Source organism: Balaenoptera borealis (genome assembly GCF_965194805.1).
Source record: "Balaenoptera borealis genome assembly, chromosome: 5".
Classification (NCBI taxonomy): domain Eukaryota; kingdom Metazoa; phylum Chordata; class Mammalia; order Artiodactyla; family Balaenopteridae; genus Balaenoptera; species Balaenoptera borealis.
In genome coordinates this window covers 68847836-69999531 of record NC_138862.1, presented here as the reverse complement: position 1 = coordinate 69999531, position 1151696 = coordinate 68847836, and the positions used below count along the sequence as shown (strand labels likewise).

At 44.4% G+C, this 1151696-nt stretch overlaps 7 protein-coding genes, 5 long non-coding RNA genes and 1 pseudogene across 46 annotated transcripts; 7 read left to right on the top strand and 6 right to left on the bottom strand.

Annotated features, from left to right (window-relative positions):
• Nucleotides 1–7641: 7641 nt before the first annotated feature.
• On the bottom strand, nt 7642–266368 carry LOC309628861 (kalirin-like). Its single transcript, XM_082392348.1, has 8 exons — nt 265892–266368; nt 265388–265860; nt 80254–80328; nt 72137–72251; nt 46531–46723; nt 42590–43102; nt 17172–17294; nt 7642–11777 (listed from the first exon to the last, which is right to left on the bottom strand). The coding sequence occupies exons 2-8, from the start codon at nt 265458–265460 to the stop codon at nt 11700–11702; spliced, it is 1170 nt and encodes a 389-aa protein (XP_082248474.1). The 5' UTR covers nt 265461–265860; nt 265892–266368; the 3' UTR covers nt 7642–11699.
• Nucleotides 266369–308635: 42267 nt separating this feature from the next.
• ROPN1 (rhophilin associated tail protein 1) lies at nt 308636–342659 on the top strand. Of its 3 annotated transcripts, XM_082393028.1 has the most exons (7): nt 308636–308965; nt 316446–316571; nt 324689–324816; nt 328576–328693; nt 329968–330129; nt 334763–334938; nt 335468–342659. In XM_082393028.1, the coding sequence occupies exons 3-7, from the start codon at nt 324701–324703 to the stop codon at nt 335532–335534; spliced, it is 639 nt and encodes a 212-aa protein (XP_082249154.1). In that variant the 5' UTR covers nt 308636–308965; nt 316446–316571; nt 324689–324700; the 3' UTR covers nt 335535–342659. The 3 variants fall into 3 exon arrangements, with proteins under 3 accessions (XP_082249154.1, XP_082249153.1, XP_082249155.1); XM_082393027.1 differs by lacking the exon at nt 316446–316571 and having other exon boundaries at nt 308639–308965; XM_082393029.1 differs by lacking the exons at nt 308636–308965; nt 316446–316571; nt 328576–328693 and having other exon boundaries at nt 324703–324816.
• A 1878-nt stretch (nt 342660–344537) lies between these two features.
• CCDC14 (coiled-coil domain containing 14) lies at nt 344538–401743 on the top strand (the record flags this gene model as incomplete). Of its 5 annotated transcripts, none has more annotated exons than XR_014245418.1 (14): nt 344538–344711; nt 351637–351692; nt 352016–352088; nt 352339–352408; nt 352498–352623; nt 360551–360787; nt 360902–360996; nt 362239–362740; nt 366252–366393; nt 380455–380537; nt 382754–382972; nt 383047–383179; nt 389284–390674; nt 397751–401743. XR_014245418.1 is itself a non-coding variant. In XM_082394879.1 (13 exons), 13 exons carry the CDS (start codon nt 344538–344540, stop codon nt 390212–390214), a joined length of 2838 nt encoding a protein of 945 aa, XP_082251005.1. In that variant the 3' UTR covers nt 390215–390930. The 5 variants fall into 5 exon arrangements, 3 of the variants coding, with proteins under 3 accessions (XP_082251005.1, XP_082251004.1, XP_082251006.1); XR_014245419.1 differs by lacking the exon at nt 397751–401743 and having other exon boundaries at nt 389284–390430; nt 390604–390930; XM_082394879.1 differs by lacking the exon at nt 397751–401743 and having other exon boundaries at nt 352501–352623; nt 389284–390930.
• A 14729-nt stretch (nt 401744–416472) lies between these two features.
• MYLK (myosin light chain kinase) lies at nt 416473–693378 on the top strand. Of its 9 annotated transcripts, XM_082394845.1 has the most exons (35): nt 416473–416718; nt 419279–419386; nt 474984–475142; nt 484226–484315; nt 512417–512584; nt 557953–558160; nt 571725–571773; nt 572692–572857; nt 573822–573987; nt 576365–576383; nt 577549–578084; nt 578653–578859; nt 583162–583296; nt 586369–586521; nt 601709–601846; nt 603440–603637; nt 604340–604589; nt 610862–610933; nt 611373–612646; nt 619638–619754; nt 628854–628940; nt 642606–642656; nt 643419–643546; nt 645503–645656; nt 653024–653326; nt 660991–661023; nt 661121–661214; nt 662530–662733; nt 668460–668677; nt 670016–670139; nt 678399–678551; nt 681088–681211; nt 687351–687480; nt 688941–689072; nt 691348–693378. In XM_082394845.1, exons 5-35 carry the CDS (start codon nt 512420–512422, stop codon nt 691602–691604), a joined length of 6045 nt encoding a protein of 2014 aa, XP_082250971.1. In that variant the 5' UTR covers nt 416473–416718; nt 419279–419386; nt 474984–475142; nt 484226–484315; nt 512417–512419; the 3' UTR covers nt 691605–693378. The 9 variants fall into 9 exon arrangements, with proteins under 9 accessions (XP_082250971.1, XP_082250970.1, XP_082250972.1 ...); XM_082394844.1 differs by lacking the exon at nt 484226–484315; XM_082394850.1 differs by lacking the exons at nt 416473–416718; nt 419279–419386; nt 474984–475142; nt 484226–484315 and adding exons at nt 506770–506849; nt 620106–620195.
• LOC309630134 (small ribosomal subunit protein eS27 pseudogene) lies at nt 465896–470619 on the bottom strand (annotated as a pseudogene). Its single transcript has one exon. The product of its transcript is annotated as a small ribosomal subunit protein eS27 pseudogene (transcript).
• LOC309630152 lies at nt 672260–675260 on the top strand. The gene is made up of 2 exons (XR_014245458.1): nt 672260–672506; nt 672855–675260. It is a non-coding gene; the product is annotated as an uncharacterized lncRNA (long non-coding RNA).
• Nucleotides 687936–714123, bottom strand: LOC309630139. 6 transcript variants are annotated; one of them, XR_014245430.1, is made up of 5 exons: nt 714039–714123; nt 696416–696507; nt 696213–696342; nt 693825–694014; nt 687936–688634 (listed from the first exon to the last, which is right to left on the bottom strand). It is a non-coding gene; the product is annotated as an uncharacterized lncRNA (long non-coding RNA). The 6 variants fall into 6 exon arrangements; XR_014245431.1 differs by having other exon boundaries at nt 714012–714105; XR_014245432.1 differs by lacking the exon at nt 714039–714123 and adding an exon at nt 713434–714005.
• A 64-nt stretch (nt 714124–714187) lies between these two features.
• HACD2 (3-hydroxyacyl-CoA dehydratase 2) lies at nt 714188–803739 on the top strand. Of its 3 annotated transcripts, none has more exons than XR_014245426.1 (8): nt 714188–714413; nt 716959–717076; nt 734486–734504; nt 774017–774105; nt 793519–793640; nt 795588–795766; nt 800712–800867; nt 802215–803739. XR_014245426.1 is itself a non-coding variant. In XM_082394996.1 (7 exons), the coding sequence occupies exons 1-7, from the start codon at nt 714259–714261 to the stop codon at nt 800792–800794; spliced, it is 765 nt and encodes a 254-aa protein (XP_082251122.1). In that variant the 5' UTR covers nt 714188–714258; the 3' UTR covers nt 800795–803739. The 3 variants fall into 3 exon arrangements, 1 of the variants encoding a protein (XP_082251122.1); XR_014245427.1 differs by having other exon boundaries at nt 800712–800887; XM_082394996.1 differs by having other exon boundaries at nt 800712–803739.
• Nucleotides 803740–807744: 4005 nt separating this feature from the next.
• LOC309630143 lies at nt 807745–832295 on the top strand. 4 transcript variants are annotated; one of them, XR_014245441.1, is made up of 5 exons: nt 807745–811915; nt 814344–815665; nt 816225–816278; nt 816954–817249; nt 818020–832295. It is a non-coding gene; the product is annotated as an uncharacterized lncRNA (long non-coding RNA). The 4 variants fall into 4 exon arrangements; XR_014245442.1 differs by having other exon boundaries at nt 807745–813196; XR_014245443.1 differs by having other exon boundaries at nt 807747–814436; nt 814533–815665.
• Nucleotides 832296–832377: 82 nt separating this feature from the next.
• On the bottom strand, nt 832378–840858 carry LOC309630140. Of its 3 annotated transcripts, XR_014245436.1 has the most exons (4): nt 834610–840858; nt 833838–833934; nt 833315–833444; nt 832378–832690 (listed from the first exon to the last, which is right to left on the bottom strand). It is a non-coding gene; the product is annotated as an uncharacterized lncRNA (long non-coding RNA). The 3 variants fall into 3 exon arrangements; XR_014245437.1 differs by having other exon boundaries at nt 833315–833452; nt 833838–840857; XR_014245438.1 differs by having other exon boundaries at nt 833838–840855.
• Nucleotides 840859–842106: 1248 nt separating this feature from the next.
• On the top strand, nt 842107–998467 carry ADCY5 (adenylate cyclase 5). 2 transcript variants are annotated; one of them, XM_082394853.1, is made up of 22 exons: nt 842107–843343; nt 929031–929180; nt 932622–932743; nt 947115–947226; nt 948726–948853; nt 950875–951033; nt 951910–952051; nt 954002–954142; nt 958976–958998; nt 959937–960081; nt 961368–961465; nt 965565–965652; nt 975627–975683; nt 976507–976623; nt 977047–977211; nt 979981–980156; nt 982260–982289; nt 983356–983488; nt 989828–990091; nt 991155–991359; nt 994227–994351; nt 996076–998467. In XM_082394853.1, exons 1-22 carry the CDS (start codon nt 842213–842215, stop codon nt 996202–996204), a joined length of 3840 nt encoding a protein of 1279 aa, XP_082250979.1. In that variant the 5' UTR covers nt 842107–842212; the 3' UTR covers nt 996205–998467. The 2 variants fall into 2 exon arrangements, with proteins under 2 accessions (XP_082250979.1, XP_082250980.1); XM_082394854.1 differs by lacking the exon at nt 975627–975683.
• Nucleotides 998468–1006118: 7651 nt separating this feature from the next.
• LOC309630154 lies at nt 1006119–1010706 on the bottom strand. Its single transcript, XR_014245460.1, has 2 exons — nt 1010164–1010706; nt 1006119–1009116 (listed from the first exon to the last, which is right to left on the bottom strand). It is a non-coding gene; the product is annotated as an uncharacterized lncRNA (long non-coding RNA).
• Nucleotides 1010707–1046063: 35357 nt separating this feature from the next.
• On the bottom strand, nt 1046064–1114087 carry SEC22A (SEC22 homolog A, vesicle trafficking protein). Of its 7 annotated transcripts, none has more exons than XM_082394967.1 (7): nt 1114014–1114087; nt 1107546–1107746; nt 1094030–1094193; nt 1092634–1092828; nt 1075430–1075545; nt 1062060–1062125; nt 1046064–1048592 (listed from the first exon to the last, which is right to left on the bottom strand). In XM_082394967.1, the coding sequence occupies exons 2-7, from the start codon at nt 1107725–1107727 to the stop codon at nt 1048392–1048394; spliced, it is 924 nt and encodes a 307-aa protein (XP_082251093.1). In that variant the 5' UTR covers nt 1107728–1107746; nt 1114014–1114087; the 3' UTR covers nt 1046064–1048391. The 7 variants fall into 7 exon arrangements, with proteins under 7 accessions (XP_082251093.1, XP_082251088.1, XP_082251087.1 ...); XM_082394962.1 differs by lacking the exon at nt 1114014–1114087 and adding an exon at nt 1113547–1113992; XM_082394961.1 differs by lacking the exon at nt 1114014–1114087 and adding an exon at nt 1111163–1111222.
• Nucleotides 1114088–1151696: the final 37609 nt, after the last annotated feature.

Sequence of the window (1151696 nt, the reverse complement as noted above, 5' to 3'; positions counted from 1 at the left end):
TACCACATTTTGTTTATCCATTCATCAGTCGATGGACAATGGGTTTTTTCCACCTTCTGGCTATTATTAATGTTTCCTTAAACATTTGTGTATAATGTATGGACTTTTGTATGGACATATGTTGTCATTTCTCTTGAGTATATACATAGCAGTTGAATCTCTGGGTCATAGGGTAGCTCAATGTTTAACTGAGGAATTGCCAGACTGTATTCCAAATGGCCACACCATGTTACACTCCCTCAAGCATTGTATGAGGATTCTGATTTCTCAAGGTCCTCACCAACATTTGTTATTATCTGACTTTTTGATTATAGCTATCCTAAAGGATGTGAAAAGGTATCTCATTGTGGTTTTGATTTGCATTTCCCTCATGACTAACAGCTTTTCATGCACTTTCAAGCATCTTTTAATACACTTATTGACAATTTGTTTATCTTCTTGGGAGAAATGACTATTCAGATTCTTTGTCCATTTTTCCATTGGGTTACTTGTCTTTTTGTTATTGAGTTGGAAGAATTCTTTATTCTCTTATTCTGTATTATAGATTCTAGATACAAGTCCATTATCAGATAAATGAATTGCAAATATTTTCTCCCATTCTGTGGGCTGCCTTTTCACTTTCTTGATTGTAACTTTTGATGAAGTCTAATTTATCTATTTTTTATTTAGTATGAGGTAAGGATCCAACTTCATTTTTTGCACGTGTCTATCCAGTTGTCCCAGCACCATTTGTTGAAAAGACTATTCTTTCCACATTGAATGGTCATGGAACACTTGTCAAAAATCAGTTGACCACAGACATATGACTTTATTTATGGACTCTCAATTCTACTCCATTGATCTTTATGTCTATACTTATGCCAGTACCATACTGTCTTGATTACTGTGGTTTTGTGGTAAATTTTGAGATCAGGAAATATGAGTCCTCCAACTTTGTTCTTTTTAAAGATTATTTTGGCTACTCTGGGTCCCTTGCAATTCCATACAAATTTTAGAATCCACTAGTTAGCTTCTACAAAGAAGCCAGCTAGGATTCTAAGAGAGATGTGCTGAATCTGTATATTAATTTGGGGAGCATGGCCATCTTAACAATATTTAAGTCTTTCACTCCATGAGTATGAGATGTTTTTCCTTTTATTTAGATCTTAAATTTCTTTCAACGTTTTATAGTTTTCAGAGTACAAGTTTTGCAGTTTTGTTAAATTTTTCCCAAGTATTTTATGCTTTTTGATGCTACTATAAATGGAATAGTTTTCTTAATTTCACTTCCAGATTGTTCACTGTGTGTAGAAATATCCTGAAATCTGAACTCATTTATTAATTCTAATAATTTACTACTTCTAATAATTTTATAGTAAATGCCTTAGGATTTTCCATATACAAAGTCATGACATCTGAGAATAGAGATAGTTTTACTTCTTCCTTTCTAATCTAGATGTCTTTTCTTTTTCCTGAATAACTGTCCTGGCTAGAACTTCCAGTGTTAATTAGAAGTGGCAGACTTATCCTGTTCCTGATCCTAGGGAGAGGGTATCCAGTCTTTCACCATGAAGCGTGATGTTAGCTGTGGGTTTTTCATAGGTGCCCTTTATCAGGCTGAGGAAGTTCTCTTCTAGTCTTAGTTTGTTGAGTGTTTTTATTATGAAAGGGTATTGAATTCTGTCAAATAGTTTTTCTGGGTCTATTGAGATAATCATGTGATTTTTGTTTTTTATTTTACTGATGTTAAACCAACCTCACAATCCTGGGGTAATTCCCAATTCATCAGAGTATATAATTCTTTCTGTTGCTAGATTTGGTTTGTTGTTAGCATTTTGTTGGACATTTTTACATCCATATTCATAGGCAATATTGGTCAGTAGCTTTCTTTTCTTTTGTAATGTTCTTGTTTGGTTTCGGTATCAAAGTAATTCTAGCCTCATAGAAAGAGTTGGGAGTATTTTCTCCTTTTCTATTTTTTTTTTGAAAAGCTTCTGAAGCATTAGTATTAACTCTTTAAGTTTGATAGAATTCAGTGGTAAAGCCCTCTGGGCCTGGGTTTTTGTCCATTTCATCTAAGTTATCTAATTTATTGGTGTACAATTGTTTGTAGTATTCCTTTATAATCCTTTTTGTTTCTGTAAGGTTGGTAGTAATATCCCCTCTTTCATTTCTGATGCCAGTAATTTTTTTTCTTGGTTATTCTAGCTAAAGGTTTGTCAATTTTGTTGATCTTTTCAAAGAACCAGCTTTTGGTTTCACTGATTTTTTTCTACTGTTTTTTTCTTCTCTATTTCATTAATTTTCACTCTAATCTTTATTACTTCCTTCCTTCTGTTTGTTTTAGGCTTAGTTTGCTCTTCTTTTTCTAGTGCCTTAAGGTGGAAGTTTAGGATATTAATTTAGATTTTTTTTTCTTTTTTTTACTACAGGTAGTTACAGCCATAAATTTCTCTCCAAGCATGGCTTTAGCTGCAGCCTATAAGTTTTGATATGCTGTGTCTTCATTTTCATTCATTTTAAGGTATTTTCTAATTTCCCTTTTTATTACTTCTTTGATCCACTGTATATTTAAGAGAGTGTTATTTAATTTCCACGTATTTGTGAATTCCCCAAATTTCTTTCTGTTGCTGATTTCTAATTTCATTCCATTGTGGTCAGAGAACGTATTTTATATTATTTTTATCCCTTTTATTTATTAAGATTTCTTTTATTGCCAATATATGGTCTATTCTGGGCAATGTTTCATGTGCCCTTGAGAAGAACGTATAGTCTGCTGTTGCTGGGTGGAGTGTTCTATAGGTTGATTTGGTTTATAGTCTATTTCTTCATTCAAGTCTTCTACATTCTTATTGATCTTCTGCTTAGCTGTTCTAACTATTATTAAAAGTGGGGTATGAAAGTCTCTATTATTTTTGAATTGTATTTCTCTCATCATTTTTGTCAGTTTTTGCTTCATTTATTTTGGTGTTACATTGTTAGGTACATATGCTTATAATTTCTATATCTTCCTGATGGAGTAACTCTTCCATCATTACAAAATGCTCCCCATTTCCTCCAGTAACATTTTTGTTTTGGTTTGTTTTGTTTTGAAGTCTATTTAAAAGCCTGTTATTAGTGTAGTCACTCTAGGTTTTCTTATGATTGCTGTTTTCACAATACATCTGTTTCCATCCTTTTACTTTCAATCTATCATAATCTTGAATCTAAAGTGTTTCTCCTATAGACAATAAATTGTTGGATTTTTTTTTTTTAAATCCATTTGACAATTTCTACCTTTGATTAGATTGTTTAACCTTTTCACATTTAATGTCATTATTGATATAGTTGGATTTATGCCGGCCATTTTACTTTTTCTATATGTCACATGTCTGTCTTTATACCTCTGTTCTTTCTATAGTGCTTTCTTTTGTATTAAGTGAATATTTTATAATGTAGTATTTTAATATCTTTGCTAACTTTTTTCTCTATTTTTTTTTGTTATTTTCTTAGCTGTTGTTCTAGGGTTTAACATGAATATCTTAACTTATGAGAATCAGCTTCAGAGGCATACTAACTTAATTCCACTGAGATATTAAAATGTCACTCCTGTATAGCTTTATTCCCTTTCCCCTCTTTTTTTTTTTTGAATTTTATTTTACTTATTTTTTTAAACAGCAGGTTCTTAATAGTTATCCATTTTATACATATTAGTGTATATATGTCAATCCCAACCTCCCAATTCATCACACCACCACCACCACCTTTGCGACTTTCCTCCCTTGGTGTCCATATGTTTGTCCTCTGCAGCTGTGTCTCTATTTCTGCCTTGCAAACTGGTTCATCTGTACCATTTTTCTAGGTTCCACATATATGTGTTAATATATGATATTTGTTTTTCTCTTTCTGACTTACTTCACTCTGTATGACAGTCTCTAGATCCATCCACGTCTATACAAATGACTCAATTTCGTTGCTTTTTATGGCTGAGTAATATTCCATTGTATATATGTACCACATCTTCTTTATCCATTCGTCTGTCGATGGGCATTTAGGTTGTTTCCATGTCCTGGCTATTGTAAATAGTGCTGCAATGAACATTGGGGTGCATGTGTCTTTTTGAATTACGGTTTTCTCTGGGTATATGCCCAGTAGTGGGATTGCTGGGTCATATGGTAATTCTTTTTTAGTTTTTTAAGGAACCTCCATACTGTTCTCCATAGTGGCTGTATCAATTTACATTCCCACCAGCAGTGCAAGAGGGTTCCCTTTTCTCCACACTCTCTCCAGCATTTGTTGTTTGTAGTTTTCTGATGATGCCCATTCTAACTGGTGTGAGGTGATACCTCATTGTAGTTTTGATTTGCATTTCTCTGATAATTAGTGATGTTGAGCAGCTTTTCATGTGCTTCTTGGCCATCTGTATGTCTTCTTTGGAGTAATGTCTATTTAGGTCTTCTGCCCATTTTTGGATTGGGGTGTTTGTTTCTTTAATATTGAGCTGCATGAGCTGTTTATATATTTTGGAGATTAATCCTTTGTCCATTGATTTGTTTGCAAATATTTTCTCCCATTCTGAGGGTTGCCTTTTCGTCTTGTTTATGGTTTCCTTTGCTGTGCAAAAGCTTTGAAGTTTCATTAGGTCCCATTTATTTATTTTTGTTTTTATTTCCATTACTCTAGGAGATGGAACAAAAAAGATCTTGCTGTGATTTATGTCAAAGAGTGTTCTTCCTATGTTTTCCTCTGAGAATTGCATAGTGTCCGGTCTTACATTTAGGTCTCTAATCCATTTTGAGTTTATTTTTGTGTATGGTGTTAGGGAGTGTTCTAATTTCATTCTTTTACATGTAGCTGTCCAGTTTTCCCAGCACCACTTATTGAAGAGACTGTCTTTTCTCCATTGTATATCTTTGCCTCCTTTGTCATAGATTAGTTGACCATAGGTGCGTGGGTTTATCTCTGGGCTTTCTACCTTGTTCCATTGATCTATGTTTCTGTTTTTGTGCTAGTACCATATTGTCTTCATTACTGTAGCTTTGTAGTATAGTCTGAAGTCAGGGAGTCTGATTCCTCTAGCTCCATTTTTTTCCTTCAAGGCTGCTTTGGCTATTCGGGGTCTTTTGTGTTTCCATACAAATTTTAAGATGATTTGTTCTAGTTCCGTAAAAAAAGCCATTGGTAATTTGATAGGGATTGCATTGAATCTGTAGATTGCTTTGGGTAGTATAGTCATTTTCACAATGTTGATTCTTCCAATCCAAGAACATGGTATATCTCTCCATCTGTTGGTATTATCTTTCATTACTTTCATCAGTGTCTTATAGTTTTCTGCATACAGGTCTTTTGTCTCCCTAGGTAGGTTTATTCCTAGGTGTTTTATTCTTTTTGTTGCAGTGGTAAATGGGAGTGTTTCCATAATTTCTCTTTCAGATTTTTCATCATTACTGTATAGGAATGCAAGAGATTTCTGTGCATTAATTTTGTATCCTGCTACTTTACCAAATTCATTGAATAGCTCTAGTAGTTTTCTGGTGGCATCTTTAGGATTTTCTATGTATAGTATCATGTCATCTGCAAACAGTGACAGTTTGACTTCTTTGTTTCCAATTTGGATTCCTTTTATTTCTTTTTCTTCTCTGATTCCCGTGGCTAGGACTTCCAAAACTATGTTGAATAATAGTGGTGAGAGTGGACATCCTTGTCTTGTTCCTGATCTTAGAGGAAATGCTTTCAGTTTTTCACCATTGAGAATGATGTTTGCTGTGGGTTTGTCGTATATGGCCTTTATTATGTTGAGGTAGGTTCCCTCTGTGCCCACTTTCTGGAGAGTGTTTATCATAAATGGGTGTTGAATTTTGTCAAAAGCTTTTTCTGCATCTATTGAGATGATCATATGGTTTTTATTCTTCAATTTGTTAATATGGTGTATCACATTGATTGATTTGTGTATATTGAAGAATCCTTGCATCCCTGGGATAAATCCCACTTGATCATGGTGTATGATCCTTTTAATGTGTTGTTGGATTCTGTTTGCTAGTATTTTGTTGAGGATTTTTGCATCTATATTCATCAGTGATATTGGTCTGTAAGTTTCTTTTTTTGTAGTTATCTTTGTCTGGTTTTGGTAACAGGGTGATGGTGGCCTCATAGAACGAGTTTGGGAGTGTTCCTTCCCCTGCAATTTTTTGGGAAGAGTTTGAGAAGGATGGGTGTTAGCTCTTCTCTAAATGTTTGATAGAATTCACCTGTGAAGCCATCTGGTCCTGGACTTTTGTTTGTTGGAAGATTTTTAAGCACAGTTGCAATTTCATTACTTGTGATTGGTCTGTTCATATTTTCTATTTCTTCCTGGTTCAGTCTTGGAAGGTTATACCTTTCTAAGAATTTGTCCATTTCTTCCAGGTTGTCCATTTTATTGGTATAGAGTTGCTTGTAGTAGTCTCTTAGGACGCTTTGTATTTCTGCGGTGTCCGTTGTAACGTCTCCTTTTTCATTTCTGATTTTATTGATTTGAGTCCTCTCCCTCTTTTTCTTGATGAGTCTGGCTAATGGTTTATCAATTTTGTTTATCTTCTCAAAGAACCAGCTTTTAGCTTTATTGATCTTGGCTATTGTTTTCTTTGTTTCTATTTCATTTACTTCTGCTCTGATCTTTATGATTTCTTTCCTTCTGCTAACTTTGGGTTTTGTTTGTTCTTCTTTCTCTAGTTCCTTTAGGTGTAAGGTTAGATTGTTTACTTGAGATTTTTCTTGTTTCTTGAGGTAGGCTTGTATAGCTATAAACTTCCCTCTTAGAATTGCTTTTGCTGCATCCCATAGGTTTTGGATCGTCGTGTTTTCATTGTCCTTTGTCTCTAGGTATTTTTTGATTTCCTCTTTGATTTCTTCAGTGATCGCTTGGTTATTTAGTAACGTATTGTTTAGCCTCCATGTGTTTTTGTTTTTTATGTTTTTTCCCTGTAATTCATTTCTAATCTCATAGCGTTGTGGTCAGAAAAGATGCTTGATATGATTTCAGTTTTCTTAAATTTACTGAGGCTTGATTTGTGACCCAAGATGTGATCTATCCTGGAGAATGTTCCGTGCGCACTTGAGAAGAAAGTGTAATCTGCTCTTTTTGGATGGAATGTCCTATAAATATCAATTAAATCTATCTGGTCTATTGTATCATTTAAAGCTTCTGTTTCCTTATTTATTTTCATTTTGGATGATCTGTCCATTGGTGTAAGTGAGGCGTTAAAGTCCCCCATTATTATTGTGTTACTGTCAATTTCCTCTTTTATAGCTGTTAGCAGTTGCCTTATGTATTGAGGTGCTCCTATGTTGAGTGCATATATATTTATAATTGTTATATCTTCTTCTTGGATTGATCCCTTGATCATTATCTAGTGTCCTTCCTTGTCTCTTGTAACATTCTTTAATTTAAAGTCTATTTTATCTGATATGAGTATAGCTACTCCAGCTTTCTTTTGATTTCCATTTGCATGGAATATCTTTTTCCATCCCCTCACTTTCAGTCAGTATGTGTCCCTAGGTCTAAAGTGGGTCTCTTGTAGACAGCATATATATGGGTCTTGTTTTTGTATCCATTCAGCAAGCCTGTGTCTTTTGGTTGGAGCATTTAATCCATTCACGTTTAAGGTAATTATCGATATGTATGTTTCTGTGAACATTTTCTTAATTGATTTGGGTTCGTTTTTGTAGGTCTTTTTCTTCTCTTGTGTTTCCCACTTAGAGAAGTTCCTTTAGCATTTGTTGTAGAGCTGGTTTGGTGGTGCTGAATTCTCTTAGCTTTTGCTTGTCTGTAAAGCTTTTGATTTCTCCATCGAATCTGAATGAGATCGTTGCCAGGTAGAGTAATCTTGGTTGTAGGTTCTTCCCTTTCATCACTTTAAGTATATCATGCCACTCCCTTCTAGCTTGTAGAGTTTCTGCTGAGAAATCAGCTGTTAACCTTATGGGAGTTCCCCTGTATGTTATTTTTCATTTTTCCCTTGCTGCTTTCAATAATTTTTCTTTGTCTTTAATTTTTGCCAATTTGATTACTATGTGTCTCGGCGTGTTTCTCCTTGGGTTTATCCTGTATGGGACTTGCTGCGCTTCCTGGACTTGGGTGGCTATTTCCTTTCCCATGTTAGGGAAGTTTTCGACTATAATCTCTTCAGATATTTTCTCTGGTCCTTTCTCTCTCTCTTCTCCTTCAGGGACCCCTATAATGCGAATGTCGTTGTGTTTAATGTTGTCCCAGAGGTCTCTTAGGCTGTCCTCATTTCTTTTCATTCCTTTTTCTTTATTCTGTTCTGTGGCAGTGAATTCCACCATTCTGTCTTCCAGGTCACTTATCCATCCTTCTGCCTCAGTTATTCTGCTATTGATTCCTTCTAGTGTATTTTTCATTTCAGTTATTGTATTGTTCATCTCTGTTTGTTTGTTCCTTAATTCTTCTAGGTCTTCGTTAAACATTTCTTGCATCTTCTTGATCTTTGCCTCCATTCTTTTTCCGAGGTCCTGGATCATCTTCACTATCATTATTCTGAATTCTTTTTCTGGAAGGTTGCCTATCTCCACTTCATTTAGTTGTTTTTCTGGGGTTTTCTCTTGTTCCTTCATCTGGTACATAGACCTCTGCCTTTTCATCTTGTCTATCTTTCTGTGAATGTGGGGTTTTTTTCCACAGCCTGCAGGATTGTAGTTCTTCTTGCTTCTGCTGTCTGCCCTCTGGTGGATGAGGCTATCTAAGAGGTTTCTGCAAGTTTCCTGATGGGAGGGACTGGTGGTGGGTAGAGCTGGCTGCTGCTCTGGTGGACAGAGCTCAGTAAAACTTTAATCCTCTTGTCTGCTGATGGGTGGGGCTGGGTTCCCTCCCTGTTGGTTGTTTGGCCTGAGGCGACCCAACACTGGAGCCTACTCGGGCTCTTTGGTGGGGCTAATGGTGGACTCTGGGAGGGCTCACGCCAAGGAGTACTTCCCAGAACTTCTGCTGCCAGTGTCCTTGTCCTCACAGTGAAACATAGCCACTCCCTGCCTCTGCAGGCGACCCTTCAACACTAGCAGGTAGGTCTGGTTCGGTCTCCTATAGGGTCACTGCTCCTTCCCCTGGGTCCTGATGCACACACTACTTTGTGTGTGCCCTCCAAGACTGGAGTCTCTGTTTCCCCCAGTCCTGTCAAAGTCCTGCAATCAAATCCCGCTAGCCTTCAAAGTCTGATTCTCTAGGAATTCCTCCTGGACCCCCAGGTTGGGAAGTCTGACGTGGGACTCAGAACCTTCACTCCAGTGGGTGGACTTCTGTGGTAACATTGTTCTCCAGTTTGTGAGTCACTTACCCAGCAGTTATGGGATTTGATTTTATTGTGATTTCACCCCTCCTACTGTCTCACTGTGGCTTCTCCTTTGTCTTTGGATGTGGGGTATCTTTTTTGGTGAGTTCCAGTGTCTTCCTGTTGATGATTGTTCAGCAGTTAGTTGTGATTCCGGTGCTCTCGCAAGAGGGAGTGAGCCCTTTCCCCTCTTTTTGTGATGTTATTATACATATTACATTTATAAATGTTATAAACCCAGCATTAGATTGTATCACTTTTTATAATTTTATGTGTTTTGAAGAAGCTGAGAGAAGAAAGCAGAGTAAATATAAGTTTATAGCTCTTGTTATATTCACCTCCTTATTTATCATTTCTGGGTGTTTTCTTCTGTCCCTGTGCATTCAAGTTACCATCTGGAGTAACTTCCTTAGCCCTATACAGCTTTACACTTACCTCCTTTGTGCTGTCACTGGAAAATATGTTACATTTCTATATGTTATAAGCTCAGTAGTATAATGTATACATATTATTTTATACAATGGATTTTTAAGTCAGTGATGAGAAGAAAGAAGAAGAAATTTGCACCTATGTTGTCTTTTATAGTTATGTAATTACCTTTCCCCGTGCTCTCTGTCTTTTTCGTACAGATTCAAAAGAGCGAGTCTGGGGTCACTCGCCTTCATCATAAAGAAATTCCTTTATTGCTTCTCATAAGGTGTGTCTGCTAGCAACAAATTTCCTCAGTATTTGATTATGTGGAAATATCTTTATTTCACTTTCATTTTTGAAAGATAGCTTTGCTGAATATGGGATTCTTGGTTGACAGTTTTTTTCCGTTAAGCACTTTGAATATGTTATTCTACTTCCTTCTGGGCTCCATTGTTTCTGATGAGAAATCAGTTATTATTCTTATTGGGATTCCCCTGTGACAACTCCTTTCTCTCTTGCTGCTTTCAGGATTTTCTCCCTGTCTTTAGGTTTCAGTATTTTCACTATGATGAATCTGTTTGTGGATCTCTTTCCTTTATCCTACTTGGAGTTCCTTGAGTTTCCTGGCTATGTAGATTATTTTTCAATATTTGGGAAGATTTCAGCTATAATTTTAAAAAAATATTCCTTTCTCTCTTCTCTCGTTCTAGTACTCCCATTATGCATATGATGGTACATTTGATGATGTCCTGCATTTTTCTGAGGCTCTGTTCACATTTCCTCATTCTTTTTTCTTTCTGTTCTTCAGATTGCATAATTTCTATTGCTCTATCTTCAAGGTTCTTCTTCCAATTCACTTATTGTTGACCTCCTCTAGTGAATTTTTCATTTCAGTGATTGTATTTTCCAACTCCAGAACTTCCTTTTGCTACTTTTCAAAATAAATTCTATCTCTTTATTGATATTCTCTGTTTGGTGAGATGATATCATCATACCTACTTTTACTTCTTCAATTATAGTTTCCTTCAGTTTTTGGTTTTTTAAATAAAACATATTTATAATGGTTACTTTGAAATCTTTGTTAAATCTGATATCTGGTCACTCTCACAGGCATTTTCTGTTTCTTGCTTTTTCCAGTGTGTGCTTTTTATCCATTTGTTCCCCCCACCCCACCCCCCCATCATACATTTCTGTTTCTTTTCATAGCTCATAATTTTTTGCTGGAACCTGGACATTTAGATAATACATTGTAGCATCTCTGGGTACTGATTCCCACACTTCTGGGGCTTGTTATTGTTATTTACTTGCTTATTTGTTTAGTGACTGGCTGGATTATTTTAGTGGGAAACTTCTGATGTTGCTCCTCAGGGGATGCAGCCTTGGGTATGCCCACAGTCACCCTGGGATGACACTGGTCTTCGCAGTCCTCTCTTTAACATTCTCTTTCCCTGACCACACCCAGCTGTTCCACTAATTTCCAGCTCATTACTCTATTGCTTTCAACAATGTCCTGGGGTATAAATATAGATCTGCTTCACAGATCTATCCAATCAAATCCAAGCTCCTTTGAAGGGACAGTTCCTGAGGTCACTACTTAAGATTTGTTCTGGCCCCAGGAAGTCTCTTTCTCTCTGGCAAACCAGCCTGCCTACTATTTATCCTATATCTCCAGTGACTCTAGAAATCTTCTCCCAGTTGCCTCTCACCATAACTTCCCTAAGGGCATTTTTGAGAGTGCTATTGGCTTGACCTTCTCTACTCTCTATTGCAAATAAATGCAGTTGCTTTGGGACAAGATTTGGGGCTCTCTGTTTTATAGTTTGTTTCTACTCCCAGGCAACACTATTTCTCAGCAGTGTTGTGCCCATGGTATAGCCTCTGCTCCATGAGTGGGGGCTAGGCAGAAGAAGGAGTCCCCACCTCTTGGCCATACTCACCTAGAACTTAATTTCAGCAACAGGTAGCTTGGACCAGGATATGAAATGTCCTATCTGGGAAGACAGTCCTTCAATTGGGATCTGGGGGCAAAGGAGACCCTGTGTTCTTGGTTGCACTAGTCTGGAATAGCGTTTCCATTTCGTTGAGCTGGGAGGTGGGAGGAAAGAGGGTCCTGGTTCAAATACCACAGATTCACTGTTCTTACCAAGTTTTAGTAAATTTTCTTGAATGTTTCTTCATTTGCTGTGTGCACTTAGGACCATTTCTAGAGACTTTAAATGGTTCTTTTAAAATAATGTCTACCAGTTTCACTGGAGAGTAGGTTTGCAAAGCGCCTCATGCTGTCATACTAGAAGTGGACTCTCTTTCAGAACCTGTAATGCTTTATTTTAGGGTGTGACTATTTTATAAATACATATACATCTCCACAGAACAACAGTTCTCTAACTTTAATATGTACATAAATCACCCATGAAACTTGTTTAAAAAATGGAGGTTTGGGGGCCTCATCCCCCAGAGATTATGATTTTCTAGGACTGGGGTGGAAGCCAAAAAGAAATCTACATTTTTAGCAAGTCTACTACAAGATTCTTTGAAAAAAAAAATTGTACTAAAAAGACTAATGCATACAAGCTAAAACTCATCTCTTCTCTTTTTCAACAGATTTTATGTGTACTAAGAGACTTTGTGGCTATGACAGGGTCAAATCCTGGCTATTAAACATCACAATAGTGTGTGTGCCTGTGTGTGTGTGTGTGTGTGTGTGTGTGTGCATGCACGTGTGTGTTCTCCAAAACCTGAGCTCTCTGGGGCCCTCCTTTTTCTTAATTCTGCCTTCTGTTGTGAAAGACTTTCTCACAAATTCTCCTTCCCCTGAGTGTGGCCTCCTGCTCTGATGGGAGTGTGGGCGATGGAAGTGGGGTCACTTCATCACAGGAAGTGCTGTCTGTTTGGGGGTAGGGAATTACTTGCGGAATCATGGTTTGGGGCTGCTGAGAATCAAAGATGACAGAGGACCCCAGAACAAGGCTTCTCAAATTGGGGTCAGGAAACCTGCTCAGAATCTTTACCTCTCTTGCACCAGATCTGATTTTTCCTTGGTGCTACCATTTGTAACTTTCCCTCAAAACAAAGAGAGCACCACAGGCTTTGCTGCAATTGGTCTGATTTGCACACCATCAAGTGGCAGTATGTGCCTCTGGTGAGCAAATTAATAGGATTAAAGCAGCTATCAACATGCCGCAGCAGAAAGGCTTCCTACTGTCCAGCTGCACATGGTTATCACTAATGTGAGTCTTCACAGTCGTAACAATAGAAAATGAATATCACTTCATATTTTAAAACTCTAGACAGAAACCATTAGCAATTTATTTTTCCCAAAGAACCAGCTAATTAAAATTGTAAATAAGACTGTGTTATGTTTGTATGTACTCCTGTGAGTGTCTTTTTCATGAGGAACTAGAGCACAGATGGCTACCTGATTGTTCTGTTGCGTATTACAGTACAACCCGACCCTACTTCCATCTGCCCACACTCCCATCAGAGGTGGAGGCCACATTCAGGGGAAGGAGAATTTGTGAGAAAGCCTTTCACAACAGAAGGCGAAATTAAGAAAAAGGAGGGCCCCAGAGAGCTCAGGAAACCTGGCTTTATGAGGCACTATAAGAAGCCAGAGAGTATCTTCCCACTGGGTTTAGTAGGTGGGTTATTATTATTATTATTAAAGATCAAAAGAATAGGATTCTCCAGTGGAAACTGCAAAAAAACATGTTGTAACAGAAAGCCAAAGACCAACCAATTTTAACCTTTTTCTTTCAGAGTTGCTCACGTACCATACTCAGTGGGGCATTATACTCCCACACTCTCCACATGTTAATAATTGATAGCCTTTATTGGTACCAATTCACAGACAAAATTTAGGAAATTTCTGATTTTGCTTCCATGATTTAATGATATGCAATTATTTCTCAGTAATGGTCACCTCAGCTGGGGTCGGGTCTTTAACTGGTATATAAAACTAGACATATCAAAATAAAACTTAAAAAACAGATAAATTATAACTAGATCATCTTCATTTACCAAACAGTATACCTAGGTGTTCTTTAAATTATAAAGAAAAATTGGTACTTTATAGAGTTAACTCACAGACCATTAATTACTATCAATGAATGAACAATAAGCATTAAGTCAATACTGATTATTAATTGAAAAATATACCTGACCTCCCCTCATTTAAATGGAGCCCCTTTTGTCATCCTCCATCGTAGCAGCGCTTACTCTTCCAACACGAGACTTACTGATTTGTATTTATATATTTACTTATGAGATTATATAATATCACCTGTCTCTCCACTGGAACCTCCACGGACAGACCATTTTGTTCACCACTATATGCCCAACATCCAGCACAATGTCTAATCCTTAATTATTTGTGGAATGAATGAAGAAAGAAGTCATGAGGTTCTTGAGATCTTATATTGGGGAGGGTGATCGATAGGCTTTAGGATTCCCTTGAATCCCCTGAAAATGCCTAAAAAAAGTTGTCCACATACATTTCTCTGGAGAGAAGACCCACAACTTTCATTAGATTTCAAAGGGGTCTGTGACCTCCCCGAAAGGTAAGGGATCACTGGCCTATTTCACTGATAAAACAGGATTCAGTAGCAAAGAACTCACCTGTAGCCTGAAACAAAGTACGCTGCATGTACCTTTACATGGACAGATGTGTGGGCATATGTATAGGTTCTTTTCCAAGAACCGCGAAGGAAATGCCTCAGTGAACTTACAAAACAATCCACATTCCCACTTCCCCTGAGTAACTGATCATTCCTACAGTCACTGGGCTCCAGCAGTAGCTGCTTAAATTCATCTGTTTCTTGGCAGCAACATCCATCACTCAGGCCAGAGAAAAGGAGTCTGTAATTCCCTCTATTCACCTCCTTGGGTTGCTGACATCCGTCTTAGGGGAAGTCCCTTTTAATAAGAAACCTGTAAACCTCCCAGTTAACAAAAGCACCTGCGGTGTTTATAACGCACCAGTTCAGCCAATTTGATCAAACAACCCTGGGATTTCCCTTCCCCTGCCCTGCAGCCAGAGAGGAGAGCCAGCCTAATCAGGCTAAACAGGCCTCCGAGTGCTGCAGGCAATGGGAGACTAGAGATGGGCTGGCACATGCTAATTGGCTGTTGTATATTAAACCTCCTCTTCCTCCCTCCCAGCTCCAGAAGATGCTTCCCTTCAGTAAATTTCCTCCCTCGTTTTCATTTTTTTTGTCCTGAAAATGGAGACTTCAGAAGTAAATTTGTCAGAGGAAAGGTTTTTGATGTGTTATTAACTCTCAGTTATCCATATTAACAGAGAAGAGCAGTGGTGCAGATAATTCAAAGCCAAAGGCTCTTTCTATTTAACTTTGTAGTTCATTGTTTTGAGGGGCTTGATGGTAGACTTACTTCCCTAATTATGTTTGTCTTTGCTTCTTATTAAAATGAGTTTGTCTGCCTTAGGGCCAGGCAGTTGGGTGACATGAAGATTCCGGCACAGAATTTGTAAAATTCACCAGGGGAAATCCACAAGGCACACAGATAATCAAACCTGACTAGATTTGAGTTCATGTTCTTAATCACCTGTGATCAGTTGGTTTGCTCCTCTGTGACTAAAGCGAGCCTGGGATGAGACATAATTATAGAAGACTAGTTGGACTAGTCTTTGCATTTAGATGAAGACAAGGCTGCTGTGGCCCAAATTGGTAACACAGTCAATATTGATCTTTTCCCTGCCTGGTCCCACAACCTTCTGTTCTGCAGCCAGAGGTCCCTTCCCATGCAAATCTCACGCTGTTCACCTCTACCTTACATCCTGCAATGGCTCCCTGTGCTAATCATTAGGGCTATTCACAAATACCCACTCCCCAACATGTGGAGGTAGGACCATATACCTCCACCCACGATGTGAGATGTGGCCGTGTGACTGGTGTTGGGTAGTGAAATGCGTCACTTCTAGGCGGAAGGTTTCAGAGCTAGCGTGCGCTTGGCTACTTGCTTTGTCTGCTGAGGCACTGGCTGCATCTGAGACAGTGGCTGCTCCCTCAGTCTGGGTCCCCGAGTGAGTGCGATGAGAACAGCCCCCATCAGCCAGTGATGGGCATGTGGTAGGAACAAGAAATGAACCTCTATTACTTTAAACCACTGAGACTGTACTTTTCTTAGGTCACTCAACATCTCTATCACCGCACATATCAAGCTGTACCATGACTGTCTGAGTTATCTCCCTAACTAGACACTGAAAACTTGAGGCCAGAATTATTTCTGTGTATAACACAGTCCAGTGTATAACACTGTTAAAACAACTCCATAGAAAATGAAATTATCTTCCTTCCTGGCCTCTGTGATCCTCTGTGTTTATGTTTTTCTAACACCCGCCCCACTCCCAGCATCACCAGATGAAATGATATGGTGTCTTTGGAGTTCAGATACACGGGGAACGGTGGAGCTATTCTTTTGTACCAGTAGTACAAGCACGAAGAGCTGGCAGAGGGGAGAGAGAGAGATGTCGAGGCATACTTAGGCTGCAGACATTTCAGATACAGCGGGTTCAAGGGGCAGACAAGATTTCAAAGTCTTGGGGAGACCACATGGAAAAATTACTATCCCAAAGTGTTAGTTTTATGAGGAATCACAGGTGTTATCTGGACTAGATTCCTGTATCACCAGCATCATCATTATCATAATACCAGTATTTACTGATAACGGACTATGCACCAGGCACATCTCCAGTCACCTTACAATTAACTCATTGAATCCTCACAACAACCCTATAAGGTGGCTATTATTATTTCCATTTTACAGATGAAGAAATGGAAGCACAGACAGGTAAATTTCCTATGGCCACACAGCTAGCAAACATCCCTCTCTGAATTCAGCGTCTGCTTGAAGTCTCCCCATCCCGGGGGGCTCACTAACTTTCAGTACATCCCACCTCCTGAGCCATGTGCTGCCTCCCCCTCCAACTGCCGTCCCCTGGACCGTTCTGCCTCCTAGACCAACACAAGATAATTCCACCCTCTTCTCTCCAAGGCAGCCCTCCACATAACTGAAGCCAGCAACCGTGTGTCCCGCAAGGCTCCTCTTCTCTAGTCTCAGCAGCCCAGTTCACTCAACCGTTTCCAACGCGCCACAGCCCGAGGTGCCTCTCGTCCCAGCTTAGTGACTCACACATGCCAGTGGGTTAAGTCAGCGGAGTGGAACTGGGCACTCTCCTTTCTAGTCTTGCACTGGGCTGATGGCTTCTACAACCCCAGCACAATCCTTTCACCATGTAAAGCAGGGTCCGGAGGCAGAAATGAGGCCATAATCTGCTGCGGGAACAGCCGGCTCACCACGTGTCCTGCACTCGTCCCTATCTTGGCAAATGGAATGCTAAAAGAGGCCGCATGTTCAGAGTTTCTCATTCCTCCTCGGCTTGGAAGTCTGTTTCTGCCCTCTCCACCGCGGCCCCGTACCCCTCGTTATTCTCCTGCCCCCGAGAAGACACCCTGCACTCACCATGGAGTTCATGGCGAAGTGATTGTGCTGCGTCTGGAGGTCGAGGGCGTGCTGGTAGCTGACTCCAATCTCTGTATGGCTCTGGAGGAATAACTCCTTGTTGTGGCTTATCCAGTCGAACATCTAGAGGGGGAAAGAAGGCACACAGTCATCAGGGGGGTATGGGTCCAACAGCAAGGAACTTTCAGAGCTCCTGGGAGAAAAGCAGCCTTCCTGCTGGGGTCCAGTGAGGACCAGTCATCGTGCTCAGGGTGGGGGGTGGCCCACAGCCTGGCTTCCCAGGAGATCCCTCCCCCTTAGCAGAGGCCCTGCCACCAGCCTCCATGTTTCCCTGCAGAGCCTAGGGGAAGAGAGAAAACGAGTAAGAGGACCAAGGAGAAGGGGGAGGAAGCTGCTCACTTTCCCTAGTTACTTCCCCTTTTATACTCCAATAAAGATGTTTAAAAAAAAAAAAGCTTTTAGAAATCGTCAAAAGCCACGCCCCCCTCAATGCGTGCTTTAGGGACAGGTGAAGTGGAGACAAGTGGGAGGTTTAATCCACTCCCTACTGCACCAGCAGGAGAGAGAGAGACACTTGTTGGAAGCCACAGGGCATCCTCACATGCCCCATCCCACTTACACTGCCCGACCACACATTGCTGAACTGACTCTGAACGCAGTCAACTTTTCTTGTGACTCCACACCCTCACAGTTCCAGGGTTTCTGCTGTGACCCATGAGGAACCAGAAGAGGAGGACTTTAAGGGTAGAGTAAATACTGCCTAGCACAGTGGGCACTGAGCCATTTTCCTCCCCATGGCTCTGTACCTGGTTTTCATTTAGGTTTCCAGCTCTCCCACAGGTGGTCCATTCACTTTTAGGGGAGCTACCCAGAACCTCAATTCCAAGGGAAAGCCTGGTCACCCTAAGGGTTATCCCTTCTCAGGACACCAGATCTAAGCCAATCAGTGTATGACATTTCCTGACCCATGGGATTGTCTTAGAAACAGGAATGTTATCCAATTCAGTACAATAAAACACAAAGGGAAGTTTGCTGCAAGCTTCTGGGAAAACAGAACTGTAGTTGTTTAGATACGACTTCTCTTCCTCTGATACTGTCATTGGGACCCTGCACCTCAAATTGCTGTAGCCGTTCTGCTGGCAGCTTGAGGGTGAAGCCAATGGGCAGAAAAAGAGTGTAGCCAAAACAATGGCAGGAAACAAGCAGAGCCCTGATTAAGCCTTGCCTGATCTCCACACTGTGTCTGGACTTCCTTAGTACCTGAGCCAAGAAATCCTCTTTATTATTCAAGCTGGTTTAATTTGGATTTTCTGTAATTCTCTGCCCAGAGTAGTCAAGTGATATAGCCAGGAAACGTGCTAAACCTTTGGAGAAGAGGATTGCTATACTTGGAACTCATGGTCCATAGTTTGGGATGAGCTAAAGGCTGCAGCTCAGTTGCAGAGTAAAGCAGGGAAGAATGGAGCACAGGTGTAGGCTGAGAAGCTGCAAAGATCACGCCAGCTTTCCTGGAGGCAGAACCACAGCCTCATTCCATTTTTCCCCTTTAAACGGAAAAGCGAATTTACTTTTTCAGTTACGTTTAACCAGCATTTATCGGACATTCATTATACGTCAGGCACTGTACAAGGCAAAAATGATTAATATGTGGTTCTTGAGTTTAAGTGGCTTAAAAGCCAGTGTGGAAAGCAAACATGGACTCAGATACAGTGTTAGCACAACTTGGCATATGACTTGATTAAAATCACAACTCAACAAAGAAATCTATCAAGATAAAGGTCAGTGTGGTGTATCAAGGTAGTAGCCTCTCTTGATGGTGTGAAGAGAGGGAAGAGCAGAGAAGGCTTCCCAGAGGAGGTGACACCTGACTTGACCCTGACTCACGTAGGAATTAGCCAGGTGAAAGAGTGAGATGTGGGCTCCAGGCAAAGGGAAGATCAAAGGGGCAGAACTGTGGGGCAGCCCAGTGTGTAGAGGGCTCTGAAAGCACCACTTCTGTGCTTCTGGACCTGACGTGAGGAGAAGATGTGGCTGGGGAGGTTGAAGGGACCATGGGGAGCCCTGGACACAGGCTTTAGGAAACCTGGACCATATACTGCGGGCAGCAAGATGTCAGTGGAGGGTTGTAAGCTGAGCAGTGAAATGTGATGTGAGCTTTGAGAGCAGCATGGGATGTGGACGGGTGGGGAGAGACGGAGCAGTAAGAATGGTTAGGAGGTTATAATCCCGGGGAGCAAGAGTGAGAACCTGGAAACCCGGATGTGGGGAGTGACAGTGGCGTCTGTGAAGTGGGCAGAGTGAGAGTTACTAGGAAGGGACTGAGGACTCCCAACTGTTTGGGGAGGGAGGGTGAGAAAGAGAGAGGGAGGACAGCCAGGTATCTGGCATGGCACCCTGGATCCTTGTAAGAGAAGGTTCCACCATGGCACCACCTCAAGAGGAGGGCAAGAAGCTGGGGTGGGGGAGGAGAGACAGCAGGTTCCGTTTCAGATGCTGAGTTTGAGAGGTTTAGGAGACCTTCAGGTGGAGGTGTCCTGTGGGCAGCTAGGGTTCTGTCTGGAGGTCAGGAGAGGGACATCAAGGCTATGACAACCCATGGTTAAGTATAAGCACATAACCTTCCCAAGGCAAATGGGCATGATTTAATTTGGAGATGATTCTCCCTTTTGAATTACCCAGATCACTTCCGGCTACCTACACAGATAAAGGGCAAAAGTATCATCCTTCACTTTCAAGTGTCAGCAGATGTTCCAGGCCGGGGGTGCCCGCGGAGGCTGGGCAGGATCGGTGGCGTGCGCCACCCTGGGTCCGCCAGCCACAGCCAACCCCACACCACAGGCACGCGGTCAGCGCTTTTTAAAATTACTATTAAGGACAAGAGGGGAAGAAGACAAGTGCCCCAGGAGTCTAAAGGAACTTTATTGTGTAATTTTTGTTCTTTGAAATTCTGCCTCTCAACCCCATTTAAAAATAATCTCTCATCTCTTTTCCTTGTTGACCAAAGAATCAATAAAATTAATGAAAATCTGAAATGCCTGAGGTCCTTGGAACTTAGGATGAAAAGTGCTCACTCATACTTTCTTGTCTATCCCAGTGGCCTAGAAGTGACCTTCCCTGTATTTTCTGTTAAATGAGTATTTAGATATGCCAATAAACAGAGAATTATGTGCTAGCACCAGAATGATTAGATTGCCTGGCGCCAGGTCCCTACTGGACTACAGAGCAAGGAGAGCCGAACACGGGCCAGTTAGGGAGAAAAGCAATAACAACAGTGAGTTAAAAGGCAGAGAGTGGAGAGTGCTGGAGGAACCGCACGCCTCATTGAATGGGCTTCTCACACAATGAGGTCTGCACCCAGGCCACTGCGCCCCATCTGCCTTCCATACTGGAGCACACGAGCTGTCTCTGGGGGCTGCGCATTCTGGGAAATTCAGCTATGCCGGAGGCTAGAGGAAGTGCTCCAAGGAGGTGACACTCATCTCAGGCATCTAGGGACCAGACAGTCAATGTGACACCAGGAACCACGGTCTCTCCAACATGGCGGTTTCCTAGGGACAGTCTCAAGTCTTCTCTGGGCCTGAATCTGCTGCCTAATTGTATATAATACTCACTTCTGTGAGCCTGGTTGCCTGCAAGGGTCACCAGCATTTCTGCTGCGTTCACTGCAACCGGCTGCAGAGAGAGAATGTGTGTGCGCACACGCATGTAAGCACCCATGTGCGTGTGCAGTTAAGTGGGATGAGGACTAGGCTGGTTCTGGGCCTGGCTCTGTCACTAATTACCCATGAGACTGTGGGCAAGTCTCTTCATTTCTGGGCTCCTCTTCATTTCCAAGGGATAAGCAGTACCCAGAATGGAGGTAAGCATCCTGGTGTACAATCGGCTCAATCTGGAAACTTACGGAGTGTATTTTTTTCCATTCAAAATAAAAATTAGTTTTATTGAGTCTCCTGGATCAGAATGCATATTCATTGCTACAGCTTACATTTCTAACTTTTGAATACAAAGAATGACTGTAAGAAAACTGGCATTGTTCTTAATAGCCAGAGAAATGCAGCTTCTTAGTCTCAGCCTTGACATCTGTCCAGTGCTTTAGGGTTCAAAATGTCCATTCACAAGCATCATCTCGCTGCCTCCAGCAGGCCCACTTTACGGATGGAAAACAGGTTCAAAGAAGTGAAGCCCCCGCAATGGGCTTCATTCATGCCACTGAAAGCACATTCACTGAGTGTCTGTTGATCCAGGCTCTTGGGACACTGCCCTGCCTCCTGCATGTGACTGTAGGACCTCCTCTGCCGAGGCTCCACAGAGCAGCTGCCCCCCAAAAGGCAGCCACCAGGGCGCTGTGGGGCTCCAGCGGTGGTAGGATGCTGTCCCTCACATGGGGCCATTCAGTGGCCAGTACCCGGCCCCCTCCTCTCTGCCTCCCACCTGCCCCCTCAGTGCCTGGGGATGGCTGATTCAAACAGCTCCACTTCTCTCAGTAAATACTTAGTGAATGAAAGAAATGCATGAGGGAGTTGGTCACAGGCTCTGAGGTTGCTAATCTCCAGACAAGCTGACCCTTTCTAAACTAGGACATTTTATGATTTGATCTCTTTGAATTGGGCTCTCTGGAAGACACCTGAACTAGACACTGGAACAAAAATCTAAAGAAAAAAAAAAACCCCAAAAAACTAAAGAAAATATCTCCACAGTGGTTTCAAACATTTTGAACTATCTTTTTTTTTTTTTTGAGAAGATACAAATGGTAGGTTCAACAAAATGTAATAAAACAACAAAATTCCTCCAGGAGGAAAGTTCATGTCTAAATAATGAAATTTTATCTCTTTGTTTGGAAACCAACATAGTTTTGTCTCATTAAGAAGATAGATGTTACATGTAAGCTACTTGGGGTTTTTTTTTCCATGTTTTGCAAAGTAATGTTTTTATGCTGGCTTAAACTCAGTGAAAATATAAAAATCTAGTTCTTAATATATAATAAATGATAAATGAATCTATTTAAATGCAAATTAGGAAAATAAACAGAAACCTTTTTCTCCTTTTCTTTTAAATATGGGGATAGCTAAAAGGTTATTGTTCTGTTTTTAATAAAGCATAAACTATTTCACAGAGCAAGGATATTAAATAAGGATCTTGGGCTTATTTTCCTTCATTTGCCAAATTTAGCAACAGCATCTGATTTAGAGTTTTAACTTTCAAACTACCTTACCACCTAGTGTTAGTATTTTATACTGTCTAATTTAGATTACATTGGTTTTAATTTGCTCGTATTCAGGTTTGGTGACTTGATTGAGAGGACAGAAGACAACCAATGGATCTTCTTTCCTAAATATGCACATTCCAGTATCACCTGTTGTCCCCTGTTACCCTGCTTGGACACTGCAGCGACCCATCCATAAAAGCCTGTGCCCTCAAGAATACTAACAACCTCCTTGCCAGAGAACCTTGCTACATCTGAAAACTTGCTGTGCAGTCAATTCCAAAATAAAATGTTATGTGTGCTATAGTGCAGAGAACAGAGGCTTCAAATCAGGAGACTTGGGTTCTAGTGCAGATCTGCTTTATAAACTTTGACAAGTTAGGTTAACGGTCTAAATATCAGGTTCCTTACCTTGAAATGGGGATAACAATTTACACTATTTCAACCTTAGCATAATAGTGAGATTCACATAAGACAATGGTTTCATGCTTCGGTAAGTGCTATATACCAGATAGATTTTAAAATCTATATAGTGAACATAGTCTATTGCAAATATTTCCCTAATGTTTTGTTTTAGAGCACAAAACAGACGAAAGGTGTGGATTTAAAACTGCACTGTGTTCACTTTGCAAAATCACCATTGGCTCATGGAAATCACATCTGCAGCTCGTACACAGATATCCACAGCCCATCCCTCCCGGAGACACACTCCCGGTGCCACCGCAGGGCACTGCACGGACCAGGGACACCCATGCATCCTCCCACTGCCCCCACCCTGACACACACTCAGGGCCCTGTGGTGCCTTTGCCCACACAGGACTCAGAGCCCCGTACACTCTCTCAGAGTCATGCCTGAGGGCACTGTCCCCTCCTGCCCTCCCTGTGTAGCCTAACCAGGGATCTCGCCCCCTCCTGCCTTGCTTCCAAACTCCCCCTTCCCCATCCTCTCTGCCACTCCCCAACCCTTTCACTATTAGAGATTCAATCCCTTTGGCTCTTAACAGTTTTTTTACTTAGGAGAGACTCCTACTAAAATGTATTATTCCTGCAACCCCTCCTGGAATTAGTTTATCCTGGATACAGAAACAGCTTATTAAGAAAGCAAGGCACTTTGTGAGCACGACCCAGGGATGAGATCCTAAAATGGGGTGGCAGAGGAGCCCTACACCAAGAGAGAGAAGGCCTAAAGTGAGAAGTGGGTGGGAATTAAGGGCAAATTTCCCCACCTGACAACTCTGGCTGACCCCGGGCACATGTCCTCAGGCAAACAGGGCAACACACAGACCCCATGTGTGTGTTCTGGCCTAGGACCCTTAAGCCCCTTCAACTTTGTTTTCAATTATCCACTCACCTAGGATTGAGCTTTCCTGCTTTTCCAAAGCGGGGTAGAGAAAGAAAAAATAAAGGAACCCAAAATTTGGATCTACTTTCTAGGGTCCTAGAATTCCTTACAGAAGGGAGTTTGACATCTCTCCTCTTCTGTATCCTGCAAGGCCTGCAGGCCACAGGGAGGCCAAGGTTCTGGGAGGCCGTCTTTACACTGGTGTCCATAGACAGGGGAGGTGGTTGGGACTCGTGCCTGATAGACAGTTAATAAATATCTACTGAGGGAGAGAAGGTGTTCTGGGCCCTGCCTGTTTTCCTTTAGGCTTTTGGAATGTCAGCTGGCATTCTCGTATATATGGTATAAGAGAGAAGCCATTTCTATCTTTCACCATAAATCCAGCTGCTCTCAGAGGATGGCTCAGCCTGGTTACCTGGAGACCCCGGCGCCGTAGCCTCAGGAATCAGCCAGGGCACCAAACAATTTCACCGGCCAGGCTGTGTCTCTGACCTGTAGACATTCTATCGATCCCCTAGCATATTTCTTACCCACTCCATCCCCAAACTCCCTAATTCCCAGATCTCAGATCTAACATCCTAACAGGCTGCTCACATCCAGAACTGCCCCAGTTTCTCTATAAAACAGGCAAATGTCCCTATTTGCTCCCACTGTGAGCAAGGAAATAACAAAACCTTTTTCCCTTCTGCATGCTAATCTGAACTTCAGTTAACACCCCAGTTCTGTTTCCCTGGAAACAGAGAAAGACGGTATGTGCCAACATGTTACTAAGTCATGTTGCCTGTGGTAAAAACACCCCCGATTGGTAAACTGTATCTGGATTAGAAGGACTATCAATAAACTATAAATAACTGATGGGGACAGCGTTCCTTGATCTTCCCTGAAGGGGGTGACTCTTGTGACTGGCATGTCCATTGCAGGAACCCTGGAAGCTGTGCCAACAGAGGATACTGGCTTCTGTGGGGCATGGGTTGTTGAGCCATGGGAGCTCCTGCAGCTGCCCACCATGGATCTTGTCTCCTTGCCCCTGAGCTGGATTGTTGCAAGGACTGTCCTGCTGGGAAACCACAGCTTCCATCTTACATTGTCCTGACTGGATCAGCGCCAAGGGTGGCCCATAGCAGTCTTTAAGGCTGAATGCTTAGTAGAATCTAAGACTCCTTGGTAGGTGTGGCATCCATACTGCAGAGTCAAACTCTGTGTATATCGTCTCTCCTTGTCTTCCATTTCTCCATTCTCCTTTCTCATTTTCACCTTCTCTCAATAACAGCAGCAACGGTCATGGTAACAACAACAATAATAGCAACTAACATTTGCTGAATGCTCACTCTGTGCCAGGCACTATTCTAAGCATTTAACATATTGAACTCACTTAATCCTCTCAGTAACCTCCTAACTATCTCCCCAATATTAACCCCCAATATTATCATCTCCATTTTACAGACTGAGAAACTGAGGCACAGAGAGGCCCAAAGCCACAAAGCTAATAAGTGGCAGAGCTGAGATTCAAACCTAGGGGGCCTAGTTCCGGTGTCGGTGCTCTGCACCTTGCTGCTCCACCTTCCAAAATGCTCAGAGCTTCATTCCGTCTACCCTTCCCATCATCAGCAAACTTTCAGAAGTGCATTCTGCCCCCCCTGCTGTTTTTGTTTTCCCTCCATCCACTTCCTCTTTAACTCCTTGTAACACCTTCTACCTTTACTGCTTTCCTAAGTCTGCACCCACAGTGAAAAATAATTGCCTCCTTTCTGACGTCTTGATCCTTCCCTTGATCTCTCATCAGAATCTGATGCATTCCCTTCTGAAACTCAACCGCCTCTGGCCTTCTACACCAGGTCATTTTCAGGGGCAGGCCATCCGGCTGCAGACATGATCAGCACGCCCCTCCTGCGTTCACAAGTCGCTACTGAACACTAAATTCTCCCAGGAGAACCAGCGCTTTCACCCACTCACACGCTCTTCCTTGACATACCATGTCTAGTCTCAGCACGACAAAAACAATAGGAACGCTCTAATTTCAAAAGCTCACCAATCCTTCAGTTCTACACTGATTTATTAAACTTGCCTCCCACTTCTCTGACTGCCCCTTCATGGCTTTCTTTCCTGTCCCTCACACCCTTACTGGGACAGTCTCAACCCTTAGCCCTCAGCCCTCTGCCTTTTATTCGTCAGCTCTGTCCATTTGAAAATCCATCCAGGCTCACAATTTCAACCACACAAATAGTATTTCCTGTTTCATGCGCCAGGCCCTGTGCTAAGTACCTCCACAGACTATCTCATTAGCCTTTATAATAATGCAGAAAAAGGGTATTGTTAATTCTGCTTTCGACATAGTGAAAACTCAGTACAAAGAGCTGAAGTAAATTGCCCAAGATCATACAGCTTGTAAGTGATAGAGATAAATTTAGAATCTAGTGTCCATCTGAACCTCATTTCCTCTGCTCCAGGGCGCTCTCTAACCTTAACTTCCCCAATAACTGACAAGAATAAATATGTGCCTGGCTCTGCACAGTGAGATTTATACATGTTATCTTAAGCCCCATAGCAGCCCTACGAGATAGTAGATAACATCATCACCACCTTTGTCTAGTTGAAGAAACAGATTCAGAGAGATCAAATAACTTGGCCAAGGTCACACAGTCAGGGTACATATTAAAGACTCAAATATCTAAGTCTATTATGACTCCAAAGTCCATGCTTTTAAACCACTATTGAATTGTCTCCCAAATGCACACCTAAATTGCAGATTATTCCTAGTCACATGGTGCCCATGGATTCAATGTGAATATTCGTTTGTTGTTCCAGTAGCATCTAAAACTATTCTGCCTGTTCTATGAAAACTCTTTACCTTCTCTTGACACCCCACATCTTTACCCCGCCTCTCCAGCCCATTTGTTCTCTTTCCTCAAATCACTCTGAAATATACCCTTCACTTTCCACTGCTACTGATACTCACCACTCAGCCCCTCCTGCCAAGATTACTGCAATTACTCCCTTACTGATCTCCCTGAGTCTGTTTTCTTCCTTATACCCAACAATCTGCCCCCACCAGGTTCACTGCTCTAATACACTGCTTTCACCCTGTCATTCCCTCAGTCCAAAAAAAAACAAACAAAAAAACCCCCACAAAATTATTGTTGCCTTCTATTACCTATATTGCAAAATCCAATCTCCTTACTCTGGCATTCAAGGTACCTCCCCCCTCCACCTTCAATTGGTCCACATCTGCCTTTCCCCCTATTCTTTTACACCCCTGTCCTACACCAAGCATCCTTTCCTGTCATATTCTATTCACTTCCATGCAAATACACCACACCATGCTCATTGCCACCCCCGTGTTTGTGTTGACATCTTTCCTTCCACGAAATACTCCATATCCAAATATCCAAATTATTTCTAACCTTCAAAATACAACTGATGTCTCACTTCCTCCAGATGTCTTCTTTGAGCAACTGAGCCCATACTGATTTCTCTTTCCTCCAAACTCACTGCTCAAGTATCTACCACAATAGTTCACAAACGTAGCCTTCATTCAGAACTACCTAAAGCGTTTTCTTAAAAAAATATAGCTTCCTAGGCCCTACCCTTGAGATTCTGATTCAGTAGGAGTTCTGCAGGTAATTCTAATGGACTTTCATTTTTATTTAAACAGTTCATGTGGACTTACAGCCTGTTCTTAATGGGGTAGCTGGCATCGAACTTAACTCTACCACATGTAAACTAGTTAAAAGCATTGGTCAACAACCAACATAGACCAATGATCCTTGAAGGAAGGGAAACATACAATGTAAGCCCCATATCCACCTTGGCTTTCTCCCTGAGGGTATTTTCCAAACTGTGGAGCCCAGAAACAGGAGCTGAGCAGAGAGCAGCAGTCTTAATGGGTATAAAACACCAGGGATTAGACTTCAGGGCTGGTAAGGTGGTTGCAATTACAGTGATAGGAAGTAAGAGAGAGGGAGCTAAGAAAAGGAGCCCTAAAAATCTTCACCAAAATTTCCTTCAGGTCCTTGGCCAAATCCTAAACTGTGCATAGGCAAGGTGAGACTCCAGAAGGTCTAACAGAGAACAGCTGTGGGAGATGGAGAGCTGAACAGAAACGTCAGAGGCTACACAGTGCTGAGGAAATGTTAGGAGTTCTAAATCAAACAGTGTAAAGAGACTTTGGTGAACACTCTGGACACTCAGTCGGGACCCCAGAAAGACCAGACTGTAAGAGTAAGACCCATATCCTAAGAATAAGGGCTATACCCTAGGATTAAAGAAAAGATGGAAGTAGATGTGTCATAGCAAAGCCTAAACCAAGGCTCAATAGGATCACGATCTGTAGTTTAACTGCAGCCCAGAACAAAACTTAACAATATTTAGAGAAGGATAACCTAATCAAGAGTCTGTACAGTACATCATCTATAATAACCAGTAAATTATTCAACATATGAAGCAGAGAAAAGTGACTAAGAATAAAAAAAAATTAAACAGTCAATAGAAACAGATCCAGAGATGATCAGGCTATAATTTAGCAGACAAAACTTTCAAAAGAATCATGATTAACATCTTAAAGAGAATAGGAGGGAAAGGGACAAAATGGATTAAAAGATGGAACACGGCAACAGAGTCCAGTGTTCTGTTTCTTGTAGCCAAAAGAATTCTGATATAGATAGTCACATGCCCATGATGCTCAGTACAATATTTTATTCACTTACTGAATGCCCACTGTATTCCAGACATTGGCTTAGAGACTGATGATAAAAGATCAAGGTCAGAGTCTAGTGAGGGAGACAAATGTATTCAACAGCCTGTCAACTTTAAGTGTGACAAGTACTATGAAACACTGTAAAGCAACTATACTCCAATAAAGATGTTAAAACAAAAAAAGTGTATATGATGGGCTGATAGCAGAGAAGGACTTGCTCCAACTTGTTAGAGGTAGAGACGGGGAGAAGCACGATGACTCCCAGAAGGTCACAACAGCTGAACAATACTTGAAAGACAACAGGATTTAGTCAGGTGAAGAAGGTGTAGACGGGAAGGGCATCTGAATGAGAGGAAACAGCTTGAAAAACAGCATGGGATGTGAGCAGGTACCAAGAGCTCTAGAGCAGGACGTGAGAGGGATGATGAAAGGCAGGGAGGGGCCCAGGTTGAAAGGCAAAGGTCGAAAGGCAGAACTGGGCCTTTATTCAGTGGTAGTGAGGAAACACTGAAGGAAAGCAATAAGGTCAAATTAGCCTTTAACCCTGAACTGGGTGTCTACACTGAAGCCCCCAGATACAGTCATTTATCTCATTGCAAAGAGGAGTCCAAGTCAGCCCTGATCTCACAAAACAAAATCAACTAGCACATTATAGACGTCTTATCAACTGAGGGTTCTTGCCTTCCCACCCCACTCCCTCCACCCTTCTTTTCCCCCCTCTCCTCCTTTTTCTTAAAAACCCTTCAATGTCTGGGTCAAAGAAGATAAATACAAAGGAGGAGATAAAGATAACATAGGAAGGTGCCCAGCACAATGCACGACACACGGTAGACGCTGAATACACGCTGGCTCCTTCCCACTTCCCCTGGATTCAGACAGGATAAGCCGGCAGTCACAAAGAGAGTTGCTTTTGGATTAGAGAAACCCAGATTGCAACTCTTCACGTTCAAATCACACACTGTCCTTGAAAATGAGCACACTCCTGTGAGGCCTCAAAAGGCCACTCTCGGGCTTCCCTGGTGGCGCAGTGGTTGGGAGTCTGCCTGCCAACGCAGGGGACGCGGGTTCGAGCCCTGGTCTGGGAAGATCCCACATGCCGCGGAGCAACTGGCCCCGTGAGCCACAATTACTGAGCCTGCGCGTCTGGAGCCTGTGCTCCGCAACAAGAGAGGCCGCGATAGTGAGAGGCCCGCGCACCGCGATGAAGAGTGGCCCCCACTTGCCGCAACTAGGGAAAGCCCTAGCACAGAAACGAAGACCCAACACAGCCATACATACATACGTACATGCATACATACATAAAAAGAATGTAAGCAGACAAGAATAGCATTAAAAAAATTAAAAACAATTAAAAAAAAAAAAAAAAGGCCACTCTCCTCGGGCTTGCCCTCCTCATGCTAAGTGTTGTAATGAAAAGTCTCACCAAGCCTATTCAGACTTTGAATAATGTTTTTTTTTTTTTTTCTTTGCATTTGATTTCCAGTCTGCTTGCTTGGATGGACTAAATTTCCTGCAGCCCTGGCAACACACACGCTACCCCACTGTGGGGAAGGAATGGTCATCCAGGAGCCAGCGAGTCAAGCAGACGAGAAACAGAACCAACCAAGCCAGAAGTCAGCCCAGGCAGCCTGGGGATATTGACTCTGAGTGGCCAAATTCCTTCCATCTGAACCACAGATGATGATAAAATATTTTCAGGAACAGCATGAGGGAATGTTCACTCACTTCCCAAAATATAAAATTGAAGAGGTCAAACCCGATTTAATTCAAGCTAAGAAAATAGTGCCCAACTTTATCCCAGAGCTACATTTAGGGATAAACTGAGCTCTGGCCCTTGGCAAGTTAATTTAGAGGAGCTAATGCTTGTTCCTGGCCTACAAGATACACTCAATAAATAGTAACTATTACTGTTACTGCAAAAATGGAGTGTCTGTCGCACGTTCTCACCCCATCCTCCCACGCATACTAAAATCAGCTGTGGCAATTACTTGCACATCTGGGGAAAAAAATTCCACATGGGCTAAGGAGGAGGTGGCCCTCCCTTCAGGAGTCCCTCTCTGAGAGAAGGGGCAGGTGCTATGCTGGAAGGGGTCTGTGCTAGGTGGGCTTGACCTTGAGCTGAGGAAGAGAGCCAGCACTCCCCTTTTCCCTTCTCCCCTTTTCCCGCAGCAGCTTCAACAATGGGGCTCAGACAGGTGGGGGACCACGAGGGAGCCAGGCTCAGGCACATCCAGGAGGAGTTGCTCAGTCATGCTTCCAGCTTCCAGACCACACCTGGTAGAGCATACCCCACAGGAGCTCAGGAAAGACTTAGGAATGAAGAGCCCAATCTTCAAAACCCTCAGTTTCTCTAACAATCTTCTTCAGAGGACTAAGGTAAACGCCTGTGCTTAGATAGAGCCACCGTCCCTAAGAGTAGGGCAGAAACGCAATGAACAGATAACTCTTGGTAATGTTTATGGTAACCTTCATCACCACTTCTCTGACTTTTCTGTGCCCTAAGGGAAATTAACATTTGAATTTAGTCTTTCATCCTTCTTCCAAAGTGTTTTGGGCTTTCTTTCCACCTCTGTCCTGAGGTCATCATCCTCACATGAAGGCCTTGTGGTTCCCTTAGCTCTCCGCCTTGACCTCCAGTTGGTCACCTGGTCCCATTTTCTTTCGTTCGGACTATCTCCAGGGTTTGCCCCTCTCCTTTCCATTCCCACTGTCACCTCATCTGCCCACACTTGGCTTAGTATAAAAGGACCAGAACTGGTTTCCCTGCCTCCAAATCTCTCTCTCCATTGCAAGATGAAACTTGCTAACACCTCAGTTTTGAAGCAAGAGCATTGGAGGGACGTCTCTTGAAACGACCCAACAGTAGGTGGCGCTCTTGTGCCAGCTCAGAGCACTCACAAAACTTCTGTTCCACCAGGCAGCCTAGTGAGTACAGACTGTGCCACGGCCCACTCTTTATTTGGCACTGACTATGTGCCTCTGGGGAACACAGTTATCTAAGACGCTGGCCCTGACCTCCAGGACTATGCAATATAATTGGGTTGGAACAGGGCCAGTTTGAGGGGGATGGATAAAGACCATGCATGGACAGATGCCTGGAGGACAGAAAGACCACCTCCAGCAGGGAAGAACGGGGAGAGTAGCTGGACCTTCAGCTAGGGTAGGGTTTCTTTCTTTCTTTCTATTTATTTATTTATTTATACTGTAGGTTCTCATTAGTTATCTATTTTATACATAGTATCTATAGTGTATATATGTCAATCCCAATCTCCCAATTCATCCCGCGCCCCCCCTTGGTATCCATACATATGTTCTCTATGTCTGTGTCTCTATTTCTGCTTTGTAAATAAGATAGTCTACACCAATTTTTTCAGATTTCACATATATGTGTTAACATACGATATTTGTTTTTCCCTTTCCTTCTTTCTTTCCTTCTTTCCTTCCTTCCTTATTTTTGGCTGCGTTGGGTCTTCGTCGCTGCGCACAGGCTTTCTCTAGCTGCGGCGAGCAGGGTCTACTCTTCCTTGTGGTGCGCAGGCTTCTCATTGTGGTGGTTTCTGTTGTTGCAGAGCGTGGGCTCTAGGCACGCGGGCTTCAGTAGTTGCAGCACGCAGGCTCAGTAGTTGTGGCGCACGGGCTTAGTTGCTCCGCGGCATGTGGGATCTTCCCGGACCAGGGATCGAACTTGTGTCCCCTGCATTGGCAGGTGGATTCTTAACCACTGCACCACCAGGGAAGTCCCTGTTTTTCTCTTTCTAACTTACTTCACTCTGTATGACAGTCTCTAGGTCCACCTAGGGTAGGGTTTCAGTAGGCAGATGGGAGGGAGGTCGGTGTAAACATAGGTGTGAGAAGGTGGGCCTGTGCAAAGCACACAAGAGGATGTCCTGGGGTGGGGGCTGAATGCCCAAGTCCAGTCTCACTCTCCATTCTAGGTCCTTCTGGTTTGCACCTCCTTGGACACCTCGTGACAAGGGGTGTCCCAGGGAAATATTTAGGATAAGACAAGTGCCACTCTGAGGTGGGACCAGTCAGTCCACCTGTTCTGCGTGGAGGAAACCAACATCCTTTTTTTCTTTATACGAAGAAAGGGCAAGAATCCAGCTTTCCTCTGGTCCCTGGTTACTCAGGGAGAGGTGTGACTAGATTTCTGACCCCTTCCTGTGACTCCAGGTAATCAACATGGCATGGACATCACCCTCCTACACGCCTCCCCATGCAGCCTGAGCTCCAGCCACACTGGCCAGTACATGTTTCCAGAACCCACCCTGTACCCCTGAGGCTGCCATGCCTTTGTTCATCTTCTTCCCTGCACCCCAACCTGGCCTGAAGTTTTCCCCTTCTGTGGTTCCCACGGCAGTGATAGGTTCTTTGGCCAACTTTCCCCATGTAGCAGCTGTCTGTCAGTGCCCGCCCCCCCACTGCTCCAGTGTGGTAAGGCCCGACTCCAGCTCATCTTCCAACTGCCCGTTCCCAGCACAGTACCCGGCACTTATTTAATTGGCTTGTCTTCAGCAACAGTGTTCTAAGATCTTGCCAACCTGGGCACACGCTTCTAATTTCCTTTTCCTTCTACTGGTTTCTCCAGGCACCAGGGCCCTATCTCACCTCCCTGCTCTGCTGTCACATACTGCCCACTGTCTGCTCCAGTACCCTTGTTGTGGATGACCCTGTACTCTCCGCCCTTCCTCCCAGGCTCTGCAACAAAAGCCTCCCTACGCCTCTCTTCCACTCCTGATCCCATCTATCTACATGGCCCAGCTCAAGCTGGTCTCCACAAACCTACCATCTGCTGAGCACCTACTGGGCTCCCGGCATACTAGATGCTTTGTATACATTTTCTATAATCCATACGACAATCCTAAGGCATGTATTAAAATCTACATTTTACAGATAAAGAAACTGCTCAGAGAGGGTGAACTGGCCACAGATAATCAGCTAGCGAGTGCCTAAGCTGGGATTCAAACCCAAGTCTCTGTGATTGTAAAGGCAGTGATCTTTCTAGAAGCCTTGGCTAGGTCTTCTGGCCTGTGCTCTCTGTCCTCAGTGGAAAGCCTGAGCCACACAGGGAACCAGCCAAGGAAGGAAGCAGGACCAGAAAAGGGAAGCAAAGCAAGCAGTTCCGACAGAATGGATGCACCCTAGAAGTCTGGGGTAACACAGGCTGGAGGAGCTCGAGGGCGCAGAGAAGAGGGTCACAAACGGGAGAGGAAGCAGAAGAGGTGCAGCAGGGAGGACAGAAGGTGAAGAGAAGGAGGGAAAGGGGGTTCTCCAAAGTAAAATGCCTGGGAAGAAATCTTGAAAAATTTCCCTACCCAAAACAGAGATGCAGTTTGTTTTTCACTTTATAAATTGTACCTGAATGTCTTTCATTCTTCAAAAAGGGTGCTTAAGACATTTCTTCCAGGCTTCCCTGGTGGCGCAGTGGTTGAGAGTCTGCCTGCTGATGCAGGGGACACGGGTTTGAGCCCTGGTCTGGGAAGATCCCACGTGCCGCGGAGCAACTAGGCCCGTGAGCCACAATTACTGAGCCTGCGCGTCTGGAGCCTGTGCTCCGCAACAAGAGAGGCCGCGACAGTGAGAGGCCCGCGCACCGCGATGAAGAGTGGCCCCTGCTTGCCGCAGCTGGAGAAAGCCCTCGCACAGAAACGAAGACCCAACACAGCCAAAAATAAATAAATAAATAAATAAATAAAGTAGCTATTAATTAAAAAAAAAAAGACATTTCTTCCACTTCCCCTACTGGGGCAGAGCTGACATGTTTTGTTTTTTCTTGGACCACCTCCCCACTCTCTCCCCCCAACACACTAGACTCCCAACCCTAATCCCTGCCCAGTAAGCAATAAAGACCTTGATATCCAACCAGGTTCTAACCACTGGAGTGGTTACTATTTCTTAGACATCTTTTTCTTACAAGGATCGGGAATCAAATCAATGCTGAACCTGATTTTCCTCACACTTGCCCACATTATTCCCCCACCCAGTGCTTGGGCTGGGTACAGGTCAGCACCTAGCAGAAGACCTGACATAGAGCAGACGCTCAATGTCTGTGGACAAAGGAATGAATCAATGAATGTTTCTCTGCCACTTCTCCCTGTGCCTCATACAACTTCTCTGATCAGGATCCTTCTTTCCTAGCTCACTTAAATTGCTGTGGACAGAATCAGGGTGACAACCTGGATTATGGAAAGCACTGTAAACATAGTGTCCGTGTTCTCGGTTCCAAAGGGTCACTATGGGGTCCATAGTGCTATGGGGTCCACGCATAAGTAGAAGCCACCTATGACAATTCAGGCCCCTTCCGGCCCTCGTAAGAGACCTGGGAGGGAGCCAAGGCTGCCGTGCCCACCATTCCTGCCACTCCTCGCTCCGCTCTGCTCTCCACACCCACTTCTCACGCAGGCCTGGCGACCGCAGCAGACACTGGGGCTCAACACGCAGCAGAGGGAAGGAAGGAGAGGGAGAAAGGATGTAAGGAGGAGAAAAACAGCTTCGGGAAAAAACACGCACACATGCAGCCTGCAGAACATTGTGACTTGGATTATTTTTGGAATCTAATGTTTCTAATGTTCAAGGGGAGGAAATGAGAAAAAGCAAGTAGAGATTCCCAGGACCGGCAGGCTGGAAATAATACAGGACACTGTGTCCTCTGTTGGGCGGGACACGGACACACTTCCTTGCCCTGAGCCCAGTCAGCAGGGGGGTGGCGGGCGGTGGTTTAGGCCTCAGTAGGAGGAGGGACGCAGGAGCAAGGGGTACCGGGAGCCCTTCTCCAAAAAAAGCAGGAAATTACAAACCACTCAGTAAAGACCTTGCCCCAAAGAAGGTCGTAGTTCTTGGCAGCCTCCCTCCCTACACCGAGGGCTCAGGCAAATGAATCACAGAGACTTGTCAGCACGCCCCCGAGAGGCCCAAACAGTGTTTGCCCTCTTACCACAGCATCAGTAAGGACACAGGTCAGGTGACCACTAGCCTCCACTCCACCCCAGCCCCTCTGGCCACCTCCTAGGTCGCTGGCATACGTACCCTTTCTCCTGCAGGGCCGGGGAAAGGTAAGGCTGTGTGTGTGTGTGTGTGTGTGTGTGTGTGTGTGTGTGTGTGTGTGTGTGTGTGTGTGTGTGTGTGTGTGTGTGTTTTGGGGGAGGGGAAGGAGCCCCAGGCTCAGAGCAGAGGGCCCACCTTCCCACTGCCTACCTGGCTCTATCCCAGGCACACCTCCCAACCTCACCAAGTCTCAGCTTTCCCACGTAAAATGATGCTCACGTTCACGCCCTGCACAAAGCAGACGGGAGACCAAATGAGGAACCACTGACTGGGTGACTCTGGGTGGGTCTCTGCTCTGGGTCAAAGTTTTCTATGTAAAAGGAAGGGCTAGACCAGAAAATCTCTAAGGTCAGGGGTGTGAGAACACTTTAAAAACTGACATTCAAAAAATATTTCGTATTATAATGACGACAATGGCACTTCAGTTTGACAAATGACACTGCTGGCTCGAGGGGCGTGCGGGTTGGAGAGGTGACGAAGAGAAGAGGCAGTGAGCCAAGTGTGGGGCAGGGAGGAGGGCAGTGCACTCCCTCCACACGGCCCCACTGGTTCTTGTCACCCCAGGCAGAAGGAGGCTTAGGGTCCTGCTTTGGGCCCTGGGGAGTGATCAGAGCTGTTTATACCTCAGAGGGAAAGGGCAGGGAACAGCAGTGGATACTCTGCCCAGTGACAGGGCATCCTGGGGATGTCTTAAATTGCTCATACGGTTAACAGGACACACACAGCAAACACAGTAAGCACGTAACAGTGCAGTGCCCTGCTGCCTACCATGATGCTCTTCACCCAGTGGGCCCCATATTCATATTTTCTCAGGGTGACTAACATGAAAGTAACATTATTTTGTTTGCACAGACCTCCAAGAATATCAAAATGCACAGACATATTTCTTGGATGGACTGTAGGAGTGCTTCTGGCCACAAGCTTGCAAGAGAATAAGACAAATATGCTCTTTGCTATAATGCACAGCAGGAGGTGACAAGTGTCTCAGATGTAGCAGGTGATCACATCCCCCTGGGGAGAATCGCTTTCCTCTGTGGCTGCTTCAAGGACAGACACCGTTTTTCCAGAGAACTTTCCATGTGGCGGCTCCCCCAACCCTGACCCATCAGATATGATCCCAATTTGACCTGCGTGCTCCTCTCTTTTGCCTCACCCAGGGGCACCACACAATCTAGTGATCTTGAGAGACCCCATGAACCTACATCATAATTGCCAACTTCTGTCAAAACTCGATTCTTAACTTTATTCCATTAGGGATCACTGAAAATTATTTGGAGCAAGTTCACGTGTAAGGTAGCATGGATCACGCTCTGTGAGGTCTCAGCGGGGGGCGCCAGATGACTGAGGAGTAAATCAGGACTGAAACAGCACAGGGAGAAGGAAGGGAAGCCAAGGTCTAGGGAGCAGTGATGCTGGGCCAGGCAGGGGGCCAGCACCTCCACCCACATCATCCCATCTAATTCTCCTAACAACCCTGGGCAGCAGCTTGGGCTTTTTTTTTTTTAAGCAGGAAAAGAACTCAACAGATTATGGTTCTATTTGCTGAGAAAAGTTTCTTATTTTCCATCATCCCCCAAGGCGACAACCCTGAAGAGAGAAGAGCCAACTGTAGATATACAGGGGAGAATGAATAGCAAAAAAGGTGAAAATTCCTCTAGAATTGTTGAGCTGTAAAGGGGCTGAGACATCATGTAGTGTGGCAAGTCTCCAAGGAGGGGGAGAGGCAGGCACATTTGGCTTGGGGGGTTGGGGGGTCTTTACCAAACTCCTCTGGGGATTCTGATACACCCCCTTACAAGCCTATTGTCGACCACCACCAACCCCCCACCACCATGACCACACACACACGCTGCCACCCCACCTCCCCCACTGAGACACATTTTCACAGACAGAGAGGATCGACATGAGAACAGTGCCCTGTGCAATCAGGAAAAAGTCGAAAGACACTGAGCTATCCCAAACTCTTCCTCTTTGTTTTGTTGGGAACATAATTGGGGGTCAGAGGTTGAAGATGTGCCTGTAGTCTCCCAAGTGGTAAGTGGCACCCCAGGACACATCCGAACCCCCATTCACACAGCTCCATTTCAGCATGGACACGGCACCCGTGGGTGTGAACAGACTTTCACCATGCAAGGGTGAATATGCAGGAAGACATTTAAAATTAGGTTCTCCACAAACGTATGGACACTAAGGGGTGAAAGCGGGGGATGGGGGGTGGGGGGGGTGGGGGGGGTGGGGGTGGGATGAACTGGGAGATTGGGATTGACAGATATACACTAATATGTATAAAACGGATAACTAATAAGAACCTGCGGTATAAAAAAATAATAAAATAAGATTTAAGAAGTAAAATTAGGTTCTCCAAAGGGAGGTTTCCCACAGGTGGCGTGGTAAGGGCAGCTATCAAGGCCAGGGTCCTCTAAGCAAATGAGAGGTTCTCATCTGGGCAGGTACCTTGGTCACGGAGGAGGTGGGCACCTAAATATCCTCCCAAGTGTGGTGATAAAGATCTTGTCTTGGATGTGTTCCACCTGAAACAAGCACAACATGCTGTATAAACTGATAATAAGCATAATTCCAATACTGGAAACCCACTGGATAGCTGTGTTCATTCTTTCACAGGGGCTTCTCTTACAGGAAGTGGGACTATACTCTCTCTTTCCAGAAGGGCTTTGGGCAAGATTAGAGGGACTCCCAGGTAAACAACAGTATAGGCTCCTTTATTCAGAAGCGAAGTAGACAAATGTTCCTCCATCAGTTAAGTCTAGTTATGCCCCAGAGCCCTTCTAAGCACTTCTCCTTCCCTACAAAGACTGGAAGATTGTGGGCCTTCCCCAGATTAGAAGGCGGATGGTGCAGCAGCTTTGGTATTTTCTGATACTTATGATTGGCATAAGCACGTAGATGGGCAGCAGGAGGTCACAAAGGCCGGCATCAGGATGACAAGGCTGGTTTCCTACAGTTCATGGGAGGTAAACTTTTCCATCTCAAGGTCTCTTCCAGTTCTACCATCCTAAGATGTGCCCCAGGCACCCAGGAAGGGGGAGGGAGCTAGGGAAGACCCTCCACTGAGCAGCACCCATCCTTCCCTTTTCCAAGGGGACATCTACAACGAGTCTACTTAATGATGCTTAACACCACAAACTGGCCCCTAATGGGAAAGAGGCCTCCCGTCTCTCCTGTAATGGGATGTTGAGTGCAGGGCGGACACCTTCATCACACAGGGTCCACTGCAGCAGTGGGGGCAACTGGCTGTGAAATGGAGCTGCAAAGAGAGCCGTAATCTGCGCCTGACTAATGAGGAGTGACTGGCCTGTGCTCTGTGAACACAGTGGAGGACAGGCCCATTAGTTACAGACCAGAGGGCCCAGGGCCCAGGCAGCGGTGCTCATCTTCCAACAAGATGCATGGTGCGTTACTTGAATCACCTCTGCATTACCCAGCCCGCCCACAAATTGCTCATTAAGGCTTTCCTGTCATTCCTGAGCTGCAATATTCCCCTTCTCTGAAAACTCCCTAAGCACAGAGGCTGTGCCTAGGACAGTGAGGTGCACACAGCAGACGTAAGTAATAATAAATTGATGACTTGAATAGGACTTGATGACAACTTGCTGCTCCAAGACAGAAACTCTGGCTCACTCATCTTTATCCAAGTGCCTTGTTTTGGGCTCATGACAGCTGCTTGGCAGAAGTTTATTAAATGAATGGGTGGCCTGCTTTATGAATTATCTGCAAAACAGCGTCCCTCCTCCCTCAATGCTTAATTGGGAGAGAGAATGGCTCCTTCCCCACCACCCCCAAGATGAGGGATGCATGCATAGGGTCATTGCAGAGGCCGGGGGAAGGTGGGGAGGGGTTGTTTCACTTCCCAAGGCCAGCTGGTAAACGGGGAGCACTGGCCATTATTCAAGGCCGGGGAAAGACGCTGTCACCCACAGGGCCAGAGGGGAGGCTCTGTGCCCACCCCTTTACAAAAATAGAAGCTGGGTGATCATCAGACTCCTCCAATTGCCAAGAGCTTCCCAGATCTGGAATTAAAGGCCTCCGACAAGCCTCCCACCAGAGGGGAGGCTAAGACGTGGCTCATGCAGGAACTATTTCCTCAGGCCCTTGTTTAGATGAGGATCTGCACACACAACTCCTACCCAAGCCACCACCCTCCTCACCCCCTTTCCAAAACACCAAATAAGTCAAGGGCTGAGGCACTTAGTTCTGCACAGATATTTTAAATTAATCTTGAAGCAATTTAAAAGGACTGTTTTCCTCCCCTGCCCCTCACCCAGCACATTTCTGTGGCAGCTGGGTCAAGCCTGAGCAGCATTTTCACCACTGACTCAATATCGAAATATTCCTGGGCTGCCCTCTTCCCATCGGCCTTTTACTCCCTCTGTTTTGTTTTAGATATTCTCTCCCCCACCCCTCCCCCTCTACACACAAGCACGCGTGCACACACACACACACAAACACGTGCACAAACATGCATGCACATACACGTCTTTTTAAGGTATGAGCACAGATCCTAACTTACAGTCCACGCACAGAATTCAGGGATCATGGATTCGAATAGGGAAAAAATACGCCTTTATTTTTACTCACCTCTAACTAAAGTAGAGCATCCTCTTCAATTATGAACAGAGGCAACAAACTTCATTAATGTTACCAATACTTGGGCCTCTGACATCAATAGAAACACACACATTCTCATATCATATCAGGGTTGTTTGTCCTGAAATGTCAGTTTTGGTCATCACTACTTCAAAATTATGGTAGTTATAAGACTTCAAGTCCATCTTGTTGTTTAACATGTTCCTAAAGAAGCACATATGTTGCTATACTTAAAAATTTTAATAACTGTATTTCAATAATTATTTTCCAAGCCCATATGTTATTTTGTACATTTATAAATATTATTCTGAGAAGGGGTCCATAGGCTTCACCAGACCAAAGGGGTCCAGAGCACAGAAAGGTTAAGAGCCCCTGCTGTCGTATGAGCATTAGAAGATGGGATCTGAGATTTTCCCTAGAGTCATCATGGGCCAGGGGACTCAGGGGCTAACCAGCAGCATTCAGTGGTAGCGTGAGGCAGACCCTGGGAGCGGTGGGAGAGTAGGGTTATTGGATAAGAGCTTGGGTGGGCTTTGGAGGCAGACAAAATACTGGCTCTGTCCAACTGGCAGTGTGATCTTGGGCAAGCCGTTTCATCTCTCTGAGCTTCCATTTCCTCCACTATGAATTAGGAATAATAATATACCATACAATTCTCACGAGCATGAATTGAGAGGATATATGTGTGGCAGCAACTACTGCTTGGCTGGCTGGCACCTGGCTGACTCTAGGTCAGCCTTCCCTACCTGGGGGCTTCTGGGGCTAAGGTATGTTATGTTGTTTTGTTTTGTTTCGGAGATGGGCACTGTCTGTGCCCTATGTTGGCTTCCCATTTCCTGAACTTGAAGAATGCAGTGAAGCGCCTCAAACTCAGACACATCTAGGCAGACCTAAGTCCCCTACCTCCTCTTCTGTCCCGGCTCACTGAAACAGGCACTCAGGCCAGGATGCTTTAAAGCAGATCTCCTGCCCCAGAGCAGCAGAGACCTCAAGTGAAAAAGAAATGTTCCAAACCTTTCCAACACTGGTCACAGGAGCCAAAGTACCTGCCTCTGGGTTTGCAGAGCAGCCGGCTCCTGACCTGGTTGTCTCTCCTCACTTGGATATGAGATGGGGATTCTGTAGTCCAAGTGCCTGCAACCCCAAATCCAGGCCAGGCCAGGGTCAGACCCAGGCTGCCCGGCCACTGGGCAAAGAGCCCTCAGAAAGGCCAGAGGAAACCTTGCAACTCCTAAAGTTGTGCAAAAACTCCTTTACATACATGTCTCTCCCAAACTCTGGCTTAAATGATGTTCAAAAATTCTGTTGTAGAAAGGGGCCATGCACTCTTAAAATTATACCTATTGATTTTCATGTGATTATAAATTATAAAAGATTGGAAAGCACAGAAAATTTATACAGAGAGATTAAAATCAAGCATAAGCCTTGCCCCTAGAAATCAAAACTATTAATATTGTGGTGAATTTTCTTCCAGCTATACTTATGTTAGCACGCTTACATAAACTGGGATCATAATTATATCGTTTTATATCCCGATTTCGTCACTTAAACTACCTAGAGACATTTTCAACATGGGCTCTTAAAAGACACAAAACCATTATATCAGACGTTGTCTGTAAAACTCACAGGTTACTGAGAGTCATGGTATTCCTACGAGTGGTATTGTGCATTTAAATGTATTATTCTCAGAAAACTGGTAGGAGAGCCCCTTTCACTCTTCTTAAAGTGCACGTAACAGTAAACTCTCTTCTTTAGCTTGGAGAGCATCTAGAGGAGATACTTTTGCATTCTCAGCAAAGAGGCACTGCATGGTATTTTCCTTTTTCACTTTCTCATATCTCCCTGATAAGGGGAAAGCTTTGAAAATTCACTGCTGGAAAAATATCTTGCTTGACAAAGTGTGCAGCAGCTGAGGGAAAACCTCCAGAAAGAAGTGGTAGGGCAGGAAGAGAGCCCTGGACTTCAAATGGAAGACAGCTGGATTCCTGTGTCAAGTCTGCCACTGCGGCCCCAAGATCAAAGAACACCCACCACCAGCCACCTCGAAGGACCAAAGGGGCTGCGTAGACTAAATGAGACTCTGTATGCGAAAGTGCTTTGTCAATAGTCAAATACACTGCAGGGCAATAACCGCTAAGTCATGTTGTGGTGGCTGGTAACAGCACTGTTACTTCTGTTGCTCAGCCGGCTTGAACTATGCACGGCACGCCCTGAGAGGGGCAGCGTCCGATGGTGCAAAAGCGTGGGCTCTGCAGCCATGCTGCACCTCCTAGTTTGGCCGAGTTATTTAGCCTCTCAGTTTCTTCATCTGTAAAATGGGATGATGATAATACACCTAGTTCACAGGACTCTTGACAGATTAAAATAAGTTAGTTTACACAAGGTGCACAGAACAATACCTGGCACATAACGAACACTCCACAAGAGGAGCTTTAAAAAGTTGGACTAGCAGTCTCCGTCATTCTCCCTAGAAAGCTATGCGTGCCCCCCCCCACCCCAGCCCTGCTCAGGTTTGGCTGGCACCCTCCTACCTTTTCAGCATCCTGCTCGAAGAGCCGCAGCTGGAAGCACTGGTCCAGTTTGAGCTTGCGCACGTGCCACATCTGGTGCAGGTGCTGCCGGGTGGAGTGCAGCTTGTCCAGGAGGCTGGTGATCTTGGGCACCAGGCTCTGGAAGTCGGCGCTGCCCGGGATGCAGTTGCGCCCTGAGAAGCCGTCGCCGCAGCGGATGCACTGCAGCAGCCGCTGCCCCTCCCGGTCCAGCTCCTCCACGGGGGCCTTGAGCACCTTCTTCTTGAGCTGCGTGTGCTCGTCGATGAGCCGCCGCGAGCCCTCCACGTCCACGGGGAACTCCTTCCGGGCCAGCATCTCCTGCAGGTCCTCGAGGCGCGAGAGCAGGTGCACGGCGCTGTTGAAGAACTCCTCCAGGGAGAGCCGCAGCTCGATCCACTCCTCGTGGTTATACTCCAGCGAGCCGTCGAACTCCTCTGTCAGCTGGGAGGGGTCCACCAGCTTCGTGAGGCCCTCCACGGACACCATGCTCGTCTGGGAGGGGCAGACACAGAGAGGGAGACTCAGGGATGCTGGGGCAAGTCAGGGGAAGACCCCGGGGCAGCCGTAGGCAGAAGAGAGAAAGTCAAGGGGAAAGGCCAAGATAAGTCCGTATAATAATGACCACAGCCTGCCTGGAAAAGGGCAAATGGGAGAGCATGCAGCCCCCTGGTCAGCTAAGATCAGCAGTTTCAAAAGACCGGCTTACTGGTTCAAAGAGCCTCTCCACCTGCTCACCATTTGCCATTGAAGGGAAGACTGCCTTTATGTTCCTACTGCCCTCATCTTCCTCCTTCCCATCCCCAAGTCTGCCACAACACGGCTTAGGACGCTAGAATCAGAAGCTGGAAGAATAGACTGAATCTAATTTTAGGGGGTCTACTTCTCAATAGCTTTAAAACCTAGGATATCCTCATGGTTGGATTAAGCAGTGTGGGTCAGTCTTGGGCTGCAAGGGTCTCAGAGGCGATCTTCCTGCCTCTTTCCACAAGCAGATGCCCTTCTCTGATGCAGTGAACAAACAGGGCTCAGGGGACAGGGAGCCTGGGCCCTCGGCTTTCTCTGAGCCCCACAGGCTCTTGGAGAGCAGAGTGGAGAATGTTTGTCTCCAGGACACAGAGCAGCAAACGACGGCACAAGCAACCACCCCAACGTACCAGGAAAGATTGTTTCTTTCCTACAGGATTTCTTGATTCTCTCTCCTGGAGAAGGAAAGGCTACTAGAGAAATATCTGGATTCAGGGTCCAGCCCTACACTTACTAATTGTGTGAACTGGGCAAAACTAAGTTCGCAGAGCTGTTGTTTCGTCCTCTGTATAATGGAGATAGTAATGCTTTTCTCCTAGGGCTGTGCTGGAATTAAACTTGACAGTGTGTAAAGCACCGAGGGCACCAGCATGGAGCACGTGCTCAGTCCCTGTGAGGGCTTATCAGGATGATCTGAAGGCTGCATCCTTACTGGAACCCTTAAAAGCAGTTCGTCTCCCTCTGTCTTGCTGCTCTCTGAGCATCGCCTCCTGTTCTCCCTTTTCCTTCTATCTCCTTCCAAAGGCACAGGAAGGAGCTGCCTATGTCTCATCAGAGTCCCTTGGGGAGTTTAAAAAAACACTGATGCTCAAAAAAAAAAAAAAAACAAAAAACAAAAAACACTGATGCTCAAGCCCCACCCCTAGAAACTCTGATTTAGTTAGCCTGGACTGGAGCTTGGGCATGGGTAGTTTTAAAAGCTCCTAACGTGCAACCAGTGACACAAACCTCTGCCGATCTAGATCCCTGCAACTCAAAATGCAGCCCTCAAACCAGCAACATTGGCACCACCTGGGAGCTTATTAGAAATGCAGGATCTCAGGCCCCACCTAGACCTCCTGGGTCAGAATGTGCATTTAACAAGATCCCCAGGAGACTCTGTGCATTAAACCCTGACAAGCCCTGTGTTAGAGCCCTTTCCCCTTTGAATTTGGCTCAAAGTTTACCACTTCCAGGAAGTCTCCCGTGATTATTCACTAATTATTCATTAAGTATCTGCCACTGAACAAGCCTGGACTCTCATCTCTGTAGCACCTACCATCTCGGTCTGCACTAAGTACTGCATCTGCTCTTTATAAAACACTGCTTCATAAATATTCTTCCGAGTTGGAAGCCCCCACCTCTGTCTCCTGCTCTTCTTGTTTAGGAGGCAAAGACAAGCTTGCTAAGTTTGGGGTGAAGGAGGTGCAGGGAGATGGGAAAAGCTGGGCAGCTACGCTGAACCAAAAGTTTCAAGACTTGGAAAGATTGTTTCCAGTCGCTTCAGCTAATAAATTTATAGGCCTGTTGTCACCACTTCTGTATAAACAAACCAAAAATACACAAAGCATTTATTTCCCTACAGGACTCCTAGCATTGGGAAGGGGTTCTGGGGGAGCATGAGAGTTAACTGTTTTTACACCAAGTCAAATTTCTCGTGTTGTTTACACAGAGAACTGCCTCTCAGGTGGTCAGGTTGCTGTGTTCAAATCACAACCTGTTGGGGCCACCACCCCACACAAAGGCGCTCCCGGCCCCTGGGGACAAACGTCTGGAACGAGAAGTTGCTGCTAGATTAAGAGCAGCTCTGCCTTTCCAACACACACGTACACAGGGTTCGTCCTCTTGCAGATGGGGGCCAGAGTTCCGAGAAAGGAGAACAGCTCGGATTTGGCTGGAACAAAGGTTCCTAAATCATCGATTTAATGTGTTGTCATTAAAAATTCTCAGCGGACACATATGGCCTCTAGAAAAATCAAGTTAAAGAACATGTTTTCTCTGAGTATAAAAGTAATACAAAATTGTCAAAAGAAAGTAGAAAAACATAATCCAGCCACCTCAAATAAAGCACTGTTAACCATTTTCATGTATCTCTCAGTCTTCCTCTCCATATACTATACTCTTAAAAACCAATTTCAGATTATATTGCCCATACTGTTTTATAACATCTTTTTTTTCCCTAAATTTTAAAAAAATTTATTTATTTAATTTATTTATTTTTGGCTGTGTCAGGTCTTCATTGCTGAGCGTGGGCTTTCTCTAGTTGCGGCGAGCGGGGGCTACTCTTCGTTGAGGTGCGCAGCCTTCTCACCGCGGTGGCTTCTCTTGTTGCGGAGCACGGGCTCTAGGTGCACGGGCTTCAGTAGCTGTGGCACGTGGGTTCAGTAGTTGTGGCGCACGGGCTTAGTTGCTCCGCGGCATGTGGGATCTTCCCGGACCAGGGTTCGAACCTGTGTCCCCCACATTGGCAGGTGGATTCTTAACCACTGCGCCACCAGGGAAGCCCTATAACTTGTCTTTTGAAAAACAATATATCATGTGCATTTTTCAATGACACTGTTGTTCTAAATATGATTTTTAATGGCTTCATAGTATTTGTGTATTAATGTTGCCAAAATTAATGGATATTTAGGATATGAACTATACATATGTGCATGTATAGATATGCATACATGTAAATATTTGTGTATACATATGTGTATATTATTGCAAAAAACACTGTGATGAATATCCTTGTAGACATTTTTTGTTTATAGTTATCATTAGTTCTTCACCTTTCTGTTTTAATTTTTATATTAAAAATATTTTCCTAGAAGGAGAATTGAGAGATCAGTGGATATAAACTCTTTTTAAGGCGTTTGACCCAAATTACAAAGTTACCCCCCAGAAACAATTGCTCTGATTTACACTCACCAGTAGTAACAGGACTGCCTAATGACTCTGTGCCCTTGGGACAATCTCATGAGCCTCTTATTCCTTCTGAGACTCTCACCGGCAAGGCCACAGCGGCCAAGGAATCCTGAATTACCAGCCCCTGATATGTTGGGGATGGTAGGAAGGCGGAGAAGTACAGGTGAGAAATGGGTGGGTGGCAGAAGGGGAAGGAAAACGGGAGCTAAGAGAGAGGTCGGCCTCACCTCGAAGATGAATTTGGAGCTGCCAAAGTTGGTCTTCTGTTTCTGCCAGAAGTTGTCGGGTTTGATGATGAGGGCCACATGGATCTCGGCTGGAAAGGCTTCCTGCAGCGTCTTGAGGAGCGGCTTGATGAGGTCCCACTTGGAGCCCCGCATGTCGATGATGACGGTGAAGCCACGTTTGCACACGTCCTCACTGTGGGGAGGTCAGAGGTCAGGCACGGTCACTCAGGGCCGCTGAGACTTTGGAGTACACAGTCAAAAAGCATCTGGAAACCTGCATTCCTCTTTATCTGGACCAACCTTCCAATTTCACGCCAGGTCTCCTGGCTGCCTTCCAATCCAACTCAAAATGTACTGCCTCAGAAAACCTTTCGAGATTAACCCCATCTGACCAAGAGCATCTGCCTTCTCCCAGCGCTTAGCAAGTAACTCAGCTGTCCCTGTAGTCAGTTGCACTTGTTGGGACGTTTACAGTTTCGGTATTCACTATTATGTTTGATTTTCTTTTAATTCTTGTCTCTCTCTCTTGCTCCTTGGATGAATCATATGTTCTCCATTTGAATGCAAGCTCTCTAGAGTCAGGGATGCTGCTCCCTTAGATCTGCGATGGACAGTCCTTGGCATGAATGCTGTCCTTCCCCGGGCCCACGTCAATGGCAGCCACTGCTATGCTTTACCACTGAACCCAACCTGGGCCAAAGAATCTTTTTCAATAAAGGGGTCTAGGCCGATTCTACCGATTGATTAGAGATGGTACACAAGGTATTGATAACATCACTGTATTTAAGATGTATTACTTGTAGTTCAAATTGTATGTCAACTTTGAAAAACTCAGATTGCCGAGCCATGCTGATTACTCTCAGATGGCCAAGGGTGGGACTGCTTAGAACGGTGGATGTGGTCCCGTTGTCTCGTGTACTTCCATTATAAGAGTCAGGATATAAAAAGGCACATTTCAGGAAGTTAAGACAGGGGAAACTACTCTTGAAATCAAGGCCAAATGAAGTGACAGTGACCAACTTGAAAACCAGAAACTGATAGGGCTAAGTGAATCAAGATGTTGCTACATAACTTATTAAGTAGCAAAGTTTATTTAAACACTTGGACTTTATAACTCCTAAGAATTGAAAGAAAAAAAAAAACAAAGATCAAAACAGTTATAACATCTCAATTTGGAAGAAAGTCTATGTTTTGGTAGTTAGAGGGCTTTCCTTCTATCCTTCATTTATTTAACCTGTGTATTTATTTTCTAACTCAAAATAGACTTTGGTTAATTCACATGTTTATATAAATACTGGTGTAGCATTTCCTTAGGTTGTTTGGCTTAATTTCCTATTACCCAGACTGCAGTAGGTTAAAGCCCTGTGCATGTTGCATGCCCCATAGTCATGCACCACCGCCTACCAATCGCTTATAGCTACTGCAGGCAAGGCCACAATGGGAGGATTTAGGCTGCAAAAGGAAACAAAACCCTGTTTCAGGCTTCATTCTCAAATCTCAGCCAGTGATGAAAGTGTCACAGACTTTTGAAGAGACCACAGCTCCTGTGACTGTGTGAATGTCTCAAGCATAAGGCAGCTTACTGGGCCTCCCAGTTACACAGGAAACTCCCCAGGTGAGGAGAGACAGTCTTTCCATTTCTTCTTGTTGACACAAAGGATTAGACTCAGCAAAGGGGAAAGCTGACCCTTTTGTTTCTCCACAAATCCTATATCCCAAAGGAAAGGAGTTACCTCTTCTCCTTCTCTGACACTTATTGAGTCAGTAAGTGGCCAGCGTCTTCCATAAATAATTCTCTCTACCTTATTGTCTGAAAGCAATGTGCCTTTTTCTTAAATTACAGAATTTCTTTCCCATTATGAGAAAATACCCGGTAATTATATTAAAGTTAGAATATTCAAAAATCTGTATAAGAGATACTAATGGTAGGGATTTATAATACTCGGGCCTATTTCCTTCCAGTCTTTTTTGTATATGCAATTTGCATACCATATAGTGTTCTACCTTTCATTATAACACAGAATTGTTTCTCATGTCTAACATTTCTTTGAAACAGTTACATTTAATGACACATAGTCCATCTAATACCTACACCACAGCTTTTTTAATCATCCTCATTATTGCTTTACAGAAGGGCACATCAGCTTATATATCTACCAGCAATGCTGAGAGTACCCCCCGCCACCCCTTTACTGTATCCTCATCAGCACTAGTCACTGAATTTTTTAAATCTTTGCCAATTTTCCAAGAAAAATATGGCATTACATTTAAATTTGCATTTCTTTGATTACTGGCTATAGCTTATTGGCCTATAAGAATTTCTTCTGTGACTTACCTGATCATTTCTTTTATCTATTTTTCTATCGCGATTTAATGGCTTTTCTCATTGAGCTTAGTTTCGTTTAGCCTGACTCACATTTGTTGCATACCCACTTATGCCAGGCACTGCACGGTGACTGTGGGCCTTCCCTTCCCTTAGAGATGACCGACTTCCTTGTTTACCTGCTCCTCAGGCTCCATCGCTGTTACCAGAATTGTGCTGACATGACAGAAGCCTGTCCCTAACAACATAGAGTCACTGTTGCTACCAAGAGCTGGAGCTTGACTATCCTAGCATCTAAATGTGGTCATCAGGAATAGCTTACACTCTATTAACGAATGAATTCTGACAACTAAAAGAGAAATAAGGTACTAATACTCTCTAGGAAGTTCGCACTAGCTCAGGAGATGGGGAAAGAGGCCCGGGGGCTGAATGCTGAGAGATAACCTAATTGGCATCTTTCTGTGAAAACAGCTAATCTACCAAGGTGCTTTCTGTGTTTGGTTTGAAACAAGGAACATAGCTGGAGGAGGGAAAAGAACTTTTTTATCACATACTTATTGCGCCAGGGATGGTGGTTGGGCACTTGACATATGTTATTTCATTTTATCCTCATGATGGATAAACTTGGCATGGTTATCCCCATGTAAGAGACGATGACACTGAGGCACGGAATTTGCCTAAGGTCACATGACTGGTAAGTACCTAGCACAGAGTCAAAACCAGGACCACTGACTCCAAAAGCCCAAGCTCAGGTCACTATATAATGTGACCCACCATGTTGCCACTACGTGTGGTGTTTTTGTGACTGGGTGTGGGGTGAAGGGTCATGATGAGGGGACGAGATTAGGGAGCTCATAGGAGATGGGGGAAATTAGGGCAAGGAAGCCAAGTGGATGACCTCCACTCTGCAGTCTGCACAATCACAAAATCATAGAAGCAAAAGAGCATGGCATATTCAGAAAGTTCAAGTAATTCACTTTGGTTCAGGCACAGGGGCGAGAGGCAGAGAGTGATGAGGAACTGCTGTCTGAATGCTTCAGAGAGCCCTATTCTGGGCTCCGACCCTCCTCTTGCACACCCTCCCCCCAGGGAACGAGGACACTTGACAGAAAGAGACCATTGCTGCCCCCATCCTTTTCTAGACCAAGTTCCTTGTACCTGAAACCCTAAAATTCTCAGCTCAAAGGCCTTTACCTACTTCCTTGGCCCACGTGTGCCTCTCTCCCAAGTCCAATTCCTCAAGGGTAAGGAACACCACCAGTATGAGCACCTCGGCCTGAGGGGCAGCAAAGAGCTGCTATTTGCAAGGATGTGACTAAAACATGGATGTGTGAGCTGGGTGTCCGCGTGCACGCGTGAGGACCCCCGCAGTGGGAGACAGAGCTGGGCTGTGAGAAGGTAGGCAGAGCACGAGCCGAAGGCAGAGCTCCCTGTACTGCCAAGTTCTAGCATGGAACTCAGGAGTCCAACAAATCTGAATCTGAAGCTGGCCTCCTAGGTCGCTGTGAAGACATGTTTGTCAAGGTGGTAGGGTAGAACACATTTTATCTAACAGTTCGTTAGCTTGCTGTATTAATTTTCAATACTTAGACATAGGGTATGTGAGTTTCCATTTGTACTCTTGCCCTGTCCGGGCATTGCAACGGTAGAAGCAGGGCTTCCAGAGAAGAGGCAGGAGTGGAAGCAGGCCTCAAGTCAGGACGCTTCTTGTACGATGGCAGAAGCGGTGCATTTATCCTAAGGGCAATCAGGAACCACTGAAGGGTGTCATTCAGGGATGGAACATGAGCAGGTGATTTGGGGAGATTACCCTGCAGCTGTGCAGAGGGAGAGTAAACCAGGGTCAAGCAGACTGAGCAGGAGAACAGAAGCAGAGAAACCTCCTCCTTCGGACTAAAATGCCTCTTAAGTGAAGTCTTCCTTGGGCCACCCGATTTATAGCTGCAGCTGTCACCTAGCACTCCCTACCTCCCTTCCCTGATTTATTGGTCTCCTTAGCACTCATTACCATCTGGGTCATGTATTTTACTTATTCATTTATTGTCCATTTTCCCTCACTGGAAAGCAACCTCAATGAGGGCAGGGCTGTTTGTACTGATTTCGCTACCCAGTGTCCACAGTGCCTGGGCCAGGCTAAGATTCAATACACTGAGGAAGGAGGAGTGGTAGTTAAGGGTATGGAATCTAGAGCCAACCCTTCTCGGTCTGAATCCCGGCTCCATCATTTACCCATCAAGAAACCTTAGGCAAGTTACTTTTAACCTCTGTGCTGTAAAATGTGAATAATAGTAACTACATTACAGGGTTACTTTAGAGGTTAAGTTTGTTAATACACATAAAGCACTTACAATGGTGCCGGGCACGGAACTGTACTACGTGAGTCTTAGCTGCTGGAGGAGACATAGTTGGTGTCCCCCCAGGGCCCCTTTATTGACCACTGTGCCCAGCTCCCCACTCCATAAGTGTTGCAGCAATCAGCTTATGCCTGAGACCATGTCAGGAGACTTACCTTTGGCTGATGGGTGCACTTTTCCAAAAGATGCCTGGGCAGTTATACCCCCGCCCCAGAGGGGCCCATGCTTCTCTTATACAGGGGTGCCTTTCCCTCAAGGCGGGGTAACTCTGAAGTGTGACTTATGCTCCAGGGCCTTCTCACTCCCCCAGTCAGTCTCCAGCTAGACTTCATCTGAGACCACACCCTTGCTCAGTCCTGCCCCTTCCTACTCTGCTCCTCCAACTCCCTTACGAGTCTTTCCTAAAGATCATGCCCTTAATAAATCATCTGTACCTGAATCCCTGTCTCAAGAAACACAGCCACAGTCATACATACATAAATTTCATACATATATGAAATTCTGAAGGCAATTTGAAATATAGTCTGGAGATTAAAAGAGGAATCTGGGTGGTAAATTTTGACTTGGGAGTCATACTGTGCCTGGCATATAGTAGGTGTTCAATAACATTTTCTGAATGAATAAATCCATGAACTGTGGCAGTAGATATGCACAGAAGTGGGTGAGATCACCCAAGGAAGACAAGTAAGATGAAAAGAACCTTCTTCTGAGTCCAGAATAGAACTGATGGGCATATCACTTTTAAGAGATGGGAGAAGACAGGAGATGAGCCTGAGGAACAAATGCAGAGAAGTTAGATAAAACCGGGAGAGGAGTGGAAAAGAAATGAGGGAGGAGAGGATTTCAGGGAGGAACTACAGCGTCAAATGATGCAGAGAGGTAGGTCATTAGCTGAGATGAGAACTATTGCACTTAGGAGCTAAGAGGCCTTGGTCCGGTTGGTCAGGGCAGTATCAGTGGCTGCTGGGGCAGGAACTGGTGGAGCAGGGAAGCAGTCTTCCTGGTTGGTCTCTGAGATGATGGGAGGAAGTGTCAAGATCATCAGAGGTGGCATTTGGTGCACACCCTCCCCTGGCCCTGTCTCCCTGACTCCAGAAACAACCAGGGTCCACACCCTGCTCTTTGGCTACCCCCAGCCCCCCTCTTCCCCAAGCCTCCATGCCCCCAGACCTCCCTTCCTCTCACTCAGTGTGCTCACATGGGGAGCAGTTGCAGCAAACCAATTTACACTGGAACATAACTAACAGGCAGCCTTCCTTTTCCCTTTGGGTTATTTACCTTTCCAGTGATATCTCTTAACCCAAATTAAGTTTTCAGGTGCAGAATTTGCATTGTGTATGGTGAGGATGGGAGCACAGAAAGGTGAGGATTGGAGCAGCAGGCCTTCGAATCCACCTAAGGAGGGGAAAGGAGGGTGAGCGACCCTCTCCATCTCCCACGCCCCCTGATCTAGAGAGAGGAAGTCACTGCACCTTCCCCCCTGCCCCACTAGTTTCCCAACTGGGGCTTGAGACCTGGGCCCCCTTGGCCAGCTTCTCACCCTTTGTGATAAATTACGGTCCCTTCCAACTGTGAACTGTTTCATAGACTCTCAGGGGCTCCCGGGCCCAGGACATGATGTATACTGAGTGACTGGAGGATTGACCAGATAGTTCTTGTACTCAGTTCTATACCATTTACTCTTTTGTTCATTACATGTCACCAGGGCTGTTTTCACTCAGCAAGCCCGTGTTACCTCAAAACAGCATTGGTGCCACTTTATGCCGATGCTTCTCAAACTTTACTGACTTCATCATCACCTAGGACCCTTGTTTAAAATGATGATTTCAGCAACCCCTTTCAGATATTCTGATGAAAATCAGTCTGGGATGAGGCCCAGGAGTCTCCCTAGGTGATCCAAGGACAACACCTAGACTCTCATAGGTGTGGTTTGTGAGAGTTTAATGATACACACTTTGTCTACATCAGATGAGGACCGGCATTAATAAACAGGAGGTAGCACACAACTGTGCAGTCAGAACAATGCTTGCAAGGTGGGCCAACAGCCTTGTTATACAGAAGTCTGTCAAAAATGTTAGTGGGTTTCTCTCTCCATAGCCTCATGCTGTCTTGAAGGGAGTCACTTATTGCAAGCCCAGGCTTGTGGGAGTTCTGGCCTTGCAGTGCATTTCTCTGGTTCTTTTTGCAAAGACCGAGCTCCTCCTCTGCGAGCCTCGAGAGACTTACCCTGAAGGGCCAGGTGGCTGCCCTTCCCAACATAGCTATCTGTGCTCAACCAGATGCCCGCTGGAGACCTGCCTTCCCGAGCTTCCCTCTCTACTTCTAAATCGCCATGAAATTACTATGGACTTCCCGCTTCTTATCATACTCCTGACCTGGCAGCCTCATTTAAACTTCTGGGCAAGTTCTAGGTGCCTTTCTGGGTCCCTGTGGGTCCTGCCCACATCTGATGCCCCAGAGTCATCTCCTGACCCACTGGGCTGAGAACTCTGTGAGGACGGTCCCAGGTCTGGAGGCCCTCCATGGTGGACAATGAGGAACCAATGAATAGGCATGTCATCCCTGACCCTTTGTACTCCTAGCGGTGCCCCCCCATGCTAGCAGAGATCACAATTTAGCAGCCCACCGTTAAACCCAGTCCCCCAAAGTGGTTTTATTAGATACAGTTGTTACTGTGGTTTATAACACTTTCAAGTGCCTTTGGAGGAAGCCTTCAAGTGCCTTCATTCACATACTCACATGACCTGTCTGCTTGTTGGCCTGTGGATTTGCCTCCTCTGTCTTGGCCGTTGTTATTTCCCAGTCCTGTTTGGCACATTAGAAGACTCAATGGCCTTAGCTCAGGGAGCAGGGATTAAGGTACCAGTGTCTCGAGCTAAAGGTTGCTCTGGGACCTAGACAGCAGGGCAGAGTACCGGTTGGTGACAACCTCAGGCCAGGGCTTCACCCTGGGTTACAGGTCTGGCCTCAGGGACCCAAGTACCACTTCCCTGCTCCCTCAGCTCCTCCCCAGGTTCCCGGCTCAGTGAAGCTCAGATCATCTCTCTGGGATCCATCCAGGCCACATCAGTGAACCACACTGGATACTTCCCATTATCATCTGGCTAAGGGGTCAGATTCAAATGCCACCTTCTCCCTGGGGTCTTCCCTGATCTTCCCCTTGCCAAAACAAACAGCATATTATCCACGCCTCTATTAACATCGTTATTAGTCCTGATGTTGTGTTATGGCCTCTCATCCCTCTATGCCTGTGGGTTTGCCCACCTCAACCCCATCTTTGCCTAGACAACTTCTACTTACATGACTCTTCCTCCAAGGAGTCTCTCACTGATAGACCCCTGCCCCATCCCACTCCACCCACACTGGGATAAGGGCTCTTCCCATGCACTGCCATAACCTTGTGCTTACTCTGCATGGCAGCTATCATGTGTGGGGGAACTACAGCCAGGCTCTGGCTGATCAATTTCTGTATCCCTTACAGGGATTTATATGCTTTCATGATGAGAGCCTAGTTATGAAGGGGCTTCATAAATAATATGGTGTCATATAATAATATGACATAAATAATACGGTGTCCTATAAATATATTATCCATTAATTCATTAATTTATTCATCTAACAAATATTTATTGAGCACTTACTTTGTGGCTGGCCCAGTGCTAGGCACTAGCGGGAGAGATGGACACAAGACATTAGCTAGATAAAAAGAATAAATGCAAATTGTGATAAGTCTTAACAACTTATCAGGTGGTCAGGCCACTATGAGGAGATGAAATATAAACAAAGACCAAAACTATGAGAAGGACCTAGTTAAGGGAACGCTGTAGAAAGACTAACGCAGCAGAGGGAACAGCCTATGCAAAGGTCCTAAGGTGGAAAAGAGCCTGTATGGGGGCTGATTCTCCATTACAGTACGGAAGTGGGGCAGTGAAGTCATAAGCGAGCAGGAGACCAGCAGCCAGACCTGGCTCTAAATCTTGAGGAGCTCAAAACCTTAAGCTGGAGAGAAATATAAAACGAGAGCCAAACTTGGAGTGGCCATTTTTTTAAGTTAAAATTGGACATAAACATACATTAATGATAAAGCTCATCTTATTGAGCACATGAGAATCTATGCCTGCTAAGCGTTTTATATGCATTATCTTATTTATTCCTCACATGAAACTCACAAGTAGCTGCTCTTATTATCCCACCCTACAGTTAAGGAAACTGAGCCCAAGAGCGGTTGAATAACTTGTTAAAGTCACCAGAAAAAGGTAAAATCATATTTGAATCTAGTCTGATTCCAGTATCTGTCATGCTACCTTGCCTCAGAGAGAAACAGAATGCTTGAGCCTGAAGAAACTTTAAAGCTTACTCCTGCTAATCCTTCATTTCAGAGCCGAGGGCAGCAAATTCCAGAGGAAGGAATTTGCTCAGAGTCACACAGTTGGGTGGATGTTTTGGGCCATTTGTGTCAGACATCCAGTTGTCAATCTGCCCATTTCAGGTCTTCTATTAAGCCACAAGAACTCTGGAACTGAGACATCAAATAATCTGGTTTGGAGGCTCAGGGTATACTGTTTTGAGTGCTAAAGCTCCTTCCCCAGGAATGAGGAAATCCTGTTCACTCCAGCAGCACAGAGATGGCCTGACCCCATTTACCCCAAATCCTGTGATGCCATCTGAGATTTACCCCATACCTATGAATGTCTGGCAGATTCTCACTTGAAACAGCTGTTGAAATAAATGTAACATCGATCCATCCCGGTGGCAGGTGTGGGAGCAGCGATCGGCAATGAGCACCACGCCGGCAGACCAGGGGAGGGGGCAACGAGGGTTTCTGCTTAGTGTGTGCTGCTGGGGGCTGCTCAGTTGGTACTAGTTGCGGGGTACAGGGTGTCAGAATCCTCGTGTTGGGGGCCCGGGAAGGCCCAGCACTTGGGCAGCGATGGAGCAGAAGTAGCTTTCAAATCAGACCTATTCGCTAAGTAGTCCAGGGAAGGAGATAAACTGAACACTGAGGTAGAGGGCTGGACTTGTCGCTGAGGAGTGAGCGAGGGACAGCAAGGACAAGACAGATGGAGGACTTCCGGCTGCACGAGGGCAGCAGGGCCCTGACACACACAGCTCCGGTCCCCCAGGAGCAAAGAGGCCCAGCAATGCAGGATGACCTGGAGGGGTGATGAAGAAGTCTTACCACGGTGTGCGGACAGTTTACCACAAGCAAACAGAAACCAGAAAATGGCAGAAGGAAGAGTAGCCCCAAGAAGTCGCCCACTTCGCACTTTCCCTAGAACTGCGCTGTACCCATGTCTCCCTGAAAACATTTTATGAGCTGAATTCTCCATTCAGAATTTGAGGAACAAAAAATGTCCTTGGAGTTCTGAGGAGAAAATGATGCCCTGACCCATTTGTGCCCGAGTTCTCATGCCATTCTCAGGCCATGGGGAGTCCATGGCTGTAGGGTCCAGATTTTGTTTCAATACTTTGTCCATCACACTGATCTGTGTTAACCTGTTTTCTGCTCCTTCGTGCTATTCTTTTTTTTTTAACATCTTTATTGGAGTATAATTGCTTTACAATGGTGTGTTAGTTTCTGCTGTATAACAAAGTGAATCAGCTATACATATACATATATCCCCATATCCCCTCCCTCTTGCGTCTCCCTCCTACCCTCCCTATCCCACCCCTCTAGGTGGTCACAAAGCACCGAGCTGATCTCCCTGTGCCATGCGGCTGCTTCCCACTAGCTATCTATTTTACATTGGGAGTGTATATATGTTCGTGCCACTCTCTTACTTCGTCCCAGCTTACCCTTCCCCCTCCCCGTGTCCTCAAGTCCATTCTCTATGTCTGCGTCTTAGCAGCTCTCTGCTGATTGCCCCAAACTGTACCACACCCACTTTCTTAAACAACCAGAAATCAGCAGGAGGTAAAGTGTTAAGCCACATTAGCACCTGCTTTAAGCTTTCTACTTGTATAATCAGAAGCAGCAAAAACAAGCTGGAGGAGGCAGTGCCTTATAGAGAAATGAGCCACTCAAGGGAATGTTGTGTGGTGAGTGAGTGAGAGTTCAGTCACGCAGACAGTCCTCAAACTCATCCTGCACAACGTGGAGGCTCCTGTTTGGCTGGATATGGAACGGAGAAGCGGGGGGTTCAGATGGGTGGGAGGGCTCCCGTGCCTGTCCCGTACCTCTTGGCAGGCTCACACATGACTGTCCACCATCAGCTGGCTTTCGGTCATGAGGCCATTCAGCTACCATAAAACCCTCTTCAGAAGCCATGTTAATCCATCCAGAGGCTTTCGTATGTTTCGTTTCTTGTTTTTTGTTTTGTTTTGTTTTACTGGAAGACACTCTCTGTCTACTTTTCCAGGTCATGATTATTCCAAACAATTTGTGTCTTTTCTACTCATTTAACAACACATCTTTTGCCTCTGTACCTCTGACCTGTGATACCGGGGCTGGGGGGCAAAGGTCAAAGCTGATCCTTTATCCTAGATTGAAGCCTCAATCCCTTCTCTGTAAAGTGGGGAGACTCTGACTAATTGGTCTGGGGTTTGGGCTCAGCATTGTTTAAAATTTCCCTGGTGATGTGAACATACAGCCATGGTTAGATGCCACTACAGTAAAGGTTCTGGAGATTTCCTTGCCCATTTCCAGGTCTAGGATCTCCCCCTTGCCTGTTCCCCACCCTCGACTTTACCAGAAGCAAACCCAACTCTTGCCCAGTCAGCGTGCCAGGGAGACCGCACAATGGAGTCCAAGTTAGGAAGGTTTACATTTCCCACCGCTTTAAAGTCTGCTGCCTAATTCCACCCAAATGAAGCTGTTTAAACAAACAAATTAAAAAACTTTGATTGCAATTGTGCCAGGGGCAAGGATGTGGCTGATTCTCTTTTGTATCACTGGACAGAGTGTGGTAAAGACTCAGGCCTCAAGATTATTCCTGAATCCCAAGTGTGGCCGTAAAGCGACAGGTCCGTGGCCTAAAAAACACAGCAGGACTTCTGCACCCAATACTGACTTGGGCTCAATGTCATCTTTAAACAAAACACTTTCTAAAAATCAAGAACCAAAAAAGCTCTGAAGGAACAAAGATTTGCCATCCTGCAGATAGTCAAAGGAGCATGCCACAGCCTGAAGGGAGCTCCCAAAGAGAGCTCCAGAAATGGGCTGGCTGATGCAGCACCAAGGTAAAAGGATGCAGCCTTCCAAAGGAAGGTTCCCATCAGGGCCAGCCTGGTCAGCTGCATATAAACCCTGGCGTGTGTTAATCCACCAGGTTATTACCTTACAGTCTCACAGATTCTGAAATACAACTCCCGTTCACCAAAGGAAGAGACCTGCTTTCTAAGCCAGACTGGCCTGGGGCAGGGCACTTGGAAGGAGCTACTCTCAGCTAGGAGAAAAGGAGCTTGGAAACTCGGGAGAAGGACCAGAACCATTGCTCCTAGAAGTCTGGGGTTGGCTGGCCAGAGAGGGCAGGTGGCAGAGGGTTCAGGGGGCTGAGATGGAAACTGACATATCCATTTCCCAACCTCAGCCTCCTGTCCTATTTCCCACCCTCCTTCACAGAGCTGTCCGTCCCTTCCTTCTAGGGCATTCAGAACATGAAACAGAAATGAAACGGAAACCAAAGCAGCGAGGGAAAGAAAGAATGAACGGAAACCAAAAACCACAACCTCTCCACACAGCCTTTCCCCTGCCCTCCCCACGCCAACCCCAGGGCCATGCTCCTCTGGCCTTCACCATCTGCCCCTTCTTTACCATAGTCAGGCCAGGTGAAAAACCAGTCATCTTTTTAACTGTAAAAAAATGTCATTATAATCACTGCTCATACATCTGTGAGTAGTAGACCAAAGACTGAATCCACATTCCAAAGACTGTAACCTGTCTAACCACAGTGTCTCAGTTACCCCAGCTATAGAACACAGGGAGTTTTTCCAAAGCCGGGAGGCAGAGAAGAGAGAAGAGAGCTGACCCAGGAGAGGCTGCCACAGTGTGCCGTGTACCAGGGACACCTTGCTCGCTGCAATCCCTGTTGCCATCACCACTCTTTCTCCTCCTCTCGCTGCATCCCCACCTCTCGTCACCCTCTCACAGGGATTCCCCCTTCTCAGCTGGGCTCCGGTTTCCTAGCAGGGCAGGTGGAATCCTCATTAATAAACCGCACACTTCCTCCAGGAAACAATCTTTGGTCAAAACTGCCTGCGCACACCGCCTCTCCTCCTCCTCCCTAAGTAACAGTCACGTTCTTGAGAGCCTGCTGCTATTTGCCTACACACACAGACACATGCCCTAATAAACCACCAACGCAGACACCGTCAGCTGCCCTCACAGGCACCCTCGGGGCCAGGCCCGCTGGGCTTTGCCAATACAGGAGCTCCGCTTTGCGCAGAGCAGGTGATCTCACCCAGGAGCCAGCCTTCCTGCCTTCTGACACCAGTGAGGGTCCCTGTGATTTCCATGGTGGAAAACCCTGTGAAGGCTCAGGCACGGATGCAAACCTGAGAGCAGCAAGGGAGGTCGAGGAGAGCCAACGGAGAAACCCAAGGGAGGGGGACATGTTTGGAATTTAAACGAAACGTGAAGGGCTCCAACGGGCCTTTGCCCACACCCACAGCTAGCTCAGAGGCCCTGAGAGCTTGTGGGTGAGTGGACAATCCCTCCACGTAAGACCCCAGGGAGGCCCTGACCCCACTGCATGCTGTTCTGGGGACCACCTGCTGGCCCACGGGTCCTGTCCATGTTAGGGGGAAGAGTGGGGTTACAGCAACCGGCCCCAGCAACAGCACTGGCCAGCTGGGTGGCCCTGGGCATCTCAACACACTCTCTGGACAGCATTCCACCCTTTTAAAGTGAAGGGGTTGGCTTCACTGACCTCTACAATCCCTTCCTGCCTCAAGCTCCAGGATTCTAATCCATCTACTTCTTTTAAAATTCAGTTCAGATTATACATCCAATAAACTATCTCTGATGACATCCACTGAACTGCTATGCTTCTTGAACAACTGCCTGGAAAACGTTTAGTTCGTTTTCTCCAGTGGGTCCTAGAACCTCCACTAGACTGCAAGCTTTCCCAAGGGCAAGAACTGGGACCCCTCATTAGTCTGCAAGTTCAGCCTGACAAAACCAGAGGATTATTTGACCATTATCTCTAAGTTGATGTGTATGTAACAACTAAACAATTGTCCCATCTATGCACAGAATTAAATCTGGACCGATTTGCAGGCTCCCTAACGGAGCACTCCATCCCGCTCTGCGCTAGGTCAGGGGGAGGAGTGGTTCTTGCCTTCCTCCGGGTCCAAAACAAGGAATTTCTCTTCAGCAAATAAGTTCTGAAGCCTGAGTTTCCTGCAAAGGAAAATAGCCTCCAGTCTGGAGATGAGAGGACAGTCTCTTCCGGGACAGGGAATCAGGGTGGAGAGTGTCACAGCACGAGGTTCAGACCTTGCCTTGGGTACCAGGCCAAGACGAGTTCCTGCGCAAAACCTGGCACACAAATTGCTAGCAATGGAAACAGATGAAATTCCAGCTCAGGACTGCACGGAACAGTCTGAGACAAGAGGGAGAAAAATGTCTTGGTTTTAGGGTTTTTGAATAGTTCTCAAAACCAAGGCTGGTCCTTGCTTGACCTAGAATGAGGCAGGGGGTGGGGGGAGAGGAGGGAGGCTCTGAGAGAAAGGGAAAGAGGGAGTAGGACCATCAGGATGCACACTTGGATGATGTCAGTAAATGACTCAGAAAAACATTTGTCCTAGCTGAGTCACGGTGGCTCTGACCAAGTGCTCCTGTCTGGGTTCCGGAAGAAATAGGACTGGCTGTCACACTTGCTCAGTTTAGAAACAGGAATACTTCTCCTCGGTGAGACAATTATTACATACTCAAGTATTAAACGTTATTTAATATTTACTACAGTTGTCTAGGAAAGATTATATTAAACCCATTTTGTAGTTGAGGAAAAATAATTGTCACTTAGTGGTTACTTAAGTTTAAATGTTTCAATAAAAATTCGAAAAGTAAAGCCTAGAAAATCTAAGGTCTAGTGAGGAGAGAGCAGAATATTACCATTTGGAGCCTCTCACAAAACCCATCTCTATCTTCCAGGCAGCTGAGCTAATGTACTCCACCACTTGGTGGCAGCATACCTAAATTGCCAGAAGTATACGTACTTGATAAAGGCAGTCTCAACAAAACTAAAGCATCATAACATGAAGTGTCAGCATCCAATATATGCCAAAAAACATACACAACCCCAAACACCAGTGAGGGGCACATGATAGAACCTAACCAATGACAGGTGAAGAGAAATACAAAACATGCTGAAAATAATTACCTAATGGGGGAGGGAGAAACAACCCCACATCTGGAACCCACCAAGTGAAAAACATACCCTCTTCCCCAGTGCCAGGCTGTCTCTCCAGTATCCATATTCAGGGAGCTCCCTCATTTCTAATATTCCAGCCAAATGAATCTGAACTAAATTTAAATCATCCTGATTCTCCAGCAAGAATTCCTGAAAGACCTGAATATACTGGGACTTATATCACCAGTAATGCTGAAGTTTACCTAATCTAAGTGGAACCAAAAACATCAGCTTCCTAATCAGCCTGTTGTTGGTGAGCCATAGACTTCAGAAGCCTAAACAAGAAAGTAAATGACCCCACCTAAGCTTTAGAGGCTCGTTCAACATTGCTGCCCAGAGACAAACTCCAAGGAGACCCAACTTTCTCAGTGGAAGGCAGATAAGGACCTCAGTTCAGATAAGAGCAGAGGAGATTAACAACTACTTTGTGCCAAGCCAGGAACTAATTACACAACCAGCCAAGGAGCTGAAATACACTCAGAAGCAAAACTAAAGATTCACCAAGGGCAAAAAACAATTAAGTCTTTATAGATTTCTTATCAGATCTGAACTTTAATGTATGGTTCCCTTTAACATCTCTATTAATTTAGGCAAGAGAAAGGAATCCTACCCTGGAGGACCCCAAAGGGCAGGCCCTGTGGCCAATTCCTCTACTCTTTCAAATCCAGGGTCAGATTTAGGCGCATAACATATGGCCCTAAAGTAGGGTTCTTGATGATGGTAATGACAATGTTTGCACAGTGGGTTCTGGGCAGTAAGGAGCATATAAACTTAAATTTGAAGAAATATAAAGACTTGGAACTCTATGGCAAGACATACTGGAAGTATAAATTGGGAAATTTGGAAAGAAATGTGGCGATGTGTATCACTAGCCTTAAAAAAAATCCATGATTGCCACAAATCTATCCCAAATAAGCCATTTAAAATGTAGATAAAGGGGTTTCCCTGGTGGCGCAGTGGTTGAGAATCTGCCTGCCAATGCAGGAGACACGGGTTCGAGCCCTGGTCTGGGAAGATTCCACATGCCACGGAGCAACTAGGCCCGTGAGCCACAATTTACTGAGCCTGCACGTCTGGAGCCTGTGCTCCGCAACAAGAGAGGCTGCGACAGTGAAAAGGCCCGCGCACCGCGATGAAGAGTGGCCCCCGCTTCCTGCAACTAGAGAAAGCCCTCGCACGGAAACGAAGGCCCAACACAGCCATAAATAAATAAATTTTTTTAAAAATTAAAAAAAAAAAAAGAAATATGTGCCATGCTAGTTTTTTTTTTTTTTTTTAACTTTTGGGTTTATTTATTTATTTATTTATTTATGGCTGTGTTGGGTGTTCATTTCTGCGCGAGGGCTTTCTCTAGTTGCGTCAAGCGGGGGCCACTCTTCATCGCGGTGCGCGGGCCTCTCACTATCGCGGCCTCTCTTGTTGCGGAGCACAGGCTCCAGACGCGCAGGCTCAGCAACTGTGGCTCACGGGCCTAGTCACTCCGCGGCATGTGGGATCTTCCCAGATCAGGGCTCGAACCCGTGTCCCCTGCATTGGCAGGCAGATTCTCAACCACTGCACCACCAGGGAAACCCCACGGCACATATTTCTAAAAAAAAAAAAAAAAAAAAATGTAGACAAAGGTTCACAAAAAAAGTTTACTGAGAGTTATTTACAGCACTGAAGTTTTGGAAATGACTTAGCTGTCTAATGATAGGGTTAATTAGAATATGGTGTATCCCAAGATATATTATTATGCATAAAAAGTTTTTAATGTTATGAAAATATTCTTAGGGTATAATATTAAGTGGAATAAAATAAGAAGCAAAATTAAATAACCAATATGATTCAATTCTGCTTTTAAAAATCTCCAAAGGAAAAATATAGGAAGGTAAAATGTCAATATATTAATTATTCCTATTTCTAGAGGTTAGAGTTACAAGTGGCTTTTTAAAATTCTTTCTATTTTCTGCATTTATTTTCTATAATAAAGAAATATTTTTCTATTTTGAAAAAGAGGCCAAGACTTTATCACACTATTAGGCATATATATTCATTCATTCAGTATTTATTACAAGCCTGCTAGGCGATACTGATCTTACTACTATTACTACTATTCTACTAGCTCTTATCCTAACCTTAACCATCACCCTAACCTTGACTTTGACAAAGCTGTGCTAGAGACAATAAAGGACAAGTGACAAAACAAGGTCCCCACTGCCAAGCAAGGAAAGGGAAAGAAACCACTGTTTGCCACCAGCCCGTGCTGTGTGCCGAGTCCTAGGCTAGGTACCTTACCTGTGTTCTCTAGTAATCCTCACTACCGTTGTGTCTGGTGATATCTCTATGCCTATTTTACAGGCGAGGCAATTTGTCAGCTGCATGCACATTTCTCCTCCTACAGGCGAGGGTTCAGGGGTTCATTCTTCCTGGACTGGAATCCCCTGAATAATTTCCAGGATCAATATTTGTCCTCAAGGCCACTCTTTCTTCCTCTATTAGTCCACAGTTCCACTCCCACCAAGTCAGTGGCAATGTCCAAAGTCCCTTCTAAGGGTCACATTGAAGATGCATGTGAAGAAAAAACAACACACCCTCTCCAACAGGAATCCTTTTGTCCAGTGCTGGATCCTTGATTTATCACCTAAAGGCGTTTACTGGAAGCATTTCTGGAATAATGAGTGCTGCTTCTCATAGTTACTTCATGACCACATGGTTTCCGCCTCTGATTGTCCAGGTTATTGTTCTCCAGGGAATCACAAATGCTTGCCTCTGCAAGTGAAGCATCACAGCTGGCTCTCCCCACTCTATACATACATACATACACACACACACATGCACGCACGCACACACACACAGTTGCTTTTCACAGGGTTTCCATGAGTCCCTCTGGCTGGCCCCTCTGCCTCAGAACTGCACCAGCATAGACACAGACCCGCCAAGTCCAGCAGTGGCATGGTCAAGGAAGTGAACTAACTTCAGAATGCCTATCAGCTGACTGCTGAGTAATGCCAGAATTGTGCTTCTGACGCCAGAGCAAGGCAAGATCGAACTAGGCAGGTGGCTGAGTGAAAGAAACATCTAAGACCCGAGGAAACAGAACAGGATGAGCCCCCTAGAATACAAAAGAGACCACCCCCACCATTCCAGGCTTTATGTTCAGCATCCCTACTACAGACAGCCTTTTTACTTATCTCTTTAAATAGTTTCCATGGTCTTAAGTGCTTTTTTTCCCCCCACTACATCCCTTAGTGTAATTAATTACTGAAAAATAGTTGACTATCATCCACAGATGAGCATTAATGAGTAGCATTTGTGTGTCTAAAACTGAACACAAAGACCTGGGGGAGGAAGTCTGAGGCACCCCCCACCACCTCCATTATCCTGCACATCCACAGTCACCACTGCTGTCTTGGCCAGCAGAAACCCAGGTTTCAGGCAACTGCCACCTGCATTTCCCACCTGCAGCAAGCTTCACACTTAAAATCCAAAGAGAACCTTGGAGGAAGCAGGCTTGATAGACAGGATGCCACTGCCCACCAAGATTACATCATCTGCCCCTCATCTCCTTACTACCCTCTTCTACTGTCCTGCTCCAATCCAGTCCTATCCTTCAGGGTCTACCTTCCTTCTCTCTCCAAATCTGTCCCCTGCACTCCATCAACCACTGCCTCCTTCACTCTGGCCTCCTCATCTATTCAGTGGATAAAAGCGCAGGCTCTGGTGCTCCAAATTACACTGGCTGTGTGTCCATTGGCAAGTTATCTAACCTCTTTGAGACTCAGTTTGCTCATATGCAAAATGGGAATAAATAATACCCATCTCAAAATGCTGTGAAAACTCAGTTAATGTATACAGAATACTCACAACAGTGCAATCATGTAGGTTTGAAGATAATAATAATGGCTAGCATTTATGTATTACTTAATAGATCAGTTCCAGAGGTTGGAAGCATTAAGTGCTTTTTTTCAACTCAAAATTATGTTTGAAGATTTATCCATGTTGCATAGCACAGTAGTCACAGAAAACTATACATGGTATAATACCATTTTTATAAAGCTCAAAATCATGCAAAACTAAACAATATATCATTTATGCAAACATGTGGTAAGCTATACCAAAAGAAGCCAGACAAGGATAAACACAAAACTGAGGATAATAGTTACTTCTGGGAGAAGTAGGTGAGATTAGGGTGGGGAAGAGCCACAGGTAGCTTTAAGAGCAGAGGTGAGGTTCTGCTTCTGATTTTAGGGGTGGGCTCTCAGGTGTTCCATTTATTATTATGCTTTATAACTGACACATACATTACATCTCTTCCTTCATATGTAGCAAATATTGCCATATATGTATTTATACTTATAGTTATTATTATTATTAGGTTCCTTTAGGAGACAGACTATAAAGTACTGAATGTCCGGGTGCTAGGCACCTTAGACATCCGTCATTGCTGCTGCTACCAGCGCCAAATGTTCATCCTCATTGCCTCCTGTTCTGTCCACATTCCCCTCCTCCAAGATGCTCTTAGGGGAAGGGGCCTGGGGCAAAGCAGGCTGGGTTACCGGCTACCCCAGTCCCAGGGAAGGTGGGGCCCTGCCCCTAGGATGCTGCAGCAGAGTAAGGAGGGGGGCTGGTGGTGACCGTCGGGTGTAGGGGCCACCTTCTCCCCCTGTTCTGTCAGGGAGGAGGTAGCCATTATTTGTCCCAGCCTGGGCCCCCTGCTCTGGTTTCCTATTTGCAGTTACTTGAATAAAAAAATATCCTTTTCTGGAAAAAAAAAAAAAAAGGAATGAATGAAACATTGAACAAAAAACAACACAACTGTCCAGAGGTAGTTTGTGAACAGAGGAAAGATGGAACCAGAACCTTGGGGGGTGGGGAGGAGCAGAAGGATGGGAGTGGGCAAGGCTAGCTCCTTGTTATTAGTGCCCCGAGTGAGGGAAGGAAGGGGAAACCGAGGTCTAGAGTGGAAGCAGACGGGGACAGGGAGTGGCTCTAGCCCGCCTTAAGTGGCTGCCACCGGGAGCCCAGGCCTCCTGGGCCGCACCTGGATAAAGGTGACTCTCCATTTTCATCACTGCACTGGATTCCAGGGTGAGGGCAAGGTAGGCTGGAGCCTGCTTAGAGGGGCGAGAGGGCTTAAAGCCCTCCTGCCTGCCTTCCTGTGCCCCCAAGGGGGCGGCCCAACCTACTGCAGGGACTAGGCAAGGTGGGAAGGAAGCAAAGGGGGTGTGAGCCACACCTGGTGAGACACAGCTTGGTCGGGGGCATCTGGGGCCAATCACCCCTCTCCAGTGGCCACACCTGCTGCCGTTAGTACCTGCCTGGGTGCTAGGCATGAGAGATTGCTACATAGTTTCCTCACAACACCCTTGTGAGATAGTCGTTCTTTTTCCAAATTAAAAATTAGAATACTGGACTCAGAAAAGTTGAGTCATATGCCCAAGGTCTCACCCTATGTCAAGCATCTTCCTTTTGCCCCTCTGAATCCATTCTCCATCTTCTCCCCTCTACCCGATGCCCTGGGAGGCTGACCCACACGGACTGCCTCAATGAGCCCCCTGTCACCTGGCTTTGGTTGCATTCAATCAATGACAAACAATGACAGGAGGTCAGAGAATGGGAGGGGTGAAGCAAGGGTATCAACTTCCCTTGCCCCACATTGTGGAATCACCGTGAGTTGGTGGCAACTCTCTACTGAAGGTCACAGCTCTTGTCAAGCAGCCCTCTCATACAGCTACCTCTCCAGGTTCTATGCACCTCTCCTCACCTTGCCCCTTCAGGGCCAGAAGTCGTAATGTCTTCCCTCCCTGCTATTGCCAGCTCTGGGATAACTTGGAAATCCAAACCTTGCTGCTTTCCCTGTTGCCTACCCGCATCATTGTCAAGTGTGCCTTTGTTAAACTCTTCTCAGATAACCCGGGTGGAGTGGTCATATGTTCCCTGACTCAGAAGTGGTAGAGCTGGGATCTGAACCCCAGTGCCTTCTGTCTATGCGAAGATGCCTCTCTTCGCTTTGCTGTGAGGGTCTGTATGGCTCCAAGGAAAGTGATCACCGACAATGGTTGTTACTATTGTGATGTTATGTTCCTTAGCAGCAGAGTAGAATACTATTTGCTCTTCAGGGCTTGGACTATGTACACCTAACAACAGGAACACTTTACTGATATTGCTAAGAAATTTGTGTAGAATATGGGAAGTGTAATAGAAATTATAAACCCTTTATATATAAGCAACAAAAAATTAGAAAGGGATCTGGAAAGGGATAAACTTTAGGCAAATGTCCTCATTGGCTCTATTTTCTGAACCTTCCATCACTACTCCCTGCATCCTCCTTTAATTGATGATCTCAGAGCAAAGGGCAGGATGCCAGTGACACAACTCAACAGGCCATTACAACAGACGGATTCAGTGATGACAGTTTCCATAGCTTGGTTTCTCTCATGCTGAATATAATGGGAGGAAATCCTTGCAGTTTTTACCTACTCATCTTTTAACTGTCTTCCTGGCTCTCTCTGCTTATTTCTATTTTCTGGTGATGCTGCACAAAGATAGTGCTGGCTATAAGCCCAATTTATCTCTTGCTGAAATCAGCAGAACAAGAGCAAATGTTATCAAATAATAAGCTGTGAATATTGACACCTTGGTTTGATTGGCATTGCAGAATATCCCATCTTAATTTCTTGTCATCTTTCCCCACCAGTATGACACCTGCATTCCTTGCTGGAACACTCAGCCAGCATCTCAGCAGCACTGCTAAGAACAGAGTTAAGTGGCTGATACATCAAGGGGCTAACAATCGGTACCCTTGGGAGCTGCAGAAAGATGATCATGGCAAAGCAGGATAACAATGATGAAGAAGAGAAGGAACTCAATGCAATAAAACCACCTGGGATTTCTTTACTAGATACTTAGAAATTTCTATTCCAAGCATATGGTCAACTCCCAATTATCACAGTGGGTAGATTATCCATACTGTGAGTTATGCTGGGGTAACTGTTTACTCTCAGCCTAGATTATCTATCTGTCTCTCAATTTCTAGGGACATTCATCAACTGATTGTTTCTGAGTATTTCCTTTCCACTCCTTTCAGGTACAAGTAACTGCAAGCAGATAGTAGAGCAGAAGGACAAAAAAGCTAGATAAGTGTAGGATGGATGGCAGAAAAGATAACACGGGAGTTCACCCAGATACCTATCCATGCCCTGGCTCATGGTAGGCACTCAATAAATATTTGTTAAATTGAGTGAATGGAGTTGTCAGAAAGTTGAATTAGAAGACTCTTAAGGCCTCTCTTCCTACCCTAATATCCCATGATTCCTCAGAAGAAGATAACAGAAAGCTTGGAGAAGCCCAAGGAGATAGATGCTCATACTCAGCAGGAGCAAGAAAGGGAAGCTGGAAAGGACTCATCCCAGGCCGAGATGGATCCCGAAAGCGTAACTGGTACTGTCACAAACACATCGCTCCAGGATGATGCTTAGCCCCGGCTGATACCTCAAAATTCCCACCCAGAGTACAAGGGGACAGGAAAGCAGTTCTCTTAGGATTTAAGATGTAGACCAGATCTGAAGTGAAATCCTAGGCCTTAAATTATTTAGGGAACCTGAGAAAGAGAGTGTATGTTGGTGGGGTGGTAATACTGTTTTGAGGTTCTAGGTTTTATGATGTATTTTTTCCCAGTATCATAGAAACAAAGAATTCAGGGCAGGAAAGCTTCTTAGAAATGATCTAATCCAGCCTCCAATCCACTGGAGGAATCCTTCCTACAGCATCGCTAACAGAAGGTCATCTAGTAGCCAGCGACAGGAAGCTCACTTTCTCCAGAGGCAGCAGCGTTACTGCTGGACAGCTCCTGGGCAGATTTCTTCTCCACTTCAGAGTCCTGATCTCTCTAACTTCTACCCTTTGATTCGACAGAGACCATGCCTGTTCCCTCCTCTTTGGGGCAGCTCTCCTGATACCTGAAGTCAGGAATCACTTTTCTTCCATTTTCACTCCTGCAAGAAAACATCCTTCAGTCCTTCAACTGAAGAGACACAGTTTGTGGCTCCCTCGGTGTGCTGCTCTCCTGACAACACGCTAACTCAGTGGTGCCCAACCTTTTTGGCACCAGGGACCGGTTTCATGGAAGACAATTTTTCCATGGAAGGGGGTGGGGGATGGTTTTGGGATGATTCAAGCACATTACATTCATTATGCACTTTATTTCTATTATTATTACACTGTAATATATAATGAAACAATTATACAACTCACCATAATGCTAACAGGAGGTGGCGCTCAGGCGGTAATGCGAGCAATGGGGAGTGGCTGTAAATACAGATGGAGCTTCGCTCGCTCACCCGCTACTCACCTCCTGCTGTGTGGCCCAGTTCCTAACAGGCCACAGACCAGTGGTGGTTGGGGACCCCTGCTCTAACTGGTCCACGTAGCTCCTAAAAGGGGGTTGGTAGAGTTCAATGTTGCAGAATTGAATGCAGTAGTACAGACATGACCTGGCCTTCACACAGGATAGTGGGACTATTTCTTCCCATTCATTTCACACAACCATCCTTCCTCCCAGCCCCTCTTGGGTTTTGCTCCCCTTCACTCAGCAGAAACCTCTGCCTTTTTAATTGCTTCCCATCTGTTTTGTCCCATCTTTGCTTAACAAGTCAGAATTAAGAAAATGGTCTTCCAATTCTTTCACCTTCTATTCTAAAGAAAAGATGAGTGTGCATTAGCTGCAGGGATGTGATAAACCTACCAGAAAGAAAAACATAGCCTTCAGGATCCCAAATTTCTTCTGTCTCTAAAAGAACTAAGAGTCTGTCATGGGTCCCCAAGAAAACTTTTCCTATATATCGCTTCAGAAAACGCCTAGTTTTATTCCTGTTAGTAGTACACTCGGGAAAGATGCTTTTAAAAATGCTTAGCCCCTAGATGGCTAAATTGCTAAATTACCCTCATCAATCATGGGTTATTTAATCCACCTCCTTGTCTCCAAGACAGATGGGAATATTTCTTCTGTATAAAGACCTCGGGGGAAAAACTCTTCTATTCTATTCTTCATCCGAGTCTCATGCACTCAAAGTTTAGAAGTTCTTCTTCGGATATAACCTAAGTCCCTTTCATTGGAGCTTAGGACCTTTCATCTTTTGTCAGGTTCCCTGTGGATAGCATGAAGAAAAGAACGGCACCATCTGACATCTACTTGTCCACAGCCTTCTGCTAGAGCTCTTCAGGGCTCCCCATTCTGTTCCACATCCTTCCAAGCATTCGATGACGGCTCCTGAATCCCCTTTACCACCTGCCCGTCACCATCCACCAACCTCTGTACATGTGCCCCCCCGCAGTGCCACAGCTCTTTCAAATGAAGTGCTCGCCTCGTTTGACACCTGCTTCAAGAACTTAATCAGCATGTTCAACAATTAGCCAAGGTCTCCCCGCAAAGGCAGACGTCCTCTCTGTGATTGACTAATTCCCCTATAAAATGCACAGAGACCAGAGGAAGGTTCTAAAGGCCCCAGGCATCACTTCTTATTCACCACAACGAACACCTGACAGGCTCCAAGCCCACTAAGAGGCAGAGAATGGAGTTCTTGCTGGCCACGAGCAAGGATGAGGAGAGCACTGGGGCAGGAGTCAGGAGGGTTCTGACCAAGCTCTGCCGCTGCCCAACCCCCGGAAGCAACTCTAATCCCATATGGACCTTGTTTCCTAAGCACAACATGACACGTATTTGCCTGGATTACTTCTCAGGGCTCTTCCGGCTCTCACATTCTATGATTCTCTGACTATGCAAAGGCCTCTCCTACCCCTTCTTTAAAAATATACACCATGTCCCTGGCATGTCTCCCTCACCACCCTCTGAGGTCAGCACCACCTAGCAACACTCAGAAATCCGTGTTTCTCAACCCTTTTTAAAAATCATCCCCTGCCCCAAAAGAGACATTTTATACTTTTTTCCTTAATCACCCACCCAATGAGATTTTAATACCATGAATATATTGTATATATCTGTTTATGTACTATGTGTATAGCTGCGCTTAATACATAAAAGAATAAGTTTTTTTTTGCCATCCCCAAGAACGAATTCTCATCCCCCTTGGAGGCAATATTACCCCCCATTGAAAATGCATGACTTAGACTGAGTTTAAGGCTGCCTCTTGAATGATATAAGTGGAGTTATTTGCCCCAAACTCTAAAAGCCACAAACATATTCATAAGCCAGAGGTTTTAGAAAAAAAATCCATTACACAAGCCAGAGTGGAATCAGCCAGAATTCCCATTTCCCCAAGGTAAAGAACAGTTTCCCATCCCTGCTCCCGAGGCCACACTGTCATCTCTTCCAGGGCCTGTCCCGGTCCTCTTAGCCTAGGACCTTCACCTCTGCCCATGGTTCCCACATCCAGCTCCCACTCCATCCATATGAATCCCAGCAGTAACAATGGGAATGATGGGAATGAGGTGAACAATGGGTGATGATGTTCCAGAAATAATTAGAATCCATTCCAAGGGCAGAAACAGCCAGGCCCCTGGCAGGGATGGAGGCTCATTCCAACTCCCTTGCATCAGTCCAGCTTCCCCCTCCCTCCCCTGCAGGACATTCACCTTACCTTGGCACGCTGGCCAGATAGGTCACGAGTTTCCGCAGGTCTTCCTGTCTTATTCTGTCATGATTGCTGCGAGCAGGGAAGGTCAGGATTGGTCCACCTCGCTTATCACGGCCCCCTGCAGGGAGGAAGAGAAGGGAGTTTAAGAAAACCAGCTAGAAACTGTGCTGGAAACAGGCAGAAGGATGGTGCCCAGAGAAATCCAGTCACTGCTTAGAGCAAGGGCAAGGGCATGGGGTTTGGGTGCGGGGAACATGCGTGACCCTGGGCAAGTCTTTTGACTTTTCTGATGTCTCATCTGTAAAATGCAGATGAAAATAATGATGACTACATTACAGGGTTGCTGCAAGACCTGATAAGATGGCACATGGGGAAGCACTTTGACAAGTACTCTTCACGAATGTGAGACGATAATGAAGGAAGTGATAACTGCTCGTACTGAGAAAACAAGCCATTAAAAGTGCTATGGTCTTTGGAAATTCAACTTCCAGTTCACTTCTCTTTGCAGACCTCTATGAGCAGGGAGTGCTCAAGATTAACTGAATACCACGGTGAGAAGCCCTTAAAGCATCCAGCAGGGACATCATTGCTGGGAGGTTTTTAGATTCATAGAGAAGACCTAAGTGTGTTCTACACAACCAAGGATCCACCCCTGCCTGCCTGCCTGAGGTGCCACCCGTCACTCCTGCTGGAGGAGCACATGAATCTTTATTGGGAATAGGATGCTCAAGGTCTTAATCGCTGCAAATGCATAGGTACACACTAGGATTACAAATGTTTTCTAAATATCAGGCTTTAAAAAAAGCTGGAGGGAGTAACTGAGATGATAATCATTGTTTGCTATCAGAAGGCTGGGATTTTACATGGTTGCTTTTTCTTTCCTCTATTTTCCAAACTTTCTACTCACTATTTATTCTACGATTTAAAATTTTCTTTGTTAATGGATGCTATGATTGGGAAGCAGGACCAAGTTTCTCAGGAAGGTTAGATGAGGACGAAGCTAAGGTGTAGTAACTATGTCCTTACAGGCACTGCCTATTTCACAAAGAAAACTCTGTGTCATGATCACAGACGCCCCATCCTGCACGCATCTCAGGCTGCCACCCAACATCCCCCAGAGCAGGGGCCACAAAGGGATCTAGAGCAAGAGGGAGTAAGGGCTGGCATGGCCACCACCAATACTGGAAAAGAAGCTTAAAGCTCAGCCCCCTGAAGAAGGATCTTTTCCAAGGAAAAGCAGAGCCTCCCAGGGCCCCACCCAGTATGAGTTCATGAATAATGTTTCCCTCTGACTGTGGGGTCCAGAAAGCACAAGACAGAGGGAAGTCTTGACAAACAAAATCCAGTCCATTCCAGGGCACTCCTGAGGAGGAAATAAGGAGGGTCAAACAAGAGCAGGGCCACTGCGAGATCTGACCCTGAAGAAAAAAATATGTCAGCACCACCGTCCCTTCCCTGCAGCCCCCTACCAGGGCAGATTTGTGTAGATATACCACAGAGTTTGACCCTGGCCCCCAACTCCAAACCTTCCAAACCACAGGCTCTGGTTCCATGTATGGATAACCAACCTCATCTCATCTACCTTGTACGTGATCCCCATCTCCCAACTGCCTTCCACAGGAGAGAAAGGAAGTGAAGGAATCAAGTGGGAAGTTCCCTCAAAGCTGGGAGGTTCTCCCTCACTCTCCACCTTCCCCTCCAGCCTCGACCTCACCCGAAGGATTTTCACTCTTGGGTGTTCTTTGTTTTTTTAAAATTTGGAGTATAATTGCTTTACAATGTTGTGAATCAGCTATGTGTATACATACATCCCCTCCCTCTTGGACCTCCCTCCCCCCCCCACCACCCCATCCATCTAGGTCATCACAGAGAACGAGCTGAGCTCCCTGTGCTATACAGCAGGTTCCCACTAGCTAGCTATTTTACACATGGTAGTGTATACATGTCAATCCTAATCTCCCAGTTCATCCCCCCTTTCCCTTCCCCCACTGTGTCCACAAGTCCGTTCTCTACGTCTGCGTCTGTATTCCTGCTCTGCAAATAGGTTCATCTGTACCTCTTGGGTGGTTTTAACTGCAGCTGTTGTCCTTCTCACTGACCTTCTGTGGATGGTTTAAGAGTAGAGCTAAGGGAACACGGGGAGCCAAGGCTGGTCTGATGGCAAAGGCTACCTAAGAGGCTTGGAGGGCTGCTGGCACTGTCCCTCCTGAGCGGAGCAAGTTATGCCTTGGGAGACAGGAGTTTCATAATGTTGGCTGCAGAAGGTTCCAGATGGCAGGGGAGGGGGGTGGTGGGGGGAGAAGACCTGGGGAAGTGGAATTCCTTCCCTCCAGGAAGAATGGATAAGGAATCCAGAGAGGGCTGCATGATCAAGGCAGGTATTTTTCAGAAAGGAGATGAACTTGCAAGACTGTAGGAAGAAGAGGAGGAACAGGCATAAAGGAAGAGAATCATTACACTGGAAAGAGTGGGGACAACGGATGGACCAAGGATTCAGAGTAGGTACAAGGGGAGGGGTTCTGCCCCCTTCTCTTCAGCAGACTGATAGAACTCAAAGAGGGAGGAGGAAACAAAGATAAGTTACAGAGAGGGAGAGCTCAGCGGTGCCTGGGGGACACTGTTTCTCTAGGTGAAATAGAGTGTTGAGGGTAAGGGTGGGCTTGAGGTGCTGGGAGAAAGGAGGATGGACCACCGCTGGAGAGTGTCCCTAGAGAATGGACAGCAGGACTGGGTACCATGTGGGTTTAAGAGTAGGTGGCAGGGTACCAGGGCACAGTGAGAGCTCTGTTGAAAGGTCTGGCCGTGGTGTCCATGCTAGGCTCTAACTTGAGCGAAGGCAGAATAGAACTAACGCATGGGCTAAGTGGGGAGGGCTCAGTGAGGGTAGGAAATGGCCTACTGGTTCATGAGTTCCCAGGGGAGAGGGAACAGCAGATGTTTTATCTGATATCCATACTCCCCCAACTGATAGGGGAACACCAGCAATGGTCCAAGGTGAGAGGCTAAGGTCACAGACAGACATATCAAGGCTCAAGGTCTTGGATGTGTGTGGCCACGGTAGGGAGGTGGAAGACTTTGGTGCCACGGAGACTGAGGAGCCATGAAGCTGGAGGATTTGACTGATAACTGACATGAGTGCTGAAGTTCCAGAGGGCAATGAGCAGAGATAAAGAATGAGAACCCTTTGCTAAAGCCAGTGTGCACTGTGGAAGTGGACCCCAGATGGCGGGAGACAAAAGAGCCAAGTTTTGAAAAGGCAGTAGAGATGGTGGCAGGATCTTCAGCAGCGCCATCCCCCTGCTCATCCAACACCTGCTGTTTGCCTACTCAGTGGAGGCTTTGGTGCTGGGAGCTATAAGATGGGAATATAGAGAATAAAGAGGGAGGGGGTGGTTAGATGGGCAAGAAACGACACTGGTCCCCTCCCACAAAGGCCGGGCAGGACGGGGCTGGGGAGGAGGCAAGGCTGAAAGAGGGGAGGTTAAGGCGAACCTGACTGAGGTGGGGGAGGATGGCACTCACATTTTTCAGGGGGAGGCAGGCTCCAGCTAGGGTAAGTAGGTTAGGGTACTTTGGGGGGAGGACAAGAACATACATCTAGGAAATCGTACCAAAAGTTTGGCCCATGTAACTACAGTTCTGCAAGATGCTAATGGACACACATGATGTTTTTTTAAGGGAATGCATTATTTGTAGCTTGGGAAACGCTTTCATGTGCTTGAAGGACATGTGCTTTAATGAACATGGCAAATCTCCAAGAGGGGGACTGTAATAGGCAGCATTTCCCAAACTTATTTGAGGGTAGACCCCGTTTTCTTTTTTTGAGGATCATCTCATGCGACTGTTGTTCTATGGAACATGCTTTGAGACACGGGTCCAGAGTATAAAATTGCACCACAGCAGTGTGGAGTTCCTCTGGGAACACGGGCTTGATGTTGATGGGAGAAAAGGCGGCAGAGAGGGACATCAGGAGGGGGCCAAAAGGAGGGTGTGGCCGCACACAGAGAGCAGGGGTGAAATGGGCCTGCACGAGAAGGCTGGATAAAAGGGACAGTGGGTGTTGCAAGTGGGAGGCGGAAGCACGTGAAGGAAGCCAGAGAGAGAGCAAAGGGAGAGCCCACGGCTGAGAATACGGAGCAGGATGGGGCAGGGCTGAAACGACAGAGGCCCCGGAGCACAGCCACAGATCCTGTCTCACACACGTGCACACACCCACACAGTGGTGGGCTGCCCTGGATTATTCCAAATGCACGTTCCCATGGCAGCGCAACTTCCCCTTCCCCTGGCCGTGCTGGGCACCAGCAGGGGAGGGAGCTCAACCAGCACTTCGTTTCTCTGCTCAGCACTTCCTGTAGTGCTTCTGCTCAGAAAGACATGTAACGACTACACTGCATTACTTAATTCTGGGTTTCTTTATTTTGTTTTATTTTTGTGTTCTGTCTTCTAAAAGCTTAGGATACAAGGGCCTTTTTTGGTTTGTTTTTTGTTTTGCGGCTTTTTTTTAGATGCAGCCAGTCATCCCCCTGGCACCCTCAGCGTCCTTCCCAGGCACAAAAGGACAACGTTCCCTAAGCCCCGAAGCTCCCAGCACCACGTGCAGATGAATAAGACTTACCCCACATAGAGAACAGACTTGTGGTTGCCAAGGGGGAGGGAGGGTAAGGGAGGGATGGACTGGGAGTTTGGGATTAGCAGATGTAAACTATTATATATAGGATGGATAAACAACAAGGTCCTACTGTATAGCACAGGGAACTATATTCAATATCCTGTGATAAACCATAACGGAAAAGAATATGAAAAAGAATATATATATATAACTGAGTCACTTTGCTGTACAGCAGAAATTAACAAGACATTGTAAATCAACTATACTTCAATTAAAAAAAAAAAAAAAAAAGACTTACCCCGGGCTGCCTGGCCCACATCGACACATGGGCATGAGCTGCAACCCCCGGCCCCCTTGGTCCTACTCTGGGAAGCAGCTACTGGCCTCATGCCTAACTAACTGCCTTCCTGGCACATTGCTGCTCTGTACTCCATTAGGACAACTCCCTACACTTGGGAAGCTCTTTTCTAGGGCTGGCTGGGCCCTGCCCCAGGGCTCTGACGGAATTCACATGGGAAAAAATAAACCACGAACAATCAAGCAAGGGTTCCCATGTCAGAATGTACCCTGTCTGCACTCATATGCCCTGAACTGATGTGGAACAGAATGGTGCTCAGAGGGTATGCATTAAAGCCAGGAAGGCTGAAATTGAGTTATTTGTAGTGAGGTGGATGGACCTAGAGTCTGTCATACAGAGTGAAGTAAGTCAGAAAGAGAAAAACAAATACCGTATGCTAACACATATATATGGAATCTTAAAAAAAAAAAAAAAAAGGTTCTGAAGAACATAGGGGCAGGACAGGAATAAAGATGCAGATGTAGAGAATGGACCTGAGGACACGGGGAGGGGGAACGGTAAGCTGGGATGAAGTGATAGAGTGGCACGAACATATATACACTCCCAAATGTAAAACAGATAGCTAGTGGGAAGCAGCCACATGGCACAGGGAGATCAGCTCGGTGCTTTGTGACCACCTAGAGGGGTGGGATAGGGAGGGTGGGAGGGAGACGCAAGAGGGAGGAGATATGGGGATATAAGTATATGTATAGCTGATTCACTTTGTTATAAAGCAGAAACTAACACACCATTGTAAAGCAATTATACTCCAATAAAGATGTGTTTTTAAAAAAAAAAGCCAGGAAGGCTTCCTGGAGGAGGCAAAGTGGGAACTGACTTGGGACGGAGAGGAAAGGCTCAAACTGGCAGAAGGTGCAGGGAATGCACTGAAGATAGAGGAAGCATCAGGCATAGAGAATGGAAGAATTAGCAGGACACCCAGGGGGAGGGAGGACGCGGGGTTAAATAGGTTAAATAGGCTCGAGGCATTAAAGAATAAAAGGAAAAGATCTGCTCTGGCTCCCTACAGAGCTGTGGGCCATGTCCTGGGAACCCAGATGATGGGCAACAGCAGAAGTCAGAGGCCTGGTGCTGCCCAGCAGCCCCAGCACCTCTACACAAGGTCTTCCCACACGCTCAGCAAGCACCCAGATCCAAGACTACAAAGGCTTTGGAGGTTGTCTTCCACCTCTACCCATACTGAAGTCGCTGCCACGTGATCCTGCCAAGGGATCAGCCTGAGCTTCACCGTCTTCAGTGACAGGGGCTTACCACCTAATAAGATATGCCAGCAACTAACACTAAATGGGGAAAGGAAAGGCAGCTTCCCAGCCACTCTCTCTAACAGCAAAAACAATAGCAAAACACTATATTATTATTGCCACTACTACTACTACTACTAATAATAATAATAATATGGAATGCACTTTGTACCTTTCAAAGGCTTACATACTACCATCACATACTCTGCCCTCTCACCTCTTCCCTCTGGTCAGGTGGGAGACACCTGCTACTTGGTTTCTCCTTCCTCAAACCCCCTTCCTCTCTCTCCCTTCTCTCCATTTTGGCTATCACCCACCCAGCAGGGGTGAACCCCTGCACTGTGGGACTGTGCTGGCTCTTTCACTGTGATTGAATCGCCACTCCTTGTAGATGACCAGAATCATCCAGAAACAAAGGCTCAATCCACGAAGGTGTATTAAGCACCTGTGTGTATTTCTTAAAATATGATCCTTCGCTATTCTCACACTGCCATTCCCCCAGCCCCTGCCAGAGATTCTGATCCAGGAGGCCTATATTAATGCCCTAGAACTGGCACCCAGAGTGATGTTGGTGCACCTTATAGTTTGGCTTCAATTACATTAGGGGTCACCAAACTTTTTCTTAAAGGGCCACATGGTAAACATTTTAGGCTTGTGGCCATCTGGTCTCTGCTAGAACTACTACTACTCAACTCTGCTGTTACAGTAACAAAGCAGCCATTGACAATACTTGTAAAAAGCTGAATAATGACCCCCAAACATATCAAATCCTAACCCCTGGAACCTGTAAATGTCACCTTATTTGGAAAAAGAGCTTTTGCAGATAGGGCTCCTATGATGGGAAGATTATCCTGGAATATCTGAGTAGGCCCTAAGTGCAGTCACAAGTATCCTTACCGTGAGGCATTGGGAGATTTGACACAGACAGAAGAGCAGAAGGCAATACCACCATGGAGGCAGAGGTGGAAGTGATGTGGCCACCAGCCAAGGGATGCTGGCAGCCCCCAGAAGCTGGAAGGGGGGAAGAAACAAATTCTCCCCTAGAGCCTCCTGAAGCATTACAGCCTGCTGAAACTTTGACTTCAGCCCAATAAACTGATTTTGGACTTCTGGCCTCCGTAACTGTGAGAGAATACATTTCTGTTGCTGTAAGCCGCCAAGCTTTGTGGCAACTTGTTATAGCAGCAATAGGAAGCTAATTAATACACTACTAAGTGAATGCACATGGCTATGTTCCAGTAAAACTTTACTTACAAAAACAGGTGGCTGGCCGGCAGCAAAACACAGGCTACAGTTTGATAACCCCTGAATTAGACATTAAAGGGACCCAGTGCATAAGATGGGTTGGAGAGAGAAGTAGGAAATGAGTACTATTCAGAAAAATAAATAAATAAATAGATACAACTACTCACTTGAGTTCCCTTTGCTGGAAGAAGAGATAAGAAGGAGCAAGAAAAAATTTAAATCCCCTGTCCACCTGTTCATCCAGAGATGAACCCAAATAAAACCTGTGGGAATGTGTGAAAGGGACAGACCCCTCCAGCTGGAGCATCTCTCAGAGGGGCCTCAGCAGCTCCTGTGGCCCTGACAAGCCTGGGAGGGTGGGGTGGGATGAGGTGGATGTGTGTGGGTGCATGGTGGGGGGAGGGTACTCACCCTTTGTTGTGAACATCCTCCAGGACACCCAGCGGGGACCAGAGAGCTCCCTTCCCTTTCTGCCTGCCTCTGGAGAGAGGAAGCAGCTTCTCTGAGCATCGCTTCCACCACCACTCCTCTCTCACTAGCACACAGAGAAGTGAGTGCCTGCGCACACGCGCGCACGCGCGCGCACACACACACACACACACACACACACACACACACACACCCCTTCTCTAGGTCCACTATAAAGGAAGCTTCCATAGACACTCACCAGACACGAAGGCCACTTTTTCCTTTAGGATGGGAAGGACATCAGAAGCTTTCAAACCATCATTCCGAAAAGACCCTGTCAGAGAACAAAACAGAAAGAATAAGGGTGAAAGAGGCCAAATGGCTGAATCCCTCAGTTCCACCCTTAGTTTCCCAACCCCATCATGAGCCAGAAAGTAATGCCTTGCTCAGGCCCCACAGCCCGGCCCAAGAGCAGGAGAGGCTCCACAACAGAAAGGACACTTCCACATGATGCCGGGCCATAGGGGTGACCAAGGGTATGGCCCTCCAGGTCCTTTTCAAGGAGAGACCCGTCCAAGTCACCCCCCAAAACACACACAAAGCTCCAAGCCCTGGAGGCAACAACTACAGCCCTGTTGCTGTGAACTTGAAGATGGGGGCTTTTTAGAAATCATTTTTGTACTTCTAGTGCTAGCACAGTGGCTGATACACAGTAGACACTCAGTAAATATCTGCTGAACAGGTTAATTAACATCAAGATGGACCACAATGCCCTAAAAAATTCTTTTTGCCTTTCCTCTATGTGGCACAGCAACTGTTAGTCTTCATTTTACAGATGGGAAAAGTGAAAATCCCCAAGTGACAAGCAAAGTTGAGTGCAAAACCCCTCCCCACCTCTTCTCCCGCCCTTTCAGTAACACCGTCCTCAGTCCACAATGGACAGCTGGTGAGCAATGTCAATCCCGTGGGAAGGAAACACCTTCCCTTCTTCAGCAACTCTTTCTCTGCCTAAATCTCGCTTCTCAGTTGGAAAGTCCTTTCAGGAGTCCAGTTGAGCTCCTGTTAGAGGGTTGGGGGCAGAGGCCTGGGACTCACACAGAATGGAAAATAACAATGTGCCTCGAGAAACAGCAGCCTCTGGAGGCAAAGGACAACCCAGCCCCGTGTGCGATGCGTGGGAAGGGAGGACTCAGCTTACACACGCTCACAAAAACTCCAGGCCAGCCCACTGCACCCCTATCATTTACCCTGAGTACCCCACAAAGACTCTCAGGGAGAGCCAGCCCACACTCAGAGCCCTGCAGGCTGTGATGGAATCTCTGCTGTGTACCGCCTCTAGGGACATGGCACAGAGGGACCCCAGAAGAGTGGCGGCCCTGTGTCAGCTCAGTGAGAGAGAACCAGAGACCACAGACACCCCTTCTAGTGCCTTTCTCCACTTGGCTTACTCTCTTGTGGTCCCAACCTGACAATTTACAGAGGGGAGAAATGTGCTGGACAGGATGGTCCCACTCAGGGTGTCTCAATCCCTAAACATTGACTATTTCAAGGATCCAAAATTGTTAGGAATTCTGGCAACAACCTGGGACTAAGATCACTGGCCTAGGGAAGGGAAATGAGACAGTTGCACACTCAACCAAAGAGGAGAAGAGAAGTATCCCCAGAACGCCAGTTTCCACGGTCAGAGGTCATACCCTAACCCCAAACAAATTTCCAAAGGGCCTCTGACCCTTTCACCTATTTCTTCTTTTTCATTTTTCACTAAATGAAGACAGTGAGGCTTTTTTTCATTAGTTGCTTCTCTTTACAAGCTGGCCCAGAGTAGCTGATGCTGAATTAACCAGCTGCAAGGCTCACTTTGAGAAGACCGTGGGCAATAGAGGAAAAAAAATAACACCATAAAAAAGGAAGTTCTAACTATAAGCATGGTTTTGTACTTTCTTGTTTCTACAGATCTTTATGCTCTGACTTTATCTTCCAACACAGGAAAGCAATTAAACCTCACTAGTAGAAACTAATTAGGATCCATATAAATTATTGTAGAAATTACAAACAGATACATAGGTAAATTTTCACCATGATGCAATAAGAAGTTTCAGCTTCCTGGGCAAGGAAGAGTCCTATCAAGCTTTACCAACTAGATAAGGATCAACTTTAATATATGAATTGCTTGAGTAGAATGATGCTTCTGCATGAAAATAGTTTATTTTCATATGTGGACTGTGTCTTTCTATACATCAGTTTTAAAACACTCTCCTTTACATCACTACATACACTATTAATTTCTAGAGAAAAAATTTTAATAAGAAAAGTTAAACTTCAGTCCTGTCTTCGTCTAGATTATTTACAAGTTCGAAAATAGCAAGACCGAAAGTAATGAGATTTTACTGTATAATAAGAATCCACACAATCCTCTTCTCTCCTAAACTCCTGTCCTGTTTTTTTCCACTGTTCTTCCTTGCTTCCCCTACCATGTTAAAGTATATAAGACGGCTCTATTTCCACACAGTCCCCAGATATTAAGGAAGAGTTTGAAATTTGCTCTAAAAGAAGCAAAAGGTTCCTCATCCTGCCCTCTCCCCACTCCCACCTGTGGAGAGAGAGAGAGGGAATTTGGAATTTCATCCTGCATACCCCACTCATCATGCCCCACCTCTCCGTTCTCCCCTCCAGACTCCAAGACCTGAGAGAAGGGGAGCAGCTTGTCCAGGCAGCTTGCAATTGTTGGCCCGAGTATATGTCACTATCTTGGGTTGGGCTGGTCTAAGATTCCCAGCGGGGCTTCCTCTTCTCAGGCCAGAGTCTTCCCTCATCCCGTTCAGAACACAACTGAGCTATCTCCCAGGTTGTGTGCCCACCATAAGAAAACCTAAAGTGTCCAGATTTACAAAATCCTTAAATAGGGGATAATCACTTCCAACAGCAACAACAAAATTTTTCACATTATAAAAGGATTTGCTCCAGGGTTTCTTCAAATAAAAGTTGCCTTAGTGGTTTGAATTAGTTTCTCATTTGCCAAAAAATTGAATTACAAATAACTTTTCAATAATGTATGTATTATGTAAAGCCAAGTAGAGCTAAACTAATTAGCCCAGCAGCTCAGAAGTTGGTGACCTTGCATAGAAAACCTATTTGCACTGGCTAAAGATTCTATGTGTCAATTCCCCCACCATCCTTGTGAAACCAGCTGTCAGAATCTATAAGAAAGGGGAACTTCACTGAACGCTAACTCAAACAGGACCAATGAAATAGCAACGTGTTTTCACTCCCAGGTACATGTCTGGGCAGACTCATAGTAAATATTCAATAAATATTTGATGAAAGAATAAATACGTGAATGTAATGTTAACCCTTCCTAAAGTGACTTGCACAAGGTCAGTGGCCTCATCTGTCACACCAAGTGCTGGTGATCTGAGTAGATGATCTCCAGAGTACCACTCAGCTCTAGTATTCTGAGACTTTTTAAACCTTCTCTTCATATTTATTAGCCTTTAAGATCTTCAGGTTATCAGATCAATATGCTTTGAAAGAAAGTATTGGGAACCAATTCCCTGGCAAGATTCAGTGCAATTTGGGAAGATAAAACAACTCTTCCTCTTCAATATACGCAAATCAATCAACGTTGTACATCATATTAACAAATTGAAGAAGAAAAACCATATGATCATCTCAATAGATGCAGAGAAAGCTTTCGACAAAATTCAACACCCATTTATGATAAAAGCCCTGCAGAAAGTAGGCATAGAGGGAACTTTCCTCAACATAATAAAGGCCATATATGACAAACCCACAGCCAACATTGTCCTCAATGGTGAAAAACTGAAACCATTTCCACTAAGATCAGGAACAAGACAAGGTTGCCCACTCTCTCCACTATTATTCAACATAGTTTTGGAAGTGTTAGCCACAGCAACCAGAGAAGAAAAAGAAATAAAAGGAATCCAAATCGGAAAGGAAGAAGTAAAGCTGTCACTGTTTGCAGATGACATGATACTATACATAGAGAATCCTAAAGATGCTACCAGAAAACTACTAGAACTAATCAATGAATTTGGTAAAGTAGCAGGATACAAAATTAATGCACAGAAATCTCTGGCATTCCTATACACTAATGATGAAAAATCTGAAAGTGAAATTAAGAAAACACTCCTGTTTACCATTGCAACAAAAAGAATAAAATATCTAGGAATAAACCTACCTAAGGAGACAAAAGACCTGTATGCAGAAAATTATAAGACACTGATGAAAGAAATTAAAGATGATACAAATAGATGGAGAGATATACCATGTTCTTGGATTGGAAGAATCAACATTGTGAAAATGACTATACTACCCAAAGCAATCTACAGATTCAATGCAATCCCTATCAAACTACCACTGGCATTTTTCACAGAACTAGAACAAAAAATTTCACAATTTGTATGGAAACACAAAAGACCCCGAATAGCTAAAGCAATCTTGAGAACGAAAAATGGAGCTGGAGGAATCAGGCTCCCTGACTTCAGACTATACTACAAAGCTACAGTAATCAAGACAGTTTGGTACTGGCACAAAAACAGAAACATAGATCAATGGAACAGGATAGAAAGCCCAGAAATAAAACCACGTACATATGGTCACCTTATCTTTGATAAAGGAGGCAAGCATATACAGTGGAGAAAAGACAGCCTCTTCAATAAGTGGTGCTGGGAAAACTGGACAGCTACAGGTAAAAGAATGAAATTAGAAGACTCCCTAACACCATACACAAAAATAAACTCAAAATGGATTAAAGACCTAAATGTAAGGCCAGACACTATCAAACTCTTAGAGGAAAACATAGGCAGAACACTCTATGACATAAATCACAGCAAGATCCTTTTAGACCCACCTCCTAGAGAAATGGAAATAAAAACACAAATAAACAAATGGGACCTAATGAAACTTAAAAGCTTTTGCACAGCAAAGGAAACCATAAACAAGACCAAAAGACAACCCTCAGAATGGGAGAAAATATTTGCAAATGAAGCAACTGACAAAGGATTAATCTCCAAGATTTACAAGCAGCTCATGCAGCTCAATAACAAAAAAACAAACAACCCAATCCAAAAATGGGCAGAAGACCTAAATAGACATTTCTCCAAAGAAGATATACAGATTGCCAACAAACACATGAAAGAATGCTCAACATCATTAATCATTAGAGAAATGCAAATCAAAACTACAATGAGATATCATCTCACACCAGTCAGAATTGCCATCATCAAAAAATGTAGAAATAATAAATGCTGGAGAGGGTGTGGAGAAAAGGGAACCCTCTTGCACTGTTGGTGGGAATGTAAATTGATACAGCCACTATGGAGAACAGTATGGAGGTTCCTTAAAAAACTAAAAATAGAACTACCATACGACCCAGCAATCCCACTACTGGGCATATACCCTGAGAAAACCATAATTCAAAAAGAGTCATGTACCAAAATGTTCATTGCAGCTCTATTTACAATAGCCAGGACATGGAAGCAACCTAAATGTCCATCATTGGATGAATGGATAAAGAAGATGTGGCACATATATACAATGGAATATTACTCAGCCATAAAAAGAAATGAAATGGAGGTATTTGTAGTGAGGTGGATGGAGTTAGAGTCTGTCATACAGAGTGAAGTAAGTCAGAAAGAGAAAAGCAAATACAGTACGCGAACACATATATATGGAATCTAAGGAAAAAAAAAAAAAAGGTCATGAAGAACCTAGGGGCAAGACGGGAATAAAGACAGACCTACTAGAGAATGGACTTGAGGATATGGGGAGGGGGAGGGGTAAGATGTGACAAGGTGAGAGAGTGGCATGGACATATATACACTACCAAATGTAAAATAGATAACTAGTGGGAAGCAGCCGCATAGCACAGGGAGATCAGCTGGGTGCTTTGTGACCACCTAGAGGGGTGGGATAGGGAGGGTGGGAGGGAGGGAGACACAAGAGGGAAGAGATATGGGAACATATGTATATGTATAACTGATTCACTTTGTTATAAAGCAGAAACTAACACACCATTGTAAAGCAATTATACTCCAATAAAGATGTTTAAAAAAAAAAAAAAACTCTTCCCTGGCCTCCCAACCCATTCTTTCCCAGGAATCAGTTTAGGGATTGGAATGTTCAGGGCACGTCACCCCATTTTGCGGACAGCCCAAGTTACCAAAATGCGAGACTAGTGATGGGAGAACTTCCGGGGGCATACACACCTTGAAGGAGGAAGACATGAACTGCAATTACTCTCTCTGATACAAGGTACATTTGATAGCACTATTAGACTATAAACTCTAGGCCCCTTGCTACCTCTAAAGAAAGCCTGAGAAGAAATAAAGGTCCCTGTGCCCTTGGGGTTACTGCAGGAAAAGAAAGAACCAGAGGGTTCCCTCATGGGCCTGGCCCAACATGAATGCTGTGCTTTATCTTAAGGACAAAGGCACACTTCCCCCGTTCAGTGTTAATCCCACCCCATTCGTGTCCTGCTGCTGTCAGATTTACAAGCCTGCTGTTCTGTTAATTAGCAAAGTTGAAATGCTCTGCGTCTATTAGGGAAGTAAAAATTACCACCGACATCTCCCCAGGATCTCCAGCATGGGTCTTCTCCAAGCCCCACTCTTACCTCCTCCTCACTCCAAATGGGTTATGCTCACATTGCTGCTGCCTGTTCCTCTTCACATTTTCCTAGTCACTGCTCTGTTGCTGGAAGATGCCGATGATCCTCCCTCTGGCTCCCAGCCTCTGTGTGGCCCCACGTGGCAAGAGCAGGACCAGCCCTTGGGTCACAGGCCCTGTCTGTGGTTTTGTGGCTCTGGGATGACAGTGAGTCTCCCAGGGCAGCTGGGTGCCTTGTCTATGCTAACCTCCTTTAGGATGCAATCATGATTTCAACAAGTGAAGAAACAAGTAAGTGTTGAGCATTTGGAGGTGCAAGCTGCCAAGGTACCCATGGATTGCTCTTTGTTTCCTTTTGGTTCTCAGTCACACCCCCTTAATTTGCACTTAGTTAGAAGTTATTGTGTAAGTATGCTAATGTTGCATCAAATGGGCCCTAACCCTGTTTTGCCACTGAGACAGCAAATTTCCCAATGCTCAGGTCTCTGCCTCCTCTTTCCACGCCATCCCTGTGGTGTCCAGCATGGGAGCCTTGATCACGGTGGCACTGAAACACTGACTGATCTGCTGTACAAAAGAGATCTGGCTTATAGCTGAGAATTCCAAGAGCTCATTATGCAGAACCTTGGTTTTGGCATTATTTGGACAGTTTCCTATTCCCAGGGTCATTCTTTTATCAATTCTCTATTGAACACCTATTATGTGCTAGGCCTTATGTTAGGCTGTGGTGATACTTTGACAAATAAATGGACGCTGCTCTCCAGGGGTCTTCCAGGCAGAGGTAGATAGGTATGCAGACAGGACAATGAAGTATTATTAGAGGTAAGACATCAAGTGTACAGAATGCCAGGGAGCCCAAAGGAAAGGCTTCCTAATGGTGAGTCCTAAATCCTTCCTACTTAAAGCAACAAGCATCATCTACCATCTTGCTAGAAATGCAGAATCCCAGGCCCCACCCCAGACCTACAAGATCAGAGCTTGTATTTTAACAAGAAACCCAGGTGATGAATATGCATTATGTTTAGGGAAGTGATATACTCTAAACTATGTCTTTCTATTCCAGAGTTGCTTCAGAGGCAGAGATAGACAGAAGCATCCTTTAGCCCAGTCTAAGCAGAACCTCTAGAATCTGACCTACTGCTGCTGCTCATGACCCCTCCCCCCTGCCCAGGATTCCAGAGATTCACCCATTACTCTGTGGCCCAGAACTCAAATCCAGCTCTGGAATAAAAAGGCTATCCAGGAGGGCTATCCCCCTCCAGGGCATTGAGACTGGACCATGTCTTGTTTTTTGGCAGTAGGAATATTTATCAATAACACTTGTCCAAACTGCTCAGAATTCTGGTAGCTTAAAACCACTCTCTCATGAATTAAATATTTTAATTTCACAACAAATCTTCCTCGTTACCCCAACCCTCAGAGCCCTCCGCCTTCTCTAACTGCTCTCAGTACCATAAACACTGTCACTGATCATATTTACAGGCCAAGATGCCATCTCTGAGATGGCCCTGGAGGACAGAGCAGCCGGGCGCCTTATGCCTGTTCACCGCACCTGCACTCCCACCCACAGGTGCAAAGCCTTGAACACTGGGCAACACTGGATGAGAAACAGAGGAAGGAAAGGTGCCACCACCCTAGGGAGCTCCACATCTAAGGAGAACACAGTGCTTATCTCAGGCAATTTGCTCCTTTGGAGGGGAGACCCAATTTTTGCCCTCTGAGAGTTTCCTGCCTAATAAAATACCTAATGCCCATTTCCCCTGACACCAGGAAGCTACCAGACACTCTATAAAAAAACAACTTAGGGGCTTCCCTGGTGGCACAGTGGTTAAGAATCCGCCTGCCAATGCAGGGACACGGGTTCGAGCCCTGGTCCGGGAAGATCCCACATGCCGTGGAGCAACTAAGCCCGTGCGCCACAACTACTGAGCCTGCACTCTAGAGCCCACGTGCCACAACTACTGAGCCTGTGCTCTAGAGCCTGCGAGCCACAACTACTGAAGCCCACGCGCCTAGAGCCCGTGCTCCGCAGCAAGAGAAGCCACCGCAATGAGAAGCCCGCGCACCGCAACGAAGAGTAGCCCTCGCTCTCCGCAACTAGAGAAAGCCCGCGCAGCAGTGAAGACCCAACGCAGCCAAAAATAAATAAATAAAAATAATAAAGTTCCCTTAAAAAGAAAAAACAACAACAAAGCTTAAGAGTCTGAGATTCTGGTAAAGACCCTCCCATCCTGCCTCCAACACGGCTGTCCTGCACCCCCTCTACCCTGATTCCTGGTGCCCTCAACCACTGAGTTACCCAAACAGAAACCTGGGAGGCATATCCTAGACTCCACCCCGCCTCCACTCCTATATTGCAAATACCGATCCAGTCACTTGGCTCTGTTGATTCTACCTCTTAAATCTTTCTCTAATCCATCACTTCCTCTGGGCAGTTTCCCTGACCTCCCCATCAAGTTGAGCTGTCCCTGACTGTACCTTGTACTCTGTCACTCCTGAAAGGCATTTCTACGTTTTCATTCTGTTCCCCATTAACCGATCCTGACACCCCAAGGGTGGGGACCCTGTCTTCCTCGGTGTTCTACCCCAGCACCTAGCACAGTGCCTGTCAAGCAAAAGAGGATAAAGAAACACTGCACTGAAACTGAGCACGCACAGGTCCTAAGAAGACAGAGAGTAAGAGTGGTGAGCTGGAGGCAGTTCATCAGGGTGGCTCCCCCAAGAGGTGATCTTTGAACTAGGTTTGGAATAAGGGAAGGGCCATGGAACAGTGCTCTGGTGGGAAGCAGTATGTGCCAAGGCAGAGAGGAAGGGGCAAGCAAGCTGTGTGCTAGAGACAGAGAACAGGCTGAACAGAAAAGCAGGGTTATGCAGCCACGGAGAGGAGGGCATGGGGGAGGTGGGTGGGCTCCGTGATCTCATTCTGAACTTGAACAATCTCAGTAGGGTGGGCTCCCGAGAAGGCCCTGGCAAAGATGTGTCCGCAAGCGCCTGCAGGAGCTCAGAGAGCTGGACTGTGCCGCAGCAAGGGCCAGAGCTGGTGGAATCTGGCTGGTCCCAAAGGAAGGCTGTGGTTCCAGAACAGAGCTGGACCCAGCAGGCGCCGACTCCAACCTCCACGACACATTCTGTTCTATCTTGAAGGAGACAGGGAGAATGGGACACACAGCCCCTGCTGAGGTGAGTGGTGGGCTGGGGGGCAGGGGGCACTGGAATTTGGCCTCTTTATATCTTCTCCCTAGGTTCTAAGAGAAGCAGGAGGAATGCTTGTCTGCTAGGTACCTCCTGGGAGCCTGCCAGGCCAGTAAGCAGGCTGAGAGTTTGTGGAAGACCCTGAAGATGCAATGTGGAACTATTCATAAAGGGAAGAGACTTGAGGACATGGCCCCTTCTCTGTAGGGACTAGACGGGCAAAGCCCCTGGGAGAAGATGCTGTCAGTGCAGCTGGGCTGAGAGGGAACCTATCGGTGCAAAGTGGCAATGATCTTTATTCCCCTCACTGTCCCTTCTCTCCTTCCCCCTTTCCTATATTAACCCAAGAGGAGAGAGAGGTGGCAAGAATGAGAGGGGAAAGGGTAAGAGTGAGAGACAAAGAGCTGGAGAGAAAGAAAGACACACACACACACACACACACACACACACGCACACAGATGGAGGTGATTGGCTTGTCTCCTCTTTACAGACACGCTAACGAGCTATTGAGGCAACATCCTGTGGGAAACTCCTCCGGGAACTATAAATATGTGCCTTGGAGCTCTCCTTAAAACACCTGCCACTGAGGCAGGAAGCGTGTGCAGAGCTCAGCGGAAGGAATACATCTGGCCGAGAAAGAGACTGGGCAGCTTAGTGTCAGCAATAGACGCACCACACAGTGTAGGGATCCACTGCCTCTCCCCAGCTGGGGATCTATCACCCCACTGACACCTGCAAATGTCAGACCAGCTGGCAGCACCCTCCTTCCCCTTGAGCAGCAGCCACAGAGCAGCGATGGTGTGGTAGGCTCTCCCCGACCCCGGCACCAGGCCATGGGACTTCTGAGAGAAGGACATTCACGAACCTCAGCTCACCTGATTTCAGCGCAAAAGGGGAGAAGGAAAACAAACACAAAGGCTCCTCTTTCAGCAACTGCTAAGTCCTAAGCTTTTCCAAACAAACTGACGAGGCCTTATGCAGTGTGAGGCAGTAGCCAGGGACTTGTGCTGATGGCCAGATTGAGCCGTCTTTACACAATGCGGACACAACGTCTACCTTCTCTGAACTCTGACATGCATTTGAACGTCACCCCTCACAATGAGCACTTTCTGCCCTGCTCCATAGTGAGCTGTGTTGCTTCTCCAGGGTGCCTTCCCTAACTCCTTCCCGACCCCAGGCGGGCCTGGCTTCCCTTCTCTGTGCATCACATGGCAGGCACCTCACTGCCATGCCATCTCCACTCCTGCATCTGGATCCCTCTCTAGACTCTAAGCTCTTGAGGGCAGGGACTGGCACACAGGTGGTGCTGAATGAGCAGCCCAGGAACCGAATCTTATTCATCCACAGTGCCTTCCACACAAAAGGTGATTAATAGCAGCTGTGTCTCTTCCTCTCCTGGTCCCTCTCTGTGCCTTTTTTTACCCCACCTCCATCTTTCTCTCTCTCAGGCTTCACCTGAACTCTTAATTGTGGCCTGTTTCAATATTAACTTCCTAAAGTCAATATTAGATATAAAGGCCTGGCTAATGGGCTACTTCTGAAGAGCAGAAATGTGTAACACTTACCACTGCTAAATTAGCTCCATTAAAGATCACTAATAATTAGCACTTTAAACATGTGGGTAACACCTCTCTAAGCCCAGCTAATGAGCAAACCATTTGTTTATTCTTCACAAGCTTTAATATTAGCTTGAGCTGAGACCTCAGCTGCAATACACAGATTCACTCACTCTCCCTCCCTTCCCAGAAAAGTTGCCATCACTCAGTGTCCTCTGGACACAAGAAAATGGCCACTTCAGAAGTGACTATACCTGCTCATCTTTTTTTTTTTTTTTAACAGAGTCTTTGCTAACTGATAGGTTATTTAAAGTGCTCATGCCTCACAGATGGTGGTGAGGGTGGTAGATTTATTGTCTTTTTTCTTACACTGAGCATTACTCTTGGATGGGTCCTCAAAGTAATACAGAACATTTGCCAGTGATGAATCAGTCAGTGCTGAATATAAATCAGCTGTTGAACATTAGCAGTATATTTGCTTTTGTAATATGTTTAGAGAGAGTTACAGAGGTACTCAGAGGCAGGAAGTGTGTCCTGTGGAAGTTCAGACATTTAAAAGTTTCACTCCTTGGGACCCTCACTCTCAGTCTCTTTCCCTCTTCCCCAGTGTGCACATCAATAGCGTTTTAATTTTAATTTTGATTTAATCAGGACATTACGACTTCAGTTAAAAATGAAATTGTTGATATGAAAAGCCAGCTTTGGCCTCTGTCATTATGGAAGGCACTCAGGCAGGCATCCAAACATGAAATGGCCCAGCACATCCCCAAGGCCTCTTTCCTCTCCCCCCACCCACCCCCATGGCCTGAAATTCAGGTGTGGGTCACAGTAAAGCAGCAATGGCTGACTGCAGAGCTCAGAGCAGGAGACCCTCATGGGCAGCTCCTGGAGCAGTCTCTCTCATCCCAGCCCAGAGTTTCTCCTTGTTCCCACCTCCAGGCTTTCTGATTCCACAGCTGTGCCATTCCTGCCCTGGTCTCACTACCATGCCCGTCAGTGGAAGCAATGCCAGAGGGACAGATTGGACACAGGTCCACCGCAGACATAGAACAACTAGGGCCAAAGTAATAACCAGGTTTGCAGAATTGCAAGTGCAGCCTGACAGGTGAGAAGGGCCACACACAAAGGTCATATTATTGAACAAACGTTAGCAAACTAAAGCCCCTTCTCCCACTTCAAGGACGTGCGTGCTGCTGTCCTTGGTCCTGAGCTAGTTGTGTAGTTGCTACTCGGAGTCACTGCTGTCCAGCCTGTCTTAGGATATGTGAACCAAACGCGAAAGAGAGATAAAAGAGACGTTAAGACATATCAGAGAGATAAATACAAAAAAGTATTGAGGGACACAGATATGGAGAGATTACTGGAGAGAATTAAAAGACTTGTTCTGGGGCTTCCCTGGTGGTGCAGTGGTTGAGAATCTGCCTGCCAATGCAGGGGACACGGGTTCGGGCCCTGGTCTGGGAAGATCCCACATGCCGCGGAGCAATTAGGCCCGTGAGTCACAATTACTGAGCCTGCGCGTCTGGAGCCTGTGCTCCAAAACAAAAGAGGCCGCGATAATGAGAGGCCCGCGCACCGCGATGAAGAGTGGCCCCCACTTGCCGCAACTAGAGAAAGCCCTCGCACAGAAACGAAGACCCAACACAGACGTAAATAAATAAATAAAAACACAAAGTTAAAAAAAAAAAGAGACTTGTTCTGGTATTGTTTTCAAATAATTGCTGTAACCAAGAAAGAAAGGTCTGTGCACACCACATCACATCACACACACACACACACCTTCCATGGAAATGAGACAGCATGAACTCCTTATGTCCTCCAATACTATGTTTAGGTTTCTGAATAAACTGACATAGATGGGTTGGCCATGGAAAGATTCCTAGAGTTTTAGGGAATTTTTAAATCTCTCCTTAAGTTATTACCTTGGGTATCTAAACACTACCCAATTCAGTTCAATAAATATTAATTGAGCATCTATATGTACCAAGTAAAGTCCCAGTCACTATGGGTATAATGATTAAAAATGTAGAGTTCCTGACCTTAAGGGACTTTTAATTTAGAGGGAGAATCAGACACATCAACATGTAATTTTAATATCAGGTAAGAAACACAATGATAGAAGTATTGGGTTGGCCAAAAAGTTCATTCAGTTTTTAAGTAAAAATGAAAGACACATTTTTCATTTTCACGAAGAACTTTATTGAACAACATATTCACTAACCGAACGAACTTTCTGGCCAACCCAACCCAACACATACAAGGGACAAATATTCAGAAAATCCCAAAGGGCTAATAAAACTCAAGGTCTAAGAAAGTGTCTGAAAAGTGAAGGAGCAGTAGCTAGAGAAGAGGCATTGGGTTATGGGAATCTCAGCAAGGTCCTGGACTGGACAGGACAGTAGTGAGTCCTGAGGTTTCTCTGGTAGGTTTCGGGAACAGAGAAGAGTAGCTAAGACATGATGGCTTCCCCCTACAACCCAGACCCTCTCCACAGTAACAGAGAGATGAGTTAGTGTTTGCCAGAGATAAGCAACAAAGCTTCCCTTACAGACCTAGCAGAATGAGGAGCCAGCTTAAGCTAGGAAATGACCAGGATCAGGAAGAGTCTGACTCATGATGCCTGATACTTCTTTAGAAAGAGGCAAACCATGTCAAGTGTTAAATAGGAAATCAAGGTAATCCAAATATCTCATGAAGCTAGAATTCTCCAGAATATGGAAAACAAGGAGCTGGGGCAGGGGGAGGGGTTGTCTGCAAAGGGTTGCCTAGGTAACCTTCAACTCTGCTCACCAGAGGACATACTAAGCCACACATTCCAGGAGCACTTGGTAAACCGAAACAGGCTTTCTAGCCTTCCCTCAAAAATGTGTGCGGTGGGGAAGGCCTTGAACATTCCAGGAGCACTTGGTAAACCGAAACAGGCTTTCTAGCCTTCCCTCAAAAATGTGTGCGGTGGGGAAGGCCTTGAACCTCATGAAACTGCATTCAAGTTATTGCATATAAACCCATATGTGCCCATTTTTCTGAGAAGAAAATTGTGTAATTCCAGTTTTCATGAGATTTTCAAAAGGGTCAATAGCTCCCTAAATGGTAGAGAACCACTGGTCTAAAGCAAAGTCAAAATGAGACCCTACAGTCTGCTTTGAGTTCTAACCACTAAATCCTATCACCCATCATCTGCCTCACTCATGGTCCACTAACACTCATGGTTTAGCTGAGACCCAGTAGGGTGGTTGGGCTGGAAGAGAAAGCAACTAGAGAAGAGAAATGACTTAGATTCCTTAGCTTGGATAAGAGGAATCTGAGGCAGATGGTGGGAGGTAAAGGCTATGCACCAGATCCTATGCTCTAAGGATAAGCTTCAGAGGTGGTTTTCTCTCGTTACAGAGGGCCAGAAGGAGTGAGGTTAAACACAAAATGAGTTTTTTGCGTTTTTGTTCATTTGTTTTTGGCCACGCTGTGCAGCACGCGGGATCTTAGTTCCCCAACCAGGGATCACACCCGTGCCCCCTGCAATGGAAGCACAGAGTCTTAACCACTGGACTGCCAGGGAAGTCCCTGAAATGAGTTTTATAAATACCTAGGCAGTGCCTTTCCTGGGAGCCTTCCTAACTGAAGATTTCTCTGGCCTCTAACCCCAGCTAGCAGAGTGATGACAACTTGACCCAAGATCCCTCCTAGACCATGAGGGGTTATGGTCAAGATTAGAGCCAGCAGAGGGGGTCTGCAAACTTATTTAACAAGATCCCTTGGAGCTGGATCATGGCAGAATGAGAAGCAGGCTCTCAGGTGTTCCTAGTCAGGCAGCCACAGCAGAGCAAGCCTGGCCACTATTCTCTCATCAAGCCATCTTGCACCAAATGGTGAGCTTTCCCAGGGCAGGAACATCCCAAGAGGCAGCTCACAGCCCTGAGCAAAACACAGGCTCTGGATTCAGACAGAACTAAGTCTGACTCCCAGCTGCAGCACTTATTAACTGTGTGCCCTTGGACAGTTTACTTAACCTCTCTGAGTCTGTTTCCTCATCAGAGGTAAAAATACCTACTTCACAGGCTGTAGTGATGATTAAAGGAGAAAATCTATTTGAAGGTACCAGACACATAGCTGATGCTATGTCAACATAACACTCCTTCCCTCCTTCCTGTTTATCTTGGCAGCCCCAGCATGGGGCCTAGTACATAGTAGATGCTCAATAAAAGTGTTGACTATGTGAATAAATAAATGAATGAGTGAACGAGTAAGTGAATGGGAGTAAATTCAGAAAATGGCAGCTAATAACTGCCTTTCCACCTTCCCACTACATACCTGTAAGCCATGTTCCTCACACTCCTCTTGCAGTTACTCTGAATTTTCATTGTTTCTTTCTCTCCCCTACCCAATCTGGGCTGTTTGACGAGTACTCTAACCACTCCTGCTCCCATAGCCAGGTTCTCCAGATGCAAAAGAAAGCCTCTGTCTCCAGCAGGAGAGCAGCTGCTGGTTGAGTGCTTGCCCCTCCTCCTGTGTCCAGAGCGCTATGGTCCCCGGCACCCCTCCCATACTAATCTCTATGTGCTGAAGATTGTAGCTGGCCAGCCTCATCCCATCTTCCCCAGCTCCTCTCCCCACTGCTCTGGGTTCCAGGCAAAGGTGTACTGGTCCAGATGGCATTTCTGAGAAGGACCCCTACTGAAAATGCATCCCAACAGCAAGGCCATCATCTGAGATGAGGTCGCCCTAACATCTACCTGTGGGCAGAATCTTCAGAGCCCCATGAGGAGCCCCAGCAGCTTGCAGGGAGAAACAAGAGGCCTGAGGGGAGTCCATGCCCTGTGGGTCTTTTCCTTGGTTGTCCTTGAGCTGTCAGGCCATTGAGAGTGGAGAAAGGGCTAGAGAGGTCACAGAGCTAGGTGTGGAGGCCGGAGGTGTGGCGAATACAAACCCCGGTGAATCGGACCCTTAATCCACTTGCTACATAGAATAAATGGCTCCAGGCTCTCTGAAAGTCTTTTCTCATTAATTCTCCAATACTTACAATTTTCTCCAGTAATGAGCAGAATACCTCTAGGAGGCTGGGAAACCTGGTCCTCTTTGCTCTTTTCCAGCTCCTTGAAGAAGAGGAGACCTTGCCACAACCAGGGAGCCGTGAGGCTGCCTTTTCCATGGAAGAATATGCACATGTACTCAGAACACAGCTTAGATGCTAAGGACTAGCATAATGTTAAAGTAGGGAGTAATGACATTCATTATGGCTTCATACTATTGAAAACTCACAGGAAACCTAAATGTTCAACCACAGGGGATTGGTAAAATTAACCATGGTCTATCCGCTCTATGCAGCCATTGAACATGACACTGTACAAGAATAATTAATGCCATGGGAAATGTCATGGTATATTGTTAAGTGAGAAAGCCAGATTATAAAATAGCATGTACAACTTTATCCCCATTGTACATACACTGGTGTGTGTGTGTACAAAAACCATATACATACAGTAGACAGCGATTATCTTTGGAAAATGGGATTATGACTAATGTTGTTAACGTTTATCTAATGTTTTTCACTGTCCAATTTTTCTTACTTGTTCTTGAAATAATTGAGATAGAGCAAAGTCCCTTCTTTGTATATTAATCTTTCATATAGAGGATCCTTATATAATATTCATGCACTTAAAACATTTAATAATTAGGTTGTGGTTATGACACTATCTGCAAACTTAGTTAAAGTTTAGGATAACTGTGTTATGCAGCTGTTCACTCTATGATGTAATTCAATGGCAAATAAAAGTGGCTACCATTCATCACAGATAAAGTTGTCTTATGACTAAAAGAAATGAAGTCCAAATAAGCTATAAAAAGAAATTTAATTTTTCATTAAATGCCATTTAAAGATTTTCCATATATGTAAATAGGGTTTATCTCAGGAAGGCAAGACATTAAAGAAGATTCAAGTAAAATAAAATTCAAATAAAATCAACATGGTTTTGGATTAAAAAGCTAAATATTATATCAGTTGAATGAATCTCTAAGTACCTATTATGTGCCAAAGGGATTTTCAACTAGACTTTCATTTGGAGGGATACATGGATAAAAATAATTAAACATGTTTTGGAAAAAAGATGAATAATGGGTTGGGTTTGCCCTACTAGATATTAAAAAATATATATTTTAAAGTCCAATTATTAAAGGTGGCACAGACACAAGAATTAACACATAAATGAATGGAGCCTGATTAACAGACCTAATATAGATCTGACATATTTAAGAACCTAATATATGATAAGGGAAGAATCTAAATAAATGGGGAAAAGATGAATTATTCAATAAACGGCACTGGAAAAATAGACTAGTTGGAAAAGAAAAATCAAGTTAATCTTCATAGCTTCACACTATACACCAAAATAAATTTTAGAGTAGAAAACCAAATCTTAAAAATGGCATACAAAAAAAAACACTGTAAGAAAAAATATGGGTGAGTATTTAACTGATCCCTGAATGAGAAAGAGCTAGACATGAAAACACTGAAGAAATAAGAAAGGAAAATATTTATTATTTTGTCTACAGAAATTTTTAAACTATACATTAGAGTATAAGCAAAATTTAGAATGTAAATGACAATCTGGAAACATATTTACAACAAATCTGACAAAGGATTAATACTACTCCCTATCTGAAAAACAGGCAAAGAATATAAAAATACATTTCAAAAAAAAGAAGAAATGGCAATAAACAAGAAAAAGTAGTCAACCTAATTAGTAATCAAGGAAGTTCAAACTAAATAATGAGATGTTTTAAAATCCTTTACATTTGCAAAGATTTTGAAAAGGCAACAATCCTCAATGCTGGCAAGAGTTCAGGGCTAGCCCTCTCTGCCCACATCCCTGCCAGTGCACTTAAAATGACAGCAACCTTTCCAGAGGGCAATTTGGTAATATGAATCATGAATAATAATATACATAATCAATGACCTAGTAATTCAGTTCCCCTTCTGGATGTCCATCTAAGGAACTAAGGAAAAATGACGGCAAATATTTGAGGAGAAGGGGTTTCAAGCAGCACTTTTTATTGTGGTCCCAAACTGCAAACAGCCTAAATGTCCAACAGAAGGGGATTAGTTAGATAAACTTGCAATAGCTCTAAATGAAACACCAATCGGCCATTAAAATTTTTATTTTTGAGTAATTTATAATTTCATGGAAGAATGCTCACAATATATAAAGTAAAAAATAGGATACTAATGATACATGTACTATACAAACATTAGGCTGAATCTTATGAAATTGCTGAGGCTCAACTGGTTTTTTTTTTTGAACCTTCAGAAATATCAATTTGGTATGATCCCAAATATGGATATAATATATTTCTGGGTTGTGGGGATTATTAAGATATTTTATTTTCTTCTTTATACTGTTCTATAGTTTTTAAAATTTCTTCAATGAATATGTATTAAAATTTTAAAGCTGTATAATTATGTGAAGACCATATGAAGAACCATCCAAAATTCAAATTTGTAATAAACCACCTCTACTTCCTCTTGTCTGGATTTTACAATCCTCTGCCTCGTTGATCTCTTAATCTCCATGCTCTTCATCTAGGTCTCTCTTTTAATTTATTTGCATGTTCTGTAACTAGCTCTTTGGGCTTAATCCCCCTAAAAAGAAGCAGGGCCCTAGAAAGGGTCTGACCTGTGCTGTCAGTCCCCCTTCCTCCAGGAAGCCTTCCCAGAATAGGCATGAGAGTTATGAGATCTCTAATGCCCAGAAGTGGCCCCATGCTTTTCAGTCAGCAGAAATACCACAGAAGAGGAAAGCAGGCAGCCTCCTCACTGGGAGTTCTCCCAACTCGTGTCACACTGCCACTCCCCTAGAGTTGGACTAAGGTTCCTGCCCCGTCCCATGGTAGGATCACAGATAAAAGGTAAGGACCCACAGGCTTGGGGGAAGGCAGCCAGCAGCTTCCCTCCAACAGCTCGCTGGTGAGAATGAATCCATCACCCGCAGCCTGACGTCTTATTGTGCTTTCTATTCTTGCTAGATGTCTGTTGGCATCTTCATCTGCTACATGATGAGGACCTCTTTATGACATGTCCTCTCCCAGCACTTCTTGACTGTGCCACTCACAGAGCTCCGAGGCCCCAAGGGGTGGCAGAAAGAACAACAGACTTGGAGTTAGATAATCAGGGTTCAACTCATATCAACTTAGCAACTTTGGGGACTTCCCTGGCAGTCCAGTGGTTAAGACCCCGTACTCCCAATGCAGGGAGCACAGGTTTGATCCCCGGTCGGGGAACTAAGATCCCACATGCCGCATGGTGTGCCCCACTTCCTCAAAAAAAAACAAAAAACAAAAAAAAACCCCAAAACCAAACCAAAAAAACTTCGCAACTTTGAGGAGGTTCCTCACCCTCTCTGCCTTCAATTTCCTCAAGTGGATATTTCAATACTACCTCAGTAAGAATTAAATAAATTTAAGGTAAAGCAGTTGCCAAACTGGAAAGCCCTATACAAAAGCAAACTATTAGTTATCATGCTTGCATTGTAAACTTTTGTGGAAGCAATTATAGATTTTATGCCTTTCTGGTCTTGAAGCATGCCTGTGCTTTTAGGTTCTAGCTACAGCCCTCCCACCACTGCCACCATTACCACCAACCTCAGGAAAGAGGTAGCCCCCTGTTTGGCAACCATGATCAGAGAAAGCCTGGCTCTTCCCATCTACCTGCTGTGCTCTAGTGTCTCAGGGGTGAGGACATAACTGTGCTGACTGTAAACCTGAACTCGAGGCAGGCACTAGTCTTCAGGGACTAGATGCTGGGTAATTGTGTGGCTATGTGCCCATTCCCATTTGGGGAACACAGGGAACATGGTTCCCCATGTGGGGTGGGGACTGTGTAAAAGTAACCAAAGGCACATCCTTGAATTCCTACATGTGCAATTGTCTCAGCATACCCACTAGGACAAGCAGATGAGTGAAACCTGGGAGACAGTCTCAGTTCTCCATGAAATGCCAGCCCCAGTAGAGTCCTGCCACCTCTTCCAACCCCTTTCTCTTCTGACAACTGAATGTATCCTCGCAACCTCTAGAATGCATAAAGAGACGGGTCACCATCCCAGGAACAGGGCCAGGGCCTCCACCCTCCACATCTTCACCAGCCTCCCAGAGTAAAGCATCACTTACTCTCAGCTCCCTCTCCCACGACCCTCATCCAGAAAAGAACTCCTAAACATGCCCAGTGGCTCTGCAAACAGCCCCTGCCAGTGGGTTTAACAGAGACAACAACCTTCCTTCTCAGAGCACTGGGCTGTGACAAAACATGCCCCTTCCTAGAGCACCCATCAGGGGCCAGAACCAAGCAGAACAAGTGGAATGTCAGAGCTAGAAAGCCCTTACAAGCTGCTAGTCCTTCATTTATAGGAAGGGAAACTGAGATCCAGTGAGGGGAAGGCGCTCAAGGTCACACGATGAGTCTAGAAAGCCAATCTTAGTCCGGCATTCTCTGCTCCATACCACATGGCCTGAAGTGTGCCCCCCCTAAAGATGCGTTCACATTAAAATGCAAGGATGGGTAGATGATAATTTAGAGCTTTACTATGCAACACAGTAGCTACCAGCTACATGAGGCTATTTAAATTTCAATTAATTAAACAAAATTAAAAATTCATTTCCCCAGTCACATTTGAAGCAGCTAATGGCTGTCATATTGAAGAACACAGACGGAGAACATTTCCATCATTGCAGAAAAGTTCTAGTGACAGTGCAGCTCATTTAGACGGATGGATATCCTACAACAAATTTTCCTGAGGGTAGGGTCTGTGTCAAGTGCTCCCTTGGAATGTACTGGGAATGTTCTCCATATCCCACAACCAATGACTGAATGACTGAAAGAATAGCCTATGATACAACCAACAAGAGGCTCAGTCAGCAAGGACCCCGAGTCCATGAAACACAGATTGGCCATGCAAGGGAGCTACAGAGACGGCCTTCCTTGGTCTAAGCACAGGAGCCTAGGGAAAAAACAAGTAGCTTCTGTCTCCTCACCTCTTTTTTCAAAAAGTATGATTATTAATTTTTGAAACTTTATCAAATTTTCCCATGGGTACCAAAGCTTTCAGTTACTAATTGCCAAGCCTCACACAGATGCCTTTGAGCCTCAGCCACTTTGGGCGGGAGCTGTGCAGGAGGCCAAGAAGCCTAAAGGAGAAGGGAAATCCTCAAGTTCCCTAGTGGAAAAAAGTCTTCACTAACCTCCAGTTTTCAAGAGGCAATTTGAAACCCTGTGTGTCTGCTTACTTTGTAGTGTCCAATCAAGCCCTTCATCAAGCCAATGAAAAGCTAATTGGTCATACTGGAAATCAGGCTGCTATGCTACAGTGAGAAGCCAGCCTGTCCGATGGCTTTGTAAGCCCACAGTCCAACACATCACATGGTGAGAAGTCCCTCAAAAGACTGGCGAACATTCTGTCAAGGAGAAAGCCCCTGTGCAAACAGGCTTGACTGGTTCTGCTCTATTAAAAATCTTGAGTAAAAACCTGATTAAGAACATTTTTGCCAATTAAAAAAAGTGTTTTAGAAATTTCTGGATGTACAGCCTCCAATAAAGAAATCCTTTTTAATATAAAGGTTCATTTGTTAAAATGAGACCGAAAGAAAGAGAGATTAGCTGCCTACAGAGGTTGGGAAAAGACCAGGCCCCCTGGATATTTATTTTCTTTTATTTTAAATTGAAGTAGAGTTGATTTACCCTTGCATATTTTCAACACCTGAAGTTCCAACTATACATGAGAAAAGAAAAAGAATTGCTCTGAGTTCTACCAGCTCAGTTAAGGTGACTGATAAAATTAATGTTTAGAGCTCATAAGATACTCAATGAACTTTGACTTTTCTATAGGCTATGAGTATATTTTTTTTAGTTCACACAATATTGTATAATAATTTGCTTTGCTATTTCAATTTTCTTTTAACATCTTTATTGGAGTATAATTGCTTTACAATGGTGTGTTAGTTTCTGCTTTATAACAAAGTGAATCAGCTATACATATACTTATATCCCCATATCTCCTCCCTCTTGCGTCTCCCTCCCACCCTCCCTATCCCACCCCTCTAGGTGGTCACAAAGCACCGAGCTGATCTCCCTGTGCTATGCGGCTACTTCCCACTAGCTATCTATTTTACATTTGGTAGTGTATATATGTCCCTGCCACTCTCTCACTTCATCCCAGCTTACTCTTCCCCCTCCCCGTGTCCTCAAGTCCATTCTCTACATCTGCATCTTTATTCCTGTCCTGCCCCTAGGTTCGTCAGAACCTTTTTTTTTTTTCTTAGATTCCACATATATGTGTTAGCATACGGTATTTGTTTTTCTCTTTCTGACTTACTTCACTCTGTATGACAGACTCTAGGTCCATCCACCTCACTACAAATAACTCAACTTCGTTTCTTTTTATGGCTGAGTAATATTCCATTGTATATATATGCCACATCTTCTTTATCCATTCATCTGTCACATCCTGATTTCAGAGATGGCAAAATGTGAGGGGAAAAGGGAATCTCAGAATCAATGAAATATGGGAACTAGTATTTACTGGGTACTTGTTATATTCTAGGCAATGAGCTAAGTGTTTTAGATATTACTTCATTTAACCTTAAAATAACCCTATGAGATAGAAAGGTATGAAAGATCAGCATTTTACAGAGGAGAGAACTAAGGTACAGAGGGCTTACATGATTTGCTTAAGGTCACCTAACTAGCCCATAAGAAGAGGTGAGATTTGAACCGATAACTATTTCACTCCAAACTCCATCTTCTTAACCCTTTACCCTTTGAACAAGGCTGGAGCATTTGATGCAAAGTGAAAATGAGGTGTCTGATGGAGATAGGGCTGAAACACTGAAACTGTCAGAATACATAAAAGGAACTTATTATGGTGAAATACTTACAACTAGAAGGGACCTTAAAGATAATGTGTCACAAGCACATACTTTATAGACAAAGAAACTAAAGCCCAGAGGGGTTATGTCATTTGTGCAAGGTTACACAGCCAGTTAGTGCAAAAGCTAGGATTCTAGAATTTTGCCAGGTAATAAGATCAAGCTTACCAGTCTACAGTTGCTTGAATCTGCCAATTCCCATATTTTCACATCCTAGGCATTTCCCATTTTTATACACTGATTTCTTAGTGATTTTCCCTGTGATCACATAGGCAAGCTCCTTCCACTGAATTCCTTTAGGACTGAGATACAGAGCATTCTCAAAGCAGTGTGGGGAGGTAGACAGAGCAAAAGAGCCTGGGTTCTAATCCTTCTAGCTCTAGAAACCCAGCAGGCTTAATTTCTCTGTGCTTTGTGGATTCATATGTCAAATGAGGCTAGTAACACCAACCTCATATAGAGACAATGTCTACAAAGTCATGATGGCACATAGTAGACGGACAATCGATGGCAGTTATTTTGGCTATGACTGTTGCAATAGCTTGGTGCTTTTACTATGCCCTCACCTTTCTTGCCATCAGTTCTTATATGGATAATCTATTTTGCATTTTCCAATCTGAATTACATCCTCTTGGCCGGAAACAGCAGAAGCAGGATGACAGGCTTGACCTTTGCCTTCCCCATCTCCCTTTAAGATAAACCAACTTTTCCAAGAAGAAAACCAAAACCCTCCTCTCTCTTTACTGATCCCAAGCTTGTCTCCTGCTGGCTTTAATCCAGTTACCTGCCCTCCCTTTCAATTTTTATATAAGGCCTTTCTTTAAACATCAAGCTCCTTGAAGAAGTCCCTTTCCTTTCATAATTCATGCTGCTCATCTTAAATTGAAGGCTAGTGGGCAGGCCCTCAAGACTTCACAGCCACTTGAAGCTCAAGTTCAAAGCAATTTATGTTCAACTTTCCAACCATTGGGAGTTGAGTGCCAGTACAGGAAAAGTCCCTTCCTACCTTTTCAGGGATCTTTGTGCTTCTAGTTACATACATGTGAGAAGACAATGTGTGATAATTATGTCGCAGTCTGCCAGGAAGCTAGGGCGGACCCTCAAGCTGGGAAGTGGAAAGTGCCAAAGAATCTGAGTAGCCAGGATGTGGGCTGACTTAACAGTCCTACTTTCCATTTTAAAGGCACCTAACTGGGGGGAAGGCACAGGCCCAGCCCCACAGTTAGCCACTCAGTGGAAATCCCAGCTGGTGAAACCAGCAGGCATAACCAAGGCACCTCCACCCCCCTGGGTGATAGCATACCTCACAAAACACAGGCTTTGTAAATCAAGCATCACAAGAGCCCAAATTTCAGCTCCTGCCTTTGCAAGCCCTGCCTGGCTGCTATTTTGTTCTTGCTGCTTTTGTGGGACTTTGCAGTAAATGTTTGCTACCACTGATTAAAGGCTACTACCTAGGGGTGGATGCCCTAAGTGCCTTTCATACCTGATGTTGTTTAAGTCTCACAACTACCCTATGGAATATATATATATTATTTCCACATTTTATGGATGAAAACTAAAGATTAGAGAGATCAAATAATTTACCCAAAGTTACAGGGCTAGGAAAGGATGAAATCAGGATTTGAACTCAGGTCTATCCCATTCCAAAGCCTGTGTACAAACCCTCATGCCATATGGATCTATCTCATCTAGTTCCCAAGTACCCTGGTCAAGGCACATCTGGAGCGCCAATCCCTTTAGGGTTGCGATGTAGCCATGTTTGGGGCGGCCCCAGACACACAGTTTGATGTGTCTGGGATGGGCCTCCAGTGCCTGAGTTTCTATGGAGTGAGAGGACAGCCAGACTGCTGAGCTTCTGCCTCAGTTTCCTGCTGAGCACTGTAGCTTAGTCCCCTGCAGCTAGCACTGTGCTCTGAAACCCCACCTGACCGGTTAGGACCTTGCTCATCCTTTGCCATGCCCCTCTCCTGGAGCAGGCTGGAGGGAAGTGTCTCAGTCCCTGTGCCCCCAAGTCAGTGTCTGCGGGCCTGCCAGGAATGGACGGATGGCCCCGCAGTGTAGGATCACAGACTACCCTGACCCTGAGGGTAGTCTCTGGTGACACTGCTCTTAGGACTGCCCTAATCTCCCTCCCCCACCGTGGATGGTGGATGGTGATGCTGGCCCGAAGGAAACTTTCTTTTGCGATGCTCCACTGGTTCCCATGTATTTCACTGCTGACTGTTTGCCTCTTCCAGGCGAGCCCAGCAGTCCCTGAGCACTCAGCCAGACATTCTGCCAACCCTTTCAAAAGGGCCAATGCCAATCTTGATCTGAAGTGGGAAGGCAGTTTTCTTCATGTAAGCAAGTGACTAAAACAACCCATAAAAGACTGTCTGAAGCATTTCAGTCAACAACAATTGGCTAAATTAAAATGAGAATTCCCATGAACCTCCCCACCCCACTGACTGTTAATGACATGGTAACTATAAACACAACAGCAAATATTATTACCAACTTCAAGTGTTAACTTGAAACCAGATGGTACAGTCAGCAAAACTCTCCAGTCCTGAGAAGTTCAGGAACTCGCAAAATACAGTAAATCCAGCAACTGTAAATCCAACTTAGAGGAAATCTGTGTCTGACTGTGGGAATGTGCTATGCTACCCAGAAAACCCTAGAGACTAAGCATAAGAAGTCTCCTGTGGTGACTTGGGTTGTCTGATATCCATGGTGGCAACTGTTTCCACCAAGCCACGTATGGATGGGCCAGAGACTGGCTGGTTGCTCACCAAGCCCACTTCCTCTTCTTCTGAAGGATGCAACTCTTTTATTTCCCAGCTGCTCTTGCAGTTCAGAGCAGTCACATGACTGAGCTCTAGCGAATGAAATGTGGGCAGAAGTGTTATATGCCACTTCCAGGACTGGCCCCTGAAATCGTCCCACACATGTGTCCTTCACACTCTCTCTGCCCTCTTCTGAAGGCTGGATGCAGAGGTTCCATTAGAGGACTCCAAGGTATGGCAGAGTCACTGAATAGAAGTGGAACATCTGGAGTAGACTATGACATGAGCAAGAAATAAGCTTCGGGCTTCCCTGGTGGCGCAGTGGTTGAGAATCTGCCTGCCAATGCAGGGGACACGGGTTCGAGCCCTGGTCTGGGAAGATCCCACATGCTGCAGAGCAGCTGGGCCCGTGAGCCACGGCTACTGAGCCTGCGCGTCTGGAGCCTGTGCTCCGCAACAAGAGAGGCCGCGATGGTGAGAGGCCCGCGCACCACAATGAAGAGTGGCCCCCACTTACCGCAACTGGACAAAGCCCTCGCACAGAAACGAAGACCCAACACAGCCAAAAATAAATAAATTAATTAATTAATTTAAAAAAAAAAAGAAATAAGCTTCTATTATGTTACCCCTGATATTTGCAGATTATTACAGTAGTCAACCTATGCTGACCCATTAGCAGAGAACACTGTTGACATTGTTGACATAATTTTGGGTGAAATATCATGACGGTAAACTGTGCAGACTGAAGAAATTACTTTCTCTCTGCATTCCAAAATCTTCTGTCTAGTGTTAATGTGTAAAGGGTGGACAGGTCTCTTTCAAAAGCAAGAAGGATATGGCAGTGATGTGGGTTCCAAAACTGTGGGAGAACTTCAAAGAGAAGGAGAACAATTAACATAGAAAAGGGGGAAATTTGGGAGGACCTAGAACTACTTAGGACTTAGTAGTTAGCTGGGCTCTCCATCCTCCTCCCTGAAAGAGCTGATCCATACCCACGCCTCTGACAAACACATGTGAAAGTACCAGGTACATTTCAGAGATCAATATTAACACAAAGCACTATTATCATTCTGATTCCCAAATCTAAATCCTTGGTCTTGTCTCTCACCCAGCCTAGCTCCAGCTGCATGGCCAACCACCAGCACGTGTTTCCATTTAGATGCAAAGTTCAAATCTTCCTCTGTTCTCAACTTTGTGTCTCCATCCTGCCACAGACAGGAATAATCATTTGCTTCACACCTAACATATGCCATATCCATATATAATAATTGTAATATATAATATTATATATGTATATTATGATTATAGTAATTACCTCATTAAATCCTCTCATATTCTTTCCCAAGATAGATGTCATTACTTTATTTCACAGGTGTGGAAACTGAGACTCACAGAAGTCAAACGATTTGGCCAAGTTCACACAACTGGTAACTAGAACTGTAAGAATGATTTTCATTTACGTAAAACCTATAACTGACGAGAGTGCTTCCTTAAACAGCTAAATACACCTGGTGGTGTGCTGGACCCTGCTGCTCTGGCTCTCAAGAGCCAACAGTAATTGTCAGGATTTTCCTCAGCTAGTCATGAAACAGGTTGGTAGCTTGAAATCTGCCACAGATAGGAGTATTTACACAATGGAAATCAGCAAATGCTACAAATGCTATCCTCAGGGCTTTCATTCCTCCTTGGAAACATTTACCATCACTAACTACACCTTTCTATTTGGACCAATATGGCAAGGCAACACTGTTGTTCTGCTGAGATTTCAGGAGTAAGGAGTAGAAGGAAAAAGTGCCTTACAGCAGACTTTGCAAACAAAAACTTAACAAAAGTGAAGGCAAATATTACAAAGACACAAAGGAATGAGGAAGAAGTATGGGTCCCTCAACCTGGCTCAAGCTTCTGACAGTCCCCTAAGAGCTCTCCTAACAAACTGGTAAGAAACAATTAGGAAGAACAACACCAGTTTAGGAGGGGAGGCAGTTAAATTATGGGGCAATGTGGAGAAATGCTATGGAAAGAAAGATCTCAGAGATTTAGTTTTGAACTAAGGGGTGAGGGAGGCATTACAAGCCTCTTGAGGTCACTTCTGAAACAGGGATTATTTTTAAAAATATTTTTAACCCCAAAACCTGTAATTAGCACATTAATGCACAGATAATCCAAAGCAAAAGATAAAAATCACATGATGCTTTCCAAAGCCAAAGATAAATGACTGGAATGTTTCCTTTGATCAGCTGCACATGGTTTACCTTCTGTAATCACAGTGCATCTTAATTAGACGAGCATGTGTATGCACAATATTTGGGGAAAGGAGGATAGAAGCTTATAGAGTGGTTTAGCGGCAGTCAGCCTGCATTCACTTTTTTCTTCTTAAGTAAGCACTCCCCCTGTGGAAAATAATCCCCATGTGAAAAATAAAGAAATTGGTGCTTTTATTTGTGGCCTACAGCAGTTGTTTCCAAACCTGGCTTATCATCAAATTTGGTTGAAAAAAATTTTTAAATATAGATGCTGGTGTCTAGATTTAGATTCAGTGAGTGTAAGAAACTGTGTGTTTGCCAGAACTGAACTGAAAGACTCATAAAAGCATAACATCAAAACAATAATTATTATTAAAGGATCCTAAGAAGAAACCTAAGTAAGGTTGACCAACCAACCCACGTACAGCCAGGGAGGGAAAAAACACTTAGGGCAGAGGGTCTGAAGGGGATTACAGTTTTTGAAGAGGTTACACCCAGATCTAGCAGGACTCTGAATATAAGGGAGGAAGACTAACTGCCACTTATTAGCTATGTTTGGAGGGTGATTGACAATCACTCTCAGAATCCTCATCTGTGAAATGGGGAGAGTCACGCCAAAAGTGCTAGGCAGTTGGAGAATGGAAAGCACGTACCACAGTTCCCGGCACAGAGGACGTCATTGTTAGTTACTGCTCTATTATTATTTTCTCTTTCTGACCCTGCTTTGGGAACATTATCCCATGCCAAAGCACAGAAAGCTACAGAAGCTGCTGCCTGATTGGCTCCAACCTCCTTCTCCTGCAGCAGCCTACAGCAGGCTCACAGTATCTTCTGAGGATGACAGAGAAGGCTCATCACTGCACCCGGTCAAAAATCAAGAGAGTGGCTTTCACTTGGCTCTGCCCTCAACTCGCTACGTGACCTTGAACAAGCCTTCTGCTTCTTTTGGTCTTAATTTTGAATCCTGATGAATGGGCACAATCAAAAAGAACCTGTCCTGGCCAGAAAGCTCTAATGAAGAGCCCAGGAGAATGGGTTAATGTGAAGCTTCAGACAGCTCAGGGATAACGAGCCAGGCTGTTGCCGTCCCCGGGAGCTTTCCCTCCCTCCTGGGTCAGGGAGATGGTTGGCACTCCCAAACTGCTGCACTGAGCTTCCGCTAATTGGAGACCTGATGACAGATGACACCAAGTTTCTGGGAAACAAAATGATCCCTCCAGCCCCAGAGCTCTGCAGTGAGGAGGAGGGAGGATGGGAAACTTCCCCTGAGCTGCAACCAAGGCTCCTGGGGGCAGCACATAAAACATTAATGGGACTCGAGCCGCCACCAGGACATGTCAGGGAGTACAGGAAACAAGCTAAGCTGAGAGTGGAGCCTGCCAGCTGGCACAACACACTGGGAACAAGCCAGGGCCAGCCAGGGGCAGCAGGACACCCATGGAGGACCACAGCAGCGTGAGAGCGCCAGAGACTCCGGAAGAGTCTCAGGAATTAAGGGAAGGGCACTTTGTTCCCCACCAGAGAGGAAAAGAGGCGTGTCTTGAAGAAAAGGTGAGGAAGTAAAATTAGGAGGGAAGGACCCCAGTTGTATCTGTTGTGAGAGATCATCACAGGAGAGACAAACAATGGCCATGCATTGGAGAAGGCAGGCTTGGGAAGAGGGGAAGGGTGGAGGAGTCTGTGAAAGTGCAGCCTGAAAAAAAGTGAAGGAAAGAGACCAGGAGAAGGAGGGAGGGTTCAAAAAAATTAGGTTACCCAAACCCTCCTTAAAGGAGTAGGGTGGAATGACTGCCACCTATCAACCCAGAGAGATTTTCTAAATCACTTCCATGTAAATGAAGTACACCAAACATATGGGGTTTCACACTTCCAGTGTGAGCTAGCTCTGAACACATCATGTTTTCTCCACTCCTCCAATCCCCCTTCTCTGCAAGTGAAGGGAGGTAGGAGATGGGAAGGGGGCGAGAGTGATAATGTGACAGGAAGTGCCCACGTGGCCCTAGCTTGCTGATTGGATGATCCTCATTTCCGTCAGCTCCTGGTCACAGCTCCAGGGCCCAAGTCTAACTGCAGACAAGGAGACAGCCCAGGTAAAAACCACTTCTTCCCAAGATGGGAGCCACATCATTGGAGTAACTCCCTTGGCTGCATTTATGGATTTAATTCATACCAAATTAATTTACATGTCCTTAAAAGTTAAACATTCTCCAAAAGTAAATATTCCCAAGTCTATCACTTGTTTATGTTCGATGTCCTCCATCAGATCTGGAGTTCCCAAGGGCAGCTCTACACTTCTCCCTTCCCAGCAGGAGCTTTGGAAGAACAGAAATCACACCCACCAACCTATACAGACCTTAACAGAGCCTACACCAGGACTTTGTAAATACTTTTTTGATGTGGATAGCATTTTTAATCCTTGTTATTCCCTAAGGATTCTTCTCCAGGAAGAGAAAAGTTCTGAAAACTAGTAATGTCTGTTAAAAAAGAAAGCACACAAGACTCCAGTCTTCCATGGGGAGTGCCAAGACCTGGAGTGACCAGGAGCTCAGCCAGCGGGAGTCAAGGAAAGCCATTGTTCTTCCTGCTATGAAGGATGGCCTGTACCACACAATGTCTCCACCACCCTCTGAGCCCCAGTTCAGCTGGGACTTCCCAGACCTCACAATCCTGCATTGGTTAGGATTGTGTTTGGCTGAGAGTAACAGAAAGCCCTACTATAATGGCTTATAAAAGTAAAGTGCTTATATATCTCAAGCAACAAGAAGTCTGGGGCTGGCAATCTGGAGCTGCTTCAATGGTGGCTATCTTCTTGATCCACCACCTCTGCACACAGCTTTTTGTCTCTTGGTCACAAGATGGCTGCAAGACCTCCTGGCATCTTGGCCCCATTCCAGGAAGGAAGAAGGGTAAAAAGCAAACAGCTTTCTCTTTGGGTGTTTTTATCTTTACTTGAGAAGAGAAGGCCTTCCCATTGACTTGTACCTACATATCAATAGAATCGTGTCACATGGTCTTCCTTAATGGCAAGGGAAACTGGAAATGTAAGTATTTCACTCTCCACCCTTTATAATAAAGGAAGAAAAGGGAGAAGATCTTTGGAATGGATGTTAAGTACACCAGCCTGCAGTATCTATGCCATACATACAGATTCGTAAATCAAAAGGACACTCACACCCTCCCAAGAGGGATGATGTAGGGTGCCTCTTGATTGTCTACTCTCTCAAATGTGAAGGGCTGTGAAAAAATTTACCCCAGTCTCAGAAAAGCCTCTCAGGCTCCCAAATGTGCCCCCTCCCGTTGAACATACTGAGTCACGTTTACATGCATTCTCTCATGTATTCCTCACTACAGTTCCCTAAGGCACAGGTAACATATCCCACTTTTATAGATAAAGAAGGAGAGGCTAATGCCAAAGGTCCCATGGCTTATAAGTGGCAGGATCAGATTCTGAACCCAGATTTCTAGTCTCAAATCAGCGCTTTTGTCTTTATACCATTGGTCACTCTTACACTGCATGCCTGACTGTTTCTGCTACTGCTGCAATCCACCACCTTTCCTGTTTATGATGATCCTTTCCCCATTTAAAACTGAGATTAATGCAAAAGGAGAAGACAGGTCATGGGGAATCTGGCAAATACCATAAAAGGTTGAAAAAGATGAGGAACCTCTCACTCTTGCCAATAGAACGTGCATCTCGCTCTCCCGAAGCTCACCCAAAAGAGGTTCTAAAAAACCAAATCCAAGAATAGAAGATGCCTTCCAGGGGTCACCTGCTCCATAGCACTCACTCCACCCCCCCTCAAACTGCAGGGACAGACCTTGGAGTCCCCTGGCACGCCTGCGACTACCCCCTGCTGCAGGTTGCTGCACAGGCTCAGGCTGACCACGTACTGCTCCAGCAGAACACTTTTATCCCTGCATGGTAATTGCCTGGCCACTGTTCTGACTCCCACACAAGACCCTTCTCTCCTTAAGAAAAAAGGACTGTGTCTAATTCGATATTGCATCCCCAGCATCTAGCATGATGCCTGGCACATGGTAAGTTCTTAATAAAAGATATTCAAATAAATAATGCAAAACGTCAATTCTTCCTACTATAGTGTCTGTACATTTCTTTTTGCCCTCTCCAGAGTGGAAACAGAAGACAGCTGGTCACTCTGGTGGGTGCCCAATTAGGACTCCACAGATCCCAGGGAGGGTAGAATTTGAGGCATTTAGCACAAATCTCTTAGGATGCAAGACCCAAGGAGGCTGAAATCTACAGCATTGGGGGTGATGTCTCTGCATTTCTGAGGTGGGTGAGGGGGTGTAAGAAGGAGAGGTAAATGAGCTCTGAACTTCTAACAGGCAGGACTCTTGGTGCAAGGAAAGCAGAGGCGAAGGGAAATGGGAAGCAGCAAGAGGGAATGCCAGACCCTATCTGGGCCCCCCCATTCAGGGAATCAGTGCCGCAGCCACACAGGCAGCCTGGACTCGACTTCAAAGTCCCCCTGCCTCTGGCCTCTCAGGCATTTTCCTAGCTTCCTTAAGTCCATTCATTCTACTGCCTTGCCCTGACCCCTGGCACCTTGCCCCTGACTCTCCTACCTGACCCATCACACTTCCACGGACTCCCTGAGTCTACCTGAGGCCCCGAGGTCCATTCCCAGGCCCTGCACACTGCAGCCCACAGCCACTGTTGATGGAGGAAGAGGATGCAGAAGCCAAAGGTGCCTGTAAAGCAGTGGTTCCTAGCCTCTCTGGAGTCAAGGACCCCTTTGAGAATCTGATGAAAGCCACAGACTTTCGTCCCAGCCACAAATGCACATATGCATACAACCACAAAATTTCCATGCAATTTTAGGAGCTGGATAGACTTCTGAAAAAGCCCACTCATGGACCCAGAATAAGCACTCCTGGTCCAAGGTCAGTCACAACTTTTGTTTTAGAGCTGTTGCGCTCCCTGAGAGAAGCCCCAAGTGGCCCAGCCAGGCCACTCTCAGCTTGTCCTTCCCACAGGGAAGCTTTTAGAACAGTGAGAACACAAATTGTCTCTTTGATCCCTCCCACTCAGAAGCTTTTAATGAAAAAAAAACACTGAGCGCTTACTGCGTGACAAGCTATGGGAAGCCAAAGGACTTGACATACATTTTCTGGAAATCTAATCTTCACAATAAACTTGTGAAGCAGGTATTCTCCCCTTTCAGATGAGGAAATCAGGCTTAAAGAAGTTAAGGAATCGACTGTGGTCGCACACATGCATAGTGGGTTATGGAGTGTGGAATCAAACCCAGGCTTGTCCGGGACCCATGCCTGCTCTTGTGTGCTTCACACTCTAGACAGTTCCCAAGCCTAGGTTAGCTTTAGGAGTAAGCCAAGGAAAGCTCCCCTGGCCACCCAAAATCTACCCCTGTCTACATGCTGCACAAAAGCCTTTAATTCCACAATCAGAAATCTAGCTAAAAAGAGAAGTAATACTTCATGGTTATGCGTCTATTTCTCTGGCTCTATAAAAATGTGGCATTGTTGTTTGGACAGTGCATGGAACTGTCACCTGAGTCACTGAGTGTGAGCCAGAAGAGAGGGGTAGGGAGCACTCCAGTAGGAAACAGTGGAAAACAGCTGAAGGCGGGTCGGGGGACATGCTGGGGAGCATCTTTGAAGATGCAATGAAGAAAACTAGCTGGCAGAGGGGAAGGAACATTCCCAGATAAACTGTATAGCAAGAAAAAAAGATAAATTCCTTCCTATGAACAACAAACACTGCAGGGGCTCGGGGTCAGAGCAGAGGATGAGCCCCACCCTGTCAGGTACCTGCTGGAGGGCTGGAGGCTGGAAATGGCCTTTAGAATGGACTATCTTCACATGCTGGCCAAGCAAGATGCTGAGGCTAGGCTGGAGAGTAAACCCAGCAAAGAACACCCAGGAAAGACGTCACCCGTAGCTGGAAGAGTGCCACAGCTTGGGAGGGACAGGGGTCAGGACTAAGTCAAGGTATGGTTTGACAGAGTCTGGAATCCAGGAGACAAGATCAAGTGAAAGTGGTTTGGGAGCAAACGAGGGGACAGGAGAAGACCGCACTCTGGGTGTCTGTTTATAACCGGCACCCAGGGCTGCTTTTAGCGGCCAGAGGCAAGGGCTTGGTAAGCAAGAGGGCTGGTCTTGATTAAAGCACCTGAGGAAGGTGGGCCCCTTCCCCCCAGCATCATGGATGTTCAGGAAACCAAATAAAAAATTATAACACAGAATGCAAATAAAAAGCTTAACCTGTTATAAGTCTGCAGGATACCATGTTCTTCGGATATACTAGAATGATATAAATCAAATCTAGTCAACATCATTATGGATGGATGCAAAGACTAAACAAGGGTTTATAATTTTTAAGTTAAAGTAATCCTAAATGTTTAATAAGAATGCAGTTAAATAAATCATGGTATCAGTATAATTATTAGGTGTGTGGGGTCTGAAATCAGAATGCTCTACTCAAGAACTGTGTGTGACCTTTTGAAAATTACTTAAATTCCTTAAGCCTCTATTTCCTCACCTGTAAATGGGCATAATTATAGTAACTGCCTCCTGGTATTATTATTTAGCAGAGTGCTTGATATATTCCTAGATCACTATATAGCAAGAAATCATTCCATAAATGTTAGCTAGCAGTTGTGTTGTCATTATCAAGATGTATTCATAATATAGAATACTATTGAGCCATTAAAAATAATTTGTAGAAATATGATATTGAAAGATGTTTACAAACAATTTGGGGTTTTAAGAAACAGATTATAAAGCATGCATGCTTTATTTATACATTTATATAGTTATGTTTATATATGTTTTATATGCGCATGTATTTTTAAAAATTGAAGTATAGTTGATTTACAATGTTGTGTTAGTTTCAATATGTATGTATTTAAATGATTAAAAGAATGAGATAAAGATTCAGAAATGAATAGCCAAGGAGAACAGGAAAGCACTTTTGCCCTCAGAAATGAAGAAAAGAAAGGCCAGCTTCAATACAGCCAGAAAAAGCTCTAAGGGAGTGTGTTGCTGAGGACTTTCTTTGATGTGAGCTTACAGAAGATTCCTGGCTGTCAGTGCTGCCCCCGTCCCCCGCACTGCCCTTCTTCTCTCCTGTCCTCGGTCCGTGAACTGAGATTTAGATCTCTCCAATCTCAGAAACAGGCCACAGCAGCCTCATTATTATCAGCATGACCAACGATAACCACAGCAACACCTCTCGTGGGAGGAGCACCTCACCTTTCCTCAGAGCACTTCACACACCCAACTGGCCTCTAAAAAAACCTTCACCTGAGCACTGACCCTGAGCAGGACCCCACCTGCAGCTTGTCCCAGTCTGAGATGCACAACCTCCTCTGGGCCAGGAATTAAATGAGTAAATCAGGGATGCTCGCTCAGGCCACACAGATTGGGAGAGAACTACGTACGTTGTGCAGACATCACTGAGGGTTCTTGGCTAAGACCAGTGGAGTCATGGAAAACACTCCACCCCCTTTCCCATTTATTCCCAGTATTCAGAGTGGACAGTCGGAGAAAGAGTTTCATGCCCTGAGGACAAAGCTGGCAAATGAAAGAAAGGTCCCCAGTTCCCTCCCTCTGGGCTCTGGGGAGCTCTGCCTCTTCCCAAGGCAAAAGAGCAATTTTGTCAAGAACCAAAACAATTATAGGAGTGCACTGAGTGCAGGTGAGTTTGATGCGACTGTCTGAAATTAGGTTTCTGGCAGGTAGGCAGGCCTTTTCAGGTTTCAGCAGCTGTCCTTTTGTGCAGAAGTGTGGACAAAGCATCCCACGTTGGCTGCTAAACTCGGCTCCTCATTGTTATCCAAACAATGGAGTCAAGAGGTAGCTGAGAGTGAAGGCAAAGAGAGGGGCTCTTGTGGAGCCAATTCTGTGCCCAGGAATAAGCATCCAAGGGCAGTGATTCACTGAGGTTCTGTATTTTAAGACCTCCTTTCAGGGTAGGTTGGATAAGACAGGTGGCTCTATAAGGCCCTTGGGGAGGAGAAGAAAAAGACTTCTTCCATCCTCCCACCCTGCCCACACAGGGAGCCTCAGGAAGAGGTTCTGGAAATGGCAACATACTCTGTTAGGACTCTTAGGTCAGGGCCCACTCCAGGAGCCTCCTCTCCATCATGATAAAGCACTTCAACATGCACCATCAGTTTGATCCTTACAACCGGGGAATGGACAGCCTATCAGTTTATAGCAGGCAGCATACCAAGGACCACGTCACACAGGAGGTCTTGAGGAAGGTGAGGGACTCTGGGGGTGAGAACGAGGCCCTGTGAGGTCTGATAAGCAAGCCCTCAGCAGCTTGGCTAAGCTCCAGGAGAAAAGGTAATTAATGTGGGGCTACAGGAAAAGTTCTTTCACAACTTCTGAATGTGTGGATGTGGTTTCTCCCTAAGTTTTAACCTTCTCACTACTTCTTCCCACATCCCTTCTAGTAGTAATAACAAGTCAACTTTGCAAACAGAATCTAAAGGTATTTGGGGTCCACAGACAGTTACCCCAGTCTGCAATATTTGCAACAACTACATGCACATACATGTTCTCATGCTTGTCACTCCCCCAACCTTCCACCTACCCTCTTACCATCACTCCCTTCTCTTCCTGACATTCAGGTCTGCCAGCTCAGGGTCCTCAAACACATGTCCTTAGAAAACACACTTTCCCCAATATACAACCCTCTTCCCGTGAAGCTATAGATAAGGGCCCACCCAGAAAGAGAACAGGGCCAGGCTGAAATCTGAAAAGCCGCACTGACCCAGAGGCCCTGGCCTTACAGAGCCACCTAGTGTACAAGGAGCACTGGGGGAAGGCTCAGTGTCCCTTGGGTTCAGCTGCACCAGGAGATACATCTCACAACTCAACTCAGATAGTAACTTCTCCTGCTCTTGTAGGGCAGACCATTTATGCTTCTAGTAACACGGAGATACATTTTGAACGACAGGTGACAACCAGCGGCAAGTGCTTACATGAAGATTATTTGCTTCCATGATCACCTGGAGGCAAGTGTTCACCCTAGTGGGAAGAAATAAGGATGTAACTCTTTTGAATACTGCATTTCATTCCAAGAAGCAGATAGTAGCATCAAGACCACCAAGAAACTAGAGCCTAAGAGGTGCCTAATTTGCCTATCATCACACAGCTAGTAGAGATGACGGAGCCAGGACTAGAGCCAGGTCTGCCTGACTCCAAAGCTCTTAATCTGTACCCTCCTTGCCCTGGAGCTCCTTCCCTCTCCTCCAGACCTACCTGAACCATGCCCATGTGACTCAGTCTTCCAATGGCATCACTGGAAGGGACTTCGGGGGACCAGTCCAGCTCATATTGATCCCTCCTTCCTCTGCTCTTTTATTACACTCATAGTCTGAAGTACTCTACCTAGCATCGGATTTTTTTTTTACTCTCCTATTTCTAATTGCTTCATATGTGACCTCTTGGCTTCCAAACCAGTCCCTGCTCCTGGATCATTTTCTCTTTTCCCACTATGCCATGGGCACTGCAGGCACTAGTGAACAATGAGCTTGAGAGATGCAGATGCAAACTCTGGTTGGCACCCTCCTTCTGGAGTACAGAATTTCAAAAGTCAGAATTCTCCCTAGTTCTACCTTTTTGGCTCTTTTCACAAGTTAAAAGTGGTGCTTATGAAGAATTCTAAAGAAATGGGAAAATGCTTATGATAAAATGTCAAGCTAAAAGAGATAGGATGCAAAAATAGATATACTGTGTGAGCTCAACTATGTATAAAGTGCATAAAAATACTGGAGAAACTATATTAAAGAAAAAAGGAAAATAAAGACTGGAAGGAAATATACCAAAGGTTAAAGAGGGGTTATCTCTGGCTGGTAGGACTATTAAAGATTGCTATTTTTCCATTTAGTTTTCTGTCTCTCTTTTGGAAATGCTAGAAATTGCACGTTAAAGAAATTGCAGAATGAAAGTCAAATTGGATTCTATTTGTAGAGGAGTTAGTAGGAGTGAGCTTGGTGGTGAAGAAGGGTTACATTAGGAAAAAATATTTTAAAAATATTTCATTCAGAGTTTCGTTGTTTTGTTTTTAGGGTATCATTCTCTAGGGATGTATAGACAAATTAGAGTTTAAAGCCATTTGAAATCATTCTCCTCAGTGTGGTTATGCCATCAGTTTGATACCTGGTTGGGTTCACTCATTCATTTTGGTTTTCTTTTTTCTTTTTAGGAATTGCTTATTAAATTTAATTTTGTTTTATAATTTGATAAAACACTCAGTTGGTTTCTAAATTGCAGCTACAAAGCAAAGTACATTCAGAGAAGTCTACCTTCTCTATCTTCTCCTTTCTCTTTCTTCTTTCCCACTTGAGTGATTTTTGTTAGGTTTGGGATTATTATATATAAATATGTATCTTTATTATATGTAAATATATATGTATGGATGTATATACATGTATATATATATATATATATATATGCATTCTTATCCCTCCTTTTTCAATTAAAGGTAGTATATTATATACAGGGTTTTTTTTAATCTTACTTTTTTCACTTAATAAAATATCTTAAAGATTAATTTATAACAGCATATAAAAAACAAAATTTCATTCAGAGCCCAAACAGATAAACAAAAATCACTCTAGGAATTAAAAATGGAGGGAATTCAATGCAGGAAACTGGTTATCCAAATGACAGAAGAGCTAAGAAACCAAATAGGATGGAGGGGAAACCCAGAGATTACCAGGAGCCAGGGTCACCCATGGAAACGGGAACCAGGAAAGGTGAGCCTAATTTCCTTCACCCAGAAAATGTAGTCATCAGAGAGGGAGGGGAGGGATACTCCTATCTCCTCTTTTTTTCTCCACACTTCAGTCTCCTGCCAGTGCCTTCCATTGACCAAACTCAGCTAGGAGCCAGATGTCACGGAGCCTGGGAAATGCAGTCTGCAGGGGTTGGCGCCCTGCAAAACAGGACAGGGCAGGAGAAGTTGGGGGAGGGGGAATCTGAAGGCAAACTGTCTCAGGACCACTATGAAGGGGGTAAAATTAGATCAAATATCAAATAACTTCTAGGTCAGGTCAATAAAGAATAAAAGTACATATGTTGACAATTTTCAGGAGAACCTAAGTTTTATACACATACAATTAGTTCAAGGCAAACACAAATTCTATTTTAACAGCCAGCTCTCAATAGCAGTATTTCCGAAACTTTCCTGATAGCAAGAGTTCCCTGGGGTCATTTTTTAAACACACAGGTTCCCAGGCCCCTGCCTGAAGATATGGATTTGATCTGCCCAGACCTAGTGTGGTAGATTAAAGATGGCAACAAATTGCTAGTCCTCCCATTAAAAGGCAGAGTCCATTCCCACCAACAGTGCAAGAGGGTTCCCTTTTCTCCACACCTTCTCCAGCATTTACTGTTTGTAGATTTTTTGATGATGGCCATTGTACTGAGGTGGATGGACCTAGAGTCTCTCATACAGAGTGAAGTAAGACAAAGAGAAAAACAAATACCATATGCTAACACATACATACGGAATCTTTAAAAAAAAATGGTTCTGATGACCTAGGGGTAGGACAGGAATAAAGACACAGACGTAGAGAATGGACTTGAGGACACGGGGAGGGGGAAGGGAAAGCTGGGACAAAGTGAGAGAGTGGCACGGACATATATACACTACCAAATGTAAAATCGATAGCTAGTGGGAAACAGCCGCATAGCACAGGGAGATCAGCTTGGTGCTTCGCGACCACCTAGAGGGGTGGGATAGGGAGGGTGGGAGGGAGAGGCAAGAGGGAAGAGATATGGGGATATATGTATACATATAGCTGATTCACTTTGTTATACAGCAGAAACTAACACAACGTTGTAAAGCAGTTATACTCCGATAAAGATGTTTAAAAAAAAAAAAAAAAAGGCAGAGTCCAATCCCCCATCCTTTGAATCTGGGATGGGCTTAGTGACTTGTTTGACCGACAGAATGCAATCGAAGGGACATCCTAGGACTTCTGAGGCCTTGAAGCATCTGCCCAGGGCACCTGAAACACTCCCACTGAGAAAGCCAACCATGACGTAGGAAACCTGACTACTCTGAGACCCCCATGCTGTGAGGAAGACCCAGCTAGCCATGTGGAGAGACCACATGAAGAGAGAAAAACGGCTGGCCAGCCCGGCTGTTCCCCTTGGCATCAGACATGGTATGAAGAGCCATCCTAGACATCCCAGCCTCAGCAGACACAATGTGTGTGTGTGTTGTTGGGGAAGCAAAAGATGGTGAGGGGAAAATCTCACTACAGGCAAAATGGAAGGCCCAAACATATAGCCCTAGCGCACGGGTCCCAGCCACCTCTAACTATCAGAACCACCCCTGAGGCCCCAAGCATTGCGGAGTAGAGATAAGCCACCCCCACTGTGCTCTGCCTGAATTCTTGACCCACAAAATCATGAGCATAATAAAATAGTTTTTGTTTCAGGCCATTATGTCTTGGGGTCATCAATAAATAAAAGGAACAGATTGCTGGCGATTTGAGAGTCTTCAGAAGTGATCTGGTCCACCTCCAGCCTCTCAAGTGGGACTGTGCTCCAAGTAACCTGCCCACAGATGAATGTCAGTGTTGGTGATGGTGGGAAGGGGGACACATAGGGTCTTGAAGAGAAATGACAGCACTCAGACATATAAACGCTGGGGACAAAGCCAGAGGCCCTGGAAAGGCTCAGAGGAAAATTGGGCAAGGCCAACCACCCCAAGCTCCCTGGTTTTTTTCAGCTTCTGGGCTTGCACACAAAAGCTTTGTCTCTCCAAATGCCCTCTGCTCCTCCCATCCCTTCTCTTCTCCATCCCATCCCTTCATCACCTTCCAACTCTGTTCAAAAGTTGCTTCCTAGAGTAAGTAGGACCTGACCTGGTTCTAGTCTCATTTCCTACATTTTCTCATTGCCCATGCACAGAAATTGGGGAAAATAATTGTGGACTAAAGGTAGTTTGGAAAAGTACTTATGAACGATAAAGCACTGTTTTTCCCTTGTATGTTTCTTTTTATACACTCTTGTTTGTAAAACTTTTCCAGAGCCAAGAACTGGGTGGTCACAGGGAGAAGCATTTCTACTCCCTGCTTCCTGTGCCTCTTCCAAAACTCCTGGAATCCCTTGCCTGCTCCGAGGATATGAGCTGACATCACGTACAACATCAACACTTTCAGACTTGAACCCTTATGGGTACTTAGAGTACTGTCTCAGGACACTCTCCACTCCATCCTCCATCCCAAGGTGAACCTGTGTGCTCAGTCTTGCCGGGAGCATGTGACACAGAGTGAGAAAGACCAGGATAGTCTCAGTGCAACACCTGCTCGCTGGAAGACCTGAGTGTCAGGTGTTAGACGATTCTCCACGGTGTCCTGCATTTCTTCCCGTCTTATGAGCAAAGGCCCTGATAACTTTTGTTCCAGACCACCTTTTCCCTCTGAGGCAGAGAGCAGATTTGTTTGCTGACCAGTGTAATAAAGATAATGTCTCCCTCTGGGACAAAGGCTGGGCAGATTTGCTTGCAGCCCCTTTAAAAGACTGGGGTTTCCTAGGGTGGTGGTTCCTCAGCTGTGCATACACAGCCTCCGCTGGGGCCCCTCTGCATGGCCGCTGTGGGACGTGGAGGTGAGGGGTACCAACACAAATGTGCTAAAGCTCATGCTACTGGTTTTGCCGTGAGTAATTAAGTCCTTTGTCTCTGACCCAGGCTAACTTGTTAGCTTGCAAATAGGTGACATCTCACGCCCTTCGGGTTGGAGTTTTTGGCCACTAGGTACTAGAGTGAACGCTCACCCCACCTCTGAAACACCTGCTCCGGCCTCCTGCTCCTCCTGTCCAAAGTACTTCCTTATGCCAAACCCTTGATGGCAAACCCACCGCCTGTGCCGGCACAAGACAAAATAAGCTGAAGGTAAATACAATTAAGGGACTAATTCGAGCACTAGACACCAATTTCTGTCAGAAACAGCCATGCTGAAGGGATAATGATACTAACTAAGGCAGCTTTTGTTCTGAAGGAAAATCTTTTCAGAAATGTTTTCCCTACAGTTTTTCTCCTCCAACACCCTGACCCCTCAGGACTGTTTTCTTACTGTCCTGAAGGTCCACATCCTTCAATCCCTTGTCTATACTGTAGAATCAATTTATCTAGAGACCTTGTAAAACCTGCAAATTCCTGCTCCACCACAGACCTACTGAGTCAGAGTCTCTGGAGGTGGGGTCCTAGAATCTGCATTTGAAGCAAGCGCCCAGGTGATTCTTAGGTATGCTAAAAGTTGTTTTAAACACTGTGGGCTCAATCCTGGCTGCACCTGAAAATATGATGCCAGGGCTCCAGGCCAGAGATCCTCATTAATTTCTCTGAAATGGGGCCTGGGCGTGGGTTTTTTCTTAATGCTTTCTTAGGAGATTCCATTTGCAGTCAGGGTTCAAAACCCCCAGTTTATCTACCCTATTGGGAACAGGAACCAGGTGAAAATGCATATACTGGCGAGTTTTCTCCAATATTCCTCTGCTCCAACATCCCAATTGCCCTTCAACAAACTCATTTAGTTCTTCTCCCTTCAAATATAAATGTGAAGAACTGCCCCCACTCGTAACTCGCTAATAAATCACTAACCATACAGATCTACCCCCACAATATAGAGTTAATTGGCCCCTTCCCTTTCTTTCACTCCACCTTGGGGCTCCAATTAATCCATTTACAGTTCATCTATCCATCTATCCTCCATTAAGCCTTGCTAAAGACGTCTTCAGCAACCACTGGGTTCCTCCTGGCTTATTACTCCGCCATTCATGGTCAGTTCTCCATGCCTCCCTCCCTCGGCCCCCATCCCTCAACACCCAAATCTTCAGGGGAACAGAAGCCGGGGGAAGACACCCCTTCATACTGGAGGCCTGGGAACATTTGCTAATGAAGTGGAGTCTGAACAGCTGCTAAAGATCCTCGCCTCTCCTGCCCCACACATTCCCTGTGTCTGGATGGGTGACCAGGGTGCCACCGAAGCCTCTATTTAGATACTAAATTCAGCAGATCTGACGTGGAAGGCCTGCCTCTCTCTCACTATGCTCTTGAGGGCACCACTTAACAGGAGGGTTACTTGGGTATCTACAAACATAAGACATTTACTTCTTTATGGGGAGGAGAGAGGAGAGTAATACAGAACTTCCATTCCACATGCATTAAAGACAGCGTACTCCACGTGCTCCATGCCTGTCCCACTTGCTGTGCCTTTTAGGAAGCCATCCCCCACCCCACCAAGGTGAGCTCCGGAGAGCACGGCCAAGTCATCAAGATCCATTGATATAGTACACCTCTAGCATGCCTGCCGGCATCATTCCCCTCTTCTGCCATGGCCCCTCCCAGAAGAAAAACTACTCCCACACTCACCACAGTCACCTCCGTCAAAACTCCCATTGAGGAGGAATCTGATACCCTCAGGCATGGAGCACGGATAAGGCATGGCCAGGGAAACATCTTAGGTCAAAGGAATGTGTCACTTTAATGGTTGAAACGTGGACTAGGTTGAGCTGGAGAAAGAGATTCTCTAAGGGGACAGTGAGAGGGTTTTTATTCCTCAGAAAAAGGAGCAAGTTTATTAGTCTCAGCCCCTGCCTAATGGAGATATAAGCTGGGAGAAGTTATCGGAAATCTCAGCATTTCATTCAGTAAACAACTGGGCGCCTACTTGCAACAGGCTCTGGTTGGGCACTGTGTGGATTCAGTGATGGATGAGACACGTCCTCTCCCTCCAGAGCCTACCATAAAAGGCAATCACACACGAAGAAGACACTTAGAGGATATACGAATGGCCAATAATCCACGAAAAGATGTTCAACATCACCATCATTACGGAAACGCAAATCAAAACTACAAAGAGATTCCACCTCACGCTCATTAGGATGGCTACTATAAAACAAAACAAAAACAGAAAATAACAAATGTTGGCAAGGATGTGGAGAGGTTGGAACCCTTGTGCACTGTTGGTGAGAAGGTAAAATGGTGCAGCTGCTGTGGTAAATAGTATGGCAATTCCTCAAAAAATTAAAAATAGAATTACCATATGGTGGAGCAATTCCACTCCTTGGTATATACCCAAAAGAATTGAAAGCAGGGTCTCGAAGAGATATTGGTACCCCCATGCTCATAGCAGCCTTACTCACAGTAGCTAAAATGCGGAAGCAACCCAAGTGTCCATTGACAGACGAATGAATAAATAAAATGTGGTACATACATACTAGCCTATTATTTGGCCCTAAAAAGAAATTCTGACACATGCTACAACACAGATGAAACTTGAGGACATTATGCTAAGTGAAATAAGTTAGTCACAAAAAAACAAATACTCTATGATTCCACTTTTTTTAGGTACCTAGACTAAGCAAAATCATAGAGAAAGAAAGTGGAAAGGTGGTTGCCAGGGGCTGGGGAGGAAACAATAGGGAGTTACTGTTTAACGGGTACCTTGATGACACCTTGATCGCAGCCTCATGAGAGGCCATGAGGCAGAGGACCTAGTAAGTCGTGTCTGGGCCCCTGACCCACAGAAACTGTGAGATGATAAATGTGTGTTATTTTAAGCCATTAAGTTTTAATTTGTTACACAGATAACTAATACACTACTTAAGTCCTCTCTCTAGCCCCCAGATATTTGCCACTCTATTGTTTTGACTTCTGACCAATTAATATATCTTCCAATAACCACATTTGTGTTTAATTCCCTTAGGATAATTTTATCTTGTATATAATTTTCACCAGATTGATATTTCCTACTGCAAAAGGATGCAATCACTATAAAGGCGCTCCTGGGCTCCTAACAGCCAATGTGGAAACATCCAAACTTAGGTTGGTAACGAGATTCTCATCCCTGATCGGCCACAAGGCCACTGTACCCTGCTCCTAAAATACTTGAGGGCACTCACTCTCCCACCTGACTTGGTTTCCCTTTTCTACTGCCTCCTTTCTTCCCCAACAGAGAAAAGATGTTGTTCTCCTATATCCCTAAGAGGAGTCACTTTCCACTACAAACTGTATTTTCACAGCACATACTTATCATCCTAGGCCTGTCTCTCTTCTTTACTTCTGATTCTTTCCAAACTACCTCAGGAAAAGATTTCCTTCTCTTTTCCTTCCTCTACTTTCTCCTCCCTGCTTTGCTTGATTTTGAGCCAAAAATAATCCTAATGATGGCTAATAAGTGCAAGATCAGTGCCAGGGATTTACACCTATATCAGGAAAAAGGCAGAACCATGCATTTTGAAGTAAATTAGAGCTAATAACCAAAGCCAGCGACTCTAAAGCCCTTGAAAGCACCTCCCAAATCAACATCAGAGCCTCTACAAAAGCTGCAACCGCCCATCTCATCATCATCTGACTTAACTTAACCTACTTTTGATCATAAGCAACTTTCCAGAAAAAATAAAATAGGACTCCCCTTTGCTGAGGCTTTTCTATGCGTACTATTAAAACAATGTTGTTCTCTACTTTTTTTTTAAATTGCAAATGTATGATATGTGGTGAGTTATTTTGCATTTAGCCTGAGAATGTTTAACCATTATGCATAAATGTGTTTTTTTAGAAAAGTACAAGACTAGTTCTGACACCTGACCCATCAATGATTTTTGAGACATAGCCCACTTGTAAGTTGGGGTCACAGACACTTGTATGTAGAGTGTGAATGGTGTTGTTCATTTAGGAAGTGAGGTGAGAGACAGGGGAATGTGTAAATTCGGGAAAGGGGGCCGAGCAGAGCTGAGAGGAAGGAGACCAGGGAGTGGAGTGAGCTCTGTGGGAAGGAGGACCAGGGGAGGGGAGTGGAAGGCCGATGATATTTTCTGAGTAACTCATATGTGAGGGGCACTGAGCCGGAGCTTTCTCCTGTTACTGTACTGAATTCTCACCTCTGCCCCGTGAGTTAGGGCATGTTCTCCGGCCATTTTTCAGATGAGGAGATTGGTTCTTAGAGAGTTTATATGACCTGCTGAAGGTCACACAGCTCATAAGTGTTGGGGCCAAGATTCCAATTTGGGTCTTTTTGAAGAGCCGGCAAGGACCTTCTGGTCACTTCCTGGTGCACCTACCCACTCCCTTCTTTATCTAGGCGCTCCTGGGCTCCTAACAGCCAATGTGGAAACATCTAAACTTTATCTAGGTGAAGAAAAAGGAGGGGGTGGATTGCCCTACTTTTCTTGATGAAAGTTGGGGCAAGGAAATGCTAAAGTACAAGAGGAAAGTGGCAGAGAAAGTCTCAGAACCAGAGAGTTTATGTTTCCCAAATCATGGAAAACTCTGTGGTCTTTAAAGCAGCAGCTGGAGGGCTGGGTCTGGACTGCTCGGGAGCACTGGAAGGAGGAAACTAGGGCAGCCCTTCCCAAAGCCACCACAGCCTCCCTGGGCAGGTGAGAAACAGCAGCCCCAGCAGAGCAGGGCCAAGGCAAGGTGAGCAGCTGAGAAGAGCCACAGCTATGAAACCAAGAACGGCTAAGCACCAGTTACCCCAGGCGTAAACTCAGCATCGTCCTGATCAAAGTGTGTGGATATGATTACAATTAGGGGAAAATTGAGGGAGGGGAAGCTATGGCTTAATGAGGAAGATATAGCTATGTATCCCAGGCATTCGTTTCTTTAAAAATATTTGCTCTGAAAGAATTATCTTCCTTTTATCAATACTTGCTTGCTTAGTGTTGTTTAAACATCACCCTTTTAATAAAGAGGTATGCTGTGGACCCGACAAAAGGGATATAGAAATTGTGCTCAGCTTTTATCTCAAGCAAACTCTTGGACGCCACTGCTTGGATCTGCATGTCTGTGGGGAGCCCAGGTCCTGCCTTTGCAAAGAGTCCCCCAGGTGGTGCAGATGCAAGTGGTCCAAATCCACTTTAGGAATGAATGGCTTGGAATGAGTGGCTATGGAAAAGTCCACCTATGACACAGACACACTGATTAGATTGGGGCTGCTCTCCAAGATACGGGCCTTAGAAAACTGAGAGGAAACTGTTGGAGGATAAGAAGAAAATTCTGGGCTACTGGCCACTAAAATACAATGACCTCCAGCATACTTCACCCCTACTGCTCATCAGCATTTCACAAGCACCTTCTCACTGACTCCTTATGACCCTCCCCTCCCTAATACTGCTCCTAGTTAACTGCCATGCCTGATATTTTTACTAGACCACAGGTTGTGGTCAAGGTTGCCAGGATATTCATTGTGTTTAAAATGCTGCAAGAGAAAACAGAGGGCTTTGCCTGAGTCCATGCTTGCCAAGCAATGGCCTTGTCCTGAGTGCACAGGAAGTGGCTGGCCTTCCCCTAGGAAGGGCACCCACAAAGGTCTCCATCTGCACAGAGCAGAGCCCCCAGACTCCCAGGTCCCGTGGAAAGGCAGGGGAGAACGGAGGAAGCCATTAGCACACCTGCCCCACAGTGGTGCCCACCCAGGCATCTGTCCACCTCTAACAGTAGACAGACAGCTTCCACCTCTTCCCAGGGAAGGTTAGGTGATCTTTACTAAGTGCTCTGAGCCCTTCGGACCCAATGGGCCTCTCTGCCCTGGGAATCTGACAGGAAATCAATCTGCCGTCTCCTTTGCTTTCTGAATATTATGGATGCCCATCAGGTAGAAGTTTGAATCAGGTGGTCTCCAAGGTCCCTCCTAACACCAACGCTCCATAATTCCTTTTAGCCAAGGTCCAAGGATCCCTTTTTGGCTTGAGGCAAGGAGAAAACTGACATAAAGTTAGCAAACACAGTCACCTCCCAAATTCCCTTGAAAAGAGGAGAGAGCAGTGGTATGAATAATCCAGAATTGGACCTTTTTTTACATCTGAAGAAACTGAGGCCAGATTGGAGAAGCAACTTAAAGACAAGGTGATAGGGTTGATGGCTGAACTTGGGCTGGAGCCAGGACTCCATAGAGTTCATACAGAGCAGAGAGTTAGAGAAGAGAGCCTGAAATCTAAAAGATGTGAGCAAGGTGGCCACATCCATGGTGGTCCAGAGAGCAGGCCTGGGTGCTCAGCAGGGCACACACCGTGCTGGGCACTCAGTGCTTCCAGGTGTGTGTGTCTTACGTGCCTAATATTCTGTAAGCATCTTGAGGACAGAGAACTTGGTATGTTGTTATTCCACATGAATCACCATACCCAACACAGGGCACGTGGAAGCACAGAACCGAAGCCCTCTCTGGCTGCACATGCAGGGCCCCACCGATTGTCTCACCCGCCACATGAGCTTTCATGACAACAGAAGTCAGGCTGGCCCAGGGTCATGAGGTCCTGCCAGCTGCCTCCCTTCTCTTGGGAGGACAACACAAGGTCCCCACACAGACTGATCAGGCAGAAAAGGAAACCCCTCTGCGGATTAAACCCTGCCATTGTTTTCTCAGTTCTGAAGATGGTGACCAGCTCGCAAGACCCAAGCCATCCTCCAAACATCTTCCATACCAAGGATTATAAGTGCTGAAATCAAGAAAGGAAGAAGAGCTCTGACCAACAAGGGAAGCCAAGACTCTCCAGGCTCCAGGCCACAAACCCCTCTACTTGCAGCTGAGGTCACATACACAGGACCCTCCTGGGCCAATGTCCACCTCTAGCTCCTGACCCCGTAGCCTTCCTATCCCTCCCTAGACCGTGGTGCAAAGTCCCACTCTCTGCCATTCCACACCTACCCCTGTAATGAGAATAGCAGGGTTTGTACCTTTCTTTAAAGGCACCTGGTGAGGGCTAAGCAGACAAGCTGACAGCTAGATGCTGATATATTCCTCAAACAAGCAGGTGCATCCAACCTCTAGAGAGTTACTGTCACTTAGTAACATATAAAAGGTAAGGTCTAGGGCTTCCCTGGTGGCGCAGTGGTTGAGAGTCTGCCTGCTGATGCAGGGGACACGGGTTCGAGCCCTGGTCTGGGAGGATCCCACATGCCGCGGAGCAACTAGGCCCGTGAGCCACAACTACTGAGCCTGCGCGTCTGGAGCCTGTGCTCCGCAGCAAGAGAGGCCGCGATAGTGAGAGGCCCGCGCACCGCGATGAAGAGTGGCACCCGCTTGCCACAACTAGAGAAAGCCCTCCCTTAGAAATGAAGACCCAACACAGCCAAAAATAAATAAATTAATTAATTAATTAATTTTTTAAAAATGCTGTTAAAAAAAAAAAAAAGGTAAGGTCTATCTCTTTCCCTTTTGTCTGAGGCAGAAGCCAGCAAACATGAGTAGGGGTGGAGAACGCCTAGGAAACATACAGGCCTGCATTTGCTAGAGGTACCATAAAGCTCCAAGTCATCAGGTGAGATGGGGGTCCTGGTGTGGTTCACCCCACCACCTCTTCATGCGACCAGGGAGCAGAAGCCAAGAGCCTAAGCTTTGTAACAGACCTCAGCAACAAAGTCCTGCATTCACACTCGCAACTCTGTCCCCAGAGCACACCTCTGGAAACTTCTAGCACACCTGAAGCCTGCCCCTCCCTCCCTCTTACGGGAAAGCTCTCCTCTGGCTATGCTCTGTTGACCGGGACCTGGTCAGGTCAGGCCTGCTCTGCAGGGAGAGGGGAACTGGCAGAGACCCAGCACCAAGCCACATGCGTGGGGACCCAATGGGAACCCTGCACTTATGCCCTTCTCCAGGGACACAGCTGCGATTTCAGACTTCTGGGCACTTTGCCCAACGGCCTGACATCCTAGGAGGGCAGGAGGGGCCAAGCTGGCTCCAAGAAAGGAGTCTGACATGGGAGTTACTGGTAGAGGGGCCCAGGAGAGACAACCCAAACCTGAGGGGGAGATTGGCAGTGACAGATAAGCAAGTAAGCTTTGTGCCGAAAAGGGACAAATGCTGTAAAGTTCCCACCTCGCTGCTGCAGAAAGTCTGCTGGAACATCAGGAACTCCTTGGCAATGATGAATGGTGGGGCATTTTGCACTTCACAGTATGAACGACAAGCTTTATATATTTTTTCCGAAAGTTCCTGGAGAACCTTCATCTCTGCCTAGCTGGGCACTTCTAAGGCCTTGCCCTGGCCTCCGCCGTTGGCCCTGAGACATGGCCACGGAAAATAACAGGAAACCTTGATCCTTTCCCTCCTACTCCCCTTCTCCCAGTTATCACTGGCCTGGAGGCCAAGGCAAAGACAAAGGAGGCGGAGGAAGCTTCCGTGCCTGCATGTTTGTTGACCCTACATTCCCCTCATCTCCCCCGCCAACCCCCCAATCTTCAAATCAACCTAAGCACCACTTCCACAAGCTATTCCATCCTCAAAGGCTAACAGAGGGTTAGTGTCTACTCCCAACTGTGTCTGCCCTTTGCCCACTACATGCCCTTTCATCCAGTCTGGGACACGCATGTCCATGATCTAAACATAGGCCACCACTTCGGCTCTGCCCTCCCAACTTTTCCCTTTTCAAATTTACTTTTTCTCTTTATCAAATTTATTTTAGCTATTATAAAAGCAATACATGTTCATTATAGAAAATTTGAAAAATGAAACAGACATAGGAAATAAAATGACCTAATGTCTCAACCCCTCTCCCCCGATATATTAACTCTATTTTTTAAATTACATTTCCTTCTGGTCTACTTGCTGTGCATTTTTCCTTTATTTTCTTCCATCTGGATCAGACAGCCTGATTCCCCAGCTCTGTCACTTACTAATTGTGTGAACTCGGGCAAGTTATTTCCTTAATCTCACGAAGCCCAATTTCCTGGCTAGAATGGTAATGAGGGTGGAAGCCAATGGCGGCAGCTCTGTTCATTCCTATTATATCTGCTTTCCAATAAAAGCTTTTACTGACTTTATGATCAGATCAGTCAATAAAGAAATAGAATTCAATTATTATAAAAATTCACGTGACACAACTTTTTTGAAATGCAGCTATCATATTCCAGGAGGTAGGTCATTTAAAGTGTGGAATCATCACTTCCTGTGGATGGCACAGCCCCAGCATGCAGGCAACAGTGATGCGCAGTGTTGAGAGAGTCGAGAATAATCACAAAGCTATGACTTACTGTGTGCCTACTACGTTCTAGGAATTCTGCTAGGCTCTTGGCAAATTTTTTTCTCCTAGTCTCAAAAAACTTGCAAAACAAATTCAGATCCCATTCTCCAGATAAGGAGAGCTAGGCTAAAAGGCTTAACCAAAACCTCAGATCTAGAAAGCCCAGAGTCCAGGTCTTCTGCATCCAAATCCCACTCTACTGTCCTAAGCAGTGACCTGATTCTCTATGCATCATTTCTGGTCGTTCCATTCGGTACTCAAGCAGAATTTCTTGTCTGGAGCAGACTTTCTGGCTGTTTTTCTTAAACTTCCTCCTCTGGCCTTTCTGCAGGGGACCAGGATTAGCTAAGTGGACACATTCTGACCTTCCCTGCTCACAGCAATCAAGACAGAATAAAACAGAAAGATCTGTGGAAACTCATGACCTATTGGCCGGTATGCTGAGGTAACGTGAAGGGGCACGGGGTGGGGGTGGGACCAACCTGATTCAGGAGCTCTGAATGAGGCACTCGAGCTCGTTCTGCCCTTAGAATGGAATCTAATGATTCCTGGAATATCATCATCTACTGAATGAATGACACCTCACATCAATCACACAAAATAGATACAGCCATATTATGCATGAGGAAAATAAGATTCAGAAAAGTCAAATAATCTACTCAGAGCCACACAGCCAGTCAGTGCTAAATCTGAGCTGGCTGAACCCAAATCTGTTCAACTCCCCAACCCATGCTTTTCCACTCCACCAAGCTGCTCTCCTTACTAAGTGTCCAAAAACATAGGCGGGTAGTGCAAGATTTGGGGAGAGGATGCTTAGGACACCCATCAGAACCTTTCCCAGAACCCCCAGAAAGATGATTTTATTCAGGGACCCTGATGGCAACTGCTCACAGCTATTAAACCATCTGGCTGAGAATCCAAATTCTAATTTCCTCCACAGGCAGGAATTCCTCAGGGAACATGTAGTTCAAACTTCAGGGAGAGTCAGAAATACAGAAGTCCTTCTGTGGTAGATTGTTTACAAGGCTGGCCATATCAAGTCCTCCCATCCATGTGTGCATGCTCCTTTGCAATGTGACTGTCTCTCTATCAAGAGGTGGCATCTATCTGCTTACCGCCCAAATCTAGGCTAGTCTGAGACTTGGTTTAACCAGAATATAGTAGAAGAGATACTGTGTGCCTTCTAGGCCTCGACTTCAAGAGGTCTTGCAGCTTCTGCTTTCAACTTCTTGGAACACTTCTGCCATCATGTAAGGAAACTCAGAACTGTCTTCTGGTGGATGAGAAGCCACAAGATGAACAGAGACACCTGCTGATAACCAGCACCAACCGCCAGATGTGAGAGTGAAGCCATCTTAGACCATCTAGCCCCAGTCAAACTGTCAAATGACTCCAGCTACATGAGTGACCCCAGCTGAGACCAGCAGAAGAACTTCCCAGCTGATCCCGACCCAAATGGCTGACCCATAGAACTATAAGCAAATCAACAATTGTTTTAAGCCACTAAGGTTTGGGTATTTTGTTACACAGCAATAGGTAACTGATACACCTTCCCTTTGCCTCTGAAAACACTTCCCTCACTTCTCAGTAATACCCACCTACCTATCCAGTGAGGAATCTCCTTTGATTCTAAGCAACCCCTGCACTGGACTTCTCTCAGAAGGTTCTTGCTGATAAACCCTTTCATTCTGTGTATATTTATGCAGTGTATCCTACAGGCCCAGTGCTGTACTGGCACATATAGGATGTTAAAAAATGTGTGAGTTGAGGACTGTGCCCCTCAATCAACTCACGGTATTACAGATGTCAGAAACCCAAGCCCCCAAACAGTAGCAACACAAAGGGAAATGTGAGGTGCACAGCTGAGCTACGCACCAGACCATGTGCCTGTGGTGGGCAGAAGTCTGAACAAATGGGCAACATGGAGAAAAGTGACTTGGAGTCCAATTTCCCAAATCACCTCACAGTAGATTACTCCAGTGCACACATCCATCACTTCTGAGAGCATAAAGCATGTGGGAACTGAGGAAGACTGTAAAGTATATTTCAGGCAAGGCAGCTGACATGGCTCATGGCCTGAGACTCTGCAGGCTCCAAGAAACCCCAAGACTGGAGCCAGACAGCACATACAGTTTTGACTGCATAAAGAAGAGCCGAACCCAAGGGTTTCACAAGGGCTCATAAAAATGGGAGAGGTTTAGAGACTGCTTTTATTGAGGTACAACTCCTCCATGTATACTCAAGAGGAAAATGTCTTTGCTCACTTATCAAGCTGTTGGTCACAGACAACAACTCTCTGTTGCCTTCTGAAGAATTCCAAACTTTTAACCTGACATTAGGGGCTCTCCATGATCTGATGCTAAAGTGAGATCTGGAAATCTAATCCCAGCACTAACACTTATTCAGCAGCTGTGTGGCCCTGGGCAGGACACTTCACACCTCTGAATCTCCGTTTCTTAATCTGTAAAACTGGGAGTTTATGTGCATAGATCATGGGGCTGTTATGAAAAGTAAAATGACATAACAAAGTGCCCAGTATTGTGTCTGGCACACAATGGATGTTGGCTAAATGTACAGTTCCTTCCCAAAAGTTCAACATCTTCCATCACAGAGATGCCAGGGAGGAGGTAAGGGTTCCTTGGGATAAAGGCATGTCTTGAAGCTTGACGTGGTTGGAAAGGACCAGAGTGATGGACTACATCTCTGTGTCATTGTTTGTTATTGCTTTTTCCTGCACATCCCAACTACATCTACACAGCGATCATGCAGCTACCCAAGGCTTTGCCAAGGTATTTTCTGAGAAGGGAACTCTGAAATGTTCTGGGTTGCATTTTATCCAAGCCAGCCTCCTCTCTCCTTACACCGCATACTCAACAATGGGCATTCGCCTCTTGTACTCAGAACACTGGTCCCACGTTAGGACTGTTCTCACCTCCATATCTAGTTTCATGAGTGGACAAAACTCTAACCCTAATTTCCTTGGACCCATCCCAGCAAGGCACCACTCCCACATCCAGGCCAACTGAGAGTTCCAGAGAGACTCACCCCCAACTCTTCCCCTACCTGCTCCCCTATGGACAGGAAAGTCAGTCCACTGTTGGTCATAACTCCTTCCTGTCTTTCTCACACAAATATACGCTGATATTTTACAGTAAAATGGGAAACTGAACTAAGAGAACTACATCTCCATCAGAGACTAATCAATACCATTGACTGGAGCAGCTTTTCACTGAAAGTGAGGCGCCAGGGAACTATGGAGATCCTCCTCTCATCCCACTAAAAGTAAACATACTGCCCCTCCACCAATCCCTGGGATTCTACTGCAGGGTAGTTGTAGATTGTCCACAAGTATCAACCCCTGCCCAACTAGAGCCTACGGCTGGGCAGAAGCTACAGCTGCTAAAATGTCAACCACTGGCTCAGGATTGAAGAGAAATAGGCTCCTTCATACCTGTGAGCCCTTATCCTGTGGAAAGGCCTCCCTGACAGTAACCCACACACACCCCTACCCCTGCCCTGTCATTTAGACAGCCCAGAGAGCCCACATGCTTAGTGAAATGGAGTGGTACCCAGTCTCCAAGCATGGACTCCCTATGGCTGCTCCATCGCTCCCATCCAAATCGCAGCACTGACTCCTCATAAGAGAATGGAAATAATTTGTTAAATGACTCACTGTGCCAAGCCTTCTGTTTGGTCATTTACACATGTGTTCATCTTTCATTCCTACAACACCCCTCTGAGTAAGACATTATTATTTCCATTTTACATATGAGTAAACTGAGGCTAATGCAGCCTAAGATAACACAGTCCATAGATAGGATTTGAATCAAGGTCCATGACTTTCCACCCAAGAGTCAACATTTAGAGTTGCACTCTCTTAGTATGTATTCTGAATATAACTGCCTATGTTTGGGTGTTTGCCTACCTAGGACAGAGTTTGTGTCTCAGTCACTTGTTTCCTATAGCTTCCAGCACAGTGCCACGTTTGGTGGTAGGGTTGACAATGGTGACAGATGGGGTTGTCTTCCAAATCACTCCCAGAGTCCTCCTCCAACAGAGGCCCACTGAGACCTAACCCAAACTAGAGGGCATGTGAATGTAGTTACCACAGTCATCAAAAATGATGCATTTTTTTATATAATATTTAATATATTGTATTGTCATGACAGGAGTTTAGACCATGATGAAAAGACATGAGAAGAAGCAGAGGGACATGCAGAGAGGGTAGACAAAGTCACCTTTTCTATGAGCTCACTCTTCACCTAGGAAAGAGGGTGGCACCACTAAGCCTCTCCCCAGGGAGCGTCCTCTGGTTTTCAAACCTGGCTGAGTCCCTGATCCAGGTGCACCTTAGGATTCTCACCACCACTCTGGGAGCTCCCTTAAAGCCAAGGCAAACAACTCTCCCAAGCAGAAGCCAGCTGTCCATGCTCTTCCCTGAACTGTCACACATTCTCTCTAACCCAGGTTCCCAGGGCTTAGACAAGGTAGAGAGTCAGTTGCCAGTAGCAACCAAATCCCACTGCTTCAACTCCAACTTCACTTTGATTGGTTTGGAGGGATGGAAGTCAAGGAGGGGCCGGGACCAAGTTGCCCTGTGTCTAATGCGCTCACTTAACAATCATCATGCCTTATACTCGGGCGACTCTTCAACTTTTCTAAGGGCTTTCCAGTATCATCTCATCATCTCTTAATCTTGCTGCAGTCCTTGAGGTGAATGACAATGTCCTCAGGCAGACAAGAACTCCCTGCAGTTGTTTTGTCCCTCTCCAACAGCCTCAACACCTTTGGAGACCAAAAGACTTTCAGCAGAGGAAGAGCAGGAATCGGATCCTCCCAATACAAAGCTACAGAATCACTCAGTCTTAGAGGTGGACGGGGTCTCAGGTGCTCTCCAACGAGGCATCTCTCATCCTTAGCAGGGGTGCCCTCTAAACCAGCACCGTCCAATAGAACTTTCTGTGATGACGGACACACACACATGTCTGTTCTGTGCAATACTGTCCTCACCAGGCACATATGGCTATTGATCACTTGAAATGTAGCTAATTACTCAACTGAGGAGCTGAAATTTTTTATTTTATTTTAATTGTAAAAAAAATTTTAATTTTAATAGCCACATGTGCTAGTGGCTACTGTGTAAGACAATAGCATCCCAACCAGACCTCACTGCAATGGTAATTTACTGTCTCAGTTTGCTATCATCCCACAGACCAAAGGGTGTCATGGAATTTGACACAGAGGATACCTGGCGTATGTGCTGAAAGAATCATGTGATGAAAAGGCTAACTGGATTACCATTTGCCTACAATTTTGATGTTGATCACTTCAATAACAAAATGCTTACAAATGTTTACAGACTGAGCACGTTGGACACAGGAGCCACGAAAGACCGTCGAGCCCAGCCCCGTCATTTTATAGATGGGAAAACAGACTGGTTACCCTTTTCTCCTCAGATTATACCTGACAGATCTGTGTTCTTTTGGGAGTCCACTGTTGTCCCATACTTGCTCCCAAAGTTTCTGACAACGTTCCCAGTTATTCTCCACCTGTAGGTATCCCAGGGTGAGAGCCAAGCTGGGTAGAAGAAGTTACATCTGTCACCTTGAATGTCCTCCTCAGGGATTCCACAGAGGCCCACAGGTTGCGGGTAAACCATGGGGAAAGAGCTACGGGAGCGCTGGTCCCAGACTCTCAATGCAGAGCCCTGCGGTCCTCTCCTGTTCCTGCCCACCTCCATCTTCACTCGTCGGTCACCTATTTGGAAACCTCCAAATTTACATGTGCAAAAAACCACCTTTTCCTCTTATATTAGTTCAGTGGTCCCAGTTTAAATTGGGAGCTTCTAGCCAAACTGGTTCCCAGAAGAACATCTTTCCCTTTGTTGTTTGCTGGGTGGATCCCTGGTGAGAGGGAGTGCCCACTGGTGTAGGTCCTAGAAATGAAGATTTTGAAGTTATGGAGAGACAGAATCTAATTTTCTTGTAATAAGAAAAATATCTGGGGGGAGCCAGATCAAGATGGCAGAATAGAAGGATATGGAGCTCGCCTCCTCCAGCAAATACATCAAAAATACAACTACGTATGGAACAATTCTCACTGAACACCTGCTGAATGTGGACAGAAGACCTCATACAACCAAAGTTGCAAGAAAAATATTTGTTTTCCCTGTTTTTTAAACTAGAAATTAAGAAGAATGAATATGTATGACAGTCTAATGTTTATTAGTATTATTTAGAGCTCTCCAGTCATACCATTGTAAGCCATACCGTTCACTCATCAACCATGTATTGAATACCTTCTTTCCAGTCACTACGCTGGCCATCGCGTTATCGTATAACATCCAACCGTTCAATATTTATTGAGCCTCTACTAGACAGAGAAGTTCTTATCTTCACAGAACTTACATTTAATGGAAGGCTTTCAATAATCTGCATACAAAATAAAACTACCATTTCAGATAGTGTAAGTCCTAAAAGAACATAAAAGCAGTAGGACTAGAGCATGACAGGTGGAGTAGGGGATGTGCTATTTTAGCTCTGGTGGCCAGGAAAGGCCGCTTTAAGGAAGTGACATTTGAGCTAAGGCCTGATTGTTGGGAAAGAGGTAAATGATGCCCCAGGAGAGGGAAGATGCCCCAGAGAGTGGGAAGAGCACGTGCAAAGGCCCTGAGATGAGAACAAGCTTGGCAGGTTTTGGGAACAGAAGACTGGCTGCAGCATGGTAGGAGAAGGGGTCTGAGAAAGAGGCAGGTTCAGATTATGTAGCGCCTGACAGGCCACACTAAGAGGTATGGATGGTATTCCTAGCACACGGGAAGGCACTGGGGGGGGGAGGTTTAAGCATGAGAGAGATATGATCAGATTTATGAATAGAAATACTTACATTACGGATACAATCTTTACAATACAGGAAGATGACTGCAAAGCAGGCCATTACAAAGTATTATAGGAACTATGCTAATGAAGGAACCTTCACTGCAAGGAGGGAGTCAAAAAAAAGACTAGGTTTCTTAGGGTAATGGCATTCCAGGCAATAATGACAGCTGCAAAGGTGTGGAAATGTGAACATGATGGCACGTTGGAGGGGAGACAGGTAGTCAGCGTGGAGGGCAAGTAGGTACACCCATGGGAGGCCTTATACACCAGCCTCAGGAACTGAATTGATTTTGCAGGATCCTAGTCCTTAACTTAGCTCTTAAAAATACTGGTACCTGGCCCCGCACCAGACCAATTCCATCAGAACTTCTGAGGTGGAAGGCAGGCACCAGTACATTTAAAAGCTCTCTGGGTGATGCTAATGCATGGCCAGGGTTGAAAAACCACCACTGCAGGTGATGACTGAGGGGTCCTGAAGGGTTTGAGATAAGCAGTAACAATTATTTATTTTCCATAACAGGTTTGTTTTTCTAAAGATTATATTTTAGAATACAGTACTTTTAAAGTATAATATATTCAGGCAATGATGACAAATTAGTTACCTACATTTGGATTTGAAAGTTTTGAACATTGTTGCAAATGGAGTCACGAGTTTCCATCCCTCCTGAACTCCGGCTCTTAGGACAGTTTATGAGAAATCTAGAAACATCTAAACAGGAGAAACCATCAGCAATACAGAGTTGAAGGACTTTAGAGCCAGAAGGATACCCCTCAGAGCCTCTTTATTTTACAGATATAAAAAGAGAGGATCAAAGAGGTGCCATGACAAGGCCCAGGTTGGCCAGGGTTAGCAGCAAAGACAGAACTGGAACCCAAGCTCTCCGCACCACACCACACTGCTGCTTATTACTAAATAAGAAAAGCCATCCTAATTTCTGGACTTGGCATTTTTTACAATATTAAGTAGATCATGAAAGAGCACTTAATTTTAGAAGAGAAATATAAAAGAGGAAAAGGATAGAAAATAAAAATCCAAACTAATCAAAAGCAGTTTTGGGCACATAGAACTTTATTTTTCAGGTTCTCTCTTTAGTTTATGACCTTCTGATGCTTTATTTTGATATTTCGATAGGCTTCTGTAAACAGAATGTGTTCAAAGTAAGACAGGTTTTCTACAGGTTAGTAATTCTTGTTCAAAGCACATATTTCAAGATGTAGACCCACATCTTTCCCCAGCCTCCAGAAGATGGAAGAATTTGAAGCAAGAGACACAGAAGACTGGGTCCTTTCCCTGTGCTGCAGGATGCATTTGCAGGACAGAATCCCTGGCTCTATGTTAGAATCAAACACCTGAGGATTTTTTGAGCCTATATTTGGAAATACCAATCCAACACTGAAGGCTAAAATATGCTGCATGTTTTATGTGCCAGGCAAATGTAGCAGCAGTGCCACCTGCATTTTTACTGTCATCTTTGGGCTCAAGATCCAAGATTCAAGCAGTAGTGGCCAGCCATGTGGTTCTTCTCCATTTCTTGATGAAGTCTTTCACTTTACTCTCATCTGGACAAGTTGGAGGAAGTTCACCGAGATTTTAATTGCCAGATGAGTTTATCTGAAACAGAAGTAAGGGGTGGCTCAGCCAAGGTCACTGTCCAATCTGGATGTAGCAATAGCTATAGAAACTGACTCTGTTTATTTTGGTGTGTGAGTTCTGCAGTGAATCCAAAAGACAGTGCTTCTTGCTGCTCAGAATGACCACAGAAGAGCCTGGGTTCAAGCTAGACCATGTGTAAGCTATGAAAGCTGTGACCATCCCCAGTAGGAGCAGATGTTGCAACTGAATCAACAGAAATTGTGGCTTGGCCAAGGCTTGGTCATGCAGAGATGGGAGCAAATCCTCAGGTATTAAAAAATCAGCCAAGTGGCCCAGAAGAAGACTGCATGCAGGGAAGCTTGGAAGGAGGGGCACAGGCTTAGAAGTTGTCCCAGAGCAAACCTGTAGGTGAAAAATATGAGGACCATGGTCAAGGACCATGGTCAAGGGCCACCCAGCCTAGGGGTGGCCACTTCTGATGTTAAAGGGACCAAGCTCATCGGGACAGTCATCAGTTTGTGTTCTTCAAGCCGGAAATCCTCTGAAATTGTCTCAGGATCTTCCAAGATTAGACCCAGAACATTACCACTGTCCAGAATAGAGATAAGAGTTCCCAGAACCAAGTTATCTTTCTAAGCTGTGAAATTACATTTTATAGTCCTTTAAGATCCTCAGATATTACTTTCTTGAATAACTTATTTGTTTTTTTTCTTAAACTCCCAAAAGGACATCAATACTCTACGTTATCCAGTTTTTTTCTACAGCTTCTCAGTGTCTTTTATAAACTTATCCAATTTTTTTCAATCCCTGAGTAAAGATCCTAAAATTCAGTGTCCTCTTGTAATATTTATACATTGCTTCTTTTACCTTTGTATCATTTCCTTTTACCTATTATGAAGCCTCAATTCTTGAACCTATTTTTTCTACGTGTCTTAGAATCTATTTTTCTCTCCTACCTATCTTCTGGAGTACATCCAGCTTATAAAGATCTATAAAGAACACCAATAAAAAAATTTTTTTAGTGTCATCAACAGATTTAGGCTACGGGATGCACACTCTGATGCAGCATGAGATGAGGACATTTTCTCCAAACCGCTTTCACATCACTTGCAAGGTGATTTGTCAAAACAAATACTTTACCACTCTTCTCTGGAAGACTTCAACTACTTCATACATGGAGGTTCCCATCTATCTTTAATGATTCTGGAAACACAAAAGATGGTTCAAGTGTCATATGATGGAATCCATGGTTCCTCCCCTCTGTGCAAGCGACCAATCTTCCACTGCAGGAGCTGCTTGCTCTCCATGGATGCTTCCCTTGCCCATGTGTTCACATCCTCACTCTAAAGAGGTTTGCTAAGAATGTCTTCCGAACCTGGGGCTCTAGCCAAGGTCCACTTTCAGGCACTCAAACCAACAGGCCAGGAGAACTCAGCGCTCCTTTTTTTTTTCTTTAAATCCTTCTCATCTTCAAACATCGCCTTATTTATGATCTGTTTTGAATACAGCAAAGGGACTACGGGTGGTTTGCATTTGTTCCCTGTATGGCCCCGGTGAGGACTCTGTGGCTTCACACACGGCAGCAGCAGGAATGGGGATCTGAGTGCTAGGAGGAGCGGCCGGCGTTCTCGCTTTCGTGCACCTTCTTTCACTCACGAAGAACTGTCTAAGCAGCAGACACGTCCCACACATGAAGGTGCACTCATCTCCTTTAAACACGCTTATTTCCTTGGATGGTATGTGGAGGTCATGTTTCTTCCTCTCCTTTGGAATAACCTGCAGTGAGGAAGGGCTTCACGTGCAGGAAGGAGGTTCCATTTTGCTAAGGAGAAAAAGGACAAAACTGTAGTTAGTGCCTCTCTTGTTTCTAGACAATTTTCTCCAGCATATAAATTCTGATAACAGCCTCTTCAGAGGGCACTAAGCAGTATTCCAGCTCTGAAGGCCCCACCTCAGTAGTAAGATTGGGTGTTTGACTTCGCCTCCGAGCATAGCTTCACAAGAATTCAAATATAATTTACATACATTATGGAAATATGCCACTGCAGCTAAAACAGACTGTGATATTCGGTTTAGATAAATTTAAACTCTTACCTTGCAGTGAGGAGACATGTCTTTTTCCTTTGTGATTCTCAGAGTGAAGGGCCTCAAGGAGCTGATTTCCAACTTCCTTCCAACTCCTGCACCTTCACACCGGCTTTACTCCTGCCTCTCCTGACCACATGAGGCAGGGAGGTCCTTGCTTTCTAGCCTCCAAGCCTGCAGCGAGCATTCACACCACCCAGACTCTAAAGGCCTAGTTAGGAGGACTGGGACTTGTCCTCCAACCTGTGGAGCAAAATCCAACAACAAGAAGCCCACACAAAAGGCACTGATTTTTCCTGCCCCAACCGGCTCTTAGTAGACTGGCTGCCTGCCCTGAAGGTAGGAACTCATGCAGCCATCACCCCTGAGAGCCATATCTGGCTCTGTGCATGACTCAGATCATCAGGCACCACAGGCAGCTCTGCATTAAACAGGGCTCTGCATCATTATCAGAGATGATGTGGAGTAGGCACGAGACAGGTCCTAATATATGAACACAAAACTTGAAACATTTGATTTCATGCTAAAATGAAACAATTTCTCAATCCAAAAGACATCCATCTTTCAGCCCCTTTCTGGGTTATTTTCTGGGCCTTCAGCCTGTGGGGGACTCCTCAGAAACAGAGGCCACCAGGCAGTGCCTGCGTTTCTGATCTTCAGAAGCAGCCAGAGAAAGGAGAAAACTGGGAGGTGATGCTGTGAGGTTTTGATGCAGATGCCCACAGTCCTGGAGAATGAAATGCTCTGGGATATGTGCAAACAGCTCTCACTTCTAGGAGCAAACTCTGGGCCAGAGGACCAGGGTCCGTGACAGTACAGGACATCTTTGATGAAGTGCATGAGGCCACATGACACTCACATACTTGTGTTCTGTCGATGCAAACCCATGTCCCCCTTGACCTCCTGGGATAAAGAGTAAACTGTGAACCAAAAGGAAGGAAGAAAGAGGAAAGAGCAGAGTTGAGGAGGGAGCATAACCTTGAGGGCAGAGGTAGAACCAGCAAGGTGATCTCAGATCATCTGTTATTAAGCACGGTTTACAGTTCATTTCAATTTCAATTACTGAGGTCTGATTTACCCCCTCCCAAGGGAGCTTCTAGGGCCTTCCAAAAGAAATAATAATATATTGTATAAATTGAGTCCCAGTAAACAGGGTTAATTCCTCGCAATGATTGTAAATAGTGAGCATTCACCACAAAGTGCAATAGTCACCCTGTTAACACCCAGAGTGTCAAATTTACTTGACTATCAGCTTTGTCCAGTATCTGTACTCTTTTGTTTTTTGGGGGAAAGTGCTTGTGATTTTTGTTCATGGTAAAAGATACATAACATAAAATTTAGCATTTTAACCATTTTTAAGTGTACACTTCAGTGGCATTAAGAACATTCACACTGTTGTGCAGCCGTCACCCCCTTCCACCTCCAGAACTTCTTCATCTTCCCCAACTGAAACCTGCACTACTTTTCACACAGTCTATGAGCCACCCCAGAACCCCAAAGGATGAGGCCTCCACCTACCATCCTGTTCAGTCCTGGGGAGGACTCTAAGATACAATATTATCTAGTATTTTAAGGTTCACAAAGTTCTTCCTCAATGCCCACACCAACCTCACTTGCCTCCTGTAAAAGGAAGAAAACCAAGGCTCTGAGAGGGGGACAGACTCACCCCAACAGAACCGTGACAATGGGTGGAACCGGGCTAGGCTTCCAGTGCACATCTCATGACACCTCACCACCTCTAACACTGAGAAGGGGGATGTGAGAAGGCTCTGCACTGGTGCCTAAGGACACCCTCCAAGGGCAGACCTGTCCCTTGTCCCACCCTCTGCTTTGTGGGATTCTCACTGCTTTGGACAGAAAGCCAGAGCTGCCTGGTGACCCAGAAAAAAAGGCAGCTCTCTTACACAACACTCACTGCAAACGCCAACTTGGTCGTTGAGCACTTTTTTTTTCTTCCTTTCCTTTTTCACTTGCATCAAGATAAACCCACACCACATTCAATTCTTCACAAAATCACCATAACACACTCCCCATCACCCTTCTCTCTGTCCTCTTCCCAGTGCGCAGGAATAGAGAAGGTCTCTATTCCTGATGATCATTTTAGCCAGATTTCTTCTTCATAAAAATAGGAGTGCCCAAGAGATCCTGCCTGGTGTGATTTCTCCTTCCTGTGCCTTGTAGGGGTGGCTCTGCCCATGACTTCCCATCAAGCTCAAGATGCCCCAAGTGCTTCACAGGCCACCTCCATTCAGGTGACCAGGAGCTTCCAAGTGTGAATTTACCCCTATGTAGTTCTGGGCAAGATTGCATCACGAATGATAAGTGCAGACTTCTTACCACAGACAGAATCACAACATTGGTCACGGTACTGCACACACACTGGCACCCAAGCATTTGATCCCCTGAATTTGTGATACATACACCCCAAGTGCACGTTGGACCCCACTGTATTCCTTTCCTAGGGCTGCCACAACTAATTACCACAAACTGGATGGCTTAAAACAACAGAAATTTGTTCTCTCACAGTTTAGCCCAAAAGTCCAAAACCAAGGTGGCAACACCTGAAGGCTCTAGGGAAGGCGCCATCCTTGGCTCTTCCAGGCTTATAATAGACCCCGGGAATCCTTGTCATTTCTGGGCATACAGCTCCATCACTCAACTCTGCCTCCCCCTTCACATGGCCTTCTTCTCCATGAATCCTCTGCTCTTCTTACAAGGACACCAATCATAGGATTTAGGGCTCACCCTAATCCAGTACAACTCCTTCTTACCTTAACTAATTATATCTGCAAAGGTCCTATTTCCAAATAAGGTCACATTCTGAGGTTTGTGGGTAGACCTGAATTCTCAGAGAACACTTATTCAACCCAGTATACCCACCGTCCAGCTCCAAGGTATGTTAAATCCAGTTTCTTGTTTTCTTTGTTTGTTTGTTTTTGCCTCCAGCACCTTCTCTATTTCAATCCTACTCTTGACCATTGCCTTGTTGGAACCGTTCCTGAGGCATCTGCCTCCATTCTCCCTACCCCATTCAACATCTCCAGACCTCACTTTAAATGGGTGCATGAATACCAGGTCAAGAAGGAAATAATACTAAGTTGCCCACAGAGGGTTCATCATTTCGAGTCTCCATCTCTCCTCATTCACCCAAGAAATAGCGTGCGTTCAACTCGCATTCAGCATTGCACTGGAGCTTACAGGGTTCCTGCCCTCAGGGGACTTAGTGTACAATAGAGAAATGGACAATTGCATGGCGAGATGAGCAAAGCAAGGCAAAAACCGAGGTACTGAAGGAGGAAGTGGGCATGAGCAGTGGAGGAGCAGAAGACATGGGGACAATCTGGGAAAAGGCAAGAAGATACAAACAAGCCTAGAATTTTCAGGGGGCTGTGAGCAGACCCCCATCTGACTAGATGATGGCTCCACTGCAAAGGGTAGCCTTCATTAGTGATAAGGTTGTAAAGGCAACTGTTTGTGGATGTGCACCTGATCCTGTAGGGCTTTGAGTCCAGGCCAAGAGGACTCATTAAGGTTTTCTAAGCAACTGGGGGGTTTGACTAAGTGGTGTTCAGGGAAGCCAGATCTAGTTGGGTGTGCATGACGGACTGGGGGGAGTAGGGAGCTGGCAAGGAAACACTGGCTGGGAGCCCAGTTAAGAAGACGGGCTCTAGGGCCAGAGCTTTATTCCTCTGCTCTCCGTGAATCCCCACCCGTGGCCGCCACCTTCCGTCAGACTCTGCAGTCGATACAGCCATCCCGACGTGGCTGGGGGTGGGGCATCCTGGCTGCCCTCCAGCCCTCCCTTCCCGTTAACGTGATGAGTTGCAGAGGGCACATCATGGAGAGCTTTCAATGAATTCCAGGAACGGAGACACCCTTCGGACAAAAATCCCCAAAGAGGAGCTCAGCAGTACTTTGCAAATCAACACGAATGCCTCTTATGGACAACAGCCTGTCCAGAGAGGACAGAATCATGGTCTCAGTTCAGATTCAGCTTCTTCCCACCACTGCATTTCCCCAGTACTGGCGCTGGCATCCAGGAGGTAACGAAGCGACCCCCAGCTCAGGGCACTGCTTTGCACGGGAGGCCACCAGACAGGTGATTATCATCTCCCCATGAGACTGAGAGCTCCCCAGGAAGGGTGGGCTGTCTCTCCCATAAGGCTCCAGCAGGGTCCCTCCAGTCACCAGATGCAAAGCCCAGGGGAGGCTGTAATACACCTCCACCTTCTCTATCCTCCTCACTGGCCCCCAGATTCCCCTGCTTGGGACCGTAAGGAGCAGAGGGCAGGGTGGATGTAACATGGATGGAGCAGGAGCAAGCCCAGAGAGTGGGAGGCAGAATAATCTCTGAAGTCCTCAAGGCACATCCCTGAGCCTCTTTTCTTGCCTTAGGCCTTCCTGGAGAAAAGTGAGCAGAAAGGGGCTCAAAGGAGCAGGAGGATGGCTTTCTCCTTAAGAAGAGTTTGGGGCACCACCTCAGGAAGCTCCTACAGGCCTCACAGCCACAGCGCCCTCGCCTGGCTGTAAGCCAGCCAGGAGCAGTAGGTCTCAGGAAAGAGCCTGGGGCAGGAGCACAGGGGAAAGGGGGAGATGTGGAATTTCCTGAGTGCAGCTAAGGCAAAGGAGAGAAAAGGCACACTCTCCACGTCCACCTCCACTGGCCTGGAAGTTCAAGCTCCGCTAGGTGGTACATAGGATAGCAGTCCACAGGGAAAGGACCCTCCTCCAGATTGTTTTCCCTTTTTCATCAATCAATCTAACTTGAAAGACATAACTTCCACCCCCTTTATTTCTGAAGGGAGATGCAAATGGGTGATCTGTTTGGACTAAAATTAAACTCCCTCTGTGTGTAACTTCTCGATGGTATTCATATATTGAATCTGACTCACACTTTTGATGGGAAAGGTTTTATTAATATAACTACTTATCCCGGCCCACTCGCATTGGGATTCATGGCTCTTGCCCAAGGTACATTTTGGCTTAGTTCTATGTTAACTTAAATCCTGGCATGGACTAATGTTTCACGACAAGCACATTGACAAATGCTATGAGAGATTCCTAGCTGTCTTTGGGTAACGATTATGAAGCAAAATTGGAAGTGGGAAGCGGCCTTGTTTACACAAGCAAAGACTCCCAGATTGGAGGGTCTGGAGACTCGGGATCTCATCACACCACTATCCGTGTGAGCCAGCCATTGCCTCTTCAGAGTCTCAGGTTCCTCATCTGTAGAATGAGATTGCTGGCCTCACACAATTCTCAGTTCTCTTCCAGCTCTGACTTCCTGTGATTGTAAAAGACATTTAAAAATATCTCCAGGGAGAGAAATCTCACAATATTATTTAGTCATGAGAAGATTGGAGTAATGATATCTAATATCTCTGGGTTCTGAAAGTCTATTATTCAGTTATACACAATGGTTTTTAAATGTGCAAAGATTAGTAAAAAAGTTTAACAAACAAAACAGAAGAGTCTTTCTTAAATGCCCATTTTAAAAGAACAGAAGTTAAAGAGCCTAAAATAAAACCTCTAGCCATTCTGTGTACACACAGAGAAAACAAGTAGATGAGATTAAAGCTATGCAACATCTGGGGTGGCAAAGACTTGTGGTGACCAGGACACTTTGTTGATTGAAATAAGACATGACAATTATGGGGACACTATACCACAGTCCTAACTCCATGTCACTGTTATACCCTTTGCCATTAGGCACAGGGGAACCCAGAATCCCAACATGTGTATGGCATTATGCGAAAAAGATTAATTCTCTCTCAGCAAGGGCACTGCTCTCTCCCCAGCTCCATGGCAGACCCTGGGGCAGTAGAGTAGCATCTCAAGATACTTAAGAACTTGGGTAGGACAACTAGGGCTTTAGCAGGTGCCCAGTTTGGATGTTACAATGCAAAACCTGACATCAGGTTGGAGTTGGAGTCATCCTGGTTAACAGGCCATAGATGAGCTCGTCACAATGAAGGTACAAAGGGGGGTACAATACAGGGACAGACAAGTGACACTTATCACCAAATACTCAGCCAAGTCCAGCCATGGCAGGGAACAGCAATGGGCAAGAGTTGTGGTCAAACGGTCAAGCATTAGCAAGGTTTTTGTCAGGCCCCAAGTTTAAACAGAATCTATCATTTAACACAGTCAGAAGTCATCCAAGCCCTCAGGGCTGGGAACAGATTTTGAGTGATGGTATATAGAAGATTCTCAACTGCATTCCTTGACCAAATGGAAACTTACAAAGAAGCTATTGCTCCATTGTTTGCTGAACAATGTTTCCCATTCATGGCAGCTCAGACTTCTAAGTCGCCCAGGACAGGGGAACAGGAGTGAGGGATAACTCTCTAAGCTTAAATGTGCTTGGACAAGGTCCAAGTCCCCTAGGAAGGAGAACTGCACTTCCTCGACCACGCTGGCTGTCACTGATGGAAAGGAGCTGTATTATCTGGATGTGCTGGGGATCTGACAGCGACCCATATCCTGCATAGTTTGAGTTGGGTTGGGCCCTTAAAAAAGGGATGTTCACCCACCTGAGGAGAAACACCCCTCAGCAGCACCTCAGACCCAGCTGCCTCAGGATCTTAGAAAACTTGAAAGATTTCAGGCTGCTGGAGGTAGCTGGACACAAACAAAAGGCCCTCCACAGAGTCATTAAAATAAGCAAGCAATTAGAGGCTCTGGGTATCTAATGCCTGAGCACGACAATCAGGCAGATGTGATAAACCCCAAGAATAAGCACCAGCTAAGCCTATTTTGAGAGAAAGCATTCCCTTATTATGAGGAGACGTGGCATTAGATAAAGTAGCAATCATTGTCAGTTGAATCTTGTGAGAAATTGTATTTAACTTGAAACTAAGTATTGTGTTCCTATCAATTCCATTTCTTATGGTATATCTATCTTCTAATGGAGAGGACAGTTAAGTAATACACACTATGATTCTATTAGAGTTATTTTATTTGGAGAAGTATACCTAAATACAGTCTGGGAGTCAATGGGTTTTATATCTGGGAACTTCCTGGACCTCTGATCTTGCCCTGGCCTCTCTTAGCCATCATACCTGTGCCAAGGATCTCACTAGCCACTTAACCAATAAAATCAAACTCAAAGTAGTACCAATTACTTGGTGGCACTTCCAAATTGTAATGCATGGAAACAGATCAACAGACATATATGTGTCACTTGATTCATGGCAAAAGTGACACTACAGTGCTGAAGGGAAAGAATACTCTTTTTAACAAAAGACTGAGTCAATTGGATGGCAAAACAGGAAGAAGAAAAAAAAGACTCTTTCCCTCACTATACACAAAAAGCACTTCCAAATAGATCTAAATGTGAAAAGTAAAACAATACAGCTTTCAGTAAAAAAAAAATTTAGGGTAGACAAAGATTTCTTAAATAGGACACAAAAAGCGCTAACTGTAAAAGAAAAAAACTTGGTAGATTAAAACTTGTACTACACCAAGGGGGGAAAACTGCGGTGGGGTGGGGATGGTGGTGTGCTGAAGGGCGATTGGGATTGACATGTATACAGTGATGTGTATAAAGTTGATGACTGATTAAAAAAACAAAAAACAAAAAACAACTTGTACTACATTAAAATGAAAAATGTATTTCATCCAAATACATCATAAAGAGCATGAACAGCCGAGCTATAGACTGGAAGAAGATATTCACAATGCATATATTCCACAAAGGACTCATATCCAGAATATATGAAGAACTCCTACAACTCAATAAGAAAAAAGCAGATCCATTCAATAGCAAAGACTAAGCAAAACAACTGAAGATTCACTTTACAAAAAAGGGCATCCAAATGGCCAATAAACATATGCAAAGGTTCTTGACCTCATTCATCATCAGGGAAATACAAAAGCAAAAAACAAAAAGCAAACCCACAATGTGGCACTACTATATACCTACCAGAAGGGCTAAAATGGAAAAGACAAATAACACCAAGTATTAGCAAAGATGTGGAGTGACCGGAAGTCTCCTACCTCCTGGTGGAGATGTGAATTGTTATAACTACTTTAGGAAACTATTGATGTTTGGCAGTACTTACTACAGCTAAACATACGCATCCTCTAGAGCTCAGTAATTACTCTCCCAGGTATGTACTCCACAGTACTGGGAACATACATTCATCAACAAACTTATACAAAAGTGCTCACAGCAGCTTTATTCATAATAGCTCCAAACTGGAAACAACCCATATTCCTTATACAGTAAAATAAACAAATTGTAGCATTTGTAGAATATAACGTCACAATGAAAATGACATACGGTTGCTACACACAGTGAGGATTAATCTCTCACATATAATGCTGAACAAAAGAGGACACATACAAAATAGAACATACTTTAAGATACCATTTATGTAGTGTCAAAACAGGCAAACTAATCTATGGTGCTGGAAGTCACCCTAGATATTGTCCTTGAGAGGAGAGACTAGTGAAGGGAAGGGGACCCTTGGGGGCCAGTGTTCTGGGGTGCTGGTAACGTTCTGGTTCTTAATCTGTATGCTGGTTTCTCAGGTATGCTCACTGGGTAAAAACTCACTGAGCTGTACACTTAGGATTTGTGTACTTTGCCAGATGTATGTTATATTTTGGTAAAAAAAAAAAGTTTACAATGAGGATATATAAACACAAAATAAATTGAAGGCGTAAAGTCCATGTGTGGGTGGGGGGCGGGCATAAATTCCGCCTTGCCAATCCAGACCTATTCTACTAAATGACAGCAAAATTGACAGCTTCTAATTGCTCAGATTATTCTGTTCTCAAATGAAAATTTGATTTTTTATTTATTTAAGATATAGTCCCCACTTTCAGAAAAAATTGGAAGCCACCATCTTATTTATTGAGCAAACACACGTTAGAGGCTTTTTAGTCTTCACTGGAAGCTTTTAGGACATCAAAATTGTTAAATTTTGCTTGGTTTACTTTTAGTTTTTTTCCCATGTTAGTATATGAGTTTTTAAAGATACAATCTTTCTTGGCTAACACCCCCTAATGAAGAGTAACCGCCCTAGTATTTACATAGCCAGCAAGCAAATTAAGCGGAGTAGAACACAATCTACCCAATCAGAATCTTTGGAAGGCTTCAGCCAGCGACCATTGTTCAGGTCTAACAGCCTCATGCTCATTGGAAAGGGAAGATTGGGAGCAATTACCTCAATAACCCAAGCCAAGAAAAACAGCCACGGTGTTCAGGAAAAAGAGGGGGCCACAGAGACCAAAGCTGCTCTAGTGAAACAGAGCCTGGCTGGCCAGAAAGAGCTCATGTTTTCCATGTGCTGGCTTCTGCCCCTTTTGGAGACAAGCTTTTCCAGGGGACGGGATCATTCTCTTCCATCCACCAGACCTACATTTATACAATGCCTATGGTTTACAAAGTTGCCCAGATACTACTATCACCTGAGTCTTATGCTCACACTAAGAAAAAGTTATTACTACCCCCTTTTTGCTGATGAAAGAACTGAGGCTCAGCCAGCTAAGGTACTTCTTAAAGCCACAGGACTGGAAAGTCGCACAGCAAGGACAAAGCACATTCAGGCACAGTGCTCTGTCTCCTCTACCATGAGGTCTCCTGGCTTCTCTCCAAGCCTGCTTGTGAGAATAAGAACATAATCCCAAGACCTAAAAAAAATTAGGCTAGGACTGTTAGACATGGGGCAGCAGGCAAGCTGGAAACCGTGTCCCAGCCCATGAACAGTGTTCACATCTTCAGGATCATGCATCCTGGAGGCATTCAGAGGAGCGGGGAGAGGCACAGGAAGGAGTCAAGGCTGGGGCAATTAGCTGTTGAGTGTTAGCAATGGTCTGAAGGCCTCAGTGCAACTCCACTGCACAAAGGTCATCAGCAACAATGGAAACACGTTCCATCCAGGCAGGCCTTCCTGCAGATGGAACTGACACTTGTGGCTTTGAAATATACACCATATAGCTCTGAAATCCATTCACAAACATGGTAAGGTTGGTTCTGCTAGAGATGACATGTCCCCAGTACTAAAGCATAAAGAGCACTGGCTTTGGAGTCCAACAGACCTGGCTTTGAATCCCAACTCTACTTTGTGAAGACACATCTAGTGAACAAGTTACTTTGCTCTGAGCTTCAGTTTCCTTGGCCATAAAATAGCAATAATACCTACCCATCAGAATCATTGTGAAAGTTGATGAAATAATATATGTAAAGTTCCTTTCCCTGCTCCCTACTTTAAAAAATAAATAGATGAAAATAAGATTAGTTTTCATTTTGTGAGCTTTTAAAACATATGATATGACAAGTTTGTGTCTTTCTTGGCAGCTAAAATGAAATAAAAACATGAATCGTTTAAATTCATACCTTACAGGATACTCATATATGAGTATGTAATAACCTTCTCAGATGGCCTAATTTAAGCACCTTGACCTATTTTTTTTTTTCCTTTTTCACCTGGAAGTAATCTGATTAACTCAGTGCCTGCTTCATTGCCTGGAAGAGAAACTGCAATAATCTTCTCCTTAATTTCAATAAATGATTAACATGACAAAAACATGTCAGCCATAGTCAGAATCCAGCTCCCACAATTTTCTCTGGAACTGATGTTGCCAAATGCTGCCTGAAAGAAAGATGAGTATCTGATTTCCCAGTTAACTCCAGATGTTGTCCTGGGCAAATTCCACAGGTTACCCAAAGAAGCTGAAAGAAAGGGTCTTATATTTGGCTGCCTAAGACTTTCCTTTAAAAAAAAAAAAGTCAAAATCTACAGGTGTTCTTCCATTAGAATGTTTTGCTGTCACCTCAAACCCCATGAATACCCTCTACCCATAAACTGGTCTGCCTATCCAACTGTCCTATTTCTGTCCATGACTGCACGCTCTTAGAATCTTAGAAACAAGGAACTGGAAAGGCTTCCATTAAAGCCATTTGGTCCAATATCAAAAAAATGCAGGAATCATTTCCAGTCATCCCTGATGATCTGCTACTGGCTAAATACCTCCAGTGTAGGCGAATCAACTAAAAATACAAACTTCTCTGCTGCATTGCTCCCCTTCTTGGTCAAGTTCTTCCATAAATCTAGTTGGCATGTTTCCCCTTATGTTCTTCTCCCATTCACTAATCCTAGCTCTGCCTTCAACAGCAATGGGGGGCATAGATAAATCTCACCTGTCCTCCACATTGGAGGCCCAGCAATATGGAAGGCAGCCATTAGGTTTATACACACATTTTCTGCTCTGAATCAAAGACAATTCAAGTAACATTTGTTGAGGGTCAACTACATGCCTCATATTGCTTTAGGTGCTAAGACAGGAGAGCTAAATAACGCATGGTATCTACACACAAGATTCTTACACGAGTCCCTACGAACAATCTGGATATGACCTGGCTTCCAGACCACCCACCCTCTCCCTCCTCCAGGTACACTGTGGCTTGTTGATGCTTCTCTTAAAGCATCAACTTTAAGATGCTTTAAGAGAAGCATCTTAAAGTTGGGTACTTACCCAAAGGAGTTGAAAACTTATGTCCACACAAAAACCTGCATAAAGATGTTTATAGAAGCTTTATTCTTAATTACCAAAACTTGGAAGCAACCAAGTTGTCCTTTAATAGATGAATGGATAAACTGTGGTGCATCCAGACAATGGAATATTATTCAGAGCTAAAAGGAAATGAGCTATCAAGCCATGAAAAGACATGGAGGAACTTTAAATGCCTATTACTAAGTGAAAGAAGTCAATCTGAAAAGGTTGTATACTGTATGATTCCAACTATATGACATTCTGGCAAAACTATGGAGACAGTAAAAAGATCAGTGGATGCCAGGGGTTAGGGGGAGGGAGGCAGAGCACATGGGATTAAGGCAGTGAAACTACTTTGTATGCTACTATAATGGTAGACACATAACATTATACTTTTGTCTTAACCCACAGAATATACAACACCAAGAGTGAACCTTAATGTCAACTATGGACTTTGGATGATTATGACATGTTGATGTGGGTTCATCAATTGTCACAAATATACCACTCTGGTGGGGGATGCAGACAATGGGGGAGGGTAGGCATGTGGGGATGACAGGGTGTAAGTGGGAAATCTCTGTATCTTCGTCTCCATTTTTCTGTGAACCTAAGACTCTTAAAACATAAGTCTTTTTTAAAAAATTAATAGACAAAAAGTAGATGGGTGGTCTGTGGATTATACCAATGTCGATTACCAATGTGGTTTTGATATTGTACTATAGCTGTGTTAGATGTTAACAATGGGGGATGCTGGGTGAAGGGTGCAAGGACCTCCCTGTATGTTTCTTTGCAACTTCCTATGAATCTATAATTATTTCCAAATTAAAAGTTTAAAAATAAATGGATAGATGAGATGACACTGGCAAAAGCTGCTGACAGGACAGTTCAGATTCTAAAAATAGGCCTGAACCAGGGTGGGTCCGTCTACTGAAATACTTCTGGAAATGAGCACCGAGGAGAAGAGAGCAGAACTGTCCAATCAATATCCACACCCTGCCCCTCCCTAGGAGGTAGGGCACCCTTCTGGAAGGGCAATGCTGAGCTCTGTGTTCTGAATCTATAGGGCCTTCTCCTCATTCCTATTCTGGAACAACTGGATGGCCAGAGTCTGTGACCTGTGCTCCTTGTCACCTGGAGGGACTATGTGGACTCGGGGTGGGGGGTCATGAGCCATCAGGCTTCAGAGTCCAACACACCTGGCTTTAAAATGCAGGCCCATCACTCACCAGCTGTGGTGGCCTGAGCACATGATTTGCCCTCTTCTAGACTCCGCAAAACAGAGATGGAGAAAAGCATTGTTATCACATAGGGTTATGAGAGGAGTCAATGAAATAATTCATACAAAGCACATACACAGCTCCAGTATCTACTAAAAACTCAGTAAATGCTCATGGTCTTAGAGCCTCCTGTATGAGTAAGGACACACTCATGCTCCCCTTTCAACTTCAAACAGAGCATCTGTCTTTCCCCCACTTGCTGGTACCTCTCAGCATGCCATGGCGCCTCAGATTTCCAGCTACTCTAACCAGAGCTTCTCAAACCATCTGCGGTAAAGGACCAGTTTAGTTTGTTTTTTTCATTGTTTAATCCAATCTGTTACAGACTGGTACTTTGGTAAAATACAATGAAAATGAATTACTTGAGAAAGGCAATTTTAAAACAAATATAAGGCCCAGTTTTGTTTTTTTTTTAATTTTTAGATTCAACAGACAAAAACGCTCTGGCAAATTGCTATAAAAGTATCTAAATGCTTCCTTTCAATTTCTGTACTTCTCATTACTGACTAATAACAAACAATTGGCAGAGCTGGACCACGGACTACACTTTGAGTACTGCCTCTTTTGTACCTTTTCCTCCAAGTTCCTAATAATATTACAGTCATAAAACACAAATGAGTAATTAAAAATCTCTATTTTTTATATTAATTTTAATTCCCAAGATTGCATGTTCTTTGAGTGCCAGGGTCACGTCTACTGTGCCTAGCATACGACAGGTGCCTCATAGGGGCTCAAATCCTTGCTGATAATCCAAATATTAAACAGGTATATTATTTCCTTCTACTTTTTCACAATTTAGACCACTTGATAGTGCATTTGTGAAAACCTGCCTAATGAACACATTTTGTCCCTGTAGCATCCCTCCCTATTTACCTGCCTTCCATCTATTTGTGTTTGTCTTTTTCACCACGTGCTTCATCTCCATTTAACTGAAATGCACTAGATATAGTCACTGTTTCTCTTCTACTGAGGGACAAGACAGGACAAATCACAGAAAATCCCATTCATCAGAAAAGCTGGCTCTGGCTCACCAGATAAACATTCAAGGAAATGGAGTGCGCATATTAATACATTTCCAGGGTATACTGTTATTCTCTCCACGGCTGGGCCCATGATGGCTGCTCAATAAATGTTTATGTGAACTGGCCATGGAGCACCGGTTACATCTGTGACTGCAAGTCACATCTTCATCATGTCCCTCAGAAGACAGAAAGGGGCAATGAGCTCTGTTACAGGAATGAGCCTCGGGACATTTAGACCAGTGCTTTTCTACCCTGGCTGCACAGCGTAATCACCTGGGGAACTTTCAAAAAAAAATACTCATGCCTGCCTCCCAGACCCAGAGACTTTTTTTTAATGTAATTGTTATGCGATGAAACGTGAGCGTCATTATTTTTCAGGTTCCATCGGTAATTCCAATGTGCAGCTAAGATGAAAAATCACTGATCTGGAATACCCTCCCACCCACACTGGGACTTAGCAGATGTGCCTTACATGTTTCTTGAGTGGATGAATGACTCACTCAATGGGTGGGAATGACTCTGTGGCAAATATGGAGACAGTCTTGACTCCTGTCTCCTCAGACCCCTCACCTCTAGCATGCATCTTCTCCCGAGGTCCAGCCTTAAACTCCAGCCAGAAACATCCCCCATCCATCCTCTTCCTGGTAGGAGGAGGGCTTGTTTCTCCCAGGGATTACTGGCCCTAAAAAAGCACTAACTTGGCTCATCCTCACCTTTGTCAAGCAGGAGACTCCAGGACTTTCTAGAATACATATACACAAGGCCCCCACAAAGAGCACTGGCCTCACCCACACAGGATGGGAACATGTCATCTCATCTATTTTGTGTTTATCTAATGGTTGTTCCCCGATTGTTTTTCTGGTGGTCCATGGGACCACGATGCTATCTCAGACTCCAGACCCCAGAGGACAGAGGTCTGAGAATGCTTAGTACCAAGTGGCTGGTTTTTAAAAGTCAAGTAAACAGACGCTGCTGTGCTGCTGAAGGCAGGCAGCGGGCAGTGTGAGAGGTGAACAGGGGAAGGAGGAGGAGGAAGTGACGCAATGTGTGGGCCTAGAGGGGGTGATGAGATGCTGGCAGCCCACTGCGGGCAGGCACAGGCGATACACGGACCAGGCAGTGTCTGCAACCCCATCCAAGGGGCAGGGAAGAGCTTCACTGAGCTCCAGGTTCTCTCCTGACAGCGCGTGCCTGCAGTGGCCCCGGCTTCTGACCTCTGGCTGCCCCCTTAGCTGCTGGGGCCGCTGCTCTTTTCACCTGAACAGCAGCCCCTCTCCAGCCTCCTCTTCAAACCTCTTTCCGTGACCCCAGAGGAGCCACTGAACTTTCACTCTCCCTCTGGACCCCGAACTTCCCAGTCCTCCTTGACGCCTACATACATACACAGAGGCAGTTCGGGTTGCTACGTGGGGATGTTTGGAAGGAGATGAACACAGGGTGGCTGTGTTTTAAACCAGGAAGAAAAAAAAAGGAAATACATTAGGTCCAAGGAGAGACCTTCCGCTGGCCCCCCAGAGCAGACATCCCCTGGGTCTCCCCTTCCCTGCCCACTTGCATATTGATGGCATTCCATCACTAGTAACGGGCGTTTTCTGGTATGCTTCTGTCTCCCCACTAAAAGGGGAAAAGGAAACTTGCACTATTTGGGCACCCCTGTTTCCTGGCACTCTGCTAGACTCTATTTGCGGGTTTTCTCATACAATTCTTCTAATCCATGAGCTACGTTAAGAGACCCACCGAGGGTCACACAGCTTGCAATTGGCAGAGCTGGGATTCAAACCTAGTACTTCGTGACTTCAAAGCTCACAGAGGATCATCCTCCCGTGAAAGTAAGTCTCACACTCCTGTCACCGAAAAGAATAATCTGCCCTCAGCCCTAAAGGGGCTTCCCAAGGCAAGAATCATGAAGCCCCATTAGACTGGTTCCTCCCACTGGGCTCCATAAACCATGTGGGTTGACTGAACCATCAGCTTCCAGAAAAGAGAGGAAAACATATTTGCCATCTACATGCCAGTAACATATGAAGAGATATGTGCCTTCTCTTGTTACACCAGCTTCTTGTTACACCAGCTTCTTAGGTGGCTGGAGAAAGGAAGGAGGGAGGCGCCCAGACAAGACAGGTGAATCATTGACCACCCCAGAGTCCATAATAACATTTCTGAGTCCCAGAAGCACCTCGCAACTGTAGGGATTCTGAGAAAATGATCTGTTCACGTACCATCCCGTAGATAATTCCTGAGCACCTACTATGTGCCAAGAACTGTACTAGATGCAGGGCTGAACAAAGCAGTCAGCTCTGTCCTCGTAAAGCTAGCAGCTATCGGAGGAACAGGCTGGGGTTCAGAGGCATTTGTGGGGTAACAGCATCTCCTGACACACTACCATAAATTTAGAGCTGAGGCACTTTTGAGGGAGGAGGAGGAGAAGGAGGAGTTAAGGAAACCAAACTCGTTGCTATGCAACCATGATGATTTATTCTTACCCAGAGCAGGCAGAGCAGCAGCACCACACCGGGCGTGGGTGGGGGAGGAGCCGGGAGCCAGGGCGGGTGGGGGGGAAGCCGGAGGAGTGGGAGGGGGCCCCTCTCCCCTCCCCTGGGAGCCGCTCACAAATGGACACTGCACAGACTCATACTCACCAGAGGCAGTCAGAATACTGTGGGGACAGCCCTGGGAACCACAGAGAGGACCTCCTGCCCGGCTGCAAAAAAACACTCTTGCTCTTGGGCCTGAAATTAACCTTCAGTTATTACAACCAGGTCTGTACTGAACACCAAAAGGGACAAAGAATAGCATAAAGGCTGGCATGTTTCATGCCTGGGGGAACATACAGTCCACTGGGGCACTGAGATACACACGCATAGAAACAGTCCATCAACAGGTATTTATTAAGCACCTCCCGCGTGTGCGTTCTGCACAGCGCAGGATGCTGCGGGGGTGGAGGCGGCCCCAGGGCTGAGGGAGGGCACAGACTGCGTTGGATGGGCAGAGGCCAGCACCGTGCTGACAGACACTGCTGGGTCCTGGCTCTGAGTGCTGGACCCGGCTCTGCCGCCATGGGCTCCGCGCACCCTGCGGCTAGTTGCTCGAGGTCTCTGAGCCTCAGTCTCCTGATCTTTAAAATGAGACTTGGACTAAGCAATCCTTCCAGTTCTGACATGCCTGAGTCTTTGCCATTATAAACACGACAGGATTCCAGTGGGAGCGCAGCTGAGTATGAAACAGAACACTCGGGAGGGGGCTACATGGAAGAGGGAAGATTTTAAGATGGAGTGGGGGAGGGAGGCTGATGTTTATTGAGGGCCTATTATTTACTTTTACCTAGGGATGAAGGGTTTTCAGAGTTGAAAAAGCCAAGCCTCAGGGAGGCTGAGTAACTTGCTCAAAGCCACACAGCTAGTAAGTATCAGATCCAGGATTCAAACCCAGATCCACCTGCCTCCACAGCCTGTGTACTTGCCACTGGCTCCCACTGCTTCTCTAAGATGGTAGGACATGGATAGGAACGGGGGTATGAGGAGGCCTGGGGAAGCAGCATGCACAAAGACACCGACAGCTTGAAAACCCCCAGGATTAACAAGGGAAGATTCCCGGGGTTGTGAGGGGAAGGAGGGTGCGATGAGCAGAAAGAATGAGAACCGGGCAGCCCCTCACCCACACCATGCACTGTGCTAAACGCTACAGAAAAGAAAACGGTGCGCAAAACCGTCCTTACCCTGAGTTAATGTGCAACCAAGGAGATAAAATGTGAAAACTGACAATTAGTGAAATGCTACAGAGAGTGCCAAAGAAGGTGTACAAAAGTAAATCATAGTACAGTGTAAGTGGGGGGACTGCTGCTTCCTATTTCGGCGACCACAGGAGATCTGCGGAGGAAGGGGGAGTGGATGTGAGCCTTAGAGGATTCCAGGGGGAATGGTGGGGAGGGGGGGAGAGAGGTAAGGACATCTGGAACAGGAAAAATCTCATCCAGGGCAGAAAAATGCAGAAAGTATGCTCTGTCTGCTTAGAAGAGAGAGCTGGTGGGAAACAGCTGTGTTGGGCGAGGCTAGAGGGCCTTGGCTGATAGAGAGAAGATCCTTAACCAGAAGGCTGTGAGAAATCACTGACCACGCTTGAGCAGGGGAAAGACAGGCTAAAGAGGAGTTTAGGTAAAGGCAACCAGCAGCACTCAGAGAGCCAGGGTGGGATGAGGGGGGTCTGAACGAAGGGGTGGCCCTGGGGATGGCAAGGAAGGACTAATTTCCTGGGTGTTTCAAGATGAACGGAAAAGTCCTGGTGAATGGGGAGGGGGAGAAGGCAGGAATCGAGGTAAACCCAAACTTCAAACCAAGAGAATGATAGGGCCACGCTGAGAACTAGAGAAGCCTAGCAAAAAATAAAACTTTGGGGGAGGATGGCGATGAGGTTGATTAGTTCCATTTTAGACATTCTAAGGTTCCTTTAGGATATCCAAAATGGTGACTCATAAACTCAGGAAAAGGAAACTTTAGGCTGGAGGAGGGGAGGTGGGTTCACCCATCGTCCAGGGTGAGATGAGTCCTCCCCTGTTCCTTAGGCCCACAGGGAAGGCAGGACAGCTGATCTGTGGGTTAGGAACTGTACGTCCTGATAAGAGAAATCACAGGAGAGTGGAAACAAATCCCTGAGCCAACTCGTAATTATTCCCATCAATAGAGCAAGTGAGGCTCTTAATCAGGGTCAAGCCCAGAAGAATGGAGTCCACTTCCCTCTCCAAGCAGTAATCCCTTCTGTGCTCTAGTGAGGGATCATCAGCCTCTGCCAGGAACAGGGAATCATAGGGGACCTCACCCAGCATCTTGGTGTGGAGGCAAGGGATAAGATTTTGGAGTCAGAAAGATCTGGGTAAGAATCACAATTGCTCCATCTGAGTGAGTGTGGGCAAGTTACCCAACCTCTTTGAAGAGTAAAAAAGACAAGCACCAAGTGCCAGGCATAGTGGAGGGCATATAGATGGTGTCAGTTAAATGTTAGTTCCCTCCAACCCCACCCCAGAGCAGGCCTTTCGTTACTGATCAGTTCTCGTTGAAACAGTTTTTTTCGTTAATAGCTACTCAGAAGGCCTAGTTATACTCTCTGGGATAGCACAAAAAATCAGTCAGTTTCCCCTGCCACCTGTCAAATGTTGATTATGTTTCCCCTGAAGCTGGATTTGGGGCACCTTGAACTGAATTCCATCCTCATGATAAGGTCTGACAGATACAGAGCAGAGAGGGGCTGTAACTGCTCTTCTATCAATATAAATGCAGCCCAAGGGCCCCAAAATATCACCTCCACCTGACTGTTAGGGGCATATGAAATTCTACAATTAGAGATTTATTTCTTTAGCCTTACATACTTCTTTTAAATAATAAATTCTCCCATGAGGAATAATCCATTGAGCTGTTACCAATCATAAATAACAAAACGTGCATTAATTTATCAGCTGCAGGAGGTGGGGTGTGTATCAAGGGTTTTGATGATTTGGAGAAAAGATGGGGGGCATTTTGGAGTTGAGATCACTGGTCCTATTTGGGGAGGCCGCTGAAGTGAGTTAGAGACCAGAGGGCAAAAGGACATAGCAGAGCAAGTTTCACAGCTTCACCAGGAAGCAGCGCTGATCGCTGAACAAGAAGGGTCACAGTAGAGATAACCCTGCCAACTGAAATCACCATGTGACAATGTGGGACCTTCAGGATACAATATGAGAGTCAGGGGGGCTGTAGCTCTCCAAAGGGCATCGCCAAAGCACCATAGAAAACCTATCTCCACCTCCCACAGAGGCAAAATCAAAGGGATCAAGGTGCACCAGGGGAGGCTGAGATTGGAGCCAGAAAGCACCTCCAGGTGATGCAGAAATTCTCCTTTGTTGCCCAGCTAGGTTTTCCTTGTGCCCCATCACTCTCCTGAAACTGATCCTTCAACAATGACCCGTGATGGCCTAACATCCGAACCCCAGGGTTCTACCTCACTCCTCAGCAGATTGAAGGCCAATGCCCACGCCTTCCTTGAAACCCCCACGTGAAGGCACCCCAGGCACCCTGGTGTGACCACTCTCACATTCCATTTCATCTGCCCCAAGGCTCTGCCTTTCTCCTCTGCACCACCCCATCTCTAACAAGGCAGAGGGACCCCTTCCCGCACTTCTCCGCAGAGCAGGAAAGAGTAGCTCTGAAGAGTCTCTCCTGCATGGGGCTGAGCACACAGCCGGCGCATAATAAATTGCAGACGCAACAAAGGAAGCCATTGCATTCAGATGCTGGCCAAAGTGTGGCTCGAGAGGACGATGCACTAGGAAGTGAGCCACAGAAGACACGGCACTTTGCTGTGTTTCTGAGGGAGCTTCCCTTACTCGACATACACGCCCCGACTCTGACCCACAAGCGCCCGTTCAGCGTGTTTTCTCCAGAGAACAACTTAAAGGGTGTGCTGTCAACCCCAGGGCCCTTTGCCGCCTCATTACTTTGGTCTCCGGTATCCAAGGAGACGTTCTCACAGAGGGCTGCATCTCCATAGAAAAAGGTTCCAGGGACGGAACCCTGAGAGGAGAGCTCTTCTTGGCCACAGGGGAGCTTTTCTCCTTCAGGCCAGCTTCCCCAGCGCACCACCCCCCAACCCCGCTGCTGGCCTCCAGCATCCTACCTGACCCCCGCCCTTGCCTGAGCTGCACCAATTTTCTTTGTGATGCAGTCTTTCTGTCGCCTGTCATCTATATTATATGTCCCATGATACACACATAGATGAACAATATCTGAGAACACCACACTCCCAACCTCTGGGCTCTCTCACACCAATGTGTTTCGTCTCCTCCCAGCAGAAGTGCCGTGGAGGGGAAGACCACGCTCTCCCTCAACAAGCGCGGAGCTCTCTGAGGACCACAGCCGTGACCGAGAGTCACACGTCATCCTTGACTCTTCCTCCCTCTGTACCTACCACTTCCCTTTAGCTTCCAGCAGAACTCTGCCCTTACGGGTGCCCCCAGTTCATGCTGGTAACTCAGAGGTACACAAGGAAAACCAAGAGGTCCTGGAACTTCATGGGAGGGGAAATATGAATACATAAGGAAAGGCGGAAGGAGAGAAGGCAGGAGAGGGAAGGACTGGAGTGAATCCTTTGTGAGCTCAGCCATTTCTTACATCCCGTCTTAGTCCCCCTGTCATCTTTGGCCCTGGCCCTGATTACTGAGAGTTACCCTTTGATCCACTCCTCCATCTCTGCTCATTGAGTGTGAAACACTGAAATTTGTCAGATATTCTGAGCACCAGAACCCATGCAAGAAGTTGCCAAGGCAACAGAACACTCCTCCTTGGTATAAATATTCATGGATGATACCACTGGTTGAGTAGAGCTCAGATGTCTTCCCCTTCCCCCTCCTTTAGGCAGGTCTGGCTGATTTCAGAGTTGAGGGAGCCATTAATGGTTTTGACAGGGGGAATGGAATGGAAAAGAGCGGGTCCCTCCAAAGACCAGCTAAGATGCTGCCTAATGAGCCATCCAGTAGGGAGACAGGATTTTGCAGTTCTGATTAAATGCTCAGCTCCCACTGAGCCCAGAGGTGGGATGGGGACAGAGAGGAGGCTGCCAGAAGATGGAGTGGCATGAATTGTGGGACAGGACTCCCGAAACCACAGTGCCAGGCCATAGCACCCAGGACAGGTGCTTGAGATACCAGCCTGCAGGGGCCACTGGGAGATGTCCGGGGCCTTATGCTCTGGCTAGGGCTGTTCTGATCTCCCTTGTTCTCCATACTTTCTCCCTAGACCTTCAAAGATACAGACTGCACAGAAGATACTTAGGATTAAGTATCCATGCCCCAGTGCTATTCAGGGAAGACTGTGCCTCAGCAGATACCATTCCATTCAGAGGGCGAGCTCAGCCATCTCCTGTATACAACCCACCCCAGAGCATCATTTTTTTAGCCCTTTCCCTTTCCTGGATCTCAATCTTACCATCTCTAAAAGGGGAGGGCTTTTCTCTCCTCCTTCCAACCTCTAATATTTCTGGAAAAGGTAAAAATAGTATGAAATTTTGCCTGTAAGGACTCCTTGGAGAAACTTTTTTAAGCAGCAGTCAGTACCAGCAGCCCCACTGCCGGGAGGCAGGGGTCCTCAGGCGGTCCCCAGAGACCACAGCTCTCATGCTTTGAGGGAGAGAGGGGACAACAATCCAGGACAAGGTGTCTTGCGTTCATCTCCCCTCTTCCTCCACATCCTCACCGTCGCTCCCCATATGCACCCACTGTGCCCAGACTGGGCTATTCACACATTGGGAGCTACACCCCCACCCCTGCTCACACCAGTATCACTGCATATCTCACACTCACTCATCCTGCCAGGACCAGCACACTCACCTCCCCAAAGCCCTCCCCAGCCACACAGTCCATAGGACTCTTCTCCCCACTCCTGAAGACCTGCCGCTTGCACCAAACATTTGACACATCACACTCTGTTTTATCAGTATTGTCTTGAAAGCCCCACACAGCATCTAGAACAGTGCTGTGCACATAATAGGCACTTAAGTGAATATTTGTTTTAGGGTAGATTTTTAAAAAATTATTCATTGTTGGACTTCCCTGGTGGCACAGTGATTAAGAATCCGCCTGCCAAGGCAGGGGACACAGGTTCGAGCCCTGGTCCGGGAAGATCCCACATGCCGTGGAGCAACTAAGCCCGTGCACCACAACTACTGAGCCTGCACTCTAGAGCCCGTGAGCCACAACTACTGAAGCCCGCGCGCCTAGAGCCCGTGCTCCGCAACAAGAGAAGCCACCGCAATCTGAAGCCCGCGCACCACAACGAAGAGTAGCCCCTGCTCGCCTCAACTAGAGAAAGCCCACGCACAGCAATGAAGACCCAACGCAGCCAAAAATAAATAAAATAAATATAAATTTATAATAAAAAAAAAATTCTTCATTGTTCAACAAAACCAGGCGACTCAAGTCTCCAGGTGTCCAAGTATGTCCTCCAAGAGAGTGGAAGCTCCTCACATCCTCTGCTATACTTCCCAGCACAGCTCTCTTCCTCCTCTCCTAAACACACCATTCCTGCCTGGCCTGAAACATCCTTTCCAGCTGCCCAAACTCTCACAGCTGCTCCACCCCACCAAGCCCGCCCCTACTCATCTAGGATGGCTCAGGACCTCACTTCCCCACCTCTGACCCCCACTGAGCCATGTTTCCCTCACTAGAGGCCCCTGAATTTCCTGTGGAGCACAAACTAGGTGTAACTTTAAAGCAGCATCCCCAGCTTTGTCACAAACACCCTGGGACATGCACATCCACGGCCATCTTTTCCAGGTCACACCCAGCACCAGGAGTCTGTGGCCTAGGTTGGAATCCCAGGATCTCTTAGCTGACTTGAACCTCTACCCAGAATTCTGGGCCTCCAACAGCCACTGGGTTTCCTGGCAGGAAACTGGTATTGTCTCTCCCTGTGAGTAGACTATAAAGACCAACGAACTCTACCCTCCTCCCGGAGGGTAAGCAGACGTCAGGCCCACCCCACACATCCCCCCAGGCTCCCCAAGAGTCAGCCTAGGGTCATGATAAGATGGTTGGCTTTGCTACCAGGCAGTCCAGGGTTCAAACCCTTGGGTAATTTGATGATGTGCCCAAGTCAATCGGCATCTACTGATGGGCTGCTCTTGCACTAAGGGATCAGGGGCTCTCTGAGTATGGTCCTCACACCAGCAGCATCAGTAGCATCTGGGAACTTGTTAGAAATGCAACTTCTTGGGCCCACCCCAGACCTGCTGGATCAGAAACTCCAGCAACCTGTGTTCTAACAAACTCTCCAAGTGATTCTGATGCACATTCAAATTTGAGGACCACTGATTTAGGCCCTAGGAATACACAAAAATGAAAAACCTACAGTCTAGACCAGCAGTTATCAGCCCTGGCTGTGCATTAAAATCAGCAGGGGAGCTTTTAAAATAACACCAAAGCCCGGCGCCAGCCCAGAGCAATTCCATTAGAATCTCTAGGAATGGGTAAATAATCATAATGCAATGTGCTGAGTGCAAAGATTGAATACGTGTGCAGGCAACTGAGAAGGGAGAAGGCAGTAAGGAGATGAGGGCAAGTGGCTTCACCGTCTGTGCCTCTGTTTTCTCATCTACAAAATGGGGATTGCAACGGCCACCCTACATGAGATGATGTACGTAAATACCCGGTATACAGTAGATGCTAAGTCGGCATCAATCCCTCCCTTACCCAGACCAGGCCCTTTGTTGACTCTGAGCTCAGCAGCTGGACTGATGTGTTTAGTATTCCCCACATCAGTTCATCATCAAGGACCCCGCCCCACCAAGGAGAGACCTCCTGGCTAGCCACAGCTTTGGACAAGAGCCCTCTTCAGCAGCCATATCGACATTCCCAGAGTCTTCAGTCACTGTCCTGAAAAACGGCCTGGGTTCTTGGGAACCAGACTGTCCCCAGAGGGCTGCTCACAGCCCAAATCCCAGTTCTGACACCCCCAACTCCTTCAAAGGACAGCTCTCTAAAACAACTCAACCAAGGCGTCTTGAGTTATACTAGGGACACGTACATGGTCCTACCCCTGCCCCCTCTCAAACTTTTGCCTGTGGCTCCAGGCAGGTCCTCTGGCTCCGGGGGAGCTCTCTCTGCATCAGGCAGACCCCCTAAAATAGAAGCTTTCATTACTCCATCTCCCTCCTCAGCAACATCTGAATGCAGGCCTACTGGGGATTTGACCAAAGCACCAAGCTCCTTCCCCCTCCCTCCCTACCAGGCACAGCAGTAGCCCTGCTGTCACAGAGGGTGCCCTGGGCCTCCCACAATGCTGCTGACCTGCAGGCCCACAGGCAACCGCATGCTCCCAAATTGAGCAGAGACATGGGGGCTGTCTTTGTAGCTGCCCCCTTGCTCTCTATGCTTATCCCAGCAGATGCTAAAAACATCTTTGGTCTCCTCTTGAGAACAGCCTTCACTGTAATTTAAAAAAAAAAAAAAAAAAAAAACAAGCAAATTGCGTCATTACTTCGTAGGCAAACCTTGCTTTTTTTTTTTTTTCTGTAACTAAAAACGTGATCACTCAGCTTGCCCAGATTTGGTTTCCTTTTCCCTAGACTTCCTCAAATGAAGCTGGGCTATTTCCAAAAATCAAATTAGCATTCAAAGAATAAAGTTTTGTCAACCTTAAAGAATAGTTTAAAACAAACAGCAACAAAAACCCTGTACCACCAGACTGGGAAACAGTCTCCAGAATGCAGACCTCACAGAGTCTGAACACAGGTGGTGCCCCTGGCCTCGGTTCACCTCAGGGGGGCTTGCTTTGAAGGGAGTACCCCCTCAGATGGTGGTGGTCAGTAAAGCATCAGTCATGCCATCATCTACAAGGGGCCTAGAAACCAAACCCCCCTGCCCAAGTAAGGAAGTAGGAGGGGGACCCGGAAACAAGGAGGGATCTGACTGCAGAGAAAAGGGGCCAGACACCCAGAAGCAGGAACCAGGCCTATCCTCCAAACAGCCAGGGGCTGCCAGGGAGAAACAGTGTCTTCAGAAGCCAAAGGCTGGCCCAGTTTCCTGTCCCTGACCCACAGAGCCCCCACAGAAGAATCTGGAACATGAGACAGGAACAAAATCACTGCAGAAACAGTCCTGGAGGAACAGGAAAAATACAGGAGCCGCACAGCTTTTCCCCAGTTCTCTGAGGCCGGATTCCTTCCCAGATACCACAAAGTCACCCTCTCCTGGCCCCATCACCCCTCCTCCTCCTTCCCCAAGTCCTGCCACGTGCAAAATAAGACCTCAGCCCAGGCTGGCCAGAGGAGAATGAGATATTTTCTCCTTGGCTCTGCATTTTCATTCAGCCTTAAAAAGCTCAGGTCGGGCAAGAAGCCCGCAAGTGTATCATGCTGTGCCTCGGTGCTCACATCCCCAGGGCTGGCTGGATTTCCCTGCGTTTCTCCTCCTCACCCTGGCGTTCTCGCTGGCTGGGGTGCCAGACCCTGGGCTCTGGAAGCACTAATTGAGTGGCCCTCACAATCCTTAGGAAAGTGTGGCCAAAAACAGAGCATTAGCAATGCACAGCTCTGTCCACCAAGGCATGCCAGGCTGGGGCTCCAACAGGTAGAGGGCAGCTGGAGGGTCAGGGAAAGGGTGTGTCATCGGGTGGTACACAGTCATCGGCACTGATTGTGGGAAAAGATACTGGGCAACCAAAATGATGGACAGTTGATAATCCAGAATCATGGGCATTGTTTGTTAGGAGACAACATGATTTTTCACAGCAAAGTTGCAAAGAATCTACTTGTTTAAAACTTAATTTGCATTTCCTGAATACAAAGACTAGGAAGGTTATAAAACAACCACATGAAAAGAGGAAGCCAGTTCGGGCTTTAAAATTGACCATATAATAGACATCCAGAAATAAGTAAGAACTGGCTATATGGGGAAGACATAGGAAGTTAGAGCTGAGAGGGACCTGAGACATCATCTAGCCCCCCACTTTACAGATGAGAAAACTAAGGCCCAGGGAAGTGAAGTGATTGCCTCATATTACAGCCACTGGGCAGAAGAGCCACAACAAGAGCTGGATGGTCTAAGCAGAGCCCTGTTCACTAGGTCACATTGGTCCAAGGGCTTCCCCTTGAAAAGTACCATCATCCTAAACCCCTGATACGGAACAGTGTGTCGCCAGGACACTGCAGGTCTCTTGGCAGTGGCTGTTTCTGTGATTACTGTGTTTCCTTACACGAGTCACCCTCATGTGTGCTGACGGCACTAGGTCAAGCACCAAAATGATTCATAAATCACTGCCCAATTATTTGAAATCAGGGCATGGTCTTTGATAGCAGCACCTTATCTGATTCAAATCAGTAGCTGTTATCAATTTAATCAAGTTCAAGTACAACAATATTCTTGGTATTTGGGTGGTCCTTTTGATTTTTTCCAAAATTCTTTGACATCTTCTACCTAACATTCTGTTCACCAAACCCCACGGGTTAAAGGTAGAGAAGGGGCCGAGACACCTATTTCATAGACTTTTCTGATGATTACCCATCAGTAGCAGCTGGCAAGTGGGGCTGAGAGACCAGCAAAGGACTCCTGACTCCCAGAGCCAAGCTCTTTCCACAGCAAGTTGGGAGGAGGAGTAAGAAGCTAAAATTTACAAGAAGTTTCAAAGGCAAGAGCCATAAGGACATTGTTGGTTAACCTGCAGGCAAAGAGAAGATACAGGGGCCTGGGGGCAAACTACTGAGAATCATACTTCAGTCTTACCTCCTTTTTATTTTTCTCTCTTTTTTAATTTTTTTGCTTTTTTATTAAAGTGTACCAATCTTAAGGGAAGAACTAGGTAAATTTTTGCATATTTATACACTGATGTAACCATCCAGACCAAGACTTAGAACATTTATAGCTACCCAGCAGGTTCTCTCATCCCCCTTCCAATCAAGAATAACCACTGTTCTGACCTCTACCCCATACAGTAGGTTTTGCTTGTCCTTGACCTTCATATATATAAGAGAATACAATATTTATTCTTTTATACCTGGCTTCTTTTACTCAACATTCTGTTTGTAAGATTCCTCTATGCTGTTCCTAAGCCAACAGTGTGATTCTTCTCATTGCTGTATAACATTCTGTTGCATCAATATATTATACAACAATGTATTTACCCATTCTACTGTTGATAGAAACACTTTGGTTGTTTCCAGTTTGGGGCTGTTATTAATAAAGCTGATATGAACATTCTTGTACATGTTTTGATGAAGATAAACCCTCATGTCAGTTGGGAATATCCAGGAGCAGAACTGGAGCATCATAGGGGTACACGTAATAGACACTACCAAAATTTTTTCAAAGTGTTTGCATCCCTCAGCAAAGAGAGTTCCAGTAGCTCCACATCCTCACCAACACTTCGTGTTATTGGTAAAGACTCCTTTTTAAAGTATCACTGGGAAACAAGGTACCCCAGTTAGGTTTCCACATAACTGATTTTAGTCTTTAAGCAGTTGTTCTTTTTAATTCTAACAATTTTACTTCTTGAACAGAGTTAACCACCTAACCCTTGCAGACCATACTGAGATGTGCAGAGAGATGTCTTCCCCCATGTTAAATATCTAGGAACTTCACTGTCTCCTCCTTATTGGGTAGACATCACTAAAGTATCAGCAGACCATACACCTTCTTCTAATAGCTCTTCTAGGAAATACTGAAGATGGGCCAATCAGGAACTTTAATTTATACATAGTCATAAGTCAGTAAGTTCTAGTCTCATTGTGCCTGGGCTTCTTTGCGGCTGTAAGGCTATTTCTATGTCCGGAATAGTGAAGGTTGCCCCATAAATAGATAAGTGAGTTATTACTCATTTCATTTGTTTTTATGTGGCTTGGCAAATGTTACTCAGTTATCAAACAATCAACACACATTTATAAAGCACATATTTTATGTTACTGACCTAGACACTCTAGAAGTGACAAAGAAAATCAACGTTTCCCTTGAGGGAGCACAGCCCTAAGGTAAATCATGTGGAATGCTGATCATCTGCCTTCCTCTTCTCACTTTACCCACCCAAACTCTTTCACAGATGAAATGAGGTTAAAACAAACATCAATGATGGCCTTGGCCTTGGAGAGGAAAGCAAGTCTTAAGAGAATGATAATGGAAGAGGGGAGAACAGGCCTGCCCAAAGGGCCATGGTGATGGGGCTAGCAGGCACTTGGTCCTATCCAAAATGTCCATAAGGCACTTGGTCCATAAGACATTTGGTCCATGCCAAAAGGTCCTTGGAATTTGGTCCTATCTAAAACATCCATGAGTGTATTTGGTCCATGCCAAATGGTTTTGGACAGGACCAAATATCAAGGATCTTTTGGCATGGACCAAATGTTCTACAATGGGTGATAGAGTAAATGGATGATAGAAGGTGATGACTGTAACCTACAGTCTTCACTTAGAACAAGGTCCAGTTCTACCTTATACCTTCCTCCCCTGACCTCTTCCCACCACCACCTTCCTTCTCCCCAGCTACTCTCTAGGTGTCATCGCCCATACCGCATCACCAGGGAATATATGCCCATGACAAGACATGTTCCCCGACCTTATAGAACATACCAACCTTAAAGAACACACCTGTGGTGAACACCAAATGCAGGGTTGAGTCTAGAGAGGAGTCACTGTGAAATGGCACATGCAGGCAAAGAATGGAAGGGCCTTGAGCTGGTCCTTAACACAGGTAAGAAAAGGCAGAGCAGTGGAGCAATGGTGGGAAGTGCTCTGCCCTCTAACAGAGCACAGGACAAGAGCAGGAAGAAACATGGGATCCTTAGAGTCTGTCAATAGACAGGGCAAGCTTTCCACACCATCACACCCTTAAGATGCTCAGATATGATTCGGCTACTGCTCCTGAGTATAGCCTGGCTTCTTCACTCAAACAAAAGCTGTCCAAAAACAGTGACTGAAAATTTTAGGGACTTTCTTAGAAACATCCTCAGATAAGCAAGTGGATGAGGCTGTGTACAATTTTGCTCATCAGCATTCTACAGCCTTCAATTTCTCAATTCATAGTTTCTGACTTGGCTCTCTAGACATCAAACGCAAATGACTGAGAACAACTCCATGGTTTTTCTGCACTGGAAAGCTGCTTCTGTCCCTGTGCAGAGATGTAACCAAGTCGACCTGGCAGCTAGCACTGGGGATGGGGGAGGGGACAGGGAACAGGCACAGGAGGGTCAGACGCATGAGGTGACTCTAAACCCCAGAACCCTTCAGGACCAGGTGAAGAGGGTGGAAATAGCATCTAGTAGGGGCAGAGGGAATACCTCACACACCACACCAGAGCCACCCACATGAAGACACAGTTCTCAGATCACTATGCTCCCCTCCATCAAGCTCACTTCTTCTCCAGATATCTTTTTGGGGCCTAATTCATGTTTTTTTGTTTTTGTTTTTTTTCAGGAATCTGTAGTCTTATTCAATCTTGAGGGACCATCTGCTCCTTGTCACTTGGTTTAAATTTTCATGTGGTTTTCCTGCTTCCCTGTACCCTCAACTCAGAGGGAACACCTCCCCTCTGGCTGAGGCAAAAGTAAAACTACCACTTTTGAAAAGCCAATCAGCAAAAGGGATGGGGCTGAGACTTCCATTCTCAGCCGCAAAGTTTATTTCCCCTCAGGCTTCTGTCCTCATCAGTGTTTGCTGTCTAAATAATCTCTGTAGGAAACACATCTTATTCAGGGACAAATGTCTTTTAATATACAAAAAGTAACAGCCATCCGTTAAACAAACATAACATTAGTTGGTAGCATCTATGTCTCAACATTCCAGGCTTCTGTTTTCTCTGATCATTGACTGATCTGATTCCACTGATAAGTTTGACTACAGGTACAATGAACAGCTTGAGAAAAGTCAGAGTGTGCACATCAGTAAGTGCTTCTTGAGAGTAGGGAGCTGGCCTTATTCATTGCTGTCTTCCTAGCACTTACCACAGACCTGCACAAACGGACTGAATAAACGTTAATTGCGGGAACACGTGAATGAAGGAAATAATTCAGTAATTTAAAACATATTGTACACATCAAAGGCATAAATTCTGAAGGGACACAAAATTACGGAGAGGTTTAGCCTGTAAGACTGTGGAATAAGAGTAATAAAGTAAATGCAGCATAAGAGAGAGAAAACCAAATGTAGGAGACACACGGATCAACCAAAAAGTCTAAAGCATTGCCAAACAGACTGTGTGGGAATAATAACTGCTGTCCTCAATTATCTCAAGGATTTCAAGCAGAAATGAAATTATATAGCTCCATATTACTCTAGAGGGCTGAACTCGGATCGTGCCTAAGTTAGACAAAGTCAGATTTCAATCACAGAAAATAGTTGACTACCAGTTAGCTCTGCCCAACACTGAAAGGAGTTGTCATGTGGAGCCATGAGAGCCTTGTCACCGCAGCTATGGAGCATCACTACTCAGACATCATTCAGAGGCAATTTCTGCCTCAAGTGGAAGTTAGACTCAATGGACTCTAAGGTCTCATTCATAACTAAGATTCTATGAATCTAGAACTCTGAGCTCAAAAGTGGATAGAGTCAAACAAAGCAGACTTCCTGGAAGAGGAGAGTTTGAAGTCAGACTGGGAAGGAGATAACATGGAATTAGCAAATTAGTCTAGTTGCTACAGTCCGCATTGGAGTATAGGACCCAGAAACCTTACTAAAGGGGGGAGGATTAGAAAAATCACCCTGTGTAATTGTGTCAGGGACACTTTAGGGTCCATTGTAATCTATTCTCAGAACAAACTATTCAAAGTAAATTGATGCCTTCCCAAATTGGTGGATAATCCTAACCTAGATCAAATTGAAATGGGAAAATCTTATCAGATATTTAAGTTGATGCAATGTGGAGAGCCCACAGAGTTGGAAATTAAAGGAAGCCAACAACAAGGCAAGTCTAGCCCACAAATCTGTAAGCAATTTGAAACCTGTGAATGGTGGTCTCTGAGTGCCGCCACGAAAGCGCCTATCCTAGCAGCCTTGGACTCTTGTCATTATCAAACCAGGGGTCATTATTTTATGAATCTTATATTGTAGCTGAGCCAGACAGACAACAGTACCTTCTTTCATTTTGCTTGGATAATGGCCAATTACAAGTCACTTTACTATGACCTAAAGAGTATTGTGCCCATCTGTTCACAATTGATGGGAAAAATTGAGGGGTAGAATATGCCAGGCACTCTTGGACAATCCTGTGGAAATGGGTCAGGAGCTTTCTTGGCCATTTGCCATGTGACAACACTTCCTTCAACTGTGAACATATGGACCTGATGAAACTATCACTTGGAGAGCATGGTACAACAGCGCTGGGGCCATTCCATTTCCACAAGAAAATTTACCTAAGTTACAGCAAGGGAATAGCCTTTACATTCTGTGTTATACCTTAAGAAATTCTTGCAAGCACGCATCCTTGTGTTGTGCCCTCGAATTAGAAAGGGAAAGTTGTGATTGGATGTCATTCCTGTCTACTATCTTGAGTTTAAAACAGGGAGATAAATCACCACAAAGGAGAGGAGTGGCCAGGTGGTGTCCTGAGACCAACTTCTGCTGTCCGCCTCTCCTAAGATGGAGCAGTGGTGGGGAGCAGGAAAGTGTTCTCAAATATTTGCTCAGACTTTTGAAAGAGTTCAATGGTTGAAGGAGAGAAACCTCACCATTAGTGGCTGAGGAAACAGTCTGGGTAACACTGGATTATTTGTAAACGTAATTTTGTCCAAAAAAAAAAAAAAAAGGAGAGAACTGGCTGCAAAATCTTTCTGACGTCTGTCTTTCCAAGTTCAGAAATTTTCGCTTGTGACTTATTTTAAAAAGAGAGAGACAGAGAGAGAACGCAATCATTCATTTGAGGCCTGGCAAAAGCAAGGAAGTCTCTCCTTATTCTTGGCCAGGAATTCCCAAAACCATGATCCTCTTTTATTCGACTTTTCTATAGTGAACATCAAGGTAAACCATGAAGGCAGAAGAGATGTCCCTAAAAGGCAGTCTAGTGGAGGAAGGGAGTGTTAGTAGGTGAGCTGCTGAGTTTTTGGCACGAGCTGGTAGTCAACTCCTTTTCCTCCAAACCAAGATGGAGCCTCTAACTCATGGAGCTGCCAGGGCTCAAGTGGAAACACCTGATTGGCACAGCCCAGGCCTAATCAACCAGAGGGGCTGATGGCCTAATTGTGGGTTATCCACATTCTTGACATCTCCTCTTCTGTCCTCTCAAGTATTTTCCTGTTCACAGGGGAATCAAGGACAAGGAGTGGAAGAAATTCATTCCAAGGCACTTTGCTGTTTGTGGGCAGTGTGTTGAAAGCATTTCTAGGAAAAGGGGATTATGCTGTAAGTTAAAAAGAGAGTTTGTGTTTCCTCTGATTTCAATTATTCAGGCCTTCGGTGTCCTTGACTCCCCCCCAGCCTCCCTGGCATGCCCAGAATAAAGAAGAGTGGGCCTGAATAATGATATCTTTCAGCAGTGCCAGGAACACCACACGCAACCCTCTGCCCACCATAACCATAGCTTCCTGTCCTTTGCCTGATAGCTCAAGGTCACATGCTCCTGGAACTCTTGCTTACTCACCACACCATCTCTAACCTTGTACCTCCCTCTTCACAGTAGTAGTAGCATTTTGAGTCACGCATATTTTTTGTTCTCATGATTTGGAACTGACAATGTGAAATAACAGAACAAAATAAGAAATATGCTATCTGAGGTGCTGGATTCAAGGCATGGCTTCTCCTTGCTAGCTGGGTGACCTTAGGCAAATCTCTTCACCTGTTGAGCTACAGTCTCATCTGGAAAAGGATGATATGGATTTCAAATGAAATAACCTATGTGAAAGCTTTTTGGAAATTGTAAAGCAGCCTGTTTCTGTTGGGGGTGATGCAGAGACCATGTCTCTTCCTTATACTTCAGAGTCTGAACTAGGGTCGTACCCACTCTGCAGGCTCAGCACAGATTTGGTTGAAATGTCACTGAATGCCCACCTTGTCCCTACAGTGCTAACATGGACCCTCTCCCTAGCTTTACCATGTATATTCAGAAGCCATGCACATCATTATAAAGATGCCTACCAAGAAGGATCCTGTAGCCTGGCCTTGTGCGTCCCCAGACAGGAGACAGGAGAGCAGATCCAGGCCTCAGAGCCTGCTGAAGGACATGATGGCAGCAGCAGGCTGGCACCGAGACTCCTCCAGCACTGCAGGCCACGCAGGTATATCTAGCCCCACCACCCAGGAGACAAATCATCCCCCTGATACCCAGGAATTTTATCTCCTCTTTAGCACCACCACCTGCAGAACTACCGTCACAACCACTGCAGCCAAACTCCCTGGCACCACTCAGCTCACCATTTGGCAAGTTAGGAGCCCAGAATTCTCTCACTGGGACTCTTTTATAGAGTCATAACTAAAATCTCTGATTGCCCAACAGAAAGTATCCAGGAGACCAAAGGGAGAAGCATGTTATGTGACACCTGAAGCCACTAATCGCCCATCTTCCCTGCAGCAGTGCACGGACAGTGTCCTGTCTTCTTCCCTGAGTGTCTGCTAACAGGTCCGCCTGTGATTAGAAGCACTTAGAGTGATACTAACTCGCTCAGCTGACACCAATAAGCAGATGCTTTGTTTTACAACAAAGCGAATTCAATAATTAATGGCCTTATGGAGAATTCCAATCCATGGCCTCTTTCAACAGGGCTCCAAAGTCATCCCCAAACTATAAAAATGCTTCAGGTAGAAATAAATCACTTTCTTGCACTTTATTGTACAACCAGGTACCATGGGCCCCAGAGTCAACCCTTTCCTAATGGTCTGATAAAGGAGGTAAGAAATGGCTGAGTGCTCATGAGTGACTTGGACAATATTTTATAAACAAGAAAGAAATCAGTATCAGAGTGCTGTAGAGGTGGCAGTGATATCCCCTGAAAAACTTGAGATGCCCTCCCCAGTGCTACCCAAGTTCTATCATGTTATAAATATCTAACTCAACCTGGACTTCTTCCGTGAGGCTTTCTGTGATCTCTCCAGCCTAGAAAAAAATCATTCATTCATTCATTCAACGTTTATTTATTGAGCATCTATGTGTACCAGGCACTGTGCTAGGTTGTTCTGGGGGTAGAACAATATAAACAGTTAAAATCTCAGTCTGATGGCTCCATCATCTGATCTATTAATAGAAGCAGTGTTTATACCCCCTGCATCAAATACAGTCTTTCACAAAGAGCATTTTCCCAAAACTTATATTACTCTCCACTTTACAATATAATTATGAACATGTCTTTTTAAGCAGTGTGAAGGTAAAAGCACTTCTGATTTCTTCTGTGGTGCGGTAAGAGAAGGTGCTACAGCAAACATAATCCTCAGTGGTGAAAAATTGAAAGCATTTCCTCTAAGATCAGGAACAAGACAAGGGTGTCCACTCTCACCACTATTATTCAACATAGTTTTGGACATCCTAGCCACAGCAATCAGAGAAGAAAAAGAAATAAAAGGAATCCAAATTGGAAAAGAAGAAGTAAAACCATCTGTCACTGTTTGCAGGTGACATGATACTATACATAATCCTAAAGATGCCACCAGAAAGCTACTAGAGCTAAGCAATGGATTTGGTAAAGTTGCAGGATACAAAAATACACAGAAATCTCTTGCATTCCTATACACTAACAACGAAAGGGCAGAAAGAGAAATTAAGGAAACAATCCCATTTACCATTGCAACAAAAAGAATAAAATACCTAGGAATAAACCTACCTAAGGAGGCAAAAGACCTGTACTCAGAAAACTATAAAACACTGATGAAAGAAATCAAAGATGACATAAACAGATGGAGAGATATACCATGTTCTTGGATTAGAAGAATCAATATTGTTAAAATGACTCTACTACCAAAAGCAATCTACAGATTCAATGCAATCCCTATCAAATTACCAATGGCATTTTTCACAGGACTAGAACAAAAAAATCTTACAATTTGTATGGAAACACAAAAGACCCCGAATAGCCAAAGCAATCTTGAGAAAGAAAAACGGAGCTGGAGGAATCAGACTCCCTGACTTCAGACTATACTACAAAGCTACAGTAATCTAGACAGTATGGTACTGGCACAGAAACAGAAATAAAGATCAATGGAACAGGATAGAAAGCCCAGAGATAAACTCACGCACATATGGTCACCTTATTTTTGATAAAGGAGGCAAGAATATACAATGGAGAAAAGACAGCCTCTTCAATAAGTGGTGCTGGGAAAACTGGACAGCTACATGTAAAAGAATGAAATTAGAACACTCCCTAACACCATACACAAAAATAAACTCAAAATGGATTAAAGACCTAAATGTAAGACCAGACACTATAAAACTCTTAGAGGAAAACATAGGAAGAACACTCTTTGACATAAATCACAGCAACATCTTTTTTGACCCACCTCCTAGAGTAATGAAAATTAAAACAAAAATAAACAAGTAGGGCATAATTAAATTTAAAAGCTTTTGCACAGCAAAGGAGACTATAAACAAGATGAAAAGACAACACTCTGAATGGGAGAAAATATTTGCAAATGAAGCAACTGACAAAGGATTAACCTCTAAAATATACAAGCAGCTCATACAGCTCAATATCAAAAAAACAAACAACCCAATCAAAAAGTGGGTGGAAGACCTATATAGACATTTCTCCAAAGAAGACATACAGATGGCCAACAAACATATGAAAAGATGCTCAACATCACTAATTATTAGAGAAATGTAGACCAAAACTACAATGAGATATCACCTCACACCAGTCAGAATGGCCATCATCAAAAAATCTACAAACAGTAAATGCTGGAGAGGGTGTGGAGAAAAGGGAACCCTCATACACTGCTGGTGGGAATGTAAATTGATACAGCCACTGTGCAAAACAGTATGGAGATTCCTTAAAAAACTAAAAATATAACTACTATATGACCCAACAATCCCATTACTGGGCATATACTCAGAGAAAACCACAATTCAAAAAAACACATGCACCCCAATGTTCATAGCAGCACTATTTACAATAGCCAGGACATGGAAGCAACCTAAATGTCCATCGAAAGAGGAATGGATAAAGAAGATGTGGTACATATATACAATGGAATATTACTCAGCCATAAAAAGGAATGAACTTGGGTCATTTGTAGAGATGTGGATGGACCTAGAGAGTGTCATACAGAGTGAAGTATGTCAGAAAGAGAAAAGCAAATATCATATAACACATATATGTGGAATCTAGAAAAATGGCATAGATGATCTTATTTGCAAAGCAGAAAATAGAGAAATAGACGTAGAGAACAAATGTATGGATACCAAGGGGGGAAGGGGTGGGGAGGGAGGAATTGGGAGACTGGGATTGACACATATACATTATTGATACTATGTATAAAATAGACAACTGATGGGAACATACTGTATAGCACAGGGAACTCTACCTAATGCACTATGGTAACCTAAATGGGAGGGAAGTCCAAAAGGGAGGGGATATCTGTACATGTATGGCTGATTCATTCCGTTGTGCAGTGGAGGCTAACACAACATTGTAAAGCAACCATACTCCAATAAGAATTAATAAAAAAAAAAATTTAAAGAACAGAAGGTGCTAAGTAAATATACATTGAATGAATAGTTAGCTAATTGTGTGAAATAAATAAATAAATATGTTTAATTTTCCTATCTAGCTTGTAAACTTCTCCAAGGACAAGAATTTCTCTGTTAACATTTCTGTATCTTCTAGAGCATCCAACCTAGGGCTGGGTACGTGGCTCATTCTGAATACATACTTAGTTGAATTCAGTAATTCTGCTTGCTATGGGTGTTCCTCTTCCATGCCAATCCTGTTAATCATACCCTAGATTTAGAAAATGGGAAGCCTAAGGCCAAGGAAAACAATATAATCAGTCCTAAGTGACCTACAATCCCCCAACATACTGGCTAAGCTGTCTCCCAAACCAGAGCACTGTGTTTGTGAGAGAGGAATAAAGTCATCATTCATCCATGAGGACTGACATAAGCCACCTGTGCATTGCAAGAAGAAAACCAGAATGAAATTGGAGCAGCAAGCCTGATTTTAGACAACAAGACCACCCATGGAAACATCCATCATGTGACCTACGCAGGATCTGCCTGCCAAAAGACCACGAACCCAGGAGTCAGAGCCACCTACCCTGTCAGGGGTACAGCTGCAGCCAAAACCAGTCCATGGAGGCCAGAGACCCTGGGTATGTACCTATGCTTGCTGTCTTTTACTTTTGTCTCTTGAAATCCATGTTCTGGAATATCTAGCCCTGCTCTGATAACCCTTAAGGGATGCCTCAGCTAAAGAAGTCAGTGGATAGAGCTGACCTCTGTGGGGAGATGGTCCAATATCCTTTGTTACACTAGAGGAGATCAGGTGAACTGATGGTGCTCTCCCAACCCCCATGGGCAACTGTGAGTCCTATCATCTAGACCACCAATGAGTACATCATTAGCATTGGCAGAGCACACCCAGCCTGGGAATGACATAGGATGCCTGTGTGTCACCTACAGGGGCATTAAAGTTCTAAGTTCTGGACATCCTCATAGGACATCTCAGGATTTACCGTCTGAAAATTCAACCCACTTACACAGAAGCCCATCCTCCCCATTCCCAAAATTAGAAAGTACCCCAGGACCTTCAAAATCAACATTAAATGACCAAAAATTACATTCCCCTTGCTATCACAGACAATGCCAGACTTTGCTTCAGCCTTCCCAGATCTGAACAGTCTGATCCCTCCTAATGGTGTGTCAAACCTGGAAGTATTCCTGCCTCCTTCCCCATCCTTGTGATCCGGCATGGATCCTGAAGCTGCTCTTGGAAACCAGCAACGGCATTTAGTCATGCAAAGCAGGGAGCTGACTTCATTTTCCTCAATAAATATTTCATTGAGATTCAGAGAAATAAGAGAAACCTTATTCATGAGATTTATGTTTGTCTTAATGATTCCAGCATAATTTGTTCCAATTAAATATTTATTTTAATATCTTCTTGGGTCTGGAAACTTCTGCCCATTCATCAGTGAGTCTTCGTATCATCAGTCCCCTCACAGATGTGAAGATGCTGGGAAGAGCCTCGTTCTCCTCCAAAGTGGGATTTTTCCTTTCCAGCTCCCTCCTAGGGGGGAGCCTGTGCCATGCTTTCACTGTCTCTGGCACACGCCCTAGAGCCCTGCCAGTCAATCTCCATTCCCTGCTCCCTCTTACCTTGCATCTCTCAACCCTACATATCTTCTTAAAGCTCCCCTGGCTCAGATACCTCTCCCAGACACAGAATCCCGAGAAACTCTCCATAAAATAGGGGTGAGGGGTATGCTGGGCATTATGATATAGTAAAAAGGAGACTGGAATTGCAATAAAGACCTCTGAGTTCAAGTTCCAATGTCTACTTCTGGTGGTATAATGGGGAAATATGTATTGTTGGAAGAATCAAGTGAGATGATAGAGGTGCCTCATAAACTGTAAAGAATTATAGCTCCCTCCCGGGGTTGTGACAATTAAATAAGAAGATATATTTCCAGTGTTTAGGACAAACCTGGTAGATAATAAATACTCAAATAAGACATAGTTATCATAAAAATATGAGAAATGAAATGTTTACTTTCATTACAGCTCAATGACTATTTAGGTCTCACTGTCTAACTTGTTTACATGTTGCCTAAGTGAATGTTTCCATTACTCCCATATACAGATGTATGGAACTCTTAGTAATATCCAGGATGTATGTCAGGGGCAGAGGGTTGCTGTGTATGTATGTGTGTGTTGCACTTTTCAACTGTTCACATTTACACATATCTTCACAATCTCCTCAAGATACTCTCTCTCCCACAGAAATAGCATAATCCTCGCTCAGTTGCTAAAGCTTCCTTAGATACCAAGAAAAGCATTCCCTGTTTCCATCATAGGGAACATAGTCTAAGCCACTCCCACGCCCTTGGCCCCAAGAGCAGTCCCCATCAAGTGGAAGCCAGAGCCGTCTGCCATCTGTGGTCCCTCTGTCCTGATCCCAGCTGAGAGTTCACCACTGAGCCTCCCGAAATCTGGCTCCTGGTACACATGGAAGTGTCTCCTCTTGGGCTCAGAAAGTGTGGCAGTCACCCTCAGGGAAGGCACAGTCCTCTGCCTCTGCCTCCCTCCTGGCCTGCCCTTGCCCTCAGGGAGGCTTCCTGGACAGTGCAGAGAGAAGGGTGAGCCCAGGGGGAGGAGGGAGAACGAGCAGATTTCCAAGGCAGCCTGAAACCTAAAGGGACTTTACCTGTTGCATTAATTAAATGTCATTTCTAAAAATTTTTAGGTCCTTGGCACTGTGAGAAAGATTTACTATGCCAAAGCAAAAAGGGCTTCTGAAAAGTAATTATAAAGGCTTATAAGTTAATAATGGCTTTGTACCTGTATTACTAGAGCTAATTCCATTACCTGAGATACTAAAAACCAATGTTCAGTAACCTGGTGAATGCCCCAGTCCACAGCTCCTGAAAGAACAATCCTCTTGGCTACCACATCATGTTAAGTACTTTTCTAAGAGGCCATCCCAGAATATCTCCCACCATGTCTGAGTCATTCCATCCCCTCTAGACACCACCCACCCCACTCCACCCACACATACACACAGGCTTCATGTTCCTCTACTTCTTCCGGAGCCAAGGAATCTTAAATTAACACCAGGGTGTATTATTTTCCCACTCATAAAACGACTAGCTGAGTGATATTAGCCCAAAAGAATGAATGAACCATTCTGGGCGCCAAGGCACTGCCAGGGTCAAAGAGGTTTTGAGCTGGGAGTACTTTCCTAGCACCTTTCAAATGATACCAATTCTGTCTTCCCCAGAGATAACTCTTAATGAATGTTTTAGTTATTTAAATATCAAATAATTTTCTGATTCTCTTTCCCCACATGCTCAAGGGAAAAACACCACTATTTTTCTTTTCCATAAAAGAAATTCCCAGTAGAGACCCCCAGCTCAGGGCAGCAGGTCAACAGCATACACTTGTCCACACACCAGCCAGAGCCCCCTCCTCTCCCTCAGAGCTGCTGCAGATCAGAATGAAGCCTGCAATGTATGAAATCTGATCTTCCATCTGCCACTTGATCTTCCATCTGCCACTTCCCTAATTCGGCTGGGGGCTGGAAGAGAGAGCAAGAGAGGTCTCCAGGGGTCCACTTGGCAAGAGCAGATGTTAACTAAATAGGAGAGATGTAATGCTCCTTCAAAGCAAGAAGAGGCCTAAGGTCATAGCCAAATATACCTTGGTGGCCAGAGGAGACCCCAAGATGTCACTGAATGATCCAACATCTAACTCTGCCCCCAGGCACCTAGGGTATAGGTATTCTCATCAGTTTCCAGATGGAGAAGTGGAAAGAACATGAGGTTTAGAATAAGAAAACCTAGGTTAGAATCCTGACTCATCATTATATAAGCTGAATGACTTGGGCAAGTCACATAACTTCTTTGAGCTTCTGTTTCCTCATCTGTAAAATAGGGACAATACTATTGTGAGGTTTGAGATAAGCACCTAGGACAGTTCCTGGCACATTAGGAAGTACTTAATCAATGTTCCAAAACACTAAATTACAACACAACCATTATCAACAGGCCATATTATCTGGGCTCTCTTCCAGTAGAAGGTCTAGATTTTTTTTATCTGTCTATACTATTTTTGCTGGCCCTTGCATGACTAAGAAAAAGCTACTGAGAGACTACCAGCTGGAATGGAAGATGTAGTCTCCAACCATGACTAGAGAGAAATTATCTAACAGATAACTAAGCCACAGCCTTCCCCTCACGAATATAGTGTTGGGGCCAACTATGCCAACAGCACCATAAGGATATTTTAAAACACCACTGTCACTGGAAAATAAATCTGCACCATCTCCTTCATTTGGATATAGAAGAGAAGTTTTAAGCCACCAAATTTGCTTCTTTGTAGACCATGTCCTGGTAAATAGATCTTATCTTTAAAAATGCATCCCCGTCTTTGTTGACAATCCTGTCTTCCATACCGAGAAATGTTCCTGGAACCAGGGTCTGTTTCTAGAAACCAATTTAAATTTATGAAGCTGCTTACATTTATGATAAAATGGAAGTAAATCTGGCTGAAGCAAAAATCTACATTCCCAAGATGACTGACTGTTCATTTATTAGTTGCTGCCCTTAGCTAACATCCAAGCCACAGGCTGCCCCTTGCTCAGCCTTCTTACAGGAACCTGGCTCATTCTTCAGGAACCTGGCTCATTCAGGAGCACCGGGAAGGAGCTGAAAAAGGAGGGGAAGCAAACAGCATTAAATCAAGGGACACACCCTCTACAGCCAAGGTCAACACCCAAGAGGGGGAGCAGGGCTCAGACAGTGGCGGAAGGACTCCACCCACATGGCACTTTGAACAGAAGCTCTCTTCCAACTGGAGGCAAAGAGCCGCTAATCTGACGCACGCCCAAAACAGAGATGTTGGTAAAAATAAAATGACCACTGCTCCCCTGTGAGAAAGCCAGGAAGAGAACATATTGAAGCAATCATGGCCTGAAGCCTGCCTATCACCAGTGCTACCACTGAGTGACCCCAGTGATCAAGTTACTTTTCTTGCTCAAAATCTCCCAATAGCTGCCCATAAACTACTGAATAAAATCCTAAATCTCCACAGTGTGGAACATAAAGCAGCCTTTCCAGCTTTCTCTCTCATTATCCCAAATCCCCTGCACACATACTCACAATGAGCATACACACTCAACTCCACATGAAGACTATCTCCCAAACTGTGAACCTTCCCGCTCTGCACCTTTCCTCTCTTGCCCTCCTCCACCTCCACAAGTCCAGCTTCTACACATCCTTCAAGGCCAAGCCCACAGCTGGAATTCTTCTCTCCCTCTTCTCTGCTCCCATGGCACTTTCTAAATAAATAATCCTTTCTCTTCACTGTAATTTCCATGAAGACAAAGACCGCCTGCCTTGTTCACTCTCATAATAGTACCTTTGCAGATGTTTAATAAATATTTGTCAATTTAAGGAGTCCCTCAGTGCCAAGATATTTGTTCTGTGACTTGAGTTTTCTAGTCCTCAGCAGACAAGAAGTCCCTGTTAACTTAGGCAATTCAAGGTCCACTGGCTTTGGCCTGATTTCCTTTCTCATGCGGTTCCTCAGCCCCTGAAGAGTCTCATCCCACTGTGTCCAGGAGCCCCGCTCACATCCCCCCTGGGCTCCCCAGGAGTCCTACCGGCCACAACTGCTGTGTCTTCCTCTCCTGCTCTCGCTGCCCACTGCTGCTGGAGGATGCCTGAGGCGACCTCTGTGAGGACTCCAGCATCTGACCCAGGGCGCCGGCTCCAGGGCTCTCCAATCCCCAACACTTAAGTGCCAAATGGCCTGAGTTCCCTGGAGTCCCCCCTGCCCCTGGATCTAACCCCGCTGGAAGCTTAGTCCCTTACCCACTCTGTCCATGAGATGAGCATCATCTGTCACCAAGCATCACAAAGAGCCCTCCTGAGAGCAGCTCCTCCCACTTCTGTGCAGCGCCCTTCCCCTCAGGGCTCATACGTCAGCCCACAGGGTAGCTAGAGACAGACATCTGGGAAAGAGAGCGCGGTCTTTCCAAAATCCCATCTTCCCCTTCCTCCCATTCAAACCTACCATGCCAACAGGGACCACTGGGCTGCTTGCCTCTCTGATGAAGTGGCCAGGACATGTCCAAGTGCTCACGGTGGCCACAGTGTATGCTAAGCTACACTCCTTTGCCTCTGATATAAGTTCTCCCCCAATCTGCTGCCTCAGGCCTCATCCCCCTGTGCACAGTGATGAAGGAGAAAAGCTGACTGCAACCACCCTTCCTATTTAAAGTCAGGAAACCCTTCCTCTGCCTTCCTCCTTCTTTCAATGCCTCTGCCCAGGGCCCACTCAACCCACCCCGCACCTCCGAGGACCCCGCTGCCTCAGCCCCTTCCTCTCTTCCTCCGACAGGCGTTCACCAGTGGGCACAGGTCCTTCTCTCCAGAAGTGGTGGATGAGATTGGATTTCAGCAGATACTGCCCAGGTCCTGAAGATTTATCAATGCTGAGGCTTTCTATGCCTGCCAATTAGTGTGTCCATTATTCTGGGCTGGGTCGTGCAAGCCCTTAATCTACTTAATGGAGAAGGAACTCCAGTGCGACAGAAAGTACCATGGGCTGAAGGCTGAGCCCGCATGAGACAACAAGGAAGCTGTCCCTCAGAGGCAGCCCAGCTTGGCCACCTGGCAGGTAGCCTCAAGGTAAGGAGGCTGGGTCTTCAAAGGAGCAACTGATGGAAGACTCCATGCCCACAGGAAACACATCCCAGTCACAACAAGGTGCACAGGGCAGCCGCACAGGGCAGCCTGAGGCAGAAGTTCTCCCCCAGGGCCTCAGGCCAAATTTCAAGGCAAGTGGAGGTTGGTCTTTGATTCCTTCCCCATACCCGACTCTCCATTGCCCTCCCTCAGAGCCCGGGTACTCAGCACTCACAGCACGTGGTCTCCCTCACCTCTTCAAAACCTGCCCACCTAAGTTGCTAGGCCCCAGATCCCATCCTGACCATTCCACCATCCTCTTCTCATCCAAAAGTTAAATTTTAGGCAATGCGGGTTAAGAATTAACAGCTAACATTTATCGAGCTTTTAACATGTGTAACATCACTTCATCCATACAATAACCCTATGAGGTAAATATTGATACTATCAGCATCTTATAAATAAGGAAACCAAGGCCTAAAGAGGCCAAGTGAAATACCCAATATTATGCGGTAGTGAGTGGTAGAGTTGAACCATTTATGGTTCACACTGAGCCATTCAGCATACTCCCTTAAAGGCAAGTCCATCAGCAAACTAAGCCTGGCCACTGGGCTTGATACTTCCAAACTTTATTAAGCTTTGGGTTTTTCTTTAGTTTTTAAAGGAGTCTGGTCATGCAAATCAATAGCTTTAACTGGTAGAGTTTAAGGATGAAATAGCATGGAGGTGATAAGAGGGGACAGAACCTACTTTTGATTCACCTTCCCCCCACTTGAAGCCACCAGCCCAAAACCCAGCTGTACTCATCTGCCCATGACCAAAAATATATACACGTTCAACCTGCTTGGCACACCTTCTTTGGGTATCTTCTTTGAGGGACTTCCAAGAGCTAGCAACCTGTGGCAAGTAATGTACTGATAAGGGGAACTTCTAAGATGAGGTCAAGCCATAGACATGGGATACGGAAAAGAGAGGGAGGGAGATGGATCCTGAACCTGCAGGAGGCATTGTCAGGAATTGGACCTCCTCTCCTCAAATGGAAACTATGGAGGGGACAGACAGGGCAGGGGGGTAAATGTCCCTCTTTATGGGTCCTCTTGTCCCAAAGAGAGGATATGGAGTCCATCTGGTTTCTCAAAGGCAGGGAGTAAGCAGCCTGCAGGAAAGGCTGTCTTTGGTGCCCTCAGACCTCACTCTGTGCCCTCCAACTCTGCTCCTAGGTAATGAGGGCAGGCGTATTAGAGCAAGGACAGCCTCCAGCCCTGCTGGGGAAGTGATCCCCATGTTCCCGAGGTCTGTGACGATTCTTAAACCTTAACATGAGCCTTCTTCTGCAAGCTGTCATCCCATTTCTGCCAGAAACACCTGGACAGACCCAGCTCATCCAGTGGGGCCATATGACATGCATTAGTTTTCATGCAATTTGCATTTATAAAGGTAATTTGTAGTGTGATTAAATTTTGTGAATAAATTTCCAATGAGGCCATTCTTTCTACTACAGAATTTTGTTTTTGAATATTTTGATTAAATAAAATTATTACATTTTGATAGCAGGCTATCTCAAATTTTTATAGTTTTTAGGTTACAAAGTGAGTTTTCAAGGAGCATGCCCTCGACACTTCTGAATCCTTTCCATTAGGGTTTGGCTTTACATTTTTCTGCATCATTCAGAGCACACAGGTCCCCAGGTAGGGCAAGAAACATGGCTACACTTCTTAATCCTTAACTCTAGCTGAGCACAGAGTATGACAGATATAGTTGGTTTCCTGCCCAGTAGCCACTTACCCCCTTCTTCCTGGCTTATGGGACCTAGATTTTGTTCAAGAATCAAGTATCTGTGTGCTTCAGGGAAGCAGAGACACTTTCAGTCCCACAGGGTAAATGTTAATTCTGTTACACCAATCGTGGAAATTGCATCCCCTTTCCAGTGGCTTGTTTAGGAATACATGCATGAAAAACAGGCTCTTTCAGGTGCTGTGAGTCCTCCATGAGACATATGAAGTTGTGACAGCCATCTTGGGACTATAAGGAATGGAAGGGTGCAGAGAAATAGGGTCCTGGGACCTTCATTTCCTGTAACGGCTGGTTGGGCAATTAGAACCAACCCTCCCAGTGAAGAAAGTTTGTGGGGGTTTTTCTTAATCTCCTTAAAAGCATTAAAGAGCTAAGCAGCTAGGCCAAAACCCTGAAGAAGGTGAGAATCCAAAGAAGTTGGCTCAAAACACAAAGCAACTTTTGCCTTGAGAGCATCTGGCAATCTGTAAGAAATAGTGGCAAAACTAAGCTGTGCTTTTCATAGCCAGGACGGGCAAGGGGAGAAGAAATCAAAGTTCAGGGCTAGCCCAATGAAGGAACTCTGATAAATAATACCCCACACTAAGCTGGGCTTTCTCCCAGAGGGAGGGCTTCACCTTCAAGGTAAAGGAAGTCCAGAAACAAGCCAGCTCTCATGAAAACTTGAAACACAGCTGCCTGTGGTCTGGGTCCAAGGAACCTCAAGCATTCAACTTGGGTTCAGGTGGAACTGGACTAGTAGTATCCCTAGGAGTCCGGCAAAAGAAAGTGATCATTGCAGGAGGAAGTTACCATTCTAGGCTTCAAATTACTCTCATGAAACCTTTTTCAAAAATAATGACCATGAAATAATCAAAGATAACACAAGGAAAAAGACACTATGAGCAAGACCTATCAGAAACAGCAGACTACAGAAACAGACCCATGAAGACTTCAGATATTGGAATTATAAAATAGAGACTATAAAGCAAATATACCTACTATGTTCAAAGAAATAAAAGACAAGCTTAAAAGATTTTTTATTAAACTGAAAACTTTTTTTAAAGTGATTTGAAAAAGAATTAAGTAGAGATTTTAGCACTGAAAAATATAATACCTGAAATTAAGAAGTCAATGAACGCAACATGGATGGACCTAGAGATTGTCATATTGAGTGAAGTAAGTCAGACACAGAAAGAGAGATATCATATGATATTGCTTATATGTGGAATCTAAAAAAATAAGGGGGGTACAAATGAACTTATTTATAAAACAGAAGTAGAGTCATGGATATAGAAAACAAACTATGGTTACCAGGGGATGAGTGGGGGAAGGGATAAATTGGGAGATTGGGACTGACATATACACACTACTATATATAAAATAGATAACTAATAATAACCTGCTGTATAGCACAGGGAACTCCACTCAATACTCTGTAATGGCCTACATGGGAAAAGAATCTTTAAAAAAAAGAGTGGATATATGTATATGTATAACTGATTTACTTTGCTGTACACCTGAAACTAACATAACATTGTAAATCAACTATACGCCAATAGAAATTTTTTAAAAAGTCAATGAACAAATTTAATTGCAGATTAGACACAGCTGAATAGAGAATTAATAAACTAGAAGATAGACAAATACCATATGACATTGATTATATGTGGAATCTAAAAAAAAATGATACAAATGAACTTATTTACAAAATAGACATAGATCACAGATGTAGGAAACAAACATATGGTTACCAAAGGGGAAGGGGGGGAGGGATAAATTAGGAGTTTGGGATTAAAATATACTCTACTCCACAGTATATATGGAGTAGATAACCAACAAGGATTTACTGTATAGCACAGGGAACTATACACAAATCTCGTAATACCTATAATGGAAAACAATCTAGGGACTTCCCTGGTGGTCTAGTGGTTAAGACTCCATGCTTCCACTGCAGGGGGCATGGGTTCAATTCCTGGTTGGGGAACTAAGATCCTGTATGTCGCATGGCACAGCCAAAAAAAAAAGAATCATATATATATGATTATATATATAATCACCTTGCTGTGCACCTGAAACTAACACAACATTGTAAATCAACTATATTTCAATAAAAAGAATTTTTTTTAAATAAAGAAAAAAATAAAGTGGAAGAGAAATCAGAGGAAACTAGGATGCATCATGGAGAGATAAAATTGTGAAAAATATAGAATGATAAGAAATATAGAACATACAGTGAGAAATTTCAACTTCAATCACTTTAAAAATGGATTCAAATTCAAGAAATTTTCATTTTAATCAATTGGTATCCCAAAAGGAGAGAAGGGAAAGAACAAAGATAATGGCTGAGAATTTTCCAAAACTGATGAATTGCAACAACCTGCAGATGTCATAAATCTAATGAACCCAAGCAGACTAAATAAGAGAGAATCTGGTTATACTGAGCCTCTGATTTAACGGCCCAACCTCTGAACTTCTTGTTAAGAAGCATGAAAAGAAGTAGGAAGAAAGGAGGAGAATTATTTATTCTTTAAGTCATTTTGAGTTTAGTTTCAGTTACCTGCAGCCAAATGCATCCAAATGATATTCATAGTGAGAATAAAGTATCCACCATTTACTGAATGCCTACTATGTGGCATGCACAACATATAGATTTCAATTTTGTGTAATTCCCCACAAAGTCTTAAAAGGTAGTACATATCAGTCAATACAGGCTTGGTAGACTATGGATACAAACCACCTCAAAATCTCAGCTTTACAGAAAAAAATAATTATTTCTTGCTCATACTACATCTTCAAAATGGTTCAGCAGAGGACTATGCTCATAGTCACTCACGGTCCCAGGCTGATGGAGCCTTTAAACCCCAACACAGCTCCTATAATTGATGAAACACTGGAAGAATAAAGTAAATAGTATTTTACTTTTAAAGCTTCCGTATGGAAATGAAACATCTGACTCTGCTCACATTTCATTGGCCAAAGCAAGTCACACGACCAAAGGTGTAGGGAAGTGCAATTTTATCGTATGCCTGGAAGGTGTAGAGCTGGAAATATTTAGTGAATGGCTCTTATGATGACCACAGATAGATATGACCCTAGTTCTTCCAATGAGGAAGCTGAGGCTCAGAGAGGTATTTAATACGTGTTAGATGAATGGAGAATGTGCTCACATTAATACATCTTCTGAAGGTAATATTATGAAAATGACTATTTGCCCTTTGGTGATGGGGGTAGTGAGAAGAGAAATGGAGTTGTGATATGACCTATAAAGAGACAAGCAAAGTACCTAGTTGGGTCTCATCATGCTCTATCCCAGAATCACCACTGTCAAGGGCAGAGTATGGGACCAAAGCAGCCAGAGGGCACACATCCTAGTCCTTCCTTTGTTCCTTGTGCTAACCAGAGCCTTTCCTACATGGATAAGGTGGGATTGAAATTGGCCAGAGAGAGAGTTCGTATACATGCGCTAAAGTTTCCCACTATCTTATGTATTCCAGGTGTTCAAGATGTGGTTAAGAGGGGGAAAAAAATAAGTCCACATAATCGAGTTGGCCATGCCAATTTTCTTAACTTTGATCTATGTAGATTCAGAAAGCTTGCCAAGGCAAAGGAGATGCAAACTGAGAGAGCTCTCAACTCATCATGTCCAAACACAGGAGAAGGGGCCACCTTGTTCTCTTGGGTCCTCAGGACCTTCCTATGAGGTGGATTTTCCAGCCTGTAATGTGCAGAATATTCCCCACCTCCTCCCATACCTACTGATGACACATGCACCACCCCCCTCCCAGTACCCTACACTATTGGCAGGCTCCCTTGGCTGCCACATGTGTCCTGTCTCTGCCAGCCCTGTCCAGCCTCCTGCAGATACAGCAGCATTTGCCTGAGATTCTCTCCTTGTGGCAGGGAAAGAGTCAACACTGGGGTTCTTATTTACTTACGTGTTGGTTTAGTCCTTCCCAGGGATGAGGCAGCGGTTAAGAGGAAGGGGAGGGAGGAGGGATGGGGGGAAGGCACAGAAAAGAAGCTGTGGTGAGCCAGAGATTGGCGGAAGAAGTGTCTCTATAATTTCAACTGCTTTCCAACCACATTCTCCCTAGCTGAGCCCCCTGGGGTGAAAGGTCTGTGTATTACTGGGGATAGGAGTCTGTAACCTTAATTAAGCCTTGAAGCATTTGGCGGTGTTCATCCTGAAACTTCCAGAAGGAAAAAAAAATGTGGTTTCCATTACAGTGTCACTGAGGGACTTGTACTGGGGTTGGGATCATTAAAATGAAAACACTGATGAGTAAGCCATGGCATTTTTTCCTCCAAGACTTACGTCCTTCCTCCACCCCTAGCCCTGTACTTTATTTTGAGACAAGCTTAAAATAGTCTATAAAATATGGAGCTCATTATCCCATCTAACAGATTTCATTTGGCATGAATGTAGATTAAAAGCCCCACACCAGTTCTTCCTCCTAGCCTGGGTTTATAAGGAAGACACTCCTCTGCTTTTGCTCAGGGCTGAGTTCTTTAGAGCGTGATTCTGCAATAGACAGGGAGAGCCAGGAGGTGCCACTTCCAACTCCACTCATCTTATTTTTCATGATAATAACAAGGGAGGATAGAGAAAGAAATACAATTCTGCTTTTGGGGCTTCTTAGAAATTTTCCCTACAGCCTTAAAAAGCCTAATCCAAACTAGACACCCCTCAAACCCATGAATTCTCCAGTCTGCCCATTCTTCCACATACAATGACTCTATCGGGGCTGCTAAGCATGTTAAAAGGGGCAGAATTGAGTTGAAATCACAGGGAATATAATGAAAAGAGGCCTCAACTAGGAGTTTTTGTGTCCTTGCTTCAAATGCAGGCTCAGCCAACAACTAACGGTATGACTTTAGAAAGCGAAATCATCTCTTTGGGCTCAGTTTCCTCATCTCTTAAATGAGAGGTCTCTTCCAACTCTGTCTCTTTTTTCTTTTGCTCAAAGTACAATTATGGAGGCAAAGAGAATGAGAAATAAAAACCTTTTCCTACTCACCACTGATCTTATTTGACCCAATACCATCGCTTGAACCAGTAAATTCACTTTTTATCTGATAAAGCCCCAGCCTTCTCTGATTACACCTTTTGTCTGAATCACTAGAGCGTTTGCATTGCATTTTCTCTTACCCCGAATGCCCTTTTCCCTTGATCTATCCAAATCCTTAAAAATCCAAATAGTCACAAGGACAGTGCACTTTATAGTAGTAAGTACATGCTGATGACTTGATTTATCAATTTTTAACACAGACCTTGCACAGGTGTCATCTCCTCTCCAACGATCTCCCCCAGGGCACAGTATAGGATTTTGTATAAGAGGAGGGAGCAGGGACTGATTTCTTGATGGCACTGACAGGCTCCAGTCATTAGCAGTCCCCTCTGAGCTATCCAGTGGCTGAGTAGCCAGGTGACAGACCTACTCCTTGCCCCTATATTTTCTAGTTGTAGGTCCCTCTGAGTCCCCTCAGCTACCTCACCTATGCAATGAGAATAACACCCCCTACACACAGCACTGTTGGAGGCTTGAATGAAGCAGGTAAGTACCTATCCAAAGTCTTGAACTACCCACCTCTCCAGTCTCAGCCCATGACATTGCCTCCTCTTTTGCTAAGAATATCAAGGCCATCTGAACTGCATTTCCTCATTTCCTTTTTCCTACTTAAAAATAGCTCTCTAAGCACCCCCTTCTTCCTCTCTCCCAGCAGAGGAAGCATTCTCCCTCCTCCAGTCTTCCACTTCCATCTGCACTCTTTAGTCAACCCACTCCTACCTCCTCCAGGTCATTGCCACACTTTACAGCATTTATCACAAGCTCTTCTTCTAAATTCAACTGTTGCTTGACTCATGTATTGTCTGCCTCACTCATTAGAATGTAAACTTCATGAAGATTTCATGCCTTATTCATGCTGTATCCCCAGCAAATAGCACGGCACCTGGAGCACCGTCGATGCTCAATGAGTATTTCTTGAATGGATTAATAGATCCATTTCTGTTCATCATTTTCAAACTTCTCTCTGTCACTGGCACCCTCTCCCAGCCTCAAACACATTCAAGCCTCCCTTCTTCAACAAAACTATCACTTGACCCTACTGTCCCATCAACAACCATTCTATTTTTACCTTGCATTTTCTGACATATTTCTCAAACAATATGTGCTTGCTGCTGCCTCATCGTCACCACCTCCTCCCACCACAGTCTGGTTTCTCTTCATAATGGCTGCCGAAGCAATGCTGTGAGTAGTCACCAAACTCCTCACATTGCCCATCTCCCTGCAGATGGGGACCCCTAACTGTCCCTTCTCCTCTACTCCCAGGAATTTCTTGTATACTGGCTTCCTCCTATCCTTAGGAATACTCTTCTCACCCCTTTGATGCTGTCTCCCCAAGTCCACACTTTCCAAAACCAATCTACACCAATCTACATTTTCCTGTATACTCTTTCCTGAGCTAATATCAATTTCACTATCATTCTGGGGGCAGATGGCTCAAAACCATGCATCTCCTACCCTAACTCTCTAGAAACATAGACATACTTCAGTTGCATGAAGGAGGTGGGCATTTTGTTATGCCATGTTATACTTCTTTGCATTCTCAGCACCTGGTCTACTGCCGGGTACACGGAAATTGTTCAATACATTTTTAAACAATTAAATGTTACTGCTCTGCCATTATTTGCGTTTAACCTGATATGCAAGCAAGAATCTTCACAAGGTGACCCCAACCTATCTTTCCAAATTTAACTCTTACCACACAGATGTTCCTGGCAGTCTGTACTCTCTGTCTTCCATCCTCATCATTAAGTACTACTAAAGCTTAAGTCAGTTCTCTCCTTTTTAATCTACCTGCCATTGTATTATTTACTGTGTTATTTCTTAGTGTCTATTTTCCCTGCTAAACCCTAAAGCTTCATGAAGACAAGAATGCCGTCATCTTCAGCATTGTATTCCTAGGCCCTTGACTACATCACAGCCTATAGTAGGTCCTCAGAAGATACTTGTTGAAGGAGTGAACATTTCCTCTTTCCTTCAGACAGACCCAACTATTTCTCCCCCTTGTGAATGCACAGCACTCATTTAGCAATTCAACATGAAACACCTTGTGAAATCACACAGATATATTATAGGTGTTGTAGGTGTATTATTTTGCAGGCATTACAGGTATTGCCTACATAGAACCATGGAACATTACAGCTAGAAGGGATCCTTCTTATAAGTAATCCAGAAGGGCCAACAGAGACTCAGAGAAGTTACCCCTGGTTCTTGATCTTTCAGGAGTTTGAACTGTAAGTTCCCTGAGGGCAGGAATCCTACTTCCTACCCCTAAACACTCCCTGCTATACCTGGAGCCCTTAGTAGACAGTATTAGTACTGCCACTAATAATAACACTACTATTTATTGTTTTGCCAATTACTTTGGTGACATAACACCTCCATCCACAAGGTGAAGAACAAACCCATCACCTACACTGGGAACCCACAGGTGGCTTTCTGACCATCCAGACACACAGCTACCCCCACTGCCCCTCAGCTCTGAGCCATCGCTGAAAATGTCACAACAGAAGAACAGGCGCTGGGAGGCCATGCCACACCCAGGAAGTGCTGTTTAACTGTTCTCACCTCACAGTCACCTCCTCCTCATTGGGTAGAAACACCACACCGGGACCTCACAGCACAGCTATCGGTGTCCTTCCCCCAGGACTTGGCCTAGATATATCTTGTCTAGTGATCTCACACCACAGACATCGCATCCCAGTGATACACTCTACACTCTGCTGACAGGGAAGGTGGGCAGACACCCCAGTTTAACACATGTGCCAGAGAGAGAGAAAGATGGGGGTCCACCCACCGGTACAAGAACAGGTAGAGGAGAGAACTCATCCCAGATGAGAGTCAGGGGTCCTGGATCTCGATTCTTCTCTTAGTAACTCTGTGACTATAGCAAATTCTTTAACCTCTACAAGCCGGTTTCCTACCTGTCAAATAAGAACTAAAGTAACTTCTCTCAAAGAGACAAAGTGAGGACCAAGGGGGGTAAGATATTGGAACTGTCAAATTATTACAGTTCTCTCCCCCCCACCCCTTTAACAATTCCAGGATAATCAGCACCATCTCTGAGTTCCCTGGGGAGTTCAGATACTCTGTTAGCCCTATTTATGCAGTTTCCTAATAGGATACAACCTTGAACTAGGTGTCTGGATGAGAATACAAAGGGATAGGGAGACAAGGACCTGCCCTCAGAGAAGCTCTACCCACAATGAAAGAGAAGGACCCTCCAGAAGCAACTAAGCTCCTAAAAGCAACCAAAATCTGGGAGGAGAGCATGCTTTTACTGAGGCACTTATTCATACCAGGCACCAGCCACACATATTAACTTCTTCAAGGCTCACAACCACCCCCATGAGGTGTGTCCTTTTACCACCCACAGGAGCACATCGTGAATCGCAGAACACTGGCCTGGTACCTAAGTGCCCACGTGTCTTTGAACAGAACCAGGTATGATTAATTGTGGGAGCTTTTTCTGGAGGACATAGGGGCTATGTGGTTTGGAAGGGGAAGGATGTGAATTAACTGTAAGAAGGGGAAGCTTCAGGCATTTCAAGTGGAAGCACAGGAAAATAGGAAGGTTGCTGGGGAGGTTCTGGTGTGGGGCAATGGGGAATTGTCCTGAGATGGTGTTTCAAGGGGTGCTGTATTCAAAGTGCTTATCGAACAAAAGGCCAGGTCCCTTTAGGGAAGTGGTTTTGTGCCAGAAGCCAACTGAATAAGAGATATCTATTTGTGACATAAAAGCTAAGTTAAAGTAACTTCTTTATGTATTGTATGAATATTCAGCTCAAGCGGGAAGGTGATTACAACCGAACCTCTTCTTATTAGAAAATTCCCAGCACAGGAGAACCAGTCTATGTGTTTTTCATACACACGCTGTGCTTTTCTTTTCCCCGCCAACCACAGAAAGGGAGCAACAAGTCATAAAGGTTGGCACAAAGAAGCTACATATCATGCTGGGCACATATATGCAACAGGTAACAAGAAGAGGACAAGCCAAACCAAGGTGGGTATCCAGAGTCCAAGGCAGCCTAGGAACAGACTAAGCAAAGACACCAACTCTGAGCCAGCCAGTGGCCAGTGCTGGGCAGATAAATGAGCAGCAAGCAAGCCAAAGACAGGGCATCCGTCAGTGATGGGAGACCAGGGGCCAGCAAGTGGGCTGCAGGCACAGGAAGGACATGACCACAGATCAGGGTGCTCTGAGAGCCACGGCCATGAGGGCCAGCTGCCTGGGCACTGCACCTGGGCAGAGCCAATGCTTGGATAGAGCGTTTGGTAGATTTGAAGACTGAGGCAACAGAGAATGGCCACGCAGGGAGAGGGAGCTTTAGTGAGAAAGACAAGTAAATTCCCAGCCGAAGAAGAGCCCAACACCATGGAGGCCTGAGGAAAGTTACGGTCCTCACTGCCCATCTACCCAGAAGGGAGAAAGGGATTTTTCTTTCTCTAATTATAGCTGAATATGGGCAGTGCCCACCTACTGAAGTTACTCTAAGCAAGTAATGAAAGGTTGTTGACATCTGCAGTGACAAACCACCATCCCAAAATCCAGAACCCTAGGCAGCCAGAACGGAGAGTGGCAAACCCAAGGCAGGCTGAGACCAGACAACATCCTGGGGCACAGGTAAATTTTTTTTCCCAGAAATAGGAAGGGAAGTCAAGATTTAGAAAGACAAATATCGTATGATATTGCTTATATGTGGAATCTAAAAAATAATGATACAAACGAACTTATTTACAAAACAGAAACAGACGCACAGACTTAGAGAACGAACTTATGGTTACCGGGGCGGGGGAAGGGTGGGTGGGAGGGATAGACTGGGAGTTTGGGACTGACATGTACACACTGATATATTTAAAACAGATAACCAACAAGGACCTACTGTATAGCACAGGGAACTCTGCTCAGTCCTCTGTAATAACCAAAATGGGAAAAGAATTTGAAAAAGAATAGATACATGTGTATGTATAACTGAATCACCCTGCTGTACACCTGAAACTAACACAACATTGTTAATCAACTATACTCCAATATAAAATAAAAAGTAAAAACAAAAAAAATTTAAAATTAAGAAAAAAGATTTAGTTATGTAGTGATAGAAAATGGTTAGAGCTGAAATTTCTGAAGAAACCTGCATGAATTATATCCAAAGGATTGCACTCTTTTAAATGTTGTTCCTTAGTACATTCCTATGTTTACGCCTACGTTTACTACTCTCATTTAGTGACTGCTTTTCTCATTTGTTTTGTTATTTTGCTGAAGAGTCATTTTTGCCTTTACTGTCTGGCCTCCATATGAAAGCATGACAATGAGCAGTTCTCAACTGTGGCTGTCATTAGAATCACCTGCAGAGCTCCTTAAAAATGCCAATGTCCAGCCCCCTTTCCAAGGATGCTAATTTAGTTGGCTGGGGGGTTGGGTTGGGGGGTGGGAAGGGAGAAGCTGGGTATCATGCTTTCTAAGAGCTCCCAGATGATTCTAGTGTATGTCCAGGGATGAGAACCAGTTGGTTTCTGGCCCAGAATCCGAAACACTTTGTGGTAGATACAGGAATGTAGACGAAGCACCAAGAAGAAATTAAAGCCAATAATGTAAATTCAACATATCACTTAAGTTTTCCACACACCAGTCATTTTTATACTTCTACCACCATCTCACCATATCCCCATAACTCCTACAGTTATTTCCTTGGTATCATTTTAAATCAATTCCATCTTTTACTTAAATTTGTTTTTAAAAGAAACTAGTAGACTGGGGGTAATGGCAAGGTAACATAAAAAGGCAGGAGCAAAAGAAGAAAAGACAGTGGCTCCCGAGAGGAAAAAGCACTGAGAGTTAGAAATCAGGGATGGGCGGGCCCAGGGAGAGACCCAGGATCCACGAGGCCAAGTTGGCCCAGGCATAGCGGTGAGAAGGAATGAAGTCTTGGCGATGGGTTAGGGAATAACAGAGAATGTCGTGGAATGGGGTTACAGGTGGCATGGGGCTGTGCCTTTAAAGGAACTCTAGGGACAGAGAGGACTGAGGGACCAGGGGTGATGGAGGAGGCAGACATCTGGGGCCAGAGATGAAGGCAGGGCAGAGTGTGAGGCCCAGGTAGGGCTGGTGAGAAGGGAAAAGGGAGACTACAGGTGGGAATGAGGGGAGATCTGAGGGATGGGTGGGGCTAAGGAGGGCCTGCACTGGATGAGGTGTGGGCAGGGGGTGGACAGCACAACAGAAGCAGATGCTGGACAAAACAGGGTGTCCTCCAGACAGTGCCAGGCAGTGACCAGCAAGAAAATGTCCAGCGATACCTGTAAACTGCCTGAAATCGTTTCATGCGCTACCGGTGGTGGTCGTTCCCACACACTAGGAAACACTGCCCAATGCTCTGTGAATAAAGAGCATCAGTCTTTTCACTCTTCTCCTTTCATGACCAAAAAAAAAAAAAAAAATTAGATGTAAACAAGGAAATGTAAACCCCCACCTCACTTGTCTGGTCCCCATGGATACACCAAAACTCAACAACAAAAGGCAATGTGATTTCTCTTCTCTTATACACACACTCATCTTTCAGATCTGTATGAGCACCTTTCTTTTGATGGACAGTCCCCACCATAGGAACCACCTCCTCAGTCACCATCTGAAAGCACAGAACACAATCAGCAGAGTTGACAAATGCCCAGTAACAAACACTGTAAAAACAGCATCTGCTATTAATGAAAGAAATCACCAAAATAATCATGTCCGAGCAACCTGGCAGTTCATTATCGTATAAATCCTCACATATAGTTAAGTAAAGTCCTAGAAAACAACCCTTTTATTTTCTTAAATCCTTATCCTTAATGAACAATGATGGGGGAGACAAAAGATTCATCTGCAATCACTAAGCATGCACTGCCATTTCTTCGTAAAGTTTATTTCCACTCCATGATGTGTTCCAATGTTTCCTCCCTTTTCCTAGGTGTGTCAAATCACAGATCATTTATCCCCCAGTCACAGCCAAGAGAATGACTCAGGCTGGCACACAGCTTGTTGATTATTTCAATTTCCTGGGCTACACTTATCATTTCCCACTTCTCATTGCTTATTCCCTCCTCACTTTCTTGAGGTCTGTTACTTTCAAAATGACACGAGGCATGACAATGATAAGGGTGAAATGACATAAAATCCTAAAAAAGACGAAGGGAATTAAATTCTGTTACACTAAAGACAAATCCAGGAGAATTTTGTTCACTGCGCAGAAGGACGGGTTCATCATTCATCCATTCATTCAACAAATATTTATTGAGCATTTCCCATGAGCTAGCCCAGTTTAGCACACCACATTAAAGCATGCTTCTGTCTACACAAACTTAGCTAACGTTAGTTTCTAGACGGAAGTTGCTGTATCGTAAAATTCTGCTTGATCGTGGCTGTGGGCATCACACGTGTACATGTGTAATACCCATTAACCAGAACTGGGCAACATAAATCAACACCCAATCCCCCAAAGCCTGGAAATAAGGGGCCCTACACAGTCAGAGGCTGCTAGTCTAAAGCCTCACATTAAAGAAAACCTTAGAAACACTGTTTATGAAAGACCATAAACTTTCCAAATACAGCCATACATGGTGGAGAAATATGCATGGAAGAATGCACCATTCTGGCAACCAACGTTTGCTATCCAAGGGGAGAGGTTAATCAATCAAGCCATAAATTCATTAACCTGACATTTCTAAGAATGCCTGACATTCTTACATGCGCTAACACAATAAATTTCCCCCAAATTCTGTAATATAGGTATTATTATTAACATTCCCATTTTTCAGATTAACAAACTGAGGGTCAGTTTGAGGGTAAATCATTTATTCAAGGGCACCGAGAAAGTAATGAAGCCAAAACTTGAACCTAAGTTTGCAACTCATGGATTCAAGCATTTTCTAAAAAATAAAACCAAATTATTATTAATGTAGCTTATACATTAACATCTAGTTTCTTTTTACAATTAGCATCATATGTTGGTTTGAATCTTGTTTTAATTTATGGAAGTATAAATTGTCTCTAAGCCTCTAACAAACTCTTAATTGGACTTTTCTCAGCTCCTGGTTATTAGATACCACATGTTCCTGTCTTTCCTAATATGTCTGTCAGACAGTGAGAATTAACTGTCTTGGTAAAGAAAATAACATTTAAGGGGCATTTTCTTCATTCCAGGCACTGGGATAAGTATTTCACTTACAGTTTTTCCCTACAGCAACCCTCTGAGTTGGTGCTACTGCTGTCATTATCATTACCTTTTACAATGAAGGAGGCACAGAAAGGTTAAGTAACTTGCCTCAGGTCACACAGATAAGGGGGATTCACACCTGGTCTCCTTCTCCTTCCCTTGGTCTATGATCTCCACCTGTAACAAGTTCTGGCTCTCTTCCTAACACTCTCATCTCAAGTCTGGGCTCCCACTGGCCTGTTCTCAGTGCTAGTGAGAGACTGCTTTTCAAATGTGCTGGCTTGGCTTCCTCCACCTTTGATTTCTCCCTGATAACAGCGCTGGTTCACCTGCTATGTGTAGCTCTCTGCTTCCACCTGGTATTGACCTCCTGGCACACCTATGACTATTCAAGGTGAAGATGAGTACACCTTGGGCTGTGCAGCAGAGCTTCCCCTGGGCCACCTTTTCCATCAGGGGTTTGATATCATTCCTGCGAAAACCTCTTAAAGGAGCCAAAGCTTTTAAAAATAACACTCAACATTGTAAAAAAAAAAAAAAAAAAAAGAAAGAAAGAAAAGCATCAATTACTCAACCAAGTTAACAGTGGGATTTCCTTACACCAGAATGTCTAGATTTGCATCACGTTACCAGGAGATTTAAATCACATGAATATTCGATGATAATATGTATTAAGGTCAGATGAACCTGAGGAATAAAATGGACTTTCCCTTCCCTTTCCACTAACTGCAAATTCTGTACTGGCTCTATCTACAAATAAACACAAAGGCAGCTGCCCTCCGGACAGGTGCTACAGCTCCATGATGCTGAGGGGCATTGTAAGGAGGAAATGAACACTTACAAAGCACCTACTATGCACCAGACATTATGTTACGCGTTTTACAGGTATGAATTAACTAATAATTCCACAACAACCCCAGCAGATAGGTCTCACCACACCCATTTTACAGGTGGGGAAACAAGCTTAGATAGGTCACACAAATCAGCCTAAGGTCACAGAGCTGGTGGTGGCAGAGCTGAGATGTGAGCCTGCATCTGTCTGCGCCCAGCTTCTTGCTCAGGGACCATTCTCCTTGCTGCACTGCTCAGGGTTCCATCTAGAACCCTAAAAGATGGGGCTTAACTTGTCTTTGACTACAGTACACAGCTTGATGATCAACCCAACAAGAAATGAGATCCGGATACACACATGCTCCCCCAAATGGCCCTGGGCTCCCAATTCCCGGCTGGGTAAAAAATGTCCCCAGAAAAACAGCCTTTTTTTTTACTTTCCATGGGTTGGCTACTCGGCTGTTTCATTCTCTCTTCTCTCTCCTTGCTTTCTGCTCCCTTCTCCACTGCATTTTTCTCTCTGTGTGTGTCTCTGTTTCTGTCTCTCTCTCTGTCAGAAATCTCTGTGTGTGTGCATATCTCCCTCTCTCTTACACACACACACACACACACACACACACACACACTCATATTCATTCTGTCTCCTTCCCCCCCAGGAATACCTCGATCCAGCAGCCGGAGCAAGCGGAGATACCAAAGATACCACTGGTCCCAGAAGCGGTCCGTCATCCCCCCCTGAACTCATCCTTCACGGCCAGGCCCCTCAGCACTGCCTCATCCCACCACCGCCGACTCGAGGAGGCCGGAATTACTTGACGCTGGGCTCGCGCGCAGCCTGCTCAAAGCAAATGCCTGCCTGCGAAGACAGCCACCAGTCCTCCCACACAGAGGCTGACTGTGCCGGGAGCCTGTTTCACAGCAACAAAGGAACAAGTGCGGAACACTGCCGCCTTGTGCAGACTGAGCCTGCATGGGTCCAAAGGGAGATCAGAGGTGCGGGGGAGGGCGGCCAGGGAGCACTTTCACAAAGAAGGGAGCAGAGAGGTGGTCTTGGGAATGAAAACCCACAGTCAAGGCCGTATCTTGAATGTCATTCCAGGATCTCCTGCCATCCTGGCTTCCCCTGACTCCCATGCCAGAGGCCAGTGGCTTCCCTAACAGGACAGGGGTGGGAAGCCAGGAGCTCAACCACCCTGGACTCCGAGGCCGGACCAGAAGAGCCAGAGCCTCGCTGCCTTGTTCCTCGGGAACCACAGGCACCTCCTGCCCAAGGGTGCAGGACCCATGTGACCAGAAAAAGGCCACAGACCCTATCTCCCTTCGTGGACCCTCTGCTGTCGTGGGGACAGCATGGGCTCTGGAGTCACGTGGTCATGGAGTCAAATCCTGCTACCACTGAATAGTTGCCTAGCCTTGATCAAGTTACTTCAACCCCAGCCGCCTGCTCTGAAAACTAGAGAGAACAGCATTTGCTTCATCAAGCTATTGTGAGGCTCCCAGGACAGGAAGGACCTAACATTTCTGGTCCAGCACTTGGTGAATGGCGGTGCTCAAGTGCTCGTTCCCCCTTCCCCTCCAACCCCTCTTCCTCTCACCAGAGTTTCAGCTCCCACACCTCCTTACATCCCATGCTTCCCTACCTCTGTGCATTTGCTCCTGTTCTTCATGCCCATAGCATGGCCACCCTACTCCCCCACTTCATTGTGGCCAAATCCTCCTATTTTTCCACAGAATCAGGTAGCCTTCCCTCGTCTTTCTCCCCCTCTACGCTGCATTTCACTCCCTCCTTTGTATAAGACCGCCTTTGTATAGGACTGCTCCCTTACTTGACCACAAACTCCATGAAGACAGGATCTGCTCTGTGATCTTCGTTACATCCCATGAAGCATCTTGAACTTTGCAAGTGCTTGAGTATTTACTAACTGAATGAGTGAAGAGGCAAATGGCACGTGCACCCCACACGGTTTCATTTTTAAGTCAGGAAGAGGAGTGGACTGCAAGGGCCTCAGTTCCTGGGCACCACATAAGGCCTGTAGAAGGATGACAGGGCACCCTGGCCTTGCCTTGCTGGGAACCCATTTTACAGGGTGCTGGCCACCCACACTGTGAGCCTGTGTCCCCAGGTGACCAGAAGTCCTGCTCAAACAAGTGAAATCCAAGGGAACCCCAGGTCTGGAACAGCTCTGGACTCCAAGCCTAAAAACTACCCAGCAGGGGCTTCCCTGGTGGCGCAGTGGTTTGGAGTCTGCCTGCCAATGCAGGGGACACGGGTTCGAGCCCTGGTCTGGGGGGATCCCGCATGCCGCGGAGCGGCTAGGCCCGTGAGCCACAATTGCTGAGCCTGCGCGTCTGGAGCCTGTGCTCCGAAACAAAAGAGGCCACGATAATGAGAGGCCCGTGCACTGCGATGAAGAGTGGCCCCCGCTTGCCGCAACTGGAGAGGGCCCTCGCACGGGGACAGGGACCCAACACAGCCATAAATAAATAAATAAATTAATTAATTAATTAATTAATTAAAAAAAAACTACCCGGCAACCACGTGCATATTCATCACTGCTTTTGTTTCAGCCCAGGCCATGCCAGCAATGCCTTCTCGCTGTCCTAATGGAAACGCTGGCACCCCAGGCTTCCTGGTCTCCAACAGGCAGCTGGCAGGAGCAGGCCTCCTCAGCGTCAGCTCTTCCTGGGAGCTTAGGCTTCCAGGATGACACAGGCTGCAGATTCTGAGAGAATTCAGACGGAGGAGGAGGCATGTCCTGGGGCAGGAGCTAGGCGGGGGAGGGAGAAAGCCAGCAGAGCCACAGTCTCCACCAGTCTGGCCCTGCCCCTGCTCCACCGCTGCACCGTGGCTCCTTCTGGAAGGGCGGCATTGGGACTGAGCACACACCACTTCCCAGAAGCTACCTCGCAGGCTCTGGTAGTATTATTTTACTATTACCTTAAATGGACAAGACTCCAGTGGGTAGTTAACACAAGAATGCACACCCCTCCTCCTCTCTCTCCAGAGAGAAGTGCACTGACCCTCAGCTTCCCCCTTCCTTCATGAATAACAAGCTCCATCATTCAGGTGTGGCCAGTACTTTTTAGCTCACACGGTACTTTCACATCCATCATCTCCCTTGGTCCCCTGAGCCACCCTGCAAGGTCTGTAGGATGGGACTCACGTTCCCCAGTCTACAGAAGGGAAAACCCATGTTCCAAGAGGTTCAATCACTTGCTTATGGTCAAATACCTAGAAGGTGGCTGGGCTGAGGAAGAAACGTGTGCCACCTGTCTCCTCCCGAAGAGAGTTTCTGGGGCTCTGGGTTGTTCCCTGGGGAACTGTGATGTCTTTCATAGAGAGGTGGAGGCCCTCACAGTAGGGCGGGACCCCCAGGGCAGTGCTGACATGCCACCAGCACAGGCTCAGTAGAGGGCCTGCGTGTGGCCTCTTACTGAGTGACAGCCTTTCATCTTTTTCTTTGGCTCCGGCTTGTGGCTGCCAAGGGAGAGCATCTCCAAATAAAAATGCCAAAAATGGTTCTGCCTAACCCAACCTGGGAAAAATCTGAGATGTGAGGGACGCACACATGGCTCCCACCACGAGGAGACCTGGACAGAGACGGGCTTTGGAAAGAGCATCCGTCTGTGAGGCAGAAAGTCCTAGTGACTGCGCAGATGCCGCGTGAACTCTGATGGGGCTAATTCTACTATTCCACATCCCATTCTTGGGCCTGGAGAAGGAAGCTGGCCCTGTTCCCCTCCTTCTAGTAATCAAGTGCCAAACATTCCACACAGCCTCATTTTCAAAGAAAGAGAATAAAGATGTTAAAGAACAACACGGATGCAAGAACTTCCCCCACAAACTGTGAACCTAAGAACATAAGCATCACCTGTGGGGTCGGGGCCAGGATGAACCCATTCACCCAGCAATTTTACTAAAGATTGGCTTCAACCCATCGAGCTGGGCTCCTGGGAACTCCCCAGCCCACCAATGCTCATTTCTCCAACTCCCACAGAGCCTCGTAAGCCATGCTTTCAATCCAGCCCCTCCAGAAGTTGAATAAAATGTTCCAAGAGACTGTCAGAGTTGCCATTTAGCTGGAGTGCAATTAGAATGGACGGGACATCGGCCAGGAGGGGGCTTTATTAGGTTTTTGTTGTTGTTGTCATTTTGTCTTAAACAATACTCCTGCAGCAGCTCCTTCTTTCATCATGGTCAAAGTAAGCACGGTCATTCCCGTTGGCATGGTTCCTCCAACCCACCTGGCTGGCTACAGGGACCTGTTCTCAGGAACAAGGAGCATCTCCAGGCCAGCAACAGCCCGTCCATTCCAGAGGGCTGATGCCCATCTGGATGATCACCGGTTACTCGGTGTCACAACATAGATGTGTTCCCTTCTCTTCGCTGTTCCTTCTTCTTACTTGGCACTGTTCTTTCTCCCTCTCTCCGCCCGCCCCAATGTGGAAACACTGTGTTCCCGATCACATAAAGCCAGCACAAGTGTATGGAGCAGAAGGCAAGCAGCACAGAGGGAGGAGAGAAGCATTCATGCCCCAAATCTCTCCCACTCATCTCCCGGGGCAATGGCCATTGTTCCCGCAGAGGCACTGGCCAGCTTCTCGGACACACAGGGCTACCTGACCAGGGAAGGCCACAAGGGAGGCGGTACAGTTGCTAGTCTGCGTAGCAGAGGGAAGACTATCCCTGCCCCTCGCTGCCCCGCCCATGGAAGTGGGCTCCACCAGGCTGCCATTTTGCCCTACAAGCTGTGCTTCAGTTGCAACACGTATCACACACTCCAGCAGACACCAGCCTCAGCCACCTCCCACACCACTTCTGCCCCTTGGCGATTAGCACCCAAGTGGTGAAGTGCAGCCCTGTGGCAACATAGTCTCTCAGTGACGCCACCCATGGATGGGATGGACACCGGCCAGTCTCTCCTGTGAAAGCCTGGTGTCCCCAGGTGAACAGGCTCCCTAGGTCCACACCTGAGGCCAGCACCTAAGACAGGTATCACCTGTCACACTGAAATCCAAGCCCACTTCTCCCAAGAGGCCTTTTCCAGCTAACCTCGTTCATCTTCTATCTCAGAGGTTCTCAAAGTTTAATGGGCAGCAGAATAACCTTAGAGGGTTGGTTATCCATGCAGATAACTAGGCCTCACTCTCCAAGGCCTGCATTTTTAACAAGTTCCCCAGATGAGTCTGAAACGGTGATCTATCTGCTTCTGTCCCTGCTCTCCTCTCTTACTTCACTGAACTATTTTGGTTGAATTCTAGAGTGCACCTCATTTCCCACACATCCTCAGAGTCCAGTAGGGAGGAGGATTCTGAGTCCAGAATTAGAAGAGTCTCCTGGAAGGGAAAGGGAGGTCCCGCCTGCCCTCAAGGCCCAAGAGAGGGCCCCAGACGGAGAGGATGAGGAGCTGCCAGCCAGGAGGCTGAGAATCAGGCTCAACTCTCCACAGGCTCCAGAAAGCATTCATCTGTACAGTGGCTTTAAATGTCACCTCAAATATCAGGCCGGGCGGCAGGAAGGGAAGGCGGAAGCTAATTAGCCTGCCTTGTCCTACTTTTGTGTTGCTTTCATCCTTGTTCACCTCTGACCTCCACTGGGATCTTTAACTCTCCCTTGGCGGGGGTAGCCTGGAGATGCCACACGACCCATCACCACACTGGGCTCTAAACCAAATTGCTAAGTAGGGGAAATGCAGTCCCTCTCCGACCCCTCCCCTGAGCATTTATTCCTCCCCAACCAATCACCAGAACCCCCATGTTGCCCTGAGTCTCCAACCACAGCACACCACCCAACACCCCCAGCCTGGGCCCCAAGAGCTAGAGCCTTCCCCTCTTGTTATGGCTTTTCAAAGCTCACCCATCCTGGGCCTGTGAAAAGTATTGTGATAATCTCATCCCCTGTAAGGTTTTCATGATGAGAGCTTAATATTCAGACCCTCAGGGAATATTTACATTTTGGCAAAAATATTGTCTTAGGTCAAAGGAAAGAAAACAAAGAACAAAAACAAAACCAGGCTCATAGATACAGAGAACAGATCAGTGGTTGCCACAGGTGGGCAGTGGAGGGTGGGTGAAGTGGGTCAAAAGTTACAAACTTCCAGTTATAAAATACATAAGTCCTGAGAATCTAATGTACAGCATGGTGACTACAGTTAATAACATTGTATTGTACATTTGAAAGTTGCTAAGAGAATAGATCTTAAAAGTTCTCATCTAAGGAAAAAAAATCTGTAACTATGTATGGTGACAGATGTTAACTAGACTTACTGTGGTGATCATTAAACAATATATACAAATCATTATGCTGTACACCTGAAACTAATATAGTATTGTATGTCAACTATAAATCAATTTTTTTTAAAAAGGGAAATGGAAAAAAAAAATAGTATGGCATATTTATACCATCACCAGGAATGCTAAGTTAACATTTTATTTTGAGGATTTTTGCATATACATATATATATTCTTAAGTCAAAGAGCTTAATTTGTGCAAATTATGATCTGGAATGACAAGTAAATTTATTCAACCATTAAAAAAAAAAGGAAGGGGAGCAGAAGTCCTGGCCTCAGATGAGCAGTGGGGGTGGGGTATGTTGGGGTCAAGAAGGAGGGTCCATGACTCTCTTCCTTAAGCTCCATGGGCATTTGCCTGTCAGGTGACCTGATGAAGGCAACTCAAGGGACCTGTTGCCTCTTCTGCCTTCCTCGCTCGCTCCCCTGATCTCCCACTTCCTACCCAGAACATGGTTGGCTGCCCTCTCCAAGTACCTAAATTTAAAGTAGTTCTTCTTGAAGAACAAAAAAAAAAACAATAAATAGTTAGAGCGGACAACTCAGAACCTGACCCAAGAGGCCCAGCAATCCAGAGAGCTCATTATTGCCTCCTCGGTTTCCCTCACAGCCAGTGAGGGGAGTTTCCCTCTTGCCTCTACTAACAGCAGCTTCTTCATCCATCAAAGGAGGCGGTGTGACTCAGTGACCTAAGGGCCCTCAAGTCTGGGGGCCGTTCACTCCCCTGAGGTTTGGCTTCTCTTAACTGTTCCTCCCGTCTCTCAATTCCCACAGTGCACCAACTTAGAATCAGGAAAACTTAAGTTGTCAGTCACCACAGTTGAAACCTCATGCCTCACTCAGCCTGTGGGGAGCCCTACTGTGGAGAATTCCTTCCCTTCTCCCTTCATCCCACGCCTTCTCCATCTCCTCCAACAGCTTTTCCAAACAGCCCATCTCAGCACATCTGCCCAGGAAAATCAGGCACCAGACTACAATGACTGCAGTTGATAATAAAGAATGTGAAGTTCAACAGGATCAAAAAGAGCCCACTGTACCATCAAAGAAATACTAAATTTTGACTAGCATATATCTAGAACGAAACTTTTTTTTCCATAACTTGCGTTTTTTTATTTTTTAGAAAATGTATAATTTGTGGGTGTTCCATAAGGCAAACAGAATATGTGACTCACCTGAATGCCCTGGCACCCCCTCTAACACACACACACCAGAGTAGCTGCACACTAGCCAATTTGAATTCTCTCTTCCTTGACTCTTACTTTTAAAAAGAAAAGAATCAATTGCCATGATCACTTTACTTTTTGGCAAATGAATTCTGCTTATGGTTCCTAAAAATAACTGATTCCCATAAATTCTATAACTAATCTCTTTATGATCTGTTTATCCAGTTAATCTGAAGCCTTCTAGGTGTTGGGAAAGAGCCTGAGCTGAATGAGACTAACTAGGTTCAAATCCCAAATCTTTTTCTAGCTAACTTGAGGCAAATGACTTAACTTCCCTAAATCTCAGTTTCTTCATCTTTTGGATGAAGATAAGGCTGACCTTACCAAATCAGAACAACCTGCATGAGGAAAAAACAAAATAACATATAAAATACTAAGCACTGTGCCTTACCTAACACAGCAGGCGCTTCATAAAGTTAGTGCATTCTCCTACAGTAGAATACAAGCTCATGCCAGGTTGAAATTCTCAATCCATGGGATCTAAGTGGACAGATAAGCCAGTAAAAAAAAAAAAAAATAGAGAGGGCAGACAGCAGAAGCAAGAAGAACTACAATCCTGCAGCCTGTGGAACAAAAACCACATGCACAGAAAGATAGACAAGATGAAAAGGCAGAGGGCTATGTACCAGATGAATGAACAAGATAAAACTCCAGAAAAATAACTAAATGAAGTGGAGATAGGCAACCTTCCAGAAAAAGAATTCAGAATAATGATAGTGAAGATGATCCAGGACCTCGGAAAAAGAATGGAGGCAAAGATGGAGAAGATGAAAGAAATGTTTAAAAAAGACCTAGAAGAATTAAAGAACAAACAAACAGAGATGAACATCCCTCAAAGGACTCAAATCAATAAAATTAGAAAGGAAAAAGGAGAAGTTACAACAGACACCGCAGAAATAAAAAGCATCCTAAGAGACTACTACAAGCAACTCTATGCCAATAAAATGGACCACCTGGAAGAAATGGACAAATTCTTAGAAAGGTATAACCTCCCAGGACTGAACCAGGAAGAAATAGAAAATATGAACAGACCAATCACAAGTAATGAAATTGAAACTGTGATTAAAAATCTTCCAACAAACAAAAGTCCAGGACCAGATGGCTTCCCAGGTGAATTCTAGCAAACATTTAGAGAAGAGCTAACACCCATCCTTCTCAAACTCTTCCAAAAAATTGCAGAGGAAGGAACACTTCCAAACTCATTCTATGAGGCCACCATCACCCTGATACCAAAACCAGACAAAGATACTACAAAAAAAGAAAATGACAGACCAATATCACTGATGAATATAGATGCAAAAATCCTCAACAAAATACTAGCAAACAGAATCCAACAACACATTAAAAGGATCATACACCATGATCAAGTGGGATTTATCCCAGGGATGCAAGGATTCTTCAATATATGTAAATCAATCAATGCAATAAACCATATTAACAAATTGAAGAATAAAAACCATATGATCATCTCAACAGATGCAGAAAAAGCTTCTGACAAAATTCAACACCCATTTATGATAAAAACTCTCCAGAAAGTGGGCATAGAGGGAACCTACCTCAACATAATAAAGGCCATATACGACAAACCCACAGCAAACATCATTCTCAATGGTGAAAAACTGAAAGCATTTCCTCTAAGATCAGGAACAAGACAAGGATGTCCACTCTCACCACTATTATTCAACACAGTTTTGGAAGTCCTAGCCACGGCAATCAGAGAAGAAAAAGAAATAAAAGGAATCCAAATTGGAAAAGAAGAAGTCAAACTGTCACTGTTTGCAGATGACATGATACTATACACAGAGAATCCTAAAGATGCCACCAGAAAACTACTAGGGCTAATCAATGAATTTGGTAAAGTTGCAGGATACAAAATTAATGCACAGAAATCTCTTGCATTCCTATACACTAATGATGAAAAATCTGAAAGAGAGATTAAGGAAACACTCCCATTTACCACTGCAACAAAAAGAATAAAAAAAAAAACAATGTCAGCTTTGCCACTGGGGACAACTGTAAGCCAAGTGGTCCTTGTGAAGTCCTGAGTTAGGGACAAGTCATGACTCCAAATCCCCCAGCTCTCTACCTGCCCTTCAGGTGGGGACAGATTCCTGTATCTTACTTGCCCAACTGCCCTAGCTCATCTGGCTTCCTCCCTCTGCCCTAACACAGGCTGCAAAGTTCCAACAGAGATTCAATTATGAGAAATCCTTTGACTGTGTCCACATGAACCATGTGGATGACCCTCAGTACTGAGGAAATGGAAAACTTTACGGAGTTCCCTGATGGAGTTCCAAGGTAGTAAACGCTAATGATCTGGCTTCCCTAAAAGTCCATCAATCCTGGGACTTCCCTTCCCTGGTGGTGCAGTGATTAAGAATCCACCTGCCAATGCAGGGGACACAAGTTCGATCCCTGGTCTGGGAAGATCCCACATGCCGCAGAGCAACTAAGGCCATGCGCCACAACTACTGAGTCTGCACTCTAGAGCTCACAAGCCACAACTACTGAGCCCGTGTGCCACAACTACTGAAGCCCGCGTGCCTAGAGCCCGTGCTCAGCAACAAGAGAAGCCACCACAATGAGAAATGAGAAGCTCGCACACCGCAATGAAGAGTAGCCCCCGCTTGCCACAACTAGAAAAAGCCCACACACAGCATTGAAGACCCAACGCAGCCAAAAAATAATTAATTAATTAATTAATTAAAAAAAAAAAAAAAGTCCATCAGTCCTGGCCTCGAAGCATGCACACAAGAAAGCCTAGTTAAAGACATCCATGTAAAAAAGCCAACTATAAAACTCTAAGAAGAAAAACTTTCACAGTCTTAGGGTGGGAAGGTTTTCCTAAGCGAGACACAAAGCTCAACATACTGGCTTGTATATGCATTTTTTTAAATCTCTGGAGGGATATACAAGTCACCTAAGGAGAACAGGGGATGGACAACAGCATTGAAAAGGAATACTTTTCACTGGATATTTTTTTTTTTACACCTTTTGAACTTTGACCCTTGCGCTGTACTTAACTTTTTAAAGGACGTTTTAAGATGATGCAGTCAAGAATAAATAAAACTGTTCTTTGAGTCTAGCTGCCATGATGTGAGAAGCCCAAGCCACATGGAAAGACCACATTAAGGAGAACCAAGGACCCATACTGAGAAGCCCAGCTAGTCCCAGCCCCACCCAAACCAACTGCCGTCCACGTAAATGAGGCCACTTTGTAGCTTCCAGCCATCCCAGCAGATACCACATGAAACAGAACTAACTGCTTGCTCAACCCTCACGATCATAAGAAATGGTAAATTGTTGCTGTAAGCCACTATGACCAGGGGTGGTTTGTCACAGTGTAAAGATAAATGAAACAGGGAGTCATTGGTAAATGGAGAGACGTTAAAGCCACAAGACTGAATGAGATCACAAGGAAGTATTGAAAAGGACTGTACTTCATTTCGTCTAGAAGACAGAAGCATGTCTAGTCTCAGGACCATATCTATCTGTCTATCTATCTATCTATCTATCTTGGAACTTGAATTCTGAAGACAGTGTTGTCACAGGGGTGTCTAATTAACATGCTTGCTTGAATTTTAAAAAGAAGTCAGATTTTCTCTGACAGGAAGTAAATATGTCTGATTTGGCTGCTTTCTTTGACAATGAGAGCTGCCTTTTCCAATTCATTAAATTTCCAGCTCCAAGATTTTTAAGAAAATACATTTAAAGCCTGTATACAATATACAACACGCTAGAAAATATTTTATTTGCAACCACTTAAACTTATGGTAAAAAAAAAAAATGTTTAATGTCAACTTAGATGTGTGAGGGGAGTATATGGTTCTCAATATGCTTTTAGGGCATACATAAACAAAAAAGTCTGAAACCTACTAAGCTGTGTACAGTATACCCACATAATGGAATATTATGCAGCTGTTAAAAATAATAAGGTTTTCTGCAAATAGATACGAAAAGATCTTCCAAGCATACTGTTGGGTTAAAAATGCAAGGCACAGAACAATAAAGTTAGTATTCACTCAGTTTTGATAAGAAAGTGGTAAAATAAGGATGGATTCAGATTTGCCAATATTTTAAAAAAGAAACACTGGAAGGATTCACAAGAAAATAACACTGATAGTTACCCATGAAAGGAGGGGACTGGGTAGATAGGCATAAGGTCGTATTTGATATTGTATTAATTTTTGAACAATGGTAATGTATTATATTATATTCATGGATTTTTTTAAGTCCTCAGAGGAAAAAAAAGGAATGTATAAAATTGCAAAAACATGAACAATGTTAAAAGATAATCTAGGAGACAAATATTTGCTACACTGCAACAAAACATCACAAAAAGGATTAATACTTCGAATTTACAAAGAGCTCCTAAAAACCAGTAAGAAAAAGCTAAACAACCCAGTATAAAAATGAGTTAATAAGAACAGGTAATTCACAGAAGAAGAAACACAAATGATTGATAAAAAGTAAAAAGATGCCAACCTCTACTAATGATCAGGGAAATGCAAATTAAAGCATAACAGCATGCATATTTTACGTATCATATTGGAAAATATATATACATAACCCGGCAGGAGAGTATATTGACGTAACATTTTTAGAAATCAATTTGGCAATACCTATCAACATTTCTAAAGTGCATAGCCTTCAATCCAGCAATTCTACTTACAAAATCTCACCTACTGCACTTACACAAACGTTTCAGTGTATTCTGTAAAAAACAGCAAAAAAACTGGAGATAACCTAAAAATCCAACAATAAGGAACTAGTAAAATAAATTATGATACAATCTACATTATACTTTGAAACCATTATAAAGGACAAGCAATTTTACACATAGTGACTTTTAAGGCTGTCCATGATATATTGTTGGGTAGGAGAATACAATTTGCAAGATAATTTGAAATAATTTGTATTATTCCATTTTTTGGTGAGAATAGATATGGAATATAAATATACACATACACACTATGAATACGTATTTCAACGTGCATAGAAAAGGAGTTCTGGTAGGACATAACACCAAACTGTTAACAGTGGTTATCCCTAGGAGATAGGGGTAGGTGGTTAGAGAATAGTATTTTATAAAATTTTATGTTGTTATAATTTTTTATCATAAGCATTTGTTACTTTGGTAATTTTCAAACCATTGCAGGCTGACTGAAGTAGGAGCTCAGACCTTTTCTGAAAGCTGAGAGGTCCCTGAGGGCCAGAACAGCAAGTTCCTTCTCCACTTCCCACTCACAGGGTCTGGAATGTGAGATGGTCCCCAGAGAACCCACAGGCCATCATAAGCAAGTCCCTGGACTCATGCACCCATCCACTGGCTGGCAGAGGCAGTTCCTCCCACACTTTGCTCCACTCCTTGCTTACCACAGGGATCGGATGGGTGCTTCGTGACCTCAACGAGCACTCAGTACAACCCAACTCTTCTCAGCCTATTCACTTGCCAGCTACTTAGACATCTTGTGGGACTTTGGTCAGAGACGGCGACTGTGTCTCATCTCAAGTTCCAGCTCTAACCAGGGGCAGTGATTGTCCAGAGCTTTGTGTTAAATCAAGTTACTATCTATCTTCCCCTTTGTATCAATAAATATCTTTGAGACTATGTGGGGCGGGGGGCAGTGGTGGGGAGGAACAACCCTGAGGCCACAGGCAGGAAGGATGTGGAAAGAGTGGCACGACCGTCAATTAGTGACAGCTGCCAAGAGGAGGCTGGAAGAGCCGTAGCACGTGGGCTGGCAAGTCTGCCATCCCTGCCCTGGAACAGTGGGCTCTGACTCACTAACACTGATACTCAAATCCACCGTCTCTACTGGGAGTGTTGTTACTTTGGCAGGTGGAGACTGAAGGGGGGCACTGAGGGTGAAGGAGGGTGACAGCTCACTATGGCTGTGTCATAAGTGCTGTGTCCATCAGAAGACAGTGTGAAGGCGAGGAGAGCCTGAGGAAGGGGAAGGATCCACTAACAGGTGGAGTTGTGCCCCAAAAAGCTTCAGATGGAAGGCTCTGAACATCTGGGTACAGTGCAGGCCCAGAGCCTGGGTTCCATCTGTCAGGTCTTACCAAGTTCCTTAACCCAAGGACACGCAGTTGTGCCCACGTAAGAACACAGCTTTCACAACTGTGAACCATCCAAGTGCCCTGTTCATTGGGAATTCACTCATCTTCCCTATCCCCGCCACCAAAACCAGAAAAAACACCCAAAGCCAAAAAATTCTCAGAACTTCACGTGTTGTAACTAAAAACACTCAATAAACAAAACCAGCCCTTGGGCTCCCTTGGGAAGTAATTGTCTAAGAATGTTTCTTTTCTTTCAGCTGGTGAGAGAGAGACAGACGTGCTAAGGCTGTGCGGAGCTCATCTTGAAAGCATTAATTTTTCCAAACACCAACATGCAGTTCCTGTGCTTTTCCGGAGCGAGTGGCAGCAGGCTGTGAGGAGGCTGCAAGGACGCCCCTCTGAGCAGGGTCTGCCTGAGGGGGTTCAGAGGAAGGGTCATTACCTGCCATGGGGAGGGGCTGCCCAAGGCCTGTGAGGGCACTGATGCCTTGTGGTGGATCACTCATTTCCAAAACGGGAAGAGAGAAGGCAGAACCAATACCTCTGCCCCTTTTCAGGCCCGTTCTCTAGGGGCCCAGGGGCAATCGGTTAAAACGTTCTTCTTCCTCCCCCATTCCTCACCACCTGTAGCCCTGACAATCACACACAAGTGGCCTAGCCACACCGGGAAAGGGTGCCCAGTTTGGGTGGTAGAGGTCTTTAAACCATTTCCCCTTCTTCTCTTCCCCATTTAGGGATGGCAGTCCAGAGTGGAGGCTGCAATCTGGTCACCCAAAGTGTAACTGTTCTTTGTTGTCCCAAGTCCATCCTCCCCAGGAGGCTGGGGACACTCTGCTCTGCAGTCCACTCACAGAGGACAAGACACAACGAACCATCTACAGCGGCAAGGGAGAGTCTCATCGCCTGCCTGGTGAAGGCAGACGTGACAATTAGGATACACCGGAAGCCCTGACAGTCTGTCCTAGACCTTCTCCAAGTGGACTGCTGCCACTCGGGCCCATGCACACCCAGCAGCATGCCAGGATTCCCACTGGGCATCAGTGCCCACCCCCGCCCAGGCTTAAATGCTGTATCACCACCAAGACTTCACACGCCAGTTCTACCACTGACTAGTTGCGTGAGACTGTTCAAGTTACTTCACCTCCTGTGCCTCTGTTTTCTTTTCTGTAGAATGAGAGTGATACTAATAGTATTTAAATAAGTTAACAAATACAAAGGGCTTAAAGTAGTACCTGGCACACAGTACTATATATGTGCTTATGATTATGATTATTATTAACTGTCCAGCCTTCACGCTCTATGCTCATCTAGCTCTTCCTTTTGGTCCACTGCATGTACTCTTCCCATGCTTTGGAACATTGTTTCCTACCTGTCATTATCTAAGCTATCTGTACTAATTCTCTAAGTCTCTAGAAGGCCTTCCCTGCCCCATCCAGCTGGGCTGGGTCTCCCTGCATATGCACCCATCATACCCTGTTCTTTCTCAGTATCATATTGAATCCATTATACATCAGATTATATTCCAATTGTCTATATGTCTCCTCAGCCAGGTCCCATTCATTGCTGTATCCCTAGTGCCTCGCACAGAGAAGGCAATCAATAAACGTGTGTTCAATGAATGAATGAATGAATGAGGAATAGATAAAGGGAAGCTTTCATTTATTCAACAAGCATTTAACAGGGGTCTACTCTATGTCATATCCTGGACTATACCTGGAAATATATGAAGGAGAACACCCAGGAGGCTGCCCAAGAATTCACAGTTTGAAAAGCAGAGCTTCTGCCTTCTAGCAGTAACTCAAAAGAGAAAATAGGGGATAGGTGTAGCCCTGCCCAAGGCAGGAGGTCACCAGGTCCCAGAGAGAAGGGGTGGCTCTTGGAGGGAAATACAGGTTTGCCCAGAGTGGGTCTGTTTAACTTGAAGCAAGCAACAGAAGCCCTGAACCTAAGATTCTGTTTATTTTCCCTGTATTTGAAGAATAAATGTAGCTTTGCAAGACCTGTAAAAAACAAAAGGTGAATTCTTCTTTATGAGGGTGGTTTATTTACCCAAGTACTAGCAATCGAGCTCTTCCTAGAGAAACACTGGTCAGTTCATTGCATCCATGCTGTCTGCAGACTTGTCTGCACCAGACTGTAAATGCCTACAGACAGAGACCATAGTTAGTGCATTTTTGTACCCCACCCCACTCCTGCCTGCCATTGGCACCTAGCGCCTAGCAGAGGGCCTTGTCCAGGGTAAAGGAACATTGCAGATGCAAACGGAGAACAGCTCACTCATTTGGTATCATTTCTTCCCTTCTGCATTCTCACTATGTTTTTATGTTTGTTTTGTTTATTAGCTTAAGGGAAAAGAAAAAAGAAACATCAGGAGTTAAAGGAGTATTTGTTGTTCCTTCCTATTTTTCTCTTCTGAAGCATAACTGACACCACCACCATTCCACCCTGCAAATAAGGCCAGCTGTGGGATTTTGGAGATCTACTTGCCTGTAACTTTACCAGAAGCCTTTGATAGCTCAGGCTCACTGAAGGAAAAAAAGGAAACAGAATTTCTACTTATAGTAAGAAAAAGCCGAAGCAACTTTTTCCTTGGAGATTACATCATAGATACTTGAGGTTATGTTTTCCATACTAGATGCCCTAAAAATGAGGCAACAGAGGTTCTTTTCCTTAATGAAAAGTCCAAGCCTGGCCACCTCCAGAAGGGCAATAGAGCTCCCAAATCCCAGGCTGGGGAACGGGGGACTCCAGGGACCACCACCCTATGCAGTTGAAGCCACGTGACTGCACATCTGTCCCGAGGATTTTCAGGGTTGCAATGCCTTCACCCTCCATCACCCACTCCAGGACTCTGGTCCCACCATCCTTATCGTTTTGAGGGTCATCTGTGGCACATCATAAATACAAATTTCAAAGCCAGATAAAAGTGAGTTGGAAATTATCTGTCTCATGATTTCCATTCTTCTTACGGATAAGGCAGAGTAAGCTAATAAGGCCTGTAACTCAGAAAATGTCTTTTTACCACGAGAACTAGATTGAGAAAACAGGTGCCCATGGCTGTGTGTCAATGCGCGTGTCCATGTACCTACACCTGTGGGTGTGTCCATGTGACTATATCTCTGTATGCCATAAATTAGCCTGAATAACACTGGAAATATAACCCTAGGTACTGAGCTTATCACTAAGGCTGCTGTGTCTCTGCCACCAGACACAGTCTCCCTGGGAGACCAACTGGTTTGGGAACATATAGGTAAGAAGGGTAATTTGAGAACAGATAGCTTATTTTTTCCTAATATCTTTGAGTTGGAATGAACACTTTCCATGGAGGTACATAAAAACATTGCTCATTAAAGTGTTACCCGCATATACTTTAAATGACACTCATCTTGGGCAATGTATATCATCCTCATTTCCCTCCGTGACAGGCACACGAGGGTGGGTGGGCAGGAGAACATCATATAGTGTGCGTCTGGATCTCTGCTAAACCTTTGGCAAATGTCCTCCACAATATTCTTGTAGATAAGATAGTGAAAAATGAACAGGATAAGAGTACAGTTGGATGGAATTGCTGTAGATAAACTGCAGGACCCAAAGAGTGTTTATTAGGACAATACAGTGAGCTTTAGGTGGGATGCAGGTCTCTGGTGGTAGCCACAAAGCTCTTCCCTTGACTGTTGTGTTTGACTGAAAAAAAAAAAAAAATAGTTCCTAAGATGACAAGATGAAAGATATGCTTATAGTATGGACAGATGATACAAAACTGGTATAGTGAGCTTAATATTGTAAGAGATGACCAAAATCAATATGTAAATTTATCTTAGCAGATTTGAACACCAGGTCAAAATTAACAAAGGCAAGCTTTATGCCTGAGATCTACATTTTAAAATAAAAAACGTACCTATCACTCACTCAGCAATTCCAGTCCTTTGTATCTACCCTAGAGAAATACTTGTGTATGTGCCTGCTTGTTCACGAACATTCACTGCAGCACTGTTTATAATGGTAAAAAAATAAAAAGTAAAAGTAAAAGAAACAGAAACAACAGAAGAATTGCTAAGACAACTAGGGAATATCCACAGTGAGAAATACTATCCAGAAGAGTTTCAAGACATGTCATTGCATGAAAAAAAAAAAGTTGCAAAATGATATGAAAAGCCTGATATGTTAACCTCAGACATACACACACACAGAGATATTTACAAATTTCTACAGATATATATATAGAGAGATAGATAGATAGATATACATATAAGCAAATGCATGGAAAGGTCTGGAAGGTCCCTAACATCTGCTACCACGATCTACCTCCAGGGACAAATTAATTGCTATGAAGTCAAAAAGGGCTTTCACTTTACCTGTAACATCTGAAATTCAGAATGTATTGTGTTAAACTGTGTGATTCAGCGTTCGTTTTAAAGTCTTGCTTTTCGCTTTTAAAAAAAAGTTCAGAAATAGGGGGAAGGACAAATTCTTGGGGTTTCCATTACCACAAACCTAAGAGGTGTCAGCATTGTGTAAAGACTACAAAAAGCTAATTCATACCACACAGAGTGCATCTGAAGTCTGGCGTCCAGGTAGCCTGCAAGTACCAGGGATCACTTTTAGCTGATCAAGTCTGTAGCACTGTGTTGGATCAAAGCCTGGCAGCACAATTAGGCAGGGACACTGGCAAAGTAGAAAGCAACTAGGGGAAAGAAATGCCTATGGGGAGTCTGAAAAGCATGACTTCAGAATAAAGATTGAAGGAACCACAATTTTTTAACCTCAAAACAGGATCATGGGGAGATAGGCTGCTTCAAATATTTGAAGGGTCATAATGCAGATGACACAGCAAAATTACATTGGGTTTTTCCAGGGGTAAAAACCAGGGTAAATAAAAACAAGTAATTCTTCCTATTAAAAATAAATAAAAAGAAGAAACATTCTGATAGAACGAATGACAACAGAATAGTCTGTCAGGCAAGATCATGAGCTCCCTGTTACTAGAGGCATTCAAGTAAGAGCTTCTATATGAAAAGATATTGGATTTAATTAGAAGCAAAACTATGTGATCTTTAAGATCTCTAACAACTTTAATATTTTATGATTCCATATTTTGGCTGCAGAATCAATTTTCAATCAATGTGTACCCCCATCAACTTCAAATCCCACAGGTGATGTACTCTGCCACCAGGTGGCAGTAGATGCTTTGGACTCTGGATCCTAAACGTTAGCTGTGGTGAAAAAGAAATGAGCACAATTTTATATTTTTTTAAATAAAATTTTTAAAAGAACAGATACAAACATCAAGTCCAAAAGTAGCCTATTTCAAAGGAACATGTAAGTATAATTCATAATTTTTCTGATTACTCCATCACAATGATTCTTAATCACTTGCTGTCCTCTTGTACATTTCCTTTGTACAGGGTCTACAAAGAGAACCTTATCTTCTTCTGTGGCCTCCTCTCTCTGGTGTCAAGTTTCCTGACTTGCACACAGTTCCAGATCCCTGCGTCTCCTCCTAATGCAAAAATCTCCTCTGCTTCCTCCGCAGCTGCAGAGCACGTCTGCTACTACAGTCTTTCTTCCAGACCCAAGCAGAAGACCTAACAGGAGGGTCAGAGAAACACCCCAGCCATTTCCTGCTTCTAGCTTTCCTGCCCCTGTATCCACACAGCTGGAGCCACAAAACAAGCAAGCAACAAAAACAGAATAGACTGAGTAGCTGAATCTCCATACCCTGACAGCATGGAAGTATATGATTATCTTCTCCAAATTAGAAGAGAATAATCTCCCACCCAGCTCTTAAAGAAAGGAGAAACTTTGCTTCTCTAGCCACAGCTGTCAGCTTGGGTGTTGCTTAAAATTTGAATACAATCAACAACCCTTGTCCCAGTCCCTAGCAACCTAAAACTATAACATTGCCTTGGTTACAGATCATTTCAGAAAACCTGGTTCTCAGAAAGCATTTCTGTAAGAGCTTGTGAGTGAATGAAAACAAAGCAAGGTTTTCTTAAAACTGAGATTTAAAGCAGTTTCTTCACAATAAACAATGTACCTGAGTCAAGGTCTTACTCATCCTTCTGGTCTCAGGTGAAACACCTCTTCTTCCAGGATGCTCTCAGTAAGCTAGGACTGTGTTGGTTGCCCCTGCTATGTGCACCAACAGTACCCTGTACCACCTGCCTTGGTCACAGCCCTGCCCCTGCCAGGCCACCGTCCTTACCACACTCACTTCAGTGGCCTCTGTACCGGCCCATTTCCTGGTTACACCGCAAGATTCATGAAGACCTAGACTGTATCTGTTTCTTCTACAACTGAATCCCCTGAACACAGTAGGACTATAAATATTCATGAAACTATCATAAATACACATATTATCAATTAACTACTTAATGTGGAGCCCAACTGAGGATAATATTCATCCATTCCACAAAATTCTCCTGAGCATCTTTTGTGCCAGTGTGGTACGAGATGTGTCAAACCCAGGCTCTGCCCTCAAAGAGCATGCAATGGGGGAAGGAAATCAAGACAAGTACACAAATACCTATGCTACAAAGTAGACACAGCAAAACCAAAAAAGGATGGATAACAGAGAATGAGAAAATGGCCAAGGCAGTGGGATCACCAAGTAGTTCAAAGTAGCTGGAGCTAAGGCTGTGGGACAGGTAATACTGGTACCAAAGTCTAGAGGCCCTTGAGTAATACCTTCAATTAAAGAAGCAGTGTGTGTCAAGCTAAGTGCTTTATATTCATGATTTCATTTATTTCTTGAAACAATTCTGTGTAAAATCCTCCTGTTACAGAGAAGGAAACAGGCTCAGAGGAGTCAAGAAAACTACCTAAGTTGGCACAGCCGGTAAGTGGCAGAGCTGGGATCTACACCTAGGCCAGACTGATGACTGTTGCTGCAATACCATAGGGCTTTGGAGCCTGAGATGCCAAGTTAAGGAACTGTTACTTTATCCAGTGGGCAATGCAGAGCCACTTTGAGTAGGAATACGCCACAGTCAAAGTCTGTGCTTGGGAAGATTTATCAGACAGTAATGGAGCTCGGGTTGGGAGCAGTCAGGTTTGAAGCCTATTGCAATGGTCGCAATGTTGTACCGTGAAACTCGTGAACTGGGAGAGCAGCAGCAAGACTGGAAAGGTGGTTCCAAGCTGAAGAATCCAGGGCAAGAGTGGGGACAGTCTAGGATGATCCCAAGGTGTACACCTGAGTGACAAAGGGCAGGGATTCGGAAGTGGCATATGCCTGCTTCTCTAGTGCCTCTGCATGTGTGCATGAGTTTGTGGTGCCTGTGGGAAAGGATAGGAATGAGCACAGGCATGGGTGGAGCTCCAGGATGGGGGCAGCCTAAATCCTCACCCCCACATCTCACTATGCATTGCTGCTACCTGCAAAAGCACCCTGAATTCCCCTAACCATCCCACCCACTCGGAGCACCTGAGCCCTAGCAACTCACGAAAGCAATAATGTAGCGCAAGGCATCAATCATGTCCACCCAGGTCTACCCTCCTCCACCTAGCCTGCCCCAGCACAGAGGATACCTGGTCCGAAATCAGCACCAAGAAGCAGAAGAGTGCTAGACAGACTTAGAAGCTCCAGGCAGTAACCCTGACTCCCTGTAACCTTGGGCCAAAGGCTTAACCTCTCTGGATCTGTTTCTTCATCTGTCAGACAAGCAGTTTGGACCAAAGTCAGAAGTTGCACACTGGAGGCCCACAGGCCAAACTCATCCTGCTAATGGACTTTGTTTGACCAACACAGTGTCTTTTAATTGAATTAGTTTCAACACTTAAAAATCAGGCTACTGCACAGAGAAAATACCTATCTGAATCCTCTCTGAAACAAGACGATATGGCAACAAGGGGCTCACATTCCCATGTGGCATCCATCAGCTGGGGCTGAGTAGCTGCAGCCCCCCGAGATGAGGCACCACTCTCCAGTCTGCCACTGTCCCCACCACTCTCTACTGCTCCCTGATACTCTCCACTCACCATCTACACTTGGCCCATTTTGATATTTCAGGTTAATGGTCTGGATCCTTTGGGCACCTGAGTTCATGACCCCTAAGAAGATGATGATCTAAAATATCATCATTGTGAGGCTCAGGAATTGGGGACAGTAAACAAAAGCACCGAGAAGCTGGCAGTGAACTCCCCACAGTGGCAGATGCAGGCCTCTCAGAGAGGCAGGGGCTTGCTGCTGCTGATGAGGGTTTATTAAAACCTATGCAGGCTTGCCCACCATCCCCACAGCCCCACCCCATCAAGGAGGAACTCACGGATGACATCAGCCTTGGACACAGTCAGAGAAAGCCCATCATGAAGCAATTTGTTTCCCCAGCCTCTCTAATTTAACAATTAGCTCAACAACCCTGGTCAAGCACTTGCTGCTGAAGCAGAGAAGTGATCCTGACCAGCAGCAGCTTCAGCCTAGAAGCTTCACGAGGTCCTTTCCCGCACTGCCCTCGCTTCAGCTGGGTCTGCCTCTCGGCTCACACAGACAGATATTCTCAATATCTCCAAAGGGCTTCCACCTTCTCCTTGAGCCTCCCACTTGAGCTCCTTGGAAATTCTCCCCCGTGTCCAAACTCAGTTTCTCCTACTACAACTTTAGCCCACCCTCTGTTAGTCTGTCCTGCAGGGATCCTGGCCTCATCACAGGAAGCAAGCCAGGCCAGAATGCTCCAGTCAGTCACTTCTCTGGCTCTTTGGGAGCCGGGGTGTGGAAGGGAAGCCTGCACAGAATCCCTGCTGCAGGGAGGAGGGTATATTCACAAGGCTGGCAGCCTTGGAACATCCTAGGCACAGATCCTGACTCAGAGAACAAGTCTCAGGAACTGGGGCTTGCCCTGACCTGGACCGCATGATCAGCTGCCCATGTGCATCACCAAAGGGCCTCTCGGTAGAATGCACAGTACCTCCCTTGCCCAGCTCGTCCTGCTCCTGCCTCCAAGTCCTTTCTCAAGCGGTACCTTAAACCCTAATGCCAAATGTCAGAGAGAGATGCACACACATTGGTAAGGGGAGAGTGAAGAGAAGAGTTTATAAAGTCACAAGTCCACAGAAACCTGAAGGCTATTTTAAAATGTAGTATTAGAATTCCCAGGATAGATGGGGTGAGGTCAGGGACCACAACAGCAGACGCTCAAAAAGGAAAGCATCCCTGCATGACTAGGGAGAAATTTCAAAGAGGCCACGGAAGAAGAAATGGCACATAAACACAAAACAACCCAGGAACTTAGGCCAAAAATAAAACTGAGGAATGCCAATGTCAAGGTCAATCACAGAGGTTATTTTGTTCCACCAAAGGGACACAATGAGATGGAGAATCAGGGGGAGCAGTCATGATGCTCCTGGTACAAGAAGTATCCTAGAGAAAGAAAGTCCTTCCCAACTTGCCCTCCTCCACTGACAGGAGGGAAGTCAGGGTTGAAACTGCAGTTAAGTGCTCAGGAACCTGACTGACAAACGAGATGTAAATAAATCACCAGGACCATATGGCATCCACCTGGCAGTCCTGAAGGAATTCAAGGGTGAAATTGTAGAGCTGCTAGCCAAAATGTGTAACCTCTTATTACAAAGTCACTTGTGCCCTAGAACTGCCAGAGTACTCACGTAGCCTCCATTCATAAGAAAAAGATCCAGGGAGAATTCTCATTTTCAAACCAGGAAAGTCAGCAAAACATATGTGAAGAAAAGGACTACTTAGTGTGTAAGCAAGCATGGCCTACCAGAGGAAAAGACAGGACAGTTCTTATAACAGCAAAGCATGCATACAAGAATCTTTGAAAGAATAAATATGAATGTGAATTAAAGAGAATATGTGGATGTAACTTACATAAATTTCTAAGAAATTATTAGCAAGGGATTATAGTAAAAAAGTCTTTTTAATTGAATAATGATGCAACAGGAAAAACACTTCTTCAGTAAGCTGACTTAGAGACGAGAAACAAGTAAAAAAAATTGACACGTCTTCAAATTAAGAAATAAAAAAGTGGCGTTCTTAAGGCATGAACAGTAGAACTGGTCTTATATAACATTCTTATAAATAATCTGTTGGAAGGAGTCAGTGGTGAGCTACTCCACAGGTCTACACTCTCCCAGGCAAGAAAAAGAACTGCTGATCCAGAGAAACGATAGGAAGGTCTTTTCAGATTCTAAGAGCTGATGTGAGGGAGGTGACTGAGTTTCAGTGTGATGGGCTCTATCTGCCCTGTGACAGTTCCTTCATCTCCTCTCTCTTGATAAGATGAATTCTGGGCTCCATTCCCTGGACCTTACGAACGTGGGCTCCAGAACCTACATATGCCTGGAAAATAGGAACAAATCCAGATTTAACTCACAGAAAATGCTTCTGGCTAGACTAACAGGGAGATTGTCCACCATATTTGGTTAAACCCTGACCAGTCAGGTTGACCATGGGCTGGCCCTTCTTCCCTTACCTGCAGTGCCCATTCAATACACAGAACTTCACGTTTATAAACCCAAGGCAGACATCCATAGAAGAGCCATGCTGATGCTATGAACTAAAAATTCTAAAACAAACAAGAGTGTAACTGGATTTACCTATTCCTTCGAATTAATTTTTGCTATTGCATCTTATGTCGGGCATATAGCAGAGAGCTAACCAGAGAAATGCAAACCTGAGTGAGTTGAGCATCTCCTACTGGCCCCACTGTTCCCTGTGACCATCTCATCTGCCTATCCTGCTTCTCCTACTGCTCCCTACATGAGTGACTGCCACATGCTAATAGGCTGTGCACCACTTTCTCAGCATCCATCTCTGCTTATCCAAGTCCATTCATTCCTTCAAAACTACGGGCAAAACAACTCCGCCCCACAGTTATCCCCTAGCATCATGGGAGCTTAAAAGTTACTCTAGCATTCTGGGCTTGAGGTCAGTCCTTTGTTGGAAAACTCAGAAACAAAAAAGTTCTATGTTGTGTCACCTGCTAAAACTTGTTCTAATGTAACATAGTGGCTATACGCACAGGTTCAAATCCTAGCTCTACTGATCACTAGCTGAGTAAAGTAAGCTCGGAGCTCAACATCCTCATTTGTCATGTGGATGGTATAATGTTTACCTACTTCAAAGGGCAGTTCTGGGGATCAACTGAGGTCACGCTTATAAAGGGCTTGGTACAGTAGCTGGTGCATAATAAACACTCAACAAAATTTAGCTGGTACTAACAATGTCTCCTTTCCTCTAGATCTAACAGATCAGCTCCTTTCTCGATTTTCTCCCCAATCTAACTGTAGCTTTTAAAAGGCTGCTTTCCAAGAGGCAACTGATTCTAGCTGCCTCTGTTCTACAGCCCCTCAGTGCTCAGCTGACCCTTTACTATCTTCTTGTGCAGTATTTACTGGGTGCCAAAAACAACAGCAAAATACAACTGTGACAGGACCTGGAGTGCTCAGGTCAGCATGGTCTGTGGAGGCTGATGGACTGGGGAAACCAAACCATCATCCAAAAATTGCTTAGTGAGCATGTATCAATAAAAGCAAGGCTAGAGGAGTCTGCAGAATAATTCATGGCCCAAGGACAGCATACCACAATGGGCTGGTGTATATCCCCCAGCATTAGAGCTAGACCTGCCAGAGAACCAAAGATCCCTTGTCTGTGGTCAGAGCCTGAACATGCACTACCAGCTTCTGTCTCTTTAATAACTTGCCTTTCAGAAGTGCCCCAGCTGACCAGCAACTTCTGTACAGTCTTTCCCCAGGCTGCCCTAGGTGCAATTAATTAGGCTTTGGATTACTAAATTACAGTCACATTTCAGCAGGGCATCCCTGAGATTATTCCCAGTTCATACTGATGAAGTCTTTTCTCTTCCTTCACACATTTGCAGAATAGCTCCTGGTCCACAGCTGCAGATGATGGATCACATCCATGTAGGATGGATGGATGGACCTAATTTAACCCTCAAAGGCAGCTTCATTTCTATTATTTCCAAGTTCCTGGGAGACTTTGTTGTTACCTCCATGAAACCTCTATGGGCCAAAACTCCCCCAGGCCAGGATCCTCATCTATTTTATTCTTTAGTGAGTAGAACAAGAATTCATTAGCAGTAGGCACCTCATCAATGGCATTGATTGACCTGTTAAGTGAAGCTGCAGACATTTGCTTTCATTAACAGGAAGAGACCACTTTTCAAGCACTGGTGAGAGAGAGCAGATTCAGGGAGCAGACCGGAACAGAACAAGACCAGGAAGAGGGTATACTGAGCTGCTGTCTCTGTTGTCTTTATAAGGACTTGCAGAAATAAGTATAACATGTCCTTGGGTTGTATTTAGAAAATTGATACCCACTACTTAGAAAGAAACAGCTCGCCTTCCACCACATTTATCCTGGCCAACATCCTCTTTTCCTTCCCTGGTGTCTTAATAGCCCGTGGAAGAACATCAGCTTTAGTTCTCAGAAGAAAGAAACTTGGAGCCTGGGACAGGAATATGTCTTATTCTACAAATCACTGACTTCGTAGGCTAAGGAAGATCTTCAAGAGGTCTTTCAGGGATCCGTCTGGCTCAAGGACTGATGTGTCTGAGGGACATTCTAACAGAGGAGACGCCTTGCCAGTTGGGGGCTGCTCGCTTTCCTGTGTGGTTGTGGCATGGACGTCGCCTGCTCTCTTCTTCTGGGTTTAACTGAGCTGCAAGGCAATGTTGATGAAAAGAGCCCATGTTTGAAGCGAGGCAGCCTTGGGCGAGATCCTGGTTTTGACAATTTCTGGCAAATCACTTAACCTCTCTGAGTTTGTTCTCTCAAAGTACAGGAGGAAATACTACATTTCAGAGTTTGGGGAGGTCTAGAGGGGACATCTGAAAAGTGCCTAATCAATGACTGTTCTTCTGATGGGGAACTTCTGGCTAACTTGGCACCTGCAAAGACACCACCATTAGAGAAGTCACCACCAAGTAACACCTGACTGGCTCAGAGCACCAAGCACCCCAGCACACCTAAACAGGTGGGAACACCATGCCCCCACAGCATCCAACCAGGCACAAGGATGCCTCCCTCCCCTTCCTGGTTATCCTTCACATGGAAATGTTACCTTCCTGAGTCCAGAGTATATGTAGAAGGGACCTTAGCAATCATTCAGTGCAACCCTCTCATTTTACAGGAGGGAAAACTGAGACCTTGAAAGGACAAGGGACAGATCCAAGTCAATGATAGATCAATATCCAAGTCAATGACAGATCAATCCTAGAACCAAGACCTCTTGACTGGGTCGAGGGCTTTATTCACTATCCTGCACTGCACTGCACAGACCCACTGAAGGTGACACACAAGGCAAGATACCAGAGGAACAGAATGTCAAGCTTGTATTTATTTAGCTTTTACTGTATAAACAACACTGGGATAGGCACTAAGACTTTCAAAAAGTTCCCAGCTGTCCTCCAGGAACTTAATATCTGTCAAGCTGGGGAGAAAACACCTGGCACGTGCAATAGCAATAGTGAAAGGAGGTTTGTGATGACAGGTCCTGGAATGTGTTCAAGGAGATCAGAGATGGGAACAGAGTGACATCACAGAAGACTTCTTCCCCACCTGGAGTGGAACAATGCTAGAGCCTCACAAAATTGACAGACTATGAATAGACCGACCATAGCTAGGATGGAAAGGACCTTCAAGCAAAGGTTCCAGCAGGAGCAGAGTCTTGGAGTCTAGCCCAAGTATGGTGTGTTCTCAAGCAAGTAAAGAGAGAGCCTACAGCAGGTTCTCCAAGAACCTGGAAACTATTACCTGGCTGCTTCCTGGATCTCTTACCATAGAGCATGGAGCTTGGTGCTCAGAGCAGAGACCCTGAGGATTCCAAGTTTTTCAGCAATCACCACGACACTGAGGTCTCCCACACACACGTATGTGCACACAGGCGTGCCGATAGAGTCGGCTGCTCAGATTTCTCTCTTCCTACACACTCCATGACCCACTCTCATCTGGGCTCCACCAGGCTCTGACCACCCCATCACTGAAGCAGCCTTCACCTCGGCTCTGCACAAAGGCTTGTCCAGCTATCCTTGGTGCTGCCCACAGGGCCGAAGTGTGTGTTGCCACTGCCTCTTCACAGTCTCCACCTTTGCTCCACACATGCTCCGTCTTTTAAAGTAGTCTGTGAGCTTTGGAGAGCATGTCCCCAGAAAATAGGGGACAGGTCCAGCTAACTGTGCTAAACTCAATGCGACCTTCCTTTCACTTTTCTTACCTTAATTTTCTCTCTGCCCTTATTTCATCACCTCCTTACTTTATCCTGTTGTAGTGCATATTTTTTATAAGCTGCTGTAACTCCTTTTTCAAGCAAGGTGGTATCTAAATGCATGGCTGCTGGTCTAGCTCATTTGCACAGCAGCCTGACAAGAGAAGCTCTCCAGCCTCTCCTCCAGGGATACCTTGGCACCCCCATCACAGACTCTCCAAATCCATCCTTCCAGGCCTAAGCCAAATGTCACCTTTCCTACAAACCATTCCCTAACTCCTCCTGGTAAAGCTCACCTCTCTCCCCTCTGAGCTCCAACTGCATGTGGTATCTACCCCTTTATAACACTTACCCTACTTCACACTGTAATCCACTCTAAACACTGGTAAAAATTATCATTATTACTGTTATTATTATTATTTTCTTAAAGAAAAGCAGCTCTATGATGTCATTCCCTCACTCAAAAACACTCAATGGCTCCCCATGCACAATGAAGGAATCCCTCACTTTACCACAAGTATACCTCTAGCTGGATTTCCTATTTTCATCCTACATACCTGCTGATCAAACTGCCTACCTTTCCTCAAGCATGCCCTGTTTCTTTTCTACAAGTAAAAGAGGAGCAGCAGATTCTGTGTACTTCTCTCCAGTGCTGTCCCTGGGCTGCACACTCAAACTAGGGACACACATGTAGACTCAGCTCTGGGAGATCCCCAGTCTCTTAGAGAGTCTTTTTAACTTTCTCCCTTCTATTTCTTTCTCCTCCTCCTCCTAGGTCTCCATGAATTTATTTTCCCCCAGCGTAGTGCAATAGAATGAACACAGACTATGGAAGTAGACATATAGACTATTTCTTGGTTCAAATCCTAGCTCTGCACTTAATAGCTACGTGATTTTAAGAAAGTTCCTAGCTTCTTTGAGTCTCCATTTCCTTATCTTTACAATGGGAACCACAAAGGTTATTTTATTTATTTACTTTTTTGTATTCTTTTCCATTATGGTTTATTACAAGATTTTGGATATCTATCAGTCTCCAGTCTCAACACAGGCACTGTTTGGGGCTGAGGCCCTTTCCACATCATAAATCACATTGTTTCCTCATACATCAAGTGGAAAATGCCACGTTGTCCCTTCCTCAGACCACAAGTCAGAGAAAGCTCCTCTTCACCCCTTACCAATTCCTCCAAGCGCCATGACATTTCCTACCTTTTGTAAAAATGACACGTCCCAAATGCTTCTGTCAATAAGCATTATTCAACTTCTGGGGGTGGGGGGAAGGTCTAAATCAATAAATACATAAAATCCACCAGCTTCTCTATCATCTCCAGACATGACAGGGCAGGGGGTGGGGTTCCTGATGTTCAAATGCAAAATGAACTGTTAGTTTGTAATGGAGGTAGCCAGGGAAGGGGGGTTTACTCTAGGCTGCCTCATATTTGTGTCTCTGGGCTAAACACAAATGTTGAGTTATGTTCGGTAGGAACAAGGGAGAAGTACTGGATGGGCTCTAAGGGTTAAATCTCACTCTGTAGCACACTCAGCAAAAGAGCCTCCCAGGAATTCAGAATGTAAGTGTAGTTTGGGGCTGTCATTGGTGTCACTGAGCCAACTAACCTTTCTGGTTTTCATCCTAATTTCACAAAGTGATCTCGATACTTCAGAGTTGCGACCTGGCATGATGTCATTAGGCTGCTACCTGTGGAAAGGCAGGTTACACTAGGTGGAGGCTGACAAAGGCCCATGCAAGTGCCCTTGAGTTCCACAGATGGAGATGGGTGGTTTCCTTCCTGAAGGAAGACCATGCCCCTTCCCTGACTTCTAGTCGATCCTAGAACTGGGATCAGGTTGAGCTATCCAAACTTTGTCATCCTGCCCCCTTGGTGAAGGGATTGTCAGAATAGAGGCCCAGGGTTAAAGGAGGCACCGCTTCTAAAGGGGAAGCCATGTTTTTCTCTGTGCAACATTAGCTGGGTCCTATCAGGATCAGACCCATGGGCTGGCCTCCTCAAGGCCACTGCCAACCAGTTGAGCTAACAGCACAGGTCCAGAGAAGATACATGCAGGACACGAGGAGACAGGTGGGTGATGAGGAGACCATGGGAGGAGCCTCTTGTCTGGGTCTTCATGTGTCATAATTAGTTGGAGATAACGATCCAATTCTGAGATCCATGAGGCTGGGCAAATAGGGGTAATTTCAGTGGAGACAAAGTCACTTAAGGGCCCTTTTGCTCTTTTTATCTTTGGAAATTAAAGACATGACCTCAGATGTTTTTTTTATCTCCAAAGCCTAGAAACTGAGGTACAAAATATAAACATTCACCCTAAATCTATGGAGGGTGTAATTTGTGTTTGCTCTGTTATTTAAGAATGTTCAATTCTTCTCTACAGAAAACAAGAGAAACAAACAAAATGAAGATAGATAAAACTAAGCACAGGCAATAAGGAAGCAAGTAGCTCATGAGGCATGTTAGACATAGATAAAATAAAAGCATGCACGTGTTGAAGAAAAGTTAGGAAGGAAGGAAAGGACCAAGTAGACACCTAACATTCATGCCAGACACCAACTGCTCTTTTGTGAACACCCATTCAGGCCCCATGAGTCCTCTGCCCACACGAGACCCAGAGCTGTTATCAGAACTGTTCTGGCCAGGCTTACTGCCCCAGTGTTTCTCCAAAAAAAAAGTATGTGTTGGTCACAGGCACCTTCTGCCTATTGTGCCCTCTCATTCACCTCTCAATTCTGGTTTCCATAACACATCATCAGCGGGCAAGGCTGACCTGGCAGAGACAGACAGGACCTCTGACTCTGTATAACACAGAAGCCAGGGATGTGGTCTTTCCACCCACTTGTACCCTATCCCAATGCATAAACCCAACCCATGTCTTTGGCTGCGAGTTTTCAGTTCTATGACCTCAGGACAGTGTGCCAACTATGTGTAAAATACACTTAGAGGCCCCCATTGCATCAAGGTAATTTCCTATCACAAGAGGGCCTGTTGGGGTGGTGACCTTGAAGAGTCAAGGTCAAGGAATGTAGAAAGAGAGGAAAGGTGCCAATTTCACATCTGAGGTCAGAGTAGAATTAGGTCCTGGAGGAAAGATCATTTCACTGAGAGCCAGGATATGAGTGTCCTCTTTTGGGCTCTGCCACTAAGAAGTTGTGGACCAATCACTTTGCCTCTCAGAAACTCAGTTTTCTTACTTGTCAGAATGAGGCAATTAGGCTAAATTATCTCTAATATCCCTTCTGGAGCTCCCATTTGGGGATTTAAAGTCTGCTTCCAGCCTGTACACCACAGCTAATAGTGCATCCTTAGAAACTGGTGTTTGCATAAAGTGCCTGGTGCTTATGTAGTAGAGGACAAGAGATCACCTGGCTCCTCTGCATACTAGCAAGGGGGAAGTAACTAAGAGTGTGGCTGGAAAAAAAAAGTTTTCTCCTAAAAGCCTCATATTCTCCTAGTGGGCCAGATGAAAATGTCCAGATCCACCCTCCCCCACTCTGCACCCTGTTCTAGGTCAGCCTCTGTCCTCCTCTAGCCGGCTCTGGGCCCTGGGAGGCTGACCTGCCTGTGCTGCATCAAGGCTCTCTTGCCCTCTGGCATCCTGCTGAGTTCAGCCATTGGAAAGCGCTAGCAGAAGATCAAGAGAAGCAAGGAGAGTGAGGCTGGGATATCCCCTACCTCTCCTCAACCTCCCCTGGGGTCCTGATGGGCTGGCTGTGTCCCTTGACCTAAAGTCCCAGCTCCCTTTCAGATAGCCCTCAATACAAACTCTCTGTCCCTAAGTTCTGGTACAATTCCTTCCTCATTCCGTTAGGTCTAGAGGAACTAACTCCTCATTACTAGTCTCTGCCCACACTTATGTAAAGAGCCCCTTCACTAAACCTTCCTCAGATGATCCAACATGGCTGGGCCATCTGTTTCCTGCTGGATCCCTGACTCACGTTCCTAATGAACCCATTTTCTCTCTAGTCCCATCTTTGAGTGACTGATTCACTCTGAAAATCTCTGCGCTATGCAATGCACATTCCAGACTTTCTCTGGTGCAGCTGAATTCCCATACAGAAGCTGAGTTGCCTCTTTTCTCTGTAGCCCTCTTCATGCCTACCTGCAAAATTTCCTGTTCCGCTTGAAAAACATATCACGATGACTAAAAGAACGTCAGTTCTGTGCAGGGATGAGTAGCACAACATTCCATTCACGTCACTGTCCAATGAGACCTTCCACCCAACCTGGTGACTCAACATCTCTCCCTGGAGACGGGCTTATTATTGCCCCTCACATCAATGTCTTCCTACTTATAAGCCTCTCCCTGACAACACCCAGTCCACCCTGCCAGAGAAAAGGGTGTCATCGAGGATGCCGGATCCCCATCAAACCCAGCTCTGCCTCTGCCCCCGGACTCACCACAAACTGGAAGGCGACCCAAATTGAAGGCTTTTGTCTGGCCTCTAGAGAATTTTTTTTTTTAATTTCAGCTATACTGAGGTATAATTAACATATAAAATTGTAAGATATTTAAAGTGTACATCATGGTGATTTGTTATATGTATACATTGTGAAAGGATTCCCCCATATAGTAAGTGCATCCATCACCTAACATATTTATCTCGTTTTTTATGAGAGCACGAAAGTTCTACTCTCTTAGCAAATTTCAATTACACAATACAGTGTTGTTAACTATAGTCGCCATGATGTTCATTAGATCCTCAGACCTTATTCATTGTATAGCTGAAAGTCTGTACACTTTTACCCACCTCTCCCTATTTCCTCCACCCCCCAACCCCTGGCAACCACTTTTCTACTCTCTGTTTCTATGAGTTTAACTTTTTTTTTTTTTTTAAAGATTCCACATATAAGTGATACCACGCAGTATTTGTCTATCTCTAGCTGACTTATTTCACTTAGCATAATGCCTTCAAGGTCCATTCATGTTGTCACAAATGGTGGGATTTCCTTTGGCCTCTGGAGAAATTATGTTCTCTCTCAGTCCCAGTCTAACATCTCTACTTCTTGAGACGGTTTCTTTTTAATAATAATAGTAATGATAATAAAGCAGTTATTGAGTACTTGTGTACCAGACACCGATCTAAGCATGTTGTGTGTTATACAATTCAGTCTTCACACAACCCTATACAGCAGGTACCTTTGTCATCCTACCTCATTTTAGGGAAGAGAAATGGCACAGAGTTGAAGCCACATGCCACGATTCAGGCCCATGAAATCTGGCTCCAGAGCCTTTACTCTTTTTTTCTTTTAATGTTTTGTTATGAAATGTTTTAATCATCTCGAAGAGTAGAAAGAATAGTATAACTAGTCCCCACACACTCACACCTAAACTTAACAATTACTAACTTGTTGCCATATTTGCCTCATAATCTTTACAGAACTATTTTGAAGTGATTTGCAGACATCATAACATTTCACCCATAAATGCAGCATGCATCTCTTAAATATGAAGGCATTTTCTTATCCACAACACTGCTAATCACACGTAACAAAATTAACAGTAATTCCTTAATATTATCTAATAACCAGTCTATATTCAAATCTCCCCAACTGTCCCCACAAAATATAGAACTCTTTATGAGTTTGCACGTTGTCCTCACATAGGGCCGGTCGGATCTCATCTGAATTATTCCAATTTTTGTTCATATGCTGCACCCAACCCCACCACCACTGTGCTATCTGCTCCTTGCTGTGCTTTTCCTCTTTAAATAGTCTTTTAAAATGAAAACTCTTCTCTCTTACTCTAATTCTCCTTCCACTCAGTTTGTGTATAAATCGAGTGCAAACCAGCCTTTCCTGGTGGGAAAGACGAACCTCCCCAATTTAGCTATGGCTTCACTGCAGCCGAGATCTGTAAGAGCCACAACAGAGAGCACGCACAAGACACAGCACTGCTTATGTCATTGTGAACAACTCAGAGAAAAGGGTTAAGGTGGGGAGGCTCCTGAAGAGATGGATGGGGGTCTCTCTGGGGTGAGTATTCTTGCCAAGAGGGAGGAAACTGGCAAATTTTGCTCCAGGTCTTTGCCTCTGTCACTCTTGTTCTGAAAACAATGTGTGTGCAGCTCAAGTGGTGGGAGGCAGAAAGGAAAGGCAAGGCTGGGTCACTCCAGGAACAGAGGGCCACTTCTGAGAGTCCAGACACCAACCAAAAGCAGTCCTCATACACACACCCGTTCTTTTCCTCAGGGCCCAGCTAATCAGCTCCTAATCAGATGTCATCTTTGGGCGCCCTCTCAAAAAGTCTCAGATCTTCTCCCACCCCGGGTGGGCAGCGTGTGTGGCGGGGGTTGACAGGAGAACAGGTCATCATCACTGTTGCCTTTTATCCTGCTTCTGACCCCTTTGATGACGGAAAGATGATGAGGAGAGAAGTGAAAGAGGAAGAGCTCAGAGAAGAGGGCATCAGCTAACTCTTCCCTCTCTACTATTCAGGAGCTGAAGTCCCTAACATACCTCTAAACACCAAAACCATAGGTCCTGCCTCTAAAGGGCCCCCAGAGGGACTTCCCTGATGGCGCAGTGGCTAAGAATCCACCTGCCAATGCAGGGGGCACGGGTTTGATCCCTGGTCTGGGAAGATCCCACGTGCCAGGGAGCCACTAAGCCCGTGCACCACAACTGCTGAGCCTGCGCTCTAGAGCCCGCGAGCCACAGCTACTGAGCCCGTGTGCCACAACTACTGAAGCCTGCATGCTTTAAGGCCCACATGCCGCAACTACTGAGGCCGCGTGCTGCAACAACTGAAGCCCGCACGTCTACAGCCTGTGCTCCGCAACAAGAGAAGCCACAGCAATGAGAAGCCCGCGCACCGCAACGAAGAGTAGCCCCCGCTCACCACAACTAGAGAAAGCCCATGAGCAGCAACGAAGACCCAACATGGCCAAAAATAAATAAAGGGGTGCCAGAGGAATCACAGCATTTTTCATTCACTGATTTTTTTTTAAAAGTCTCTTACCATCTCTCAGCAGTTTAAACTCCTTCTTGTTCTTTAAAGCTTAATCAAAATCACCTCCTGAGTTTGACATCCTCATCTATGCCTCCTTAGCATCCTGTGATGACCCAGCTGCAGGATGTATCATGATGAGCTATAATTATCTGTTTCCTTGGTTGTCTCCCCTGCTAGACTTCAAGCTCCTGAGGCTAAAACCATGTCTTATTTATCGCTGTACCCTCAGTCCTTAACACAAGGTCTGTCATATATCAGTCATTTAACAAGTGTTGCTCAAAATGTACTGAATTTTAGAACTTCTCCCAAAACCACCTTCTGTGTATTGCTAACAGTACTAGTGTTTTTATTTTTCTTTACTTAAAAGAAAAAAAAATCCCCCGTTGCTTCTCAGTAGCTCACCTGATAATCAGTGGCTGGAAAACACCACACATCCCGAAAACCTGAGTCTGTGTCTATAGAGAAGTAAGCCTGCCCCTTATTAGTGTTTTGTATATCGATCCTTTTATACCATGACTCCTGAAGGTTTGGCCTGTCCTTTTTTGATCCTTGCTACACCAAAGTCAGTGCTTTACATATGGCACACCCTCAAGAAACGCTTGTTGAATTGGCCTGATGGTGTCCATGATCCTATCTCCCTGGAGAAGTTGACCACCTGCCAAATATAGCTACAGTGTTTGAATTATGTTAAGTAGCTAACAAAGTTCAAGCAAGGAAGAAAATTACCAATCCCTCCTGGAAGTGAGCAGAGAGAAGGGCTTTCTTGCTTCCAAAATGTCCAAACATCTTGTTCTAAATACTGACATCTGTTTGCCTCCAGTTTGCTGCTCCCAATGTTTGCCAACTGGCCAAGAATATTTGTGTCTTTACCAACCATCTTTCCCCATTGCACCCACGTCACTTCCTTCCCGAGCTGGCAATTTCACAGGCACTACCGTGTAAGCACCAAGGGCAAATACCCACCCCCACTGAGGAGGTGATGCCACCGCCTCTGTACCCTGGACAAGCTCTCTATCAAAGTGTTCCAGTGGCTCAGCCCTCTACAAAAGTGCCATCATCCCAACACAGTCCCCATTGCCCTCCCCTCCTCTGCTTCTCTTCCCATTGCCCTCTTAAATCACATAGAATCTGGCTGCCATGACACCTTTAAAGACACTAAACCCTCATTCCAAATGCATGAGTCCTTCTGGAGACAGACTGACCGGCCTTCAGTGTTTGGTGACCACTTCCACACTCTTTATTCCTGAAGTCCTCCCATCAAACTGTCCTAGCTCTCCTTCTGCCTCTCCAACTCTCCTTGGACGTCTTATGGACTCCGCAATCCCTCCCACCCTCTAAATCTGAGCTGTCCTGAAGTCACCCGTGAGCTCTCTCCTTACACAACCCAGGGACTCCCACTCCTGGGAAGGCTCCACTGCCTTGTGCAGAAACACCTCCTCACACTTAAATGCATGGCAGTCTGTCTCCTTTACATCCTTCAGCATCCCAGTCATACCTCAGGCACTCCCAAATGCAAAGCTCAACCCTCCTCTCTCCCATACACTTTCAGCCCCACAGCCTCCAATGTGTTCTAGACAACTGCATTTTAATAACCTGCTGTCACCTCACATTAAATGTCATCTCTCTCCAAATTAGCTCCCTTTCCCAATGTCCTCCTTTCTTCCATTGTGCCTCCATTTTTCTAAGGCACCAAGGAAGTGTATGATGTCAAAAAAACAAGAGAAATAATTAGAGAACCGGTAGAGACTTTTATACTTGGAAAGTAGCAGGGAAGTGTTAACACCTACAATGGAACGCAGAAGTTAAAGATGTGGATTTCTAGGATCCACTCCCAGAGATTCCACTTCAGGAAGTCTGTGCTGGGGCCCAGGAATCTGACTTTTAACAACGCAGATTCTGATTCTAAGTGATTCTGATACTAACAGTCATAAGTCACATTCTGGGAAAAACTGGGTCTTAGCAGTTGGGTACAGGATAAAGATGACAGGACTAAAAATGTGTAAATGCCCAAAGGTGGCTTTAAATAGAAGCAATAAACTGTTACAAAGCTCTGTTGCTTAGGGATTTCTACTAAAACCATAGAACCGGGATACACTGCAGAAATTACCTGGTCTCACCTCTTCATTTAACAAGGGAAAACTGAAGCTCAGAGGATATTAATTACCTAACCAAGGCCACACAAGTCTAAGGTAGAGTGTTTAACGTAAGTGACAAAGAATGTCTTTTCTCCTAAGAAGTAAACAAAATAAGTACGCTGATACACACACACACACACACACACACACACACACACACACACACACACACACACACGCAAGCTTAAAATGGTACTTCCCAAAGTTTAATGTGCAAATGAATTACATGAGGCTCTTTTTAATATGCAGAATCTGATTCAGCAAGTCTGGGGCACCTGAGATCCTGCACTTCTAGCCCCAGGTGATGCAGATGCTGCTGGTTCACGATCCACCCTTTGAATAGCAGGTCTCAGAAAGTAAGGTAACTGCCCTCCTGTTGTTCTAAGTAAATGGTCTATTTCTTTACAGTGAGCACTTGTGCCACAGAAAGCCGAATACCTCCAATTTCCTCGGCCGGCCGTACTGTGTGAAGTGAACGGACTTACTACATCGCTGCCTCAGGATTCAGGCCACTAATCACCTGTTGACAGCCAGCAGGGGTGGAGCTCAGAACAAAGGAGGACTAACAAGCCTCCAAGTTCAGCCCTGTTACTGAAACTTCCACGTTGAAAAGTGTGATGAGATTACGAAATTTTTAAAAAGGATTTAAAAAGATGTAGCTATGTACTTTTCTTAAAAAACATATTTAGAAAATCAGGAGATTATTTCATTTTGAAGAAAACTTTCAAATTAAAAATAAATGTCCTTGGCTTCCCTGGTGGCGCAGTGGTTAAGAATCCGCCTGCCACTGCAGGGGGCACGGGTTTCAGCCCTGGTCCGGGAAGATCCCACATGCCACAGACCAACTAAGCCCGTGCGCCACAACTACTAAGCCTGCGCTCTAGAGCTCGCAAGCCCCAACTACTGAGCCTGCAAGCCACAACTACTGAGCCCATGTGCCACAACTACTGAAGCCTGCATGCCTAGAGCCTGTGTTCCGCAACAAGAGAAGCCACCACAATAAGAAGCCCGCGCACCACAACGAAGAGTAGCCCCCGCTTGCCGCCCGCACACAGCAAAGAAGACCCAATGCAGCCAAAAATAAATAAATAAAATACATTTATTTAAAAATAAATAAATAAATGTCCTTGTCTAGAAATACATGTAGAAGCAAACAAAAGGTTTTGTTTGGAACCAGGAAATAAAGATGTACTTGGGCACCATTACTATGAACAAAACTGGACGACACCCGGAAGGAGAACGCCCTCCTGACTCAGAGGTGGCCTCTAGCACCACACTGTCGGACCTCAAAACTTGGCTCCATCACTTACATACCACAGGATATTGAGCAAGTCATTTGAGTCCAGTTTCCTCATCTGTAAAATGGGGTCATTATGAACATTCAATGAGTTCCTAAGGAAAGTAGGAAAGAAAGGACAGTAAACCGCTTAGCATGATGCCTAACACATGGTGAGCATTCAATACAAACTGGCTATAAATATTTCTAGAACTGTGAGCATAGCCAATGAACCACAGTTTAGTGAATTCCTCAGCCACTGAGGAATTTAGCTTGATCAGTCACAAGGTAGAACTCTCTACTGTACCTGCCTCCCCAAGGCTTAAAGGCCTCCTCTGGAGAAAGAGACCCACACAAAAGTTCCTGGCTCAGTCTTTCCCATCCATCTTGGGGCCTCTCAAGTGCTGGCATGTGGCTTGTGACAGGGGCAAGCATCATCAGTGGCTATGTCTGGGTACTTGTTACCCACTTAGGAATCCTCCATCAGCAGGGCCAGCTTCGGGGGTACATAGTCACACAGGGTCTCACACTGAGAAGGCCCTGTGTTTGGGGTTTAATGCTCTGTGGTCAATGTCTCAAAATTCTTAATAATTTCATCTTTGAGTATGTGTTTTGTAAGGGAAGGCTGATGGGAAAAAGGAGCATGCGCCAGGGGATTGGGGCCCAGGCTTACACACCGTCTACCTCCAGCCACCTTCCAGGGGTGGGTTCTCAGGCCCCCATTCCCCTACCCTCTGGGGCTCCGGGTCTTGTCTGGCCTCCCCATCCCTGTCCCCTAGCAGAGGCCTGGACACAAATATGGCTGGGGGAGGGGTTCAAGGTCACGCACATACACCCCACAACGTCTCAATGCAGAGCATGGCAGCCATCCCTCCCCTGGGCTCTCTGCACCACAGCATGCTCAGAGGGCAACTCAGCAGGAGCAAGCAACTCTCCCACCTGCAATCCAGGTAGCTAGCATGCCCCGGTGCTTGCAGTATCCTCGGTAGTTGCCCATCTACTCTGGGTTGAAGCAGTGGGCCCATGGGATGGGGAGATGCCTGACTCAACTTCTCTGCCCCTGGCCAAGGGTCAGTCTTGCAGCTGGTAGAAGGGGGGATCCCAGGAGTCCAAAGGCCACATGCACCAAATCACAAGGAGGGAGGGGGCCAGGCACCTGTAAGAGTCTACACTGGTCCCCTGAGTATCCCGCACTAAGGGAGCACATCATTAAATAGCAAATTTGAAACACCATGACAGGTCAAGAGAGAGACTGTGGGAAAAAGGAAAGGCTTTATATTTTAACAACTGTAATAGCACTTTTGCCCTGTTTTTGAACAAGAAGCCTTGAATTTTCATTTTGCATTGGGTCCTGCAAATTATGTAGCTGGTCCTGACTATCAGCCTCCAGCCCCATCCCAACTCCCCTACTTGGTGCTATTTTCACCTCCCCCTCATCTCACGATGAGGGGGTAAGACCTAGCCCTTTCTCGTGACAGGAATCCCTGATAAGTACTGATTGGCCTCAAGAATGGTCAGCAAAGCTAATAAAGAGTGGAAAAGAAAAGTCCCTTGAGAATCAAGCCCACCTGGAAGCAAAGGAATTCTCAGGAGAAGATGTCTGACAACCTAGAGAATGGCAACTAGGCTAAGGAGATAAAAGGATTAAAATCACCCCCAGAAAAGATTTCCCAACATTTATGCCACTATTCCCACGGTTCCCAAATTGTATGTCCAATGTACCCTGGAGCACCACAGCAAATTCATAGGGGTTCCATGGGATATTTAAATTTTTGAGGGAAATACATCAATGCTTGACATCTGTCAGACACCACATGAGCTACCAGCACAAGATTTTAATAGTTCTTTAATGCTGATTACAGCATTAAATCACACTTCATTCCTTTCGATGACATCATATCTTTGCAAAACTAGATTTGGGGCAGTTGCTATGAAAAAAGCAAGCACAGCACAAAAATAAATATAGAACGGGAAATGAAAGTAATATTCAAACTGATTCCAAGTTCTGAGAAGTTGTGCAGTGCCCAACAAGGGCATCTATCTCAGTAGTAAGTAACCATAGTTATTTAAGAATGAAATAAAAATACTTTTCTTTCAATTTATGTGTATTACTTCTTCAAATGGCTACTACATTGTTAGGACATAAGTACTTATTAAGTTTTTTGGACCTAAATATTTAATGAACAGATCTACGAAGTCCTTGTTTGGCCTAAGAATACCACGGAAAAATTAGTGAGATGTTAAAGAAGCATGAACTGAGAAAGTTCAGGAACCTCTGCACTACACAACCACTTTCTTTTATATAATGAGAGTCTCTGGAAGGAGAGGATTATGAGGAGCACATACTCAGTGGAACCAGAGTTACACTCAACCAGGTATAAACCAACAACTGACACAGGGACACTTCTCACATTACATTTAAAGAAGCTATGCCCAAAGTTCAAACTTTAACCTGAATGTTAAAAAAACCAACATAATAAATCTAGATCCTTTCATCTTCAGCCTGGAGGATGGATGGTCCAATGTGGAAAAGGTTGAAGGAGATGTTAAATCCAAAGGTGAGGGATGAAAAGACAGAGACCAGAGGGAAGCTCATTGATTTAATTGGACTGGATCAATTCTAGTTAGAGACCACAGAAAAGCCCAATTGCAAGTCAAGGCTATGAAGCCTGCAGTTCTGAGCCAGGCCACAGATAAGGCTGAGGCTCTCTGGCCCCACAGGGAGAAGGGTAACCTCAAAATATTCAAGCTTGAGAGGGAAGAAAAAAGATAACTGAGAGAAGAGTTTGGATCAAAAAGCAATCAGGGCCTTCCATGTTGACAGAATAAAAGCTTGAAGATAAATGGGCCTCTTCACGTCACAACATGTTTTATTTGTGGCCGGAAAGAGCATCCGGCCCACCTATCAAAATGAGTTAACCCCACCCAAGGCCTCAGGAACACAAAGATGTGGCATCAGCCGAAGAGACAGAGGAAGACATACAGGTAGCTCTGTTACCATGAACTGAAGGAGGAATTTACATCTATGAAGACCCCCTAGGGCTAAAGGATAAGGTTCTGTGGGGAATTTGGATGCCCAGCATCTCACTTTCTTAATATTGTCAGATGGTTTGAACCACATAACACCAGGCTTAGGGAATAAGCCTGGATGTCAGCAGGCTCACTAAATGGAGAGGACATCCGTGAGCAGCACACACAGGAGAAACTCATGTGCTGACCTGATGCAGAAAGAGGTATGGGGACAGCAGCTGATGACACCAAGAACTACATCCCAGCCAGGTGCTCTCAGTGGGCTCCTCCTGCTTGAGAGCTGGTGCCTGCACATCCAGGGGTCAGGGCCAAAGCAAGAAGAGTCCTCAATCAATAAGGACTGCTGCAGCGAGAGCTCACATCCATTTGCCTCTCTCCTGCTGCCCCTTCAGCTTCTGCAGGTGCCCTGGATGCTGAGTGGATCTTTCACTACTCTCCTTGACTGACCTTATTCCATTTCACCTTCTTGGCCGTTATCTACCTTCCTTGTCCCAACCCCTTGATGTCCTGAATGTGGCTTGGGGGTGCACTCTGACCTGGCCACCCTCTCTTGGTCATTCTATAAGCTTTGAGAATTTCTTGACCTTTAAATCTTACTTGTGTTTCCTCAATCCCAGTTTCTCATCCTCAGCCCAGCTTCCAGAATAATACTCCTATCTGAAGACAGAGTGGCAGAAGAGGGAGTGCAATAGGGGCAGCTCCAAGAAAAAGAACAGGATATGGTCCTGGAGGCTTAATCTCCAGGGGAAGAAGCACTCTGAGGATGACCCTCCCCACCAGCTCTTCACCAAGCCAATTGTGATAAAGGATAAATCAGTGGAAGTTAAAACTCCCTCTACTAGGGAGGGAAAAGATTTGGCAGGGCCAGCCAAGACAGATCTCTCTGGGGAAGAATATTTGCCAAATATCCAATTTAAAGAAGTTGAAGGCTCTGAGAAAATTCAAACAAAACTTTTCTCCTTTCAAAAATCCTCTCTACAGACCAGGAGAGGAAACAAATCATATTTAAGAGTAGTTGTTATATATAGATTATGGCACCCCAAAATTGTTGACTGCACTTTCTTGGGAAGCCTATAAATATTTGGCAGGTCCTATAAAAGTATGAACTAAGGATACTATAACTGGCTCAGAATTTATCCTGTACAGCTCACCTAGAGACTGGCAAAACTGGGAGTTTGTCATTGCTGAATTTCTAATGGCTGGGTACAGATATCAGCCAATGACAATTTATTCTGAATTCTGTGTGTCACGTGTGAAAACAGGGATTTCCTCCCCACCCACCCCCCACCCCCCAAGGCAATCTTTACAGGACTGCCAGAGCTGAGATAGGCAGAGGACCACCCTTCCCTAAAGAACATTCTCAAAGAGACCTTGCAGACTTTCAAAATGATAATCATCCATTTCAGCACCTTCAGTCTCCAGTGGAGAAACTCAGGCCCAGGGAGGTGAGTGTCCTGCCCAAGATCACAGAGGAGGCCAGCACAGAGCTAAAAGCAGCACACAGCTCTCCCAACCCCAGACAGGGACATGCCCCTCTGTACCACACTGCAGCCATAACTGTGCCACATGCCAGCCAGAAGACTTGTGAAGGTCTCTACTGACATCCAAAGCTGGGCCGACTTCCACTGATCACACTTCTGGGGAAGTCCTCCGGCACCCCCCAAAAAAGATCATCATATATAAATTTCATTTCAAGGACTGAGCAGTGCCTGGAAAATGCAGCCTCAACCACAGAATACACATGACATGCAAGGCAAGGGGCTGCAGAAGATTAAACCACCCTGAAGTCGAGGATGAAAAACATAGGGTTAAAAGTCCTGACACTTGAAGAGATAAATTGCTTCCTTTATTCTTAACCTCTACAAAGGCTCTCCAGGAATTCACAGGCTCTCCCATTTAAGCTGATGTATGGGGAAATCAAACTGAATCCAACAGCCCAGAAATGGAAAAGTCCCACAGAACAAAGCCTCAGGAGTACATATATTGAGGGAACTGGAAGGAATGAATAAAGTGTGTACCTGGATGCAGAACCATTTAAACGCAGAAGAACTGAAAAGTCTTGGCATGCAAAAAAGCGACACCCACCAGAGTGCTTGCAGAGCCCTAAAAGGATTGGCCTTCTGCTCTACTTTAGAGGGATTTAGAGTTGGATTTGATGATGCCACCCATGCCGTCAGATCCTGCCAAATCTACAGTTCTATGGCCCTAGGGCCTGGGAAACCTAAGGTAGCACATGATTGCACGCTTGGCCATGGGTCTCTCACAGAGGACCTAGGGGATGTGCCTTGGTCTCTGTCATGTGGAAAACTAAAACCTAAGGGGAAATCACAAACATGCTTATTCAATACCTACTGTGGTGCTAGATGGAATAATTAGGGTGTTCTGAAAAAAGTCTCAGTCAGAGAATTACCTCTATGCATAACAAATCAAATAAATCTTCTAAAAAACTTGGTAGAACAACTGAATGGCTGTAAGAGCTTAGCAACTGGGCCAGACCAGAGGGAAGACATTAGGTGATCTCCTCTTGGATTCAAGACACACACTGGGTGGCATCAGGAGCACGGCAGAGGAAGCATTCTGGCTAACAGTCAGCAGACTTCTGTGATCCCTGCACTCCTCCAGCAGCCCAGTTGTCCCAGCTCAAAAATCAGACATTACAATCAGATTCTATGAGAATTACAGAGCACTAAATTGTATAACCAAGCCTGAAGTGTGCCTCTGCTAGAAGTGATGCACTATGGAGTCTGTTGGGAAATACTAAAAATCATTTCTGTTATCAATTTATGTAAAAGTTTTCGGCGAATAGAATTCAAATCCCACCTCCCTCCCCAGAAAGTAATTGTAACACCAGATAATATGGAAATCTAGCATTTTTACTCTTTGGCATGAGGAATTCACCAGGCTTCTTTTTAAAGTTCCAGAGGTCCTGAGGTTAATGGTTAACTAAATGAGCTAAGATATTTGCCATAATCCCGCTAATTAAAGAGCTACATTCAACAAGACTATAGACAATAAACTCCTAGAGAAACTTTGGCTAGACCTACGGATAATCATAACCCACAAAGTTTATCTTAAAGTTACTAAGTGCTAATCAGGACATCCAGAATTTCAGGTTATAGGAAAAGAATACACAACCATTCTTAGGGAGACTTTATCACACACTCACAAAGCTCCTACTGCCAAGATACTAATTAGTTCATCGGTGGACAGTACAGTCTAAACCACCCTGCTGTTCACAGGTCAGTAAATCAATGGTTCCAACTGTGGGAAAGATAGTCTGAAGGTCCCTGGTCTGGTGTCTGGACTCAGGCACAATGTGGTAAGGCTGGCTGTCTGGGGCTACCTGTTATGAAAGGCCTGAGAGGTACATTATGAGGATCCACCAAAGCCTGCAGGGAAGCATCAGGGCTGAGGTGGAAAAGAAAACTATCCCAGAGCTCCCTGATGCTTCAACACAGTTGGGTGGAGAATGATAGCATGTTCTCCATTTGTTTCCAGAGGCTTCTGCAACCTTTTAAATAAAGCAGTAATAGGAAGATGGGGCATAGAAGAGGAAATGGTACCACAGCTAATGCTGAAAAGACCCAAGCCTCTTGTATGCAGCCATCTCTACCCAGTCCCAAGTTTTCCTGTTGCCTAGGAACAGTCACAAAACATGCTGGGAAAGGTAGCTTAAGTATCCAGGTGCAGGCTCTGTGGGTTCCCTAGACCAATTCTTGACCCAAACCTGACTTTACTCGTCTATCTGAGCTTACATTTGGCTAGAGGCCTAGGGATTTCCCCATTTTGCACATGTCAGACACTCTCCCTGGGAAGGAAAAAGAATTAATTTGACACAAGCAATCAATCCCACTGGAATGTTTGTGCACACCAAGCCAAGCAGAAATGGATCCTAAAAGGAGCACTTCTGGGAGGTGACGGGAATTTTAATGCTGAAAAATGATACTGTGTCAAGAACCCAGTATGATGGAAGAAGCACACACATTTGTATCCAAAGCATGAGCAACACCACACACATGCACATTGCACATATATGCACACAGGCATGCACACTCACCATCCTCATGGGAAAAGACGTCTGGGTATATAATTGTCCAGGCTTCCATCACTTTGTTTATGTTTTGTATTCAAAATGTTTTAAGAGGTTGAAGAATAGAGCAGTGCTAAACCCCTTTAAAGTAGAAAGCTAGAGTAGCTTGTGAAATATTCCTATGATTCCAATGTGATCCCTGTGATGCCAGGCTTGGTGAAAGCACCCACAACCTCTAATCCCCCATAATCTCACACAACCTTCTGCCTTTGCCCACCCTTCTCCCTTCGCCAGGAATTTCCTCCCGACCCTGTCACTCTGGATAATGAGCGCATCTTCCAAATGCCATTCAAGCATCTCCTACTCTATGACCACCACCACACCTGCCAAAATAGGCTTCACCACTGCCCTGTTTATGTCCCTGGATTCTACTAGTGTAGTCATATTATACACTTGGAATGTTTCGATGTACTTTAAAAAAAACTAATTTGTTTCCCTCTGTCAAAATATGAGTTCTCTGAAGGTGTAAAGAATGTGAGGGAAAGGAGATGGAGTTCTGGGTAGAAGGAAATGTAGAAGAAAGCCAAGACAGCAGTTCAATTACCCAGTGCCTCCTCTTGAGATGGTGTGGTTGGGCTGGGTTTGCACATGTCCTAGGAAATGAAGATTTTGGATTGCTTTCACCATCTTCTCTAGGTGACTCAAAAGAAGAAAAGGTCAAGAACATGAGCTGGCAGGAAGATCATTAAATTAGTCCTCATGCCTTGAGAGAACTGGTAGAGCAGCTCTGATGGAGCCCTGGTGAGGGCATTCTCTAGGGTGTTTAGACACATCCCTAATGACAGACTTGGGGTCCAAAGGAACAGGCTGAGAAGTGTAGGCTTTTCAACACAGACCCAGAAGTCCCAGAAACCTGGCCCTTCTTTCAAAAGGTTCTAAGGGACAAAATAGTTTGACGCTACTGCTGACCATCAGGATGATTCTCCTCAAGGGAATTAAGAGCCCTTGATCACCAAGCAAGGATGTGGGGTCACCTATGAGCTCTGGCACCAGGGGTCTGACCAAGCTGACTACAGCTGCTCAGACCAAAGGCCTCAGAAGGATGGAAAGTCTTCAGAGAACCAACCACAGCATAAAGGTCCTGAGACCACTTACCACGGGGTTTCTATCCCTGCTGGCTTTACTGTTGTCCAGTTAGCTCAGAATGTTGAAGATGGATGATACATTTGAGACTACCTAGCTCACCTCCCTCATTGTCTAAGAGAGGGAAAGGGGTTTACCAACCTCATCAATCAGAAAACTGTGCTCCTGATGCCCAGCGCCCCGCTCTTTCCACTTGAACCCAACCAGCTGGCACCATCATTTGCCTGCTTTGGTTTTCTTCTGTACTTTCCTGGCCCACCTGGTTTGCCAGTCTCCCAGTTTCTGCCACCTTCACAGGGAGCAGGGTTCTCATTTTCCCTGGTCAAATGAGAAACACTGCTCATAGTTACTAGGGCTACTAGAGTCCCAGAGCCCTGGAGTGAGAACAGTATGTAAAACACAGAAGTCTTCCTGTGTAAAAGAAGTGGAAGAGGACTTCCCTGGTGGCGCAGTGGTTAAGAATCTGCCTGCCAATGCAGGGGACATGGGTTCGAGCCGTGGTCCAGGAAGATCCCACATGCCGTGGAGCAACTAAGCCCGTGCGCCACAACTACTGAGCCCACATGCCATAACTACTGAAGCCCGTGCGCCTAGAGCCCATGTTCCACAACAAGAGAAGCCACCACAATGAGAAGCCCGCACACCGCAATGAAGAGCAGCCCCCGTTCACCGCAACTAGAGAAAGCCTGCGTGCAGCAATGAAGACACAACGCAGCCAAAAATAAATAAATAAATTTATTTAAAAAAAAAAAAAGAAGAAGTGGAAGAATTTTGGTTAAAAATAACAGCAGGCAGTGGTTGGGAGTCTGCCTGCCAATGCAGGGGACGCGTGTTCGAGCCCTGGTCTGGGAGGATCCCACATGCCGCGGAGCGACTGGGCCCGTGAGCCACAACTGCTGAGCCTGCGCGTCTGGAGCCTGTGCTCCGCAACAAGAGAGGCCGCGATGGTGAGAGGCCTGCGCACCGCGATGAAGAGTGGCCCCCGCTTGCCGCAACTAGAGAAAGCCCTTGCACAGAAACGAAGACCCAACACAGCTAAAAATAAATAAATAAATAAATAAATAATAAAAATAAAGGAATTCCTTTAAAAAAACAAAAACAAAACAAAACAAACAGCAGGGCTTCCCTGGTGGCGCAGTGGTTGGGAGTCTGCCTGCCAATGCAGGGGACACGGGTTCGAGCCCTGGTCTGGGAAGATCCCACATGCCGCGGAGCAGCTCGGCCCGTGAGCCACAATTACTGAGCCTGCGCGTCTGGAGCCTGTGCTCGGCAGCGAGAGGCCGCGATAGTGAGAGGCCCGCGCACCGCGATGAAGAGTGGCCCCCGCTTGCCACAACTAGAGAAGGCCCTCGCACAGAAACGAAGACCCAACACAGCCATACATACATACATACATACATACATAAAAAGAATGTAAGCAGACAAGAATAGCATTAAAAAAAAAAAAAATTTAAAAAAAAATTAAAAAAAAAATAATAATAACAGCAAATAAACAGCTCCACCACAAAAGAAGCAGAGCAATAGCCCTAAGCTGGACTTCATTTTTCTATTTTTTTATTATCTATTTCAATTGATCTTATTTAACACATCCTTTCTATAGAATACATGTTCATGAAAACCTAGGCTGATGTTAAAGGAATTAGCTTTATTTGGAAAAAGCAAAACTGACTAGAACTGGTCATTTTAGGAGGCTGAAGAGACTTGGAAAGCAGATCCTAGCAAGGTAAGAGGGAACCCAGACCCATTAGAGGCCCCTAACTCAAACATTAGTCATATTCACCAGACAGAAACGCAGGCGTCAGCAGTGCAGCTCTGTAAGTAATCCATCACCACCCATCGCCCTCCTAAAGCTGGGAGCTCCTTGAAGACAGAGACTGCACCATGTTCCCCTCTGGACCACAGTGCATGGGATGTAAGAAGTGCTCACCAAATGCTTGCTGGAAGAATCAACAATGCCGCACCCTCACATGCTTACATGCACATAAATGCATACATGTATGTAGACAGAATCCCAATGAAGGCAGTCTTAGAAGCCCCATTTCTAAACCTTTTTTCCCCAAAATTATTGTTTTAATTAGGATAACACTGTTTAAAAATACAATGTATTTTTCTCTCTTGCGTGTCCTTACATACATTTAACCTCCCCCTTACTCTGTCAGAAGCATCTACTTGCCTCAGGGAAGATCAGGATAGTTTTAGTAGCAAGCAAAGAGAAAGCGTCCAAGTTCAGCTGTTGACATCCTGGATAGGAATTTTTTTAGTGTGCAGCTTGAATTCTCAACACATTCTTGAGGTGGGGGAATCAACACATCAAGCTCCAAAATGGGTGTACTTGACCACAGAGATCATTCTAAACCAAAGGTAAAGAGTACTCAAGATGCCACATTAGGGAGATCCTTGCTACAAGAGAAGGAGAAGAAGCCCTCTCCCTCAAGCATCAGGAGAATGTGGCAAAAATCCAGTCTAGGAGATGGGACACCAGGGTCCCAGCTTCCTCCTATCTACCACCTCAAGGCCCAACCAGGGTTTGGGGTGAAGGGGGCAGCTTTAGAATATAACATCTCAATAGGTGTGAAAGCACCTGAGAACCCTAAGGCCACTCCTGAGGAGGCCGCAGGCCTCTAGGTCAACAGCTGCCATTCAGTCCCATATCCTGATCCACATGGTGTGGAGGTGACGGGATGAAAACACAGCACTGGCCAAGTGGGTATCTAGTTAGGCAAGCCAGGCATAGAGGTTCTGTCTTTTCATAGTTGGCACTGAGTAAGCTGGGGATCTATATATTTCTTCATCCCCTGATGATGGTACTCAGAGATGCTTAGAGAGCCACTGACTAGGCAGAGGCCTGGGGTCAGGACTAGGAGGCTGCCATGCGCAGGTACTTTGACCCCACAGGCAAATAGTCAAGACATGAATGTTAGTGCTGGGTATCAGCACAATACCCCAGAAAGCAAGACACTAGTACAGGGATCAGATCAGACCAGACCAGCCCCCATGAAGCAAAGATCAGGGGAATCCAACCATCATGCCATGGCTCCAAGCACCCCTCTCCCCCTGCCCCCGCCACTATCACCACAAGTTCACAGGTGCACCTCTACACACCCAGACCCAGAGAAGTGGGAAAACAGAAGAAAATTGCAGTGAATGAGAAATTTACCTGAAACAGTCATCCAAAAAGACCAATCAGTGGGGAGAAAAAAAAACACACACATGACATACTATAAACTAGCCAAGTTGGGCTGGAGGGAGATTAGCTCCACATTAGAAAATTTTAAAAGCTACATTTTCTTTGCACGTCTGGGTGATAAAGAGTGTGCAACTGAGCTGCAGTGTCACCCATCAGAGAGAAACCCACAGCTATTCTGGGCAGTTAGATGAACCACTCTTCCACTCTCACACACGTCGCTTTTCCAAAAGCAAATGGAACATATCATGAAACGTTTCACTCCATCTCTAGTGCTACCAATTTCCTACCAGACATGAAAAAATGTACAGCCTCAAACGCGGTACGGCTGTCACTCCCATCCGAGTACCCTAGCTCAGCTTTCAACCACACTCAAAACTAAGGGAGACCCCAGAGAAAGGCAGCAAACAAAAACCCTTTTCATTGAGTCAGCAATTTTATTTGTCCAAAGCATTTTCCTTCTATTATCTCACTTTATCTCATACTACTCCTATGATGTATGGCAGGGCAAGTATGTTTACCTCTTTCTTCAGATGAGGAAAGACAGGTTCCATCTGTAAAAACAGACATTTTAACTGGCTTAGCCAAGTCACAGAGATAATTAGTGGTGGGCAGAATTGGAAACCGAGGTCTCCCAAATCACATCGTTGAATTCTTCTAGCCAAACACAGACTATGGCTTTTGCACACACAACCTAAAGCACTTCCATACCTGTGGTATTGGAATTAACTTTCACTCAAACCCACAAAACACATGTGGCTTTTTTTGTCTAATTGTGACTGCAAATCTGGCTCCTAAGTCACTTAAAGGCATACAGCAAAAAAAGCCAAGAATGGCCTCTACCATTTATTTAAATGTCATTAATAAAAGCGTCTGTAAACATTGCACAGAAAATTAGCCTCCAGAGAACAGGACTGGCTGTTCTCCCTCCCTCCTGAGGATAAAAGCAGAAGAAACACCTTGATCCTATGACTGTCTCACAGTCACCTTTGAAAACGATCAAATAATGGGTGACCATTCTTGCTACTCTTTGGACCAAATAATGTCCCAGAACAAACACTGGTCCTCAGAAAAGCTGGTTTATAAATGTCCATCATTAGGAGAATGGTTAAATAAAATGTGGCACATCCACACAACAGAATGTAACACAACTCTCCAAACAAAGGAGGTAGAACATATGCACTGACGTGGAAAAATGTCCATGATTATAAAGTGATAAAAACAAATTGCAGAATAACAGGTATAGCATAATTCTCTTTTTTGTTAAAATATTAAAGAAATCTATGCATTTGTATAAACACATATTTGTATATGTAACAAGTACATACGTCCATTGAATTTATCTTAACATCAGGGAAAAGGAGGGAGAAAGAGCATTCACTTTTAACCATAGATCCTGTACTTCCATTTTGTGTAACTATTTCTTACAACAGTAAGTGTCAATGCCTTTACCCCTCCAGAAAAGCAACAAATCCTCTGTCTTCTTAACGTTACCCCATGTAAAGGGTACTGGCTTATGAATGACTCAGTTGCTCAATAGATAACGTGTATACTGATATAACATACATTTAAATTAATTGGGGAAAATGGTTTCATTTAGGAAAAAGTCTAAATGTCTAAATAAATGTTCTATGATGTATAAGAAAATCAAATCTCTCTAAATGAAACCTTATTTACCAGTTACTTAAATTATCTTTTAGCTTATAGACAGTAAACACATATTAAATGAATCAATGAATGAGTGAAATTCCCTTTCTGATTGACTTCCAATTAGCCATTTTTTCCTATACCAGTCTCCCCCTAACCCAACAAGACCATAAACTCTTCAGGAACAAGGACCATTTGTTATCCACCTTTAGCAGCCCCCTTAGTATCTGGCATAACACTGGGCACATTGCAGACACTCGGTCAATATTGATTAGTTGGTCCATTTGAATGTTTGAACTTCCCTATGTGGATTTTTGCAAAAGAAGGGTGCTTCTTTAGTTTTCCAGTGCCTATGGTATATTTGTAAACAAGCAATAAAAGGGATCCCCTCTAATTAATCCAGAATAAACAAGAGTTTTTCGCTATATTTCACAGTAAATATTGATTTCATAGGTCTTTTTGTTTAAGGTAGAACTGCCTGTCCACAAAAAAAAAAAAAAGATTCATTTCCTTAGCATAATGTTTAATTATAAAACTCCCAATGACCTACACACCAATAAATAGCTCTCTAAAAAAAAAATGTCACGGCAACAAATACTAATCAAGCAAGTATCTGCAAGGCACTAAATTCAGTGTTGAGAAGAAGACAGACAATTCCAAAGCAAAAGGTACAGCCTACTTGGGGAAACCAGACATGACCACTTTCCAAGGTAGGGCTTCCAAAATGTCTTGGAGTCATCAATGTTGAGTAAAGTTCTGGTAAGAGACTAGTGTCCAAACAAGTCTGGTGCACAACTCACCTCCACCTTGGACCTCTCATCCAAGTCACCAAATAAGGACTCAAGAATCCTCTGTTTTCACCTCTACTCCAGAGGCTCCAGGGCTGAGCAAGATGCAGAAGTCTGAACACCTAGCCCACTCTGAACTCAACTAGACAGATCATTCTTTAATGCAATTCTCACTCATTCTCCAGAGGATGGATCCAATCCGTCTCCTCTCTTCGCAGGATCTCAGCACCCCTCAGTCCTTCAGATGACCTTGGTTCCCAATCCCAGAGAAGACTGAGGTCAGTTTTCTTAATGAGCTTAATAAGGGCTCTACCATCTGACCTATACACGTGACCTGAAAACCACCTGGTCTTTTCCCATAGCCACAGAGGAAGAAGTACCCCTCCATCCCAGAGATAACCTCTTCGCCTGGGAATTCTCATCCTTTGCTGACTTTTGAAGAAGCTGGTGCCCATTCTGGTACCCCACCCCCACACATACCACCTTCTATCACCTTCAGTGTCTACCACTACTTCCTCCCATGATTTTTGCAAACATTCAAAGATTTTTCTCTCTCTTTAAAAAACAAAACAAAACTTCACTGGACCTGATAACCTTTAAAAAATTTTTATTGAAGTATAATTTGCATGCATAAAATTGCACATAAGTCTACAACTCACTGAAAGTGCACAAACAGATCTCACCTATCATCAAGAAACAGAAGAGTACCAGTACTCCCAAAATACCCCTTCAACTACCATCGTATTAGTCTCCTTACTTTTATTACCAAACCTCTTCAACAGTGGTCTATTCTCGTTTTCATCACCTCCTCATCTATTTCAGCATAAGCATCCCCTCTTCAGTGAATCCTCGCCACACGCATGCAGGTGAGGTTGTTGATCTTTCATTATGTTCTCAATGTACAGCATGCAATCCTTTGTTTGTGTGTCAGGCAACCCCACCAGACTGTTACTCTCCATGTGGGAAAGATGATTTCTAACTTGCTGGTGTAGCCCCAGTGCCTGGCACTTATTAGGTTCACAGCTGGTGTCTGATACTTGAATGAATGAATGCAAGCATGAATGAAGAGATCCACTCACTTAAATCTAGTGTTCACTGAAATTGATCAGTCTTTGTCCAGTTCTCATCAAAAGTAATCATGATATTTAGCTGTCAAAACTCAATGGCTAGGACCATGAAGAATGACTAGAAAATTATACTGTTCCAATAGTTGGTTAAGCATTCTATTTATATCCAAGTATTTGAGCCTGTTATGTGCCAGTGGACTGGGATACAGAGAAGAGACAACATCTTGCACCCACCCTACAAATTAAAGCTGTGACATCACTCCCAATGGCATTCTGTCCTTCCATGGCCACAGACCCAACATGGAGTCCTGCCAATCTTTTCCCCTAACTGCTCCTAGAGATACTCCTCCCTCTCCCCACAATCTCCTTTCCAGGAGAATAAGAAGTCAGAGACAGGAATCCCCCAGGAGCCCCAGACCCCTCCCCCAGTCCCCTTTTGTCACATCCAATTAACCATCTGCCAGTCTCCTGGGTCTCCCTCTAGGCCCACTGTCCAGCTGCCAACTGAACACTGTGTTTCCCCACCCCCATTCCCCATAGATGTCCATTGTCCCCAGGCTGCAGGGTAAGAGTGTAAAAGGCAAGGGGTGGAAACACATTCCCAGACCCTGTCTGCCATACCCTGGAATAACTGTAACTGCAAGCTTAAAAATCACATCCCTACCTAACTATGCACAAGGAAGGGAGGAAAGAAGGAAGGAAGCAAGGGAAGGAGGAAGGGAGGGAGGAAAGATGGGGAGGGTATCGCAGGGGAGGGGAGTGGAGAGGAGGAAGCAAGCTACTGAAGCATAATTTTCATGATTTGGAAAATCTATCTAGTAATATGATCATATATATAATATATACAATATAGTTTTACTACTAATATTATATATAGTCATATTCTATTACTAGTAATATCATCCCATTTCTATTACTATTTACAATATGAATATAACTATCACAATCTATAACTACCAAATCAAGTGATCCTGATAGGTAAGATTTTTTTTTTACCCATTTTACTCATGAGGAAACTGAAGCTCAGAGAGGCTGTACCTTGCACAAGGTCACACAGCTAGTAAGTTCCTGTTCTAAGACTCTATGATTCTGAAACTGAGCCATACCTAAGGAAACTCCCACCTCCTCCTGCTCTAGGAAATATAAACCCAGTCCCCCACAGCCCACCTTTTGGTAACAGGAGCCCCCGGATTCCTACTTCCATCCCCTAGAGGGCCATATAAGATGCCTCACTTGATGACAGTTCTTGGGTTTGCCCCTAAAATGAGAGCTGAAGGGAGTACTTTGGAGCCAAAGGAATGGGTGTGCTCATTGGCATCTTTCCTCTGGTGTGAAGGGTTCCTCTTCATGGAGAAAAATGGGAAAAAGGCTCCTCCATGACCCCTGGTCTGCTTCCTCTTTCTTCTAGAACCTCTAGAGGCATTAAGGAAACCGAAAATTCAAGAACAGGTCCCTCCCTCACAGAGACAGTGCCCGATGGCCAGGCATGACCCCTCCTCAGAAGGCTGCCCTTACACATTCTTGTCTGAGCCCTCCTCCTTCTGTCCTGTCCTCACTCACCCTCCACCCCACCCCTCAACTTGCCTTTCTGACTCACACTCTGTAGGAAGTGATTCTGCAGACCCCTCTACAGCCTGAAGCAAATCCCACCCCAGCCTGCTAAAGGAAGCCACTAGCACTTCTAAAAGGATTGCTATTTTGGGACCTCCCAGCCTTGCTTCCTAGCTTCTCTGTCCAAGGGGCCTTCTGGAGCCACACCAACCCAGCTCACCCATTTCACAGCTGCCTTCAGCTTGAACTATCCGCCCCAAGCACAGGACCACAAGCCCCCGAGTCTCCAAGCCAGCTGATGCTCTCTGTGCTGGGGCTGTTGACCAAGCACATTGTGCCCTCAGCAGAACTGCTGGCCAGCCTGCTACTTTACTGAAGTCCGCCTTCCCCCAGTCTCCTCCTCTGGCCAAGGCTCACCCCCCAGCTACCTGGAGATCCACCCTTACAGGCTCATCCAGGATCTTCTTCCTTCAACTGCTCCTCTTTTCTAAATATTCATTCCCTTCCCCAAGCCTGCCTTCTCCCTCCTCCCCACCGGTAGGTATTCACAGATCTTCCCTACCTAAAAAAATCCTCCCCTCAACTCTGCTACCCATCTCCAACTACCTTATTATTTTTAACCTTCCCTTCACAGCCAAACCTTTCCAAAGAATCATCTATATGCACTCCCACCACTTCCTCCCCATCCACTCACTCCCCATTTCCCTTGAAATTTGAATTCCACCTCCCATACACAAGTGAAACTGTTATTTCAAAGGTTACCAGTGATCTTCCAGTTTCCAGAACCCACAGGGTTTGCTCCGTCCCCCTCTCCCTCAACCTCTCTGCAGCATTAGACCCTATTGATGACCAGACTGTTTCCAAGCCCTGCTCTCTCCTGGTGCTCCTCCAGCCCTTCACGTGAGTCTACAGCTCTGTCCTTGGCCCTCTGCCCTTAAGTCTCTATATGTTTTTCATTTATTATCTCATCTATTCTGATAGCTCCAGACACAACTTGTTACGGATATCTCCCAAATCTATATTTCAGTCTCTGGCCTCCCTCCAAAGCTCCAGACTCCCTCTGCTATCTGCCTACTGAATCAACACCTCCCTAAGCTATTTCACTGACACCTGAAAAGCAACATGTCCCAAAGTAAATTCCCAAATCCTGCCTCTCCTCCTGCCTCCCCACAGCTGCTCCTCTTCTTCCTTAACTCCTAATTTTCATTTAAGGTACTTCCATCCTCCCCAGTCACCCAGCTCTAAGAGTTGGAGTAATCTTTGAGTCCTGACTCTTCCTTAACACCTCTACATCCAAGTTACCAAGTCCTATAGACGCTACATCCACGAGCTCCCTCATATCCATCCCCGCCTCCCCATTTCCACTGTGCCATCTCAAGTTCAGGCCCTCCTAACCTATCACAGTGGTCTCCCAATCCAACCCTGGCTAGCAGTTCCTCCCCCATTCCAACTGACCCTCTGCAGGGCTGCCAGATTTATCTTCCTCATCATGTCACCACCCCATTCAGAAACTTTTAGTGGCTCCTGAAAGCTAACTGCAGAAAGACCAAACTCCTTGGCCTGCCATTCGAAGCCCTTGATTATCTAGGAGTCCAATAAATGTTTAATAAATGAAACAGTCAATCAACTTGGTCCCTACCCCCTTCTGATTTTTATCTCCCATTGATCCTCCACCTGAATCCTCTAAGTCACACAAACTGGACCACTTACTGCCCCCAAATATGCCATGGATGGTCGTGCCTTTTTCTAACACTGTTCCAATACCTTCTGTCTTCCCCATCCAAATCCTACCCATCCTTCAGGTCTCAGCTCGAGAAGTAGCTACTTCCTTGAGAACACAGTTCATTTGTCACTTTTCACTCTCCTTGTTTATCCCTCATATCTGTGTTTTCTAGCTTATAACCAGCTCCCTTCTAATAATGCCAAGGGACAGAAGGGGAAGAGACGAAGCTAATTCTCCAACAGTTTCTTCTTTACTTCCCTGTATTAATTCCTCTGTTCTCCCAGCTAATTCTTTCTGTTCCCTCACTCCTCAGCAGACACGATTTCAAGCAGCTCTATTGATCCAACAGCCCTGTGGCTGTCAATCATTTCCTAGTTATTTTGCTGCCAGTCATTCACACTCAAAGGCGTGGCAGGAGGAGTCTGAACTGCACGCAGACAGAGGAGGAGCGGGAAGGGACTGATTCATTGCACCCACCTGAGGCTCAGTGGAAGCAAGAACCCCATTCTCGCTGGGCTCCTCCAGATGGCATGGGGCCATGTGGGCCAGGGTCTGGGGAACTGGCATTTATATACTTTTGTGGAGGAGGAGAGAACAGGAGTGCCCTGATTTGTTGTAAGGAGGGTGCCCCATCCAGTCCCCTTGGGAAACCAAATTGAGAAGGATTGAAAAATGTCCCATGAAGGTCAGATTAAATAAGATAATACTTGTCAGAGGTGGTACTTAGAGTAATAGAATGTTTGATTTGGAAGGAACTATCTACACATATTTGGATAGAATTGTACAACTTATAAAGACCTTTCACACACGGTATCTTATTTGAGTCTCTCAACAGCCCTATAAGGAAACTGGGTGGCGGGGCGCATTACCCTCATCTTACACAGATGTTACTCACTTGCCCATGTCATGCAGATAAGTAGAGAGCAAAGGGGAGGGTTCACCTCCTGCTCTCTTGCCTGACCTTTTTGGCCTCTTTCACAGGCTTTTTCTCCCTTTCCCACCCCTTAAATTCAAGTGCTCCCTGAGGGGGTATTGTAATTATATTCATTTTCCTTCCTGCTCTATATTCTTTCTTGCAATGATTTTATACACTCCCAGAGCACAGTACATGGCTGCACTAGGAACTCGATAAATATTTGTCAAATGATTAAATTAATGAATGAAAAAGAGCTGAGGCCCAGACCCTAGCCTTCTGATTCCACCCAGGCTCCTGCACACCATCGTGACGCCTCTCCAGCACCCCTCCCACCCCGTGTCAAAAACCCTGCACAGTACCCCTTCTGGAGACTCCCTCAGCCTCTGTGCCATCACATTCACTTAATAATAAAAACAACAGGAACAGCTAGTATTTCTTGTGCTCCTAATGTGGGTCAGAAACCACTAGATGCTTTTTACACGTTTTTCCTATTTAATCCTCTCAACCTGTGAAACAAGCATCCTTGGTCCCATTTTGCAGAAGACTGAGGATGACATAGATTATATAATTTACCCAAGATTCTGCCCCTGGTTAGTGCTGAGCCTATCTGATCCAAAGCCCATGGTCTTCTGGCTATAACCAGGGTTTCTCAGCCTCAGCACCACTGACATTTGGAGGCTGAAGAATTCCTGTCCTGTGCATTATAACATGTTTAGCAGCACCCTAGACCTCTACCCACTAGATGCCAGTACAACCCCCTCCCTGAGTTGACAACCCCAAAAAATGTCTCCAGACATTGCCAAATGTTTCTTGGAGGACAAAACTGCCTCCCGTTGAGAACCACTAGACTATACCATACTGCCCAACTCCAGAAATAAACTACCAAGTTCCAGAACCAGAAAGAACTTGGAAAAGTAAAAGTGTTCATTCTCCAACGTCTAAAAAGGACCTCTAGTTCACCTGTTCTAGTGTTTTATTGACACCGACAGTCAGGAATATTTTTTGTCACTTCTCACCTAATTTCTTTCTGTAGCTTCAGTTTATTCCAACACCTCTTCCATCCCCAAGGGATTATCAAATACAATTGGACAGAATGTGCCAATAATTGAGTTATTGATGATTGGTGGCACAAGGATAAAGCAAAGCTCCCCAAATATTATGGAGGTGTACCTAAATGTTGTTGATATGTTCTAAAATATATTAATGTAGAAATAGCCTTCCCTCTTCAGAACAACAAAGTCCTCTCAATACTCCATCAAAAGTTCTTGGGAAATGGCGTGACCAAAAGCCCAAATCATGATGGGTGTAAGTGGAGGAGAATCAAGAAGGAATGGTAAATACTGAATTAAGTGTTATGTTTACATTCTGGAGCATCAAACGCAACATCAAAAAGAGATGTTTTCCTTTGCTGCAAGAGAGAGCTCAGGAGGTAAAAGACTCTACCCCTTTTAGGTGCCTGGCAATGCCCAGACAGGGTGGTGATATTTACTCAAAAAACTGCACATCAACATAGGTTGTTATTCCAAGTCAGATCTGGACCTGACAATGTCCAGTTCTCTGTCTAGGTGGGATGGGGTTTTTGTCTGAGAGAAAAGTCTAAAGAGTTGTACACTGAATACCAATATATCACCACCTAAATTCAGCAACTGCTTATATTTTGCAGTGTTTGCTTTATCTATACAGGGGGGAGACGGTTTGTTTTGGTTTGATTTTGGTGAATCACAAGCTTTTTAAAAGATCTTTTAAAGAACAAATCACTTCATTGTATGAAAAGGATAAAAACAATACAATACCTCTGATGAAGTGAGACAATGAGTATAGACAAGTGAGTGTTTAAGGAATTCAGAGGAGAGAGTTGGTCTTGTGAGCTATGAAAGCTTCCAGAAGAATGTGGTGTTAAAGTCTTGAAGAATAAGTTGCATTTGTAGAGTAGGGGTGAAGGGGTGGATGATTCAAAGGGAACATGAGTCAAAGTGCCCTTGGACGGTGAGAAGAGCAGGCTGGCTCTGAGGTGTGAAGGACAGACTTGACCCTGAAGGCACCAGAAAGTCACTGTAGGTTCATAAACCAGGTGTGACGAAAGTAGTTCAATCTCCTTTAGGAAATGCAATCTGCCTGCAGATGCCAATTGGAGTGGGGGTGAGAGAGCAGATTCCAAGGGCCAAGAATAAAGGCTAGTGAGTCTATGAGCACCATAATGGGTCTCCTGGCCTAGGGCAGAGGCCCTGAGGGTGAACAGCATGGGCTCACTGTGAAAGATAATAGAGTTTGTTAGAAGAGTGAGGTTCCTCAGAGACAATATCAAGGTGCTAAATATCATGACTAGGAAAGGGAAGGCGCCACTTATAGGATTAAGGAAGACAAGAGGAGAAGCTAGTTTAGGGACTTGGAAAGACAGAGTTGAGTTTGAGGCTGACCAAAGTCCAAGTAACAGCAAACAGTCCAGTTAAAAATGTCTGGACTCACAAACCAAAGCTCAACAGAAAAAAGATATTTCCACATCAATCTCATTAAATTTATCCTCTGAATTTTCTTCCTTTGAGTCTTATAGAAGGAGGTTTCTCCTCTGCTCACCAAAGTCAAGATTTTACTTTCGCTTGGGAACCTCCTCTTGTCTCACCTCTTCAGGTATCTAACTCAAAAATCAACCAAGCATCTTCAGTTCTTCCTGCCCACAATCTCTCTGCCTTCCACATCCAAACCTGTTCTGACTCTCCGATCAAAAAATGAAAACCCCTTTTCTTGGTACTAACATGCCATCTGACTAGCACCCAAACTCTTTTTCCTTTCACTGGTAAACTCTGCAAGTAATTGATTCCTACCCACCACCCCAAATCCCTACTCTGAATGCCTCTTCTAATACTGTGCTCCCAAGAGCTCATAGTGGCTTTCTTTTTATCACATCCAGTGACACTTACCCAGCACTCCTCTTATTCAACCTGTCTGCAGCCTGTCATCACATCAGAACCCACGCTGACTCCCTGGGGTCTCCAGGATCAAGTCTCCTTTGCTGCCACTTCCTAAACAAGGGTTTCTCCCCCAAATTCTAACTTTAGCCCTCTCCTCTTCCCTCCACCCCCTCCCTCTGAGGGCTGATGCATTCACAAAGCTTCAGCTGCAGCGAGCCTTGATTCAGGAGGCTTCCAAGGCCACAATGCCAGCCCTAACCTCCCACCTGTGCTCCTGTCTGGAGTCCCATATCTCCCACAAACCAACTCCACCTGCATGCTCCTCAGTCACCTCTAATTTTCCACATCCAAAGCTAACAGCATTCTCCGCCCTGCAAAACCAGCTCCTGTCCTCAACCAGAGTGCTTCAGTCAGGACACTGTTGGTCCTCTACGCTTTTAACCCAGCTACTACCATTTTCTCGAGGGCTTAATTTTCTTTCCCCCCTACAACTAGTTTGTCAACAAATACCCACATTTCTGCCTTTGACAATGTCTCTCAGAGTGGTCTCTGAGTCCCCATCCTTTCTGCCACCAACCCAGACCAAGCCCCTCTCCCTCAGTTCCAGATCACTTTTGCATTTGGATCCTTTCTCTCTCTTTCCACTTCATCTATCATATGACCCCCAGATTAACCTTTCCAAATACCACTTTCTTCAGGACATGCCCTTGCTCAGGAGCCTAAAGTGACTCCCTATCAGTCCTGAATCAAATCCAATCTCCTCTCTTGGGCTCCCAAGATTCTCCCTATCTGGCCTTGCCCTACTTACCCAACCCTGTTTCCCATTCCTCCCTACCCTACACCTTCTACTCAGTCTTCCCAGGATCCTCAATGTCAATGCCTCAACCTCCCTGAGATTTTGCCCATGATCCTCTTCCCACCCTCCATCTCCCCTTCAAGGGCTACCCTCAGTTCCACTCCTCTGTAGTTCTGCCAACTTTTTATCTTATAGCACCATAATGTTCAGCAAGTAATTAATCTCTAATTGAGCAGTAATTGTCAATCTTCTTTTAAAAACTCTTGGAGGGTAGAAACCAATATTTCTTTTGTATCCCGTAGCACCCTGGACAGCAGAAGGGTCCTAGTAGAAGCTGAAAAGCCCTTGTTGGTTTTCTATTCCAATTGATTTCTATTCCCAGTTCTGAGTTCCCATATTTCCCCTCCTCTGCCTCATAACCATGATCAATAAAATTATTGTGACACACTCTCCCAGGCTTGGATCAGAGAATTCCCAGAAAGACGACACAGAATACACCAGTCTATAAGAATAATGGTGGGGGCAGGGGGTGTGCATGTGTGTTTCTTTCTGTCCGTGTACATGTATGGATGTAGGATTTGGGGAATGTCAAAAGAACTGAAATACCAAAATAATCAGAAGAGGACAAGTAAAGAACCAAAATGACAGAGTTATTCGAAACATGCCTAATGAGAGGCACAGTATGCCAGAGTTTTGACAAAGCAATTGCCAGTCTGGTCTTTGTGTATGCAAAATTATCCACCAGAAAGTAGGGGGTAACCCTGGCACTAGGGACTTTGAAAATGTGTTTGAAGCTTTTTCAATTGTTCAACTAAATAAATTTATAATCTGTCCAGCCTACCAGGTGTAGTGCTATGTTCCATAAAGATGGGGACTCAGAAGGAGACGGTTAAGAAATATGGTCTTTTCCAGGTTTAAGAATCCCCAGCAAAAGCCCAGGCTAGAGACTGGAAGGGGATAAGATCAGGAAGCAGAGCACAGAGGACCACTCAGGGTGGGTGGTGGTCCTAGACCCTACCACAAACAGTCTGCACCCCCTCTTACAACTTGTTACAGGTCGTCAGTCATTTCCAGCCTTATGCATTGAAGATTTCACCCTTCTCTGATTCAAAGTGCACCTCAGACCTAGGCCCCCCTCAACAAGGCTGCCTGAGGAGGAAGAATATCCCCAACAGGATTCCACAGGAGACGGACCCAGTCTGCTATTTACTCTGTGATTTGAGCCAGGGCTAGACAATGTAAGCCCCATGTTGTGTTTTGAAAGGCCCTGGGAAAAGTAACACATTGGACCATTATAGGCCATTAACACCATTAACACTGTGTGAATTCATTTGTCAGAAATTAGCAAGCCTCCAGAAACTGAGATCTGCTCCAAGGGCCTGAGACAGAGAATAGACAGGATCTAGTGTTTGGATGGTAGAAAAGGGGAAGGAGGAGTGGATGCCAAAAGATAAAAGTGGGTCCAGAAAGGGAAGGTGGGAAAGCTCACACTTCAAGAGTTTTCCCCAGAGCTAAGAAAAGGCAGAGTTTTGTGCCAGATGGGAGGCAAAGGGTGGATGGTAGGGGTGTCAATGAAGACGTCCTGGTGAATGTTTCCAGGTATCATTTAGCCCCCAGAACCTCTCCCCTAGGTAATAAACTAAGGTTATCAGGTCAGGCACCTCTTTAGAATTCATGCTTTGGTTCCTGGGCTGTGTGAGTGAGTGAGTGAGTGAGTGAGTGAGTGAGTGAGTGAGTGAGTGAATGAGTGTGTGTGTGTGTGTGTGTGTGAGAGAGAGAGAGAGAGTATGTGAGAGAGAGAGAAAGGGGGGGATGGAGAAGGTGTATATTAGAATCCACATCTGGGGAAAAGGAAGGAGGGAGGCAAGGTTGAGCCCTGAGAAGCAGGATAGGATAACAGGGGCTCCCTCTGCTTTCTCCAGGTCCTGGCATCAGCTCCTATCCTCCAGCTCTTTCCTCTTCAGACCAACTAGAAAATGAACATATGGGCTGACCAAGTCTTGACTTCTAAAGCCACAAGTCTCCCCAAAAAAGCACCCCATGCCTTCCCTCAGATGACCTCCAGGGCAAGGCAATGAGGTTAGGAAACAGATGGGTGCACAGGGAATCTTCAAAGCCAACCTGCTCTTTGACCCCCATCAGTTCACGTCCTCCAATCCAATTTACAGAAAGAGGGGAGATGCCCAGGGTCCCCATAACTTACTGGACTCTTTGGGAAAAAGATTCCAGACCACATGGTTCCAGACATGGAAGATGGGGAGCTCTACCTAAAGAGTTGGTGGAAGCCACAGGTAAAGAGGAGATGGAGAAACCCTGGTCATCAGAGAAACAGGGCCACAGGTGGTGGCAGATGAGGGTGGTCGGTTCTGCTCTGGGAAAGGGGCTGTGTAGCCAAGGAACAGGAGGATCTATAGACCTGGGGGCTGGGAGGTGGCAGGGGCCGAAAACAGCTGTTAAGGCAGATCTGGGGGGGGCGGTGCTCTACATACCACAGGCAAGCAAAGATTCAGTGGGTGTGTGTGAGGGGGACGCTAACTCACACTTCCAGGAATGAGTGATTCTTATGAAAAGCTCCTCCGTTCCCAGAACTGGAGAAGAGGAGGACAAGGAGGAGGTCCCAGGCGCCCACCGCCCTCCCTGCCGGGTCTGCCTCTTAAGTCTGAGACGCTGGTTCCCCACACGCACCAGGCACTACAGTCCTCGGGCCGCCCCGCTCCCGACTGTCAGTCTGCAGCCTGCGCGACTCCCGGTCCCCACTGTCCCTCTTTGCACATCGGGGCCGGGGGCCGCCGGCCGGAGAAGGGGTGCCGGCCCAGGGCGGCGGGAGCCGGGCTGACAGGCGCTGGGGGGAGGGGGGGAGCCGAGGGAGGGGCGGGGGACGCCGGTAGCGGGAGCGGCGCACTGCAAAGTGATCCAACATCGCCCCATCCCCGCGCTCCGGGAGAAGGCGGCCCGAAGGGACCGCCTCTCGCCTCCCCAACACAGACTCCCGCAAGTGGGGTGAACGCCGAGGGGCGCCGAGCTCCCAGCCCCCACCCCTCCCCAAAATGCAACCCTCATTGCCATAACAACAAGAATCTCGGCCACTCCAGCCCCGGCAACGAGGGGGACTGCCCCCCAACACGCACACGCCAGCAACAGCCCTCCTTCCCCAAACTTGTCCAAGACGCCGCATCCAGCGCAGCAGCCCCCCTCCCCAACCCCCCGAGCCCTGCCCAGCTTACCTGTCCGGAAAAAGGCGTCCACGTCCGAGTCGGCGGCTCCTCCTTCCTCCGCTGCCCCCTCCGGGGGGTTCATGACTGGGGGAGGGCGTCCGCGGGCAGCCGGGGGCCGGCGAAGCCTGGGGCCGAGGGCTGCTCGGCGCCCTGTGGGCGGAGGGCGCGGGGCACAGCGGCCGCGGCCGCAGACCCGGAGGACACCGGGCTTCAAGGGCGGGCGGCCGGCCGGGGCGGCAGGGCTAGGGCAGAGGACGCCGAGGCTCCCTCAGGCAGAGGCGCGCGGAGGGCTGGGGGCGCCTGCCGCCGGCTCCCCCATGGTCCCCCTTCTCCGGGGGCGCTGGCCGCCTGCGGTCTGGCCGGGGCCGGGGTACGAGCTGCCTGGGCGCCTGCTCTCCCTCAGCAGCGGCAGCTGGCTCTCCTCCTCGCCCGTCTGCCTGTCTCTATTGTTCAGCCCTGCTAGGCTCTCCTCTTTATTTTTCCTCCTCCCTCCCACCCTCCCTGTCTCTCTACCTCCTCCCTCCCTCGCTCGACCGCCCGCTCGCTCTCAGCCTCCCTCCCTCGCTCGCTCTCTGGCTCCCCCTCTGGCTCCCTCCGCCGCCGCCGCCGCCGCCGCCTCGCAACTCCTCCCCCGGCTCCCGCTCCTCCGTCCCAGCCAACAATGACCCGGGCAGCGCCGAGCTCAACTAAAGCTCTGGCCCGGGCCGGGGGCTCACCGCGGCCCCCCGGCGGCGCGGACGCCTCCCTCCCCCGCCTCCCCACGCCGGCCTCTCCGGGAGCCAAGCCCGGGCCCCGAGCTATTGTTCGCTGCTGTGCTAGGCCGGCTTCCTGAGCCCCGCAGGAAAAGCGCCGGCGAAGGAGGCGGCCGGGGAGGGGGCGGGGCCGCCGGGCGAGTCCCGGGCCACCGGGCGCACGCCGGGCTCGCCGTGGGGGCTCTGGCGCCCCAGCCCTGCGCGCTCAGCCTCGCCCCTCGCGCGGTCCGGGCTCCGGGCCCGGCGGCCGCCTCCTCCACCCCACCCCTTTCCCAGGTGTGTGAGGGCCCGCCCCCCCAAGCTGCGTGTCCCCCAAGCTGGGCTGATCCGTCCCTAGAGGCTGGACTTTTCCCCTCTCCTTCCCGACAGGCTCTCTCCAGTCTCCTTCACCTCCCGAGCCTTTCGCATTTCCTCACCAACTCTCCTTAGTTCCTTTCTTTTTTAGCTTTTCTCTTCCTTTTTCCCCTTTTCAGTGCCCCTTTAAACATCTCTGCCTGTCGCTGTGACTCTTTGTCCAGTTCATTCCTATTGCGATGTGTCCCTATCTTTCCCTCTGTGACTCTCTTCTGTCTCTCATTTGTCTCTGTCCTGCCTCGGTACTTGGCCCGTATCTCAGCGCTCCTCTTGGACAGCTGTCAAAACTCCCTAATCCCCAGGGCCTTCTCTGTTTTGTTCTTCTCCCTCTTGTGAATGGAAAGATCCAGTTGGCCAGGAGAAAGGAGGTGTTACAGCAAGCTGAATTTCAATTAAAGTGGGGTGTGGGGCTGGGGAGGAATGGGGAAGACCTCAAAAAAGAAAGCAGATGCTGTATGGGGTAATTAATGCAGTGATTGCATTGTGCCAATTGGTTTTTTAAGCAATAATTAAACAATAATTAGCCAGTATTCTGTTTATAGTCCTAGTGACTGCGAAGCTTACAAAACAGAGGCTCTTTAAACCTGAGTACTTAATGTGGTGTGTTGGGGGCTGTTGCTGCTGCCTCATCCAGCCAGATGGAGAGGCTGTGGCCTGACCTAGTGTGTTAAAACACACCTCATAGGAAAACCAGGTCCTAGTGTAAAACTGATGGCCTGCTACCCACCAGCCAGATTCTCCTGGATCTATCTTCGCTGACCACCTACTTGGTTCCATCTCTCTCCAGGTCAAAGCACCTGGAACCTTTCCAGATCTATTAACCGGCTAACTCTAACAGGAAACAGCATTAATTAAATATGTTTTTAGTGAACGCTTTCTAGTTCCCTGTACTCCTTACTTTCTTTACTGAATGTCACAATTTTTTTTCACCCATTGAAAAAAACAAGTACAGTTGCCTGTCTCCAATCTTGGCTACATGTATCAGACCCTGTTTCTTAAAAATTCATAGAGACTGTGACATCACAAGTTCATTGCCATGAGATCTAATTCATCTGGTCCTAATAGCCTGAACTGCCTTAAAGTAGCCAGATGCTCCCTTTCTTACCACCTTCCCTGACAATGAAAGTACTTCTCATTTGTCTTTTCTAAATTTTGCCTTCCCCTTTACCCTGAGCTGAAACCCTGGCCTGCACTCCCACACATGCACATGATGGCAGAGCTGCTACTAACTGGCACCCTTATGCAGATAGAGAACCAGAGGGCTGGCAAGAGCATTAGCTTATCCCAAATTCAGAAGAAACATAACATGTTTAAAGAAAGGTTCATATTAAATTTTCAAAAGATGTGGACCAGAATGGGGGAAAAACCTTATATAATGACACAGATTTTTTTGAGAGGAAATTCCTATTAAGATTTTAAATGTTTCTATTAAGCAATTTCTATTAAGATTTTAAATGTTCATAGCTATATTAATATCAGAAAAAGATTTCAGAGCAAAAACTTTTACTAGAGATAAAGAGGGACATTTCAATTCATCAACTGCACATAACAATCCTAAAATTTTTTGCATCTGGGAGAGTTTCAAAATATATGAAGCAAAACTGATAGGACAAAACAAGGAGAAATAGACAAATTCAAAAGTATAGTCAGAGGTTTTAACATCTGTCTCACTCAATAATTGATAAGGAAACAGATCACCAGTAAGGATATGGGAGACTTGAACAATGCTATCAACCAACTTAACTGACATATACAGAACACGCCACTCAATAACAACAAATATATATTTTTTTCAAGTGCACGGCTATCAGCTGCATAAGATAAACTATATGCTAAGCCATAAAACAAGTGTTGATAAATGTAAGAGAATTAACATCATGCAAAGTGATACGAAAATTATACCTCAGTTGTTTTTTTAAAAAAATCATACAATGTTCTCTGAGCACAATGAATTAAATTAGAAATTAATAACAAATATATGAAAAAATCCCCCAAATATTTGAAAACTAAAAAAATAACCCATGATCAACTAAGAACTCAATGGAGATATCAGAAAGAATTTTTAACCAAATAAAGATGAAAAAAATCATATAAAAATCTATAAAATAGAGCTAAAACAGTACATAGAGGGAAATTTGTAGTACCAAAATACCTATTTTGTAAAGTCTCAAATCAATGATCTCCTGTTCTACCTTAAGAGCAAATGAAATCCAAAGCAGAAGAATAGAAAGTTTAAAAGATTTGAGCATAAAGAAATGAAATACATAACAGAAAAACAAAGGAGAAAAATCAGTGAAACTAAAAGTGAGTTCTTTGAGAAGATAGATAAAATTGACAAACCTCTAGCCAGACTGCAATAAGGAAACAGAGAGAAGACTCAAATTAGTATTATTAGCAGAAATAAGAGAAGTGACATCACTATAGATTATAGATAGGTAAAAAGAATAATAAGGAAATATTAATGAACAATTTTCTGCCAACAAATTTGACAACTTAAAATGGACAAATTCTTTGGAAGACACAAACTACTAAAGCTCACTCAAGAAGAAATAGATAACTTAAATAGCCATATATCAATTAAAGAAATTAAATTCGTAGCTTAAAAGCTTCCCACAAAGAAAACTCAAGACCCATATGGCTTCAGTGGTGAACTCTATGAAACATTTAAGGAAGAAACAATACCAATTCCATACACACTCTTCCAGAAAAAGTGAAGAAGAGAGAATATTTCCCAACTATTTCTATGAGGCCAGGATTACTGTGATGCCAAAACTAAACAAAGACCATGCAAGAGAAAAAAACAAAACAAAACTACAGACCGCTATCCTTCATGAACATAGATGCAAAATTCTTAATAAAATTTTAGCAAATCAAATCCAATAATATGTAAAAAGGATAATACAACATGACCAAGTGGGTGGGTTTATATCAAGGAGGCAAGATGGATTTAACATTTGAAAATCTATCAGTGTAATTTACCATATGTTATGGATTGAGTTGTGTCCCCCAAAAAGATATGTTGAAGTCCTAATCTGAGGTACCTGTGAATGTGACCTTATTTTGAAATAAATCTTTGTAAGTGTAATCAACTTTGGATGAGGTCATTAAGGTGGGCACTAATCCAACATGACTGGTGTCCTTATAAGAAGAGAAAAACTCCATGTGAAGACAGAGACACAGAGAAAACACCATGTTACAATGGAGGCAGAGATTGGAATGATGCAGCTGCAAGCCAAGGAACACCAAGAATTGATGGCCACCACCAGAAGCTAGGAAGAGGCAAGGAAGGATTCCACCCAGAGTCTCAGAGGGACCATAGCCCTGCTGACACCTTGATTTCAGACTTCTGGTCTCCAGAACTGGAACAGAATAAATTTCTGTTCTTTTAAACCACCCAATTTGTGGTACTTTGTTATGGTAGCCCTAGAAAATTCATATACCATATTTAAAAAGAAAAACCATATGATCATTTCAATAGATACAGGAAAAGCATTTGACAACATACAACATCTATTTCTGATCAAAACTCTCAGCAAACTAGGAATTGAAAGAACTTCCTCAACTTAATAAATGGCATCTACAAAAAACCTACAGTAACATTATACTGAATGGCAAAAAACTAAATGCTTCCTCCTAAGATCAGAACAAAGCAAAAATATCCACTCTCACTCCTATTCAACATTGTACTGGATATTCTAGCCAGTACAACAAGGTAAGAAAAAGAAATTAAAGGCATCCAAATTGAAGAGGAAGAGGTAAAACTATCTTTATTCATAGACATGATTGCCTATTTAGAAAATCCATGAAATCCATCAAAATGTCACTAGAACTAATAATGTGTTTAGCAAGATTTCAGGATGTAAGACCAATATTTAAAAATAAATTGTATTTTTATACACTAGCAATGAAGATTGTAAATGGAAGTTTAAAAGCATCACTATTTATATTAGCTTGGAAAAATGTGATATATGAAGGCTAAATCTGATAAAAGATATGCAAGACCCTTGCAGTGTAAACTATAATATATTCTGAAAGAAATTAAAGAAGACTCAAGTAAATGGAGAGTTACACTGTGTCATGATCAGAAGACTCAAAATGCTTAAGACATCAATTTTCTCCAAATTGATCAGCAGATTTGATGCAATCCCAATCAAGATTCCAGAAGGTTTTTGTGTAGATATTGACAAACTGATTCAATGCAAAGAAACTAGAAAGCCAAAACGACTAAGAAAAAGAGGAAAAAAGTTGAAGGACTTACACTACCCAATTTCAAGAATTATTATAAATTTACAGTAATCAAGACAATGTGGTGTTGGTGTAAAGATAGACAAATAGATCAACGGAACAGAATGGAGTACAGAAACAGACCCACACATGTATTGTCAATTGCTTTGCAACAAAGATCAGAGGGAATTCAGTGTAAAAAGGAGAGCCTTTACACATGGTGCTTGAAAAACTGAAAATCTATATTAGTTTTCTATGGCTGCTATAACAAATTGCCACAAACTCAGTGGCTTATAACATCCCAAATTTTATTATCTTACAGTTCTGGAAGTCAAAAGTCCAAAATGTGTCTCACTGTGCTAAAATCAAGGTATTAGTGGGACTGCGTTCTTTCTGGAGGCTCTGGGAGAGAATCTGTTTCCTTGTTTTTTCCAGCTTCCAGAAGCCACCTGTATTTTTTGGCTTTTGTCCTCCTTCCTCCATCTTCAAAACCACCTATGAGCCTCTCACACTGCCATCTCTCTGGTTCTCCACTTTTAAGGGCCCTTGTGATTATAGTGGGCCCACTCAGAATAATCTAGGATAATCTCCCTATTTTAAGGTCATCTGATTAGCAAACTTAATTCCATCTGAAACCTTAATTCCCTTGTAATTTGCTGTGTAACCTAACATAATCACAGGTTCTGAGGACTGGGAGGTAGACATCATTGGGGAAATGCATTATTCTATCACAATATCCACATTAAAAAAAAAGATAATTTGGATCAATATTTTACACTAGATACAAAATGGATCATAGACCTAAGTGTGTACCTAAAACTATAAAATTTCTAGCGGACATTGAAGAAAATCTTTGTGATTTTGGTAGGCAAAGATTTCTTAGCTATGACACCAAAAGCATAATCCTTAAAAGGAAAAAATGATAAACTTGACTTCATCAAAACTAAGAGGTTCTAGTCTTCAAAAGACATTGTTAAGAAAATGAAAAGACAAGCCATCGGGAGAAATATTTGAGAGTTACATATCTGATGAAGGGCTATACCCAGAATATATAAAGAATTCTCAAACTCAAAATAAGAAAACAAACAACCCAATTTTGAAAAATTGGGCAAAAGATTTGAATAGACACTCACCTTAGCAGATATATGGATGGCAAATAAGCACCTGAGAAGATGCTCAACATCATTAGTCATTAGGGAAATTAAAATCACAATGAGACACTACAATCTATATGAATATCTAAAATAAAAAGACATTCATACCAAGTGTTGGTGAGGATGTGGAATAACTGGAACTCATACACTTCTGGTGAAATTATTAAATGATACAACCAGTTTAGAAAAGAGTTTGGCAGTTTTTTTTTGGTTTGGTTTTTTTTGTGTGTTTTTTTCATTTTTTTGAAATTTATTTCATTTTTTTATAGAGCAGGTTCTTATTAGTTATCCATTTTATACATATTAGTGTATATATGTCAATCCCAATCTCCCAATTCATCCCACCACACCCCTGCCACCCTCACTTTCCCCCCTTGGTGTCCATACGTTTGTTCTCTACATCTGTGTCTCTATTTCTGCCTTGCAAACCAGTTCATCTGTACCATTTTTCTTGATTCCACATATATGCATTAATATATGATATTTGTTTTTCTCTTTCTGACTTACTTCACTCTGTATGACACTCTCTAGGTCCATCCACATCTCTACAAATGACCAAATTTCATTCCGTTTAATGGCTGAGTAATATTCCATTGTATATATGTATCACATCTTCTTTATCCATTTGTCTGTTGATGGGCATTTAGGTTGCTTCCATGACCTGGCTATTGTACATAGTGCTGCCATGAACATTGATGTACGTGTGTCTTTTTGATTTATGGTTTTCTCTGGGTATATGCCCAGTAGTGGGATTACTGGATCTGGCAGTTTCTTACATAAACATGCCCCTATGTTATGGCCCAGCCATTCTTGGTATTTACCCAAGAGAAATAAAAGCATACATCAATGCAAAGACTTGTACACACATGTTCATAGCAGCTTTATATTTATAATAGCCAAAAACAGGATGCAATCACAAAATTCATCAAGTGATGAGATAAACAAATTGCAATATATTCATAATATAGAATACTACTCAGTAATAAAAATGAATGAATTATTGATATACCAACAATACATGGATAAAATAATTATGCTGAATGAATAAAAGTCAGACCAGAAGAGTCCATAATAAATTATTCTATCTATATAAAATTATAGGAAATGCAAAGTAATCTATACTTATAGAAAAGTGCATCTGTGGGTGGAGATGACCAGAACAGGAGACTGGGAGGGCAGGAGCAAGAGGGTAGGATTATGAAGAGGAACAAAGAAACTTCTGGAGATGATGGATATGTCCTTGATTGTGGTGATGGTTTCATGGGTGTGTGCTTATGTCAAAACTGGTCAAAACTGGTCAATTATACCTCAATAAAGCTATTTTTTTAAAAAAAAATTTTTAAAAGAACAGGGTAAAGCTATAACTACTATATACAAGGATATAGTAGTTATCTTGAGGGGATTATATGGGATTTTTATGGATTATAAAATATATATATATTTAAATTTTCATAATATGTATTCTTTACAATGAGGAGAGAGAGAGAGAGAATCACGACCTGGGGAAATTTTTCCACACGGTGCATAAGAATTCAGGGTGGAGGAAGGAGGAGAGATGTTCAGGACCAAGTATTTAGAAAAAACTCTCAAATAATTTGACAGACATCCCCTTCTCTCCACCCCTCTTTGAAGATTTAAGGAGGAAGGGGACAGGATGATACAGAAGACTAGACGGAAGAATGATGAAGTGTATTGTGCCCAGAAGCCTTCAGAGTGTTACTGACCTGGGTTCTTGGACTACTGAATCAACAGAAATTGATAACAGGCCAGAAGAGGAGTTCAGGCAAGGCTTTTATTGGGACTCATGCTGCAGCACGGGGGAGCAAGAACAAGTAACAGGTGCCCTTGCTCGTTCCCTGAGGCAGAGGCGAGCTGGTTATGGGGTGAGGGTAGGGGCAGGTTGGTGGGTTTGGTCGGAGGGGTGGCTTAGGTGGTCTGCCTCGCCCCTTGGTGGTGCTGTGTGCAGAGAGCATGCCCGCTACCCTGCTTCTGTTCCTGGCACCTCAGAAGTGGCAGGTGGGTTTTGGCCTTTTTGTATCTTATTGTTCATAATTTGCCCCAACTGCACATGTAGGCAGTTAATTTTATTCCCTTATAGTTTCTTTGTATCTGTTGCTGGAGGAGACATGTGTCCAGGTGCAAGCACTACAGCAGTGCAGCAAAGGGTCCCAGGCCCCATGTCCCAGCCTGTCTCAAGAAGAGTTCAGAATTCATAGAAATAATCAAGGAGCAAGGCGGTAAGCACCTCAACGACGGTGTGGCTGTGGGAAGGAAACAGAAAGCTGTGAAAATCACCAAGAAGGAAAAGCAGTAGCATGTGTTGATGGCTTATATGTGGAGTGGAGCAGATCTGGGCAGAAAAGAGGAAGAGGTGGTGAACTGGAATTCAAGACATCGCTGGGCACTAGGTAACAGAGAATGGTGGCATGAGTAACAGAAGAAAAAAATCTAGAGGAGAAACCAATCTATAGAAAGATGGGAAAGTCATTTAGTAGGATACATGATTTAGTAGGAAAGTGATTTACTTAATCTAACCCCTCATTTCATCACTAAGAAAACTAGAGAATGAAATGACTTGTCCAAAGTCACATAGCAGACCCTAGAATTCGTGCCTCCTAGGCCAGTTTTCCATGCTGCTTCCCTGTAACACATTTCCTCCTACCTGACTATCTGAAGTGATGATGGGCATCGGGTGGTAATGTCCAATCAGCAGTTAGAACTGTAAGCACAGAACCTGGGAGGGTTAGGAGCTGGAAATATTGATTAAGGAGCTAGGAGCTGGCTGAAGCAGCAAGAGCAAATGGGATAAATGGTTTTCTATCCATTTCTATTAGCTTTCATCTTTAGACGTATTATCCACTTGTATGTCCTGCTTTCCACTCAAATAAAATTTGCCTTAGAACCAGCACCTCTTCCTGTCTCTCCTGACTTCATCATTCCGTTCCCACAGACTAGAACCGTGGGACACTTGCTAGGCTCCTCCACCTCTTCTACTTCCAGCATCCATGCCATCATTAAGCTAAAGTTTTCCTTTGAAATGTCACCCGTTGCCCCCTTTTCCCTCCAATGCCATCCTAGCCCAGCCTTCAGCTCTGTCATCTTTTTTTAAAAAATAAATTTATTTATTTTTGGCTGCGTTGGGTCTTTGTTGCTGCGCGCGGGCTTTCTCTAGTTGCGGCGAACAGGGGCTACTCTTCATTGCGGTGCACAGACTTCTCATTGCAGTGGCTTGTCTTGTTGCGGAGCACGGGCTCCAGGCACGCGGGCTCAGTAGCTGTGGTTCACGGGCTCTAGAAAGCGTTTGTGGCACTCGGGCTTAATTGCTCCACGGCGTGTGGGATCTTCCCGGACCAGGGCTCGAACCGGTGTCCCCTGAATTGGCAGGCGGATTCTTAACCACTGCGCCACCGGGGAAGTCCCTCAGCTCTGTAATCTTGAATTTCCACAATAGCTTGTCAACTGGCTTCCCCAGGTAAGGTTGGGGGGGAAGTAAAGCCAATGCCTGAAAAAAAAAAAAAGATAGACCAGCAAGACAGACAAGTCACAGGAACATGTTGGCCTTGGAGACGAAAGACAAGAGGGTGACAGGGGCCAGACTGGGGTCAAAAACGGCAGATGCCACAGATAAATGAGGGGCAACAAAGACTGGGATGTGGAGACAGGATTTGGGTAAGTGGTAGGTTTCAAGGCATTTTTGTGAGAGAAAGAGGAGGCTGGAACCAGACTGCAGGAGAGAGGATGTGGTGAGGGAGCAAAGCAGAGGGTGGAACCTGACTGTAGACAGAACCGGGGCCAGTGTGTGAAGAGAGAATGGGAGGAGCAAAGCTGAAACATCTGTTCATGATGTTTGGGCAGTGAAAAAAGAATATAAGACAGTAGCTAGACCGGATGGTCAAGTGTCCAAATATTTATTTCATTTTGTTTTTCAAAATGGAGTTAGCTGTGCAGAGTTGAAGGACACAGCTGAGAGAAGAAGAGAGGGATAAAAAGTTCTGAAGCTGGAAACCTATGAGCATCATTGCAGAAACCGGAAAGGCGGGTGGCCTTCCCTGTTGCAGGGATCAGCCGGCATCCTGAGGGTTGGTCTGCATAGAGGAAGCTGGTGGAAGGTATATGGGCCTCAAATCTTGATTCCCAGCCCTCCGTCCATACTACACAGGAAATTTCTAACACAAAGCTGTTTCCTTTGTCACACCATTTTCTGTTTAGAGTGAGCATGGGAAGTAATCTGTCCTGTTCTTTTAACACTTCCAAGGGAATGCCAAAACATCCCCCAGTCTTCACCTTGCTTGATATACAGTTGTGACAGAACCAAAGTTCTTCCTGACCTCTACTCTTAATCCTTCCTGCTGCAATTGGAGTCCATTCCCTCTCATCCTGTCTTTGGGGAAAGCATGTGGTGGCCAAAAAGCCTGCCTGCATGAGGAAATCTGCAACAGGTAAAGATCTGGATTTCCTCCAGACCCTGAGGAAGTTGCCCTCATAGACTCCACACCCATGTTCCTGTCAGCCTTGCCTATCCTGAAGAGAGGGCGTAACTCAAAAAGACAAAAGAGCATTCAAGTATACCTCAGTTTCCACTGACATTTTGAGAGAAAGACCCCCTTAGACAGTTCAGAGATTCAGGTCCAAAGGAAGCCAGAAGAAATTCCACAGCTAATAAACCAAAGCATATCTGAAGCTACCCAAGAAGAGTTACATGTGCTTAAGAAGTGAAGAGACACATAATCCAGTCAGCCCAGAAGCCTCTCTGTGTCACTAAGTGGACTCGAGGAAGAGTTAAGTCTCCTCTCTGATGCCATCTCAGAGGATAGGGCCTGCCAAGCACCCCTAGGAGATATGTCTCACAGCAAGTGACAAGAAAGGAATCAAGATGTGAAAAAGAAAGCAAGAAACAGAAAGGTCAGGATGGAAAAGGAGTAAAGACAAAGGTGGAAGAAAGATGATGATAAGAACACAACAAAATAGGAGACAGGGCACGAGAGAGGTGGCAAAAGATGTAGAGAAAGGGAGAGAATGTCTTCCTGCTGTTCACTTATAGCAGAGGTTTTGTAAATAAAGTTTTATTGGAATGCAGCCATGCCATTCTTTTTTTTTTTAACATCTTTATTGGAGTATAATTGCTTTACAATGGTGTGTTAGTTTCTGCTGTATAACAAAGCGAATCAGCTATACATACACATATATCCCCATATCTCCTCCCTCTTGTGTCTCCCTCCCACCCTCCCTACCCCATCCCTCTAGGTGGTCACAAAGCACCGAGCTGATCTCCCTGTGCTATGTGGCTGCTTCCCACTAGCTATCTATTTTGCATTTGATAGTGTATATATGTCCATCATGCCATTCTTTTACTTACTGTCTATGGCTGCTTTTGTGCTACAACAGCAGAGCTGAGTAGTTGTGACAGAGACCTGTGGCCTGCAAAGTCAAAAATATTTACTATCTGGCCTTTACAAAAAAAGGTTTGCTGGCTTTTTTTAAGTAATAATGTCATAACTTCCTCTAACGCTAGTAAGCTCTCCCTGGTTCGTCAACTATTCTTTATGCTTAAAGGTATCTTCAGAAACCATTATCCTGAAAGAAACCAAGGCGAGAGCCAAGCAATAGGAAAATTATTCAGAGCTGTAGCTTAGAGAGTGACCAAAGCAAGACTGCACCAAGATACAAGAGAAATCTCAAAGCTGAAGAACAAATCTGACTCTCAGAAAGATAGCTATAGATGGAAAATATATATGTGTATATATATATATATGTATGTGTGTGTGAAATATAATTTTAGCCGCATGTGCTAAATACTAATCAGAAACTTATATACATAAATATATATATATGCATATTTCTGAGGAGCATTATGTTTCTGTATATACATTTTTCCTGATTAGTATTTTAGCAATGCTAAAATCACATTTTGTACATTACTAAAATCACAGTTGTTTCATGGTGATAAGATTAATACGATTTGGGAATTCAAGCAATTGATCAATACATGAATAATAATAATATAAAACTGAAATATGGATAACGGGAAATTAGGGAAAGAAAATAGTTTAAATGTTTCCATTATCTTCTTCTGATATTAACATGAGAGTACATGTTTGAAAGTGTATTTTTTATATCTCTATCCAAGGTGCTTGATAACATGAGACTGAGGAGGAAAAAGGCTGGGAGTAAAGGGTGAATTCTACCCCATGAAATGTGAAACAGAGTCATCTAGGCTGTTCCAGAGATTCTGCAAAGAAGTTAAAGAGCCAGGTGAAAGCCACATGTCTCCTGCATTTTGGCTCATATTTTTCCAGTCTTATCTTCTTCAGATTACTCCTCCCCAAACTCCATGAAGCCATCCCACTCTATCTTGTCCTGCACTCTCACACACACACACATTCATGACTCCAGGCACAAGGTTCTACTCTTCATCCTCTCAATTATCCAGCAATCCTTGCGCTGTCCCCATTTCTAGGCTCCTGTTCAAAGGCAAAAACACTGCTGGTTACCTACCCAAAATCCATTCTCCTTACTAAGGCAACTGCAATGTTATCCAGGAGGGCAGTGTGTCCAGCTAAAATGTTCACCTTCCCCCAACTCCTTTGCATCTAGGGGTGGCCATGTAACTTATTTCTTGTCATGAGACATGACTCAGAGAAAGTCTACTAGGGAGTTGGGGAAAGTGTTTGCCCTCCTTATACAGGCCCTCCCTTTCCCTCCCACATGCCTCTCTCCTTTCTCCATTCTCCTTTCTTTCCTTCCTTTCTTTCTTCTTTTTCCTGCCTGGTCCACAAACAGGAGGCTTGAGATAGAACAGCCATCTTGAGAGCATGACACAGCAAAGCCACAGGTTAAGGATGGGAAGCCTAAGGAGAGAAGAAGCCTGAGACCCTGAGGACAACTTGGAGCTGCTGCATCAGCCTTGGACTTCTCATTAAGTGAGAATAACATGCTGTCATTTAGTTAAGGCTCTATAGGCAGGTTTAGGTAATGGGTAGCCTAACGTAACTAATACCCTTCCTTCTACCTGGAAAGTCACTCTCCCCATTTCATAGCCAGTTTTTGAAAACCTACGCTTCCTTCAAAACCCACCTTAAATCCCACCTCCTTAAGAAGGCATTCCATAACGTCTCAAGATTAATCTCCTTCTCTCCCATGGTCACATAGGGCACAATTAAGATCATTAAAGTAGCATGCATATATCAAGCATGCTTCATGTCATAAGTAATTACGAATGTTTATTCACACATACCACGCCGCTCCCAGATTGAGAGCTACTAAGGGCAAGGATCTTCTTCACTCATTTGGAATGCCCGGCAGCACCCAGCACCTTGCCCAGAGCAGTCACTCAATGAAGGATTGTTGAATTACTTTGATAGGAGACATGCTCCTCCCTTCCCCAGTATATATTACGGATCATATTAAAACACCCGGCCTCTATGTATATAGGGGGAAAAGTTACCAAATGGAAAATAGACTTTAGAAATCCTGGTCATGTTTTGACCACATTTTGACTGTTTTGAGACTGTACAGCCTATTGCTGACTAATGGACCAGATGTATAAACTAAAGTCAAAGAAGGGACAGAAATGAGATGGTATTTAAAGCCCAAGACTGGGCCTATATACTATCAAAACAGTATGCTGGTTTCACCAAACTCAACCTCAAAACAGTATCTGCTGAAGGTAGACCCCTATCTACAGCAGTTAATCCAACTTTTACACTTCTACTGCTTATTTATTTCCTTTGTTTGACAAATTTTTTTTGAGCACCTACTATGTGTCAAGCCTAAAGTGACCAATCATCCCATTTTGCCTGTGACTGAGGGGTTTTTGAGATGCAGGACGTTTAGTACTAAAACCAGAGAGTCCCAGGCAAACCAAGATGGTTGGTTACCCAAGAAGCTCTGTTCTCGATAATGGATATAGAGCAGTAAAAAAGACAAATGTGGTCGCTGCCCATATGGAGCTCTACAATCTAGTGGGCTTTTATTGGGGGGATCCTAGTAATTACAAATAGGTTTGCAGTCTTTAACTATATTTTCAAGTCATTCAAGTTAGATTTTATTACACAGGAATCAAGTCCATCCAACACTTCCAGGTGCTAACACCACAAATCTCTCAGCACAGCTGGCTGTCCATGTGGAGGAAAGATGAAGGATTTGGAATAGGAGAGTAAGCAGAAGTTCAGTTCATGAATGTGGTCATTGTTCTGCCGGCTGTGAATTCCAACCAACTTTAATCACAGCCTGGGCCAGTCATCTGTTGTTCTTGGATCAGCAGGCAGACTCTATCTTCAGGTTCTCAGCCCTCTTTGTGACACAGATTTTGACCTGTTGGGTGGAACAGTGCCTTCTTTGGAAAGGGCCAGGAGATGTCAACCTTCCCTGGGGGAGTATGGAGGTAATCTGACTGTTACCGTCAGTACATCAGCATCTGCTTCCGTCGGTACATCAGCATCTGCTGATGTAGCCATTGCAGCTTAGTGGGGCTATGGCTTTTTCTCCATCATTGATCCATATGCATTCCTCCTATAGCTGGATACTGGATTAAAGAGAAAAACTCTCTCACTCTTGGGTCAAGGGCATATGATGACTTATTTTCCCTCTCAGAATGTCAACCCTTCTCCCAGGTAGATAGAGTCAGCCCCCTGTATCTACAGGAAATTCAAGGACAAAGTCTATTAAAAATAAAATTTAAAGAAGTTAAAAAAAAAAAAAGAACCTACATGGCACAAAAGGAGGCATAGTGTAGTATCTCATAAACAACAGGGTCACCCCTATAATAAGGTGTGAATCAATATTCTAAGTAAAGTAAGTAAATGGCTTTTTAAAAAAGCTTCAGCCACATTGCAAGGAAATATCTCTTTATACAGCAGACCCTCTTTATCAGCGGGTTCTGCATCCGTGAATTCAACCAACGGCAGATCAAAAATAGAAAAAATTCCAAAAAGCAACTTGAGTTTGCCACATGCTGGCAACAACTTACATCACATTTACATTGTATTTACAACTATTTATATCGTATTTACACCGTATTAGAAAGAATCTAGAGATGGTTTAAAGTATAAAGGAGGATGTGCATAGGTTAAATGTAAATACTACGCCATTTTATATAAAGGACTTGAGCATCCCCACATTTTGGTGTCTGTGAGGGTCCTGGAACCAATCTCCCATAAATACTAAGGGACAACTGTAATATGCTCTTCTGAGTTTAATAATCTGAAGGTCCTATGCCCCACAGTAGCTATCAACGCAACAGAGGCTTAAGGTCTTGCTTCCTCCATTCCCAGAATCAGTGGATTACTTCTTACTCTGTGGTGGACTTTTTCTCTTCTATCTCCAGACTTCATTTCTGTTAGGCTTCAGTAACCACCAATTAGTTTTCTACAATTGGCTAGACACCATGCTAGGTATTTTTTATATCCATTATCTTATTTAAACTGCACAATAACTTAAAGTAGATATTGTTATTCCCACTTCCAGATGAAGAAACCGAGGCACAGAAAGATTAGGGAACTTTCCCTGGGTCACATATTATAAAGGGACAGAGCATAATTTGAATCCCACTCTCTCAGACCTTTCTGAGAGGTGGTTTGATGCTCTGAAAGGGAACAGATCTTGTACACTTAAAGATAAGTGTGAGAAGATCTTTGAAAAGAGAAGCAATTTTGGGTCTGTTTATTTCTCAATTTTGCTTGGGGAGAGGGCGGGTGGGACAGGCAACACTCCAAATCAGGGAGAGCGGCTGGACAAAAGTGTTGGTCTATTGCCCTGCACTAGATCAAATGTTAACTTAATTTATAACTATATGTGAGTTTGTGCTTTGAAGCAATAAGGAATTAATTTAAAAACCACCTTAGAGGGTTTTAAGAATATTTTTTTCAACAAACAAAACTAAAATGCTTAATTTTATTTCCATGGAAATTTTTACGGCAAAGATGCTTTAAGTGGCCTAAATTACCCTTTGGAAAGATACAGACCAGAGAAGTTAGGGAGTTCTCTCTTTGTTGTTCCTCCTGGGCAGCTTTATCACTGAGGCACAGCACTGTGGGTCTCCGAGCCTGACCACACCACTACCCACGCCTTCCGTCGGTACAGTGGTAGGATGTTGCAGGGACCCCAGAACAGCTTTTACAAATGAGGCAAGAAAAACCTAGAGCCATGTATCCCCAGGGTCTTGCCAATGGCCTGATTTGTAGCAGGTACTCAATAATTTTATTGAATAAATGAATAAGTGAACAAATAAATAAAGTGATTTTTTTAGAAGGTCACACAGCAGGGACAAAAATCCAGTGTCCTAAATCTTCACTCCATCCTTGATCTAGTTACATCATTCTCTGGGTAAGCCTGGCCAACTTTAAAATGGATATTTGGATATCAGAATGAATAGGGCACTGTGCCTGACTTAAGCAATACCCCAAATTTAATTACAGATGTGGAAAAGATCGAGTTGGTGAAGACCTTCTGTTATCTAGATGCCAAGACCATTCGGTGTGGTTGGTTTGATTTCTAATGAGCATCTGCTCCAACTCACCAACCCCTTTACACTTTCATACAATGCACAGCTCACGTTACAAAGTCAACAGTTCTTTATTATCTGCATGGTCATTCACTCTTTTGCTGTCTCTCCCTGGTAATCGTTTAATCTGGCTTCCCCTACCACATATTCTTGGCTGCCTGCTCCCCCCTGCCCCTGTCAGTCAGGTTGTACTCAGGGAACATAAAGGCACAGAGAGCATTCCAAAGTCAGTTGTAATTGATGAGGTGTTTGTCTACTGCTCTGGATTAACCCCAGGCCCTGTATGGACACACAGCTTTGGCTGGTTGAACAACCATCCACGGATGGGGGCGCATTCTAAGATTTAGTCTCAGCTTTGCATTGTCTGTGCTAAGAGAGGGGACAAGGAGTGTGGATACACAGCAGATACATTTTTAAAAATCAAGGTATAATTTACACCCATTTTAATTCCACATTTTAATGAGTTTTTACAATGTTCTACACCTGTGCTACCATCACCGTACTTGAGGCAAAGCACATTTCCAGCATCACAAAGGTGCTCTTGTGCCCCATCTCTGTCAGTCTGCCCCTACTTTGGCCTCAGGCAACCACCAATCTTCTTTCTATCACTATAGATTAGATTTTCTAGGGTTTCATGTAAGTGGAATCAGAGAGTATGTACTCAACAAAAGTTATTTTTACTTGACTTTGAAATAGCTTCTCTGATTTCCTTCCCAGTGATGTCTGGTTCAGGCTGATATTAAAATGAGTTCATGTTTCCAGCACCCACACTGATTTGACAGGGCGGGCAGAGCTAGGACTTGGAGGAAACCTGAGAGGTAAGAAGCAGAGGCTGATGAAAATAATTACTGGCAATGAGAAGAGTGCTGGCTCTTCCCAGCATTGGTAGAATATGATCAAGAGTGTGTGACCACTTTGTGCCCTGAACTTATTTTCAGTGTCGCTCAATACGGCTTCTCCAAAACCCAACTGCCTGGAAATTTTGCCTTCTTTGCCTTGAATGGGCATTTTATTTGGAAACTCCAGCCTCCAGCCAGCCTCTCCCAGCCATGGAGTCATTGCACCCTCTGGTGTAAACACAGGGATCTGTCACCCCCATGGCATGAGGCATTCCCACCCCACAGCCATCTATCACCCACCACAGCCCTGCCCTGGAATGTCAGCTCCCTCCAGCTGCTGTTAGGTTCATGGGTCAGAGCTGAGCTTGTGAATACATGAACATACAGGGATCCCAAGAGTTCAAGCACTTAAGAGAAGACAGGACCAGAGAGAAGGGAAACCCCAGAAAAGACAGAGCAAGCTAGACGTGAAAGATGAAGAGGTGAAGGGCAGAGGCCCAGCCCGAAAAACAAAGCAGGAAGGAATAGAGGGATGGACTTTCTTTTCACTCTAAGAGAAATCCTAAAAATTCACTCCTCTGCCCAAATAAATAGATTCAGACCCAGGCTATGAGAATCCTTGAAAAGTGGGTTTTAACAAGGAAATGCTGATAAATCTTTTCGACCACCTATACAGCTCCAGGTGCTGCTGGACCTGCTTAATCCCTTTAAACCTCCAATAACTTCAACTATGGTGTTTAAAGTCTCATAAATCTGCACTAGCTTAAAATAAGGGAAATATAAATCATGTTCAGGAGCTCAGGGGTAGGGAAAGAAGATGGGCATCCCAATGCCATTTAAAACCACACCACAGGCTTTTCATCAAATTATTCCAAGGAAAGCTGAAATGGGAAATGCTCAGGTTTCCGAGCTGTGGTTCCATGCGTTCTCAATTTGTTCTTTTTCCTTTTTTCAGGGGGTGAGGTGGAGTGTTAGGGAGTGTTGACAGGCTATTTAGTTGGAGAGAAAAAGATTGCAAAGACCTAGCACATTTAGTCCTATTTTTACACAAAATAAAACCAAAACCAAACAACAATAATTAAAAAAAAAACAAAACCTACTGCCAGAAGTTATTAGAAAACAGCACTGTTTCCAGTAAGGGAACAACATAAATGATGTCTAGTTTTGGTTAAAATATTAATTCATGCCAAAATATAAAAGTTATGGATACTATGCTACTAATAATAGTTAACTTTCTTTATCATTCCTGCTACATGCCAGGTACCTCCCAGGTGAAGAACTTTAAGCACATTAGTTAATTTCATCCTCACAGTAGCCCCATGAGAAATGTTATTTTCTCTGTTTCACAGATGAGGAAATGAGGTTCAGATTGTTTAAGTAACTCACCCCAAGTCACACAGCTGGTAAATGATAGAGCAAACGTTCAAACCCAGAGTTTGTTTTGAAAGCCCTTGTCTTAACCAGGATGCCGTCTATTGGACTGGCCAAGAAGTTTGTTCGTGTTTTTCCATAACATCTCACAGCCTACCCAATACCTTCTGGGCTGCAATGGAACCAGCCCACAGACCACCTGGAATAATCCCATATATCATGCTCTGAGAAGTGATGTGTTTTCCTCTTTCTCTTTCTTGGCCTGGTCCCATGAGCTTTTCAAACCCCAAAGTCTTAGAAAAGTCTGCTATATTAGTTGAATCTTGACTCAAAATTCAGACAATGTAGAGAAAATGAGAGTCCCTCACTTGTGTTGCTTGCTTCAAGTCTCAGTCTTCTTGCAATGATGTACTACCAAGTGATCCTGGAGAAACCTCTGAACTTTAGTTTCCTCACCTATTAAATAAGGATGTATATGACCCACGTTTGGGGTTGTTATGAGGATTAATGTGTGGGAAAGCAGTCTAGAGACTGCAAAGGCCAAGCAATTGCTGGGTCTTATAATGATTATGGTACCTTAAATATAATAAGGAGGAACAGCCCCTTTCCAATGCCAGCTTCACAGGCAAGAGAAAAGGGAAAAGACATTTCAGTCACTCGGATGGAGACCAGAACTCATTTCAAAACACTCATCATTGAAAGACCTGAGAGAGGGAAAATACATGTCTCTCTACCATCACTTCCCAAACTGTCTTCAGTGGGGTATTGACAGATGGTTCCTCCAAAAGTCTGTGGCCAGAGAGATTTGGAAAACACCATATATGTGATCCCTCCCTCAGGGAATCACCATGTACTTTGTCTTAAAGGCCCTGAGAAGTCCTACCATAAAATAGTCTCTGCTTGATCCAGCAATTCCCAAACATTTGACCATAGGAACTTTATTTTGGGGTTTCCATTTATTAAGCATCTCCCAGAACACCAGGGAACACAGTGTAGGGGGTGCCATTCTCAATATCCACAGTTCCTCTCGCTCACCATCAGCACAGAATCGGATCCACTCTCATTCATTCCACTGTTACCTGTGTTCCTTCATCAGACACTCACATCGCAATGAGGAGACCCCCAACGCCTGCGAACATGTTGTTACAATACCAGGCTCTTCACAGGGGAGAGTATATACAGCACACCCCACAGATCTCTGGGTTCAGTCCCCACTACCTCAGCCAAAAACAGAGGAACAAGAAGAGGAGGGGGTGCCTGTCTCATTTAGCGGCTCTTCTGCAGTGTGTGTTTAATGATGCTAACTTAACACTAGAGAATCGTCTTCATTTGCTGTCCTTCAGAAGCCGACCTTGAAACAAGGATTTGAGAGCAAGTAGTTTGTTTGGGAGTTAATCCAAGGAAATACCAGCAAGAGAGTGAGGAAGTGAGTCAGGAAGGGGAAGACAGCCAATAAAAAGTGAATTATTAAGCCAACTATAGCTTAAGTACACAGCTATAGCTTAAGCCTACAGGGAAACAGTGTAAAACACACACTTCAGAATTACCCCACCCACGGAATGAGGTTGCTGGGATATTCACACATCATCTCCCATCACTCGTTGGTTGAAGGATGCTTTGGTTGGGTGTGGGGGGGGGGGTTGCAGGGCAGTTAAATTTCCAGAACTTCTGAGCCGCCATGTATCTTGGGCATAGTAACCTTCCAGCGTTCCAGATAAAGTCTTCAAGCACCAACTTGTAGATACATGCAGTTGGAAGATGTCTGGAGCCCACTGAAAATGATAAAACCTGAGAGATATGGGTCTGCCTCACCGTGTCTCATACTTGCTTCATATTTTCAGATGGGAAAACCAAGTTTGAAGAAAGTTAAATGTACCCTTACTTCCTGAGCAGCTGTTCCAGGTATTTTTGAGGTGCAGCGTGGGCAGAACGTGACCTTGAGTCTATAGTCCCAGGCCAAGAAGATAACTGAGCCGAGGACACAGGCGACCACCTCTCCTCTTTCCCCTGAGACAGTGGCTATTGGACTTTTTTCTGGCTCCACATCACTAATATTGCTCATTACAAGCAGTGATTCTCAACAGCTGAAGGTGAGGAGAAGCTACGTTCCACCAGAGCTGTGCATGGGAATCCAGGGGGGCAGAAACTGTACATAAAATATCTGTTTATATGACTGCCTCACTCCCACACCTGATGCTAGGTCATTGCGATAGCAGTAATAGGAACATAGGATGGGCTAATGACTGATCAGGTGAGGCAAGTCAATGGGCCTCTGAAACCAGCAACTATTTCAGCTGAAGGCATCTCTTTTTTCTAAACATATAAGAAAAGTTACAGTGCGGCAGCAAAGGAAGAAGTTTTCACTCTAAGCCAAGGATGTTTGAGTGTTTCAAGAAGTTGGCAAAAGACCAGAGTTCAGGAGAAGCTGCAAGCAAAATTGTAATTGACTCAATTTATGGTTGTTCAACTTAAGACCATCATTCAACATCCAGTTAAGTTGAAAGTCAGAGGTTCCCTGTTCTGTTTCAAGGGATTATTACTTTCTGTTCCTTTTTCCCCAAATCTTACCTGCTACCCTTCCTCTTTCCTTGAGTTCATTCCTATTATATAACATTTACAGATGTGGCTAAATTTGGAGCCATGTCAGTAATTTATACCGAAGGGAACTCAGTTACTTTGTCTCCACAGTGTTCCAAATTATAAAACCTGATTATACCTATGGTTTGAACCTCTATTTTGTCAGGTTATGGAAAATCAGTTAAAGAGAAGGAAAGGCAGCATTTTAGGAAGGGCCAGGGTAGAGATTCCTCCACATAAGTTGTGCTTCTTTCACTAACATTACATCAAATGATTCTTTGGCCCTTAATAAAAGTAAGTCATCGGTGTTTATAATTTTCTCTCCAAGTTCCTAAGCATTTTAACTCAAAGTGCCTCCTCTCCTGGTTGACATCTTCATTCCTGGATACAGCTTTCAAGGGAGGCAGCAACAATACTGCTTTGCCTGATTCTGACCTCTCCAAGCTGGAACTTCTTTTCACAGCTCCTCTAAAGACAATGGCCTCTACACCATTCATGATGCTAGAGATACTTACAAGAGTGGAAGAGTGGCTTTCAGATATTGACTAAGAACCTCCATCCATCTACCCTTTACCCCTGGGAAGAGAAGGAACTCAAGCCATCTTTACTTCTCCCCATGCCCCTCACCTCTGTACCTCAAGAAGAGGTCATGCCAGTGTGATGGAGAGATCTTAGCACACTGAGTGGGAGTGGCTTAGAAAAGATGGTGGGCCCCTCTCTTCCACCCTCCTTTCTTCCTATTCCCTTTGCATTGCTGACGAGGGCATCTGGCTCACAGTTTTCTTCTCCCATACCTGCTGCAGTGCATTCATCTTTTTGGAGTCTTGGCCCATGATGGTCCCCAAACTTGGGTTTGTGCTTAGGAGAAGGAGCAGCACAGGTAAGCCTCTGGCCTCTGCCTTGTGCTCTAGGCCACCTAACAGAGCTTTCAAATGCAAGCTCCTTCGTCATTGCCCCCTGTGCATATATTATCCTTAGGAACTTTATGGAGAGGAGAGAGAAGACTATGTCCCTTGTTTGGGAAAAGGATTTGGGCATTTCCTAAGGTGTCCTGGCCTCCTAATTCACCAACAGTTAATGTTTTGCCACATTCGCTTTATCTATATGTATGGTATGTTTGCATGTGTATGTTTGGGGTGTTTTTATTTTTTCTTGTTTTGAACCATTTGGAAATAAGTCATAACATCACAGTTACCATTTTAACCATGTTTAAGTATACAATTCAGTGGCATTAAGTACCTTCACATTGTTGTGCATCCATCGCCAGAACTTTTTCATCTTCCCAAACTGAAACTCTTCCATTAGGCAACAACCCATTCCTCCTTCCACTAGCTCCTGTCAACCACCATTCTGTCCTCTGTCTCTATGCAATTTGACTACTCTAGGTAACGCAGATAAGTGGAATCATACAATATTTGTCCTTTTGTGTCTGGCTTATTTCACTTAGCATAAGGTCTTCAAGGTTCATCCATGCTGTAGCATATGTAAGAATTTCCTTCCTTTTTAAGGCTGAATAATATTCCATTTAACATATATACCACATTTTGTTTATCCATTCATCCATTGATGTCCACTTGAGTTGCTTCCACCTTTTGACTATATTAAGTAATGCTGCTATGAATATTGGGTGCACAAATATGTGTTCGAGTCCCTGCTTTCAATTCTTTTGGGTATATACCCAGAAGTGAGATTTCTGGATCATATGGTAATTCTATGTTTAATTTTTTGTGGAATTACTATACTGTTTTCTACAGAGGCTGCACCATTTTACATTCCCATCAGCAATGGTTCCAATTTCTCCACATCCTCACCAACACTTGTTATTTTCCATTTTTTTTAATAATAGCCATTCTAATCGGTGTGATCTCATTGTGGTTTCGATATGCATTTCCCTAATGGTCAGTGATGTTAAGCATATTTTCATGTGCTTATAGACCAGCTGTATATTTTCTTTGGAGAAATATTTTTTCAAGTCTTTTGCCCATTTTTTAATCTAGTTGTTATCTTTGTTGTTGTTGAGTGGAAGTTCTTCATATATTCTGGATATCAATCCCTTATCAGATATATGATTTGCAAATATTTTCTCCAATCCCATGGTTTCCTTTTCACTCTGCTAATTGTATCCTTTGATGCATACAAGTTTTTAATTTGGCTGTAGTCCAATTTATTTTTTCTTTTGTTGCCCATTGGTGGCTACTAGAAAATTTAAAATTACCTGTGGTTCACATTATACTTCTGTTGGACAGTGCTGGCCTGAAAGTTTGATTAGATTCACTTTGGGTGAGAATATGTTACAGATGATGCTGTGTACTTCATAGTGTATCCCAGCAGGAGGTATACAATTTCAGGTTGTTCCACTAGTAGTGATGCTAAGTTTGATTGTCTGGTTAAAGTGGTAACTTTCATATATTTGGATTACAAAGTATATTTTTGCCTTTGCAGCTTCCAAATAATTTGTGAGATGACACTTTTTACCAGAATATTTTTTTAATTATCATCAAACCTTCTTAGCCCTCTTAGAGAAACCAACATCTACAGATCAACACTAAGGTTAACCATCAATGCGTCAAATCCTGAATGCATGACCTTCCTAGGGAGGGCAGTTCAGATAACTCTTGGCCTTTTTAGCCCTTGACTTTTTCATGGCTGCAACAGGCAGAAAACACACCATGCCTGACCTTCCCCAACCTCCTTCCTAATGGCCATAAGTAATCCGTAGCACTCACTTGGGCCAGTCGTTTCCATTGTAACTGTCCCTAAAGCTTACCCAGCTCACCTTTCCAGTCTTGTTATTGGAAATAACCTACTACTCCTGAATTTTGGAGAGTTCCCCAGGGGAGTCTCTCATGCACTCAAGAACCTCTCTCTTGTTTTTCATCTCTGTCCCCACTTCTTTTTTTCTGTGACCACACTAACATCTGTGCCAAGGCTGGTGGCTCTCGGAGCTCCCAGATCTGCAAACTCCCATGGTGCCAAAGATGCCCTACACTTCCCAGAGTCTTCCCTGGTTAAAGCCATGCTGGGTCTATGTCAGGTGGAGAAGACCACCTCTGTAGGGCACTTTTCCCCTGGGTGCCAAGATAGCACCTCTGTTTGTATTCCTCTGCCTCACAGCATCAGTTGTGAAATCATGTTTTTCAGTTTCTGCTTGAGTCTCAAGAACTTGGTTCATCATAAATATCCAGGATAGACACCTTGCTTTCTTCTGATCTCCCTTGTCTTTCCAGAGGCCTGAGCAAAAACACCTTCCTTCTTCCTTTAGCCAAACCAGTTCTTGGCACTCCTGCCCACTTTTCTTCAGAGGGATATGAAATTCATTTAGGGTCCAGATGGGACAACTAGTCATAGTCTACATTACAGTCCTAAGTAGGAGACAACCACTCAGTGAAATTTCTAAATTTTCTTCTATATGTTTGTGTGGCCACGAACCCATATGGCTGATGATATAATCAAAGGACTCCAGCTAGGTCTTAAGATTTATTCCCATTACAGAAAAAAAGAGATGCTACTGACCTTTCCAGGAAAGACCCACGACCCAAGGATATCAGAGAATAGAGGAGGAAGTTAAGATTATGCACAAATGCTATAAAATCTTAAACCATTCTAAAAGAAAACATAGGAGAAAATCTTTGCAGTCTTGGGGTACGAAAAGATTTCTTAGTGTACACAAAAGATAAAACAAAAAGTTAATAAATTGGACCTAATCAAAATTTTAAAATGTTGCTCTTTGAAATACATTGTTTAAAAAATGAAAAAGTTATGCCACAAAATGGGAGGAAATATTTGCAATATACATATCTGGCAAAGGCTTTATATCCAGAACATATAAAGAACTCTTACAACTCAATAATAAAAATACCAAAAAATGCAGTTTTTAAATGGGCAAAAAATGTGAAGCAACACTTCGTGAAAGAAGATATGTGAATGGCCAATAAGCACATGAAAAATGCTCCACATCATTAGTTGTGTGCTAATTAAAATCATAATTGTATATCATTTCACACCCATTAGAATAGCAAAAAATTTAAAAGACTGACCATATCAACTGCTGACAAGGATGTGGACAAACTGGAATTCTCCTATAATACTGTTGGGAATGTAAAATGGTACAACCACTTTGAAAAAGAATGTGGCAATTTTTTAAAATGTTAAGCATACACCTGTCATTTAATCCAGTCATTGAACTCCTATTTATCCAAGAGAATTAAAGTAAACATGAAAGTTTGTACATGAATATTCATAGCAGCTTTAATCGTAACAGCCCCAAACAGAATGCAACTTAAATGTCTCTGAACAAGGAAATAGATAAAATGTCATGTACTCATACAATGGAATACTACTCAGCAATAAAAAAGTATAAATTATTGATATGCCAATAGGATGGATGAATCTCAAAATAATTATGCTGGATGAGGGACTTCCCTGGTGACACGGTGGTTAAGACTCCGAGCTCCTGATGCAGGGGGCCTGGGTTCGATCCCTGGTCAGGAAACTAGATCCCACATGCATGCAGCAACTAAGAGTTCACATGCCACAACTAAGGAGCTGGCGAGCCGCAACTAAGGAGACCGCCTGCCACAACTAAGACCCGGCGCAACCAAATAAATAAATAAATAAATAATTTAAAAAAATAAGCTAATGTATACTTAGCCATTGGCACAAAATAGACATTTAATAAATGCATTTTGAAAAATTATGCTGGATGAAAAAAGCCAGACACAAAAGAGTATACACTGTAAAATTCTATTAATGCAGAATTCTGGAAAATGCAAACTTCCCTATAGTGACAGAAAGGAGATCAGTGGTTCCATGGGGCTAGGGGCAGAGGGAAAGATGGGCTGCAAACATGTCTAAGGAAACTTTTGGGGGATGCTGGAAATCTCCTGTGGATTGATTGTGATGGTGGTTTCCCAGGGGTATGCATCTGTCAAAATGCATCAAATTGTATAAATTTTCAAAGTGGCAGAGAGAGTTAAGAAAGAGGGGGATTTGGAAGCTGAGAGCCCCTCATATCCCCAGGGAAATTCAGAGAAGATCTCTTTCTTTGGATGGGATGGTGATGGGAGGTTGGAAACAGGCTGGACTGAGTGCCAGATAACTATAGTCAGAGGAGGAGAGATCACCTCTGCCAATAAGGACCACTCAACAGTGATCAGCCCAAGCCCCCTGTGAGCCCTGCACACATCCTTCCTGTCTGGAAGGCTTTCCTCTTCCCAGCCACAGTCATCACTTCTTGTAAGACTCTCTTCCTCCAAGAATTATTTTCTAATTTATTCCCAACCATTCTGCATTCACAGAATGATTTCCACTAAGTCACCTATACTTCCTTTCACAGCTACTTTTTGCCCATAAATATATGTGCTTTTTGAGTCAGCTATTATTAAGCATTGGCAAGGAGGTAGGGAAATTGAACCCTCATCCATAGCTGGTGCAGCCATTCTGAAGGAGAACTGAGTACCTTAAAATCTACCAAGCCCACTACTAGGTATACCCCCAGAGAAATTCTTCCTGGGGAACAAAGGAGATGTGCCTAAGGAGGTTCATTACCTCAGTGTTGGGGGCCAACTAGATGTCCGTCTCTAAGGCACATGCAAGTAAAACTTGGTATATGCATACAGCAGAGTAATGAACTAGACATTCATACAGCAATCTGGATTGATCTCAAGAACAGAGGTGAGAGGAAAAAAAAAAAACAGAATGAGATTTATAGCCAATTCCGTTTATGTATTACACACCCACATAAAACAGCCTTGTGTATTTTTGTAAGGGTGCTCATATATCTAAATATATATCTGTCAGATGGATTGGAAGGACTGTATTAAATATATTAGAGTGGATGCCTATGGGAGGAGGGCAGGAAGACTGGGAATGGTGGGTGAAGGGAAAAAACATTAAAATTAAATATTTTTTCTTAAAAAGAAAGAGGGTCATTCCATGGATAGATGATGATATTCCATGAACTGAGAATGGGATTAACTCAAGCATGTGCACCTGAATCCCAAAGGATACAAAAAAGAAAAAGTTTAGAGATAGATGGATAGATGATAGGTAGATGATTGATAGATAGATGATTGATAGATAGGTAGATAGATAGATAGATAGATAGATAAACTTTGCCTTTCACATTCAAAATGAAAGAACTAACTGTTCCCTGGTGTGGTGTATTAGTTTCCTATTGCTGCCATAACAAAGTTCCACAATTTTAGTGGCTTAAAACAACATAACTTATTGTTGTACAGTTCTGCAGGTAACAAGTCCAACACAGGTCTCACTGGGCAAAAATCAAAATGTCATCAGGGCTGCGTTCCTTTCTGGAGGCTCTAAGGGAAATCCATTTCCTCGCCTTTTCCAGCATGTAGGAATCACCCACATTCCTTGACTCATGGCCCTCTTCCTCCACCTTCAAAGCCAGTAAAGGCAGGTCTAATTTTTCTTACATATCCTTCTCTGACTCTGACCTTCTCTTCTGCCTCCCTTTTCCACTTTTCAGGACCTTTGTGATTACATTGAGCCCACCTGGATAATCCAGAAATATCTCCATAACCTAAAATTGTCTAATTCCCCAATACCATGTAAGTTAACATATTCACAGGTTTCAGGGATTCACAAGTTCCATGTTGACATTTTTTTTTAAATTAATTAATTTATTTATTTTTGGTTGTGTTGGGTCTTCATTTCTGTGCGAGGGCTTTCTCTAGTTGTGGCAAGTGGGGGCCACTCTTCATCGCGGTGCGCGGGCCCCTCACTATCGCGGCCTCTCTTGTTGTGGAGCACAGGCTCCAGACGCGCAGGCTCAGCAGTTGTGGCTCACGGGCCCAGCTGCTCCGTGGCATATGGGATCTTCCCAGACCAGGGCTTGAACCCGTGTCCCCTGCATTGGCAGGCAGATTCTCAACCACTGCGCCACCAGGGAATCCCCCCATGTTGACATTTTGGGATCCACTATTCTGCCTACGACACCTGGGCATATGGAAAATCATGATAAGCACAAAACCACGTGTCCTTTGTTATTTTAAGTCAGTTATTCAGCTAAATAACAAAAACAAAACAAAAGTGTGTTGAGTCCTACTATATGCCAGATCCCTGTGATAAGAGCTGAGATTAGAGTAGGGGTCAGGGATTGGGAGTTTGATGATTTCTCCCTCCCTTTCAAACAAAATTCCCATTCTGGCTTATTTTAGCTAAGGGATAAATGAGAAGTAATCTGCTTAAACCATTCTCATTACACTGTAAATGACTGGCCTATGGTCACCTTCTAGAAGAGACGTTTACATTCTTTTTTAAAGGAGCTCCCTAACGCAGTGCTTCTTTTTTTTTTAACATCCTTATTGGAGTATAATTGCTTTACAATGGTGTGTTAGTTTCTGCTGTATAACAAAGTGAATCAGCTATACGTATACATATATCCCCATATCCCCTCCCTCTTGCGTCTCCCCCACTCCCTCCCTATCCCACCTCTCTAGGTGGTCACAAAGCACTGGCCCAGTGCTTCTTAACCTCTAATGAGCACACAAAACAGCTGGGAATCTTGGCAAATGCAGTTTTGATCCAGTAGGTGTGGCATGGGGCCTGAAACTCTGCTTTTTGACAAGCTCCCTCCCAGGTGGTGCTGATGCTGCCTGCCCAGGTCGCCAGGTGGAGGAGCACAGCCCTAACTCAAATAAAGCTCATACCCTAAGCAGTACTTAGTCTGACCTTGCCACCGACCTATCCTTATGAAGGGTTTGCCTCCATCTAAGAGTTTATAGTAGTCAGTCCGTTTGCCAAAACATCACACTTTGTCACTGACAAAACACCTGTAGTAGAGGGGACACTCTGCCTATTGGTAATGGCCTTGGTTTCCCACCAAGGTTTCTGACCAACAAAGGACATGTGGTTTTGTGCTTATCATGATTTTCCATATTGGTAATGGTCTTGGTTTCCCACCAAGGTTTCTGACCAAGACTCAAATTTATCCTTAGATATGGAGCATACTATTTACAATCCTTGATGTAATAGTGAGTCGCTTGTCTCCTAGACCAGGACTTCCAATATCCAAGGCTGACACCCCCCAGACAGTGACCCAGTGACCCAGTACCTGGATTCATACATATTGTCGGAAATTTATAAGGTTTGATCTATTTAAGGATTCCCTAGACAAGGGAATAAAGACTGATTTAAGATTCAAAGTTATCTGTTGAACAGGGTTGAGCTTTTGCATACTAGCTCCTTCGGGGCGGTGGGGAGAGATGAGCAGGAAGCAACAGAATCTCTACAGGTAGCTTAGAGATCATCTTGATAGGGACCTCTGGCCAATGAAACAACCTTAGTAAAGTTCAGGGACCAATGAGAGGACACATGATTGCATCAAGGTGAATTGATAATGTAATGTGTAAGGTGAACGAATGCAGCGTGTTCCTGTATATACCACATGGCTGCTCCTGATTCCTGAGCTTGGGCAATACTACTTCAGGGAACACTTCTCAGCGCTGATGCACTTTGATGTCCTCTGACCTACGACTTCCCCAAATCTTTGTTTTGGCCTCAGAAAGAGATCACATTGGGGAAAGGAAGCAGATCCATGCCTGCAGTTCCATACCTTCTGTCTGCAAGATAGCTAGGTCCATCTCACCTCCTTGGCCGAGCGCTGTTATGTTGTTTCCCACAAGGCCCCCTTGAGGAGCCCCCATTTTATGTTCTCTCTGGGTCTCCTTCCCACCTTATCCTGGGTGGGTAATTGCTAAAAACTCTCTTGTATGGGCTAACACTACTGGGGCCCCCTGATCTACCCTCAGCATTCATCCAAGTATTAAAATATAGAATTTTACCCCTGGCAGCAGCTTTTGAGACACAGTCTAATATGCACCACTGTATGGATAAAGAAAAGGAAGTCTACAGAGGGGAGTAAGTAGATCAAGATCAACTGCAGTTCATGGCAGAGTCTATATCCAAACCTAGCTCACAGAGGTCAGGTGACTTGTTTGAGGTCATATGTCCAGTTGATGGCAACACTGAGTCGAGAACCCAACTCCAACTCCAAGACTTTTTTCCACTACAGCCTCCTTCAACCACAGCTAGAACACCACTGCCCACCTCTGATGGGAGGACACCCCATTATTGATTCACTAATGCCTTTGAAGATATTCACCTTGAGGGCTGAGGGTCAAGGTCTGCTTTGGGCGAAAGGGTAAATGGCGCTACCTGGGAATGCTACTGACCAAGTCTGGTCTTTTATCTCACGACCGTGTCAGCCTTCCCACCTAATTCCGTTTTTATGGCTTAAGCTTTTTAATTCTTTTCCTACCCAATCCCTGTTTCTGGCCATGTGTGATTACTATCCTGCTATTTCAAGTTTCTCTCCAGTTGGGTAAGTCTCCACTCTTTGCCCCGGAACAAGGTTTTTCCTTTTGATTTCATCTCACCTGCCTGGAGGGTGTGGTGCGGGGAGAAGCTTACCTTCGCACCCTTCTGTTCACGTCTCACTCACTTCTTCCCACCTCTCCACTTTTCACCACTGTCTTACTTCCCATTTCCTCTCTCCCTTCCACTTCTCTTGGAATGATGACCCCTGAATTTCTTGCCCCCATCAAGATGGATGGCTTTCCTCCCTCTACTTAAGGGAGGGGGGGGGGAGCCGTGAAAGCCCCAAATGCCATCTTTCATCTTATTTCCTATTTCAGCACGTATCCTATTTATAACTCTGCCTCCTTCTTAGCAGATTGACACAGCACTCTGCTTGGTTCCCAGAATAAATGCAATTCAAGAATGAGTGGCAAGTCCAGGCTCCCAGGATTCTTCTGTAGGCAGGCATTTGTTAGGAGTGTTGCTGCCAGCACTGGAGAAGCGCCTCTGCTGCATCTGTGCTTCTCTGAGCCCATCTTCCGCTGTCCTGGAATCCTTCTATAGAGGATTTTCTTCCTGGCAGATTTCACTTCCTGATCATGTTAGCACCAGCTTACATTAAAGGTGTTTTTTACTCCCCTAGCATACATTGACAACACTATAGAAGATACTTAAGAAATACTGGTTGGGTGAATGAATATTGGCATATTAATAATAGGTCATAACTGAGTTTGTAGGAAGCCAATTTGGAATTATAGCTGATCGACAAAGTGAACAATACACATTAAAATTCACATTTTAAAAGTAAAAACCAATTTCATATTACACCCAATATTGCTGATGTTCCCAAATCATTATAAAACCTGAATGAAGGAGCAACATTTACAGAGCAACTTCCACTATTAGGAACTGTACTTTGCTTAAATGATTTCATTTATTCTACAACCTCTGAAATAGGTACTGAAATTATCCTCATTTGGGGGTAAAAAAACACAGACTCAGGTAGGTGAGCAGTTTGGCCTAGGTCACAGAAAGAGTAAGTGAATTCAACCCAAGCTATGTGCCTTCAAAGCTCACTTTAAAAACTGAGAGAGGATTTGGGGTCTCTGAACACAGCATCTAAAGTAGCACACGCTAATAACTTCTGGTTCAGTCTGTGTCCCCTTGTCTATTTCTCTCCTACTTGGCACATAGTAGATGCTCAAACAAATATTTGTTGAATTAAATTATTGAATGTACCATTTAGACTCAGTTTCTTAACCTGGCATTATTCTAATTTTCTGGGCTTGACATACACACGTCAGGAGAAACCCAGCATTGAGCTTTGGAGGGTTATCAGATGGGGATGCATGAGCCAATGTTTCTGTCTTCATAAAGGAAAACAGATATGGGATGAAACCTTAACAGGCAGGATTTAGGTCAGAACTAAAGGAAACACTGTAGATACTGGACCGGGCCACTGAAGAAAACCAAATGTTTTGTCTGCAGATCCCCATCTCTCTGAGATGAGCCAGATTCCTGCCTGCTGGGAAGGCTCTGCTTCTGCGGGTCTGCAGAGGCACCAGAAGCTTCTCTTCTGCAATTGTGGTAACAGTAGGAAGAGTGCTGCAGAAACTGCCCTAATTCAATGGCACCCTCTTCACAGTAATGTGGAGTTGTTAGTTCCCTTGATTGCTCTCTGATGCGTAGCTTTAATTGTATCCTTGCTTTTATGTAGAGAATAGAATCATGTTCCCAAGAGGATAGCTAGGAAAACCCACTGCCAGCCTCCAATACAAAGAGGAGACTGCAGAAACTGCTGCTTCATGGGTGGGCACAGGAGAAAGGAGATGAGGGAGGACAGCTGCCTCCAAAGGCGTGGGGTTTATGCATGGAAGGATCACTGTCCCCTTCGCCTCTTCTAAGAGTATAAACAGCAGAATCTTACTCATAGGAAACTGCCTGGAAATTGCAAAGGAAATTTCCTATGCATAGGAATTGCCTGTGGAGGAGGGTTTATGTGGTGCTGAAAAGCTACCATCCTCCCAAAAAGCTGTCCCTCACCCACACTGGAGCTTCCATGGACTAATACCACTATTGACATAATTGTCTATTGCCTTCCTCAATTTTCATGCATGTTTCTATGCAATTGAGATCATACTGTACATACATTTTGCAATCTGCCTTTTTCACGTAACACTGTAGTTTATAAGCCTTGGAGGGTGGGAGGATATGGTGAAATCCAGCCATTTTATAGTTGAGGGTGATATCAGGCGGAAACAGCAACAACAACCAGCACTGCTGGGGCGGCTCCTGGGAGCTGGACCAGTCCTGTCCCACCGGTGGTAGGGTTCACCCATTTATACAACGTCCTGAGGCAGTAGGCAGTGGTTGGCTCTAGGAGTTAGGATTAAAGGAGTTTTTTTAAAAAATCTGCTCTTAACTTTTTTTTTTTCCAAATTTCATAATAAACCAATATCACCTTTATAGTCAGAAAAAAATTATTGTAACTGTTTCTTCTCTGTGCTGCCAAGAAAGCAGCAAGGCATTAGAATCTGAACCAGCTGCAGAACAGCAAGCCACCCAGGCTCATCTCACCATGCTTCAGGCTCTCCATCTAATGGGAAAATCACCCTGGACCCTCTCAGAGTAGAGACTGTAACACCATCACTATCATACAGAGAAGGTATATGGGACAAGGTAAAGAGATTAGCAGCCTGGATCTGGGAGGTGGCTGAGCTTCATGGTCCACAGCTGCCCAAGCCTCCAGAGCCCGCCCCCCCAAGCCTCTCAGAGGAAGAGCATTCATTCACCTTATTTATGATCATAACCTCCCGACGTAGGCATCACTGAGAACAGGTTGGAACCCAGGTATCTTTAGACCCTGAAAAAAGGAGTCAAGCTACTTTCTTTTCCCATTGCTCACTTACAGAGCTGACTAATTCATTATGCACAGGAGACACAGTGCCTAGGGACCAAAATACTTTTAGGGGTCCAGAAAAATGTTTTAATATATTATATTAATGTATTTGCCATATGCCAACACAGTTGTAAAATATAAGTTTTGATATTTTTAATGGTGGAAGGGGCCCACAAAAGCAAATGTGCCCAAGATCCATGAAAGTCATGACGTGGTCCCACTCAGCCTACGTCAGCTTCATTTTTTCTGGGCCCCATTATGAAATCACCAAGGTGGATTATGGACCAGAATGCCTACCATTCCTCTTCTTTATCTTTCTGGTACAAAGGAAACAGAACTTGGGTGTGGATATTTGGCATGACAAATAACCAGAACCGTGAGGTGAGACTGAGACCTCCACAGTAGAATTAGGCAGATGGAGACATATTTCGCAGACAGCAGAAGAAATAGGTCTTTTAATTGCCCACACAAACAACCATTATAACACAGGAAGGACAAGAAGCCATAACTCTAGGAAATAACTTGGCATTTCCCCCTTTTCTTAAGAATGATTATCCCTTATTCCTTAGGATAAGGTTTCTGTAAAATGTGAACACGCCCTCTAATAACTCTGGTCCTTCTTTTCAAATTAGAGTTATAAATAAATAAGTACAATTTGCAAACCATTTGATTACATCCCTGTAGTTTCCCAAGATTCCCTAAGGAGGCACTTACACCAATTTTTGCATCATTAATATTTAAATAAAACCTTGAATTGAATTGTGGGACAAACAGGCATTTACCAAGCACATGTTTGGGCACAATGCAGCACGAGTTTTAGACTTAGGGAACCAGTGGAACATTTGGTCTTTGCAGACCAGTGATAGAATAATGCAGCAAAGACTTTTGAAGGGAGAGAATATTGGTTTCAAGAGAGGAAGCCAGGGCAAAAACCCCCAGTTTTACTTGGAGTCCCGTATTCAGCAACCACAAATACATGGACTGCCATCAGCTACCAGGAAGTAAGCAGAACAGAGCAGCTGAGCAGGCAACCTCAAGTCCCAAGCCCAAGCCTCAGTCATTTTTAAAACATCAAGGAAAAGTTACTAAGTTCAAATCACCAAAATATCTGTGGTACAAAAGAAAATAAGTAATTTAAATTCCAAATGCTTTGTTTATAAAATGAGGTGATTTTTCAATACATTTTATTGTAATTTTCATTGGTAAACATTTATAGAGCACGGCACTTTGCCAAGAGAGTATACACGATATGCTCAATAGCTCAAGCCACAGGGGTTTGCAATGTGTTTGGGAAACATGAGAAATACCAGATGTAAATGGATCACAGCAGTGTGGGGCGTACACGCCGAATGACACGGGAACAGTCCTGACTCTAAGTTTTGCATGGGAGCCAAGAGAAAGGCGAATCCTCAAGTGACTGATGTGTCATTGGGGATCCAGCAGGAAGCAGATGGCACTCAAAGGATTTAACTGAGAGTTTAAGAAAACACTGACTGGGGTGTGGGCAGAATTAGCCAACTGATCACAGTGGCAAACAGGTCTAGCAGCAGTGGGATGCTGGTACCACTCTTGGCCTGAAGGGGCAGAGCAAGGAACGAGGTCATGGAGCCCCACTGAGTGCTGCTGCCTGAAGAGGGGGTGCTCCACAGGAGCTGAGGCCAGAAGCTCAACATGGGGCTTGCGTAGTAAATCCCCAACCTCTGGTCACCTGCTGATGCCTCCCACAGGCCCAGCCAGAAACTGGAGGGCAAGGGAGCCGGGAGATGCAGCCGTGGGGCACAGATCAGGAGAGACAAGAGTGGAGAGTGGACACAGGGGGACAAATGGAGACTAGCCCAGCGCACAGTCTGGACACCTTACTATGGGCTTTCAGAGAAAGGGGAGATCTCTTGGCGTAATAATGGAAGGGGAGGGCACCTTGGGCAAAGGAAGACATGCGTATATAAGAAATGGGAAATAATTTATCTTTCAGCCAAAGAATGTGTGCCAAGTGCATTTTCTGAAGAAGAGGCGGGCTGCAACGTTCAGGAAGGTTGGAGGAACAGACGTCTGTGGTGGGTAATACTTAGTGCATTGTAAGATACTTAGCAGCATCCTTGGCCTCAATAGCACCCCACCCCCAGTTGGAATAACAAAAAGTGTCTTCAGACATGTCCTCTAAGGGGATGCAAAATTGTCCCCAACTGAGAACCACTGGGAAAAGAAAGGAAACCAGACTATAATCAGAAATCTGTTGAAACACAGGGCAGACAGGAGATTCTAAAGGCTTAGAACAATGTGGAACAGTAAGATGGACAAGAGAAGGACAAATGACACAGACCCTTAAAAAGAGGAGCAGGCAGGCTGTGTGAGGAGAGGGGGGAGTGGTCGAGGGTAACTTTCAGGTTTGCAGATTGGACAGCAGGGAGGATGATATCTCCACTGACAGAGCAAGGAAGGACTGAGGATGGTCTTAGGCAAAAATGATATGTCTGTTGTGAACTTATTTGAAGGAAGCCAAGGATGTTTAGACAAGGCACTGAGTTGAGAAGGGAGATTGGGACTAGAGGTGTAAATTTGAGTCATCCACACAGAGACAGACTTCTATCCTCCTATGGAGAGAAGGAAAAGTAGAGAAAGCCAAGGACTAAGGTTTTCTTTTCCCTTTTTTTTCAGGGGAGGAGGGGGGGCGTGGGGAGGAATGGTGTTCCTATTTAGAAGAAGCATGTGGGATGGAAACAAAAGGTTCCAGAGACAAGAAAACCAGGCAGTTTTCTGAGGGGGAAACGGGCTGAAGTCCAGCTCCTGCCCCACTCAGCAGTTCCCTTGTCCCAGGGACTATGCCTGCCTAAAAAGGAGAGACCACCTTTTTCTAATGTATATAAAGGTGCCACGTAGGCTGGGGGTGGTACTGAGGAGACTCAAAGCCCCCCACAGAAGCCACAGGAGGGAGGGAAGTCAAGGAGGGAGGAGCCTTGTTGGTCCCACCTCCCCAGTGGTTAATGATCCTCTTTTTTTTTAAATCACTCAAATCTGTAAAGAAGTAGACTTTGACTATGTAGACATTTTCACTTAAGTGGAATAAACAGTTTGTTCTCCATAAGTGAGTGGTAATAGGAGGTATTACCTCTCCAGAGTTCTGAAGAAAAAGTTACACACAGATATAAGCGGGAGGATCATGGGATCCAGAAACACAAGGGGTATCTGTGCTTCTCTGTCTCTGCGGTTCTCTCTGAAGAAAGATGATGGATCTTCTTGCTTTTTTCCCTCACGAAGATTCATTTTGTGGTAGGCAGAACTCTCAGATGTCCCCCAAGATTGTGGGCCCCTGGTGTATGTGCACTGTACAGTCTCATCCCTTTGAGTGTGGGTAGGACCTGTAAATACAATGGGATACCACTCCGTGAGTAACGTCATGTGGCAAAAGGGAATTTTCAGATGTAATCAGGTCCCCAATTAATTGACTTTGAGTTGATCAAAAGGGAGATTATCTTGGATGGGCCTGACCTGATCAGGTGAGTCTTTAATACAGACAAGCAGATGCTTTCTGCGGACTGGAGGAAAGCCAACAGCCATGCTGTGAAATGCTGTGAGGGCCACATAGCTGGGGCCTGAAGATGGCTTCTAGGGGTGGAGAGGGATTCCCGGCCAATAGCCAGGAAGAACACAGGGACTTCAGTCCTACAGCCACAAGAAACTGAATTCTGCTGACTGCTAGTGAGCATGGGCCCCAAGCCTCATACCAGCTGCACCTGACACCTGAATTGTAGCCTGATGAGACCCTTAGCAGAGGACTCAGCTAACCTTTTCCTGGGTTCCTGCCCCAAGGACACTGAGATCGTAAATTTACGTGGTTTGTGATAATTTGTCATACAACAAAATAAAACAAATGCCTTTATGGAGAGAAATCATGTCCACAGGGGGTACTGTCTCCACAAGGAGACTGACAACCGCACCACACAGCTGAGCCCCAGGAGTACATGGGGCCTGAGTGGAGACCAGACTGGGGTGCGACCGTCAGTACTCCTCGGTCCCAGCCTCACCGTGACCCAAGCAGCCTGTAGGATGGGGTCACATCTCATTTCCTGGAAACGGCAAACTTAAACTGAAGATCTAGGAATGTGAACCATGACATAAGCCACACAGGAGAGGCTGGACTTATTTTCTGAGCTAAGATGGTGGTGACACAAGGACGGTCAGGAGTCTTACCCTCATGCCACACTTTTCCTTACTTGACCAAATACAACTTTAGCCCCTAAGACACCGAGCTGAAAAGGCTGAATGGACACTGAAGTATCACTTTTCAGGAGGGCCTCTTGGAAGTAGGAAGGAGGAGGAAGAAAAGTGGAAGAAGAGGAAAAAAAGGAGAACATTATTCAGTAAACAAATATTTATGGTGCCCATTATGTGTGCAGTCCTGTTCAAGGCCCCAGAAACACACATGAATAAAACAAAAACCCATGTACTCCAGTGAGAGAATATAGGTAAACTGATAAAAACAAATCTTTAAAAATACATAGCATGTAGTGATAGTAAAGTAGGAGGCTGGTATTCAACTTTAAATAGAGGGGGGTTCACGAAGTCTCCCCCAAAAGGTGATGTTTGAAATAGACCCAAAGGAGTTGCGGAGTGAACCATGTGGTTATCTGAGCAAATCACATTCCAGGCAAAGGAAATACAAGTGCAAAGGTCCTGGGGCAGGGGAGGGCCTGGCCTTGCTAAGGAAGAGCAAGACACCCAGTGCCACTGGAGGGAAATGAGGAAGGAGAAAATGATGGGTCCAGAGAATTTAAGGACTTGCAGATCACTTTGTCTTTTGACAAAGTGAGGTGGGAGTCATTGAGGACTCTGAATGGAAGAGTGACGAGATCAGTCAGGTTTTCAAAGAATGGCTCTGGCAGCTGAGCTGAAAATAGACTATAGAGTGGCAAGGGCAGAAACAGAGAATTGAGTTAGGAAGGCACTACAGTGGTCCAGGTGTGAGATGAGGTTTACTCAAACCAGTGTGTTGGTGTTAGAGGAGGTGAGAAGCACTCAGATTCTGGATATCTTTTGAAGGTAGAGCCAACAGTATTTGCTCAGATTGGATGTAAGGTGTGAGAGAAAAAGCAGCCAGGGATAATGCCAAGGTTTTTAGCCTGAGCAACTGGAAGGATGGAGTTGCATTTGCTGATATGGGGAAGACTAGAGGAACTGGTTTGGAAAGGAGTATCAGGAGTGCAGTGCGGGGCGCGTTAAGTTCCAGAAGCCTCTTAGTGGCGCTATCAAGTAGACAGCTGGATATGCGGGTGTGGAGTGTAGGAAAGGATTAGAGTTGGAGCTATAAATTTGGAATCGAAAACATGAGATTGGATGAGATAAAAAAAGGGGGTGAGTGTTGATGGGCAAGTCCAAGGGTAAATCCTGGGACACTCCCACATTAAGGTATCAGGGAGGGGAGGAAGGACCAGTGTCTTAGTCAGTTTGGGTTGTGTGATATCGTGATTTATAATAAATACATATTTGGTCTTTGTTGTTTCTGGAACCCTCGGAAATTCCAAGGGTTCCAAAAAGCCTTGGAGTTTCCTAAGTGATGAGAACGACAAAGGTGACTTTTGTTATGTTAATAAAGTGACTTTTGGATGTCACTAAGGATGGGGGCTGATTGCCAGAAGAACTAGACATGTCATTAGAGGGTTGGAAATTTCAGTACCACTCCTCTGGGGAAGGGAAAGGGGCTGGAGGTTGAATTCAATCACCAATGGTGGGTAATAATTTTATCAAACATGCCTATGTAATAAAGCCTTCATAAAACCCCAAAAGGACAGAGTTCAGAGAGCTTCCAGGTTGATGAACCAGAATGCATCCACGTGCCACAGAGCAAGGCCCCAAGCTGCACAGGGACAGAAGCTCCTTTATTCTGGACCTCACCCTATGTATCTCTCATCTGACTGTTGATTTGTATCCTTTATAATAATCCTGATCTAGTGAGTAAACTGGTTTCATGAGTTCTATGAGCTGCTCTAGCAAATTAATTGAACCCAAGGAGGGGGTTGTGGGACCTGTGATTTATAGCCAGTCGGTCAGAAGCACAGGTGACAACCTGGATTTGAGACTAGCATCTGAAGTGGAGGGCAGTCTTGTGGGACTGAGACCTTACCTGTGGAATCTGATGCTCTCTCCGGGTAGACAGTGTCAGAATTGAGTGGAATTGTAGGACACCTAGCTGGTGCCAGAGAATTGCTTGTTGTGTGCGGGAAAAACTGCACACATTGGAACTGGATGCAGAATAGCAGGCTGCTATGACAATATACCATAGACTGGGTGGCCTAAAAAACAAGTTTATTTCTCACAGTCCTGGAGGCTGGGAAGTCCAAGACCAAAGTTCTGGCAGATTCGGTCCCTGTGAGAGCCCGATTCAAGGCTTACAGACTGCAACCTTCTTGCTGTGCTCTCACATGGCAGAGAGAAGGTCCCTCCTTCTTCTTAAAAGGACACTAATCCAGTCATGGGGCTCCACCCTCATGACCTCACCTAAACCTAATCACCTCCCGAAAGTCCTGCCTCCAAATACCATCATACTGGGGTTTAGGGCTTTAACATATGAATTTGGGGGGACACAACATTCATTCTACAGCAACCGGCAAAATAGACTGAGAAGGAAGAGCTAATGAGGAAGGAGAAAAACCAAGAGTGTGTCATGTCCTAAATCCAAGAAAAGAGTTTCAAGGATGAGAGAGTGATCAACAGGGTCAAATGCTGCTGATGAGGCTAAGAGACAACCTTTGATTTAACATCATGTTGTCTGAGATCTTGACAAGAGTAGCTTCAGTGGAGTAATGAGGATGAAAGCCTGATTCAAGTGGACTCGAGAGAGACTGAGAGGACAAAAATTAGAGGCAGCAAGTACAGACAACTCTTCTAAAGAACTTTGCTGGGCTTCCCTGGTGGCGCAGTGGTTAAGAATCCGCCTCCCAATGCAGGGGATGCAGGTTCGAGCCCTGGTCCGGGAAGATCCCACATGCCACGGAGCAACTAAGCCCGTGAGCCACAACTACTGAGCCTGCGAGCGACAACTACTGCGCCCGCATGCCACAACTACGGAAGCCCATGCACTTAGAGACCGTGCTGCGCAACAAGAGAAGCCACCACAACGAAAAGCCCGCACACCACAAGGAAGAGTAACCCCTACTCGCTGCAACCAGAGAAAGCCCACGCGCAGCAACGAAGACCCAACACAGCCAAAAGTAAATAAATAAATTTAAAGAACTTTGCAATGAGGGGAGCAGAGAAACGGGGCAAAGCTGGAGGAGAATATGATGGGAGAAACTGCCGAATATTTGTATGTTGATGAGAATAAGGGGAAAAATGAAATGATGAAAACATAGTCAATTCTCAATTACACAAGAAAACAGACAAAAAATAGTGTGACCTATTTGATGAGTTTACTTTAAAAGATCTTACGGACTAATATCTGAAACATATTTTTTTAAAGTGTATGTAAGTTGTGAAACATAATAAACACCCACAAACCCACCACCCACACCAAGAGCTAAACCACCACCAATCACATCTATCCATTTGCTCTTCTCTCTTCCATGCCCCCTGCCTCTCTCTTAGAAGAAAGCAACTTCCCTGAATTTTATGATTGTGAATTCTTTGTAAAGTTATATTCTCTTCACTACATTCTGTTGTATTCATTGACTGACAGAACTTCGACCTGGCCTCCTGCAGACTGTCACACCACTTCGGTCAGACAGTAACATGAAATTACTTTCTTACACCTAATCTCCCACACTAAAATTCCATTTTTCATCTTCCATCTCTAGCTTTGCCTAAAACTCCCCTTCTTCTGCATGAAGATCATTATTATTCTTTCTTCTCTGTATCATTTACCCTGCATGAAAGCAGGAAGGGCCCAGCACACCTTCTTCCCTTGTACACACACAGAACAGACCCTAGTGGCCACAGCATTCTTTTTCTCCTGGAAGATGCACCTGTAGCCCTCAAACCTCCAGCCTCCCCGTCCAATCCTAAGGCACACACTGCCCAGCAGATGCCTATACCAACAGCTGGTGGCCCCTCAACAGAGGGCTCAGGAAGGTGGGTGATGGCCAGTGATTCTGTTTCTTTTATCCCCTACTTGCCTGTGGACAAGTGGCCATCCTCAAGTCATCCAGAATTCTCCACGTGTGCAAGGACCCGCAAGACTCTGACAAATGCCAACAGACTGGACCCTTTACACATAGATGACAGCAAGCTCTGAAAGCCCTCTGCATACATAAACCAAAAACCCAGCTCCCCCACTTGCTCACAGACGCTTGAAATTGCTTTAAGGAGAGACAACAGCTTTCATCTCACAACTACAGAAACCTTTGAAGGCCCTGGATGAACTAACTCACTGATTTAGACCAGCGCACACTACTGTTGGACTGAAAGAGTGGATGACGCAATGGGCACCTTAAAAATGGGTATGAAATGACAAGGGTTATAGCAGAGAAAGAGGGGGCTTTTCTTGCCTCCTTGGGAGCTTAAGAAAGAAAAATCTTGAAATCAGAAGACTTTGGCAAAGGTCTTGTCAAACTTGGCCTCACTGCCAGCTGTCTGACCATAGGCAAGTTACTCAACCTTTTAAGCCTGTCTCTTATTTCTAAAATGAAGGTAAATATTGATGCCTACCTCCAGAGTTACTGTGAGATTTCGATGCCATTCTGCACGTGACTATTTTCCTTCTTTCCCTGTTGCCTCTGGCATCTTGAGCTCTGTTCCTATCCACACTAGCTCCATTCCCCTTTCTTAGCATTATAGATGTTAAAAGTGAGAAGTCTGGAACCACGAAATGTGGGTTCAAATCCTAACCCTATCACTTGCTGTGATCTTGGGCAAGTTACTTAGTGCTCTGTGCTGTTTTCTCACCTGTAAAAATGAAGATAATAAGGGTACTTGCTTCATGGGGTGATTGTAAGGACTGAGCGAGTTAGTATGTTAAAAAAAAGGGGGGGGGGCACTGCAAGAAGCGCTTGTGACAATTGTTCCCCAGGGCTTCCCCTCACGTGCTCACTTTCCGCAAGCCAAAAGATCAATGAAAACTCCTCCACTTCCGCTCTCTAATGTACAAAAGCTCACTGTAAATTGCTACACATTCCCCCAGGTTTCTCAACGCCCCCAGTCTCATCCCTAAACCGCTAGGCCGCCTGGTCCTTCTGCCACAAAAAAAACCCGAAGCAGTTGTTTCCCAGCCCCGCCCCGGGCGGAACTTCGGGAAGCCAGACTCAGCGGGAGGCTGTGGCAGAGGGGGCTGAGCGAGACGGGAGGGGCGGAGCCGCGGGGCGGGGAGCGGGGGCGGCTCGGTGAGGTCGCGCCCGCGCCCCCGCGGCAGCGGTTGCCAGGCAGCGCAGCCGGCGTCCGCGTTGCCAGGCGAAGGCGAAGAGCTAACAAAGCCGGGTCCTGCCCCACCGCTCCTGCGCCTTGAGGCTGAGGTCGGTGCCGCCCTTCCCCGCCCAGATTCTGCTGCTTTGCGCCCGACGAAGGTGCGAGGCGCTGGATCTCTCCCCACACCTTCCGCCTGAGGCCGGGCGCGAGGTGTCGCCCGGTGCCGGTGCCGGTGCCGGATAGCCAGTTTGGGAGCGAGCCTCAGGTAACCACCCCGAGGGGAAGTGGAGGGAGGGGAGCACCCTGAGCGCCCCGACGGCCGCCCGGGTCGGAGGGAAGAGTCCTGCCCGATGGGCCCACCTGGATTGTGAACCCCTCTTGTTCACAAAGCAAGAGGAGGGGAATGTGATCTTTAAGAGAACCTAACCATGGATGATTACTGCTCTCTACCCAAAGTACATGTATATTTTATACCCAGAGCTACCATTTTAGGATTTCTTACACGGGGGGCAGTGATTTGGAAACACAACAGAATCTGGGATCAGATCCTCCCATTGACTAGACAAACCTCTGCTTTTTCGTCTCTAACATGGATATAAGAATACCTACGGCGGGATTGCCATGAGGGCCAAAGGACATGACTAGTACTTTCTAAACCGCTGTCATTCATTCATTTCCCTCATATATATTGAGTACTGACTGTATTCTAGGCACCAGGCTAGGCACTGGGGATTCTATTGTGAGCAGAAAGTGACCGTCCCTGCCCTCAAGTTTACAGTCTATTGGGAGAGGCAGGTGTTCATCAAAAAATCACACAAATAATGTAAAATTAGAGCTGAGCTAAGTGCTGCCAAGGAGAGGTGACTAAGTGATGCTCTGAGAGGGTATAAGGGAATTGACAGTCAGAGAGGTCAGGGAAAGCTGATCTGAGACCCAGAGAACCTATGGAAAGGTGAGGAGTGCATCCAGGCAAGGGTAACCATGTGTCCAAAACACATCATCTCCTATTCCAAACCCAAGCAAGTACATACAGTTGCCTGGTCCTTGGTTCTAAGAGCCGTTCGTAGAAACTCCCTCCGAGATTCTGGTGTCTGGAGCCTTTCATTCAGGTAACTGCAGGCTTTCGTTTATATAGTTGAGCCCCTGTTTAGGGCACACCAATAAAACCAAATAAGAAATTGCAGAAACAAATCTATATTTCATATTGGATAAGACCTATATTCTTCAGCACTCTGCATGTACGTGTTGGCCTGCCTTTCCACACTGGGAGGCATAAGAGGAAGTCTGTTGAATTTTAAGATTTGGGGGGGCAGGGCTAGAATGGACGGACAATTGAGGAAGGCCTACCATAACGAGAGCTTTAAGAACAGAAAAGAACTTCACAGAGCACTGGAATCATGGAATGTTAAGATAGAATGGACCCTTCCCCACTTCTTTTATCAGATGTGAACAAATGGTCCATATTGCCAAAAAGAAAACATTGGGATTCATTGCCTTTCCAACCTAAGGAGTCTATGATCCTAAGTCTCTGTGGCTCAAAAGTGCATGGAAGTCCTGAGAGATCCATGGGGACATGGGAGGGGAATTTGACCTGTGTTTGCCATTTCTACTGTGGTGCCACCATCTACCCAGTCATCAAAGCTTGAAAAGTAGGGAGTCACCCTAAACTCTTTTCTCTTCTCATCCATCTGCCCCAGTGGTTACCAAGTCCTGTAGCTCCTGTCTCTCCTATCCCTCCCCATTGCAATTGCTTTTCAAGGCAATAATGCTCTCCAGAGTTGTCACCAAAAGTGCTGCCATATTCTCCTAACCAGGCTCCCTGCGTAAAGCTTCACTCTGCTCTCTTCAGCGCATCTCCACAGCTTTCAGTCATTGTGTGTTTCCGAGTCCAGCAAAGAGAAAGAACTCATACAACAATTTAACAAAGACAGTTCAATATAACTAATTTTTAACTATAATCGATTGAAGTAATGGAAGATTGGTTAGCAAGACATAAAGATCCAAAGTATACAGGAATCACAGATACACGAAGCAATCACTACCCATGAGATAGATCATTCAAGAAAGAGATGACCTCCCAAGAGTGTGTCACAGATGGTGTAACCACAACTCATTAGATGACAGAGAAGTTGCTGAGGTGCCAGGCAGCCAGAAATCCACTGTCTGGGATGCCAAAGAAGCCATTCATGAAAAGGTGAAAGTACACTGGCTGTACTCTGCTGCAAGGCTTCCCAAGAGAGGTGTCAGGGGAAGCAGCTAGCCACTGGGCACTGCTGACCGCTGTGCACTGCAGCCATTGGGCACTTAGGAGATTACATACGGCAGATGCTCCAGAAGCTGTGCACTGCAGCATCCCAGCACTGGGGAAACTGCACGGTCCTGGAGCCTAACAGGAAGAGCATGTGGAACCCACAAGAGAAGCCCCTTCCTCCTCCAGTATCCCTCCAGCGCCCTCTACTGACAAAGCTTAACATTATGCCAGCTGGCAAAGGAAAACTAAAAGACCTAGTTCTGTTTTTGCTGAGGAGGCAATGCAGGGTGAATGTGGGGCAGAGAGGAAATCAACTGATAACTGGAGCATCAAGTGAACACCAAAATCTGATCGAGTGACTCTAAGTGCTTAAATCCTCTAGTGGCTCCCTATTGCCTTTAAGATAAAGTTCAAAAGCCTTACCATGGCAATCCAGGCCTTTTATATTCTGGTGTTGGGCTGTATTTCCAGCCTTAGGCACAGCCACTCCCCCTTTATCCACTCTAGCTCTCCATAATTACTCACAAGTCCCTGAATTCTCCATGTTCTCTGACGCTTCCACCCCTTTGTCTAAGTAGTCCTAGCCACAAAGAATTCCCTCCTTGCTCTGATCAGATACCTACTCTGTACCTGGCACTGTTCTGGGGCTGGGAATAACAGCAATGAACAAACCAGGCTTCCCCAAGTCTCTGTTCAAATATCATCACTATTTTGGAAGTATTTTCTGACCACCTTCTCCAGTCTTCAGATGAGTTAGATGCCTCATCCAGGAGTTTCTGTTCTCCTATATCTAGTACTTACCATACCCTATTGTAATCACTGATTTTCCTGTTAGTCTCTTCCACTGGCCTATGGGCTCTCTGAGGTCAGGGTGTGTGACTAATTTATTTCTGTATCCCAGTATTTATTGAGTGCTATTGCTGACACATAAGGTTTTATTGGATTGTTTGCCCAGGATCACATAATTAAGTCAAAGATAGACCCAGGACCAGAGTCCTGGTCTCCTGTTTCATGGTCAAGAGTGCTTCTTCACTAGAGTTTGATCCGCCCTATGGAATCTGTGTTTTGCGTCAGACAAGCCAAGTGCAATGTTAAACATCATCAAGAATGGAAGTGGAGGGACTTCCTTGGTGGCGCAGTGGTTAAGAATCTGCTTGCCAATGCAGGTGACATGGGTTCAATCCCTGGTCTGGGAAGATCCCACATGCCGCGGAGCAACTAAGCCCGTGCGCCACAACTACGGAGCCTGTGCTCTAGAGCCCGTGTGCCACAACTACTGAAGCCTGCATGCCTAGAGCCCATGCTCCGCAACAAGAGAAGCCACTGCAAAGAGAAGCCTGTGCACCGCAACGAAGAGTAGCCCCTGCTCGCAGTAACTAGAGAAAGCCCGTGCACAGCAACAAAGACCTAACACAGCCAGAAAAAAAAAAAGAATGGAGAGAAACATAGCCCTGATCTTTTGTTGAAAACCATGGTGCATTCACCCCTCATAGCCCTTATGTACTTTGAGTCCCTTATCATAGGAATGCTATGATGAAATCAGAAATAGGGAAAACAAGTAAATGGATGAAATGATGCAGGGGAACATTCTGACTCTTCACTCTGAAGAAATGGAGACTTTCATTTACATGAAAGACAAGGTTAAGGTGGCTCCAGGTTTGTATGCCAGGTCCCAAAGTCAGGGGGTGTGTTCCCGGAGGAAGAAGGGGCTTCTCTTGTGGGTTCCATATGCTCCATGACTGTGATTAGGGAGCACAGTTAACGTAGCAGTCTGTAAACGGTATCCCTGGGCTTGTGGACCATGATATGAACATGGGGGAAATCTCTGAAATATGAACATGCCTAAGTTAAGACACTTCGAAAGAGGTAACAGTTCACTTGTTAAATAATAAACATGTGGAACTCATAACTTTCAAGAGGTGGTACTAGCATGGTATATAAGCAATTTGGAGAAATTTGCTAATAACACAGCCAAAAACCACTACTCAAAAAAAAAAAAAAAAAAAGGACAAGGTCAGGTAGGACTGCTCTTAGCAATATTGCTGTTGGCATCCAAATGCTGGATTGGCTTGATCCAGGGGTTGGCCCAGGGTAGAAAAAGATCCAGACTTCTGTGAAATAAAGTTGGAGAGGCAAGCTAATATGAATAAGACAAATCATGGAGAGCTTGAAAGTCAGACAGGGCATCATTTTGATGAGAAAAGAAATGACGATCCACTAAAGGTTTTAGAAAGTGATGTGATAACATGAGTGGTTAACACATTTTATCTGGGAAAACTAAACCTCTACTTCCTGGCATTGGAAAATGATTATAATATTATAACCTACCTATAGATGGATGTAAGGATTAAATGAGATAAGGAATGTGCATTGACTTTCAAGCCTCTCTTAATGTTGGGCACCCTTCCATTCTTTGGAACAGTATGGAATATGCCTAACGAGACAATAATCATATTTTCAGGACAAAAAACTACAACATATCTGACAAATAATTTTTGTTCCACTTCAGGGTGCTAAAAATGTACTTTTCATGATGCAAATGGGAATATCCAGGATATTTCAGTAATTTATGGAGAGAGTCAAACATAATGTTTGAAAGTAGGATCGCCCTAGAGAAAATCCATGATGTGTAATTGCCTTATTCTGAGAGAAGCAGTATGGTATAGTGTGGGAAGAGCAATGAAGGAGACCTACGTTCTTGATTCAGCTCCAACAGAAACTGTTAGCTTGTGCCAATCGCTTCACCTCTTTGTACATCAATTCTCTCACTTGTAAATTGAAGATATTGAACTATATTGTAAGTCAAATTAAGTCCCTTCCTTTTTTGGGAAAGATGTTCCTTTTTATTTTCCAGACAGATTTTTTTTTTTTTTAAGTCCACTGGGACTAAAGTGGGGAATGAAAGAGAAGGATGAATAAAAATGGCCATGATATATCAGACTAATGCAATTGAGAGAGTAAAAGAAGTTTGTTCTCGATGCTTTTATGGAAAAGGGGAATTCTACAGTAGGTACATGGTGGATATGACTGTAGCATGGTTGAGAGTTTACAAATGCAGATTTGGGAGTCATCAGCATAGAGCTCTGGTTAAAGGCACAAAAAAGGCCTCTACTTCCAGTTAGAATATAGTAGCTTGCAGCAGCTCAAGCCACGCACTGCAACAAATTTAAAAATCTAGAAAAATTATTTTTTTAAATATCGTAAATACATCAGAGAGCTTTAGAAGCAACGAGAATGGGATCAATTCAAATTCCAGGAGGGTGCTGAGCCCTTCCAAGGTGAACTGGCTTATTTTTAACAATGGAGACCAAAAGACAATGGGATTACATAAAGTGCTGAAAGGAAAAGTTGCTAACCTAGAAATTCTATACTCAGTGAATATGCCCTTTAAAAGAAAGGAGGCAATTAATAGACAAAATGTTCAGAGTGTATTTTTTTTAGCTGTTTACAAAATACACACTTTGAACAAAAGGATACCAAAACATTGAAGGGAAAAGTTTGGAAAAATTTTAATCTTGCAAAAATTAAAAGAAAACTGGCAGACAAAGTTGACTTTATGACAAATAAAGTGAGGCATTTCATAATGATAAATGTTAAATTCAAGAGGAAAAAAATTTTTAATCCTTAATATTTATGCAGCTAATAACAGAGATTGAAAATTTATCATGCAAAAATTGACAGAACTAAAAGAAGAAATAGACAAAACCACCTTATAGATGGAGATTTTAAAAACACTTCTCTCAGTTACTGATAGAATAAACAGACAAAAAATTAAATAAGGATACAGAAGATCTGAACTACATGATTAAACCTCTTAACATATATAGAACATTACACCCAACAACTGCAGAGTAAACATTCTTTTCTGGTACACATGGAGCATTTATCAAAATTCTTAAAAACAAACAATTTGAGAAAAAAAAACGTATAGCTTAGAAAACACAAACATCCAGGGACTGAGCCTTAGGCAATACTTCTAAAAAGTAGTGGTGGAGACAAAGGTGAGCAACAGAAATGAACAAGAAACAGCAGAGAGTTGGGGCAAACAAGACTCTGTACAACCATCATCCAACGGAGCAAGGTTTTTCATCAGAGAGGGATCGATTTCTCAAATGCAATACAGAAGACAAGAAGTGTTGCAGGGAAACTCACTAGATTTAGCAGTCAGGGAGATTGGTGATATTTACATTTACAAAAGCAGTTTCAGAATAAAATCAAGATGGAAGCTTTATAGGAGGTTAAAGGAGGAGGGATCATGTGGAGAGGAAAGAGAGTCAGTCCTTAGTGCACTTGGAAAGTCTGACAGTGAAAAAGAGGATTAGACCATTGGGAAAGATAGTAAAATTTTAAAAAATTTAAAAAGAAGTTTTTAAAGAGAAGGCCAGACAGTGCCCGGAGGGGAACGTAGAGGGTCAAATGCTGGTTCCTCAGGTCTTGGACAAGGCAAGAACTAAGAGTTCAAGCAGCAGAGGAAAGACTATGAGGTCAAAGAGATGGACTGGTGGCAGAGGATGGCAGTGTGACTTCATTCTGACATCCTTGATCTCACTCAGGTAGGGCTTGAGGGGAAAGTCATTCCCTGGAGATTAAATAAGAAGTAGAAATGTGTTTTGGGGGGATGGCAAAGATCAATGCAGAAGCAGGCCTGAAGGAGCTAGAGAGTAGAGTTGAAGCAAGGCTGGAGTGTGCTGCGCTGAGTGATATCGCAAAGATGACTTCTGTGATGTTATTGTTTTACAGAATAAAAATAGAGTGAGGCCTAAAGAACAGCCTGGGTCCAAATGTGATTGCCAATTAGATTAAACCTGACTTGATATAGGCCTGCTTTTCTGGTTCTTTTTTTTTTTAATATATATATATCTTTATTGGAGTATAATTGTTTTACAATGTTGTGTTAGTTTCTGCTGTACAACAAAGTGAATCAGCTATATGTATACATATACCCCCATATCCCCTCCCTCTTGCGTCTCCCTCCCACCCTCCCTATCTCACCCCTCTAGGTGGTCACAAAGCACCGAGCTGATCTCCCTGTGCTATGCAGCAGCTTCCCACTAGCTATCTATTTTACATTTGGTAGTGTATATATGTCAGTGCTACTCTCTCACTTTGTCCCAGCTCCCCCTTCCCCCTCTGTGTTCTCTTCCCCCAGCTATCCCTCCCCCCTCAAGTCCATTCTCTATGTCTGCATCTTTATTCCTGCCCTGCCACTAAGTTCATCAGTACCGTTTCTTTAGATTCCATGTATGTGCATTAGCATACGGTATTTGTTTTTCTCTTTCTGACTTACTTCACTCTGTATGACAGACTCTAGGTCCATCCACCTCATTACAAATAACTCAGTTTTGTTCCTTTTTATGGCTGAGTAATATTCCATTGTGTATATGTGCCACATCTTCTTTATTACTTTTCTGGTTCTTTCAAACTCACTCAGCTTATTTCAATCTTAGAATCACATGACCATCTTAAAATTTGTTCATGATTTGGTGTTTTATAGGTGTCAGAAATCTTAAAGACCCCCTCCCTCTACCAGCCTCAGAAAGCAACTTCAATTCTCCTGAGGGAATCCCAGCTTCTATTCATAAACTAATGCAAAGTTACACTGCCTTATCCTGCTGCCTCGGTAAGGGAATTACTGCCTGCGTTAGATGTTGCTCTTTCTTCCCCTTGGCTCCTACTTTCTTTAGAAAGTACCGGATGTCTTCGGCCTTTGTGACATTCTGGGAACTCTATTTCTCTGCAATTGAAAGAAGTTTGTCCACTTTGCTAATTTGTCTCAAACTTTCTTGCTGGCTTCTAATCAATACTTCAGTTGAGTAATTTAACTTAGAAGCTAATTGCTCCCTTAACAACCAGTGGTTTTACAGTTTACTTTCTAATTACATTGTTTTAAAATTATATAAATTAGATTTATAAGTTAGATATATATAAATTATATAAATCTCAGCTTTTACCGGAACTTGATTTCAATAATCAACAGAATCTCTTCTATAACACATAATCTTAAAACATTGAAACAACAAAACTTAAAAGTTTTTCAACTGGAGCGCTTGAAACTGGACTTTACACCAGAGCTTCCTAACCTTTTTCAACGTCAAGGCACACAGAAATCTTTATAAAGCACACTGGGGTACACTGTAGGGTTTTGGGAGGTCTATATGGAGCTTATGAAAAATTCAATGTAGTTTGAATATAATGGCGATAAAAAGTTAGAGTGAGAGTGAAGATACTAAATGTTTACTTTGAATAAAACTTCCAAATAAAAAAATTTTTAACCTTTTAGAGAGAAATAAAGCTCACATCATGATTTTGCTTTATATCAAGTTTTGTGTTGAAATAACTACATGCAGTTCCTGACCAAAAATTTTTAATGGTGTTTTCTTCAAATTCTGATAGTCACCATCAGTGAGAAAGCTTGCCTCACAGATGGGGCTTAGCAAATGTTAAAATGGTATTTACTGGTTTTTCTCCAATTAACAGGAACTCCTTTCTCACTATTAACCAGAATCTGAATAATTTGATTTCTTCTGTCTTTGAAATTCTTAGGTTAATGTGAATGGATTTCTAATGCACTTAAATTTTTTATATCATGCATTTCCAAGTAACGTGACACCTAACAGATGTTTTGCTACCAGTCTTCTTTAGAGTTGAAATTAGAAATATTAAACTCCTCCCGAACTACTTCTAACTTCATGTTTCCTTTGAATCTATGAGCATTGTTGGTACATTTTATTATATTTTCACACATTCATTGTGATTTTGATTAAATTCATTCTGGTGCTCGAAAATGTCAAGTAAGCCAATTTTCTGAAGACAAGAAACTCTCCTCAACAATTCTGCAATAAGGATCATTGACATTTTTCAATTCCTCTTTTAGCTCCTAACCTCCAGGGTGGGGGAGGGAAAGCTTTTCCTTTGATAGGTGACTTAGTAGGAGACAGCAGACTGTTTCTTCACATAAAGCTAAAAACAGACAGAACCATAGCAGCCTGGATTTTATTAGCAATATCCTTTAATATGGAATCCACATCTATAGGCAAATGTACAGACAAGAGCTCAATGTCTTGCATCTCAGGTGTTCAGAACATGAACAGATATGAAATAAAGCCTTCCCACCTCCCTGCCATCACAGCTTTCCCACCAGTACAGAAACCGTTTTGCTTGCATAATCCAGAAAATCTTATTTGTTTTAAAGTGTTTAGTTCCTACTCCAAATACCTGAGTAGTTTGTTTTGGTACTTTCTGGCAAATCAATATTCTTCCAAGCCTTCCTCTCCAGGGATTCTAACTAGTGCTATTAACTGAACATTGTTACTAACATCTGTAGATTCATCACCCTTCAGGGAAACACTTTGATTTGGTCTTGTAGAGACTGTCATCAATGCATCTTCTAATAGTAATATTCCATTTTTATATTTCCTTTGCTTCATTTGGTTCCAAACATGGTCATTTCCTAGGCAGGCTGTTAAAATGAGTGATTCTGTAATTGTGGGAGACATTTTGGCTTTAGTTCTTCCTGAACCCAATCTGATGTAAACAGATTGTTGTAGTTGTAAACACTGCTGTAAACAGGCCCACTGAACAGTGGTTTTCAAAGTGTGGTTTCAGGGACTTCTGAGGATCCTTGACACTTTAGGGGGTAGGAATCCATGAAGGTAAAAGTATTTTTGTAATAATACTGACATTGTATGTCCTCCTCACTCTCCTTCTTAAGATTGTACGTTGGAGTTTTCTAGAAGCTATATGATGTGTGATTGAATTCAATCAAACAGATTGAATGCAAAGCAGATATGAGAATCTAAGTGTCTTCTATTAAGCCAGACATTAAAAGATTTTCAGAAAATGTAAAACAATGCCATGCTTCTCACTAAGGATTTTTGTTTGTTTGTTTCTGGAAACTATAGTTATTTTTCATAAAAATGTTACTTATGTTAACATGTAAAGGAGTTATCTTTATTTTAAAATAAATATTTTTGAATTTCTAAAATGATAAATATTGCAAGATATAACCCACATTAACAAAAGATATTTAGGGTCCGCAATAACTTTTAGGAATGTAAGGGGTGCTGAGATCAAAAATTTTAAGAATTAACCTCTCAAAAGACTATCTGTATAATATAGATATTTTCTATTAAGGCTCTGGCATAATTTACCTGGCACCATTTTTTTCATTTGATAACTTTTCCATGAAAATGATATATTTAGGCAGATATTTGGGTAAAGAAAAAAATTATCAGAGCAAACAAATCCAAATTTGGAATAATCCTCACTATTTTGTCTAATAAGTGATTTAAATTTATATTTTGGACTACATGTATATGTCTGTGAAACTCTAAAAAGTATGAAACTATAATTAGACTTTAATATTTAATTTAAAATTATCCTTTATAGTAGGAAAGTAAATCGTATGTTTAAAATACTTAAGGAGACTACAGAACTTTTTACTACAACAAATAAGATCGTCCATTTTCTTAAGAATATTTTTAAATAAATCACAAAACTTTTGAAAAATTAAGCATTTGATAAGGGGAATTTTTAGAAATATTACCATTTAATTTAATAATTAAAATGCTAAAGTTTCCACAAAATATAAATATTACTTATACTCAAGTATAGTTAAAATATTTTGAAAAATATTTTTATAAGAATATTAAAGGCCTACAGTCCCTTTACTCAACCAATTAAATTATTTTCCACTATTATTTGCTTTTAGAAGCAAACTTTTTTTTATTTCTATAAACAAATAATGTCATTATAAAATTCCATTCAGAATCAGATTTTGGATATTTTACATCAAAAGCCAAGGATAAATAAACCTATAAATCAAGCCACAATTTAAAAAAATAAAATCAATTATGTTTCATCAGAGACAAATGATGATGATGATGAAAACATGCCTTATTTTTGGGAAGAAAATAATTTTAAAAATAAGAGCAAATTAAATCAAAGGAAGAAGTAAGTATTTGAAACACTTATGGACAAAAGATTTCACTGACAATAAATACATTGCAATTAAAACAATAATCAGACTTACAAAGATGGTTTTAACATGGTGGTTAAAGGGGGAAATTCTATATAAGCATCTCTGCTGGCAGGTGCTCTGCATAAAACCTTAAGGGCAAAAACAATAATTACTGAAATCTGGAAGTTTACTGACTGAGCAAAATATGTATCCAAATATAATTTCAACTGTTATAAATTTGTGAATGGTTATAAAATGGTTGTAAATTTTGTTATCACTATGAAAAGTTTACAGCCATGAGTCTCTCATGGCACACCTGTAACCCATTCTGCCATGACCACTTGTGGGAAGCTCAGCTTTAGAGATCTATAAAGGCAGAATAGGATGAAATGGTAAAATGTGTACTACAAATAATATTTGATGATACTCAAGTTTTGTAGGAAGGCTTATGGCATGGTATGGACTCAAGATGAACCTTGTCCAGGGTGTGCAGGTTTTTAACAGATGGAAAGGAAGAGGGAGGGCACCTCAAGTAAGCCAGCCAGAATTAGCAACATACTGAGGATAGGGTACTGCTAACAACGGACGAGAAAGTGTTAAGCTTTGAATATATAATTTCTTGGAAAGTGGCCAGAGTAGACTATGTGTTAGAAAGTTGTGTTCGTAAATACTAGTAAAAAATTATAGTATAAAATTACATGTATAAATCATGGAGAACCTTGAAAGTCAGGATATGATTATCATTTTGTGAGCCGGGCTGTCTCACCTATTAACAAGAGTAGAAGATAGATCTGGACACACCGGCCAGAATAGACCAGAGAATGACCCGAGACAGGGTTGCCCGTAAGGAGGCGAGGGGCCAAACCAGACTAAAAGAAGTGGAAAAAGAGAGGAAGGGATGAGTTTGGAGACACATTTCCAAGGAAACATCAATGGGATTCAGTGACAGAGTCAACAGATTAAAGAGAATAGAGGCCAAATGACTGAGGAAATGGTGGTATCGTGTTCTGAAACAAATCTGGAGAGAGGACTTAGTTGGGAGATGGAGAATGAGTTTTAGTGGAGATGTCCTGGAAGCAGTAAGGAGTGTGAAATGTAGCACAGGTCAGAGGTCCGGGACGGACCAACAAGTGTCATCAATACCATTTCGTAGTAGATGTGAGCTCTCCAAGAATGACAGAATGCTAGAGACTGAGCTTTGGGAAGATTACTAAGTCTTGCTTAGCAGGGGGAAGGGGGAAGAAGAGCTAGGGAGACAGAGGAGGGGTGTTGAGGAAAATATAAAAACAAGAATAGTGTATGCCATCAAAAACAGAGAAAGCCTCAAGAAAGGAATGACAGTCATGTTTAACTGGCCATCTCCAGCCTCAGACTGTGTATGTTCAAATCCTGCCTGTTACTTATAAGTTACGTGTCATTTCAAAGGTTTTATCGTCTTTCTTAGTTTCCTCGTCATCTGTAAAATGGTGATAATACACCTACCTCATATGGATATGTTGTGGATTAAGTGGAAAAAATGTATATGGAATACTTAGCACAGAATTATCTCATCTGGCACAGATAAGAAGTTAATAGATGTAACTGATGACTTTAAGGGACCAATGGAATGGTGAGAGCAGAAAAAGTTGCAAGAGGTTAAACAAGGATTGAGCATTGAGAAAAAAGACTAGGTATGAAAAACTTACTAGACAGTCTTTGCCCCAAAATGAAGAGAGATCACAGAACAGTTGTTAGAAGAGGCAGTAAGGTGAAGTAAAGGCTTTCTTATATTTGCTCTATACCAACAAAGGGTTATCATTACTATTGTTGTCATGGAGGCCTATTTAATTAGAGTTGGACCATCTTTCTATTGACATGAGGCCACTGAGCCTTCAGAATAGAAATCAAACAACTGCACAAAAACTTAAAAGGTCCTGTCAAAATATATGCAGACAGTAAAATGATGCAGGCACTGTGGAAGACAGTATGGTGGTTCCTCAAAAAATTAAAATTAGAATTACTATCTGATCCAGCAATCCCACTTCTGAGTATATACTCAAAAGAATTGAAAGCAGGGACTGGAGCAGGTACTGTTCATGGCAGCATTATTCACAATAGCCAAAAGGTGGAAACAACTCATCAACAATTCATCAAAAGATGAATGGATAAACAAAATGTGGTCTATACAAACAATAGAATATTATTCGGCCTTAAAAAGGAAAGAAATTCTGACACATGCTACAACATGGATGAACCTTAATACTAAGTGAAATAAGCCAGACACAAAAGGATAAATATTGTCTGATTCCACTTATATGAGGTCCCTAGAGGAGTCAGATTCACAGAGACAGGAGGTAGAATGGTGGTTGCCAGGCTGCGGGGAGGGGAATGGGAGTTATTGTTTAATGGGTACAGTTTCAGTTTGGGAAGATGAAAAAGTTGTGAAGATGGGTGGTGGTGACGGTTGCACAACAACGAATGTATCTAATGCCACTGAACTGTACACTTAGAAATGGTTAAAGTGGTCAATTTTATGTATGTATATTTTACCACATATATATATTAGACAATATGAGCAAAATAAGTCACTGTCCTTTGTTAGATAAAATGAAAACTTATCAGAAACAATCAACTTGTAGCAGTAACTCTTTAAATTATGAAATATTTCATACATACGAATAAAATGCATAACGTAAATTTAGGCAGAATAATAATGAAACAAACATGTAGGAAGCTACCATCCAGCTTGAAACAGAACATTACTAATAGTGTTGGAACTCCTGTTGTGTCTCCCTGATGATATCCCTCTCCCTCCCCTACCGAGGATAATGCCATTCTGAATTTGTGTTTATCATCCCTTGCTCTTTCTTATATTTCTTTATAATTAAATTTCTTGTAATACTATTCTTTTTATATTTGTGACCCTAAACAATATACGGCTTTTTCCACCCAGCATCGTGAGATTCACCAATGGTGATGTCTGTAGCACACTCACTGAGAACTGTGCTGTCTTCCAATGAATTGAAGCTTTTACATTATGTAGTGACCCTCTTTATTCCTAACAATGCATTTTGCCTTAAAGTCTCTTTTGTCTGGTATTAACACATCTACATCAACTTTCTTTTGGTTATTATTTGCCTATTTATCCATATATCCTTTTACCTTCAGTCTTTCTGGTCCTTGTGTCTTTTCAGATGTGCCTACAGCTGGATATTTTAAAAATCCAGTCTGATAATTTCTATATTTTAACTGGCACATTTAAGACCTTTCCTTTTTATTGTGATTAATGACATATATGGGTTCTCCTCTATCATGTTGTTTATCCACCTTTCCTATGTTTCCCCCAGCCCCTCCTTTCTTGCCTTCTTTTGGATCAGTCAATTTGTTTTGTGTTGTTAGTGCTTTTAATTCCTCTTCTCCTTTCTACTGATTTGGTGGTAATATTACTTTTATAGTAATTACCCTTGAAATTTTGCCATGCGCACTTGACTTTTTACAAAGTTTAAAATTAATATCTTTATACTCTTCTTCCTCTAAATAAAAGAACATAAAGTAAAAGATAATGGAGTACCACCAACCTGAGGCCACTTTGGTTTCTTGTCTTGGGATTTCCCAACCAGGCTGGTGGTATAAATTTAAAACTTAGACCTAGATTGTGGCTACAGATTCGTGGAAGACTATTTCTCCCCCAAAAAGTAGCAGCAAGAGAGAAAGATTTCTGTGCCTCTTCCCCCCTGCCATTAGGCAGATATTTTCAGTCCCACCCTTTCACACTTAGAGTGTGTGAGCCTTGGAGGGTTTCAGATTTGGGGGGATAAGAGAGTCTTCCTTTCAGCTATTTACTTCTTCAGTCCTTGCCTGGCCATTTATCTCAAAGCTTCAAGTTCCTGGTGTCTACATTTGCCCCCAAGTCAGCCCTAATTTCTTCATTTGCTTTCCACTCTGGTTTCTGCTTTACTCACTTATTTAGCACATGAGGATTTCCCTCACTTTCTTGCAAGCTCAGCAAGGCAATTTGAAAGGTATGTTTGCTCGGATTTGTCTCATATCCAGGTGTTTTGAAGAGACAGGGCTTTTCAGAACATCTAGTCTCTCTTTCTCTACTAAAAGCAAAGACTTTTCATCTGCCGTTTATTTGTGTATAGTGTTGCATACCATCTATGGATTTTCATGTTTTGTTTCAATTTATCCTAGAACTTTTTGAGTGAAATATACAAGTTTCTCTTTTACAATTAAAGTGGATAAGTACCTGCAAATGTGCAGAGAGATGTTCATCAAATGGCTGTTTAATGATTATTTTTATTTGGAAATACGTAACCCAATGTCAAGTAATAGAGGATTCACAGAGTAAATTTTGCTACGATGCTTATTGGGCCAATAAGAGTTGTGTGATATGGAAGATGGTCATGATAAGATGTTGAGTAAATAAGCTGTTTTGTATGTCCCCATTTTTATATATACAAATATATATTTACATTGAAAAAATTCTGGAAGGAGACAGCCAGTATTTTGGGATATCATCAGGGATACTTTTGCTTACCTCTTGTTAATCTCTACTTTTTAATGAACAAATAGTATTCTGTGTTTTTGATGTAAATGAAGGAATTACAACAACAAAAAGCAGGGATTAGTGAAACACTTTCTAACCTTGGAGATCTGTCTTGTGGGGTAGTGAACTCCCCAATACTGAGAGTGTCTAACAGAAGCTGGATGACCTCCTGTCCAAGATTCCTGTCATTTTATGATTCAAAGATTCTCATTTTGTTTATTCCTCCCCCCACCCCCAACCCCGACAATAGGTCAACCAATCAATGCCTCAGACACATAAGCAAATATGCATCCCCCCGGAGCTGCCGGAATTGCTGAAGCAATTTACCAAAGCCGCCATTCGGACACAGCCGCAAGATCTCATCCAGTGGGCCGCTGAGTACGTACTCCTTTCTCACCTCCAGCCCCTGGTTCCCATTGGAGGTGGAGGTAGGGGGTGGAGGAGGGAAGGTCTTGGAAAACTGAGGAGGTTGTCATGGCTGCAGCCTGGGAGTCGGGACTGATCGGAATAATCTTTGGGATGTTCAGTTCTTGCATTGCTTTGGTGCTTTAAAATCCACACGTAAACACAGCAAACCGGGCGAGGATGGAGGCCCTCCCCCAAGGGAACGAGACTGAGCAATAGGACGCCAGGGCTATAGGCAAAGTGTCCTAGGGCAATCAGCAAGAGTCAGATTACCACATCACATCACACACGCACACTCCACCCTGTGTCTGCCCTCCACCTCCACCCCTCCCCCACCCCCGTCCCAGTGGAAAGAAGGGTTCAGAATCCCGCGGAGCTTAGCCTGCCTTTCCCTGGTGTAAACCAGGGGCCTCATCCTCAGGTTTAACCACTAGATGGCAGCAGTGCACCTGTGGGGGAGCGATGTGATGAGCCCAGGTGGAGGATTGTGTGGGATCAGTCCAAGTGCCTTCGCTCCTGAGTTTACTCCTTGAATGGGACACCTTCCTCTGCTGCTGTTAAAACTCATTCTTGCGCCCCAGCCAGACACTTTGTATCTTGTCTTTGGGGAAATTGTTATTTTCTTGACTGTGTCTTTGAACTAACATGTTCCTTCAGCATAAGGATGTCCACACAGTACACGTCGCATTCTGGAGAAGCGAGGCAAGAGTGATGGGGGCAGGCGGAGCAGCGGCTTGGCTGCAAACAGCGTGCCTCAACCACAGGTGTCCTCCTTCAGGAGACACCTCCAGAGGCTGCTCGATGGAAGGAGCTTACAAGATAACTGCTGGCTGAGGCTGAAACAGCTTCACACACAAAGCCTCCCAGCTACGAAATTGCTTCTCAGACAGAACTGCCTGCTTGAACCTGGGGAACTGAGGCTTGGGGCAGGAGTTAGGAGCTGACCAGACCTCCCGGGGACCATTTTCAGGCGATTTTTACTGCTGGGTGATGACCTCCTTAGTAGGGCTTCAGTGGGAGAGGGGGGTGAGGAGTAAGAGGCTGCAGAGCGGAGCAGGTGGGGTGGGGGAGGGGAGAAGGTCCGCAGCATGAGGTTGAGGAGGTGCAGTGGGCAGGTGGGGAGAAGAAGGTGCGGACGCCTTTGAGAAGGCTCACGACGTAAGCTAAGAGGAGCCTCACAGAGCCTTGGCCAGTGCGCTCCTGCTCCTGGGCTGGGCTAGGATGAGGCTTTTACAAATGGAAGGAAAATAAGCCCGTGGTGCTCATAAAAACAGACACAAATGGGGTTGCTTTGCCTAGTAATGAACTCTGTTTAGTTTTCTATTCTAAATTTTATATATTACCTCTAAGATTGAACTTGAGCATCAGAAGACTAATTTCTTTTGGCACACTCAGACAGACTTTGTTTTATACTATACAATAGTTTAAAACCCCATTTTATTGTTCTTGCACTGCTTTTATAGCAAGAAAAATGACATTTCTTGGTATTGTCCCTGACATTTATGGGAGAAAACATTCCACTGTTGTAGCCTGCTTGCTCCCATATTGTATCGTGTGCTATAAATGTCTTAGATATCTGTGAAGAATCAGTTTGTAGTTTAACTACAATGAAAAAGGAGAACATGATCTAAGAACACTCTCCATGTATTCAGACACGGAAAGCACTTGTCAGACGGTTTTAGGTAACTTACAAACCTGCAGCATTTTAGAGGTAAAACTCCACAAAGTATTTCCAAGATGAAATGTCTACTTAATTCACCACAAGCAGAAGTTTCCCTGCATATGTGTTGTCCATGAAGAAACCATCTACCAGACATCAGCAGGACATAAACTAATTTGTCTTGTGGTGGGTAAGTGTGACCACACAAATATGAAGAACCACGGAACTGCTCACTGCAGATGAAGCTAAATAACCCATAGAGGATGAAATCCATGACTGCAGCCTCATTTCCACGTTCTCTAACCAACTCTGCTACAAGGTCCAAAGACATTGCTGCTGAGCCACACCCACCCGACCACTGACCTGTCTGCGGAGGCTGCTCATGCACATTGGTAGAGGTCGCCTGAAAGTTTCTTCTGCTCTCCCTGCTGGTGACCTCCAAGGGGTTCCTGGAAGATGTTTTGGTACTGGAAGCCGTTGCTCTGCATTGTGTGGTGGCTTAGAGACAGAGAGTGGTTTGCCCCATCATTGTATGGCTTTTATAAAATTCCCTCTGTATTCTTTTTTTTTTTTTTAATTATTATTATTTTTTTTGGCTGCATTGGGTCCTCACTGCTGTGTGCGGGCTTTCTTTAGTTGCGGTGAGTGGGGGCTACTCTTTGTTGCAGTGCACGGGCTTCTCATTGCAGTGGCTTCTCTTGTTGCGGAGCATGGGCTCTAGGCACACAGGCTTCAGTAGTTGTGGCACGCGGGCTCTAGAGCACAGGCTCAGTAGTTGTGGTGCATGGGCTTAGTTGCTCCGTGGCATGTGGGATCTTCCCGGACCAGGGCTCAAACCTGTGTCCCCTGCACTGGCAGGCGGATTCTTAACCACTGTGCCACTAGGGAAGCCCTGTATTCTTTTTATATTACCTGGATCTGGAGAAATTAATAAAATAAAATTAATAAGAGAGGGGGCAGAGGCTGTGATGCAGGGGTAGTCAATAACAAGGCTTCTGATGAAGACAGGCCCTCCCATATGGCATCGGTGCCCCAAGTATCAGCTGCTCATGTCCATTCTCTGCTGCAGGCAGCCTCTTCCCATCATAGATCAATCCCAAAACAGGGCTCAGTGTTTTTCCACACTGCACCAAAACAAAGTCCATTCCACAAAGCACTGATGGGCAGGCAGATGTTACTGAAATTTCTGAAGGAAGATAGAGGAGGATTTTACAGCACACACCCCATGTGAGTTCATCTCAAACCCTTTTTTCGCTTGTCTTCTCACCTGAGCCTCCATTAGTGCCCTGCCAAACTTCTCTCCCCTCCCCGATGGAGCCCCAAGCCTCATTTCCTCCAGCTGGAAACCCTTCCAGGCTCACCCCCCAGAGTACCCCATCTCCTCCCCTTTCTTATGCAAGTCATTTTAATTTTCTTCCAACTCCTCTTTCCAAGATTACATACCCCTACTACTACCTAATACCAACTTTAAGTATGTAGATAGCCATCGTACCAAGCATAAAGACTTTTATATTTGAAAGAAAAAGATCCTCCAGGTACTAGGATTCTTCCTTCATAAAAAAGAGTGGGGGATTTAAAATAACAATTTTCTCTCTCCTTTAATATATATACACATAAAATAGACATGCATATGTACATATACAATACATATATCAATATATTATCTATCACAATATATATGCCTGTATGTGTGTATGTATGTGTGTGTCTCTGTGTGTGCACGTGCACACATGTATATGAAACACTTAGGAGGGAATGACTGAAAAAAATACCCACACCTAATGTGCTTCAGGGAATTCCATACCAAACTTCTGGTACTCCTCATCCTTAGAGAAGAACAAATCTTTTTATTCCCTAAGGCATCTCTATACCTTAAGTGTAAAGTAACACATTCAGGCTTTTCCTGTACATAAATGAACTAAAAACAGTGTCTGGCATTTAGAAGCCACTTAATAAATGTTCTTTCCTCCATCCCTTCCCTCAAAGAAAAGGGAGAGGGGATTCCCAAAGCATCCAGAGGCCACTGAGGTAGAGGCTGGTCCCCGTAGCCCCCTAACTTCTTTTTCTTGTAGTTATTTTGGGGCTATGTCCCGTGGAGAGATTCCTCCAGTGAGAGAGCGGTCTGAGCGAGTGACTTTGTCTAACTGGGCTGAGCTTACACCGGACCTGTTAAAGATCCTGCATTCTAGGGTAAGGGCCAAACGGCAGCACGGAGGGGGAATGTAGGGACGATGTCGAGGTTGGGTGCGTACAGACAAAAGTCACCTGGCCACTCAGCATTGTCTTAAAATTCACTAAACCATGCACTGAGAGTAAATCTTCCTGTGGGGAAATAGGAATCATGGTGAAATAGGCTGTAAGCTGAGTTGTCAGTTGGGTCATCCCACGTCGTCCTGAAGCTGGCAGAATGTCCAGGGGCTCAATGCAATGTGAATTCCTTCTCTCCAGAAAGTGCAGGTCCACATGCCTTGCCAGTGTCTCCCTTACTGATCAAGCCCAGATATGATGCCAATCACAGTTGGGGAGGGGCATATTATAGTTCCCCAGTTACCCCAGGTGCAGACATAGCCTAGCTTTTAGGCTCTCTCCACAGCCATATCGTCCTGGGAGCTGTGCTGTGAATGGATGAGGAGGGTCTGTCTTGAGAAAGCTTGCAGTTTGGCCAACTCCCAAGAAAAATGGCTTAACACTACCATACCTCACTTTAGGATACAGGACCAAGAGGTTTGGGGTGATTCAGGACTGACTTAGCCAACTGCCTTGGTCCCGGAGGCTTAGCATTTCACTGGAATCAGAGGACCAGGGAAGGTGTAGTAGCACTTCACTGGGGCATCTGCACCATTATTGCATTGTTGGCCAACAACTGGCCATTTGTGCCCTTCCCTCTTGACCACCAAGCACCTTGTGCAGTAAACATGGCAGAGATCCGAGGTACCTGGGACCAAGCAACATTAGGCATCCAGACCACAGACCCCATGTTATTCCCAGGAAAGCGTGAGCGATGCATTCAGGGTCTAGTGCAAAGAACTCAGCGGAGTCTAGAAGCAAGAGATTTAACATCTAGTTCTAGTTTCACCACTAATTAGTGGTCTCAGACAAGTTCTCTGCCCCTTGGTTTCATTTTCAGGCTGCTTTATCTGCCTTACAGGGACAACCTAGGGATGAAACAGCAGATAATAAAAGCACTAGAAAAAAATTAAAGTGTAATATACATGTATGTTTTCCCCATAACTCTGATACCTGAAGTTTGAATGATTATATCTCAGAACATTCTTCACTAGGCTGAATATTTCTCTACCCTTACAAAAAGAACTGCCAAACAGAGTCTCTGTTGACCCCCAACACCTTCCCCCGCCCCTTGCTGTGTGCTAGGAGAACTGGGGCCTTGCCCCGAGTAGGTTTCTCAGGGCCTTCTGTTGTCCTGTCCCTCATTCCCTGTCTTGTGTCTGTCCCCGGCCCCGCAGGTTGCTGGCAGACTGATCGTCCATGCAGATGAGCTGGCCCAGATGTGGAAGGTGCTGAATCTCCCACCCAACCTGTTTAATAGTGTGATGAATGTGGGCCGCTTCACGGAGGAGATTGAGTGGCTGAAGTTTCTAGCCCTTTCTTGCAGCTCTCTTGGAGTTGTAAGTTAGCTTTAATGGTTTTTGTTCCTTAAGGGAAAATCTCTCAGGACCTGGCTGGGGGAGGGTTGGTAAGTACACACAGTCAACTCTCCAGGGTTCATGAGGAGTGTACCCCTTCTTGTCTACTCCTTCTCCTCTCTGAAGTAAGGTCATTTCTCTGCTCTTCAGCCAGAAGCAGGGATTAGGAGGAGAGAGGGGAAAGCTGTCATCAGGCTCTGGGGAGAGGTTGACTAACATGCAGGTTTTGGATTATTTATGAATTTCAGTCATTGCACTTAGGTTTATTTCCATTACCGCTCCACTCCCTCCATTCGTATTCCTAAAGATAACCAAGAGCCAGCTGTAGAAGATTGGCTTATACTTGGGTTTCAGACACCTAGAGGATATACCAATAGAGATTTTTAAAAAGAGGTGCAGCCTTATCGAAAACTACTATTTGATATGCATAATTGGATAGAAAAATCAGAGAGAAGAGAGCAGGAAAGGAGAGATGAGGCTATTTCCAGACTCATAGTCCTGACATCCCCATGGATGCAGGATGCTCATACAAATTCATGCCTTTTCCAAATTTGACTTGATTTACAATGGCAAAAGCCGTTTTCCTGTTTTAAAGAAACCAGTTCATATACATACTGAAAAGCTTTAGGTATCATCTTATATGTGGACTCACTCTTGTTAAACACTATTATAATAACTTAAATGAAAATGAGTCAGAAAAATGATTTTTTTTTAAAAATTTATTTATTTATTTATTTATGGCTATGTTGGGTCTTCATTTCTGTGCGAGGGCTTTCTCTAGTTGCGGCAAGTGGGGACCACTCTTCATTGTGGTGCGCGGGCCTCTCACTATCGCGGCCTCTCTTGTTGCGGAGCACAGGCTCCAGACGCGCAGGCTCAGTAGTTGTGGCTCACGGGCCCAGTTGCTCCGCGGCATGTGGGATCCTCCCAGACCAGCGCTCGAACCCGTGTCCCCTGCATTGGCAGGCAGACTCTCAACCACTGCACCACCAGGGAAGCCCCCAAAATGATTTTTTTTTAATCCCTGAAATACATACAAGTTTAAAACTGAATGAGGAAATTATTGCCTCTGCCCAAACTAAATGGTATGAAAAAGGTAGTTTGAATCATTCAGTGTATTTAAATACAATCTTGTTCTTTCTTCTCGAACATCCTGGGTATGCACGTTAGACACTTTTGTTTGTGAGAAAAGTTACTAGAAATACTGTAGTCCAACTTTTCCCGTGGATGCTGCTGAACTTTCAGCATAATTATTTCTTTAGAGAGGAGAGGCCATTCGTGGGGTTTTTTTTCCTTCTTCGCTGCACTTTCTAGCACCTTTATGCAACGAATAAACTACTCGCAGCAGGAGAGGCAGATAAGTTGCCAGTCAGCACTATCACACTTCTGTGGAAATAGCCCCAAGGATTGGGGAAAATCACAGAGGAGAAATAAAAAATGGGCACGTTTTATGAAATTCTCACGGGGTCACAAGTTTACTCACACCATATTCAGAGATGTCCAAGGAGGGGGGAAATGTACCAATACTTCCTCTGTCGTTAATCCTGCTCTTCCCCATCTACCCTACCCGTGAAGGGTGGAGGAAGAAAATAAGTAGACGCAACCCAACCCAGGAATTTTCATCTGCTGCAATAACTGAAAACAGCTTTAAGGTAAATTGCTCAGTCTCTCAGATTTTTCCCCACTGCTCCTCTCTTCAAGGTGGCAGTTGTTCAAGGCAAGTGGTGATGCTGGGATCACAGAGCAGCCAAGAGGAGGGTTCCCACGTCCCTTGGTCCTCTCTGGCATCTCTTGTCTCCATGGAAATACTCGTCTGTGTGGTCACTAGCTGTGCAGCTGAAGTCTTCGGTCTCTCTCACAGCACGACGGTCCCCCAGCCAGCTCACCTCCGTTCTCCCTGGTGCTCAGGGCCTCTTTAAGTCTCTTCTGGGGTGCCCTCAACTGCTCCCTGCCTTTGGTGCTCTATGTCACAGCCCCTCACCACCTTGGAGGTGTCTGAGTCCTCTCCTTGTCCACATAACCTCACAGTAACCAAGAGTGACTTCGGAAAATCAGATTCCAACCCTCCCTCTGCAGCTGTAAGGTTTACTTTGATATGGCTGCCACCCAAACTGGGCAGAGGAAACCATGAGGTGAATTCTTTCTACCTCCCTGCTAAAACGGGGAGGTTGGCCTAGATGTTCCGTGAGGTCCTTTGATCTCTAACATCTTGTGGTTCAATTCCACCTTCTCTGCTTCCACTGAGACACCATCAGGCCTGGCTCTGGATAACAGTGGACCGCGCCAATTCTGAGAGGCACTCAGGTGTCTGACTTTGCTCCCCATCCTCCCTATGTCAAAGAACACCTAGAGGTGAAGTCAGCATGAAAGTCTAGTCTGTAAATAAAGGGGGCCCTATGGATCCAGGGCCCATCCCATTTTGCCCACTTGGTTCATGTTGGACTATTGCTGGGAACTTAAATGTAAGGGTGGTCAGGGTGTCACCATCTGGAGGAGGGTGGCACTCTTGCTAATCCCTACATTCTTGGAGGCAAGCCCAGAAATTCCCTCCTTGCTTTGCCAGCTCACCAGCCAGCCATGATCTCTGGGCCATGTAGAAAATCCAGTCCCCTCCTTATAGAAGAATCTAATGGCAGGAATTTTAGGAAGCAGGTGCATTTACTTCCCGAATCTGCATGTGATTCAAAATGCTACAGTATGCAGACCTGTGTTCCTCTTCCCCTTCACCACTCCTTCCTCTAGAATACCTACCAATCATATACAAGAAGAGATCGTGTAATTGTGTTCACTGGAAGGAAGGGCATGTTTTGTTAGCAAATAATTCACTTTCTGAGCCTTTCACCTCTGAGTTTGAAAATGAGGCTTGTAAGATGCTTACAGGCTATCTCTATGGAGTGGATCCCCATCTGACCAAAAATTCTTGTGCAACAGAATGCAGATCTCTGTTTACTTTCGATTTATTTAAGTTTACCAAAAAGCTCCAGTCTAGAGAGTTCTTATCCATTCATCTGTTTATTAAATATTTGAAAATATTTGAAAATCGTATAAGGGCAATAGAATTTGAGTCATCTGAATAATCAATAAAAGATGTTCAGGGTAGAAAGCACCTTTATTAGTGTGCTAAGGCTGCCGTAACAAAGTACCATAGACTGGGTGGCTTAAACAACAGCAATTTGTTTTCTCACTGTTTTGGAGGCTGGAAGTCTGAGATCAAGATGTCTCATTGGCTTGTAAATGGCTATCGTCTCCCTCTTTCTTCACGTGGTTGTCCCTCTCTGCATGCATGTGTCTGGTCGTTCTCTCTCTCTCTCTCCCCCATTCTCTCTCTCTCTGCATCCTAATCTCTTCTTATAAGGACACCAGACCTATTGGATTAGAACCCACTCTGATGACTTCATTTTAACTTAATTAGCTCTTTAAGGGCCCTATCTCCAAATACAGTCACATTCTGAGGTTCTAGGGGTTAGGGCTTCAACATATGAATTTTGCGTGGACATAACTCAGCCCATAACAGCACCCCAATTTGGATGAGGCTGTAGGAAGAGGACTACAGAACAAAGGCAATAGGGCAGTAGGGTTTTTTTTAGAAGCAGAGAGGATGAGCTATAGATGGAAATTGGGAAGTTCAGTGCACACATGCTCACAAATCTACCCAAAATCACTGTCATGCTGACCGCAAGTCATGCACATGGCCTCCCATCCTCTCTGACAACCTCTTACCAGCCTCCTGTGTGCCCACCCTCCCACCCTCCTTTGTGGAAGTGCCTGGCACACTGCCTCACACAGTGCTTCACGATGGCCTCCAGGAGAGAACCCCCAAGGGCAGGAGAGAGGAAATGAAAGTGGTCTGCTCCCCTCCTGTGGCATTGCTCCAAGTGTCTCACTGGAGTACACAAGCTAGACTAATCACTTCAGCCCTTTAGAGAGCAGAGTGCAGGGCAGTAAGAAGAAATCATTCTAATTTTGTAGATTACAAAAGCAAATTCCCCTCCTTTAGTGAGATTATTCTAATTAAAGTAATAAATGTCTTAAAGCATTCAACCGCTTATAAACTTAATTCCTTGAAAGTATCCCTCCAACCAAGAAAGGAAAGGAAAAAGAAAGGCACCCAGGGCTTCCCTGGTGGCGCAGTGGTTGAGAATCCGCCTGCCAATGCAGGGGACACGGGTTCGAGCCCTGGTCTGGGAAGATCCCACATGCCGTGGAGCAACAAAGCCCGTGAGCCACAACTACTGAGCCTGCGCGTCTGGAGCCTGTGCTCCGCAACAAGAGAGGCCGCGATGGTGAGAGGCCCGCGCACCGCGATGAAGAGTGGCCCCCGCTTGCCACAACTAGAGAAAGCCCTCGGACAGAAACGAAGACCCAACACAGCCATAAATAAAATAAATTAAAAAAAAAAAAAAAAAAAGAAAGGCACCCAGTAGATACTCAATATTTTGGGATTGAGTTAAATGACATTTGGGTGTAAAAAATTCAAGCTTTCCAGAATATTACGTCATCCCCACTTTATTTTATGAGAGCAAGGTTTTTGTTTTCTTTGTTGTTATCTAAACTGATCTTAGGAATTTAGTTTGGAATAGTGACCTTCTCCTCATTTAACCTTATGGCTTTACAGACCATTGCCAGAACTCTCAAGATAGTGTGTGAAGTGCTATCATCTGACCACGATGGCGGCCCTCCCCGGATCCCTTTCAGCACCTTCCAGTTTCTCTACACGTATATCGCTGAAGTGGATGGGGAGATCTCTGCCTCACACGTCAGTCGAATGCTCAACTACATTGAACAGGAAGTGTAAGTAAACATTTACCAATTGGAGGGGAAAGAGTATGCGGGAAACAAATCTAGCTGGCCAAGATATAGTGAGGTTACTGTATTATACTGCTCTGGGAACAGAGGAATATTGTGAAGAATGATAAATAGGGATCAGAAAGAGAAGGAGAAACAGAAGAGAAGGAATGGTATAGAACAGTGATTCTTAGAGTGCTACCCAGACCAGCAGCAGCAGTACCTGGGAACGTGTTAGAAATGGGATTTCTCAGGCTGCTCCCTGAGTCCATCAAATCAGAAACTCTGGGGGCGGGGCCCAGTGGCTGTGTCTCAGCAAGCACAGTAGGTGACTCTGGCTCCCTTTCAGGTTTGACCAGTGGGGTAGGAGGGGAGGAGGAGGAACAGGCAGTCAAGAGGTCGGAGAAAAAGCGGGTGATGAGGGCAGGAGCCACAGCAGAATTAATTTGGAGTGAGAGAGTTGTTTATATATTGTCTTTCTTAAGATTAATTGTTAAATGAGCTAACCCCCAAATATATATTTTTTCCCAAACAGTATTGGTCCTGATGGTTTAATCAAGGTGAGTGACTTTACCCAAAACCCCAGGGTTCGGCTGGAGTAAAAGCACAGTTTTGGCAATTTTAAAGGAAGATACAGAGATGACTGTGCTTCAGAATGACTGAACCCCATACGCCATCCAATGTCAATTTTCCTGTGAAACTGGTACACACTAATAAACAATTAAGCAAACATATGAAATCAGAAATGTGTGGAATTATGATGTAAAACTGTTGGAACAAAACACATCCATTAACAGAAGATTAGTATTCTTCCCACAGGGACACTGAGTAAAGTGGCTGATGAAGCACTGATAGAAAATGCATCTCAGGTGAAAGCCAGGCTGTCAGATTTTCAAAGGTAGAATGTTATCCAGACACAGTTTTGATGTTTTATAATTGTTAGGCATGATTTACATGAGTAGCTTTTACATGGTCAATCCATGTTTTTACCCGTTTATTTCTTCATTTGTTGCTTTGATGGTCATTCATTCATTCATTCACTCACTCACCAATATTTATTGAGGTTAGCTGTATGCCAGGGATAGGATTGCCAGATAAAATACAGAACACCCAGTTAAATTTGAATTTTGGATAAACAATAATTTTTTAGGAATTTCTGTTTTATTCTTTTGCTACACCTAGCAACCCTAGCCAGGAACTATGCTGGCTTCTGGGCCTATACAAATAAATCATATGTGAATTCTGCCTTCTAGGAGCTCACAGTCTAACGTGAAGATAAGACACAAACTTAAATCACTTTAACGTAAGTGGCCCTCAGAGATACTAAAAAAGCATTTCAGAGATGATTATTGAAGTGTCCATATTAAGGTGTCTGACACCATATCCAGATGTAATGAGACCCTCTCAGGAAAATCCCCTGCATGAGCTTAAGACCTGCTGACAAGGTCATCAGAAGATTTTTCTTTCTCCCAGGAAGCAATGAGAACCACAGGCTGTGTGGTTATTGTTCTTAAGGCCAGGTGTTCCCAGGCTGCCCAGTCCCTCCTATCTGTAGTACTATCCCCTCTTCAGAGTTGTTTTTTGTATAAAAATCATGTTTAGGTTGCTTTTTTCATATATATGCATCTCTCTACTGAATTGGGGACATTTTTGTCTATTAGTGTCTAACTAAGTAAAAGAAGATTGTGATGGGATGTCACCACAGGCCCTTGATTTTGACCTAGAGTGAAACCGTAAAAAGGGCTGAAAAGAAGTCTACCCCCACAGTCATCTGCTGTACCTGCAGGGGGCGGGGAACAACTACTCCTCCCTGCTGTTTGCTGTCAGCCAAAGTGGCCCATCAGTTGCATCCACTCTGGGACCTTTGGCTGTTTGAAAGGCTGAAGCACTGCAAGTGAAACCCTGCGCTCTAATTAACCAGGTTTAGAGAATGAGTGAAATCCTTTAACCTGCCTCAGTCTCTCTGTTTCTCTTTCACTGTGGTCAAAGAATTTAAATATGATCTGGCCTGGGAGTGAGGAGTGAATGGGAGCAGAGGGAACTGCCCCAATGTGAAAGACTCTAAGACAACAAGTTCATAAAATAATAAAAGTTAAAAGATCCTTTGCACCTTTGAGAAAAACAGCTTGAAATTAGAAACTAAACCTGAATAGCCCTGAGCATAATCCCTGAAGAGTGAAGTTAATGAAACCCCAGCCATCAGAGTGAATCCTGAACACAGATATGAAGTCATTGATGATACTATAGCCACCGGTTGAGACTAAGCGCAATTGGCAATACCAGTGGGGCACTGCCCATTGCTTGTCTTCAAAGCCACCAGTTGGTGTCCGCCGTTTTCCTCCTCTCCTGCTCTGGCTCACTGTGGCAATGCTTCCCTAAGCCACTGATATTGCTAAACCACAGATGCTCATCAGGTCCCAGCACGTCTCCCAAATCAACCTGCTTCAGCAGTCACCCCAAGGATGTAAAACTTTTCCCTCTACCTGCGCTATGCTGTGTTAACAATACTAAGAATACTGTGGTAATGATAATAGCCAACATTTATTAAGCACTTACTATGTGCAAGTCACTGTGGACAACACTTTACATACATTCTCAAATTTTTCTTTATGACCTGACCTTACAAAGTCAGTACGATTATCCCCATTTTATAGATGAAAAAACAGTCTTAGAGAAATTAAGCTATTCATTGTCGCTGGTAAGAAGGAATTTGAATCCAGGTCTGTCTGATTCCAAACTTGTGTTGCCCTGTATGCACACTGCCTATGTTAGTATGGAGTTTCCCCCCAGAAACAGCCTCTGAGACAAGGATTTAAGTGCATGCAGTTTATTTGGGAGGCAATCCCAGGAACAGTGGAAAGGGAGCAGGGAAAGTAAGATGGTGAACGGAAGAAAGCAAATAGAGGTGTGTTATCAAGCCAGTTATCCCTGGAGCCCAATCCTGCTGGAGGACTCTGGGAGACAGTGCAGAACACACCTCAGAGTTACCCCAACCTGAGCGGTGAGAAAGTTCTCCATCACTGGCTAAGGGCTGCTTCCTCACCCTGTTCCCATCTGTCATTGACTGAGGGCTTCTTCCAGGGCCATTAACTTTCCGGCATTAACAGCTTGCCCAGCTCATGGCCTGAGCTTGCTCCTTTTGCTCCAGAAAAAAAGCTCTTAGGTAGGAAGTTACATTTGTACACAATAAGCAACCTTTGAAAGCATATGGACGGGTGCCAGCAACCTCTGCACAATGCCTTACAGAGATTTAAATAATTTTTAGCATTTTAATCACTACTGTTTCTCTCCTTCGGTAAGGGACAAGTCCATAGGGGCTGCAGGGCAATAAGTGACTGACACTGTGCTGTAGTAAAATCACGCTTGACCTTCAAACCTGACACATTGTCCCAAACCAGCTACTTTGTGTAACTTCCCTAGATGAGATCATTCCAAAGGGGCTCTCTTGATCCTTGCTGCGTGAGACCCATCCCACTGGCCTTCCTATCATGACCAGAAATATCTGAATCCTAGCATGACCTCAGTTAAGCTGTCAAACTGAGACCCCTGTAACATATGGTTTGTATTTCTCCTTTAAAAAGAACAACACTCAGGAAGCAATAAAACCAAGATTTTTTTTTAAGAAAAAGAAGTGGGCTCTTTCTTTCCTAAATTAAGCTATTTTGATTAAAGTGAAGACTGCAGATACTTTTAAAGCTTCTGTTGGAAGTGCAAAGATTATGGCTCAATTCCATTTTCTCTGTGCTCCATGCCCTCTCTCTCCTTGATGCTATTCAATCTGGCACCTCCTTCTCCCTTGTTAACCAACAGCTTCCAAGATCACGAGGGCCCTGCAACAGAAGGCGCTGGACACTCAAGTGTGGAAAGCTGGTTTTGAATTATGTAAGAATAGGATTCTTAACCTGAAATTCTTGGAGAGGCTCCTGAATGCCTCTGATAAAATTGTATACATCAATATGTTTCATAAATGTGCACATCAGCATTTTCCTGATGAAAAACTATAAAGCTTTTAGCAAATTCTCAAAATTGTATAGGATTTCAAAAGATTAAGAACCCTGTGTTAGAAATAATTCCGGATGTGACCATATGGCTTGAGGAAAAGCAGTAGGGCAGTCTCAGATCTTTCCAAGCAGAACTGAGCTCATGTTCCTAACATTTAATTTATTATTCAGCCCACAGCTTTTGTGAATCTTGTCTCCTAGCTACAGATCTTAACTGTGTTTTTAGTTTAGATTTTTATATACTTTGCAACTTTGGTGTTTTCCTATAAACTGGAACATGGTTAAACATGAACAAAGGCTTTCACACTTTAGAGGCGAGCCGACTGGATAAAGCCACAGGTCCAACGTACTAAATTACAAAATACTGCCTAGACCAAGCTGAGTTGTTAACCATGATACAAAACTTCGCTATCAGGCTCAAAGTGCTGAGTCCTGAATAATCCTGAGTCTTGGAGCATTCAAGTGGCTGGCAGCCCCAGTGCAACAAAGCAGTCCAAGCGCTGGTTGGTTCATTTATTTACTCAACAATTTAAAAATTCCAACTCTGTGCAAGGCATTATGCTAGGTATTAGGGATGCTACACTGAATAACTTTCCTGCTTTCATAGATATTAAATTCTACTTGGGAAGACGGACATTAAATAACTAATCACATAAGTGAAAAGTGATGCTGTAACAGCACAGTATAGGGGCACACGAACTAGGTTGCAGGAGTGGGGTGGAAGGAAAGGCTTTCTTGAGAAAGTAACCAGAGAGCAAACTCAGAAGCCTATGGCTTCAGTTACCACAGATGACTGAGAAATGTGTTTCTGTAGCCCAGATCTGTCCACCAAGCTCCAGACTCAAATAACCAGTAGCCTACTTGATATTATTACTTGTATGACTCCAAGGCACTTCTAATCTACATGCCCCAAAATGAGAGTTCCTAGTTTGTAATTTTTGTCATAATAAAATGTTGGGGGGAAAAGAGTTCATAAACTTCCCTCCTAAGTATCATCTCTCCCACTACCCATCCAGATGCAAAACCTAGAAACCAAGGCCAATGTAAACACCTCCCCTTTGCCTTACTTCCCAAATTTATCACTAAGTCCTGTTCATTTTACCTCCTATGCTTCTCTCACATCTGTTCTCTCACATCTTCCTACACACCACCCTCTATTCTAGCAACTAATGTATTTCCTCTGGACAATATGGTGGCTTTTTATGAGTCTGATCATGGTAGGAAACAGAAAACACTCTCAGCTAGACTTCTAATGACAGAGTTGTGGATGAGGAAACCAACAAGGAGTGTTCAGACACCCAGAGAGTAGCAAAACATTATCATCCTGAAGGGACAAGGGGAGCAAATGTTTTATTGGAGCCTGGAGAGAACTGGAGCCCAGTGGCTTCTCTGAGTTGCAGTCTCAGAGAGCCAAGGCATCAGCCAGAATGGTGCTAAGAGGGGAGGAATTCTCCAATCTCTCTCCTCTTTCCCTCTTATCTTCTGCCAGGTGACTCCTATTGACTAAACAAGACCTAAAGCTGAAACGCAATTCTGAGTGATGCCATCCTTGCACACAGTTTGTGGGAGCCAGGGTGGGCAAAAATCTCCCAGTCCTCCAAATACTGCATATCTGTGCTCCGATCACTGATTGATGTTTCTGATCACAGAGATGCAGACAAAGAGGTAGGTGGCCACTGTTGTTGCACATCCCTCCACTGTTGTAAGCCCCTCCCCCTCTGGTTGAAGTGACTCATGGGATTTAAAGGGCTGGCACCCTTTCTTCCTCCTTTCATTTTTCTCTTTTTCCTCTTTTGAGAGTCAGACATTAAAGACTGGGATATTCAAAAGCAACTATTGTTGCTATACAGGGAAAATTAGAACGTGACCATGCATGCCCAGGGAAAATCTTAAAGATTCAACACACACACAAAAACTGTTAGAACTAATAAATGAATTCAACAAAGTAGCAGGATACAAAGTCAACACACAAAAATTAGTAACATTCCTGTACAACTAACAATGAACAATCTGAAAAGAAAATTAAGAAATTTCCATGTATGTACAATAAGGAAATTTCCACTATGTATAATATTATACATATTATAATTCCATGTATAATAGCCTTAAAAAGAATAAAATAATTAGGAATTAACTTAACCAAGGAAGCAAAAGACTTGTACAATGAAAACTTCAAAACAATGATGAAAGAAATTGACATAAATAAATGCAGCACATCCCATGTTCATGGACTGAAAAATATTTTAAGATGTCACTATTACTCAAAGTAATTCACAATTCCAATCCCTATCACAACCCCAGTGCCAGAGATGGAAAAACTCATCCTGAAATTCATATGGAACCTCAAGATACCCTGAATAGCCAAAACAATCTTGAAAGAGAAGAGCAAAGTTGGAGGAGTTACATTTCCTGATTTCAAACTTACCACAAGGCTACCATAATAAAAACAGTTTGGTACTGGCATAAAGGCAGATAAATAAACCAACGGAATAGATAGAGAGCCCAGAAATAAACCCTTACATACATGGCCAAATAATTTTTGAAGGGTGCCAGGACCATTCAATGGGGAAAGGACAGTCTTTTCAACAAATGATGCTGGGAAAACTGGATATCCACATGCAAAAGAATGAAGTTGGACCCTTACCTAACATCATATATGAGAATTAACTAAAAATGGATCAAAGATCTAAATGTAAGACTTAGAAGTATAGAAATCTTAGAAGAAAACATAGGACAAATCTTCATGACATTAGATATGCCAATAATTTCTTCGATGTGACACCAAAGACATAGGTAACAAAAGAAAAAAAGGACAAATTGGAAACTTCATGAAAATTAAAAAACTTCATTTTTCAAAAGACAATATCAACAGAGTAAAAAGGCAACTCACAGAATGGGAGAAAATATTTGCAAATCATATATATGGCAACAGATTAATACCCAGATATGTAGAGAACTCCTAAAAATCAACAACAAAAATACAAACAACCCAATTTTTAAAAGGGCAAAGGATTTGAATAGACATTTCTCCAAAGAAGATATGGAAATGGCCAATAAGGACATGAAAAGATGCTCGACATCACTAATCATTAGGGAAATGCAAATCAAAATTACAACGAGATACCACCTCACACCAGTTAGGATGGCTACTATTAAAGAAACAAAAAAATAGGGCTTCCCTGGTGGTGCAGTGGTTAAGAATCCACCTGCCAATGCAGGGGACACAGGTTCGAGCCCTGGTCCAGGAAGATCCCACATGCCGCGGCACAACTAAGCCCGTGCGCCACAACTACTGAGCCTGTGCTCTAGAGCCCGCGTGCCACAACTACTGAGCCTGTGTGCCACAACTACTGAAGCCCACGTGCCTAGAGCCCGTGCTCCACAACAAGAGAAGCCACTGCAATGAGAAGCCCGCGCACTGCAACGAAGAGTAGCCCCCGCTTGCCGCAACTAGAGAAAGCCCGTGCACAGCAACAAAGACCCAATGCAGCCAAAAATAAATAAATAAAATAAGTAAATTTAAAAAACAAAAAAATAAAAGACAGAAAATAAGTGTTGGTGAGGATGTGGAGAAATTGGAACCCTTGTGCACTGTTGTGAAGTAAATCAGAAAGAGAAAAGCAAATACTGTATGCTAACGCATATATATGGAATCTAATAAAAATAAAATGGCACTGATGAACCTAGTGGCAGGGCAGGAATAAAGACGTAGACATAGAGAATGGACTTGAGGACACGGTGGGGGTGGGGGGGGGCGCGCCGGGGGGGAAGCTGGGGCGAAGTGAGAGTGGCATGGACATATATACACGACCAAATGTAAAATAGTTACAGCTAGTGGGAAGCAGCAGCATAGCACAGGGAGATCAGCTCGGTGCTTTGCGAGGACCTAGAGGGGAGGGATAGGGAGGGTGGGTGGGAGGCTCAAGAGGGAGGGGATATGGGGACACATGTATGCATATGGCTGATTCACTTTGTTGTACAACAGAAACTAACACAGTATTGTGAAGCAATTATACTCCAGTAAAGATCTATTTAAAAAAAGAAAATATCAAAAATCAAAGATGCATTTAATACACCTAACCTACTGAACATCATAGCTCAGCCTAGCCTACATTAAACATGCTCAGACACAGTACACTGTAGAGTATCCATCGTTTGCCCTCCTCACTGCGTGGCTGACCGGGAGCTGAGGCTCCTGCACTGCCCAGGATCATGAGAGGGTATTTTACCTCACATCGCTAGCCTGGGAAAAGATCAAAATCCAAAATTCAAAGTACAGTTTCTACTGAATGCATATTGCTTTCATATCATCATAAAGTCAAAAAATCCTTAGTCGGACCATCATAAGTGTGGACTGTCTGTACACAGTTGGAAAAAGTCTAGAAAGGAATGCACCAATGTTAAGAGTGGTGTTCCCTGGGTTGTGGGATCATGGGTGATTTTTATTTCTTATCTATAAGCATGTATTAATTAATACATGCTTTCTTAAAATAAGCATGTAGTAATTAAGAAAAATCAGAATAAGTTTTGACAAGTCAAGTCAACTAAGAAAAACATCTGAAATCTCAGGTGAATATGTTAAACACTTATAGGAGAGGGATGAAGAAGGGAGAGGTTTTCACAATTTAATCTAATTCAAAGCTTAATTTATTAAATACCTAGTTTCCCCAAATCACTCAGTATGAGTGTGCAATATATTGGTGGACAGATTTCAGTTTCTGAGTTATTTTAATTCTAATTAAGACTTTCAAAACGTAGATTTTTTTCCTTTAAAAGAAATGAAATCAATTGGGTTTTTAATTTCTCCCCAACTTGATTTAAAACATTAACCCCAAACTAAATGCCTTAAAAAAACAAAAAGACATTCACATTAAAATTCGTGCAGCATGTCAGTGGTAAGAATATTGTTATTCTTTATTAATAGCGATTACCTCCACTGAAGAGTAAACAACTATGCTTGGAAGTAAAACCAAAATCGCAACTAATGAGCGCCGTTCTGAGATCGAAGGCCACAAAATGAAAAATTTGAAACTGCCATCAGAATTACGCAGAGATAACAAGACCGAGGATTGATTTTTATTGATTATCAAGAACAAATACATTCAAAATGGTATACTAAACATCAACTAAAAATACAGTCAAAACCCAGAGCCAGAGGAATTCCTTCAGAAACCTGTTCGCCCTCTACCGCAGTCCCTTCCTCTAGTCCCGGCGGGTCCCCTTCTTCACTTCTCCCAGCTGATGCAGGCCAGCGCTCCTCCATGGAAACCTTCGCTGCAGGGACGCAGGACGGAGAACTCAGGTCTCCCAGGTGATCCGAAATCCTGCTCCGCCCAGCGCTCCTGCGCCTCGCCCGGCCCTTCCCGGCGCGGCCTTGCCCCGGCCCCGCCCTCTCCCGGCCCCTCCCGGCCCCTCCCGGCCCCTCCCCGCCACTCCCCGCCCCTCCTCGCGCCGCACCTGGCCACGCCGAGCTCGCCGGCGTTCTGTGGGCGTCTCTCACCCTCCGCTGGAGTGTGACGAGCAGGGGCCGGGAGGCACCTACTGCGCAAGCGCAGGGCGCCGGGCTGCGGGTAGGAGAGAAACTTTGGCTGCGCGCCGGAGACAATGAGGCGCGGCGTTCGGCGGGCTCTTTCCCGGAAGCGGAAGCTCGGGGGGCGGGCCAAGGGGGATGGGGAGTCTGCGGCGGTTAATTCCTTTTACAGTGCGGCTCTGCTTCACTCCATTTGGGCTTTTCTGAAGCTGCGAGAGATGGTCAGGTCCGGATCTCGACCGGGCCAGGTGAGGTCTGCGGACCTGATGAGTCCACTGTGAGGGTGGAGAGGGACGGAGGGAGTCCTCGGGCCGGGAGACGTGCAGAGCTCCCTGGGACAAAAAGTAAAAACCGAGACAGTGCTGCCGCACTAAAAATAAGTGCTGGGAGAGGAGACGAGGCGGGGGTGGGGTGGGGACCTAATCGTAACACCCTAACACAGCCGCTCTGCCCTTAGATGTATATTTTGTTGTAATCGTTGGGGTCCACCTGAGCGCTGGCTTTGGTGTGGGTCCCGGGTTCGTGTGCAGCCTCCGCCGCCGGGTGGGTGATTTGACCTCTCGGAGCCTCAGGACGTTGTTGCATCAACTACAGGTTCTCGGCTTTTCCAACAAGTGCCGCTACTAGTTGGATCTTCCGTCACAGTTGCTGGTATTTTACTCCTAGTTAAAAAAAAACGACACAACTCTCCCAGTTAGTGTCCCTGCATTTAGCCTTACCCCTCCTCAAATGCACGCCCCTCATCGATTCTCTTTTCTGCTTAGAATCCAGCTCTGGAACACTTCTTTCTGTTTTTTTTCCAAGATAAAATCTCAGTTCTTTGGCCCGTCCACACAGCCATTTTTCGATCGGGCCCGTGCATTCCTTACCAGCCTCCACCCCCATTCCAGTAATACCCAGAGCTCTTCACCTGTGTGTTCTCCAGTGCCCTGGGCGCCAGTGTTCTCTCAGGCCTCTGTGCCTTTGCTCTTTGTTCTGCCTAGAATGCCCTTGTCTGCCTGAAATCTCCACTTTCCGTCTCTTGTCCCTCAGCTCAAGGACCGCTTACAGAAGTCTTGTCTAACACTCACATTTCCATCGTTTGGGTGCCCCTCAGCGCCCCTTTTGTGCCCTTGCTAAGCCTTATCAAGCCATTTTTCAGCCTAGAGACAGTGCTCGTCTTCCTCCGCTACTAAACCGTTTATCTCTGTATTTTCAGGTAATCAGTCAACCAATAGGAATCAGTCAGTCCTCACTCAGACTCTCTACTTAGAGTGATCTTACTCCTCAAGTATATCCACACACGCACCCCTTTGTTTGGTCTTCCTTCATTTATCAACTCACTGTTAATGCTGTCTTCCCCATTAACGTGAATTTTACATTTTTTTCAAAACCTGGCTCCAGATTTTCTTCATGAGTACTTCCGGAGCAGCCCCACCCTTATAGATCTTTCTTTTATACTGAATGAGCGCAGAATACGTGCAGTCAGCGAGGGGGAAAAACATGGTTTTTGTAGTCACAGTCACCTTCAGATTCAAATTCCAATTCTGCCACTACTGTCATAGTGATAGTAAGCAAAGTACTTTTTATTTCTCGGAGCCTCCTTTTTCTTATCTATAACATAGGTGTAAAATTCTGCCTCAAAGAATTGGGGAGATTAAATGAGAGAACCTGGTAAAACATCTGTTTCACACTTGGCATAAATTGTGCAACACAATTTAGCCCCCTTAAAAACAGTTTATTACCATCTCAATAATAATAGCTAACATTTGGGTAGCACTACTACAGATATTACATATAATTTCTCATTTAATCTTCACAATAGTCTTAGGAAGTAGATAATACTTCTCATTTTATTGATAAGGAAATTGAGGGATGGAGACTTCAGATAACTTCCCTACAGTTACACAACTGGTTAGCAGTGGAGACAGGATTGAGACCCACATAGCTGGTGGCAGAGTCCATTCTTTTAAACATTACTCTTTTAAACATCTCTTAGTTAGATATATGACTTTGAACAAGCCACCTTTCTGAAATTTAGGTTCCCATCTCACAGAAGTAATAACAACTCACAGGGTGTGGATTAAGTGGAAATGTAAGGCTTTAGTACACTAAATTATTCCACAAATATAATTTTATCTTGCACTTGGTTGGTAGGAGATATGACTCCTAAGAAATATTTACGATTTTCTCAAATAGCAAAGTAGAAAGTTTAATGATAATACTTAGCGGGAGTAAATGTGAGATAAAGCAAACTGATTCTGTCATGCATTGCCATTTGGGGCACTTGTTTTGGAAAGTGCTTTTGCAGTTTGTATCTAGGTCCTTTAAACAACTAATAACCTGTTATCAAATAATTAAGCTTTTAATCTTGAATGTGAAAGGCTATTTTCAGTATATGAAAACATTTATTTCAGGTTTGTTTTTTGACTGTGAAAAATATGAAGCAAACCAAGGGCACATTATATTACTTCCACTCAAGGAAATACTATACAACCATTAAAAAATTTGAAGACTATGTTAATATGGAAAAAGACTTAAAAGTAAAAACACAAGACTCAAAATTGCAACTATCTAGTCATGATGACTAAATAAATAATCCATATGAAGCCCCAGTAGCAAATAGCACAGCTGTTGCCTAGATCTTGGTTTTTAAATACTGTTGTCCACTAAAAGGAACCATGACTTTTGGGAGAAATGGTCAACTCTAGGGCTGAGACTTAGATATATAAAAATAAAATGGAAACAACAGAGTGAAAAGGCAACTTATGGAATGGGAGAAGAATTTGTAAACCATATGTCTGATAAGGGGTTCATAAACAAAATATATAAGGAACTCCTACAACTCAACAGCAAAAAACCAAATAACCTGATTGAAAAATGGGCAAAGGACTTGAATAGGCATTTCTCCAAAGAAGACGTACAAATGGCCAACAGGTATATGAAAAGATGGTCAACATCACTAATCAAGGAAATGCAAATCAAAACCACAATGAGATATCACCTCACACCTGTTAGGATAACTATTATTAAAAAAAGCACAAAACAACAACAGCAAAAACAATCCAGAAAATAACAAGTGTTGGTGAGGATGTGGAGAAATTTGCATCTTTGTACACTTGTTGATGGGAACGTAAAAGGGTGCAGCTGCTATGAAAAACAATGTGAAGTTTCCTCAAAAATTAAAAATAGAACTATCATGTGATACAGTAGTCCCCCTTTGGATATTTATCCAAAAGAATTAAAAACAGGATGTTGAAGAGATATTTGCACTCCTGTGTTCATGGAACATTATTCACAATAGCCAAGATGTGGTAACAACCTAAATGTCCATTGATGGATTAGTAGATACACAATGGCATGTTATTCAGCCTTAAAAAAAGAAAGGAAATCCTGCTATATGCAACATGAATGAACCTTGAGGATACTATGCTAAGTGAAATAAGCCAGTCACAGGGCAGATATTGCATCGTTCCACTTATATAAGGTATCTAAAAATAGTCAAACTCATAGAAGCAGAGAGTAGCATGGTAGTTGCCAGGGGCTGGAGGGAGGAGGAAATGGAGGGTTGCTATTCAATGAGTATAAACTTTTAATTATGCACGATGAGTAAGTTCTAGAGATCTGCTATAATCATCATACTATAGTTAACAATACTATGTTGTGCACTTAAAAGTTTGGTAAGAGGGTAGATTTCATGTTACCACAATGAAAAAAAAAAAAACCTGGAGCAGGTTATTGTAAGCAATAGCTCAAAAAATAATGGGGACATGTTAAAAAGATACAGGAGCCGGTTTGAAAACACTCCTACTGACAGAATCTGGGACAATTTGAGCGTTAGTATAAATAATGATGATAATGCATCATAACCCGTTAAGTAAAATAGGAATCAGTAAGTCCATACTAACAAATGAAGAAGTACTTCACTAAGGTTGAATGCCAACTAATAAATGTAGAAGGAATGATGTAAGTTAGAAAAATCACCATTTGACAAATGATTAAGGCAAGAATCCTCAATGGATGCTACTGGATGAAAGTTTGATTAATAGGATGTCTGTGTAATTTCAAAGTATCTCCCCAGAAAATGCTTAATATTTACAAAGGTAAAAACAGTAACCTTGTAGTGAAAACTCTGATAGGCACCATCTTTAATCAAACTTAACATCACCAGTAATGGGACAAACTGACCTCATATGCTGCTCATATTGTATTGAGAAGGATACAACATCCCTTTTGTGGTATTCCTGCCAAAAAAGCACAACCTGAAACTAATCATGGGAAAGCAGACAAGTCTAAATGTCCAGAGGGACATTCTACCAAAGTAACTGCTCATACTCTTTAAATATGTCAAGGCTGTAAAAGACAATGAATGACAACCCGAGGATCTGTTCCAGATTAAAGGAGGCTAAAGAGGACAACTTAAAATACAACATATGATCCTCGATTGGATGGGGGCCAGAATTTTTTTTCTATAAAGTACAGTGTTGGGATAATTGGCAAGATGTGAATAAGATCTGTAGATTAGATTATAGTATGGTTTCAGTGTTGATTCCCTGATTTTGATAATTATACTTTGGTTATATGAGAGAGTGACCTTGTCCTTAGGAAATATTTAGGAATAAATATTTTTTTATAAATTTATTTATTTATGTTTGGCTGCGTTGGGTCTTTGTTGCTGCGCACGGGCTTTCTCTAGTTGCAGCGAGCAGGGGCTACTCTTCACTGCAGCACGCGGGCTTCTCATTGTGGTGACTTCTCTTGTTGTGGAGCACGGGCTCTAGGCACGTGGGCTTCAGTATTTGTGGCACAAGGGCTTAGTTGCTCCCCGGCATGTGGGATCTTTCCGGACCAGGGATCGAACCCGTGTCCCCTGCATTGGCAGGCGGCTTCCCAACCACTGCTCCACCAGGGAAGTTCCAGGAATAAATATTTAAATATAAAGTGGTATCGTGTCTGTAACTTAATCTGAAATGGTTCAGACAAAAAGTAATTATATACATTTTTTTTTTGAGAGAGAACATGGCAAATGTAGTAAAATGTCAACAGTTGGGGAATCTTGGTGACATGTATACAATTATTTGTACTATTATTTCAAAATAAAGAGTACAAAATAAATTTGAAGGAAATGTGCCAGTATGATACTGTTACAGGGTGCTTTATTTTGGTTAATTTTCTTTACCTGGTTTTCTGTAATATAACTTAATGTGTGTGCTTTTTGGAGAAATGCTGTATATAATCTTACAATTATGCCATTATGCCATTATTTATCTCAGTATACTAATTTTAATTTTGAAAGATAATTATTGTGGTAGTTGTTTTTAGACCTAGCAGCACAATGGTTTGGCTTTTTATTGTGGTCCTGGCCAGGACACCGACATAGATATTGTGAAAGGAAAGACCCTGAGGGGGTCATGCAGGGGCCAGTGGAGTTATGTTACATGGGATCTTACTTCCGCCAATGTTGGTTCTCACTGCTGGCTTTATGACTCCATCATATTCTAAGTTATCTTAAGGAGAAGTAAAACTTTTTATCAACCCAATTTAAAAAAATGTATTCTCAGTAGCATTCTTAGAAGGAGAGTGTACATATTCAAGCAAATAATAGAATATTGTATAACTCCAGAAAGTTTAATAGTTAGCGCTCAAAGCTGTCTTGGGATGAAATATGTAAACATGTCAAGAAAACTCCTAAGTGTAACTGCCAACAGTGACTACACCTGAAGGCTAAAATGAGGGAGTGAGTAGGGAATTTAATTGTGTCTTTTAAAAGTTATATTTTGAATAGAGATTATATTTATATGATATAAAGTTTTTAAGATATAAAAAGGTATACCATGGAAAGTTTCCCTTCTTGCTCTGTCTCCCAGATTGTTTCCCTCCCCGGAGGCAACTACAATTAACTGTTTCTTTTGTAACTCTCAAGGTATTGGATGCATGTAGAAGCAAATTTTTTTCTTTATTCTACACAAAAGGTAGCCCACCTAAGGTTTTTTGTTTTTTTGTTTTTAATAAATTTATTTATTTTTGGCTGTGTTGGGTCTTCGTTTCTGTGCGAGGGCTTTCTCTAGTTGCAGTGAGCGGGGGCCACTCTTCATCGCGGTGTGCGGGCCTCTCACTGTTGCGGCCTCTCTTGTTGCGGAGCACAGGCTCCAGACGCGCAGGCTCAGTAATTGTGGCTCACGGGCCTAGTTGCTCCGCGGCATGTGGGATCTTCTCAGACCAGGGCTCGAACCCGTGTCCCCTGCATTGGCAGGCAGATTCTCAACCACTGCGCCACCAGGGAAGCCCACCTAAGGTATTTTTTAAATCAAAAATTTAAAAAACAACTTATGAGTTTAAAAAGAAAGATTGAGAGAATGAGATATAGATAAAGAGGAATGGTAGAGTTTTCATGTGCTAGTCTTGTCAGGCATTCTAAAGAACGTGGATAAATAGAATCAGAGTTATGGACTCTGCCCTGTATCTTGAATTAACTTGTATGTTTTGAAGAACTGGAGAATGTAGAACATGTTCAGTGGTTGAGTATAGTCCAAACTTACTATAATAGATACTTCTGATTAAAATAATATCTCACCTTCTTTTTCAGCTTAAATAGACTTAAGACACAAATGTATGTGTTGCTTGCTTGACATTCTATATAGAACAAATAATTTATAAGAGTTCAATTGTAATTGTGGGTTTTATTAAAAATTAATAGCATGGTACATATATAAAATGGAGTATTATTCAGCCTTAATAAGGAAGGAAATTTTGTACATGTTACAACATGAAGATATTGTGCTAAGCAAAATAAGCCAGTCACAAAAGGACAAATAGTGTATGATTACATTTATATGAACTTCCCAGAATAGCCAATTAATAGCAACAGAAAATAGAAGGGTGGTTGCCAGGAGCTTAGGGGAGGAGGGGATGAGACGTTAATGATTAATGGGCACAGAATTTCAGTTTGGGAAGATGAAAAAGTTGAGATGGATGGTGGTGATGGTTGCTCAGCAATGTGAATGTACTTAATGCCACAGAACTGTATACTTTAAAATGGCTAAATGGTACATTTTACTTTATGTATGTTTTACCACAGTAAAAAAGGGAACGGAAACAATGAATAACATTTCAGGTTTTGTCCAAACAGCATACTGAGAATGTAATAGAAAAAATATTTGTATATATACTACAATATAATGCATTATGTCATAGGTATTATCTTCAGGAAAACACACTGGACCTGCTAAATTAACAAATGGAAAGAAAGGGTAAGTACGTAAAGAAGTTTACAACTTCAGGAAATCTCAAGAGATTTTCAAGTGTTTGGGCTAGACTAAATTTTTCCTACCCCATAGAACTAGATGGGTCTCTACCTTCACAAGAGTCTGGGGAGGAACCTTTCATATCTTACCCATGTTGATCATTTTAGTCTTTACGATCTTCATAAAGTCCTGCATAAATCCATCTTTTACATGGTTGGACAAACTTTCTTATCCAACCTTCGCTGGAAAGAGAATGTCTATTTATAATATATTTTGGGAAAAAAACTTTTTGTGTCATATGTAAAGATATTAACAAACTTGTTTTCTAGGACCCATTTGAGAAAGATATCCCGTTTTAATGCAGATTCTGGCTATCCCACTCATTCTGATTCAGAAAGTCAGGTAAGATTAAACTGAATAGATACAATATATGCTATTTTAATTAGTTTTCAGGTAAAAGCTAAGAAGTGGGAATAAAAATTCAAAGGTAAAGTATTAATTGCTCTAATGAAGAATAAAGACTTTTTGCTTTAAAACAAGTCTTCTACCAATAATAAATTGCTTCTAAATAAGGAAATTTTTAAATTACAGAATTTTTTTTTCCTGCATTAAAGTTTTGTGTACAAATTTCTAAATGACTTTCTCCTTGCAGACTGAAACTGTACAAGGGCTTGATGGTTGTGCTTCTTTGCTGCGGGACATTTTGAGAAATGAAGATTCAGGTTTTATTTTTTAAATGCTTCTTTGCTGATCACCTTTTCTCAATTAAGTAGTTCTCTTAATGCTAATGAATTTTTGTTTTAATTATTAGTAGGTTCAGAAATAGCATATTCAGAAAATAGATATAACCCCAGACCTGTAGAAAGCAAACGATATGGATCTAAAAAGAAAGGACATGAAAAACGTACTGTACCTCCGGTAGTCTGGAAGGAAATTTGTAAGTATTTTTTTCTCTTATTTATTTAAATATAATACTTAATTCCGGGGGTTTTGATAAATTATTGGGATTATGGAGTTGGATTCATTTTAATAACATTGGTTATTCAGGGGTGTGTGTGTGTGTGTGCTTGTGCTTTTTTTTTCCTCTATTGAGCTTCTAATCACTGAGTAGTTACTTTCCCAAGAAGAAAAGTAGAAAAAAAAGTGGCTAGGTTTGTAGGAGAAAAGGTTCAAACTCACTTTGACATTTGGGAAGTATATAGAGTTATCTTTGTTCTCCCTGCCCCTTGTTTTCATAGATATTCACAAATTGGTTGGGTTTCATGTGTATATTTATTGTTTTAAAAATACTTTATGTATATATATATATTTTAAGTAGGTTCAGTAGCTCAATTTTTGAGCTGCACAGTTAGAAGACATGGTAATAGGAAGGTAAAATTCCAAGTTGGATAAGATATGTAAGGAAAGAAGGCCTGCCACTGATTGATGGTGACTGTGGCCAAGGATGTTTTATACCCTCACAGTTAATCTTGCTGACTTAGTTAAGTGTAATAATTCAGCAAGCAGTTTAGAATAATCAAGTTTTGATTATGTTGTTCCATAGAGGCCTATAGAGCAAGATAGCCCAAAATGGAGATGAAAAAGTCCACAATGGGGCTTCCATGGTGGCGCAGTGGTTAAGGGTTCAATCCCTGGTCCAGGAAGATCCCACATGCCATGGAGCAACTAGGCCTGTGTGCCACAACTACTGAGCCTGTGCTTTAGAGCCTGCGAGCCACAACTACTGAAGCCCGTGTGCCTAGAGCCCGTGCTCCAAAACAAGAGAAGCCACCACAACGAGAAGCCCGTGCACCGCAACTAAGAGTAACCCTCACTCATCGCAACTAGAGAAAGCCCGCATGCAGCAACGAAGACCCAACACAGCCAAAAATAAATAAATAAAATAAATAAATTTATTTAAAAAGAAAAAATAAAAGTCCACAATGGGAATTCAGATGGTCAAGAATGGAACCAGCTAGTTCCACAGTTCAGGTGGGCCAAAAATGTTAACACAGCAGTGCACGCTTAGATTCAGCTTAGGCAACGAGTGAAGTCTAGAAAATTATCTACAGCGATAGCCCTGGGTATTAAGAGATCAGGATCCAGGCAAAGAGGCTGAGAAAATGAGGGCAGAACGTTCATAGGACTAGAGGTTGATGTTGCAGGTGGTCCTGAGTCAGAGAACTAAGGCAGAGAAAACAACTTACTAACCTATCTTGGAGGCCAGTCGCATTTAGCCTCGTATTGTCTTGACCTGCTCTGCTCAAGATGGCAGTCTGTAGCCAAATGTGGCCATTGAACATTCCAAGTATGGCTAGTACAACCAAGGAGCTGAATTGTAAATGTTATTTAATTTTAATTAAATTTAATTTTAATTTGAAAACTGGTACTTGATCCAGTTATTAGAAAACTTTTAAGTATGTTTGGAATAACTTGGGTACATGAATCTACTTTTTTCAACTGTAAATTTTATTAAATCTAATACAGATCAAGGATTTCTGATGAAAATTTACCATCCAGATTGAGATGTGCTTTATAGTAAAATACACAGTATGCTTAGAATATTTAATGCAAAAAATAAAATATCTTAATGTTTAATGTTAATTACATATTGAAATGTTAATATTTTGGCTATATTGATTTGAATAAAACATGAAAATTAATTTTACCCATTTTTAATTTTTTTAATATTGCTGCTGGAAAATTTAAAATTGCATATATGGTTTACATTATATTTCAATTGGACAACATTGGTCTAAACCAGGGTCAGCATACTACAGCCAGTTTTGCTTTATAAATAATGTTTAGTCATTTATTTTGTAAATAAAGTTTTATCAGAGCACAGCCATACTAATTCATTTATGTATTTTCTTCTTTTTTTTAAAGTATTTATTTATTATTATTATTATTTTTTGGCTGCATTGCGTCTTAGTTGCGGCACACTGGGTCTTCATTGAGACACGTGAGATCTTTTGTTGCGACCCACGGGTTCTTCATTGTGGTGCGCAGGCTTCTCTCTGGTTGTGGTGTGCGGGTTTTCTCTCTCTAGTTGTGGTGCGCGGGCTCTGTAGTTTGCAGCACGTGGGCTCTCTCCTTGAGGTGCTCAAGCTCAGCAGTTGTGGCGCGCAGGTTCAGTTGCCCGGCGGCATGTGGGATCTTAGTTCCCCGACCAGGGATCGAACCCGCATCACCTGCACTGGAAGGCGGATTCTTTACCATGGACCACCAGGGAAGTCCCTCATTTATGTATTTTCTATGGCTACTTTTGTGCTGCAGTGGCAGAGTTGAGTAGTTGTGACAGAGACAGTCGGCCCTGCTAAGTGTAATATGTTTATTCTCTAGCCTTTTAAGAAAAAGTGTGCTAACCCCTGGTCTAGCTCTTAAAGTAGAAGCCTATTTTTGGGGCCCAGTGGACAAAGAAAGGAGTGGTAGCGCCATCTACCTATTCCTCCAGTCTCCTACTTTTTTCTCAAGGCAGGTTATTTTTTGTCCAGGGCACCCTTCCTCAGGGAACTCTCATTCAGAATGTACATGGCTGGCAATGGTGCCGTGGTAGCAACTTGTTGGATCCCAGCTTAACTGTTACCAGAGTTCCAACAGAAAATAGATGGCTACACTCAAATTAAGATAATTCTAAGATGGTTTATTTACAAAGAAACTCATTACAAAGGTGTGACAGAGTATACGGAAACCACAAGGGATTGTGCTAGCCCAGTGCTAGCAGCAGGAACAGAGCTTTTATTATCCTTAGGCCTTAAGGAGTGAGGTGAGGAAGAGGGTACTGGGACTCAAGAGATACTGTTGGGTAGAGTAGGCTGCCTTGAGAAGAGCAGTGACAAAGCCAGCCCAAGGTGGCCTCATAGAGAGGGAGTTGGGAATAAATACTTTGAATTCATGCTTCTTCCTTTGCTTGATAATGCTGAGACTCCCATTGGATTGGACCCAACTGGAACCCTGTTGTATATCTGGTCTGGGATTTGATTTTCATTCTTACAACTAATAATTCAGCCTTACTGTGTCATGCATGTTGACAGGAGACACGAGACTGGGTCAGAGACAAAGGACTTTATTACTCATGCACATCAGCATATTTGTGTTGGTTCTCCCTCGCTGCCATTTCCCACTGGGATGATGGGATGGACCCAGGTGGATGCTGCACATGCTGTAGGTTTAAGCTTCAGCTGAAGACCGCTGAGCTTGGGGAATCCACTGATTTTGTAGTAAGCAGCAAGCAAGCCTGTACTTGTCTCAGGGGGAAACATTACCTTATCCCTCAAAGTTGCTCAGTACAAACACAACCCTGAGAAATGGTCCAGGTAAAGAGCTTGGGTCAAGGCCTTACTTTTTTGGTAGACCCAGCAAGACATGTAGGAGCAGAAGAGACCCATGAAGGAATGTCTCTTAACAATGTAATCCATACAGATTAGCATCCCAGAGAGAGCAGAGCAGGGTGGAGACGGGTAGAAGACGGGTTTGGGGAAGCAAATGAGAGAGATCTAGCATTCTGGGTCCCTGGCGTTAAATTCTTCTTTGGATTAGAGTCAGATCAGCAGTTCTGGCCTGTGATCAGGATATAATATTCTTATTGTCATTTCCCCTACACCTTCATCCTCAGAAGGAAGGACCTCTATCCCATAGGACAGTCTCCTTTAGGGTTGCAGTATTAGAAGTGGTTCTCATTGACTTACTCCTAAGGTTGACTCTTCAGAAGCAGAAGCCTCTTTCCCTTTGCTTAAATTACTCTTTTTTAGTTTACCAAACTGTAGCACTGTCTAGAAAGGATCATCTTTTTTTTCTTTTTTGTGGTTAGCAGCTGTTAACCAGTACAGGATTTTTGCTCTGTTGGCACAGTGCTCAAAATACACAAAAACCAAACTCAGCACTTGCTTTCTTTTCCATCTCTCCATAAGTGAGATAATCATAACTAGAACTTTAGGAATCTATTATAGCATGTTAACTGGTATCTATGTATCATTTTAACTTTGGCATACATTATCTTACTATTTCGTGTTAACTGTCTTCTGGGGCTTGGGCTCCTTATTTGCTTTCTGTCTGGTACCTGCCTGATCACAGAGTGTCTGTGGAGTCACGCTCACCCACCCCGTTGCATACTGGGAGGAAGGAGGCAGAAAGGCAGTTCCAGAAATGCGTTGAGAGCTTACTTGAGAGTGCTCCTGACACTCAAAGAAAAAAGGCATGTTTTTAATAAGCAACTTTTTACATTTTGATAACTGTGTTGAATGCTGTGGGCACGTGACCCTACTTTCAGCATCATGTATATATTTCTGCCCTCACCTTGGGGAAATAAACTGCTACAGGCAGAATATTTTGAGCTTTGATTGCCTGTATCAAGGCCAGGTGTTCTTTTACGTATTTCACATTATAATAGGCATCCAGCAGCTCTTATCCCCAGTAGATGTCTGTTCTGTATTTCGGTGGCAGGAATTATCTTACCTGTCACACAATGCTTGTACATCCAAGCAGCAGTGCTGTACAGCAGCTAAAATTCAAGGACAGAAAAAGTTTTGTGGACTGAATAAATAGTTATCAACTGACACCAATTAGGCATTGCTGTCCTAAGCTGTTTGGTAAAATGTTTACGTAGGGTGCTTTGTTATAGTGAACAAGAGCAAGAAAATATACTTCATTTGTATTTGTGTAGTAACAGGCTTATTTTGTTGGTGGTGGTGTTTTGTTTTTTTTTAATTTTAAAATTGTGTATCCATTTATGGTTTTTAACTTGTCTTAGATAATTTGCTTTAAGATTTTGTCTCTTAAATACAGATATACAACATTCTCAGTAGAGTTTCACATAGAGTGAGTTAATAAAGGAGCAAAGTAAGTCATGTTAATTCTAAAGCTTTGAATTTTAAGAAGTGTTTGAGGTTTATTAATTTATGTTGGATGATGCCATCTGCTGGCAAAGGCCTAATATTGTAGCTCAGCTTTATCAGAGATTGTGAAAACCATCCCTTGAAAAGTGAATGAGTGCCAATGCTTGGGAACTATGAGTGTAAAATCTGAGAATTCCTCAAACCAGACAATTCTTATCTTATGGGACCAAAAGAAACCAAGGAGAAGAGAGACCTAGGAATCAGGAGGAAAGGCCAGGAGCAGAAGAGAGACCTAGGAATCAGGAGGAAAGGAAGAGCAATGTGCTGGATGGCCGTGGGCTGCCTGTGATCGCACCCTTCATCATTTTAGATTTCAAAGTTAAACTATTTTAGGAGGATACTTTTCCATGTGATTTATTATAAAATTGTATTTTCACTAAGAAATAATTTTTTTTTACAGAAATGTTTATTAACCAATTTGTTGTAGCTCATATATTCAGAGAGTGAAGAATAATTGTTACTGCATGTCACCTCAGAGGGGACATAGTTAGAGTATTTTATTGTTAGCAGTTGGGAAGATTTGTGAATGTGAAATATTTATTTGTCTGTATTAAGACTTTGTAGCCATTTGGTAATAGATATAACATTTATTGAGTTCTCACTATGTGCTAGACATTGATACTTTACATGTGCTATTTATTTACTTTTCACAACAATCTTATGAAATAGGTGATGCTCTTATCATCATTTTTCTGATGAGGAAGAGGAGGCCAAGAGAGGTTGAATAATTTGCCAGAAGTTATTCAGCTAGTAACTGTTAGAGCTCATATTCAGGCCAAGGAAATATGTTCACAGCAATAGATTATCTCAAAAGGAAGAGTATAGCCCAAGTCAAAATGGAAGCATCCAATATCTCCAACCATTTTCATAGTCAAATATTAATTTAGTAGTATTTTTCTATCTTTATTGGTTATAATATTTCATCTGCCTTTAACTTTTTGTTTTTACTTGGAAGTTTTATACTTTTAGCAATGTTTTTATTTTCAATAAATTGTATATGTATTTGGGGAATTCCATACCATTTTTAAAAATTTAACTGTTTTCACTTTTTAAATAATTAAGGAGTAACTTTCATAAAGCAAGTGCATAAATCTCAATAAATTTTTGCATATGGGGTACACCCATATAGTCACCACCCAGATGAAAATATAGAACATTTTCAGTACCCTACCAGGCTCCTACCCCTCAGTATTCTCACTACCACCTATCTCCTCATCCTTGAGTAACCACTTTTCTGACTTCTGTCTCCATTGGATAGTTCTATTATCTTCGAACTTCATGTAAATAAGGTTGTACACTATGTAGTCTTGTGTCTGACTCTCACACAACATCATATCTGTTAATTTCATATAGGTAGTTTGAGTATATCAGTAATTTGTTCTTTTCCATTGCTGTATAGTTTCAGATGACTATACCACAATTCATCCATTTCTACTATTCATGGCTATTTGGGTGTTTTCAGTTTTTGGCTACTGCAAATGAAGCTGTTGTGAACAGTCTCATACACATCTTTTAGTACAGGGGTCCCCAACTCCCCCGCCCGCGGCCTGTTCGGAACCAGGCTGCACAGCAGGAGGTGAGCCGCAGGCGAGCCGGCGAAGCTTCATCTGCCGCTCCCCGTGGCTCCCCATTGCTTGCATTACAGCCTGAACCATCCCCCCCCCGCCCCCTGGTCCGTGGAAAAATTGTCTTCCATGAAACCGGTCCCTGGTGCCAAAAAGGGTGGGGACCTCTGTTTTAGTAGACATAAACACTCATTTCTGTTAGGTATATACCCAGAAGTGTAATTGCTATGTCATAGAATATATATTTAGCTTTGGTAAGCTTTTGCCAAAAGCTGTATATTTTTCTAAACTTACTTTGTACTCTGATAACCTATGATCTACCAAGAACACTCTCATTTCTATCAATAGTCTTTAAAAAAACATTTGGGAAGGGGATCTTATTAGACAAAGAAATAGATTTTGATAGTGATCTATAGAGTAGTGCTATGTAGAAAACTGTTGTTTTTCATGCATTAGTTTATTAATACCAGGTTTCTACTTTGTACTGCTTTGTACATAGATTAATACAAGACTCTGTGGGAGAAAGTAATGAAGTATAAGATACAGTCCTGCCTAAAGAAGCTTATAGTTTAGTCAGGTAGACAAGAGAATGAAAGATAAGCAATATAGTACAATATGCAAGTGATATATGATTTGTATAGACAATATGTGCTCTGGGATGGTGAAGAGCAGTCACTAGACTAGAATGACTGGAGAAGGCTTCGTGGGAGAGAGGAGCCTTCAGATGAGCTTTGGTGAGTAGGTAGAATTGAATTGGAAAGAATGGTTCATCATGAGTAATGTTTTGGGAAAGTGAGAAAAGCTTGTTTTAGGTGTCTAAAATGGCCTGACTGGAATGAAAAGTTTCTTAGTTGAGGGTGATGGGAAGATGGTTGGAAAAGTATGTCGTGGTTAAGCTTTGGAGACTTTAAATGTCAGGTTAAGGTCTTGTCTGAGAGCCCAATGTGTAGATTAAATCTACTTTTATTCTCACTCTAAAAGCTCTGATTTATTTATCATTATCATTATTATTATTATTATTGTCAAAGCATCAGATTTGTACAAGGTATCTGTCTTTTTCCTATTGCATTCCCCCTGTCAAGAGCATGAACTGGACAAGGAGCAAGGTGAAAGAGTTTTACTGGATTTTAGAGAGAAATAACCCCCCTAAGAGAGGTCTTTATAATTGGAGAGATTTTATTAGTAGTGTTTAATAAAGATTTTAAAGACATAGTGTAGATGATTTTTGACTGGAGAACCTAATTCATTACTTACTTTAAAAAAATCATTTGAGGTGATTTTCTTTAGGGGTGATAGCGGTAAAGCTGTTCTGTAAAGTATGTGATAAATTGAGCTACTTCTGAGAGTCCTTTTTTCCCTAATATCTTATGGTAAAGGTTTTTGAAGAATCGTATTTTAAGAACTTTTTTCCCTTCTTCCACATTAGTATCTTCAGACAATAAGAAACAGATTCCTAATGATGCTTCTGCTGGAAGTGAAAGAGACTCATCAGATATACCAGAAAATTGGTCACTACAAGATCATTATAGAATATATTCACCCATAATATACCAAGCCCTCTGTGAGCATGTGCAGACTCAAATGTCACTGATGAATAACTTGGCTTCAAAGAACAACCCTAAAGGAATTCCTACTGCACCTTGCCACACTGTGTCTGGTTCTGGTTAGTATGAATGACGTTTTTAAAAAGCATGATTATAAGCTCTAATTAAGTTGCCTGGTATTTGTATAAGCAGTCTGAGATGTGAATGACTTTTTTTTCCCTTTTCCCTGTTAGAATCTCAGCCATCTCCATATTCTAATTATAGCTTATCCACCTCTACCCCAGTCCAGTTACCTCAGCAACCACCCTGCCCTCCAATGGTTCATTCTGTGAGTACAGTTTATATACTATGTAAGTAGTAATTTGCTTTTAGAAATTGTCATCTTGAGAGAAAATTGAATTTGCTGATTGTATCTTAATGCCCTAGGATGTAAAGACCAATTATTTTTTCAAGTTATTTTTTATTAGAAAAGTTTTACCTGTTAATTAAGGACAATGGTGAAGGGGGAAAGGGAAAGAGATTACTAAAAAAAAGAAATCACCCATACCTACCGCCCAGGCATAATTGCTGTTAACACGTTGATAGAGCATGTTCCAGTTATTTAATTCTCTGTGTAGGTTTTGTTTTCTGGTTTTAATTTGTTAAGTTAGTTTTCTTTTCAAAATATCATCATAATTAAATTTTATACAGTTTTATATACTGCTTTTTTTCGCTTAACATTTTATTGTAATTTACCTTTTGTAAATTTTTAATAAGTTGTTAATACTCTATGTAGTGGATATACCATGGTCTGTGTAACTACTCACCTATGGTTAGACATTTAAGGAAGTGTTTTTTTTTTTTTTTTTAATTTTATTTATTTATTTAATTTATTTTTTTGGCTGTGTTGGGTCTTTGCTGCGCACAGGCTTTCTCTAGTTGTGGCGAGTGAGTGGGGGCTACTCTTCCTTGCGGTGCGTGGGCTTCTCATCGCGGTGGCTTCTCTTATTGCAGAGCACGGGCTCTAGGCGTGCGGGCTTCAGTAGTTGTGGCTCGTGGGCTCTAGAGCACAGGCTCAGTAGTTGTGGCCCACGGGCTTAGTTGCTCCACGGCATGTGGGATCTTCCCGGACCAGGGATCAAACCGTGACCCCTTCACTGGCAGGCAGATTCTTAACCACTGCGCCACCAGGGAAGCCCTAAGGAAGTTTTTACCGCTATAACATTTCTCTAAATATATTTGTGCAAAAGCTTTTTCACCTTATTTTCTTACATTGTAATTTCCCAAAGTGGAATTTTGTTTTAGTCCCAAAGTAGACTAATTTTTGATGCCTTTAAACCATGTGTGATATTTGTAAACGATCTATTTTAGTCATGGCTTTATAATGTTCTCATATTGCAGAGTGAACTAATTAAGCTTTAAAAAGCTAGAATATTGTGCTGAGGGGAAATTCAGTTTATTTACTGGTAATCTATAACTCCATCCTGCAAATGTCATCTTCTAACATTTTTCGTTTGAGTTTATTATAGTTAATGCCTACAAGTCAGTGCTCACATTTTTGAAGCCTTAACTTGTTTTTTTCTTTCTTTAGGAAGTTCAGACTGATGGTGACAATCAGTTTGCATCACAGGGTAGAACAAGTCCTGTGAACTGTACTGATGATGTTCTAAGGAATTCCTTCAGTACTAGTCTTGGAGTTCCCTGTAGCCTGCCCCAAACTGACAAACCAGCTACTCCAACATTGCAGCAACTGGGTCTTGCTAATGGAATTCTGCCACAACAAAGAGTTCCTAAGGAACCAGACCTACTAAAGGGTTTCCAAACATATACGAAACTGTTGCGTTCTCATCCAGACAGTCAGACTTGCTGCAGCCCCACCCTATTACAGCCAGATTTCTTGGCTACTAATGAAGAAAAATATATTAAAGAACAAATTGGAGAGGTCAGAAGTGAAAGAAAGGATTTAAACATACCTGTGCAAGATACAAGAATAAAGGATGTGCAGAATGCAAAAAATGTGAACCAGAGTGCTGAAAAAGTTAGAACTATCAAGTATTTGTTGGGAGAGCTCAAGGCCCTGGTAGCAGAACAAGGTAGATAAAGACTTTCTTTATAATTTTCTGTGGCACATCATTTATTTTATTTTTTTAATAATTTTAGCATTAATTAATTAATTTTTTTAAATTTATTATTATTTTTGGCTGCATTGGGTCTTTTGTTGCTGTGCACGGGCTTCCTCTAGTTGCTGCGAGCAGGGGCTACTCTTTGTTGCAGCGAGTGGGCTTCTCACTGCGGTGGCTTCTCGTTGTGGAGCACGAGCTCTAGGCACACGGGCTTCAGTAGTTGTGGTGCGCATTCTCAGTAGTTGTGGCGCACATTCTCAGTAGTTGTGGCATGGGCCCTAGAGCGCAGGCTCGGTAGTTGTGGCACATGGGCTTAGTTGCTCCGCGGCATGTGGGATCTTCCTGGACCAGGGATCAAACCATGTCCCCTGCATTGGCAGGCAGATTCTTTTTTTTTTTTTTTAAAGGATATTTATTTTACTTTTTTTTTTTTTAAAGGAATTCCTTTATTTTTATTATTTATTTATTTATTTATTTTTTTATTTTTGGCTGTGTTGGGTCTTCGTTTCTGCGCGAGGGCTTTCCCTAGTTGCGGCATGCGGGGGCCGCTCTTCATCGCGGTGCGTGGGCCTCTCACTATCGCGGCCTCTCCTGTTGCGGAGCACAGGCTCCAGATGCGCAGGCTCAGTTATTATGGCTCACGGGCCCAGTTGCTCCGCGGCATGTGGGATCTTCCCAGACCAGGGCTCGAACCCGTGTCGCCTGCATTGGCAGGCAGATTCTCAACCACTGCGCCACCAGGGAAGCCCACAGGCAGATTCTTAACCGCTGCGCCACCAGGGAAGTCCCTGTGGCATGTCATTTAAATTTAAATTTGTGATATTTTCCATAGAACTATGTCTTGTGCTAATGAGGAAATGAATTTTGTCTGTTTTATTCTTATATTTTAGGTTTTGCTCCCTCTTGTTTCCTGTGGATTTGAAATGTGCTAGGGAATATCAAACAGTCTGTTACTTGCAAGTGTGTATTTATTCTGCTTGATTCAAAGGACCTTGAAAAGAGCCAATTATAGAGATAAACTTTAAGGGGTTAGAGGACCCTAAACATGATTAACTCCCTAGAATAGAATGATAATTTTTTCCTATTTTAAAAAGGTGCAGAAAATTTCCTCTCATCATTTCTTTAATAACCAACTGTTATAATGTTTAACAAATCTCACTTTGAGAAGGAACCTAAAACTTTTTATGCCCTTTTAAATTCACTCTTGGGATTTTTTAATTAAATCAAGAAAAATGTCTTGGGTGGAGTTAAGAGACATTTGAGCCAGGTCATATTCATATGTTTTCATTATGGGTATATGTTCTAAATAATGGCTTTCATTTGGAGTGAGTTACAGATTTGTCATCTAGAAAACACAGTAATTAATTGTGGAAGCACTGATTGAATACCTAATATTTGCAGGCTGACAAAAAAAGTACCAAATCTTAAAATTTATCTAAAGGATTGTAGCACTGTTGATCCAGTGGTTTAATATATTAAAATCTCTTGTGTTTTTAGACTTTAAGTTTATCACTATTTTCTTTTTTTTTTTTTTAATTTATTTCATTTATTTATTTTTGACTGCGTTGGGTCTTTGTTGCTGCACACGGGCTTTCTCTAGTTGCAGCGAGCAGGGTCTACTCTTCGTGGTGGTGCGCGGGCTTCTCATTGCAGTGGCTTCTCTTGTTGCGGAGCACGGGCTCTAGGCACGCGGGCTTCAGTAGTTGTGGCGCCCGGGCTCAGTAGTTGTGGCTTGTGGGCTCTAGAGCGCAGGCTCAGTAGCTGTGGTGCATGGGCTTAGTTGCTCTGTGGCATGTGGGATCTTCCCGGACCAGGGCTTGAACCCGTGTCCCCTGCATTGGCAGGTGGATTCTTAACCACTGCGCCACCAGAGAAGCCCCTCTGCTGCTGGTTTTGAAGATGGAGGATGGAGCCCCAAACCAAGGAATTCAGGCAGCTTCTAAAAGCTCCTTAACTGTGAATGCTACGTCTCTCCAGTGCAAGCCAAGATCATGCTTAATATTGGCGCCTACATCACATCACACTGGCCACTCAGGTTGAGTTTATTAACTGCAACCCCAAGCTTTTCATATCATATTAAAACAAGAGGCCTTATGAATTGTTCTTGTATCTTGTAGAATGTCTGCCATCTTGAGTCATGTAGCTTTGGGCTTGCACACTTGGTAGAGGGAAGGCAGGGCAGGAACGTGTGTCCTAAAGGAAGTCCTTGCAGAACAACTAGGAGTTAGTGCCCTTCAATCTCCAGGTTATTACTATTTTCTTAACCAAACACTTAATCATTGGTAACAATAATAATAGTAACAATATCATTTACTGAGGGCTTACCATGTGCCCAGCACTGTGCTAAGTGTTTTAGATGCATTATCTCGTTTAATCCTCACAGCAACCCTATGAGGTACTGTTATTGTCCCCATTTTACAGATGAGGAAACTGAGGCTTGCAGAACAGTATTTCATTTAATCCTCTCAGCAACCCCATGAGGTACTGTTGTTATCTCCATTTAACTATGAAGAAACCTAGGCTTCAAGAGTTAAGTAATTTGACTACGGTACATTGCTAGAAAATGGTGGAGCCCAGGTCTCGGCCTCCAATGCTTACAAGTAAAACCCCTCTATGGAGGATTGGTAGAAGTCTGCTCTGTAATTGGGCACAGTTGTTTACCGTGTGCATGTGAACATTCCATCAGGGTGTTAAAATACTCATGGAATTGAGTAAATTTTTGTAACTAGAATATACTTTACCTCTTTTGGATATCAGACAGTTAATATTATATTTATCAAATGTTGTCAGTTCACAGAAAATTTGAATAGAAATGAGGGGACAAAAATAAAAGGACAAAAGATCTAAAATCTACCTTCTACCTGTGGCTGTTTGCACCTCCCAAACCATCCACTCCCACAATTAATAACAAAAATGATAACTGCTTCTGATGCTACATCAAATGAAGTGTAGCTGATTGTGTTAACCTACTTTATAAAATTAAATAATAAAACCTTATCTTAGTAGACCTTTCCTCAATGTGTTGCCAAATTGAATCACCTAAAGTGAATTATTTGTTTATGCCAGGATCAAAGGTTGTATTATAAATGTTAATACTGTAATTAATTATAGGAAACCCTTTAGCAATTATAGGAGTCTAATATAGTCTTTTGGTAAATGTGAACTAGGAGATATATATAAACCATCTTCCTACTAGACACTTTAACTGAAAAAATCACTGATATAATAATTCTGTGACTTAAGATTAATCTTTAGTTTACTGAACTTAATGTCTTTAGAATTCTTTTCAATAAGGAAATGCAGGCGGCAGGAAAGAGGAAAATAGGATTTGTGTAATAAATTCATATATAACTGAGTTGAGTTTGTTTATAGCATGTATGTATATTTCTGGAATATTTTCTTTTTTAGTAATACATATGAATAATCTTATCTAAAAATAATTTATAATATTGTCTTTACTCATTTCTTCTGCCTTTTATAGAAGATTCAGAAATTCAGAGGTTGATTACAGAACTGGAGTTGTATATATCTCTGCTTCCAACAGTAAGTGGAAACACAAATATTCAGGTTGAAATAGCACTGGCCATGCAACCACTAAGAAGTGAAAATGCTCATTTACGCAGGTAAGAATTGCTCTTTGAATTTTTTTGTCTCCATGCAAAGATGTCCCGTGGCCAGAACAAAAGTGCCTAACGAGATATCTAGGGCTTCATAAGGAAAATAGATATATACTGTCTTACTGTGTTTCTACTTTTTCTTCCCTATTTTCCAAATATTGCTGGCATTCTCTAACTCTTCCATTACTTCTGCCCACTAGTACATTTTTTTTTTTACATCCGTTATCACTTGGTTGGTAGTGAATGGAGAGGAAAATGAACTACCTCAGGGTATTTATCAGGCCAGTCTAGGCCATACAGTAACAAACTCCAAAATCTCAATGGCATAGCACAGCAGAAGTTTATTTCTCCCTCACACCAAGACCAGCATGGGTCATCTGAGGCTATCCTGTGACTCAGGATTTAGGTTCCCTCCGTCTTAGGATCTACCGTCTCAGTATATGTTTTTCAGGAAGAAGAGAACATGGATATGGCAAACCAACTCTTACATGCCCTGGCCCAGAAGTATGATAGTCTCACTTCTACTTATATTTTATAGGCTAAAATGAGAAATATGGCCCTGCCTAATATAAAGATCTGGGACATGAAATTTTCTCATACTTCCATATCCTCCAAAGGAAAGGAGAACCTAATATGGGTGAGCACCAGTCGCCCCACTACATTCAGACATAGGAAAAAACGCATTTAAATTCTTAGGTAATTTTTCTTTTGGCTGTCTTAACTTAATGTTGATATTATGGCCTTAATTTGTTTAGAAAAGATATAAACCAGGTATCGAATCTTGAAATACAGAAATCACTTACACGTTATCAATAATATCTTAACTTTGAACATTTCAGTGGTGATCACCAAGGCCACTGCTGCAGTGTCTATCAGTACACTTTGCAGAGGATCGGAGGACACTTTCAGGTGCTTCTGCAGCACTGCAGTGTGTGAGTGTGCCCTGAGAGGGCATTACAGTTGCGTGAGCTATAGACATTGTACCAGATGGGAACTGCAAGGACCTGCATAAACATTTTAAAAAACTGGAAAGCAACGAAATAGGATTCCTAGTTGGAGGATAGCTTAAATTCATGGATCTGGAGCCTGCAAAGGCACAACACCTAGTGAGATTTACTCGTTTAGGATTATTTCTCTAAAGATCATTAGTCTTTAGATACTGTGGTATATGGTGGGGGTTGCTGGTTTAAATTCTAATAATACTGTCTTTAGTCCTGACCTGAGGGATCCCTATAGTAGCATTAGTTTTTCAAAAGCAAGACCAAGTATAAATAATAATAATGGTAATAGCCAATACTACTACTAACATTTATTGAATGTTTCTTATGTGCCAGGCCATAAGACATAATATAATATGTGCCATATATTATCCTTTATGTGTCATCTCTTTAAATTCTTACAGCAGCTCTATGAGGTAGGTATTATGTTATTCTTATTCAGATGAGGAAACCAAGGCACAGAGAGGTTATGTAACTTAACCCAAGGTCACATACCTAAGATGTAACAGAGACGAGACTCAAACCTGGGCAGTTTGATTTTAGAGTACATTGATCTTAATTTCTATGCTTCTGCATTGCTTCTGCTAGGAAGTAGAGACTAACTTATTTATGCTTCAGTATTTATGTGTGTTTTGTGGAACAAAAGAACATACTGTAATCCATTTAAAATGAACACATATGTTTTTAAAGGTATGACTATCAAATAATTAGTTTCTTAAATAAGCATAATAAAACTTAGTCTCCAGATATTATCTATTTTAGCATTGTGACCATGGGAAATATCAGTAGTTGTTATTTATTTATATTCCTTAGAACATTTTAAAATTGCTTTAGGAGCTAATTTATAAGCCACTTAAGAAAATGAGACTTAATACTTTATTGGTCACTGCTTGTCATTAATTTTTTTTAAAGGTATTATTTTAATGTCTAACCTAATTCTTCAGACTTGGCATCAAAGCTTTTTGGCTGTGTCCTTAGAGGACAAAGATTAAATAGCATGCTACTGCCATTGTTTACCTGACCTTCTAAAATTGAAATTATTGAAAAATGAGGAATTTGTCAGATACTCTTTAGCAGAATGAGATTTCCAGCACAAGTATAGGAACTTTTTTGACTCTCTGGTAATCTTTATTTGGAAAGAAACATCCATAATCTCCATTACAAATGAAAGTTGGAATGCATAGGCTTATTCAAAAGTGTTTTTCAGCTTTTTCAATCAAAAAAATTTTTTTCATTCTTTTTTGGGCATTTTGAAACTTCCTGTTCCTTTATGGCCAGAAGATCTTTCAGGACTTTCTTGGTGTTTATTGCCATCTTGTGGCTTAAAAAAAAATAGCTAGGTGCATTATTTCTTTGGCATTTGGGTCTGGGCAGTTTTTATGTGAGACTCCTGACACAGTACTCAACATTTAGCCTTCCTGGTCCCTACCCATAAAATGTCTGTAGTGCCCTATTCACTGTGACCACCAAAAGGCCTGGCACGTTCCAAACTTTCCTGGATGAGGGTTGTGGGGGTTCCAGTTCAGCTAGAGAGGGACTTTAATATTCAAAGGGCAAGTTAGAATTCATGACCATTTCCTGATATTAGACTCAAATATGAGACCGTTGTGTACCCACGCAGAACAAAAGCTGAAGTGGACGTCAGTGGGAGGAGCTGGAGTGTGGCCCTCAGTCTTTTGGCCTGATAATTTGACATATGGTAACATAATTCTTCCAGATGGAAGTTACTAGCGGAAGAATAAGTTGTTTGTTTTTATTTCACTTTTTTTTTTTAGCTTTTTATTTAGTTTTTGAATTTTATTTTATTTATTTTTTTATACAGCAGGGTCTTATTAGTTATCTATTTTATACATATTAGTGTATATATGTCAATCCCAATCTCCCAATTCATCCCACCACCACCACCACCCCCTGCCACTTTCCCCGCTTGGTGTCCATATGTTTGTGCTCTACATCTGTGTCTCTATTTCTGCCCTGCAAACCGGTTCATCTGTACCATTTTTCTAGGTTCCACATGTATGCATTAATATGCGATATTTGTTTTTCTCTTTCTGACTTACTTCACTCTGTATGACAGTCTCTAGATTCATCCACGTCTCTACAAATGACCCAATTTCGTTCCTTTTTATGGCTGAGTAATATTCCATTGTATATATGTACCACATCTTCTTTATCCATTCGTCTGTCGATGGGCATTTAGGTTGCTTCCATGACCTGGCTATTGTAAATAGCGCTGCAGTGAACATTGGGGTGTATGTCTCTTTTTGATTTCTGGTTTTCTCTGGGTATATGCCCAGTAGTGGGATTGCTGGGTCATATGGTAATTCTATTTTTAGTTTTTTAAGGAACCTCCATACTGTTCTCCACAGTGACTGTATCAGTTTACATTCCCACCAACAGTGCAAGAGGGTTCCCGTTTCTCCACACCCTCTCCAGCATTTGTTTGTAGATTTTCTGATGATGCCCATTCTAACGGGTCTGAGGTGATATACCTCATTGTAGTTTTGATATGCATTTCTTTAATAATTAGTGATGTTGAGCAGCTTTTCATGTGCTTCTTGGCCATCTGTACATCTTCTTTGGAGAAATGTCTATTTAGGTCTTCTGGGCATTTTTGTGTTGGGTTGTTTTTTTAATATTGAGCTGCATGAGCTGTTTATATATTTTGGAGTTTAATCCTTTGTCCGTTGATTCATTTGCAAATATTTTCTCCCATTCTGAGGGTTGTCTTTTCATCTTGTTTGTACTTTCCTTTGCTTTTCAAAAGCTTTGAAGTTTCATTAGGTCCCATTTGTTTATTTTTGTTTTTATTTCCATTACTCTAGGAGGTGGATCAAAAAAGATCTTGCTGTGATTTATGTCAAAGAGTGTTCTTCCTATGTTTTCCTCTAAGAGTTTTATAGTGTCTAGTCTTACATTTAGGTCTCTAATCCATTTTGAGTTTATTTTTGTGTATGGTGTTAGGAAGTGTTCTAATTTCATTCTTTTTTTTTTATATAAATTTATTTATTTATTTGTGGCTTCCTTGGGTCTTCGTTGCTGTGCGCAGGCTTTCTTTAGTTGCCATGAGCGGGGGCTACTCTTTGTTGTGGTGCATGGACTTCTCATTGCGGTGGCTTTGCTTGTTGCAGAGCACAGGCTTTAGGCACGCGGGCTCAGTAGTTGTGGCTCGTGGGCTCTAGAGCACAGGCTCAGTACTTGTGGCGCACGGGCTTAATTGCTCCGTGGCATGTGGGATCCTCCCAGACCAGGGCTCAAACCCGTGTCCCCTGCATTGGCAGGCAGATTCTTAACCACTGCACCACCAGGGAAGCCCTAATTTCATTCTTTTACATGTAGCTGTCAAGTTTTCCCAGCACCACTTATTGAAGAGACTGTCTTTTCTCCATTGTATATCCTTGCCTCCTTTGTCATAGATTAGTTGACCATAGGTGCGTGGGTTTATCTCTGGGCTTTCTATCCTATTCCATTGATCTATATTTCTGTTTTTGTGCCAGTACCATATTTCGTTGATTATTGTAGCTTTGTAGTATAGTCTGAAGTCAGGGAGTCTGATTCCTCCAGCTCCCTTTTTTTCCCTCAAGACCGCTTTTGCAATTTGGGGTCTTTTGTGTCTCCATATAAATTTTAAGATATTTTGTTCTAGTTCTGTAAAAAATGCCACAGGTAATTTGATAGGGATTGCACTGAGTCTGTAGATTGCTTTTGGTAGTATAGTCATTTTCACAATATTGATTCTTCCAATCCAAGAACATGGTATATCTCTTCATCTGTGTCATCTTTGATTTCTTTCAGCAGTGTCTTATAGTTTTCTGAGTAGAGGTCTTTTATCTCCTTAGGTAGGTTTATTCCTAAGTATTTTATTCTTTTTGTTGCAATGGTGAATACAATTGTTTCCTTAATTTCTCTTTCTGATCTTTCATTGTTTGTGTATAAGAATGCACGAGATTTCTGTACATTAATATTGTATCCTGCAACTTTACCAAATTAATTGATCAGCTATAGTAGTTTTCTGGTGGCATCTTTAGGATTCTCTATGTATACTATCATGTCATCTGCAAACAGTGACAGTTTGACTTCTTCTTTTCCAATTTGTATTCCTTTATTTCTTTTTCTTCTCTAATGGCTGTGGCTAGGACTTCCAAATCTATGTTGAATAATAGTGACGAGAGTGGACATCCTTGTCTTGTTCCTGATCTTAGAGGAAATGGTTTCAGTATTTCACCATTGAGAATGATGTTTGCTGTGGGTTTGTCATGTATGGCCTTTATTATGTTGAGGTAGGTTCCCTCTATGCCCACTTTCTGGAGAGTTTTTATCATAAATGGGTGTTGAACTTTGTCAAAAGCTTTTTCTGCATCTATTGAGATGATCATATGGTTTTTCTTCTTCAATTTGTTAATACAGTGTATCACATTGATTGATTTACATATTTTGAAGAATCCTTGCATCCCTGGGATAAATCCCACTTGATCATGGTGTATGATCCTTTTAATGTGCTGTTGGATTCTGTTTGCTCGTGTTTTGTTGAGGATTTTTGCATCTATATTCATCAGAGATATTGGTATGTCCTTTTCTTTTTTTGTAGTATCTTTGTCTGGTTTTGGTATCAGGGTGATGGTGGCCTCATAGAATGAGTTTGGGAGTGTTCCTTCCTCTCCAGTTTTTTGGAAGAGTTTGAGAAGGATGGGTGTTAGCTCTTTTCTAAATGTTTGATAGAATTCACCTGTGAAGCCATCTGGTCCTGGACTCTTGTTTGTTGGAAGATTTTTAATCACAGTTTCAATTTCATTACTTGTGATTGGTGTATTCATATTTTCTATTTCTTCCTGGTTCAGTCTTGGAAGGTTATACCTTTGTAAGAATTTGTCCATTTCTTCCAGGATGTCCATTTTATTGGCATAGAGTTGCTTGTAGTAGTCTCTTAGGATGCTTTGTATTTCTGCGGTGTCTGTTGTAACTTCTCCTTTTTCATTTCTAATTTTATTGATTTGAGTCTTCTCCCTTGTTTTCTTGATGAATCTGGCTAATGGTTTATCAATTTTGTTTATCTTCTCAAAGAACCAGCTTTTAGTTTTATTGATCTTTGCTATTGTTTTCTTTGTTTGTATTTCATTTATTTTTGCTCTGATCTTTATGATTTCTTTCCTTCTACTAACTTTGGGTTTTGTTTGTTCTTCTTTCTCTAGTTGCTTTAGGTGTAAGGTTAGATTGTTTATTTGAGATATTTGTTGTTTCTTGAGGTAGTATTGTATTGCTATAAACTTCCCTCTTAGAACTGCTTTTGCTGCATCCCATAGGTTTTGGATTGTCGTGTTTTCATTGTCATTTGTCTCTGGTATTTTTTGATTTCCTCTTTGATTTCTTCAGTGATCTCTTGGTTATTTAGTAATGTATTGTATAGCCTCCATGTGTTTGTGTTTTTTACGTTTCTTTCCCTGTAATTGATTTCTAATCTCATAGCATTGTGGTCAGAAAAGAGACTGGATATGATTTCAATTTTCTTAAATTTATTGAGTCTTGATTTGTAACCCAAGATGTGATTTATCCTGGAGAATGTTCCGTGCACACTTGAGAAGAAAGTGTAATCTGCTGTTTTTGGATGGAATGTCCTATAAATATCAATTAAATCTATCTGGTCTATTGTGTCATTTAAAGCTTGTGTTTCCTTATTAAGTTTCTGTCTGGGTGATCTGTCCATTGTTGTAAGTGAGGTGTTAAAGTCCCCCACTATTATTGTGTCACTGTTGATTTCCTCTTTTAGAGCTGTTAGCAGTTGCCTTATGTATTGAGGTGCTCCTATGTTGGGTGCATATATATTTATAATTGTTATATCTTCTTCTTGGATTGATCCCTTGATCATTATGTAGTGTCCTTCCTTGTCTTTTGTAACTTTCTTTATTTTAAAGTCTATTTGATCTGATATGCATATTGCTACTCCAGTTTTCTTTTGATTTCCATTTGCATGGACTATCTTTTTCCATCCCGTGACTTTCAGTCTGTATGTGTCCCTAGGTCTGAAGTGGGTCTCTTGTAGACAGCATATATATGGGTCTTGTTTTTGTATCCATTCAGTGAGCCTGTGTCTTTTGGTTGGAGCATTTAATCCATTCACATTCAAGGTAATTATCGATATGTATGTTCCTGTTACCATTTTCTTAATTGTTTTGGGTTTGTTTTTGTAGGTCCTTTTCTTTTCTTGTGTTTCCCACTTAGAGAAGTTCCTTTAGCATTTGTTGTAGAGCTGGTTTTGTGGTGCTGAATTCTCTTAGCTTTTGCTTGTCTGTAAAGCTTTTGATTTCTCCATCTAATCTGAATGAGATCCTTGCTGGGTAGAGTAATCTTGGTTGTAGGTTCTTGTCTTTCATCATTTTAAATATGTCATGCCAATCCCTTCTGGCTTGTAGAGTTTCTGCTGAGAAATCAGCTGTTAACCTTATGGGAGTTCCCTTGTATATTATTTGTAGTTTTTCCCTTGTTACTTTCAGTAATTTTTCTTTGTCTTTAATTTTTGTCAGTTTGATTTCTATGTGTCTCAGTGTCTTTCTCCTTGGGTTTATCCTGCCTGGGACTCTCTGAGCTTCCTGGACTTGGGTGGCTATTTCCTTTCCGATGTTAGGGAAATTTTCGACTGTAATCTCTTCAAATACTTTCTCGGGTCCTTTCTCTCTCTCTTCTCCTTCTGGGACCCCTATAATGCGAATGTCGTTGCATTTAATGTTGTCCCAGAGGTCTCTTAGGCCGTCTTCATTTCCTTTCATTCTTTTTCTTTATTCTGTTCCGCAGCAGTGAATTCCACCATCCTGTCTTCCAGGTCCCTTATCCGTTCTTCTGCCTCAGTTATTCTGCTATTGATTCCTTCTAGTGTATTTTTCTTTTCAGTTACTGTATTGTTCATCTCTGTTTGTTTTTTCTTTAATTCTTCTAGGTGTTTGTTCTTTAATTCTTCTAGGTCTTTGTTAAACATTTCCTGCATCTTCTCGATCTTTGCCTCCATTCTTTTTCCGAGGTCCTGGATCATCTTTGCTATCATTATTCTGAATTCTTTTTCTGGAAGGTTGCCTATCTCCACTTCATTTAATTGTTTTTCTGGGGTTTTATCTTGTTTCTTCATCTGGTACATCGCCCTCTGCCTTTTCATCTTGTCTTATCTTTCTGTGAATGTGATTTTTGTTCCACAGGCTGCAGGATTGTAGTTCTTCTTGCTTCTGCTGTCTGCCCTCTGGTGGATGAGGCTATCTAAGAGGCTTGTGCAGGTTTCCTGATGGGAGGGACTGGTGGTGGGTAGAGCTGGGTGTTGCTCTGGTGGGCAGAGCTCAGTAAACCTTTAATCCGCTTGTCTGCTGATGGGTGGGGCTGGGGTCCCTCCATGTTGGTTGTTTGGCCTGAGGCGACCCGACACTGGAGCCTACCCAGGCTCTTTGGTGGGGTAATGGCGGACTCTGGGAGGGTTCACTCCAAGGAGTACTTCCCAGAACTTCTGCTGCCAGTGTCCTTGTCCTCACAGTGAGACACAGCCACCCACCACCTCTGCAGGAGACCTTCCAACACTAGCAGGTAGGTCTGGTTCAGTCTTCTCTGGGGTCACTGCTCCTTCCCCTGGGTCCTGATGCGCACACTACTTTGTGTGTGCCCTCCAAGAGTAGAGTCTCTGTTTCTCCCAGTCCTGTCAATGTCCTGCAGTCCAATCTCACTAGCCTTCAAAGTCTGATTCTCTAGGAATTCCTCCTCCCATTGCTGGACCCCGAGGTTGGGAAGCCTGACGTGGGGCTCAGAACCTTCACTCCGGTGGGTGGACTTCTGTGGTATAAGTGTTCTCCAGTTTGTGAGTCACTCACGCAACAGTTATGGGATTTGATTTTATTGTGATTGCACCCCTCCTACCGTCTCATTGTGGCTTCTCCTTTGTCTTTGGATGTGGGGTATCTTTTTTGGTGATTTCCAGTGTCTTCCTGTCGATGATAGTTCAGCAGTTAGTTGTGATGCTGGTGCTCTTGCAAGAGGGAGTGAGAGCACGTCCTTCTACTCCGCCATCTTGAACCAATCTGTCACTTTATTTTTGAGTTAGAAAATGTAATGGGAGAGCCAGTGAGTTAAGATTTAGATATGCTGGATGTATCATTTAGACTATCTGGAGACATGTATGGTATGATCCAGGATAGAAATGGACTTGGGAGTTATTCACTGACCACGTTTTTATTGAGCATTTACTACAGGTCCTGCACTGTGTAGACCCTGGAGACAATAATAATTAAAAGCAAGTGATTTGTTATCAGCGTGTAAGTGGTAAATTCCCCTAGAAGGTATAGAGTGTGAACAACGCCAAAGGGGAATTGCTGGGGAATAACAGCTTTTTAAGGAAAGAACACAGGAAGAGGAGCCTGTGAAAGAAACCCAGGAAGGAGCAAGTAGCGAAGTATCAGGAAAACTGGGAGAGAGTGATACCATGAAAGCTATGGGAAGAAAGAATTTATGGAAGGGGAGAGATGTTTGTATAACATTCAAAATAAACAAATTGACAAAAGCTACAAAGGTAGGTCAAGAATAAACATCACAAGACAGATCACCCAAAGAAAACCCAGGAAGACTTGAAACAGTATTCTGTAGTTTCAAGGAAATTAAATATAATAGAGTCTCTCTTAGGAGCAGGAAGACAGAGATTGAAAAGAGAGAGTGCTTAAAGAAGAAAAGACAGTAAGAGGAGAAAAGTGGATTAGGTGACCTTGGAAAAATAAAAAAGCTAAAAATTACAGAAATGAAAGCCCTGTTAGAAGCAAATAAATTAACACCAAACAAACATCAAGTCAGGGATATTGTATTCCATTAGAGCCTAAGCAGGGGACTTCCCTGGTGGTTCAGTGGTAAAGAATCCACCTTCCAATGCAGGGGACATGGGTTCGATCCGTTTGGGGAACTAAGATCCCACACACTGTGGGGCAACTAAGCCCCCGTGCCACAGCTACTGAGCTCGCACGTCTCAACAAGAGAGCCCGCATGCCGCAATCTACAGAGTCCACACTCCCTGGAGCCTGCGCGCCACAACTAAAGAGAAGACCTGCACACCCCAACTAGAGAGAAAACCTGCGCGCCACAACTAGAGAGAAGCCCACGCGCCACAACAAAGACCCCACATACCGCAGCGAAAGATCCCACACGTCTCATTGAAGACCCCATGTGTTGCAACTAAGACCTAATGCAGCCAGAAAAACAAAGAAAAAAAAAAAAAGAAGCTAAGCAATATGAAGGCTGAATTTTGTTGTTGTTTTGTTGGTTTTTGTGTTTTGCTTTTCCCCCCCAAATATTTCTGTTTCAGTTGCTACTAAATTCATAGTTCACTGTCTCCTGTAAACCTTATCTTATTTCTTTTTACAAACCCCTTAAATATTTTTTATTAATTTATTTTTATTGTGGTAAAATATATGACATAATATTTATTTTTTAACTACTTGTAAGTGTACGTTGCATTAAATACATTCACAGTACTGTGTACCCATTACCACTGTTTGTACCTAAAACTTTTTCATCCCCAACATAAACCCTGTGCCCACTAAAAGTAACTCCCCTTCTCCCTTCCCCCCAGCCCCTGATAACCTCAATGCTCTTTTTTGTCTCAACGAATTTGAGAGGCCTGAATTTTTGTCTTTTTTGTTTGCTGCTGTGTTTCTAGTGCTGAGAATTGTGCCTAGCACTCACTCTAATAAATACTTGTTAAATGACTGAATGCGTGGTGGATAAGCTTCAGGAATTCATACCAAAAAAACAGAAAAAGACTGATCTAAAAATTATTATTAAAAACATGATATACATGGAAGAGAAACAAAAGAGATGCAAAATTGGCATAGTGTTCCTGCAAAAGAGAAGAGAACGAATAGATTAAAGACAATATTAAAAGATAGATAAATAAAGGGAAACTTACTAATCTAAAGATCTGTGTCAGCAGATCAATAGGGTATACAAGTTCTCAGAAAAACTATGCAAAACGATCAATACCAAGACATGCTGGTGAAGTTACTACACCTTGAGGACAAAAAAATTTAGCTTTTACAGACACTAAAAAGAAAAAGCAAATCATAAGGAGAAAAATATCAAATTGGCCTCAGCCTTTTCACAGCAATATTAATTGTCAGAAGATTATAGAACATCATTTACAAAGTTCTAAGGGAAAAGAAAATATGTGGTCCAGTGATCCTTTTAGTGTAAAGGTAATAGTCGTATTCTAAAGTGTGGGAAAACTTAGGAAATACCAGCACCCTTGGCCTCCTTTAGAAACAAAGATTCTTGAATGGCAAAGTCTAGCCAACCAAGAGGTGAGTTCAGGTAAAGGAGTAGATTAGAGATGAACATTGAATCTATACATAGAACTAAAACAACTGGAATTATGGGCTCAGAATAGACTGTTAGTAATCTTGACAGTAAAAATTCCAAAATCAATGTTCTTCATATCCTATTTCCTTTATTTTAGGCTGTTTAGGAATAATTTTTAAAAATTTATTTTACTGAGGTATAGTTGATTTACAATGTTGTGTCAGTTTCTGCTGCACAGCAAAGTGACTCAGTTATGTATATACATTCTTTTTCACATTCTTTTCCATTATGGAAAGTAAACTTAAATATAATACATAATACTTTTAAATAGCATGTGTAACATTATCCATTTTTAAAAGACTCTTTTATTTATTATCATGTATCATTTTTATAGAACAATCATTTTTTAAAAGCCCGGCCCCAAAAACTGGGAATGAGAGGGAAGAGAGTAGCTAGTGGTACAGTTAGGTTGGAGGGAATGTTTTCCTAAATGTGGGAGCAGCTTTATTATGCTTCTCAGCTCAGGCCCATGAACTTGTAAAAGAGAAGAGGAGAGAAGAATCTGACCAGGGACATACAGACTTGTCAAGCAAAGCTTCTGTCACACACTTGGTGTGTACAAGGACCTGCTGTTTTTCTGGAAAATATCAGAAGAAGCATTCCAGTTGGAGTTATGGGTTACCAGTCTATGCTGCCTTTTCTAGATCTGCCCTCTTTGTTGTAAAGGAGAAACCTTTTCAGAAAAGCTGAATTTTATTAAAACAAAAATGAGATCATGTTATACTATTGTTCTGTAGCTTGTTTTTTTCACTGTATAATGTCTCTTGGAAATCTTTCCATGACAGTCTCTATTTATTTATTTTTAATATATTTATTTATTTTTATTTTTGGCTGCATTGGGTCTTTGTTGCTGCGTGCGGGCTTTCTCTAGTTGCGGCAAGCAGAGGCTACTCTTCGTTGCGGTGCGCAGGCTTCTCATTGCGGTGGCTTCTCTTGTTGCGGAGTACAGTCTCTAGGCATGCGGGCTTCCGTAGTTGTGGCTTGCGGGCTCAGTAGTTGTGGCTTGCGGGCTCTAGAGCGCAGGCTCAGTAGTTGTGGCGCACGGGCTTAGTTGCTCCACGCCATGTGGGACCTTCCCAGACCAGGGCTCGAACCCGTGTCCCCTGCATTGGCAGGTGGATTCTTAACCACTGTGCCACCAGGGAAGCCAGTCTCTTTTTTAAAATACCTGTATATTAGTATTTCATAGTGTGGATATATCATAATTTATGTAGCATTTTGTTTCCAACTTCTATTAAATATTGCTGTTGAGAACATCCTTATATATATCTACAAGATTATAGATAATTTTGCACATATACAACTATTTCTGAGGCTAGATAACTTAGAGCTGGAATTATTTTGTCACAGATTGTGAACATTTTACATTTGTTGGATAATGCCAAATTGACATCCAAAATGGTTATACCAGTAGACTCCCACCAATTGAGATAATCCCTTTCCCTATACCGTCACCAACGAAAAGTGTTATTTCCTTTCATTTTTGTCAATCCTGTGGCCATAAAGTATCTCCTGTTGTAAATTTGCATTTCTTCAGATTAGTGAGGCTGAGCATTTTTCATATGCTTATTGGCCATTTCTATTTCTTATGTGAATTGCCCATTCTTATCGTTTGTCACATTTTATTGCCCTTCTTACTGATTTGTAGGAGTTCTTAAATGTTACAGACCCTTTGTCTGTTATATGTGTAGCAGGTATTTTCTTCCAGACTGCTAATTCTAGAACAAGTTTCAAATTTTGATGTAGTTAAATCCTTCATTTTTTTTCCTTGGTGGTTGCTGGATTTTGAGTCTTGCTTAGGAATGCCCTTCCCACTTTTTAAGATTATGTAGATTTCCACCTAAACCTTGTATAGTTAAGTTTTGTTCGTTTTTATATTTTATGTTTAGCTCTTTAATCCATTCTGAATTAATACATACAAATGATGTGAGGTAGAATCTATAATTTTAGATTTCGTAACAATAATACTTTAGTGTTGATTATTTCCAAGTAAGTAATTCTGGAAAGATACCAGAGATACCTTTTTTTTAAGTATTAACTTCTTAGAAGTAAACACTTCCTTTTGTACGTTCCTATTTGTGAAGCAGCTACATATTGTGAAGTTCATTGTGGGAAAGAGTTGCTGCTTATTAGCATTCTCTTTACTTAAAGCCATTAACTTTTACATCTAATAAAGAAATTAGTAGAAGCATAAATTTGTCTTTTCCAATTTTTACAGTGCATGACAAGCCGAGCAGATAGATGTCTGATAGCAGTCGGTCCCTGTAGGTATTCTGGTTCATAGTTATGACAGATCTTTTAAAAAGTAGATAATTACTACAGTATTGAAAATACTTCCTGAGAAGGAAGACAGAAGAAGAAAATAGCAAGAGGAGATAGAAATGAAAGAAATAGAAACAAACAATGAAATCACTGAAAAGAGAACAAAAAAGGGAAGGGGAAAAATAAATTAACCTTTTTCTAGTGAAGGGTGGTTTTATGCTATCCCAGACAATCTTTTAAAAATTATCTCAGGCCTTCTAATAATAGCAGTAGTGTGGTTTTGTTGCTTTGTTTATTTGGTTTTTGTCTTATGTTTGGAGGATAAGATGGAGTTCTGCTGTTCTAGCCACTATTTGTGTTGTCTATTTTAATAGACTATCAAATGTATACTGTTAAATGAGCTTGGGATTCTTGCATTCATGTTTTTCATTATTTCATTTAGGCAATTGAGAATTTTGAACCAGCAACTTAGAGAACGAGAAAAAACTCAAAAGTCATCTGGTTCTCTGGAATGCAACCTTGAATGTAGGTAAAAGAACTTAAGAACTGATGGTAAATTCTTTGTGGCTCTGGAAATGTTGATAAAGAATTGAACTTTCTTAATTACTTTGTGTTAAGTGGACTTTTTGTTAACAATTAACATTAAGAAAGTAAGAATAATACTCATTAAAATTTAAAATAGTGCAGAAACACAAAAATAAGAGATTCGTGCTGTGACTTCCCAATAATACCCCTATTTTTTAAAAATTAACTAATTAATTTATTTATATTTGGCTGCATTCGGTCTTCGTTGCTGCACACAGGCTTTCTCTAGTTGCAGCAAGCAGAGGCTACTCTTCATTGTGGTGCGCGGGCTTCTCATTGCGGTGGCTTCTCTTGTTGCAGAGCACGGGCTCTAGGAGTGCAAGCTTCAGTAGTTGTGGCATGAGGGCTCAGTAGTTGTGGCTCGCGGGCTCTAGAGCACAGGCTCAGTAGTTGTAGCACACGGGCTTAGTTGCTCCACGCCATGTGGGACCTTCCCAGACCAGGGCTCGAACCCGTGTCCCCTGCATTGGCAGGCAGATTCTTAACCACTGTGCCACCAGGGAAGTCCCAATACCTCTATTTTTTTAAAAAAAGACTGTATTTCCTTTCACATATCTCCTGTTCATATATAATTGATTTATTTCATAAATACTGCGTATCTACTAACAGATGGGCACTAATAGAACTATATATGTACTTCTTTTGTGAAAATGAGATTACACTGTATATACTCCTGCAGCTTGTATTTATTCACGTAATATGTAGTAGACATTTTTCTCTGTCAAAATACATAAATATGTTTCTTTCTGTTTAAGAACTGTGTAGATATTCTCTTTATGCAGTTCTGTCATAATGTATTTAAAGTCCCCTGCCGATAGATATCTAGATACTTTCCTCATTTTCCCAGTAGAAATAATCCTGCAACGAAAATCCTTGTACCTATGTCTCTGTGCACATGTGTGACTGTTTTTGTAGATTATAGCTGTAGAATTTATGAGTCAAAGGGTATATACTGTTGCAGTTTTGACAGATATTGCCAAGTTGTCCTTATGGATCATAGAGCTTAAAGTAAAAGAAAAGAAAAGAAAAAAAAACTAATAGTACTAGAGGAAAAGATAAGAACTTTTTTTGTATTCTTAGGAACTTTTCCTAAGCCCAACAAAAACTCACATGCTACAAAGGAAAGATTGATAAAGCATGTCCCAGAAATCTTTTTCATTTTATGCACAACAAAATTATAAATACATTCAAAAAGCATCAACAAATGGGGAAATGTTTTTTGTGTGATATGACCAAGGCTTGATTTTCCTAATATATAAAAATATCTCTTACAAAGAAATTTTAAAAATATGAGCACCCAACAGAACACGCACTTCATAAACGCGTTCACCTTCACCAGAGTAATTTTGGAAAAGATCACCCTGGTTCCATTATGAATAAACCATGGGGATGGGTGGGAGAGAGGAGGCCAAGAAGGAAAGTGAGGAGATCAGTGGTTGCCATTCTAAGCAGCCTATCTCTTTTTATTCTCTACCATTTCCCTTCTTGTTGCCTTGAGAGCGTGTATTACTAGTCATAATTACTTGTTTGCTATCAGCTCCATGAGAGCAGGAACCATGTCTCTGTTGTTCACCACTGTATGCCCAGATTCTACTTCACTCAAGGCTGCAACTGTTAAATGAAAGGTGCCATTTTATAGCCATTAGAAAGAATGTGATAGATCTCTGTGCTGATACATAACAATCTTATGGAGGGGGGAAAGGGAAGGTTAGAAACTATGGGTATAGTATGATTCATTTATGCTTAAATATATGTTATATGCAAAAGTATTTTCCAGAAGGATATCAAAGTTAATATTGCTTGCTTCTTGGGGGAGAGTGGAGGTGGGGTGGGAAGGGAGACTTTTCATTGAGAATCATTTGGTATCATTGGTATTTCATGATGTTTGAATTTTTTTTACTTTGTATATATATTATTTTTTTGTTAAAAATGGTTAAAAAAGATTAATGCCTGAAATATCAATTGGAGAAGAAAGATGTGACTTCTGCCAACCAGTTTTTAAAAATACATTTAGTATTTACATAGAACTGCTCAAGCATATAATGGTTAAGCAAAATCAATAAATTCCAAGCCTTTTCTTTTTAAAAAACAGAGCTCTTCCAGGTTTGTAGTTTTTAAATTAGGGTAATAATTATTTGATCTATTTTGTCTTACAGTGTTTTCTCTTCAATCATTGAACAAGTCACTGCAAAATCAATTACAGGAGTCACTAAAGAGCCAAGAATTACTACAGAGTAAAAATGAAGAGCTTTTAAAAGTGATACAAAGTCAGAAAGATGAAAACAAAAAATTTGCTGGTATATTTAAAGAGAAAGATCAAACTTTACTTGAAAATAAACAGCAATTTGACATTGAGACAACAAGAATGAAAATTGGTATGTGTTTGAACTACAGTTATGGTCACTTTTTAAAAAGTAATAGGGAAACTAAAACTTTTTTGTTGTTTTAGAATTGGAGGAAGCTTTAGTCAATGTGAAAAGCTCCCGGTTTAAGTTAGAAGCTGCAGAAAAGGAAAATCAAATTTTGGGAATAACATTACGTCAGCGTGATGCTGAGGTGACTCGACTAAGAGAATTAACCAGGTAATATTGACATCATTTGAATAACTTATGCCTTTTGTTAGATGTATTTATAAACTTCAAAATAATTTCGGACCTGCTTTCTTACCCCTACCCTTTTCTCAATGTTTTTGCGAATTTCTAATGATGTTTTCTTCTGTTCTAATTAAGATAAATTCCAAACATGGTTAACTGCTTTTTTTTTTTCCTTTCTTCTTTTATTTTTAAATTTATTTATTTATTTATTTATTTATTATTTTTAGCTGTGTTGGGTCTTCGTTTCTGTGGGAGGACTTTCTCTAGTTGCGGCGAGCGGGGGCCACTCTTCATTGCGGTGCGTGGGCCTCTCACCATCGCGGCCTCTCTTGTTGCGGAGCACAGGCTCCAGACGCGCAGGCTCAGTAGCTGTGGCTCACGGGCCTAGTTGCTCCGCAGCATGTGGGATCTTCCCAGACCAGGGCTCGAACCCGTGTCCCCTGCATTGGCAGGCAGATTCTCAACCACTGCGCCACCAGGGAAGCCCTAACTGCTTTTTTAAACCATGTGAAAAGGCCTCTGATGAGGAGCTAAAGACTTATTTAGCAAAATGGTTAAGAGCTCTCTGAAGCCAGAGAAACCTGAGTGGAATCCTAGCTCTACCATGTATTAGCTGTATGACTCTGAGCAAGATAGTTAACCTTTCTAAACCTTACCTGTAAAGTGGGGACATGATTAGGGTTGATAGGAGGACTAAGAGATCATTCATGAAAAGCACTTAGCACAGTAAGCCCTCATTCATAAGATCTTGGGTAAGTCATTTAGCCTCTTTGAGCCTCATTCATTTCATCAGTAAAATGAGGGAGTTGGCAGCAACTTCTAAGATCCCTTTATTCCTTAACATGTCTTACAGAAATAAAACCACCTCACTCAATTTTTGAATGATATGCACTTATAAAGTTCAGTTTTCTCTTGGGATGGTTGACAAGAATTAGATTTTCTACTAATTTTTTAAATCCTAGAGAAGTCAGTTATTTTAGGCCTGAATATCATCAGATCTGACCATGCCTTTGAATGAAGCTGGAAATTCATAGTTCTAAACATAAAACAATCTTCTTCGTACTTCAAATGAGAAGACCCATTTTGAATTACAAACTTTTTTTCCCAACTTTGAACTATAAACTTTTAGGGAAATAGATGAAATATATATATAAATCATAATATATATAATATTAATTTTGTTTTGTAAACATATTTGAAGTGACTTTATAAAAGCTATTGTTAATATAGAAATATCACTTTTTTTCCTCATTCATCTTTCACAGAATAATTTCACTCAAACTTGTATTGAACAGTGAAAAAAACAAAATACACTTCTTGTATCCATGTAGTATTATAATTAATTAGGTTCTAGTCAGAGTTTCTAAAAATTGGTTTGTACCACTCTTGTTCAAAGTGAAGTAATTAGGAGAATGTCCCTTCTTATGAAAGTCTTTATAAGGTCTCCAAAGAAAAGCGTCTTCTTTTTCCTCAGGAGTAATTTGGGGTAAAAATTCTGTTATTTTTAAATATTTATGGTAAAAGAAGCCAATCACAATAAGCCACATATTATATGATTTTATTTCTAAGAAATGTCCAGAATAGGCAAACCCATGGAAACAAAAGGTAGATTAGTAGTTGCCAAGGGCTGGAAGAAGAGGGGAAGAATGAGCATTGACTGCTAATGGGCACAGTTTCTTGTGAGGGTTCTGAAACTAGGTAGAGGTTAGGATTGTACAACTCTATGAATAGACAAAAAACCCACTAAGTTGTACACTTTAAAAGGGCATATTTTATAGTTTATAAATTATATATCAATACACTTTTTAAGTTAAAAATAACTTTTTTAATACATATATTTTTTTAACATATGTATTAAAGTATATATGGTATATAGTCAATTTGGAAAAGAAAAACAGGACAGCAAGGTAACATGGTCAGGTTCCGTGAGTGGTTGCTTAGGTGTCACTGGCAGCATCTCCTCATTCTAAGGGGCATGGTTGTCGGCCCCAAGCAGAAGATCTAGCTCCCTGGGAGTTTTCTTCCCTCAATTTCTTTTTCATACTACTAAACCCAGCTCCTTTACGGGCATGACATTAGAAGCTGATGTTATCTTTTATTTATAAAGCACTTGGATTTTTTTCAAAGTCCTCTCTCTATTATTTCATTTGTCCTCATCTATGGAGGGAAGATTTAAATATCTGCATTTTCATGGTTGGGGAAACTGGGGCCATGTAAGTTAAATATTAATAGAGAGTTAATAACGGAGCTGGGACTAGAACTCACACCTCTTAATTCCTAGCCAGGTTTTCTTTCACCCTCATACATGGCATGGTCTTAACTAAAACAGTTTATTCCTGGTGACGACTCCGTGCCTAATCTAGTCTACGTAAACCTTAGCATTTTTTCCCCGGGGAGATGGATGGATAAATGGATGGGTTCATTTGTTTATTCATTTATTCAACAAACATTTATTGTATACTGTGGTCCAAATATATGAGTGTAAAACACACACAAAAATATTTAATCATTTTAGTTGCTAAATATCCACATCGTTAAGCAAAAAGCTATTCTAGTTCTTTGATGATGTATGAAGGGAAATAACATCTTTTTTTAAGGATAAACTGGACTAAATACTATTTAACATGTGTGGTACATTTGTGAAGAAAATTGATAGCAAAAATGTAAGAACAGTTTTCAGAGTAAGTAATAGTACAGTTATTCTAGAAATTAGCATAAATGGAAGTCCAAAGAAATGAAGGCACATACCTGACTCTCACACCTAGTTGGGACATGAGCTGGACTTCAGCCAAGACTTCAGATTCCCTCTTTAGCCTTACTTCCTGTTTTGAAAAGGACAGCTTCTCTCTGAGAGAAGATGACCCATTATTAAGAGATTCTTCTGCCTTTTTAAGAAGATACCTTAGTACCTGCTCATACTTCCCAAATAACACACAGTGTGCCTTTTCCAGTGTTTATTAGGAACGAAAATGGATTCGTTTGCCAATTGGAGCCTTTTCTTAACATTTACCCTAACATAGAAACTGAGAAAGGTCATTAATTCTTATATATTATCTGCTTTTAGAAAAGACTGTGTCTAAAATGTTAGATATAGACATTTTGTTCTCCTTTTCTTAAGACTCTCAAGAACTTTGCTGTCAGTTTTTTCCCATTGTTGTTAAGGACCTTTTCTTTTTATGCTGAGCATGAATCCTGCCTCATGACTACTAGTTCACCTATTAATCAGACTAACTAGACTCTAAATGATTATAGAAACATAGTAGGCAGGCTTAGCACAGTGTCTTATAGTTCTACCACTGCATTTTCTGAAGATTCAGTACTAGCTTCAAAATGCTAAGTATATATACTCACTGATGGCAATTTTTGTTTTGCCCTTTAAGTTAAAGAGCAAAACAACAAAAAAAATGCTATTGGAGCTCAATTGTCAAAATTCACCCACACTGGCAATTTATGATATGTTTGGTGGTACCCTGTGTAATCCAATTAATTAGGAACATCTCCAGTACTATAGCTGGGCTAACTGTGACCATTTAAATTTTACTTTTGACATTAGAGAGTAAAGCAATGACATCTGACAATACAGATAAATCTTCATGTTCATCTATCCCATATCTTTTCCCTATAGCTATACACCTCAGATAGGTATATATTTTTGTGTGTGTGTTAAATAGTCTCAGAGATTTCACAGAATTTTTTAATGCCTTTCTCAGACTACTGGGGAGGGATAATGGAACTAGAAGTTTCACATACAAGTTCTGAACAGATTTCCTAAACCATTTCTTTCTTCAACCTTCAATAGTTTTGAAATACATCTTTATCACTTTTTAAAGATTTTACTAGAATACATGTTATAAAACCAATAAAATGTGAGGAAAATTAATATATTTTTCAGTAAATAAGAAGTAAATATTCTTCTAATAGCTTCTGAGAGCATTCTTACAAGTGCTGATAGTTATTTAAATTAGTATATTTTTATGAATAGCCAAGAAAGATCTTTACATTTCTTATTATGAAAGTGTGCCAGTTTTCCAAGCATTAAAAATCAGTGTGTTTAGCTGAGTCTCATATAATAGAAACACACATATAACTACTTTATAGCTATCTAGGTGCTTGTATTGCTTCCTTTTAAATTTTGGCATATTTTTACTTTACTTACAGAGATTTAATTTCAAAGACAATGGTGAGTCACATTTTGTTTACACATGAGAAGCTTAGTGATTGCTATTAATTTCCAGAGATTAAACTCTTATTATATTGTCCCTTCCTTCCTTTCTGTATTGCAGATTTTGTGCACAGCAGAGATAACATTTTTAAGTCTGGAAAGGAACTTCAACATAAGGATTTCCTTACTAAAAATAAATAAAAATAAAAATGGCAGTGTGCAGTCTTGTTGAATTAACTAGTGGATCATTATTCATTACAGCATTTCTTTAAATATACATTTCTATAGCATATTTTTTAATCTTTTAATAGTAGCTCATTAGCTTCTTGAAAGAGGTATGAGGAAAAAGTGGCTGGAGCCATTGCCATTTGAATGGTAATCAGAACTCAAAACATAGCATATTTAAGATGACAGTGAAAGCCAGGTTGGAAAAAAACTATTTTATTCCTTTTATAGGAAAAGTATCATTCATTCTATATCCAAAGATATAATCACTGCTAACGGTTTCATATAAAGATTCCTTTTAGTATTTTATTTGGATGTGTGTAACTGTTTTTACAAAAATAATATTGTTATTGTGTTGCTTATGGTCTGATCTTTTAAATTTAACCTGGTATAATGGACATTTTCTTATCAATAAATATTCTTTACAACATGGCTATAGATGGCTCTGATGCAGTAAGACCATAGTTTACCTAAATCAGTACACAGTATTTGAGGATATTAACCCCATTTATTTTCTATTATAAATTACATCTTTGTAAATATATCTCTGGGTACAGCCTCTTGGTGAATATCAGTAGGATAAACTTCTAGAAGTGCAACTTGGTGGGTCAGAAGGTGTGGGATATACAAATCTTTAAGGCTTCTGATATATTGCTGGTCTGCTCGGAGAGTGTACACTCCCACTTAGTAATACCTGCTTCTCCAAGCTTCTCTAACAATGGATATTCTTATTTTCCTATGTTAGCTTGATAGGCCAAAAAAAAAAAAAAAAAATCACATTTAAAAAATTTGAATTTCTCTGATAAAAGTTGAACTTTTAAAACATGCTGATTGGCTAATTGTAGTCTTTTAAAATTACCTGTTGATGTTCTTTGTATCTTTTTTTAAAACTGGTGTGTTTCTTTTTCTTATCTGTATTTAAGAGTGTATTATGATTCAATTCAAATAGACTAAAGCCTTGGTATAAAATGGTTTTAATAGGACTACTAATAAAAGCTGCCACGAAATAAAAACCCACTTAGCCTGAAACTGTGCTAGGCACTTTACCCTTATGTTTTACTATTTTATGTTATTTAATGTTCACTCTAATTCTGAAGTAGTTACCTTCATTTTGCAATTGAAGAACTTGAGATTCAGCAAGGTTGAGTGACTTGCCCAAGATCACAGCTAGCAATAGTGTGAAGATACGATTCCATTTCTGTCTGACTTCAAACCCTGTGTGGTTTTCCTTATATCACACTTTTCCTGGAGCCTAGCTGTTGCTACCTAATTATACTAGATAATTATCTCTAACTATCATTTTTTTTTTACCCAGCATTATTCCAGCGTCCTTTGCATATATATTTTTAATGGAAAGTAATTTAATTACTAACAGAGTCCACTAACAAATGAGTAGTATATTTACCATTTTACAATGTTGCTCAAAAAGAAAGCATCTCTGTACCTTAAGAGAGAAATTTTTCTGAGCCTCTATTTTTAGATATAATAATAATCGATTTGAGGCAGACCAAGATCTTTTATCATTTCTTATTTTAATTTACTCTTTCCAGAGCATATTCTGTGATTTTGTGCTTTTAGTTGCTTTTTCCTGTATTGAGGACCAGGTGCTTGCCTCAAATACTTTCTTTTAAAGATGAGGTATATTTAAATAAATGAAAGAAATGGGTACAAAGAGATAATTAGTGTACTAAATTCTTCTTAACAGAACTTTACAGGCCAGTATGGCAAAGCTTCTCTCAGATCTTAGTATGGACGCTGCTCGCTGCAAGCCTGGGAATAATCTTACGAAATCACTTCTGAACTTTTATGAAAAACAACCTCAACATGACCCAATCCCTGCTCACACTTCCATAATGAGCTATCTAAATAAGTTAGAACCAGTTCACACTATTACTACACGTTCAGAGCCACTTTCTACAATTAACGATGAGGAAAACACAGTGCCAGATAGACCCTATGAAAATGTTCTGCCCTCTAAAGGCCCTCAGCATACTAATGCTAGGAACATGGTGGAAGCATCAGCCCCTGGAATCATTTCTGCCCTTTCAAAACAGGACTCTGATGAGGAGAGTGAAGTTACAACTTTAATAGAAGATGAGTGTAATTTGGATAAGACAGTTTACATTCCGTTTGCTAGAAGCACTTCTAAAAAGAAATCACCACCATCTAAGAGATTATCCCCCCAGCCACAGATCACTGTTGCTCCACCGCAGACGGTCAGTGGACGTGTTGCTGAAAAAGAAAATAAATCGTGTGCACCTGGAGTTTGTTCCGCTTCCAAAGAGGAAGGAGTTGCACCTGAGAAACTTTCCAGAACAGCTGATATGGAGGACAAGCAACTCCTCAAGAAAATAAAGGAAGCCATTTGCAAGATACCTCCTGCCGCTGAGGAGCCAGAGGAATTGGCTGCGTGTCATGGGCCCTCCACTTGTCAGAACAGCAGCATTCAAGTGAAGAGTAGTGCAGTCTCTGATGGTAGCTTTTTAAATTCTGATTTAACCTCTGACTGGAGCATGTCTTCTTTTTCAACGTTCACTTCCCATGATGAACAAGACTTCCGAAATGGCCTTGCAGCACTGGATGCCAACATTGCTAGACTCCAGAAGTCCTTGAGGACTGGTCTTCTGGAGAAGTAAACTCAGAAGAAAAGTTGTTTTTAAGAATAGAACTTGGCTACATTGAATATATATTTTAAATTTCTTTAAAGTTTTATATTAATTATGTGTGAAATAATAAATTGTATGAATAGTAAATTATTGGAATATATTGACACTGGAGCTTTTAAAAACAAGTCATCTTAAGAAATTGACATTTGCTAAGAGAAGAAAGATGTGTGTAACTAGGAAAATATTGTAAGTATTGTAAATAATATTTAATTTAGTATTTATCAATTAGAGTTTATTCTTACTCCGCTGGGCTCAGGGTGCAGGTTGGAAGGATTCTCTGGTTATTCTAAAGGGTAATGGGAAGGGAGTCTCTGGGTACAGTTTACTATATTAAAACTAGAGTTTCTTTTCTCTTTCAGGATTCCTGTTTGGTTTTTAATGGCATTGTGTTTTTATGTGGGATGCTCTGTGCTACAGGCTGGTGTTATTGGTGAGACATATAAACATTTATTTTAAGAGAAAAAGTGCCAATATCTCTATTTTAAAAAATCATTGATTGGTCCAAGAAAATATAGATAACATCCTAAGTTAGCATATGGTTTCTTAAAACTTTGGCACTTTATTTTTGTCACAAATGCATTTAAGACCAATAGAAAGTAAAAGACTGATAAAGAAATGCTAACAAAGAAGTTTTAGTTTTGGAAATTTGGTTTTTTAAATAAAGAAGTGTTTGTTTTTTGTCATTATATTTGAACCTGATGGACTTTTTAAAAAATATATTTATTTATTTATTTATTTTGGCTGCGCCGGGTCTTAGTCAAGGCACATGGGATCTTCATTGTGGCATGCGGGATCTTTTAGTTGCAGCACACGGACTCTTTAGTTGTGGCATGTGGACTCTTTTTAGTTGCAGCATGCAAACTCTTAGTTGCGGCATGCAGACTCTTAGTTGTGGCATGCATGCAGGACCTAGTTCCCCGACCAAGGATCAAACCTGGGCCCCCTGCATTGGGAGCGCGAAGTCTTACCCACTGGACCACCAGGGAAGTCCCTGAACATGATGGATTTTATAAATCTTGCACTGGTTGTAATTCTGCCTTTCTGGACCAATTTTTTCTTTTTTTCAACACTTTAGCTGAGAACATTCTCTATTCTATAAATAATATGAATTAGGTTGGTCTGTGCTTCTCTAAACTAGCACTCCCTAACTACTTGGTATCATTTCCTTCCATGTAAACAGCACATTTTAACTCTTAGAAAACTGCGTAGTGTGCTATCACTGATACGTCATACAAGTCACCTCCCTGGTGTCATTGTATTTAGTGCTTGGGCAGGCTTTAGCATTAAAGAGTGTTCTGCTGGTCCCAGAACCTCTTCCTGCTGGTTTTTAAGTGTTGGGGCTCAGAATCTAAAGGGCCCAGATATAGTCTCTTTGACATGTTCAGATTTTATAGAAAGAGATTTCTTAGGTCTAAATATTAAATGAATTCTAAGCTATTTTCACAGAATTGTCCATTAATATTTTTAATTTCTTGCTTCCAGTATTCATAAATTAATTCCTTGTTTTATGTGGAGGTAACAGTTCACAACCCTTGAACACAAGTTCAGAAGTACAGTTCAGAAATAGAAAATAATAAAGCAAGGGAGAAAATTGTGTCATCTGTGTATTCCTAAATATTCAGTTGTTATTCATATGCAGAAGTAAATTCTTAAGATTATTATATGATATCCAAGAAGATTGTCCTCTTTTACCCTTAATATAAGACAGGCATCCTTATGTGCAAAGAAACATTTTTAATATTTATGGGTTCAGTTAACTAAGGGTTAATAATTTGATTGAAGAACAAATGAGACTAGAAAAATCCTTGGGGGACCTTTACCAGGAGCTTACTGTTTATTTGATTAAAGACATACACATGGCATAGAAACATGAAAGAATTTGGTTAAATTTTAGGGTGGAATATGACCCTAGCAAAATGTATGGAATAGACAGTGAGTTTCATAGAAGTTTAGAGTAGAAAGAAGTCCCAAAATGATAGAGAAAGACCTAGAAGAGAAGAAACTTCATTTGGATCTTAAAGAATGTATAGGATTTGAATAATTCTGTAAATATCCTCAAAATGTTAACCCCCTATAAAGTCAGCATCATCAGAATGTGGAGGTTGAGTGGTATATTCAGAGAATTGTTAGGTACAGCAACCTGACTAAAATAGAGGGTTGATGTTCCTTTATGATAATGGTAGTAATAGATGATGGTAACACAATTTAGAAGAGCTGGGGTCAGACTGTAGAATGTCTTGAGCTCCAGGCTGAGGAATGACCATTATACATTATGAAATGATTGGGTGTAAGGGTATCCTGGGGTTGTTTTTTTTTAAATTGAGGATCACCAGATGAAACCGGATGTTCTTAAAATTGCATAGAGTAATGGTAAATAAGAAGGATTAGAGGAGAGAGAGGCTAGAGACTACTTAGAAAGCCGTTGCAGTAGTCCAGACATAAACTGATAGGCCTTTAGCAATAAGAGTGAAAAAGGAGAGACAAATGGAAAAGTTTTCAATAGGCTTGGTGACTTAATAGGAAATGAAAGAGAAGGAGAAATCAAAGATGACGCCCAGGTTTTTAATTTGATCAGTTCAAGTCACACTGAGCAAGCACTGTCTAAAATGAAAAATCAAGTTCTTGGTTAAGTTCAAAGTTAACAAATTCCAATGTAAGTCTTGATAACGGTAGTGATAATGGAGAGTGGGCTAAAAAGGAGAGGAAGAGTGCCCATTCTCAGTAGTTCTGATCTTCACACTAGGAGTCATTGTGACTGCCTCATCATCGTCTCAGTAGGGTCATTCTAGTCCCAAATCCCAGCGCTCTCACAAAACCTTTTCTGATGTCCCAGAATGTGAAAAACATGGACTGTCCCCTAACCTCTGAAAGGATGAATTCAGTGTCTCCTGATAGGTACTGGCTGTAGAATAGGAAGGAACTATTCTCCAGCATTTTGTCACTATTCTACGGTCCTTTCTTGGATCTGTGGAGGTAATGTATGGGTTGTTCATAATGGATTTAGTATTTGTGAATACCATTGAAGATGAAAATTAGAATCTGATTCTATTTGATCAAGCGTAGGGATCCTAGGATCAGGGCTAAAGAAGCCAAAGTAGTACTTGGTGCACATTTTTCTCTTATTCTTGCCACCCTTGGAGTTTAGTGAATTGTCCAGAAATCTTTACTTTTTACTAATGGTGGCATTCATGTCAAGTGCCTTAAAAATAAAGGCCTTCAACCACATAGAAAGTAGGGCAGAATTGCAAAGCCTGGTTAGGTAGAAAGGGCATGCAGCCAAATCACAACTTAAGTGTATGTAGTGCTCATATTGTGGGGCAATCCCTTCAGCTAAAGATTCATTCATTCATTCAATGAATAAAGGAAATGAAAGCTCTAATATGTGCCAGGTACTATTCTGGGTTCTGAGAAAACAACAGCGAGCAAGACAGGTATTCTCTACCCTCAAGGAGCTTATGTTACAGTGTGACACAAGCAAAGGATAAGTGCTGTGAAGAAAAAAATGGGGTAAGGTCACAAAGAATGACAGAATTGGTTAAAGTTTTAATTATTAGAGTAAGAGGCCCCTTCTCAAAAATTATTTTTAGGAGTCTAGAATTTAAGCATTACACTAAAGTTGAATTTGATATACGAGCTAACACTCCCTTAATCATTTTTCAAATCTGTTAATTCTTGCTTTCCTTCTGCCTAAAATTGCTTAAACAAATGTGTTCTATGACTATATAACTTATATATTGGTGTTTTAGTATATCATGTGTAGAGAACTGGGCATATTTTATTTAAAGCAGTTGGCCCTAGTATGACCTCCCAGAGAATTATTATCAGAGATGGTAAGATCTTAGGGACTTCTGAAGGGCTTAAAATTGGTTTACGAAAGCACTTCTATCTATAAAAGTCTTCTCTCTCACTCTCATACCCAAAGAGGGAATCTGTTTTACCGTGATACCTACTACTGGTAATATCCCAAATGTACCTTTTGCCTGGACCACCCTTTTCCTCAGGCTCCTGACAAATTCTTACTCATTCTTCAAACCCACAGTACCACTTCTGTACCTTGCATATACCTCTACTGATGCATCAGTTTACATTTCAGCCTCTCCTGCCCTGTGTACGTAAGAGCAGGGACCAGGATTTATTCATCTTTGACACCCCGTGACACTTGGTACCTATTATATAGTAGTCAGTTAATAACTACTGCTGGACTTAACTAAATCCCTGACAAATGGTCATCGAGGCTTCAGTTAACTTCCTCCTGGTGTGGGCAAGTTCATGCAATAGCTTGTTATAGCTTTATTACATACATCTAAGCTAGCGTTAGCCTCCTTGTAACTTTTATTCTTTATACCTATTATTAACTTCTGAAGCAAAATTCACTTGTTTAGAAAACAGTTGCACACTACTGCTTGTGCTGTGCAGAAGCCACAGATTCCTAGATCTTCAGGAGGGGAGATAGGGCAGAAACTTAAACTGTCACCAGTGCAAGGATAATTTAGAAATATGGAAATTGAAAACAAAAATATTAAAGACGTTTGCTCAAGGCCCCACAGCTAACACCTTGAACCAGATATTGTGATTCTCAGTCTACTTTCTTCACTATGCTGTCTCATTGATATCAGGTGAATCTCATGACCACTTGAACCCCTGGGGCCCCAAATCTGTCACCAGAATCTAGCTGTATGCCATTCTCTCTCTACTAGCATGGTCTAATAATAAAGGAATTCCTTCTGTAATTTATCATGAGGATTAGATAAGTAAAAATGCTTAGCAAACAGTCGGTGGTAAATAGTTGTTAATGATCACTAATTATATATAGTTGGTCTACATGTATATGTGCATGTACTGTGCTAGACACTTAAGGTTTCATTTTTGCTTTATGAAAGACACACAATGTTCTTAAATTCTCTGTTTAGCATGTGGCATAATGCTAGTAAAACAATTTTCCCACTTGGCCATTTCCATCAAAAGTCATTCTCTAAACTTGCTTTTAAAGTGGAGAGAGAAAGTTACATGAGCTTTCTCCCATCAACACTGGCATTCACAGTGAGTTCGGACATTTCGAGGACCCCAGCAATATCTCCTGTTCAGCTGGAGAGTAAGAGGGCTCATTTTCCTTGGAGATCTCAAGTAGACATGCAGAAGTATCACAGACTATCCAGCAGGAAAATGTGGTCCCCTTTGGAGCTGGAGACTGACACATTTGTTCAAACCTAAAACAAAGAATGAGGTCCGCTGCCCAGTAGGGAGCACACAGCCAAGGTACATATTTTCACCCCACCATCCTTTCCAGATTATTCTGCACTTGGCTGTGAGCTCTAGCCCCAGAATGGAGTTGGAGACCAGAATCAAGTATTTTAAAAGTCAGCAGCTCCAAAGCAAGCAGAACAGATCCTTTTGGAGGGTAGTAGTTTGTGGTTTGGCAAGAAGAAAGGAGTAAAGGAAAAATAAAATTTTAAATCCAGAGCCTCAACGGATGGAGAGAAAATTAATCTTTTTTCTTTTTCTTTTTTTTAGGTCAATACTGTCAGACTTGCTGTCTTAGGATAGGGAGATAGATTGGTGGAAGATGGTACACAAACTAGAACAAGCCAATAAATATTTGAGTAAGTAGGTCCTCACCATTTAGAGCAGTGACCCATATGCCACCACTCCACCCTTCCCCTGCCACAGAGCTAATGATCATTTTTTTCACCAGAGACTCAGACCACTTGTCATCACCTCTTCCCTCCCCACCATCCCAACTGGTCTAAAAATCCATCTGGTCAGATTTCGGTAATGATGGATGACTAACACATAAGACAGCTCCTCTTGTCCCCTAACTTACCCAGAAAGAGTATGAGAATTTAAATTGTCGTTTTGTATCTCTGGCCAAAGTTTGAGAAAAGGTCATGATAGATCACTGATGAATGTAAGACACTTGAAAAGGCAATGATATTTAAGTCTATGGGAAAGTTCATTTTAATAATGGTGCATTAGAAGAGAATGAGCCCTGGATTGGGAGTCAGGTGACCAAGTGAGTCTGTCTTCATAGTCTTTGTGACCTTCAACCATTTATAATTTATTAGCTCTCTGGTGTGTGCCACACTGAGTATTTAAACACAAGACAAAGTGTGCCTCTGAGGGACCTAGAGCCCGAGGACCTGAAAGAATGAGGAAATATGATCTCAAAGACTCTCTCCAGCTCAAAATGCTACAACTTCCAAGGAGATGGTTTGCAACACTGTAGGAACTAGACACATAGTGCTGATGGACACTCACACCATGTTGGTGTCATACAGAATTTTAGCTTTGGATTGCTGTTTTTTCTCTTTTCCTCTAATACTCATCTCTTAGGTGCCCTCCATATTTATTTTTCTTCTAGATGATACTTTTAAAGAGTATCTTTGTGTGGTGACTTTCTGAGGACTTGAATATTTTTATGTCACCCTCACATTTAAACTATAGTTTCCATTGGATTTCAATGTGAAGATGGAAGTGTAAAGTTGTCCTTTCCCCCCTTCTTTTGTAGAAATCAAAAACAAGAGAAGTACAAATGCCATTTGTGGGGAAAACTAGGAGGCAGCTCTAAAACCAAGCCACAGATGAGCTAGAAGAACTGCCAAAAGCAGTAGTTATCAAGCAGGGTACATATGATAGGAAACAGAGAGGGGATGCCATGGGTTTCACGTAGCAGAAAGAGCTAGCAGAGTACACTTCTTAGTGATGAACAGCTCACCCAGAGGGAAATGTTGTAAATCCTTAGTTTATGACAATGGAAAGAAGTTCCATAAGCTTTATGTTAGGGGAAAAATATAGATGCCTATTGCCATGTAGAGAAGTAACGCTAAACAAATCACTGCACAAAACTGAAGATTAAGGAAAATTCCAACCCTTCTTATACACAGGCATTCTGCAAATAGCTGATCCAGGAAAACCTTCCTTATCTGCTTCAAAAAAAAAAATCAGTCATCAAGAAGGACCAGCAGAGGATCTATACTAGAATATTTTTAGGAAAAAAAGAGAAAAGAAATAGAAAAATAAAACTGTAAATTAAAAACCTTATCAAGGACATCCCTGGTGGCACAGTGGTTAAGAATCTGTCTGCCAATGCAAGGAACATGGGTTCGATCCCCGGTCCAGGAAGATCCCACATGCCACAGAGCAACTAAACCCGCGCACCACAACTACTGAGCCTGTGCTCTAGAGCCCGTGAGCACAACTACTGAGCCCGCCTGCCACAACTGCTGAAACCCACCCGCCTAGAGCCCATGCTCCACAACAAGAGAAGCCACCACAATGAGAAGCCCGCGCACCGTGAGGAAGAGTAGTCCCTGCTCGCCGCGACTAGAGAAATCCCGCATGCAGCAACGAAGACCCAATGCAGCCAAAAATAAATTTAAAAATAAATAAATAAATAAATAAAAACACTTATAAAAAAAATGTTGCCATAAAGTTTTGACTAAATATTTGGCTATGAACCTTTTTTTTTTTTAATTTTTTAACTTAAAAAATTTTTTTTGTTTGTGCCAGGTCTTAGTTGCAGCACATGGGATCTTTAGTTGCAGCATGTGGGATCTAGTTCCCTGACCAGGGATCGAACCCGGGCCTCCTGCATTGGGAGCACAGAGTTGTAACTGCTGGACCACCAGTGAAGTCTCTGGCCATGAACTTTTAAAACTGATTTTAACGAATATTTATTCAAATCAAGAACATTGAACAGAGAAGCAAAAAATTAGGGACAAGGCAATGAGACAGCAAGAGGAAACGAAGCAGAAGCTGGCAGAGTTCAGGAAAGAAATGGAAGGAAAAAATTAAGCCACCTCAGAAATGAAGGCAAAATTGACAGTAGGATGAGGGAATATCAGCTTTAAAAACATAGTGGTTTTGATATGAAATCCTAGGTTCAAACTTGTTTTCCTTCAGCACTTTGCACATTACACTGTTGCCTTCTGGCTCCCAGTGGCTATGAGGAAGACTGTCATGGACCAGAGCCTTGTTGCTTTCAAGGTGACATAATTTTTCTCTCTGGAAGCCTTTAAAATTTTCTCTGGCTTTGATGATCTTAAATTTCACTCCAATGAATATGACAGTGTTTTGTTTCTGTTTTTAATGTCTCCTGTTAGTGCTCTATGAGCTCTTTAAATCAGTGATCGTACATCTTTTTCTAATTCTGGAAAATTCTCAGTCATTATTTCTTCAAATATTTCCTTGTAATTTGTTTTTCTCTCCACTTTGATTCCTATTAAGCTTCTACTTCAAACCTATGTGTCGCTTAACTTTTATTTTGACCAAATAATGTACATATGTAAGATCATACCATGCTTGCTTTTTTTCATCAACATTCATTCTACACCTCCTATTCCCATATTACCCCCTTTCGTATTCCCTAGCCACACACCTGTAACCTATATTCATAACCAATATTTTCTCCATGCTCATAAAATCCTACATGGATCCTTGTATTTATAGAAATTTCAGGGAGTTGATCATTGTTTTGCAAAAATGGGTCATAAGATACTCATTTTTCTGTATTTTTATTTTCTCACACTTAGAAGTACCTATGAAAATCCCTCTAGATGACTAGTATGTCATTTATATGGATCTAATTCATTCTTTTAATATTCTATGATATGGAGATGTAATACTACAATTTACTCAATAATTTGGATCAGTTGTATATAACAGAAACTAGTTATTTTAAGTAGAAAGTGATTTAATGTAGGAAATTTGGGACTTAGTAAATCGTTAGAGGGACCCAAATAGCAGGCTCTAGGCTGGGCCTCCAAGGATGACTCCCACAAGGGTCCCAAAGAACCTGCCCCCCCAAGGGAGCTACAACATCCATACAGTCAGGAAGTTGCTGTCCCACCTGCAGGTTCCAGAATCATGCCACCCTACCTGCAACTTGGGGGGTTAGGAAGCTACCACCAGAACTTTTGACTCCAGACCCATACTGCGTCTGTTAGAGCTGCACTAGTACATCTGACTGGCGAAATTAAATCACAACCTAGAACACTAGCTTCAAGGCAGTCTGGGAACCATGTCTTTAGTTTTTCAGCCTCTGCAAAATAGAAAGACACACAAGAAAATGGTTAACTAGAGGGAGAGTGGACTAGTCTACCAAATCTGCTGTAGACTGTAGATGGCTGTAGATTGGGTTCCCCTATGAACAGTTTCACAGTAAACATACCTGTATTGTGGCTTTGTGGATTTCTACTTCTATTCCTGAGGAATAGGGTCCCAGGAGTAGAATTTCTGGGACAAAGGATATATGTATTTTAAAAAATAGATCTTGCCAAATTGCCTTCTGAAAAGGTTGTAACACTTTACATTTCTGCCAGCCATGTGTGAGAATTGCCTTCATGCATACCACGCAGTCAGCAATAGGAACGATGGCTTGGTGTGTTTGTGTGTGTGTGTGTGTTTGCTTTTTATTGTGGAGAATTTCAAACATGCACAAAGTAAGCAGATAATATAATAAATTATCATGTTCCTATCTGGCAGCCTCAACCGCCATCTGCCATGGCTGATTCTGTCCCTACTTCCCCCTGTTTTATGTTATTTTAAAGCAAATTCCAGATGCCATATTATTTCATTTATAAATATAAGTATAAATGTATGTCTAAAAGATAAAATCACACAATATTATTATAACATCTAAAAAATTAACAATAATTATTCATTAAATATTCAGCCAGTGTTTACATTTTATTTGAGTAAGGATTCAAATAAGGCCCACAAATTGCAACGAATTAAAATGTTTTATGTGTCGTTTAATTTATAGTCTCTCCCTCCATCTTTTTGTTCCTTACAATTTATTTGTTAAAAGAACTCGGTTCTCAGTGCCGTGAAGTTTCTTGCAGTCTGAATTTTGTAGGTTGCATCCCTATGTTGTAGTGGAATGTTATCCTAGTTATTTCCTGTGAATTGGTAGTGGAATCTAGAGGCTTGGTCAAATTCAGGTTTGACCTTTATGACAAGAATAATTCATAGATGATGTCTGTTCCTCCACTGGGACACACATAATGTCTGGTTGTCTGTCCCTTTGTGATGTTAGCAACCACTGATTGTCAATATCCAGATCCATTAGGGTTGCAAAATGATGACCGTCCAACTCTATCCTTTTTCATTTGTGACACAAAATACATCTATAAAGAAAAACTTCCTCCCATCTGCTATTTGGTTACCCAACAGTTCATTTACATAAGATAAGAAAAATGCTTAATTCTTTCCAGTTACTTACCAGTTTTCAAAATAATGAATTGGTTCCCTAGTATCCTTAAGTGGTGAATTGTTTTTTAGTATCACTATGAATTCATGGATTAAATTTATTGATGTGTTTTAATCCACTGTTGTTATGACTCTTATTGATACTTAAACTGTCCCACATTTGATCAGTGGAAGCTTTGCTATGGCTGTTTTTGTGTTTGCCAGTGTGATGGGTGTCAAGCAATTTTATGTTACTTTCATTTTTATTTCCCTGATTTCTACCATATGAATGAATTTTACCATATTCATGTGTTTGTTGGGCCTTTTGGCTTTACTCACTAGTGAATTGTTTATTTGTATCCTTTGCACAATTTTCTATTCCCATTGTTGGTTTTGTCTTATCAGTTTTTAAGGGTGCTTTGTATAGAAAGTAATCCTTTGTGAGAATATAGTAGCACAAACATTTTTCCAGACATATTGATTGCAACTAACTGTCTTAGTTAGTTGCCAAACCAAAAAAAAAAAAAAAAAATTATTTGTATATGGTCAAATATGCTTGCCTTTTATTTTATAGTTTCTTAGTTCTTGGTAAGGAAAGTCTCCCCAAACCATAGATTGTACATATAATCTCGTAGACAGTTTTCTTCAAGTTTAAAAATATTTTTTCTTTTACATTAAACTCTTTAATCCATTTGTAGTTTACTTTTGAATTTAGTATAATATAGTAGTCCGTTTTTATTTTCTTTCAGATGGGTAGCCCGTTATGCGTGCACTTTAAAAAAAAAAAAAGAATTCATCTTTTTCCCATTGAACTACCAGTTTGGCACACAAACAATAGCCACTGTAATGTAATTATCAATTATTTATTCTGTTCCACAAATACATTTTTATAGACCCTTACTAATGCCATATTGATTTGAATACATAAACTTTATAGTACAACTGATATCTTAGTAAGCCCCTGTACATACCCACTCTGTCTTTTCTTACATTTTTATAGTTGTGTTAACTATTCTTTGGCATTCTTTTTCTATTGAATTTTAGAATCATTTTATCTAATTCCAAGAAAAACCTTGTTAGAATTCTAATTGGAACTACATTAAATTTATATATTAAAATTTGTAGAATTAACAGTTTTTTATTGTCTTTCCTTCTAGGAACATGATATGACTTCCAATTTATTAAAATCCTATTTTGTGTCTTTTAATAGTTTTCTCCCTCAGTTTGTTTCAATATAGATCTTGAGTCTATCTTGTTAAATTTATTTATAGTATTTAGAATTTTTGTCACTAACATGATTTGAATGGATTTTTATTAGCAGCATGAAGATTATAAAGGCAAAAGAAAGAACTTTTTAGACAGACTGTCCAGTCACTGAAACTTGTAATTGAATTAAAAGCTCCTTCTCATATTATCAGGAAGGAAAGGTGGATGTGCATCTCTCTAAGATCATTTACGTAAGGTCTTGCTAAGAGGTTGGGGGAGGGAACCAGATGAGTCCTGGAAGACCCACAAAGAAGAGGAATCTGGAATGTTGCTGTTTTAGCCAACATCCTAATGTCAGCCCTCATGTGAGGGCTCTTGACTTAATTAGCCAGTTTTTCTAGTGGGTACATAGACGTGTAGGAGACCATTATAAAACATGCTGGGATAATCCAGGGCAAAAATTTCCCAAGGAAGGTTTTCTTCTATTTGTTCTTTTCCTCTTAGAAATGCCATTTTGCTGTTATGATGTAGTCTGATTGTTTTGGTTTTGCAATGAATACCTTTTTGTCGTTGTTTATTTCCACAGATAAATAATTACAATAAATGTACTCCTTCATTCACTTTGTGTATTCACAAATAATGGAAAGAATTCTAGCCCACTGGAGGCCAGAGTTAATACGCTTTGCAGTGCATCTTCTCATTCAAGTTTCAAAACAACACCATGAAGTAGACAGGGTTTATTTCGTTTGTATCTCATTTTTTAACAATTAGTAAATTAAGGCCCAGAAGAATTTACTTGTCCAAGGTCACACAAGTAGTTAATGACAAGGCTTCCTTGCAAACCAAGTGGCTGACTCAGAAGATCTTACCACTAAACTATACTCCCTTCACACAACAAATTTGAGGTGGAAATGTATGACTTATTCTCTAACCTCCATTTCTACCTCTGAAAAACAAAGGATTTTTAATAGATGATATCATCTGGCCATAGATTCTCATTATGCAGAAAACTGAGTTTACGGAGTTTATAAATCAACAGTCTTACATACAAACACCCCCAAGTTTGCTTTGCAATACATAGATTTCTCAGCCATGATTTTCATGTGCTCATTTTGTCCTTAAATGTGGTCTTTGCTATACTGGGTTTTTATAGCACTTCCCTCTATGGTTTCTAAGATAAACCCCTACAGTGTGTCTGTGGGGGAGGAGGAGCAAATAGAGACCCTATAGGTTATTAGCAGTAGAATGTGAGGAAGAATGATAGAATGTGAAATGACAGAATGTGATCACTTGAGTTCTTATTTGTCCATTTAAACTGTCGTTGCTATTCTTTCAGACTATATAAAACAGTGGATTTAAGTGTTCTGCAAAGTTTTACACAAAAGCTCAATACATGAAATAGAGAAAAGCAGAGCTGCTCTGGACAAGGAACGGGTCGGGGTCTGGGGACCTGGCCCCAATTCCCACTCCATTCCCCCCGTCACCTCCTTGGAATCTGGGGATTCTGCAGCTTGAAATCATTGATTTAGAACTTAAATTTGTTTCTAACATTATAATAACCATAGGAACTTTACAATAACATTTTGAACTAAATTTTAGAATTATTATTATAATAAGTGATCTAATAAAATAGCCCTTTCCTAAAAGATGCCCAAGAAATTCTCAAGAGAGGAGACTTGTGGGATTGCAGGGTACAGCTATGGGGGAGATGACAGTTACTTTTTACTTTCTACCTTCTATAGTGTTCTTTTCTTCCTTCCCTTTTTTTTTGCAATTATGTGTGACTTTAATGGTTAAAAAATTAAACATTTTTTTCTGTAATTTGGAATTTTATTTTCTTTAATGGCTTTGTAGTCAAATATTTTCCCTCAAAAATAAGCTTTTCAACTATGTAATGATAATGCATGACAAAATAGGATTTAAAGTACAGAAAATCAATTTACAGTAAATACTTAGAGAAATAAATCCACAAACGCATTATGGAGTTCAGTGTATTTTTTCATATGTTAATACCTCTGGTTGAGGCACTAGTCTTTTTAGAAATCATTAGCCAAACAAAAGCACTGTTGGTTAATTTACAAATTGTTCTTTCTGCTGTGAATTCTACCTAAGCTATAATAATTCTCAGCTCTGATCTCACATCAGAATTACTGGGGAATTAAAAAAAAAAAATCATTCCCCAAGCCCCACTCCAGACCAACTGAATCAATTTCTGTGGGTGGCACCCCAGCATAAGTATTTTTAAAAAGCTCCACAGGTGGGTCCAACTTGCAGCCAGACTTCAGATCCAGCAAGTCTTTAACCTTAATCCACTAATGCTGATCTAGGTGGATTTAATGAATTCATAAACTAAGGTGAGCTATTTAATATTTGACACTTGTCAGAGATTAATAAATTATATTTTACCTTCTCTTTTTTCCCTTTCTTTCTCCTTTGGTTTCCTAATAAGGGCCCAGCAATGAAGAGGACCAGGCCAGAGAAGGGATCCAAAGACAGGAAGGAAGTGCAGAGGATGTGCACAGACAGATGGAGGCCAGGACTTGCAGATTAAACTTCCTAGGAAGGCAGTAAAAATAAATGGAAACCCCATCCCCATCAAGCAAAGGAATATTTTCTACAACTAGTGTCTTGCTGTGGGGCAATGGGGCTAACTTGCATTATTTCAGGACATCAAAGGGGACAAACAGAAAAATTTCTCTCTGAAGCTGATTTATTTAATCTTGACAAACCAGCCATCATGCACTAGGTTTGTGTGTTTGGACCATGGTATTTTTCAGGTTAAGTGATATATTTCCTGTAACTTTATGCAAACCCTCTTGATCTCTAGTCATTAGCCATAGTTTATAAGGACTGGTACAGTCCAGCCCCCATTAACTCTTAAAACTGACCAGCCAGGATTCCCTTTCAGGACAGAACTTCACATTAAGTATAAATTTTTGGAAGTGGAATAAAATTGTCATAATAGGGCAGGATATAAAATCAATAAGCAAAAATCAGTTACATTTCTATATACTAGGAATGAGCAATCAGAAAAGGAAATTAAGAAGACAATTCCATTTTCAGTAGCATCAAAAATGAATAAAGTAGTTAGAAATAAATTTAACCAAGGAGGTGAAAGACTTTTACACCAAAAACTACAAAATATTGCGAAAAGAAATGAAAGAAGAAAAGAAAGAAAATAAATGAGAAGACATCTTGTGTTTGTGGACTGGAAGGCTTAATATTATTAAGATGACAGTACTACCCAAAGCAATCTACAGATTCAATGCAATCTCTCTCAAAATCTCAATGGTTTTTTGCAAATATAGGAGGGGAAAAGGTCCTAAAATTCATATGACATCTCAAGGGACCCCCAAATAACCAAAACAATCTCAAAAAGATGAACAAAGTTGGTGGTCTCACACTTCATGATTTTAAAACGTAATACAAAGCTCCAATAATCAAAACAGTGTGGAATGGCATAAGGACAGACATATAGACCATTGGAATAGAATAGAAAGTCCAGAAATAAACCCTTGCATATATGGCCAATTGATTTTTGACAAGACTGCCAAGACCATTCTATGGGGAAAAAACAGTCTTTTCAACAAATGGCACTGGGAAAACTAGATACCCACATACAAAAGAATGAAGTTGGACCCTTACCTTACCCCATTTGCAAAAATTAATTCAAAATCGATTAAAAACCTAAATGCAATAGCTAAAACTATAAAATTCTTACATAGGAGAAAATCTTCATGGCCTTGGATTTGACAATAGTTTAAGTATGGCATCAATATCACAGGCAACAAAAGAAAAAATGGATAAATTGAATCCATCAAAATTTAAAACTTTTGGCATCAAAGGACACAATGATGTGAAAAGGCAACCCACAGAATGGGAGAAAATATTTGCAAATCATATATCCAACAAAGGATTAGTATCCAGAATATATAAAGAACCCCTAAAACTCAATGATGAAAAAAACCCAACAATCTAATTTAAAAAGGGGCAAAAGAATTCAAAGACATTTCTCGAAAGAAGATATACAAATGGCCAATAAGCACATGAAAATATGCTCAACATCATTAGTCATCAGGGAAATGCAAATCAAAACCACAATGGGATATACTTCACAACTGCTAAGATGGCTATTATAAAAAAGAAAAAGAAAAAAAATCACAGAAAACTTAAAATGTTGATGAGAGACTTCTAGTTTCTGGTCTGGAATGTAAGAAGTGTGGACATCTCCACCCTGACAACACATAAAAAGCTGAACAAACTGAAAAATTAACAACGCTTCTTAGATCTGTAAGAGAAGTGATCTCACAGGGCAAACCATTGCTTCCAATATTGGAGGGACAAACAGATGGAGACAAAGAATCACAACTTACTGGAGCAAAAACCCATGAACAGACACCTCTGCAGGAATGAGCACCAGGGAGGAAAAACCTGGATTGACAAATTGACAATTGTCAAATTGACATCAATTGACAAATTGACATGAATTTACAAATTGATGGAAGCTCAGTATAGATGTGTCTAAGAGTTAAAAACTTTAGGGGCACCCGGACATGGAGTGGGGAAGTGGCCTACACTTTTGTGCTTCACCTTCAATACCCCAAGTTGGTTCTCACAGTGAATATCAGAGGAAAGAACAAGGATAACAAATAGAACATAGTAAGAAATATGGTAACTTATTAACCCAGCTATACCAATAATCACTTTGAATGTCAATGGTCTAAATGCACCAACTTAAAAGACAGATATTGTCAGAGTGGATCAAAAAACAGGACCCAATTCTATGCTGTCTACAAGAAACCCACTTTAAATATGACACATACAAATTCAAAGTAAATGGTTGGATAAAGATATACTATTCTGACACTAATCAAGAAAAGCAGGAGTATTTATACTAATTTCACACAAAGCAGATTTCAGAGCAATGAAAATTAGGGATAAAGAAGGGCATTAAATAGTGCTGAAGGGGTCAATTCTCCAAGAAGACATAATAATCCTTAACATGTATGTGCGTAACAGCAGAGCAACAAAATACATGAGGCAAAAACTGATAGAACTACAAGGAGAAATAGATGAATCCACTATTACAGTAGGAGACTTTATCACCTCTCTATCAAAAATAGATATATCAGCAGGTAGAATCAGTAAGGACATAGTTGAATTCACACCACCATCAATCACCTGGAAAAAATTGACATCTATGGACTATCTAACAACAGAAGAATACACATTCTTCTCAAACTCACATGGAACATTCACCGAGATAGACCACATTCTGGACCTTAAAGCACACCTTAAATTCAAAAGAATAAAAACCACACAATGTCTGCTCTCAGACCACAATAGAATTAAACTAGAAACCAATAACAGAAAGATAGCTGGAAAATGCCCCCAAATACTTGGAGATTAAACAATATGCTTCTAGATAACACATAGGTCAAATAAGAAATCTCAAATCTCAAAAACATTGGTGAGGATGTGGAGAATTTGGAACGTCTGTGCATTGTTGGTGGGAATGTAAAATGGTACAGACACTATGGAAATAGTTTGGTGGTTCCTCAAAAAGTTATAAAGAGACTTATCGTATGACCCAGCAATTCCACTCTTAGATATATACCCAACAGAGTTGAAAACAGGGACTCAAACAGATACTTGTATGCCAATATTCATAATGGCATTGTTCACAATAGCCAAAAAGTGGAAACAAGCGGCCATCACTACATGAATGGATAAAGAAAATTTGGTTTATACATACAATGGAATATTATTATTCAGCTATAAAAAGAAATGAAGTTTTGATACATGGTACAATATAGATGACCCTTGTTTTATGCTAAATGAAATAACCACACGAAAAGGACAAATATTGTATGATTCCACTTATATGAGGTATCTATTAGACTAGGCACATTGATAGAGACAGGAAGTAGAATGGAGGTTACCACAGACTGGAGAGAAGGGGGTATGGGGAGTTATTGCTTAATGTACATAGAGTTTCTGTTTGGGATGATGAAAAAGGTCTGGAAATACATAATGGTGGTGGTTATACAACACTGTGAATGTACTTAATGTCACTAAATTGTACATTTAAAACTGGTTAAAATGGTATATCATATATATTTTGCCACAATTTTTAAAAAGTGAAAAAAAAATTGACATGATAGGGAAAACAGAGCTGAAGGAAAAGGAAGAGCCAGATAAAAGTGAGTGAGAGGAGCAAAGCCAGGAAATCTCAGAAATCCAGCCACCAAAATTTTTTTAACACTCCACAGAAACAACAAAATGGAGAGTTCTGTGAAGTTAAAAAAGCTATCTGGATTAAATCTCCTTCTAAAAGTTCAGGAAAATAAAATTCATGTTAAAATGAACAACAGAAAAGAGTCAAGGTCAACTCTCAGGCAAAACTAAGAAAAAAAAAAGGAATAAGGATCAGATCAGATTAACATCCCTACAATGAATACCTGCCAGAAAGATATGCTCAAAAAACAAATCAAAGCTCTAATATCCTAAGAGAGCTAAAAGTCATTGAAAAAGTGACATAAGAACAACATACATCAGAATTAGAGAAACTCAGAAATTGGATCAGAACTCAAAGAAGAATTAGAATAGTAAAAAAAAAAATTTGAGAAATGAAGATTAAACTATAAGTGACACAAGAGCAAAGAAACACAACAAGAAAAACCTTGAAAGAGAAGGTGAAAAGGAGAGAAAGTTTTAAAATCAAAAAGAAATGAAGGAGGTTTCCCTGGTGGCACAGTGGTTAAGACTCTGCCTGCCAATTCAGGGGACACAGGTTCAAGCCCTGTCCCGGGAAGATCCCACATGCCGCGGAGCAACTAAGCCCATGTGCCACAACTACTGAGCCTGCGTGCCACAACTACTGAAGCCCGTGCACCTAGAGCCTGTGTTCCGCAACAAGAGAAGCCACTGCAATGAGAAGCCCATGCAGCACATCGAAGAGTAGCCCCCACTCACCACAACTAGAGAAAGCCTGTGCGCAGCAATGAAGACCCAAGGCAGCCAAAAATAAAAATTAATTAATTAATTTTTTTAAAAAAATGAAGAAGGAAATTCAAAGTATTTGTGGGAAAGGAACAAATATCGAAGACAGGCAAAAGAGGTCCAACATACAGATAATGGAAGTTCCCAGGGAAGCAACTTAAAGCAAGGGAACAGAACAAATATTAAAAATTATAATTAAAGAAAAACTTTCCTGAAATTAAATATATAATGTAAATATAGAGAAACTTAATATATATGTTTAAAGCTACATTTTGAAAGAACACACTGTCTACCTGAGAAATAGCAAACCAGAATAATCAATATACATATTCTAGTAAAATTACTGGACTTTAATGAAAAAAGATAAAGTTCTTTAAGTATCTATGCAAAAAGAGCATGTAACTTAAAAGTGATAGAAAAGTAGACTATCAGACTTTTTAACAGCAATTCTTTATGCCATAAGTAAGTGGCAAAACATATTTAAGATTTTCAAGGAAAGAAAATGCAAGTCAAGTAAAATATCCAGTAAAATTGACCTTCAAGTATAAATGGCATAGACATATTGTAATCAACATAAAAGAACTCAGGTAATACTCTTTCCATAAGCCCATCCTAAGGAATCTACAGAGGACAAGCTTTCAGACAACCAAAATGGCTAGATTAGAGAGACATAAGGAATTAATGATGAGGATTAAATATATGTTTACCTATGGAACTAAGATTAAATGAGGGCTGGGAATTCCCTGGCAGTCCAGTGGTTAGGACTCCACGTTTCCATTGCAGGGGGCACAGGTTCAATCCCTGTTTGGGGAACTAAGATCCCATATGCTGTGCGGCATGGCCAAAAAAAAAAAAGATTAAATAAGGGCTAAATGAGGAAGATTATAGTACACACGGGCTAGCTATAGAAGCTGACAACTATTAGAGCCCAATTATAATAAAATGGATAATATATGCAAAAATTAACTGTTTTCAACAATTAGAATTGGTGGTGATAGTATTAATATTGTTATTTTGACATTGTTGTGTGTTTAATATGAAATAAAACAAAGTAGTAAATTGGGATATTCTAATTTCATCATCCCGTAAATTCTTTTTTTTCAATAGATTTTATCTCCAATTGTTTATTGTTAGTAACTAAAAATAAAATTAATCTTTTTATATTAACCTATTGTTCTCTAATGCTGGTAAATTTATTTATTAAATATAATAGTTTTGGTGTATATTTCTTAGCATTTTTAAAATAACAATTATGAAATCTACAAATAAAGACACCTTTGCTTCTTCCTGTCCAATCTGAATGTCTTTTAATTCTTTTTTACACGTTATTGCTGAAATGTTGAATAAGACTGATGAGAGCGGACAATCTTGCCGTGTGCCGAATTTTACAGCAAAAACATTCAGTGTGATAACTAAGCATGGCGTCAGTGCTATATTTTTCTGTAGAAGCTCTTTATCAGATTGATGAAGTTCTCTTCTGTTCCTAATTTGGTGATAGTTTTTCTCACAAATTTGTTGTTAAATTTTTGTTATATGTTTTTTCCTGCCTCTATTTAGATGATCATATGGATTTTCTCCTTTATTCTGTTAATATGGTGAAATGTATTTCCAAATGTAAAACCAAATTTGCATTCCTGATATAAACATTACTTGGTCAGTTACTTGATATATTAACCTTTTTTTTTTTTTTACTGGATTTTATTTGCTAATATATAAAAGGTTTTTTTTTTTTGATGATCATATGGTTTTTATTCTTCAATTTGTTAATATGGTGTATCACATTGATTGATTTGTGTATATTGAAGAATCCTTGCATCCCTGGGATAAATCCCACTTGATCATGGTGTATGATCCTTTTAATGTGTTGTTGGATTCTGTTTGCTAGTATTTTGTTGAGGATTTTTGCATCTATATTCATCAGTGATATTGGTCTGTAATTTTCTTTTTTTGTAGTATCTTTGTCTGGTTTTCATATCAGGGTGATGGTGGCCTCGTAGAACGAGTTTGAGAGTGTTCCTTCCTCTGCAATTCTTTGGAAGAGTTTGAGAAGGATGGGTGTTAGCTCTTGTCTAAATGTTTGATAGAATTCACCTGTGAAGCCATCTGGTCCTGGACTTTTGCTTGTTGGAAGATTTTTAGTCACAGTTTCAATTTCATTACTTGTGATTGATCTGTTCATATTTTATATTTCTTCCTGGTTCAGTCTTGGAAGGTTATACCTTTCTAAGAATTTGTCCATTTCTTCCAGGTTGTCCATTTTATTGGCATAGAGTTGCTTGTAGTAGTCTCTTAGGACGCTTTGTATTTCTGTGGTGTCTGTTGTAACTTCTCCTTTTTCATTTCTAATTTTATTGATTTGAGTCTTCTCCCTTGTTTTCTTGATGAATCTGGCTAATGGTTTATCAATTTTGTTTATCTTCTCAAAGAACCAGCTTTTACTTTTATTGATCTTTGCTATTGTTTTCTTTGTTTGTATTTCGTTTATTTCTGCTCTGATCTTTATGATTTCTTTCCTTCTGCTAACGTTGGGTTTTGTTTGTTCTTCTTTCTCTAGTTCCTTTAGGTGTAAGGTTAGATTGTTTATTTTAGATGTTTCTTGTTTCTTGAGGTAGGCTTGTATTGCTATAAACTTCCCTCTTAAAACTGCATCCCATAGGTTTTGGATCATTGTGTTTTCATTGTCATTTGTCTCTAGGTATTTTTTGATTTCCTCTTTGATTTCTTCAGTGATCTCTTGGTTATTTAGTAACATATTGTATAGCCTCCATGTGTTTGTGTTTTTTATGGATTTTCCGTGTAATTGATTTCTAAACTCATAGCGTTGTGGTCAGAAAAGAGGCTTGATATGATTTCAATTTTCTTAAATTTACTGAGGCTTGATCTGTGACCCAAGATATGATCTATCCTGGAGAATGTTCCATGCACACTTGAGAAGAAAGTGTAATCTGCTGTTTTTGATGGAATGTCCTATAAATGTCAATTAAATCTGCCTGGTCTATTGTGTCATTTAAAGCTTGTGTTTCCTCATTAATTTTCTGTTTGGATGATGTGTCCATTGGTATAAGTGAGGTGTTAAAATCCCCCACTATTATTGTGTTACTGTCGATTTCCTCTTTTATAGCTGTTAGCAGTTGCCTTATGTATTGAGGTGCTCCTATGTTGGGAGCATACATATTTATAATTGTTATATCTTCCTGGATTGATCCCTTGATCATTATGGAGTGTCCTTCCTTGTCTCTTGTAACATTCTTTATTTTAAAGTCTATTTTATCTGATATGAGTATTGCTACTCCAGCTTTCTTTTGATTTCCATTTGCATGGAATATCTTTTTCCATCCCCTCACTTTCAGTCTGTGTGTGTCCCTAGATCCTAAGTGGATCTCTTGTAGACAGCATATATACGGATCTTGTTTTTGTATCCATTCAGTGAGCCTGTGTCTTTTGGTTGGAGCATTTAATCCATTCACGTTTAAGGTAATTATCAATATGTATGTTCCTATTACCATTTTCTTAATTGATTTGTGTTTGTTTTTGTAGGTCTTTTTCTTCTCTTGTGTTTCCCACTTAGAGAAGTTCCTTTAACATTTGTTGTAGAGCTGGTTTTGTGGTGCTGAATTCTCTTAGCTTTTGCTTGTCTGTAAAGCTTTTGATTTCTCCATCGAATCTGAATGAGATCCTTGCTGGGTAGAGTAATCTTGGTTGTAGTTTCTTCCCTTTCATCACTTTAAATATGTCATGCCAATCCCTTCTGGCTTGTAGAGTTTCTGCTGAGAAATCAGCTGTTAACCTTATGGGAGTTCCCTTGTATGTTATTTGTCATTTTTCCCTTGCTGCTTTCAATAATTTTTCTTTGTCTTTAATTTTTGCAAATTTGATTACTATGTGTCTCAGCATGTTTCTCCTTGGGTTTATCCTGCCTGGGACTCTCTGTGCTTCCTGGACTTGGGTGGGTATTTCCTTTCCCATGTTAGGGAAGTTTTCAACTATAATCCCTTCAAATATTTTCTTGGGTCCTTTCTCTCTCTCTTCTCCTTCTGGGACCCCTATAATATGAATGTTGTTGCGTTTAATGTTGTCCCAGAGGTCCCTTAGGCTGTCTTCATTTCTTTTCATTCTTTTTTCTTTATTTTGTTCCACAGCAGTAAATTCCACCATTCTGTCTTCCAGGTCACTTATCCATTCTTCTGCCTCAGTTATTCTGCTATTGATTCCTTCTAGTGTAGTTTTCATTTCAGTTATTGTATTGTTCATCTCTGTTTGTTTGTTCTTTAATTCTTCTAGGTCTTTGTTAAACATTTCTTGCATCTTCTTGATCTTTGCCTCCATTCTTTTTCTGAGGTCCTGGATCATCTTTGCTATCATTATTCTGAATTCTTTTTCTGGAAGGTTGCCTATCTCCACTTCATTTAGTTGTTTTTCTGGGGTTTTATCTTGTTCCTTCATCTGGTACATAGCCTTCTGCCTTTTCTTCTTGTCTATCTTTCTGTGAATGTGGTTTTTGTTCCACAGGCTGCAGGACTGTAGTTCTTCTTGCTTCTGCTGTCTGCCCTCTGGTGGATTTGTAAATTCTTGAGAACCGGAATTCTCCATGTGGAATTTCTTCTGAGATCCTGATGTAATTTAGCAGGGGTTAATTTAAAACACTGTAGTCCTGAAATTGAATTAGAAATAGTAACATGAACTCGTGACATATTCTATCATAATTCTACCTATTGAAAAGACATAGAAACAGTTATCAACCTAGTAGCAATGAACACCCCCTAGTGTCCATATCAATAAAGGTATCAATAAATAAACGTAATTAGTGCTTCTTTTGGAGAAATGGCTGATTCCAGGTCTGGAGCAGCAAATGTACAAAATGAGCCTGGAACATCTTGTTATACTAGGTAGCAAGGAAGATACCTACTGGCCAAAGATTGGACAATTTGAGCTTTAATAAAGATTAGAATTACAGTAGATTGAAACACATCAACTATGTGTAAATCCATGAATTATAATGACACTAAGAAACCTAATTAAGTCACCTTTTGAGGATGACAGAGAACCAATTCATTATCTTGAAAACTGGTGTAAATTAAAAGAAAAAAGTAAGTATTTATCCAAATTTTCTCTTATGAACTTATGGTAACAAAATACTGGATGAGAGGAAACATCTCCTTATAAACTTATTCAGCTAATAAATAAAAACAAAATTATAGAATTAAAATATCATCGTTTTGCAGCCCTCAGTGACTTAATTCAGGGTTCTAGGAATATTCAGCATGAACACCTGCTAGCCTCAAAAGAAAAAGAGCAAAACCAGACATTACCAACCTCCTGATGAAAGAACACACCACCATCTACAGTTTTGCCAGACAGATGGAACCTCAGACTGGTGAAACCTCTGGGGCAGTTGCCAGTTTGCAAGAAATGCAGAGGACAGAGGAATATGCTGAAGTACCCTATTGAAATACAGCTCCCAGACTGTGGGAAACTCCACAGGTCAAAAGGCCTACTGTCCTTCCACAGATAAACTGTAACAAAAGGCTTAAAAGGCACATCAAGTTAAAAATAAATAAATAAATAAATAAATGGTTGGGCTTCCCTGGTGGTGCAGTGGTTGAGACTCTGCCTGCCAATGCAGGGGACACGGGTTCGAGCCCTGATCTGGGAGGATCCCACATGCCACGGAGCAACTAGGCCCGTGAGCCACAACTACGGAGCCTGCGCGACTGGAGCCTGTGCTCCGCAACAAGAGAGGCTGCGATAGTGAGAGGCCCGCGCACCGCGATGAAGAGTGGCCCCTAATTGCCGCAACTAGAGAAAGCCCTCGCACAGAAACGAAGACCCAACACTGCCATAAATAAATAAATTAATTAAATTAAAAAAAAAAAAGGGCAAGATGCAACTTGGGAGATAATTATGTAAAGAAACTAGCAAAAGTGATAGGGATAGGGATGGGGCACATGCAGAGGCTTCTGGGGTGGCTGGCAGAGGTCTATTTGTTGACCTGGGTGGTGACTGCAAGGATGTTTGCCTCATAAAAATTCACCAGTCTATATAATCTATATATTTGTTTTGTGTGGTTTTCTGTACTTGTGTTTTATATTACTATAAAATGCATAATAAGTACTCCTTTACCTGGAATAAACAGTTTGGGGGGGGGAAGGAAAGAGTCCAAATGAAGAGATCAGAAAGCTCTACAAAATATTTCATATCAGATGCAAACTAAATATTAGGCAAGAGGAAAAATATTAATTTTGAAAAGGCTGTGTAGTTATCCTCCAAACCAATGAGGGATTCTTAACACACAACAAAGGAAAATATCAGAGGAACCCTGGGGCTGAAATTTCAGAGCTGGAAGATGCCTGAAAAAAACAAAAAAACAAAAAACATCCCAAGGAGCTTCCTCATTTTCCAGATTAGAAAACTGAGGGCCAGAGATGGTGACTCCCGCAAGCTCCACGAAGCTAGTGCCAGAACCAGGTCTAACATTCAGGTCTCCCAATCTGGGACTCTCCACCACAGAACAGACTTTGCTTCCTTTAGATTCAATTTTTTTTTTTTTTTAAGAAGTAGCTGAGCTGAACATTTTTAATATTTCTCCAGAACATCCCATGATAACGTTTCAAAATGCATTCACAGCTGGATCTTCTGCGGGGAAAGAAGATATAGAAATGCTTTCTCAGAGCTGGGTCTGGTTAGCCTAACAGCAGAATTGGGTGGGGGAACCCTGGCCTGAACCTTTGAGAGACTGTCTCTAATCTTAGGCCGTTCTCTCTTTGCCTTCTATAGCCTCTTCCCCTACCTCTCCCTTCCTCTTTCTTGCCTCGCCTTGGTCTGATTGCCTCTCCATTAAGTAGATATAGATCATACTCGCACGTTTAAAAGTAAACTCTGGGGCTTCCCTGGTGGTGCAGTGGTTGAGAATCTGCCTGCCAATGGAGGGGACACGGGTTCGAGCCCTGGTCTGGGAAGATCCCACATGCCGTGGAGCAACTGGGCCCGTGAGCCACAATTACTGAGCCTGGGCATCTGGAGCCTGTGCTCCGCAACAAGAGAGGCCGCGATAGTGAGAGGCTCGCGCACCGCGATGAAGATGGCCCCCGCTTGCCACAACTAGAGAAAGTCCTAGCACAGAAACGAAGACCCAACACAGCCATAAATAAATAAATAAATAAATTAAAAAAAAAAAAAAGTAAACTCTGTTAGGCGCTATCCTAAGCGCTTTACCTGGCTTATCTCAACTGAAGCCTTACATTCCTATGAGGCAGACTGTCCCATTTTAGAGATAAGAAGACGGAGTAACAGAGATTAGTAATTTGCCCAAAATTTTGCAGCTGTAAAGTAAGGGGTAAGAGTTCTCAACTCCAGAACCCGCCTTTTTAAGGACTATGTTATCCAGGCAGAACAAAATTGCGCCTTGTGTCCAATTTTGAAAATGAGCAAGTTTTTCGCGATACTTTGTCCAAAAACCAAAAGTGCATTCATTTGGGGGAATCTACTCGATTCGTTGTTGTTTTTGATAGCCACATCAAAGAAAAAATTAATTTTAAAGTCTACAGACTTTTTCAAGTGTGTGTTCTTCTTTTGTGTATCGAGTGGTCTTCCACGGGAAAACATGAGAAAACACCCTGAAGGCCACCAGTCCGGTGTGCAAGGAGGAGTTGGGGCGGTGTCGGGGGAAGGGCGAGGTGGACTGACGTCCAGCGCTCGGTTCCGCTCCGGATTCTCCTCTCCCGACCCGGGGGAGGAGGGCGGGTAGGCGTGGCGGAAGGACCGCAGGTCCATTCCCAGAGCGCTATGCAAATGACATGCAAATCAGCGCGTGTGAGCCAGAGGCGGCCTTTTGGGTCTGGACTCGGAGCGTCGTGCTCTCAGTCGCTAGCACGCTCGCGTTTGCTCTCCCACTTGCTCGCTTTCTCAGCGGCCACTCACCCTCGCCCCGCCCCGTCCCGTGCGGGACTTGCCTCGCGGGCTCCCCGCGCCTCCCGTTCCGCAGCCGGCGGCGGATTGAGCGCTGAACCTGCGCTGCGCGCCGGTGGCCGGGACGCCCCCGCCGAGCGCCGTGCCTCGGCTCCCGGGCCGCCTTCGCCGCGCGGGTGAGTGAGCCCGCCCCACGCTTTTGTCCCGGCGCGGTCCCTGGGAGTCACTCCCCGAGGGCGGGGGTCCTGGGGTCGGGACCCCCTCCCTCGGGAGCCTGCCCTTGGCTCCACTGTTCGAGAGGGGTTCCTACGTGCGGCGAGGAGTTGGGGCGGGGTGTGGCGCGTAAGGCGGCGACCCCAGCGTTTTCAGGCAGCACGGTTTTCTTTTGAAAGGTGAGGTGCTTGGGGACAGTTACGCGGTTGTCTCTATAGGCGTCATCCGAAGGGGGCGCTTTTGATTTGAGGGCTGCAAATCGCCGCTAGCCTTCAAGGAAGAGAGGTGGGCTCTTCTCCCAGCTGCGGGGGCGGAGGTGCCACGTGAAAGTCCTCCTAGCCTAAATGCGAGTCTGGGAAGAGAGGGCAGTGGCGGCAGCCCCGGCGTCCCAGGCAAAACTGGGGCGTCGGGCGTCACAGTCTTGCTCTCACTCCCTGCTCCTCACTGAAGCCCCTCGCCTGCTCTGCCTCCTTGTCTTCAAGCGGAGTTTCATGGTTGAAGGACCCTTGTTCGCAGATCATTGCGGTTGGAAAGTTTAGGCTAAACTAATTCCCAGGTGTTAGCTGTCTATGGTTAAGGCAGAACTCCTCCCTGGAACCTGTGGCTACTTACACTCTTCAAGACCCAAAGGGCTGAATTTCTTGGAGTGGTGTTGCAGATGTGAAGACGGGCTGATGGGGAGAGCATTTTGTTGTTGGGAGAGCACATCCTCTATATAGTAACCTGAAGGAGAAAGACCCAGCTTCTTTGGGTCCTAGAAGGGGTAAAAATAGCCCTTGCAATTGAAGGAGCTGGGCCCTGGTGGGGGAACACCCGGGCAGTGGGAATAGTGCCAGGCCTCAGGCCGCTGGTTTTACCATCCCTCCTCTCCCCAAGTGCAAAGAGCAGAGTATGTGCAATCCGCCCCTGCGCCCCCCAAGCCCTCGGGAGACTGCCTAGCGTTGCATCCCCCTTCCAGCTGGGGCTGTAGGTTCTTCCCTGATTTAGTGCAATCTTTTGTCAAAATGCACAACTTGTCAATGAGTTATTTGCAAATGAGGGGCTTGAGAGGACCATTTAGGGAACCCCTCACACTTCAAAGCATTGGGGATCCACAGTGCAAGTCTCTGGGGGAAGTGTAGGTGCTTCTGGGTGCCTAAAAGGCATTTCAGGTTCTAGTAAAATAGTTTTTGTTTTTGTTTTTTATTTTTGTTTTTTTCACTTTATTTCCCTCTTCCCCTCCATCTCTGTACTTTTAAATTCTTGACCCCTGTCCCTTCTCTCTTCGGTGGATCCTCTGTCTTAGTCTCTTTCCCTGCCCTGCATACTGCAGGGATGTAGAAGGTGATGCTGCTGGCACCATAGTGCCCTAGGCTGGTATGGAATGTTCTTTCTTCATGCCCAGAGTGAGGTTGGCTCTTTGTCTCCCATCCTAAGTGGGCCAGTAGCCTTCATCCAGAGCAGGGAGGAGCCTGGGCACTTGGCCCTGGGTGGGGAGTGGCTGGACGCTGGCTACTGGATGGGGTAGTGGGTACTCTAGGGACTTGCACAAGAGCCTTTTCACCAAGATGGGCCTCTCTGTCCCCTCACTCATGATACAAAATAATGCTGGTCCTCATGCACTACTAGGCATGAGCTAGGAAAACTACCCCACAGTGGCAAAGGATTTGTGTGTTTGGTTTCTTTTGTGCAGTAACTAAATAACTGAGGAGAGGGTAGCTGGGGCCTTGGAGTATTTTCTTTATATGAGGTTTGCTGATCCTCTCATCAGGAGACTTTTTCCTCAGGGGTTAGATCTTGGGGGACATGTACAGAGCAGACTAGGCCCTGGAGAAGTTCCTGGTCTAACTGGTAAGCTTAGGTGGACTCACCTGCTGCCTGGACCTTAGACAGACAGGTGTAGTCACCATAGGGCAGGGGCCTCTGGCTGGCAGCTGCAGGGGAGTCTGTTGGGAAGGCTTGTCAGCAAAGGAGGCTGGCCCCAGATGGTGCTGGGGTTAGGAGAGAGGCCCTTGCAGTGCCACAAGTGGAGGAGGGGTTTTGATCGTATCTGGGGAGTTCTGCCCCAGCCTGAGGGGAATAGACTGTGAATGCTCTGGGGTCACCGTGTACTCAGTGTCTACAAGAATGACCCCTTGCTTTCTCCTCCAAAATATGAGTCTGAGTCTGTGAAACAGTTGATTTATTGGCTCTTTGCCTTTTAAGAGGTTCAAGAGGTGACAATTTGAGAATGCAGCCCAGCCTGGAGGTAGGGGTACAGAGATCCCATGAACACGTGGACTTTTATTTAGTATCTTTCTGAGAACAACACTTCTTGGTATTCTGGAAATATACACCAGGGCCGCTTGGAAGCCTAACTGCCCTTCCCCCAGTTCAAACCAACACACTCTGATTGGGAAATTGTTCATTCTTAAAAGCTTCCTGTCCTATCCTTTCTGTAAATGTAGGGAAATTTAGAGCATAACCCTTAGAAAGTAACCTTTCCCAACAGAAGACGTTGTCCTCTCCCAACTTGACTATTTGTCATTCTCCTCTGACCGCCAGAGAGTGCACCCAGAGGACGCGAGGTAGGACTGTCTGCATGTGGACACCATGTGACTTCTGCCCCCTTCCTTCTGCTCCCTTAGCCTCCTGCTCCACAAGCACTGAAAGGTGAGTGTGCTGGGCCGGGGTCTGCTGTGTGAGCCTCTCCCACCTGTGCCGTTCGCAGATGAATGCCCTTGTCTCTTTATTGAGTTCTGGCTTCATACTTTTCCATTTGTTTTAAGCCAACAGGTTGAGCAAATGCAATTCTTACAGTCTCAAGGTGGGTGGACCTCAGTATTTGTCACTACAGGTCAGCAGATGCATCCCTCCTGCCCTGTTGGATGCACCACCTGTTGTCAGGGCTGCAGCCCTTGTGAAATGGAGGAGAGGCAGTAAGAATTGCTCCCTGTTTGTAGCTTGTGGGGATAAGGCTGGGTTTCCAGATGCTCACATTGTCCTCCTGCTCACCGTCCCTTTTATCTGAGGGTGAATGCTCACAATGGACACCCCACAAGGGAGCTGTGGGAATTTATGTATAGATCTGGCTTCTTGAATATCCCACTGTTGTCCCCTCCCCCCATTGTTGGTACTTCTGTCCCCCTTTCTCCCCTCCCCTCTTCCCTTGGGCCCTCTGGAGACAAAAGAAACGGGATGAGGAGAGGATTTCCTTTTCTTTCAGATCTGCTGCTTGATTCCGCCCTCCTCCCCCCAACCCCGGACTCTGGGCCCCCAGATCGGGATGGATGCTGATTTGTTAATGCAGGACCTTATGAGATAGTTCTCAGAATCTTTCAGGAACCAAATAGCCACACTGTTGAGCTTTCATCGTTGAGGATGCTGCTTATGTTTTTTGTTTTCAGAGATTGCTATTTCTGGTACAGAGTAGCTCTCCGTCAGATTTCTGGCAGGACAGGCAGCAAGAGAGTAGAATGTGATCTTTGGAGTTAAACTTGGGTTTAGAGCCATGCTGTTCACTTACTGGCTGGATGCTCCTGGGTATGGTATTTAACCTCTGTGGGCTGACTGCAGTTGCTTCTTCTGACAATGAAGGTGGTTATAAAAATGAAATGAATATGTGAATATAAGGAGGCACAAAAGAAGGAATATCCATTATTCCACATATTGAGTAGTGTTTGCTAGGTCTGTGGAATGACCTGTACATCAGCCAACAAACATGAATTACAGACCTCCTCTCCAATCAAGCCCTGTGGAGGATTATAAAAGGAAGGTAGTATGCCCAAGAGACTTTGGGTTTTTGTGGGGAAACAGCTAACATGTATGACATATATAATTAGAAAACAGGGATAAGTTCTGTGGTACAGACTCATTTGGGGGAATTTCAGAGGCTGGAGTGATAAGGAAAGGCCTCGAAGATGAGGAGGAGGGAAGGTGGGTACAGGCCCGAAGAGAAGAAGGTGGGAACACTTGGTTCCAGTGTCCAGACGCTCTCAGCTCCTCCTTTGTTAGAACCTGGTGAAGAACCTTTGACCCTGTGGTGAGCTCTCAACCATGCAGGACAGCTTGTCCTGAGATTTATTTTAGGGGTGTTTTCCCTCTGCTGCCCAGAATATTCCTGGAACAATTTTGTTTTCACTTTATACTGGATCAAAAATTATGTGAGGCAAATCTATAGCCAGAGTGAAAGCCCATCCCATGAAGACTTTTGGGTTCCCGGGGCTCTGTGTTCTTTCCTCATGCCTCATTTCTGTCAGTCCACCTGACACCTGCGTTATAGTGAGGTGGACAACCTCGTCTAAGAGGCCAAGGTGTTGGGTGGCAGAACCAGAAACAGCCAGAGTTATTATCGCTCCACCCTGCTGGAGGATGGTGATGGGGTGGGAAGGCCTGACCTCGGCCAGAGAAATGGATGCATGTCGGTTCTATCATCTGTCCCACCAGGTTCTCCAAAGTCCCTGAAGGCTGTCCTCTTTAGTCTGAGGGTGCCCTGGGGAGCAGGGGTGAGTGTTCCTTATCTGGCCTGACTCTGTGATCACTGCCATCTGTCTGCTGCCAGGGCCCCTGTGTACCTTATATCTGCCCACACAGCTTCCACCCATCCCTGAAGTCATAGCCCCCATCCCACCTAATAGCTAGACTCGACACCTGTGGCTGACACTGTCTTCTGGGTCTGCCTTGACTCTGGAATGTACCATCTTTCGCAGGAATTTTCACCCTATGAACAGTTGGAGGCTCTGGCCATCTGCACTGACCCTGGCAGGAATGCTCTTCTCCTTTTTTAGGGCTGGACTAGGTAGAATGTCTCCTGAGGCTGTGTGACAAACCAGGAAGAGGCCGTGGTTTGGAGTCAGCTCCAGCGCTGTCCAGGTCTCTGCAAGGACATATATAAATGGAGGGGGGAACCCCTTCTCTGCTTGCCTGAGGAGGCCGTGGGCAGATGAACAAGTGCTTGGTAACTTTTATTGCGATGCAGTCATAGGTGTGGTGGCCCTAGGAACTAGGCTTCGAGTTCCTGAGGGCAAAGGCCATGGTTCGTCTCCGTGTTCTTACTCTTAGACCAGTAAGTAGTCTTAGTACCTGGCACGCCACAGGTGCCTGGACATCTGGGTTGAAGGCCTGGCTAGTGAGTGAGTGGGAGTGTTCAAGAAAGATCCTAAGGCATCTCCCATCTGCTGCTGCCAGAGAAGGTACTTTCTACTCATCTACCTCATGGTTAGGCACAATTGTTCTATTTTTCTCCTAAACATTATGCATTTTTCCTGCGGAGTACTAAGCCTATTCAGAGAATGTGCCTAAAACGGACCTGTTTCTACCCTTCCTCATTATCCAGGTTAAGTTCTCATTCCATATTTTTGTTTTAGTGTCAACAGAGCATAGTTGCTTGGTTGGTAACCTTATGGAAATGGATATGTTCAAGAAGAGGCAATAGGCTGTTTCAGTGTGCCTATGACTTTCCTCTTATTACTACCGAAGCTTCTGTCTTCATCGTAGGGCCTCATGCTGGCCATGAGACAGTTAATGCAGTTGCTACTGATTTTACCCCATGGCATTTCAACTGAAGTGTTTTAGGGGGTTCTCAGGCTTTTTGTTGTGATTGGACAGTCACCTAGGGCACCAGCTGGTTGCAGATGACCACGGCCACTCAGCCCCTCCTCCTGTGGTTACCCCCTCCTCTGGTTATCCCAGGCAGAGAGAATCCCTGGGTTTTACTTTCATATTGCTATTGCTCACGACCAGACCTTTGCTAGCTCACACTTGGACTATAAACTGGCTTCTCTGTGGCACAAATACATTTTATACTTGATTGCTTTGTTAATCTTAAAGCCCAGTCTGGCTGTGTCACTCCACCTTCAGAAACCTTCAGTGGCTCCCTGCTTCTCACCGAATCGCCTTAACCTGAAGCGCAAGGGCCTCTGTAATCTGACCTCCAAGGCAACGAGACTTATTAACTTATTGTCCCTGAATCCACTTTCCTATCTTTGCCTTTATGAGTTTATCCTCTCCAGGAATATCCTTCGCTTGCTTCTTTGTCTGACAAGTTCTTCTATCCTTAAATATTTGTTCAGGGAATGAATTAAGTTCCGAATACATGTCAGGCACTGCCCCAAAATGGAGACTACCTTTGACCTCCTGAGCTTCAAGTTCTCCTCCTCATTTGAACTTCCGTAGGAACCTTGAATTGGTTCCTGTAAAATTCTTTTGATGGTGACAAGTCATATATTATTATGGAAAGTTTACTTGTTTAGTTTTATTCATGCTAAAATTTTTATATCTACAACCACACTGAAAAAACTTCAAGGGAAAGACATGCCTAAAGCCTTTATCTCCTAATAGCAGTCTTCCAGAACCCATTAATAACAAAATTCCTTTGGGAGCCTTGTTGGCAAAATAATCCATGCCTCCTAGTCCCCAGCCTAGACCTGGGTGGGGTCAGGGAATCTCTGTTTTTACAAAGCTCCCCAGGTGTTTCCAATGTCACCCAGATTTGAGAATCAATCTTGGTTGCTTTTTCACTATGTAATTATTTCTTTGATTTGTGTATTAGGAAAGATTCTTCAAAATTAACAGAAACCAACTCAGGCTAGTTGAAGAGAAAAAAAAAGATAATAGTTGTATAGTGAAAGGAGATAACATTCCCATATTTTCTTGATTTCAAGTTACCATAGGCTGTAAGATTCATATCACTTTCTAGATTCTTAGGGGAAAAAAAACACTTCCTTTAATATACACAATTTTAGAAAAATTTCTAAATTTCAATATGCTTTTATTCATATTCACTTTCTTCATCATTATCACAAAGTATTCAGATCCTTCTGAATTGTGTTTGTCTATCAGAATTACACAAGACTTCAAGATAAAATGCTGTTTTTGATGATCTGTGCTCATGATTTTTGAATGTTGAGCCATCCTTGAATTCCTAAGATAAATTCTTGAGTAAATACTTGGTCATGTATAGTTTTTGTAAACACCTTGTTGGCTTTGATTTTCTAACGCTTTATTGGAATTTTTTTTTGCATTTACGGTCATAAGTGAGATAGAACTATTAACTGCCTTTGCTTTCCTTGGCTGATTTTGTGTGTGCCCACAATTTTGGCATCTTCAGCCCCTTTAGGATCGACAAAATAATTCTGAGGAATACTAAAGTATACCAGGGTTTTATCTACATTTCATTTAGGTTAAACTTTTAGCTCTGGTTTAGTTCTATAAGAAAATAATGTTGCTAAAAGTTAAATGTCTTCTTCTGAAAGTTAACTGGAAGCTTTGAAAAAACTATTGTTCAGTACCCAACTGATCATGTGTTGCACATGAATTAGTGACACCAACTTTTCCTATCTTTGAAAAGTCTATGCTTTATTCTGAAAAATGTGGCAGTTTCTATTGCCTTTGATTCCATTGCTTGACAAGTGGTAGGCATTGTTTTAGTTACACAATAACTTTTCCTTTCCATGCTGTATCATGACAGAATCTTTTCTTTTTTTTAATTTTAAAAATTTTTGGCTGCATTGGGTCTTCATTGCTGTGCATGGGCTTTTTCTAGTTGCGGCGAGTGGGGGCTACTCCTCATTGTGGTGCACAGGCTTCTCGTTGCGGTGGCTTCTCTTGTTGCGGAGCCCAGGCTCTAGGCGCGTGGGCTTCAGTAGTTGTGTCTCATGGGCTCTAGAGCACAGGCTCAGTAGTTGTGTCTCATGGGCTCTAGAGCGCAGGCTCAGTATTTGTGGCGCATCGGCTTTGTTGCTCCGTGGCATGTGGGATCTTCCCGGACCAGGGATCGGACCCGTGTCTCCTGCATTGGCAGGCGGATTCTTAACCACTGTGCCACCAGGGAAGTCCCCGGAATCATTTTTAAGACATTTTTTTCTCATTAAGAAAAATTGAGGTATAATTTACATATAATAAAATTAACTTATTTTAGTGTACAACTTTACATTTTGACAAACATAGATAGTCATATAAGCATTACCACAATCAAGATACAGAATATTTCCCTCACTTCCAAAAATTGCCTTGGACACTTTAAAAAAAATTTTTTTTTAATTAATTAATTAATTTTGGGGGGCTGCATTGGGTCTTCATTGCTGTGTGCAGGCTTTCTCTAGTTGCGGCGAGCAGGGGCTACTCTTCCTTGTGGTGTGCGAGCTTCTCATTGCATGGCTTCTCTTGTAACAGAGCATGGGCTCTAAGTGCACAGGCTTCAGTGGTTGTGGCTTGCGGGCTCTAGAGTGCAGGCTCAGTAGTTGTGGTGCATGGGCTTAGTCGCTCCGTGGCATGTGGGATCTTCCTGGACCAGAGTTTGAACCCATGTTCCCTGATTTGGCAGGCGGATTCTTAACCACTGCGCTACCAGGGAAGCCCGCCTTGGGCACTTTTATAGTCAACTCTTCTACCACCTGAAGACCCTAAGTGGGAATCACTGATGTGATTTCTGTACCTATGATTTTGCCTCTCTCAGAATGTCATATAGTACGTAGCCTTTTAAGTTTACCTTCTTTCATTTAGCACAATGTGTTGGAGAGTTATCTGTGTTGTTGGGTATACCAGTAGGTCATTCCTTTATGCTACTGAGTGTTATTTCATTGCATGTATTTCTCTATTAGCCAGTTGAAGGACATTAGGGCTGTTTCCGGTTTGGGGTGATAATGAATAATTCACTATGAGTATTTGTGTACAGGTTTTTATGTGAACATAGATTTTCATTTCACTTGGGTAAATAGGAATGGGATTGCTGGGTGATATGGTGTATTATAATAAAATGGCAAACTGTTTTCCAAAGTGGCTCTACCATTTTGCATTCCCACTAGCAATGTACAAGAGTTACAGTTTCCACATCCTTGTCAGCTCTTAGTATTGCCAGACTTTTAAAAATTTTTAGATATTCTAATAGGTATACTTTTATCATTGTGGTTTTAATTTGCATTTCCTTAATGACTAATAATGTTGAGCATCTTTGTTTCATTTTGAGTTTTGAGATATAATTTTTCATTTTCTGGACATGAGTCCAGACATGTTTAGCAAATATTTTCTCATTGTCTATAGCTTGTCTTTTTATTCTCTTAACAAAGTCTGTTTTTGCAGAGCAGAAGTTTTTAATTTTGCCGAGGTCCAATTTATCAATTGAAAAAATATATTCTTTTGGTGTTGTATCTAAGAATTACCTAATATGAAGTCATTAAGATTTTCTCCAGTACTTTCTTTAAGATGTCTTATAGTTTTAGGTTTTACATTTAGGTCTAATCCATTTTGAGTTATTTTTTGTACATGGAGCAAGGTATAGATAGACGTTCTTTTTGCATACAGATGTCCAGTTACTCTAGCACCATAGTGAAATGACTATCCTTCCCCTTGAAAGATTGAATTGCCTTTGTATCTTTGTTGGAAATCAGTTGAGACTATATGTGTGTGTCTGTTTCTGACTATTCTGTTCCATTGGTTTATGTGTATATCCTTTCAGCAATACCACACTGTCTTGATTATTGTAGGTTTGTTTTAAGTTTTGAAATCAGGTAGTGTGAATCCTTCAACTTAGTTCTTCCTTTTTCCAAATTGTTTTGACTATTCTATATCTTTGCCTTTCATATATATTTTAAAATCATTTTATTGGTTTCTGCATAAAATCCTGCTGGAAGTTTCATTAGTATTGTATTGAATCTGTAGATCAGTTTAGGGAGAATTGACATGTTAACAACTTTGGGTCTTCTAATACATAAATAAACTCCATCTCTGCACTTATTGAGGTCTTTGATTTCTTCATCAGTGTTTTGTAGTTTTAGCATAGTAAATATTGGACATATTTTGCTAGACTAATAGCTGTGTATTTCATATTTTTGGTGTAATTGTAAATGGCACTTTCAGTAAAATTCTGTTTTCCAGTTGTTCATTGCTCGTACAGTTGACCCTTGAACAACTTGGGGATTAGGAGTACTGACCTTCCTTGCAGTTGAAAATTCGTGTATAACTTAGAGTCAGTCCTCTGTATCTGTGGTTCCTCCTTATCTAAGGTTCTGCATCTGCAGATTCAACCAACTGAGGATCATGTAGTACTGTAGTATTTACTATTGATAAAATTCATGTATAAGTGGACCCACTTAGTTTAAACCCAGTTCAAGGGTCAACTGTAAACACAATTGACATGTTATTTCAGTGGATTTTAAAAAGATTTAAATCAGAGGATAAAGTGTACCAAAATATGTACCTATACAATTTGGAAATTAATATAATTGGTATATAATTGTTTGAAGTTAACCAACACCATAAAAATATGTAATTTAGGAGGCTGAGTTATAGAACCAATTTTCAACCCTCCTCTGCCTCTTAACTATTTCCCTGAGCTTTTCTCTTTCTAACAATTGATTTTTGTATATTGATCTTTGTATCTTGTGACCTTTCTTATAAATTTATTTATTTATTTATTATTTTTGGCTTCATTGGGTCTTCTTTGCTGTGCGCGGGCTTTCTCTAGTTGCAGCAAGCGGGGTCTGCTCTTGGTTGCGGTGAGTGAGCTTCTCATTGCGGTGGCTTCTCTTGTTGTGGAACACGGGCTCTAGGCATGTGAGCTCAGTAGTTGTGGCTCGTGGGCTCTAGAGCGCAGGCTCAGTAGTTGTGGTGCACGGGCTTAGTTGCTCCGTGGCATGTGGGATCTTCCCAGACCAGGGCTTGAACCCATGTACCCTGCATTGGCAGGCAGATTCTTAACCACTGCGCCACCACAGAAGTCCCTGTATCTTGTGACCTTTCTAAACTCACTAGTTCTAGTAGCTTTTTTTTAGATTCTTTGGGATTTTCTGTGCAAGTATTATGTGATCTGTGAATAAAGGCAGTTTTATTTTCAATCTAATTTATTTGACTTGTATTTATTTTTCTTGCCTTGTTGTGCTGGTTAGGATCTTCAGTATAATGTTAAAAAGGAGTGGTGAAAATAAACATCTTTGTCTTATTTCCAATCTTAGGTGGCAAGCATTCAGTCTCATACCATTATGTTTGATGCTAGCTGTGTGATTTTTGTAGATATTCCTTATTATTTTGAGGAAGTTCCCTTCTACTCCTAGCTTGTTGAGATTTTTTAATTTGAATGGATAATGATTTTTTTAAAGTGCTTTTTGTAGATCTGTTGAAATGATCATATATATCTTTTTTTTGTCCAAGAGTTGGCAGATTTTTTCTTAAAGGGCAAGTGTCTTAGTCTGTTTAGAATGCTATAACAAAATACCACAGAATGGGTAACTTATAAACAACAGAAATTTATTGCTCACAGTTCGGGGGGCTGGTAAGTTAAAGATCAGAGTTCCAGCATGGTCAAGTTTTAGAGAGTGTCCTCTTCCTTGTTCATAGCCAGCACTTTCTTCCTGTGTCCTCTACATGGTAGAAGGGGTTAGGGATCTCTTTGGAGTCTCTTTTATAAGGGCACTAATCCTATTCATGAGAGCTCCATCCTTATGACTTAAGCACCTCCCAAAGGTCCCACCTTTTAATATCATCATCTTTGGGGGTTAGGATTTCAACATATAAATTTTGGAAGGACACAAGCATTCAGATCATAGCAGCCAGAGAGTAAATATTATAGCCTTTGTGGGCCATAGGGTCTCTACTCGACTCTTACAAGGTCTCTAATCAGTGACTCAGCTCTGCCATTGCAGCATGAAACCAACCATAAATAATACATAAATGAATGGGCATGGCTGTGTTCCAGTAGTTATTATTTACAAAGACAGGCTGCATAGTTTGCTGATCTTCGTTTTAGTCCGTTGATATGCTGAATTACATTAATTAATTTCTGTATGATTAACCAGCCTTACATTCCAGGAATAAACTCCACTTGGTCATGATATATTATTAATCTTTTTGTATATTGCTGGGTTGAATTTACTAACATTTTATTGAGGTTTTTTGTGTGTGTGCATTTATACTTATGAAGGATATTGGGCTAGTTCTCTTCTTATAATGCCCTTGTCTGATTTTGGTGTCAGGGTATTGGTTACCTCATAAAAGGAGTTGGGAAGTGTTTCCTCCACTTCTATTTCCTGGGAGAGTTGGATAGGGTAGCTATTGTTTATTCCTTAAATTTTTGGTAGAATTTTCCTGTGGAGCCATTTGAACCTGGTGTGTTTTCTGGGATGGTTTTTAACTGCAAACTAAATTATTTAATAAGTGTAGGGCTATCTAGGTCATCTTTTTTTCCTTGAGTGATTTTTTTTAACATCTTTATTGGAGTATAATTGCTTTACAATTGTGTGTTAGTTTCTGCTTTATAACAAAGTGAATCAGCTATACATATACATATATCCCCATATCTCCTCCCTCTTGCGTCTCCCTCCCACCCTCCCTATCCCACCCCTCTAGGTGGTCACAAAGCACTGAACTGATCTCCCTGTGCTATGTGGCTGCTTCCCACTAGCTATCTATTTTACATTTGGTGGTATATATAAGTCCATGCCAACTTGAGTGATTTTTGATAGTTTGTGCTTTGGGGGTAACTTGTTTCATCCAAAATGTAGAATTTATGGGCAAATATTGTTGATAATATTTGCTTATTATCCTTTTAATGTCTTTAGGGATTATAGTGATGTCTCTTCTTTCATTACTAATATTTGTAGTTTGTATCTTTTTTGCTCTCTGCCATTCTGGCCAGAGGTTTGTCAACTTTATTGATATTTTCAGAGAACCAGCTTTTGGTTTCATTGATCATTCTCTGTTAATTTTCTGTTTTCAAGTTCATTGATTTCTTCTCTTTATTATTTGTTTTCTTCTGCTTGCTTTGGTTTAGTTGCTCTTCCTTTACTAGTTTGCTAAAGTGGAAGCTTAGATCACTGATTTGAGACCTCCAGAATTCTCCTTTTTGGGGGTAGTTGGGTTGGGAAGGTGAACATGGAGGTATAGAAGGAGTTTTTCTGCACCTACAAGCATTTATTATGAAAGCTTTAGTAAAAGCCTTGCCAGATTCTTCCAGAGAGCCCTGAGGTTTTTACCTGGGAGTGGGACCAGTGGGAGGGAGGATTGAAAGTCGTACCTTGGACTGTTTTCCTTGTGGAAGGCAATGGCCTGGTCTTCCAGCCCTGAGAGTCTGGGACCCTAATGCTCGCATCTGCTTCCCAACCTGGTCTGTAGGACAGAGAGTAGAGGGAGTTGGAGTTGCTGTAGTTTTATGGGTGAAAGGGCTCTCTCCCAATATTTAGATCAAGGGTCAACAAACTTTTTCTGAAAAGAGCCAGTAGTAAAAATTTTCAACTTAGCAGGCTATATAATGTCTGTCACAAGTATTCAACTCTGCATTTTTTTTGGTAGCATGGAAACAGCCATAGATAATATGTAAATGAATGGTCATGGCTGTGTTTCAATAAAACTTTATTTACAAAAACAGACAGTTTGGCCTATGGGGCATAGTTTGCCCACCCCTGCTGTAGTCTGTTAATATGGTGAATTACATTGATTGATTTTCAAATGTTGAACCAGCCTTGCATTCCCGAGATAAGCTTCACTTAGTTTAGAGCATCTGGTCTGCACCTGTCTGTGTCTTTGTTTCTTAGCTTGTCACCGAGCTGGGAGCTTCTCAGGAGCAGGGTCATAGTATAGTACCACCTCTTATCTCCCATCAAGCATATAGTGGATGGTTAGTAAATATTTGTGGCTGATGGAAAGAAGTGTGCGTGTCCATGGTGCCCCTGCTGACCTCCCTTTATGGTCCCCTCAGGGGCTCAGAGGAAATGGGGGCTGTGTGGAGGAGTTGGGCCCAAGTGCTGTCACTGCAGGCACAGGCTGATCTTTCATTTCGGAGTCTATTTTGGAAACATGACTTAAGTTTGGTCTGTGGGGCGCTGCTTTCTAATTACTCTCTCCTTTTCCTAAGAGTTGTGGTTGACACAGGAAGTCAGGCATCCAGATGCCAGCCTAGTGCTGGTGTTCTGAAAGGACTTGACTGACCCCTTTCCAGGGCCCTGGTCTCCTCTTACAGAGGGTGTGCCAGTGTGTGGGAGAGCCGGAGCAGGAGGGGGGGCCTGTCTGGCTCCTGAATGTGAGCTCGCCTGACCTTTGTGTCTCTGGCAGCTATGTGTTGACCACATAGTGCCATGGCAGCTTGGTGCACCAGACAGATTTTGTATAGGCAGGTTGCAGAGTCCATCTCAGCTACTTCTTCTCATTGACTGGGAGAGCAGATGTGTGGTTGATGGGGAGGTCCGGGCTTTGCAGCTCACACACCTGGTTTGAATCCCAGCTCAGCAACTTATTAGATGGGTGAGCCTGGGAAATTATTTAACTACTCTGAACTTCCCTTCACTCATTTCTAAAATGAAGATGCTCACAACCTCCCAGCATTGTTGCGAGGGTTACATTAAACACCCCACCCCCTCTCCTGAGAGATGAGGGGGGACTCTGAAGGATATTAAGCAGGGAGTGGTGGGCAAAAGAAATGCAAAACAAGTTACAAACATGATGGGAAAATCCACTAGACATCTAGGGTATGGAGAGGGGTGTTAGTCACTTTCTCCCTTCTCAGGTTTTTTTTTTTTTTTTTTTTTTTGGCTGTGTTGGGTCTTAGTTTCTGTGCGAGGGCTTTCTCTAGCTGCGGCAAGCGGGGGCCACTCTTCATCGCGGTGCGCAGGCCTCTCACTGTCGTGGCCTCTCTTGTTGTGGAGCACAGGCTCCAGACGGGCAGGCTCAGTAGTTGTGGCTCATGGGCCCAGTTGCCCCGTGGCATGTGGGGTATTCCCAGACCAGGGCTCGAACCCGTGTCCCCTGCATTGGCAGGCAGATTCTCTCTCAACCACTGCGCCACCAGGGAAGCCCCCTCAGGTATTTTTTGACTGAAGGCTGGGGAGGGGTGACTCAGGGGCTGAGTGTCTGATTTTGCTCTGGAGTAGGGAGGGGCCGACTGCCAGGTCTGGGTGGGGCCTTGGATTGTTTGGTGCTTTTGCCTTATTCAGCCTGGTTCACTGGGATGGGAACAGGGTCCTGGGACTGTGCCAGACCCTGGTGAGTGGAACCAATTGCATAATTGCCTGGTGTTTGTCACCTAGGACCTGGTGACAGTAATAACCCTCCTTTATACATGTGTAGGTCCTCACTGTGGACAGAACACATTTGTACCATCCTTACTGCCCAGTGACGTGCGGGAGGGGTGAGGAGAGTTCTCCCCAAATGCCATCAGGACGCCCCCACCTCTTTGTGTGCTCTGGGGCCTCTGCTTTCCTTTGCCGGCATTCTAGACCCCTGAGTACAGTTGTTAGGGGATGAGACCCCTGTGTCTCCTGCCGGAAATCAGTGAATCAAGGAAACTGCTGCTTCCAGGCCCACCCTGCCCACCCTCTGGAGGAATCAGACCAGGGCTTTTACTAGAGAGCTCATAAAACTTGTTGAGGATTGGAAATTAAATAAAATTCCAGTTTTGTCATCCTGAGATGATTTTATATAATCGTACCTCAAAACAACATTAACATGTAACATCCCTGGTTAAAAAACAGTGTTAATCTTCTACTACATGAAAGATAAAATTCTAACTGTTCAACTCGGCATGCAAAATAGGATACAATTGGACTCCCACCCCATGAGATATTCAGTTGTCATTGAGTCTGCAAGTACTTTTCATTTGGATAATGCTTTATAGTTAACTTAATGGTTCACACATTTTGCATTTAATTTTTTCAGTCTTATGATGTTATTCTTGTTCCTGTTTTATAGTTGAGGGCCTAAGGCTCAGGGAAGTTTAAAAGAACTTGTCCTATTTCACATGGCCATGGTAAAGTCACTACTCTAACTAAGCAGAGGGCATAACATAGTGGTCACTTGCCACTTCCTAGCTGTGTGACCTTGAACAGGTTTATCTCTAAAAAAGGGATAATACAGCTTTGTCATAAGATTTTTGTGAGGGTGAAATAAGATAATCCAAGCAAAACATTTGGTGTATTGTCTGCCATATAGTAAGGGCTCAGGAAATGTTAGGTATTATTATGACACTCTCTTTTTTAACTGTTCTGCAATTAATGTTTCCAGTTTTTATTCCACAGTTATGAGTAACACTGCTATAATTATCTTCGTCCAAATCGTTTGTTTTTTTTCTGTTGTGTCATTTCCTTGGTATTCCAAGAACAGCATTACCAGGTTGAAAGGTACATTACGATCCTCTTTTTTTTTTTTTTGCTTTTGTTCCATATTGCCAAAGAGCCTATTACTGGGATGATTTCCGTTTAACAGGTCGCTATCGGACCCATGAGAGTGATCGGTCTTCTGTGGATGGTACTTCCCTGTGACCTCTCAGCCTGTCACAGGGACCATCAGTTGTTCTTAAGTAGGGTAAAAAGGCCAACAGATCCTAGACTGGTTGGAGCCAAACCGTATAAAACAGGTTGTGCCCATAGCAAGACATAGACCAAGGTGGTCAGCAAATTGTACCCAAAACCCTAGGCATGACTGGCTTCTCACCTGCTTCCTGCAGGCTCCCTGGGTGGACTCGGTACATGCACTGCTGGTAGATATGAAGGATGAGGAGCGGTGAAGGGGGAGGTGGGAGCTGCTTCTGAGCGCCTGACCTGGAATTACAAGGAGAAAGCCTGTGTATGGGGACCACGGGTACCTCCAGATGTTTTATATATGCAAGGGTGCTAGTTTCTTAGGGCTGCTGTAACAAAACTACCACACACTGGGTGGCTTAGAACAACAGAAATTTATTCTTTCTCAGTCCTAGAGGGTAGAAGTCTGAAATTACGGTGTCAGCAGAACTACACTCCCTCTGAAGGCTCTAGGAAAGACTGCTTCCTTGTCTCTTTTAGCATCTGGCGGGTTGCTGACAAACCGCTGGCATTCCTTGGCTTGCACATGCATCACTCTAATCTCTGCCTCCATCTGCATGTGGCTGTCTCTCTTCTGTGTCTCTGTGTATTGTGTATGTGTCCAAATTTCCCGCTTCTTGTAAGGACACCAGTCATTTCATTAGGGAGCCTCCTGCTCCCGTGGGAACTCATCTTAACTTGCAAAGACTCTATTTCCAAATAAGGTTATATTCACAGGTTGGATGGGAGGGGGGGGCGGTTAGGATTTCAACATGACTTTTTTTTGTTTTGCTTTTATTTTTACTTATGATTTTTTGAATTTTTGAATTTTATTTTTTTATACAGCAGGTTCTTATTAGTTATTCATTTTATACATATTAGTGTATTCATGTCAATCCCAATCTCCCAATTCATCACACCACCACCACCACCCCTGCCGTTTTCCCCCCTTGGTGTCCATACATTTGTTCTCTACATCTGTGTCTCAATTTCTGCCTTGCAAACCGGTTCATCAGTACCATTTTTCTAGGTTCCACATGTATGCGTTAATATACGATATTTGTTTTTCTCTTTCTGACTTACTTCACTCTGTATGACAGTCTCTAGATTCATCCACGTCTCTACAAATGACCCAATTTCGTTCCTTTTTATGGCTGAGTAATATTCCATTGTATATATGTACCACATCTTCTTTATCCATTCATCTGTTGATGGGCATTTAGGTTGCTTCCATGACCTGGCTATAGTAAACAGTGCTGCAGTGAACATTGGGATGCATGTGTCTTTTTGAATTATGGTTTTCTCTGGGTATATGCCCAGTAGTGGGATTGCTGGGTCATGTGGTATTTCTATTTTTAGTTTTTTAAGGAACCTCCATCCTGTTCTCCATAGTGGCTGTATCAATTTACATTCCTACCAAGAGTGCAAGAGGGTTCCGTTTTCTCCACACCCTCTCCAGGATTTGTTGTTTGTAGATTTTCTGATGATGCCCATTCTAACTGGTGTGAGGTGATACCTCATTGTAGTTTTGATTTGCATTTCTCTAATATTTAGTGATGTTCAGCAGCTTTTCATTTGCTTCTTAGCCATCTGTATGTCTTCTTTGGAGAAATGTCTATTTAGGTCTTCTGCACATTTTTGCATTGGGTTGTTTATTTTTTTAATATTGAGCTGCATGAGCTGTTTATATATTTTGGAGATTAATCCTTTTTCCGTTGATTCATTTGCAAATATTTTCTCCCATTCTAAGGGTTGTCTTTTCATCTTGTTTGTACTTTCCTTTGCTTTTCAAAAGCTTTGAAGTTTCATTAGGTCCCATTTGTTTATTTTTGTTTTTATTTCCATTACTCTAGGAGGTGGATCAAAAAAGATCTTGCTGTGATTTATGTCAAAGAGTGTTCTTCCTATGTTTTCCTCTAAGAGTTTTATAGTGTCTAGTCTTACATTTAGGTCTCTAATCCATTTTGAGTTTATTTTTGTGTATGGTGTTAGGGAGTGTTCTAATTTTATTCTTTTACATGTAGCTGTCCAGTTTTCCCAGCACCACTTATTGAAGAGACTGTCTTTTCTCCATTGTATATCCTTGCCTCCTTTCTCATAGATCAGTTGACCATAGGTGCATGGCTTTATCTCTGGGCTTTCTATCCTGTTCCATTGATCTGTATTTCTGTTTTTGTGTCAGTACCATGTTGTCTTGATTACTGTAGCTTTGTAGTATAGTCTGAAGTCAGGGAGTGTGATCCTGCAGCTCCGTTTTTTTCCCTCAAGACTGCTTTGGCTATTCGGGGTCTTTTGTGTCTCCATACAAATTTTAAGATTTTTTGTTCTAGTTCTGTAAAAAATGCCCTTGGTAATTTGATAGGGATTGCATTGAATCTGTAGATTGCTTTGGGTAGTATAGTCATTTTCACAATATTGATTCTTCCAATCCAAGAACATGGTATATCTCTTCATCTGTGTCATCTTTGATTTTTTTCATCAGTGTCTTATAGTTTCCTGAATATAGGTCTTTTACCACCTTAGGTAGGTTTGTTCCTAGGTATTTTATTTTTTTTGTTGCAATGGTGAATGGGATTGTTTCCTTAATTTCTCTTTCTGATCTTTCATTGTTAGTGTATAGGAGTGCAAAAGATTTCTGTGCATTAATTTTGTATCCTGCAACTTTACCAAATTCACTGATTAGCTCTAGTAGTTTTCTGGTGGCATCTTTAGGATTCTCTATGTATAGTATCATGTCATCTGCAGACAGTGACAGTTTTACTTCTTCTTTTACAATTTATATTCCTTTTATTTCTTTTTCTTCTCTAATGGCCATGGCTACGACGTCCAAAGCTATGTTGAATAATAGTGATGAGAGTGGACATCCTTGTCTCGTTCCTGATCTTAGAGGAAATGGTTTCAGGTTTTCACCATTGAGAATGATGTTTGCTGTGGGTTTGTCATGTGTGGCCTTTATTATGTTGAGGTTAGTTCCCTCTATGCCCACACTCTGGAGAGTTTTTATCATAAATGGGTGCTGAATTTTGTCAAAAGCTTTTTCTGCATCTATTGAGATGATCATATGGTTTTTACTCTTCAGTTTGTTAATATGGTGTATCACATTGATTGATTTACATATATTGAAGAATCCTTGCATCCCTGGGATAAATCCCACTTGATCATGGTGTATTATCCTTTTAATGTGTTGTTGGATTCTGTTTGCTAGTATTCTGTTGAGGATTTTTGCATCTATATTCATCAGTGATATTGGTCTGTAATTTTCTTTTTTTGTTGTATCTTTGTCTGGTTTTCGTATCAGTTTGATGGTGACCTCGTAGAATGAGTTTGGGAGTGTTCCTTCCTCTGCAGTTCTTGGAAGAGTTTGAGAAGGATGGGTGTTAGCTCTTGTCTATATGTTTAATAGAATTCACCTGTGAAGCCATCTGGTCCTGGACTTTTGTTTGTTGGAAGATTTTTAGTCACAGTCTCAATTTCATTACTTGTGATTGGTCTGTTCATAGTTTCTGTTTATTCCTGGTTCAGTCTTGGAAGGTTATACTTTTCTAAGAATTTGTCCATTTCTTCCAGGTTGTCCATTTTATTGGCATAGAGTTGCTCTTAGTACTCTCTTATGATGCTTTGTATTTCTGCAGTGTCCGTTGTAACTTCTCCTTTTTCATTTTTAATTTTATTGATTTGAGTCCTCTCCCTTTTTTTCTTGTTGTGTCTGGATAAAGGTTTATCAATTTTGTTTATCTTCTCAAAGAACCAGCTTTTAGTTTTATTGATCTTTGCTATTGTTTTCTTTGTTTGTATTTCATTTATTTCTGCTCTGATCCTTATGATTTCTTTCCTTCTACTAACTTGGGGTTTTGCTTGTTCTTCTTTCTCTAGTTCCTTTAGGTGTAAGATTAGATTGTTTACTTGAGATTTTTCTTTTTTCTTTAGGTATGCTTGTATTGCTATAAACTTCCCTCTTAGAACTGCTTTTGCTGCATCCCATAGGTTTTGGATCATCGTGTTTTCATTGTCATTTGTCTCTAGGTATTTTTTGATTTTCTCTTTGATTTCTTCAGTGATCTCTTCGTTATTTAGTAATGTATTGTTTAGCCTCCATGTGTTTGTGTTTTTTACATTTTTTTCCCTGTAATTGATTTCTAATCTCATAGCATTGTGGTCAGAAAAGATGCTTGATGTGATTTCAATTTTCTTAAATTTACTGAGGCTTGACTTGTGACCCAGGATGTGATCTATCCTGGTGAATGTTCCGTGAGCACTTGAGAAGAAAGTGTAATCTGCTGTTTGGGGATGGAATGTCCTATAAATATCAATTAAATCTACCTGGTCTACTGTGTCATTTAAAGCTTGTGTTTCCTTATTAGTTTTCTGTTTGGATGATCTGTCCATTGGTGTAAGTGAGGTGTTAAAGTCCCCCACTATTATTGTGTTACTGTCGATTTCCTCTTTTATAGCTCTTAGCGGTTGCCTTATGTATTGAGGTGCTGCTATGTTGGGTGCAAATATATTTATAATTGTTATATCTTCTACTTGGATTGATCCCTTGATCATTATGTAGTGTCCTTCCTTGTCTCTTGTAACATTCTTTATTTTAAAGTCTATTTTATCTGATATGAGTATTGCTACTCCAGCTTTCTTTTGATTTCCATTTGCATGGAATGTCTTTTTCCATCCCCTCACTTTCAGTCTGTATGTGTCCCTAGGTCTAAAGTGGGTCTCTTGTAGACAGCATATATATGGTCTTGTTTTTGTATCCATTCAGCGAACCTGTGTCTTTTGGTTGGAGCATTTAATCCATTCACGTTTAAGGTAATTATCAATATGCATGCTCCTTTTACCATTTTCTTAATTGTTATGGGTTTGTTTTTGTAGGTCCTTTTCTTCTCTTATGTTTCCCACTTAGAGAAGTTCCTTTAACATTTGTTGTAGAGCTGGTTTTGTGGTGCTGAATTCTCTTAGCTTTTGCTTTTCTGTAAAGCTTTTGATTTCTCCATCGAATCTGAATGAGATCCTTGCCCGGTAGAGTAATCTTGGTTGTAGTTTCTTCCCTTTCATCACTTTAAATGTATCATGCCAGTCTCTTCTGGCTTGTAGAGTTTCTGCTGAGAAATCAGCTGTTAACCTTATGGGAGTTTCCTTGTATGTTATTTGTCATTTTTCCCTTGTTGCTTTCAATAATTTTTCTTTGTCTTTAATTTTTGTCAGTTTGATTACTATGTGTCTCGGCGTGTTTCTCCTTGGAGTTATCCTGCCTGGGACTCTCTGAGCTTCCTGGACTTGGGTGACTATTTCCTTTCCCATGTTAGGGAAGTTTTTGACTATAATCTCTTCAAATATTTTCTCGGGTCCTTTCTCTTTCTCTTCTTCTTCTGGGACCCCCATAATGCGAATGTTGTTGCCTTTAATGTTGTCCCAGAAGTCTCTTAGGCTGTCTTCATTTCTTTTCATTCTTTTTTCTTTATTCTGTTCCGCAGCAGTGAATTCCACCATTCTGTCTTCCAGGTCCCTTATCTGTTCTTCTGCCTCAGTTATTCTGCTATTGATTCCTTCTGGTGTATTTTTCATTTCAGTTATTGTATTGTTCATCTCTGTTTGTTTGTTCTTTAATTCTTCTAGGTGTTTGTTCTTTAATTCTTCTAGGTCTTTGTTAAACATTTCTTGCATCTTCTCGATCTTTGCCTCCATTCTTTTTCTGAGGTCCTGGATCATCTTCACTATCATTATTCTGAATTCTTTTTCTGGAAGGTTGCCTATCTGCACTTCATTTGGTTGTTTTTCTGGGGTTTTATCTTGTTCCTTCATCTGGTACAAATTCCTCTGTCTTTTCATTTTGTCTATCTTTCTGTGAATGTGGTTTTCCTTGCACAGGCTGCAGAATTATAGTTCTTCTTGCTTCTGCTGTCTGCCCTCTGGTGGATGAGGCTATCTAAGAGGCTTGTGCAAGCTTCCTGATGGGAGGGACTGGTGGTGGGTAGAGCTGGGTGTTGCTCTGGTGGGCACAGCTCAGTAAAAGTTTAGTCTGCTTGTCTGCTGATGGGTGGGGCTGGGTTCCTTCCATGTTGTTTGTTTGGCCTGAGGTGACCCAGCACTGGAGCCTACCGGGCTCTTTGGTGGGGCTAATGGCAGACTCTGGGAGAGCTCACACCAAGGAGTACTTCCCAGAACTTCTGCTGCCAGTGTCCTTGTCCCTATGGTGAGCCAGAGCCACCCCTTGCCTCTGCAAGAGACCCTCCAACACTAGCAGGTAAGTCTGGTTACATCTCCTATGGGGTCACTGCTCCTTCCCCTGGGTCCTGATTCACACACTACTTTGTGTGTGCCCTCCAAGTGTGGAGTTTCTCTTTCCCCCAGTGTTGTCAAAGTCCTGCAATCAAATCCCAGTAGCCTTCAAAGTCTGATTCTCTAGGAATTCCTCCTCCCATTACCGGACCCCCAGGTTCGGAAGCCTGATGTGGGGCTCAGAACCTTCACTCCAGTGGGTGGACTTCTGTGGTATAAGTGTTCTCCAGTTTGTGAGTCACCCACCCAGCAGTTATGGGATTTGATTTTATTGTGATTGCGCCCCTCCAACCATCTCATTGCGGCTTCTCCTTTGTGTTTGGATCTGGGGTATCTTTTTTGGCGAGTTCCAGTGTCTTCCTGTCGATGATTGTTCAGCAGTTAGTTGTGATTTCGGTGCTCTCGCAAGAGGGAATGAGCGCACATCCTTCTACTCCGCCATCTTGAACCGGTCTCTCAACATGACTTTTTGGAGGACCCAGTTCAACCCACAACAGAACGGCTAAGAAGAGAAAGTGGAAGATGTCCATTTTCTGTGTCACTGACTGCATTGTGGAGGGGCTGTTGCTGGAGGTGTTATAGACATTGGTAGCGCTATCAGTGGGAATGCTGGCAGTTGTCTAAGGCCAGTGCTGGTTCTAATCTTGGATTCCCTTACCCACCCCCCCTGGGGACTGGTCTCAGACTGTGTCAGTGACAGATGGGGAGGATCAGGTGCATCTGGCTGGGGTGATGCAACCAAGGGACAAAGAGCTTAGTTACCAAGGGAGAGTGGTTTTCCAGTAATCATTGGAGAGTAGGAGCAAGAGCACAGGACTGGGCAGACATGCACGTCTCAGGTTAAGTCTTAGGCCAGCTGGAACACCATGGCTTCAGTTTCTCCACTGAAAGGTGAGGGGGTGAGAATGGATGGCTTCTGAGGGCCCTTCCTGCTTTGGCATCACATAATTCTTATTTGAGAGTTGTTGTGTTGGAGAAGCTCCTTGACCCTATGGATTTTTGTGAGGTCTGTCTAGCTGATGGGGTATGAGCAAGTGACATGGGAAGGGTGCGTAGAAGGAGACAGCCATGGGGGCCTGGTATTCCCATCCCAGGACTTTCCAACAGGGCTTTGTTTGAGTCACCTTCTCCATGAGGCCTTTCCTGGCCACCCTCTCTAAAATATTGATCCCACACCTGATATTTCATAGCCCCTCTCCCGGCTTTATTTTCTCTCCTTATATTTAACCCCTGTCCAACATGGTTTATATTTTCCTTACTTGTCTCACTTACTGTCTGTTTCTCCACTAGGCAGTAAGCTTCTGGAGGGCAGGGATTTTTATCTAATACTAAACAGTAACTGTCACATCTAGGCAATTAATACATTATTTGTTGAATGTTGAATAATTGAAGGTATTATAAACTTGATAAATGGGGTAAAATATTTAAAGGGATGTTCCAGTTATAATCTTTGGGGGCGTCATTCTTTGTTGGCTTCAGGCCCCCGGCCTAGGCTGCCCAGGGCCCTGCCATGAGTAGCACTTGTTTTTGAAGGGATTGTTCCAGTTATCCATTGCTTGTAACAAAACACCCCCAGACATAGCAGCATAAAACAACATTATTATGCTCAGCATAATACTACTAATAAATATTATTCTTTACTATGCTCAGGAGGTCTGCAGGTCAGGAATTTGAACAGGACATGGTGGGGATGTTTTCTGAAGACCTGGATGGCTCAGGTGACTCAAATGGTTAAGAGCCGGAATCACTGGAGGCTTCTTTACTTACAGACTGGTGCCTAGGCTGAGATGACTTGAAGGCTGGGGTCAGCTGGGGCCCATGTAGCCAGAGTGCCTACATGTGGCCTCTGCGTGTGGCTTGGGCTTCTTCACAACATGATGGCTGGGTTCCAAGAGGGAGTGTCCCCAGGAGCCTTTGGAGAATGAGCGTTCCATGAGAGCCAGGTGGAAGCTGCCTGGTCTTCTATTACCTGACCTCAGAAGTCACACAGTATCACTTTTCCTGTACTCTATTGTTCAAGACAGTCACAAGCCTGCTCAGATTCAAGGGGGAGGGAACACAGATTCTCCCCTACCTCAGTGGGAGGAGTGTCAAAGATTTTGAGGCCATGCTTTGAAACTGCCACAGGGATCCCACTACACTTTCACCAGCCTCAATCTGGAGTGAACCTTGAGTGAGATTTCTGGTACTGCCACCTTCAAGATAGGACTTACTATGAATTATGACTATTCTTCAATCTTGCTCTCACTAATTGGGTTTCTTCAGGCTGGGGTCCTGTCACTTTACCTCCTTTGCAGCCTCTAGCAGATTATCTGGCACATAGTAAGTACTTAGCAAGTGAGTTAGAGAGTAAATGAATGAACGAACAAGTGAACAAAGGGAGTAGGTGTTTCTGTGCTGGCATAACACTGCTGAGTCTCTATAGGAGGCCTTGAAACTCATACCTGTCAAGGCCAAGGTTTTCTGACCAGCTTCTGTTCATATGCTGAACTGCTGAGACCTGTAGCTGGGCCCCTGGACACCCAGGAATAGATTCCTGGAGAGGAGGCAAGGGTGTTGGGATAGGAAGTGTGCGTTGTGTTAGGGGATAAGTAGTTATCTCGTTTGACTGTAGCCAAGAATTTCTGTATTTCCATAGGGCAATCATATTGATAGAACGAGGCCGGAATGCAAGGGCCTTGTTGCAGGCTGAGAGTTTTGAGATTGTTAATGGAGAGTCATCAAAAGTTGCTGAGCAGCAGCGTTCACATAATAAGAGCTGTGAGTGAGAAGATTGACATTCAGGATGGATTGGAGTGAGGGAACACCAGCAGTAGGGAGGACAGTAGGTCTGCAATCCAGGTATGAGTCCATGGCTTAGACCTGGCTGGAGATTGCAGAAGAGCCAGCAAAGGGAGGAATGTGAGTGATGTAAAGGTAGCAGGTGTTGGAGACCATGTGAACGGTGACAGGAAAGAGGGTAAAAGATGGTATAGCAATCTTATATTGTAGGTACTATTTTCTGTTATTTCGTTATGAAAAGTTTCAGATATGCAGCAAAGTTGAAACAAATGTACAGTGAATACCTATATACTCTCCACCTAGATTCTAAAATTAACATATTGCTGTGTTTGCTTTGTCACGAATCTATCCATCCCGCTGTTATCCATCCGACCATCTTGTTTTTGTGATGCATTTCAAATTAGGTCGCAGACATTAGTACATTTTTCCCTAAATACTTAAGCACACGTACCCTTAATTAGAGTTCAATAGTTGTTTACATTACTTTCCTTTTGAGAAAAATTTACATATGTGAAATGCACAAATCTTAAGTGTACCATTGTCTGACTTTTGACAAAAGCATGCAACTGTGCAACCCAAGCCCCTTTCAAGATTTGGACATTACCAGCATCCCAGAAAATTCCTTCATGTTCCTTCTCAATCAGTCCCTGTCCCCACTCTTCAGAGGCAACCACTGTTCTGATTTTTAAATCATAGATTCCTGTGCCTTTGCTAGAACTTCATATAAATGGAATTGTACAGTATGTACTCTCTGGTTTGAAGTTTCTGTCACGTGGTATAATGTTTCTGAGATCCATCCATGTTGCGTGTATCAGTAATTCCTTCCTCTTTATTTCTGAATAGTATTCCATTGTATGGCTGTACCACAGTTTTGTGTCTCCATTCTTCGGTTGATGGACACAGGGCTGTTTCCAGTTTTTGGCTTTTCTGTATAAAGCTGCCATGAACATCTTGTACAGGTCTTTTTTTTTTGGTGGACATATTTTTTCATTTCTCTTGGGTAAACATCTGGGAGTGGGTCATAGGATAGGTCTATGTTTAGCTTTATAAGAAACTGCCAAAGTGGTTGTACCGTTTTTATGCTTCCACAATGTATCAGAGTCTGGTTGGTTACTCTGCATCCTCATCAACATTTGGTATTGTTAGACTTTTAAATTTTAGCCATTCTGATGGATATGTAGCTATCCCCAAATGGTTGTAATTTACATTTCCCTAATGATTAATGATACTAAGAACTTTTTCATGTACTTACCATTTCTATATCTTTCTTTCTGAGTGTTGTTCAAATTATTCAAATATTTTGCCCATTTAAAAATTGTGGTTTTTGTCTTTTTCTTATTGAATTTTAGGGATTCTTTATTTATTCTGAATACTCCTTATTTGTCAGATATGTGATTTGCAAATCTTTTTCCTAATTGTGGCTTGCCTATTCATTTTCTTAAATGTCTTCTGATGAATAGAAGTTTTAAATTTTGACAAGGTCTAATTTATTATTTTCTTTTCTTTTTTTTTTTTTCCACACACACACACTGTATTTTATTTTTACAAGAGATAAATAGACTGACACCAAGCATTGTACATGGATGACCACAACAAAAGCAACAATGATTGCAATTACCAAACATGAAACACATTCATACTATACTATGTCATAATATTGACATTCAGTCCAGTAATCCTCCACTGTAACAGCTCCTTTACTTTGCAGTGAAAATTGATTTGTATATTCTTTGCCTCTGAGTCCTTGTGGGATTTTTTTTTTTTTTTTAATTCAAACAGAAAGTCACAAAAATTATACTCATCCTCATCAGTTCACTCAGTCCCATGTAATTAATTTTTTTTTTTCATCTTGATCTTTTGTTAGCACTTTTATGAGTTCATCAGTTTTTCATTAGAGTTCTGAAAATGCTTATTCATTCAGTTCAGCAGTACAGTCAGTTACCAGAAACCTGTACTTGTCAGAGTCTTTTCCATGAATTTTTTGAAGATGAAACCCTTTTATAGGAACATATTTGCAAAATCATCAGAGTACACCCAGAACTGTCTGTAAATGACAAAAGACTTAAAAATGACCACGGTTAAAGATTTGATGAAAGTTCATAATAATGCAGTTGACAAGAAAATTAGTTATTTCTGAGATATACATTTTAAAGTAATAACTAGGATTATTACTTATAACATTATACCAGAACATATAAGATTTTTAGAAATTTCATGTAATGTCTGAAACATTTATATTAACATATTTCCATACCAATACAAATATAAGATTTTTAGAAATTTCATGTAATGTCTGAAACGTTTATATTAACATATTTCCATACATATTTCCATACAAATACAAATATAAGATTTTTAGAAATTTCATGTAATGTCTGAAACATTTATATTAACATATTTCCATACAAATAACCCAATGAAAGTTTAGTATTAGTTGTTTTGTTTGTTTTTTTTATACTGCAGGTTCTTATTAGGCATCAATTTTATACACATCAGTGTATACATGTCAATCCCAATCGCCCAATTCAGCACACCACCATCCCCACCTTACCGCAGTTTTCCCCCCTTGGTGTCCATATGTCCATTCTCTACATCTGTGTCTCAACTTCTGCCCTGCAAACTGGCTTATCTGTACCATTTTTCTAGGTTCCACATACATGCATTAATATACGATATTTGTTTTTCTCTTTCTGACTTACTTCACTCTGTATGAATCTCTAGATCCATCCACGTCTCAACAAATGACTCAATTTCGTTCCTTTTTATGGCTGAGTAATATTCCATTGTATATATGTACCACAACTTCTTTATCCATTCGTCTGTTGATGGGCATTTAGGTTGCTTCCATGACCTGGCTATTGTAAATAGTGCTGCAATGAACATTCGGGTGCATGTGTCTTTTTGAATTATGGTTTTCTCAGGGTATATGCCCAGTAGTGGGATTGCTGGGTCATATGGTAATTCTATTTTTAGTTTTTTAAGGAACCTCCATATTGTTCTCCATAGTGGCTGTATCAATTTACATTCCCACCAACAGTGCAAGAGGTTTCCCTTTTCTCCACACCCTCTCCAGCATTTGTTGTTTGTAGATTTTCTGATGATGCCCATTCTAACAGGAGTGAGGTGATACCTCATTGTAGTTTTGATTTGCATTTCTCTAATAATTAGTGATGTTGAGCATCTTTTCATGTGCTTCGTGGCCGTCTGTATGTCTTCTTTGGAGAAATGTCTATTTAGGTCTTCTGCCCATTTTTGGATTGGGGTGTTTGTTTCTTTGATATTGAGCTGAATGAGCTGTTTATATATTTTGGAGATTAATCCTTTGTCCGTTGATTCATTTGCAAATATTTTCTCCCATTCTGAGGGTTGTCTTTTCGTCTTGTTTATGGTTTCCTTTGCTGTGCAAAAGCTTTGAAGTTTCATTAGGTCCCACTTGTTTATTTTTGTTTTTATTTCCATTACTCTAGAAGGTGGATCAAAAAAGATCTTGCTGTGATTTATGTCAAAGAGTGTTCTTCCTATGTTTTCCTCTAAGAGTTTTATAGTGTCCAGTCTTATATTTAGGTCTCTAATCCATTTTGAGTTTATTTTTGTGTATGGTGTTAGGGAGTATTCTAATTTCATTCTTTTACATGTAGCTGTCCAGTTTTCCCAGCACCACTTATTGAAGAGACTGTCTTTTCTCCATTGTATATCTTTGCCTCCTTTGTCATAGATTAGTTGACCATAGGTGCATGGGTTAATCTCTGGGCTTTCTATCTTGTTCCATTGATCTGTATTTCTGTTTTTGTGCCAGTACCATATTGTCTTGATTACTGTAGCTTTGTAGTATAGTCTGAAGTCAGGGAGTCTGATTCCTCCAGCTCCATTTTTTTGCCTCAAGACTGCTTTGGCTATTCAGGGTCTTTTGTGTCTCCATACAAATTTTAAGATGATTTGTTCTAGCTCCGTAAAAAATGTCATTGGTAATTTGATAGGGATTGCATTGAATCTGTAGATTGCTTTGGGTAGTATACTCATTTTCACAATGTTGATTCTTCCAATCCAAGAACATGGTATATCTCTCCATCTGTTGGTATCATCTTTAATTTCTTTCATCAGTGTCCTATAGTTTTCTGCATACAGGTCTTTTGTCTCCCTAGGTAGGTTTATTCCTAGGTATTTTATTCTTTTTGTTGCAATGGTAAATGGGAGTGTTTCCATAATTTCTCTTTCAGATTTTTCATCATTAGTGTATAGGAATGCAAGAGATTTCTGTGCATTAATTTTGTATCCTGCAACTTTACCATATTCATTAATTAGCTCTAGCAGTTTTCTGGTGGCAGTTTTAGGATTCTCTATGTATAGTATCATGTCATCCACAAACAGTGACAGTTTTACTTCTTCTTTTCCAATTTGTATTCCTTTTATTTCTTTTTCTTCTCTGATTGCCGTGGCTAGGACTTCCAGAACTATGTTGAATAATAGTGGTGAGAGTGGACATCCTTGTCTCGTTCCTGATCTTAGAGGAAATGCTTTCAGTTTTTCACCATTGAGAATGATGTTTGCTGTGGGTTTGTCATATATGGCCTTTATTATGTTGAGGTAGGTTCCCTCTATGCCCACTTTCTGGAGAGTTTTTATCAGAAATGGGTGTTGAATTTTGTCAAAAGCTTTTTCTACATCTATTGAGATGATCATATGGTTTTTATTCTTCAATTTGTTAATATGGTGTATCACATTGATTGATTTGCGTATATTGAAGAATCCTTGCATCCCTGGGATAAATCCCACTTGATCGTGGTGTATGATCCTTTTAATGTGTTGTTGGATTCTGTTTGCTAGTATTTTGTTGAGGATTTTTGCATCTATATTCATCAGTGATATTGGTCTGTAATTTTCTTTTTTTGTAGTGTCTTTGTCTGGTTTTGGTATCAGGGTGATGGTGGCCTCATAGAATGAGTTTGGGAGTGTTCCTTCCTCTGCAATTTTTTGGAAGAGTTTGAGAAGGATGGGTGTTAGCTCTTCTCTAAATGTTTGATAGAATTCACCTGTGAAGCCATCTGGTCCTGGACTTTTGTTTGTTGGAAGATTTTTAATCACAGTTTCAATTTCATTACTTGTGATTGGTCTGTTCATATTTTCTGTTTCTTCCTGGTTCAGTCTTGGAAGGTTATACCTTTCTAAGAATTTGTCCATTTCTTCCAGGTTGTCCATTTTATTGGCATAAAGTTGCTTGTAGTAGTCTCTTAGGATGCTTTGTATTTCTGTGGTGTCTGTTGTAACTTCTCCTTTTTCATTTCTGATTTTATTGATTTGAGTCCTCTCCCTCTTTTTCTTGATGAGTCTGGCTAATGGCTTATCAATTTTGTTTATCTTCTCAAAGAACCAACTTTTAGTTTTATTGATCTTTGCTATTGTTTTCTTTGTTTCTATTTCATTTATTTCTGCTCTGATCTTTATGATTTCTTTCCTTCTGCTAACTTTGGGTTTTGTTTGTTCTTCTTTCTCTAGTTTCTTTAGGTGTAAGGTTAGATTGTTTACTTGAGATTTTTCTTGTTTCTTGAGGTAGGCTTGTATAGCTATAAACTTCCCTCTTAGAACCGCTTTTGCTGCATCCCATAGGTTTTGGGTCGTCGTGTTTTCATTGTCATTTGTCTCTAGGTATTTTTTGATTTCCTCTTTGATTTCTTCAGTGATCTCTTGGTTATTTAGTAACGTATTGTTTAGCCTCCATGTGTTTGTCTTTTTTACGTTTTTTTCCCTGTAATTCATTTCTAATCTCATAGCGTTGTGGTCCGAAAAGATGCTTGATATGATTTCAATTTTCTTAAATTTACTGAGGCTTGATTTGTGACCCAAGATGTGATCTATCCTGGAGAATGTTCCATGCGCACTTGAGAAGAACGTGTAATCTGCTGTTTTTGGATGGAATGTCCTATATATATCAATTAAATCTATCTGGTCTGTTGTGTCATTTAAAGCTTGTGTTTCCTTATTAATTTTCTGTCTGGGTGATCTGTCCATTGGTGTAAGTGAGGTGTTAAAGTCCCCCACTATTATTGTGTCACTGTCGATTTCCTCTTTTATAGCTGTTAGCAGTTGCCTTATGTATTGAGGTGCTCCTATGTTGGGTGCATATATATTTATAATTGTTATATCTTCTTCTTGGATTGATCCCTTGATCATTATGTAGTGTCCTTCCTTGTCTCTTGTAACATTCTTTATTTTAAAGTCTATTTTATCTGATATGAGTATAGCTACTCCAGCTTTCTTTTGATTTCCATTTGCATGGAATATCTTTTTCCATCCCCTCACTTTCAGTCTGTATGTGTCCCTAGGTCTAAAGTGGGTCTCTTGTAGGCAGCATATATATGGATCTTGTTTTTGTATCTATTCAGCCAGTCTATGTCTTTTGGTTGGGGCATTTAATCCATTCACGTTTAAGGTAATTATCGATATGTATGTTCCTATGACCATTTTCTTAATTGTTTTGGGTTTGTTTTTGTAGGTCCTTTTCTTCTCTTGTGTTTCCCACTTAGAGAAGTTCCTTTAGCATTTGTTGTAGAGCTGGTTTGGTGGTGCTGAATTCTCGTAGCTTTTGCTTGTCTGTAAAGCTTTTGATTTCTCCATCGAATCTAAATGAGATCCTTGCCGGCTAGAGTAATCTTGGTTGTAGGTTCTTCCCTTTCATCACTTTAAGTATATCATGCCACTCCCTTCTGGCTTGCAGAGTTTCTGCTGAGAAATCAGCTGTTAACCTTATGGGAGTTCCCTTGTATGTTATTTGTCATTTTTCCCTTGCTGCTTTCAATAATTTTTCTTTGTCTTTAATTTTTGCCACTTTGATTACTATGTGTCTTGGCGTGTTTCTCCTTGGGTTTATTCTCTATGGGACTCTCTGCGCTTCCTGGACTTGGGTGGCTATTTCCTTTCCCATGTTAGGGAAGTTTTCGACTATAATCTCTTCAAATATTTTCTCTGGTCCTTTCTCTCTCTCTTCACCTTCTGGGACCCCTATAATGCGAATGTTGTTGCGTTTAATGTTGTCCCAGAGGTCTCTTAGGCTGTCTTCATTTCTTTTCATTCTTTTTTCTTTATTCTGTTCCGCAGCAGTGAATTCCACCATTCTGTCTTCCAGGTCACTTATCCGTTCTTCTGCCTCAGTTATTCTGCTATTGATTCCTTCTAGTGTAGTTTTCATTTCAGTTATTGTATAGTTCATCTCTGTTTGTTTGTTCTTTAATTCTTCTAGGTCTTTGTTAATCATTTCTTGCATCTTCTCAATCTTTGCCTCCATTCTTATTCCGAGGTCCTGGATCATCTTCACTATCATTATTCTGAATTCTTTTTCTGGAAGGTTGCCTATCTCCACTTCATTTAGTTGTTTTTCTGGGGTTTTTTCTTGTTCCTTCATCTGGTACATAGCCCTCTGCCTTTTCATCTTCTCTATCTTTCTGTAACTGTGGTTTTTGGTCCACAGGCTGCAGGATTGTAGTTTTTCTTGCTTCTGTTGTCTGCCCTCTGGTGGTTGAGGCTATCTATGAGGCTTGATGGGAGGCTCTGGTGGTGGGTAGAGCTGACTGTTGCTGTGGCGGTCAGAGCTCAGTAAAACCTTAATCCACTTGACTGTTGATGGGTGGGGCTGGGTTCCCTCCCTGTTGCTGTGGCGGTCAGAGCTCAGTAAAACCTTAATCCACTTGACTGTTGATGGGTGGGGTTGGGTTCCCTCCGTGTTGGTTGTTTTGCCTGAGGCAACCCAACACTGGAGCCTACCCGTGCTCTTTGGTGGGGTTAATGGCAGACTCTGGGAGGGCTCACGCCAAGGAGAACTTCCCAGAACCTCTGCTGCCAGTGTCCTTATCCCCACGGTGAAACAGAGCCACCACTCGCCTCTGCAGGAGACCCCCCAACACCAGCAGGTAGGTCTGGTTCAGTCTCCCCCAGGGTCACTGCTCCTTCCCCTGGGTCCCAATGCACACACTACTCTGTGTGTGCCCTCCAAGAGTGGGGCCTCTGCTTCCCCCAGTCCTGTCAAAGTCCTGTAATCCATTCCCACCAGGCTTCAAAGTCTGATTCTCCAGGAATTCCTCCTCCCGTTGCCAGACCCCCAGGTTGGGAAGCCCGACGTGGGGCCCAGAACCTTCACTCCAGTGGGTGGACTTCTGTGGTATAAGTGTTCGCCAGTCTGTGAGTCACCCACCCAGCAGTTATGGGACTTGATTTTACTCTGATTGCGCCCCTCCTACCGTCTCACTGTGGCTTCTCCTCTGTCCTTGGATGTGGGGTATCCTCCTTGGTGAAGTCCAGGGTCTTCCTGTCAATGATTGTCCAGCACCCAGTCGTGACTCTGGTGCTCTCGCAAGAGGGAGTGAGAGCACGTCCTTCTACTCTGCCATCTTGGTTAATCTCTATTATTTTCTTTGTAAGGCTGTTCTTTTCTCCATATCCTAAGAAACTTTTGCTGACTCCCATATTACAAAGATCATCTCTTATATTTCCTTCTAGAAGCTTTATAGCTTTAATTTCTATGTTTAGATCTATCATCCATCTCAAATTAATTTTTGTGTAGCATATGAAATGGGGGAGTCAAAATTCTTTTTTTCCCCTAATGGATATCCAGTTGTTCCTGCCGCATTTGTGGCAAAACACTTTCTTTTTTGGTAGGTGCTGTTTTTATCCTCATTTTGCAGATGAGGAAACTGAGACAGAGCTAGATTAAGTAACTTGTTCCTAGGTCCTGCAGCTGGTAGAGTCAGATCCAGAATTTGAACCCAGAGCCTGTATTTTTATTCACTATGCTCTATTTCCTTCTCATGCTGATGACTCTGAGGTTTCGACCTGAATGCCAGGCAGCTAAGTGTAAAGCGGTGGCAGAGAAGTCAGGAAGCAGGGTGAGTTTCATTTGGGGTTGAGTTGGGAAGCCCGTGGGATACCTGAGTGGGTGTATTGGGAAGCAGACAGAAAAAGGAGGGAAGGACAAGTAGGGAAGGGGGAGGTAAACAAGGGAGGAGGGATGCAAGAGGTGCTGAAAGGCAGTATTATTCGGCCCAACCTGAACTTCACCTTTTTTGTTTAGTGTCAGGGGTTTGGTAACCTGTCATATCAAACCTGGTCCAGAAGAGCCCGTGAAATAGGCAAGATCCAATTTGTTTAGATCTTTTGAATCTAGGTGGTAAGGGTGATGTGAGCAAGAGTCATAAAGCTCGAGAAGAGAAATAGATTAAGTGAGGCAGGGAGAGTCAGCAAGCATCGTGATCAGAGTGCCTACTCTCAAACTGACTTGGCTTCAGGCCTTAATCCAGCCCTGCAGCTCACTAACCATGGGAGTGCAAGCAAGTTACTTCATTTCTGTGTCTCATTTTCCTCATCTGTAAAATAATACCAACCTCCCTGAATTAAATTAGACAGTGGACCGAGGACACTTAACACAGTATCTGACACATACTCAATATTCAGTAAATGGCATGTTAGTCATTTTTATTACGATTCAGTATTTTAAGAACGTGGTTAGTACCTGGAATATAGAAGACCCTCTGGGAAGTTTGCTGAATGAACAAATGACCTCCAGAGACACAGGATTCTCCAACTTAAATTGCACAACTTGGCAGTTTGAGAACATGTGGCCAGGAGGTCAGAGTACGAAGCTAGGATTGTGAACTGGGGCTGGTCTCTAAATATTCCAGGTGACACAGGAGCCGGTCCAGATGGCCGGGGCTTAGCCAACAGGGCCTTAAAGCCTTCCTGGGGAAAGATGCAGACTGCTGCCTGGATTCTGCACGGGGTCTCTGCAGGCCTGGAGCTCTGCTGTGGGCAGGGAGGATTCTCCTGCTGAGAGCGACGAGAGCTCCCAGACAGCGAGTAAGAGAGCGCCCTGCCTGTGGCGGGGGTGGCACCTTCTAGTGCTGCTGTCCAGTGGACCACAGAGACCCATCTCTATCTCTGGTTTTGATGACTGTATCCTGCAAAGTTTAGCTGCACTTCTAGAAAAGCCCATTTAAATGGAGTTTGTGTGATTAATTTTGAGTCCAGTTCACTCTGCATATGAACAGCTAGCAGGGTCAATCAGATATTTGTTGAGCGCTTACTGGGGACTAGACTCTGTGCGAGGTGAAGACACCACTTCTGGAGCTCACCATCTAGTTAGGGAGGTGACACACACCCAAAGAGCTACGAGGTAAGTGTCAGAGGTAAATGGCTGAACACGTGAAATGGCCAGAGGACAGCTTGGGCAGAGCACATGAATAAATGCCTTCTACACGGGTTGTCAAACCAATGATAGACATTCAAGTCCTTCAGCATTCTCTCCAGCCCACCACTTCTCCCTTCCAGGGGTGATGACTAACATTTGAGTGCTTCCTTGGAGAGCAGCACTTTAAATGGATTAACTCATTGCCCTTTCTGATGACCCTATGTGGTGAGCTCTTTTAGCATCCCCATATTTCAGACGAGGAAATGGGGGGACAGAGACGCCAGGAGACTTAGGCAGGGTCACCGAGCTGGAAGTGATGGTGCTGTGAAGGAAACCCCGTAGTCTCACCCCAGAGCCCACCTTATTAGGCCCACAGGGCACACCTGACTGTTTTATGGCTTTCTTCTTTCAACTATACAGCAGGAAGGAGGATTCTTGACATTTCTTTCATGATCTTAACATGTAATCACAGTGTCCAACCAGTTTTTAACTAAATACAGCCTCCTGTACATTTTGCCCTGGCACTAATTCAGCTAAAATATTCTTAATTTCAGAAGAGAAGGCAGCAAGACTGAACCACTGTGTTTATTGACCAATTTAGACTGTCTCGGAGCATAGCTTTGAGGATTGGAGCACGCCATGAGTGAATATTTTAACTGTCTGTGGCAAGATGACAGCATCTTGGCCTCAGACACAAGAATTATTCTCAGACAGGGATTTTTTCAGTGCTGTAACTTTAACCAGCTGGAATTCTTTTCCATCCTATTCAACCTCCCGAAGTCAAGAATTTTGCCTTTTATTGGGAAATCTGCATTTCATTGTATAGATAGAACACTATGTCCTTGGCTCAGTGGGTCTCCAAGAGAAGCTGAGTCTTTATTTTATTGCAGGCGCTGGGTGTCCTAAGGGCTCAACTACCAGCAAGTCTGTTTCAAGCATGAGAGGTCGGAGACACAGCAATGTTCTGATCAAAGAATGTGAGAGGCAAACTGTCCACCCCAGTGCAACCTGAGCCTTGTACGTGAGAGAGTGGGGAAGAGAGACAGGGGTGTTGCTGAACAGCATGGCGTCCTGTGCTGGGCCTGCTGGAGATGGGCGCTGCCACACCCGCCGAGATAGGCCAGCAGAGTTGGGAGAAGGGTGTCAGGATCACCACACTAGGAAGTCCTCGTCTAAATCACAGTAGTCCTCTTTGGAGAGTGCGTATTATCACCTCTTTATTTGGTGATGCCACATTGCTATAAATGTTTTTCGAATTTCAGTTTTAGAATAGTGTTCAAGGTTTAGAACAGTTCCTTCTTCCTTCTGAGGGTGAGTTTTGCTTTTTATTTAGCTGCATCTGAAAACATTGAAAATCCCATTAAAAATGTATTTATGTATATGAATTTATTGTTTCTACTACCTACAAGAAATTACTGGTAATTGTTTGATTGCCCATACCTTACCAAAACCAGATGATATCAGTCATTTAAATTTTTGTTAGTCTAATGGATAATAAATGCTATCTCAGTGTTGATTTAATTTTTACTTACCTCTGGTAAGACTGGGCATGTTGCCATGTTTTCTGGCTATTTGTAAACCGTTCTTGTCCTTGGCTCATTTTTCTATTAAATTATTTGTCTTTTTCTTCTTGAGTTATAGAACCTCTTTATGTGATAGTGATATTTGGACAGTCTTTTTAACATCTTGTATTATGACACAAGATCTTGTATTATAACACTTCATCTTTTTTTTTTTTATAAGTTATATATTTTAATTTTTATTTATTTATTTATTTTTGGCTGTGTTGGGTCTTCGTTTCTGTGCGAGGGCTTTCTCTAGTTGCGGCAAGTGGGGGCCATTCTTCATCGCGGTGCGTGGGCCTCTCACCATCGTGGCCTCTCTTGCTGTGGAGCACAGGCTCCAGACGCGCAGGCTCAGCAATTGTGGCTCACGGGCCCAGTCGCTCCACGGCATGTGGGATCCCCCCAGACCAGGGCTCGAACCCGTGTCCCCTGCATTGGCAGGCAGACTCTCAACCACTGCGCCACCAGGGAAGCCCGACACTTCAACCTTTGAACATGGGTTAGATTTTTGGAAATGGCTGGCATTTGGTATGATTGAATCAGGCTGAATTATATGTGAGTTCACTTATATAATCTAAGTAGTAAATACAACTGGAGAAAGTGGTTTGGGGGACAAGCCAGCTGACTCTTGCAAACAGCTTACCTGGAAGGAGCAGAGGGTTCAAGTGTACTAGAGAATATCTAGTAGCCCTGAGCAGTCAGCATGGTGGCATCAGTCAGGATCCGGTACAGAGGGGATGGAGAATGTTGCCTAAAAGGGTATTCTGGTAAGTGGAGGTTATTTAAAAGGGCTTCTACTCTAGCTAACATTTATTGAGTGAATGCTGTGAGTCAAATGCGCTGTGGGCCAAGAACCCTTCTGTCCCCTCCAACTGAACGGGCATCCTTTAGAGGACAGTGTGTGGGAAGGTCACAGAGCCTAACCCTTTCACCAGTCAAAATATGGTGTTGACCAAGCATTACCCGATCCCCCCAAATCCCTGTAACTAATTATAGACACATATTTTACATCCATCTTTTCTGTTTTTTCTATGAGGCTATTTCTATAGTAGTTTAGCATACAGCCTCTGCATCAGACTGCTTGGTTTCAAATCCTAGCTCTGTCATCTACTAGCTGTGCGATTTTGTGTAAATGATAAAACTTCTCTCTCCCTTGGTTTTCTCATCTATAATATGGAGATAATAGCACCTGTACCTCATAGGATGTCATAGGATTAAATGAAGTAATGCACACAAAGCGCTTAGCATGTTAGGTGTCAGGATGGAGTGGGGAGAAGCATTTTGGTGAGCTGAGGCCCATGGCCCTCCCAGGCTATCCAGGGAATTACTAAAGAGGCCAAAGGAGTGAGTGGAAGGTTAGAGCCCATCCGCATTTCTGGGAAACCAGCTCCAGTTTTCCTTTCCTTGGTACTTTAAGGCCTCTCCCTTTCTGGAGACCTCTCAGTTCTTCCAAGTCCCACTGCATTTTTCTGCCTATTATATACCATCCTCAGGGCCAAGGCCAATACCACGGGATCTGGGCACCATTGCAAGTGATAAAAATAAGCTTGACAAGGAGACAAATCCCCAGAGCTTCGGCAGCAGGAAAACTACCAAACCTCGGGGCCCTGACTGAGAAGGGCCCAGAATCCAATACCAACAGCGACCCAAAAGTTCTTGTTGCCTCTGTCTGATTCTGCCTGTAGCTGAGAGTTGTCAGGTCATAGGCCCCAGAAGCACAAATGGCAGAATTGAGGTGGAAGGGGAAAATGAATATACACAGGCCAGGGGACAGCTCCGGAGTAGGCTGTTTTAGGCTGGCCTTGCCTCAGTGTAGAAAACTTAGGGCCATAGCCTGTAACACACAGTTTCTCTATAGGAAAGAACAGGTGTCCTCAGGTTGCAATAAGAAAAACATTTTTGGTTTTGGAGTCATATCCAAATTCAAGCTCCAGCCTGTGTGACTTTGAGAAACTACTGAACTTCTCTAAGCCTGTTTTCTCTATTGAAAAATGAAGATAACAGTGCCTACTTTGAATGACTAGCTGTTGTGAAGATTAAATGGGTGTGTAAAATGCACTGTCATGCAAACAGAGGTCCCCATTAAATAGGAGCTGTTATTATCAGTAAATGCTCAATAAATATTTGAATGAGTCGTGTAGCTAAATGGAAAACTGGCTGTGTTAGGGTAGACTTGGCAAAAAGCAAACCCCCAAATAAGCACACATACAAAGTAAACCCCTGGAAGTTAGTGCTGAAATTGATGTGCCTCATCTCATCCCACCTGGTACCCTGATGAGACCAATTTGGGGAAGTTCCCAGTGGATAAACAGATGAGAGTCGTGGTGGTATGTTATAGGGGAATGCCAAATTGAGTTGTTCCAACTGAAAGTGAAATTTCTCCCTATATGCTTATAGGCAAGGAAGAAGTCTCTTTCCAGGTCAAGGGGAAAGAAAGCTACTTGTGTTATGCGTTCTCCATTTATTGATTCCACACTAAGTTATATCCCTTTATTTGTCCAGTAACTGTAAGGACAACATCACAGACACTGAAGACTCAGGTGCCCATGCCCCAGTGTAGCAAGTTCTGTTCCAAAAAGAATGGACTTGTAGTTTTGAATATGCCACATCACAATATTTAGTGTCCTCTTTCCATCCCATTCTTTCTAACTGAAGTTTTTGAATGAATGGGAAAGATTATATTAGTCTTTCAAGTTCTTGCCAAAGTCCTCTGTTCTGGTTCGTTTGATCAATAAATAGCTTAGACCTAAAAGGAGAAGTTCCCAGATCTCCAGGGTAGATGGTAGCCAAGAGCAGTGGTTCTCTTTGCCTTCCTCACCATGCTTGCCTTTTGCACAGAGAGGCTTTAGTGAGGTGGAGATGCTTCTCTGGCTCAAGAGAGAAATGATTGGTATTCACATATGATCCCTTGTCCTTTTTTAAAGTTTCATTTTGGGGGCATGGGCAACTTTGGGAAGGAGGACCAGGTTCCTAATTTACATTTTGTTTACATTTTGCAAACTGATTCCCCAAACTCATATCTCTGAGGGACAAAAGGAAAGAGAAACAAAAAATGAACATCACCAGCCTCAGATGTGAAGTAACCATCTCTGTGGATCATAAAAGAAGAGAAATGCAAAAAGGTGATCAGAGACTGAAGTTTCTTGTGCTGTAGGTTGGTCGGAGGCAGTGGCTATGAAGAGTTTGGCTCCTATGAAATAAAGGGACCAAAAAAATAAGAGTGCTCTGCAGGCATTGAGAAACCAGAGTAAGGCTTGAAGCCAGGGCTGAAGAAGAGCTCACCAAGTCATGAAGGAAGTCTGGGTGTGTGAGAGGGAAGGAGGAGACTGGGACAGGAGTTGTGGGCTAAGGAAGGCAAGGACAAGCACATAGCCTTGCTACCAGGAACTGAGCCCAGCTGCCTGCTGGTTCTGTGACTGCGGCTGCCATGTTCTTGTGCGACTGTAACACCCAACCTGCTTCTGCACTGGGGGCCCGGAGGGTCAAGGAGAAATGGGGTCAGAGAGAGAGGAACAAAATAACAAAAGTGAGAAGAACAGACTCAAAAGGAACTTGCCACTCCAAAATTGCAAATAAATCAGGTAACAGAATCAACTGTAAGAATAAGAAATTATCCCAAATGAAATTAATTTTATAGACTAGTCTGAAAATAACTTTATAATAAGTAGGTAGAGGATGTGCCCTGCCCTAAAAAAAAAGGCATAAGTTTCATTAAAAAATAAGAAATTGGGCTTCCCTGGTGGTGCAGTGGTTGAGAATCCGCCTGCTAATGCAGGGGACACGGGTTCGAGCCCTGGTCTGGGAGGATCCCACATGCCGCGGAGCAACTACTGAGCCCGTGAGCCACAACCACTGAGTCTGCGCGTCTGGAGCTGTGCTCCTTAATGGGAGAGGCCGCGACAGTGAGAGGCCCGCGCACCGCAATGATGAGTGGCCCTCGCTTGCCGCAACTAGAGAAAGCCCTCACACAGAAACGAAGACCCAACACAGCCAAAAATAAATAAATAAATAAATTTATTTAAAAAAAAAACTAAATAAGGAATTATGAAAAAAAAGCATAAATAAAATAAGATCAGATATATATAAAAAATTAAAATGTGAAATGAAAACTGTAGTTATTGAAATAAAGATAAAATAGATAGGGTACACGGATTCCTAGATACCATTGAAGTAAGTTAACAGATTGGAAAACAGTACAGAGAAACTTACCCTGTAAGTTTAGAGATATGAAAGATAAATTGACAGGCTTCAACATTCTTTAATAAAAGTTACAGAGAGAACAGAGGGACTGAAAGAGAAGTAATATTTAAATAAATGCTAATAATTTTCCAGAGTTGACTAACTATGAGTTCTTGGATCAAAAGTATCTCCGAATACTACGGAGGTTAAATAAAAGTTAACCCACAATTACACATATTGCAGTGAAACTGCATACTATCAAGGGCAGGGGGGAGACCAGTATATGAAGCTGCTTGGGCTGCCATAACAAAATGCCATAGACTGGGTGGTTTAAACAACAGACATTTATTTCTCACAGTTTTGGAGGCTGGGAAGTCCAAGATCAAAATTGATTTAGTTTCTGGTGAGAACTCTCTTCCTGGCTTGTAGGTGGCCGCCCTCTCACTGTGTCCTGACGTAGCAGGGAGAGAGAGAATGCGAGCTCTCTCCTGTGTCTTCTTCTAAGGACACTGGTCCTATCTGATCAGGGCCCCACTGTTATCACTTCATTTAACCCTAATTACCTCCATAAAGGTCTGGTCTCCAAATACAGTCACACTGAGAGTTGAGGCTTCATCATATGAATTTAGGGGGGACACAAACATTCAGTCCATAGCAACCAATTAAAAATCAGAGTTAAAAATATGTCATGTATAAATAAATGGCTAATAGATGTTTCAGCAGCAGGAGAAGTAAGAAAACAGACTTATAACTTCTAAGTGTTGGACCTAGAATACTATGCCTAGATAAACTATCCTACAGCAGTGAGAGAAAAATAAAGACCAAAGGTATAAACTCAAGACTCTCATTAAAAGAACTATTAAAAGATATACTTTAGAAGGAAAAAAATCAATGAGAAAGGATGCACAATATAAGAAACAACAGTGAACACAGAAATTGATTAAATATATTTATATTCATTTAACTGTTAACCTATGTAAAAAATTCCTGAGTGTGTGTGTGTGTGTGTGATTTAAAAATATGATTAAAATGAAAATTAGGTGACAATAGCAATATGGGGCAGGCTATTCTGGGGGGAGGGATGTTAAAGCCATATTCAGAGTCAGGAAGATGATAATTATGGACTATGTAAAGAAAAATTATAATTGTATCAGTTGAGGTTTGCTGCATAACAAACCACTACAAAACTTAATGGCTTAAAAGAAACACTATCTTATTCAGCTCTAGAATCTTTGGGGTAGCTGTAGTTTTAAAAATCTGGGCCAGCTCAGCTGATCTTGGCTATTACACACATCTGTGATGCGCTGGTGGCTGGCTAGATGATCTAGGATAGCTTCAATGTCTGGAAGTTGACGGCCTGCATGCTGGGATGCCTTAGTTCTCTTCCAAATTGCCTCTCATCTTCCAGATTGTCTGCTGAGGCTGTTCACATGATGGTCCAGGCTTCCAAATGCAGCCAGGGAGCAAGCCTCCTTGTGCAAGCACTTTTTAAGTTTCCGTTTGTATTACATTTACTAATGTCCTGTTAGCAAAAAAAAGTCACGAGGCCAAGCCCAGATTCAAGGGGTGGAGAAACAGACTCCACCCCTTGGTAGGAGGAAAAGAATTTGTGGCTGCTTTTATTTTTTTTAATTAAAAAAAAATTTTTTTAACATTTTTATTGGAATATAATTGCTTTACAATGGTGTGTTAGTTTCTGCTTTATAACAAAGTGAATCAGCTATACATATACATATATCCCCATATCTGCTCCCTCTTGCGTCTCCCTCCCTCCCACCCTCCCTATCCCACTCCTCTAGGTGGTCACAAAGCACCGAGCTGATCTCCCTGTGCCATGCGGCTGCTTCCCACTAGCTATCGATTTTACATTTGGTAGTGTATATATGTCCATGCCACCCTCTCACTTCGTCCCAGCTTACCCTTCCCCCTCCCAGTATCCTCAAGTCCATTCTCTACGTCTGCTTCTTTATTCCTGTCCTGCCCCTAGGTTCTTCAGAACCTTTTTTTTTTTTTTTAGGTTCCATATATATGTGTTAGCATACGGTATTTGTTTTTCTCTTTCTGACTTACTTCACTCTGTATGACAGACTCTGGGTCCATCTACCTCACTACAAATAACTCAATTTTGTTTCTTTTTATGGCTGAGTAATATTCCATTGTATATACGTGTGTGGCTGCTTTTAGAATCTACCACAGTCTGCTCCTTGGCCACAAATTATTCACATTTCTCCCACATGTAAAGTTTGCTAATCCTCATTTCAGGCTTTCTGTCTCATCCTACATATAGCATCAGGCTGGAAGGATGTGATCTCATGATCTTATCACATCAGGATGAATGAGGATCCTTAGATGTGGCTCCTTGGGTAAGGCGCCTCTTGATTCAGAGATCTGTGAATTAAAATGACAAGTCATCTTCTCACTACACACCTGACGTACAGTGGTCAGACAGAGGCAGGTTAACTGAATAGACGCGTCCCTTCAAAAGGGGGAAGATCAGAGGATACATAACAATCACTGGTCTAAAATTCCCCCTAGGCCCTTGATTAGGGCTCAGTTCTGCTTCCTGGGAGTGCCTTCCCATTCCATTGTTCTCCAAGGCCCTGGACTCCATTCTCTAGTCCCTTGGTTCCCCATCTTGAGAAATCTTTCCTTTCCGTAAGAAATGGCCATGTTAACAGTTCAGCAGCTTTCTCATCTGGTTTCCTGCCCATAGGTAGTTGAGAGCCTAGAGACTTCTTCGCAGTTTAATCAATCTTAGTTCCCTCTAGTCCAAGCTGATGGTGCTTTTGCTGGTATAGTTTTGTTTTGTTTTTGTTTTTTTAACAGTTTGGGCTTTCTGTGTAACAGATTATAGTCTACTTTATTCAACAAAAGCTATACCCACAATTATTTTTTCTCTAGATTTATTCACTGTGATTTGGGATTAGGCTTCTGTTATGCCTTTTTGTCTAGCTGAGAAAGTATACTAGGCACTTTCTTAAATCTTTCAGAGGTCTTAACAAGTGGCCATACCCTTGCTTTTCTCTTTGTCCTAAGGTCTCCTTTTACTTTGAGAATCTTTTACTTGAAAACTATTCAGATATGGGGAGACTGGAGATGAGAGTTTTATTTTCCAACACAGCAGACCCTGGACCCTCTGTATTCCATCTAAATTCTGGTTGCAAACTGAACATTTCCTTCTTTTGCCCATTCTTCTGTCTTGCCATATTTTATTATATGCAGTTAAGCGTACCCAAGTGGCACTTTCCAAATTCTCTCTGGAGATCTACTTAGCTGTAACTGAAAGTTTATTAGGTTCATTTTTTTTTCCTCTCAAGGTACTGTCAACTTCAGTTTTACCAACTGTTCTGTCTCTACGTAGTATAAGTCATCATTTTCCAGACCTGCTACAGCAGGTGGGTTTTGGGGTTTGTTTTTTTTTTCATTTTTACAACCTTTGCAGTCTGTTTCCTTACTGATTTTCTGGTCACTGCCCTATTCCAAAGCCAACACCACATGTTTTAGGATTTTGTTATGGCAGCACCCCACTCTTGAAACCAATTTCTGTATTAGTTAGCTTTTACTGTATAACAGTCCACCCCCAAATTTAGGGACTTAAACCATGGCCATTTTCATTTATATCACTAGTTTTTGGGTTGGCTAGGTGGTCTTTCTGGTCTGGACCAGCACAGTTGATCTCTCAGTTTAGTCAAGAAAGCTTTTCTTTCAGGAAAATTTATGACCTTAAATACATTTATTAAAAATTTAAAAAATGAAAGATAGTTGAATATTGTATTATTTAAAATGGTATTTGTGTGTAAATGATCATGGGTTAAATGACCTAGAGGTTTAACCTTGTCATGTTACAAGAAGTTTGTTTTGTCAAACTCAAGTTCCTGTACCGATGCACAGTGAGGCCAAACAAACTGAAACATCAGAGTTCGGAGCAGTTTATTGATCGAGAGGGTGCCAACCAAGAAGATATGAGACATAGGTTTTTCTCAGATCCATCTTCCTGGCTGGCTGGACTATAAGGTTTTTAAAGGCAACATTTGGGCTGAAGGTTGTGGAGGGCATGATTTTCTTCTGATTGGTTGGTGGTGAGGAAACAGTGTTGTGTTTCAGGAATCTTAATCACCAACCTTCTGTTTCCAACCAGTCTGGGGTCTCTGTGCTTGTGGACAGCATGCAGTCACCATCCTCCACCTGGGTGGGAGTCCTAGTTCCTGCAGAACAACTCAAAGATATGCATCAGATGGTTACTTATATCCCTTGAAGAGGAACTAGGACTCTGTTTGATTGCTGAACTATTGTTTCTTGACTGCCTTTCCTTTGTTTCTGCATTCCCTCACTTCCCTAATTAGTAACTGGCTCTGCTCTTTGGAAATCAGGGAAGTCCTAGGACACTAAAGCCTTTTTCTACAAACAAGAAACAGGGGACACAGAAAGGCTTTTGTACCCGGGAGGGAGCTGCAGGGTCCTGCTCGGTTTCAGTCCCCCCTTTTCTTTGATATCCTCAATTCTGAGGGAAACTGGTGCAGGATAAAAAAGGAAATAAAGTTTTGGTTGGAGAGGTTAATCATAAACTTTGCAGAGGTGAAACCGCACACCTCAGATTGGGACTTGAACCCAATCACACCTCAGATGGGACTCAAACCCAGCCAAAATTCAGACTGGGACTTGAACCCGCTGTCTTTTCATTGAAATCGCACACCTGGTCTCAGGATTTAATGAAGCTAAGGTTCTTTATGTCTCATAGCAGAAAGAATTCAGTGAGAGACAAAGTGATAGGTAAGAAATGGATTTATTTAGAGAGATACACATACCATAGACAGAATACAGTCTTGTCTCAAAAGGCAAGAGCAGCCCCAAAATATGGGATGGTTAGTTTTTGTGGGCTGGGTTATTTCATAGGCTAATAAATTGGGGGAATTATTCCAACTATGTTGGGGAAGGGGTGGGGATTTCCAGGAATTGGGCCACTGCCCACTTTTTGGCCTTTTATGGTTGGCCTTGGAACTGTCATGGTGCCTGTGGGTTTGTCATTTAGCATGCTAATTATTACAGTGAGTGTATAATGAGGATCAAGGTCTACTGGAAGTCAAATCTTCCACCATCTTGGGCCTAATAGGTTCTAACCAGTTTATGTCATATTCTGTTCTTAATGGTTGTATCATTCTTTTAATGGTTGTGCCCTGCCCTCTTCCCTCCTGTCTCAGAGGAACACAGTTTTAAGGGGGACTTGATTTCATTTGGAGGTAGACCGTTCAAATCAGATATGGAGGTTCCATGATGCCATGATAGCCCAGGATCTTCTAACTTTTGACTCATCTAAACTTAGCTTTCATACTCATGCTAGCTGCCTCATGGTTGTAAGGTGGCTGCTCTACTTCCAGTTTTGTATGCACATTCCAAACATGATGAGGAAGAAAAGGACAGGTTATGAAAGAGGCATGTACCAGCTGAGTCTGCTATCTGTAATTAAAGAGTTTTCCTGGAAGCCCTACCCAGTGAGTTCCACTTATATGTCATTGGTAACAGATGTGTCATATGGCATTTCCTAGCTGCAGGGGAGTCTGAAAAACATAATTTGTTTGTTTTTTAGCTTGGCATATTGCTTTCCCAAACTAAATAGGGGTTATGCTAATAAAGAACAAAGGGAGAATACATATTGTGTAGATGACTATTACTGTCTATACATGTCCATCTCAAGAAGATAGACAAGGAAGAAAATAAGCCTTTAGAAAAGTAAAAGTAAGGAAACTAAGAGGACAAACAAAATGAAATAGAAAGCAATTTAGAGGATCAAAAAGAGTTATAAAATGATAAATCCCTAGTTAAGTTTTTTTTTTTTTTCAAGAAAGAGCTACAAATAATATTTTGAAAGAAAGGGAACTATAACTACAGATGTGTAATAGATAATAAAAATCATAAGATTATACTCTGAAGAATTTTATGACAAAATTTGGATTGGGAAAAGACATAGTTTTCTAGGTAAATATAATTTGCCAAAACTACTTGAAAAAATATAGAAAATACCAAAAAGCAAAAATCATTAAAGAACTTAAGCTGATAACCAAGACCTCATCTCTCCAAAATATCAGGCTTAGGTAGTTTACATCTGTACTTTATTCAACTTCTAAGAAGTAGGTAATCCTAATATTAACAAACTGTTTAAGAGAATAGAAAATTAGGAAAAGCTCTCTACTTTTACAATGATAATATAACCTAAATACCCAAACCAGACAAGAAGAATACAAGAAAGGAAAATTATAAAACAGTCCAATTTATAAACATAGATGCTTATGGAATATTTGCAAATCTATTTCAAATATTTACATTCTAAGTAGAGTTTATGCATGAAATTAAGAATGGTCCAACATCAGAAAATGTTAATGTAATAAATCATGTTAACAGATCAATAATACCTACAATCTGTAAGAAACAGAAAAAGTAGTTGTCAGAATTTAGTGCTTTTTCATGATTGAATAGACTTCTCAGGAAACTTAGAAGGGAATTTCCTTAACTTGATAAAGAGCATCTATCAAAATATTCCAGCAAAAACTATCCTTAACAATAAGACTCTAGGCTTCTTTTCAGTAAAGACATGAAAAAGATAAAGATGCCCTTTCTCACCATTTATATTCAGCATTGTACAGGAGATTCTAGCCAATGCAACAAGATAAGAAAAATGTTGTGAATGTTGGAAAGATATGTCCTTATTTGCATACAATATGATTTTCTTGAGTTTTTTTAAGTAGAAAATATATAGTAAGAGCTTGCCAGTTTCCCTAGACACAAAATCAACATATAGAAATCTTATTCACCAGTAATAACCAATTAGAAAAATTAATAAATAAAGGATCTCATTTTCAATAGTAATAAAAGCTTCAAGATACCTAGTGGTACGCCTAACCAAAATATGTACAAGAATATTTTTGGAGAAATTACAATTACTGAAAAGAAAAAAAGTCTTAATAAATGGGAAAAAAAGGCAGTGTTCATGAACTGGAAGACTCATTATAAAGATGCCAGTTGTCGCCAAATTAATTTATAAAATGAATGCCCTTCCAAGTATGGATGAGGACGTGGAGCAACAGACTCATTCACTTCTGAAAGGAGTGTAGATCAGTACAACAGCTTTAAGAAACAATTTAGTTACACCTTTTTTTTTTTTTTTTTAATGCTTCAAAGACACAAGTCTGAAGTTTTGAGGACAAGGTTATATACAAATCAGAATGTTCCCTAGAAATGACACCTGAATAAAAAAGGACAAGTGGCCCCTGGATATAAGAGGTCATTGGTGATCCAAGGAAATGTTTTAGGTTAGAGGGATTAAAAGTAGAAGTTGAATCACCGTACATTGTCACAAACTTGGTGAAGGGAAGCATGTCACCTGGAGTTAAAGTGCACAGGAAAGGTAACAGGCATTTTAAAGTGGCAGAGAATTGAAATATTCTTCTGTAAGCTGAAGAGAAATGAGAGGCTCAACAATTGTAGTTTATTACGTTAGAGAGATAAAAAGCCAAAAAGAGGTAGAGGAGCCAAGTACAGTTCACCCCTTTTTCTCTGGTAAGAAGCAAAAGAATTTCTTAGAAGGCTGGGTTTTGAGTGCTTCAGCTAGATACTCTTAGGACCACACAAGATTTTAAATGCAGCGTCTGTCCTGGACGTATTAAATAACTATTATCTTCTTTTATTCTGCCAATGCGTAGATCAGTGTGAAGATTCAGGTGTCCTCCAGAAGTTCATGGGTTCTTACCAGATTCTCCTCTTTACCCTCTTTGCGGTGTTGGCATCAACAGCTTTCCTCTTTCTAGGTAAGGAGTCCTTATATTCAGCCCTGTGGACTTTTGACTTGGAAACTGCCTTCATTTGATTTCACAGATTGCCCCAACTGACTCTAAAGTTGCCCCTGAATACGTGAGGTAGGAACTTCCTAGCAGTAAAACAAGACAATAAACAGGATGTATCCAATATGTGTTTATTGGGATGGTTTCCCATTCATCTTGATTCTAGGTGCTTTTAGTGCTGCTTCCATCTGAAGGAGCATCCTTCTGTAAGCCTTGCTTTTCCTCCTGTAGGCTGGCAGAGGACAATAGAGCAGCCAAGACACAAAACTACTGTTTGTGCATGGCTAAAGATGGTGGTGATTTTATAGCAACCTGGGCATTTCACATCCATGAAATAGGAATTGGGGCTCTGCACCAGGCACTTCTTCTTGTGTTTCTTCTTCTCCTCTTCTGGAGAGGGACGAATGAGATCCTTTGCGAGAGGCATGTTATCATGGGGAGGTCATCTCCGCCAGAAGGCTGGTTACAGCTTTTAACGCAGAAATTCTAGTCCTAGGTGGAGAATCTTTCTTCTGTTTCAGCAAATGCATTAAAATGTCTATTGCAGCAAAAAAACAAAAAGAAAAGAAAGAAACGGTTTAAATGTCCATCAGTAGGAGAATGATAATAGTGGTGTACTCAGAATGAAATGCTATACATCTTATGCACAGCAGCAAAAAGAACTATTGCTATATTTCTTAACAGATGGATCTCAAAAACATAGTTGAATGAAAGAAGCAGGGTATGGAAGGATATGAAAAGAATAATATTTATATAAGTTTTAAAGTCTGAAAAACAATAATAAATAGTGTTTATGCTTATATTGTCTTTTTAGGAATCCATGCAAACATGCCAGGGAATGATAAACAATGAGTTTGTGATGATGCTTCTCTAGGGAGAAAGGAAAGGGCTTGAAAATGGGAAGAGAGGGCTCAAAAAGAGCCTCAAGTGTATCTGATCTTCTTTTTATTGAAGATCTGTTTGTCTCTATGTTGGAAATCTTTCACCATTTAAAAGTTGTTTTATCCTAAATGCAATGAGGTATCCTGGATTGGACCCAGGAGCAGAAAAAAAAGACATTAGTGGAAAAATTGGTGAAATCCAAATAAAATCTGGAATTTAGTAAATAATGTACCAATGTTGGTTTTGTAGTTCTGACAAATGTACCATGGTAACGTAAGATGTTAAAATTAGGGGAAATTGGTTAAAGGAACTCTCTGCATCATCTTAGCAACTTTTCTAAAAATCTAAAATTATTCCCAAATGAAATGTTTATTTTAAGAAGTGGGGGTGGATTTTAGAACACTTTAGAACACTCCTAGAGGGCAAGACCAGTCTCTCTGGTAAGTCTGATTTATTCCCGTTTCATGTTTGGTACTCCCTTAAAGTTCGGAGATCTTAGAGCAGGAAGGGGCTCTAACAGAGCACCCTATCCAGCACCTTTCCTCTGGGAGGTAAGGCAGGTAAGGTATTTAAAAAGAAACTCCTGGAGACCAGAGAAGCTGAGGAACTCAGTGAGCAGGGAGGGCTGGAACCCAGAAGTTTTATCTCCTAGGATGATCTTTGTTCCTACTTCATTGCCTCTCATAATAAAGACAAATGAGGTTGAACAGCCTCCCTTATTTGTTTGTTTTGAAAACCGGAGGAAAAGAATTACATATCACCCAGAAATGGTTTAGGCGACCAAAGACACAAGGTAGAGAGGTCAATGCGAGGTTGGTACATCATACTGTCTCTTTGTTATGAACCTCCTTAGGATTTGAGACTGCCTACCCCCTGAGGGCAGAGTGGGCTGGGATGGGAGGGAACTAAGAATTGTAGAATGCATCTGTGTCTTCAGTCCTTATCAGAACCATCTGTATAGATGTAATTGCCCCCATCTTACAGAAGAGGTAACAGGCTTGAAAGGTTAAATGACTTCCCCAAGGTTGTAAAACTAATAAGAGGTAGGCTTATTGTGATACTCTGATGTAATAAATTTGTCATGTTTCCTGGAAATAGCTCTTAAAACCTTTGTAATTTCTTAAGTGATAAGAGTTATGTGGACATCTTTTGTTCCTAACTCCTTAAGTAGCACTAGAGCATAAAGATGAAATGGGTGTTTTTTGTTATTGATAACAAGCCTCTTTCAACCACTGAATTTATATTAATGAGGTGATTTCTGGAAAGCCCCTAGAAAACCATAGGAAGGGGACTAGTTGCCAGCAGAGCCAGCCAGGTGATTAGAGAGTTGGAACTTTCAGTTCCAGCCGCCTGACCTCTGGGGAGGGGAGAAGGGCTAGAGATTGACTTAATCACCAATGGCCAATGATGTATTCATTCGTGCCTATGACAGGAAGCCGCCATAAAACCCCAAAAAGATGGTGTTTGGAGAGCTTTTGGGTTGTTTCATCCATGTGCCAGGAGGGTGGTATACCCCAGACTCCATGAGACAGTAGCCCCTGTGCTTGGGACTCTTCTGGACCTCACCCTATGTATCTCTTCATCTGACTGTTCATTCATGTTCTTTAATATCCATTGTAATAAACCATTAATCTAATAAGTAGACTGTTTTCTTGAATTCTGTGAGCTGTCCTAGCAAGTGATCAAACTCGAGGAGGGGAGTCATGGGAGCCTCTGGTTTATAGCCAGTCAGTCAGAAGTCCAGGTAACAACCTGGACTTGCAGTTGGCATCTGAAGTGGGAGCAGTCTGTGGGATCTGATGCTCTCTCCAGGTAGATAGTGTCAGAAGTGAATTAAATTGTAGGACACTCAGCTGGTGTTGCAGAGAATTGCTTGGTGAGGGGCAAACCTCTACACATTTGGTGACCAGAAGTGAAGCAGAATGTCATCACAGAGTAGAGAAAAGTAAAGGAGAGTTTTCCTTTTACACCTATGTTATAGGAAGCCAGGGCTGACTCTAAGAACTCATATTTAAGGAAGACCCCTCTGAAGTCAGGGAGGATAAATTCCCCAGAGCCGACAGCCACCCTTGGAACAGCTGGGGCTGGGAATGATGTAGAACATGAGCCAAGGCAGAACAACAGCCCAGAACAGACTGAGAAGAGCTTCAGGGGAGTGGGCATCAGGCCTGCCAGGGTTAGAAGCCACTGCAGATTCTTCCCTCTGGAAAAGAAAAAGTCATGTGGGTAAGCTCCCTACGCTCCCACTCCTCCTTCCTCTGTCCTATCTCAGCTGCAGGGCCTGTGTCTGCTAGCCTTCCGGGGAAGGGCTCCTTAAAACCAAGGGCCTCATTTTGTTTAGTTGTTGTAGAAGAGGCTCATGTGACTGAAGAGGACTCCTCAGGGCTTGATTGAGGTGATATGGGTGAAAGTGAACTGTAAATCTCTATGTAAATGTGGTTGTTAGCTGAACAGTGTAAACCTGGGAGGTTTGTGAGGGCAAGGGGAGAAAAGTGCCTCTTGAGAGAGGTCTCCCAGGAGAATATGAGATTAGTTGAGGTTCAGTGAATTCCTTTGTTGTTAACTGAAGAAGCATATTTGAAGGATAAGCTTCCTCACTTAGAGTAGAGCATCCCAGACTTGTCGCCATAGTGACAGTGCTCAAACGGAGGCTTTAAAACCAGAAAACACCAGGTCAGAGGGATTCTTTTGGAGCCATGATTCTCCAGTAGAGGACTCATCTATTGTGTGCTATGGAGGAGAGGGACAAGGAGTTTGAATAGCTTCCCTTCCTTCCTGTCTCTTGCTGTGGGGCTTTTGTTTTGGTTTTTCTCTCTGAATTGATGTGGCCTTTGGAAAGGGCCTGCAGAAGGAACTCATCTTCATTAAAACCTGTGTCAGAAGCTGGAGGCACCAACAATAAACTATCCTAAAAAGAAACTAAGAAAACAATCCCATTTACAATAGCATTAAAAAGAAATATGAATAAATTTAACTAAGGAGGTGAAAGACCCATACACTGAACACTATAAGACATTGGTGAAAGAAATTGAATAAGACACAAGTAAATGGAAAGATAGCTCATGTTCATGGATCGGAAGAATTAATATTGTTAAATCATCTGTACTACCCCAAATGATCTACAGATGCAATGCAATCCCTATCAAAATTCCAATGACATTTTTCACAGAAATAGAACAAACAATCCTAAAATTAGTATGGAACCACAGAAGACTCTGAGTAGCCAAAGCACTCTTGAGAAAGAAGAACAAAGCTGGAGGTATTACAATTCCTGATTTCAAACTATATTACAAAGCTATACTAATCAAAAAAGTATGGTACTGGCATTAAAACAGACATGTATCAGTGGAACAGAATAGAGAGCCCAGAAATAAACCCACACATATACAGTCAACTAATCTTTGACAAGGGGTCCAAGAATACACAGTGGAGAAAGAAGAGTCTCTTCAACAAATGGTGTTGGGAAAATTTTGCATATCCATATGCAAAAGAATGAAATTAGACCCTTATCTTATACTATACACAAAAGTCAAATCAAAATGGATTAAAGACTTAAACAGAAGACCTGAAACTTTAAAACTCTTAGAAGAAAACATAAGAAGAAAGCTCCGTGACATTGGTCTTGGCAATGATTTTTTAGATATGACACCAAAAACTCAGGCAACAAGAGCAGAAATAAACAAGTGGGACTATATCAAACTAAAAAGCTTTTGCTCAGCAAAGGTAACCATCAACAAAGTGAAAAGGCAACATACAGAATGGGAGAAAATATCTGCAAACCATATATCTAAAAAGGGATTAATATCTAAAATATATAAAGAACTCATATAGCTCAATAGCAAAAACAAAACAAACAAAAACCCACCACAAAGATATCAGATAACCCAATTAAAAAATGAGCAAGGGCCCTGAATAGACATTTTTCCAAAAATGACATCCAGGTGGCCAATAGGTATATGAAAATATGAAATAAACCAGCACACCTGTGGTCACTTTATCTACAGCAAAGGAGGCAAGAATATACAGTGGAGAAAAGATAGTCTTTTCCGTAAGTGGTGCTGGGAAAACTGGACAGCTACATGTAAAAGAATGAGATTAGAACATTTCCTCACACCATATACAAAAATAAACTCAAAAAGGGTTAAAGACCTAAATATAAGACGTGAAACCATAAAACTCCTAGAGGAGAACATAGGCAGAACACTCTTTGACATAAATTGTGGCAATATTTTGGGGGATCTAGCTCCTCATACAAAAGAAATAAAAGCAAAAATAAACAAATGGGACTAATTAAACTTAAAACTTTTGCACAGCAAAGGAAACCATCAACAAAACAAAAAGACAATCTACTGAATGGGAGAAAATATTTGCAAATGATGCAACTAACAAGGGATTAACATCTAAAATATACAAACGGCTCATATAACTCAATATAAAAAAAAATAACAATCCAAAGAAGAAATGGGCAGAAGACTTGAATAGACTTTTTTTCCAAAGAAGACATAGTGATGGCTAACAGGCACATGAAAAGATGCTCAACATCGCTATTAGAGAAATACAAGTCAAAACAACGAGTTATCACCTCACACATGTCAGGATGGCTATCATCAAAAAGTCTACAAATAACAGATGTTGGTGAGGATGTGGAGAAAAGGTAATCCTTGTACACTGTTGGTGGAAATGTAAATTGGTGCAGCTGCTATGGAAAACAGTATGGAGTTTCCTCAAAAAACTAAAAATAAAACTACCATATGATCCAGCAATTCCATTCCTGGCTATATATCTGGAAAAAATGAAAACACTAATTTGAAAAGGTACATGCACCCCAGTGTTCATAGCAGCACTATTTACAATAGCTAAGATATGGAAGCAACCCAAATGTCCATCAACAGTTGAATGGATAAAGAAGATGCTGTAGATGTATACAATGGAATATTACTCTGCCATAAAAAAGAATGAAATTCTGCCATTTACAATGATGTGTATGGACCTAGAGTGTATTATGCTAGTGAAATAAGTCAGACAGAAAAAGACAAATACTGTGTTATCACTTATATGTGGAATATAAAAAATAAATAAATATATCTAGTAAAACAGACTCACCAATGTAGAAAACAACCTAGTGGATACCAATGTGGAGAGGGAAGAGGCGAGGGGCAAGATAGGGGTATGGGATTAAGAGATACAAACTACTATGTATAAAACAGATAAGCAACAAGGATATATTGTATAGCACAGGGAATTATAACCATTATTTTGTAATACCTTTAAATGGAATATATAAAAACACTAAATCACTATGCTGTAAATGCTGTAAATCACTATGTGTACCTGAAACTAATATAATATTGTAAATCAACTATGTTTCAATAAAAAAAAATCCTTCTAGCATGGTTAATCTGACTTGAGATTTAAATTGGCCCTTGATAATTCACTCTTTGCTCCCATTTCTCATCACTTAGGTCTTCCCTCTCAGACCCCCTGCCTCTGATCATTTGCCTGCAACAGACATGTTGCAGTATCCCCCTCCCTCTCAGAGTCTAATAGAGACTCTGCACAGGGGTGAGCCAGCATTTCTAAAATATCTCTGGTGACCAATTGCCATGTTCAGCCCTAAACCTTCTAGACTGGTGGTTCTCAAACTTGAGCCTGAATCAGACTCACCTGGAGGGCTTGTTAAAACACACCTGGCTGGACCCACCCTCAGTTTCTTCTATTCAGCCGGTGGGGGGTAGTTCCAACAAGTTCCCAGGTGATGCTAGTTGGGAACCACACTTTGAAAACCAGTGCTGTAGACTAGTTTCTCCTGTGATGTGTTGATGTGCAGGTTTGATGTCCCAGCTGTGTCCTCATTTAGACATATAAAGAAATAAGAAACGGGAGAGGTTTGTCCCTTTCCACAGGCGTGCTTATAGCTCACCATCATCCAGCTCTCTCTCTAGCCAACAGTACTCATCAGGCTCCAATCCCCTTATAAAATGATCTGCATGTCACCACCAGCAGGACTGACACATCAGAAGCCTGCATCCCCCTTCATCTGTACTCCCAGAGCAGACATTTTTGTAGTCTTTGCTGTCAACTCTCTGTGAAGATTTAATTGGTATTTAAGGCATTAGAAGAGTCATGCTAATTACTGATTCCCCTTCCACTGTTTCTCAGCAGGGGTACTATTAGCATTTTAGATGAGATAATTCTTTATAATGAGTATTCTGTTTAATGTAGGATATTAGCATTCTTGTCCTCCCACCCCCAAGTCATATGGGAATTAATAATCCCACCACATTTCCCAGTGCCCCTCCCCCTCGAACCTTCCTCTTCCCCTCTTCGCTGCAGAATGCGTGGTGAGGTGCCCTGAGAACCACTGTGTCTTGTATTTAAGCTTCCAGACCCCTGCCCAAATGACATTGCTTTAGTTCCCTGCAAAAATCTCAAGTCATGTTTTAATATTTTTCTTACTTTCATAAGTGTTGATGTTAAAAAGGGGCCAAATAGTGAGCATTTCTTTCTGAAAACCCTATGGGTAGACTCGTTCCTGTGATGTTCAGTTCCCTCTCTGTAGAGATTAGCACTGTTTCTTGATGAAGTGCCTTTGCATCTTCACAGCAAGGAGAATTATGTGACCCATTTTGTTTCCTTTTTTTTACTATGAGTGTCATGAAACTTAGGGGACAGATGTAATGCTTGATACGTTTGTAAAATTAGAAAACCATTTTGCATATATTATCAGCTTTTATACAGTTTTAGTTTTTAAATAATCAGTTTAATTTTGTATTTTCTTGTGAGTGACTTCGGGTCCTTTTGGAAACAATCCTTGATGCAGGTTGAGCTGTGAAAGGATTATAGCCGGAAGTGGCCTAATCCGCTGGACAAAAGAATGGGCGTGGCAGAGCATCCCTGGCTCCTGTGGGCACAGGGTGGGATGCGGGCCTGAGGCACCGGAGGAGCAGCAGACCAGGAGGTGCCTCCTGCTGGCAGCCCGCGGAAGAGTGGCTGGTGAGGATGAGGTGCCACGTGTGCTCCAGCTGGAGGTGGAGTCAGGGTCAAGCCACAGGTGCCTGAGCCCTTTACCAAGGGTGGAGAATCCTTGAGTAGAGGGGCAGCGGATGGACTGAGCTTGCTGGGTGGAGAGAAGTTCCGCTGGGACCGACTGGCTTAGGCCATGAGAGACGCAGAAACCATTACTTATAGGAACACCATCCTGCTTCAGCTCCCACCTGGTCCTGTGGCCACACGGGTTCCCAGCAGCAGCAAGTGGGTTCAGGTGGGGCTGGCACCCTCGGGATTAGCTCTCTGCTGGAGCTCCCTGTTCAGGTGGGAAAGGACGTCTAGCTGCGGCCCTGTAACAGGGTGAGGGTTCCACCCCATCCCACCCCTCTTCAGAGGGTCCAGTCACTCCCGTTTCTTCTTCGATGTACACCTCAAAGTGGGGGGGACCACCACCCTAGACTGAGCATCCACCCTCTAGATCTCCTGTGTGATGGAAGGGATGTGTAAGGACCTTTCCGCCTGGAAGTTCCTCTGCTGAAATTCCATCATGAGCATTTGATTTCCTTTGGGTTTACAAAGAATCTTTTACTAATACACCTTCTGGAAGGGCAACGCATAATGGGCTCAGAGACAAGTCATTTGTTCCTTTGAGAGAACGGATTTACCGCATACTCTTGATATAAGTATTTGTTTCCCTCTTAAGGAATATATGAGATTTGCTGCTGGAGGGAAACAGGTTTGTGAAGGGGGGAGAAGGGGTAAACTTCAGGGGCCTGGACCAGGCTGAGGGGTGGGCGCCGTGGGCTGCCTACATGTGGGTTCTGCGGGGCATGGGACGTGGGCTGGGTCCTGGGACAGTGGGGGGCGGGGGCTCACTCATTCCTGAGGACAGTCTTCTCCCAGGTGTGGGTACTTTCTCCCTGTCCTGTGGGCATCCCCTTCCCCTGGCTGTGTCACCAAAGCCGGGCCCCTGACTACCCAGGAGCCGGCCCCCTCCAGAGACCCCAATGGCCTCCTGACAGGCCTGCCGGGTGTCCTTCCTCCCTCATCCCTGCTAGGGCCTCTCCCCAGACCCTGCACCCTCACCCCAGCGCCATCCTCCCTGGCTCTCCTGCATCTGTCCTCTGCGGAGGAAGGAAGCACCTTTCTGGTTCTCCTCGTAATCATTGTTCCTGAACTCGAAACCCATAGCCCCCCACACGTGGTCATAAAAGCAACTGTTGCTGTCCTTGGGGCATTTCCACCAGCCTCTCCGGTGATAAGGTCCTCCGGCTGCCGCACCCACTCCCTGTTGCGTGTCTGTCCCTGACTCGGCTTTCCTGTCCTCCTTTCCGCCAGGCACCGGCCAGGTGGCTGCCAGATCGGCTGCCCCTGCTGCAGTCCAGAACACTTCAGGAGTGTCCCGGCTGAGGGCTCCCCACGGTGAGGCAGACCTCCAGGACTTCTTTCCTTGTCCTCTCAGCCCAGTTACCACAACAAACAGCAGAGGAGACATTGGTGAGTGGGCAGAGTTTAAATTGTGCTGTTGACCCCTCCCCCTCAGTCCACCCTGAGGAGCTGCCGGAGGGGAAGAACTGTGTGCCTTCCTGGCCATTCGGGGGGGACCACAGCCCCCAAGGTGAGATGACACCTGGCCAGGTGCCGAGGCAGGTGGGGGTGAAGTCAGCATGCTTTAGCATTATCTGTTGACCTTGGCTTAGCCGGTCGGAATTCTAGAACCGGTCAAGCCAGTGGGAGCCATCGGTGGAGCCAGCCAGGAATCAAGATTGATTAAGAGCCTGCTGGGTGCCCTGGCCTCTGCTAGAAGCTATTCGTACTGCCAAACTGTGGTGTTCCAGCTTCCCGACTGCCCCAAACTTCTTCCTCCACTGCTCCAGGAGGCTGCTGTGATGAACTCCATTTGTTTTTGTTTGTTTGTTTGTTTGAAATTAATTAATTAATATTTATTTTTGGCTGCATTGGGTCTTCATTGCTGTACATGGGCTTTCTCTAATTGCAGCGAGCCGGGGCTACACTTTGTTGCGGTGCACGGGCTTCTCATTGCGGTGGCTTCTCTTCTTGCAGAGCACGGGCTCTAGATGCACGGGCTCAGTAGTTGTGGCTCGCAGGCTCAGTAGTTGTGGTGCATGGGCTTAGTTGCTCCAAGGCATGTGGGATCTTCCCGGACCAGGGATCAAACCCGTGTCCCCTGCATTGGCAGGCGGATTCTTAGCCACTGTGCCACCAGGGAAGTCCCTCCATTTGGTTTTGATTTCCCCTTTGACCCTGTGGTTGCTTGGCAAGTAGACCTTGTTGGGGTTGACACACAGGTAGAATTCCATGTTAATGGGGGCCCAGCTATTCCGGGTGCTGACCAAGAGCTGCCCAGACGTGGTCATCTCCACTCTGCTCAGTGAGAAGTCCTGTGTTAGGGTAACATAGAGTGAGTGTTCAGATGGGGACTTCTTTGGGCAGCTATCCAATAGTGAATAATATTTCAAATAATATTCTGAAATATATTTCTCAATAGTATTTCAAACATGTCGGTGATCTTTTGGGATTTCCTATGTGTTATTTGAGGGGGGGCGGGATTCTTTGCTTTTTGCAGCTTTAGCCAGTGAGGGAGATGGGTTTTCTGTTGCCACCATGCTGACCCTCAGGCTTATAGCACGTCAGGGGTCCTCAGCCAGTGTCAGCCAGGGGGCCATCTGTTCACTCTCAGTGCAATGGAGGCTGATGGGGCCACAACCAATTCTAGTGAAGCAAAGAGTGTGAGAAGGAAGAGGAAGGGAAAGAGGAATTAGTGAAAGGAAGCGTGGCCTGTGATTTTATAGCACTGATTGTTTCCCCCATGGTTCTAAAGCTGCTTTGAACTATGGCCCCATCACTGAAGTGAGAGAGTAGCCTCTTAGACTACTTGGAAAGGCAAAAAAAGTATGTAGGGGCTGCTCTTTCATTAAGAAAATAAATCCTGTAACTTGAAAGGAATTTAAAAAAAAATGACAGTGAGGTTGGACTCTAAAGTGGCTAATAAAGAAAAAAAGTAGTGGTGTCCTACTGCTGCCTGAAAGAAAATACAGAACCTGCATCTGAGATGGGAGGCATTATTTTAGTATTCAGGGGAGGCTGGATCAAAGTGAACACTGTATGTCTGAGCATGGCTCCCTTGGAAGGCAAAGGCTTAAAGCCATGACTTTGTGAAGCAACAGAGGCAGAAGATCAAAGGATGGAGAAATTAACGCAAGTCGCTTTATTTTAAAGGCAGGTTTGCCTCGGCTAAAATAGGGCTGAAGGTAGAGCCTCTGGTGCTGAGAGGGCTGTGCATGAAGCCCTTTCTGTGTAGTTACCAGCTTTATGCTCAGGACAGGGAAGTTGTAAAACCTAGAGCAGATGGGGCTGCAGAAATCATCCAGTACTCTTTTTCCTCCTTAGTGAGGAAACGGGGCCTCATGAGCACAGCCGTTAACCTGGCCGGTGTAGAGGCTGTCCAGAACTCGGTGCCCTTCTCCAGGGTCCCTTAAAGTCTGAGACGGTGGGCCCCTCACAGATGATGCAGGGACCTTTAGCAAATGTTTCTTTCTTTTTAAAAAAATTTATTTATTTTTTGGCTGCGTTGGGTCTTAGTTGCGGCGAGCGGGGGCTACTCTTCATTGCAGTGCACAGGCTTCTCATTGCGGAACACGGGCTCTAGGCGCGCTGGCTTCAGTAGTTGTGGCACGCAGGCTCAGTAGTTGTGGCACATGGGCTCTAGAGCGCAGGCTCAGTAGTCGTGTCACCCGGGCTTCGTTGCTCTACGGCATGTGGGATCTTCCCAGACCAGGGCTCGAACCCGTGTCCCCTGCATTGGCAGGCGGATTCTTAACCACTGCGCCACCAGGGAGGTCCCGCATGTGTGTATTCTTTTTCAGATTCTTTTCCATTATAGATTATTGCAAGATATTGACTATTGTTCCCTGTGCTATACAGTAGGATCTTGTTGTTTATTTTATATATAGTGTGTATCTGTTAATCACAAGCTCCTAATTTGTCTCCCCTTCCCCTTTTCTAACTGTAAGTTTGTTTTCTGAGTCTGTTTCTGTTTTGTAAATAAGTCATTTGTATCATTTTTTAGATTCCACATATAAGTGATACCATATGAACTTTGTCTGACTTACTTCACTTAGTGTGATAATCTCTAGGTCCATCCATATTGCTGCAAATGGCATTATTTCATTCTTTCTTATGGCTGAGTAGTATTCCATTGACTGGGTTTTATTGATCTGTACCTGTGGGGGTAACCAGGTGTGAAGGTCTGGCCATCTCTGACTGGGGACAGTCTGTTGTGGAACAGCCTCAAAACCCCCTAAGGGTTGGATACATTAGGAGTTAATCTGCGTAGGTAGAGAGATGAGTTTTCTGACAATCCGGAGTCTGGGATGAGATTTGGATCCTGTCCTGTCTCTTACACAGACATAATGAAACCAGAGGACCGTTGGATCATAGGAAAGCATAGAAGCAGTTTCTGGATGGGACACTGTGAGAGCTTTGCAGAGATGGGAGGCCACCTTGAGGAGGCAGGACCAGAAGTTGAGAGCCCTCTATAACACAAGGGAGACTTGGGGCCTGGGATGAGAGTTTAAGCTGGTAATAGGCCTGCAAGCCAAGGATCCATCCCCTGGAGTTATCCTGGGAAACTAATTACTAAACGTTCCTGGGTAATCCTTGATCATGGGGCCTGATAAAGCCCAAGCTTACTGCTGAAACTATGTTAAGATAAAAGCTGTTTTTATTCGTTTGATATCCATTAAAGCCATCACAGATTAATTATTTTTCAAAAGAAAGAAAACTATGCCACAGTTCTGCAAGTAACTTATGACCAGATGTTGAGATCTTGGTAGACCCAGTCATGCTTAAAAATATTGTAAGAAATCTTCAGACAGTAAAATCTAAAAATAAAACCCCCTTAATTTAAAAAGATGAATAAGAGAAAAAGCATTGTAGTTCAAGAGATTTTTTGGCTCACTTATTTTTATTTATTTTTGAAAAGAATCATGTTATAGTTTAATGCCAGATGCTGAGACCTAGATATACCCAGTTTTGTGGTGGAGAGGGAGGGTACCTATAAAATGCAAGAAAGTACCCAAGGGACAAAACGATGAAAATCACTGGTTGCTTATCTGAATAGTCAACGGGTACCTGTGAGCTAGAGTTTATCACGTGCATGAATCCTTGATCTGAAAATGAGGGACAGTGGTAGTGGCAGTGGTAGAGGATGGGAGTAAAGATCTTGTCCCACTAATTTACGGTGTCTGAAGAAAATTTGGAACCACTGACAGCTTCATATCTACCGGCCTCCTACTAAGCTACCTGGGGTGAGTTGAAATTGCATTTCATAACATTGTCCCTAACCGTGCCCCTGTCTTTCTTAGTGCCAGAGATGAGTCTGAAGCACATACAGGGCAGTATTTGCACTTCCCTACCCCATTCACACAGCTGCCTTCTCAGATCTCGACTTGCTCTGGATTACAGCCTTAGTGGTTTTAGGCCAGATTTCCCAGCAGGACGTGGGTGTTCTTACCTCTTCTTCCTAACTACACCAGCTGGTGTCCTGCTGATCTTCAGCTGTGTCACATCCCATAGGTCACACATCTCTACCTTTTGGAAGTGGAGGTGTTAATATAGAGGCTCACCCAGTGCTCTCAGTAAAGGGTAAGGGGAGAACGAAGAGCATCCTGGGATGATTGTAGAACTCACCGTGCTCTTAGCCACAAATTGAATGAAGGTAGAAACTTGTCAAGAGTTTTATACAATTCAAACTGGTGTCTCATGCTACGGATGAGAACCTAGATTTAGAAGGAGGGTCTACCTGATCTGGTGGGAGAAGTGAGTGGAACAGGAGGAGAGACTATGGTCTGTGCACCTCTGACAAAGGCACTGGAAAGGGGGACCTTCAAGTTCAAAAGATGTCTCCCCTCAAAAAAGCTTTAGAAGACACCTCAAATGAATGCAACTTTCGATTAAAATCAAGAAGATGAAAATCGAAATGAATAAATAAGGAAATAAATAAAAATTCTTCACTTAGAATTTTTAGAAAATCAGCTAAGTGTAGATAGACTATGATAAGGTTGATGATAGTTTAAGATCTTTACTGTAGGGGTCAGGGGGTGGTTATTTTGTCACTGTCTCTTCTCTAAGTTGTCTTTACTAACTATGGAGGGTCTGAGATTTCACCAACTGGCAAGCTAGTGAGTTTGCTGCCAAGGTTTCATGAATGCTGGCAGAAGATGAGCTCCATGGGTTAGGGACAGGACTTTATGATTCACAACAATGACAGTGACCAGAGAACCAGCATTTTCTCTCACTGGTTCTTTGAGCTCCAATCTCCATAGGGTGACACCTGCCCACACAGTGGAGAGAAATCCTGAGATTAGGGAACTCAAACCTTTTATAATGGACAGTAAGCGTGCCTGATCTTTGCTCCAAAGGAAGACACTCTTTCTTCCAAGGTTGTTTATGATACAAATGTTCTTGAAAAGATAATCTGGAGCAAAGGCAGTCAGTGCCTGCGCTTGCCGGATATACAGCACATGAGAGACCCATAGAGAATGGCTCCTAGCTGCTGCATCCGTACAAAGGGGAAGGAAGCTAGTGTATATGGCCTGCTTCTTCTGCACCACGCACTGACCAGGAGACTTCTCACAACTTACCTCATCAAAGCTCAGAGGTGGTACTGTTGTTTTGTGAGTAAGAAAGCTGGTGAGTAACGGAGTATCAGCTGCAGGATTTGTGTATGCATTGCATACTTCTTATGCTAAGCATTGTGCTAAGAAATAGCTGAGACTTAATTAGCTGCTTATCAGCTGCCTCACCAGGCACAGTTCTAAGAGTTCTCTATGAACTGACTTATGCATTTCTCATAGCTAAGATTATCAGGTGCTGCAGAGGAAACTGCAGAGGAAATTGAGGCATGGGGGATGACGGCGCCAAGATTCAAACCTGTGGTTTATCCACTGTGCTCCTGTCTTCTTTCTTCAGTCCTCAGGGTCACACCAAGGGGGTCCTGGTGAAACTAGCATGAACCCAGAGGATGTGAAACGGTTTGGAAGCAATGGCAAGTAGGAACAGTTGAAAGGGTCGAGTGTGTTTCATCTGCAGAAGGATAAAGGATAAATGATGATTGTCTTCAGATATTTGTAACCATGTTTTGTAGAAAGGTAGAGTTGATGTGACTCCAGGGGACAGAATTGGGTCCAGTTAGGCAAAGCCATATCAGGGCTCAGCAGACCCTGCTGTACACAGTGACCGGAACTCCTTCCCCAGCCACCCCTTCCTGTCTCCTCTCTGAGCATTTTCCCCTGTCAGACATGCCCAGAGAGGGTTCCTGCATGAGTGGGGCGGGGGGAGTTCTAACTCTAGGGAACCCCAACCTGCCCTAAGGGGGCTGGAGAGGTTAGTCTCAGATACATCCCTAGTCCTGCAGTTCCCGGCATTCTTACGGAGGGACCCACCAGGATCTTGGCTAAGTCCTCCCTCCACCCCTGATGGGTTTGGTTCCATCCCTGTAATCACCAGCCTCATGGCTCAGCCAGGTCCTGGCAATTGTCCACAAACATATCAGTCCCACCCTTGCCCAGTTTGGGGCAGAACAGCATTCCTCTACTGGATGGGAGGTTGAGTTCGAAGATCTCCCTGCACTCTTAACTGTGTCTGTGGTTTTGTGATTTACTCTTTCCTTGTCGAGTAGCCCATGCTTTAAAAAGCAAGTGGGACCAGGCAGTTGGGTCCATTGCTGCTCTGTAAGGACCTGGCTGTGGACCCGTGGTCACTCCCCTGGTCTTGGGCAGCTCCAGTCCTGAGTGGAACAGGTCTGGTCCAGATGCAGGTCCAGGAAGGCATTTGGGAAGATGGTGAAAAATAGGAATGGTGGCAACTGGTTTGATGGCATGTGTTCCACTCAGCCAGAAACATCTTCTGTCAGAAGCTACAGACACCCTAAATGTGGTCTCAATTAGCCTGCGCGTATCTTTGCAATAAGTACATCCTCATCAAAGGATTTTAGAGAGTGATGTTTAGCCCCATGTAAAGGGCATGATCAGAATCTGATCTCTGATCCCGAAATAATGTCTCTGCTATTCCAGATGTCAGGAGTAACTAAAAATATACTTAAAACTCTGAGGAATTCTTGGTTTACTGGACCCATCTCCTTTTTCTATCGACCTCCCTCCGGAAAGCAAGAGAACAAAGAAATGAGCCAAAAAGCTTTAATTATCCAGTCTGCTGACATTCTTTTATCTGAGCCGCCGATATTAAGTTTGCACAGCATTGCATTTCAATCACAGAGCTAAGAGCAACCTCTGCAAACTTGGGCCTTTGTCCTGCTGCTCGTTGTGGCCAGTATTCTGTTTTCTACCCCATCCCACCCTCCCTCAGATTTCTTAAATTCCGAAGTTCTGTGTGGCACTGGAAATTATCTGTCTGTGGAATGTCCATACTTTAGGAAAGTCCCTGAACTCGTGTGTTTATTCCCTAGTTCCATTCCCCTCAACTCATCGTGGCCATTTGTGGTTGAATTCTGGCATGTGCCCATCATTGAACAAACCTGGATTTGGTAGGAGCATTTTGCCCTGTTTCTATCACTGACGTAAATGAAATCCTATCAGTTTCTATCATTGACATGTGGAGAGGGAAGAGAAAGTCTGGCCAGTTTGTTTTTTTCTTCCTTCATATACAAATTTAATTTTCCCTGTTATATCTTTAACATTTCTGGCCCGTCAAATGTATCTTCAATTTCAGTTTGGTTCTCTGGGCTGTGACCTTTCACCTGGTTTAATGTTGACACAGTCACCTATTAGCTGGTTTATTTAGCACCCAATTGATGCTATTGTTTTTTGTTTTTTTTTTAAGTTCTTTTTTTTAAATTTATTTTTAATTAATTAATTTATTTATGGCTGCGTTGGGTCTTTGTTGCTGCGCACAGGTTTTCTCTAGTTGCGGCGAGTGGAGGTTACTCTTCTTAGTGGTGCGCGGGCTTCTCGTTGCGGTGACTTCTCTTGTTGTGGAGCACGGGCTCTAGGCGCGCGGGCTTCAGTAGTTGTGGTTGATGCGGGCTCAGTAGTTGTGGCTTGTGGGCTCTAGAGCGCAGGCTCAGTAGTTGTGGCACACGGGCTGAGTTGCTCCACAGCATGTGGGATCTTCCCGGACCAGGGCTTGAACCAGCGTCCCCTGCATTGGCAGGTGGATTCTTTACCACTGCGCCACCAGGGAAGTCCCAGATGCTATTGTTATTGCTACAACTAGGTCACATTTATTGAGGGCTTCTGGTGTGCCAAGGACTGTGCGGAGGGCTTCCATCTTCAAGCCTCTTCAAGCAAGTACTGTTACAATCCTGCCCATTTTACAAGTGAGGACACAGGCTGAGAGGTGAAAGCATTTGCTGAAGGTCCTACAGCAGAGCTGGGATTGGAAGCCAGGCACCGTGGCCCCAGAGTTGGTTGATTTCATGCCTTTTTAAAAACTGCCCACAGGCCCTCTGCTGGGCACACAAGTGTCCCCACTAATGCTCCAGGGAGTGTCAGTGTCTTTATAAAACCCTGTCCCCAGCAAGTGTTTAATAAGAAGTGACTGTGCAGGACACCACCATGGAGATACAATGATGTCCAAACCTGAGCCCTTCCCCCCACCCTCCAGGGCGCTGCGGAGACAGAGCCTCCACAGTCAGAGCAAGGGCGCTGTTTCAGGGCCGTCTTGGCCTGGTGATAGTGATCCTGTAAGCTAGAGACGCCTGGGGGCACTCCCCTGGGCCGTGCTACTTGTGGTGGCCCCCCACAGACATTTTTCCACCTGGAGCCAATGTTGTGGCTGGACCGACCCTTGTGGTTCTTATTAAGACTGCAAGACGCAGCTCAGTAACAACCATCAGGGAACTTAGAAAAGACAAGGCTTATTGCTCGCAGGTCCCTGAGGGTGCAAGGCCTCCCCGGGGCCACACAGCGAGGGGTGGGGGAAGAGAGGGAGAGAGAGCACGAGATAGAGCAGACCTGGGGTTCTGTCTTTATTGGAGTCGAGGGTTGGAGGACCTAGGGTTTCAAGTGTTCACTCTTTATTGGTGAATTTAAAGCATAAAAGCAGGAATTAAAGCACAGGAAGGGAAAAACCGTTGAACGGTCAGTTATCTAGGTCACCAGAGCTCTCTGTAAAAAAGGGGAACCTCATGACTGGGGTGGCCTGGCTCTTTATCTAGTCCTGTAGCTGGCAGTGTGTTTATTCGAAATGGCTGTCTTTGAAGTGGAGGCCTCAGCAATCAAAAGCTACCTGTCAGGCACTTATATCACAATCAGAAAAGCTAGTTGTCAGGCACCTTTGTCTCTTGTGTTTGCTGCTCTGTCTCTAGGGTCTAGAATAGCACCTGGCAGGTAGTGAGCTGTCAAAACATATGCGATAAATAAACGAACTACTAATTAAACAAAGCCACGGACAATTTTACAAATAAATGAAAGAACACGTTAATTCCAAGAAAGTATGAAGGACATAAACTGAGATTAAAGGATGGCCTTTTAAACTATGTGCAATGAGCTTTATGAAAAATTCCACGTATTGTCCTCATTTCCTATATTTTATCACAGATTGGAAAGTTTGTCCGAGTCTGTGCTCAAGAACCTGTGTCATAAATCCTGCTGGGAAGGCCTTAGAGAAGAGGATACCTTGAGGTTAAGGTAGGACTCAGCTGGGTAGAAAAGGCTCAGAGGCATCCGGGGCTGCCCCCACTGGCAGGATTACAGAGGAGAGAGAGCAGAGGCCCCATGTTTTGCTTGATAACAATAGTTGTTTTGAACTTCATGACTCCTTGGGGTGGGATCCTTCCCTGTCTTGCTCAATACCTGCCTCATTTCCCAAGTCTTGCCTCACTTGGTCAGATATCAAAGTGCACATCCCTTCAAACTGTACAGGAATCCCTGGACCTGGCTCATACCTGGGCCCTGGCACCAGATCAAGGAGCTCAAGATCAAACTGGGGCTGAGGAAGGAGAGCAAAATATTTGGGGAGCCATGAGTCACCCCAGGTAGTACATTGACAGAAATTAAGAGGACCTAGATTTGAGAGCCATAAAAATTTCAAGCACTTTGACTTAGTAATCGAAATTCTTGAAATATATCTTGAGTAGGTATAATCTAGAGTGAAGGAGAAGTTATGTTCATGAAATTGTGACTTGTGATGTTGTCTGTTTTAGTGAAATTGGAAACAACCTAAATGGTAAATAACAGGGATGTGATTGAGTAAATGATGGTTCATCCACTTGACGAAATGTTACAAAGTTATTAAAAATGAGACTTAGGAAGAGTGTTCCGTAACCAGGAAAAATATTGTGGTTTAGCCTGAACAAAAGTATGAAGATGAAGGCAATGATAGTGTGTATGTATAATTTTGTTTTAAAAAGTACATATATAGAAAAATACTGGAAAAATATATTAAAAACGACAGTATTTATGTTAGGGAAAAAGTCATTTGCGATCATACTTACAACCAGACTTTCAGCAAATATTATTTATTTATGAACAATGACAAAAGTGGATGGAACAAAGGAACTAGAGTGAGTTTAAAGTTCATGCAAAAAGTCAGCAAACAGTGCAGAAAAGGGAACCCTCCTATACTGTTGGTGAGAATGTAAATTGGTGCAGTCACTATGGAGAACAGTATGGAGGTTCCTTCAAAACCTAAACATAGAGCTGCCATATGATCCAGCAATCCCACTCTTGGGCATATATCCAGAAAAGACAAAAACTCTAATTAGAAAAGATACATGCACCCCAGTGTTCATAGCAGCACAATTTACAATAGCCAAGACATGGAAACAACCCAAGTGGCCATCAACAGGTGATTGGTTAAAGAAAATGTGGTATATATATAATGGAACATTAGTCAACCATAAAAAAGAATGAAATATTGCCATTTGCAGCAACATGAACAGAGAATATCATACTAAATGAAGTAAGCCAGACAGAGAAAGACAAATATTATGCGATATCACTTATATGTGGAATCTAAATAATAATACAAATGAATCTATATACAAGACAGTATACAAGACAAAAACAGACTCACAGATATAGAAAACAAACTTATGGTTACCAAAGGGGAGGAGGGATAAATTAGGAGTATGGGGTTAACACATACAAACTACCGTACCTAAAATAGATAAGCAGCAAGGATTACTGTATAGCACAGGGAACTATATTCAATATCTTATAATAACCTATAATGGAAAATAATCTGAAAAATATATATATAACTGAATCACTTTGCTGTACACCTGAAACTAACACAGTATTGTAAATCAACTATAGTTCAAAAAAACAAGTCAGAAACTAAGACACTGATGGTCTAGAAAAGGAGCGAGGACAGATATGAGAACATGTCCAAATATAACCCAGTGCGTGAAATAACATAACAGTTTCCTGGACTGAGGGCATGTGAAGTACAAGCTTGGCCAGAACAGAGTGAACGTGGCCAGGGTAAACATCCTTGAAGTCATGTGTCACATCCAGACTTAGGGAGATGGTGGGAGTGATTAGGGTGGTCACACACATCCTATTTCCCCTGGACAGTCCCGGCATAAGTGTTAGCAGTCCCTCTCTTCACTCTCAGAAGAGTCCTGGTTTGGGTAATATGTCATGTGGTCACCCTAGTTATTGAAAAGGAAGGAGGAGGACAGTCTAGGTTGATGGTAATTGCTCTGCTGGTTGCCTCTAGTGCATAAGAGCTGGTGAGTTAAGATTCCCTGATGCTGAGGCAGGCCCAGGCCTGATGGAGAAGTGGCCCATTTGAATATAGCTCTGCTTCCTGATTAGTTGTAGGATAATCACAGTGGTTATTCCTAAGCTGCCGTAGCATGTAGCTAGAATTCATATTTCACTCTGACCCAGGAGCTCCTCTTCCACTTCCATCCTTCCTTACCTATCCCACAAATTGAGTGCATGACCGTTAACTTTTTCATTGAGCAGAAGAGTATCTACAGTGAGAAGAGATAATTTGCCAGCTGAGCCGTCCTCCTATTTGTGTACCTGGGAGCAGTTCTCCCTAGAAAAGTTCTTGACTTTTAATAGAAAAACCTATATATGGCTAGTGCAGAAATACATTGAAATGGTAGAAAATAACTTGAAGCAAACAAGAACTCGGCCTGGGTGGGCTCTGTTTCTTTCTTGGTGTCTACCCCGTGTTCCATTGGCTCTGTCAAGGCTGCCTTACTGGGAACCCCCTTTCAGAGCAGAGCACCAAGCTGACCATCTGTGATGCAGCCTGGGAGCCTAGCTTTAGGTTCAGCTTGCAAGAAAAGTGCAATTGTGGAGGAGGCCCCTCCCCTGTGCCCACAGGAGGATTGGTCTGACCCCGAGCGCCCAGAGATGCCCAGCTGGACATCACGGGACTCGGGGAGCGGACTCAAGTGACGTCCTTTAGGCAGCATCTCCTCACGGTCTCAGCTCAGAGGGGCTTCCGGTCAATGGGGAAGCCGTACAGATGCAGCTCACTGTGCACACGAACAGGCAGAGAAATGCTTCAGGGATTGCAGAAGTGAAGAGATAGCTCGATCTTTCGTAGATGGTTTGTCCTGTTGTTTGGTTGAGCATTGCAGGCGGCAAATGTGGGGATAAGCTAGCTCTCTTTGGCTTTTCCGGGGCTTAAGCAAGAAATTACCTTCTGGCACCTGGATATTATTTTATTTTTCTAGTTAAGAGGTGCGGGAAGAGGGTGGTGGGGGGAGCATTGTCTCAACTAAGAGAGAGACTTGCCAGGAACCTGCAAAGATCAGCTGAGAGAGGGGACACCCAAGCAAGTATGCACTTGTGCCAAATTGCAGCTTCCCAGAAGCTCACTTTGGCCTAGAGACCAAGAGGAACAAAGCCATCGGGGAGATAGAACCAAGCCCCAGCTAACAGGTGTGAGGGGAAGCAGAGTTCTTCAGTATAAATAATTTCCCCCCATCAAACACTGGACTCTAGGAAGTCCCAGGGGACTGCTTTCTCTCAGAAAAATCCCGAATTGAGTAATCATAAAAAACCAGAGTGAGAGTAAAACTGATTCTTACTTCAAGCATGAATCAGAAATTATTTCATTAGAATAATTAGAAGTGCCTTATTAATTTAATAGGTCTATTTGGTGTGGAGAAGCACATTTAGTAGTCCTTTTTTGGCCTAATCTACCACACCTGGAGAGGCCTAGTTGTTTGCCTGCTATGTACACGGGGTGGAAGCTTACCTAAATTGCCCTGGAGAAAATGTTCTAACTAGGATGGCCATTTCAAAGCTTTGCAGTGATGGTAAACAACGTACCGCCCTTCAGAGTCCTGTACCCATCTTATTACTGCGGGGGAGAGAGAACACTTAACACCCAATAAATGCTGGGCCCATGCTCCGCTCTAGGCAAATGCTAAGAAACGAACTGCTGATTTGTGTTGGCTGAGTGTCCTGAGCAGGGTGCCGAACTGTGGGGTTCAGGAGTGGGAAACATGAAGGGTTTACCAAGTCCCGTGAACAGGCCAGGGCCCGCCAGCTGTTTTATTTCCAATCCCACTTTCCTGGCCCCTGTGGTTATACTGTTCTCCTTTGTTGATCTGGCCTCCCCAATAGGATTCCAAGTCCCCTGTCTTCAAGGTCTGTGCTCTCCTGGCCAGGTGTGAGCCCAGCTGACACATGGGGTAGCCCTTGATCTTCCTGCTGGTCCCCTGTTTCCAAGAGAAGATTGGAGGGACAGGGGCCCTCTTCTCCCCTCTGGGGCCAGTTGAGCTGACACCTGTGAGCTCGGTCCTCTCTCTGGAGGGTCAGTCGCACTTGGCCGTGTTCCTGCTGATGCACCGTGCTCTCCGTTGCCCATCAGTTTTCTCCATGCCCTTTCCTCTGGGTTCCCAGGGGTCACCATTTTCTTTCTCAACAGCGCCCCTCCAGAGCAGGTTTGGGGTGGGAGAGGAGAAGAGACACATGTTAGCCTTGTCAGTATCTTCAGGGACGCCTGAGGAGGAAGGGAGGTAGACATGATTGGTGGGAAAAGTCCTTACAGGAGAAAATGCGTCACTCTCTGTTATCGTCCATTGTTGCAGATGGTAAGAACTGGATGTTCTCGGCAACATCCCTGATTGCCTGTCGAGACAGAGAAGCAGAGGGCGTCCTTTGGGAGGCAAGAAGGGAGGCAGGCAGGTGTGGTGTGGAAGGGCCTTGAGCCGCAGCCCAGCGTGAGGGGACAGCAGGACAGCCGAGGGCCTGCACACCTGGTGCTTGAGTGGCTTCTCCTGCCTATTCAAGGAGCATGAAAGGGAAGGTGAGAGGCGGGGGCCTGCCCACCCCCAGCCAACATCCTGGGTCCCGGAGGAGCCTGTCTAGAAGAGGTGTGAGGGGCTCCCCAGTCAGCAGCTGCGGGGGGAGCCGGGACAGGCTTAGAACATCAGGTAGGGCTTGTGTGAACCTCGAGTTGCTCAGCTTTAAAGAGCCACAGCTGGAGGCGAGACTCTAGAACGTGCAACATGCTCAGGAGCTGCAACAGTGTGGGTGGGAGCTGAGGGGCTGGGCTGGGCTGGGGAGGAAGCAAGCAGGCGGCCGCGAGCTGCCTTTGTCTACTCTCGGGTGGGGCTCTTCCCCAGCAGGCTGATGGCTCCTGATGTGCAGAGGCCTCCTCAAGGCCAAAGTGAGGAGTGCTGACCCTTCCAAAGCTGCTCCCTGAGTCTCGACTTTCTCTAACTCCTGTCTCTTCACCCCCTGATGTTCTGCTCCCTTCCTCCCAACACACAGAGCCCCATGGGGTCCGTGACAGAGCTGGTAAACACACAGTGATGGGTATGCGGACAGACTGTGTGTTCTGACCTTTCAGCCGGGGTTCTTCCTGCCCTGCTGGGAGCATGGTGTTGATAAACCTGGCTTGATTGGCTCAGGCGATCAACATGGATACCACAGATAATGTAAATATTCTAAGTAGTCACAACAGAGTCGCATCTTTTCAGCATGCTTTTGTCCAGATGTGGAGTAGGCTTTTTAGACAACACCAGGGACCTAAGAAGTTGGGATCTGGAAGAAGATTCTTATAGATGTGAACCACAGGAATGAATGAACTTCTGGAATTTCCTTGCTGAGAAGGGCGTGCGTGCTTGTGGCTGTGGCTTTTGGCTACTGTGTATACATTCTGATTTCTGGCATACAGGGCTTAGCTAATGACTAGCAGGCTGGTTGATCGGTTCAGAACCAGGAGTGACTGGCAATTGTCAAACGAGTTCCCTTAGCATGCCCCCGCCATCCAGCCCCCTGGAGGGAGGTTAAGGGTAGCTTGTCAGAGCTGCTGTCTGCAGACCAAAGTGAATGAGGCCCCTGCAGGTGCTCAGGCTCACAAAGGCTGACACAATGTGCAAGTCAGGTTATAACTGGTACATCCAGGAAGGATGTTAGAGGTCTTCTAACCCCAGAGACGTTAGGATACTCCCCCAGAGCCCACTGTTAGCAGATGCTGTCTCTAAAATTCGGTGGCTCTGGCCTTAAGTTGGGCTCTTCTCTCTGAGCCTCGGTTTTCTTATTGATAGGCCGAGGGTAAGCTAAGGCCCCCTTGTGTTCTGGGGCTGTGCATAATAATCTAGGACAAGACACCAGCACCCTGGACTCCGACCCACTCCCAGCTCCTCCCTCTTGCATCACTAACAGTGTGACATTTTCACCAAGGCTCTGAACCTTGGAGTCAAAGGCCTGGGTTCAAATCCAGCTGATAAGAAGCAGCTGTCATTGTTAGCTCTGCGATTTGGGATATATTGCTCAACTTCTGAGTCTTCTTTTCATCTTTAAACTGAAAATCATACCTCTTATAGAGTTGCTTTGAAAATGAAAGTTAACTTAAGTAAAACTCTCAGTAGAGTACCTGGCTCCTGGTAAGCATTCAGTAAATGGATTATTTTTATTAGTAATAGTAGATACTGTGGTTCACGGTCACTTCACTTGGCTGGACCTGAGGTTTCCTTTCTGTGATACAGGATTTGGGTGGGAGTAGTGCTTCTCCGACTCTGCCATCCCCAAGGAAGTGGAGAAAGAACTAGTATTCTGAGGGTAGGGGCTTGAGGTGTAGCCTGAAGCAGCTTGCAGAAAGCATCACATTTCTTTGAAGTCTTAGGGTAATTTGTAAAATCAACTTATAGTTGTCATTTGGTACGACAATGTGAACACATTGGTTCTCATATAGAAATGCTTCCCCCAGATCTTTGAGTATAGTTGATGTTCCAGGAATGAGTTGCTCCACTCCGGGGTTGGGGGTGTGATGGCATCATTTCTTTTTTTTTTTTTTTCTGTGGACTTTGCCTTTTTTTTTTTTTTTTTTAACATCTTTACTGGAGTATAATTGCTTTATAATGTTGTGTTAGTTTCTGCTGTATAACAAAGTGAATCAGCTATACGTATACATATATCCCCATATCCCCTCCCTCTTGCGTCTCCCTCCTACCCTCCCTATGCCACCCCTCTAGGTGGTCACAAAGCACTGAGCTGATCTCCCTGTGCTATGCGGCTGCTTCCCACTAGCTATCTATTTTACATTTGGTAGTGTATATATGTCAATGCTACTCTCTCATTTCATCCCAGCTTACCCTTCCCCCTCCCTGTGTCCTCAAGTCCATTCCCTACATCTGCGTCTTTATTCCTGTCCTGCCCCTAGGTTCATCAGAACCATTTTTTTTTTTTTTTAGATTCCATATATATGTGTTAACATACAGTATTTGTTTTTCTCTTTCTGACTTCACTCTGTATGACAGACTCTAGTCCATCCACCTCCCTACAAATAACTCAGTTACATTTCTTTTTAATGGCCGAATAATATTCCATTGTATATATGTGCCACATCTTCTTTATCCATTCATCTGTCGATAGACCCTTAGTTTGCTTCCATGTCCTGGCTATTGTAAATAGTGCTGCAGTGAACATTGTGGTACATGTCTCCTTTTGGATTATGGTATTCTCAGGGTATATGCCTGGTAGTGGGATTGCTGGGTCATATGGTAGTTCTACTTTTAGTTTTTTAAGGAACCTCCATACTGTTCTCCATAGTGGCTGTATCAATTTACATTCCCACCAACAGTGCAAGAGGGTTCCCTTTTCTCCACACCCTCTCCAGCATTTATTGTTTGTAGATTTTTTGATAATGGCCATTCTGACCCGTGTGAGGTGATACCTCATTGTAGTTTAGATTTGCATTTCTCTAATGATTCGTGATGTTGAGCATCCTTTCATGTGTTTGTTGGCAATCTGTATATCTTCTTTGGAGAAATGTCTATTTAGGTCTTCTGCCCATTTTTGGATTGGGTTGTTTGTTTTTTGATATTCAGCTGCATGAGCTGCTTGTATATTTTGGAGATTAATCCGTTGTCAGTTGCTTCATTTGCAAATATTTTCTCTCATTCTGAGGGTTGTCTTTTTGTCTTGTTTATGGTTTACTTTGCTGTACAAAAGCTTTTAAGTTTCATTAGGTCCCATTTGTTTTTATTTCCATTTCTCTAGGAGGTGGGTCAAAAAGGATCTTGCTGTGATTTATGTCATAGAGTGTGCTGCCTATGTTGTCCTCTAAGAGTTTTATAGTGTCTGGCCTTTCATTTAAGTCTTTAATCCGTATTGAGTTTATTTTTGTGTATGGTGTTAGGAAGTGTTCTAATTTCATTCTTTTTTTTTTTAATAGATCTTTATTGGAGTATAATTGCTTCACAATACTGCGTTAGTTTCTGTTGTACACCAAAGAGTCTGTCTTTTCTCCATTGTATATTCTTGCTTCCTTTATCAAAGATGAGGTGACCATGTGTGTGGGTTTATCTCTGGGCTTTCTATCCTGTTCCATTGATCTATATTTCTGTTTTTGTGCTAGTACCATACTGTCTTGATTACTGTAGCTTTGTAGTATAGTCTGGAGTCCGGGAGCCTGATTCCTCCAGCTCCATTTTTCTTTCTCAAGATTGCTTTGGCTATTTAGGGTTTTTTGTGTTTCCATACAAATTGTGAATTTTTTTGTTCTAGTTCTATGAAAAATGCCATTGGTAGTTTGATAGGGATTTCATTGAATCTGTAGATTGCTTTGGGTAGTAGAGTCATTTTCACAATGTTGATTCTTCCAGTCCAAGAACATGGTATATCTCTCCATCTGTTTGTATCGTCTTTAATTTCTTTCATCAGTGTCTTATAGTTTTCTGCATACAGGTCTTTTGTCTCCTTAGCTAGGTTTATTCCTAGGTACTTTATTCTTTTGTTGCAGTGGTAAATGGGAGTGTTTCCTTAATTTCTTTTTCAGACTTTTTTGTCGTTAGTGTATAGGAATGCAAGAGATTTCTGTGCATTAATTTTCTATCTTGCTACTTTACCAAATTCATTGATTAGCTCTAGTAGTTTTCTGGTAGCATCTTTAGGATTCTCTATGTATAGTATCATGTCATCTGCAAACAGTGACAGTTTTACTTCTTCTTTTCCGATTTGGATTCCTTTTATTTCTTTTTCTTCTCTGATTGCTGTGGCTAAAACTTCCAAAACTATGTTGAATAATAGTGGTGAGAGTGGGCAACCTTGTCTTCTTCCTGATTTTAGAGGAAATGGTTTCAGTTTTTCACCATTGAGAACGATGTTGGTTGTGGATTTATCATATATGGCCTTTATTATGTTGAGGTTGGTTCCCTCTATGCCTACTTTCTTGTGAGTTTTTATCATGAATGGGTGTTGAATTTTGTCGAAAGCTTTTTCTGCATCAATTGAGATCATCGAATGGTTTTTATCCTTCAGTTTGTTAATATGGTGTATCACATTGATTGATCTGCATATATTGAAGAATCCTTGCATTCCTGGGAAAAACCCCACTTGATCAAGGTGTATGATCCTTTTAATGTGCTGTTGGATTCTGTTTGCTAATATTTTGTTGAGGATTTTTGCAGTTATATTCATCAGTGATATTGGCCTGTAGTTTTCTTTCTTTGTGACATCTTTGTCTGGTTTTGGTATCATGGTGTTGGTGGCCTCATAGAATGAGTTTGGGAGTGTTCCTCCCTCTGCTATATTTTGCAAGAGTTTGAGAAGGATAGGTGTTAGTTCTTCTGTAAATGTTTGATAGAATTCGCCTGTGAAGCCATCTGGTCCTGGGCTTTTGTTTGTTGGAAGATTTTTAATCACAGTTTCAATTTCTGTGCTTGTGATTGGTCTGTTTATATTTTCTATTTCTTCCTGGTTCAGTCTCGGAAGGTTGTGCTTTTCTAAGAATTTGTCCATTTCTTCCAGGTTGCCCATTTTATTGGCATATAGTTGCTTGTAGTAATTTCTCATGATCCTTTGTATTTCTGCAGTGTCAGTTGTTACTTCTCCTTTTTCATTTCTAATTCTGTTGATTTGAATCTTCTCCCTTTTTTTCTTGATGAGTCTGGCTAATGGTTTATCAATTTTATCTTCTCAAAGAAGCAGCTTTTAGTTTTATGGATCTTTGCTATTGTTTCCTTCATTTCTTTTTCATTTATTTCTGATCTCATCTTTATGATTTCTTTCCTTCTGCTAACTTTTGGGGTTTTTTTGTTCTTCTTTCTCTAATTGCTTTAGGTGTAAAGTTAGGTTGTTTATTTGAGATTTTTCTTGTTTCTTTAGGTAGGATTGTATTGCTATATGCTTCCCTCTTAGAACTGCTTTTGCTGCATCCCATAGGTTTTGGGTTGTCATGTTTTCATTGTCATTTGTTTCTATGTATTTTTTGACTTCCTGTTTGATTTCTTCAGTGATCTCTTGGTTATTTAGTACTGTATCATTTAGCCTCCATGTGTTTGTATTTTTTACAGCTTTTTTCCTGTAATTGGCATCTAGTCTCATAGCATTGTTTTCGGAAAAGATACTTGATATGATTTCAATTTTCTTAAGTTTACTGAGGCTTGATTTGTGACCCAAGATATGATCTATCCTGGAGAATGTTCCATGAGCACTTGAGAAGAAAGTGTATTCTGTTGTTTTTGGATGGAATGTCCTATAAATATCAATTAAGTCCATCTGGTCTAATGTATCATTTAAAGCTTGTGTTTCCTTATTTTCACTTTGGATGGTCTGTCCATTGGTGAAAGTGGGGTGTTAAAGTCCCCTACTATTATTATGTTACTGTCAATTTCCCGTTTTATGGCTGTTAACATTTGCCTTATGTATTGAGGTGCTCCTATGTTGGGTGCATAAATATTTACGATGGTTATATCTTCTTCTTGGATCGATCCCTTGATCATTATGTAGTGTCCTTCTTTGTCTCTTGTAATAGTCTTTATTTTAAAGTCTATTTTGTCTGATATGAGAATTGCTACTCCAGCTTTCTTTTGATTTCCATTTGCCTGGAATATCTTTTCCCATCCCCTCACTTTCAGTCTGTATGTGTCCCTAGGTCTGAAGTGGGTCTCTTGTAGACAGCATATATACAGGTCTTGTTTTTGTATCCATTCAGCCAGCCTGTGTCTTTTGGTTGGAGCATTTAATGCATTTACTTTTAAGGTAATTATCGATAGTATGTTCCCATTACCATTTGCTTAATTGTTTTTGGTTTGTTATTGTAGGTCTTTTCCTTCTCTTGTGTTTCCTGCCTAGAGAAGTTCCTTTAGCATTTGTTGTAAAGCTGGTTTGGTGGTGCTCAATTCTCTTAACTTTTGCTTGTCTGTAAAGGTTTTAATTTCTCCATCTAATCTGAATGAGATCCTTGCCAGGTAGAGTAATCTTGTTTGTAGGTTTTTCCTTATCATCACTTTAAATATGTCCTGCCACTCACCTCTGGCTTGCAGAGTTTCTGCTGAAAAATCAGCTGTTAACCTTTTGGGGATTCCCTTGTATGTTATTTGTTGCTTTTCCCTTGCTGCTTTTAATATTTTTTCTTTATTTTTAATTTTTAATAGTTTGATTAATATGCGTCTTGGCATGTTTCTCCTTGGATTTATCCTGTATGGGGCTCTCTTTGCTTCCTGTACTTGATTGACTATTTCCTTTCCCATGTTAGGGAAGTTTTCAACTATAATCTCTTCAAATATGTTCTCAGACCCTTTCTTTTTCTCTTCTTCTGGGACCCCTATAATTTGAATGTTGGTGCATTTAATGTTGTCCCAGAGGTCTCTGGGACTGTCCTCAATTCTTTTCATTCTTTTTTCTTTATTCTGCTCTGCAGTAGTTATTTCCACTATTTTATCTTCCAGGTCATTTATCCGTTCTTCTGCCTCAGTTATTCTGCTATTGATTCCTTCTAGAGAATTTTTAATTTCATTTATTGTGTTGTTCATCATTGTTTGTTCGCTCTTTAGTTCTTCTAGGTCCTTGTGAAACGTTTCTTGTATTTTCTCCATTCTATTTCCAAGATTTTGGATCATCTTTACTACCATTACTCTGAATTCTTTTTCAGGTCGACTGCCTATTTCCTCTTCATTTATTTGGTCTAGTGGTTTTTTTACCTTGTTCCTTCATCTGCTGCATATTTCTCTGTCTTCTCATTTTGTTTAACTTACTGTGTTTGGGGTCTCCTTTTCACAGGCTGCAGGTTCTTAGTTCCCATTGATTTTGGTGTCTGACCCTAGTGGCTAAGGTTGGTTCAGTGGCTTGTGTAGGCTTCCTGGTGGAGGGGACTGGTGCCTGTTTTCTGGTGGGTGGAGCTGGATCTTGTCTTTCTGGTGGGCAGGGCCGCATCCAGTGGTGTCTTTTGGGGTGTCTGTGAACTTAGTATGATGTTAGGCAGCCTCTCTGCTAATGGGTGGGTTGTGTTCCTGTCTTGTTGTTTGGCATGGGGCGTCTAGCACTGGAGCTTGCTGGCCGTTGGGTGGAGCTTGTTCTTAGCATTGAGACACAGATCTCTGGGAGAGCTCTTGCCAATTGATATTACATGGGGCCGGGAGGTCTGTGGTGGTCCAGTGTGCTGAACTCGGCTCTCCCGCCTCGGAGCCTCAGGCCTGACACCAGGCTGGAGCACCAAGACCCTGTCTGTCGCTCAGCTCAGAAGAAAAGGGAGAAAAAAAGAAAGAAAGAAAATATATTAAAAACAAAAATTTTTTTAATTATTAAAATAATAATAATAAAAAAGAAGAGAGCAACCAAACCAATAAACAAATCCGCCAATGATAACAAGCACTAAAAACTAAACTAAGATAAACATAAAAATCAGAAACAAATCAGTCAGACAGCAAACCCCAAATTTACAGTTGCTCCCAAAGTCCACCGCCTCAATTTTGGGGCGATTCGTTCGTTGCCTATTCAGGCATTCCACAGATGTAGGGTACCTCAAGTTGATTGTGGGGATTTAATCCGATGCCCTTGAGGCTACACGGAGAGATTTCCCTTTCTCTTCTTTGTTCCCACAGCTCCTGGGTTTCAGCTTTGGTTTTGGCCCCACCTTTGCATGTAGGTTGCCCTCAGGCACCTGTTCCCCGCCCAGGCAGGAGGGGGTTAAAGCCACGGCTGATTAGGGCTCTCTTGTTCACTCAGACCGGGGGGTGAGGGGGGTGGGGGGGTACGGTAGTCATAATTGGAATGCGGGGCGAGCCTGCGGCGGCAGAGGCCAGTGTGATGTTGCAACAGCCTGAGGTGCCCCGTGTGTTCTCCCAGGGAAGTTGTCCCTGGATCACAGGACCCTGACAGTGCAGGGCTGCATAGGTTCCCAGTGGGGTGGGGTGGGGAGGGGGTGTGTGTGGATAGCGATCTGTGCTTGCACACAGGCTTCTTGGTGGCTGCAGCAGCAGCATTAGTGTTTTATGCCTGTCTTTGGGGTCTGAGCTGGTATTTGTGGCTTGTGCCCATCTCTGGAGCTGACTTAGGTGGTGCTCTGCCTTCTGTGGGCACAGGGGGAAGGAATCCCCTCTCCTCGCACACCCCAAAACAATGGTCTCTTGCCACTTAGGCAGGTCCAGACTTTTTCCTGGACTCCCTCCCGGCTAGCTATGGCGCACTAGCCCCCTCAGGCTGCGTTCACGCAGCCAACCCCAGTCCTCTCCCTGGGATCTGACCTCTGAAGCCCGAGCCTCAGCTCCCAGCCCCCACCTGTCCCAGCTGGCGGGTGAGCAGACAAGCCTCTCAGGCTGGTGAGTGCTGGTCAGTACTGATCCTCTGTGCAGGAATCTCTCCACACCCCTGTTGCTGTGCTCTCCTCTGTGGCTCCGAAGCTCCCCCCTCCACCGCCCTCAGTCTCCGCCAGTGAAGGGGCTTCCTAGTGTATGGAAACTTTTCCTCCTTCACAGCTCCCTCCCCGAGGTGCAGGTCCTGCCCCTACTTTTTGTCTCTGTTTTTTCTTTTTTCTTTTGCCAGGTACAATTTTTTGCCAGAAAATCCCCACCCAGGTACATGGGGATTTTCTTGCCTTTTGGGAAGTCTGAGGTCTTCTGCCAGCGTTCAGTAGGTGTTCTGTAGGGGTTGTTCCACATGTAGATGTATTTTTGATGTATTTGGGGGAAGGAAGGTGATCTCCACGTCTTACTCCTCCACCATCTTGAAGGTCCCCCCAATGGCATCATTTCTAAGGTCCCTTCCAGCCCTGAATTTCAGGTTCCCAGGGTGAGCAAGTCTCCTCCAGAAAGGGCCTGAGGTTGGTACCCAAGAATCCTAAAGGAACCTCGAGAGACAGGCTCCCCTGTGCCCCTCACCCTAGTGGGGCTGCACAGTGCTAGGTGGGTGCCACCAGCAGAGGAGGGAAGATGATGCAGCCCCTCAGAGTGAAGACTGAAGAAGCCTGAAGGAGGAGCGGGAATGTGTCTGAGCCTGACTTTCTTCCCTTGGGCTGATAAACCTGGTTGGGTTGGGTTGGCAGCTCTCCACCACCCCAGGTAAATTCCAGGAAACACTAAGCCATTGTTTCTCATCCAGAACTGGAGGCTGTACTGGGGACAGGTCCTCATGTCATGGGAGGGCAGGTAAGGGCAAGGGGTGAACTGCCTGTGGAAACACAGGGCTTGTCACACTGCCAAAGCATCCTCCTGGCCATTCTAATGCAGCACCCAAGGCCAGGGTCTGGGGTTGTGCCCAGACAGAGGGAGGAGAACCGAGGGGAGTCTGGAGAAGAGCAGCACGTTTTGGGGGAGAACACAGAGATGTCTGGCCTGTGAATGGGAAGAGAGAGCATCTCTGTGCGTGGGGTGAGGCATATCTACTGATGGTGGTGTGAGTCCTACATAGACTTGCTAGAGATTAGCCAGTAAGCATGGTCTCTCCCTCAGGCAAGAGGGATTGAAATGAAGGCATCCATTTGTTTGGGACAAATAAAAGGGGCTTTCTCTGGGCAGGGGATTGACTACATTAGTCAAATCTGTACCCATCAGGTATCATTCCAATAAAATCTGAGGGACTACCAACACAGTTGTTATACTGGAAATTTCCTTTTGGGCATGGTGTTTATTATGATAAGATTCAACATATCTTGCTAAATCCTTCCCGAGCATGTTACCAAATTGAGCCAGGATTTGGAGTAAGAAAGACTGGATTCTAGTTCTGCTTTATTAGCTATTGACTTTAGGCAAGTCACTTGGTCTTTGAGCCTCAGATTTCCTATCAATAAAATGGGGTTGTAACGTATCTCAATATGTTGTGAAGTTGAAATGAGATCTTGATTGGGAAAGTATTTCATAAATTGTCAGTAGCTCGAAGTTTATTATAAATCAAAAGCTTTTGGTAGCATTATCTAAGAACATGCTACCCTCTAGGCCCTCTGCAACCTAGTCTCAATCAATTTAATGACTATATCTCTCAAAACCTCCCTTCACCCACCCCTTTCCCAGGTGAGTTTCCTTGCACTGAGACATGTACCACCATCTTCCCCTGCCCAGCTCAGCTCTCTACTGCAGAGCTCACTTGCTTAGATGATCCTGATTCATTCTCATGAATTCTCGTGCCTTGGAAACTTCAGAGATCCCTGTCCTCCTCCAGTCTTTGAGGATACGTAAGTCCACTCTGGGCCCAATTCCTCATCTGTAAAGTGAGGGGGTTGGGCTAGATGATTTAGGTCCCCTACCAACCCTCACATTCTGCGATCCAGCCGTATTCCACTGTTCTAACCAGGAAGCTAGAATTTGGGATGAGAGCAATGCATATTGTCTAGCCAATGACAAGTAACTGAGTAAAAGAAGTGAATGTAAGAGTGTGAATTAGTAATCTACTCTCTGTGATAGATGAGGCTATGTTTGAGGCAGTTTTTCTTTTTTTTTTTAATTTCTTTTTTTTTGTCTGCATCAGGTCTTAGTTGCACACGGGGTCTTCATTGAGGCATGCAGGATCTTTCATTGAGGCATAGGCTTCTCTCTAGTTGTGGTGTGTGGGTGTTCTCTCTCTAGTTGTGGCGTGAGGGCTCCAGAGCATGTAGGCTCTATAGTTTGTGGCACGTGGGCTCTATAGTTTGTGGCACGTGGGCTCTCTCATTGAGGCACGTGAGCTCAGTAGTTGTGGCGTTCGGGCTCAGTTGTCCTGCGGCATGTGGGATCTTAGTTCCCTGACCAGGGATTGAACCCATGTCCCCTGCATTAGAAGGCGGATTCTTTACCACTGGACCACTAGGGAAGTCCCTGATGCAATATTTCAATGAATGAGAACATATAAGTGAAATGTGATACCTCTGATTGGTCCTCCTAGTTGACTGTTACCAGAGAGTCATCATTTGCTAAGTGCTTGCTATGTGCCAGGCATGCTTAGAAATTGCATTGCAGTTACAGTGTGTTGGGTATTCTGAGTATCTACTTTGTGTTAGATACTTGACCTTCCCTCTAATCTCCACAGAGCCCTACAGAACAGATTTACGGATGGGAAAATTGAGGTTTAGAGAGATTAAGTAAATCACCCATGGTCATCTGGCTACTAAGTGGCAGAAGCAGGTTCAAGTGCAGCATGTCTGACTACACAGCCTGTGATGGGATGGCTTGCCCAAGTCCGCTGGCTGGCATCACCACCCAGCTTACTCTTAGATTGTCAATTTCTTGTTCCTAGTGTCCCAGGACTGGCGGTTACCCCAACAGTGTTCTTGATTCAGCTCTGGGCTTGACCTTAAAGTAGGAATTGATCATTTCTCTCTGGTTGGGGCAGCCAACCTAAAAATTCCAGGGGAAAAACCCACCTGGATTTAGCACCCTCCCTCCTCTGGCATGTTGGAGACACCCGGTCTTGGCTCCCTCCTCATTCCTCTTCTCTGTGCACCTGCCGCCTTGTCTCAGTGCTAACCAAGAGTGCGAGAGAAACTAGAAATGCATACATTGTTGGCCAGGCCTTTGGCTTCAGCTGGAAGAGGCAGGTTTCCTCTGTGGGAGTAAGTAGAAAACAATTGCAAGTTCGCATTTCAAATCCCAGAGCCTGTAGGAGTTGGTGAAGCAGGCTGGCTTGCCTCATATTCTCATGCTGTGTCAGGGTTTGCCAAAGAAGGATCCCCACACCTCTCAGTAAGGGAAGCTCGGGGAAACAGGGACGTGGTGGAGCCAGCTTGGGCCCCAGGAGGTCCAGCAGGAGCTGTGGACGCCTATGGCTGGAGAGAGTCTTCAGACTCAGCCCTCGTTCTCATCAGCATCCACATCTCTGCAGACCCTCCTGTCGACTGTGCTTCCCGCTCCCCCTCTCCTTGGAAGACACTGTTCCAGCCGGTGCCTGAGCCTGTCACGGGGAAAGGCAGGCCTCCCATAGAAGGGTCTTTCTCATTCTCTCTCCTCGCATCAGCCAGGCATTAGTCCAGCCACAGGGCTAGTGTCTTCCCAGGAGAAACAGGCCATGGGGAGCTGGCAACTCCCCTAAACTGTGTGGAGAGAAGCTGGGTCCGTGTTCAGTAGCCGGGCCTGGGCGAGCTCCGCTCACGGTTCACTGGCAGCCGTGCTCAGCACCCAAGGGCCCTCCCGGCACAGGGTCCTCTGGGCCGGTCCCCTCAGAGCATCGCCACAAGGCCAGCTCCCGGCAGAAAGCCGAGGGGCAGCATGTGCTTCCAGTGGCTCAGAAAGACGGGATGGGACATGCCTGTCTGGAGCTGGAGAAGCTGCTCAGGGTCCCTCCAGGGAGGGTGTGATCAGCAGAATCATGGACTCCCTTCCTGGGCCTTCTTTTCCAGAGCTTTCCTAGGCTTCACTAAAGACCAGGAGGGGAATGGCCGGACAGACTCAGGGCACAGAGTGGGGACCCTTCCCTTTACTCCCTCCCCTCCACTCTCACCCCTCGGACACTACGTCCCTAATAGCGCACCCACCACCCCTGCCCACCTGCCACCCCTCCCATGTGCTCCCCCTGCCCAAGACTCCGGTTTCAAAATAAATTACTAAATGTTGGCTAAATTGGAGGAAGGAGAGGAAGAATGAAGTGGTAGAAAGAAAAGGAATATATTCCACTTGCTTTATGAGCAAATGACTCTCCCCAGCACCCTGCCCCATTAATTTTGCTGTTAATATTTGCCGCTCTGCTAAGGGAATCACCTTAAGTACTTAGTCCACTCCTGACACTTAATAAGTGCTCACTAAACTGGAGCCATTATTGGTTCCTTTTTCTCCTCTTTTTCCTGGGGTTTCCCCTCAGCTCTTTCAGCCCCAGCCCCTCTCTGGACAGACCTCACAGAATCAGAAGCTCGACCTGGGAGAGGCCAGAGGCTGCGAAGCTGGAATGACTGCATTCATGCCCATTCCTAGCGCCGGCCCAGGCTTCAGTCTTCCTGGCTTGTGCCTGTGTCTCACAAGTGCGCCCCGAGGACCAGACGCGCCTGTCAGCCTGTGAAGCCCTGTGTGGCGGGCCTGGAACAGAAGTCTCTTCTTTCTCCTCTCCTGGTGTCCCAAAGCATCTTGTCTCTGCTGTGGGCTTGGCTCCCCCTGCTGGAACCTTTCCTACCTGCCCAGGTGTCCTACGGAGAGCTGGCAACAGTCCTAGAGACACAGGTGAGCTGGGGCAGGAAGGTCCAGAGAGGCCCTTCAGGTCAGAGAGAGAACCAGAGCTGGGAAGTGGCTTTCTCAAGGTCACACAGTGGCTAGGGTGCAGCCTCAGTGAGCACTGGAGCCTCTGACTCTCTGAGCTACTTAACCGTCAGGTGCTGCCTGCCAGTTTTCCTGAGCTGGCCCCCTTGTTGGCCAAGGCTGCTTCTATCCTCTGAGCTTCTGACAGAAATCTTAAAACAACAATGACACCAACAACATTAACAGTAGCAGCCACCATGGATGGAGCACTTATTCTGTGCCAGAGACTGGGCCGGGCTGCTTTTTATACACATTGCTGACCCTCATAAGCGGCCCTGCAGGTAGGAGAGTATTAATAGTAGCTCCATTTTACAGATGAGTAAACTAAGACTTTCAGAGGTTGTCACTTGCCTCAGGCCACACAGTTTCGCAGTGGAGAATGCACATCTGACTGCACAGCGGTCTGTTCCCTGCTGAGGGGCACCCTGTCGATGGAAGCCACAAGCGCCGTTCCTGCTCCCCGAGTGGATTTCCTGGGCTCCCACGGACCGAGGTGGGGCTGCTCCTGCCTGCGGCCTCACAGCGCTCATGTCACGGGCACATCGGCGTGGCTTAGCAGGATGGAGGGGGAGGCAAGGTATTTGAGAAGGGGATGGTTGAATAAACACTCCTGTGACCCCAAACTTGCTTCTGCAGGGATGACACTGCTAACGAGCTGAGTGAACTTCAGGATGTTGCGAAGACTGTGATAGGAATGTGCATGTTGCTAATTTAATCATAATCAGGGTTTCTGGCTCTGATTTCTTTTTGCATGTGACTTTTACTGCAGAAAGCTTCTCTCAGCTGGTCTCCTTAAATCTCAAATTAAGCAAGAATCCCAACAGTAAGAGAGCAGCTCCAGGAGAGGAGGCCTCACTCGTTCACACTGTGTGTTCCTTTGGCTGTGTTTTTTTGGTTTGATCCCCTTTTAAGAAAATTTAAAAATAACTTTCTGGGCTTCCCGGGTGGCGCAGTGGTTGAGAATCTGCCTGCCAATGCAGGGGACACAGGTTCGAGCCCTGGTCTGGGAAGATCCCACATGCCGCGGAGCAACTGGGCCCGTGAGCCACAATTACTGAGCCTGCGCGTCTGGAGCCTGTGCTCCGCAACAAGAGAGGCCGCGGTAGTGAGAGGCCCGCGCACCACGATGAAGAGTGGCCCCCGCTTGCCGCAACTAGAGAAAGCCCTCGCACAGAAATGAAGACCCAACACAGCCATAAATAAATATATAAATAAATTTAAAAAAAAACAAAAAACTTTCTGCCAAAGATGTGGGCACTCAGGGTAGAGCTGCTGAGTGGGCACCCTCCTGCTGCCCGTGGTCTGCTCCTCTGATGACGTGACCAGGCTGAAGCGGGTAGGTCACCTGCCTGTAGAAGCCCAGCCTTCCTTTTTTTTTAAAATAAATTTATTTATTTATTTATTTATTTATTTATTTATTTATGGCTGTGTTGGGTCTTTGTTACTGCGCACGGGCTTTCTCTAGTTGCGGCGAGCGGGGGCTACTCTTCATTGTGGCGCACGGGCCTCTCATTGCAGTGGCTTCTCTTGTTGCAGAGCACGGGCTCTAGGCACATGGGCTTCAGTAGTTGTGGCATGCAGGCTGCTCGACCCCGTGTCCCCTGCATTGGCAGGTGGATTCTTAACCACTGCTCCACCAGGGAAGTCTGCCCGACCTTCCTTTAATATGTCTTTCAAGAGGAAAGGCCCAGGACGCCATGGGGAGGGAAGGACTGCCTGTGGGCTCAGGGAAGAACTCAGTTGGGGCGGGGGGAGGGAAGGAGTGGGCTGGCTTTACCTGATATCCCTTAAGAACCCGGAAACCTGGGCCCAAGTCTCTCAAGGATGCCAGCAGGAAACCCAGAGAGTGTACCCAGGGCCAGGTATGATTGTGCTCACTTCACACCCAGGCAGCCGGAGAAGCAAAGAGAGGAAAGGATTCACAAGTTACATGCCAGGTTTAGAGCCAGGACTGGTACCCATGTGTCTGGAACCAAATGCCTACAGGCCCCAGAGAGGTAGACTGTTTATTGTTGTGACCTGTTCGCCCACTCCTTTCCCTACATCCTCTCTCTAATGTTCACATGTTTGCTCCACAACAAAAGTAAGTGATACCATAGTTTGGAAGTGATTTTTTATGCTTTTTTAGCCCAACTTTCAATTTACTCATATATTCCACAAGTATTTGTTGAGAACTTACTGTGTGCTCATCCATATTCTAGGCATTAGGGATACAGTAGTGAGCGAACTACAGAGGCCCCATGACCTAGTGGAGGGGCTTATGTTCCAGTGGGGGAGACAGATGTTAATCACATAACCACATGACTGCATGGTGGCCAACTATGATGTGTGTGATAGACACACCTTCCATGATTTTGTCCGAATTACTGTCCTTAGTTCTGTCCAATTCACAATGACTTTCCAGTCTCTGGTTGCTCCCCAGAGACCTCTGTCTAGGAGACCTAGATCTGGAGTCATCTCTGTTCCTCAGGGTGAGGAGCATTGTTTTTCTGGATTCATTTCTTCCTTTATTATCCATAAAATATTCAACTATCTACCATGTGCAAGGTCTTCCAGAGTCTGTGGTGCATATTCAGTCTTGACCAAGAACTCAGTTGCCTTAAAGGTGTTCTCTTCATCAGTGTCTGTCTTCAAATCTCCCTGGTCCACATATGTTCAACCATTCCCCTTGGAAAAAAAGATGGAATCAAATTAGGTATTGATTCGCCCTCTCTCCCACCTGCCCCTCAAAGCCGCACACCACTACTCCTATAAAACCACTATTCCCTTTCCACTTGTGTGCTCTTACGGAGGACAGAAGAACAGATGGTGATGGAGAGAGCAGGAGATAGGGTAGAGCAATGGTTCTCAAAGTGGGCCCTGGGGACCCTGGGACTCTTTCATAGGCCCAGGAGGTCTAAATAATTTTTGTAATAAGATGTCATTTGCTTTTTATAATAAGATGTCATTGCTTTTTTCACTCTCCTTTTCTCTCAAACGGAGTTTTTCAGCAGGTACGAACACTGTGATGCCACAACCAACTGGATGCAGAAGCACATATGAAAACCTAGCTGTCTTCTATTAAGCCAGACATTAAAGAAATTTGCAAAAAACAAACAACTCTTCTTACTAAACTGTTTTTTTGGTTTTGTTTCAGAAAATGTATTTTTCTTTTAAAAGTGTTATTTATGTTAACCTAATGGGCTTATTATTGATGTTTTAAATGAACTACTATTTCTTAGTTTTAATACAGTAAAACTTTAATTTAATACAGTAAAATATTGATAGCAGCAATTCACACACAAAAGCTCTTTGGGATCTTCAATAATTTTAGGAGTATGAAGGGACCCTGAGACCAAAAAGTTTGAGAACTGCTGAGCTAGTGGCTAAGGGGTCAGCTAGGTGTTAGGAGAAGGCCAGTTACTCAAGAATCAGACATGAGCCAGTAGAAAAGCTTAAATCCACATCATTTCTGATTTGGACATCTGCAGTCTGTCCCAAGGTGTGAGTTGCATAGGATGAGAGATTCCTTTGGAACTACAGAAATACCTTCTGTCCCCTGGAGGAGAAGGACTGGATTGGGCATCCCCTCGCCACCATGTTTTAGAAGTATGCGCCAGGGACCACTCCTGAAGCTCTCCAGGGGTCAGGACCCGTGCTGCTAGGTCCTGTTCTCAACGTGAACACAGTCTGTGGAGCATGGTTCAAATCTCAGCCCAGATTCCTTAAGACAGGAACACAGGAGTCCCCCATCCACCTGCTCTCTGAGCTTGCTCCCACTCCAGGGATCATAAACAGGGCTTCTTCCGCTCAAGGAGGAGGGAGCTAGGTCTCAGGAGGCAAGGGTCCCATGAGCCCTGGGTGGTAATCCCAGGCCACATGTGCCTAGAGATGGGTGTGGAGTTGGGGGTGTGCCCAGCCCCTCCAAGCACTCAGCTCTCGGCTTGACAGTGTCCTCCCTTTGCTCCACACTCAGATTGGAACCTGCAGCTCTGAACAAGTAAAAACCTGTGAGCTTCCATCCCTGGTTTTCCCGGGACTCCACTCAGAGCCTCTGCAGCTGACAGCCAGGGGTTTCAAAGGTCACCCCAGCTGGGCGGATTGGAACCACACATCCCTGTGACCGGGTGAAGTTGGCTGCCCGGGGCAAGGCAAGTTGCAACATCTGTGAGCAGTCAGACGAACGCCCCTTAACTTTTCAGTCTGGCCCTGGGCTCTGCTACATCTCTGGCTCTCCTTCACTGTCTTCCTTCTCGGACAGATCTTGGACAGGTGTCTCTGCAGTACGGTGGTAAAGCGTGGCCGTCCACGCGTCCCAACTCATGGGAGAGCTGCCCGGGGAAGAGGTCACGGTAAGGCGTGTCTGTTCTCTGGTGTGTGACCCTGCCTCGCTGCCTGCTCCTGTGGATCACAGCAAGTCAGCAGGCACAGCCCACAGCCAAGGAGCAGCTCGTTCCAGGATTAGGAGAGATAAGGGAATTTGTCTGGATTTGAATGCTCTGAAGAGAGAGGATTAAGGTGGGGAGAGGGAGCTGTCTTTGCCTGGGGCATTTGCACCTCGGTGGTTTGCTGTGTTTGCTGTGTTTGCTGTGTGCCTGTGGCTCCGGGGGTTCGGCCAGGCTTCCAGTGCAGAGCCCGCTGGGAGCCCTTCCCTGTAGGGAAGGTATGGTATCTCCAGGATGCCTTGCTGCCGGATCAGGTGCTTAAGGACCACGATCATTTAAAATGTATGCACTCTGGGTAGGGAAGGGGGCAGCTGGTTTCTCTAAACTTGTTCTGCTGTGTAACTTGATTCTTGATTTTAAACTTTTCTCTGAGTCTTTTTGCCTCAGTCTTTTTGCCCTCTCTCTTGGCCACAGTTGAAAGTGTTCCTTTCTGGGTTCAAGAGACAATTGAAAGTGCTTTTGATCTAATTAAAGTCAAATTAATTTAGTGCTGCTTTGAAGGATTAATAAATTCTGCTACTTGTGAAAACCTTATTTGGAGGTGAGTTTTGGCCCAAGCATTGTGTGTATATGGCGGGGTGTGGCTTCCAGCCCTCAGACCACTGCTCTTCTGATCCCCTCCTCCTTTTTTTTTTCTCTTCTTACTTCTGTCTCTTCTTGATCTGCATTTAACTGGTGCTGAACGAAACCCCCTGGGTAGGTGTATTTGACTCCAGCCACTGAGTACTGCTCAGCCGATAGAGAAATTATTGCAGAAGCCACCTCTGGTGCTCTCGACTGGAGTGTGGTCAACAGGCTGGATGAGGGGTTAGAAGGGAACAAGGATGGTTTGGTTTGATTTATTATTATTATTATTATTATTATTATTGGTAGAGCATTCCAGATATGCCAGTAACCATTAATTGGCAGTGTGGACGGAGTCTGTTTATGCGGCTGATGGCAGTGGGCGGGGTGATGGGCCGAGCAGAGCTGTTTGGTGTGCCTGGCCAGCCTGGGATTGGGCTCTGGTTCTGCCTGTGTGGTGGTTAATAACTGCCCTACGCACCCTCCCCCACCCCTCGAAGGGCACTTGCTGTATTGACTTGCCTGTTCTGTTTCTGACCTGAAGCCAGACCTTCCCACCCGCCCAGGGATGGATGACTTCTGTCTTCTGTGTGTATGGGGCCAAGCATGTTCCTTTTGATGATAGCATCCAGGGCCTTCAGGAGACCTCAGAAGGTCAAGATCAAGAGGATTTATAGAGAGGATTCTGAGCCCGATGTCACCACTCTTAGTTTCTAGCTCCCCCGAAAGCAGAGTGGAAGAGTCTTGTGCCTTTGAAAGCCAGAACTGAGAGCAGAAGGGGGTGTTACATTCCCCCGCCCCCCTTCCTTTATGCAACTCCCAAGCCTCTGCCTATCGCATCTCCCATTACTGGGGAAGGCAGGAAATGCCTAGTCTGGGTCCGGGGGCCCTCCAGGAAGCCCACAGGATGTGGCTACGATCAGAATTCAGTTTGGTTTCCACTTCTTAGCTATGTGACCTTGGACAAGTGTAGTTGGTTTTCTGAGCCCGGGTGTCCTCGTTTGTGAAAGGAGAATAATCAGAACTGCCTTGCAGGACCAGGAGATTGAGTGAGATTAGGGCTGAGCACGATGTCGGGTGCATGCACCCTGCCCATTCCATGCTAGGACACACAGGACAGTGCTGCGGAGGCTGTCAGGGGGCCCCAGGCCCTCCTACCCACCTTCTCATGGTCTGCCATATGCTTCCCACTGCTGTTATACAATAATCCCACTCAGATACCCTTGCCCTGAGGATAATCAGGCTGGCCTGGGCTTGCTGTCCTTGGTGAAAAGGGTCTGTCCTGCAGGGTTGGGGAACTTGCTTTCCCTTTGGGAGCTGGATGATGACCATGTTGACAGCTACCAATTATTGAGTGCCTTTTATGCTGTACTAAGTGTTTTATATATACTGTCATTCAAATCCTCCTCTCAACTTTGTGAGATTGATATTATCATTCTCATTTTATAGAAAAGGAAACTGAGGCCAGGAGAATTGAAGTACCTTGACCAGTTAATAGCTGGAAAGTAGCAGTGCCCTTGACTTGCGGCTGGGGACGACCCTTGTGATACCTGCCCTCCCTCCACCCCACCCCTGGCTCTGGCAGCACAGAGTGTATTTGTCACCTCACTTCAGTGGCAGTGGAGGAGGGCAGAGGGAACAGTGTCTCCTCTGGGGTATGGTCCTGGGAGGCTCTGCAGGATATAAGAACCCCATGTTATCACACTCACCACACACGCACATGTAATTGTTCACTGCTGTATCCCTAGCACCTAGCTTGCAACATGGTGGATGTTCAATAAATATATTTTAATTGAGTGAATGACTCTCTCCTGATTCTTGCCATTAAAATTATATCCTGATTACCTTGAAATGGTTCTGCAAACACATACACAAACACAATGATATAAATATGGCAAAATGTTAACTGTTGAATCTAGGTGATAGGTATTTGAGGTGCTCATTTTATCATTCTTTCTACTTTTCTGTTTGAAACTTTCCATAATGAAACTTATTTTTAGTTTAAAATTTCTATATCATTAAGTTCCTATTATTATTTTCCTTGTAAATATACACTCATATAACTGCCTGATATTCTACTGTATTTAACCAATTCTCACTGTTGGATATTTAACTGTTTGGTTTTTTTTTCCTATTTCTATTTAACTGGATTATTTTTCTATTTATTTTCCTATAAGTAATGTGATTAGCATTCTCATATATAAATTTGGGGCTGCATCTCTGATTCTTTCCCAATAATACACTACTAAATGTAGGATTACTGGGGAAAGAGATGGACATTTTTTTCAGAATCTTGTTGACAAATTGCTTTCCAGAAAGATTGCTTCAGTTTATACTCCTCGGAAGGGTATGAGTACCCACAGTCTCACCGGTATTGTATGTTATCTTTCTTTTTAAATGTCAGTTTGGTTAGTTTTTTAAAATAATAACGTGTCCTTAATTTGCACTCTTGGGTTCTGATTGAGGCTAGGCAGCTTCCATTTGTGTTGCGGTCATTTGTCTATCTTCTGTGAACCGTCCAAGTGATAGCTCTACCCATTATCTGTCAGGCTGTTTTCTTATATATAAAATATCCTAGTCCTTCATTCTTGTTGCAAACATTTTATCCCAGATCATCAAATGCCTTTTAATGTTGTCGTTGGTATGCTGTGTCATACAGAAGATCTCAGCGTTATGTGTATGTGGTAGCAGCTGTCAGCTTTCTCGCTTATTACCCCAACCTCAGACCCCCTTCCCACCAGCCAACTCTGACTGCTAATAGGAAGCAAGAGGGTCCAGTGGGGGACTTCCCTGGTGGCGTAGTGATTAAGAATCCACCTGCCAATGCAGGGGACACGGGATCGAGCCCTGGTCTGGGAAGATCCCACATGCCGAGGAGCAACTAAGCCCGTGTGCCACAACTACTGAGCCCACGTTCCACGACTACTGAAGCCCATGTGCCTAGAGCCCGTGCTCTGCAACAAGAGCTGCAGTGAGAAGCCCACGCACTGCAACGAAGAGTAACCCCCGCTTGCTGCAACTAGAGAAAGCCCGCGCACAGCAACAAAGACCCAGCGCAGCCAAAAATAAATAAATTAATTAAAAAAAAAAAAGAGGGTCCAGTGGTTAAGAATAGGAGCTTTGGTGCCAGACACCTGGGATCAAATGCCAGTTCTGCCCCCTACTAAATACTCTGACCCTGGGCAAATGACTTAATCTCAGTGAGCCTCTGTTTCTAATCCATAAAAGGGGGATGATGAGATCATCTGTCTCACAGTGTTGTTGTAAGGAGCAATTGAGCTATTATTTATAAAGTGTTTAGAATAGTTCCTGGTATATAGTAAGTGCTACGTAAATTTGGTTTTTATTGTTACTTAACTACAGTGAACCTGTGAGTCTTATCATTTGGAAAGGATTTTGTTTGCAAAGCTAATACCTCATCAGTGAAAGAGAAAGCTGGCTTTGTCAAGCAGGGGATGTGCCCTGTTAAAAACAAACCTAGGTCTTTGTTACTTTAACTTGTAACCTCCATTTTAGTTTTGTTAGATGTTATTAAATTTAAACAAACTAATTACATGCCCAGATATCACTGTTCACTTCTGTTAGCTTACCCCACTTGGCATGGGACATAGGCTTGTGACTGACGATCCCAAGAAAATGAACAGAAAAATAAAAACTGGAAATACTCTTCCTCTTCAGTTTAGCAGACGTTTGTTGCAGGCCTGTGATAGGCCAGGTACCGTGGATTCCACGCTGAGTAAGATGTGGTCCCCAACCTGGAACCATCCCAGCCTGGTGAGGCTCCTACCTGGACTTGAAATCTGGAGCAGGGATACTTGGGACATATTCCAGGGGGTGGCAACGGGTGTCCAGTGACCTTGGCTAGGTTCTGACAACCTGGCTTCTCTCGATTGCTGCCTGTTTTCCCAGCCTGGTTCTCCAGCCTTTCCTGTGGACTTTGATAGCTTCCCTACTCCCCGTCTTTCCAACAGATCCCTTCTCCATTTATGAGAGCCAGAGTCCATTTCTGTAATTTGCAAGCAAGAACTGATTCATACCTGTTACTAATTCCACTTCTAGAATTAATCCTAAGGAAATCCCTTTGTTCCAATCAACCTGCCAGCCCCCATAGACATCTTGTTTAGTCCCAACGGGGCCCTGGACCAGGAGTCAGGAGCCTGAGGTTTTCTTGCCAGTGATGCCATCATTTTGCTTTGTCTCTTTGAGTGAGTGACTTACCTTCTCTGGGCCTTAGTTATAAATGGAGGAGTTAGCCTGGATAACCTTAAAATGCTCCCTTCTCTGACGTTCTATGACTTTTGAGGCTTTTTCACAATCCGGTCCCCTGAAGTGGCTAGGGTCCTCCCTAGCCTTGCTTCCTTCCCTGCTTTCAACCCCACACTCTCACCTCACCTCACCCAGGATCCTTGCCATATTAACCCTAAACTCTTTTCTTTCTTGGACTATGGATCCCATTTTTCTTTAGCCCAAGAGCCCTCACAGTTCAGGCAAAAGCAGCTTTTACTTTCACCTTGAGTGCCTAATGCAGATATAGATTCTGAAGGTTGAGTGACTATTAAGTATGACTTCAGATATCCATTGTAAAAACGCCGAGAAACATCTGGTTTCTCTGTTCCTGCTCTAGCTGCCCCCTTCCTGGAAGTTCTCCATGGGGTTTTGGGGAGACCAGGACGTGGCCCTGGGAGCTGGCGTCTGGGACAGACTGGGCTTCACCCCTGCAGCTTTGTGTGTAGGGGACACAGGGACTCTCATTCCCAGGGAGGAGCTCCAGGTGGCCCCTGACCTAGTGGGGCTCCCTGTAAAGCCCACGACACTGCGGCCTCAACCAGCACCCTGGGCACACTGGCCGCCTGCAGGGAGGACGGGCTGTACTTTGTCTCGTCTGACCTGATCTTCCTTCCTGTTTGCAGACCATGGGGGATGTGAAGCTGGCTGCCTCGACACACGTTTCCAAAACCTCCCTCACCGTGGATCACTCGAGAGTCGGCTCCGTGCCCCTGACCGAGGCCCCTGCTTTCATTTTGCCCCCTCGGAACCTCTGCATCAAGGAAGGGGCCACCGCCAAGTTTGAAGGGAGGGTAAGGAGTGAGGCTGGGTGGGCGGCTTGCAGGGGATGTGGGGCGGGGTGGTTGCTTCTGCTCCGGCCTTCTCCTCGGCAGGTTGACCTGCCAGAAAGCCTGCTTTCCTTTTGGACTCACAAGTAAAGTGGATATACGCCCATCGGCCCTATTTCTTTTGTTTATGGTTGACTTTGGGCCGTGCTGGAGAATTTGGGGGTGGGGAGGGGCACTGATGTTTTACTATGAATGCAAGTCGTGTTCTGGGTTCATGCACCTGATTCTAGGAGAAGAAGAGGGCGGCTGGTGGCAGGAAGTCTCAAATCTGACAATTGAGAGCTAACTCTCACTTTTCTCTCACTTTCTACCTGGAAGGAGTGTTTGGTTAACTAACCCTCTCGTGTATCCACATGGTACATCCAGAGCAGTGGGGTGGGAGATAAGACCCCTTATCTCAGTTCTGTCACCTTTTGCTAATGGGTACTGGTCTCTTGCCTTTACTGGGCCTCCATTTCTTCCTCTGCAAACAGGCAATGATAATTCCTTGTCCACCTTGTACTAGAAAGGAGAAGAGGAAGATGGGAAGAATAGCTGTGAGAATATCGAGGTTATGCCCCATTGGAGAGACTTTTAGTAAGCTGCTGGCTCAGGCCACCAGGAAGTCAGATCATCAGCTTGATGCAGAGATGCACGTGGAAGTCAGGGGTGTGCAAGTAATATTTGTCCTGGATTAGACACGGACGATCTCCCCCAGGAAATGCTGTAGCAGCTAGAAGGCTTTGATCCGAGCAGAAGACAGCTGAGGTGATGAGGAACTCATAGGTTGTGCTATGAGTCTACAAGTTAAGAGCAGGGACCTGAAAGCTTGTGGAATGAAGGAGTCAAGGGCATCACTCTTCCTGGATGACACTGGGCCTTGCCTCTGCTTAAGTGGCACGTTTGGCTGCATGGTCATCTGGAGAGTATTCAGGGGCTGTGTGCTCTGCACAGGCCTGTATAGTTAACTGTTTGCTGGTGGATCTGACGTTCCTCGTCATATGAAGGGGAATGTTGGTGAGGGGTCTGTTTCTTCTCTCTGGGCTCTACCAGGATGAGGGCTTTTTTCTGTTGCCCTGACTGTGGTCCCTCCATCCCCACATCCCCACAGCTGGCAGGAAAGAAGCAACAGGAGGAGTCCCTGGGGATTTAGAAATGGGAGTGAAGTACTGATGCACACGACAACGTGGATGAACACTGAGAACATGCTAAATGAAAGAAACCAGACACAGAAGGCCACATATTGAATGACTGCACGTATCTGAAATGTCCAGAACAGGCACAAGTATAGCGACTAACAGTAGATGAGTGGTTGCGGAGGGCTAGCGGGGAGGAGTGGGGAGTGACCGCCGAGTGGTGCAGGGTTTCTTTGGGGGATGATGAATGTTCAGAAATTAGGTAGTGGTGGTGGTTGCACAACTTTGTGAATATGTTATAAAACACTGGATTTACACTTAAAAAATTCAACGTGAACTTCTGGAAAATGGCTTAGCAAAACTGATCCATACCCACCTTCCTGCCCTATTGCTTGTCGGAGATGAACTCCTCCCTCAATTCAGAGAGTAAGAGATGACTTAGCTTCTACAGATGAAGAGGCCTTGCTTCCTTTGCTGACTTTGGAGGTCATGAAGGAGCGGAGCCTTTGGGCCGTTTGCCCTGGAACCTTTGTAGAATGAGCACTGGCCCAGGAGTCCACACACTGGAGTTCTCTGTTGCTCAGTTATCCTCTGGTTGGCAGGTCAGACCTTCTCTGGACCTCAGTTTCCTTATCTGAGAAGAAATAACTAGTTGTTTCTATATTTTCTGGCCTGCAGGGATGTGAAAAGAAAATGAGTTGAAGAAGAAAATGGTAAAAGCAGTTCATAAAGTCAAGAAGTGTAGTAATAACAGTATTTTTTTAAATGAGGTGACGTTCATATACATAAATTTAACTGTCTTAAACAATTCGATGGCATTTCATGCATTCACAATGCTGATTGCAGTATTCTTAAAGTAGAGCATTCTCTATGTGAACATTTTATTTTACTTGTACTGAGGAAATAGGTGACTTTGTGTATTACCTGTGGGCTATAGGTCAAAGGGAATGTGTTTCTTAGAGGTCAGCCTTCGGAGCTCCGTTACCACTTACCAACTTCCTGGAATTAACCCAGAAGAGCACCTTGAGAGCATGCTGGTGTATAGTGGACACAGAAGGAAGACAGTTCCAGAGAGACGTTAGGTGGAATGTCTGACTCCATCTGAGAACTTGCAGAGAGAAACGCAGAGGGAGGGGCTGTCTTAGAAAGCGCTCTGTAAACTAGCGTGCTGCCAGTGTGTATCCTCACTGAAGCAAAGGAACGCCTTGCATCAGGGAAGGGCCACGTCAAGTGACTCCAGGATGAGGAAGTGGTTGTTTGGATACAGAGATGCAGATGAGCAGCGGGTGTTCCTGACCTGGCCCCCTCAGGGAAGGGAAAGGTAGGGTGGTGGTGGCCTGCGTGACACGAGCTTAGAGCAGGAGTTTCTAGTTTTAAAAGACCGAGCGCCAAACGGTCATCCCCTGATCACAGCCAGGGCTTCTCTGCCCCTAGGGCATGTTAACCTGCTCTGCTGTGGCCACTTGACCTGTCCTGCAGCTGACCCCTCTCTCCGGGCCCTGGGACGCATCCTGTTCTAGAGGCTCATTCTGCACCAGCAAGTCCTGGTGTCAGTTTCACAGCGACCTCAGGACCTCAGCTCTCCAGTCACTGGGCTCTTGCAGAATCTCTTACAACGGAGCGACTTTTAAAATAAGCCTTCAAGCTACTTCTTAGGCCCAGGCTGGCACCCATGGCAGCCAGCAGGAACCCTTCTCTTCCTTGCAGCAGCCCTCAGGGCCTCTGTCTGCTTTCCTCTCCCCCCACACCCCTCTAAAAAGTTGCCACTACCAGCTCAAGCCCTAAAGCCTGGGTGTGGAGGGTACTAGGATGTCCCAGCTTCTTCTGCAGAGGGCACGGGATCCTCCCATAACTGTAGAAACACAATGGACCCCACAGATGTGAGGAAGTTATAAAGGTTTGTTTCCTACTGCCTTCTGAAGCTGGTAATCAGAAGTTGGTTCAACCTTGTGTTTTCTGGTTTTATTCCTGAAAGAGGTAAAAACTGTTGCCCGCCCCACCTCACTTCCTCTTTATCCTATTTTTAGGCCAAAGACTTAATGAATCCCTTCCTCCCCACTGTCCTGTTTCTATCGAAAAGACTTGATGACCCTAAGACAGGACCACCCTTGTGGTTCTTGTCTTTTTCTGAGAAGCTCCAAACTGTGAGATGTTCAGCTCTGTGGGTCTCAGTCTATCACATCCTTTAGGGTTTTTCCACTTTGTGGCAGATACTTTGGACCGACATGTAACCCACGACCAACCCCCTTTGCCCTTCCCTTTTCCATTCTAGAGGTCATTGCGAAGTTTTCCTTTGCAGCTAAGAGTTGCTCAGTGACACATTTGGCTGAAGTCAGCTAGGGTATTCCTAGGAAAGCATTTGCTTTTCTGATTAAAACAAAACAAGTCACTGGTTCTCTCATATTCCACCCCTCCCCTGCTTCCTGCCTTGAATGCAGATTTGATGGCTGGTGCTCAGGCAGCCATATTAAAACCATGAGGGAACAAGCCAGAATACAAAGGATTGGTTGGGGTGGGCATAGGGGGTGGGGGGGTACAGCTGTGGAGGGAGCATAAAGACCAGCTAAGAGACAGAAGTCCTAAGGCTTAGAGAGTTTCCTAGATAGGATCTTTGGCTGTGGTTTTCACACAGGAAATGTTATAGAAAGTGTTCCTAACTGATAAACAACACCTAATGTGATGCATGTGGAGATATCGTCTCTTTAAATGATGGGAATAAACAGGGGAGAAGACATAACACAGAGAAGAACTAAAAAACCCTTTCAGACCTTTACCAAATCTACCAACAGTGAGGGGAGTGCTTGAGTTGAATGTGGCCGTGCAGTTAAAGCATTCTAGAGGAATTTGTTCCTCCCTGGCTGTGGCCATCTGGCTTGAACCAACAGGGTCTAGGGTCTATGAGAGAAAGTCAACCATATGGCGTTAAGTGGTGATTTAATGTCATTACAGAAAACTACTATTTGATCAGGGTCTACTGATTAGGGCTAAGCTACCTACCCTGCCCCACCTTTTTTTTTTTTTTTTTTCCTCTGCCAGCTTAAGGAGATTATAGTTACCAGAACTCATACAACTTTGGATCTATATCTCATCAGTACCACCTTTAGACCCAGGCAACCTGAGCCCACATTCTAGAAATCCCTGTTCCTTCATCTGGCTGCACCCTTGCCCAAGAGCAGGGGATCTCTCTGCTCAAGGGATATACCCAGTGGAGCCACACCATCTGCCATGTTCTGAGCACCCAGGACCCTGGAATTCTCTACCAAAGAGCCCTGAGCCCACTTCTAAGGCCTGGGTGGGCCTATTCCTGTGAGAAGACTTACCTAGGCCTGAGTGGGATGGTCAAGGGGCAGCTGTTTGCTTGGGGGGATAAGAAGGTAGATGAAACTCAGATGTGGGGATATGTTGTCCGCCCACGGGTATAGCAGGACCCTGACAGCATAGGATGCACTGTGCCACTGCCTCGTGAGTATTGCTGGGCCCAGGGTGCTGGGGGCCTCCACGGACAGATAGCGGAGTCCCACGTGTCAAGGGCCGACTGAAATGCCTCCAGCTGCTCTGTTGCCCCCGAGGGCAGCTAAAGTGCTGATGGGCTGCTTCCCCCAACATGGAGTCAAGTGTGAAAGGAGCGAGATGGTAGGAAAAATACTAAAATTACTGGAGATTTCTTCCCTTCTGCCCTGGAATTCATTCTTATCAGAAAAAGCAAACATAGTGATAGGCCCTGGCTCTGCTGTGAATCAAACGAGCTGATACTTTAGTGCCTCTTGAAGTACAGCCCAAATGAGGTTTCAGTCCAGACTGAGGGGCTCGGCGTTCACTGAAGGGGGCTTCACAGTAACGGGCTAGCCTGGCCTCATTAAGACATGTTTAAGGCGTGGAGGGTGGAGGAAGGGAACAGGGAAGGCCTGACCCATGAAAGCGTGAATAACTCAATTTCCACTTTAACTCACATTGGTATCCTTCCCCCACTAACTTCTTCCCAGTTCGCTTCTATCTCAGAAGCGCTCAACCACTTAGAGAAGTTTGAAGGAAGCATCTGGTCTGCTTTCTGCCCTCAGAAGTCTTTTTTTTGGCCATGGCTTGCGGGATCTTAGTCCCCATCCCCCCCAACCAGGGATCGAACCCAGGCCCCGGCAGTGAAAGCGTGAAAGTGCCGAGTCCCAACCACTGGATCATCAGGGAATTCTCTGTCCTCAGAAGTCTTAATGATGTGGTTCTTGAGAAAAACATGTGCCTATAAAACAGTAGGATATGACAGTATAATTAGATGCTTGAAATAGTTCAATTAAATAGTTTGTACTATAGAAATTTAGAGGAGATTAAGATGAGGTTTGCAGTGGCTTGGAAACTGGTTTCTTGCTTCTTGACTTCTGTCCTTCCAGTTGGTCCTTCCGACAATGCAGGTCTGACTATGTCACCTCCCTGCTTCACTCCTCGAACCTTGGCTGAGGTTCCTCAGCGCTGCCCACAAGGCCCTTCCAATCAGCTCCAAGCTCTCCAGCCCTGACCCCTCTTCCTCCCTTCCTCCCTTCCTCCCTATAGCCCACCCCAGCCCTGCTCACCCACACAAACGCAACCGTACTTTGTTCTGGTATCACCTTTTCGGAGAAAGGGTAAACAAGGAAAGCATTTTATCTTCCCTATCGATTAGGAGTTGGGGCAGAGTGTGATAGGCCTATTGGCGCCAGGCATATGGTCTTCGTCATTTTGTCCTCATGGTAAAGTAGCTTTATCCCCATTTTTAAAAGTTAAAAAAAATTTTTAATACAATCTTTTTTTAATAAATTTATTTATTTGTTTATTTATTTTTGGCTGCGTTGGGTCTTTGTTGCTGCGCGCGGGTTTTCTCTGGCTGCGTCCAGTGGGGGCTACTCTTTGTTGTGGTGTGCGGGCTTCTCATTGCGGTGGCTTCTCTTGTTGCGGAACACAGGCTCTAGGCGCGCGGGCTTCAGTAGCTGCAGCACGCGGGCTCAGTAGTTGTGGCTCGCAGGCTCTAAAGCACAGGCTCAGTCGTTGTGGCGCATGGGCTTAGTTGCTCCTCGGCATGTGGGATCTTCCCGGACCAAGGCTTGAACCCGTGTCCCCTGCATTGGCAGGCGGATTCCTAACCACTTCACCACCAGGGAAGTCCCTTTAATACAATTTTTAAAGGTTATACTCCATTTACAGTTATTGCAAAATATTGGCTGTAGTCCCCGTGTTGTTCAATACATCCTTAAACCCATCTTACAGCCAGTAGTTTGTACCTCCCACGCCCCACCCCTACAGTGCCCCTCCCCGCCCTCCCCACTGGTAACCACTAGTTTGTTCCCTGTGTCTGTGAGCCTGCTTCTTTTTTTATATTCACTAGTTTGTTGTATTTTTTAGATTCTACATATAAGTGATATCATGCAGTATTTGTCTTTCTCTGTCTGACTTATTTCACTTAGCATAATGCCCTCATATCCCCATTTTTTATAGAGGAAGAACCCAGGGGCTCGGAGTAATTACAAACCTTGCCAAGGTTATGTCAGAAAGTGAAGGAGGCAGCACTTTAGGGTCCAAATCTTGTATTCCTCGCACCACTGATGTCATCCCTTTTACAGGTCTCATCTGGTTCCTTGAACTCAGTGACTGTTTCTTGTTCATTTCTCTGTCCCAGGAGTAGCACAATGCCTGCCACATGATGGGTGCTCAATAAGTGTTTGGTTCCCTTGAGAACCAGGTTGGTAGGGTCTGACTCGAGACCTCTTGCCAGTCAAGTCCATAGGGATTTGGTCCCATGCTTCTTAGGGTCTTGTCTCCCTTTCCCCCATCCTATTCCCTGCTCCCTTCTTTACCTGAGGCCATGCCTTTATCAAGAATGCCCTTCCTTCTCCCACTGCATCTTATCCAGCATCAAGGTCCTATTTAAACCCTACCTCCTTCAGGCTACTTTCCTTAAGTATGTCTTCTCTTTAAAGCATTTTAGTAGAGGACAGAGGAGCCATGGTAATAGGATGTGGAAGATTCCCAATAATCACATAAAATCATTCATGAGTAATAACCGCAGGAAAGAGTTGACTACTTTGGCCTTTTAAAAACGTATTATTCATTAATCATCTCTGTGCCTATAATTTTATTATAAAGAAAAAAAATGATTTAAATGTTAAACTCTTTTTAAAACAAAAATTCCAGCAAAGTAAAAGTGTTCCTTGCCCTGACCTGTACTTCTGCTCTCCAGAGGTAGTCACCATTAACAATTTGGGTATCTGTCCGGAAATATTCTATGCAAATATAAGCATAAATCTGTATATGCTTTTACATATACAAATGGACCCATGTACATATACTGATCTGCACCTTGCTCTTTTTGCTTAACATCTTTTGGCCTTTTTTTTTTTTTTTTTTTAACAGTAGCACATAGATCTACCTCATAGGTAGATCTGAGCTAATCCTGAACTTTCTGACCCTCAATTGCTCCCTCCTCTGAATTCCTAGAATACTTCCTTATCTGACTCACTTTCCTTTTATTAATGTGCAACTTTATCAGTTATTGTTTATTGTCTTTTGCTTCCTCAATGCGAACGAGTTGTTTGAGGTCTAGAGTTGTCCCGTAGGATAGCGATTAGCCACATGTGGCTACTTAAATTTAGGTTAAATGAATTAAAATTAAATAAAATTAAAAATTCAGTTCCTCAGCCATGCTAGCCATGTTTTCAGCGCTCAGTATCCACGTGTGGCTGATAGCTACCGTGTTGGGCAGCGCAGATTATTGAACATTTCTATCATCACAGAAAGTGCTATCGGAGAGGGCTGATCAAGGCCGCTCTTGCATTTAATTCAGTTCCCACGTACTAGAGATCCACAGCTAGAAGATATATTGACAATGGCTGTTCCATTCACAATAGAAATAGGACATTAAATTCTTGAGAATTTCCTTCAGGCATAAAATCATTCAAAGAAAAATGTAAACCCTTGATGCACGAATCTTTGTTTTCCATTTTTGTTGAAGAGTAGTAATCTTGGTATCCCAGAAAGCTTGAATGTGCTCCCCAAAATTTCAATAGCTGTCTGTTCCAGGTGGCTCAGAAATTCTCATGACAAGGAGGTTGGTTCCTGAAGTATTTAAAGGAAAAGCAGCAGAATGGGAAATGACAGGGCAAGTCATGCTGAAAGTACAGTTGTCAGAAGTTGGTGGCCACTCTGATTCAAAATGCCAGACTGAACAGATTTATTAACTTCTCCTCCCTCCAAATGTGCCATTGAAATGAACATAAAGGGTTAAAAAGAATTAATTCAGAGTTGCACTGAGAACAGGAGAGGGGAATTAGTGGATGAGGGATTTCCATGGGTTTGCATGGATGGATACATCAGTGCTACCCACCATAACATATAAGTGAGAGCCACATATTTGAGATGAAAGGATTTGGAGACTAGGAGTGGGCTGTAGGGCAGAAATCGGGGTGATTAAAGGATGTTTAGTTAATATCTCTATGGAGAAAACTGAAGCTCTTAGTGTGGATATTAATCAGTATCTCCAAAGAAAGTCTTTTTACTTTGCCACCAGGTGAAATGTGTTGAATGTCCAGTTGCTGTCCAGTTGCTCCATGCCCAGACACTCTAAGTGAAGCCCACCGGTAGACGTGCCCCACTCGGACACGAAGCTTGCAGTCAAGCCCCTCATTCAGGGTGATAGGACTACACAAAGGGATGGAAAACCTCCATTTAGAAGCTAGTTCTTCAATCATAGATTGTGAATAGTTAATTCATGGCCACCAGATGTTTGAAGAAAATATTTATACAATATAATATTGCTATCAAGAAAATTGTTCTTTTTTATACATTTTTTAAAAATTTTATTAATTTATTTATTTTTGGCTGCACTGTGTCTTCGTTGCTGTGCGCAGGCTTTCTCTAGTTGCGGTGAGAGGGGGCTACTCTTCATTGAGTTGTGCGGGGTTCTCATCGTGGTGGCTTCTCTTGTTGCAGAGCACGGGCTCTAGGCTTGCGGGCTTCAGTAGTTGTGGCACATGGGCTCAGTGGTTGTGTCTCACAGGCTCTAGAGCGCAGGCTCAGTAGTTGTGGCCCATGGGCTTAGTTGCTCCACGGCATGTGGGATCTTCCTGGACCAGGGATTGAACCCATGTCCCCTGCATTGGCAGGCGGATTCTTAAACACTGCACCACCAGGGAAGTCCCTGTTCTTTTTTTTAAAGTCAATCTATAGACAAAGCTCTAAAGTGTTAGTTAGAGTTACAGAACAGAAGGTAAACTCTGTAAGCTTTGGCAAGCCAAAAGTAAAGGAATGCTGAATGGTAAGGTAGAGGAGGGAAAGAGAGGAAAAGAAAACTACAAGGGCACTACTGTCCTCATCTTACATGGTGGGAAGTGAGGAGATACCATCTAAAACAGATAGATCAAATAACAGAGGCTTGAGTATATGACTTAAAACCATAATGACAGAGGTAAAACATGGTCAGCTCATCAGCCATATTTGGTACACAGACATTTTATGTTTGGTCAGCAGTGTTCTCAAAACATTGGGGCTAAGATTTACAAATGGAAAACTTACACATACAATTCATTTCTGAATGGCTTTTCTCAGAAAATAAGATCTGGCAACACTTGGTCAGTGGGTGCTACCCCTACATCTAAGTATGTCTTTCCCAGGTTGCTATAGTCCCCACCCACCCCAATTCCCAGTCATCTCCCAACACATGGGCAAGCGTCTGTTGCCTGTTTTTTTTTTGTTTGTTTGTTTTTATACAGCAGGTTCTTATTAGTTATCCATTTTATACATATTAGTGTATATATGTCAATCCCAATCTCCCAATTCATCACACCACCACCACCACCCCCGCCGCTTTCCCCCCTTGGTGTCCATACGTTTGTTCTCTACTTCTGTGTCTCTATTTCTGCCCTCCAAACCGGTTCATCTGTACCATTTTTCTAGGTTCCACATATATGTGTTAATATACAATATTTGTTTTTCTCTTTCTGACTTACTTCACTCTGTATGACAGTCTCTAGATTCATCCACGTCTCTACAAATGATCCAATTTCGTTCCTTTTTATGGCTGAGTAATATTCCATTGTATATATGTACCACATCTTCTTTACCCATTCGTCTGTCGATGGGCATTTAGGTTGCTTCCATGACCAGGCTATTGTAAATAGTGCTGCAATGAACATTGGGGTGCATGTGTCTTTTTGAATTATGGTTTTCTCTGGGTATATGCCCAGTAGTGGGATTGCTGGGTCATATGATAATTCTATTTTTAGTTTTTTAAGGAACCTCCATACTGTTCTCCATAGTGGCTGTATCAATTTACATTCCCACCAAGAGTGCAAGAGGGTTCCCTTTTCTCCACACCCTCTCCAGCATTTGTTGTTTGTAGATTTTCTGATGATGCCTATCTAACTGGTGTGAGGTGATACCTCACTGTAGTTTTGATTTGCATTTCTCTAATAATTGGTGATGTTGAGCAACTTTTCATGTGCTTCTTGGCCATCTGTATGTCTTCTTTGGAAAATGTCTATTTAGGTCTTCTGCACATTTTTGGATTGGGTTGTTTGTTTTTTTACTATTGAGCTGCATGAGCTGTTTATATATTTTGGAGTTTAATCCTTTGTCCATTGATTCCTTTGCAAATATTTTCTCCTATTCTGAGGTTTGTCTTTTCGTCTTGTTTGTGGTTTCCTTTGCTTTTCAAAAGCTTTGAAGTTTCATTAGGTCCCATTTGTTTATTTTTGTTTTTATTTCCATTACTCTAGGAGGGGGATCAAAAAAGATCTTGCTGTCATTTATGGCAAAGAGTGTTCTTCCTATGTTTTCCTCTAAGAGTTTTATAGTGTCTAGTCTTACATTTAGGTCTCTAATCCATTTTGAGTTTATTTTTGTGTATGGTGTTAAGGAGTGTTCTAATTTCATTCTTTTACATGTAGCTGTCCAGTTTTCCCAGCACCACTTATTGAAGAGACTGTCTTTTCTCCATTGTATGTCCTTGCCTCCTTTCTCATAGATTAGTTGCCCATAGGTGCATGGGTTTATCTCTGGGCTTTCTATCCTGTTCCATTGATCTGTATTTCTGTATTTGTGCCAGTACCATATTGTCTTGATTACTGTAGCTTTGTAGTATAGTCTGAAGTCAGGGAGTCTGATTCCTCCACCTCCATTTTTTTCCCTCAAGACTGCTTTGGCTATTTGGGGTCTTTTGTGTCTCCATATAAATTTTAAGATTTTTTGTTCTAGTTCTGTAAAAAATGCCATTGGTAGTTTAATAAGGATTGCACTGAATCTGTAGATTGCTTTGGGTAGTATAGTCATTTTCACAGTATTGATCCTTCCAATCCAAAAACATGGTGTATCGCTTCATCTGTGTCATCTTTGATTTCTTTCATCAGTGTTTTATAGTTTTCTGAGAATCGGTCTTTTACCTCCTTAGGTAGGTTTATTCCTAGTTATTTTATTCTTTTTGTTCCAATGGTGAATGGGATTGTTTCCTTAATTTCTCTTTCTGATCTTTCGTTGTTAGTGTATAGGAATGCAAAAGATTTCTGTGCATTAGTTTTGTATCCTGTAACTTTACTAAATTCATTGATCAGCTATAATAGTTTTCTGGTGGCACCTTTAGGAATCTCTATGTATAGTATCATATCATCTGCAAACAGTAACAGTTTTACTTCTTCTTTTCCAATTTGTATTCCTTTTATTTCTTTTTCTTCTCTAATTGCCATTGCTAGGACTTCCAAAGCTATATTGAATAATAGTGGTGAGAGTGGGCAACCTTGTCTTGTTCCTGATCTTAGAGGAAATGGTTTCAGTTTTTCACCATTGAGAATGATGTTTGCTGTGGGCTTGTTAATATGGCCTTTATTATTGTTGAGGTAGGTTCCCTCTATGCCCACTTTCTGGAGAGTTTTTATCATATATGGGTGTTGAATTTTGTCAAAAGCTTTTTCTGCATCTATTGAGATGATTATATGGTTTTTACTCTTCAGTTTGTTAATATGGTGTATCACATTGATTGATTTGCGTATATTAAAGAATCCTTGCATCCCTGGGATAAATCCCACTTGATCATGTTGTATGATCCTTTTAATGTGTTGTTGGATTCTGTTTGCTAGTATTTTATTGAGGATTTTTGTGTCTATATTCATCAGTGATATTGGTCTGTAGTTTTCTTTTTTTGTAGTATCTTTGTCTGGTTTTGGTATCAGGGTGGTGATGGCCTCATAGAATGAGTTGGGGAGTGTTCCTTCCTCCGCAATTTTTTGGAAGAGTTTGAGAAGGATGGGTGTTAGCTCTTCTCTAAATGTTTGATAGAATTCACCTCTGAAGCCATCTGGTCCTGGACTTTTGCTTGTTGGAAGATTTTTAATCACAGTTTCAATTTCATTACTTGTGATTTGTCTGTTCATATTTTCTATTTCTTCCTGGTTCAGTCTTGGAAGGTTGTACCTTTCTAAGAATTTTTCCATTTCTTCCAGGTTGTCCATTTTATTGGCATAGAGTTGCTTGTAGTAGTCTCTTAGGACGCTTTGTATTTCTGCGGTGTCTGTTGTAACTTCTCCTTTTTCATTTCTAATTTTATTGATTTGAGTCATCTCCCTCTTTTTCTTGATGAGTCTGGCTAAAGGTTTATCATTTTTGTTTATCTTCTCAAAGAACCAGCTTTTAGTTTTATTGATCTTTGCTATTGTTTTCTTTGTTTCTATTTCATTTATTTCTGCTCTGATCTTTATGATTTCTTTCCTTCTGCTAACTTTGGATTTTGCTTGTTCTTCTTTCTCTAGTTCCTTAGGTGTACTGTTAGATTGTTTATTTGAGATATTTCTTGTTTCTTGAGGTAGGCTTGTATAGCTATAAACTTCCCTCTTAGAACTGCTTTTGCTGCATCCCATAGGTTTTGGATCATCGTGTTTTCATTGTCATTTGTCTCTAGGTATTTTTTGATTTCCTCTTTGATTTCTTCAGTGATCTCTTCGTTATTTAGTAACATATTGTTTAGCCTCCATGTGTTTATGTTTTTTACATTTTTTTCCCTGTAATTGATTTCTAATCTCATAACGTTGTGGTCAGGAAAGATGCTTGATGTGATTTCAATTTTCTTAAATTTACTGAGGCTTGACTTGTGACCCAGGATGTGATCTATCCTGGTGAATGTTCCATGCGCACTTGAGAAGAAAGTGTAATCTGCTGTTTTGGGATGGAATGTCCTATATATATCAATTAAATCTACCTGGTCTACTGTGTCATTTAAAGCTTGTGTTTCCTTATTAATTTTCTGTCTGGATGATCTGTCCATTGGTGTAAGTGAGGTGTTAAAGTCCCCCACTATTATTGTGTTACTGTCGATTTCCTCATTTATAGCTGTTAGCAGTTGCCTTATGTATTGAGGTGCTGCTATGTTGGGTGCATATATATCTATAATTGTTATATCTTCTTCTTGGATTGATCCCTTGATCATTATGTAGTGTCCTTCCTTGTCTCTTGTAACATTCTTTATTTTAAAGTCTATTTGATCTGATATGAGTATTGCCACTTCAGTTTTCTTTTGATTTCCATTTGCATGGACTATCTTTTTCCATCCCGTGACTTTCAGTCTGTATGTGTCCCTAGGTCTGAAGTGGGTCTCTTGTAGACAGCATATATATGGGTCTTGTTTTTGTATACATTCAGCAAACCTGTGTCTTTTCGTTGGTGCAGTTAATCTATTCACCTTTAAGGTAATTATCATTATGTATGTTCCTATTACCATTTTCTTAATTGTTTTGGGTTTGTTTTCGTAGGTCCTTTTCTTCTCTTGTTTTTCCCACTTAGAGACTTTCCTTTAGCATTTGTTTTAGAGCTGGTTTGGTGGTGCTGAATTCTCTTAGCTTTTGCTTGTCTGTAAAGCTTTTGATTTCTCCATCTAATCTGAATGAGATCCTTGCTGGGTAGAGTAATCTTGGTTGTAGGTCCTTCCCTTTCATCACTTTAAATATGTCATGCCACTTCCTTCTGGCTTGTAGAGTTTCTACTGAGAAATTAGCTGTTAACCTTATGGGAGTTCCTTTGTATGTTATTTGTTGTTTTTCCCTTGCTGCTTTCAATAATTTTTCTTTGTCTTTAATTTTTGCCAATTTGATTACTATGTGTCTCATCGTGTTTCTCCTTGGGTTTATCCTGTATGGGACTCTCTGAGCTTCCTGGACTTGAGTGGGTATTTCCTTTCCCATGTTAGGGAAGTTTTCAACTATAATCTCTTCAAATATTTTCTTGGGTCCTTTCTCTCTCTGTTCTCCTTCTGGGATCCCTATAATGCAAATGTTGTTGCATTTAATGTTGTCCCAGAAGTCTGTTAGGCTGTCTTCATTTCTTTTCATTCTTTTTTCTTTATTCTGTTCTGTGGCATTGAATTCCACCATTCTGTCTTCCAGGTCACTTATCTGTTCTTCTGCCTCAGTTATGCTGCTATTGATTCCTTCTAGTGTATTTTTCATTTCAGTTATTGTATTGTTCATCTCTCTTTGTTTGTTCTTTAATTCTTCTAGGTCTTTGTTAAACATTTCTTGCGTCTTCTTGATCTTTGCCTCCATTCTTTTTCCGAGGTCCTGGATCATCTTCACTATCATTATTCTGAATTCTTTTTCTGGAAGGTTGCCTATCTCCACTTCATTTAGTTGTTTTTCTGGGGTTTTATCTTGTTCCTTCATCTGGTACATAGCCCTCTGCCTTTTCATCTTCTCTATCTTTCTGTGAATGTGGTTTTTGTTCCACAGGCTGCAGGATTATAGTTTTTCTTGCTTCTGCTCTGTTGCCAGTTATGACTTTGCTTTTTCCCTAGCCACGTTCATGTTAACAGTGGGAAAGCTATAGATGGGCAGGAAGAGCCTCGTGACATTTCTTGTCCCTGCCCACTTTCTATACTTGGGTATCCTGCCCAGGGTCTGTAGGTGTTTGAGTTTGTGATCTTGTCATTAATGTCCAATAGAAGATCTAAAAATGAAAAAAAGACTGGTGAGAGGGAGGCAGTGTAAGCCAGTGAAATTTCTCATCATTCATAGTGGGAATCCACTAAGTGCTCTCTAAGTTCTTAAATCAAGAAAGAGACCCAGAGTATATTACCTAGAATTACAGAGTTTAATGATAAGAAGACTAGAAAGATGATTTCAGTGGTTATATCTGGAAAGTGATACCATTCCAGGGAGGGGAAAGAGTGAGAGGGGAATGAACCTTTCGTCATTTTATACCTTCAACTTTCACCTTTTACCTTGTACACATTCTTACAGCTTGAAATTTTTTAACAGTAGAAAGGAATTACTTCTGTAATTTCTAAAGAGCACAATAAAATTGCCTATAAAAAGACTTGGTCTATCTAACTGAGTTCAATGTCCAGATTCTATTTGATAAATGGTCAAAGATGAATACACTGTTTACATTGAAAGGAACATAAAGTTTAAGTGTGGAGAAATATATAGCACTGCATCAAAATACATTATCCAACACTGCCAGCAACTAGACAAATGGAAATTAAAATACCTTTAAAGTATTTATGTACCTGAAAAACTAGCAACGCAAAAGATGCCAAAAGCCCACTGTTGGTGCTGTGAGGAAACAGGTGAAACAGGAAACCATGCCGGGAGCACCGATTGTTGCTTCAGCCTTTTTGGGGCCCAGACTGGCAGAATGTTACAGGCATGGTAAAACTGTTGATGTGCTTTGCCAAGAATTCTGCTTTTGACACTATAAGTTAACTCTTAAAGAAGAAGGAGAAAAGTAGATGGTACTAGGATGTTCAGAGCACTATTTAAAATGATGAAAAGGAATTAGTTTGTGCTCAGAAGGAGGTACTTAAAGAAACACATCATTTGGGGAGCTATACCCCTAAATGGAAACGTGTGTGCATAACACAAAGTGGAAAGAGAAGTAGAGTATGGACTCGATGCAGTGTGAGCACTGCCATCTAAAAGCATCTACGTGTTCACTACCTAAAATTAGAAGAGGAATCGGAACCATGTAAATAGAATTTTTTTTGTTGTAAGTTCTCTATGTGTCTGTGTTTTTAATTTTGCGGTGACAGTTTACCTCTCGGGGAAGAGAAGACTGTGCTTTGTGGATACATCTGTCTCTACTAATAAGGCCTTTGGGCCTGTATTATTTTAACATGTTTCCAATTACTTGACTGTCTGCTTTGAAATGGAAACAAAATTGTGTGGCAAAATGAGCACTGAGAGGTGGAGACACCGGATTCGGCTTTTCTTATTCTCTGTGTTTGCTCATGGTGGCCCAAAGGACAGGTGTGCAGCTCCAGTTTGGCGTTCATCAGTGGGAATCTACATGGGCATGGGAGAGCTTGTGCAGGCCTGGTTATTTTTTTACATAGATACAATTTCTGTGGAACCTGAGATGTTCACATTCCTTATAATATACAACTTCCTTCCAACTTTAAATGAAGTTAATTAAGATACAACTTTCTTTAAAGTTGGCCAACATGAGTTGAGTTTCCTCTGTGCTCTGGATCCTGGGACTACAAAGAAAAAGAAAACGTGATCACCATCATCAGTGATCTCACAACTAATGGATTATCAATTTTGGTAATGGAGAATTAAACTTTTCCTCCTCTCTGGAGCCTTTTCCAGATCCTCCAGTCCATTGTATTCTTTTCTATTACCACATTCTAGGAGGGTTATATTCTACAAGTTAGGATTTGATTGGATGGATAACATAATATATTGTGGAAAGAACACTGGACTGGGGTTCTGGTTCCTATGAAGCTGCCTTAAAACTTTCAACCAACCACCAAACCTCCCTGAGTCTCAGATTCCTCCTTATAATAAATTTAGATGACCCTTAAGGCCCTTTGCAATCTGAAGTTCTATGATTTATATATTGTACTGTTTGTTCCCTATTTCACATGTCTGATTTTTTAAAAATGTGTCCCAGTCCCAGCACCTGGTAAATGCCCAGTAATAAGAGATTATTTGTTCAGTCTGTGACTTTTCTAAATTTTTATCTCTTGCATCATTAATGTTCTGCTTTTATATAAGGTAGATTTTGAGTGTTTGGATTTGATTCATTTACCTTGTGTTTATTGAGCACTTTACCATGAGCCAGGTACTGTTTTAGCTGGTCAGAACCAGATGTGTTTAAGGAGGGCTGTGTCAGCTTCTGAGGACTGTAGCATTTGGGATCCACAAGTCCGGTTGGGAGTTGCACCAAATAATCTTGACAGTTGTTCCCATATTTAACATATTATTATTTTATTCAGTTCCAACATCTTGGGGTTGGAGATCTCTTTAAAGATTTTTTGATGTGGACCATTTTTAAAGTCTTTATTGAATTTGTTACAGTATTGCTTCTGTTTTATGTTTTGTTTCTTTGGCCACAAGGCATGTGGGATCTTAGCTCCCCGACCAGGAATCGAACCCTCACCCCCTGCTTTGGAAGGCGAAGTCTTAACCATTGGACCGCCAGGGAAGTCCCTGGAGTTCTCTTTATATTTTGTTCTGATCATGTCTTATTTTTAAATTGAGATATAATTGACATGTAGCATTATATTAGTCTCAGGAGTACAACATAATCATTCAATGTTTGTATAAATTGCAAAATGATCGCCACAATAAGTCTAGTTAACATCCATCACCACACATAGTTATAAATTTTTTTTCTTGTGATGAGAATTTTTAAGATCTACTCTCTTATCACTTTTCAAATGTGCAATACAGTACTATTAACTATAGTCACCATGTTGTACATTACATCTCCAGGGCTTTTTTTTTTTTTTTTTTTTTAATTTATTTATTTTTGGCTGTGTTGGGTCTTCGTTTCTGTACGAGGGCTTTCTCTAGTTGCGGCAAGCGGGGGCCACTCTTCATCGCAGTGCACGGGCCTCTCACTATCGCGGCTTCTCTTGTTGCGGAGCACAGGCTCCAGACGTGCAGGCTCAGTAGTTGTGGCTCACGGGCCCAGTTGCTTCGCGGCATGTGGGATCTTCCCAGACCAGGTCTCGAGCCCGTGTCCCCTGCATTGGCAGGCGGATTCTCAACCACTGCACCACCAGGGAAGCCCTCCAGGGCTTTTTAATTTTACAACTGGAAGTTTATACCTTTTGACTCCCTTCACCTATCTCAAATCACCCCCCCACCCACACCCCGGCAACCAGTTCTCTGTTACACATGTAAGTGAGATCATACAGTATTTGTCTTTCTCTGTCTGACTTATTTCACTTAGCTTAATACCCTCCAGGTCCATTCATGTCGCAAATGACAGGATTTCCTTTTTTTTTTTTTAATAGCTGAGTAATATTCCATTATATATATATATATATATACAACACATTTTCTTTATCCATTCATCCATCAATGGATGGATATTTAATAATACACCATTCATTTGGATAACATGTTATAATGTACAAAGCTCTTCTAGGTTTGTTAGAAGGTAGAAAGTGCTAATCACCCTGTGTCCCATTTCTAAGCTCTTGGGAAAGAATAGGCAGGATTAAATGGAATGAAATGTATGAATGGAGGCCCAGTGACTCCCAGAGCACCGTGCTCTCAGGGAGAACTAGACTGAAGAATGATGCCGGGTCTCTAATCACCTTCTGTGAGTCGAATCTGCCCATCCACTAGTGGACAGCAGAGCTGAAGAATGGCTGGCACCCCTAGAGGGGTGAGAGCCCACCCATCGGGCGGGGTTAACCTGCCAGGGCTCCCGGGTGCTCCTCCCTCAGCCCCATCCAGACTTCTTCTTCTGTAAGGTTCTTCTATGAGCTCTTCTTCTTGGCCCAGAGCCTTCCATGGTTTGGGGTCCTAGCTCCCTGCCTGGCATTCAGTGTTGTCCACAGTGTGGGTCAGTCCCCTGGGCCAGTGCTTTTCCTAACCACCCTACGACCTGAGCCCACCATCCCTGAGCAGGTCCTGGGCTTTGTCTCCCTGACTTCTGTCATATTTCTAACTGGAATCTAGACTCCAGATATATAAGTAATACCCAGGCTCTTTGAAAAGTCACCTCTACCAGGGAGCCCATCCTGCTTCTCCCTGCCAGTTATGTTCTCCTTCCTTCTGAATCACCTGGAGCTTTCTTATACTGTATATCTTTGGCTTTATGTTCTGGTTATTTATGTGCTTGCCACTAGAATGAGAGCTCTTTAAGGGCCATTTCTTACTCATTTGTGTGTTCTTCATAGCATCAAGGATGGTACCCTGCCATGGCAGGTATTCAATAAGGCGTAGTTAGATCATAGCTAACAAGGATTTAAATTTAAATACAACTGCAGTCAGCCTACTGATACTAAAATCCCATCCTTTGCAAACTTCTTTGCTTGGCAGTTTGCTGGTCATCATAGGGAGCTGGATTGTCTCAGGACCAATGGTGTGACACTAGCAGGAGGGTTGGGCTGGTGGTCATATACCTGGGTCTTTGTCTCTAATTTGCTCTGACCTCTGGACTTTAGTTTCCTCATTTATAAATAAAGAGGCTGGACCAGATGACTCTGATGCCTTTTCCTGCTCTAACATTTCCATGATTCCATAAACATAAAATTTAAATAAGATTTTGGAGTAGAGACCTAGTGGTTTTATTAGTGTGCCCACCAGCTGACCCCAGTGCTACATGAAGTTGCGACACTCAGGAAGGCTGGCCTGATTGGGTGGTTTACAGGTGAACTCAGTTCAGCAAACAGTAGCTCTCTGCAGGGTGTTAGGTGCACCTGGGGTAAAAAGATGACAGAGAGGACCAGGAGACCGTCCTGTCTCTCCATTCAAAGAGATTCACACTCTCAGTCAGCTGAGGCCATGAATCGGCCCCTCCACACTCATTCCACACACACGTCCCAGATGGCTGGGACGCCATCTGGGAAGGTGGGATGTCAGACCCGTTGGCTCCTTCAGGGTCGCTCCTGGTCCTCCGCCTCTGCTCGAGGACACTCTGAAATGAGAGAGGGGGGTGGGGTGGGTGGGGGTGGGCACCGTGACAGTGAATAGATGCTGTGTCCTGACAGGGCTGGCTGAGTGGTGTGAGAATGAGAAATAGGCCCAGTCGTTTTCTCTCACTGGCTGACACACTGGGTCCCTGAGCGGCTCCTCTAAGAGATGCAGGTCCGTCCCCCTCAGAACACTCCTGCGGGATTCAGGGCAGGCTGAGGCAGTGGGAGCAGGCTGGGAGCCTGCGTGGACGGCGGCGGGGGAGGCTTGTCTGTGGAGTGTGAAGGACTTGGCTCGCCCGGCCCCCCAGCCCTGGAAAGCCTGACAGGGGAGTGAAAAATGAGCCTGGAAGAGCTGGAGCCAGACAGGCAAGGAAAAGCAAATCAAATCTGGATCCTGATTTTAAAGGCATGAGGCCGAGGGAGCCAGACACCTGGACATACTTTCCACAGCCTGTCATGCTGGCCTACCCTCATCCGCGAGCAGTGCGGGGAAGCCGGGGCCGTGGAGGCCGCTTCCCCGGGCTGCGGCCCTCACAGCCAGGCCACTCGGGGGCAGGCGCCACCCCAGTCAATGCCATCCCCTGTGGGGCCGGAGGACGGGGAGACTTGCCACAGTTAAGTCCAGAGAGGAGAGGGGAGACACTGGTTTCTGGAAGTGACGAACATAATGACCTAGAACCGGTGGGTCCCACACACGTGTAAGGAACGCTGGTGCTTGATTAATGACTTACCTGGGGCAAAGCTCTTACAATAAAGTCAAATCAGTCACCTCCCCATCCCCACCCCTTCCTTTTTAACAGCCAGAGCATGACTTTTTTGGAGTTTGGGGTAAAAATCTGGATACCTAGGTGCCTAAGTCATTGGTAGAGACCGTGTGTAGAGAGTGTGTCTCAAAGTGGGGTTCATCAGAAGCTACTGGGGTGCTTGGAGGTTCCCATCCCAGCCCCACGGAGGTGAGACCACGGGGTCTGCATCTGAGCACACCGGCCCTGCACAGGCTCTTCTCCACACCACTGATGTGAAATCATTGGTCTCAGGAGGTAGAAGCAAAGGTCACGGCTACAGGTCTCAGCTGCACATGGGTGGGGCTGAGGCTGTGAGACAGGAGGGGACGAGCCTTGCGTGCGCCGTGTAATTTACTTCTGGGAATGATGTATCTGATGATCTCGGGTCAAGGGAAGGTGTTCTCTTTATGGCTCGAGCACAGGGTTGACTCACAGAGATCAGTGGTTCTCAAGGATGTATTCTCTCTTTATGAACTGTATGTATATAGTGCTTTATACATAAAAAAGAGTAAGGTTTTTTGCCCCCTTCTCCCCAAACCAATTTTCACCCCCTTAGGGGTGATATTGCCCTTGTATAAATTAAATTTTATAATGCTTTGAATCCTCTACTGGCATAGAGGTGAGAGATCAGAAAAGAGCAAAGGGAAAATATGGGGAGGGAATAATAGACCTGGGATAAGACGAGCACACAGAAATGAGTGTTGTACAGTCTTGTAGAGTTGACGGAGATGGGTTTCAGATGTGACGATAAGCTTCCTAAAAATCATGATCGGGTACAAGACCCATTTTGTCCTTCAAAAGTAAGCTCATTTGCTCAGGAGATGTAATCACAGGACATAACTAGTAGGAGCTCTCCTGTGGTATGTACCTGGGGATATGCGCACATTTCCTGTGTGTAAATAAGGGGAACTGTCTTGATTTTAAAGACAGTGAGAGATGCTATTGGGCAGGAGAGTGGAGCACCCTGGCTCTGTCGTTGTTCTCTGCTCTGCGACCCCCTCCTCTCCGGAACTCAGATCACCCAGCCATCTGCTCTTCTTTGTTCCTAGACCAGCTCAGGCCACCCCCCAGTTGCTCCACACCTCATCTGCCTGTGGCCCTGAGCTCTCTGTTCTACATTTGCTGATGCTCCCTGAACCTTTCAGTTCCCCCTAGTCAGGTGAGAGGCATGATCTCTCCAAGGTTTCGTGGGTTAGAGGGATGGGTAGGGAGACGGGACTCCAGCTGTGGCAGAATGTGGGTAAATGCCTCTGGGAGGCCTAGTTCATCTTGCCTTCTTCAGGGAGCAATGGTCAACCCTGTGCTTGTAAACATGGCCTTGCCAGGGCTTAAATGGTCATAAAATGTAGGGTAGGGAACCAAGGACCTCCGTGCTGTAGGGCAGTGGGAGGAGTAGAAAGAGCACAGGCTTTAAGATCTGTTCTCTAAGCTCTATAGAGAGCAGGGGATAATAACTGCTGCCTCACAGCATTACTGGTTGGAGAGTTGATGTCAACACACAGTACTTCCCTAGTAAAATGGTAGGCATTATACTAGTAACGTGATCAGGATCTCTAATCTGCCCATAGCACCACTCTAAAAATCATTTATACTGTCCTAAAACCACCTAAAAATTGTTTATACTGTTTTGTATCCTGCGTTTTTTCACCCAACATATCATTTTTCAAGTCACTCTGTCAATATAATTTTAATGGTTAATATTCCATTAAATTTGATATGCTACAATTTACTGAATCATTCCTCCATTGGTAGTTATCTAGATGGTCTCCAGTATTTCCTTTTACAAATTAAATTTTGGTGAACATCTTATACATGAAGCTTTCAATTCAATAATTAATATTATTTCCTTGGGGTTGATTAGTTTGCAGTAGAGGGACTACAGGGACAAAGGCTTTGGGCATCTTAAAGCTCTAGTGCTTTCCAAAAGGCTGGTCTTTGGCTTGACATCGCTCCTTCATCTGTGAGATACAAAATTAGTTTGTCAGTTTGTCTCCAGCTTCTTCCTGCCTCAGCTCACAGCCTGGTTCTTTTCTGTATCTGCCAAACTGCTCTCTGAGCCAGAATCCTTCTCTAGGCCCCAGTCTGCATCTGCCTCTGCCTTAACCTCCTAGTGCCAGCTTCCTTGACACTGACTGAGAAAGGGATGGGCTAGATCTCATAGTTTCAGGCTCAGAGATTCCACCACCCACATAGGGTCAAGTCTTGAACTACTCCTTGTTTTTCTTTTTCCCTTTTCTTCTCCACACATCAGGTCCTGGCCCAAATACTTACTAATTTTAATCTTCCCCTTTGAATCATATCCTTATTCAGAGTATACTTGTCACTTTGTCTTCATTGGATCCCAGAGGAGGGGCCCTTAGAGGTGGATACTGTCTCCCCCAATAGAAAGGGGCTTCCTAAGATAGGGGCCAGGCCAACGGTACTGACTCTAACATAGGTATGCAGCAGATACAGGGCTAGGTCCTATGAGCAGGAAAACACTGAAGACTCGGTTCTTGTTCACTAAGCATTGATGCAGCCTGATTAAGGAGGTAAAGTGTGTGTGCACTTGTCTTATAAGATTTCCTTTGTTGAATCTGTCTTCTCCATCTCCTCTCTGAGAGTAGGTACTCCCTGAGTCGAGACTAGTTCATAATCATCTGTGTATCTCTTACAAATGACTAGCGCAGTCCCGGGGAAGGGTGCTTTGCAAGCTTTTGTCAAGTGAGCGAATGAACAAACCCTCCTCAGTAAATAAGACCTAATGCCCTTTGGTCAGAGTATAAAATACTATAAAATATGTGATAAAAGCTATTGGCAAGAAGCACTCAGAAGACCTCATGGAGAAGGTGGGAATCCATCTTAGGTCATTCTAGGAGTCACTAATTTATTCAGTTACAAAATAAGGCTGTGGTGCTTAAATCTTGCCAAAAGACCAGATGGTCTTAGAATAGCTTTTTGATACCTGGAATTTTCTTGCCCACAATCCTATTTGACCTCCCTGGAAGGCTGTAGTGGAAAAAGCACGAACTGGGGATCTTGTACAAATGACTTATCTTCTTTGAACTTCATTTTCATTACCTGTAAAATTAGCATAGTAATGCTGACCTTCCAGGGCCATTGGGAGGATTAAATGAAATGATGTGTATAATGTGGCTTGTACATCGTGAGGCCAAATGTTCAACCCCTCCATCCTTGTGTAGCAGAAGGAGGCATAGTAATGGCCTCGGGAAGCCTGTGCTGTGGTCTCCGCTGACCCCGCAAAAGCACTGTAACCCCAGCCTGACCTGCTGGTAGGTTGCTTAGGAGAGGAGCTAAGAAGTGACAGGAAAAAGGTTTCATGCGCAGTTCATGAGTTAAGAGAATATTACTTAATTGTGGGTTTGATGGAAAACATTATGTGAGGTTGGTTCAGATCTTTCCAGAGGTCTGCCAGCAACCTCAGAAGTGGAGCCTTATTGAAAACAGCTGGGGAGGAGGCTGGCGCCCAGCCTCCCCTTGCTTTTCCATGCCCAGAACTGTCTCGCTCCATGGATGGAGCTCAGCCGCAGGACTCTGCCAAGGCCCTGGCAGCCTCAGCTGGGGACGGGCGGTGGCTCTGCTCGGGATCAGACTCCAGCTCAGAGGCTGAAACCAGTTAAACCTGAGAGAGGATTTGGCCAGGACCCCCAGTCGCTATTTCACTCAGGGCTTGGAGTTAACCACTGACTTGCATCCTTGCAGGACGAGTTAACCAATGCGAGGTTCTCTGGGCAGGGGTGTGGGGTGTGGGCTGTCTGCTGGGCGAGTGACGGATGGACTTCGTTGTCCTTTGAAGTCCTTTCAGTGGTCCTGCTGGACACCAGCTAGGGAGGACACTGTCCAAAGCTCCCATTCGGAAGCCTCCCGCCCTCTGCTGCAAAGGGCCTCCCACGGAGAACGCTGCCAGCTCTGCTATAGCCACAGCCCATTTGGTCTTATTCCAGCTGGTCACCAGCCGTGCCGATTTCAGCTGGATTTTCTTACAGACAAGTATGGCGTGCCATTCCCTCAGTCTTCCTTTCTGAGGGGACTTTTAGTCACAGCTGTTCTCTTTTTTATTTACTTTCCAAAAAATGGGCTCCTAGAAAATTGGCATAATTTGAACTTCAGTAAGTTAGGTTTTTAAATGTTTTTGGTGTTGTTCAAGAAGGTAAAATATATTCACTGTAAAAAAAAAAAAAGGAAATACAGAAAAGTATAGAAAAGAAAACAATCCCACCACCAGAGAAAGAAGCTGTTTATATTCTTGTATATTTCCTTTCAATTTTTCTTCTTATATAACAGGAGGAACATATATAGTTATTAAACACCATATTATACATATTAAATAACTGTAGTTTTATAAGTTGCCTTTTTATGTAAATTAATATTTAACTAATGTTTTCTTGTGTGCTGCAAGATTATAATTTTTAATAGCTGTATCGTATTTCATCCCATCTTTGTACCATAATTATTTAAATTTAATTTATATGCCTTAGAACAATTCTTGAAACAAATTTATTACACTCTCAGCCCATAATTGTTCAATTAAATTTTTCTTCTAAAAATAACTTAAAGCAAGAGAATCATTTATACATATTCAAAAACAGAACTCATCCATATTCTCCAGTGTTCCATGGAAGGAAAAGCTGGTCCAATGGAACAGATGTGACAAAAGGTATGCTTCCTATTTTGGCTTCTCTGTTTTAATGAGTAGAGTAAATAAATCCTTTTGCTGTTTTCGTCTTGGTTTCAACATCCTGTCAGTATCCTTTTATCCTCTAAATTGATCTGGCATCCAAAATTGATCTTTTGCATTCAAAAAATGAATATTTCAAAGCTTTGCAGTTTCCTTCCTTTAAACAGTGCTGACGGAATTTTCCTTCTGGGACATGATGGTGTTCCCGCCACTGTAGCCACAACCAGCTTCCATCCCCAGTGGCTACCATCTGGCTGGATAGTTATTTTAAATAGACTAAGTTTTGGACATTTGGATTTATAATATTTGCTCTTTTAAATAACTTAAACTTACATCCATCATCGTGGACAACTTCGATAATTCCTAAGGCAGATATTAGACTTATTGAATCTTTTAAAATCTTTTGATAGCTATTTCCAAGTTGTTAAGACAGCCTTGTAAGATCAGCATTACTATGTTAATTTCATAGGTAAGAAAAATGAAGTTCAAATTGTAACTCTCACATCAGCAGTGTTTAAGAACTTAATTTTCCCATACTCTTATAAGCACTGGTTATCACTTTAACTATTAAATTAACAAACTTTAATAATGAACAATATCACATTTTATTTCACATTTGCTTGATCACTTTTTTTTTTTTAACATCTTTATTGGAGTATAATTGCTTTACAATGGTGTGTTAGTTTCTGCTGTATAACAAAGTGAATCATCTATACATATACATATATCCCCATATCTCCTCCCTCTTGCATCTCCCTCCCACCCTCCCTATCCCACCCCTCTAGGTGGTCACAAAGCACCGAGCTGATCTCCCTGTGCTATGTGGCTGCTTCCCACTAGCTATCTATTTTACATTTGGTAGTATATGTAAGTCCATGCCACCCTCTCACTTCGTCCCAGCTTACCCTTCCCCCTCCCCGTGTCCTTAAGTCCATTCTCTACGTCTGCATTGCTTGATCACTTTTAAATTTTTTAAATATTTTTGGCTGTCTCATGAACTTCTTGTCCATACCCTTTACTTTTTTCTTTATGTATTCGTTTTCCTTAGTTATACAAACTTTTTATGTATTAAGAACTTCCACCTTTGTTTTCTATATGTAATTCAAATAATTTCCGTTCATTTACCTTTTAATTTTGGTCATAACTTTACTTTTGTACAAAAGTTTTAGATTTAAGTGGCTAAATATCTTTATAGTTTCTGCCATTGTTATCATACTTGGAATCTCTAAGTTATATATGCATTTTTTCTAGCTTCTATTTAAACTTTTAACATTTTAATCAAAATGGATGTTTCTCTGTGTAGTGTGAGGTAGGGATCTTAAATGTGATTTTTAAAAAAATGATCCATATTTACTTAATAATTCATTCTTTTCTCATTCATTTGAAGGCACTTTTATCATGTACTAAAGTCACATGTATAGTGATTGTTTTTGGATTTTCTGGACTGTTTTATTAATCAATGTATGTATTTTTGTATCTGAACCAAGACGGTTAACATTTTAATATTATAGCTTTTTAACATTTCCGTATTTAATAGTATAATCCCATTGATTACTTTTAACCCAAGGACAAAGTATTTTTCTTTATTTATTCAAGACTTCCCATACGTTGTTTAGAAAGTTTTGAAACTTTCATTACATAGATCCTTGCACATTTTAATTTTATTCCTAGATGAAGTGTGTGTGTGTGTATGTGTACCTTTTCTAACTGGTAATAGCTACTAGATATGAAAATAATCTTGCTTTTTGAGTAGCTGGTTTATAACTGGCTAAAGCCAGTATCAGAGGTATATTCATAGTCTTTAATGTTTTTATTATAGAACAAAAAATACTAAAAAATAATGAACCAATTACTCAACTCACAAAATCAAATAATAGAACAAACCAAAGGAGACCATTTCTTTTATTTATATAAAAGACATGAGTTCATTACAAAGTAGAAAAATGATATTAATGAATACGTTTAAGGACTAGTCTTGGAAATAGGAAATAGGCAAGGCCAACCAGACCAACCAGAGAAAAGCAGGAAATATAAATAAAATTTAGAAATGAGACTCTAACCACTGATCTGGAGTTGACAAAATGAGATTTCCGTGTTCAATTCTGATAATACATTGGGAAATCTTCAAAGAAATGTATTTTTTCTAAGAAAATGGGAACTACCAAAATTGACTAAAAAAAGAAATTGGAAACCTGAAAAGTTCAGTGGAAGAAATTAGAAGATTGAGGAAACATCTCCTGAAAACATGCTGGATCCACATAGTTTTGTGGGTGAGTTCATTAAACCCTTCAAGGAACAGATCGTTCCAAGCTCTGTATTCATAGCACAAAGGTTATTTATAGCATAAATGTAATGTTTCTTTCAAGTTCTCTCTCACCTTTATGCATTCAGCTCTGTTAATTTCTTAGAAGACTAGGATTTGGGGTGGGTGGAAGACATCTTAGAGGGGATGAAGTTTCCCTGGACAACATCCCAGCCAGATGGTTCTCCAGCCTCCTTGTGAAGACTTCTGGGGATGGAGATCTATCATGTTACACTTGGTCCCTTTCATTGTTCAGGCATTGTGACCCTTCCTTGTATCAGCTTAAATCTGCCTAGATTTTGGACCTGTTCATCCCTGTTCTGGAGCTATGCAGCACATAGATTGTTTTATACAATAGCTCTTTATATATTTGAAGACAGTTATGTACTCCTTGTGGTGTGTTTTATTCCAGGCTAAATATACCTATTTCCATCAACTAGCCTTTATGCTCCTTCAGTAAACATCTGTTGAGCACCAGCAAGGTGCCAGCGGGGCAGTAGGCATGGTCATCACCTCACAGATCATGAGCCCCTTCATCCATGCCCAGTTAACCTGCGGCACCTGGCAGTGGTGGTCAAGCAGCATGCGGCTGCCCTCTCCTTGTTCACACACCATGCTCTGTAATATAGTTTAAGACTGAATGAAGTTTCGGAGACTCCTGCCAGCTCCTTTTACACATGAGCTGCCCCTGCCACTCCGATTTTGTCTAGTTGATGATTTAGAACCTTCACAGTACTTGTTCTCTGCTAACTTTCTGTTTATTTGGACATTTGTTCTTTTAGCATGTTGATTCTGTTAGCCTATGTGCCCCCCAGTATTGATGGTAACTCTAGTTCTCATGAGCAGCTTTGCAGTCTTCATTCAAGTAATTAATAAAAATGTTGGTGCAAAGGAGAAATATGAAGTCCTGGGACTTACCAGAGAGACCAGGTCATTAATGTAAAAATACTGGTTGATCACCTACTACGTGCCAAGGAGTTGGTGATTCACTGATGAGCCAAACCTCTGTAGTTCTTTCCACAAGCAGTTATGGTCTAGTGCTATGAGACAGGCAAGAATAACTAAGTATAGATGAATTATGAACTCTGATGAAACCCACTGAAGAAAGAACATGGGGTGCCCTGAAAGCATAACAGCATGACCTAGTTTGGGACATCAAGAAAGGTGTTTCTGAAATGATAGTTGAGCTGGGACATAAAGATGGGAGAGGAGAGACATCAGTCAACCATCCACTCAGTAGTGGATTTAGTAGTCCTACTGGACATGGAGAGATCTTCAAAATAGGTAACATGTCTAGTTCCCCCTCTTAGGTAACTCACAGTCTTGTAGGGAGTTATGCTGAATGTGCCTGGAATAAACAAAAGCATAAGCTGTGTGATGGATAGTTGGTGGTTTCCAGCTTGGGCTATTATGAATAAAGCAGATGTAGGCATTCATGTACAGAAAAAAAAAAAAAGCATAACCTGTGTTACTGGCATAGGTGCTGTCATCTCAGATTGTTGTCAGCCATTCTGATTCAAAATATTCTCATTTTTTCCAGTAAAGTCATCCAAATATTCTTGGAGTTCCAGTGTTTTGATGTTGAGACTTTATAACACCAACTCCTCCTTGCACCTGGAGGTTGCCCATGAATCTCTTGTCAGATAATGTATCCTGATTTTATATGGAAAGTATGGTCACTGTGCTTGCTGTAGGGCAGAAAGAAATATGAAAGGTGATGTAATGGTGATTAGTTTGGCCCAGATTTTCTGGAACAGGCCTGATTTTAAACAGATAAATGTCTGCTTGTTTTTAAAATGTGGTCACTTTAGAGAATAGTGTAAGTGCTGAAAGCTGGGCGGTGGGAGAGATCAGAGGGCGCTGCATAATTGGGGAGACTCTCTAGAGGGGGAGTGAGTGGTTCTGGAGGAGGGGGCAGAGAGGGGGAGGGTGTGGTGTCCTGGAACTGCTCCGCTCTTGGTCCCGCTAGCCGCACGTCTCTAAGGTATCTATCATGTTCACCTAATGGTGTATGGTGAGCATTTTTTAAAAGGACAAAATTAGGAGGATAAATCTGATGTAGGACACATCCTGTAGACAAATAGAAATAGAGCTTTGCAGCAGGGAAATAACTGAGAATTGGTTGTATTGGCATTTAGCCCTGGCTGCAGGATATTTCTTTCCAGCTTTTAAAATAAGTACTGTCTCTTTAGAGAGGGAGCTCTGACCCCAGTACACAGACTGCAGGTATATTTAGAGAAGGAGGCCCGCTGTGGCCTAGGTGTGGGGCGAGGGCTGGAGCAGCAGTGGCCTGAGCCCTAAGTGGTGTCAGGGATCTTTGCCCGGGTGAGTCACGCGGGTCTGGTGACCCAGCCGGGGAGCAGAGCTGAGGACTGACGCTGCTGTGGCCTGCGTGTGTGGTTTGCATGTCTGCTCTGGGGGCAGACCCTGCCAGGGGCAGCAAGATCAGCTCCAGAGAAGCTGAGGGCCAAGGCAGTGCTGGTTTTTTCCACTTCTCCTTGTCCAGCAAAAGGAAGGGAAAAACACCAACCTTGGAAATGGGGCCCCAGCCCTGGACCCAGCTGAGCGGCTCTTGACAGAAAACGGCTTTGGAATAAACACTGCTCTCACGCTTCCCTCCTGCGCCTGAGAGCGATGGGCTCTGGACCCCAGGCGTGCCCCTTCCTTCTGGGCTGCGCACTGGCCTGCCTCCCCTTGGGATCTGGAGCAGGAACTCCCTGTCCTGCTCAGGCTCCAGTGGGCCCCGGTGTTGGTGAAGCAGCTACCATGGGAAGGTGTCGGGTGAGAGGCAGAAAGTGTTACCAGAATTCCCAGAGGCTAGGGTCTCCCTGAGAAGGTGCGAGTGGTGGCAGTAGAAAGAGTTAAGCTTTTCTAGGCTTAAGTGGATTCTTAGGGGCACAGGAAGTCTGCAGACCCTTTAGCACCCAACCTGAAGCTGACCCTTTGTGCTACACAAAGTATGAACCAGGCCATCTTTTCAGCAGCCCTCTTCCCTGAAGGCACCCCAGAGGCACCATTCTTCCCTGTAAATTGCTTCTCCCTGCCACTTCCTGACACTCCCCCAGGGACTGGCAAACCCATTCTTACCTCTTCCCTGTTCCTCGGGCCTGGAGTTGTGTGTAGCCGACTTGCTCTAAGTCAGTAAAGACCTAACTTATTAGGGTGACCCCGGTGCCTGCCAGCGCATCCACTCATGTTTAGCAGCTTCACGGACTGCACCTGGAGTCCTCTGAGCTGGGTGGTCTGAGCAGTTACCCACACTGAGGCCGAGGCCAGGCCCAGCCTACAGGCTCCTCGACGCTGATGCTCTAACAGTGGCACCTATCGAATTTCTTGCAGTACTCTGTGATTAGAAAGGGAAACGCATGCCCAGGCTTTTTGCAGACTGTTTACCCTCCTCCTTTCACTAGGGATATTCTAAGACGTGGGGAGAAGGGCTATTTGGGCTGCAAAGCTCCCAACACAGGAAACCCTCAAGCTTCTCTTGTAGCAGTCTGGGAAATGGGCTGGTTTTGATTCCTCTCGACCAGCCATGTGTTGGTCAGGTGGAAGCAGGCTCCACTGACCCTGAGCACACAGTTTTGGGGGATCCTAGCCTTCTAGCCAGTGATTATAGCTGGGCCGCAGCCCCCATGGATCCCTGAGGATCACATACTTTAAAGGGACATTGGCAGGAGGGGGGAAAGGAAAGTTTGGGTTTTGTTTTTACTAAATAGCTGGGCAACTTTTCCCTCCATTTTACCAGATGCTTCTTCAGAAAAGAAATATCAGTGGTTTGGACTGGGAAGTCTAAATCTGCTTTAAATGTGTGTTTCGAACTAGGACTCAAACCCATTTGGCGTTCCCTTCCCCCAACATGCCACCAGCAGACACCCATGCCACCACCACGCCACTAGCACGCACAGGCTTGTTCACAATGGGACCTTCTATGAGGGTCCTGGCATTTGTTTCTGCTCTCTTTCCTGTGTCCCCTGGGGCCCTGCCCTAAAATTCCTGAACAACAGCTTGTGCAAGAGCTGCACTGCATGCAACTGAGTTGGCGGGAGCAATGAATCAGGCATAAGTGGCTGTGGAGCACTGCCCGGATGACACTGGGATGTTTGTGGAGGGAGATTGGAGGAGGAGAAGGAGCCCCAGGGCTCCTCCCAGACTGTGCTCCCACTGCCCTGGCCTGGGATCCATCTCCGCGCACCTCTCCTTGAGCCCGTCCCAGGGTGGGGACCCCGAGGGGCTGCCGCAAGGCTGGCAGAGCTACTGCCTAGTCAAACTTGAGTGGCTGGTTCTCACCTACCCAGCTCTATCCGCCACCCCACCCCAGCTCCCTGTGGGCTGACGCTGTATTGGGAGGTGTCCCCCGGAGTCCTGCTCAGCTCACAGCAGCAGTACCACCATGGGGCTTCCCCCATCCTCCATGCGCTCCTTCAATCCTCCGTCCACGCCTCTTCTGCAGCACTGACTGTGCGTGCTCTGGTCGATTGCGTGCCCCTGTCATCCCGCAGGTGGGGACCCACTCCAGGGTAGAATACCAGTTGTCTTCATCTTATTTTCTGGCGTGGAGAGAAGACCTGTGTGGCAGGGGTACAGTGGACAAGGATGGAGCAGGGAGAGAAGTAGGCAGGGGCCAGGGCACACAGGGCCTTGTAAGCCATGGTAATTGGGTTTTATTCTTAGTACAATGAGAAACCACTGGAAATTTTTAAAATAGAGGAGTGACTTTGGTCTGATTTACATGTTTTCAAACTTTTATTTCTTGATTTTAATACCTAACATAAAGCTATTGTACCAAAGGCAGTGTAGTATTTGGCAAAGGGATAAACATACAGATAATTGAAACAGAGTTCAAAAATAGATCCATATATATATGACTCACTGATTTTTTTTATTGTGTAAAGTATACATAGCAGAAAATTGACCATTTTAACCATGTTTAAGTGTACGTACAGTTCAGTGGTATTAAATACATTCAAATGGTGTGCAACTAACAACACCACCACCCATTTCCCAAACTTTTTCCATCTTACAAAATGGAAATTCTGTACCTATTAAACACTAACTCCCCATTTCACGCCTCCTCCCAGCCCTGGCAACTACCATTCTATTTTCTGTCTCCATGAATTTCATCACACTAGGTCCTCATCTAAGTGGAGTCATCTAAGTGTTTGTCCTTTTGTGACTGGCTTATTTCACTCGGCTTAATGTCCTCCAGGTTCATCCATGTTGTAGCATGTGTCACGATTTCCTTCCTTTTTAAGGCTGAATAATATTTCATTTTATGTATATATCACATTTTGTTTATCCAGGCATCCATTGATGGACACTTGGATTGCTTCCGCCTCTTGGCTATGTGAATAGTGCTGCTGTGAACATGGGTGTACAAATATCTGTTCACGTCCCTCCTTTCAGTTCTTTTGGGTTTATACCCAGAAGTGGAATTGCTGGATTGTATGGTAATTCCATTTTTAATTTTGCGGGGAACCACCATACTGTTTTCCATAGCAGCTATACCATTCTATATTCTCACCAGCAGTACACAGGGATTCCAGTTTCTCCACATCTTTGCTTTTCTGTTTTGTTGTTGTTGTTGTTGTTTTTATGATAACCATCCTTAAAATGAGTTTTTATTAAAAGAAAATGAAAACTTGTTAATCTGTGGGGACAAATAGAATGAGAGAGAGACAACAGCTGATGAGCCATGTCAGTGAATTGATGGTTGATGGAAAATGAATAGATGATTGGCTGACAGGTTTTAGCTTTCTGTGTTGTGCTGTGCCTGTGGCTAGGGAGTGGGAAATAAGAAAAAGTAAGCCTGCCTGTGCCAAAACAATTCCTAAAGAGGCTGAGAAGTGGGAGGCACCATGTATTTTGAAAGCTTGGGTTGTGGAGTGAAGCTGAAAACTGGAGGATTGGTTAAAAATGTAATAAGGAGCAGTTAGGGTCCCCAGTCCCCTTCCATACTCCATGCGCCGGGCCACTGCTCCTCCCCTCCGCCTGAAAGATCAAAGGTTCTCTGAGGAGAGACTGAACTTGACCAACTCTCAACTCCTGGGCACAAGGCACAGCTGCAGGCAGGGTGAGGTGTTGTACTCGAAAGAGCAAGGGGCTTAGTGAAGGTCACCGTATGAGATGAGACCCCTCAAGGCCTTCCCTCAGTCAGAGTCCCAAATGCTGGTAGACAGACTTAATTACTGTGTCCAAACCACCACCACCTAAGCAGGGAATCAGAAGATTTTCTCTTTGTGAAAACTGATCATCTCAAGAAACAAGATCCACAGATATGGATAGTTGAGAGTTTTTACCCGTTCACACTACTGGGAGATCCAACAAATTGATAAGGCCCCACTTGTGTGCACAGAGCTTTTAATTTCTTCACTCACATGCGTGAAGAGTCAGTGAAGGACCCTCAGCTGTTCAAGGGTAGCCTCTGTTATGAAAGAAACAAAAAGACCCAGAAAAGGAACCAAGTAGGAACAGAAGACTACAGAAGACTTTGAAGACATTTCATCTCACTGCAGAGATAAGATGTTGCTTCCATTAAACAAGAAGAGGAGATTATTCAAAGCAGTTTTGAAAAACTGAGAAAGAAGATTTTTTAAAAAATTAATGATAGCTAAAATGATAACTTCAATAGACTGGCTGGAAGATAGAGTCAAGGAAATCTCCCAGAGAGAACAAAAAGAGGAGAGAAATAAATGAGAAAAGAAAAGAAATGTAAAGGGTCAGTCTAGTAGGGCTAATATCCAACTCGGGAATTCTGTAAAGAGAACATAGTAAAAAACAGTAGAGAGAGAATTGTCAAAACACAAAAATTCCTCAAAATTGAAAGATATGCATTGCCAATGATGAAAAGACCTATTACCAAGGGTCCAATACAGTGAATGAACTAAGACCCACACCAAAGCAAATCGTCATGGAATTCTAGACTGTCGGGGATAAAGAGAAGATTCTAAGTTTGGAAGGAAAACACACACACATGCACACGCACACCACACACCACACGCCACACACCAGGTCATAGAAGAAGGACCACCTTGGCATTATACCTCTCACAGCAACACTGGATGCCAGAATCATTGCCTGCAAATGCCATGAAGCAACACCTTCAAAATTCTGAAGAGAAAAAGATTTTCTGCTCTAATTCCTTTCCTAGATAAACTATAAGTTGAGTATAAAGTAGAATATTGACACTTTTGGAAATGCCAGGTTTAAAAATTTAACCTTAAGAAAGGTTAAATTGTTCTTAAGAAACCACTGGAAGGGGACATGTTTAACCAAAGTGGATGGTTAAAGAGGATGGGTGACTGAAAGTCCCTGGACCACTGTGTGTCAGGCCTAGACAGCATCGAGTTTAGATTGGAGGACAACGACAGAAGATTCCAGAAGGGCTCTCTCCAAAGAAGAAAAAAATAAAAGCCACTGATGAATTCATTATCTGATGCATTTGACCATTGCTGAGAAGAATTCTATAGTTCTCTTGAGAAGTTGGGTTCTTAAAAAACGAATCAAACCAAAAGTATGGCAGGTATTAACTGCGGGAAAAATGTAATTGTAATATACTATGTAGCTTGGCAATGAGCAAAGTTAGAATGAAGCAAACACTAACACACTGGCTTAATAAAAATTCGGATGTGGTTATTGGGGGGGTAGGGGGAAGGGTTTATGTGGGGGAAGATTTGAGAGCTAAAAGCTCATATTCCATATAGAGATGTTAAGAAATAAAGTCTAAAATTAAAAAGAATAAAATAAGTAGTTGTCTAAGGCTGTTATTTAGAAATACAGGGAAAAAAATACCAAAAGAAATGGCTAAAAAGACTTGAAGGTGATTTCCTGAAGGAAGTGGAAATTGGGGGTGGGAGGGGTAGAGCAGAGGCCTGCTTTTTTTTTTTTTAATGACTTAATGTACATTTTGACCACGTACCTGTCTTGGTGAGAGTGAAAACATTTTAAGACAGCATGTTTGATTGTGTTTTTCAGCCCAGTGGGCAGTCAGGCACTGACATTGCCCAGGGAGCAGCTTTCGATTCCATATCTGGCATGATTCTCTATGCAGATCAGGGTACCTTTGAGCAGCAGGGCCGGGGGAGGACATTCTGCCATAGAGTAGCAAACTCACACAGCTGCGTTCTACCCTTTGTGCCAGGTATTTTCTGGCAGCATCACAGAGACCCCCTCCTGGCCGTACTGATGCAGGCAGCCCGCAAGGTCCTGCTGCCAAAGCCCCACCTGCTCCCCCACCTCCCTCGCAGGCTGCCACCTGGGCGAGTCCAAGCAGAATGCAGGCTTTGTGCGATGACGTGCGTGCGGAGCGGGTGGTCAGCGGCTGCCAGGGGAGCCCATTTAAGCCAAGGGGGCCAAGCCGAGATGTTCTCAGGTTGTTGGGACCCTCTGGTCACTTTGGCCCACCTTTGCTTTTAAACAGAATCGCCTCATATTCTTAGAGAGTCCTCACAGGCCAGGACCTTCCCAGTACAACCTGTGGCCAGTTTTTGAGTCTTGTGGCATCTGGGCTGTGCTGTTTGAGGGGTCGTGAGCCATTGCCAAGTGAGCTGTGCGTTATTTGGGGGGGAGCCCTGTGCTCCATCTCTTCTGCCAGTGAAGTATGTCTCTCTCTCCCCAGATCCAACCGTGACTGGCCAGAAACTTCAGATTTATTACCCCAGATTTATTTCCTTCCCGAAACTTGCCCATGCCCTTGAAATTCCAGGGCTGCATAAGTCAGTGAGGCAGAAATCAAGGGGATGGTCTCTGTCTCAGAGTTGCACGTGGTATCACAGGAGTGGAATGATGGTGCAGACAAAACTATAGAGTGGATATTTGTTTTAAAATGTGCTTTGTGATGTTACATAAAATCAATGATCACTTTTCAAAAGGGGTTTGCTCTTTAAATAAAAATAATAAGCCAGTTCAGCTAAGGCAGAAGGTGTTTTCAGTTTAAAGGGCTAGGTTTTTATCTAATTAAGGGTGTGATGCCTTGAAGTTGTCTATGAGAATTCGAGTTTTGTAAGATAAGGCTCAGCAAGCTCAGAAGTTCACAAAGTAGTGGTATATCTTCAGGCAGAAATACAGCTTCATGCTGTTAAAGCTGGGAGCTGAATGGATTCTAAGGTAACTTATTATAAGGAATTACTGACTTTGAAGAAAAGAAGAGACAGAGGATCTAACCTTTCGAATTTGTTAATATACTATTGTACATATGCTATCTCATTTGATCAGAAACTTGTGCATGGAAGTGGATACTGATATCATCCTATCTTACAGTTGTATAAACTGAGGGTCAGATAAGTAACTTGCCCAAAGTCAGGCAACTGTTGCTTGGTGCAGCCAGCATCCAACACAGGTCTGTCTGATTCCAGATGCCATATACCTTCCTGAATTAGTCAGGACTCTTGTTTGCAAGTGACAAACCAACTCCATGGGTTAAGTGAAAGACATGTATTGTCTCATATGACTGAGTGGATCCCGGGTCTGCCATAGCTCTGCCAGGCTGTGCCTCCATCTCTTCTCTTCTTCGCTGTGTATGTGATGTCTTATTTTGCACAGGGCTTCCTTCCCTTAGGTGGAGGCAAGAAAACAAGGGGCAGGGATGGGAAAATATGGCTGTGGGCAGATAGCTTCAGGCTTACACCTTCCCAGCTTGGGGTCCCTGTGAAGAGACAGTTTGGTCTCCCTTTATTCTAATTGAAATTGCAGGGAAGAGCTCTGATTGGCTGACGTGGATCATGCTCATTTTGGAAGTCTGAGCGTTTTGGCCAGGAGGCGGCTGCCTAATGCATCTCCACCAGACTCACCTGTGGTGGGTAGAGGGGTGAGTCCGCTACCTCAAAGGAGTAGCTTACACTGGGAAAGGTAGGCGGGAGATCCCGAGCAAATCAAACAAAACCAAGCCACAGCACTAATTTGTTAAACTTCTATGATACCACATGCCTCTTTTTAATATTTTAATATATCTGAGAGTATATCTCAACTTGGCAGTAGAAACTGGAGAGTGAGCTCCCAGGCCAGCTTCACCAGCTGGAGATGCCGTGTCCTTGGACACCATCGTGATGGGGGTAAAGCCAGAACTCAGGGCTTTGAGTAGAGAGGTCTGCAGTAAGGCTGGAATCCCACAGCCATCCCACAAGGACTAGAGTTCAAACAGAAGAACACTTGTTTTTATAGGAAAACTCTGAATTTGGAAAAACTAGGAAAACATCAATGTGAGAGTTTCCCTATTACACTTAGAATTCTATTTCTTTGTTGGACTGCTTCAGAATTTTAGGTGCTTGTGTCATTGAAAGGGAATCAGGGGCTTGCCTGGTGGCACAGTGGCTAAGAATCTGCCTGCCAACGCAGGGGACACGGGTTCGAGCCCTGGTCCGGGAAGATCCCACATGCCGCGGAGTAACTAAGCCCGTGAGCCACAACTACTGAGCCTGTGCTCTAGAGCCCATGAGCCACCACTAATGAGACCACGAGCCACAACTACTGAAGCCTGCATGCCTAGAGCCCGTGTTCCGCAACAAGAGAAGCCACTGCAATGAGAAGCCCGCGCACCGCAACAAAGAGTAACCCCCGCTCACCGCAACTAGAGAAAGCCCACGCAGCAGCAAGGATACAACACAGCCAAAAATAAAATAAATTAAATAAATAAATTTTTTAAAAAAAGAAAGAGAATCAAAAAGTTGCATGCATTGATAAGGTGAGCTAGATAAAAGGAAATCAAGCTTTTTGTTTGAAACATTCAAAAGGGCCTGAGGTATAACCCAAGACTGCCAAGCTATAGCCTGTCTCGTACTCTCTGTGGGAGAAACAGGATGTTCTCAGTCTGGCAGATATAGGGATATGGGGTTGTCTGTGTCTTGGGCCAGAGGAAAAGAAAACTTGCCATAGAAAGTGAGAGTGCAAAAACTAAAAATCAAGTTGCCATATAATCAGCAATCCCACTCCTGGGCATACATCCAAGTGACAAGTGACATTTGTCACTTGTCACTTGGACAAAACACTAATTTGAAAAGATACATGCACCACAATGTTTATAGCAGCATTATTTAAAATACCCAAGACATGGAAACAACCTAAATGTCCATGGACAGATGAATGGATAAAGAAGATGTGGTATATATACACAATGGAATATTACTCAGCCATAAAAAGAATGAAATAATGCCATTTGCATCTACATGGGTGGACCTAGAAGTTATCATACTAAGAGAAGTAAGTCAGAAAGAGAAAGACAAATACCATATGCTATCGCTTATATGTGGAATCTAAAATATGACACAAACAAACTTATCTGTGAAACAGAAACAGACTCACAGACATAGAGAACAGACTTGTGGTTGCCAAGGGGGAGAGGGGGTGAGGGAGGGATGGACTGGGAGTTTGCGATTAACAGATGCAAACTGTTATATATAGAATGGATAAACAACAAGGTCCTACTGTATAGCACAGGGAACTATATTCAATATCTTATAATAAACCATAATGGAAAAGAATATGATAAAGAATGTTAAAAAAAAAAAAAGAAAATGAGAGTGGCTGATCACAGATAGAGACTTTCAGCATCTTTCCCTGATACCCCAGGTGGCATTCTCTGGGCCAGTGTGAGGAATGATTCTCTGCGTTCTGCTTTTGTTTTTCATGGAACTGCTTTGGTCCTCGCTGTTTCACAACTTGAACTTAAGGGCAGGGAGCATCCAGCAGTTTAAGCCTCTCACTAATTGCTGTTTTTAGCTGGTATGATCTCTTCCTGATGGGTTCTGTGGGTTCAGTTAAGGTTTTTGACTGTTGGTTAACGGGATTATTCAAAGCCTTAATTAAGTTCCGCCTGTCCAATGGGCTGTGTGCCAGTTGCTGACACAGACCCAGGCCGCTAAGCTCGGTCATGCCGTGCCCATGGCTCACCCTTCACTCTTCACTCTCATAATATACCCATGATGTAAGTTTCATAGGCATTTTCTATGCTCTGATTTGCTGGGGGTGTTAATGTTTTAATTCTCCTTTCTGTGCATCCATGTCCATTTATTATCTGGGTGAGCTTATGCTTGGAGATGGGACAGAGAATTCTTCTTCAACGCATTCCTCAGCATCACTGATTAACTTCCTATTATTTTTCACTTTTTAAATCACCAGCCCTGGTCTAGTCATTTATCGTAGGAGAATTTCTTTATTATAGAAGAAGCTGCCTTGAAACAGGGGAAGAAGTTCAGGGTGATGTGCTACAGACAGGCCGGCGATCATAGGAAGCATGGAGACAGTTGTGTTGCAGAATCAGCTTTGTCCAGCTTGCGGGGGGTGAGGTGGGGCATCTGTCCAGCAGGTTTCCTTAATTTCCCATTCTTCAGGCTCAGCCTTTCCCATCATCGATTCAGTTACTCAACAGGTTTCAAAGAAATACTTATTGACAACCCCTCCATCTATTGTTCCCAGCCCCAAGGACTTCTCAGCTCACTGCTCACGTCTTCTTTGTGTATCTCCCCGACTCCCCAGTGTCCTGCCGGGCCGTCTCCTTTCACCCTGGCCTTAGGGTAATCCTGGTTTCACTCGTTTTGGTCTCCCTCCGTCCCCGATGTGGGCAGAGTCTCAGGTTCATGTCCTGCCCAGCTCTGCACTGTAGCTGTGTGGGCTTGCATTGTGCAAACAGGGACAGGCCCGCCCAGGAACAAAAGACGTGCAGGAGATCATCAAAAACAGCAAAATCACCCCCTTTCTACCACTCACCAAGCTGAGAAGGCAGATGTGTTGCTCTGAGTCTTGTAGGGGTTGTGGAGGCCAGAGAACCTGGCCCTGTTCTGGGCTTATGCTCTGGTAGCCTGTCCTGGGCAAACTGGAATTAACTGCAAGCCCTTCACACACATCAGAGAAAAATGAAGAGACAGTGCCCTTAAGAATGTTTCACTTTCAATCATTAAGTATATCTTGAGACAGCACCAGGTTCTGAAAAACTCTCCAGCACGGCCGGCTGGTGTGACGTGGCAGCAAGCAGCTGCCCGCCTGCAGCCCAGCTTTCCCCTCACCACCCAACACACGCAGAATGAGCCCCCATTCCTTTTAAAGGCATTTTGAGGCTATAAAGGCTCTTGGGAACATTTTATGGCACTGGAGCACAGTTTTACTATTTTAAATTATTATAGGGGTTATGGTTACTATATCTTTATTTGTATGACAGATTGTCGGCTATGCCCTTGATTTATTTGATCCCAGGCTTTTGTTCAAGAACACAACCTCCAATTAAATGTGGTTAACTGTGGCAAAAATATGATTCTCCTTAGAATGACCCTCTTTGGGGCCATTTCCAAAAACTCATTATGGTGACAAGTCAGGGCTGCCCACTCATGTTCACAAGCCTTTTTCCTTGTGGTCACTTGATTTTCCCTTATGGAGGATTAGAGAGTATTAAGGCTGTGGGCTGGGGCCCAGGGTAGACTGGAGGGAGAGGAAAGAATCTTCCCCCAGAAGCTAAGTGGGTCACTATTTAGATCCAGACTATTTCAGGAATGGAAGGAGCCTGAGCTATCAAGAGCTGTTTTCTCTTCAGTGAAAGGAAGGAATTACAACCTGAAGAGGCTAGGAAGACAAGTCAGACCCAGGACTCAGGCCTGGCTCTTACACTGTCTTCTCTGTTCCACACTGACTTTCCTAGGCGTGTCTTGGGCGTGTGCATGGCGCCCATCCCTGTCTATCTTAGACCATTGGGGTATTTCTGCTATAACAGAAATACCACGGATGGGGTGGTTTCAACAACAGAAATTTATTTCTCACAGTTTTGGAGGCCGGGAAGTCCAAAATCAAGGCACCAGCAGATTCAGTGTCTGGAGAGGTCCGGTTCCTGGTTCATAGCTGGCCAGCTTCTCACTGTGTCCTCACACGGTAGAAGGGGTGAGGGAGCTCTCTGGGATCTCTTTTGTAAGGGCACTAATCCCATTTATGAGGGTTCCACCCTTCTGACCTAATCACCCCAAAGTCCCCATCTCCCGATATAATCACATAAAGGGTTAGGATTTCGACATGAACTTTGGAGAGACATATTCAGTCTATAGCATTGTCCTCCTGTTACTCCAAGGAAACAGCCCAAGACTTGCTTATGGGATGGCCATGACTTTTGTGAGTCCTTTGGCTTTTTCCCAAAGTGGGGAGCAGATATTGCTTTAACCTAGAGGAGGCTTAGGGTCTATTAGAGATAGACCCTTATTAATGCTTTGGATTCTATAATATTTATCTCACCAAAAAAATGAATTTATAGTGAGGCACAGAGAGACAACCACTCAACTTGGAGACCAAAATTGTGGTCCCATATCTGCCACTTTATCGCTGGCAAATCATCCACTTATCCAGGCCTCTTTCCTTTGCTCTCTGGGCTTAATAATATGATTGGCCTTGCATGCTGTCACAGACACTTTTGGTACCCCACCCAGATCCCCTGCACCAGGCTGCTACACCCATTCCCAGCTGCTCTGATTGTTGACTAAGGCCTGGGTTCCTGAATCCCTGTCTCAGGTTCTGCTTCCTGGGAACCCAACCCAAGACACCTCCCTTGTAGTGTTGCGAGAATCAAATAAGATTCTATATGTGGAAGGCCTCTGAAAACTGAAGTATCACTGGGTTTTTACTGTGGTCTTAGACTGGGCTGTAAAAAATCCCCCATCTGTGGCTTCTTGGTGGAAGGCCCATGATGAAGGCCGATAAGGCATCCAGGGAGGGCAGGGCTGCTGTCACACAACCAGGAGTGTGAGTCCAGGCTTCTCTTCTTTCCCCACCCAGGAGCCCAGGATAGTGGGCAGACAATAAAAATGAGTTTACTTGAAGTTGAGTAATTTTTAGGTAACGTTAGGTAGTGGTTGAACAAGTTTTTCCCTATTGGGAGGATAAGAATTGGAGCTGCAAATCATTCAGACCTTGGAACGGAAAAAGGTCATATAAATTCCTGCCTTTGCTTCAGATGCAGGGTGTACAAAAGTCCATTGCAAACCGCAGCTTTCTAAGTGGTACCAATTTCAGCATGTTTAAAAATCCCTGGATAGTTATTTTAATATATAAGGGTGTTGCAGAGGTGGATCTGTTGGTGTGGGGTGGAGGGGAATGTATATGTATGTAGAAAATGAGAGGGACTTCCCTGGTGGTGCAGTGGTTAAGAACCCACCCTCCAATACAGGGGACTTGGGTTCGATCCCTGGTCAGGGAACTAGATCCCACATGCATGCTGCAACTAAGGAGCACACATGCTGCAACTAAGACCTGGTGTAACCAGGATAAATTAAATAAATAAAAATTGAAAATGAGAGGAAAATGGAAAGGGAAAGAGGGATCTGTGTCCCTGAGGTCTGGAGCACTTGTAATGTCCCCAGTTAAACATTGACGCCTCAGGCCCTGGTGGCCACAGAGTTGGCACCGCTGCAGGAGGCCAGAGTACTTGCTCGTGGAATGCTAAGGACGCCTTTGGTGAAGTTAATGATTCATCTCCTCCCAGTCCCAGGGTTCTGCACTGCCTTTCTCTGATGCTGACAGAAGGCCACCTGATCATCTGGAGATGAGGCTGGCTTTGCCTGACAGGATGGAGGAGAAGATGATGATTCGCAGATTCACTATATGACCAGACTCCCAAGGGGCTTCCTTCTGTAGGAAAGAGTTTCTTTCCTTAGTTGTTTCCTGAAAATATGCTTTCACAGAGAAAAAAAATGCTTTAACAGAGTGATTGTCTGATATTCCTTGGCATGAACCTTTGTGCCAAGATAGTGCCACAAGGTGATGTGTTTTATACGGATATGTGGCATTTGCTACCTTCAAACATGCATAATGTTTATTTGTGTACCACTTTTATTTCCATTTCTAGATTTAAGTACCCTGAGGGGCTCCACAGATTAATGAATGGTTGTGCTGTACGTTCATTATACAGGCACACGAATATAAAAGGAACACATATTTTCATTTAAATTTTTTTCTGTTTTACAAAGGTCAGGGGTGTTATTTGCAGGAATATCAGAAAATGATAGTTAAGTAAAAGGAAAAGAGAGACCTAGAGGCAATCGCTGTTAACACTTTGTTTCATATTATAATAGGCATTATAATATGCACGTAATCCCCTTCAACAGCATCACCCTGAGATGGGATATGTGCTTGGTGAGGCTGCAATGGCCAGGCGTGACGGCACAGCCACCTCCCCTCCCCTTTCTCCCACGTGCTGATAAAGCATCCTCTCTGACCTTGCTGGGGCGTATAAGGAGGATTATTGCTGTAGGTCACTGAAGGCTTTCTTTGTAAATGTAATTTGAGGTCATCCAGGGAATTTTGGTTTGGCTTCATCCGTATCTATGCTCTCTTGTCTTGGAGTGGATACGTGGATAAAAGCTACTGTTACAACCTATTTGTAACGCCAACAATTTCTTTCTCAGGAGGTTTCTGTGATGTCTTCTGTGCATTTCCAGTGCTAAAATCCCCCAGTTCAGGTCCCAGGCTGTGCATTGACGGGCCAGTCTGAGCCCTGCTCCTCCGAAGATGAGTCCATTCCAAAGGGCCTGTTGAGTTTCAGGGGTTTCAGGGCCCTTGGGGAACTTTCTCTGAAACTCAAAGTGATTTCTTGGAATTTGTCTCTCTCTGCATTTTCCCCTCTTTGGGGAAATATCTTCTCTCTGAACAAGTTGCTGTGAGGCTCAGATATGCTAAGTATTTAGAAAAGTGCTTAACACTTAGCACTCAACAGATGTTAGCTGCTAACTATTTGTAGAGAAAGAGGGGTCTAGGGCAGCACTGCCTGATAGAAACATCAAGCAAGGCATGTATGTAGCTGTACCTTTCCTAGTAGCCACATTAAAAAAGTAAAGAGAAACAAGTGAGATTAGTTTTAACAATATATTTTATTTAACCCAGTATGTCAAAATGAGTATCTTTTCAATATGTAATCAGTATTTTTAAATTATCGAGGTAGTTTACATTCTCTTTTCATACTAACTCTTCAAAACCCCGTGTGTAATTTACATTTACGGTGCAGTTACAGTGCAACCCAGGATCAGCCACGTTTCAAGCGCTCAGTTGCCATGTGTGTCTAGTGGCTGCCATACTGGGCAGCTCAGATCTAGAACCTTGCTACCCAAGGTGAGTTCTAGGGACCGGCAGCCTCAGCAGCATCTGAGAGCTTGTTTGAACTGCAGAATCTCAGGCCCACCCCAAACCTATAGAAGCAGAATCTGCATTTTTACCAAGTGATTCACGTTAGAGTAGGAAGCACTGCTCTAGAATCCCCATGCTCAGTCCCCACCCCCTGGGGTTCTGATTTAATTGGTCCAAGGTTGGACCTGGGCACTAGTATTGCTTTAAATCTCCCCCTGGTGATTCTAATCATGCATCCAGGCTTGAGAGACACTTGTGTGGTGGGCTGTGGAGCCAGGATGCCTGACTCGGCTACTTGCTACCTTCAAGACCTCGAGAAATCTACCAAAACCCTGCGTCTCAATCTCCTTGTCTCCAAAATGGAGATGAAAATAGTATTTGTTGCAGGGGATGTTATGAGGATTAAAAGAGTTAATACATGTAAAGCACCCAGAAAAAATACCTGCCACATAGGAAGTACTCCTTATGTACAAGCTCTCACCCTGTCTTCTTTTCCTTGAAGGTCCGGGGTTACCCAGAGCCCCAAGTGACATGGCACAGAAACGGGCAACCCATTGCCGGTGGGGGCCGCTTCCTGCTGGATTGTGGTACCCGGGGGACTTTCAGCCTTGTGATTCATGCTGTCCGTGAGGAGGACAAGGGAAAGTATACCTGTGAAGCCACCAATGGTAGTGGTGCCCGCCAGGTGACAGTGGAGTTGACGGTAGAAGGTGAGTCCCAAGAGGTGAAAGCCCTGGGGAGAAATGAGCCATCAGTTTCCCCAAGGCCTGCAGCTCCTGCCTCAGCCCTCTCTCGGGAGAGGGACGCACAAGAGAAAGCATCCCCATCCCGGAACTCAGGACCTGTTAGTCTGATGGGGGCAATGTGGTCCCTGGAACAAGGGAGGCATCCCAGGAGACAATGTCAGACTACACATCACCTCCCTTTCTGCTCCAGCCTTCCCCTCGCTTCCCTTCACACTGAGGCTGAGACCAGACTCCTCATCATGGCCTTACAAAGTGCATCCCGCTCCTGCCTGGCTCTCCAGACCCTTCTCCTACCACTCCTCACCCTGCTCGCTCCACTGTGGTCACACTGGCCCTCTGCTTGTCCTTGAGCAAAGCCTCAGGGCCTTCACCCGGCTGTTCCCTGTGTAAAGAAGAGCTCTTTCCGCAGCCCGACCCCTGACTCGGCCCCTCACTTCCTTCAGGTCTCTGCTCAGACGTCCCCTCCTTAGAGAACCCTCTCTGACCACCCCATCCCCTGGACTCTCCATCCTCTCACTCCACCCGAACTTTTTCTTCTAGGACTGTCACTGCCTCCCACTTGATTATCTCCCTCAAGCCCCACCTCTAACTGGAAGCTCTAGGAGAAGAAGGACTTTATCTTGTTTACTGCTGTATCTCCAGCATCTAGGAAACTTCCTGGCACAGGCTAGATACTGAACTATTTAGAGAATGAGCAATGTTTATTATCATCATTATAAAGTAATACATGCCCATCATAAAAAACTTTGTAAAACTCAGAAAAATATATAGGAGATAAACATACCAGTGTGTTAACACTGATCAGTTATTTTGCCCTTTTTTTCCTTTGTACTTAAATAAAATTCTATTAAGTTTATTAACTTTAAAAATTCCAGGAAAACATTTGACCACAAGTAAAACTGTTCCTTTTGCTGCCGGTGTATCTCCCACATGCTGAAGGCACTCCACGGGTGAGAACATTTCCAGTTCAGGCCACTGGCTGCTGCTTAAAGGCCTGATGTCTAAAAGGACATGTGGGTTCGTCAGACCCTCAGAAATATGGCAAGGTTCCCTCCACCCTTCCAGGCCTTTCTAAGGGCTTATAAACCAGAGGGTCAGACTCATTTCTCCTCTCTCAGAAAACAGTCCTCCCAACCTGGTTTTCAGGGGACACTGTGTGCCAGAGAAGGTTCCAGAAGGGGGCGAGGTGTACCTCGGCCCGTGTTTTTCCTGTTTGCTTGCATCATGAAAGGACAGACGGGCTGTTTCACAGAATAGAATATGCATAGTTTGGATGCTTTCCCAAATTCTTTAACTGAGTGACTCATTCCTTTTAATGGCCTTCAAGTACCTGTGGGCTGGGGCATTCCACATGGAAGGTGGCCCCTGGTCACTCTCTGAATGCCCCTCATCTCGGCCAGTTCTGATGCTGTGCTTTCCCCTACAGTATACACTTTTCAATGCCCAAACTTTGAGTTGAGGCCCACAAATAAAAATTACTTTATCCCCTTGTTATTATTCAGCCCAGGCTGCCATAACAAAATACCACAGGCTGCATGGCTTAAATAACAGAAATGAATTTTCTCACAGTTCTGGAAGCTGGAAGTTCAAGATCAGTCCAGCAGGATTTGGTTTCTGGTGAAGGCTCTCTTCCTGGCTTGCAGAGAGCTGCCTTCTTGCTGTGTCCTTACATGGTGGAGAGAGGGAACTCTCGTGTCTCTTCTTCTTCTAAGGGCCCCAACCCTTAGGACCTCACTGAACCTTTGTCACCTCCTCACAGGCCCTGTCTTCAAATACAGTGACTGTGTGGGGTGAGGGCTTCAACATATGAATTTGGGTGGGGACACAAAAAATGTAGTCTATAACACCCCTTCTCTGATTTTCTATTTGGAGCTGGGGAAAGGGGGAATCAGAGGTTCAAGGTTCTGGTCCCAACTTTTGCCGGTCAATGTGCGACTTTAAATTCTGGATCTCTGTTTCTGAAGAATAAAGGGTTTGAATTCAGTGGTCTCTACAACCTGAGCTAGCCCTTGTTTTCTATGATCCATTTTAAAGGAATGGAGTGGGTTAGAAGTACAGGGGAGCTATATAAAACCCAGGTCGTATGAAACCTTTTTTTTTTTTTTTAGTTCCCATCAGTGAGGACATTAGATCTGATGTCTCAACTAAGCAGGAAAATTTTTATTAGGTCATGGTACTCAGGGCAGAGGAAAAGAAAGAAGGCAGGAGAACTATAGCAAATGAGAGAAGGCTAAGGCTCTCAACCCTGCGCCCTCCCCTTTGGTTTTAATTTGAGGAGATCATGGAAGATGTTTTATGCCTTCTAACCCTAGGAGGTAGAGAATGACCTAAAGGCTGCAGTCCCTTTAAATGTGAATGGCCCTGTATACTTTCTGCTTCTGCATCAAAGGCCAGTTTCAGCCCATGTGTGGTTTGGGACCACCCCATAGACCATAGCCCTGGAAGGATCCACTCTGGTCCCTTATGCCGTGGATAAGTTGTTGGCAGTGCCAGGCTAGCCCAAACCCTTGCAAAGGGAATCCAGCAGCCCTCCTGCTTCTCGCCAGCTCTCTGTGCTTTGCTTCTTAGTTATTCTTCTTATTCGGAAAGCGCAGAGCTTCAGGAATTAAGAGTATGACTCATACATGGAGCCTTTTGACCCCCTAATGGTCAAGTTTAGAAGGCAGTGTTACCCAATGGTCTTGGATTTTAGCTCCACTAATTTCTAACTATGGGGAAATTAACCTTTCCGAACCTTATTTCCTTTTCCGTAAACTGATGCTAATGGCTGACCCATGGGTTGTGTAAAGATCAGTGCAGCACTGACAAATAGTAGGCACTCAGTAAATGGTAACCTTGTGATGTTCAAACATGGCATTAATATCCTGAGAACTACTTGCAGAGGGAAATCCTTGTGTGGAGAATAGAGGAGAAAGCTTTCTCCTCTGATTTCCTTTGGTAACCAGGGCCAAGAAGCATGCACAATCCTCCTTGAGGGCAAGCATCTTCATGACAGGACCATTCATGACCTTGTGCAGCCCTAGTCTGAGCCCTGGAAAGGCTTTGTGTAGCCAGCCCTGACACTCACCTACCTCCAGAGGACTGGTCACAGAGGCTTGGTGCAGAGCAGGGAAGAGACGTGGTGCCTGCTTTCTGGGAGCTTTCTGTATGACGTAGGGGCCACAGCCTGCTCTCTAGCCCCACGCTGTCCAGAGAAATACAATTGACCCTTGAACTATATGAGTTTGAACCTCGCAGGTTCACTTATATGGGGATTTTTTTTAATAGTAAATACCACAGTATTGCACAGTCTGAGGTTGGTTGAATCTGCGATGTGGAACCGCAGACACAGAGGAACGACGAACATACAGAGGGCCGACTCTTAAGTTATACATGGATTTTCAACTGCGGGGAGGGTGGGCGCCCCTGACCCCCTCATTGTTAAAGGGTCAACTGTATAATGTGAGCCACATGTGTCATCTCAAGTTTTCTAGTGGCCACATTTTTTTAAAAAGTTGAAATCGATTTTAATAAAATACTTTAACTTAACCCAATATATCCAAGATACTATCATTTCAACATATAAACATTATTACTGAGATATTTTACATTCTTCAACATTTGCAGCATATTTTACATGGTAACACATCTCAATTCAGACCAGCCGTATTTCAAGAGCTCAATAACTATAGGTGACTAATGCCTATTGTACTGGACAGCACAGCTCTAGAAGCTTGAATTGGGATAAGCAAGGCTTACACGGAGAAAAAAGAGAAGCCCATGTGTAGGAACAAGGTGGCAGGTTGTCCTGGGCAATCACATCCACAGAGTGAACCTAGGGCGTGGGGTGGAGTGAGGGGCGGGGCTGAAATGAGAGATATACCCCAGACGTGGTGGTCTGACTTTGAGAAGGCCCTTTGTGTTTCAGGGACCAGAGAGTCACTTAAGTCATTTCAAGTAATAGAGGGTTAATTTTAAGGCCATGAGCTCAGGAACCCGGGGAAAGCCAGACTGGAGGCCCAGAGGTGATCCAGGCCTCAGGGCGGCTCATACTCACCTTATAGGCTTGTTTAATGCAAATGCAAGGGCACCCAAATCACCTGGGGGAATCTTGTTAAAATGCAGATTCTGGTTCTGTAGGTCTGGAGTAGGGCCCAAGTGTCTGCACTTCTAACCAGCCCCTGGGTGATGCCCGTGCTGCTGGTCCCCAGGTCACACTTTGAGTAGCAAGGAAGGATTCAGTTACAGATGTGATATATTTTTCCTAGTACAAATGATTCTCAAATGTGAGCATTTGGGCAAGTGGTTGCCCTTTTGCAGACCCATGGTCACAACAAGTGTCCTTAGGGTGACCATTTATCCCAGCATGCCTGCTCTACCAATGTAATTATAAATAGAGCCTCCTTTGACTTTCAAAAGAGTCCCGGTTTGGATAATAAATTGCATGGTTACCCTAGTCATGATCAACATGTCTGGTGCACTGGGCGGTGAGTAAAGCTTTAAAGATGATGTTGAGAAATAAAGGCTTATTCTAGGGGAAGAGGAGTAGCAAGAGAGCGGAGAGCGATAGTTTCAGAGGAAGTGGATAAAGTTTATTTTCATCTCTGAAAAATAAATTCCAAGCCATTAACGACTCCGCCTAAGAGTGCAATGAACAACTGAAAAAATAACTTTAAAAATAGTGAATATGTATTCTCTGGGGAATAGATTCGGCCAGGGGCTCCTTCCTCTTGGGAGTTTTGTTTGAAATGAATAAATGGAGGTGGGGGGTAAGCAAAGACCTGTTTCCTCCCTCCTTTCTGGATCCAGCCTTGACCATCACTCTTTCTTCTCTATTAAGTACACTATCCTTCATGCAAATTCCTCCTCCTCCACCTCCATTCCTGGGGGATTCTTCCCCCAGCTCCCTCCCCTGTAGGTGATAGGTTCTGAGGCTGCCACTTTTGTCTCTGTCAAAAAGCAAAGACATGTCCCCTCATCTTGGAATGTCTCACACAAGCAAAGAGTGCATCCCTCTACCCATTGCCTCGTTCACCACTCTGTTTCTCTCTGTGTCAGGCCCAATTCAGACAGGCTTCCTGCCCCCTTGGAGTTTACTTCCAATGGAGAAAGAAAGACTATAAATAGGTAACAAATATCACTTTTGCAGTAGAATTAAGTGCTCCCTGACCATGCGAGAGAAAAAGAACCAGGTGGCAGGCCACCTAGAATGTGGCAGCAGAAAGGAGAGTGACCCCATGTCATGGGATTTAAGGGAGAAGACTGGCCTTAGTGACCGCTAGCCAAGCTATTCTGGTGCCGCTGACACCAGCATTCTCTGGTGATTTTGAATTTGTAGGAAATGCTTGTGTGCCATGTCTTTTGCTACTACCCTTTTCCAGGGTCAGACTTCTCAGACCCCTTTTATTTTCACATTGGATTGGATTGATGACATTATATATTTGAACCCATGTCTATTTACAATGGCTGAGTTTTAAATTACTGTATTCCTCAAGAACGTCTTTTGTGATTCTCCTTTTGTTTTGTTGTTCTCTTCTTTTGTACTGTCTTCTTTTACCTAAATTTTCTACCTTCTTAAAGACCTGTAATTATATTTCCCATTTGTATTCTTTATAAACTCTTTTCAGTCTGTTATACTCCCTGATGACTCTTCTTTCTGTAGGGGCATATGCCCTATTTTTTTTCTTACCCAGTCAGAATATTAAAATGTTCTGAGTTCTTGTCCTTTTCTGTCTCATCAAAGGGAAAAATATAAATATGGTAGAAATAAAGATTATTCTTTTTGCCCCTCCAGTCTCTTTGCTGTGAAACAGTTGTGTGTCAAGACTGCCTCACTTATTTGCTACACGGAAGAGTTAGATGACAAATGACTTGGTCCCATTCTGTTCTTGAAGCATGCCTTCCAAATCTCCTTCTCCCTTCCCTCTGTTGTTTTCACCTTCCAGTTTCACTTTGCCTCTTTTTCCCTCCAAAATACACGCCAGTACCCCTGGCTGGCCCAGCTGCCATCTTTCCTTCCCATCTCTAACTCCTCTACCCATTTCTCCCATCTCCACCCCCAGACCTTTCCCAGTTGCTTGTAGTTCTAGCCTCTTCTTCATTCATCAGACTTCATTGCATGTGCTAACTTTGTGCTGGGATCTAAGAGCAGCAAGACTTGGTTATTGCTCTCAAGAGACTGACTTTCTTGACCTCATATTTCATTGTTATGTTGCAATTAAGCAACAACGTCAGGATGTATTTAGGAAGTGCTGGCTTTGTGCGGTGCCATGTGGGAGATGAAATGCTTTGTCAGATCCTTTCTGCAAGAACCTGGTTGGTCAGCTAAGACCTAGACACATTAAAAGCTAAGTAAAAACACAACCCCAAGGCAGCACAGGTTTATTTGCCAAATGATTGGCACTTCCGCTCTGTAAACTTAGAGGAGGATGAGACATCTGGAGGCTGAAATGGTCTGCGATATCTTCTTGGAGGAGGAGGGAGTTGGCTAGCCCGGACAGAGCGAGTGAGATTTGGATGGCAGATTATGATTCTGATGCTGGGGATGGGAGGAAAGTGGTTAAGAGTTAGGGCCTGGGGTGGAGGGTGGGGTGAGTAGACGGGCAGGAGCAGAGAGTAGTGGGAAATAAAGCTGAAGGACAGATTGGGAGGAGACTGTGGGAGGTCTGGAGCACAAGGCGAGTCAGTTTTTAGAGTCATATCCGTTCCAGAGTATGAGTGGACGATTCTGCCCTTAATTGTTGCTTTTCCATTTTCCTACGGCATGTAGCTCTCCAGATGAACTGCTGCCCTTAGCCACAGCTTGAGGGACAGACCTACTATGTGCTTGCTTTGCTTCATGAATCTTTTTAACTTCACTTGTATTTTTCTGAACACATGGGTTTATTACAAGCATTACGATCACAGATTTTTCATGTGTTCCATTAGTCTTTGATACACCATCACTTTGCATGATCCCCAACAAAAATGGGTTGCTTATTAGTACAATGAATTTCTCCAGAACCATGCTTAAAACAACCTTCCCATATGCTGCACTTGCTCACTGGGTGGCCTCTGGTCAGACACCTGTACGGTAGCCACAGCCAGATGGCTCCTACCACATCAGACCCGCAAGTGGGGAGCGGCTCAAACCAGAGGTAAATTTCTCTTTGTTTTCTTCCTGATAAATTGATACAAAATCAGTCTTTATGACTTAAGTACTGAAGGGAATACCTGCTACTTGGCTTGGTGTTTTGGGAGGGAATCACAGTGGAAAATGACTCTTGAGAATTGAGCTGGGATGCCTGTGATCCTTGGCCTCGGAAAGAAGACTCTGAAGAAAACAGCTATTTTGTCTCTGCAGAGGATCTAAGTTCCTCTTTAGAGTACTTATTTAAGACAGTTGAGAGATCACTGGCTGTAATTTATTGAACTATTCCCCCCTCCAAAACAAAACTTCGTGTCACTACTCCTTTGAACTCATTGGGTAGGATATATGACTACCTTATCCATCAATGACCAGGAAGTAATTTGTCTTCCAAGTGGTGGATATTTTATTTCAACTCCCTGAGGAAGAATTGGTTCTTTAGTGCATCAGTTTCCTGGGGACCCAAATAGAACTCCTGAAATGTCTACTAGGCGCCCTGGGATAACCTCCTTAGCCTCTGTGCAAGGATGTATGGTTGACCCTTGAACAACAGTTTTGAACTGCATGAGTCCACTTATATATGGATTTTTTTTCAATAAATAGAGTACCTGTATTTTCATTTTACAGATATTTAAGTTAACTAAGTGTGGGAGGAAGTTTGTGTTCAATTAGAGATCACAACATGCAGAATCAAAAGAACTAGGGTTTGAGTCCTGATTCTACAGAACAGCTTCAGCTTCCTGCCCTTGGGTGAGTCATGTATCAATTCCTTCATTTTTGAGGCAGAGATAGAGTACGTGGATTTTCCACTGCACGGCGTTGGCATCCCTAACCGCCGTGTTCTTCAAGGGTCAACTGTACTTGTTATTGAGTGTCATAGTGTAAGAATCATGTACATGTGTACATTCCAGTGAACGTGGACTGTGGCAGTGGCCTCCAAAGCTCCCTGCCTGAGTGGAGGCTGTAGAGTGAACTGTTTATATAGGGTGAGGCCCCCATTTATACAGTGACAGGCAGCCCCTGGCAGAGGTGCATTGACATTTCTGGTTAGGACTTTAGTGGCCTCTGGAAGATACAGCTGAAACCTTGACAGGTGATAACCCAAACCTCCTTTGGAAGCAGGGCAGCCCAGCCACCTCGTCATCCTCAAGTGCTCCCTCCCTCCCCTTCCCTGGTCAGTCACCAGATCCTGCTGCGCCAGTTCTCATTTGTCCCCACTACCACCATCGTGGTCCATCCACTCTGTCCTGTTGCACAGATTTCCAAATGGTCTCCCCAGTTCTACCCATACCCCACTCTAATCTCCACATTGCTGCTAAAAATATCTTTCAAAAAATTCAGATGGGATCTTATCATTCCCTCCCTTCGAATTCTCCAATGATCCACCTTTAAACTGAAACTCAAGATCTTCAATAGGCCCTGCTCTGGGGTGTCCCCTCCCCCATCTTTGAAGCACTTTGCCTTTCTCTTAAGGCTCACGTTTTATTCTAGCTTTTATTACACACATCAGTCCGCTTGCTGAAGCTCTAACTAGTGCCTTATGCATAATAGGGACTGAATCAGTGTTTTAGTACAGATGAGGTCTCAAGGATCCCATGTCATACAGCAGAAAATTGTTTTGACGCCACACTTACAGTCATTTTTTTCCCCATTTTCTCTACTTCAGTGGTCTGTAACTTGTCTTGCTGTGTTATCTTCTTTTAAGGTTTCATTCTTTCTTTGTTATATAATATGTCTTCTCTGTTATTTATCGTAACACTACTTTTTCTTTTTACTATACTAATTTTTTCTTTTTCCTCTTTATTGAGATATAATTGACATATAACATTGCTAACACTACTTCTTATGCTAGCATCCACCTGTATACCTGTGTTCCTTCATTTCCATGACTACTTGTACAGTGTGTTTTTTGATCATTCACCTTCAAATCCAAACATGCATATGAGTCAGTGCAGGAATCTATTTCGTTATGTCTTCTAAAGTGCCTGAGCATTTACATTGAAATAGACATGCTTGACCATCTATTGATGTACGGTATCGAAATATTGAAATTTCATATTGAAATAAACATTATTATACTTCCCTTTCCTTTTGTTTCTCCTTAACATTTTAGTCAGGGCTTTACATTTGTTTTCTTTTTGAAATTATATATGTGGATGGTTAGCGGCAAATTTTTTTTTTTTTAATTTTATTTATTTATATTTGACTGTGTTGGGTCTTCGTTTCTGTGCGAGGGTTTTCTCCAGTTGCGGAGAGCGGGGGCCACTCTTCATAGCGGTGCGTGGGCCTCTCACTGTCACGGCCTCTCCTGTTGCGGAGCACAGGCTCCAGACGCGCAGGCTCAGTAGTTGTGGCGCACGGGCTTAGTTGCTCCGCGGCATGTGGGATCTTCCCAGACCAGGGCTCGAACCCGTGTCCCCTGCATTGGCAGGCGGATTCTTAACCACTGCGCCACCAGGGAAGCCCCAGCGGCAAATATTGATTCAACATGGCACAGGGGACATTGCTAAATACATGTTATAAAAAGTGGGTATTTGTTCTGATTGAGTGAAGAACCACTATTTTAAGCAGTCCTTAAAATCTGCTTTGAAGTTGCCTGCAAGTGGGGTGACTGTTCCCTGGATTGCTTGGAACAGTCCTGATTTACTCCTGTTGTCCGGGAAGAATTATTAATTATGCCCCTTTCAGTGTCCAGAGTCTCTGTTTGGATGACAAATTATATCGTCGCACATTTTTAGAAGTATTTCTTCTTCTTACCATCATGATCACATTATTCCGCTTTTCGGCAGCATTCTCTGTGTCTACTCAGTCTTTGACAAAATGTGCTTTAGTATCTCCACTATTGAACTTTTCACTCCGAAAACCTGCTAGCATCCTCTTTTACTCAGCCTTGAAAAATCTGAGATGACTGTTTAAATACCTTTGGTGCCTTGGCCTTTTTTTTCCCTCTCACTAAATCGATCCTGTCTTCACCAATTCTCTTAACTTACTCTTCTATTTTTGGCATTTCTACCTTAATCCCCTTTCCACTTATTTTTCTACATAGCCTTGCTGTTCTGCCAGATTTTCATACTTTCACAAAATTAATTTTGCCTTATCTGACAATTTGCAACTTCAAATTTTTGCCTATAAATAGACTCTGTTAGCTATTTTAGCCCAAATTCTCTGTTTGCTTTGATGTATGTCTCTGGTGTTGACACACATTAAGATGAGCATTCCTCAATTCCATTTTTAGCTGACTGCTTTATATGTTACCTTTGGATTGTACCATAAACTGCTCTTACTCTGATACAGAAGTACCTCCAAACAGCACACTTTTGCTATTCTTTGAGGAAATGCCATATTTTTGCTCTATCTTTTAAGGAGTAAAGGAATTTTAGCCTTTGGATTAAGACATTTAGCTCCCAAGAGTTTTAAAGGTTCTTAGTATAATTTTTTTATTGTGATAAAATACATATTACATAAAATTTGCCATTTTAACCATTTTGAAGCATGCAACTCAGTGGCATTAAGTACATTCACAAGGGTGTGCAGCCATCACCACTGTCTAGCTCCAGAGCTTTTCGTCACCCCAAATAGAAACCCCACACCCATTGAGCAGTCACTCTACTCCCCCCTCCCCCAGCCCCTGGCAACCACTCAATCTGCCTTCTGTCTCTGTGGATTTGCCTCTTCAGAACATTTCATATAAATGGAATCATACATTTTTTGTGTGTCTGGCTTTTTTCACTTAGCAAAAATTTTCAAGGCTAATCTGTGTTGTAGCATGTATCATTACTTTATTCCTCTGCATGGCTGAATAATATTTCATTGTATAGATAGACCTTGTATTGTTTATCCATTCATCTGTTGATCAGTCTAATTTTTTAAATTAATTTATTTTTATTAAAATATAGTTGATTTACAATATCGTGTTGGTTTCAGGTGTACAGCACAGTGATTCAGTTATATGTACACATATTCCTTTTCAGATTCTTTTCCCTTATATGTTATTATAGAATACTGAGTGTAGTTCCTTGTGATATACAGTAGGTCCTTGTTGGTTATCTATTGATCAGTCTAATTTTTATCAAATCTTTACCCCAATGTGAAATGAGTGGTACAGTAGCATGATAAGTGCAGTGAAGGGTACCTGGATATTTTAGATGAGAGTCTTAGTGATTGGTGTGTGCCTAATGCTGTAGAATAGAGCATGTATAAGAGGCAATTACGTTTTGATATATTTTCTTCTGGTTGTTTCACTATGTTTGGGTATTTTATCTTATTTTTACCTGATTATGATCACGTTGAATAGAAAATTTTGCATGCTGCTCTTTTTTTCATAAAATTCATTCGTTTAACAAGTATTTGAATCCCTACTATGTGCTGGGCACTGGCCTGGATACTTCTGAGGAATAAAAAGTTCTGGTGGGAGTATGGTTTGGGAGTTATTATGGATATTATTTAAAGCTATGGGACTAAGACCCCCCTGGGGAAGAGTCCATAGAGCTGAGGAGAGGACCCAAGACTCAGCCCTAGGGTGCTCTCAGAGATAAAGTTCCAGAAGAGAAGGAGGTTGAGGAAAGAATGGGCAACCTGGTAAAAGCAGGAGAGTCTGGAGGAGAAAGTGCTTTGGAGAGGAGTGGCCCCTGCTGTCAAGTGCTACTGAGTGAGGTTGTGAAGAGGATTAACCACTGGGTTTGGCTAGATGGTGGTCAGAATGGAGCTCAGTGGAATGGAGAGGATCACAGCCCAGCTGGAGTGTGCTGAAGAGCAAATGATATAATATTTTTAACATATTTCTGCATGTTGCATATATTCTTAAACATAATTTGGTGGCAGAATAGATGTCTAATTGTACATTTTACTAAGCCACTTATTGTCTCCCTACTGTGTGACATTTATGTTGTTTCCAATATTTACTACTACAAACAAGACCAAAGTGAGTAGCTTTGTAAACTTTCTTTCCTACTTTTAGCATCGCTTCCTTTAACTGGAGAGACAGAAAGGAAGATGCTGATCTAAGAGCAGAGCATCTTTAAAGCTGATGATTCTCATTTGCTCAAATAGTTTCTAAAAGAACTTCCTCCAGTGGTGTCCGAGGGACCCCAGCATCTTGACTGCAATTGTCAGTTGGGCCCTCCCAGAACAGGTCTCTCCTTTTATCAGCTTATAAGTTCTTTTAACCTTGAACAGAGAATTGAATGGCAAGAACTAAACCCACATTATGGGATGAAAACTATACACGGCTCACTAAATAGTTATGTTAAGCAGAATGCATGTACAACAATTGTCAACCCATATGGCATCACAACTTAAATGTGATGCAGGCATTGTTATTAACCCTTTTTCACTAAGGTCCTGGTATAACCTTAAACCAGATATGGCTGAGGGAAGTACTCAGCCATGATCTTCACCTTCCATTCCTATGTTCCTATGCATTCACATAGATGTGATCAGTGCTGGAATTTAAGGAAGTTTACCCTTTTCCGGGAGACACCCTGCAGATCTCCCATTGCAGCTGACTGCCGATATCAGGGAATGACTTCTACCCTTTCCATGCGTGCCTTGGGTGGAGTTTTATAAACATTCCCAGTTTGTCGCAGAAAGAGAACAACTTCCAGGCTGATTGTCATCTCAAAAATTCCCTCCTCTCCCCCTCCCCATTCCTCAAAAACACCCCACTGCTTTATAGTCACTTCCTGGTCACGTTATGAGTTGTTCCTCCCAGCAGCAGCAGTTGGATAAAGGAGCTGACCCCAGCCGCCTTGCAGAGTCTGCTGTTTAACTGCTTCCCGCCCAGCACAGCAGCACCTCACCCAGGACCGACAGTGCCCAGTGTCCTGCTGGTGCAGGTTCTGGGAGGTGCTGGCCGCTCTGGAGCTTGTCTCCTGTGATCTGCTCCATTCCAGCAGGACAGGTCCTGCTGTTTGCTGGGCTTTAAGTGGAAGGGTGGAGTGGTGATTGGGTCAGACAGGAATAGATGTAGTAAGAGAGAAGCATGTGCATCTCCCCTGTCCGTTCAACTGGCTCCTTTTCGGGAGAGGTCCTGATCGCCACAGATCATCCCCGAGTGGAAGGTGCAGGGGCATATAACCACTCAGCAGAATGGTGGAGTGTTCTAGAATAGGTAGACCGGGATGCTTTCCTGTACCATTACTGGCTCTGTGACTCAAGTGGGTGACTTCATGTCTCCGAATCTCATTTTTCTCACCTGTTTAAAAAATTAGAAGGATGATGTAATACCAGCCTCCTTAAAGTATTGCGGGAAATCCGTGCAACGATGCATGTAAAGTGCCCACCATAGAGCCTGACCCAGTATGGGCTAGGTCAGGGTGAACTGTTACCCCCCGCCCCCGCTGACTCTTTCTGGCTTTTGTTGCTCCCAGTTTGTGGCTCAGACCGGACTTTTCAAGCCTCTTTCTCTTTGTTTCCTACTTGCAGGGGGCTTTGTGAAGAAGCATGGTCAGCCTCTTGTTTCCAAAGCCTTGGGGTAAGTTCCAGGATGTCCAACCCAGCGTAAGGTAACTGGCGTTTCCTGAGGCCTTGGCAGAACAGCCTGGGGAGCAAGTCTTCTCAAACATCTTGGGTTATGATAACTAAAGCGGGAGCCTATTGGGGTGTGATGTGTCAGTCATATGGCACCTCCTGACCTGGAGGCCTCTATAGATACCCCTTTGACTAGTCCAGTTGCTAAATGGAAGTGGGCTACGTGGCCATAGTCTGCAGGGGTCCCTAACAACCAAGGCAACAGAAGACTTAAACAAGCAGACTTAGAAGAGGCAGTCAGTATGTGAATTTCTTATGGCAAGTAAGCCTAAACTGGTGAGGGTAAGTAACAGTGGCTGCTGTAACAGACAAGCCCCCAAATTGCAATGGCTTGACACAGGGAAAGGTGATTTCTTACTCAAGCAAAGTCAGCTCACATATTCTTGGACAGGTGGAAAACCTTCCCATTATCTTTCAGGGACCCAGGCTCCTTCTGTTTTGTGGCTCCATCATCTCCTAGGCCTTGGAGCCTCAGCAGGACTCCCTGCATCTAGCCAGAAAAGTGGGCAAGAGAGACTGTGGAGAATAGCACAGGAGGTTTTGATGGGTCCAGCCTAGAAATGGCACATGGTGTTTCTGCTTTCTGCTCACAGTCTGTTGGCCAAAGCCCAGCTTTGGCCAGACCTCAGTAGAATTCAAGCATACCTAACTTCAAGGGAGGCTAGTAACTGAAGGCTAGCTGCATGCCCAGGAGGTGGAGGAAATAGCTTTTGGTGCCACAGATTTTTCCAGAAATGTGTTTGAGGCACAGAATTGGGAAGGTTGCCCTTTGCTGGTTTCTGAGCCCAACTTAAGTAAGTTGGGTGGGGACAGAGAGAAAAGGATCTGCATTGCTGTAGATTCTCTGCTGATTTCTTTCCAGGGACAGATTTGCAGCCCCTGCGGTGGAGACCCGTCCTAGCATCTGGGGAGAATGCCCACCAAAGTTTGCTACTAAGCTGGGCCGAGCGGTGGTCAAAGAAGGACAGATGGGGCGATTCTCCTGCAAGATCACTGGCCGGCCCCAGCCACAGGTCTCCTGGCTCAAGGTGAGGTTTTGTCTGCCCTGACTCTGGGTTAGATCCCTGGACTACTGGGAGTCTGTCTTCCCAATCAGTCCCTTCCACTTCAACCGTAGAGCGTCCTCGAGGTTCTCATGTGTTTGGTAGCAGTGCCTGTTCTTGCCCCTGTTTGCACACTCTCCTTGTGTTACTCAGCCCACAATGTCCTGTAATCCACACACTCACAAAACAGTATAAAACTTCCGAGTCAAGACAGACCTGACCATGTCAAGAGAGTGGAGTTTGAAGTCTGGGGCTGATTTCAAGCCACAGCTCCCTGATTGACAAAGCATGAGATGCTGGGCAAAGCATTTGATCTCTTAGAACCCCAGTTTCCTTATCTATGAGGCAGAGATAATCCCACCTACCTCCAAATACTGTTGGGAGGCTCCACGTGGGAGTGCTTTATAAATCATTCAGGGCTGAACAATGTGAAGACAGAGGTGGGGGAGGAGGTGGGGGAGGGGGAAGAGGAGGCAGCAGTGGGGAGGCGGAGCAGCCCATGTTAACAGGGCAGTGAGGAGCCCTGGGGGTCAAGGCCAGGGAGAGGAGCTTTTTCACAGATGGAACTCCTGGATAAAAATGAGTGACAGGATGCCTTTTCCCTGTTTCCTGATTCTCCTGTACTGACCCTGGAACATCAATAAAAGGAAGAGGGAGGCAGAGGAGAACTAAAGTGAGGAAAATAGGATTTCCCACCTCAAACTAGGGCTCCTTTGAAACAGGTTCCATACACCTGCCCTCAGCTGGACCGAACACCACAGCGCATCTATGCGCCTCGGGTCAGGGCCCTAGGGGTGCCCTCAGGCTGCTCGCCAAGCGTGTTGACAGAGCCCAGAGCAGAGGGCCCTGCTGTGCACGCCTGATGTCTGTCCCACCTGGATTGGCAGGAGGTAGGACAGAGTCAAAAGGCGAGCAGTTTCTCTGACCAAGCTGCCTATGCCGTCCACAGGGAGATGTTCCCCTGCAGCCCAGTTCCCGTGTGTCTATGTCTGAGAAGAATGGGGTGCAAGTCCTGGAAATCCACGAGGTCAACCAAGACGACGTGGGAGTGTACACGTGCCTGGTGGTGAACGGGTCAGGGAAGGCCTCCATGTCTGCGGAGCTCTCCATCCAAGGTATCAGGCGGTGGGAGGGCTAGTGCTGGACCGTCCCTTCCTGGAGTCCCTACCCTCCTAGAAGGAGCTGCTTGTTCGTTACGTGTCTGTGTGTTACACGTGTCACACTTACCTACTCATGTGTCCCTCCCCAGGGGCAGGGTCTTGAATCAGAAGAAAGGGTAGGCGGGTAGCACAGACACGGCCACGGAGGAAGATGCTTCACGTGTGTCTGCACACCTGTGTTCAGTTTTTCCTTCTTGCTCAGACTCCTTTTTTATTTACATCTCTAATTGCCTTTTGGAAGAGTGGGCATTGCTAATGTCTTGCCATCACCTCAGATTTAACCTGCCTGAAATTGATCTTGTCATCCATCCTGTCGTTCAGATCAGGTGCTCCCTCAGCGTAACTCTTTGCTTCCCACCAGCCTGGGCATTTCAGCATCGCCTTTGACTCCTGTCTCTTCTTGCTGTAGTCATCAGCCCCAGTAAACTCTTCTCTTGAAATCTCTTTGAATACGCCTCTCCCTGACATTCCCCTTGGTTCTGCCAAGTCCAGCCTGGGGAAGCCAGAGTGTGTGGAGGGGGAAGGGGATTGACGTCACTTCATTCTAGCGGGAACCTTGAGCGGGCTGGGATTTGGGGATCTGGGAGGGAAATGACCTTACTCTCTCCTCCTCCTTTCTTTTTTTTTAAAAATTTATTTATTTATTTTTATTATTTTTGGCTGTGTTGGGCCTTCGTTTCTGTGCGAGGGCTTTCTCTAGTTGCGGCAAGCGGAGGCCACTCTTCATTGTGGTGCATGGGCCTCTCACTATCACGGCCTCTCTCGTTGCAGAGAACAGGCTCCAGACGCACAGGCTCAGTAGTTGTGGCTCACGGGCCTAGTTGCTCCACAGCATGTGGGATCTTCCCAGACCAGGGCTCGAACCCGTGTCCCCTGCATTGGCAGGCAGATTCTCAACCACTGCGCCACCAGGGAAGCCCTCCTCCTCCTTTCTTATCCTCATTTCTTTGATTGTCCTCTTCCCCATCTCTTTCCTTTCTCAGAAAATACCCCTTCTTGCTTTCTGTACATTTTTGGCCCAAGTGTGTTCACTACCCACAGAAACAAATTTATTCTACATTGCAACCCAGGAGATAGATAGATAGATAGATAGATAGATAGACAGATAGATGGAGAGAGAGAGAGAGAGAGAGAGAGAGAGAGATTTAACTAAAACAAGTTTTATGAAACAATCCTGAGTAGTGTTATGTACAGTACATGCTGGCATTTTCTCTTCCATTCTACACCATTAAAAGAAAAAACCCTGGGGACTTTCCTGGTGGTCCAGTGGGTAAGACTCCACGCTCCCAATGCAGGGGACCCGGGTTCGATCCCTGGTTGGGGAACTAGATCCCACATGCTGAAACTTAAAAAAAAAAAAAAAAGATCCCACGTGCCACAACTAAGACCCGGTGCAGCCAAAATAAATAAATAAATAAATAAATATTTTAAAATAAATAAATAAAGTGTAGGACTACCACATAAGAAAACGTTGGCAATTAAAAAAAAGAAAAAGAAAAAACCCTTGTCCTGACCATAGCATTTGACTTCACAACTCACTACAGACTCAGGACCTGCTGTTAGTCATCTGGAGAAGTGTTTTAGTCCCTCTCCCTTTACTTGCCCCGGCACTGTATTAAAGAAGTTTCCTTCTGAAGCACTTAATGACATTTTGTTTGAAAATATTCCCAGAAAAAGCCCCTCAAATAACCAAAACAAAAAGGGATAGATAAGATTGGCAAAAGGTTGATATTTCCCTAATCTGGGTGTAGGCTTTCAGTGTTGGTTATATCCTTCTCTGTACTATTGTATATTTTGTAATTTAACGTGATAAAAATGTTTTAAAATCATGTGGCAAGAAAAACATATCTAGTAATTGTATGTTTTTTCTTTGAAGAACTGAATAAAATTACACTTTTCTCTGTACACTTTAAAATGAAGCAGGTATTTGTCAGAAATGATCACTGGGGGTTTCTTTTGAGGGCCACATGCAAGTTAAACTGTTTGGGTTTGAAGTTTTCAGTAGAGTGTTTTTTGTTTCCTTCTGTGGGCTAGAGAACAGGAAGCTCCAGTGCCCAGGGCGGGGCAGCAGAGGCTGCCATAAAGGGCCCAGGGCCGTGCTGGAAGCTTAACAATGTCTCCAGGGCTCAGAGGAGTTTCTCAGATTAACCCAAGAAGTTCGGGACCAGGGAAGCTGAAAGGAGAGAGGGAGGGAGGACCATAGGTGATGGGGAAAGTGAGAGTTTGGGAAGCCAAACTCTGTCATAAACAAGATATTGTTGTCTTATCACTTTCTGTTCTTGGTGTATAAAACATTCCACTAACGGTCTTTCTACCTTCTCCCTTTTTCCAGGTTTGGACAATGCCAATAGGTATGTGTAGGCTTTGTGATTATCATGTTTCCATCTTGAAATGCCCTGAGAGAAAAGAGGGCTCGTAATCAAGAAACGCCCTGAATTTCTGAGTCACCGTATAGCGGGGAGAACTGACTGTTTGGGGGGCATTGTTTTATTTGGGGTGTTTAGTTTTATTCTATTGTAATTTGCTGTCCAGGTTCTGTGTCAGGCTTGCCGTCAGCATTGAGACTCTCGCAGACCCTGCTCAGTATCTTTACTAGTTAGCTGTCATTAGGAAGGGCACTGCTCTGCAAGGATGCCCTCCACGTTCAAGGCCAGAATCTACTTGCTCACCCAGCACGTCTTCATCGGGAGAGCTCGCTTTCCTGAGCGTGAGGCTCTGTGCTAGATGCTGGGTATGCATGGTGAGCTGTCTAGTGTAGAGAAGGGCCTTAAACAGAGCCACACAAAACATAAGCACTAAACCTAAGTCTACGCGAAGCGCTCATTTGGAGTAGAGGGTCAGAGAACCCCTTTTTGAAAGCTTGATGTCTGAGCTCAGGCCTGTGAGGAGTAGCATGAGCTAAGAGAAGAAAAGCTCAGGGAGAAAGTGTTCCAAACAGAGGTGTTGCAGGTGTGAAAGTGGTGAGGTGAGAGGGAGCCTGGGGCCCAAAGAACCCTGAGGGGCTGCAGCCTGGTAGGCACTGGAGACAGTGTCTTGGGGGGTCCACGCAGAGCCAGCTCCCACTTGGCATCCCTGCAGGCCGTCTTGAACAGCTCAGTTTTACTCTTAATCGAGTGGAAAAGCTGTTGGAAATCCTTAAGCTTAAAATGGCATCATTCAATTTATGTTTTTAAAAGATGGACTGTCCGTGCCCTGTGGAACATGGGTTAGGGCCCGTGTGGACAGCGGACAGCACGTGTCTGAACCAGGTCGGGGCTCGTGGAGAAGAGAAAAAGGGCGGATGTAATGAGTGTGGGTAGAACACTGGGCTGGGGATGAGGGGCAGGGAAGACCGAGAATGGCTGCTTGTTTTCTGGCTGGAAACTGAGCAAACTGCAGAGAAAGACTTCGGCTCTTACTCTGTCTTGATCTGTGGGCTTTTGTAATCCGTGGAGTCTGGGCTTGTAACGTGTAACCAGATGATTGTTCTATTCCTTCTTCTGCCCCGCTGTCCCCCGCCACACACCCGCCAAACAGGTCGCTTGTGAGAGGAACAAAAGTGGCCAATTCAGACATCAGGAAGGAAGTGACCAATGGAATCGCTCAGGGGCTGAAACTGGATGGCCTGGAGGCTGCAGCTGAGAGTAAGAACTGCTCCAGCATCCAGAGAGGTGGCTCCCCGACCTGGGCCACGGGGAGCCAGCCTCAGCCCCCCAGGGAATCTGAGCCGGAGCCATCGGGGGACTCGCCCGGAAAGGCCCTGAGGACCCCCGTCCTGCAGAAGACTTCCAGCACCATCACCCTGCAGGCGGCAAAAGCGCAGCTGGCACCGAGAGTGCCAGTCTCGGGTGCCCTGTCTCCTTCCAGAGAAGAGAGGGAGAAGCCAGCTGCTCGCCCTCCAGCCGCCCTCCACACCAGGCAGTGTGGCCTGGGAAGCCAAGACACTGTGAGCCAGGTTGCTACCCGGAAGGTCCCCACGGAGGGCCAGGGGGACACAACATTCCCCAAATTTGAGAGCAAGCCCCAAAGCCAGGAAGTCAGTGAGGATCAGCCAGTCAAGTTCAGATGCGAGGGTGAGTAGAGCTGCCTGAGGCCGCTGGTGCCCACACTTAGCCCCCGGGTGGCCACTCCCTTCCTTTGGCTAAGTGGTCAGAGTCTCCTGTATCCCCCGGCCCCTTGGACTAGAGCCCCATCCCCGACCCCGGGAAGCACCTTACAGGGGTCTCCCCTCCGGACGGACTCAACCTCGTCATGTCTCTTGTTCTGGAGAAACTCCCAGCAGTGACCCATTGTTCATGGTTGGAGACAGCACTGACCCTGAGCCCTAATCCTCATCACCCTCCGCGGGAAACCCATCACCACCATCTCCACCACACACAAGCCGCAGGGTCCCTTCCTCTTTCCTCCCTCTGGCTGATCTGGAGACCTAGCTTATCACCTTGTAGCCCTCCTCCCCAAGGACCCTGCCTCCGTCTTGGGATGTGGGATGTGGGGTGGAGGGGTAAGAAAACGGGTTCAAGCGGGAGGGCGGCTGCACGCGGGACTGAGCTCTGCCCTCCGGCTCAGCCTCTCCACCCCTGCCTGTGCCCCACAAGTCCAGCGTGCTCTCGGGGGCCTCCCGTCCTAAACCTGGCCCTGTAGTTTCAGGGATCCCGAAGCCCAAAGTGACCTGGTTCCTGGACGGTTCCCCCTTGAGGAGAAGAGAAGGCACCATTGAGGTTTATGAAGCTGGGGGGACCCATTACCTCTGCCTCCTGAGAGCCCGGGCCAGGGACAGCGGGAACTACAGCTGCACAGCCGCCAATGTCCGAGGCCGGGTGTCCTGTGGCTGGACCCTCCTGGTGAAAAGTGAGTACATTCCTCCAGGTCACCCCGGGTTCCCTGAGGGAGGACCTTTGTGGGGTGCTTCATACACTGCACAAGCGTCACCTCCTGCAGCCCCCCGCCCAAGGTGTACCACCCGACAGAAACATCGCCCCCACCCACGGGCCGAGGCCAGAGTCACTGCTCCAGGAGAGTGATTCCTGATCAGGAGTTCACATCCGAATCACCTCAGAATAAACATGCCCAGGCCCCAGGCCCAGCCCAGCTGTGAGCTGCCGAGTCTCACTTTGGTAACCACAGAGAACAAGATCGACACACAGAGTGATGTGAGGTGATGTGAGTGCCACATCTTTTGTGCTCATTATAGTGTCTGTTTATAAAAGTAGTGCATGTTCATTGAGAGGAATTTAAAGAATGTATATAATCTTATGACTCAGAAGTAAATGGTAGTTTAATATTTTTAAAACAAATTTACCTTTGTGCTATTTGTATACTGCTTACTATTCTAATTTGCTCACGTTACATAAGCATCTTTCTATATTATTTCTTTCTATATTTTTTAATATCGTTTAAAAGCATGCTTTGTAATGGCCGTATAATATTTCATAGAACGATGTTTAGGCATGGCCTTATTGTTGTTTCCATTTAGATTGTTTCTATTGTTTCCATTTTTTCACTACTGTAACAGAACTGCATTCAATAGCCTTGCACCCATCTATCTCTCTATAAGATTTCCCCTTCACTTTAAATGCTATTTAGGGACCCTACATTCATGTCATACTATTGAGGAACTTATTAAACCACAGCACATTGCAGGCTGATGGAAACTCTATGAGACAAATAACCTTCACCTATTTTTTCAACCAGTAAATTGCAAGCCAAAAGGAAAGAAGGAACAAACTGTAGGAAACTTAGATGAAAAGACACATAAGAGACACCAATAGTTGCAATACATGGACTTTGCCTGGATCCCGATGGAGACACCTTTAAAAAAATGTTTTTTGTAAGAACATCAGGAAAATTTGAGCACTGACAAGATATTCAGTATAAAGGAGTTAGTGCTATTTTTAAGATGTGATGGTGGATCTCGTGGTGATGTTTGTCAAAGTCCCTATATTTTAGAGATAGAAGTTGAGTTATTTACTGGTGAAATGATATGATTTCTGATACTTACTTCAGATATAATCCATGTGTGGTGGGACTCAGTGGGGGGTATGAATGAAGTGAGATTGGCCATTATGAAAGTTGAGAAACAGGGATAGGATGATTCACTATACAGCTTTCTCTACTTTTGTGTATGTTTGAAATTTGCCATAATAAATGTTTCCCAAAAAAAGAGCTTACTAGTTCTTTCACACAGTAAGGTGCCATGAAGCCAGGGGAACGAATGTGCCTGACCTGTAGACCCTGCTAGTGAAACCTGTCCAAGATATGTTAGTACGGGGGACAAGCCAAGTGCAGAGAGAGCCGTGTGTATCATATGCTGTTGGTGTTAAAGGAAAAAAAACCTATGTACACAAAGCAAACTGATGCTTGTGTGTGCGTAAACATTTCTGGAAGGGTCCACAAGTTACCTCTAGGAAGAGAAACTGGGGGTCCAGGAAGGGGTGAGAGGTAGTCTTGCTTTTCACTGTATACCATTGACTCACTTCTTAATTGGGAATTTTACTACATTTGTGAATTCCTCTGCAAGGAATGTTATCCATTCATTTGGAGGTGGGAGCGCCTGTAGGCAGAGGTCCCAGGTCGGGGAACCTGAGCTTCATCATGCAGGGCTCTGTGTCAGGGCGGGGGACTCACCTAGCACTGTGTCCACCGAAGGTTAAAAACCAAGAAGCTTTGGTTGGAGTGTTAGCTACTATTATTAAATGGAAGCTGTGCGTGGAGACTGTACCTGCAGCAAGTTGGGGGTGAAAGACAATGTGGGCTTGAAAGCCACCGCAGAGCTGGGCGAGGGGGTGGAAACTGGGCATGCCACAAAGCTTGCTGTTCTTACCAAGATTCAGCTGTGTGTTTGTTTGTTTTAGAATGAAGGCTGCTCAGAATGCGGCAAGCCTTTGGGTAATTTCCAGAGTTCTGAGAAAGTTGATGTTGAGTACTTTTGCCAGCGTTCCTGTTCCTTGTCTGGAGGAGCAGACTTACGGAAGTCCTTAGTGTGCCATTCCAGAAGTCCTACTTGACTGCCTTTCTCCTTAGCTGTTCTCTAGAAGGCTCCACCAAGATGTAGGTCGTCTAACACCTCTTCCTCTCTCTCTTCCTATCACTGCAGAAAAGCTGCCTGTTTCCCTTACCAAGACTTCTCTTTCCATCCCTCCCATCCCCACAAAGATCGGGTCTAATAATGATTGACTCTCCCACCATTTCTTCAGTCTCTCCCCGTCCCCCTATCTAGAGGCCTCTTTCTCCTCCCTACAGGTGTGCTCTGGTCTCCCCTCAACTGAAAAGAAAAAAAAATCTTCCTTCTGCTTCACTGACCCTTAAGCTCCTGCTTTCTCTTTTACCCCAAAACTTGCTGCCTAGTCCAGTCTCCACGCCCAGCTTCCATCTGATAATAACAGCTAATCCCCCACTGAAAGCCTGTTCAATGTGCCAGACTTTGTGCTAAAAGCTTTGCTTGCATGGCCCCATTTAGTTATCCCAACAATCTCGTGAGATAGAGTCACACCCATTTTCCAAATGAGAATACTGAGCTGTAGTGAGGTTAAGTGACTTGTTCACGGTCCCATGCCTTGTAAAAAATAGCATATTCCTAACCCATGTTGGTCTGACACAAAAGCCCATATTGTTTTCAGTGACTCCCAAAGGCATTTCTCTAATGAGGGAATTCGATGCTGGCCAAAGGGGTGGAGGTGGTGCCTCCCCCCACCTGTCCAGATAGGCTGACGTCCCTTCCCTCGGTACCAGTCCCATTCAGATGCACCACATCCTGACTTGTAGCTGTGCTCCCACTGCCTACTCTCCCTTTAGGGGAGCTCGGGGCTAGAGGAAGAAGTGTGGAAGTAAAGTCAGAGAACTATGTGTAAAGCCTTGCTTCACCGCTGGGCTTGACTATGGGAAATTATGAACTTCGTCTAAAAACGAGCTAAAGATAGCAGTCTCGTGGCACTGTCACCTCTGGAAAAGTACCTGGTAAGCCCTCGAATATTAGCCTTTGCCCTTAAACCTTTGCTGTATAATATGGTTTTCCCCTCATCACTGTGTTGAATAGCTTCTCTTGAAAAGTACCAGTGAGATATCTTCTTATCACCAAATCCAGTTGCCTTTTCTCAGCTATCAGCCACCTTGACTCTTCTGGAGCATGTTCTGGGTGTTGTAGAAGAGATTTTCTATCCCTATTGCTCTTAATTATGGCCCCCAAAGTACAAAATACTCCCCAACTCACCTATTTAGAAGGCTTCTGGAAAGTTCAGCTCAGTGGTTCTCAGTGAGAATGTGCATCAGAATCATGAGGGGGACTGAGTAATGCATTGTCTCAGGCCCACAGTGCTTCTGAACCACTGGCCTAGGTTGGAAAACTAGAACCCATGTAAGTCCTCATCATTTGATTCTGTCCTGGAATTGGAAAAATTAATTATAATAATTTAAAATTGAAATGTCCTCACCAATGAGCATGTGGTCTCTACAAGTGAAAAAGATATTCACAAGAGTGTGCAGGGTCTTTAGCTATTACATACAATGTTTCAGTGTTCATCCTTGTACATATATCTCTTGAGTAAACCATAAGGGGATATTTCTATGATTAGATCATAGAGGTTGCCAGCCTGTTTTTTTAATTTATAAGTTGTTCTTTGAGTCAGCTTAGGCAATTTATGTTTTCCTAAAAAATCTATTTTATCCATATTTTCAATCTAATGAAACATTTTGGCCAAGGATTTTTAAAATAAAAAAAAAAATGTGTGCATCATCTGATGGGACACGTCAAAGACGATAAAAGACACCAGAAAGTAGAATAGGGCCAAGAAGGGGGGAAGGAGGAGTTCTGCGGATGCTCCAGGATAGTGAAAGTCAAGACAAGACGGGGGGCGCGGGGGTGGGGGTGGGGGAAACTTGTGTCCCGGAGGAGAGGAGGCCAGCCTGGTCCTGAGCACTCCCAGACGGGGTGTCTTGTGACAGTGAAAAAACCCCTGCCAGTGACTCTGCCTCAGGCTCCAGGTCTCTGCCTTAGTGGTGCTGCCTGCTTCCCTGTGTGATGATGGGTCAGGCAAAGCCAGGCCACCAAAGAAGCAAGCCCTGGGCGCCCAGGGCAGTGAGGTGTCAGCCTCCGGTCAGTCAACAGCACAGGTCAGCTGTGATCTGAGACGGCCTGTCTGTTCTTTGCCTTCACAGGGCTGGCCGTGATGGAGGCGGCCCCCTCATTCTCCAGTGTCCTAAAGGACTGCACTGTCGTTGAGGGCCAGGACTTCGTGCTGCAGTGCTCGGTGCAGGGGACCCCGGTGCCCCAAATCACTTGGCTGCTCAATGGTGAGTCCCCCCTGCTCCAGCTGCCTGGGTCCTTGACCCTGCCTGCATTCTCACTTGGCTTCCCCACATATCACTCTGAACCATTTATGCATGAGAAGGAAGCACGGGGTACAGAGAGAACATGGGACCTGGGAGTCTGCTAATACCTGGCTGGGGACACTGGGCAAGTTTTACTCCTGTCTGAGCCTTGAGCTCCTCGTCTGCAAGACAAGAATAATGCCACCTACCTTCCAGGGTGGCGGTTGTGAAAATTAAATTAGATCCTTTATATAAAACAGTTAATGAGATGCCTGGCACCTAGGTGCACAAGCAGTTTCGTTCCTTTTCATATGGCCAGGCTCAGAGTGGCCCTCAATAAATATTTGTTGAGTCAATAAATGAACAAATATACCAACAGATTAATGAACCACACTAGCAGTTGCTCATGGGATCTTGCCTTTTATTTAGCGGCAAGTGGTTTGGGTGTTTATAGACCAATAATTCTTTTTAACATTATAGTCCTATAGAGACATCCCAACTTTTTTTTTTTTTTTTTTGCCAAGTAAGGTCCTTTGGGAAAAAAAATTATTATATATTATCACCCTTCTCTTTTTTTTAAAAACAAAGCCTTTAAATTCCAAAAGTATGGGAGTACTCTATTATTAGAACTGAGAACAGTCCATAAAATTGGTGAAATTGAGTGGGGTCTGCTTTGGGGATCTGCAGGGAGGATGAAGGATCTGCACTTGTCCTTCTCCGTATCGAGTGGTTGGGTGACCTTGGACACCCCCCTTTACCTCTTTGGGCATCGGCTTCTTTATTGGTGAGGAGATGGGCTGGAACAGAAGGTTCGGGTCTCTGCCAGCTCTCAGGCTGATGGAATAGGCTCCTTAAGGGAGCAGCGGCCCGTCACCTGTGCACCAAATATCCCGATTCATTTCTGCACCATTGCCGTGTTGCCTGTGAACCTGCCTCATCGGTATAGTTTGCTTAGGCTTTGCTAGAAATGATCTCTAGTCAGTGAGAGAAGTTGCTTGGGGTCTCCCTACGTGTGGGCAGAGAGGTGAGAACTGGGGTCTCCACCCCTCACTACGGACAGAGCTCCTATCGGATTCCGTGACTGACTGCAAGGAGGCAGCCTCCTTGCAGCTGGAACAGAGCATGGATGTTAAAGACTAGGAAGGGCTCTGAGCAAGAGAGTTTCCCTTCCGCCTGGCTCACACTCCAGGCCAGACATCAAGAAACATTGTCAATAAAGGACCAGTTGGTAAGTATTTCCAAATTTGCAGACCATGCAGTCTCTCCACAGCTACTCAACTCTGCTGTCATGGCACAGAGCGCAGCCAGAGACAACATGTAAATGAATGGGTGTGGCTGTACTGTAATAGAACTTTATTTATGGACACGTGAATTTCACACAATTGTCACACGTCATGAAATATTCTTCCTTTGATTTTTTTCCCACCATTTAAAATATGAGAAACTATCCTTAGCTTTTGGGCTATACGAAAACAGGCATCAAGTGGGATTTGGCCCATGAGCAGGAGTTTGCTGACCCCTGGTCTACACCTCTCCAAACTGAAAAGCAACCCCACCTTACTCTTGGCGAATCTTGGCATTTTCACAGTCTTCCCACTAGAGGGCGATCATGCACAAGTCGGGGACCCTTGCCGCCAACTCTGATCTCACCAGTCTTGGAGCTGGGAGTTCTGTGTTGCCTAATTCTGAGTGCCCTGAGCCAACAACTCCTTTCTGGAGCCACCATTTCACCCCATGCTTGTGGAGCCAAAATGAGCCATGCTCCAGTAAAAGGAGAGCTCTCAAACAGCTTGTTGGCACAGGTTTCAACAGCAGAGGCACTTAGATGGCAGTCATGGAATGTACTGGTATTCCCAAGGAAGAGAGGTTTTAGGTACATGCACACACACATGCACACACACACACACACACACACACACACACACACACGGGTGTTCAGTCCTCTCAGTGGCAGGATCCTGGCCCCTGGCTCTCCTATCCCCCAGCCCCACTTCTATGAAGTGCAGTCGGGCCAGTGGAATCTCTTTCCTCTGGCCCTGTGGCTGACTTGGCAGTCCCTGTCATGGAGATGTGAAGTGTTGCTATGTGCAGAAGAAAACATTGGATTGCAGGGAGAGGACCTTTTTCTGCACTTTCTCCCTCTCCCACTGCCCACCCCCAGTTTTATGATGTGCAAACCAGGAGCCTGGGCTGACAAGGGAAGGAACTGACAATTGCTTCCTATATGGTGAATGGAAACATTCCTGCTCTAAGGCCAGGATCTTCAGTAATGAGATTCTTTTTTTTTTTTTTTTTTTCCTGGAAATGAGAGCTCACATCCTGGAATGATAAAATCCCGGGAACATATAGCATTAAAGAAACCACTGAATTTCACGCCACACACTTCTATCTCCATGCAGGACTTTATGTGACCTGAATAAAGGGCCCTCCATGCAAGGGACTCTTGGAAGAAAGGGCCAGAGTCGTTTTTTAGTTCCCTGTATTTATCTTTTCCGTGAATCCTAAAATGCATGTCATTGCAGTGTTAGGTTGAGGGTGCAGAATTGCTTCTGGTAAATATCTGCAATGGGAAATGGAATCATTGTTTCTGGAGACATCTAAACGGAGCCGGGAGCCTCATGTGCAGTCTGGGTGAGGTCTGTTCTGCCTGAGGCTGGGCTGTGGGCCAGATGACCCTGTCAGATTCTTTCCAGGCTCAGGATTCTGTGAAGTCTAGGATGTGGATTTGGGGACTATTTATTTAAACAGAATGCACAGCACTCTGTCCCTTTCCTGCCTGCATTCTAAGTGCCTCCAGAATCTGTCCCCCAAGTCCTACCAGCCCCGGCCTTGCTCCTCCCCCCACACAGTCACTCCCTCTCCTTTACCTCCCTAGCACCTGCCTCTTTTTCCCCTCCTCGAGCCTCTGTCCAGTTGGCTGGGGGCGGTCCTCAGTGGGGCTGAGCAAGCATGGGGAACGTCAGCGTCATGACAACAGCTGCCCTGCTGAGGACAGGGCTCACACCCTGCCCCTGGGCGCTCCCTGCCTGAGCCTTGCTGTGCTTCCCTCCCCAGGGCAGCCCATCCAGTATGCTCACTCCACCTGCGAGGCTGGCGTGGCTGAGCTCCACATCCAGGATGCCCTCCCAGAGGACGATGGCACCTACACCTGTCTGGCCGAGAACACCTTGGGGCAGGTGTCCTGCAGCGCCCGGGTCACTGTCCATGGTAGGAGCCTCTGGGCACCTCTCTGGAAGCACCTCTCCTGCCAACACATCTGCTTTGGAGAAAGGGCACCGCACCTAAAGGCAGGCAGGTGGAGGCGATGGCCTCCAGGAGCTCACAGTGACCAGGGTCTGCCATGGGAGATGGACATGCAAGGCCAGTCCCCCACCCCCTCACCCCACCAAGGCTGAGGGAAGATGCAGGGGAAAGAGGCAAAGACTCCCTTGGCTCAAGAAGCTTCCAGTCTGGTAGGCAGAAAACCGCACGCACTGAAAGATGAAGTATCCCTGGAGGACTTAGGCTCTCACAAATGACCCCTCACGCACTGGGGGACACTGGGAGACACCGGGTAACAAGTGCCAGTATTGAGGCTTCCAGAGGGCCACCGTTTGCCCCCCTTTTCCTTCTGCCCTTGCTCCTCCCCACCACCCCAGGCTTGCTCTTATACCTCACCAGCCTGGTGTCCAGTAATCTGATTATTATGGTTGTCATCCATTGATCGGCACCAAGCGCTTAGTCCCAGGAAGTCCCTGGAGAGCCACAGACTCAAGACAGAGCTGTCTGGGCTGTGGTATCGGCAGGCATGGTGACAGTGCCAGGGAAGGACTTCTTGGGCCCCAGGTGTTCAGGTAAGCCTGACTCCCCAGCCCCAGCTGAACCCGGGCCCCCAGAGCCCCCGGTGACTGGGGCCCGGGCGCTTGGAACAGATGCGCCGTGCCCTGCTTTTCCAGCAGCCTAGCAGGAGACATGCCTCCCCGCTCTGTTCCCCCAGGGCTCGGCCTCTTGGGGAGAGTCTCCCTGTATGTGAGCAGCAGCAGCCCAGGGTTGGGGGGCAGTGCTCCTCCTATCTTACATAGAGGCGTCTGAGGCTCTCAAGAAATCAATGTCACTTGCCTAAGCACCCCAAGGCCGTGAGCCACACTGGCCTTTTGAACCCAGATCACCAAACCACTGAAACTTCCTGCCCTTTTGCAGAGTGCAAGTCCCCTGGCCCCAGAGTGGAGCTGACCCTCGCCCCCGGGGCTGGGCATTGTTGCCCCTAGGGATAGAGGAATGGCACTGGTGCCCTGACTTGGCTGTGGCCTGGCAGCAGAGGCTCTCTCCAGACCCTCTGAGTTCTCTGCGATTCCTGTGAAGTGCCCGTGTGCCCTGGCCAGCCAGCCGGGGACTGGCCCTGCTTCTTCCCGGGAAGCCCTCCCACTCGGCCTGGGGGCTGTCCTCCATGCCCCCAGGTCTGTGGGAGGGGCAGGTCCTGGGTGGTTGCCCATCTGAGCATGTTTCAAAGCAGAAACAGAGAGGTCCCCGGCAAGAACTCTGTCAGAGCTACGTGGATCTGCTCTGAGAGCAGCCCTGTGTGAGCGAGGGCCCCCTCCCAGCGTCGGGACTGACTGGCCCGTGAAGGCCAAACAGAGGCTCAGCTACCATAAATGGTGAAGGAGGCTGAGACGTGGCCGAGCTCAGGCCGCCACGCTGGGCTGCCTGCACAGGGTCAAGGCAGGCCGAGCCTGGCGCCGTGACAGCCCTGGCTCTGCTCCCAGGGTCCCCAGGAGGCTCCGGTCCACGTCCCGCACCAGCCTCAGCCGTGGAGTTTTTCTTTCTTTATTGGCAGCTTGTTTGGCTGCAGTCTCTGGGGCAGCTCAGGGGGAGGGAGACGACTGTAGTGGAGGCATTAGTCCCCTACTGTGCCGACCACTGTCCTGGCCTCTCCCTCAGCTGCCCGGGCCTGGCCTTTTTCTCCCATCCGTGTGGCCCCAGACCACGGCTGGAGCGTGGATGTGGAGCACCTGCCCAGGTGTGAGTCCTGACCACAGCTTGCTAGCCGTGCCGCTGGGCTGCTGCGGGCCTCACCTTCCTCTTCTGTGTGATGGGGACACTGAGAGTCACCCCAGGTACTGTGAGGATTACCTTAACAAGCACACTAATGATCTCCAAACACGGGACGTGCTCAGTAAGTGGGTGCCTTTATGATTTTCCAACGGAGTCCCGACCTTTAAACAGATGAACTCCCTTCAAAATGGCAAGTCTGAGGAGCGGTCTTACCAAAGGATCAACTTTGCCACACTGGGTGGTGATTTTTCTGTCTGTCTGTCTGGTCGTTTGGTTTTGGTAAAGGGAAGAGAGAATCAGAATCAGAGAAGGGAGGTGTAGGGCCACACACTAAAGCCATAGTCCGAGCATCCCTTCTGGGGGCTCTGGCCACAAGAGGGCGCCATTCGGCAATGGCTCTCCCTCCCCTGGTCTGGTTTCCAGGCAGGAGCAGATTCTCCGGCAACTTTTGCTGGAGGAGAGCTCAGCAGGTACTTTGTTGAAGGCCAGACATGGGTGCTCTTTCTCACCTCTTTAAGCTTTCGCCAAGGTTTTGCAATCATCCAGAAATTGCTGGCTCAGCACTCTGACGTGATTTCTGCAGCCTCTTTTCCCTGCTGTCTCTGCCTTCTCTCCTCTGGAACCCCTTCCTCCCCAAATCTAACTCCCTCCCACATATGTCACTTCCTCTGGGGTGAGTTCTCTTACCAGCTGTACCTCCCTTGTGGTTGTGCTTACTTATCAGCAAATCTCTACTGAGCACCTCCTTGGTGCCAGGCATCGTTCTGAGGAAGCGGCCATGAACAAGAGACAGGTTCTGTCTTCCTGCCGGTTACATTCTGATGGAGAGATGGGCAATCATCCGCACCTGGCTTAATCCAATACCGACAAGTGCTATTAAGAAAACGAGAATAGAGAGGGGGGTGGAAGGGATCCTTTCTTAGTTAGGTGCTGGAGAAAACCTCTTGGGGAAGGTGACTTTTGAGCAGAGACCTCATGGACTGGAAAAAGAGTGCTCCAGGCAGGCGGCACAGCAAGTGCAAAGGCCCTGAATTGGGAATCAAGTCAGCCTATTTAAGAGACAGTGAGTCTGGAGCAAAGGGAGCGGGGGCCAAGTGGTAGAGACTGGGTTCAGAGAGAGAGGCAGGGCATGTGTTCAGTGAATGAATGAAAGAGCAACGGAGGTGGGTGAGTCTGCCTGGTGGTGCAGGGGGCGTTCCCTGCACATGACTCCTCACATGTCCAGGGTCTCAGCGTTCATGGGAGTGCTCAGCAAACCCACACACTAGCTCTCAAAAGCCCCCCCAACAAATATTCCTGCTTTCCTCCTCCCACACTAGGAAAAAATCCCTAGTAGTTAACCAGGCCGTGAAAGTCTTCCTTCCGGACCCAGATGGCGCCTAAAGGATGATTAATCTAAATTCCTGCAGAAGCCAGAAAGATCTGAAGGAGAGTAAATATTTCAGTGTATTTGCACTGAGTCATTGGTGTGGAGGCTTCCTTAGGCTAGAATATTTTAATTTATTCCCCCCCCCACCCCGAGTATCTTTGTCAAGGCTAAAATTCTTAAGTGACTGGATTTATTAACCTGCTAATAGTGCCCATTTAGACAGTGTCTCAGCCTAATGGTTTGTTTATTTAAGTGAAGACCTGCTGGGCTCTTAAAGGCACCTAAGGACATAACATGTGGGTAAGTTAAAAAAAATTAAAAACCTGATTTCTAAAATAAAAAATGAAACTTAATAAGCATATTTATTAGAGTATTTGTTTCGATAAAGAGCCTCTAACGAAAGCAACAGGCAGCAGGGAAGTCAGCCATTCACTAGGCAGTGAAAGCATCCGTAGAAGCCCAGCTGGTTTTCAGATTAGTGACAAGGTCTCTGTGGGGCAGCTTTGAGTACTGACAGCCTCCCGCCATTTTAATTGGAGGATACTGGCAGGCACTTTGGACGTTGTATAACCTTTCCCTCTATGAGTTTAAAAACACTAAAAACATTAAAAAAAATATTTTTGAGATAACGCTTTTTTTGTTAATTTTTATTGCAGTACTGTATAGTTGATTTACAATATTATGTTAGCTTCTGCTGTATAGCAAAGTGAATCAGTTATACATATACATATATCTACTCTTTTTTAGATTCTATTCCCATATAGGTCATTGTAGAGTATTAAGTAGAGTTCCCTGTGCTATACAGTAGGTCCTTATTAGTTATCTAGTTTATATATAGTAGTGTGTACATGTCAATCCCAATCTCCCGATTTATCCCTCCTCCCCCCCTTTCCCCCTTGGTAACCATAAGTTTGTTTTCTACATCTGTGACTCTGTTTCTGTTTTGTACCATTTTTTAAGATTCCACATAGATTGAAAACATTTTTAATACTTATGTCAGCTAAAGAGAAACTTATTGAGGGGAAAGGATAAACATCGGTTTTACCTTGTCTTTTTTGTTTGTTTTTTAAGAACTTTAGTCCACTTACAATATGTGTCCAAAGTCTTCTAAATTCTATGAAGGCCAGCAAATAAATGTTAAATTATTATTTTTTTTTTATGTCAATAAATCTTTATTTTTCATACAAGGTGCCACTGTAGGTAACCACACTGCTGTTTTCAGATATAATGTTAAATTATTTTATAACCAATATTTTAGTTTTATATAAGTTAATACAACAGAACTGGTGTGGTGCGCCATGTGGGCCCTTCTTGTCAGAGAAGGACTTCCAAGTATTTGTTTGTTTCCATGTCATGGAGCTGGAGCCTTATTTTACTAATTGGACAATTAGAGCTGCATCGTGGTCTACTTCTACAGCCATTGCAGGTCATCTCTAGCATTTATTTGCCCAGAGTCCTTGGTCAGGAATGCCATCCAGAATTACAGCTTTGTGTTCTAATGGCAAAGTGTGATGCGTGCTTTGACAGTGTGGTGGAGAGTGTGGTTCCCAGACATGCCTCGGGAGGGAACATCAGCTGGCTTGGATGGTTTACCTTTACATTTAGAGTTTGATTATAACTTCTAAGGCAGTAAGAAGGCTATGGTTGCAATGATTCCTGCCTCCCATCTGGCAACCCTATCATTACTGGTCAGAGATCCTTTTGGGGATGTCACATGTCATTGTTTCCTTTCATTCTTTTCCTTGCTGCTTCTTCCCATCTGCTTCTTAGGTTCTGGAGAAATCGGTGGGGAGAAGAAAAGCCAAAAGAGAGAGCAAGGCTATGGGGGGAAGGATCTCTTTTTATGCCCACCGAAGTAGACCTTTTGCTGATGCTCCAAGTAGGTTTATTTGGTTAAGAGACAGACTTTTGTTGGAAGAGAGTTCGCATCCGTCCCTGGGGAGGGATTTGCACCCTGCATAAATGCTCTGCAGATGGGGAATGGCTGGGTGAAGGTAAGCTTCCTTGATGAGCCCTCTAGAGTCAATAGTCCTGGAACTTAGGGAAAGGAAGAAGCTAGACCATGATCCCTGGACCTTGCTGGATTTTGAGCACCAAATAAAGGAAGAAGGGAGGATTATGCTTCCAGAACTGCCTTTTGTTGGTGATTTACTGAATTTCCACAGTATAACAGGGTTTGGAGTGAATCGGGTTTGCTGTTGGAATGGTATTTTGCATTTTTATGACTAAGCAAAATAGCTCAGGTTCAAAGCTTAAAGAAAATCTTCAGCAGATCGGAGACAAACGCAATCATTTTCCCTCCCCCTAACTATGCATCTTCAAAAGGTCCACGTGTCTGCACACCTGAGAGGAGTGGAGGATGCTAGGAAGTAGGGGAGGGCCCCTCCATGTCCACTTTTATTTGGTGACAACCTGTGGGTCCAGGGACGCTGGTGTCAGAGCAGGGAAGATGCTGAGAGACCGGGCCTGAGGCTCTGACAGCAGGACTTAGTAAAAGCTGTGACAGGCAGTGGTCCCTCCCCAGGTGGGAAGCCCTGGGGAGTGATGCCAGAAATCTTGGCTCTCTGTGCATCGATGCCAAGCGGAAATATGGAGACAGAGTTTCGGAGGAAAAGAAATAGAGAAGCTTTATTCTTTGCCAGGCAAAGAGTAGGCTAGCACCTCAAGAACTGTGCCCCTCCACCCCCTCCCTGAGGAATCAGAAGAGGTCTTATAGGTGGAGCTGGAAGTCTGGGGTAGGTGATAAGGATCAAAGTAGTGAAGGTCTTGCATTTTTCTTCTTGCATTTTTCTTCTTGCATTTTTCTTCTTGCATTATTTCAAAACAGTCACAGCTGGTGTCAGGCAGCCTGGTAATTGGGTGCGGCAGCTCAGTCTGTTGTCTCTGGGTTATTGGCCCATGACCTTTCTGAAATGCAGAATGCTACAAAGGGTGATTTGCTACAAGAGAGTTCAGGGAGTGTAAACACCGGGTGCAGGATGTAATTCACACAGGATCAGAGAATGTTAGGGGCAGGATGTAATTCACAGGGAGTTTGGGCGGTGATAGGTGCAGGATGTAATTCACATAGTGTCAGAGAACCTTAGAGGTTAGCTTTGTGAGGGACAAATCTAGTTACAGACACTACATATTAGTAACAGTTAAAGTAAAACTAGGACCCATTAATTCTTTCAGGTCAGTTTATGTTTCTTCTCTCACCTGTTCACTGTTCCCTTTATTTTCCTTGTTATCAAGAGAGGAAAAACCTCATTTCTGTTTTTGTTACAACATGACAAGGACACAGGGACTTGTACACGGTTTCAGGAGCTCTTTAGATGGTAGGGTATTCTGTCTCTGTTTCATATTTGTGTCATCTGTTTAAACACTTGAAAGGTAACATTCTATAATTTTTTGTTTTAATCTGACACAAGTTTTGAATGAGCTGGGAGCCTGCTAAGGGCCATTTTCAAGGCAAACTACTCAATGTGTATGCAAATTCAGATCGATAACCATGGGGGCGCCTTAGAGAGCAGCGTGTTGGCTAGTAAAAGTTGACAGGTGGAGAAAACTTCCAAGAGAAAATTTCTAAGGAGAAATTCAGAATTGTTTTTCTTGCTAAACCCATAGAAAGAGAGGAAGGACTCAGAAGGGGAGAACAGGAGAATGACTGCAGTATAGAGGGAGACATTGCCATCACACCAGCACTGGGACAAAGGCTGTAGGGGCTTCTTAATTTCAAGCCCAAGAGAAGCCAAAGCCCTCACTCGTGTCTCCAGGTTTGAGGAGCAGGGTCATACCGGTTATTGTATGCGAATTCATGAGAAAGGTAACAAATAGCACCTGTTGTGTGGGTACTTAACTTCCTCTAAATAAGAGCTTTTCAAAATCTAGTATTGGGTTAATACCAGTTCCTATAAGTGTTGAAACAAGACCACTATTAATTAGCTTTTCTAATGAGGAACATTGTTTTGATAGACAAAATCTAATCAGTTAGAAAAGCTGGTTTGTTTTATTTAATTCCCATAACAACTCCACTTTCCACTTTTGAATTAACTCTGCTTTACAGATGAAGAAAACTGATGCTCAGAGGTCAAGTCACAATAACCCAGCTAATAGGCAGCAGCTCTAGGCCTCCAGCTGCCTCAGCCCATCTACTTTCTACTTTGCTGCTCTGGGACCCTGAGAAATCATTTGTTTGATACTTTTGCTTCCCCAGAGCAAGAATTTTATGTTTAAGTTCATGAATAGGAGCTGTCTTCAAAAACAGTTTCTAATGGGTCAAAACAGAGCAAAAATGGCCAAGGAGGGAAAATTCGGAGGGTATGTAGGGTCAGAAAGCAGTGCTCTCCCCATCTCTCTCTCTCCTTCCTTTTCCCTCAGTCCCTCTTCCACGTCCCTTCTTTCTCCCGCCCTCTCTCTTCTCTCCTCTCACTCCTCTTTCCCTTTCTTAAGTCTTGCTACAGCTTAGTCTATGTGGCATCATTTTTACTTGTCAATAAACTGCTTATAAGCATTCTTTTTTTTTTTAGTTTATCTATTTATTTATTTTTGGCTACGTTGGGTCTTCATTGCTGTGCACGGGCTTTCTCTAGTTGCGGCGAGCAGGGGCTACTCTTCGTTGCAGTGAGCGGGCTTCTCCTTGCGGTGGCTTCTCTTGTTGCGGAGCACAGGCTCTAGGTGCACAGGCTTCAGTAGTTGTGGCATGTGGGCTCTAGAGCGCAGGCTCAGTAGTTGTGGCGCATAGGCTTAGTTGCTCCGCGGCATGTGGGATCTTCCCAGACCAGGCCTCGAACCCGTGTCCCCTGCATTGGCAGGCGGATTCTTAACCACTGCACCACCAGGGAAGTCCCAGCAGTCTTAGTCTTAGTTCTTGTCTTTCCCACTGGAGGACAGGCCAGTTCCTTTTCCTTTCTCTCAAAATGGAACAGAGTCCCCAGTACCTGGCTGCTCAGTTTAACAGCGGAGTAAGTCAGTGAGTGAGTGGAGAGCCACTGGCCAATTGACCAAGTACCAGAGCAACAGGTCAGTCCACTTCAGATCTTTAGTCCTAGGCCAGTAAATCGAGGAGGCTTGGCCCATCCTGGATTCCAGAGAGAAGGGCCCCTCTGGGCTTGGTCTCAGCAAAGCAGAGGAAGCACAGGTGTGGGGAAGCCCTGGGGTCTATCTAGTCTGCCCCCATTTGAGCTGGGAAGCAAGTCTGTCATAGGGTCCCAGGGACCGCTCCCTTGCTATTGGTGTGCCACGGCCAGTGCCTGCCTTCCCCAAATGAAGAAGGCTCAGGTTCCCTGAGGCTCCATGGCCACTGGGGGCCTCTCACCTCAGACCCTGGCCCGCCTACCCTGCCTCAAACCAGGACTGTGCCAGGTGACAGCTAAAGCACAACCCTAGAAGAGACATCTCCAGGAGAACGGGCGACTCTGGGCGTGAGCACAGTGACAGAAAGCTCCCAGTGGAATCTAGGCAACTGGCCTTTGTTCTCAGGACAGGAAGGGATGCATCCAGACCAGGACTCCGTTGGCCATGTCAGCTCTTAGGACAGGCCAGCTTCCTTCTCTGAAGGAAGTATATAAAATCAGGGCATGAACATGACTTGATAAATTAAGTAGACTTAGTTTCAATACTATAATAAGAGGGACCAATTCAAATTCTCACCATTTGTTTCATACCCACAAAGACCACTTCAAGGGCATTTACGATCTCTCAAAACTGATCAGTTTTGTGCAAGTAAACCATGTTTCTTTTAAAAAGACTCGTGCACTTGCCCAGGCTCAAGGATATTAAAATCTAGCACATAAAGCCCATTACTAGAGGTAGAAATACAGGCAATGTACTATTACGGCAGCAACCATCAATTACAGTTAAGAATTTTTCTGTAACAACCAAATGGATAATCAAATATTGCAACAACTCAAGTATTACTGAGCAAAGTGCATTTCTACAGTATTCAGTGTTGCTCTTCAGTTTTCTAACTTAAAACAGCCTATGGTAACTGGCAGCAAAGAAGGTCCTTGCAATAGACTGCCTCTGCTTGAGAACTTATGATGTAATATTGCATGCTGCTAATATACTATCTAAACATTCAAGATACTCCTAAAATATTTGATGGTAGACTATGATTAAGACATTACACTACAAAAAAAACCTTATGCAGAAGGAAATCCTAACTGACATGCTTCTGCTTTGAATATTGTGAAAACTTTACAGCAGAATGAATTTTCACAGTGGTTAGGTCAAATGCAGTTACATCATAGCAACAGTATGTTTTCCACAATTTAAGGCTTTGGCTGGTTCTTTTAGTCAGCTTCTTCCTCTGATTCTTCTTCTTCAGCAGTTTCTAGCCAGGTTAGCCACTGATTCACCTGGAACAAAGCCTTGCCTTTCCCTGGAAACTCTTGGGTTATATCTTCTTTCCAAGCCAAGAAAGCTTCTTCTTCAATAATCTCCATGTCATAGAAGTGAACAAAAAAGAGGAGTAACATGCCTTTCGGGAAGTTGCTATTGTAGCAGTGCACCTGAAGAGCATAGAGGGCACTGACTTGTAGATCAACGTGATCATGGAGGAATTTCTGCATTACTGGCTTGAAGGAAAGAAGCAGTTGTTTTTCGGAAGGAGCAGAGCAAGAATCTGTTTCATCACTGGGTGGGTTTACTTCACTAGAAATGTACTATAAGAAGCTAGTCATTAAGATGTTCACAAATCCTTTCTCTACATGAAGTTTGGGAGAGATGTTATCTTTAATCCACTTATATATGGTTTGAGGGGATGGATCCAACTTTATTTGCTTTAACAGTTCCGTCTCCAATTTGAGCCTCAGCTCTTTCCGCTGTAAAATGAGGGCACAATCTTCCCTAGTTCAGGGGGTGTTGAGGATGAACTGAGAGCTGCAGACATCCTTTAGAATTCTTTAGAATGGTGAGGTGCTGAACTTTGTAAGGAATTATTATAATGTTATGTCAGGGGAAGCTGAGACCTTTCAGATCTCTGCCTGATTAAATGTGAATGTCCAGATTTGGGAGACTTTTCTCATTGCAGTTATTGTCAGGTTGAGTTTGCCCAACCAAAAAACAGTCAGTTGGGTTAGGAAAGGCACAAAACATTTATTCCTGTACTTATTATGTGCCAGATATTCTTGTAGCTGTTTTATGGGTGTTATTTCTTTGAATCATCTGAAAACCCTGCAGTATTTGGCATGCATTATACTGATGATGTGTGCATTACCCTTATCACTTTTGCATGATTGTCAGTAACTGATGATAACGGTAGTATTCTTATCCGTTTAGAGGAGAGAACACTGAGGCTTAGGATGGGGAACTTGCTTCAGATCACGCAGCTCAGGCTGTGAGTTCACAGCACCTGTTTCCATCTGTCTCTTCTTATTTTATCTAAGTCCACACAAGAGTGAGCATAAACTGATACGTGGTCAGTCGGCCACAGATGAGCCAGAAGAAGTTGTGTGTGGCTTTGGAATTAAATGACATACACGCACCTTGCCCTTTTCCCCTGGCTTTCCCTGCTCTGCGTTAGCTTTCTCCCTTGTCAAGGGTCAAGAATGGGGGTCAGCACAGGACATTTGTCCTCATGGGGAGTTCAGCATGGCATCACAGGCGGTGGCTGGCTCCCTTGGAAGAGACGACCTCCAGAACACCTTGACCTCGCAGTCAGGAGACCTGGGGTGAGCTCTAGGTCTGCCTGTCACTGGCTCTGGGACCTCGGGCAACTCACTTCGCCTGAGCACATCCTGGCCTCACTGCCAGTAAAGTGGGGCGGTGAGGTTGGGACTGGGGTTTCAGGATTCAAGTTAGGGCTGCTTCTCTCAGGTCGCCTAGAGGAAGCTGCTTGTCTCAAAACTGACATTCTTGTTGGCTCCTGAACCCCAGCGCAGAGTGTAATTGTAGGGGGTTGGTTTTCTCACCCTGTGAAGACTCTGGGGAGGTTGAATGCTGGGGATGACTGAGCCACCCACTAGCCCGATTCACCGTAGCTCTAGTCCCATGTGACCCTGAACGGCAGGTCCGAGAACAGGTTCATTCTGCACGTTTCCTCCCAGTCACTTCCCTCTTCTCTCCGTTCTTACAGTGGGGCTTTGGGGAGGCAAGAACAGGGTCACAGGCGATGGGTGACATTGGAACTAAATACCTGCCGGGGCAGTTCCCACAAATTCAGGCACTCTCACTCATCTCTCTCTGAGGGAGTGCAGTGAAATTTTGTTCTCAAATTGCTTTAGATTTACTTTAGATATATCCCTGATATTTTTAAGCAACACATTTGTATTCCTAACAGTATTTCCCTTAGGTTACATAAAAATGAGTTGTAATCCTGGGGTGAAGGTGCAGGCTCTGTTTGTTCTTCTGTTGCTGATAAACCCACCAGCTAGTTGAGCCCAAGCGTGTAGGTGTGAGTCAGCTCTCGTGCCAGGCTTACACACCTGTGACTATTGATGATGGATGGTCGGACAAAGTATTTTCACAGATTATCTCTTTCAAACCCCCAGGTCCTGTGATTATACTATTATTACCCTAAATACAGATGAAGAAGTCGAGCTTCAGAGAGAGGCAGTGACTTGCCCAAGACCAGGACCCGGCTTCAGATCCTACATTTCAGTGGCTTTCAGAGAACCAGTGAGCTGCCACCTGGGAGTCAGTGCCCAGGCCACCCTCTCAGGACAGGGAGCTATAGATAGGCATTTAGTCCCCACTGGCCGAGACCCGTAAAGCCCCAGGCCAGAAAACTGGGCAGTAGGAAGACCCAGGAGACGGTGGGGGTCAAAGAGGAGCTGCACTGGCTTGAAGGAAAGGGAGCTGGAGTTTTTGATGTTTCCACAGCACCTAGGAATAAGAGCCCGTCTGCAGGGAGCTCTGCGAAGCTGGGGACTCTGGCTGAGACAGCGGAGAGGCGGGAACAGGGAGGGCCCTGGACAGGCAAAAACATTTTGTCCTCGAGCCTTCTCAGTCTGTGCAAGGCAGGAAATTCCTCAACTCTCCTGAGGCAGCCTGCTTCCCTGGCTACTGCCACTCAGTCAGAGAAAGGAGATCTCTGCATTTCCAATATGGGCCCCCAGAGCCCACTCCCGGGGCCTTCTGCCAAGGCCAAGGCTGCGTGGCTGCCTGCTGTCAAAGGCAGTGACGCCAGGGGCTGGGGCAGGATGGCTCTGAGAGCCCATCCTCTGGTCATGGGCCCTGTCTTCCCTTGCACTCTGGCTCCACGCCCTTCACACGGCACCTGCCTTGGGGGAAAGTGTCCTCCTGCCTACCTGGTCTTCCCAGCCTCTCTCACCCTCATTCCCAGAGGCCGTGTTGAGTGTGCTCTGCAGTGCACCATATTTTGTTTTCAGTGCCAGCAGATAAAAATCTAGTGGCCAGTTTGGAGTTAGGCCTTTCCCAGGTATGTAAAGCACCCTGGAAATGTGTCCTCATGGCTGCAGGCTTCCAGGAGAAGGTCTGGTATGTGTGGCCCTGTGCTAAGAAGAACTCAAAATACCACAGTCCCTCTTCCCCCAAACTTAGAGTTTAACTTAGAGATACCATAGCCTTCTTTGTCCCTACCCCTGCCCCCCCCCCCGCCCCCAAAGACAAAAATAAGAAGGCTAACAAAGAATTATTGAAGGTCAAAGCCACCTGGCTCACAGGACGAAGGGCAGGACCAGAGACCGGGCAGCTGGGAGCTCGTCCTGCACGAGGGCCATCCTGTGTGGGAAATAGACACCAGCTCAACCTAACCTTACTGCTCCTTCCCCTGCGGCTCACACGAGGCAGGTCAGAGCCCGACGTAGGGAGAATTCCAAGAATAATGGAAAACCTATTTGTTAACCCATCTCCCCAGCGAACGGAGTGGGAGTGAGTAGGCCAGCCCTGAACCCAGAGAGCTGTTCTATTTTTTGTCTTTGTCTAGCCGGGGCACTCCTTTCCCCTCCCAGGGAGAGATTCCACCACCGCTCCCACTCCCCGTTTTGGTTGTACAACAAACTGCATATATTTATGGTGTTTAATTTGAAGGCTTCACCACAATTTAAAAAAATGAACATCTCCATCACCCCCAAATGCTTCCTTGTTTCCCTTTACAATCCCTCCCCACAACGCCTGCCCCAAGCAACCTTTCTGTCACTATATTTTGCATTTTCTAGAATTTTATGTAAATGGAATCATCCATTAGGTACTCTTTCTTCGCCTGGCTTCTTTCATGCAGTGTAATTTTTGTGAGATTTGTTCCTGCTGTAGTGTCTCTCATTAGTGCTGAGTAGTATTCCATTGTACGGATACATCATAATTTGTTTATTCATTCACCTGTTGATGGAATATTTGGGTTGTTTCCAGTTTGGGGCCGTTAGGAATAAAACCGCTGTGAATGCTTGTGTGCAATTCTTTGTACGGTTATGTGCTTTTAGAATGAATGGCTCATATGCTACATGTATGTTTAACGTTTTAAGAAACTGCCATACTGTTTTTAAAAGGGTCTGTACTATTTTACACTCGCACCAGCGGCGTAGGAGAGTTCTAGTTGCTCCACATCCTTGCCAGACCCAGTACTTAGGTTGATCAGTCTTTAATTTTAGTCATTCTAATTATGTAGCGTCTTTGACTTTCTTGAGGTGCTTAAAATCTCAGGAGATGGTAAAGGAGCATCATGCAGTCATAGAAAACAATGAGGAAGCTCTCCAGTTCTGTTCTATGAGAAACATCAAGATATACAGTCAGCCCTCTGTATCCATGGGCTCTGCATCTGCGGGTTCAACCAACTGCATATCAAAAATATTCGAGAAAAAAAAATTCCAGAAAGTTTCAAAAAGCGAAACTTGAATTTGCCGCACTGGCAACTATTTACATAGCATTTACATTGTATTAGGTATTATAAGTAATCTAGAGATGATTTAAAGTATACAGGAGGATTTTAGGTTATATGAAAATACTAGGCCATTTTATGTAAGGGACTGGAGCATCTGCAGATTTTGGTGTCTGCAAGGGGTCCTGGTACCAGTACCCTGCAGATACTGAAGGATAACTGTATTGTTAGATGAAAAAGCAAGATGCCAATCATTGTGTATAGTGTGCTATCATTTTTTTTTTAAGAGAAGAAAAATTAAAGAGTATACCTATATGCTATTGTGTGTTATACACATGGACCATCTTTGGCAAGGTGAACAAGGAACTGAAAATCAGTTGTCTCTGGGGAGAGACGTTTGGCCAGAGGACAAGTGTAGAAGGGAGACTGTACACATACTCTTTGTACCTTTTGAATTTTATGCTATATGAAGGTATCACTTATTCAAAAGAGTAAATACGGGCTTCCCTGGTGGCGCAGTGGTTGAGAATCTGCCTGCCAATGCAGGGGACACGGGTTCGAGCCCTGGTCTGGGAAGATCCCACATGCCACGGAGCAACTGGGCCCGTTGAGCCACAATTACTGAGCCTGCGCGTCTGGAGCCTGTGCTCCGCAACAAGAGAGGCCGCGATGGTGAGAGGCCCGCGCACCGCGATGAAGAGTGGCCCCCGCTCGCCGCAACTAGAGAGAGCCCTCGCACAGAAACGAAGACTCAACACAGTCATAAATAAATAAATAAAAGAACGTGAATTTATTAAAAAAAAAAAAAGCAAACTGGGCTATTCATTTCAGTAACAGTCAAGTGGTCTTAGTTTGCATTCAATTTCCAAAAAAAAAAAAAAAAGAGTAAATACAATTTAAGGGGAAAAAAAGTCTCTTAAGATGCCAAGTATTGGCTCCCCCACTCCCAGCCTCCATCCCCTGGAAGTGCTCCTGGGGAGCCAGAGCCTAGGTTGGACATGGCCCTGCAGAGGCCTCGTCCTCTCCTGCTGTGAGGCAAGAGCACTGTCGTACCACACAGGGATATGGGCACGCCTTGTTCCTAGGGATCTCCAGGGCCTCCCGAGCTCCTTATCTGGCAGCGGTCAGTTTCTGGTGGGAACCTGAGCCCCAACACATTCATGTGCTGAGTGCTCATTTCGTCTGTGTCTGCGGAATGAACGAGTGAATGTTCACCCCACATTCTGTTTGCCACGCAGAAAAGAAGAGTGACGAGAAGACTGAGTACCTCCTGCCCACGGCCTCCAGCCAGCCCGTCGCGCCCCTCTTCCTGCAGGGCCTCTCTGATCTCAGAGTCATGGACGGGAGCCAGGTCACCATGACAGTCCAGGTGTCAGGTCTGTCCCCGCATCTCTGTCCCTGGGGTATACGTGACAATGGGCACGGTTGCAACATGGGCTTCGCTTCCTGACATCCTGCTCAGACCACTGTCCGCCAGAAAGGCAGCCTGGGCCTGTCAGTCAGTGGACCCGAAGGAGTGGAGCCTCTTGGTCCCTCTCTTCTGCTTTCTCTGGGCTGCATTTTCTGGATTCAAGGTTAAGTGGTCCAGGGAAGAAGATGGCCATGCTAGAGAGGTGAGGGATTAACTGAGAACATAGTATGGCCAATGTAGCTGGAAGATTGTGAACACATGTCCAAAACCAGATGATGTGAGAACTTTCTAACCCTTGGAAGATAAGTCTCAGTTGCTCTATTCAAATGTTAAGGTGAGAAGATAGAACAGGGGTCCTTCTCAAATGGGTGGGGTGACAAGAGTGTGGGATGAACAGCCCAGTGAGAGATTTTACTGTTTTTGCTAGAAGCCAGCAAGCGAAGCCTGGGGAATATCCTGGCACAGACTTACTGACGCAGGCTCATGCTGGCCTCTGATCAGTCCCGCTGACAGTCTGGAGGTCCTGTCTGGTTTTTCAGTTCCTTTTGAGTTGCAGAAGCGCTAAAGAGGAGTTGGGAGAGAACCCATGGGCTCACCCTTTTAGGGATCCTAGGATGAACTCCCCGTTCCCGAAGGCTGAAGGCAGTCCCGGGACAATGCAGGCAGAGGCTGGGTCCCCTCCCCTGCACATACTCCTCCAGTTGATAGAAATCAGAGGCACCCTGCCCCTGGCCTCCAGACGCATGCTGGCTACCCCATCAGAGACAGATGGTGGTCTCCTCTGTCCTCGAAAGAGCTTGATACCACGCAGCCTCCCTCAGCAGCCGTTCCCGGGGACTTGCTCCCCTGGAAGCAGAGTGCAGTGGCTCAGCTCCTTCCGCAGAGGAAACCCTCACAGGTGGCCATTGTTTTATGCCCCAACAAATGGCTAGAAGCTACCCAGGGAAGTAGACTAGTAGAAGTGGAAATGCTATCCACCATGAGCTGGGTTTGGAAAGCCTGGTACCCATCTTCACCCTTGGACAACATTTGTATGGTAGCAAAATGAAGCGCCGAGGGAGATTTCCCTTGGTGACAACTGACAAGGGAGTTTCTGTGAAGTCCCCATGGCGTTGCCTGGGCGTGCACGCAAGGTGTGAGGTGTGCACAGCAGGAAACAGTGCTGGAACCCACTGATCCAGCTACCACTCAGCACTATCAAGCAGTTTGAATTCCAATTTTAAAATCCATTCTTCTAGGTTTCCTCTTTTATCTCTGAAGTAATATTTTTCACTTCTGGGTTCTTTCTGGTTTCCCCAAATCTGTTGTTAAGTAACTACAATGAACATGCATTGAGTACTTTCTTTGTGCCAGATGCTATTCTAGTCTGCGTTTCTAGTGGGCTGCTCAGGTATTAATTTATTTAATCCTCCCAGTAAACCTTTGAGATAGATAGGGTTAGAATATGTTATGGATGGGAAAACTTATGCAATACAATGTCGTAGTATTAAGTAGAGTTGCTGCACGGCCCAGGGAAGCACCTCCCTGACCAGCTTCCCTGCCTCTCCTCCCCGTTCAGGGAACCCACCCCCTGAGGTCATCTGGCTTCACAATGGGAATGAGATCCAGGAGTCAGAGGACTTCCACTTTGAACAGAGAGGCACTCAGCACAGCCTTTGTATCCAGGAAGTGTTCCCGGAGGACACGGGCACTTACACCTGTGAAGCCTGGAACAGCGCAGGAGAGGTCCGCACCCAGGCCATGCTCACAGTGCAAGGTGAGGCTGACCCGCTGACCAGTGGCAGCAGGGGCAGGAGCAGGGAGGCTTTGCTGCCATGGTCTCTCCAAAGGTGATTTGGAGGCAAGGAAACCATGTGAGCCTACTTTGTCCCCACCACGGACCCCACACTCCCTTGGTCCCATCCCAGGCCCAGTGGCCAGCTCCCCATCCTACATCTGAGGCTCTGGCTGAGCGGGGCCACCCTTCCCTACCTTCTGAAGCTCCTGCCCTCTCTGGGGTACTGGTGTCAAGCTGCGGAGAGTGCTGGGAGAGATATCTCCTAACACACTAACAGTTTGGCAGTGACAGATGAGTTACGGCCTATGATGGTCCTAGCCTTTAGAGAACCCATATTTAAGAGGAGAGACAAATTAAGCACACATGAAGCAAGTGACAACTCTTAATCATACACACGTCATGCAGATCATTGGTACCTATCCCAGTGCCCCTGTACCTTCTGGACAACCTCCCCATGCTTTGGATATACAAATTCATGTTAATATTATCCTGTGAGAAGTAACCAAGACAGATTTGCCATGAGAAGGATGTGCTCTATCTGTATGTTCGATAAAAGTGATTTCTGGACAAGCTGTCCTTTGGGTAACACTCTGTCTTCCGACATTCACTGCCATGGAGAGTTGAGTGGATGCTCTCTGCTGAAAGGCCTCCCTCTCTAACTCAATCCTTTGCTAACTTCAGAGCCTCAGGATGGCACCCAGCCATGGTTCATCAGCAAGCCCCGCTCAGTGACAGCCTGCCTGGGCCAGAGTGTCCTCATCTCCTGTGCCATAGCTGGGGACCCCTTCCCCACTGTGCACTGGCTCCGGGACGGCAAAGCCCTCTCCAAAGACACTGGCCACTTTGAGGTGCTACAGAATGAGGACGTGTTCACCCTGATTCTAAAGAACGTGCAGCCCTGGCATGCCGGCCAGTATGAGATCCTGCTCAAGTGAGTCTGCATGACCTGCCAACCTCCTTTAACCCCTACCCCCCAAATTCCTACCTCCCAGCAAAGTCCCTACCTGGGACTGGGAAGCCAGAGGAATCACAAAGTAATGTGGGGTTGGGCTTCAAAGTAAAGAAAGTGCAGGCTTGGTGCTGCTGCTTTTGTTTCTTCCACTTCAGTACAACAGAGGTTCATTGAGAGCCTTCTCTTCTGAGCTCAGTTCCCCAGAGTCCTCTGTCTTATTACATCCTGGCTTTTGTTCCCCCATTATTTGGTGTATGAAGACTATGAAGGAGGGAAGATGGATTAAAATTGGAAAAGCAGCAGGATAGAGGGAATGTATTCATTATCTATTGCAGAGTAACAAATTACCCCCATACATAGCAGCTTCAGACAACAAACAGTTATATTCTCATAGTTTGTATGGGTCGGGAATTTGAAGCAGCTTAGCTAGATGAGTTTTGGCTCAGGGTTTTACGTGAGGTTTCAGTGAAGATGTCAGCAGGGGCTCCTGTCTCTGAAGGCTCGACTGAGGCTGCAGGGTCCACATCTATGATGGCTCACTCACAGGGCTGTTGGCAGGAGGCCTCAGCTCCTGGCTGTGTGGACCTCTCCCTAGTGCTGCTTGAGTGTCTTCATGACATGGCAGCTGGCTTCCCCATAGTTGGTGGTCCAAGAGAGAGAAATAGTTGGAACCTGCAATGTCTCGTATGACCTATCCTTGGAAGTAATGGAAGCACCATTACTTCTGCTACACTCTCTTTGCAAGAAGTGAGTCACTAAGTACAACCCATACTCCAGCGGAGGGGAATTAAGTTCCACCTCTTGGAGAAAGGAGTATCAAAGAATTTGTAGACATTTAAAACCACTACAGGGACGTTAACTATCCCCATTCCTTCTTCCTCCCTTTCAAGGTCTTTCTAGGGAACACGGGAAGGTAAGCTCCATGAAGGCACACTGCCGTGTTCCCAGTGCCTAGAACAGTATCTGCCCGTAGTCAGCATTTGGTAACTATTTGTTATATGAGTGTGATCCAGAAATGTTCTTCTACCTTTAAAATGTTCTAACTCTTAAAATTCCATGCCAACCCTGGGTTGGCAGAGACAGAACGCCAGCCCCTAGGGTTGGTATTAGCACTGAAGAAGAGCACTTGTCTGTACCTGGACTCTGTAAACAGGTTGTGCCACATCCTGAAGATGGCTGGACTGCTCTGGCTCAGGTGCCTGGCCACCTTGCAAGGGGCTTGCTCTCCTGGATCAATCATTTCCCTGTACTGAGCCCATCATGTTCAAGTCTCTGAGCTCTGTAGCAATATGCCAAAGCTACTGCCATGATGGAGCATTGTTCCTACAGTAATGACAAAACCCAGCATGTGCTCCATCTACTTGGGTCCTTTCTGGGCATGTGCTTTATATTTGCATCATTAGCTTTTGCTGCATAACAAATCATCCCAAGACTTAGTGACTTTTAAGAAAATACCCATTTATTATTCATTGGGCATCTTTGGATCTGCTAGGAAGTTCTACTTAGCTGGGCAAGGCTCAGCAAACCTCAACTGAGCTAATAACATGTCTGTGGTCAACTGATGAGATGTCCATGGGCTGACTGGTCATCCTACCACCATCAGCAGTATGCTCAGAACACATCAACGGCCTTTGCCTTGTGTCTGAACCATTTATTATCAGGAAGGCCAATCTGCCTCCAAAATAGAGAGAAGATAGTTTCTTCTTCCTCTAGGACAGTACAAATAGTGGAAACTGATTGTATGTTAGAATAGAGCTTGTCTGTACGAAAGGAGTGGTGCTTTGAGATAATACTCATGTAATCAAGCTAGACATCCTAGAAGAGATGAGCTTTTTGTGGGATTCTGAGGCAAATGAGTAAAGTCTCGTTGGATAGGCTGAGCACGAGAGGGTAGGAAAGAACAAAGCAAGGCTGTGGGAAGTCTGCCAGGCCGGAGTGGAGGGTTGCACTGGGAGGTCGGCAGGCAGACTGTCTGGGCCCAGCTGGGGACAGTCATAAAACTTAGACTGTCCTAGCTGGAAGGGACTTCAGAAGTTATCTAGCCACCTCCTTGTTTAATAATGGGGGAAGCTGAGGCCTCAGGGTCACGGCTACCCAAAGGTGAGTAGCAGAGCCTAGACTGGAACCCTAGCTCTGTCTTTAAATCAGATGCTCCTCCATTCTTTGTTTCAGTGCACTGGGAACTTGGGAAGCCTGGGACATCGCACTAGGGTCCCCACACGTGCAGCCCTTGCCCCTTTTCCCTCCCCAGAGTCCAGCCTCTTCATTCCTTTGGGAGGCTGCTGCCCTGGCCTTGGCTTTGTCCCCAGTGAGAAGGAGCCAGTCCGTGGAAAGTTGCCCTGGGAAGTGTGTGCCAGGCCTGCCAGGAGGCCCACTGCCCTGTGGCTTTTCTCAGACCCAGACCTAGACCCAGGACAGAATGCCTTTCAAGGAGGGAGACTAGGAGGCTGGGAGGAAGCCAGGCTGAGAGTGGGGGTGGGACAGGTGCTCTCTGTCCTGCTGAAGTTGGGGGTACATACGGGTGGTTGGTTTCTACCTCCCCTCCCCTTCCCTAGCCCTTGTCTCCCTAACTAAAAGGGGAAATGTCAAAAAGTCAGCTCCAAATTCCAGCTGAAATATTTCAAAAATTGATACTTGCCAGGAAATTAGTTCTTTAAACTAATTTTGCATATAAAATCCATTCCAGGGGTGGGTGATTCAGAGTGGGACAGCGTCCAAGGCTTTGTAACCAAAGACTGGGGCTTCTTATTCAGGGTTTAGGAGGCAGGGAACACAAAGGATTCTGTTAGTTGTAAAAGGTACAGCCTATAGGGCGACAGCCGCGTGTCCTCTGTGGCAGCACCTGGGCTGGGCATGGGCGTGGCGCCTCAGCCTCAGGCCTGACTTTGTAACTGAATACAGTATGTGCAGACACCAAAGAGGGCCAAAGGGACTTCCCTGGTGGCGCAGTGGTTAAGAGTCTGCCTGCTAACACAGGAGACACGGGTTTGAGCCATGGTCCGGGAAGATCCCACATGCCACGGAGCAACTAGGCCCGTGTGCCACAACTGCTGGGCCTGCGCTCTAGAGCCCATGAGCCATAACTACTGAGCCCACGTGCTGCAACTACTGAGGCCTGTGTGCCTGGAGCCTGTGCTCCGCAACAAGAGAAGCCACCGCAATGAGAAGCCCGCGCACCGCAACAAGGGGTGGCCCCAGCTCACCACAGCTAGAGAAAGCCCGTGCAGCAATGAAGACCCAACGCAGCCAAAAATAAACAAATAAATAAATTTAAAGAAAAAAAAGAGGGCCGAAGGGGCTGATCAGCTGGTTAGATTATCTGGGGTGTGGCTTCCAGGCAACAGGCCTCTCTGACCTTTGCAGGCTCCAGATGAACCCATGATTAGCCTTCAAAGTCTAGCAGAGACTTAAGTTTGTGGCTGCAGGCATTGTGAGCCCCATGCCAAGGAATGATATACTTAGTGGGCCAGCCATGGTATCCCAAGTTCTCTACCTCCCATCTGCCCCCTCAGACTGCCTGGGTACCTCAGGGTGAGGCCTGGGGAAGGCCACCTGTACCTGCCTCCTTCAAGGCAGGTAATAGAAAACAACAGAAGTGCTTACCTGCTTCCCCCATGGGGAGATAGAGCTTACTCCAGCTTGGGGGTCAGGGCACCCCACCATTTAGAGCCTCTGAGGGGCTTGGCTAGGGCAAAGCAGGGCCATCTGGTCAGTGTCTGCTCCTGATTTTTGCATCTGGGCTGTGTGCTGCTTGTGAGAGGAGGAAACTCAGCTGAGGAGATGTCGAAAAGGGTTCCCCGGAAAACATGGCCCTTGGGCATCTCGTCCTCCTGCTCCACGCCAACCCCAGGCCCCACACCCTGTGCTTGAAAGAAAAGTGGGAACAGAGTGGGCTCTACTGGCCAGCAGCCTGGCAGAAGGGGGGTGCCAGGGGGCTGGGCCTCACCCCCAAGTGACCTCCCATGGTTGACCCAAGCCCTGTTAGCCTTCTGTGCTGAGTTCTCAGGATGCTCTGAGGGCCTCCCAGCCTTCCCAGGGCCTGGCACTGAGGAGGCACCTAACTGCTGTGTGTGGCGCACAGGAGCACCCTGGGCCCTCAAACTCCCCGAACCTTGAATCTGCACCCCCGAGAGCTTGAGCATTGAGGAAGGTGACCAGAAGGGGACCCCAGAAGATGAGAGGAGTGCTAGGGAGCACAAAAGATCAACCTCTCCTTCTGTCATGTGGGTCCCAGTGTCCAGGAGTGAACAGTGACCCCCACCCCGGGACCCTCAAGAATCATCTGCCACACAGTGGGCTGCCGGTGCCTGACCCGGAGCTGGTCCTCCATTGGGAGGGAGGCCAGGCAAAGGAAGGTAGATACCCACATGCATCAGCAGAGCTACGGGACACATGCTCAGCTCTCTGTCCACGTGGGGGTGACATACACACGTTCCCAAACATGGGCCTACAGGCACAGGTGCCCATCAGGTGGAGCCCACACATCTGCAGTTGATATACACATACACACAGAGACACACACAAACACACACGTCCCAGAATAGATTTGTACTGGTCAGCAATCAGTGGGGTGGGATGGGAAAGTTACAGGTCTTGGATTCAAGTAGACCCAGGTCCCAACCCCTTCCCCTGCTAGCCAGCCCTGTGAGTTTAGGCAAAATTACTTAACCTTGATGAACTTCATTTTTCTTACCTATAAAAAGAATGCTGGGCTTCCCTGGTGGCGCAGTGGTTAAGAATCCTCCTGCCAGTGCAGGGGAGACGGGTTTGAGCCCCGGTCCGGGAAGATCCCACATGCCGCGGAGCAGCTAAGCCCGTGCGCCACAACTACTGAGCCTGTGCTCTAGAGCCCGTGAGCCACAACTCCTGAGCCCACGTGCCACAACTACTGAAGTCCGAGCACCTAGAGCCCGTGCTCCACAACAAGAGAAGCACCGCAATGAGAAGCCTGCGCACCGCAACAAAGAGTAGCGCCTGTGCGCTACAACTAGAGAAAGCCCGCGCACAGCAACGAAGACCCAACACAGCAAAAAATAAATAAATAAAAACAAAACAAAAAACAATGCTGACCCCAACCTTTCAGAGCTGCTATGAGTAAGTGAGATGGATTGTGTCTACGGTAGGGTCTGGGGCATGTGTCAGCCCCTGAAGTGCAAGTAAGATGGCCAAGTGCAGGGAATAAGTGCGAGACCCCAAGAGCCCAACACTGCATCCCGGAAACTCCTGGGCCTCCCTTTCTTCCCTTTGCGTTGGGCGCAGCAGTGCTCTGAACCTCACTGGGCTGTGTGGGGACAAGAAAGATAGTGGCTGCGAGTCATGAAGGCCGGAAGGTGCTGCATACGACATGGTTATTATCAGGCAGAGTCACCTTTGGCTCTCAGATCTGCCCCTCCACTTCCCCTCGTCTGAGCAGAACCTTCTTGGCTGGTCAGAGCCCAGAAGTGCCAGCAGGTGGCAGCCTTGTGGGGTCGGAGGGCTGATCTGCTGTAAGCCCAGCACAGCGAGCCTGGTTGCAGCCCCTTTCCTGAGCAGAGGGGCCTCAGCTGGTCATGAACAGCTTTAACAGTGGGCTGAAGAATCCGGGGCCCTCTCCACCCAACGGAAGAAGAAAATGGGTCACCCTTGTAGGGAGACACCTGTTAGGTTTTTAATACAAAAAGTTCTGATCTGAGGGCATTCACTGGTGGGTAGGGATTGGAGGGTGCTTTCGTTTCATGAGCAGGTGAAGGGGACCTAGCAGGTAGGGGCACCTTGTGAGGAGAAGGAATGACGACCTCTGTATTAAGGGAGCATGGAGTCAGACTCAGGGTCACGGGGCAGGCTGACCGGGGCCACACAGTCTAGACCAAGGGGCTCCATCACAGCCCTTAGCAGTGTTAGTCTTCACTCTTCCTTGACCGAGTGATCTATTGATTGTATAATTTTTGTAATATACTTACAGAAAAGTAGTCCTACTTCTGGATGCCTACCGTAGCTATTGCCCAGAAGATTCTTTTTTTTTTTTTTTTCCTTTTTAAACAAGAGCTGGAAAAATAAAGTGTGACCAAAGTGGGGGAGGGCCCTGCCCTAAATCTAGGTCTGGTGTGGGTGTGTTAGGGTCACAGCTTAGCCCAGGGTCCTGTCTTCCCTGGGGTCAGCCAGCCAGCCCATGGCCAAGTTCCCGCCTGCCCTGCCCTCCTCACAGCCCCAGGCTGGGCAGGCCCTTGGCCCAGAAAGCCTCTTGATCTGTATTGATCCCTTGAATTCTTCAGGAACCGGGTTGGTGAATGCAGTTGCCAGGTGTCCCTGATGCCACAGAGCAGCCCTGCCAGAGCTGTCCCACGGTGAGTACCACCCAGGGGCTGCCCAGCCAGGGCCCGTGCCACCACCCGCCCACCTTCCTCCTGCTCCCAGCAGGCCCAGCCCAGCAGGCCCAGATTGTTTGTATCCTCCAGTAGAGGCTGCCCGAGCCAAGAGGGAGAGATTGGAAGGGGAATGAGGGAGGGAGAGCAGGGGAGGAGAGGGGGGTGAAATTTTTTTTTTTTTGGCATACACCCTTATAAGGCTACTGAAGTCATTACCGATGTAACAAATCAACTAAGCAAGCAAGCTCCTCTCACCAAAGTTCCCTTCTATAAACACGGCCTGGCCAGCCCCCCTCCCCTGCCCCTCCCCTCCACCCACCCTCCCTCCCTCCCTGGGGATTTGCTCTCCCCTGACGTCTCTTTCTTACCCAGCCCCTTTTCCTCCTGCTACTTTCCTTTTTCCCTTCACTGGTCGCAGGGGGAGGGAGCCTGCCAGCGGTGAGGGCCTCTGCAGCCGGGGAGCTGGCGCTGATGGTGGTGGCGGTGGTGGCTACGGGAGCCTGAGGCCCGGCTGGCCAGCAGGAGGGCAGGGCGGGCCCGACGAGGGAGACGGCGAGGGCGTGCGCGGGGTGCTCACGAGGCGTGTGGAGACGCGGCAGCACACCGAGGAGGCCATCCGCCAGCAGGAGGTGGAGCAGCTGGACTTCCGCGACCTCCTGGGCAAGAAGGTGAGTACCAAGACCTTGTCTGAAGAGGACCTGAAGGAGATCCCAGCCGAGCAGATGGATTTCCGCGCCAACCTGCAGCGGCAGGTGAAGCCGAAGACTGTGTCGGAGGAAGAGAGGAAGGTGCATAGCCCCCAGCAGGTGGACTTCCGCTCTGTCCTGGCCAAGAAGGGGACTCCCAAGACCCCTGTGCCTGAGAAGGTGCCACCTCCAAAACCTGCCACCCCAGATTTTCGCTCGGTGTTGGGCAGTAAGAAAAAATTACCTGCAGAGAATGGCAGTAACAACTCTGAAGCCTTGAATGCCAAGGTAGCAGAAGGTCCCAAGCCTGTAGGCAATGCCCAGCCTTCAGGGTTTCTGAAAACCGTGGGCAATGCCAAACCGGCCGAGACCCCCAAACCCATGGGCAATGCCAAGCCGGCCGAGACCCCCAAACCCTTGGGTAATGCCAAGCCGGCCGAGACCCCCAAACCCATGAGCAATGCCAAGCCGGCCGAGACCCCCAAACCCTTGGGTAATGCCAAGCCGGCCGAGACCCCCAAACCCGTGGGTAATGCCAGGCTGACTGAGACCCCCAAACCCGTGGGCAATGCCAAGCCGGCTGAGACCCCCAAACCCTTGGGTAATGCCAAGCCGGCCGAGACCCCCAAACCCTTGGGTAATGCCAAGCTGACTGAGACCCCCAAACCCTTGGGTAATGTCAAGTCAGCTGAGACCCCCAAACCCTTGGGCAATGCCAAGTTGTCCGAGGCCCTAAAACCAGCTGGGAACGAAGAACTTAAGAAGGAGGTTAAGAATGATGTGAACTGCAAGAGGGGCCATGCAGGGGCCACAGATAATGAAAAAAGACCCGAGAGCCAAGGGACAGCCCCAGCCTTCAAGGAGAAGCTACGAGATCTCCGTGTGGTGGAGGGTGCGAAACTGCTGCTCCAGTGCCAGGTGTCCTCTGACCCCCCGGCCACCATCACCTGGACACTGAATGGAAAGACGCTCAAGACTACCAAGTTCATTGTCCTCTCCCAAGAAGGTAACACGGTTGGGGCCGGGAGGAAGGGTAGCTCTGTCCCAGCCACCGTCAGCTCCTGGAGCCCTGGCTTGTTGATGGTGTTAGTAGCCCAGAGCCTGGGTGGGAAAGGCCACTCTCTGTGCCCCTCACTCACAGGATTGGTACCCGCCACACTCCATTGCTGGGGGACAGGGGTGGGTGCCTGGTCCCCCAGGCACATTCCCAGATCTCGGCATCTGTCTGGCAGAGCCCCCTCATGGCACCCCTAGGCGTGGCTCCTCAGAGCAGGCCTGGGCTAATGCCCAGCTTTGGCCCAGAGAAGGCTCCGATTATAGGCTTGGAAATGGGGGGCACCAGGGGCTTGGGGCTGAGAACTGCCTTTGAAGCAGTATTTTAGGTTCAGGTCAGGGTGTGCAGTGACGGGATGTGATTTGGGGTCAACAACTTAAGTCTTGATAACATTGTGTGTTTGAAGGGACCCGAGGGGGAAGCCAAAACCCCAAGCAGCGCCTACGGCACACACTCACAGGCAGACAGAGCCACTCGCTTCCTAATTTGGATGAGACTTTTGTTTGCTGGTATTTCACATTCTTGGGTTGTGGAGAGAAGAGGGGGGGCCCTAAATCCTGCCATCTGGGGCCTTTCAGGGTTTGGAGTTCTCAGATGGGCCAGTTTAACCTAGAGAAGAGATGGGGACGAGAGAGGTATTTTCCCTGACCCCTCATTTGGTTTGAAATGTTTTCGTAAATCCCAGTCCTGGATGGGAGCTCCAAGGACAGCAGGCTTCCCACGCCCCACTCTGGTGGCCGGCCCTGGATAGAGTCTGGCCTGACTCGAGGCTGATGCTGGTGCTTCTGGACAGGGCAGGGCACAAGCTCCCGGGGATGTGGCATTTTAACCTTGAGGGGTAGAGGGCAGTCAGAGGCCCTAACAGTCCTGTCAAATCCAGATCAGCTGAGACAGAAGCACTCCCCCCGCTGCGCTGCCTTCCTTCCCGTCCTCTGACGGCACCCCACTCCACCCCTCCCTCACCCCTCATCTGGCTTTCTTCCTTCCTCTTAAAAACCCTAATGAAGCATTTGAAAATAGCATTGTCCCTCTCAGCTCACGACGGAGTTTCTGTCTTCACTCTGCAGCTCAGACAGCAAATCTGGAACAGCTGAGCGTTTTGAATCTAACTGCTGAAGGAGTAAAGGGGAAATTGGCCAGGAGAGAAAAAAAGGGTGTCTTTTCTGCTAATGTGTTGACACGATAGCTTTTCCACCTGAAAATCCTCAGCTTGGTCGGGGCCTCCAGAAGCCATCTCATCCATCCCCCTGCCTCTGCTAGTTCGGCCTGTCCACACACAGGAAGGTATGGGGATCACCATGGTGGGGTGAGATGTCCAGGGCAGTGGAAGCCAAGCCTTCCCTGCTACCTCTGTGGGCCCCTCCCTGTTGGAAAGTTTCGGGTAAAACTGACCCGAAACCTTGACCAGGAGAATTTCCCAGGCTACCCTGTGGTGACCTCTCGGGGCGGGACAGAAGGTGGGCAGCTGCCATCGTGGGGACATGTGTGGTCCCATAGTCCTACACGCTGTGAGGTCCATGGCTGTACCACCCTCGGGGAAGCTGATGTTGGGACGGCTGAGGGCAATGCCCATGGCTGTGCAGCTGTTGTGGGACCTGCGTGGAACCTGCAGAGCCACCAAGAGCTGCTTATAAACAATCAACTGGACAGAGCAGTGTAAGCACACCTCAGCTCTGGTCTCAGAAACGCACCTGAGCCCTTAGAATGGATTGTTCATACCCAGGGTGCCTTGATGTAGCATAGCTGCTGGGCGCTGAGACCCTTTTACACTGGCTACTCCAGTGTCACCTCCCACAGAAAGCACCTCAGACGGACCCTTTAGGTCTAAAGCTGGGGAAGAAGACATGATTAAATGAAGGCCAGCACAATGAGAGGATAGAGAGAGACTGGGGTGGGGAGGGGGAATTATGGAGATAGCCCCCAAACCAACTTTTAAAAAGGTTCTAAATATTTGTAATTCTCCTTTGAAAAATAAGAATAGCCTGCACTAATTGAACACCACGTGCCAGACACTGACCCAGGCATCTTACTATGCTTTTCACTCATTTAATCCTCACAACCACTATACTGCCCATCTAACAGAGAAGTTAAGCACTTTGCCCAAGGCTGCACAGCTAGTTAGTAACAGAGCTGGGATTGGAAGGCAGGCAGTTGAGTTCCAACGCCTAGACCGCTGTGCTCCATCACCTCTTAGTTACTTCTTGTTAGCGTGTCAGTATCCTGGTCCTTCCCTGAACAGCTCCCCGAGAGCATTGCCTATCAAGGGAAAAGGCTAATGGCTGTTTATTCCGCAACACGTCAACAGTTGTCAGGAGGCTGGAAGACTGGCGGTGCCCTCTGGGCTTGTGAGTTCCTGGTATTCTCACTGCAGTAGAGGAAGCTGACCTTGAAACTGGCCTGGGAGGGAGAAGGCCTGGTCTCAAAGCAGCAGCCACGCTCTGTCCACTGCCCCTTCTCTAGTGCGTCCCTGTCCAAATCTACAAGAGCCCGGCTCAAACACAGACCCAGGAGAAAACCTGCGGTGAAGCCTTGGCAGTGACCACTTCAGGAGGCTCCGCTGCAGGGAGGGGGACCTCTGAGAGGTATGAGTAAATCTACTCTCGATGGATCTGGAAAGAGAGGACACACACGCACAGTGATAAACCTCTTCCAGCCAAGTGCCGATGATGAGCTGCTGGGAGTGAGAGGAGAGGGAGCTGAGTGCTGGGCGGCAGGGAGAGGCTGGTGGTGAAAGAGCAGGGCCTTGATCTGAAGTGTGAAGGCGGGCAGGGCTCGCAGCAGGAGAGGGAGGGTGTGGGCTTCCCAAGCAAGAACACAGGCAGCAGGCAAGGCAGGCCCGCTCCCAGCATCATCTGGGCTCGAGAGGGAGGCGCGGCCCCATTCCATCCCCTATCATGCTAAGGAACTCAATTCTAAAGGCAGTAGGGAGCCATGTAAGAGTTGGGAATGGAGAGCAATAGACACAAAGCTGGGGTTTACGGGTTTTGATTGATTCTGTGCCCAAAGACAAGGAAGGAGCTTACCGAAGAGGGTGGGGAGAAAGGTGGTGAGGCCTGGACGAACAAGGTAGCCATGGCCACAGACAGGAGATAACCAGTGCAAGAAGCAAAGGCAGAATTAACAGAACCTGTTGCCTGGCTTGGAAGGGTGGGCGGCTGGGGTAAAGGAGAGGAAGGTGTGGAGGCGCACTGAGTGTCCATGTGTGGGCGCCTGGGTCGCAGTGATGGTACCAGTGGAAATAAGGAAGGAAGCTGGAGTTCGGAGGGGTCTGTAGGGAGAAGGGGGGTTGCTAAGTGGGTTTCCCCGTCCTTCACACCCTACTGAGCATCCTCTCCACCCCCGCCTCCCTGACCCGTAACCCTTCTTGCTCCACTGCACTGAACCCCCTTCTGTTACCCCATCTAAGATCAAGATTCACTTCCTCCAGGACTCCTTCCCAGACTGTTGTCCCTGGGGCCTTTGGCCATGACAGACTCTTGTGCTCTTCCCCCATCAATGTGTGTGTCTGTGACCTACTGCTGGTGGGCACTGTTGATAGGTTTCAGGGGTGCTTCTCTGAACCCTGTACTTGGATAGGGTTCATAGCCCACAGGCCCCCCCAAAACATGATTATGTCCACTCTGTCTAGCACCAAGGAGAGCAGGAGAGGTGTGATGGCAGTCAGTTGAGTTGACTGTTCATCCTTGGAGGGACCTGTGGAGGTGTCCTTGCTCTTCTTGCATCCCCCAGAACGGCAGGGCGGATGGTGCTCCCTTACAGCAGCTGGGCCTGCCCTCCAGGCCTGCAGAGCGACCTCACCAGGCCCTTTCTGGACCTGCAGCAGCGCTGCTCAGGCCTTGGCCCGGGACTGGGAGGCCCATGGCTGGCCGGTGAGCTCTGCGCTGCTCCTGAGAAGTGCTTTCATCTTTATGCCTTGTTTCCTGTCCCCGGGCCAGGCTCCTCTCCCTGGCAAACATTTCTCCCCATCTATGAATGAGGGTTCATTTTTGTTGCTGCTGTCAACCGATGATTCATTTTTAATTGCCTTCAGTGTGGGATCTTGCAAAGGCTTTTTCAAAACCTGTATAAGTCCACCCTACAAAACACAAGGATTTATACAGCACCTACTATGTGTGAGGCAGTATTCTAGCCCTTTTCATTGTATGCATAATCCACTTGAAGAATTCTGAGTTAGGCATTTTTTTTTTTCCTTTTAGAAACTATATTATCTTTTTCAATGGTAGGTTATGTTTGATTAAGTGTTCATGACTTTCTGTTGCATAGATCCTACCAGATCACCTGCTCGAGGAGTATGCCTTGGACATTCTCAGAACGGCAAATTTTTGTTTTTAAACTGACTGCATTCCAGGCTCAGGAAAAACATTCATAATAGTCACAGTCGCTGCCCTCCATGATCTAGCGTGGGAGAGAGGCGTGTGTTTCAGTAATGGCCTTGGGAGACAAGCTCTGATAAAGGTGAACTCAGGGCACCGAAGAGGTCCACCTATGGCCAGGGGTGCTTAGAGATGGCAAGGAAGGCACCATCCCTGAGGAGGTGACCTGGAGCTGAGTTGTACTGTCCTGGCATGCCGGGGGACCAGGTCAGGAGACACTGCTGACTGAGGGCAGCCTCGGAGCAGAGCCTCTAGTCCTTGGGACCACTCCCTCTATCTCATACACCCCACGCCCCCTCTCCCCACACACTCAGAAAAAGCACAAGACGGTGGGGTGGTCTTCAGACTCTGTGGCCTTGAGGGGCTCTCCCAGGGACCGGTCTAGCTGAGCCATTCATTGGATCCCTGGTTCCCATCCCCCTCACCTTCCTCTCAAAATTCCCCACCAGGCTGAGGCTTCTCAAAAAAAACTCTGGGAAACAGTTTTTCTTCTGGAGGTCAGGAATAAGCTGTCCCACAGGAAATACCAGATGCTTCAATCTGGGCCAGCCCAGCCTCCAAGCCTGCTGGGGGCCCTCCCCCAGCCCACGCACATGGCCAGGGGTCCAGGCTGTGAGCGGCTTGGAAAAACTGCCTTTCTGATGCTTTCCCCCCGTGAAGGGTGAGGGCTATGGTCTACATGCTCCACCTCTCCTGGGGGTCTCACTACTGTTTTGTCCCATTTGGGTTTAAGGCTGAAGGCAGCTGGGGGACTGAAGCTGAGAGACAATCAAGGATTCGACCAGGATGTCGGTTGGCAGTGGGATATCTGCTCCCCGAGCCTTAGCCTCAGACTGAGGGAAAATGGCAAGATGGGGTCCGTTTCTTCTAAGCCTCGAGTTTGGGGGCCAGAGGTCATCTTCGCATGCCCCTGCCCTCCCAGATGAATGGAAATTTCTCTCTCTAGAAGATAGTAACCCTCATTCCCCGATTCCTGTGCCGCATAGTTCTCTCTTTCATGACAGAGCTCCTAAAAATCCAACCTAAATCCTTTCTGCTGTAGCATCTGCAAATTCTATCTCCTAGCCACAATGGGAAGAGATCCTGAGGCATTGCCGACCCCGGTGGGAGGGCATAGCGAGGTCCTTCTGAGAGGTGGGGTCTCAGTGAGAGTGTAGGAGGGAGGGGCGCAGATCAGCCATCCTGCCCCGAGGGGTCGGCGGGACTGAGGTTTCCCTGTTGAAGACCTTACCCAGGTGCCAGGAAGTAAAGAGGACTATTCTGTCTCTGCTTTCTCCTCCAGCCTTAGTGAGGTTCTCTGGGCAGAACTGACGTCACCCTTCCTCTCTCTGAATATGCTGGTATTTGTTGGTCAAGTCTGTGCATCTGTCTGATGGGGGTGCGGGGACTTTTGAGATCAAAGGCCATGCTGCTTCGCACACGCACCTGGGACGCACACAGCTCTGCCCGCTCAGAGCCAGTGACTTGTGCCGGGCAGCGTGGCGGAAAGGGGGGCGGCCGGAGCCGGTGGCTCCAGGCGGCAGGATGCATGTGGCTCCGGCTGTATCCTCCTCCTCGTGTGATGACGGCTGCCCTGACGACAGGGCAGCTTTGGGCAGGACGCCGTGCTGCTGGCTTGTGTGTGTGTCTGATGGCAGGAACGAGGCTACTGCTGCCCTCCTGCCTGGCCCAGCAAGCCCAGTCCTCAGCTGGTGTCCCCCACACCCTAAGGGAAACTCCCCAAACGTGTCCCCCAGGGAAGTAGCCAGCCCTGGGATGAGAGAGCTAGGATGGGTGAGGACCAGACTCCTGTTCATGCCCAGCCTGACCCCTCCTTCCCCCAACCAGGCCAGCAGAGGTGTGCTGGGGCAAGGGTAGCCCCGTGGAAAAGAAGGCCATCCCTCTCCGAGGGGACCAAAGGACCCTGCACTGAAGAGAGGCAGCCCCACAGAGCCCCTCTCCCAGCCCAGGGCCCCTCATCGGCCATGATTCTCAGCTCAGATACCGTTCCTGAAAAGCCAGCTCCGGGGTCCCAGGCTTGTCACTGTCTCCTCCCAACAGATCTGCCCACAGGCCAGTGTCCCTGCTGGACAGGGGCTCCTGCCCTCCCCCCACCACCTCTTTGTTCAAAATGCCCTTTTCTAGGATGCATTCCCAGAAGCATTGCTGTAAGCAGGGCAGAGTGTCCTCACCTGCCACTGTCCGTAGCACAGTCTGTGGACCTGAGCCCGACTACTGCTTGTCTCTCTTGGTGACATCCAGTGTGAGGGCCTGGGTCCATCTGCCCCTTCTGTTGTGCTGACGCTCTCCGAAGGCAGAGGCTATTTCTCTCTCTTCTTCTTACCTTTCTATCATATCCCCATGAGAGAACTTGCTGGGGTGGGGGGTGGTTGGGTATATTTAGGGATCAGTTATTTTGGGTCTGGGTTATCCGCAAAAAGTGCCTTGGCTTTGGTGGGGCGAGCGGGTTGGTTCCCACAGGGCCTCTGATTTCTGGGCGTGTGAATAACACTCGCTCTGATGCTCCAAGTGCCCGGCAGGTGTTGGGCTCAGACCTGGTCCACTCAACAAATGTTCCTCTTCCCGCCCAGGCTCACTGTGCTCCGTCTCCATTGAGAAGGCACTGCCCGAGGACAGGGGCTTATACAAGTGCGTAGCCAAGAACAGCGCCGGCCAGGCTGAGTGTTCCTGCCAAGTCACCGTGGACGGTAGGTCGTGCCCACCCACCCCTGCCACACGTAGAATCCCGCTTCTCAGCGCCCCCTTCCCACCGAACCTGAACAGGGCTGCAGCCGAGGCTGCCATCCCAACCTGAGGCGTTCACTTTGTGGGTGACAAACCATCTTCTGCAAAACAATGAGACAGGAAGGAAAGTGGGAGCTCTACTTGGCGGTCCCCTGTGGCCTCACAGCCCTGTCCCCGGCTGGGAAGAGGGCTGCTCACCTTGATGGTCCCCCCTCCCAAGTCCTGACCCCCACATGCCAGGCAGGGAAGGGCGAGACAGGGCAGGAGGAGAAAAGACACACCCACAGGAAAATGACTACATAGTATTTTATAAGCCGCAACGAACAAGTGTCAGTGCCGGCAGGACAGACCCGTGAGGAAGAGGGAGCAGAGTGAGGTCCAAGTGGGGACACTTCCTCCAGGAGGTGAGTAGGGGCTGAGGCTTCGGGTAACGGGGACAGGCCTGCCTCTGCAGTTAGAGAAAAGTAATCATAACACAGCAGAGGGAGAGGAAGAGACGCGTGGGGACGGAGAGGCTTACCAGGTCTGAGTGGAGTTTCCTGTGAGGAAGGGGCGAGTCCAAGCTGTAAGGAACGGGGATTTGTCCTAAAGGAATGCAGGTAGTGTGTTTGTGACTTTCCTTTTCTCCTTTGTGTAGGGTTAGAATTAGAGGCTTGGAAGTAGATGGTTTAGGCCACCACCCTCACTTGACAGGACAGGACACCCAGGCTGTTCAGAGAGGGAAAGCTTCCCTCATGAGGTTCCCTGCTCTACTGAGGGCCAAGCCAGGGCCAGAGTCCCGTCTTGGGACTTGCAATCCGGTGCCCTTTCTTGGTTTTTTGTTACTTGCCTGGAACTGTCTAAAAAGGTAGTTTGGGGAAAACAATTTCTTGTCCTTGAAATGCCTGGTTAGTAACTATCAGTGACACGTTAAAAGCTAGTGTCCAAATAAGGCATCTTGAAGACCAGCTTTGTTGTTCCTCTGACTTTGAATATAATCCCTTGACTTCTAAACCCCTAACCTGTTTCACCGCCATTCCACAAGATGTGGAATCATTGTCTCCATTCTGGATTTTGTAATATGATTTCCTGATCATAAAAGCCAAGATCCATGATACATAATGAGTGGGAGAAAAGAAAAGAGAGTCTTAAAAACCAAAGTCTTTTTTTAAAAAACATATAATGGCAACACAAATTAAATTGTCAGTAGCCAACAGTAAACCTGAAACTGTAGAATATTGTGGGTGTCTCCCTGGAGTTCTGTGAATGTGTTTGTCACAGGGGCTCTTGAGTCTAAGGGAGCAGATTCCATGGGTCAAAGTGTATGGTCAGTTCAGAAGGGGGCTAGAAACACATGTTTTGAGGCTAGGGGCTGCTGCTTCTGATTACTCCTGTCACCCACCCAGGTCAGAGTTTTGCTTCTTTCTAGACAGGTACTGCAATTTAAAAAACAGTGTTTCTGGGAACTTGACCCCAGAAACCTATTTCTAACAGCGCCACACTTGGGACCCATGCTGGTTCCAGAAGGAAGCCCCGCCTGTTAATGAGGTTATCTGCTTTTGGAATCCCTAGCCTCTTTGGGTCCTATTTACATGGCTAGCTGAAGGCAGGACAGCAATTCATTTCTCCTTATCTGCAAAGTGTCAGCACCTTTTCCAGAAAGAGCAAATGGCTCATTTTTAAAAATTTCTTTTTTCCCTAGAGAATACATTTGGGGATTCTTTTTTTTTTTTTTTTTTTTAAGGTTTGGGGAATTCATTCTGCAACTTCAAGGGCTTTCTTTGCCCCTAAGTTGGTCTCCTTCTAATCTTGGCCATCATAATGTATCTATGGTTCCTTCAGAGGGGCCTCTGCAGGGTTTGGCCTCAGACTACAGACTGGGATGTGGGTCTTAGGAGAAGTGCTAGGAAGGGGATGAGAGGGAGACCAGCTGAGATAACAGGGCCGACTCCGGGTTAATTGGGTTTTGTTTTGTATTTTTTCAAAGAGAAAAAGGGAAGGGCAGCCCCCCTCCACACCCACTTTTTTCTGTTGCTACACCTGGAGCTATGTTCTTGTCCTTCCTGCCACATTTAGCTTTATCTTTCCGTCAAGAGCCACCTCTGGGCAAATAGGAAAGGACTACAGGCTCCTGAGCTGCTCCCCCGCCCCCTTTCAGCATCTTTCCCCCTGTGCTCCTCTCAGCTAAATAGGCTTCAAGTCCTGCTCTGTCCCCGATCCCCTCAGCTCTCTCCATGATAGTACCAGGCTTAGAGGTCCCAATGGGCCCATGCACCCTTTGATATTATAGGCAAACTTTTATGTGTTTGTGGATTAGAGCATTTTTCTGAAGAAAGGGTCCACAGTTTTTAAACAAATTCTTAAAAAAAGTCATGAATTAAAATACAGTGAAGAACCGCTTGCCCTAAGAAGTAAACTTGACTGAACTTTGAAGCCTGGTTGTTGGGCAGTGTCTTCCATTGCTCTCCATCTGCAGCTGCCCTGCTAAACCTCTGGATAAGACCAGTCTTGCTTCCCTCCTAAGGGGCTGCAAGGTCCTTCTCTCGGGGTGGGGACCACAGCTAATGCTGATGTCAGGCTGGCCCTGCCCCCGACAGTCACTCACTATCACTCATGTAGCCTGTGCTAGACACCATTTAGACTATATATCTGTGGCTAATAGAATGATGTATTTCAAGACCTCATGAAAATGACTTTGGCTCATTGGCTGTTCCGTATTAGCCACACTACTTCTTCCCTCTTATAGAAAAGACAGGGGGAGGTAGCCTTTATAATGCAGCACATCTGGCTCTTTTAATCCTGCCGTTTGGGTTGTTTCCATAAGAAAAAGGGTGCTCTGTGCACTTTCTTGATTATGGTCATACCGCCATTCCTTCCAGGTTAGCAGCAGACATGTCAACTTGTACCACAGAAGGCAGCTGAAGCCTGGGGTGGGTAAGGACTTGTCCGAAAACTCACCCAGGAGGAGAAAAAGCTGACCTTCAAGGCCTGCCATGGCCTGCCGTGGCCAGAAACTCTTGTGCATTTTTAGTTTATGCAGCAGTTGGGCAGGGTATGTTTCTCAGTGGGAAAACCCAGGCTCAGCGAGGGTCAGCAGCCATCCCCAGTCACTCAGACAGTAAGCAGGAGATGCCGTTTCCCTGGGTGTCTCTGATCCCAAAGCCCAGGCCCTTCGAGCCACGCTGCACAGGGAGTCACATGACTCCCTGGCATGAGTTACCCTGGCAGGACTCCAACCCAGGTGTGTTTGGTTCCAAAGTCTGCACCTTTCCACCACCTGCATGGCCTCCCCGTCTAGTGAATAACATGGCAGGGTCCACTGTCCGAGAGATCCAGCCCTTCTTGCTGGGAAGTCCTTCTGCACCTCTGGCCTGAGTGGCCCACTCCCTCTCATTCAGACCCAGGTGGGAGGTGAGGAAGCAAAGCCCTTTGTAGGCCCAAATCCCAAGACCGGGCAGATCAGGCCGCCCTTCCCAGCCACCTTGCCAAGGGCATCGGGCCTCAGCTACCAGTGAGATCAGGGGCTTTGTAACCATGGAGGCTGGTGTGTGCATGTGGTAGGGGGTGGCGTTCCCATGGGCCTTCTCTCAACCCGTATGTCAGTGCCCGCTCTGCTCCTGGGGCTGGGGTTAAAAGCAGTGAACGAAACAAGTTCCTGTTCTCAGAGCCTTTACATTCGAGTGAGGGAGAGACAAAAATACGGATGAACAGATATGTCATACGATCTCAGGCAACAACACATGCTGTGAAGAAAGCAGAGCAGGGTGATGGGGGAGCGTGCTGTTGTTGGAGAGGGTGAGGCCTCTCTGAGGAAGAGGCATTTGAACAGAGGCCTGAAGGCATTTGGGAAGGAGTCCCAGCAGTAGCACGGCAGAGGTAAGGAACAGGAGCAAAACCCTGAGCTGACACTGTACGGGAGACACTCCCAGAAGGAGAGGTAAGGAGGCCAGGGTGGCCGAGCCCCGGGCCAGGGGCAGAGTGGTAGGAAATGAGACTGAGGAGGACCAGATCTGCAAGGCCATGTAGGCTGTGACCAGGACACTGGATTTTATTATAAGTGCGGTGGGACAACCCTGGCCATTGTAAAGGATCACTCAGGTGGTGACCAGACCCAGGAGGAGTAAGAGGGAGAGCAGATTCGAGGTTGCCACGATAGCCCAGGCCTGAGATGATGGCAGCTTAGACTCTATGGAAGAGGTGGGAAATGACCAGATTTATAATGTTTTGACAGTGCAGCTGATAAGATTTGCTGATGAATTGGAAATAGAAAGGGAAGTCAAAGGTGACCCTTAGTTTTCGTGAGGGAGCACAGGTCAATGGTGGTACCACCTACTAAGATCAGAATGGGTAGGGGTGGGGTACAGTCAAGACTTTCGTGTATGTGAAGTTTAAGGTGTCCATTAGACATCCAAGTGGGCCTATTGTGTAGGTTGACCTTTAGATGAATTGGAGTTGAGGAGGGAGGTCGGGGTTAGAGGCAGGACATGAGGAGCCATCTTCATGAGGCCACTGAATGCCCTGGGAGTATATGAGGTCCCCAGGGGTGGATGTGGATGGAGGAGGGAAGGAGAGAGTCCGACACTGAAAAGTAAGGCAGGACAGAGGTCTGCGAAGGAGACGGAGAAGGACTGGCCATGGTGAGACAGGAAGAAATCAAGCAGAGAGGGGTGTCCCAGAGGCCAAAGGGTGATCATTTCAATAAGAAAGGAATGATGGAGATCAATGTGTCAAAAGGCTCTGCCAAGTAGAATAAGATGAGCCTGAGTGTTAGCCATTGGATTTGGCAACTCGGGGCGATTTGCAACTGTAAGAAGGGAGTTTAAAGCCTAGTTTGAGGTGTATGCAGCTAATAACCAGCTGGGTGGGGATTTAAGCCCACACCTTGGCTCCTAACCACTGTGGTCCACTGCCTCCATGGCCAGGGAGCCCTCTGACTGTGGCTGAGCCGACCCCCACTTCTTTTGTTGGCCTCGGTCTGCTCCCACTCCCATTTGTTCTTTATATTGTCTCAGGCAGCTAAAATGTATTAGGTTGAACTAAATAAAATTGCTATTTTAGTAGGTCAAAACACTTGAATATTGGCGAATGGTGTGGTTCAACCTGAAACACGGGTATAAAGCATTTAGCATCGTGCCAGGCACGGCCTGAGTACCCAGTAAATGCCAGCTCTTACTCCACATCTCATTCACTCCTCTGTTGGGGTGTTGTTATTCCCTTTTTCCTGGTGAAGAAGGTCAGGAACTTGCCCAAGGACTCACAGTCACCGGCCTGCAGAGCCAGGAAGGCACTCATCCTGACCAGAGCTCTCTCCCTCCTGATTTTGCCAGCATGCTGCTCGCTCCTGGGCAGACAGAGAGAGAGAGAGAGAGGCCAACCCCTCTGCCCTGCCCCTTCTGGGGCTCCTGGAAACTCAGACCCCCCTCCCAAAAGCCTCCCAAGACCTCACTCCCCCTGCCTAGGGTTGCAGCTCTGGGAATGACCTCTCTTGGGGGAGACAGAAGAAGAAATGCTGTGTTGGAAGGCTGAGCCCAGAGCTAACCCAGGAGTGGAAGGGGTGAGGCATTGTCCATATAAGGACACGTTTTCCTCTCTATGTTGAGGCCCCCCCCCCCACTCCTCACACCACCACCTTCCTCCCTGCTGCTTCTTTGGGGGCACCAGCAGACCAGCAAAGGACTCCAGCCCTGGGGCCCAGATCTAGAAATGGAGTTCAATTTCATCACAAACTGATTAAAATAGACAGAAAATACACGCTGCTCTTAAACTTTTATTACTATTATTTTTATCCCCTGGGCAGCCATGTGAGCACAAAGCTGGTTCTGATTAAGCACGTGGTCCTCCCAGCCCACTCCTTGCTGCAGTTCTCACGGACAGACTGACGGCTAGTGGCTCGTGGTGCAGGCACAGCCCACAGGGGGCGGGGGTGCTGCAGAGGGAAGAGGGGGCTCGTTCCACCCCTGTGGGGCTCCAAGTCTGGGGGTGTGCCTGATCTGCCAGGGAAACTTGAGCCCCTTTCCTCACGGCCAGATGGAAAGATAAGGAACATCTACAAACAAGGCTCAAAGCACATGACGGGGTGGTGTACTCACAAGTCAGTGTAAAGCAGGCACCCAAGAGCTGAGGACGGATGAGGAGGCAGGAAACATGCAGCAGGGGCCTATGGGGAGGGCTTTGTGAAGGTGGAGGATTCTAAAGCGGATTTGGGAAGGAGGCGAGGAAATGCGGCGAACAGGAGACATGAATGAACAGGTAAATGATCACCGTGGCACGCGTCCTCTCCCTAGAGCCTTGTAGTGCTGTGAGGCAGAGAAAATAAGTGTAGTTTCCCTTGTACAAATGTGGAAACAGAGACCCGGGGTAGCTGAAATTATTTGCCCACGATCCCAGGATTGCTGATGACAAAGCTGCACCTAGAGCCCTCCTCTCTCCATCCCTACTCTAATGATGCTTGGAAGCAAAGCCCACCATGACCCCACGAGGAGAGAAGGAATCTCAGTCCCTGTCTCCTTTCTTTCAGGAGCCCAGGAAAACTGGGCCTCTCCTCCTTTGCTTGCTTATGCCTCAGTTTCCCCATCAATTAAAAAAAAATCTTGGTCCTTCCTTGTCTCCCTCCTCTTATGCCCCGGCACTCAGTGGGAAAAAGACGGCAAAGCGAGTACTTATGCCAAGGAAGCGAGGACTGTCTGTGCACACCCTGTCCTCGCCTCCTCTTCCTTAAAAGGGGGGAAAACAAAGAAATTTCTGAGTGTTCCTTTCTTTAAATTGTCATTGGTGCTGTCAGAAGTGCTGGTCTTGAAGGAAGGGAAGAAGGGAGAGCCCCAGACAAGGGAACCATAGACTCACCCCATGACCTTGGTTTATGGCAGCCTGATCTGCAAATATCAAGGGAAGCATGGGCAGGAATAGTCCCTGAGACCCACCCTCACCTCTACACACACACACACACACACACACACACACACACACACACACACACACACACGCCCACAGACACACATGCACACACGCGCACGCACACACACACACACCCTCTGAGGAGAGAGACTAGGAGTTTTCAACCTGGCGGCATATTATTTACTCCCAGCCCCCCACCCAGACCAATTAAACCAGGATCTGGGGAGTGAGATACCTAGGTACAGGTGCTTCTAATGTGCAGCTAAGGTTGAGAACCAGAGGTTGATAAATGCGTACTGAGGTTTGTTCTGTAGCTGAGAATGACCACTATGTCCGGGGAAAATACCAAATGTAAGAAAAATGAAATCATCCCCTCCCCATGGGACTTCCTGCTCCTCCACCCATGTCCACACAGAACCTGGTGGGTGGGTGGCCCACTGAGGAGACAGAAACAGGCTGTGTCAGCTACGGATGGCAGGGACCCCTGACTCATCATCTGGGGCTCTTTTGCTCTTACGAAAGGTGGCAGAAGAGTAACACACAGTGGGGAATGGAGGCAGGGTAGGGGGCCGGGTTATCAAGCACTGCTCAAAGGAATTTCTTCCAGCTTCGTTCCTTCAGCCCCATCCCCTGAAATATACTGCTGGGAAGTTCTACTTAAGGATTACGTTTAATCGTTCCTGTAGTTACACATGTACAGCTTTTGGCCGACTGCAGTGGGGAACTGTCCCCGCGGTCTTGGAGACCTGTGTGCTGTGCCCGAGCCTCCGTTCCTGGATTACCCAGCTAATGGAGAGTGGGCAGGCCTTGAGTTGGGAAGGAAGCCTGACTGGTTTGGAGGAATTTATATGGACAGACCCACATTCTGGAGCAGGAAAGGGATCCAAATGCCATCTAGAAGGAGTAATGCATCCAGACGGGAGCACCAAGAGTCTGCATGCCGGGGCAGTGTACCCGCCCAGCCCCTAGTTCTGTGCTTCCGAGCCCACCCTGCAAAGCCCCAGAAGCCCAGTCTAGGCGAGAGCACGTGTTAGAGTCTGGGATTGCCCCACCGTGGAGGCGGGGACAGGGAGATGGCCCTTCCTCCCCAGACAGGCCTGAGGAATGTGGCCAAGCCTCAGCTGGAAAGTCCCACCCCCTCCTTTCTCCCTCTGCGCTTCCTCTTCAGGAGCAGGAAAAGGATGCACAGGAAGGGGCTCGGAGGGGGAGGCTCCCTCCCAGCGTAGTCCCTGAAGAGAGTTCCTTGCGGGGAAAATGCTGGCGCCTAGTGATAGCGGTACAGCCAGCTCCTTATCCCGGTCCCGGCAGCTTGCTAGAGGCCAGTCTCTTCTCGGCCCAGTGAGGGCCTTTCCCACCCAGCCCAGCGCTATGTCACCCTGCTGCCCTGACAAGGGAGGGTTTCCCCCGGCATCTTCCACACTGGGCATGAATGGGAAGAGGGGGAGTGGAGGACAGCCCCGCGGAGTTGTGCGCTCACCCGGGCAGCATTTCAGCTCTGCCCAGAGGCTGCCGCCGCAGGGTTCCAGTGGCTCTGCTTTGGGGAGGGTGCAGCAGCCCCCACAAGGGCTCCAAGGCTCAGTCCAGAGCCCACGAGGCATGCCGGCCGCCTGCTCAGAGGCCTTCATCTGGCCCGGAGGTCTGACTGTCAGTGTCCCTCGGTACAAGAGTCAGAGACAACAGGCCGCAAGCCCCCTCCAGACCATGAGAACAGGGCAGCAACCCATCCCTTGCTTCCTCCGTTCAAGAGACCTCTCTACACAGAGCGGGCTTTTGGAAATCCAGAATGTTTAGCCCAAGTGAGTTAAGACCCAGTGAAGGGAAAAGATAGGCATTGGCGAGCAGAGGGGCTCTGACTGTCCCCCAGCCCTGCCAGTGATGCGATTCTGGCGGCCCGTGCCTGCAGCAGAGGCGAAAGCGCTACCCCGCTCCCAGGATAGCTTGTCCATCCGTCTTCGGGGCAGCTGTGCGCTGCACCTGATTTCTAAGGCCGGGTGGCGAGGACACTCCTCCTTTGGTGCTCTTGAGAGGAAGGTGCCTGGCCTGCCCAGCAGGCGCTGAGGGCCCTCAGAGTGGAGCCGGGACGGGGAGGACCTGTCGGCGTTGAGGTGGGATGTTTATTGCGATGCCTCTTCTGCTTCCTTCCCTGGGCAGCTGCCTACTCATGTTTGTCGTTACCTGTTTTGTTCCAGATGCCCCCACCAGTGAGAACGCCAAGGCCCCGGAGATGAAAGCCCGGAGGCCAAAGAGCTCTCTTCCTTCCATGCTAGGAACGGAGAGTAAGTACTCGTTCAGCTCTTCCAGGCAAACCCGGGACTGAGGGCCGGCCGCTTCCCTGCCTGTGCTCCTCGGACCCTGGCCCCTGCCACCACCCTGGCGCCCTGTGAGCTCCCGGTGACCGAGCCACTGGCCTTTTCTCTCCCCTCCCACCTCTCCAAGGCCTGAGTGGTGTTACAGAACCAAATCCTCTGGCAGCGTCACTCAGACCCCTTCTGCTTCCCACCAACAACCCTGGGAGACCTTCTCCTAATCTCTCCCAGTTGAGTCTTTCCTGCCACATAGACCTTCTTACACAGTGGCTCTGATCAGATCACTCCTGGTTGGAGTGCCCAGCGGTCCCCAGAGCCCACCAGTCCCGTGCAAGTGAACCTCTCACGCGTTGCCATCCTGGCACACCTGCCACGTGTGGGCACACATTCTGACATCCAGCCTCAGCCTTTCTTTCCAAGCGCTGCCCCCCAGCTCCTTACTCCTATTTCATCCTCAAGCCAAACTGAGCTCCTCTGTGTGCACCGGACACCCCTGTGTTCCTCCCTTCGTGCCTTTGCTCTGGCACCTCTCTTGTGGGACAGACTCCCACTGAAAAGTCATCTCATCCCTGAGCTCGTCTTCGCTCCAGCTGAAAGGAACTCGTCCCTCCTGTGAGCCCCCATAGCACTCAGCATCCCCCTTCTGCCGTTGGCTGTCCTCTTCCCAGGGTCACGGTGATGTGTCTGTGTCTCATCCTCCTTCCTCCTTTTGAAGTTCCGTGGGCCTCCGGCTGGGCCAACTTAGGGGTGCACCTTTCAGGATGCCAGTGCCGTGACCTGCTCATAGAAAGGCCTTACCAGCATCTCTTAGAACAAACTTGCAGCTGTGGTCTAAATAGCCAAGCAGGGAAGGGGCTTCTCCTATGACTCTGCCTGACTCTCTCCCTCTTTTTGGATCTTGGCTTCACCCAGAACCCCTTATAAGCTTTTAGGCACTGTGCCTAGGGTCCACAGTGCTTTTACAGGCCCACAAAAATATTTCAATATCTTATAAAATTAGGGAAAAATTTAACTTTTAGGTCAAAGAAAATGTTTTAATTCATAACATTAATATATTCATCTTTATACCAATGCAGTTGTAAAATATAATTTATGTATGTATGTATGTAAGTATATACATTTTTTTTTTCTTTAGTGAAGGGAAGGAGCCTTCAAAGGTAAAAGTGCTTAGACTCCACAAAGGGCATAATGCAGCCCTGGCTTCCGCTACTGATCAATTATTGGTCTAATTTTATTAGAAGGATGCTTCGAAAACTCCAATTTTAACAAAAGATATGGGGTTGCTTGGGCATCCCCCAACACTCTCTGTGTTTTAAAAGAGCAAAAGACAAGACAAACTCTTAATTACCCACACTAATAAAGGGAAGTGAGCTAGATTCATTCAAAGGCTGCCTCTCTTTTTCCATTACAAGGCAGTGTTCTGTAACTTAGTTTTATTCTCATCTCTTCAAAGCAACCTATTTACCTTCCCAATGAGGAGTTTGGGTTCCTCATGCACATACCAGGGCAGCCAAATTGGAATGATAATTTCTCATGGATATTTAACCACTGGGAGCCTCCGATTATCAAAAGTGGACATTTAATAATAAGTTGTTGACAATGCATAAACAATTCTAAGAAAAACCTAGTGAGAATGGGTTAATGATTTTATCTTCCGAAAGGATTTCTTGGGCCTGTGTTCTATTTAGTTATGGGAAAAAGTCCTCGGGAGAGACATGGGATCTCATAAGAGCGCCAAGTGATGGTGAACTGGGTCTGATGCGATTGTTCTTCTCTCCTGGGGGCAGAAGCAGGAGTGCCTGGAGTTCTAGCTGGGAGGTCAGCAGCCTCCTGTCCTCAGCTCTGGCACATCTATTCCGGTGAGATCCCGAGGGAAGTGAGGTGGGGTCAGAGGAGAGCCGTGAAAGAGAAAAACAAACTGGAGACAGTGAGCTGGCCCGGGACCTGGGCTCTTTGCCCTGGAGAAGAGAAGGCTGTGGAAAACCCCAGCCAAGCTGTCATCATGCACTTCCAGGGCAGGGGCTCTCCACCCTGGCTGCATGTTAGATTCACCTGGGGAGCATTTAAAACCACTGCTCCCTGCTGCACCCCAGCCTAAAGAGATCAGAATCTCTGGCAGTGGGACCCTGGCTTCAATGTATGTTTACGCTCCTGGGCCATTCCAAGGTGCTGTCAGCCAGGCTGGAAACCAGCTGTCCAGAGGGAAGCCCGGTGCCCTTGCACCGCTGGTCTTGAGAAGCAGAACCGGGTCCCCTCTACTAACTCCATTAAATGTGGAACCACCGCGGGCCCCCGGCCCAGGTCCTCAGGGCACTTCCATCACCTGCCTTTAGGGAGAGAGCAAGATGCTCTGGTGGAGTCTGGACGCCATGGTTCTTTCCCCTCCGAAGGGTGCAGAGAAAGGGGCTCAGTGGGCGGTGCTGCTCAGAGGGAGGGGCAGCTGAAAGCGCTTCATCTCCGTGGCAAACAAACACATTCGTGACTGCATCAACTCCAGCTGACACTGCTTGTCTGCTGAAGGGGAATTTCACTCTGTGTAGAAAGCCTTCACGTTGGAGTTACAGACAGATGTCTTACTCCCGAAAGAATGGAAGTGTGTGTCTCTATGTATAGTAATGGCCATGTTGAAACCCTCTGCTGGCCCACGCCTCCTGCCCCCCATCATCCCAGCCTGTCACTCCCTGGGGCACTGAGAGCATTAGCAGCATTTTTTCCTTAGAAACCTGCAGAGTTTCCTGGGTGCCTGTGTACCACCGTGGGGCTTCCTTCCCAGGAGGCTCCTGAGAAGGCAGCTGCCCAGAGATAGGGAATGAAGGGGGTGTCTTTTAGGCCTGCACCCCCAGTTCTTTTCTCACTTTGGGGGATAATTTATATGATTTATCAATTACATAAGTTAAATATGCATGCCTTCTTGTTTAAACATTTTAACTAGTACAGAAGTTTACCAAGTACAATGTGAAAGCCCTCTTTCATCCTACCCCTAATTTCACTCACCTCCTCAAATATATTCACAATTACTTTTTTCTGAATATTCACATATACACATGTAAATATTTCAGTTGGATTTTTTTCTCACAGAAATGGAATTATGCCGTCTGTACACCTCTGCAACTTGCCTTTTTCTCTTAGCATTGCCGTCCCCAGTCCCAGACATCTCTGTTTCCATGAGAAAGCCCAGATTCTCACGTTGCTGAGTGGTCTGGCTGTGTATGTGTGTTCATTTTCATCAAGGGCTGGGAAGTACCTAATCTAACCAGGGAATCCATCTTTCCTCCAGTGACCGAGGGAAGGCTGAGTGGTTTCCTTGTCAAATAGATGGTGGCCAGATCCCTGTCTGCATGCCCTCCCCTCCCCAGCTCGGATGTTCGGTCCTGTGAGGGAGCTGTCAGGTGTGAACGTGGACGGTGCTTGTCCACACTGGCCTGAGAGCCCCTGGGGGCACCGCTGCTGCCTAGCTCTGGGGAGCTTGAGGGAAAAGCCAAGCTGATTTGCCCAAACCCAAGGGGCCGGATGAGAGAAAACTGACGAGAGTACAAGTTAACCTGCCAGACACCAACTCACAAGTACAGAAGTGAGGAGGGCGTCGTCTGGGAAGATTTTGGGATGAGGGAAACGCTAGGCCAGGTTATGAAAGAGGAGAGGAATGTGGTTTGGTTGAGGAGGAACTGTAACACTCCTCTTGTGAGGGGAGACTGGGGGGAGGAATGCGCAGGTACTATCGTGAGGGCCCCCGATTCAGTCACCTGCCCATCGCACAAAACAAGAGTTTTTGTTTTTGTTTTTAATAGTAATCTTTTATTTATTTATTTATTTTTATATTTATTTTTGGCTGTATTGGGTCTTCGTTTCTGTGTGAGGGCTTTCTCTAGTTGCGGCAAGCGGGGGCCACTCTTCATCGCGGTGCGCGGGCCTCTCACTATCGTAGCCTCTCTTGTTGCAGAGCACAGGCTCCAGATGCGCAGGCTCAGTAGTTGTGGCTCACGGGCCTAGTTGCTCCGCGGCATGTGGGATCCTCCCAGACCAGGGCTCAAACCCGTGTCCCCTGCATTAGCAGGCAGATTCCCAACCACTGTGCCACCAGGGAAGCCCCAAAACAAGAGTTTTTTGAGCACCCATGCAACAGGCATCATCTTAGCCACTCAATCTATGTCACTTCAGGCAAGTCTTATTCAACTGAGCTACAAATAGTTGTTCCCATTTTACAGATGAGCAAATCTGAGTCTTAGAGAACTAAACTGTCTTGCCCAGAGTCTCACAGCTCACAGCTAGTTACATGTGGGCACTGTGAGGGCAACCCTGATCTCCGTTCCTCCCACGCCACCCCGTGCCTTCCATAGTCTCAGGGCCATCCCTTGTGCTGCCCACACAGTGGACGCTGTCCACCAGCGGGGACAGAGGTCTGACTGCCATCAGAGCTGGGGGGAGAAGAGGGTGACAGCCGGCATGCTTCCCTGCTTCCCTGGATCTTGAGACCTGTCAGGGTCTTTGCTGCATGCCTCTCAATGGGAATTTTTTTCTAACTTTATTTTGATATAATTTCAAATTTATGGAAAAGGTGCACGAATAGTACAAGAAACTTTTATACACCCTTTACTTAGGTTCATCAATTATTTGCATTTTGTTCCATTGTTTTGTCATTCTCTGTGTATAAACTCATATATATATATACACCATTCATCAAATATTCATATCTATATATCTATATACACTGTATATATACTATATATACACTATATCTGTTCATATATATTCACCATTCATCATATAGACATATATATACCGTTTACAAATAGAGACATCATGCCCTTGACCTCTAAATATCTACTGTGTATCTCCTAAGAACATAACTACAATGCAATTATTAAAATCAGGACATTTAACATTGAACCGATACTGTTTAACCCACGGTCCCATATTCAATTTTTGTCAATTGTCCCACTATCCTTTATGGCTGCTTTCCCCCATCTTGATGGGAATTCAGTCTCAGCACTCCTGGAAAACTTTATGCACTCCTCCAGCCCAGAGTGGGTCGTCTCCCACCTTTGGAGAGAGAACAAGAGAGACGTGCATGGGCCCAGGGGAGAAGTATCCTCCACTTGTGACAGGGATGGGGGGCATGGGTAGACAGCAATACCCTTCCTTGTTGGACCTCCAGATGCCCATTTACTGTGCCCGGTGGGGCAGTGCTCAGGCACAGGGCATAGCCAAACAGCCCCTGGGCTGGAGAGCAGGAAATGAACGTCTTGGTTCTGCCTCTAATTGAACACGTGGCCTTAGTCAAAGCCCTTCCTCCCTCTGCACCTGTCAAATGGGGACTTTCTCCGACTGACCCCCCAGGCCTTTTCCAGCTCTGACATCAAGCCATTCAATAGAATGCTTTTCTTTGGAGTGATACAGCACAGGTGGGGTTGGCCAACACCCTCTGTATCATCTGGTACATGAAGGGTGGAAGCTCCAGCAAGCATGAACACACAGCAGCAGAGATATCCTGATGGGAAGGAGGCCATATGCATAGAGTCCAGGCTCAGGGTGTCCAGCTGGAGGGGATCTGACTGGAATTTTGTGTGAGAGAGGCATTGATGGGGCTGAAGGATGGTTTGAGAAAATACAGAGAGGTACTGCCGGTGCGATAACAGGCTCAGGGGTTCCTCCTATCAGTCCGTAAAGCTGACGGTCTTTTAGAAAAGAGATAGAGGAACATCCACAAGGTGCTTTTACAACTAGGGGACAGGAACCAGTGCTCCTCCATCTCTGAAATTTCAGTGCCTGGTGTGAAGTAGGGATATAACAAGTATTTCACTTTTCAAATGTATTTATGAGTTCCCCTGCTTCTGGGATCTGGGGAGGATGCAGGTGGGACACCACTTTATATTCCATGCCTGGCCTTGGCCTTGAGCTTCACCTCTGATATCGGTCACTTTGACCTCACTGACTACTATCCCAGATTACGATGCTCTTAGATATCTTTGCCTTGGTCTCCTGTATGTGTCTCTCTATGAAACCAAAAGTCAGTCACCTTGAAAGCATCTTTGGATATCAAAAGCAGTGTCCAGTTATCCAGAAGATTTTCTCCAGGATCAAATCTTTCTTTTGATCAAACTCTCTCCAGGATTCAGAGGGCTGGAAGGAAATGCTGGAGAGGTTAAGACTTGGCATCAAGACTTGCTTGACAGGGAAAGATGTGGGACCCTGGGAGAGAAGTGGGGGTATTTCCATGAATGTCTTTGAAAGCTGGCACCAACTCCTGGTTACTCCCAACCAAAATACTGGTCTCTGAAGAGTGATGGTGGTCATGCCACCCTCCACCACACCACGCATGTGGACCTGTGCTTCCACCCCTGGGCTGCCACCTCCAGATCCTTCCCAGCTCTTCCACTGTCTCCCACAAGCCAGTTCAGTGGCAGGATGGGTCCTCCCAGGCGAGGGCCTGGAGGATGCCCATCAAGCAACACCGACACTGCTGTCCTGGCCATGCTGGGCTGCCTCTTTCACAGCTGTCCTGATGTTCTGTGCCCTGGGGGCTCAGGGCTGGGTGTTTGCAGTAACAAGAGGAGCGGTGTTCCTCTGGAATCTTCTTACGTGACAGCCTTTGCTATGAGGGGCTGTGTATAGGAAATTTGCCCAGAGATGTTCATTCTGGGAAAATGACTAATATTTTTCCACAGGTTTGTAAGGAGGGGTTGGAAAGGGCCTAATGTGTGTGGGGGGAGGGAGAGGGACATTGTTGGGGGGTTTTCAAGTCCCCTGGAGCCCTGAGCCTCCCCCAGTGCAGGACAGTGAGATTCAGCCTTCCATCCCCAGGTCCTCACCTCCACCCTCCTGTTCTGACACAGCCCTGCAGGGTGGGTGCTCTCCCTCCACACGTCACCCAACCCGAATCCCCTTCAGGAGCTTGTGGCAGAAAGTTAATGCTGATTTTGGGAATTGTGAAGGGTTTGATGTCTATTTTTAGCTAGCTACCTAAAAAAGGAAATGTCCCCAGAGAGGCAGAGATCCAGGGACCTCCCTGTACCCTGGGCTGTTCATGCCACCTCCCCAATTCCCTTTGGCTTTCCATTATCTCAGGCCCTTTTGAAGCTGTAAGACCCGCCTTCAGGCTCTGTAAATATCTACCAATTGCTGGCTCTGATCTTTCCGGAGATCACTGGAGAGAGGGACTCATGTGTCTTCAGATTGAGCAGTCTGGAAACATCTGTGGGGTGCCGACCTCTGCCCTTCCAGGGCAGAGGAAGGTTCATGAGGCCAGGACTAGGTGGGTGGGGGCAGGCTGGGGCAAAAGCAGAAGATGGATTACCCAGACAATTGGAGGCCAGCCTTCCCAGCCCAGCCCCATGTTTCCCAGGAACCTTCTAAATTCAGTGCTTTGATTTGTGATGTTTTTATTGGGCTGCTTCACTTCTTCCAGCCTCAGTCCCCTGTCTGGGGTGGAAGGCCCAGCACCTGGCAGCTTTGATCTAATTGGTAACAGAGCAAGGGACCTTCTCCTTTTTGTGGAAAGTTGCACATGGATTCAAGCCAATGGGCTTTATCTCTGAGCATCAGAGCCCAGGGGTGGGTTGGAGTGTTCTCGGGAATTCCCATGTTAACAGAGATCCTCGGGGGTTCCATTCATTCCTTTAAGAGCGGTTTTCTAGCCTGTGCCAGGTACTGAGCTACGCACTGGGGATACAGAAAATGAACAGGATGGGCCCTGTTCCTGTCCCCAGGGAGCTTGCTGGGGTATATGCATGTTGGGGGCAGGTTTCTGCAATTGCAGTGCCTTGTGATGACTGCTGATTGAACTGCCTTGGAGGGGCATGGAACCCAACCTGGCAGCAGTGATGCGTGAGCTGAGACCTGTCCCAGAATGTGCAAGAGTCAGCAAAGAGTTGACAACAAAACCCTGGCATTGCAGAAGCTGAAAGGCCTTCAGTGTAGAGTACAGAGCAGTGCCCCCCAGAAGCTGGCACAGGAACCAGCAACATCCACACCCCAGGAAGGTCAGGAGTCCGTGTTTTCAGCAAGTCTCCCGGGTGATCGTCATGCATGCTAGATTTTGAGAACCACTGACACTAAGCATACAGGGCATGGGTGAGGGTGTTCCCCAAGAGTTAGAAAGAAGGCTGGGGATGAAAGTCGGGGACAAATCTTGAAGGCCCTTGTCTGGTGAGTTGGACTTGATCCTAAGAGGCAGTGGGCAGCCACTGGAGAGGTTTCAACAGTGGAGTGACATCAGACTTGCGTTTGAGAAAGACCATTTTGGCCACTGAGTGATGGACCTGTTAGTGTGGGGACAGGGGACCAGAGGTCTAGGAGGTGGTACAGTTAGGACTAGAATGGTGACAGCGGGGATGTGGAAGTGGGACCAAGGAGGTTGTCTTGCTGATGGAATTGAAAGATGTCAGTTCGTGACCGGATATGGGCAGGGAGGGGGCCTTGGGAGAAATGGGGATGAACAGCAGCATGGGAAGAAGAACTGGATTTGGTTTTGGATGTGTCGGGTTTGCGGTATGTGCCTAGGGAGATGGTGTCAGGTAGTGGGATGTATGGGTGGGCCCAGGAGAGAGGTCTGGGCTCCAGGAAAAATGAGGGCAGCAGAAAGAGGGATATAAAAAAGGAACTCAGAGAAGTTTGTGGAGTTAGAGTTTGGGGAGCAGTGCTGTACCAGGAGGGGTGTGCCACCTAGGGCTGACTGTCTGGGAGAGGACAGACCCAGTGGCAAGGAGAGCGAGGACACTCTGCCCTCCTTGCCTCACCCTGTGTCTGGGGTTTGCAAAGATGGTTGGATTTTATTTTCCTTCTGTGATACTCCTCTCTGACAATGGCTAGCACAGAAAGTTTGCGGTGCTGGAGAAGGGGGCGAGGGACAAAGGGCTGACAGCAATAGTAAGATAAGAAGGGTGCATCCAGAGGAAAAGAAACTAGTTAGTGGCCCAAGAAGTACTGAGAGCTTGGGCATCTGGACCAGCAAGAATTTTCCCTCTACTGAGGACCTGAACTGGGGAAGGAGCTTCAGGTGCAGCATGAGCGACCTCGTGTAGGTATAAAGCTGACCTGACCAACAGTGTGGAGACTAAACAGGTGAAGGAAAGTACAGAGCAGTCCTCTGGGGATGTGTTTGGGAAGAAAGGTGAATGGGTGGTAGGGCTGGTGTTAGAGCTTGCACTTTATTGCTATACCTTCTTTACAATGTACCTTAATTCTTTACAACAAATTTTATTTATTCTTCCCACATTCTTTGAATGAGGAAACTGAAGCTCCAAGAGGTTAAATAACAGGCTCTAAGTCACACAGCTTGGGAAGTAACAGGGCGGTATTCAAACCCAAGTCCAGTGCCAGAGCCTACGCCCACTGCATTTCTGTAAAAGGACAGAGAAAGGTTTCAAGGACCTGATTTGAGGATGGGGCAGAGTGTCAGGTGGAGTCAAGAGGAAACAGGAGGAAAGCAGCCATACTCTGGGCAGCAAGAGGGTTAAGTCCTGTTTCTAACTTGGCCACATGTCGTTTTATAAACCCAGCAAGTCATCTGACTTTTATTCAAATCCATCTCCTTTTTCATGAAATGGAAACAACGTGAAGTGCCCTGCTTGTGTTTGGTTGGGGTAAGAACCCAATGAGAAAAAGGATGATGACATCATGGGTTAGAAACTCAACTTGCAGAGTCTAGCTCTCTACGAGAAACCAGGTTTAGAATCCAGTGACTCTGCTTTCTAATCCATTAAATATGTTCTCCTAAGCCCAGAATGCAATTAATGGACTTCAGCAGACGGTCCTATAAAATATGTATAGAATAGGATACAGAACATTGTTAACGTTTCAAATAGTTGTCACTGATAGGAACCAAACCAGTTTCAAATGCTAACCAATTCAAACAGGAGATGCTCGAAATTTGTAGAACTACCATAAAACTTTGGCCTTCAATCTTATTTAACTGTAACATAGAAATATTGCTATTAGTTCAGGCTCTACTTCTGGCCAGGTAGGTTTACCCAGAACCCCCAAGAATAGTATAGGGGGGCACTTTGGAGTCATCTGCTTCCACTTTGTGCCCTTGCTTGCCTCCTGATTAACTCCTAGCCCACGACTCCAGGGGCTGGCACCCTCCTTCCCTGGCCCCAGAGCTCATCCACAGCTGCAGTGTGCTAGGGCTGCCATAACAAAGTACCGCAGACCGGGTGACCTAAACATCAGACACGTATTGTCTCACGGTTCTGGAGGCTGGAAGTCCGAGATCAGGTGTCGGCAGGTTTGGTTTCTCCTGAGGCCTCTCTCCTTGGCCTGCAGGTGGTGGGCTTCTTGCCTCACACGGCCCTTTTTCTGCGTGTGCATCCCTGGTGTCTCTCCGTGTGCCCAAATTTCCTGTTCTTATAAGGACACCAGTCGGTTTGGATTAGGGCCCACCCTAACAGCCTCCTTTTAATTTAATCACCTCTTTAAAGTTCCTGTCTCCAAATATAGTCATATTCTGAGGTATTGGGGGCTAGGGCTTCAACATATGAACTGCGGGGGACACCACTCAGCCCATAACAACAGCCCTCCACACAGTTGCTCTGAAGAGATGGCTTTCCCTCTCCCAGGAGGTCAGATCCCGGCTCTGGTAGGAGCCCCTCTTTCCTTCCCTCGAGGGCTGCTCTCTTCCAGTTGTGCCGTCTCCCTTCCAGCTGCCCTGGGTGCAGAGGAGCAGGGGGCTTTGTGGCTCAGCTATTTCTGAGGGTTCCGTGTCCCATCCAGTACCCACTCCCGAGGGATCTGGCTTTCCCAGGCTCTTCCCTGCCAGCATCTCTGGGCTCTCCCTCTCCACCTAGTCCTAGCCTTCTGCTTTCACACCTGTTCTCTTCTCTCTCACCTTGGAAGAAACGTTAGCTTGACATTTCCTCTTCTTCACCCTGCTTCTCTTTATCCCTTTCACCTCTGGAATTCTTGATGGATTAGTTGACTCCCTAGCTGTTTCCTTGAGAATCTACTCTAGAGCAACTTCTGACCCCACCATCCCACAGAACCTGCCCTCTCAAATACCACCCATCACCTGATGCTGGTCGTATCTTCCCGGTGCCCACCCTCCTCCACCCTGGGTTTCAGGGACAGTCCTTCCACAGCCGCTCTCCTTCATCCCAGCTGCTCCCTGCGAACATCACCTCAGATCAGACCCTGGCCCCTTCTCATCTTTCACTGTACTCTTTTCCCCAAAGAACTGACCCATCCTCACAGTTTCCATTAATGATTGCATGTTGGATCCCGAAATCTTTCTCGTTCAGCTTCCACCAACTATCTCTAGAATTCTGATCCTGGGCTTCTAGCCAATACACAGATTAAACTCTTTCATCGACCACATTTTCTTGAGCCAAGCCAAACTCCTCGTCTTTCACTCCTAGATTCCACGTTCCATCGATAAAATTTTTCCCATTTATTCAAGCAAGAAGTCCCTGAGAAATCTTTGTTCCTCCCTCTTGTTTAGCCCCTAAATTCTTTTAACTTTTCTTCCATCTCTTATTGGTATTTTCTTTTCTGCTGCCTTTGCCAAGGCTGGACCTTGATGTGTTTCTCCTAAGAGTATGGCAATAGCCTCCTAATTGGATATTCTTGTGCCCTGGAACTGGAAAGACCTCCAGGGGTCCTCTAGCCCAGTTGGACTGCTGTTTGTGTCAGGACTCCCTGTTACTCAGGACAGAGACCTAACTCTCAAACTTGACATTCTAGACCAGCACTGTCCAATAGAACTTTCTGTGATGATAGCAGTGCTCTCTGTCTGCACAATATGGAAGCCACTAAACATGCATGGCTATGAGCACTTGAAATGCGACTAGTGTGACCGAGGAACTGAATTTTTAATTTTCTTTAAATTGTCACACCATCTTCACGCCACTGCTCTCTGAAACCAGCCCTGTGCTCCAGCCACCCTCCACCAAACATCACCCTGACTCTCTACTCTGAGTCACTCTGTTCCTGATCAATGGGGCTCTTCTCTCCAGGTCAGATCATCTCGAGTCCTCAGGTCCACCCTGTGTCCCACCTCCCAGCCATCTCCTCAACAGACGCTGCTTTCTCTTTCTCCCTCATTTGAACAACTACATCATGTTGGCTGGATAAAACATTGTTTAACTTTCTGTTTAACTTTTATTTTGAAGTAATTTCAGAACTATGGAAAAGTTGCAAAAATAGTACAAATATTTCTTGTATACCCTTCATTCACATTCTTCAAATATTAATGTTTTATCATTTTTGCTTTATCATATGTTCTCTCTCCTTCTCTTCCTCTATTTGTCAACCTCTCTTTCCTTCTACCTCTTCACAAACACATATACACGTATACATACATACCTACATACACATTATTTTTTATGAACAGTTTGAAAGTAAGTTGCACATGTGGTATCCTCTATCCTCAATACTTCAGTATATATTTCCTAAAAACAAGGACAATCTATTATAAAACCACAGCTATTTGATATAGTGTGGTTAGGGAGGATCTCATTGGTTAAGCAACTCTTTCCCATTTTTCATATTATAATTTACATACAGTAAAATTCACCCATTCTATTGCACAGTTCTTGACAAATGCGTATAGTCCTGTAACTACCACCACGACCAAGATATGGTTTCTACACCTTAAAATATGCCCTATGCCCCTTAGTAGTCAACCCCTCCCCACCCACCTTTTCTCTGTCCCTACAGTTTTGCCTTTTCTAAAATGTCCTACAAATAGAATTATACAGGACACAGCCTTTGAATCTGGCTTCTTTTAGCAGAAGAGAAAGATGAATCATTGAGATTCATTCATGTTGTGTATATCAGAAGTTTGTTCCTTTTTATTGATGAGTGGTATTTCCTTGTATGAATGTACCACAGTTCATTCATTCTCCAGTTGAAGGACATTTGGATAACTTCTAGTTTTTGGCAATCACAAATAAACCCACTACAAACATTCATATACAGGTGTTTGTGTGCATGTAGGTTTTCATTTCATTTGGATAAGTATGTTAGATGACTTTTGAACAAAGACCTGAAAGAAATATGAAAATAAGCTATGAAGATAGCTGAGGATATTTTTACATATTCACCATATTGCTATTTAGACAAATGAATAGGTTTGTGTGGCAAAACTGGTCTGTTTGGGTCATTTTTCTTATGTGCGTTATTTGGAGAATGGGGGGGTAAGAATGAAGGAGAGCATTGGTTGGTTCATTCATTTGTTTGTTCACTCATTGATCCATTCAACAAACATTAAAAAAAATAAAAGCCACAGTCCACAGTCTGTGACCCAAAGGAAGCCTGAGACCCTTGGATCCACACCAAGGACTAAATTTAGTCAGTTTATCTGACATAATTTCCCTTATGAGTTTCCTGAAAGTTAGGGTAAGAGAAGAGTTAGTGAGTTTGGGGTTATTGTCATTGAAATGGACAATGGAAGCTTAAGCATTTTTCAGAGTTTTTATCTCCCTGGAGGCTCCAGGGACCCCTCCAGAGGCCCTGTTGAGAAGTGATACTCATTCGCTCATGAGGTTGTCCATGTGAGACTGCAAGGTCTCCAGAAAGACATATTCAAGGGAAGGCTCTATCTGGATGAGGGGCCAGTGGATAAGACTATGCCCTCCTAGGATTCAGGAGCCTTGTAAAAAAAAAATAACAGGAAATAACCTGTGAACTTCTTTGTTTCAGGTGATGCAACTGTGAAAAAGAAACCTGCCCCCAAGACACCTCCGAAGGCAGGTAATTGGTCACAGCAACATTTGTGGGCAAGGGAGTCATCTGCCATGAGGGGTTTACCCTTTGCTCTGCTAGACTGACCACTGGGGATGTGGTCCCACCCTGCTCCCCGATTCAAGCTGTGCATTATTCAGGCTGAATTTTTCCAAGAGTCTCTGTTCACCTTGGTCCCCCACCCTCTTCCACTACTTGCCTTTTCTCCTGCTTCCCTGGTATGGACAGCATCACACGATACTTTCCCATCCCTTCTGTGAAATCCTGCTTACCTCTGTGTCCTCCAGTCTGTCCCTTACGGAGATAATCCACTTTGTGCTATTCTCATGCTCTGCTCTGTATGTCCCTGTTATAGGAAGCCCTGTCTGTTTTCCATGAAAAGACATTTGAGGATTTGAACCATACTGAGCCTGTCAGCCAGGGTGACCTGGAGGTTAGAAGGCAAGATGCTCTGTAATTAATAAAGGAGTAAGGTCACAGATTCAAAAAATTAGGGTAAGGCACAAATTCCAGAACAACCAACAAACGGAGAATCATGCCTTGTAAATTGTGTGGGTCACTTCTGAGGGAATCAGGATCAAGAGACCAACAAACCTAGCAGGTCCGTCAGCCCAGGTGTCTGAAGCAGTGGTCATTGCTCCGTCTTACCCTGAAGGTTCCGGAAGGTGAGAGAGGAGCAACAGACCAATGTGGCTGGCAGCGTCGAATGAGATTAGACTGTCTGAGGCTCCCTCCTCCTCGGAGCTCACTCTCTCCCTTGTCCTCCCCCAGCCGTGCCCCCGCAGATCATCCAGTTTCCTGAGGACCAAAAGGTGCGCGCAGGAGAGCCTGTGGAGCTGTTTGGTAAAGTGACCGGCGCGCAGCCCATCACCTGCACCTGGATGAAGTTCCGAAAGCAGGTCAGTAACAGAGGGCAGTGGCCCGAGAACAACCCGCACAAGTTGCAGAGCAGTTCTGGGCCGAAAGGGATGAGAAATGCTGTGACGAAGGGCAGCGTCACTCTTCATCACAGGGGCCTGAGAAGTGGGAGAGCCTCTCACACCCCTGTCACCCACCCACCACATCTGAGCTCTTAATGACCTTTTCTTCTACATCTAGCAAGAATGCCTGTTTTATAGACAATTTGTGTGATAGAGAAGAGTATGAAGGGAAAAAACAGAAACCACCTATGGCCCTCACCTGATTTTGGTATCTCTGTCTAGAATTCTACTCGGAGTCAGGAAAATCGAACCAGGGACCTAAATGACCTCTCAGACTCTTGAGCTTTCTGTGATTCTGTGCCAGCTCACTGAACCCTATCTGTGGCAACCACTTAAACTTACCATGTGCTGGAGAGATAAAAGTGCACCTGAGTATTTGAGTAGATAAATTGTACGTTAAACAGAATTTTGGCTTACTGACCCAGAAATCTAACTTCCATTTATAACAACAGTCCTACGGGGAAATGTTTGAATTTCCAAACAACCAGTTCCTTTTAGAGAAACTTGGGGAGCCTGGCCATTTTTCTGATCGCATGTTGGTAGTGTGTGCCCATGTGCCTGATCAGAAGGGGCCCCAGATCTCAGGCTGGCCCTGGATCAGGAACTCTACAGAAGGTGTGATGACTTCTTCTGAGCCCTCTGTTGCTCTATTTCCAACCCATTCAAATTGTCCTGAGGCCCAGAGGTGGGAGGCTAGTACTGGGGAAGAAGGAAGGGTTGGACTCAAAAGATGAAGAAGAGAAGCTGGCCTTATCCCAAAGCATGTTTGCTTGGGTTTTGTCTGGGCTAGTGGTGTCTGAAGTAAGATGGAATCTCAACCCTCTTCAGAGACATTTAGCCAAGTCCCGGCTCCATCCAACAGAACTTTCTGTAGTGATGTAATTGTACTATGTCTGTTATCCAGTAGAGTAGCCACTAACCATATGTGGCTATTGAACACGTGAAGTGTGACTAGTGCAACTGAGGAACTGAATTTTACACTTCAATTAATTAAAAATTGTTATAATAGCTTTGTTGAGATATAATTCACACACCATAAAATTCATCCTTTTAAAGTGTACATATATTCACAAGGTTGGGCAACCAGAACATTTTTATCACCTCGAAAAGAAACCCCAGACCCATTAGTAGTCATTTCTCCCCTTCCCCCAGACCCTGGCAATCTCTAACCTGCTTTCTGTCTCTTTGGATTTGCCTATTCTGGGCATTTCATATAAATGGAATCATACAATATGTGTTCTTTTGTGTCTGGGTTTTTTCACTTAGCGTTATGTTTTCAGGGCACATCCATGATGTACCATGAACCAATATTTTATTCCTTTTTCATGGCCAAATAATATTCCATTTTCTGGATGTACCACATTTTGTTTATCTGTTCATCCGTTGATGGACATTTGGATTATTTGCCACTCAACTAAAATTTGAATAGCCACATCTGGCTGGTGACTATGGTATTTGACAGCACAGAAGAGGTCAGAACCCACTGGGTGGGCTTTGTAAGTGACTTTGATCAAATGTGTTCTCCCACCATCCCATCCCAGAGCAGTGGAGGGGGCTGGACTGTACCCCGTTTCCGGTCTGGAGCAGAGAGTGACAGCTCACTCCCGACCACCAGACCCTGCTCAGCACCCTCCCTGCTTGTCCCAGATCTGGACCCTGTCAGGGCAGCTTGGCTCTGGATGCAGGAGAGGGGGAAGCTCAGAGTCCAGACCTTAGGGGGTCTTCCCTGCTTAGGGAGAAGCTCAGGGTCCAGACAAGACCAGCCCCACGCAGCTCGGGCAGCTGTATCCACATCCCCAGGGGCGAGGAGTGTGGGTCGGAGCCCCCTTCCTTTCTGGCTCAAGTCTCCAGTGCCTGCCCCACTCTCTGTCCCAGATCCAGGAGAGTGAGCACATCAAGGTGGAGAACAGTGAGAATGGCAGCAAGCTCACCATCCGGGCTGCACGCCAGGAGCACTGTGGCTGCTACACTCTGCTGGTGGAGAACAGGCTGGGCAGCAGGCAGGCCCAGGTCAACCTCACCGTTGTGGGTGAGTCTGGGGACGGGGCGTAGGGAAGGCGGGATGATGGACTTCCAGGCCTCATCTCCCGGGGCCACTCCTTCAGCACGCGTTCCCTCTGCCCACAGGCTCCGTTTCTCCATGCTCTCCCACTCCCTGCTCTCACACTGTTGCTGCCCTTCATGCTTGTTGAGAATCCCAGACCTTGCACACACAGCGTTTTCCTCTTCCTATGAATCCCCTCCCGGTTTCCCTTTCTAGCCAGACTCTGAGCTCTACCACTCCAGCTCTCTCCAGCTAGCCCCTGTGACCCCTTCTCCCCCTGGTCCACTGCCTGCCCCCAACCCCAGTCCCCTTGCAAACCCTCACCTTGAATCAGTGCTGCCTTTCAACTTCACTGCCGCTCTGCCTAAGTTTGGGGCACGGCAGAGAGACCACATCCATCTGCAGCCTCAGTGCTGGGCTCTGTCAATGTCTAGGCTCAGCCAAGGCATCAGTGCTGGTCAGTGCCCTCTCCCACACCCTGAGATAGCCATTCCTCAAGACCCCCCCTACCCTGCAGGCCTCTCTGAGAAATAGGAGGCATCAGGCATGAAGTTACTTAGCTTGGTGGTCCCACACCTGCAGGCGTCTATCTGTCCCCGTGCTGACTCCACCCTCCAGGCTCTGGGTGTTTCCCACCTTTCTCCTGTGCTCCGGACCCCAGGCTCTTGAGGGCTCCAACACCCCCCACCCCCATTCTCTTCAACTTCTCCCCAATTTCTCCCATAAATGTTGCCAGGACTCTCCCATCTTCGCCATGCGCACAGGCACGCATAACTCCTGCAGTATCTCATCTCACTCTGGCCACCCTAGCATCTTTCTCCTGCTCTCTCTTCACGACCAAACCCTCTGAAAGAGCCAGTCTCTCCTCTGAGTCTCCTTCTTCACCTCCCTGGCAACAATCTTCAACTCCCTATAGCCTCACCCCCAGGACCCATTAGTCTTCTGGGACTACCATTCTGAGGTCACCTTGCCCTCCTAATCCCCGATCCACTCCCTTTTTCTTATCTCCTACATCCCAGGATTGAGTTCACAGTCTGTCTCCAGACTGATTGTCAAGGTCACTTTTTCCTCTCCATCTCAATCCCTGTGTTTTTCATGCCCTGGTCAACTCTCTCCTGAAATATCAAACTAGCTTCCTAACTGGCCTCCCACTGTCCGTCATGCTCAGCCCACTGCCCCCCAATGTGGCAGGCGTTCAGGACAGCGAATGAGCAGCAGATGGATAGCAGGCTGGGCCTAGAGCACTTGTGGGCCTTCATACGTGGTGCACACGAAAGCCGTTCACCTGGTGTTCTTTTCTTTTTTTTTAACATCTTTATTGGAGTATAATTGCTTTACAATGGTGTGTTAGTTTCTGCTGTATAACAAAGTGAATCAGCTACACATATACATATACATATGTCCCCAAATCTCTTCCCTCTTGCGTCTCCCTCCCACCCTCCCTATCCCACCCCCCTAGGTGGTCACAAAGCACCGAGCTGATCTCCCTGTGCTATGCAGCTGCTTCCCACTAGCCATCATCGGTTTTACATTTGGTAGTGTATATATGTCCATGCCACTCTCTCACTTTGTCTCAGCTTACCCTTCCCCCTCCCCGTGTCCTCAAGTCCATTCTCTAGTAGGTCTGTGTCTTTATTCCTGTCCTGCCTCTAGGTTCTTCATGCATGGCCTTTTTTTTTTTTTTTTTAGATTCCATAAATATGTGTTAGCATACGGTATTTGTTTTTCTCTTTCTGACTTACTTCACTCTGTATGACAGACTCTAGGTCCATCCACCTCACCACAAATAACTCAATTTCATTTCTTTTTATGGCTGAGTAATATTCCATTGTATATATGTGCCACATCTTCTTTATCCATTCATCTGTCAATGGACACTTAGGTTGCTTCCATGTCCTGGCTATTGTAAATAGAGCTGCAGTGAACATTGTGGTACATGACTCTTTTTGAATTATGGTTTTCTCAAGGTATATGCCCAGTAGTGGGATTGCTGGGTCGTATGGTAGTTCTATTTTTAGTTTTGTTTTTTGTTTTAATTTTATTTATTTATGGCTGTGTTGGGTCTTCGTTTCTGTGCGAGGGCTTTCTCTAGTTGCGGCAAGTGGGGGCCACTCTTCATCGCGGTGCGCAGGCCTCTCACTATCGCGGCCTCTCTTGTTGCGGAGCACAGGCTCCAGACGCGCAGGCTTAGCAATTGTGGCTCACGGGCCTAGTCGCTCCGCAGCATGTGGGATCTTCCCAGACCGGGGCTCGAACCCGTGTCCCCCTCATTGGCAGGCAGATTCTCAACCACTGTGCCACCAGGGAAGCCCTACGTTTAGTTTTTTAAGGAACCTCCATACTGTTCTCCATAGTAGCTGTATCAATTTACATTCCCACCAACAGTGCAAGAGGGGTCCCTTTTCTCCACACCCTCTCCAGCATTTGTTGTTTGTAGATTTTTTGATGATGGCCATTCTGACCGGTGTGAGATGATATCTCATTGTAGTTTTGATTTGCATTTCTCTAATGATTAATGATGTTGAGCATCCTTTCATGTGTGTGTTGGCAATCTGTACATCTTCTTTGGAGAAATGTCTATTTAGGTCTTCTACCCATTTTTGGATTTCACCTGGTGTTCTTTGATCTGATCCCCTTTCTTCAGTTTCCTTAGGTCAGGAGTTTTATCTCTGGGAAGGCCAGTGGACCAGAGGCTCAGGGAACAGGTTTCTCCTCTATAAAAGACAGGAGAGACCCTTGACCCCCTCGCTCTCTCTGTGGTGACTCCGGATGCTTATTTTAATTGTCTCCTCCTGGAGTCAGGACCACTTTGCGGGCGGGGGATTGGTGCTAGTGATCCAGTTCGCCTTTCCACTTAGACCGGAACCTGAAGTATTGATTTGGTGCCACACCCCCACGTGTCAGCTGGCAGCGGTTTCCAGTTTTCCTTGGTGTTCTCTCTCATCTGCTCCTGCTGGGGGAACTTTAGGGTCAAGTCCATGGAACTGCTTTTCTGCGACCAGGGCCCCCTGCCCCCATGCTCCCCATGGTGCCACCCGCTCCCCTCCCCCATCACCACCACACGGGCTGCAGTTGTGGCCTTTTATGGTTGAGTTTCTCATTCTCCTCGGCCAGTGCTGACAGGGCCATTGGCGTGGCTGTCCGCCAGCTGGCAGGAGCAGCATGTTAAATGCCGTCCTGGGAGGGGAATGGAATGGAGGGGAAGGGCTTTCTGTCTGCTTCCCCCTTGGAGAGCTAAGAATAGAATTGCTCAATAAAATGAGGACTCACGTTGATGGATACAGCAAATCCACATTCATTCAGAGCCTATGGATTTAGAATCAGTCCAAAGTAAATCTGGATTAAGCCCAGGTTTACCTGCATGTCTCTAGGGACATCTGTGTATTATCTGATCAGGGTTGATTAAGTAGATGTAAAATGTAAATGAGATGAAACAGGAATTGTTTGGCCTACTCCAGACAGTTTCAAGCACTTTGGAAGCACCCGTTTGTAAGCCAGCTAAATAAGGCCAGTTTAGCACAACTTCTACTAATCAGCGGTAAACGTCTCTTCTTGTATGTTTTTTAAAGTACCCCTTTCTTTTCAGATAGTCTATGACTCCTATTTTTTTAAATGATGATAAAAATTAGCCTTTCCCTGGGCTTCCCTGGTGGTGCAGTGGTTAAGAACCCACCTACCAACGCAGGGAACACAGGTTCGAGCCCTGGTCCGGGAAGATCCCACATGCTGCGGAGCAACTAAGCCCGTGTGCCACAACTACTGAGCCTGTGCTCTAGAGCCCACGGGCCACAACTACTGAGCCCACACGCCACAACTACTGAAGCCCACGTGCCTAGAGCCCATGCTCCGCAACAAGAGAAGCTACCGCAATGGGAAGTCCGCGCACAGCAACGAAGACCCAACACAGCCAAAAATAAAAACATAAATACATAAATTCATTTAAAAAAATTAGCCTTTCCTTCAGTTACTTTAAATGAGTGATGTTTAGCTATTTTGAAGGCTTATTATTATTATTATATGTTAAAAGGCAGTGCAGAATTTGTGATGCACAGAGGGCCTCTGCCCATGAGTGGGCCTCCAGCCTCAGCCTCGGAAGGGTGAGGGAGGGGCCTCTCGGGCAGGAGAGAACAGCTGGACCCAGATGAAGTCCTTCATGCGACTTGTCCAACACAAGAAAAACAGGCCACTCTGCATATCTTTAAAGGAGAGAAACAAAGCAGAGAGAATCCCAGATACCCAGTAATCCCCCAATACTATCTGAGCTTGGAACTTGCATGATTTTTAAGGGCAGGAGATTTCTCATCGTAATGCTTGGCTTGGGCTTAAGCAAGATGCATTCTTGATCTTATTCAGCCTGATAGCTGGGAAAATAACAGGCCCCTGGAGTGAGGGTTCAGAGACCTTTTAGAATCTCCTTTTGGCTCTGTCACTGGCCAGCTGGGTATTCTTGGTAAGCAAAGTGCCTTGCCTAATCCCGAAGGGCCCGGATTACCCAGGTAGGTAACCTGGGGGCCCTTGCAGCCCCGCCGTTCTCTGAAAGCTGCAGGTGGCTGCTGAGGTGCGAGTGAAGGGAGGCCCAGGTGGGGTTAGGCACAGTCACAGGCCATCTTCAGACAAACAGGCACGCAGAGGCTGCCAGCGCAGTTACCCCAGAGAAGCAGGAGAGATGAGATCCTCCGTTTTCCCAGGAGTGAGAACATTTGCTGAAGAGAAAATCCTGGAACTGGTGCCATCGGAGCCCCTTCCTTTAGACTCAGCATTTCCCATTCTGCTAGTCAAGTCTCCAGGGAGCCATGAAAGAATTCCAAGGAAGCATGGGGCTCGGGGCCCCAGACACTGAGCCTGCCTGGTCTTTGCCAGGCCATGCCCAGGCCTCCCTCCCAGACTGAGTGCGTCTGTTTCTTTGGCCTGGAGAACAGGCTGTTCTGAGGACGTCTGTTCTGTCCTGAGGGTTTTCGTCCCCAGCTCATCCAGCCTCCATGTGGAGCTCCGTAGGTTGGAAAGAACAGAAAGCATCAGGCTCAGCCCGTGGCTCCAAGGGCAGGCATGCGGGTGGGGACTCCTAATCTCCTATGACTTCAGACTTGCATCTGTTCCGAACTCCTTAATATGGCATCAAATTCCTTGAAAGCATTGAGGTTTCACTTTGAATTAAAGCCACCCTCCCCAAACTTCACATCTTCTCTCATGCTGCAGGCAGTGACATATATCCTGTGTCAGTTCTCTCTCTTTTAGCTAAGAGACTAAATTTGGAACAGGGTAGGGGATTAATAGTACCTTTTCCAAAATACCCATTTCTCAAAGTTTTCTTTTCTTGACCAAAGCAGAAGGGGAGAATATCAGTCAGTGGAGTGTATCTGTATTCGTCATCTCAAACTACAGGACATTAAACGTGTCCAGTCAGAAGTTTTCCAGGCATTTCCTTTGAGGGAGGGAGGCAGGGAGTCTGTCTTTCATCTTTCTTTAGGCCTTTTTACTTCCTTAGCTGGGTCTTGAGAGGACTTGAACCACTTGCCTGTAAGAGAGTCTAGAGTAATAAACATCTTAGCCAACACCAGAGATATTTCTAAAAAGACCAATATATCTTTGAGAACAAACAGTTTTTTCTAACAGAACATACTGAACAACCAGTGAAAGTGGTTCCATCATAGGAGGCCTCCAGAGTGACTGCCACCGGTGGGGAGTGGCTGTCACAGTCCCAGAGTCATTCCAGGGCGAGTCAACCCAGGCTGGGGTGGCAGGGTATGGTTGGCTTCCGGGCAGTGCGTTCTTGGCTGGATGTAGAAGCAGCAGGGCTTGTGGGAGGGGAGAAAATGAATATGTATGTGTATATGTATATGTGGATGTAGATGTATGTATAGGTATATATGTATGTGTTTGTGTGTGTTTATGTATGTATGTATAGGTGTATGTGTATGCATATTTATGTGTATGTGTTTGTATATGTATACATGGACACACACACACAGGCAGAATGTTCTTTTTCTTCTCAATATTCTTAAGTCATTTGCAGGGATTTTCTTTGGCCTTCCTACCTTGCTGAGGGGTAGGAGAGTAGGAATCAAGTACTTTACCTGGGTTTGCTTATTTGATGCTTGCAAAACCCCTAAGAGGTAGATATGTATTAACCCCATTTTCCAAATGAAAAAGACAAACTTGTCCTGGAAGTTAAGGAATTAGCTGGAATTCACATAGCTTATAAATTCACAGAGCATAAAACATGGCTTTTAATTGCTAGTTTGGGGAGCTCTAGGACTCGGATTGTCTTGGAGGGGATGAAGGCTTAGTGAACACTGGTATCTGTAACTAAACCAACCACCTACAGAGGCTAAATCTGAAAAATAGAATTCTGTTCAGATGAGCACCTGCCAAAAATCAGCAAAACTAAAGAACCTCATTAATGAACACACTGACTACCGTGATTTGCCTTGAAGTTGGCAGTGTTACTGGTTCTTAGCATTACTGGTCTGAATGGGAAGGCAGCCAGCCAAATGGGCCTCTCCTAGTTTGTGTCCTCAGCTCATTTTCTGGCCCTCAGTCAGGGATGATTGTGATTTGCTACTGTGGTTCGCTTTGAAATTCTCTATCTCATTTTATAGCAGTCCTAGGAGGATGACAGAGAGAGGGTAGGAGTAATTTTTTATATATTATAAAGTTAGAAATAAACTTCTGCAATAATGATGACAGTAAAGGCTAGTCAAACAAGACGCTTTTCTAAGAACATCTCACAACAACCTTGTGATCCAGTGCTATGATCATGCACATTTTACAGAGGAGGAAACTGTGGCACAGAGAGCTTAGCAAGTAATGAATGAAGACAGAGCTGTATTCAAACCCAGTGTGTGACTTCAGATCTCACTGTGCTGTACTGACTCTCAGCGGGGCAGGTGTTTCCCAGGTCCCAGAGAAAGTGGAGACTGACCCCTGGTTATGTCACAGGTCACTGACCTCAGGCCTGAAGGAGACACACACACACACACACACACACACACATTGAACTCCTCTCAAAGCATATTTTTGATGGGAAGCAGTCCACGCCTCCTGGGCAGCTTCCTAGGTCTGTTTACACTGAGAAATATGTTTATGACTTGGGCAAAGCACAGGAAACCATGACGTGTAGACTGGAAACTAGCCAAAAAAGAGGTTTTTTTCTGAGCAAATCGGTATTTGTGGGGCTTTCCATATAGGCAGGTGTGTACATAGGTGCGACCGTGTGGATGAGGGAAGGAGAGCCAGGACCAGGGATCGCAGCTCCTGTTCTCCAGGCTTCTCCCCCATGACAGAGCAAATTAAAGAACTTCTCTCCCTGCAGTCCTGCAGAGTTGGGTGATGTTGTGCTTCTGTCTCCGCAGACAAGCCGGACCCCCCGGCCGGCACGCCTTGTGCCTCTGACATTCGGAGCTCCTCGCTGACCCTGTCCTGGTACGGCTCCTCGTACGATGGGGGCAGTGCTGTACAGTCCTACAGCGTCGAGATCTGGGACTCGGCAGACAAGAAGTGGAAGGAACTAGCCACATGCCGCAGCACCTCTTTCAACATCCAGGACCTGCTGCCTGACCGAGAGTATAAGTTCCGTGTGCGTGCGATCAATGTCTATGGAACCAGTGAGCCGAGCCAGGAGTCTGAACTCACAGTGGTGGGAGAGAAACCTGAGGGTAGGCTGCCTTCCTTTCATCACTGGCTTGAGATAAATGTGCATGACTTACCTTGTGTGTGTAGAAGCCTGAACTGAGACGGGTACAAGGGAACTGACAAGACATCACTGATGACTGGCAGAGTCTTTTGGGATCTTGATTTCCAGTGTTGGGATGCTGATCTATATTCTAAAAGAGGTACCTATGATCCTTCAAAAAATATTGAACCACCAGTTCTGGTACACTCCCACCAGGGGCGATGGTGTGTTAATCAGGAGCACAGTCCTGGAAAGCGGGAGCTCAGGTAGACCTACAGTTTCAACGTCTTGCCCTACCCACTCATCCAGCTCCCTCCTCTCTTGCACTCATATTTGAGGGTGAACTCAGTGTCAGGGAAGACCGATAAGATTGGGAGCATAAACTCTAACAAGGAGGACAGCTAACTATAATGAGATGGGCTGCATCCTATTAGACCAGTATAAACAAATTGCAGAGACACAGCAGAAAGCATGAATAATTTTGCCATGAAGGTTGGGAAAGACTTCCTAGACGTAATACTTATGCTGAGTCTTGGAAAAAGGAATAGGATTCCAAGAGGTAGGGCAGATTGGGAGAGGCATTCCTCGCAGAGGAAACAGCGTGAGCAAAGGTACAAAGTGGTAGAAATGCATGGCATTTTGAGACTCTTGTGTGTGGCCAGGGCATATGCTGTGTGAGATAGAACAGGAGGAAGCAACACAAAAAGGACAGTGTGGGTAAAATTGTGAGTTCATCAAAGGTTTTCAGGCAGGGGCTTGATGCAATTAGATCTGTTTTTTTAGAAAGAGAGTTAGAGGAAGACTAGACCTTTGCAACTCAAGGGGTGGTCTGGACCACTAGTCTTGGGATCCTGGGAGCTTGTTAGAAATGCAGACTCTCTGCACCCCACTTCCCTAGTCCCTTCTGAACCTTCATTTTAACATTATCCACCCTCACCCCGCCATGGATTCATATACACTTGAAAGTTCGAGAAGCACTGGAGTGGACTAGGGGGGTGAGATTGGAGTCAGTGAAATACCAGTTGAGCCTCTGTGGTGTAGTCCGGGAGAGGTATAGTAAGGGCTCCTTAGGAGGTGGAATTGACCATTCCTGATGACTTTTGGGGCAGAGAATTCAAGGGAAAAGTTAGAAGAGTCTAAGATTACTCCCAGGTCCCAGCTTGGGCAACTAAAGACAAGTTCAAGAGCCATTTAGAGGTTGATTATTATGATTCATGGTGGCTAACATATATTAAACACTTGCTGTATGCTAACCATACATTAAGCACTTTACGTGCATTATGTCATGCATCTAACTCAACGAAGTAGATACTGTTATTACCCCCACTTTACAGATAGGGGAACTGAGGTTTAGAGGGGTGAAGCTACTTGCCCAAGGTCACAGAGCTTGGAAATGGTGTGTTGAAGCTTGAAATCAGAGCTTGGAAATGGTGTGTTGAAGCTTGAACTCAGAGCTGTCTGAGCCTGAGCCTGAGCTCCGTTGGTTAAACTAATGGAGGAGGCCAGGCTGCCTCCCAGTGACTTGGAGGTTAGATAGCAGGGAGTTCAGAGAAGGTGGAAGTTCTGGTTTCAGTCCTGTTGAGTTGAGGTGTCTGAGGGATATCCATGGGGAGGGGTCTTCAGACTGTTGGATGGTTGAATCCAGAGCTCAGGAGAAAGGTTTAAGCTCGAGCTACAGGTTTGGAGGGGGGTCTTCACTATTTAATTGGTAATTGAAGCCATGGGCACGGAGAGGGGGGTAAAGAAAGTCTACACTGATACAGAAATGAAGGAGCCTGCATGACCAGGAGAAAGGACTGAGAGGGGAGAGAACCAAGGGGAGGCTGGAGCTATGTTGCAGAAACATGGAAGCAGCGAGTGGCAAAGAGGAAAGAGATGAGGATGCAAGAAGATCTTTGGATTCAGCCCTTTGATAAACTGTGATCTTTGAGAGCAAAGTCCATAGTGTTTCCACAGGGTGGAAAATGGTTGGCCTGGGGCTAAGGAATAAATGGAAGAAGGAGAGGCCAGGAGTATGGAATGTTACTTCAAGAAGTTTCACGTGAAGAGAAGAAAACGAGTGCTGTGAATTTAAGATGGAGGCAAGGCTGGGGGCAGGGAGGAAGGTGGAGGGAAAACAAGTGAAAGACTTCTAGGAGAAAAGAGAGCTGTAAGATGTGAGATAGAGAGAAGACTAAAGGACCAGGAGCTGGACAGGGCGCAGGTCCTGAAATCACCATATAGCCAGAGGCATCAGACGTATGGAAACTGTCATTACAGTTTGATACCCCTCTTTAGTTTCAAAATTTAGGCATAAAACAGATATTAAACTTTCCTTTCAAATTAAATGAGGGCTCCAGAAAGAAAGTTTGGAGGTTGCCAGTGGGAAACACACCAAATTTACAATTTTGCCTGTGCAGCCCTGTCTTGGGGGCCTTTGCCCAGTGAGCCCTAGAGATCCCCAGAGGGCAGGTCTCTCTGAGAGCCACAGTGTGCTGTGGCGGCGTGGATCGTGGAGCCCGGCCCGAGAGAGCCCTGCCAGACCTCTTTGCAGTTTCATGGGGCTCCTGCCCACTAGCCGCTCACAAATGTCTCCGGGAGAAAGAGTGACAAAACTGCCATCGGCCGCCCTTTGACATGAGCAGAACGGGGAGCAGACTGGTTAGAGTGGGCGGGCCAGGAGAAGCAGCCAGGTTCCAGTCTGCATGTTTTTAGCATATTACTTTGTCCAAGAAGATGACTCCCAGCTCCTTAGAAAAGTGATAGAAAAGGGGTAACATGGCAGTGAGATGTGCATTATCTGCAAGGGAAAACTTCCAGGTCTTTTAGGGCATATACCAGGAGAGACTGTAGAATACCTGTTGAGCCCCACACAGAGGACCAGAGGCCACAGGAGCTGCGCGTGTGGCTCTTAGGAGGCCAGGACAGCAGCTTCCAGGGCTGTGAGGACGGTCTATGGGGAGGAGGGGCTGGGACCACTTGGCTCCAGGCAGGTGGCCTTTCCCTTCTTGCCTGAGGCCAGCTGAACCCCCTTCTGTGGTCCTCAGATTCTCTTCCTGGGGCCCATCCTGGCTGGGAGCAGACAAAGGGAAATGTTGAAATTGCCTGCAATCCAGAGGAGGGGTCCAGGCTACCCAGGGCTTCCAGGCTGGAAGATGCTCCCACCCCCAGGTCCAGCTGGCTTGTCCCTGGTCAGGGGGTGGGAAGGGGCAGAACAGCACAGAGCATCCTCTGAGGGGCAGAGGATGAAGGGGGGGATGGGAGGGTGAGGGTAAGGGGGTGTGGCTTCCAAGTGAAGCTCTCTGTGGACGGCTCAGAAGCCTGTCAGTTATAGCCTGGGTTGATCATCTCTCTCCTCTTTAAAAGTGCAATGGCTCTCAGAGAAGTTGAGGGTGTGTGTGTGTGTGCACATGTGTAGAAGAGGGATGTGATTATAGTAGATCATTTCTGTGAGCCCGTGGGGTCTGGTGGTCATAAAAAGGCAGTGCCAATTAAGCATCCCCCTGCTAAGCGCAGCTAATGTTGGCTCTCACCTTCCCCACCGCTACCACGGCCCTTCCTGCCTCTGCCTCAGCAACTTCAGTTTTTGGCTTCATCCGGACCTCTCAGTTCCATCCCCGCCCTCACTCTGCTTTCACTCACTGAGTGTGTCCGGTGCCCCTCCTGTGTTCCAGGTGCTGCCGGGGCGCTAGGGATACAGTGGAGGACACAGCGTAGCATGTAGGTCTCCACCCAGCTCTGTGGCCTCCTTATGCCAGAGACCCCCCCCTCAGACTAGGACCCCTAACCTGACAGCTCCCCTCCTCGTCTTCCCAAACCTGAGTAAACGAGCACCTCCCCTTCCCCCTCCCACCCAACGCAGCTGCTCTCTCCCATCCCAACCAGGTCTGGATCTCCACTCCCACCATACTCAGCTCTAACTCTGAAATCCACTCCGTCCTTGCTCCTAATCCTAATTTGTTCTAGTCTATATAGTTGTTAGCAAACAGCTGTGATAGAGGCTGCTTGCAGAGTAGGGTAGCGATGCAGAGCCCCTAGAGAAGCAGCGGAGATCAACCGCTCACCCTGAGCTGCCGCGGCTGCTCTCCCCGGGGCGCGGGCGCCCTCTAGTGCCCGCTGGGCGCACAGCAGCCCTCCGCCGTGCGAAGGGACCGCTCTGTCCAGGGAGCTGGCTAGACACGTGCCACGTGAGGGCCAGAGCGCTCAGCCGGTCCTCCCTGAAACACCACTCCAGGGGGATGGTGTCATCTGCCTGCAGAAATATCTTGGAACCATCTTCCAAATAGTTCTTCCACTTAACTCTTGGATCTCACAGCTCTTTCTGGGTGGATTTTTTAAAAAGTATTTCGTTGAAGTCCCTTCTACTGCAATTTAGCTCCTTCCTGAACGGAAAGATGGACACCACGTGGCCACCTCTCTCATTACTACCCCTTTATGCTCAGAAAGCCTGGCAAATTGAATTGTGGTCTTTCCCCCACACCTCTGGGATTCCTCCTCTCATGGCCATTTCCCTGCCAAATAGAGTGGAGACAGGACGAGAAGGAAAAGGAGGAAGGGAAATGTCTCAGCCTGGAGCCTTGGTCTGAGTTCCACACAGAGGAAGGGTTGCTGTGTGACAGTGAGCCAGAGGCGGGGGCCTGGGTTCCCTGAGATTGAGCTGGACCCCACAGCCATGGTACCAGGAAAGCACTCTGCATCTTGACTGCTAAGGAGAGAGGCAGGAGGTGAAGGTAGGTGTGGTATTTGAGACGAGGGCAAGAAGGCTAGCTCCATTTCTAACTGGTGTCAGAGAGATGGGGAGAGGCCAGTTCTAGAACTGCATGCCCTTTCAGGGCCACCTGGAAGATGCCTCCGGGAAACAGGTCATTGGAAAGCCCCTCATGGGCTCACAGCCCTGCTGCGGCTCCTTCACGAGGAGAGGACAGACAGTTCCTCCTAGAGATTCCAGGCCAGGAAAGCCTGTCTCTCTGTACTCTCTCATCCTGCTGCTCATTCTACACCAGGATCTGTGGCATGGGGACAAAAAGGTCAGGACAGGTCAAACCACTGTCTCAGCGAGGGCACCACGGATCAGGACGATGGGGCCTCCCTGACACTAAATGTGGTTATTATCATTAATATTTTGTCTCTAAGGCCCCATCCAGTGACTGGCATCCACAAGTGCTCAGTTAGTGATTGTTGAATTGACTTGAATCTCTTGCTTTCCTTAAAGCCCTGTTTGAAATACCATTGTTAAACTAACCTAAACATCTCTTGAACCTATTTATCGTTCTTATGGTGGCTCTTGAGATGTGATTTCCAGGTGCCTACAGCCTTCCTCCTATGTGAGGTATAGCGCTAAATTGTTCTCCCACGTTATAGTATTCATTAGTTGGTGAAAGTTCGTAACCCTAATCTCACCCTTGGCTATTGTGATTTTTTTGTTTTTTATCATGTCTGCTTTAGGCTTCTTTCCCAACCAGAGAGGCCTAATCTTCTCTGATTGTCTTCACATGGCAGCTCTTCCTTTCCATGGCCCATACCTCCTCCAGCTCCACTGAGACTTTCTCAGTGCCAACAGCCAGGGTTCTAGGATCACATGACCCCAGGCCCTACCAAGGGCAAAGTAATAATACCTGTTGGCGGCCGGTGCACACGTCCCCAATGACAGCATTCTGTTGGCCAGAGCAGTTGGTTAAGGAACAGGGCTCCTGCTTTTGGTTCTAACTAGATACCCTAGGGTTTGTCATGCTGAAAGTCTGAATGATTCAATTCTCCCTGAACACATGACTCCATTACTACCTTCCAGGTGTGTTGCTCTCAAGTACATTTTGGTCATCCATGAATTTGACAGTGTCACTCTCAACTCTCAAATCTGTGATTTAGAAGACTCGACCAGTTATACTCGCATCCCAACAGTATCTGTGAACCCCACCACTAATCTGAGAGTCCCCGACGATCTTATCCTTTTTTATTTTTCCATGGCATTTTCCTTTCTGTGACAAATATTCCTCCCAATCCCACTTGTGTTGGTTTTTTAAAACTAAACTTCATCAACAGCATTTTAAGAACTCTAAACAAATCATAGCCTCTCTTGTTCCCGGTCACATGCTTATAAACTCTCTCAAAATTCTTTTCCAGCAAGGGGTACTTATCTTGCATGGAAACTGTGTGACTTCTCTCAGGTTGCCTGCTTAGGTTTCAGTAATTTGTTCTGCCCTCAGCCTAACAGAGAGGCTCACTGTCTACAATTTCAAGCTGCACCGGTCCCCAACCCACACCTTCATCGCCAGCATTCCACTTGCGAAGCACACAGAGCTGGGCCCGCTCCCACACAAGCCCTCCTTGCTGGGCAGTGTCTGACCAACCCCTCCGCCCCGTCTGCTTTGACCTTCCTTCCATCTGCCGTCCCTTTCCTGTCCTCAGTCTTGCTCTGCTGGGAGCTTCAGCAAATCATACCCTTTCCCCCAGTTGTTCACACACACACACACACACACACACACACACACACACACTTTAGAAATCCTTGGCCTCCCTCTCTGGCTTCCTCAGGTCTTTCTACCTCTTCAGGAAGCCTCCCTTGGTTCCCGCTGTCAGACGGGACACAGCCCACATCGTGGCTGAGCAGCACCTAGCACATCACAAAGCGTGGCATCCAGGGCTAGCCAAGGACCCGAGAAACCACCCAGAAATACAGTGCTTTCCTTTTACAGATGAGGAAACTGAGGTCCAGGAAGGGAAAGGCACTTGGCTAAGGTCAAGAAGCCACAGTGGCTCTTTAGGGACTAATTATGCCAAAGCAAAGGAAAGCCTGGACTTCTGAAGTGGGTGTGTTTCTCTGGCCACCAGCCTGTCCCCTCATGACCCCCCACCCACTACTGAAACATCTGTGTGAACGGCCAGGGTGGGCTGCTCCCGTCCCTCCTTGCCATACCCGTAAACACCCACTGGCTTCCTGCATGACGTCACCCACCTCCTCGCTGTGTTCTATCATTTCCTTTAAGACACAACTCAAGGGCTCCTTCTTCCTAGACTAATTGCTCTGACTTTATACTTGCCCCACTTGTGTCACCTTCCTCCATTGTCTACTCAGTTTGTACTGGGATATCATGTGCTTGATTACATAACACTCGTAATGGATATTTCAAGGATATGTGTTTTTTCCTCTCCAACGAAATTATATATAAGCTCCAAGAAAGGAGGAGAGATCATGCCATCTGTATTTTGTTTTGTACACCCATGATCACTGGCAAAATAACTGGTACCTAGCTGGAATTCCAGAAGAAGTTCTCAGCAAATGGATAAATGGATTTGACACTAGTAGCAATTATAAGCTGCTGACTTTTGAGCCGTAGCAGAAAGGGACTATTGTAGTTATGTGTAGGTTCTGAAAGTCAGAGAGACTAGAAAAGATGTGAAGAAGGGCATGTCTAGGGGGCCTCAAGGCTAGAGGGGAGTGGATGGAGGGGAGAGCTGGCAGAGGAGGGGCTGGGTGGGGTGAGGAGGCCAGCGCCTGCCGGTGGATACGTGGCCCTGTTGCAGCGTGGACCCACTGACCCCCTGGTGATGCCCAGAGCTCTGGGCTTGGTGGTCTTGTGCCGGGGGAGGCTGAAGTCTGACAGGGCCCCCGGCATGCTTTGCTCTCGGTGGGCCTTCATTAGTAATCGCCCGCGCCCTCTCTCCCCCTAGAGCCGAAGGATGAAGTGGAGGTGTCAGATGATGGTGAGTGCTCGCCCCCGTCCTCGGGAAGACTCGAGGGGTGGAGGGGGATGAGTGAGGGGTCTGATGGCTCACACTCACCCCGACCCCCACCCTGCAGATGAAAAAGAGCCCGAGGTCGATTACCGGACCGTCACGGTCAATACTGACCAGAAAGTGTCTGACTTCTACGACATCGAAGAGAGAATAGGATCGTAAGTGGAGTGGGAAGCACCCTTCCGGAGCCCAGGGTGAGGGTGGCGCAGGCCCCGAGGTTAAGTTCCCTGCTTCCTCTTCCTGTCCTTCCCTGGGTTCTGCCAACTCCCCAGACTGAGGTTCCCGCAGAACCGGGAGGGCTTGACCTGTCGGCACCCGTGAAAGCATCACCCGGCCAGGGCTCTCTTAGGAGCTGCTGTGCCCCGGGCTCCCTCCGCAAGCTTGAGCAGGCCCGTCCTCCTCTGCAGTCCACCCCGCACATGGGACATAACCCAGGGCAGCGGGTCTGGCCCGGCCCGTCTTTAGGATCCCTTCCCTTTGATCCGTGCTCGCCATTCAGCAGTTCTAGCTCTAGTGCTTCAGGAGAACGCGGCCCCTCGACGTGCACCTCCTGTCATCACCCCTCGCTTTGTGAACTCAGTCCACAGTCTCTGCTCAGGCTCTTCCCTGGGCTGCGGAGACACCAATGGACTCAGACCGCAAGCCTGGGCTCTCGGCACAGCCAGGCTGTGCCCACCAGCAGCGGCACCCAGAGCTGCCTGTCGCCCACTGACTCTCCCTGGAGGAGGAGGGGAGGTGGAAGAGAGAGGAATGGGGCTCAGCTCTTATTTCCGGAGGGTTTCTGTCCAATAAAGGAATGACACCAACCTCATCACAGTCCTGAAGAATGAGGACCCTGCGCTGGGGCGGGAGTGGTGTCGGCAGAATGCCACCACCGCCGTCCCCACGGTGGGAAGCAGGGGCCTTGCTAGGCTGTCTCCAGGGCCCCGGTACTGGAAAGGCGTGGAAGGCAGGCAACCACTCAGAAATTCTCGGTACTTGGGGAGGACTTCCCCAACCTGACGTCACGGGTCCTTTCGCGGGGGAAAGGGAAAGAAGTCCGTCGCCAAGATTGAGGCCTCAGCCCAAGGAGGTGACAGTCCTAAAAGAACAGCAAGAGTGGACAGAGTTAGGGCGGGGTTGCGGGGCCAGACCCGGGCTGACACTCACAAGTGATGGAGAGTCGGTTTGTCAACGTCAGCAGTGCGCTTCACTGACCTAGAGCAGGGACTGGCAAACTTTTTCTGTAAAGGGCCAGATAATGGATATTTAGGGTTTGTGGGCCATTTGGTTTATGTTGCAATGACTGCTCTGCTACTGAAACCCAGAAGCAGCCACAGACGATCTGGGGACAAACGGGCATGGCTGTTTTCCAGTAAAACTTTATTTAGAAAAAGAGGGAGGCCAGATGGGTCCCACAATCCATCACTTGCCAATCCCAATTCAGTGGAAAGCTGGGCTAAATTGCCTTTTCTCTCCTCCTTTCACTCACAGTGGGAAATTTGGACAGGTCTTTCGACTTGTAGAAAAGAAAACTGGAAAAATCTGGGCAGGGAAATTCTTCAAGGCGTATTCAGCAAAAGAGAAAGAGAACATCCGGCAGGAGATCAGCATCATGAACTGCCTCCACCACCCCAAGCTGGTCCAGTGTGTGGACGCCTTCGAGGAGAAGGCCAACATCGTCATGGTCCTGGAAATGTGAGTGTCCTGCCGCGGGGCGGCCCAGGCGCCATGGGCCTGGGATCCCCTTGTGTGACTCCCCCACTGTCCCGCCACCACCCTCCGCCCCAAGATGGAGAGCACCGTGGGCCAGGGGGTGATGTGCACGACACTCAGCAGCCCGTACGGCCGGGTGCCAACCGCTGGGAACAGTCCGTCTGTGCCTGGTGCTGGCCCTGACCCACTGCCCACCAGCCGCCTCTGCTCATCTCCAGAACACACTGGCAGGTCTTTGAGGACCGCTGCCCCCTTCTCACCCTCACCTCCCTGTGAAAGGCTCAAGGCTACCCCTCGGCTCCTTGGTTTCATTCAGGGCATTCTGACCTAGAGGTGGCTTTAGAGCAGAAGAGGGGGGACAGGGCAACTTCCCGACCAGCCTGTGAGAGAGAAGGGGGCCCAGGGCTGGGAGCTCAGAATGCAGGAGTGTAAGCCTCGCTCCCGTCCTCCTGCTCTGCTCTGTGTGCCCCTGGCCCACGCTGGTTTGTTCTCTCTTGACCTCTCACTCACCAAAGAGCAGCGCTTTCTGAGCTGGGCTGCACAGAGGCAGGGGGATGACCAGATGACGTCCAGCCAAGGCTTTCCTGGACTCCATTGTTTCTTCGAGTCCCAGTCCTCCACCTCTCTCCCCTCTGAGTGCTGGTCTGCATGTGCACAAACACACACACACACACACACACATAAACATACATACACGCACAAACACACACAAACATACATACATGCACAAACACACACACACATATAAACATACATACACACACACACACACACATACAAACATACTGGAGTCAGTAAGCCAGATATGCTCCGTAGTGTGTATTTTTTAAGCATTTCTTTTCCTTTTTTAATGTGAATTTTAAAAGTATATGATACAATCATATCAAAAAATATAAGAAAATACACAATGAGAAGTCCCATTCCTACCCCTGTCTCCCATCTACCCTGTTCCTACCCTGCCTCAGCACCACTGGTAACCAATTTTCTTGGTTTTGTCTGTGTCCTTCCAAAGTTTCTTTATGAAAATGCAAGCATATATTATTTACATATATATTATTCATATTCATATATGAATAATATATATATATGTAATGTATGTATATATACACATACTTCCCACCTTTTAACCCAAAGACAAGTTTCACTCAATATTCTATACTTGGCTTCTTTCCATTCAACAGTGTATCTTGGAGGGAGGCCCACATCAGTAGCCGGGGGGCTTCCTCACTCTCCCTGCTCCCTGGGATCTCAGCGCATGCATAGACCACAGGTTATTCGTCTTCTTTTGATAGGGGTTTGGATGGTTTCCAGGCTTTGGCTTTTGCAAAAAAAGCAGTGTTTATAACCTTGTACATACAGCTTTACACTCATGCCTGTGTACATCTGTAGGGTAAATTCCCAGAAGCGTGGGAATGCTGGATCAAAGGGGATGTGCATTTGAAAGCTTTAGCAATATTCTGAAATCGCCCTCAGCATCCTTGAACTGTTCATCCCGGGCTTCAGGGATCTCAGTCCTTCGGAGAGGACTCTGTCAACATCTCGGTGTTCTTTCCTGGGAAAGGTGAAACCAGTGAGGCATCCCCAGTTTGAGGAGTGACTCCCCTCACTCCGTGAACCTTTGCTGTGTTTCCTTTCAGTTTGTGTTCCTCAGGAAAGGCAATCGTGGTTAAGAGACAGACTTGAGTCTGAGAAACCTCACTTCAATCCCTGCTCTGCCTCTTGTTGACGACCTTGAATAAGTTGCCCAACTGTGCCAATCATTAGTTTTATTACCTGTAAAAGGAGGCTATAAACCATCTCGTGTATAATGTGGGAATTAGATGGAATAACATGTGTCAGGCACAGGCTGTATAATTGAGAGTTATTCTTAGGAGTATGATGCATTGACTTTTTCTGTATCCTGGTCTTTTTTCCACTTAAAATTATTTTGTGAGCACTTTAACACCCAACTGGTTGTGTGGAACAAATCCTACTATTCAGGAAACCTGAGGTCAGCTTCTATTACTGTCGAGCTGTGATATTGTAATTATTAAATCCTTTCAGCGAGGAGAGGTATTTGGATTAGAGTCCCTTTTGGTTCTAAAATTCTGCAGTTCTGTGGAACTTTTACACAGATTCAAAGAAAATCTTCCTTCGTCTCTTAGAATCAGTTTTCAGCCCCAAATTCAAACTTCCCTCCCCACTTCTAGGAAAGATTTAACCCATGTCCATGGCCTCACTCATTATACCCTCACAATAGCCCTGTGGGCTGCAGCCTTTCACATTTATTGTAGAACAGGTTGCTTGGTCCAGGCAGCATGGGCGTGTGGGGACATGTGAAGAAATGTCTTATCTTTGGAAGTTAAACCTTGAGCAAGTTCGTGAGAAGGTGCAGGAGCAGGTAGGAGGCAGCCAAGCCTGGGCGAGGCTGGGCAGCAGCACCAGTGGGCAGAATACCATACTTAGCTTGGAATTGGGAGTTGGCAAGCTGGATGGAAAATGTTGGGAGAAAACGTACGAGGGCTTCAGCTGGTCTGGCTTTCATCCCTCCACCCCACGCCTCCCCCGTGGACAGGAGTGAGTCTTACATTCACAGATGCCAGATGATTCTCCTGCACTTGGGGTAAGGAGCTTGCCCCTTGATAGGAACTCGACCAAAGAAGAAGGAGCAGATTCATACTCAATCTGTACTTCCCTTCCAGCTTAAACAGACCTGGCCACTGAGAAGGCAAAGGTTGGCTTTCAGCAGTACGATTTGCTCTTCTCCTTGTTTGATGGAGAAACAGATTAAGAGAAGGACAATCCCTGGTGATACAGAAAAATGAAAATGTATTGCAGGGTCCCAGCCTTCAGATCAGCCGCCTCAGATACAGTGAGAGACCAGAATTAATGTGTCTTCAGCCTTTCTGACCTCCGATTATGGGACAAGCCCCTATCGTTGTAGCAGTGTTGCTCTGATACAGGAGTTCCTTCAGGCTCCGGGCCTGGAGTCAGGGCTGGTCCTTTTGGGACATTCCAAGTGCTGGTGGGCCCCTGAGCACTGAAGCAGATGTGCAGCTTAAGCTGAGTCATCCATTGCCCATCTCACCTTCATGCTGCCATTGGCAAAACTGATCAAAGAATAAGCGGCTAGCTGCCATGAGACAAGGAGGAGAGGGTCTGGGTTTGGAGGCCCCTGAAGTGTCATCCTTCTGGCTGCCACTGAGGGCTGGCCAATGTCTACAGTTGGGGGATAAATTCGATCCCTTGGAATAAGGTAGGTATTCATTCATTCATTCACTCACTCATCACTGTTAATTTATTAAGCACACATTTCCTCCGCCCAATCTTGGCCTATGGCTTTATCCGATCTCTGTGGGTGGCAGCTTCTTTCCACCCACAGTCTTGAGCGTTTTGAAAAGAAACCTGTATAGAACCATTAATCCTCTTTATGTAACCCCTTCCATCCTCAAAAATGGGCCACAAGGACAGTTTTCAAAATACATTAAATAAATTTGAATAGGTTTGAACCTATTTGCACCTCTACTAAATAGGTTACCTCTAGAACTGCAGCAGTAATTATCTCCACGGCTCAGATTTCCACCACTCATTGCCTCAGACGTTCCCAAGGACACTGCAAAAAATGATTTCTTGCTTTTTCAGAATATTTTAAATTTAAAACCAAACATTTTGGGGTACCTTTGTTCCAGATATTGCCAGGTAAAAACAAGGTTCTAGAGGTAAGCCGGACCTTTTCCAGACATGTTCACAAACAACTTTAAGACAAGGCAGACTTGATGGGAAAAGTGCAGAGATGAGACTGTGGGAACCCAGGGAGGGAAAGATCATATGATGAAACTGGGAGTGATTTCTCAGAGGACATGAATTTCAGCTGGCTTCCCAGGGGTGGTAACTGAGTAAGCCAATATTTTTCAAACTTGTCTGATCTTAAGAATGACCTGGGGTACTCATTAAAAATATGGATCACAACCCTTCCAAGATTTTCTAAATTAGAATCTGCAGGGGAGAAGCTTGGGAGTCTGTATTTTCAACAAGAGCCCCCACTGGTTCTTTAAAAAAAAAAAAAAAAGATAATTAACATTATTGAGCACTTACTATGTGCCAGGCACTTTTCTAAGCACTTTACCTGTATTAATTCACTCAATCTTCACAGCAACCCTGTGAGATAGTGCTGTTTTTATCTGCATCTTACAGATGAGGAAATTGGGGCTCAGAGATGTTAAGAATGGCCTGAAACCTAGGAACCTAGGAATGGAGATTAGAGTTTGACCTAGAGCCTGGGTGGAGGGCAACAGAAATGAAGGGCTTGAGGACAGAGGCGCCACCTGCTGGCCACACAAGGACCTCCTTCTCGGTTGGTTCTAAAGCATTGGTTCCAGCGCCCCCCAGCGGCCACTGGCCCAGACTGACCTTTACCCGCTCAGCCCTCCCAGAAGTCTTTGTCCTGTGGTGATGGAGACCCACAGAGGTTTCCGTGTGCTGGGCCCCATGGTGCGTCCTTGTCTGTCTCTCCCTCAGGGGTCAGTAACAAGATCCACTTGGCCCGCAGCAGGTTGTCAGATGATAATTAACATGTGCTGAGCACCCACTGTGTGTCAGGCATGATGCTTTACAAAAGTTCCTTCATTCCTAACTACTATGATGTAGGGACAGATGAGGAAACTGGGGCTCAGAAAGGTTAAGTAACTTGCCTAAGCCACAGAGACAGGATTCAAACTCAGCTCTTTCCCATCTTTGTGATGACTCCCTTAGAAGAGGGAAGCCCCTTGGAAGAGAACAGGCTCAGAAGGAAGCCCACTCAACCTTGTTCAGCTGGTGGATCTACAGGCCATTGTAAAAAAAGAACTTACTGATGTCTGGATGCTACATAAGTTACCAAGGGGATGCTTTAAGGTTTCTGAGCAGCGAGCAAGGAAGGTGGGTTCGGAGGGCAGGGAGAGGGGAACAGAGAGACCCCATGTGACTCAGCATTTGCACTGAAGGGAAATATGCTGGCTGGCCAATCCTTAGAAAAGACGCCCACTGCAGGCCCCAGAACCACCATGGCCAGGATCCAAAGTCTATCCAGGCAGGAAGGATGTACTACACTCCCAGCCTGGGCCAGGGAGCAGGCGAGGCAAGTTAGTTATGGCTGGAAGGAGTAAACTGATGTTATAGGCCTAGCCAGAGGAAGCAAATCGATCACAACTGTAAGTATAATAGGTTACAGCCAATGAGTTTTACAAAATGTGCTGATGCTCCGTATTATTGAAGATATTTTTCTGTTTCTGGCTATGCAAAACAAATGCTTACGGGTACTGTGAGTTTTTAAACTTCAATTCTTTATGACTAAAAGACATGGCTGGAGAACAGGATAATCCCTCACATCTATAGTCATTTGGGGGAAAGAGGCTGCCTGGCAGTTACCCTTTTTGCTTAGGAGATCATTCTAGATCTCTCAGTTCATGGCCACCTCTGAAACTGCCTAGGCTAGATGCTTCCCTGAACCCCTCCAAAGCTTAGTGGGCACAGGCAGGGTCCCCCAAGCAGGAAACCAGGAGGCCCAGGCCGTCCTCACACAGTGGGAGACTGGGACCAGCATAACGGGGCAGTGGTCTGGAACTCGGGAAGCTGCAGAAAATGCCTGGTACCCCCATACACTGGGCTTTCCTGGCCGTGACCCCTTCCCCCAGCCTGCCCTGGCCAGGCTCCCCGCTCCTGTGGTCTGAGCGCCCCCTCTGTGCCCGCAGCGTGTCCGGGGGCGAGCTGTTCGAGCGCATCATCGACGAGGACTTCGAGCTGACCGAGCGGGAGTGCATCAAGTACATGAGGCAGATCTCGGAGGGGGTGGAGTACATCCACAAGCAGGGCATTGTCCACCTGGACCTCAAGCCCGAGAACATCATGTGTGTCAACAAGACGGGCACCAGGATCAAGCTCATCGACTTCGGTCTGGCCAGGAGGTTGGGTAAGGCCGAGCCACCTCTCCTGTTGTCACCAACATGTCATGGCGGTGGCCGTGGCTCTTTGTGTTCCATGCGCTGTATTAGAGACAACGGTATTAGAGGGGATGTACCGGATTGGAGCTGAGATCAGAGGCCGTGGAGACTGCCCCTCCCACTTACTAGCTGTGGGAACCTATGTCTCGAATTTCTTATCTGTAAAATGGGATAACAGTAGGACTCACCTCATAGAGTTGTTAGGGGATCACTGAGTTAATATAGATAGAATGATAAGAGCAGTACCTCGCACATAGTAAGCACTTTGTAGGTGTTTTCATTTATTTTATCATTATTATTTTTTTCACTCTGGTGCCTTCAGCAGCAGAACATTTTGCTGATGGTGCTTCCTCACATTTGCATCCTACTGTACAGTTTCCAGAGCACTTTCACCTACTTTCTCTCATCTGATTCTCACAGCAACCCTTTGAGGCAGGCAGGGCAGATTTTATGAGCCTCAATTTATAGACCAGGAAACCGAGGTTCACAGTAGCTTTGCCCAGCAAGTCCCACAATGAGCTGGGGTGGAATGAGGACCTGGGACCTAGTCCAGGGCTCTCTGAAGCATCACTGCTATTCCTGCCCTTTCAGGAGGCAGGGCACGATAGGGGAAGGTGGTCAGGGCCTAAGTACCCAACCCAAGAGTCATTTGGTGGGTGATGGTCCTCTATGGCTCAGGGGCACCACCTCAGGGTTACGGTTTTTCCCAGCTAACCTCCCAGCAGCTCCTGGGAAGAGAGATGTGACGCTACGCGTGGAGAGGTGGGGGTGGGGAGGGGAGGAACATGGCTCAGGAGTCAGACCCCCTGGGTTAGGTCCTGACCACCATTTACCGGGGGGCGGGGGGGAGTCACTCCCTGGGCCTCCCTTTTCTCCTTGGGAGATGGGGGTCGTCCTCCTTAGGGTTGGCCAGAGCATTAAATAGGAAAGTCCTCATAAAGCAGGCAGCAGGGTACAAATGACAGACTGAATGGTAGAGATTATTTTCAAGCACAAGTCACCACCCCTGTCTCAGGGAACTCGTGGGAGAGACAGACACACGGAAAGCCATTTGATCCGGGGCAGGACTGTAACGGGCTCTCCCCCCTCCGTCAACCCCGCCCAAGCATTTGAGGTTCGCATGCAGTTTGTCGGTTTCACTGGTGTACCGATGCACTTGTTCCACGGGGAGGCTACTGTCTCTGCGCCGTCCTGCAAGGGGAGAGCCGCTGAAGGCCGGCCTTGCCTGTGTCCCTCCCAGGCATCTGCTTACCTCGGGTTGGCTTAGGGATGTTCTGGCGATTGATCCCTCTCCATCCTGGTTGCAGAGAACGCGGGGTCTCTGAAGGTCCTCTTTGGCACCCCAGAGTTCGTGGCACCTGAAGTGATCAACTATGAGCCCATTGGCTACGCCACAGATATGTGGAGCATCGGGGTCATCTGCTACATCCTGTGAGTCCTGGGGCGCATGGGGGGAGGGTCCCCAGGCTGCCCTGATGTTGAAGGGACCAGGGCGGGTCCTGATGGGGAGCCCACCTAGAGTCAGGAGGGTGGTAGGCTCCCATCCCCCTCCTCGCTGGCCTGCCTGGCTTCTGTGCTCCCGGTGATGTCCACGGCCCACATCACACTTCTGCAGGAGCGTCTAGCTCTACACAGCAAGAGCCCCATTCTGGGCCCCTCACCATCCTTGATGCTGGCCACCTAGGGGCCTTTGGTCAGGAGGACAGGAACGTGGCTGGTGCCATGGAATTTACCTTCATGTGTGTGCATGGGTCCATAGAGAAGCAGGGAGAGAGCCCAGGTGTACATCTCCTGTGGGTGTCATCGTCATCTTCAGAGGATCACACCCCATCCTCACGGCAGAGGGACCCCAAATTCCAGCCTCATCTCTACGTCCAGTATACGGACTAATTAATAAGCACTTTTGATGATAGAGCCTTTAGTGGGACCCATAGACAACAGAAAGCTACTGTGTAGTAATTAGAATTGGGAAATTAGGTGGAAAATAGGAAGCCATTCCGTTAAAAAATGCTGGAGAAAAGAGGGAAGGCCAGTAATCTAGACCAGTGCTTCACAGACAGTAATATGAGGGAATCACCTGGGCTGCTCCTTAGATTACAAGTTCTGATTCAGAAGCTCCAGGGGACCTGAGAATCCACATTTCTAACAGGTGCTGGTTGCTGATGGTGCTGGTCTGAAGACAGCACTTTGAGTACCAGGCCCTAGAACACACCCTCTTGTTGGGATCTGGCTGATTTAGTCTCTGAAGCCTCAGGCTGCAAGCAGGCACTAGCCTTAGTGGCAGCCCCTGAGCTTGTGTGACATCACACAGTTAGGGGATGGTCTCCCTGAAAATGCAGATATGCATGTAGTCATTTTGTAAAAAAGTTTTTGTTGTTAAAGCAAAAGGACAAATTACACATTTTCACAGAAAACTTGAATATGACCTCTAAGAATACTTTCTTAGATCCCTGGGGTCTTCAGACCCCAGTGTGAGAAATGGCTTTAGGTGATTCTACTGCACAGCCAGGTTTAGGAACCACTGTTACAAAAGCTTTAGCAGAAGCAGAGTGATTCTGTGTGTGTGTGTGTGTGTGTGTGTGTGTGTGCGCGCGCGCGCCAATGTGGCTTCTTCACGTGCTCAGGAGTCTTACTCTCCCTGTGGGCTATTAGGACAGCCTCCCTCAGTTGAACCTGTGTCACAGGTTCTGTACCGCAGAGAGGCATCTTCCTCCCTACTTGGGGTAACCCCCACCAACACAGCCTCCCCCAGAGCAGCAGAGAAGAAACTCTGGCCAGGAGTGCATCTCCCTGCCTCTCCCTGCCCAGTCCCCTCCAGGAGAAAGGGAGCTGAGGAGTGAAGAAAACTGTGCCAGATTCTGTAGTGCTGGCGCCTTGGTATAAAGGAGAGCAGGGCAGTGGGGACTGCCCCAGGCTGGGTGGGGCTCACGCTGGATCTTTGCCCAGGAGAGACTCTTGGGAAACGGTCTTTTGTCAGCTCCCTCTGTTCAGACCCAGCTGCCCTGTGGCCTGGCTTGGTCCTGGGTCCCCCTGCAGCCATCAAGGAGACTTGCCTTACTCTCTCCATCGGTTTTTCCACTGCTGTAGAATCAGGACCATCTGTTTGGTCCTCAGAATAAACCTGGGAGTGGGGCATGGCAGAGATTCGATCTTCATTTGGCATTGAGGTCACAGGAGCCAGGGAAGCCCACATGGCTGCCCACTTCCCACAGTCCTAGAGCATGGCCAGCCGTCCCAGTTCACCCAGCACTGATGGGTTTCCCAGGATACAGGACTTTCAGTGCTGAAGTGAGGACCATCCTGGGCAAACTAGGACGATTGGTCTCCCTATGGCTCAGGGCCAGACTGGTGACTAGACGCTCAGTGAATTTGCACAGTGAACACACCTATACCCAGACCCGGAAACCTCACAATACCAGGCCCGCAGCCCTCCCGGTGCCCAGGCTCTGGTTACTCCCTCAGGGGTAACCTGATCCCCATTCTGACGTCAGGCACTGTGTTCACCTGCTTTTGAACTTTATATAAACGAAATCATACAGAAGGATGTGCCTGGCTTCCTCTGCCCCGCCTTGTTTGTGACCCCCATTCATGTTACGGTGTGTAGCTGTAGGCTGTTCATTCTTGGTGCTGTATAGTGTTTCACTCTGTGAACCTCATCCAGTTTACTTATCCATTCTATGCTGATGGGCTTTTGACTAGACTCCAGTTTGGGGTATTGCGAGTATTCCGGTACACGTGCTTTAGTGAATATCTTTATGCATTTCTGTTGGATATATATTCTAGAACTAGAATTACTGGGTCACAAGAGCACTTTATTTTATTTTATTTTTTTTTGTAAGCGTTTTTTCATTCAACACTTTTTTTTTTTTAATTAATTAATTAATTAATTTTTGGCTGCGTAGGGTCTTCGTTTCTGTGCGAGGGCTTTCTCTAGTTGTGGCAAGCGGGGACCACTCTTCATCGCGGTGCGCGGGCCTCTCACTATCGCGGCCTCTCTCGCTGCGGAGCACAGGCTCCAGACGCGCAGGCTCAGCAGTTGTGGCTCACGGGCCCAGTTGCTCCGCGGCATGTGGGATCTTCCCAGACCAGGGCTTGAACCCGTGTCCCCTGCATTAGCAGGCAGATTCTCAACCACTGCGCCACCAGGGAAGCCCAGCACTTTATTTTAAAATGAAACTTCTTTGAGGTGGAAGAAGTAATTTGGATAACATGTTACATGGTTTGCTAGATTACTTTTAAAGCTGAGACCTAGGAATAGGGAAGGGCTCTTTGAAATGGGGGGAGAATAATTTTGATGAACGGGGCACCAGCCTGAAGGCGTCTGGACGGAGGCGGGAGGAGGGTGGAGAGGTGCCTGTGGAAGGGGGCAGGTGAGCAGCGGGGGTGACGGACACAGGCCAGCCCTACACAGCCTCCTGTAGCCTCCCCAGCTTCCTGCCTGCTGGGAAGACAGCACCTCTGCGGGCTGCTCTGCCCTGCGGGACTTTTCCCGCTGGCTCTCACAGTGGGGACTGAGGTCTGGGAGTCTCTCTCCTCAACTAGGGCTCTCAGCAGGGCGTGTGGTGTGAGAACAGAAGGTGGAGCCAGCCAGATTGCTTCCTCTCAGCCCCTGCTATGCAGAGTTCTGGAGCCACTGCCGGAAGCCCCCAGAAGAGGTTCTCTGGCGGCCCTCGTGCACCCTCCATCCCTCTCTTTGGAGCTTGGAGTCCTTGTCAGGGTCACCTTCCTCGTTTGTGCCAGAGGATAACCACCCGCCCCCACGGCATCTCCTTTCTGGGGCCAGTGAGAGGTGGGGAGCTGGGGGACAGGTGATAACAGATGTGTCCCTCAGCGCAGATTTGGTGAGCACCTCCTAAGTGAGCAGCTGTGTCCCATAGGTTGTTTTGACTTTGCTGAGGGAACTCCTCACACCCTTGGAGAGATCGGGGCAGATCCTGTCGTGGCACAGGAGACCTGGCTCCACTGCCTGCCCAGGGTCCCCAGGCAGGGTAGAGATGCAGCAGGTGGGGTTGGGGGCCCCTTACCCTCTCACCCCTGATTCTGAAGGGAGAAGCAGATTTCGTGAATCTGCTGGAGACTTCTGCTGTTACCAATACCCATTGGTTTCTGGCAGGAAGAGAGAGGACCAGGCTCTCTAGGCCACACTTCAACCGTGAAGACATTCTAAGCCCCGCCTCCTTTTCTAAGACCTCCTTCCCTCTCTTATCTCCCTCCCCCCATTTCCTTAGGACTTGCTGTTCCCTTACTGCCTGTGGAGACACCAAAACCCTTCTCTGTACCCTGCCCTCACCCCTACCCCAGAATTCCTTCTCCTCCTCCCCTCCCCCAAACTGCTGCCCTGCTTTCTCCTCCCTACCATCTTCCTGCTGTGCTCAGCAGCAGACTTCCCATCTCAGCTCATTTGTGAGCACGCACCATGGTCCAGAGAGCCAGGTCCATCCCCGTCTGGAATCTAACTTCTGGGGACAGCAGCCTAGTGAGCTGCGGAGAAGTCCCAGTGCCCAAGCATCAGGTACCTACTCAGACTCAGATATGGATGCAGGGCTCTTCAGAGGGATCCAGTAGCTCCACCCAGGGCTGCTTCTGCCCTCTTAGCTGCTGAGTCCAGACATGCTCTCTATTGCAGCTCCTGAGACCTCCAGGCACCCCACATCCACACTGGGCCCAGACACCACCTGCAGGTTTTGCTCTCCAGGAACTTGGGCTGTGGTTAACATGACTAAACCCTGGGTCTGTCTTTCCTAGGCTACTGCACAAAACGATGCCCAGCTCTTCCTGTGGGGCCTGCCCCGCCCTCTCAAATCTTCCCACCACACCAGGGAATGAGTATCCCAAGGATAAAATGGGATAAAAGACTACTAACCCCTTCCTAAGCGCTCAGTAGTTCTGCTGGAAGATGTATGGCCTCCTTTGCTGGCCATTCATGCAGTGGAGTCATCTGCTTAAAAAACACCATAGAGAAAGTGTAGTTCAAGAGGCATTTCTGCCTTCTGTCTCCTGATGTTCTGTCCTCCACGCAGAACAGGCCCCCGCATCAGATTCCCTGGTGAAGTTTGGCTGCAGTAAGAGATTAAGAATTAAGAAATTAGAACACCCTGCAGTCATGTCCTTAGTTGACTCATTAGCACAAAGACTAATATTTAACCATTAAAAATGAACATTAAGACTCTGTATACACTTGTGAAAGACAATGTCAAGTGAGGAAAAAGTAGAGCATCCAAGAACTTGCCCACACTGATTACAATTTTGTGAAAACCAGACAAATTCACTGGTTATGTTGGGGAGGAAAAAACTTTCCTCTACCTTTTTGGTTCAGTTCTTGGGGGTCTGCAAGTCAAACTGACAAAAGACAGATTAACGGGACTTCCCTGATGGCACAGTGGCTAAGACTCCACGCTCCCAATGCAGGGGACCCAGGTTCGATCCCTGGCCAGGGAACTAGATCCCATATGCATGCTGCAACTAACAGTTCACATGCCACAACTAAGGAGCCCACATGCAGCAACTAAGACCCAGCACAACCAAATAAATAAATTAATTTAAAAAAAAAAAGACAGATTAACAAAAAATACAGATTTAATTATGTACATATGCACAGGTGTTCATAAAGAAATGTGACTCAAGGTACCTTTAAAATTTGGGGCTTGTTTATACTACTTTAACAAAGAGTGATAAATTATACAGAAATAACTAGACGAAGGAAAAAGGGTTTGGAGCTTCTGGAGGGAGTAAATTGTGACAAGGTGACTAGGAAATGTATAGGGACTGTTCAGCAAGATCTAATATGCAGACGAGAGTCTTTCTCCTCTTCCTGGGAAGAGAAGAAATGGACAAATAGAACAAATGGAAATTTATGTCACCTTAACGAAGAGAAATTTATGTCCTGCTTTTAGACAGAAAGAGGGAGGACAAAGGGCTAATTGCCTTCAGCTCAAGGCAATTTTTATGCCCAAGTTCATATTTTGGGGTGGTATACTCTGATCCCCTTCAGTTAAAACCTAGGTAAGACTAGGAAAAGAGGTGAGCAGCTGTGTTTTTAATGCTAGGGTTACTATGTTTGTTGATTGGGTTGAACAACCCAACCATACATGATCCTATGCAAATTCTAGCAATAAAGAAAAAGTACAAGAAAGGAAGTTTAAAAATTCTGCAAAATCCCACCACCACGAAACGGCATTAATAAAATTCGAATACTCTCTTCATCATCATGCTCTGCATATTTTGCGGGTTTTATTTTAGAGACGTCCTGTGTATCAGGGGGAACGCTGGGGGAGCTGGGGCAGGTGAGGAGCCAGCCAAGGCTTGGGAGGGATTTCAGATGGATGCGCTGCCAGGAAGGAGGAGTGCCAGAGGCCAGAGGAGAGGAGGCTCTCCCCAACTATGAACATCACAGAGATTAAGCCCTATCTTTGCAGGATGACAGTTCCTAATTAGGAAAGGAGGTTTACAGAAGGCGGCCTTTCAGCATTCCACAGGGTTGTTTGCTTTCCCGCCCCCCACCTCCCGGCAATCTCTTGGAGTGCTGTAAGACTTCCCCCCTTTGTTTCAAATGGAAAGTGCAGAGACAGAATGAAGCACATAGCTGGCAAGCAAGAGTCAGGCTGCTTCTTGATGGGACTAGTTAAGCCTAGGGGCTTCCTGGGAGCCCCTAGGAATTCTAGTCCAGTACCCTTGGTGTATAAGAGGGGAAGCTGAGGCCCAGAGAGGGGAAAGGAATAGCATATAACAGCACAGACTTGGGCCTGGTGAGGTCCCACCCTTCCCTCATAGTGATATGATCGAGAATGATTATATCTCCCTGCCTTCTCAGAACATAAATTGGTGTCTTGCTTTAAGACATTTTAATGCCATCTATAAAACTCTTTTATTCAAAAGCACAAATATGTTGATCAGGGTGAGATAATTCACACTGAAAAAGCTCTTTTTCTTCTTTTTAATGAAGATTTTCACCAGCGGGTTCCTCCCATGGCAAGCTTTCCTTGCAATATTTCAATAGATTTTGTTTTACACAACTTAGTTTTCAGGGCCAAGTGTATTTCATAAGCTGAGGCCTCTTGGATGCCAAAACAGCTCCCGAGGGGTTTGCATTACGGGTTGTGATGAGGGATTTGGGGAAAGGGATGTTAATGAAGGCTTAACTTGGAAGGTTGATGGCATGAGGGCCCTAGATCCATCTCGTGGGGCTCAGGTGGGGACAGGGCAGGACCAGCTACATAATTCGTGGGGCCCAGTGCAGCATAAAAAGGTGGGGTGACTTGTGTGAACATTAAGAATTTCAAAATGATGGCAGCAGAGCATTAAGCCAAAGAGTGGGGCTCTTCCAAGGCCCATGAAGCTGGCCCTAGGTCAGGGTGAGTGGCGGGCTGCATGGTTGGGGTGAAGATGAGGTGCCTGCCAGAGGTGAGAGGTGAGGCCAGTAAGCCAGACGTCTGCTCCGTTTGGCTTTGAGGTACTTTACCTTCCAAATTTTATTTGGCTTAAGCTATTGGTAAGTGAGTCATTCCAGAGATCACAGATTGATGGGGCAATGGGGATGAACTGTGTACAGAAGAACTGCATAATAGCTGTGGTCACAGACCGAGCTCCTTACTGCGGACCAGGCCTCCTGCCAGTGCTGTACGCTGTGATTTACTTCATCTTCCTAGAAATGACTGTACAAAGTAGCGGTTAAGAAATAGGCTCATTGACTGCAAATCCTTGGGCAAGTTACTTACCCCCGCTTGGTGCCTCAGTTTCCTTATCTGGTAAACGAAGTAATGAGTTACCTGCCTTAAAGGGTGGTGTTAAGACTGAATGAGTTAATCTGTTTTAGCTCTCTGCCCAGTGCATGGCACATAGTGAACATGTGATAGATGTCTGCTGTCATGAGAATGAGGACGCAGGAGAAGGAGAACAGGGAGAGGTGGCAGTGGTGACCACTCCGTAGTTAAGTAGCAGGTTGTCCATCTAACAGAGGAGGAAGCTGACACAGAGAGATGAGGGGAATTGTCCAAGGTCACCCAGCGAATGAACAGGCCGTGGTTCCTCTGAGGGAAGTTTTCTGGTTTGGCCTAAATGCCTCAGGCGCATTGAACGCACGTGTAGATGGATCACCGACCCGCATTGCAGGTCCACCCTTCGTGGACACACCCTTGCTGAGCCCCTCGTGGGCTGGCCCTGTTCTTGATGCTGAGGGTGAGAGGTGGGAGGGCGGGACAGGGCGCGGTGATGAGTGCTGTGCCACGTTACCAGTCCACGTGTGTGTGTGTGTGTGTGTGTGTGTGTGTGTGTGTGTGTGTGCGCGCGCGCGCGCCTGAAGCCCTGCGAAGGAGGCCACTCCTCCCCCCAGGACTTTGGAGAAGGTTCTGAAGGTTCTGCGGGGCCAAGTTCTCGCCTGGGTGTTGGGGAAGAACAGAAGGCAGGCAGGAAGGCCCTGCTGTGCTGTGTGGAAGTGGTAAACTGAAGAAAAGCCCCTCCGCCTCAGCTTCACAGGCAGGTGGCGTCAGCAGGCGGGCGACACCCCGGAAGTACAGTGAGCGAGCCCCGGGGCAGAGGCTGAGAGCCACGCCCGCGCCTCTCCTGGGTGGGAGGAGAGGCAGGCGCGGGGGCGTTTGGGGCGCTCTCACCTCTGACCTCAGGGAGCGCTCCCCTGGCAGGACCGCCCTCCCTGCTGGCCTCCCCCGCTCACCGCTCTCCTCTCTCATCCCCCAGAGTCAGTGGACTGTCCCCCTTCATGGGTGACAACGATAACGAAACCTTAGCCAACGTCACCTCCGCCACCTGGGACTTCGACGACGAGGCCTTCGATGAGATCTCTGATGACGCCAAGGATTTTATCAGCAGCTTGCTGAAGAAAGATATGAAGTAATGAGTCGAGATTTCAGTCTTTCGGCCTCCCCACTCCCTGGACTGGGGTCCAGAGGCGGGGACTCTCTTCCCCTGTCGTGGGCCCCTCGGCACCCGAGGAGGGAGGATGGGCAGTGCGTGCGCGAGGGTCCTGCTCCCTGGGGCCGGACACTCTCCTGTCTTTCGAAGCACAGAAACCTCACCTGGAGAGCAACACTTGACTGAGTGTTGACGGAATGAGGCAGCTTGCGTGTGAATAACGACAGCCCCTTTTATTTTCCGTGGACAGCTGTGGCCTGCAGCCGCCCTGCGGAAACCTCAGCCCCCCTTCTGGGGCTTGCAGGGGAGGTACCCTATTTGCCGGTCCTGATCATACTCCTGGCTATTCCGGCTGGATGCTTATTTTGTATCTAAATCATGTAGGAGCTGCCTGCCTGAGTGTGGCCAGGTACCTTCCACCACTGGCCAGTTAGGCTGTGACCCCAGGCGACTGGGCCCAGCTCCATGTCTGTCCCCTGCAACCGTGCAGACTGTGAGGTTCCCCTCCTCCACCTTCTGGGGCTGCCTGGAGCTGCCCAGGTGGTCAGCAGATGACTATATAGAACATCTGTGAACGTCAGGAGGCCTGAGTGTTCAGGCGTATAGACGGCCTAAGACTGTGAGGAAAGGTCAGACGCCCAAGGCGCTCAGTCAGTATTTCAGGGAGAAGAGGATGGAAGTGGGAGCAGTAGAGGAGGCTAGAGCAGAGGAGGTGAGGTTGAGGGGGTCTTGGTGTGGCTGGAGAGAATTCACTGGCAAGGGAAAACAGCTACAATAAAGCAGGAAGGGGACAGGGGCCGTGCACGTGCCGGGAGGGCCGGCCTGCACCGGGGCAAGGGAGTGGTGGGGTGTCGGCGGGGGGCCATAGGCTGTTGGGCTCCTCACCCACTTTGTGAACAGGTGGCCAGATGAGGCAAGGCCTGGCTCCAGGGGCCCCGGGGAGCCGTATTTGGCAATAGGAGCAGCTGTAAGCTTTTCCCCAGAAGGTGGTGTTGAAACGGGTGGTGTGCTGGAGGAAGGTGGGAGGGGTCAGCCCAGAGGCTCTGCATGTGCACAGAGGGGACTTTGTGGCCTAGGTTCTGCCCTGTCTGCCTGGCCCGCAGACCCCCGTGAGGCTGTCGGTCGTCTTGCCCCCTCTGGGGGAAATCCTGGCTGGGACATGAGAGCGCAGTTGCTAAAGGAGCGAGGCTGGAGGGTCTCTTAAGTGGTTCAGTCTGGTTTTCTGGTTACGCACCCACCTCTCAGTCCTTTTTAGCCAGCTCAGGGCCAAACTCCTCCAGGGGAGACATTCCACACTCCTTGACAGCGAGGTCTTTTTAGCACTTTGCTGCCCCAGTCTTCGCCTCAGAAGCAGGCGTGACCCAAGGAGGATCTAGATGTTGGGGGGGGGGGCCGAGATGCCCCTCCCGTGTGAGGGGTCCCCGCTCCCCAGGTGCCTCAGGGAGGTGCGGACCTCCTTCCTAACAACTCTGGTCCAAGGATGGCTTTTGTCAACCAGGCTTCATTCACCCAAGGTTTGGTAAATGAGGTATTGTGTATATACCCTATTTTCTCACCTGACCTTGAGTTTATTCAGAAACGTGTTGGCTCCTCTGTGCTCATAAAATGGACTCACCAAAGAATTGATTTCATATAGATCAAGACACTAGATTCCCATAAACTCAAACTCAGCATCTCTTCAACCAGAAATCTCTATCAGCACTTTAAAAAATGTTTTTCTATTATAAATTAATACATGTAAATTGTACAAATTTTGAATATAAGAAAATTAAAATAATCCATATCCCTTTATCTAAAGATCACTACATTTTGCTATAGTTAGCAAATTTACTTTTACTCATTTTTCTACATATGTTAGCACTTGGTACTTTGGACTTCATTAGTCCTATGACAATTAAGGTGATGGCCCTGAAATATTTCTAGATTCCCAGAGCTTTCAGAAGATTAAATGAGTTTCAGTGCAGTTCTAAGGTTGTCATAATTCATAGGTTGTACAAAGGACATACCTCTTTGAGTTTTAATGGGAAAAACCTGATACTCAACCACACCATAAGACTTGAGAGTTCACTGATTCTCGAAGATTTGGGCCTAAGGTTTCACTCTTCTCTCCATCAGACAAGGAGGCAGAAGGATCGGGCCTCCACAGTTCCCAGCCCCCACATGACCAGCAGAATGACCCCACCCTGGAATACGGTGCCAGTCATTCCCAGACATGTCTGCCCTCCAGCACTTAGCCTCCCTAGACCCCAAGGGCAGGTCATGAGACTCCAGCTGCTTACTGGTGTTTAGGCCTTCTTAACACTAGTGTATTCTGGGTCTAGTCAGTGTAACGCAGACCAAGAGAGGAAAAAGGCCAAGAGCACAGTGATTCTCATCGTGGTGGATGGACTGGGAGCAGAGAGCCCTGGGCTCTGCCCTGTGTAACTAGGGACAGGTGACCTCCCGTTTCTGATCTGACCAGCGGTCTCTGTGGTCCCCTTCTGCTCAGAAACCCTCTGATCTCTGCCTTTATTAGAAACCGCTTGGACTGCACCCAGTGCCTTCAGCATACATGGCTAATGAAAGACACCAAGAACATGGAGGCCAAGAAACTCTCCAAGGAGCGGATGAAGAAGTACATGGCAAGAAGAAAATGGCAGGTAATGAGGGGTCGCTTTGGACTGGGATGTCACCCCTCATAATTGCTTTATTCAAGCTACCCTCATTCCCAACTTGCCCTGGCCTCGCTCCAAAAATGTTTACATTTGTTTCTGAAATAGTCTGGGACCAAGACTGACATTCCATGTCTTCGTGACTAGGGATGAGCAATGTCACCTTTAGGACTGTTTGGCAACCCTGGAGAATGTGATCTCCTTATAGGTAGCGTGATGGTCTTGCATTTCTTTACAGTGAAGGAGATGGCCACATGATCTACAAAGAGAGACATGGGAGAGACAGAGAGAGGTTGTATGTTACTAGCTACATGTCCTTAGCCAAGTTACTTAACCTTGCTGTGCCTTTGTTTTCTCATCTATAAAATGGGGGTATTAGTGGTACCAAATCGCAGCACTGTTGTGAGAATTATATGAGATAATATTCATCTGGCCTTTAGCACATTGCCTGGCACATAGTAAGTGTTCACAAATGAGATCGGTAGCCCATATGTATGGAGGGCTGGCCATGTATCAGAGAACATTCAAAGCACTCTCTATGCATTGTTTTTTAATCCTGGGAGGCAGGTACTATTGTTTTCCCCAGTTCTCAGACAAACAAAGCAGAGAGAGGTTAGGAAGGTCACCCAGGATCACAGCTAGTAAGTGGGAAAGCCAGGATTCAAACCCAGAGACTGGCTCCAGCGTACACAGTCTTAACAGCACACAGTTTAATGACACAAATTGCCTCTGATTGTTAGCAGATGGAGAAAATGATCATCCAAAACCATAGAGAACTTATCATGATCTATTTTATTTTTATTATCACTACTAGTATTATAAAATTCCTGGGCTACTGGAGGGTACATGGTTTCTATACTCAAGGAATGCATAGTGTAACAGGGACCTGAAGCAAATAGACATAAAAGGACATAACACACACCAAGAATTATAAATGATCACTATAGCTCTCCATACCCATATATGTGAGTGTGGACAGAGAATGGAACCAGTCACACCAGAGGTGGATGTGGTTGTGAAGAAAGGCTGCCAAGGGCAGGAGTTTGAAGTTGGCCATGGAACATGGGTAGAACACGGAGAGGAGGGGATAGCAGCACAGACGGAGGAAAAGGCTCAGAGATGGGAACTGGACCTCACCCTGATCATGCTGGCCTGACAGGAGCAGCCTTTTAGCTGGGCATTCAGGGGACTGGGACATTTAGACCTTGCCTTTGTGGCAGAGAAAAAGGAAACCACCATTTTAGGGGCAACTGGGACACTGGTGACTTGCCACACAGAATGACTAAACCACAGTTCACTGAAAAGTCCAAGTTCACACAAAGGTTGAGAGGAGCAAAGGTGAGAGAGGGGCTTCGGGTGTGTGGGTCTGAGAGACTCCACCCCCTGCACATCTCAGCGGACTCCCCGAAGTGGGAGTCAGTTCTTGGTTAGCCCCGCCTGAAGGTTTGGGTGGATCTCCTGGCCTCCGTCAAGTACCTGGTGAGTTGGAACACCTGTGCCGCTTACCTTACCCTCTGGTGCCATTAGGGTCCAGTGAAATCAGAGGAGCAAATATTCTTTTAAAAAAACAAAGCCACAAGGGGGCCACAAAATCAAAGGTTGGCTTTATTAATGATCCTGTGGCCAGTAGATCTCAAAGAAATAGCAGTATTTCTGGAGCGGATACGGTGACTGGTGTGGGGGTGGGGCAGTTCTCAGAGGAGGGAATCTCACTGGGTTTTGGTTGGATGAGGCCATGGGCTAAAGGGCAGGCTTATCACTTCAGGCTTCTGGAGGCATCCACACATCTGCTGGTGAACCAAAGCCAGGAAGAGCCTAAACCCAGGGGATAGGCGCAGAGAAGAGATAAGGAAATGGGAGAGGAAATAAATGGAATTTTTCAGTCAGATGGGTCCGGAAACCGTAATTTGTGGTGATATTTGAATCACATTTTTTTCTTGTTGTTTACAGTGTTATTAGCCATAAGGTTTTCTGAAAGTGAGAAGGGAAAGGACAGAATTCAGAGAAGGAACATTAATTTCCTATTTTAATATAGGTAGCAGCATTTGGAAATGGCTTTTCCAAGGAAGCAGTGGTTAGGTTTCACAAAATTACATAGAAAAGTAGTCTGCAAAATCCCATTCAACACATAATGTCCCTGAAGCATATTGTCACTGGTAATAGTTCAGCTGCATCTGATCATCTTGTGTTACATTTCTTCCTTAGGAAAATGTTTTCCACATTTTAAACTCTGGATACCAGGACCTTAGCACCCCTGGAATAGGGGGTTCCCTCTCAGAGCAGCTGAGGTTCTGTGTGCTGAGGCGGAGTGGAGTGGAGGGGAATAGAATGGGGTGCGCTGTGGAGGGAGAGGGCCAGGGCAAGCACAGGGGGCCCAGAACGCTCTACAGCTGCGTGAGAAAAGCTTCCTTGTTATCATTCTGGTGTGGTTTTTTTTTTTTTTTTTAAAGCGTATGACATTCTTAAGGATTTTTTAAAAATTTATTTATTTTTGGCTGCGTTGGGTCTTCGTTGCTGCACGGGCTTGCTCTAGTTGCAGTGAGCGGGGGCTACTCTTTGTTGTGGTGCACGGGCTTCTCATTGCGGTGGCTTCCCTTGTTGCGGAACACAGGCTCTAGGCGCACGGGCTTCAGTAGTTGTAGCATGCGGCCTCAGTAGTTGTGGCTCACGGGCTCTAGAGCGCAGGCTCAGTAGTTGTGGCTTGCGGGCTCTAGAGCGCAGGCTCAGTAGTTGTGGCTCACGGGCCTAGTTGCTCCGCGGCATGTGGGATCTTCCCAGACCAGGGCTCGAACCCATGTCCCCTGCATTGGCAGGCAGATTCTTAACCACTGCACCACCAGGGAAGCCCCTGGTGTGGTTTTCATAAAAGGGGAAGGAAGTAACATGGGAACAAACCCCAACAAGCAGGCAGTAGATAGATGACTCATTGTATTATTGATCTTAGAATGAAGTTATTCTGAAAGAGGGTAGGCTTTTTATTTATATCAAAAGAATGTTGAAGAGACATGGTGGTGAGTAATAGCACTGAGGGTGGGTAAGTTGAGCAGGATAACAGGGCTTCTGCATGCAAAATGGAAGCAAAGGACTAGGAATTGGAGCTTGTGGGCAGCCATCTTTATTCTCTGAGGAACCACAAAGACTTCAGCAGTATGGACCAAAGGGCCTTGGGGAAGAAAGCTTTTGATTCAGTATAGCATGGAGTACTCTTGGCCATCACATTTAGATAATATGCATTCTCAGGGGAAATTGTAGTCTTGGGGCTGTTGGAATTTATGTAGGGCCCATGATGGCTGGCTGGCTCTAGGGTGATCACCTTGCCGAGGTTTTCCAGGGCCTGTCTCAGCTTTATCCCTGAAAGCCCCTCATCCTGCGCAATCCCTCAGTCCTGGGAAAGCAGGCTGGTTAGTCACCCTCGCTGGCTCTCCCAGGGGAGGGAGTCTGTGCTCTGTTAGGGAAGCCGTTACAGACCCTGCCCGCCTGGAACACAGGAACCCAGCCTTGGCAACTGCCCTCCAACAAGAAAAAGGCCTCCTCAAGACAAGGATGGAACTTATCAAGAATTGAATCTTTCTGTTTTGATGTTTAAAAAATTTCCACAGGTCTCAGTTAGTAAAGCAGCAACCAATTTTCAGCTCAAAGGCATGAAACTGGAAGGCTAGAACATATAGTTCTGACAAATAACTTCCCCACCAACTATTTTTTCCCATGAAGCAGCTGCCAAAGATTGACCTCTGATGTGTAGGTTATTGTTAAGATTTTCCCTATTGAGCACTTACATTTCTTCCTGTTTTAGCAATTATATGGTCTTTTGCTCCATCTGATGGAAAATTTCCCCCAATGTGTGGTCTATTCATTTGTTATTTGCCACCTTCTCTGAAATATTATAACACTTTGATTTGCCTTGTTCTCATAGCTTCGTATTAGTCATTTTGTTAACAGAAGAGGAAAGACTTCATTCTTCCACACCATACAAGTGAAGACAGTCCTGCATCCAGGTGTTTGGGATTAGGGAGCCCATGGGCTCAAGGGGAGCGTTCCCTGCTACACATTTGCGTGTCTGAATCATAGTCTTTCTGTAGAAGACTAGAGCTGCAGGAAGATTTGAATCTTCAGGTCCAACAATGAGGCCCAGAGAGGGGAACTGACTTGCACACGTTAACAGAGCAATGAGTGGTTAGAGAACTAACCTGTCCCTTGTTAGGAACAAACCCTCTGAGTTTAGAGACTCCTGGCTCAGGGCAAACCAGTCTGTGTTGGATGAAGGGATTGGAGAGCTGAGAAGGGCTGAGTCTGAGAGTTTGGCTGGTTAGGAAGTAGTCTGGTCCGGCGTGGACTCCGTAGGGAGGGCTGTCGGCTGGCACCATCTCTTACCCATTCCTGAAGTCAGGGTAAGCTCCCCTGGGAAGAGCTGGGTCTCTCCACACTCCAGCTAGCAGAACAAACAGATCAGTGATGTCACCAGTAACAGCCTCTCCCAGAAGGCATGCAAGTTGCTACGTAGTCTCAGTCTCCCAGGGTGTTCTCTGCAGGGGCCACAGTGCCTCTGCACACAGTTAAGTCAGCGGGTCGTCATTCCTCACCTTCTTCCCCCCTCATCACCTCCACCCGGGGCCTCGTGGGTTCTTTTCAGAGTGACCCAGCTTCACTGTGGGACAGAGGGCCAGACGCATAACCACACCCCACAGTGTATATGTGAGAGGTGGGTGGCCAGAGGACAGGGCAAGATGGAATGCCTTTCCAGAGTGCGTGAAAGTAGCTCCAGCAAGGATGGGATGTGACATACCAGGAAGCGACTGTGGTCACAGCAGCAGGTCTCCGCTTAAACCACACACACACACACACACACACACACACACACCCATTTTCTATGTGATTCCCTAGCAACCTGAAATTCTTTACTTTTGAAATAATCTTTTAACTGAAGTATACTGGCTTTTCAGATAGTCCAAAATTGTGAGGCTTGCCTGAAATACCTGAGCGTGTGAGGTTAATTCAGGAGGAAAGTGGCTTTGCCGGCACAGTTTGAGGTCCAGTGGGTGAGTGCCAGCCGTCTGCCTGTGTACAGGCTGTTGCCTTCCTCTCTCAGCAGCTAGTCTGTGGTGACGTTTGCTCCCTGGACGCACAGCATCTGGATGCCTGAAGAGATGCTTTGGGTGCAGGGCTGGAAAGCGGTGGTTATGCCTTAGTTTCTTATCTTAGTCATCCCATTGACCTTAGAAAAGGGGTGAGAATCTGTACCTAAAGGCGAGAAACACAGACACAGTGTGTATTATTGGGGACTTCTTGACCTAAATCCTATGCTTGGTAGAATTTTCACAAGGCAAAGAAAATTTTCAAGTCCTGGCATCTTTTTCAGTGGAAATTCTGTCCTCTCCCAAGGTGCCTCGACTAAGAAAAGCAAAGTGCTGTGCTTTTCATTTCTTTGGGTGCTGCTTTTTGATGCTGGGTGTACATCAGGGAAGAACACCCCTCCAGAACTTCACTGTAGACTTGTGCTGGGGCCAGCCAGAGTATTTCTCGAAATCTCTTAAGTATCTGAATCATAAACAGAACTAAATGAGACCTTGGAGATCGTCTTGTCCAACCCCCTCCTTATACAGAGAAGGAAACTGAAGCCCAGGGAGGTTAAGTGACTTGCCTATGGTCAATAGAAGTCCTTTTTTTTTTTTTTTTCCCAACGGGACCTGTGGGATCTGTAGTAACTATTCTCTTGGCCAATTAAAATCCTATCACTAGCATTGTTTTATGAGAAACAGCCTCCACTGGGCCCTGTCAGCAGTTAAGTCTTTGGAGCCGTCTCAGCCTGCAGTTGCTTTATATAAACTATCCCTTTTATGGGAGTTGAAGCACAGTATGAAAAGGGTTTTTGTCTCATGTTGACCTTGTTTAGTCACATTAACGCACACATCGGTTCCAGGCCCCATTCCATTCTCCGAACATCTTCTGACACGCTGATAGTGCTGAGCAGAGCAAGGTTGGGCTCACTCCTCTGCAGAACCTCGGCACTCAGGAGGCCCTTGTTTCAAGGACAGCTGCTTCTCCTGGGCTGGGCTCTTCTCCCTGAACCCCGCTGCCCAGCTGGAACCAGTGACACCGCCTGAGTCCAACGCCAGTGTCTATTTTCCAGAAAACGGGCAATGCTGTGAGAGCCATTGGAAGACTGTCCTCTATGGCAATGATCTCAGGGCTCAGTGGCAGGAAATCTTCAGCAGGGTCACCAACCAGCCCACTCAATGCAGAAAAACTAGAGTCTGAAGGTAAGGAGCTCCAGGAAGATTTTCTCTAGCCAGATGGTGACAAAGGAAGGGTTGGGGGATGGAGAGGCATTTAGAGGGTTTTTTTTCTTAAGGTGGGGGGGTTGGGTTTTTTTAATAATACAACCTACAAGGAAAAATTTGAAACTACTTTTACACTGCCCTGACAATAATTACTAAATGTAGTAATTATTCTTTAATTGTTTCACCTTAGGTTTAACTATTTTCAGAAGGAAAGTTATTGTCTAATAGAACTAGATGATCTCCGCTAATCTTTTCCCTATATTTTACATAAGAATTAGCAAAGACTTTATTAAAAGTTTCGTTTTTCTCATTACAAAAGCAATGCTTGTATGATAATAGGCAAACATAAAATAAAAATCACAGTGTACTTTTTAAAAATATCCATTTTTTTAACGTGTCTTTGCGTTTTCCTTTTAAACAAAAATTGACTCATATAGTCCATATTTGTTTGTTATTTTTCATGATGCTGAAACATGTCGTTTGAACTGTGTAGACAGTGACTGGCAGGGCCCCTCCTAGAGACCAACAGGGTTAGTTACTTGCCCACCGTCTTTGAGATGCTGCCCCATCTCCATCTCCTCAGTGAAGGCCTTGGCCTCTTCCTGCTTCAGATGCATGTAGGGTCTGGCCCTTATCATCTGGAGGTGCCTCATTTGGCCTGAGACACTCCTCCACCTCCCACTGCCTGATGCTTTTGGTATCCAAAGGTGAGAAGCTGAGTCTAGATCCCTTTGTGCATAAGACAGGGTAACTGGTGAGGCTGCTTGCTGAGCTGCTCTGATGCAGCCGAGGATCGAGCCTGCTGCACATGGGCCTGGTCCCTCCTGCTTCAGCCCTGCCGCTCTCCAGATGACCCAGGAATAGCCTGAAGGGGAAGGAGAGGATCGGGAGCCACTCAAAGTTACAGCTTTTCCCTGGACCAATCCCAAACCCTGGTCCAGAGTCATACACTGTGAAGGCAGTATCCGTGTGGAGAATAGAGCTATTGGCAAATCGAAGATGCCTCTAGGACCTGGCTCTTCCCTTCCAAGGAGCAGATGAAGGGCCTGCTGCTGCCAGAGGAGGGCAGAGGGGGTACAGAGATCAGGTGGGCTGGCGTGCTTCCGTCCTTCTTCGATACCCTCAACCGAATCCTGAAACAGCATGAAATGCAGCCAGATAAGCTTTTTACAGATTATTTCCTTTTTCAGTGTGTCAGCATAAGGGAGGGGGAGTCCAAACATTTCCCCAGTTTGGTCACAGTTCTCTCTTCTGGCAAAATCATTTGGCAGCAGGCCAGCCAGTCCCCAGGAGAAAGGTGTGCTTATGATTCAGTCCTCTAAGCGCCATTATTTGCTAAATTATAACAACTTAAAAAAAAAAAAAAAAGTCAGCTTTTTTAAACCAGGGAAGAGAACAAGGAATAAAGAAATTACCACGTCCTCTTCCCTGTCTTCTAGAAGATGTCTCCCAAGCTTTCCTTGAGGCTGTCGCTGAGGAAAAGCCCCATGTAAAACCCTACTTTTCTAAGACCATTCGTGATTTAGAAGTTGTGGAGGGAAGCGCTGCTAGATTTGACTGCAAGATCGAAGGTAAGTTTGTAGCTGTTCTTCCCTTACCTACAAAAGGTGTATGGTTGGCTGGTGGGCCCCTACTGTGTGCCCTTGGCAGAATATCAGTTCTGGAACAGCCAGGCTGTGAGGGAAAATGGGTCAGGAGGAGTTGGCCCACTGCCCCACTCCACCTGCTTAAGATTAGGGCCATTCAGTGACTCACTGAGGGCACATTTGATATTTCACCTACTTACATCAGCCACTGCACCCAATTACAAGTGGTTTATCATGGACCTATTTGGCTATGGAACGTGCTTAATGAAATGAGCTTTGCAAGCTTATGGGAAGCATGTGAACTGCCCACCAAAGGCTCTCAAAGGAAGGCTGGCACAGAGCATAGGATGCAGAGAGGGCAGCTCTGCTGTTAATCACTGGGCTCTGTGACCTCGGGCGATGATTTAGCTCTTCTGAGCCTCTAGTCCTCATCTGTAAGACAGCGTCTAATGCCTTGTGTGGCTCTGGAGACTGTGAGATAACATGTGGAAAGGGGAAACCTTTCAAGTCTTTTAAAGATGTCATGGAGTCAAGGGAAAAGTTGTGGAACTAGTAAGTGCAGAGACAGCCTGCGGTGTGACTTCAAACGGAGGGAAGTTGGGATCCAGGCCCCTGTGCTGTCTTCCCCATGTTTCTCTGCCTGCTAGAAATAACATGGCCAGAGTGAGTTGTTAGAGCTCGAGGGACCCTAAGGGATCTTAGCACAGCACCTGAGAAGTTAGCAGTGTTGGTGACACATAGCATTTCAGTTTCAACAGACTGCAACATTCTAGAAAGATAAGTGGCAAGATAAGACAGGCCTCTTTGCTTCAGGTCTGTGACTGTTGTGTGCCAACCAGAGTGGAGGGCTATCTCCCATTTCGGTCGGACCAACTTCCCCAAGGCAGCATAGCACGGGACGGCAGTGATAACGCACCATGCCTCCCGCTTTGTAAGATTCTCCAGCAGTATGGCTAGATACTGCCTTTTGGGTAAAGTAACCCAAAGGTAGGAATGAAAAAACAATTTTTCTCCTGCATCACTATATTATCAAGATGCCTTATAAATGCCTCGCCTACCATAATCTCTTTTTTCACTCAATTTTTTAGAAAAACTGGATGTGCTGCCTTTGCTAGTGTGGAAGTGCTCAGATTGGGGGTTCTGCTGAGAGTTCTGGGCCACTGCTTGTAGCTCTCACCATCACCACTGTCTTTGGGTCTTAAGTTCTTTACTTCTTCCTTTATTTTTTAGAAAATATTATTTCATAATAATTATCTTTTTGCTTACTTTTCTCTTTGGGATTATTTTCTTGGTATTTGCATTACTTTGGAGTGCTGAGGAGAAATTAAAGCATATGGATGCTGTTTGTTAAAAACAAAATTCTACTTGAAAAGAATGTTAGAATTCTTATGTGTAATTTGTATTCTAGCTGGGGCTACAATTTTGTCCTGTAAAACTACTTCTCCAAAGTTTAAAAACAAGTCAAGTATTGTTAGTTAGTATTATTACAAGTTAGTATTATTATGTTTTTAAAGGCATAAAACATATATATTTTAATGCTGAACTTTGCAGCAACATGACTAATGCATAAAATGAGGTGAATCAATGTGGTCAATTTCCAGTTATCTACAGGCAGATTATCTGTCTTTGGCTCAGACTAAGACAAATACTGCTTTCTTTTTCCTAGCAGTATTGTCAGTTCCTCTAATTTATGTTTTACAGGTCTGTTATCATCTTTGAATTATAATTTATATACCATAAAATTCACCCATTTTAAGTATACAATTATTTTTAGAAATTTACAGAATTGTGCAGTCATTACCACAATCCAATTTTTAAACATTTCCATCACCTCCAAAAGATCCCTTGTGCCCATTTTTTCTGACTCTTTTTTATTTAAATTTATTTAAGTTCTTTTATACAAGATAAAAAACGTTTTCTTTTAATCCAAGAAGATATTTAGCTCCAGGCACGTGGTTGGAACTGGGACAGTGTTCCGGGGAGTTAGCTATATCTGTGTTAAGGTGGGAGGTGGTACAAGCCCTACATGGGTGGGAAATGGGATGCCTGTACAATACCTTATGTGGTGTTTCAAATATTAGTGTTTACAATACATGCCCCTATTCAAACGTAAATATCAAAATAGATGGTAAAAGCCAACATCGTAATTTTTTTTCCCTTTACCCCCTTAATCAATAGAGGTAGCTCAAGAGTTTGCGTGAACTGATAAGAAGTTTTAAATAATAGTTTCTGCAACTTGTGTTCCTTCCCTGTGATACAGGATACCCAGACCCTGAGGTCGTCTGGTTCAAAGATGACCAGTCAATCAGGGAGTCCCGCCACTTCCAGATAGACTACGACGAGGATGGGAACTGCTCTTTAATCATTAGCGATGTTTGCGGGGATGATGATGCCAAGTACACCTGCAAGGCTGTCAACAGTCTTGGAGAAGCCACCTGCACAGCAGAGCTCATCGTGGAAACCATGGAGGAAGGAGAAGGGGAAGGGGAAGGGGAAGAAGAAGAGGAGGAAGAATGAGACAACGCCAGAGAGAAGCAGTTTCTAAGTCATATCACAAAGACTATCTATCTCTCTAAAGCTCAAAAAACCCAAGACAGTAAAAGCACCTAGTGTGATAGATTTAGTTAGGTCATTTGGGGGTTGATGCTTCAGCAATAGTGGTTGATACCCAGCAGCATTACTGAGGGGCATTAATTTAAATTAATTAGCTGGCGCCTTAAGATTCTAGTACAGCTAGATTTCATTTTGGGAAATTACCAGTAACTTGCCTGACCAACCAATTTTAGAGAAAAAGTAACCAGAAGGAAGCTTTATCTGGGCAAAGTCATATAAATTCTCCAACTGAAAGCACTCATGAAAAAACAAGGTCACAGCCCTGTCCAGAGGGTCCCTGGAGATGGGGGTCTCTCCCCCCCTCCTAGGTCTTCACCAGTCCTGTAGCACTTCATTCTGCAGGCAGTTGAGCCATTTTAACTTACGAGGCACAATATTTCCAAAGTATACTATAGACATTTGAACTTTTCATTTCCATCCCCTGTTCTACCTGCCAGTTTTTCTGGATCTGGACTTGCCATAAGTTTAAGCATTAGGGACATTACACTTCTTAGATTCTGAAGACACGTCTCCCGCTCATGGATGACTGGCTTCCTTAGGAAAAGCAATCTCCTTTCTTCCAAAATCAGTAGGAAATCTAAACTTATCCCCTCTTTGAAGATTTCTAGAAGCTTGAGACATTTTTATAGGAACCTATGGAAAAAAAATCCTTGTTAATGTGTTTTTCTGAAACCAGGATTCATACCTGCGCTGTTTTAGAATATCAGCTCTGCATGTGTGGTAAAGATTTTTGTGTTTGAATGTATGAAAAAACAGTTTGCTGAAAAGTTAGTCTTAATTATTTATTGGCCACTATGAAATAGATTTCAGCTATAGAACTCCACATACTTTGGAATCTCATTCAGGATAGTCTGAGTTTAATATACCTTCATTTTTAAACATGCTCCAGAGAACTCTACTTACCTTATGGATTCCACAAGACTTTTCTTCTTGAATGTGCATCAATCATGCCTTGCCCCCCAACCTTGAAATATATTCTTAACCTGATAAATGCACTCAGACTTGCATCTTTAGGAATTTTTAACTTTCTTTCACTACATTGGCACTTAAATTTTTCTTTATAAAGCTTTTTGAAGGGCATAAACAAAGACCATAAACTGATATGCCTAATACATTTCCTCTGTGTGTGTGTAACATTCCAAATACTTTTTTCTTTTCCACTGTTTGTAAAGCGCAGCAGTTTAATATTTCAAGGGACTTTCTGAGAGTTCCTTAAGAACCAATTTTAAATTACTTCAGTGCAATCCTACACAGTATCAACAACATTAGAATTTTGATGTTACTTAGTCTTATGTTATCTTCCATTCTATTTTTATCTGCTTCTTGCTGCTAGTTTCAAATTGCCAGTATTTTCCTTTTTGCTTTTTAAGCAGTTACAACATTTTTCATATAGCCACAGTATTGCCACAGTTTATTATAATAAAGTGTTTTAAATTTGATTTAGAGCATTCAAAGCTTTTCTTCATCACTTTTGATTGTGTTTAGACTATAATCTTTGTGTGCATGTATGCTGTATATGTGCGCGCATGCGTGGTGTGTATGTTTGTTTACAGGTTTTTTGATGCCTTCTTGAAGTTGTGTTAATGTTCTCCCAGTTTATTATGCCATCAGAATGGTAAATGAGAACACTACAACTGTAGTTAGCTCACAATTTTTAAATAAAGGCTACCACAGTGCATGCTGTTTGTTCAGTCTTTGCAGCCTTCTTTTCCTTTCCATGCCACCAGTTGTAGACGACACAAATAGATCTCAGAAACTAAAAACAAATGCTCTGCTGCATAAATGGCTTACATGCTGGGAGACTTCCCTGGTGGTCCAGTGGTTAAGACTCCACGCTTCCACTGCAGGGGGCACGGGTTCGATCCCTGGTCAGGGAACTAAGATTCCACATGCCACGCAGAGCAGCCAAAAAAAAAAAGGCTTACTTGGTTGTGCTTTACTAAGGAACAGAATGACTTAGGCACTTCTAGTTTATACTAGGTAGCCTAATTTGCACATTTACTTCAAAATTTCTCTCGAGCATCATTTTGGTTCAATTACATTCTAGTATCTACAGTACGCTTATAATGCTAAAATCTGACATTTTCAGTATGTCACAAAATCATCATCGTCATTAATATTTACCAAGGCTTGGCCTGCATTTGTAACTTTGGTGCAATTTGTTACTAGCAGCCGAGTGCTATCTTTCCATGTCTTGATAGTGAAGCACTTGTTCTCAGGAAACCATCACTCCTGCTTCACAGGAAGTCTGTTTTCAGATATCAGATGGTGGGGCCCCCCAGGTCTTGAGTATTCAAACAATACTGTAGATATTCTAGAAAGAATCAAGACATACTATTAAATGTTGGACTAGATGACTCTATGATTCCACAGTATAGTCTGGAAAGAATCCATTGTCCAGATAATATTTAAATTGTTTCATTTTTTCAAGGCAACCACAATCCACAAATGTTCCTAGTGAGGAAATTATTATTTTTAAAGAAAAGGACTTTTTATTCCTTGCTAGTGAAAAATGTACCTTATATTCTGAAAGAAAACAAATAATCTCCTTCCATTCCATTCTCATCCCAAACATATAAAAAAAAAATCCACTGATTATTCCTTACATCGCAGAGCTTCATATTAAATGAATTTCTATGTATAACTAAAAAGACATGCTGACTGTTGTCGGCTCTAACTTTAAAGTCTCTTTCTTTTTATCAAGATGTTTGAGTTTTACACATTTTAATAAAATCTGTGCTTTTAATACATGTGCTAATGAGTATCAATGAGCTAAAGAATAATTGAATTCTAAAGAAACTCAACTCTCCACTTTTCAAGAAAACACAGGTAATACTACTTTCTTTAACCCTTGGGAACTCCTCTGTATTTCGAAAAGGAAGCTAAGTCTGTGACAGTCATTACTGAGGCTCTTTGCCCCCTGGCACATGATTAGGACCACATTTCTGACTCCCTGTGTGAGATGGGAGATGGGGCTGTGTGACTAATTCTGGTCAGCGAGGTAGAAGCAGAAGTGATATTCATCCCCTCTGGTCCAGAGCATTTAAGTACTGGTGCAAGGCTCTCCATAGTAACTGGCAACATGTCAGATGGTGGCTACTTTATCCACCTAGGTCCCAAGCCAGTCCCAAATGAGTACATAACACAAGCAAGAAATAAATCTTTGTTCTTATAAATCCCCAAGATTTTAGCATTCTTTGTGGCTGTAACATAGCCTAGACTATCCTGTTATAAGGTCATCACTGTATTCTAGATCTATTCTGACCAATATGGTAGCCACAACTCACCAGTGACTATTTAAATTTAAATTAATGAAAATACATAAAATTTAAAATTCAGTTCCTCAGCTGCACTAGCCACATTAAGTGCTCAATAATCACATGTGACTAGTGGCTGGCTATCGTATTGGACAGCACAGATTAAAACGTTCTATAAAGTTCTATTAGACAGCATTGTTTTAGATGGACTAGGAGGAAACGAGAAACTCCAAATTTTACCTTAACTATGCATATCACTTTTCAAATTGTGAAATTAAAACATAAAAGTTTGCGTGAAATCATTCTGGAAAGTATGGTCTATAGTTTCATCAATCATATGGACAACACAAACTCAATACTTACGTTATTGTGTTTGATTATTTACATTATTTACATTCATATGTAAATGAATTCTGCCCATTACATTCTGCCCATTTTTTCGCTTTTTAAGACATTTAAAAAGTACCAGTTCTGTGCTTCTCACCACAAAATCAAAATAGATCTGCAATTCACAAGCAATTACCAGATTACTTGTGATATGAAGCAACCAGTTAGGCAAAAAATCTCTGGTGTTTTTGGAACTTGGAGCTACTTGAGATAGGGGAGCATCCAACAGGGACAACTGAGATAGCAGAGAAAGAGACAGCATCCCTGGGGCAAGATTTCCCCGAGAGTGAACCAAAAGGAAGGGGGAGGGGCCATCCTGATAGCTACAGTCATTTTAACCTTAGTGGCTTTGATCATACCTCCCTTCCCATTGGAACTAGAAATACCCAGGAGATCTACAGCACTTGGAGACAACAGTCAGTTTCTAACTGCTGGTTGTTTGAAATTTTAGCTCATAGGCCTTGCCGGTGTTCCAAATGCTTGTACATTGCAAGGAGGGCTTCATGTCAGAGACCACAGCCCCAGTAGTGACCACACAGAAGTACATGATAAATCTTCACAAGACATTATTTGACTCTCTGGGACTAGATTTCTTCCAGCTGGAGATAACTAAGGAAGAAGAAGGTTACAAATTAACCTAAAAGTCAATTCATTATTATTAGCTTCTTTTGGGCAGACATCAGTAGCTTCCAACAGTTAAGAGACAGGTTAAGCTATAGGGCTTCTCCACAATCTTGCTCCAGATGGTATGTTACAATGACCAATAGCCTCTGGTCAGATTCAACAGACATTTATTAGCATGCAGTCATACAGCCTATTCTGTAAGCTCCATGAAGTCCCAGATCTGTCTCTCCAGAAAGCATCTCACCTGTTCACTGAAAGCAAGCACTGCAGGATATGAGGGTAGGATCTAGCTGACCTGGGTAATCAGCCAAGTGGAATCAGTTCCAGCTCTGCTTCTCACTGGAGCTGTGTAGCTTGTGCTTCAGTTTCCTCACCTATAAAATTAGAGAAATTATATTTCCTCCTTCACAGACTGTTATAAAAATTAAAAGAGCTCATGCACAGTACCTGATCCTTACGGTCAGCTCTATTCTTCTAGCACTCGGAGATGCTAAGATGTGTCAGAAACATCCTCTACCTGCAAGGAGCTGATAATACTTCTGTAGAAACAAAACAAATATGTGGAAAAGTTATACACTAATGAAAGATGGAAAGAATTATTGAAATTCCACCCACCTCCGGAAAAACATCTTTGTAACTGAAAGTGCACATACAGCTGTATGAAACACAATTGCTATGAGTTTAGGAAATGCTACAACTGCCCTCTTGGTCTCTGGAAAAGTTTTAACTTCCAGTCTCTAAATACTCTCTTCTTCATAGTCAAAAGAGAAAAGCTCATCTGACCTTACGAGTCTTATTTTCCAATCAAGAGGAAATTTCTCAAAGTTGGCTTGACTTTAAACTCACACTTAACCTTTAATCCCCAAAAGTTCTCTAATTTTTAATTTGTATTTACGAAAGCTAATTCACATTGACTTGTTTCTGGCAGTATATTAACCACAGAACAAATAGGGCTCTGCTAGGCAGTCCCAGGAAAAGACTAGGTAGACACCTTTTTTAAGTTGTCTAGAAAGCTCAAAATGCTCCTATTTTCTGGAGAATCAAGAGATTAAGGGTTTAGAAAATGGGAAGCTACCATAGTAGAGAGAAGACCAAACACGAACTCCAGAAGACAAGCAGTAACTCCGTTCTCTTCAGAACCCCATTAAACCGAGAGTGAAGGAATACTTTTTTATAAAGCTATTAACCCCTCAAAGACAAATATGGGAGAAGAAAGGTGAAAAATACCAGAATTTTGGAAGATGGAAAGCAAACAGATGAGCGGGTAACTTACTTAGAGCACAGAAGCTGAAACCTGACTTCCTGCAGAGAAGGCCAATAGGAAGGCAAGTCAGTTTTACTCTGAAGAAGCCTAAAAGGTTAGAGACTGAGGGAACCATGTACCTATGAAGGGGAGCCTCAAAAGGAATGTAAGGTATCAACTCGCTGATGCATTGAGGTCAATGCAGGTCAAAAGTCCAACCAGGAAATCAATGCAGAAGTAGGATGGGATACATAGGAGTTAGGACAGACAAGGGTCCAGAGTCCAGGAAGTCAGTCTGAACACATCAATAGTACCCATGTTCAAAGTACAGAAAAGAGCCTGATCCTGGAAAGGCATTTGCTTGCTCAAGGAGTTTTTAAAGAGATAAAGTCATTTAAAGTTAAACTGGTTGTCCAAGAAGCCAAATCATTTAGACTTTTAATAATGCACCCTGTTAATGAGGGAGATCAGCTCGGTGCTTTGTGTCCACCTAGAGGGGTGGGATAGGGAGGGTGGGAGGGAGACACAACAGGGAGGAGATATGGGGATGTATGTATATGTATAGCTGATTCACTTTGTTATACAGCAGAAACTAACACACCATTGTAAAGCAATTATACTCCAATAAAGATGTTAAAAAAATAAAATAAAATAAAAGTAAAATGCACCCTGTTAATGAATGTCTTATATTCATTTATTGAATGTAGAAGCTCAGTTAACTAATTTCCATTTAATCCAACTTGCCCGACTTAACCACAATTTTCATTCTTTCTGTAAAATAAATGAACTGATGCCCACACACTTCTGTTCTACTGATGGCCACTGAGTAGTATTATTTACTAAGAGTCAATTGGATTTGTTCTTAAACTTCTTTATGCCAGTTGTACAACTGTAATTACATAATTTAATTATTATATATATCAATAAAAATGGGGTGCTAAAGGGACGAGAAGCTGTTTCTATGGAAACTAAATTGAGGCTAGTGGTCATACGTGGCGGATCGGACACCTGAATTTATCTCCTGCCTCCCAAAACCTCACTAAAATGAAAGTAAAGGCACAAAAGGCATTAAACCCACAGGGCATAGAATAAGAGAAGTGATACATTAGACTCGAGTTGTTGACAAAATTTTGGGATAGACTAATTGGTAAGTAATTTCGTTTCAACTTTTTCCACTCTGCAAGCATCTGCAGGGAAGAAAGCGTCAAAAAGCAAGCTGAGTCCTACCACAGAACGAGGCAAAAAACAGAGGAATTAGACTGATCGTCCCCCCTCCATCTCCTCCTTTAGTCCACAGGCCCTCTGACAGTCTCTCCTCGAACGCTGGCAGGAAAAGGGGTCTTTTAAAGTTAGACCAGAGGGAAAAAATAAATAAATAAAATAAATAAAGTTAGACTAGAGAAGCTGTAGACTGGTGGACAACAGGCACAACTGAGAGTGAGAAGTAGGCAACTCAGAAAACACAGGGATCAGGCAACAATCCCAACACAGAGAACATCAATGTGTTCTCTGTATCTATGATGTTGGTTGGGTTTTTGTTGTTCTTGTTGTTGTTTAGAGTCCACATATAAGAGAGGTCACACAGTATTTGGCCTTCTCTGTCTGACTTATTTCACTTAGCATAATGCCCTCGAGGTCCATCCATGTCACAAATGGCAAGATTTCATTCTTTTTTATGGAGATTTTATATATATATATATAACATCTTTATCCATTATCTGTTGATGGACACTGAGGTTGTTTCCATATCTTGGCTATTGTAAATTATGCTGCAATGAACATGGGGGTGCATATATCTTTTCTAGTTAGTGTTTTCATTTTCTTCAGATAAATGCCCAGAAATGGAATTGCTGGATCATATAGTTATATGATCATATAGTTATATTTTTAATTTTTTGAGGAAACTCAATACTTTTTTCCATAGTGGCTGCACCAATTTACATTTCCACCAACAGTGCACGAGGGTTCCCTTTTCTCCACGTCCTCGCCAACAATTGTTCTTTCTTGTCTTTTTGATAAAGTCATTCTAACAGGTGGGAGGTGATGTTTCATTGTGGTTTTGATTTTCATTTCCCTGATGATTAACGATGCTGAGCATCTTTTCAGGTACCTGTTGGCCATCTGTATGTCTTCTTTGGAAAAAAAATGTCTATTCAGATCTTCTGCCCATTTTTTAATTGGATTGTTTTTTGCTATAGAGTTGTATGAGTTCTTTATATATTTTGGATATTAATTCCTTATCAGATACATGATTTGCAAATATTTTCTCCCATTCAGTAGGTTGCCTTTTTATTTTGTTGATGGTTTCCTTTGCTGTAACAGAAGATTTTTAGTATGATATAGTCCCATTTGTTTATTTTTGCTTTTGTTGCTTTTACTTTTGGTGTCATGATGTGTGATAATGTCATCACTCTGACAGCTTACATATTCTTGTGATTTAAATTTTTCTTAGTTTTGATTTCTAATATCGATAATATAAAGTAGTTATAAACCACATAAATAAAAGCTCTTTAGGGGCCTCAATAATCTTTAAGAGTTTGAAAACCACTATTCTAGGCAATGATTTAATCCTAAATATAGCTAGGCAGTGCACTTTAGTCTGAAAATCCCAGGCAGCACCCAAAATGTAACCCATACTACTGTTGTCTCCTCTTCCTTTTGAGTTCCCCATCAAAAAATTCAACTCACACAAAAATATAAAAGAATTTACTGATTTTGTAAGGGAGGTAAAGTAAGTAAGGGAGTTCATATTGATCAGCATTTCATTTGAAAAATCCTCCCAGACCTGTCTCTTCTCCTAGGTTTCTCTCCTCTTCTCTTTATCTTTCACTCTCTTCCCTCCCCACTTTGCAGGGCAATTTAAGTACATCCAAGATGGGGGGAGAAAAAACCAACACGTCACTGATATCTACCCTCATTAGAAGACAGAAAGACATAAAGGGATTCGGTTTTGATAAACTTAAAGAAAAAAATTTACTCACAAAACCACTCACTGGGGGGAAAAAAGCAAAATACATATAAACAGAAAGAACATTAAAAAAAAACAAAACCCAATGCCCTTACTCAGCCAAAGATAAACACTAATAATATATTGGTATATCCCCTTATAGATTTTTTTTCTCTATAGACAGATATACCTGTTATAAAAATAAGATCTTAGTACACACCATGTATAGTCCACTTTTCTACTTAATATATTCTAAACAATTTCCATATCAAATTCATCTCTGCATTATTTCCCCAACTTTTTATTTAAAATTTTTTCAAACTTGGAGAAAGACTGACAGAATAGTTCGATAAACACTCTTAAACCCTTCAGTAGAATACTGTTGGGAGATGATCCACTCCATATTGTTGGGAGATGATCCACTCTGAACATCTCACTTTTCTGGACAATTCAGGTCTTCTGATCAAAAGCATTTACAATCAATTCCACTATTTGTATAAGGAGCTGAAGGGGATCAGAATGTTACCACCCCAAATATGCCACTTTGGCATAAGGACTATTTTGAGCTGAAGGCAAGTGAGAAACAGCAGATACAGAAAAAGCTCTCTATCTTCCCCCTATTTGCCTAACAGCAGGGCATAAATTTCCCTTTGTGAATGTGTCCCCATCCTCTCTCATATATCAGGAAGAGCAGAATAACACTTAATCACCAGACACGAGTTGACTCTAAACTCGTCTCAGCCCAGAGATGGCAGCTACATAACAAACTTTACTAAAAACAACCCTTATCTTCCATTAATTTTCCCCACAAGTTTACCTTCCCACAATTTACTGCCCATAAAAACCTAAACCCACGTTCCTTTGTCTTGTCACTTCTCCACAAATTTATTGTTCTTTGTTAAAATAGTATATAACCCTCTGGGTCTGACCACCTCTTTGGGGTTTTCACTTCATTTCTGTGAGGCCCCCCATATGTATATGAAGTAAACCTTTTTCTCCTGTTAATCTTTTATCAGTTCAGTTCACAGGGTCCCAGACACTGAACCTAAGAGGGTAGAGGATAAAGGGTTTTTTTTTTTTCCTCCCCTACAGAGACATTCCAGTAGGATAAGGATTAGATATGTTTCTCTTCCCAGAGATGTTCAGAATAGTAAAGATAAAGACCTCTCCTTCCCGTCTTGGAGAAGACTGGCTTACATTCTAGAATAAAGACAAGGTTTCTCTCTCTTTGGAGAGCAGGATAGACAGGTCACCAGCAGCCATATATAAGATCAGAGTTTCCTAATATTTGTATAAGGAGCTGAAGGGGATCAGAATGTACCACCCCCAATATGCCATTACAGGGTTCCTCTCCTGTAATGTACCCCACTGCATATGCAGGTACCATCTGGCCCTCACTATGTTGTCCTGTGTGGATGGGGCTTGGTAACCAACATAAGATGTTGCTCTGGCTGCTGCTTTTGCCATAAATGATAAACTGTTTTTGTTTTTTGGCTCAGAGAGCTCATTATTTGTGAATATATATATATATATGTGTGTGTGTGTGTGTGTGTGTGTGTGTGTATATGTGTGTGTGTGTGTGTATATATATATGTAACAGTATAATATATATATAAATAACATGTACATTTTATATATATAAACATACACATACATACATATATCCTCTTCCTGCCCCTCTATCTGGACCCAGACTAACCCCCACACACATACCTTAAGCCACAAAGTGCACCCTGAGATCAAGCTCTGCCCTGCTCCTCTTCCTGGGAAACCCCACACTCCATCCACCTGGACCAGGCCCCAGACCATGTGTGTCCCCCATGGTGTTCAAAAGAAGAGAACATTTCCTCATTGAGGGACCTGGGTGAAGAGGCCAGCTCCCTCAGCACAGGGTACTGGAACTTGGGCTGGGTCACAAAGAGAGAACAATGCCTTGAGGCTGTCCTTTGGGGGGAAGGCCCCAAGAATTGGCAGTAATGGTCTCCAGAGACAAAAATCTGGAGCCCCTTGTTGCGGCTGGGCCCTGAAAGAAAAATATACATGAAAATACGAGAGTGTGTGGGGTGGGGGCCAGGCCACCTTGTTAGCTTGCAGGCAGAGTAGACATTTCTGACCTGTTATAGTTTTTATCTTAACAATCACATCATTTTCCACATTTGCCCTTTGCTCACAATTTCTCTCACACTCGTGCTCTCTGTTACACACACACACACTTTATTTTTGCTGAATCATTTGAAAGTAAGTTTCTGCAAAAGCATTTTTAATGTCTGAATGTTATACTATTTTAAACCTCTATCATAATTTAACCAGTTTGTACTGCTGGACATTTAGATTATTCACAACAGTTTGATATTGTAAATAGCATTGTGATGAGCATTTGTAACTAAATCTTTTTTCACATCCTAAATTTCTTAAGATAAACAGACTCACAGACAGAAGAACAGACTTGTCGTTGCCAAGGGGAAGGGTAGTGGGGGAGGGAAGGACTGGGAGTTTGGGATTAGCAAATGCAAACTATTATATATAGGAGGGATAAACAACAAGGTCCTCTACATGGGAATAGAATCTAAAAAAGAGTGGAGATATACACACACACACACACACACACACACACACACATATATAACAGATTTACTTTGCTGTACGGCAGAAACTAACACAACGTTGTAAATCAACTATACTCCAATAAAAATTTTTTTAAAAAATCAAGGTCCTACTGTATAGTACAGGGAACTGTATTCAATATTCTGTGATAAACCATAATGGAAAAGAATATGAAAAAGAATATATATAACTGAATCACTTTGCTGTACAGCAGAAATTAACACAACACTGTAAATCAACTATACTTCAATAAAATTAAAAAAAAAAATTCTAAATTCCTTAAGATAAATTCCAAGAAGTGTACTTATTGGGTCAAAGGACATTCATGGTTTGAAGGTTTTGCTACGTATTGTCAAGCTGCCTTCCAGACAGTGTATCTATCAGTCTGTACATTCAGTAGCAAAGTTTAAGAATACCCATGTCCGGGGCTTCCCTGGTGGCGCAGTGGTTGAGAGTCTGCCTGCTGGTGCAGGGGACACGGGTTCGAGCCCTGGTCTGGGAAGATCCCACATGCCGCGGAGCAACTAGGCCCGTGAGCCACAGCTACTGAGCCTGCGCGTCTGGAGCCTGTGCTCCGCAATGGGGGAGGCCGCGATGGTGAGAGGCCCGCGCACCGTGATGAAGGGTGGCCCCCGCTTGCCGCGACTGGAGAAAGCCCTCGCACAGAAGCGAAGACCCAACACCGCCAAAAATAAATAAATAAATAATTTAAAAAAAAAAAAAAGAATACCCATGTCCTTATATCCCTGCTAACAGTATGATTTTTATCTTTGACATTCTGAAGAAGGAAAAAAAAGAGGGCATCTATCTCATCATTTTAATCATCATTTGTTCATAAATGTTATTTATCTTCATTGGTGTGTTTATTAACCATTTATAAGGAGACCTATGGCCTGAAGCTGATCATAGAAAGTCATCAAGTACTAAGGCAGCTATCTCACAGTCTCTCATAGAGGGTCTCCTCTCTCCACATCTGCTCAGGTGTCAGTTTCCCCAAGCTCAAATTCTCAAAAGAATAATGTGATATAACCTTTTCATATTAGTCATATCACTGGCCATTCTATGGGCTAACTAACTGGAAGTTTAGAGTGGAATTTAGAGTTTGAATCCTATCACTCACCCCTCCTTTTCTGCAGGTTTTTGTATGACAATGAAACTATAACAATTCAGGAAGGTGGGGAAGGACCTCAGCACCATCTCCCATCTGGCCATTAACAGAGAGCCCGCCACATGAAAAGATGCTCAACATCATTAATTATTAGAGAAATGCAAATCAAACCTACAATGAGATACCACTTCACACCGGTCAGAATGGCCATCATTAAAAAGCCTACAAATAACAAATGCTGGAGAGGGTGTGGAGAAAAGGGAACCCTCCTACATTGTTGGTGCGAATGTAAGTTGGTACAGCCACTGCGGAAAACAGTGTGGAGGTTTCTCAGATAACTAAAAATAAAATTACCATAGGATCCAGCAATTCCACTCCTGGGCATATACCTGGACAAGACTATAATTCAAAAAGATATATGTACCCCTATGTTCATAGCAGCACTACTCACAATAGCCAAAACATGGAAACAACCTAAATGTCTATGGATAGATGAATGGATAAAGAAGATGTGGTACATACATACGATGGAATACTACTCAGCCATAAAAAAGAAGAGAATAATGCCATTTGCAGCAACGTGGATGCAACTAGAGATTATCATACTAAGTGAAGTAAGTCAGAAAGAGAAAAATACCACATGGTATCACTTACACATGGAATCGAAAATATGGCACAAAGGAACCTACCTACAAAACAGAAACAAACTCAAAGACACACAGAACAGACTTGTGGTTGCCAAGGGGGGGGAGCGGGGAGGGAAGGACTGGGAGTTTAGGATTAGCAGATGTAAACTATCATATATAGGATGGATAAACAACAAGGGCCTACTGTATAGCACAGGGAACTATATTAAATATCCTGTGATAAACCAAAATGGAAAAGAATATAAAAAAAGAATTTGTCTATATGTGTATAACTGAGTCATTTTGCTATACAGCAGAGACTGGCACAACATTGTAGATCAACTACACTTCAATAAAAAAATAATTAAAAAAAAAGAGAGCCCTATAAGGGTATGTTTTGGGGTACATGACCAACCATGAAGATTGCTGACATCTGGACTTCCAGCTTCCTGAATTGAAGATAGCCTGGCCAGTAGCACAGGGCTGATCAGAATTATACCCCACTCCCTATTCCCAATCACAGGCAGAGAAACTAGAAAAGAGAGAGAACGGTGCACTGCAGGGCAGAAGTAGGAGTCAGCCTGGCTGCCCTTCCTGACTGCAGAATCTCTCGTCCCCCGGTTAAAACATGGCCCAATGAATTTCACAGATCTTAATCATATTACTCTTTCCTCCTCCCTGCGGGGCCAGATATGTTGATTTCTGATATGTCCTGTGATGGGCGTCTTTCATTTTTGGCCACCCAGTATCTAAACACACTTCCTATTTGGAGGTAATTCCAATAAAGAAGCTCACGTGTGGGCAAATAGCCCTTTTCCCAGCTGCCTTGTCTCTAGAATTTGGGCATGTCAATTTCCAACACTATGCTCCTACCTACAACCTTGACTCTGGAGTGAATAACACAGAGAAGTAAATGGCAGTTTAGAATCTTTCCAGAGGTGACAGAGGAAACAATAATGGCAGCATCCAATGCCCAATGGTGGCTATGCCAATGACAGAAGTTGTTAGATACTAACCAGACTCTTCCTGTGTATTGATTTGGTCTCTATTTTTAGATGTCTAATTTCCCTTGGCTCCTGTCGATGTTCCAAACCTTATTCTTCAGCTTTTCCATCAATTTTGTGAGCTATCCAATGTCCTTTCAATACACTCCTCTCTAACTAACCAGTTTTGGTCTCCATTGTTCAGGAAGCTGGAAATCTGATTAGTACATAACCCCTTTTGTACAGAAGTTGCCTTTTTTATGGAGATGAAAAGATGAGGAAGAGGGGTGCCTCCCTATCAATAACTCCTGGATCAGGTGCCCAGCTCGAGTCCAGAAGTATCCACTATCCTGAATGTGTGATAAACATTTCATTGCTTTGTTGTATAGCCTTACCATCTGTATATGTATTCCTATCTGTAGTCAAAGGGATGAAGATCATAGGGTACAAAACATGGCCACTATCTGTCACCAGGGTTTTGCCTCAGCAGCTTCTCTTAAAAAGAGGTGCCAGGGACTTCCCTGGTGGTCTAGTGGGTAAGACTCCGTGCTCCCAATGCAGGGGGCCCGGGTTCAATCCTTAGTTGGGGACCTAGATCCCGCATGCCGCAACTAAGACCCAGAGCAGCCAAAATGAATAAATTAATTAATTAAAATTTTTAAAAAAGAGGTGTCAGCGATGCTGTCCCCTTAACATCTTTTTTTAAAAAATATATTTATTTATTTATTTTTGGCTGCGTTGGGTCTTCGTTGCTGTGCGTGGGCTTTCTCTCGCTGTGGCGAGCAGGGGGTACTCTTCATTGCAGTGCGCGGGCTTCTCATTGCAGTGGCTTCTTTCGTTGTGGAGCACGGGCTCTAGGCACACGGGCTTCAGTAGTTGTGGCACGCGGGCTCAGTAGTGTGGCGCACGGGCTTAGTTGCTCCGTGGCATGTGGGATCTTCCCAGACCAGGGCTCGAACCCGTGTCCCCTGCATTGGCAGGCAGATTCTTAACCACTGCACCACCAGGGATGTCCCCCCTTAACATCTTTATTATACCCAGATTAACTACAAGAGATTCTTACATGATCATCCTGATGCAGTATTTCCTACTATCAGGACTCCCCTTTATTCTTATTATATATCATTTATGTATATCAAGCATATAAAGTATATCTAACATATAAAGTATAAGCAAAAAGCACCCAAAACATAAATATACATCTTAATGAATTATCACTAAGGGAAAACCTATATAACCACCACCCAGGTCAAGAAAGAAAGCATTTCCATTACTCCCAGAACTCCTCTCCCTGCCACTCTCCCAATCCTTGCTACTTGTCCCCTCTTGGTCATAAATTCCTCCCTCCCCACTATCCACCTATCTTACCTATCCTGGGTAAGTATCCACTATCCTGACTTGTGTGATGATAATTTCTTTGCTTTTCTTTAGTTTTACCACCTGTGTATGAATCCCCTAAACAATATAATTTTTCATTTAGCCTGATTTTTAACTTTAGATGAATGAATCATACTGTATGTATTCTTCTGTGCCTTACTTCTTTCACTCAATATTGTTTGAGATTCCTCTGTTATAACTGAATAGAGCTGCAATTTGTTCACTTGCATCGCTGTAAAGTATCCCATCGTAAGATATACAATTTATTTATTTATTCTACTGTAGATAGATGTGTTGTATTCAATGTGGGACTATAACGAAAAATACTGCTTTGAATATTCTGATATATGTACCCTAGGGAATCTTGAAGGCCATCAACCTGGCATTAGAAAAACAGTCATGCGGGCTTCCCTGGTGGCGCAGTGGTTGAGAATCTGCCTGCCAATGCAGGGGACACGGGTTCGAGCCCTGGTCTGGGAGGATCCCACATGTCACGGAGCAACTAGGCCCGTGAGCCACAACTACTGAGCCTGAGCATCTGGAGCCTGTGCTCCGCAACAAGAGAGGCCGCAATAGTGAGAGGCCCGCGCACCGCAATGAAGAGTGGCCCCCGCTTGCCACAACTAGAGAAAGCCCTCGCACAGAAATGAAGACCCAACACAGCCATAAATAAATAAATAAATAAATAAATAAATAAAAGAAATTGATGATTCAGATTAAAAAAAAAAAACAGATACTAAATTTAAAAAAAAGAAAGAAAAACAGTCATGGGATATGTATCTTTGACTTTCCTAGATAATGCCAAACTGTTTTCCAAAGTGAATGTGCCAACTCACCACCTGCGGTCCCCTCACCAACAACTGGTGTTATCAAACAGTTTCATTTTAGCCACTCTGGAGAATGGCTAATGGTATAACACTGTGCTTATAATTTTCATTTCCCTGATTAATAAGAGGTTGAACATATTTACATATGTTTACTGGTCATTTATAGTTTTTCTTTGGTAAAGTCCCTATTCAAGTCTTTTGCCCACTTTTTCAATGTAATTATCTCTTACAGATTTGAAGTTTTCATATGTTGTGGAGACTAGTCCTTTATTAATTACATGTGTGGCAAATATCCTCTCCCACTCTGTACCTTGCTTTTTTTTTTTTTTGCTTGTTTTATGCTATCTTTTGATGAACAAAAATCCTTTACTTTAATATAGTCAAAGTAGCAACCTTTTCATTTATAGTTGGTACTTTTTATATCTTGTTTTAAAATTCTTTCCTTACCTTTGAGGTCATAAAGATATTCTCCTATACTAATTCTAAAAGCTTTAAATGTTGACTTTCACATTTTAAGTCTAGAAATGATTTTTGTGTATAGTGTGACGTAGGAAATTTTTTTTTCCCATATGAATATCCACTTGTCCCAGAATCATTTACTGGAATGTCCATCTTTTCCCTACTGTATCTCTGTCATACATAAAGTGACTATATATGTGTGGGTCTGTTCCTGGACTCTCTATCCTGTTCTATCAGTCTATTTGCCATCCTTATGCTAATACTATACTGTCTTAATTGTAAAACTATAGTTTACAATAAATGTTGTTATCTTGTACAGCAAGTTCTCCCAATACCTTGGCAATTTTGGGACCATTAAAATTTCCATATAAAATCTCAATCTGCTTCTCAAATTCCACAAAAATCAAAACAAACAACAAAAACTACTTGGTGAAATTCTGATTGAGATTGCATGCAATTTATAAATTAATTTGGGGAGAACTGTCATCTTTACTGTATTGAGTCTTTCAATCTATGAACTCAGTATCTCTCCACTTACTTAGGTCTTCCTTAACGTCATCCAATAATGTTTTATAATTCTCTATGTAGAATTGGAACAGTAGCACAGAGGCCATACCTCTTAAATTATGCATACCTGTTTAAAATTGTTGTTTTCCTGGTGAACAGAACAGTTCATTATTATGAAAGATTTTACCTCTAGTAATGCTTTTTGGCTGCTATCGATACAGATGTATTACTGTATTAGTTTTCAATTACTGATGTAACAAATTACCACAAACTTAGTAGCTTAAAAAACAATACAAATTTATTATCTTATAGTTCTGTAGATCAGCAGTCCAGTACAGGACTCACTGGGCTAAAATCAAGATGTTGGCAGGGCTGCATTCTTTTCTGAAGGCTCCCTAGAGCCTCCCTAGAACCTATTTCCTTGTGTTTTCCACATTCTGGAAGCCCCCTTCCTCCATCTTCAAAGCCAAAAACACTGCATCTCACTCTGACTTTCTTCTGTAGTCACACTGCCTTCTGGCTGACTGATTCTTCCTCTGCCTCCTTTTTATGATTACAGAGGACCCACCCAGATAATCCAAGATGATCTCCTCATCTCAGGGTCCCTGATTTAATCACACCTACAAAATCCCTTTTGTCAAGGAAGGCAACTTCTATGGTCTGAATGTTTATGACCCCCTCAAAATTCATATGTTGAAATCAATGGGTAGTGCCCAAATAGAAAAAGCCCTAGAAAACTCACTTGATTAGTCTCTCAGCCCTAGCATTGGCATTAGCATTTACCTTCAGAGAAATCCTGGCTTTTGCTCTTACTAACTGATCACTGTTCTGGTTTCAATTTACTATTCTTTACCATCCCCAACACAAGCCCTCACTCCACTTCTGATCCCCACTTTGGAGATATCCTTTACTTTCCTGCAAATTCAGCAATGGTTTAAAAAGAATGTTTATCATTTTTCAAGTCTTTGGGGTTTTCCCTCCCTCCCTCCCTCCCTTTCTTTTGGTAATGGAATGTGGTAGGCTGAATAATAGCCCCCAAATATGTCCATGCTCTAATCCCCAGACTGTTACTTATAAGGTAAAGGGGACTGGCAGATGAGATTAAGTCAAGGATTTTAAGATGGGGAGAGTATCCCTGACCATCAGGTTGGGCCCAATGTAATCGCCAAAAGTTGTTATAAGAGAGGAGCAGGAGGATCAAAATCAGAGAAGGTATTCCAGCAACAGAATCAGAGATTGGAGAGACTGGAGAGATGTGACTGTGAGCCAAGAAATGTCCGCAACTTCTAGAAGCTGGAAGAGGTAAAGAATGGATTCTCCCTTGGAGCTTCCAGAAGGAACCAGCCCTGCCAACACCTTGACTTTATCCCTGAAAGAATCATTTTGGACTTCTGATCTACAGAACTTTAAGACAATAAATTCCATGATGTTTCAAGCCACTAACTTGTGATAATTTTTTACAGCAGCAATAGGAAACTAATAAATGGGAGTTGATTTTTCTTTTCGGATAATACTTTCAACCTATAACTATTTAAGAACCTGATTCATTACCATGTCTTAGTTCAAATTTAAATTCCTCAGTCCAGCACTCAAGTCCCAACTATTTATTTAGACTTATTTTTATCACTTCACCCTGGTTAGCCTTCTGCAGACACATGGCTGTGTCCTATTACATTTTTTACCTTTTATCTTCTCTCACTTTAATGACTTTCAACCTTTTCATAACACATCCCTATGATTATGTTTGAGACATGCCTTCGAGAAGCTTTTCCTGACTTCTCTCTCCTCACAACAATACTGCTTTGTAGTCCTCAGAAACAATGTTTATTTAGACCACTCTAACCTGCTTAACATTCTCAATTTTTCTTTGAATGTAGCAATTCTCCCAATACTCAGCGTGGAGTAAGATACTTGGAGGCAGATAATATGCATTCAGTATCTGTTGTTTTTACCTGCTGTATTAGTTTTCTGTTGCTGCAGTAACAAATTACCACAAACTGGGTGGCTTAAAACAAAATTGTTCTCTCACAATTCTCTAAGTCTGAGATCAAGGTATTGCAAGGCAAGTCTGTACTGCCTCTGGAGGCTCTAAAGGAGAATCCATTCTTTGCACCTTTCAGATTCTGGTGACTGTCAACATACCTCGATTTGTGGTTCATCACTCCAATCTCTGCCTCTGTGGTCACAATGCCTCTGTGGTCAAACTGCCTCCTCCTCTCCCTGTGCGACTCTTTTTCTCTGTGTGTCTATTCTATAAGGATATGTGATTGCATTTAGGGCCCACTGGATAATCCAAGATTATCTTCTCATCTTAAGATCTTTAATTTAAATGTATTTTCCAAATACGGTTAACATTCACAGATATTTGACATCAGTGGTGGGGGGGGGGCATTTTTCAGCCTACTATACTTGCCCAACATCTATTCTCTTCTTCTGATAACAACTCCCTTATTACTTCTTGGGGAACTATATCCCCCAAATGCGGGGGATGTATAAACTCAATTTATATAGTTTGGGTGAAGCCTCCGTCCTCCTGCTATGTGTATATGACAAAGACCTGGCCAGTCAGCATATTCTATCCCCTTCGGCTGCAATGATTGGCTCGGTGATGGGCATATGTGACTCAAACTAAAGAGATTACGTTCCAGGGCTTTTATTGGAACAAATGGGATAGAGCTGTGGTTTGTTGTTGTTGCTGTTCTGGGACTGCTAGATTAAGCAAAAGAAATATACTGACTCCCTTGCTGGGGAGAATAACAAGAAAACCCACAAAATTGAAGGAAAAGCATCAAGTACCAGACCTCAGGGACTGGAATCAAGACCCAAAGCCCTCAAAACACAGAGTCCCTCTTGTTTGCTTGGTTTCTTCTCTCCCCACATGGAAGGGAAGGTGACTGTCTGGAGCCAGGAGCGCAACCTCTTATTTTTAATAATCCTGACCAAAAGATGAACACTACACCCCAGCATCCTAATATCAATTTCACAGAAGGACTCTAATGAGCTCTGCTTGTGTCATGATAGTCCTAAGGCTTGAAATAATTACTTTTTCTAGAGAAATCATGCTTGATCCAGACAGAATCATGTTGCTGGCAATGTGTCAGGCAATGAAGGGGAAAAACACAAACAACTCAAACAAACCACTACTACCAAGAAAATACCACTATTCCTGTCTTATGAAACTTGTGGTCTACTGGGGAGAGAAGTCACATGAGTAAATATAAAATTACTGTGGTCTGTGTTATGAGAGGAAGTACGTGGAGACAAGGAGAATGACTCATTCCAGAAGTTTAGGGAAAGTGATGGCAAACTTAGATCAGAAGGAGGAAGGTAGGGATGGAGATTCTAGGCAGAGAGAACAACAGGCTCAAAGCCCCTGTGGCAGAAAGGCTCATCACTCATTGGAAGAACTAAGATAAAGGTAGTATGTCTAGGGAGAGCATGGTGTGACGTGAGACTGAAGAAGCAGGTAGGGGTTAAGACCATGCACATTACTGTGGGTCACATTAAATATTTTATACTTTATCATAAGTGCCATTAAAAGCCATTTAAATGTCATAAGAGGGTGGGGGGGGAAGGCAGTAGACATGAACAAGTTTGTATTTGGAAAAGATCACTGTGACTATACTGGAGAGAACAGACCGGAGTCTAAGTGACTGTAAGAAGATACGTTGAGTTTTAAATTGATTTCTGACAGAGCTTTATGCATTCCTGCCTCCTACTTTCCCACTAAGCAGGTTATATTGGGAAAAAAATCAGTTAAATGAATGAAAGAAGCTTTTGGATAGTGATTATCTGCTCTGCAAAATGACTCACTTCTTTATTTCCTTTGCAAAAATTTTCTCCTCTGATCACAGTCTGCAATGTGAGTACACCAACTTGCTCTTTAAAGAAGTCAGGAAAACCAGGCAACAGGATCTCTACACAATCTGTGGGGCTGTAAGGATGAGGCACTGGCAACCGTCTAGTTGTTATCTCTCAATCTTTAGATGTCTCATGGCTCTAAATACCATCACCGCCCTGATGGCTGTCAAATTTATACCTCTAGTCCACACTTCGTCCTGGAACCTCAGTGTCTAAATCTGTCTACTCAACCTCTCCACTTGAATGTCTAATTGACGTCAAGCTCAGCAAGTAAAAGATAAAATCCCAGATTTCTGCCTTCAAAATAGCTTCTTCTACAACTCAATTATTCCAAGCTACTCATAATGTCTTTTACCTCACACTCCACAACTAACATATCCACAAATCTTATCAGCGCTACTTCTAAAATATGTCCAGAATCAATTCAGTTTTCATCACCTCGATTGCGACCACTCTGGCCCAAATCACTACTCGCTATGGCCTGGACTACTGAAACAACTTCCTAACTGACAACACTCGTCACCAACTAACACACAGTTATTTTCACCTGGCTCCCTCTATAACGTCTGGGAGACCGAGGACTTGTCTTTCACTTAGTGCCATGAACGCCAGTGCAATCTCGCAGACGCTCCACAAAATAAATACTTGCTGGAAAGAATAAATAAGTATTGTATACCACCACATGTACAGTAATTAATTTAAAGAGAGATTCGGGCATGAGAAAATTGACGGTTAGGAGACTTCTAGTACAAACCAAAAACCGCTAGAACAAAGCAGTGAATGGAAAGTGGGGTCAGCTGGTTGAAGCAGGTTCCACAAGCTGTCCCGGTTTCCTTAGGCAGACATGTTTTCCATATAAGCCAACATCCCTCTACTTTGGAATACTGTGGGTGGAAAGCTTCTCGCTCCACTCGACACCTCACCCTTAGCCGGCAGCCTAATCGTCTCATCCTCGTCCTGCTTCGCCGACGGGCTTCGGCGACGGGCGAGCCCACGCGGCTTCAGGCTGGAAGACGCATTTGGGCATCCTCCAGGCCCTCAAGAATGACACTGGATCCTAGGCCACATGCGCGACTTTAATCGGATAGGAAAAGGGACATACTTCTCGTTGACCTTCTCCACTGTACAAGTAACTTAAAATCAAAAGGCAGGGAATAAACCTTCAGAGACAGAATCTTCAACCCGGCTAGTAGTTAAGATAAAGGGCAGTCCCCGCCGGCCTCTGGGGATGATGGGAAGCGAAATCAGCGTCAATTGCCCTGACCCAAAATGGCAGGTTACTCGAACCGCGTGTATAGGGGTGAAGATACGACCACTGGGAGAAGTCAAGATGAGAAAGGAAAATGAAAGCATCATTTTATTAATCCCACACAGAGGCGAAAATTATAGGAGAGAGAATAACCAGGGACGACGAAGCATCCAGACGGCAGAAACAACAGGCCGGTCGAATAAGGCCAAAAACAACATTGACCTAATCCAAGATGGCGCCGGAGGTTATTACCAGGATCGCAAAAGCGGTGGTGATTACCCTGTTCCACGATGGCGGTGGCGACTGAGGCGAGCGGAGGGGCGGGAGGGCAGGGAGCGTCTTTGCCCTCCTCCAAGATGGCGGCAGCCGTGGGCGCTGCCCCTGACTCCGCCCCGCGGCCTCGGCCCCGCCTCTCCCTTGTCCTTCCCTCCACCCCGCTCGCAGTGGCCAGTTTGGGCGGAGGTGCTCGCGCGAGGAGACCGTGCTCTCGGCGTTTGACATGGCGGCAGCCGCGGCGACTGCAGCGACGAAAGGGAATGGGGGCGGCGGGGCCCGGGCCGGGGCCGGCGAAGCCAGCGGCTCGCGAAAGAAAAAGGGCCCGGGGCCTCTGGCCACGGCCTACCTGGTCATTTACAATGTGGTGATGACCGCGGGGTGAGGCTGGGGCTCGGGAAGGAGGGGAGAGAGCCTGGCCGGGGAGGGGGCTCTGCGGCAGGAGGAGCGGCCCGGCTCGGCCCGCCGCGCGCAGCGGAGCCTCGGTGGCGGGAGTCCGGGCCACGGCACCTGGGCTCCGAGGGCAGTCGAGGCTGAATCCGCCTGGGTGCTTGCCGGGGGCCGAGCAAGTTCCCAGGCACCGGGTGTGCCCCAAGCTGGAGTTCCAGGTTTCCAAGGGGGCTCGGGGAAGGCTGCCCAGGCACTGGTCCGGAGGGCCTTGGGAGGACGTATGGGCTGCCCACACGTCCATGTCTGGGGGGCGTTGTGCCGGGCGATCCTGCAGCGCTGAGAGCCCAGGCGGCAAGTCACGAATGCCGAGCTGTTCCCCACAAAGGGAGTGGAGGGAGCTGTGTCTGCAGAGTTGACCATTTATTTCGGCGGCTGTTTTCAAAATCCAGGATGAGCTTTAACGGGAAAGGTAGTGGAACAGCGTTCAAAGTTTTTGCCCAGTGACGTGAGCAGTCCTGTGCTTTAGGTGAGTTTAGACTTTGTAGGATGGACTGAAGTGGGGAAGACACTAGAGATGGAAGGCAGAGTTACTGGGGAGAAGCGGAATAGACCCTGGAAACAGATTTTACCCCCTCTTGTTTCTCCTTTATTTCACTCCATCCCTTGTCGCAGCGAGTTTTTAGTTCTAGTTATGACATTAACTGTGTGACTTTGAATAAATCATTTTATTTCTCTAGACCTCCGTTTTTTCATCTGTAAAAACTAAGGAGCTGAGCTAGGTGATCTCCAAGGTTCCTCTAATTCTCTGACCCCATGATTTTTGATGACGAGGATCACAGGATCAGACTGTTATATATTTTTAAATTTTATAAATTTGTAAAAAATAAAATTCTTAACATTTTATTATGAAAATTTTCAAACATATAGAGAAGTTGAAAGAACTGTATAATGAACATCCAGTTTTATTTATTTTTAAAATAGATAATACATTGGCCAGGTGCAAAATTGAAAATGTATGCAAGGGCATACAGTGAAAATCTTCCCTCGTACCTTCCCTTCCACCCAGATTTCCTCCCTGGAAGGCAGATAATTTTGTTTATGTTTCAGATACTGATACAAGCAAATATGTGTACATGGGTATTTTAAAAATACTAATGCTTAGCATTTCAGCACCTTGCTTTTTTCACACACACACACGCAAAACACATCTTAAGAGGATCATAGGCTTTATGGCTAGTATTAGAAATAGCCAGTATTGAAACCTAGGCTCAGAGAAGTTATGACTTGCTTGACTTGAGGTCACAGAACTTGTTAGTAGTAGTTCTGGGTTTAGAAGCCATATTACAGATGCACGTTTTCTTTATCACATAAATGGTCACAGAATGATTTTAAAAGAATATTCAGGAGTGCATATGTGTGTGTATTTATATTTATGTATAAAAATTCTTGTCATCTTAGCAAGGGCTTTGATGAGAGCATTGTACTGAAGAGGGATTTTAAGATACATTGGGAAAGACAAAAAGAAGCCTTTATTCCTGAACCATGAACATAAAGAATGGGGTGGAGGGTAAGGAGTGGTATCTTAAACCAGAAGAAAAGTTGGGGATATGAGAGTAAAGTAAGCTTTTTTTCTAGGCTACTAATGCTGAACCAGTTACACCATTAAGGAATTCATTTCTTTTTTTTTTTTTTTACAAACTCTTGTTCGATGTATTTGTATGATAGTTTCTAGAAATAACATAGACCACATACCCCATTGCCTAGTTAAGATTTTACACATAAATAAATCTGTTAGCACCTTCAAGGAGACACACCTTAATAATGATATACCTCATTTCATTATGGAACTTAACAAATAAAAAACTACAAGGCCTGAGAAATTTATTTTGGAGGACAGTAGAGCAGAAATGTAGTGTTCAGAGCCATATGCCTAAGTGCTTCCCTGTTTTGTGTTTTGTATTGATCTGGCTTTCTTTACTAAATTGATTTTGGGAATCTCAGCTTAAAAACCTTTTATTCTTTTTAAAAAACAAACCATTTATTCATATGTCATTTGCAGTCTTTTAAAAGAATAGATTTTAAGGTAGGGGTATGTTCAATGAGATACTTCTATAAATAGTTTAAAACATCTCTCCACCCTTGTTGTTATTACAGACCCTTTAACTACACAGGGCATTTAAAATTTTCCTTTAATAGTTTTTTTCTCTTGTCTTGGACTTCCTGGCACCTAATTTAGCTGCTCAAGGACCAATTTAGCTTATTTCCCTCCTTTTGGCCTGTTCTCAACAGGCAAGGTTGCCAAAAAGCCGAGCTCCAGATGGGTGAGGTGCCACTGTGCTTTTGCAAAAAGCACTCTTCTTAGGGTGCTGCTGGAGGTGCAACATTTCTGTGCATTACATACAGCTTGGCATTTGAGAGTGATAATCGATAAACCTAGGACACAGATCTTGAGGTCACCTTTAGTAATATCTATGATTGCCACATCTTTCTGTTATAATCCTACTGACTTTTTTCTTCTGATTGCTCTTTTTCTTAGGTGGCTCGTTATAGCTGTTGGTCTGGTCAGAGCATACCTGGCTAAGGGTAGCTATCATAGCCTTTATTATTCCATTGAAAAGCCTTTGAAATTCTTCCAAACTGGAGCCTTATTGGAGGTGGGTCCTGAGATTTGTTGTTGATTTCTATTGTTTTAAAATTAAAAACAAGCTACTAAATTATATTGAAGTAGCCATGTTTCTGTTGGATTTGCTTTAAATGTTGAAAACTTGCCTCATAGAACGCTATGTATAATGTTGATACCTGGTTTATCTTTTTGACATTCTACATAAATAAGATCTCATTTAACTTGTATTACCTGGAATATATTTTACATTCAACTTTTATTGGCAATCAAATGAAACAAGCTTATATTAGGATTTTTAAAAATTCTAGGGACATCCTAGGGAAGTGTTAGCAAACTCAGTTACTTACAGGGACCAGGCATATCATGGGAACAGTGAAGTTGGTGAGGGTAGGATGTCAGGAGTGATAGATATAAGAAATAGTAGAGCCTGTTTAAAAGCCTCCAAAAAACTTTTTAAACAATAGTTTATTAATTTCCCTGTATTAAGGGTAATATATATATCCAGTCCTGTCTTCTGGGGTAAGTATATGATAGGATTTTTGACTTGCAATTCAAATTATTTTAAGCAAAAGGAAATTTATTGGCTTCTGTAGTTGATAAAGATAATAGGGTTAACTTACAAAATCAAAGGAACCATCTTGGGAATGAGAACCAAGGATTTGATGTTGCCGGACTCTCTTTCCATCTCTCATCTCTGCTTCTCTCTATTTCTCTTTGAATATTAGTCTTAAGGTCTCCTACTGCAGATTGCCTTCTGCACCTGGTGGGAGAGAGCTTATTTTTCTCAGCATTAGGGAAGGATTCTGGTTGGTCTTACCTAGACCAATCACTCTTGCCAGTGATGTGAAATACTTGATTAGTCAGATCTAGGACACATGCCCATTCTTCTGGCCAAGAGACTGTAGACTTTGTTAATGGAAAAGGGGGAATGAGGTAGCTTTGGGCACACACCATAGCTGCCATAGTTCATTATGGTGAAGATTTTTCAGGTTGCAGAGAAGATCTGGTATTCAGTTTAATTTTACTTAGCCTCTAGGCCAAGCCCATCATGGCATTTGGAAGGCTGTTTAAGAAAAGACCATTTATCTCCATGAAATGAGATGTTACCTCAACCTCTCACCCTCATTTTTTTTGTTTTTAATTAGTTTATTTTATTTACTTATTTTTGGCTGTGTTGGGTCTTCGTTGCTGCGCGCAGGCGGGGGGCTACTCTTCGTTGTGGTGCGTGGCCTTCTCATTACGGTGGCTTCTCTTGTTGCGGAGCATGGGCTCTAGGGTGCGCGGGCTTCAGTAGTTGCAGCACGCGGGCTCAGTAGTTGTGGCTCGCAGACTCTAGAGCGCAGGCTCTGTAGTTGTGGCACAAGAGCTTAGTTGCTCCGCGGCATGTGGGATCTCCCGGGACCAGGGCTCAAACCCGTGTCCCCTGCATTGGCAGGCGGATTCTTAACCACTGCGCCACCAGGGAAGCCCTCACCCTCATTTTTGAAAGCAGAAAGTTGTAGGTTTGGGGGATTTTTTTCCCAGAAAGCAGAGAGATTTCAACACTGTCCATACTTATATGTTTAAGTTAGATGGTATGATGAAATGAACTTACAACTGGAGTCTGAGTGCCCTTATTCTAAGCCTGCTGGTTTTACCAACTTACTTTGTGAATTTGGGTGAGTCATTTATCTCTTGTCTACCTCATTTTCTCGTTTGTAACATAATTAGTTTGAAGTAGATTTGTAAAGTTCCTTTCTGCCCTAACAGTTTGAGTTTGAGGAAACTAGCAGATCCTTGTGTGGGCCATATTGTAAACTTAGAGGCTTAAATTTTGGGGGGAAAGGGGCAGTAGTAAATAAGTATCACTTGTCTGTCAGAGCTTTGGCCAGCACAGTTCTCACGCTACAGAGAACCAAGTTTGGAGTCAAGACCATCAGAAACTGCCTGAGTGCTTGATATAGTAAGAAGTTGTATCCAACTGGAATACTTCAATAATTTACTTATTTAAAGGGGATTCGGTCTCTGTAAGACTTGGTAATATTAGAGGTATAATTTTTAAAATTTAAGGATATCTTAGGGAAGGTTGTGACATTAAATAGTGTGATGCAAAATCTACTCAAGAACCAAATCTTAGACTTGGAGGGATTAGCCCATTTATCCCTATAAAATTTTTAATAGGGATTTAAGAAAATATTTTGGAGTTCTGGTTTTATCTCTGTTATCCCGACTAAGAACCAATTAGGTGACAAATCCTGGATTTGATTTTGGGAAAAGAACTCTGCAAAATGAATGAAGACTCCCTGGGATGTGCAGGGAATTAGCTTTGTAGATGGTAGTGATGGCAGTAGACCCCTCAACCTGGGACAAGAGAGCAGGCTTGCTAGAGCTGCATCTCCTGAGCCGTACATTAAGGAATGTTTTATTGCCTACCCAGCCTGCATAGTACAATAATGTGCTTAGTGTTGTTTAATTACAGATAAGTTGTCCTTATGAGAATTATTAGTGCTTGACAATAAACACTGTTTATAGGAGGAAAAAATGAGTCCAGGGAGGTCAGCTACTCACTTATATCTCTATATGAATATTCTGAGTAATAATCTGTATGATTATTCTTTAGTAGGTTCTGTGGGAATTTGCTTTAAGAGGAAATAGAGATTACTTGTTCTCAAGAAACTTCAAATCTTCTTAGGAAAATATAACACTTTGCTTTTTAAAAATATAAAACATTTACTAAGCAAGTGTAAATGGGCGTGTAGTAGTGTAATACAGAAATACTTTCTGAGGAAATTAAATGATTTTTTGCAAAATGGGTGCAAAGATATATTGAGTTTGTGATACAATAATATAGCTTTTTAAAAAAAATTTATTTCTTTCTTTGGCTGTGCCAGGTCTTAGTTGCGGCAGGCGGGATCTCCATTGCCATGTGTGGGATCTTCATTGTGGCATGCAGAATCTTTCTGTTGTTGTTGCAGAATGCAGGACCTTTAGTTGTGGCATGCAGGACCTTTAGTTGCAGCATGCGGGACCTTTAGTTGCAGCATGCGGGATCTAGTTCCCTGACCAGGGATTGATCCCAGGCCCCCTACGTTGGGAGCACGGAGGCTTAGCCACTGGACCACCAGGGAAGTCCCAATAATATAGCTTTTTAATAAAGTAGACAGAAATTCTAATTTTTTTCCACATACGTATCCAAGAATGTCTTGAGTAATTTTTATAGATAGTTTTTCAAAATATTCCACAGGTGATAGTTAAATAAGTATGTGTTTGAGTCACTGTAATGGGTGCCATGGAGGTTGAGCCCTTGCTAGTAAAGACATTAAAATCTTACTGGGTAGATGATTATGTTAGGACTCTTGGCTGGAGATTATAGAAACTGCCTTAACTGACTTAAACTGTAAGGGGAATTTATTATAAGTGTATAGTATGTCCCATGGAATCCAAGGGTGGGGATGCAGCTGGGCCTTAGGAATGGCCTGGAATCTGGGACTGGAGCACCACAGGGAACCCAGGAGGTCTTGCTCTGTCTCTTATCTCTACTATTGTCTCTCTCTCTTTTTCTCTGATTCTTCTCTTCTTGCAGACTGGGGTTTTTTTTGGTTTCTTAGTCTGTGTGGCAGACAATGGTAACAGAAAACTCCTGAGATTGTAGTTTCTGCAATCGAGAGCAGCTAATTGAAAACAATATTATTTCCATTTCCATATTCCTAGCGAAGGGCCTAATATGTCCAGCTTGAATCAGGTGCTTATTCCTGGACCAATCACCTGTAGACAAGAGCAGGGTCACATTAACCATATAGAAGCTGGAGGGAAGGGACAATTTATAGAAAAGTGTTGCTAGGCATTAAGTCCAAGAAGTATTTACCAAAGTAATGAGACACAATACAGTGAAGATGATAAGGTATGAGATGATTTATAAATTGATAGAAAGTAAAATACTGATAACTTTGAGGGCCAAGGGATCAGTGTGTGAATAACTACGATGTGTCTTGAGTTGAATCTGAGAGCTAATTAACATAGGTAGCAAAAGTATATTTTTAAAATGCCATTCATAGATAAATATATCTCCATACCATAAAATGAGTGAATTACTGGTACTTGTTATAACATGGATGAATCTTGAAAACATGCTTTGTGAAAGAAGCCAGAAACAAAAAACCATGTGTTGTTTGATTCCCTTTATACGAAATGTCCAGAATAGGCAAATTCATAGAGACAGAAAGTAGATTAATGGTTGCCAGGGGCTGTAGGGAGGAGAGAATGGGGAGGGACTGCTAATGGGTACAGGATTTCTTTTTAAGGTGGTGAAAGTATTCTTGAATTAGATGGTGGTATGGTTGCACAACCTTGGGAACATAACTAAAAATCACTGAATGTACACTTTAAATAAGTGAATTTTGTGATATGTGAATTATATCTCAATTTTTTTAAAATGCCGTTCATGTATAATGAGCCGGATAAATTTTCTTTTTACTTTATTCTTTTTTTCGGGTCCATGATGTTCATGGATAAGGACAGACTGTCTTTCCAGCTTTGTTAAGAACTGAGTTAAAGTTTAGAAATTAAAGATCCTACATTATGGCGCTTTAAAATTATTTCTAAGAGAATTTGGATTTCTAAATATATTTAGTTAACATAAGAATGTAATTACAGCAAAGACATTTTCAAATACTTATAATTGGATGTGCCTCTGTGATTGACAGTGAGGATTCAAATAGGTTAAGGACCTGCTCTGCAGAGACATTAATTGTTGAGGCTAATACAGACCATCTTCAACACATGTACATCAGTACATATATTCAATATCATTTACCTGCCACTGTCCATCTTGGAATATCTAATGGACCACAGGCACCTCCTTCCTTCTTATTCTCTTCCATCTCCTTCTAATGCTTGGAACCCTCTTATCTACCGAAAAAATAAAATAAAATAAAGAAAAAATGTATCATTTGTTATTTTCCTAGAGTTGATTTAGGACTGGGTCTGAAATGGCAGAACTGGTTCTGGAGAAGCAGTGAAGGAGAGAAGATAGCTTTTGTTGTTTTCTAAGCCCCATCTCTGTATTCTGGTCTAATTCTTCATGCCTCACGTCACAACTCTCCTCAGATCCTTTAATGAAATAATAGGAAACTGATTTTGGATATTTCTCTAAAATATAGCAAAATCTTAAGAATTTGTAGTGTCCTTAGGAAGAGGGCTCCCATCTTGTCTCCCTGCCAGTTTTTGTCTTTTTGCCTCAACTACTGGATGATTTTTTCCCACAGAGATACTAGGTGGTTGGGTTCTATGATATTACTAATAATTTAGGCACATTATATATGAACTTTGCTTTTCTGAACTCATCTGGGGACATGACCATCATCTGTAATATTTTTCTTCCTTGTGGAAACATGCTAATTTCTCAGTAATTTTAAAAAGGAACTTCTGAAACACAAGCTATATGCACATTTTAGACTAACTTTATTCTGAGGACTTGTTTTGAGAAACCAGACCTCTAAAAGAGACTTCTGAAAAGCTAGCAGAGCAAGTCATAGTGGAGCTATCTGACACAAACAGGAATGACAGCAAACCCAGACAAACCAGCTTCAGAAACAGTGTGAAAACCAGAGGGAAATAGATCTTGGGTATAATTAATAAGTGTCACAGCATTAGAAGGGAAGAGGGAGACTGTGGGAAACAGGAGTCCACCCACACAGGCCTCACTGCTTAACAACTCAAGCAAATAGAAGCAAATTGATACAGTGTTCAGAGAAGATAGGTAATGGCTATAGAAAAGAGTGTGCTGAAATTTTTTTTTAAAGAGAACTAAAAATGTCAATGGTGGCAGTTCAGGGCAGGAAGCAGGCCACAGTGCAGAGAAATAGGTGATACTGAAGATTCAAGAAAGGCAGGAGTTCCTAGTTATAGTCTCATAAAACAAATTACAGAGCAGAAACCATTGGGACTGTTCAGAGTGTACCATTTGAATGTCAAAAAGAACATTACAAAATACGTAGTGCCAGGCATATCAGAGATATTATGTGTTGGTGGACTAGCTAGTGCATGAATGATTATCAATACAACAGAAAGACAAAATATACAGGAAAGTAGTGAAACTTAACAGATGAATAGTATAGTAGAACCAAGGTATCTAGAAAACAGATTGAGGGTATACAGCCTGTCAAAAAGTATGGCTACCAGAAGTAGAAAAGGTTGGAAAGTATAACTCAAAAACAATCAGGAAAAATTCTAGAAAACTATTCAGAACGGAAAGCCCCTCTCAGTGTGGTTATTGAGAGTATATGGAATTGTACATAGGCACTGTTTTTCAAGAAAAAAATCCCTTCCCTTCCTGGGCACCTATTTGTTAAATTTTTAAACTTAAAAGAAAGATAAGTGATTTCTAGCAGAGAAGAGATCTTAAAAATGTAATAGTAAAACAACTTGGGACGGTAGACTTTGAAAAATAAAAAGATTCATATGAAGCTAGGAGACAGCATTAGGTTCCTGAATAACAGACCATGCAATTTCCTACAGATGGAGACATTTTGAAAACATCTACCAAAATAATAGAACTTTGAAAGAACCTTATCAAAGGGTTTTTAACTGATATATAAATAAATAAAATTAACCAATGCTTTTTTTAAAAATAAATTTATATATTTTTTATTTATTTATTTTTGGCTGTGTTGGGTCTTCATTGCTGCATGCAGGCTTTCTCTAGTTGCGGTGAGCGGGGGCTACTCTTCGTTGCGATGCACGGGCTTCTCATTGCGGTGACTTCTCTTGTGGAGCATGGGCTCTAGGCGCACGGGCTTCAGTAGTTGTGGCGCACGGGCCTAGTTGCTCTGCAGCATGTGGGATCTTCCTGGACTAGGGCTCGAACCCGTGTCCCCGACCTTGGTAGGCAGATTGTTAACCACTGTGCCGCCAGGGAAGTCCAATAAAATTAACCAATTCTTTAGACTAGCACTGTGCAGAAGAACTTTCTGCAACGATAGTATTCCAAATCTCTGCTGTCTGATATACTAGCCGCTGTTGAGCCCATGGGGCAGGTGAGACTGAAAATCTTGAGTTTTATTTACTTCTAACTGAAATTTAAATAGGCACATGTGGCTAGTGACTACTGCATTGACAGCATAGCTTTAGACCGTCATACAGATTGCAAGGTGTCCACATGTAATTTCATAAAATATTTCAGATTCTCCCAGGGTAGAACGAAGTGGGAAGGAGGGAAAGCAAAGGAAGACAAACCTTGTGATGTAAATTTTAGGTCACAACAGAGTTTATAAACTTTTTAATTCATAAGACAAAAATAATGAGAATAATTATTAAAATATGGTGATGTTTTTAGGTTAGGAAAATCAAAAGAAAAAAAAGCAAGTTGCAGATATTGGAAAAGGTATGGAAGGGTGCATATCAAACTGTTACTACTGCTTACCTCTGAGGAGGGATGTGGTTTTTGGGGGGAATACAAGGGAATTTCTGCTTTTTATTCTATATACTTTAGTGTGCATTTACATATCACTTTGTGAATCTTTAAATTAAAAAGGAAAGATGTAATATATGTAATAACTATGTAATAAAGTATAATAGAAAACAAAAATGAATTAGGAAAATAAGATTTAAAAGTTCTTTGAGGGCTTCCCTGGTGGCACAGTGGTTAAGAATCCACCTGCTAAGGCAGGGGACACGGGTTCAAGCCCTGGTCTGGGAAGATCCCACATGCTGCGGAGCAACTGAGCCCATGGGCCACAGCTGCTGAGCCTGCACTCTGGAGCCCACGAGCCACAGCCGCTGAGCCCGCATGCCACAACTAGTGAAGCCCACGCGCCTGTAGCAGGTGCTCCGCAACAAGAGAAGCCACGGCAGTGAGAAGCCCACGCACCGCAATGAAGAGTAGCCTCTGCTCACTGCAACTAAAGAAAGCTCACACACAGCAAAGACCCAACGCAGCCAAAAATAAAATAAATAAATAAATTTATTAAAAAAAACAAGTTCTTTGAAAAAAGAAGAAATAGGCAGCTTAGATAGGTTATCTTTTGATTTAAAGTGAAGTACAGAATTTTACATCTGTTAAATTAAAAAAAGAAAAAGACAGCAGTAACAATAAACTTATAGGATGATTGACTACACACAAATGCATTGTTTCTAATGTCTTTGCAAGTAGACTCATTAATTTTATCAAAATAAAAAGGTAGGGTGGTGGTTACTCGTTTAAAAAGCAAAATTCAACAATCTGTTGCCTATAAAAGACTGATGTAACCTTACTAAAGGACAAACCAGCCTTCCATGACCAAGCATACAAGAAAAACAGGACCATCCTCTTAAGATAAAGTTGATTTCAGAGCAGAAGCCAAAGAGAAACTTGCCACATTTACAATTTGTCATCCAGAAGGAACATGGTAGACATATGTTGGTGGAATTTATTAATGGCTGAATGATTATCATAGAAAAGCTGGCAGAAATGGCTAAAGAAGTAAAAATAGAATTGTACTTGTGAAGTGTCACAGTATATGTAAAAGAACACTGGAGACAAGAAATTTGGGTACTAAGACTTGGTTTTGCCACTTGGTCTCAACCTCTCTGTAATGAATATTCTGGATTAGATGACCTTAACATTTTTTTTCCAGTTCTAAGTGCTGTGGGGCTTCAACATTTCACAATCAGAATATGAAAATAAAGCAGATAATGAATTAATAAATTATAGGGCCAAATACAGCAAAAAAGTTCAGATTAAGTGACAGAAAAAGTAACGGTGATTAAGGAAATTTCACCTATTTCCTCCTTAAAAAATGGATGTAAAAGGATTTTGAAAACATGTTTGGATTGAAACCTTTGAGAGAGCGCACTAAATACCCTCTTTTTCTTGCTTATGTTCTGAACATTGGGAAATAACTCAAATTGTATAAGGACCCTAAAAATCACCTGTATTAGTGATAAAGGCCTAGCGGGAGGCTGTGTGTTAGTGTGCAAGTCAAGCAGGTTTGCTAACTGAACTCCAGATTAGACTCTGCCTTCCCCAGGCAGCAGGGGCCAGAGCAGCATGGAGGAAACCAGAGAGCTCAAGGTTCTCTGTGGAAACCCTAGGGTGGAGCTGAGGTACGCACGCCCCATTCTTGCCAAATGTACTGCTCAGATGTGTCATCCTTCCTTTCCCAAGCAAAGTGATTAATGGGTGGAGAGAGACCAGAAATATTTGGAAGAAAAGGCTTCTCATGAAGCCAGAGGAGAGGGGAAAGGTGTTTGCCTGTAATCATAATCATCTATAATCATACGTGCTATATATTCATTGTAGCAAAACCCAGATAAACATAAAGAAAAAACATTTCAGTCATAAGCTAATGATAACTGCTGTTAACATATTGATGTCTGTCTTTCAAGGCTACATGTTATTATATAGGTAAGTTTTAAGAAAAAAAGATGAAATCATAAATACATATAATTTTCAAAACTAACCAAATACTGGTAAACATAACCCAAATTAGTTCTGGACCTCTCCATAACATGAGTGTAGTAGACATGTTTTGTGGAGCTGCCCAGCTCAGGGGGTTTTATTCTCTCTGGAAATTTTCACAGTTCTACCACTAGACCCATACCAGCCGCATCTCTACCCCTGACTCTGCCTCTCAGGCCATAACTCGCTGATCCAGGGGTGCACACCTGGCCCAAACTGGGCTGGTCAGACTTTTCTTCAAGAATGTGGAATTTCGGGCTTCCCTGGTGGCACGGTGGTTGAGAATCTGCCTGCCAATGCAGGGGACACGGGTTCGAGCCCTGGTCTGGGAAGATACCACATGCCACGGAGCAACTGAGCCCGTGAGCCACAACTACTGAGCCTGAGCGTCTGGAGCCTCTGCTCCGCAACAAGAGAGGCCGCGATAGTGAGAGGCCCGCGCACCGCGATGAAGAGTGGCCCCCACTCGCCGCAACTGGAGAAAGCCCTCACACAGAAACGAAGACCCAACACAGCCAAAAATAAAAATAATAAATAAATAATAAATTAAAAAAAAAAAAAGAATGTGGAATTTTGAATTGAAAGACAGAAATTAGGACTTAACTATAGCTGAATGATGTTAAATCCATGAACTAAAGCTGCTTGGGTTCCTATTCCTCTTGAGACTTGCTACTCTTTTTTGGACTTTGTTATTGTTATTTTACCTTGGATTAAAAATGGAACTGAAGGGTGACTAGACACAGCACAGAGGATTTTTAGGGCAGTGAAACTACTCTGTATGATACTGTAAATGGTGGGTACATGTCATTATACATTTGTCCAAACCCATAGAAGGTATAACCCAGCAACACTGAACCCTCAGCTACGGACTTCGAGTGACAGTGATGTGTCAGTACAGGTTCATCAGTTGTAACAAACATACCACGCTGGTTGGGGATTTTGATAGTGGGGAGGCTGTGCTTGAGTGGGGGGCAGGGAGTAAATGGGAGAGCTCTGTACCTTCCTCAGTTTTGCTGTGAACCTAAAACTATTTAAAAAATGGAAGTCTTTTTAAAAAATGAAACTGAACAAACTTGTTGGTAACTTACAAAATTAATTTCCTTAGTGCAAATCTTAGAAACTTTTACAAAAAAGATGTTTCCAAGTAACCTATTGTGAAAGATGACATTCAACATTGAGGTTGAATTTTGAAACTAAAATGAGCTTATCGCCACTGGGTGGAAGTGGAAAGGGTTCAGGAGGAGAGAGATGTTTACTGCTTTTTTTTTTTTTTTTTGCGGTTTTTGTTTCTGTAATTGTTCATGAGGTTATAGTTGATACCTGTGGCTTCCTTCTTCTACTACCCATTCCATATTTCCCTTACCCACAGCAGTGACCCAAACCTTCATTCCCAAGGGGTCTGAGTCCTTAGTCATTCTGCCTCTTTTTGGTTGCTGTAGTTTTCCATTAACGTTTACTACTGGAAATGCTAAGAGGTGCCTCAGAACCCCCTGGCTTCCATACATAGTCTGCTTTGCCTCGATTGTGTATGGCAACATAATATCCCCTTGGCAATCAGGATTGACCACTCCATCCATAGATAAACCCCCTTTCTTTGCCTATTGGTTCAGTAGCATAAATAAGGAGCCCAAAATGGCCAGATGGCAGTTTAATCTTCCAATTCAGTAGAACCATTGTTGTCACCTGGTGCAACCAGTAACCTTGTGGAGACTAAGCTCTCCAAACAAGTAGAGCTCAAAGTTGCCAGGATGGAAAGCAGAAATTCTTTAGGTGGGTTAATAGGTATAATAATGAGAGTAGCCACTCCTACTTCCTCCCCTTGATTCTTGGACCTGTGTAATCCAGTGATGAGGAATACAGCATCTGTGATTCAAAGTATAAACTGCATCCTGTAAGGCAGAACCCTATTCTTTCAAGGTGCTGTCTCCCAATTGGCATCATAACTGAGTCTTCGGTTCTACCTTTCAACTAAGCCAGGCATTTCTGGGTGATGGCATATGTGGTTAAGAGCAAATGATTCAGTGGGCCTGAGCCCATTGATGTATTATTTCTTTTGCTGTGAAGTGAGTTCTTTGATGAGACACAATACTGTGTAGCATGCTATGATGGCGGATCAGGCACCCTGTGAGTTCATAGATGGCGACGCTGGCAGAGGCATTGTGGGCAAGGAAGGCAAATCCATATCTAGAATATGTGTTTATTCCAGTGAGGGCAAATATCTGCTCCCTCCTTGGTGGAAGAAATCCAATGTAATCGACCTACCATCAGGTTATGTGCTGTCCGCCTGGGAAATGATGCTTTATAAGGCACTTACTTCTGATCTCTGCTATTGGCAGATTAGGTGCTCAGCAGTAGGATTAACCAGGTCTGCCTTGCTAAGAGGAAGTTCATGTTGTTGAGCCCATGCGTAGCCTCCATTCTTGTTAACATGGCCAATTGGTTCATGGGTCTATTGAGGAAACACTGGGATGGCTGGGAAGAGTCTGATTGACGTTAATAGTGTCCATCATTTTGTCCACCATCACTAAGAGTCTCCTTTACAGTAGATGCCATTTGGTGAGCATTCACGTGAGACAAATATTTTCAATGTCTATGCCCATTCTAAGAGATCCATCCACATACTTCTTCCCCAACTTTCCTTGTCACTATCTTCCAATCCTGTTCTTTCCAAGTCCCTGACCATCCAGCTAAACCATTAGAAACTGCTCATTAATGAGTCTAAATCTGTACTTCTGGTTATCTCTCATTCCAGACACAGGAGAGAAGCAAATGTACTGCTCAAAGTTCTGAATATTTATGGTTTGTAAGGCACAGATCTCAAAATCAATGATATATATAGTGGTTAAGAGCACCAGCTCTGGAGCCTGGCTGCCTGTGTACAAATTCTACCAGTTCCATTCATGCCCCAGTCTCCTGAGGGCCTTGGGGAGTCTCCTGGAGAGGCTGGGGAGGGGGGGCTCACCCAGGGAACACAGACACTGGTGGCAGACACATTGGGGAGCATTCAACCGTGTGAACACTCCTAGCAGCTGACATTGGATCATTCGCACTATGACATATTTTCAAGGGAGATTTTGAATATGGCAAGTCTTCTGAATTTTTTTCTAATGAGGTATGCTTATTTTAGTTCAGTGATTCTCAGTAGATCTCAGCAAGAGCAGTGTGACCCCTCTAGAGTGCGATTTAGAAAATTGTGAGGGTATTTTGATTGCCGCAATGAATGGGGGTGCTATAAGTAGATGTCCTACGCTGAGACAGTCCAACTCAGTGGAGGTCTGTGTTCCCCCTGACTTTTGTATATACCATGGGCTGATCCCTCTCCAAATATAAATTGATAGTTTTGTAGTACATATTCATACTAAAAAATCTTCACGAGAAATTAAACAAAAAGCTTATTAAGTTAGAAGAAGGTCGTTGTCTTAGTTTTCTCTTGCTGTGTGACAAAATACCACAAACTTAGTGGCTTAAAACCACACTCATTTATTAGCTCACAGTTCTATAAGTCAGAAACTGGGCTTGGCTGAGTTCTCTGCTCAGGGTCTCACAAGACTGAAATCAAGGTGTCAGTTGGGTTGGCTTCTATCTGGGGGCTCTGGGGAAGGGTCTGCTTCTAAGCTTATTCAGCTTGTTGACAGAATCCACTTAACCTGCGGTTGTAGGTCTGAGGTCCCATTTCCTTACTAGCTGTCAGCTGGAGGTCACTCCTAGCTCCTAGAGGCTGCTCTCCAGTCCCTGCACATGGCCTCCTCCATCTTCTAAGTGAGAAATGGCATATTGAATATCTTTTGTTCCTTGAGTATCTTTGAGTTCCTCTTCTGCCACCAGCTGGAGAAAACTCTCTGCTTTTAAAAGGCTGGCCTGGTTGGATCAGGCCTACCCACATAATCTCTGTGCCTTAAAATCAATTGACTTCGGACTTTAATTACATTTGCAAAATTCCCGCCCTGTGGTACCTTGTTTAGTGTTTGATTGGATAACCAAGGTACAGGAATCTTAGGGAATCATCTTTAGGATTCTGCCTAGCACAGTTGGTATGAATAGGGAGCTTAAGTGAAATAAAGGTATCATCTCAAAATAATTGAGTAATTTGTTCACTCTGCACATTCTGTTCTGTTCTGTAGACATTATAGCATTTCCAGCTTGCATATTTAGTTGAAAAGGATTTCAGTGCAACAGTGTTATAACTGCAAAAGCAATGAAATTGATTGAAAATATGGAACAGATTGAGATTCCTGTTCAGACTTTAAGTTAATGGAGACTCGTGAAATGCAGGGATCTCATTCAGTTTCTTTTTTTTTTTTTTTTTAATAAATTTACTTATTTAATTTATTTATCTTTGGCTGCATTGGGTCTTCGTTGCTGCGTGCGGGCTTTCTCTAGTTGCGGTGAGTGGGGGCTACTCTTCGTTGCGGTGCGTGGGCTTCTCATTGCAGTGGCTTCTCCTGTTGGGGAGCATGGGCTCTAGGTGCGTGAGCTTCAGTAGTTGTGGCACGTGGGCTCAGTAGTTGTGGCCCATGGGCTCTAGAGCACAGGCTCAGTAGTTATGGCCCATGGGCTTAGTCACTCCGCAGCATGTGGGATCTTCCTGGACCAGGGATCGAACCTGTGTCCCCTGCATTGGCAGGTGGATTCTTTTTTTTTTAATTAAAATTTTTTTTATTTTTTATTTATTTTTGGCTGCACTGGGTCTTCATTGCTGCGCGTGGGCTTTTCTCTTTTTTGCGGTGTGCGGGCTTCTCATTGTGGTGGCTTCTCTTGTTGTGGAGCACAGGCTCTAGGTGCACAGGCTTCAGTAGTTGTGGCTCACAGGCTCTAGAGCGTACGCTCAGTAGTTGTGGCGCACGGGCTTAGTTGCTCTGCGACATGTGGGATCTTCCCGGACCAGGGCTGGCACCCGTGTCCCCTGCGTTGGCAGGCAGATTCTTAACCACTGCCCCACCAGGGAAGCCCCCTCGATTTCTTTAATATAACTATTTTAGTAATATTTTATATTGCCTTTTTTTGAATCACTACAGTTGTTCAGTTTTATCCTAAAACTATCCACAGTTACACAACTACTTTATCACATCTTGCATTACTGTTTTTTTGTCTAATCCATCTTCTTTTCCTTGTCGCACCATTCAAAGAATATTGTTTCCAAGTTCTTTTTACAGACCAGGCACAGATTGTATGTCTCAGTGGGATTTCAAAGCAGAAGGATGTTTTCTGTGATACTTTCTTCCTACCCTATCCCATGACATAATCTAGGGGATTATTTTGACACCACACTTACAAATAAATAAGACCTAGCTTCATTTGTGATAATGTTGTACTTCCTCATTTTCTCTACTTTGTTATTTACTTGACGTGTTGTTTTAACTTCAGTTAAGATTACTTCCCTATGTCCCTTATTATCTTAATACTGTTTTTATTCTAGGGTTGGTCTGTACCTCTGTTCTTTTATTTTCCTATTCTTGTCCAAAGTGCTTTCTGATATTCTTATTTTTGAATCCAAACCTATTCATCATAAGTTGATACCTATATCTGACTGCTTCATTATGTCATTGTGTCCCCAAACATTTATCTGTGGAAATACATATTTTTTAAAATAAACTACTATCTTTTTATTTCTTCTTTACATATTGGTTAGGACACTGTTTATTTGTTTTAATTTTTGTGCAGGTAAGTTATATCATCTCTGAATTTTATATTTAGTAAAGGAGGCATTATAAAATATGTGGTTAAAAAGGGGAGATTGGGTCTCATAGGACTAAGATCTGTTCTATCACACAGAAAAGACATGATAGGCCTTAAGGTTATCCATCCTTTCCTGCAGTGTCCTATTGTAAATCAGCAGCCTGGATATCTTGCCACATACATGAATAGAATAGGTTTTCTATCTAGGCACTATCATCTGTCTTGTCTCAAAGGATGCTCATCACTCATCTTTCGTTCCATTTCATTTTAATCAGCACGTATCTTAGTTTTCCTCAACTTTGCAGCAGGAGATTTGGCTTATCTTGTAATATTCGCACATATGAGATTCTTAGCAGTGTTTTCTTTTGAAAAATATAAGATTTGCAGTCTAGTAATTCTTTTGTTCTTTTATCAGTTATCGACATATTTGTGCAGCTTGATTTTTTTTTAATCCAAGCCACCCCCATCCTCCTCCCTTCAGAAAAAACTTAGTGAAATCATAGACTTGAGCACAGAGCCTTATTAGGCATGTTTTTGTTTGTTTGTTTTTTGTTTATTTTTGGTTGCGTTGGGTCTTTGTTGCTGCACACGGGCTTTCTCTAGTTGCATCGCGCGGGCTTCTCACTGCAGTGGCTTCTCTTGTTGCGGAGCACGGGCTCTAGGCACATGGGCTTCAGTAGTTGTGGCACGCAGGCTCTAAAGCACAGGCTCAGTAGTTGTGGCACACAGGCTTAGTTGCTCTGCAGCATGTGGGATCTTCCTGGATCAGGGATCGAACCCGTGTCCCCTGCATTGGCAGGCGGATTCTTTTTTCTTTTTAATTAAATTTTGAAAAAAATTTTTATTTATTTTTGGCTGCATTGGGTCCTCATTGCTGCATGTGGGCTTTTCTCTTCGTTGTGGTGCGTGGGCTTCTCATTGTGGTGGCTTCTCTTGTTGTGGAGCACAGGCTCTAGGCGCAAAGGCTTCAGTAGTTGTGGCACGCGGGCTCAGTAGTTGTGGCATGCGGGCTTAGTTGCTCCGCGACATGTGGGATCTTCCCGGACCAGGGCTGGCACCCATGTCCCCTGCGTTGGCAGGCAGATTCTTAACCACTGAGCCACCAGGGAAGTCCCTAGGCATGTTTTAGATAGAGCTAAGTCTTGTCAAGTTATAGCTTTTGCAGGTATAACTAATGTACAGTGAAATGATAGAAAAAGCAGTAGAGTGGAAATAAAATCTAGGTTCTTGATCCTGTACATCACTTACTACCTTGGTGAAGCTGAGCAGTGTTTCTAAGCCTTCGTTTTCTCATCTGCAAGTAGAGATATCTGTCCTGCCCATCTGCCAGGGTTATTGTTAGTTTCAAACAACACAATGACGGCTCGAGAAACGTAAATTCCAAAATGCACTGCAATAGTTGTTAGGTCTTATCATCCAGAAAAGCTTTGGTCATTAAATCAACCTTGTAGATGGCTTCAAATTACTTCTTTACTACCACCACCCAGGTTAAAGCAGTGCCAGATACAGGATGAATTGGAAGAGGATTTGGAAGAACCTAATTGGCTGGTTAGATGGCCATTGAGATGGAGAGGAGATAGCAGTCTCACCCATGCACTGGAAATAAAAAACTGGGGAAGATGTGCCAAAAGCATTGGCAGGACTTGGAAACCTGTTTGACTTGGGAGTGAAGGAAAGGAAAGAGCAGTTGAATCTGAGAGTGGGGGGGTTGGTGATCAAGAGGCATGGTAGGTATGAAGGAAAGGAAGGGTGAGCTTCCTGCTGAAGCATGCCATCTTTGAGTTGCTGCTGGTACACCTAGATGGAGATGTCCAAAGGAATGTGGGCCTGGAGTTCAAAGAGATCTGGGGTTAGAGATTAGACTGGGAATACCCCTATGAGATCACAGAATGAGATAAGATGGGGTCCATCGGTAGAGCTTTGTAGAACAAATGTCTGCATTGAAGGGCCTGCCAGGTAAGAAAAGGCTCTTCTGAGCCTGTGTTCCATAGTCTGTGATAGTTCTGTTCTGTACAAATGGGACATGGGAGTTGTTGTACACTGGCTGCTCTTACCAGTTTATGTATTATGGAAGAGGTCCTTGACATTTGCTAAACTACTGGGTAAGATTTATTCCTTAGGAAATCTTCCATAGATACACAAACTAAAAATGAACAAACAAAAAACTGAACAAGAATTTACATTTTGTTAAATAGTCTGTAGCCAAGTTTAAAAATTGAATGTTCATTTTTCAAATTCAATACTGCTGGCAGGCACTGCTCTATTCTTCTGAAAGGCTAGTTTGTATGAAATAAAACTATAATATTATTGATCTTTACTAATTCTCTTTTCCCCCCTTTTTCTCTCTAGATTTTACATTGTGCAATAGGTGAGTATGGAATTCCCCCCCAACTTATGTAGAGTGGATTCTGCTTTCTTTTTTTTAAGTCATGAATGATAGGTTGATTAGATTCTTACTGAACATTGAAAAAACTAACCTATTTAATCATTATGTATAAAATTGCTTAGGCTTTTGGTTTCTAAAATCATGGGTACTATTTAGATGTTATCACTGAACACTTTATTAAACGCCATGGCTATTTTTCTCTGTCAATCTACAGAGGCCTCTCCTACCTTCTCAGTACAAGGGTAAATAGAGAAACACTAGCATATTTATAAAAATGTGACTTGGAGTGCTGGGCTCTGTTGAAAGCCCTCTCTGATTACTTAAATGTTATACTCTCTTTCCTTATTTTTTAAAATGGAGTACTGCGTATATTGCCTACCTCTCAGATGAATATTTAATGTATGTGAGAGGGATTGGAAAGTACAAGTACAAAGGGTTATACAAATGTGAGAGATTTCTACTAAAAGCAGATACAATGTGATTCCTTTTTGGGGGATGCGGAGGGTCATCAAATTCTGCTCTGGAACTAAGGCATAACTTCTAGTGTGGGGCGGCTAGACTCCTCTAAGCAGAAATCAATTTTGGAAAATTGATAGACCCTGTGGAGTAAACCCATAGCGGGTGCTGTGCATGTGGACTTGTCTCTCCAAGGCAGGATTTGAAGTTGCTACTCACGGAGAAGCACCAAAAGTCTGAAAACTCCAGAACTATGCGTTCAAACCATTATGGCCCTGATCAACATAATGGATAAATTAAGTGGGTACTTACTATATTCGGGGCACTGGGGAATTCAGAGATGAGGAGACTTACGGTTCAGGTGGACACACAGCAAACTCTCTACCATGGGCCTTAAAGGGATCACTATGATACCTGGGCTCTATTACTTTTAAGGAAGACAAACATCTTCCTTATAAAGAATTGCACCTTGGCTATTTTCTCACTAGGAGGAGGTCTACAATCAGGGATTTCTCAAATGATTTGCAAAACTTTGTATGGATGTGTCTGTGTTTGCTTGGGAAGGTGGGTAGAATTCATAGCTCTCATAGATTCTCAGAGGAGCGTGATTCAGAAGGTTAGGAAACTGCTTTTAGCACCTCTAAGCAAGAGATCTGAAAGGAGCTTGGAGACTCATTTATCATGTGGTCTGCTTTCCCAGAGAAGGTTAAGGGACCTGGTCCCATAGCCACTAAATGGCACAGCCTCCCTGGCCAGTCTGAGCCAGAGCCCACCTGACTGACTTTATTTTAGGTGAATGGGTTTCAGCTAGTGAATAATTTTACATACATTTTCTTTTTAATCCTTTATCTAGAGTTTTGAGGTGAAAAATTTGTCCCTTCTTAAGTGCTTAAATTTGTAGATTGGGGGATATATTCAGCCAGAGAGAGTTCTGGAACCAGTTCAGGCCTTCTCCATATGACTGAACCCTGTGCCCCCTGTCTCCCCCCGTCTCTTAACCTTCAGCTGCCTCCGTACAAAGCTCTTAGATGCATGTTTTCCAAGCGTGTGTATTATTATTTTAATTAATATTGCCTTGTATTTTAATACGCAAATTCCTTTTATCTGTCTTAGAATATATTCTCATGCCTCTATAAAATTTCTACCCCTGGAAATAAAGTTTCTGACAAGTATATTTATTCATTCATACCAAGAACATGATTGAATGCCTACCAGGTAGGGCCAGACACTGGTGGGTAGTGGGAACAGAGAGGTGAACAGGCACAGGCTTAGGCTCAGGAAAGCCACACTCAGATGGGCGCCCCTCTGAGCGCCTCTGGCAGGATCCGCTCCGAGGGCTAGCATCTGTGTCACACTCTGCTCTGATGGTTTGTTGACAGGTGTCCCTAGGTCTTGGTGTGGTGCCTGACACACAGGAGATACTTCAAAATTCCTTCTTATTTTCTCAAGAACCTTGTTCCATCAGTGATTCTCTCTCTTGCATCATCACCCTTTGTCATCCGCCTTTTCCTTCTCAGCTCACAAAATGCTCAGAATGCTCCACCCTAAAAATAATTTTTAACCTAACCTTTGACCCTACCTTCCTCCCTTATTACTACATAAGTCCTCTTCATCCCTTTTACCAGATTTCTGGTATACTCTTTCCACTTCCGCGCTCCCATTTATACCTTAACCCAGCAGTTGTGCTTCTGTCCCCCTTGTCCTACTAAAATTGCCCTCTGGTCTAAAATCAGCACGAGTTTCTGTTAAATTCTGAGGAATTTAATGTTTGGAATTCACTGAACTTCTCAACTACGTTGGGTACCACTGATGACCCCTTCTGTGACATCCTGTTCTTTTATCTTACATCATACTGAGCCCTCCTGGCTTTTCTGGTCCTCTGTGGTTCTTTTCTTTCTTTGGGGGCTTTTCTTTCTCCCCTTGCCCCTTAACTGTGGGTGTTCCCAGTATCTGGCCTAGCGTACTGCTCTTCTGCCTGAACAGGCCCTCTGGGTGATCTCTTCCCTTCTCATGGGTTGAAGTATTTATGCCACTCAGTTCTTTAACTCCAAGCCACACCTGCACCCCAGACTCCAGACTCACCCCGTGAGCTCCTGGATGTCCACTCCTGGATGTACACCTCCTCCTCCGCAGCATGACTCTCACTCCCACACTTGTTTAGCCTCCTTCTTGTCAGGTGCTCTACCAGCTTCCAACCACTATCCATTCTAGACCTAGGGCTCATCCATGATGTCTCCTCTCCTCTCCGCATACTCCCATAGCCAGGTGGTCATCAGGTTTTCTCAGTTCTGTTTCCTAAATAGGTCTCAGACTGTCCTGTTTTTTCCAGCCCTGTTCAGGGCCTGAGTATGTCTCATCTGGACTCCCATATCACACTCCCTGAACTTGCAGGTTTATAATATTAATATTAGTAATAATAAGAGCGATCATTATAATAAGAGCATTTACTATGTTTCAGTGCTTTACATTCATAATCTACTTACTTCCCATTTTACTGTTGACAAGACTGAGGCTTAGAAGGTTTTATGTCTTGCCAAAGTTCACTTAGCTAATAAGCCCTAGAGCTAGAAGTTGAACCTGTGGCTGTGTGGCTCCAAATCCATGCTTACAGTCCTCGAGGGATTTAGTTAAAGGATGATTCTGAGCATGTCACTTCCATGCTTAAAACCCTTCGCTGGTTTAAACATCTTCATGCTTTGGACCCTGCCCACCTCCCTAGCCTTACCTATGTCCGTTCCCTGCCTCCCACTCTATACTTCAGCAACCCTGACCTTCTTGTGTCCCCCCGGCCCCCCATCCTACTGCACTACTTCCTGCCTCTGGTCGGTGCCCAGGCTTTGTGCTCTGCCGGAGTGGTAGCCCATCCCCTGCGGCTGGCAGCTTCCCCGAGTAAACTCTCCTACCACCCTCTGGCTAGATTACATACCATTCCTCACTTTTCTGTAATACCCTGCAACTCACTCTGTTATCACACTTTCCACAATGTATTATGGTCTGTCACTATACCTATATCTCCCACCAAGATCACTGAATTTTTCGAAGAATGAGAACTGTTTCCTATTGATTTCTGTATGCCAGCAGCTAACAGTTCATGGCTCCTAGTGGGAGCTCAGTGAACATTTGATCATAATCTTACTAAATTCTGGTGAAATTTTCTGAAACTTGTTTCAAAATGTTTTCAGTTCCTTAAAAAAATCAATAAGAATACTAATAAATAGGCTGTTTCTAGCATTAGCCTAAAGGCAATCCTTTATTTATTCATTTATTTATTTAAATTTTATTTATTTATTTATTTATTTATTTATGGCTGTGTTGGGTCTTCGTTTCTGTGCGAGGGCTTTCTCTAGTTGCAGCAAGTGGGGGCCACTCTTTATCGCGGTGCGTGGGCCTCTCCCTATCGCGGCCTCTCTTGTTGCAGAGCACAGGCTCCAGACGCGCAGGCTCAGTAATTGTGGCTCACGGGCCTAGTTGCTCCGCGGCATGTGGAATCTTCCCAGACCAGGGCTCGAACCCCTGTCCCCTGCATTGGCAGGCAGATTCTCAACCACTGCGCCACCAGGGAAGCCCGATCCTTTATTTTTTTTACTCATACGACTTAAGTTTACTTTTGGAATGATGGTTTATTTTCCTGTGGCTTTCTGAAACTTTTCACTGTAGTAGCTTGGTCTTTTAGAAACTTGTTTTAAAGCCTTGAGATTTCTTTAGTTTACATATTGTTGATGAGAAGTCTAGACCTCAGTCAGACCTGGGTTAGTTACTAGCTGTTACTTTCAGGATGTAACTCAACTTTTGTGTGCCTTCATTTCTTCCTCAATAAAAGGAGGATAATAATACCTACCTCTAGGGTTGTTGTGAAAACACGAGAGGACACACATGAGAAACACTTAGCTTAATGTCTAAGATACGGCAATGTTGAAAATTGCCCAATGAAATGGTAGTTCTTATTATTAACAATAATAATGTCATAGAATGTTAAAAGTTTTATTGTCCCTAATGTAATGTTCCATATTTAGATTTATATAAGTGTAACTCTTCCATATTCTTATTTTTCCTAAATTGTAATTTCTGTGTAAGTGAGTGCTTCAGGGCCACCTGCTCTCAGTATGGGCTGGAGTTGCTTCTTGTCCATGGTTGAGGCAATGCAACTTGGCAAAAATAGCCTCCAGAAATAGTAAACTAAAATTCCACGCGAGGGATTCATTTCTGTGAGAAAGTCAGGCCTCTGTCCTTCCAAATGGGTTTCCATGCCCCAACTTCTTTAAAGTGGGTTGTTTGCTCTCCACTGATAATGCAGGAACAAGATTTCTTTTGCGGGGAGGGAAGGGGACAAGTGATAGCCCTTTTGAACACATGTTGGGGACATATTTTTTTAAATTAAGGTATAATTGACATATAGCATTGTATTAGTTTCAGGTGTACAACATAAGGCTTTGGTATATGTATATATTGTTAAATGATCACCAAAATACGTTTAGTTAATGTCCATCACCTCATATAGTTATAATTTTTTTTCTTGTGATAAGGACTTTTAAGGTCTGCTCTCTTAGCAACTTTAAATATGCAATCCAGTATTATTAACTGTAGTCGCCATGCTCTGCATTACATCCCCAGGACTTGTTTATGTTATAACTAGAAGTTTGTACCTTTTGACAACCTTCACCCGTTCCCCGCACCTCCACCCCTTGCTTTTGGCAACCACCAGTCTGTTCTCTGTATCTATGAGTTTGGGTTTTTGTTTTTGTTTTTTTTTCCCTAGATTTCACATGCAAGTGAGATCAAACAGTATTTGTCTTTTTCTGGGATAAGATTTCTTAAATACTGTGGTCGCAGCCCTCAGACCAAGATTCATAGTGCTTTTATTTACGCAGTGTTTTTCTTTTTGGAAATGAGAATTTAAAAACCCAATTGGGACATGTCTTTTACAAGACTGCAAAGAAGAGTTGTGGTTTTCTTTAATCACATGGTACAGTTTGTACTGAAAGAAGTATTACCTGTTTTTCTGTGTTGTGCTCAAGATTAGATTGTGGAAGAGGCATATTGGATATAGGTGGTTCTCAGCTAACTCCAGAGTATGGTTACCCCACTTTGTTGGGATAGAAATTAGAGGTAGAGGGACTAGAACTGATGATACTCTTTTTTTTTTTTTAATAAATTTATTATTATTATTTTTTTTATTTTTGGCTGTGCTGGGTCTTCGTAGCTGCGCAGTCTTTCTCTAGCTGCTGCGAGTGGGGGCTACTCTTCTCTGCAGTGTGTGGTTTTCTCATTGCAGTGGCTTCTCTTGTTGCAGAGCATGTGCTCTAGGCACGCGGGCTTCAATAGTTGTGGCATGCAGACTCAGTAGTTGTGGCTCACGGGCTCTAGAGCGCAGGTTCACTAGTTGTGGCGCACGGGCTTAGTTGCTCCGCGGCATGTGGGATCTTCCTGGACCAGGGCTCGAACCCGTGTCCCCTACATTGGCAGGCAGATTCTTAACCACTGCGCCATCAGGGAAGCCCCCGATGACACTCTTAATAAGATGTAACATTGTGTGTTTGGTGAACCTTTGTGTTGGAAATTATACTGTCAATATAAATAACTTTGGAAGTTCTCTTGATTGAAAACTGTAGAACAGGAGTTCAGTCATAGCCCAGAGGGTATTATGTCTGAAGTTGAGTATTAGCACTCTGATATCATCAACAGACAAGGACAGAAGCCCTTTCACGTAGGTATCCTAGATTTGTGGTTTCAAATATTTGCTGTACATTCCAGCTTGCGCTCCTCTCGTAAACTGATGATACCTTTTACTTAATTATTTTTTAAAAATTAATTTTAAGAAATTTGTAATCACCTTAATATTAATAGGTAGCATATGGCTTCAGGCTGATTTTATTAAGTAACAAATGGTGCCAGGGAGGAAAGGGGCAGCTGCCGGAGAGACAAGCACCAGAAGACCCAGTCTCCTACCAGAAATCTTATCCCTCCCACCAGTGAGAATGAACTAAATCCTCTCCAAACTGCAACGCCTCCTCCCATCCGCACCCCCCTCCCCAGCCCCCCAGAGGTTCAAGCTTTTATTACTCATTTACAGTGCAATATTGTGAAGGACACGCCCTCACGTATTACTAAAGCCAGACCCAGAACCTTCCGTGTTGCAGCAGAAGAGAACTCTGAAGGAAAGCATTGTGGAGGAAAGGGGTTATTCCACCGGATTTGCTCACCTGGAATTCTGCTTTCACCCCTGCGCCCAGCCCTCATGGGTATGGCTGGGCACAGAAACAAAACTGCCTTCTTTGGTGCCTCTTAGCTTAGTTGACATTTTTTAAATGAACTTTACCAAAAGTGAGGAAGAACAAAAAGGGAATGAGTATCAAAAATACAAACAGTATAAAAATAGCCATATTCCCAAAGTACAAATTTCTGATCCTGAGATCTATCTCTCCTTTTGTTAGTGGGAACTGACACAGGGTCACATGGACCTTGCCGGCTCTCTTCCACCCTGTTCTTAGTGTGTTCAACCCTGGGACCCATTTCCCCAAGCCGATTTTCCTGGCTTACGGAGTACAAAATGGTGCAGATTTAGATTCAGAAGTTGCTTTCTGCCTGGGGGCATGTTTAGTGGTAGTACTGACAGGGGAAGGAGAAGCCCTTTGAGGTGGGGAAATGGACTTAACCTTTCCCAGCAGGCCAGCCTGTGTCTGCTGCCTACAGGGCTGTCTGGGTGCAGTGGGCTGTCTGGGTGCAGTGGGGAGGTTAGAGGCCTGGTCAACTCCTTGCTATTCTGTCTTTGTCATTTATTAAGTACAGTCATCTCCCAGCATCCCGACACCAGAACTCTACCAAGACCATGTTCATAATCTTTCCCAAATCAGCCAAGCCCTTCTGACCAGTCTAGCTTAGTCTCCCTCTGCTTTGGCGCTTTGATTATTCTGTTGCCTCCTGATCACATTTTGCCTCCTCCTCTCTGGACAGAGAGAGAAGAGGAAAGGAAGATAGTTTTAGCACCTGCATCTTCTGCTCCTCATACCCAAAGTTTCAGCCACTTTCTCTGAATAAACTTTGCATTTTCACACTCCATGATTTTGTACATGAAATGTCCCTTTGCCTGGAACATCCAGCTCCATAAGTTGTTCCCGGCTCTGAGTGAATGTACTGAGATGAAGGGAAGGGACAAATGAGGCATGCTCATCAGGAGCCCAAAGTGCCTGAGCAGGGAAGGTGAGGGACTTACCCAGAGCTCATGCACACTGCCTGGCACCTAGCAAGCACACAGTAAGCTGTAGCAGCTCTTCCATTGATTATTAGTGGGCAAAACATCATCCCTGAGGGTTTCTGTGCCCAGTTGGAAAAGGGAAAGCCATGAAGAGAGCCTAGATCAGGGAATTTTACCCTTTGTCATCCTTGCAGGAACAGCTAGGGGTTTGGTTTGAATGGAAACCTGTTACTGAGATATTTTAAAATATCTTCTCTGTAAGGTAATATTATCTTGTTTTCCAGTCCATCAGGAACCAAGCTAAGGCAAACCAACCCCATTGGAAACACTGCTAGCTGTGTAACAAGTCAGGCATCCTCCCTCTGGGCATTAGTTTTCACATCTGAAGAACTAGGAGTTTGACTAGATAATAGATAATCTCTAACATTCCTTTCAGCTGGATGATCTGAAATTCCACGAAACTAACTATGAAGTAGCTTCAGAGATGGTCAGTTGTCTGAGCAGTAATAGAAAAGGAGGATGCGCTAGATGTTTAAATATACCTATGTATGAGTATTAGGAAACTTGTTTCAAGTATAGTATTGATAGTTTTAGTACATTTTCCCTCTCAATGCATTTTTTATTGAAGTATAGTTGATGTACAATATTATATGTTACAGGTGTACAATATAGTGATTCACAATTTAAAGGTTATACTCCATTTATAGTTATTATAAAATATTGGCTATATTCCCTGTGCTATACAATATATCCATATAGCTTATTTATTTTATACATGGTACCAGTAGTTTGTACCTCTTAATCCCCTACCCTGATCCTTCCCCTCCCTGTTTCTCTCTCCCCACTGGTAGCCGATAGTTTGTTCTCTATATCTGTGAGTCTGTTTCTTTTTTGTTAAATTCATTAGTTTGTTGCATTTTTTGGATTCCACATATAAGTGATATCATATAGTATATGTCTTTCTCTGTCTGACTTATTTCACTTAACATAATGCCCTTCAGGTCCATACATGATGCTGCAAATGGCAAGATTTCATTCTTTTTTATGGCTGCGTAGTATTCCATTGTATATGTATACCATATCTTTATCCATTCATCTGTCGAGAGACACTTAGGTTGCTTCAATATCTTGGCAGTTGTAAATAATGGTGCTATGAACATTGGGGTGCACGTATCTTTTCAAATTAGTGTTTTGGGGGTTTTTTGGATATATACCCAGAAGTGGAATTGCTTTATCATATGGTAGGTCTGTTCGTTTTTTGAGAAACCTCCGTTCTGTTTTCCACAGTGGCTGCACCAATTTACATTCCCACCAACAGTGTACAAGGGTTCCCTTTTCTCTGCATCCTTGCCAACATTTGTTATTTGTGTTCTTTTTGATGATAGCCATCTGACAGATTAGAGGTGATATCTCATTGTGGTTTTGATTTGCATTTTCCTGATGATTAGCAATGTTGAGCATCTTTTTATGTGTCTGTTGGCCATTTGCATGTCCTCTTTGGAAAAATGTCTCGAGTTCTTCTGCCCATTTTTTAATCAGGTTGTTTGGTTTTTTTGATGTTGAGTTGTATGAGCTGTTTACATATTTTGATTAACCCCTTATCAGTCATATCACTTGCAAATATTTTCTCCCATTCAGTAGGTTCTCTTTTCGTTTTGTCAATGGTTTCCTTTGCTGTGCAAAAGGTTTTAAGTTTAATTAGGTCCCATTTGTTTATTTTGCTTTTCTCAATGCATCTTGAAAGCCCCAGCAGAAAACTGAATTGGGATGGGAGATGAACACACACACTTTCTATGGCATACATTTACCCATGATCATCACTAGATGGCACCCTTGTATTAGTAAGGAGACACTCTGAAGGTAAGGACTACTGGAGGATGTCTAATAAAAATAGTAATGAATCAATAGCTGAAACTGAAAAGAGAGAGAGAAAAGAGAAGTGGATGTTTTTCCATCGCTGTCTCATGCCTTGATCGTTAATATTTTAGGTAACAAAAAGCTGAAACTTCCTGCATTGCCCTGGAGATTATCTCATAAATATTTAATTATAGGCACAAGGTATCTTTAAAATTAAAAATTACCTTAATTTGCTTAATTAAAAAGCTAGAGACAAAGAAAGTATTTCAGAAGATCTCTGGTCAGATGGTTTGTGACAGTCTGAAGTCAGTAAACCTTCCACTTATCTTCTTAGCTTCAAAAGCAGGGTTAGTCCAGCAAAGCTGTGGGATCTAGTTCCCTGGCCAGGGATCTAACCTAGGCCCGCTGCATTGGGAGCTTGATGTCTTAACCACTGCACCACCAGGGAATTCCCAGTTTCCTTTATTTTAACCTTCATTTCTCAAATGACAAATGACGTGCACATTTTTTAATATTTCTATTTGCCATTTGTATACCTTCTTTGATGAGGTTTCTGTTCACATCTTTTGCCCACTTTTTAGTTGAGTTGTTTGTTTTCCTGTTGAGATTTTAAAATTCTTACTATATTTTGGATATAAATCCTTTATCAGACATATGTTTAGCAAATATCTTCTCCCAGTCTGTGACTTGTCTTTTCATTCTTTTAATAGTTTCTTTCACAAAGCAGAAGTTTTTAATTTTAATGAAGTCCAACTTAACCAACTTAACCAAAGTTTAACTTAAAACCAACCAACTTTACACTTAACCAGCTTAAAACCAAAAAATTGCTTTTATGAAGGAATTTTTTTCTTTCATGGATTATGCTTTTGGTGTTGTATCTAAAAACTCATTACCAAACCCGAGGTCACATAGATTTTCTCCTGTTTTCTTCCAGCAGTTTTATAGCTTTACACTTTACAAATAGGTCTGTGATCTGTTTCGAGTTAATTTTTGTGAAAAATGTCTAGTCTGTATCTAGATTCACTTTTTCACATGTGGACATCGGTTGTCCCAGCACCATTTATTAGAAAGACTATCCTTTCTCCATTGAATTGTCTTTGTGCCTTTGTTGAAGATCAGATATTTGCATGGGTTTATTTCTGGGCTCTCTATTCTGTTCTGTTGATCTAAATGTCAGTTATTTTACCAATACCATACGGTCTTGATTATAATAGATATAAGGCCTCCAACTTTCTTCTTTTTCTTCAGTATTGTATGGGTCTTTTGACTTTCCATATAAACTTTAGGATCAGTTTGTTAATATCTACAAAGTAGCTTCCTAGGACTTTTGACTGATATTGTGTTGAATCTATAAATCATGTTGGGAAGAATTGACATCTTAACAATATTGAGTCTTTTAGTCCACAGACATGGACTAGCTCTCCATATATTTAGTTCTTACTTGATTTTTTTCATCATTGTTTTGACGTTTTCCACATAAAAATCCTGTACCTATTTTGTTAGATTTGTACCTAAGTATTTCCTTTTTTTGATGTTATTACAATTTTTTTTTTTAATTTCAAATTCTGGTTGTTCATTGCTGGCATATAAGACAGCAGTTGGCTTTTTATGTAGTGACCTTGTATCCTGAAACCTTGCTCTACTTGCTTATTAGTTCCAGGAGGTTTTTTGGTAGATTCTTTGGGTAGATCTGTATAGATAATCATGCCATCTATGAATAAAGATAGTTTTGTTTCTTCCTTTCCAATTTGTATACTTTATTTCTTCTTCTTGTCTTACTGCACTAGCCAGAACTTCCAGTTTGACATTCATTATGTTCTTTACTCGGCCTTCCTTGTATGTTTCTCCTGGGAAGTCTGATACCAACCTAATTATCTTGCCCTTTTAAGATATTTTGTCTTTTGGGGACTTTCCTGGTGGTACAGTGGTTAAGAATCTGCCTGCCAATTCAGGGGACACGGGTTCGATCCCTGGTCTGGGAAGATCCCACATGCCGCAGGGCAGCTAAGCCTGTGCACCACAACTGCTGAGCCTGTGCTCTAGAGCCCGCGAGCCACGACTAATGAACCCACGCGCCACAACTACTGAAGCCCGCGTGCTCTAGGGCCTGCGTGCTGCAACTACTGAGCCCGCATGCTGCAACTACTGTAGCCCGTGTGCCTAGAGCCCATGCTCTGCAACAAGAGAAGCCACCACAATGAGAAACCTATGCACCGCAACCAAGAGTAGCCCCCACTCGCCGCAAATAGAGAAAGCCCATGTGCAGCAATGAAGACACAACGCAGCCAAAAGGAAAAAATAAGATACTTTGTCTTTTTACCTGAAAATCATTAAATTTTTTTCTTTTTTTCCACCTTTATTGAGATATAAAAATTATATATATTTACAGTACACAGTGTGATGCTTCAATATAAATATACATTGTTAAATGATTGCCACACTCAAGCTAATTAACATATCTATTACCTCACAGTTATCTTTTTTTTTTTTGTAGTGAGGACATTTAAGATTATTCTCTTAGCAAATTTCATGTATACAATATAATATTATTAACTACAGTCACCATACTGTACATGAGTTCTCCAGAACTTATTCATCCTGCACAACTGAATCTTTGTATTCTTTGACCAACATCTCCCCTTTTTCCCCATCCCACAACTCTAAGCAGCCACCATTCTGTTCTTTGCTTCTGTGAGTTTGACTTCTTTTAGATTCCACCTATGAGTGAGATCATGGAGTATTTCTCTTTCTTGCCTAGCTTATTTCACTTAGCATAATGTCCTTCAGGTTTACCCACATTGTTGCAAATGACAGCCTTCTTTTTTAAGGCTGAATAATATATGCATGTGTATCATGTTCTCTTTATCCATTTATCCATCAGTAAACACTTAGGTTTATTAGGTATCTTAGCTGTTGTGAATGATACTGCAGTGAACAAGGGAGTAAAGACACCTCTTCAAGATACTGACTTCATTTCCTTTGGATGTACACCCAGAAGTGGCATTACTAGAACATATGGTAATTCTATTTTAAATTTTTTGAGGAACCTCCATACTATCTTCTCTAATGGCTATACCAATTTATATTCCTACCAACAGTGTATAGGAGTTCCCTTTTCTCCACATCTTTGCCAACGCTTGTTATCTTTTGGCTTTTTGTAATAGTTATTCTGATGAGTGTGAGGTGGTATCTCATTGTGGTTTTTGATTTGCATTTCCCTGATGATTAGTGATGAGCTTTCTTCGTATACCTATTGGCCATTTTGTATGTCTTTCTTTGAGAAGTGCCCTTTCAGGTCCTTTGTCCATTTTCTGTTTTGGTATTTGTTTTCTTGCTATTGAGTTGAGTTCCTCATATATCAATATTTTGGATATTAACTCCTTATCAAATATATTATTTGCAGCTATCTAGGTAGGTTGTCTTTTCATTCTGTTGATTGTTTCTTTTGCTGCACAGAAACCTTTTAGTTTGATGCAATCCCATTTGTCAGTTTTTTATTTTCTTGCTTGTACATTGGGGGTTATATCCAAAAAAATTTGCCCAGACCAATGTCAAGAAGCTTTTTCCCTATGTTTTCTTCTAGTAGCTTTGCAGTTTCAGATTTTATATTTTAAGTCTTTAATCCACCTTGAGTTGATTTTTTTTACATGGCATGAGATAAGGTCCAGTTTCATTCTTCTACATGTGAATATACAGTTTTCCCAGCACCATCATTGCAGAGACTATCCTCTCCCCATTATGTGTTGTTGGCAACTTTGTCAAAGATCTTTTGACCATAAATGTGTGGATTTATTTCTGGGTTCTCTATTCTGTTCCACCGGTCTGTATGTTTGTTTTTATGCCAGTACCATGTTGTTTTGATTACCGAAGCTTTATGGTATATTTTGAAATCAGGTAGTATACTGCCTCTAGCATTGTATTTTGTTTGTTTGTTTGTTTGGGGGTTTTTTATGGCTGAAGATTGCTTTGGCTTTTCAGGGTCCTTTGTGTTTGTGAATTTTAGGATTTTTTTTTCTATTTCTATAAAAAACACCATTGGAATACTGAAAGGAATTGCATTGAATCTATAGTTCACTTTGGGTAGTATGGACATTTTAACAATATTAATTCTTCCAATCCATGAACACAGGATATCTTTCCATTTATTTGTGTCTTCAATTTCTTTTATCAGTGTTTTATAATTTTTAGTGTACAGATCTTTTATCCCCTTGGTTAAATTTATTCTGAAATATTTATATATTTTTTGATGATATTGTAAATGGAATTGACTTCTTAATTTCTTTTTTGGATAGTTCATTGTTATGTGTAGAAACACAACTGATTTTTTCATTCATCTTTTCTATTGTTTTTCTAGTCTCTGTTTATTTCTGCTTTGATCTTTATCATTTCCTTCCTTCTGCTAACTTTGGGCTTAGTTTGTTCTTCTTTTCCTAGTTCCTTGAGGTATAAAGTTAGGTTGTTTTAGATCTTTCTTTTGTTTTTTGATTTACTTATTTACTTATTATTTATTTTTGGCCGCATTGGGTCTCTGTTGCTGCACGCAGGCTTTCTCTAGTTGCAGCAAGCAGGGGCTACTCTTTGTTGCAGTGAGCAGGCTTCTCATTGCGGTGGCTTCTCTTGTTGTGGAGCGCGGGCTTCAGTAGTTGTGGCACGCGGGCTCAGTAGTTGTGGCTTGCAGGCTGTAGAGTGCAGGCTCAGTAGTTGTGGCGCTTAGGCTTAGTTGCTCTGTGGCATGTGGGATCTTCCCAGACCAGGGCTCGAACCCATGCCCCTGCATTGGCAGGCAGATTCTTAACCACTGCGCCACCAGGGAAGCTGAGATCTTTCTTAATGTAAGCATTGTTGCTGAAACTTCCCTCTTAGAATACTTTTGCTGCATCCCGTAAGTTTTGGTATGTTGTGTTTTCATTTTCATTTGTCTCAAGATATTTTTTTATTTCCCTTTTGAATCTAATTTTCCAATTTTATTCCTGTTATTGGTTTTTAGCTTGATACTGTTGTGGTTGGAAAAGACACTTGATATGATCTTAGTCTTCTTAAATTTGTTAAGACTTGTCTTGTGGCCTAACGTGATCTACCCTAGAGAATGTTCCACGTGCATTTGAAAAAGAATGTGTATTCTGCTGCTGTTGGATGGAAAGTTCTCGGTGTGTCTGTTAGGTCCTTTGGATCTGTAGTGTTGTTCAAGTCTGCTATTTCCATATTGATGATCTGTCTTGGATGATCTATCCATTGTTGGAAGTGGGGTATTGAAGTGCCCTACTAATTTTGTACTGCTGCCTATTTCTTTCTTCAGTTTTGTTATCAGCTTTATATGCTTAGGTGCTCCAATGTTGGTGTGTATATAATCAAAATTATTATATCCTCTTGATGATTTGACTCCTTTATCATTATATAATGATCTTCTTTGTCTCTTGTGACAATTTTTTACTTAAGGTCTATTTTGTGTGATGTAATTTAGCCACCCCTGATCTCTTTTGGTTACCATTTGCTTGGACTATCTTTTTCCATCACTGCACTTTCAGCCTATGTGTCCTTGAAGCTAAAGTGTTTCTCTCATAGGCAGCATATTGTTGGATCTTGTTTTTTTAGCTGTTCAGTAACTCTCTGTCTTTTTTTTTTTTTTTTTTTAATTTTTTAATTTTTATTTATTTATTTATGGCTGTGTTGGGTCTTCGTTTCTGTGCGAGGGCTTTCTCTAGCTGCGGCAAGCGGGGGCCACTCTTCATCGCGATGCACGTGCCTCTCACTATTGCGGCCTCTCTTGTTGCGAAGCACAGGCTCAGACGCGCAGGCTCAGTAATTGTGGCTCATGGGCCTAGTTGCTCCGCGGCATGTGGGATCTTCCCAGACCAGGGCTCGAACCCGTGTCCCCTGCCTTGGCAGGCAGATTCTCAACCACTGCGCCACCAGGGAAGCCCAACTCTCTGTCTTTTGATTGGAGAATTTAATCCATTTACATTTAAAGTAATTATTGGTGCTATTTCTATTGCCATTTTGTTAATTGCCTTCTGACCATTTTGTAGTTCTGTTGTTCCTTTCTTTGTCTCTCGCTGTCTTCCTTTGTGATTTGATTTTTTTTTATAGTGTTATCTTTGATTTCTTTATCTTTTGTGTATTTACTATAGCTTTTTTCTTTGTCATTACCATAAGACTTACATCAAACATCTTGTAGTAAAATAGTCTCTTTTAAGGTGATAACCACTTAACATTGACCACATACAAAAACTACACTCTAACTTTTACTTTACCCATGTTTTTTTGTTATTGGTGTCACAATTTACATCTTTTATGTGTTGGGTATCCTTTAACAAATTATTGTAGCCATAGTTATTTTTAATACTTTTGTCTTTTAAGTTACATGTCAGAGTTAAAAGTGATTTACATACCACCATTCCAGTATTAGAATATTCTGAATTTGACAATATTCTTACCTTTACAGTAAGATTTTTACTTTCATATGTTTTCGTGTTGTTAGTGTTCTTTCATTTCAACTTGAAGAACTCTTTTTAGCATTTCTTAAAGGCATGTCTAGTATATTGAACTCCCACAGCTTTTGTTTGTCTGGGAAAGTCTTTATTTCTCCTTCATTTCTGAAGGGGAAACTCTTTCTGGATATAGTATTCTTGGTTGGCAGGGTTTTTTTTTCTTTCATCACTTTGAATATATCATCATCTCTTGGCCTACAAGGTTTCTGCTGAGAAATCTGCTGTTAGTCTTATAGGGATTCCCTTGACTATGATGAGTTGCTTTTCTCTTGCTGCTTTCAAAATTATCTTTGTCTTTGACTTTTCATGATTTGATTATACTGTATCTCAGTGAAGATCTCTGTATATATAATTTCTTTGGGGTTCTTTGGGTTTCGTGGATCTAAGTGTTGTTTGCTTCTCCAGGTTAGGGAAGTTTTCTATCATCATTTCTTTAAATAAATAATGACATAATTTCTTTCTCTTCCTGCCCATTTCTCCTCTGGGACTCCCATAATGTATGTATTGGTTAGTTTATGGTGTCCCATAGGCTTTCGTCACACTTCTTCATTCTTTTTTCTTTTCGTTCCACTGACTAATTTCAAATGACCTGTCTTCAAGCTCAGTGATTCATTCTTCTGCTTGATCAAGTCTGATCTTGAAGTTCTCTGTGGAATTTTTCAGTTCAGTCATTGTGTTCTTCAGCTTCAAAGTTTCTATTTAGTTCTTTTTTATGTCTGTTTCTTTGTTGAACTTCTCATTTTGTTCATGTGTTGTTTTTCTTGTTTCATTTTGTTATCTAATTGCATTTCCTTGTAGCTCACTGAGCTTCTTCTGTGATTGTTTTGAATTCTTTGTCAGGCAGTTTGTAGATCTCCATTTCTTTAGTATCAATTACAAGTACTTTATTCGTTCCTTTGATGGTGTCATGTTTCCCTGTTTATTCATGCCCTCAGCCTTGCATTGCTGTCTGAACATTTGAAGAAATAGACACCTCTTCCAGTTTTTATAAACTGGCTTCAGCTTGGAAAGCTTTTCACCAGTTGACCTGGCCAGAAATTCTGGGCAGGCTATCTGATGAGGTCTGTGGGTCAGCTTGCTGCTGGAGTCCTCAGGCGAGCTGGCTTTGTGCCTGGGTCAGCAAATTGGTGGGCCTGGTGCCTGAGTCCACAGGGGTGTGTCTGAATCCTGGGTCCATAGGGGCCAGTTTGCCACTGGAGTGAGCCTGGGTCTGTGATCATAGGCCTGGGTCCTAGGTCCATGGAAGCCAGTCTGGAGCTGGTGGCCATGGAGGTTTGCCTGGCACTAGGGCCAGCCTGGAGCCTGGGGCCCTGAGGGCTGGACTGGAGCCAGGGGCTGCAGGGATAGGTTTAGTGCTGGAGTTTGTGGTGAAATTGGGTGTTTACTTCACTCTCCTTCCCCCATCGGAGGGTATTTCCCTCTGTACTGTGCTACCCAGGCTTGATGGTGAAGGGTGATGCAGCTCATCCTTCCTATTCTGGTCTTCAGTGAGTCTTTTCTTATTTCTGTGCTTCACCCAGGTGCTGTAATCTCTCACCTGGAATCCTTAGCTATTGTGAAAGTACTTTCATGCGTGGATAGTTTTTCAAATTGATGTTTCTGTGAGGGGATGCGTGCTGAAAAATCCTATTCTGCCAACCTGCTGATATCACTGAGGATTTTTTTATTTATATTTAAAGTCTAATAGTTTTACTAAGATATGCCTTAGAGTTGACTGTTGCAGGGCAATTTCCCAGGTACCTAGTAGCCTCTTTTGATATGTAATTCAGGCCTTCTTTTATTTCTGGAAAGTTTTATTGGATTATAGCTTTAAATTTTAGTTCTGTTTCATTACTCTTCTTTTTTCAGGGGCTTCAAATATCTGTGTGTTAGATCTTGTTTGCCTCCCTTCATTTTCAGCCACTTTCTCTCTGATTCCTTTTACTTTAATTTCATTTTTATTCTCTTGGCTGTTTTGCTTCCTTTCTTCAGTGCCCTTTGTTAAATTTTCATTTGAATGTATTCTCCTTTGATCACCTGAAATTTAAGTAGTCCTTAGGTCAGATATCATTTTGTCTTTCTCTTCCATTTCTGTCCTGAGTTCAACTTTTGTTTCATTTCTGCCTGGTTTGGTCCATTTCTGTTCTTAGTTTTTGAACTTCTGATTAAAAATAATTTTTCATATACTCAAATGCTTATTTAATAATATTCAGTTTGGAGTGTTGTGTTAAAGTTTCCTTTGTGATTTTATTTTTTGAGTGCATTTTCATTAGCTAAAATGTTTGATCCTCATTTTTGATTTTCTTCTGATAGTAGTTTTGTACAATTATAAGTTGCTTTTATGTATTCATTGTGTGGCTAGTGTTGGAAGTTTGGTTTGATTTATAAGATTACTAGCTTGAGGACACTTTTATCTGTAAACATAGTGAAGTGTAGTCTCTTCAAAGGATGCCTTTTTGTTTGAGGAGGTCAGTAGGAATAGGATTTGTATGCCTATCAATTGTTTTGAGCTCTCATTTGTGTTACAGGAGTGCAGATTTCCTCCTGTCTCCTTCCTCCTTCACCATCCATTCACTAAACCACATCTCTCCCTTCCCTTTTACCCATTTCTTCCCTAGAAGTAATGCCTTTTTGAGATTGCCACTCGGGTCCCACAGACTTAAGTAATTCCCTTCTCTGTCGTTAGTCTAATCGACAAAGTTTTTCTCAGTGTTTTTGTGTCTAGGGTGGACTGCCTCTTCCTGGGGGAATTTTTACCTCAAATTTCAGCCCTCTGTTCCTCTCTTCTTGCTAACATGCCATTTTCCCAGACTCTAACTTTCCATAAAGATTTGCAATAGAGGCTCAAGACATGGCTCTGCTGGAATTTGGTGTTTATAGTTCTACTTACGTGTGATTTGAGTCTGTAGTTGTCTATATCTTTTAGTTGTGCTAGGGTTTAGGTTTTGTATAGGTTTATTTGTTATTGATGGTCAGTAAAAATTTTTGGAGCATGTATAGTATTCATTATGTAGACATATTGTGATTTTTAATCAATGCTGTATTTGTTGAATAAAGTTTGCAAATAACTGCATCTGTAGCTAAATCTATACACAGTTGTGACTAGTCTCTATAGATAAATTTATAGAAATATGTCAAAGGTAATATCATATTTTAAGGCTTTTACTAATGCATACTTCCCATTGCCCTTCAGAAAACCTCCAAGCATTTATTGAGTTTCTGCCGGGTGACAGGCACTGTACTGACTAAGCACCGAGAATACAAATATCAGCAGACCCCATCCTGTTCTTGAGCCAAGGACACAAACATGAAGCAGAGTGTGACAAAAGTTTTGCCCAAAGGATAAGTTCAAAGGGGTATGGGAGCACAGAAGGAGAGGTGACAATGCTTTTTGAAACCCTTTTCCACTCTAAGCAAATTCACCTCTGTCTTCACAGAATAATTCCTCAACTTTCTTACCTTAATGGAAACCTCACTCTCCATAAGGACAGCAGTTCCCTTGCTGCTTCTCAGAGTGGGGCTGTTCACTCTTCCACCTGCCCATTCTCTCTCCTAGCTCTCTTCCTATGCCTTAGGTCACCTGCACCTGTCCTTAGATTCTTTCATGGGCTCTTCTTTCTCTCTGTGTCCCTCAAATATTGGTATACTTGGGCTTTGGTCCTTAGCCTTCTTCTTCTTCCCTGTGCAGTTTCCCTCTTTGACCTCACCATACCTTCCCCATAGCTTCATTGGCTCCCACATATTCTCTTCTGGGCCACACCAGCCTTCTGAGTTTCCAACCCAGCTGCCCAGATGAACATTGCCACTTGGTTCCTCTATGCACACCACAAACTCAAGATGTATAAAGCTTAAGTCATCATTTTATCTCAGACCTGCTTTTTCTCTTATTCTCTGGATCTGTTAGTGGCATTCCCAGTTTCTACTAGTTGCCTAATGAGAGACCTAGAGGTAAGCTATGACTCCCCCGCTTCTTTGCCTTTTTCACCATTTATCCCCCCCCCCCCCCACCCTTCTCTCTCTCTCACACTTGCTCGCTTTTCCTTGAGGAACATTATTTCTTTTCCTTTCCATGTTTTTATTCTCTCTGTGCTCTCATGTCTTCCTCTGAAATCTCTCTACTCCTTCTTTTCCTTCTTGCCTTTTCTTCCTCCCCTCTATTTTTCCTGCCTCTTCATTTTTGCTCGTTTTCTCCATTTCTTTTTCCACTTTCTTCCTCATCTGTTCCCTCTGCATTTCCTGTTCTCAGACTCTCCTCAGCCTTCATTGCCCAGGTATGGTCATGCCTCTACTCTTCTTCCTTTAGAGAATTTGAGTTAAGATGAGACAGCTTGAGGCCAGAGTACCATTTCTAAAGCCTGAGGCAGGGAGAATGGTGTGGACAAAGTATCAAATACTTCTAGACTAGAAGCCAGCTCACTGTTTTCTCTGTTTCCCTTCTACACCACGAGGTACACTAGTGTTTGTCTTCTGGGCATACATGGGTTTCCAAATGACAGCTCTGGAGTGCTTTGAAAGCCACAAACAGTTAAAACATTGGTGCAGGAAACACCTTCAGAAAGCCTCCAATCTGATAAAAGAGACCTAAATGATTAGAAATGAGGGCTTTAACGGAATATCAATCAGTGAGCGTCAACTAATCTTAGTGTATGTAATGGTGGCTCTTTTTCATAGCCTTCTTGAGACTTGGTTCATCTTTAGCTTTTATCATAGTTGTAACCTTGAGATATATGACTAACAATTCCAGGAGGCAGTTGAGTTGAATAAAGAATGTTTTGAACTCCTAAGTTATTCTGTTAATGACAGCTGCTCAGAAAGGAATCGAGTCTATAAATAATAGCAAATTAGCACCTTGAATAGACTGTTAGGAATCAAATAGACAGTTTGTTCTTATGATAGACTTTTGGAGCTGGAATGTATTATTTCTTTATTGACTTATAAGAAAAGAGGAAAAGTAAAAAGTATGTGATGATATAAGGCAGGAATAATCTTTCTACATGTATATATGTTTAATATATGTTGTTTAATTTTTTATTAAGTAAATAGAGTAGCTTTTGAAGGGACATTGGGGATATGTTGTTCTACCCTTCTGCAGTGGTTAGAATGGTTACTGCTTCCAGGGAATGAGCAGACACTCAAAATCATTTTTTACTTAATTTATAGTTACATATAATTATATAATTACATATTACATGTAGTTACATATATGTGGGTATATATTTTATATATATAACATGTACATTATATGTGCTTATACATATATATAATTACAGATAGTTATATAATTATACAATTTGTGTAATTATGTAATTACACATATTAATTACACAAATTTTTATATATTTTACACAAAATATATTAAAATATAATTTTATATTGAAAATATGGTTCTGATGAAAGGTTCTGTGTTTATTGATACATTAAAATTACCCCCAAACTGAGTGACTTAAAATCACAAACATTTCCTATCTCATAGTCTCTATGCTTCTGGAATTCAGAAGCAGCTTAGTCAGGTAGTTCTGGCTCAGCCTCTCGTGGTTGTAGTCAGATGCCAGCCAGGACTGCAGTCAGCTGAAGACTTGACTGGAACAGAAGGATGTGCTTCTGAGATAACTCACTCACATGGCTATTGGCAGGGGACCTCAGTTCCTCACCACTTGGTCCTCTCCATGTAGGGCTGCTGGAAAGTCCCTTATGATACGGCAGCTAGTGTTCCCCGGAGTGGATGATCTAAGAGAGAGGGCAAAGAGGAAACCACAGTGCTTTTTATGATCTAGTCCCTAATATTACACACTATTACTCCTACCTTTTTCTTTTTCAAAGCAAGGCACTAAGTCCATCCTACACTCAAGGGGAGGAAAAGTAGGCTACCTCTTAAAGGGAGGAGTATCAAAGAATTTGTGGGCATATTTTAAAACCATCCACAAGCTTGTTTTGCTTGATTTTCTCCTTCCTGTAGTTGGAGGTAGTATAGCTTAGTGGTTAAGAGCATGGACTCCGAAGCCAGACTGCCTGGGTTTGATTCTGCTTCTACCACTTACTCATTGTGTGATTTAGCGCAAGTTACTTACCTTCTCTGGACCTCAGTTCCCTTCATCTATACAAGGAGAAAAATAGGGACTTCTCTGGTGGTCCAATGGTTAAGACTCCACGCTTTCACTGCTGAGGGCCTGGGTTCAATCCCTGATCGGGGAGCTAAGATCCTGCATGCTGTACAGGGCAGCCAAAAAAAAAAAAAAGAGAGAGAATAATAATAGCACCTATTATAGGAGTTGTGAGAAGTAAATTAGTTAATATAAGTAAAGGATGTAGAACCATGGCTGATGCATAGCATACTCTCAATTAATAGTAGATTTTCGTATTATTGTTGTACGTTGAGCAACAACATAGCCTAATTGTTTCTCCCTTTACTTCTATATAATTTAAAGTAAATCATGGTCTAACAGATAGCACCTAATACAGAGTTTCTGGTCATCTTGGCAAGTACTTTAGGGATACATGGTAGGAGCAAAATAAGCTGGTGACACTTGGTGTAGATTCCACCTGTAGTAGAATAGCCTGTGAGGGATTTAGCTTCATAATGACACACCATGAGAAAATGGTATCTCTCTCCACTCTGAAACTCTAACCTCAAAAGAGGTTTCTCCTAAACTTTACAGGAACCTGCTCTGGGATATATGATCTGTGTTCATTATTCTTAGGGTTCATTCACACATTCAGCCCATAAATATTTATTAAACTTCTTTGGAGTTCAAAACAAAGTGATTCTTCATAGTACTTTGTTTACTGTGAAGAATCAAGTAAAATACATATTTTCTAGCTCTCTAGAGTTTATCTCCTTTCATATAACATTTTCATCTTAGATCTGTGGGTGATTTGCTTAGATAGAGTATGGTGCTTATGGGTGGAGTTTTTCTTTAAAATAATCTGTGCAGGGGGAATAGGGTAATCACATTTCCAACACTGTTAAAGAAAAATGATTTATTTAAGGGCAATGAACTATTTATGATAGTTAAATGTTGCAGTAAATACTGCGGTTATATCTGGTAGATCTTGACCTGGCAAGCCACATTCTTGGCTCCAGAAAAATGTTTTTAAAAGATGCTCATGAATACCACATGTCAAAATTGCAAAAGAGAGCAGATTTTTTGCTTTTGTTTTTGGACATAAAATATTAGTGATTTTTTTTGAGATATGAAATCTGGTTTATAGATGATTTAGGAAATTGTTAACCAGAAGAAAGTATTACACCAAACTTCCACCATCTTTCTTACAGATGCCATTAGTCTTCATGACTGGAAAGTGTAATTGGAATAGCTTCTTTTTAAAAGTGTTACCTTGTCCTGCACTCTGATATACTTTGACTTCTTAAGTCTACTCAAATTCCCTTCAGATTTTTGGTTCATTTTCTCAACTGTAAAAGAAAGAGTATATAAGTAGGATTGCATTTGGCTATACGTGCCAGAATTCTGACTACTGTGCGTTAGCCAAATAGGAGTTTCTTTTTCACGTTTAACAAGAAATCTGTCTTTCTGCTCTACCGTTCATGGAAGTGTGTCACTTTTGTCTTGGTGCATGTGGTCCTGTCGTTATAATACGGCTGTGATGAGTTATGTGGTGTCATGTCACATTACAGGCAGAAAGTGACTGCACAGCAAGGCTTTCCAGAAACTGTTTATTTTTCATTGGTCACAACTGTGCCACATGGCTTCCTCCAACTGCAGGGGATTCCAAAGAAGCCAGTGTTTTAGCAGGGTACACTGCTATTCCATATAAGATCAGTGCTCTGTTAGTAAGGAAGAGAGGAAAATGCACGGTGAATAATCAACCAGTAGTGATTGCCACAAAGGATTTGAATGGTTGCTCAAGTCTTGAGCCAGTAGAGCAATCCATGAGTCCATCCACTTGGCAACAGAATATAGTGATATTAGAGTACTTGATGTGAATAATTAATCTGCTTTATATTTTTAAAGTTGGATTTGAAAAGCAAAAACATAGATTGGTTTACCTCTAGACAATATGTATGGTCATAAATCTCAGTACCCCTAAGTAATATACGTGATCATAAATCTCAGTAATGACCTTATATATGATCAGCTCCTCCCAGCAAAGTCTTTATTAGAATAGAGGGTACCTGAATAAATAAACTCTTCCAAAAGCTGTTTGCAACTTAGATTTTTGATTACATGTGATTTTTTTTTTTTTGCTAAAATAATTGTAAATCAGTTGTGTGTGAAAACAGTTATACATTGTTTTGATTGAACTTCTACCCATTTTTATTTTTAACAGAATTTGTAATATGGTGGCTATTAAATCATGTTGTGGTGATTTTTTTTAAGTGAAAAGGCCTTATTTCTAAAATAACCTTATTTCTATATAAAAGTGACACATGCATATTATTTTTAAAATCAGCTAATACTGAAAGACATAAAGAAGAAAGTAAAAATCAATTTAATCTAATTACCCAGAAATAGTTATCATTACCTTTTTGATGTACATTTTAATGCATATAAAGTATTTGTATTTTAGGATAATGTATTTTAGGTGTTTAAGTAATATATTTAGGAACTATTTGTGAACATAGTTCAGTGTAAATAAGTATATTAACTGAGATATCTCTTGACATAAAAATTTGGAAGGCTTCGAATAAATAATTTCATTTCAACCTTGAAAAGGTAAATGAAAGTTACTGTTTAATTTTCATTATTCATAGCTAAAAGTTTTTAAAGTAATGTTTCTGGAAAAGCTTGACATTAATAAATCCTTACTGATTTTGACTTATAACAAGAAATAAAAGGTTTTGCTCTGAGCCTAGGATTTCCTTATACCTCCTTAAGCCCATTTTTTTATTTGGGGGGTTCACAATTGAAATATATTCAGAATAATAGCAGATGATTGATATGAAAATAGAAATTTTTTTTACAGTGACCCTTTAAAGTTCTGTGTAGGTTGGGCCTTTTTGTACCTGAACATTCATTTGACTATCGTTTTCAAGCTGCAGATATATTCCACCTCTCTAGTTAAATTTAGCTGAGGAATTGTTAGGTTCAGGTTATAATTGCTCTTTCTCTTCTCTTCACTTTCCCAGCCTCTGCAGTACTTTGACAAGCTTCACTCCTCCTGCAAGTAGCGTTTTCAGTGTGTGTCTTTTATGCGCTGTCGACAGGCTCTTTCCATGTTCTGCTGGCCTCCTACTCAGTGAATGCCACCACCGCCTCCACCCCCGCATTAGTGCAGGAATGGGAAATAGAGCTGGGCAGAGTCATTGTACTTTTAACATCTACTGTATGAACAGCCCGCAGTATACCCTTTCTTTTATCCTTCTTAGATCTCTTGCTTACAGTAAGAGTCAAGTTGCCTGCAAATGGTTCTTAGTGCCTTGATTATGGGCTCAAGGTTCAAATATCTGGGCTTTCCTACAAGTATGGGTAACAGAGTGAAAATACTATGTTTCCCATTTAAATGCCACCTTAACATTATTTATTGGGCAAATAACATTATAACAAGGGAATTCATTTTAATGTAAAGGAAAAAATGCCCTAAATTCTGCAAGTCTAGTCAGCAATTTTGTTTTTCTGTGTTTCCTTCCAGGCCTGGTCTACATGCATATACGGTTTTTACATTATTATAATCAGAGTGGCTACCGTTTGATTGCTGAGTTTTTTCCTTTAATATAACCATTTTTCCATTTTTTTACATAATCTCTATAGTGATACTTAAATGAGTTTATTTTTCAAATAGGTAATTCATGAAAGGGTATACAGTGAAAAGTGAGCCCCTGTCCCACCCTGGTTCTCCACTTATCCAGTTCCCTTCACCCTTTCCAAACTGCTTTCCTTAGTTTCTTGTGACATAACAAGATATATGTATTCTTTTTTTTCAAGCTTGATTTTTCTCCCTTTACCAGTTTTCAGAATAACGTGTTGGTTTCCCAGAATCCTCTAAAGAAAACCAGCACAAGTTTGTGGGTTTTTTTCCCATACACAATACTTTTTATTCTTTTTTTTTTTTTTTAATAAATTTATTTGTTTATTTATTTTTGGCTGTGTTGGGTCTTCGTTTCTGTGCGAGGGCTTTCTCTAGTTGCGGCGAGCGGGGGCCACTCTTCATCGCGGTGCGCGGGCCTCTCACTATCGCGGCCTCTCTTGTTGCGGAGCACAGGTCCAGACGCGCAGGCTCAGTAGTTGTGGCTCACGGGCCCAGTTGCTCCGTGACATGTGGGATCCTCCCAGACCAGGGCCCGAACCCGCGTCCCCTGCATTGGCAGGCGGATTCTCAACCACTGCACCACCAGGGAAGCCCAATATTTTTTATTCTTTAAAAGGGTTCAGGGTTTGGCTTTAAATCAGGCAGCAACACTTCTCATCAGTCTAACAGCTCTGTCACCATGTCAAACTGGCTTCAACTAGCAATACTTCATTAAACCCAAAAGGAAAAGCAGTTTCAATTTTGAGGAAAAAATCCAGTTCTGAGAACAATTGACGTTAGTCTGTAAGTTAAAACAAAATGAGGGCTAACGTTTCATGTTGCTTTATACACCGTTGTTCTCATACAGAACCAGAGGTGTCATGTTCCTGACTCAGGCAGGCACTGATACTAATGGATGCACGCATGCACGTTCATATACACGTGCACGCGCACACACACACCCCTTCCTCCACCACAAATCAGAGCATGTCAAAGGGACAGTGAAGGTCTTTGCTTCTTATTTTATCATCATGAACTCATGAATTTTAACATATCTGGTGTGATTCAGTCCATTGTATCTCTTCTTTTTAATGCTCAAATTGACCGTCTTTGGCCAGTGGGAGCATCTTCAGATTGTCTTCTGAGTCCTTTATGATAAAACCTCAGTCACCTTTTTAGTGTCCTTACTTTCTGATATGACAGGGTGTTTCACGCTTATCTTGTAGTCACTGATATTTTTTAATTACAAAATATCTCACTGAATTAGATGTATTGTCATGCCTCCCAGTGGAAAATGTTTAGGTTGTCCCCATTTTTAAATATTAATTTTTCAACCAATGTCTGTTGATATGTGAACTTTCTAGTCTTTGGATTATGCCTTTTGCATACATTTTCACATGTAATTACTAATTCAAAGAGTATGAAGACTCTTTTAACAAAAATATTGCAAAATTGGGACTTCCCTGGTGGTCCAGTGGTTAGGACACTGCGCTTCCACTGCAGGGGGCGCTGGTTTGATCCCTGGTCGAGGAACTAAGGTCCCACATGCTGCAGGGCGGGGCCAAAAAAAAATAGCCAAATTGAATTGCAAAGGATTATTTTTAATATTCACTAAGTTAATCATATAAAATCATAGGTTACTCTTGTTTCTTACTTTTTTGCTAATTATGAAATTGTATATACTTCCATGTTTGTTTATTATGTTCTTTATTATGTGAATTATCTACTTATGCCCTTTGCTTATTTGTCCATTAGGGTCTTGATTTTTTAAAAGACAAAAACAATTGTGTCTTTATGTGCTTCGAATGTTAACCTTTTGTCATATTGGTTGCTAATATTTTAATTCTGTTATAGCTATATATTGACCAATAATTAACCTCTTTGTGAATAACCACCAAATTTTAAACATAAATATTAATTTGTTGTATTCAACTATCATGTAAGCTTGGCAAGTCACTTTACCTCTTCACACCTCAGTTTCCTCATCTATCAAGAATTGAGTCGAACTTGATCTCTTAGATCCTTTCCAACTCTGACAGCCAAGATTTTCTTAGCTAAAGATCACCATATTTAAATAACCCTTGTGGTTACTTGCTCTTTCTTTCCCAAGAAAGCCTTCTTTCACAACCTTCTAGTAAAGTTAAACTTCATCTTCAATCTGCCTTCCCTACTCACAGGGTTTGGCAGAACTCTGAGAAAGAACATGGTTTAGTAGAAGTGTATTTCTTGGTTTGCTTAAGTGAAATCCTGTGATTGTTGGTTTTTTCAAGTAGTAAGGAAATGATTATACTCTCAAACTTGATGTTAGATCTTCTGTTATTTCCAGTAAGTGACAATCAGATTGGGTTCAGCCTTTTGAAAAAGCTTTACATAATAGAATTTTCATAAGTATATTAAGACAAAACTTGATAAGTGTAAAAATAGAGATACTAATAAATCTTTTTTTTTTTTTAAGAAAAGCTTATGATGTAGTTTTGCTGGTGAAATGTATATGAACTGTCCCTATTTCAAGGCTGCACTTAACAGTCTGATCTAAAACACATGCAGCTCTATGAACAGTAAAACTAATCAGATGGCAATTTGCTATTGGAATGCTAACTATAATATAGAGGTTTGAGTGATGTTCCATGACTTATAATTGACTTGTTGTATAATTGACTTGTTGTGTCCTCTTTGAGAATGGCTTCTAATATTTTTATGTTTTCATCTTTTTCAAAATGTATCTCCCTTTTATAATATGTTATCTTCAGAATGGTTGGAAATGTGTCATTTTTTTTATGTTTATATTTTGCTCTCATTCAGAGATTAGACTTCCAGTAACTTTGTTAAAAAATGGAGACCCCACAAGTAAACAAACAAATGAAAAGCCTCTGGATATTTGATAAAACCCTCCAGAGCTCATTTCATTCAGAGGCCTCTGGATCTCTTAAAGCCAGTTTACTGTTACTTTTTACATGTAAGAACCTCAGTTAAGTGGAAGAGCAAGCTAGTGGCAGACACTCTGAGAGCCGACTATCTGAAACAGGAAACAGTAAAAACAAACAGAAAAGTGTATAGAGGACATCCAGTAAACTTGAAACTACTACTGTAGTCAAAGCCATTTTACATATAAGTACATGGCTTAAACCGAGCCCCTGGCCTTCCCTGGCAATCCAGGGGTTAAGACTCCACGCTTCCAATGCAGGGGGCGTGGGTTTGATCCCTGGTCAGGGAACTAAGTTCCCACATGCCCGGTGGCGTGGCCAAAGAAAAAACAAAACAAAAACGAGCCCCTTGGTTCTGCTTTTTTCATGTACACTGAATTATACGTGGATTGTTTTCTCTCGTTACATTAGTCATAAAGGAGCTCTAAGCCAAGTTTGTGTTCTGCCCCAAGCAAGTGTACAGGCCTTCACCACATCCATTTAGGTATTGATTTCTCCCATGGTTTCAAGAGATTTTTTCTACCCCTTTTTCCATACACTCAACTTCCTACCTTATATTTCTGTTATGTATCATAGTGCTTTTCCAGCTTTACTCAAGTCTGCCTAATATCTGTGAGGAGTGTAGTTACTCTCCAGGGGTTTGAGAATAAAGACCAGATAACTTGCCATAAATATGAAGCACTTTTGAAGTCCCCTTCTTTATGTTTTAATGTAAAAATGGATTTCCCCCCGGAATTTCAGGGAAAATTAATGAACCATGAAGATGTGTTATATATATCCTGTGGCTTTGTCTCCTAAAGTGGAATTGCTTATGTAGAGGTAAAATTCCAATGAAAAACACCTGAAATTGTTCATACAACAGTACGAGTTAGTATCGACTCTCAGTGAGTCCAGCACAGGCACTTTTCCCTCCAGTGTTGAAAGTGTTTACTTTTCCTTCATTTGAATGCCGTATTTAGCTCGCCGTATAATTGGCTCGCATTTAGGGCCTCATTAGATGAATATTATATTATCTTTGAACAGCAAAATCACAATCAACATGGCCAGGAGACCTGAGACCACCACTCACTCCGGTGCACACATTCACACTGTGAAATGCTGGGTAAAGTTGCCCGCATGAAGTTATTTTTCTATCTTATTTTCTTTTGGTTGAGTTCATACTGTTGAGTTTGAGTAAGTTGACTGCTAGTAGCATGTCCCTGGATTGGACCCTAAAGCACATATCTGGGGTATACATGCCCTCTGTATTTAAAGTTTTGTCACATAAAGGGAAAAGATTTCATTCTAACTACACGGTTTTTCCCAATGCTAGACACATGAAGTATCATTGTACCTGATTTCTTATGCTTTCCTTTATATCCATTTCAATTTGGTAAAAAATAAGCACTTAGTAACATTATCCTTTTAACACAAAATGTAATGCCGTCTTACAGTTTAGTATATCTTTTCGAAATGCCAATCTCAAATAAATCCAGAGCTTATCATATAAATACCATAATTTTGCTGTTGATTTCAGTGTAAGACACAAATTTCTTTTGTCAGAGCTCAATAAAGTAAGTGTGGTTATGATAAATATATTGAAAATTGCTTTCTGGGGGGGCCAGGTGCTGCAAGCCCAGGAGGCATGGCCAGGTTTCTATGTTCTGGAAAAAAAGAAAAGAAAATTGATCTTCTGTCAATCCTTCTTTAAAAAACAAAAGAAGCCAGTCATCTTCCTCCTTGAATTTCATACTCCCACCCTTCTCTTCATTTCGGCCAGAAATATTTTCTGTTTCCCTAAGAATAGCTTGTACTCTAAGAGAAAATATTTAAGAAAATTCCTATTTAAGATTGGAATTAGTTCAATTCCAGAATTATCTTTTGCTGATGCCAAATGTTTCATTTCTTGTTAAGAATGATGATTTTATTAATTTAAATTTTTTAACTGTTTTTTATGAGTTCAAACAATGTGTAAAAGTACATAAAGTTTTTAAAAAATTGTACCAGTAGTGCTAATCGTCATTTATATTAGATAAACATCATCCCAGGGAGCATTCTTTTCACATATATATTAATATAAGGAAGAAAGAGTAGATGGATAGAAAAATCAAGTTATATAGCTTATGCTATACATGCTATTTTTCATTAAAATTATTGAGTTTGTAAAAAAGAATATGGTATAAAACCTTTAACCATGAGAGATATATTATTTACTAAAAGGCCCCTTAAAGTTTAACAAAAAGATTATGAAAAATTTAGATTAGAATTACATTTAACAATATTTTAGGCAATATCTCTTAATTCTTCCATCTCTTCTTCCCTGACTCCACTTTTAAATTGTTACTAATTTAATAATATTATAAACTATAAGCATTTATACTCTGTTCTATAACCATAATTGTTTTGTCTTAGTGTTATATATGAATGGATTCATTGCCTACTGTGGGCCCTTTTGCCATGACTTCTCCATTCCTGAGTTCTTTATTTTGATTTATATCTTGTTTGGCTGAATTTCTGACAACATGTGTTTCTCAGCGTCAGTCACATAGGCATTATGTGACAAGTTCATTCATATTTAGTGATGTCTACCTTTTGCCATTACACTAGGATGACATCTTGTCTGGGTGTAATATTCTTGAACATACTTTCTTTCCCTCAGACCTTTGTAGTGTTGCTTCATTGTCTTTTGACATTGAATGTTGCTGTGGAGAAGTCTGAAGCCAGGCTGATTTTCTTGCCAGTTTGTAGGTAACTTGCTTTTTTTCCTGGATCCCAAAGTATTATTTTTTTAACCAAGAAAGTTCTTGGTTTTACTTATTCACTATCAGTTGTTTTCTGGGATACAGTGTATTCTTTCAGTACAAATTTAGTTCTTTCATTTCTTGGATTACACCCTTAAATACATTTTCTGTTCCATATATTGGGTTTTCTACTTTGGGGATAACAATTATTCTTGTGTTGGATTGTCTTTGTCTTCTGTAGTTATTATCTTCCTTCCAGTTGCTTTAATCTTTGACTTTTCCCCTAAATGCAATGCATGCTTTATTTTATTTATTCTTGATTTAATTTTTTTTTTTTGGCTTAAAACAGCACCTTTTTATTTAGCTCATAGTTCTATAGGTCAGAAGTCTGAGTGGGCTCAGCTGTGTTTTCTGCTTAGGATTTCACAAGGCCAAAATCGAGGTATCAGCTGGGCTGAGTTCTTATCTGGAGACTCTAGGGAAAAATCTGCTTCTAAGCTGTTGGCAGATTTCAGTTCCTTGTGGTTATAGTGCTGAGGTCCCGTTTCCTTGCTGATTATTGGCCTGAGGTTGCTGTCAGCAATTGGATGCTGCTCTCCAGTCTTTGCACATGGCCTCTCCATCTTAAAAGTCAGCAGTGGTGCCTCAGATCCTTCTTGTGCTTCGAATCTATCTGAATTCTCCTCCTGCCGTCAATGCATGCTTTATTTTTGTTCTTTTCTTGCATTATGTTCATATGGTTGCCATGTCTTTTCGTCTTGCTAAAGGTCAAGCAGCCCTGTCCAGCCATTTTATTTGCTGTGTTACTGAATCCTCCCTGACTGCATTTCCACAGTATTTAAGATTCAGTTGTCTTCCCCTCTAGGCTACAGTTTAAGGATGAAGGTTTTCCTGATTTATATATTTTTCTACATGCTGAGGGCATGGTGGTAGGGCTTAGGAGAGTACACAGATATTAAAACATAAAGCCTCAGTAATTAAAACAGTGTATGCATGTATTGTTATAGAAAGATCATCAGGATATTTTGTTGTTGTTGTTGTTGTTTGTTTTTTGTTTTTAAAGAAATTCACATTCTTTTATTTATTTATTTATTTATTTATTTATGACTGTGTTGAGTCTTCGTTTCTGTGCGAGGGCTTTCTCTAGTTGCAGCAAGTGGGACCACTCTTCATCGCGGTGCACGTGCCTCTCACTATCGCGGCCTCTCTTGTTGCCGAGCACAGGCTCCAGACGCGCAGGCTCAGTAATTGTGGCTCACGGGCCCAGTTGCTCCGTGGCATGTGGGATCCTCCCAGACCAGGGCTCGAACCCGTGTCCCCTGCATTGGCAGGCAGATTCTCAACCACTGCGCCACCAGGGAAGCCCCATCAGGATATTTTTAAAAGAAGAAAAGACTGTCATTATGGAAAAAATTGGAAAAAGAGTATATAAATGTATCTTTATACATTGACTTACCTATTTGCTGTTGTATACCTAAAATATATCTCTGGAATGATAGACAAAAAATTAATTGGTTGCCTGTAGGAAAGGCACCTGAGTGGTAGTAGGATGGGACTGGGAGGGAGACTTTTCTCTGTGTATCTTTTTATACTTTAAAAGTTTTGGGCTTCCCTCGTGGCGCAGTGGTTGAGAATCTGCCTGCCAAGGCAGGGGACACGGGTTCGAGCCCTGGTCTGGGAAGATCCCACATGCCGCGGAGCAACTGGGCCCATGAGCCACAACTACTGAGCCTGCGCGTCTGGAGCCTGTGCTCCGCAACAAGAGAGGCCGCGATAGTGAGAGGCCCGCGCACCGCGATGAAGAGTGGCCCCCACTCGCCGCAGCTGGAGAAAGCCCTCACACAGAAACGAAGACCCAACACAGCCAAAAATAAAAATAATAAATAAATAATAAATTAAAAAAAAAAAAAAGTTTTGAACAGTGTGAACGGATTACTTATTTAAAAACACGTGAGCTCTTCCTTCTGAGATTTAATCACTTCATCCTGGGATTCCTCAACCCTGTAGAAAGTATATCCTGTCCTCATAGGGAACTTTGTACCAGTCTTCCAACTCTGTGGGGTCTGAAAGGCTTAGTTAGCCTTTCTGTGAGGTGGCTCCCAGTTAGTTACTTCCCCATCACTTTCCAGCCTCCACGTCTGTTACACTCCAGTCAGAAATTTGTGTTTCTCTCCAAATCTAGGCCTGTTAGTGAAAATTCTTGCGATTTTGTTGATTCACCAATATCACTTTTTGGGAGTTGGGAACAAAGCAAGAGGTGTGCAATAATCCTTTCTTGGCTAGGACTTTTTAAAATATATGGCATAAAGTTGTACCCCATTCCTTTCTGGCTGCTGCTAGTGATTTTTGTTGTTGTTATTTAATGTTTATTACTTTTAGCTCAATGGATTTAGAATTTCGGTAGGGAGATTCTGATTTCAATTTCCATCATTTAGTTTAATTTCTGGCACCAACTTTGTGTCTCCTTTCTTGCTTTGGTAGTGGGCTCCGTCTGAACACTATCCTACTCTGCTCCCAGCCTGTGTTGCCTTTCCTGTACTTAACTTTCAACCTGGTCTTGGTCATACGTAGCCAGTCTCCCAATCCCACTACCCTGGCCCTTGTGAGGGCTGCACCAGGCAGGGAGGATTTCTAGTGCTACTCAACGTTGCAGGGCTCAGCTGTTTGGAGAGTCCTCAGAGCACCCTGGTTCTGGAGAAACAAGAAACTGATTGCCAAATCCCCTTTATACAGCTTTTACTTATTATGTCACTCACAAGTGCCTGTGTTTCTTTTATCTGCCAGTGTTTTGCTTCGAAAGTTCACTGCCTTTTCAACATAAATTCTCATAATTGTTTCTCAGTGTATAACCTTGCCTTGCCAAAGATTCACACTGCTGACAGAGATATCTTTCTGAAACCAAGAAGTACTCATGCCATTTTCCAATTTACAAATGTTTAGTAGCCTCACATCAACTTCAGGGAAAACGTGCTAAAAATAAAGCTATCCCAAAGTAAATCAGTTATAGCCTGAGAGTGTAAGTTCATGAGGGCAGGGACATTTCCTTCACTGTTGTAACCCTAGCATGAAGAACAGTACCTGGCATGGAGTAGGTACTCCAAAAATGTTTGTTGAATTAAATTAACAAATAATAGATATCTAGTAATCATTTTGAATGAATTTTGATCTAGTAATAGCTTACTGATAAGATGGCAGAATCTCTCCGTCATTTGGAAACAACCAATTGAAGCAGTCAACAATAAAAAAAAAATGTGCGGTTTGGGTAGTTTAAACATGCTACGTTAATGAACATTGTATTCAAATAAAGGGTAATGGTATAACAAATGTTAACACAGTGGGGTTGACTGTAAGAAGTCTAGAAAAGAAAGAGGATCTGGTCTGTCTTATCTATCTATATTCCTCATTCCACAAGGATTTGTGGTAACTTAAACACAAAATATAGTAATGTAGTATGCTTCATATTTGGCTTGAAACTTTCTGACTACCAAGTTGAAAAGGGCAACTGAGTTCTATAATTCTTATCATTGGAGAGGAATGATGAGAGGAGCAAACACTTCTTAACATTAAGTTTTTAAACAAATTTCCCACTTGAGGCTTTATAGAAGGGGCATTGAGTGATAGGGTGGATATTACACTGCATACCATTCCTACAGCAAATAAGGTAATAATTTTTTAACCAGTTCTTATGAAACCGACCTGATGATAACAATAAACCCAACTCGGTGATGTCAGTTCTTTTCAGAGCTAAACTAATATGTTTCATCTGTGTGGCCCTCTGTTGTTTGTCTGGCTTGAATCCAAGGATAAACTTGGAGCTCCTGGACTTCAGATGGTCTTCCCTATGAAAGGGTTTGTTCCTCCCACTGGCCTTTTTACTGATCTGTTAGAGAAGGCATTTTGAGATTGGGCTGTCAGGTGAGGGCCAGAAGTGCTATTTGCTGGGTGACTGGTTGAGGTAGTTTCATATGCTATAGAAGCTAAGTGAGAGTTGGTATGGATGGCATCACTTGGAAAAAATTCAGGTGCCTAACTAGGCAGATTCCCTGGATAGGGAATGCAGAAGCACCTGCAGGCAAAGCCAGAAACATCTCTTTATCTGCATCAAATTAGAAAGCATCGATTGGCTTTTTATTCCCTAACTTACTAAGATTTAAATTTACTGTTGGGGCTGTGCTAAAGCAGGCACTCTTGTATGCTGCTGGTGGGAGTGTATATTGATACGAACTTTTTGGAAAGCAATTTGGCGGTATATTTCAAGAGCTTTAAAGGCATTCATGCCATTTGACCTAGCAGTTATACCTCTGGGAACTGTCCCAAGGAAATAATCCTTTTTTAAAAAAAGGGTCTAAGCCTCAAAAAATTTTAAGTGTTATTTGTAATACTGCATTACTTCATTTATAGTATCAAGAAATTGGAGCTAAAGCAATTATACTCCAATAAAGATGTTAAAAAAAAAAGAAATTGGAGCAATTTAAATGTCTCACAGAAGGAGAATAGGTAAACAAATATATTCAACTCAAAGGAATATTATGAATCAAGTTAAAATTTTTGAAGAATATGTTGTAAGATAGAAAATTTCTTAAAATGTTAAACGAGGAAAGCAAACCACAAAGAGTATAAACAATAGAAGTTGAACTGTATTTAAAAATATACTTAGAAGAAAAGACTGGTGGGAAGTTTACCAGAAAAGTAAATCTTTGTTTTTGGTTACCAAAACTTACTTTTAAGGAAAACAATCAGATAATTTTTGTTTAGCACTTTTGAAAGGGAAACATATATAAATATTCATGTTTCCTAGAAAAGGGAGCTTTATAGTAGAGAAGGGATAATTAATAAAGCTGTATGTAACTGAATTGTGATATTCATCTTCAGATCTCCCAAATGCCTCTGTTTAAAGTCACACTTACAAAGCATTCTGATTTTGACAGCAGAAAAAAGCACCCCTAGATGAGGGTCTCTAAAATCCCAGTCATTTAGTAATTACAAAGGCTGTGCCTCTATTACAAGTGAATAAATTGACATTTTGGTTTATTAACTAGGATTTGACTAATGAGTCAGTCTCCCAAGAGCCTAGTTCTTGCTCATGAGTGGCATAAAATTAGATTTTTGAACTTGGAAATCTGAGGTCCAGATCCTGGACTTTTTTGATCCCTACCCAAATATAGCAGCAGCCCTGGAGCACTGCTCAGACCGTTAGCAGTCTAGCCCATTGTTTCAGTGGTAAAAAAAGAAAGAGCAGAAATAAAAGGAAAAAAAAAATCATGTTTGTATGTGATGAGCTGGTCTTTGAGTTAAAAAAAAAAAGAAGCTAGAAAGAGTGGTGATCTTTCCTTGAGTGGCAAGTGCTTAATAACTCATTTAGGAAAACTTTTGTTTGTCAATCTTTTTTAGTTTTTCTTACCTGAAATGCGATCTGGCTAAGTATATACACTTAATGTTTGACTCACTAATTAGCCTCTTTGGCAGTATTACATATTATATCATCAGGCTCTGTACTTCATTTGTACATATTTTTAAATAAAAGGTTTATTCATATATCATTCAATTCATTCATTTAGAATGTACAGTTCAATATTTACAGTTATGCAACCATCACGATAATCAATTTTAGAACATTTTCATCACCCCAGAAAGAAACCCTGTACCTATTGGCAGTCGCTCTCCATTTTCTTCCTAACCTTCCAGTCCCAGGTCACCACTAATCTACTTTCTGTCTCTATAATTTTGCCGACTCTGGACATTTTATGTAAATTGAATCATACAACATGTAATCTTTTGTAACTGGCTTCCTCACTCAGCATAATGCTTTAAGGTTCATTAATATTGTAGCATGTATCATTACTTCATTTCCTTTTATTTATTATTTATTACTTTTTATTTATTTTATTTCTAATGTCCCCTTGTATGGCTTTGCCACATTTTATTTATCCATTCATCTGTTGATGGACATTTTTAATATTTCCACTTTTTGGCTAATATGAATACCACTACAGACATTCATGTACAAGTTTTTGTGTGGGCATATGTTTTCATTTCTCTTGGGTGTATATATTCCTAGGAGTGGAATTGCTGGGTCATAGGGTAATTCTGTATTTAACATTTTGAGGCAGACTGTTTTCTAGAGTGTCTGCACCATTTTCTAATCCCATCAGCAGTGCATGAGGGTTCCAACTTCTCCACATCCTCACCACCACTTGTTATTATCTGTCTTTTTAATGATAGCCATCCTAGTGGGCGTGAAGTGTATCTCATTATGATTTGAATTTGCATTTCCCTAATGATGCTGAGCACTTTTTCATGTGCTTATTGACCATTTGCATATTTTCTTTGGAAAAATGTCTATTCGAATTCTTTGCCATTTTTAAATTGGGTAGTTTTTTTAATTGTTGAATTATGAGTTCTTTATATATTTTGTGTATATTTCCTTATTATATATATTTGTAGATATTTTCTCCTATCTGGGGGTTTTCTTTTCGCTTTCTTGATGGTGTCCTTTGAAGCACATAAGTTTTTAATTTTGATAAAACCCTTTTTTTTTTCTTGTGCTTTTGGTATCATATCTAATAAACCATTGCCTAATCCAAGGTCACAAAATTTACATCTATGTAAATAACTCTATTCCAAGAGTTTTATAATTTTACCTCTTACATTTAGGTCTTTGATCCATCTTGAGTAACTTTTTATATATGGTGTAAGAAAGTATCCCAGCTCCATCCATTCTTTGGCATGTGGATATCCAATTGTCCCAGCACCATTTGTTGAAAAGATAAATATTTTTCCGTTGACTTGTCTTGGCATCCTTGTTGAAAATCAAGTGACTGTAAATGTGAGGGTTTATTTCTGGACTCTCAGTTCTATTCCATTGATTTATATGTCCATACATTTATACTTTTCTTTTATTCATTCTACAGAGGTTTATTGAGCATCTTTATATGCCAAGCATTGCGCTTGACATGTCCATTTTACTTGCTTTTGAGAACCAAACCCTACCTCTTCAAAACCCAGATCTCTAAAACTCATTCTAAGATATAATTTTCTTTCATAGCCAAACCTATAGAGCTTTGTATGATTTGCACATGGTCTTTTGGCAAGTTGTAGTTTGTCCAACTATATAAATGTCTAGAAGTCTGAGTGTATTTTAGAGGGCTTAGGAGAATGAAAATTGATCAGGGATAGTCCACTGAATGTATTGAAGATGAGGTTAGTTTTAAAGCGGAAGAAGAATTTACAACCCGTGGTGAGAGGTTCCTGGCAAGTGTGCAGTTGCCCACGTGCAACTTGACAGGTCCAGGAAGTTGGTAAGTCTAGTTGCTGGTAGCAGTAAGACCAGAGAGAAATGATGGAGGGGCAACTGGACTGCATACCCGTAATTCTGCTTCCAGATTTTATTTTTGTAGCAGTTCCTTGCCAGTGTAAAGTTACAAAGATAGGAGAATGTTTTCAGATAATGACTTATTGCTGGGTTTAAGATGAGTTAAAGGAGGGAAGAATTTTATATAATGGTGGTGGCTGGTCTCTAGATTGTGGTTGTAGGAACTGAAGGGAGAAGCCAAAGAAAGGTAAACTTAGCAGAACTTGATGATTATCTAAAATAACTAAACATGATTCCAGTGTTATAACTTGAGAACATTGGGAAGATAATTGTACCAATGCTTACTGTTAAGAACAAAGTAAGAAGAAATGGTATATAAACTTTGATTTTGTCCACTTGTTGGCAGAATCTTCAAGTGGGTTATAAAAGATGCCAACTTAACCATTAGATAGTATATCATATCAAGTCTGATATCCAGGGGCTTCCAATATTCCAGTGACATAAATACCATTGATCTTCCTTCCATAGTTGCCTGTTCATATTTGAAACGCATATTGCAAAAGGAACTTTCAACGTCTAATTTTAAAGGTTAAGCAGTGGTTTTATTTTCTCTACCTGTATAAGTGGTTTTGAAAGACCTACGAAAGGTACCTAGATTCTATGGTTTGCTATTGCCATTAACAATTTTATTGTTTTGAGGGAGGAAAAAAGTTTTAGTATTGACTGCATAGAAAAACATAGTCTATATAGCAATGTAGATAAGTTTCAGTTGCTCATGATGGTTTTGGCTTTAAACATTAAAATTTGGATGTTTTAGAAAATCTATTACATTTTGAAACTTAGTACAATACATTTATTTACCCATCCTAAAATTTCTTTCAGGAATTGTTCCATCTTCTGTTGTCCTGACTTCTTTCCAGGTGATGTCAAGAGTTTTTTTAATATGGGCAGTAACACATAGCGTCAAAGAGGTAAGTGTTTAAATTGACAAAAATAAAATACTATCAGCTTTAACAAACATTAGTCAACTTTTTTTTCTCACATGTGTGTTATGGCTAAAGATGGAACTCCAGGTCATATCAGTATAGCCCAGATAAAAATCACTTGTACTATAGGAATTGGGTTACTAGTGGGAAACATACCCCAAATATGCAGTGTTGTAAAGAGAAGACTGATTACACAAAGTCCTGAAATCTCAGTTCCCTTGGAGATTTGGCTGGTATGGGTGTGGTCTGCACCTCAGTTATATTTTTCTGCTTTCTTGTTTGGATCCAGCACCATAAACTCTGGACATCTTCATCCTGTAGTGGGACCGTTGTGGAAGTGAGGGACATTAATGCATTCCCAGAACAGTCCAATCTTTGTAGGACCAGGAGAAACAAACTTGTTTCCACCCAGCCCACCAGGGTTAGTGGAATTCCCAAGTGTGCTGAGTCTAGTGGTTCTGGGAGGTCTGGGGTGGTGGACACCCAGGCAGGCCCAGGGATGCTTCTTGTAAGAACTGGGGGGAGAAAGACATCATTACCATGGGTGTAAATCTACAACTAAGCTTTCATTTTCTGGTATCAGGGAAGGGAGTTGTTTTCCAGTATGTTTTTGGCTTTTTAAAAGTCAGTTATTACTTGCTAATGTCATCGTGAGGAAGAGTACCTGTAGCCACCAGGAAGATTCATTTTTCAGTTTTCCAGTCCCAGTAACTTATCACCAGCATTATTGGGTTCTTTAGCCTCATGAAATGTGCTAATCCGTTAGCATTATTCTGGTTTTTTCTTTGTCTTCTATTACTCTGAAATCCCTGTCAAAACATTTTGTTTTTCAGGATTTATTTAGACAGTTTCATTTGTATTTTAACTAATGATTTTTTTAACTTTTTATTGGCGTATGATATACATACAGAAAAATGCACATAGCTAATGAGTTTTTAAGCAAAATTGACTAAGTTATTGTTTTTGTTATAGATTCACAGACTTTTTCTTTTAAGCTCTTTCACTCCTTGAAGATGTCTGTCTACACTTTCTATGTAGGAAGAATGTAAAACAATCTCATACTTTTACATGATCACTTTTTAGAGTAAAAACAGGATCACATTTCTTAAAAAAAAAAAAAAAAGTCAAAAACAGGCAAGTAAATCCTAATGTAGCATATTGCCCCTTGACCTCATTCTTAATTGTTTCTGGAATAAGGAAAAGTTACTGTTTTCATTGGTTTCAAAGTTCTTTCTATAAATCATTTTTAACCTGTATTTCTTCCTCCTTTACTTTTGTGTACGCACTCTTTCCTTTCCATTTTAACCAGCAACTCGAATTTTTAATTTCCCAATAGTCTTAAGTGACCTAAACTTTCTTCCTAATAGTAACTCATTTATATTCTTAAACAGGTAATTATGTACTTTCGATAATTAAATGAAGATAGAGTGTTTTCAACTCTGGAGTGTTTAATCAGTTTGCCAGTAGAGTCAGATACTAGGTGTCCAGGAGCTAATGCTCCAGGTGATGGGTTATTCATGGCCTCTGCTTCTCCTCTCCTCTGCTTCAATAACCACTCCTCTGCTTATTAGCACTTCTGGCAAACGGGGTGGTAGACAGGTAAATCAAAAATGATTACAGTTCAAGTTAAGCAGTTGTTACCATATTGCTGTTACCAACATTTGCCAGGATTTCCTGGGCAGAGCAGGAAGACAGCTTGGCTTAGAAAGCTATTAAATGTCTCTGTGGATTACAGCTATGTCGACCTGGCCATCGCCCTCAGTAACCTCCTGCCTGACAGATGCACAGACTTGACATTTAACAGATGGTTTCACAGGTAGTGGCATATTTGAGCCTTACAGTAATTTAAGTTATATGCTTGTTAGATTTGCATATTCAAAATTGTTTCTCTGCAACCAAACTTACCCAATTTCTACTATTGTTAACATATCATTTTCTTAGGAATGTAGTAAATTTTATTGTCTTTCTGTCACCTCTTGGGTCCTCTTCTTTTCACATATACCCTATTGATTAATTGACTTACTCCTTTCTCACATAAATAGCATTTGCTGTTCCAAGGTCACACTTCTTTTCTCCTCATTCCCCTTTTCTTTGAAAAGAACCCATTCATCGTTTTGTTTATGGCAGTAGATTCCCTCCGGGCCCACCCCAAGTTGCTAATAGCTAATTTGAAAACCTGTTGCTGTAGCATTTCAGAGGCCAGTCTGCTGTCTGTGACCTGTTCCTCACCCCCTTCTCTTGGCCAAAGGCTGTTTTTCCTGCCATAGAGTTTCATGTTAGCTATAATTCAGTTTGTTCTATACAACATTACATATGGCTTCCCTGTTAAACTTCCATTCTTCTGTTTTACTGAAACATCTTTAAAATATCTTTATTTTCTTTATATCCAGCTTTGTTTATTTTAATGGTGGGAATCACATAACTAATGCATAGGGAAATTGACCTCAGAAATAACTGCTTCATAAAATATATATCACTTTCTCATAGTCATGTTCAAATTCTTTTCACAGTACTCTGCTTTCATTCTCAATTTGTTTTTATATCATATTTCCCTCTAAAGTGGACACAAATTCTTCATTTTCATAGCATTACATTTGGATTTGGACTCTTGTTCCACCCTCTCTGGCCTGCTTATATTTTCTATGCTCATTCCCCTTGTTTTCTATAATTGTACATGATGTACTAAGGTATAGCCTGTATACCTTTTAAGACTAGATACTACTTTTTTCATATTTGAGGTATATTTTCTTTTAAGATGCCCTTTAGGACATGCATCCTTACTTGTCATTATAATTCTTTACTGCATGGAATGCTAGTCACATAGATGTCACCAGGTATATCATAGAACTAAAAGGTGATCAGATGGTTTTCTTTTATGATGTATAAGGACCCACCATCACTAGCAGGACACCTTGATGAGCAGGATATTAAAGAAACAATGTCTCTATGCTCAAAAGCTTTTTCTTGACCTAACATAGCAAATAACCTTCCCACTTCTTTCCTTTTAAAAGGACTTTTTATATAAGCAAAGTAAAACTTCTGATTAAACAGACAAGCTCAGGGTGGGACATAGGGTTTGAGGGATACAGGAGGGAATCAGAAATTCTAGCTAACCTGTTTCCTTTCCAGTTTTCCCACCTGACCTCCAGAACTGAACTGGCTTCTTCCCCATTCCTTAGCCAGGCTGGCCACTGCTATTGCCACATCAGGCCTCTATGGGCATTTGTTCCCCTCACCCTCTGTTTGGGCCTGTGTCTTTGTCTCCTCATTGAACTGAAAAAAGATTGACATTTTTCAGAGTGAATTGCAGTGGGAGATGCCACCTTCTGTCCCTCACTGTGACCCCCCTTCAGAAACAGACAAGTCCACAGGGCACCTATTCTTCCTTGTCCAAAAAGAAGCTAAGCCAAGCCCCAGATTCCTGGACACACAGGTAGGCCACTGTCCCTTTTCCTGGCCCAGCCCTCTTTGGAGAAGCCCACACACATCCTCTCCGGAGTTCTTAGTGTAAGATCGCCATGTTCTTGGAGCAGAAGTCCCAGGTCACTGCCATGGGCAGCAGTTGAGTAAGAAGTTGTTGGGCTCTCGCTGTGACTTTAGCCTAAGTGCAACAAACACCTTCGACACTTTACTAGCAGTAATTTGTGTAAAATAGACTATACCCTGGAGTGCTGAGCCTTCTCTCCTTTCTTCCTCACCCTTTGCCACCATTGGAGAAAAGGATGTTTGCCCACATTCCTTTGGAATGTTCTGTAAATTCTCCTGATTTCACCAGTCAGCTGTTTCCCACTTCTTTCTGGCATGCCACTGGGCTTTGTAACACTTAATCTGCCATCTCTGCTAACTTCTCAGCAAGATGCCTACAAAAAGCTTGCCATCAGTGTTTAAGAAAGTTAGTAACCTCCAGTTCTTTATCATTATGCTGTTTTTTGTTGTTTGATGCATTACAGTTTACAGGGGGCTTTATTAAAATATGTTATTATTATTCACTCTTGACAACTGTCTCTTGAGGTAGGTTGTAGTCTCCATTTAAAGTTTGGAAGCTAGAGAGGCAAATGACTCTGTCAAATGGCAGAGTTGAAAAGCAGACTTCTGAATTCACAGTCTTCCCACTGCATCAGAACTTGCTCTCATCGGTTAGAAATGTGATGTAAACACATCCTTATTTTTGTGTGCTAACCATACTTTCTTTATCCCGTGTGGAGTTGAAAACCCCCATCTCAGACCCAGAAACACTTTTCCTCTTCAGCGGTTCTGTTATACCACACGCATATGATTCTCCACTCAGAGCATTTACATGTGAAATGTACAAATCAATTGTAGGCCCTGGGTGCTTGTCTGCAGCACTTTGCCCATGTGCTTCTCTGGTTTTTTAGTGCTCATTTTAAGACACTGATTAAATCCTTCCAATTAATTGGCCTTTCTCCTTGAAAGTTCCAAGACTATTTTTCATACTGGGGTTTATGGACTATTTGGAACCGAATTACCCAGAAAGCTTCTTAAAAATGCACTTTCCAGGTCCCGCCCCACATTTGATACAGAATTTTTGGGAGTGGAGACAGAGAAGCATCACTGTTATTAAGCTCCTGGGATAATTTGATGAATTCTAAGGTTTGAGAAATGCTCTAAGAAACTGTAGTGTTGTGCTGTAATTTTATTTGCCCTTCTTTTTTCTTGATTTTACTTCCCATTTCTGCTTAGTTTCCTCGAGACCTAACCAAATTTCACCATCTCTGTCCCAAATCTGAGAGCCATAGTCTCATTCTTAGAGAGTGAAAGCCTGGAGTTCCCTTACCCAGCTAAGTGGAGGGACTAGTTTCTGGTGCCTTCTCCAAAATCTAGTGTCTGTGGAGCTGAGGCTCACTTGCATGTAAGAGGAAGCTTGAGGGGCCCACCTTGAAGGCAGCGGCAGATTTGAAACCACGGCATTAAAGAAGCTAAAGCATCATTTGTTTGGGGGGCGGGTTGGAGGGAGGGGCTCCATCCTTGGCAGGTGCTTCTTGTTGCCTGGCCAAGGCCACCAGGTAGATCATTTATGATTCCAGGTAGATCGTTATCGTTTCCACCCAAGGAAATACTGCACAAACATCTCTCTTCTTTGGTTTTCTCAAGAAATGTCACCTTCCTTGGACACTTTTGTTATTTTCTAGGTAAGTCAAACTCAGTATTCTAGAACATGTAGGCTTAACAGCCATAATTTTCATGAGGGGTTGGTGAGTGTGCACTTCGACACTTACCCTGTGGCTTAGGACAAAGCACTTCAACTTTCTGAGCCTTGTTTTTCTCATCTGTGACATGGCAATACTGATATCTGTCCTGCTCATTTCACAGAGTTTTTGTGGAGATTAACTGAGAGGAATACATGAAAACAAGGCAGCAGTGTTTAGAAATCAAGGTCTCTAGCATGCAGTTTTTTGCTGAGCAGCTTCTGAAACCCCTTATAAAGCAGTTTCACTTCAGAAGGAATGCTACTTCCTTCATAGATGCCACACAGTTTTTTTTTTCTTCCTCTTTTCCTCTCCTTTTTCACTCTTGTGGAAGCTAGAGGACTAAGTACAGTGGTATCCTCGATACTCCACGATCCTTTTCCTGGAGGATACTCCGTGATCCTTTTCCTGTTGTGTTGCACTATAGGTTTTCCTTCTCTGCTGGGTCCTCCAGCTGGGTTCGCGGTGCGCTCCTGCTCTTGCTGCCTCTTGAGGTTGCTTCTCTTGTTGGCATGTTTCCTGTGGCTGCACGTGCTCCTTGTTGTCCCTAATGGCCATCCATGAACATGGGCTTTCGGTTAGGCAGGAAGGGCACCTTCTTATCCCCATCATTCAGATGAGGAGCTGAGAGGCTGCATCTGGGGCACGTTGTTCCCTCCTTGGGTACTGTGCTTGGACCAGCAGCCACGCCACTGTCTTCTAGCCCAGGCCATTTCCACAGTGACGTTCCATCTCAGTTAACAAAGGACATTGGGGTACATTCAGTATCTTTTGGCCCCTTGAGTGCTGAATGTCTAAAGTTCTCCACCCTACTCCATCTATTCCCTTACTTTCTATTTTAAATATTTCTGTAGGTGGATTTGCATCACCTTCACTTTTAAAATTAGCACCTCTCCTAAAGGTAGAAAACCTCATTATTTGATCGTTAATCAGACACTGTCAGACTTGAGACAACTCCAAGACAGATGTAGCAGTACTTTAATGCCACTTCTGCATCTGTTAATAATGGACACTTAAAGATAGTGTTACTTTTCTCAAGGCTGGATGGTTCACTTTGACATTGAATATATTTAGCGTAGGTGATTTTGGCAAAATCAGGTTGTCTGTTTTTCTCTCGGTGTTTTTCTGTCCCTTTCCAACATTTTCTTGAACCGTGTATAAAAATTTTATTGCAAAATATTTAGATCCTTTTGGGTTCAGTGTAGGTTCACTTCTGATGTTCCATGTTGCATCTTTCTCCCATTGTCTTAGTTCTTTTGTAGTCCTTGGAAAACTCCAGGGGCACTCCTTTGTTCAAAATGTATTATACTCTGTTCTTTGATAATTAAGTCAGTTGTGTTTAAAATAAAATAAAACATCTTAAACCATGCAAGTGAGCGTTACCACTACATCCTACAAGAACATAGGCCCCTTTGTCAGTTAATAGTTGAGTAGGTTCCAGGCCCAACAAAATCAGGAAATCAGTTTTATTTGTGTTTAATGTTAATCTTTTTCTCCTCTTGGCTCTCCTCCACTGAACCCTCCTCCATTGGTGACCCTGCCCCACAAACACCCTCACACTTGAAGTTTCTCGGGACCTTTTCTTTTGCTTTCTTACCCCAAGGGCTAAATCTGACATCATCCATTCCCATTCCTCAATTCTGGCATGAGAGGGAGTAGTTAAACCAGACAAACTCCCTGGAAGATTGCACGGTTATCTTCATTTGGGGGAATGTCATTCAGGGCAGGAAGGGCCAGGGCCTGACCTGTCAGCTCCAAAGGAAAGTGCCCCACTCTGTGAGGTTCCTCTGGGACTCAAAGCCAGACCTGCCCCAGCCTGCCCAGTCCAGACTGCCTTGCAGGTGGCCAGGCATTTCAGGCCTGAGCACTATTGGCCTCTTCCTTTCCCTCTGCCCCAGAACTTCCAGATCTTGGGTTTCCCAGTGCATTTACAGTTCCGTTAGTCTTTTAAAATATTATGCTAAAACCCTTCTCCCCCATTTAATTGATGTTCTGGATGTGTCAGTGGTGTCTCCTACTTTCCTCCTAATTTTTTTTCCTTCTATTTCTGATAATGAAATTTCTGACACAGAAGCTCATTGTTGGAATGCATCCTCTTCAAGCATAAGACATTTTCATACTATGGGTAGTATCTTAATATATGTAATTGCTGCTACTTAGAAATAGTAGGAAGCCTGTTTAGAGCCAAATCTGGATACTTGGAGTCCTGAGATTAACAAAGGTGTTTGACTTTTGGCACTAGGAAACTGTCATGGAATAGGAATGAGAATGATGGAAGAAAAAAAAAAAAGGTTACCTTGCGTGTAAAATAGTGGTTTCCCAAAGAAGCACCTGAGATGAGATTTACAGGCCTGGAGCCTAAGTGGTTTCAGCTTTGGTTATATGTCATCAGCTTGAGTTGAAGAATAAATAATGCAGGGAAGTAAGCCTGTGTCATAGAAGTGTGCTGTCAAGTTGTACTGTCAGTGGAGAGTTACCAATAAGTGAATTTGACACTCAAACCAGTTTTCATCCATGGTTTGAAAGTGAAGTGAATTCAGATGTTTATTTCAAGCCAAAAAGGGTAACTTTTTGGTCCCATATAGTGATAGAAACATGTTGGTTACCAACATTTTTCTTTTGGATATTTCCTCTATCCCAGGACTGTACAAAGGAACTTTTGGTAATGGCAGAAATGTTCTGTCTGTGCTGTTCAATATAGTAGCTACTAGTTGTATGTGAACACATGTTGAACCCTTGAAATGAAGTTAGAGTGAATGGGGAACTGAATTTTAATGTAATTTAATTTTAAATAGCCACATGTGACTGGAGTTTACTGTATCGGACAGTGTAGCTGTAGTTGTTCAGTGTAATATTATTTACCATTCTCTTTATTTCAGTCAATTAGGTTCCATATACTTTATCTCATATGTGCATGACTGTGTGATTTAAAAAAGAAAAAAAAAAGTAGCCAAAGGAAATTTATATGGTATACTTGGTATGCTGTGCTCTTTAAATCTGGGGATTTTTTGTTTAGTACTCTAGATTAAATTGTCATTAAAATCCTGATTGCAGGTGTGGGAAACAGTGTGGATGGTATTCTCATCTTTCGCAGAGGTAGCAGTTGATTAACTGGTGAGGCAGGAGGCCATATAGACCCTACCTTTCAGAGACCTGCAGTTTGGCCTTTGCAGTGGATTCACCATGATAACGTGTCCCACGTTTGTCTTTGTTGAAAACCATTTCCCAGGCCTTTTCTCTCCTATTTGAGTTCAAAGATACCATAGAAATGTAGTCAACATTATTATCTCAATGATCTCAGAGATTCTCATTTCACACTGTAAAAGTGAGCTGGTGGCATACATCGTGAGCATTGCTAAAGTATGTCAGCAAAGTCAAGGAAAGTTAAAAATTATTAGCTATAAACTGCTTTTACACAGGTGTGCTCCACGGTACAATGAGTGGCATTTTTAAAGCATTGATAAATATTCATTGGAAAACTTTTTTAATATGTAGGAGGAGGAACTGTCTCTTAAATTATCTGCTCCTTTGCCAAATCGGTCCTTTGTATGCTGTAGCTTTTTCAGTATAACTGTATTTTCAGCATAAATATGGAGAATCAGATAACTTAATTAAAAATACATAAATTGACAAGAATACCAGTACGTTCAGTCTCCTGACAGTTGACCTGCACGGTGAATGCAGCAGGTAACTGGTCTCAGTGGGAATCTTGAAGATGACAGGGGAACCTGAAGAAATCATCCCTATCCCCCTGCTCCTGTGAAATATATATGAAATGTATTTATATTGCTTCTGGAAAGAGGGTTCAATAACGTTTTTTACCTACCCGTATCAAGAAGCCCTATATAGTCAAGAAGCTCTCATTTAAAAGCTGTGATGCATCATGGATAAAATAAAGCATATTACTAAGTCGTTTGCATTTTCCAGAGAGAGGACCCTTTTCAAGTCTGAAGTGACCCTGGTGCGCTTTGGGAATTTGTAAGACGTGACTTGATACACATGTGTGGTTGTGTGTGGAAGCATGCTGAGGGTATGCTTGCATTTGGAAGGGAGGGAGGAGACTAATTATTAGGCTTGATGCATTAAAGACTTTTAACTTGTCTTTTCTTTAAATTGCTGCCATAATCGTTTGTATTGCATCTTCTCCCCTTTACTATATTTTGCTCTGGCAAAAAAATTACCAGGATAACCAAAAACTCGATAATCATGCATCTCTTTTGCCTTCTGCATTGGTGCTGTCTTTTTAGATCAAGTTTAGGGAATCTTTTATTGAGGTTACTGCTTCAAAGAAGTGTATGTTGAGAGCTTCAAGTGTAAAAACTAATCAGATTAACCAAGTTTTTATATACTACTTAATAGTTTTTAAAACTTTAGAGTTTTTCAAATAGTCATGTTACATTTGTGTAGCACTTTGCCATCTGTAGCAGAGCTTATCAGTTGGCACCAGATGTCTGTCCCACAGGTGGGTGTTAAAAGAAAGTTCAAGGAGAATATGATGACTAGAGGGTGTACATCATCTCAGAAGAAAGGCCGTGCTCACCTCAGCTAGTGATTGGCAAATCGATCGAGTGTTATGCAGCTGCTCCTTTAAGAAAAAGCAGAAATACAGATTTTTTTTTTAATGTGAAATCTCTAACTTAAAAAACTGGCTCAACTATTTTTTAAAGCACTGTACAAACTCAGAATATCTGTGGACCAGGATCATGGGACATTGTTTTAATATTTATGCTCCAGGAGATGGTATTCATAGCCTTTGGGGGTTTTGTTTGTTTGTTTGTTTTCATTGGGGCCTTTGTTTTTATTTTCTGTCTTACTGACATTTTTGCAATTCTTAAACCATCATAGAACAAAAGAACCTTGACATTTCACAGTGTATATTGCCAATTTCATGTTCTTTTGACCGTGTCAGTTACATTTCTGACAATGATCAATCCTGTCCCCTCTAGAGTGTTGGGTAGGCACACTAGGATGATACATTTAGAGGTCTGGGACAGACGGTGGAGTGAGTATGCCCCAGCTCTCTCTACGGGGCCACAGTAACCTACTGCTGGGAATATTGTTCTCGGGCTGTCTTGCTGTAGTTAAAGGACTGTTGCTTCATAGAATACTTAGACTGTATTGGGTATATATGATCAAGGTGGGACTAATTATGACCCCATTCTGATGCAGTCCTCGTGCTTGAGTTTGGTTGAAGGAAATAGTTGCATGAAAACTTTTCAGTTAATAATGTGCTCTTTGGAGGTGAGAAAATCAAACAGAACTCAGGAAGAACATTGGGAAAGGCTAGCAGCTGGTGAGATCCTTAGACATCCCAGAGTTGGTACAGGCTAATGCCTGTAACACTTAACAACAGAAAGCAAAACAACAACAAACAAAACATTATCTTGGTAATTAATTAAGCCTAAGAGGCAGCCACCAACCTGTCCTGGGTCCCAGCAGTGGCTAGCGTAGATAGTAGAAACTTAATACAGATTTGTTGAATTGAATTTTTCTTTCATGGAATAATAGTAATAACTGCTGTGTATTAAATGGCTAGCATTTTACTAAGCATTTGATAGGTTTTTCTGACCTCACGTCAACCGTGCAAAGGCAAATATTACCTCAGTTTCCATATGAGGAAGCTGAGGCTGGGAGAGATAAGGATATGTAGCCTGGAAGCCTGGAGGTCTGTTTAATTCAAGAGTTGCAATGATTGGAGAAGAGGCTGGTTGTAGGAACCTGCCACTCTTCCTTCATGTTTCCCAGGAAATGGGCTGAGCAGATAGTAGCATTAAAGTTGGACTAATGGGAACATATTAGCATTCAGACCTGCATGTCTGTCATAAATATAGAATTGATCATGCGTTGCTTGTTTACCGCATGCTTATACATTTTTCTCATTGCATGTTCAGAAAAGTTAATTTCATGACCAAGACTTGTTTTCGTAGGCCAAAACGTTTAACTAGGCCATCATCCATATCAAAAATTAGTCCTTAGTTATTGTGTTGTAATGGAAATAATTTTTTAACCAGTTCCCTTTGTCATTGTAGGTTAAGAAAAATCTATGTAGATGCACATTTTTTTCTCCTTTAAAGTGGAAGAATATTAATATATAGCTCTCATTTTCCGTAGAAAAGGAATATTATTTTCTGGTTTGTTTACCAGGTACCCTATCATGGATTTTTAATAAACACTAAATCATGAAGGACACTTTACACATGAAATTGCCATGTGAAAAGACTAATGCTAATCCAGACATCATTTTTTTTAAAACCACCACATGTCAATATTTATTACATTTCAATTTCTTATCAAGGATGACATTCCTTTTAAGCAGATAACTAAGTGAGTTACATTTTTATTCAAAAAAGCTTCAGAAAGTTATGGAAAGGACCAGGATTGTCATCAGAATTGTCCGGTGCCCCAGCCCAAACCTTCTGCTGACGTCACCATCCAGGCAGCAGCCCTGTGGCCTCACCCTCCCTGGGGAGCTGCCCTCCTCACCCAAGGCTGTTCCAACCAAGGCAGAGAACTTGCAGGCCAGGCTGCAGATGGGTCAGAATACTCATTCAGTACCTTCTCTGCTCCGGTATTGTGCTAAGCACTAGGATGCATGGGAAGGAGAAATCACAGGTGCTGCCCTTACAGGGCTTGCTCAGGAGCAGAACTGAGCAGTACGGTAGAGTGCGATAACTGACAAGGCAGGAAAGACAGGGTGCTGGCACCACGTCACACTTCAGCTGCCCAGCTGTTTCAGCTCCTAAGGAGCTGTTCTAGTCTCCCAGGCCCTGTTGTTCCTCCTCATGGGGTGGTCTTGGGGATGCAATATGTTAATACATATAAAGCATTTAGAACAGTGTCTGGCACTTAGTAAGTGCTCAATAAATGTTAGCTACATATTAGCTATAATGTAACCTAATCTCTTCTGAAAATTTTAGTGACAAATTTCTACACAACTGCGTTGAATTCTTTTCTATGTCCTGAAGCAGAGATATAATTGACTTTTAAAACAGAGATATAATTGACTTCGCATAGGAATGAATTCTTTTATACTTATTAAAATGGTTTCACAGTTAGCTGGTGAAAATTTAGACATAATTACTTTTACCATACTTAAGGAATAATTAGCCGTGCTAAATGGGAGTTATCATTATCTTAATCATCATTATTATCCTAATCTAAAGCATTTATTGAAAGTCTGATTTTGCTTTTTAAGTAAGCTAACCCCTTTTCAAAGCGAGTTTTTGGACCTGCCCTTGGGGTACTTACAGTGTAAGACAATAGTAATGCCAATACAAATTTAGGGTCAGCATTAAACCTGTTGTTCCTTCTCAAGTGTGCTCTTATTGGCAGTTTTTGTTATAAATGTCCTTATATCTTCTTTTATGGTTATGTAGCCCGCCTCTTCCAGCAGATTTAGAGGCTTCATATCAAAAGCAATTTATAGAAACCAGATGATATTGTTTGCTTCTAATTATGTCCCCAAAGTGGTTACTTGGTTCTCAGGTGATATTTTAAAATAATTTCTTTAGACGTAATTTCAAATTTACAGAAAATTTGAACTAGAACAGTACGAAGAACTCTCATGTTTCCTTCATTCAGATTCCCCGACTACTGACATTTTACTACATTTGTTCCCATTCCTATCACCTCTTCCTCTGTATTTATCTATCCGTTATCATTCGTTTTTTTCTGAACCTTGAGAGCAAGCTGTACGTGATGTCCTGTCACCCAAGTACATGTTTCAGACACTCTCCCACATCACCTGCATAACAACCCTCCAGTCTGGAAAGCAAAACTGATACAATACTATCATCCCATCCACAGGCCTCATTCAGATTTCACTATCTGTCTAAACAGTGTCCTTTTTTTCCCTTTCTGGATGGCACATATTTACTAAGTATCTTCTATGCTCCAGGTATTGTGCTAAGCACCAGGATACACAGGGAAAGGAGAAACATGGTTGTTGCCATATATACAATGAGTTGTCAGGTCTCTTTAGACCCATCAGTCTAAGACTAAGAAGTCCTGATCTGTCGCTCATGTCCGTAACAGTTTTAAAGAGTATAGGCCTTAATTTCCCTAGGGTGACCCTCAGCCTACATCCATCCAGTGTTCCCTCATAACCAGTTCAAGCCATGCATTCTTGGCAGAAATACCAGAGAAATGGTGCCATGCTCTTCTCAGGGTATCACATGAGGTGGCAGCACCATGACTATACCCATCCCACCCCTGGTGATGTTGACCTCAATCACCTGCTTCTGTTGGTGCCTGCCAGCTTTCTCCACCTTCAAGTCACCATTTTCCCCGTTTTATTGATCAGTATTTTTCGGGAATGATTCCTGGTCTCTTATCAGCCACCTCTGTGATGGTTACCAAATGGGATTCTCTACTTCTGTCATTCTTTTCCATGTATTAGTTGGCATCCTACTGTAAGGAATAGCTTTCCCTTTCTCTCATTTATTCATTTATTTATTTTATTTATATCAGTTTGGACTTGTGAATTCCTATATAATCCAGTGGATTGTAATCTGTTATTTACTTTGATGCTAAAATTGTCTGTGATTTGGTCAGCGGGAACCCTTTCTTCTTGTCCTTTTGACTTGTCTTCATCATTGTTTGAGCATTTCCTTACTTTCTGACAAAAAGATTTCCAGAATCATCTTGTACTTCCCCTGCCCCAGCCCTGGAATCAGCCATTATGCCAAGGAATCTGGTTCCTTTTAGTGGAGGATGGGATATTTAGGAACCAAGATCTGGTAGTTGAGGTGCTCCTCGCTACTGGGATGTTATTGCTTCTTGGTCCTCTCAGTAGAGAAAGCTACTATATACATATATGTATCAATACATCTACATGCGTATATACTCATATATATGTATATCTAAAAGCATTTACATTGCTGTATGTGTGTGTGTGTATACACACACACACACACACATACATAAAATCATGAGCTCATATCGATTCCTCCAATTACAATTCAACATCTTGGTGTTCTTTCTAGCGTTCTCCCTTCCATGTTTGTAAATACCTATTCCAACAGCGAGAAGTCCATTTTTTAATACATTGATTTATTTGCTCAGTTTACTCATTTACAACATGTAACTGATTTTCCAACCACACTAGCCATCTCTTAGACCTACCGTCTCTATGTCTCTCCCTCACCTCCCCATCCTCAATTGCAAGAGAGATGTTCTCCCCACAGCAACAGGGGAGTGTGTGTGTATGTCTAAAGCCCAAGAAGACAAGTCAGAACCGTTCAGAGTTTTGGGACAAGACCTAGATTCAACTTCTGTAAACCTCACTTTCCTCATCTGTAAAATGGGGATTCGAAGAGGTAATATATGTTAAAAAGTGCTTGGCAGATAGTATGAGTTCAGTAGCTATTAGGTATAATTATTTTTACTGCTATTGTGATCATAATTATTAAAAAGAGGTTATTCCCCCCCCAAATTAAAAATGGGCAAAAGACATTTCTCAAAAGAAGATACACATATGACCAACAAGCACATGAAAAAATGCTCGACATCTCTAGTCATTAGGGAAATGCATATCAAAACCACGACGAGATGCCACTTCATACTCATTAGGATGCTACTGTCAGGAAGAAAAAAGGAAAATAACAAGTGTTGGTGAAGATGTGAAGAAATTGGAACCTTTTTGCACAGTTGGTAGGAATGTAAAATGGTGCAGCCAATGTGGAAAACAGTTTGGTAGTTCCTCAAAAAGCTAAACATTGAATTACCATATGATCTAACAATTCCACTCCTAGGTATACCCAAAAGAATTGAAAACAGGTACTCAAATAGATATTTGTACACCCATGTTCACAGCAGCATTATTCCAATAGCCAGAAGGTGGAAGCAATGCAAATGTTCCTCAGTAGTTGAATCAGTAAACAGAATGTGGTATTTACGTACAATATAATATTCAACCTTTAAAAGGAGGGAAATTCTGATACGTGCTACAACATGAATAAACCTTGAAAACATTATGCTAAATGAAAGAAGCCAGACACAGAAGGAAACATATTGCATGATTCCATTTAATTGAGGTACCTAGAATGAGCAAGTTCTTTTTCTTTTTTTTTAATTGAAGTATAGTTGATTTACAGTGTTGTGAAATGAACAAGTTCTTAAAGACTAAAAGTAGAGTAGTGGTTACCAAGGGCTAGAGGGAGGGAGAAATGGAGAGAGATTATTTAATGAGTACAGAGTTTGTTTGGGATGATGAAAAAGTTTGGAAATGGATAGTGGTGATAGTTGCACAGCATGGTGAATGTACTTAATGCCACTGAAATATACACTTAAAAATGATTAAAATGGTAAATTTTAAGTTATGTATATTTTATCACAAACATAAGGAGATTACTAAGATTTTAAGATGACATAACACGAAAAACTTGCCTATATGTATTCTTTTAAGACTACTTCCTTTTTCCATAGCATCCATTGGTTATAGATATAGTGCCTCCCCCACCCCCCAGCAAAACACAACACACACACACACACACACACACACACACACACACGCAGAGTCTGCCAAAGGAAGGCTGAAGAATGATATTTGTAGAGGTTAACAGACAGGGAAAGTTGGGGGGGTCAAATGGATCTAAAACAGGGCTAACTTGTGGGCTACATGTAGCCTGCAATTTGTGATGGTTTTTACATTTTTTAAAGGGTGTAAAAAAACAACAAAAAAGAATATCTGACTAAGGCCGCATATGGCACAAAGCCTAAAATATTTGCTATTTAGCCCTTTTCAGGAAAAGTTTGCCAACACCTGGTCTGAAATGACGCTGTGGACTGAATTGTGTCCCCCAAAATTCATATGTGGAAACCCTAAGCCCCCCAGTGTTATGGTATTTGGAGGTGGGACGTTCGGTAGGTGGTTAGGTTTAGATGAGGTCGTGAGGGTGGGATCTTCACGATGAGATTCATGCCTATAAGGCACTAATATCCTTGCACATGATACCTTTTACATATTTTTAGAGAGAACTTCCTCTCTCTCTCTCTCACGTTCCATGTGAGAATGTGGTGATAAAGCAGCCAGCTGCAAGTCGGGAAGAGGGTCCTCACAAGGAAGCAAACATGCTGGCGCCCTGAGCTCAGACTTCTGAAACTGCGAGAAAGTACACTTCTGCTGTTGGAGCCACCTAGACTATGGTGTTTTATTATGGCAGCCAGAGGAGGCCGAGGTAAACACGCTCTTCACAGCTCTGCCAAGAGCAGACTCTAGTGCTCACCGCCGAGATTTTACCAAAATCTCTTCTCTTCACAAATGAAAAGGGTACCAAGAAGAGGAAAGCACACCTACCAGAGAAAGCATGATCAGGGGATTTCTTTGAAATAACCAGAGTGGTAAGCAGTAGGTTCCAAAATGCTAAGAAGAATAGGGTTTCTACAATAGCGATTTTCTTATGTGGCACCATTTGTTTTTCTTTGAATGTAATAAAAATGACAGCTTTTCATGTACTGATACTCCCCGAGCCTTTTAAAGTCAAACAGATGATGCTATTTGTGTGTAAAGGTTTTTCTCTTGCACCCATTTGTTTCTCCAGCTTGAATTTCTATGTAAACTCCCTTGGCTAAATGACACAAGCCACCCACTCCCCACGCCTCCTCTCGCTTTGTAGAGCAGGGGGCTGAAACCTGCTGTCTACAGTGTGGAGGGTCCAACACGCAGCTCACCGCACCAGGCAAAGGAAGATTTCCTGGTCAGCCAGGCTGCCCCCGGCCCATTCCCCCGTTTGTGCCATGATTGTGAACATGCAGCTTTGAGACATGGCTTCAAGACATTTGTGGTCAACCTAGCCCAAACCTGCTCATTGATCTTACTGGTTTTAACTCATTCCATTCTACCCCTATTTTGTGTTATTGGATAATTATCTGCAGATTAGATAAGCTTGATCTCTGACTTTATGTGAGCCCCTTCTTAATAACATGTTGTACTGCCTATCGATCTGAAGATATCATTTGTACAGAATGATCATTTTCCCCATCCTTAGTCTTCTTAAAGTTGTGACATGGTCTTCACAGCTGGATTCTGGGAACAGACTGTTTTCACATTCATCCTGAGTCTGAGTTTGTTACAGTTCTTTTGGTTAAAGTCTAATGGGGTGGGGGGAGGGGGGCGGTGAATCAAATAACCTGCAGGCTGGATCAGAGTGGGAGGCCCGGGGGGCTTGTTTGTTTGCTTTTCCCTTATTTGAAGGCCTCTAAGACTAGGTAGAAACTAATATCAGGTATCAAAAAGCAGGCAACTGATTATGATTGATTGAATTGTTTTGCCTTACCAATATCTATTGAGCTCCTACTTGTGCAAAGCGCAAAATGCTTTTGGGAATCAAAAGTGAATAAAACACGCTCCCTGCTTTCAAGACGATTACAATGCAGAATATTAGAAGAACTTCCTGTTTAACCCAAAGGTCTTTAAGGAAGGCTTCAGCCCATAGCTGTAAAAACATATCTCCTTAAGATGAGGAGGATTACAAAGTCTATCAAAAAGCAAAGTGTGCTCTGAAATTATATTTTAGTATAGATGGGTTTTAAGCAAGGATTTGGGGACAGACTGAAAAATGAAGCGTGAAAGCTTTAGAGGGCTTTAGCTTTTGCTTTACTTTGGCTAATATAAGAGTGCCAGGAAAACAGAAAGTACTCTTGCTCTTGACAGTATAAAATTCTTATTATTTTTAGAGAGTAGTAACTGTGGATTTATGAAATTCTTTGTGAGAGCAATTTAGTTAATAGGTATGTAAATGACTACTTATTTCATTGTGTAGGTGGATCGCTCCATGTACACTTTCTGAGGAAGAATGTAAGTGCTAAATTAACATTGCAAATGCAGAGAAGCAAAAGTTAAGGTTCGAACGCCATACCTTTGTTGTATTAGATGTTAGGAGTAAGACAGAGACGATCCATCTTGTAACTGGAATTTGTTTGATTTCCTCAGTGGAATTTCTTATTCACATCCAACTCTCTAACTGCTCTTTTCGGATGTAAGAAAATATAAGTGAATTGGTGTGCAAGGTTGTTTCTTATTATTGGTTTCCAAGTGCCAAGGATCATCATAACCTAGCTGGGGTGGGAAGAGGGGGTGCTGTAAGTTAATACCACGGTAATAAATTTTCATGCAAGATTTGCAGTCTAAGGTATCTAGTGAGAACATCCCCTAAAAAACATACGTAAGGAGCTCTTTTTAAAATATATTGTTTTGGGGACTTCCCTGGTGGTCCAGTGGTTAAGACTCCACACTCCCAATGCAGGGGGCCCGGGTTCGATCCCTGATCGGGGAACTGAGATGCCACATGCCACTACTAGAGAGCCCACATGCCGCAACTACTGAGCCCGTGCACCACAACTAGTGAAGCCCGCACACCACAACGAAGACCCAGCGTGCCAAAATAAATTAATTGATTAATTAATTAATTTTTTAAAAAGTTTAAAAAAAAAGTATATTGTTTTTTTTCAGCATGAAAACAACTTCAGAGGAGGCTAAGTATTCCAAAGCTCTTCTGGCTTTAACCACCTCCTGTGATCAGCATTGAAGCTTCTGTAATCCTTGAGTTAAACCAGGCCTCATCTAGGGGCAGAAGTCACCAGTGGGAGAGAATAAATGGGCCCTGCCTCTTAGATGGTCTCCAGCCTCCCTCATGTGAATTCATCCTGCCCAGGGAATTAGCTTCAGTTGTGTTTTAATCATTATATTGCCCTTCTTTGAAACTTCCTTGGATTCCAAGTTGTCATGCAAATCAAATTAAAATTCTTGTTAATGGAACCCAAGGTTTCCACCACTTCACCCTTCTGCCGTCTTACCTCACCATTCTTGGCTCCCACTAACGCCAGTTCACATTCTCCACATCAGGTCAGCAAACGAACATGCAGAAACTCACTCATCGTGTTTGTTTCTCCCTGTGTGCTGCAGCTCATATAATTCCCCCTCCCTGTCTCTCTTACTCATCAGTAAGCCGAATTCCTTCTCACTTGGCTCTACACAATTGTTGTCATAGGCATGCATGTGTTCCTTTATGTGGTAAGCTCTTTCTGTGCTGTGCTATGGCCATTGAGGATAAAGACCCCAGCGGCTGTGTCAACTTCTTCAACCCACCAGCTCTGTAAGTGGGGTGAGGGACTCGGCTCCCCGCATGGTGAGTGCTTCTTTGTTAAGATGTTTTATGTGTTTGCTTTTGCTTTTGTCTTCCTTTTCCTATAGGTACAGAGTGAAGACAGTGTCCTCCTGTTTGTTATTGCCTGGACGATCACAGAAATTATCCGTTACTCCTTTTATACATTCAGTCTATTAAACCATCTGCCTTACCTCATCAAATGGGCCAGGTAAAGAAGTACAGGGAATGAAGACTAACTTTTGAAGTGATGTATCACTGTATTTTTCCTTTATTGCCTGAATACTATTTTTTCTTTCTAAAAATAAAATTGTGAGAATTCCCTGGTGGTTCAGTGGTTAGGACTTGGTACTTTCACTGCTGTGGGCCTGGGTTTGATCCCTGGTCAGGGAACTAGGATCCTGCAACCTGCGCGGCGTGGCCAATAAATAAATAAGTAAATAAATATGAAATTGTGTGAGACGGGTTAGGTAGAAATCTGGTCTATAGATTTCATCAGAATAAGTGACTGTACATAACTTTGATTAATAGAAACACTTTAAAATTTTTTATATCTACTTATTTCCTTGGGATCAATTCTTTTCAGTTAAATTATTCAAAAGAGATTTGATGTGCCATCCCTTTTTTGTCCATAGCAAATTTTACTGATAAACTTCTGCCATTTTGATGGATTTTGAACCAAGTCCAATTCTTGTCTCAATTTTGCCAAGATAACTCTTAAATTACTTTTTAATTAATAACAAATGTTACATGGCAGTTTTAGCATATTATCAGTTTAGTTTGCTTTGATTACTTTTAGCAGTAATATTTGTTATGAATTGTGTAAAAGGCTGATAGTTCATCTAATTATCTGAACTAATGTGTGACACAGTTGTGAGCAGTTTTCTGAGTTAGAAATGACGACAGGAAGGAGTGACAAAGCCAAAGGATCAAAATTATCCTTGGGGCCAAAGTTCCTCATTTCATAAAAGGAAAATGATGGTTTCTAGACAATTTATGAGTTTAGTGATTAAACAGAGACATAAACCAAATGTCTCCAACATTTCAAGCATGTGAACTTCTCCTTTTTCTTTTCTTTTTTTTTTCAATAAACATTTGTATTAGGAAAAGGGGAGAAGGGGAAAAATATAGCAGTTTCTAACCAAGCTGGGCAGACTTGTGAAAGCTGTCTGTCCTGGTTATAGGGAAAGTTTATTGACCAAACCCTGATTTTACAATTAGAGAAAGATTCTTTTGTCCACTGTCTTCTGTGGCCCATGGGAGAGTCTTCCTTTTCCACCATCCTCCTTAGCATGGCTGAAGGTAGCAGTGGAGAACGTGTCTTTCTTTTGTCACAGATTTCTCAGCACAATTCCTGTACCTGGACATTTAGAGCCCAGTATTTATTGTCAGCCACAAACAGCCACAGGCTTTTTAAAATCTGAGCTGATGATTTCTTTAGTAATACTTATACCTCAGAATGGCTTCCCGTTAGTTCCATAGGGTGAACCTCTCTGAATTGTTTTTGAAACCTGAGGAACTCCTTTTTTTAAAGTGAAAAAACTTGTGTGGAGTCACCCATGTGATAGTAATTGTAGTTTTTTTGACTGGAAAATTATGTAATGACTAAAGGCTTATCATAAAAATTTTTAATGTTTTTTAAAATTAGCATGTATTTTATTTTTCACAGTAGCACGTACAGACATTTGAAAAGTCGTAGCAGTATACACACGTTGGATGTGCTGTTTTTTTCAGTCCACAGACCAGACTTTGGTGTACATTGTAGGGATTCCTGGACACCATGCTCCAACACCTTCCCCCCCAAACTCACCCCCACCCCACGAGGCAGGACCCTTCAGTATGAACCATGACTCAGTGCCCCTACTTTACCAATATTTGGCATCATCTCAGTTATTTTAGGGAGTTGTTTTGAAGAGTTGTTTATTCAGGCCAAATTTTGAGGCTGACCAAACACATTTCTTTTATTTTAGAACATTCAGAAGCATACTTGCTTTGGCCCTTTTCAAAAACTGGCTTGTAAAACCTGAATTTAAGCAGTGGGTAAACAGGGAAATGTATAAACCATAGCTTTCTACCAAGTAATCAGTATTGGTGGGGATGCATCTTTCTACTAAAGCTGGCTTCGAACCTCAGTAATGAATATTTTGTTTTGTTTTAGGTACACGCTTTTCATTGTGCTGTACCCAATGGGAGTGTCAGGAGAATTGCTCACAATATACGCCGCTTTGCCCTTTGTCAGACAGTCTGGCCTGTACTCCATCAGTTTACCTAACAAATACAATTTCTCTTTTGACTATTACGCATTCCTAATTCTGATAATGATCTCCTACATTCCAAGTAAGTAGATGTTTATGCATATATTTATTTATGTTTCAAAAATTGGCTCAAGAATAACTAGAGTTAAATGCCTTTGGTTGTTTTTACACCATAAATCTAATTTATTGGGAACGCTTTGGTTTTTGTTGAATGCCGACTGTCAGAGGGAATTTTCTCTGGTAGTAACTGAATAAAGATGAACCCTTCTCAATACAGCTGCCAAAATGCAGTCCTTCTCAGTGTGTTTTAAACAGTGAATTCCAGGATAGGTTAACTGTCTATTGGAGGAGAGTACTGAGTGGAAAGCAAAAAAAAAAAAGCCATTAAAGACCTTACCTTGAGTTTTTCTGTCTCTTGAGAACTGCTTGTTGTGGTATTTGAAAAACACTGTAAAGAGATTTTTACATTTTTACTGTATCAAAATAGATAGTTACTTCACTTTTAAGGAATTGATAGTTAACTAGAAACAAATAAAATAAAAATAGATTAATTTATTTTTTCTATATTTCTTATTTGTTTGGAAATAAAGCCATCTGAATAGGACATAGTGTTATCTTTAGGATGGTTTCCAATTATTTTAATAGTACTTCTGAAGGTTTAAATATATGGATAATCAAACATGCCTATCAGCACATTAACAGAGAGAAAAAGCCATGTTTGAGGCTTCTCTGAAATGAGTCATGTTTGCTGAGGAAGAGTTGTTTACTCCTTTTCTCAAATTCTGATGTTCAGTTGCAATCCTATGATTGATTTCCACATATCCAAAAGGATCTTGTTTTACCCAAGGACATGTAAAGTTAATGTTTCTTCTCATTTAGCTACTTCCATAGGCATTGTGACTCTGAATCTTATTTTAGTCTGTGAGATGCTATGTTCTCCCCTAAACCTCAGGTTAAATTCAGACTGGAGGGTTGGATTTTTCTTCAGCCCACAGCATTAACTGAATGAATCATCCTAACAATCATAGGTGACATGTTTGTGTCCCCCTGTGGAAAATTGCATTTCATGCATTGTGAGAAAAACAGCACACCCCGATTTCATGTGAACATTTCTCTTGGAGAAGTTCTTGGATGCAGTTCTGCTACATGATTCATTTTCTGCTCTTTATTAATGATCAAGTCCTCCTCTCTGGTGCTAGAACCATGGTGGCTAAAGGCCATCTCTCTTCAAATGTAAAAGGTAGTTGATTTTCAAACAAAAGATAAATATGGAAGAGTGTAAAAATTTAAGTAATAAAAATTAACTTAGAGCTTTTCACCTTTCTAATTTTGTTCCCCTAGAGTTTCACTTCCAGTCTCTAGAGCAACAATTCGTAATTGCAGTTTTGCCACACCCAGACTAACAGATATCCCGAGGAGCACCACAGGATTTATTTAAATTCAACATAAGTCTTTGAATGGCGATAGATGCTGTATTGGGTAACTGGGAAAGGGGCAAGGAGAATATCATGGAATCAAACCAATAACAAGGTGCTGTGTCATTGACGGAAATCTGGGACCCCTACCTCAGAGTTGCTGCAAGATTTTCTGTCTGTTGAAGAGAAGGAGGAGCTTTATTCCAGGAACAGTTCTGCAGGGCAACCCGTGTCTGTCTGCACCTCGTAGTCTTCTTTGTGCTCTGGTGGGCAACCAGTGCTGCCCAGCCGTTTGCTTCTGCCTGCTGACCTCTCAATGTAGCGAAGGGGCCTGGTCAAGCACAGGATGATAGGATTCCTGAAGGAAAACAAGCCCAGTGCTCTGGGATTGTCCTTCTTGGCCTTAAAAGAGAAAAGAGAGAAAACACAGACCTTAGAGCCAGCTGTCTTACAGGGAGTAGGGCAGCGCTCTCGTCTCAACAGATGTCTGCTTTTACCTCAATCCTTCCCCCTTCTTCCATTCTCAGCCTCTTTTTGATAAGAGAACTTGGCTTGGTTTAAAAGCTGTATTCTTTCATTTCTAAGGCAGCTTAACTCTTGTAGAACAAGGACAGGGATTAAAAGGTTCCCTCCAAATCCCTAGCTCCCCACCCCGGCTCAGGATGGTCATGCAGACCATATTTGTGTCTGCTGGCACTCACTATGCTTCTGGCCTGAGCCAATGGCCCTGAATGTTTTCAGTAGTTTAGGTTGTTAATATTGAGACCAGTTTGTACAGTTCATTCCAGCCGGCTGCACATTTCCAACTTTCCAAAACTTGGTATTTATGAGAAGAAAATGCAGAGTTAGGAGAGGTTGCTGTTGATATGCAGCTTTCTTTACCAAATTTGGTTTCCTTTCTACAACTTACGTTTCTTTTAACCCTCTTTAATGGGAAGTTAATGATATACATATCTTACATAAAGCAGCACCTCTTCACTGTGGTCCTGGCCTGGTGTTGCATTGGTGCACACATAGCCCATGAGCTGCAGCCCTGGGAGTTTTCCCTTATCGAGGTGCTTTGGAGTCCCTTGCAAGATGCTCTTCTCCTCCTCTGCTGCAGATGCAGTATGAGTATGTACAGTATCCGCAGGACTCAGTGGACATCTAAGTCCTGTTTACATCACCTCCCCCCATCCTTGTGCAAATTGGTGAAAGTTAGCTATACAGGTGTTAGCTATAGCCTTAAAAAGGCTGTAGAAAGTTAGCTATAGCCTTAAAAAGGCTGTAGAAAGTTAGCTATAGCCTTAAAAAGGCTGTAGAAAGTTAGCTATAGCCTTAAAAAGGCTGTAGAAAGTTAGCTATAGCCTTAAAAAAGGGCTGAGAGAAATGAGAAACAATGAGTAGGGTGAGGGCACCAAGAAGCGTGGCACTCTCCACATTGTCAGTAACCATAACCACACCTCTGATTTTTAGAGGAACAGAAGAAACTTGCCCCAAGCAGAGCATTTCCAGTTGCTCTCAGCCTTCAAGTCTTAAGAGAGCCCATTTCCTTACAGGAAGGTGGGTCCAGTGACACGCACAGCTCCCTACCCCGACTCCGACACACCAAGCCAGACACACAGAACGCGCACAGCCGCCATCTCCACCCTCCATGTCCTGAACTGTAAGAGCAGAGGGTAGAATTCTAAACGGCCTGTTGGCAGGTTGAGATTTTCAGGGTAGTTAAAAGCAGGAGCCATGCATCTGGAATTGTTTCAGCCACTGTAGTTGGATTCAATGTGAACATGTGGGTAATTGAGATGGAGACAGTGTCACCCAAGTTCTGGTCACCAGGGAGTCACTCTCAGAGCAGTAGAGAATTTCCAACCCAAGTGCCCCCATTCTCCTGGCCTCCCCCACACATTCCTTTCTCTTGGCACTGAGAAACCTCTGGAAGATGTAAAAAAATGAAAGGGCCGTATCTGCTCTCCAGTTCTGACCCCTGACCCTCTGTAGCCAGCAGGCCCTTGCCTGGGGGATGAAGGTGGTGTACTTGGCCGTCTTGCTGCCACTAAGGGCCCAACGAATGGCTTCTGGATCGCTGTCCTCCCTCAGAGCCTGTGGGGCTATAGCCACCTTACGAGCGGCGTAATAACAGATGCAGCCAGTGGAGAAGTCCTTAGTGTACTTGCCTCAAAGTTTCCCTCTACTAAAGTAGGTCTGTAGAAATGTGACTGGCCACACATTTTCAAATGATTACAATTAGCATTCCTTATGGTTTAATTATATCTTTACTTCCAGTTTTTAGATTATAGAGCTTGTCAAATTTTCTGGCTTTCATACCAAAATAGTTCTCTCACTGTTGAATTTTATGCACAAGCTGGGTCTTTTCTGTGAATAACTTCCTGCCTGCAAATAGTGAGTGGAGTGGATGGCAGCCCTGTTCGGCACTGGGGCCTCCTCTGCAGTTTATCAGATCTATGTGCACACACCCACTGATGTCTTGGAGTACTTTGGGAGGATCATTTGACATTTGGCCAACTTGGAATCCATCTAAAAAGGAAGAAACTGTGAGAGGAGAGTTGGCAGTAGTAGAAATTACCTCCCCCAAAACACAGGTTACTGTCTAAAAAACAGAGATTGGAGCGGTTGGGAAGGGAAGGAGGGATAGTGTATAGCCAAGACCATCTCACTGGAGTTTTTCACATGGTTTTTGAACCTCCGGTTTACAGTAACCTTGTGAAGGTCAGGTGTTTAAACTGGCATTTCCCAGCAGGGACACTATAAGCATTTGGGATGACACAGTTCTTAGTCATGGGGGACTGTCATACGTTGTGGCTTTTGGCATTCCTGGCCCCTTGTGCCGAATGCCAGTAATCTACCCCCTTCAATACTCTCCCCCCACCCGCATTTCTAAATACTCCCTAGGGAGGCAGGACCACCCTGTTCATTTGAGAACCAGTCCTTTTTAAAGTAATCTATGAAATGACCAAGAACAGAATCTCCGGTGCCTAAGGGCTTGCTTTTCATATGGACTTTTTCTGCATCCAAACCCGGCTTAGTGGTGTTCAGATCAAATGTCATAGCGTTCCTCCCCCTCTTCAGTCTTCCCACTCAAAGAACAGCCTTTCTCTGGAGGTACTTTCAGGAGATCCTCCCTGATGACAGAGCAGTAACAGAGAGGCCGAGACTAAGAGTCAGGAGCCCCGAGCCTGGTCCTGACTCTGTCAGTGATTTGCTGTGAGACCCCAGGCATGCGCCCACCCTCTCTGGGGCTCGAGTTCCTCCTCTGTGAACAGGAATAAGAACTCCATCACTAGAATTCTTCCCCTGGTTGTTGGGGAATCAGAGAATCAATGTGAAGATAATATGAGAGAGTGTGAAGAGTGTTATTTGGCGGCTCTGTGGCATCTTGATTGGTAATGGCAGTGTCAGTAGTGTCTGTCATTGCCAGTCCACACTACCCTTCCCCCTCGGCTAAAGCGGGAAAGTCAGTCCCTCTGTGTTTTTCCTCTCTCTCCAAGCCCACTTTGTTACCTTCCTTAGTTGCTGGAAGAGAAAGTGGTCAGAGAGGACCTCAAGTCCATGTGCTTTACATAGAACATGTGATTTTAAATCATCTCCTTAATGAATTCTTTCTTTTCTTTCCAGTTTTTCCCCAGTTATACTTCCACATGATACACCAGAGAAGAAAGGTCCTTTCTCATGCTGAAGAACACAAGAAATTTGAATAATTCCTGCTTCCTGCACACCCCCAGAAACAAACTTTCCAATGACAAAAGATGCTGCAGACTTTTTCTGTTCCCAGTACGTTTCATAGAAAATAAGTAAGAACTTTTTTTAAAATACTAAAAAAAACCAAAACAAAACAAAAACCAAAATCCAGTGTCACATGGGCCTGGGATTTTATAAAAAACAAAACAAAAGCTGTTACGTAAAACATCCTTGCTGGTCCATTTCAGCATGTTCTTTCAACCAGAAGTTCCCAATATTTATGATGGCACTGGAAAGGGATTTGGCATTTTTTATCCCCCTGTTTCCTTCATGTGTCTGATAAATAACGATCTGTAATACTAAATACTTGAGCGTTACAGTCTGAGTAATGAAGTTGTGCCCACTCAATGCCCAGCTTGCAGCAGTTATGTTTCAGTCTGCAGTGTGTTTAGCATTCCCTCTCAAAGTGCTTGACTGCATGCTGGAAGCCATTTGTTCTCTGGAATGCTCTGAAGTTATGGCTGGGACCTTCCCCTCTATCTAGTGAATGAATTATACAATGTATATATGTCTGTGAAACTTTGGAATAGTGCCTGTAATCAGAAAACAGCTAGAACCCTTTTGTTTGTTTTCAATCGAGTCATTACTGCCTGCCAGTACGAAATGTGCTTGAATTTAATAAGTATGTGTATATTGTAGAGAAGCTACTTTATCTGGGGCTCAGCCTCAATCATATTTTAACAAAATGACAGTTCTCAGAAAGGGAAAGCTCAGTCACTAGTCAGTGACAAGTACCTTTCACAGTACCATTCTCAGAACACCCCTGAGTAAGGTGTTTGCCAAGAGCAATTCTTACTTAGGGACCTGACGCCAGTCTAGTCGCACAGGAGTAAAGAAGCCATTAACGAAAGCACATGGAAGGCGTTACTCTAAAAATGGAGTCTGGAAGAACAGTCAGGAATGGGTTTATATGCCCTTATTATTTGACTTTTACATTTTCATTCATCTCTTCTGTTTGGATACTTTTCCTAATTATGGTCCTATGTAATTCCCACCAAGTTGTAAGTCCAGAGGCAGTGAAATGTTCCAGTTGGGGCAGTCATGAGCTAAAAGTAGTATTGTTCCCACATTTTGGATCAGCCAAGAAATACTTTGGACATATGGACATTGTCTAATTAACGTCATGTCACCATACTTTAATTGCTAAACTGTGCATTTAAGGCTCTTCAAGAAAGGGTTGGATAAAAATGTAAAGCCCAAGTTTAGACGTGCGTTAGATTTTAAACACAGAATGTTCTTTGTGCAAACTTCCCCCCCCCTTTTTTTTAATTGGTTGATCTGTAAAAGTCTAGCTTACTGACTGATTATCAATTAAAATATAATTGCCAATATTAGAAGTGTCATAATGGAAAACTAATTTTTAAATGCTTATTTTCATAGAAGCTTGAAAATTAAGATGAAAATGAGAAGAAAATATGCAGCCTAAAATTTAATGCAAGTAGATGTGTAATAAATTATTTTTGAATTAAACATTAAAATTCTGCTTCTTAAAGTTAGCACTCTTAACTTGGGCGTGTTGAGATTAGAATCTATTCTGTATTTGATAAACAAAATATGTGGGAAAGATTATTTTTCATGCTTTTTCTCTTTTTATTTTTACAAAATGTATTTCTACTATAAAATGAATCAGTTTGGGTTATATTAGCCTTATTATTAATTTGAGTAAGATTTTTTCATTTGTTTTTGGAATAGTTGTAGAAGATGGGATGAGAAATGCAGGTTTTCCAGGATTGCTGGCTTGGGGGTTTTATTCGGGCCTCTCTATTATAATTTGTCACTATGAAAAACAGCCTGTCACAAATAGTGGTTATGCATCAAATTGAACTTTGGCAACAAGAACGCAGCGAACAACTCCCTTCTCAAAAAGGGTCCCACCCCAGTGTGCATTTTTGTCCATCAACATTTAAAATGCTCGTTGAAGATAAGTAAGCCATGCCACCGTGTCCTTCAGTCACCTCTCTCAGTAACTGGTTTCTTTATCTCTAACATGAATTCATTTCTCTTTGGAAGTGGTGGTGTTCTCTTATGAATTGAGAATATCTAACCCCACCAGATGTCACATCTTCTTATAAAGTGTGAATGAGGAAGGTGGTGTTTTGGTGGGTATTTTGTCAGACTTACTCTTTTCATTTCAGGGCACAGTCAAAGGCATCAGCTGCCCAGCCCCCCACCTGATTGGGTGTTTCAGATCCCCCCCCCCCTTCGGGTACCACCTTCTGGCAGAAAATTCTTTGAGGTACGCAGTGGTGCTTTGTAGACACAAGCTGCTAATCCGCATCTTGCTGTGTTCTATTTGCTAAGGTTGGGTTCATTCATTTAACACATACTGACTATCATCAAAGGCACCGTGGAGAGTTAGTCATGGAATAAAGCACATCCTCCCTGATGAAAATGTTCCTCTGGAGCAAACTTCGGACAGGAAAGGTTTAGACAATGTAGCGTTAAGGCATGTGAGGAGATTGTGCCCTCACTTCCACTTATGTTTCTGGTTATTCGTTTATAATAAAAGGTTGGCATTGATGTGGTACAACCTGCAAATTATTTTCAATTCTGAGTTTCAGATAAAACGTTATAAGACAATATCAGTACATACTGCTCCTTTGAAATTTGGGTAAAAAATTATACAACCGTATATATAGTCATTTTTATATTTTTTCTATGTTGGGAAAACCAAAACTGTAATTTTATAAGTCTTTGATTCACTAAAATTATATAATTTAAATGTATTTTTTGTATATTTAGAAATAAGGAGTTCAGAGACTATGCTTAACTTTCTATGCATGCATTTGGAAGCTGTTTTTACCTGATAATGTTAATGTAGTAATAAGTTGTATTCATAAAATACTGATCTGTGTTGCATTTCAAAATAAACTGGTGTGTGCTCTGCCTGGATTTGAAATACTGACCAGTGAGTCTAGTGATTTTTCACATTGAATTGGCCTGAGAATGGTGTCGTACGATTACGGAAGAGTTTCAGTTCTGTTAATGGATTCCAGCTCTTTCTTTACAATTTTAAAATCTATTTCTGCTATTCATTAATGGTTCTACACTTACAGGAAAAATAGACAGATTATATTAAGAGGTTTCCAAAAAGTCATTCTTCCTACCAGCCAGTCTTCAAGCTTACCAAGCCAGTCTCCAACCTGGCTGCGGAAGGACAAGACAGATTCCTCATATAGGTGACCAAGAAAAATTTAAAATTAATCAGTAAAAGCTTGAGGGCCCTTGTCTTAACAATGTGTGTGTGTGTGTTTTAATCTAACTTTTCTAATGTAAGTTGAGAGGGGAAATACTGTTGCCCAGCAATGTTCATCTTATAATAAAACCAGTACTTGGTCAAGTGGTTGAGTACCTCCTCCTGAAAACAACTCCAAATCCAGAGCAATCCTAGGCACTACTTTACACACCGACGTCCACAGTAACAAGTGGGCAGGAAGACACTGAGAAGGGTACTCAGCTCAGCCACTGCCGACCTGCTAGTACTAGACCCTAGATCTCCTCACCTCAAAATGAAAGTGCTGATGCGTCCCCGTGCCGGTCGCTTTCTAGTTATTTCTCTGGGTGATCTCAGCGTGCCTCCAGCAGGGACATGCCCCCTCCTGAGTCTGCCAGCTCTTTCTCAGAGTTGTCACCCTTGTCCAGGACCGTGGTCTTTGTTCCAAAGAGGAACATTTTCTTTCTGAACGCTGTCTGGTCACAGACATTACCAGCACAGTGGTTAGAACCACCTCTCTCCTCACATAGAGTTTAATCTGCTTCAGAGACAGGCTTTCATTTATGAAAAGAAAGAAAATTATTTCAACTGAAATTGAAGAACAGAGGTAAAGTTAATAGTAGAGGCTACACAGAAAATACCACCTTTCAATCTTAGGGTGGTAATGGGAAACCAGCCAGGGCTTTGTAATTTGTCATTGTCATATTTTATGGCAATTATGTGTACTGTGTTAACATAAGCCCCAGCCTGAGGAATTACCATTGGTATAATTAGGAGACCTACTGTTACACACAGCATTCCGAAAATACTGCTGTGTTGTTCTGTTCCCTTTAACAAGAATGAAGACTAGCTTTGCAATTCCTCATATTTTTTTTTTTAATCCCAGCATTACAAATAGACTGGTTCGTTGTTATACAGTTTAGTGGTGAAGAAACTGTTCTAAACAACTATTACCAAAAATAGCCATACCTATTAACATTCCCCTGGCTGCAACCGGGAACCAGAGTTAGAAGAGAGAGCTGTGTGGGGTTTTTTTGACCAACAACTTATTTTAAACATGTGAGAAACTAATCTCTTTTTTTTTTTTTCAAATTTAGAGAGATACCCCGATACCCCTTACTGTTACAGAGGTAGGTCTCATTACCAAAAATAATCTTTTTTCCCACAAAAAGGCAATTCACCTTAAAAGTCACTTGATGAGCAAAAATAAAATGTGAGAGGCGGTGTACTTAAGCACCTAGTACCCATTTCATAAATCTGTTTATGTTTGGGAATTGTGTTTTCTGTTCACTAATTCCAGAACATGGACTTATTACAACGGCAGCGCTTCCACATCTATCTTTGACTTTCGTGGAAGCAATCCAGATGCATTTCCAGATGCGGGACTTGGTTAAAACCCAAAGGCCATTTCCGCCTCCGTGTTGTCGTAGCTGGGCTGTCCCGCTGGGGGGCAGCACCTCACAAGCGATCCGGGGCCTTGGGAGTCAAAGGCGTTTGGAACACAGCTTCGGCCCAAGGGCGCGGAAGGGGCAGAAAGGCGCACCGTAGCAAATTAGTCACAGATTTCTATTGTCCATATAAATTAAAGGCAGCCCGATCTTAAAGCATATTCTGGAGGGGTACAGAAAATAACACTTTTTAGAGCAAAAAACCCAGCTTGGATGCGTGCTTTGAGGCTCCAGCTATTCTCTTCCGGCTTGGGAGACCTCCCCAGCTGGGACCCTGCAGGCTGCCTGGCTTTGAAATGAGAGATTTTGGAGCTGGTCGTAAAGCAGGTGTTAGTGCTCCTGTTTAATGGAGAGCCTGCCTGTTAATCTTTGAAACGTTCAGGGAGGTCAGTTCCCACTCTTCTTCTGTCTCTGGATATTTTTGGAGGGTGGCCGGGGCCATGAAAAAATGTCAGGCCACCTTATAAGGCCGTGTCTGGCCCCGAGAATGCTTGTCTGCAGCATGTCCAGTACACTCTGTGGGTGTGAGTTAACTTGACTCTTGGACTGTGAGTTTTCTCACAGATTTAAAATACTTCTATTCATGCCATGGATTATTGTCTCTTTAACAGGCTTAAAGTCTTCCTCAAGAGCTGTTTAAATGACACCGATTTTGGACATACCAAATAGATAACCAAGGGCATACGTAATGCCTCTACAACCACACTAGTTGACTGTGCCAGGACAGATAGTGATAGTCTTACAGCAGGTGGTTTGTTTATTTAGCCAGTGTATGTCAAAGTGAAAGCCACAGAATATTAGTTATGAGGGCATGGGAGTATGGATATGTTGGGGGGAGCGGTTCTGTGGTTTAAAAAGTTGAAACAAAGTTTTCTCTCCTGCTGCGCTTTTCAGATCTTTTTGCACGTGAATGCACCTTGTGAATCTCCAAGAAAAGGGGTGCTACTGCAGGCTTTTCGAAAGCTATTTTCAATCTTTATCCTTGAAACATCTTCAGGGCTAAAGCTCCTTGAACACCGTGAAAAGTACTAATCTGTTGGCAGCTTTCCCCATCAGAGGATGTTAACACGTCCTGGGGGGAACAAAAAAAGAGATGCGCGAGGGCTTAGCCTGGGATCTGGGAAGATTTTCCTTGTTTTTTGTTTTTAATAAACCACCATCTCAAATAGGTAAATGAATTACACGTTAGATTGAGAACCCAGGTGTCAGCAACCCTGGATGGAGTCTACCATTTGCTACTTTCTGGTGCGTCTAAAGGGAGCCTACCAGTGGATGTGAACTTGTCTGTCTGAGAAGACCCAGCTGGGACCAACAGCCCCAAATTGGATCAGTCCAACTGCCACTCCCCCTGTGCCTACACCCCAGTTTAAGTGCCCGCTGTCAGCCCGTTACTCAGGCTCGTGTCCTCCTTGAGGCTCCTGGTGTCAGGAAATCATCTCCCTGACTTTACCCTCATTCCTGAACGTCACCAGGTGATGGCTGCTTTGTCCTGGTGTGCCCTGTTATCTGACAAGGCCTTAGAGTTCCTTTCACTCTGGGTGGCATCCTCCCCACGACAGCTCACCACCTAGATGCTTGGGAGCCAGAGAAGCCATCACTTTCTGTGCAGAGGAAACTGAGGCTCTGAGAGGGCACGTGACTTCTCCAGGGCCACATAGTGAGACAGCTGGGACCAGCTCTCTGCCCCCCCGCCAGGGCAGCTCCGGGGCTATGCCCTGCCTTCTGCTACCCACACCCATCCATGGCTTTCTGAAGCTCCCAGCTCTCTCACTGTTCCCCACCTCTCCCTGTTCCCCAATCTCTCTTGCCCGTGACCCCTCAGGCTTCCCATCAGACTCTCCTGCCAGACTCCACCATTCTTCTCACTGTTATCAGAGCCCCCGTGCCCCTCTGCCCTCCCACTGCACCCTCTTGGCAAAACCCTGAGCTGGGATCATCCAGCTGCTACCCTTCCCTGTGCCTCACCCTTGGGGCTGCCTGCCTGGCACTGCCCATGATTCCCTTTAGACTCCATCCTCCTTAAACCTCTGACTCACTCCCAGCCCAGGATAACACCCCCAATTTCAGAGAAATCTGCCATCAGGTAGCAATTCCTTCAACTTTCTATCACCACATCTATAGACTTACCTATACTGAGCATACCCTTTTCTTTTCCTCCTGTTAGAATGGAAGGGGTGACCTTCTGTCCAAAGTTAATCCCTTCCTTGTGTTCTAGATGTTTCCACCACCACCACACACACACACCCCCCACACACACACACACACTTAGGGAATCCTCTCTGTACTTCCTCTTTGCCATCTCTTCCCATGGAGTGCCTCCCCATCTTGGCTTTGACCCCAGCCCTCCACCCTCTCTCCTCCTGTTCTCTCCTCTGCTTCTCACCTCCCACTCTTCCCGTCTCACCCAGCCTGGCTCTTCCTATCATGCCACCAACACGGCTCTGTTCCAGGTCACTAGTGACCTCCTTGTTATGAAATCCAGTGTATGCTTTGTGGTCCTTGTCATATGGTTGAAATTGGGGTACTACCTGCTGGATGTTAGAAATAATGGTATGGTTTTGGAGTAGACTGGGGGCCCCAGCAATACCCAGTCCTGGCCCAGAACTCTCATTTTTTCTCCATGCATCTCTAATGAAGGTGTATGCAAAAGAAACAAGGGGGAACTTGCCAACAAAATGTGTAATGGTTAACTGTGGCTTGAGCCCCAGGGGAGCGTTCTGGTAAGCTCCTCATAGAACACTCGTGCTTCCTAAACCAGTAAGAGGAAGTAGCTCAGACTAAAGGCAATCGTGAGGCCTGCTCAGCTTACCTCTCACCCTATTCTCGTTCATCGCAGCTCTTAGGTCCTACCACTGTGATAGAAAGGCTGACCCAACACATCACCACCTCCAGGGAAGAAATACTCAAAGATTGAGTGCATGTGCCACCATGCTTGGCTCCAGGCTGGCCTAGGCTGGGAAGGACAGGAACGCATCCAGGGAGAAAGAGCAGATTTGGCTCTGCTTACCACTTACTGGCTAGAAGAGCCAGAAGAGAGACCCACACCCCTGTACACCAACCTCTTAATGCCCATTGACTCCACTCCCTCTCACTAGCAGATGGAGCTCCATCAGAATCTCGAAACTGAGCACAAAGATTAGCATTCCTCTTCCTTGGGAAGAAGCCAAGACATGCTGGGGAGAATGAAGAGGGATCTTGGAATCCCTCCCAGGAAGCCAACATGGTTCTTGAAATGATCTTTGCTCTGGACAGCCTGCTCTTCTGGTTTCCTCCTGCCTCCTTGACCAAACCTGCTCCAGTCTCTGCCAACCCCCTGACTCACAGGTTGAGTGCATCAAGAATCGCCCAGGGTACTTGACAAAATCAGATTCCTGGCTCCCTCAGAACTACTGAATCTGAATCACTGGAGATTGGGGCTGTATTTTCACCCAAGCTCCCGGGGGATTCTGGTCCAGGGGCTTACTCTGAAGAATGTTGCCTTCAGGGCTCCTGACCCTGAGGGTTCTATCCTAACTCCTTACTTCAAATCTGAGGCCGCTGATCACCAGCCCCCGGAGCAGATTTGGCCCTTGAACAGGTTCTCTTTGGCCCACATTACTTTTTTAAATTGAATCAGTTGTCAACACTTTAAAGTTGAGACATGTTATGTAACCATCTAAGAGAAATCAGAAGATGAGGCAGCAAGAGTCACTTTCCTATATCTTGGGCATCGGTGAGGACCAAGGAGGGCCGCCCATGGGACTGGGTGCTCAGGAAGGGGTCAGGCTCAGGCCACGGTGCCCCCTGTCACTGCCCAGCCAGGCCCCTCTGGAATCTGACGCAGGAGCTGGAGAGGAGGAGCAGGGCCGCCATGGCTTCGCGTTTCCTCTCTGTGCTGATGACTGCAGGCCTCTGACTCAAGCCTGCATCCATCTCAGAGCTCTACTAGACCCCTTCACTTGGGCATCCCATAAGCGCCCAGAGCTCAGCCTACCCAAAATGAAACTCCCCGCCTCCCCCCGCCACAAATCCCTCCCTCCTCCCCCGCCCTAGTGTTTCCCACCTCACTGGATGGCATCCCATCACCAGCTGGTCAAGCCAAGAACCCGGGAGTCAACGTCCCTCTTCTGCTGCCTCACTGGCCCTCACTTAGTTTTTAATCAGTCACTAAAGCCTATTGATTCTATCTCCTGAGGTCAATAGAATTTATCAACTTCACTCCTCCGCTGCCTCTTCTCTTATCTGGGCCACCACCATCTCAGCTGGACGGCAGCAGTGGCCTCCCCACGGGCTGTCAGCTGCCACCCTTGCCCTCCCCCCAAATCCATTCTCCATACAGCAGCCAAAATAGCCTTTTAAAATGCAAGTATTATCATGTCGTTCTCTGTTTCAGCCTGCAGTAACTCTATTGTTCTTGGTGCAAAGTCCAGACCCCTGAACCTGACCCAGTGACTTTCTGCAACCTGTGTCGGCTTTGTCTCCACCCTTCTGCACCCCATGTTCATGAAGGCCTATCAGGCCCTTGGGGGGCACCTGGCTCTCACCTCCTGGCCTTTGTCCAGCACATTCCCTCTGCTGGGAGGTTCTCCCTCTCCACCTGGTGAATTCCTTCCTGTGCTTCAGGAGTGGCTGTGGCCTGGCCTCCAGGAAGTGCCTGTCCGAGGTCCTAGGACCGGCCCTGGTGCACTTCCTGGATGCTCCCACAGTGCCAGGGAGCCAGAAAAAAGCAGGAGACCCGTTAAGTGAGAATTTCAGGTAACAGTGAAGTATGTCTTATGCAATATTGTAATTTCTGAGGCCACTGTGACAGTGCTCATATTTCCCTCCCAGTTCTCATTGCCATCTTTTCTCACCTGTTTGCCTGTCAAGACTGCAGACTCCACAAGGCTGGGAGCTCCTCCAGGCTTGTGGACCACTGTATTCTCAGTCCCCAGCCTTCTACTAGGGTTTGGGGGCCTGGCAGGAAACATAAACAAATGATTAAATAGGGTCGTTTCAGATACCAGTAAGTTCTTTAAAGAAACTTAGAAAGTCGATGTGTTAAGAAGGGGCTGGGCCTGCAGTTTTGGCTCATGTGCTCAGGCTTGGCCTCTGAACAGGGATGGATGCAGGATTTGATCCAGATTCCACAGATCCCAAAACGCACAGTGGTCTCCTTCCACCATGCTGTCTCCCTGCTCCCTGGAGCACAGGGGCATTGGCAGGGGGCAGGGGGTTCATTTAGGATGACTTTCGGGGGGTACCCCACCCAGATAGTCTCTCAAAGCATACAGCTGCCGGCTCCTTGGAGACTTTTAGTCCTCTTGGTGCCCTTGGGTCCCCTGGCAACCCCTTGAACCAGGCTCCCTGAGAAGCCCAGTGGATGCTAGGGGAGGTTGAGATCCAAGAAGGGCTCCATCTCCTGGCTTCCAGGCTGCAGAACTCTGCTTGACACCTCCAGTCGGAGCACTGGGGGTCTGAGCTTAAACCCCTACCTCCCCACCGGACTCGGCCTTTTCCTCAGGCGCTTCTCATTAGCCAAGCTGATGACAGCTGGGAGTTTGGTTACAAGGAATTCCTGCAGCCTGGTGGTTGCTTATCCGCAACAGCTCAGGACCAGAGCCCCTTCCCAGAGCTGGGCTGGGCCCGGCCTACAGTGCCCAGGGTGCCCAGATGTGTGCCCACATGCCATGGGCATCTCTGTCCACAGGCTAAAGCCTACATTTATTTGATTATCTCTGCCTCTTCTCCCCTGCATTAGGACAGCTGATCAAGCTGAAAGCTCCAGGCACTTATCATAGCCTGCCAGCGGCTTGAGGCTGCTTCATTTCATATCCAAAGTCAGGAGAAGATGAGCAGCCCCACCTGCTTCATGGAGAACTGTCACTGAACACCGCCCACCTCGTACCTTCCCAAACCTCCAGCCCATGTTGTACACGAGGGAACCATGACCTGTCAGAACCGGAAGGGGCCTCAGATGAGCACCGTCACCGCCAGCCTCCACTTGTCCGGAGTTGGAAACTGAGTCCAAGGAGAGAAAGGAACACAGGTGGTCAGTGGCAGAGCTGGACCCCGCATTCCCAGCCCACAGCACGGCCCTGCAGGCCACTTCTGGGTGTACAATGAGGGGATTTCATGCTCCTCCAGGGACTTGAACTTCCTGTCAAGGGAGGCAGAGCCTCAGCTGCCCACACCGTGATTTCAGATGCAGACTTACAAGGAGATTGGAGAATCGGGGGAGATGGACCCTCCCAGACCCTGGAAAGGATGTCAGGGACACTGCCCATACCTGGAAGCTTGGAGGACGCAACCGGGGGGTCTGTGCCAGGCAGCCCTGGGAAGGCTGAGGGCGACAGGAGGAGGAGGCCTGCTGTGGGGTTCCAGTGGCCCCTCTGACCGCAGAAGCCCCGTGGTGGTGCAGCTTAACCCAGGCCTGTGAGGGTTTCCCAGAGTTCCTACAGGTATTAACCCAAGAATGGAAGTTTGTGGGCTCCTTCCGGAAGTCCCAGCTCCCGGCATCAGCCCCTCTCCCCTCACTGGAGAAGCACAGCCTGGGATGCAGCCTGCAAATGTGGGATCCCAGGGCTCGCCGAGCCTCCTGTCAGGAATCTCGATTCAGAGCCAGGCAAGTTGGCTTGCCTGGTATATTTAGAAAAGTCAGGCTCCGGTTGCTCCCTGTTCCCTTACAAAGTGTGAACTGCACCCATCACATGGAAATGTGATTCACTTCTCAGCAACCAGGCTGAGCTGCTTCCCACCGCCTCCAAGCAACCCTCCCTCTCTGCCCCACTCAGCCCTCCTGCGCCCATAGCTTCATGTTCTCCGCCTGGAGCTGAGGGCTCTGGCAATGCTGTAGCCGCGGAGAACAGGTGGAAGGCACCTCCAGGGTCAAAGGCAGCATGGCTCTTTTGCATCTTTTTGGCAATGCATTGGTCTCACTTAGTCTGGTTCCTTTCTAGAAATCTGGATGCTTCTTCCTCACAGTCTCATAGCCCTCAATTCTCAATCCCCCCAGCCCACACTGCTCCTCCTGCGGTCTTAAGCCTTGGAAAGGCTCACAGTTTGGTGGTGAGATCCTCATGGAAACAAGTGCAATAAAGCTGAGGTTGCACCCCTGCAGTCTGTGAGCTGAACATGGCTTTTTTTTTTCCTTGTCTAAAATGATATTCTAAACTGTTTTGGTTACTAACATTTTTAAATTAAGAGGGTTCACATTTTAAAAAATTAATTTCCTGCTTCTCTTGAAAAAATGACCTGGAGTTCTGGCAACCCTGGGCCCCAGTCCTACAGGGCACATGGCGGGGTCAGGGTGGAGGCTCTACCTTTGGATGGGCAGGTTCTCCAGGCCACCCCACCAGGCCGTGCATTCGTTTGTGTTTTGGATGTGTAGCCCAAACATCTAGGGTCTCCTACTATACCCAGATGTACCTGTATATAGCAGGTGTAAAGCAGCTGTATAGCCCCTGCCGTAGGGACACAAAGAAGATGTCATTTCTCCCTCTCCTCTTTAATTTCTCATTCTTGTAATCCTCAGTCTCCCTAATTTATCTCCATTTTTCTCTCCACCACTCTCTAGTGCCCTATATTATTGGTTTGTGTGGTTCTATTTTTGCCCAGCACCAACCTCCCCGACCCCAGCCTGGTTACTTGGAGACAGAGCAACGCGGAGCTTCAGAGTCAGGCCTGAGTTTGATTCCTGCTCCACTTTCTGCCCTCACCGCTTCCCTGAGCCTCTTCGACATGTAAGATAGGGACAAAATAATACCTAGTTTACAGGGTTGCCGGGAGGATTAAATGAGCCCCTGCCCTGCTCATTAAACGGCTAAAGTGACTTGAGTTTGCTTCAGTGGAGGGCAGAGCAGAGGCTGTGGCCGCCTTGCCAGGCACTGTGGGAACCTCAGCCACTTCCTCATCTCGTGGTCCCAGGAAGTAAGTAGTCCAAGTGCACAGGCTGCTCCCCAGGGGGCCCAGAGGTGGCAGTGCCTCTGGCCCTTGAGGGCAAGAACTCCCTTAAATGATGGGTCTCATCTGGTTGGAGGACATTGGTCAGGCCCAGGCTGGGCTCCATGCGAGGAGGCCAGGCCAGTAGGACAAGCCAGGGCCTCAGACCATGTGTTCCCCTCCTTCCTCCGAATGACAAGCTCCAATGCCTGCCCAGACCCCGTATCTGCCCGGGGTCTTCCAGCCGGAGCCCAGTCATGGACTGAAGGAAATCATCAGTGGAGGCATGACCAAGGCCAGGGGTGAAGGTAACCACCTCTCCTCCTACTGGGAGGCGCCAGCTTGGTGAAAGTACACTGGACTCTGTAAAGGACCACATCACAGAGTCCCTGCTGTGTCACTCTCTCCCTCGCTGCCACGGGTCCCAGTGTCCTCCTCTGAACAATGAGGGGGTGAGTTCTGGGAACTCTCAGGCGGCCCCTGACACCATGTGATTTAGTCAAGCGCAGGGGAGGGACCATATGTTGGAGAGGTGCTCAGGTGATATCAGATCCACAGGTGCAGGAGTAAACGCTGACAATATGGAATAAATATAAGTCAAGACAGCTGATATGAGGCTTTAGGGTGAGAGAAAAAGGCCTGGAGCAGAAGGGGTTTGGTCTATGCTCAGGACCCCCAAGTCTCCTCGGGATGTCCTCTACCCTCAGGCAGCATTACCTCAGGGTAGGTTTCTTTTGGTATTTCTTTGATGACAATGTCACCAGGGGACCCAGGAATATGAAAACCCAGAGGCACTTCCTCCAAATGCAGAGTGACTCACCCATGTGCTGGCCCCTAATGCAAGGGCGACGCATGGAGAATAACAGTAGCTAATATTTAACACGTACAATGTGCCAGGCACGGTTCATATTTTTTCATGTATATTAACTTGTGTATTTCTCCCAACAGTTCTATGAAGTCAGTACTGCTGGACTCCCATTTTACAGATGATGAAACTGAGGCACAGAAAGGTTAAGTGACTGGGCCATGGTCACCTGGCAGGTGAGTGGCCGAGCCTGGACATAAAGCCAGAGGGTGTTCCAGAACCCACATGCTCTGTGACTGCACTAATTATATTGCTTTTACTGTTGCCCCAAGGCCACAGGGTGCTCTGTGCTGTGCCCCCAGCCTCACTCTCACCATCTGAAACCATCTCCAGCTGCAGCCACCCAGCCTGGCTCCTGAGCTGGTGACCAGTGAGCACGACGTGATGGCACAGCCAAGCGAGGCCAGAAACAGTCAAGTGCCTGGGTTCAACCATCATGAAGAACCCACCCCCTCTTTCTCAAGCCAATCCCTCCATCACACAGAGAAAGCAAGGGCCCAACAATGAAATCCTCTTTCCTTTGCTGTCACAGAGAAACATAAATTAGCCCATTCAAGTGGCCACAAAATGTCAAAGTCCCCACGTCCCTCTTCCCCATTTTTGTCATCCTGCTCAGTCCTAGCCAAAAGGATTTCCCTCTAGTGCCTGAGGCAGCTCCTTCTACCCCTGCAGTCTGGGTCCCCTTCCTGGAAACTGGAGGGGACCTTCAGCCCCTGGGGGCACTGCCATCAGTCCCTCCCTCAGAGAAAGAACATTCTCAGAACCAGACACAGTGGAGCCCCGTGGCATTCTTGCTTGGACCCTGGCAGAAGTGCAGTAGTTACCCTGGGAGGGGAAGACGTGCCGGGCAGGGGCCAGGGGTGGGGAGTATAAGCAAAGAAAAGAGAATCTGCTTGGACGCTGCCTTGCCAGGAGTCTGACCACCCCCTCACCCTGCAGAGCCCTGAGCTGTGGCTCCACCCTCCTGAGGGGTAGTTCCCCCGGGAGCTCGGGCTGCTGCTCAGGGTACACAGTGGTTTCTTGAGCCCCACGAGGCCCTGTGTTAACTTCCAAGCCCTCAGGGGCCCCGGGACAAGCAGTGTGATTTCTATCCCACAAGCCCCCCCCAAACTTTACCCTCCCCCATCCTTTGGGTTCCCTAGGCCTTGATCGCTGCTTCCATCTCCCACACAAAGCGCCCAAGTCCCTTTCCTGCTGCAGCAAGACCTGTCTTCTCCAGGAGAAGCAAACCAGTCCCCAGCCCTCTCTGAGAATCAGGATAAAGGAGTGAGGACACGGTGGAGCCACAGAACCGCACCCCTTGCCAACCCCCCAGAAGGCTCGGCCTGCCCCACTGGAAGCCCTGTCGTCTGAGTGGCCCAGGAGTCTCCTGATCGCTGGCATTATGGCCAGACAAGACTGCCCAGTGAGTCTCCTGTCTCCCCCTCAGGACAGGCGTCCAGGTTTGCTGCTGGCGGGGAAAGCAGCAAGACCTATCCCCCAAAGCAGGAACCCGGCCTCTCCACCTGGGGGCTCCGTCGGCCTGCAGCACTCCCCCGACAGTGACCACAGGCCCTGCTCACCCTTGAAGCCAGGCTGTTCCTGGTGGGCTGAGCATACACCACAGGGGCCGGCAAGTCTGAGACCAGGTTCCCTGGGTCCGCTGACCGCCACCCGGTGAGGGGAGGTAGCTTACCCTTCCTTGACGTGGATCTGAAGGACTCTGGGGGGCAGGGGAGATGGGGGAGATCACTCACGGTGACCCAGGTTCTCCAGAGGAGAGCTTGTTACAGCACAAGGACGTCAGGGCCGTCCTCCCTCTGGAGGCTCTAGGGGACAATCCTCACTTGTCTCTTGCAGCTTCTGCAGGCTCTAGTTTCCTTGGGTTTATGGCCACATAACTCCAGTCTCTGCCTCTGTCTTCACCTGGCCTTCTCCCCCAAGTCTCTGTCTCAAATCTCCCTCTCCTTTCCTTTCTCTCATAGGGACACCAGTCATTGGATTTCATCTCAAATGATGCCAAATGATCTCATCTCCAGGCAAGATCATAATCTCATTTTGTCCTTAAAATATCTTAATCCTTAATTATATTTGCAGACTTTGTTTCCAAAGAAGGCCACATTCACAGGGAGCAGGGGTTAATAGTTGGACATATCTTTCTGGGGGATACCATCCAACCCACTGCACTCAGTTGCCTCCTCTGTAAAGTGGGACAACAGTAGACCTGCCCCACGATGCTGTGAGGGTCACGTGGGTTAATGCAGGCACAGCACTTTGAGCAGTGCCTGGCACAACGTAAGTGCGCAATCAATGCTAGCTGCTATTATCATTCCCCATCCTTCCAGACGCCACTCGGTGAAACTTGCCCTGAGCAATGTCCAGCCCCTTTCCTCTCACCAAACAAGAGCCACTGCTGTTCCATGGCCTCCGCAGACCCCTCCAGCCTTATCCCAGGGCCTTGTACCAAGAAGGATGGAGACTGGTTTCCTCAGCCTGCCATTGGCTCCTTTGAAAAAACTAGATTAAAGAAAACTAGATCTTATTCATCTTTTAAAAAAAATATAAACTTTTTCGAGTCATACGAAAAGATCTTGGTTGCGAGCAATAATATAGGTATGGTGATCATAGAGCAAGCATATCTCATCATCGTAAGCCCAAATGTTTCTGTTTTCTCCTGATAATTTAACTGGTGCCCTTCACCTTTGTATCTCCAGCATCCGGTACAGAGTTGCCCTGTAAGGGTGGGGCACAGATATTTGTTGATAAATTGAAGGAAGAAGGCAGCCAGAAGGTCAGAGCAGAAATAAAGGAGCAGCTGAATGTATGGCCGAGGACCCCTTGCTTGGGGGGACACTGGCGGGTCCTTGGGTGATGGGAGCATGGAAAGAAAGTCCCAGGCCAGGGGGACAACTGAGGCACAACTGATGAGTGTCAGCGATTGCATGTGCTGGAACAGTACCTGGCGTCAAGGTGAACTCTCAGCCCGGAGCCGTGACACATCCTCGGAAAGGTAACCGGACAAAAAGAGACCTGCCATAACCACCCGCCTGGCTGTGTAAAAGCATATCCGTTACCGTTGTTTTCATGGCCTGTTTACTATTTACGACTAATTACTACGTAGCATAATAGCAGTATGTATATAATTAGGTGGCAGATTAATTTTGTTATTAGCTTCACTTAATTATACTGCTGAACTCTGTTTCCTAAGTCTCCACTACCCCCCAAACAAAAACAAAACAAAACAAAACAGAAATTTGCGGGCCCATTGCTCACGTCTGAGGCTTTCGCAGTTGGAGGAGGTAGGTGGGCACAGCCCCGCCTCCACGGTGGAAGTGGGTCCCTGGCCAGAGTCGCTCTTGTGGCTGCTGCTAAGAGCTGTCTTGTACTGAGCCCTGCTGTCCTCGGCTGAGGGGCTCCTAAGCTCCCACGTAGCACAGCAACCCTGCTGACGCCCATTTAACATGCACGCTGCATGGGGCTCTAAAAGCCTCAGATGGGGTCAGTCCCCTCCACTTGCCTGGGCCAGGGGAGGCGTCGTCTGGCTCCAGAGCTGGGGGATGGCTGGGGTATGGCTGGGGTGACCTCAGAGCCTCTGCTGGGTGCCTGAGTTCACTCCAAGGAGATCCATCGTGCTCCCAAGGGGAGCCATCCCACTCCCTCCACTCCCGGCTCGGGCCAGTGGCTTGGTCACTAGCCCACCTGTTCCTCCTCCCCTCCCCCACCCCCCCTTCCTCAGTTCTCTTGCTCCTTCTCTGTCTCTCCTGTCCCTGGTTTCTACAGTGACAAGCACCATAGAAATGCTGATGGCTCCTCAGTTCCGGCCAGAAAGCCAAGCTGGGAGGAGGCAGGAAGCCACAGAGAGAAAAGCTACGCAAGATGTGCAGCAAAGCTGTGATGCTGACACTTCCAGAAGAGAGAAGAGCCCTGAGGGACCCTTGCAAGACCTCCATGGGTTCCTGCCACCCTCTGGGTTCATTCTCAGCGAGAAGCTTTTCTCTCATCCAGCTTCATTCTGTGTTCTCACATCGTACGACAGTTCTCTCCTTGGTGGGGTTAAACCATGGCCGGCCAGCCTCCTTTGAGGAAAAGCCCCTTTGCAGCCCTGGACTCTTGATCCCCTCTGTGGCCCACCACACCGAGCCCTTCTCAAGACCACACACCCCAGGTCCCTTCCATGGCAACACGAGTAGTTTACACTCACTGGGCACTGTGGCCAGTGTCTGCACTGACACCTCCAGACCCGGTCTCACTTGCTCTTCTGGGGGCCCCATGAAGTAGCTGCTGCCATTACCATCACTGATCCACAGACGAAGAGAATGAGGCTCTCACAGGCTGGGAACTTACCCAAGACGCACAGCTGGTAAGTTCAGAGCCAGGATTTGAAACCAGGTTTGTCCCGCTCTAGAGCCCACGTTCTTAACTGCTGCATTGCAGCTCCTCCTCGCCTGTCATCATTCAGCACATATTGGGGAGCATCTCTTCCAGGCCAGAGCATGTGCTGAGCACTGAGGGTGGCCCCACGAACAAGGCAGAGACAGATGAGGCCTTGTGGAGCCGACACCCAGGCCCACGCACCACGTGTGAGAGGCCTGTCGCGGTGGGAATCGGTAGCGCTGACCCTGTTCCCAGCCGAAGAGGCCTGTGACTGAGGACGAGCAGCATGTCACAGAAGCAGGCTTCAGGCAGCTGCTGGCGCTGGGCCGCAAAGCCTTCTCGGGGCGTCTCCCGTACCCTAGGCTTGAACATCAGTGGGCCTTCCCCCTGCGGGGCTGGCCTTCCTGGGGGGCAATCTTCCCCCAACATCCTTCCCTTCGGCTCCCTCGACCAGACATTGTTCCAGTTGGAAAATGGGCCTGCAAAGCTGACCAACTCCCCTACCTGCTGCCCTCCCACCTGAGGGGAACCTCGCTGGTCAGCAGGGCTGGGGGCTAGTGGAAGGCAGACAGAAATACTGGGGGCTGAGGGACTGAAACCTGGCCAGGCAGCCTGCCCTCCCTCTCGGCAGAACAGCTGAGGGGCCTGAGGTGGAGGGAAGGGGTGCCACCTCCCCCTGAGAGCTGCCTCGTGCCAGCATCACACCAGGCAGGGAGCCGCCCGTCTCTCTGACAGGTGGGTGTCCAGTGAGGCTCTGAAGGGAGGTTACCCCTGAGCCGGCAGCACCTCTCAGGTGTGGTCTGGGGAGGCTTCCACCTCATCAACACTGATTCAGGACTTGGGAGGCGGGGCCCAGGGACGTGGTTTTCACAAGCGCCCAGCTGATTCTGATGCAAACTCAGGTTTGAGAAGCATGCACCAGAGGACGGGTGGGGAAGCTAATGCAGACAGTGAGACCACCCAGGGCACAAATTCATTAATGTAGAAATTGGAACCATGTCTGTGCATCAGAGGGAAAGGCTGGAAGACCCTCCCTGTGGCTCCCTCTGTGGGATGGGGTCCTCTTTCCTCTCCACCTGGTTAATTCTCACCTCTCTCTCAAACATCACTCCTCAAAGAAGCCCCACCCCAGTAACCCCTGGGTCCCAGCTCCTGCGGTCGTTCTTGTAGTTCTGTATTTCTTTCTTGGAGCCCTAGTATGGGTGGCACTAAATGACTGCCATTTGTAGGTCAAGTTCTGTGCCGCCCTCTAGAACGCAGGCTCTGAGAGGGCAGGGATTTTCACCTTGTTCACGGCTGCATCCCCAGAACTCGCACTGGGTTTGGCACGTAGTAAGCACTCCTGGATGTTTGTTGAATGTGTGACTCAGGTTGCAAAGCTGGGAGGCGTTAAGTTCAGGTAGAAGGAAAGAAATGTAGAAGAGAGGCTGTGCCTTCTGGTCTGCAGGGCCTTTCCCCATCCAGGAATTGCTCAGCCCATGTAGGAATTTCACAGGGCGGTGGAATCCTCCCGCCATGGAATCAGCTCACCTACCTCCTTGCATCTAAGCCCTTCTGCTGTTCTTCTCAAAGATCCCTGCAAATGAAAGTTCCTCAGCTCTCCTTCCATGTTACTCCTTCCATGCTCTTTGCTATTAGGGAAGTTCTCCTTTGAGTCTGACTCCTGTGTTTCCTATGCCATTTTTACCACCCTTTCCCTCCTCTTGAACACAGACTCTAATGTTACCAGAACTAGACAGGACCTTAGAGATGACCAAAGAAAGTAGCTTTCAAGTCTTTTTTTTTTTTTTTCCTAAGCAGGAAAAGCTCTTTTCCAAAAAAATCAGAATCTGAATCCTAAAATGTGAGGCTGAAAAAAGGGGAGGAGCTCTGATTTTTTAGGGGTTGGAACACCTCCCAGGGCACCCCCAGGAGCTCCAAGGTACCCAACTTGAAAACCAGTGATAGATCTAAGCCTGACACTTTGTGGATGAGAAAATCCAGAGACGGGAAGTGATCTGCCTCAGACAGGATCACAATCCAAGTCTTTCCTGCCTGAAGTTCACAGCCAGCGTTGTTGGACCTCGGTGAAAAAGGCAACATTTGGGCTGCTCTGCAGTTGTACTTTTTTTTTAAAATAAATTTATTTATTTTATTTATTTGCTTTTGGCTGCGTTGGGTCTTTGTTGCTCCGCGTGGGCTTTCTCTAGTTGTGGCGAGTGGGGTTTACTCTTCATTGTGGTGCGCGGGCTTCTCATTGTGGTGGCTTCTCTTGTTGCGGAGTATGGGCTCTAGGCGCGTGGGCTTCAGTAGCTGTGGCACATGGGCTCAGTAGTTGTGGCTCGCAGGCTCTAGAGCACAGGCTCAGTAGTTGTGGCTCACAGGCTTAATTGCTCCGCGGCATGTGGGATCTTCCCAGACCGGGGCTCAAACCCGTGTCCCCTGCATTGGCAGGTGGATTCTTAACCACTGCGCCACCAGGGAAGTTCCTGTACTTTTTAAAAAGTATGTTCTGGTATCATTTTGGGGACTATGTGTTTTGTGTTTTCTTTATGGTATCTGGTACTTCACTATGCTAAAAAACTCAATAAGAAATTGGGAAAGTTATACAAACATGTTTCCCAAATCTCCAAATCTTTGAACAAAGATGGTCATCACATTTTCTCAAACATTTCCACATAGGGCTGCAGAGTAAGGCCCATCTTTTTTTGTGTTATTTACTTATTTATTTCTTTTGGAGTACATTTTGTACACAAACCATGGAATTGCAAGAAAGATCAATTGGAATGAGAAGTGGTGGCATCCTTGGTGCTGGGAACTCATTAAGCCTTTCAGCCCCAGGGACTTGGGGATTTTCATGGAACCAATTTCCTTCTTGGGATTGTTAACATAATCCCATAATTGGAGGATTGAGGGACCTATTAGCTGCCAGCACAGTGCTCTAAGGGAGCACATCCTCAAGGACCAGAAGGAAGGTCTAGGAGTCTTCATGGATTTCCCATGAACCACAGGCTCTCTGCCCACACCCTCATCCCGGCCTCCACCTTCAGCCGGCTCCCAGACCCCAGCGCAGGGGAATGTGAGGTGTCTCAGGAGAGTGGGGCCAACAGGGGCTGGACTGCCACAGTACTCACTGGTCACTCATCCTCCACGTGCTACCCTTAGAACATTAGTCATGATCATCATGCTTTAGGTGCCATTTAGGAAGCTTCTAGTATGTTCCAGACACTGTGCTGAGTCACCTAATCCTGACGACAAGGACTGACAATATTGTTATCTCCATTTTGCAAACAAGAACACTGATTTTTAAGAGGAGCTTGAGCTGAGCCGAATCTTCTTTCATTTAATATTTGCACACATTATTTCCTCTAATACTAATATTATCTCTTTTTGAATGTTCACTAGGTTCTAAGAGCTTCACATGTATAAACTCGCTTAATCATCATGACAACCCTATGAAATTGGGTATTATTATCATCCTCATTTTATATATGAGAAAACTGAGGCACAGAACGGTTAAGTTCCTCGGCTCCCAGCCTCATCATTAGTTCTAGGCAGTCTCAGTTCACTTCAGGCATTGATGTGTTCCTTCCACGACTCAGGGGAAACAGTACCAGGAGTGGTTAAGAGTGGGGACTTTGGAGTCAGACACATCTGGGTCCCAATTCCAGCTCTCTCTGCATGAGTGCAGGCAAATGGATTAGCCAGGTATTGCTACATAACAGATCCCCCCAGCGTTCGGCTGCTTAAAACCACAAACATTTACTATCTCATGGTTCTGTGGGTCAGGGACGTGAGAGCAGCTTCCTGCATGCTTCTGGTTTGGGGTCTCTCATGAGGCTGCGGTCAAGACGTCATCTGAGGCTGCGGTCATCTTCAGGCTCACCTGGGGGAGGAGCAGCTTCCAAATGTACTTGCAGGGACCTCTCCACTAGACTGCCTCGCCACCAGGCAGCTGGCTTCCCCCAGGGCGAGTGATCCCAGAAAATGAGAGTGTGCCCAAGATGGAAGCCACGGCCTTTTTATAACTCAGTCTCAGAAGCAACATTCATTACTTCTACCCTATTCTAGGCATTAGAAGTGAGGCGGTAAGTCCAGCCTGTGCTCAAACTGTGGGAGGTTACACGAGGATGGTGGACGTGAAGAGGAGGGGAAGACGGGGCCAGCTTAGAGGGCCTGCCATGCAAGTCACTCAACTTCTGAGCCTGGGTTCCCTCATCTATAAAATGGAAATCAGAGTACCTATCTCAAAGGGTTCTTTTAAGTCCTCAATGAGATAACGCCTATAAAGAGGTAGAAACAGTGCCAGCAAACAGTGAGTGCTCGACAAATGTTAGGTGCTGTCACCACCAAGGCTGTTAGCTACTTGCGGGCAGGGACACTGCATCTTTTTCGATCACATCTGACCCTACAGTTCCGTGCCTAGCTCAGCACCCAGCACTTCCTTTCACTGCACAGACACCAGGCACTGACATCGCCAGTGTGGGAGGGGCGAAGGAGGAGGAGCACGCCCTTCAGGCCACTCCCAAGGCCTGTGGGAGGGGCCTCCCCAGGGCATCAGGAACTTCCTCTAAGAACCAGTCAGGGTGTGAGGGTTGAGAGTATCCAGGGCCTCCCAGACATGGTCACAGGGGGCTAGTCATGGGTGCAAATCTGCCAGCCCTGCTCCTGTAGGCCCTGGCTTGGCAGAGCTCCCAAACACTGCCCAGACACTCCCAGGAGAGGCTGGCACAAGGGCAAGGACAAGTTCTGGAATGCTAGACCACCCTCCTGTGGTGACAGTAACTGTTGGTGGCTCCCTGGGGTTTGTCATCAAGGAACAGCATGTTGCCCTCTAGGGTGCTTGGCGATGGTGGCAGCTGCTGGCATTTCCTGCAGAGGGGAAATGGGGCAGAGGGGAGGGGACAGGGAGAGAGCCAAATCTTTGGCAAAGAACCACATACCCAGCCAGGCTGCAGACCATGAAAAGAGACCAAGCATACTGGAGAAGCAATGGGCTTCTGAATGGGAAAGGCACAAGCTGTAGGGTTGTGGGTTTGACTCATGGCTCAACCGCTGTCCACTGGATGGCTTTGGACAAGCTGTGCAATTACTCTTCATTTCTGGTGCCTCGTCCGCAAAATGACCTTTCACCTCGCCCGGAGATAGTGAGAATCAGCAGTGTGACGTGCAGCGCCTGGCTCACGGTAGGTGTTCCCTAAATGGAACCATCACTGTTATCAGGGTGGGGGGTGGGAAGGTGCTTAGGGAAAGATTGAAAGCTAAGTTGTCTGTTTCATTTTGTAAATTTAATTGACGTATATATATACATTAAAAGGTGCATGCATCATGTGTACAGCAAGACAGAAATTCCCAGTGTGTAACCACACATGTGTAACCAGCATCCCTGTCAAGAAAAAAACCATGACCAACACCCCAGAAACCTGCTTCGCGTTCCCTACCAGTTCCTATCTACCTGCAAGGAGACCCACTATGCTAACTCCCAAGCCCCTGCTTCTGCACTTTGTTTAATTGGAAACACATGGAATGCGCTCTTTTGTGTCTCTTTTTTGGCTTAATATCCCCTGATGCAGCTGCACGCCATTGTGGTTTATTGGTTCTCATTGCTCTGTAGTGTTTCATTATGTGAATATACTCCAGCTTATTTATTAATTCTCCTGTCGATGGACATTTGGGCTGTCTTCAGTTTCGGGCTCTTAAGAATAGTGGTGCCATGAACATTCTCATGCCTGTTTTTATTTGATGGAATTAGGGTGGAATTAGTGGGTCAGAAGTCATCTGTACTTACAGATTTAGTAGGTACCGCCACACAATTTTCCAAAGTGCTTGTACCAGCACGCGCTCCCACCAGCAGTGAACGGGAGCTCTCCTCGCTCTGCATACTTGCGCTCACTTGGTGTTGTCACTCTTTTTCTTTTTAGTCATGCTAGTGGGTGTGCAGTAGTGATTTTAATCGTGATTTTAATTCATATCCTCTTGGTGACTCATGAGGAAGAGCACCTCTTCCTATGTTTATTAGATATTGGGTACGTATCTAAGTAGTTTAATTTCTGTCCTTGATGGGGACGCTCTAGAGCACTGATCCCACCCCCACCCCGTGCCCACTGGAAATTTTGGATTTCACACCTGAGTAAAATGTGGGAGTTGAGCAACAGAATTGCAGACTGGCTCAAGCAGCTCCATCCTTTGTGCAGCAGGCCTTACAGCTCTAGGCGCACACATGACCTGCCCTCTGCCAGGCAGACGCGCTGGCCTGAGATTGAGAAGGCAGTGCGTGGCCAACCGTGTGCTTTTGCGCTGCTGCAGTTTCTCCTGACTAGCGGGGAGACAAAAACATTTGGTTCTCCTGGGGTGGCAGTAGCAGAGATTCCAGGCCCAGGCTCTAGTTTGGTGTGTCAAGGGGCAAACATGTGGCATCCCTTTTGCTGATGTGAATCGTGTGGATCACTGCCGGGGGTGATGTGGTCCTGGAGCCGGCAGACGGCTCCCTGATTCCCCAGATTCCTGATCATGGCAGAGATGGCAGGGCTCCTGGCAGGCCGATTCTTCTGGGAGTTTCTCTTAGAAGCCCAGCCTACCTCTGCTCCACCAGCCCTTCCAATGATCTTGTAAAGTCCTAAATCCCTGTATTAAATTATTTCCTGCTTAAAATAGCTAGAGTGACTGCTATACCTGCAATTAAACCCCAGCTTATATATTGCGGTACACTGATATCACCGTTTCATGGGAGAAAACATACTTTAAGACCAGAAAATAGGAAGAACATAATCCTAAAATAAAAGGACAGTTTTCTTAAATTTCATTAAATCAATCCCATGAAAAGCCCATTTTCCTTTTCGCGTTTTGCCAATGGAAATTTCAGCACTAGTGGGCTCTAAAGGAAGAAGTGAGTTTAGAAGAGGAATTAGAAGGGAAAACATAAAGAGTGGCCCCTGAAAGGGGCACAAGGAAGCTGAGAACTGTTGGGCTGCTGTTTATTGACTACTTAACCATAGTGCCAGGAGTAATGTGACCCTGGTACCAGCAGTATCCTGAACTCATTTAAAATGCCACGAGTAATACTGTTTTGTTTGTTTGTTTGTTTTTTAAATTTATTTATTTGTTTTTTATTTTTGGCTGTGTTGGGTCTTCGTTGCTGTGCGTGGGCTTTCTCTAGTTGCGGCACGCAGGGGTTACTCTTCGTTGCGGTGCGTGGGCTTCTCATTGCGGTGGCTTCTCTTGTTGCGGAGCACGGGCTCTAGGCACGTGGTCTTCAGTAGTCGTGGCTCGCGGGCTCTAGAGCACAGGCTCAGTAGTTGTGGCGCATGGGCTTAGTTGCTCCGCAGCATGTGGGATCTTCCCTGGCCAGGGATCGAACCCGTGTCCCCTGCATTGGCAGGCGGATTCTTAACCACTGCGCCACCAGGGAAGCCCTAGTAATGCTGTTTTTATGGGTTCTTTCACCCTGCCCCAGAGTTGAGGGTCGGGGAGAGCTTTTGATGATGGGGAGTCATGGGCATGAGGCACTGTAGCTGTGTCTCAGGATGTAATTTGAGTGATCATTAGTAATATTGGGGTAGTTATTTGGTATGATAAGTGATAATAAGAGGATGCAGGGGAAACAACTCCTAAAAGGAGAGAGAGGAGCTGGAGCGAGGAGCCATCCAAGAGGACCCAGCGAGACAGCCCAGGTGGTGATGAGGTTTGCTGCGTATTTGAGATCCAGGAGGGTCTGTCTGCCATCCTTGCTCTGCGCAGCTGCAGCTGCTCCATGGCTGCAAAGGCCTCAGTGCTGAAGCCTGGCTGGAGAAGGAAGTCTCCAGGCTAAAAGTTGGGCACAGGCTCTGGTGACAGTGGCCTCAGCTGGGGATGGGGCGAGGGTTAATTCTTGATGCTGTCAGCAGAGTCTGGCTGGTAGGGACAAGGAGAGGGGCAGATGCTACCGTGAGAAACTCTAGAGATGGAAGCACCTGCATCATCTTTTGGTCCAGTGGTGTGCAGTGATGCTTTCCTTCTCTTTCTCTCCTTTTTTCTCTCTAATGGTTTATAATGGAAAATTTCAAATATACACAAAAGTAGAGAGTATAGTCCAATGAACCCCCATGGACCCATCACCCAATGACAACAATCATCAACTCATCAGCCTAGTGATTTTTTAAGCAGTTAAGCCTCCGATTCTCTGCTCGCCTGTGTATGTGTAGCTGAATGAAACTATGAAACATTTACTTGTGTTTTTCCCTATCCCTTTCTCCCATTCAATCAGATGTTAGGAGAGCTAACAATGCCCAGGAGGACTTAAAGGGTTTGCAAGGGAAGTAAAAGAGGCAGAAGGAATCTGCATTCAATAAGGGGAGGGGGCACCCTAAGTGTTTTCAAATTGAGTTTCCTGCAGCCCTAGGCTGCAAACAAATACCGCAAAACAAATACCACAAAACACTGAGTGGCTTAAACACCAGAAACGTATTGTCACCGTGCTGGAGGCTGGAAGTCTGAGATCAAAGTGTCAGCAGCGCTGGTTCATTCTGAGGGCTGTGAGGGAACTCTTCATTCCAGGCCTCTCTCCTTGGCTTGTAGATGGTCGTCATCTCTCTGTCTCTTCACATCATCTTCCCTCCATGCCTACCTGTGTCCAGATTTCCTCTTCTTATAAGGACAGCCGTCATATTGGATTATAGACTTATTATAACTTAATCACCTCTTTAAAGGCCTTTTCTCCAAATCGGGTCACATTCTGAGTTACTGGAGGTCAGGACTCCAACATATCTTTTTGGGGGGAACACAGTTCAACCCATGACGGGGACTCACTGGCATTGACTGAATGAATGTCTTAAAGAAACACAAAAGGGAATTCCCCCAGGCTAGGAAGAGTTTTCCCAGGGTGGAGGGTGGGCTAGAGAAAGGGGTCTGTGGGATGAGGAAGAGAAAGGCAGAGGGGACATTGGTCAGCTTCCAAAAGGCACCCATGTTCCAGGAGTGGCACAGAATCGGCAGAGACAGCTGGACTCACAGAGACCACTGGACAGAGACATGGCTTTTTAGTGGACACCCGTGTCCTGGAAGTGAGGCACAATCTGAGAGGAGAAATCCAAGAATATTTGGGGTGAGTATTTCATCCAGCTTCTGGGACTAGGTCATGGGAGTCAGAAATTAATTTAGAAATTTAGAAACTAGAGGAATTGATATTTTCTGTGCCTCCTGAGTTTGTCAACTGAGAGTTATATCTGCCAAACATAAAACAGATAAAAGCAGGGCTGTTCTAGGTGGACCTCACCCCTAACCCTGGCTCTCCTTGCGGTGTCCCAAGGCAATCCAAGGGGTCCTAGGGCTGCAGGAAACTCAATTTGAAAACACTTAGGGTGCCTCCTCCCCTTATTGAACACACAGGACACAGAGGCTCAGAAGAGGAAAAGACCTGCCCGTGGGCAGGTACAAGGCAGGTTAGCAGCAGAACCCAGGGCTCCTGATTTCTACCAGGACACTTTCCTCCGGTTCTTCAAAGATTTCCAGGGAGGCTGATGCTGTATCTTCGATCCATATCCAGGTGCTATCTGGTGAGGTGTCTCCCTGCACGGCAGGTGGCTGGGTCCCTGAGCCATCCTGGAGTCGGCCAGAATCTCTTCTTGTGAACTTGTCGAGTTTTTGTTGTTTCGTTTTAGCCATTTTTATAGATATGCAGTGTCCTGTGTTCTTTTGACATGTCCTCATTAATCTTTGAGGGCTTCTTTGCTTTCTAGCCCAACAAGGTGTTCCAGGTTTACCTTGTCCTTTCCCTACCCCAGGGAATTATCCCTGGAATAAGCCATTGATCCCCGGTTCTCTATCCCTGGAGTTTTTCTAGATATTTCACAAGACGAGGGTTTGGGAAATTATTATGTGTTGTGGGGGGCAGGAAACACCATTAAAAAGGTACTTCTATAATGTAGATTTAATTATTCTACAATCAAATCATTCCCCACATACTGAGGTAATTCCCATATTCAGAAATGACTGAGACCTTCCTCCTTGAACTTGTCCCCAGCAACTTTTAACACATTCCTTTCTGCTTCAGTTAGTTGTTGTGAATTCAGTTCTCTGTAATTAACCCTCATCGATAGACTGATTGATACTAGGATGGTGGCCAGCAATAGACTCTCAAAGAAATGAGAATCTAAGGTTGGATATCTGACCTAATTGGATCCAAAGGCAACAATGATCCTATTAACATGAGGAGATAGTATTCTGGTAGTCCATACCACACCATGGCAGTACAGTTATCACCTGTGGTCACCTAGGAGGAAGGTGAGGCTTTGGAGGACAGGGTTGCTGATGAGATAAATCATTATAGTGAGAATAAGGAATATAAAACCTGGGGAGGGGGCTGGCTGCTTCAAACTGCACAGAGTGTTTCAAGAAAGAAATAACAAGCTCAGGGTTTTTTCTTCCTTTTAAAAAATAGCTTTATATATAATGTTACATGTCAATTTTACCTCAATTTAAAAAGTAGCTTTACTGTCTGCACATATTTAAAGTGTACAATTTGATGTTTTGACATATATATGTACACACACACACACTCTTACCTGTGAAACCATCACCACAATCAAGACAATGAACATCAATTACCATCCCCCCCCCCACCCCTGGCCCAAGTTTCCCTTTCAGTCAATCTCTTCTGCTCTTCTTTGCCTCCCTGCCATTCCCAGGCAACCACTGAGCTGCTTTCTATCACTATAGATTAGTTTGCATTTTCTAGAACTTTTTATAAATGGAATCATACAGTATATACTCTCTTTTGTCTGGCTTCTTCCAGTCAGGATAATTATTATAATCATTTCAAGGTTTATACATGTTGTTGAATGTATCAATAGTTCATCCCTTTGTATCGCTGAGTAGTATTCCATTACATGGATATACCAAACGTGTTTATCTAGTCACTTGTTAATGGATATTTGGGTTGTTTTTAGTTATGAATAAAGTTGCTATGAATATTAGTGTACAGGTCTTTGTGTGAACATATTCTTATATGCTTTCATTTTTCTTGGGTAAATACCTAGCAGTGAAATTGATGGACTATGTAGTACGTGAATGCTTAACTTTAAAAAAAACTGTCACGCTATTTCACAGGGGTTGTACCATTTTACATTTCTACTAGCAGCATATAAGAGTTCCAGTTGCTCCATATCCTGTCCAACACTTGGTATGATCACTCTTTAATTTTAGCCATTCTTATGGTTTGTGGTGGTATCTCATTGTGATTTTTTTTTAAATTATTTATTTATTTATTTATTTATTTATTTATTTATTTATGGCTGTGTTGGGTCTTCGTTTCTGTGTGAGGGCTTTCTCTAGTTGCGGCAAGTGGGGGCCACTCTTCATCGCAGTGCGCGGGTCTCTCACTATCGCGGCCTCTCTTGTTGCGGAGCACAGGCTCCAGACGCGCAGGCTCAGCAATTGTGGCTCACGGGCCTAGTCACTCCGCGGCATGTGGGATCTTCCCAGACCAGGGCTCGAACCCGTGTCCCCTGCATTGGCAGGCAGATTCTCAACCACTGCGCCACCAGGGAAGCCCCTCATTGTGATTTTTAATTTGCTTTTCCCTGATGGCTAATGATGTTGAGCATCTTTTCATGTCCTTATGTGTTATCTGTATATTTTCACCCTTTTTTGGTGAAGTGTCTGTTCAAATCTTTTGCCCATTTTTATTGGGATCTTTACTCATTATCACGTTTAGAGTTCTTTTTAGATGCTGCCTACAAATCCTTTACCAGATATGTTTATCTGCAAATAATTTTTCCCAGTCTGTGGCTTGTCTTTTCATTCATTTAACAATGTCTTTTGAAAAGTTCTTAATTTTGGCTAAGGCCAATTTACCAAAAAATTTTTTGAATAATTTGAAAAATAATGAATTGTACTTTTGGTGTGGTGAAGAAATCTTTGTAACCCAAGGTCACAAAGATTTTCTCCTGTGTACTCTTCTTACAATTTGAAGTTTTACATTTAGGTCTATAATAAATTTTTCTTTTGGCGGGGGTGCTGTGTTGGGTCTTTGTTGCTATGCGTGGGCTTCTCATTCGGTGGCTTCTCTTGTTGAGGAGCACAGGCCCTAGGTGCAAAGGCTTCAGCAGTTTTCAGCACGCGGGCTCAGTAGTTGCGGCATGCAGGCCGTAGAGTGCACGGGCTTCAGTAGTTGTGGCACACGGGCTCAGTAGTTGTGGCTCTCGGGCTCTAGAGCGCAGGCTCAGTAGTTGTGGCGCACAGGCTTAGATGCTCCGTGGCATGTGGGATCTTCCCAGATCAGGGATCGAACCTGTGTTCAATCAGCAGGCAGATTCTTAACCACTGCACCACCAGGGAGGTCCCTATAATAAATTTTGAGTTAATTTTTATGTGTATGGTGTGAGGCACGGGTGGGCAAACTTTTTCTTAAAGGATCAGACAGTACAGATTCTAGGCTTTGTGGGCCATCCAATCTGTCATAACTACTCAAGTCTGCATGTAGTGCAAAAGCAGGCTGAGACAAAAATAAATGAGTGTGGCTGTGTTTCAACAAAACGTTATGTCTAAGAACAGGCAGTGGCCACGTCTGGCCCAGTGGTCAGAGTTTGCTGATACCTTCTTTAAATCTTCACACAGCACTGAAACTCCCCAGGCAACACAAGCAGTCCCATCCATCCCTGCCTGTTGAGTCTGCCCCTGCCTTGCTTAAAGATCCTTGGTAGGTACCCTGCAAGAGGACGGCAATTTTTCTCATGTGCCACCCCTACATTTCTTCATTGCTTTCAGACCTACAAGCAGTGAAGCATATTCTTGTATGCCCCAGAGGACCAAGTACAAAGTCTGACTCAGGAAGAGCTGTCTACATGCCAGAATCTCAGGCGGACATAACAAACTGTTAGGTCATTCAGCTTCTTCATCCTCTGCCTGCTTTGGGTTGACAATAAAAGTCAAGAAGTTTAGGTCAAATTCTGCCCCTAATGCTGTGTAATATTGATCAAGTCACTCTACTTCTCTCTTCCTCTGTATCCCCACCTGTGTGTGGGGGGCAGGGGGTGGGGGGAGAGGAGAGATTTCTCCTAACACTCTCATTGTTACTGAGTTGATAAGAATAAGACAATACATTTCTTACCCATCTGGTTTGCTCTCTACCAGACAATTCCAAAGCTGCCTTCTCCTTGAACAGCTTTAAAAAACTGTTTTCTTTCTTTTTTAAAAGCACTACACAAATGCAAGGTATTGTTACAATTTTCTCTTTTTAAGTAATTCTAGAAAGCCCAGCCCCAGGATTTCACAATCTGTCACTGTCCCTTGGTGCTTCTGCCTGTTGCCAGGGAAAGAGATTATCCTAGCTTGGGGAAGGTCAGCCAGCCCCAGCACGATCGCTAACACGGCTTAGTTTACCATCCCTAACCACAGATTCACAGTCAGGGATACAGAGACTGGACCAAACCACTCCAAGGCCAAGCAGACTGGCCAGTGAGAGGAGAAACAACACTCAGCACCACTCAAGCGCCTCACAGGCCACTCTAATCACCACCCACGCCTGCGGGAGGGCGCAGCTCTCCCGTCTGCAGGACAGACAGGCTGCAGTCTGTCAGAATCCTGAAAGAGGGAAGGTCTTTGAGAACAGAGATCTCATCTGCATGGCCCTGGGGGCCCTGCTTTGAACACAGCAGAGATGAAAGGGTAGATCTCCCAGACTACTAGGCGAGCTGGTACACACGCAGCACAGACAGAAAAATATTTATCACAGTCATCTATAAATGTATGCAAGAGCCTGAGACCCTGAGAGATGTACCTCATTCCATGCTAACCTCTTAAATGAGTATCTGGATTTATTAAGAATGACTTTATTAATTCGTTATTATTAAGAATGATTCCCATTTTACAGAATGGTGAATAATTTGAAAAGGAATTTCACATCATTGTCCGGATCCTCATAACAAATCGTGAAGGGTAGGAGAGCAGTTACCCTTGCTGGGACTGCAGTTCAGAGAGGTGACGTGTGACTTGTCGGATATCACACAGCTGGAAAGTGGTAGAGCTGGTGTAGACCCTCCAGGTATTCTGACCCCAAGTTTAGCGCTCTTCCCTCAGTCCTCTGTGTTGAGTGGAAAGACTGTTTTCTCATCAGGTGGGATGCCTTAGTAAGGAAGTACAAGGAGGAAAAGAAAGAGATTAGCTAACTGATGCCTAGAGCCGGCTGAATCGGCTCTGCCTACCAACAGAGAGCCAGCTGATAGGGCCAGATTGGGCCCCAGTCCCGAATCCCCTCTTCTTGACTCACATATTGCCCCTGGCTTATTAAAAAAAAACAGGTCAGAGTGCAAGCACTGTGTATTCTTTACAAAAGGAATCATCATAGAGAGCTTTGAATAGTCATCTCCCCAAGGGCATCTAAGATCCGGTTCAAATTACACAAATGGTATGTAAACACAATTTAGGGAGAGATCAGTATATTGTATAAAGTTCATATACATAGGCAGTTACATATGCAGATAGACATTGGGGTAATTTGAGACAGGGGATGGGACAAAATAACCTCTGAAGGGTATAGGGGTGATGGTCTCTGACTCTTTCTCTCCCACTCGATAAAGAGGTTGTGGACTCACTCTGTGTGTGTGTGTGTGTATGTGTGTGTACTCATGGAAGAAGATATACACAGTGGGGGAAAGCCTGGTTTTAACAGCAAGGCTGAAGTTCAATGATGCTGCTTTCCAAGAAGGTTGCCTTTGACTTTTCTAATGAAAAATTAATAGGCACTTACTTGCTGCTGCCTTTAATTACATTTGCTAAAGACAAGTGTCTGCCAACCGGCATGGCTCTGGCTGTCTTCTGTGCTGGATCTGCTCTCAGCGAAGCTCATTGGTTTGGGAGGAGAAAGGGTGCCATTTTGCCTGAGCAGCTGAAGAGGCAGAAACATCATGAGATGGAAATTGTATCACATTTTCTGCTAATGGATCCCCACCCATAAGCATTCGCCTGACAGAGAAGCTGAATCAAACACGCCTTGGTAGAACATGGACCAGGATTCTAAAACTGTGGGTTGAGGACCCCAAAGGACCAAGGAGATTTTGAGAGAGGGCCACTAAGCCTTGTCTTAGGCATATAAAATGCTCCCGTACAAATACAGAACTACTTTTCTACCATATATAAATACTACTGGGCTTAGTAAAGTATTAATTCATTTACTAAATGAAAATCTAAATTTATAATAGCTTTTTACCATTATGTATTTTCTTAACTAAAAGTACATATATACCATGTTGAGGTCCTCGCAAGTTTTTTACCTTAAAAATGAGCCTTCGGGGAATTCCCTGGCAATCCAGTGGTTAGGACTCCATGCTCTCCCAGCTGAGGGCCCAGGTTCAATCCCTGGTCAGGGAACTAAAATCCCACAAGCCATGTGGTGAGGCCAGGAGAAAAAAAAAAAGAGCCTTCATACAGGAAAAGACTAGGAACTTAAAACTAGGGTGTTCCTTCTATAACTAAGCAGGATTACTGAAGGAATGGTCTTTTTGGATCCCACTTTTTCCCCATTTTTAAACAGCTTTATTAAGATATAATTTGCATTCCATAAAGTTCATCCATTTAAAGTATGAAATTCAATTTTTTTTTTAGTATATTTAGAGTTGTGGAACCATCACCACAATCTTAGAACAGCTTTCACCATCCCATTGTACTCATTAGCAATTAATCCCCATCTCCTACACCCATTTCCCCTCAGCTCTAGGCACTCAATGATCTCTTTTCTGTTTCTATAGATTTGCCTCTTTTGGACATTTCATATAATATGTGGATCATACAATACGTGGTCTTTTGTGACTAGAGGAATGTTTTGAATCCTCAAAACTCCATCCAGTTGTTGTATATCCAACTCCCACACGCACTTCTGTCCCCTTCTCACATCTCCCAGAAGCCTCTTGCTCCCCCCGCCTATAAGAATACTTTCTCCTATTAGTTCTCAGCCGTCTGTTTGTTCAAGAAGTACTTGGCATATGCTGCAAAGCCCAGCTCTGCTGGCACTGTGCTGTTCTCCAGCTCTTTCTGTGATTTCCTCACCTCTGACTTCTTGGGGATGGCATCTTGCTGGCATACTTCTTGGGCTCCCCCCACTCGACTATGTCCAGCATAGTTTTCTGCTTGAAATGGGTAATCAGTTTATGTGTGTTGAAAGAATAAGTGACTCATGGGGATGTTCCCATACTTCTAGGAAAAAAGGATTCAGGAGAAAGTGCAAGAAAGCAAAGTCAAGAACAGGAACACAGATAAAGCGTGGAATGTGGGCAGTACAATCCAAAGGGTTGGCAGCTGTGGATCAGGAGTGATCTAGTATTGTGACTAGAGGGCATTAAAAGGCCCTGGGCCGCAAAGGCTCTCCCCGTACTTCCAGCAGCAACTGAAAGAACATATTAGTCACTCCAGCTGAAGGCATTAACCGTCTCCATTACAATGCAAATGTCAACACCTGGGAGAGTGGCAGATCGTGCTATTATCAGCCATTTCCACCTCAGCTACAATCTGAGCTCTTTGGATATTTCCTCTTCCCTGAGGCCCAGAGGTCTGGAGGTGAGTGTAGAGTCTGGAAAAATCTAGGGCCCAGTTCCCTGTGGCCAACTGCACACTTTTATCATCCTTGATTTCCAAGCCAAGGAAGACAGAGGTCAAGAGTAAGATGGCAGATGTTCTTGGTTCCTCCTCAGAGCTCCTGGTGGGGGACGGGCTAGGGTGGAGGACGGCTCCCAGGGACCTCAGCCATCTGTGCCCAATGGCTAAGACACTGGGGCCCAAGCCTCCACGGATGACCTACCCTCAAGACACACAATGTTCCATCCTGTTAGCTACTCTCTGACTTGGGGAGAGTAAGTTAGTTCTTCAAAGGAAAGGTAAGTCATCTAGTCTGAGGTGTCGGGCTTGCTCTCAAAATGCAAATATCCAGGGGAGGTTGACACACCTTTGGGGAATTAGATGATCTTTAAGATTCTTTCACCCTTAAGAGAACCTAGGGTTCTTAGAGTTCTTTAATTCCTTGTGAAGAACTCATTACTAGGCAGGGCTCTCTTAGGCAGTAGGCAAAGTTCATTTTTAACCTCCAATTCCTAACTGGCTGTCATTTCTGCCCTCTTCCTTCCTGCTCGCAGGCACCTGTGCCCTTTTCTGATTCCATTTGCTTTGGGAACTGCTTAGTGGTCCCAAATGTTCTTTCCTTCCTTTGCCTAACTCACTCCTACTCCTAAAGAGCAAGCATCCAAACACTTATATATGGAATCTAAAAAAAAAAAAAAAAAAAGTCATGAAGAACCTAGGGGCAGGATGGGAATAAAGACGCAGATGTAGAGAATGGACTTGAGGACACGGGGAGGGGGAAGGGTAAGCTGGGACAAAGTGAGAGAGTGGCATGGACATATATACACTACCAAATGTAAAACGGATAGCTAGTGGGAAGCAGCCTCATAGCACAGGGAGATCAGCTCGGTGCTTTGTGACCACCTAGAGGGGTGGGATAGGGAGAGTGGGAGGGAGGGAGACGCAAGAGGGAGGAGATATGGGGATATATGTATATGTATAGCTGATTCACTTTGTTATAAAGCAGAAACTAACACACCATTGTAAAGCAATTATACTCCCATAAAGATATTAAAAAAAACAACAAAACAAAACAAAACAAAAAAGAGCAAGCATCCATTCTCTCAGTGAGAGAAACTTGTTTTGGCCTTAGAGGGGGAAGCCTGCTGATTAAACTCATCCACACTAACTTAATAACGATTGGCAGTCCTGGCAAAAGTCCCTCAATCTCCCAGTGGTATCTGCATTCATTTTTTCAACCACTTTCTTGAAATGTAATTTATATACCATAAAGTTCACCCCATTGGATTAAAGTGCAATTCAATGATTTTTAGTATATTTCTTGAGTTGTGCAATGATCACCATAATCTAATTTTAGAACATTTTCATGACCCTCCCAAAGAGGGAGGGTCATGAAATTTTGTACCCATTAGCCATCACTTCCCATTCCTCCTCTTCTCCAGGCCTAAGCAAACGCTAATCTACTTTCTGTCTCTAGATTTTCTGCATGCATTTTTAGGGAATAATTGTCATCCCAAAGCATGACTATCTAATGGTGGGATTTTCAGCATTGTGGGGAAAGTATTTTTAGGTACAAGAGTATGACTGAGACCCACTTGTACAAATATTTCTAAACATTCTAAAATATTAATATTCTAGTTTCCAAAATGGAACTATTCTTCCAAAAAGAAGTCTGGGGGAAATGAAGAATGAAGTCCTGAAGGGTAACTAAGGTACAAGGAGAAGATGGCTGGAGGGGGGTGGTCTGCATATCTCCCAAAGGGCCTGCTATGTCCCGAGGTGTATAGGCACCTCCCCTCTGCAAGCCAAGTACTCACTTCAGAGAGAGGCCCGAGGTGGTCAGCCCGTATCAGATGACAACAGCCAGATGCACATCCTGGAGCAGCTCTTCAAAACCTCTGCCTTTTGTTCCTGTGACCCCCACCTTTCTTGGTTTTCATCTGACCTTTCAGACTCCTCCTCTACACAGTGGTTGACCCCTGGGTTTCCTCGTCAGCCCTTCACAGGTGTCCTCCAGCCAATGGCATCATTCCCATCACCATGTCACTTTTGGGCTCCATCAATCAATACATCTGCTCTGCCATAGCTTCCTGACTGGTCCCCTCTGCTCTTGGATCTTGCTTTTCCAATCTCATTACAACATTGCCAGAGTCTGCCTCCCAAAACATAATGGCCCTTGACATCCCTGCCCCCACCAATTCATGGACTCTTCATTGTCTTTAAACTGAAGCCCACCCTCCTCCACATAGCGTTAAAGAGCCCAACCCACCTTTCCACCTTCACCCATCGTTGCCAGTCAGTCCCCTCACTCCACCCCACCCTTCAGACTCAATTCCCATCACTAATCCCCAGATGTACCATTTCTTTATCCAACAAACAGCTAAGGGGTACCTCCTATGTGCCAGGTATGGGGCACAAGAGTGAGTAAGATACCAATTCTGCCCTCAAGGAGTTCAGCAGACTGTGGAGACAGTTCTGAAAACAAGTCAAGATAATACAATGTGACAAGTGCTATAATAGAGATAAAAGCAAGGTGTGCTGGGAGCTGAGGAAGGAGTGCCTAGCAGCCTGGGGTGGTGGGGGAGGAAAAGGCATTAGAGAGGCATCACAGAGGTGCTACAGATTTGGTTTGTGCTGGCGGTGCATGTGAAAAGGGTGATCTCTGCAGAGATTTAAAGAGCCGTTTAGGGCAGCTGGATGGTGTGCGGAAGTGGTGGATAGTGAAAGCTAGCAGGTAGGAAGAGGCAGTTTTGGGGACAGTTTTCAGTCGGGTTGTGACAGGCATGATCAGATGGGGACAAAGTGGAGGACAGATTGGAGGGCAAGGAGGGAGAGTTGGTAATTGTCTAGGCAATGAGGAGGGAGGATCTGGGTGAAGGTAGTAGCCAGAGAATGTGGAAGAAGAGACAGAAGTGAAAAGACAAGGGCACGGTGGCAGGACTCTGGGAACTGGGATAGGAGGGCTCGCCACTCTAAGATCTGGGAGTTTGGGGGATGGTTATTCCACCAGTGGCGAGAAAACAGAGGGAGGAGCAAGCTTCTTGGGGGATGACCTTAGTTTTAGACAAACTGAATCTGGGCTGCTGGTGGATACCAAGGAACATCCATGGGGAGTTCTCCAGTAGATGGGGGTAAGCTTGGAACTGGGAAGGGAAGCAGGGGCTGAAGACTCAGATTTCAGAAATACCTTAGCGAAAAAATGTTTATTCTTTGGCCCAGCAATTCTACTTGTAGGAATTTCTCCTAAGGATACAATTAAAGATGTGTGTGAAGATTTATCTACAAAAATGCTCATTGTTTATAACAGTAAAACAGTGGAAACTTTACAAACTGCTACGACAGTGAAAAATGTCCAACAGTAGGGGACTGGTTAAATAAATTATGCTATATTCATGCAATGGAATTCTGTTCAGACAATAAAATGGATATTGTAGATGGATGCTTATTGGCATAAAAAAAATCCACAATATTTTGCTAAGTAGAAAAAAGCAGATTCTAAAACTCTTTGTAAAGTCCCATTTTTTGTTAAGAAAAGAATTAAGATGTTAATGGTTCTTTCTAGGTGTTGTAATTATGAATGTGTTTTGTCTTTCTCTTTTCTAGTTTTTACACACTTAATCATACATAGCTTTTGCTATAAGATGATGGTTACTTAAAATTTTTGAATAAAATGGAAAGGAATGACCTAGGGAGAGCTCAGGGAATGAGAAGGGAATCAAGAATGGAACCCAATCACCTTGAAGGCCATCTGGCTTCTGTCCATGCAGTGTTCCTCTCATATCGTATTTGCTACATGGCTGTGTGGTAGAGTACAAGGAGCTGACTGAACTTAGGTTCCATTCTACTACAAACTCTGGACCCTGGGCAAACTTTGATTCTCTAAGTCTCGGTTTTCTCACCTTTATAGTAGGGAGAATAACATCTTCCTCAAAACGGTTATGCGACAATAAGATGCACAGACATATTGTTGTTGCTTAATAAATAGTAGTCCATCCTCCTTTTCTTCTGACTCCTCCTTCTCTGCTGGCCCCAGATTCAACCTCTAGAGTCTTTTTGGCCCTTACAGTGGGAATTAATGCCTCCTCTCTCCAAACTCCCAAAACGCTCTCTTTGGACCTCTATTGAACACTGACTGAACTGTGCTCTGAACTGGAATTAGTGGCTTAGCTCCTCTCCCTCCCTGACTGTAACCAGAGTTGAGTCACCTCTCTATCCCTAAGGCGCCTAGCACAGTGCTTTGCACATAGGGGGTGCTCTATGAATGTTTGCTGACTAAATTCATGGTGCTTTTTATGACTTCGCTAATCCTGGATTGATTACTCAAAGGCTGGAATACTCTAGGGTTAGTTTATTCAGATCTCTTGGAATGTTTCTCCTCCCAATTTGTAACTCTGGCAAGGTTTATCTTCCAATTTGCAAAGAGATGACCAACAGAGAAAGAAAGAGAAGCTCACCCAGACCTCTAGCCTCTTTGTCAGAAGCTCTGCAGAGAGAGCTGCAGGAAGAAGAGTAAAGTGAAGGTTGTTTCTCCCTCCCCGGAGTAGAGGTGACACGTCCCCACCCATCCCAGTGTTTAGACAGCCGGAGCTCCCAGCAGGACAGCTTAGGGGCAAGGGGAATTGGATAGGTACATCATTCCACAGGCCTAGGTCCTCTTTGACCCGAAGTAAAGTCCTCTCCACTCCTGACTGTTTGTTGCTGGCGCTGTGCAGGAGTTATCTGGTCCTTCTCTGCCCTCTCCCCTGTCCTCCTCCAGCCGGGGCTCTCCACCCTGCTCTGGGGCGCATCCTTCCTCTGGCTAACACCTTGCTAGGTAGGGAGCCAGCCCGGCGCTGACGAAAGATCTTTCGGTTGCAAGTCAGGAGAGCTGTGTGGCCCATGGCAAGTTAATTAGGCTCTGAAGCCTTAGTTTCCGCATTTATAAACTGGGAATAATCACACGGGCCCTGTCCCCTGTCACAACCCAGGGTTATTGAGGGGAATCAAATGAGATTAAAAAAAAAAAAGTATGAACGGGCAAAGAGCTCTTCACAAACGCCAGGTGTTCGTAATGCTGTCTGTGGGGTTCCCTCTGGGTAACTCTCCACCAAAGCGTTCCTGTCCGCCCCGCCCTAGCTGCATCGGCCTCACCCACTGCATCTCCATCTTTCGCGTCACTGTCTTCCTGCGCCTCAGAGATACTCAGTCTTTCCATCTCCACCGTCCATTTCCGGGTCTGGCTCTTGGGCCCCTCCGGCCCTCCAGGGACTCTGGTCTTCGTCTCCCTGCGGCAGTCGCTGCCTGGGCGCCCCCAGGCCGGTGCGCCCTCCTTTGGTACAGCCGCCCGGCCAGAGAATCGCCCAATAAGAGCGCCGGACTCAAATATGACAGCTCAGGAAGCGGCCAATCGAGCCGGGCCGGGGAAGGGGGGCGCAGCGCGGGGGCTGAAGTTGGGTTGAACGGGGGGATGGGGATTAAAGGGGGATACAAAAGAGGGGAGCTAGGACTAGGGGCGCAGGAACCCAAGCAAGGGGCGGGGGAGGACCGCACGGCAGCCAGGTCCGGCGAAGGGACCACAGGCTGGACGCGGCTCCAGGCGCCAGGGAGGGAGGGGGCGCGGCGAGAATTTTAGGTGAGGAAGGGGAGCTGAGGCCCCCACGGTACCGGGCGCCTCACGAGGCCGGGCCTGAGGATGCCAGCGGGGCGCCGAGGCGGGGGCCGCGGCCCGGCCGGGGGCGGAGGCGACCGCGCGCCGCTGTGAGCCGAGGCCCGAGCGGCGCGGGGGGCGGGGAGGCGGCGGGAGGAGGGGATGCGGAGGGCGCTCCGGCGGCGGCGGCGGCGGCGGCGGCGGCGGCGGCGGCAAGCGGGCGAGAAGGGAGGAGCGGCGCGAGCGGCCGGAGCAGCGCAGGGCCCGAGGCGTGCATGGCGCGCCCTGAGCCCGGCTCCCGCGGGTCCCCCCGGAGCGCCCCGGGGGCGCAGCGACTCTTGGGTCGGCCCCTCTCGGCCGGCTGCCTCTGAGCGCCGGCCCTCGATCTCTGGATGCCGTGCTCCCTGGGAGAAGCCCGCCTGCGTTGGGGCGGAACGGCGGCGGTGCTGCGCCGGATTCCGCCCTCAGCTTAGTCCTTCTGCGCCCGGCCGCGGCGGGCCCGCAGCCGGCGGCGAGGAGCCTGGAGCTTGCGGAGCTGGCGCGACAGCCCTCCTGGGCCAGCGGGTCCGGGCCAGCTCCGCTCCGTTTTGGGGGAAGGGGGAGGCGAGAGGGGAAGGGCCGCGCTGCAGGAGCCGGTCCTCGCTCCCGCCCCCCTGCGCGGACACGCTGAAGGCTGGGCTCGGCTTTCGCGGGGGCCAAGCTCCCACTCTCGCCGCGGGAGGTGGGGGATGCGGGCGACGGCCCCCTTGGGCTCCAGGACCCTCCCCCCAGGGCTTCGGAGCTGTTGCTCCGCCCGCCGCCCCCTCCCCCGTCCTCTCCACCCCCCCATCCCACCTCCCCACCCCTCGTAAGAAAATAATGCTGGCTGGCGCCCGCACCTCCCAGTCGCTCCCAGTCCGCCGCGAGGAAAGGGCGCCCGCTTGGTCTCCACGCCGGGACCCCTACCGAGCCGCCCTAGCTGCCGCCTCGCCGCGTGTGCCGCTGGGCTCCGCTTAGGCAGAATCTGCGAGCGCCGCGCCCGGGCATTGCCAGCTCCGGGGAGGCGCCGCCCGCAAGGACACCTCTCCGTCCCGCCTCGTCCGCAACTCCGGTCCTTGTCGAGCTCGACGCGAGCCAGGAGTCCGGACGTCCCTCTGCGCGCGGCTCAGCAGCTCGAGTAGTCCCCGCTGCCCCAGCTCGGAGCCAATTCCATCTCGGACCTGGGACTCCTGACGCGGATTCTCAGCCACTTCTCACCTCGAGGCTGTGCCTGCCTCCCGCTTGCTCTCCCGTTGCCCTCCTTCTCCGCTCAGGACGGGGGTGCCAAGATGCCCCGCTACTGCCCAGGGCCCCGGGCCGCCCCCGACGTGTGACCCCAGCCTGGTCCCTCTGCTCGGCCGTCCGCCCTCCCCTTGGAGAACCCCGGCCCGGCCCCCGGGGGAGGAGGAAGAAGACGACGAGGCCGAGGGGGGGATGTCCAGCTCCAAAAGCGTGAGCCCCCCGGGCTACGCGGCGCAGACAGCGGCGGCGCCGGCGTCCCGGGGAGGCCCGGAACACCGCTCGGCGTGGGGCGAGGCCGACTCCCGCGCCAATGGCTACCCCCACGCCCCTGGGGGTTCGGCCCGCGGCTCCACCAAGAAACCCGGGGGGACGGTGACCCCGCAGCAGCAGCAGCAGCGCCTGGCCAGCCGCTGGCGCAGCGACGACGACGACGATCCTCCGCTGAGTGGCGATGACCCCCTGGCTGGGGGCTTCGGCTTCAGCTTCCGTTCCAAGTCGGCCTGGCAGGAGCGCGGCGGCGACGACTGCGGTCGCGGCAGCCGGCGGCAGCGGCGGGGCGCGGCCGGCGGGGGCAGCACCCGGGCGCCCCCTGCGGGCGGCGGCGGCGGCTCGGCGGCGGCGGCCGCCGCAGCTGGCGGGACAGAGGTGCGCCCCCGTTCTGTGGAGCTGGGTCTGGAGGAGCGGCGGGGCAAGGGCCGCGCGGCCGACGAGCTGGAGGCCGGCGCCGTCGAGGAAGACGAGGGTTCCGGAGATGGCGGCAGCTTGGCAGGCTCGGGCGCGGGGCCTGGCGCGGTGCTGTCGCTGGGCGCCTGCTGCCTGGCACTGCTGCAGATATTCCGCTCGAAGAAGTTCCCGTCGGACAAGCTGGAGCGGCTGTACCAGCGCTACTTCTTCCGTCTGAACCAGAGCAGCCTCACGATGCTCATGGCTGTGCTGGTGCTCGTGTGCCTCGTCATGTTGGCCTTCCACGCGGCACGGCCCCCGCTGCAGCTGCCCTACCTGGCCGTGCTGGCGGCTGCCGTGGGTGTGATCCTCGTCATGGCCGTGCTCTGCAACCGCGCCGCCTTCCACCAGGACCACATGGGCCTGGCCTGCTACGCGCTCATCGCCGTGGTGCTGGCTGTCCAGGTGGTGGGCCTGCTGCTGCCCCAGCCGCGCAGCGCCTCCGAGGGCATCTGGTGGACTGTGTTCTTCATCTATACCATCTACACGCTGCTGCCCGTGCGCATGCGGGCCGCGGTACTCAGCGGGGTGCTCCTGTCTGCCCTCCACCTGGCCATCGCCCTGCGCACCAACGCCCAGGACCAGTTCCTGCTCAAGCAGGTAGGGGCCCACCTGGGCATAGGGACTGGATGGTGGGGTGCGCAGGCCTAGGCCTGACTCCAAAGAAAGGCAACCCACTTTCACCCTTTAAAGTGGTGAAAAGAGCCAGAGAGACATGGCTGTGTCAGCTGTGTGGTGTCTGCTAGCCCCCGAACCCCCTCTGAGCCCCATCATCTTCCTCTACAAAAAGAGTGCTCTTGTATGTAATGTTCCCGCTGGTAGAAGACACACCAAACCTTAGCCATTATTGTAGGGATGCTAATGAGGAAGGAGAGGTGGAGGAGAAAATGCTGTGGAGAGATCCCCTTCTCTTCCTGTGCTTCTGTCTCTGTATATAAAAGGCCCCTGACAAGAGTGGCTGGCCCCTGTAGCAGCCTCCCCGCTCCTGAGAGCCACTGATGGTTTGTTAACCGAATGTCCTGGATGGAGGGTTGGGGAGGGGAGACCCTGGGCGCCACTTGCCCAGTCTTAGGGAGGGGAAATGATATAACCCTGCCAGTTGTCTGGGACTGGGGATTCTGGAGCTGGAGATATTTCTGAACTTGAGGGAGGACTGACGAGTTTGTTTCATTTGTGAAAGTGCCCCAAGCCAAAAAGCTGCCTTCAGCAAAGGTGGGAAGGAACCTTTGTGTGTGGTGACGGTCCCCCTCCTGGCCTGAGCAGAAAGCTAGTGTTGGAAGTCGTGACCCCTTCATATGGGTGCTCCTGGTTATTGCTTATGGTGGGGGCTTTTAACCCTCCTGGGATGGGTTAGGCGAGCCTTGAACGGTGGGCTTAGGAGGAAATAAAACTTCTGCCTGGTTAACTGGTGACTCCCTGAAGACTTGTAGGGGAGAGGTGTGCTTGCCAAGGCGACCTTGGGTGAGACCAGCTCCTCTGACATGCACACCTTCTCCCCTTAGCGGTCCCCTTGTCTGTGGCTCCATGGGCCTCATCCATTGGCCCCTGCTGAGCCTACTTGGTTGCGGTGCAACCTACTTGGCTGTGCGAGTCAAGTGGGCCTTTGCTGCAGGCTAGTCTCCTGACTGTGGACCCTAGTGCGTCCCCCCACGTCTCTCCAGGCATCTGCATCCTCTAACAGAACTTCTTAACTCTATTCCATTGTCATTGCCTTCCTCCTCCCCACTTCTAGTGCCTTTTCTCAGACTTCAATCTTGTTGAGTATTGCGTCTTTCTTGAGGGGTTCTCCTGTGCCCCCTGGCTTCCTGGGTATCATACTCTCCCACAGGGAATACTGTGGGCTTCATGGCGCTGGGCTCTTGCTGTACCTCCAAGGTGCTCTGTGACTGGGAGGGAGGGAGCCTACAACCTCTCTGGGCCCCGGGTTCCTTGCCTAGTAAATGAGAGGCTTATGCATGCCCCTTCCAGTTCCAGCCCCTCTGTGCCAAGCCTCACCTTCTGCAAGGAGCCCCTCCTTCCATTACAGCCATACTGGCCTCTCCCTCTTTTGCATGGCCAACGATGGAGTCAGAGCCACAGAGTGGGGCACTTACTTATTCCCCAGTGCCCATTGGTTTTACTCCCCATCCAATGTAAGCTCCTTGGATGCAGGAATCCTGAGGTTGTATGTGTTTTTCCTTCTCTACTCTCTCTCCCTTGTCTAGCACAGTGTAGGGTACTTAGTAGGGATTTAATAACTGCTTAACAATTTGATTGTGTTCCAGTAGGTGAAGTAGTTGGGGTTGTTGATGCTAACTTAAAGTTTTTCTGATCTGGGATCAGAAGGAAATAAAATCTATAGAGATCAGCTTTGAACTGAAGAGAACAACCTATTGAGAGCTGGTTTAAAAAAAATTAACTACTATTGTTAGTGCTTATAAAGGCTCCAAATGTTTTGACCTGGGGACCCAAGCTCTCACATGAGTATTATACCTTTGGGGGTTGTTCCTGGCTTGAATGGGAGGCAGGTTGCTTGGGTGGATATAGCTTTTCTACAGAAAGAAAGACATGACATCCACATGGAGCAGCAGAGATTTCCAGGATCATTCAGAGTATTTACTGAACCAGACTTGGGACTCAGGGTCAGATTACAGCCCTAGGAAATCCTAGATGTGTGATTTTAGGAGACTGGAGTCAGATCCCAGGACAGGAGTGCTGGACTAGGGAGCTCCGTCTCCATCTTAGCATGAAGATGCCATTGCAGCAACAAGAGTTGGCTGACTGGCTTCCCCATCTAGTTCCTCAGGCCGGTCCCTCTCCCTTCTCTCCCTACCTCCATCACCTCCCACCCCATGCTTCTTTTACCCATTGTGGTCCTCAGACCTTCCCTTGTCTGTAGGCTTTCGGGTGGGTTTGCACTTAACTTCTCATGACCTACTCTGCTGAGTATAGCAGCTCTTGTTAGGAATGGTCCACGATAACAGAATGCAAGCATTCTTTCTATTTGACTTCAGAGAAAACTGTATCTTTTTTGGTTTGTATTTGATTTGCCTTTCTGCTTATGTCTGATATAAACTTTGTATTTCTTGAGCAAACCCTATTGGATGGTGGGAAATATTAGTGGGACAGTCAAGCATTATCCTCTGCCTCAGGTTACCCCAGAGCAGCAGGTGTTAGAAGATGGCTTGTGTTAGATGCCTTGTTATTTTCTTTGGTGAAGATACACATCCAGGGAAATGGGGCAGCAGTATGCAGTCTCTAATGCGGGAGCTTTGGGAATTTCCCTCCATGGGGCCTTGGACACAGAGTGGGCCCTCAGGAAACTGTGTTGGCATTTTCCACTTCTCCTGAGAGGCTGGCCCCCTTGCTCCTACAGCCTAGATCTTCAACATCAGTATCTGATCTGGATTTTTTTTTCCCTGGCCCCTCTTCTCTTTGGGGCTCTTCCATTTGCTCCAATTAGGAGGAGAAACATCTAGTATCTCATCTGGTGCCTCCTGAGAGAGCAGAGAGGCAAGGTGGGGCAGCCCTTTTGGGGGATGATGTTTCTTCCTTTTGCTACATCTCCTGATCTAGCTCTTCCCCTGGTATTCATCCCCCTCCCCCTGCTCTTTTTCTGTCCCTTCCTTTCTCTTGCCTCCCCCTCCAGTCCCCTGTTGTTCTCTGCCTACCTCTCCTCTCCTCTGCCTGCCTGCTTTTCTGCTTCCCCATCTCTCACTTCCCATTTGCAGCCTCTCAGCCTCGCCTTCTGTGCTCGCCTCACTGTCGTCTCCTTGGTGGGGTACAGTAGGAGCGTCACGGGTTGTTTTTTTCTCCTTCTTTGCCTGTTAGAAGTCCCTCTGCTACACCCATACCATAAATAACACTCAAGCATCTGCCAAACACATTCCTCACTTGTGTTAATAGGCTGCAATGATGCTGGAGCCTGTTGCCATGGCAACCTCATTTTTGTTTGACTGTATCCCACTCTGCTACTTAAAGCCTCTGCATGCACTCACACACAAACAAGTACACTCACACAACTATTACACATGCTTAACTATTAGAGATTATTTTGGAGAAAACATCTTTGGGCCCCATGGGGGCGGGCAGTCATTTGGCCAAGGAGATGAACGTCTTTGCTTGTCCAGTGTTACTCTAGGAGGTGATAATGGATGCAGGAGCTCTTTGAAAAGTAGAGTCCTGTTCAAATGTGGGGTATTATTATTCTGCAGCCACATTAAACCCACCTGACATGGTTTCTGAAAAGAAGATTCTGACCCTGTGTGGGTCCCCGTGAGCTTGGGAGTGCTGTCAGAGGTTGCCTTTGCGGTGTGGGCTGACCCATCCCTCCCCAGCCATCATTAGCTCCTTCCTCTCTTCCCCCTAACCCTTTTGGAGAAACTCAGTGATTTCCTGCATTTCTGCCTTTGTGCCTGTTTGAACACACAACTGTCACCAGTTGTTCCAGAGATCAGAAAGGCACAGGTGCTGTGTGGGTGATTTTCTGTGACCATGAGCACGTGTGAGTGTCTAAACTGAGGAGTCTGGGGCTGGATGGGGCTGGGGAAGCAGACCAAGAAGTGACTGCTGTGGCTGCTGAGGGGGGGGTGCCTGGGTCCATGTGTGGGAGTGTGTCTGTCACGTGGGCTGGCCCCAGTGTGTACGTGCATGCATGTGCATATGGATGTACGTGTGTGTGTGTGTGTGTGTGTGTGTGTGTGTGTGTGTATCTATCTGTCTGTAGTGTGGGCTGGCCTGGGTGGTGGAGGGGGGCCCAGGGAAGCCTTTGTGTCGACTTTGAAAAGAGATCATCACAGCTCTGTCCTGTTTATTCTCGGTTGGTGGCTGGCTTCCTATGGCTGTTTGCATTTCTGATTCTGGGCCTTGATTAACTTTCCGACCTTGACCTCTGGCTCCTCAGGGAAATACCCTGGATGCACACACCCCCCCTTATCATAATGAGGCTGGGGGCTAGACTCGAGTGGTCAGCCCACTCCATGGAGTCCCACCCTTCCCTTTCAAAACCGCAAGCTGCCCACCCACTCAGCCATCCGGTGAGCCCCGTGGAGAGCTGGCCCCTTGCTCTGGAACTTGGTCCAGAGGCCTGTGCAGTGGGTTACTGTGTGCACTGCTCCAGCCACTGCCTCCCTGCCCACGGAGGAGTGGGAGGACAGGGTGGTGGTATGGAAGAGGACACACACTTTCACCACGACGCCGGGAATCGTCTGCTGCCAGTTACTTCCCCCATCACCCCCCATTTCTGGAAGAGGGAAATCTGGCCATAGTGAACCCCAGCAGCAACTGCAGGCTGGGGTGGGAGGCTGGCTCTGAGTTTGTAGCCGGGGAGGGTCTGCTTGTCTTGCCTCAACGCTAATTGTATTTGCCGATTATATTTGCTAATTGTTTTCAATTATGTTGCCTCCTTCTCTATGCAGCGGGAAGGGGGTGCTTGGAGGGGAGCAGAAGCCTCTGGGGTGGGGGTCGAGCAGAGCTTCTAGATGGAGGGTCATCTTGTGGATCTCAGGGGTGCCTCGATGCCTGCGGGGAGGACTTCAGGAATGGCAGAGACCCCGCCAAGGAGCAGAACAATCATCTGCTGTACTTGCGGCAATGTTGACTGTTAATAATTCAGTCTAAGTTTTGATCTGGAGCAAGAGCGTGAGGTCTCTGTGCTGTGCAACACGGAACAGTGTGCTCGTGTTTGTCTATAAAGAGGACACAGACGATGTATTAAACCCCAGCTCGGAAACCTGCCCAGCCTCACAGAAGAGTTTTAAATATCAGTGTAAAAGGCCTGGGCAGAAGCTCTCCTGTGCAGACAGGCCCTGGCCGCGGGTCACTCTGTCAGAGGGTGCAGCTGGCAGCAGAAGCAGGGCTGTGGCCCTTGGTGGGCCTGGCCTTGTGTTCTCCCGAGAGGTGCGGATGGAGCGCCCACCTCGGTTCCAGCCAGGGGTGGGGTGAGTGTTGGGGGAGGGGACCGAGGTGGGCGCCTCTCTGCGACGGTACCAGTCTCTCGCTGGGTGACTTCCTGTCCACGGCTGCCCGCTTGGCACCTCCGTTACCTTTATTTATTTTGTGGTGGGTCCAGTTCGTGGTCGATTACTTCCTAGGAGCGTCGCCTGTGTTGGGAATGGAAACAGTTTGCCCCAGGAGCTCCGACGTGCTGGTGCCCATAAATCCTTTGGGTGCAGTTACATAAGTCACGCTTTGGCGTATCGTATCCTTCTTTCATCCATGCCTGTGAGGTGGGGGGAGCTCGCTAGTGGAGGGCAGGATCAGTGTTGGTTTTTTTTTTTTTTTTTTAAATAAATTTATTTATTTATTTTTGGGTGCGCTGGGTCTTGTTGCTGTGCGCGGGCTTTCTCTAGTTGCGGTGAGCGGGAGCTACTCTTCGTTGCGGTGTGCGGGCTTCTCATTACGGTGGCTTCTCTTGTGGCAGAGCACGGGCTCTAGGCGTGCGGGCTTCAGTAGTTGTGCCTCGCGGGCTCTAGGGCGCAGGCTCAGTAGTTGTGGTGCTTGGGCTTAGTTGCTCCGCGGCATGTGGGATCTTCCCGGACCAGGGCTCGAACCTGTGTCCCCTGCGTTGGCAGGTGGCTTCTTAACCACTGCAGCACTAGGCAAGTCCTAGTGTTGGTTTTCTCTCCCAATCACGAAACTCCATGAAGACGATTGGAAAGCCCTACTTCCGCCCACACCCCCCCACATTTTCTCCAGGCAATGTCCAAACGCGGGGCAGGGGAGATCTCTCTTTATAACATTGTGAACAAAATCTGGGAGTTTCTAGTGAATGGGCTGTGAGCTTCATGTGGACCTGCGTTTTGGTCTGGCTGTTAGAAAAGACCAGTGGGGTCTTGGTTAGGCTTATGGGCCTATCCGGTTCATAGGAAGATTGAGGCCAGATCTGAAATACTATGTTTGATTCTAGAATTCAGAGGAGGGTACCAGATTGGTAAGGGGACTGGAAACCTTGACTTCTGAGAGAACACTTGAAAGGGTGGGAGATGTTTAGCTGGGAAGACAGCAGACTGTACAAAGGTAAGAAGGCAGAGACATGGGCAAAGTGTTATTTATTGCTGGGATCTCTGTTGTCACATGTTAGAAGAGGGACTAAATTTATTTTTGGTTACTCCCGAGGGCAGAGTTGGGGCAAATGGGTGGAAACAGTAGACAGATTTCAGCTCCAGGTAGAAGATATCTTTCTAGCCTTTGGGGTTGCAGCCATCAAACCAGATGCCTCCTCGGGTAGCCAGCTGTGTCAGTGGAGGTGTTCAAGGGGAGACTGGATGGCTGACTGCCAAGCTTGTTACTGAGGAAATGGAAGGCTCTGCTTCCAGAGGTCTGGGGTGGGTCCCAGGAAGGGATCTATTTTTTCAACAGCATGGATTTAGTTTTCCAAGCTCTCCAGCTGATATTGTTGATCAACTCTAAGGTTTGGGATCATTGGCTAAGATAGCCGCTCAGGTCACACCCAACCCTTGGATTCTGTGGTTTCGCGTCTTACCACAGCATGAATGCCTGCTGCAATCTGTTGGGGTGTCCTATCGTCATGCCCAGCTCAGCCTCTGTTTAAAAGTCACAAAGTCACTGCAGACCTGCAGGCCCATGAGGAGATGTCCAGGTGGGGCTGGCAAGTGGACTGATGTGGGATGCAGAGCTGGAAGGCGATTGGTAATGGTGACATAGGGTGGGAAGGATGGCCCAGACCTGGACGCATATTCTCCTCTCATCCTGCCTCCCAGCTGTCCCCATCCCCCCACTCATCTTGGCGGCAAAGCAGTCTGTGGCTCAGCACTGGTGGCGGTGGTGGTCAGCAGAAAAATGGACCTTAGTTTGACTCCTGGTTTATTCATTCATTTGGTAAGTGAATATGAAAAGCACTGAGGATACCCCAGGTCCACAGTGGATGATACAGAACGTGGAAAGTGGGGAGATCAGGGGGTAGGCAAGAGGTCGGGAATTAGGAGATGGTTTGAAGGAGGAGGAGTAGGCTGTAAGGAAGGGAAGAGGAGATTGGAGCTGTGAGTATGGGGAGGGGAAAAGCTTGGAAGTGGGGGCAGGGATGCTCTCTGGGAACAATGGGATACAGTCACAGAAAAGGGGGGTAAACAAACAAACACCGGGGAGACAGTAATAGCTTTATTCTCTAGCCCAGCCTCCTGTGTCAGCCTGGACACCGCCCCCGCCCCCCCCCGCGCCCCCCCGCTGACTCCCACACACACTTCTTGCTCTGAGAGGGTTATGAGCTGTTGCTTCTGGGCTTGAGGCATCCTGACTTCACACTTGGGTGGTCTCCTCTCCCTTCCCGTTAGGGGCTCCCTAGGGGTTATCACACAGATCACCACAGTCCCTCTTGGCTCTTGGAAGGGGTCCTGAGGGACCTTGGTGCGCGACACGTAGTAGGTGCTCGGTGAGAGTTTGAATGAATGAATGAACGGGTGGTGGGGTGGGTGGACCGCTGCATGCAGACTCTCAGCTGTACCGAAGTGCTAGACCAACACCTCCACAGAAGGAAGCGATACAGCTCGGCTTGGAAGCCTATTTTGGTGGATTGTTATCCTAAACTCTGAGCAGGGCTTCCAAAATCCCTCCTGCTGCAATTTAAAACGTGTGCCTTCTTGGAAACAGAAAGCTGTTGCCTGGCACTGCCGGTACTATATCCCTTCACAGATTTGAAAACCATTATTAAGTCATTCTTTCAGCCTTTTCCCCATTCATTCAGACAACAACCGTTTATTAGATGCCTACAGTGTAACAGGCACTGTGCTAGACCATGAGGGTCCAAAAATGACTCAGCCTGGGTCCCAGCACCCAGCATTGCCTTTAGCCCAGATGCTCCCACTGACTGTCCTTTGGAGGGATGTTAATAGATGTTTCACATACACACATTCAGTCCTGTGTCAGATAAATTTAAGAAATACTGGGTTAAACAGAATTCTTTATTGTAGAACTTTAAAGCTTTTAATATGTTAATATGCAGTGGAATTTGCCAAGAGGAGGCTATTGCATGAAGCCTTTATCAAACATATTTGACCCCAGAACCAGTTTTTGAAGGAACATAACAGAGGCATTAGTGTTTGTTGGAACTCATTTTGGGACACACTGCTTCAGGGGCTGGGAGAATCTTTGAAATTTCTCAGGGTCCAGCCCCCTGCCTCTGGGGTAGGCCTAGGCAAAGTCATCTAGATGGGGGCATTTGTTTGCTTGGGGGCTTTCTTCCCTCAAGAAGGAGATTACCCAGCTTGCATTGGCTGGCTACTTGTTTTAAAGTCTCATTCCCCATCTGCATCTGAAATCCTTTATAAAGTAAGATGATGGGGCTGGAAGGGACCAGCGAGATGCCTCCTTTATCTAGTTTCAGTTTCCTTTAGGGGTTTTCTGCTGTCATTAGACATCGGAGCCTGTTGGGCTCTGTATATGACCTTTGGTGGGGCTGGGCTGCCTGCACTGAGGGCACGGCTGCCCATGGAGAAGTCGTGATGGGCCATTTCAGAGCATCCTTCTTCCCCAAATTTTCTTTGTTTCCTTTGCACCCTTACCCTCCAAAAGGAGGAAGACCTTAAAGAATATTGATTATGAACACTGAGTATATATTGAGTTTTTGTTGTCAGCCTGGCACTGGGCTAATCCGTTACATATGAGACCTCATTGAATCTTAATATCAACCCTTTGAGAAAGATATTTTTATCCCTATTTCAGGGCTGCAGAAAATGGGATAAGAGAAGGTAAGTAACTTCCCCAAGGTCACTCAGTGAGTGAGCTTAGCAGATGGTTCAGCGCCCGCCCATATTCCCTGGGCATGTACCTTTCTGCTCTTGCCAGACAGACTGCCAGCTGTCAGGACCTGAGGTCTTTCTCTGGCCCTGAGCCTCTCTGCCTGTCTGTGGGACAGGTCAGAAGTGCTGGGGAGGGAGTGCCCATCCCTAGAACAGTTCTCAACCAATGACTGTTGGGAGCTGGTGGATAAATACCAGCTCCCTCGACCCCGGTGTGGGGGGAGTATACGTTTGAGACAAGCCTTCTCTGTTGTCTCCTAGTCCTGCAGAAGGATTCAGCTCTGGTTGCCCACAGTGGTATAGGCGTGAAAACGTTTCTTTTTTCTTTTCTTCCCCTTCCTTCCTTCCTCCCTCCATCCCTCCCTCCCTCCCTTTTTCCCTCCCTCCCTCTCTTCCTTCCTCCCTTTCTTTTTTTTCTTTCTTCCCTTCTTTGTCTCATTTCTCCATTCTCTGTCTAATGTTTTCTGGGGTCACCTCCCAGGTAAACCATTTCTTTCAAATCCATGTCTCAGGATATTTTTCCAGGGACAATCCAAATTGAGAGTGGAGAAGCTGGAATTCTAATCTGGGTTTGACTTGAACACTAGGGAGGGGAGTGGCCGCTTTGCTAGGGCAAAATGCATCAAGTGCAGAACCCTGTGGCAGACTCGGAACCCTAGTCCTGCCTGGCCCCTCACTCCTATCTGATAACGTATTTTGTCACCAGTAGAGTGGTTTCTGGACTAGTGGAATGGTGTGAAAATTTTAAAACTATATACATATTTTTTGTATATATATATATATATATATATATATATATATTTAATTTCTGCTTCTTAAAGATGTATGACTTTCTGTCCCCTAGACAGTGGCTCAAATATCAGCCAAAGACTCAAATACTTGGACATCTGATTAACATTTTTTTAGAGGACACAGGACTTTACCACGTGTGATCTTACTTGCTTCTCATGATGGCTCTGAGGAGGTGATGAGTTAAGAAGGTGCAGACATTGGCTTTTGGGCCCAGGGGCCCAGGAGAAGTTCCTGGTTATATGGTCCTGGCTGAGTTGCCTTACTCTCGCTCAGTCAGTTCCCTGACTGACAGGATCTGTTGTTGGGTGCCCAGATAAGGTAATGCATGCAAGAGTACTCATAGTTACAGACCTGTGCTGCTGGTATTGTGTTGGAGAGGAGGAAGTAGGTATTCAGAGAGGTTGAGTGACCTCACTCAGGTCACACAGCCAGTTAGCCTAGGAGCTGCTATACAAATCCAGATCTCTGACTCCAAATCCAGTGCTCTTTTCACATTTGGACCCAGCCCTGAGTCCATCCCATGGTGCCTAAATTAGAAGGCACAGCTGCTATCAAGCAGTCGTCTTGGGTGGTTGTGGAACGTGTGGTTTCTTATTTGTGATGCCTTCCTTCCTACGTGGTGTCTGGCTCAGATGGGCGTTAAGTGATTTGTCATTTCCTGAGCCTGCAGTCATGCTGCGAGCGGGGGCAGCGCTGAAGTGTTCAGGGGGCACCTGGGATCAGATGTTTACCTGTGAAGAGCCCCCGAGTGGTCTTCTGGATGCGTGAGGAGGGACCGAGACCCAGGAGATGGGTCAGACTCAACGCTGGGATAGCTTAGGTCTGGGTGTGAGGCTGCCTCGTGTCCAGGCTTCTGGTGGTGTACATGGAACAGGGGTGGGAAGGAGGTGGCTGGGGACACACGTCAGGATCGCTTCTTGGAGGTCAGACTTGGGGTCTTTCTGTAGAGTTGCATCTAGTAGATGGCGCAGTTTAGCGCTTACTCTAGGAGGTCTTTATTTCGTTTATTTATTTATTTGGCCACGCCGTGATGCACGCAGGAGTCTAGTTCCCCGACCAGGGATCCAACCCACGCCCCCTGCAGTGGAAGGGTAGAGCCTTAACCACCGGACCGCCAGGGAAGTCCCTCTAGGATGTCTTTAGAGCCCAGCTCCCCACAACCATCAACATCCTAAAAAGTACCCCAAACATCCTGCTTCAAATCCACTTCTGTCCTTGTCACTCTTCTCAAGAAAACTAAAGGAAAATGTAACTCCTACCCAAGTGCCATTCTTTTGCTAAGTGGATTTTCAAGGTTTTATTTTCGCATTTTCTTTTGGGGATGGGAAGGCTGTTTATTTGTTCACTTAACATGCCCAAGCCCCCAGTCTTCCTCTGGCCAAGTCCCTTTTCCTGTAAGCATTTCACCACGCCATCTGGGAGGGACCCAGCCATCCTGACAGGCTCCCAGCGGGTAACACCAGCTCGGAAGTGCCTTGGCTCTGACATCTCAGCCAAGGAGGCTGCCGACGGAGAGGGATCATCACTGAATCCCAGGTGAGCAGGGTAGGCTTGTACCCCTCCCTGCCGAGGGAGAGGCGCCCTGCCTTTGCAACATCTGGCACTCTGCATCTAACATCTGAGTCACTCTGAAACTCCCTCTTCTTTTTCTCTGTAGCACTCATACTGGTTTGTAATTTTATCTCTGTAGGTTGATCTATCTGTCTTTCAACTTGACAGTCAGCTGACTGAGGACAGGGGCCTTGTCTGTTTGAATACTTAGATATTTACTGAATGTTACTGACTTTCCGACCCCTACTGCCCAGCACTGTGGGAAGAAGGTGGACAGTTCCCATTCTCAGGTTCTACAGGGAATGCTGACTCTTGGCAGCCAGGGGTCCCTCATGGTGCTCCCTCCCTGGACCAAGGCAAGCTTGTCCTCCACTGGCAAGGGGCTCTGGACTTGGGGGTGTGGTCTTAGAAGACAATGTTTTCCATCTTTGCCCTCCCTGCCTTGGGTTCCCTACTGGTCTGTTGGGTGATGTCAGGAAGGGTCCCTGTTGCCCCCATTTGCCTCTCTCTCCCATCCTTGGTCCCCTTTCTTCTTCTCAGCTTTCTTCTGGTATCTTTTTCCTCCTCCCGAGTCCTGCCACTTCCCTCTTTCCAGCTATAAGATGTGGGAAAGACCTCAGAGACTTGCCAGGAGGCAAGTTCAACTGTAAGGACAATAAATATAAGCCTGGATAACTACACAAATTCCAAACAGTATTCTTCATTCTTTTCAAAGCAATCCCATGAAACAGCAGTTCTCACCGTGCGTTATAAACTTCCTTATGGTTGATTGCCCTGTATTACAGTGCATGTGTCAGCTCCGTTTTTCACCTCAAACGCCCAAGGCTGAGACTTCAGCTTTTGGGGTGGGTTAACCTCCAGTCACCCTACGGAGCTTAAGGCGTGGGGAGTGAAGGCATATCTAGGAGTTTTTACATAACCCTGGTATCCAGGCTCATCTGGGGCGGGCCTGGGCATCAGCATTTTGGAATGTTCCTGCTGATTCTGACATGCCCAGGGATGAGGGTGCCTTGAGCCACCCTTCATCAGCAGAGGGCTCACAAGGATGACGCCGAGTCTGATTTATGGCTATATTGAAAGGCAAGTTGCTTATATCGAAAGGGGTTTATTGTGGTGATTCAGTAAAGAGTGACGGCCACTAAAAATTATTGCAGACGTGTAATAGGGGAAGAAAACTTGGTTGGTGGTTGGTGTATAAAATCTTGTCAGGCAAGGCTGTGGCTCAGTATATTTATGTTCCTCTTATCACCAGCAATTAGCCCCAAACATGGTTCAATAAATAGATTAGTGCAGTGCTATAATAACTGCAAGGATATTTTAGAAAATGAGTGCTATACCATGTGTTCAGCGGAGCCATCTTAGCAGAGCAGCAAATCTCATTCAACGTTCCTGACGGCCTCTTAGCTACAAACAAATGCCTAGTGATCAGTGTGAGCTCTTCCCTTCTCTCTTTTTTATGTGGTATTTCCCTTTTGAGTGGGAGAAATTGTACATTAGTCTTTGTGAGTCTCCCTCCAACTAGAATGTAAACTAGAAAATGTCTGTAGTAGATGCTCAATAAATATTTGTTAAAGGAATGAATGAATTTGCTCAGAGTTACGCAGCAGGTAAATAGCAATGTGAGTCCAGCACTAATACCGCCGTTACTTTTTCTTCGACTCTTAAACTCATGAAATATGTAAGGAATTATATAGTTAATGACTCGCCATTTGCACGTATTGTTATCAGCTTGTGTGGCAAAGACTAAAAGAGTAAAGAAAGGTGATGTGTAGGGTGATGGAGAGATGGAGCTTGCACCCTGAAAGGATTTCCTTCCTGTGCACTTTGAAGCTACTTCTTTCCTAGCACCTTTGGCTAGAAAGGTGCAAGGATCCTGCTGTAGCCCTTGTGCTCTGGGAGGACTGAGAGATGCACATGAAATCAGGGTCCATCTGAGGACTGGAAGGATTGAAAATCACCAGATGTGTGGGCTGAGGCCTGCGAAGCATCCCTATCCAGGAGCGAGAGACATCCTTGGGTTAAATCCTCCATGAAAGGCCACATGTGGATTACGACGTGGTCTTTTTTGGAAAAGGGTTATCTGGGGAGAGTTAATTTTGGATTTTGCTTTACATTTATTTTTAAAGTAGAATATTTCTCCGGCATTGGTGACAATGGCCTAGAAAAGCCAGTTAGTCACCATCTGACATCTTCCCCGTGTGGGGTGTTTGCTGCCCCTGCTTCTTTCCCACCTGATGTCTCTGGGGCTGATTTAAATCCTCTCCCTCGGGGGCCTGTGGGGTGATTTCACTGGCAAACAGATCTATAGGGAAGTCCTGCTGGATCTAAGTGGTGTCATCCTCTGCTCTGATCCTGGGTGACACGGAGTGGCCCCTGGCGCTGCTCTTTGCTTCTCCTTGGAGGGGGCGATGGCATCCAGGTGAGGCCTTACCCTGCCACATCCAGGTCTGTAAGACTGGTTCCAGCCTGAGTTCTCCAGTAGTTTTTTTGTTCTTTAATTTTACTCTGTATAGTCTGCAGGGAGTAAAAGGAAAATCACCCAAAGCCTGTATTTAAAGAACAGACCTGGTTTCTTTTAAGGGATCAAAAATATATGGACTGAAAAAAAAAAAAAAATATGGACTGTTCCATCCCACTTCCCCTAGGGTCATCTCTGGTTCCACTGTGGAGCAGGAAGAGGGTCTCAGGGCAGACGCTGGAGCCTCTGTACTGTGAGGGGGTGGAAGACGGGAGGAGGCACTGGGAGAGGTGACAGAGGTGGCATCCCTGCAAACTCAGTTGAGAGGTGGGGAGAAGGGCCAAGGCTGGCCCTGGAGTGATGTGCGGGGCATTTTCTGCTGGATCTTAACACCCCCAGTTGTAATTCATCTAAGAGGGACAACTCGGGGCCTGGAGGGAGTAGGGCAGTGGCTGTGGGCAGGTGAGCTCAGAGGACCTGTTGCAGTTGAGTGCAGGTGTAGAGTAGGGCACAGAGGCTCAGAGCCTTGGATCTCCCGGAAGCCAAGAAGCCACCGGGCCAGCCACACGCAGGTGCCATATGCCACCCTGACTTCTCCCACCTGTTCCTGCCCCCTCGTGCAGCACCGCCCTTCCAGGGAATGGGTATCAGGTGGTCTCAGAAGTGCCTCCCTTCGTGTTTGCGTGAACTCTGACCTCTCCAGGCCCCCAGAGTGAAAAGCCTGGGGAACCTACCTTACTGGCAGGTGGGAGTGGGCGGGGCCAGGTGCCTGGGCTCCTGCTCTGAGGAGAGGAGGGCTTTGTGATCTGCCTCCATCCAGGGCTGGGGAGGGGCTGAGCACAGGCACTCCCTGGGGAGGGGAACACTCCTCCTTCTTCCTTTTCTCTGGGGACCCCTCTGGACTTGGAGGTGTCCTGATAGCCTGCCTGGCGTAGGGTGGGCTGTCCACTGGGAACAGCATCTCTTTCTTTTCCATTCACCAGTCTTTGCTGCAGTCCTGATGAACCCCTGGGGCCCTGGGCATGGGGAGGAAAGAGGGGACTTTGTCCTTCCCCTGGGGGAATGTTCAGTCTGATGGAAATCTTTTGCCTTTCTGAGATCCCCAACTTAAAGACAGGACAGTGTTGCTAATTCCTACCATTTATCATGCACTTACTGTGTGCCAGGAGGCGCTGAGCACTTGGTAACTTATTTGATCCTCGTAATCTCCCTTTAGGTAGGTGTTGCTTTTTTTTTTTTAAAGAGGATAATTTATAGATGAGAAAATCGAGGCCCGGAGAAGGTAAGTGGCTCCCGTAAGGTTGTACGTTTAGAGAGCGGTACAGCGGGCTCCAGAGCTCGTGCTCCCCGCCAGTACACCAGCAGCTCCCAAACTAGTGTGTGCAAGAATTCCCCATGAAGTGTATTTAAAAATCAATTCCTGGGCCCCTTGTCAAGAGAGTCTGATCCAGTAAGATTCAGGTGGACCCCAGGAATCTACATCTTTTTTTTTTTTTAAGAAGATTTTTTTTTAAAATTTTTATTTATTTATTTATTTATTTATGGCTGTGTTGGGTCTTCATTTCTGTGCGAGGGCTTTCTCTAGTTGTGGCAAGCGGGGTCCACTCTTCATCGCGGTGCGCGGGCCTCTCACTGTCGCGGCCTCTCTTGTTGCGGAGCACAGGCTCCAGACGCGCAGGCTCAGTAATTGTGGCTCACGGGCCCAGCCGCTCTGCGGCATGTGGGATCTTCCCAGACCAGGGCTCGAACCCGCGTCCCCTGCATTGGCAGGCAGACTCTCAACCACTGCGCCACCAGGGAAGCCCAAGGAATCTACATCTTAAGTAGGCACCCTAAAATTTGAGGCAGGTGCCCCAGGGACACAGTTCCACCCTAGTGCCTCCCCAGGTGGAAAAAGGATTGAGGCTGAAGTGATGGGGGGCAGTGCCCGGCCACCCGCAGAGACAGAGGTTTCTGTGTTGACTTCCCCAGGAGGTAGCTGGGGAAGGCGGAATGAGATGGTTAGACTGAGGGTAGGAGGTGCCTTTCTGCTGAGCCTGTGCTGGTGGGTCTCAGGGGGCAGAGCTGGAGGAGGCTTTTGGAAGAGCTGAGGGAGAGACTGTAATCTGGGGGGCGGGAGCTGGGAAGTGGTCGGGGAGAGAGCACATGTCAACGGCCAGAGAAAGGAGGCAGACAAAGGGATTCTCAGATGACGGCAGGGACACCGGCTGTGACACTGCAGGCACAGAAGTTTTGACCGGGAGACATCTGCCTCTGCCTCAGTTTCCTCATCTGGACAACGCAGATCAGACATTCTCTGAAGGTCCTTCCAGTGTGTACGTTAACAGGGGCACTGGGCCCAAATGAGAAAGGACTTCACTCCAGAGGCCCGGGTGGGGAGCAGAATGGGGACGAAAATGATACAACCCTGGGGGGACTGAGAGTCGCATGGCCGGACAGTGCGTGGCCCTCTTGGATCCTTGTCCCTTGATCCTCCGGGTCAGAGTCCCTCCAGCTCCTCGAACTCAGCATGTCCCCAAACAAAATTCGTCATGATCCCTAAATTGGCTTTATTTTTGTCATGTCAGTTCTCTCTTTGCCTAGGTATTGGTGTTAGATGTTTGCCGGACTGAATTATTTAACAATGTCTACCATGTGTTAGGCAGTGGGAAACCAAGAGGAAAGAGCTGCAGACCCTGCCCTCAGGAGCAAGCCTGTGCGTTGTGCCTCCTGTACGCCTGACTCTGTTCTAAGTGCTTTATTTTGTTCTGTTAACTCATTTAATCCCCACAACAGCCCTAGGAGGTGAACAATGTTGTTGTCACCCCCCTTTTGCAGATGAGAACACTGAGACTGGCAGGTTAGGTAACTGGCCCAAGCTCACACAATGAACCGGGCAGCCTGGCTCCCAGTCTGGGCTCTGACCTCCCAAGTGCAGCGGACAGACGGGCACTCACACCCTCTGGGCGCAGCATGACACCTGCGGTTTTAGCAGCAGAGATAGCATGCAGCCTATACCAGGGAGGGAACGGGAAGAGGTACGTGGCGAAGGTGAGGCTGCTAGTATGTGGACTAGGTTGGGAAGAGTATAGATTTCTGGGCCAAGGGGCTTGCATTTTTTGGAGGCAGTGGGGATCTCCAGAAGGTTCTCATGGCCCCGTCTGTATTTGGAAAGGTGGCTCTAGTGTGTGGATCTGGAGGGAGCAGCCTCTTGGAAGAGGGAGAGCTGGCGCCGAGTGCAGAGGCTGCTGCCGTCGTCTGGGGAGGCTGGAGAAGTCCCGGGGGTGCTGGGCAGTTGAGGGTCAGGGCCTTCAACAAGAGGGGGCGGGTCACAGGGTGCATCTGGGCATTTACCTATTAGTTTCTCCTTGCCTTGGTTACCAGTGGTGCCAAACCCACAGCCTTGTGCTCCCTAACTAGGAGACCAGCTCCCCAGCGTCCGGGAACTAGATATCATCTTTTTCCCTGGGGACCTGAGGTGGCTCCTGAGGGCCCTCCTCCTTACCTTTTCTTGGGCTTTAAATATCCCATGACAGCCTCCTCTCCTCAAATGCCCGGGGCTCTGCCTTTATCTAGGTGTTAAGCGCCCAAACATTCCACCTCTGAGCTCCACCTCCCTCTGGAACCCGGGAGCCCCCACCCCAACCAGCTCTGTTGCCCAGAGATCTCAAGTCTCTGAGAACTTCATCTCTCTCTGGGCCACTGGCATCCTGGCCACCCTGACCCCCAGCAGAGCTCCTGGCACTCCTGTAGACCCAATATGACACCCTCCACGCACTGCCCCTTCTCGGGGGCCACTTGACAAAGTGCACATTTAAGCCCCTTGTTCATTGCTTGCCCGCTCCCCCTCCCCCACTAGAACGTCAGCTTCCCCAGGCAGGGACTCCTCACGCTCATGGCTGTGTTCTCTGTGCCTACACGGTTCACATCGCAGCTCCGCCATGTCCCAGCTGTTTCTCCCTGGCAGGCTCCTTGTCCTTTCTGAGCCTCGGTGTACTCCACAAAATGGGATATTATAAGAATTGCTGCCCCTGAAGGTTGTGTTGACCATTCTGTGTGATGGTGTATACAAAGCACTTAGCACAGGGACTGCCAAGAAAAACGCCCTCCGTAAATGACCTGAGGTCCGTCCTGGCTACGTATAAGCTTTCAAATTCCCACACATTACAGGAGAGCCTAGTGTTTCTCTTGAAGGCCTTTGTGTTTGGACAGCAGTAGACAGGGTAGGAGAAAATTGCATTACATCCGCAAAGAAGGCTGAGTGGAGGAAGGACTAGGTCCTGGGCCATGGGTTTTCCCCCCACCCCTGCCCCATCCTTATGCTGGCTGCTGGCCACCAAGGTCCAGCACAGACTGTCCAGGAGTGAGGCGGCCTCTAGAACTGACTGGGACCAGCCTGAGAGCTGGAGCCAGGACTGCCCTGGGTGAGTGTGAATGGGGGGTGGGCTCAGCCAGGTCCCCCTGAATTTGGGGGTGGCTGTAGCTGAGGGAGGCTGCAAGGATGTGACCAGCATCCTCTCCAAGGACCGTTCTAGAGAGGCCAGTAAATAAACTGAGGACGGTTTTGAAAGGGTTGGAACCACTAGGGAAGAGAGCGGGCAAACATCTGCTTTTCCCAGATGTGCTTCCTTCTGTAACTTCATTAAGACATGCACACCCAGCACAAAGGACAACAAAAGCACCCATGGACCCCAGAGGCCTCAGGGTGGAGAACGCTCAGAGCCGGTGAGGCCTAGAGAAGGGCCTGAGAGAAATCAGATGAGACCCTTGAGGGATCTGGCCGAGACCGAGCGACAACCAGGATATTGAGTCAAATCCCTCGCCCCCAAGTGAGTGTTTAGGTGGGGCAGGGCCCACGCCCAGGGCAAGAGATTGTGATGATGTCCAGAACATTCCCCCAGCTGGTTGGACCTTTGGGACTGGACACAGGGCTGGCCAGCTGGGTGGACCGTAGGAGGACTGCTGGCACGTGGCCTGCCGGCTTTCTGCCCGTCCGTAATCTTGTGTGCCCCTGACTGGGCCCCTTCTCTCCAGGGCTGTTACCCTCACACTGAGCGAGGGGCCCCCTGCGCCTGGGCTGCACTTAGGATGTGTGGGGAGGGGCTGTGCCAGAGCCAGAAACCGCAACAGCCCCTGATCCTGGCTAATGGAGGCGGTCTTGAAATGGACATTTTTTTCTTTTTGGCTAAATTAACATTTGGCATTTCAGGGTGCTGGCCCCATGCCCGACCACTTTGGCCTTCTGCCTGTCAGCTCCTTTGAGGCTATTTTTGCCATTCACTTATTTATTAACTATTATTGCTCCCCAGGACAGATGGGCGCGCGCATGCATACACACACGCACACGCACACGCACACACACACACACCCTTCAACCCAGAGCCCATTGGAAAAGCCAGCCTGCGCCCACCAGGCTGAACATGGGATGCAAAAGGGGGAAATGACCTAAAGATGGTCTCTCTGAGTCAGGGTGGAGGAAGGGCTGTGGGGGTGATGGGAGGCAGCGACCTCCCCACGCTCATCATTCCCCAGAAACACCTCCACCCCCAAGGCATTTCTGTTCCCCTTCTCTTGCCCTCAGGGGTGTTCAGCCCTGGGAAGGAGCCACGTGTGAGGGGATTGTGGATCCTGCCTGAACCATCTTTCCAGAGAAATCAGCAGGGAGACCTGGGAGATCTAAGGGCTCCTTGCTAGGAGGCAGGAGAGCCCTTGCTTCCTTCCTACAGGAGGCCTGCTTTTCTGCCCTGCTCCACCAAACTCTCACCTTCCAGAGGAGGGAAACTTGGCTTCTGCCTTCTGAGAGCTCCCAGCCTGGTGGGGACAACCCTGGGCTCTGGTCGTGAGGTGAACAGGTGCCACTGTCTGAGAGCAGAGAGCATCAGGAGGAACCGGCCTCCATTGAGGGGCAACGTGCACATGGCCCTGACCACCACTGGATCCCTCTGAGAGCAGGTTGCTGGCAGCAGAGCAGGCGCCAGCCCCGCCACCCACACAACCTGTGTGCAGGGCACTGTGTGCAGGGTGTGAGATGATCCCCACACTTGCGTCCAGTCTCCTTGCCTCAGGGCCAGCTCGTCTGCTCTGAGGCTGGGGCCCTGGCCATGTTCCCTTCCCCCAACAGCCTTGACCCTGGGGCTCCCAAAGGCCAGCATGGAGCCAACAGGAGAATAGAACGAGCAATAGGGACCTTCCTGCTTCCTTCAGCTGCCTGGTGCCTTACCTGGGCCTTGGTTTGTGCTTGGGAGAATTGCGAATGATGCTTTTGCCGTCTCCAAGGCAATGAGTGAGGGGATCGGGGGCTGGAGTGGTGGCGACCAGGCCTGAGTCCCGGGATGGCTCCCTCTTTTCTCCCACTCAGCTGGCCAACCCCACCCTTCCCATCTTAGGGCACGTGCCATCCACTTTCTTCATCCTCAGGACCCCTTTCTTGGCCTCAGGAAGACACTGCACTCCTGGGACTGGATACTTACTGCAGAGAGACTGCCAGCTGCCAGGCTATGTCCTGTGGGGCTTTTCTGCCTTGGGACTCAATGCCAGCCCTTCTCAGAGTCAGGGAACTCGTTGAGGGCAAGGGGATTGCCCCTTCCATCAGACTGGGAGTGAGGCCAGGGGCTGCATTTCCTCCGTTGAGACTAGGAGCTCCTGAGGACAAGGACCGTATCTCCCCCATCAGACTGGGAGCTCCCTGAGAATGGGATCAGGACCCTCTTCCACCACTCAGGACCCAGTTTCCGGCTGTGGGACACAAAGGTGCGCCTGGGTGCCTGGAAAGAGGGTAGATGCTGAGGAGCCACACGGCCTTAGCTGGGGACATGGAAGATGAGAAACTTCCCATCTCCCTGCAGGAAGTCAGAGCCAAGAATTCCATCCCCTTAATCAGGAGCTTCTCTCCACTTCCCCTTCTTCCCAGGGGTGGGGTAGGGATGGGTTTTATAGCTGGGGTCGGGGGCAGGATTTCACAAGCCTGAGAGCCAGTTGGGCACTAAAGGTTTGTGCTAATAAGCTCAGGGCAGTCCGAGAGGCAGGCACGGGTGTGGAACAGGTGGGCAGTCAGGGAGGGCTGGGCTGGTGCCCCTGGTGGCCTGAAGACTGAGTGCCCTTTTGAGCTGCTGCCTCGTGTGACCTACTCCTGAGCTGAGGGCCAGGACAGCCCCGGTAACTGGCCTGTCCCCTCCTCTGAGGTGCAGGGAAATATCATCTCCTTGTCCTCGAGGTCAGTGCCGATGCTTCTCCCCAGGAGGGACGGTTGGGAAGTCCTCTCTGGTCTGTGCATCCAGACTGTGCCAAGCCCCGACAGACTGATGTATCTGTGTCTGTCTTTCTCCCCTACTTGATAAGGGACCATCTCGTTAATTTGTGTGCTCGCCCCTCTCCTGGACTCAACCCTTGGTCTCTTCTGGAGTGCAGTGGCTTCTCAGGGCTCCCAGCAGCACAAGGAGGGAGACCAAGCCTGCTGCTGGTGGGCCCCGCCTGGAAGCCAGTGTCCTAGGGTCTGGGAAGAGGTGGGTCCTCCTGGCTGGGCGTTCTGGTGGGGGCGGGGGCAGGGGGTTTGCAGCCCCCAGGTTGTGAGCTGAGCTCACTGCCCCTGATGTGCAGGTCATGACTCAGTGGCTGCGTGGTTTAATGGCAGGCTTGGATTTGAAACTCAGCTCTGCCGCCTACCTGTGTACAGATAACCTTGGATGAGTGGCCACAGCTGTCTGACCCTCAGTGTCCCCATCTGACCACTTGGGGCTGTCGCTCTCCACGGCACAGTACTGCTGTGAGACTTGTGCTAATAAGCTCAGGGCAGTCCGAGAGGCAGGCACGGGTGTGGAACAGGTGGGCAGTCAGGGAGGGCCTGGGCTGGTGCCCCTGGTGGCCTTAAGACTAAGTGCCCTTTTGCACTTAGAGACTTGTGCACTAATCTGTATAAAACACCCTGACCTTCCCCACTGCCCATGGAAATCCCACGGACAGGCCGAGGGAGGAGGTGGGTCAACGAGATGTCTAGTTCCTCTGGCCACTGTGCTGCCCTGATTTTTCCATGGTCTTGTGTACTTTACTTTTTTAAAATTTTTATTTACGTTTTTATTTTATTTATTTATTTTTGGCTGCGTTTGGTCTTCGTTGCTGCGCGTGGGCTTTTATCTGGTTGCGGTGAGCGGGGGCCACTCTTCACTGTGGTGCGCGGGCTTCCCGTTGCGGTGGCTTCTCTTGTTGCAAAGCACAGGCTCTAGGCACGTGGGCTCAGCAGTTGTGGCAGGCTCTAGAGTGCAGGCTCAGTAGCTGTGGTTCACGGGCCTAGCCGCTCTGCAGCATGTGGGATCGTCCTGGACCAGGACTTGAACCCGTGTCCCCCGCATTGGCAGGCGGATTTTTAACCACTGCGCCACTAGGGAAGCCCGGTCTTGTGTACTTTAACTTCTGGCTGCTTTAACTACTCATCTAAATCTAGACTCAGCTTTGGCGCCACTTTGCTGAGAGAATGGGAGAGAGTGTGGCCATATTAGGAGCTGGGCAGAACCCTTCGAGGGCCCCTTTCTGCCAGGGAGGAAGCTGGCAGTCCCAGTGCCTGCACGGTTTTTTGCCTCCCAGTAAAGACTGCATTATTATGAGCTAATGTCTGTGCTGTCCCCAGAGTAGCCAGGGAAGAAACACGGAGTAATATGATTAGTACAACAGTAATAATAACAGCAACAACATCGACAAGCACACACAGTTATGGAGAAGGCTGAGACTTGAGGGCCTGGCTCCAGGCCAGGGCTGCGGTTCGTGTACCAGGGATGGCCGTGGGGCTTGAAGGCAGCAGCTTTCAGGGTTTTCATGCTCAACTCTCTCTCCCACAGCCTTCCCCTATTAAAGAAAAAGCCTTCTAGACAAACCTTCTGGACAAATCAATAAGTTCCTTCCAGTAGAGCACAGTATGGTCCTATGCCCATCTAGAGACGGGTGGGGATGTCCCAGAAAGGGAGGCAGTGGGCTCCATTTGACTTATGTGTCCCCTGCCCCCTGCTCTTCACTCACCCACTCGGAACTCCTCCCACCTTTGTATTGCCCCACTGCAGGTCTGTCTGCTCTCTTGGGTGGCGACTTGAGCCAGGGTCAGGGGGCAGTTACCCTGTGAGAACTCTCCATGGCTCAATCGAATGGCCAGAGTGTACCACACCCAGGTTCTGGATTTAGGACAAGGTGTCAGAGTGAGATGATATCTGTGTTGCCCAGAACTGGCACAAATGCTTACATCGTATGATATGATTATTATAGTGCAACGGCTGAGGACCACCTGCATTAGAATCCTGGTTTTGTCATGCATGAACTCTGTGACCTTGGGGAGGTTCCCTAACCTCTCTGGGCCTCAGGAAGTGGAGGTAATAAAAGTAACTTCATAGTGTTCTTATCCATGCTTATAATGGTATGTGGGACATGGTACGCCCATGAGGGTCAGCTCTTTTTCAGTTACTATTCTTTCAGTAAGAGCAATACCAGTACCTTCAGCAGCTCCCACCCTTGGGATGTGTTATGCATTGAATTGTCTTCCTAAAAGATGTTGAAGTTCTAACTCACAGTACGTTTGACCTTATTTGGAAATAGGGTCTTTGCAGATACTCAAGTTAGATGAGGTCATTAGGGAGGGCCCTAATCCAATATGACTGGTGTCCTTAGAAAAAAGGGGAAATTTGGACCTAGAGGTAGATATACACTGAGGGAAGATGGCCTGAAGACACAGGGAAAGTGCCATCTACAAGCCAGGAACACCTGAGAGAGTCTCCCTCACAGCTCTCGGAGGAACCAACCCTGCTGACTCCTTGAGTTTGGACTTCTGGCCGCTAGAACTGTGAGGCAATTATTTTTTGTCATTTGAGCCACCCGGTTTGCGGTCCTTTGTTAAGGCAGCCCTAGGAAATGAAGGCAGGGTCTGATAGGGGTATGGCCCACTGCTTCCCACTGCTCCCCTGAGCTGCCTGCCACCTGCAGGGGAGAAGAATGGGGGTGGGACGAGCAGGCCAGGGTCCGGGGCCTGCCGTCAGGCTTTGGCTGGCTTTGAGGATGTGGCATCTCAGATGACCTGGGCTTCTGGCCATGCAGGTAAATGGAGCTGGAGCCATTCGTAGGGCCTGGGGTGCAGATAGCCCACCCCTCGCCTCCCACCCTGCCTTCCTGCCTCTTGCCTCTGCTTCTTGGAGCACTCCCTACCTCACCCCTGCTCCAGACAGGAGGAAATGGAGAAAGGAGATAATAAATCCCTGGAGAGGAGAAGCCACAGTGGGATGTAGGCCTGGACATCTCTGCGCCTCTCCTCGCCTGTCTCCTGGAACTTTAGCTTTGATCTCTAGTTGGGAAATGGTCTGCCTGTCTGGGGTGTATCCGTGTGTGTGTGTATGTGTGTGTGTGTGTGAGTGTGTGTACTGAGAATGTCCCTCATTAAGCTTCTGTGGGCCTCGTGACCATGACTCATGAATGCACAATCAGGCTGCGCTGGACGGAGGAGACCTGTCCCTGGGGTGGGTGATGCCAGCTCCCGAGGCACACCTCGGCAGCCCGCCCCTGCCTGCTCCCTCCAGAGAACGGGCTGTGCAGTATCACTTGAGGGAACAGACAGGTCTTATGTGTCTCTGTCTGCATGGCATGGGGATCCAGCGATGAGGAAGGTGCTGGCCTTGCCCTCCGGGAGCTTGTCATTTGTGGGGGCGGAGGGGCGGGTGGGCGTCTAAGACAAGCACAAAATAACTCTTAATCCAAGGGGAATAAAACAAGGAGGGTGGAGAAGGGCAAGCTGAGAGTGGAGGTGGGGGGCTGTGGAGGAGGAGGCGCTCAGCACAGGCAGTCGGGGGCGTCTTGTCCCATGGAGGGATGGAGGGAGATGCAGAGCAGTCCTCCAGCACGGTAAGACCCTGGACTAGCCATGGCCACCAACTCTTCTGTGGGCAAGGAGATAGCTCCTCTCAGGAATCAGAGTGGGCTCATTTCCCTGAAGAGCCCTGGCCACTAGGCCCACTGGCAGGTCTGAGCCACAAGCACCCAGGGGCCCAGGAGCCAGGACCCACGCTGGTCACAAAGGCCAGTGGCACATGTTCACCCCAGGATCCCACTTTACCACCTGCTCTGTGCTCCCTCCATCCCGGGTACCCCAGAGAGGGCCCTGCATCCCCCTTGTCCCACAGTGATTCCCCAGAGACCTGCCCTCTACCACACCAGAGGCCCCGGTGCTGCACAGGTGGATGGCACAGAGCCAAGGCCAGGGAGGCACCCTCCCACCCACTCCTCTTTGAATGGCAACACTATTCCTTCACCCTGGCTCATCCTCCATGCCTCCTCTTCCTCACTTGCCAAATTCTGTCAATTTTCCAAGAGAAAAGTCTTCCCTTCACTCTTTCTTCCCACTCCCACTCTGCTCCCTCACCTGCGTCAGGGCTCATCCCACTCTCCCAGACCTGCTTCAGCCTCTTTCCAGGGCACCCCCGGCTACGTGCTCCCCACCCCACACACTCTCCTTGTCCACTCCCTTCTAAGGTGCAGCCTAAACCATGTGCCCGTGCCCACAAACCCCAAGGAACCCCCTCTGATGGCTACATTATACAGACGCGCCTCGGGCCAGTATGTGAGGCCTCACTTCCCGCCTGCCCCAGGGAGGACCCTGCACGTGGGTCACTGGGAAGACTCAGTGTACCAGACACGCCCTGCCCGCTCCAGCTTCCAGGACTGTGCTTCTTCACCGCCCCCTGCAGCAATGCTGGGGCCTCAGAGGCTCCTTCATGAAGCCCCCCATGGTGTGTGAGGGAGGAGGGCTTACTGGTTCTGGCTGGCTTGGCCATCAAGCAATGGTTTCCCTCACTGCCCTGTGGTGAGCCTGGGAAGAGGACCGAGGGGGAGGGGGGGCGCCTCTCATTGGTACAACTCCTTTTCTTCCCTGGAAAGGCTGACTCACTGTGGCCTTTCTATGCCTCCTGGCCCAGATCATGTGTGGTGGGACGAGGAGGAAGGAGGGAACTTGTACCTTCGGAGATGCTAGGAAATCAGGGGCACTTGAGCCAGACAGGTGTGCTTATTGGGTCAGATGGAACCACAGTGTGCCTTTGGGGTTCGTGTCTCTGAGGGGAAGGATTAGTCAGTTTGGGCTGCCCTAACAAAATACCACAGACTTGGTTTAAATAAGACATCTATTTTCTCACAGTTCTAGAGGCTGGAAGTACAAGATCAAGGTGCCAGCAGATTTGGTTTCTGGTAAGAACTCTTCCTGGCTTGCAGATGGCTGCCTTCTTGCTGGGTTCTCACATGGCCTTCCCTTTGTGCATGAGCTTGGGGGGAGAGAGATCTCAGATGTCTCTTCCTCTAGTTATAAGGGCACCAGCCCTATTGGATGAGGGCCCCACCCTTATGACCTCATTAATCTTAATTACCTCCCCAAGACCCCATCTCCAAATACAGTCACACTGGGGGGGACCAATCAATTTGGGAGGACATAATTCAGTCCATAACAGAAAAGATTTGCGAATGAGAGCCATGGGTTTGTATCTTCCTCATCATCAGGGTGCCCTGTCCATGGGTGTGAAAGACCTGATTGGTAGGAAATTTGCTCAAAATCTCAAGGTCTCTACAAATTTCTGTGAGAGAATTGTCACATCCTGTCAATTACCTCAGATGATGAGGCAGAGTCTGAGTGTCCCTCGTCCTTAAAACTCCCTCCCCTCTTTCCCAATCAGATTGGGGTCAGGGAGGATCTCTGGGAGGCCAGCTAGGCCACTTCTCTGTGGGGCAGCCTGGTGTCTAACCCCAACCCAACGGGACACAATGCCCTGATGATAAAAGTTCCAGAGAAGGAGATTCTTGCTGTTGGCCCTTTGTAGGAAAAGTCTGGAAGTGAGTCCTGAAGAATGAAGTCTCAGAGAGGTGTTGGGGGGGGGAGGTGACCTGCCCAACAAGACAGCGGGTCCTGGAGAACACCACTGTCTGAGGGACAACATCATCTCCGCTTCTGGCCCCCCTGCACCATCTCTTCCTTCCTTCTGTCCCTCCGTCTCCCTTTCCCTGTGCCCTCCCTGGGCACCTCACCTGGGTCCTGCATTATAACTTCCTGCCCTTGGGTGGGGCCTTTGTCTCAAGTTTTTTTAATATGAAACATGGCAAAGTAGAGAGAATAATAGTGAGCTCCCACACACCCATCATTCAGATTCGACAATTAGCATGATTTTCCCCACATTTGCTTCATTTATTCTTTTTTTCCTCTTGCTGAAATCTATTAAAGCAAATTCCAACCATCATGTCCATGTACCTGTATATACTTAGTGTTTCTGAAAAAACAATGTGCATCCGAATTTGATCTCTGCCTCTCTGCGCCATCCCCGGTCAGTCAGTGATGCCCTCACTGCTCAGTTTCTTCACTGTGAATTTTTCCGAAGGGTGTGGTATTGGGTAAAATAAAGGAGAACTTAAAAAGAACAACAGTGTAGTAAGAAGGTGCGCCAGATTAAACCTGAGACCTGGGTTTTGTAATTAGACTGCGTTTTCCCTGGTTGGAGCTCCTCCCTAAGGCCACAGAGGCGGCTGTGGGACGTGCCACCCCCTCTCTCTGGTCGCAGGAAAAGTAATCATTTTCTAAACGGTCCCACAGACACTGAAGAGAGGCTTATTAGTCCTCCCAGGGGCCGCTGTCACCCCCGGGAGGACAAGTGGCCCAGCTCAGAATCTGGGTCATCTTATCTTGTACCATGACGATCTCCCCAGGGCTCTGGTGAGAAGTAGCCCGACCAGCGAGACCCCAGGCACACTGGCACGTGGCGTGGAGGTGTACTGGTGGATGGCAGGGGTGGGGAGAGGCTGCTTAGGGTTCTGTCCAGGGCTGAGTCAAAGGAAGTTTAATGGTTTCGTCTCATTCCTCTCTAACAAATGAATTTCTCTCCCTCTCTTGGCAACCTAAGCTGTGTTTACAGAAAATATCAGAGTCTAGAATAAACAGTTCCTGTCAGACCCAAGGGCCAGTGGAGACCGTGGGAGGACTTGCAGGTCTCCTCCCTGTTGACTGGGAGGGGGCTGCAGGCCCCGCTGTGGCTCACCCCTCAGCTCTTCTCTCTGGGGGTCCCAGAGATTGCTGTGGTGAAGCTTTGGAGTCAGACAGACCCACATCAAATCCTGCTTCCCGCCTTGGTTACCCATGTGACCGTGGACAGGTTACCTAACCTTGCATAGCCTCAGTTTCCTCATTTGTAAATCCTCGGAAGGGTTGCTTTAAAGATGAGTTGTCAAGTCAAATCCCTAGCTTAGCACTGGTCCTCAGAAATGATGCTGCTTTCTCTCCCCGCTGACCTGGAGCTCCCATGTCCCTCTGGCATTCGGTACTGGACGCAGGGAATTATTGGCAAAAAATAAATAAATAAATAAAATTATTGATACAGTTTCTGAGGACCGTTTCCCATACATTATCTCATTGGAGTATCAATGAAGTAGGAATTATTATCATCATCCCCATTTTGTAGATTTGAAAATTGAAGCTCAGAGAGGATAAGAGGATTGTACAAAGTTGCACAGTAAGTGTGGAGGTGGGGCTCAGGTGCGGCACAGGCTAGTGGGTGAAATTGGTGTCGAGTGGCCGGAGGGCTAGGATTGTCCACCTGGGAGCAGAGAAGGCTGGGGGTGGAATGAGAAGTGGTTCAGGCCTTTGAAGATTCAGTGTCCCCCCATGTCAGTCTTCACTCACCCATCCTGGGCAGATCCTCCAGCAATTTGTATGCCTTTAGCTGGCAATATACTGTCTGGACCATTTTTCAATCTCTCTCTCTCTCTCTCTCTCTCTCTCTTCCTCTCTGAGTTTTGTTTTATTTGAACCAGAGCTGACAGGGACGGACTTTGGGGGTCACCTCCCCTAGCTCTGTCTGAGAGTGAGGCTATGTGCACAGAGGTGAAATGACATGCCCAGGGGCACACAGTCCCCAGTGGGGCTGGGATGTGACTCCCAGGTATTGCTCTGTCCACTACACGGCCCTGCCCCTCCTTGGTCTTTGCTGCTTCTACGCTCCTTCGGGACAGAGCCTGGGGTTCCTGTCTCACGTACCCAACACAATCATGTTTAATAAATACTCATCGAGCAAATCAAAGGGGAAGGGAACTGCTTTCTCTGTCCTTTCTGAGGCGAGAACAAGAGATGCCTCAAGTTGCAGCCAGAGGCATTTAGGTTAGACTGACAGTGGGCTCAGGCAGGTCCGCTTCCTGCGGTGGCCCTGCTGCCCAAGTCTCCGGAGACTGTGGACTCAGTCGTCCCCTCTGCTGAGAGTCACACTAGTTTGGGGGTGGTTTGGAGGAATCCTAGGCAGGTCTGGCTGCAGACCTGACCCCTGACTTGGCCTCCCAACTTCAGGCCTCAAGTTTCTGACGGGAGGCCCTCCCCATGTGCATTTTTCTGGGGTTCTACTCCACAAGTTCTCTCTGGGAGGGAACATCTCCCTCCCTCCTCGGACTGAGGTCAGACGCCTCCCAGGAAAAGACAACCTTCCTCGGGCCCCAGCCCACCCGTGGGCCTGAGCTCATAGCTCTGGGATCTCATCAGGGACGGGAAGTGCTCCTGCCTGCCTGTGTGCGATTAGGGTTTGGGGAAATGTGACGTGTTTTAGGCACACTCAGCGCCTGCCTTCGGAAAGGTCACTGCTTAAGAAAACAGCCTGGTCCTGGGCTTGGCCTATCTGCCGGGAAGCAAGGTCTGCAGCTTTTCTCCCATAGGCTGGCAGCATTTCTCAGATGAAAACAGGAAAACAGAAGAGGGGAGAGAGGCTCGTCGTCTCCTGGATGAGCCTGTGTCGTAGCCTGTGTCGTGAAGTCTGCTTCGGATGCCGAGGACGTCTCTGGGGGCGCAGTGATTTCTCACAAATCTGGATTTAACCAGGAAACAAAGTCCAAGTCTGAGCTCTGGTGGCCTGCTCTGGAGGCCCTACTGGGCCTCTGTACTGGCAAGTGATGGTCCTCAGCCTTTGTGACAGGCGTGTGTATGGACGGGGCTGTTTAGGGCAATCATCGCCTGAGCACGTGACCATGACTGCCCTTTTTTGTTTGTTTATTTGTTCTGTTAGCCTGAGGAAGGATCCAGATGTTTCTAGTTCTCCAGATATTTTTCGTGGTAAAGCTGAAGACCAGAGATAGGAAATGATGGATGCAGGGAAGGTGGGTCCCAGAGCCTCCCACATAACAGATAACCAGCTGATAATTTGTCTTCCATGGGAGCTCAGATTCCCTCTGCACTGGACTCCCACCTTCAGCCCGACTGTTGAGTATGTCCCCCTCTTAGGTTTTCGTTTTTACCTTCTCTCAGAGCTCTCTTCCACTAGCACTGGAACTGCCATCGTCATTGCCTTAACCCGTCATCCCAAGAGCCCTCCGGGGGCGCTGGCCCCTTTGGGAATCACTCTTGAGGGAGTGCCTGGATGTGGGGGACATGGTGGTTGCCTTATTTGACATTTATTTGGAGTCAGAGGGAGACACACGGGGACAGTTCTATCAGGTTTTTTTCTCTGTCACTCTGGTCCTATCCCTCCCATCACCCCCATTTCCTAGTGGGGAGAATGTCTTCTCTAAGCGCCTGCTGGCAGGAATCTGAATGAAGACAGGGCAGCTAGGCTGGCCCAGGAAAGCCCATAGGGGAAGCTGCTTTCTCTCCTCCGTGGCATTCCCCTTTGGTCAGGAAGTCTCCCCGAAGTCTAGCCTCCTTCCCTCTTGTTGTCTCTTCTTCTGATCTTTCCCTAAGTGGAGGAAGATTTTTGTGAGTGGGGGCCTTCTTGGCACCTTCTAGAGAGGAGGGCAGGTATCCCGAGCTCCTGGCTTGGGGTTCCGAAGCTTTGCTGGACTTTGTGGGGGTGGGGGGAGGGCGTGCTCCAGAAGATGGGAAGTTCTGTTTGGGTGGGTTTGCTAAGTGGGCCCACAGGCTGAAGGGACAGGAACTGGGCCGTGTGTGGGGAAGGGTGATGAAGGCTGTAGTCTGTCCACCTGGGACTCTCTTGTGCAGTCAACATGGGCTGAAAGCCGTGCATGGGCTCCCTCACCTGTATTGACATGTCAGCCCAGCTGTACCTTTAGGTTGAGCCGTTTGGGGGCAGGCATGCCGGAGCCTGGAGGCCTGGGTCCCCAGGCTAGAGTCTGAGTTCAGGAACAGCTTGAACCCCCTCCCTGCTTTGCTTTTAGGACTTGGGCTGAGTCCTGGGGGCAGAGCAGGTAGTGCTGGGCTGGTACTCTGTGGGAGCCAGGACTTAAAGCAACTCTGGATGGTGGGCGTCAGCCCAGGGATGGGGGGGCCGGGTGAGGAGAGCAGGCAGGCACTGGCACTCCGCGCTGGGCTCAGGCCGTTGTCCTCTGTCCCCTTGGAGCTGGGTCAGCGTCTGTTGTCTCTGGAGGTTTCTGCCTCAGGCTGGGAGCTCTGAGAACATGGCCTCAGAATGTGATCCCCACCCCAGGTGCCCAGGACGGGGCTTCTAGCGCAATCACCTAACTACTCGGACAGCAATGGGAGAAGTTCGGCTGGCATCCACTTGCTCCCTGTGTATTTAAGGCTCTGCTTTCTCTTCTGAACCTGGAAGGACTCCATTCAATTTTCCAAACATCTGTTTTGCTTGCTCAGCCCTCTGTGAGGGGACCCCATGATGGACAACAGGCTGTCCTCAAAGCAGGCACTTATCACCAGGAGGCCCAGGCAGAATGCTGGGAATGGGGAGAGGGGCCACAGGGCAGGAAAGAAGAGCTCTCTGACAAACAGGACCGGGAAGGTCATGAAGGTCGGGCTTGGTAGTGAAAGGCATATTTGACAAATCAAGAATGTCTTTGTGTTGCTGCTGGTTTGGAGGGGATTGGGAGCCAGAATGGCGGGTGCTAAGAAATTTGAGCTTTACCCAGTAGGCGATGATTAGCCATTGAAGGTGTTTGAATAAAGGATGGGCGTGATGGAGATGATGAATGTAAGTGATTCCATTATTGAGCCTTTCCTATGTGTGCTTTGTGTTGTGTCCTTTGATTCCATCCTCGCCCGCAGCCCTCTAAGGAAGGTATTGTTATCCTGGTTTTCCAGAAAACCGAGTCTCAAAGGTCACCCAACTAGTAGGTGTTGGAAGTGTGATTCCAAAGCCAGATCAGGTGCAGGGTGTGGCCAAGGGCCTTGGAATAACGGAGGGAGAGCTTACACCTGGGAGGTGGCGGTGGTCCCAGGCTGCTCCTTCCAGGAGAAGGAGGAGGAGGAGGGGAGGAGAACTCTTCCACAGGGCAGAGATGCCCCGGAAGGGAGTCTTTGCGAGCTGTTTTCTGGGGAGTTCTAGAGGAAACTCCCAGTCACTCTGCCGCCCTTAAGAGTGATCAGCTGAATAAATTTTTTAAAAATTAAAAAAAAAAAAAAAGCTTCCCTGGTTGCGCAGTGGTTAAGAATCCGCCTGCCAATGCAGGGGACACGAAGTTCGAGCCCTGGTCCAGGAAGATCCCACATGCCGTGGAGCAACTAAGCCCGTGCACCACAACTACTGAAGCCCACGCGCCTAGAGCCCGTGCTCCGCAGCAAGACAAGCCACTGCAATGAGAAGCCGGCGCACCGCGATGAAGAGTAGCCCCGGCTCGCCGCAACTACACGCACAGCAACAAAGACCCAACGCAGCCAAAAATAAATAAATTAAATCAATTAATTAAAAAAAAAAAGGGTGATCAGCTGTGTTCCCGCCCCCATTCCTCCCTCCCTCATCCTCCCAGCTCTGGAGGGAGCCCTGGGGGCAGATGGGGGCTTCCTGCTGAGCTGATAGGATCGGGGTCCTGGGCTGTGTGGGGAGAACAGCGGAATGTCCCTTTGCCTCCTCCTGTCTGGGGACCTCCGGGCTATGCGGCCGCTGCCCTGGGGAGCATAGGTCTGGGGGTGGGGGAATGGGTGTGGGAAGGGCTGTGGAAAAAGCTGGGGCTGTGTGACAGCAGACAGATTTATGATGGCTCTCCCTTTAGGTGTTTGCATTTCCCAGGCCAGTGAGCTGGTGAAGAGAGGAAGAGTTAATCTATATCCAGCTGATAGATTAGCTCCTCTGAGCCCAGGAAACTTTCTCAGCTCAGCCGGCTGGGGCCTGGGGGATGGGCGGGGCCAGGCCAGGAAGGAGTGTCTTTCAGGGGCAGTTTCTACACTGTTAAGAAAGCAGGTGCTAGGGGAGCAGTACCTCAACCATTTGGAGGGCTTCCCAGGGTGGGGCGGGGGGCACCCCAGAGTTTCCAATTCCCGAGGTTGGGATGGGGCCCAAGAATCCGCATTTCTAGCCAGTTCCCAGGTGATGCGGCTGCTGTTGGCTTGGGGATCCCACCTTGAGAGCTGTGGTGCTAGACACTCAAATGAGAATTTATGGTTACCCTTCCCTCACCCCACCTTGCTGCTTGGACGGGTCTGTGGTTCGGAACTCACCCTCTCCACCTGAGAAAGCCACGTCCTGCCTTGAGGCCCTGGTTCAAAGGACACCTTCCCCCATGGCCACACTGAGAGCCACGTGTACTGGGCCATCTGTCCTCATTGTCCACAAACCTTATCGTGCCTGGTTTTACAGTGCTGTTGCACACTCCCTGAACACTGGGAGTCACTCTCACTAATCCCTGGGCCCCTGTGGTGCCTCGCACAGGCCCTGGCGCATAGAGGAACTAGGGGCAGAGTGGGTCTGGTTAAATTGAACCATTGTCATGGTTAAGCCGTTCTCAAAACCAGGAAATCAAGGTTCAGTTGGGGAGAGCATTGCACAGAGGCCTCCTAGGCTGGTTAGGGGCAGAATCAGAACTAGAACTTGGCTTCTTGGACTCCTACTGTATACTCTCTGTGTAGGCAGTTTTACCAAAAAAAATTTCATAAGCTTAAAACACCATCTAGTTCTCTAAGTCTTTCCTATATCTACAGAGGTGCATTGTGTATATGTAAATGCAGTCTGCATAGCTAGAATTTTGTCTGCTGTTTTTTTTAAACTTAACATTTTGCATATTAATTTTCTTGCTGAGTGTACAAATGAGTGTCTTGTGTGATGGCCCTATATTATCTCATTTAATTCTCAAAACAGCACTGAAGGTAAGTATTATGACTGTATTCATGGAGTAGAATATCCCATGGAGGTGATGTTCTGTGGTTTGCTTAAATGTTTCCCAAGCATCATGAACATTGAAATGGTGTTTGGAGTTTTCACTATAGGTCCAGGGCTCTTTGTACCATCCCAGACCACCTCTTATATTTCTTTTTACGTGCCCACTGTACACTGTATATCATGGATGATTTGATCTGATTCTTTTTTAAAAATTGAGGTGAAATTCACATAATACAAAATTAACCATTTTAAAGTGTACAATTCAATAGCATTTAGTACATTCATAATGCTGTGCAATCTCTGTCTAGTCCAAAACATTTTTGTTACCCCCAAGAAAACTCCATACCCATTAGTAGTCATTCCTAATTCTCCCCTTCCCCCAGCCCCTGGCAACAACTTGTCTGCTTTCTGCTTCTGTGGAGTTACCTATTCCAGATATTTCATATAAATGGAATCATGCAATATGTGTATTTTTGTGTCTGGCTTCTTTCACTTAGTATAATGTCTTTGTAGTTCATACACGTTGTAGCATATATCATGTACATCGTTCCTGTTTATGGCTGAATAATATTCAGTTGCATGGATGTATCACATTTTGTTTATCCAATCCCATTCTTTTTGGTAACCAGGGAAATCCAAGGGCTAATGCTGGATTCTGGAGTGTGATGCTAATGTTTGAGAAGAGAGGGGGGTCTCAAGAGGAGCTTATTGATGGGGGCTGCATGGGACACAGGAGAGTGGTGGGGAGTCTTGAGAAGGTAGAGTTGGTGGTCAGAGTTGGGACTGGGTATGTACCCTTGAGGGATCAAGGGGGCAGAGCAGGATGATGGAGCTTGGCATGGAGGGGCAGCTGAGGGGGTGTCACATTCCTAGAACAGAGGAGTAGTCAGTTCAGGGAAATGTGGTGGTTGAACTCCAACGATGTCCCCAAGCCTGCATGTGAATGGCTTCAAGTTGAGGAATTTTGATCCAAAACCAAGGCGTGACCTCGTGCCCAGATGGAAAAGGTCCTGGATTTCCTGGGAAACAGGAGCAATAGCTGTGGCCTGGTCTGCTGGGCGGGTGTGGGAGTGACAGGCTGGCTGAGCATGGCAGCGTGTCCCTGAGAGGAGTGGCGTGGGGCAGGAGAGGAGCGGGGCCTTATAAGGAGCCCAGCTGGGCGGAGTTGTGGGAATGCCAGCTTGCTCAACCCCAAGTCACCCGGGCGTCCTTGTCCCTCCCAGCATTACAACAGTCAGTGTTGATTAGACCGTTGTTTGTGCCATTTGAGGGATCATGGGAGAAATGGAATAGCCCTGAGTCTCAAGAGCACAGTTTCAGGAGGGAAAAAATCCATTTCCTCTCCCCCTCAGTCCCTCCACCTCAAATGAAACACCACTTTGCTGGTCAGTGGCACCAGACAACTATCTTTGTAACTGACTGAAGAACCATAGGGTTAAACTTTAAATTTAAGTTTAAAACACTTAAAATGTGGGTGTTATTATTATCCAGGTTTGGTGAGACCCGCAGATCAGGAGACGGCTGCCACTGAAAAGATAGTTTGTTACTCACAGATCCCGAGAGGAGAGGATGCATTATGCCATGGGGGGCCGTACAGGGAAACACAGGGGTCAGTGAGGAGGCAGCGTGAGGGGAAACGTGAGCAAGAGCCTCTATTGTGGCTTCTGCAGGAAGGAATGGATGAGGCAGGGTAAGCAGGCTTGGGATTGGCTAGTTTGAATAATGTCGGTGGGCTCTGAGGCACAGGACTGTCCGAGTTACCTGGCACTTGTCCCTGGGGTGAGTAAGGCAGGGGAGTGGTGGGCCGGAGTGTGGGAGTGTAAGAGCTTGATAAAGGAGGTGTCTGGGGGTAGGGCTCTGGATTGGTTGGCTTGCATATGGAAGGCTCACACACAGGCAAGAGGCAAGTCATTTACTATCTCTCCGAATTGACTAGGTAAGCCCCAAGGTGTGGAAGCGTCTGAAATACAGAAAAATAAAAAGGCGTGATTGGTACAGTGGGGAACCTCAGGACCTTGTTCTCAGCGCGGTCCTACTCAGGCCTGGCAGGGGTGCGTCCCCCGTCACACCCTGCTCTCCTCCTTGCCTCTCGTAGCTCTCTCAGGCACCGAAGGAGAGAAGAAAGTTGGAGTCCTCTTCTCCGCCTGGGTGGACTCTTGGGAGCATTTGCCTTCCAGGGAGAAGAGGACTTGGAAGATGTTCACGCTCCGGCCCGAGATGACTGGTGTCTGCCCGTCCAGCTCTGTCAGCTCTAGGCTGGCGCTCAGACCCTCACCCAGGGGCGCAAGGAGGAGCATGCAGGGGTGGGGCGCTGCGGGCCTCTGAGGGTCTGGGTCTTGGCCACAAAATCAAGGCCACGGCAGCAGGAAGGCAGGCCTGGGAGCCGGCGCTGGTTGGCCTTCAGGCCTTTACCAGGCAGCTCTTCTTTCAGACGCTGCTCTGGCCGATCAGCAGCAACCGTCATAGGTCACATTTCTGGTGGTTCTGGCATGCTCGTTCCCTGCTGCCCTCTCTCTGTCGTCTCCGTGTTGTCCCAGCAGCACCCCAGAGGCAGGGAGGGTCCGTCTAGTTCCCCCTGTGGTACATGAAAATGGAGGCTCAGAGGAGGCCAGAATGGGGGGCCCAAGCCCCAAAGCAAACACATTTACCAGACCCCTCGGACAGGGTTTCTCTTTGAGAGCCAGTTGGAGATGGAGTGTAAAAAGATGGAATAAGACAGAAATCTGTCTGTCAGCCACCTTCTCTTGCAGCTGGGAGGGACCCATGCCCAGACGAGTCCAGGTTCTGCTTGACTCCTCCGGGGACCCCTGGCTGTGTGACTCTCCCACCATGCTCCGTCTGGTCTGAAAACCCCCTAGAGCTGAACTCAGTGGCTCTGGTGACATACACGCAGCCCACAGAGCTGCCAGGAGCCCTTGTCTGATGGGGGTGGAGGCTCCCACTTTTCCGAGCTGCCTTCCCACCTGGGAGGCCTGTGCAAGTGTTTGTTCTGGGCGTGGTACACATTCTTCTCTCCAGAACACAGCTGGAGAGACAGGGCAAGGCAGGAACCAGGCCTCGGTAGAGCACGAAGTCCGGGCTGGGGGGTGGTGAGTCAAGGGCTGGAGGTACCAGGAGGCCCTCTGCTTGATGCTCAGGACTGACTGGCAGCTCCAGAGTGACCATGTCCATCCCCTGGGTCTGGCAGGGGCAGTGTTTGTCCAAGGTCAGAAGCTAGGGGAAGAGGAGCCGTGTCTTCACTGGGGTCTTGTGTTCTCAGCACTCGGGTGCTTGGCAGTGCTTGTTCACCAGCCGGGGTTCACGGTGTATTTAAAAGTCCCCTCCCGAAGCCAGCAGCAGTGGCTCTCTGCTTGGGGCGGGCAGGGTTGTGACTCAGACACAGTGCCGATTGTGTCACTTCTGCTGGCGCTTTGCAGTTGGCTGTTCTGCCTCATTCGGTGTTTCCTGGGTGGGCATATCTCTGTACTTCCTCACTGTGTTTCAGATTCTTTGAGGGACGAGGAGTGGGTCTTACTCCTTTCTTGTAAACTAACCAAACTCAAACTGTTTGCTAAATCAGGAAGGTGAACACCTCCACGTAGCTGACTCTAATCAAGCAGCATGTGAGAAGGTGGTGGGAGAGAGAGAGATTCCCTTCTGGCTGGAGTGTCAGAGGAGACCTCACGGAGGAGGGACTATAGATGGGTACGGATTCCACAGAGAGATGGGATTGAACGCAGAAGGATAGAAGGAGGAATGTGACAAGGACACACAGGAAGGAGGGACCCGGGGTCCATGAGGGAGGCTGTGTGAGGAGAGGCCCCCGTGGGCTGGGAAGGGATGGCTCAGGGGTTCACTCTTAATCTCATGGACAGCGGGAACCCTTTGGGAGCTTTTGATTGATGTGGTTGGTTCATTCACCTGGTGGTCGTATGGGGTGGATTGGGAGGAGGAGAAGCTGGCGTCCTTAGGAAGATGGAACTAAGAGTGGGTTCCTCACTGCACTGGGACATTGCCTGAGTTTTTCCTCATAGTGATTCTGGTAAGTGGATGCTACAACCATCCCCATCTGACCAACGAGAAAACTGAACCCAAGTCACATATGCTGTAGGTGGTGGAGCCACGATTCAAAACCAGGTCTCTCTGGCTCTAAATCTGTGCTCTTCATGCTACCCAAGACTCTGCAAGACATGGTAAAGAAAGCTTTTGATTTCATTGTTCATCGCATCTGTATTGAGGGATGCTTTAATGGTTTCTTTTTTTTTTATTGCCAGTCTTTAATTAGATAATAAATATAAGTACGTCTCCCCTGCCAAAAAGGAAAAACTGTAGATGTGGCTAGAGCCCCATTTGAACACTTTTCCCAACCATGGTCCTATGAGCTGCTCTGCCTTGGGATAGAGAGGTTGGAAGACACCCTTGCTTGCATTACAAGCCCTCCCCCGCAACCCCTGCCTTCTAACATCCTGCCAGCATTGTCAGTCACGCTGTCACCAGGGTTACCAGCAGTCCAGTGCTGTCCAGCGGCCAGATTTGATCCCAAGAATAGTAACTTTGGGCTAGAGCCATGCTCTGAAGCCCCAGCATTCCACCTCTGGGCCTAGCCCAAGCTGTATATTTGGAGAGTGGAGGGCTGTCCTCCTTGCCATCAGCCTTAAAAGGTCCTGCTTGTGGTCCAAGCATCCCTCAAGTCCCTTGATAACCAGTCGTGGTTCTGCCTTCTCTTAATTTATCTGAACCCTCCATGAGCCTGTTCTGTTTTCAGCCTATCTCAGCTCTTAAGAGAGATGGGGGCCAGGGGTTCCCGTCCAGCTTGGTAGAACGCACTTCCTTCTTATGTCTCACTGTGCTTCTTTAAGCTCTCAGGGGCATTTAGCCCTGGTCTTAGAGGAGCTGGTGCACAAAAAGTCCGCCTTTTCACAGCCCTTGTCTACTCGGCTCTCCCCTGGGGACCTGCTTCAGCCTGGCCAGGCCTTGTCTGAGGCATTGCCTGTGGATTCTGGGGCAGGGGCAGGCACCGTGGGGTCATCCGGGGTCATCTCAGTCTCCTGATATGTTTCTTTCTTTTTTTTTTTGCCTGTGTCGGGTCTTCGTTGCTGCGTGCGGGCTTTCTCTAGTTGCAGCGAGCGGGGGCTACTCTTCGTTGCGGTGCGCGGACTTCTCATTGCGGCGGCTCCTCTTGTTGCGGAGCACGGGCTCTAGGCGCACGTGGGCTTCAGTAGTTGCAGCACGCCGGCTCAGTAGTTGCGGCACAAGGGCCCTAGAGGGCACAGGATTCAGTAGTTGCAGCGCGTGGGCTCTAGGGCACGCGGGCTTCAGTAGTCGTGGTGCGCAGGCTCAGTACCTGTGGCTCGCAGGCTCTAGAGCACAGGCTCAGTAGTTGTGGCACACGGGCTTAGTTGCTTTGTGGCATGTGGGATCTTCCCGGACCAGGGATCGAACCCGTGTCCCCTGCATTGGCAGGCGGATTCTTAACCACTGAGTCACCAGGGAAGTCCCTCCTGATATGTTTCTAAGGCCCTTTCTGAGACAGGCCACGTTTTCTAGGTTGGTTTTGTTATAGCCACATGTCACAGCAGGGGCCCCAGAGAACAGCTGGAAAGTTTGGGAAAAAGTTGTTCCTGCCATGAAGAATGCTGACCAGAGAGAGAGGTCAGGGCTCAGGATGATCCCAGCTTTCTTCCCCGCCCCCTCAGGAAAAGTTGCCTTGATCTTGCCACCATGTGTTTCAATGAAATCTTATATAGGTCTCTCTGGGAAAAACAGTTTATAATCATTTAGGTAACCATCTCCCCTTCCTCTGCCCAGCTCCTCCACCGTGACCCCAGCCACTAACTGGGCTCCAAGGAGCACAGGTTGAAAATCATCTGCTCTAGGCTGTAGAGTGATCAGACATATGCTTGTATTTACCCTAAGTGCCAATAGCCACGAAATGGTCTTTTTATTTTTTAAGTAGAGGGGTGGGATCGGGATGGTAGTTCCCCACTTGCACACGAATTATGCTGCCCTGGTGTCACGGTGTTTTGCTTTTCCTGAGAAGGAGTCCTCAGGCGCTGGGTTTCCCCTGACCAACCCAGGCATGTGCCTGGGCTTAGCGTCCGAACCTCCCGCCCCATATGTCTGATCCAGCCACCTGTTGGAGCCATGAGTACTCTTGGAGAACTTCAAATCAGGACCCTGATCATGTATTTTTTCCCAAAATTATTTATGCACATTTGGAAACTGAGAAAAGAAGAAAAAAACAAGCACCCATAGTCCCATCAGTCTAAATAGTCACTATTTGCATTATGGTGAATTTCCTTTGAGTTTTTGTGAACATATTAGGTGTTGCAGCCCCATATAGGGGTGCAAAACTTCTTTTTTAAAAAAATTTAATTACAATTATACAATACCAGTACCAGCCTTTTAATATACTGTTTTTTTTCTTGTGGCCAAAAGCACATTCTATGTCAGTGCTCTGTTTTTTCAAATAATTGCATAATATTTCATTAAATGAAATTGCCATATCATAGTTTAGACATTCTCCTACTATTAGACTTTAGCTCATTTAGTATTTTAGTGTCAGAAGTAGTGCTGAGATCAAAGTCCTTGCACATAAAGCTTTTTGCTTATTTAGGATTATTTCCTTAGGGTTCTCAGAAGTGGAATTACTGGGTCAAAGAGTTTGAACATTTCTAAGGCTCTTGACACATATTGCCAAATTGCTGTACAAAAGGATTGAGCCGGTTTGCATTCCCAATAGCAGGGTAAGCGGGTGCCTATCTAGCTGCTTCTCGAAGCATCCAGCTCCTATGTTACCGATGAGGAAACTGAAGTGCAGAGATGTGAGGGGAGTGGTGATCCAGGGACGCACAGTTCCTTGAGAGCAGAGGTGATTCTGGAATCAAGACCCCTATTAGACTCCCACTTTAGACCTCTTAACTGTCCTCACTGCCTACTCCTGTTTTGATAATGTTTCCTTTCCTTTTTTTGAGTTATGTCCTAGTCTTTCCTATGGAAGCAAGGAGAGCATATAGTTCTGCTGCTTCTGGACCGTGTCCACTGCCCTTCCTGCATGTGTGCACTGGAAGGCGTCTGGGTGTCAAGGATTTGGGTCCTAGTCCTGACACCACCTTTGCACACACCTGACTTAACCCCCCTGACCTCTGTTCCCTTACCTCTTTTCCGGGGTTGTCAGTGCCTGACCTGCCTGCTTCACAGGGTCAGGGTGCAGAAAGCACCACAATACAGTAAGGAACAATCCAAACGAAACATGCTATTACGATTATGGTTATTCTGAAAGTATTCCTGGGATGGGAGATTCAGCATTAGGACACTAAAGGTCTAACTTAATTAACTCATTTTAATACCAGTTTGTTCCAGAGAGAATATGAGGCATCTATCAGAGAGGGTCTACATGAAGATAAATAAAACTAAGAAAAGTGATGCTGTATAACAAAGTGCATAAAGTTAACAATACTGTACTGTATACTTAAAATTTTGTTTAAAAAGGTAATTTCATGTTATGTGGTTTTTACCACATTAAGCAATATGGAGAGGGAGAAAGAAAAGTGAGACATGGGGACAGTTCAAAAGGAACACTCATTATACCCTTCAGAGGTCAAAGAGAGACTATTTTAACTAAAAGGTACAGACCAGTAAACACACCCAGAGCTCCCTAGACTGCCACTGCCCAGTAGGAACATAACATTAACCACATGTGTAATTAAAAATTTTTCCAGTAGCCACATTTTTAAAAAATGAAAAGCAACAGGGAATTCCCTGGCAGTCCAGTGGTTAGGACTCGGCACTTTCACTGCTGAGGGCCTGGGTTCAATCCCTGGTCGGGGAACTAAGATCCCACAGGCCATACGGCGCGGCCAAAAAAAAAAAAAAAAAGAAGAAAAGAAACAGGTAGATTTATACTAGCACTATATTTGATGTAACCCAACATATCCAAAGTATTATCATTTTAATATGTAGCCAATATAGAAAATTATCAGTGAGATATTTTGCATTTTTACTAAGTCTTTGAAATTGGTGTCTGTATTATACTTACAGTACATCTCATTTTAGACTCATCACATTTCAAGTGCTCAATAGCCACGTGCAACTGGTGAGCAGCTCAGCTGCAGAACGTTTCCACTGCTGCTGAAAGTTCCAGTGAATAGCACTGCTCTACACTTTCACCCTTCGCCTTGCTTTGGAAGCTATGGCTGCGATATAGAGAAGCCCATGAAGGGCTGAGGCCTGGGGGAGGCGGAGAGATGGCTCCCCAAGCCCTGTCCCTGGGGAATGCTAATGGGATAGTTGCGTTGCTTGTCTAGTGAGTGCCCAGTCTAATGGAGGAAGCTCTGTGGGTCCTCTGGGAACCCCTAGTCTAACGGGGGGATCTCGCAGCCTAATGAAAGAGGAAGATCCCCCCTTGAGGAGTTTGCAATGAAGTTAGAAATTTGGAAGCCACAATCAGATGGCCATTTATAGCAACATCAAGGTAGATGCAAGTATCTATAGTGACAGGATACAGCACGGCTTGTTGAAGGAGAGGAATGTGAGCCAGGATGCAAGGACATGGCAGGAGGGGGATAATGCCATGAGCAAAGAAAACATGGCAGGAACAAGAAAATTGAGACAGAGAAGAGACGGGTGTGGCTGGAAAGGCAAGGCCCTGGATTTGGGATTGGAGTGTGTGGGTGTGTGCATAGTGTAAAGGTTTAGATATGATCTGATAAGCTGGGGCAGGCTATTTTAGACGCTTGAGCTGAGGAGTGATTGGGTAAAAATGGTACTTGAAGAAGATTATCCTGGTGGTGGTAGCTGTGAGCGCGATGGTTTGGAACACCGGAGACTGGCCTGGAATCTGGACCAGAGGCAATGAGGGCGGTAGACGGTGTGGTGATGATGGATGGTAAGGTACATTCGGATCCATCCTTGCAAAATCTCAGAGAACTGAGCACCTCCCAGTATCCCTGTGTCACCTCAGCCTGGGGATCCCTGAGACAGGCCCCCTAGACCATGTGGTGGCCTGTACGAATGTCCTGAGCTAGGGTGCACACTGGCCTCTCCCATCACTGTGTAGCCAGGGTGTGTGGGTCCCAGCTGAGGGGCAGGTAAAGCCCTTGGTTTTAGAGGGAAGGGGGCTTTGCTAGAGGTCAATTGGGGGCCTTTTTGCTGATGAGCCCCGCTCTCCAGGTGCTAGGAGAGCTGGTTGCCATGGCAATGGGCACAGGTTGGCAGTGCTCTGAGGAGGAGGGCAGCAGACGGCTGCTTGGGTGCTACAAGGCTGAGGAGGTGGGGAACCCAGATGAGGAGGTGTCTGAACCCCAAGATACCTGTGAGCAGCTTTGTTGGTGCCCAACAGTCAGCTAGACTTTGCAACAGGAGGGTTAACCCTTAAGCTTTCCTTCTTACTTTCTCCTGTCCCCTCTTCTTTGCTCTCCACAGTGGCCTCTCTGTGCCGGGTCTCCCCCACATACCCCCTTCACTGTTTTAGTTTGAGCCAGAGATACACTTAACTAAGGCCCCCTTTTCCTCATCCCTCTTCATCTCTGGTTTGAAAAGCCCACCACTTAAGATCAGAGGGGAAAAAAAATGGTTGAGAGTGGGAAAGAAGATCCTTCCCACAGAACAGAAGAAGAGGTTTAAGCTAGATGTCAGGAAGAACTTCCAGACCTGACGATTAAGTGCTGGAATGGATGAGTCAGTTGTTCCTTTTCTCAGCAGTCTCTGAGCACAGGGGAGACTCCTGCCTGGTCAAGTAGGAGAAAAGAGGGGCTGCGTGATTCTGGATGTTTCTGTGCTTATTCCTCCCCCCCCCCACCCCAAGCCACAGCAAACAGTAAGGAAAAAGTCAGTTAGGCAAGGCACAGAGGAAATTGTTGGCAGGGCCCCCTTCCCTTCCACCTAGTTCCACCCATTCCCAGGAACACCAGGACAGAGACAAATTTAGCCCTTCTATTTTTTAGAGTTTATGGAGAAAAAAATTAGCATAAAATCCTTCTTGGGCAAGAGGGAATTCCTTCCCAGCTAGACCTCCTGTCATCCTTTCCCAATTCCAGGAGATCACATCCTCCGTGAGTTTCCCCAAAGTGGTGGGAAGGCATGTGTGTGAGGGTGCCTGTAGGCATGCACGCCCGTGTGTGCTCCAGAAAGCAGGGCCCCTGATCTGCTGTGGTGTGGACACGGGTCTTCAAATCTGACAAAAGTTTACTGAACGCCCGTGAGGTGCTGAGTGTGCTGTCAGCTGTGGGGACCCAAACAGGCTGCGTGCTGTCTGCACACAGCTTACCGTCAAGCCGAGCAGGGGAGGCGGGTGTGCAGGCAGCGCCAGTCAACACAGGATGGAAAGGAGCTCGAGGGGAGGCCCAGGCCGGGGCATGCGAGGGTGAGGAGGATTTGTAGGGCAGGTGGGACTTTGATGGGGAGAGCGGTGGCAGGCTCTGTGAGGGAACACCGTGGGCAAACGCGGCCGGCAGCGTGAGGGTGTGTGGGCATGATCAGGGGAGAGCAGGCAGACTGGGGTTGGAGCGTGGGTACTGTAGGCCCTCCCGGGGCCTCAGCGGAGCCCAGTTTGGGGATGTTGCATAGACTGAGATTCCGCCTGGACATTGGGCAGTGGCGGGATGGGCCCTTTGAGTGGGGAGTAGTCTGTGTTATGGCCTTGAGAGCTGGGGCGCCCCTCTGCTCATCACACAAGGCTGCTCAAAGTGGGGAGAGTCTGAGGGGCAATTCACTTACAAAATGAAGTTGGCACAGTAACCCCCTTCTCTCCAGAACCCTTGGGGAGTACGCCATTCCATGTGACCTGCTTTTCCAGATAATTAAGTATTTATGCTGCATTTATTATTATAACTATTTCTGATGGAAATCTTCCTAAAATATGTACTTTGTCCCCTCCTTAAATAGTCACTGATACAATGTAACCTTTTCTGGATAACTCCAGCCATCACTGTGTAAGTTATTGTCTTCTGCTATAATACAGGGCAGACCTGCTTGGGGGTTGCAGGGATGTTTGCTCTTACATGAAATAGTCCAAGTAGTGGGTTTTTTTGATAACTTATTCATACTTAAAAAAATCATTTTCTGTCTTCTTCCTTGGTTAATAGACTGTCACTTGTCACTTCTCAAAGTTACCACAGCGCCTGCCCAAGCAGCTCTTCACCTCTCCCACCTCTACCCCACCACCACTTCTTATTTGCTATTTCTTTTTTTTTGTTTTTTAATTATTTATTTTTATTTATTTATTTTTGGCTGTGTTCGGTCTTCATTTTCTGAGCGAGGGCTTTCTCCAGTTGCGGCAAGCGGGGGCCACTCTTCATCGCGGTGCACGGGCCTCTCACTATCGCGGCCTCTCTTGTTGCAGAGCACAGGCTCCAGACCTGCAGGCTCAGTACTTGTGGCTCACGGGCCTAGTTGCTCCGCGGCATGTGGGATCTTCCCAGACCAGGGCTCGAACCCGTGTCCCCTGCATTGGCAGGCAGATTCTCAACCACTGCGCCACTAGGGAAGCCCCTTATTTGCTATTTCTAAACTTCATGAGCTTGGCAACTATATTATTAGAATTTGTGGAAACTAACAGTTACCAGGTACTTAGTGATAACCTGAGATGATCACTCATGGGTAAACTTCATGAATGTGAGTGCATAGTCTAAGTACATTTGTTTTGTCCCATATAGGGTATCTTTTTGGCTATTTCTGGGTTCTCAGCTGTGCTATAGAAGGCCAGTGTAAATACGCATTCTTTTTATTCATTCAGAAACGGTCAGGTCCCTGGAAGGGAACAGAAAACAGTTGATTGGTTAAATATTGGAGGCAACATCCTTTATTATTTCTGATTCGGGTGAGAAAAAAATATTTTTTAATCAAATTAAGAGAATAAAGACAAGGTATGTACTTTTTAAAGCTAGAAAAGTAAATTTAAAATGTTACTATCTTAAAATTAGTTGTTGTTGTTGTACATAGTCCCTGAGGGTCCTCAGCAGCTGGCGCTGGAGGGAAGGAGGGAAAACTGGGAATGGGCCAGCCCGGGCCTGGGGCTGGTGTGGGGGTGGAAGGTGGGTCTGCAGAAGGCCCAAGTTCATAACGACAGTAGCTGCCAGTTAGTGAGCACCTGGCCAGGCCAACTCGAATGGGCACTTTGCTCATGTTATCTGGTTCTCATGTGATACCACGCCCCTAGGAGCTGAAGTTCTTGTCCTCGTTTTACACGGGGTTTCAGAGAAGAGGACTAACATGCCCACAGCCGCAGAGCTCAGCTCTAAGTGAAACAGCTTGAACCAAGGCCCGTGTCGGTACGGTGGGGTGGGGGGCGATTCAGGCAGAAGGTGTGTGGATTTCTGTGCCTGGCTACTCGCTCGTGTGCCTGGTATGTGGCCTGATTACAGGGACTGAAGTCCTGAGTCTTCCTACTGGTTGCCATTGTCTAGGCCCAGTGCATTTAGAGTCACATGTCCCTTGAGCCACCTGGGGTGGGGGAGACTGGTGGCCTCCCACAAACACGAAAAAAGAGCTTGTTCTATTGGGGGAGTGGGATAGGTAAGGGCAGTGTGTGTGTGTGTGTGTGTGTGTGTGTGTGTGTGTGTGTGTGTGAGAAACAGAGACAGAGAGATGCAGAGCAGGGTAACAACAATGTTCTCTGCCTGGGGGTTGAGAGGCCTGGGTTCAGACTCCACTTGGCCGCTACCTCCTGGCTAACCGACCTTAGGCCAGCCTCGTGCCCTCTGGGCCTCGGGCAACCAGTCATAAGCTGAGTGAGTTGGAAATGGTTTCTTGGTCTCTCTAACTCTGTGGTGTATGAGAATCTCAAGGAACACGCCCTCACCTGTGATACCTGCAGACACCAGCCCGTCTTCACCGCTCCTCAGACTTTCTACAAACCCGACAGATTTTGTCCTACCTGGAACTCACAGAATTTTCCACTCAAGGTTTCTCTGAGGAATAAAATCTTTACTGCATGCATAGCTTTCTTTCTCTCACCATAAAAGCTATATATATCTTTGAAGAAATCTGGAAGATTAAAAAAAAGTTTAAAGGAGAAAATGGAAAATCACCCTTAATTCTACACATTTTGATACTTCCTTCTAATCATTTAAAACTGAAATTAGTATAATACAGGATATACTGTTCTGTAACTTGCTTCCCCCATTCCTGCCGCTACACAGTGCATCTTTCTTAATTATGTGAAGCAAATTAGACCTGAGGAGGAGGTGGAGCTGGCTGCCCTTCAGCGGCCTGTGTCAGCAGCTGCGCTTCTGAGGCCTCTGGAAACCTGTGGCCCTGCCCTTAGCCTCGGAGTCCTGGTCTGCCGGGGCTGACCATGACAGAGGTGCCATGGCGGGAACTACAGGGGCGCCTGGCCACCCGCTAGCCTGCAGGGCTATGGGACAAAGCCCTGTAGCTGCAGAGGGAGCTGTTCACACATAATCTGCATTATGAGTGGCGCCCCCTGGAGTTGTGCAATGAGAGGTTGTACCAAAGCCCGAGGGACTGCCCGTGTCACTCCTGCGAGTTAATAGGAGCCCTGGGCCCTGGAAATGGCTCAGCACATTTCACAGGGCGAGGTTATTTCGGTTGTGCTTCCATCCCATGGCCTTTGGACCTTGGGAAGGGGAGCTGGGGCGGGGAGCTGGGCTGGAGGAAGGAGACCAGGGATAGCCCCGGTGGGGTTGTTCGGAGGCGTTGTTGCTTCTCAGCCTCCTGGGCTGGGTGGAGGCTGCCTCCTCTCAGGAAGGACATACCCATCTTCTGCCCTCAGGCCTCAGCCCCGGGGTCTCTCCCTCCTGAGTGGAAAGTCATAATTGTAATTTATAGCCTCTCTTTCCCAAGAGATGATCTTTCACTTTGTTTTGTCTGAGCTGCACTTGCTGTCCCCTGTACGGCCCTCAAGGACATCTGGAAGTGTTTAGACAGTCTGTGGTCCTCACGCAGTGGCCCCACGAACCGACCGGCAAGGGTGGGTTTGGCCTAGTTTAGTGGCCCAGCGGCCTCAGGGGTGGCACATGCTTTGAAATTCTCAGAATGTAGCTCGCTTTTCTCATCTCAGACCCACATACTTTCGCTTCATTTCCCGTCCATATCCTCCCATCTCACCCACCTGGAGGGATCAGTGTGCCTGTACATCCTTCAAGCTTCCACGCACCGCGGCCAGTCTGTTTGGGCAGCTGGTCCTCGTGTGCAGGTGCGCTGGGCGGCCCCCAAGCCCCTGGAGGGGCGGATGGGAGGTGCGCTGGCCCCCCCCCCCACCCAAAGCTGGATCAGCGCAAAGTGCTTTAGTGTTTGCTTCTGGTTTTCCAAAGTCATTCCAGGGAGGAGAGACAGCTTGAAATGCACCCTTCATGCCCCAAGTCTCTGTAGCAGGGTTGAAGGTTGAACAAATACTCTCTTCTCAGGTAGAGATTTTAGGGGACAGACCACAGAAGTGAACCTTCGTGGATGCAAACTCCAGCCTGCTGTCCTGAGCAGGTGAAGGGGAGAGAAGGAACAGGACAAGTCCGTTCCAACGATGTGACTGGGTGGCCTCACCTTGATGGCCCAGGACCACCAGGGGATTATGAGGAGGGTGCTTTACCCACATCCACAGGAGTCCAGGACCAGCCCTCGTTCCGTACTCCACAGCACCTCTTAATTCTCTGAAGCAACTTTTTATCCTCCTTTGTGTCTCAGCCCCTCAGAAAAATCTAAGGAAGGCTATTAACCCTCCCTGCAGGGAAATGTACCATTTTAGGGAGACTTGGGTTCCTGAAGACCACCTACACAAGCCTCAGGTAGAGCCCCTGCTAACCAGATCTCACAGAGAGGCTGGCCCTCCGTGGCCCATTCCACCAGCATGCACGGGGGAAACAGGCTTGAAGATGCAGTGGGAGACCTCGCGAGTAAGCACTAGACTGATGCCCAACTGGTGGTCAAGCAGATTCTGAAGGCTCCTCTGCTTCTGCCACGATGACAGCATTCAGGGACCACCAGCTCCCTCTTCTTTCCCCGTTTTTCTACAAGCAGCACAAAAGTCAGGCTTGGCTGTGAGCTGTGTCTGCTGGGGACGAGCAGTAGGGGACGGGTTCTGTTTTCTGAGCCGATGGTTCAAAGTGTCTGTCCAGCTTCCCAGCCTGAGACTGAAGCTGGAAGCTTGATGGCCCAGGGATTGGCAGCCACCCTCACCCCCATTGCCTAGGGCCACCTGCTCTGTCCCCGTGTCCAGCCGTCTGTAGGACGACTCCCCAGGCCCCTCCCCTGGCTCTGCCCCCATTGTACACTCCCCCACCCTGGCCCTGCTCTTGAGGAAGGACGCGGGCCATTTTGGACATCTGTGTACCCTCCATGCAATTAGGTTCCGGTCGTATTCACTTCACGCTGGAGTTTATCCTGCTCCGAACCACGGACTGAGAAGCACTTATTCTGGGAGAGTTGACTGACCCTGTGGTCAGCGAGGGGGAAAGTTATAGGTTTTTCTAACCTCAGGGTTAGTGTCCCTCTCATCTGTTTGTCACATGCCTCTCTGCATGTGGTGCTGTGCTGGGGGCGTCACCAAGAGCAAGAAACAGATGTGGGCCTGTGCTGGACTGAGTCCCGGCTGTGGTGTGCAGGGAGTTGCGGGGGGGGGTGGCGGTTAGCTGTCTTTTGTTTGTTTGTTTTTTTGTTTGTTTTTTAAGAGCTCCTGACTTATTTATTTATTTATTTACTTTATTTTTTTGGCTGTGTTGGGTCTTCGTTTCTATGCGAGGGCTTTCTCTAGTTGTGGCAAGTGGGGGCCACTCTTCATCGCGGTGCGCGGACCTTTCACTGTCACGTTCTCTCTTACTGTGCGGCACAGGCTTCAGACGCGCAGGCTCAGTAGTTGTGGCTCACGGGCCTAGTTGCTCCGCGGCATGTGGGATCCTCCCAGACCAGGGCTCAAACCCGTGTTCCCTGCATTGGCAGGCAGACTCTCAACCACTGCGCCACCAGGGAAGCCCTGTTTGTTTGTTTTTAAGATTTACTTTTCTTTATTTTTGGCTGCGTTGGGTCTTCGTTGCTCTGTGCGGGCTTTCTCTAGTTGCGGCGAGCAGGGGCTACTCTTCATCGCGGTGCGCAGGCTTCTCATTGCGGTGGCTTCTCTTGTTGCGGAGCACAGGCTCTAGGCGCGCGGGCTTCAGTAGTTGTGGCTCACAGGCTCTAGAGCGCAGGCTCAGTAGTTGTGGCGCATGGGCTTAGGTGCTCTGAAGCATGTGGGATCTTCCTGGACCAGGGATCAAACCCATGTCCCCTGCATTGGCAGGCGGATTCTTAACCACTGTGCCACCAGGGAAGTCCCCAGTTAGCTGTCCTTTGTGAAAACTCTCCATGTGCAAAAGGACCCTACTGGTATTGGGGAAAAGGGACTGAAAAATTTAGGGACAAGACTATAAATCTTAGTCCGGATGAAACTCTTTAAGTTGTGTTCCTAATTTTTCTGAACCAGTTCCCTTCCCCTCCAGGGCCATAATTTCTTGCAAGGATTTTCTAATGAGGTTCACAGTTTTATCCATACCCTCCTCCCCAGAGTGGCCAGCTGGAGCGCTCCCCACTGTCTCTCTCTGGCTTCCAGTCCTGTGTCACCACTAAGCCCTCATTGTTTGCAGATGAACTTCCTGCCTCACTGAGGACCCCTCAACCCCTGTCCCTCTCTGTCTCAACTACCTCCTGGGTGCCCCTCCTGGGTGCCCTTCCCGGCCTCTCAGAGCCAGCCCTGACCTTCTCCTGCCCAGGGTGCTCCTTCCACTGGCCTGGCCTCTGTTCTGCTCTTTCGGCAACCCCCCCACTCCATCATTTCTAGTGTCATTCAGCCTCTGTTCCCTCAGATGGTAGTGAGGACACAGGTTCTCCCGCATCAAACCCACCCTCAGTCTCTTTCAGGCCTCCACCTCTCACGTTCTCTCTCTTCTCTGTCACCACCAGCCCTCTCAATGGGGTAGCTTTCCCTAAACTCAGCAATCCCCCCGATGATGAAGGCAGCCCTTGCTTCACATATTGGGGTCTCCTGGCTACCACGTGGTCGAGCCCCCTCAGCTGCTGGTCTCCTGTCTCTCGTCAACCTGGCCCCGCCTCCTTCCTGACACTCCTGGTTCTCACTCCATCTCCAATCTGGGCCTCCGGTCCTCTCCTTCCTCCTTAACACTGAAGTGTTTCCCAGGCTCCGCAGTGGGCCCGCTTCTGGCTGATCTTGCCTACCTCTGTGATTCAGTTAGTTGTCCCCCATATCTGTCCCTTTGGCCCCGATTTCTCTGGAGATCCACTCGCAGATTTCAAGCTGTCTGTTGCTCCCAGGCTGTTTGTCCCTGGGTACCTCAGAAACCTATCGTGGCACTGCCTGATGCATCCACCCCACTTCCCCGACAAGGCCAGCTTCTCTTCCACCTCTCTTCTGCATCTTGTTTTCTGGCATCACCCTCCCCTGGTGCCCAGTTGAAAACTGGGAGTCATCCTTGACCACTCCCTCTCCTCGCCTCCCACTTTCACCTGGTCATCTGGTGCTGATGGTTGTGACTCTGAAAACCCTCTCGCCCTTCCTCCACCTCCCACGTCGCCTCCCATCCTGCCCTGTTTAGCCCTCATCATCGCTCATCTACCCCACTGCAACAGCCTTTTAACGGGGTACCCTGACTCGGCTCTTTCCCTCTTTGGCGCACCTTCCACACAGCTGTAATGCTGCATTTCCATAACTCAGGACTGAGTACATCACTTCCGGGCCATTCTGGCTCTGCATGTTGGCTCCCTCCCCCCAACAACCTGCCACGCATAGCTCCCTCTCCAAGCTTTCTTGGAAGGCTTTCAGTCCCTCCAACTGCTTCTTGTTCAGCCACTAGTCATCTGCATTCCAGAATCCAAGTCAAACTTCACCTCCTCCAGGAAGCCTTCCTGGGCCATACCCCAAGTTGCAGGGTTAGGCTTTTTCCTTCCTTCCTTGGGACCCCTCTCTGACCACACTCACCCAGCTGTTGTGCCTTCCTGGTTCTATTTATCTTTCTCCCCCTAGACTAGGTGTGTCTCAAGATCCGAGATCGGGCTTTATTTATTGCTGATTTCTCCAGCCCTAGCAGAGTGCCTGGCCTGCCATTGGCCTCAGAACATGTTTGTCTAATTAATGTTGTATGAAGATAAATTCTCTCTTGCATCTGCTAATAGACCCTTTTAAAGGAGGTTACTATGTCACTTGGTTTGAATGTCCTGTATTTGTGACTGAGCTGGGCTGAGATCAATGTCCTCCTCAGCTTCTCTCAGGCTTCCTCAGCTGTCCTCAGGCTTCTCTCTGCAGGCTGTTGGGTTTGCATGTTTTTTTATTCTCGCCTTATGTTTGCATTTGGTTTACCCCCAGCCTCCTGCATGCTGGTCACATCCTGGGCAATTAATCCATACTTCCAGATTGATAAATTTGGCCAAACTGATTTTTTTTCCCCTGGCTAGCTTCCTCAAACCCAGGCATTTTCTGAGAAGGTAGAAGAGGTCTGGGAATCCAGGCTCATTTGAATAACAATGTACTATCATATGGGCTAAAACATAATCAATGAGGTAAAAGTATTGAAAAAAAAAAATCACCTAATGCATTTCAAAGCCTGATTCCAGTGATTTTCAGATTCCTGGGATAGCTCACAACTCACAAGCACAGATAACTAAATCTATATATGCATATGTGTGTGTATCTCCATCCTAATTCTATAGGTTGTATACATACTTTAATTTTGTGGGTTCTGGTTCCATTGACTATAGGACACAGCCTTGAGCCTGGTTGATGTTTAATCAATTTTTGTTGAATGAATGAACAAACAAACAGACTAGAGCTTGAGGGAGTATCTGTTTCTCTTCTTGAAGATAACAGTGATTTCTCATGGATCCTAGTGCGTCCATGAGCAGTGCTGGGTGATACTTCTGGCCGCCTCCTTTCTCTCTTCTGGAGTGGCCGTTTTCTGCTGGCTTATGACCTTTGGTCACTTATGTGGTGTTGAGAAGGCCCAGCTGGGCCCCTTCTAGAAGTCACAGGCATGGGTGGCTGGCAGGCAGTGTGGGAAGAAAGTTTCTAGAGCCTGGAAAATCAAGGAAGCTGGTCAGGGGCATTTCTTAAAGGTCCTTGGAACTGCCCAAGGACGGTGGGGTGCCCCCCTTAAGGGCAGATTTAGGCCCAGGGCTCAGGAGCTGTGCGTGGGGAGTCAGAGTATGGTGTCCATATAATTTAGCATCAAAACCAGGACCCTTTTGGCGGTTAAAGGGGAGGAAGCACTGTGAATAATTGCTCCAGAACATCAGGCATAAACCAGGACTGTCCTGGGCAAATCAGAACAGAATGGAAGACAGGCCTGCTCTGGGAGCTCTTCAGTTCCATCCAGAGGGCACCCCAGGCAGACTGGGGCATCACGGGCAGTGTAGCGGGAAGCTGAGACGCTGGGGTGCGAGTTGGGATCCTGTGGGCGTCCTTCTCTCTGGAACTCGGGGTTCTGACAGAACGCTGGCAGGTCTCCCCTCCCACCCTGTGCACACCTCTGTCTCACCAGCTAGGTCTCCAGAAAGTAGAGGACTCATGATTTCTGGCACTGACACTGCATGTCTGGCTGGGGCTAAGTGGGACTTATTTATAAAAGGTTTTAATAAAATAAGCCTTTTGGCTCTATTGACATTCCCTCTCCTTTCTCCACTGCTCCCCCACCCCTGCCTCTCTCTCTCTCACATACACACACACACACAGACACACACACACACAGACACATACACACACAGATTATAACCCTGGTCGTGAGTGTGTGTGTGTGTGTGTGTGTGTGTGTGTGTACGTCTGCGATGGACATTTTTTGCCCCTAGAAGGATGTGCTCTCGAGTGGAGTGCAACGCAGGCTCCAGGGTGACCTCTGCGGGAAGGGCAGCTAGCTTGGCCCCAGCGTCTTGCTTGTTTGTTTGTTTACCGGGGCTGTGGTGGGGTGCGGAGTATAAGGAGAGGGAGCTGTGTTCACATTGTTCAGAGACATCTGCTGTTTGCTGTAACTTGCCAGCCAGGCGGAGCTGCTGGATGGCTGGCTTTGCAGTGTTCCCTGTAAATATTATGACTTGGAGGAGCGGGGTGGGGTCCCAGGGACTTCAAGGAGACCGAAGGGCTGGTCCTGCACTTGGTGACTGCATCCCTGAAGTCCTATTGTCCACTCCTTCGGAGCTGAGGGTCACAGAAGGAGTGGTGGCTTTAGGAGCAGCAAGGAGGCCAAGATGGTTACTGGTGGCCTCTATGCTCCTCAAATTAGAAAAGTTGGGGCTCACAGATTGTCCCAGAGCCGAGCATCAGAGTGGGAGGTTGGGAGAGAAGAGGTGCCCTCGGGCTTTGGGCACAGTTCCTGTGGCTTTAATGGGGAGGAGGCAAAGAAGGGGCAATTTCTTGGGCAGCGAATTTAAATGGCCCCTGGAGCTCGGTTCTGGGGTCAGAGAAAGGGCAGTGCATGTGACAGTGGACAGGCTTTACAAGGACACACCTGGCTTCAAGTCCCAGCTCTGGCCCTTATGCACTGTGTGCCCTGAGGCAAGGCTCTCAGCATCTCTGAGGTAATGTATGGGAAGGGCACAGCCAGTGAGGGCGCAACTACAGCTGGTGTGGTCAAGGGCTCCAAAGGCCATCTACGCCACCCCTCGTCCACAGGTGGGCCGCACTTGACCCTGCCCGAGGGAAGAGGCAGCCTTCTGTGACGCACTCATGCTCCGGGACCAGACTCCGTGACTCAGTGTTTTAGATTTCCCTTGGTTGGACGGTTCATCCTCAAGTCCAACCAAATTCCTTGATAATATGTACTGTTGAGCCGTCCTGCTCTGTTCTCAGAGGAGACAGCTGGTCCCATCTGCAGCTGCGGTCTAAAGGCTGTTTATTATTAAATCTCCCTCAGGGTCTTTTCTTGGGACCTAGCCACCTCTGACCCGGGAGTCGTATGGTCACGTGGTTAATACTACGTAGTGGGGCCTTACTGGGTTCAGAACTGCAGGGAGTAAAGGAGTGACAGATTCCCTTCCTCTCACAGGGCAGGAAGGAGAATTCATGAGGCCCACGGGGAGGAAGGGTGTGCTTGTGCACACGTGCATGTGCACGGGCGCCTGTGCGTGTACATGGTTGCATGTGCACGTGCATGGGTCCATGCGTGCCTGTGTGTGTGTGTATTTTCTTGCCCTTCTGGGTGGCCCCATAGTGTAAACCTCCCTAGCTGACTTTAACAGGAGCCTTTGCACAGGGAGCTGTCCCTGCTGCCGTGGAGCCTAAAATTAGCCCTGTGGGCAGGCACTTTTCCATCTGGCTTTCCTCTCCCTAAAGAGCTTGTCCATCTCCAGAAGGTGGGAGCCTAGAGCTCAGCTGGGCAGCCCCACCCTGGTTTTGGGGCAGAACTGTGAGCATTGCAAACTTCCCTGGAGACCAACAGAATCTGTCTCTCCCCTCTCGGCCTTGACCGATGGCTGGTAAAGCCAAAGGGGGAGCCGAGAGTGGGCCTGAGAGCTTGCCGAGTGCAAGGGCCGCGCCGACCCACTTCACATCCCTGCAGCAGCAGCGGGCTGGGCTGTGGAGGGGATGGAGGGCTCCTCCTTTCCTTCTGTCACACACTGTGGCCATGCCTGCCCCTGACTTGGCTTTGCTGAAGCCCACAGTCCTGGAGGCAGAGTCAGAGGCCCCCAGATGCCTCACCAGCGACTGCCTTTCCCTTTGCACTTTCCACCCATTCACAAAGCCCCATCTCCTCGGCAAGAGACTTCCCGTGTGTATCTGTGCCTGAGCGTCCCTCACAGGGTATCACTAGGGGATGCAGCAGACCGGGAGCACCCCCTTCCCTCTCCAGGGCAGGGCAACACTCGGCCACCCATTGTGCATGATGGTCAGTGTCACCTGGTAGCAGCATCAGACCCTGGGCCGGGTGTGGAGGAGGCCGAGGGGGTCAGGAGGGAGGGCGAGGTCCAGAATGGTTCCATATGCAATTGAGTCTTTTAACCTCATGATTTTTCCTCGACTTTTTGTTATCATGGCAAAATATAAATAACATAAAATTTGTCACTTTAACCATTTTTAAGTGTACAATTCAGTGGCATTAAACATTCACCATGTTGTACAGCCATCACCCCCTTCCATTTCCATACCTTTTTCTATACTAAACAGAAACTATATGCCTATTGAACAATAACTCCCCATTCCTCCCTTCTCCAGCCCCTGGTAACCATTATTCTACTTTCCGTCTTTATGAATTCTACTGATTTTAGGTACCTCGTGTGAGTTGAATCATACAATACCTGTACTTTAGTGTCTGCCCTAGTTCACTTAGCGTAATGTTCTCAGAGTGCATCCATGTTGTAGCATGTGTCAGAATTTCATTCCTTTTTCAGGCTGAATAATATTACATTATGTATATAGCACATTTTTTTATCCATTCATCCATCCATGGGCATTTGAGTTGTTTCCACCCTTTGGCTATTGTGAATAATGCCACTGTGAACATGGGTATACAAATACCTGTTTGAGTCCCTGTTTTCAATTTTTTTGGGTATATACCCAGAGGTTGAATTGCTGGATCAGGTGGTAATTCTATGTTTAATTATTTGAGGAACTGCCATACTCTTTTCCACAGGGGCTGCACTATTTTACATTCCCACCAGCAATACACAAGGGTTGCAGTTTCTCCACATCCTCACCAACACTCTATGCTTTTTAAAGGCTGGATTAAGTGCAGTCCAGCTTAGGGACAATGGGATAGGTATGATTTTAGAGAACTTTTCTGACTTGAAAGGGATGTTTGGTCCTCTGTTTGGGGAAGGATATCTGGGGTAAGAGTGTCCTGTGCAGAGGTAACAGCCAGAGCAAAGGCCCTGGGGTTAGAATGTGCCTGGTCAGTGAGGGAAGGAGAGGGTGTAGACTGTGAAAGGCCTCAAGACCACTGTCACGACTTGGCCCTTCCTTTTACTCTGAGTGGGATGAGAGCTACATTTATTAGCACTGTTAGCACTTTATAATACAGTAACTCATTTAATCCTCATGCTAACCTAGAAGGTGTCCCCATTTCACAGGAGACAAGACTGAGGCACAGTCAGGTACTTGCCATGGGTAGAGGTGAAGCACCACGGGAGGGGCACCATGCTGTTTTCACTTCTCATGGGGGAAGAATGGGATATGAGGAGGGCCCGTGGTGGTGACCCCATGCCTGGCACTGTGGGTATGTGCCCACCCTAATTTTAGGGAGGCGGGCCCCTGTGGGGCATCCTGACTCCAAGAGAGGGAGCCAGCAGTGCTCGTGTTTATAAAGAGGGCAGGTGGGGGGCAGTTTGCAGCGCATGGTTTTGGTTGGTAAGTGAACTGACAAAGCTCACCTAGGTCTCACCTCTTCTCTCTGCACTCCCCACTCTGGGGCCCAGGATTCACAATCCCCCAGATGCTGCTCAGACCTTGGCTTTGCTTGACAGGACCAGAATCCTGTTGACGGCAGAGGGTAGTATAGTTATTTTCCCACCCACCTCTACTCAGCTTGTTCCCCATTTACATGGCTCCCTGTAAATGTTTGTGGTTGATAATTATACCAAGGCATTGGTAGTTGTAACTGGGACTTTTCTGGCTTATTTTTTCCTGGGAAACCAAAATGTACTCAAGCCTGGATTCACTCTTTCTCAGAAGAGAGGTGAGGGAAGTCCCCTAATTTCTTCTAATTAGGGAAGTAGTCCTAACTAAGAGAGTCTGGCCTATTGATGGGAGAGGAAATTCAGACCCAGATGTCTGGCTGTGTCCTTTCGGCTAAAAGGACCTGGACTTGAATTCTCACCCTGCATTTAATATTTTATCTGCGTATCCTTGGGTTGAGTTGGTTTCTCCTTTGAGTCTCAGTTTCCTCTTCTGCAAAAATTAGGATAATCTGTTCAAGTTGCTGTAGAGACCTGGGGTGAGATACTTAACAGGAAGGAGAAACGCAGTTCTGGGAATGCTTTTCGCACAGAGTCTCTCTGCTGTTCAGACAAGGTCTGATCAGAAGTTGGCGGAGACCTGGGGCCTCCGGTTGGGCTTCTCAACTTTGCCGTTGACACTCCGCCCTTCCCCCCGCCCCGCTCTGAAGTCCCCATGTCTCTGAGCCCCCGTGAGGCGACCCTACCCTCACCCACACACCCTTCCCACACTCTGTGCTGTCACAGAGCTGCTCCTGACAGCCTCCATTGTCTGCCTCGCCCACTGTCTTCTCACACCTTCTCCCCCCCGCCCCGTTCCCATTGCCCCCACTTCCAAGCCACCCCCACCTCGCCCCCCGCAGTAATTGCTGTCCTGGATTCTCTCAAAGTTCCTGCAAACCCACCTGCTCTGTGGGCCTGCAGCCTCTCGCCTCCTGCCCTGTGTCAGCTCCTTTCTTACCTCATAAGACTCCCTCTCCCCAGAGTGGAGAGACCCAGTGCTATTTCAAACAGGCAAAGAGAATTGCCTGAGAAGTCCTCCGTGAGCGGAGCTGATGGGAGGTCTCGACCCAGGGAAGCCAAAGTGTGCCCCAGGCTCAGCCTCCTGGGGTTCTCGAACATTCCCCACCGCACCCCTCGTCCTCTCTTATCAGCCCTGCCCTCCAACACCGGAACTTCTGCCAGCAAAAGACCAGGCACTACGGTCCAGTGCCGCAAGTGGTCCTGTGTCCGTCGGCTGGAGATGGTGGAACCTGTCTGTGAGAGGGTGGGCGAGTGAAGCATGGAGGAAAGTAAACATTTGCGCCTGATGCTCTTTCCAAGGACCATAGGACAATAGCCAGTACCAGGAATTCATTTCACCTGGAGAATTTCAGCCTGAGTTCCTGGAAACCGGGGACGTGTACCCTGAAAATGAGAGCGTGGGACAGGGCATTGACAACATGGGCCTTTTTGCAGAGTCAGAGAGGATGGCCAAAGAGAAGGAGCTGCCTTGGAGCTTTAGAGGACTTTCTCTGTTTATAGTAACCGATGTCACGTTCATCTGAACATCATTCCTCACCTCTCCTCTTGAATCCACACACTAACCCTCGGCTATGATAGGGTGGAGTTGGTGCTGGGCATCTCCATTTTACCTCTGGGGAAACCAAGGCACGAAGAGACACAACTAAAGACATTTGGCCAATCAGAGCAGCCCTCGGCATCTCTGGCAGATGACAGGGATAAGAGGCTTCCATTTCAACACGGTGGTGCGGCTTCCCTAGGATAGTGTCATGCTGCCCTCCTGCAGGATGGGACCAGCTGGACCTTCTGGAGCCTCTGAGGAGTGAGGTCAGGGTGATTGGAGCAGGAGGGCGTGGTCTCCCTATCACCTCAGTCCTTCCCTCGCAACTCCCACACCAGTCGGGAGGAACACCTGCTGATCTCTGCCTGGGGCTCTGTGCTCTGGGAAATTGGGCTCCTAGTCAGCATGTCATCTTGGGATAGGAGGTTTTTTCCTCCCAGCAGGGACATGGGGCCACTAGGTCAGTGGAGGCTGCAGGACTCTTCAGGACTCTGGACAGAATTAGCCCTAGTTAGGGCCACACAGCAGTGTGGAGATGTGCTCTCCACATCATTCTCTTTTTGTGGGTACTTGGGAAGACTGTGTTCCTGAGCCTCCCTCACAATTAATTTGGGGCCAAGTGACTGAGTGGTAGCCAGTGGAATGTGGGCGAAAGCCACGTACAGCTCGATGTGTACCACCTCCAGGCCTGGTCTGTGAAAATACCCAGTGCCTTCTCTTTGCCCCTTCCACAGGGACCTGACATGGACCTTCCACATGGTCCAAATGTGGCCTGTATCACATTTTTTATGAGCCAGAACTCAACTTGTACGGAGCTAAGTGCTGGAGTTGCCGGGGTGTATTCGTTCCTGTAGCATAGCCTTGCCTGTTCTGACACAGCAGCATATTAGAATCAAGGGGCCTGAAGTAGTCCTGCTGTCCTGCTGCCTGAAAGTGTGATCTGAGGCACTGAACCCAGCTCCTCATCTGAAAAAGTAGAGCGTCAAGCCCTCTCAGGGTCTGAAATTTGGAGAGGCTGTGAAGATCAGAGTTGAGTAAACATGCTGGAGAAGGAAGGTTTCCTGGGCTCAGGGTGAAAAGGCAGGGCAGGTGGCTGCTATGCCCAAGCTGTTTCTCAGCTTTATTCTCAGGTGGAATTATGGATGGCTCTAGCTTTGGAGAATGCCCAGCTCGTAAGTGATTTGATTTTCTTGTCCATTCATTCATTCATCCACTCATTCATTCATGCAAAGTTTCTTGAGCATTTATTACATGCCAGGCACCATGCTAGGTGCTGATGTTTTGCTGGTGAGCAGACAGGTCCTACCCTTATGGGGCTCTCACTCTAGTGGGGAAGTTGTACACTGATGAGAAATCACACTGGTAATGGTAAAATTCCAGCCATGCTCGACACAAAAGGGAGAGAGACATGGGCTTTGGTAGCTGTTGGGGGGACATCACTTTGGGAGGTCAGAAAAGGCTTTTCAGAGGAATTGGATATTTGGCTGCAGTCTAAAAGAAGAGTAGGAGGGGGAACTTCCCTGGTGGTCCAGTAGGTAAGACTCCGAGCTCCCAATGCAGGGGCCTGGGTTTGATCCCTGGTCGGGAAACCAGATCCCTCATGCATGATGCAACTAAGGAGTCCACATGCTGCAACTAAGAGTCTGCATGCCGCAACCAAGAAGTCCACATGCCGCAACTAAGAGCCGGCGTGCCACAACTAAGAGCCGGCGTGCCGCAGCAAAGATCCCGTGTACCGCAACTAAGAGCCAGCACAGCCAAAACAAATAAATAAATAAATGAATATTTTAAAAAATAAAAGAAGAGTAGGAGGTAACTAGGTAGAGAGGGGTGGGAATGGGGTTTTCTTGGGAGAGGGACCAGCATATGCAGAAGCCCTGTGGCCAGATGGAGTGGAATTGAACTTAAGGTAGTGATAGCAAGAGGTGATGTGAGATGAGGCTGGAGATGCAGAAGGAGGCAGATGACACGAGCCCAGGGGGCTGAGTTAGGAGACTGGATTTTATTCCAAGAGACTTGGAAGTTATCAAAGTTTGAAGTGGGAGAGGAGGTGTAGTTTACACGATCAAATTTGTGTTTTGAAAAGATCACCTTGGCTGCCGTGTACAGCTCCAGTTCTTGTCTGTTCTGCCCTCGTCAACTGCAGGTGAACAGGTGTATGTGTGGAGGGTGGAACATGCATGTGATTTTACAAAGCCTTCAGTCCAGGGTTGCGTGCTTCTTGCTGGTGCACATCTCACCCTGGGCTGCCTCAGCACAGATTAGATGAGTTCCATGCTTGAAACACCAGAGGATGAAACTTCCTCAGGGAATGACGGGAATTTACCAGAAGCAGATCCTAATTCTGCGAAGAATGCTGGTGGAGAAAGGAACTATTGTCTAAAATTAGGCTTTGGGAATGTTTCAGTGAAACTTCTTCTTCCTGACCTTTCCTTCCTGAGGGCTTGGTGCTGGTTCCTCCCTCCTGCCTGCCCAGACCTCTCTTTTCCAGCCTCTCCTCATCCTCTTAGCTCACCCGGCCCCCTCTGCTCTGGAGCTAAGGATGAGGGGTTTATTGTTACTTATTTTTTTGTTTTTTATTTTTTTGCTGCACTGCGCAGCTTGCGGGATCTTAGTCCCCCAACCCCCAACCTGGGCCCCGCCGAGTCCTAACCACTGGACCACCAGGGGAGTTCCCATTGTTACCTATTTTAGACCTCCCTGGGCATCAAAATAGTGGGCAGACTGGCTATGGGCTGATCGTGATTTTCACTTAGCAGGTTATGTCCTGAGGCCTCGAGTACAGGAAAGGCCTCTAGGAACAAGTGTCCCCTCCTTCTAATGAGACATTTCTCAAAAATATATAGCCTGGACTGGGAAGCCCCAGGCAGAAAGAACTTACAGTCCTCAGAAGAAATTCTGATTTCTCTTATGGAAGTGCCAAGGTCCAGAGCCTGCCCCTGGACCCCTTAGCTTAACTGTGACCGCCTCGGCTACACTCTTGGCATTTCCTTGCTCTTCTATCCTGTGGGCCCCCAAACCAAAGACCACCTTAGCCACAGTCCTGCTGAGATAAGCAGAACTGCCAAGCAGTCCTTGAGTCTCCCCTCACCCCACTGTAGCCCCTTGCCCTAGAGAGCAGGCAGATTGAGGAATTCCAGGTCTGCTGCACACATGCCCCCAAACAGCCATGAAGGAACTCAGCTTTTGGCTTAAAAACCCCGTATCACTATCACCATCATGACTGTCACCACCACTCTGAAGGCTTGCCTGGAGCCCAGCGGTGGGGCTCTGCTTGGCTTCCTCACTGTGGTTGCCTAAGAATCGCCAGGACAGACACTGATGTGGACAGGTGAGCAAGGTGTTCGCTTCTCGGGGTTAAAACAAGGCCTTTGAAGTCACCCTCCCAGCCTCCCAGCTCTCGCCTGCTATGTGAGTGCCCTGTCCAGCTTCCCCAGATGCCAGAGTGCCCGGCACACAGGGACCCCTCAGTTAACACTGAAGGATGAAACCAGCTCTTAGAATGACTGGCCTGCCAGAAGCCTCATATCCCTCTGACCCCTCATGCATTCTTGGGGCAAACTCTTAGCTGCAGACATTCTTTCTCAAGAAAGCAAGATGGCACCTGCTGACCTTGGGTTGTAAATATCCTTCGTTCTCCAGATTTCTCTGAAAACTGGGAACAGAGGGGCCTGTCCCAGATGGGTGGCTGAGCCCAGAGCGGGGTAGGCTGGTTGTTGGGGTGATGCCTTGACACTTGACTGTCAGGGCCCAGAGTCTTCAGGAAGGACACCCTATGGAGAGCCCTCTTGGCTGAGATTACTGGCAGCAGGACCTGGGAAAGCTCAGTGCCTGGTTTATCTCTGTTTGTCGTCCACTGAGGAAAAATGAGAGTGTGCTTCCTTCTTGGAGGCAGAGCTGTTTATATCTGCAGGATCTTGACACATGCTTGCATGCTTTCACACGCACAGCCTTGGAAATAATAAGTCCCCCCTTTGGACTCCGTGGCAGTGAACAGACACTAACCAGATCCTGTCCGTTTCCCCCGGGAATAGATGTGCTTCCCTGGAGAAGGGACTCTGGTAGAGGTGGACGTGTCATTGAGATGGGGCCTGTGGAAGGGATGAGGGAAGGTGGGAGCGTCAGTCCCCTGGAGGGTGACTTGTGAAAACCTGGGCTGCAGGTGAAGGGTAGGCTATGTGGGAGAAGAACTCAACGAGGAGAGAGACGGCAGTGTCCACTCTGTGGACAACTCACAACTCTTCAGACTGAACCCATCATCTGCCCCATACTTGGTGCCTTTCTCAACTTTTCCATTCCTGTCAAGGGTCCCCTAAACATTTGAGTCTCCCTGAGGCTTGGTATGGGTTTGTCCCAAATTTTGTCAATACTTTCCTCATGGAATCTCCTGGATTCAGCTCTCCTCTCCAGCCCCATCCCTATCCTCATCTCCCTAACGTAACGGTATTCCTGGCCTGCAGACCCAGGTTCCCGATGGATGCTGCGACTCCTCCCTTTTGCCATCTCCATGCCTCTTTGCAACTGCCGACAGTGTGTTCTTCCTTCTCGGGGGCCAGGTAGCATAGCGGTTAGCCACGTCCCAGCTGTGTGGACTTGAGCACGTTGCTTAACTTTGCCATGCCTCACAAGTCTCCTTGTCTGTAAGATGGGAATTCTAATTGCCTCCACCTCCTAGGATTGTCCTGAGGATTATAGGAGGTTATATCTGCACATTGTAGTCGTTCAGTAGACAGTAGTTGCTATTAAAAATCATTTCATCATGAAACTCCCCCCTCCCCCACCAACCTTCAGTGGCTCCTTATTGCTTGTGACCCCAAGACAAGCTTTCCATCCTGGTAGACCTTGGTTCGCACCTGGGCCACAGCTGGGTGCAGCATTATCACCGGTCACTCTCTCATCCTGCTGGGCAGTCTCTTTACCGCCCCAGCCACGCCAGGATTTTTCCAGGGCTGTCACTTTCATCTGAAAATTTCCCCTCCCCATCCAAACCCTAGTCAGCTCCCCACCCAAACCTCGCCCCCTCCCTGAAGCCTGTCCTGGCCTCTGTGGCCCACAGAGGTGTTTGCAGTCTAAACCCAGATATCTTGCTCTCCATCATCTATTCCTGTGGTTTCTCCCATGTCATCCACCTAAGTGTGAGCGCCTTGAAGGCAGGGGCCACATCTTGAATGTCTGCAGCGTGTCTCATGGGGCCAGCCACGTACTGATTTGACTCCCCTAATGTGGAGAGTTGGGAGTTGACCATAATGATCAGTAGAAACTTGTCCATCAAATATAGGGAAGTCCTATCCTGATTTGATAGGAGCCAAAAGGTCAAGAAATGTATCCTAAAGTTCCCAAGTGACCATTGCAGATGAAATGGGATTGGACTCCAGCCCAGGTCCTGTATTCCCTCAGGCCTGATCCCTCGTTACCTGGGGGCTCTTGGCTTCTTGGCCAAATTCCACAGCTCAGCAAGTGGCAGAGATGAAAGCAGGGACCGGCCCTGCAAGTGCCTGCAGTGGTTTGTTTTGACAGGGCAATTTAGCTTACTTGGCTTGTGCTAGCACTTGAGGTGCTCACCAGGACTCCTGCCCCAACTCCCTCCCCAGGGCCCTTCAGGGCAGGGGGGTCACTGCTGTGAGACCATGGGGTTGGGGTGGGGAGATCTTGTGCCCTCCTCAGCCCTCATTCTCCCAGTCCCATTCTGGCTGCTGGAGCAGCCCAGCTGAGACTGGTCAGCTCCAAGAGAGTCCTCTGTCCCTCTGAGTGTTCATCCAGTTAGCTCCATTAAGCTAGGAAGCTAGAGGCATGGATAATACCAAACAGCAGAGGATTTCTAAATGCATTTGATAGTTTGGAATGCACTGGATGATTTGTAGCAGACTTCCTCTCTTAATTATTTTGGGCTCATGCTGAGGTCAGATCAGTCTGTATTCCTTGTGTACATATCGCTGCCTGGAAATGGCTGTGGTGAGGACGAGCCAGTCATTCCTTGATGTGTTTTCCCATTCTCCTGCTCACCCAGCATTTCTCAAGTTCCTGCAGCATGCTAAGCACAGTGTGGGGTGCGGAGGCTCTGTGAGATATGGTCCCTGTGCCCAGAGAGAGGCCTGGCTGACCCTGGCTAGTAACCTGCTGTGGATAATTCCCACAGTGGATGAGCACCTGAGCTGACCAGGAGAAAACAGGAGGCCGAGTGGTGCAGTGTCCACCTTTCTGAGCACCTCTGCCCCAGCCTCTGCTTGTCAGGGTTCAGGCTGCTTGGGGTCCAAGGTGGCTTTGCCAGACTCTGCTTTCTGCTGTAGCTGTGGCCCTCTTTAAGAGAGCGCAGTTGACAAACATCCAGGCTTGCAAAGCTGATTTATTAGGGGAGTGGCCCTTTGCTTCAGATAGGGTGCGCCCTAGGCTACCTTACCACGGCAGCTCCCTTGGTGCAGACCTTGAGCCACAGGGGACTGTCACATGGCTCTGTTGCCAGACACGAGCCTGGTTGGGCTTTCCTGCCCTCACTGCTGGCGTGGGGCAGGGCGGGGGGGGGGGGGGCGGGGAGGGTTGGTGGTGGGGAGGCCGGCTGCTATGTTCCTCTCCTCTCTTGTTCTCACGCTCTGTCACTCCAGGCACATGCACGTGGCCGGGGAATGGAGAGCATCTGGTATTGCTGGCTCAGGTTCCACTTCAGAATCCTTTCCAAGGACTCGGGCTCTCTCCATCCACCTCTGAGCCCTGGGAGGGACTCTGCTTCCCCCAGATGAAGAGGAGAAAGGACTCTCCTGGCTCCTCTCACCCGGGGCCCTCTCAGAATGGGAGTACCATTCGGGAGTTGGTATCCTGCCCCACAGGGCATCGTGATGCTTTTCCGGATCCCACGGTGTTCCTGGGAAATGCCCTCTCTGCCTGTGTTCTGGGGGGCAGAGCAGAGTACTGCTGCCCAGTCTTTGGGGAGAGGTGAGGAGGACCGGCCACGACGGGGCTGGGGCTGGAGTAGGTGTGAGCAGGTGGGACCGAGAAGGCTTGGTATTCTAGCAGGGAGCATGGGGGTAAACCGAGGCAAGAGAAGAGGCGTCAGGCTGGCGTGGCAGCTCACCTTTCAAGGCTCCTGGACGCACCCCAGGACAGAGAGGCAAAGTCTGCAGGATGGTCATCCGATGGTGGTGCTGGGGTATCAGGGACCCCTCCAGGACCGGGAGAGGGCTGAGCTTGAGTGCACTTTTCTCCACCAACTCAAATAATTTTTTGAAGAAAGAAAAGAGCTTGGATTGTAGAAGGGAAGGAGGAAAAGAATGTCTACGTGTGTATAACTGAGTCACTTTGCTGTACAGCAGAGGTTGGCACAGCATGGTAAATCAACTGTATTTTAATTAAAAAAATAAAATAAAATTAGAAGAGAAGGAGGAAAAAGGGCTCAAAGATGAGAAGGGAACCACTGGGCCAGGGGTCTCAGGCCCTCTTTCTAGTCTCACTACAGACCTCAGAGACTTTGCTGCCCCACCCTCTCAAAACTCCCTCATTCTTCCCCCAATGTGGCCGAGGAGCAGCCCAAGGCCCAGCTGCTCCCGAGGTGCGGCCCTCAGGCGCCTTTTGCTTTCCTGTGCTTCTCTGCGTGGAAATGCCAAGTGACCATCAGGCAGGAAGCTAAGGTTCAGACGCCTCTGCTGGTGCATGCCTGACAGTTTGCTGAGAGCCCCCTGAGAAGAGAAGCTTTGCCCTTTGCTCTCACTCCCAGTCAAGGCCTGTCGTCTCCAGGCTAGAGCCTGCAGTGGCCACTGGACGGAGGAGAGGAGCTCCCTTCTCCAGCTCCTCTCATCTTTGGCGGCCTCTGCCCCCAGGGCTGTGGGAGTGACAGCCTTGCCCTAGCCCTTGCCTGGTCCTCCAGGCGTGGGTGAGAGAAGCCAGGCTGCCTGCGCACAGGGTCCTGAGGCTCCAGACTAGAACTCTCGGGTGGTCGGCCACGTGTCCCTTTCCCTGGGAGATGCTCTGAGAAACACTCCCAGCCCCGTTCCTGGTGCTTCAAGACGCCCGACAAATACTAATCGATGTTCATATCCTCCCCACGCTGGGACTGGGCATAGGTTGGTTGCGGTTCTCAGTATAACTTTCTTTCACTATAACTAAACCAGGTAGGCAGTGGGAGAATAACTGCTTTTCTGACATTTTTTTTTTTAATTTTATTTATTTTTGGCTGTGTTGGGTCTTCGTTTCTGTGCGAGGGCTTTCTCTAGTTGCGGTGAGCGGGGGCCACTCTTCATCGCGGTGCGCGGGGCCTCTCACTATCGCGGCTTCTCTTGTTGCGGAGCACAGGCTCCAGACGCGCAGGCTCAGTAGTTGTGGCTCACGGGCCCAGTTGCTCCGCGGCATGTGGGATCTTCCCAGACCAGGGCTCAAACCCGTGTCCCCTGCATTGGCAGGCGGATTCTTAACCACTGCGCCACCAGGGAAGCCCTCTGACATTTTATATTATTACCCTATTTAGTTTATCAATAGTCCTTGAGAAGTAGATACTATCTCCCTATTTTCTAGGAGAAGAATCTGAGGCTTTCTAAGGTGAAATGACTCAGTCCACACCACTCATCTCATAAGTAACTGAGCCAGGACCTGAACCCAGGTCTTCTGATACCAGGTCCCATGTTCTTTCTCACACCATGCTTCATCTCCTTGAGATAATGCAGAGCCCGTTCCTTCTTTTCTCTGGGCCTCCGTTTCCCACCTTGTGGAGTGCAGCCACTCTACTTCCTCCTGCCCTTGAGGATCCAGCCAGTCTGTCTGCTTTGTCTCTGGTCTGGTTTCTGGGCTCAGGCCCAGTTCTTGTCAGGACCACTGCCTCGGAAACCTTCCACTGTTTTTGAAGTGGGCTTCCATTTTCACACCTCCAACCCCATCCTGCCTTCCCACATCTGCTGTGCTCTGCATGTTGTGGTTTCTCCCTTCTGCACTGGAGGAAGTGATGGGAGAGGAGGGGGAAGGACGGGATCAGGCTGTCATTGGACGCTCCAATCTATGGACCTCTGCTGTTTGCAGGCATGTTAGTGTCACGAAGAGACACCAAGATACAGTCACTTTCAGAAGATGAGAGTTTCTTCCTTTCTCAGGTAGTAGTCCCAGAGTGACCTGGTCTGGTCCCATGAGGTTGCTCCACCACCCACAAGGCCATTATCCTCATCTATATCGTCAAAGCTGCGTTTGGGGGCTATCCATGTTCCAGCCTAGAAGAAAGTGAAAAAAGATGCTGGTCCAGGTAGGGCAAGGGGCTCGTCTGATGATGGAGAGGGAGATGGCACAGAAGTTGCACACATCACTTCTGTTCACACCCCTTTGACCTGAGCACAGCCACATGACCACACCTAGCTGCAACGTTGGCTGAAAAATACTCTCGCTGGGCAGACATGTGTACAGCTGCGCTGTAATGTTTTGGAAGAAGGGGAGAATGCATTTAGGTGGACAACTAACAGTCTCTGTCATGGCCCTTAAAATTATTATTTGTTTTCAATTTAGTTCTTATTGGAGTATAGTTGATTTACAATGTTGTGTTAGTTTATGCTGTACAACAAAGTGAATCAGTTATACATATACTTATATCTATTCTTTTTTAGATTATTCTCCTATATAGGTCATTACAGAGTACTGAGAAGAGTTCCCTGTGCTATACAGTAGGTCCTTATTAGTTATCTATTTTATATATAGTGGTGTGTATATGTCAATCCCAGTTTCCCAATTTATCTCTCCCCCTGCCCTTTTCCCACTGGTAACCATAAGTTTGTTTTCTACATCTGTGACTCTATTTCTGTTTTGTAAATAAGTTCATTTGTACCATTTGTTTAGATTTCACATATAAGCGCTATCATATGATATTTGTCTTTCCCTGTGGGACTTACTTCACTCAGTATGACAATCTCTAGGTCCATCCATGTTGTTGCAAATGTAAAATTATTTTTTAAGTAAAAAGGTAAATCCTAATTATCTACTCTAAAGGGACATGGTGGGAGGTGGTAGTGTGATAATCTATAGTCCATCAGATGGCCCTCGAGCTGAAAGTACGTTTCTGGGGAGTCAGTTTGCAAAAGAACATTTGCTGCACTCTTTCCACTAGGTGCTCTTTATAGACTTGCATCAGTAATGGTTGAGTTTAATGGCTCACCCTTTGGCACCCAGGTCGTGTCTCCTGAGGAAGAAGACTTAACTCTTTTTAACTCTTTCAACCCAAGAATTGGGCTCTTAGTCTCAGTGCCAGCCCCAGTCAACCTTCCTACCTCTCGTTAGCAGGGCAGCTGGGAGTAAGTGGCAACCGGGGCCAACTCTTGGTTTTCTCTCTGGGAGGCTGAGTCACATCACAGAGAAGGCCCCCCAAGTCCTAGGATGTCAGGGCCCTTGTGAAGCAGCTGAGAGACGTGGGGCCGTGTTCTCCTGTTTTACATAAGAAGAAACCTCATGGGACCCAGCAGACTTGCTGAGGCAGCCCAGCCTGTGAGGAGAAGGGCAGGCCCTGCAGTAATCCAGGTCCTCACTGTTCATCAAGCCTTTTCACAAGCCTCATTTCCACATTATCTCATTTCTCCTCCCAGGTCCAGCCTCCAGGGATTTCCCATTGATCTGCTCAAAGCCAGCCAGCCGGTCAGGGACCCACCAAGACCACACCTGGGTCTGCCAGGTCCCAGCCCAACAGAGCTGTGCACCCACCCACAGGGACACATAGACTTGCCTCCTGGCTCATCTGTCTGGTAGAAACCATCTCCAAGCCCTTAGCAGCCACGGCAGTTAGTGCCACATTCATTTGTCCATCTTTCTTGGCCTCATCTGTGTTTTATTTAATTCTAACTCAGGCCTTTGCATTCCCATGGATGGGGTCCTGTAACCCCCTCTCCTGCCTTGTGCTTGGTGCTCAGTGTCAGAGGCAAAGATGGCTGGGGGTCTGGACTGTCTTCTGACGTGAGCTGGAATATTCAAGGCCTTGAAAGTGCCCTGTAGCCCTCAATATCCTTTTCATCCATTTATTCGTTTAATAAGTGTTTATTGGTGCCTGATATGTATCAGCCTGTCCTGGAGGATGAGGATGTACTAGTGAGCAGAGGGAGGCATGGCCAGCCCCTGGAGGGCTTTTATCTAGTTCTCACCCCTCCCAGCCACTCAGGGCATCTCTAGACCAACTCGTATTGCTTTACACCTGTAATGTGTTTGCATTGGTAAAATCAGCAGGCATCCATAGCTCCATTTCAGAGCTAGCTCTGGAGGTTATGTGATTTGCCCAAAGTCACAAGGCCAGCAAAGGTCAGTCCCGGTCCCCTGACGCCCAGCAAAGCACTCCTTCCGTGGTATCTCCTTGCCTCTCTCTCCAGGCAACCTCTGGGGTAACCTCTGGAGCCCCCTGAATCCCTGCTGCGGTACCTGACGGAGCTGGGCAAGCCTGCCTTGTCCTGAGCAGCTGCAGGGTGACCCTCCATCCTGTGGGTCTGTCCAGACAGACACAGCCCCATACAGGTTCTGCACTCAAGTAGAGGTTAGGTAAGCAGCTTGGTGGCAATTTCACTTTCTCTTTAGTGTTTCTTTTTTCCTTCCAAATTCAGCAGACCTAAAATGGGCCCCTGGAGGTGAGGACTGGAGGGAGGCAGGAGGTGTGGGTAGGGAAGGCACGAGGGAAAGCCGCGCTTCACCTGTGTAGGGTGGAAAGCCGAATTCAGTGTTTGGGGAGGGGCTGCTCGTTTCCCTCCCGCGGGATCTGATTCCAGCATTTTGTCAGCCCCTTCCCTCCACCTACACAGCCCAGCATCATCCTCAGCTGTCACCACTGCTCACCTAGAACAATGAAGGCTTGTCTGATTTTCCTGGAAGGGGGAGGAGGATGCTGAGGGTGGAGGAACTTGGGGAGGTGGGGCTGGATAATTGTTCTCCAAGATGGAGGAGAGAAACTTCATTTGCACTCAGATTATAAATAAACTTCTAGCCCACAAAAACTTCTTGCCAGGCCACAGAGCAAACTTTCCCTTACTGCAGAGGTCAGAGAACTGCATGGGAAGCAGTTCATGGGTGGCAAAGCCCCATCCAGCTTCTCTAGAAACTCCTGCCAAGGCACTCCCACCGAGCCAGGCTGTCCATCACCCCTGACCCCTCTGCCCCAACTCATAGCCTTGGTTTGTGTGGGAACGTATCTGCATTTCCACACTGCTTTGTACGTGTGATTCCCACACCTTGGGGGTGCGTGAGGGGGGTCGTTGACTGGCATAGGTTCTGAAGGACTCCGGCTTCCTCTGGGATTCCCCACAGATTCAGCATGGATCAGACGGGAGACTTTTGTATGACTTCCAGGTGTGACCAGCTGTCTTGAAGCTGCAGCTTATATGCTGAAATGTTGGGCATTTGATTACATTTCAGAAGAACATGGGACAGAATATTTGAAATCAGATTTCCCAGAAAACCCTGTAAGTGGTGTCTCCATTCATAGTGGTGTGCTCAGGACGGTTGCTCTGCCAGAGCCCCAGGCCACGGCCACTCCATGAACTGTCCCAGGTGGCAGAGACCTTGGCCATCACCCACTGCCTCTCTAGTTTTATAGAAGAGGAAGCTGAGGCCCATAGAGGAAAAGTGACTTGCTTAGAGCCAAAGTGCTATTTTTTTTTCCCCCCCGTGGCAAATCCAGGATGCGAACTTAGCCTCCTAAGTCCCTAGTACTTTCTTTACACTGTGCTGCTTCCAGACATTTATTCATTGCTCTCGGGCTGCCCCTTCTCCCCATGGTTTTAAATTCATATACTTTCCCAAAGCCCCCAAGTTTCATGACATGCTAGAAACGTTGACATCCTGTCTTAATACAGTCTTAATACCTCAGTCTATACCTGAGCCCCCCGTGAGAGACTTTCTGGTCTCTTGGGACCTTATGGTTGAGCCTCAGCACCCAGAGACACCTGTCCCTTTTCTCCTGCACATTTCATGCTCCCAAAAGCCAGAGAGAGTGGCTGTCTTGGGGCATACCATCTGAAGTCTGCTCTGAGCCTAGTAGATGAAAGAATCTGAGTCTTTGGAAAATGACCCCCTAAAGGGCAGGGAGGGAGGCCAGTCCCTCTGTGGCCCAAAGGTGGGGCTCTAGGTCAATTCACCGAGTGTCAGGTTTTCAAAAACAGCAGTTTGATATTCTGCAAATCGGCTTGTGGTCTGTCCCATGTCTGCCGTGCTCCCAGTCCCTCTTGCTTTGCCTCCCTTTTGTTCTACAGCTCTGCTGTCCAACAGATATACAATGAGAGCTACATACATAATTTTAACTTTTCCAGTGGCCAAAAAAGTTTGTAAAAATGGGTGAAATTTAGACTTCCCTGGTGGCGCAGTGTTTAAGAATCCGCTTGCCAGTGCAGGGGACACGGGTTCGAGCCCTGATCCGGGAAGATCCCACATGCCGCAGAGCAAATAAGCCCATGCGTCACAACTACTGAGCCTGCGCTCTAGAGCCTGCGAGCCACAACTACTGAGCCCATGTGCCACAACTACTGAGCCCACGTGCCACAACTACTGAAGCCCGCGCGCCTAGAGCCCGTGCTCCGCAATAAGAGAAGCCACCGCAATGAGAAGCCCACTCACCGCAACGAAGAGTAGTCCCCGCTCACCGCAACTAGAGAAAGCCTGCACAGAGCAACGAAGACCCAATGCAGCCAATAATTAATTAATTAATTAATTAAAAAAATTTTTAATGGGTGAAATTAATTTTAATAGTGTATTTTTACTTCACCCAGTATCTCTAGTATATCATTTAAACAAGTAATTAAAAAATTATTTCAAACTCTGATGTGTATTTGCACTTACAGCACACCGCAGTTCAGACTAGTCACATTTCAAGCGCTCACAGCTGCGTGCAGCTGGCGGCTGCCATTGTGGACAGTGCTCTCCTGCAGCTCAATAGACTTCTGTCCCTCTTTGCCCCTGTACTCCTCCCCTGCCTCTGCCTTTGGATAAATCTGGTTCTCCCGCCTTTCCCTTCATTCCACGCTCCCTCTCAAGCATCCTACGAAAGAGCCACCTTCACAGCCCCTATGACTTAATCCGTTGCAGTCTGGACCCCTCTCTACCCAATCTCCCTCAGCGGTCACCTGTGGGAGGGCCCTAACAACCTTTGATTCACGAGACCTTGTCAGCCTCTTCCACAGACTTGACTCTGTTGGCCCTCCAACTCTTCCTTTAATCTCTCTCTTCCAGTTAGCTTTCGTGACACTGCCTCACTCATTCCACTCACCATGGAAACTTCCCTTCCCCTGGAGAGCCACTTCTGGCAAATGTCTTGCTTGGGACCTCCCAACACAGCTCCCCCTTCCCTTTGCAGGCCCCTAGCCCCCCTCAGGCCCTGGCCTTTCTCATCTGTGCCATTTCCCCACCTCTCCTTTTGGTTTCTCCATCTCTAGCACCTTCCTCTTGACTACCTCTTTCCCAGCTGTCCAATTAATCTTTCTGAAGTGCATCTCTGATCACATTTCCCTGTTGAAAGCCTGCAGCATTAGAAGTTGTAATAACAGGGGAACTTGCTTACGCTATAGCGTTGAGTGAAAAAAGCAGGATACCAAATCATAGAAACAGTAAGATCCTAGCTTCACAAAAGCAAAAACAAAAAACTGTGAGTAGATTAGAGAGGAAGGAGGGAAGGAAGGAAGGAAACAGACAGCACTGGTTGTCTTTGGGGGGGGGTAAATTGATTTTTTTCCTATGATTTTGAAATTTTCTCTAATGAAAGCACATTTTATAAGTTGAAAAGTTAATATACTTTTTATTTTGGGAAATGCAGCCACCAAGAGGTTTTAGTGCTTCCTGGGTCATGTGCCAGCTCCTTACCTGACATGGATGTCCTTCGTGATCCAGCCATGAACCCCACCCTGTCTCTGGCCAGTTCCCCTTGCTGGCTCTGTCCCAGTCAGCGTTGACTTGCTCGCATTCCACAGGCAGCCTTGCACCTGTCTCCCTCCACCCCTTTATTCAGGTTGTTTCTGCCAGCTGGACACCCCTCCCCTGTCCTGCTGGCTGCCCAGATGCTGCCCACGTTGCAGGTTCCATCTCCAGACACTTCTAGCCTTCTTGGTCCCAACTGCCCAGACGTGACTTCTTTTTCTTGTTCGAATCTCTTTTCCCGTTTGACTTATTCTGGCTGGTTTTGTAAGCATTTGAATTCTGATCTCTTCAATTTAGATACGAAGTTCCTTCAGCCTGCCATGCTCAGAGTAAAAGCATGTAAATTTTTCCTCTTTTTAAAATAAATTCATCATTTTTCTCTTTTAAGATTCATACGTAGGGTAGAAAAGTAGGAAACTATTCAGTGGTCTAAAGAAAAAGGTAAAAATACTTATAATGCTACCACCTAGGGACAGTCTACCACTGTTGACATACATATATTTTTAGATTGGGATCATGCTGAATATGCAATTCTGTATTCTCTTTTTACCCCACTTGACATTATATTTTGCCAACTCCCCTATGATGTTGAATCTTCTTCAAATAAAACATTTGAAAGGCCTTGACATATTCCAGGGTATTGAAGCACCATAATTTATTTAACTATCCTCTAGTTGTTCAACATTTATCTGTTCCCCATTTTTAAGTTTTCTAATTCTCCTTGGATATAAAGCCCTGCCCAAGCTACTGAGTTTCTGTAGCACAGATTCCTGAGAGGAGACTGAATCTAGGTCAAAGAGTATAAACATTTTTAAGGCTCTTCATACACATGGCCAGATTGCTTTCCAGAAGGGTTGTGCCTTCACATCCCCACTGATGGTATGGTGCCTTTTCTATTGCATTCTTGCCATCATTATTACCATGAAAAGAAGCTTTGCTAGTTTAATAGGCAAAATATTGTTTTCATTAGTATTTCTTTGCTTACTGGTGAGGTTCACATTTTTCATATCATGTGTTTATAAGTCATTTGTAATTTTACTTCTTTGAAAAGCTTCTTCATCTACGTTATCCATTTTTCTGTTATATTTTACTTATTCCTTGTTAATTTATAAACCACTTCGTATAGTAAGAGTATTATCTCCTCTGCCATATTTGTTGAGCGCTTGTGGAACTGACTTGGGGTTAGCGACTGCAAGGCCTGCAGAGTTTGTGTCCTCTCAGCTGCTTCTGTGCATATGCCTTCCTCCACCACCAGACCTGGAGTCCTGGAGGGCAGGGGCTGGGTGGCCGGGGTCAAGGTTCCCCAGTGCCCCAGCGTGGTGCTCTGCACTGGATGCTTAGTCAATGCTTTTTGAATGAATTAAGAGGATGTCCTGTTCAAATAAGTACTGTTATATGAAAGCTGTTGTTTTTCTCTGGCTGTGTACACAAGGTCTGGAGTCTTCCTAGGAACAAGTGACCAAAGATGACAAAAATAAAGTGTACAGTGTGGCCATTTCTCTCTAAAGGCACAGCTGTTTAAGTTACAGAGTAAACTACCTTACATGTTATTATCACTATTTGCTTTAAATGTTAAGGGAATCAAAATCACAATGAGATACCACCTCACTGCCACTAGGATGGCTGTAATAAAAAAGACAGACAAAACAAGTGTTGGGGAGGATTGTAGAGTCAGAACCCTCAGCCACTGCTGGTTGGAATTTAAAAGGTGCAGCCACTTTGGAAAACACTTGGGCAGTTCCTCAAAATGTTTAACATAGAGTTACCATGTGACCAGCATCTTAGTCCATCCAGTTTGCTATAACAAAATACCATAGCCTGGGTGGCTTAAACAACATTTATTTCTCACATTCTGGAAGCTGGGAAATCAAGTTCAAGTCACCAGCAGATTTGGGTCTGGTGAGAGCCCACTTCCTGGTTCATAGTTTTTCACTGTGTACTCACATGGTGGAAGAGATTAGAAAACTCTATGAGATCTCTTTTGTAAGGGTGCTAATCCCACTCATGAGTGCTCTACCCTCATACCTAATCATCTTCCCAAAGCCCCCCACCTCCTAATACCATCACACTGGGGGTCAGGATTTTAACATATGCATTTAGGGGAAGAGGACACAAACATTCAATCCATAACATCTAGCAATTCCACTCCTAGGTATATACCCAAGAGAATTGAAAACAGATGTCTCTGAAAGAAGCTGTACATGAATGTTCATAGCAACATTATTCATAACAGTCAAAAAGTAGATACAACCCAAATGTCTATAACTGATGGATGAATAAACAAAATGTGGTATATCGATACTATGGAATGTTATTTGGCCATAAAAAGGAGTGAAGTACTGATACACGCTAAACAGAGATGAATCTTGAAAATATTATGCTAAGTGAAAAGAGCTAGACACGGGAGGCTATTACATGATACCATTTATATGAAATGTCTAGAACAGGCAAGTCCATCAAGACAGAAAGTAAATTAGTAGTTGACAGAGCTGGGGGTGGGGCTGCGGGGGGAAATAAGCGAGGATTAATGGGTGTGGGATTTCCTTGGGGGGCTGTTAATAATGTTCTGGAGTTAGTGGTGAGGGTTGCACAACCTTGAGATTGCATTAAAAGCTACTGAAATGTATACTCTAAACGGATGAATTTTATGGTATATGAATTGTATCTCGCTGAAAACATAATTAAAGGACACTCTACGAGGGTAAGGCTTGGCCTCACAAGACAGGCAATGGGCCTTTCTCACCCGCAGTGGCGAGTTCCTGGGAGAGAGCTGGGCTGGAGGCAGCAGCTGGGAGGAGGGCCCTAATCAGCAGCATTTTATGTGACCAGGATCTATGAAGAAGGCCTGGGGCACTTAGGACGAGGGTGAAAGAAAGTTGAGTGTTTCTTTATTAAATAGAATAAAACAAAAGTGGACCTAAATTAAGTTGGGATAAATAACAGCTTCGTACAGTAGAGCAGGACAAGCTCTGAACTCGGAATGAGAATCTGATTGAGTTCTGCCGCCGCCTTGCTGTGTGACTGCCGATGAGGCCCCTGCCTCGAGCCTTAGTTCCCACATCAGCAGGAGGGGGTGATGCCACCCAACTTGCTTATCTTAGAAGGATGCAATGAGGATGCAATGAAATGTTACCTGTGAAGGTGTTTTGAAGGCTGTAAATTGCTGACCCCCATCATTCCTAGATACTTGTCTTTTTTCCTATTTTAATCTACGTTGTCTTTCCTAAACATGGATTAAGCAGTTGCTAATTATTGATTTGTTTTTAATAATAGTAAAATTGTATTAAATAAACATCGTACTTTTATAGATTACTTTTTTTTAAACCATTGAATTGCACACTTTATTTTTTTTTTAAGAATTTTATTTATTTTTTACTGCGTTGGGTCTTCATTGCTGTGCACGGGCTTTCTATAGTTGTGATGAGAGGGGGCTACTCTTCGTTGCGGTGCGTGGTCTTCTCATTGCGGTGGCTTCTCTTGTTGCGGAGCACGGGCTCTAGGAGGGGGCTTCAGTAGTTGCAGCACTCAGCCTCAGTAGTTGTGGCTTGTGGGCCCTAGAGCACGCGGGCTACATTAGTTGCAGCACGTGGGCCTGGTTGCTCCACAGCATGTGGGATCTTCCCAGACCAGGGATTGAACCCTTGTCCCCTGCACTGGCAGGCAGATTCTTAACCACTGCGCCACCAGGGAAGTCCCAAACATTGTACTTTTAGAACCAATTGTAGATTGGTATTTCCAGAGGCAGTGAGTAGCCCATATGGTTGGGGTAGTGAGGAGAAGGGGAATGTGGCCCACGATGAGACTTGTAGAATCTTAATACCAGCACAAGAGTGTGGGCTTTATTTTACTGGTGGGCTTTTGAGCAGGAAAGTGTCGTGATATAAGGGGATATGAGGATCTCTGACATAGAGGATAGTTGCATAGAGGGTTCCAGTGCAGGAGAGATTGACAAGCACTGAGCAGCTAGATCCTGGCTGGAATGGAGAGGAGGAGGGGGTGCCACCTGGGCAGAACCCTAGCAAGAATGAAGTGAGTGGAGACTCTGGTCTTGTTTGTCCAGAGCCATTGAGATGGGCCAGCCACCTCTATGAAAGAGGACCTCATCACAGGAACCCTCAGGCAGAGATAATGTGGCTTTGATCACCAAAACAAGTACAGCAATCTTCATTCTCTGTAAAGGAAAAATTTTAAAAGAGGCATCACTATGATGAAAAAAAGTTAAAATATGTAATATTTTTAAAAAGCCATTTAGCACCTAATCGAGCATGGTACAGTATACAAGAAACCCTGCTGATATGCCTTCTCAGTATATAATTTAAGATTATCCTTCCTTGATTTATTTTACATCATAATGGGATTCCACCGAGGTCCCCCAAGCTTCCCACCAGCACCACGCAGGAGAAATGAAATCTGGGACAGGCAGAAGGAACCCTTGTCCTGCTTGTCAGCTCCTTTTATTTGGGACTCATTTGGTTGCTGGTTTTGTGTGTTTGTAAACTGCCTGTCTTTAAGGCTGGAGTCCTAGGTCACAGCTGCAGAGTACTGGGGAGCTGGTCCTCAGCCCCCAGGGCCCTGAGGTGGTCTAGCCCCCTGGGTCCAGGTGGGTGGATTTGGAAAATTAGATCTCAGCTTTGACTTGCACTTAAGTGGGGTGATTTCAGGCCCTGATGTGAAGAGGAATTACTGTAGTCTATCTGTGCAGGAGCCACTGAGAGTGGAAGAGGATCTGGAAGAGGAAGTGGCGTGGAGTGGGAGCTGGGTCACCCTTAGTGTGCTGGGGCTCAGCCAAGGTGGGCGGTGTCAGAGCTGGGGGAGGGCAGGTTTGAAAGGGCTCCCTGTTAGGGTTGCCAGTGAAAATACAGTCGCCCAGTTAAACTTGAATTTCAGATAAACAAATAATTTTGTCGTGTATGTCCCCAATATTGCATGGGACATACTTATACTAAAAAAAAATTGTTGTGTATCTGAAATTCAAATATAACTGAACATCTTGCCCCCTCTCCCCAGTCACCAAATCTGGCTCCCTGGGGAATTCTGATTCCCCATCTCCTACCACCACCACCAGATCCACCCTGTGAACCACCTTGCAAGGGCAAGCTGACTTGTCCAGAACAGAATTCATGCAAAATAGCAGATTGTGAGGGGGTCTTCCCCAACTTATTTCCTTCTATTCCAAACCGTTCATTCCTCATTCCTCTTTGCCTTGTGCCTTTCTCAGGACTGCTTAGTAGTAGGCCTATGGCAGTGGGCCCTTGGGTCCCCCCTGAAAACTCAGAGAGAAGAGGCAGCAAGGGTGGCAGTGCCCAAGGCAAGCTGCTGGGAGTCCTTTCAACCTTTGCCATGGAGACACTGCATACACTGAGGACTGTCACTTCACTTGTGGCCAAATCAGACCTGCAGCCTACAGACAGCCAAAGATTGGGTTTCTGAAGTGCTGGGGTTTTAGAAATGCCAGTGGAGTTGTACATATGCCTAGGCATCTCCTCTGGGTTTCCACTAGGAGACCAGAATTCCAAACATTCCCCACTCACAGGGTTTTCTCCTGATGTGGTCCTGGGACCTCCCAGACCCAAACCATATGCAGGCCTGGTTTTAAAAAGCAAATGCTGAGGCCACTGCCAGGGCTGAGGTTTGCTGTATTGTCAGGTGTCCCTGTTACTCCACCTGGTGTAATGTAGGTATCCCTTCACACACACACACACACACACACACACACACACACACGCATCTTCCATGTGGTTGGACGTGTCCTGTGAGGTCGGCACAAGGAAAACCAACAAACCCTTAATTAGGCCTTGCTTACTTGTTGTGACTGATACCTGCTATTATTTACTAATTAAGTATTTTACATAAGGACATATGAAGGGGCTCAATATTTGATAATTATTTTTAGTAGAGAAGAAAGCTGGTCAGCATTTAGACCCTTGTGCCTGAGGTGTGAGATCATTTTTAAGCTACAAACTCCTTCCTGGAAGGCTGTAAGCAGAATTCCATCAGATTTTACTGACGTTTCCTCTCCACTCATAACCTTAGTGTCCGCACAGTGGCCTTAGCATCTATTAAAACCTGGCACACAGATTCCTGCTTTTTTGATGGGTGGCGTGTGTGTGTGTGAGTGTGTGTGGTGTGTGTGTGTGTTTGTTTGATGTGTTAATCTCTTTCACTCTCAGGTCCATTTGCTGAAATCACCCTTCCCAGTGGGGCCTTGCTCAAGACCCCTCTGTCATACCCAGCACTCTCTTCCTGCTCCCCCCATTGTGTGTTTAGTGAATGGGAGAGAGGAACACTGAGGCATGCTAAGCTTAGCCAAGCCATTTGGACCCTATTGGGTTACGGCGCGTCATTTTACCTGGATTTGCTCCGTCTGTTGCTATTGGCCTTCTGGCTGCAGGAGGAGTAAGGTTACAGCAGGAGAGGTCAGGAGGATTAGTACTGAGATACAGCATCGGCCAGTTGATATTTACTTCGGAGATCATGTCTCAGAATAGAGTCTGGTCCCTCTTTCTGGCCTCAGAGAGAGGAAAGTCTGCCCTTTCCCTGTCCAGCCGGCTCCTCATATTCTCTCTGCTAGTCCCTCCTGGATCTTAGTCCTGTCCTTTCTTTATTAAAGTATAATTTACATGCAGTAGAATTCAGCTTCTCTGGTGTACAGTTCTGTGGATTTGACAGAGGCATATAGATGTGTAACTACCAACACAATCATGATATGGAACAGCTCCATCACCCGGAAAGATTTCCTCCTGCTGCCCCTTTTAGTCAACCTCTCCCCCTGCCTCCTGGCAACCACTGATCTGTTTTCAGTCCCTGCAGTTTTATCTTTTCCAGAATGCCATATAAATGGAATCATATAGTATGTAGCCTTTTGAGTGTGGCTTCTTTCACTCAGCATAATGTATTTAAGACTCGTTCATGTTGTGTGTTATCACTAGATTGTTCCATTTTATAGATGGGTAGTATTCCATAAACATTCCTGCACAGATTTTTGTGTGAACATAACTTTTCATTTGATTTGGACAGATACCTAGGAGTGAGGTTGCTGGTCATATGGCAGGCATAAGTATGAGAAATGCCAGAATGTTTCCCAAGGTGGCTGTACCATTTTTCATTCCTACTAGCAAGGTATGAGAGTTCCAGTTGCTGCACACTCTTACCTGTACCAGTGTTGGCAGTTCTTTCTTCTTTTCTTTTCATTTTCTATTTTATTTTATTTTAACCATTCTAGTAGTGTTTAGTAGTATCTCATTGTTTTTTTAAAATTTGCATTTCCCTAATGGCTAATGATTTTTAGCATCTTTCTCTGTGCTTATTTGTCATCCTTATATCTTCTTTGGTGAATTGTCTACTTAAATATTTTGCTCTTTTAAAAAGTGGGTTGTTGGTTTTCTTATTTTTGACTTGAGAGCTCTTTATGAATTTTGGATACAAGTCTTTTTATTAGATATATGATTTACAAATAATTTTTCCCATTCTGCTGCTTGCCTTTTCATTTTCTTAACAGTGTCTTTTGAAGGCAAATGTTCTTAATTTTGATGAAGTCTGATTTATCATTTCTTTTCTTTTATGGATCATGTTTTGCTGTGGTATATAAGAAATCTTTGCCTAACCCAAAGTCTTGTGTTTTCTTCTGGAAGTTTAATAGTTTTAGGTTTTACATTTAGGCCTATGAACTGTTCTGAGTAAATTTTTGTATATTTTGAGTTAATCATATGGGTATCCAATTATTCTGGCACCGTTTGCTGAGAAGATTATCCTTTCTCCATTTAGTTGCCTTTGTATATTTGTCAAAAATAAAGGTGTGATAAATGATTTGCAGATATTTTCTCCCATTCTGTGGGTTGTCTTTTCACTTTCTTGATGGTTCCTTTAGAAGCACAGGACTTCTTAACTTTGATGAAGGGCAGTTTATCTCTTTTTTTATCATTTGTGCTTTTGGTGTAATGTCTAAGAAATCATTGCCTAATCCTAGGTCATGAAGATTTATTCCTATATTTTCTTCTAAGAGTTTTATAACTGTAGCTCTCATGTTTAGGTCTCTGATCCACTTTGAGTTAATTTTGTATATGGTATGAGTTATGAGGTGCAACTTCATTTTTTTGCATGTGGATATGAAGTTATCTCAGTATCATTTGCTAAAAAGACTATTCTTTTCCCATTGAATTGTCTTGGTACTCTTGTTAAAAATCAGCAAACCATAAATGTAAAGGTTTATTTCTGGACTCTCAATTCTATTCCATTGATCTATATTTCTATCCTTAGCCAGTACTGCACTAGATTAATTACTGTAGTTTTATAGTCAGTCTTAAAATTGAGTAGTGTGAGTCTTCCAACTTGGTTCATCTTCTTCAAAATTGTTTTGGCTATGCTAGTTGTTTTGCTTTTCCATATAAATTTTAGAGTCAGCTTGTCAATTTCTTTTTAAAAACCCTGGTTGGGTTTTGATTATGATTATGTTGCATCTATACATCAGTTTGGGCAGAATTGACATCTGAACAATACTGAGTTTTCCAATACATGCACATGGTATGTCTCTCCATTTATTTAGGTCTTTTAAATTTTCTTTCATCAGTGTTTTATAGTTTTCAGTGAACAGGTTTGCAATATTTTGTTAGATTTATGGATAAATATTTCATAGTTTTAGTGATATATAAATGGCACTTTAAAAAAATTTCACTTCTGATTGTTGCTTGCCTGTAGAAATACAGTTCCTTTTTTGTATATTGACCTTGTTTCCTGTGATCAGTATCTTTGTATTTCTAAACTTGCTTATTAATTCTGGTAGCTGTTTTGTAGATTCTTTGGGATTTTCTACATAGACAAACATGTCATCTGCAAATATAGACAGTTTTATTTCTTCCTTTCCAATCTGTATGTATTTTATTTTTTTCTCTTATCTTATTGCATGGCCTAGGACCTCCAATATGATGTTGAATACACGTAATGAGAGAGGACAATCTCGCTTTGTTCCTGGTCTTAGGGCAAGACATTCAGTCTTTCACCATTAAGTATGATGTTAGCTATAGGTTTTTGCATATGCCATTGATCAGATTGAGGAATTTCCCTTCTATTCCTAATTTGTTAAGAGTTAAAAAAAAAAATCTTGTATAGGGACTTCCCTGGTGGTCCAGCAGTTAAGACTCCATGTTTCCAGTGCAGGGGACGCTGGTTCGATCCCTGGTGGGGGAACTAAGATCCCAATGCTGCACAGTGCGGCCAAAAAAATAAAAAAATTAAATTAAACTAAAAATCTTGCATAGATGTTAAGTTTTGTCAAATACTTTTTCAGTAACTATTGAAATAACCATATGGTTTTCTATTTAGTCTGTTAATATGGTGAATTACATTGATTTTTGATGTTGAAACAGCCTTCCTTTCCTGGGATAAACCCCACTTGGCCATGTTGCATTATCATGCTGCATTATTCTGTCTGAGGGTAACTCCTCATATTCTCCTTTCCAGTTTCTCCTCACTCCTTTTTTTATCGTCTGGCACCTTCCTCTCACTTTTCAAAAGATATCCCCTAAAGAGAACATTCTTCAGAATTCCCTGTAGTCTGCACCTTCAGCCTCCACCTCCTCATCTCATTCTCTCTCCTTAGCCCTCTCTCAGTGGTCCCCAGCGACGTCCAGGAGGTGTGTCCTCGGGGTCTCCCTTCACAGTCATTGCACTGCTTCATACTGCAGGCTGCAGTCTATTTCTTCCCTGCTCTTGGGGGCTCTTCTTTCTGAGTCAGCTCTGCCTTGCCAGCCCCCAGCCTCATGTAGGTCTTTGTTCCCTCATACTTTGGGCTTCTGTGGTAGCCTCCTGACCCATCTCTCAACTCCCTGCATTACTCTTGCCCCTGATGAATCTTCCTGAAGCCGTGTGCTCATCCTGCCGTTCTTTGCTTCAGCAGTGTTCGTGGCTCCTGTTGTAGGATTGTGCCAGGACTTCTCAGCCTAACATTCAGATGCCTCTTCATTCTGGCTCCAGTCTGCCTTTCCAGCTCCATCTCCTCTCTGTGGACTTTCCCTCAGGATCAGAGAGCCTGGGTTATTTACTCAAGGACCCTGAGTACCTCGCAAGCCTGAGCTTCCTGGATGCTCTCTCCAGGGACGCCCTTTCTTATGTCTGCCAGCCTCGGCAAACATGCCCCTAACCGCAGGCCCAGGGCGCCCGGGCCCGCCCAGGGGTCTCTCCTCACTCGGTGCTCTCTTCCGCTCCCTCTTGCTTGGCATGAGTCAGTTTCTGCTTCCTGTTGCTGGTTCTCTGTCAGTCTTGACCGCTTATCTCCTCAACTGGACTGTAAGCTTCCGTAGAGCAGGGGTTTTCTTTGCTTGTGATAAATAGGTTGGGTTTTTCTCTGCAGTGTGTTTACATAAGATGACAGTGGTAGGATTCGGGGGTGGCTGAGGTTGGGGTGGGGGGGCTGTGAGTGAGCAGCAGAGTTGGTAGAGCTGGTGGAGCTGGTAATCTGAGTTTGCCCCTTCCCTGAAGGCTCCTCAGGGAGGCATCTGGAGGGTAGCCAGGAGGTGCTTGAGCGGAGCCCACAGTGTCCTTCAGCCAGAAAACCAGAATTTTTTGTGTAGCCGAGGAGAGAACAAGACTCAGATGGGAGAGGAAAGGTCTCTTTCTGTGCACGGACTGGGACAGACATGGTATAGGATGTCTCCAGGGAAAGGTGGCACCACATCCGGTATGGAGCCCACATGGCTCTGGGCCTGAGAGCCTGGGTGGAGGTCAGGGCCACCTCAGAGCTGGGCTGGGGAAAGCCTTCAGGTAGAACGCAGAGCAGAGCCAAGGACAGGACTTCTAGGTCCAGAGACACCCTGGAAGAAGAGTGTGGGAGCTGCTGCCAGTCACTGCCAGGCAGCTGAAGTCCCAGAGGGAGGCTCTTTGGGATCCAAATAGACAAGTGGACTAGAGACCAATGCCGGGCTCCTGGGGGCTGGAGGAGCCACAGCGGAAGGTGCAGGGGTCGGCCTGGGCTCCCCTTCTGCAGCTGGGACTAAGAACTAAATGTTTGGAGGGAGTGATTGAGGCCTAGAAAGCTGAGCCTCTTTGTGTGGCTTCTGTCCGGTACGGCCTGAGGCAAGGGCAGGACCACGATCTGTTTACCCAGATACCCCAGGAGCTGTACCTGCCAAGGGAAGTTCTGACCAAACAGCACCTTTGCCAGGCCCTGGAATGTGCTATGTCAACCCTGCTTTTGTGGGTTGAGTTGTGTTTTCCCTTAGCTTTTGAGTAAGTTTTGCTTTCAAAAGAATTCCAGCCTTGTCTCTGACCCGAGGGACAGTGGCCTTTCTCCACACACATCTCTGTCAGCACAGAGGAGGGCATCCGTGAGGAGTGGGGGTAATGGTGGGTGCTCGCCGGCAGGTGTGCTGGTGGGGTCGTCAGGAGGCCCTGGTGCTGGTGCAGAGAAGGAGATGGGACCTGTGTGGACACTGATCCCTGCTGGCCAGGGACTTCATCCTTCCCTCAGTCCCCAGAGGACTTCACACAGCGCTGGGTATCAGCAAGTATTTGCTTCTTGGAGCCGATCCCTGGGGAAGAGCCAGCTAAGGCCTCTCTGTGGAAGAGCAGCCCTTTGTCCTATGTGGACCCTGTCGCACTTTCAAACAATGAAACCCTGTCCCCCTGAAGGAGCCTTCCCTGCAGTGCCCTTGCCGCCCCCAACACACACAGCTCTGTCACAGCATCCCCAAGACACCTAAGCTTTTAGCCTGTGGTACCGTGGACATGGCCAGTATGAGTATTCAGTGACTCAGCATCCTTAGGGCCATATTCTGTCCCAGGCCAGCCAAGCTTTAGGCTCTGAGGACATCAGAGAGCCTGACTGATGACACCTGGTGACTCCCAGCAGTTGGCTGCGGGTGGGTGCCCTTGGCATTTGTTTGCGGGCAGCTAGGTGTGCGTTTGCTACCGTGGGGCCTGGGGGCTCCGAGCTCTGGGCCTGGGAGGGTCATGGCTGGGGCTCCAGTGCCTGGTGCCTGCTCCAGGCCTGAGCTCCGTGTCCTCGTCTCTCCCTCTGCAGCTCGTCTCCAATGTCCTCATTTTCTCCTGCACCAACATCGTGGGCGTCTGCACCCACTACCCGGCTGAGGTCTCCCAGAGACAGGCCTTCCAGGAGACCCGGGAGTGCATCCAGGCTCGGCTGCACTCGCAGCGGGAGAACCAGCAGCAGGTGAGTGAGGCCCTCCTGCCCTGCACAGCTGGCAGGGAGCCCGCCTCGGCCCAGCTGCTGCCTGCCCACCAGCTGTGCTCAGGGCAGCTGGCCAGGGGTGGTGAGAGCGTCAGCATTCCCTCCTGGGATTAAGGTGCCCGCCAGGCGAGGGGGGAGGGAGGAGGAGAGGAGACCGAGCTGTCAGCCCCTGTGACACCCTCACTAGGCACTTCCTCTGTGATGAGCTCTGGGGTTTGGTTAGTTCAGAGAAAGGAAGACGACTGTGTCTCACCCTAAACCTCACCCTCAGAGGACTCCTGGGCCAGGAGGCAAGCCATTCATGCAGCTCACAGACTCGGGGGCTTCTCCCCGTGAGCCCTGGGCAGAGGGACCTGCCCCTGTGTATCCTCTGGCTGAGGCGGGGCAGGGACTGAGGACTTGTCAGGGTTCCCTGCCTGGCATCCTGGGGGTGTCCTGTTTGGGGTTCAGGTCTGGCTGGCTCACCACTGTGTCTTCTCCTGTGTGTGAACCAGATAGAAGCTTGGGATCTCTGAGACTGCGCCTGGCTCCCAGACAGCAGGCCCGGAGGGAGACCCCAGGGGGAGAGTGGGCAGGTCAGCAGGGTGCTGGGGTTCCCACTGGACCTGGACTCGTCCCGGCTCTCAGAGACAAGGTTACTCCAAAGCGGAGGGGCCTCCCTATCTTCTTAGGTTCGTGTCTCGCCAAACCCTGCACGAACACTGGCGAGGTCCTCTTCTGTGCTGCACACTGTGTCGGCCGACGACAGGTGTAAACACGGAGGTCTGCCTTCGATCGTGAGGACAGGAGCCGGAGGCCTGGACGGCAGTAGTCATCTGTGCGCTCCTGCCCAGCACGGCCTGTGCGCTGTGGACACCCCACGAGCACAGAGTTTGCCGCAGTGTGAGGGCCTCTCTGCCTCTGTCTGGATTCAGCCCACGGCTGGTGACATCCAGATGGCTGAGCCGGGGGGAGAGCTCTGCTGAGCCTCTCCAGGCCCTCCCCCAGTCACCACCTGCCCCTGCTTCCCTTCCAGCCCCGCGCCCGGCCGCTGTGCCTGGCTAAGTCCCCAGCTCAGGCTGTCCAGTCTGAGGCCTGGCCTTCCCATGTGCTCTCTTGGCCCCATCTGGGCTCCAGGTCCAGCCTCTTGAATGCAACCTGTTCCCAGGGGTGTCCCTGAGTCTTCCCACTGTCTCTTCTTGACAAGCTTACCTCACCTCTCTGCACCCTGCTCACCCCCAAGCTCCCACCTGCCTCAAAAGCCCCCCTCTCATCCCTGTTCCAGACCCCAGCATCTCTCACGTGAGATCAGGATACCTTCCTTCCCCTTCTGGATTAGGGAGTGTCCCCCCCTCACTCCTGGGCCTCGTCCCTTCTCCAGTAAAATTAGCATTTACAGTGCCTCACAGTTTACTTGCACTGGCCCTGGCCAGGCTGGACATTCCAGAAGATCCACAGGGATTTGGGGGAGAAAATATGTTTGTCATACCATGTTTCAGGCCAAGGTACTGGGGAGGGGAGGCATGCTTCCAGGGGACAGGCACTCCTCACCTAGCCGGGGCCCAGAGTCAAGCCTCCCCTGCCCTCTGCAGAAAAAGATCTTAGGTCTGAGGATGCGCCTAGGTGCCACCTGATGAGGGGACTCAGCACTGTTCCCCAGCCACCCCCTGCCCACCCGTCCTGGCCCTCAGCCCCGGAGCTAGTTATAAATGTAGGAAGGTCTCTCATGAATCTAAACAATTTGTAGCACACTTTCTCCCAGTCATCCTGTATTTCCACGGAATTGTCCTTTAGTTTATATTGATATTTTTATCACCAGTAGCTGTTCACTGAGAGTTCAGTAAATATGAAATGGCCTTTAATGGCCGTGTGCACTGATGTCTGGGGAGGCCAGACCAGCCCACAGAGAGCACCATTCCTCACTAGTCTACCAGAGTTTCCTAAGCATAAGGCTGTCAGCTCTGGAGCTGAACAAGACACAGTTCCCACCCTCAGGGAGACCCCAGTAACAGACCATTGACATTGAAATGCAGAGTGATCGGGGGCTCTATAAGAAGGCCCAGGGTGGCGAGGGGATGCCGGAAGCTGGAGCCAGGACCCTCCTCCTGGGACGGGGCTGAGCCTGAGGTAGGTTAGCAGCAGTACTTGAGGATGGTGATTCTAGTTGAGGAGCAAGGCCTTGACCTTCGTGATCAGGAGGACGGGGGTGCCATGGACAAAGGCAGGGAACTTGAGAAGAAGAACCATCGAGAGTATGGTGAGCATGGTGTGGGCATGATGTCAGGTGCTGGTGGCAAGACATAGGCGGGCAACCGGACGAGGGAGTGGGCGTGGGAGGTGAGCAGTGGAGGTGCTGATGGAAACCTTGCTCCCAGAGGCCAGGAGGAGGGAGGGGAACTAGACAGATGCAGGAGCAGCAGAAGAGTCCTAGGGCCACGTGAGAGAGCGGCCCAGCTTCCAGTGCTGAAGGAGTGGAGCGAGAATGAGGAGGGCTGGAGACAGCCAGGAGGAAAGGTTCCAGATGAGAGGATTCGTGAGCGAGCCTGGCAGAGCGCCTGGTGTGGGGCGGGGGCTACAGAGGGTGCAGGTAGAGGTTGGACCTCTCGGAGCAGGCAGGCCCCGGAGGAGAACACAGAAAGGGGGCCAAGTCCAGACCCCATCAAGGGCTGCCATGACCCTACCCAACTTCACAGGGTGGCCCTGGCCCCTCTCCTGGCTTTTCTCCAACCTCCCCTTCAGCCGGTCTTAATTTCTTGGTTTCTCAAAGTCAGCAAGCTCTCCCATCCTCCTGGGCCACCATCCCCTACGTCGAAATGGAGCCCCCTCCTTCACACGTCATCCTCTGGTCCCCACGAAGCCTTCTGTGACCACCCTCCTTCTCCCCAGCCTACGTCAGGTCACCCTGCTCAGTGCCCTGTAGCACCTGTAGCCCCACAAGACTGGGAATTTGTGAAGGAGGAACTTTGCCTGTCTCGTTCACAGTTATCACTCCTGGCACCCGGCATGACGCCAGGAACATGGGAGGTGCTCAGTGAATATTTGGTGACTGAACGAATCTCATCTAAAGCTCCCAACAACCCCATCCCTATTTATAGATAAGGAACTGGAGGCTCAGAGAAGTTCAGTCATTTGCCCAAAGTCTCAGGTGACACCCAGGATTCTGACCCGAGGTGCCTGGTACTACAGATTCACCAGGAGTACTTTTCCCCATGTGCATGGAAGAACCAGGAGGTGTCCCAGGGAGATGGGGGCCAGGTAGCCCTGGGGCATGATTCCACACCCAGCACACACAAGTGTTAGCTCCATGAATTTCAGGAGAGCCTGAAAAGTTTTCCAGGGCCCTGTGGGTGGGGGCTCAGGTGGGGAGGAGTGAAGCCTGGGGAGGGGAGGGGACTGCCAGGCAGGGGGAGGAGCTGTGATGAAAGCATCTGCTTCCCTCCCCAGGAGCGGCTCCTGCTGTCTGTCCTTCCCCGTCACGTTGCCATGGAGATGAAAGCAGACATCAATGCCAAACAGGAGGATATGATGTTCCATAAAATTTACATCCAGAAACATGACAACGTGAGGTAGGGGTGAGGCTGGGGGGCAAAGGCAGAGTGGGAAGACTGAACCCCAAAAGAGGTGACATGTCCCTTCCCTCCCCTTCAAGAGGGCACAGCCCAACAGGGTGGTCTGGTGGCTTTAGAATGTGTGTTGTCTGGGGCACCCCAGCCCCGCCCCTCTAGGTCTGTTAAGTGAATTAGTATTGGTGGGGAGGAGGTGAGGCTGCAGCAAGGAGGAGAAAGGAGAAAGCAACACCACCAGCTCTTGGGGAAACTCCTAGCCTAACAAGGGAGACAGAAAGTACAGACTTGGGACCCACATGTCACCATCATCGTCTCAATCTTCACCACCGTCCAGCAGCCTCCATGCCTTCCAAGCCAGTGTGTGCCAGTCACTGTACCAGGCATTATCCACCGCATTGCTCATCCTGTCAGGAGACTGATAACCCTGCAGGGTGGGGACCCTTATTAACATCCCTTGTCTAGAGACTCAGCTCAGAATGGCTAAGACCCCCTCCCAAGGTCACTCAGCCAGGAGTAGTAAAGTGGTGTGTGCCCAGGTCGGCCCACCTTGAAGCCCATGCTCCTTTTAGTGCATGTTTGCGGCTTCCCTAGACGGAAGCTCTGTCAGCGGGGACAGGCAAACAGATGTAGATTAACAGAGTGCAAAATCTGCTTCTGTGTTCCATGGGGACATGAAGCGATACAGAGGCCTTCATCCAGCGTGGCTTCCTGGAGAGCCTGCTAATCCTCCCATATGCCCAGAAAAGGAGCTGCTGTGTTTGCCTTCGAGAGGGTTGCTTCCTCCCTGGGCGAGTTTTCCTAGGACCCATGAGTCCTCTAAGGTTGGTGTAAAGAGGACATTTTGGAGGTTTGGGCTGAATTTTCAAGTTTGGGTTAAAGAGAATAATACAAATTATTGTGCGTGGGTGCACGTGCACGCACACACAAATACACACATTCGAGATGAGGCTGATGGCAGCAGGAGTGGGGAGGGCATGTGTAGTCTTGCAGAGTGGACAGAGCTGCCCAGTCCCCAGTGTGCCCCGGAATCCGACACTGCCGATTCTGCCCGTGTGTCCTCCACCCAACTCCCAAGACAGGTTTGAAGCCTTTGGGAGAAAATAGTACCTGGACAATATATTTGTCTTCAGTTTTCAGAGTATCCCACCCCCATGACGCCCGCCCACACTCCACTGTCAGGCAGGGAGAGTGTGGCCAGCAGCAGCCTTGGACTCTCAGGAAGAAAGCTGCCCTGGCCGAGTCTCCACGCCCAGGAGGTGTCCTGAGGGGCTGCGGGCTCACCTCGAGAGGGAGGTGGGGTCCAGGCCTCGGTAGGTGGTGCTGATGCGAGGTTTCCCTCCTGGGCCCCTCACACCCGCCTCTGTCCTCACATGGTGGAGTAATCACTGGCAATAGTTAATGCTTGTATAGAGCTTTCTTTAACCCAAGCACTGTTCTAAGCGCTTTTGTTATATTCGCTTAATCCCCACAACAAACACAAGAGGTTGGTACTATTATTATCTCCTTTTAACAGGTGAATAAACAGGCACAGAGATTAACTTGTCCAAGATCCATAACTAGTTAAGTGAGGGAATTGCCCCCAGAAAGCTTTTTGGTATTGGAGTTTTTACCTGGTCTGACTACTTGACAGATTTTTTTTATATGCCAGCAGAAGGGGTTCGTGGATGACTGTAGGAAGGAGGCTTGGGGAGCCCTCAGGGAAGAGGGGACTCAGAGGAGAGGAGGAGAGAGGTTTGGCTTCCCACCTGCGTGTGTGTGACTGAGGAGCCACAGGGCCTTACCTGTCTGATGGCTACCCCTCAAATCTGGGGGGCCCCACCTTAGGACATGTAAAGAAACAGCCTTATTTATCAGAACAAGTCCCAGAGGTCCAAAGTTCTGGTGGGAAGGAGTGACCCGCCAAGTGGTCCCAACACATACAAACCCTTGAGCTCCGCCCTTTGGAATTTTCTCTCTTGGTCCTGTCTTCACCACGCCGCTGGCCCTGGCATTGCTCTGTTCCAGGCAGAGCATGGACAAAAGGTGCTTTCCTCGATTGCTCTTAGCACAGCAGAGCTTTCAGCAGATTTACTAAACTATAAAGTGGAACACAAAGGAAAACCAGAAAATTCACCACTCAGAAACCATCTGGCATTCAAGGCACAGGTTCTCAGCCTGGCTTGGCTGGCACATCTGCCACGTCTGGCCTCCTCTGCATCTCTGTCCAGTACCTTGCCTTTTCACCCCTCTGTCCTCCCAAATGGGGGACTTCATCTCACTTCCCATCCCTCTGTTGCTGGCTCTTGGGCCTGCAGCCCTCCAGCAAAAGGGTTTGGTCAGAGAGGCTGACTCAGGCCTCTTCCGCAGTGACTGCCCTACGGAGTGGCCCACCCTCTGGGTGACACCCCCTCACCCCTCCACTCCCACAAAGGCTGTGACTTCAAGTCAATACAAGAATCACAAGAGTGGCTAGAGCATCAGCACGGCAAGAATCAGAATCAGACCCCAGCCATGGGGGGTGGGGAATGTCTGTTCTAGAATGTGCTCAGGATCAATAACAGCAATCAGGAAAGAGATGAAAGGACAGAAAAGCTAAGATGCCATCATTTTCATGGGGACAGACATAATTCTGGCTCTGAAATTGCCAGGACTAGGGGTGGCTGGTACACATCAGAGGCCAGCCGCAAGCAATCATATGCAAATATCCCGCTGGGGCCCCTTCCCTGTTTCATCAGCCTCCGGGTGCTGCTCTTGGTGGAAACACATTGCTTGCTCTGGTCTCTGGTTTGGGGCTGAACCTGTGGCTTGGGTTGGGGGTTGAGTAGTAGGTGGAGGGATGACATCACAGTGTAGAAATGCACTTTGGGGTTTGGCTCATGGTCCAGTGATTAGCCCTGGGGCCCTAGGCAAGGCCCTTCATGTCATTCTGGCTCTGCTGTGTGACCAGGGCAAGTTACAGGCATTGAGCCACTCTGAACCTCAGTTTCCTCATCTGCATAATAGGATAGGAAAAGTACCTACTTAACAGGGCTTGTTAAAGAGGAAATGAAGGGCTTCCCTGGTGGCGCAGTGGTTAAGAATCCGCCTGCCTATGCGGTGGACATAGGTTCGAGCCCTGGTCCGGGAAGATCCCGCATGCCACGCAGCAACTAAGCCCGTGCGCCACAACTACTGAGCCTGCGCTCTAGACCCCGTGAGCCACAACTACTGAAGCCTGTGCACCTAGAGCCTGTGCTGCGCAACGAAGAGTAGCCCCCACTCACTGCAACTAGAGAAAGCCCGCGCGCAGCAACGAAGACCTAACGCAGCCAAAAATAAAATAAATAAATTTATTTAAAAAAAGAAAAACAGTAAATGAAATAATATGAGGAAAGCGCTTAGCACAATATCTGGCACAGAACAAGTGTTCACTAATTGGGAGCAGCTATTATTGTTACTGTTATTATTATGATTATTACCACACTCCTATCAGCAAAGAAAGGCCTGGGGATTCTCGATCTGGAGTGGAAGGGTGATGAGTCACATTCGTCAATTCTCTGTGGAGTTGTAATATTTAGACAGGGTGATGACATGCTGTTCTCTAACCCCACTGAGAGCAAGGCCACAAGAAAAATAAATCAACTCTGAGGTGTGACAGTTTGGGCCTGGATCTAAGGGAGAGAAGAGACTAATGGGTGGCCAGAGAGTTTGTCCTGGGCAGGGAAGGGGGACAGACAGGTGCCCATCACTTTCTTTTTTTTTTTTTTTTTTTTAATTTTATAGCTACTTTATTTATTTATTTATTTATTTATTTTTGGCTGTGCTGGGTCTTCGGTTCGTGCGAGGGCTTTCTCTAGTTGCGGCAAGCGGGGGCCGCTCTTCATCGCGGTGCGCGGGCCTTTCACTATCGCGGCCCCTCCCGTTGCGGGGCACAGGCTCCAGACGCGCAGGCTCAGCAGTTGTGGCTCACGGGCCCAGCTGCTCCGTGGCATGCGGGATCTTCCCAGACCAGGGCTTGAACCCGTGTCCCCTGCATTAGCAGGCAGATTCTCAACCACTGCGCCACCAGGGAAGCCCCCCATCACTTTCCGTGGCCTCATTCTCCCCAGGCCCCGAGGAGGATCATTGCACAGCATACAATTCTCGGGATTCCGGGGAGCCTGTTGGATGCTCTGGTGCTGGGCCACCTCTGGCTGTGGGTTGAGGCAGGCCAGAGGCCAAGGAACCCTCAAGACCCTCGTGGAGCCCCCCAGATGCCTCTCCTGTCTGATGTGTCGGGTGGAGATGTTTCAGCCCCTCTTGCTGGACAGCTCAGTTGGGGCTGGGGCCATGGCTGGATTCAGACCTGTGACTTGAGAGCCCTCCTGCCTACCCTCACCTCCCCCCAGACATCTGGCCCTGCTGCAGCCACAGTGCCAGGGTGAGAGGAGGGTCGTGCCGTCCCTACTCCTGGGACAAGGGCCTCCAGGACATGTCATCGGAGGCTGTTCTGGGCTGGGGGCTCCTGGTGCTCTGCTCTGGGGGGAGGCAGATGGGGGTTGGAGGAAGGGACACCCAGAGAACGTACCACATGGGGGAGCAGAGTAAAGGTACTGATGCAGCCAGAACCCAGGTGCCACCGGGTTACCCCTGCCAAGAGGTCATCATTGTGGAGGTAGATGAGTGTCTGTGTTGAGCAGGCTAGTTCACACCCCACTCTGCCACTTAGTAGCTGTGGGGACTTGGGCAGGTCACCTAGTCTAAGCCTCGGTTTCCTCATCTGTGACATGGGAATGGTGATGTCCTTCCATTCATCCATTCAGCAGAGGTTTCACCTCTACCTCCATCGCTGGGAATCACCAGCTGTGCTCTCAGACACTTAACCAGAGGCAGGACTGTGCTGGCAATTGGCGGGGGGACACTGTCTGTGTCATGGGGAAGCTCCCCTTCTGTTTGGGAGGACACACAAACAACAGGTTAATTAGTAAATTGGGGATGTATCACATGGGGAGTGGGGGTAGTGACCTGGCGACATGGACTTTGCATTCTGGCAGAATACAGTGCTAGACAACCCACCTCTCAGTCACTGAGGAGCAGAGCCTGTAGGAGCGGGGCCCTGGGGCTTCTTGCAGGGGTGCTGGAAGGGTAGGGCAGCTACGGCGTGCAGTGTGTAAAGCCCCGGGCCCAGGAGGTGGCTGCACCCTGTTTGCCCTGCGGAAGCAGAGCAGGCTCCTGGGCAGGCGACCAGGTGAGAGTCAAGGTCAGGTAACCCCAGAGGTTTCAGGAGGAAGGGAACACCCAGCCAGGCCTGAGAGGGTACTGAAGGGTTCCCTGCTTCCGCAAGGGTCCCTGCTGAATGAGAAAGACCTGCACTTGATTGGGCAGTACGCTGGAGCCCTTAGGTTTTACAGGTTGCAGATGGTGGGATCATTCCAGACTCTGCTCTCTGTGGGAGTGAAGAGAAGGCCACCTCCTCCAGGGGGCGCTGGTCCTCTGCTGAAGGAGTGCCCGGGCGAGGTGCGGTCTTGACTCACTGGCTTGAATGAGAGCCTCATTCTCAGAGACCCAGGAGCCCTGTGGGGCTGGAGCTAGGGGCCTGGCAGAGGAGCTGCTGACCCGGGGGTGGACTTGAGGTTACACCTTCACCCTACACAGGGGGTGTGTAGCAGGGTCTGGGGAGGGCTGCCCTTCCCCCGCCCTTCCCTTCTTTCCCTGTCTCTCCCCAACCTCCCCCTTTTAAGGTTATCGGCTCCTCTCCTGTCTTCTTCAAGGGCTTGGCTGCGTCCCCAGGTCACTCCGGCGTCTGGCTCAGCTACAGCATGGTTCTGAATTATAATGACCACTCCGCAATGTCTGCGATGCTCTGATACCCGTGGGCGGATTGTGCACCCTGTGGGCAGAGATTGAAAATGTTTACCTCCCCATGTCCTCAGCCAGCAGATGGACGAGAGGTGTGGCCCACAAACATGCAGCTTTCCTGTCTCCAACCTGATATTAAGAAAAGTATTCTTGTCATCTTCTGTATCAATTATAGATATAAGTGGTCTTATATTATCCTCTCATTCATTCCACAAACATTTATTGAGCTGCTACTATGTGCCAGACATGACTCAGAGTAGATGGAAAAGACACCATGCTTGCCCCTTAGGGAATATCCAGCCCTCATGGTGAGGTAGGGCTGAGCCTGGTGCTCTGGGAACGTGGCTGACGACCCAGCTGGAGCCACTGGGGTTGGGTCTTTTCTTTCAATCAGTCAATCAATTAATTAATTATTTTTGTTGTGGTAAAATGTACATAGTATAAAATGTACCATTTTAACCATTTTAAGTGTACAGTTCAGTGGTATTAAGAACATTCACATTGTTGTGCAACCATCACCCACCACCATCCGTCTCCAGAAGTCTTTTCATCTTGCAGAACTGAAACTCTACTCATTAAATACTAACTCCCCATTCTTCAACTTCCCCCAGCCGCTGGCAACCACCATTCCACTTTCTATGTATTTGGCTATTTCCAGGTACCACATTTAAATGGGATCATACAGTATGTGTCCTTTTGTGTCTGGCTTATTTCACTTAATGTCTTCAAGGTTCACTCATGTTATAGAATGTATCATGTTTTCCTTACTTTTTTAAGGCTGAATAATATTCCATTGTATGTATTTACCACATTTTGTTTATCTATGCATCCATAGATGGACACTTGGGCTTCTTCCATCTCTTGGCTGTTGTGAACAGTGCTGCTATGAACATGGGTGTACAAATATCTCCTTGAGTCCCTGCTTTCACACTTTTGGGTATATGCCTAGAAGTGAAATTGCTATATCATATGGTAATTCTATTTCTAACTTTTTGAAGAGCCCCATAGTGTTTTCCATAGTGGTTCACGGTTTTACCTCTGCACCAGCAGTGCACAAAGGTTCCAGTTTCTTCACATCCTTGCCTGGGATTCGGTCTTGACAACAGACCTGAGTTTGTCCTGGGACACAGAATGGGGATCAGTGGGGAATGGAGCCAGCACCGGTCTGGACTCAAAATGGGGGGCCCTGGGGGAAACTAGAAGAGAGAGAAGTTGGGGCACAGGGTCACTGACCAGTTAAACATGTCAGGCTGTCTTTGAAACAACTGGAATCAATTGTGCTTTGTGATTCTGATTCTAATAAGAATTCAGACACAAGAAGGCTGATTCTGGGCAGGGTGAGTCAAAGAAGACATTGTGAAGATGGAAGGGTTAGAATCAGGGCCTAAAAGAAGAATGCGATTTATTTTCCATCTTTTAAAAATTAACATTTTTATTTTACAAAGGATGTAGGTTCTTTATAGAAAAATTGGAAAATACGAGCAGCATGAGATGAAAATAAAAAGCACCCATCTTCTCACCACTGAGAGGTCCCGACTACGGCTTGGTTCTGGGGCAGTTCCCCTCCCTTCAGTGTTTCTCCTTTAGGAAGCATTTCCCCAGTTCTCCCCAGACTCTGGAAACAGAAAGCCTGTAGGTGCTGTGGAGGCTTCATTGCCTGGGTGGGGGGGAGTAGGATTCGGTGGGCAGAAATAAGAGCGAGGCGCTGGGGCGTTGGAATGGGGTCTGCAGGAGGCCCTGAGGCCGGCAGTGGGGATCCCAGGACATACCTTGATCCCAGACCCCCTGGACCCGGTCCTGGTGGTCAGGCTTGTCGCAGAACCCTCTGCTTCCTGAAGGAAGGTGTCCCGTCTCTGTGGGAGTGGAGAGGGCACGGCTGTCCCAGGGCAGATTCTCCCTGTAGGTGGATGCGTGCCGACAGACACCCAGTGTGTTCAGCACCCTCTCCCTGGCTTTCCCCCTTTGCCTCTCCCAGCCTGTGTCCTCGGATTGTCCTCTGGCTGCTCCCAGTTCAGATGCCCCGCTAATGTTTTCCACCGAGCCCCTCAGAAAATGCCCCGTCATCTGGAGCCCATTCTCAGCCGGGTGTTAATGAGACCACACCTGACTGTGTTGCTCACCTAGGGCATGGGAGTGGCCCGTTGACCCTCCTTTATCTTACAAGGGGCCATGGACCTGGGTGGCTCTCTGGGTGGTAGGGCTTGGAGCAAATGGAGCGATGCTGAGGTGGCAGCCCTCTTGGTCCAGAAGAGACCCCTGGCTTGTGGCTGGGCCTCCCCAAGCTACACACTGGGGGCCTCCAGGGCACTTCCTGCCCTGCTTCCCCAGAACCTTCCGCTCCCTCTGGGCCCACAGTCCCAGGAGTTGGGCTGAGACCTTGCCATGCTCCCGTCCCGGCCCCCACCCCATGATCTCTTGTTTCCCCAGGCCCCTGCTCTTCCTGGGCCCACCTGGACAGATGGCTTGCTTCTTGGCATTTCTCAAGTTCCCTCCCCGTGCCAGGCAGGGAGTGCAGGAGTTCAGACGGGTGGGTTCTCGTGCTGCTGCCCGCCCAGGCCCCTAGCTCCTGGCTGTTCAGAGATGCTGTGGGTCGTGGCTTCTGCACAGCAACGGGATCAGATGCCGGCAGTTCCGTAAGTCCTAGAGCCTGTTGGCCGTGAGAGGGATCAACAGTGAGGAAATGCACTTGACCAAAACTGTACATGGTGAGGCTGAGCTGAAGCTGTGACAGAGCTGAAGGGCCTGTTGTGGGAACTGGGATGAAGAGCCTGCCCGCTCCTGCCTCTGGAACAGAATGCAGGCGACCATGAGTGATGGCAGGCAATTAGGGAGGAGCGCACAGCCGGAGTGGGCCTACCCAGCCTCCGCAGACCCACCGCGAGGGCCTGATCACGTTGCCAAGACAAGCTCTCAAGTGGGAGCTAATCGATGAATTAGTACCTTGCCACGTGTCTGGGCCCCGCGCTGTTGTAAAATGGCCTTCGGAATTACCAAGGAGCAGATCAGGCGATCTTGGCCAGCAGAACAGACAGCCTGCCGTTGGGTAAACCTCGTAAAACAGAGGAGCCTCCAGAAGTGACAGACACGAAGCAGAATCCTCCCCCGAGGCGGCAGAGGCGTGTGACTTTGCCTGTGACGGGAGGTGGGGGAATGTGGAGGTGGCAGAGTCTCCGTCAGCGTGGAGCAGGGGCTGCGGGGCTCAGACGTGGGACCTGTCCCAGCTCCGCACCAGCTAGAAGCCTTGCTTGGAACCACCTCCCCCCTGGCTGCTGGCCGCTGTCACACCACCTGAGGGAAGGGAACCAGCAACCTGCCCCTCCCTGATTCCTCAGCAGCTGTTGAAAGAACTTTTACGGAAGAATAGGTCCCAGCAGATTGGAGGGAGGGTCAGGCTTTCTTTTTGTTTGTTTTTTTAAATTTTAATTAATTAATTAATTTTTTGGCTGCACTGGGTCTTCGTTGCTGCGCACGGGCTTTCTCTAGTTGCGGCGAGTGGGGGCTACTCTCCGTTGCAGTGCACGGGCTTCTCATCGCGGTGGCCTCTCTTGCTGCAGAGCACGGGCTCTAGGCGCGCGGGCTTCAGTAGTTGTGGCACGCAGGCTCAGTAGTTGTAGCTCACGGGCTCTAGAGCGCAGGCTCAGTAGTTGTGGCCCACGGGCTTAGTTGCTCCGCAGCAAGTGGGATCTTCCCGGACCAGGGTTTGAACCCGTGTCCCCTTCTTTGGCAGGCAGATTCTTAACCACTGCACCACCAGGGAAGTCCCGGAGGGTCAGGCTTTCTAAGGCACCTGGAGGTCCCGTCCACACGGATGTTGTTTCCGACGTCCTCTGGCGCAGAGCGGGAAGATGCCTGGCCTCCATCACTATTCCCCCGTTTGTTCCATGAACACTGCTGGGTATCTGCTGGGTGCCTGGCCCGGGGCTCCCCACACTCGTGTCTCAGATCACGTGCTTGGGACCTCAAGAGGCCCAGGGGGGTAGAAGGAAGAGCTACTAGAGTTACTGGTCCTGCCTCTTCCTTGCTTTACACTGTGAATATTCTCTTCCATTCAACAAATATATATTAGACACTGTGTGGGTTGAACTGTGCCCTTCTAAAAGATACGTTGAAGTACTAACCCCTCAAATCTGTGAATGTGACCTTATTTGGAAATAGGGTCTTTGTGGATGAAATCAAGTTAAGATGAGGTCATGCTGGAGAGGGTGGGCCCCTAATCCAATATAAGTGGTGTCCTTATAGGAAGAGGAAAATGCCATGCAAAGACACAGATACGCATGGACAACGCCTTATGAGGACAGAGACAGATTGGAGTGACACAGCTGCAGGGTGAGGAGCACCAGGATTGACAGCCACCACCGGAGGCAGGAAGAAGAAAGGAAGGGTTCTACCCAGAGTCGCAGAGGAGCGTGGCTCTGCCAACACCCTGACTTCAGACTTCCAGCCTCCCGGACTGGGACAGAATAAATTTCTGTTGTCTTAAGCCGCCCAGCTTGTGGTACTTTGCTGTAGCAGCCCTAGGAAACTAACACAGGCACCTACTATGTGCTGGGTATTGTGCTGGGTGTGTGTGTGTGTGTGTGTGTGTGTGTGTGTGTGGAGGGGGATGGGCAGAGCAGAGGGCAAGGTAGATGTGCCCTGTCCTCATTCATTCAGTCATTCCACTGCAAATTTTATTGAGCAGTTCCTCTGTGTGCCAGACATTGTACTAGGGGCCGGGATGTGGTATTGAAAGAAATAGACCAAATCCCTCCTTCAGGACTTCCCTGGTGGCACAGTGGTTAAGAATCTGCCTGCCAATGCAGGGGACACGGGTTCGAGCCCTGATCCGGGAAGATCCCACATGCCGCGGAGCAACTAAGCCCGTGCACCACAACTACTGAGCCTGCGCTCTAGAGCCCGCGATCCACAACTGCTGAGCCCGTGTGCCACAACTACTGAAGCCTGCATGCCTAGAACCCGTGCTCCACAACGAGAAGCCGCCGCAATGAGAAGCCTACGCGCCGCAACGAAGAGTAGCCCCCACTCGCCGCAACTAGAGAAAGCCCGCGCACAGCAACGAAGACGCAACGCAGCCAAAAACAAAACAACAACAAAAAATCCCTCCTTCAAAGACTTTACGTTCTAGTGGGCAGAGGCAGACAGGAGCATGATAATAAATAACAACAACAATAATAAATAATACATTAAATGGTGAAAAGTGCAATGGAGAAAAATACAGTCGGGAAGGGACTTAGACATATGGGAGGGGTTGTAGATTTAAATAGGGTGGAGGAAGCCTTGAGAAGGTGACATTTAAACTAGTACCCTGGTTCTCAACCCTGGCTGCGTATTAGAATCACCAGGGAAGATTACAATAAAACAGAACAGAACAAAACCAATCAATAGCAGAGCCCCACCCCAGGCCGATGAAGTCAGAATCTCTGGGGATGGGGCTCCGGGACTTCTCCATATGAAAGCTCCAGGGGGATTCTGATGGACACCAGCTCTGAGAACCACAGGTCTAGCAGATGAAAGCTGCAGTGGAGAAAGTGCTCTCCTAGGCCCAGCCAGGTCCCTGTGGAGAAGAAGGGTTGCAGGCCTGCGCATGTCCACACGTGGCAGGCAGAGGCCGTCCTGGCTGAGTGGCTAGGTGAGCTCAGGCAGCTGCAGGGCTCAGGGCTCAGTGAAGCGAGGCTCCCGAGCCCTGGTCCACACACGTCTGCCTAGTGCTTCTAGGGGCGGCCCGTTCTTCTCCTCCTTCCCTCTTCTCCTTGGCTTGGTGCTGTGGGTCACCCTGCCCAGTAGTGTTCCTGCCTCTGCCGGGTTTGGGGATTTTTTTTCCTTCCCACCATGTGGGGGTCTCGTCATCCCCCAAAGCCAGGCTTCCGCTTTGTAGCCTGGGACCCAGTGTGGAACAGCTGCTGGGCCTGGTGCCTGCCGGCTTTGCATTAGAAATACTGACACTTATTAAAGGTGTTCGTGACTCTGGAGCAGCTGATCTTGACCCCAACTCCCCTTGGCTTTGATTATCTAAGAGTTAAAGAAGAATTTCCAGAACAACTATGTCATGGTGCTTTCACGTAGACCAGGAGAGACCTTTCCCTTCTTCCCGGCTGGGGTGGGGCTCCTGAGAGACTGAGAGCCAGGGAGGTGGCTGGTGGGCTGGGCTAGGGGTCTGAACTTGCTTGGGGAGCAGGGGTCAGCGTCTGGAGCACGGCCGCTTCCCTTCACGCGCTTCCCTCTCACCAGTGTGGATGTCCACAGACTCCCCCGGGCGGCGTGCTGAGCCTGTCTGCCAGACACCAGGCATCAAAGCCTGGTGGGGGCTCCGGCTCCCTTTCACCTGCTGAGCCCCTGCCCCGTGGCTGCCACGCTGGAGCAGCTTGTCTGATTTCTGAGTCCTGTGGGCTGACAGTCTCTCCTCTCTGCTCCTCCTCCTCCTTACCTTTTCTTCCATCCCCCTCATTTGTCTCCTCTCTTGCCAGCTCCCCCATTTCTCCCACCCTCTTTGGCTTTCCTCCTGCACTTGTCTGCTGGTCCGGACTGGGATCAGGGTGGCCGGAGGAGCCTCGAAGCCGGGAAACAGCACTGGGCTCGGGGCCTGGGGGCTGCCCTCTTGTACTTTTCTTGTACTTGCCTAGCCCAAGCCCCGAGATGCGTTCCCACTTCCCCTCGTGCAAGCTGGTGCAGAGCGTGTCCCCTCATGACGGAGTCCTGTACTTGCCTGCCTACGGCAGCCCACACCTGTCCCTCCACCTCCCTCTGCCCTGTATACAATGCCAGACCAGTGAGCTGTGCTTTTACTCATTTAAGATGACTATGGGGCCAACAGACAGCATAGTATTTATTGGCTTAACTCCTGGATTGTGGACCCACACAAGCCTGTGTGGCCTTGGGCAGGTGACTCGACCTCTCTGTGCCTCAGTTTTCTTACCTCGGAAAGGATTCCAACCTCAAAGGATGGTTGTGAGGCTTAAATGAGTTCATACATGTAAAGTGCTTAGAACAATGTCCAACTATTTTAAAATGTAGGTGTTATTATTATCCAGGTATGGTGAGGCCAACAGATCGGGAGACGGCTACCATTGAAAAGATAGTTTGTCACTCACAGGTCCCAAGAGGAGAGGATGCGTTACGCCATGGGCTGGGGGGCACACGGGGAAGCACAGGGGTCAGTGAGGAGGCAGCGTGAGGGGAAACGTGGGCAAGAGCCTCTACTGTGGCTTCTGCAGGAAGGAATGGATGAGGCAGGGTAAGCAGGCTTGGGATTGGCTAGTTTGGATAATGTCGGTGGGCTCTGAGGCACAGGACTGTCCGAGTTACCTGGCACTTGTCCCTGGGGTGATTAGGGCAGGGGAGTGGTGGGCCAGGTGTGGGAACCTGACTGGGGTGGGAGGCTCTGGACTCCAAGGTGCGTGGTTGACCATCTCTAGGAGCCGGCTGGCCTGGGAGAGGCAGGCTCCCCAGGTCAGGAAGACCCCAGATGTCAGACAGCAGAATGAAAAGATATGCTTAATGCATGAACACACATTTTCCAAAAGAAATGACAAGGCATGTTTAGTTCTACACTCTAATTTGAAGCGAGACTGTCGGTCTGGAGCCGCGTGGATCAGAGGAGAGAGCAGAGGCCGTGGGAAGAGCCCCCAAGCTACCGTCCGTGGCTCTTCCCCGAGGCTCCTCGTCTTGGGATGGGGACACCGGGCCCTCCTTCAGGGCTGCCTGGAGGGCGCAGTGAGGTGGCAGGTCGGAAACCCCAGCCCCCGTGCCCAGCCACCAGGAGCATCTCAGCCCGCAAGAGTTACTACATTTCGGTGTCCATTTTAAGAAAAAACTTTTGGGGCCCTTACTCATTCTGGCCCTGGGGCCTCACCTCTGGTAGTCTGTTTTGAAAGAAAAGGAAGACACGTTCAATCTCGGGAACAGATGAAAGATCACAGTGTGCAATGCAGGGACCAGCGGGTGCACCTGAGGGCCCCGGGGATGAGGACGAAGGAGCTGGCAGGACAAGTTGGGGGGCTTCCAGAGACGCTTACTGGCTGTGTCTTCCTCTGCCTCCTCCCTGGGCCTCTTTATTCTGTCTCTTCTAGAGGACTCCCTCGGTATGGAGGGCCTGGGGTTGGATTCCCTTGTGTATGGGTTTGGGAAGTGAGACCTCTGTACGGCCGCCTTTAGGGCCTGAAACACTTTCCAGACAAGATGAACCAAAGACCCTTCTCCTGGACCCAGCTACCTTGAGGGGACTGCTCAGGAGTCAAACGGGGGGCAGGCCTGAGAGGTGGCTGAGGGTGAGGGGAGCAGGCGCTGTTTGCATGGCCTCAGGCAGACGTACGCCCCCAGGCCTCATGCGCCTCGGCCCTCCTTTCCTCCTGGGTGGGAGCGAGGGTGCAGGGAGATACAGAAAGGAGGGCTGGCCCAGCATTTCCCTACCAGCTGGGAGAGACCACCAGTGTCAGCTCTCTCTCTCTCCCCTCCCCAGCAGCCGCTTGGAGCTCCCAGGACTCTTGCTGGCTGGCAGCCCTCCTAAGGCGGAGGGTGGCCCCAGCTGTGTCCCCCTGACCTTCCTTCCTCACGGGGGTCTTCCCCCCTGTCTCTCTAGCATCCTGTTTGCTGACATCGAGGGCTTCACCAGCCTGGCGTCCCAGTGCACTGCCCAGGAGCTTGTCATGACCCTCAACGAGCTCTTCGCCCGCTTCGACAAGCTGGCTGCAGTGAGTCACCTTGCCCACTGCCCTGGGGACCCCGTGTGCCCGAGCCGGGGCCGGAAGGGTGGCCTGATCTGGGCTGCCCGGGGTAGGGTGCTGCGGAGTCCGCCATCGGGAACGGGGGAGGCGGGGCCGTACAGGCTGTGGCTGCGAGTCCTCACGCCTCACATCAGCCCCGCAGCACACTCAGAGATGCTCACAGTGTCACCGGTCACAAGTGGAAAGGGGTGGTGAGGCCTGCAGGAAATGCTGCCCTGACCCCTGGATTTGGGGAATTTGTGTTTGGAGGAGCAAATTCGGTGCCACAGAGCCACTTTGCTGATGAGGGTGGCCAGAGTGATTAAAAATAAATAAATAAATGAGTCTGAATCTCAACTGGCCTGCAGACAGCTGTGTGTCACCCAAGAGACTTATGGAAAGAGGACTCTTCCACGTTGGGACAGATTGGAAGTGACCCCCCCCAGGCATGGAGTGGTGAAGGACACACGTTCGTTAGTCCCTGTTTATACTCTGCCGTCCTTTCCCAGCCTTTGTGGCTCTGAGCGATGCTCTGTGCCTTTGGAGAGTCCTATGTCAGGGCCCACTTACTGCAATGTCCACCGAGAGGTGGACACGTCCCCTGGGCCGTCACAGGACACCAGGCAGATCATGGATGAGAGACGGTGCCAAGGGCCTCCGAGGGCATTGATGGTGGGCCTCACACCTCACTGATTTTATTACCGAATGTGGGCGAGGTGAATGGGGACATGCTCGGCCCTTGGGTTTTGGAAGGGCCTTAAAGGAGAGTCCAGGGCACACAGATACTGGGGTCCCAGCGTACCAGCTTCATGAAATAACCTTTGGGAAGCAGACTTGGACAGCTCAGAATTGGTGATTAATGACAGTCCATCTCAATCCCAATTATGCATCGGTTGCGGCCTGCGGGGTGACCCTGCAGCGGACAGGTGCTTCCGCTCTGTGGCTGTCTTAGCACGCACGTGCTTGCTGGCTTAGCAGAACTGTCTTGGATAAAAATCTCAGGCAGGGGGTCAGGTGAGCTTTGGTTAAATCTCACTTCTGCTTCAGTCTTTTCATAAAAGGAGAGTCATAAAACTGTTAGTAGAACCCTAGGCCAAGAGTCGGAGCGTGTCCCAGGCCTGGGAGTGGGATGGGCCCCTCACTCTCAGCTCGGGGCCTCTCACACCAGTGAGTCTGCCCCGTTCGCTGCCACATTGGACCAGCTGTATTCTTCTTGGGCCTCAGCTGTGGCCATAAAAGTGAGTTCCTGAGCCTGGGGTGGCTGGAATGCTTCTCTAGGGCGGCTCAGCCTGTCCTCCGTCCCCCACGGCTCCCGATAAGCCTGTCCCCAGGCTGGGGCCACACCTCATGCCGGCACTGGGTCTGTGCTCGCTGCCCTAAAAGGCAAGTTATTCCAGGCATGGGGTGAATCTGTTTGCTTCCTGTTTCTTTCTCTCCCACTTCTCTTTCCTACTATTTTTAATTTTTAAAATTAATTTGCTTTCCAGGAGAATCACTGTTTACGTATTAAGATCCTGGGAGATTGTTATTACTGCGTCTCAGGGCTGCCTGAAGCCAGGGCTGACCATGCCCACTGCTGCGTGGAGATGGGCATGGACATGATTGAGGCCATCTCGTAAGTGCCTGTCTCCAGGGTGACTGCCCGCCTGTGGGGACACTGTCCATCTCCAGGGGGACTGCCCATCTGCAGGGGGACTGTCCCATAGCCCGAGTAACTGACTCATGTTGAACTGATGGAAGCAGGGAAATAGTGGGGCAAAGCCACCTCCCAAGGACCCTGGCCACACCGGAGGGTTGATTCACACCTCCAGGCTCTGAGCCTTCTCCCGGGCTCCTGTGCCCATAGCAGCCTGGGAAGCTCTGCACAGAGGGACACGTCCTGGAAGAAGGGAGGGCTTTGCAGACTCCAGGGCAGCAGGAGGTGTGGAGCGACTCCTCCAGGAAAGGAGGACTGGCTGGCAGCTGTGCTGTGCCCTGTGCCATGGCAGGGCCTTGCACTCCAGGCCTCATGTCTTCTCACAACCACCCAGCCAGGGGTAGAAGTCACCGGTCCCATTTCTTCACAGATGAGAAAGGTTGGGCTCACAGAGGCTAAACGGTTCCCCAGGGTAATACTGCTAGGCAGGTGGATGCAAACACAGGTGTTCCAGTTTAAGAAAATCCATCCTCCCTGGGAACAATAGCAGCCAGGATCTTTGGCCGATTCTTGGTCGCTGCTGACCACAGAAGGAGCCCCAGTCATTAAGCAACATGGATAATCCAAGCTTACAGGTCAGCCAAGGGAGTAGGCCAGAGATTGCGTCCAGGTTCCATAACTGTGAGCTTTAGAAGTAGACTGGGTGGGGCAAAGGAAAAGCCACAGTGGGCAAGGTCAGAGGTCAGAGTAACTGGTCCAGAAGGTGGCCGGGTCCATCTTTTTGGCTCAGTTCCTTTCGGCAGTGTTTGCCGAGTGCCCCTGTGTGCCCGGGCTAGACAGGGGGTCCCTTGCCCGGAAGCACAGAGCCTGTTGAGGGGCCAGGACTCCCGTTGCTCTGATAGCAGGCATGCCCAGTGGACACCATCAGGTAAGAGAGGCAAACTGCGGTGGGAGGGCCCAGGAGGGGGCAGTTGATTTCACTGGGAGGACCCAGAAAGGCTTCATGAAGAAGGTGGCCTTGGAGTGAAGCCAAAAAGGTAGAATGAGAGATATCAACCTAAGCAAGTGGCCAGAGGCCCTGTGGATGGAAGGCACAGCTCCAGCAGAGGTATTTGCAGAGTTGATCCCAGGACGAGAGAAATAGATGGATGACATAAATATTCCCTGTGGTAGGTGTCAGCCTCTCGGTGGTGGGGTGGGGTGAGAGCTGGAGTCCACGTGGTGGTCCCGCCCACCAGGCCAAGTCGGACTGCCGGCGCCATGGCTGGCTGAGTGGGTCCATCCCCAGGGAGCCAAGGAGGGTCCAGGTCCCTAAGAAGTGCACACTGTGAACCTCCCCACAGAGCACCGGCTCCCTCTTCCACAGACCCCGGGCCCCAGACGCATACCCAGAGCTGTAGGGCTTCCATCCCACTCCCCCTCCTACAGGCGGCCCGCCCCGAATACGTGCGTGGTGCATGTGATGGGGTTGGCACTGTCTTCTAGCACGTGGAGCATCCCTGGCCCCCTGCACCTGCCCCAGCTCCCCTTCTTTCCTGGGCAGGGCCTGTGTTCTCTTTTTCTCCATTATCCTGCTCATGTCGAAGAAGCAGCAATGTGGGTAAATCCGAGAATTATATGAATGGGGTTTGGAGTGACTATAACTTTCCTGTCGACTCAAATCGGCACTAACGTGCGCTTGCATTTTCAGAACACAACTTAATTATTGACCGAGGGTAGCGCTGGCTCAGGTGCCCTCGCTGGGGAGAAGCAGTGGGCCTGGGATGTAGTGTGAGGCACTGCGCCACCTTGCGGGCAAGCTGGGAAACAGCGCCTCTCACAACCCTCAGCCCCTGAGCACCAGGGCCCAGCCCTGCCCTTCAGGATGCACAGTCTCAGACTCTGGATTTGGGCTGGCCTGGAGAGAAATGACTCTTTGACCCCTGCACCTTCTCATGCACCCTGACCTCTCTGCACGTGGCCCTGACCCCCTCCCGGCCTTACCCCTACTCCATCCCCAGGCTGGTCCGGGAGGTGACAGGTGTCAACGTGAACATGCGTGTGGGAATCCACAGCGGGCGAGTGCACTGTGGCGTCCTTGGCCTCAGGAAGTGGCAGTTCGACGTCTGGTCTAACGACGTCACGCTGGCCAACCACATGGAGGCTGGAGGCAAGGCGGGGTGAGTGAGTGAGGGCAGCTTCCCGCCCGGCCCACCCAGGTGGCTGTCATGGGGAAAGGGCTAGGGTGGGCAGGACCGGGTAGCCGCAGCTCTGGGGTTGGCAGAATTTAAATGGAATTCCTCTAGTAACCAAGCACTGACGCCACACATGGCAACTTGTAGGGAGCGTGGCCCCAACCTTCACCCAGTCTTCACCCAGAAAATATTTACACAGGACCTGGCGGCCTGTTGTGAGATGCAGGAGGTCAGGGTAGACTTCTAGAGGAGGGAGGAACCCTGGATAATTTCGGGGGTGGCCAGGAGGTGGAAGGTGAGCTGGCCCGGCAGACGGGGCAGGATGGGGACAGGTGAGGAAGGTGAGGGTCGGGGGAACTGCCAGGCTGAGGATGGGCACAGGTAGAGGAAAACACAGTACTTCCAAGGAATGCAAGTAGAGCAGATGGCCTTTTAGGAACCAGTGGGGGAAACAGTGCCTGTGTTAAGGACATGCATGCCAGGCTGGGGAATTTGGACGCAATCCTGCAGTCAGCAGGAGCCACTGCTGGCTTCTGAGCAGGTGTGCAAAGTTTGTGAGAACGGAGGCCGTGCTCTCCCGGCAGGCCGATGTGTTACATTACTATAATAACATGATGCCGATGTGATGCGGTGTGGTCTCGGTGAACATGAGCTGGGGAGGGGCCCACCGTGCCATCTGGATGAGGTTGGAGGGGTACAGTCCATTGAGATATCCAGGTAGGGGTTAGCATTTGAGCCAGAGTTTGGGGCCCTGGGATTTGAATGATGACTGAGTTGGTTGCAGTTTGGTTCTGCATGGGAGCAGGGGTTCTGAATTCATGTCTGCTGCCCTCCTCTCCCTGCTTCCCCCCCTACCCGTAGACGCATCCACATCACCAAGGCCACACTCAACTACCTGAATGGCGACTACGAAGTGGAGCCGGGCGGTGGGGGCGAGCGCAACGCCTACCTCAAAGAGCACAGTATCGAGACCTTCCTCATCCTGCGCTGCACCCAGAAGCGGGTCCGGGGACCGAGGGCTGGGGTGGGGGGGGAGTGGGAGGGCTTCATTCTTTGGGGAGGAATGTTTCTTAGCCTGCTGCTGCTTCTTTCTCTTCTTATTCTTTCCTTGAGGCAAGTCCTGAATTTCTTATGCAGTCGTGGTTCCTGCATCTCAGGAAGGACATGAGAGCTACAGAGGCTTTGTAAAGGCTGGTGGCAAAGAGGGGAGGTTTTCATTTTGCTTCTGTTGCAGAAAAAGCAACAGACCTCAGATCGGTTAGTAACAATACAGCAGAAGGCCACGAGATGGAAAAGAAGCATCAGGGAACTCTGTGCATACCACGCCCTTTATTTCCATCTCATCCCTTGTCTGTTGCCTAAACTAGGTGGATCTCGCTCTCTCTCTGCCTGTACTTATATACCTCTGTTTCTTGAAACTCTGTCTTTTCCCCTCTTGCACTTTCCAGTCGTTCTTCTTCCTTCTTTTGTCTCAGCCCACACTTGCCAAAATATAAAACTGAATTATTAGCAGACTTCAGTGTTCTATTTTTAATAGTGTCACGTTCCATGTTCTTAATTTTTAAAGCAAACGAGGAGAACATTTTATATTTTACATTTTTCCTTAGATTAAAATGCCTTTTACTTATAAATCTTTCAATTGAATTTATCTATTGGTCAGAGCCCTTTGATAGAGAAAAGCTTCCCTGTTTCTTTCCTAAGGAGTTAGACTGAAGACAAAATTAAGCTGTGAGAAAAGTTCAGAGAAAGTCTTGGAGACAGCAAAAGTAGATTTTTCAAGGTGGGCAGAGCTCTTCGAGGCAGGTGTCCACCCTGAGAGGGACATCAGAGGGACACCTCACCCCCCACAGAAGCATATCCCAGCACACAGGACCTGGCTACGGGGTGCCTCTGAGGGAGCGGTACCAGGCCCTGCCACAGACATCCGGAAAGAGGGATGGGAGGATTTAGGTACTCTGGGGAAAGCACTTAGTGGCTTAATTGACTCATTTTAAAGCATTTGCTTGTTGTTTGGCTGGAGTATAAATGAACCGAAATCCTCCCAGGCCCCCTCCCACACTCCTCCTCTCTGCGGGGCCCATAGCACCTCTAGCCTCACCTTCCTGCCCCGCCCAGGCTGAAGGGTTACCCTCTGCCCTGGGTTCTCTGGGTCTTGATTCTTCTAGCTTGACAAGTGGTTCAGAAAAGATGAAACGGAGACAGAAAAGGACACCCCCCTCCCGAGCCCCGACCCAGAGCAGTGTCTGCTGAAGCAGGCTGTGTCCCCTCCCCTCTGCCTCTGATATGACCAGCTCCCTTCCCAGGCTCAGGGAGGGAGTTGAAGGGAAGGCCACCCAGGTCCCCCCAGGGCCTCTCCAACCCTCCACCTCGAGCTCGTTTGGATGGATGGACAGATAGGTTGTGGTTGGCACATGGAGAGCTGGCTGAGGCCCTGTTGGTGTATTTGTGCAATGCGCGTCAGCCCTTGAATCTCACATTCTAATGAACCAAACCTCCAGAAGCTGCAGGGCCTGTCCTACTACCCGCTCTGCTAGAACATGCCTGTTTTGGGGTGGAAATTGGAATCTCATGTTTCCTCTCCGTCCATCACCCCCCAAGCACCTTCAGACCCAGGCTCTGCCCACATCTAAAATTCTATGCCAGCGACAGATGTTCCCACGCCCCTTGGCTTTCTAGCAAGACAAACCTCATCATGCTGCTCTGCTACTCCCACCTGAGGCTCCCAGCTCCCAGCCAGGGCTGGCGTTGGGGAGTTTGGAGGGATTTAGGGTGCTTTCTTGGGTGAGCTTTAGGATCTTGGCAGACCTCAGGGCTCCAGGCTGTGCAGAGAAGGGAGGGAGGCACTGCCTTAACCCCTACCTGGCCAGGCACCTGGGAGGAATGAGAAACTCCCTACTTGGGCTCACCTGATGGGCCCTGCCCACAGGCTGATGCATCTATGTTGCTCTCCCAGAAAGAAGAGAAGGCCATGATTGCCAAGATGAATCGCCAGAGAACCAACTCGATCGGGCACAACCCACCACACTGGGGGGCCGAGCGCCCCTTCTACAACCACCTGGGTGGCAACCAGGTGTCCAAGGAGATGAAACGGATGGTGAGTAGCTGGCAGGGCAGTGTGTGGGCCGCACTCTCCAGGGCTAGGGCCTTCTGTGGGTGTGAGGACTGGGCCAGGCCCCTCCTGTTACCCAGGGAATCTGGAGAGCCACAGAAGGAATCGTTGGAAGGGGGCTCACCCTGACTTTGGACCAGGAGACAGAGCGCCTAACTTCCGGCCCTGGGCTTTCTCCGTGGGCCCCACCATCTCTCGGCATGCCGGATTTGTCTTTGGAGCAGAGCGGTGAAGCCCCTTCTTCCCTCCCGCTTGGCAGACCTTGCTGGTGTAGGCTGGAAGCAGACCCATCTGGCTGGACTCAGGGTCCAAACAGAGCCTCCAGGGCCTCTTGGCACTGTCTGGGGAGCCCCGGGGAGTTGGGTGGGCACAGGCTTGTCAGACACCTTCCAGCATCTGTTGCATTTCCCAGGCAGTTGAAACACATCTTCTGGCCCGGTCGCTCAGAAACCATCTCAGTGCTTTTTGGCAAGTGCCAGGTGATGGTCTTTTTGCCCTCTGTGCTGAGAAACGCCCTGCTAATTCCAGTCTTCCTGTGGGAGCATGCAGGCTGAGTGAGCAGAGGCCGTGGTAGGGGTGCTGCCTCCATCTCAAGGGACCCTGCCGGCCTCAGAGGACAGACACCCTCAGCCACCCCCGCACACAGCAGGGACGGGCGAATTCAGGATGCCCTGCCTGGGTTCTGTCAGTAATGCTAGAAAGGAGACTTCAGAGGGTGGGAAGAGGAGAATGAGGGATGACAAGAAGTCAGTCTGCAGCAGCAGTGTTTTCTTTCTTTTTATCTGAGATCTTGGCTTCTGCACCTGAGCACATTCCTCAGGTCAAGGGCAGCCTGGTACTCAGGCAGGAGTTGCCCACTCTGAGGGAGGGATGGGCGAGGAAGCCGTGTGTATGTGTGTGTGTGTCCACTGAGTTCCCACAGATCCAGGTAGAGGAATGGGGGGCATGCCGACACTAGGATCCCCATGTTGGGGTCTGTGGATCAGACTGGGTTTAAGCTGCAGCAGCAGGGATTAGAGAGAGCCTCCATGGGAGTCCAGCTGAGTCGGCAGACAGATCCAGGGGTCTGAGGGAGGGGACAGGCTAGGGACCAGTCATTCTGCTCCTTGCCAGCTAGCAAATCGCAGATGACAAAGGTTTAAGGAAAATGTACAGAAGAAAAAAGTGAATTGAGTCAAGATCACCATTTTAACTGTTGGTGGTAAAGAAACAACTCGCAGGACACCAAGGTCCTAAGCGACAAAGAGTGGGAAAGGTCAGCCTTGCCCCAGGGCTTTGAACTTAGACGTCCCAGACCTGGTCAGTGCCACCCAGGGCTCCCGGCACCACTCCCGCTCCCTCCAGGCCCCTCCCCAAAGCCAAGAGCAGTTGCTGGATCCCCCCTGTTCTCACCCCAGTTCTTGCATCATCTCCTGTGGACTCTGTACCCACATGACCAGGACGGCCAAGAGGTGAGAGAGGGAGTGAGAGGAAAGGGGGGAGACTGAGAGCAGGATGCAAGGAGGGAGGCTCTCATCCAGGTGGGAGGAAAGAGAAGGACAGGGGAGCAGGAAGACCAGAGAGGGAGGACAAAGGGGGTAAGGGGGAGATGGTGGGGGGAGCAGGAGATGAGAGAGAGCAGGGAATAAAAAGATGGGGCAGGACAGAGGTGGAGAGGAGGAACCACCAGCAGGCCAGAAAGGTGCCTGCCGGTACGTTCTCCATTTAAAATCTCTGGCAAGTTTTTTTCTTTAGCGATATTTGGTGTAGGTGGACTCTTTAGGTATTTCAGAGTCTCCAAGGGGGCAGTTTGGGCTATAAGCACCGATTTGGCAGACATTAATCATTGTTAGGACAAGAAACCTTGGAAGAATTAGCAGAAGGGCCGTAATTGGGGAAGCAGTCTCAGGGGAGACTGGCTGTGGGAAAGGCTCCTCCGTGGTGTTGGTTGCTTCGCCCAGTGGGGAGGGAATGGGAAGTGATCACAAGGCTCGGGGACACCCCTGTAGAGGGAGAGAAGAGGCTCCCCATCCCCGTCCTCGCTGGGCACAGTCACCCGAGGGGCCAGCATCAAAGTACCATCCCCTGGGCCCCTGCCTGCCCAGTGTCTAGGCCAAGGATGGGCTAGGATCTGGCAGCCACCAGGCACACCATTGGCTTTTGGTGTTAAACTCGCCCAGAAACCCTTGGGAAAGATAGGCAAAAAGAAAGCCTCTACCCCGACTTCCACTGAAGATGCGGTGGAGGGGAGGGGATTGGATTAAGCAGTGACTGAGAGCAGTTAGAGGGGAGTAACTCATAGTCAGCAGTTTATTTCTTTAAATCTTGTTCCAACTTTTACTCAGCTTTTAAGATGTAGTAATGAGCTATGCTCATATAGGCATGAGTGCCTAAATGAGTTTAGACGCGAGTGTTGTAAGGTCTCTAAGGTTCTTTTTTTTTAAATTATTTTTATTTTTATGTATTTATATTTTTAATTAATTATTTATTTATTTTTTGGTTGCGTTGGGTCTTCGTTGCTGCTGGCAGGCTTTCTCTAGTTGCAGCAAGCAGGGGCTACTCTTCGTTGCGGTGCGCGGGCTTCTCATTGCAGTGGCTTCTCTTGTTGAAGAGCACGGGCTCTAGGCGCGCGGGCTTCAGTAGTTGTGGCTCACGGGCTCTAGAGTGCAGGCTCAGTAGTTGTGGCGCACGGGCTTAGTTGCTCCATGGCATGTGGGATCTTCCCAGACCAGGGCTTGAACTTGTGTCCCCTGCATTGGCAGGCAGATTCTTAACCACTGTGCCACCAGGGAAGTCCTCTAAGGTTCTTTATTAATAAAAAGGTTGACGGGAGGTTGTACGTGGACTCCTGCTCATCTAAGCAGGCCTGGGTAAGCTGTGCATCCTCCAGAGGCGGCAGGCTGGCCCCAAGTGTTCCCCACAGCTTCGCCAGGGCAGGCGTGCAAACCGGAATCTGCACCTCAGTGTGGATGAGCAGAGGGACCCACGGCCTCTGCTCTTGCTGTAGGTCAGAAGGAGAGGACTCGGGGACCAAACAGAAACACTGAGCTGAGCTGCTCCCCAGAAGTGCTGAGGCACAATGGCAGGAACCCGTCTGAGGGTCCTCCTTGCCGGCTGAGGACCGTTGTCCTAGGACTAGAAAGCAGGTCAGGTGACTGGAACCCAGTCTGCTGGCCTGTGTTCTTAAAGGCCCTTTGCCGTGGTTTATCCACCAAAGTGTTTGCTGACTGCGGTCAGTTCACCACCCCAGCCCGGCACCCAGGGAGCCTAGAGCGGACCTGGCCCCCAACACCAGCCCCCGCAAACCACCAAAGGAGCACTGGAGGAAGTCAGAGACAGGTTCATTAGACACATTTCAGGTATAGTTCCGAGCTGTAGAGACCAGCGTAGGCATAACAGGGCTTGGATGTCCTCCGAGTAAAATCGTTGCCGGCCCCTGTGGTGGAGATCAGTGGGCCAGCCCCTCGCCATGGTCTGCAGAGACTGGCCTGTCCGGACTCCCCGCTGCCCACTCGAGCTTGTGCCCTAGAGATCCTGCCTGCCCCCAGATGGGGCACTCACATGAGAGACCCCAACTCCTCTAGCCTCGAGTGGGGACAGTGAGGTGGGCGGGGCCCTGCAGCCTGGACCGAGGGCTTGGTGATTCTCAGAGGACGAGGAGAAAGGAAGACAACCACTGGGCAGCCCGGGAGGAGCTCAGAGCCCACGGCTGGGCACTTGGATGTGGCACTAGGGGCTGCCAAGGCCCCTGGGAGCCCTGAGCTGGTGGGGAGAATAGACAGCACCTCAGTGCCCACGGGCCCCACGTCTGTTTCGGAGCCCGGCAGCTCCGGCTCGCGGAGATCATCATAAACCCCACTCCTCAGTGGGAATGAAGAGAGCTGTGTTCATTTGGGGTTTGGGTTCCCCCGACATTTGCCAAGCCCCTGGCTGCCCAACAGTGTGTTCCATGCTGGGCCACAGGGACAAGAGGCCACCCTCTGTCCTTGTCCTGGCAGCCTGAAGCTGCCTGTCCTGGGGTGCTGTGCCTCCCCCACTGCCTCCCAGATCCCACCCCTTCCCGTTTTAGGGGCCCCTCCCTCCATTCTGCCACAGTTGGTCAGACCCTGACACACTTCTGTCCTTTATAGATGAACTCTAGGTAGGGCCTTGAGTTTGGCAACCAGTAAGGGCCCTTCCCACCCTCACCCCTGCCCTGTGTGTGTGAACATCAGAACAGTAATCAAACCGGGGCAGGCAGGTTCCTCACCTCCTGGGTCCCCAGCCAGCTCCAGCCTTATAAGAGCACATTGGTTCTCGGATACCAGAAAAGCTGTTGCAGGTATCCAGAGTTTAGTTTTCTTAAGCTCAAAACTTGTGAAGTCCCAGGAGATTTTATGTGTGCTTGGCGGGAGTTGGGGGGGTGAGTGTGCATGAGCTGTGTGTGGGCACAGGTGTGCACGGGCGTGTGGGGATTGATCGGCCTGGCAGTTTCTCTTATTTTCGTCTGAGTAAGTGGCAGAATTGGGAGGGGACCCACCAAGCCCAGGGTCCAGGAGGAGGGTGAGGGAAGGTTTGGGGAATGACAAGGAATTGGGTATGGGGACAGGACGAGCTTAGACTCATGGATTTTGCCAGCGGATGAAGTAAAATCACAGTGCGCCCCCAGCATCTAGCACGGAGCCTGTCCCAAACCCAGCTGTATTTGCCAAATGAAGGAAGGAGGGGATGACTGGGTGACAGTGCCCTCTGTGTCCCAGCTCCTGGTGAACTGTGGAGAGGGGATGAGCTGCAGCCTCCCCGCTTTCATCCCCTTGGTTCTCATCCTCCTCTCCTGCTCTCTCCGTCCCTCTCTTTCAGGGCTTTGAAGATCCCAAGGACAAGTGAGTAACCTGTCCTTCTTCACTTCAGCTCCCTCGGCCTGGGGGATGTCTCCAAGTCTGCCTGGAGCTCAGTTTCCGTACTCCATGGAGAATGAGCCCAGGTCCCGCAGTCTTGGCTGGGAGTGAACAGAGCCCACTGCACCTGAGAGACGAGCAGCCCGGGAGCCCAGGTCCCTGGCGAGAGAGGCTGGGCCTGCGTGCCCCCCATTTATAATCTCCACTCCACGCACACACACACGTGTGCACACACAACTACACACAACACACTCCGCACATGCATGTGCGCGCGCGCACACACACATGCGGCTCCCAGGAAGATGCAGGCTTTGCACATTGGTCGCCAGCGCCTGGCCACGTCCCAGCACCCTGAAGGAATGTGCCTGTCTCTCTCCTCCACTCCCCAGTCTCAGGGGCTGTCAGAAATCCCACTCGAGGACTGGGCTCCACTCTAGAAGTAGGGTGTTTAGTTCAGCACCCAAAGATTGTGAAACGCGCTTCCCAGAGAGTCCCCTGGGCCAGGCGAGAGCAGCCAGGTGGCTCCCAGGCCCTGCGGCAGAGGGCTTGCCTCCTGGTCTCAGCCTTCAATTCAGGGTGACAGTACAGCTAGAGAGTGAAGAGCAGAGACTGTTACCTGTAGGGGAAAAACAAACCCTTGAGAATAATTCATATTATCATTATCATTTAATAATACATCAATAGGGTTAGAAAATCCTCATTGTCAGTGAGGCCCACCAGCCTGCGGGTCTGAGACTTGGGCAGTTTTCTGCGCATGTGAGTACTTGGGCTTCAGGTCGTCCTGGTGTCAATCCCAGCTTCCCCACCCCTTATTAGAGCTGATCAAGCCCCTCTGATGGGTCCGGGTGCACGGGCTGAGCCGGGCCCCTAGTGGCGCCCCCTGGTGGTCAGCCTGTCTTGTGTTGCGCCCCCTTGCTCCCCAGGAACGCCCAGGAAAGTGCGAACCCTGAGGATGAAGTGGATGAATTTCTGGGCCGTGCCATTGACGCCAGGAGCATCGACAGGCTACGATCTGAGCATGTTCGCAAGTTCCTCTTGACCTTCAGGGAGCCTGACTTAGAGAAGAAGGTACAGCACCCTGGGGGGGACCACCCCCCACCCCTACCCCGGTGCAGAACCAGCACCAAGGGGAGGGGAAGGAGGCAACAGGACGGCTCTCTCCCCTGTCTCCACCCTGGAAAGAGCTCCTTCTTGTCACTTCCATTTCCCGGCTCTGATGCTGCCCTACCCAGGAAATGGGGGTTTTAGGGAGACTTCCTTGGTGGAAAAGGATACATCTTAATTTCTTTGTGTCTCAGTTTCCTTATCTGGGAAATGGGGATTTTTAACATACCTACCTCATGGTGTCAGAGTGAGGATTAAACACATCCATGTATGTAAAACACATGAAACAGTACCTGCCACATAGTAGATGTTCAATAAACATTGCTATTTGTATTGTTTTTATTGCTATTGTTATTATTATTATTATTATAGTTACCAATGGACCATCCAGCTGCCTTTGGCACACTGGAAACTCAAAGTATTAGAGTTGGGAGGGGCAGTCAAGAGCTCTTTGTCCTATCTCCTTAAATTGTGACTGAGAAAGTAAAGCTCAGAGTAGCTGGGTGACTTGCTCTAGGCCACCCAGTGAAGTAGTGACAGAGCCAGAATGAGACCCTGGTCCAGGGTCTTTGCTACATGTCACAGGGTCTCCCTTGTGTTCCGTCAACATGGGCTCCTGTGAACTCACACTGTGGTCAAATGAGGCACACCTAATCAGGAGGGAAGAATTATGGGAAGGGAACTTAGTCTGTTTACCAGCATAAATGGAACTGACTCATGGATTACCCTCTCTGGGTGACTCTCTGCCAGCACAGCCATTTGTGCAGCTGGTTGGTGTCGTGGGAAGGGTAGGGGCTGGGAGTCAGGACCTTGGAGATGAGCTCTGTGACATTGGACAAGTCGAGTGACCTCTCTGATCCTCAGTTCACTCATCTCTGAAGTAGAAACAGCAGCAGTCCTGTGCCTATTTCCTGGGGCTCTTGTGAGGATGTGCAGTGATGGTTGCAAGCCCCAGCACGTGTTCTGGCATGTAGTTGGTGCTCAGGAATGTGAGCCGTGATCATTATGAATTATTCTCATGGTGACCCAACCTGCTGAGTTTCTGGTTTAACATAATTCAACGGCCCTCCCCACAGGCACCACCATATAGTGAGTGGACTGGTTTCTTGAGAGCTAAGGCTAGTGCTGGTTCTCGAATGGGTCTTCCAAGTCTTGGGAGTGGGCTGTCCCGGGTATGTCTGGGGTGGAGGGGGGCTGGAGCAGACAGGGCCAGGTGCCTCCGCCCACTCACCCTGCCCCTGTCCTCTCAGTACTCCAAGCAGGTGGATGACCGATTCGGTGCCTACGTGGCATGTGCCTCGCTTGTCTTCCTCTTCATCTGCTTTGTCCAGATCACCATTGTGCCCCAGTAAGTATCCCATCCCTCCCGGGCTCCCTCCTCTGGCTGCAGGGGTTCCAGGGGTGGGAGGGGAGGTCATGTAGGAGAGCAGATGTGGGAGACTGAGCTGAATTTGCTCAGGCAGGAAGAAAAGTTAACAGTCTTGTCCTCAGGGAGACCAGGAAGCCAAGAGTCTGCCTCCCCCATGATGGGTGGGCCATGTGCTCATTGCAGGTGGAAAACTTCTGTCTGGGCACTGCCCAGCGCACGGGAGACCCCTTCTCTCCACTTCATCCTCTCATCCCATTTTAACGCAGACCACTGTTGCCCACTGAGTCACCCAAAGTATTCACCAAGCTGGTTTCTGCGTGACCTTTGGTTCTTGCAAAAAAACAGTGTATCTTCAAAAAATAAGGGTTTTATGCTACTCCAGATATTTCAAAGAATGGATTTCAGATTCTGAAGACTTTTCCCTAAGAGATGTTCCTGAAATCTTCTGAGGACTGGCTGTGTCACTAAGAGAGGCCTGTGGCTTCCAAGGGGACCACTCTGAAATGGGCTGTTGGACATGAAGTGTTTGTTAAGTAGTCATTCACAGTAGGGTCACAGCTAAGTGAGAAAGATAACCGCTCCGTGTATGTATGTGTGTGTGTATATATATGTATATATGCACATATATATATATATATACACATATTTTTTTACTTTTTATTATGCAATATTTCAAACATACAGAAACGTAAAGTAATTAATATAATCAACACTCATCCCCTAGATAGAACAATTGTTCTTTTTTTTAATTAATTAATTTATTTTTGGCTGTGTTGGGTCTTCGTTGCTGCGTGCGGGCTTTCTCTAGTTGAGGCGAGCAGGGGCTACTCTTTGTTGCGGTGCACGGGCTTCTGATTGTGGTGGCTTCTCTTGTTGCAGAGCACGGGCTCCAGGCGCACGGGCTTCAGTAATTGTGGCACGTGGGCTCAGTATTTGTGGCTCGCAGGTTCTAGAGTGCAGGCTCAGTAGTTGTGGCGCACGGGCTTAGTTGCTCCGCGGCATGTGGGATCTTCCCAGACCAGGGCTTGAATCTGTGTCCTCTGCATTGGAAGGTGGATTCTTAACCACTACACCACCAGGGAAGTCCCAGAACAATTGTTAATATTTTGCAAGAATTTTTTATCTATCTTTTTCTGATTTTTTTAATTGACGTATAGTTGATTTAGAATGTTGTGTTAGTTTCAGGTGTATTTCTGATTTTTTTTTTTTTTTTTTTTTTTTTATTTATTTATTGGCTGTGTTGGGTCTTCGTTTCTGTGCGAGGGCTTTCTCTAGTTGCGGCGAGCGGGGGCCACTCTTCATCGCGGTGCGCGGGCCTCTCACTATCGTGGCCTCTCGTTGCCGAGCACAGGCTCCAGACGCGCAGGCTCAGTAATTGTGGCTCACGGGCCCAGTTGCTCCGTGGCATGTGGGATCTTCCCAGACCAGGGCTCGAACCCGTGTCCCCTGCATTAGCAGGCAGATTCTCAACCACTGCGCCACCAGGGAAGCCCCATTTCTGATTTTTTAAGGTAAATTTTAGACACGAGGACATTTTGCCCCTAAACACATCAATATACACCTGTTTTAATGGCATTTTGCTTCTTAACCACAATGCTTTATGTACCAAACAAAACTAACTCCAGTTCCTCTACAATCATCTAATACCAAGTCTATATTCAAATCTCCCAAATTGTCCCCCTAAATGTCTTCTACTCTTAGTTTATTCATAGCCAGGATCTAGTCAAGATCCACTGGATGCATTTGGTTATGTCTCATAAATCTAACTTAATCTGGAAGACTCCCCTCACTCCAACACCTTCTGTTTTTCATTTTGAAATAATTATAGACTTAGAGAAAGGTTACAGAAGTACTACAGAGAGTTTCTGTACATCCTTCCTCCAGTTTCCCCTGCTATTGACAACTTATATAACTGCAGTAGAGTCATCAAAATCAGGAAATAACACTGCAATGATATATGAACTAATCTGTAGGCTGTATTCTAGTTTCATCAGCATTCCCCCAAATGTCCTTTTTGTGTTCCAAGAGCTGGGCCTGGACCCCACATTGGATTTAGCTGCTGTATCTCCTTAGTCCCCTCCAATCTGTGATGCTTCCTTGGCCTTTACTTATCTCTCATGGCCTTGGCACTTCTGATAAGTACTGGCTAATTAATGTGTAGAATCTCTCAAATTGGATTTGTCTGATGTTTTTTCATGATTAGATGGAGGTTATGTATTTTTCACAAGAATCCCACAGAAGTGATGTGTCCTTCTCAGGGCATCATATCAGGAGGTACATGACGTCGGCATGTCTTATTACTCAATGCCTTTTATTTTTTATTTTTATTTTTTTTTAAACATCTTTATTGAAGTATAATTGCTTTACAATGGTGTGTTAGTTTCTGCTTTATAACAAATTGAATCAGTTACACATATACACACGTTCCCATATCTCCTCCCTCCTGCATCTCCCTCCCTCCCACCCTCCCCATCCCACCCCTCTAGGTGGCCACAAAGCACCGAGCTGATCTCCCTGTGCTATGCGGCTGCTTCCCACTAGCTATCCATTCTACATTTGGTAGTGTATATATGTCCATGACACTCTCTCACCCTGTCACATCTCACCCCTCCCCCAATGCCTTTTATTTTTAATGGCACTTATCGTTGAAGAGATGGCCCTTGCGTTTGTGTCTGCTATGACCCTGTCAGGATACCACAGGTGAAAACCAGACACTGGCAGCCAGCTGCACCCTGGTTATGCAGTTAATGTCCGTTGCCCCCTGCACTGAGACCATGCAGAGCTGGTGGGATTGTGGGTCTTTACTGGCATAGGACTCATTTTCTGTACTGAAATGGAGCTATAGGTATAATAAGCAACCTAGACTTTCCATCCCATTGCAGCTGAGAGTCTCCTTCACTTGGGTGCATAATCCTGCCTCTTTGCTGCTTCTCTCTTTCTGTAGCGTGGCTTGGGGCTGGGTTATTCCAGATCCCTGCTCTGCCCACCGTGGCTTCACTCCCTCCTCTGGCCACAGCTCCGAGCTGCTAAGGCATGGATGGAGGTCGTTCTCTGGCCATCCTCTCCCCAGGGAAGCCTTAAAAGCTACTTTAAAGGTCTTTCTTTCCCTCTGAAGAGAGTTCTCTCCCCTGTTCTGTTTGTTTCAGGCAGCTTAAGTGCTGGCTTCTGGGGGAGCCTGGAACAAAGATGCCTCCCTAGAGGCATTCGCCTGCCTTCTTATGTCCTCCACTTGCCTTTAACCTGCTGACAACACCTGTCATGTCAGGCTGTCTCACTCCCTGAAAGGGAGACGGAGTTTCTGGGGCCTCCTGTGGTTGGTAAGGGAGTGCTGTGCCTCGACCAGCCCCTGCCCCAGGAGGGCCACGGCAGGCTGCGGATGGAAAGTCACTTGCAGTTCTTTCGCCCGAGGATACTAGCCCTTTGTGAACATTGAGCTCCCCAGTGACCTGCCTCTGTGCGGAGGGACAGCAGGAGATCCTTGCAGTTTTTACAGCTGTTGTTGAGCTGGGTGGGAATAGGGGAACAGAAACTGAACAGGACTTGTGCGGCCTGGCAGTAGGAAGGGGACAGGGTTTAGGGACTCTGCCCTCCAAAGGGACACATCACTGCTGTTTCTCAGAGTAGCTGGTTGGGCTGTTGACAAATGCATTTCTATAAATGATGGCCATTTGTCAAACCAGTGTTCAGCCTTCACAGTTACTTGTCAGGCCATAAGTGACTACCTAGAGGGAACAACCAGGTGATTTTTAAAATGGGTCCTTCCAGGCTAAATGAAGTGAGTCTATGGATAGCTAAGAATTAGGCAAAATATTGGGCAGGTGTCACCCCGTTCTTCATTTGGCTCCTGTGTGGGCTATGCTTCCCCAGGAAAGTGACGAGACCGGGAGGAAGGGCAGGAGCCAGACCTCTATGGAGGCAGGTCCTGAATCGGTTCACAAGGCTCTGTAATCCCTCCTCAGTGAGTCAGGGGCCAGGCACCCAAGACTGGGCAGGAGGTGCAGGAGAAATGGAGCAAATTCTGCTCCCTTCGCAGGGCCTCTCAGAGCCCCAGGATTCCCCACCTCCTCTCTCCTTCCAGCTCCGTGTTCATGTTGAGTTTCTACCTGACCTGTTTCCTGCTGCTGACCTTGGTGGTATTTGTGTCCGTGATCTACTCCTGCGTGAAGGTGAGTCCAGCTTATATTTGAACCCCAGTCGCCTTCTTCCCTCCCTTCCCAGCCCACTGATAGGGCCCCTCCCAGGGGCTGGAGAGTCACACCTGGGATCCAGGTGCCTGATGCTGGATCACAACTCTTGATTGGCATTCGCAGCAGGCCAGACTGCAGGGGGCGTAGTTTGTCTGAGGGGCCTTATTTGTACTGGCTGTTTCAGTTAGCCTTTGCAAATCTCTGCAAGAAGATACTGTTGCTGCCTCTTCCTTCTGTCCCCTGGGTATCAGGTAGGCCAAAGGAAGGGCACGTAGCACAATGCCTGGCACAGAGCAGTGGTCAGTAAACATTTGCTGAAAGAATGAGTGTGAAAGGGATCGCTCTCGACACCCCTTCTCTGTTCCAATGTGCCCTGGAAATGGCCCTGGAGGGAGGCCATAGAGATTATGGCTTTTGAGCTGCCCATCATATAGATGACAGGGAGACCCAGAGTGGTTCATTGTTTCAGGCAGGGCCACACAGCTAATAGCATGGGCGTGAGACCCTGTTCTGTGTTCTTCTCACACGCCGCCTCTTAGGCATGCTGTGTCTCCATCCAAGCTGTGTCCTTCAAGGGGACCTGACCACAGGTCATTAGGGTCTGTTGTAGAAATCACTCAGGTTCCTGTTTGCCTTGCCCACCAAGCCTCTTGCTCAGTTCCTTCACCACTAGTTTAAGAATTCCCATGGGCCTTCCCTGGCAGTCCAGTGGTGGGACTTTGCCTTCCAATGCCGGGCGTGGGGGCGGGGGCAGGGGCAGGGGCAGGCGCGGGGCGGGGGATGGTGCAGGTTCGATCCCTGGTCCAGGAGCTGAGATCCCACGTGCCTCACGGCCAAAAAACCAAAACATAAAACAGAAGCAATATTGTGACAAAAATTCAATAAAGACTTAAAAAATGGTCCACATTAAAAAAAAAAAAAAAAAAGAATTCCCTGATGGGGCCAGCCTGGTTCCAGAAACCTCTCTGTCCCAGCAGAGACAAGCCCTTTCTAGCTTCTGCTATAACCATTTCTCTGCTCCTCCCTGGCACTCACTTGGAGCCAAGCCCCTGGGTGGCCCAGGCCCTGCCAGCACTCCCTACACCCTCTGCGGTGGGCACCGTGTTCTCCTTCCTGGGGGATTGGACCTTTGTCATCTCCAAAGTCCCCTTTCTCGCTCCATCCTCCAAATAGAGTCCTTCATTAGGCTGTAAACTGTTTGATCACCTGATGGTCAAGATCTTGGTGGACTGATCGTCAGAACTGGAAGGACCTTAGAAGCAGCTGGTGTGCTGCAGTGTGCCCCTGAGCAGGTGCAGAAGTGGATGCCCAGAGAGGGGCAGGACCGGCCGGGGTCGCTCGGCAAGTTGGGCAGTGTGCTCAGCCAGTTCCTTCGCTGCATCGTAGGGGTTAATCCTGGCTCCCTGCCTCTCCACCAGCTCCTTCCTCAAGGCTGTGACCTCCCTCCTGCTCTGTGTTCAGTCCCTCTTGCCTTTTGGTCTTGCCGTTGTCAGGCACCCCCAGCCTGCTTTTCCCCCAGTGGGCAGTCCCACTTTCTTCCTCTCATGGCTATAAAAGCACGCCGTACATTCACAAGAGCCAAAAGGTGGAAAAAACGCAGGTATCCATTAACAAAGGGGTCCCCACCCCCCGGGCCTCGGGCCTGCACCGGTCCTCGGCCTGTTAGGAACCCGGCCGCACAGCAGGAGGTGAGTGGCGGGTGAGACAGCGAAGCTTCATCTGCGGCTCCCCATCGCTTGCATTACCGCCTGAACCCTCGCTTGCATTAACTCCTGAACAATCCCCCCCCACCCCGGCCGTGGAAGAATTGTCTTCCACGAAACCGGTCCCTGGTGCCAAAAAGGTTGGGGATCGCTGCATTAACAGATGAACGAATAAGCAAAAGTGCTATGTCTGTACAATGGCATATTGTTCTACCATAAAAAGGACTGAGATTCTGACACATGCTCTAACATGGATGAACCTTGAAGACATTATGCTAAGTGAAAGAAGCCAGACACAAAAGGGCATATATTGTATGATCCCAGTTCTATGAAATATCTATTCTAGACAAATTCATAGAGACAAAAAGTAGACTATAGGATAGCCTGGGCTGGGGGAGGGGGAGTGGAGAGTTATTGCTTATTGGGTACAGAGCTTCTGTTTGGAGTGATGAAAGGGTTTTGGAAATAAATAGCAGTGATAGTTTCACAACATTGTGCAGGTAATTCATGCCACTGAATTGTACACTTAAAAATGGTTAAATTGGCAAATTTTATGTTATATATATCTTACCGCAATAAAACAACCTAAAAACAGCATACCATAGCTAAAAGGCCCTCTTAAACATTCTTTTGCTGAACACTCAAAAAGAATCTTAAGTCATAAACTGAGGCAAAGTCATTGTTTTGTTTGTTCATCTGAGGCACTTAATTAGGCTATTCAAATCAGAATCAAAGCTATCTGTTGTTTACAATTTTTAAACTGGAACCGAGCTTCTCTCTTTTCTATAAGCTGCTTTGGTGAACCTGAGCTTCATGGACTTCATTTGGTTTGTGTTCCCTGACTTGCATGTGTATCTGCTGGTGGGGGAGGAGGTGGGGAGGGGAGGGGACGGGCCCCGCCTGCACTGGCCATTTTAAGTTAGTTCCTTGGTCTAGTGAATTCTTTTTGCCACTGTTAGAGATTATTTATAAAAGTCATTCCTGCCTCCTTGTGTTTTATTGAATCTACCTATTTTGTAATCAGTGTCACAGTCAATAATCTTGTTCTCAATTCCTTCATCCAGCCCAGTGATCTTTCTGACGGCTCTGAGGCCTCAGTTTTCTAAGCAGGAGGCCGGTGGATGGAACCCTTCCCTTCCTGCCCCGACTCCATTCCGCCCACCTCCCCACACCCTTCCACCAGAGGAGCTGCTTCTTCCATCTTGCAGATATAGAGCTTCTGTAAGGAGTTTGTTTAGAAAAAAAAGTGCTCTGTGACTTACCAAGCCTGAAACCTGCTCATCTGGACCAACAGTTGAAGAGACACTAATACCTTTCTTGGGCTCCTAGCTGTGTGCTTCTCTCACAGCCTCTGAGAAGCCATCTTCTCAGCATTTATCCACTTTCTGGAAAGTAGACCCCGACCTGAGCAATTGTGTGTGGCATGCACTCCTCTTCCAGTTAATAATCAGTCTTCTTTCCTCTTTGTGTTGTGGATTAACTGCATAGTAAGATGTGAAAGGGGTAAGTCTCCCTTTTGGCATCTCTGCAGCAGGGCGGCCTGGCCCCCCTTCCCCTGTCACACTGCCTGCAGGCCGACTGACTGAAAGTTGATGGTATCACCTTTTCAGGTACTGCCGTGAAGCTGACTGGACTGGAATTTTCAGTGTCCTTCTGTTTTTCCCTGTGAAAAGATTTGCCAGAACTCAGACATTTTTCATCTGATTTCCACAGTTTCTCAGAAATCATGGCTAGTGGCTTTCCGACGAGATACAGCAGTTCCTAAATTACACCTGCCTGCTATGGGCTCCTGCAGATCCAAAGCCAAGCGGTTCTGTCAGACATGGTCTCTTTCTCTGTTTCATTTACTTTTCCAGTTCCCCAAAACAACTTGGACTTACTTTCTTAAATCATCCATATTTTATCCTTTTTGAAGAGAGAAACATGAAGAAAGTGTAGTCTGAGTTAGTCAACGTAGTCGTCTTAGCTGTCTGTCAGGGAGCAACTCCTGGGTCGTTTCTGTTTTTCTGAAATGTACTGCTCACCGAAGGCTCTGATTGTTTTTTCCATCTTGGGCCTGTATGATCTTTTCCTGACACAGCTTGGCCCAGGTCACACACACACACCTAGATTTCTCAGTGAGGGTCATTTTGTGCCTTGGTCTTCATCTTGTCCCCCAGTCCTGGTCTCGCTTCTCAGCATCAGCTGCCCTCTGGAGCCCCTCTGTCTTTGGGATGCCTTGTCCTAAGGATCATCCCCTGAGCGCGTCCTTCTGGGGAAACTGTCTTAGAGGGCCAGTCTGAACATCTGCATGCACCACTCCTGCCTTCCCTTGGCATCGGTGCTCATCTGGGCCCCAGAGATGCTTTCAACAGAGAAAACCATGCTAAATCCCTTCTTGCCGTCACATGTGGTCCAAAAACTCAGAGAATCTCACATTGGAAGGGGCCTGAACAGTGAGGCAGCCCAGACACCCTCCTGAGGCCGGAACCCCTTTGCATAACCCTGCAAGCGGTGGGCCAGCCTCTGCCGTGTCAGCTCCAGGGATGGCGAGCTCACTCGCGTCTCTGAGTGCAGCCCCTTCCCTCTTTGGCCAGCTCTGACTGCTCCGTCAGTCCCCCTGTGGCTTCTGCCCCCTCATCCTGTGAGGCAGCCCAGGCCTGCCCCTGGCATTGCCAGCACTTTTGCTGCCACCGCCCAAGTGGGTGGAAGAGAGTGGCTCCCTTCTGTCCCCCAACTTGACTGGGCCCCCTTTCTCTCCTGTGGCTCATTAGCACGTTCTCACTCAGAAGGCCAAACTCTGCTTTCCTGCTGTTTGGGGGTTGGGTACAGATAGGCCCAGAAGGAGTACTCAGCTACAGGGCCGCGTGTGTGTGTGTGTGTGTGTGTGTGTGTGTGTGTGTGTGTGTGTGTGTGTGTGTGTGTGTGTATGTATGTTTAAATCTCTTTCATCTTCCAGGCTGCTGGCACCCTCTTGGCTTGCCTCCCACCGACCTCCTGGACCTGATTGTCTGAGCTCCTGGAAACTGACCAGGGCTTCCTCTAGGCCCTTGTCTGCTCTGTGCAGTCACCTAAAAGCCTCCTCTCCTCTCTCCGAAGCCTGAAGCTAGCCAAGTCCCGCCTTGCCAGCTCTCCTTCCTACCACGCCCTCCTGACTCCCGTCCACAGCTTCTAAAACAGGGCCCTACTCCTCAACCGGTACCTCTCACCTCCCAGCTGGCTTCTGTCTTGTGACGACTTCAGAATCCCCACACTCCCCTTTGCAGAGGCTCGGGGTCACACTTTGTCCACTTGAAGAGGATGTGTTGCTGTTAGGCACATGTTCGTTTGGGGATGGAGAATGCTTCATTTTCAGGAAGGAGATCTTAGGTTCCTCCCGTGGCTTTTAAGTCAAGCCATCTTGGGTCCAGAGCCCAGCCATGCCACCTTGACCAGCGTTTCCCAAACCTTTAGGGTGGCTTTTATTATATCCACTTTGCAGATGAGGAAAATGAGGCTCCAAGCGGTTAGACAGCTTTCCCTAGGTCCCAGAGCTAAGAAGTGGTATAGCTGGGGTTCTTGACTCCAGAGCCCACAGTCCTTCCCCTCCAGGACACTGCCTTTGTTAATATGTCCAGTTGACCGCTGAAAGGCCAGGTGATAAGAGCAATAGTCAGCGTCTACTACCTGTCAGCATCTGCCTGTCTTGTTCTGAAGTTTTCATATCTTTAAAACTATTTTTCTGAAGTAGGAGCCACTGCTTCATTTATTAGCTCCTTGTCAGAAAGTCTGTTTTCTTACATTTTTTTGCTGTCCGATTTCATCACCTTCTTTCATTCCTGCAATACCCTGGTCCCACATGACAGACAGGGAGTCAGGACCCCAGGGAGGTCATTGATTTGCCTGGAGACTTTCTGAGAGGCCAGGATCAAAACTGTCCCTCACCCTAGTCATGGTTTATTAATTGTGTCGCCATTCCCATTTTTCAAGTTGAATTGATTTGAATTAATCATATTGGGGTTGGAACTTTTTTTTTTAATTGATTCTTTTTCTGAGCTCTGATGGTGAACAGGCATTGAGCAATTGGTTTGCACAGACACAATTATCCTTCCAGAAAAATGCTCTCCAGGATCTGTATGCAGCTGTAGAGCAGCCCTGCGAGGAGATTCTACTCCAGGTGAAGAATTTTATTGTCCACACCGGGGTTAGTAAAGGTGGGATTTGGGGTCAACATACAGGTGAACTTTTTGTTACAGGAGATGAGATACTCTATAAAGCAGTGCCAGGGCAGGATGTCAAATCTTCTGGAGACTTCAAAAAGGCAGCAATTCCTGGGTTCCTGCTGAGACTTTTAAGTCAAGAGCAGGTCTTTTGAAAGGGTGACAAGGGAAAATGGTTTGTAAAAAGCCAATGCATTGAGGTAATCACTCATTAGATGTTAGAGCTGTAGCAGCGGTCCCCAACCTTTTTGGCACCAGGGACTGGTTTCGTGGAAAACAATTTTTCCACGGACGGGATGGGGGTGGGGGGCTGGCTCAGGCAGTAATGCGAGCGATGGGGAGCGGCTGATGAAGCTTCACTCGCCCGCCTGCCGCTCACCACCTGCTGTGCGGCCCGGTTCCTAACAGCCCCGGGGGTTGGGGACCCCTGAGCTATAGTATTCCAGGTTGGATTTTGTTTAATAGCCTGCAGTTCTTCTCTGGGTAGCCCCTATGGGGCTCCTGGTCCCAGGTTCACCAGGAAGCCTGTGTGCATATACTGTTCCCCAACCACCTTCTATAAAGGCTTTACCATCTTCTAATAAGTGTGGTCTAAATCAGTCATTACACTGGCGATGAAAGAAGCCATTCAATTGGTGGATAGGGTGATCAGGACTGAAATGGTTTAAGCAGCACGGGGGATGGGGGGATGAAATGGCAAAATTTTAAGCAGGCAAAGATTAGAAGCCATCTGTCTTACCATTTCAGAGTAAGATCCTCATGCTAGTGCCAAAACACTTTCCACAGCTGTGAAACCAAAAATTCCTTTAATGAGAAACAAGGACTTTTGTTCTTATCGGCAACATAGCTCTTTAAAATGCAAATATTAAGTAAATTTTCTATTGAATTTAACAGCTTTCAAAGCACTTTCAAATGCATCATTTCATAACCACCCTGGAATATCTCCCACCCTGGAAGGTAGATATTCCCTGTTTACCAATAAGGAAACTCAGAGCCCTTGATGACTTCCCCAGGATCACACAGTAAGAAGCTGAGCAGGATTTTTTTTTAAATAAGTGCTTTATTGAGATATAATTCACATACCATCAAATTCACCTTTATAAAGGTTATAAAATTATAATTCAGTAGTTTTTACTATATTCATAAAGTTCTGCAACTATCCCCACAGCTTCTAGCAACCTCAAATCTACTTCCTGTTTCTATGAATGTGCCTGTTCTGGACATTTTGTATAAATGGAATCATACACTATGTGGCCTTTTGAGATTGGCTTCTTTCACTTAGCGTATTTCAAGGTTCCTTCATGATGTACTATATGACAGCGCTTTGTTCCTTTTTATGGCCAAGTAATATTCCATCGTGTAGATATACCACATTTTGTTTATTCCTTCATCAGTTGATGGATATTTGGGTAGTTTCCACTTTCAGGCTGTTATTAATAATGCTGCTATGAACATTTGTGTACAAGGTTTTGTATGGACTTATGTTTTCAGTTCTCTTGGGTATGTACCCAAGAGTATAATTGTTGGGTCACATTTTGAGGAACTGCAAAGCTGTTTTCCAAAGCCGCTGCACTATTTTACATTCCCACCAGCAGTGTACAAGGGTTCCAATTTCTCTACATCCTCACTAGCACTTGTTATTATCTGACTTTTTGATTATAGCCATCCTGGTGGATGCGAAGTGGTTGCTTTTGTTTTTGGTTTGCATTTCCCTGATGACTATTGATGTCAAATATCTTTTCATGTGCTTATTGTCCATTTGTGTAGATTCTTTGGAGAAATGTCTATTCATAGTATTTGTGGGCTTTTTTTGTTTTGTTTTGTTTTTGGCCGCGCCTCGTGGCTTGTGTGATCTCAGTTCCCTGACCAGGCCATAGCAGTGAAAGCCTGGAATCCTAACCACTAGGCCACCAGGGAACTCCCTGTTTGTCCATTTTTTAATTGGGTTATTTGTCTTTTCTTGTTGAGTCGTAAGAGTTCTGTGTATATTCTGGTTATAAGACCCTTATTAGATATATGGTTTACAACAATTTTCTCCCATTCTGTGGGTTGTCTTTTCATTTTCCTTTTCATGATCATTTTTAATTTATGGTAAAATATACATAATATAAATTTTTTATTTTAACTATTTTTAAGCTTACAGTAGAGTGGCATTAAGGACATTCATATTGTTGTGCAGCCATCACCACCATCCATCTCCAGGACTTTTTTATCTTTCCAAACTGAAGCTTTATACTCATTAAACAATAACTTCCCATTCTGCCCTCTTCCCTGGCAACCACCATTCTGCTTTCTGTCTCTATGAATTTGACTACTCTGCGTACCTCAAAAAAGTGGAATCATATAGTATTTGTCCTTTTGTGACTGGCTTCTTTCATAATGTCTTCAAGGTGCCATCCATGCTGTAGCGTGTTTCAGAATTTCATTCCTTTTCAAGGCTGAATAATATTCCATTGTGTATGTATACCACATTTTGTTTATCCATTCATCCATAGCTGGACAGTAGAGTTGCTTTAACCTTTTGGCTATTGAAAATAATGCTGCTATTGGGCATATACTCAGAAATGGAATTGCTGGATCATATGATGATTCTATGTTTAATTTTTTAAGGAATCGTCATACTGTTTTCTACAGCAACTGTATCATTTTACATAACTACCAGCAACAAACAAAGGTCCCAATTTCTCCACATCCTCACCAACACCTTTTTTACTTTCTTGATGGTGTTATTTGAAGGAAAAATTTTCAAAATTTTGATGAAATCCAACTTATCGTTTTTTTCCTTTTTGCTTGTGCTTTTGGTGTCATATCTAAGAAACCATTGCCTAATCCAGTCACAAAGATTTACTTATATATTTTCTTTTAAGAGTTTTGTAGTTTTAGCTCCTACATTTAGATTTCTGATCCATTTCAAGTTAATTTTTGTATATGGTGTGAGGTAAGCTCCAAATTCATTCTTTTGCATGTGGAGATACAGTTGTCTTAGCACCATTTGTTGAAAAGACTATTCTTTCCCCATTCAATTTTCTTGGCTACCTTGTCAAAATCAATCAGTCATAAAGGTAAGGGTCTATTTCTGGACTCTCACTCTATTCCATTGATCTCTATGTCTATTAAAGCAATATTTTAATCCAAGCTTATGTTCTCCAAATCACACATGTCTTTTCTTCTGCCATGTTAGAGGGTTCAGTCAGAGTGCCTCCTTTATTACCCCAGAAGGAACTGTTTTTTCAGAAGAATGCCACAGACTTGATGATCCATGAACACATCTGAGAGGCACCCTTGCTGGGGACGTGGAGGTCCAAGGTCTTCATCACTCAGCCTGGAGCCTGAATGGCTTGCAGGCCTCTGCCACTGCTGCATTCCTTCTCTGTGGTCCCTTCTTTCCCTCTGCTGAATAGGAAGTGGCCTTGTTGGAAGGGTGGAGGAGGATTTGGGGTGGAAAGATATACTGCTTCCCTACATGCATGCCCAGCCCAAAGCCAAAGACTGAGGGGGTAAGCAGGGCACTTTCTTGGTGTCAAGAACTATGAAGGGTCTGAGATTTGGTTTTACCCTAATTACAAGCTAGTAAGTTAGCTTGTTGCTCTTTCATAGATACTGGCAGACGTCACGAGACTCCTGGGTCAGAGACAAGAGACTGTATTACTCACAGCATAGCAAGCAGCACAATCATCAGCATGTTTGTGTTGGTTTCCCAAAGTCCCATGGGGGCAACCTGATGGGCCCATGTAGACACCCTGCATGTAGTGAGTTTGGGTCACAGCTGAGGAACACTGGACCAAGGGCCCGGTACTTGCTGGCCTTAAACATCGTAGCACACAAGCCAGTCCTCTCCACACTGGGAATGAGCAGTCACACCGTGGTCACACTGTGTCCCCTTGCCTACTTAGCTGTCTGTGTGACCAGCTACAGAAATGCTCTGTATCATAGGGTGGAGAAGCCTTGCAGTCTGGCACACTCAGCCAGAATGTGCAGGTGTGCTCAGGGGTCACACAGGAAAAGCCACGCCTAGAACCCTGGCCTCCAGGCTCTGGCGAGTGCTTTTTCCACCACCTTCGTCTGCCCTTAGGCGTTTCCAAAGGACACATGGCATGCTTGCAGATCAGCCTTACCAGGAGGCATTAAGGTAGGTAGGATGGGGGAAGCACGAATCCACTACTTCACTTTTCTGGGGTCTGTCAACTTCTTTTTTAGTCTAGGTTGCTTGGGAGATGAAGAGCACATGGGGGCCAAGGCCAAGTGTATCAGATTTGGTAGACCCAATCATTTAATTACCAAAACCGCAGCGGGTCTTGAATGGACATACAGTTTGTCTAGCTGAAGGAAATATAGGGAGGATTAGGTGAGGGAAATGGCAGATCCATGGGAATCCTGCTGAAGAAAACTCACTTAATTCACATGACTGGGGCCCCACTGTCCGCTTACACGCTGCTCTGCCCCCTTCTCACGTGCCCATCCCTTTCCTCCAGACCCCAGGTTCTCTCCAAGCCCTCAGACCCACAGCTCCCTACTTCTTCCCTGAAGCCTGCTGGCCCTCCCTGGAAACGTTCTGGGCACCTCCATGTCTCCTTCACTCCCACCTCCTGCCCCTCCCTGACTGTAACTCCAAGCGGCCCAGCATTCACCCAGCGGGTACATGTGCTCTTTTCTCTGCTTCCCCGTTGGGGTGAAGGTAGCATCTTTCCTTTCGTCCTACCTCTCTTACCTGTGAGCTCCCCAGGTGGACCCCCTCCTGGCCAGCTGCAGAATCTGTGCTGTGGTTGGCCTGGAAGCAGGGGTGCAATGGTGCGAGGCTGGAGGCTCGCCCACAGGGAGGAGGTCAGGAAAGCCCCTGTGGTTCTGTTGGCGAGAGACAAAGGTGGGGAGGGCCTCCACCGAGCTCCTCTGTGGCGGTGTGCGGAGTCCACTGAATTCTGTTCCATCTCTGTCCTCCCTCTGCCCCGCGACAGCTCTTCCCGGCCCCGCTGCAGAGGCTCTCCAGGAAGATCGTGCGGTCCAAGATGAACAGCACCCTGGTGGGCGTGTTCACCATCACCCTGGTGTTCCTGTCGGCTTTCGTCAACATGGTGGGTGGCTCCACCTCCCCAGCGCCTCCTCAGCCCATTGGGTGAAACCCAGTGGAGCCCTGTACCTCACAAGCATGGGCCGGGAGGAGACTTTCCCCCAGGCCCTGGAAGTTCTTATTTGGGTCTCACCTCGGGTCTGGGATCAGATTTAGCTCCTAAAGCCTCTCACACAGCCTTTGGTCCTCACTCTCGAGGCTGGAGGAGCCAGAAAGACTCAGGGAAGTATGCCCCAGGGGAGGTTTACAAGCCCTGCCCTGGGTAGCTGGGCAAATCTTGCCTATTCCTCGGCCTCTTCCAGGCTCCTCTCCTGTCCCGGCCAGTGTCAGGCTGCACCTGAGGCGAGGCGGGATGGGCACCTGCTGCCTGTGGAGGTGGGCTACCCTGGCCTGGTCCCCACAGGCTGACCCTCTCCTCCCCCACCAGTTCACGTGCAACTCCAAGGACCTGTTTGGCTGCCTGGCGGACGAACACAACATCAGTGCCAGCCAGGTCAACGCGTGCCACGTGGCGGAGTCAGCCGGCAACTACAGCCTGGGTGACGAGCGGGGCTTCTGCGGCAGCCCCTGGCCCAACTGCAACTTCCCCGAGGTACTGGGCAGGGAGGGACTGGACACGGCTGGGGACCTGCCACCCCAGCCCTCTCTGTCCTTGGCTACTCTGATGGACAGTCAGGGGCCCTCAAGCTCACTGCCATTCCAGAGACCTCCTTCCCCCTCAGTCTCTCTCACTCTTTGTGCCAGACACCAGTGAACAAGGCCGACCTCCTCAGTATAGCAGTAACAACAATAATAGCATAGCTATTGTTTATATGGTATTTACCATGTGCCAGACACTGTGCTAAGGGCTTCACATTTACTCATTTAATCCTCACAGCAACCCTATGACAAAGATACTGTTTTATACAGATGACACTGAGGCACAGAGAGGTTAAGTAACTTGCCTAAGGTCACACAGCTAGTAAGTGGCAGAGCCAGAGCTCCCACCCAGGTCACCTAGCTTCAGAATTCTTGCTCTTAACCTGAAGGCAGAGCTGTTTCTCAACCCTCAGCCTCAGCAGCATACCTGATAACGGCCTCAGGAGGACCTGTCTGACCCCTCTGCTGTGGGTCACAGAGCAGAGGGGAGGAAAGGGAACTCAATCCCAAACCAGTACTACCACCAAGTTCACCCATTCAAAGTATAATTCAGTAGTTTTTAGTATATTCACAGACTTTTGCAGCCATCATCATAATCTAATCTTAGAACATTTTCATCACCCCAAAAAGAAATCATGTACCTACAGGTTATTGGGGTTAAAAACTGGCGAGAACCTTTCGAGAGCAGCGTGCATTAAGCGCCTACGGTACGTGAGGTGCTTCGTTCACCCTGCCGTGCTTCCTCAGGGAGCCGTTTTGCAGCGAGCAGCAGGGCCAGGCTTCCAGCCCAGGGTATTTGCTCCAAGCATTGGGTGATTCCCACAACCCGGCTCCCTGACGGGGCTCACGTGAAACCTGTAAGATGATGGCAGTTTTTGCCCTTTTCTGGGGAGAAAGCCCGTGCTTTCATCCAATTCCCAAAGGGCCCATGACTCATAACAAGGGTTCAGAACTGCAGTGAGGGCCCCGTGGGCTGTCACAGTGCTGGCCTCCCTCCCCTGCCCCAGGGAATGGACCTGATCCTACTCCCCTGTACACATGGGCAAGGGAAACTCAGTGAGGGGTAGGGCTCACCCTCACCCGTGCTCACCTAGACCAGTTGTCCCTGGGCCCCCGCCAAGCCCTCCCTCTGCCCAGGCAGCCATGCTCCAGCACCCACCCTCTGCTCCCCACCTCTCTTCCCTCTCACATCTGGCCGACAGCCCACAGGAGCTGCTGCCTGAGGGCTGTTCGCTGAGAAGCAGAGGCTGTTTTTGGTCTTGCACATGCCCCTTGGTGGTTGCTCCATGGGAGAGTGAGGGAACAAAGCAGTGGTGTCAGGGCCTGTTCTGGTTCCTCGTTTGTGGCAGATGGTTGGTTGGTCACAGACTTCAGCTCTCACCAGCCCGACCAATTTCAGGCCCTCAGATCCCAGGCCCTACCAGCTACAGACCCCTCGGGCTGACCCCATCCCACAAGTGTTGTTCTGATTCAGCAACTCCTCACAGACCCTGAGGTGGACCTCAGTATTAAGCCTTGGCCTCCTGGATGTCTGGGCCCAGGGTCTGAATAGGAATCCAGGCTGGCGCTTGGGTTCCCCTCCCCACCCCCCAAGGACAGGACTATTATCCTTAGGGCTGATGTATCGGGTTGTGCCTTCCCTACTCCTTCCTCTGCCCCTTTCCTGCTGCTGAGTTGAGGCTGGTCCCTCCCACTTCCAACCGCCAGGGGCCTCTGCAGTCCCTCTCTGGGTTCCTGAAGGCCTAGGCAGAAGGGACTGCCCCACTGCCAGCCACCAAATTTGGCCTCCAGCCCAAGGCAGAGGCAGCGAACAGTGAGTCGCTCTGCCTGATGCAGAAATAACAATGCTAAATCTAAAAGAGAAAAATAGTAGATGCTGACATGACTAGGACTAGTGTCAGGGGACAACAGAGCAGAAGTCGACCTCTGAGATCGCCTGGTTTGGCCCCTTGGTTGTCTGAGAAAGAAACTGAGGCTCAGAGACCAGGATTTCCCCACAGTACAGGGAAGAGCACAATCCCTCATCTGAAACCTTTTGGGTCAGATACGTCTTAGACTTGGGAATTTTTCAGGTTTTAAAAGGTTACCTCACACCCCAGTGCAGTATGGGCAGCACCTGATAATGAAACACAGAAATATTTCTGCAGCAAAATGTATGAATAGTCACAGGAAGCAGGATAAAGGTGATAATTCGCATCACATCAGTAGGTCAGTTTGGCCACCAAATAAGGTCAGTTCAGATGTTGCCACCACCTGTTATGTTGCAGATCAGGGGCTGAAGCCTGCGCTCTCACAGTAATGGAGGGCACCACGCACTGTGCCAGGGGCTTCATATTGTGTAATCATCACAGTAAGCCCATGAGATAGAAGGTTTTGCATATGGGGAAACTGAGGCTTAGAGAGGTTGAATAAATGGCTTAAGTCACACAAACAGTCCATAATGAATCAGGGCTGAAACTCAAGTCTGCCTGAGCCTGGATCCCTGCTCTAACCATTGGGCCACACTGCTGGTAGTGGTCCTCCTCAGCCTGGAGCCCCACCTCCTGGTTCCTACCCAGAGCCACTCACACCACAGTACAAGTCTGCATCAGCAGAAACATCCCCAGACCCCCGGTTTCACCTGAGGCCAGCTCAGACTGGAGGGATGCTAGGGGGCGGGGCCGGGGGCGGGGCCGGGGGAGGGCGGGACCCGGGCGCTGAAGCCGCTGCCCTCTCTCCACAGTACTTCACCTATAGCGTGCTGCTCAGCCTGCTGGCCTGCTCCGTGTTCCTGCAGATCAGCTGCATCGGGAAGCTGGTGCTCATGCTGGCCATCGAGCTCATCTACGTGCTTGTCGTTGAGGTGCCCGGTGTCACGCTCTTTGACAATGCCGACCTACTGGTCACAGCCAATGCCATGTAGGTGGCACCCGCCTCGCGCTCTGCACGGGGTCTGGGGCATTGCAGAGAGGCAGGAAGAGCGGGAGGCTGGGTTCCTGGGCCGCAGGGGGCTTGCCAGGGGAGTGTTCTGTTGCTCCCAGCTCTGACCACCGGGGCAAAGCAACACAGTGTCTTGCTTCTTTCCCTCCATCCCTCCCCCAGTGGTGAGGGTGGCCTCAGGGCTACTAGGTCCCCTGTCCCTCTGCCTCCGGTCTCCTACTCAGTCCTGACCTCAGGCTTCAGTGAATTGTTCCTCATCTGTCCAGGGCAGCCTTTGATGACCTATTTTCACCTAACTGCCCTTGCACCTCAGGCGCAGAGGGGTCAAGGTCCAACAGAGCTGGAAAGCAAGGTGTGTGCGAGCAAAGGAACAGCCTTTGCTGTTCGTGGGCACTTGTCCTGCCTCGAGCCAGGCAGTTGGACATACTTTATCCCTTTCATCCTCATAGCAACTCAGCAAAGTAGGCAGGGCCACCCTGGACGGTTGGGTAGTTTGTGCACTGCTCAAAGGCTCCTGGCTGTGATGGTGAGCAATTAAATCCTACAGCCCAGAGGTGGCAAGTATGGGGGTTGTGCCCCAGGCTATCTAGCTGGCAGTCAGCCTGGTCATATAGTGACAGATGTCAGATTTCCAGGGGAGGTAGCTCCGTGAGGGGAAAGAGCTCTGATTTGGGGTCAAATTGAGTTTGAATCTCAGCCTCAGACACACATTTGGCTATTTTTCCTGAATCTCATCATTTTTTCCCAGTGAAATGGGAATAATAATACCTATAGTAGTAAAATGTATGTAAAGTGCCTGATATGTAGTACCTTTTTCTTCCCATTACCATCCCCCCCACACATACATACATCAGGAAGAGCAAAACACGTGAGTGACAGGTCTGTGTCCCCTGAGAAAATGCAGCGAACTGTACTTTCTCTGAGTTAGAGGAAGGGATCCATTCATCCATCTATCCATTCACTGAAAAATATTTATTGTGGGCCTACCCTGTTCCAGGCACTGAGCTTGGCAGTGAAGGTACAGTCATGGATAAAATAGGCAATAACTCCAGGGTCAGAAATGTTACCTTCTTGTGCAGAGTGTCGCCTGAGGAAATGAAGATGTTGTGAAGGATCTAAGTCAGATGCAAGGAAGAACTTCTCCACAGCTGTGCAGGGCTGTGGGCAGATGACAGGGAGACGCTGTAGCATCATGAGCGGGGCAGGCTGCAGCCCCTTGGGGACAGGAGAGGGAGGAGGTCGACCCTTCTCCCTGTGGATCAGGGCGGGAGCTGAGAACTTTGCCTCCTCTTTCTCTCCTGCCCCGCCCCTCCCCAGAGCCCCTCCACGCCTCCTGCTGAAGCAGCCACAGAGAATGGAGGTCCTTTCTGTGTTGGGAGACCCTGGCGTGGCTCTAGGGCAGCACTGTCCACTAGATAAATCATGCAAGCCACAGATGTAATTTAAAATTTTCTAGTAGCTATATTAAAAAGGCAAAACAAGCAATTAATTTTAATAATGTATTTATTTAACCAATATATTCAGAATATTATTTTCATATATAGTCAGTTTAAAATTATTAATAGAATACTTGACATTTTTCCACACTAATTCTTCAAAACCTAGTATCTATTTTACACTTACAGGACATTTTAACCTGTACTAGCCACAATTTAAGCTCAGTAGCCACATGTAGCTAGTGGCTACCATACTGGACAGTGCAGGTATAGTGTTTCTCCTCTGGGTGGCAGCGACTGGCTGGGGTGGGAGAGGGCACAGGCTTCTGCCCAGGTGGATGTGCTGGGAGGGCCCCAGGGTCCCAGGTAAGGGCTGGGTGATTTGTGGTCATGGTGACCAGATGCTAATTGGGGCTGGCCTTTCTGCAAGCCTCCCATCCTGAAAGTGACCTTGGATTGGGAAGAGGGGTGCTGGGGGCGGGGGGGTGGCAAAGGAGCAGCAGTGGTGGAGGCAGAAGTAGGAGGTGCGGGGAAGCAGAGCTCGGTGTAGAGGGGCACAGCAGGGGGTGGGGGGCAGCAGAGCAGGCTTGGAGGCTACTGATGCAGGGAGCAGCCCTGAACAGCCCTCCCCAACTCCTGTTCACAGAGACTTCAACAACAACGGGACCTCCCAGTGGTGAGTTGAAGCTGTTTCTCCGAGTTCCCTGATACAACCCCTGCCTGCCCTTGGCACCGAGCAGCCAGGGGCCACCAGCTCAGGCCACCAGCCCAGCAGAGAAGGCAGCAGTGCCCAGGTGGGAGGGGGCCTTGGTGGCAAGGTGGGTGATGAAGGAGGAGGCCCTCCCCTCCCTAGGTACTAAGGGGGCCTCACTGGGTAGGTGCCCTTCTTTTATGATCTCTCTACCACCCCAAGATGATTTATAGACTCAGTGACCAAGGTCATCAGGATCCACAGGTCATTCCACAGGCCTCAAGCTCTCCCCAGGGGCATGCATGAGATCCTGGCACACGAGAACAGGTGCCCCTTCTGCCCCCAGAGGAGAGGAGCAGCGGAGAGGCCTGCAGGGTGTGTAGGTTAGGCCCTGCCTCGGGGCTGCTCCTGGGCAGGGAGTCTACACAGCCTTCAAGGTTTGGGCTCTTTGCTGGGACAGGAGCAGGGTCAGGAACAGCTGTTTTTATTGAGAGTATTAATAATGTTAACAGAAATATAGTCAGATAATAATAGCTACCAGTTTTGGATTTTCTACTGTTTGTCAGGCACTGTACAAGGAGTTTACATACAGTGTCTGTAATTCTTACCACAATCTTGAAATATGGGTGTTATCCCATTTTACAAATTAGGAAACTAAGGTTCAGAGAAGTTAAGAGGACTTGCCCAAGGTTGCCCAGAGATGGTCAGTATGGCCTGCCTGGTTCCCCTGTTACAACCCCTGTCTTGTCAACTGAGAAAGACCTGAGATGTACACGCTGCCTTTTACAAGGGCCTCGTTCATCCCCTGATGTAACCAGAGGGAAGCGCGCCAGTGATGGGGGAGAGGGAGCCATCAGGAGAAGAGTGCTGCCTGCTGAGCTGCAGGCTGAGCAGGGGCTGCCCACCGAGAAGGCTTCCTGGAGGAGGCACACCTCAGGCAGTTAGAGCAGGAGGGTGAGGATAGGGGGGCTGGAGTGGGAGGTAGAAAAAAAGGCCTGAGGGGCCTCAGAGCCCGGCATGAAGTGCCAGGACATCTACCTCCCGCCTGCAGCCCTGAGCACGCGACCAAGGTGGCGCTGAAGGTGGTGACGCCCATCATCATCTCGGTCTTTGTGCTGGCCCTGTACCTGCACGCGCAGCAGGTGGAGTCCACCGCCCGCCTCGACTTCCTCTGGAAACTGCAGGTGGGTGGCCCTGGGCTGGGGGGGGGGTCGGAGGTGGGGTTGGAAGGGTGGGGCGGGGCCCCCAGGCCTCATGGCACTTTGTGAGTGAGCAGTTCATCTGCTGGGCTGGGCTGGGCCTGGGTTCTGCACTGACAAGGTGTCCTGCTCACCAGCTGACCGGTGCCCCGCGTCCCAGCGAGTCTGCTCCCTGCTCTCTGAGGCCAAGAGGCAAAACCCTGGCGCTCCAGACAAACCCACCCTTGACAGTGCCTGGTACCGGGACTCTGATGGGCCTGGGAGAGAGGCTCTTCAGTCACAAAGACCGTGGGCATCCAGATGCCGGGACAGAGGGGAGGCATGGACAGGCCCAGTTTGTGGCAGAGGCAGCAAGGAGTCAGGAGGGCAGGGGGAAAACAGTGGCAGGAGGAGAGGAGAGAAGTAGGGGGAGTGCAGTCCTGGGGCCGCGGAGGCCTTAGTGCAGGAGTTGGTGCCAGAGGCTTCTGAGCAGGGCTCAATGTGACCTAAACTGGGCTTGAAGACCCCTCCAGGGGAAGATGGCTGGAAGGGGCATCAAAGATCGTCGACAGGAAGTCCAGCCAGGTGGCTGTGTCCTGGCCTTGATGAGAGGTGGCCCAGGCAGGGGCAGAGGTGCTGGGTGCTGGGTGCCCAGGTGGGACTGGAATCCAGCCAGCACTCTGCCCTCCAGGCTCTGTGCCCTGCGCCCTGATTGTGTCCACCTGCAGGAGGGGTGCTGCTGGGCCATGCACAGGGTACTCCAGGTGCTACAGCAGCAGCCCCTGTGGCCCCTTCCGACCTGCTGGACCACCTCAAAAGGTGCAGGAGAGGGCACCCAAGGGCCCATGAGAAAGCCTGGTCTTGTCTTTTTTTTTTTTTATAAATTTATTTTATTTTATTTATTTTTGGCTGTGTTGGGTCTCCGTTGCTGTGCGCGGGCTTTCTCTAGTTGCGGCGAGCGGGGGCCACTCTTTGTTATGGTGCGCGGGCTTCTCATTGCGGTGGCTTCTCTTGTTGCGGAGCACGGGCTCTGGGCATGTGGGCTTCAGTAGTTGCGGCACGCGGGCTCAGTAGTTGTGGCTCGCAGGCTCTAGAGCGCAGGCTCAGTAGTTGTGGTGCACAGGCTTAGTTGCTCCACGGCATGTGGGATCTTCCTGGACCAGGGCTCGAACCCGTGTCCCCTGCATTGGCAGGCGTATTCTTAACCACTGCGCCACCAGGGAAGCCCCAAGAGAAAACCTGGTCTTAGATGGGAGTGAAGATGGGGCTCAGACCTGTTATTCCAGCCCAGCCGCTTGCAAGGCATACTTACCCCGGCCTTTTTCGCCTCCCCTGGCCTTGCCCCTGTGTGCAGACCACTTCTTCAGCTCATCTGCAACTCGCTTAGGCCTCCTGCATCCTCCGCTTCCTAGTAACGTTGAGATTAAAGTCTTCGGGCCGGGGCAGGAGGCCCTGGATTTTCGCTGGATGCTGAGTGAAGACGGGCATCTGGCTGCCCCTGCTATTGGGTGTCTCCGGTGGGGATGCCCTGAGGCTGAGGGAGCGTGTTTTCCATGCGGAATGCCCTGGGTTGGGAGGGGCCTCGGGGGTACCCAGTGTGAGGCTGCACCTTCTCTTCTCGGAGAGCAGCCTCTCAGCCTCCTCCCGACTTGCTCACGCCTCTCTTCTTGGGGAAGCTCCCAGGAGGTCCCCAGCTCTCTCCTGGGGGCTGACCAGGCTTTGTGGGGTCCAGGGCCAATGCCCCTCCACTCCTCTGCTCACACCCCCCGCCTTCCCCAGGAGCGCCCAGGGAGCCCCTCCCAAGGTGGTTGCTGTTGGGTGACCCTGTTGTGTTCCAAAGGCCCCGAGAAAGGGGCGGAGGCCAGGGAGGGTGAGCCTGCCACTCCGCATCTTTGTGACCAGCTGCCCCTTGACCCGCACCCCGGGGCCTTGTCCAGCTCCTGAGGGCACAGGGTCAAACCGAGGCCGCCTGCCTGCTGAGCAGAGTAGCCTGGAGCCCCGGTGCCCAGGCAACAGCAGCTTTCTCGTAGCCCCGGAAGACCTGGAGGAGCCATGAGGCGGGGTGCCTGTCTCTCCCAGAGAGCTGAAGCCTTCCAGCTTTCAGCCAGGGTGAACCTCCCCGAACCAAAACAGCCAGGGAAAAAGGGGTGTGTTGTGGACAAGACTTCCTCCAGTCCCCTTGGTCTGAGGCCCCAACATCTGCCCAAAGCACTCCCGTTGCCTCCTGCGTCCCCAGCTGCAGCCCGCCCCCATCCATCCCCCCGCCGACCCCAGCTGCGCTGAGGGTTTGGGGAGGTTTGGAGACCCAGTCGATGTCAGGCACTTGTATTGTTAGTGCTCCTCTCCACATGTGGCTGCAGAAACAGGTTATTTCCACTCTTCATCTTTCCTCCCTGACTTCCTACCCCACACCCATGCACCACCACCCCCATTTTTATCTTCTTTTATGGGAGGAAGTTTTAAAAAATAATTTTAAGCTTACAGAATAGTTAAAAGAACAGTATAAAGAACTCCACGAGTCCCTTCATCAGATTCCCCAGCCATTTGTCTACATTTGCTCCGTCACCCTCTCTCTCTCTCTTCTGAAACAATGCCCCATCACCCCCCTAAATTCTCTGGTGTCTACCTCCGAAAAGCAGGGACACTCTCTGCGTTATCCCCGTGCGAACTTCCAGTCAGGAAATCAACACTATCCACCCACAATACCATCCCACCCACAGAGCTGTTCACGTTGTGTCAACTGTCCCAGTTCTGGCCCTGGATCCCATCTGGTGTACCCTATGCATTTAGCTGTCATGTCTCCTGTCTTTCTTTTCCTCTCATGTTTGCCAGTCTTAAAGAGGTCCTTATTCTGTGACCCTCAGTCTAGAGCCCTTGATGTTTCCCATGTCCAGACTCAGGCTATGCCTTCTTGGAGGAAAACCATGGAAATGACACTGTGCACTTCTCAGAGCATCAGCCTGGGGACTCCTCTATGTTGGCCTGTCCCACCCCTGGTGACATTTACCTTGATCACCCACTCAAGTGGGCGTCCGCCAGACTTCTCCACTGTCAGGTCCCCATCTTCCCCTTTGTACTCAATTAGCATTTTGTGGAAAGATACTCTGGTATTAGGCCAATATTCTGATCTCCAGCAAACCTCACCCACCAGCCTCAGCATCCACTGCTGACTCCTGCCTGCCAGGTAGCGATGACCTATGTCTGTCATTCCTTCTGCATTTGTTAATCGGCATTCTCCTGTAAGGCAGAGCTCTCCTTCTCCCCCTCTCATTTACTTGGTCATTCATTTATCTACATCAGCATAGACTCATAGATTCCTATCGAATTCAATGGGGTTTACTCTGCTCCTCTCATTATTTATTTTAATGCTTTAATTGTCCTGGCTTTGGTCGGTGTGTCTTCAGTTGGGTCCATCGTTCTTTGAGCATCTTCTTACTTTCTGGCACAAGATGATGTCTGGGGCTCATCATGTACTTTCCCTTCAAAGTGCCCCAATTCTTTTTAGTGGAGAATGGTATTTAGAAACCCAGATCAGGGCACTCACTGTTCTAGGTCCTCTCTGTGGACAAAGCTAGGAAATGTATGTAGGTACGTAGGAACATAGAAACAAACATACACATACACACATACATATAGATGGATACTGCTCCAATATCTGTCTGTTGATATTTAAAACCATGAGTTTATAGCAGCACACCCATTGCCAATGCAACACCTCAGGCTTCTTTCTAGCTTTCTCCCTTCCATGCATGCAGATATCATCTCTGGCAGTGAGAACCTCCCCTTCCATTCCTTTCATATATTTACTCATTTGCTCGATGGAACCGACCTCCCAACCACCCCAGCCCCCTTCTCTGCCCTACCATGCCCTCTCCCCCTCACTGCCCTGCTTCCTTGCACACTGAACATACCACATGTGGCACCCCTTCCTCTGATCACTTCCTTCTTCAGGCACCAAGGGCTCTGCACAAGGGCGGGAAGGAAGGGAAAATTGGAAGGGAAGTGGCTGACCACTTCCCATTTTGAAAACAATTAAGAAGGCCATGCACACTGTGTGTGTGTCTGCAGGGGGTGGGGTGAGGTGAGCGTGTCTTTACCTGCTAGGTGCGTCAGCCTCTCTCCACTCAAGCTCTCTGACAGGCTCATGATGCGTCCACCTCCCTCCATCTCCCCTTGTGCTCCAGGGCTTTGGGGAGGGATAAACAATAACCTGAAAGCAGGTCCTTGGGATGGGTGAGTGATGGTCCATTCCCCACGACCAGTCTCATGCAGCAGCCCATTTAGCTGTTGGGTCTGTGGTCGTGATGGGTGGGTGCGGTGCTGACGGGGAGGTGGGGAGCCTGGGGTTCTTAGCTTCCCTGAAGCACCTGCACGAGGAACACACCCTAACCTGCAAGGCCCCCTCCACTCGGCCTCAGCTCTCAGGAGAGCCCATTCGTGTCCCCTCCCACAGCTTGGAACTTACTAGGACCAGCAAGCGTCTGTGGACCCCCTAAGCTATCCTGCCTGGGCAGAGCCCAGCCCTAGAAGCAGCTGGCTATGCTGGCAGCTGCCAGCATGTCTTGGGCAGAGTTCCCCAGATGTGGCAGGCATACCTGGCCAGGGCCTCTGCGCTTGGCATGCATTCCCAGCCGCGTCTCTGCTCTCTGAGTCCCCACCCACAGCCTCCACAGCCACCCTGCCTGCCACGTTGGGCAGAGGCTCTCTGGGAAGGCACGTGTCACATTTCTGCCACCTGCAGGCTGATCAGAGGAGCTGACGTGCTCCAGGGTCCCCAGGCATGTGGTCTCAGCGGGCAGTAGGAGCAGGAGTTGGGGCAGTCTGGTGCATTTTCAGAGGCAGATGGACCAGCTGGGGCTCCTCCACGGGATAGCAGGCGAGAAGTACAGGGATTCCCACTCCAGCCTTCTCCCTCTGGCACACCTGTTCCCGAGCAGGAGCAGGTGCCACTTATTTATGGGGAGGGGGGTGGTCAAACTGTCCCACCTCATAGGAGCAGAGGTCACCTGGCAGGAAGACAGCACATGCCCGCTGGACCGCCCCCAGGCATCTGAGGGTCCAGGAGCTTCCTCGGGTGTGATCCCCATCCTTGTGGCCACGTTTCCAGTGGCTCCAGGAATGAAGTGGGTCCTCTCATCTCCGAGGCAAGGCTTAGACCCTGAGCCTCAGGGTCCCTGAGCTTTCTCCTTCCCTGCTGGACCCAGTCCTGCAGCCTTGGTGGGCGTGCCAGCTCCTTCCCTGCTGGACCCAGTCCTGCAGGCTTGGTGGGTGTGCCAGCTCCTTCCCTGGAGGCAGCCAGCGCCTACCGGGAGGGCCGGGGCCCTGAGAAATAGTCCTGGCCCTTTTGGATGTTCTAGTTGCAGTGAACAGAAAGGCCTCCATGTGTAGTTAGGGAAGGCCCAGGCAGGCTGGCTAGATCTTTTAAACAGCCCTGCCAGTGATCCTTTGCCTACCTGCCTGCCTGCCTTACCAACACGGTCACCCCCAGTTCAGGGGGTCATTTTGTTTGCCATTGAGGGGAGGAAGCCAGCAGACTCCAGTCTGTACCCCCGCGTTCCTTGAACACTCTGGTCAGCTGGCTCCTCACATGCCGAGGTGCAGGACTACCTCTGTGCTTCAGCCTGTGGGCTGCTGTTGGCCTCTTGACCCGAGGGCTCTGCACTGTCCCTTTATCCTGGAGAGTGAGCTTGTCCCAGACCCAGGACCCAAGCTAGGGGAGAACCAAAGTCATCAGTGATGTCCTTGTCCCGCCCAGGTGGCAACCTCGGGGTACCTGCACCTCCTGGCCCTGCGGGTTGCATCTAACCCTGGGGTGAGTCAGCTCTCAGGGAACCAGGGAGAACGGGCAGCGCTTCGAGCCATTTTCTCTGTGGTCAGTCTGCTAAAGTGATTTTTCTCAAACTGTCTTTCTGATCGCATTTCCCGATATGAAGGGGAAAATGGAAAGTCGAGGAGCCTTTGGGTGGCTGGAGGGCCATTTGCATGTGGTTTTGGACCATCCCTTTACCCTCCTGCCTTCTCCTCATCTGGGGCAGACAGGATCCTTCCGGCCTCTCCTCCGGGACCTGTGTCCACTCAGGGTTCCCTCCTTCAGGATCAATGCCCTCATAGGCGTCGCTTTCCAAGAGGCAGGCGGGAAGAGTTAGCTACCTACAGATCTCTCTTTTCTGTTGGTCAAAGTAAGAGATGCTCTTTATAGAAAACCAGGAAGTAGAGACAGCAGCGAGGATGCAAAGTCAGCACTTGCTGAAATCTTGGGCCTGCGTTGGCACGTGGGCGGATTGCACTGCCTTTTTCTAAGCAGCACGATGCTTGCCCTCCCCCTGACCGAGCCCTCTGTCCCAGGCCACCGAGGAGAAGGAGGAGATGGAGGAGCTGCAGGCCTACAACCGGCGGCTGCTGCACAACATCCTGCCCAAGGATGTAGCCGCGCACTTCCTGGCCCGCGAGCGGCGCAACGATGAGCTCTACTATCAGTCGTGTGAGTGCGTGGCCGTCATGTTCGCCTCCATCGCCAACTTCTCCGAGTTCTACGTGGAGCTGGAGGCCAACAATGAGGGCGTCGAGTGCCTGCGGCTGCTCAACGAGATCATCGCCGACTTTGACGAGGTGCGGCCGGGCCCCGACGCCCCCTCTCCCATCACCAGATGTGAGCAGAGGCGTCAGGCGCTCTGACTGTGTCCCAGGCACTGTCACAGGCATCTGCATACATTTCCACCCCATCACCACGTCACGATGGGGAGGACGAGGCCCCCGCACGTTAAACGTCCTGCCTTGGGTCACTGCCTGCAAGCGGCAGAGCTGGGGTTTCAGCCCAGCTGTTTGAATTTGCAGTCTGTGCACGTTGGCTGCCCCATCGCGGCCCCGCCTGGCTGACCCACCCCCGTCACCCGCCATTCCTCTCATGCCATCTAGGGCTGGATGGGGCTCCAGGCTGGGACTCAGCATTTGAGAGAGTCCAAGGGAGGAGGAGTTCCCAGGCTAAAGGAGGAGGCAGGACAAAGATGCAAAGCCCTGAACAGCAGAGGCAGAAACAAAGACATTTTCTTCTTTGTTTATTACTCCCTTGTTGAGCACCCAGTGTGTGCCAGGCCCTGGGGATACTGTGACCAGTAGAGCAGTCTCGGGGCTGGGCGCTCACCGCGTAGTGAGTGTGAGAGGGACGAGCCCAGCGGGAATACAGGGGCTGGGGCATGGAGCTGGGACCAGGCAGTGTCAGAAGCAGGCCCCGAGACTCCCGGGCGGTGGGGTAACTGGAGTTGGCTGCAATGGGTGTGGACAGGCTTCCGGCAGGTCCTGGAGACAGGAGAAGAGCGTCCTGCTGGACAATGGTGAGGAGGTCTCCCTGGGAGGGATGGAGACCTGAGCCAGCAAAGGGGAAAATGGCTGCCAATCCCTGTCGGGGGACAGAGCCCCAGAGCTGACTAGTGACCTGGCCCCAGGGGCTCTTGTATGGGGCTGGGCTCGTAGCCCACAGCCACCAGACAGCCACAGGGTAAGTGCTGGAGAAGGCCTGACTGTTGGGGAGCACCAGGGCTTTGCACTGAGTTGGTGACGGAAATGGGCCCCCCTCTGTGAACTGGGGAGACACGAGGGGGCCCTGCTGCTACACTTCCCTGCAGACCTCGGTGCCCAACTTGGGGGTGACCCAGCTTGTCCTCCGTCTGTCCAGATCATCAGTGAGGATCGGTTCAGGCAGCTGGAAAAGATCAAGACCATCGGCAGCACCTACATGGCCGCCTCGGGCCTCAATGACTCCACCTATGACAAGGTGGGCAAGACCCACATCAAAGCTCTGGCTGACTTCGCCATGAAGCTGATGGACCAAATGAAGTACATCAACGAGCACTCCTTCAACAACTTCCAGATGAAGATTGGTGAGCCCGGCCCGGAGTCCCGAGGGCTTGTTGGGACTCCCACCCACCATCCCCCATGCCGCCACCATGACCCGATCCAAGCAGAGGCTAACACTGCAGTGTGTCGCTGCCCGAGGGGTGGGGGTAGGCCCCATCACACAGCAGAGTTCTCCCAGGGCCTGGAGGTGCCTCCTCTGCATGGTGGTAAGCACTGGACACCCTGTTTCTGAGTTCCCGCCTCTCCCACTCACTGTGCCTGCCAGAAAGGCTTTGTAGGGGGCTGCTGTGTGCCAAGGGCAGAGGGGCCCCCGGTGGGAGAGGCAGGAACTCAGAGAGAGGTTATCGCTGAGCTCCAAGTGGTTTCTGTGCGCACGTGAGCAAGATCTTCTAGGTGCTGTGAAAGCTCTTCTGGTCTACGCAAACTGGGGAAAGAAACGGTGAGGATGTGGAGATAAGTCCACGTATCTTCCCTGGATCCCTTCTTTGTCAAATGCCTTGGCCCTCGCTGGGTGGCTTTGAGGAGCTTCGTAGATGCTGTGGTGTCCTGGAGGCAGGGCCGCTGCGGGAGAGAGTGGGGAGCTCTGAGCAGAGGCCCTGGGTCAGTTTCAAAACAGGCAGAGCCATACTCTACTTGTTCAGAAAATCTTCGAACCAAAACCCTATATAATTTTTTTCATTTTTTGTATTAATTTTATTATTTTATTTCTTAATTGAAGTATAGTTGATTTACAGTATTATATTAGTTGCGGGTGTACAACATAGTGATTCAATATTTTTATAGATTATACTCCATTTAAAGTTATTATAAAATAGTGGCTATATTCCCTGTGCCGTACACCTTTTGGTATTCAATTTTGTTGTTTTATTACCCCAACCTTTTATTCTGACACGTTTCAACTCTACAGAAGAGCTGAAAGAATAGCGCAGGGTAAACCCGCGTACATCAGCACACTTGCCTGTTCGCTCCCCTACTATATCCACAAAATGATCTCAGAATCACAGCTCTGACTGTGTTGCTTGATAAGGTTCAAGGTGTCTCAGCAGTTTGTTTTTTTAGCACGTATCTTGCCAAGGATGCCCAGGCTTTCAGAGTAAGAGTTCCGTTTTCAGAAGAAACTGCTTTGTCGAGCATTGCTCTCTCCTCCTTCTGAGGATGGTGGAGGTAAAGAATGCTTTCCAAAAGAGCAGGCCTTTGTTCTTGTCAAAATTTTAATGTATGATCGACCCCCCCTCCAAGAAATATCTCAGGCCAAAAATTATTCAGATTTCAAATTTTTTAAAAAAGGAACAGAGATTCACCAACAAAAATACTGGTATTTCAATTCTAAAAATTAGCACATTAGACTGAAATATTGGATTCCTAAAAGTCAATATTGTGATCATGAATGTCCTCAGGAGACCTTTCGTTCTGGCCCAAGTGTTGGGAACTGGGCTTTCCCTGAGGAGCTGGCCGTGTGGGCCTGTGGACACATGCCTATGGACTGGACCAGGTTTTCATTTTGCATCGGCTGCTGGAAAGCCAGACCAGAGCCAGCTGGGGGCCTGCTTTAACTGACGGGCAGCCTGTGCTTCTGTGTTAATGTCACTCTTGGTTTCCTGTGATGTTGCCATTCTTATTTTCCTTTCACCCCATCTCCCTCACCCGCATTGATCTGCACTTCTCTCCCAGTGTGTACTTATTTCTGTGAGCTGCCCCAGCTCCTTCATTGGACCAGGACTGGGGACTGAGTGGCAGGCAGATAAGTAGCTGGGCAGGCAGTTGGGAGCCTTGTGTGGCAGATCCCATCCTACAGACTCAGGAACGTCTTCCCTGGGGAGCGTGGCTTTTGGCCAGTGAGGGCGACAGTCCAGCCTGGGAATAGCACGTGAGGTAATAAGCTACATGTGGTTTGATGGGACCAAAGAGGAGGGTCGTGGAGGGAACAGTTTTGAAAACTGATGACATTTCTGACTTAGTGAGTGACCAAGGGGTGTTATGTGGGAGCTTCTGCTGTGTTTGTGGTCCTGCCGCTCACACACAAGAAATAGTTAAGCAACAGTGAGGCTTAATAAGGCCCAGTGTGAGAGACAGTTTATGTAATAGGAGGGAGCACCCTGGGGCTTGGAGATGGGGCAGGACATGTCTAGCGAATGCCGGTTGAGGCAGATGTGTCCAGGAAGGACTTCGCCAGGAGAGAAGGAGAAAGGACACTTGAGGTGGAGACCAGCACGGCAGAGGCTCAGGGGCAGGGTTGCCCAGTGTTGTCTTGGGCGGGACTGGGAAGGCGGACAGACCGGAGCAGAAGTGTAGGAGAGAGATGGAGAGGGAGAGCCCATGTGGACGGTGCTGCGGCATCACCGCCCCGGCTCAGAGGCCTGAGGGAGGATTACCTGGAGAGAGGAGACTCTGGGGGCAGGGAGGTGGGTTAGGAGGTAGGTTCTAAGAACGAGAATGGTGGCACCCCTGAAACAAACAGAGGAGCAAGGAAGAAGAAAATGGCGAGTCTGGTATATTGAGTGTGAATTGAAGGTGAAAACTTAAATGCCACCGAGAGAGGGGGAATTAAGGAAAGGCAATCAGACAACGCAAGAGGTTAACTGGAAACTTTGAAGAGGGCAGTCTAGCGGTGGATTTGCAGGAGCTGAACGTTGCCTGGGTGGCGAGGACACAGGAGCAGTGGCTATGTGAATGGGTTCCTGTCGTCTCAAGTTAGCAAGCATGCAATAGGAGCAGAGCAGTGGCAGCTGTGGGGTTAGGCACAGCCTCAGGGCGGGAGGACCCTGGGTGTCTTCAGGCCAAGAGTCAGGCGGAGAATCTGCCGAGTGTCGAGGGAGGAACGGTAGTGAGGGCGGGCAGGGCAAGCGTCAGTCTGAACCCTGATGAGCATTCTGACTTCTGTCCCCTCCAGGGCTCAATATCGGCCCCGTAGTGGCTGGGGTGATTGGGGCCCGCAAACCTCAGTACGACATCTGGGGCAATACAGTGAACGTGGCCAGCCGCATGGACAGCACCGGCGTGCCCGACCGCATCCAGGTGAGTGCAGGAGTGCCCACGTGGGGACCTCTGTGTGATGCTAAGTGGTCTTCCAGCAGGCCGCCCACTGTTCCCAGTCAGAATTTCTGCAGCCAAATTTGAGGGTGATGGGGCAGTTGGCGCTGGTATCTTGGAAGCTTGGAGAACACAATTGTGTTTTGGTCCGTCAGTACCTTGGACAGATCTTCTACCCTGTGCAAAGCCCTCTTACTGGCCACAGAAGGAATGGGGGGGAATGAGGGCAGCCAGCTGCAGATGCCAAGCCAGGCATGCAGAGCGGACACGAGGCGGCCGCAACGAGCAGGGTCTTGCCAAATGGAGCCCACGGCACTCAGGGCCTCGCTCTGAGAACCAGACGAGACCACTGGTCCCGGGATGGTGCTCCCACCAGCCTCAACAGCCAAGGTGCCTGGCCCGAGACCTGGAGACTTTCTCCTCTCTTCATCCTTTGCGGCTGGTGCTTGTGATTCCCAGGCCTGCCGCTCTTCAGCTGCTTTTCTTTGTTTTTCTCAGGCCTTCCTTGATTCTTTCTGCTCCAATCTGACACAGAGAGGCCCTGGACTGGGCTCTAGTCTGGCACCCCCGGGTCCCTGTGAGGCTGTGTCTGGTCATTTAGCCTCCCCGGCCTTGGTTTTCCCAAGTGCAGACTGGGCCATTGTTAAGGTCCTTGCTCACACTGACGCTGCTTAACTGGCCCCTAACTTCTCTCCCCTGGGGGGCCTCTGAACAAAGGGGCTGACCCCAGCACAGCCCTGGCTGGCCTGTGGGTGCTGCCTGAGGGCCCTGGCCAGATGGCCTTCTCTCACCTCCATCCCTGTGCCAAAGCGGGGGGCGGGGGAAGGGACAGCAGGATGGGAGTGGGGGTCCTGAAGGGAGATGGGGAGACAGGATGAGTGTTTACAGAGCCTCCAACCCCGCCCACAGACAGGTGTGAGGGGCTCAGTCAGTAACCGCACGACAACCCAGCACCTCGCCTTTGCGTGGGGCTTACCTTTCACGGAATATGCTGCCCCCTCCTCCCTGGTCCCACAGCAGGCGTGTGATGGGGGCGCTGGCGGGGGGCGGGTGCTGGCTATGCTCGGAAATGGCTCTTGGATCACCTTGTGGTGAGGCATTAGTTGTCCTGCTCCTCCTGTGCCCCCTGCTCTGGCCCTTCGCCCTGCAGTAGTGCTGTGTCATTACTGAAACCACCTGTGAGTTCCCCCTCTTTGTTCCAAAAGCCAAAGCAGAGACAGGCAGCACCATCTGAAGTGAATCCGGGCTCTAGCATTTATTAGCTACGTAATATCGGGCAAGTGACTTAGATTTTCTGAGCCTGAGGTCATAGTTCTTACCTCACAGAAGGATAAAATGAGATCAGCAGTGGTTCTCCAACTGTCTGTGGTGAAAAACCGGTTTCTAGAACTTTCTGATCACTCAGGAGTGAGACTTTGGTAAACCCTTGGGCACTGATTGTGGGGAGTCAGACGGCTGTGAGCTCCTGAGCGCCTCCCCTCAGCGTCTGCGTTTCTCCCACTGTGGACGGTGACAGGCAGTTTGCGGGCCGCAGGCGTGAGGTGCTCGCCACGCCACGCAGCAGGGGTGGGCGCTGCCATCCTTCCGGTTTCTGAGGCCCTTCGCCGGACGAGCTGCCCCGCAGGGGCACGCCGCCCACCCTTCCGAGTCGGAGGCAGTCAGGGCTCAGGTCATGGATGGCCTGTCCTCTCTCCTCGTTTGCCTCCTAGGTCACCACAGACATGTACCAGGTGCTGGCCGCCAACACGTACCAGCTGGAGTGCCGGGGTGTGGTCAAGGTCAAGGGCAAAGGCGAGATGATGACATACTTCCTCAACGGAGGGCCCCCGCCCAGTTAGCAGCCGCCGCGGACGCCAGGCAGCCTGGCCTCCAGAGAAACGGCGGAAGCCTCGCTCCAGCCCACGAGGCCGCCCTGAGATTTTCCACTTTGACTCCAGAAGCAGCTTCTGCCTTGGCGGGCGGACGGTCTCCGTCCCAGGCCCCGGGGTGCCAGCGTCCTGCGAGCACCAAGCTGACCAAAGATGTCTCCCCCTGTAGTAGACGCCGCCAGACTCGATCGGAATCTCGTTTTCTAACGGGTGCTGCGGCGCGTGCGCGGGCGGAGAGGCGCCGCTGGAGGGGCCTGGGCGCGGCAGCCCCGTGTGCGGGGCCGCGGGAGCACGGCCTCGGCGGGCAAGAGGCGGCGCCACCTGGCCCCGGGCCCTGGGGCTGCTTTTCTATGTGAGCCTTTAAACTTCAGAGCGAGGCTGCGGCCCTGCTCCGTGGCGGAGGGGGCCCCGGGCAGGAGTGCTGGCTTTGGAGGGACCGAGGCCTTCCTCGCGGGCTCCTCCCACACCCACACACACAGCCGGTGCCCCCTGGAGGGGGCAGAACTGCGAGGGGGAGGCCAGAGGCCTCGGAGCAAGGAGTGGTGGTTCTGAGAAAAAGAAAATATTTATTAAACAAAACAAAACACGTTTCTGTGCCCTTCTTTAGACTATGCTAGTTGTATGCGTGTAAGAAACCCACAGGCAAAGCAGGATGCCACTGGGGAGGGAGGGCGGGGACCCCAACTTGTCTTTTTGTATTTTTTACTTTGTATTATTGAAAACCTTGGAGATCTAACAAATATACCAAATTCTATATTTTGTAAATTCTCTATATTAGAAAACAGCTGTGCACAGCAGGGCATTTGTGCTCATTTGTACTGTACGTATGTCAATGTACTGCAGTGTGTGTGTGTGTGTTTATGCTGCGGAACTGGTCTCATTCAGGACACCTGTTTCCCTCACTTAAGATTTCCCCAGGTCCAACCAGAACAGTGAGCATGTCCTTTCGGGGTACCATAGGTAGGAAGATGCATGCACACATTACCCCACCTCTCTCTCTCTCACACTCACACACATACACACACACACACACACACACACACACTTCCCCTAAGTAAAATGCAAACAAAATGAAAAGAAAACAAAAGCTTCTTTCCCATCTCAGGCCAAGTTGGAATCAAGGGAAGCAGCCTCAACCTGCGGTGGACAGTTCGGCCACCCTCCAGCCTTCCACTCCCTGAGATGTCAGTGTTTGCTGCCTGCAGAGAGGCAGCTCCTGCAACTGTGAGAGCTCAGCTGGCGTTGGGAGTGTGAGGAAACCTCACCTGCCCGGCTCCTCTGTTGGCCAAGGTGCAGGTGGCTCTCTCGGGAGATGATCCCTCAGACTTGGGGATGTAATGTGCAGCCCTCAGGCAAGGAAAGGGCGGTGGCTTTGCTCTCCACCTGCAAACCAGACAGAGGAAAGAGTAGAGGCCAGCTTCAGAGTCCATGGGGCAAAGCTAGCAGAAATCTCGTTTTGTCTGATTTTTGTTTTGGGGGGAGGGAGCAGTCAAATATACCAAGAAAAAGCTCTATTTTTTATACCCTATGAGGGAGGCATTTGGGAAATGATATACTATTACAGAGACATATTCAAACAGAATCCTTTGGTCCTGTGCCCAGATCTTCTTGTTGCTTCTCAGGGCAGCATTATTCTCTCCTCCAACATGGGCTGGAAGGAGGTGAGGAGGCAGCTATATGCCAGCTGTGAAATGTTACTTTGATGCCCACCTGCAGCACCTCTCACTGGACACTAGCACCACCCTCCCCTTTCCACACACTGTCTCCCACCCCAGTTTGAACACAGCTCTGAGAAGCAAAGCTTATGGACCTAAAACTGGCAGCCTTAGTCTCTCTGTGCTTTTGCTGCTCCAGCCTCTGAATTCTGCATCACGCCTCTTGCATCTGTCACGAGGGGCTGGCTCTCTCCATGGTGTTGTATTCAAGTCCCTGACCCCTCCATATGGCCCGCCAGTGGTGCTGGGTTTTCATTTTGCTCCCAACCTGAGTAATGTGTGTGCTGAGTTTCTCCTGTGTTTCCCCTGTTGGTCATGGCCTCCCTGGCCTTGTGGGGACCCATCCTCTCCATCCCGGCAGTGACTGGTGACAACGTGTAGTGCTAGCTCTTCATTCCCTCCAAGGGGTGTGCACACTTTTTATCCCTGCTCTTGCAAAAATGAATACAATTATGATTTCCCATGGAAATTGAAAAGTCTATTTAACTAATTTAACTATTAAACACTTTCACTGGTAACGTGTCCTGGTCTGATTTGCATCTTGGGCCGTGGGCCTGGCTCCAGCTGGAAGAACAGTGTACCCAGCACAGGAGAGGCACTGCAGAGGGAGCCTCAGAGGGTGGAGAGCGCCCCTGAGTGGGCACAGCGCACTGCTGTGGCGAGAATGTCAGCTGAAGACTGCAGTCGTTGTAGCAGCAGGTGGGAGAACGCTGGTGACCTTGGACTGGTGACCTTTGACATGCCAGGGTGCAGGAGGCTGAGGGATGGAGAGATGAGGAGAGGGGCCAGGGGTGAAGGGGACAAGGGATGGAGGATGGAACCAGAAAAGATCCAGGGTCAAGGGGAGGATGTTTTAAAACAGGTGAGCCAAACATGTTTCTTTGCTAAGGGAATGAAAATTGAAAATACAAGGGGGAACACAGATCATCGAAAGGACCCAAGTAGGTGGCAGTGGGGGAGATGTAGGCAGGAGGTGAACTGACTTGACCTGGATAGCTAAGAACAAGGGCTACCATTTATTAGGCACTCTGTGTGCCAGAGCATGGGATAAGCACCCTACAAATATGACTTCATTTAATCGTCCTGGCCACTGCATTTCACTGATGAAGAAACAGAGAGGCTGAGTTACTTGCTTAAGTCCACACAGCTGGTAATTAACAGATGAGATTAAAGCGGGCCTGTCTGGTAAGCCCACGCAGGGAAGTAAGTTCACGTGTGTCCAGGACTCCTCCTCACCTGAGAGGAAGGGAAAGGTGGTAGGAAGCCAGGGGACACTTTTCAGCAATTCCCAGCTGCTGCACCCATCAAATGCAGGGTTATATTTGGGTTCAGGAAATAAAACCAGAGGGGCTTGGTCAAATTAAATTGAACACAAGTGAAAATGAAGGAACCGTTGAAAGACACTTCACTGGGGTTCATTGCAACAATGGCCACAAATGTGGTAGTCCTGGTCCTAGACAGGCCTCCTGCCCCAAAGAGAATAGACATCATTAGGAATTCAAATGTGCGTGGTGAAGGATGTAATTGCATAGAGCTAAAGTTTAACTCAAAGATCTTTTCAGGCTGGAGTGAAACCGTGGGTAATTGTTAGTCAATTCCATTTCACCTGTAACCTGCCTTCACTAATCAAGGTCATTTTAATTGTTGCTACAAAAGACTTGCTTGTCCTCCAATCTGCACGTAGCCTAAACAATAACATATTGGCCTGAGTTGTTTTCCAGAAACTTAGAGTCAGCTGCTTCTGGTTCAAGCTGAGCTGGTTAAGACTCTTAACCACCAACCCTTCAACTAGGCATGCGCAAGTGACCTTTTAACCGAGCAGAGGCCTGTAGCTTAGTTACGCTTGCGCAGAACAAGGATTTTTGCACCTTTTTCCAATCACTTTCCCTACACTCCCCAGTCCTCAAACCGCCCTGCTTCTTTATTGGTTATCCTATATAAATACCCCGAGGCCCTTGCCTTGGGGAGGTGGATTTGAGGTGTGTTCTCCCGTCTCCTCTCTTAGCTGCCTTGCAAATAAACCCTCTGTTTGCTGCAAACCTTGGCGTCTCAGCGTTTTGGCTTGCTGTGCTTCGGGGAGCATGAACCTGGTTCCCTAACAGGTTTGGTGAGCCAGCCAGAAGGTAAGTCCAAACGGAGTTTTGCCCATGGTTCATCAGCCCCTTGCCAGTATTGAGAGCCTGTAGACAAGTCCAAGTAGCTGCCTGGGCCGTTTGTTCCAGGGGCCACCTCTCCCACACCCTACCCCGCCCCGGATTTCCCCGGGGAGGTGCCGCTGACCTCTGGCGCTTAGTTTCGTTTTGCAGTGAAGAAACGGTTTGGAAGATGTCTTTTAGATGAGAAACCTTCTTAAAGAAACATACCTGTGCAAGCCTGACCAGATCATGGGCTGGAGGCCCACCTGGCGGGATTGTGGCAGATGAGGTAAAAGGTTACAGCTGCTGAGGGACCCTGTACCTGGATTAAAGGCTTGGGACTCCCGGTTTTGTTTTGGTTTGGTTTTGTCTTGGTCTTGTTTGTCCATGTCTATGTTGGGTTGTCTTACTTATTAAGAACTGGCTATTGGGGATTGAGCTTCTTGGTGACCATATCAAGGACTGGCAGAAAGATTTTGTTGCTGTGAGCGCCTGGCAGTAAAACACCTTCAAAATCGGCAATGTTAATTCAGTTCCCTCTTGCAGCCTTCTAGGCTGCATTCTCCAAAACTGGGGAGATTTCAGTTATGAATCCATGGAAAAGAAAAACATGCTATTTTTTGGTAACACTGCATGGCTTTGGGCCTAAGACCAAAATGGCCTGAAAATGGATCCTTAAATTACGATACAATTTTTTTTTTGACTTTTGAATTTTATTTATTTTTTTTATACAGCAGGTTCTTATTAGTCATCCATTTTACACACATCAGTGTATACATGTCAATCCCAATCTCCCAATTCATCACTGACCCCTAGCTTGACCATGTCCTAAGAGTTTAATAATAGGTCTGGCATTCTGTGTGCCCCCTCAGGATATGTCTTTTGTCTACACTTTGATTACCAATCTCGGGCCTATGAATGCCTTGACAGCTGGCAGATAGGTAGTATTCGATTACTGGGATTGTGGAAAGGGAATGTTGCCTGCCATTCCAGTTCAAGAATCAAGCTACCAGTTACGACAGCTACTGCCTGTTGCTCCCATGGTGTGCACAGAAGGCAATTCAGTATGGAAAAATAGGATGCATGTTGTGCTTTGGATGATGGCCCTATATAGTAAAGATGCATATCTAAGGAATAATTTGACTGAGCCCAGACTCAAAAGGCCCCAAATAGCCAAAACAATTTTTATTTATTTATTTTTTTTGAATTTTTGAATTTTATTTTTTTATACAGCAGGTTCTTATTAGTTATCCATTTTATACACATCAGTGTATATATGTCAATCCCAATCTCCCAATTCATCACACCACCACCACCCCCCCACCACCACTTTCCCCCTTTGGTGTCCATACGTTTGTTCTCTACATCTGTGTCACAATTTCTGCCCTGCAAACCGGTTCATCTGTACCATTTTTCTAAGCTCCACATATATGCGTGAATATACAATATTTGTTTTTCGCTTTCTGACTTACTTTACTCTGTATGATAGTCTCTAGATCCATCCACATCTCTGCAAATGATCCAATTCCGTGCCTTTTTATGGCTGAGTAATATTCCACTGTATATATGCACCACATCTTCTTTATCCATTCATCTGTCGATGGGCATTTAGGTTGCTTCCATGTCCTGGCTATTGTAAATAGTGCTGCAATGAACATTGGGGTGCATGTATCTTTTTGAATTATGGTTTTCTCTGGGTATATGCCCAGTAGTAGAATTGCTGGGTCATATGGTAGTTCTATTTTTAGTTTTTTAAGGAACCTCCATCCTGTTCTCCATAGTGGCTGTATCAATTTACATTCCCACCAGCAGTGCAGGAGGGTTCCCTTTTCTCCACACCCTCTCCAGCATTTGATGTTTGTAGATTTTCTGATGATGCCCATTCTAACTTGTGTGAGGTGATACCTCATTGTAGTTTTGATTTGCATTTCTCTAATAATTAGTGATGTTGAGCAGCTTTTCATGTGCTTCTTGGCCATCTGTATGTCTTCTTTGGAGAAATGTCTATTTAGGTCTTCTGCCCATTTTTGGATTGGGTTGTTTGTTTTTTTAATATTGAGCTGCATGAGCTGTTTATATATTTTGGAGATTAATCCTTTGTCCGTTGATTCGTTTGCAAATATTTTCTCCCATTCTGAGGGTTGTCTTTTTGTCTTGTTTGTAGTTTCCTTTGCTGTGCAAAAGCTTTTAAGTTTCATTAGGTCCCATTTGTTTATTTTTGTTTTTATTTCCATTTCTCTAGGAGGTGGGTCAAAAAGGATCTTGCTGTGATTTATGTCAAAGAGTGTTCTTCCTATGTTTTCCTCTAAGAGTTTTATAGTGTCCAGTCTTACATTTAGGTCTTTAATCCATTTTGAGTTTATTTTTGTGTATGGTGTTAGGGAGTGTTCTAATTTCATTCTCTTACATGTAGCTGTCCAGTTTTCCCAGCACCACTTATTGAAGAGACTGTCTTTTCTTCATTGTATATCCTTGCCTCCTTTGTCATAGATTAGTTGACCATAGGTGCATGGGTTTATCTCTGGGCTTTCTATCCTGTTCCATTGATCTATATTTCTGTTTTCGTGCCAGTACCATATTGTCTTGATTACTGTAGCTTTATAGTATAGTCTGAGGTCAGGGAGTCTGATTCCTCCAGCTCTGTTTTTTTCCCTCAAGACCACTTTGGCTATTCGGGGTGTTTTGTGTCTCCATACAAATTTTAAGATTTTTTTGTTCTAGTTCTTTAAAAAAAAAAAAAATAATGCCATTGGTAATTTGATAGGGATTGCATTGAATCTGTAGATTGCTTTGGGTAGTATAATCATTTTCACAATATTGATTCTTCTAATCCAAGAACATGGTATATCTCTCCATCTGTTGGTATCATCTTTAATTTCTTTCATCAGTGTCTTATAGTTTTCTGCATACAGGTCTTTTGTCTCCCTAGGTAGGTTTATTCCTAGGTATTTTATTCTTTTTGTTGCAATGGTAAATGGGAGTGTTTCCAAAATTTCTCTTTCAGATTTTTCATCATTAGTGTATAGAAATGCAAGAGATTTCTGTGCATTAATTTTGTATCCTGCAACTTTACCAAATTCATTGATTAGCTCTAGTAGTTTTCTGACAGCATCTTTAGGATTCTCTATGTATAGTATCATGTCATCTGCAAACTGTGACAGTTTTACTACTTCTTTTCCAATTTGTATTCCTTTTATTTCTTTTTATTCTCTGATTACAGTGGTTAGGGCTTCCAAAACTATGTTGAATAATAGTGGTGAGAGTGGACATCCTTTTCTTGTTCCTGATCTTAGAGGAAATGCTTTCAGTTTTTCACCATTGAGAATGATGTTTGCTGTGGGTTTGTCGTGTATGGCCTTTATTATGTTGAGGTAGGTCCCCTCTGTGCCCACCTTCTGGAGAGTTTTTTTTAAAATTGTGTTGAATTTTGTCAAAAGCTTTTTCTGAATCTATTGAAATGATCATATGGTTTTTATTCTTCAATTTGTTAATATGGTGTACCACATTGATTGATTTGCATATATTGAAGAATCCTTGGCATCCCTGGGGTAAATCCCACTTGATCATGGTGTATGATCCTTTTAATATGTTGTTGGATTCTGTTTGCTAGTATTTTGTTGAGGATTTTTGCATCTATGTTCATCAGTGATATTGGTCTGTAGTTTTCTTTTTTTGTAGTATCTTTGTCTGGTTTTGGTATCAGGGTGATGGTCACCTCATAGAATGAGTTTGGGAGTGTTCCTTCCTCTGCAATTTTTTGGAAGAGTTTGAGAAGGATGGGTATTAGCTCTTCTCTAAATGTTTGATAGAATTCACCTGTGAAGCCATCTGGTCCTGGACTTTTGCTTGTTGGAAGATTTTTAATCACAGTTTCAATTTCATTACTTGTGATTGGTCTGTTCATATTTTCTGTTTCTTCCTGGTTCAGTCTTGGAAGGTTATACCTTTCTAAGAATTTGTCCATTTCTTCCAGGTTGTCCATTTTATTGGCATAGAGTTGCTTGTAGTAGTCTCTTAGGATGCTTTGTATTTCTGCAGTGTCTGTTGTAACTTCTCCTTTTTCATTTCTAATTTTATTGATCTGAGTCTTCTCCCTCTTTTTCTTGATGAGTCTGGCTAATGGTTTATCAATTTAGTTTATCTTCTCAAAGAACCAGCTTTTAGTTTTATTGATCTTTGCTATTGTTTTCTTTGTTTCTATTTCATTTATTTCTGCTCTGATCTTTATGATTTCTTTCCTTCTACTAACTTTGGGTTTTGTTTGTTCTTCTTTCTCTAGTTCCTTTAGGTGTAAGGTTAGATTAGATTGTTTATTTGGGATGTTTGTTGTTTCCTGAGGTAGGCTTGTATTGCTATAAACTTCCCTCTTAGAACTGCTTTTGCTGCATCCCATAGGTTTTGGATCATCATGTTTTGATTGTCATTTGTCTCTAGGTATTTTTTGATTTTCTCTTTGATTTCTTCAGTGGTCTCTTGGTTATTTAGTAACGTATTGTTAGCCTCCATGTGTTTGTGTTTTTTACGTTTTTTTTCCCTGTAATTGATTTCTAATCTCATAGCGTTGTGGTCAGAAAAGATGCTTGATATGATTTCAGTTTTCTTAGATTTACTGAGGCTTGCTTTGTGACCCAAGATGATCTATCCTGGAGAATGTTCCGTGGGCACTTGAGAAGAAAGTGTAATCTGCTGTTTTTGGATGGAATGTCTTATAAATATCAATTAAATCTATCTGGTCTATTGTGTCATTTAAAGCTTGTGTTTCCTTATTAACTTTCTGTTTGGATGATCTGTCCATTGGTGTAAGTGACGTGTTAAAGTCCCCCACTATTATTGTGTTACTGTCGATTTCCTCTTTTATAGCTGTTAGCAGTTGTCTTATGTATTGAGGTGCTCCTATGTTGGGTGCATATATATTTATAATAGTTATATCTTCTTCTTGGATTGATCCCTTGATCATTATGTAGTGTCCTTCCTTGTCTCTTGTAACATTCTTTATTTTAAAGTCTGTTTTATCGGATATGAGTATTTCTACTCCAGCTTTCTTGTGAGTTCCATTTGCACGGAATATCTTTTTCCATCCTGTCACTTTCATTTTGTATGTGTCCCTAGGTCTGAAATGGGTCTCTTGTAGACAGCATATATATGGGTCTTGTTTTTGTATCCATTCAGTGAGCCTGTGTCTTTTGGTTGGAGCATTTAATCCATTCACATTCAAGGTAATTATCGATATGTATGTTCCTATGACCATTTTCTTAATTGTTTTGGGTTTGTTTTTGTAGGTCCTTTTCTTCTCTTGTGTTTCCCACTTAGAGAAGTTCCTTTAGCATTTGTTGTAGAGCTGGTTTTGTGGTGCTGAATTCTCTTAGCTTTTGCTTGTCTGTAAAGCTTTTGATTTCTCCATCGAATCTGAATGAGATCCTTGCTGGGTAGAGTAATCTTGGTTGTAGGTTCTTCCCTTTCATCACTTTAAGTATATCATGCCACTCCCTTCTGGCTTGTAGAGTTTCTGCTGAGAAATCAGCTGTTAACCTTATGGGAGTTCCCTTGTATGTTATTTGTCATTTTTCCCTTGCTGCTTTCAATAATTTTTCTTTGTCTTTAATTTTTGCCAATTTGATTACTATGTGTCTCAGCGTGTTTCTCCTTGGGTTTATCTTGTATGGGACTCTCTGCGCTTCCTGGACTTAGGTGGCTATTTCCTTTCCCATGTTAGGGAAGTTTTTGACTATAACCTCTTCAAATATTTTCTCTGGTCCTTTTCTCTCTTTTTTCTCCTTCTGGGATCCCTATAATGCAAATGTTGTTGCATTTAATGTTGTCCCAGAGGTCTCTTAGGCTGTCTTCATTTCTTTTCATTCTTTTTTCTTTAGTCTGTTCCGCAGCAGTGAATTCCACCATTCTGTCTTCCAGGTCACTTATCCAGTCTTCTGTCTCAGTTATTCTGCTGTTTATTCCTTCTAGTGTATTTTTCATTTCAGTTATTGTATTGTTCATCTCTGTTTGTTCTTTAATTCTTCTAGATCTTTGTTAAACATTTCTTGCATTTTCTTGATCTTTGCCTCCATTCTTTTTCTGAGGTCCTGGGTCATCTTCACTATCACTATTCTGAATTCTTTTTCTGGAAGGTTGCCTATCTCCACTTTATTTAGTTTTTTTTCTGGGGTTTTATCTTGTTCCTTCATCTGGTACATAGCCCTCTGCCTTTTCATCTTGTCTATCTTTCTGTCTAAATTACAATTCAATTTTGCAACTAGATTTATTTTGTAAATAGGAAGAAAAGTGGGATGAAATACCTTATGTACAGTCTTTTTATGTCATTGTATCAGAGTAAACCTTTGCAAAGAAAATAAGATTACAATCCAATAGGAAGGGAAGGCAAAGACACCTGTTTTACTTGATCCTAATGAAAAGGAGGACGACTTGCTGTTAATTCAGTGGAACACTCTGCCTGCTCCTCCTCCACCCCCATATGATGAGGCTGCTGCTCCTTCCCTGCCAGCACCTGAGCCACAGTCTCAGGCCCCCCTCCCCCCTGTCTCTGAGGATCGAGAAATAGGAATGGTCTCCCCCTCTTATATCCATCAGGGAGCTACCCAAACTCAGGTAGGACAAACCTACCGTCAAGGCAAATCCTCATTGGGGGTATAAATGCTGAGACTGGGCAGCCAATGGCATTGATCTGGGTCCACGCCCCCTTTTCAACTTCAGGTTTAATCAATTAGAAGAACAATATGCCAGGACTTCCCTGGCGGTCCAGTGGTTAAGACCCCTGCTTCCACTGCAGGGGCCCTGGTTCGATCCCTGGTCAGGGAACTAAGATCCCTCATGCCGCACAGCACAGCCAAAACAAAACAAAAACAACAATACGCCAATTTATAGAGATGACCCCCAGAAAATGGAAAGTGTTTTTCTGATTTCTGAAACCCACAACCCGGGCAGATGTTGAAAGTTTATTAAATTCCCTCCACGCTTCAGAAGAACATAGAATGGTGCTGGATAAAGCTAGGGAGGAAGTAGATGGGCTTCATACAGAAGCCCCTGGTAACCCAGTACAGGCTGCTGCAAGTGTAGCTAGCTATACCAACAACGGACCCTAATTGGGACAAGAATGCTGAACATTATCGAGATTGCATTCTTGCAGGATTGCGAAGAGGGTGCCAAAACAAAGAAAGCCTTACTAGAGTACGGGAGGTAAAACAGAAACCGAATGAGGATCCTTCGGAATTTCTAGAAAGGGTCTTTAAAGCCTATAGGCAACATGCAGATATAGACCCTAAGACCCAGGTAGGATTGCCCTACCTGAGTTTGGGTAGCTCCCTGGTGGGTATGAGAATTTAAAAGATGTTTAATGACTTTTGGTGAGAGCAACCCCGATACACAGAAGAAACTGCAGAAGGTGGAAGGGGCTCTAGGGATGCCTGTGTCTCATCTTGTTGAAATTGCCTTCAAAGTTTTTCATGGCAAAAACCAGGTTCAGGAGAAAAGGGAACAGTGGAGAGCGAAATAGGCCGCTGCCTTAACGCAGGGGAGAGCTAGATCAAATCGAGGACCCTCACAAGGGACTCAGCAAAAGGTAGAAGGCCTCAAGCCCCGAACTCCCACTCGAATGGGGCACTCAACAGTGGGACCCCGCCAATGTGCATATTGCAAACAGGAGGGACACTGGAAAAGAGACTGTCACATCCTAAATAAGACTCTTGAAGGTAAACAGGAGGCACATCAGATGTGCGAACTGAGAATGACAGTGACTAAGAGTGACAGGGACCAGGGGCTGCTTTACATCCTGCATCCATCAATATGGAACCCCAGGTAGGAAGTCAACTTCTGGACTTTCTAATGGATACCGAGGCCACTTAAGTCTTAAATACCCGGCTTTCTAAACTGTCTTCTGAGACTAGGGTATCCGGAGAGACCTTGAAAAAGCCTTTTCTCCAGATGCTAGACAGTCAGATAGGGGACACCCATCTAAAGCATGGCTTTTTATACATGCCTGAAGGCCCCATCCCATTCTGGGGTGAGATTTACTGAATTAAATGCCAAAGGTACCTTTGCACCTAGATGAATGGACATTAAAATACCACCAGAGCAGGCTTACACATTGCAGGTTCTATTGCTGTGACCCTGAAGAGAACATCCAGCAACCATCCGAGGAGAGATATGGCAGAAGGTAGGCCCAGAGGTGTGGGTGGATGTGAGACCCGGGAGAACAAAGACAGTTATACTATACAGGTTAGGCTTTGCCCTGGGGCAAAAATTCCACACTTAAAAGCATTACCCATTAAAGAAACAGTGAAAGCATGGAATTCAACCCCTGCTAATGGCCTTCCTTGAATATGATTTAATACACCCCTGCCTTTCACCTTCTAGTACTCTAATTTTACCAGTCAGAAACAAGACACAGATGAATATTGGTTTGTGCACAAACCAAAAACAATTAATCAAACTGTAGAAGATATTCATCTAGTGCCTAACCCATACACTCTGCTCACTAATTTGTCTAGAGATTTTTGTTAGTTTACCATTTTGGATTTGAAAGATGCCATTTTTTGGTGTACCCTTGAGTTTTGAATCACAAGAGTTATCTGCTTTCGAATGGCAAGATCTAGATACAAAAGTTAAACAAAAATTAAACAGTACTGTTGGACAGTACTTCCTCATGAAACTGTACAACTTGTCTTGGGACTCAGTAGAGCACAAGTTGCTGAAAACTCAGAACTCATCTCAGGGCTTAATGAAGCACAGGTTCTTTTGTCTCAGCGCAGAAAGAATTCAGCGAGAGGCAAAGGGACAGGCAAGATGTGATTTATTAGTATAAGACGCTTGTGAGAGATACAAACAGGCAGGCAAGGGAGTGCCACCCCGAGAACTTAGTGGGCTATAGGTTTATAATCAAAGGAAAAGTGGGGAGGGGAAGAAGACCACCTTCTTCCTCATTCTTGAGTAGACATCAGACTTCCATCATCAGCTCCTTCTCCATCTCGGGCAGAGGAGTTTTCTTTTCCCTACATAGTCAAACTGGCACTGTCACGGTGCTAAGGAAATGAGCAAAAAGGCAGTAACATATATGAAAACATGGTAAATCATCTCAGGTTTCAGTATAATGTCTCCTTTCACTTATATTTCTCCTCTTAGTACATGCAGAAAAAGCCCCTTCTCAACGTTCATTAACTTGCTGACTTCACCGGGCAGGATGTGGGTCTCATTCCACCATTGTTTTGTTTGGGGGCATGTCTCGTGTTTCTGTTGCTTGGTTTAGTCGTTAAGCAAGCTTGCTTTCTTGAGTGATCATTAACTTACAGGGGTCTCCCATACTTTTTTCTCTATATATGGTCCCCTAATGGAATTAACTATTTGATCACCTACTCTGTCCCTATCAGGGATTTAAAAATCCACATGATATTTGGAGAAATCTTGGCAAAAGACTTGAGGGACCCTCAATTAAATGAGGGAGCCCTGCTCCAGTGTGTAGATAATAATCTCTTTTCTTATAAGACAAAGGACACCTCAGACCAAAATACGGTTTTGACTTTGAACTTCTTGGTTGAACGAGGCTATGAGGTGTTTAATAAAAAGGACAGATTTCTCAGCCTTCTGTTAAATATTTGGTTTTGAACTTTCACAAGGACAGAGACTTAATCTTTGACAGAAGGGAAGGTCTCGCCAGGGTTGCAGTTCACTAACAAGAGACAATTGTGGGGATTTCTAGAAATGGCCGTGTTCTGCATTTGGATCCCTAACTTTGCACTCATAGCAAAACCTTTTTATGCAGCTCTTAAAGGAGTAGACAGTGAACCTCTAAACTGGACTGGAGATGCCATAAGGCATTCCAGGTCAAGAAACTGCTAACTGCCCTGCCTGTAGGTCTTCCAGATATCATAAAGCCCTTTGACTTATTATTGGAAACAAGGAATCACCCTTGGAGTCCTAATTCAGAACCTGGGCAGCATAAGGAGGCCTGTTGCATATTTCTCAAAACATTTAGATACAGTCACTAAGGGATGGCCAGTTTGCCTTCTGGCCACAGCAGCTACCTGTGATCTTCTATAAGAAGCAGAGAATTTTACGCTAGGAGAACTTACCACTGTGCATGCCCCTCACTGTGTACTTCCCCTCCTAGAACAGAAGGGAGAATACTGGTTAACTTCAGGAAGACGGGGAAAAATATCAGGCCATATTATTGGATAATCCTAATGTTTCTCTGAAAGCAGTCTCTACTCTGGACACAGAATGTCACCTGCCGTATCAGTAAACAAAGAATGTTGCAGCCACTGCAGGCCCCCTGACAGTGCACCCTGAGGGGATTCAGGATGGAGAGAAATGGGATAGGTTGTTATAGTGCATATCAAAGGAATGATTTCAACGACCCAGACTCTTGCATCTTCCCATACAAAGAAAAGCGCTAAATTCATTAACTTGAGATGTCTGTTGCTTTAATTAGCAGTAATGTTCAACTACCTGTTTTGTTTTTGTTTTTTTGTTTTTTCCTGCAAAAACTCCTCTATATCCTAGCTCCTCCGTTACCTCTTCAGTACAGTCCCTCAGAGCTATCCAAGAGGCTGTATCCTGGGCTTATATCCTCAGTAATGCACCAAATAAGACATAATTCTCAACTTTCAGGTTGTGAATTTTTAAGTTGACAAGATGTTCACAGATGGAAGCAGCTTTAGGGACCAGGGCCAATGCAAGGCTGTGTATGTGGTACTGACTCATCAAAAGACACTGGAAGCTGAAGCCCTTCCCCAGGCACCTCTGCACAAAAGGTGGAACTTAACAGCCCTGATGAGAGCCTTCCACCTACGTAAGGATGAGAGAATAACTATTTTCACTGATTCCAAATATGCTTTCTTGGTGGTCCATGCCCATGGGGCTGTTTGGAAAAAGGACTGTAAACTGTAGAAAAGAAGGAAACTAAACATGCCAAGAAACTTTAAACTTATTAGAAGCTGTCATGGAGCCAAAAGAATTGGCTATTGTCCACTGTGCAGGACATCAGAAATCAGGTTGTCTGACTGCTTGAGGGAATAATCTAGCAGATCAAGTGGCAAAGCTAGCAGTCAGGACTAAAACACCTGGGTTCCCAATTTGGCCCTTACCTCTGATATGGATTTGACAAGATGCTATCCAAAGTAGTCTTCTGAAGACTTAGAAAGGGCCAGTGAATGGGGATTTGACTGGAGTCCTGGCCATTCTCAGGAGGCTGACTGTTAAGGTACACCAAGGAAGGGTGGGTTTAGAATAGACAAGGCAAGGTGCTTGTCCCTGAGTACCTTATGGAAGATCTAATAAATTATATACAGGGATTTTACATAAAATCCCTGCAGTGGATTCAGAAATTCACTATAGGACCAAACATGCAAAGGACAATTCAAAAGGTGATACAAAAATACATGGTATGTGCTAAAAATAATGCTAAACCTCGGCTACCGCCAATCAAAGGAGTTGAGACTGGAGGTGCTAGACCCCAAGATTGGTAGACTGACTTCGTTGTGATGCCAAGAGCCACCGGAAACCTTAGGTACTTACTAGTATTTGTGGACACTTTTACTGGCTGGTGAGAAGCATTTCCCTGTTGGTCTGAAAAAAAGCTTCTGAGGTTGTAAAAACCCTACTAAAAGAAATAATTCCTAGGTTTGGGTTAACTGTCCATTCAGAGTGACAGTGGAGGGGCCTTTATAGTAACTCAAGCATCTGGAGCTTGAAACCTTCGTTGGGGTTACCATGAAGCATGTAATTTCTAATCTACTGGCAAAACAAAAGATGAATCACAATCTTAAAAAGACTAGTCTCTTGACAGATTTTAGCTATAATCCCCTGGAATAAGGCCCTACCAGTTGCCCTGCTTCGAGTGAGGGTAGCCCCTAGAAGCAAGTTCTGAGTGAGCCCTTATGGAATGTTGTATGGGAGACCCTTCCTATTTTTCAGAAATGGTTTAGGAGACCAGGAGGGAACTTGAATCAAGAAACCAGACACTGTTGGATGTGTACAATCATTGGGAACTGCTCTAACAGCTATACATGTTTCGCCTAGCAGGTTATGTTTCCCACGGCTGTTCCGCTGCACCACTTCTGTCCTGGAGGTTGAGTCCTGCTGAAATCTCAGAAAATAAACAAGACAAGTTCCATCCTTACTGGACCAGACCTTATGAGGTGCTACTCGATGAAGCTGAAGGGAATTAAGACATGGATCCATCACACTCACGTTAAGCTGGTCCCGCAGAGATCAACGGAGCCACCATATCCTGTTTACAGGAAAGCAATGGGAAATGGAAACCACGCTGCAGAAGAGAACCATGACCGAGATCATGCAAACCTTGGCTGGTTCTGTACCCCTGACACTGACTTCACCAAGAGGGCAGGTGAACCCCTAACAGATCTTAAGTTCCTTTTCAGAAGGAAGCCAAGAGAAATTGAGGTGCACAGGATTGCTGCGATGGTAACTTTGTAAAGCAAAACTCTTCAGAAGGCAACTTTAATAACTTGTTAGGTTACCAGAATGATTTTTTTTCCTTTTGTTAGGAACAGAAAGCCTAATCTCCCAGTCTTGGAAGAACAACTCAGTGATGAGGAGTTCCCAGACTCTGGCAAAAGCAGGTAATCTCTCTAGCTGTTGGATATGTCATTCGAAACCATTTTCTATATTTAACCATGCTGACCCCTCGGCTGTGCCTGTCAATTTTGTGACCATCCCTAACATCACTGTGACTTAGGATAAAAAGCCCTCAGATATAACCAGGTTAGGCTAATCAACAATTTCCTGCCCCGTTTTTTTTCTTGACTAAGCCAAAATTTGGTCCTCTCCTGTCCTAAAAACAAACAAAAAAACAACCCCCCCCCCCAAAACAAACAAAACCCTGGTGTCTACCTTTGTCAAAATTCTCCTTGGTCAGGATATTGTAGAAACAGGACTGTTTTTCCCAGTCTATGTCCCTTCCATATATAATATCCAAGTGTTTCACCCAAACTGATAATAAAGACATTTCAATATATAAAAGGTAAAACAAGAAAAAACATACTCTCAAGGGCTGCCCACGCCTCTGCCTATTTGTGAATTAAATGACTCCTCGTGGATGTTGCCTTATACGGATCCCTGGCTTGACTGTGTCCTAGATAAAATTCCTAAAAATAGCATAAATTTTAACAATATATCTGGCATTCTGTGTCCCTTAGGCTACATCTTTGTCTGTGGTTTCGATTGCTAATCTTAGGCCTATGAATGCCTTGACAGCTGGTACATAGGTAGTATTTGTTTACTGGGATACTTAGTCACCTCCTTTCTGTCCACAATCCAAATGAGACCCAACATTGGACTAGGTCTTGAAAATTGTTCTCTAGAATAAAAAGGACTACCTACTTGCTTGGGTATCAAGAAGATGAATTTTGGTACATGATCGATAGAGCAATTTTGCCACGTTGGGGAGTCTGATCACGTGATCAGAAACCTTACCCCTAGGGTAGCTGAAACAGCAAATGAAAATGCTTTAGCTATGACTGGCCTACAAAGAGAAATTGACTCATTAGCCAAAGTAATCCTAGAGAACTGCATAGCTCTAGATTATATTCTGGCTCAACAGAGTAGGATTTATGCTATTGGTGATACCTCCTGTGTATAAATTAATGGTTCTGCTGAAACAGAAAACAGTATAGACAATTCGGCAACTGGCTATAAGTATCCCCAGAAGTATTGGGTCCAGACTGGTTTTCAGGACTATTTTCCTGGATTCTCCAAGAGATTAGATCTATATGTCAGAGACTATTAAAACTTGGTTTATTTATACTTCTTATCCTTTTATTTGGGTATTTAGCTATAAACTGTGCTCTTAAATGCTGTACCAAGACTTGTTAAGCTTGAAACCAGGAACAAGAGTATTTTCAATGAATGCTTAACAGTTTCATTCCTAAAGCCCTTGTTAGGGCTATGCTACTTAGCAGGAAGTAGCCCAGAGTGGTCATAACCCCTCTTCCCTCAAGATTGAAAAATAATCAAAAGATACAGGGGACTGAAACAGTGGGTACACATTAGTTAATTCCATTTCACCTGTAATCTGCCTTTGTTAATCAAGGTCATTCTAATTGTTGCTACAAGACTTGCATATCCTCCAAGCCTCATGTAGCCTAAACAATAAGATGTTTGCTGGAGTTTTCCAGGAACTTGAGTTAGCTGTGTCTAGTTCAGCTGAGCCAGAGTTAGCTGTGTCTAGATAGAGCTGAGCTGGTTAAGACTGGGTGGGACCACTAACCCTTCAACTGGGCATGTGCGAGCATCTTCTCAGTGACCTTTTGACATCTGAGGGCTAAAACTGCACCCTCAGAACATGCAGAGGCCTGTAGCCTAGTTACACCTGCACAGAACGTGGATTACCACACCTTATTCCAATCACCTTTCCCCATACTCCCCATGCTTCAGACTGCCCTGCTTCTTTATTCTTCATCCCATAAATACCCTGAACCCCTTGCCTTCATGGAGGAAGATTTGAGATTTGTTCTCCTGTCACCTCTCCTGACTGCCTTGTGAATAAACAAGGTTTGCAGTAAACAGTTATCTCAGCATTTTGGCTTGCTGTGTGACAGGCAAAACAAACCTAGGTTTGGTAACAAATTTGGCAAGCCAGCCAGAAGGTTACCTCCAGATGGAGCTTTTGCCCATGGTTTGTCGGCCCCTTGCTGGTATTGAGAGCCTGTGGACAAGTCTCAGCAGTTCCCTGATTCTAGGGACCGTCCCCTGGAATTCCCCCGGGAGGCACTGCAGACTTCTGGCACTTAATTTTCTTTTGCAGTGAAAAAACAGTTTGGGGTTTGGGTTGGAAGGTGTCTTTTGGGTGAGTAACCTTGTTAAAGAAATGTCCCTGTGCCAAGATTGTTTGGCAATCCTGTCCAGGTCCTGGGTTGGAGGCCCACCTGGTGAGAATTTGGCAGACAATATGAAAGGTTACAGCTGCTGAGGTACTCAGTACCTGGGTTAAAGCCTCGGGCCTCTGGATTGTTTTTTGTTTGTTTGTTTTGGTCTTGTTCATGTCCATCTATGTCAGATTGTCTTAGTTATCAATAGTTGTCTTGGGGCTTCCCTGGTTGTGCAGTGGTTAAGAATCTGCCTGCCAGTGCAGGGCACACGGGTTCGAGCCCTGATCCGGGAAGATCCCACATGCTGCAGAGCAACGAAGCCCATGCACCACAACTACTGAGCCTGCGCTCTGGAGCCCATGAGCCACAACCACTGAAGCCCGCGCGCCTGGAGCCTGTGCTCCACAGCAAGAGAAGCCACTGCAATGAGAAGCCTGCGCAACGAAGAGTAGCCCCTGCTCGCCGCAACTAGAGAAAGCCCATGCACAGCAACGAAGACCCAACGCAGCCAAAAATTAATTAATTAATTTTTTAAAAAAATAGTTGTCTAGCCAGAGGAAAGATCATGTGAGGACTAAGTGGCCATTTTCAAGCCAAGGAGAGAGATCTCAAAAGAAACCAAACCTGGTGACCCTTTGATCTTGGATTTCCAGCTTCCAGGACTATGAGGAAATAAATTTCTGTTGTTTAAAAAAAAAAAAAAAAAAAAAAAGTCTGTTGGGGGGCTGAGTTCCTTTGCAACAGTAGCAAAACTTTGTTGCTGTGGCCACCTCGAGGAAAAACCTCTTCAAAATGAGAAATGTTAATTCGATTTTCCCCTTGGAGCATTCTCCACAATTGGGTGACTTTCAAAGGAAAAAATTTTGTAACACTGCATGGCCACAATACTCTTTAGATTCCAGAGAAAAATGCCCAAGATGGGGCTCCTTTGACATTCCAAAACTGGTTTTGTGTATGTGTTAGAGAAAGCTGTCTTGATTAAAACATTTTCAGAATTCTGACCCTAAGGAAACAAGTCTTTCTAGGAAGAACTTGCATTTCTATCCCTGTGCCTTTGAGATGTCAGTGTTCAACCAGGACTCTCAGGAACTCCTGTCTTACTCTTATTTAGACTATCTCCAAGTCCTGAGATGAGAGGAGAAAAAGAGGCCTTTTTAAACTCAAGGAGGAAAACTGAGATCTGTCTGTGTCTATAGGGATGTATGTATGTCTACGTGTACAATTATAAATATGTCTACCTCTGGATTTTACCAAAATTAACTTGTAAATGAGCTCTATTTAATTGGCTTAAAGGAAATTAAAGTTTATATGAATCCTAAAACACAACAGAAACTAACCTAAATTTTTAAAAGGATCACATGATCTAGGATTTCTTCAATGAATAACAAGTTTAAGTTGTTGATTTAATACAGACATATCTTTAGAGTCATTAAGTATAATACTTTCATTGTACCTAGACTTACTATGTCAAGTTCATATTTCTGTTACAAAATGTTTCAACAAGAAAATTAACTTGGTATGATAAAACTTAAGAAAATTAAATGTAAATGCGAAGAGGTTTTTAGGTGAACTCTTCAGGAATAACTATGTTTTTGGAATGTCTAAAAATAGTCTCTACAGATTTTGGTAACTTGACGCTTCAGAGTTTTGCTAAGTTAAGTTAAATAAATTCATTAAATATCCAGATTATTTCAAATAAGATACCGTTAGAACATTAATTGCTAAACAAATCTAAGTTTACTTTTTGTCCTCTTACTAGAGAGGAACTCAAGGTGTTTGGGTTTACCAGACACACCTCTTGTACCACATTGAGGAAAGAAATTATGCTGTGAGAAAATGTTTCTAGAGGCTATAGAATATGTTCATAAGTTGGTTAATCAGGAAATGCTGGTATGACAGACAGTTCACAATTACTCACTTCTTGGTTTTTGCTGGAGATGAAGGTTTTAAAGGGTTAAATTGTAATTAAAATTACTAGAAATGTGGGAAATGGTTCAGTATGCAAAGAAAGTAGGATGTATGTGTCCAGTAAAAAAGTATGAGGAATGAAAATCTATTGTGTTAAGGGAAAAGAAAGTAATTTTGTCCTAAAGCTGGTTATTTCAAAATAGGAAAGAAAATAAGGGATTAACTAACAGATACAGAAATTTATGGACAATTTGTAGAAAAGGAACCTTGATGAGTTTTTTGCATGGTCAGGGCTGGTTAGATTGGATTGAATACAATGGTGAATGAATTTTTATTAAAAACCGATGAGACTGGAGTTTGATTTCTCTCTCAGGAGAACAAAGTTTTTTTTTGAATACTGAGCTGCTATTGGTAACAGATTTGACGTTTCTTTACCTTTTTAAAGTGATCTGTTGTAACTTTCTATACTGTCTTTGAAGTCTTTGAAATCTCTTATTGTCACTTAAGTGAATAAGTATAATTTCACAGTGACCTATGAGCCTATTTGACCAACTGTTTTAAAGCTTTTTTCAGATATTTTAAAAATAAACTTCCAAAGAATAAAATTCTAGTTGAAGTTTGTTTGACCTCTAGCAAAACTTTATTTAGGGTTTTCCAGAAGGTCCTTGGAACATCTCAAGAGATTTCTTTTCTCTCTGTAGCAAAGAAAGATATTGAACTAATTAGGATTATATGATATGTTAAATTACATGGGAAGCACTGTCAAATGAGTGGTAAACATTTGATTATATTTTATGGGTAAATGTCATTAATATAAATGTCTTATCTGAAATATTGTATGGCACAGAAATACCCAAATTCCCTTGATAGTTGCATTGTAATCAAGTCTTTAACTGTGTCCTTAAGTCTTTTTTTAAATTAATTTTTATTTTATAGTATAGTTGATTTACAATTTCGTGTTTCAGGTGTACAGCAAAATGACTCAGTTTTACATATATATATATCCATTCTTTTTCACATTCTTTTCTCATATAGGTTATCACAGAGTACTGAGTAGAGTTCCCTGTGCTATACAGTATGTCCTTGCTAGTTATCTTATATATAGTAGTGTCTGTAGGTTAATCCCAAACTCCTGATTAATCTCTCCCCCACCCACAGTTCCCCTTTGGTAACCATAAGTTTGTTTTCAATATCTGTATGTCTGTTTCTGTTTTGTAAGTAAGTTCATTTGAATCATTTTTAAAAAATTAGATTCCACATATGAGTGATAGCATAGGGTATTTGTCTTTCTCTGACTTCACTTAGTATGATGATCTCTAGGTCCATCCACGTTGCTGCAGATGGCATTATTTCATTCTTTTTTATGGCAGAGTAATATTCCATTGTATATACGTACCACATCTTCTTTATTCATTCCTCTGTCTAGGGACATTTAGGTTGTTTCCATGTCTTGGCTGTTGTAAATAGTGCTGCAGTGAACATTGGGGTGCATGTATCTTTTTGAATTATGGTTTTCTCAGGGTATATGCCCAGTAGTGGGATTGCTGGGTCATATGGTAGTTCTATTTTTTAATTTTTTAAGGAACCTCCATACTGTTCTCCATAGTGGTTGTACCGATTTACATTCCCACCAACAGTGCAAGAGGGTTTCCTTTTCTCCACACCCTCTCCAGCATTTATTGTTTGTAGACTTTTTGATAATGGCCATTCTGACCAGTGTGAGGTGATACCTCATTGTAGTTCTGATTTGCATTTCTCTGATAATTAGTGATGTTGAGCATCTTTTCATGTGCTGTTGGGCCATCTGTATGTCTTTTTTGGAGAAGTGTCTATTTAGGTCTTCTGCCCATTTTTTGATTGGGCTGTTTGGTTTTTTTGATATAGAGCTGCATGAGCTGTTGTATATTTTGGAGATTAATCCCTTGTCAGTTGCTTCATTTGCAAATATTTTCTCCCATTCTGTGGGTTCCCTTTTCATTTTGTTTATGGTTTCCTTGCTGTAGAGAAACTTTTAAGTTTAATTAGGTCTCATTTGTCTGTTTTTTGTTTTCATTACTCTAGGAGGTGGGCCAAATAAGATACTGCTGTGATTTATGTCAGAGAGTGTTCTGCTTATGTTTTCCTCTTAGAGTTTTGTAGTATCCAGTGTTACATTTAGGTCTTTAATCTATTTTGAGTTTATTTTGTGTATGGTGTTAGAGAATATTCTAATTTCATTCTTTAACACGTAGCTGTCCAGTTTTACACCACTTATTGAAGAAACTGTCTTTTCTCCACTGTATAGTCTTGCCTCCTTTTTTCATAGATTAATTGATCATGGGTTTATTTCTGGGCTTTCTATCCCGTTCCATTGATCTATATTTCTGTTGTTGTGCCAGTGCCATACTGTTTTGATGACTGTAGCTTTGTAGTATAATCTGAAGTCAGGGAGCCTGATTCCTCCAGCTCCATTTTCTTTCTCAGGATTGCGTTGGCTATTCAGGGTCTTTTGTGTTTCCATACAAATTTTAAAATTTATTGTAGTTCTGTGAAAAATGCCATTGGTAATTTGATAGGGATTGCATTTAACCTGTAGATTGCCTTGGGTAGTCTACGATGGTCGTTTTAACAATACTGATTCTTCCAACCCAAGAACACAGTGTATCTTTCCATTTGTTTGTGTCATCTTCAATTTTTCATCAATGTCTTACAGTTTTTGGAGCACAGGTCTTTTGCTTCCTTAGGTAGGTTTATTCCTAGGCATTTTATTCTTTTTGAAGTGATGGTGAATGGGATTGTTTCCCTAATTTCTCTTTCTGATCTCTTGTTGTTAGTGTATAGGAATGCAAGAGATTTCTGCGTATTAATTTTGTATCCTGCAACTTTACCAAATTCATTGATGAGCCCTAGTAGTTTTCAGGTAGCATCTTTAGGATTCTTTATGTTTAGTATCATGTCATCTGCAAACAGTGACAGTTTTACTTCTTTGCCAATTTGGATTCCTTTTCTTTTTCTTCTGTAATTGCTGTGGCTAGGACTTCCAAAACTATGTTGGATAAAAGTGGCAAGAGTGGACCTCCTTGTCATGTTCCTGATCTTAAGGGATGCTTTCAGCTTTTCACCATTAAGTATGATGCTAGCTGTGAGTGTGTCATATATGGCCTTTATTATGTTGAGTTAGTTTCCCTCTATGTCCACTATCTGGAGACTTTTTTTTTTAAATCATAAATTGGTGTTGAATTTCATCAAAAGCTTTTTCTGCATCTATTGAGATGATCCTATGGTTTTTATTCTTCAATTTGTTACTGTGGTATATCACATTGATTGATTTGCAAATATTGAAAAATCCTTGCATCCCTGGGATAAATCCCACTTGATCATGGTGTATGATCCTTTTAATGTATTGTTGGATTTGGTTTGCTAGTATTTTCTTGAGGATTTTTATGTCTATGTTCATCAGTGATATTGGCCTATCATTTTCTCTTTTTGTGGTATCTTTGTCTGGTTTTGCTATCAGGGTGATGGTGGCCTCATAGAATGAGTTGGGGGGTGTTCTTTCCTCTGCAGTTTTTTGGAAGACTTTCAGAAGGATAGGTGTTAACTCTTCCCTAAATGTTTGATGATAGAATTCGCCTGTGAAGCCATCTGGTCCTGGACTTTTGTTTGTTGGAAATTTCCTAATCACAGTTTCAATTTCAGTACTTGTGATAGGTCTGTTCATATTTTCTGCTTCTTCTTAGTTCAGTCTTGGAAGATTGTACCTTTCTACGAATTTGTCCATTTCTTCTAGGTTGTCCATTTTATTGGCATATAGTTGCTTGCAGTCATCTCTTATGATCCTTTGTGTTTCTGTGGTGTCGGTTGTAACTTCTTTTTCATTTCTAATTTTATTGATTTGAGTTCCCTCCTTTTTTTCTTGATGAGTTGGCTTAAGGTTTATCAATTTTGTTTATCTTTTCAAAGAACCAGCTTAGTTTAATTGATCTTTTCGATTTTCTTCATCTGTCATTTATTAATATTTCTGCTCTGATCTTTATGATTTCTTTCCTTCTACTAACTTTAGCTCTTGTTTGTTCTTCTTTCTCTAGTTGCTTTACGTGAAAGGTTAGGTTGTTGATTGGAGATTTTTCTTGTTTCCTGAGGTAAGGTTGTATTGCTATAAACCTCCCTCTTAGAACTGCTTTTGCTGCATCCCATAGGTTTTGGATCATTGTGTTTTTGTTTCTCTTTTAATAAACTTTTAAAATTCAAATGTAACATGTATTTGAAAAAGCATACAAATCATGAATGTACAAAGAACTTTTACAAAGTTAACATACTCATGTAACTACCATCCTAATCAAGTACAAGAAAACTCCAGAAATTGACCTCATATACCATCCCATCAACTAATCTCCCTCCCTAAAGGTAGCCACTCTACTGACTCCTTACTCATATATTAGTTTTGCTTGTTTTTTTATTGGAGTATAGTTGATTTACAATGTTGTGTTACTTTCAGGTGTACAGCAAAGTGATTCAGTTATACATATTACATATATTCATTTGTTTTCAGATTTTCTCATATAGGTTATCACAGAATATTGAGTAGAGTTCCCTGTGCTATAAAGTAGGGCCTTGCTGGTTATCTTATATATAGTAGTGTGTGTACGTTAATCCCAAGCTCCTGATTTATCCCTCGCCCTGCCACGGTTCCCCTTTTGTAACCATAAGTTTGTTCTCGATATCTGTAAGTCTATTTCTCTTTGTAAATAAGTTCATTTGTATCATTTTATAAAAATTAGATTCCACATATGAGTCATATCATATGGTATTTGTCTTTCTCTGACTTACTTCACTTTAAATATATTGTGCCACTCCCTTCTGGCCTGCAGAGTTTCTGTGGAAAAATCAGCTCATATCCTTATGGGGATTCCCTTGTATATTATTTGTTGCTTTTCCCTTGTTGCTTTTAATATTTTCTCTTTGTCTCTAATTTTTGTCAATTTGATTAACATGGCCTCAGTGTGGTCCTCCTTCAGTTTATCCTGTATGGGACTCTCTGCACTTCCTGGACCCGTTCCATACTTGCTGGATTGGACCTTATGAGGTGCTACTTGTGACCCATTCCTCAGTGAAGCAGAAGGGAATAAAGACATGGATTCATTACACTCGCGGTAAGCTCATCTTGCAGAGGTCGACAGAGCCACACATCTGTCTACAGGAAATGGAAACTATGTAGAAGGAGAGAACCTTGACAGATCATCCAAAACATGGCTGGTTCCAGACCCTGACACTGGCTTCTCCAAGTGGGCAAGTGAACCCCTAACAGTTCTTAAGTTGCTTTTCAGAAGGAAGCTGCAGGAAAGAAATTGAGGTGAACAGAATTGCTGCAGTGGTAACTTCGTAAAGTAAAACTTTTCAGAAGGCAATTTAAATATCAATAGCTTGTTAGGTTACCAGAATGATTGTTTTCTTTTATTATGCTTCTGCTTTGTTTCTAACTTCCCAAGCTTGGAAGAACAATTCAATAATGAGGATTTCTCATACTTTGGCAAAAGCAGGTAATCTCTCTAACTGTTGGATATGTCATCCAAAACTATTTTCTGCATTTGACATGCTGACCCCTGGGTTGTGCCTGTCATGAATTTTCAACCAGCCCTAACGTCACTGTGACTTAAAATTAAAAGTCCTCGGTTGTAACATATCAGGTTAGGCTAATCAACAGAATTTCCTGTCCCCTGTTTTTTTGACTAAGTTGAAATTTGGCCCTCAGATTAAAACAAAACAAACAAACAAAAGACCTTTGTGTCTACCCCTGTCAAAGTTCTACTTAGGATATTGTAGAAACAGTACCTATTTTTCCCAGCGTACGTCACTTCCATATTTAATATCAAAGTGACCCAAACTAAGAATGATTGAGAAAGTCCAATTTGTAAAGGTAAGACACTGATCCCTAGCTTGACCATGTCCTAAAAGTTTAATAAGAAGTCTGGCATTCTGTGTGCCCCCTCAGGATATGTCTTTTGTCTACACTTTGATTACCAATCTTGGGCCTATGAATGCCTTGACAGCTGGCACATAGGTGGTATTTGATTACTGGGATTGTGGAAAGGGAATGTTGCCTGCCATTCCAGTTCAAGAATCAAGCTACCAGTCACGACAGCCACTGCCCATTGCTCCCATGGTGTGCACTGAGGGGAATTCAGTATGGAAAAACAGGATGCATGTTGTGCTTTGGATGATGGCCCTATATAGTAAAGATGCATATCTAAGGAATAATTTGAATGAGCCCAAACTCAAAAGGCCCCAAATAGCCAAAACAATTTTTATTTATTTTTATTTTTATTTTTTGAATTTTTGAATTTTATTTTATTTTTTTTATACAGCAGGTTCTTATTAGCTATCCATTTTATACATATTAGTGTATATATGTCAATCCCAATCTCCCAATTCTTCACACCACCACCACCCTCCCCCCGCCACTTTCCCCTCTTGCTGTCCATACGTTTGTTCTTTACATCTGTGTCTCAATTTCCGCTCTGCAAACCGGTTCATCTGTACCATTTTTCTAAGCTCCACATATATGCGTAAATATACAATATTTGTTTTTCTTTCTAACTTACTTCACTCTGTATGATAGTCTCTAGATCCATCCACGTCTCTACAAATGACCTAATTCCATGCCTTTTTATGGCTGAGTAATATTCCATTGTATATATGCACCACATCATCTTTATCCATTCGTCTGTCGATGGGCATTTAGGTTGCTTCCATGTCCTGGCTATTGTAAATAGTGCTGCAGTGAACATGGGGTGCATGTGTCTTTTTGAATTATGGTTTTCTCTGGGTATATGCCCAGTAGTGGGATTGCTGGGTCATATGGTAATTCTATTTTTGGTTTTTTAAGGAACCTCCATCCTGTTCTCCATAGTGGCTGTATCAATTTACATTCCCACCAACAGTGCAAGAGGGTTCCCTTTTCTCCACACCCTCTCCAGCATTTGATGTTTGTAGATTTTCTGATGATGCCCATTCTAACTGGTGTGAGGTGATACCTCATTGTAGTTTTGATTTGCATTTCTCTAATAATTAGTGATGTTGAGCAGCTTTTCATGTGCTTCTTGGCCATCTGTATGTCTTCTTTGGAGAAATGTCTATTTAGGTCTTCTGCCCATTTTTGGATTGGGTTGTTTGTTTTTTTAATATTGAGCTGCATGAGCTGTTTATATATTTTGGAGATTAGTCCTTTGTCCATTGATTCATTTGCAAATTTTTCTCCTATTCTTAGGGTTTTCTGTTTGTCTTGTTTGTAGTTTCCTTTGCTATGCAAAAGCTTTGAAGTTTCATTAGGTCCCATTTGTTTATTTTTGTTTTCATTTCCATTACTCTAGGAGGTGTATCAAAAAAGGTATTGCTGTGATTTATGACAAAGACTATTCTTCCTATGTTTTCCTCTAAGAGTTTTATAGTGTCCAGTCTTACATTTAGGTCTCTAATCCATTTTGAGTTTATTTTTGTGTATGGTGTTAGGGAGTGTTCTAATTTCATTCTGTTACATGTAGCTGTCCAGTTTTCCCAGCACCACTTATTGAAGAGACTGTCTTTTCTTCATTGTATATCCTTGCCTCCTTTGTCATAGATTAGTTGACCATAGGTGCATGGGTTTATCTCTGGGCTTTCTATCCTGTTCCACTGATCTATATTTCTGTTTCTGTGCCAGTACCATATTGTCTTGATTACCGTAGCTTTGTAGTATAGTATAAAGTCAGGGAGTCTGATTCCTCCAGCTCTGTTTTTTTCCCTCAAGACCACTTTGGCTATTCAGGGTGTTTTGTGTCTCCATAGAAATTTTAAGATTTTTTGTTCTAGTTCTGTAAAAAAAAAATGCCATTGGTAATTTGATAGGGATTGCATTGAATCTGTAGATTGCTTTGGGTAGTACAGTCATTTTCACAATATTGATTCTTCCAATCCAAGAACATGGTATATCTCTCCATCTGTTTGTATCATCTTTAATTTCTTTCATCAGTGTCTTATAGTTTTCTGAGTATAGGACTTTTACCTCCTTAGGCAGATTTATTCCTAGGTATTTTATTCTTTTTGTTGCAATGGTGAATGGGATTGTTTCCTTGATTTCTCTTTCTGATCTTTCGTTGTTAGTGTATAGGAATGCAAGAGATTTCTGTGCATTAATTTTGTATTCTGCAACTTTACCAAATTCACTGATTAGCTCTAGTAGTTTTCTGCTGGCAACTTTAGGATTCTCTATGTATAGTATCATGTCATCTGCAAACAGTGACAGTTTGACTTCTTCCTTTCCAATTTGTATTCCTTTTATTATTTCTTTTTCTTCACTAATTGCTGTGGCTAGGACTTCCAAAGCTATGTTGAATAACAGTGGCGAGAGTGGACATCCTTGTCTTGTTCCTGATCTTAGAGGAAGTGCTTTCAGTTTTTCACCACGGAGAATGATGTTTGCTGTGGGTTTGTCGTGTATGGGCTTTATTATGTTGAGGTAGGTTCCCTCTATGCCCACTTTCTGGAGAGTTTTTATCATAAAAGGGTGTTGAATTTTGTCAAAGGTTTTTCTACATCTATTGAGATGATCATATGTTTTTTATTCTTCAATTTGTTAATATGGTGTATCACATTGATTGATTTGTGTATATTGAAGAATCCTTGCATCCCTGGGATAAATCCCACTTGATCATGGTGTATGATCCTTTTAATGGGTTGTTGGATTCTGTTTGATAGTATTTTGTTGAGGATTTTTGCATCTATATTCATCAGTGATATTGCTCTGTAATTTTCTTTTTTTGTAGTATCCTTGTCTGGTTTTGGTATCAGGGCGATGGTGGCCTCAGAATGAGTTTGGGAGTGTTCCTTCCTCTGCAATTTTTTGGAAGAGTTTGAGAAGGATGGGTGTTAGCTCTTCTCTAAATGTTTGAGAGAATTCACCTGTGAAGCCATCTGGTGCTGGACTTCTGTTGGAAGATTTTTAATCAATCACAGTTGCAATTTCATTACTTGTGATTGGTCTGTTCATATTTTCTATTTCTTCCTGGTTCAGTCTTGGAAGGTTATACCTTTCTAAGAATTTGTCCATTTCTTCCAGGTTGTCCATTTTATTGGCATAGAGTTGCTTGTAGTAGTCTCTTAGGATGCTTTGTATTTCTGCATTGTCTGTTGTAACTTCTCCTTTTTCATTTCTAATTTTATTGAGTTTTCTCCCTCTTGATGAGTCTGGCTAATGGTTTATCAATTTAGTTTATCTTCTCAAAGAACCAGCTTTTAGTTTTATTGATCTTTGCTATTGTTTTCTTTGTTTCTATTTCATTTATTTCTGCTCTGATCTTTATGATTTCTTTCCTTCTAGTAATTTTGGGTTTTGTTTGTTCTTCTTTTGCTAGTTCCTTTAGGTGTAAGGTTAGATTGTTTATTTGGGATGTTTGTTGTTTCCCAAGGTAGGATTGTATTGCTATAAACTTCCCTCTTAGAACTGCTTTTACTGCATCCCATAGGTTTTGGATCGTCGTGTTTTGATTGTCATTTGTCTCTAGGTATTTTTTTATTTCCTCTTTGATTTCTTCAGTGATCTCTTGGTTATTTAGTAACGTATTGTTAGCCTCCATGTGTTTGTGTTTTTTACATTTTTTTCCCTGTAATTGATTTCTAATCTCATAGCGTTGTGGTCAGAAAAGATGCTTGATATGATTTCAATTTTCCTAAATTTATTGAGACTTGATTTGTGACCCAAGATGTGATCTATCCTGGAGAATGTTCCATGCGCACTTGAGAAGAAAGTGTAATCTGCTGTTTTTGGATGGAATGTCCTATAAATATCAATTAAATCTATCTGGTCTACTGTGTCTTTTAAAGCTTGTGTTTCCTTATTAATTTTCTGTTTGGATGATCTGTCCATTGGTTTAAGTGACGTGTTAAAGTCCCCCACTATTGTGTTACTGTCGATTTCCTCTTTTATAACTGTTAGCAGTTGCCTTATGTATTGAGGTGCTCCTGTGTTGGGTGCATATATATTTATAATAGTTATATCTTCTTCTTGGATTGATCCCTTGATCATTATGTAGTGTCCTTCCTTGTCTCTTGTAACATTCTTTTTTGTAAAGTCTATTTTATGATATGAGTATTGCTACTCCAGCTTTCTTGTGAGTTCCGTTTGCACGGAATATCTTTTTCCATCCTGTCACTTTCATTTTGTATGTGTCCCTAGGTCTGAAATGGGTCTCTTGTAGACAGCATATATATGGGTCTTGTTTTTGTATCCATTCAGTGAGCCTGTGTCTTTTGGTTGGAGCATTTAATCCATTCACGTTTAAGGTAATTATTGATATGTATGTTCCTATTACCATTTTCTTAATTGTTTTGGGTTTGTTTTTGTAGGTCCTTTTCTTCTCTTGTGTTTCCCACTTAGAGAAGTTCCTTTAGCATTTGTTGTAGGGCTGGTTTGGTGGTTTGAGTTCTCTTAGCTTTTGCTTGTCTGTAAAGCTTTTGATTTCTCCATCAAATCTGAATGAGATCCTTGCTGGGTAGAGTAATCTTAGCTGTAGCTTCTTCCCTTTCCTCACTTTAAATATGTCATGCCACTCCTTCTGGCTTGTAGAGTTTCTGCTGAGAAATCTTACAGGAGTTAACCTTACAGGAGTTCCCTTGTATGTTATTTGTTGTTTTCCCTTGCTGCTTTCAATAATTTTTGTCTTTAATTTTTGCCCGTTTCATTACTATGTGTCTTGGCATGTTTCTCCTTGGGTTTATCCTGTATGGGACTCTCTGTGCTTCCTGGACTTGGGTGGCTATTTCCTTTCCCATGTTAGGGAAGTTTTCGACTATAATCTCTTCAAATATTTTCTCAGGTCCTTTCTCTCTCTCTTCTCCTTCTGGGACCCGTATAATGCGAATGTTGTTACGTTTAATGTTGTCCCAGAGGCCTGTTAGGCTGTCTTCATTTCTTTTCATTCTTTTTTCTTTATTCTGTTCTGCAGCAGTGAATTCCACCATCCTGTATTCCAGGTCACTTATCCATTCTTCTGTCTTAATCTGCTGGTGCTTCCTTCCAGTATATTTTTCATTTCAGTTATTGTATTGTTCATCTCTGTTTGTTATTTAATTCTTCTTGGTCTTTATTAAACATTTCTTGCATCTTCTCGATCTTTGCCTCCATTCTTTTTCCGAGGTCCTGGATCATCTTCACTATCATTATTCTGAATTCTTTTTCTGGAAGGTTGCCTATCTCCACTTCATTTAGTTGTTTTTCTGGGGTTTTATCTTGTTTCTTCATCTGGTACATAGCCCTCTGCCTTTTCATCTTGTCTATCTTTCTGTGAATGTGGTTTTTGTTCCACAGGCTGCAGGATTGTAGTTTTTCTTGCTTCTGCTGTCTGCCCTCTGGTGGATGGGCTATCTAAGAGGCTTGTGCAAGTTTCCTGATGGGAGGGACTGGTGGTGGGTAGAGCTGGCTGTTGCTCTGGTGGGCAGAGCTCAGTAAAACTTTAATCTGCTTGTCTGTCTGCTGATGGGTGGTGCTGGGTTCCCTCCATGTTGGTTGTTTGGTCTGAGGTGACCCAACACTGGAGCCTACCTGGGCTCTTTGGTGGGGCTAATGGCAGACTCTGGGAGGGCTCACGCCAAGGGGTACTTCCCAGAACTTCTGCTGCCAGTGTCCTTGTCCTCACGGTGAGACACAGCCAACCCCCGCCTCTGCAGGAGACCCTCCAACACTAGCAGGTAGGTCTGATTCAGTCTGTTATGGGGTCATTGCTCCTTCCCCTGGGTCCTGATGCACACACTATTGTGTGTGTGCCCTCAATGAGTGGAGTCTCTGTTTCCCCCAGTCCTGTTGAAGTCCTGCAATGAAATCCTGCTGGCCTTCAAAGTCTGATTCTCTAGGAATGCCTCCTCCTGTTGCCAGATCCCCAGGTTGGGCAGCCTGATGTGGGGCTCAGAACCTTCATTCCAGTGGGTGGACTCAGTGGTATAAAAGTGTTCTTCATTTTGTGAGTCACCCACCCAGCAGTTATGGGATTTGATTTTATTGTGATTGCGCCCCTCCTACCATCTCATTGTGGCTTGCTCCTTTGTCTTTGGATGTGGGGTATCTTTTTGGTGAGTTCCAGTGTCTTCCTGTTGATGATTGTTCAGCAGTTCGTTGTGATTCTGGTGCTCTTGCAAGAGGGAGTTAGTTAGAGCATGTCCTTCTACTGTGCCATCTTGAACCAATCCATCCAAAACAATTTTTAAAGAACAGCTCGAATCACACTTCCTGACTTCAGACTATACTGTTGCTTCATTGTAATCAAAACAGTATGGTACTAGCACAAAAGCAGACACACAGATAAATGGAACAGAATAGACAGCCCAGAAATAAACCCACATACCTATGGTCAATGTACAACAAAAGCAGCAAGCATATACACTGGAAAAGAGTCTCTTCAACAAGTGGTACTGGGAAAACTGGACAGCTACATGTAAGAGAAATTAAAGCACTTTCTGAAACCATCTACAAAAACTCAAAATAGATTAATACCTAAATGTAAGACCTGAAACCACAGAACTTCTAAAAGAGAACATAGGTAGAACACTCTAACATAGATCTGAAAAAAAATTTGCTACAATTTGTCTTGTAAGGCAAAAGACACAAAAGCAAAAATTAATGGGACCTAATTAAAGCTTTTGCACAGCAAAGGAAACCATTAACGAAAAGAAGACCCTACTGAATGCAAGAAAAATACCTGCAAATGATATGACCAATAAGGGGTTAATATCTAAAAGATATAAATAGCTTATACAATTCAAGATCAGGAAAACCAATTAAAAAATGGGTAGAAGACCTGAATAGACATTTTTCCAAAAAAGATATACAGATGGCCCACAGGCACATGAAAAGATGCTCAACATTGCTAACCACCAGGAAAATGCAAATCAAAAACACAATGAGATATCACCTCACACCTGTCAGAGTGGCTCTCCTCAAAAAGAACACAAAGAACAAATGCTGGCAAGAATGCGGAGAAAACAGAACCCCATCCAACAACTTGTAAGCACCAGTGTTGTGATGCCTCAGGCCAAGCAACCAATTGGGCAGGGACACAGTCCCACCCATCAGCAGTAAGGCTGCCTAATGGCTTCCTGAGCCCATAGCCACCTCTAGACACATCCATAGACACAGCCCTCCCTACCAGAGGGCCAAGACCCAGCTCCACCCACCATTGGGCAGGCACTGGCCCTACTCTCAAGGAAGCCTTCACTAGCCTCTAAATCAGCCTCACCCACCAGGGGTCAGACACCAGACACAGGAAAATTACAATCCAGCAGCCTGCAGACCCAGCTACCCACAGCAGGCCAGACGGTACCCTGTGACCATCTGGGCCCTGTCCACTAGCAGACCAATGCAAGCTTCAGGACACCCCAAACCCCACACTCAACTGTGTCAGGAATTGCCCTAACAACATCCACCACCCCAACAATCTGAAATGAGCTCTGGGATCCTTGGGCCCTGCAGCCAGATTCCAAGAACCGGCTCTACCTGTCAGCAGTCCAGCACTAACCCCAGGATCTGGCTTCACCTACCAGTGGGTGGGCAACAGCCCCAGAATCTTCCAGACCCTGACTCTGCCCACCACTGAGCCAGCACTAGCCCCAGGGCCCCCTAGGGTTCTGCAGCCAGCTGCCTTGTGACCAGGCCCTGCTAAGCAACAGCCAGCAGCATCCACCCACAGAAGGGACTGGCAACCAACCATGCAAAGGGCCAACCAAGCCTACCAGAATGCCCACCTAGTCACCTGCCAAAACAGAAGGACCCACACAGCCCTCTTAGGGGGAACCCCTAGAGCATATACCTTGGGTGACGAGAGGGGAGTGCACTGCTGGGGCCCATAGGACGTCTCCTACAGAATGCCACTTCTCCGAGGTTGAGGCACATAGCTAACCTACACATACATAAAAATACAAATAGCAACTTAGGCAAAATGAGGTGGCAGAGGAACATGTTCCAGACAAAAGAACAAGCTAAAACCCCAGAACAACAACTAAGTGAAGGGGAGACAGACAATCTACCCAAGAAGGAGTTCAGAGTAATGATCATAAAGATGATCAAAGAACTTGGGAAAATAATGAATGCACAGAGCAGTAAGTTAGAAGTTATCAATAAAGAGTTAGAAAATATAAAGAGCAACCAGCCAGAGATGAAGAATACAATAACTGAAATGAAAAATACACAGAAGGAATCAATAATAGATAAATGATACAAAGGAACAGACCAGTGAGCTGGAAGACAGTAGTGGAAATTGCTGTCATCAAACAGAAAAAAGAATGAAAAGAAATGTGGACAGTTTAAGAGATCTCTGGGACAACATCAAGTGCACTAATATTTGCATTATAGCTGTTCCAAAAGGATAAGAGAGAAAAGACCTAAGAAAATATTTGAAGACATAATAGCTGAAAACATCCCTAACCTGGGAAAGGAAACAGTCAGCCAAACCCATGAAGCAGAGAGTCCCATACAGGATGAACCCAAAGAGGAACACACCACGACATGTAATTAAAATGACAAAAATTAAAGATTAAGAGAATATTAAAAGCAGCAAGGGAAAAGCAACAAATAACATACAGGAAATGCCCATAACGCTATCAGCTGACTTTTTTAGCAGAAACTCTGCAGGCCAGAAGGGAGTGGCATGATTATTTAACATGATGAAAGGGAAAAACCTACATCCAAGAATAGTCTACCCAGCAAACCTCTTGTTCAGATTTGATGGAGAGATCAAAATCTTTACAGACAAGCAAAAGCTAAGCGTTCACCACCAAACCAGCTTTACAACAAATGTTAAAGGAACTTCTCTAGGTGAAAAAGAAAATGCCACAACTAGAAAGAAGAAAATTATGAAATGAAAAAGCTCACCAGTAAAGGCAAACATACAGTAAAGTTAGGAAATCATCAATATACAAAGCTAGTAGGGAGGTTAAAAGACAAAAGTAGTAAAAATCATCTATCTCCTCAATAAGAAGTTAAGGGATGCACAAAACAATTAGATGTAAAATATATCAAAAACAGTAATTGGGGGGAGGAGAGTACAAATAAAGGGTTTTTAAAATGCATTTGAAATTAAGAGATCAGCAACTTAAAACAATCATATATACATATATATATATATATATATATATAGAGAGAGAGAGAGAGAGAGAGAGAGAGAGAGAGAGAGAGAGAGACAGCTATACAGATCCTTCCTACCAAAAATCTATAATATATATACACACAACAAAGAAAAAGCAATCCAAACATAACACTAAAGATAGTCATCAAATCATAAGAGAAAAGAACAAAAAGAAAAAGGGGGCGAAAAGACCTAGAAAAACAAATCCAAAACAATTAACAACATGGCAATAGGAACATACATATTGATAATTACCTTAGATGTAAATGGACTAAATGCTCCAACTCAAAAGACAAAGAGTGGCTGAATGGATACAAAAACAAGACCTGTATATATGCTGCCTACAAGAGACTCACTTTAGAACTAGAGACACATACAGACTGAAAGTGAGGGGATAGAAAAAGGTATTCCATGCAAATGGAAATCAAAATAAAGCTAGAGTAGGAATACTTATATCAGACAAAATAGACTTTAAAATAAAGACTGTTACAAGAATCAAAGCACACTACAAGATGATCAAGGGATCAATCCAAGAAGAAGCTATAACAATTGTAAATATATATGCACCCAACATAGGAACACCTCAATATATAAGGCAAATATTAACAGACATAAAAGGAGAAATTGACAGTAACACAATAATAGTGGGGGGGGGGGCTTCCCTGGTGGCGCAGTGGTTGAGAATCTGCCTGCCAATGCAGGGGACACGGGTTCGAGCCCTGGTCTGGGAAGATCCCACATGCCGCGGAGCAACTAGGCCCGTGAGCCACAATTACTGAGCCTGCGAGTCTGGAGCCTGTGCTCCGCAACAAGAGAGGCCGCGATAGAGGCCCACACACCGTGATGAAGAGTGGCCCCCACTTGCCGCAACTAGAGAAAGCCCTCGCACAGAAACGAAGACCCAACACAGCCATAAATAAATAAATAAATAAATAATTAATTAATTAATTAAAAAAAATAGTGGGGGACTAACATCCCACTTACATCAATGGACAGATCATCCAGACAGAAAATCAATGAAGAAACACAGGCCATAAATAACACATTCGACCAAATGGACTTAATTGATATTTATAGAGCAGTCCATCTGAAAGCAGCAGAATACACATTCTTTTCAAGGGCACATGGAACATTCTCCAGGATAGATCACATGCTAGGCCACAAAACAAGACTCAGTAAATTTAAAAAAACTGAAATCATATCAAGCATCTTTTTCAAACACAATGCTATGAGACTAGAAATCAACTACAAGAAAAAAATTGTAAGACACATGGAGCCTAAACAAATATGCTACTAAACAACTAATGAATCACTGAAGAAATCAAAGAGGAAATTAAAAAGTACCTAGAGATAAATGAAAATGAAAATATGATGATCCAAAACCTATGGGAGGCAGCAAAAACAGTTGTAAGAGGGAAGCTTATAGTGATACAATCTTACCTCAGGAAACAAGAAAAATCTCCAGTCAACAACCTAACTTTACACCTAAAAGCACCTAGAGAAAGAAGAACAAACACAACCCAAAGTTAGTAGAAGGAAAAAAATCAAAGATCAGAGCAGAAATAAATAAAATAGAGACTAAAAATACAATAGAAAAGATCAATTAAACTAAAAGCTGGTTCTTTGAAAAGATAAACAAAATTGATAAACCTTTATCCAGACTCATCAGAAAAAAAGGGAGAGGGCTCAAATCAATAAAATCAGAAATGAAAAAGTTACAACCAACACCACAGAAATAGAAAAGATCATAACAGACTACTATGAACAAGTACATGCCAATAAAATGGACAACTTAGAAGAAATAGACAAATTCATAGAAAGGTACAATCTTCTAAGACTGAACTAGGAAGAAACAGAAAATATGAAGAGACCAATTACCAGTAATGAAATTTAATCAGTAATTTAAAAACTCCCAAGACACAAAAGTCCATGACCAGATTGCTTCACAGATGTATGATACAAAACATTTAGAGAAGAGTTAAAGCCTATACTTCTCAAACTATTCCAAAGAATTGGGAACACTTCCCAACTCATTCTATGTGGCCACCATCACCCTGACAAAGATATCAAAAATCAAGAAAATTACAGGCCAATATCACTGATGAACATAGATGCAAAAATCCTCAACAAAATACTAGCAAACTGAATCTAACAATACATTAAAAGGATCATACACCATGATCAAGTGGGGTTTATCCCAAGGACACAGTATCCACAAATCCATCAATGTGATACACAATATTAACAAACTGAAAAATCGAAACCATATGATCATCTCAATAGATGCAGAAAAACCTTTCACTAAAATTCAACATCCATTTCTGATTAAAAACTCTCCAGAAAGCAGGCATAGAGGGAACATACCTCAACATAATAAAGTCCATATATGACAAATCCACAGCTAACATCATATTCAACAGTGAAAAGCTGAAAGCATTTCCTCTATGATCAGGAACAAGACAAGGATGTCCACTCTCACCACTTTTATTCAACATAGTTTTGGAAGTCCTAGCCACGGCAATTACAGAAGAAAAAGAAATAAAAGGAATCTAAATTGGAAAAGAAGTAAAACTGTCACTGTTTGCAGATGACACAATACTAAACATATAAAATCCTAAAGACAACACCAGAAAACTACTAGAACTCATCAATGAATCTGGTAAAGTTGCAGGATACAAAATTAATACACAGAAATCTGTTGCATTTCTATACACTAACAATGAACTATCAGAAGGATAAATAAAGGAGACAATCCCATTTACCATCACATCAAAAAGAATAAAATACCTAGGAATAAACCTACCTAAGGAAGCAAAAGACCTGTGCTCCAAAAACTATAAGACATTGATGAAAGAAATGGAAGATGACACAAACAGAAAGATACACTGTGTTCTTGGATTGGAAGAATCAGTATTGTTAAAATGACCACACTAGACTACCCGAGGCAATCTACAGGTTCAATGCAATCCCTATCAAAATACCAATGGCATTTTCCACAGAACTAGAACAAAAATTTAAAAAATTTGTATGTAAACACAAAAGACCCTGAATAGCCAAAACAATCTTGAGAAAGAAGAATCAAGCTGGAGGAATCAGGCTCCCTGACTTCAGACTACACTACAAAGCTACAGTAATCAAAAAGTTTGGTACTGGCACAAAAACAGACACATGGATCAATGGAACAGAACAGAAAACCCAAAAGTAAATCCATGCACTTATGGTCAATTAATCAATGAGAAAGGAGGCAAGAATATACAAGAAGAAAAGACAGTCTCTTCAATAAGTGGTGCTGGGAAAACTGGACAGCTACATGTAAAACAATGAAATTAGAACATTCTCTAACACCATATACAAAAATAAACTCAAAATGGACTAAAGACCTAAATGCAAGGCTGGACACTATAAAACTCCTAGAGGAGAACATAGGTAGAACACTCTTTACAAATTGCAGTAATGTTGTTTTTTGGATCTGTCTCCTAAAGTAAAGGAAATAAAAGCAAAATAAACAAACCTCTTTGTTAATTAAACAAACTTAAAAACCTAATTAAACTTAAAAACCTTTTAAACTTAAACCTCTTTGTTAATTAAACAAACTTAAAAACCTAATTAAACTTAAAAACCTTTTGCATAGCAAAGGAAACCTTTGAGACAATGAGAAGATAACCTACTGAATGGAAGAAAATATTTGCAAATGATAATCCGATAAGGGACTAATTTCCAACACATATAAACAGCTCATACAATGCAATATCAAAAAAAGAAAAACCTGATTAAAAAATGAGCAGAAGACCTAATGAATTCAAAAAGACACATGCACCCGAATGTTCATTGCAGCACTATTTACAATAGCCAGGTCATGGAAGCAACCTAAATGCCCATCAACAGACGAATGGATAAAGAAGTTGTGGTACATATATACAATGGAATATTACTCAGCCATAAAAAGGAATGAAATTGAGTCATTTGTTGAGAAGTGGATGGATCGAGACTGTCATACAGAGTGAAGTAAGTCAGAAAGAGAAAAACAAATATCGTATATTAATGCATGTATGTGGAATCTAGAAAAATGGTACAGATGAGCCGGTTTGCAGGGCAGAAGTTGAGACACAGATGTAGAGAATGGACATATGGACACCAAGGGGGGAAAACTGCGGTGGGGTGGGGATGGTGGTGTGCTGAATTGGGCGATTGGGATTGACATGTATACACTGATGTGTATAAAATTGATGCCTAATAAGAACCTGCAGTATAAAAAATCAAACAAACAAAACAACTAAAAAAAAAAAAAAAAAGAGCAGAAGAACTGATTAGACATTTTTCCAAAGAGGAAATGCAGATGGTCAACAGGCACATGAAAAGATGCTCAACATTGCTAATCATCAGGGAGATGCAAGTCAAAACCACAATGAGGTATCACCTCACACCTGTCAGAACAGCTATCCTCAAAAAGAACACAAATAACAAATGTTGGCAAGGATGTGGAGAAAAGGGAACCCTGGTATACTGTTGGTGGGAATGTAAATTGGTGCAGCCACTGTGGAAAACAGGAGTGAGGTTCCTCAAATAACAAAAACAGAACTACCATATGACCCAAAAATTCCACTCCTGGGTATGTATCCAAAAAAACCAAAAACACTAATTTGAAAAGATACAATGTTTACAGCAGCATTACTTACAATAGCCAAGATATGGAAGCAACCTAAGTGTCCATCAACAGATGAATGGATAAAGATGTGGTATACCTACACAATGGAATACTACTCAGCCATAAAAAAGAACAAAATTTTGCCATTTGCAGCAATGTGGATGGACCTGGAGGACATTATGCTAAGTGAAATAAGTCAGACAGAGAAAGATAAATACTGTATGATATCACTTATATGTGGAACTTAAACAACACAACAAACTATTGAATATCACAAAAAAGGAGCAGACTCACAGATATAGAGGACAAACTAGTGGTTACCAGTGGGGAGGAGGGAGGAGGGGCACTGTAGGGGTGGGGGAGTGGAAGGTACAAACTATTGTAAGATAGGCTACAAGGATGTATTGTACAACCCAGGGAATATAGCCAATATTTTGTAATAACTGTAAATAGAATGTAACCTTTACATTAAAAATTTAAAAATAAATTTTAAAAAAGTTGAAAAAGCAAAACAAAAATAACACATTGCATGGACTATCAACCAAATCCTCGTCTGTCCTAGGAATGAAAATTCATGGCACCATGGGATAAATAAGTCATGAAATGCCTTCCAAACCTTGGTCAAAGAGGGGGCCCTGTGGAAAGGGAATGTTGCCTGCCATTCCAGTTCTACAAGGATCAAGCCAACAGCCACTGCTGCCCCCTGATGGTGCACCCTGAGGGGAATCCATTAGGGAGAAACACAGGAAGCATTCTGTATTTTGAATACTGGCCCTATACAATTAAGATGCATATCAAAGGAATAATTTCAATAAGCCCAAACTCTTGCATCTTCCCATACACAGAAAAGGACTAAAATCATTAACTTGAGATGTCTGTTTTTTTTTGTGAATAGGAGTAAAGTTTTGATGGTTAACTACATTTTTTTTCCAGCAAAAAAATCATATATATACTGGCTGCTCCCTTACCTCTTCAGAGCAGCTCATCAGAGATACCTGAGAGACTGTCTTCTAGGCTATAGTTCTCAGTAAGGTCCCCAAATTAAACTTAACTCACAACTTTTAGGTGGTGTGCTTTTCCTCAGTTAACAGGGTCAAAATGTTAACTTGAAGCAGGGAACAAGAGAATATTTTCAAATGAGTGCTAAACAGATTCATTCCTTAAGCCCTCATGAGGTCTAGTCTATCTCCCTTATCAGCAGGATGTAGCCAGAATGGTCAGTGCCCTAAAATAGGGCTCCCCTAAAACCAAGTTCCTTTGCCAAGATTATGATTAACCTCTCTATCCCAAACTGTATTCCCTTTCTTATCCCTCCCCTGTTCCCTTCAGGACTGAGGAGTATCAAAGAAAAGGGGGGACTGAAACTGAGCAGGACCTTGCAGGGCCATTCCAGGTACAAAAGCCCCTTTGTGTTCCCTGTTTCCTGTTTGTAGAAAAAAGGTTTTAGTCTCCTAGGCCTTCCCTGAGTTCCAAAGAGCAGACTCAAGCAGTTACTAATTAGGGAAGTGAGAGAATGCAGAAACCAAGGAAAAGCAGTCAAGCAAGTAATGATAGCTTAAACAAAACATTCCTAGTTCCTCCTCAAGGGACATATATATATATATAACAATCTGATGCATATCTCTGAGTTGTTCTGCAGAAACTAAGACCCCCACCTAGGTGGAGGATAGTGACTACATGCTGACCACAAGCAGTAGAACCCAGACTGGTTGGAACCAGAAGGTTGATGATTAAAATTCCTGAAACACTACCCTGTTACCTCACCACCAACCAATCAGAAGAAGGTCATGCCCCTTGCAACCCTTACCCCAAATGTTGCCTTTAAAAACCTTCCCCTGAAAGCCATCAGTAAGTTTGGGTCATTTGAGCACAAGCTGCCTGTTCTCCTTACTGGGCACCCTTCAATAAACGCTGTACTATCCACCACAGCCAGGTGTCAGTATATTGGCTTTGCTGTGCTGTGGCTAGCAGACCTAAGTTCTGTTCAGTAACAGCCCCTCTTCCCCCATGACTGAGGAATGATCAAAAGCTAGGGGGAACTGAAACCATGGGTTAAATCCATTTCACCTGCTTTCACTAATCAAGGTAGTCTTAAGACTTGCATGTCTTCCAAGGGGCACAGAGCCTAAAAAGATGTTTGCGGCTGTGTCTAGTTCAGCTTAGCCAAGAGTCAACTGTGTCCAGTTCAAGCTGAGCTGGTTAAGACTAGGTAGGACCACCAATCCTTCAACTGGGCATGTGCAAGCATCCTCTCAGTGACCTTTTGACATCAGAGGGCTGAAAACTCCATCTTCAGAAAACGCAGAGGCCTGTAGCCTAGTTATGCCTGCACAAAACGTCAATTACCACACCTTTTTCCAATCATCTTTCCCCACACTCCCCATGCTGCAGTCTGCCCTGCTTCTTTATCCCATAAATACCCCAAGTCCCTTGCTTTTGGAGAGGCGGATTTGAGATTTGTTCTGTAGTTTCCTTGTTTGACTGCTTTGTGAATAAACCCTGTCTTTGCTGCAAACCTCAGCATCACAGCATTTTGTCTTGCTGCACATCCAGCAAAATGGACCTGGTTCAGTTAACACTCCCACCCTGCTGTTGGGTAGTGGAGACCAAGCCTCAGGCAGGCCCATGAAACCACGCACGCAGGCACATGCACACCCAGGGCACACCGCGACAACAAAGGACACATCTCAGACCTTCCCATCCCCATCTCCATTGAGCTAATCCCAGAGAACATGTTCGTTTCTCCCATAGAGATTTATACTTTTTTTTCAAAAGCACATCCATACCTAGAATGTTAATTGCCAAGGCCACCATTATTATGTAGAGTGAGTTTTGAACACCACTTTAATGCCCACTGACAACAAAGAAGCAAAGACTGCTAAAACCAAGATCTGACTTCACCCAACAGGGGGATGACTTGATGGTGGTAGGGAGATAGCAATGTTAGCGGGAAAGCATATTGAACCTTGGTGTACTGAGAAAGCTGAAGCTAAATATTCGCCAGGTAGCCATGTTACGTTAAGACTTTCAAAATTACAAATACATTTACAGAACTCTTCCTAAAGCAAGTTTCACCTGAGTGGCACATAGATAAATCATGCTCAGAACTGTAGACTTTACAAGATAAAACATGGGTGTTTCCATATGCAATCTGGCCATGAGTTGCTAATCGATAGAAAATGAGCTTCCCAGAGCCTGCAAGAGATGTTGAGTTCATGTTGTCGTAGGGCAGGAAAGCATTCTTAGGCACAAGATGTACACACCCAAAAGTAGTGCTGAGCAGACTCACTGCCACCTGAACAAGAGAACTGCACGGGTAGGGACAAGCACACTATGAAAACCCACAGCTTTTGAATTTGTCTAGATCGAAACAACTCCACAATGAAGAGAATACTGTACAGGTCATCATGTCCAGAAGGGAGGAGTGACACGGCTGGGCCATGCTGGCTGTGGCAAGCAACATGGAACACAGGTGTCAGGAGGAGAGTTGGAAGCGCTGGTGTTATCTGTGGGGCTGGGGGTGAGGGGACAGACGACCAGAGGATACCATGTCCCCTCATTTGGATGAACTTCCCAGTGAATAAAGAGCTTTCACGTACATTTTCTCACTGTGCTTCCCCCTAGGCCTAGGAGGCAGTGGGAGAAATTGGTGCAGCTCCTGCAGTGGCTTGGATACTTGGGGACAAAAGCTGTGGCATTAGCCCAGGGGCACTTCTGTTCATTGGGCCCACCTGGCTAAGTACCAATGATCTTGGCAGGAACAGAGGGCTCGCCACTCTTCAAGGTTGACAATAGATGAAATGAGATCCCATTCCTGTGGTACTATATAGCTTTTATCTTTCCAAACTTTCAAAAAGGCCCTATGGTGGGTTTTTTCCTCTCTGTCTTGGGAGGAAAAATATATTTGCTCTCTTCCTCTAACTTATCTTTCCTTCCCACCGGCAAAGTCACTGCTTCACAAGACAGACACACGAACAAAGCCAAGTGAGGCCATTAGAATGGCTGACCTCCAAGGTTTCTTCCTCCTCTGGCATTCCCTAACTCTAAATATTTGTGCAACTCTTTATCCTATCTTCACATGCCAGACTACATGGATGGTGAAAACATCATCACAATCCAATTAGGATTTTAAGATGCTAGAGTCAACAGCAGAGAGAAAAATGGGATGAAAATATGTTGCCAAGGGGGATCTGTGGGAAGATTACCTTCAGACCAAAGTTGGAAGCAGTCTTTGTTCTGTCCTCCTCCTGCCCAGCCAGCAGCAGCAGCAGCGATGCATGATGGATGCCCTTTTCTATCAAGGGCCCTGATCCATGGAGTGGGGAGAGGTAAGTGGAGGTCAACCTAGGTTCACAGAGCAATCAGAGGTCCAGAAAGGCAGGATGATGGTGAGAAGACAAAGAGAAGGAAAAGGATTCTTTGGGGCTGAGGGGTAAGTAGGCATCCTGTCCCCACTGGCTTGCCTGCCCCAAACCTCACCGTCTGTTTCTAGTGAGCAAAGCTGAGCTACCCTCTCCCTTGGTGAGTGCATATTCATCCCCAAGGCCCTTTTCACATTGCTGGTCTATTAGGCCTGTGAATTTAAAGAAGTCTCACTGGCACAGATGTAGAGAATAAACGTATGGACACCGAGGGGGGAAAGCGGGGGGGGGGGGTGGGTGGGATGAGTTGGGAGATTGGGATTGACATATATACACTAATATGTATAAAATAGATAACTAATATGTGTAAAATAGATAATAAGAACTTGCTGTATAAAAAAATAAAATTCAAAAAAATAAATAAGTTTCACTGGAATCTATTAGGAGCCTCATCACTTTTTCCCTCCCAGCCAATTTCCAATTTAGACCCGCCTGTAATCTCTAGTTTGTCAGCATCTCTGGTTATTCTAACTTCGACTATTTTCCAATTTTGCAAAATTTGCTTCTCTGCTTTGAGTTTGTTAGCTAAAGTGGCATTTCCCTGGCTCACATGGGATTTTTTTTTTTTTTTTGGAGGGGCGAGGGGTGCATTCTCTTCAGATTACTCTCTTGAGAGCCACATTGCATTTGCGCTTTTTAAGAGTGCCTTGAGCTCTCACGTCCTGAGCATCTATGTATTTCCATACTGCGCTTGAGGGCTGCTGGTTGCCTTCCCCATCCCTTTCTCCCATCCATGCACAGACCACATGCACATGCATACCCACGGGGGCCCTATAGAGTGGTGGACATTAGGCGGCAGCCATCCAGGAATACCCAATAGACCGAAATTGGATGTTCAAAGCAAAGGATGATGGGGCCATAGTGCCGGTGCCACACTGTATAAGGCGAGGTTCCCAGAGGCACCTTCCCCACGTGACAGCAGTGCTCCAGTACCTAGGAGACTGCAGGGTCCTGGAGAGCAGTCTACTTCTTCCAGGCTGAGTGGCACTGGATTAAGTGACAACTTAATCCTGTTTACTTACCTCAGATGGAATTTAAGCTCACATAAAGCCTGTATGTAAAACACCTGATGTACAGCAGGCATTTGGCAAATGTCAGTCCCTCAATTCCCTTCTGTCTTTGAATGCATCCCCGGTGCACTGCCCAGAAATCTTCACACAAGAGCTTGCCAGGGCAGGGCACCTGCCTACTAAATATTTCAACAGGATCCTCTCTTAATTCACAATTTCTGAAAAGCTACGTGCAATGATATCTTTGGGGGCATTTGTGATTTAAAAGACTCCTATTATCTTGAAAGTAATAGTAACACCAACCAGAGAGACCACAAAGAGGTAGCTAATGCTGTCCTAGCACTTGCTGTGCCAGGCTCTAGGTGATTTACATTTATTGACTCATTCAATCCTCACAACAACACTTTGCCCAAAGCACTATTATCTCTACTTCAAAGATGAGGAAACTGAGACAGAGAGGTTACATGACTTGTCGAGGTCACAATGCCAGTGGCGGGGAGAGCCAGGGGTCTGGCTCTAAACTCATAATCACTATTCGATAAAGCAAATAGTTACCTTCTATCTTTTGTTTAATGTTTTCAGATATAGGGACTACTTAAAGCAGAATTCTCATGAAATTACTTCATATTAAAGAATCAATCTATGCTGGCCTTCAGCTAGAAAAAGTAAATATTTGTAACACATGAATCACCAATGAAGCTTTAACATTCTGTATCAAGAATCATTAACTCATGTGTTAGTTTTATGAGAAAGAATAAACTTTATACCTCGTTGCCCTAAAATCTAAGGCACACTTAAGGTTCACCATACCTATGGCAGCCATCTGTCCTATGTGACTGTTATAGATGTAGGAATCTTAGGAAACAATTTTATTCAGTCTAGGACATCTATACTGCAGGAATTAGCAGTGACCTGATCTCTTTTATTTTAAAAGCAATGTGTGTTACTTGTGTGTGTGTGTGTATATATATATATATATATTCCTTATATATTTCAACATATTTCCTAGCTTAATATTACAGGGTGGTTAAAGAGTGTGAGTTCTGAGTAAGACTGATCTGGATTGAAATCCTGGTGCCACCACATAGGGTAGATTGTGACTGTGTTCAAGTCACTTAACTTCTTTAGGGCTCAGGTGCTTCATCTATAAAACAGAAAGCCTTCGTAAAGCTTCCTGTGAGGATGCTTAGCATACACAGTGCTATTTTCCCCTCCCTGTTGGCTTCATCTGTTCTCTCAGCTGCTGTAACAGTAAGAGCCCAGTGTTGCCAGCACGCAAAGAACTTTCTCTCTGAAAGGCTCTGTTGGCATGGAAAAATGAGCACCAATTTTCGAGTCGTTTAATCCTGAATCCCAGGTTTGAACCTGAGCCTGTTTCCTCAAGTGAACATTAGATAGTGCCCATCCCCACCACCGTAAGGCTGCCATAAGGATTAACTATGTAGGAGGTCCTCACTGGCGCAAAAGGTGCTAACAAGCTTTCTTATTACATTAGTTCTAGGTATGGAGGAATTCAAAGTGCAAGGGCAAAATATTTTGTTCACCTTCAGGCAAGGTCCCCTTGACAACCCAGCCTTAAAGAAAAGCATTGGCCCAGAGGAGGCAAGTGACCTAGGCAGAGCTGGGAAGGGGCTGCTGGGACCAGATAGGAAACAAAACATACGAGCCCTATTTTCCTCCTGTTAGATGGAGCCTGAACGTGCTTCTGCGGGCGATGCTGCACTGCTGTACTGTGGGATGTAGGAGAAAAGGGCAAATGTGAACCGTGGGTGGGTTTGGGCTGAAAATGCCGTTTGTTGCCAAGAAAACATCAGGAAGAATTCATAAGGCTACAGCACTGATTTCAGGAACTCTGAGAATGAAGCCTGTTCTCTCCTTGAGTTTCCTACGGCCTCCACTGTGCTTAGACTATTCATTACACACCAGCACCACCAATACAGGAGAAAACATGTGCACATGTGTCAATGCCACTCACTGTAAACAAGCAAGGAGGATACAAGCCATGTGGCTTCCAACCATGCAATGCTGCAACACTGTGATTTCATCTGCTGAATAAAGAAACCTAGAAAGGTTGGCCACCCAAGGAAGAGATATTACAAGAGTGGCAGCCACAGATACCACTTCTCTTTGAAAAGCTCAATGCTCAAACAGAAGGCTGCGATATGCCAGCATTCAACAGCAGTCTTAGAACACTGATGAAGATGAGCAGACACCTCATCCTAATCAGTAAGACTAGAAGAGTAAAATCCTCAGCTGACATGGCTTCTATACACAACTCATTCATAACCCTTGGAGTTGGAGAGGTTTCTTCCATTAACTTTAGGCTTGGGTATTCCTAAAGCCAATTTAAACCAAAAATCAGGTTTGATTTTACCACAGCATTTTAAGATAGAAAGACTCCATTTCCTTAGAGATAATAAAGCAGAAAAATATAAATTGACCATAGACAAAGAATGCAGCCCTGAAGAGTGACCCATAATGTGTGGTAAAGCTAAGTGTTCAATTTGGCCTGAGTGGTGGCTGATTTTGAAATAATTTATTTGTTCTTTTACCACATACTCTATTACAGCTCTAACTTTTAAAGTGAACAAAAAGTCTGTTAAAATAGCAAAAAGAAAAGTGAAGACACACACACACACACACACACACTTTGCTGTGTCTCTTGGAAATCCAACAGCCTGGAGTGGGTCCTTGGGTTACTCAGTAAACCTTTTGGAATAAAAGCCAAGCGACTGCCTTTTTGGTAGGTAGCTAGCCCCAGGAGGAAGCCCTTTTGTGACATGGGGGTTAAAGGCTCACCTGACAAAGCTGGTCTCTGTGGAGCCTTGACAAATCAGGAATCTAATGAGATTCCAGACATAGCCCAACAGAAATGGAGCTACGTGTTCCTCCAGACTGCATTCCACTATGAAAAAGACCATATTTAATACCAAATAAACGTGCTAACCCAGGGATAGCAGATTCATTTTACATAAGTTATAAAATTATAAAATTGGGTAAAGGTTTTCCATGTCTCAAGGCATTTGTCTTGAATGGATTTTCAAGCTTTAACATGGATACTTGTCTTTAGCTTAGGAACAGAATTCTCATGGGAACAAAATCCTCTATTAACCACACAAAAAAACCTTGAAATGAAAGCCTTTGAAAGCTGGTACAAAGTTGAGGATCCAAGACACAATTGTAATACAGAAATGTGTATAAAACAATTGAGGATTTTGTTCATTTTAGCACTTCACAGGACCCCCGAGAGCAAACATTTTTACCTGAATCCATCAGGAAGACGTCTCCTCTGAGAAACATGCTTTGACTTACGGAATATAGATCAAAGCAAAACTTGTTTTCCTTCTTCTAGCCTTGACTTCCAAGAAGTTCAAGAATCAAATTTTATACTAACAGCAACGTGTTCACCCTTCCTTCCAGTTTCATTGGTCTTGCTTTTCTCCCCTTAAAGTTCACATTTTGTTAACATTATCGGGTATGTCTTTTCTGGGTATGCTGCTTCGAATTCTTTTGGGAAAGAGCCCAGGTATAAATACACTTCAAATACAGACCAAAAAAAGCAAGCAACTATTGCAATTACTTTTAGGATATAAAAGCAGTATCCTTGCCCTCATAGCATACCTTAATCAAAAGCAGTATTTCAGAATTACCTTAAGGAAGAAAATATACACCTAGATTTGACAGTAGCAGGCTAAATCTCATTACTTTAAGAAGTCTCCAGTACCTCAATTTTATCAAGGACATATTCCCTGAATATAATCTTAGTTATCTTCATTACTTTCCACTCTAGTGGAAAACCTTGGGCTAAAAGATTAGAAATTGTGTGTGTTTTGCTCTTACCCTAGGTAAGTCATTACCATCTGATTACCTTAGTGTCCTCCTTCCTAATAGGAGAGCAAATACTATTCCCCGACACTACAAAATCCATTATGATTAGGTAGGTAAAGGCGGACTTGCTCTTAGAAGTAAAATTGCAATATAAACACAACGTATTACCATCATACACATTAGAAGCCTAAGTGATTCTCTGTCAAGAGCTTAAAAACTTCTTTACATTCATGGCAAAAATTTATCTTTCCAAATTCATAGTTTCTTTGGCAACAACATGATAGAGGCAGAGAAGTTGTATAAACACTGAGAGATGCAGGCACCAAATAATGAAAGAAAGCATTTCTATACATAAAACATTATTTATACCTGTTTTCATTTTTTACATTAAAATGTAAACATCCCCTTATCCAAAACAGCTGGTGAAAAAGCAAAACAAAAACAAAAAACAAATTAAGCCTTTAAAGATAGCTGGTGAGTTTTCAAGTGTCCTTGCTCAATGTATCCAAATACCAAATATTATAATTCAATAATAAGGAGAACCAAACTGGTAAAAGAGCTATAAAATATCAATACACAGCAAAATCACAATGAACCAGAATACTCCAATCTCCTGGTTAATCGACTATTTACAAGAAAACTCTTCTTGCTTTAACCATTAGTTTAGAAAAAAATACTTTCTAAATTGAACCACTTTACTTTCCTGGCTCAGTAACTACAAAACGCCAAACATAAATCAATTTTATTTTGATGATTTAGGATCATGTGGTACCTTGGGATATCTCTCAGAATATTCATAATTTCTGTGGTTTTGTTACAGGCAGAAAATTGGAGGGAACTGGAGTTTCTTGCATTAAATAAATCCCCGAAATCGTAAGCTTACTGTCTTCTTTTGCCTCGTTCTCCTGAAAGAAGAGTGTAGCAAAAAGGTTCTAGTTAAGCAAGATTTCTCATTGTAGACATACCTATGTATACTGGTTCTGGAAACAGTGTAGTTCAGTGACTTTACCTCTCTGGACAATTTCTTCTGCAAAATTAATATACCCAGAACATAAATTATATGTAATGGGTCCACTGTTTTTCTGGATATCCAATTTCAGTACGTTATGAATTCCTTAATTGGAATCTTTTCTCAAGAAAATCACTCATGAAGATGACTTCGAAACCAGAAGAGCTGTAGATTTTGCTAATGGAAACAAACTATGCTTCCTCTATTATTAATTCAAAGCTGCTTAAACAATCTTTATAAAGTTATCAAAAAGCAAGTAAGTTCTCTAAGATAGTAGGTGCTTAACTCCTCAAAGCCATAAAATAATAAGAGGAATAATAAGAAGTGCTGAGAGAAGAGTCACCTTCTGATTCTTTTAGAACAGCTCAGTGTCTCCATAGTGCAGGACCCATGCCACTTGGTGGCATGCAAGATGATTTTAGGTGATACACAACACAGAATTAAATAATGCTGAATCACAGTGAGAATGGCATTCCCTTTATAATTTTCTTTTAAACTTCTGATAATTCCACAGAGAGAGCCCCATTTTGGTGCTGGGTAACGTCTCTCTCACTGCAACAAAGAAAGAGCAGGCTTTTTGGATTCAGAGCCTTGGCAGTCATTAGTATCCAGCTAGAATTTAATAACATCTTTGTTTTATTTTTATTTATTTTGTAGTTATCTTTTTTTTATGGCAAACTGATGCTGGTTTTCTACTTGGAATAGAGGTTAGTTTCTTTTTAAAATATTTTAAAATTTAAAAGATAAATATTAAGTAAATAATAGCATATGTAATACTCAAGTGATTGAAGTTTGGCAAACAATGGCTATAGCCTAACAAATATTTTTAAAAAGTGATTTCAAAAGAAAGTATAAACATGGCCTAGGAAAGAAACATGTGTCACTGTGTTTTCAATACTTGCGATGCTCCAGGGATGAGCTCACCAGAGCCTTCTCCTACATCGGGCGATTTCCAGAGTTAAGATTCAAGCAAAAATATAAAAGGAAAAAGAACCCATTCCACACCAATCTGGACTTCACAAACTGGTACCATAAATGTGCAAAATCTAATATTTAGCAAGTAATTTGTTTTACACATAAACTTTCTTATTCACTGCAGCATCTTTTTATTTGGTCTACACTAATGCCTCACAAAGGCAAACCGGGTTGTAGAGCTCCTGCTTAGTTCTCAGAGCAAGTACCACACGTAATTTTTGACTGAACTCTCCAGCCAGGATTCAGGGCTGCTGGCCAAGTCTTCCAATGGCATCTGACTGTTCTTCCACTGCCATGGCCCTGCAGAGAGGTCTCCTCATCTCCTTCTGATCGATAATCTCATGGCCAACATTCTGCTGAGAGGAGTTTGCGTAGCAGGTACGGCATGCTCATAGGCATGCCATGCTGACTTAAAACGGAAAGGACAGCTGCAGAGAAAGACAGCAGAGCTTCTCATTTGTGGTGAACAGTTTCTTCATCACAGTGGTAGTTAAGATATGCTCCCTCCTTTTTCCCCTGAAGCCAAGGCAACACGTCTGAAGGATGGTGTCAAACGTCGTAATCAGGAGCCTTGCCCTGGGCTTGCCTCAGCCAGATCTGGAGTGTAACAAATGCTCCCACAGTCACGTGAAAGAAAAGCTGCCAGAGGTTGCGCAGTTCATAGAGATACATGTTGCATAGACAGATTAAGCCAAAAGTCAAAAAAGATTTGACATTCCGCCAGCCGGTGTAGTAGACAAATAAATAACACTGTTGAAAATATAAAAATGAAAGATGATTAGGGTTACAGGAGAAGAAACAGATGCTTCTACTATAAAGCTGTAAAATATGAGAGTGGAAAAGGGGATTTTTCAACTACAGATAAGACAGTGTAATATCTTTAATACACTCAGCTATACACTCAATGTATCTTTAATACACTCCCTATTTAAAAGGGAAATAGGTTTAAGAAATAGGTTTGCATAATCTGGAATCAGAGGAAACAAGCTATAGAGAACATTTTGGAGACGACATAATCTGAATATGAATCCTCTATTAGATAATACTGTATCAATGTTAAATTTCTTGGGTGTGATAAAGGTATCATGGCTACGTAGAACGATGTCTTTGTTCTCAAAAGACACACGTTCAAGTTTTTAGAGGTGAAATATCTTGATGTTTGTAACTTATTTTAAAAACAACTGTGCAGGAACTTCTGCTTCTGGGATGATGGAGTTGATTCACTTTCCTCTATTCTTCCCACTAAGTACAACTAAAAACCCTGGACATTATATATCAAGCATAAGATGACTCTGGATGATGAAGAGAAGAAGGCAGATAGGCTAAGGACCTTGAGACCCAGGGAATGACATTTTTTTTTTGCCTCATATATCCCAAACTTGGAGCTGAAGAAGCTGGCAACTAGAAACACCAATGGATGCACACCAACAAAACAAACAAACAAACAAAAAAACACTCAGTAAAATCTTGTTCTCTCTAGCCAGAAGACCATGAGAGGGGCACCTTTCCAAGACAGAGAAGTTTTACATAATAACTATTCTACTCCAGCCAAACACCACCAAAAACAAAACAAAACAAACTAAACCAAAACAAACCAAAAAAACCCACAAAAAAACTGTGACCACGCACACCCACCCCATCAAAGCCTATGTGGGGAGCCTATAATGCTCTAAGGAGATGTTCTAACACTCCACGGCTTCAGAGAAGGCAAGTGGGAAGCCAGAACTTTGATTCCCACTGGATGGTAGGAGTCCCTCACTCCAAAAAATAAAAACGCCGCCAAAAAATAAAAACTTAAAATAAATAAATAAATAAAAATGTTTCAAAGAAAGTAAAAATAACCAGGGACAGAGAGGGATATAATGATAAATGGATCGGAGAGACCTTCAAGATGGCAGAGGAGTAAGATGGGGAGATCACCTTCCCTCCCCACAAATACATCAAAAATACATCCACATGTGGAACAACTCCTACAGAACATCTACTGAACGCTGGCAGAAGACCTCAGACTTCCCAAAAGGCAAGAAACTCCCCACATACCTGGGTAGAGCAAAAGAAAAAAGAAAAAACAGAGACAAAACAATAGGGACAGGACCTGCATCTCTGGGAGGGAAGAAGGAGGAAAAGTTTCCACACAGTAGCATGCCTCTTCACCCACCGGAGATGGGGGGGGCGGGGGCGGGGGGGAAGCTTCGGAGCCATGGAGAAGAGTGCAGCAATAGGGGTGCAGAGGGCAAAGCAGAGAGATTCCCACACAGAGGATCGGTGCCAACCGGCACTCACCAGCCGGAGAGGCTTGTCTGCTCACCCGCCAGGGTGGGTGGGGGCTGGGAGCTGAGGCTCGGGCTTCAGAGGTCAGATCCCAGGGAGACGACTGGGGTTGGCTGTGTGAACACAGCCTGAAGGGGGCTAGTGTGCCACAGCTAGCCAGGAGGGAGTCCGGGAAAATGTCTGGAACTGCATAAGAGTCAATAGACCATTGTTTTGGGGTGCACGAGGAGAGGAGATTCAGAGCACTGCCTAAACGAGCTCCAGAGACAGACGTGAGACGCGGCTATCAGCGCGGACCCCAGAGATGGGCATGAGACACTAAGGCTGCTACTGCAGCCACCAAGAAGCCTGTGTGCAAGCACAGGTCACTATCCACACCACCCCTCCTGGAAGCCTGTGCAGCCTGCCACTGCCAGGGTCCCGTGATCCAGGGACAACTTCCCCGGGAGAACACATCGCGCACCTCAGGCTGTTGCAATGTCATGCTGGTCTCTGCTGCCGCAGGCTCGCCCTGCATTCTGTACCCCTCCCTCTCCCCGGACTGAGTGAGCCAGAGCCCCCTAATCAGCTGCTCCTTTAACCCCGTCCTGTCTGAGCAAAGAACAGACGCCCTCAGGTGACCTACATGCAGAGGGGGGGCCAAATCCAAAGCTGAACCCCAGGAGCTGTGCGAACAAAGAAGAGAAAGGGAAATCTCTCCCAGCAGCCTCAGGAGCAGCGGATTCAATTTTCACAATCAACTTGATGCACCCTACACCTCTGGAATACCTGAATAGAAAACGAATCATCGCAAAATTAAGGCAGTGGACTTTGGGAGCAACTGTAGACCTGGGGTTTGCTTTCTGCATCTAATTTGTTTCTGGTCTTATGTTTATCTTAGTTAAGTATTTAGAATTTATGATGATTGGTAGATTCGTTTATTGATTTGGTTGCTCTCTTCCTTTTATTTATATATAGATATATATATATTTTTCCTTTTTCTCTTTTTGTGTGTATGTGTATGCTTCTTTGTGTGATTCTATCTGTATAGCTTTGCTTTTACCATTTGTCCTAGGGTTCTGTCTGTCATCTTTTTTTTTTATTTTAGTACAGTTTTTAGTGTTTGTTATCATTGGTGGATTTGTTTTTTGGTTTGGTTGCTCTCTTCTTTCTTTCTTTTTCTTCATTATTTTAAATTTTTTTAAATTTTTAATAATTTTTTTATTTTAATAACTTAATTTAATTTTTTCCTTTCTTTCTTTTTTCTCCCCTTTCTTCTGAGCCATGTGGCTGACAGGGTCTTTGTGCTCTGGCCAGGTGTCAGGCCTGTGTCTCTGAGGTGGGAGAGCTGAGTTCAGGACCCTGGTCCACCAGATACCTCCCGGCTCCACATAATATCAAACGGCGAAAGCTCTCCCTGAGATCTCCATTTCAACAATAAGACCCAGCTCCACTCAACGACCAGCAAGCTACAGTGCTGGACACCCTATGCCAAACAACTAGCAAGACAGGAACACAACCCCACCCATTAGCATAGAGGCTGCCTAAAATCATAATAAGGTCACAGACACCCCAAACACACCACCAGACGTGGTCCTGCCCAGTAGAAAGACAAGATCAAGCCTCATTCACCAGAAGACAGGCACCAGTCCCCTCCACCAGGAAGCCTACACAACCCACTGAACCAACCTTACCCACTGGGGGCAGACACCAAAAACAACGGGAACTACGTACCTGCAGCCTGTGAAAAGGAGACCCCAAACACAGTAAGTTAAGCAAAATGAGAAGACAGAGAAACACACAGAAGACGAAGGAGCAAGGCAAAAACCCACCAGACCAAACAAATGAAGAGGAAATAGGCAGTCTATCTGAAAAAGAATTCAGAGTAATGATAGTAAAGATGATCCAAAATCTTGGAAGTAGAATGGAGAAAATACAAGAAACATTTAACAAGGACCTAGAAGAACTAAAGAGCAAACAAACAATGATGAACAACACAATAAATGAAATTAAAAATTCTCTAGAAGGAATCAATAGCAGAATAACTGAAGCAGAAGAATGGATAAGTGACCTGGAAGATAAAACAGTGGAAATAACTACCACAGAGCAGAATAAAGAAAAAAGAATGAAAAGAATTGAGGACAGTTTCAGAGACCTCTAGGACAACATTAAATGCACCAATATTTGAATTATAGGGGTCCCAGAAGAAGAAGAGGAAAACCAAAGGACTGAGAAAATATTTGAAGAGATTATAGTTGAAAACTTCCCTAATATGGGAAAGGAAATAGTCAATCAAGTCCAGGAAGCACAGAGAGTCCCATACAGGATAAATCCAAGGAGAAACACGCCAAGACACATATTAATCAAACTATCAAAAATTAAATACAAAGAAAAAATATTAAAAGCAGCAAGGGAAAAACAACAAATAACATATAAGGGAATCCCCATAAGGTTAAGAGCTGACCTTTCAGCAGAAACTCTGCAAGCCAGAAGGGAGTGGCAGGACATATTTACAGTGATGAAAGGGAAAAACCTACAACCAAGATTACTCTATCCAGCAAGGATCTCATTCAGATTCAACGGAGAAATTAACAACTTTACAGACAAGCAAAAGCTAAGAGAATTCAGCACCACCAAACCAGCTTTACAACAAATGTTAAAGGAACTTCTCTAGGCAGGAAACACAAGAGAAGGAAAAGACCTACAATACAAACCCAAAACAATTAAGAAAATGGTAATAGGAACATACATATAGATAACTACCTTAAATGTAAATGGATTAAATGCTCCCACCAAAAGACACAGACTGGTTGAATGGATACAAAAACAAAACCTGTACATATGCTGTCTACAAGAGACCCACTTGAGACCTAGGGACACATACAGACAGAAAGTGAGGGGATGGAAAAAGGTATTCCATGCAAATGGAAATCAAAAGAAAGCTGGAGTAGGAATACTCATATCAGACAAAATGGACTTTAAAATAAAGAGTATTACAAGAGACAAAGAAGGATACTACATAATGGTTAAGGGATCAATCCAAGAAGAAGATATAACAATTGTAAATATTTATGCACCCAACATAGGAGCACCTCAATACATAAGGCAAATGCTAACAGCCATAACAGGGGAAATCGACAGTAACACAATCATAGTAGTGGACTTTAACACCCCACTTTCACCAATGGACAGATCATCCAAAATGAAAATAAATAAGGAAACACAAGCTTTAAATAATACATTAAACAAGATGGACTTAACTGATTTATAGGACATTTTATCCAAAAACCACAGAATACACTTTCTTCTCAAGTGCTCATGGAACATTCTGCAGGATAGATCATATCTTGGGTCACAAATCAAGCCTTGGTAAATTTAAAAAAATTGAATTCGTATCATGTATCTTTTCTGACCACAACGCTATGAGACTAGATATCAATTACAAGAAAAAGTCTGCAAAAAATAGAAACGCATGGAGGCTAAACAATACACTACTAAATAACCAAGAGATCACTGAAGAAATCAAAGAGGAAATCAAAAATACTTAGAAATAAATGACAATGAAAACACAACGACCCAAAACCTATGGGATGCAGCAAAAGCAGTTCTAAGAGGGAAGTTTATAGCAATACAATCCTACCTCAAAAAACAAGAAACATCTCAAATAAACAACCTAAACTTACACCTAAAGCAATCAGAGAAAGAAGAACAAAAAAACTCCCAAAGTTAGCAGAAGGAAAGAAATCATAACGATTAATTAGATCAGAAATAAATGAAAAAGAAATGAAGTAAACAATAGCAAAGATCAATAAAACTAAAAGCTGGTTCTTTGAGAAGATAAACATTAATTGATAAACCATTAGCCAGACTCATCAAGGAAAAAAGAGAGAAGACTCAAATCCATAGAATTAGAAATGAAAAAGGAGAAGTAACAACTGACACTGCAGAAATACAAAGGATCATGAGAGATTATACAAGCAACTATATGCCAATAAAATGGACAACCTGGAAGAAATGGACACATTCTTAGAAAAGCATAACCTTCGGAGACCAAACCAGGAAGAAATAGAAAATATATACAGACCAATCACAAGCACTGAAATTGAGACTGTGATTAAAAATCTTCAAACAGAAGCCCAGGACCAGATGGCTTCACAGGTGAATTCTATCAAACATTTAGAGAAGAGTTAACACCTGTCCTTCTCAAACTCTTCCAAAATACAGCAGAGGGAGGAACACTCCCAAACTCATTCTATGAGGCCACCATAACCCTGATACCAAAACCAAAGATGTCATAAAGAAAGAAAACTACAGGGCAATATCACTGATGAACACAGATGCAAAAATCCTCAACAAAATACTAGCAAACAGAATCCAACAGTACATTAAAAGAATCATACACCATGATCAAGTGGGGTTTATTCCAGGAATGCAAGGATTCTTCAATATACGCAAATCAATCAACGTAATACACCATATTAACAAATTGAAGGATAAAAACCATACGATCATCTCAATAGATGCAGAAAAAGCTTTCGACAAAATTCAACACCTGCTGATGATAAAAACCCTCCAGAAAGTAGGCATAGAGGGAACTTTCCTCAACATAATAAAGGCCATATATGACAAACCCACAGCCAACATCGTTCCCAATGGTGAAAAAATGAAACCATTTCCTCTAAGATCAGGAACAAGACAAGGTTATCCACTCTCACCACTATTATTCAACATAGTTTTAGAAGTTTTAGCCACAGCAGAGAAGAAATAAAAGGAATCCAAATCAGAAAAGAAGAAGCAAAGCTGTCACTGTTTGCAGATGACATGATACTATACTAGAGAATCCTAAAGATGCTACCAGAAAACTACTAGAGCTAATCAATGAATCTGGTAAAGTAGGATACAAAATTAATGCACAGAAATCTCTTGCATTCCTATACACTAATGATGAAAAATCTGAAAGAGAAATTAAGGAAACACTCCCATTTACCACTGCAACAAAAAGAATAAAATACCTAGGAATAAACCTACCTAAGGAGACAAAACACTTGTATGCAGAAAACTATAAGACACTGATGAGAGGAATTAAAGATGATACTAACAGATGGAGAGATATACCATGTTCCTGGATTGGAAGAGTCAACGTTGTGAAAATGACTCTACTACCCAAAGCAATCTACAGATTCAATGCAATTCCTATCAAACTACCAATGGCCTTTTTCACAGAACTATAACAAAAAATTTCACAATTTGTATGGAAACACAAAAGACCCCGAATAGCCAAAGCAATCTTGAGAACGAAAAATGGAGCTGCGGGAATCAGGCTCCCAGACTTCAGACTATACTACAAAGCTACAGTAATCAAGAGAGTATGGTACTGGCACAAAAACAGAAATAGAGATCAATGGAACAGGACAGAAAGTACAGAGATAAACCCACGCACATATGGACACCTTATTTTTGATAAAGGAGGCAAGAATATACAATGGAGAAAAGACAGCCTCTTCAATAAGTGGTGCTGGGAAAACTGGACAGCTACATGTAAAAGAATGAAATTAGAACACTCCCTAACACCATACACAAAAATAAACTCAAAATGGATTAAAGACCTAAATGTAAGGCCAGACGCTATAAAACTCTGAGGAAAACATAGGCAGAACACTCTATGACATACATCACAGAACGATCCTTTTTGACCCACCTCCTAGAGAAATGGAAATAAAAACAAAAATAAACAAATGGGACCTAATGAAACTTAAAAGCTTTTGCACAGCAAAGAAAACCATAAACAAGACGAAAAGACAGCCCTCAGAATGGGAGATAATATTTGCAAATGAAGCAACTGACAAAGGATTAATCTGCAAAATTTACAAGCAGCTCATGCAGCTCAATATCAAAAAAAACCAAACAACCCAATACAAAAATGGGCAGAAGACCTAAATAAGCATTTCTCCAAAGAAGACATACAGATGGCCAACAAATACATGAAAAGATGCTCAACATCATTAATCATTAGAGAAATGCAAATCAAAACCACAATGAGGTATCACCTCACACCAGTCAGAATGGGCATCATCAAAAAATCTAGAAACAGTAAATGCTAGAGAGGGTGTGGAGAAAAGGGAACCCTCTTGCACTGTTGGTGGGAATGTAAATTGATACAGCCACTATGGAGAACAGTATGGAGGTTCCTTAAAAAACTAAAAACAGAACTATCGTATGACCCAGCAATCCCACTACTGGGCATATACCCTGAGAAAGCCATAATTCAAAAAGATATATATGTACCACAATGTTCATTGCAGCACTATTTACAATAGCCAGGACATGGAAGCAACCTAAATGTCCATCAAGAGATGAATGGATAAAGAAGATGTAGCACATATATACAATGGAATATTACTCAGACATAAAAAGAAACAAAATGGAGTTATTTGTAGTGAGGTGGATGGACCTAGAGTCTGTCATACAGAGTGAAGTAAGTCAGAAAGAGAAAAACAAATACCGTATGCTAACACATATATATGGAATCTAAAAAAAAAAAAAAAGGTTCTGAAGAACATAGAGGCAGGACAGGAATAAAGACACAGACATAGAGAATGGACTTGAGGACACGGGGCGGGGGAAGGGTAAGCTGGGACGAAGTGAGAGAGTGGCATGGACATATATACACTACCAAATGTAAAATAGATAGCTAATGGGAAGCAGCAGCATAGCACAGGGAGATCAGCTCGGTGCTTTGTGACCACCTACAGGGGTGGGATAGGGAGGAAGGGAGGGAGATGCAAGAGGGAGGAGATATGGGGATATATGTATATGTATAGCTGATTCACTTTGCTATAAAACAGAAACTAACACACCATTGTAAAGCAATTATACTGCAATAAAGATGTTAAAAAAATGATAAATGGATCAATAAACCAAGAAGATACAGCAATCCTAAATGTGTATGAACCAAACAGCAGAACTGCAAAAACTGATAGAACTCAAATGAGAAATACACAATTATAGTTGAAAAATTCAATACTCCTCTCTCAGCAATTGATAGAACTAGCCAGAAAATCAGCAAGGAGACATAAAAACTGAACAATGCCATCAACCAACAGAACCTAATCAAAATTTATAGAACACCCACTCAACAACAGCAGAATACACATTCTGTTCAAGTGCCCAAGGAACATATACCAAGACAGACCATATTCTGGGCCACAGAACAAACCTCAACAAATGTAAAATAACTGAAATCACACGGAATATGTTCTCAAACTACAATGGAATCAAACTAGAAATCAATAATGGAAAGAAAACCAGAAAATATCCAAACACTTGGAAACTAAGCAACACAATTCTAAATAATCCATAGGCCAAAGAGGAAATCCCAGGGAAAAATTTTTTAAATACACTGAATTAAATGAAAATGAAAATACAACAGCTCAAAATTTATGGAACACAGCTAATGAAGTGCTAAGGGGGAAATCTGTAACACTAAATGTATACATTAAAAAGAGAAAATTCTCAAATCAAATCATCTAAGCTCCCATCTCAAGAACCTAGAAAAAGAGCCAAATAGACCCAAAGCAAGCATGAGGAAAGAAATAATAAAGTGCAGAAATCAATCAAATAGAAAATAGGAAAAAACCAATAAAACAAGAGCAGGCTCTGTGAAAAGATCAATGAAATTAGCAAGTAAGACAGATAAAGAAAAAGAGAAGATGCAAATGGTCAATATGAGGACTGAAACAGGAAATATCACTACATAGCCTACAGACATCAAAAGGATAGTAAGGGAATACTATAACCATTCGACACACAAATTTGATAACCTAAGTGAAATGGACCACTTCTTCATAAAACACAAACCACCATAATTCACCCATTATAAAACATTATTTGAATAGCTCTATAACTATTAAGAAAATTGAATTTAAGACTTATTAAATAGCTGAAGTAATCAAAACTATATGGTACTGGCAGAGGGACAGACACATAGATCGATGGAACAGACACAGAGCCCAGAAAAAGACCCACATAAACATGCCCAACTGATTTTTTTTTTAATGCAAAAGCAATTCAGTACAGGAAAAAAAAAAAAAGGAAAAATTGAAAAATTAAACTGCATAAAAATTTTAAATGCTTGATCTGCAGAAGACTCTTTTAAGAGGATGAAAAGACAAGCTAAGACTGGGAGAAGATATTTGCAAACTACGTATCTGACAAGTGACTAATATCTGGAATATATAAAGAACTCTCAAACTCAACAGTTTAAGACAATCTCATTAGAAAATAGGCAAAAGATGTGAACAGACATTTCACCCAAGATGATACACAGATGACAAATAAGCACATAAAATTATTTTCAACATCATTGGCCACTAGGAAAATGCAAATTAAAACCACAATGAGATATCATTACATACCTATCAGAATGGCTAAAATATTAATAAAAATAGAGACGACACCAAATGCCGATAAGGATGCAGAAAAACTGGATCACTCACACAATGCTGGTGGGAATGTAAAATGGTATACTATTCTGGAAAACAGTTTGTCTCTTAATAAGCATGCAACTACTATGCACTACCACATAACCCAGTAACTGCACTTCTGGGCATTTATCTCAGAGAAATGAAGACTTTTTTGTTCACACAAAAGCCTGCACATGAAGGTTTATAGCAGCTTTATTTATAACAGCCAAAAACTAGAAACAACTCAGATGTCCTTCAAATGAGTGACTGATCAAACTGTGGTACAGCCATACCATGGAATATAATTCAGCAATAAAAAGGATCAAACCATTGACACATCCAACAACTTGGATAAATCTCCAGAGAATTATGCTGAGTAAAAAATGCCAATCACAAAAGGTTACATACTATATGATTCCATTCATATAACATACTCAAAATGAGAAAATTATATTAATGGAGAACACACTAGTTGCTGCCAGAGATTAAGGAGGGGTTAGGGCAGGAGGGAACTATAAAAGGCAACATGAGGAGTCTTTATGGTGATAGGACTGTTATATATCTTAACTGCATCAATATCCATATCCTGTTGTGATACTGTATTATAGCTTTGCAAGATGGAACATTGAGGGGAAGCAGGTAAACATTATACAGGCGTTCTCTTATGACTCCACATGAGTCTAATTATCTCAAAATAAAAAGTTTAATAAGAAAAACAACTTTATACATTCATTTTATCTGCAACTTAAACTATAAACAACAAATATACACACTATATGCACAAACATACAAAGAGAGAATGAGATAAAGTGCTGCAAAATGTTAACAATTCGTGATTCTAGGTGTACCAGTTTCTCAACTTTTCTGTAAGTCTGAAGGTTTTCAAAATAAAACACTGAAGGAAAAGTAATAGTCTCTAGTTTCTTCAGACTTTCTCTGCTTTCCTATTTTATCTTTTTTTTTTAGGTCATGCCACGTGGCTTGCAGGATGTTAGTTTCCCGACCAGGGATCGAATCCATGCCCCCTGCAGTGGAAGCGTGGAGTCCTAACCACTGGACCACCTGGGAATTCCCTGATTTCCTATTTTAAATGCTCCATATCAAGATTATCTCTATCTGGCTGAACGCTGTGATTCCATAAGTACCCATGGCCTGGAGGAAAAGGCAACAAACCATGTAGTAGTGGCCTTTGAGGTCTGAACTGACGGAGATGAAAAAATATCCTGACAATTGGAGATAGAGCATGTTATATGGTAAAATGTAATCACTTAGTTTTTACTGTGGGAAAAACAACATTATTATCACTCTGCTCAGCATATTTGGAAAGCATGCAGTTTCATGCCTGTCAATATGAAGGAAATTGGTTTTTTGATTTTCTTTTTTAAAGCATGAATTTGTTTATTTTTCTCAAGTTAAAAGGTCACCTGGGTGACACTGCTCCACCATGAGGCAACTCTAAAAACTACTTTTAGCTGTTCTGAGAAAGGTAACAGAGGTGTGCCTATCTATAGGCAAGAGCACTGGTTCTGGAGTCGCCTGGGTTCAAGTCACTGACTGGCTGTAAGAACTGTCTAGGCCTCAGTGAAAAATGGTGATAATAATAGGATTAGTGTGGGGCTTACTTTGAGGATTTAATGGTACAAGGAAAGCAAAGGGCTCAGCACAACGCAAGAGCTCAACACATTTTTGCATTATTATTAGAATTTAAAATTATTTCATTAAGGCAAAACAGATAAAAGTATATTTTATAAGAATAATCATTCAGGAAATTATTTTAAAGTTAATATTTACCTCACACTGTTTTAGAATCATATGAAATAATGCATATAAAAGTTATTAAATTATAACTTTATAGCATTATAAAAATCATGTAAATACAGGAATTTTGCTTAGAGACAGCATGATATAGTGGAATGAATATGACACTGAAAATCAGAAGACTCAGAGTTCTGACTCTACCACTTAATGGCTATGTGACCTCAGGATAGTACTGAAACTGTCTCAGATTTCTCCTTTTCAAAAATGAGGATATATACCCTGTGTGATAGGACTGTAGAGATTAAAGTAGAAAATCTACATAAGAATATTTCATAAAATTAAAGTACTTGTGACATCAACGAATACAAGCTTTCACATTTCCTGCATGAAATGTCATTAATTAAATTCAATCTGCCAAATTTTACAGGAAAAATTTCTGAAGCTAATATAAATGATTAAGAAAAATTAGGGGACTGAAAAAAAAATGGTGCTGGGACTTCCCCGGCGGCCCAATGGTTAAGACACTGCGCTCCCAATGCAGGGGGCCCAGGTTCGATCCTTGGTCAGGGAACTAGATCCCGCATGCCGCAACTAAGAGACCGTGTGCTGCAACTTTAAAGATCCTGTGTGCCGCAACTAAGACCTGGAGCAGCCAAATAAATAAATAAATATATATTTTTAAAAATGTGGTCACTGAAACTAAAATTTCTAATACGTCTTTACATAAAAGTCAAATGCATATATTTAAAATATTTCCCAGGACTTCCCTGGTGGTCCAGTGGTTAAGACTCTGTGCTCCCAATGCAGGGGCCACGGGTTCGATCCCTGGTCGGGAAAGTAAGATCCCGCATGCCGCACAGCGTGGTCAAAAAAAAGTGTATGTGTATTTTATATATATATGTATGTATATTTATTTCCCTAAAGACTTCTACCGAGTTTTAGGTAGTCTTTTATTTGCAGTCCTGAATCTTTCTAATGTTTTTCTATGCAAGACAGAGAAATGTGTCACTTATAAAAGTTAGGTCAAAATGCCTTGTTTGCTCTAACGTGTTTTAGCAAAGACATTCTTGAATCTGGGTAATTGGCATGGTTACCTCTCCCTTCCCTAACACATCTGTGCTTCCTCTGTTCTTGGAAATGGGAGTATGTATCTCCCTATCACTCAGGTACAAAACCTCCTCCCTCCTAAAGTCTCAGATCTATTCTGTCTTTGAGTCCTAGTGAGTCTTCCTTCTCAGCGTCCTTTCTTTTCCTATCCCTACTGCCATTACCATTAGTTTGGGCTTTCATTACCTTCTGCCTCTCAACTCATTTCCTTGCTTATCGTCTCTCTGCTCTGACAATCCATCCTACTCATCAGTGCTAAATTAAATATCCTAAAAGCCTGCTTTTGCTGTTCCCTCTTCAAAGACTTTCCCCAAAGTACAAAATCCTCAACCTGGAGTAAAAGCAGAGCCTGGAAGCTAAACAGTAAGTCACCAGAATATCTAGAAGTATAGTCTTTACTGCCATAGGCTGAGGACCTGCCGCCAATGAAGCCCCAGCACAGGAGAGGGCTAACACTGAGTTCACTGGGATCTATGTCCGTTCAAAAGGGTCACAAAGCTAACAGAGGCTCAAATTTTAAAAAGGGGCAAAGAACTCAGACATTATTTTTATTTATTTAAAGTGCACAAGAAATTATTAGAATTGATACCTGAAACAAGCAATAATGGGAAAATGTTTCTTAAAATCGGAGAGAACCTACCTGGTAAAGGCAGGCTGCTGTTCCAAGGAAAAATGCAACAATGTAATTAAAATCCTCACCATCACTCTGCAAAAACAAAATAAAAATTACTTTTTTTTCTGGTGCAAGCCCATTTCCAAAAACAATCCATTGGGATAGGCTATGAAAACATTTACGCACAAATGGTCAAAATTTTCAAAAGTGGCATATAAAAATTCTCAAGAGTCCTAAAATAGAAACATAAAATACATTATAAGAACCAGGGAGTGTGAGGTAGAGGAAGGCTACCAGTCTTCCTCCATGTCTGGGCCTCCCCATCAGTTATATCTTATCCAAGAGAAGATGAAAGCCAATGGAAACAAATTTCCATGTAATGTAAAAAGGGCCTCTTCTCGCTACTAAAGAAACCAAATAAAAATGTACAACACCCCAGGGACTTCCCTGGTGGCGCACTGGTTTAAGAATCCACCTGCCAGTGCAGGGGACATGGGTTTGATCCCTGGTCCAGGAAGATCCCACATGTTGCGGAGCAACTAAGCCCATGTGCCACAACTACTGAGCCTGCACTCTAGAGCCTGTGAGCCACAACTATTGAGCCCACGTGCCACAATTACTGAAGCCCATGTGCCTACAGCCCGTGCTCCGCAACAAGAGAAGCCACTGCAATGAGAAGCCCATGCACTGCAATGAAGAGTAGCCCCTGCTCACCACAGCTAGAGAAAGCCTGCATGCAGCAATGGAAACCCAATGCAGCCAAAAATAAATAAATTAATTAATTTAAAAAAAAAAGTACAACACCCCAGTGGCCTATAAAGTTAAGCCTGCTTGCTAGGATTACTATTTGACTCAAATAAATATTGACAAACTTTACCATCTAGTAAGCACATTATGGAACTGTCCAATAAAGTCTTTGGCATGATTTAAAAAAAAAAAAAAAAAAAGACAACCCAAACTGAAAAGCTACTGTCCACTAGAGTGTGCTAAATCTCAATGAGGAAATTCAGCCATACATGCTATGCTAGAAAAAAAACCACCCAGAGGAAAAACAGAGATAGATTATTCATAGAATATTTCTTTTAAAAGAAAACTAATAGAGACATGTAACAAGCCCTTTTTTTCTATTCCTTTTTGATTCCTCTTAAATATCTATATTTATCATTTCTTTCAATGTTTTTATGAAGTAAAACATAAAGCCCAGGCAGGAGCATCAAATTTCTATCTTCTAGGTAGAAACATTAAATTTGGCCCTTATTTTAGAAAAAAATCTCTTTATACAATAAAAATGTCCAGAAGACATGGGAGTGTCTCTCACGACCATGTCTTCAGGAAATAATATAAAGAGAAAATTGCTTTTCCATTTGCTATTGGACAACAGAAGTGCCTGTAAGGCAGAGGGAGAGGGGCTTATCCTAGTGAGGATCTTAAAATAGAAACCATTAATCTGTCTGGGATGGTTAGGCCAGTTCAATCCCAGAGGCAGGGAAGGTCAACACAAAACCCTTCTACTTTAATGATTCTAAGACTTTTAAATAAGTTCTGCTTGATTGTTTTTTCTTCAGTCCATTAAATGATCCTTTTTGATTATAAAAGTTCATGTTCATTGGAGAGAATCTGAAACAGAATGTTACAAATAAGAAACTCGTATAGTCCATAATATTACAACGTTGGGAGAATTACTGTTAACCATTTAGGTACTTCCTTCCAATCCTTTCTGTACAAAAATATATGTACATTAAAAAAATGGAATCATAGTTTTACATATTGCTTTCTAGTACTTCACACTATATCATAAACATGTTCTCAAAATACTAAATATTTCTCAACTACTTAATTTGTAATAATTATATAACCTTTAATTGTGGGACTATATAATAATTTAATTACTATCTTACAATTGAATACTGTATTTTCCCTAAATTTACACTATCACTTTACACTCTCTTAATTGCCTTTGGAACACTTAAAAGCATGTTTCTGGACTCAACCAGATCTCGGTTCAAATCTTTACTTATTAGCTGTACGATCATGGACTATTTATTTAACTTCAATTCCCTTTTTTGAAAATAAAAGTTGTAGAGATTCAATGAAATAACACTGGCAAAAATATAACAGTAACTGACACACAGTAAGTATTCAAAAACATTCTCTAACTTCTCTTTCCCAGAGGTTACTGTCTGCATCATTCATCAGATAATTAGGATTACCTTTCAATATTGTTTAAATCTCTAATGTACTGGCCTTGTCTTCTCAATGAGATCCTAACCTTCCTTCAGGGCAGAAACTAAATCTTAACTACTTGCGTGAAACTGTGCACATAGTAGGAATCCAACAAATGCATGACAAATTGAGTTCAGCTTTGAAAAATCTTTATTTCCCCTTGCTAAAGAGAATATCTATAAACATATTCTTCCATTCAATAAATAGTCATTCATTAAACACTTATGGGCCAAGTACTGTGTCACTAGACCAAGGACAGAAAACAAGTCAACACCAACTCAAGAAGCTCAACTCTAACCAGGAAGGCAGATACAAAGAACAACAATTCCCACCTGAAGTGGTAACTGATGGGATAGGAGTGTGTACAGGGTACTAAGGGAGCCTACTGGAGACACATTTAATTCTACCTGGAGAAAAAAAGGATCAGGGAAGGTTTGGCACAGAAAATAAAGCTTAATTAGCATCTTGAAGGACGGACTAGTAGACAAGGTAGGAAGAGAATTCCAGGCAAAGGGAGTAGCTTGTGCAGTTTCAAGAAGGAAGAGGCTAGGATGACTCCAAGGTCTCCTATTCAGGCAACATTTAAATGATACCATTCACCAAGCTGGGGATATAGGAGGAAAAGTAGGTCTGGGCGCAGAAAAAACTGAGTTCATTTTGGACAAGGTATTTTGGAGTTGCTAGTGACATATCCAAATAATTATGTTTAGTAGACATTTAAGTCAGCTTCAGGGAACAGTTTAACCTAGAGCTCTAGTTTAGTTGTCATATATTTAAATAGTAGTTAAATGAAATAAAGGACTATGACAACCGAATGCAAAGCTTAATTCTTGATTGGTTGATAGACTGGAGAGAGAAAAAAGTATATATAAAGGATATTCAGGGTCAATTTTGAATTGTGAAATTTGAATATAGATTTTATATTAGCTAATACTGCACTGATCTTCAATGTCTTTGGTGTAAGAATGGTATTGTGATTATGCAGGAGAATGTCCTAGTCCTTAAGACAGACATACTGAATAATTTTGGAATAAAATGTCATAATACCTACAATTTTACTTTCCAATGATTCAGAAAAAAAAGAAAAGAAAGAGATAAAGGAAGAAAGGTAGGTACGTATACAGGTAGATGTTAATTGTATTTTTTTTTAAACCTTTCTGTAAGTTTGAATTCTTTCAAAATAAACTGTTGTGTGGTGGGGGAAAACAGGGATCCAAATGAAAATAAAAATGCTATGCAGTCACTAAAAAGAATCTCTACATACTGCTATGAAATGATCTACACATTGTCAGGTGGAAAAAGATGCAAATCACTATGAACAGTATACCGCCATTTATAAAGGAATAATTTTAAAAGAATAATTATATAAGTAAATATATAAATACATATGTATTAGCATATGCACATAATCGCTCTAGAAGGATACACCAGTGGTTGACTCTGGGGAGGAGAAATGGGAAGAGAATTACTTACTGTGAAAATTAAAGGCATTGAAATTTACCATGTACACATTTTACTGTGTGTATGCGTGACTGTGGATATTTGTGGATATACATGTATTAACTCTAAGTTATGAAAATATCCAAGGAGAAGGTATAGAGTTAGAAGAATATAAAGCCCAGGACATGACACAAACGCTACTATTTAAAGGACAGGTGGGGGCTTCCCTGGTGGCACAGTGGTTGAGAATCTGCCTGCCAATGCAGGGGACATGGGTTCGAGCCCTGGTCTGGGAAGATCCCACATGCCGTGGAGCAACTGGGCCCGTGAGCCACAACTACTGAGCCTGCGCGTCTGGAGCCTGTGCTCCGCAACAAGAGAGGCCGTGATAGTGAGAGGCCCGCACACCATGATGAAGAGTGGCCCCCGCTCACTGCAACTAGAGAAAGCCCTCGCACAGAAGCAAAGACCCAAAAACAGCCAAAAATAAATAACTAAATAAGTAAATTAAAGGACAGGTGGAGGAAGAAAGTTTACCAAATAAACTGAGGAACAAGAAGAGATAGGAAAAAAATACAACAGGAGAAAATTGTTTCACAGAACTGAAGGAATGAGATAATGTCAAGAAGAAAAATGTAACACATCAAACTATTAATAGTGATCTGTTTCATTTGCTTCTAAGTTTTCTAAAATAAACATTATTTTTGAATTTAAACAATGAGTTATTTTCAAAAGGAAGAACTGAACAGTGTGTGAGATGAGACAGAGAGGACACATCAAACAAGGCCTCAAGAGTGGCTGCAATATTTGGCAACCAGAAGGACACTGGTGAACTTAATGGTCGATGTTTGAAAGAATTATGAGGGTGGAAAGAGATCACAGTAAACTAAGAGAACAGAGGTAAGGGAACGGGGGCAACAGGCATAGCCTATGCTTTCAAAATATTAGAAGGGAACATACATCAAGAGGTTTTTTTAGGTTTTTTTGTTCGTTTTTTAAAGATCAGCAGGCTATAACATATTTATGAGCTGAGAGAACAGAGCCAGTGGAGAGGAAGCAGATGAAAACCAGATGAATAGCTAGAGGTTGGGGAAACATGGGGCAGAAGTTTAGAGAATGGACAGAAGTGGGAGTTGGGTGGGCGCAGGGTGGACACGAGAAGGGATAAAGGTGGGGCGGGGAAGGAAGGGCTGAGGTAAGGAGTTCAAATTTTTAAAAATCACATTCACCTTCAGAGGATGCTAGATTACCAATATTGCTTGAAAAATAACAAATAAAGGGAAAGAATTTTTTTTAAGGTGAGGATAAAGAGGTAAGCAGAAGTTTCATATAATAGCCATACAATGTATTAGAATGATACTATTTAAATGTTTGTAATAATTGGGAAAAATTCACTTTTTAATCTTAGGTGAAAAAAAGGACACAAAGTTACATAATGGATATGATATGTATATATATGGTATATATTAATAAAATAAGAAAATTTGGGATTTTTCTTTTCTTCTTTATACATTTTCCCCCAGTTCTTTAACAATGAGCATAGAACTCAGGAAAAATACATTTATTTTTTTAGAAGAAAGCAAGCAATGCATCTTAGCATAGATATTACGCTACTAAATAAATCCAAACTTCCAGTGAGCTTTAATAGGTATGTAATTTCTTTAAAAGGTAGTAACAAATCTACTGGAAATAAAGAACTCAAGGAATAAAAGCAAGTTGATTACTTTTAGTTGTAGTATCCATTACAAACAATTTTAGAATCAGAGAGTCTTAGAACCTTAGTACTGAAGTGGTCCTTGAGCCTATGTAGTCTAAAACTTTCCTCTTGCAGAAAAGAAAAATGAGATCCAAGAAGATAAAATAACCAATCTAAGGTCACAAAGTTAGTTAACTGGCAGATGGGACCCAGGTACTCTGACTTCCAGGTCAGCATATCTACTGCTGTATCAGAATACTCAAATTTTTTCCTAATGTACCACATGCGAATTACTTCTAGGTTGGCATCAGCTTAATTAAGATCATTGCTTCAAGCCTGATCCTTAAAGGAACACAGGAAAAATAAACCCAATGTGATAAAAGCTTATACATTTGTGAGGTGTCAATTCACAATAAACTTATTAACATCTCTAAACTCAGAACAAAGTATGGAAATGAGTGAAAATAATCTAATTTACACATTACTGTGAACACCAAATCAAATTTACCAACTTAATAAAAAAAAACTGTATTCATCCTAAACCTCCTCAGTCTGAACTCAGATACCAAAGAAAAACTTCAGCACTACACATTTTAATAAATCCCTCCTTATCACCCTACCAGGCAGTTATTAATCTAGAAGAAACAAACTTGTGCTGAATCTTCAAACAACATTATACAGGAATATTGGTTCATGTGGGTTCTGAAATTTAAATGTGCCTCAGGCACCAAGCTACATACTAGAAGATAAACGTGGCAATCATTTTTAGCATTTGAGAAGAGTATTTAGAATTCACAGCCTTAAGAAAGCAAACTTTAATATCGATACAATGCTCACACTCAGGAAATACACTACACATTTTCAACTAGATCTAAAAATATGATCCCCAAATAAATCCTTTGCTCTTAAATCAAGTATTAAAGAAATGTTGAGGCCACTTAATTTAGGTACTGTCTTTCCACCTCCTCTATCACCACCATGATCTATCTGAGTTAACACCAATACAGGTAACTTCAGAACAGATAAAAGTTTAAGCCCCACGTCCTGGATTTTGCATTCAAGTCTACACAGCAGACTACCTCGAAAAGATCTACTTCACTGACCAAAAATTATCTATAGCGACTCTAGAGATTATTCCTAACACAAAGTACAATGATGAACCAGAGAGAAGGCTAAGAGTATGTCTTAAGTTCAATGGCTTTAGTGAGAATAAAAAGGACCTTTTAACCAGTACAAGTCATGAACAATGATAAAATAGGTGCTAATGTGGGAAAATTAAAAGGGAGAGAACTCAGGTCCCTAATTCTGTGTATATCTTCTTTCAGGTTAATTCAAGCTATAAAGGATGTACTCGCTGAAATTAATCTAGTTTGCACCCCTAATCCTATCCTGCTAAGAGGTCTAAGTTTATCACAGTGCCCTCTGCATTCTGACGTTCATCTCCATTTGTTTGCCTACGGTCCATTCCATCTTTTAGGACATGGAATCCAACACTACATAGTACTTCCTCATTATTCTCATAACAAGACAAGGAAACATATCTCCAAGCACCAGTCACTTACCAGAACATTCTCTCTATGCAGATGTAAAATCCCCAATAACTGGAACAATGGGATCTCTACTTTTGGTCCAGTGAATTTCCAAAAGCAGTATTTCTCATTTAGGTGAGAGGATCAGAATTTTCTGGAAAACACCTTAAAACTACCTATGAGTGACAAAGTACCTGCGGACTACATTCCCCCAACTTTGCACTCTTGTTTCCTCACTGCTCTCTTAAAGCATCACTGTTTTAGGAACCTCAACTGTTGATGAGTTGATGAGTGTATGTGGGTTATGGCAGAACAAAGATTTAAAACAATGCTAAGAGAACAACATAACCAGGTGCCCCTAGTTCCCAGATAGCTAAAAATCCCATATGGACCAATTTACAGTTCCCTGGGTCAAGTGAGAAAGCAGTGCTGTTGGGGTGAATTTAGTCTAGGACGACAGTGAAAAAGAAAGAATTCTGTATCAACCATCAGAAAGACACATCTTCAAAGATACAAGCTTCCAGAGAGTGCCCAAATTATAAATGATCTACTAATGAAAAAGACCACTCTAACCTTTTCCCCATTCATAATGTACCCCATGCTGCTTTCACACCCTACCACCAGTTTTAAGGAACTATTTAAAACAAACAAACAAACAAACAAACAAAAAAACCTTGAAGCTTCTAGAGAAATTGTAGATTCTAAGACAGAGGCAAGAAGCATGTGTGTGTGTGTGTGTGTGTGTGTGTATGTATGTGTGTGTGAATAGACTGCTATCTTTAGAGCAGTTTTAGGTTTACAGAAAATTAAGCAGATGGTACAGAGTTCCCATATAACCATTCTTTCCCCTACCCAGTTTCCTCTATCATTAACATCTTGCATTAATGTAGTACAACTGATGAGCCAATAGTGACATACTATTATTAATTAAAGTCCATGGTTTACATTAGGGCCCACTCTGTGTTGTACGTTCTATCGCTTTTGACAAATGTATAATGACATAACCACTATTACAGTAACATACAGAACAGATTCACTGCCCTAAAAATCTCATGCTCCTACTATTTATCCCTTCCTCTCTCCCTCCAAATCTTTTCATTTACTGTCTTTAGAGTTTTGCCTTTTTCAAAATGTCATACAGTTGGAATCATATAGTATATAGTTTTTTCAAACTGGCTTCTTTCATTAAGCAATATGAACTTAAGGTTTAGCCATGTCTTTTTCTGGCTTGATAGCTCACTTTTCATATATTACTGAATAATATTCCATTGTATGGATTGCTGAAGTTTGTTTATCCATTCACTTTTTTTTTTAATGATGGATTTATTTGGGTGTATTCGCCTCTTTTTTTTTTTTTTGGCCATGCCACATGGCGTGTGGGACCTTAGTTCCCCGACCAGGGATTGAACCCACGCCCCCTACATTGGAAGCACGGAGTCTTAACCACTGGACCATCAGGGAAGTCCCTATCCATTCACCTTTTGAAGGGCATCTTAATTGTGTCCAGCTTTTTGAAATTACAAATAAAGCTGATATAAACATTCATGCGCAAGTTTTTGTGTGGATGTAAGTTTTCTACTCATTTGGGTATATAATACCTAGAAGCATGACTGCTAGATCATATGATAAGTCTATGTTCAGCTTTGTGTAAAACAGCCAAACTGTCTTCCAAAGTGACTGTATGATTTTGATTTCCCATCAGCAATGAATGAGAGTTCCTATTGTTCCATTTCCTCATTGGCATTTGGTATTATCAGTTTTTTGGATTTTGCCATTCTAATAGATGTTCAGTGGTATGTTACTGCTGTTTCAATGTTCATTTTCTTAATGACATATGATGTTGAGCATCTTTGTATATGCTTATTTGCCTCTTGTATATCTACTTTGTTAAGGTGTCTGTTCAGTTCTTTAGCCCATTTTTTTTTTTAATTATTAGCACCTTTAATTATTATTTATTTATTTGGCTGTGTTGGGTCTTCGTTTCTGTGCAAGGGCTTCCCCTAGCCACGGCAAGCGGGGGCCACTCTTCATCGTGGTGCACGGGCCTCTCACCATCGTGGCCTCTCTTGTTGCAGAGCACAGGCTCCAGACGCGCAGGCTCAGTAGTTGTAGCTCACGGGCCCAGTTGCTCCACGGAATGTGGGATCTTCCCAGACCACGGCTCGAACCCGTGTCCCCTGCATTAGCAGGCAGATTCTCAACCACTGCGCCACCAGGGAAGCCCTAGCCCATTTTTTAATTGGGTTGTTTGCTTTCTTCAGTTTTAGAGTTCTTTGTATATTTTAGATACAAGCCCTTGTCAGATGTGTTTTGCAAATATTTTCTTCTAGCTTATGGCTTATCTTATTCATTCCCTTAAAAATGTCCTTTGCAGTTTTAAAATTGAGTCCAACTTACCAATTTTTTCTCTCATGGATCATGCTTTTGGTATTGATCTAAAAATTCATCACCACACCCATGGTCCCCTAGGTTTTCTCCTGTTACCTTTTATAAGTTTTATAGTTTTGTGTTTTACATTTAGGTCTGTGATCCATTTTGAGTTAACTTTTTTGTAAAAGGTGTAAGATCTGTGTCTAGCTTTTTTTTTTTTTTTTTTGCACGTGGATGTGCAGCTGTCCAGTACCATTCGTTGAAAAGAAAATTTTCTCCACTGAATTGCTTTTGTTGCTTTGTCAAAGATCAGTTGATTATATTTGTGTGGGTCTATTTCAAGGCTCTCTATTCTGTTCCATTGGCTAAATTATTTGTCTATTCTTTTGTCAGTAGCACACTGTCTTAATTATATCTTTTTTTTTTTTAATTTATTTATTTATGGCTGTGTTGGGTCTTCGTTTCTGTGCGAGGGCTCTCTCTAGTTGTGGCAAGCGGGGGCCACTCTTCATCGCGGTGCGCTGGCCTCTCTCTGTCGCGGCCTCTCTTGTTGCGGAGCACAGGCTCCAGACGCGCAGGCTCAGTAATTGTGGCTCACGGGCCCAGTTGCTCTGTGGCATGTGGGATCTTCCCAGACCAGGGCTCGAACCTGTGTCCCCTGCATTGGCAGGCAGATTCTCAACCACTGTGCCACCAGGGAAGCCCTAATTATATCTTAACTAAGTCTTGAGATTGGATAGCATCAGTCCTCTGACTTTGTTTTCTTCAGTATTGTGTTGGTTATTCTGGGTCTTTTGCCTTTCCATATAAACTTTAAAATCACTTTGTCAATATCCACAAAATAACTTGCTGGGATTTTGATTGGGATTGTGTTGAATCTACAGATCAAGTTGAGAAGAACCAACATCCTAACAATTTTGAGTCTTCCTATCCATGAACATGGTAGATCTTCTTTTATTTCTTTTATCAGAGTTTTATGGTTTCCCCATATAGATCTATGTATTTTGCTAGATTTATTCTTAAGTGTTTCATTTTGGGGGGGGGGGTGCCAATATAAATGGAATTGTAATTTTAATTTCAAATTTCAATTGTTCCCTGCTGATATATAAGAAAGCAATTGACATTTATGCATTAACTTTGGATCCTGTGGCCTTGCTACAATCACTTATTAGTTCTAGGAGTTTGTTGATTCTTTGGGATTTTCTATATAAATAATCATACCATCTATGAATAAAGGCAGCTGTATTTCCTCCTTCCCAAACTATACTTTTTCTTTTCTTTGTCTTATTGCATTAACTAGGTCTTCCAATGTTGAATAGGAGTGGTGATAGGGGACATCCTTGTCTTGTTCCCAATCTTAGGAAGAAAACATCTAGTTTCTCATCAATTATGATGTTAGCTGTAGGGTTTCTGTAGATATTCCTTATCAAGTTGAGGAAGTTCCCCTTTATTCCTAGTTTGCTGTGAGTTTTATCATGATTTTGTCAAAGGCTTTTTCTGACAAAAAAGCATGATACGACCATATGATTTTTCTCCTTTAGCCTGTTGATGTGATAGATTGTATTAACTGATTTTCAGATGTTGAATCAGCCTTGCAAAACTGGAATAAAACCCACTTGGTTGTAGTGTATAATACTTTTTATACATTGTTGGATTCAATGTGCTAATATTTTGTTGAGGGTTTTTGCATCTATGTTCATGAGAGATACTGGTTTGTAACGTTGCCTTTTTAAAATATAAGTAGGCTGAGAAATCTCAGAGGTATCAGTCAGTTACACATAGGTGGTAGTTTAATCAGATTACCATTCTTCTGAAAATCTCAACGGTGATGAGGCAAAGACATTACTGATTAGAGGGAGAACAGGAAACACTTAGGAATCAAGGCAGGCATTAGTTGGGGATAGCAGCTCAAAAGCCATGAAAAGCTGTAGTTTATACTACTTGCTTAGTTTTTTTAAAAATTTATTTTACTGAAGTATAGTTGATTTACAATATTGCATTAATTTCTGCTGTACAGCTAAGTGATTCAGATATACATATACATACATTTAAAAAATATCCTTTTCCATTATGGTTTATCACAGGATATTGAATATAGTTCCCTGTGCTATACAGTAGGACCTTGTTGTTCATCCATTCTATACTACTTGCTTAGTTTTGAAGTTGTGAATCAGAGGAAAGAAATAGTCCAGGAAGAGAAGGGATAGGATATGAGTGCCTGAAAAAATTGTGAGATATGACAGCCTTGCCTGAATTTTAACTTAAAAATCATGCGGCCTAAACCCCAGGTTCTGCAACTTATGTACTGTCTTCTAAGTCAGGGATGGTAAGGCTCTCCTTTCCTCTACCCAGGCCTGCTCCCTCCCCTTATTAGTTTCCCAATTTCAAACAATCAGAGAATTATTTTAACAATAAAATTTTAACCTCGCAGAACCACCTTCATAATTTTTGACAACTCTAAATACTAATTATACCATTATTTATTAAGATATGTCATAAAGGTGGCTTCTATTAAAATTACTTTCTTTTACAAGGAAATTTTTATATCTCTACCATTAATAGAAACTAGTATCCCTTAACAAACACAGACACTATACATTAATATACATTAAATACATAACTCTTAAAATTAAAAATGTTTATCTCTCTACCACCTAAAGTCATCTACTGTGTAACCAGGTGTAAATGTGTCCTATACTTAGAGAAATACTCATCAAATCCACCTTTCTCCTTCATTTTATAAGCAATGAAACTGAGGACCAGAAAGTAAGGTGAGCTACTCAAGGTCACTGAGCTAATCAGTAGCTCAGCTGGAGCCAACCCTCTCTCTCGCTCTCTTCCACAAACAAAAATCAACTCTTCACACTCCTATGCTACTGTTCTTTCCACTACATCAAGTTAAAAAAAAAAAGGCAAGAGAGGATCTTATTTATTAGTATTTTCAGTCAGCAGTCTCCAAATTGCCTATTTCTTTTTGGCAGGTTGTTTAACTAGCTCGAAATTGAAATCCTGCTGGAATAAAGCTAACTGGCTAAGAAACAGGGGCAGGAATGACAAGAGACAGTAGACAGCTGTCCTGTGCCTGAAAGGGAAGAGGGGCTTTACCTGCAGGCCCAGGATGTTCGGGAGAGGAATTCGGAAGTCATGAGAAGACCCCCAACCCCCTGGAGGCAAAGCTCAGCTGCCTGGAACCTGTGATGTCCTCTGCTATTGGCTTCATATGGCTGAGGACGTTCAGAGGGTACTCAAAATGGCACTCTCTTGAATATTCCCCCAAACTAACAGCTATTTAAAAACAGAATAGAAGGTGTCTTGATTGGGTTTTTACAAATGATATTCTTGGCTTAATACTGGCCAAAAAAAGAGAACTAATTCACAACGTGGAAGTGTCAAAAAAATCTTCAGAGAAAGTGAGTAGAAACAGGGAAAGGAAGGCTGAGATGTGCTTAACTTTAAGAAAGGGAGTTTCAAAAGTTTACAAAAAGAATAAGAGAAAAAGTATACTCTGGTAGCTTTAGTATCTGGAAGAAACTCCTCTGGAAAACAAAATAGTCGGCAATATCTGAAGAAATTAGTGATTTCACAGGCAGCCACCAGTAAAAAAGGAAAAGGAGCAGATAACTAGGTAGGAATACCCAGCGGTAGGACAAAAACCTGCCCATGAAGTCCCTCTTCTTTCTTCCACTCCTCTTTGTCCACTCAGATCCTTCTAGGTCCTGCTCACCCCTCCCAGAGTTTCCCTCACCACAGAGCTTCCTTCGCCTATCCTGACTCACACTGACCACTCCTCTTCCAAACTTTCTGTACTTGACATTTGTTTGTGGACTTCTTTGCCTCCCCAATTCAATCAGGGTCTGAGACTGCAGCGCCCTCGTCACACATATTTTGGTGTCCCCAGAATACCTCTAAACAGTACCTCCTGGGAGAGTAGATAATAAATAAATATGTGTTAATTAGGTCAAAGAAGTCCACTAGAAATCAGTGTTTTTAGAGGAAGGGGAAACTACAGTAGGTATAAAGAATACAAAACCTGAGCATGCATTTTAAGTTGTACTAATACCCAAATCAATTTAAATCAATTGTGTAACAAGTAGAATCAAAAGGCATAGTCGCCTGAAATTGCAAAAATAGCACAGTACCTGCAGGAGACTTTCTATGGCATGAAAGCCTCGAATTAAATTCAGAGCTGCGCATAAAAGACTAAGGATAAATGCCACAATCCCTGACAGAGTTGCTGGTTCCAGTCGCTGGTGAGCTGGAAAATAAAAGAAGTGATTAGGAATAAACATCAATATCTCACGTCAATACCTACATGTATGTAAAATGAAATTCACTGCTCAATTTAAAGGGGTCAAATACTGATGAATCTTCATAAAATTATTTAATAATGCACCTTAGAAATTAAATATTTTTTAAAATGCAAAATGTCTGACATGACAGCTTCATTCCCCTGAACTCAAATTAACTTCTTTTTCTCTACACTTTTAACAAAGACACCTAATTTGCATTTGAGGTATATAGTGCTAAGGCTAAGGTGTCCTCATATCTGGCAGTAAATCATATAGGAAAAACCCTTATGCCTAAATATGTCTACCATTTACAAGTAGCTGCAAATATTTGCAAAGGTGACTCTGCTCAGAAATTCACTGCCTAATTCCTACTTTTTCTGAAAATGCTTAGAAAACATTTTTAAGGATAAACATAGCTTGCTTTTAAGCAAAGCTCTTCCTTATTTGGGTTCCAGGTCTATAAATACCACAGGATATATGTGAAAGCTCATCTATATAATCACCGATCTTAACTCTACAGTAGAATGGATTCTTATAGTTATGAGGTTCCTGGTCTCTGAAGACCACTTGAAAGTAAAAAAGCTAAAACAGCAGTTGAAGAAGTTGCAGCATAAGATATTTAGATATACAACAGCTTCCCTTCATCATCTTGTGGTTAACAGAATTAACTATAGAGTCTAAATGAAAACACAAAACTACATAATCATCTAGACCTCAAAAGGGAGGGAGAGAGAAAGAGAGGACAACAGAACTACATTTAGATCATTTTATTTAAATCACTGAAGTGTAAAAGCCCTAACAATGAAGTTAATGAGGTGGAACATTAATATAAGGAAGGGCTTAAATCTCTGCAACTTATATTCAGCCATTACGGCAGAAAAGCTTCCCTAAACAATTCATAAAAGCACGAAAACCCATATGTTGCAAAAAAGTATTTATTCCTCAGGTTCAGCAGAAAATCCACTTAATACAGGATAAATTTTCTTAAACTTCTTCTGTGCCCGAGCTGACTGCTTGGTCTCCCAATCAACTTCCTTGAGATTTTAATATGAAAACAAAAAAATAAATGCCTTTGTAAAGTACTGACACCAAATTTTCTATCACTACAGAAAAAAATCTCACACTTTAAAAATCTATCCAACTGGTCTACCAATTAGTCATGTTTTACATCCCTCCCTCCATGCTTCCCCACTCCCTCTGAGTAGTAAGGGGGAACTGGGCTCTAAGTAAAGAAGAGATCCTTAACAAGGGCCTCAAGCATAAAGCCACCTGAAAATTAAATAGATTATAGAAATAATATTTCTAAAGTATACAAAACAAGTTTACCTTACAAAAAAATCAAACAATATTCTGTATTGTAATTAAGAACCATAGCCTTTTGTGGTCAAGTTAGGAATGGCCATTCTTGAACGGAAAAATATTACCATTTTAATGTGTTGATCAATACCTGTTTAAGAAATAAATAATATGTCTATACAAATTAAATATTTACTCAGTTGCTAACACTTGCCTCTTGCCCTTGGAGCACTCTTTTTATAATAGTATACCATTTATAAATTAATTACTTCAAATGACCAGAAATATTTTTAAAGACATGAAAGCAAATGACAAGCCTCCTTTAACAAGGACAAGGCACACATTATGCTGAAGGATAGGCTGGAGAAGTGCCAAATCACTGTGAGAAAGGAAATTCTCAAGTGGAGATTCCCCTACTCCCACCCTACCCCCTTCCTAAGACCTGTGGGAATGCTAAGAAAAAACTCCATCTGCACAGAATGTGAGGGTGACACTTTCTCATTTTAACAAATTGAATGAGATATTTAATCACATTTTAATGTATTATGTTATATGATATTCTTTATTTCATAAAACAGATTTTATATCAATTGTTATCCACAAATGCTTACTTCACACCTCAATCTGGCACCATGGTAGGTACTATTAGGTACAGAGCAGATGTGGAACAGTAAGAAATGAAGAAATAAGAGGAGATGTAGAAAAAAATAATTTTGTTGAATTCAAAACAGTGTCACCTGGTCAGTTTTTGTTTTGTTTTGCTATTATTGTCTTCTGCTACAATGCGTTTTCTTTAATTAGTCTCCTTGAGCCCAGTAATTGCATTTTCATGACAAAATTAAAATTTTTATGTACCAACGATTAATGGAGAGTTTACAAAAATTCCTAAAGAAATAAGAGTAAATCCTTTGGAACAAAAGGGCTATTGGTTATAGTGAATTAATATATTTATTAAGCAAATACTTTTTGTCATGATTCTGTGTAAGATGCTGTGTTTTAGAGGATAAAAGAAATGAATTACACAATCTGCCCTCAAGGCACTTCTAGTCATTTAAAGGGAAATGGACTGATAAGCACATGAAAGTAATAAGTATTCTAAACTAAAAGAGTTAAAGAATTCTGAAAAGGAAAGATAACTAGGGGAAAGGTGGTGACACAAAAGTGGTAAGAGAACCAAGGGAGATCTTTAAAGATGGTTAAAATTTAGACAGGTACAAATGGGAAGAACTGCATTCCATGCAGAGAAAAGAATATGAGGAGCCTGGAGATGGAAATGGAAGAAGCAAATAATAACAGCATCAACAAAAACTATTACTGCTACTCTTTCTACTAATCCTTCTAATAGTGGCTGCTTTCAATGTGCCAGGCACCAAGTGCTTTATATACATAATCTCATTTTATCCTTCCAAGAACCCAATGCAGTAGGCAGTATAGTTATCCCAGTTTTTTCAGACAGGAAACTAAGGTTTAGGGAGATTGAGAAATTTGCCCAAATTGGGTAAAGGAACTGGGATTTAAATCTAGGTAGCCTGACTCTAGAACTCACGCTCTTAACCACTTTGCTATTGGGCATTGCTACTGGTTTTGTTTTGCTCAAAACGATGTTTATAAGAGTAGGAAGAAATAAGGTCAGAAAGGGAGGCTGAAGCAAATTAACAGTCTGAAACACGAGGCTAAAAATTATGGGCAAATTAGACAATGGGGAAACACGGAAGAGCAAGAGATTGATGACTAAAGCTGTGCTTAAAGAATATTAATCTGTTAATGGGTTGTAAAGAGATTAAAAGTAGGGAGAGAGAAATGATATTTTTTTAGTGCCTTCTCACTAGGTATACACTGTCCTATTTATCCTTCAAAACACAGTACTTCATGAGGTTTAGAATGACTAACTTCTCTGTGTCTGAATCTCCTCATCTATAAATTGAGGTTAAATAATTTGCTCTAAGCCAGACAGCTAGTAAGTGCCATCTTCACAATTAGCACTTAGGTCTTAAAAGCCCATGCTCTTTCTACAATTCTGTATTAGGAAGTTTGTGAGGGAGTCATTGCAAAAGACTTACTGAAATGAGGACCTAAATTAGGATAGTGACAGTAGAAGTGGAGAAGAAAGAGGGGAGAGAGATTACAGAGGCTAAAACTATTAGGCTTGGCAACTAACTAGATGTGGGAAACAAAAGAGAAAAAAATCAAGGAAAATGCCAAGGTTTGAAGTGTGGGTGATTGGAAAGATAAGGGTGCTATTAACAGACCCAGTGGAAGAAACTCAGGTTTGATCCGAGAATGGAGACATTTTAAACATATCAAACTTGAAGTGATGGTGAGGCATGTTTAATAAGCAATTGAAGAATGTAAAAACAGTGAGCTGGAGAAACAGATGAGGTCTGCATATGATGGGATGGGTTTGGATGAGATTACCAATGAAAGAAGTGGGCCAACGGCAAATCCTTGGTAAACACTACCTTTACAGGGAGGAAGAGGAGGCAGGGAAGACAGATGTAGACCAACCAGAAGAGGAAAGAGCCACAGAAGCCTAGGAAGGGGAGACCATCAAGAAGAAAGACATGGCTTACAAAGCCTGTAGACAGGCCAAAGACAATCTGAACTGAACAAGAAAGAAAAAAAAAAAAGATTAGATTTATTGACTAAGAGATGGTTTCAACCCTTCATGAAATAGTTTCAGAAGAGTGGCTGAAGGCAAAATTCAGACAGCAAAAGGTTAAATAACTGGTGAAGGTAAGAGATAGAAGCAGTAAGTGAACACTTCTGCAGTTACAGGAGAGGAAAACAGGATGACAGCTTGACAGATACAATAGGACTGAAAAATAGTTATTTTTCCCCTCTAATGGGGTGGAGGAGGGAGATTTTAATACATTTATAGGTGTAACAACAAAATTCAGTGAAGATGAAATAGAAGAATCAAGAGAAAGGAAAAATAATTGGTGAAACAGAGTACCAGAACAGTCATAATGAGGATTCAAAAAGATGGTACCATTCTAACCCTCAAACCTCATCCTAATACCAGTGTCTACGCTCTGAGTCAAAGATAAAGTTCAGAAGGTGCAGTTATTCAATGGTACCCAAAATATCTGGAGAAAAAGGTTTTAGAACATTAGAGAGAGATTTCAAGTCAGTTCTATCTAAATGAGCATAATTTATTACTAAATTATGACTAAATGAGACTAATTGTATGGTACAAAAACACACTACTCTTTTCACTATGAGGCCCTTTCTTATCATCACCACCTGTCAAAACCTGCATGTCCTTCAAGGCTCCAAGGCCTAAAAGTGTTACTTTCTTTTTACCTCTTTTAGAGCATGTATTGCATTCTACCTTGTATTTTACTTATTGACTTTTGCTTTTCCCATCTTGAAAGCAGAAAATGTGCTTATTATCTTTATAAAACGCCCTACAATATTTAGCATAATACTTTGGAGAAAATAAAGCAATAAATACTTGTTAGATTGGGGGGGGGTGTGTGTGTGTAAGAGAAAGAGATTGGGAAATCTACTTGCCTTGTGGGGTATCAGCCAAATACAGCAGCATTTGCAGGCAACTGACAAATTATCTAGAAAATTATATAGATTGAAAAAAGGCTGATTAACCAAGTATTTATCTTAAAAATAGAAGTGTCAAAGAACCTAAGAAAAGTGTATTAAGTTTAGGGTTTCAGGAAGTGTTTTTTTTTAATTTTAAAGGATATAAAATTTAAAAGAATAACAACATTAAATGTTGGTGAGGATACAGGGCAATCAAAGCTCTCATACATTGCTTGTGGGAATGTAAAATGGCACAACTATTTCAAAAAACTGGCAGTTTCATAAAGAGTTAAACATACACCTAACCCTTGACCTAGCAATTCCACTCCTAAAACTTACTCAAGAGAAATGAAAACATATGTCAACAAAAGATGAATGTTTATAATAGGTTTATGTACAATAACCAAAAACTGGAAACAAGCTGATGTCCAATGTTTATCCACTCTGGATAAACAAATTGTGGTATGTTCACACAGTGACTACTACTCAGCAATAAAGAGCAACAAACTATAGAGACAAGCAACATATACATATGACACTGTGTTGAGCAAAAGAAGTGGAACACAAGAATTACATGATATAATCTTGTTTATATCAGGTTCTAGAACAAATAAAACTAAAGTAAAAAATCTGAACAGTGGTTGTCTGGAGTGGGGCAGAGACTGACTGGGAAGGGACACAAAGGAACTTTTGGGGAGATGGAAATGGTCTACACTGTGATAGCGGAATGTACTAATCATGGTTTTTTACTCTGTATTTTTGGTACTTTGACATCTTGGGGCCTTGCTGACATCAGAGGACTGCCCGTCCCAGGACTTCTAATTCCTAGAGATAGCAAACAACTCTCCTGCAAGAGTGCCTTTCATAAGCAAACCCCTAATCTGGAGCTGACACTTCTAACTATCTGCTCTATGGGGTTCTCACACTCAGGGCCACTATTCCCCTGCCCAAATCACGGCAGGGTCAGGTATCAGACAAAGAGCCTATGTCCCACAGCTCACTAAAAGTATTCAAACTAGCCAATTCTAAACCTGCTTACTCTGTCTCTCCAGTTCCTTCCTGGGGAAATCACACTAAAGGCTCTTTCCCACATTTCCCTCCTGCTCCTTTGCCTCCTGACCCTCGCTGGCACTTCCCCACGTGGCTCCTGGTGGTGTGCTCCCTTCTCTTGGGATCCATGAGTATAACAAACTAGCTTTTCAACAGCTGTTGCCTCCTTATCTGTTGGCCTTGCCATACTTGAATAACAGTAAAATCTACATTTTGAAACAGAGTGTGGTTTATACAACTGTATCCATTTGTTGAAACCATATAGCAAATATTTATACATTTCAATATGTGCAAATTTCCCTTAAAAAAGAAAGAACTGTGGGAGGTACAACCTATTGGGTGTAAGACAGGCTCAATGATGTATTACACAACATGGGGAATATAGCCAATATTTTGTAATAACTGCAAATGGAAAGTAACCTTTATAAATTGTATAAAAAATTAATTAAAAAAGAAAAAGAGAAAGAACTGTAGAAATTATCAAGTGGATAACTGGGGAGTGAATGGAGGTATAGATGAAACAAGAATGTCAAAATGTTGATATAGTTATTATAGTTGGGTGATGTGTTAGTTATAATTTTCTATTTACTTGATATATGTTTAAATTTTTGTATAATAAAATGTTTAAAAAAGAAAACAAATAAAAGAGGATATAGTATTTAACATATTGACCCCAGCAGAACATCTGTAGACTTCAGAAAATAATAATATGGCAAAAAAATAAAAATAAAAATTTATGCCAGACTGTGGAAAGACAGGTCACAAGGTTAGGAAGAGGAAAAAAAAATGTCAAGAAATACAAGAAAAAAGAAATCAAAAGTAAGATATTGTAATAGAGAAAAAGGTCTGCAAAATAAGGTTTATCAAATACCTATTAACCAGATTCCAAAATAAAGTAAATTTATTTAGGAAAGAAAATTGTAAAACAGGAAAGTATATTTAAACTGGAAGACTACAGAAAATATTATGCAGGCCTGGTCTGAATTAAGAACAAATTTAAAGTTAATATTAAAATAATTTCTAATTGTGAATTACTTTAAAAACTTCTCTTTCTTTAGAATTTTCTCTCTTTCTTAAAACCATAACAAATCCCAGATTCTCCCCATTTTTCAAGTATCTCCTATTTGGTGATCCAAGATACCACTGCAGTCTACAGGTCAGAGTGGAGACTTACGGAAGTCAAGTAATACAAGGAGTTTCTAATAGAGTCTGCCTCCTAGTAGGTCAAGTTGGACCCCTACCCCAAATTATGGTAATTCTCCTGGATCCTGAGTGTGTATGTTAATGGACATATATTCTTAGCAACTGCCAAGCCTATGGAATTAAAAATATTTGAGAAGGAAAGGCCAATGGAAGTCTTGGAGCTCCCCCAACCCAAATATCATAAAAATATTAATCCCTAGAGTAACTGCAGAGATCAGTGCCACCATCCAAGGCTTGTTTAAAAAGATGCATGTATGGTGATTCCTATTATACTCCTTTTTAACTCTCTAGTTTGTCTCCAAAATGGGTGCATCTTAGAGGATGACAACAGATTACTGTAGGTTCCAATTGCACATGCTTTTCCAGATGTGGTCTCCATGTGGAACAAATCAATTAATTCCCTGGCACATAGGTACTAATTTTTGAACACTTTTTTCTCTATCCTAATAAACAGAGAATATCAGAAGCATTTTGCTTTTACTTAGTAGAGATATCAGTACATTTATGATATTGCCACCAGGTTATATCAACTATGTGCCACGGATTAGTCTATAGCAGGGTTTGCCAGACATGACCCATAGGCCAAATCCAGCCTAGCACAAATTTTTGTAAATAAAATTTTACTGCAACACAGCTTCACCTATTCTTTTCCATAATGTATATGTTTTTTTTCATACTACACCAGCAGAGTTGAGTAGTTGAAAGACAGACCATATGGCCTGTAAAAACTTTACTACCTGGCCTTTTACAGAAAAAGTTTGCTAACTCTTGGCTTACAAAGGACCTAACACCTTAACACCTCATAGGACATTATATTAATCTACTTTATTGATGACCTCATGCTGATAGTACCTGAAGAACAGACAGTATATGCCTTAGATTAGATACCTTGGGATGACATGTATATGCCAGAGAGTGAAAAATAATCACAAAATTAGAAAAGTCTACAACCTCAGTCAAGTTTCAGGTAAAGGTCTAGAATACACTGAAAGTAAAGATCAAGTTGCACCTTTCAACCCATACCACTAAGAAAACATACTTCTGGAAACATATGCCTTTCTAGATTTCAGTACGATGCTCCAACTTGTTTACTAAATGACAATGGTTGAAGAGGGCCCAGAGCAACAGAAGGATCCAGACTTCAATACAGGACATTCTGCCACTCAATGCCTATGACCCATGGATCCAATGGTGCTCAAAATACCTGTGGAAAACAGGGATGATGTTTCGAGCCTGCTGCAAACCTGGAAAGAAGAATCATAAAAGAGGCTCCAGGTATTCTGAAGCAATGACACGGCCCTTAGGCAAAACCTGTTTTCGTTTTGAGAACTAATTCTTGGCTTGCTTGTTAGCCATGGCAGAACCTAGTGACCCTACCACAAAATATCAGATATATACTATAAAACCCAAAGCAACCACAAAAGCAAACAAATGAAATAAGGAGGTAAAGTAAGCCAACAAAGAATAGAAAACAGATCAAAAGTAACCAATACAAAAAGAGGCAGGAAAAGAGAAAAGTGATCAAAACCAGAAAGGACAAAAAGAAAAAAAATAGCCAAGATGGTGGGTTTCAAACCAACCATATCAATTATCACATTAAATATAAATGATATAAATACCTAAATAAAAAGGCAGATATTGTCAAATTGGATTTTCTTTTTCCAAAGACCCAACTACCTGATACCTAAAAGAAACCTCTTTAAATATAAAGACACAACAGTCTCCCAAGGCAACAGAAATAAAAGCAAAAATAAACAAATGGGTCCTAACCAAACTTACAAGCTTTTGTACAGCAAAAGAAACCATAAACGAAACGAATAGACAACCTATGGACTGGGAGAAAATATTTGTAAATGATGCGACCAACAGAGGCTTAATTTCCAAAATATACAAACAGCTCATACAACTGAATAACAAAAAAACAAACAACCCAATCAAAAAATGGACAGAAGACCTAAACAGACATTTCTCCAAAGAGACATACAGATGGTCAACAGGCACGTAAAAAGATGCTCAACATCGCTAATTATTAGAGAAATGCAAATCAAAACTACAATGAGGTACCACCTCACAGGGGTCAGGATGGCCATCATTAAAAAGTCTACAAGTAACAAATGCTGGAAAGGGTATGGAAAAAAGGGAACCCTCCTACACTGTTGGTGGGAATGTAAATTGGAGAACATTTTGGAGGTTCCTCAGAAAACTAAAAACAGAGTTGCCATATGATCCAGCAATCCCACTCCTGGGCATATATCCGGACAAAACTATAATTCGAAAAGATACATGCACCCCAACATTCACTGCAGTGCTATTTACAATAGCCAAGACATGGAAGCAACTTAAATGTCCACTGACAGACGAATGGATAAATAAGATGTGGTACATATATACAATGGAATACTCAGTTATAAAATGAACGAAATAATGCCATTTACAGCAATTATCATACTAAGTGAAGTAAGTCAGAAAGAGAAAGACAAATACCATATGATATCACTTATATGTGGATTCTAAAATATGACACAAATGAACATATCTACGAAACAGAAACAGACCCACAGACATAGAGAACAGACTTCTGGTAGCCAAGGTGGAAGGAGGGTGGGGGAGGGATGGACTGGGAGTTTGGGATTAGTAGATGCAAACTATTATACATAGAATGGATGAACAACAAGGTCCTACTGTATAGCACAGGGAAGTATATTCAACATCCTGTGAAAAAAAGGAAAAAAATGTGAAAAAGAATGTGTGTGTGTATATGTATGTATGTGTGTATATATATATATATATATATATATATAAAACTCAATCACTTTGCTGTACAGTAGAAATTAACACAACATTGTAAATCAACTATACTTCAATAGAATAAATTTAAAATATATATATAAAGCACAAAAATGTTAAAAGAAAGAAGATGGTAAAGACATACCATTCCAACACTAATTTAAAAAAAGACGATACCATGGCTATATTAATAAAGTAGACTGCAGAGCTAAGAATACTACTAGGTACGAAGAAAGTAATTTCAAAGTGACAAAGGTGTGCATGCACCAAGAGAACGAAACAATACTAAATATTTAACAAGATTTAAAATATACAAATTAAAAACAATAGACCTAAAAGGAGAAAAATATAAATTCATAAATATAGTCAGAAATTTCAACACCCCTTTCTCAATAATTAATGAAGTAGACAGAAAAATCAGAAAGATATAAAAGACTTGAACATCATCAACCAACCTGGTCTAAACGATATTAATCACTGATATTATACTGGGTGATCAGCTACCCGATAACAGTAGAATACACTTTCTTTTCAAATGAACACAGAAAAATGACTAAGATAGACTATACTCTGAGGGAATAAAACAAGTCTCAATAAATGTAAAAGGATTAAAATCATACAAAATTTGGTATCTGGCCACAATGAAACTAAATTTGAAATCAGTTAACAGAAAGACATCTGGAAAATCTCTAAATATTTAAAGCTGTGTAACACATTCCTAACAAATCCATGGATAGCAAAAGAAATCAAAAGGGAAATTAAAAAGCATTCTGAAAGTGAAAATGCAATGCATTTAAATGTATGAAATCTAGCTAAAGCAATATTTAGAGGGAAATACATAGTACTAAATGTCTGTATTAGAAAAGAAAGTTCTGAAATAAATGACCTCAACTTCTACCTTCATAACCTAGAAAAACAAAAGCAAACTAAACCCTAAGGAAGCAAAAGACAGGAAGTAATAAACATCAGAACATAAATCATGAAACAGAAACCAAAAACAATAAAATGTCAAAGAAAGCAAAAGCTGGTTCTTTAAGAAAATCAATAAAAATTATAAACTCTAGTAAGACTGATGCCAAATTTTATGCCAAAAAATTCAATAACTTAGGTGAAACAGACAGAATCCTTTAAAGAAACTACTAAAACTCAATCAAGAAGAAACAGATAACTTGAATAACCCTAAATTCACCAAAGAAACTGATTTGTGGTTAAAAACCTTACCACAAAGAAAACCAGAAGCTCGAAAGGCTTCACTTACTAAACACTTAAAGAAGAAATAAAAATTCTACAGAAACGTTTCTCAAATTTTGAAGTAGAGGGAATACCTCCCAATTTATTCTACGAGGCCAGTTCTTTCCTGATAGCAAAACCAGACAAAAAACATCACAAAAGAGGAAAACTACAAACCAATTCCCTCATGAATACAGATACACTATCTTAACAAAATTTCAGCAAATTGTATCTGACGATATATAAACAGGATAATACATCATGACCCAGTGGGGTTTATCACAGAACTGCAAGGTTTATTTAACATTTGAAAAGATAACAATGTAATTTACCACATAAAGACTTTAAAAAGAAAAATCAGACAATCATCTCAATAAATGCAGACAAAAAACATGCTGACAAAGCATCTGACAGAATTCAACTTCGTTTCCTGATAAAAACCGAATTCATCAAACTGGGAATATAAGGGAATTTTCTCAACCTGGTAAAAAGTCATCAATATAAACCCTAAGTTAACATTATATTATACTTAACTCTTTAAGACTGAGCTTTCCCTGGTAACATCAAAATCAGGAACAATGCAAGAATATCCATTCTTGCTACTTCATTCTTTTAGGATGTTTTTGTTAGGCACAGAATTCTACATTTGCAGTTATTTTCTTTTATCCTTTAGAAGATATCATTGTCTTCTGGCTTCCATGGTTCCCGAGACCATGTGTGTGTGCACACGCATGCGTATGTGTTCCTAATAGTTTGCATTCACACAGTCTAGTCTCTTCAGGAGCCTGGTTATTTATGATTGTTTGCCATTCTATTTTCAAAATCTTGTTGTAGACATAATTTAAGCTTGGGAGACTATTTCTTCCAGGAAATTTGTTTGCTTCTGCCAGGATCTCTGGAACAAAGCACTGTGTAATCAGCTCAATCTAATTCTAGAGACCAATATGATTCAAAACTAAGCTGTAGTCCTGATAAAAGCCTGTCTACTTCGTATTCCTGTCTACCCATACTCCTAGAGTGCAAACATGCAAAATCGTAAGCCAAAGCTGAAGGGTTGCTCATGAGGTTCACCACTTTGGTGGGCTCTGCTCTAATCCCTGTCTCCCAAGTCTTGAGCGGCCGTCAGCAGTTCCCTTCAGTACTGGTAAAAGCCCCAAAAGGAAAAGTAGCTCCAAACATTAGGCTCATCACCCTGAGCCTCCATTCTCCCCTGTATCCTAGTAATTCTTAGTAATCTTGTTGGATCTCCAAAGACTTCAGGAAGATTATATTTTAGATTAAATTCTGTATTATATTAGACCTATATATTCTATATAATATATACATTCCATTTAGCTTTTCTACATGTATTCAGCGGGACTATTGGTCTGAATTACCTATTCCATCATTACTGGAAGTCTTCAAAGTAATAACCCCTTCATTTATTACTGATTTTAAAAACTGAAATATAATCCAAATACAATAAAATTCACCCTTTTAAAGTGTACAATTCAGAAGTTTTTAGTATATTCACAGACTTGTACAATCATCGTCTAATTCCATAACATTTTTATCACCTTAAAAAGAAACCTCATAACCATTAATAGTTATCACTGCCTATTTCCCTCCAGCTCCCATCAACTGCTAATATACTTTCTGTCTCTATGGATTTGCCTATTCTGGACATTTTGTATAAATGAATTATAAACATGTGACCTTTTGTATCTGGCTTCTTTCACTTCTTTCATGTTTTTAATTTCACCCATGTTGTACCATGTATCAATACTTCATTCCTTTTTTATTGCTTAGTAATATTCCATTGCTTGAATATGCCATATTTTGTTTATCCATTCATCAGTTGATGTACATTTGGGTTATTTCTACTTTTTAGCTGCTATGACAATCTCTAGGTCCATCCATGTCTCTGCAAATGGCACTATTTCGTTCCTTTTTATGGCTGAGTAATATTCCATTGTATATATGTACCACATCTTTTTTATCCATTCCTCTGTCGATGGACATTTAGGTTGCTTCCATGTCCTGGCTATTGTAAACAGTGCTGCAATGAACATCGGGGTGCATGCATCCTTTCGAATTATGGTTTTCTCTGGATATATGCCCAGGAGTGGGACTGCTGGGTCATATGATAGCCCTATTTTTAGTTTTTTAAGGAACCTCCATACTGTTCTCCATAGTGGCTGCACCAATTTACAATCCCACCAACAGTGTAGGAGGGTTCCCTTTTCTCCACACCCTTTCCAGCATTTATTGTTCGTAGAATTTTTGATGATGGCCATTCTGACTGGTGTGAGATGATACCTCATTGTAGTTTTGATTTGCATTTCTCTAATAATTAGTCATGGTGAGCATCTTTTCACTTGTTTGTTGACCATCTGTATGTCTTCTTTGGAGAAATGTCTATTTAGATATTCTGCCCATTTTTTGATTGGTTGGGTTGGTTTTTTTTATACTGAGGTGCATGAGCTGTTTGTATATTTTGGAGATTAATCCCTCATCACTTGCTTCGTTTGCAAATATCTTCTCCCATTCTGAGGGTTGTCTTTTCATCTTGCTTATGGTTTCCTTTGCTGTGCAAAAGCTTTAATTAGGTCTCATTTGTTTATTTTTGTTTTTATTTTCATTACTCTAGGCAGTAGATCGAAAAAGATCTTGCTGTGATTTATGTCAGAGTGTTCTGCCTATATTTTCCTCTAAGAGTTTTTTTATAGTATCCGGCCTTACATTTAGGTCTTTAATCCATTTGGAGTTTATTTTTGTGTATGGTGTTAGGGAGTGTTCTAATTTCATTCTTTTACATGTAGTTTTCCAGTTTTCCCAGCACCACTTACTGAAGAGGCTGTCTTTTCTCCGTTGTATATTCTTGCCTCCTATGTCATAGATTTGGTGGCCACAGATGCATAGGTTTACCTCTGGACTTTCTATCCTGTTCCATTGATCTATATTTCTGTTTTTGTGCCAGTACCATACTGTTTTGATTACTGTAGCTTTGTAGTATAGTCTGAAGTCAGGGAGCCTGATTCCTCCAGCTCTGTTCTTCTTTCTCAAGATTGCTTTAGCTATTCAGGGTCTTTTGTGCTTCCATACAAATTGTAAAATTTTTTGTTCTAATTTTGTGAAAAAATGCAATTGGTAATTTGATAGAAATTGCATTGAATCTGTAGATTGCTTTGGGTAGTATAGTCATGTTCACAATATCGATTCTTCCAATCCAAGAACATGGTATATATCTCCATCTGTGTGTGTCATCTTTGATTTCTTTCATCAGTATCTTATAGCTTTCTGAGTACAAGTCTTTTGCCTCCTTAGGTAGGTTTATTCCTAGGTATTTTATTCTTTTCGATGTGATGGTAAATGGGATTGTTTCCTTAATCTCTTTTGATCTTTCATTGTTAGTGTATAGGAATGCAAGAGATTTCTGTTTATTAATTTTGTATCCTGCAGCTTTACCAAATTCATTGATGAGCTCTAGCAGTTTTCTATTAGCATTTTTAGGATTTTCTATGTATAGTATCATGTCATTTGCAAACAGTGACAGTTTTACTTCTTCTTTTCTGATTTTAATTCCTTTTATCTTCTTCTCTGATAGCCATGGCCAGGACTTCCAAAACTATGTTGAAAAAAAGTGGTGAGTGGACATCCTTGTCTTGTTCCTGATCTTAGAGGAAATGCTTTCAGCTTTTCACCACTGAGTACGATGTTAGCTGTAGATCTGTTGAATGTGGCCTTTATTATGTTGAGGTAGGTTCCCTCTAAGCCCACTTTCTGGAGAGTTTTTATCATAAGTGAGTGTTGAACTTTGTCAAAAGCTTTTTCTGCATCTATTGAGATGATATATATACACTGTTCTATATGATCGCTTTTTAAATCACTTAGCAGAAAAGAAGAAAATGAATTTTTACTGTCTTTTATAATTACCTTTACCATTGCTCTTTGATTTTTCTTTTTTCTTCTTGGTACGGATTCAAATTATTGTCTAGGTCTTGCTTTCAAATATGAAGAACTACTGTCAGTATTTTTTTAAGGTGAGTCTGCCAGCAACAAATTCTCTCATCTTCTGCTTATCTGCAAATATCTTTATTTTACCTTTGTTTTTGAAAGAGAGCTTTGCTGAATACAGGATTCTTGGTTGAGGTTTTTTTTCTTCCTTTGAGTATTTTGAACATGTTATCCCACCACCTTCTTGTCTCCATTGTTTCTGTTGAGAAACCAGTCGTTAATTTTGTTGGGCTAAACCTTGTAAATGACAAGCTGTTTTTCTCTTGCTGCTTTAAAGATTTTCTCCTTGTCTTTGTCTTTCAGGATTTTTAGTATGATTCATCTATTTGTGTATCCCTTGCATGTATCCTATTTGGAATTCTTTGAGCTTCCTGGAGTAGAAGATTAACATTTTTTGAGTAAGTGGAAACTTTTCAGAAACTTTTCATTATTTCTTCAAATACTTTTTCGGCTCCCCTCTCTTCTTTCCTTCTGGTTCTCCCATCATGCATATGTTAGTGTGTTTAATAGTGCCCCATATTTTTCTGAAGTTCTGTTCATTTTTCTTCATCTTTCTCTCTGCTCTTTTACTTGCATAATCTCTCTCGATCTATCTTCAAGTTTGCTAACTCTTTCTTCTGCCGGTTCAAATCTACTGTCGAGCCCAACTAGTGAATTTTTTATTTCAGTTGTATTTTTCAATTCCAGAATTTCCATTTGGTTCTTTTTCTTTATAATTTCTATCTTTTATTAATACTGTCTGTTTGATGTGACATCACCATCATACCTTCCTTACTTCTTTAATCATGGTTTTCTTTAGTTCTTTGAAGAAAATTATAATGGCTACTTTGAAGTCTTTGTCTGTTAAATCTGACATCAGATCACTCTCACAGGCAGTTTCTATTGCCTGCCTTCCCCACCATACCCCATCCCCAGTGAATGAATTATACTTTCCTTTTCTTCTGCATGTCTTGTAATTTTTTTTTTTATTGGAAGCTGGACATTTTAGATAACATATTTTAACAACTCTAAGTACTGATCCACCTCCTCTCCCCCAGGGTTTATTACTGTTATTTGCTTGTTTACTTGTTTCCTGACTAGCTGGATCATTTTAGTGAAATCTGCGTCCTCTTTTCTCCCATAATTTGTATTAATCAAACCAAATATGAAGCGTTCTGTTCAGCCTTGAATGCCATTTTTTAAAGAATACCAACAAACAAAGGCATATAAAGAGGAAGCTTCCAGGATGAGGAGGGTTTCAAATTACCAAAGGCTAAGAAAACTGGGGATATTTTATATGAAGTCAATCAGACTAATAGGATAGAAAGGACACAGAGTTGCTGACATCAAAGTTCTGGTACAGCTGAAGTCAGGGAGGGAGAGGTCACAGAACTTAGACAAATGTAGGCATTATAGGGAACAGATTTTAGCTCAAAATACAAGAAAGAATTTTTAAAATAAGCAATTCAACAACGGCATATGCTACCTTATAAAATAGCAAGGGTTCCACTTTTAAGCAGAAATTTTCAACATGTCCCAACTGTTGAGAATTGTATTCCTTGTTTGGGAGGGGATGTCTGAGTAGATGATCACATGTGCTGTGACAGTCAAGAACCCTAACCTTGAATGTAGTCATTTCTACATAATGCAAAGCACTTTACATGCCTATAGGTATATATTACAAACAAATTGTTATTCTTTTCTAGAAGAATGTGTACCAAGAAATCTTTTTGAACGTTTCCCTAGCAAAGAGTTCCTTTGAGATTGCTGTTTAAAAGCAATTGAGATTGAGATTGCTGATTAGTCACATATCTGAGAGACGACTATATAAAACACTGGGAGAAATGATTACTTTGAACTTCTACATTCTCTCATGTACTTACTTTAAAGTTTTAGAATAAATTAATTCATTTTTAAGAGCTCCTCGGTTCTTAGAAAATATTTTTTTAATGAAGTAATTGAGATCCAGAACTCACCAGAAGAAATCTTACCAGCACCTTTATAGTCAACAGAAAATGCAGATGTTACTCCATTGGCTGACCCCAGTTCACCCATGGAAATTTGATAAGGGGGCCTCAGCTTGATTTCCATCTGCATGTCAGACAGATTTATCTTTGTTGAAAGAGACCTGGGGTTATTATATCGCTGCTTGGTCCTCTGAATGAAGTTATCTATGTAAAATAAAAAATAAATTTCCTTGCAGTCATTTGTTAATTAAATCATTTGAAAGTGTGATGTTTATGTTTATGGACAGTAAATTTTGCGATAAACGGTTTAATTTGCTATCCCAAACTGTTCAATCTGTCATGGAATGTCCTAATATTATTTATGTTTATGGTTAATATATCATGGCATCATCAGTTTTTCTCACTAGAAATTATACTTTAGAAATTAATAATTATAAATATACTAAGGATTTAATATTACATGACTGTGAGAATATTTCTACTACTATATCCGCTTCAAGGAATTACTTTGAGCTTCTACAAAAAAACTAAAAACAGCTTCCTTTAAATTTAAACCAAAGTCTTCATTTTTATAGGGATTCAGATCTCATAAAATGTTAAGTCTGTCAGTATTTACCAGTTGTAATTACATTACATGACATTACATTATATAAATTAATTACATTAAAACATACACTTTAAATTGCATGTTCATATAAATCTGTTTTCTTATTTATTGCTTACACCATTGGAACAGATGTTTTAAAGAATAAATTTAATGAAAACAATAAAAGACATTTCCTAAATTTCTTCCAATTTTATTTTCACTATTTACACCTTGAATTTACTTTTTTTCCCTCTTCTACATCAGGAGTCAAGCAAACTAATGTCTATAGGCCAAATCTAGCCTGTTGATTTTTTTGTGTGTGAATAAAATGTTATTAGAATATAACTATACTCATTCATTTATGTATTGCCTATGACTGTTTTCAAGCTATAATAGCAAGGGCTGAGTAGCTGTGACAGTGACCAAATGATCCTTAAAACCTAAAATTGTACTATCTAGTCCTTTCCAACAAATGTCTGCCAACCTCTGTTCTACATTAAGCAGCCTAAAAATACTATCACATGAACACAAAACTCAGAACCTCTAGCTTATAAATTTCTCACTGAAAAATTATCCTCTGGAATTAATTCTTTCAACCAATCATCATGATCCTCTACACAGCTCAAACAGAATTTTTTTAATAGGCACCTAAATGAAGAAGTTGCCATAATTTATAGACCATTTGTCAAATTATTCTGTCAAAAGCAAGCTAGCAGAATTTTCTGAGTTTTCCCTCTGCCCCTCAGTATTAGATGAAAAATCATTTACGACTGAATGGAGACAGGATAATGAAAAGGAAAAAAAAAATCAGGCCCTTACCAAATTCAATGAAACAGTATGGTCTGACAGCAGTATTTGTCTTCATCATGTTATAAGTAGTAATGAACTCCTTCTGAAGCTCATCCAGGAAAGAGAAGGCCAGAACATTTGGGTAATTTTCAGTGCACAACATCATGTAGCTCACTCCCATAGAGCTAATAAAACTACAGTGTAAAAAACATTGGATTTAAAATTTCAAATTAAATCAAGGTAATGCGTTACTTCAGAAGACTGGCTCTATACACCATAAACTGCTGCTACAGAGGCAATGACGATATTAACATTTATTACATATTTCAGCAAAAAAAATTAAAGGAACCAAAATATGATACTAGTTTCAGTTGTAATTTAAAAACAGTAGACAAAAAAGTGGAATGTATTCACTTTGCCGTATAGCAGAAACTAACACAACATTGTAAATCAACTATATTCCAATAAAAATTAATTTTAAAAAAAGTGGAATGTATCTAGAGAGGAACACATACTATGATTCTAAAACTTCAGTTACTTATCACTTGCGGTAGAAATCAAGAAAGACTATTCAAACAGATAAGGGTAACAGATAGCTTAACATTTCAACCCTTCAACCTAGTGGAACTTAACACTTTTGAATCAAGAACTTTTTAGAGGTTCTGATGAAAGTTATGGACACTCTCCCCAGAAACAACCCAGAATTTGGCACACAGGTGATTACTGACCTCCTAAAGTCATCCACTGACCCCAGAATCAAATCCTCTACTCACATAATAATGAATTATGAATCATTAGGGGAAAAGAAGAGAATTTAAGAGTTCATAACAACAAACAAAAGGGAAGAGAGGAAGACTCTTGTTCACAGCAGAATGCTGAGTGACACCTGCTAAATGTGGAGACAGTGCTAGGACTGGAAAAATCAGCAGTTTGCAACCCACAGAGTAAAAATTGGATCAAGCAAGTATAATCAATGGATGCTAAATCTAGGTGGATATTTTGGTGAGGAACAGGAAATTTTGCATGGCTTTACAATGTCTTCCCATGGATTGTTTATTGGCTGTAAGGGAATTCTACTGTATTTATTATACAGTAGAAACTAGACAACACCTTGACCAAGTACTCTAACATCACTAATGAGGGGAAGATGGGCTTCCTGTGCCTCAGTAAGACATGTCAACTATGTAGTATTCTGGCTAAGAATGCACAGTCTGAATCTAGGAACATCATGAAGGAACATCAGAATAATCAACATTCTATTTTCTTTAAAGAGGGATGGGGGTGCTGTATTCTTTAAAAACCTCAATGTTGTAAACAAAGAAATAAAGGCTTTGGAAATATTTCTGATCACAGGAGGCTAAAGAGACACAACTAAATGTAATACCTAACCCTAGTCTGGATCCTGTGCCAGAGAGGGGGAAAAAATGCTGTAAAGGATATTCCTGGGTCAACTGACAAAAACGGAAAACAGGCAGTACAGTAGTTTAGGTGAAAGTATGGTATCAATATTAAATTTAATAGACCTGATAACTGTACTATAGTTAAGTAAGAGAATATCCCTAATCTTAGAAAATACACTTTGAAGTAGTTAGGAATAAAGGGGCATGGTATTTGTAAGTTTCTCTCAAATGATTCAGACAAAAATAAATCAGACAGATAGATAGGTAGACAGATAAAACAATAAAGCAAACGGGGTAAAATGTTAACAAAAGGTGAGTCTGGGAACAAGTATTATTTGTAATTTTCTTATTTGTACAACTTCTCTGAAAGTTTGAAAGTATTTCTAAATAACAAGTTAAAAATTAAAAACAAAAATGTTTAAATTAACCATCTTCTATTGAAAAAAAAAAACTTTCTAAAATAAAGTATACACTCCCCTGTAACAAGCAGAGTATGGGACAAAAATTAACCCTTTTTAACGAGTCACTTAAACATTCTTTCATGGTACTACCAACATAGCTCTGGTCTAGATCAAGGGGAGCAAACAGAGCATACAGGCTGTAACTCCCACTCCCATGCCAGACACTGCTAATCTATCACAGCAATTTTTACTGCCAAACCCTGATCCATGTTGGAGTCCCCCTCTCCCCTCTTTTCTCTAATACTGTAGTAGCAGAATTTATTTATTATTTTTAATTTAACTTTTAAAATAAATATATTCACATGACTCAAATTTTAAAAGAATGAAAAATGAAAGGAAATACTATACTTGAAGTCTTATTCCCCCCTCTGCTCACAGATAGCCAGTTCTCTGTCCCTCTGGCAACTCATGTTATTATTAATTTCGTATGTATCCTTCCAGTGAGAGTTTATGCATATGCAAGCAAATGTACATATATCTTTCTTTCTTAAAAGACCATCCAAGGCAGTCAAATGATGAGGGGTTGGCACCTATTAATCGTCTATTATTAACAGTGTGGGATATACTACTAGTGAAATTGTGCTGATCTTATGCTTCTGGAATAAGTGAAACTTCAGAAAGGAATTCCAGGTTAACACATAGTCATTTCATGCAATGTTTTTCCAACTGCAAGTTGTGACCCACTAGTAGATGATAAAATTAGTTTAGTGAATTACACACAGCATTTTCTTAAAAATGGAAATAGAATATAACAGAAAATACCGGAATGTTTATTGCTTCATAAAACTTTTGTTTATCCTATTTGTATGTTAAGTAATGGTCACAAAGTAAAATGCATCTCTTCTTATGGGTCACAGTCAAAAAAGTTTAGCCATAACATACTGTATTTTCCTACAAAACTGACAACTAAATAAAAAATCAAAGTATGATTTTCCCAAGTACTTTTCCCTTTCCAAAATAATCTTCACTGTCATTATCAAAATTCTTTGACATGTCATTAGCATTCAAATATATCTTACAATAACTTGAATTGGGATAAAACACAATTGGTGACTGGCTTCTACACGCTTGGAACTTCTAAGTGGCTAGCTAGGAGTTATTTCACTGTCCTTCAATAAGATGACTGACGCTTTTAGACTCCATCTTTTGTGCTATAACAGGGTTTTACTGTACTTCCATATTAATAAGAGTGAACCACAGACACCTACGTGAGTTTATCCCAAATGGTTTTTCTTGCTTGCGCTCAATCTAACTGGAGAATTTATTGTGAAATTAAAAAAAAAAAAATCCTATGTTTTTAAGATTGTATGTTAACGTTTTCAGAAAGTCTTTATTCCAAAGTCTTTATTTTTCTATAAATGCATGATATTCTCTGAAAACGCTATATTCTATAGTATTATGACTTTTCATAGTGAATTTACCTTTACAATGCTGTCTTTATTTGAAATGCAAAGCCAGTTTTCCAAAAGTACATACAGCTCTGTCGATTTACCTTTGTTATCAAAAGTTCTGCTTTTTCATATCACTGGGACAAACTGAAAGACTCCTACCATCGCACTGAGGACTACTCACATGAAATAGTCTAACGTCACTAGAGGCATGCCAGTTTGTGCAGCCTTTAGCCTGTCCATCAGGTTCATTTAGTTCACTTGTTATAGACAATCTGGCTGTTATCCTTCTGCCTTGATGAGGAGGAAGAAAAGAAGTAGTAGTAATAGTAACAGTAGCAGGTACGGTTTACTGACCACTTAGTATGAACTAGGCCCTTTGCTAAATGTATTACATATTTTATCTAATTTCATTCTTACTTTATTGTAAACAAAGCACCTGTTATTTTTCTTCATGTAACTAACCCAGCTCGTACTTATATATTTGTATGTTTGTTGTAATGTCTCTCTCACTAATATCTATGCTCCATGAGAGTAGGGATGATTTCTTTATGGTTCACCACTGTATTCTTAGCATCCAGAATATTATGTCTAGTACACAATAAGTGCTCAGTAAATTAGTAAATAAATGAGTGCACAGAAGGCATCATTCATTTACTCATTTATACCTAATTTGTTTAGTATATTGTGCACAGATAATTGCACAGCTCAGTGGTATCTACACAAAGAAGAAGATCAATAAATACTTGACAAATGACAGAAGAGAGTAGAACTTCACCTGCTCTTCCAGGTCAGTGTTACCTGAAGGCTTGAGTTCAGATCACTGAGTCTTCAACATCCCCCTACTTAAAACACAGGGCTGTTCTCAGGGACCATGTAGAATTACTCACCTCTGCAGTGAGTACCTCCAGATGGTTATAAAGGTCTAACAAGTATGTCTGCTTTCCTTTTATCACTGTCATTACTAATCCCACAACAATAAGAAGTCTTCTTTTCTCCACCTTGAGCACAATTCTTAAATTGCCATTGTTTTCTTCCTACTTTGCTCTAATTTTCTTTTTCTTTTTTATTTCCTTCCACTTCTGTGCTTTGGGACCAATGGGATTTGATCTCTATAGCTACTGCCTTTCTTCTGGCCAAGGAATTTATCCAACCTCATTACATCTTTGGTTCCTCTCCACAGCACACACACTAGGAACTTCTTTAGGGCCTTCCAAGATCAAGTGTGCCTTGAACAGGTAAAGCTGGTGGAAGTTCAAACTCCAGGTAAGAAGGATTTACCTCTTTCAATCACTTTGTTTAAAAGCTAATTTTATCATGTATCCAAGCAGGCCATACCTCAAGCGATTCCTAAAGTCCAACAAAACGAATAAGTGGTTTAAGACGTTAAACTTTTCCTGGTATCTAATTTTATTTATGAAACATCAAAAAAATTTTAGACATCACCAATTAAACACCGACATTATTAGGACTTGATGGCTTGCTGTACCAAACTAAATAATAAGTGAAAACGATGATCTTCCCCACAGCAAATAATAGAGCACCTAGCATATGTCCAGCATTCTACTCTATAGGTTCTGATGTCAAAGACCAAGTCCCTGCCTGCCAGGCGCCTACAATTAGCTACTGGGAATACACTTAAAACGATATACAAAACAAGATTAAAGAAACAAAACTGAATTTTTTAGCATGCCAAATGACAAAGTATACAGCAAACTATTTATAAATTGAAACAGCAATAATATTTGTATTACATATAGTTTTCATTCTGCTACTGTATCATGGCACACTGGAAATCTGCTTATCCTTTGTAGTCATATTTACCCAGTAAATAGCTTTCCTGGGTGAAGAAAAGTTCTCCAGTAGGACATGAAATCTCTAATCTACTCTTAAAATTGCTAAGCATAAGAAAAATTTTATTTTCGAAAGGGAACCTTCCATACTGAACTCCATTCCCTAAAATAAAGCGTTTACACTTTTAAATATAAAAAAGGGTTTGATGGCCTCTTAATAGTGTTCTGCAAGTACATTAACTCTTTCAATCTATCCTGGCATGCGGAAATTGTTTGTATAAAGACGTATTATTTCTTGCTTAAAAATATGGGGGGATTTTTCAAAAAATAAAACACAGATCCATATCTCAAAAAAAAAAAAAGGGTTTGATGTTATGAAAGTCAGTATACCTTATGAATTTATTATCACCAAATACATCTGATGAGAAACAAGGTGAAAACAAGACTTCGCCATCAGTAGGACAGTAAGGTGATAAGAACCAGAAAGAGAACTCAGTAACACTGAGTGTCTGCCATGAGCAGCATTCTACCAGGAACTTCGTATTTTCTCACTTTTTCCTCTCTTAGGTAGCCAACCTTCAATTACCCTCCAATGGTGAAGAGCTAAATACATTATCCCATAAATAAAAGACCCATTTTAGTCACTAATTTAAACCTCATTAAATAAGAAAATATGTATAAATATGTAATATGCCAAGTGATAGCAACTTATAACAGTAAGCTAAAGGAGAATCAGATGATTTTAAGCAGCCAAAGGTGATTACACCATCAAAACCTTGGATACAAAATTTGCCTTTGACATCCTTCATTTTCTTTTTCTGCAGAGTTAATCTCCTGATTCACCCTTTCCCACTAACCCTAATACCTTCACACCTTCACACACCAGAGAATAAAGATCCTGACTTTTTTTAGATAACCAATCGTAGATAGTCCCTCATTTGCCTGTTAGTTGTATTCCAGAAGTTTACTGCACCTACAGAACTATATTGTAAGAGTAATTAGATTCCTAGACCAGTTCATAAGGGCCTATTTAACATATGTGGTGCTGAAAAGCTGTGGATTTTACCATAATAAATGGTAGAAAAGTGATATGATGCTAATAATGAGACAAAACACAGGTTACATTCTTCCCTCAAGTGGTCTGGTAGCTACTGGTGGGTTGCATTCCCCTGTCACACCCACTCCCCACCAAACACCTTGTCTTCAATGAGACAATGCTATCTCATCAATTTTAGACTTCACACATACTCTGTTCCTCATCATTTCTCAACCAAAAAAGGGGGGAGGGTAGTTTCACTGGTTAATTTCGCTGTCCATAAAATGAAAAGAATTAGGAGAATTAGGAATGCACCCTGTCAAGAAAGAGGTTAAGGGTAAAAGGAGGTAACTCAATCTTTTACCAGAGAATAATGTGAATGCTGAAGCAAAAAGACTGTATGGCTGTATGGGGCTTCCCTGCTGGCACAGTGGTTAAGAATCTGCCTGCCAATACAGGGGATGTGGGTTGGAGCCCTGGTCTGGGAAGATCCCACATGCTGCAGAGCAACTAAGCCCGTGAGCCACAACTACTGAGCCTGCGCTCTAGAGCCCATGAGCCACAACTACTGAGGCTGCGTGCCACAACTACTGAAGCCCACGTGCCTAGAGCCTGTGCTCTGCAACAAGAAAAGCCACTGCAATGAGAAGCCCGCGAACCGCAATGGAGAGTAGCCCCTGCTCGGCGCAACTAGAGAAAGCCTGCGCTCAGCAACGAAGACCCAACGCAGCCATAAATAAATAAATAAATAAATACATTTATTAAAAAAAAAAGACTGTATGTCAGATATACCATTTAGTAGCTTTGTGACTTTGAACAAGTTTCTTTACACCCCTAAGTCTCAGTTCCCTCATCTGAAAATAGGGGTGGTAGTACTATAATGGCTATCTGCCCAGCGTCCCTTCTCCCCTTCCCTTTGGAGAACTATTTCCAGCCCCACCACCTATTCTATATGGCTTTGATAAAGCTGCCCATCAAACGGGTGGGCATGTAATCCAGGCCAGGCCAACTAAGAGTACCTTAGCCCTCCAACCACAATGTTAGTCCAGAAATGGGCCATGACACAGCAAGGCCAACTGAAGTCCTTTTCTTGAAACATGGAGGCAGTGGGGTTGCCCAGCTGGAATGAAGTAAGCCTGGAGCTACCTGTGCAGTGTCTTCCAATATGTGCAGAATATCTATCTGCAAAAGGAAAGACTGGAGAAATGAGAGAAAGATTCCTGTTAACATCTGATTCCCTGGCTCCAGCCAACTAGGTAAAAGGCCTATCCTTCACAATACCCTTTTTTTGCTTAAGCTAGTGTGAGTTGTGTTTTTGCCCTTGGCAATGGGGAAAAGTTCTATTTAAAAGCCATTCACAGAGCTGTTGCAAAATTTAATGAAAAGTAACTAAACTGCCTGGCCATTGCAGGTACTTAATAACTGGGTCCTTGTTGAAGTTGTTACTCCCGTAATCAGAAAATACCACCAAAGAGTGAAAGGAAAGCCAGAAACAAAAACCAAAAGGCAGGTAAGTCTAAAACAGCATTCCTGGCTGCAGGTAGCAGTCTGGGGACAAATATGAAGAAAGTGACTCCCCAGGTAAGGAGAGAACCTATGAAGCTCACAGCCATTATCAGACTTCAAATGAATTTACTGTGAAAGAACTAAGGAATTTCACTTCTTGCACTAGAACTCACAACAGAGTATGACTGAGCTCCCAAAGTGTTTGTCTTTTCATAAGATCAGTGTCTCAACATTTATCAAAATGTACAACTATGATTTTTAAACACCTAAAACCAATCTCTAAGTTTTAAGATCTCATAAGACACAACTTAATTTTCATATGGTTCATAATTATTGCTTTAGTCACTGTTGTTTCCTAAGTAGTAACATAAGTTTATCTATTAAACATTTATTACAATTTAAGTATCCTTCAACTAATAAAACAGATGAATTCCTTAAAATTTTATACAGAGAATTATAATATCACTATGTAATGTGAAAAGAAATCACAAAACTGGATTATCCACCCACCCCCACCCCCAATCAATAAGTCAAGTTGAAGAATATTGGAGAAAATGAAGACTTAACTCCATTGCACTCAGAATCCTGACATACCCCACAAACAACCATCCCTCATGTAACAGCTACTATGATATATGCAAGGCATTGTGCCAGCAAAAGCCAGGCTCCACAAAATGTGCTCCATTAGCTGAACTGAATTATTCAGCTACTACAATCTGATGAAATTCATCTTTTTCCCAATACATAGGGGGAGAAAATTAAAGGAATTTTCGCAATTTTAAATGTTACCTATTTTTTTTTTCTTAAAACTTTGGACTTCCTTTACCAATTCAACTAGAATCTAATGTGAGGTACCATCTGATTTAGCACATAATCAGACACTTAGCTTTGCTTCTCAGAGGTATTCTGCAAAGAGCCCCTCAATTTCTGTACAAATTTGAAAACCACAATGCTAAGAGATGAGGAATCAAAAATAATATAAGCCAGGGCACATCAACTATCTCAATGAGTTACAACCTAGTTGTAGAGAGTGGATATAGAAATTTTAAAAAATATTAAGAAAAAAATGATGAAAAAGTCAGTCAACAAGTTCTACAGGCAATCCGTGAAGGGAGTAAGATCACTAAAGAAATTATTGGGTTGGCCAAAAGTTCCATTTGGTTTTTTCCGTAAGATGGCTCTAGTAGCACTTAGTTGTCTTTAACTTCATTCGAAACAATTTTGTTAGGTTGTGTGTGACAGCTGTCATATCAGCGTACATTTAAAGAAAGACTTATCAAAGTTGGTGAATTTTTGTGTAGCCATTTTAATATTGAAGATGGAAGAAAAAAGAGCACCATTTTCAGCATATTTTGTTTTATTATTCAAGAAGGGTAAAAACGCAACCGAAATGCAAAAGAAGATTTGTGCAACGTATGGAAAAGGTGCTGAGACTGATCAGACGCGTCAAAAGTAGTCTGCGAAGTTTTGTGCTAGAGATTTCTCACTGGACGATGCTCCACAGTCAGGTAGACCAGTTGAAGTTGATAGCAATCAAATTGACACATTAATTGAGAATAATCAACATTATACCATGCAGGAGGTAGCCAACAGACTCAAAATATCCAAATCAAGTGTTGAAAAGCATTTGCACCAGCTTGGTTATGTTCATCACTTTGATGTTTGGGTTCCACAAAAGTTAAGTGAAAAAAACTTTCTTGACTGTATTTCTGCATACAATTCTCTACTTAAACATAATGAAAACGTTCTGTTTTGAAAACAAATTGTGATGGGTGATGAAAAGCGGATACTGTACAATAACGTGGAATGGAAGAGATCGTGGGGCAAGCGAAATGAACCGCCACCAACCACACCAAAGGCCAGTCTTCATCCAAAGAAGGTGATGTTGTATATATATGGTGGAATTGGAAGGGAGTCCTCTATTATGAGCTTCTTCTGGAAAACCAAACTATTAATTCCAACAAGTACTGCTCCCAGTTAGACCAACGGTAAGCAGCACTCCACGAAAAGCGTCCGGAATTAGTCAACAGAAAACGCATAACCTTCCATCAGGATAACGCAAGACCGCATGTTTCTTTGATGACCAGGCAAAAACTGTTATGGCTTGGCTGGGAAGTTCTGATTCATCTGCTGTAGTCACCAGACGTTGCAGCTTCGGATTTCCATTTATTTAGGTGTTTACAAAATTCTCTTAATGGAAAAAATTTCAATACCCTGGAAGACCATAAAAGGCATCTGGAACAGTTCTTTGCTCAGAAAGATAAAAAGTTTTGTGAAGATGGAATTATGAAGTTGCCTGAAAAAATGACAGAAGGTAGTGGAACAAAAGGGTGAATACGTTGTTCAATAAAGTTCTTGGTGAAAATGAGTCTTTTATTTTCGCTTAAAAAACTGAAGGCACTTTTTGGCCAACCCAATAAATAGTAGTAATGAGGCAGAAGGTGATTCAAAAGACACAAGCTATAAGCTGGGCTTTGAAAGAAAGAGAAGCATTTAAAAACATGGCTGAGAAAGCAGATTGGTGCCAGCTTCATGCTGTGCTACAACAACTACTGCAGATCTGTGAGTTTTATCTGGCAAACTCATGGTGGTTAAAAAAAAGAGGTGTCCTATGAGAATTTTAAATAAGTCAGGTAACACATAAATTCCCAATTTTATATATTTCAGGCTGAATTTATTGTCATATAGCATAAAAACCTCAATAAACTAGAAACCAACTAACAAGACTTCCAATCAATAATAGAAAATATATGAAATCCAGGTTCTTGTCAGGAACTAGAACTGAAAATTCTCTGTTATTCAATCCTTTTTTAAAACTTGTCTACAAAAATACACAAAGAGGCTTTTCTATGTGTGGTTCTGGCGGCCATGTAATCTATTTAATCCTTTAGACATTTCTAAATTGTATTCTTAGATCAGGCTGATTAGACCTCTGCTGATTCACCCCACTCCTAAATTCACTAATAAATTGCTTTTTGCATCATGCTATTTGTTTACACTAAGGAATATTATAAGAAAAATCATAAAAAGCTCATTGTTATGGTTCCTGGAAGAATGCTATCCGAATTCTGTCTCTCTTTATGTATATCAGGTTTCAGTAACATGAAAAGCAACGTTTTTTTCCAATGGATACTGTGAATCCTATAAATGATCCATTATCCCCCTTTGTTTTGGTCCCAAGGAAGTTCAGAACAATGTTTGTAGCCCTTTTCTAAAAAATGAACAAACTACATAGTTTGCATCTCCAGAAAAAAATGTTACTTCAGTTTATTATTCTATGTTTATTTTTTCGTTCACATGATTCCCTTACCTGTACTCTTGAATTTTTTTTTTAATTGCCTCACATCCTTTGTGGAATAACATGGGGTGCAAATAAATAATACAAAATCTAGAATTCACAACAATTAAACAGCATTGGGCACTGGAGGGGTGTTAACACTTTACTACATTCTACTCTACTTTTAAGACAACAGGTAGAGGAACAAAAAACATTTGCAAAGAAGTTTTTTTTTTTTTTTTTTTAAAGTCCAGGATATCTGCCAGAATTAATACACATTCAAGCCAATCTTCTGTAATGCTGGTATCTGTCTACAACACTATACGATAACTGAAACTCAGAACACTACACCCAGAGCACTAAAAGAGCCTATTAAATATCAGAATGCTTCAGGCTTTTTCTTCAAAAAATAGAAGTACACTGAGACATCGTTTTAGATATATTTTAACTACCATGACCACCACCACATTTTCTAGTTAAAACTCTCAGAAAACCCAATTAAAGATAATACCTATTATCCCAGGTAATCCAAGTAAATATGGACCTTCTCTAAGGTTCTATTCTGGGCCTCTCTGAAACTCAGTGGGCATTTCTACCCTCACAGTTTCAATTTCTATGTGAATGATTCCAAAATCTCTATCCCACCTCAACTGGACACCTTGTCACAACCTCAATTAAAATGCTCAAAATGGAGCTTCACTGTCTTCTTCTTCTCCCTTACCCCATAAGCAATCCTTTCCAAAGATCTCATTCTGTCCAATTCCAATTCCAAGTCATCTTTGTCCCTTCCTTCTATTCATCTCTGGTATTCTATCTTATCAGGCTCAACCGTTTCTTCTTCTGAAGCGTCTTTCTGGTTGGCATTTTCTTTTTCATTTGCACTTGTATGTTACTAGTTCAGGCCCTAATTATAAGTTGACGCCTCTCCTCTCCTCAGACTTTCCATTTCACCCTCTATTTCACCGTCTCAGCACTGCTTTTTATCAAGTCATTTCCCTCAGTCCTGCAGTAGGAGTTTCCTATAACCTATTACATCATCAAAGTGACATCCCTCAACCTGAACTTGCAGGGAAATCCAGGATCTGGTCCCATGCTAAGTATCTCACATTTCCCATAACTATCCCTAAATCACCATTCACTACACCAGGCCAAGCAGGTTAATGCACCTACCATGCTAAGTCACAGTCTTTACTTTTTCCACCTCCTCTTTACACCTGGAATTGCCCTCCTCTCTGCCTTAGCCAAATCTTACTAATTCTCCAGGACATGGCTCATGTCTCATCTCAGTAACGAAGCCCTCTCCTTAACATCACATATGGACTCTGTTCTTATCTGATTTCCCACTGTATGCACAATCAGTATCAAATTGCTCGAGTTAATTGTTCTCTGTTTCATGTGTATGCTCTCCCACTTGGTCTCATCTATTCCCATGGTTTTAATTATAAACTGTAAGCTGACTTCCAAATCTACATCTCCACACTTGTCCTTCTCTTCACTAAACTTAAGACTTATACATCCAACTGCCTACCTGAAGTCCCCTTTGGATGTTTAATGGACATCTCAGACTTAATAGTCCAACAGAACTCTTGATTTTTACCACTGAAACACATATCCTCCAGTCTTGCTCATTTCAGTCCCATTATCCAAGTAATTACGGACATTCTTTAGGCCAAAAATCTAGAGGTAACTCTGATTATTCTCTTTCCCTCACATTCCACTTCAATCCATTAGGAAGATTTGTTGGTACTGCTCCCAAAATACAGCCCAAATCCAACCCTTTCTCATCCTTACCCCTCTTATTCAAGTTATAAGCATCACCTCTACCTGAACTTCTCTAAGAGTCTCCTAAATGATCTCTCTGCTTCCACTCTTAGAGCTCATTCTTCATATAGCAGCCAGGATGATCTACTCAAACCCAAAATTAGGTTTTATATAACTCTCCAGCTTAAAACTCTCCAATGGCTTCCTATTACATTAAACTCAATCCAAACCCCTTATCATAGCCTAGAAGGCCCTACGTAACCTGTCCCATTCCTACCTTTCTAACCTCACCTTCCACCACTCTATTAATTGTCCGTATTGCTTCATTGTCTTGGTTTTCTTTCCATCCCTTGATCTGTAGTGAAGGCTTTCTGCACTGGCTATCATCTCTGCCTTGACCTTCATCCACTGCATTCTTAAGACTGCCGTCTTTCACATCTTTTAGGTCTCTGTTCAAATGTAACCCTCTCAGAGAGGCCCTTGACCACCAAAAAGTCACTATTCCATTGCCCAGTTTTACTTTCTTTATTTACAACAAATAGTGATGAGCACCATCCCCTCACTAGGATGTAAACTTATTAAATTCATTGAGGGCAGATATCAGGTATGACTTTTTATATTTCCCATGACAGTTTTCCTGGGCATGTAAGAACACCAATAAATATCTAATATCAATTATAAGATAGACTATCTGTAATCTGCAAAACTATAAAATTTTCTAAAGCCAGACATAAACACAGAGAAACTATAAAAAGGGTGATGACATGATGAATACTATTTAGTATAAGTTCAGAACCACATGATTCTTGACTTGAAAAGTTCTCCTAAACTAATCAAACACTAATTTCTATTTAGACCACTTAAATTTCATTAAAATGACAACCACTAAGCAAATGATTCTAATGGAGCAAACCGATGTCTTACTTAATGTTATAATGTCCAGTTTTCAGCGTACATCTATCAGGAAGCTGAGCCAGTTTTCTCGAGAGCTTTTTAAAATACTTTCTGCACTCCTGCATGCCTGTGCCTTGTTCATAGTCAGTAGAAGCAGAAAGTGGCAGTCCATCTCTGACACGAATGACTGAGGCAGATAAAATCATAGACATTTCAACTGACAGAGAAGACCTAAAACAAAATGAACAATTTGGGTTAGGAAAGAAATTAAAGCCAAAGCTGATAAACACAGTGCAAAAATGTGTAACTCACTAATAATCAAAGACATACTAATTAAAGCAATGATATACCATACTTTCCTTCACAAATTAGCTGTTAAAAAAAATACTTACTTCTTTCTGGCATTTCCAGAAGTATATGTGGAAGTACATATTGGAATAAAAACCATTCTCAAAACAATCTGTTGATATTCAACAAGAGTTTAAAAATATTTATGCCCTTTGACCACAATAAATTTATATACATAACCCTATCTTAAAGAAAATAATCAGAATTAGACAAGATTTTAAACAGAAAGACATTTTTCTCATAGAAATAACTGAAAACAACCTAAACGTTCAACAATAGGGGGATGGTTAAACAAATTATGGTACACCCCTATGATGGAATATAATGCAACTAAAAGTTGTTTGTTAAAAATAATTTAGTAATGTGGTAAAATGCTTATATGTTAGGTAGAAAAAAAGCAGGATCAAAACTGCATATGTTGTTTTCCATAAAGACACAGAGAAGGAAGAAGGGAGGGATAAATAGAGAAATAGATATTGGAAGGAAACATGACAAAATTAGAATGCTTATCTCCAGGAAATAGTATTATGGATGATTGTTATCATTTTATAATTTCCTAAATTTCTGTAATGTTCCACAATGAGCACATATTACTTTTATAATCAGAACAAATCTTTTTATTTAAAATAAAATTTAAAGCTAAAGGAATACTACTTTTTTTTTTGGTCATGCCATGAGGCACACAGGATCTTCCCCCACCAGGGATCGAAACCGTGCCCCCTGCATTGGGAGCACGGAGTCTTAACCACTGGACCGCTAGGGAAGTCCTAAAGGAATACTACTTTAAATGTTGTTCTCAATCATTTTATCAGAAAGCAAATCATAATGACCTTTTTTATTATATTCTAATCATGCTTTACAAAAATAGATAAAAGGACTGCATAGGCCTACGCAGGTCTGAAAGAAATCAGGTAAATAGTCAAACTTCAATAAAATACACACACACACACACACACACACACACACACACACAGTGGTCCCCTGTGTAAAAACCATTGGAATTTTGATTAGAAATGCAGATTTCTGGGTCCACCCTCCCCCAAAAAATTCTGATCCATTGACTATGGGGTGGGGCTTGAGAATTTTCCATTTTCAGCAAATTCCCTAAGTAATTACTATGCTTATTATCTAAGGAGCATACTTTGAGAAACACTGAATTAAAACATGTTCACAGTCTGAAATTAAGTGATAACTCTTTCCTGCCAGGAAAGAGCACAATGCCACTAAATACTTCTCCTTCACTAACAGGAGGCACAACTGGTAAAAACTGAAAAATCTGGTAACAATTTCATAGGCTTTTTTCAAGATATTGTATCTCAGAGACTAAATTAATCCTTACCTGCCCAGCTCAGCTAGGTCAATATGCTCTCACTCCAAAAATGAAAAACTAAGTTAGTAATATCAAAAAAATGACAAAGAAAATCAACTGCTACCAATTTTGGAAACGAGTGGTCCCTAGTTTTTGTTGCTATGTCAAGTTAAAATCTGAGTGCCCATTCATGATGGTAACTGACTGACATTAAAATCAATCCAAATAATAAAGCTAATGCTTTAAATTTACTTCCCCCTTTTCCTCTTTTCCTCTGAAGAAAAGCTAGGTATTAATATGTCATTACCCTTTAATATTTTTCTCCTCCATTTATTTAAAAGGAAAAAAACCCAGCAGGAATTAAATTAGCCTTTACCATAATGGAACCTTCGAACGAAAGTTCCAACATGACATATCCAAATCATTTTTTTTCCTATTCAACCAGTTTCTTTTTTCTTCTAAAAGCGGTAGCAAAAGAAAGCAGAGATCCCTCAAGGGATAATGTGTATACTATAAATCTCTTTTAAAAATTGTTACCACATTTTTAAATTTATTACACCACAACTGAACATTTAGCCTAAGTGTAAGAAATTAGGAAAATGTCTTACTTCATACCCTTACAAATTTATGATTTAAATATAAAACTTTGTCTTTCCAGAAGTATACTGCAACACAATGACCACTCTGGGAATTAACATGAGAGCAGGGTTGTGTCTTATAGTTTCCAAACATCCATATTCTTAGTAATATTTAAAAGCAGACTGCATTCTTTATGCCTGATCTTTCTAAAATCCCAACAGAAATATTAGGAATAATCTTTATTATAGGGTGCCAACTTTCATGTAATCTTCAAAGTTACTTTTTTATGACTTAAAAGACAGAAAGATATGATTCATACTTCCTAAAACATATACTGAAAAAAGAATAACAACCTGGATAAGTTCCATTCATTTAACAAATATTTACTGAGTACATACTGTATGCCAGGGGCTATTTCAGATATTAGGAATAGATAGTTCCTACCACCGAGAAGCATCGGGCCAGAATTAAAGAAATTCAGATGGAAAGAGCAAATACAACACAAGCTATGTTGCCCACCGCTTTACTAACTGGAAAACTATAGCTAGACAAACTTGCCTTTCAGATATTCATAATACACACTTTTAGGCTTGTCATGGAAAGCACAACACAGCAGTGATATTCCCTTTCTAAATTCTTGAAAGGTTTTCAGAGAATTGCTTGTATTTATCAGGAGATAGGATTTTTCTGAGGAGAAAAAATTAAATCCCTTCCTTCCAGAGTCATTTAACCTAGCATCCAAACCACTGAACTAACAAAAGAAACTGGGATGACTGTCCAATGAACAATGTGAGGCTTGACTACTTTGTAGATAGACTTCAATCACCTTAGGATAAGCAATCTCTCTTTTATCAACTCAATAAATATATCCCCCCTTTTTTTCTTTTTACCTTGAATTCTTAATACAGTTCCTTAAAAAAACAAACACACACTCCAATCTTATCTGGACTGTGGTAGTAGAAAAAGGAATCTGTCAACATCAAGGCCAAGCTTGGGTTAGGATACCCTTAGAGGCTAGGCAAGGTGGTGGCTGGAAAAACCAAGGAAGAGCCAGTAGGAATTGAGGAAAGGAAGAGGTTAAAACACTTGCATGGGAAGATTCCAGAGCAGTAGTAGTTTTATTGGGGCCACAGATACATTTTTAGGCCACTGGTCCATTTTCCCTCACCTTTAACAGAAAAAAATATAACATATGCCTTTAGACAGCAGCAGAAAACTCATAGGGAAATCTGAGTGCTGGCTTATATATTCTTTGCCCAATAGCAACTGCTAGAGGAAAAAGCCCAAAGCAGAATCTAGGTAGGTCTGGGTAAACATTTACGTAAAGGCTGAGGAAAATAAACTTCCACAACACCAAACACCTATAGCAGTGGTTAGCAGCCTTTTAGACCCAAGATAACAAGATGCTGACCTGTCTTCTTCAGAAACTTGTGGGGTGATGACTGTAGGCCCAAGGTTCCAGGAAGGCAATCTCTCAAAAAGTAATAAACAAAACCCAACATATAAGTACATTTTATATCTACTTTCCAGCAAGATGCTTTCATAAATGCCTCTTTTAAGATAAAAAAAATTTCATAATAGGTTAATCACTCATATTTTATTTTAGTCCATTATTTCCCAAACTTCAGTCACCCAAGTACCGTTTTCAGAAGTCTTACCATATCTGCATCTCACCTGTACTATTTTTTACCTAATACAGGCTTTTCAATTGATTTATTTTTTTGCCCTATGCTTAGTAATAGTATCTGTGAAATCAGTTTTGAGGTGTTAGGTTCTTCTCCTAATTTAAACATATAAAGAACTTTTGTTTCATTCAAATGTGTGTGTAAATTTTTGGAGAATTTTTTTTTTTAAGTTCATCTGCTTATCATTCAAATTATATTACCTATCTGATGTTACCAAAGTTTGGGAAACACTACCTTGGTACATACTATTTTATAAAAGTGCTAGCTGAGATCTGGGACTTGGGGAGTTACTTGTGGAGAAAGCTACACTAATTGTGATGCACAGGGTTGGGGGCAAGACTGAGTGAAAAGGGAAGGATTTCATAGAGCCACAGGTTAGCAGGAAGGCACTTGGGAGACAGAGCTTGAAAAGAGGGGGAAAGGGTACCAAGAACAACCAGAGTTTATTTTGCAGCTTGGCCTGTGCTCCCCACCTTACCAGCAGCCTTTGGTATTCCTATTACAGGTGCTTGTACTGCACAGTACGTATAAGACCTCGAGTTCCAGAGTAGATTATACCCACATCTACGAAGAGGGCCTCCAACACATACACAAATACATCAATCATTTGTGTAACACCTCATAGTTCACAAAGAGTGAGGTAGGTAAAACCTCCATCTTACAGAGGAGAAAACTGAGGCGCCCTTTCTCAATGTCCCACTGCTAATATATGACAGTGCTTAAACCTAAGTCTCTTGTATCTCTCCATCACTGTGCTCCTCCTATAACCAACAAGGGGCAAGAACCCAGTGATACAGAAACTATCTAGCTACTCATTTTGAAATAATAATAACAATTTTAAACAACAGCTTATGTTTTCTTTAAGAGGCAGTATAGTATTATAGATAACAGGATGAACTCTGGAACCAGATTGCCTTGGTTCAAAAACTGGCTCCACCATGTAGTAACTGTGTAAACTTGAGCAAGCTTTGTCTTTTTAAGCTCAATATCCTCATCTGTCAATTGTGGCTACCAACAGTATCTATCTCATAGGGTTATTTTTAAAATGCTAATGGTATCTACCTCATAGGAACACGTAAGGAACCCGAAACATCACCTTGCAGACTGAAAGTGCAATATTAAGTGTTTGCTATTATTATTTATTGACTGCTCTCTATTTACCAGACACTTTATACACATTACCTCATTTAAGCCTTCCAATAACCTGTGAGGTAGGTATTATCAGTTCCATTTTACCTTTGAGGAAATTCAAGCCCAGAAAAGTAATTTATTCAATCCCTAAACTACCAAGTGACAGATTTAAAGTCAAGCCTAATTCTAACCACCCTATGAGTCTTGCCTCTCAACATATTCAGGCTTCTTACTCAACTATATGGACAGGGAGGTCACAGGCACCCCTGTGAAAAGACCTAGGCTCTGTTCACACACCAGTATAAAATATACTTAGATTTTTAAGAATCAGTCATACACACACACACACACACACACACACACACACACACACACACACACACAAAGCACTAAACTGATCATGGTTCTCAACACAGGAAATGCCCAGATGTCCCTTAAGTTAGGGCATGGTCACAGATGTCAGATTCAAATACTTAACTACAACCTTCATACACCAGAAACTGTAGGTGCTGTTTAAGGTATTGCTTAATTCCTTATTATCTTAGAACGTGAGCAAATGCCAGTAACCCGAAATGTGATTCAGAGAGTTTCAAAAAGTGGCTGTTCCACCTGTTGGCTGGGATCCCAACATCTCCCGCCTGGTGGCTGACACTGTAACCCTGGGCTTTGCCTTGGCTTAAGAGGCACAGGAGGAACTGGATCTCAAGCTCTCCCACTGCCTCAGGTGGAAGATCCAGGAAACTAAATAGGAGAAAAAGCCAAAGCTGTTTTCACTTTCAGAGAGATTTAAGCCAGCTGAGGCTCAGCCTCCTATTTCGAAACCTTCTTCCACCTGTCGAGCCAATTGCTCAGGTCTCCTTTATGCCACATCGTTCCCAAAGTGCCATTAACAGGGCCTTAAGAGGTTTCCGTGAGCCAACGCGGGCAAAATTCTGGGTTCAATGCTCATTCAACCCCACAAAAGGCAAAGTAACCCTACCTAAAAAATAGGAAGTGCCACGTCAAGCTCTCTGGGCCACCTAAACAGCCTAGGAGGATCACCGTGTTTCTGACACCTGGACGCCAGGGAATGCTGCCCCACCGCTGGCAGCCCAGAGCGACTGTCCTCCTCCTCGGGCCCCCTATAACCATTCTATGAGTTGCCCCATATCCGGGCAGGTCAGCCGAAGGGCAACCGCCGTTCGCGCGGCCCACAGACCCCTCAAGTCGTAGGAGACGAAGTCCCCGCAATCCCACCCCTCCAAAGCTCCGCGACTCCGACGACTCCCCGCTCCCGCCCCCCACGCCACGAGCTTAGTTCCCGCCCGGGGTTAGGTAGGTCTGTAGTCCCGAGGGCGAGAGTCGGGGGCCGTGGCGGGGGCCGAGAAGAGCGAGGGAAGCGGCCAGCCAGGGGTTCGAACGACGCGGAGAAGGGACAAACGAGGACTGGGAGGGGCCGGTCCGTACCTGTCTAGCCAGAACCCGCCGCTACGAGTGACGCGGCCCGCAGTGCATTGTGGGGCCGGGGAGTGGCCGTTCCGCCGGGCAGCCCCACGTGAGACGTGGCTGGCGCCCGGCGGGATCAAGCCCCGCCCCCGTTCCCTCGGCCCGTCCAGGCCAATCCGGTTCTGGGGGAAAGACACACCGACTCGCCCTCTCCAAGGGAGTTGGCGGTTTTTCCCTCTCGTACGTGAAGAGAGTGCAAAATCCTCGGGTGACAGATTATGCTGTCCCTCACACATAAGGCTGATCTCTCCCGCCTGCCGCCTGTATCTGGAGGCAGTTTGTTTCTTACGCGGCCCTACAGCAAACACTTATCGAACAAGCAGGGGGAAAAGCCCCCTCTGAGTGAACAAGACTTGCCCCACCTACCACCACACACTGGGAGGCACCTATCCTTGGCAAAGAAATGCCAGATGCTGTTCCTGCAGCTGCTTCCAGCTTTTGCATCGGTCACGCATTATTAAACAAGGACTTACTGACTGCATACTATGTGCCAAGCACAGTGTTAGGCAATGGGTTACAGGAGTGAACATAACACTCGATGGATCTAAAGTGTGATAGGAGCGAGAGATGTTAAAACATAAATCATTACATAATTATAAATCGTAATCAGTTCTACGAAGGAAAATTAGTGGGTGCGATGATAGATTAATCAGGACTATCAGGGAAGAGCTCTTTGAAGAAGTGCCTTTTAAGCTCCAGGCATATGAAAGAGCCTTAAAGAATGTTGCAGGCCAAGGGAACATTATGTTTGAGGTTGTTGGGGCATAAAAGAAATTGATGTGTTCTAGGAACTGAAAGGAAGTCAGTGTGGTTGAGGTGTAGGGAGCAACTTGAGCTGAGATGAGGCAGAGAGGCCAGACTATGCAGGCTCTTACTGGCCACATTATAGATTTTGGACTGTATTTTGGAATGTATCTTAAGGTCAATGGGTAGCTAATAGAGTGTTAAGTAGGATCAGATTTACATATATAAAGGCTCACTTAAGCTGTTGTGGGGAATAGTTTGGAAGAGGACAGGAGGGCTTGCTGGAAGTCCAGTCTGGAGGCAGTTACATTAGTCAAGGCCAGAGATGATGGTGGCTTCAACTAAGGTAATGATAGTAGAGACAGAAAGATTTGGATAATTTTGAGACATATATAAATCAGAGGTTGAATCCAAGGGACTTAATAATGGATTGGTTTGCCAAGAAGGATAAAGAAAATCGGGGCATTAAGGATGACTCCATTAGTAACTAGATGAATTAAGCCAACCTAGAAGGAGGAGAAAATGGTTTTGTATATGTTAAGTTTGAGATGCTTTAAATGGAGGTGTCAAACAGATTTGGATATGTAAGTCTGGACTAATTATATAAATTTGGTGGGTTTTGGAGTGGGTTAACCCAGCAATTCCACTCCTAGGTATATATGAAACAGAAATGTATTCATATGTTTGCTACAAGACATATATAAGAATGTTCATAGGATAAGTAAATTTTAGACAATCCACATAGTGGACTAGTTTTCAGGAAAGAGAATGAACAATCAACAACTGCATGCAAAACATGGATGAATCTCACAATCGTAAAATCGACTGGTATAAGCCAGACACAAAAATTGTGTACTACTTGATTCCACTTATATAATGTTCAAAAGCATACAAAAGTAATATATGGTAATAGAAATCAGACTATTGGTTACCCTTAGGTAGTATTAATGTTTGGAAAGGGCCCCTAGGGGGCTTAGGGAGTTCTAATAATGTTTGATCTGGGTGTTGATTACACGTGTGTTCAATTAATGAAAATTAATCAAGTTGGGAATTCCCTGGCTATCCAGTGGTTAAGACTCCATGCTTCTACTGCAGAGGGCACAGGTTCGATCCCTGGTAAGGGAACGAAGATCCCACATGCCTCACAGGTCAGACAAAAAAAAAGAAAAGGAAAAAAAAGAAAAGAAAATTTATCAAATTGTACACTTAAGATACATGCAATTTTTCAGTATGCATTTTATTATTCAGTAGAAAGTTTACATTTTAAAAATGTTATGGTGATCCAGCCATGAATAAATAACTGGTACCAGACTAACCTTCCTACCACAAACAATAGAAAACTGAACCAAATCTATGAAACAAGTGTCTTCAGACATTGGACAATAGGCACAGTAGAACTGTGATCCAGGAAAGAAGAAAAACAATTAAGATGAGCCCAAAGTTATCCCCAGATTTCTTTCTGGCAGTATTTGCCAAAGCACAGGATAGAGGAAAGCTAAGCAGAATACAGTACTCTCGCTAACTGAGGAGAGAGAAATTGGAAATATGAGAGATGGAGGCAACTGAAATTTGCGGGGCAGAGAACCAGATTATGAGCTCCAGAAATATGCATGAGTCTCCTTGAATCTTTGGTGTAGGTTTAATGAAACTCCAGGAGGCTGGTTAAATAACAACTACTGTGGGATCTGTAAGCTGAACAACTACTAGATCTTAAATAAAGTTTGGAAACATTCAAGTTCTGACCAACTGGAATGGAAAAACCCTATTAAACAGATGGGGAATTTGGTAAAAAGACCTCAGAAAGGCCACACTTTAGAGATAAGGCTAAACTAGCCCAAGAGTAAAGGCTATTCTAGATTCACTCAAACAAAGCCAAAAAAGCTTATCTGCAAGTAAATTAACCGCTTCCTTGAATGAAACTTAACAGTCTTTAAAGAGAAAATCCAGGCACTAAACAATGTAACACCCACAATGTCCAGTATCCAATAAAAATTATTATATATGTGAAGAAGCAGGAAAATGTGAACCATGAACAGGAGAAAAATTAGTCAATGGACCCAGAAATGACAGTGATGATGAAATTATTGGAAGACTTAAAGCAGCTGTTAAAAATGTGGTCAAGAATTTAAGGGAAAACATAAATATAATGAAAGAAATGAAAACTATAAAAATAACCAAGCAGAACTTCTAGGGCAGAAAAATACAATATCCAAAATGAAAACTTCATTGGATGGGCTTAAAAGCAGCTTAGACATTACAGAAGAAAAGATCTGTGAATGAGGAAACAGTACAAAAGAATTATCTACACCAAAGCACAAGGAGAAGAAAAGTTGAAAAGAAAATGAACAGAGGAATTCCCTGGCAGTCCAGTGGTTAGGATTCTGTGCTTCCACTGCAGGGAGCATGGATTTGATCCCTGGTCGGGGAACTAAGATCCCACAAGCATGCAGTGTGGCAAAAAAAAAAAAAAGAAAGAAAATGAACAGAGCCTTAGTGACCTGAAGGACAATACTAAGTTACATATCACCTGTATAATCAGAGACCCAGAAAGACAGGAGTGATGATTTTAAAATATTTGAAGAAATAATAGCCAAAACTTTTCTAAATTTAATGAAAAATATAAATCTACAGATCCAAGAAATCAAACCAACCCTAAACAGGATAAACACAAAGAATCCTCACCAAGGCACATTACACAAAAACTGCTGAAAACCAATAATTAAAATATTAGAAACAACCAGAGAAAAAGCCACATTGTATACAGAGAACAAAGACAAGAAGTACTACTGACTCCACATCAGAAAGAAAGTAAGCCAGAATTTAATGAAGTAAAATCTGAAAGAAAAATCTCTGTCAGTCTAGAACCTTATATCCAGCAAAAATTCTTTCAAAGTATGAAGGTGAAATAAAGGCAAACAACAGCAAGATATACCTTCCTTTCAAGTGCACATGCAATATTCACTAAGCTACACCATATTCTGGGCCATGAAAATAATTTTTAAAATATTACGTGGAGTAAAAGAAACCAGACACTAAAAAGTACATTCTGTATTTTTCCATTTAAATGAAAGTCTAAACAAGTAAAACTAATCTGTAGTGAAAAAGAAAATCATAAAAATGGTTGCCTCTAGTGGTTGGATTGACTAGAAAGGGGCATGAGGGACATTTTTAGGGTGGTGATAATGTTGTGTCATCTTGATAGGGGTTTGAGTTTCACAGGTGTGTCAATTTTTCAGAACTCTTTAAATGGTACACTTAAGATTTTTACATTTGATTGTATGTAAATTTTACCTCAAAAGAAAAAAGTGTCACAAATATTAAAGTCTAATTAGCAATTCTGAAACTATTTCTGTGTTTTCTAGGTTTGAGCAAAGAAGTCAATACACTGAGAATGATGGAAGACAGGTTTCTCAAGTCAGGGAAGAGAGTTAAAAATAAGGAGTTATCTGAAAATAAGAGAGCAAAATGCCACTTCCAATAAAAGGGACCAGAAATCTTTGGAAAAAAGGTTGACCTCAGGCCTGGGGCACAGAAAGAACAATAGGAGCCTGGGCCATCTTATGCCAGAAAGCAAAGACGTGCCAAAGAATGACAGAGATGTATCCAAAGAACATAAGAGCTAGCTTGAAGGAATTCCCACTGATCCAATCTGTGACAATATCACAGTATCAAACTAAACAATAAATGTAATTTTTTATAGCCCCCCTTGAATGGAATAAAAATGAGTGAAACAAATAAATCATGAGTCCATACTGATATAAATTTAAAAGATAGATAGATAATAAATAGATAAATATAAATAGATGAGGAGGAAAAGCTTTTCCTTAAGGTAGAATGCCAAGTAATAAATACAGGAATAATGATGGACTTAGAAAATTATTAATGGATGCCAATGCCGACATAACTAGACAAAAGTATAATGAGGGACAGGGTATTTATATATTCTCAAAACATCTCCCCAAATTGCCTACTAAACAAAGGGAAAATCAGGAATTTTACAGTGGAGAAGCCTGGCAGACACCACCAAGTCACCAAGGTTAATGTCGCTATTTTATTTAATTAATTAATTTATTTATTTATGACTGTGTTGGGTCTTCGTTTCTGTGCGAGGGCTTTCTCTAGTTGCGGCAAGCGGGGGCCACTCTTCATCGCGTCGCGCGGGCCTCTCACTATCGCGGCCTCTCTTGTTGCGGAGCACAGGCTCCAGACGCGCAGGCTCAGTAATGTCGCTATTTTAGAACAAACCAACTAGGACTCCCCTGGTGGTGCAGTGGTTAAGAATCCGCCTGCCAATGTAGGGCACATGGGTTTGAGCCCTGGTCCGGGAAGATCCCACATGCCGCGGAGCAACTGGGCCCGTGAGCCACAACTACTGAGCCTGCGCTCTAGAGCCCGTGAGCCACAACTACTGAAGCCCGAGCTCCACAAGAAAAACAACTGCAAGGAGAAGCCTGCTCACTGCAACAAACAGTAGCCCCCGCTCGCCGCAACTAGAGAAAGTCCACGCGAAGCAACGGAAGACCCAACACAGCCCAAAATAAATAAACAAATAAATAAATAGAACAAACTGACTTTGTGTGTTTCCTAATGTGATGCACTGAAAAAGACACTGTCACAGATTGAGTTCTCTGGAGGCAAAGTTTGGAGTGCAAGATGTGTATCAGCGATTAACACCTATGAAGGGAAATGGAGTGGAAACAGGATTGAGAAGAGTTCAAACTGCAATTCCGACCTGACAAAGCTTTCCCTGATCCAGTGGGCGCTCTGGAGTGAGTATTGCCTCTCAGAGTGTCCTATATGGGACAAAATGACCAGTCTTTTATAGTCCCACCTCATTCAGTGACCAGATGCAGGCTGCCCTGGGAAGGGTGTGACCCCAGATGAGGCAGTACTCTGCAGCTGATACGGACCCTGAAGGGTCTTCACGCATTGAAGCTGGGCAACAATTTCTTCACTGGCAGGGTGGGGGAGGGGAGGTCTAGGCAGCTTAGCTCCATGTCTACCACAGCCAATGCCTGTGTTGCTTAGACCCACTTCTCCAGGAATATGGTGGACCTCTTCCGGAGGGAAAACTTCGAGGAAGGAAGGGAAGGAGATGAGCTACAGCTGATGCCGTTGGTCTCAAGGCTACCATTGATGTGATCATCATCCCCCTCCTTCACTATCCATTCTAATTGCCCTCCTCTTCAATTTCCAACTCTGCTGGCCTCAGTGCCTTATCAGTGGCGTGACCCAGACTCTCATCCCCTGGTCAACATGCCCTGCTCCAGCTGTGGTTACTGTTCCTGATTTTGTACAGTCACAACTGGGCAGGGGATTGAGGCTCCCAAGTGGGTCATCTGCATTCCGCACATGTTCCTCCCTGCCCCAATTGTGTAAAAGCAGCCCAACCTCCACCTGATGCTCCACAACCCCTGGCAAGACAGCGACCCTCTTCTTGCCTGGTCCCTGGACACAGGAGCCCAAAGTGCTCAGGCAGCAGCCATAGCTCATAATCCAATGGGATTCTTGTATCACCTGCCAAACGTGTGGCACTTTTGGAGACCAGGAACTCAAACCCCTCAGAGCCCAGGGTTATGGAGACAAGAAATATGAAGACCCTCTATTAGTCTTTAAGAGTCATAATAAGAGATGCCAATCTGCTTCTACCCCTTGGTACTGAGACTCATGTATTTTTCCTACTAGGGATACAAGGAATCATGATACTCGTGATCAAGAATCATGAGTTTTTTGTGGATGAATACCTTCAGCCTCTCAGTTTTCTGTTAGTGAAAACTGAGTAATATTTAACTTGTCAGCTGCCCATCTATTTTGCTCCGATGGAGGCCATGTTCTATTAACCATTTTTATAATTCTTTGCAGTCAGGCCCGTGGGCTGTCACTCTGACTTTGCCAGTCATTACAATAATAACGGTCTCACCCTGGCTTTTGGCTGTTAAGCATTGACACTTGGCCTCTATTTGTTCAGGGTCTTGTAATACCAGGGAGCCAAATTTTATAATGGCTTCTGCCGTCATCAGCCCTGGCTTACGAGAGAGCCCCGCTGAGCCTCTTATCAATGCGCCACAACTCATTCCTCTGGGCCTTCCCGAGAACATATCATCTGGCAACTCTTCCAGCCACACACAGTGTAACCATTCCAGCATGCTCACTTCCACTTTTAATCCCGTCCTCTCCTCCCTGCCATGGCAGTTCTGGCGTTTCAACTTCACTGTGTGGACCACACTTTTCCACGCTTGAAGGATCCTTCCAAGGACTGAATTCTCATCACCTCCTGGGGTCTTGGGTTCTTGCTGGGTGCTAAATCCTGAATCTCAGGAAAATGCTCCCGAGTCTAACTCTTCTCTATCCAATTTTATGCTCTGACCCCTTAGATTAAGCAGCCTTAGAATCCAGTCGCCCATGCACTGTCCCACTCCTTCTGGTAACTGTTGTCTAGATCTTGCAGCTCCCTTGGTGTATAGCTCCTTTCCTTCCTTACTAGGCTCACCATGTCTTCAGCTGGGTTATGCTGTCACTTAGCCCTCATTATAGACCTGGTAGCCAAAAGGATAGGTGAGGACAGGAGCACATACTGCCTTGTAAGGGCCAGGTACCAGCTCATAATATGGAGGGCTGGGCCACAGCCACTTCTGCAGGTTCAGAAGGTCCAGAGGAGACAGGAGTGAGATGGGGGTGCCAAAACTTCAGGGTCCTGTACACATATGACCCCTTCCCATGTGTCCTGTTTCCCAACCAGTGTTTCCTGACCAGGAATCTGACCTTGGCATAACGGTCCTACCTTGATTGGCTTTTAACCTTTTAAGTTCTTGGCTTTCTCTGCCCTCTTGCTAAAGATGAGATTTTCTCTTTTTATATATGTAATCAAAGTGGTCCTCTAGCTTTCATACCTGGTTTTCAATTGCCTGTTACTCACCTTTAGCTGTTTATTTCTATGTAGAACCTCAATGGCAGTCAGCAATAACCATCCAATGGTTATATACCCTCATAGCTATTCTTTTCTCCGTATACAGTACCTTGAATGCCTGATACATTGTACCTGCTCATATATTCCCTTCCACCCATATACCTCCCAACTTACCACTGCTAAAGATTTTAAGAAGTGGTGCTGTCAATGCTTCATCTATCCCCATCCAGGTGGTAAATGATTCCGTTTCAAACACTCTTATTATTGCCTTTTTTTTTTTTTTTTTTTGCATCATTCCATTTCTGGTATCATCACAGGTTGGGTTCTTTGGAAGCAGGCACTAAGTGGAGTTTGGGGTATGAAATGTTTATTAGGGACCAAAACCTGTGAAGGGAAGAGGAAGAAACAGTATTGGCAGAGGAATAAGTTGAACTGTGATGCAGACCTGACAAAGGAGTGCCTCAGGCAGCCCAGCAGGTGTTCTGGAGCAAATACCGCCTATTAGCGTCAGGTTACATGGCCAGGCTTTGATATCCTTGCCTCACAAGTCACCAGATGTGGACTTCCCGAAGTGGACATGACATCACACAAGGTTGCTCTCTGAAACTGAGGCTGACAATAAACAATCTATTGGCTAGCAGCTATCTGCTGACCACTCTCCCTGCAGATACATGACAAGTCCTCTTGTCTTAGTCTATTCGAGCTGCTATAACAAAATACCATATAGTGGGTGGCTTAAATAATGAACATTTATTTCTCACAGTTCTGGAGATTAGGAAGTCCAAGATCAAGGTGCTGGCAGATTTAGTTTTTGGTGAGGACCTGCTTCCTGGCTTGCAGAAGGCTAGCTGCCTTCTCACTCTATCCTCGTATAGTAAGAGAATGAGCTCTGGTGTCTCTTTCTTTTCTTATAAGGGTAGTAATCCCAACACGGGAGCACCACCCTCATGACCTCATCGAAACCTAACTACCTCATCTCCTAATACCATCACATGTGGGGTAGGTTTTCAACAAAAGAAAAAGGGGGAGACAAACATTTAGTCCATAACATTCAATATGTCCTCCCTTGAAAGAGGATCCCAGCAGGGAGTCCCTGTGTCTACTGCAGACACACAGATTTTCTGTGGGATGCTTGCCAAAAATGCAAAACTTGAAAATAATCATGTGGAAGATAATCATATGTTCAAATTAAAGGACATTCTTCATAACAACTGGCCCATATTCTTCAAATATCTCTACGTCTGGAAAGACTGAGACTATTTTCCAGATTCAAAGAGACTCAAGAGACATGACAACTAAGTGCAATGTCTGATCCTGAATTAGATTCTGGACTGTGGGAAGAAACAGCCATAAAGAACATTATTTGGACAACCAGTGACATTTAAATATGGAGAGTGGATTAGATAGTAGTACTGTATCAATACTATACTAAATGTCCCAATTTTGATCATTTTAATTTTATTTAACTTTAGTTAAATTTAAATTTAGATTTTAAAACTGAAGCAATGTGGAACTTTACAATTTATGTGCATTGAAATCATAAAACATTAATATGGAGGTTAAAATATATTATAATTAAGTTTACATTTCTTTTCCTTTTTTAAGGTAGCTACTAAATATTTAAAATTATATGTGGCTTGCATTCTATTTCTATTGGAGAGAACTGTTGACACCATTACTTTTTCATAATACAGAAATCAAGATTATCTCTAGCACTCTCACCATCCCATATTTTAAAAAATTTTACATGCCCTAGTCTGAGATTGCACTATTGGTCTGTGAGCCAGTTCTATGCAAGGCCTGGGTTTTTAACTGTAACGAGGGACAGAAAAACGGGGTTGACCCTCTGTGCAGCCAGTCATCTAAGGGACCCCCTTACACCAGGTGGACCTGGTGGGGAAAGAGGTGCAGATTTGCATCTAGGGTAAGAATGTGTCTGAGTCTTGCATGGCAGCACTGCAGAACGAGGAGTGAAGAGCTGCAGGTCAGAGGGGCTAGAGAAGCCAGAGGGTGAGGATTTCCCAGCACTGCAGTTGCATCAGTAGCTTTGCCACTGGAGCATCATTTCTTTGTCACTAACACTGCACATCAAAAGCCATCCTTAACACATAGGTGTCATATTTATATGATGTTATTTTTCTTTCAGGTTAGCGCTGTTTTTGACAGCCATATTTCTTAGAAAGGGAGGAGGAAAAGCTCCTTATTTGTATCTTGGAAATTCTGAAATGACATTTCCGCCACTCTGCAAAGGCTTTTGCAAACTGTTATCTTGGTTTATTGTCCAAAACTATATTTTCATTAACCTTTCACACATTCAACAAATTGTGTGCCCTATGTGTGCTGGCAGTGGCAATGGTAAACATGATATGGTCCTCCCCTTTAAGGCATTAAATGGAGAGATGGGGAGAGAAACATGTATAAAGACAACGATAATCCAATAAGATAAATGTCAATAAAAATATGACCAGAAGACTCTGGGGGGATCACAAAGGGGTAACTAACTAAGCTGCAGAGAAACAGAAAACTTTTTACAAAAAGAGGTGATAAAGAGGAAGAAGAAAAGTTAATCAGGCAAGCTGTGGTGAGTAATGGAGAAGGGACTCCATATTTGTAAAGACATAGACACATGGAACAGCATTAACAATTCAGGGAACTGCAAGTGGCCTCTGGTTGCTAGAGTGTAGATGGGAAATGAAGCCAAAAGAAAGGCCAGACTCCAAAGAGTTGATATGCCAAGCTGCCAAGTTTGACTTTTATCCTGCAGACTTCAAAGGATTTTAAGCAGAGGAATGGTAAATAAGTGTATTCTATAATTGTAAAAAAAAAAAAATGGTGCTTTAAAAAATAAGCATGTTCTGTAGTTTAAAAAAAATTCAACCGTTAAAACAGTTATAGGAAGATAAAGGTGGATCTGGCTTTGGATAAAGAAGGATTTCTAAGTATGAAAGCAATGAAGAAACCACAAAGAAAAAGATTAGGAAACGAGATTAAATAAAAATATAAAATGTGTACATGAAAGCAAATAAAATTAAGAACCAGACAACAAATTGAGGGAAGTATATGCCAAGAGAATTAGGAACATTTTCACTGCAAATGGGCAAGGGACTAAAAAGATAATTCACAAAAGAGCTATAAGTGGCCAACAAATATTTAAGTGGTAATTAAAGGGAAAAAAATAAATATCTTGCCTTTCTAGTAGGAGTTGTATTTCAGAGTAAACAAGTGGTCCCAGTTGATGAGAGAAAGCTCTATTTAATAAAATAATAGGAAGTAAATGTAACAGAAGGAATGATAGAATTATAAAATCATCATTTTCCACCCGAATGAAAACACTGATTTAAGCAGAAATTAACTATTGGTGGTAAAGTCTGTAGGTGAATGGTGGATGCACACAGGACATTCCTCTGGTGCAAAAGTGCACCACACAGATTACTGAGCAGTTGCAAAGGGGAAAACCCACCTGTGCAATGGAGGGAGAAGGTTGTCACCACTGTCATCAGGGGTCAACCTGAACATTCCTAATGACTGACCACAAGATGTTACAGGTTAGACCCCTGATACGATGCAATAAGAAATACACAACACCTGTGATGTATTCTTTCCAAAAATGTTTAGCTTGAATCTCATGCCTTTAGAGCTAGCTCCTCATTTACAGAAAATACAGGGAATAGAGGATCAAAGTGAACAGCACTGCAGGGAAACAAGACAAATCTGGAAAAATAAAACATTCTACAGACAACTGACCCAATCTCTTCAAAAGTCAGTACATGAAAAGAGAGAGAGAGAAGAAAAGAAAGAAGGAAGGAAGGAAGGGAGGAAGGAAAGAAATGAGAGGGAAAAAGAAAGAGAAAAAAAGGAACTGTAGATTAAAAGAATCTTAAGAGACATAATAATCAAGTTCAACGCATGGTCTTGGGTTGGATTTTGTTTTAAACAAACCAGCAAAGACATTTTTGAGACAACTGGTGCAATTTAACTATCAAATAAATATTCGTATAATATTAAGAAATTATTATGATAATTTTTTACTATGGAGGGAAATGTTCTTTTTTAAACTACAAACTGAAGTAAAAAATATACTTAAATTTTTTCAGCTACACTAACAAGTAAATACATATTTTAAAAAGGAAAAACATTTTTACCTGTTAAATAGATTTCTTCTTATTATTTTGGTTTCTTTTTATATTTTATTTAAATTAAGCCACTGGTCAGAGTAGGATGGTTGAAGTTTCATTCACTTTGATCCCCTTCTGGTAAAAGTGCAAATTAATTCAGCCTTTCTGGGAGTGAATTTGACAATATGTATTCTTTAAAATACTCATGCCAATATTGCACTCCTCCTCCTTTTATAAGAAATTTATCTTGAAGAAACAATCAAGAGATATAATGGAATATATACTTTATATACATATATATACGTATTCTTGACCATAGTAAAAAATTAGAAACTATCAAATGTTCACTATGAAATAACTGATGGTATATCTACAACATGGTATATTATGTAACTATTAAAGTTATGTCAAAGGTGGTTAATAACATGGGGAAGTGCTCATAATAAAACATCAAGTTAAAAATCAGTACATAAAAAGAAATCAGTGTATGATACCGTATCTATAACTCTAATTTTTAAGGATTTATTTTAAAAAGACAAACAGAAAAATAGGTACAGTTTATTTCTAGAGAGTGAGATTAGTGTTGTTTTATTTTATTTGACAGACTTCTGAATTTTGCAAATTTTCTCCAATAAATAGACATTCTTTTATTATAATTAGAGGGAAAACTTGTGTATATTAAAAATGCCTCCCAGGGCTTCCCTGGTGGCATAGTAGTTAAGAATCGACCTGCCAATGCAGGGGACATGGGTTCGAGCCCTGGTCCGGGAAGATCCCACATGCCGCGGAGCAACAAAGCCCATGCGCCACAACTACGGAGCCTGCGCTCCAGAGCCCGTGAGCCACAACTACTGAAGCCCGCGTGCCACAACTACTGAAGCCCGTGCGCCTAGAGCCCATGCTCCGCAAGAAGAGAAGCCACTGCAATGAGAAGCCCGCTCGCCGCAACTAGAGAAAGCCCATGTGCAGCAGCGAAGACCCAATGCAGTGAAAAATAAATAAATTAAATAAATTAATTTATTTAAAAAAAAAAATGCCTCCCAAAACAAGAAGAGAAAATCCAGTAAAAAGTTTGGCCCAGTGCAATGCGGGAGATGGAGGAAGAAATAGCTGTAAGAGTCTATCCATGTAAAATTACATGCTATTTTAAACTATTTTAACAAAAAAAGTAATTTATACTTGTTTAAAAAATTATAATGTATATAAAGTAAAAAAAGAAGTCATCCTTTAACTTTTAACTTCTTTTACAATCTTCTTCTTACTGTTTTAGTATCTTCCATACAAACCTTTTTCAAAAAATGAGATATTCCAAATATTGTTCTACAACTTGTTTTTATGACAATATTTCATGCACAGTCCCTCTTTCTACCCCAGTCAGTATCTGTGGACTTACTTCATTCTTTTTCACAGTGGCAGATGGTAATATGGATTACTGTAAGTGATTGAATCACTTTCTACTAATGGATGTTTAGGTTCCCTTTTCAGGCCATTACAAACATTGATATCGTGAAGACTGTCATATGTGAGTATTTAGGTAGGACAGATTCCTTGAAGTGGAATTTCCTGGTCAAAGGGCATGTGGATTTAAAATTACTACCAGATTGCTGTCAAAAATCCTATACTAACTTATACTCTCACCAGTACTGTGTGCATTTCCCCAGTACTCACCAAAGCTGGACTTGTATCATCGGACTGTTTAATTTTTTTCCAATTCAAAAAGTGAAAAAAAAGTTACATCGTTGTTTAGCTTGCAGTTTTTATATTATTAGTGGAGATGGTAATTGTTTTATGTGTTTCTTGGCCAAATGTGTTTCATCTTTTGTAAGTTGCCCATTCATCTGTTTCTTTGGCTGAACAAAGTGTGAGTACTATTAATCTGTTGAAACCCTAGATTTAAAGAAGCATCTTCAAATATTACCAACTCTTTTAACCAAGGATAAAATGTTTCGGGTTAAACAAGGATTCTAATTTCCCAGACTCTTGTTTTGAATGTTCGCCTGTTTGGATCCAAAAGTCCAAAAATCTTTTTGATGTTCTATGTTTATAAAAAATAGACTCTTACGCCATACTTTCCAGATAGGTATATTACCATAATCTTCCAGGTGGAGACTCAGAGCACGAAGCGTAGTATTTAGAGTCACAAAATGATTCAGTGGCAGACATGCATCTCAAGTCCATCATTCCATCTTATTTTTCAATTACATGCCCCACATTTTCCTTCTTCAGTTCACTGCCCCATCAGTCTCGTTTGCAGGACTAAAGAGGCAGTTAGTATTCACAGGTTTTATTCAAATACATAAATATGTAAGTTCATGAAAGAATGAAATGATCGCACATAAGCTATAAATTATTTCTTGTTCCTGTTTACGTATAGTGTTTTAATTACTGTATACTTCTTGGCTAAAGGAAAAAATGACTTAGAAATAATTTTCACTCCAACCAAAATTCAGTAAGAAATATGTTTTAGTACAGCAGTGCTTGCTCAGAGAGAGAGACCTCAATGTGACATTGCTGCTGAGGTTTAAGGAAAAAAATAAGCTGCAAGGAAAGAACTTTAAACTTTTATTACAGGAGAGGGTTTTAGGTGGGGGAAGTTCTCAAAATCCAAAATACAGTTTCCCTACCTGCTATAAATACATCTGTCATTTCTTCACCGCCCCCGTACGGCAGTGACCTTGTAGGATAGACGGAGTGGAGAGAAAAGCCTATTTCAGAAATGAGGAGTTGCCTGTGTGCTATAGTAATCCCTCCTCTTTAACCATTTCCTGGGGACTAGGAAATGTTCTATTAACACTGATAATATGATTAAAAATAACTATTACCATTTCTTTATTTTGTGCTAATTACTTTGCACCCATCTCATTTAGTTTTTCTAGCAACCCTGTGCCTTGAATATTATAATTATTATTGTTTTACAGGAGTAAGTCTCAGAAAACTTGGTCAAGGTCCCACAGTTAGTGAATGTAAGAGCCAGGATTCAAATCCAGGCTTGTTGACTCACATGCTGGTTCTTTTCACAGTGACGCTTTGCTGCCACTTGCAGCTGGTAGTTCTGTAACAGGGAAGACAGACCAGCTGTGCTAGGCCTGTCATCTTAGGACACTTCACATGTCTTAGGGATCCAGCCATGTCAGGGTTTGCCTCTCAGCTCTGCAAGTTCAGATAGCCAATGTTATCTATGTGTTGGTTCATCCTGGAGTGGAGTAAACCACTGGGCCACGAGCATCCCGAGGGAAGAAATCTAAGATCACGCAAGGGGAGTGTGAATACACTCAAAATCTGCAGGTCTGTGGAGGGAAGAGAAGGCAATGACCAAGGAAGCCACTGAGACTGGAGACAGGGATACAAAAGCAGGACGAGAGATGTCCAGTCCATGCCAGGGATCATAGCAGTCTATCGGGAGCCACATAATGTAGTGGATAAGTTTTTCCAGTGGCCAGACAAATGGCAGCCAGGGGCAGAAAGGCCTATGGGAGCCTTGGCTTCTCTCACTTGGGGAGAAGGCAGCCTGTGCAAGTCTGGAGGCCTGCTGTGAGTTAAAGGCAAACTGAGCTGAGGATACAGGAGTAGAAGGCAGGCACAGCTCTTTGAGGTGCATTGATTGACCCAGCTAGGAAACCATACTAGAGACTAAGTTGTAGGTTACTCTCAACTTTCCCTTTCAGCTTAAGTTTTGGACTCATATTCCTGAAAGGATTAGTCTGTCAATTACATGATTCATTCCCACTTAGCCACAGCTGATTGGACCATGTGACCAAAGGAGCTAGCTAGCAATCAATCAGACTCTCTGAATTTGACCTAAGAAACACAAAGAATGGGTTGGTCAGATGCCACGTGCATGGAGCTAGCTGCAAGGTCTTTTAGAGGGTGGGCCAGAGAGTCTACGAAGTGCCACAGGGGAGCAGACATTTAGAACATAGCAAAGGAAGCCCAAGAGAAGTGAACAAGACTATATCTCCTCAGAGAGAGATGGGGTAGGTAACTCATTTTATGGTTCCCAATGAGGATAGGTTATTTCTTGCAATTAAGTCTCTGTCAAGGCACTTTTCCTTTTGGGCACCCTATCTCCCAGGGACCAAAATACTAGCAGCCACCCATGACAGCCCTGTCCTCTTGGGGCAGTGTGATGGCTAATGTTATGTGTCAACTTAGCTAGGCCACAGTGTTTGGTGGTTGGTCAAGCATTATTGTGTGATGGTGTTTTTTGCATGAGATTTACATTTAAATCTGTGGGCTTTGAGAAAAGCAGGTTGTCCTCCATGATGTGGGTGGGCCTCATCCAGTTACTGGAAGGTTTAAATAGAACAAAGACTGACCTCCTCTGAGCAAAAAGGAATTCTGCCAGCAGACAGCCTTCAGACTTGAACTACAGAATTGGCTCTTTCTTGGGTCTCCAGCCTGCCAGCCCACCCTACAGCTGTATCTTTATCTATCTATCTATCTATCTATCTATCCATCCATCCATCCATCCATCCATCCAACCATCTATCTCTCCTATTGGTTCTGTATCTCTGGACAACCCTAAGTAACACAGGCAGTGATGGATAACTACTGCTAGATTCCCTTTTTAGTCTGTATGAGTTAGGGGCATTACTTCTAACATCTTGGGCTCATAGAAAAGAGTGCTCGAAACCACAAAATAGGATATGTTACAAAAACTCCCTTCCCTTGTATATTAAACCTCATTAGGTTCCATATTAGAGAGTAACTTACCTGACCTTGCCTTCAGATTCCAGCTTAGCTCAGTGCTTCTAACAGTGGGAATATATAAATTCACCAGGATATTGCTTGTCATACTTTAACACCAGCAATAAGAAGTGCTGATTCTGGACCTATATTCTTCAGCACCATCACAAATCTCCATAACCTCTAACCACACACAAATGTCATTGATACCTGCAAGTGCCAGAGAGGAGATGCTAATTTGAAAACTTTTATTGGCTATAATTTGTTTGAGGATGATGAACTGAATCACAAATCAAGCTAAAGGTGTGTTTCCGCTCTTCGTGAGTATACAGAATTGTTGGAAAGGTGTGGGGAGCGTGAGCCGATCTGAACTTTTAGGTCAGTCAGTTATATATACTCTACTTTGAAACATTATTGGTTTTGTTATTTTGAAACATTATTTCCTAATTTCAATCAACCAATAAATGTTTTGGAGGGAAGACGGAACAGCAGATGGACAGTATTTATTAAAATTATATTGTGAGCCTTGTGGCAAATGACAGTGATATTATTTAGACTACAAGAATGCCTATGTTTTAATAAGATAAAATTAGTATTACTAATAATTATTGTTTCATATATTTCAAACTAAAAGGCAACTTATAAATAATCCATAGGTTAAAGGAAAAATTATAACATAAATTATGACCATTAAAATTGTACAACAATGAAAACGCTCCTTATGAAAACTTGAGTGAGGCAGTCAAATAGAACTAGAAGAAATACTATACTGTCTGATGGTTTACGTTGGGAAAAAAGAGGGGTGGTAAGTTAATGAGCAAAGTGTTCAATTCAAGAAGTTAGAAAAAGGGTAATAGATTGAACACCAAAAAAATGGAAGGAAGAAAAAAATTAAGATAAAACCAGAAATTACTGAAAATAGTAAACATACAATAGAATGATCAGCAAAACCAAAACAGATTCTTTGAAAGGTGAATAAAGAACTCTTGCCGTCCTGTTCAAAGAGGAAAACAGGATAAGAAAAATCACAAATGAATATTGTTATAAATGAATTAATGGAAAGGGTAACATAAATATAAACCCAATATAGATTTCAAAACACATTGGGGAATAATACAAATTAATATCCTGTCAATAATCCTGAAAACACCCTTGAAATGGAAAATTTTTCAGAAAAAAATACCAAGATTGTCTAGAGAAGGAATATAAATCCTAGATAGACCAATAACTAATTTCAAAAATTGTATCAATAATCAAGGCCAATAATCAAGGCCATGCCCCAAGGCATGGGGCCTAGATTTTTTTAACTTTTTATTTTGAAATAATCATGGATTACAGAAAAGTTGTAAAAATAGTACAGAGAGTTCCTGCATAATCTTCACTCAGTTTCCCCTACTGCTAACAAATTACATCACTACAGTATAATTATCAAAACACAGAATTTAATGTTGGTGCAATAACTAAAAAACTATAGACTTACGGAGAATTTTACAAGTTTTCCCACAAATGTCTTTCTGTCTTGGGATTCAATCTAGCATCCCACATTACATTTAGTAAACATTATCTCCTTAGGCTCCTCCATCTGTGACATTTCCTTAATCTTTTCTTGTTTTTCATGACCTTGATACTTTTGAACAATAACAGCAAGTTATTTTGTAAAATGTCCCTCTGTTTCCTTGATCAGGTTGAGCTTATGCACTTTGGGCAAGAATATCCCAGAAGTCATGTTGTGTCTTTCTCAGTCTACCATACACTGAGGGGTACGTGATGTCAATATGTCTTATTAGTGGTGACTTATTACAGCTGCTGGGACAGTTCTGGCCCTTGAGGCCTTCTTGTTGGCTGCAGGACATGGCATTCATCACTTTCCTTTGCTCTGGGAAGAAGGAAGCCTTGTGGTTGTGGGAACGCCTATCTCCAGGCTCTGCCAGGACCAGAGCTCTTCCTTGTCCTAACCCTCCCTCCATGTGTGACGTGCACACCCAAGCCTCGGTTTCTTCTCAGGATCAGGCCCATGACAGTCATGCACGCTTGAGTTTCAGCATCCCCACCGCCCATAAAGTCAGCTCTAGTTTCTACTGGGCCTGGATTGGTGCAGAAGCTGACACTGACTTGGCTTTTTGAAAGGCATCTTCTTGCCTCCTGCCTTTTTCCCTGGAATAAAGCCACTGTAAAAAGTGCTTCAACCTTTCCCCCAATTTTCTTTCTGCAGGAATCTGTTCATTCTGTGCCAGGAGTTGTGGGGTCTTGCTTACAAGAATCTCTGTTCTGACCTGGGCATGTTGGCTCTTCCCTCTGGCTGGGGAGGTCCTCAATTCTGCCTGCCCTCCTCCTTGCTCCCCTGTATTAGATCTCTTAGAGTCCTCTCACTCTTCCATTGAGGATAAACAATTGTTCTGGCTTTTCACTAGGGCCAGAAGCTCAGAAACAGTGTTCCCACTGTCCCAGGCGGCTCCCTCTGGCCTCCATAGGACACCCAGTTCCTGAGAAGCTGCTGTGTCCCCACTGGGCACACTCTGGCCAGTGAGATCTGAGAAGCCAAACTGACCAAGAGGCAGACCTGGGACTGGTTCTGTGACTTCATCTCAAATTTGAGCTTCAAATCACCAGCAAGCTGCTCTGTAAGGCATGACAACAGCATTCCTTATGGTGGAGGGCATTCCTGGGTATAAATACCCTGATACCCATTTTCCTTTGGGGAGTTTCCCAGTTCACTGGATCCAGGGACATCTCCTGATTGTAGCTGAGGAGCTCATCCTTGATCATTTTCTTGGATTCTTTGACCCTTGAAGGAATTCCTAAATTAATTTCTCACATTGTTTTCCTAATGTGGAAATCAGCATAGAGGAGCCCGCCTTCTTAGGCAATTGACCTGGAGGGGTCAATGTCTGAGATTCTGGGGACAGAACAGGCCAACAAACAAACAGGGATTCCATGGAGATGAGCTCTGTGGGACAATATTCAGTGGGATTGGATTAGAGTTAAAGTGATGTGTCAATATATTGAGTCAGATTGAATCAGAGTTAAAGTGATGTGTATTGGGGGCCAGATGACAGGGAAGGGCCCAGTGACAGAAAGTGAGGTCTAGCTGGTGACGAAGATTTCAGGTCTGAGCACGCCCCAAGGAGAAAGAAGAAAAGGCAAATGATGGGGGTGGAAGACTACCTGTTAAGAATGTGGGATCCACCCACTCCTGGGTATATATCCAGAGAAAAACATTGTTCGAAAGGTTGCATGCACCCCAGTGTTCACTGCAGCGCTGTTTACAATAGTCAAGACATGGACGCAACGTAAATGTCCATTGACAGAGGAATGGATAAAGATGTGGTTCATATATACAATGGAATATTACTCAGCCATTAAAAAGAATGAAATAATGCCATTTGCAGCAACATGGATGGACCTGGAGATTATCATACTAAGTGAAGTAAGTCAGACAGAGAAAGACAAATATCATATGATATCGCTTATATGCGGAATCTAAAAAAATGATACAAATGAACTTATTTACAAAACAGAAACAGACTCACAGACTTAGAGAACGAACTTATGGTTACCAGAGGGGAAGGGTTGGGGGGAGGGATAGATTGGGAGTTTGGGATTGACATGTACACAGTGCTATATTTAAAATAGATAACCAACAAGGACCTACTTTATAGCACAGGGAACTCTGCTTAATATTCTGTAATAACTTAAATGAGAAAAGAATTTGAAAAAAGAATAGATACATGTATATGTATAACTGAATCACTTTGCTGTACACCTGCAACTAACACAACATTGTTAATCAACTATACTCCAATATAAAAAAGAAAAAAGAATGTGGGATCCAAAGGAATTAAGTAATTTGGTGGCAGAGAAGTGCCAGTGGTGAAGGGTGAAAGAAAGGAGAGAAAAAAACGTGATTGGAACTGGTGGCTAAAAGGTTCCTGGTGACAGGGAGAAGGCCTATATTGAGTGGGAGAGAAAAAAAAAGTTGGGAGGAGTAGAAAGGACTCTGGTGGTAAAGATGAGAAAGCTGGTGATGGGATAAGAAAATGATAAACCCAGTGGCAAGGAGGGTTTTGAGACAGAGGAAATAAGAGCATTGGTAGGAGTGGAAAAAAGGTAAGTGAGGACAGGGGAGCAATGGCAGAGTGGTGGCAGAGAGAAAACAGTGACAGGGGAAAGGAGTGAATGGAGGTGGTGTTAGGGTGCACCCAGAAGGAGTGAGACAATGAGTATAAAAACGTCAGAGCCAAGATGGGGTGCCAGGCCGAGAGGCTGCTGATAGGCAGTGATCCAGGGGCCTCACACAGAAGGGCTACCAACTGGTCTTCTAGAGGCTACAGTGAGAGTCTGGGTGCCAGGGTTAGAGATGGCTCAGTCAGAGGAACTGTGGCAGCCAAGGGGAACCAGAGGCAGTGTCATCTTCCAAATTCTCAGCCACCAACACAATGCTGCCTTCATCAGGGTACTTGCCTGGGTGGCTGCAAGAGACAGAAGAGGGAGCTGCACTGGAAACAGGATGAGCAAGGACGTCCAGGCAGGCCTGCCAGGGAGGGGGCACCGGAAGCTATAATCCCCGCACTCCCAAGCATCAATTCTCAGGAAATTCCCTCACATGTACACAAGAGGACGTGCTCAAGAATATCCGTATCAGCGTTGTCCGTCATAGCAAAAATAAACTTCAGTCGTGTGTGTAATAAAACAGATGACAGTGGTATTTGAATGAATTAGAACTGCACACATTAACAAGAAAAAAATCTCCAAAAAATTAAAAAGTTACAAAAGGATACTAAGAATATGATATCAATTATATAAAGTTTAAAATCTATAAAATAATACTTCTGTTTTAGATGCATATATGATTAGTAAAAGCATAAAGACTTACCTGGGAATGATAAACATGAAATTCAGGATGCTGGGGTTTTGGCAGTGGAAGAATGGAGGGGAATATGGGGTCAGGAAGTTGCCTTCAACTGTGTTTGTGAGATCTAACCAAGGAATGGACACAGTGATGCTCTTCGTATTCTTTTAATGCCTTTATAGATATATATGAAATAAATTATTTTTCAAAGAAGAAATTTAGAGGCTTGAAGTTTATTATATTATTCTCTCTACTTTTCTGGAATTTGAAGTTTCTTCAAATTAATAAAATACCATTTTTTTTTCGAAAAAAGTCAAAGTTGTCAATATTCTTTTTAATGATAAAATATATACTCTTTAGAATAAAGTAAGCTTAGAGACAAAGAAATGAATTTCAGTGACTATCAGTATATTCCTAAGAAACGAAAGCTGGCGTTTTATTCCAATTCCTATGGTATACTGAGTTATTATGATAATATATAATATCAAGAAAAGAAAAGCTTTTGATACCTCAGAACTGCAACATAAAATGAATTTAATTTGGGAAATTAAATTCAGGATTAAAGGATAATAAACTCCTTCTTGGAACTTTTCATCTTAGTCATCTGATCTTTAATATAGAACCTCACAGAAGAGACGATTCGGTCTTATACTGTGGGTTGCTTTATTTATTTATTTATTTTGGCCAAAATACCACACTTTTTTTAATCCAAGGAAATGTACCATTATTTTAAGACATATTAGAAAATACCATATTTTAATATAAACTCTACATTCATAACTTCCCCTTTCTTGTCACCTGTATTTTTCTACTCATATGAATTGAAGGGAAGATGAAATTATTTCGAAAGTAGTGAACCAAGGCTTCCTCTGCTAAGAACCAGAACTTGAAATAAATTAGGTTTGGTTTAGTCTGGAATATTAATTGGATTTAATTATTTATAAGCTAAGTGTCATATGGGTCCCTGATCCTTAAAAGAACTAATCACATTTCAAAGGGCACTGAAAACCATATAAATGTAATAAAGTTGCACAGTCTAATTATCAGCACATCATCTGAGAGTCTGTGGAGAAAGTGGCTTATTTGACATTCTAGAAACTAGCCTAGACTTTTGCATCAGACTTTGTACAATGTCATTTAATACCCATGAAGAAGAAACAAAGATTTTACACACACACATACACACACACACACACACACACAACACAACACAACACATACTTCATAAGGATACATGCATATTTAAAAACATATATCAGGTGCATTGGTGCATGACTATCTGGGAGAGAGTAGACATGAATGGGTAAAAATAAAATTATATAAAACTAGAAAGGGACCTTATATGGACTGATAATAATTTGCTATGAATTGAAGAATAAGATTAATCCAGCTCTCAGCACTTGAGATTACAAAAACATTCAAAATACCAAAAAACAAAAACAAAACAACCTGGACCTTCCCTTGACCTTAAGGTGCTTATAAATTAGAGGAAAAAAGATTTTGTAATATAAATGTGATAGCTTGTAAGGTGCTAAGAAGTTCTGGATTCTTAGCCAAAGAAATAGTACAGTAATCTTTCACTTAATGAGTTACCCTAATGCATTAGTAATTTGGTTACCAATACAATTTTTTTCCAAAAAGGGGGAAAGACTATCATAATGCATTCAGTGGAAGATATCTCATAGTTTATACCATTCTTCATGCATTCATCTCTTTTGAACTGTCACATTTGGCTACAAGTGAAGAACTAAGGCACACAGGTTAGAGAGAAGCCATAGGGAAAACAGTGAGCCTGGTGAAAGATGTTACAGCCCTGACATGGGTAAACAGGAGCCCCTCTTTTGTTTTGGAGTGAAAAGAATGTAAAGGCAAATATCCAGGTGATGCTACACATAACATGTAAGGATGCAGACTGCGTGAACATCTGATCCTAGCTACATTACTAAAGCAGAATATATAAACCAAAATTATTCACAGTTACTGTGATATGACACCAACCGTCTAATGGGAGAATTCGGGAGTTTCTGTGTTAAAATGCAGGTTTGTTTTAGATAAGACAAGGTAGGCTCAATACAATAAAGTTTTACGCATTGCTCATGTCATGGTCCAGTGTCTCTGGCTGCTCCCTTAGCAGCTCTTCTCCAAAGGGGGACCCAGGGATCTTGGTTCCTTCATCTAGAACACATGGCATCCCAGGGAAGAGAGAGCTGGAGGATCATTACAGGATGCTTTAAGAGTCAGACTGAAGGTTATTTCCATTGCTCCCCCTGCATTTCACTGCAGAGAAGCCAGTCATAGACCCCACAGCATAACTGTAAGGAAAGCTGGGAAATGCAGAACCCCCCGCTCCCCAGCATCCAAGAAGAACAAACAGAATGAGGAACGCCCTGCGTTGCCTCTGCCAGACAATTGGTATCAGGAAAATTATTGAAGAAATCAGAAATTGCTACCTTCTGATGCTTGTGACAATACACAATATGTGACCACTTATTTATAGACACAAAATGCTAGTCATTAAAACAATTAATCCCAATTTTTCAGGTTGATCTGGACAGCAAGTTTCAGAATAAAAAGAGCAAAAATCCAGCCCAATTTTCCCCTAGTTGTGCAGAAGCTCAGTAAAATGGTAGAATTTATGGTGCTCCTGTTGAGACAGATCTGATAGTAGTAAATAAACCTATATTTCATTAAGGTTCATTATTCTGTATCTCTTGAAGTGTAGTCTTGAACCCAACAAGGTAATTTTATTTGGTTGAAAAAATTCAAAATTCAACCATTTATTTGGATGTGAATTTTAAAAAGAAGAAAGAAAAGGAGCAAATTAATTGTACATAGCAGCAAAACTGAAAAAAATACCATTGCCTGGCCTCCCTTTGGATTCCACAAAGCTCACAGAAAAAAATAACCAGTATTAGGAATTCAAAATGTCCAGGACACCTAAAGAATGCTTTTCTCAACATAATCTGCAAAAGCCCTGTGAGTCAGGGAGGTACCCTCCTTGCCCTCCTCACTTACAACGAATGACCAACTGGCAGACAGAGGGCCTTGCCACTGAGGGTGGCGGTTCTTAACTCTTTTTGGCATTGTGGATCCCTTAGTACTACCACCACTAGTACTAATACCACTACTATTACGACTCCTATCCCTAACTTACATTTATTGAGATTGCCATATGCCATGCACTGTTCTGCACTTACACGAACTCTTCTATGTTAATGCTCAAAACAACCCAGTATGGAGAAATCATCATGATGTCCTTTGCGCAGAAGAAGAAACTAAGGCACAGAGAGGTCTAGGTGACTTGCCCAAGATTGCATAACTAGTTGTCAGCAGCCTGGAGCAAGGACTGTGACCCAGGTCTGTCTGCTCCAGAGCTTGCTTAAGCTCTTAACAGCACTGCCTCGCTGGACCTCTGATATTACATAACAGTTATTACTGATATACTTTATACGACAATGCTCATTATGAATACTGGTTAACACCAAAAAATAGGAAGCAAATGAAAATCAACCTGTCATCCTACTATCAAGAGGTAATGGCTACTAATTTATTGCTCTATTTCCTTCAACCATTTTTAAAACAGCTTTGGGTCAAAATAAAGGTGTCATTCTTTTTCCTGTTTAACTGCTTTGTTGAAATATAATTCACATACCACATAATTCACCCATTTAAAGTCTATGGATTCAGTAGTTTTAGTACCTGCACAGAGTTGTACAATCATTACCACCATCTAATTTTAGATTATTTTTGTCTCCAAAAAATGCTCCGCATCTATTCCCCCACCCTCCTACCTCCCAGCTCTGGCAACCACTAATCTACTTTCTGTCCCTATTGATTTGACTATTCTGGACATTTCATATAAATGGAATCACACAATGTGTGGTCCTTTGTGACTGGCTTCTTTCACTTAGCATGATGTTTCTAAACATGTATCAGAACCTCATTTCATTGGATAATATTCCACGGTATGCATATACCACATTTTGTTTCTTTAGTCATCTGTTGTGGACATTTGGGTTGTTTGTACTTTTTGGCTATTATATACAATGCTGCTTTGAACATCCATGTATAGGTGTTTTCATTTCTCCTAGGAATGGAATTTTTGGCTTATAAGGTAACTCTATGTTTAATCTTTTGAGGAGCTTCCAAACTATCTTTCAAAGCAGGTGCACCATTTTACACTCCCACCACAATGAATGAGAGTTCTAATTGCTCCACATCCTCTCCAGTGCTAGTTGTTGTCTGTCTTTTGATTATAGCCAAGCTACTGAGAGTGAAGTTGTAGCTCACTGTGGTTTTGATTTGCATTTCCCTAATAATTAGTAAGGTTGAGCATCTTTTCATATCTTCTTTGGAGAAGGAGAAGTCTATTTAAATCCCTTGTCTCTTTTTAAAATTGGGTTATTTCTTTTATTGTTGAGTTATAAGAGTTCCTCGAATATTCTGGATACAAATCTCTTATCAGATATCTGATTTGTAAATATTTTCTCCCATTCTGTGGTTGTTTTTTCACTTTCTTAATGGTATCCTTTGAAGGACAGAAGTTTTTAATTTCCATGAAGTCCAATTTATTTTTTTTTCTTTGGTTGCTTGTGCTTTTGATGTCATATATAAGAAGGTCATGCCTTATTTTTAATAAAAATATTTTTAAACAAAGCAGAATCATATTAGATGAAACATTTTGTATCTAGCTTTTTTTCACATCATATTTCAGCATGTGCATTTTCACCTGTAATTTACCTAAAAAACTTCCCCCAAATTTTACTTTAAGGTTATGCTATTTAGTTTTATCAAGGCTTCAGAGATATAGTGGGATTGAAGAAGATGCTGGAAAACATTGCAAAAAAAAATCCCAAACTAGCAAATCAAATCTCCAATCCAAAAATTTAATAACATTCATTTTTAAAGTAATATAATTACATTACAAAAATGTAGAAAGAAGAGAAAACAAAAATACCCATAATCTCATCACCGTAACAGCCCCATCATTATCATTTTAATGTATTTTCTTCTGGTGCTTTTTTTTTAAGCATATCTTTGAAGAACTGCAATCATACAGTATATACAAATTTGCACTCTGCTGTTAAAATTTAACACACCATTAGATTTCTTCCATGTTTCTCCCTAGTTTTCATAACTATCATTTTTACCAGCTGTAGAATATATCAAATGAATGTACTATAATTTACATAACTATTCTTTTATTAGATATTTGGCATTTTTTCTGGAACCTCTCCCTCTTCCTTTTTTTTTTTTTTTTTTTCCTATTGTGAGTAATGCATAGATTAATGTTTTCTTGCTTATAACTGTTTCCATGCTTGGGATTATTTCCTTAAGATACATTCCTAGAACTGGAATTGCTAAATTGAAAGTTATATTTTTTTTCTTGTCTCTCAATATTATATTGCCTGATTACTTTCCAAAAGATTTGAATCACTCTGAAATGCTATTGATGATGATTGATGATGATGCTTTGGGTACTATCATTTTAAAAATACTTTGTTAATTTAAGTTTTTAAAAAAGCTTCTTGTTTTAATTTGCATTTCATTTTATTACTCCTTAAACAGCCCACATATATGGGATGTTCTGGTTTCATTTCCTTTTAAGTTAATTATTAATGTGAGGAACACAGTTAAGCCTGTCATATATTAAATATGTAGCTATCTATATTTATAGATATATGAATACGAATATATATTTCAGGGGATCCACTACTTTCAAGTTTTATTTCAATGGTAAATTTATGTTTATAACTTTGCCATAGAGATATAATTCTAGTAAATTTCTTCTGTACTTGCTGAATCAGCGTCTGTGTATTAGTGAGAGTCTTTTTTCCCCTAAGCGGAAGGGCAAGTGAGGTGAAAAGATAAATTAGTAAAAAAAAATATTCATTTAGATAAGGTATTATTATATCTTGATATTGCTCATGTTAAAATTTTATAGCCAAGTTCCCATCATTTTGTAGACATCTTTTAGTATGTATTATTTTAAATATAGTTTATTATTTTAATTATCTCCAATTAAAAGCACTTTTACATATCAATGTGTATTCTAGTAAAAAGGAGCTTTGAATTCTCTCCATTTTGTAATACGGCCTCTATTTCTCTCTTTAAAGTAATTTTAAATATAGCCAATAAGTCCCAAGGAGTTCCTTTAGATAAGCTATGAATTTTAAAGCTAACCCACATTTTATTTTATTGTGCTACAGAATCAATGTTAAAGGATTTTCATTAAGTGTTTTTGTACCTTCACTAAGTACTTTTCTTTTATCTGATTATTCACACGCTGCTTTCAATGAATACTAACTACTTCTATTTGGCATTCTATTTCTTAGTGAGAAGGTGGATTCACCACATCCTAATTATCATTATGATTCCATTACTCAGGTAGCCCTTGGAGACCACAAGAATTTGTCCAGTAACTTGCAGTTACGATCAATCATTGCCACCTGAAATTAATACACAATTAAGTCAAGTCATGAATATCCCGATTCAGATGTCTATCTTGAAAAACCGAAGTTAAGAAGGCATTTTGGGCAATTTCAGAATACATTTTTTCTTCACTGCTTTTTAAAAGAGCCCATCAAAAGTTTACAAAATGGAGCTTCCCTGGTGGCACAGTGGTTAAGAATCTGCCTGCCAATTCAGGGGACACGGGTTCGAGCCCTGGTCCAGGAAGATCCCACATGCGGCGGAGCAACAAAGCCCGTGTGCCACAACGACTGAGCCTGCGCTCTAGAGCCTGCGAGCCACAACTACTGAGCCCTCGTGCCACAACTACTGAAGCCTGCGCGCCTAGAGCCTGTGCTCCATAACAAGAGAAGCCACTGCAATGAGAAGCCCCCGCTCATAGCAGCTAGAGAAAGCCTGTGGGCAGCAACAAATACCCAACGCAGCCAAAAATAAATCAAAAAAAAAATTTTACAAAATGATATCCATTTACTTCCCACTTAACTTTGGATTTTTTAGAAATTTAGGAAGCTCTGAGGGTGGGCACTTATTTGAATCAAAACGAGGACATTTTTCTGTTCCACTTCCCCTCCTCCATTATTATTTTCATCCCTCCCTGTGGTTGGTTCCTTCTTTCTTTCCCTATTACTCTTTTATCTTTATCTAATCCAGGTCCGTATTCCCACATTATTCCCTCCTTCTGGGTGCCCCTCCTCTTGTCTTGCCCTGCCCTTTCTTTGAACACCACCAAATATCTAGCTGTGTCTCTAGTTATCCCATTTTTCATAACTCCTATTCTTTTTTTATATTAATATTTGTTGTCCTAATTTTCATAGAGTATCACAGTAATTCATGCCCATTATAAAGACTGCAAAAACACAAAATGTAGGAATAATTGAAAACCACCAGTTATTCCAAGAGGTAACTACTATTAACTCATCCTTGTATGTCTTTTGTCTTCTTTTCATTAAAAAAAAAAACAACCAAAAACTTAAATCAGGATCTTATTAGATACATTTTGTATCTAACTTTTCTCATTTCATATTTCATCACAAGCATTTCACCTCTAATTTATCTAAAATGTGTACTATCTCATTGAAAAGAAATTGGAATATCTATAAAAGCAAGATGAAGAAAATGAAAATCACCCCGAGATAATCACTTTTAACATTTTGATCTATTTATTTCTGGTCTTTATTCCTATGAATATTGTTACAAAAGCTGGATCATACTCTACATATATTTTATAAAATACTGAATTTTGTGTAAAAATTTTCAACATTTCCTCAACAAATATTCATTGAGCACTTAGTATGTTCTGGGTGTTGGGAAATATAGAGGAGATGGAAAATGCCTTCACTTTCATACAGCTTACTTTCTAGTGAGGAAGAAAGACAATAAGCAAACAAATAAGAAGAGATATGACATCCTGAGGGACAGGTGCTATGGAAAAAGGAAGCAGAGCGAGGGGATGGAGAACAATGTAAAGGGTGCTGGCTCCTTTGTATGGGGTGGTGAGAGAAGGAGGGGCGCCCAAGGAGATGATATCTGAGCAGACATCTAAAGAAACAAATTTAAAAAAATTATAAAAATACAATATTTTTTTTCTGGATTTTGTGTTATTTGTGGTGGATTTCTGCTTTTTAAGTGTTTAACTTGAGATTTCTCCTTTTTATCCTTTTTTAAGATTTTTTGATGTGGACCATTTTTAAAGCCTTTACTGAATGTGTTATAATATTGCTTCTGTTTTGTGTTTTGGTTTTTTGCCCACGAGGCATGTGGGATCTTAGCTCCCCGACCAAGGATCGAACATGCACCGCCTGCATTGGAAGGCGAAGTCTCAACCACTGGACCGCCAGGGATGTCCCTCTCCTTTTCATTCTAAATAAATATCTGCCTTTATCCCAAATTTTGTATTCTTTTTCTTAAAAAGGGCCCCTAAATGGAATAGGCATCAGTGCTCACAAATCGTGGATCGGTGGCTGGCAGTGCTCTCTGCGATGGGGGCTGGCAGACATAACTCTTAAAGGGAGAATGATGTTGGGCGTCAGTCCTTAGACTCCACCATACTGATGGGTGGTCACTGACTCAGCAGATCAGAAGCCCAATCTGGCAGTGGAAAAGCCCAGAAGCAGATTCACATTACATAATTCTGGGCAGGTTTAAGATTTGGGTCGGGAATTCCCTGGAGGTCCAGTGGTTAGGACATGGCACTTTCACTGTCATGGCCCGGGGTTCGATCCCTGGTCAGGGAACAAAGATCCCACTAGCTGCGGGGGCGCAGACAAAAAAGATTTGGGGCCCCAAGTACATCTGAAAGTGATGCTGGAAACAAGAGGATGGGTTGAATACACATATAGCAAAAAGTTATGTGCCCAGATTCCACCGCCACCTCATGCATCACCCTGGCTGATGGAGCTTGGTTTACTCCAATTCATTCTCTGAGCTACCGCTATCAGCAATTTACCTTCTTCAGACACCTCTGTTTTTTTCAACATGTCAAAGTCTTCTGAAAACCCAGGGTCTGCTTGCACTCAGATAAGCCCCTCTATGCCTTCACGGGTTCGTTTATTTCTTGACAGAAGAATTTTGAAACCCAGACCAATTTGTTTCCACACTGCAGAAAGTGGAAGGTTTGAAAGCAGTCAGATGATGAAGGAATTAAAGTCTGTGACTGCTGAGGTTCTAACATCCTGTCAGAGGAGACATTTGCTCAGCACACTCCCACCCTCGATGCCACGCAGAACACTCAGTGATGTGGCAGCGTTTGAAACGCCATGTTCCACACGTGCTGCTTATTCTATGGTCTGGAAAAATAGAGGGGTGGTATTATTACTGTCACTTACTTTGCTGCCTTTTGAGTATTAGAGCCAAGATTATTTCAGCTGCATAGATCCTGTATTGCAATGATAATGTGGATGGATTTACATATATAGCTCCCTAGTGAACGTTTTTTAGAAACAATTTTCAGGAGAGTTAAAGGTAGCAATAGATGAAAAGCAACTTAATTACTTAATCATAATGAAAAATTATCAACCTTTCGGAGGATAATGTTGTTGGAAAAACGTCTTTCCCTTCATTTTTCCATTTTCCCAGCCTTGGTTCCATGTATACAAGTAAGTACCGCACTCTGGTGAAACCTGCCGTACTCAGCCCACCGTTTCTGAACTCTGGCTGCACTTCAGAACAACCTGGAGATATTTTGAAACATATCAGTGCCAGGACCCCATCCCCAGAGACTCAGGTTCAGTTGTTTTTGGGGTGGGGCCCTGGCTCTGATAGCTTTTCAAGCTCCCCAGGTGGTTAATCATGCAGCCAGGATTGAGAACCGACGCACCTGGGAAAAGATGGGCAGGAATGTGATCTATCCTTTTCCCAAAGAGCGAAGTAGCAGACAATACTGGTGACTGCAGGGAACTCAGCCCCTGGGGTTACCAGTTTCCAGTGACAACATGCTGATGTTACCTCTTATTTCCTTTTCCTCATCATGAGGTACTTAGTGCTTGAAATAGGAGGGTATCTGGGGTCTGTGGGGCACAACTCTCAGCTCAGGCTGTGAAGGTAACTGTCATAGAAAGGATGCCCTCCCTCTCAGCTAAATACTCAGAGTCGGAGATGTGGGCCAAGAGGATGAGGACATTCTCAAAGTGATTGAGACTTTATTGCTGGAAGTGGTTCAGTGAAAAGAAAAGGAGGATCTACATAAAAGAATCCAGCGGCGGTTGAACTGGGAGGAGCACAGATCACAAAGCACAGGGAGCAAGGAGGGCACACGTAAGAGGCCTTGAGGAGAGTTCCTGGAAAGCCTAGCTACTGAGGCTCGCAACAAAAAGCTACGACAGCAGAAAGGGCTGTTTTAATTAAGTCTAGAGTAAGAGGTTCAGGGAGGGACATCTGGGCTCACTGTTAGGAGCCAACTGCATAATTGTGATGGATGAGAAAAGAAAGTGAAACTCCACACCTTTTTATTTCTGTTTACTCTGTCAAAGAACATGATCACTGTACTGAGAAAGAGAGGATGGTCTTTGGTTAGAAAGAACTGAGATCCAAGATAGAAATTTTAACTGAAAAAAAAAAAAAAAGCCAAAACAGCTAAGAAAATTCTATTTAAAAAGAAAGTAATTAAAATGGGATTTAAAAATAAAATAAAATAGGAATAGATAGATTAGTGGAACAGGGCAGAAAAGTAAGGCATCTGAACACATTTTGAAATTTACCATATGATAAAAGTGGCATTTCAGTGGGGAAAAGGTAAATTAATCAAAATGTTGATGGGGCAAGTGGCTAGCCATCTTGAAAAACAAAAAGCTGGATTCCTACCTCATTCCTTATATCAAAATTAATTTGAGGTATATTTTCAGATATCAGAAAAGCACCAGTAAATATATGTATATATATGATCTTGAAGTAGAAAAGAATTTTCTGAATCTATATATCTATATACACATACACATTTACATGTACACACATACATACTCACACATAAAAAGCACACTACAGGGACTTTCCCGGTGGTCCAGTGGTTAAGACTCCGCGCTCCCAAGGCAGGGGGCCCAGGTTCGATCCCTGGTCAGGGAACTAGATCCCGCATGCTGCAATTAAAGGTCCTGCATGCCACAACTAAAAATCCTGTATTTGGCAACGAAAATCCCATGTGCCGCAACTAAGACCCGGCACAGCCAAAGAAATAAATAAATAAATAAAATATTTTTTAAAAAAAGCACACTACATGTTTGTTTATGAACCAGAAAAAAAAAAAAAAAAGCCCCAGACAAAATGCTTGGCAGGATACACACCACACTTAACAGAAGTTATTTCTGGGGCATGAAACTGGAGGGCAATAAAGTAAGACAGTTTCTCTCTCCTCTCTCTCTCCATTTATATTCTCTCTATATATAGAGAGAGAAAGATACACATGTAGATGTAGATATATATACACTAAGTTAATAACTAAATACATATATTATATATAATAGAAATATATAATATATATTTAATATGTATTTAGGTATTAGTTTATTTAGTTTTATAGAGAAGATATATAGAATTTTAAAAACTGTAAAAAATCAACACTGGTTAAGAGTTTGAAGACAAGCACTTTCTTGCTCTAAATAATTTCAGATTTTTTTGACCCAGACAAATCTCCCCTCAGGGTCCTGAAAGAATGTGAGACATGGCTAAGTCATAGTCCAGGAAAGGGAAGACTTACTGAGCTGGCGTTATGCTGGGAAGCTCAATACTGCCTAGTGGGGCTTGGAAAGGAAGCAATAATTACTAGAAGAAATCACCAATGGAAAGTTTTGTTGGTCATGGCAGTAAAGAAGGAAACCTGCATTACATCTGAGCTCTGCTACTTACCACCTCTGTCAACTTTTATGAGTTACCTAAACTGCCGGAGCCTTTGCCTCCTCATCGCAACATCATGGAGTTGTGTGAGTGTTGCATGAAAGGCTCCTATAAATGATTCCCAACTGTAAGGGGCTGTGCACAGGTAAAGGATTATTATTTTTTTCACAGGGTTATTAGATTGGTTCATCAGAGGAATGTGGTAGACACAGTATATCCAGACCTCAACAAAACATCTGACAATATCTTCCACTGTATCTTTTAGGAAAGGTTGCAAAATATGAGTTAGATGCTGGGACAAGTGAGGAACTTGCGGAATGACTGTGCCTAGGGAAGCTGAACTAGTAGACTGACAGGAAATTTCTATTGGCCTGATACAGGAGTCTAGGCTACACTCTATCTTTTGCAATGTTTTAATTCTCATCAATTTGCAAGGGACATGAAGTTAAAGACAGAAAACTTGTCGGAGACAGAAACCGAATCTAAAACATCCTGGCAGGCTAAAATAAAGAATTTTCAAGATAAAAGGTAACTAGAATAACTGTGTTTTATAATTACAGTTGACCTTTAAACAACTTGGGGGTTAGGGGCACCGATCTTTTGCGTGGTCGAAAATAGCGTGTAACTTAGAATCGGCCCTCCACATCCTCCAATCCTCTGTATCCGTGGTTCTGTAGCCATGGAGTCAAGGAACTGTGGATCAATTGTGTAGTATTATAGTATTCACTACTGAAAAAAATCCAGATATAAGTGGACCTGCAAAGTTCAAATCCGTGTTGTCAAAGGGTCAACTGTATATCAAAAAGAAAATGTGCAAAGATCTTTATAAAAATATAAATCCCAGAGCTAGCAAGGGTTAGGAAAACAGGTTACTTCATAAACTCTTGGTAAGAGTATAAATAGGTACACTGCTGAAGGAAAACTGACAATATATATCACTGGCCTTAAAAAAACAGGCCTTAAAAACAAGTATATTCTTTGACCCAGAAAGCCACTTTTGAAAATATGTAAGATGCATAAAATAACAAAACCAGAGATGGCCATCCAGCATTATTTATGATAGAGAATAACTATATATAACATATATATCTAATGGTATGAATTTATAAGTAAAGGATAGTATTTACATAGGATAAAGATCTATAAAGCAGTGATTCTCAGCTGGGGATAATTTTGCCCCCATGGGACATTTGGCAAAGTCTGGAGATATTTTTGGTTGTCACAACCTGTGGGGAAGGGGAGATGCTGCTGGCATTTAGGGGGTAGAGACCAGAGATACTGCTAAAAATCCTACAGTGTGTAGAAAAGTTCCCCACAACAAAGAATTATCTGTTCCAAAATGTCAGTAGTGCCTAGAAATAGTGTTGAGAAACTCTGCTGTATGGTCTTAAAAATTATGTGGAGAAAGAATAATGACAGGAAATGATACGGGAGAGTGTTTAAACATTTTGTAAATTTTTTAAGTTATAAAATACTAAGAGATTTTATTTGTGTGCGATTTTTAAAAATTGGAAGATGATATGCTAATCAATAGTAATTGATGAGTAGCAGGGCTATGAATGATTTAAATTTTCTTTTGCATGCTTTTCTGCATTTTTCAAAGTTTCTTGTAACACATGTATTACCTTGAAAATAAGTAAAGAAAAATATTCAGTGAAAATTAATTATCAAGGATTGGTCTTTTCTGTGAGCAGTGTGAAAAAGTTTTGATGGTTTTTGCTGACAGTGAGCCTGTAATCTTAGACTAGATTAATGGAGATATATCCTATAAGATCTGGAATGAGGGATTCATGGTCCTCTCCCCCTTGTGCTGGCCAGGTCTCACCTTTACTCTTATGTTCAGGACTGGCCATCACATTTTATCAGGAATGTAGAAGATGTATATTTACAGTCTGCCTATTTATATAGAGAAAAGTGTGTGTGTGTGTGTGTGTGTGTGTGTGTGTGTGTGTGTATTTTCCTATTAATTGATTTAGTAGAAGTGGTTATCTCAGTCTGATCCAATAACTGAAAGTTCTCTTTAGGCAACTCTAGGATGGCTCCCTAGGTAAAGGTCCAGTCTTTCAAAGCCCCTCTTCTCCACGAGGTGTGGACAAAGTGAAACTGACAGTCAGAGAGAGGGACCTAGATTCACACCAGGCCCTGCAGATCCTAGCGCCCCCTGCTGGTCAAGGCTGCACCTGGCGTGGTGGCTGCTGAGGGTCACAGGGTCCTGCTCTGGGGTATTCTGTCGCTGTCTGCTCCTAAAGCCTGTGCTCATGCACTTCCTTCCTTCTCTAGACCTGGCTGGGGTACCACCTCATTCCCGCTGGTGCTGTGGACCCCCGAGGTCAGCCTGTGATCTCACTGAGGTGACAGCTTCTGGTAAGCACATTACCTAGATTATCAGCCCATTTCTGCACCCCTCTGTGCGGGCACAGAGGAACTCTGGGTCCTGGCCAGACAAGAAGCAGGGCTGCCTAGAGAGAGTTAAAACTCAGGCCCTCTTTGCTAAATTGGGTCACTTAGTTTATATATTTAGGGCATGCTCTTTTTAGGGCATGTGTAATTTTTGGGGGGATGTGGGGGTGTGGGGGTGTGGGGAGAAGCACTTTTTATTCTGATGTAATTTCACATGTAAAGTCACATATGCCCTTTACCTAGATTCACCAGTTATTTACATTTTGTCTCTTTAGCCTTATCTATGTGTGTGTTTGCACATATATATATATTTTTTCTGAATCATTTGAAAGGATATTAAAATCCCAGAAAAAATTCATATATAGATAAGATTATTCTAAAATTTATACGGAAAGGCAAAGGAACTCCAATAGCTAAAACAATTCTGAAAAAGAAAGGTAGTGGGAGAAATCAGTCTGCTTGATTTCAAGGCTTACTATACAGATACAAGTAATTAAGATTGCATGGTGTTGGTGGAGGGATAGATAGAGATCAGTGGAATAGAACAGAGAACCCCAAAATAGACCTCTGTAAGTACAGCCAACTGATTTTTTGACAAAAATGTAAAAGCAATGCAGTGGAGGAAAGACAGTCTTCAACAAATGGTTCTGGAGCTATTGGACATTGACAGGTCAAAATATGAACCCTGACTTGAGTCTCGCATCTTATATAAAAATTAATTCAAAATGGATCATATATTTAAATGTAAAACTTTAGGAAAAAAAACAGAAGAAAATCTTTGGGAACTAGAGCTTGATGATTTTTGACTAGCGTGCCAAGACTGTTCAATGAAGAAAAGATAGTCTTTTCTACAAATGGTGTTGGGGAAACTGGATATCCACATGCAAAACAATGAAGCTGGACCCTTACCTTATACTTAACTCAAACTGGATCACAGTCCTAAATGTAAGACCTAAAACTATAAAACTCTTAGAAGAAAACAGAGGAGAAAAACTTCCAACGTTGGATTTAGCAATGATTTGTTAGAAATCACACCAAAAGCACAGGAGACAAAAGAAAAAATAGAAATATCAGAGTTCATCAAAATTAAAAACTTTTGTGCATCAAAAGACACTATCAAGGAAGTGAAAAGACAACCCACAGAATGGAAGGAAATATTTGCATATCATATATCTGATAAGGGATTGATATCCAGAATGCATAAAGAACTCCTACATGGGACCAATAACAACAACAAAAAAACCACACAAACAATCCATTTCAAAAATGGACAAAGGACTTGAATACACATTTCTCCAAAGGAGATATACATATGGCTAAAAAGCACATGAAAATATGCTCAACATCATTAATCATTAAGAAAATGCAAATCAAAACCACGAGATACCACTTCACATCCATTAGGATGGCTATTATTAAAACACACACACACACACACACAAACCCAGAAAACAACTTTTGGCAAGGATGCAGAGAAATCAGAACCCATGTGCATTACATGCATAGGTAGGAATGTAAGATGGTGCAGCCACTATTGAAAATAGTATTATGATTCCTCAAAAAACTAGACATAGAATTATCATATGATCCAGCAATTCCACTTTCAAAAGAATTGAAAGCAGGGACTCAAAAAGATGATTTGCACAGTTTTGTTCACAGCTGCATTATTCACAATAGCCAAAAGGCACAAACAGCCCAAATGTCCATTGACGGATGAAAGGATAAACAAAATGTGGTGTATCCATACAATGGAATAGTATTCAGTCTTAAAAGGAAGGAAATTCTGACACATGCTATAACATGATGAACCTTGTTCATCATGCTAAGTGAAATAAACCAGACACAAAAGGGTAAATACATGCTTTCACTTATATGAGGTACCTAGAATAGGCAAATTTATAGAGACAGAAAGTTGAATGGTGGTTACCAGAGGCAGGGAGGAGCGGGGTATGGGGAGTTGTTGTTTAATGGATACAGAGTTTCAATTTGGGATGATGAAAAAGTCCTGGAGGTGGATATTAATGATGGTTGTATAACAATACGAATGTACTTAGTGCCACTGAACTGTATACACTTGAAAATGGTAAATTTTGTTATGTGTATTTTACAACACAAAAAGGCACACACACACACACACACACACACAC

Excerpts from the sequence above, each read along its gene's own strand:
- ROPN1 (XM_082393028.1), top strand. The coding sequence starts at position 324,701 with ATGCCTCAGACACATAAGCAAATATGCATCCCCCCGGAGCTGCCGGAA. Across the intron at positions 328,694-329,967 it reads TAAAGATCCTGCATTCTAGG|GTTGCTGGCAGACTGATCGT; the intron begins GTAAGGGCCAAA and ends CCGGCCCCGCAG. Across the intron at positions 330,130-334,762 it reads CTTGCAGCTCTCTTGGAGTT|ACCATTGCCAGAACTCTCAA; the intron begins GTAAGTTAGCTT and ends ATGGCTTTACAG.
- ADCY5 (XM_082394853.1), top strand. The coding sequence starts at position 842,213 with ATGTCCAGCTCCAAAAGCGTGAGCCCCCCGGGCTACGCGGCGCAGACA. Across the intron at positions 976,624-977,046 it reads TGTCGGCTTTCGTCAACATG|TTCACGTGCAACTCCAAGGA; the intron begins GTGGGTGGCTCC and ends CTCCCCCACCAG. Across the intron at positions 977,212-979,980 it reads CCAACTGCAACTTCCCCGAG|TACTTCACCTATAGCGTGCT; the intron begins GTACTGGGCAGG and ends CTCTCTCCACAG.
- MYLK (XM_082394850.1), top strand. The coding sequence starts at position 506,820 with ATGGGAGAGCTGCCCGGGGAAGAGGTCACG. Across the intron at positions 642,657-643,418 it reads CAAGACACCTCCGAAGGCAG|CCGTGCCCCCGCAGATCATC; the intron begins GTAATTGGTCAC and ends GTCCTCCCCCAG. Across the intron at positions 661,024-661,120 it reads AGTGGAGGTGTCAGATGATG|ATGAAAAAGAGCCCGAGGTC; the intron begins GTGAGTGCTCGC and ends CCCACCCTGCAG.
- LOC309628861 (XM_082392348.1), bottom strand. The coding sequence starts at position 265,460 with ATGAACCCCCCGGAGGGGGCAGCGGAGGAAGGAGGAGCCGCCGACTCG. Across the intron at positions 72,252-80,253 it reads AAAAGTGGCCTTCGTGTCTG|GGGGCCGTGATAAGCGAGGT; the intron begins GTGAGTGTCTAT and ends TCCTCCCTGCAG. Across the intron at positions 43,103-46,530 it reads GCTCCAAATTCATCTTCGAG|ACGAGCATGGTGTCCGTGGA; the intron begins GTGAGGCCGACC and ends TGCCCCTCCCAG.
- SEC22A (XM_082394962.1), bottom strand. The coding sequence starts at position 1,113,698 with ATGGTTATAGGGGGCCCGAGGAGGAGGACAGTCGCTCTGGGCTGCCAG. Across the intron at positions 1,092,829-1,094,029 it reads ATACTGTTTCATTGAATTTG|ATAACTTCATTCAGAGGACC; the intron begins GTAAGGGCCTGA and ends TATTTTACATAG. Across the intron at positions 1,062,126-1,075,429 it reads CCATAGAAAGTCTCCTGCAG|AGTGATGGTGAGGATTTTAA; the intron begins GTACTGTGCTAT and ends TTGTTTTTGCAG.
- HACD2 (XM_082394996.1), top strand. The coding sequence starts at position 714,259 with ATGGCGGCAGCCGCGGCGACTGCAGCGACGAAAGGGAATGGGGGCGGC. Across the intron at positions 714,414-716,958 it reads AATGTGGTGATGACCGCGGG|GTGGCTCGTTATAGCTGTTG; the intron begins GTGAGGCTGGGG and ends TCTTTTTCTTAG. Across the intron at positions 793,641-795,587 it reads TACCTCATCAAATGGGCCAG|GTACACGCTTTTCATTGTGC; the intron begins GTAAAGAAGTAC and ends GTTTTGTTTTAG.